General features: G+C 45.0%; 1 long non-coding RNA gene across 2 annotated transcripts; it reads left to right on the top strand.

Annotated features, from left to right (window-relative positions):
* Nucleotides 1-213,306: 213,306 nt before the first annotated feature.
* LOC144771800 (uncharacterized) lies at nt 213,307-214,614 on the top strand. Of its 2 annotated transcripts, XR_013599483.1 has the most exons (4): nt 213,307-213,482; nt 213,577-213,657; nt 213,730-213,837; nt 214,217-214,614. It is a non-coding gene; the product is annotated as an uncharacterized LOC144771800 (long non-coding RNA). The 2 variants fall into 2 exon arrangements; XR_013599482.1 differs by having other exon boundaries at nt 213,307-213,657.
* The last annotated feature ends 938,819 nt before the right edge of the window (nt 214,615-1,153,433 follow it).

Genomic DNA, 1,153,433 nt, shown 5'->3' with positions numbered 1-1,153,433 from the left:
TTAGAATAGGAATGTAGTATAATTCTTAGAATAGGAATGTGACATGAATTCTTGGTCAGTTACGACCTTGGGCTGTTGGTGGATGAGGCGATTAAACTACACTCGTGAGCTTCCTCTCGTTTCCTGTTCAATTCATTCTGAAAACACTACACCGGCTCCTTCACCTTCGGCTTTTTCTTGACCGCAAACTAAGAGGATGGCACCAAAAACAGTTTAGAGGAATACCTGCTCCGGAGAGAATGTCGGAGTAGGAGAGGTGAACACATCGGACGGCGGTGGGGACAGAGGCAATGCGGAGAAGCTTAGCGCGGCTGTTTTAGAGACCACTGTCGCATATATTGCAGTCTGGGAAGGCAGCTGAGCTACTCGCAGGCAACTCAGAGAGGGATAAACTGACCGGCAGTCAGATATCCGAAGTTCTGCTAGCAGCCATCCAAGAAGGTAACATTGTTACGCCAAATACTGTGGACACTGCTTCAAATGCTGCTGTTGTTGTAACTGCCACTGCTAATGTTTTAGAGGCCTCAGACATTACTGATGTCATTGCTAATGACATTATGGATATGCCCCCGCCTGCTGCTGGAAGCTCAGGTAAAATTGATACTGATGCACAAGCACGGGTTGGACGAGCTCTGGTGAATCAGTTAACGCATGAGACTGGGGTATTAGACAGGACCCCCTCCAATTCCCCTAGTATGTCTGGATCAGATGCAACTGCTCAATTGAAAAGAGTGGTGGAACTGGGGGCAAGAGTCTGTAGTGCTATTGTAGTGTAGTTCCTATTATCCCAATAGGCTCTGCGCATTGGAATAATACCTTCAATAGTATAGGCCTAGACCAGACGTTAACTAGGTCTTCTATTGTCGATATTAGACTTAAAGTTTTGGGTTTGCCAGCTAGCTCAGAGTTCACTAGAAACTTTCTCGAATAGGCAAGGAGGAGTTGAACCTCCCTGGATAGACAAGAAGGGATTTAGTTTCTGACAACCATAGAACATGACAACTTTGCTCTCCCCTAATCAAGAGTGTATCTCTAGAGTCGTGTGAAAACAAAAGACAACTTATTTTACTCAGTCAGTACGTGCATTCTTAGTCTCACCAGATTGTAGAGAAAAGGAAGAGACGGGCGTGTTCAATAAAAGATGGTATTTATTGATCAGTCTCTTTTCTCATACAAGAGAAATGGATCGATATTATCGCAATACTTATGGTTAAGTAAAGTGCATACAATAAAAGCAGAAGTATAAAATAATACTGTAAAAACATTTATATGGTTTCTAAGCCATAAGGTGGTTTAAAATGGATAAAATAGATACATACACATATACATTTGACTAATCGTACTCAACTGGTGTTTCTAACTACGCCTACCCCAGTGTACCTGACCTAAGCCTAATACGTGGGCGGGATTAGAAAGTAGCAGTTTAAGTTAAGTTTGTTTTGCCAAGTGACTGACTCAAGAATTCTCTGCAAGGGTTTATTCAGTTCCGTACCTGGAATTTAGGATGAATGAGGGATGGTATCTCTCGTCTCTGGTCTCGATATTCCAAGCTGCCTGCGAGGGCTGCTCGGAAGCGCCGGAGCTGGATTTCTCGGCAGGAGAAAGCAGCGTCTCGTTCTCAGGGCGTCAGGAAGGCGGGGCTGCGCCAGCGGGGTCTGCTCTGCTCTGGGCTTCGGCAAGTCTGGCTGCTCCGATCTCGTCACCACCGCGTGTGTTTGCTTAAGGCAATACCGGTAATATTTATACCTGTAAGGTACCGAGATTGACGTAAGGATGGACATAGATACGTCAATAAGGATGTCATACGAGCTGGTCGTTAGCACATTCTTTTGCTGAAGTTCTCGGTGAAATCAAAACAATGGCTGCAGGGTTTTTCCCAGGTTGTCATAGGTTTGATTTGTTTTGAGAACTCCGTATGCCTTATCAGGGGCTGGAGGAATATTGCTTGTCTAATTAGATGGCAAGCGTTATGACCTAATCAGATAACACGTTCCTGTGCCGTGGTGTGGCTTATCAGATAACGGTTTCTGCATCATGGGATGGCTGCTAGTTAACTTGTTAACCAGAACAGGGTCAGGAATAGGGGGATCGATACAGAACCTATAGGAATACATCACACCCACTCCACGCTAACTATGGCCATATTTACGAATCTAGGCATAGTAAAACATACTGTAGAGTATCGTGTATACCTTACCACCCCAAAATACATATAATGCATTTCGAAATTATCTAATATACGGAAAAAGCAGTCACATGTATAATATGCACTCACGCTGTAGAATAATGCTAAAGTAACCACGCATATGTATACACTATTGCTAAGTTGTATATGAGAATTTACACATGAAATGGCTCTTAATACAGAAAAAAAAGTTCGAGACCACTTCATCACAGAATAAAAATAATTATGAACATACCAGCGGGCAGCTAATGTCTATAAAGTTTCTAAAAATAGAAATTATAGTTCTCTAAGAATAGTTCTTACTTTAAGCAGATGATTAGTGTCCCGAAAAATCGTAAAAATATTTTGGGGCTGCTGAAAAAATTGCTGTCCGTGAACTGGAGGGGAAATTGTTCATGAAATGTTATCATTAAAGTTGAAGGCCAAATTCAGGGTGTTGGGAACGCCGTGTGCTAGCTTGCTCAAAAGTCTCTATTTCTGCTCTGGTGAGAACATCATATCATTTAGACTGTCGAAAAAGCTGTCAACAGCTTCCTCGGAGAGTTCCACTAACTCGGAAAAAGGTGTAACCATGCATTCGTGCGCATGATTGTCTCCATTGACGTTTTGATTAGTATTGCTGACAGAAGGTCGTACCTGATCGATGCTGCTTTCATCTTGAACTTCACTACCCCTTAATCGTAGTGGTGAAGTTTCTACGAATGCCGTCATCAGGATTGGTAGCCGTTGAGGGCAGCACAAAGCATGAGCCGTTATTGGACTCAACAATGTTTCTGCATCCATTGGCGCATCTGATTGTAGCGTCAGACAGGTGTCCAACACGCATTCTTCTCCGCACAGCAAGCACCTTAATACAGGTAAAACACATCGATGCCACATTGGTCGAAATGAAAGAAACCAAGTCATGTTCAGGTCTCTAAGCCGGGAAAGTCCCAGGATTTTTGATATCCGGTCCCGGTATCCAATGGCTCGGATTGTTTCTTCCCTTGTCGCAGGTGTTTTGTCTGTGACATGGTTTGCCATAACGAAATATAAGGACTAAGAATAGGATTCCTGCAATTAGTCCCAAAATGAGGGGAAGTCCGCCAAAAATTGAATGGACGAAATCTGGAAAAATACCCAGTATGGCTTTGAATGGTGTTAATGCCATTGAAAATACTGTCTTAAATACTTTTGAGACTCCACTGGTATCAGAAATATTTAAGATTTCATTCAGGATTTCTGCGAAATGTATGGGGGAATTAGTTGATAACAACGAGTGAATCTCTGCAGTCGTCCTTGCGACTAGGAGATCATACGTTTCTCAATGCTCAGGATTGTATAATCAGCACCCTTCTGTGCCATACTGATTTGTTTATCAGTAAGGTTAAAGATATTGAATAGTGACGTTGTGTTGATTAAACGCCAAGGCACATAGCCTGAACGCAGATTTTGTAACGTCCAGCCAAGCTGTACAATAGAACGCAATTGAGACTGACCGTGTTGTAACAACAGTAAGTCTTGCGATATTATGTCGATTGCTGAAGACACAATGCTGTCCAAAGAAAAAATTCCGGAGGACAGAGTCATTAACCCATTGTCCACTACAGAAAGTGATTTTTCCAAATTAATACGGTTAATTTCCCGTATACTTTCTGCTGTCTCAATTTGAGTAACCTTCCAGGCCTCGTTGTAAGCTGCATATACAGAGGCTGCTATGAAGCGTTTTTGACGCTGTTTGCGTGGTCCCATAATGAAATCACGCAAGTCAGCAGCATCAGTAAGTAAAGTTAGGTGTTGCTTAATTTCTGTCAGTGTGGAAGTTTGTAGCCATTGAAGGCATAATTTGCCCACACTGTAGGTGGTTATTATCCCTGGGTGTTGTCTTTGGGAATATCTAGGGTCTGGCCTGGTCAATGTGAACCCCTGTGTTTTGTTCAGGAATCTATCTTGACAGTTATTAGTATCTGTGGGCCAGATCAACCATTGTTTCCAATGAGGATGTGTTCTGTTTTGGTTTAGTACATAGTTTACGTCTATCTCTTCATCTGTAGAGCTATTGCTGTTCATTGTTGGCTTTGGAATAGACGGTTTATTTAAGTCTTTGATTTTGGCTAAGCCAAGACAGGTGGTTTGTTGAACAGTGTCATTTAAAAATATAATTTGTTCTGGGATCATGCAGGCTCTAAACAATGATTCTATGCCTTGTACTTGCCATTCTTTTGTACCCCAAACACTTTTTACTTCAACATTTTTGTCCCAATAATCAAAACCAAAAGTATTCATTTGTTCATAAAATGAGTCTGAATATATCAATTTTGTGTTTGTTATCATGTTCCTTGTCCCTGTCTTATTTGACAATTTGAAATAAAATGTTTCAGCATTACTTGTGTTGAACCCTGAAAAGTATGAATATTTGTCATAAAAGGTTCTTGAGCTTCCTTTTGGAGGGGTTGCACAATGTTCCCATTGATTATAATTTAAAACATTTCTAGGTTGTGCCGATTTATGTAAAAAATGGTTACCATAGTGGTTGTAACAGTACATACTATCATAATTAGTCGAACCCTGCAAATAATCATGTTTGGTAAATTTAGCAGACATCACTAAGTCAGACATCATATTATTTATACTTTCAAAGTCCCAATCATCAGCAAATGAGCTTGGTTTTACAAAGTCACTCAATGAGATCTTGATTTGGTGTGGATATTTCAGGATTTCGACCGGACCATAAATTTCATAGTCAGTATTGTCCCATGCTACCCCACCCGGTATAGGATTGGCTGTGAAGTTGACTGAAGAAAGTTCTCTTTTCTCGACGTGTGAAGATGTGTGTGGTTTGAGGATCAAGTTGATTTTCTGACTTGCTGTGTCCATTTTAGCATATTTTCCCTCAATGAAGCGTCCCAAAGTTAGTACCATGATGAGCCAAAGTATGAGGATAAATGCACCAAAGCCCACCCAAAATTCAATCCATGGAGAAATCAGATAGGTTTCTTTCAGTTGTTTCAAAAGTTCTTTAGCTTTATCTTTAAAGGTTTTTGTTGATGGCTGTGTCTTTGATTCACTGAGGTCTTCAGAGGAATCATCAAAGTTTATGAAGTAGCCGGATGCAGTTCTGTCAATTGTTCCAATTGCTTCAGGATCACTGTTTCTTGCATATTCGTTTGTTACTTCATTGTAGGTTGGTGTGTCTGTACTAAATGTTTTTATTTGGGTTTTTAGAGGTCTGAGTTCCAATGCATTGTTGCATAGTCCTTGTTGTTGTTCTGTAGGCGTTTCGAATGTGATTAGCCTCTTAGTTAGGACCTCTGTATTGGTAGCAAACCTTGGTGTTCTGCTACTTATCGGGAGTCCACTTGGCCTACTGTTTGTTATCGGCCACATGATTGTGGTTTTACCAGGTCGATGGATACAACTCGGTTCTCCTTTTTACCAGCAAGCGGTGGTAATACAACTGATCTTGTCCCGTTGATAGACAAGACAGGAACTGCTTTTCTGTAAGAAGGCCCAAATTCCTTCTTTACCGCGATCTTTTCTCTGACTAGATCCCCGACTTTTGGAATCCAGACAGGTCTTGCTGGGACAGGTGGTGGTTCTTCAGTGGTTGTTGGCTGCTGTTTCAACTTTATGTTGCTCAGGTCTTTTCTTGTTTTGTTTAAGTCCTGCAAAATAGCCAAACGATCTTTGATATCAAAGCATTTTTCCTTCACCACTGAAGTCTGACTGTCAAGATCTAAGACTAACATCCTAGTTCCAAACAATAATTCGTACGGACTGAATCCCTTCAGAGAATTTCTTGGCAGGTTGTTTAGACTACGTTGGACACTTATTAGATGTTTGACCCACCCAGCTCCCGAACCTAATATCCTTTCCGTTATAGATAGCTTTATGCCTTGGTTTTTTCTTTACACCATCCCGTATCCCTCAGGAAGGAAGTGAGAAGAATCCCGCTGTGCTATGCTCATTTAGCCATGTTTCCCCACAGGCTTGAGGGCTAAAGTGAAAACATTGATCAAACGTAGCATGCTCCTAGCGTATATGCCATTTAGACTCGCAAATCTTTGTATAACAGTCCAGACGTCAGCCGAGTGCTGGGGATCTACATTATAAGTGGAAACTAGCCTGTATATGTTAATCGGACGCTTTGCTTTTTACTGTTGATCCTTTCTGGAGTGAAACGCCACGGTAGTATACCGTTTCTCTCGCCACTGCGATCTCTGTTGCAGTTCGGCCATTTTTTTACAAAAATGTGATGCTGCAGGCTCATGCCTGGCCACCAGTACACTGATTGTAATTCTTCCAGAGAATCTTTTAGTTTGAGGTGTCTGAGACCCTCGCCCATATGTGCGTCTGCTATTAACAACGTTCTCCTGTCCTTGTTTGGAATTACTCTATCCCCCACTCCAGGGATTCGAGCAAAAGGGACGGAGTTTGCATCGATTATGTATGTATAATTGAGTGGATAGTTGATCGGTAGCGCTGAGCAGTCGCCTTTTGATGACGTTTTCACCGCCAGCACTGTTTCACCGTCAATGTATTTCACTGTACGCTTTTTTCTAGCTACGGAAGCCGATTTAGTTGCTACCGCTGTGGCTGTCTCAGACAATGAATTCCCTGCAACGCGAACGCCATCACGTTGATGACTCAGTGTATGTATCACGTGAGTCTTTGGTAGTTCTTTTTGTAACAGAACTATTTGTTCCCAAAGCAGTTTTTGCTTTATTGTTGCACCTGTGTCATCTTTGTAACCGTTTTGAATCCATGTCTGCAAATCGTTGTTATATGATTTGACGCAGTAATATGAATCGGACACTATAAGTGTCGGGAATTCGCGATCTGCATTATCTAGCGCCATTTTCAATGCTATTATTTCAGTCTGTTGTTCTGAATTAGTTTCTACTGAGTGTGTTTTTGTTAATAGAGGTCTTAGTTTACCTCCGCGCCACACTTCTTTTGTAATCTCACATGTGGGGTTGTATGCTTGTTCTCCCCAAACGGAGGGTTGAGCATGTCCGTCTGTATAGATTACACAGGCGTATTGTCGTAAGGGCAGAATGTCGATTGGCAGAGGGAATGTTCTTTCATATTCTAGATTTTTCAATTCTTTTAATTCTGGATCAAAGTAGTATTTTACTTTGTCCGTTGTAATTGAATTCACCCATTGTATCCATTCCGGATTCAATGCTGTTGTTGGTAAATTACACGGTGTTGTTAATGCCTCAAAGGCTGATTCTGCTGTTCTGACTGTAATACGTCTACCGTCAGCTTTATCTTTTTCTCTAGCTATTGCGGTTTGAACTGCATGAACAATGTTTTCTTTAATGCTGAACTTCTTTTCAGCTTCAGTGTACAAGTGTGATTTGAATGCAATTGGTACCTTTTCTCCCTCATTAGAGGTCAGGTATGTGAATCCGCATCTTCCTGGGATGACTCGAATCACAAGATTGCGTGTGTTATCACGTGTTTCTAATTTTGTTTTTATTAACATGTCTGTTTGTAAGGATCTCAGAATTTCTGTGTGTATTTGAGTCCAATTGGTTCTTTTAAAATCTGTTTTTTTTTTAAATCATAAAGGGGTTTGACCCTTTCTGCGTAATTTGCAATGTATGTTCTTCCGAAATTTAGGAAGCCTAGAATTGACTGTAGGTTTTTTAGTGTTCTAGGTGCTTGGAGTACGGCACATTTCTCTAGGAAATTGTCAGCCAGGCTTTTGCCTTCACTTGATAATTCATATCCTAAGAACAGGACTGTTAAATGGGCAATTCTAGATTTTTTAAAGTTGAATTTGTAACCCTCTGCTGCGAACCCAAGTATTATGGTGTTCACTCTCTTCAAGTGAGTATCCAAGTCATCATCTGTTAGGTATATGTCGTCGACATAAGATAATGCTTCGTCATCATATGTTTGTAGTAATTCTGTTACTCTCGCTGAGAATAATCCTGGGCTGTTCTTGAACCCCTGGGGTAACTGACAGAATTGTTTTTGAGCGCTATTTATTGAGAATGCGGATAAATATCTGCTCTCTGGTGCTATGTTTTGACAAAAGAATCCATTAGAGATGTCTAATGTTGTTTTGTATTTTTTGCGCACTATGTTATTCATTAGTGCAGCACTATGCGAGTTTTGCACTGCAAAAGTTTTGCAACATGAGTTAAGGTGTCTGTAATCCAAAACTAGACGATATGTATTGTCTGGTTTGGAAACCGGAAACAAAGGGTTGTTCATTTGTGAGGTGCAAGTTTCAATCACCCCCTGGTATTCTAGTTGATCTAGGATTTCTTTTACCTGTTTTTTAGCTTCTTGCTTAATTGGGTACTGTCTTTGTGCAGTAGGTTGTGTTTTTAACTGGATTTTGTGAGGAGGAGAGTCCTCATCCCATCCTACGTGATTTTTATATAAAGCAGGAGCTTGAGCTACTGCCCACTTTCTGGCAAGTGTGTATTTTTTTATGAATTGGGATATGATTTGAGAAGGCAGGCATAATTATTTCTTCGCCATGAGGGCAGTCCCTGACAAACTCTGGTGGCCAGTCTTTTTCAGCTAGAAGGATGTCATAGCCCGTGGAGAGATTATCCCAAAATAGTCCCCTTATTTTTCTAGTCTTATCCCCTTCTATACGTAAAGTTATTTCATATATTTTGTGAGGTTTGCTAACTCTGGTGTCTGCAGTTTCCACTTGAAGATATTCATTCGTGTCCACTGTCTCCAGATGATTCATAAGGACTTTGCGAGCTATGCTCACTTCTGCTGCGCTGTCTAGCATTGTCTGAGCCCATTCTCCGTTTTTCAGTTGTGTCCTCAGTATTCTCGGCATTGTTAACTACTTTAATACTGGCTACCTTCTTTTTTGGAAATTGTAATTTCTTTTTTAGATGAGCAGGTTCCTTGTCTTTGGACTTGGCGTGCTCTTCTCTTTGTTCTGATCGTCCTCTTCTTTCCGATTTCTGCGAGGAAGTCTGAAAAGATTGAGAGGGGCGTGTATCAATTTCTTGATATCTATCAGGCTTCTTAATATTATCCCTATTTCTAAGGTTGTATCTTTTCCCAGAGGGCTCACTTTGGGGAGACCTGTGTCCTTGGTTTGGAGATCTTTCTCTCCGCCGAGGAGACCTTCCTCTGGACTGGAATTTCTTTTCTTTAGGATTGGATTGTTTGTTTCCATCCCAGCTCTTTTTTTGTGATGTTAAATTATTATTAAAAAATACTTTTTCAGGACTTTCAATCAGTCGGGGTTTTACTGGTATTCCACCTAAACTATTCCTACCTAGTTCCTCATAGGATTTTTCTATAATTCTGGCAATTTTAGCTGGTTGGTCTGCTATATCTGTTTCTTTTAACCTTTGGCGGATCGCCACGTTTGCTGCTTCTCCCTTTATGTTGGCTAATAGTATTGCCGAGACCTGCTTGAAGTCTTTTAGTAATTTCATACCAAGAGTTAAAGCGGGTTCTGGACCGTATTCATCTTGAATTTGTTTTAGCACATCTGGTATTACCGAGATGGATGGAACACCATGCGTTTTTGTGTAAATGGAAGCAAAGACTGTACCCCAAGTGTCACAGTCCTCCACGTGTGGTGCGATTCCCATTGGAAGACAGATAGTCAGAATCCTGTGTTTTTCCAACGGGGTGGTGTCTGGAAACACCGCCTCTATTTGGGTGATTTTTGTGCTAACCAGAATGGTATTTGTTCCCTTTTAGCTGGTACTTTACCTAGGCAGGACTGTATGTTCTGTGGTGTAATTTTATTTGTGTTCCCCTGATGAGGGGTCAGCTGTGGAATTTTAATTGCTGGTTGGATTGTTGAAGTCCGCATTACACATTGGACTCATTGTCTATGTACTTTTATTAATTGTTTTAGTTGTATTAAAAGATCTGCTGCAGACATTCTTTCGATGTCTGGATGTGGTGTGTATCCGGCTAGGACCGGCCACGTTGCTCCTGGTCTACCTAATGGACCGAGCCTGGTGATGTGATTATTATGTTTTAGGGCGCCATTAAACAAGAGCAGGTGCTCTTGAAATTTAAGTGGTACTTCCACCTCCTCGAAAGGAGTGTATTCATTAGGAGGATCCTCTGTTTTGTAATAGTGGAAGTGCTTTGTTACAGCGTTTGCTGCTGGAAAGTGTATCCTTGAATAGAATACCTCTGTCTGCCGATATTCGTGTGCCTCAATTACGAATATGACTGTGCCACCTCTAGGTGTCAGTCCATTTTCTATAAGTTTTAAAGTTATAGATTTTCTTACGTTGACCGGGATGAGTATTATATCCGGGTCTGCGTCTTGCATAGTATTATCAGCTGCTACTAGTTCAGCTGCTAATCTAGCTGTCTCTCTTTCTTCATCACTGTCTACCATTTTACCGACAGGAAGGTTATTCCGTTTGTTTGCAGATCAGGTTTCTTATGGAAACAAAGATTAGATGCACAATATTTTGGAACAGTGTATCCTTCAACGTTGACTAAACCAAGAACCATACATAGGAGTTTCCTCCTGCGAGGTTTGGCGGATATGACCTTTCACCCACTCCAGACGTCTTTGGAGTATTATGGGAAAAAAGGGGTCTGAGTGAAAAAGCACGACTGAGTTACTCTAATGTCTTGCGTTAGTTTTATCGCCTTTCCAAACGTTTGGGCGCCATGTAGTGTAGTTCCTATTATCCCAATAGGCTCTGCGCATTAGAATAATACCTTCAATAGTATCGGCCTAGACCAGACGTTAACTAGGTCTTTTATTGTCGATATTAGACTTAAAGTTTTGGGTTTGCCAGCTAGCTCAGAGTTCACTAGAAACATTCTCCAATAGGCAAGGAGGAGTTGAACCTCCCTGGATAGACAAGAAGGGATTTAGTTTCTGACAACCATAGAACATGACAACTTTGCTCTCCCCTAATCAAGAGTGTATCTCTAGAGTCGTGTGAAAACAAAAGACAACTTATTTTACTCAGTCAGTACGTGCATTCTTAGTCTCACCAGATTGTAGAGAAAAGGAAGAAACGGGCGTGTTCAATAAATGATGGTATTTATTGATCAGTCTCTTTTCTCATACAAGAGAAATGGATCGATATTATCGCAATACTTATGGTTAAGTAAAGTGCATACAATAAAAGCAGAAGTATAAAATAATACTGTAAAAACATTTATATGGTTTCTAAGCCATAAGGTGGTTTAAAATGGATAAAATAGATACATACACATATACATTTGACTAATCGTACTCAACTGGTGTTTCTAACTACGCCTACCCCAGTGTACCTGACCTAAGCCTAATACGTGGGCGGGAATAGAAAGTAGCAGTTTAAGTTAAGTTTGTTTTGCCAAGTGACTGACTCAAGAATTCTCTGCAAGGGTTTATTCAGTTCCGTACCTGGAATTTAGGATGAATGAGGGATGGTATCTCTCGTCTCTGGTCTCGATATTCCAAGCTGCCTGCGAGGACTGCTCGGAAGTGCCGGAGCTGGATTTCTCGGCAGGAGAAAGCAGCGTCTCGTTCTCAGCGCGTCAGGAAGGCGGGGCTGCGCCAGCGGGGTCTGCTCTGCTCTGGGCTTCGGCAAGTCTGGCTGCTCCGATCTCGTCACCACCGCGTGTGTTTGCTTAAGGCAATACCAGTAATATTTATACCTGTAAGGTGCCGAGATTGACGTAAGGATGGACATAGATACGTCAATAAGGATGTCATACGAGCTGGTCGTTAGCACATTCTTTTGCTGAAGTTCTCGGTGAAATCAAAACAATGGCCGCAGGGTTTTTCCCAGGTTGTCATAGGTTTGATTTGTTTTGAGAACTCCGTATGCCTTATCAGGGGCTGGAGGAATATTGCTTGTCTAATTAGATGGCAAGCGTTATGACCTAATCAGATAACACGTTCCTGTGCCGTGGTGTGGCTTATCAGATAACGGTTTCTGCATCATGGGATGGCTGCTAGTTAACTTGTTAACCAGAACAGGGTCAGGAATAGGGGGATCGATACAGAACCTATAGGAATACATCACACTATATATGATATTACTGTTGAGGAGAGAGATGAGAAGGGCCAGGAGGCGGACTCATTTGATGACATTGAAGATGCGACGGAACTCTCCACAATATCGATAGATTTTGCTAAATCATCTATGGATAAAAAAGGAAGGGGGAAAATGAAAAATAAAAACAAAAGTAAAAAGAAATCACCTACTGGCCAGAACGCGATTACACCGCGTGGGAAGCCAATCCCAGACAATAGCCCTCTGCCTAAATGGGTACAGGCAAAGGTGTGGGTGCGTCAAGAGTATGGCGTCGCAAATTTTGGGCAGCAGTCCTATTGAGGACATACCTGCGAAAATTCAGTCAGTATCTTCGGTAGTAGATAGCTCGAAGAGGGGGTTCCCAGGTGGAGCAAGATCTATACACTTAGACCTTGGAGCCTCTTGCAATACGGAAGGTATTTAAGGTACTTCAGGTGCTCAGGAGGTGGCTGTAACTACTGATGGCACAGTAAGGACAGTTGGTATTCAAGGGGCTATGACACCATCATTATGTCTGATATTGCAGTCACTGAAAGAGCAAAGGCAGGAAGCTCAACACCATTACACTCAGGTCCACGAAAATAACAGCAGAGTACAGCAGTTTTTGCAGGAGATGGCGAATAAACTGGGAAGCTTAACCCAGGATATCTCAAAACTACAACAGCAGGTCGTGGATATGGAGGAATTATCAACTCGTACAGATAGTCTTACAAAGAAACATGACGATCAGATCTCGCTCGATAGCGGCAGCTGGATAAAGGGGGGAATCCTCTTCCATGGGACAGGGTGGAGGGTGGGCTCAGTGTTTAGGGAGGGGCAGGAAAAGGGGACAAAAACTTTCATCACTGGGGCACTGTTGGTTAAAGTTAAATTGAAGGTTACTAGCTTTTTTTTCCCTTAAAGGCAAGATATTAAAAATAAGCAGAGCGAATGTTTTGGAGGCATTAAAGAGGGTACTAGCAAAAGCTAAGAAAATTTATCATGGATCAGGTTAAATGGCTGGCCTCAATAGTGCAATCAAACACAAGTTAGTCCGTGAGGAGCTGAGAATGTACCAACCTCATTTAGTAGCTATAACCGAAACACATATTGCCTACAAAGACCGTCATTTGTTAAAACAGTTGGGGTATGAAATTATTACATGCACTACTCAATCAATATCTTTAAAGGGAGTAGCTATTTTAAAAGATAAGAGATTTAATGGTAGAGTGTTAAAAAGTCAATCGGATCAACGTGGCCGTTGGGCTCTTGCTCAGCTTGAGATGGGGAGCAAAAATTTGTGGTGTGCGCAGTATATGGCTCTAACGCGGACGACCCTGCCATCTTTGAATATCTTAGTTTAGAATTGCTGAATTGGGAGGGTGAAAAATTGATTATGGGGGATTTTAATTACGTTATAGATTATGGCTTAGAGTCTTCTGGTAAAGGCCGTGCTCAAAGAATGCATAAAACGTGTGCTGCTATACTTCAAATGGCAAGGTTACAGTCTGTTAAAGATTTATGGAGAAACAAATATTCAACAATACCGGGTTGTACATATTTTTCGGTCCCTCATAAATCTTATTCAAGGATAGATATAGTTTGGGTATCAGATGGTCTAATTAAAACATCGGATATGGAAATATGCCCCGCGTAACATCAGACCATAATCCTATTATGTTAGTATTCAGGGTTAACATAGTAAAGAGGTTGATTAGACCGTTTTCTTTTCCAAGATATCTGTTGAAAGATAGTGACTATTTAGATAATATGGCCAGGGAATTGGAAGAGTTTTTTAGAGTTAATACAGGGACAGCATCACCAATGATCGTGTGGGATACAATGAAAACGTTTGCTCGTGGCATTACACAAAAATATATCTATGCTCAGAATAAGAAACGCAAAAACGAAACGGAGTCTCTGCTACGCACTCTACGTAATCTGGAGGTGCAGCATGTGGAGGCAGTAAATAAAGACCTGATTACCCAAGACTCTATGCTTTTATCATTAATAGATGCTAGAGTATTAGTAAAGAAGACCCTTTGGGAAAAAATGGCAGTTAGCAATACTAAACACCGATTAGAAAGATATGAATATGGGGAACATATAGGGCAGGTATTCAACCAATCAATCAACCAGAGTACTTGTAAAGTGCCCTACTTACCCGTGAGGGTCCCAAGGCGCTGAGAAAAGGGGGTGCTGCTACTCCTCGAAGAGCCAGGTCTTGAGGAGCCTTCTGGAGGTGAGTAGGTCTTGAGTCTGCCGTATGTGGGTGGGGAGGGTGTTCCAGATCTTGGCAGCGAGGTAGGAGAAGGATCTGCCACCAGAGGTCATCCGTTGGATGCGGGGGACAGCGGTGAGGGCAAGGCTTGCGGAACGGAGCTGGCAGATGGGGGTGTGGAAGCTGAGTCTGCTGTTCGGGTGGGCCAGTCCGGCAATGTGGAGTGCTTTGTGTGCATGGGTGAGGAGCTTGAAGGTGATACTCTTGTCGACAGGGAGCCAGTGTAGGCCTCTCAGGTGGGGGGTGATGTGGTTGCGGCGGGGGACATTGACGATCAGTCAGGTGGAGGAGTTTTGGTTGCGTTGTAGTCGTCGTAGGTGTTTGGCTGGGATTCCTTCGTAGAGTGCGTTGCCGTAGTCCAGTCTGCTGCTGACGAGGGCCTGTGTCACCGTTCTTCTTGTATGGGTCGGGATCCACTTGTAGATCCTGCGGAGCATGCGGAGGATGTTGTAGCAGGAGGAGGAGACAGCGTTGACCTGCTTAGACATGGAGAGAGAGGAGTCAAGGATAAAACCTAGGTTGCGTGCGTGGTCGGTGGGTGTTGGTGCTGTTCCCAGTTTGGTCGGCCACCAGGAGTAGTCCCAGGCTGAGGGGGTGGGTCCGAGGATCAGGACCTCCGTCTTGTCTGAGTTCAGCTTCAGACGGCTGCTCCTCATTCAGTTGGCGAGGGCCTTCATTCCCTCGTGGAGGTTGGTTTTGGCGGTGTGTGGGCCCTTGGTGAGGGAGAGGATGAGCTGGGTGTCCGTCGGCATAGGAGATGATCTTGAGGTCATGATGGCGGGCCATTTGTGTGAGGGGGGGGCCATGTAGACGTTGAACAGCGTCGGGCTGAGGGATGAGCCCTGGGGGACGCCGCAGATGATGTCGGTGGCTTCGGATCGGAAGGGTGTGAGGTGGACGCTCTGGGTTCTGCCGGCGGGGAAGGATGTGGTCCAGTCGAGAGCCTTCTCTTGGATTCCGGCTTCTAGGAGGCATGTCTTTAGAGTGCGATGGCAGACCGTGTCGAAGGCGGCTGACAGATCCAGGAGGATAAGGGCTGATGTTTCGCCATTGTCTAGTTGGCGCCTGATGTCGTCTGTGGCGGCGATGAGGGCTGTCTCGGTGCTGTGGTTTCGTCCGAATCGGGACTGGGACGGGTCCAAGATGTTCTTGTCTTCCAGGTGGCGGGTCAGTTGCATGTTGATGATTTTCTCGATGACCTTTGCCGGGAAGGGGAGCAGGGAGATGGGCCGGAAGTTCTTGAGGTCCTTGGGGTCCGCTTTGGGCTTCTTGAGGAGGGCGTTGATTTCGGCGTGCTTCCAACTTTCCGGGAATGTCGCTGTTTCGAAGGAGATGGCGAATAAGCTGGGAAGCTTAACCCAGGATTTTGTAGTTGGGGTGCGATGGCTGTGTCTGCTTTGTTGGATACGTGGTGAGGGCACGGGTCAGACGGAGATCCCGAGTGGATGGAGTTCATGACCTTGCTTGTCTCGTCGTCATTGACGTTGGACCAGGAGGTCAGGCGGTTGATGCTGGTGGTGTTCACAGGGGGGTGGAGTCTGGCATAGTCGGGGTGGTCATGGTGTTGAAGCTGTCGTGGATGTCAGCAATCTTGCGGTGGAATAAGATGGCTAGTGAGTCGCACAGTTCTTGTGAGGGCGGGATGTCGTTGGCGTTGGCGCTGGGGTTGGAGAGTTCCTTTATGATGCTGAAGATCTCTTTGCTGTTGTGTGCGTTGTTATCCATGCAGTCTTTGAAGGAGGATCTCTTGGCTAATCTGATGAGGTGGTGGTGTCTGTGGGTGGCGTCCTTGTGGGCTGCATGGTTGTCCGGTCTGCGTTCGTGGAGCCATGTCTTCTCCAGTTTCCGGCATGCGCGTTTGGAGGTCTGGAGCTCGTCGGTGAACCAGGTGTCTCTCTTGCTGGCGTGGCTGTTGGAGGGTTTCTTGAGTGGGGCGAGGGTGTTGGCGCAGTCATTGATCCACTGTCTGAGGTTGCGGGCTGCGACGTCTGAGTTGGTGAGGTCGGTGGGTGGGTTCTTGGCGAGGGAGGTGATCAGCTGGTCTTCGGTGACTTTGCTCCAGCAGCGGTGAGGCAGCTGTTGGGTGCGGTGGTGCATGGTTTGTTTCTTGAAGGTGAAATGGATGCAGCGGTGGTCGGTCCAGTGGAGTTCGGTGGTGTGGTTGAAGGCGACGTGGGAGCCTGTGGAGAAGATGGGATCCAGCATGTGGCCAGCGGCATGGGTGGGTGCGATGATGAGTTGTCCGAGGCCGAGGTTGGGGAGGTTGTCGATCAGGGTGGAGGAGTTGGCGTTGTTGTTGTTCTCGAGGTGGAAGTTCAGGTCCCCGAGGAGGATGTAGTCCGTGGAGGTGAGTGTGTGGGTGCTGGCGAGGTCGGCGATGGAGTCGCTGACATGAGCCCGGGGTCCGGGGGTCTGTAGATGAGTGTTCCTCTGAGGGTGGTGTTGGGTTCGGTGTGTATCCGGAAGTGCAGGTGTTCAGCGGTGTTGAGGGTGTCGTCTGCGTGGGTGGCAACCTTGAGGGTGGACTTATGGACAATGGCTATTCCTCCTCCGATTCCGTTGGCGCGATCCCTGCGGGTGATCTTGTAGCCATCCGGGATGGCTATGGCGATGTCGGGCACCGAGGAGTCGTTCCACCAGGTCTCGGTCAGGAAGGCCACGTCTGGGGCGGAGGTGTCTAGCAGATCCCAGAGCTCAACGGCGTGTTTGTGTGCGGAGCGGGTGTTGAGTATGCAGCGGAGGTGGTTTGGTCCAGTCCTTGGGGGTTTGGTGTTTCTGTCGCAGGTGAAGCTGCAGGTGTGTCAGGAGAAGGGTCAGTGGGTCCGTTTCGGGACGGCCTGGAAGCAGGTGTGGTTTCGGCCGGCATTGAGTGCATTAAAGGAGCTGGTGTCATAGTGGATTCTGGTGTTGTGGCGTTCGCGGGGTCCAGGGGTTCTGGCGCTGGGCGCAGTCCAGGGGCGGACGGGCGCAGGCGCGCTTCTCGGCCTGCATATGAGGTGGCTTGGGAGGGAGGAGCAGCTGGGAGGCGGCAGCGGGGAGGCCAATGGGTTAGCAGGGGGCAGAGCTGCAGGGAGGCAGCGGTGGGAAAGGGCCAGGATCGAGAGCGGTGGGGGGCTGGGGGGAACTGGTGCGCAGGGCAGAGGGGAGGGAAAATGAAACCCGGGAACAAGGAGGCAGAGGCAGCAAGGAGGCAGGAACCAGGCAACCAGGCAGTCAGGTGCCGAGCAGTGGAGTGGGGGCGACCTGCCTGCAAGCAGGGTCAAAGGTATTGGCTTATCAGACTGCAGAGGCAAAGGCAAAAAGTAGGATAAGTGCTATAAGGGGTCTAGATGGACATCTGCATACTGAATCTTCTGCTATTTTGGAATCATTCCTTTTATTTTATCAGAAACTTTATTCACTTACATGGGCCCCGAACCAGGAAGAAATACTAGGCTATATTGAGGATAGTTGCATACCAGTAGTAGACGTGGAGGAAGCAGCTATATTAGAAGATATAGCGTATATAGAAGTAGTGGAACTGGCATTATCAACATTACCAATGGGGACGGCGGCTGGAGATGTTTCATTGCCATTAGAATTCTATAAGTCTTTTAAAAGAGTATGACTATTGCCTATGTGTAGAGTGATACAATCTTTGGCAATAAGCGGGCAGGTACGGGAGTCGTGGAACACAACACAAATTGTTTTTTTTTTTTTAAAAAGACAAATCACCAACAGAGTGCGGGTCATATCGGCCTATTTCACTTATTAATGCTGACGCTAAGGTTTTTTGTAAAATCTTGTTGACTCGCCTAGCACCACTAATGCTGCGGCTAGTCTCTGATAGACAACATGGGTTTTTATGGGTAGGGACACTACCGCCCACGTCAACGTGGCCATTGGGGCATTTGATTTCGCAGAGAAGAAGAGGATCGACTTTGGTATGATATTCTTAGATACCAAAAAGGGTCTTCGACCGAGTCAGGTGGGATTTCTTATGGGCTGTACTGGCCAAAATTGGCCTTGGATCTCAATTTCGGTCTTGTGTACAGGCTTTATATTGTAATCCACAGGCCAAGCTGTCGTATGGGGGAATGTGTTCCCCTCCATTTCAGATCTTGTGTGCAACAAGGCAGAGATGCCCCCTGTCCCCGTTACTATTCGCTCTCTATATAGAGCCATTCCTATGCACATTACAAAATTGCACACAAATCAAACCTTTAGAAGCTGATATTTCTAAACTTAAGATCACTGCTTACGCGGACGATATTGCAGTCTATGCAATCAATCCAGAGGAGGCTGTGATAAGTATTAAGGAAGAAGCAGACACATTTGGCAAAGTTGCGGGCTACAAACTGAATGCTGACAAAACTCAGGTAGTTACCACTGTTGATAATCAGAACTCCATTACCGGCTCTTGTGTTACCGTGACTTATTTGGGAGTAAAGATAATGGCTAAAATTAACCAGATTATTGATTTAAATTACTCACCCGTTTTAAAAGAAACTACTAAATTGTTAAAAATTTGTCATAGGCTCCCTGTAGGCCTGCTAGGCAGGTGTAACTTGATCAAAATGAAAATTCGACCTAAATTCTTTGTTTAAGTTCCCAATATATTTTTCAAAAAACTAGAGGGGGTTTTTAGCAGCTTTATCTGGGGATATAAAAAACCGAGGAGGGCGATCGAGCTGCTTAAAGCCACATATGATCAAGATGGGCTCGGCTTTCCAGATTTTAAAGTCTATTTCTGGGCTGCCTTTACGGGCCGGTATCGTAGTCTGCTTGGTCTAGATCAAACTAATTCTGTGTTTGCGTTTATGTTTGCGTTTATGTTGGGGAACCAGAGGGATAAGTTCCTATATGGAATTAGAGATCCAAATTACTTTAAAAGGGTAAAATTTAAGATTGTCAAAGACACTGTATATATTTGGCAAGCAATGTCTACTAGGTGCGATTTACCAATATTCCATAAAAACTACCCATTGTGGGGGAATCTCACTTTTCCTGAGGTGTTTCAGGATCAAGTGGGTAAATCTTGGGTGATTTATATAATGATAGAGGGATTAAATCATTTGAAAATCTACGACTGGCCTATAAACTTCCGGCCCATTTCTATTTCAAATACTCGCAGATTAAGGATTTTCTAGTCTCCAATGTGGCGGCAAAAGAAATAAAACACTCAACAGTTTGGGATTGTATTTATGGGGGGAAGTCCAAATCTCTCATCGGCTAAATGTATGCTCATTTATATAGTTTCAAACCATCGGGTAGTGAGAAAATAGCGGAACGCTGGACTCAAACCCTGGGCACAATGGTTTCACCCAGAATGATTGAACGGTGTGCAGTCTAAATATCGAGTTTTTATTTTCGACTGGACATAATATCGACTCCAGAATATCGAGATGGCATTAATGTCGAGGTAAGTAATATCGATGTATTTTTTATCGATTTTCATATATGTTAAAAAATATCGATTGAAAAAATATCGAGTAAGTAATATCGATAGTAAAAAATATCGTTATTTCTAGTAGTTTAAAAATATCGAAAGTCAAAATATCGGTTTAAAGAATATCGAAAGTTGTGTTATCGACAGTCATGATTAAATATATGTTATTATTTTATTTATTTATATTGAAAATAAATTTATAAAAAATTAATAAATATAAAAATTAATTCAAATAGTATAATAATTTCTAGGAGCGGGTAGTGGATTTTTAGGGGAATAGGGTGGGAAGTAATTTAATTATAATTAATTAAATATGTAAATGTATTAATTGGTAGTAATATTTAATTAATTGTTAATTAAATAATATTTTTTCATTTATATAAAATTTAATTGCTAATTATTTTAATTTAATTGATTAATTGTTAATTATGCTAATTTAAATCATTTATGTCATGTAGCGGGTTGTGGATTTTTAGGGGAATAGGGTGGGAAGTAATTTAATTATAATTAATTAAATATGTAAATTTATTAATTGGTAGTAATATTTAAATAATTGTTAATTAAATAATAGTTTTCAAATATATAAAATGTAATTGGTAATTAATTTAATTTAATTGATTAATTGCTAATCATGCTAATTTAAATAATTTATGTCATGTAGCGGGTTGTGGGTTTATAGGGGAATAGGGTGGGAAGTAATTTAATTATAATTAATAAAATATGTAAATTTATGATTTGGTAGTAAGATTTAATTAATTGTTAATTAAATAATATTTTTTAATTATATAAAATTTATTTTGTAAATAATTTAATTAAATTGATTAATTGGTAATTATGTTAATTTAAATAATTTATGTCATGTAGCGGGTTGTGGGTTTATAGGGGAATAGGGTGGGAAGTAATGTAATTATAATTCATTAAATATGTAAATTTATTAATTGTTAGTAATATTTAATTAATTGTTAATTAAAAAATATTTGTTGATTATTTAAAATGTCATTGTTAATTAATTTAATTTAATTGATTACTTGCTAATTATGTTAAATTAAATTTTGTATTTCCTGTAGCGGGTTGTGGGTTTATAGGGGAATAGAGTGGGAAGTAATTTAATAATAAAGAAGGAAATAATAATATTGATTAAAGGTATACAACGTTTACCACGCAACTTTTACAATGCACTACCATTACAACGAAACTTTTACAACGCAAATACCATTATAACGCATGTATTTACAACAAATGTTTTTACTACGGAGGGACTTTTACAACGCATACCATTACAACGTAAGTATTTGTAAGTATATAATTATATTTAAAATGTTATAGGTTTGGGTTTTTGGGTAAAGGGGTATTTTTAGGGTTCAGGGTCAGTTTTGGGTTTTTGGGTAAAGGGGTATTTTTAGGGTTCAGGGTCAGTTTTGGGTTTTTGGGTAAAGGGGTATTTTTAGGGTTCAGGGTCAGTTTTGGGTTTTTGGGTAAAGGGGTATTTTTATGGTTCAGGGTCAGTTTTCAGTTTTTGGGTAAAGGGGTATTTTTAGGGTTCAGGGTCAGTTTTCAGTTTTTGGGTAAAGGGGTATTTTTAGGGTTCAGGGTCAGTTTTCAGTTTTTGGGTAAAGGGGTATTTTTAGGGTTCAGGGTCAGTTTTCAGTTTTTGGGTAAAGGGGTATTTTTAGGGTTCAGGGTCAGTTTTCAGTTTTTGGGTAATGGGGTATTTTTAGGGTTCAGGGTCAGTTTTCAGTTTTTGGATAAAGGGGTATTTTTAGGGTTCAGGGTCAGTTTTCAGTTTTTGGGTAAAGAGGTATTTTTAGGGTTTAGGGTCAGTTTTCAGTTTTTGGGTAATGGGGTATTTTTAGGGTTCAGGGTCAGTTTTCAGTTTTTGGATAAAGGGGTATTTTTAGGGTTCAGGTTCAGTTTTCAGTTTTTGGGTAAAGAGGTATTTTTAGGGTTCAGGGTAAGTTTTCAGTTTTTGGGTAAAGGGGTATTTTTAGGGTTCAGGGTCAGTTTGGGGTTTTTGGGTACAGGGGTACAGGGTAAAAATTACGTTTATACTTGGTGGAGTTGGAATAGTAATTTGTATGGGTTCAGTGTCCAGCACCTTACCTGATGTTATACTTGGTGGAGTGGGAATAGTAATTAGTATGGGTTCAGTGTCCAGCACCTTCCATGAGTTTACAATTGGTGAAGTGGGAATTGTAATTTGTATGGTTTTAATGTGTAGTATGGTTTTGTGAGTTTATAATTGGTGCAGTGGAAATAAGAAAACATTTTTAATACAAATAAATATTATTGGTAGGATACTATAATAAAGTTTTAAAATTACATAGAAAATGTTTGTATTAATTATAATTATTGTTATTGTAGTAGTTAAAAGATAAATAAATGTTTACATTTATTAAAATTTAAAATGCATTTTTAAATAGAATATTTCATATGTAATTAATATTCATATAGAATAATAAAGAAGGAAACATACACAGGGTTAAATGGAATAAATGAAAAACAGTTTATTAACATATAAAAAATAAATTGTAAGTAGAGATGTATTTTTTATTACTATTGAAAATTGTAAGTAAACAGTTTTTATTATCCAACAAAATATATGAAGTGCATATATATGTTTTTAACAAATAAATGATATTTAAATAATTATATGTTTATTCACATATATTGTAATTTAATTAGTTAAAGAAACAAATTGGTAATATGTACTTTTCATTTAATAACAATTATTTTATTCACATAGACATTGAATATATTGTCATAGATAAATATGTACATTTTTTATTATAACAGTAACATTTTTTTTTTACAAAGTAATCATATTTTTTTACAAATTAATATTATGAATATTTAACATATTTAGAATATTAATTTTTACATAGATAAACACACAAATACATTTTTATATACATACATAATGTTTAAACTAATATGAGCTATTTTTATAAACAAATTATTTGTAACAAGGTTATATATTCACATTTGTTTAACATATAGATTATTTTCAAAATGTATATATAAATAATAAAATATTATTTAAAGTAACAGATAACAGTTGAATAATTATTTGAAAGTAATGAATATTTAAGAAATAATTTTCTACAATTTAAATAATTATTTACACTTAATATAATACTCAGTGTATTTTTTTAAAGTGTTGGAATATAGAAATTAAAGAGGTTTTTGCTGTATACAGGGACTACTTTTTAACCGCGTAATGTTATTTAGGCTTATTTGGTGCTTCAACAGATCGCGGTTGGATGCTGCTTCGCGTTAGAGAGGGTAAGTTTGTTTTTATTGTATTTTAGAAGTTAATGAAGTTAGTGTTAGTGTATGTGTGGTGTGTTTAAGTTTATGTACATAGGGTTATTAAGAGAAGATTGTGTTTTCGGTGTTGGGTAGAGTGTACGATATTTCATTTTTACCGCGTTTTAGTTGTAGGTGTGTGACGTGAGCTAATATGTTTAAATGTTACAAAGATAATATGTTTGGTGTATAAATATGTCTTTTATATATGTATGGGTGTTTTTGTGTGAGTGGGTATGTATTTTATTTTTTCCAGGTTATCGTCGCGTTTTACTGTTTTTGAGGAGGTCCTTCTTTTTCGATCAGAGTTGTGTGACGAGTATTATATACTCTTATTTTTGCACACAAATATTTTGGTTTTCACGTTTTCCAGGAGCGTTTTTTTTTTTTAAATTACTATTTTCGGGTTTTCAATGGTATATCGTGTGTATTACATTGGAGAGGAGTCGCTATGGATTTGCTTTTATTTTTGCATTTTTTTTGGGCTTCCATGGATTGTATGGGTTTTTGCTATGGTGTCGTATGGATTGCTTGGAATTGGATTACGTTTGAAGGTGCAACAGAAAGGTCAGTATTTACAAAACTTTTTATGGGTGGGGAAACTGTTTTAATTTTTGCTTTAGTTACGTTGTATGTAACATTTTGTAAATACATTATCTAAATACATTTTATATATGTTAATAATATGTATTTGATAATTTAATTGCAAATTGTTACATGTAAAGATTAAGGAATTTAAAAAAAAATGCTTAATGTAACGTGTATAGTTATGTTATGTTTTAAAGATTAGTTTTTGCAATCATTGATAGATAGTCTAGTCCTTTGCTAGTTGGATAGAGGGTAACTTGACTTTGGAGTGTGTTATACATTTTTTTCCTTTCTTTGGTGAGTTTAGGTCCGATCAAAGTTACTGATTGCTCCATTCGGAGCTCCTGGTAACTCTGTTCTTTTTGTAAGGATTGTATTAATTTGTGAAGGGTAGGTGTTCCTCGGCCTGTAGTTGCTTGGAAGGCATTGTGCCATCCTTCAACTGCATTGTTTGTTTTTGCTTCCTTATTTAGTGTGCTAAGGTAGACATTCCACCAAGCTATTTGGTATTTGGGTTGTCTTCTATGGCCTGATCTGTGTAGCCTTCCTACCCATGTGTCTTCGAAGTAGTCAAGCATAGGGCTTAGTCTTTCTTCGTTTCTTTTATAGTAGGGGCTGTCTATTAACAAGTTATAGTGCTCAGTTACATCTGTCAGTGGAACATAGGCTAGGGCGATGAGTTTTTTTATTTGATAAGCAAAAGTGCTATCAGTGGCGTATTGGATACTCAAGGTAGATTGTTGTAGATGTCGCCAGACACATTGGTTAAAATGGTAATAGCAACCTTGTATTGCTGTGTGTGGGTATGTTTTAAGGATGCTGTTTATCATTGCTTTTTCAAAGTCAATGATAATTTTTTGTGGAAAATAGTTGTTAGTATGTTGCTTGACTTCAGTTAGTATTTCTTGATAGGTAGCTTGCTGTTTGTTTGGTAGAAGGGCATAAAGGAATGGAATATTAGCATTTTGGAAATGACCATGGATAGTGTATAATTGATAAAAAAGGTTTGGGGCATACAGAAAAAGTACCGTCCATCATCCAAGTTTGGCATTGGGTAAGTTTAGTCATGTTGTTTGCTGTGGCAAACAGTAGAATTCTTTTATCTTTACATTTGTTGTCATAGAGTATAAAATCACCTTTATTGTGAGTTACAGAGAGTTCAGGGGGAATTTGCACTTCTTCAAAAGTTTTTGGTGTGGGAGGAGTAGTGCATGTTGCTCTTTTTTGTCTAGCTATAGTTTTTTTTAGGGATTCGATAGATGGTAATTGGCTAGAAGCATGTTGGGGAAGTACACTTAAATGGTGTTTCAGAATAGCAGTTGTTGGTTTATCAGTACTAGTACTAGCTTCTTTAAGGGAATCTAGCATTTGTCTAATCTCTATTTCTGTTACATTGGGTGGGTGATTATGTTCCTTAGTATAAGTAACAGTAGTTTCCTGAGTTATAGCTCTACCATAACATTTGTTGGCATAATATTTCGTACACTTCCAAAAAACTTTCAAATCTTTTTGTTTCTCTTGAGTGTAGACATATCCCATGTAACAAAGAAGCATTTTCCCTTTTTGTGAATAAATGAATTTAGCTCCTTCAGTCATGCTTGTATTGTAGTGCTAGGAGGTAATTAAAAGAGAATGTCATTACATTTTTTGATAAAATAATGTTGTATTCTAATAATACAGTTTAACACATTTCTGATTTACCTGTAAATCTTTTTATGATTTCAAGTAGTTCTTTTCAGGTGTTGATGTTCTTCAAACTGTTATTTTCTGTGTATATATTTTTGTACCTGTGGAAGTTGAGAAAATGTGTACAAATATTTTATAACTATTTATGATATTTTGGTAGAGGTTTTTAGCTAGTTTCTATTTAGTTACCTATCTATTAAATGTCGAAGTTACATTTAAATTATATACTTACTTATTTATATTTAACTTTTGATGTCCAGGTGTTGTCTAGGTCTTCTGTATTTTCTTTTTGTCTGTAGGATAAATAGTAAAAAAAAACATATATTTTAGGTATTTGGCTTTTAAACATAGGTGTGAGGTTTGAGAGTTACATTTTCGATGGAAAATAATGTAGTAGTACTTACTTTATATAGGTGTAGCTGTCTTTATGTTGAAGTCAATACGTTTTCTTTCAGAAATCCTGCATAGTTTCGTCTTCCTTTAGTTAGGAGATTTAGGCTGCATTTTTAGTTTGCTGTAATCTTGTTTATATAGTATTAGTCTAATAGTTTCTGAAGTAGGATTGGTTGTTTAAATTGATAGTCTGTTTTAATTTGTGGATTTGAATTTTTTAACCTGTTATGCTAATTGCTTTCCTTATATGGGTGACGCCAATTAACGTTTATTTAATGTGTAAGGCCTTATTTTGTATAGGTAATGTTATCTTTATATTTTTAAAGTGGAGGAATATATATAATTTGCAGTAAGAAATGTTTAGTTGTTCGAAACATTGTTTATGTATTATAAAATGTATGTTTGTATTTATTTTGTGTTATAAATGTTAGGAAAATATATAGTATGTTTTATAGCTTTTTAAAAACAATTAGTGAATAAATATGAATAGTATGACTAAATTTTAAGATAATACAGTGATTTATTCAAGGATGTAGTAATTTCGATATTTTAAAAAAACGATAAATTTGCTATCTATATTTTTGTATTCGATATTTTGTCAGTTTTTCATTTAAAGATGTGATAATCGATGTTTTAGAAATCGATAATGTTGTTAGTCGATATTGTTGTAGTCGTTGTTTTTTTTAGTCAATAATGTGGTTTCGATATTTTTGTGTTTTGTTGTTTAAGTATAGGCAATCGATAATTTTGTAGTCGATAATTTTTCATCGATATTTTGTACAGTCGATATTCGGTCTGTCGAGGTTATGTCAGTGATCCGATTGAACAGGTCTTAGGCTATGCTAAGGATACATGTCATTCTGTTAGTTTGCAGCTCCAGCAAACACGTATTATTTGCATGCTGTATTATACCCCGGCTAGTATAGCTAAATGGGCCAAGGGAAATAAGATGGGGGAAAGATAAAATGTCCAAAATGTGGACTATATGCTGCTAATTTAAAACATATGTTTATGGAATGTCCAGAATTGAGTGGGTACTGGAAGAAAATCGAGCAAAACCTTCGTTCTAAACTAAGATTGGATCATCCACTTACGGATCTTGAAATTATGCTGGGGTATGGAGATGATAATCCAGCAGTAGCGCGTCTTTCTACAATATTGATGGCTGCAGCTAGGCTGGCTATTGCCAGGGTATGGGTCTCTGCTCACCACTTGTGGCAGAGGATTGGTGGGCGATCATTAGAGATACTTATGGTTTAGAGGCAGCCCTAGCAAAGGTAAGGGGTATTAGATCATTAGTCAATTTAGAGGCGCTATGGGGACCATTGGCTCTGGATGGATGAAGGTAGTTGGATCTGGCTAATATGAAATAAGTTGGATTTCCCCTAAAAACATCTCCGTATAAGTTTTGTTACTGTGAGGTTTCTTTTTTTTTGGATTATTTACTTGCATCTTTGTCTTTTTCTAATTATTAATCTACTGTTTATGTTTACTGTATAAATATGCCCTTTGTGATGAAAATAATAAAAAAAAAGGATTTGACACTGTAATGGATGCTCACAGCTGCATCCTGCAAATTCTGTCACCTTCGGAGGGGTATCTATGCCCATTCAGGTCAGCCTATTGTTTGCTCTTGCAAGGCTTTCTACAACTAATCACCCTCTCAAATGATAATTGCTGCCTGTTACAAGCGGATGGGAGACTGGCCTTCAGAGTCTTTAGGCAGGGCCAAGGTTTCATTCTAAAAATATGTTTCTTTCATATTCAGCAAAAATCTGACTTTACCATTGAATTGGAGTTTTAATACCTATTAGAAATTATGGTTTAATTTTATTTTATTGCTGTTTCCTAAGCAAAATTAACATTATCAATTGAAATAATGTAACTCCATGTTTTCCTATGGAACGGTCAGCATTGCTACTGTGAAAATTGCTTTTGGGACTTTTTGACTGTAGGGACATGTTTAACTACCTTTCACCCTGCCTTATGGGCAATTAGGCCAACATAGGGATGCTTTATAAATATTTAAAAGGAAGGTTTAACTTGCCAAAGGGGATTATTTTGACAGGTTGAATTTGCAGTTTAAAATCTGCAACATTCATGCTTCAAATGGTAGGCTGGCAGTTATGATTCCACTCTTACTGTAGTGGGTGGCACAATGAGTGCTGCAGTCCACTTGTGACATTTAGCTTACATACCCTGGGTACACCGTGTACTTTGTACGGGGGTTGTAGAGGTAAGGTAAATGTCAGTTAGGGGTATATCAATTTCATAATGTTTAAAGGAAGCTTACAGGAGATCAGGTGATAATCACCACTTCTCCAGCCCACATGGGGAAGTTTCGGGATGAGATATAAACATCTCCCTGGCCCACTTCAAGCTACAATTCTGGATTGGGGAGTAAGAGTAGGTAACAGGATTGGCAGCTCTGAGGACACAATAAGTGGAGTAGGATGCTGTATACCAGTGTCCTGGAGATTGGCCTCTTTATTTCCTATACCATATGGCTTTTGTGGTACTTTGTTAAAGGGCATGCCAGACTCCACCATACTCCTATGGAGGCCCTAGGTTTTTTTAAGTAGGGTAATTGCGCCTTACCGTATGCATTGAGTATGAGCTATGCATGCATTCTATCGCACAATGAAGTACAAAAACACTACGGGGCATATTATCGAGTAAGGGCGTTACATTATCGACGCTTTTATCGGCTGGAAAGTGCCGAAAAAGCGGCAATAATGGGCTTGATAATATGCTCTATGAATTCCAATCGTAGCCCATGTTAGATGTCTTCACATCTAACATGGGCTACGATTCGAATTTATAGAGCATATTATCAAGCCCATTATCGCCACTTTATCGGCAGTTTCCTGCCGATAAAAGCGGCGATAATGTAACGCCCATTCTTGATAATATGCCCCTACATTTTCTACCAGCCTGTATTGATAAGATATGCTTTTGCACCCATCTGTTTACAAAAACACTTTGTATGGTACATAAGGTTGTGTATTGTATATCCTATATGCTGCAGTAAAACATTGCATCCCTGCATAACCTGATTAACATTTAGCAAGTGGCTGGTAAATTCTCACTCTTATGGTGTATCCTTGTTGTGTTCTAGGTCTACTAGGTCTTTTCCATGTGAGTACACATCAGATGCTTCCACACTACTGAATTTTTCACGAGTGGTGATTTATACAAAGTAGGGGTGGTTTAATATAATGTACCCCACTAATGGGTGGGTGAGTATAAAGAATGTTCTGAAGAAATACCACATGACACTTTGGGCACCCCAAGGTGTGAAACATGTCAACTCATTGAGAGGGAACATCTTGTTTTTGGTTCTAATCTTAGCATGAATCTGCAAATGCATTTTGGATTTCTTAGTCAATTCTAAAGATCACTATTATTTCACTTATACCATACTATCTCCCACCTAATCACTGATGAACATATCTCAAGCATGGACAGAGAAAAGGTCTTCCATCAAAAGTATCCTCGCTCAGTTGGGAGTGTGGGACCTGCTGACATTGCGGTGTTCAGCTAGCGTGGAATTGAACTCGATGATGAAGCATGCCACCTAGGTTGGTTAGGGTTCAATCTCCTAATTACGGGATACCTCCAGTAAATAAATGTGGTATATATAAGCACACACCATAGAGTACACGTTCAATTTGAGCCTTGTCTGAGTTTTTGACTGTGGGAAGCACTGTGGACCGTCACACTTTTAATTAATTATTTTTCAAATTTGGATACTTAGGGCATGATTTCGATATTGGCAGATGGTTACTCCATCACAACGGTGACGGATATCCCGTCCACTGAAATACAAATCTCATAGGATATAATGCGATTTATTAATTTGTCGGACAGGATATCCATCACCGCTGTAACAGAGTAACCCGTCTGACAAGATCGTAATGAGGCCCATCGTCTAAATAATTAACCACAGCAGCTGTACCTATGTCTACCCATGCCTGGACAAATTTGACAGTTTTTCGAGAAATAAGGACATCTGTTAGAACTAGGGGCCAATGCTGCCTTCTCAGTTTCAAAATTAATATGGGTTACTTCAAGGCTTCACGTTGGCAACTGAATCGATGCAAGGAGGGAACCGTAGAATATTCTAGAATAATCTTTTCAAATAAAAGATGGGTTTACATAAAAAGCAAGTAACTGTGCCAGCAAGTATTTTTATGTGTCTCTAACTAAGCACCATGTCCTACAGCCTAATGGAGGAGAAGAACAGGCAGAGAAGAGGTTTTGCAGGGCTTCAGTGTCATGAGAGCATATATCATGGAGGCATTTCATTTCAGATGGCACAGATTATTTGAGGCTCTTTCTAGGATTCACGTCTTACTTGATATGCTATTTAAACTCTTGATGCAGTATCTGGGAAGAGAGGTTCCTGGAGAAATTCATTGCTGGTACTTCTGTGCAAATCCCTGGAGACATCCCTTGTCTTAGCATCTATGCAATGTTTCTCCTTGATACCTTTTCCTTCGGATATGAGGTCCTCGCTTGGTTTCAATAATATCTATAAATAATTTTTATGTTAAGGAATATTGCTTGTATTATCCCCATTTCTTTGCTATCCTTTGCGGGCCTCCAGCTTGTGTGTGAGTGTGAGGGTTTTATCATGTGCTTAATGTACAGATTGTGTAGGGGAACATCCTTTACAATGCAACTTTTACCACGCAGTGCCTTTACGACGCAACTATTACAACGCATGTCATTACAACGCATTGCGCTGGGGGGCGCTCTAGGATAGGGAATAGATTTAATTTACTATCCAACACCTTCCCTACTATCCACCGGGACTGGAGTTGGAATAGTAAATTAAACTATTCACTATCCAGCACCCCTTAGTGCTATGCGTTGTAACAGCATGCGTTGTAAAAACTGTGATGTAAAGGCATGCGTGGTAAAAGCATGTGTTGTAATGTCATACATCCATTGTGGATAATGTGCCCCTGGCACTGAGGTACCATATTGTGCCTGCGTAACTGCAGTTACTTCTAATTTCAAATTATGCTTTGTTTATTTAAGGGTTCAGGGTTTCTCCTGTGTGTGCTTCCTGTGTATTGACGCACAGACACGACAAAGCCTTTAAAAAAGTACTTGGGCTCTGCATTCTATGCTCAGAGGCATCTGCTCTGGTGTGTATTTTTATTTTTGATTGATCATGGTTTGTCGCTTTAAGAAAATTAGATGTTTAGCATCAATGTAACACTCTCTTTTGTGTTGGTGATTACAGTGCAATGGTTTCCTCCTGCTGCTTTGCTCAAAGTGATAGCAGCGATTTAGCATTTATGCAAACTGTTTCATCATTTGGATTTTAAGGGTCTGAAAACAGCATTCTGTAAAATAAGACTGGAAACAGGCAGGTCGAGAATAAATATTACTAGCAGTCATTTATGCCGTATTTTAAATGTCTCCAGAGATGGTGAATAACTTAGCGGGAACACTGTATCTGTCAGTCATTAACTCAGTTCCTTGCAATCAAAGAGCTGCTAGATATATTTAACAAATTAACAGAAGGTCCACTTTATTGCCATCACACATCACATTCATTTCCAGAAATGTCCCAGTGCTCTGAAGAGGAGAAAATGTCAGCTACCCCGCCAACTTTCAAAACTACTGTACAAACACGTGTCATATAGCATGTTCACAGTCGCCACACCATCTCACCGGCTGCCTCGACACCACTTTTCTGCATCCATAAAGTAGCGTATCTTATCGTGTAACCCTTAACCTCTCCAGGAGATATCCAGATTAAATCAATTTCCACCACCAAAACAGTCTCAGACACTCATATTTAACCTAGATGAAAAACTCTTCTCACCTAGCAGTGCTTGCACAATATGCAGTAACACCCAAATGAATCTCCCAAGCAAAACAACAATCAAGCAAAAAACAAGCATCTGCAAAGCCAACAGGTCTGGCATTGGCCATCAGCCTTGTGACAAACCCTGTTTTGTTTTGTAATGTTTTCTGTAAACTTCATAGTTTGGGAAGTTGCCAGGCTCTTGTGAATCTAAACAAAAACATTGGCTAAAGGCAAAATTGTCTTGGTTACTAAACAGCACATAGCATGGCACTACTTTGTGTGTTGATGTGCTCCTTCTGAAAGGGGAAAAGACACACAGTTGATGGACAGAATGCAGAAAAAATCAAAACATTAACCCCAGTCAAGAGATCTGGGTTAAATCCATCATTCTTTTGCTCACCATGCCGGCCCAGTTTAGACCTGGCCATATGCAAGTCAGTTTTGACCCTGTGCCTCATGGAAATAGTCCAGCCCGAACTGACAAGCCAGTCCTCCCTGGACTGGAAACAAGCAGGACCAGTTTTGAGGTTTCACCTCTTATCAGCCAGGTTAGGCTTGAATCCAGTGGCACAGTGAGCCCAGGACCAACGTCTGGGCATACCCTGTGCACTTAGGGCGAGAAGCAAAAGACACACAGTTAATGGATGGAATGTAGAACAAATAAAAACATCCACTGCCAGTCAGGAGATCTGGGTTAAATCCATAATTTTTTTATCACCATGCCACTTCAGTTGAGAAATTGAAATTGAAATTGAAAAAGTTTTATAAAGCGCTCTAATACCAAGCGTTTTTTTGGCGCTGCGGAATGACAAGACACTGAGGGGGAGCCGGGGGGTTACTAGAGTGGATATGCTAGGGAGAAGAGGTGAGTTTTTAAAGCTTTACGGAAGTCCATGTAAATGGGGATGGACCTGATGGCAAGAGGAAGGGCATTCCAGAAAGGGGGGCAAGGGTAAAAAACCTTGCGCCACCCAGTTTTTTTCTCCGATAGCGAGAGGCGCTGAGGAGGAGCTGAGTGGAAGAGCGAAGGCTTCTGCCCGGAACATAGGCGCTAACCTTCGAACTGATACAGTCTGGGGCGGTGCTTGCCAGAGTCATGAAAATCAAGCAGCCCATCTTGAATAGAGAGCGCTCCAGGATGGGCAGCCAATGAAGAGTTTTTAGAAGAGGAGGGGTGCGGTGGGATTTGGGAAGTCTATAGATGAGGCGTGCTGCCTGGTTTTGAATTAGCTGCAAGCGCCGAAGTTCGGATGCAGGAATGCCTACATACAGGCCGTTGCCATAATCAAGGCGGGATAAAATCATGGCCAGGAGAATCAGTTTAAGAGCTTTAACAGAAAAGTATCGGGAGATTTTACGTATGATTCTAAGAGATAGGAAGCAAGACGAGACCACTGTACTAATCTGAGGGCGCATGGAAAGATCTTGGCTAATTTTGATGCCCAGGGTTTTCACCGAAGCAGAGGGTTGGGGAGGGGACCCAAGGGCTGGGGGCCAAAAGGCGGGTGTCCAGGGACTAGAGGGGCCTCAGGTAAGGACCAACTCTGTCTTATCAGGGTTTAATTTCAACTGATTGAGGTTCATCCAGTCATAGATGAATGCCAAAATAGTTTGAAAATTAAGGATAGAATCAAGGGAGGAGGAAAGATTGAAGATGAGCTGGAGGTCATCGGCATAGTTAAATACCGTGACCTCCATTTTTTGCAGAGCGGCATTAAGGGGGTGGATGTAAAGGTTAAAAAGGAGAGGAGAAAGAGAAGAGCCCTGGGGGACCCCACAGGAAACAGAGCGGGTGGGGGCAGAAAAGCACTCTAGCTGCACGGCCTGGGTGCGGCCCTCTAAGAAGGAGGTGAGCCAGGCCAGAGCCGACCCCCAAATGCCGGTGCCTCCAACACGATCGAGAAGAATGGAGTGGTCGACCGTGTCGAAGGTGCGTACAAATCGAGGAGGACCAGGGCCTGAGGAGAATTAATGTCCGCACTCCTCCTAAGCTCATCCAAGACGGAGATAACTATGGTCTCCGTAGAGTGAGCTGGGCGAAAGCCGGCTTGATGGGAGACCAGAAGGTGGTTTTCTTCAATAAAGGTAGAGAGGCATGTGGTAATATGACTCTCCAGGATCTTTCCCAGGAACGGGAGCAGGGAAATAGGTCTAAAATTAGAAAGTGAAGTAGGGTCAGCACCCGTTTTTTTAAGATAGGAACAACTAAAGCAGATTTAAACGAGTCTGGGACAGTTCCCAGGGTGATGGAAGTGTTAATAAGAGTTAATGGGGGTTCAGAACAGCTAGAGAAGATCTCCCTCAGAATGTGAACGGGACAGCGGTCGGAGGGGGACCCCGATTTGACCTTTCTGAGCAAGGTAAGGAAAACTTCCTTAGATATCAGGGGGAATTGGTCAAGGGTGGAAGAGGTAGGGGACGGTGGGGGGCAGGAAAAGGAGAGGGGGGGCAAGGGAATATTGCGTTTGATCGGGCAATCTTCTCAATGAAATAGTCATTAAGTGAGTCGCATAGAAATTGAGAGGGGATGGGCTTAGGGGCGACTCTGTCAGAGGCGGCTAGCTCATGGACAATGGTGAAGATCTCCTTTGGTTTATTAGCTGCATGATGAATCTTCAGAGAGAAGTATTTCGTTTTGGCTAGGAGTATGGCTTTTTTGTAATCCCGGAGGAGGGCTGAGTATTTTGCTTTAAGAGGGGGACAGTATCCACGCCTCCAATGGCGCACAGCCTGCCTGAGTGCAAGTTTCTGGGCCTTGAGGTCGTTGCTAAACCATCTATTGGCCTCGTGGGAGCGGCATGTTCTGACCAGTTTGAGGGGGGCAACTGAGTCACAGGTAGCAAAACGCCAGCTATTAATGGCGGCCACCTAGGAGTTAGGAGAGGTGTCCACCAGAACAGGGCGCAAAGCCGCTAAGGAGCGGCAAAGAGCAGCAGAATCCACGCGGTTCCAATTCCGAGCCCAAATGTTTTTTGGGAGGGAGAGATTATTGGCAGCACCAAGTTCAAGGGAAAAGGAAATCAGGGAATGATCCGACCAGGTACAGGGGAGAACTGTGGGGAGTGAAATTGACAGGTTGGCTGACCACATCCGGTCAAGAATATGGCCATGTATGTGAGTAGGGACGGTGATATGAGGAGTGAAATTGAGACAATGAAGAGATTCTGTGAAGTCCCTAGACGTCTGGTCTTCACAAGGGTCGCTGGGCCAAAAATTAAAATCTCCCAATATCAGCACAGAGGAGTCATTGACCACCAAGGTGGTCAGCAGTTCCTGAATGGATGGAATAAAATGGGGCATGGCTTGGGGGGGGTCGGTAAAAAAGCGCGCAAGTGAGAGGGACCGCAAGGTTGGTGGAGCGGGCAATTAGGAAGTCGACTGCTGTAATGGAGGGGTAGGGGAGAAGTTGAAACTGGAGATTAGAGCCAACTATCATGGCCACTCCGCCGCCGGCCTTCCCCTCCGGGCGATCAGCACGAAGAGCATAATACGAGCCAGGCAAAGCCGCTAGAACATCAGGCATGGAATCGGGTAGAAACCAAGTTTCGGTGAGAAACAAGAAATCAGGCTTGGCTGTGTCCAGGAGGTCAAAAAGCTCCAGTTGATTTTTAACCGCTGAGCGGGTGTTAAGGAGGTAGGCCGTAGCCACGGTAGGAGGACTAACGCGGGACTTGGGGGAAGATTGCGATTTGGTAGGAGGCGGCGTGGAAACCTGAGACCCAAGCATGTGAGCCGATGGAGTGATATAGTTTAACTGTAAAATACCAAGATTTTCGATTCGGGCCAGGGTAGAGCTGCTAATAGGCCAATTACCTTGGCTTGCCTGCAATTGTGTGGAGGAGTACTTTATGAAAAGGGCAGAGTGAGGGGCCCCAGATCCCGGCCTAGCGCGGACGGGCGCAGACAGGCTTGCCTTTGGCACGCCTTTGGCGCGCCCGCTGCGTGGCCGGGAGAGGATCATCCTCATATGCTAATGAGAAGTGGGCTTGACCGTGCGACTGCAACGTCAACCAGGGCTTCCCCCGAGATGTCGGTGATCCTCAACGTACCTGACTACAGCGCCTAATCGGCTGTACGGGTGAGTTGGAAGTGCGGTGAGGAGAAGTGGGGAATGAGAGGGATAAGTGCCCAAACAGTAATTTAAAAAACACAAAGGTTAAAACCAAGCAAACGATGCTCCTGGCTTTCCGCCTCAGGAGTTGTCAGGGATTCCGTATGAGACCTGGCCAAATGCAAATCAGTCTTGACCATGTGCCTCATGGGAACAGTCCAGCCCGAACTGCCAAGCCAGGTCCTCCCTGGACCGGAAACAAGCCTTCTAGGACCAGTTTCGGGGTTTCACCTCTACATTCTGTCCTTCAATTGTTCTTATTGTCCTTATGAAACGGCAGCAAGCCATAACCCATAGAGAGGTCAGTAAATGGATGGAGGCAGAAGGGGGCAACAGCCCCAATTCTTCCCCCAGGGGGCAGAGAGCACACTAGGCTTGCTAATGCCCCACCCCCAAAAAAAGTCTTTCTGACTCCAGGAAGGCAGACCGGGAGAAGCAGAAAGCCCACTAGGCACCAGGGATATGTTTATGGTCATGTTAGGGAGAAGCCCCACAGGCAAGGGCCATTCCCCTTTTATTTAGGCACACATTTTGGCTGTTTCAGTGAGCTTTTTAGTCTCATCCGCCCACCAATAGGTAGGCCTATTATATCGGGATGTGGTTCATTGCTGGAACCATTGTGCAAGTATGTGGATGTGTTTTTAAAACCTATTGCTATCTCTACACCCACATACATAAGGGATAAAATGCATACCATCCAGTTGGTTGAAGGACGCCCATATGACTGTAATAATTGTTTACTATCCACGATGGACATCACGGCATTGTATACGAACATCCCCCAGCAAGCAGCGCTGGAATGCATAGAATATGTTCTGAATAAAAGAGTCGCCCCACATAGAGTTCCGACTGAGTTTATTATCCAATTACTCTCAATTGCCATGTCAAAAAATGTCTTTATGTTTCAGGGTAAATATTACATCCAAACCAAGGGGGTGGCTATGGGAGCAAGTTTGGCCCCCAATTTAGCTATCATCTTTATGAGTGAATATGAAAGAACATATATCCTGAACCAGTACAACCCATACCGGAATAACATTTTACTATGGGTCAGGTATATTGACGACGTCCTCCTTATTTGGGAAGGTAATCAAACAGGACTAACGGAATTCCATGAATGGCTCAATGGTTGCTCGAACGACATTAAATTCACGATAGATTTTGATACTACCTCAATAAATTTTTTGGATGTACAAATCAAGACAGAAGCAGGTTTCTTGTACACTAGTTTGTACAGAAAAAGCAGCGAGAGAAATACGTTGCTGAGATACACGAGCCATCACCCCCGTAACCTCAGGGATAATCTGCCCTTTGGGCAATTCCTGAGGTTGCGGAGGAATTGCTTCAAAAAAGAGGATTATTTTGAAGGGTCCTCACTTTTGATAGCTAGGCTGAGTGAACGAGGCTACCCACTACGACTATTAAAAAAGGCACGTAAACGTGCCTGGCATAATCATCGAGAACACCTGTTAAATGTGAAACCTAAAACAACTGAGAATAGACTCGTATGTGTTACGACATTTAACACACAAAGCAATGCCATAAAGAAGTGCATAAATCGGCACTGGCATTTAATCAGTGAAGAACTAGGGGGGATTGCACCTCCACTACATGCATTCCGCAAGGGCAGAAACATCAGGGAGCATGTGGTAAAGTCCCTATTACCTATGAAGCAGATAGTGAACCAAACGACACTTTGGGGTCTTCCGGCGGTGGTTGGTCACACGAAATGTGGCATGTGTAAGGCCTGTCCTTTGACAATAGAATTTACCACATTCAATCATAATGATTGTACATACAATCTGAAGGGCCACAGCAATTGTAATACCTCAGGGTTAATATATGCCATTCTTTGCCCCTGTGGTTTGATGTACATAGGGCAGACCATACAGAAGGTCAAATGCCAGATTCTGCAGCATATGAGTCGTATACGTTGCGGAACTACGGGAGCATCTCTGGTGGATCATTTCTCTAGGTTTGAACACTCTGAAAACAGCTTGAAGTGGTGGGTTGTAGAGAGAGTATCAGCCAACCCCCGAGGGGGAGACTTGCATAATATCCTTAACAGAAGGGAATATAAATGGATAAATTCTTTGGATACAGTGAATACTGGATTGAACAAATTGGAGGAAATTAACAGACAAGTGTCACTGTTGGGGGTATAGAACATCCTTTTGTGTTTCATGATATCGATATAAGTTACATTCCCATAGTGAACAAGAAACCTGTTTGACAATCATGTATGGATTGCTGCTTAACTGTGTTGTTCGGTCACCCCATAGGGAGTCATTGATTATTATACTGTTGTATAGTAACAATTAGCCCTTTGACCTCAAATATGAACATATTCATCTGGCAAGACTCTACTAAATTGCAGGTTTTACTAATGTTTTTCTGATGTATATTATCTTTTTGGCGTGTAATACACCACAGGGACAAATTGATAATAATACTGCTGCATAATTACAATTATCCCTTTGTTCTCAGATATGAACATATTCATTTAACGAGATTGTACTAAACTGCAGGTTTTGAAAAATGTTTCTTCTGATGTATATGATCTTGATGTCCTGTAAATATATTTTTAATACTTTATGTAAACGGATCATTGCTTGAGGTCACATTGAACACTCCCGTTCCCCTATGTACCTCTGTTTACTTTCCGGAATTGTCCCCAATTCAAAATGGCACCTGTGATTTTATAATTACGGTCGGAATTCAAAATCCGACGGCTCTATTATTGAAGGTACATCTCAGAATCGGGTATTAGCCTCATCAACCCCTGAAGTTTGAAATATGGGATGATAGACCCTTTTATTTAAGATTCGGTTCTACGAATAGTCTTTCATCTATGTCCATCTTCACTATCGACTAATAGAGGGACCCAATACAGGAATCAGGTGATACGCGCTGAAACGCGGATACTTTCAGAACTCATTGGAACTTGGGAGTTTAGAAGCCTGCAACTACGGCAGCACGGTAAGATACTCTTTACGAAGGCTATTGAGTTCTACCGTGTCAGTCTGGAGGCGGGTTACTACGTGAACCTGTTTTTAATGAAGCATTGCTTCTTCTTTTGATACAGCTTCCTGATCTCTGTGGGACAGGAGCGATTTTGGAATCAAGCTACTGATTCAAGGTAAATGCACTTAGTGTAGTGACCCTCTAAATGCTGAGTTTTTCAAGTGATAAAAGCCTGATTGGTCAATCCCTTATGGAAATCCTGTTTTACATACAGCTTCCTGATCCTGTGGTACAGGGAGTGGAGTCGAGTCCAAGACACTGCTGATTGGAAGTAATTTCAGCATAGGACCCCGGATGAAATTTTGATGGATGATTTAATCATCTTTGGAAAGGTAATATTATGGACAGACACATGTGATGGCTATGCACACATGGGTCTATTGAATAAGTTGTCCATACTCTGCATTATTATGTCTTGCAGGAGTGAATCCCACTCGGTTTACTAAGGAGGCATACCTTGTTGGCCTTGCACCCTTGGGTAAGCACACTGCCCTTTTGGGTTTTTAATTGTTTTGCAATATATCACTACAACAGGGTAATTCCCCTTTTATTCTTTATAGGGTCATCTTTAACCCTTGGTTGCCCGGCTAATGTTTGTCCTGATGAAGACTCGCACGGTACAGGCCTAACTTACCGGATGACCATGAGTCGAATCGAAACGTCGACGATATTATTCCCACCTTGGACCCATATCTGCAATATAAAAAGTGCACGCAATTGACAAGGATGTCTTTATCTAGTTTATTCTGACATCAGGTGTTATTAATTAATATTTTGTGGGCCAGTTTCTTTTGATACGGAAAACTGTGAAACCGTGACTACAGAATACTAATGTGCATATTGTGTCTATTATTATCCTGAATTTCCCTTCTTTCTTTATTCACTGTACACACTTTTGATCACTTTCTTTGTGCACGCTCCTTTGGGCAACCTTTTATTCTGAAATCGATGAGAAACTTTGTGGATCATCAATTATTTGACTTGAGACAATGAATTAAATATTGTACTCCTCTTTGATGTATTGTTGTTGTAGTGATATTCCTTGTGTTTGAAGTAACTTAGTTCATATATGTGTTGGAGCGTATTCAGTAGGAACGCCCATGAACAAATAACTGGATGAGTATGAGCTGATTGAATCGGATCACAAAGAAATAGGTTCTGGACCACTGTTTATTATTTTTATCATCCGCCCACCAAGCGGCGGCAGAAAACCACTAGAAACCGGGGAGACTTTGTGTGTGTGTGAACTGGAGTTTGGCTGATGGTCTGTGTGTACTGACCTTTGGTTGGCATTTTGCTGGTGGTGTATGTGGACTTGCACTTGGCTAATAGTGTGTGTGGACTCGAGTTTTATGACTGTGTGTGTAGATTGGTGCTATACATTGAGTGGCACTTTCCTGGTGGTGTATGTGGACTGGCGCTTGGCTGAAAGTGTGCATGGTTGATGCTTGGCTGGTGGTGTACGGGATGGCACTTGGCTGGCAGAGTGCGAAGGTGGCGCTTGGCTACTGATGTGTGTGGATAGGGCTTGGCTGACTGTGTGCGTGGATGGTGCTTGGATGATGGTGTACATGGATGGTGGGATTGCATGTTCTGACTCTTGGCTGGCAGTGTGGCTTGTATGGATCCCCCAACTTGTTCTTATCTAGAATCCCCTGCAAACCTCCAATTTACTTACAGAGTCACATTTTTCTCACATCTCTGTGTGGCTAAGTTGCAGGGTCACTGCGCAGGCACAAATTTTCTACCATCCAGCGTTCCCCTTGATCTCCCGAGAAAAATTATACCTCCCTTGTATGGGTGCCCAAAGTAGTAAGTAGTGTTAGCCTAAAAACGTCAAACAGACTGCCCTTTTGGACCCGCTTTGGGCCCCCCCTCAATCTCTACAGGTTTTTCCCCATCCATGTCATAGGCACTTGGCCCATCCACACAAGTAAGGTATCATTCATAACAGGAGTCTGAGGGAAATGCTGAGTGTCAGGAAATTTGTGCCGTGCAGTGATCCTACAACTTTCCCACACAATAATGAGAGGAACATGTGCCTTTTTAGCTAAATTTGAGGTTTGCAACGGATTCTGGTAAGGAAAACATTGAGAAATCAACACAAGCCACATCTCCCTGGACTCCAACAAGTATCTAGTTTTCAGAAATGGCTGGGTTTTTAGGTTCCCCTAGATGTCCGCAAGCACGGGACCAAAAACACAGGTGCCCACCTGCATTTCTGGTCCTGGGCTCAGCGGCCATCTAGGGAAACCTACTAAACCCAAACATTTCTGAAAACTGGACACCTAGGGAAGCCCAGGGAGTCCAGGGAGGTGTGGCCTACGTGGATATACCTTCATTTTCCTATCCAAAATCCCCTGCAAACCTCAAATGTAGCTAAAAAAGCATATTTCCTCACTTTTCTGTCTGGGAACGTTGTAGGATCGCCAGGCCACCACAAATTTCCTACCACTCATCATTCCTCCAGGTCTCCTAATAAAAATGGTACCTCACTAGTGTGGGTAGGCCTAGTGCCGCGACAGGAAACACCCCAAAACGTAATGCAGAGACTTCAAAGTTATCTATAGCAAAATTACCTGGCTTTGCGAGAGAGACACCTGCATTTTTGGTTCCAGGCTCAGTGACCATCTAGAGAAACCTACCAAACCCAGATATTTATGAAAACTAGACAACTAGGTGAGTCCAGGGAGGTGCAGCTTGCGGGGATCTCCCAACATTTTCCTACCCAGAATCCTTTGCAGACCTCTTTTGGGCAGTTTCCTTTCACTGGAACTAAACCTACACACACAAGTGAGGTACCATTTTTATCAGGAGAATTGGGGTGATATTGGCTGAGTGGAAGTTTGTGGCTCCCTGCAGTTTCCAGAACTTTCCATCACAAACCTTTGAGGAAAATATGTTTTTTTGACAAAGTTTGAAGTTTGCAAGGAATTCTGGGGTAACAGAACCTGTTGAGAGCTACACAAGTCACCCCTTTCTGGATTCCCCATGATGTTTAGGTTTCCCCATGTGCCGGCTGAGCTAGGGTTCTAAATCCACAGCTAGGCACATTGCAGAAAAAGGGTCAGTTTTCATTAGAAAAATTGGATATGTCCAAATTGCATTTAGTTGCCATTTCCTCTCACAGGATCTAGGCCTACCCACTCAGGTGAGGTACCATATTTTTGGGAGACTGAGGCAAACAGAATTGTAGAAGAGGTGTTATTACCTATTGACTTTCTATGAATTTCTGCCTTCCAAATGTAAGTCAATGTGTAAAAAAATAAGTTTGTCCTCTTATTCACATGCTAGTACGGATACTCACCATTTCAGAGATGTGCAAATAATTACTTCTTCTAAACTCTATATTTTGTTCCCATTTCAGAAATACATAGGTGTCCTTGATACCTATTTTTCACTCTTTATATTTTACCAAATGAATTGCTATATACCCGGTACACAATGGAAACCCATTGTAAGGAGCAGCTCAGTTATTGACTCCGGGTTTCTTGGGTTCTTAGTAAACCTCAAAAATATCAGCACAACCAGAATGGTCCAGTGGATATAACTGTATATTGCTTTAAAAAATCCATAGTTAGAAGTTACAGGTGAAAACGTTGGCACAAACGGCTGTCTTTCAACTAAATCTCAATATTTTTTTATTTCAACTGTTAATTTCTATAGGAAAACCTTGAAGGATATACACAAATGACCTCTTGCTAAATTAAGAATGTTGTCTACTTTTCTGAAATGTGTAGCTTTCCGGGATCCATTATTGCTTTCAAACCCATTTCTATCACTAACTGGACGAAGGTTGAAAGCACAAAAAATAGGAAATATAGGTTATGGCACAGTAAAATGCCAAAACTGTGCAAAAAATGTTGATTTCCTGACAAAAGTCTGCTGGTCCCTGAAGGCTTGGAAGATGGTCATTTCAGGACCACAACCCTTTTGTTGATACCATTTGCCGGGAAAAAAGCAGACGCTTTCTTATGCAGCACCTTCTCCCCGTTAAAAAAAACCAAATTGCTGCATTTTGGGTAATGTTTGGGTCCACTCCAGGGGAATCCACAAACACTGGGTACCTTTAAACTCCTCAGGATGTTGGAAGAAAAGGATACAAATTTAGCTTGGATACCTTATGTCGACAAAAAGTTACAGGGCCTCAGCGTAAATTACCCAAATAGCCAAAAAAAGGATTAGCACGTGGAGGTGAAGGCCCAGAAATGAAATGGTTAAAGGTAATTCAAAAGGAATTTGCAGTGGAAGGAGAAAGAAATTTGTGTGGTATAGGCTGCCAGCCTCTTACCATTGGGAAATAAGGTGAAAAAGAAACATAAGAAGATAAGAGAATGTAAGAAAACAGGTGGAAAGGAAGGAAGGAAGGCAGGCAATAAGGAAAGACAAACAAAGAAGCAAAGAATGAAGGAGGAAAAGAAAAAGGCAAGAAAGAAAAAGAGATGACGGAGAGAAGAAAGAGAAAGAAAGAAAGAAAGAAAAAGAAAGAAAGAAAGCGGGACAAAGGGTTGTAAAAATAGAGCAGACTCATGAGCTTATATTCAGAGTTGATGTGAGCGGCATGTGTGGTATGAAAAAGCAACCGTCAGATAAATAAATTAAGACCACTTCAAAAGGAATTTACATGGCAGAAGACAAGGAAATAATAAAGCTTGATTGTGCCCTGTGCTCTAATCTGGCAGCTCTACAAAAAAGCCAACACTAAAGTAATAATAAAGTAAAATCTAAAACGTGGGCTGCAATGGGAACTACATTGTGGGTGGATGTGCTGCTTGTGAAAAGGCTAAATGTGTCACTCAAAGTGCAATTAGCCAGCGCCTGTAATAGGCTGACTCATTGCCCCATGCTGCAGTGGGCAGAACCAGAATCTAAATGAGTATAGTATACATATAATTCTAGTAAATTCAAAAGGTGTTCACCAGACCTAAAAAGCAAAACCTTCTCTTCTGTTTGACCCTATTTTCTAATAACCTCTTCCTCATTTTAAGAAAGTCCACAGTTTGAAAATTGGAAAATCTAATCTCAATCAATTCACTTGCCACTCCTATGGCCACTCTTCTCTTTGATGATTTGGGGTCTAACATACTACATCAACTGCTTACTAAATACCTATATCTGATGTTCCTCACCTAGTAGCATGAGGTTCTTGTGTATCCATAAATGTATGCATAGTTATAAATTCGGGAAAAAGCATTTTTATTTTATTTTCTTTGAAGTTTGTTTTGTAATTTAATTCTCCTTGTATCGTAAATCCAACTTACCCCCCCCCCGCATTGACAATTTTTTTGCAAAGTTTCCCTTCATTGGTCCTTCTTTGGCTTTTGCCAACAAACATAAGATCTTTGTCTTTGTCTCATGCAGGCTGTATATGTATTTAAGCAAAAACAACAGGTGATGGACAGAATGCAGAACAATGTCATACATTCACCCCAGTACAGAGATCTGGGCCCAAATCCATAATTTTTTTGCTCACCATGCCCTTCCAGTTTGAACCCAGCCATATGCAAATCAGTCTTGACCCTGTGCCCCATGGGAGCAGTCCAGCCCAAACTGCCAAGCCATGTCCTCCCTGGACTGGAAACAAGCATCCAAGGACAGGTTTCGGTCTTTCAGCCCTCATCAGCCTGGATAGCTTGATTCCAGTGGCATGGAGAGCACGGGACTCACGTCTGAGCATACCCGTCCCACTCGGGGTGACAAAAGCAAAAACAGCAGGTGATGGACAGAATGCAGAACAATGTCATACATTCACCCCAGTACAGAGATCTGGGCCCAAATCCATCGTTTTTTTGATCATCAAGCCCTTCCAGTTTGAACCCAGCCATATGCAAATCAGTCTTGACCCTGTGCCTCATGGGAACAGTCCAGCCCGAACTGCCAAGCCAGGTCCTCCCTGGAGTGGAAACAAGCATCCAATGACTGGTTTCGGGCTTTCAGCCCTCATCAGCCTGGATAGCTTGATTCCAGTGGCATGGAGAGCACGGGACTCACGTCTGAGCATACCCGTCCCACTCGGGGTGACAAAAGCAAAAACAACAGGTGATGGACAGAATGCAGAACAATGTCATACATTCACCCAAGTACAGAGATCTGGGCCCAAATCCATCGTTTTTTTGCTCACCATGCCCGTCCAGTTTGAACCCAGCCATATGCAAATCAGTCTTGACCCTGAGCCGCATGAGAACAGTCCAGCCCGAACTGCCAAGCCTGGTCCTCCCTGGACTGGAAACAAGCATCCAAGGACCGGTTTCGGCCTTTCAGTCCTCATCAGCCGGGATAGCTTGATTCCAGTAACATGGAGAGCACGGGACTCACGTCTGAGCATACCCGTCCCACTCGGGGTGACAAAAGCAAAAACAACAGGTGATGGACAGAATGCAGAGCAATGTCATACATTCACCCCAGTACAGAGATCTGGGCCCAAATCCATATTTTTTTTGCTCACCATGCCCTTCCAGTTTGAACCCAGCCATATGCAAATCAGTCTTGACCCTGTGCCCCATGGGAGCAGTCCAGCCCAAACTGCCAAGCCATGTCCTCCCTGGACTGGAAACAAGCATCCAAGGACAGGTTTCGGTCTTTCAGCCCTCGTCAGCCTGGATAGCTTGATTCCAGTGGCATGGAGAGCACGGGACTCACGTCTGAGCATACCCGTCCCACTCGGGGTGACAAAAGCAAAAACAGCAGGTGATGGACAGAATGCAGAACAATGTCATACATTCACCCCAGTACAGAGATCTGGGCCCAAATCCATCGTTTTTTTGATCATCAAGCCCTTCCAGTTTGAACCCAGCCATATGCAAATCAGTCTTGACCCTGTGCCTCATGGGAACAGTCCAGCCCGAACTGCCAAGCCAGGTCCTCCCTGGAGTGGAAACAAGCATCCAAGGACTGGTTTCGGGCTTTCAGCCCTCATCAGCCTGGATAGCTTGATTCCAGTGGCATGGAGAGCACGGGACTCACGTCTGAGCATACCCGTCCCACTCGGGGTGACAAAAGCAAAAACAACAGGTGATGGACAGAATGCAGAACAATGTCATACATTCACCCCAGTACAGAGATCTGGGCCCAAATCCATCGTTTTTTTGCTCACCATGCCCGTCCAGTTTGAACCCAGCCATATGCAAATCAGTCTTGACCCTGAGCCGCATGAGAACAGTCCAGCCCGAACTGCCAAGCCTGGTCCTCCCTGGACTGGAAACAAGCATCCAAGGACCGGTTTCGGCCTTTCAGTCCTCATCAGCCGGGATAGCTTGATTCCAGTAACATGGAGAGCACGGGACTCACGTCTGAGCATACCCGTCCCACTCGGGGTGACAAAAGCAAAAACAACAGGTGATGGACAGAATGCAGAGCAATGTCATACATTCACCCCAGTACAGAGATCTGGGCCCAAATCCATATTTTTTTTGCTCACCATGCCCTTCCAGTTTGAACCCAGCCATATGCAAATCAGTCTTGACCCTGTGCCCCATGGGAGCAGTCCAGCCCAAACTGCCAAGCCATGTCCTCCCTGGACTGGAAACAAGCATCCAAGGACAGGTTTCGGTCTTTCAGCCCTCATCAGCCTGGATAGCTTGATTCCAGTGGCATGGAGAGCACGGGACTCACGTCTGAGCATACCCGTCCCACTCGGGGTGACAAAAGCAAAAACAGCAGGTGATGGACAGAATGCAGAACAATGTCATACATTCACCCCAGTACAGAGATCTGGGCCCAAATCCATCGTTTTTTTGATCATCAAGCCCTTCCAGTTTGAACCCAGCCATATGCAAATCAGTCTTGACCCTGTGCCTCATGGGAACAGTCCAGCCCGAACTGCCAAGCCAGGTCCTCCCTGGAGTGGAAACAAGCATCCAAGGACTGGTTTCGGGCTTTCAGCCCTCATCAGCCTGGATAGCTTGATTCCAGTGGCATGGAGAGCACGGGACTCACGTCTGAGCATACCCGTCCCACTCGGGGTGACAAAAGCAAAAACAACAGGTGATGGACAGAATGCAGAACAATGTCATACATTCACCCCAGTACAGAGATCTGGGCCCAAATCCATCGTTTTTTTGCTCACCATGCCCGTCCAGTTTGAACCCAGCCATATGCAAATCAGTCTTGACCCTGAGCCGCATGAGAACAGTCCAGCCCGAACTGCCAAGCCTGGTCCTCCCTGGACTGGAAACAAGCATCCAAGGACCGGTTTCGGCCTTTCAGCCCTCATCAGCCGGGATAGCTTGATTCCAGTAGCATGGAGAGCACGGGACTCACGTCTGAGCATACCCGTCCCACTCGGGGTGACAAAAGCAAAAACAACAGGTGATGGACAGAATGCAGAGCAATGTCATACATTCACCCCAGTACAGAGATCTGGGCCCAAATCCATTGTTTCTTTGCTCACCATGCCCTTCCAGTTTGAACCCAGCCATATGCAAATCAGTCTTGACCCTGTGCCCCATGGGAACAGTCTAGCCCCAACTGCCAAGCCCGTTCCTCCCTGGACTGGAAACAAGCATCCAAGGACCGGTTTCGGGCTTTCAGCCCTCATCAGCCTGGATAGCTTGATTCCAGTGGCATGGAGAGCACGGGACTCACGTCTGAGCGTACCCGTCCCACTCGGGGTGACAAAAGCAAAAACAACAGGTGATGGACAGAATGCAGAACAATGTCATACATTGACCCCAGTACAGAGATCTGGGCCCAAATCCATCGTTTTTTTGCTCATCATGCCCTTCCAGTTTGAACCCAGCCATATGCAAATCAGTCTTGACCCAGTGCCTCATGGGAACAGTCCAGCCCGAACTGCCAAGCCAGGTCCTCCCTGGACTGGAAACAAGCATCCAAGGACTGGTTTTGGGCTTTCAGCCCTCATCAGCCTGGATAGCATGATTCCAGTGGCATGGAGAGCACCGGACTCACGTCTGAGCATATCCGTCCCACTTAAGCATGGGTGTAAAATCCGTTCCGCTCGCGGATTTTGCGGATTTTCGGCAAATTCGCAATCCGCGAACTCTCGCGAACTTGTCGAAAATTCGTAAAATCCGTGCGAAGCGGATTTTTTGCTTGGTCGCACTTGCCAACTAGAATACTATACAATTTCGCGGGAGTAAACACTTGCAAACACGTAGATGCGGCGGGCAGCGACAATCTCGCAATTGCGAGATTGCAAAATTTGCAATTTCGCACAAGAAATCCACCAGCAGGCAGCATAAACCTTGAAAATTTAGATTTTTATCAGAATAACTCCTCAGGTTGACATTTGCCTGCACTTTTTCTTTGCAAAGAGTCCATTTTGAGGGATGGGGGGGAGGGGAGGTGGGAGGAAGGAAGTGCCCCACAGTCTCCAACTTCCTGTTCCTGTCCAGCAGGCTCCTCCCAGTGCTTTCTTCATGTGCTGGTCACTTTGATTTGGATCTTGACCTGGAAGGATTACTTTTTGTGGATGCTGCTGGATATTTGGATTTTTGCAATACTGAAAGCACTCAGCAGGTGCAAAAGTTCAATCTTATCATTAGTAACCATTCCCTGTAGTGCTTCCTGAGGGGCCCCTTCAGAGTTCATTTGCCTACTTGCAACTATTCTATGACCCTGCTCTGACCCTCACAGCAGGCTCAGAGAATAGCTACAAGTATACAACAAAGGTCCTGTTAAAAAAATTACACTGCAACAGAAAGCAATTACAGACAAAACTGAAAGCACTCAGCAGGTGCAAAAGTTCAATCTTATCATTAGTAACTATTCCCTGTAGTGCTTCCTGAGGGGCCCCTTCAGAGTTCAGTTGCCTACTTGTAACTATTCTATGACCCTGCTCTGACCCTCACAGCAGGCTCAGAGAATAGCTACAAGTAGGCCACAAAGGTCCTGTGAAAAAAATTGCACTGCAACAGAAAGCAAATTACAGATAAGGAAGCAGGTGCCAGCCAGACTGGAAGTTTAAATTCAGTGACACATTAATCAACCCCAAATTAATTCATGTCAGTTGAAGCAGGGCAGGTGTGCTTGCTTTTTTTCACCCCATAATCTACAGTGATAAACCAACCAGAGGGTGGCAGTGATGTACCAGAGGGTGGCATGGGTGTACCAGAGGGTGGCAGTGGTGAAACAGAGGGTGCTGTGAACCTGTGATGATGAACCAGACGTAGAAACAACATAGTCACGGCCGTTGCGAGCCGACAAGTAAGTTCGCAATTGCAAACTGGTACATAACCCACGCGAACTGGCAGAAACCCTTGCGAACACAAAAAAAATAAAAAATCCGCAAATTCGCGAGAGTTCGCGGATTTTGCGGATTGCGAATCCGTAAATACGCAAGTTCGCGGATTGCCAATTCGCAAAATCCGCCCATGCTTAGTCCCACTCCGGGTGACAAAAGCAAAAACAACAGGTGATGGACAGAATGCAGAACAATGTCATACATTCACCCCAGTACAGAGATCTGGGCCCAAATCCATCGTTTTTTTGCTCACCATGCCCTTCCAGTTTGAACCCAGCCATATGCAAATCAGTCTTGACCCTGTGCCCCATGGGAACAGTCCAGCCCGGACTGCCAAGCCAGGTCCTCCCTGGACTGGAAACAAGCATCCAAGGACCGGTTTCGGGCTTTCAGCCCTCATCAGCCTGGATAGCTTGACTCCAGTGGCATGGAGAGCACGGGACTCGCGTCTGAGCATACCCGTCCCACTCGGGGTGACAAAAGCAAAAACACCAGGTGATGGACAGAATGCAGAACAATGTCATACATTCACCCCAGTACAGAGATCTGGGCTCAAATCCATTGTTTTTTTGCTCACCATGCCCTTCCAGTTTGAACCCAGCCATATGCAAATCAGTCTTGACCCTGTGTCCCATCGGAACAGTCCAGCCCGAACTGCCAAGCCAGGTCCTCCCTGGACTGGAAACAAGCATCCAAGGACCGGTTTCGGGCTTTCAGCCCTCATCAGCCTGGAAAGCTTGATTCCAGTGGCATGGAGAGCACGGGACTCACGTCTGAGCATACCCGTCCCACTCAGGGTGACAAAAGCAAAAACAACAGGTGATGGACAGAATGCAGAACAATGTCATACATTCACCCCAGTACATGCTCCGTCTACCACCACCCCCTTTTGTACCACTTTTGGCCGCCATAAGTGTGGCAGGGCATGCACAGACGTGAGTCCCTTGCTCACTTTGCCACTGGATTCAAGCAAGCCGGGCTGAAGACGGCTGTAATGCCAGAAACCGGTCCTCGGAAGCTTGTTTCCGGTCTAGGGAAGGCATGGCTTGGCAGTTCGGGCTGGACTGTTCCCATGAGGCACAGCGTCAGACTGATTTGCATATGGCTATGTCTGAACTGGGGTGGCAGAGTGGGCTAAAGAACGGTGACGGATTAAACCCAGATGTTTTGACTGGGTGTGAGTGCTTGATTGGTTTGGATGCTCCGTCCATCACCACCCCCTATAGTACCGCTTTTGGCCGCCATAAGTGTGGCAGGGTATGCTCAGACGTGAGTCCCTTGCTCACTTTGCCACTGGATTCAAGCAAGCCGGGCTGAAGACAGCTGTAATGCCAGAAACCGGTCCTCGGAAGCTTGTTTCCGGTCCAGGGAAGGCATGGCTTGGCAGTTCGGGCTGGACTGTTTCCATGAGGCACAGCGTCAGACTGATTTGCATATGGCCATGTCTGAACTGGGGTGGCAGAGTGGGCTAAAGAACGGTGACGGATTAAACCCAGATGTTTTGACTGGGTGTGAGTGTTTGATTGGTTCGGATGCTCCGTCCATCACCACCCCCTATAGTACCGCTTTTGGCCGCCATAAGTGTGGCAGGGTATGCTCAGACGTGAGTCCCTTGCTCACTTTGCCACTGGATTCAAGCAAGCCGGGCTGAAGACAGCTGTAATGCCAGAAACCGGTCCTTGGAAGCTTGTTTCCGGTCCAGGGAAGGCATGGCTTGGCAGTTCGGGCTGAACTGTTCCCATGAGGCACAGGGTCAGACTGATTTGCATATAGCCATGTCTGAACTGGGGTGGCAGAGTGGGCTAAAGAACGGTGATGGATTAAACCCAGATCTTTTGACTGGGTGTGAGTGTTTGATTGGTTCGGATGCTCCGTCCATCACCACCCCCTTTTGTACCACTTTTGGCCGCCATAAGTGTGGCAGGGTATGCTCAGACGTGAGTCCCTTGCTTACTTTGCCACTGGATTCAAGCAAGCCGGGCTGAAGACGGCTGTAATGCCAGAAACCGGTCCTCGGAAGCTTGTTTATGGTCCAGGGAAGGCATGGCTTGGCAGTTCGGGCTGGACTGTTCCCATGAGGCACAGGGTCAGATTGATTTGCATATAGCCATGTCTGAACTGGGGTGGCAGAGTGGGCTAAAGAACGGTGATGGATTAAACCCAGATCTTTTGACTGGGTGTGAGTGTTTGATTAGTTTGGATGCTCCGTCCTGCACCACCCCGTTTTGTACCGCTTTTGGCCGCCATAAGTGTGGCAGGGTACGCTCAGACGTGAGTCCCTTGCTCACTTTGCAACTGGATTCAAGCAAGCCGGGCTGAAGACGGCTGTAATGCCAGAAACCGGTCCTCGGAAGCTTGTTTTCGGTCCAGGGAAGGCATGGCTTGGCAGTTCGGGCTGGACTTTTCCCATGAGGCACAGGGTCAGACTGATTTGCATATAGCCATGTCTGAACTGGGTGGCAGAGTGGGCCAAAGAACGGTGATGGATTAAACCCAGATCTTTTGACTGGGTGTGAGTGTTTGATTGGTTCGGATGCTATGTCCATCACCACCCCCTTTTGTACCGCTTTTGGCCGCCATAAGTGTGGCAGGGTATGCTCAGACGTGAGTCCCTTGCTCACTTTGCCACTGGATTCAAGCAAGCCGGCTAAAGACGGCTGTAATGCCAGAAACCGATCCTCGGAAGCTTGTTTCCGGTCCAGGGAAGGCATGGCTTGGCAGTTCGGGCTGGACTGTTCCCATGAGGCACAGGGTCAGGCTGATTTGTATATAGCCATGTCTGAACTGGGGTGGCAGAGTGGACTAAAGAACGGTGATGGATTAAAACCAGATCTTTTGACTGGGTGTGAGTTTTTGATTGGTTAGGATGCTCTATCCATCACCACCCCCTTTTGTACCGCTTTTGGCCGCCATAAGTGTGGCAAGGTATGCTCAGACGTGAGTCCCTTGCTCACTTTGCCACTGGATTCAAGCAAGCCGGGCTGAAGACGGCTGTAATGCCAGAAACCGGTCCTCAGAAGCTTGTTTCCGGTCCAGAGAAGGCATGGCTTGGCAGTTCGGGCTGGACTGTTCCCATGAGGCACAGGGTCAGGCTGATTTGTATATAGCCATGTCTGAACTGGGGTGGCAGAGTGGACTAAAGAACGGTGATGGATTAAAACCAGATCTTTTGACTGGGTGTGAGTTTTTGATTGGTTAGGATGCTCTATCCATCACCACCCCCTTTTGTACCGCTTTTGGCCGCCATAAGTGTGGCAAGGTATGCTCAGACGTGAGTCCCTTGCTCACTTTGCCACTGGATTCAAGCAAGCCGGGCTGAAGACGGCTGTAATGCCAGAAACCGGTCCTCAGAAGCTTGTTTCCGGTCCAGAGAAGGCATGGCTTGGCAGTTCGGGCTGGACTGTTCCCATGAGGCACAGGGTCAGACTGATTTGCATATAGCCATGTCTGAACTGGGGTGGCAGAGTGGGCTAAAGAACGGTGATGGTTTAAACCCAGATCTTTTGACTGGGTGTGAGTGTTTGATTGGTTCGGAGGCTCCGTCCATCACCACCCCCTTTTGTACCGCTTTTGGCCGCCATAAGTGTGGCAGGGTATGCTCAGACGTGAGTCCCTTGCTCACTTTGCCACTGGATTCAAGCAAGCCGGGCTGAAGACGGCTGTAATGCCAGAAACCGGTCCTCGGAAGCTTGTTTCCGGTCCAGGCAAGGCATGGCTTGGCAGTTCGGGCTGGACTGTTCCCATGACGCACAGGGTCAGACTGATTTGCATATAGCCATGTCTGAACTGGGGTGGCAGAGTGGGCTAAAGAACGGTGATGGATTAAACCCAGATCTTTTGACTGGGTGTGAGTGTTTGATTGGTTTGGATGCTCCGTCCATCACCACCCTCTTTTGTACCGCTTTTGGCCGCCATAAGTGTGGCAGGGTATGCTCAGACGTGAATCCCTTGCTCACTTTGCCACTGGATTCAAGCAAGCCGGGCTGAAGACGGCTGTAATGCCAGAAACCGGTCCTCGGAAGCTTGTTTCCGGTCCAGGGAAGGCATGGCTTGGCAGTTCGGGCTGGACTGTTCCCATGAGGCACAGGGTCAGACTGATATGCATATAGCCATGTCTGAACTGGGTGGCAGAGTGGGCTAAAGAACGGTGATGGATTAAATCCAGATCTTTTGACTGGGTGTGAGTGTTTGATTGGTTTGGATGCTCCGTCCATCACCACCCCCCTTTGTACCGCTTTTGGCCACCATAAGTGTGGCAGGGTATGCTCAGACGTGAGTCCCTTGCTCACTTTGCCACTGGATTCAAGCAAGCCGGGCTGAAGACGGCTGTAATGCTAAAAACCGGTCCTCTGAAGTTTCTTTCCGGTCTAGGGAAGGCATGGCTTGGCAGTTCGGGCTGGACTGTTCCCATGAGGCACAGGGTCAGACTGATTTGCATATAGCCATGTCTGAACTTGGGTGGCAGAGTGGGCTAAAGAACGGTGATGGATTAAACCCAGATCTTTTGACTGGGTGTGAGTGTTTGATTGGTTCGGATGCTCCGTCCATCACCACCCCCTTTTGTACCGTGTATATGTATTTAAGGCACTCAAGTGCTCTTTAGAACCAGGTCCGTGTAGTGCTCAAATTGAGCTGGTGGTGACATAAAGCCCACTGGCCCCTTTTTTCTGGGGACAGAAACTTACTTTTTAATCATAAGACTTTGACCCAGAAAAAGAGAGAGAAAACCAACAGAGTGGGAATGGAGGAGGGAGAGAAAGACGGAAAAACTGTGGCAACAGTAGAATATATAAGAGCAGGGAGTGTATTTGGCTGGGTCGAAGTAACAGAGGTGATATAAAGACAAGACAGCCTTGCTATGCAGCGCCAACGAGCTTCTTAAAAACAATTGGGGTCGATATTTTGGGGCAAATTTACTATATTGTCATGCAGTACAGTGCAGCAGCTGCAAATACTGGCACTGCGTTGTGTGAGAAGGAGAGAACAGCAGGGTGCCATATCTACATACATATGGCACTCTCCTCCCCTCTCCCAAGCGCCAGTGCAGAAATATATCATTGCGAGCCACAGACATACCTTTGCACCATAGTTCCAGGGTGTCTCCGTGAGTCTAGGATAGGTTTTATACTGGAAGGGAACCCTTCCAGTACAAAATGCAATGCTTAGACTAACTTGAAACCTTTTCCGATTTTATATGTGTGCTGTACAGTGCAGCACATATACAAAGTCAGAAAAGGAAGGAGAAATTAAAGCATTTCTCCTTCATAGTGTCTATTTGAAATGGGTGCTACTTTTAAACTCTGTCTGCTTTAAGTAAAGGGCTTAGTGTCAGAAACCTTGGTTGGTTGCATGGAATATCCACGCACCACACATGGTAAGTAAGCCCCGTTGCTTTGAGTTACTTTCAGGGGATTTTCCTTTGCTAAACAATTTAGGGCTGGAAGGTAAATTAGTAAAACAAGATTTTGCCTCTATTTGCATCACTTATTTGCATCACTTTAGTGATGCAAACACGGCTCTAACACCCACATGCATCAAACAGAATTGCATTCGCAAACGGTGCGAATCGCAAAATTCGGCCGTTTGCGAATGCAATTTCCATTTTTGAGATGCATCATGTTAAAATCAGTTTTTCGCTAAAGTAGAAATCGCAAATGGTTTTGCGATTCCTTAAAAAATCGCATATTTAAGGATTCGGAATTGTTTATCAAAAAAGTGCATGCATCAAAAATCGAAAATTGCGAATCTCTAAAAAATCGCAATTAAGAATTCTTACATTCAGAAGTACTGAGAGCAGGTGGTATTTTTTTTTTTTAAACATGTGAAACTATTTGGAAGTGTATTTAAGGGCTTCCACAGTTGATCTGGAACTGTTTGAGGATGGCAGCAGTCATTGTCCTGGCACGTAGCTGGAGATTGAGAGCAGCAGGAAGGAGGAGAAGGATGCTCAATGAAAGAATATTCAGATTGCGCATCACTTTGTTTGGTCAGACACAGGCTGAACTTTATGATAAGTATAGGCTTAATGCAGACTCCATTTTAGATCTCATAGCTGAACTAGACCCCATTTTGCATAGACAAACCCGTAGGACCCTAGCCATACCCACCCATGTGCAGGTGTTATGTTCTCTTAAACTTCTAGCCTCGGGGTCCTTCCAGGGAGTCATAGCTGTTGCTGGGGGAGTTTCACAGAGTGCACTATCTAGATTTTTTAATGATGTTCTCAATGCAATGCTGCAAAGGATAAGGCATCACATTTTATTTCCAAAAACACAGCAGGAATTCGTAGAAACAAAGTTAGACTTCTACAACATGGCTAATTTTCCACATGTAATAGGCTGTGTAGCTGGCACACATGTTCCCATTTGTCCCCATCTGTGAATGAGTACATTTTTCGCAACAGAAAAAGTTACCATTCATTAAACATTCAAGTAATTTGTAATTCAAAAACAATCATCACAGATTTAGTTGCAAGTTACCCTGGGAGTGCCCATGACTCCTACATATTTAAACATAGTGCCATCTATGCTCGACGGGTGTCTGGAGAATTTGGAGATGGTTATTTGCTTGGTAAATACAGTCAATTTTGCATTTAAAACATTTTTTTACCATGCAGTGGCATGATATTTTAACTTTATGTCTACCATTTCCCCATCCCATAGGTGACAGTGCATATGCTGTGAGGTCATATATACTCACACCATATCTTAATCCAGCAACCCGCAAAGAACAGCACTACAACCATGCCCACATATCCACCCGCAATGTGATAGAGAGGACTTTTGGTGTCATGAGGTCTAGGTTTCGCATACTGCATAAGACTGGTGGTGCATTGCATTATCAATCAATCAATCAAGAAATTTGTATAGCGCGCTACTCACCCAGAGGGTCTCAAGGCGCTAGGGGGAGAGGGGTCCGCTACTGCTCGAACAGCCAGGTCTTGAGTTGCTTCCTGAAGGAGAGGTGGTCTTGGGTCAGACGGAGGTGGATGGGGAGGGAGTTCCAAGTCTTGGCTGCCAGGTAGGAGAAGGATCTTCCTCCCATTGTGGCTCTTCGAATGCGTGGAACGGCGGCGAGGGTGTGGCTGGTCGATCGCAGCTGTTGGGTGGGAGTGTAGAAGGTCAGGCGGTTGTTGAGGTACCTGGGGTCCAGGTTGTGGAGGGCCTTGTGTGCGTGGGTGAGGAGTCGGAACGTGATTCTCTTGTTGACGGGGAGCCAGTGCAGGTCTCTCAGGTGTCCGGAGATGTGGCTGTGTCGAGGGATATCTAGGATGAGTCGTGCGGAGGTGTTCTGGATGCGTTGGAGTCTTTTCTGAAGTTTGGCTGTGGTTCCGGTGTAGAGGGTGTTTCCGTAGTCCAGTCGGCTGGTGACGAGTGCCTGTGTGACCGTCTTTCTGGTTTCGGTGGGCATCCATCGGAAGACCTTTCGGAGCATGCGTAGGATGTTGAAACATGATGATGAGACGGCGTTGACTTGTCTGGTCATCGAGAGGGAGGAGTCCAGGATGAAGCTCAGGTTGCGTGCGTGGTCCGTTGGTTTGGGTGCGCTGCCCAGGGCAGGGGGCCACCAGGAGTCGTCCCAGGCCGAGGGTGATGATCCCAGGATGAGGACTACTGTCTTGTCTGAGTTCAGTTTCAGGCGGCTGTTCCTCATCCACTCGGCTACGTCTTTCATCCTTTCGTGTAGGTTGGTTCTGGCGGTGGCTGGGTCGTTGGTGAGGGAGAGGATGAGCTCAGTGTCGTCGGCGTAGGAGATGATGTTGAGGTTGTTTTGGCATGTGATGGCTGCGAGGGGGCTCATGTAGACGTTGAAGAGGGTGGGGCTGAGTGAAGATCCTTGTGGTACGCCGCAGATGACTTCGGTGGCCTTTGATCTGAACGGGGGGAGGCGGACTCTCTGGGTTCTTCCGGTGAGGAACGAGATGATCCACTCTAGTGCCTTCTCTTGGATTCCGATGTTGCTGAGGCGCTGTACCAGGGTGTGGTAACAGACAGTATCGAATGCTGCGGAGAGGTCCAGCCGCTGTTTCCCCGTTGTCGAGCAGGGCTCGGATGTCGTCAGTGGCTACGATGAGGGCGGTCCCGGTGCTGTGGTTGGCTCGGAAGCCGGATTGCAAGTGGTCGAGGGATCCGTTCGTCTCGAGGAAGGCGGCGAGCTGTCTGTTGACGGTCTTCTCGATGACTTTGGCAGGAAAAGGGAGGAGCGAGATGGGGCGGTAGTTCTTGAGGTCGGTGGGGTCTGCTGATGGTTCCTTCAGGAGGGTGCTGAGTTCGGCATGCTTCCAGCTCTCCGGGAAGGCGGCAATGCTGAAGGAGCGGTTGATGATGTCCCAGAGTTGGGGTGCGATGACGGAGTCGGCCTTGTTGAATATGTGGTGGGGGCATCGGTCGGTTGGTGATCCAGAGTGGATGGTGTTCATCGTGTGGATGGTGTCGTCAGTGCTGACCGGGTCCAGGCGCGGAGGGTGGTGGTGGAGGGCATCAGTTCGGTGGTTGGGTGTGTGGTCTGTGCGCCGAAGCTGTTGTGTATGTCAGCGATCTTGCTGTGGAAGAACGAGGCGAGTGAGTCGCAGAGGTCTTGTGAGGGAGTGATGTCGTTGTTTCCGGCGCTGGGGTTGGAGAGCTCTTTGACGATGGTGAAGAGTTCCTTGCTGTTGTGTGCGTTGTTGTTGGGTCGTTCCTTGAATGCTGTCTTCTTGGTGGTGTGGATTAGCTGGTGGTGTTTGCGGGTGGCGTGCTTGAGGGCGGTCATGTTGTCTGTAGTCGGGTTTTTTCACCAGGCTTTCTCGAGGGTGCGGCAGTTCTTCTTGGAGTTCTTGAGATTGTCGCTGAACCAGGATCGTCCTGAGGTGTGCCTTAAAATAGTCGCAACATGTGCCATGCTGCACAACATAGCCACTAGGAGAGGCTTAGAACTTGATTTTGAGGATATACTACCAAACATTGACAACCAGCCACAACAACCCCATGCAAGACTTCATGGACCAGATGCAGCAGAAGGAAGGAGACGAAGGGCAGAAATTACTGAACATTACTTTTAATATAGGTAAGAAGCATGACATTTTTTTCATATGTAACTAAAATTTATTTTCAATCATAAATTGAAGTATGAAGCAACTGAGGACACATTCATGCATGTAAAAATGGAAAAAAATATATATTTTGTTTTGACTTTCTCCAGTCACTGCACAGTATTTTAATGCTGTCAATCCTTCAGAAGGCAGTCAATCATTTTGAAAAAACTTTATTTTCTTCCTCGCACACCTAAAGCTTTATTTTTTAAATTTCCAACACCCATAGATGTGCTTGTTTTGTGTTCAAGATGTCTTGAGCTGCGGCGTTCGCCAACTTGAGTAGGTTTTGCATTACTACTGGATTTTGCACAATCATCACTATGGCCCCCTTGTACTGATTGTAGCTTACTTATGTCAGGTTGCATGACATCCTCAGCACTTTTGAGGGAAATCACTCCATTTGAAAGCTTTGTACAACATTTACTTAACTCCTTTTGCATGCACACTGTATGTTTTAATATTTGAGCATTGCTACTGGTCAAACGATTTAATGCCCTGGTGTAATTGTGCATGCTTGACATTAATCTCAAATGCCTATTGCAATTGGCAATGTTCTGTGCCTGCATTGCTTGACACATGGTTTCCATGGCTGTTGCCATGCGGTCCAGTTTATTAATGACGCCATATGTGCTGTTTCAATCACCTTTGTCAATTGACTTAGACTGTTACTCATGGCACTGATGTCTTGACTGATATGATTGAGTTTGACCTTCATTACCCTTATATCTTTCCCTTGCAGCCTTTGAACTTTGAGCAGCTTCATTTCCACAACACTAGCATGGCTGTCATCTTGTGAGGATGATCACTGGTTTCCAGAACGTGACCTTCGTCTATAAAACTGTTGTATTCTAGAACGGCGACTTCTCTGTGTCTTTTGAGTAGCAGTGATTGCAACTGTCTGTTGCTCTTGTACATGTGCATTTGGCTCTTCTTCAGTATCTGAGTCCTGTATTTGCTGCACTCTTTTCCTTTGTTTTTTGGTTTGTACAGTGGGTGAGGATGTCATATAATTTTGTTCTGCTGTGTTCTGCAATTCAATATTTAAAGTGTTGTCCAAATCAATTGGTTCAGTTTCCTTTTCATGTTCTACGAATAAAAAAAATTATGTAATGTTTATTTTCTATATTTACAGGATTTGGGTGTAATGACACAATGTACATTTGAATTCTAATAAACATGTATCATGCTTGCAGACTACCACTGACAATTGTGATGTTTAAATTTGCTTTAGAAAGTTTTATTTTTCAGATGTTCACTTTCATTATGGTGAAAAAACTAAATCTGGGTAGAAAATCCTAGGCCATCAAAGTGTGTGACCAATAAGTCTAGGACCAGTGGAGAAAAGAATTATCGAAAAATGGCGTGTATATTAAAAAATATATATTTAATTAACATAGATACAAATCATATAGAGACTCACACATATAAGTCAAACTATATAATACAGTAAAATTGTGACATATAAAAAATCTTTACGGAAATTCAAACACAATAAGTAAAAAAATATACATCATATCAGCATATAAAAAACATGTTACAAGTGATTATACATTCAGAATTCAAAATGACATAGGAGATACTGAAGAGTTAGTTATAAAGACTCGACGCGCGTTTCGGCAGAGAAAAAAAACGCCTTCCTCAGGAGTCATAGATGAAACTCTGAAAGAACATTAGTGAGAGAATATTATAAATCACAATACAGATAATATTTAATATAGCTAATCCATATTATCGACTGTGTTGAACGTTTTTTTACACAAATCAAAATTCGAAAAACTTATTCTACCTAACAAGTCCAGACATAAAATTTGGTCACTTATTGTCATATGATAGACAAGTATATATACAGTGTCAGTGCAGTACTTAGCAAGACGAAGGGCAATTGGTCAATAAATCATGTAAGGTTCATTATTTATATAGATCAAAATTAAATTTCTTCATTACATTTAGGGATGTTTCCAAATAAATTTTTCAAGAAAGACAGTTGATGAAGAATAAATAGTTTAAATCTTAATGTAAAACATCATGGTACAAATCAATCAACTTACATTCGCAGTGTTGTCTTTCAATTCATTAGCATAAAGGAATCGATGATAACTTCTTAAAAAATTCAGGGCCACTTGATAAAGACAGATACCTGATCAAACAAGGTGTATGGCAATCAACAAACCGGATGGACATACATGATGACACTTTGAACACAACGAGCCAATCAATGTTTAACTACAGACGGTCAGGTGGTATTTTATGAAGTTGATATAAGGACCTAAGGGACTAGTAAGTATGGCGAAGAAGATAATATAGGTACACGGACACTGATCTACGTGTTACAACTAACTCTTCACATACATGTCATGTTGTGCCATATAGAGAAAACAGATTAATCAAATGAGATTCTGTATTTTTTGATTACATGATTATATAGGAGCAGACGCGGTGCATAATTAGACTCATTGCACTAGCTATATTCATACAAATAAATTTTAATTTGCATGAAGACAGAGGTGTTTACACGTCGCAACATTCTAGTTAATTAATTACTACTATTATGCACATGATGTGTATTTTTATAAAATAAGAAATATTGATGGAAGAAGAGATGACAATATAATTGTAGCATTACCTGATTAAATATGTAAAAAAGGAACCACGTTGATAATTTATGCGGTCATTGTACAGATATCAGCTGAATGTCACTGTAGATATAAGGGACTAGGAGAAAGAGACCCATAAGGGAAAACTGTCTGCATATAATGTTTAGAATCTAACATAAGAAATTCGACGTCCATGATGAGTAACCTGATGGTTATGTTTGAAAAAAAGTTACCTAATATCTTCAAAACGTGGATTCTGAGGCCCAATGTATCAGGATATGTCAATTGGTATAGGCGTCCAGATGTTAGCACATAATCATTACTGCAAAAAATTAAAAAGGACATAGAAAATGCCTGAGGTCAAAACAGTGTTCGATAGGTTATGTCAGAGAACACTCACTAGAGAAAAGCTCGTGTGAGGATTATCTCGGCATTATTTTGACTAATATCGATAGGCATGTACCTTAGATTATGTAGCAGGCGCCTCTTAGATCGCAATACATTTCTATTTCTTCATCCAAAAAACGGGTCGGAATGCCGGGAGTAATTAGTGGCTGGAAGAATCAAGAGTTGCCACATAAATGGAACAAGCCGAAAATAGCTCTATGGACGCCAGTGCACAGTTAATTGGTGTGGCGGCGGGTGGATATTAGTATGCAAAGAATCAAAAAATGCCACGTAAATGAAAACAAGTCGAGAATGGCTCTATGGACGCCAGCGCACAAATAATTAGTGTGTCGGAATATTAGTGCCCGTTTAAGAGTTCTTACCTTAAAGTAGGCAATTAGTTGCCGACAGCAAGATGGTGCTGTTCCAAGGGTTAAAAGGTAGCTAGAAATAACAAGAAGGTAAAGAAAGACTTAGTGGATGCCAGCACATAACGTATATGTGTGACCGCTACAGATAGAGATGGGTTTGCTCTTACCTATGAGCGAAAAACGTCTCGTGAACAGCAAGATGGTGCTGTTCCAGGAGCTATAAGTTAGCATATAAGCCTCGCCGGTCAAAAGAGGTTGGACGTAAAAGTAGTGACAGCTATTTAAAGCTGATAAATGGCGCGAAAAAGTGAGGTCCAATAACTGAATAAGGGAAAGTAAAAACGGACTATAACCACAACGATCTTGAAACAGAAAACCCATTACAAGATGGCGCTCAAAGAATAGATAACAGCGCGTAATGAATGTTATAATTACAAACATACACAACCTAGAATTAACATAAAAGGAGGGCGTTCTAGATAGCGCTCATAGTTCACATATAGATCTATTTCAAAGACTGAATATGGAAAAGCGTAAGACGGACAAAATTATATTTCTACTAATGTCACAGAATCTTTCTAATTTTAAGGGATGCTGGTGGGTTACTGTAGTATGGATTCATAATACTGTTGAGGAGAGCAGAGTCTGGTATAATGTCTATTAAGAATAGTTTATTGGTAAGTTAATACCAGTCCAGAAAACTAATACATGACATAAAAACCAAAGCTGTGACTCCAAATCTAAAAAGGTTAAATTATAGCATTTTCCCATGGAATCTCGGCATTTAATCCTTTCTTAAAAGTTCCCAGAGAAAAAATCCAGAAGACTTCCCTTTTCTTTCTAACTTTGTCGCCGCCTTTGCTATCTGGGAGTCTGATCTTTTCTAAGATGCACCATTTGAAATCTTCCGGGCCATGTTGGTTTTCCATGAAATGTTTAACTAAAGGTGCCAAGATCTTGTTGGTGCGGATGGCTGAACGGTGTTCCGTAAGTCAAGTCTGTATTGGTCTAGAGGTCTCACCAACATACCCAAGTTGGCATGGACAAAGGATCATATAGACACAATTAGCTGTTTTACAGTTCCACATATCGGTGGCATTGAAGTGAGAAGTGACACCCATTGTGTTCAAAGGACTCTCCTGATATAATATTATTACAAGATTTACAGGATGAGCATCTGACAATGCCCTTGACTGGGAAGTTATTATCGATTGACCTTTGAACAAATTCTGAACAAACATCTTTTGAAGTAAAACGAGAATGTACAATAAGATCTTTAAGATTTTTGTTCCTTCTATGTGCAAACATAGGTTTTTCTACTTTACAAATAGTTGGATTGGAGTTCAGAATGTGCCAATTGGAGTTCACAATGTGGCGGACTGTGTTGTCTAAGGTAGAATGTTTGGTAATACAGACCAATTTGTTATTCATTGTGGGTGGCTTTGATTTTAGTAATGAATCTCGATCGTAATATCTTGCTCGTTTGTATGAATCTCTGACTAATCTGTGCGGGTAGCCTCTACTAAGGAATTTCTGACGCATGATGTTAGCTTGAAAGTCATAATCGGCTAGATTGGAGCAGTTCCTTCTAACTCGAAGGAACTGGGAGAAAGGGATGCTTTCTCTTTGGCATCGGGGGTGAAAACTTTTGAAATGTAAGAGGGTATTCCTCGCGGTGGGTTTAACAAAGAGATCGACAGCCAATTTGTTATTCTGATTCTTAATGATTATATCTAAAAATTCAACCTGATTGTTATTGAATTGGGCTGTGAATTTAAGATTTACGTCTGCTAAATTAATCCACTCTAGGAATTCACAGAGAGAGTCTTTCCCATTGGTCCAGATAAAGAAAATGTCATCGATATATCTGGACCAATGGGAAATGGACTCAAAAAAGGGGCTATTTCGTTGTGGATAACCTTGGTTTCGAAGGCTGCCATGTATATGTTGGCAATCGATGGAGCAACTGAAGCCCCCATACTAACGCCCTTGATTTGGCGATAGAGAGTATTACCAAATTCTACAATATTTTCAGAGAGTACAATATGTAGAAGGTCCAAAAGAAATTCTTTAGGGCATGGAATGTCAAAATTATCAATAAACCAACTAGTGGCTGACAACGCTTCTTGCTGGGGAATGTTGCTATACAGCGCTTCGATATCCATAGTGACTAACAAGTCTGTGAATGGATCAAAGGGCACGTTTTCTATTTTGGATATCATGGAACCTGTATCTTTGATATATGAAGTAATTTTTGGTATGTGAGGACGTAAAAATGAGTCAACAAATTTAGAGAGGTATAGTGTTCGTGCCTATCGTAGATACAATAGGTCTGTAGGGAGGATCTACGGTGTTCTTATGAATTTTCGGCATACCATAGATGCATGCTGTTTTATGTTGGTGATGATTTAAAAATTCAAATTCTTTTTGACTAATGTCACCCGCGGTTAATGCTGTGGTGGTAAGATTGCGGATTTTTTTGGAGATAGAAATAAGCGGGTTACTTCTTATTCGAACGTAGGTGGCGGTATCTGAGAGCATAGTCTTCATTTTAAATTCATAGCTATTGGTTACTATCAAAACAATGCCACCACCTTTGTCACAACTCTTAATAACTAAAGTATTGTCCTGTCTCAAGTTTCTAAGTGAGTCTGATTCTTCTCTACTGAGATTATAGATAGGTTTTGGTATGTAGCGAAGCGCTCTCTCAAGTTGCTGGAGAACAACTAGCTCAAAAGTGGCGACCTCAGGGCCTAATTGGTCTAATGAAGGATTGAAAGTAGATGGCAGAGATAATTGTCTGGTTTCCTGGGTTAGCTCATTGCTATCTGTATGTAAAGAGAATAATTTTTTGAGCCTAATTTTTCGAAAGAAAGAAATATTATCTTTCTGAAGTTCAAAAATATTAAGTAGAGAGTGGGGGACTAAAGAGAGGCCCTTGGATAGAAGGGATTCAGTGTGAGAGTCTATATTTTTTGAGGACAGATTAAAGATCGGGATTACATCCCTTGTCCCCAGTATTGACGGTTGCGCGTCTCGCGAATGAATTGGGGTTCTTGAGGCTGATGTTGTTGGTGTATATGCTGGTGTTGATGTGGATGCTGTTGTTGATGGTGGGCTTGTTGGAAGTTGCCTCTGGTCTGATTCTGAAAGTGGACTCTGGGTCTTCCCCGTCGTTGGCCCTTGTTGGACAAAAAAGCCTGTTTAGGACGAGGGCCATTATATTGGTTAAAATTATTTTCTGGCTCATAATAGTTGGTGGGTCCTTCGTTCTCAGAGTCCGAGGAATCAGTGAAATTATTCACTCTTTGTGGTGTTGGTCTAATATCATCCACATAGTGGTTCTGTTTATAAAAATCTTGCCTCAGGTAGGGATAAGTACCTTCTAAGGTATCGAAGCGTTTATCTTTTGTTAGTTTGTCATTCTTGCGTTTGTTTAGGTAAGCACTAAATGACTCCAATTCTTTATTAGCTTCTTCAATTTTCTTCATAGCGTCATCTATGCTACCTGAAGCTTTGAGTTTAGATTCTAGGTCCTCGATTTCATTTTTAATATCTGCAGCTAGTTCTTTCGCTGTCTCAATAATGAGAATCATAAGATCCCTGGAACATCTATTCGCGATAAGACTCCATTTCTCTAAAAATGGCCTATGATTCACAAAAAGTGCCGGAATATTTCGGACTTTCAGACCCATGGGGATAATGCCGTTTTTAAGATAAGCCAGCATAAATTCCCCATGTGCTTCCATGCGAGTCAATTTCTTTTTCAGTTCAATCAGTTTACGGCTATCTTCATTGTTTGATATATTGGATGCGCCTCCATTAGTGGGAGTGATACTGGTTCCAACTAGTGAGGCAAATACTTCATCCGAGAAACCAAATGTTGGTAACTGGGCCATGATGTATCTTAAAGAGACTGATTTAGTAAGGCCAAAAATTAGCAGGAAACAAAAGCATAAGTACTGACACTTGTTGATATAACTTGTGATGATACAGGAAAGAGCACGGCCCTACACAGACAAGCTGTGGGTAAACAATTGAGAGAAAAAACAAGGACCCCCTGGGTATCAGTAATACACAGACTCCTAGGGCAGGGTAATAACCAATGTGGGTAGAAAATCCTAGGCCATCAAAGTGTGTGACCAATAAGTCTAGGACCAGTGGAGAAAAGAATTATCGAAAAATGGCGTGTATATTAAAAAATATATATTTAATTAACATAGATAAAAATCATATAGAGACTCACACATATAAGTCAAACTATATAATACAGTAAAATTGTGACATATAAAAAATCTTTACGGAAATTCAAACACAATAAGTAAAAAACATATACATCATATCAGCATATAAAAAACATGTTACAAGTGATTATACATTCAGAATTCAAAATGACATAGGAGATACTGAAGAGTTAGTTATAAAGACTCGACGCGCGTTTCGGCAGAGAAAAAAACGCCTTCCTCAGGAGTCATAGATGAAACTCTGAAAGAACATTAGTGAGAGAATATTATAAATCACAATACAGATAATATTTAATATAGCTAATCCATATTATCGACTGTGTTGAACGTTTTTTTTTACACAAATCAAAATTCGAAAAACTTATTCTACCTAACAAGTCCAGACATAAAATTTGGTCACTTATTGTCATATGATAGACAAGTATATATACAGTGTCAGTGCAGTACTTAGCAAGACGAAGGGCAATTGGTCAATAAATCATGTAAGGTTCATTATTTATATAGATCAAAATTAAATTTCTTCATTACATTTAGGGATGTTTCCAAATAAATTTTTCAAGAAAGACAGTTGATGAAGAATAAATAGTTTAAATCTTAATGTAAAACATCATGGTACAAATCAATCAACTTACATTCGCAGTGTTGTCTTTCAATTCATTAGCATAAAGGAATCGATGATAACTTCTTAAAAAATTCAGGGCCACTTTGTGGAAAATTGAATTTTGCCATGTCATGTGTGCCTACGTGTTCCCCATCCTATAATATATGTGCATGATCGATATGCATATATCCCCCTATGATCGATTAAAGACGCAATTATAGTTGTGTCCAACTCTAGTATGCCAGTTATCCAGTCCCTGTGAAAGCAACGTGAAGTTTTCCCAGGCCTATGTTTGACAACGTTTTTCCATGTGGCACGTTAATTCAGAATAATGTCCCCGTTTCTAGGCCTCATGAGGCCGGACACCAGATTCAAGCTCCAGTCTCCTGAACCCACTCCGAGGAGCGATGCAGCCCCCACCTGCATCCCTGACCCTTCACTACTTCCTGCCGCGCAGCGCGGTGCCCAGCCTGGCCCTGCCTGCCTGTCTGCCAGAATATGTTATGCTTCCAGTTATCAGTCCCAGCTCCTCGTCTTCGCATTCCTAAGCTAACGAACCATATAAACAGCCTCAGCTATAGTCTAGTCTTTCTGTCTCCATGCAAGAGAGTTACTGTATTTATATTCATAGAAGATTCATAGCACACGCAATACATGTAGGATATATGCATGCACCAGCCTTAGTGTCAAGTAGCCTTTACCCTGATAACTTTTAGATTCTATCAACATGTACTCCAAACACCAGATACCAGATATGCTATAGGTACATGTCGTCCTGACACACCGCAGACTTTAGTCTCCTCTTCTAGCACAGAAGTCAGAGCCCCCAGTTCTCCCTAGACACACGTCATAGTCCGTTTGCGCGCACCACTAGGTTAAAGGTCCCAGCTGCTCGAGTAGCCCCCTCCATGTATCCACCCATTTTCATGACACTTCTGTGACGTTCTCATCACATGTCTAAGTGCACGCCCTGTGCACGCCTACTTTTCACGCCTACTTTGCTCTTATCTTACGCTTGTCACTTGTTACGCCTACTGTATGTAATGTAATTATGATAATTATAGTATATATAGCTTGTACTGTTGATGAAGCGTCGCAGCTGCCTTCGATGTCACTTTATTTCAGGCTGTCCCGATCCTGTCCCTTCCCTTATGCCTGATTAAAGCCTGATAACCTCAGATTCCTCGGATCTTGCCTCTTATTTATTGAGCTATCTGTTATTCTTAATGTATTCAAAAAATAGTACCGGTAATTAATTATTTATTACCACATAATGGCGCCCGAACAGGTACATACCTCTTCCCCACCACCGGCGATCCAACGCAGGCCCCCTGACCCTTCTACAGCCGTGACGGAATCCTATGCGCAAGTGCAGATATTTCTGTTTCAAGTCTCCCTCAGGCCTACGGAGGAGACGGAAACTGCGGTCCGGTATCCAGACGAGGCGGTGTGGAAGGCGGTTTGTCCCGACCAGAGCCCAAGCCGAGAGAACAAGGTCCGAGGTATCCGGAGGCCCACCTGTCACTGAAGCCCGAAGTTCGAAGCGCGAGTAACCAGACGTCGTACAGTCCAGTCCAGTCCGAGGCCTTCAGTTTCTGCTTCCCGGTGAGTACCGTTGCGGGAATGTATCTAGACAGGAGCATTAGTTTTGTTCCTGGTCCGATGGGTTTGGGTACACAGATCCAGTCTGTACTGTTTTAGCAGTACATCTAGTTTCCGTACTGTTTCTAGCAGTGCATCCAGTATTTCTGTTAAGTCTGTTCTCGAGAATTCAAGTATTATGTTTTCAATGTACAGAATATTTCTGTTCGCTCTGTTATTCATGTATTTTTATGTCGTGGTATGAGTGATTGTTTTCTATTCATTACTGTGTTTATTGTATATTGTGTTAAAGTCGAGGTATAGGTTTCAAGATGCCTCTATTCTCGAAATTACGTCAGATCAAAAACTAGAAAAGGTTTACTCAAAGAAGCAGTTCCTGTCCCTCCTCGGGACAGTCCTGGTCATTTATGTATCACAAGCATGGCTTAGATGCCATATTATATCTAGACTTGTGGTCCGATTAACACGAAAGATCTTGAAGAGAAATATAGATGGCCTGTATCAGGTACATGGGATGCCGAGTGCATCATGCGAGTAGAAGAAGTATTATGGAAAAAGAAAGCCAGACAGTCCCAGAAAGATGCCATCGAGTTATGGCGCAAAGAATCTCACAGGAGATCCGAGAAAGAATTCAGAAAAGCCGAATTAAGTAGGGAATCCTCAGAGAAAGCCCAAGAAAGGGAACTTCTAGAAGAAGGTGAACGAGTTAGAGCAGAACAGTCCGACAGACAGAGAAATGCCCTTATTAAAGGTATGTATCCTCTTCTTGCCGAGGGCTTGCCGAAGGCAACCCCGGAAGCACCCTGTAATTTACCGCCACCATTGGTCCCGACTAAGCTACGTCATAAACCGACTGCAGCTGAAATATTTCTTTCGTCCTATTTGGACGATACTGTCCCAGAATATGCAAATCCTATTCCGCCTGCTCAACCTCAGCACCCTGTAAATAATGTAATTCCTGTTCCTCCAGCCATTGGTCCCGGGAACCCTGTCCATGTGCCAGTACCCCCAAACCAGTCCACGTGACGTGTTTTGCCGGTTACCTTACCAGCACGTCCAGCATTAACAGACAATTCTAGTTCAGGAGGGGCGGTAGGAGGTGCTCCTGTCACCCCGCCTCAAACAAAACGAATGACGCTGAGAGAAGCAGCGTTACAACGTACGCCAAAAGTGACTACATACGCAGATCTCAAGCGAAACCTTACGGATTGTGTATATGATTCAGTACCAGGTGAAGATCACATGCTCTTGTATTCAGTACGTTTAAGACGAGTTGCCAACTTTTTGGCCACCCTGCCCGAGATGAAAGATCCTCTAGACAGAATTTATCATTTTATCCGTACGGGGGAGAATCCAGCAAGTATTCACGAAGCTATGGCACACAGAAAGGTCGAGATTCAAGGCATGATTCTGCAGTTCCTAATTAACTGTTTAATAAGAGAACAGGATTATCCTGATAAAGAAAAAGAATAGATGAAAGTTCTGACAAGATGGAGTGACAATATAGCCGAGGGAAAACACAAGACACAAGGTTGTATAGAAAGTATGTATAGGAAAATCCGTAAGGAAATATTACGTATACACGAGAAGGAGAAAGCAGGTAGAGCAACCGAGAAAGAGAATGACTCTTCCAGTGAAGAGGTAGACAGTGAGAGTCCTGACAGAATAGCGTATGTAGGTAGAACTAGATTTCCCGACCGACATTCGCGCCTAGATTACAAGCAAGTTTTTCCCTCTTCAGTACCAGAACAGTGTTCTCTGGAACAAGTATTCCAGGCTACAGATAAAATTCTGAAATTACGAATAGGTTATAGCGAGCCTAGTACCATGCATGAACAAGAACTAGCCCGATCAGCAGTCCGATGGACTAGTGACTCCGCCACGTTTCCAGACGAAATGGTGGCACAAATGTTTCTGAAACTGCCCCCAGCTGAGCAGCGTCTGGCGGGTATGTATATGATCCAGCACCTCATCACATTGTATGAGGATCAGCATTCTGATCCAGGTCCTTTGCACGATATCCTGAATGAGTTACTCCTAAACAGATGGAAAGGTCTAGGTACCGATTTAATTAGTGTCATTCTAGAACAGCGCCACAAATACAGAACCTTCCTGAATCCGCATTTTGTTCCTGTTCCACCCCCAGCCAGAAAGTCATTCTACATAGATAGACAGAATCCATTACGAGAAGTACATCCAGTTAAAGGAACGGGGGGTGATTTAGAGCGAGTATTTGTTTACACCCCCATCACGAAAATAGAACTCCTAGAAATGAAAAAGTTAATACCCTGTCACGATAAAGATCCAGCAGGGTTCCACCGTGAATTAAAGGACATGCTCCGTATGGGAGAATACACGTATCCTGATATCATTAAAATGTTAAAGGTCCTGTTGCCTGCGGGCATATATGAAAAACTTAAGGAAAAAGAATGGGAGGTGGGAGAGAAAAAGATAGATTGGACAGCATTAGAAACTGAAGATAGCAGCCGAGTTCCAGGTACTGGTCTCGGGGCTAAAGCTAAAGAATTGCCCGAATTATTAATACAAGTCTTGCCAAGATTACTAGCCACTAAAAAGGAAGACTGGGATGCTATCTCAGCCTGTAAACAGAAACAAGATGAAGATACTAGTGATTTTTATTCCAGATTTGAGAAATGTTTCATTATAAATAGTGGCCTGAAAACAAGCAGTGAGTCATATCCACATCTTTTTGTTACCAAACTAGTTGAGAATTCTTTACCACAAGTTAAAAATCGAGTACTGAAAGTCGAGAGTACCTGGCAAGCTAATACTCCGTCACAAATGCTTCAGATGCTCCAGTACCACCAGAGCAGAATCAGGGAAGAGCAGGAACACGAAAGGAGACGTATGAAAGACACGAAAATGAAAGTATTAGTTGCACAGTCTGTTCCGCAAGACAGCCAGAAGAGGGGTACGAATCAAGCCAGTCATCCTGCAGTTCCCGTTAAAGGGACCTGCAATTACTGTAAACAGCCAGGTCATTATATAAACGAATGTGCAGTTCTGAAACATAACATAGCTACTGGTAAGACGAAAGAGAGACCGCGTCCGCCTAGACAAGAGCAAGTACCGCAGAATGCACAACAGACAGTTACAGTACCGCAGCCTATCGCTGCCACACAGCACGTTACACAACAGATGTACCAGTATGCACAGTCAGAGTATCCAGAATACCAGCAGTATTCATGAAACAGCCTAGAGAGGGAGGTAGGCTTGCCTCTCATCGAGATTCCTGTAGATCAAGAGGGTCCCTATGTACACAGTCAAGTATTAGGGAAAGACAGAAAGTTTCTGATTGATACAGGGGCAAGTAGGACTACCATCAGTCATGACGAGGTTCCAGGGGCTCCACTCTCAGGCTCTAGAAATGTTTCCCTTGGATTTTCAGGAAAGCCTATTGTTAATGAAATATCGAAACCAGTTACTCTAGAAGTTGGTCCATTGTCCCGAACTACAGATTTGTTACTCACGAAATCTTGCCCAGAAAATTTATTAGGCATTAAGACATTGAAAGAATTAGGTGCAGTTATATGCTGCTCTCCAGAAGGAGTCAGGTTGTTTCTGCGTGATTTTAAAGGTCATTATGTATTACGTGATTTTGATCCAAGATTATTGAATGTACCACAGCATTTATGGGCGCAAGGTCCAACTGATGTAGGTTGTATGCATATCACACCCCATCGTGTCACTCTGAAGAAAGGTGTTGTATTACCACGAATCCGACAGTACAAATTGCCACCTGAGGCTGTAGCAGCCTTATCCAAAATTATTGACGAACTTATTGTTCAAGGAGTAGTTGTAGAAACTGACTCCAATGTATGTAATTCTCCTATCATTCCGATTCTGAAACGTACTGATCCAAATGCACCTCCAGTTTATCGATTAGTGATTGACCTTCGAGAACTAAATAAATGTATCATACCCCAGTACCCAGTGGTTCCAGATATTTCTTCCCTATTGACAGCCATTGATTCTGAAGCTACGTTCTTTACTGTTATTGACCTCAAGAACGCATTCTTTAGTGTCCCCATTCATCCAGACAGCCAGTTTCTTTTCGGATTCTGTTTAAATGGAAGGAGCTATAAATTTACACGAGCTCCTCAAGGTTTCACAGAAAGTCCTAGCATTTATAGTCAAGCACTTAAGAGACAACTAGACAATATTCACATGCCAACTGACACTGCCCTGCTCCAGTATGTCGATGATCTACTGATCACAGCCCGTTCTGAACATGACTGCGAACGTGCGTCACTTACAGTCTTGTATTTCCTGGCCGAGATGGGGCACAAGGTGTCCCCTTCTAAGTTACAATTCTGTGTCCAGCAAGTGGTCTACTTAGGACACTTACTGTCCAAGAGGGGTAGGCAGTTGACACCTGACCGTATCCAGTTAATAGCACATCTTCCACAGCCCAAGACTCAGACGGAGGTACGAGCTTTTATCGGCCTCACTTCTTACTGCAGACAATGGATTCCTCAGTATGCATATCTAGCCAAGCCACTGATACAGTTAACGACTCAGGAGGCAGCCGTATCGACTGTCCTCCCTTGGACCCAGGAACATACACTTGTTTTCAAGGAATTAAAGAAAGCCTTATGCCAAGCACCTGTTCTAGCAACACCGAACTACAGTAAGCCTTTTACATGACTGTGTGGAAGTTGTTAACACCATGACAAAGCCAAGACAAGACCTGACAGATATTGCATTACCTGATCCCGACCTGACACTTTATGTGGATGGTTCATGTATGAGAACAAGTACAGGAGAACTAGTAGCCGCGTATGCAGTGACTACTGAAACCGAAGTTATAGAAACACATAGTATTGACACCCTGTCTGCTCAAGCAGCAGAGCTAGTCGCTCTGACCCAAGCCTGCATACGAGCCAAGAACCTGAAAGTAAACATATACACAGATTCACGTTATGCATTCGGAGTCGTACACGACTTCGGAGTACTCTGGCAAGAGAGAGGTTTCATGACTTCTCATGGAACCAAGATTCAGCATGGCCCCCTCATTCAAGCTCTGTTAGATGCAATACATTTACCGACAGCTATCGCTATCATGAAGTGCAAGGCACATACGAAAGTCACTGACATCATTTCCCAAGGTAACGATCTAGCAGATCGAACAGCCAAGCTCACAGCTCAGACTCCAGATATTCCAGTGAACCCGACACAAACAGACATTCTAGCCCAGACTACTTGTATGACAGTTAAGGACCCTACACAAGATGTACTAGATATCCAGTCACATGCTACTCCCGATGAAATCAAGAAATGGTCTGAACAAGGAGGGGTCCAGACAGATCAAGGATGGTTGACTAAGGGAAAAGCCCCATGGTTTCTCCCCGACTCTATGGTTCAAGTCATTATTAACACCGCACATAGTCCTGCACATTTAGGAGAAAAAGCCATGTTAGACAGTATTCAGAACCTTTGGTTTAACAAGCACTTACGAGCATCAGCCAAGCAGAAAGTGCGTACCTGCATGATCTGTTGTCAGTTCAATCCAGGTAAAGGTGTCCCGGTGGAACAAGGGGGATTCCACCCTCCTGACCACCCTTTTGAAGTCCTCCAGATGGATTATATTCAGATGGAGCGATGTCGAGGTTTCAAGTATGTCCTCGTAGTTGTATGTGCTTTGTCCAGGTGGACAGAAGCATATCCAGTCCCAGATTACACTGCCGCGACCACTGCCAGGCAGTTGGTTCGTGAGTTCTTTCCCCGCTATGGATTGCCGAGGGTCGTGTATTCAGATAACGGCCAGCCATTCTCGTCCGAACTCATGAAGCAAGTATCCCTTCTGTTAGGGTACCAGTGGAAGTTCCATTGTGTACGACATCCTGAAGCAGCCGGTCTCGTAGAGAGACATAATCAGACTTTAAAGATCCGAATAGCCAAAGTATGTGCAGAGAAAGGCGTAGATTGGATAGTAGCACTGCCAGTTGCCCTTTTTTATATGAGAATGGTTGCACACTCCCGTTCAGGTCTGTCACCTTTTGAGGTAGTTTTTGGTCGTCCCCCAAACATGTGGGGTACTCCTAGACCCCGTAAGATAACTGATGTCGACAGTAATATGCTGACAGATTACCTTGCCTCCTTGATGTCTGCACTACAATCTTGTCGTTCACAGATTGCCGCCGCTTTTCCAGACAACACCGAGGTGAAACCACACGAGGTCGTTCCTGGGGATCTTGTTTTGATCCGGAATTTCGATCGTTCAAGTCCGCTGGAGCCCCGTTGGAAGGAACCACGACTGGTACTACTCACCACGAGGACGGCCGTGAAGATCGAGGGCCGCAAAGGTTGGCTGCACTGTAGCCATGTAAAGCGATTCCATGGAGTGCGGCCAAAGACATTTTTCAAGGACTGCCCCGTTCTCAAGGACTGCCCAGACACTGAATCTAAACCTCCCCTGTTAGAGAAAACTCCGCAGCAGGAGTATAAAAAGAAACTAAGGTCTAGTAAGTCAGCCAGTTTAATTGTCTAAGTCCCTCTCGGGTGAAACGGTTAGACAGGTTTCTGACATGTATGAGATAGACCTTCCTAGTGAGAGAGTTAGTCAAAACTCAAAGAGAATCCGTTATCAAAAGAATCTTCGAAGTAGATGCGTCGTCACTCTTATATTCATGACATTTTTGAGTCTTATGATTACCTGTATAAGCTATGCCTTACATTTATGTTTTCCTATTAATTCACATGTACATATGTTTTCTAATGTTACAGTAGAGCACACTTTCAGTGACCTGCCTCCTCACGAGTTATCCTATCGTCTTGCAATGCGTAACAATTCTTTTATCCGTATGTTACACTATTCCCACCAGACTAGCAATGCCACAAATTGTTGGGTGTGTGGTCGACTCCCCCCTTTCCAGACACCGAAGGGAGTTCTGCCACTCTTTCCCTATCCGTTTTCACATAATGGTTCGTGTGGAGCATGGTCCACATTAACGTCATCCTCGAATGATATGTCCCGTCTGAATAGAACATGTTTCCCAGACAAGGAGGGTCTTTCCCATAGAACAGGGTTAGATCTAGAAAATGAAGTATATGATCTAGGTAATTATTCCTCGAATTTCATGGTTTTGAATGTTCAGTCTGAGACTACTCCAGATTTGCCTGCTATTTCAGTTCTACCAGTTAAAGGTGAATTATGTGTCAGAAAGAATGGTTCTATACATCTAGGACATAGTGATTGTACTACTATGGTCGAGTATAGTGACAGTGGGAAATCTATTTTCAAAGCCTCACGTCATTCGTATTTTGTGTGTGGTCAGACCGCATATGTACGTCTGCCCCTTGATTGGGATGGAACATGTTATATTGCCTTCCTACTGCCACCAGTTTTCCTAGCCCCATCTGATTATCACAGAAACACACATCTAGTACACATTAGACATAGAAGGGAGATCGAGTCCCCAATTGTCGATCAAACTGAAACTACTCTAGAACAATATCAAGACTTCAATAAAGGTTTCTTTTTCTTCATAGGTCCTGTCCAGAATAGTAAGTTAATACGTAGGTTAACCAGAACCCTTGAAGCAGTAGTGAATGAGACTACTTCCGCTCTAGGTAACTTAACTGAGGAGCAATCTGCTATGAGATTTGTCGTGCTCCAAAATCGTCTCGTCCTTGACGTCATACTGGCCGATAGAGGAGGAGCTTGTAGAGTCATCGGATCTAGTTGCTGCATTTTCATTCCTAATAACGCACCGTCTGTTTATTCAGCTATAACCAGACTTCACAAAATTGCCCATCAGTTACACCAGAATCCAGGCACCTGGACATGGTCCGGTTGGCTCTGGAGTATTATATCTGCCTGGGGATGGAAAGTATTGTCATTCCTAGGTATAGCAGTAATGATTGTATTCAGTTGCTGCCTCTGTCTACAATGTGGCCCTGCGATTTGTGGCTTGTGCGCTACATCTTGTATTCCTAGTCCAAAGTCCAGTTCCAAGAAAATTCGAGACGAGCAAATGATGCTATATGAAATGATAGATGGTATCATGAATATTGATGTTTCCTGATGGAAACGTAGGGCACAAGGAGGGAATGTGGAAAATTGAATTTTGCCATGTCATGTGTGCCTACGTGTTCCCCATCCTATGTTATATGTGCATGATCGATATGCATATATCCCCCTATGATCGATTAAAGACGCAATTATAGTTGTGACCAACTCTAGTATGCCAGTTATCCAGTCCCTGTGAAAGCAACGTGAATTAGGTTTCCAGGCCTATGTTGACAACGTTTTCCATTGTGCACGTTAATTCAGAATAATGTCCCCGTTTCTAGGCCTCATGAGGCCCGGACACCAGATTCAAGCTCCAGTCTCCTGAACCCACTCCGAGGAGCGATGCAGCCCCCACCTGCATCCCTGACCCTTCACTTACTTCCTGCCGCGCAGCGCGGTGCCCAGCCTGGCCCTGCCTGCCTGTCTGCCAAGAATATGTTATGCTTCCAGTTATCAGTCCAGCTCCTCGTCTTCGCATTCCTAAGCTAACGAACCGTATAAACAGCCTCAGCTATAGTCTAGTCTTTCTGTCTCCATGCAAGAGAGTTACTGTATTTATATTCATAGAAGATTCATAGCACACGCAATACATGTAGGATATATGCATGCACCAGCCTTAGTGTCAAGTAGCCTTTACCCTGATAACTTTTAGATTCTATCAACATGTACTCCAAACACCAGATACCAGATATGCTATAGGTACATGTCGTCCTGACACCGCAGACTTTAGTCTCCTCTTCTAGCACAGAAGTCAGAGCCCCCAGTTCTCCCTAGACACACGTCATAGTCCGTTTGCGCGCACCACTAGGTTAAAGGTCCCAGCTGCTCGAGTAGCCCCCTCCATGTATCCACCCATTTTCATGACACTTCTGTGACGTTCTCATCACATGTCTAAGTGCACGCCCTGTGCACGCCTACTTTTCACGCCTACTTTGCTCTTATCTTACGCTTGTCACTTGTTACGCCTACTGTATGTAATGTTATTATGATATTATAGTATATATAGCTTGTACTGTTGATGAAGCGTCGCAGCTGCCTTCGATGTCACTTTATTTCAGGCTGTCCCGATCCTGTCCCTTCCCTTATGCCTGATTAAAGCCTGATAACCTCAGATTCCTCGGATCTTGCCTCTTATTTATTGAGCTATCTGTTATTCTTAATGTATTCAAAAATAGTACCGGTAATTAATTATTTATTTACCACAACTTGATAAAGACAGATACCTGATCAAACAAGATGTATGGCAATCAACAAACCGGATGGACATACATGATGACTCTTTGAACACAACGAGCCACTCAATGTTTAACTACAGACGGTCAGGTGGTATTTTATGAAGTTGATATAAGGACCTAAGGGACTAGTAAGTATGGCGAAGAAGATAATATAGGTACACGGACACTGATCTACGTGTTACAACTAACTCTTCACATACATGTCATGTTGTGCCATATAGAGAAAACAGATTAATCAAATGAGATTCTGTATTTTTTGATTACATGATTATATAGGAGCAGACGCGGTGCATAATTAGACTCATTGCACTAGCTATATTCATACAAATAAATTTTAATTTGCATGAAGACAGAGGTGTTTACACGTCGCAACATTCTAGTTAATTAATTACTACTATTATGCACATGATGTGTATTTTTATAAAATAAGAAATATTGATGGAAGAACAGATGACAATATAATTGTAGCATTACCTGATTAAATATGTAAAAAAGGAACCACGTTGATAATTTATGCGGTCATTGTACAGATATCAGCTGAATGTCACTGTAGATATAAGGGAATAGGAGAAAGAGACCCATAAGGGAAAACTGTCTGCATATAATGTTTAGAATCTAACATAAGAAATTCGACGTCCATGATGAGTAACCTGATGGTTATGTTTGAAAAAAAGTTACCTAATATCTTCAAAACGTGGATTCTGAGGCCCAATGTATCAGGATATGTCAATTGGTATAGGCGTCCAGATGTTAGCACATAATCATTACTGCAAAAAATTAAAAAGGACATAGAAAATGCCTGAGGTCAAAACAGTGTTCGATAGGTTATGTCAGAGATCACTCACTAGAGAAAAGCTCGTGTGAGGATTATCTCAGCATTATTTTGACTAATATCGATAGGCATGTACCTTAGAGTATGTAGCAGGCGCCTCTTAGATCGCAATACATTTCTATTTCTTCATCCAAAAAACGGGTCGGAATGCCGGGAGTAATTAGTGGCTGGAAGAATCAAGAGTTGCCACATAAATGGAACAAGCCGAAAATAGCTCTATGGACGCCAGCGCACAGTTAATTGGTGTGGCGGCGGGTGGATATTAGTATGCAAAGAATCAAAAAATGCCACGTAAATGAAAACAAGTCGAGAATGGCTCTATGGACGCCAGCGCACAAATAATTAGTGTGTCGGAATATTAGTGCGCGTTTAAGAGTTCTTACCTTAAAGTAGGCAATTAGTTGCCGACAGCAAGATGGTGCTGTTCCAAGGGTTAAAAGGTAGCTAGAAATAACAAGAAGGTAAAGAAAGACTTAGTGGATGCCAGCACATAACGTATATGTGTGACCGCTACAGATAGAGATGGGTTTGCTCTTACCTATGAGCGAAAAACGTCTCGTGAACAGCAAGATGGTGCTGTTCCAGGAGCTACAAGTTAGCATATAAGCCTCGCCGGTCAAAAGAGGTTGGACGTAAAAGTAGTGACAGCTATTTAAAGCTGATAAATGGCGCGAAAAAGTGAGGTCCAATAACTGAATAAGGGAAAGTAAAAACGGACTATAACCACAACGATCTTGAAACAGAAAACCCATTACAAGATGGCGCTCAAAGAATAGATAACAGCGCGTAATGAATGTTATAATTACAAACATACACAACCTAGAATTAACATAAAAGGAGGGCGTTCTAGATAGCGCTCATAGTTCATATATAGATCTATTTCAAAGACTGAATATGGAAAAGCGTAAGACGGACAAAATTATATTTCTACTAATGTCACAGAATCTTTCTAATTTTAAGGGATGCTGGTGGGTTACTGTAGTATGGATTCATAATACTGTTGAGGAGAGCAGAGTCTGGTATAATGTCTATTAGGAATAGTTTATTGGTAAGTTAATACCAGTCCAGAAAACTAATACATGACATAAAAACCAAAGCTGTGACTCCAAATCTAAAAAGGTTAAATTATAGCATTTTCCCATGGAATCTCGGCATTTAATCCTTTCTTAAAAGTTCCCAGAGAAAAAATCCAGAAGACTTCCCTTTTCTTTCTAACTTTGTCGCCGCCTTTGCTATCTGGGAGTCTGATCTTTTCTAAGATGCACCATTTGAAATCTTCCGGGCCATGTTGGTTTTCCATGAAATGTTTAACTAAAGGTGCCAAGATCTTGTTGGTGCGGATGGCTGAACGGTGTTCCGTAAGCCTAGTCTGTATTGGTCTAGAGGTCTCACCAACATACCCAAGTTGGCATGGACAAAGGATCATATAGACACAATTACCTGTTTTACAGTTCCACATATCAGTGGCATTGAAGTGACACCCATTGTGTTCAAAGGACTCTCCTGATATGATATTATTACAAGATTTACAGGATGAGCATCTGACAGTGCCCTTGACTGGGAAGTTATTATCGATTGACCTTTGAACAAATTCTGAACAAACATCTTTTGAAGTAAAACGAGAATGTACAATAAGATCTTTAAGATTTTTGTTCCTTCTATGTGCAAACATAGGTTTTTCTAGTTTACAAATAGTTGGATTGGAGTTCAGAATGTGCCAATTGGAGTTCACAATGTGGCGGACTGTGTTGTCTAAGGTAGAATGTTTGGTAATACAGACCAATTTGTTATTCATTGTGGGTGGCTTTGATTTTAGTAATGAATCTCGATCGTAATATCTTGCTCGTTTGTATGAATCTCTGACTAATCTGTGCGGGTAGCCTCTACTAAGGAATTTCTGACGCATGATGTTAGCTTGAAAGTCATAATCGGCTAGATTGGAGCAGTTCCTTCTAACTCGAAGGAACTGGGAGAAAGGGATGCTTTCTCTTTGGCATCGGGGGTGAAAACTTTTGAAATGTAAGAGGGTATTCCTCGCGGTGGGTTTAACAAAGAGATCGACAGCCAATTTGTTATTCTGATTCTTAATGATTATATCTAAAAATTCAACCTGATTGTTATTGAATTGGGCTGTGAATTTAAGATTTACGTCTGCTAAATTAATCCACTCTAGGAATTCACAGAGAGAGTCTTTCCCATTGGTCCAGATAAAGAAAATATCATCGATATATCTGGACCAATGGGAAATGGACTCAAAAAAAGGGGCTATTTCGTTGTGGATAACCTTGGTTTCGAAGGCTGCCATGTATATGTTGGCAATCGATGGAGCAACTGAAGCCCCCATACTAACGCCCTTGATTTGGCGATTGAGAGTATTACCAAATTCTACAATATTTTCAGAGAGTACAATATGTAGAAGGTCCAAAAGAAATTCTTTAGGGCATGGAATGTCAAAATGATCAATAAACCAACTAGTGGCTGACAACGTTTCTTGCTGGGGAATGTTGCTATACAGCGCTTCGATATCCATAGTGACTAACAAGTCTGTGAATGGATCAAAGGGCACGTTTTCTATTTTGGATATCATGGAACCTGTATCTTTGATATATGAAGTAATTTTTGGTATGTGAGGACGTAAAAATGAGTCAACAAATTTAGAGAGAGGTTCAGTGTTCGTGCCTATCGAAGATACAATAGGTCTGTAGGGAGGATCTACGGTGTTCTTATGAATTTTCGGCATACCATAGATGCATGCTGTTTTATGTTGGTGATGATTTAAAAATTCAAATTCTTTTTGACTAATGTCACCCGCGGTTAATGCTGTGGTGGTAAGATTGCGGATTTTTTGGGAGATAGAAATAAGCGGGTTACTTCTTACTTGAACGTAGGTGGCGGTATCTGAGAGCATAGGCTTCATTTTAAATTCATAGCTATTGGTATCTATCAAAACAATGCCACCACCTTTGTCACAACTCTTAATAACTAAAGTATTGTCCTGTCTCAAGTTTCTAAGTGAGTCTGATTCTTCTCTACTGAGATTATAGATAGGTTTTGGTATGTAGCGAAGTGCTCTCTCAAGTTGCTGGAGAACAACTAGCTCAAAAGTGGCGACCTCAGGGCCTAATTGGTCTAATGAAGGATTGAAAGTAGATGGCAGAGATAATTGTCTGGTTTCCTGGGTTAGCTCATTGCTATCTGTATGTAAAGAGAAGAATTTTTTTAGCCTGATTTTTCGAAAGAAAGAAATAATATCTTTCTGAAGTTCAAAAATAGTAAGTAGAGAGTGGGGGACAAAAGAGAGGCCCTTGGATAGAAGGGATTCAGTGTGAGAGTCTATATTTTTTGAGGACAGATTAAAGATCGGGATTACATCCCTTGTCCCCAGTATTGACGGTTGCGCGTCTCGCGAATGAATTGGGGTTCTTGAGGCTGATGTTGTTGGTGTATATGCTGGTGTTGATGTGGATGCTGTTGTTGATGGTGGGCTTGTTGGAAGTTGCCTCTGGTCTGATTCTGAAAGTGGACTCTGGGTCTTCCCCGTCGTGGGCCCCTGTTGGACAAAAAAGCCTGTTTAGGACGAGGGCCATTATATTGGTTAAAATTATTTTCTGGCTCATAATAGTTGGTGGGTCCTTCGTTCTCAGAGTCCGAGGAATCAGTGAAATTATTCACTCTTTGTGGTGTTGGTCTAATATCATCCACATAGTGGTTCTGTTTATAAAAATCTTGCCTCAGGTAGGGATAAGTACCTTCTAAGGTATAGAAGCGTTTATCTTTTGTTAGTTTGTCATTCTTGCGTTTGTTTAGGTAAGCACTGAATGACTCCAATTCTTTATTAGCTTCTTCAATTTTCTTCATAGTTTCATCTATGCTACCTGAAGCTTTGAGTTTAGATTCTAGGTCCTCGATTTCTTTTTTAATATCTGCAGCTAGTTCTTTCGCTGTCTCAATAATGAGAATCATAAGATCCCTGGAACATCTATTCGCGATAAGACTCCATTTCTCTAAAAATGGCCTATGATTCACAAAAAGTCCCGGAATATTTCGGACTTTCAGACCCATGGGGATAATGCTGTTTTTAAGATAAGCCAGCATAAATTCCCCATGTGCTTCCATGCGAGTCAATTTCTTTTTCAGTTCAATCAGTTTACGGCTATCTTCATTGTTTGATATATTGGATGCGCCTCCATTAGTGGGAGTGATACTGGTTCCAACTAGTGAGGCAAATACTTCATCCGAGAAACCAAATGTTGGTAACTGGGCCATGATGTATCTTAAAGAGACTGATTTAGTAAGGCCAACAATTAGCAGGAAACAAAAGCATAAGTACTGACACTTGTTGATATAACTTGTGATGATACAGGAAAGAGCACGGCCCTACACAGACAAGCTGTGGGTAAACAATTGAGAGAAAAAACAAGGACCCCCTGGGTATCAGTAATACACAGACTCCTAGGGCAGGGTAATAACCAATGTGGGTAGAAAATCCTAGGCCATCAAAGTGTGTGACCAATAACATCTGGACGCCTATACCAATTGACATATCCTGATACATTGGGCCTCAGAATCCACGTTTTGAAGATATTAGGTAACTTTTTTTCAAACATAACCATCAGGGTACTCATCATGGACGTCGAATTTCTTATGTTAGATTCTAAACATTATATGCAGACAGTTTTCCCTTATGGGTCTCTTTCTCCTATTCCCTTATATCTACAGTGACATTCAGCTGATATCTGTACAATGACCGCATAAATTATCAACGTGGTTCTTTTTTACATATTTAATCAGGTAATGCTACAATTATATTGTCATCTGTTCTTCCATCAATATTTCTTATTTTATAAAAATACACATCATGTGCATAATAGTAGTAATTAATTAACTAGAATGTTGCGACGTGTAAACACCTCTGTCTTCATGCAAATTAAAATTTATTTGTATGAATATAGCTAGTGCAATGAGTCTAATTATGCACCGCGTCTGCTCCTATATAATCATGTAATCAAAAAATACAGAATCTCATTTGATTAATCTGTTTTCTCTATATGGCACAGCATGACATGTATGTGAAGAGTTAGTTGTAACACGTAGATCAGTGTCCGTGTACCTATATTATCTTCTTCGCCATACTTACTAGTCCCTTAGGTCCTTATATCAACTTCATAAAATACCACCTGACCGTCTGTAGTTAAAGATTGAGTGGCTCGTTGTGTTCAAAGTGTCATCATGTATGTCCATCCGGTTTGTTGATTGCCATACATCTTGTTTGATCAGGTATCTGTCTTTATCAAGTGGCCCTGAATTTTTTAAGAAGTTATCATCGATTCCTTTATGCTAATGAATTGAAAGACAACACTGCGAATGTAAGTTGATTAATTTGTACCATGATGTTTTACATTAAGATTTAAACTATTTATTCTTCATCAACTGTCTTTCTTGAAAAATTTATTTGGAAACATCCCTAAATGTAATGAAGAAATTTAATTTTGATCTATATAAATAATGAACCTTACATGATTTATTGACCAATTGCCCTTCGTCTTGCTAAGTACTGCACTGACACTGTATATATACTTGTCTATCATATGACAATAAGTGACCAAATTTTATGTCTGGACTTGTTAGGTAGAATACGTTTTTCGAATTTTGATTTGTGTAAAAAAACATTCAACACAGTCGATAATATGGATTAGCTATATTAAATATTATCTGTATTGTGATTTATAATATTCTCTCACTAATGTTCTTTCAGAGTTTCATCTATGACTCCTGAGGAAGGCGTTTTTTTCTCTGTCGAAACGCGCGTCGAGTCTTTATAACTAACTCTTCAGTATCTCCTATGTCATTTTGAATTCTGAATGTATAATCACTTGTAACATGTTTTTTATATGCTGATATGATGTATATGTTTTTTACTTATTGTGTTTGAATTTCCGTAAAGATTTTTAATATGTCACAATTTTACTGTATTATATAGTTTGACTTATATGTGTGAGTCTCTATATGATTTTTATCTATGTTAATTAAATATATATTTTTTAATATACACGCCATTTTTCGATAATTCTTTTCTCCACTGGTCCTAGACTTATTGGTCACACACTTTGATGGCCTAGGATTTTCTACCCACATTGGTTATTACCCTGCCCTAGGAGTCTGTGTATTACTGATACCCAGGGGGTCCTTGTTTTTTCTCTCAATTGAAAAAACTAAATCTCCCATGATGCATTGCTTCATTGCATTACAATGACTATTTGACCACCAAATGTATATGTAGTTAAGGTAACATGTTGGGGATTGTTTAAGTCCTTCTTTGAAATTAGAAAAGGGCAACTACACTATTAAAAAAATAAAATGAAGACAATGAAAAATCAAACACACTTACCTTGCGATGTGCCAGCATGCTCAGAGGCGTCTATTTGAATCACTCCAATGACTGCTTCAGTAACAAGGGTCCCCTCAACCATGTCCTCAAGGGGGGTATTTGGTCTATCCTTTGGTGTGCCACCACCAGTTTTATTCGCGCTTTTAATCCTGTTTGCAATTTTTTCTTTGGCACGACTGCGTAAATCATACCAGAGTTTCTGGAGATTGGTGATGTCACGGTGGGCAACCCCCACAGCATTAACTTTTGATTGTATTGCCAGCCACAGTCTTCTCTTCCCTCCTTCAGGGACCTTAAGGGAATCTTTTCCAAAAAGCTGGTCATGCCTCAAAGTGACCTCTTCTATTACAATCTCCAACTCCTGGTCACTAAACTTAATTTTCCATTTTCTGGCATGCAGGTCTTCCACAGCACTTTCAGTAGCCATTTCTCCTTCAAGAGCACACCAAAAACCCTCCACCTCTTGCTGCAAGCAGAGCTCCAACTGCCAAAAGCCACTCCTGCAGTTTGAACTAGGCTTCAGGTGTGTGTAATCAGTCTCCTGGCTTCCTAGGTGTGTCCTCATTGAAATGCATGAATTTGCGAATTCGCAAATTGCGAATTCGCAATTTGCGAATTCGCAAATAAAAAATTGCATATTTCTTGCGATTCGGTAAAAATTGCGATTTTTACCGAATCGCAAAAAAAAATCATGCATTGCATTTTGCGATTCTTTATTTGCGATTCGCTATTTTTCGCAATTAAAGAATCGCAAAAAATACCAATGATGCATGTGGGTGTGTAACTTAGTAAATATACCCCTTAGCCTTTGCCATATCGAGCAGGTCCACACCCCAGAAACGGCCATAATAAATGCATTTTAAAATTGGGGTTCTGGGGTACTGTAGCCAATGCATTTCATGTCCCGTTTTACATTAATACCTTTTAAAACATCTTTTCAGATAAGCATTTAGTGCGTTTTGAAAAGTAAACTTTTACAGTTTATCGAATCTGTATATCTCCATATGCAAGAAAAACGAGTCACGAGAAAACAAAATTACTTGAACGTTTTCAAAACTGGGTGTGATCTCACTAATTAGTAAGTGCTAATTTGAAATGCCGTTCTTCTTCATTTAGAAAATAACTGTTTCAACCCAGAAATGCATTCAGATTTGATACTTCCCACCATGCTGAAAGTGCTAATTAAATGCAAGCTAGCCTTTTATGTGAGACTTCTTGTTGAACTATGTTTTTGGAAAAGATTTCACTCCGAAAAACGTTTCAGTTGCTTCCAAAATGTTTTGAATAAATGGCAAAGTAATTTACAGTCTAAAGCAAACATATTGTGTTTGCTAGAAATAGTTTACATCTCCCAACAGGTATTTTTATTTTCAATGTAAAATTACAGGTCACCCAATATGTTATGCACATCTGTGCTATTTTGCAAGCGTTATACAATTTCAATTAAAGACTTTGGAAGTCACTCGTGTTTACATGTAACTAACCCAAACCAACATATATTCGTATACACAAGTAACGCAAACCTGTGCACTGAGTTCATTTTCCACCGGTGCACCATTTTCATGATTTAAAATAAACTGCATGGATCACTCATAAAAATAAAACCTGCACCTTGCATTTAGCCCAAAACTCAAATCTAAAAAAATAAACGTTCAACTTATCAGCAAGAATACTTCAAATAGGATGAACATTATATGTACAAATACTCTACTCACAGACACATTTTTACTAATGCACATTCTATTCCCAAGTGATCAATGCTGTAGGACACACCCACAGATACTCACACAATTCCCTCACACACATACATGCAACTCTCATTAACTCTATAGCCTTTCATGTCTCTTTCTTCAACATCCACTTATGCACACGTGTGCCGTCTAACTTTTATGTACTCCAGTTTCTAAAAACACATAGCCCTTTTACCAGCACACCTCTCTCCACAACAACTTCTGTACATCTTCTATATTTATCAAGGCTTCTCACCAGCATATCCAAACTAGACATATAGCACTCGCACGTGACCACTTTCCTTGCACATAGAGTAGCCTCTATAATAAAAAAAATCACACTTGAATTCTAGCTTAAGCTTGTTTTCTACCTACATATGCACTACTAGCTTCCATTAAATCATCTCAAATTTCTGTGATTTGAATTTGAAATGTACTAAGCATTTCAGTTTAGCGATTTTTTACTAAGAAATCGCAAATTACCACCAATTTGTATTGGTGGTAATTTGCGAATTCTTTTCAAAATGCACTTCTTTAAAATTCTAAAGCTGCCATGTGACGCTCATACATGCCCTTAGGGCATGTATGTGCGCCATATGCGCACACATGTCAAATTCAGGGGTGCAGCAGGGTGTTCTTAAGACACCCTTGCACCCTTGAAATTATTCTCAATTTGCGACTAGCAAATTGCGAATCGCAAATTGAGAATAATTTCCCATTCATTCCTATGGGCCTCCTGCCCCATAGAAATGAATGGGAAATTATTCCTTAATTGCGATTAGCAATTTGCTAATCGCAATTAAGGAATTTTAAGAAATGGCAAAAAAAAAGCGAATTTCTACATACATACTATTTTGCACTTCTCAAATAGCGATTCCTTAAAAATCGCTATTTGAGAATCGCAAAATGGTATCTTGATACATCTGCCCCTTATTGTACTACTAAATAACAACCACCAGAATATCAGGTACAAGAATTTTGATGACAGAATATTGAAAAGTAAGTGCATATAGGGTAGTATAGATTTATTTATATATTACCTACTGGCAGTTACCAGTAGGTAGTTATAATTAAAACCTAGTTTCCATAGGAAATCCGCAACATTCTATTCATAATAACTTTGGCGCCGGTGGACGAATCTCTGCGAATTTCTCCAAGAAAATGGCCTGCTCTGCTCCGCTCCTTCCATGAAAGTTTGGGGGTGATTCGTGCAGCTGGGGCTGAGAAAAAAAGGGGGTCCCAAAACGTGTTTTCCCCATGCAATTTTCCATAGGACCTTTAGCCAGGGCTACAGCCCGAACGTCTGAACGGAATTACACCAAATTTGGCAGAGAGTTAGAGTTTGGTTCGCAGATGGGCCTTTTTGTCAAATGGTGTAAATCCGTTCAGTAGTTCCTGAGAAAATCAAAAGTAAAATCATAAGCATATCTAGAGGTGCATACGGTAAGCTTACTGTAAGCTTACTGTACTCTGTACCTTCCCAAGCGCAAGCTGAATGCTAATTGGCTGTCAACTGTCTGTCAACACTCTAAACCAGAAAGTGTTGGCAGCCATCTTGTGCCTCGTTAGACTGAGGCACAAGAAAGCGAAAAAACAAACGTGTAGAACGCAAAAAGGGGGCAGGGTAGAAACAGCTTGAACCCCTAGGCCTGTTCAGATGGTCCCACAAGGACCCCCAAGGCCCCAATTATTATTTTTTTAAAACCTGGTCTGCTTTTTTTTCAAATTACCCCCCAAGGGGACCATATCCCGGGGGCATAGTGAAAAAGAAGTATGGGGGGGCCCAATCCCCCCCACACTGCCCCAGGGACCACCACCCCCCAGGGCAAAGCAAAGCAGCCCCCTGATGCATACTGTAGGTTCCAGGTGGGCTAGTTGGCCCCCATGGACCCACAGTATGGAAGGGGAATTGGTCCCCCCTCTGCAAACACGCCAGGGGGCTGCGTTGCAGAGAGGTGTAAAAAGGGGGGTGGCCTCATTACACCTCTCTGCAATGCAGCCCCCTGGTGCATACTGAAGAGTCCAGGTGGGCTAGTTGGCCCCTTTTGACCACCAGTATGCAAGGGGAATTAGTTGCTCTTCTGCATACGCGCCTGGGGGCTGCATTGCAGACAGGTGTAAAAAGGGGCATGGCCTCATTACACCTCTCTGCAATGCAGCCCCCTGGCGCATACTGGAGATTCCTGGTGGGCTAGTTGGCCCCCAGGGACCCCCAGTATGCAAGGGGAATTAGTTCCCCCTCTGCAAACGCGCCTTCGGGCTGCGTTGCAGAGAGGTGTAAAAAGGGGCAAGGCCTCATTACACGTCTCTGCAACGCCGCCTCCTGGCGCATATTGGAGGTTCCCGGTGGGCTAGTTGGCTCCCAGGGACCCCCAGTATGCAAGGGGACTTAATCCCCCAACTTAGAATACTCTACAGGGTGTGTTAGCACAGTGGTGAAGGTAGGGGGCGGGGTTGAGGTGATGTGAGTGCAAACATGCCCTGAGGCACGTTTTAAGTTGGGGAATTAATTCCTGTTCAATCCAGAGGTCCCGTAGGGGGCAACTAGTCCAACAGGTATCTCCAGTAAGCGCCACGGAGCTGTGTTGCAGAGTGTTGTAAAAAGGGGGCATGCCCTTTGAACGACTCTCTACAACACAGCTACCTGGCACATACTGGAGGTACCTGGTAGGCTAGTTGGCTCACAGGGGACCTCAGGATTGAAGAGGAATTAATTCCCCAATCTAGCTCACTACTATTCCTGAAAAGTAAGTTTAACTGTACATACCAGTAACTTGAATTTCCTTCCATAGGATATCATAGCCTGCTATATAAAATATCTATAAATTGAAAAAATATTAAATAAAAAAAAATATTACAATTTCAATATTTAAAAAAAAAAATTCAATTTATATTAAAAATGTGTAATGTAATTTAAAAAATAAAATATCTAAAAATAAATAGTTTAAAATAATGTAGTAAATCAGTATAAACAAATATAACAATTAATACATTTAAAAATTATCATTTACAAAACCTTTGGAATTCACTGAAAAAACATAGGTTTCAGCCACGTTATAGTTACAAATTAGCATTTAAACAACCTTAGAAATTCACTGAAAAAACCATAGGTTTCAGCCATGTTATATTTAAAAATTAGCATTTAAAAAACCTTAGAAATTCACTGAAAAAACCATAGGTTTCACACACGTTATAGTTAGGAATTAGCATTTAAAAAACCTTAGAAATTCACTGAAAAAAAACATAGGTTTCACACATGTTATAGTTAGCTGGACATTTCACTCATACAAAACCATTGAAATTCCCCCGTTATAGTTCATTCAGCTAACAATTATTTGCACGCCTGCAATGCACTGCTGATAACGTCACATATTACATCACTCATGACATGGTCAGTGACATCACGCATGACATCACTGATGATGTCTCAAATGACATCACTGATGACATCACTGATGGCATCACTGATGACATCATCCTTGTGCAAGAGTGGCAGACCTCCTCTCAGCTTAATATAACCCTTGATACACACATTCAAAAATAGAAACTAAAAGTTTCAAAAAAATGGAGATACCAATTCCAGTTAGAACAACCTATTCAGTAATTCCACAATCTACATACACAGCCAGTCATTCACTAACAGTTCTATATAGGCACTCATACATGTACTCACTCATCATATGTACTCATACACCTATACATCTTATTACACACGGACACTCATCTATAGAGTTACTCACACACAAACTCACACATGCAAATAAACTATCAAACATCCATTTACTTGCATATACAGCTATACACCCACCACTACACTTACTTTTACAGAATCGTACACATACTTACTGTCTTAAACAATCACTTATAGAAACACATACTTATTTTTACAGGAACTCTTACAATCACTCGCTCTCACATATACTCACTTATATACATCAATACTCACATATACTAGTTTAATACATATGTAGTTACTCATAAAGATACTATTGAGACAGTGATTAACTCACTAACATACCCATACACACACTCATCCACCCATACTGTCCTGCACACATGCTGTCTTCAAAACACATGCAAACAGTGAGTCACCCATTCATGCATCTATGCGGTAAGTAATACCCCCCACCAAACCATACAGACACTCATACTGATACTCTAAAAACCAACTAATAACCCATATCGACACTCATGTAGCTAGTCACCAACCCATGCAGCCACTTATACACAAAGTGAGACACTGATACAGATATTTTCATATTTAAACATTACTCGCTAATACATGTATTCACTAAGATACACTTAATAAGTCAGTTATTCAATCGTTTTTACAAAAAAAACATCCATTTACACACTTATTTACACATTTTTTCTTCCATCGACCTTTAGATATACATATATAAAACATATTTATTTTTCAGAAAGACACACATTCACTAGAGGATGTCATCAGTGATGTCATCAGTGATGTCATTTGAGATGTCATCAGTGATGTCATGAGTGATGTCACTGACCATGTCATGAGTGATGTAATATGTGACGTCATCAGTAGTGCATTGCGGGCGCGCAAGTTATAGTTAGCTGAATTAACTATAACGCGGGGAATTTCAATGGTTTTGTATGAGTGAAATGTCAAGCTAAGTATAACATGTGTGAAACCTATGGTTTTTTCAGTGAATTTCTAAGGTTTTTTAAATGCTAATTCCTAACTATAACGTGTGAGAAACCTATGGTTTTTTCAATGAATATATATATATATATATATTACCTACTGGCGGTCGCCAGTAGGTATATATAGTTAGGATTTTTTCTCTATGGGTTTTTTGAAAATTCTATGTCTAATAACTTTGGCGTTTGTGGACGGAATCGGCTGAAATTTTCAGGAAAATGGCACATTTTGTTTCTGAGCAGCCCTTGAAAATTTGGGGGGGGTTCGTCCAGTGGGGGCCGAGAAAAAAGGGGGGTCCCAAAACGTGTTTTTAACATTGAGTTTTCCATAGGGCGGTTGGCCTCACTTTTAGCCCGAACGGCTGAATGGATTTGCACGAAACTTGGCAAAATTGTAGGGACTGGTAGCCCGATGTGCCTTTTGTAGGTCTCAATATATGTGCTCCAGTGGATTTTGAGAAATTAACGTTTAAAAAAAGATATATATCTGTAACAGCGGACCGGTTAGCGCTCTGGTTCGCGGACTTTTCGCGCAACGGAGCTTTGTGAAGCGAAGCTGATTGGTTCTCCGGCGTCTGTCAACATTCCAAACAGTCCGTAGCGGCCGCCATCTTGTCTCTCGGTAGGATCGAGAGACAAGAGGAGGTCAAAACAAAGGGGGAAATAACTATAAGGGGGCATAGTAGATCCTCGCTGACCCCCTAGGTTTGATGTGGAGGTTTTAAAAGGGCCCCGCGGGGCAAAAAAAAAACAAAATAATAATAATCGAACGGCTGAATGGATTTGCACGAAACTTGGCAAAATATTAGGGACTGGTAGCCCGATGTGCCTTTGCTAGGTCTCAATATATGTGCTCCAGTGGATTTTGAGAAATTAACGTTGAAAAAAAGATATATATCTGTAACAGCGCTCCGCTTCGCGTACTTTTCGCGTTACGGAGCTTTGCGAAGCTGATTGGTTCTCCGGCGTCTGTCAACATTCCAAACAGTCCGTAGCGGCCGCCATCTTGTCCCTCGGTAGGATTGAGAGACAAGAGGAGGCCAAAGCGAAGGGGGAAATGACCATAAGGGGGCATAGTAGATCCTTCCTGACCTCTTAGGTTTGATGTACCATTTTGCCAAGTTTGGTGTAATTCCGTTCAGCCATTCAGGCTGTAGACGTATGTAAATGTCCTATGGAAAATTGCATGGGGAAAACACATTTGAAAGTGTTGAAATTTAGAACCAATTAAAATGTTACTTTGGTTTTGTATTTGTGTGTGATGAAAGTTAATTGGTTATGTATATATGTCAAATGAGAGGAAACCACAGCCATTTTGTGATACTACTGTCTGAGGTACATTTGTGAGGAATTTTTGGTGGTGAATTTCTGGTGTTTGATTTACACAGTACTAACACTTCTGCTACTTTTAAAAAGGTGAGTTGTTAATTTGTATGGGGAACTATGTTGTACACTTGAAGATAATTTGAAAAATGTTTTCTGTTATTTATTTGCAGTCCTTCTGTTATACTAAATACTTGATAAAGTTAGTTTTATATTATGTATTACTAAAGACGATAAATGAAAGTGATTATTTTTTTCTGCAATTTACAGCAAGCAATTTCAAAATAAAATGGCTCACAATGAAGAGACCGTGGCAATTTCTTTTGAATTGTCCAACACATTGATTGAAATTGAGAGCACCAATAATGAAATATTGTCACAAGGAGGACATGACTTGTATGATTCCATTAGATTGATTGAAATGGACAGCACCAAGAATGAAATATTGTCACAAGGAGATGACTTGAATGATTCCACTACATTGATTGAAATTGAGAGCACCAATAATGAAATATTGTCACAAGGAGGAGATGGCTTGTATGATTCCATTAGATTGATTGAAATGGACAGCACCAATAATGAAATATTGTCACAAGGAGGAGATCACTTGAATGATTCCACTACATTGATTGAAATTGAGAGCACCAATAATGAAATATTGTCACGAGGAGATGACTTGAATGATTCCACTACATTGATTGAAATTGACAGCACCAATAATGAAATATTGTCAGAAGGAGGAGATGACTTGAATGATTTTTTTGATCAATCTCTTGATGGCGAATTTATCGAGTGTTTGGAGACCATAGAGTTACAAGAATCATCATTGGAGACTTTTAATGAGGACATTGCTGATGAGGACATGTTACTAGTTCTTTCAAATTTAGAAAATTCTGAAGAATAAATTTATATTTAGAAATCAAAAATTGTTTGAGACATTATTCATTTTTATTTTTAATTTATGAGGTTGTAGCGAAGTGATTGTAGTATAAAATGAGACATAGTATAGAGTGCAACATTTTTATGTTACATGGTAAGTTTACTCATATTTACTTCCCTTCTGCCACTATATTATCTCCAATGTGTATTTGACATGTCTTCTTCATCTCCGGCCTCCTTTCTCTCACTGTGTGTCTCCGATGCATCTTATCGCTGCTATTTTGTGTAATTACAGAAGAGAGTAAAATAAAATAGTTCGGAACGTGAAAAGGGGGCAAAGTAGAGTACTCCTCACCCCCTAGGCCTTTTTAGGCGGTCCCAAAAGGATCAGTTTCTGCTTTCCTGAGAGATTATGGTATGAGTTCCATATACCACAATAACTTGCATTACAACATGCAAGATATCTATCTCCTATTACCAACTTTTGGAGATATTCGCGCTAAGCGCGAATATCTCCAAAAAGTAACACCTGCCCTGAGCAGTTCTTAGCCATGTTATCCAATGGGAGGTGGATAACATGGCTAAGAGTATTAGCTCGGTAATGCATGAATATCGCTGAGTTTTTAGCGATATTCATGCATTGCGGCCGTTTATTATCGCATTTGCGATAAACCTTGATAATAGTAAGGTTTATCTTCGATAATTTCTGACGATGCTTAGTGGTAAAAAATTGGTTGGTAAGCATCGTTAGGGATAAATATCGCTTAACTTTGGTAATATGCCCCAACGTCTGTTAACGTTCGATTCGAAGGAAATGAGGAAGTGTTGAAAAACATTGTCTGCGCCATCTTGCCTTTTTTGAAATGCCACACTTTTGTCGTGCACGGCAGCCATTTTAGATGTCTTGACCAGACCCACTCTCTGCACGCTGTCGATTCGTAGCATGGCTCCTCACCCTCGTAAGCATCTCCCCCAGGCACTGGTCACCACCGCTCTCTGTCTTATGCATGGGCAATAAACCTTCCCCCATCTGCGCTGCTCTTCCCTGAGAATCACACTCTGTGCCCGCCCGACACCTCCCTTTCGCCCTATTCACTACCGCACCCTCTGACACTCCTCTTCCTCTGTGTCCGATTGTCCAGGCTATCAGCTAGCCCTGCAGATGTAGTTTATGGCTCCAGCTGTAAAGATTCACCCCTCTTCAAAGGAGTTATAGTAGATCAAGGCCCACACCCGATGAGATCCGTCACACCACACGTGTTCCTACTATCTGAAAACCATCCTGTATTGTGATTGGTGAGGGGACCGAGCCTGAAGCGGAAGATTCTAGGAATGACTCTTTGTACATCAAAGTTTTTACAATTATGTGTCACATTAAAAATATATAGCACTCCAACAAAGTAGTAGGAATATAAAACTTTAATAACATATAAATATATACAACAAAACAAAAACAGTAAAAACATTTAAACAACGAAGAGACCGTGGCAATTTCTTTTGAATTCCTGATGAGGACATGTTACTAGTTCTTTCAAATTATGAAAATTCAGAAGATGTTGCCTGGGGGTGGGTCGTCAGTAGCAGTCTGTTGTGCGAATAGTTCCAAGGCAGCAGAACGCGCTGAAATCTAGATGGCACGAAAGTGATGTCTAGTAAGTTGCCGCCCAGCAAATAACGGCGTGGGGCGCCGCGGGGGTGAGTGAGTCCAGTAGGCACCACAGCTATTCTTACCGGCATTGCAGAATTACTGCTGGGGACAATGCCTGTGCTGTAGCAGGGTCACAGCAGAAACAAAAAGGATTCTGTTGAAGATGTTGTTGGTTTTCAATTTGAAAACAGTTCTGGTGTCAACTGCTATGCTAATGTAGTGGTTAATGTTTTGTTTTCTCTAGAAAATGTAAAAGAGGGGGAGGCAGTCCAAAGTTCCGTTAAAAGGGCAAAGGAAAGGATCGGTGGTTTGAACTATCAGTCAAAAAGGGGAGGGGGTGCAATAATTTTTCCTACCGGGTCACACTGTGCTTTCACCGGAAGTGAGGTCTGCAGGATTGTAGTAATTCAAAGTGAGGCTGGCGCCAGCATGGGAGCGCCGACGTCCCGCGGATACAGTTTCGTCACTCCACGGGCGATCATGGCAGTCATTCCCCATCGGGGGTCGGAGACTCCCGCGGCTCCTCTAGAATCTTCAAGGTCGTGGAGGACTACGGTGGTGGAGTCAACCAGTGACCGGGCCATTTCTTTATGTTGGGCCCGCTCTTGCCAGGTCGACCGCCATTTTGAGAGTTCGGCAGCTACCGGCGATCGCGGGGTCACATGAGCGGACGGGCTCCACCCTGCCGGGCGAGACGTTGCAGCATGGCCACAGTGGAAGAACCGTTATCTAGGTCGTTCCGAAACTGTGCAGCACTGTAGTTGTTAGGATGCCACCGCCTGGAGCGCTGAGGGTGCAGCTGGGAAGCCTCCACCTGGGGAGGCGGGAGAGGCCTGTTCGCACCGTCTCTCCCTCCCAGTGCACCCCACGGCGTCTCGCTTGAGATTTGTTATGGCCGGACCAGGCGATGAGGACGAGGGGGGGGTCGGAGGCATGTGCAAGACATCCCCCTCCAGTGTTGTCGCAGCCATTATAAAAGAAAGAAGTGTCCCGTCCGTCTTCGGGCCGGGCTTCCGGTGGATGTCGGCCGGACGCCCCTGGCTCTGGCCCCATGAACGGGTTTCTTGGTTTATCGGCTGCAGCCGGATCCCGTCGGCCTCGGCCCCCCGACCGTTGGTGGTCGGACCGGAAGAGCATGTGGCGGGACTACCTGCAACTCTCAAGGGCCACCGCGGCCGGACTGGGAGAGAGAGGGGAGGGTCGAGGAGACATTCCCCCCCCCTGCAACTGTTCAGCGTTGTAAAGGCAATCCCCTGGCCGGGTCCCGCTGGTCTCGGCCTCTCCTCCGGCTACACCCTACGTTAGGATCTCCTGGCCGAGGCGTGGCAGCAGGACCTGCCTTATATGGGCTGCTCCCGGCTGGGCGTAGCCGGAACCCTGCCCCACCTTGGAAGTTTCCAGAGTGGGGGTGGATGTTCTACTGACTTGCATTTTCCCTAGTCTATCGATTTTTTTGGCGTGGCAGGCGGTGGGACAGCGAGGGGTGATTTGGTTTCTCTTACTGTTTTTCTGGTCTCTCACCACTGGCATATTTTAACGTTTTCTTGTTTCTAGGACATTAATAGGTTTTATCATTACGTTATGTTATCGTTTCTTTGTTCGTTGTTTAATAAAAGTTCATGTTCATCAGTGGCCTACTGATTTTCGTTTTCCTATTTTTTTCTTTCCAGGTTGTTTCATGGTAAAGTTTCTGTTAACAGGATACAGTGATCACTTCGTTATTATTGCATATGTCCTTTTCACTAGGGGTGCTCTCTGGTCGGGCCAGATGACGTATCTCTAGTAAATGGTCCGGGTGAAAAAGGTGCATCAATCAGTGGGGAGTAGATAGGCATGACAGATTACAACGGGGGAGAAAGGTCCGCATTACATACCCTTTCACTACTTGCAAAGATTTTTCTACGTTTATTTGCAAACAGGGAATACCTCCAAAAAGAACTAATTCCCAAACAGTCAATGTTCGGACAATCAATCAATCAATGAGGAATGAAATAGGTACGACGTGTTAAAGGCTTGCGTTACCTACCCTTCACTATCTGCAAAGGGAGATAGAATATTCCTATTCTTCCTCGTTTGCAGGTAGAGAAGATCGTTAAGAGAATTAACTTCGAACAATTCAATGCTCGATTGAAACAATCAACAAGGGGTACTGTGAACACAAATGAACGCCGCTTATATACATACGCATTGCTATTTTCAACAGGTTGTTCCTAATGTTTCTATTTTAGCGAGGTCAAAAGAGATCCCATTAGTGGCCTACTGATTTTGCTCGATTCCTTTTGTTTTTTTACACGATTTTTCGCTATCTGCAAAGAGTAAACAGAGTATTGCGACTCTGTGCTTGTTTGTAAATAGAGAATGAACCAAAGAGAACAATCAATCAAATGGAGAGAGAAGCAGGCACGACGGATTACAAAGGGGGAAAGGGCTGCGTTAACTACCCTTCACTATCTGCAAAGAGAGAGTACTCCTAATAGAAATGAGGGGTGGGGGGCAGCAATCAAAGCAGATCAGTGTGCATAAACACGAAAAAAAAAATTATTACCACGTACTTGACATTCGACAGCTTATGATATTTGCTATTAAAAAACCATTGAAATTCACTGAAAAAACCATAGGTTATAGACCATATATAGTTAGGAATTAGCATTTACAAAACCTTGAAAATTCACTGAAAAAACCATAGGTTATAGACCATATATAGTTAGGAATTAGCATTTAAAAAACCTTATTTTACTCACACAAAACCATTGAAATTCCATATATAGTTAGTTGCACTAACTATATATTGCGCACCCGCAATCCACTGCTGATGATGTCACATATTACATCATTCATGACATGGTCAGTGACATCACTGATGACATCACTGATGACATCTCAAATGACATCACTGATGACATCACTGATGACATCTCATTTGACATCAATGACCACATCACTGATGATATCATTCATGTGACAATACAATGCATCTCCTCACATTTTAATATAACCTCTGTTTCACCCAGTGTTAAAAACAGAGTATAATTTTTGAAACCATTGACACACCAATACTAGTTACTACATACGTACTCACTGATTCCTACGTCTACACAAACATTCACTCATTCACCCATACAATCATTCATACATACAATCACTCATGTTTACAACACAATCATATGCACTCATACACCTATACAGACACTCACACTCTGCCACTCATCCATGGAGTTACTCACACACCTAGTCAGTCCTGTAAAGAATCAATCACACTTCCATTTTCTACTCTATACAGTTAAACATAGAGCACCTTACGTTTTCAACCATATACTAACACATACTTACTCTCTTATACAATCATTGATACAAGTACACATTGATCTGTACAGAGTCACACACCTCCCAGCCAGCCACACACACACTCAGTCTCCCATGCAAATACTTGGGCAATCAATCAATAACCCATATAGTTACTCATATAGCTACTGATCAACACATGCAGCAGTTTACAGAACAACAGACATAATGATGCACAAATTAAGACAGTTTAGTCACTAACCCATGCACTCAGTGAGACACATTTAATCACTCACTCATACATTCAGTCATGCACCTACTAAATCCTTCGTCCAGACACTTATGCATCCACTCATTCTTCAATATGTAAGACATATTTTAACTTTGCAGAAACATAGTCACTGGATGTTGTCATCAGTGATGTCATCAGTGATGTCATTTGAGATGTCATCAGTGATGTCATCAGTGATGTCACTGACCATGTCATGAATGATGTAATATGTGACATCATCAGCAGTGGATTGCGGGTGCGCAATATATAGTTAGTGCAACTAACTATATATGGAATTTCAATGGTTTTGTGTGAGTAAAATAAGGTTTTTTAAATGCTAATTCCTAACTATATATGGTCTATAACCTATGGTTTTTTCAGTGAATTTTCAAGGTTTTGTAAATGCTAATTCCTAACTATATATGGTCTATAACCTATGGTTTTTTCAGTGAATATATATATATATATATATATATATATATATATATATATATATATATATATATATATATATATATATATGTATATATATATGCTTGTTTGAAACCGCTGCTGCTCCTGAACAAAGAGCGCGTCGTCTACACGGATCATCCAACCTAGATCCGTAATGAATTTAGAAGAGTTACCATTTACCACAAGTAAACGATGACGACGCTGAATCTCGCTGAAAATATTGATTTAATCATCAACTGCTGGACGCGTTTCGCCTGTCCTGCAGGCTTATTCGCCAACAGTTTACAATAAAGGTTTCAGCCATTTTAAATGCCGCGAATGTCGTGTTACATGTACCAAACTACTATCACAGTGTATCAGAAAACAGACTAGTAGTTTCCCAATTGAAAACTTAATATTTCGTTGATTTATGCACTTTTTCTGCATTTAACAATAACAGCTGCTTGATGGTTGATACTTTTATAATTACAAAGTACATTATTCAGGATTATGGGTAAGTGCTCGATTCTTATGCGAACTAAGCAAGACCACAAAAAAGCCTAATGGCAATCTCTCATAAAACAACTATATGTACACATCACTATATAGTCATTAAATTAAGTAATCTATTTAAACTCATACTTATTAAGCTCAAGTGGGCCAATGTAAAAAGCAGAATATCATTGCATAAATAAAGGGTGGGTCTTCCGAAACTGTAAGTGCTAAACTAAAGTGCAAAAATAGTGACCTAAAAATAAATTTGTGACTGGTTAAAAACATTCAGAAAGGGAGCAGAAATTCATTAGTTATATATACAGTTCATAAGTCAGTATGTAAATCCTCCTCCATGTTCAAACCTTCTGGGATTTTACTGTTCAATATAATTATATATGAAGATGTTAATCTTCTCAAATGTTTTTCCCGGGTTTCCACCTCTCACATTGGGTTTTATTGTATTGATTACAAAATACATTAGCCCTTCTGTGTTTTTTTAGTAGTGGTGTTCGAAATGGTGTGCCACCGGATAGGTTTCATCACCATTTTTGATGGCTCTTAAGTGCTGCAACACACGTTTATGAACAGGTAGGATAGTGCTGCCCACGTATCTCAGTCCACATGGGCACTGAAGCACGTACACAGCAAAATCCGTTTTGCATGTATAGTGGCCTTAGATTTTGATTTGCCTATTGGAAAATCCTGATGTGTACATGGTGGTGTTGATCCCATTCACACAAGCTTTACACTTGGTGCATTTCACAAACCCTTCTCTTTTTACTAACCACATTGAGGCAGCCGCCTTTGGTTGAGGAGTTTATGTCATATTGTTGACCAACATTTGTTTAAAGGATCTGGCTCGCCTGATTGTTATTTGCAGCCTTTTCTGAACAATTTTGCTAATCCCCTGCCCAATTTGCTGATGTCTGTCAAAAGTTGGGACTGGAATATTCAAAATGTTGAGAATACCTGCAGTAACATTTCTCGTTGTTATATGTGGGGGAACGATTTGATGGCAATCTGGCTGGATCCATAGCCTCCTTTAATTTGCATATTGGGCAACTGGAAATCTACATAGTTGGGGGATGGGAAGTTTTAAGTCTGTGATGGATGAAGGCAGGTAGGGAGTACAGTATTAAGGTTTTTGTTGAATTGTTTGTTCATTTTCAGTCACATCAGTATTACGGAGACATTCTTACACTGTCACAGTGGCAGTCCAGGCTGAACATTCCTAAATTTCATCCTTTGATTGCCCCCATTGTTCAGGGGGACCCAGTGCCGTCCCACACATGCAGTTCCCTATAGACTCTAGGATAATGTTACTAACACCCATGCCAAGAACCACAAGGTCCAAGAATATGGAGGAGGTCGGTGCTTATTCATTGTCTATACATGTGTTCTCTTGCCTTCTGTTATCCATGACTGCCACATTAGTGACTCCTAGTTTTGAAATCCTCTGTTGGAATGTTAATGGGTTGGGAGATATAATCAAAGGAGGAGTGGCTCTGCCCTACCTTAAGTGTCACTCCCCTGACATAGTCCTCCTGCAAGAGATGCACCTTCAAGGGAACACCTACTTGTCTTAGATAAATGGGGTTATAAGATAGTTGCTCATAACAGGATCTAGAGGGGTAGGCATCATTATGTGTAGATCACTCCCATTTATCAAACATAATGCCTTGCCTGACTCACACAGGAGATGTGTAGCACTCACAAGACAATGGGAGTGCAACACTCTTAACATCCTTTCTCTCTATATAACCCAAAGACTCCATGATGCAGCATTTTCTGACCTCAGAACTTACAACATAACTTATCTTTGCAGTAAAAGGAATACAGAGATATCACGACAGAGGCTGCTAGGGATCACCATCACGCGATTTGACACGCCTCTATAAGGTGAGTGACAGGGCTGGAAGATTTTTGGCATGGCTAGATGGAAGGGAAGCGACGTCTCGGTGGGTGCTTGAGATCTTAAACAACATGGACAAATGTGTTAAAGACAAACAAGGGGTGGCCGATATCTTTGCAGCCAATTTTGCTCGCCTATATTCCCCAGCACTTAAGGCTACAGCTGAGGAGTCTTGCGAGCTACTATCTGATATCAAGATACTGGTTCTTTTGCATACAGATAAAGTGCTCCTAGAGCAGGATCTGGTAGAAAGCAAAGTAACAGAACCCATCCTTGTCTTGACATCAGGTAAAGCTGTGGGCCCTAACGGCCTGACTATAGAGCTCCACAAACTTACAGCAACAGAAATTGTCCCTTCTCTCTTACTGATGTTCTTAGACTGCTTCATATCCGGTGTACTGCCCAAAGATCAGAGATTAGCTAATATAGTTGTTATTCATAAGGAGGGTAAATCGCTGGAAGAATGTACATCTTACAGGCCTACATCGTTGTTTAATGTGCAAGTGAAAATGCTAACAAGGTTTTTAGATGCACGATTGGTTATGGTGATTCCATCACTGGTCCACCCGGATCAATCCATCTTCATGCTGATAACTAGTACCACGCTCAATCTGCAACTGCTGCATGGAGTCCTTGGCCATGCGATGAGCATCCCAGAAGATGCCTTTTGTGTTGTCTCTTGACACACAGGTGCCTTGGCACTGTGGAGTGGCCCTTTATGTACATAGTTTTAGTGATATTGGCGTTCTTCTCCTGGATACGACTCTTATATTCTAATCCCCTGGCTCAGGCAATGGTAAATGGGGGCACATCTGCACTGTTTCAATTCCAGCAGGGTTTAAAACATGGGTGTCCACTCTCCCACTTCAACTTTGTTCTTATCTTGGTACCGCTTGCCTCTTGGATTAGAAGTAATCCCTTGATCAGGAGGCTGAGATGGACCGTATACTAGGAGAATAGGATCTCCCTTTATGTAAATGTTAGCTTGCTCTGTATTGCTGACCCAACTGTTACTCTTGACAATGTAATGAACATATTCACATGATTTCATTGCTACTCTGTTTACACCATTAACTGGAACAATTCTCTGATGTATATCCTTCATGGAATCACGCCCTGGTCTGACGACAGTGCAGTTTGAGTAGTCATGGAGGGTTTCCTCTTTCTGGGGATCTTCGTCACCAGAGACCCAAATGTTTTCTACGTGCACAATCTTGAGCCACAGCTCACACTCTTGCGAAAGGATGTTTAACACTGGAGAGCCTTGCCTCCGTCCCTATTAAGAAAAGCTGCCCTATTAAAAATAATGTCCCTCCCCCATTTCTCTGTCCCACCTTCCTACTTCCAAGCAATAGACAGTGCAATCTATATGCTTCTCTAGGATGGGGGGCCCTCTCGTATAGAGCTTCAGAAACTGAAATGGGGCTGGTACGACAGGGAGATAGCTCTCCCCAATCTACAAAAGTATTACTGGGTGTCACAACTTATCGCTGTTAACCATTGGGTCCTTCTGCCGGAGGACAAACCACCCTACATGGGGGATAGGAGGAACATGTGGCCCGAAGGGGACCACACAATACACCTCTCCATAGCCCTCATGCTGTCACACTTACTCTTTGGCACATCGCACTGAATGCCATGCGTGGGTAGGGCAAGATCATGCAAGTCACTCCCTTGTGGGATACCATGCAGTTGGGAAGCCTGGCTTTGCAAGGGGGCTTTGATCAGTTTGATCTTATTGTCCAGTCTAGGGTGGGAGACCTGTGGAAATAGGGTGAGGTAATTACATTCACAGAGTTACAAAGAGAATACCAATTGGCATCCTCTGAGACCTACTGATATTTACAAATACTTCATGCCCTACAAAAAGTATTGACAAGGGATGAAGGTCTCCCTTAATCCACCCTCTTGAATATAGGCTACTGGATGATTATATGCCCAAAAATGTGATTTTGCTTACTTACAAAAATTGTTACATAATTTCCCAGGCACTTTGACCTGCTTCTGAGAGACTTGGGAGCATAACTTTAGAGAGGCTGGAGGATGAGTATCCCTCAGGAAGGTGGCTATAAGATTAAGGTTTCGCCAGGTGCAGCTCAAAATCCTCCATAGACATTACTATGCATGCACAACGTTGGTTAAAATTGGTACAGTGGATACAGCACTGTGCTCCAAGAATTGTGGTCGGGAGGATACCATTTTTCATATATGGGGCTGCCCATCAATCACACACTGCAATATTGGGAAGCTGTGATTGTCTCTCTCAACAGTGTTTTTTGGAGTGACATGGTAGCATCAGCAAAATAGTGCCTCCTAAATATCTGGGACAAAACTGATCTCACCCGTATGGACCATCTCTGACTGACACTGGGGTCGATGGTGACTAAATGTAATATGGCACGATTGTGGAGGGCTGAAGTAGCACTGTACCTGAGGGATTGGAAGAAAGAAATGGACTGGTGTACACAGGCTGTGAGAGTTGTCTGCAATGAAAAAAGAAATAAGGATGGCTGTGCAGCTCTGCCACTATGACTCTCTCACACCAAAATAGTTACACCGTGAAGATGAAGGAAGAGACACCTCTCTTCGTGTATCTGCTAACTTAACTCACCTGAGTAGCAGGGCGAGGATCATCATCAGGCATTTGCGAATTGTAGGGCTGCTTTAGAACCATCATGTTAAACCACCAGTACAGGGATCATCAGAGTGCCAGTCATTAACATAAAAAGAGGACTTTACATTTGGTAGCCATCTTAGAAAGGTTAACCAATAGAGGGCAGTACACAGCAAAAGAGGTTGCATCACCATTCGTGGCTGACTTATTCAACACAACAAAAAAATGTGAACTGAATTATACAAGCCCAGCCTGCTGCATTCCTCTTCCTTGGAGATTCATACTCTTTAATTATTCCATGTATATCTATTCCTCTGTGGTGTCCTGTGGGGGTGACTTGTATTGGCGAACATAGATAATCCAGTATATTACAGTGTCTTGCTCCTTAAAATCATGTGTCTTCAACACAGACAAGTGGCTCACAACAAATGTCAAACTCATATTTTAATTTGTAACTGAAGCTATTGATTATCATATGTCAAAAGCCGTACATGTGCGACAACTGTCATTCACAGAAGCTGTAATCTATCAACCAGCAAAAACACTTCAAGAACAATGGTGACTGCTCCTTAAATCCCAGACTATGCTCTGACATTGCTCATGAAAGAATGGGTGGACATTAAGGGATCCATTTCAATAGTCAGCTCAGCAGTAACTGCAACAAACACATAAGTAAGATCTCTAAAAGATTACATAAATAAATTCCAGAAATAACTGAGAACCTTAGAGGAGGAAAATGTGTCAGAAAGCGACCAGAGTGTGGCCAAGAAATATGGCACTGACACCAAAAATCTATTTACCTGGAAGACTGTAGCCTCACTGACAACATCAGAATCATGGGGTTACTGGAGCACGGAGAGAAAGACAACATGCTTGCTTTCTTAGGCACCCTGCTATCAAACCTGCTGTACTTCATGTTTTTTCCACCATTGAAATTTCAGAGAATGCACTAAGTCTGATCCCGGGTGGTACTCAATAATATTCAACCACAACATATCTTGGTCTGCTACGTAAGTCATCAAAAGGCAAGACAAAATAAACTAAAAGATAAAAACACAGAACTCATCAATATGAAAACAGTCAAATCATCCTCATGGTTGATTTCTCAATAGCCACAAAGATGAAAAGGAAACCGTCCCTGGGATTCCACCCAAGGATACGGAAGAGAGACATAAAATATGTGCTCTGGGAATCAGCTGTCATGATAATGACATTTCAGGGCCACAATCCAGAACATCATAAACCGGGGCACTGGAACCTTTTTGGGATGGCGTAGATGACACCTGCATGGCTGTATCTCGGGACAACATGGCAATCAGGGATATCCACCCAGAGACTGAGGAACATAGGAACTCCCTAGAACACATGGGATAGTGCGACTGGAAGACGGTGATGCGTTAATGGTCCGCCAACAGCAAACCACAGACCTGGAAGGTTTTCTAAGATGCAGGACAAGTTGAGATCTCCTTTAAATAATTGACTTAGACATCTTCCTTAGAACATTGACATTCCTTTGCAATGTATAGTTTCTAACGCCCGTTTGTTTACAGGTAGTCGCACTGCTATTGAAATCAGAATGAGCATAGACAGGTACCTTTTCTAAAGGTGGGGATTTGGGTTCACAGCTCTAACATTCTCTAAGCCAGCTGTAGAAACTAGTTAGCTCTAGATATAATCAAATAGACCAATTATTTCCAGAACCCCTTTCACCACCTTAAGAAGCCTAAATGTCATGCCATGGACAGAAAACAGAGAGCTAGGAAGAGAACCATGAAATCCACCATTGTAAGTAGAGGTGTGAACCCACCCATCTAGGATAAAGGATATAGACTCTAGCAGCAGTGTTTTTCATGCTTGCTTGTACATTCCATACACCTGACTACCACACATCTCATACCCAATTTTATGGCTGGTGTGTTCACCTCCCATTGACTGTGGTCTTGAGGTGTGGTAGTAGACTTATATATTTCCAATTCTACCCAACTGAGTTATTGGCATTTCAGGCAATGATCACACATTCTGTTGCTTCTTCTACGGCACACCTACCCAACATTATCTGACACTCACTAGTACAATGCCCAATCACCATAGATTGTTGGTGTTTAATTGGTTGACAAATAAAAACACCCCTAAGTGATTCCTCACATTTATCACAACAGAATGCAGATACAGATGAGGGATAAATAAATAAAAATAAACAGAAAAAGTGCTCATATCCCTTGGTCACAAGAAAGTAGACATAGTTATTGTACAAGAAACACAAGACACACCAGAAGAGAGTGACAAGCTTGAACGGGACATGGTGGGACTGGTGGTATATGCTAGTGTAACACCAAACACCTGCACTCAGTGGAACACAATCTAGAACTCACAGCACCACAACTGAGGACTGGCCAGATTGCTACACAAGGCTGCCATTCAAATTAATGCAAGCATGGTCTGACAAGTATTCAGAGTGTGTTTATCTGTGACCATTCATGCTCTGTCACGTGCTGCTTGTTCCTTTGTTGGAGTGGCTGTGGTAAACATTTCCTCCGATGTAGCGGAGGGTGTTAGTAAGAAAATAGAGAAGACGGTGGACTGTCGTTCCTGCACCTCTATACCAGTTTTATCTTTTGTGTTGATCCCGTGCAACAAAGCCAGACACCTACCGTCCTATGGTGTCACTGTGCTCCAGATCCTTATCGAATAGTTAAATGGTGTGCGCAGGATGAAAAAAGTCCAGCAAATGACCGTAGACTTTTCAAAAAGTTCTTTATTGTCAGATTTGTAGATTGATTCAAAGATTCAGCCAATGCGTTTCGTTCTCATTGAGAACTTTGTCAGTGCTGAAAACGATAAAAACACACATCAATATACACAAACTGGGAGAGTAGGTAAAAGGTAACCTTTAAAATGCAGACGAAGGAAAACACTGAAACTACACAAATAACATAAAGGATAATCAAACCTGGATATATAAAAAAGAGATTAAACCCGCAAAAACATATACATAAAAATTTACATTATTACACTGAACACAAATTACCTTTAGAACAATAGGTGTTATACATATATAAATGGAGAGACAAAAAAGAGAAACAGTCATACAACATATTACATAGAATCCTCAGCCTTGAAAAACAAGGCAACTTAGACAACTAGTATTCTAAGGGAGCACAAAGTCATAGATGATTATTATTCAGCAAAAAAATAATTACATAATCATTTGAGAGTCAAGAGCCAAATATCAATTAGTCCACAATTAGAACATAATCATTAGAAAATCAAAACATCAGCTAGTGAATAAGCTTCACTGAATAATTAAAGTAAAAGAGATATATATATGAGAAAAGTTAAAGTGAAAAAGACAACTGAAAAAGTGAAAGCATTAAAAAACAAAGAATATGCATCTACCTACAAAAAGCAATAGGCTATCCGTTGAACATAGATAGTCTCACCTTCTCAGGGCAATCTCCCTTCTGAAGGAACAAAAGCATGTAGATTTGTGTGCGTTGCAAAAAAATTCGCATTCAAAATTGCACAGAGCAGGGAACCAAAAGATATAAGGTGTTCTGAAAGAATATATATATATAAGGACAGTATGTCAGAGTCATAAAGGACATTTGTAATGAGTCATAATTCAGAGTCCTAGCTGATATTGGACAGCGATTGTAGAGGCAGAAAACAAGATGTCTGACCTTTGTGCAACAAAATTCAAAACGTGGTCAGGGTCCCATTCTCAGAAAAAAAGAGTCCAAGGAGGTTCATCCAAAAGGTCGCATTGCAATCAGTCTAAATGAACAGAAATCCGGGTTATCATTTATTCAAAATGCATTGGAAGGGCAATAACTAATGGTATAAGTCTAACCTTAATATGACAAAATTTCTATAATAGTCACGGTCCCATTCTCAGTGAAGGACATCCAATAAGCTCATTATGAAGATAAGAAATCTTGATAATCTAAAATAATAGAAATTTAAGAATTGGTTTAAAACTTCTGAAAAATTACAGAAGGGAACAGTAGGTATAGGTAAAAGATTCGCGGAGTTTACCTGTATCAAAATCAGGTGAATAGAAATTCTCCATAAAGAGCATCCAATAAGGCTCGTTAGCGCTATAGGCGTGTGTTGAATCTAAAACGATAAATAAGAAAGTAATCATAATCTCATTTAAAATTACATAAAAAGCGGCAGTGGCCATTAGTCTAGAGTTCATAGAGTTTACCTGTGTGATAATCGTGCTGACACACAACGTAGTGGAAACTCCAGGCAGTGAGTCTGGAGTGAAAGAGGGAATTTAACCCAAGGCCTAAATAGGGCCTACTGAAAGAAAAGGAAAAATTGTTACTTAATTGTTCCAAATAGCAAAAACGATGCCACATGAAAATTCATATAGTGTGCTCCAGAAAGAGAGCAAAGGAGAAGAGTCTGCTGAGCAAGGGGATATGCAGTCACACTAAAAGACACTCGTAATTGCTTTCTGCGCGTTGGAAAATCAAGTAGGTCAGGCAGACCAAAGTATACCGTGCTTTAACCTTGCGTTCAACCACTTTCCACTTTAAATATAAGTTACAGGTGCTATCAAATAACTCATGCGCAGTGTCGATAAAAAGAAAAATAATAGTGAACACTGCTAGACATGTCGCATACCATCCAATAAAAGTAAAGGATGTCATTTAGAACATGCTTACTGCGTCGCATGTCGATACAGAGGAAAACAATCACTGCTGCTAGGAAAATCGCGTATCAATAAAACAAAACAAATTACATAAACAACCCCAAAGTCAAAGGAAAAATACACCACACTTAACAAGCACGATCAGGGTTTAGTATATCTAAGCTCAAGGAGAATGTAGGCTACAAAAGAACACGGAGGGCAAAAACATAAACCAGGTAACAATTGCACTGCGAGCAAAGAGAAATGTGGGAAGCACGGTCAGCGGTTAGTATGTCTAACCCCAAAATGAACGGCTACAGCCGAACACAGGAGGCATCATATGTAAAAGTCGAATCCATTCTACAGATGCGCTACGAGCAAAAGGAAATGTTGAGTAAAATTGTACGCGAACCCCATGTTGGGGAGTATTAAGAGATAAAGGAGACGAAATATCAAAAGACAATTGGGGCAACAGTTTCAACGCTTACCTGATGGACCGCAAATCTGCGTGTATAGTGCCGAGGGAGAAGGTCTCCCACATCGCCCTTCAAATAGCACAGTTTCCGGTATGGGCTTGGCTGTAGGAGCGTGTCAGTAAGCCCTGTCAAAGGGTCCAGCCTTAATCTCACCTTGTCTGAGTCCAATTGATTCAATCCATATCCAAGCTTCGTACACTGTAATAAAAAAGTGCTTACACCTCTCTGCCACTACCCTTCGTTTTGAAGGGTATAGTACAGCATATTGAACCTCATGCTTATGTACCAACTGCTTGATCTTGATAAAGGATCTTCTTTGCAGGTGGACCATGGTTCTCTGATCTGGAAACAAGTTGATCCTACTACTGAGCACTACCCATGGGCCATGTTCTCAGCTACTTTTATTATCTTGTTTCCATCCTGGAAAGCAAGCATGTGACCCACCATTGGTCTGGGGGGGACCTTAGCAGAAGAGCAGAAGCCCTGGGACTCTGTTTACCATTTCCACGGCCAGGAATGTGGAGGGTGTCTGATCGTAGATGTTATTAATCAGCCAGTCTTGCAGCAACACCTTTGAATTACCCTCTTTTGCTCGCTCCAGAAGGCCAACTACGCAGATATTATTATAGCGAGAGCACCACTCAGCATCATCTACCATCCTTTGAAGTTGGTATACAGGGTCTATCAGCTCTTTCTTCTCGGTTTTCATCCCATGAACAGATGGGCGAAGTGTGGCTAATGTAAATTTGCTGTCTGTTACACTGTCCCTGACTTTGTAGTGGCCTACCTGCAATAGATTGGCATCCATTGCCACTGTATCTATTTTGTTTTTTAACACAGTCTTTGTTTCCAGAATAGCCTACAGGATGTAATCAAACATTTCTATGTGTTGTGTGCGGGTAGCCACTTAGTAAGTCACTTCCTTCTGCATTTTCTTCTTTCTGGAGTTCTGGAACCAATTGCATTTTCTGGGCCTTTGGCTTCACCATGCTGTCTCAATACCCAAATAGGCTGTGCAGTGATTGTACATTAAAGTTTCAAGTAATTATCCTCAAACAGTCAATATCACATACAATGTGAAGGAATTACATCAGCAGGTGCACCACTATGTCTACAAGCTGCTCGGCAGCACATCTCAGTATAGTAGCACTTTGCTCGCACTATAGACAAGTACTTTCTATCCCCCTTAATAGAAAACTCCTACAGGCAAACCATTAGATGCAGAAGTGGCCCATATTAGCCCTTCACCTTATCTGTGGTTTATTTGCACAATTGTTTGCTTGTTGTGCTAGTTAGAGAACCAGGGGGAGGAGGAGTGACCACGTCCAGCTAGGTCTGAGCCTCTCTCACCATTTCTGCAGCCCTTGTTTCACAAAAGTTGTTCATTTAGGCTGCAACTCATATTTATTGTGGCCGACGATCTCCTCACAGTTCCACCGTCATGTCTTGAGTGGGGCGAAGAGGAGGTCCACGCCTGCCCCAGCTCCTGTTATCAGGGGTCTGAATCAGTGGTCTGAGTGCCAGAACAATCAGTCTTCATGCTTGCTTCCTCAGCCTGCCAGTGCCATCTTGGATTTGTCGATTGGGCCATACCTGACTAGACACCTCTGCTTCATAACATATCTACAGGGATTGGATGTATGACATCACAATGCATGCTTTTACCACGCATGCTTTTACATCGCAGTTTTTACAACGCATACCATTACAACGCATAGCACTTTGGGGTGCTGGATAGTGAATAGTTTAATTTACTATTCTAACTCCAGTCCCCGTGGATAGTAGGGAAGGTGTTGGATAGTAAATTAAATCTATTCCCTGTCCTAGAGCGCCCCCCAGCGCAATGCGTTGTAATGGTTTGCGTTGTAAAAGTTGCGATGTAAAAGCACTGCGTGGTAAAAGTTGCGTTGTAAAGGATGTTTCCCACAGGGATTACACCTCAAACTTCGGACCCCGAGTTGACACTAAAAGGCAGATCAACTTGCCAGGGGTTCCACCTCTTTTTAGGCAGGATAACGGTGCAGAAGTGGATACAGTGTAAGAGCTCCACTAGGGTGTGTCTCACTCCATAGTGGTCCAGGCCATACATGCCCAGCCCACCAAGGGAAAGCATGTTTCTGAAACAAGTACTCACTGATTTGTCCCATCCTTCCTCTCCATTATTCAATAGTTTTGCCATTCCAGTGCCACTTTCCGAGCCCACAACTAAGGGAAGGGTATCAAGCCCCCCACCCTCCCAACAATGCCCCTCCACCTCCATGGAGGCCTTTAGTTTATCTTCAAAACAATTTCAAACAAATGCCTCAATGCAGCTTTATGTTCATGATCTGGTTATAGTTTGTATGTCCTGTGGACGGATTGAAACCTACTGATGCGCCTACGTAAATGCCATCACTGCAGCTAAAAAAACTGCTAAAGGATTGTATTCCTTCATTTTGGAGCCGCCTGTGGACAGGGAGTGATGAAGAACCTAATTTTGTGTCATCTGTGGCCCAAGAACTATGTAAGGCATTACGAATCAAATACTTTCAATGTGCTTAACACCGGAGCCCTCTCAAAGGGTGAAAAGGTTCAATGGTAATGTACGCAAGATTGGGAGTGAAATTGGGCTTAAGTATCCATTCCTGAACCCTAAAAAGACCTTACTACGTCCTAATGGTATCCATACCTGATCCCTAAAATCCCTGATCCCTTTAATGCTACCCATCCCTGAACCCTATGAAAACTTTACAAACCCCTTAACGCTACCCTACCATGAACCCTACAACCCCCTTCAAATCTACCGTTTCTGAACTCAAAAACACTTATTACACATAATTCTAGCCTTCCTTGAACTCTAGACTCTCCTTATTACCCCGTCAGACTACCCTTTGCTAAACCATAAAAGCCCATTGCCACCAATTATTGCTAACCTTTCCTGAGCCCTACAAACCCCTTACTACCCATTAACGCTGACTCAGGGACTCCCCTGCTTAAAAGCAGTGGGAGCGTAAGAGTGAAATGCTGAGATGGAGTGGAATTCAAATGACAGATTTCTCAGGTAGTTGTTCATTTCTAATGGGCCCCTAAGGGTGGCACTTGTGATTCTTATTATCTTTATCTCTACTGTAGTCCTTGCAGTTATCAATGTCTCAATTTCAGGAACTCTGTGGAGGAGTTAACAGAAATGTCGTTATAAGGCCCTTAGTGACATCGAGGAACATAGACAATTCTGTAAAGAGACAAGAGAACGTTTTTAAGGCATCAATGGAAGTACTTTCAGGACTAATTTCTGCTGTTTCTATGGAGTGGAGCTGTGCTGCATTGCCATTTGGGAGAAATGAACACCACCACAATAACAGTCATTTACATCCGCATGGAAATAGTCCAGCAGGAACTGCTAGCCCAGCTCCTCCCTGGACCAGAAACAAGAATCATGGGCCCGTTCGGTGTATCAGTTCAGGCTTGACTGTTCCCATGGAGAACAGGATCATGTCTGATTTGCATATGGCTGGGTCCAAAATGGGGTGGTTTGATGAGCAAAAAAACTATGGATTAAACCCGGATCTCGGACTTGGGCATGAGTATGAGAGAGCGCCAATGAAAGAGAAATTGTAGGGGTGCATTATATGTACAAGTAGTCAGCACCCGTATATATAGTGGACTTTTATCATGTTTAGATGCAGTGTGGGATAGACGAATTGCAAATCCACACTTGCTGTATAACCTAGAGATGTCGTTGAAATGAAATCTTTCCCTAATGAGAAGTGTGTTTAAACGAGCACTATTGTGTATTTAGATCTGCTTATTGAAATATAACTGTGCCTTATATATTCGACACCTAGCTTAAAGTAGAACATTTATTTGCTGTTAAGGTTGGAGGCCTAGTGAAACAAGGGATTGCTAATGTAAATTGTTGGGCCTATAACCAAGCAGAGGCCTAGTCCACATTTCATAGCAATGGTGCAGGCCTGTTCGAAAATGTCTTGCTTAACATATTAACGGTAGAAATGTTTATAAAAGATGCCTTTAGAAAATGTTGCAACATTTATGGAATGAGAGCCTATTTGCGTGTATTTCTTTGGAGGTGCACCACTGTGTAGACAGCAGAGTAGAAGGGCCCATTGTGTATGAGTGTTAGATTTGTTAGACCCAGACATGGAGGAGTAGACCAGGAATTCAAAGAAGCAACTTGAAACGATGGAGAGTCTGGGACCCAAGGACGTCTGCACGGACAAGGATGGACAAGTGCCATGATGGAAAATTCTGTAAACCAGCACCTTCGAGAGGGGCGTACTGGAGGGCATGTCATTCACATTGTGGGGTTTCGTATTAGGGACAGCACCCTGAGGGTGGAGGCAGAGCAGATGGGCTTAGGAGCTAGGGAGAGCAGTTGGTTTGGCAAAGAGCTTAGTTATGATCAATGATTCTCTAGTCTAAGGGAAAAAGTGAGTGAACTTCTTTGGAAGTCACCACTGCTGACACCTTTGGTTAGGTCGGCTATTGCTGAGTAGGGATGTCACTTAGTATAGTGTAGGGACAGACTAATTTGAATTTATGTCTATTATTTCAATGAGTACCAGAACGCAGGTCATAGCAATCTTGTTTAGTCTGATGATTCTGGAATTGATTCTCGTATTATTCATCAGTCGCTTGAGACTTTTCCGTAGGATTATGTTTGTATTAGTGCCCGTTTACCTTTTGAACCTCTTGCTGAGGTGTTTGTACCTTCAATTGTTTTTGGTTATGTAATAAACCTTCAAATGTAGTCCTTAGTCAGTGGTTATTTGGGGGAAGCAATTGGGAATCTTGGAATTAAATTGAATTTTGTGAACAGGTTGCCTAAATCACTCTATGGCAGGTAAAAAGGTCCAGTCGACCTGTGACGGGATTCTGGAGAATGGTAAACAGACTCTAGAGGTAAAATCCCGCCTTTCCAGTTGGTAGGAGAGTAGGATGGTTTATCTTCTGGAGTGAGGGTAATCTAGAAGTAGGTTGAAAATTTCCCCGAGGCCCATAGAGAATAAATGAAGAGTGTCCAGAGAGTGGCGGACGGAGGTTGGCGTTCCATGGAAACTGACGGAGAGTGACAGTGCGGCAGAAAGCAGCAGGTCGGAGGAGAGTGAGTATGAAAAGGGTCATGCGTCGTTAGATTGCGGTTATGTTGTGTTGTGTGTTGTATTGTCAAGCAGAGTTGAGTGCCTGTAGTGTGAAAGAGAACAGGTTGTGAGCGCGCGCAACCGGAGAAAAATCTTAAGCTCGAGGGGAGTTTAAGTGGTTCGGGTGTATCGAACACCCAAAGTAATTGTCGACCATTGTTAAGGGGGTCATGAGGTACCATTGATCGCCCGCAGGACTGATACGGGGAACGAATGTGTGAGTGCGTGGGTAACGGACGCTGGTCGGAAGTTACCGTGAGTTTGTAACCTATCAGTTGAGGCGATTGTCCGGTCGTTCGCTGACAGACATTTGCCAGCTCGGTGACAATTACAGTTAGACTGTGGCCGTACAGTCAGGGAAGTGGTTGCTTGGTCGGAAGTAATCAATTTCAGTATATGATTGGGACGCATGCGTGCCCGGGAGACGAGCGGAGAGAGGAGGGGAACTGCTGCGAAGCGGAGGCGAGTGACGTCAGAAGGAGCCGCGCTGGGATAGGGCGGTTAGTGAGAAGCCGCGCTGGGATTGGTGGATTGTCATCAGGAAGTAAACGAGTGCTGTAAACAAGGAAACGTTGTGGATTTTCATCATGAAATGTTTTAAAGTGTTGCGGAAATGTTTCAAGGGTGAAAACAAGATAGAACCTCGGGGTGGGGAGGAGGCTCCACCCGAGGATACTCCAGCTTATTATATGGCAACGAATGTTGGGTTACATACCATATTGTGGCTTGACACTTGGTGTAAGATGACAGATGGAAACGAGGAATTGACGTTTCCTAAATATGGAACGTTTAGACTAGAGGTGTTGTATCAGTTGAAAGCGATTATGGGTGCGTTACGACCTTTGCCCAGACCAACACAGTTTGAAGCGCTAAATGCATGGATCAGGGCAGCCCATGAAAAGAACAGAGATAGGAGACAAGAAAGAGTGAAAAGCTCAGTTAGGGCTGTTCAAGACGCGAGGTGGGATGCACTGGCCAAAAGATGGAGAGTAAAGACTATCGAAGGGGATAGGTTGTACCCGTTGCTGGAAAATACAGGGGATGCGCAGAGGAGAAGTACTGAGGATGAGGACAGCGAGACAGACGACAGCCTGATAGAGAGACTGTTGTCAGAGAGACCACCTCCATACAATCCTGAATTAGAGGGAACGTCAACATCAGCAATGAACCGGGAAGTCTCTGTCGGGGATGGTGGGGTCCAAATGGTGAGTGGTTGGAGCACCCCAGGGGACAAGTTGGGCCCAGCGGAGGGTGAAAAGGCACCTCCACCTTCCCCTGTGATGAGAGTAGTGGGAAGATTTACAGTACAAAAGGTTCAGGTTGAAGAGGGTGTCAACTCTCAGAAACTGCCAGATGCTCTTACGGTACCTGTTACCATAGGTCCCATAGTATCAGTGTACAATCCAGAACAGAAGCAAGGCGAGAGTCCGCCACGAATGGGGAGTGAGAGATGTGCCAGTGAAGACAGGAGTAATGTGGTGGAAGGGTGGAGGCAGTTGCCAAGGCCCGTAGAAAGGAGCACTCCTTTGGCAGCATCGGTAGACTCCTCAGAAGAGCAGATGGGTTGAAGGGGACCAATGGATCTGAGGGGACCGCGGCCGAGGTCGATGAGAGAATTAAGGCCAGATTTGAGAACTTGGGACACAATTGTGGACACTCAGAGCAACAGATCGATGAATGATTCTGGGTCTGGAAATCAGGAGAGTAGGATGGAGACTCACTGCGTGCCTAGCGAAAGCAGGCAGGAAGGGGAACACAGAGGGGTGGGGAATAGGGCGGCGTCCCACCACACCTCTGGCGACAGTAGACAGGAGTGGGACCGAGAAGGTTGGGAAAACAGAAGGGTTCCCCCTAACACACCTGAAGAAAACAGACGAGAGAGTCAGGATGGTGGCGGGAGGGACTCTAATGGAACTTCTAGCCAAGGTACGTTGAGGGCTGCAATAAAGGCAAGAAGGATAGATGTGCTGAGACTAAAATCAGAAGTGGAGGAAATAGTGGAAGGTACATTGCCACTAGAAAGGATCGAACTCTACGAAAGCTGTTGTTTGTGGTGAAGGATGTTACACAGAGAGCTAGGACAGCTCATGAGAAACTCTCTGAATTAGCGAATAAGTATACCCTGGATTTGACAAAGACAAAAGCACTACAGGGTGGCCATAGGTTGCAGTACTCGGACCAAGATCTAGAAGAGAAGAGGGTGATCGGATTAAAAACCCACATCAGAGAACTGATTGTGGGAATCCGAACATTTATTTATTTATAAATTTATAGCGCGCCTGAATCAGCCCCGAAGGGGTATCTCCGCGCGTTGCTTCTGGTAGGGCATTAAAGAACATCCTGAGATATAGAACTGTACGGATAACAGGAGAGATCATTGATCTTGTGTGAAGAGGTATGTTTTTAGATTTTTCCTGAAGGAGAGGAGATTAGGGGTATGTCTCAGCTGTAAGGGCAGAGAGTTCCATAACATGGGGCCCTTAAGCGAGAGGGCCCGTCCTCCTTGTCTTGCTCTTGTCACTCTGGGCACCTTCAGCAACATAGTGCTGCTAGAACGTAGAGCACGTCCTGGTGAGTAAAGGACGAATATGTCTTTTAGGTATTTGGGGCCAGACCCATAAATACACTTGTGCATTATGCAGCATATTTTAAAGTTGACACGTTGTCTCACCGGAAGCCAGTGGAGGTGAGAGAGGAGTGGGCGAGATGGAGTACGGGGAAAAGCATTCAAGATGAGCCTAGCTGCGGTATTCTGTACTACCTGCAGTCTGTCCAGTTGTTCTTGATTGGCAGATGTGAGGAGTCCATTGCAATAGTCCATCCGACCGATGACCAATGCTTGTACCAGCGTCTTCCTGTGCATGTCAGGCAGGAAGGGGAAAATGCGTCGTAAGAGGCCAATTACTCGGAAACAGGTTCCAGTAACTTGATTGACATGATCTTTTAATATCAATGCTTGGTCTAGGCGCACTCCCAGATTTTTGACACTCTGTTTTGGTACAGGGACAGGTCCCAGCTCAAGTGGCCACCAGTCGGGGGACCATAGTAGGGTGGCCCCTCCAAACAACATGACTTCAGTTTTGGTCACGATGCATTGGAGGAAGTTCTGGGCCATCCAATCTGCCACGGCTCTCATACCATCTTGAAAAGATTGTATAACTGTTGGTGTGAGAGTTTGGAAGGGGTACAGCAACTGGGTGTCATCAGCGTGGGAGATTGGGGAGAACCCGTAAGATCTTGTAATGTCTGCCAAGGGGGCCACGTATACGTTAAATAACGTAGGGCTTAAACATGAGCCCTGTGGCACTTCCTTGGTGAGCTCCCTACAGATGGATTTGTGGGAGCCTAATTTGACACCTTGTTGGCGGTCCGCAAGAAAGCTTTCTAGCCAGGCCATGGCAGTCCCTCTTATTCCCACCTCCCTCAAGCGGCCGAGAAGAATTGTATGCGACACCGTGTCGAAGGCAGCGGACAAATCCAATAGCACCAGAATTACTGAGCTCCCTCCGTCAAGTGACATCCTGATGATATCAGTCACTGACAGGAGAGCAGACTCTGTGCTATGGTTAGGCCTAAAACCAGATTGAGAGTGGTCTAGGCCGCCCGCATGGTCCCAGTTGGAGAAATGGGAGGAAAGGTGGTCAAAGAAAAAGAGTGTGAGACGGAGTGTTATTGAGACATCCCCGGGAGGAGGGTTGATGCATGCAGAAGCGTACCCCTTGCGGGAGGTGGCTCTTGGGGGATATGTACATGTACCCTGGAGTAGGGGAGATCTGGCTGCCTTTACAAACAAATTTCCAAAGTTGCGAGGGAGTCCAGTGGAATGGTACAAACAGGTAGAGAGGTTTGTTAAAATCTCAAAGGTGCTGTGGATAGATTTAAACACGCTGTTTGACATTGTGGTCCCAGGTGATTTGTGGATAGCATGTAAGGTCAGTGTTGAATGGCCCACAGCGGAGCCAGAGCGAGATACTGCCACAAATGGACCGTCGCCCAGGGTGATGGCAAAGTATGAGCAGGCGATCACGTGGCTAAAAACTAAGGTACCCCCACAGGACATTGACTGGGTGAAAATAGACCGGACTAGGCAGGAACCAAAGGAGACAGTACATGAATATTATGAGCGATTATTGCAGATTTTCAAACAGTACAGTGGGTTAGATGTGATGGACCCAAAGGACATGGGACAGTTTGTGTCCACGTTTGTTCTGGGATTGAGGCCTGATATCTGTCTCATGATACAGCAACATTTAATTTGTTGGCAAAACAAGCCTCTGGATGAGATCTTGAGGTATGCGAGGTATTGCAGTGACGAGATAGACTCGAAGACCAGAAAACGTAAGGATAAATTGATGTTAGTACAGATGCAATCAGGAGGAAAGGGTCAGTCGGGAAGTGGCACACTGGGGAGGAAATCAGGGGGACAGAGAAGGGACAACGAGGAAAGTCCGAGACCAAGGATAGATATAGCAACCCTGAAAAAGACGACCAAGTGTCATCAATGTCAGGAGGTAGGGCATTGGAGACGCGAGTGTCCCCATAACCCCGACAATCAGGTACAGGAAGAAGAGGAGGAGGAGGTTCAAGCCCCTCCGCCACGGTAAGTAACAGTGACCAAGTTCCAGACGACAAAAGGGGGGACTTCAGCCCCTAGGGCTCCGGTTCCCCAGCCGCCAAAGATTTCAGCAGGGAACAAGGTTTACAAGCAGATGCCTTTCATAGTTGAGGGGGACGAGTGTTATTACTTTGACCCAGTGACAGGACGGTACCTGGATGGGGAGGAGGGTTGTACTCTGGGAGCAGTTCTAGAGGTAGATCAGAGGGGACCTTTCGTGGAAGCTGATGTGGACGGACACCCTACCACCTTTTTGGTTGATACTGGTGCTTCTTGCTCTACTGTGCGGTCTGCGGTAGTCCCCAACCTGCCCCTTTCAGGACAGACTATACAAGTTGTAGGAGTCGCAAACAGAAGAATGACAAACCCCCTGACTGAGCCAGTCCTGTTGAAGATCAGAAGTTTCAGGGACAGACATCAGTTTGTAGTGTGCGATTCTAGTCCCGTGTGCCTGTTAGGAAGAGATCTTTTGTGTAAACTCAATTGCACCATCTATTGTACCCCCAAGGGAGTAGAGTTGCAGACAAACAATGACGATGCAGACTTTAAGGTTGCAAATACGCATGTATGCATTGAATTGTACCCTGTGTTAACAGTGGAGGAACTCCCTTGGGATTTGAGAGATTCAGTCTCACCGGAGGTGTGGGACTTTACAGGAGAGGAGATCGGATTGATCAAGGGAGTAGAGCCGGTCAGAATTCAAGTAAGACCGAATGCTGAATTCCCGAGAATACCCCAGTACAAGTTGACCCCAGAGACACTTGCAGGTATAAAACCCGTGATTGAGTCCATGATTAGACAGGGAATCCTGAAGGAGGTCATGGGCAGTCCCTGTAACTCTCCGATAATGGGTTTGCAGAAGCCAAGTGGGAAGTTTAGGATTGTGCAGGATTTGAGAAAGGTGAACAACATAGTTGTTCCATGCTGTCCAGTGGTACCGAATCCATCAGTGATACTGTTTCAAATACCGTTCCAAGCTGAATGGTTTTCTGTGATTGACTTGTGTCAGGCTTTCTTTTCCATCCCTTTGCATGAGGAGAGCCAATTTCTTTTTGCGTTCAAAATAGAGAACCGCGTCTTAACATGGTGTCGTATCCCTCAAGGGTATACAGAGAGTCCATCGATTTTTAATCAGTTGCTGAAAAGGAATCTCGAGAGTCTGGTACTGCCGCAGAACTCCGTTCTTGTGCAGTACATAGACGACCTCCTTGTTGCGTCAGACACCGAAGATGCTTGTAGGATTGACACCATTGCCTTGCTGAACCATTTGGCAGAGAATGGACAAAAGGTATCCCCCAACAAGTTACAGTACTGCCTATCTGAAGTGCAGTATCTGGGTCACAGAATAGAGAAGGGAAAGAGAAAAGTGTCGCCTGACAGGATTGAGACGATCATGAGAATGACGGTGCCCTCGACTCAAAGGGAGGTTAGGATGTTCCTGGGCATGATTGGCTACTGCCGACAGTGGATTGCTAACTTTTCCCTGAAGGCGAAACCATTGCAGAAACTGACGCACAAGGACGTGAGTGATCCGGTACCATGGGACACAGATTGTATGATGGCCTTTCTCGAGCTGAGAGAGGACTTTGTCGCGCTCCGGCTCTGGGAATGCCAGATTACACTAAATCATTTGCATTGTTCTGCAGTGAGAGGGAAGGGTGTGCTTTGGCAGTCCTAGTGCAGCATCATGGAGGAGTCCGTAGACCAGTTGCTTACTTCTCGGCCACCTTAGATCCAGTAGCCGCAGCGTTGCCCGGATGTCTCAAATCCGTTGCTGCAACAGGTGTCAGCATTGAAGGATGTGAGAGTATCGTGATGGGATATCCACTGACAGTGCATGTACCCCACTCAGTGGAATTGTTGATGACCAGGACCAAGACGCAGCACTTGACTAACAATAGGCTCACACGCTACGAGCAGGTTATACTTGCTGCGGAGAATGTGACTCTCAGGAGGTGCTCTGTCTTGAATCCTGCTACCTTGTTGCCATTACCAAATGATATAGAAGATGATTGGGAAGACCATGATTGCCTCGATGTGACTGAGCTATGCACCAAACCTAGACCGGATATTGTTGATGAGCCATTGACAGACCCTGACGAAATTTACTTTGTGGATGGCTCATGTGTAAAGGACAATACTGGTCAGTTGAGAGCAGCGTTTGCTGTCTGTACTATCTCTGGAATAGTTGAAGCAGCCTGCCTGGAAGGAGTACACTCCGGGCAGGTGGCTGAGATAATTGCGTTGACGCGTGCCTGTCTGGCAGCCAACGGGATTCGGATCACCATATTCACTGATAGTCAATATGGATTTGGGGTGGTTCACGACTTTGGGCAATTGTGGTCTCAAAGGGGTTACATGACATCATCGGGGTCCCCAATCAGAAATGGAGAATTTATCAGGCTACTGCTGGAGGCTTTGCAAGGTCCAGCAGAGATAGCCGTTGTAAAATGCACAGCCCACACCAAAGGTACTGATTTTGTGTCCATGGGGAATCGCTATGCTGACGAAGTCGCACGTTACTGTGCAGAGCAGGGATATTCCTTTACTGAACAAACAGTCGAAGGACCAAGGGAAAGAACTGAGCTAAGCATGATGCTTGAGGTGGCAGAAACATGGGAAGAATTGAAGAGCATGCAGGGACAGGCGTCAGATTATGAGAAAAGGGTGTGGGAATTGGCTGGTTGCGTCAAGGGAGACTTGGACATGTGGGTCTCGGCTGATGGAAGAGCAGTGTTGCCGAATGAGCTGGTGAGTTCGATGGCACGACAGATACATGGTCCTGTGCATCTGGGAAGAGATGCAATGATGCGTGTGTTCAGGCAAACGTGGTACAATCCGAAATTTAGGCAGGCTGCGGAAGCAGTATGTCAGAGATGTGTAACATGTCAACAGATGAATGTGGGAAAAAGAACACCAGTTACATTGAGTCACATTGGGAGGTCCGGTGGACCTTTCTATAGGATGCAACTGGATTTCATTGAGATGCTGAGGTGCAATCGCCTCAGGTATGTCTTGGTGATTGTGTGTGTGTTCTCTAGATGGGTTGAGGCATATCCCACTCGTAGGTGCGATACACTCACAGTAGCAAAACTATTGCTGAGGGAGTTGGTGCCACGATTCGGGGTTCCGACCTCTTTGGAATCGGACAGAGGAAAGCACTTTAATAGCGAAGTTGTGAAGATGCTCTGCTCTGCCCTGAACATTGACCAGAGACTGCATTGTAGCTACCGTCCAGAGGCTTCTGGCATAGTGGAGCAAATAAACGGAACTCTCAAGGCCCGAATGGCAAAAGTGTGCTCATCCACATCCCTGAAGTGGCCCGATGCATTGCCGTTGGTACTGATGAGTATGCGTAGTACACCTGACAGAAGGACAGGACTCTCACCTCATGAAGTGCTGATGGGGAGGGCTATGAGGCTGCCATCTATCCCTACAACTGCCTTGCTAAATATCACAGATGATCTGATTCTTGATTATTGCAGGGGACTTTCTGATGTCATCCGTTCTGTGTCTCTTCAGGTGCAGGCTGCTGAAATCCCGGCTTCTAGCGACCTTTGTCACGACCTGTGCCCGGGTGACTGGGTCCTGGTGTGGAAACACTTCAGGAAGAGCTGCCTGGATGTGCGCTGGAGAGGACCCTTCCAAGTTATTCTGGTGACAACAACTGCTGTGAAGTGTGGTGGTCTGCCAAATTGGATCCATGCTTCTCACGCCCGGCGAGTCCCAGCACCCCTAGAAAATACAGCTCCTCTCGTAAGGGGAAATCCGGACGAGGAGGAAGATCCAGAAGAGGGGACAAGTCAAGCTGTGGGGGTGCCGGTGGAAGTTGGAGACTCCCCTGGTCAGGCAGGAAACGACCACGACAACAGTGACACGGAATCTGCCTCTGAAGGAGGAAGTGGCGAAGAAGGTGACCTGAGCGCAGAAGAAGCTGAAAGTGAGGACAAACAGGGGGTGCAAACGAGAAGCAGAAGAGCAGGAGGTGCAGAGGCTCATTGGCCCGAGAAACGGAGGCGAATGAATGTGAGATTGGCCTCCGAAAGAGATCTTGCCCCTGTGTCCGAGGATTCAGATCTGGAAGAGGGAGAACAAGAATCGGAGCAAAGGGGCCCGAGAAGATCAAGGAGAGTGAGAGTACCTTGTCGAAGATACGCCACTCCTGAGTGGACCTACCCTTTTACAAATGCCAGGTGTACTGAGGTCCGGGAGGGTGAGGTCAGTGGCTGTGACCAGTACGATCCCAAACGTTAAGTTGGAAGTGATACTGTTGGTACCTGGACTTGAAATCGAAGGCGTACTGACACTCACAATTCCTAATCCCCCTCTCCTAAGCAAGATATGTGATTTACTCCTGGATAGACTGATTTTTCCTACATTTGGTCCGGACATACCAACTTATGACGCAGTTGTGCTCCGCATGGAACTTTTAGACTATGTGTTGCAGGCAATCGGATCAAGTATCATCATCGATTATTAAAGACTTTGTAAATAGTTGTTGAACTAACCTAGAGCCGAGTGGAAGAAGAAGAAATTTAGGGACTTTCCACAGAGGACGGAGAAGGGTTAGGGCTGTCTGTTGTTGAAGTAAAACAGGGAACTGAAACGGAGATTTCTGCTGCCAGATGTGGCTCGAGAGACTCGAATAACAAGGAAAGAGACTTTGGGTGATTTCCGAGAACGAACTACTTTGTGCTGAGACCATGGCGGCTGGAAACCCGAATCGTAGAGCTAAGTGCATAGTAGGCACCCTGTTAGGAGGAATGATACTCCTTATAGTTGTAGTAGTTTTAGTTTCCTACTTTGCACCACACGAGCAGGTAGTGAAGGCTGAGGGGACACTGACACCTACAACCCCCAGCCAGAAGGAAGACAGAGCAAGAAGAGAGAAGGCTTTGCTGGCTGCAGAAAGTCGTAGGTTACATACAGATCTGTCTAAAGGAAATTTTTGGCAGAATGCATATGCAAAGTTGTTGTATGAATACATTGATGCGATGGATGCGAAGGACTGTTATGTGTGTATGCAATTACCAGCTTCAGTAGATGAGGGTATTAGATACCATCACCTTCCATTGATATATAGAATTTCATGTAATTTGCTGCTTAGCATATTTTATGGGCGAAATCATTTTGAATATTTCTTTTCGAATTATGATGCTGTGTTACCAGAAGTCCCTGCTTATAAGCACTTGAACAAGTGGGATTATTATAAGTCAGAGGACAGACTTGGATACTTTTTCATCCCCACACAAGAGCTAGACACCCCGTACGCACATCGACACAATTTGACATGCTTATTATCTGAGACAGAAAAGAAGTTCATCGAGCAGGTGGAAGATAGGTACACGAAGCAAAAACAGTTGCGGGATTCGGGGCAAGGCAAGGTAGATTGGACGGAAGAGGAGAAGAAACACAAGTCAAGAGGGAGTTATGGCCCAATAGCTCTAGATGAAGTGCAGAAGGGGAAGTTGTGCATTCACCGACCACAAACGTATTATGAAAATATGTATGTGGGTCATACCACATGTGAACACACCTTCACATTGGAGTATTACACGAAAGATTTTCTGAAGAGTGTGGTACAGGTGATACCTACCGTGTATTATGTCTGCGGAAAGAATGCGTATGTGAGATTGCCAGAGGAGTGGTATGGAACATGCTATCTAGCGATTATTTTTCCCAAGATTTACCATACTGAGGATTTTGCGCTCTTAGAGGGAGGGCCTCAAAGGCGGGTGAAGTGAGGGGAAAGTGCTGGAGCATTTATTGGAGATGTGTTTGGAGCAGCGATACCTATGTTGGGAGTCATTTTGAATGATGTGAAAATACGGCGGTTGGCAACTGTGGTGGACGAATTGTCAATGAATACAGCTAAGTCATTAGTGTTGGTTGAGGGTGAGATGTTGTCGATCAGGACAATGGTTCTACAGAACCGTCTTGCTTTAGACGTCATTCTAGCAAAAGAGGGCGGGGTCTGTAAACGTTTGAAGGTTCAAGAATGTTGCACCTATATACCAGACAATTCTAAAGATCTAGAGAAATATATAAGCAACATTACTGCAATTCATTATGAGATTGAGGATTTGACTCAAGAGAATGCGTGGGAGACGGTTGGCAAAGGATTTGGAAAAGTTGGAAACTGGTTTGCAAACTTAGGGAGAAGTTTCCTTGGATTTGTACTGAAACCCCTCATCATAGCAGTGGCGTGTGTGATAGGTTTGTGGGGTTTAGTGAGAATATACAAGTGGTACCGGGCAACTAGGTTGACGAGATCGATGAGAGTGCAAGAAATGCGAATGGAGAGGCTGCAAGACAGTCAATATCGCAGTTTGAGAGCGTTGGAGATGCTCAAGCGAGGGAAAGTGGCCACAAGCTCTGTTTAACTTGGTTCTTACCCTGAGGATGATGTGAGGGTGGTGATGACACGGGTCATAAACGGGGGGAACTGAGAGAGCGCCAATGAAAGAGAAATTGTAGGGGTGCATTATATGTACAAGTAGTCAGCACCCATATATATAGTGGACTTTTATCATGTTTAGATGCAGTGTGGGATAGACGAATTGCAAATCCACACTTGCTGTATAACCTAGAGATGTCGTTGAAATGAAATCTTTCCCTAATGAGAAGTGTGTTTAAACGAGCACTATTGTGTATTTAGATCTGCTTATTGAAATATAACTGTGCCTTATATATTCGATACCTAGCTTAAAGTAGAAAATGTATTTGCTGTTAAGGTTGGAGGCCTAGTGAAACAAGGGATTGCTAATGTAAATTGTTGGGCCTATAACCAAGCAGAGGCCTAGTCCACATTTCATAGCAATGGTGCAGGCCTGTTCGAAAATGTCTTGCTTAACATATTAACGGTAGAAATGTTTATAAAAGATGCCTTTAGAAAATGTTGCAACATTTATGGAATGAGAGCCTATTTGTGTGTATTTCTTTGCAGATGCACCACTGTGTAGACAGCAGAGTAGAAGGGCCCATTGTGTATGAGTGTTAGATTTGTTAGACCCAGACATGGAGGAGTAGACCAGGAATTCAAAGAAGCAACTTGAAACGATGGAGAGTCTGGGACCCAAGGACGTCTGCACGGACAAGGATGGACAAGTGCCATGATGGAAAATTCTGTAAACCAGCACCTTCGAGAGGGGCGTACTGGAGGGCGTGTCATTCACATTGTGGGGTTTCGTATTAGGGACAGCACCCCAAGGGTGGAGGCAGAGCAGATGAGCTGAGGAGCTAGGGAGAGCAGTTGGTTTGGCAAAGAGCTTAGTTATGATCAATGATTCTCTAGTCTAAGGGAGAAAGTGAGTGAACTTCTTTGGAAGTCACCACTGCTGACACCTTTGGTTAGGTCGGGCTATTGCTGAGTAGGGATGTCACTTAGTATAGTGTAGGGACAGACTAATTTGAATTTATGTCTATTATTTCAATGAGTACCAGAACACAGGTCATAGCAATCTTGTTTAGTCTGATGATTCTGGAATTGATTCTCGTATTATTCATCAGTCGCTTGAGACTTTTCCGTAGGATTATGTTTGTATTAGTGCCCGTTTACCTTTTGAACCTCTTGCTGAGGTGTTTGTACCTTCAATTGTTTTTGGTTTAGTCCTTAGTCAGTGGTTATTTGGGGGAAGCAATTGGGAATCTTGGAATTAAATTGAATTTTGTGAACAGGTTGCCTAAATCACTCTATGGCAGGTAAAAAGGTCCAGTCGACCTGTGACGGGATTCTGGAGAATGGTAAACAGACTCTAGAGGTAAAATCCCGCCTTTCCAAGTATCTGATTTGTCCAGAATTCTGTCCATCATATGTTCTTTTTGCTTTTGTCCCCCTAAGTGGGAAGAGTATCCCCAGACGTGGGTACCGTGCTCACTGTACCACTGGATTTAGGCTAGCATGGTTGATAACCTGAATTCGGTCCAAGCATTCTTCTTTTTTGTCCAGGGAGGACCTGGCCTGGCAGTTCGGTGGGACTGTTCACAGAGGGAGAAGGGTCAAGACTGATTTGCTTATGGTTGGGTCCAAACTGGGGTAGTGTGGTGATCAAAAGAAATGATGGAATAAACCCAGTTTAATGAGTGGGGTGAATATTTAATTTGTTCAGCATTCTGTCCGTCATCTTTTCTTTTTGCTTTTGTCTCCCTAAGTGGAAAGGGTATCTCCAAACATGGGTCCCGTGCTCTCTGTGCCACTGGATGGTTGAAGCTAGCCTGGCTGATGAGGGGAAATACCACGAAACCAGTCTCAGGATGCTTGATTTCAGTCCAGGGAGGACCTGATCTGGAAGTTTGGGATGGACTGTTATATCAAACAAAACGAGAGATTATAAGACGTTATAGGCTCATGTCTTCCCTTAATTACATAAATAAAAACAAATATTGGCATGGTACCCTCAAGGATCTGCTATCTGCCTATTTGACTAATAAGCAGGTAATTGTCAAGGGACCGGGGTGGTCCCTGTTTACTGTTTACTGCTACCTGTGCTTTACCTAATCTCTAGGCAATTACAAGAATGACTCATCATGTAATGTGACATGCTTCATCATTTCCTGGTTAGGGGACGTCCCCCTGAGCCCAGCGATGAACCCACAAGTTTGGTATTAAGTAGTTAGAAGAAACAGGTAAACAATTACTTTGATCCTTGATAGAATGATGGATAAATGTTGCATTTATTCAATGTTTGATATTGTTATCTTCATCTCAAATCATCAAAAGTAACTTAGACAGCATCAATCAAAACGTTTTTGCATATTTCTCCCAGTGCATTTCGGGCTACTGCAGCCCTTCGTCAGGGGACAAACTCTACAAAAAAATCACAAAGCAATGATGGTATGAGTGACAAACCAAAAAGTAGTTTTACCAAGTTGCCAAAATAACATTGGTAATAAAAGTCCAAAAACCGCGCTCGGCATAAGGCTAAAAAAAAAATTAAGGGCGTGTGCTATGACGCAAATAAAAACAGACTCAAATTCAAGCTTATGAAAAAGGTGCTGAAGATTGTGAAAAGAAAGCAAACTCCAACGTGGTGTCAGTGAGTTATTTAAAAAGACGTGAGCAAAATTTTTAGTCCGGGTGAGCCCCAAGCAAGAATATAGACGAAGTGCAGATTTATAAACCATCAACCAGAGCCAAAAAACAATGTATATAAAAGGACACGCTGTGTGGCTATTAGAAACGTACACCCAAGGGCATATCAGAGTGAGATAAACAAAGGTAACATGCACCGGTGAGCCAAAATAACCCAAGGTACTCACATGCAGCAGATCGATTTGCCTTTAGAGTGATATTGAAATCATAGCCCCGGGCTGAAAGCTCCGTACATGTGGGGACAAAAAAGGGCAGATAAAGAGGACTGCAAGCGGTCCAAATGTGAGATAGTCAGCTAGTATGCGCACTCGTAAAACGGTGTAAAGTATATACATTTATCGCAAACTTCAAACTATACCTAATCAATAACGCACAAAAGTGCTGCTCGTGTATGAAATCAATATAATAAATGTGCAGAGTGCATCTCAAGAAAGCTAGCCCACCAAGTAAAGGAATATGCAGAATGTTAGCTAACACGTGCCATCTTGAAGCAATATAAATGTATGTAAATATCACGATATTTACACAATAACGCGGAAGAAGGGCTGCAGGTATACAAAGTAAGGATGATTCATGTACAATGTATGGTCCACCAAATTCAGAAATGTAAAGAAAATATAACTGCACGTGATATCTCAAAAATTGATACCAACTAAACGTTAGAGTGAGACAAGTTATATCACCCATACAAAAGGTTAGGTGAAAAAATGAGCAGTCAATAGACACGTTGTATCGAGGGTGAAGAGGGGTGAAAATAAGTGATAAAAATGTGAAACGAAAGTATAAAGAGAGATTTAGGTGACTGAAGATGGTAAGTCTGAATGATCATGAGCAACCCAGATGTGTTGAATGATGTGATGAGTTAATAAAAGCTGACAGAATGAGAGACCAGGTGATGAAAATGTGAATAAAAGTGTAAAGAAAGATTGTAATCATTGAAGATAGTGAATCTGAATAGTGCTCAGCATCCCAGATATGTCAAATAATATGATGAGTAAATAAAACCTGACAGAATAAGAGAATCAATCATGAGAGTCACAGGTAGCACAGAAATTCCATTCTGCCGTTCAGGCCGTTGGGTTTAAGGGAATTAAGGAATTTAATCTAATGATTCTCTCTTTCAAGCAGACGGTTGTTATTGTCTCTTCCTTCCGTTTTCTCCACTATTTCCAATACCAATAATTTGAGCTGGCATATGTTGTGATGATGTTCTAGAAAGTGGGCGGCCACCACTGATTTCATGTTCTTGTTTCTGATACTGCTCTTATGCTCATAGATTCTGGTCTTCATTTTTCTTTGTTTTGCCCACATAGACCACGCCACAAGGGCATTTCAAAAGATATACCACGTTGGTAGTATTGCAGTTTGCAGTCACTCTTAAGTTGGTTCTTGTTCCTTTCATGGGATATGTCATCCAGGATCCTTTTATAACATTATTGAAATTGCTGCAATTGTAACAAGATATAGATCCTTTGTAGGTGGTTGTTATGATGTCTTTGGGTGGTTGGGTAAGCAATTCCTTGGACTAATGTTATAATTGAGAGAAAAGAAAAAGATCTGTCAAAATTCTAGCAAGAAAAAGTGTACCATACGTCAAGGCCGATTTTGTATGGAGAGGGAGTGAATCACCCATCTCCTCGGATGATGGCAAGAGCCCCTCAGGGACAGAGAGTTACTCCTGCACATCACCTGGTCAACCTCAAAGAAGAGGGAGAGGGAGGAGAAATTACAGAATGAACCAAAGGGTACAGGGACCATACATGGGAGATAGTCTCCCAGGGCCCCAGTGGGGTTGGCCACCCTAAGTATTCCCACAATATACATCACAACAAGGCTTTCCTTGGCACCCACCACACCAGCAGCCTTTTTTAGAGTGGGGTCACAGATGGGGTGGGGTTTAAATAGAGAACAAAATGTTGCCTTGAAAGACCTAGAAAGAGACTCAAGACAATCCAACATCGGGGAACCCCAACCGGGGATGGGCAAGAAGTTCATAAGAATGTAATAAACCTAACCCAGATACCACTTACAGAAACACAGAGAGGAGTCTTTAACAAAGGCCATGGTTTTGTCCCTACCCCCAAGGAAGAATTCTTCCAAGTAAAAATTGAGATGGCAGAGTTTTTTCAAAAAATCTGATTACAGGCTTTCTTCACAAATAGAGAGAATCAGGGAGACAGGGCCAACGCAAAGGACAAAAACACTGGGCTCAGAAATAAATCCAACTTCACACCCCCGGTTCAGCAACTACCACCTGAAGTAGCAGCCTTCAAACAGGCTGGCAACATAGGTCTTGAACAATTGAGACATACACAACAGTTCCACTTCCAAAACCTGTCCAGAGTAGCGGGAGTGGCTCTACAAGAACTTAGGAACAATGTCAGAGTGATAATAAAGCCCGCAGATAAAGGCGGAGGGATAGTCATCCTGCCCAAAACCATGTACCAAACAGAATGTATGAAACTACTAGAGAACAGGAAACACCATAGAAATTTGGACAAGAATCCCACACCAGAGATAATGGAGGAAATCACCTTCCTGGTGAGAGAAGGACTTAAAAAAGTTTAGATTACCGAAAATGAGGCCCTCTTTTTGGTGGAAAAAGAACCCAGAACATCATACTTTTATATTCTGCCAAACTAACACAAGAACAAAATTCCCCCACCGGGCCGACCTATAGTGTCAGGCATAGAATCTGAACTCGAGCCTTTGTCCCAATTTTGTGACTTCTTCCTGAAACCACTAGTTTCAGGGATGCCCTCGTATCTAAAAGATACTAAGGATAGCCTTATAAAATTGAAGGATGTGCCCTTTGATCGGGAAAGGGAGCTACTACTTACCCTAGATGTGGAATCACTGTATACAAATGTTTCCCAGGAAGCCACTCTAGAGGTAATCGAGAAGATCCTCAGAATCAAGACAGGAGAACCAGCAGACACCAGTTGGTTTTATTTTTGAGTATGAGGGTGTTGGACTTTGCCCTTTTTGCAGGGTCATCCCCAAACTTTTTGCCTTTCTCCTAGCCTATTCTCTGACATGGTGTTGGTGGTTTTAGGCCTCTGGGCACTTTAGCACTGCTGTCCAATGTAAAGTGTGTGCGGTCTCTGTGTTACATTTGGTAGGATTGGTCTACATCTGTTTGGCATATTTAATGTACCTGTCAGTCCCTTGTAAATGGGTATCTCATGTACCCAGGGCTGGTAAATTAAATGCTACTGGTGGGCTTGAATCGCTGATTGCGCCACCCACCAAAGTAGCCTTGCAAACCTATCTCAGGTCTCGCCATTGCAGGGCCTGGGCGTGCAGTGTCACTGCCGCTGTGACGTGGCATCTAAAGTGTGTGCCATGTCTGTGACCCCCCTTTTACTGCATGTCAGTCACTCCTAAGGTAGGCCGTAGCTTGACCTATGGGAAGGATGCATTGTAGGTAAAAGATAAGGACGTGTGCCTTAAGTGAGTGAAATCTCCTGGTAGTGACAAACAGCCATTTTGATTTCTCACTACTGTGGGGCTGCTCTCCCATAGGAATGCATTGGGGATTCCCTGATAAGTGTTTCAGTGGTAATACCTGATATGAGAGGACCAATGTGGTCAAGTTTAGTATATTCGGAATTGTCATTATAAATGCTGCGCAATGGTGTGCACATATTTATTATAACTATTTTAGAAATGCCACTTTTAGAAGTTGGCATTTCTGTGTGCTATGTGTCTGCCTGCCTGAATTGAAGTGCATGTCTGGCTTTTGAGTGACAGGAGCTGGGAGGTTTGTGTGGCTCCAGGAGGGGCAGGGTGAGTCAGCAGCAGGCTAAATGGGACCTCTGCATTGAGAGTAGTGGGAAGAGTAATCCCCTCAATAGGTCTGGGCCTAGCCTATACAATGCTGGCTCCGCCCCCTGTGGTGTATCTGATCCTTGAGCCCCCACCTGAAAAAGGGGAAGAGGAGCTTGGTAAACAACATGCTCCAATTCCCCCCTGAACCAGTTTAGACTGGATCCCCCAAGCCCTGTGCCAGGGTAGACAAAGGAATGCCAAATATAAATATAGGCATTAATATAAATGTCGTCTATGTCAGCAATAGAATTCATCTTTACCCATTTGGACATCCAACACGGACAGATTTTCGAACAAGGTTTTCTTCCACGCAAAAGTTCGTAAGGGGAAATTTTGGTGGATGAATGGGGTGTTGTACCATAGAACCACAGCATAGATCTTACAGCATTTTGCACATTACATTTTCCTGCTAATGCCCACTGCACAAAATTGTTGAGAACATGATTCATTCTTTCAACTAATCCGTTCATTTGTGGATGATAAAGTGAACTTTTACAATGATTGATACCACTTTCCTTCAAAAATTCTTCAAATTCATGACTTACGAACTGTACCCCATTATCACTTACAATGGTTGATGGAAACCCTTCATGTAAAAATATATCTTTTAGAAAATCGATTTTACTCCTTGAATTTGGTTCGCCAATGAAACGCACCTCAGGCCATTTAAAGTAATAGTCAATTGCTACTATAGCAAACCTTGAGGAAGATGGTAGAACATTAAAGGGACCAACCAGATCAATACCAATTTTTTTCCATGGTGAATCAGGTAATTCAATAGGTTGTAAAGGTGGTGTTCTTACAATAAAGCTTTTTTCTGCCCCAGAACAAACCACACAATAACCCACATATGAATCTACATCTTTATCCATTTGGGGCCACCAAAAATATTCTCGCAACCTCCTCTTAGTAAGAGTTTTTTCCAAATGTTCCTCATGTGCCCCCTTCACCAAATGCAGCTTCAATGTATCAGGGGGAATTAGCCTGTCATTACGTACCAACAATCCATCTCCCACAGAAATTTCTAAAGCAACCTTCACATACGTCTGTAAAGCAAACGAAACATTTTTCTCGCTGGGCCATCCTTCCTTGACATGCTTAACCACACAGGAAAATAAATTGTTTTTTGCTAGTTCATCTCTCCATTCTTTCTCTCTAATAGCATACTATCTTCTAGTATTAAACTAGCAATAAAACATTCATCTTCACCTTCTAAATCCAACTCACATTGAAAAATAGTCAGCCCTCACATTTTTACTGCCTGGGATATATGATACTTCAAAATCATATTGCAGTAACTTTGTAGACAAACGGGCTATCCATGGCGTTTGTTCCCTCAATTTTTCACCTGAAAGAATAGAGACAAGGGGACTGTGGTCTGTACATAGTTGGAAATGTCTTCCCCAAATATATGAATTGAACTTCCTTATTGCCCACCAACAAGCCAATAATTCTCCTTCGATGACTGCACAATTTAATTCAGTGCCATGTAATACCCTTGAGGCAAATCTTAATGTGTTTTCTACTCCATTAACAGATTGAGTAAGAACAGCCCCCAACCCCAAACCACTGGCATCAACAGTGATAGTGCACATAACACTTGGATCAAACGGTTCAAGAACCTTTGAGCAAACTAGCTGTGTTTTAATACACTCAAAAATTTTCTGAGTGTTAGAATCCCAAATGAATTGAAAAATTTTTTAAAGTATGTTTCTTAAGAGGTTGAGCTCTTGTGGCATAATCTGGTACAAATCGAGAATAAAACTCAGAAAAGTCCTATAAATGACTTAAGTCCATTCTTATCTATTGGACCTGAACTGTCGACAATGACTTTGATGAGTGCAGGTCTAGGTTCAATACCTTGTTCAGACAACACATGGCCCAAATATTCAATTTTTTCAACTTTAAACACAAATTTTTCTTGTTTCAAAACAACACCACAATCCTGCATGGCTTCAAGCACACAGTAAAGAGCTTTGTCATGTGAATCATTTGAATCACCATGTATCAGGACATCGTCCTGAAAGACGACAACACCTTTGATACCCTTGAGCATCCCTGACATAATCCTCTGAAATACAGCTGCCGTAGAGGCCAACCCGAATGGCATACAACAGTATTGATAAGATCCAAAAGGTGACACGAATGCTGTAAGATGTCTAGATGCAGGATCAAGAACCACCTGGTGGTATGCTGACGCCAAGTCTAGCTTTGAGAACAACTTTGAACCATGAATCAAACTTAACATGTCAGCACTCTTTGGGAGGGGATGAGAATCCACCCATATATTTTTATTTAAGCTGCGTAAATCCACACATACGTGAAGATCACTATTTTTCTTCTTCGCGACCACCTCATCGCCACAATATTCTGTAGTAAGTAAGTACTTGAACAGATTTTAGTAGAATAAGCTGAAGGGTTATTGAACACAGGTGCCGCGCAGCGACCAGCAGCAGAGAACAGGCAGAGCAACTGAACTCAGGAATTCAAGTCTTAAATAACATTCTAATAAAGAACTTGGATCCATTAAGCACAAGAAGGCTTGTGCTAATTCTTAGAGCAGGTGAAACCACTACATCTTACAAAAGTAACGAGAACCTACTTTACCTGTGACTTGAATTTCCTTCCATAGGATAACATTGCTAGTTTTTCACTGAAAAGTTTCTAAGTGTCAACTTTGAAAATACATTTATATTCTTTAAAAATCACAACTGTAACCAAAACGCTTTTACTTAACTGTTTATAGCTTAGGTTCCGGGACTGAATACAGGATCCAGTCCTGTGGTAAGAAAAGTAATCCTTGACATATTTAACTGCATTCATGTAGGAAAACCCATTGAGCTCAATGTTAAATTGTGTTTAGAATTGTGTTGCCTACTGCAACCACTATAGCTATTGTATGTACAAAGTCTATTGCCTTTCTGCAAAGTAATTACCTAAAGTCACTCATATTGAGAAAAATATATTTTGGTACCTGTTGGTTCTAAAATAAAACAACTATACCTTTTGATATAAAAACAATTGGCCTAGAGTTCAGTTCTTGAGTGTGTGAAACCTTTTGCTGACTGAGTGTGTACAACAAATGCTTTACACTGTGCTCTGATACTGCCTTACTGCTCGACTAAGTTACCACTTTAGAGAGTAAGGTCAGATCTGACTTTAACCTCTGTTATACCTCTGGAGATTGGGGACTCTATACACACTGTACCTTACTTTGGTCCAATATATATAGAGCCACTTTCTTACATTGGTGGATCAGCGGTGGGATACAAACTTGCATTTGTTGGACTACTTGGTTGCCATCTGATCACACAACAGAACTCATAAATTGCCTTTAGAATTCTGAAATAGTTTTTTCCAACATACTAAAAGTCTTGTCAGGGCCTTGCTTAAGTCCCTTTAGAATTAAAAAAAATCAACATCACTATAGTCAAGGGTAGAGGGTTAGAACTGTCAGGTTAGAATGTCTCAACAGAACCCAGCTATAGGTGAAGATATCACCACGGACTTGGTTGAGTAGCTCGACCTTACTTACACTTGAATTTCAAGGAATTGAGGTCCTTATGCAAACTTATACACATACCAATGGGCCTGTATCCAACCAAAATAGAGCTTCAGGAGTTCCTGGCTGAGTATGCTAAAGGCCACCCCTCTGAACAGAGTGATGACCAGTCAAAGAGGGGAGAGGTGTCAGAGGAGGAGGATAATTCCCCCCTCCCCAGTCATCTCTAGGGAGAGAAGTGTCCCTGTGCCCTTAACTCCAAGAATCACACTCTGGGACCCTAGGGCATACACAGGTAGGCCAGTGCCCAGGGAAGACATTGGGACCCGTCCCAGTGAAGAGGACAGCTTGTTAGCCAAGCTGGCCAAGAGATTAGACCTAGAGTTCAGACTCCTGACTCCAGAAAAAGAAAGAAGAGAGATGGGTTTAGCACCCATCAATGGTGGCAACAATAATACAAATAAGGCTAGAGAAGATAATTCTGATCCTAAAATCCCCAAAGGGATTGTCCCTAAATTTGAGGAAGGTGATGACATCACCAAATGGTTCACAGCCTTTGAGAGGGCTTGTGAAATAAGGAAAGTAAAGAAACCTCTCTGGGGGGGCACTCCTGTGGGAACTGTTCTCTGGTAACTGCAGAGACGGGCTTCTGACCCTCTCTGGGCCAGATGCAGGGTACTCTGACCTCATGAAGAATACTCTGATTGAGGGATTTAGAGTCACTACTGAGGAGTACAGAATTAGATTCAGGGGGTCTCACAAAACCCAGACGCAGTCCTGGATTGATTTTGTAGACTACTCAGAAAAGACACTGGATGGTTGGTTAGCTGGACATAATGTGCATGATTTCACTGGAATATACAATCTGTTTATGAAGGAACATATATTAAGTAACTGCACTAATGAAAAGTTGCATCAGCATTTGGTAGACCTAGGTCTAAATTCTCCCCAAGAATTGGGAAAGAAGGCAGACCATTGGGTCAAGACTAGGGTGACAAGGACAACCACTGGGGGTGACCAAAAGAAGGTGGTTACAAAACCTCCCCAGGGGAAAGGTGGTGAGAATCTCCAAGATAAAAAGGCTGAGTCTTCCAAAGGGCCCCAAAAACCCGTACAGGTGGGTGGGTCCCAAACTACTCCCTATGTGCCTCAGCCCTATAGGGGGAAGACCTTTGATCCTTCCAAGGCCTATTGTAACAACTATAAGAAGTTGGGACATTTAACTGTAAACAAAAATTGCCCCACAACAAAGCCCCTAAGGTACCCAGTCCAGCTACTCATGGGGCAGCAAGTCTACAAATGGGATCAGAGGAGTGCCCAGAGCAAATCTGGGAATACACTCAAGCCAGTCTAGTCTCCTTAGGGGAAGTGGAGTTTGTCAATGTAGCTGTTTGGCCACCCAACTTGAAAAAGTATTTACAATACCCCTACATTAATAGAACTAGGATGGAAGCCCTGGGGGATACAGGTGCCAGTGTCACTATAGTGAGAAATACATTTGTTTCCCCAGAGCAATACCTGATTGGGAAAACTCACCCAGTCACCAATGCTGACAGTGTTACCACTATTCATCCTATTGCTAAGGTGACACTAGGCTGGGGGTGGGGGGTTACTGGCCTGAAACAGGTAGTGGTGTCTCAGAAGTTGCCAGCTGACTGTCTGCTTGGAAATGACCTAGAAACTTCAGCCTGGGCTGAAGTTGAACAAGTAACCCATGCAGCCATGTGGGGTATCCCTGAATTGGTGTGTGTGCAAACAAGGGCAAAGAGCAAGAAGAAGGGTGAACCATTAGGTTTGGAGTCTGAAAGTATGGCCCAACTAACCAAGAAAAAAAGCAAGAAGACTGAGGGACCAGCTTCTACACAGCAAACCTCTCAGGACCCCTCTTCAAAGGGAGAGGACTTGGAAACCCTAGAGGGAACTGAGCCCTTGGAGCTTGAGCCTTACCAAGTTGAACTCCTGGGCCCAGAGGGACCCACTAGGGAAGAGCTGTGCCAGGGTCAGCAAGACTGTCCCACTCTTGAAAGCCTGAGGCAGCAAGCTGTTTCAGAAGCACAGGGATATGTCAGTGGTACCCACAGAGCTTATTGGGAAGAGGGATTACTGTATGCTGAGGCAAGAGACCCCACTCCTGGAGCCACCAGGAGAGTGGTAGTGCCACACAAGTACAGGGAGTTCCTCCTAACTTTGGCTCATGACATCCCCCTAGCTGGGCATCTGGGGCAAAACACAACTTGGGAAAGGCTAGTCAGTCACTTCTACTGGCCCCAGATGAATCAAAAGGTAAAGGAGTTTGTGAGCTCCTGTGTTACCTGTCAGGCCAGTGGCAAGACAGGTGGCCACCCAAAGGCCCCCCTGATACCACTGATAGTAGTGGGGGTCTCCGTTGAAAGGGTAGGTGAGGACATTGTGGGTCCACTGGAACCTCCCACAGCCTCGGGGAACAAATTCATTCTAGTAGTAGTGGATCATGCTACTAGGTACCCTGGAGCAATTTCCCTTAGGGTTAGTACAGCTCCTGCTGTAGCCAAGGCCCTCCTGGGTGTCTTCACCAGGGTAGGGTTTCCTAAGGAGGTGGTTTCAGATAGAGGTTCCAAATTCACGTCTGCTTACCTGAAGCACATGTGGAAGGAGTGTGGTGTGCAGTACAAGTTTACTACCCCATACCATCCACAAACCAATGGCCTAGTTAAGAGATTCAACAAGACATTGAAAGGTATGATCATGGGACTCCCTGAAAAACTCAAAAGGAGATGGGATGTCCTGTTGCCATGCCTGCTTTTCGCTTATAGGGAAGTGACACTGAAGGGAGCAGGTTTTTCCACCTTTGAACTTCTGTTTGGTTATCCTGTAAAGGGACCACCTTGTCTTGTGAAATAGGGTTGGGAGAGGCCTCTCATACAACCCAAGCAAGACATTGTGGACTATGTGCTTGGCCTAAGGTCCAGAATGGCTGAGTATATGGAAAAGGCATCCAAGAATTTTGAGGTCAGCCAGGAGCTTCAGAAGCACTGGTATGACCAAAAAACTGCACTGGTTGAATTTCAACCTGGGCAACAGGTGTGGCTTTTGGAGCCAGTGGCACCAAGGGCTCTCCAAGACAGATGGAGTGGCCCTTGCCATATCCGGGAGAAAAAGAGTGTGATCACTTACCTAGTGGACCTGGGCACAAGCAGGACATCCAAAAGGGTTATCCATGTGAACCGCCTTAAACTCTACAGTGACAGAGCTGACATCACCATGCTGATAGTGACTGATGAGGAACAGGAAGCAGAGAGTGAACCTCTCCCTGATCTCCTCTCTTGCAGCCCAAAAGACAGGTCAGTGGATGGAGTAGTCTTTTCAGACACCCTCTCTGCTCAACAGCAGACTGACTGCAGGCAATACTTGCAACAGTATGCTAGTCTCTTTTCTCTGACTCCTGGTCTGACCAACTGGTGCACCCATGATGTGGACACTGGTGACAGTAACCAGAACAAAAAAAAGTTATATCTTCAATCAGACCAAGTCAAGGAAAGCATCAAAGCTGAAGTCAGCAAGATGCTGGAGTTAGGGGTTATTGAACCATCTGGGAGCCCCTGGGCTAGCCCAGTGGTTCTGGTCCCCAAGCCTCATCCAAAGGGTAGAACGAGAGAGATGAGGTTCTGTGTGGACTATAGAGGGCTCAACTCTGTCACAAAAACAGATGCTCACCCCATTCCAAGAGCAGATGAGTTGATAGACAAGTTGGGTGCAGCCAAATTTCTCAGTACCTTTGACTTAACTGCAGGGTACTGGCAGATTGGCATGGCCCAGGGAGCAAAAGAAAAAACAGCATTCTCCACTCCTGATGGGCACTATCAGTTTACTGCAATGCCTTTTGGGTCAAAGATTGCCCCTGCCACCTTCCAGAGGTTGGTGAATCAAGTCCTGACTGGGTTGGAGTCCTTTAGTGCAGCTTATCTTGATGATGTTGCTGTCTTCAGCTCCACCTGGCAGGATCACCTGATCCACATTGGGAAGGTTTTACAAGCCCTGCAATCTGCAGGGATAACTATCAAGGCATCCAAATGCCAGATAGGGAAGGGCACTATGGTGTACTTGGGCCACCTTGTTTTAGGAGGCCAGGTACAAACCTTACAGCCCAAGATCCAGAGTATCATGGACTGGGCAGCTCCAACAACCCAGACCCAAGTCAGGGCATTATTTGGCTTAACTGGGCACTACAGGAGGTTTGTGAAGGGATATGGGTCCATTGTGACTCCCCTCACAGAACTCACCTCCAAGAAAATGCCCAAGAAAGTAAACTGGACTGTTAGCTGCCAAAAGGCTTTTGACACCCTGAAAGAAGAAATGTGCTCAGCACCAAATCTAAAATCACCAAACTACTCCAAGCAGTTCATAGTGCAGACTGATGCCTCTGAGCTAGGGATAGGAGCGGTCCTATCCCAGATCAATGAGGAAGGCCAAGACCAACCTGTTGCTTTTATAAGCAGGGGGCTACTCCCCAGAGAGCAGTGTTGGAGTGCCATTGAGAGAGAGGCATTTGCTGTGGTTTGGTCCCTGAAGAAGTAGAGGCCCTACTTGTTTGGAACTCACTTCCTGGTTCAAACAGACCACAGACCTCTCAGATGGCTAATGCAAATGAAAGGGGAAAATCCCAAACTACTAAGATGGTCCATCTCCCTACAAGGAATGGACTTTGGAGTGGAACACCAACCAGGGACTGCCCATGCCAAAGCAGATGGACTTTCCAGGTTCTCCCACTTAGACAATGAAGACTCCGTAGAGCAAGGTTAGTCATCACCTTTCGTTTGGGGGGCGGGGGGGTTGTGTGAGAAAGTGCCATCTTTCTTGCATTGGTATGCCCCCACTTTTTGCTGAACTGCTGATGTGCTTTGACTGAGTGTGCCCTGGGCTCCTGCCAACCAGATGCCCAGGGCCTGTGTTCCTTCCCTAAAACTGTGTTGAACCTAAAACCCAATTGGCATCTCTGGCCACCTGCCAGCCCCTAGTAAATGGTATCCTAGGTACCCAGGGCATGGTGACCAAAGAAGACCCCTAAGGGCTGCGGCACTTATTGTGCCACCCTTAGGGGCCCTGTACCCTGACACCCACACACTGCCTTTGCAGGCTGAGTGTTTAAATGCAGAATTAAACAAGAGTTGGCATGGCACACATCCATGTGTGCCATGCCCCCAAAAACCCATTGCCCAGGCATACCTCAGTCGCCCCTCTAGCTAGGTGCCCTGTGCCAGTGGTGAGGGCACAAGTGCATGAGCCCTGTACCCCTACAGTACCCAGAACCATTCCTGGGCACTGTAAGTGCAGTGCTGCCATTTAAGAGTATATGGTGCTGGGAGGTCGTCATTACGAATTCCCCAGAACCATGATGGCGTCACTGAAGACTAGGAAGTTTGATATCAAATTTCTCAGCACATTAAACCCACACTGATGCCAGTGTGAGATTTAATGTAAAATGCACTACAGAGGGCATCTTAGAGATGCCCCATGAAACCTAACCTGCAAACCACGTTCTGACTGTGTGACTGCCGAGGCTGCCACCACCAGACATGTTTCTGGACCCCTGGGTCGAGAGCCTGCCGCTCTCAGGGGCCTGAAACAATGCACATCCTGGGACGAGGTGCCAGGCCTACTCCCCCAGGATGGGCAGGGGAAGCTTCATAGGCATTGCAATGTGAGGACGTTCCTGCAATGGCCTTATATTTTAATTTGTACAATTACATCTATACATTTTCTATTTGGGTGATAAATACAAACATACTAAATAGGTTCAAAACATTACAAAGTTTATTTTTTAAGTTTTTCAATTCATTTAAATACTAATTTTCATCACAAAAATCACAAAGGAAAAAATTACAATTCATATCAAAACCCTGACAAAAGACAGAGGAATCATAAATATATACAACACAATTAATATATAAAAATTATAACCCCTTGGTAACAAACATATCTCTCAACATCCTCACATGCTAACAATCATACCACACTCAACCTCATACTCAAATGGAGAAGGAACTGAATAGATAATAAGCAGAATAACAATGCTAAAATATTGGCCCCCAGATGTACTATTAGGCCATCGCAGCAGGTCTACGCGCGTTTCGGCAGCACTCGGCCGCCTTCATCAGGACCTTTTCCTCGTGATACAATAAATACCAAGGGATCTGAAAAATATATATACAACAAATCACCATTTTGTTACCACCCAAAAAAAATAGGATCTTCTAACAGGACTAATTAATTCACTGTGTTACATGAACCAGAAGCTCATCAACTCGACCACAAACCAAGACATCATATAATAAAACATATAGTGCATATGATCAGTAAGAGAGGACAAATTTAATCTAAGTTATCTAAGCAAGGGGCTACACGGGTGCATAAGTCAGACTTACATAATCGTGTGGCAGTAAAACATGTTCCCAATGGTTGCGAGTTAAGTTAGGGCCATACCCGGGTAATCCCGTTTTTCAGATACATCTGTCAGTGAGCTTACCAGTTGGCACCAACAGCAGTAGAGTCAGGGAGGACCGGCTCTCACAATTATCATAGGGCGGGATATCCTGTTTGTCCTTGAAGTGGCTATAGGCAAAGAATTACATATTTTAGCCAAACAGACCTCTTAGTGTGCAGCTAATTCGAGAAAAGACCAAGAGAGAGGCCCGTATTTATTGGACATCTATTACGTCCTTAAAGGAGTATACCTTTAATGGTAGTTGGAGACCCGGTGTGGCAGTTGGTTCCTAGATTTTCGAATTCATGGAGTGGTTTAAGACAAAGACGGTCAGCGGGATGTCAATTAAAATTCCTACCATAATCTATAATGAAAAAAAGAAAAAAAGAATAGAGAATCCGATTAGGTTAGCGAGCACGTGCTACTAGGGTATGCGTTTGAAGAGGGGCTGCCGGGTGAGTTCTTACTTCAATTTATTATAAAGGACACATTTGGTAGAAAGGCACATTCGTGAGTGTGCTCGCCGTAATCTGTGGTGATAAAAGAATAGAAAAACCGAATGAATGAACATCCACATGTTGCTAAGGTCAGTGTTTGAAGCAAGGCATACACAATAAGTCCTTACTTCAGTTTGATTAGAGAAACTCATTCATGAAGACAGCACCCTCGTGGGTAAGGTTGCTCCGTAGTCTGCGTCCCTAGAGTGTGGGGTAGGAATATGGTATATTATATGCGGGTGGCTAGCATAAAACAACTCATAATCCACTCAACATGCCAAGATCATTCAGTAATGCTCCCGAGTTTAATGCGGTCGAGAAACCCCCCGAAAAAAGAAAGGGGGTGCTTTGAAATGGATAATTCTCAAACCTTGCGTTCTTTTAATAAAAAAAGAAAAGGCGATAGGGTTCATTAACACGCTATCGTGCACAGGGTGTCTATATTCTCTTCCGAGTAAAGTTAATGGCAAGTGTGGAAGCCAACCGCAAACAAACAATTCGGTGCATTGCAGGGTCGGCACTCGGTATTAACGAGCTCGCACTGCTCTAGTACGCTTACCTTGCAACTATGTTTATAGCATCGTGTCTCCGCACCGTCTGTCTCAACTGCCAACCAACGACTAAACTAGGAAGTCTTCCCTGTTTTAAAAGCGGTCGGCGAATCCCAGTGTCACGTGGGGAGTCGCTTTCAGATAATGTCAGACCGGCGTCCTACATCATAAGCATAGAAAGTGGACTACGTTTCCAGACGCCATCATGCTGTAAGGCGCAAGCATCCCCACGCTTAGACATCAATAAGGGACTAAACTCCGTTTGTAAACACAAACAAGGGACTATGACATACCTCCGTCTTCCAATGCTCGTGCCAGATATAATCTCTAATAAGCCTAAACAAAGAAAATGAGATCAAATGGTGCATTTTGGAAAAAGTGACACCTAAACCGGGCCAAGTAAATGAGATTACGCGGAAGAAACGAGAGACCTTTTGGATTTTCCATTTGGACACCGTGAAACGTGGTCTGAATGAAGAGTTATCTTGGTACGTAACCAAGTGAACAGAATTCTAAAACGTACCCCACTTGTGACATATTATCCATCAGATAATATTTGTCTCTGAATTCACATCAGGTGGCTGTCTCTGATGCCTTCCCGCCACCAATACTGTTCCTTTAGGTATACCTGACATCTGAAAGATGCTTGCTCAAATAATATGGGCGTTTTTAACTTTTATTGTGCATTTGGTTGATAATAAAAAATCCTTCATAAAAAAAAGTTTTGACCTCCCGGTTAGTTAACATTCTTTGTTTAGATAATAATTTTCAGATACTTGTTTCTTGGTAGACGCGGCAATCTCAGAATGCCCGTTTTTATCATCACCAAGTTTAGGCTTATTAGAGATTATATCTGGCACGAGCATTGGAAGACGGAGGTATGTCATAGTCCCTTGTTTGTGTTTACAAACGGAGTTTAGTCCCTTATTGATGTCTAAGCATGGGGATGCTTGCGCCTTACAGCATGATGGCGTCTGGAAACGTAGTCCACTTTCTATGCTTATGATGTAGGACGCCGGTCTGACATTATCTGAAAGCGACTCCCCACGTGACACTGGGATTCGCCGACCGCTTTTAAAACAGGGAAGACTTCCTAGTTTAGTCGTTGGTTGGCAGTTGAGACAGACGGTGCGGAGACACGATGCTATAAACATAGTTGCAAGGTAAGCGTACTAGAGCAGTGCGAGCTCGTTAATACCGAGTGCCGACCCTGCAATGCACCGAATTGTTTGTTTGCGGTTGGCTTCCACACTTGCCATTAACTTTACTCGGAAGAGAATATAGACACCCTGTGCACGATAGCGTGTTAATGAACCCTATCGCCTTTTCTTTTTTTATTAAAAGAACGCAAGGTTTGAGAATTATCCATTTCAAAGCACCCCCTTTCTTTTTTCGGGGGGTTTCTCGACCGCATTAAACTCGGGAGCATTACTGAATGATCTTGGCATGTTGAGTGGATTATGAGTTGTTTTATGCTAGCCACCCGCATATAATATACCATATTCCTACCCCACACTCTAGGGACGCAGACTACGGAGCAACCTTACCCACGAGGGTGCTGTCTTCATGAATGAGTTTCTCTAATCAAACTGAAGTAAGGACTTATTGTGTATGCCTTGCTTCAAACACTGACCTTAGCAACATGTGGATGTTCATTCATTCGGTTTTTCTATTCTTTTATCACCACAGATTACGGCGAGCACACTCACGAATGTGCCTTTCTACCAAATGTGTCCTTTATAATAAATTGAAGTAAGAACTCACCCGGCAGCCCCTCTTCAAACGCATACCCTAGTAGCACGTGCTCGCTAACCTAATCGGATTCTCTATTCTTTTTTTCTTTTTTTCATTATAGATTATGGTAGGAATTTTAATTGACATCCCGCTGACCGTCTTTGTCTTAAACCACTCCATGAATTCGAAAATCTAGGAACCAACTGCCACACCGGGTCTCCAACTACCATTAAAGGTATACTCCTTTAAGGACGTAATAGATGTCCAATAAATACGGGCCTCTCTCTTGGTCTTTTCTCGAATTAGCTGCACACTAAGAGGTCTGTTTGGCTAAAATATGTAATTCTTTGCCTATAGCCACTTCAAGGACAAACAGGATATCCCGCCCTATGATAATTGTGAGAGCCGGTCCTCCCTGACTCTACTGCTGTTGGTGCCAACTGGTAAGCTCACTGACAGATGTATCTGAAAAACGGGATTACCCGGGTATGGCCCTAACTTAACTCGCAACCATTGGGAACATGTTTTACTGCCACACGATTATGTAAGTCTGACTTATGCACCCGTGTAGCCCCTTGCTTAGATAACTTAGATTAAATTTGTCCTCTCTTACTGATCATATGCACTATATGTTTTATTATATGATGTCTTGGTTTGTGGTCGAGTTGATGAGCTTCTGGTTCATGTAACACAGTGAATTAATTAGTCCTGTTAGAAGATCCTATTTTTTTTGGGTGGTAACAAAATGGTGATTTGTTGTATATATATTTTTCAGATCCCTTGGTATTTATTGTATCACGAGGAAAAGGTCCTGATGAAGGCGGCCGAGTGCTGCCGAAACGCGCGTAGACCTGCTGCGATGGCCTAATAGTACATCTGGGGGCCAATATTTTAGCATTGTTATTCTGCTTATTATCTATTCAGTTCCTTCTCCATTTGAGTATGAGGTTGAGTGTGGTATGATTGTTAGCATGTGAGGATGTTGAGAGATATGTTTGTTACCAAGGGGTTATAATTTTTATATATTAATTGTGTTGTATATATTTATGATTCCTCTGTCTTTTGTCAGGGTTTTGATATGAATTGTAATTTTTTCCTTTGTGATTTTTGTGATGAAAATTAGTATTTAAATGAATTGAAAAACTTAAAAAATAAACTTTGTAATGTTTTGAACCTATTTAGTATGTTTGTATTTATCACCCAAATAGAAAATGTATAGATGTAATTGTACAAATTAAAACATAAGGCCATTGCAGGAACGTCCTCACATTGCAGTGTTTATGCTCCCCTCTGTTCCTGGGCCAAATTTACCTTTTGAGGGGGTCCCTTCGTACATGTTGGAAGCTTCATAGGCATACCGCCCTTGTGAGCTTCTCCAGACCATTTGCTGTACCCAGCAACTGGCCCCCACCGGTTCTGACCCCCACTCTGGCGGGAAGAACAGCGGGGAAACCCAAAGTGAGGAAAGGGGTTGTGCCAGCCTATGCCAACCCCACCCCTCAGGTGGGAGAGGCAAGGTGAAGCACGACTCCAGGCTCCGGCCATCTTGAATATGGAGACATCTTCCCAACCACAGCTAGGCTCCTGCCCCCCTCCCACAGGAGAGGAGCAGGCTAGGGGGCATTCGTACCCCATGGGCAGGGACCCATTGGTCCCTGCCCTTGCCCTACCTTTAACACCCCTAATTTTATTATTTAGGGGCACCCCGAACCTTCCTTACTCAGGTCCCAATTTGAAACAACAAAAATAAATACCAAGAAACCTGAAGATCTGCCGTGCAGCTGCTGAGAAAAGGACAACGCCCACTGACTTGGCCCCAGAACCCTACAGGCCTGTTGATCCTTGAACCTGCTCGAGCGAAACTTTGGTGTCTCCAGCGGACAGCAACCTCGACAACCCCGGAGGACCTGCTTGCCTTGAACCTTTCAAAAGACTGGGACTCCCATGAGCAGTGGTTCTGCTCCAACAGTAATACCCCTGGTGCCAGTCAGGAACCGCAAATCCAGCCCACTCTGCACCCGTCAAGCCCGACCTGTGCCCCAGTGATCCAAGACCACAAGGACGTCCCCCCGGCGACTGGGACCCGAAGTCCAGTGCCCAAAGATCCTCCTCGATGACCCAGACGACGCCTGCAGCCTCAGAGCCAGGGACCCCCCCAACTGCGACCAGCCGAGGGTAAGATTTCCCGACACCAAAAGACACCCCTGCACCTGGTGCCCCATGGCCCCCTGTGCCCTCCTTTGGGGTACCTACCTCTTCTCCAAGATGCCAACTTACCTCTCGAAGTGGTGGTCGCACCTGAAGAATTTCCATCCCCGAGTCTGCAGCCTTTGTTCACTTTTTAACTTTCCCTTTGAATAACATTGAGCGCCCGACGGCTCAAAAGCACCCTGCACCCAGCCGCCCGAGTGCCGCTGGAAGTGCAATTACTACCCTACACTACTTCCCCACTTGCCCTGAGTAAGTGACCATTGGTCCCTGCCCTTGCCCTACCTGTAACACCCCTAATTTTATTATTTAGGGGCACCCCGAACCTTCCTTACTCAGGCCCCAATTTGAAACAACAAGAATACCAAGAAACCCGAAGATCTGCCGTGCAGCTGCTAAGAAAAGGACAACGCCCACTGACTTGGCCCCAGAACCCTACAGGCCTGTTGATCCTTGAACCTGCTCCAGCGAAACTTTGGTGTCTCCAGCGGACAGCAACCTCGACAACGCCGGTGGACCTGCCTGCCTTGAACCTTTCAAAAGACTGGGACTCCCATGAGCAGTGGTTCTGCTCCAACAGCAATACCCCTGGTGCCAGTCAGGAACCGCATATCCAGCCCACTCTGCACCCGTCAAGCCCGGCCTGTGCCCGAGTGATCCAAGACCACAAGGACGTCCCCCCGGCGACTGGGACCCGAAGTCCAGTGCCCAAAGAGCCTCCTCGACGACCCAGACGACACCTGCAGCCTCAGAGCCAGGGACCCCCCCAACTGCGACCAGCCGAGGGTAAGATTTCCCGACACCAAAAGACACCCCTGCACCTGGTGCCCCATGGCCCCCTGTGCCTTCCTTTGGGGTACCTACCTCTTCTCCAAGATCCCAACTTACCTCTCGAAGTGGTGGTCGCACTTGAAGAATCTCCATCCCCGAGTCTGCAGCCTTTGTTCACTTTTTAACTTTCCCTTTGAATAACATTGAGCGCCCGACGGCTCAAAAGCACCCTGCACCCAGCCGCCCGAGTGCCGCTGGAAGTGCAACTACTACCCTACACTACTTCCCCACTTGCCCTGAGTAAGTGACCAGGAGCTCAGCTCCTACAGCCGCGTGGCCAAAGGCCCCCTACCCTCCATTGGATTGTATTGGGCCTACTCTCTCTGCACCCGGCTGCCCCTGTGCCGCTGAGGGTGTAACAACTGTACCTTTCCAACCCTGGGAGACGCCTGAGTCTAGGCCCAGAACCTTAACTTCATCAGTCGAGAACACACCTGAAAGCCGATAACTCACTTTCCTTCCTTTAATAGGGTAACATTGACTGGTTTTCACTGAAATTTCTTCTAAGTGTGGAGTTTTGAAACATTAAAATATTCATCTAAAATCAGCCGAATAACGAATCCCAAAATACTCACCTGTGATCAAGAGAGAAGCCAGTGCTGTACCTTGTGGCCTAGTACTGAACCGCAATAGTAATCTTAACTCTACTTACCAGTAACATGAATTTTCTTCCATAGGAAACCATTGACTGTTTTTCTCTGAAATTTCTTCTGTGTTGATTTTTGCAAACTAGAAATATTCCTTAGAAATTGTACTAAATACTAAAACGTAATTACTTACCTGTCTTCGTAGACGTCCTAGTGCTGGACCTAGGAGTCCAGTATTGGATTACAAAAGTAACGAGAACCTTCTTTACCAGTGACTTGAATTTCCTTCCATAGGATAACATTGCTAGTTTTTCACTGAAAAGTTTCTAAGTGTCAACTTTGAAAATACATTCATATGCTTTAAAAATCACAACTGTAACCAAAACGCTTTTACTTAACTGTTTACAGCTTAGGTCCCGGGACTGAATTCAGGATCCAGTCCTGTGGTAAGAAAAGTAATCCTTGACATAATCAACTGCATTTATGTAGAAAAACCCATTGAGCTCAATGTTAAATTGTGTTTAGAATTGTGTTTCCTACAGCACCCACTGTAGCTATTGTATGTACAAAGTCTATTACCTTTCTGCAAATTAATTACCTAAAGTCACTCATATTGAGAAAAGTATATTTTGATACCTGTGGGTTCTAAAATAAAACAATTGTATCTTTTGATATAAAAACAATTGGCCTAGAGTTCAGTTCTTGAGTGTGTGAAACCTTTTGCTGACTGAGTGTGTACAACAAATGCTTTACACTGTCCTCTGATACTGCCTTAATGCTCGACCAAGCTACCACCTTAGAGAGTAAGGTCAGATCTGACTTTAACCTCTTTTATGCCTCTGGAGATTGGGGACTCTATACACACACCGTACCTTACTTTGGTCCAGTATATATAGAGCCACTTTCTTACAGTTAGTTCTAGATTAATATGCAAATATAGCAATAACGAACAAAAAAGTAACTATTCAACATTTGAAAAACGCCTTTCTCTCCACTGCAATGCGTTTTGTTGCACTTCTTGTAACTTTTGTACCATTTGAGCTCGAGACACTTTTTTTGTCAAAATCTGCAGGTTATGTGGCTGACGATGAATTATGTGGCAAATGCAACAAACCTAAATTATGCGAAAATCGCCACACAATCGCCTAAATCTAGTGGCTCTGGTTATACTTATTGTCAAGATCAGATTGCTTGTGTGATTTGTCTTTTGTTGTAAGGAAGTTAGAGCTCCTCTATTCGTATGTACGTTTGACATTACTATATTTTTCAACATGCTGTCACGATGTTCATGTTGTTGAACGCATTTATCATGCGCTGGCACAACCTGCCGCGGCTCACCGTAATTACCCCCTCTGGTGTTCCATTGTCACAAGACATTACCTGTCTTAAGAAGCCTGTATCCGGGGACATAGCTCACCAATTAAATAGTTCTCATGTCAGTGATCTGTCGTTTGGTGTGCGGGTCACCTTCCTCACAAATCATTTCTCTTCTAGAACTTCTGGGACGGAATGATCATTTAAACAATTCGTTAGACCTCTCTGGAGGCATCGAGGGCAGTACTGGGGTCGTGCATCAGTAAGTAAAAACGTGGCGGGTTCATAAGAATAGATTTCACATTTACATTTCACTCATGGAATTGCTCATTTTTTGTAAGAACCTCAGTATTATTTGAAGCGGCGCTATGGTTCAAGTGTCTTACTTTTCGTACTTAACTCATTGATACTGTCTTTTATTTCATGTAGGGTTCACAACATTCCGCACACTACAGAGACCTGTAAAAGTGTACCCACATTTCCTTGATTATACGTCACACAAAACTCCTGTGGGAGTATATGAAATATCAAGTTTGCCTACCAAGTTTTTGATGGTGACAAAGTTCACAATGGGATTTAGTCTGGAATTTATGATCATTGCAAATCTTTGAATTAGAGCAAAACAACCCTGTGCAAAAAGTCTTTTCAGAAGAATTCTTACGCTTTTTCTAAAGTTTCTGAACATTTTGAGCTTTTGGAAGTCGTAGGTAATAAAAATTGCATTGCCAAGTTTCCATACCGCTATTGTCCTGCCGTGGGCATTCCTTTTAGTCATTATTATCATTTGGAAAGTAACGTGAAGTGAACCAATAACCTAATGTGCAGAGATAAACAGAAACGAACAGTTTATGAAGTCGTAAATACATGTATCTGATTCACAGCCCTCTCCGAACAGCAATAGTCTGACAGTCTCTGAATGCTTAACATCTAAGGATAAGACAACCTGAGCTCTTCGCCTGACAATTCTAGATCCGGGAATATGTGTTATATTCAATCTAACATTTCATGTTTTCAAACAGATAATATTTCATAAACAATACATTCTCTCAGTATCTCCACTTTTGTAGTTTATTTGTGCCTTGAATCTGTCCTTTTAAAACAGTTATAGCTGTGGCTGGTGACCTTTAAAAGTGATGGGGTGTAATCTTTGGCTAAAATTCCAGTGAGTAAGCTTGACTTATCCATGCTTTCAGGGGTGGGCAAGGTGAGGACACTCTCCCAGTCCCACTCTGACTCATTTAGTCTCACTCGAATTCATTCTCACTCTGACTCACTTCATTCACAGTAAGAATTACTCTGTCTCACTCAATCCCATTCCTTCACACTCAGCCCCTCTAATTCTCATTCTACCACTCTTACTCTGACTAACTTACCATTCAGTCTCACTCTGACTACCCCAATCTCACTCACTCACTTCCACTTAGTCGCACTCATTCTACTCACTTTGGGCCATATGTATCTATATGGTGTTTTGTGATTCTCAAATAGTGTTTTTTTGCGAATTGCTATTTGAGAATCGCAAAACGTGATGTATCTAGGAATTGCAAAAACTTTTGCGAATCCTACATATTCCGTAATTGCGAATCGCAAATTGCGTTTCGCAATTACAGAATATGTTCCCATTCATTCCTAGGGGCCCATAGGAATGAATGGGGAGACATTCGCATTCTGCGAATACCCATTAGGTACTCACAAATTGCAAATGCAATTTAAAGGATGCAAGGGGGTCAAAAGGACACCTTGTTGTACCCCTGAAATAAGCATGGTTGCAGATGTGGCGCACAGACATGCCTTAGACATGGCACTTTGAAAAATGCAAATAGAGTGCATTTTTCAAAGAAAACACAAATTACCACCAACCTGAAGTTGGTGGTAATTTGCGATTCCTTAAACCAAAATCGCACAACTTAGGTACTTCCTACATTGCATTTCAGGAATCACAGTTTGCGATTCCTTAAATGCATTTGCAAAATATGGAATCGCAAATTATGTGATTCCTTATTTTGCGAGTGGGTTTTTGTGTGATACATTGCACACTGCTAAATTGCAATTGCAAACGGTGAAATTCTGTGAATTTCAGCATTTGCGATCGCAATTTGGCTTGATACATATGGCCCCTAGACTTCTTTTTTCATTAATTTATTAGGAGAATTCTTCAATATACAGATTTCATTGACATTTCAACAGCAAGGTCAGTGGAATTTAACACAATCTCACTGTTCACAGCACGTCTGAAAGTTTGAAACATGATGACAGAACATGCCATAGTAAGATCATTTCAAGCATTCAATCACAGTTACCTTCAAAATTTCAAATTTTGTTTAATCAGCATTTTACTCCATGTATCCCCTCCTTAGTTAAATATTTGCCATAGCTTAAGATATTTCCAATGTGATCCAGATCTTAATGCATTTTTTTCAACTCCTTAATTTTATTTATTTTGAATCTAAAATGTTGGACGGCGATTTTTGAAGGATTAAGGACCTAGCTATTCAAGATACAATATAGAGTTGTTTTTTCAATAGTAAATCAGCTTTTAACTCAAGTGAATACCCGGAAACGGCTGCCAGAGTGACTAACGGTTGTTACAGCCGCAATACGTGACAGCAAAATTTACTTATCTCATCCCTGAACTTTCTCAGCTTTGGTCAGGTCCACATCATATGCGTCCAATGCCCTCTTCTTCAACCTCGCATCAAAAACAGTTAGCCGGAATATGTTGGTTAAACTTGTGGAGGAAGGTGGGAGTTCAATATAGCAGCGATTTGGTATAAAATTGCATTCAATGCATTTTTGCACCCTTTAACAGTGAGAAATTAAACATATTTATCTTATCCCAGGCTGACACTGATATCTGAAGATTTGTTTTTCCTGCCATTTAGCTAGCGCATTTTCATGGAGCTTAGACACTCCATAGTTATGTAAAAGTGAAACCCAGAAACGAATTGACCTATGGGTGTTGGATTCTATCAGATCTTCAAAAAGTTCTGCTGATGCCTCCATCTGTATGGGATTTAGATCCAGTAGAAAGTGCCTTATTCTTATAAAGGGCCATTGTAATGATGCTATGTGATGCTGAATGCTTGGCTCTGCAACATTTTCCTGAAAGCTAGTACCACTGTGCCAGCATTCACACAGAGACTGTTGTCAAGCCAAAGAAGTCAGCATTTTTTTTTACCAAGAGTGAATTATACATTATATTCACTCTTGTCATATTAAAACAACTGGTCCAGAAAACAAGAGGGGCTTAGCCCCTGAGACATTTAGGAGGAGCTACAACTGAATCAGCATCATGTATGTCATTTGAGTTCTTTTAAAGATCAACAGACTTGTTCTGTTTCTCCTCACACTATTTTGCCTAAAGCTAAGGAAAGATATCCCAAAGTTCTACTTCTTCTTCACATATTTGTTATGGATATGTGTAGGGTGAATGTGCAGGTTCATTACTGATACACAGCTTTAGGACAATTGGCACCTGTAAAGGCTTCAGGACTTTAGGCAAGAAAAGCAGACTATGTTACAGTTCTTAATGAAAGGCAGTTGTTGCAGGTGGATGTTAGACCTGTCAGCCTTAGGGTGCTCTTCCCCAAACTGTGTGCCTAATTATCTCCATTTTGTTGCTGGATTGTTGCTTTTGTTGGACTTAGGACTATGTGCAATTTACCACTGCTAACCAGTGCTAAAGTGCTTGTGCTTTCTCCCCTAAACATGGTTTAATTGGCATATACCTAATTGGCTTATTTAATACACTTATACTTTCCTTGTAGAGTGCCAGGGCCTGTAAATTAAATGCTAGCAGTGGTCCTGAAGCACTTATTATACCACCCACTTAAGTTGTACTCTGAAACATGTTCCAGGCCAGGCATTGAAGGCTGAATGCAGTGTTGCACTGCTATGTCGACTTGGCATTTAAACCCCCTTCCCAATCCTTAAACTCCCCATTTATTAAATATAGGTTACCTCTCAGGTAGGCACTAGGTAGCCCATTGGGTGTGATTAAAAGTCTGAACATGTACTTTTAAGTTTTACATGTCCTGGTAGTGAAACACTTCCAAATTCGTTTTTCACTACTGTGAGGCCTATCCCTCCCATTGGCTATCCTTGGTGATTTCTTATTACATTTAATAAGCTGTAATTCCTAATTGGGTGAAGGTAGATATATCAGGTGTGGTACATATGAATTTATTGTGATAACCCCTCTTTCAAGGTAAAGTCAGATTTTTCATTACAAGTTTGAAAATGGCACTTTTAGAAACTTGGATTTTTCTTGCATCTTGCCCTTTGTGCGTACAGTCTGCCTTGAGTCACATGACTCGGTGTAGCTGACAGTTAGACTTTGTGAATTCCTCACAGACAGTCACACAATAGAGAGATAAGGTGTGCCTGAAGGGGTCGCCTCTTGGCAGGATGAAGGGGGCAAAGCTGAGCACAGCCCGACTTACAACTGAATAGCCTGTGCTCTACTTTCACACAAAGGACCTAGCAACCCTGCATTGTCACTGCAGCCAGCTTGGTACCAGGGCAGGCGAGTCATGAAATGCTGTGCAATTCAAAGAACCTTTCTAGAAACATCTCCCACCTTCCATAAGAAGGGCACCAAGGTATAAAAATAGAATCTTCTGACCCACTCTTCAGTTCACTACTGGACCTGCGGAAGGACACTAAGAAGACTGCCTACTGCTGTGACCTGCTGTGCACTCTACCAGACTGCTGCTGTACCTGGAAGGACTGATTTGCAGCCTGGAGGCTGTCTTGAACCCTCAGAGGCTAGCCTTGCTGTTGAGCTCTGCTCTTAAAACTGCACCTAGGACTACCAGTAGTGACTCCGAGGACTAGATGGTCGACCTTCTGTTCAGAGCCACGGGGACATAACAGGTAACCACCATCTTAAACCCACACCTGCACCCAGCCTGGTTGGGTTTCGAACCACCAAGATGTGCCCCACCAGTCCTGGACCCTTGGTTGTGGTGCTAAAAGTGCCAAGATGGTCAGTTTCAAAAACTGAGTACAAACAAAATTTAGCCAAAACGTACTCTAAGAACCAGTAGGAGACTGGGATCGACCAGCTTGCCTATCCAGCTGAGGTGCATCGCCGGTTGGATTGACTTTGTGGCTTCTCTCGCTATATTCTTCTCCATAGCAGCAAGTCTGTTTCAGCGGTCCTTCACCAAAGCGGGATCAAACCTGCTGGAACTGTCTTTGGCTACAGCCCTCTGCTTCATCCCGCTGGAGTTTTTCTACTCCCATTTAGGCTACTAAGTCCAACCTTAGAAATCTTTGCTGTGGCTTTGATCCAAGTTCATCTGAAGACGACACTCCCACCCTGGACACCCCATGCTTCATCCTGCTGGAGTACTTTTACTCCCATTTAGGCTACTAAGTCCAAACGTAGAAATTATAAATCTTTGCTGTGGCATTGATCCAAGTTCATCTGAAGACGACGCTCCCACCCCGGACACCCCATGCAGTTTTGCCTTGCTTAACTTTATCTTCTCAGACATTTTTCTTCAGAAATTTTTCTACGTTTGAAGGAAAACAGTGACTGGATGCAATCCACTTCTTGTAACCTAAAAATAGGCACTAGTTGTATTTTAAAATGTTAAAAATTAAAACTCTGGTTCTACTAATTGGATTTTTGTGATTTGGGTTCAAATAATTTTTTTACATTTATTTTTCTAAACTGGTTCCGGGATTGTTCTTGTGCTGTGTTTTCATTTTATTACTGTTTGTGTGCTGCATACATGTTTTACAAATAGCCTCTAAGATACGCCTGACTGCTGTTTGTGCCAAGCTACTCAGGGTTAAGCAGAGCGTAATTTTGTGTCTTATTTTATGGTTCACCCTGCAAGGGATTGTGGCTTTTGCTTGACCAGGGTGCACACCCTAGTCCACCAACAACCCAGCACTCATCTTTGGGAACCAACAACTACTTTTCCATGTCCTACCTAGAAATTCCAAAACTAAATACATTGCACTAATGCCAACCTTGAAACAGACTAAAAAATATTACACAATACAGACCAGGCAGTTCACTTTACCGCTCATGGAAACTCCCAAAACTTCTTATGCGTGTGGTACGATTTAAAACAAGCTTACACACACAATCCAGGATTAGAAGTACAGCCAGGGCAGTACATACGAGTCTCCCTCCGCACGCCTCTTTGCCAACAGACTTTACATCTTCTAGTGGGAAAGTCTTTTGAGAATGTGGGAGGAATGTATTCAGGAAAGTGGCGATCTTTCAGTCTAGCCAAATCCTCGACTACTCCAACTCTAGGAAAACTTGCCTGTTCCACTAGTACAAGGCTGCCTATTATAGACTCCTGAAACTTAACAAAAGGCATCTTTGACTCAGGACAAGAATTCTGGAACACAACAAAAGCATTAAAGGTTGCCAAGTGGAAAAGATGGATAGCCAACTTCTTATACCAAATGTAAGTCTTTCGAAGAGCTGCATAAGGTTCCAACCTCTGATCTACTCTGTCAACACCACCCATGTGCCTATTGTAGTCTAAAATGCACACAGATTTGCGCACTTCAGCACCCTGACCCCAAACAATCACAGGTGCAGTGCTTTCATCATGGATAGTAGTCCGCATGTACACATCTCTCCTGTCTGAAAACTTCACAGCTAGAAGCTCCTCACATCGCAATGCACTAGACTGTCCCCGCACAAGCCTTTTGCAAACAAGTTCTTTTGGGAAACCTTTACGGTTACAGCGCATTGTGCCACAAGCAACACTGCCCACTTTGGCCAATTCCTTGAACAACCGCACACCAGTGTAGAAGTTATCTACATATAAATAGTGGCCTTTGTTAAATAATCCTCTACCAAGTTCCCACACAATTTTCTCAGCCACTCCAAAAGTGGAAGGACAACCAGGAGGGTTAATGCTGGACTCCTTACTGGTGTTCACCCTGAAATTACAGACATATCCAGTCCCACTATCACACAGCATATACAGTTTAATTCCATAGCGTGCCCTCTTACTAGGAATGTATTGCCTAAAACCCAAGCGGCTCTTCAACAATACCAAAGACTCATCCACTGCTATTTCTTTACCAGGAGCAAAGATCTCAGAAAAACGAACAACAAAGTGATCAAGGACAGGCCGTATCTTAAAAAGACGGTCACAATCAGGGTGATCGCGTGGCAACGCTAAACCATTATCAACAAAATGCATCATCCGAAGCAGAAGCAAATACCGATTACGACTCATGACTGCTGGAAATATAGCTGTTGCCATCAAGGGACTAGTGGACCAATATGAAGATATTGATGGCTTCCTTAGCAAGCCCATCAAAAAAGTTAATCCCAAAAACGTCTTCATCTCTCCAACATTTGTGGGAGTCCACCGGGTAGCTCTAGAATGGGGCTTAAGGCTGGCACTGTTGTCCATCAAAAACTGTTCTGCATACAAATTAGTTTGCTCAACAATCTCTGCCAAAAACACATCGTCCAAAAACAAGTGAAAAAAATGTATCGGCAGAAAATTCTCAGTATTCACTCTATTTCCTGGAACACCAGTGAAATCTGGCAATGCCAGATGCACCATGCCAGGGGCAACCCAGAGGCCATCCCTATCAACGGGAAGTGCAGCTGCCCCAGCCTGCTGCCCAGATGCCTTTTGCCGCACTACACCAATGGGAAGCCTAGCATCCTCAGATACTTCTTGCTGCACAACACCAATGGAAAACCTAGCATCCCCAGAGGGCTCTTGCCGCACTACACCAACGGGAAGCCTAGCAGCCTCAGATGCTTCTTGCTGCACTACACCAATGGGAAACCTAACAGCCCCAGATGCCTCTTGCCGCACTACACCAATGGGAAGCCTAGCAGCCCCAGATGTCTCTTGCTGCACTACACCAACAGGAAGCCTAGCAGCACCAGATGCCTCTTGCTGCACCACAGCAATGTGAAGCCTTTTGGGCGCATCCTGCAGCCCACATGCCTCTTGCCGACGTACACCAAAGGGAAACCTTGCGGCCCTAGGCTGCAGCCCAGATGCCTCTTGGCCCACTACTGGCACATCAATGTCCTCCTCTAACACAGGCACTTCATCAGCACTAGAAGAAGATTCATCATCCGATGATTCCATGCGAAGAGAAAACCCACTGCCTGAATCTTCTCCACCTACCTCAGGCTCCGAATCGGAGTCAGTCTCTGAACCATGGTCAGAGGAAGACTCAAAAAGCATACCAACAACCTGCTGAGCAGTAATCCTGCGACTAGCCATTATCCTTACAAAGAAAGAAGACTGCACAAACAAGTGAACAACAACCTACACTGTGCAAAATAAGTAGTAAACAAGGTAAGGCTTTCACACAAAGATCTATACACTCCAAAACAATATAACTCTTACCAAAGATAGCTACACTCACCAGCACCTACTCTGCTGAGACACAGCAAAAAGAAATGATATCCCATTAGAAAAAAAAAGTACACATTAGACAACAAAGTACACATCAAGCACTAATGCTAAAAAGATTTTGACAATCAAAACACAGAACAAACTGCTATAACTACACCTTTTACAAAAACACATTCCTGTAGGGAAAGTAGTACAAAATACATTCACTTACCAAGCACATGCAACTACACAAGCTGCAAAACCAGCAGTAACAGAACCGCAACCTACAACAATCCAAACAGAAAAAGCCTTGAACTAGAATGAAATAGAAAAAAAATGACTACTACATTTCGCAAACAATAGAACAATTAAAAATGTAACACACAAATTTGCCACCCAAATTTACATACGGCCAGATGGGCCTTCAAATAGGGCTGAGACCAATGGGGATTAGGTGAGGTTTTCCACCAAGACACTGGTTATATTTTTTGATGTTTTTTTCTGCCTGCCCCCTATGGTGCCAGTCGGTCTTTTGGTCCTTACTGTACCCCCTTCACACGGGGGCAGTAAGGACAAAAAAAGACTGACTGGCACCAAGGGGTCGGGCAGTAAAAAACATCCAAAAATATAACCACCCTTGGAAGCGAGCCTTGCCCAAGGGCTCACTTCCACACACTACAAAACACAATTCCTAGGGCCTAGTGGGCCAAAAAACAGAATAAATGGGCCAATTCGCCCCCAGCGGGGTGGGGGTGGAGCAGAAAAACATTCCTAATAAATGTCCCCTCTAGGAAGCAAACCTTGCCCAAGGGGTCGTAGCCATTACAAACAAAAAAATCCCTGGTGCCTGGTGGTGTTTATCTGCCTCCCCAGGGGGCAAAAAGGGTGGAAAAACTGACCTATTTGCCCCCGGGGGGGCAGAAAATGTAAATCTACATTTGCCCCCCACCTGGAAGTTACCCTTGCCCAAGGGGTAACTTCCATTGCAATGAAAACAATCCCTGGTGCCTAGTGGCAAAACGGGCAAAAAAACTGGCTGATTTGCCCCCGGGGGGGGGGGCAGTAAATGTAAATCAAAAATTAAGCCCCCACCTGGAAATGACCCTTGCTCAAGAGGTCACTTCTACATTTCTACAGTGAAATCCCTGGTGCTAGTGGCGATTTTCTGCCTCCCCTGTGGGCAAAACGGCTGAAAAAACTGGCCGATTTGGGGGGGGGCAGAAAATCAAAAACATAATTGTCCCCCACCTGGAAGCAACCCTTGCCCAAGGGGTCGCTTCCTACAAACTAAATTTAAATCCCTGGTGCTAGTGGGGGCATTTCCGCCGCACGATCGCGACGCTGTGCGCGATCGTAAGGCAGAAATGCCCTGCAAAGAGACATCAGGGGAGAGGAAAATATCTTTCCTCTCCCCTGATTCCTCCTTGAGGCCCCAAACTCCCCCAGACACAGAAACACATACCTCTTCCCTCGACGCTCAGGAAGCAAATGGCTTCCTGAACGCTGGGGACTTCCTGATGACGTCAGCGCACGGAAGCTCTTCCGCTGCCATCCCCATACCTGCGGCTCTGATCAGACACCCTCGGGGGGGGAGCGCCAGCGCTTCCCCTGAGGGAGGGGCTCATGACGAGCTGGGCTCGTCATCAGCACGCGACCAGTGTGTGCCATGACAAGCCCAGCTCGTCATCAGCAGGGAAGGGGTTAAGATATAGTGAGACATGAATATATGTATTCAAATTTATTCGAAAACTTAAGCTAATGAAATATTATGCTGGAAAACAGTCTCGCAGAAACCTGGAGGAGAATACACAGTCAGCTATGAACCCCGAACCAAAGAGGTTTACAAGTGGCAGATAAGAAAATGAAGGTTTAAATATTTGGGGTGAAACAAAGCAAAACAAAACCTGCTTGTTTACCTCATTGGTGGAATAGCTCACCATACCTTAAGGATGCTGAAAACAGTCATCTTAGCGTTATAGTATATATACATATTAAATTCCAAAAGCACAGTCAACAAAATATTCAATATCACAATATTTCTCCAAAAAATGTATTTACTATAATCATATTCAAACAAATGTAAGTACACGTGAATACATATACCCAATTGTCTACCAAATGTCTCAAAAATATACATCACAAAAAATTAAAAAGACAAACCTCATACACCCTGAGCAAAAATGGGTGTCCCAAAACACGTCCTACCATCTTAATTCTGAAAGGACCTTTTAACAAGCCTACATCCCGAACCGCTGGACAGAATTACGCTAAATTTGACAGGAAGCTAGATGTTGGTACGCAGATAATGCTTTTTTTAACCTCTTCGCTGCTAGGCCTTTTCCCCTCCTGTGCTAAGCCTTTTTTTGGCGATTTGAGGCAGTGCGCGCTTAGGCCCCTGTAACTTTTTGACCACATAAGGTATCCACGCCAAATTTGCTTCCTTTTCTTCCAACATAATGTGGATTCTAAAGGTGCCCAGGGTTTGTGGATTCACTAAGAGGGGTCCCAGAAATTAAGCAAAATACAGTAAAATGTTAGTTTTTTTTAGAAAAATTGGAAAAATGGGCTGCAAATGAAAGCCTCTGGGTTTTTTCCCTGCAAATGATATCAAAAAAGGGTGTGTGGGGCGGAAATCTCAATTTACTCAGCTTTTAGGGAATGACAGTCTTTTGTCAGAGAACCAACATTTTTCACACAGTTTTGGCATTTTTCTGGGACAAAGCCTATTTTTGCTATTTTTAGAGCTTTCAACCTCTTTCCAGTTAATGGTAGAAATGAGTTTGAAAGCAATAATGGATACTGGAAAGCTATACATTTTCAAAAAGTAGTCATAATTCTGAATTCAGAAAGGGGTCATTTGTCTAAATCCATGAACGTTTCTTTATAGAAACTAACAGTTAAATATTGGAATAATTGAAAATTAGTTGAAAAAAACAGCCTTTTCTCTCAACGTTTTCACCTGTAACTTCTTGTATTTTTGACAGCTATTTAAAATCAATATACCGTTACATCTGTTTGACCTTCCTGGTTGTGGGGATATATAGGACTTGGAGTTTCACCAAGAACCCGACGAACTCAGAGCCAAACATTGAGCAGCAACTTGCAATGGTATTTTATTATTTACCGGGTATAGAGCACTTATTCTTGGAATATATATACATGGAGAAATCGGTATGAAAGACACCTATGTATTTCTGAATTGGGTACAAATTATAGAGTTTAGAAACAGTATATATTTGCACATTTTCAAAATTGGGAATAGTCATACTAGCATGAGAATTATTAGTCATTTATCAAAATGATTTTTTTTTACAGAATGTCTTTCATTGGGAAGGGAGAAATGCACGAAAACTCAATAGCTAATAACAGTTGATTTTCAAATCTAAATTACCCTAAGTCTCTTGATAAAAACGGTACCTCACTTGTGTGGGACGGTCTTGTGCCTGCGACAGGAAACAGCGCAAAATGCAACGTGGTCACACCTCAATTTTGCAGTTAAAAATTGACCCTTTTATGGCAAAGTGCCTAGCTGTAGTTTTTGCACCCTAGATCTGCCGGCACCTAGGGAAATGTAGCAAACCTATAAATTTTTAAAAACTAGACACCCAGGAGAATTTAGGATGGGGTGACTTGACTGCCTCCCACCAGGTTCTGTTACCCAGAATCCCTTGCAAACCTACAAAATTGAAAAAAAAAACGAATTTTCCTCACATTTCTGTGGTGGAACGTTCTGGAATCTGCATGGATCAACAAATTTCTATACACCCCGCGTTCCCCAAAGTCTTATGAGAAAAATGGTACCTCACTTGCCTGGATCTGCCTAGTGCCTGCGACAGGAAACGGTGCAAAATGCAACAAGGTCGCACCTCAATTTCGCGGTCAAAACTGGCCCTTTTTTTGCAAAGTGCCTACCTGTAGTTTTTGAACCCTAGCTCTGCCGGCACCAAGGGAAACCTAGCAAACCTATAAGTTTTTGAAAACTAGACACCCAGGAGAATTCAGGATGGGGTGACTCAACTGCCTTCCACTAGGTTCTGTTACCCAGAATCCCTTGCAAAGCTAAAAAATTGACAAAAAAACGCATTTTCCTCACATTTCTGTGGTGGAAAGTTCTGGAAACTGGGTGGATCAACAAATTTCCACCCACACCGCGTTGCCCCAGGTCTCCCGAGAAAAATTGTACCTCACTTGCCTGGGTCTGCCCAGTGCCTGCGACAGGAAACAGCACAATACGCAACGTGGTCGAACCTCAATTTCGCAGTCAAAACGGGGCCTTTTTTGGCAAAGTGCCTACCTTTCGTTTTTGAACCCTAGCTCTGCCGCCACCTAGGCAAAACCTAGCAAACTTATACTTTTTTGAAAACTAGACACCCAGGAGAATTCAAGATGGGGTGACTCAACTGCCTCCCACTAGGTTCTGTTACCCAGAATCCCTCGCAAATCTAAAGAATTGGAAAACAAACACATTTTCCTCACATTTCTATGGTGGAAAGTTCTGGAATCTGCGTGGATCAACGAATTTCCAACCACCCGTGGTGTTTAGAACACACCATTGCATTTTTCAATATTGCATTCATATATTGCATATGGGGTTTTTTGGTCGACGATCACGCATATCCGCCGCCACTGCCGCTGCATTTCCGTGCCATTGTGCTTAAACCTTGCAGCACTGAGCTATCGTGCTCATACTTGATTGAACGAAGAAATGTCTCTGCCAGACGTATTCTCTTATGAAAACGTTATGGAAGCCATATGAATATATACGCAATAATAAGACCACGAGGAAACCACGCACGTAGGTCTTCTGCCATTTGGTCCTCCACTCGGTGCATGTCAAGCTACCGTTAATGTGACAAAAGGCATAGTGTAAATATTTCATGCTTTAGACAACAATGATGTTATTCCTTGTCCTGATAAAGATGCCTTATATGTAAAACGGCATCGAAATGTCGTCGACCAAAAAACCCCATATGCAATATATGAATGCAATATTGAAAAATGCAATGGTGTGTTCTAAACAATTTAAGTCTGTAACACTGACTACAAGTACACAGACGTATTTGTGCTTTGCCCTTTTGGCCACCAGTTCCGTTGTTTTGTCTTGAATGTTAAGGGTCACGGCTGTGCCCGCTTGACATCTAATGGTTCTCAGATTTCTTAATACTCCTTTAAACAAAAAATACATTTCTTGTCCGGCTGGACAAAAGACATATCACTTATTAAGTGTGTGATTATTGTTTTTGCATATTATTGTCTCCGTAAATATGGACCACTGTTCTGTGTAACATGATTCTGCCCAAGGTCCCTATGGCATACCTATTGGGTTCCCTTGTCTTTTTGTAAAAGTAATTGAACACAATAAAAGCATTGAAAGTTGCTTAGTTGAAAAAATGGATGGCCAACTTCTCATACCAAACATAAGCCTCCCGAATAGCAGTGTAAGGTTCCAACCTCTGATCTACTCTGTCAACACCACCCATGTACTTATTGTAGTCCAGAATGCACAAAGGTTTGTGCACTTCAGCTACCTGACCCCAAACTGTCAGAGGTGAAGTACTCTCATTATGGATGGTACTCAGCATGTACACATCCATCCTGTCCACAAATTTCACAGCTAGTAGTTCGCCACAATGTAAGGAACTGCACTTACCCCTCTGAAGTTTCTTGCAAACAAGCTCCTTTGGAAAACCTTTGCGGTTAGAGCGGATTGTGCCACATGCAAAAGTGTCCACTTTAAACAATTCCTTAAACAATTGCACAGCAGTGTAGAAGTTATCAAGGTACAAATGGTGGCCTCTGTTGAACAGTCTTCTAGCAAGATCCCACACAATTTTCTCTGACACTCCAAAAGTGGACGGACAACCAGGGGGGTCAATAGTGGAATCTCTACCAGTGTACACATGAAAATTAAAAACATACCCTGTCTTACTCTCAGACAACAGATACAGTTTAATTCCATAGCGTGCCCTCTTGCTAGGGAGGTACTGCCTAAAAACCAAACGACCCTTGAACAAAACCAAAGACTCATCAATAGAAATTTCTTTCCCAGGAATGTAAATCTCTGAAAAACGATCAACAAAGTGATCAAGAACAGGCCGAATCTTAAAAAGACGGTCACAGTCAGGGTGACTACGTGGCAACGCCTCAGAATTATCCACAAAATGCAACATGCGTAGCAAAAGTAAATACCGATCACGAGTCATAACAGCTGGAAATATGGCTGTTGCCATCAAAGGACTGGTAGACCAATAAGAAGCCAGGTTCGGCTTCTTTAACAAACCCATCAATAAAGTCAATCCCAAAGACTTCTTCAGCTCTTCCAGATTTGTGGGAGTCCACCGGGTAGCTCTAGAGTGGGACCTAAGTTTGTCACTGTTGACCCTCAAAAACTGTTCAGCATACAAATTAGTCTGCTCAACAATCTCACCCAAAAACACATCATCCATAAATAACTGAAAATACTGTATAGGCAAAAAGTTTTCACAATCCACTCTACACCCTGCATCACCTCTAAAGGCAGGCAACAATGGCTGCACCATGTTAGGATCAACCCAGAGTCCAACACTTCCAGTAGGAAGACTAGCAGCCTCAGGCTGAAATCCAGCTGCCTCTTGCACCATCGGCACAGCAGTGTCCTCCTCTAACACAGGCCCTTCATCTGCACCGAGAGTACCTTCATCATCCGATGATTCCATGTGGAGAGAAAACTCACTGCCAGAATCTTCCCCTCCCTCCTCTCCCTCAGACGCACTGTCAGTGTCTTAATCCGGCTCAGAGGAAGATTCAAGAAGCATACCTACCACCTGCTGAGCAGTCATTCTACGGCCAGCCATAATGATTACTAACAAAGGTAACTTGACACACAAGTCAACAACTACAATCACTATGTGAAATAAGCAATGAACAAAATTCACCTTTATGAAAAATAACTACACAGTGCAAAACAATACCACTCACTTGCCAGAAGCAACTAAACTCACCACCACATAGTCTGCACTGACACAGTATGGATCAACAATATCCCACTAAAAAAGAAAGAGAAAAAAATAGACATAAGACAATGCAAAACACATCACAAAAATGTTCATGCTCAAAACACTAACTAAATGCCAATAAGACACCACTTACAAAAAAAAATCCAAACATTGCAATATTACTCATTTGGAGTACATACAACAAAAATAATTTTCTTACCTACAAAAATGCAAATACACAAAACTGCAGAACAACCCCTGTCAAAACCGCAAAGAGGAATCAAAAGCTTTTGACTAGATTTAAAAAGAAGAAAAAAACAATTAGATTCACATACACAAAAAATACACTAGTCCAACATGCCAAGTTAAGGGGTAGGTGGGCCTAACAGTATAACATCAATAGGGGAGCAACCCTTGCCCTTGAGGCCACCCCCAAAAAGACAAAAATATTAAAAATTCTGGTGTCTACTGGCTTCTGCCCCCCTTGGGAACAGATGGGACTGCTACTCTGCCACTCAAAGAGGGCAGAAAAGGCCACAATCATCCTCCCATGAAGGGGGAATGCACTATGTCCAAGGGACGGATCCCCAACATAAAACTAAACCCTGGTGCCCTAGTGACCCATAAAATACCCAGCAAAACTGCCCTACAAGACAACACCAAAAGGGGGATGATAGACGGAGCCCTGGAGCAAATCTAACACTCACCCCCAGTCAACTGATCTTGGTTTAATCCATCATCATTATTTAGCTCAATTCACCAACCCAGGTTAGACATGGCCAAATGTAAATCAGACTGACCCCTTGCCCTAAGTTGGCAGAGGTGGGTCCATTGCTCACTTTGCCACGGGACTCCAGTCCCATTATGGTTGTTTCCGGGCCAGGTAAGATATGGCTGGGCATTTCGGGCTGGACTGCTCCCATGAAGCATAGGGTCAGACTAATTTGCATATGGCCATTTCTGAACTGGGGTGCTGCAATGAGCAACAACCTAACATGATGGGCATACCAAAATGTCAAGGCAAAATATTTGTGCTAAAAAGGGTAGTGACCTTTGCACAAGGGGACACTGCCCACTACATTTACACAATTGGCACAGTGTGTCAAAAAAATTATTACCACTTTTAATTTGCCCACCCCCCAAGGGGGCAAACAAAGCTAAAAGGATGGGCCCCAAAACAAAAACAAACAATGTGGGCATCCAAAAAAGGCCCCCAAGGGGAGTGACCCTTCTCCAAGGGGCCACTCCCCAGCACATCCCTAAATTAAAAAAAAATTGCCCCCAAGAGGGGAGCGACCCTAGTCTTAGATGGTCGCTCCCCTACACACAAAAAACAATTGTGGGTTGCCTAAAATGGCCCCCAAGGGGAGTAACCCATGCCAAAGGGACCACTCCCCAGCACATCCTTTAAATTTTTGAAAACTTAGACTCCCCCGGGGTAGCCAAAGGCTTACGAAATGTCCCCTAAAGGGGAGCGACCTTTGCCTAAGGGGTAAATAAAAAAAAAATTGAAAACCTAAAATGGCCCCCGTGAGAGTGGCCCTTGCCCATGGGGCCATTCTCCAAAACAATGCCCGATTTCATAAATTTAATTGAAAAGATAAATAAAGTTGTGCCCCCTCCGGGGGGCAAACAAGTTAAAAAATATGCCCTCTAAAGGGGAGCAACCCTTGTCTAAGGGGTCACTCCCCAAAACTAAATTGAACATCTAAAATAGCCCCCGTTAGAGTGGCCCTTGGGTGGGTGGGGATCATGACGAGCTGAGCTCGTTATGAGCACCCGAGCACTGTATGCCATGACGAGCTCAGCTCGTCATGAGCATACAAGGGGTTAATTTGGTGTAAATCTTTTCAGTAGTTTTGGAAATATTAACTGGAAAACAAATGTGTATATCTGGGGATGCGGATTACTAGCAGATCTACTTGCTGGTAATCCGTGAATGACCGGCCATCTGGTCACCCAGCCCGCAGGGCCATCAGGTCACCCAGCCCGCAGGGCCATCTGGTCACCCTGCCCGCAGGGCCATCTGGTCACCCTGCCCGCAGGGCCATCTGGTCACGCAGCCAGGCGACCAGATGGCCCAGGACGGCCCAGCGCCCAGATGGCCTGGGAGGCTGTCGTACCCAGTCGCCCTTGCAGTCCGGGGAGGGTGGCTGGGCGCACCACGGCAGCCGCTCTGGAGCTTCCTTCCCCCGGGTGGCTGCTGCTCACCTCCCTGCCCGACTTGCCATCTGGTCACCCGTGGGTGGGTGCCCACGGACGTCTCCCTCCAACACACCCAGGGGTGGGTCCCTCTGCCGCCGGGCCGGCAGGAGGGACGTGGAGGGGGTAACACGGGTCCATGGGAGGCTGCCTCCACCACATGCCCTTCGGCACGGGGGTCTCCCCCTCCTGTCCCTGCCCCACCAGGGTGCGGGGACAGGGGCCACCATACCTTGAGGGTCAGTAGGGTGACCAGATGGCAAGTCGGGCAGGGAGGTTAGCAGCAGCCACCCGGGGGAAGGAAGCTCCAGAACGGCTGCCTTGGTGCACCCGGCCACCCTTGCCGGACTGCAAGGGTGACTGGGTACGACAGCCTCCCAGGCCATCTGGGAGCTGGGTCGTCCCGGGCCATCTGGTCGCCTGGCTGCGCGACCAGATGGCCCTGCGGGCAGGGTGACCAGATGGCCCTGCGGGCTGAGGGCCGGGCTAACTCCAACTTTTGTCCTTCCCCAGAATTCTGTAAGCCCCCACTAGGTGGGGGCTTAATAGTCGAGAAAAATGGGATCCCCGGGCAGGCCGTCGGGGAGTGGACGTGGCCTGGGCTTAACCCTCCTTGGGTCCGGCCAAGGGTCCGTGCGCTGGGGACGGGGCTCCCAGGGAGGCTCTCTCCGGCCTGGCTAGGGTTCGGAAGCTGGGACCGGGCCCGGGGCTTGAGCTCCATCCGGCCGGCCCCGGGGTGCATAAACCCCCCATCCTGCAAGCCATCAGAGGGTCTGGGAGCTGGGGACGGGGCTCCACCGGGGCCCGGGTAGGCTCTCTCCGGCCTGGCAAGGGTTCAGAAGCTGGGACCGGGCCCACGGCTTGAGCTCCGTCCGGCCGGCCCCAGGGTGCGTGAGCCCCCCGTCCTGCAAGCCATCAGAGGGTCTGGGCGCTGGGGACGGGGCTCCACCGGGGCCCGGGGAGGCTCTCCCCGGCCTGGCTAGGGCCCGGGGAGCAGGTGTGGCTGGCTTCATCCACTACGCTGTCAGAGCGGAGTTTTCTGCCCACCCCTAAAGATGACCCGAGTTTTCCTCCGATGGTGATAGAGGCTCCGGTCGTTGAGGAAAATGTATGTTCATTCTCACTATTGAATTGGATGGCTGAAATGTTTTCAGATGAGAACAATGACTTCCTCTTGGAGGGTGTTGCTACATACTGTGCTTATACGCTGTTGGATTAAAACGCTTTGATTTTTCTACCTATTCTTTATTATTTAGTTACTGTTTTGTATCAAACAGCGAATAATTTTTTATGCAAATTTGAACTTAACTCTGCTTTTCAGGCTTGGACTCTGCGTTACTAGTTCGCCCACGTTTATATCACGTGGTTCTATCGAGGGAGGGTGTCGTGGGTTGAGCCTTGCACTCACACCGTGTTAAGTTAGCATGGGTTCATTAGAAGCTTAAACGCCATTTTTGCTTTCCTGCTCTGCTTTGCACAAGACACACAATTTTGATATTGTTTAGAGAAGGCTGAGTATTTTGTTTCACATGAGAATAATTTGTCATGTTACATTTCTAGACTGCCTCGCTAGTTTAGTGTGTATAGTGAGAGCATGGAACATCAAGGTTATCTTGGATACTGAGTCTGTTTTTTGGAATGATCGTCGCACGTTCGACCTATAACACATATGCAGGTGTGGCCATGTCTGATACTGGCGCGTTTAATAATGCATTGTGGAGGCATAATTAGACACAGTTGGAGAACATTGGTATCCTGACTGTTTGTGCAGAACTCAATGTGATCCACTACTTCTGAGTACCAGAGGTATGGGACCGTCCATGTGATCCTATGAGACCTTCTGTAGTTATAAACTAACCTGGTGGGTAGGGAGGGTGAAATGTAGGTATCGTTTAAACCAGTTTCCCGTTAGCAATATAAGAGGCTTTCTCACTTTGTATTTTATGGAATAGTAACAATGCTGACAACCTTGTTTCTGATAATATGTTTGGTTGTATTATCTAAGGTACTGTGCATGAGATTACGGCGTTAGAAATAAATATTTAAAACTTGCACTTGTCTTTATTTACTCCTTGTTTTGGACTGGTGTAAGATTATAACAAAAGAGTGGTCTTTTTATCTACCTTACTTGAGGTAATCTATGTCGCATGTTTTGGGTTGACTAGTCATTGGTGTTTTTGCTATAGGACGAAAAACCAATGAGTCACTGATTGCTAGTCTTGGGTACTAAGGTGGGTTTTGGTATACCGTAATTCACTGAGGTCCTAAGTCTTTATGCACAGTTCTGTGTAGGAGCAGAATTCCTGCAACAGTAGTTACAACAAAAAGGCTCGATAAAGGGCCTTGAGTTTGAATCAGAATATGAAATTGAAGAATAATTGATAATCCCAGCCAAGAAAGGGAGCAAGTGTGCAAATTTACAATGTCTTCGGGTGGGGTAATTGTTACAATAAAAATGTTCGATAAAGGCCTTCACTTTGAATAGGTATATGAAATAAAAGAATAGTTGATAATCACAGCTAATGTATGCAGCAAGTAGTTGTTTGTATGTGTGGATGATGTGTTGATTGAGCGGAAAATGAATAAGGTGAAAAATAAGAGAGGGTCCAGAGATGCAAACTTTTCATTTCTTTGTATGGAAAGTGGGTGTTTCGTTTTCCAGTGCACATATATATATATATATATATATATATATATATATATATATATATATATATATATATATATATATATATATATATATATATATATATATATATATATTACCTACTGGCGGTCGCCAGTAGGTATATATAGTTAGGATTTTTTCTCTATGGGATTTTTGAAAATTCTATGTCTAATAACTTTGGCGTTTGTGGACGGAATTGGCTGAAATTTTCAGGAAAATGGCACATTTTGTTTCTGAGCAGCCCTTGAAAATTGGGGGGGGGTTCGTCAAGGGGGGGCCGAGAAAAAAGGGGGGTCCCAAAACGTGTTTTTAACATTGAGTTTTCCATAGGGCGGTTGGCCTCACTTTTAGCCCGAACGGCTGAATGGATTTGCACGAAACTTGGCAAAATTGTAGGGACTGGTAGCCCGATGTGCCTTTTGTAGGTCTCAATATATGTGCTACAGTGGATTTTGAGAAATTAACGTTTAAAAAAAGTTATATATCTGTAACAGCGGACCGGGCAGCGCTCCAGTACGCATACTTTTCGCGCAACGGAGCTTTGTGAAGCGAAGCTGATTGGTTCTCCGGCGTCTGTTAACATTCCAAACAGTCCGTAGCGGCCGCCATCTTGTCTCTCGGTAGGATCGAGAGAGAAGAGGAGGCCAAAGCGAAGGGGCAAATGACCATAAGGGGGCATAGTAGATCCTCGCTGACCCCCTAGGTTTGATGTGGAGGTTTTAAAAGGGCCCCGCGGGGCAAAAAAAATAAATAATAATAATAATCGAACGGCTGAATGGATTTGCACGAAACTTGGTAAAATATTAGGGACTGGTAGCCCGATGTGCCTTTGCTAGGTCTCAATATATGTGCTCCAGTGGATTTTGAGAAATTAACGTTCAAAAAAAGATATATATCTGTAACAGCGCTCCGCTTCGCGTAACGGAGGTTTGCGAAGCTGATTGGTCATTCTGTCACTGGGCTATAGTTGGGCTACATCTGGCTGATATTTGGGCTACATTTGTTTTTTTTGTCTCTGGCGGCCATCTTTGGGCTACATTGGGCTACATTGGGCTTCATTGGGCTTCATTGGGCTACATTGGGCTACATTTGGGCTCCAACATATATATAGGCCAATGTAGCCCAATATATATTTTTCAAAGTTAATTTTCGTAAAAACCACTGGAGCATATATCTTGAGACATAGCAAAGGCACATCGGGCTACCAGTCCCTACAATTTTGCCAAGTTTCATGGAAATCCATTCAGCCGTTCGAGCTAAAAGTGAGTCCAACCGCCCTATGGAAATGAAGGAAATGAATGGGTAATTTGTAATTAGCAAATAGCTCATCGCAAACTAGGAATGGTAAAGAATCGCTATTTATTCCTTAAAGTTCGCTATTTAGGAAATGCAAAAAACTTTGATGATACATATGGCGGTTCATCTCTAACAAGATAAGAAGCATAGGGATAGATTTATGATGACTGGCGCATCACCAGGGATGTGTTAGTCATTCTGTGCCGCTGTTCCGTCACCTATGGTGTGCTGCATTTACAATGCGGCGCATCATGGGGCAAAAACAGCACAGATGCGTGATGTATCTGTGCCGTAAAGGTGGCGCATTGCTGGAGTTGTATCGCAAGTGTGATGAAGCTCCAGCAAGGGTCGGGGGTGCCCCTGTCGCAGGGTTTCTGTTCTCACACAGAACTGTGGACAGAGGATTGGAACCTCGGCGAATTAGGGTGTCCCAAAACTCACCTTAGTAATCAAAAACCCCTTAGCAAGCTAGGTACAGTGTCACATTGGATATAACAAACTCTCAATGTTTAGACAATCCAGAATATGAACTTATAGTACCTCAGGATACGTGGAACTCATGAACAGTCGGTCGTTATATATTTCTTAGAAACCAGAACATGGAGTTAAGAAGAACACATGTGTATTTGAAATGTTTATTTACTAATGCCGTCTTCTCAGGCGTAGTATCTTAGATAATACAAGTACACATATTATCAGTAGCAAAATTACCAGCATAGTTACTAGTACATAAAAAGCGAATGGTGACAGTATGTTAACATGCTGTAAATGAATAAGAGTTAGCAACACTTATAAGCAGCCGCGGGCCGTGGAGGGAGTTACGGTGGGGCAGGGAGGCGGGGAGGGGGAGGGGCAGGGTGGAGAGGGCTCCACCCTGCCCCTCCCCCTCCCCGCCTCCCTGCCCCACCATAACTCCCTCCACGGCCCGCGGCTGCTTATATCTCACCCTCCCTAATACACATATTATATTATTTGCTAAGAAGGTCTCTTTGTGTTGGTTTAGGGCGTGCCCATACTTTAGTGTCTTAGATTTGAAGGAATCACATCAGCATACACCAGCTCTCTCTTCATGTGAACCGCATCAACTGTTGTGTATGTGTGTTCGGCAAAGCAATATAAAACCCGCCTCATGCCCAGAATTGGCAGAAGTTGCACTTATGTTATGAGTATGAAGTCGTGGAGATCAGACCTCATAACAATTCTGTATCGTGTTGTTCTTGAAACTTAAGCACTTGCTGTACAGATATAGTTTAACAAGCAAAGCAGATAGTAGAGCAATAACATATTATTCTCATGTAAACCACGATGAACTACTAGGTTGAAAGCTAAAGCAACAACTAAGTGTCGTGTGCAGAAGTTGCAAAAAAGGAAAAATGGCGTTTAAACCGGTAATGAGCCCATGCTAACTTAACACGGTGTAAAGATATCCAGGACCTAGATGACACCTCCCCATGATCCGGAAACGAACTGAATAAGATAATAGAAGTGCCATCTCATGAGAGCAGATTGCAAGTTTATATGTGGACGGTCCGCAAGGTAAAGCATTAAAAACTAGGAAAATTTAATGCTAAAGAAAAATAAAACAGCCAAGTACTTTATCGAGTCTTAAGCCAATAGGCAAGCTAAATAATAAAAACTTGACAAATAAGTCAATGAATTGTCAATGAAATGCTAGTACTCAGCATATCAAACATGAAAAAGGTCTATGACATAACTGTGTATGCAAAATAAGCTGCAACAGCCTCCAATAGGAAGTCACCGTCTTCATCCGAAAAGAGTTCAGCCATCCAATTTAAAAGCGGAAAAGAACATACGTGCTCTCCCAGCACCGGATCCTCTATCACCATCAGAGGACAGCTCGGTGGGTTTTCAAGAAAGCTCTGTTCCAAGAAAGACTGTGTTGCCGCCAGTAAATTCCAGGGACCAATTAGTCCATGCATCAATGCCACAGACATAATCCTTTCGCCAGGACAAACCAACTCGTGAGTAATGATAGGAGTCATCAGCTGATTAAAGTCGACGTCAGGAGAAACCGGTCCGCAGAGACACAAATCAATGGCCCAATCGAAATCACAGGTCAGGCAGTGAAATACAGGCTGGACACAGGTGAAGTAGGAGAATCGAAAAGATAATCCATATGCCGTGCTTAATATCGCCAACGGCATTGTGCCATAATATTCTAGCATGCGATTGCGGAACAGTGTCAGCAGCTGCAGGGCGGGAGCTTGCACAGGAGGGACATCCATATTTAAAAATGTAAAAAAGCACAAGAGCGTCCGCTGGTAATGCAAGTAAAAATGGGAATCCACGAAGCAGAGTGGAAAAAATAGAATGAAAGAAAGCAGGGATGACTCCAAAGATTTTCTCAAATGAAGTCACGAGACCACTGGTAACAACTTTAAAAAAGTGCGCCAGGGCCTTTGTGGAGGACGCGTTAAAGATAGTCCGAACCATCTTGCTGAAATGGAAAGGCAAATCTGTATTGAAAAGGGTCTGCACCTCTGTACGGGTGTTCGCTATGTGAAGCACGAAAGTTTCACGGGACGAACTCAAGGCCACCTCTCTCTGAGACAAAAGAGCTCTTATTCTTGCCATGCCGTTGAAATCTGCTCCCAAGGTTGGTATTTGTGGCGAGATTGAAAACTCCCTATGTTCATGTGTGGGAGGAAATAGAACATTTCTGCAGCAAATAACCCGTTCACTTACTGTTACGATAAAAGGAATACTTTTAATTAACCCAGAACAATCTTCATTATTGAGCATCAAATAACTACCATTTTCCAACAACTTGAACGTGGGGATGATAGCAGGAACTGGCGTGCCTTGCAACACGCAAGCCATATTTGGTCGGTGTTTGTTGCATGAACCGTGTAACTGTATGTGCCTACACATTAGTGAATGATGTGGCGTCTCAGTGCATTCCTCTCCATTCAGATAAACTTCTTGATCATCTTTGAAACATCTGTATGTGTATGGAAGCGACCAGACCTCATGAAGAAAAGCACTACCTAAAGGTTCATAACGACCTATTGGTATATATTTCATACAATTTGAAAACTTATATAAAGCAAAAGGCAGCGTTATTAAACCGTGGATAAGGCACGTTGCCAAAAAACCCGCAATCCTCTGCTGATGATGTCACTGAGCATGTCATGAATGATGTAATATGTGACATCATCAGCAGTGGATTATGGGTAATAGTATCTCTAGTTTACTCCCTTATAGCTGTCTTTCTTTTAACATAAGTGTCTGTTTCCTTCCCTTATACTTACTGTTCTTTTTAAAAAAAAAAAAATTTTGGTTCACTTCCGGTTCGCGTACCGGCGAGCGAACTGGGAAGCGAACTACGAGAAATAGAGGTTGGCACAGTTCCAAATATTGTACCAATTTTTTAATAACGGGGAGGTAGTTCTGAAAAGAACTTTTTTTTTAATTGTTTTTGTTGTTTTATATTTTTTTAATTATTTTTCTGAACATTTTTTTACTTTTTTTGAATTTTTCTGAACAGTTTTATATTTTTTTGGGTTTTTCTTGGAGGGGGCAATGAAAACGATTCATTGTAAAGGGCTCAACAGGAGCAACAAAACAAAAAAAAAGTATTTATTATTTTGGGCGTTTCGTACAAACTTGCATATGATAGTCAATAGCTCTGTTGATCAGAGTGATGCTTCTTTCTCCGTAGCAAATGAATCCATTGCAATGTACGCAGACGTGTTTTACTTCACCAAATCTCATTTGTATATTTGGCACCATCTCCCTGCCCTCTGGTCCCGTTACTTCCGGTACAACAGATCTTCTGGCCATAATAGGGAGATTATCTAGGTCGTTCCGAAACTGTGCAGCACTGTAGTTGTTAGGATGCCACCTAGTCATATGGCGATGCATTGTGTAGTTTCCGAAACTGTATTTTTTCTCGGTCCCTCTGGACAGTCTATCTTGACATATAAGGCAAGTTACGTATCTTGCATTTACTTTTTTCTGACCTTTGGGAATTTAAAAAAATTGCCAAATGAAGTTTTCTTTCCGGTGAGACGTCCTGGGCTCCTCAGGCAAAAACTGCCTCTCTTCGTGCTCGTCGTCCTGTTCCTCTTCTTCCTCTTCTTGTTGAATTATAACTTGAGCAGGTGGTCCACTCTTCCTTGGATGTGGTGGAGGTGGTGGGGAAGCACCAGCTGAAGCTACTAAAGAAGCCATTGCTCACTGGTAACAAAGGGTCTTTCTCTCACAATGATGAAAGTCAGAGTGAGGAAAGAAGGAGGGATTTTCATCATTTGGGAAAAACAAGAGTTCTCAACCAATGAAAAGTGTTCATTTTAGATTATATGACCTAGTCTTACATCATTAGGAAACCAAAAGTGAAATGAACCAATGAAAAGTGTTATTACCAAGTCACATGACCTGCTGTGTTTACGTTAAGCGCTTTGCAGGGCCTTCCGGTTTGCTTCCAGAAACCTGCGCTTTGCGACTCGCTTCGCGTACCAGTTCGCTAACGTAGCACGTCATATGACGTATCACGCGACAACGTGAAACGTCATGCGGACGGGAGGCGTCACGATGTTGTTTTCTAACGCGGCAGTTGCGGTAAAGAAACGTTTACCGGCTCGCGGTCTATTTCGCGGCATCAAGGTCAGCTAACAGGAAGCTTCCCGATTCGCGAAGCGGGAACGAAGAAAAAAAAATATTTAAAAAAAAAATTATTCATAAACATATAAAATATATTTTTGGATTTAAAGAAGAATACATTTTACAGCTACAGATATTAGCTGTTAAAAAACCAATGAAATTCACTGAAAAAACCATAGGTTATAGACCATATATAGTTAGGAATTAGCATTTACAAAACCTTGAAAATTCACTGAAAAAACCATAGGTTATAGACCATATATAGTTAGGAATTAGCATTTACAAAACCTTATTTTACTCACACAAAACCATTGAAATTCCATATATAGTTAGTTGCACTAACTATATATCGCGCACCCGCAATCCACTGCTGATGATGTCACATATTACATCATTCATGACATGGTCAGTGACATCACTGATGACATCACTGATGACATCTCAAATGACATCACTGATGACATCACTGATGACATCTCATTTGACATCAATGACCACATCACTGATGATATCATTCATGTGACAATACAATGCATCTCCTCACATTTTAATATAACCTCTGTTTCACCCAGTGTTAAATACAGAGTATAATTTTTGAAACCATTGACACACCAATACTAGTTACTACATACGCACTCACTGATTCCTATGTCTACACACACATTCACTCATTCACCCATACAATCATTCATACATACAATCACTCATCTTTACAACACTATCATATGCACTCATACACCTATACAGACACTCACAGTCTGCCACTCATCCATGGAGTTACTCACACACCTAGTCAGTCCTGTAAAGAATCAATGACACTTCCATTTTCTTGTCTATACAGTTAAACATAGAGCACCTTACATTTTCAAACATATACTAACACATACTTACCTTCTTATACAATCATTGATACAAGTACACATTGATCTGCACAGAGTCACACACCTCCCAGCCAGCCACACACACACTCAGTCTCCCATACAAATACTTGGACAATCAATCAGTCACCCATATAGTTAATCATATAGCTACTGATCAACACATGCAGCAGTTTACAGAACAACAGACATAATGATGCACAAATTAAGACAGTTTAGTCACTAACCCATGCACTCAGTGAGACACATTTAATCACTCACTCATACATTCACTCATGCACCTACTAAATCCTTTGTCCAGACACTTGTACTTCCACTCATTCTTCAATATGTAAGACACATTTTAACTTTACAGAAACATACAGTCACTGGATGTTGTCATCAGTGATGTCATCAGTGATGTCATCAGTGATGTCATTTGAGATGTCATCAGTGATGTCATCAGTGATGTCACTGACCATGTCATGAATGATGTAATATGTGACATGATCAGCAGTGGATTGCGGGTGCGCGATATATAGTTAGTGCAACTAACTATATATGGAATTTCAATGGTTTTGTGTGAGTAAAATAAGGTTTTTTAAATGCTAATTCCTAACTATATATGGTGTATAACCTATGGTTTTTTCAGTGAATTTTCAAGGTTTTGTAAATGCTAATTCCTAACTATATATGGTCTATAACCTATGGTTTTTTCAGTGAATTTCAATGGTTTTTTAATAGCAAATATCATAAGCTGTCGAATGTCAAGTACGTGGTAAGTGAAAACATTTTCGTGTTTATGCACACTGATCTGCTTTGAATGGTGCCCCCCCCCCTCATTTCTATTAGGAGTACTCTCTCTTTGCAGATAGTGAAAGGTAGTTAACGCAGGCCTTTGCCCCCGTTGTAATCCGTCGTGCCTGCTTCTCTCTCCATTTGATTGATTGTTATCCAAGTATTTACTGTTTTAGAATTAGTTCTCTTTGGTTCATTCTCTATTTACAAACAAACACAGAGTCGCAATACTCTGTTTAGTCTTTGCAGATAACGAAAAATCGTGTAAAAAAAAAGAAAAGGAATCGAGCAAAATCAGTAGGCCACTAATGGGATCTCTTTTTGACCTCGCTAAAATAGAAACATTAGGAACAACCCCTCATGACAAATACAAAACTAGTGAGATGAACTGAACTCCACACAATGATGGCTGCAAAACAGCTCGGCTCCGCCACCCACCCCGCCCAAAATAACGATAAAGAGCGGCTGCCATGATTGGTTGCGGAATGGCCACAACGGAGTTACGAAATGGTGCTGCTCTCATGCTAACCCCAGCTTCGGTCTGAAACATCCAGAAACACTGTAGACTACCAATTCGATCAGTTCCGGTAGCGCCCCAATGTAACCCGGTAGAGAAGAACTAGCCCTCCCCTCTTTGACTGATGGTTCTTGTTGCCTGTCCTTTCTGTTGTCATTTAACAGAACTATTTAGCCTGCTGAAAGGGGTTGTGTTTCGACCGCTGGTTGGTGGAGACATTTTGACTATATTCTGGACCTGCGTTGTCGCGTAATGCGTCATATGACGCGCCGCGTTAGCGCATCCGGAAGTCATCCGGGGCGCGCAGCGCGTAACGTAAGCATAACAAGTCATGTGACTTGTTAATAAAACTTTTCATTGGTTCATTTTACTTTTCTTATTCTAATGATGAAAGCCTTGGTCATATCACCTAAAAATTACGCTTTTAATTACTTCCGAACATTATTTTCTCTTAAATATATGTTATAATGTTCCAGGCTAATGTACTTTCCCGGAAATTTTACAACTGTCCTGCAAGTAAAATATATTCTTTTTTCGAGAAAAAGAGCGTTTCTTCGTCCCATGACGGAGCCGTTGAGCAAAAGAGGGTCGACCTGCTGTCTTAGTCGCCGATACGCCTGAATATGAGATTCTTATCGATCACTTTATGTTGCAGGAATAGAAAACACAACAGCCCTTGACCATTTATCTTTACTGCGTTCCTTCGTATTATACCTTTTACCCTTCATGTAATTGGTCTGCTTTATTTCACTTGCCTTTTAATGATTCTAAAACAGTGACTATTATTAAAAACTTTACCAATGTATACACTACTACCATGTTTTCTTTTAAAAACCTTTATTGTGAAAATTTCATTATACAAATACGAGCCTATAACCACGTGGGCCTGCCACGGAGCAAACTGTAATCGTATATGATGAATAGACATTTACACTGTAGAGGAACGTAACGGGCGGGCCATTAGGTTGCAAAAACTAAGGTGTCTAACAGTTACGGAATCGGTGGACGTACATTTTATAATTAAAATACGACAGGGCCAGTTACAATAAAATTATCTAGATATACATTTGCGGGCAAGTACCATGGGTGACGTTAATTCGAATTTTCAACAGTACAGTAATCAATAACACATCAGAACTTAATATCAATAGGGATGTCGAAATATTCAATCAATTCTCGTCCCCGCCCGCCATGTGCTTCAAAACTGCATACGTATCTCGTGATTTCAAGGTTCTGCAACCAGTACACAACAAGGAGTTACGAGTCCCATTTATTCCGGCGCCATTTTGGGCGAGGACGGGCAGGTCCAGGATATAGTCAAAATGTCTCTACCAACCATCGACTATGATGATGTTCATATGCTGTATTTATTAGAGTAACACTCATCTGCCCACATGAAATTAATTTACCACAATCTAAACATGTCATTTTAATCTTTCCAAAGTTCTTCTAAATATTTGGGACCGTTTCCCTTGCCTCTGAAGCTCTCAGTGCCACTTCTTTGATGAATGTACTAGCAGGTCAGGGGTTCTCCTCCAAATCTCTCTTTTATGCAGCACTATAATTAATTGGTGCCACCTCTCCATATGACGATGCATGGTATAGTTACCACAACTATATATTTTTTCGGTTCCTCTGGAGAGTTCATCGTGGCAGATGAAGCGTGTAACATACCGGGCATTTACCTTTTTTTGCATGTACAGGAAAGGAAAAAAAAATCGAGCGTTCGAGTTCTTAGGTGTCCCAGGGCCATTTTAGTGGACCAGGCCCAAATCCAAAGAACAGCTATCTCACAGGCTAATGGGGCGACCCACGCCGAGTTTCAGCATTGTAGGATGACCACACAAGTACAGCAACTTGCTAGACATCACCTCGGTGCCATCCGGATCTCGGCGCCCCACTGCAGATGAAGTGCCTCTCAACTATGAAACCACCACGGTGACATCCGGATCTTGGCGCGTTGTGCTGCCTTCGGCCTATTCGCACATCGGTCCGCTACTGACGCCATCTCACAGGCTAATGGGGTGACCCACGCCGAGTTTCAGCATTGTAGGATGACCACACCAACTTGCTAGACATCACCTCGGTGCCATCCGAATCTTGGCATCTCAACGCCTAGTGGTATCTTCCATACAGAAAATATTGTTACGCTGCCTTTGGCCCCATTCGCACATCAGTCCGCAACTTAGACATCACCTCGATGCCATCCGGATCTTGGCATCTCAGCGCCTTGTGGTGTCAGTCAGAAAATATTGTTGCGCTGCCTTTGGCCCCATTCGCACATCAGTCCGCTACTGACACCATCTCACAGGCCAATAGGGCGCCCCACGCCGACTTTTACCATTGTACGATGGCCACACCAGTGGCACAACTTCCTAGACATCACCTCGGTGCCATCCGAATCTTGGCATCTCAACGCCTAGTGGTATCTTCCATACAGAAAATCTTGTTACGCTACCTTTGGCCCCATTCGCACATCGGTCCGCAACTTAGACATCACCTCGGTGCCATCCGGATCTTGGCATCTCAGCGCCTTGTGGTGTATTCTCTTCAGAAAATATTGTTGAGCTGCCTTTAGCCCCATTCGCACATCCGTCCGCAACTTACACATCACCTCGGTGCCATCCGGATCTTGGCATCTCAGCGCCTTGTGGTGTCTTCTACTCCGAAAATATAGTAGAAAATATTGTTGCGCTGCCTTTGGCCCCATTCACACATCAGTCCGCTACTGACACCATCTCACAGGCCAACAGGGCGCCCCACGCCGACTTTTACCATTGTACGATGGCCACACCAGTGCCACAACTTGCTAGACACCACCTCGGTGCCATCCGGATCTTGGCATCTCAGCGCCTTGTGGTGTCTTCAAATCAGAAAATATTGTTGCGCTGCCTTTGGCCCCATTCGCACATCGGTCCGCTACTGACGCCATCTCACAGGCGCCGACTTTCAACATTGTAGGATGGCCACAGAAGTGCGACAACTTACTAGACACCACCTCGGTGCCATCCGGATCTTGGCGCGTTGTGCTGCCTTCGACCTATTCGCACATCGGTCCGCTACTGACGCAAACTCACAGGCCAACGGGGCGCCCCACGACGACTTTCAGCATTGTAGGATGGCCACACCAGTGCGGCAACTTACTAGACACCACCTCGGTGCCATCCGGATCTTGGCGCGTTGTGCTGCCTTCGGCCTATTCGCACATCGGTCCGCTACTGACGCAAACTCACAGGCCAACGGGGCGCCCCACGCCGACTTTCAGCATTGTTGGATGGCCACACCAGTGCGACAACTTACTAGACACCACCTCGGTGCCATCCGGATCTTGGCGCGTTGTGCTGCCTTCGGCCTATTCGCACATCGGTCCGCTACTGACGCAAACTCACAGGCCAACGGGGCGCCCCACGCCGACTTTCAGCATTGTAGGATGGCCACACCAGTGCTGCAACTTGCTGGACACCACCTCGGTGCCATCCAGATCTTGGCGCGTTGTGTTGCCTTCGGCCTATTCGCACATCGGTCCGCTACTGACGCCGCCTCACGTGCCAACGTATTTTCTCCTAATTTTACACCCTATGCCGCATAACAGGTCATGTGACTTGTTTATAAAACTTTTCATTGGTTCATTTTACTTTTGGTTTCCTAATGATGGAAGGCTTGATCATGTGACCTAAAAACAACACTTTTCATAGGATGAAAACTTTTTTTTTCCCCAAACGATGAAAGCCCCACCTTGTTTCTGGATGTTTCAGACTGAAGCTGGCGTCAGCATGAAAGCACCACCATCTCGTAGCTCAGTCGTGGTCATTCCGCGAGCAATCATGGCAGCCGCTCCCCACCAGAAGCCTGCAGGAGTCGGAGCCCCCAAAACTTTTGATGAATTCTCAAGGCGGAGGGGACGCTTTCGAGAATGAGGTCCAAGACCTAGCAGACAAGCGTCCGATTTCCAAGGTGTCCCAGGACCATTTCAGTGGACCAGGCCCAAAAAGGAAACAGCCTGCCGCCATTTTGAGAGTCCTGTGACAGCCGCCTATCGCTGCACCGCAAGAGTGGGCGCAACTCAGCTGAATTGCGGCTTTTGACACAGTGGACCAAAAACGGACGGAATGGCAACTGAAACGGTAAAGGGGCGCCCCACTACAACAGATGACACTCCACCTGGAGAGGCCCGTTCACGCCGCCTCCCCCGGGGTGCTCCACGCCGTTATTCGGAGCAGCATTGTAGGATACCAAAACCAGTGCGGCAACTTACTGGACCTCACCTTGGTGCCATCGTTCTGCTGCCTTGGAACTATTCGCGCAACAGTTTGCTACTGATGACCCACCCCCCGCGACGCCCCATGCCGTTATTTGCTGGGTGGCAACTTACTAGACATCACTTTCGTGTCATCTAGATTTCAACGCGTTCTGCTGCCTTGGAACTATTCGCACAACAGTTTGCTACTGATGACCCACCCCCCGCGACGCCCCACGCCGGAAATCTGGACGTTGTGCTGCGTTGGGACTATTCGCACAGCCGACCGCTACTTCGTTGTTTTTCCCTAAAAATGTTTATATGTTATTACTATTTTTGTTTTCTTGTATATATTTATAAATTATTAAAGTTTTATAATCTTACTACTTTGTCGGAGTGCTATATATTTTTAATGTGACACATAATTGTAAAAACTTTGATGTACAAACAGTCATCCCTGGAATCTTCCGCTTCAGGCTCGGTCCCCTCCCCAATCACAATACAGGATGGTTTTCAGATAATAGCAACGCTTCTGCTGTGACGAATCTCATCGAGTGTGGGCCTTGATCTACTATAACTCCTTTGAAGAGGGGTGATTCTTTACAGCTGTGGCCATAAACTACATCTGCAAGGCTAGCTGATACCCTAGGACCAGCCTGGACAATCGGACACAGAGGAAAAGGAGTGTCAGAGGGTGCGGTAGTGAATAGGGCGAAAGGGAGGTGTCGGGCGGGCACAGGGTGTGATTCTCAGGGAACAGCAGCGCAGATGGGGGAGGTTTATTACCCATGCATAAGACAGAGAGCGGGGGTGACCACTGCCTGGGGGAGATGTTTGCGAGGTTGGGGAGCCATGCTAAGGATCGACAGCGTGCACAGAGTGGGTCTGGTCAAGGCATCTAAAATGGCTGCCGTGCACGACAAAAGTGTGGCATTTGAAAAAAGACAAGATGGCGCAGACAATGTTTTTCAACACTTCCTGATTTCCTTCGAATCGAACGTTAACAGACGTTGGGGCATATTACCAAAGTTAAGCGATATTTATCCCTAACGATGCTTAGCAACGATTTTTTTACCGTCAGAAATTATCGCAGATAAACCTTGCTATTATCAAGGTTTATCGGAAATACGATAAAAAACGACCGCAATGCATTAATATCGCTGAAAACTCAGCGATATTCATGCATTACCGAGCTAATGCTCTTAGCCATGTTATCCACCTCCCATTGGATAACATGGCTAAGAACTGCTCAGGGCAGGTGGTAGCTTTTAGAGATATTCGCCCTTATCTCGAATATTTCCAAAAGTTGATAATAGGAGATAGCGATGTTAGCGACTGTTTCCAGTCGCTAACATCTTGGCATGCCCACTTTGCATGTCATTAGTGATAAATATCACTCACATGCAAAGTGGGGCCCAAGATGGTCGCTATCTTCTACTAGCCGTCGCTAACTGGTGTTAGCAACAGCTAGGTAATACACATATAATTTTATCTCCGCGAAGCGGAGCGCTGTTACAGATATATATCTTGTTTCTGAACGTTAATTTCTCAAAATGCACTGAAGCACATATATTGAGACCTAGCAAAGGCACATCGGGCTACCAGTCCCTACAATTTTGCCAAGTTTCGTGCAAATCCATTCAGCTGTTCGATCCTACCGAGAGACAAGATGGCGGCCGCTACGGACTGTTTGGAATGTTTACAGACACCGGAGAGCCAATCAGCTTCGCTTCGCAAAGCTCCGTAACGCGAAAAGTACGCGAAGCGGTGCGCTGTTACAGATATATACCTTTTTTTGAACGTTAATTTCTCAAAATCCACTGGAGCACATATATTGAGATCTAGCAAAGGCACATCGGGCTACCAGTCCCTACAATTTTGCCAAGTTTCGTGCAAATCCATTCAGCTGTTCGATTATTATTATTTTTATTTTTTTTTGCCCCGCGGGGCCCTTTTAAAACCTCCACATCAAACCTAGGGGGTGAGCGACAATGTACTATGCCCCCTTATGGTCATTTGCCCCTTCGCTTCGGCCTCCTCTTGTCTCTCGATCCTACCGAGAGACAAGATGGCGGCCGCTACGGACTGTTTGGAATGTTGACAGACGCCGGAGAACCAATCAGCTTCGCTTCACAAAGCTCCGTTGCGCGAAAAGTCCGCGAACCAGAGCGCTGCCCGGTCCGCTGTTACAGATATATATCTTTTTTTAAACGTTAATTTCTCAAAATCCACTGGAGCACATATATTGAGACCTACAAAAGGCACATCGGGCTACCAGTCCCTACAATTTTGCCAAGTTTCGTGCAAATCCATTCAGCCGTTCGGGCTAAAAGTGAGGCCAACCGCCCTATGGAAAACTCAATGTTAAAAACACGTTTTGGGACCCCCCTTTTTTCTCGGCCCCCACTGGACGAACCCCCCCCAAATTTTCAAGGGCTGCTCAGAAACAAAATGTGCCATTTTCCTGAAAATTTCAGCCAATTCCGTCCACAAACGCCAAAGTTATTAGACATAGAATTTTCAAAAAACCCATAGAGAAAAAATCCTAACTATATATACCTACTGGCGACCGCCAGTAGGTAATATATATATATATATATATATATATATATATATATATATATATATATATATATATATATATATATATATTTTTTTTTTTTTTCCAAACAAAGGTCCATTTACCGGGGGCTCCAACTCTGCAGGGCGGGCTCAAAAAGCAGGAATGGAGATCCTGCCACCCAATTTTCACAACAACAACAGGAGAGCCCAACTTCGTCTTACAGCGAAAAGCTGACTTTATTCGTCTTGAGCAATGCAGCAAATGACACACATTTAAATCGTCCTGACGCGTTTCGGCGTTGCTCCCGCCTTAATCAAAGGTAGGTGTGTCTTTCAATTATTTCCAAGTGGACTCGGTCCCGCAGCGGCTGAACTGCGGGTCCCAGCATGCATCAGGTAAGTGTTCGCAAGTGTACTGGGTTTCATGTCTTTCTGCTGTATAGCGTTGTTCTATCCAGTATCACTCTTTCCTTTGCCAACCTGACGCTGCATAAACATCTACTGCCAAGTGCTTTTAATTGCTGCAATTTTCCAAAATATGCACTTAAGCAGCGAAGTTGTAGGAGAAAGGAAGACACCCTTCTCCCCTCCCTTTCTTCAACAGCATACCACATAGCCCAGGAAATCCAATGGCTGGTACCGTTATAAGCGAGTCATCCCCCTCAATTAATAATTCCAAACAAAGTTCCATTTACTGGGGGCTCCAACTCTGCAGGGCGGGCTCAGAAATCAGGAATGGAGATCCTGCCACTCAATTTTCACAACAACAACAGCAGAGCCCAACTTCGTCTTACAGCGAAAAGCTGACTTTATTTGTCTTGAGCAATGCAGCAAATGACACACATTTAAATCGTCCTGACGCGTTTCAGCGTTGCTCCCGCCTTAAGCATAGGTAGGTGTGTCTTTCAATATATATGGATTGAATAGGCGGTTAGGCCTAACCGCTGAAAGGAGCCCACCGCCCAGAAGCGGGCCCATGTCAGTGCTGAAGAGGCACGGTGAATCAAGGGAAACTGCGCAAACACCAGTCCGGTGCTAGCATCATGTTCGTGACAGCACCTTTGAAAAGCGACAGGCACCTGCAGGTGTATGCATCGCCCCTCTTGGGATTTTAAAGTTTGACATTGTTGCTGGTGTAAAGGGGCTCATTTGAGGACACAGCACCCGCACTAGAGGATCCACGAAGCTTGCTAGTAGCCATGCCCACTGGGGCAGGATTTCAGTGTTAAAGAGTGCAACGCAGATACCTGCACTACAGGATCCAGGAGGCTTAGCAAGCAGCCACGCCCACTGGGGCAGGATCTCCGTTATCAAGAGTGCGAGGCAAAACACCTTTTTCACCCAGCATGCTGTGCCACTGATGAAAGGATGTAATTCCTGAAACGCGTTTGGCTATACAGATGGATGCTTTTCCTGTAGCTGCTTGCCTGCATGGTGCTTTCATTAAATATAACGAACGAATTCAGGTTTGTGGCTTCTTTCAAACTGAGGGCTACTCGTTGTTGGATTGAATAGGCGGTTAAGCCTAACCACCGAAAGGAGCCCACCGCCCAGAAGCGGGCCCATGTCAGTGCTGAAGAGGCACGGTCAATCAAGGGAAACGGCGCAAACACCGGTCCGGTGCTAGCATCATGTTCGTGACAGCACCTTTGAAAAGCGACAGGCACCTGCAGGTGTATGCATCGCCCAACTTGGGATTTTAAAGTTTGACATTGTTGCTGGTGTAAAGGGGCTACTCGTTGTTGGATATATATATATATATATATATATATATATATATATATATATATATACATCCCAAAATCGCTCCTTTTAAACTGCTTTTGGCCCTGTGGGAGGTGGAGCACACCCCGGCCGAGCACACCGGTATTAATTCCGCAAAAATTCCCAGTAAGTGCGCTCTGAGTCACAAAGATAACGCCAGGCAATCCAAAGTCCAAGGGTGTTTATTCACCTACAACATGTTTCAGCTTACAGGGAAGCCTTGTTCACGTGAACAAGGCTTCCCTGTGTGTTTCTGTAAAGCTTATATATGTTTAATATGGATAGGGAAAGGCATATTGAAGAATGAGTGGGTGTATAAGTCTCTGAATGGAGGATTTAGTAGGTGCATGACTGACTCTATAAGTGAGTGATTAAACAGATCTTACTGAATGCATGGGTTAGTGACTAAACTGTGAATGTCTGTTTCCGTCTGTCTGTTGGTGTGAAATCGGCTACATGGGTTTGTGAATAGCTACATGAGTGTCTATATGTGTTATTGATTGGTTGTCTGAGTATCTGTATGGGTGCCTGAGTGTTTATGTTGGTGGGGTGTCTGTGACTCTGTGCATAGATGTGTGATTGGGTGATTTACTGGGTGCATGGTTTCAAGAGTGCATCTGTGATGGACTGTATGGGTGGGTGACTGTGTGTATGGCCATGTTAGTGTGTGAATGTATATCTCAGTGGTTCATGTATAAGTAACTACATAAGTGAAAGGCAGTATATATGTGTTTTGGAGTATATAAATGGCTATAAGTGAGAGTGTATGATTCTGAGAGTGGCTGTATGGATGGGTGTGTGCTTGTATCAGTGATTGTAAAAGAGCGTAAGAATGTGCTAGTATTTGTATGAGTATTTGAGCTGGTGTGTGTCTAACTGACTGTTTAGGTGAGTAAATGGCAGTGTGATTAATTATTTGCATGACTGACTAGGTGTGTGAGTACCTCTATGGATGAGTGGTGGTGTGTGAGTGTTTATATAGGTATGTATGAATGCATATGATAGTCCTGTACTGCGTGACCATAAGTACGAGTGACTGTACAGGTGAGTGAGTGGATGTATGTGTAAACCTAAGAATCAGTGAGTGTTTATGTAGTTATTGCTGTTGGAGTGTCTATGGTTTTGAGAATGGCAATCTGTAATTTAGAGTGTACGTATCAAAGGTTATATTAGGGTGTAACAAGATGCATCAATTTATCACATGGGTGATGTCATCAGTGATGTCATCAGTGATGTCATTTGAGATGTCATCACGAAATTCGTTGTGTGCACTGCATCACCAAATACGAGGCAGTGCGCACAATGAAATTAGTTGTATTCATTTATATGTGTACTTACCCGTTAAGGTCCGTAATCCATACAGTACTATCCCCCACCCTGCCCCTCCCCCGCCCCACGTCACCGCCCTGCAGGTACACCTACTACCGGCTGTATACGGTATATATGTATATACATACACACACATATATATATATATATTTTTATGTTGTCAAGGTACACATATGTGAAGTTAGATGCAGTAAATCTATATTTGCCTATATATACTTACCTTTACAATATTTAGGCTACGATATTTTTATTTTGTAGCATAATATTTGGAAGTTTATTTCCTTGTACAGTACCATCAGCATATTGCTTGGTGTATGGCCTCTACTTTTGTGCTAATCTGCATTTTCAAAGTCCAATGAAAATCCGTTTTACAAAGTATTCAAATTTACACGATTAGATATCATGCTGTAAACAAATACATTTGCTGACAGATATAGTTATAAGATTTTATGTAGTGCGTTGGAAGCAAACGGGTGTCAAATTTAAATCCTAACTTCAGGTAACTCTTGAAGAAATCTGACAAGAAGGAGTTGTGAAAACCATTCCGAAATCCCATACCAATGGTACCCTGTTCTCCAAACCCATCAAATTTGTTTGTACTCAGCAGCATTAATATTCATAACATGGAGCACCATATGTTGCACAGGGATGGTGCATTGCCAAAAGACTCCTTGTCTCTCAGCCAGATTTAATAAAGCATTGTAAAACAAACATTATGATGATGAATACAGAATGACAGGCCAATTAAACGAATCCTAATTGGCTTCTTTTTGCTATAATAACATTTTGTTTATTACTCTTCCCTTGCATGTCCTTCTTCTAGTCAATACCACGTTCCACGGGGGAAACTGTGCGCTATATAATTTAGCACACTAATGGGATTTTTCCTCAAGTTGCGCAAAGGTTACAGAATTGCTTACGTTCAATGAGTTTTCACCTCTAAAGAGAAAGATTAGCAAATTAAGCAGTATTACAAATGCAGTACGTAGCAAGGCTGTCAAATGAAGATAGACAGGTGCCTGGTTTTAACACGTTACCACACCAGTAGCAGCAATAACACATACATATGCTATTCACCCGAATATCTAATTTCTAAACTGCAGCCTCCATCACAGCATACTATGATCCCTTTTTGGTTTGACCATATCCTCAAATATATTTTGTTCTGGAAGTAGAAATGTTCCGAGATTACAGCAAAATCCGCTAAAACCACATTGAATTCCGTCAAGGAGATATTAAATGCCACTGGGTGCAAGGTCAGGGCTCTGCATCATCTTATCTCCTATCTGGTGCCAGACTTCTTCCAAATCTTCAAGGAAAATCCCGTTACTCACCAGGGGTTGGAGTGTGTCTTGGCAAAAATGTTCACACAATCCCGCTCCCTTCCTCTCTGTTATCATTCATTATCACATTGTCTCGTTCTTCCCTTTCTTTATCTCTTTCTCTTTCTCTCGCTCCTTCTCCATCTCTGTACTGCCTCCTGATGCCCCTTACTGATCCTGCTGCCATTAACCCTGTGGAAGCTGAAGAGAATGACACTGGAGGCGGTCACTGGCCTTCAAAAACCAGCCTCCTTTATCTCCACCCCCAGCAGAAATGCACAAAGTTATGAATTGCCAATCCGGCCGTGGTTACAATTTCTGCATCATTACAGCCAAGCGTTTTTACATTACAAAGAAAAAAACTTCATGGCCAAAAATATTGTAAAGGTAAGTCGGTCTCATTGCAAATAGAAGAGGTTTTGCAGATGGCCAAGAGCAGAGGGGCTGGCGTCTCAAAGCTGATATGATGTCAGGCTAAATGACCAGCCCCCACTGTTCATGGTTGTGGACCCTGCACCATAAAAGCTCAAATGGGCCAGATCACCCACAGCGCCAGGGAGGTGGGGGCTGGCTTAGTCATGCACTGTAGCCAACCCATGGTGTACATGGCCGACGCCCATCCTGGATTGGTCCCCGAAGGTGGGTTAGGAGCTTGGCCTGGGCAGTTCATGCCCCAAACACTGTCCCTGTATCGAAGCCATAAAACATGCTTCAATTTAGGAAGTGTGTCCCCAAAACTCATGGCTACTTGTTATTCACAGTGGCGATAACGCACATGCTGTAGTGACCAGTTACAGACTATGGGCCATGTGAACTAAAGGCATTTTGGTTTCACAAAAGGTCTGATACGGACTGTTTGAGATCATAAAATGATCTTTTGGTACATACCAAACATAAATTGCAATTCACAACCTAGGTTTTGTGAATGCACACAGAATCTGTATTTGAAAGTGGCATGTTCAGGGTGTCCCTTCCAAACAGTCATTTCGAATGGTATGTATTAATGTTTTGAGACCGAAATCCAGTCTCAAAACATTAATATCTTACCAACCACAAAACAGTAGTGGTAACCCACTCACAAAGTGGATGGGGTCCCCAAGGGAAAACAACATTTGTTAGACGACGTAGTGGTCCCAAGGACTATTGGCTAGTCTTAAAAAATGTTTATAAAACGTATCATTTAAAAACATGCATCTAATTTGTAGTTAACGAAAATGGGCTGCATTAAAAAAACAAAAAAGATTGCTTCATTTAAAAACAATCAAAGGCATGGTGATCTGCTGACCCCAGCAGGCCAGCATCTCTGATGGAAGCAAATATTAGAGGGTATCAATATGTGTTCCACCTTATTAATATTCAGGAGGTATGATAATTTGCAATCCATCACAAATTGGTATTTTGTGAACAGGCATATTAGTACACAGGTCGGTTCGCAGAACACAACAGTGGTATTTGACCCGTCTTTTGTGACGTGTTCAGTACATCTGGCCCTATGTCCAAATATTGTAATGACTTTAAGTGTACAATGCAAAATCGTTTATTCTCTAAAAGAGAAATGAAAGTACGGAGAAAGGTTTCTAATTTTATACCTCATATGTTGGCTCCAACAAAATCCTTTTCGTATTCTTTCTTATTTATGCTTTTGTGCTTTTCGACCAAATAATGGAAGAACTGGGATTAAACCCAACAAGAAAGTAAACAACAAGGAAGAGAAGGAATAAAAAAGCAACTTATTTTTGTTATTTGTTGGAAGGTTTATGTGCTGCTCATGAATAGGAGTAAACCCATTGCAAATTTGCAGAATGTCACTGTGTTCCAAAAACACTCGTTGACTTTTTCTGAATTTCAGTGAGCACACTAGCATGCACGTCCGTATTTAACAAGCATTTGCAATGCAATAGGTCTTGCATTTACTCGAGTTTAAACTATTGGCATCGTAAATGATAATGCCTATTATTTTAGTTTTGTTTTTTAAAACAGAAATAAAAGGCATTGTCATTTACAATGCCAATAGCTTTCTAATGAAGTGCAAAACTGAAGTATGTTTATTCTAGGGAGCCACACATGAAATTGCTTCCTCTATTTTTCACCGTGCCTTATCATTTTCTTCATGTGCTGACTGCAGTAGCATGATGTAGTAAACCTGGCTTGAGATGAGCTTTGGCATTAAGTCATAGTACACAATTCTGTCACAATCATAAGTATTCCATCGCAAACTAAAAATTACATAATCTCTTGATGTTTAAAAAGAAAGCATGCATTTTTAATGCCCACCTCAACAGAACTCCTTGTTTTGAGTTGACCTAAGGAGGATGACAAGATAAGTGGGCACTGCTGTCGACCATGACCAGGACATTATTACGGTTATCAGTGTAATGTTGCTTTAAGCGAGTTATTCAAATTTACACGTTTATGCCAGGTGTTGTAATTACTCCTTGTTCGTGGTACAAATTTGTGTGAGAGCACATGGCGAATGTGAACGATCAGAGCGAAAGCGGCTGTTCTTCATGGCTCTTGTGGTTTTGGAACAATTTTTTAGTATGAAACACATTTTTGCAACCAAAATGAAAGAGAGGACACATTTTACCATAAAAAAGGAATGCTACATGCTGCCTTTGCACTTGATGTAATTTTTGCAGAATTCCACGTAGTTGCATAGAATCAAACTACACAAATGTCGGACACTCCTAGCCATTCTGCCGAGACAACAAGTAGAACAGAACACGAAGGAGAAAAGATTGTGACTGAGTGTGAGACGCTCTGTCAGGCTCTTGCAATGGACCCCAATAGACTGAAAATGAGCTGCTGTCAATCTGCCTCTTGGAATAGGCTGGGATTTCCAATGACAAGTTCCCTCGGTAGGGGTTCACCGAGCGGTTTGAGTCACTGGCAGAGCTACTGGCTCCTCTGCTCATTCGTTCTATTTAAAGTGCGTGTTCAGGGTGAAGAACATGTACGACTTTTCAGCAATTGACTTGCGCGAGTACACAGTATCACAGAGCTGTAATAAATGGACTACCACCAATTTAAATAGCAGTAACACTTATTATCTATAGCAATGCAAATAACACAGAAGCCTAGTACACCTTACCGAACTACATAAAAATAAATTATTTCGACGGTTAGGATCATTGAGTTTTAAGCCAGCCTTACAGTCAACAACATACTGTGCATTGTTGCTTGTTTCCATTTGCACCGTGGTTAGAACGGCGACAAATGTATCATGCGGGGTATGAAGCAAGTTTAACCGTGCACCCATCTTTTTTTATTTAAGAGGATCTGGTGCTCGAACTGTTTCGCTGTGTTCTGATGAGATTCTGTGTTATTCACAGGCAATGTAAAGCTACGTATGGATCACTTGAAAGTCGTCCTGTCGCAAACAGATGACGTTTCATCACATGACTCAAACGTTTTGACTGTGAGTCGTCCGTGCGTCGTTTGCACGTGAAGAGCTGCACTGTTATGCTCCAAGAGGATGGTGAAATTGGGCCGGGCAGTTAAAAGCCAAAGCAATGAAGCGCACCCGGTAGACTACTGGAGCCCTTACTTGGAATGCCGTAAGAATGAAGAGTGGAATGTAGACAATGCACTGCAATGGGTCTTGGGGGTCAACCCTTGTGCTGCTCAAAATGCCTATAGTTAGGCCGTAGGCACTAACAGCAACAAGCGTTTGTAATGCAATCAGACTCGCATCTACGCAAGACCTATTCCATTGCAAACGGGAGTGCATGCGGGCGAGAAGGCACAAACAACGGGGGCGGGTGAGAAGTCACGGACTACAGGATCTGGGGGCACGGGAAGAATGTAGTGCTGTGCTACACTCGAAGTAAAGGGGCCAGTAGTCATGGAAGGACACAAATGACGACATGACCGTCATAAGGAGGGACTAACAAGTTTAAAGCCAATCGTAAGGCAACATTTAAGACACAAGCCAATGAAAAAGTTGGGCGGAGAGTGGGAGGAGCTTCCACGGAGCTTCCACTCCATACTGACTACTGCATGCCTCGCAAAGCGTGCAGTGCATGCGCGCTGCCGCTATAGGCTTGACCTAAAAATGGCAATTTCTACATCGAGTTTGCAAGCCCACTTTGAGTTTGCGATCCAAACCAGCCCTCGTCTGGGTTTGTGAAGTTTCGGTTAGCACGCGTGAAGCCAACCTCTCAAATCCAGCCAATTGTCAGGAAATTATGCAAAACTGACAAAAAGTGGAAGAAAGTCACACTCGAAATATTGGAGAAAATGGGCGTCAGGAAGATGGCAGCTCACATTGAGCACTAGAATCAAAACAGAAACAAGGTGCCTCAAATCATTCCTGTGTGATATAATATTTGCATTAATTAAATAGTTAATTTAAAAATAAGTCAACATTTTTTTTAGTTCTATATTTTAAATAAATATATACAACTAATTTACCTTCATATGCATCATAAACATATTTTTAATATTTGTTTTTGAGTTTAATAAACTTGCATATCTTCCCCATACCTTACCATGCCGAGAACTCGGGTTTGTCTGCTAAGTCTCCGTATTATCTAATAACTTTCTAAGAATAGGTTAGAACTGTACCTTGCCTTGATTTCAGTAGTTTCTTTAGCAAATGGGCTTACATATTCAAATATTCAATGTCTGGGGCATTGTCAAAAAACTATGGAAGTTGCTGGGAAGGCCTCTAGCAAAACCCATGCAACGCCCATTTCACGCAGTTTTCTGTGTGAAAGGGGCACATATTTATAAGGCCATAAAAAGCCACGTAACAAGGCTTATGTGCCTTATAAATATGCCAGTGGCATATTGCGCCACCAGAAAATAAAAAAAGTGACGCTCCAGCACCACAATAGTGCCAGTTGAGCTTCATAAATGAAGCCCTGTGTGTTCACTCTCTTCACAGGGTGGAGGCTGTCTACACTGTGAAGAAATTGGGCCCCATAGAAATATGCTAAACTTGTCCCGGTGTAATTCTCTTTCATTCCGAGCAGCAACATGCAGGCAGGGAGAGGGTTTATCACATTCCAGCTAGGCCCATAAGAGAGGCCGAAGTTAAGGTGCCATCAAGCTTCAAATTGTTGGGGTGTTCTGGCTGGGAGCAATCGGGAGCCGCACACCTACATGCAATGGAGGGGAAACAAAGGCACACAGGTTACCATTTTCGAAGGTACTTAAGAGACGCATGATTTTGACTACATTCAGTCCCTGTATATAAGAAGTATGCATGCACTTTCAAATATATTGGTCTGTCCCAGTATTTACATAAATCTCAATTTAAAAACCACTATTTTGTTTCATTTCCTTTATCGCACTATAGTGCTACTCATCCCAATGCAGGGTGTCTGAGTGCTTGACATCACACGTACACTTTATACATTGACAATGAATAATTGTGTGTAAATCAGTGTGTAGGATGTGTTACATAAAACAGTGAGGATTACAAGGTGTAGGAGCACATGTCCTTCATAGCTCACTGCTATATTAGAAGGATTACAATATATGAACTGCAAGTAACTAAAGGATATATCAATAACACATTTACATAAAATGAAAATCCGTCATCTGTGCGTTACATAATGTGCTTTGTAGGAGACATAATAACCCTCTATCCTGCTTTGATTCAAAACTGGGACTAGACAAAACACAGATCTCTCCAGCAAATACTTTATTCTGCAAATGTATCTGACCATTATTATTATTCCATGTGATTTAGTTGACACACAAAGATTTGGTGCCCTCACCCATAGGATATTTTAAAATGCATTCTTTGCAACCAATTAAGCAGATCAGATTTACTGTCACATTTCTCTTTGTTGCCAATTTCTTTGTGGTATGGTTTTAACCACTTGGATGCTAAGGTGTTTTATGGCTTCCCATGTAATTTCCATTGAAGTCAATGGAAACTCCATGACGAGCTGGGCTCGTCATGAGCGTCGAAGGGGTTAAAAGATAAATGTATAAATTGAAGCCCAGGTTTTGCGTTGGGGTTCCGTCACTTTTTAGGCATAACTCCCAAGAAAAGTCTAATTTGTTAAATATTGTAATTCTCGCAAATGTACTCATGATAGGCCTGCTAAACATGTGATGTCTTAAGATCTGGTGTCATTTCTTGTGATGTCACTACCTGTGAGGTCATAGATCATATGATGCCTCTTCCTGTGATGCCACAAGTGTTATGTGCCATGATGTAATACACTGTAAGCTCACGCATTATGATGACACTTGCATACTTCCTAACTTTGTTAGTCCCTTCACTTCCTTTTTTAGGACTTGTGCCCCTTAAGTTTGCCACACATTTTCCAATAAGCTCATGTTAAATTGTAGTGTAGTTCCTATATCCTTGATAGGCTTTGCGCATTTGAATAATATACACTATAGATTTGACAAAGGACTGAGGTCAGTATGTCTCTATCAAATACATTATACTTAATTACTTGTGTGTGCCAGCTAGCTCAGAGGTCACTAGAAACTTCTCGAATGAACAAGAAGGGATTAGTTTCTGACAACCGCATAAACATGACAACTTTGTTTCCCTAAGAGTCGGAACAATATCTTCAGAGTCGTGGAACCAATAGATTACAGTTTCACTCAGTCAATCGTGCATGTTTCGTTTCTACAGAGTTGCACAGAAATAGAGAGACGGGCATTTCAATAAAATGGTTATTGAACATTCTTATTTCTCATGCAAGAGATATGAACTGCTACAATCTTAAGACAGAATGCGAAGTATAATACGTATAGCGTTAGCAGTAACATAAAATAATACTGCAATAGCATGGTCTGTAGCTATGACATATATAAAAACACATACATAAATAATACTGGCTAAAATACTGGCGCTTCTAAAATAATCCTACCCCCAGTGTACCTAACCTAAGTCTAGTACGAGGGAAGAAGTAGGTGCCGTTTAGCTATAGTTTAGTTTAGCTTGGTTGTGCCAAGAATTGCCAAAGTTTCTCTAGGTTCTAATCAGCTCCATACCTTAGAATGAGAGAGGTTGGTATCTCTTTCCCAGGACTCGATCTCTAACACCATGCAAGGGGAGTCAGATACACTGGAACTGGATTCTCGGTGAGGAGGATGACAGTGTCTGGTCAGTGCATCAGTTGGGGAGTTGACTTCCTTCAGGACTTGCTGTGGCGAGCTGCGTCGTGCAAGTAGGTAGCCTAACCACACTGTGTCTTGCTATAAGAAGTGAAGGTATATTTATACCTTGAAGGTCTTTAGGAATGCCATTATTGACGTACAAGTCAGGCATAAGAACATCATGAATGAACCCCTAAGGAATAGATGTGCATGGATAATAAATGAGTTCTTGGAGAAATCAATATCCAGGCAAGGGGAAGACCTAAAGGCTTAGAGTCTGGTTTTCCAAGAACTCGTTGTGACGAAGAGGATCGGATATAGTTGACCATGCCTGTATTTGGATAACATGAGCAATGCCTAAATAAGGGCTGGATTTCTATGGCTAAATACCAATATAAGGGCATGAATCGGGAAATCTATATACGGTATCTAAATCGACACACAACAAAATAAATGATGTCCCTAAATTGGCATTTCCAGTGCTTCCACTGTTTTTCCTAGCTTCTTTGGTTAACATTTGAAAAACAGACTATCCTTTGACTGGAGTTAATTTTGGTAGACTATGAAAATCACTGTGTTTTTCTTCAAAAAGAGTATTTTTAGTTTGCCTGTAGAACTTCTTACAAACTTGAGTGTAAACGTATTAGCATTCATTTAGACACTATGCGCACTTTGTGAGTTATCAAGATATAAATTGAGCCTAAACCCGTCCTAACTCACTATTATTTGTTTATTTGTATTATCATTTTCCACTTGTAGCTTGAACAAGCTATGTATTTCTACACTTTTAATGTTCCTTGCATCCAATCCTGTGGTAGCTGTTACTACACATAAAAGTGCACCTCCAATTAGAGAATGCACACAAGCAGTGTTGATGTAATGAAAATACGTTTGTCAGTTTCTGGTTGTTCACTTATGAATAGCAATATGTTTGTTGTTACAGCTGTTTTCCTACATGTCATGCTGTTGATCGTGAAGAATTTGATGTTAAATTGCACTCCAAATTCCTCATTGGCAACTGCCAAGTTGTGGGAAACGCGTCTTGTAACACGGTTCTGCTGAAATGAATTTGAGCATTACACTTTCCACTTCACATATAGTTATTTCTGCCTCGTTGTTGATTCTCTTTATAGCCCCTAACTGGTTTCCGTGGTTTATTTTCTTGTGTTGCTTTCTGTTTCAGGTGCTAATCTTTCTTATTGTTGAATTTTGTCCAGCAAAACTTTTACATATGTTTGTAAAAACTGGACACGTTACAGTGTGTCTGAGGCTTGAAAGGATACTTTATCACTTGTATTTTTTTCAATTAATGAGTTTTCTTCCACCCGGTTTGTAGCAGGCAAAGTAGAATTGTTCCTTTTTCACGTTGTCTTGGTAGCTCATTCATTCAAAATACTTTATTCGGTTTACAAAGTAGAAAACCGTAAAAAGTTGCAAATCTTCATTAAAATATACAAGGCACATATATACATTTCAGAACATGCTACATGAGTAGCCATTTCTAACAATGTGACGGGGTATAAATATACCATAATCAATGATCAAGAAAGTGCTAAACATACAGGCAAAATAGGACAGCCGGCTAGGAGCAGCATGTGTCCTCATAGGAGATAGCAGCTGAAACAACAGTTAAATATATAAAACGAAAATGTTAGTGTTCCATACAGTTTCTGTACCTCACAGAGCATTTCAGGAAAACAACCACAAATGGGATACATTCTGGCTTTAACATTTAGAAAAAGTAAAGGGCTGGGCGGACCTGAGTAAAATGTAACTTTTTTAAAAGCGATTTTAAAAAGAACCTCCGGGGAGCTTCATAGAAGCTACAGAAAAACATGAAGTGCAGCAAATCCTGTGGAGGCACTCCGTTACAGCCACAGGGTGCTAACACTTGTCCTCTATGGCACCACTTCAGAACAGCAAGTAAAAAATGGAAATAATCCATTCGGAACATGGTCAGTAAAAACCGCTCATGGGCCGACAAAGGCCACCGAAGGTATGGCTCCATGTCTGGGGTAGTTTTAAGCATCACGAATTTACGGACGCTAGTTTTGGTCAATTCTAACCCATCTCTATTAGATTTTTTAAGCAAGATAAAAGATTTCTTCAAAAAAGCCACATCAGCTGCAGTAATACGATCAGGTCTTAAAACAAGGTCCGGGCACCCCAGCTCTCCAAAACAGCCCTTTAAATATTTTGACCATGGGATATTAATCATGTGGTCCAGGCTCAAAACTTCTTTCAATAGCTCGTGATTGAGGCCAGGATCTTTATTTAGCCAGCAGTTGAGCCAAAAAAACAATGGGCGCATTGGCCAATATGTCACAAATGAATGTTAACCCAGTCTCTTCATGTACTATTAGATTAGGGGTTACTTTAGGTACCCCCAGCAGCTGTTTTAGAAAATTATTTTCTGCCACCTGAATTCCTTCCGATGCTGCATATCCCCACAGTTCACTGCCATAACTGGCAATTGCTACGCTCTTTGCCTGATAAATTTTCAGCATTGTCGCAATCGGGCGCTTGCACATTTTTGTGTCAAAGTTGAAAATCACGGTGTTAGGTCTTATCATCTCCCCCCCTCCTTCTCCGAACTAGAGCACACCAATACAAATGATCATCCAATAGGACGCCCAGATAGGAAAAGGTTGAAGTTATGGGACATTTTCTGCGCTCACCTTAAAGGTGTATTGCCTCTTAGGACGCAACCCAACTTGCATTACATAAGATTTAGAATTATTTATAGCCAGGTCGCATTCTGCCATGAAGCTATGAAAGGAGTCAAGCAGAGTCTGTAAACCTCTTGGGGTTCGAGCTAGGAGTACCGCGTCGTCCGCATAAAGCAGAACGGGCAGACCCCTTCGCCCAACATATGGGAAATCAGCCCCTGTGTCTATCAAGGTCTTATCTAAATCATTCATATAAAGATTAAAGAGAAACAGGGCTAGAATGCACCCCTGCCGTACACCCCTTTCAGTACTGAAATCCCTAGAAACCCTGAGATCCTGAGCGAATCTGATGTTTGCCTTGGTATCCCTATGCAAATCCCTCAGAAAGTCAACCAGGTTAGCCTCCACCCCCATGGCCCTCATGGACTGCCACATCTTCCCCCGGTTGACACAGTCAAAAGTGGAGGAGAGATCCATGAAGGCCATGTAGATCGTCCCCTGGCGGGCAACCGTATACTTTCCAAGGATCAGATATAGGTTAAGGCATTGTGCTAGGGTAGAGTGTCCTGGGCGGAACCCATATTGGATATCAGAGAGAATCTTATTATCTTCCGTCCAGGCAGCCAATCTATTTAATACAACTCCACCTACTACCTTAACCACAGAGTTGATAAGGGTAATTGGTCTATAATTCAGAGTACTATTACGATCCCCCTTTTTAAACACTGGTACGATTGTAGAGGTACCCCAAGACTCGGGACACCCTCCCTTTGCCGCCGCATTCTCAACTATACACAAAGTTACCAACTACACATTTAATTTTTGCCTCAAAATTGAGCAGAACAAACTAATATCAATTAAGTTTGTTAGGTACCCTTTATTCATACCTTTTTATTTTGTTATTTTTAGTTATTTTCATTTTCATCAATATCTAAGAAAAACACTGTACACTTTAACACACAAATACAATACAAGTCAACATACATACAATACAATTCCACAATACATATAAATACAATATACAATTTGTGTCCAATTTTCATCAGCAAACATCAATTATGTGAGGTGTTATTTAACCCCTCCCCTGCTGATGACGGAACCGCTCCGTCATCAGCCGTGGTCGCGCTCTGCTGATGACGGAGCGGTTCCGTCATGGCCCACTCGGCACGCCTGCGCGGCGCGGATTCCGCACCAGCGATGAGCGTTCTATTGAGCGGGGCGGGCCATGACGGAACCGCTCCGTCATAATCACAGCGCAACCGACGCTGGTGAAGGAGCGGTTCCGTCACCAGCATGCGCCCGCCGCTCTTCCGCTCCGCCCCCTTAGCACTGCGGCGGAATAGCCGCCGCAGTGAAGGGGTTAATGACATCAACAACAGGGCTACATCACGTTGCACTGAATATTCCATCAACAGCAAACTAATGTGAAGAAAGAAATTCAAAAAATTCAAAAATAGGTTTCAAAGGGCCACAAATAAATTCATTGGTCTACTGGACATTCAAAGTCAGTCTCTTTAAATATGCCGACGCGTTTCGAACCCTATGACATCAGTTTTCGGGTTCGCTTCAGGGCTCTGTCTTTTGTGTTTGTCTGTGAAATATACATAAAAAACAGTTTCGTTTTAGTTCTCTATCCTTCCTAGTAGTTCTCCCTTGATTTGTTTATTGACGCTTAAATTTACCTGTTCTGCAGCTTTTGCCGGTCCACAGGGTCACTTAGTGTTTAGTCATTCTTCTAACATGCTACCTACAATACAAGTGGGAAATATCATCACTATTTGTAGGGGCGATTAGCCAAGTAACCGAAATATTCAAGCCCCTCTTAGACATACCTGCACGTGTCATCAGTTTAATGTAGACACTTCTGTCTATTTTATTCTTTCAGGCTCACACTTTGGTCGTTATCGATTTGTGGCCGTACAATCCTGCAAGCCACAAGAAATATTTTCAGTCTCTTATCACCATTATGTCCCTCTCGCATTCACGCGAAAAAAGGCATACCTGTTTAATCTGTGTACGTGTTTGGTGCTGTGTACTTCGCACTCTTCGTCTAGTTTTAAAACCAGTTTCCGCAGCTTCCTCCACGTGGGGCCATTGTATTTTTCAATCCCTATACGCAAACAAGGTTTTTTTTAGTCGCGAGTCTAATATTTAGATTTATAAGTTCTCTACTCAGTTCGTTCTTCTTACCTGTTCATTCGGCAGACCGGGGACCACTGATTCAGTCTCTGGGTAGGGCGGCCATCTTTTAGTGTATATTTATGTGATTCAACAATGTCTTAGAATTAGTGTAGAATGTGGCGGCCATCTTAGAATGTGTTCCGCCGTATATACTTTTATGTTTTAATACAAAAGGATTGAAGACGGTGGGTACTGGCATGGCGCACTGCTCGGTTTCGTTATGGGGTTCAATTGATGACTATAATACAATGTTCATACGTTTAAAGGTGCTCCCGTAGGTGACGTAACTGTCCAGGTACGTCATAGAACTGTTGATGGGTTGAGTGCGTTACTGCAAGTGTAAACGCATCCCTACGATTGGGCACACTTGGATGGTTCATTGTGACATACAACAGACTCCAGTGGGTTCAAATGAAAAGTATCTTTTTAATTTCACAGATCCATTGGTTAGTTTGATTCTTGACAAAGGGTCTTCCCGGCCCGAAATACATCGGAGCATCTTTTGGTTAACCCCTTGTTGACAACGAAAAAAGAACTAATGAAAATTGTGGATATTATAAACTTTGATTTATAAACTGTAAAGAATCAAACTAACCAATGGATCTTTGAAATTAAAAAGATACTTTTCATTTGAACACACTGGAGTCTGTTTTATGTCACAACGAACCATCCAAGTGTGCCCAATCGTAGGGATGCGTTTACACTTGCAGTAACGCACTCAACCCATCATTAATACAGAAGGATGCACTCATAGCACCAGAAGGGACAATTTGCCCGCATCAGTTTTTATAGTCTTGATATTTCAGACAGAGCATTAAGCCCAGTCAATGCGCTGTCGAACTTCAAGAGTAAATACGCTTCCTTCTTTAATAGTGTTTTTTCTATATCAGCAGGACTTTGTTGTTGGTTGATAGTAAACAATACTGACCATCTAAAGTCATTTTCTCCATGTTGTTTCTCAATGAAATGGTCGACCATCGGTGCAGATAAGACTTTATTCTTAATGCGTGATCGATGCTGTGTTATTCGTGTGTTTACTTGCTGATTGGTTTTACCAATGTAAATTTTTGGACACGGACAACTGATTATGTACACGACAATGCGTGTTCGACAATTTGAAAAACCGACATGTTTCCATTTTACATTATTGTGTTGGAACTCTTTGCCCTCAATCGTGCTTGCACAGGACACACAGTTTCCACACTTGTGGTGCCCTGCAATGGGTTTCATGCCCCATCGTGACAATAAGTCACTTTTTGGTTTGGGCAAGGCTATATCGGCTCGCACAACTTGTTGGCCGATGTTCCTATTGTTCTTGTACGCGAAAAGAGGACGAGGAAAAGGGCATTCAAAATTTTCTAGGAGATGCCAGTTTCTTAATACCATCTGTCTCAGTTTATGGGTATCTGGGCCAAAAGTGGTCACACAGACCAGTCGGTCCAGTCCCTGCTTTTCTTTTTTCTCCAATAGACACTCTCGGGGTGTGAAGCGCGCCCTCTTATAAGAGTGTTTGAGCAGTGTTTGGGGGTATCCTCTGTGTTTCATTTCTCCACAGAACATCTGTGCATGCTGTTAAAAATCGGCTATTTCCGTATAATTTCTCCTTATTCGGAGTAGTTGGCCATATGGCAAATTAGCCTTTAGATTCCTTGGGTGTGCGCTACAATGGTGCAATATTGTGTTCCTGTCAGTCTTTTTCTTATATAGGGAAGATTTTAAAAACCTGTCTGTACATGTAATTTCAACATCCAAAAATGTCATTTTGGTACAGCTAGATTCAATGGAGAATTTAATGTCGATGTTTTGCATTTAACCACATGTGGAACTCCATCAATTCGGTGTGGCTCCCCTGCCACAGGAGCCACATGTAATCGATGTAGCGGTACCACTGTTTTATGTGTCCTTTATATGGGTTATTTTTATCAACAAATCTTCTTTCGTACTCTGCCATATACAACACTGCCATCTCTGGGGCATAAGGGAATCCCATCGCTGTACCCTTTGTTTGCATAAAGAACTGATCATTGAATCTGAAGTAATTCCTTTTCAGGGCCACTTCCACTAACCTCAGGATAAATGTTGTGGGGACCCTATGTGGTCTCTTTTGAGCTTCTAGGTAAAGCTCCATGACCTCTAATGCTTCATCCTGAGGTATCTGGGTATACAAGGAGGTCACGTCCATTGTTACCATTAATTGGGAATCAGGGTCGAACTCAGTTTTCTCGACTTTCACTAAAAAGTCGGTGGTGTCTCTTAGATATGATTTTACTGTACTGATAAAAGGTTTTAGAAAAAAGTCCACATATTTTGCAATCGGCTCCAAGCAAGAGTCACACCCAGAGATGATAGGCCGTCCTGGGGGATCTCTCAAATTTTTGTGAATTTGTGGGAAGAAATATAAAATCGGAGTTCTTGGGAATTTTTTTAACTAAGTACTCACTTTCTTTGGGGCCCACAAACCCATCTTCTCTCCCTAGCCTGATGATGTCAGCAATTGTCCCTTATATTCCTTTCACAGGATCTTCCTGTAGCTTCCTGTACCAAACCTGATGTTCTACTTGTGAAAGTGCCTCAGCTATATATTTGTCCCTAGGCCAGAGGACTACCGCACCGCCTTTATCGGCCTGTTTTACCACAATTGTGGAATCACCTTTGAGATTTTTTGGCGGCTCTTTGGCCTTTACTGATATTCTGTTGGACATATTTTTTGCTCTTTTCTAGTTTGTTTATTGATGACAACATTATTTGTTCGAAGGCGTAGACCTGTTTGGGAATGTTCTGGCTTGGTACAAAGCTTGATCTATTTCGTAGACCCGTTTTCTCATTTTCTGGGCTCGGTGATTGATTAGAAAAGAAGACCTTTAGTCTTATCTTTCGACAAAACTCAATCATTTCAAGTTTAGTTTTTGTGAAGTCGGTATGTTGGATGGGGACAAATTTGAGTCCAAGCTTTAAAACAGACTCTTCATCTTTCGTCAATATCTTGGTGGATACGTTTACTACAGTGGTTGGGCTCCCTACGATTTGTAATAGTTCCTTCTTGTTCGCATCTCCCATGGTGTCTTGAACCTTGCTTTTGGTTGTGGGCCTTTCTCTAAAAAAGAGACCTGTTTTTTGGTGCTGTTACCTCGTGTGTCTGATCCAGATGAGTCGGACGATGAGGTCTCGGAGAAGGTTTTAAATCTATACCGAGATCTACCCTGGTAATTATACAGGGCCCCTCTGGAGTCTGGCTGAGTGTAATATTCGTCTTTTAGGAAAGGATATGCCTTTTCAAGTGTGAACGACTTAGAATCCCTTTCATATTGTGCAGTCTTATTATTGATGGTAATGTCTTTAAATGATAACATTTCTTTCTCTATTTTCTCTAGGAGAGCTTTAGCATCTGGGACTACCTCGCTGTTCTTAATAGCTTGGGGTAGGTCCTCTATTTCTTGAAGTTCTTTTACACAGAGTCTTTGTGCTGTTTCTATTGTGTGTACCATTAAATCACGGCTACACTTTGTATTTATACAGCTAAATCCTTTTCTATACTCTACGTCCTCTGTGAATATCACTGGGATATTTTTTACTTGGAGCCCCCAAGGGATCGTGCCTCCTACTAGGTGCTTTAGGAGGAAGTGCCCATGGAGCTCAGTTCTAATATGCTTCTTGCTCCATCTAATCAGTTTATCTGACTCGTTTTGCTGTTGAGCAGAAGTGCTTAATGCGACATTTGCAAATGGGGAAGAAGCTATTAAGTTCTGTATATGGCTCTCAGTGAACGATAGAGTGTCTTTCTCAGCCATTCCTAGGAAGGACTCACAGCCCCCCCACGTAATCGTTTCAATCTATTAGCAAAACTCGACTAAGTTGGGTGCCCTTAGAACTCTTGCGGGTATTCACCCGCTCAAGACTTTGTTAAATTAAGGAGTTAGGTCCTGGGACATGCAGTTGGTTGGACCTTCAAAATCTCAACTATACACAAAGTTACCAACTACACATTTCTTTTTTGCCTCAAAATTGAGCAGAACAAACTAATATCAATTAAGTTTGTTAGGTACCCTTTATTCATACCTTTTATTTTGTTATTTTTAGTTATTTTCATTTTCATCAATATCTAAGAAAAACACTGTACACTTTAACACACAAATACAATACAAGTCAACATACATACAATACAATTCCACAATACATATAAATACAATATACAATTTGTGTCCAATTTTCATCAGCAAACATCAATTATGTGAGGTGTTATTTAATGACACCAAAAACAGGGCTACATCCCGTTGCACTGAATATTCCATCAACAACAAACTAATGTGGAGAAAGAAATTCAAAAAATTCAAAAAAAGGTTTTCAAAGGACCACAAATAAATTCATTGGTCTACTGGACATTCAAAGTCAGTCTCTTTAAATATGCCGACACGTTTCGAACCCTATGACATCAGTTTTCGGGTTCTCTTCAGGGCTCTGTCTTTTGTGTTTGTCTGTGAAATATACATAAAAAACAGCTTCGTTTTAGTTCTCTATCCTTCCTAGTAGTTCTCCCTTGATTTGTTTATTGACGCTTAAATGTACCTGTTCTTCAGCTTTTGCCGGTCCACAGGGTCACTTAGTGTTTAGTCATTCCTCTAACATGCTACCTACAATACAAGTGGGCAATATCATCACTATTTGTAGGGGCGATTAGCCAAGTAACCGAAATGTTCAAGCCCCTCCTAGACATACCTGCATGTGTCATCGGTTTAATGTAGACACTTCTGTCTATTTTATTCTTTCAGGCTCACACTTTGGTCGTTATCGATTTGTGGCCGTACAATCCTGCAAGCCACAAGAAATATTTTCAGTCTCTTATCACCATTATGTCCCTCTCGCATTCACGCGAAAAAAGGCATACCTGTTTAATCTGTGTACGTGTTTGGCGCAGTGTACTTCGCGCTCTTCATCTAGTTTTAAAACCAGTTTCCGCAGCTTCCTCCACGTGGGGCCATTGTATTTTTCAATCCCTATACGCAAACACGGGTTTTTTAGTCACGATTCTAATATTTAGATTTATAAGTTCTCTACTCGGTTCGTTCTTCTTACCTGTTCATTCGGCAGACCGGGGACCACTGATTCAGTCTCTGGGTAGGGCGGCCATCTTTTAGTGCATATTTATGTGATTCAACAATGTCTTAGAATTAGTGTAGAACGTGGCGGCCATCTTAGAATGTGTTCCGCCGTATATACTTTTATGTTTTAATACAGAAGGATGCACTCATAGCACCAGAAGGGACAATTTGCGCTCATCAGTTTTTATAGTCTTGATATTTCAGACAGAGCATTAAGCCCAGTCAATGCGCTATCGAACTTCAAGATTAAATACGCTTTCTTCTTTAATAGTGTTTTTTCTATATCAGCAGGACTTTGTTGTTGGTTGATAGTAAACAATACTGACCATCTAGAGTCATTTTCTCCATGTTGTTTCTCAATGAAATGGTCGACCATCGGTGCAGATAAGACTTTATTCTTAATGCGTGATCAATGCTGTGTTATTCGTGTGTTTACTTGCTGATTGGTTTTACCAATGTAAATTTTTGGACACGGACAACTGATTATGTACACGACATTGCGTGTTCGACAATTTGAAAAACCGACATGTTTCCATTTTACATTATTTTGTTGGAAATCTTTGCCCTCAATCGTGCTTGCACAGGACACACAGTTTCCACACTTGTGGTGCCCTTCAATGGGTTTCATGCCCCATCGTGACAATAAGTCACTTTTTGGTTTGGGCAAGGCTATATCGGCTCGCACAACTTGTTGGCCGATGTTCCTATTTTTCTTGTACGCGAAAAGAGGACGAGGAAAAGGGCATTCCAAATTTTCTAGGAGATGCCGGTTTCTTAATACCATCTGTCTCAGTTTATGGGTATCTTGGCCAAAAGTGGTCACAGAGACCAGTCGGTCCAGTCCCTGCTTTTCTTTTTTCTCCAATAGACACTCTTGGGGCTTGAAGCGTGCCCTCTTATAAGAGTGTTTGAGCAGTTTTTGGGGGTATCCTCTGTGTTTCATTTCTCCACAGAACATCTGTGCATGCTGTTCAAAATCGGGTACCCCAAGACTCCGGACACCCTGCCTTTGCTGCCTCATTGTGCACAGCCACCAAGACCGGAGCCCAGAGAGAAGGATTTTTATTTGAAAAGTTCCGGCGGAATACGGTCCGGACATGGCGTCTTATTACATGACAGACCGACAGTACCTTTCTCCACTTCACTCTGGGTAAATACAAACATGGCATTATTTTGATCTCTTGCTTGCGGACGAGATAAGGATGTGGCACTCTTAAAGATAAGGCTGAAGTGGGACACCCATTCCTCTTCCGTTATATTGGTGCCTAAATCTTCTGCTCTGTCCCTTTCAAAAATGGGTCTATTAATAATACCCCAAAATCTTGTGGTACTGCATAACATGCTTGGATCTAGTAATTCCCACCAGGTTGCTTCCTTCAATTCCGTCTTGCGGCTTGCCAGTGACTTTTTATAAATAAGTCGGAGAGCACGGATCCGGGGTTGATCCCTCGGTTTTGCTTTCAGGGTGGCCTTTAAATCTCTGGCAACTTTGGAGCATATTGGATTAAACCATTTGGGATCACCAGACAACGTTCCTTGTGCGGGGACGGATAATAATGCCCCCACCTTGGAGACAATCCCTTCAAAAGCTTTAAGAACGCCCATAGCCGGAGAGTCAGGTTCCACACTATAAGTGAATTTTGCAGCACAAGATTCATGGACCTTTTCATAAAAAAGTAAAAAAGGGACGGGGCTACCTGGGACCATTTAAGGCTGCACCTACCACCTGTACATTTCAGCGTGCCCGGCGCTACCACCCTGGCCTGTCTCTTCAGCATTCTGCCCACTAAATGCACACACACAGGATTATGATCGCTGTATGCGCCCTGCATAATTATAAATCCCAGAAGAATAGACTGAAGGCTAGCAGAGATCAAAATATGATCTATGAAGGACCCACTGCTACGACCTTTGAAAGACGGGATGGGCTGTTTACTGGACGGTGATGCAAAAGACATGGACGAGATCAAATCGTATTCGTTGAGCAAATCATTAAGTGTGTCTCCCTGAACAGAGTGCTCAAAATGGAGCCATCAAATCCTGGCACAACCCATATATCCCATACTAGTGAATACAGGATCACCGCACGGGTGAACATTAAAATCCCCTGCTATCATAAGGCTGTTACAAACATGACCACAATACTGCCTAACAAAACCGTTCATCTGTGTTATCTTACAAACCCCCTGTCTGTTCAATGCATTGTATTAATTAATCAAACACAGACTAGCGTTTCCTCGATTTTAAACAATAGCTTGGGAGTCACTTTGGGCAGAAGAGATGTCCTTAATCCTGCAATTCTGGGATAAAGATGTAAAGATGACCAGACCACCCCTAGCTCTTCCGCTAACTGATGGGGAGGCGGGGACAAAGAAAGCTCTGAACCCCTCCAGAAATAGGTTGCAGTTCACCATCCAAGTCTCCTGGAGACAGATCACAGAAAATTGCCTGATGAACTGCACCCATAACGGGTCTATGATCTCTGCTAGCCCAGCAATGTTCCAAGACAGAACATTATAGTCCTCTAACTTGGATGGATCCTCAGATGGTACAATGGGTAAAGCCTCTAATAACGCAGGGTGGGCAACTCAGACATCGACAGTACTGGTGACCCGGCACACAAAGAAGAAAGTTCAGTGAACGCATGGGGCCGAGCAACTGGAGTCATCCAGCCTTGAAAGGGCTGTAAATCTTTTTGGCCCCTGCGGGATAATGAAAAGTGGCAGTTCCCTGTCGTATTGTACATCTCGGCCATGAGGTTAGGATATCTAGCCCTAGTCAGCTCAGCCAGCTTCTGAGATCACGTATAACATGATAAATTCAGGTTATCAAGCCTTGGGGGCTCCGCCTTATAGAAAAATCCCAAGGGCAAAATCTGAATATCTTGTTCCCTGTTTGCTAATCCAGCCCGGCCTCCCAGAACATTTTCTCCACAGGGAGTGGATTATTAAAGTTCACCACTATACAATCAGCCCCCTTGATTCCTTAGAACTTCCAACCAAGCAACAAGGCGTACCATGATAATATTTCGTTCAATCACCGGGCCCACAGTGGTCTTACTAGACAGCCAGTGGGTAACCTTATTCTTAGGTTGGGAAAAGCCCTCCTTTAAGCCTATTGGGAGAGACGAGACGTTCCCTAGGATAACTACCAGCGGTGTCTATTGCGGCGGGAGATCAATAACTGCTAAATTCTGCTGCATGTGTTGGGATACCCATGCGGCATGCCCTCATTCTAGCCTGAGTCAAGGGAAGCTTGGCCGGATTGCTTCACTAACGAAACCCCCTTTGACGGCAAACTCTCAGATGGCTTGTCACGCAACACTCCTAAACTGCTAAGGATCATATTTGCAGCAGGAGACGCAATGCCAATCGGAGGACAAAAAGCCCCAGACACCCCCTCTGAGGGCATAGTGCCTGATACATTTTTGGGTTCTGATGAGACTGACGCAGCACAGCTTTGGGGTTGAGTAGATTGTATTAATTTATACTGGTCTGCAATACCTTGCTCAAGGCAGTTTAGCTTAACCATGATTGGGCATAACTTTTCTTCCAGCATACTGCACAGGGTAGACTTAAAAACTTCCATCATGGGGAGGTCAGCCACTGAATGGGCTGCTGTCAAAGCTGATTTCAAAAAAGAGAGGGTACCCCACTTTCACCAGGGAACAGGGTAAGAAGACAGTTAGTCAAGGGGGGGATCCCTGGAGTCGAATAGTCTACTTCTTACACAGACCTTTCTTGTAATACAAGGAGAGGTCACAGTATATCATAGGTATTCAGACAAGCATAAGGATGGATTTCCACAAAGAAATAGTCTTGCTAAACAATCTAGATTTATTCGAATTGTATACAAATAGACAATAAAAACAAGATAAAATTCATCCAAAATAATTAAAAACCAAGATAACATATCCCGGTGGGTTAAGAATAATTATTAAACAATGTTACATCACCACAATATTATGATACACAATAAATGGAAAATCAATCAAGATACACAATAAATGGAAAAGCAATCAAGATATATTCACAGTAAACAACAAACAAAGCAAATTTACAATAAACCCCTCATATCTAAGTGGCCCACTTAATATTTCTGCCACTATATTTGACAAGATCCAATGGCCATAGACGGTTTAAATACTCTCTAGCTTTAGTGGAGAGACCTAATGCCCATCTGAAGCTCAATCTGGCCCTGGTTGGATTCTTTTGGATCAAAACAGTGCGTCGACGCGTTTCGGTGCTTGTCACTTGATATCGTAGCACCTTCCTCAGGACTTCTTGTTTCTGGGGTTTCAGGGAACGGATGAATATACCGTATCTGTGAATATATTAGGAGACATATGCACTGTCAGATATTATGCATTAACGTCTATTGTCTGTTTTTGCTCTAATGGTTGAGCTCTTGTGGTTGGCGTATACCCACTCAGGCTTCACACTATTGGTTCTTACTGCTGTTATTCTTTCAACCATATGCAGTTCCTAGTGACCGTACATTTACTTCTCTCGTACATATCATTACACAGTGATGTTTGCATTAGTTCAAAAGCCTCTGATTTGGCCTCTTAGCTCCTTAGCATACATTTACTTCACATATACTATACAGGCCCTACAAGTCTTATTCCTTGTGGAAGACCAATTGGGAAGAAGGAACTAATAAACCCATGGACCAAAGAGAGAAGAAAAGTATAGATTCTCACCCTTGGTGCCGTATTGTGGGCGCTCAAAAAATGGGGTCTCCTTAAGGTCTCCCTCTTTTGGTGCTACACATATAGTCCTTGGTGCCCTTCTGTTAATGCCCAGAGAGAGGCCATTAAATCTCTGTCCGAAGATAACAGCATAACGATAAAACCCGCGGATAAAGGGGGAGGAGTAGTGGTCTTTGACACACTTGACTACGAGCAGAGAGCACTCACCCTCCTCACAAATGACCAACACTATTCAAAAGTCTCTCAATCGAGACTAAATATGCTGAAGAAAGATGTGGAGACTTTACTCCAAAAGGCTCTGGATGAGGATCAGATCACGGAGGCGGAATGGAAATTTTTGAATAACACTAGTCCAAAAATCCCCGCATTCTATGGATTACCGAAGGTTCATAAGAACTTAGAAGACCCCCCACTGAGACCCATAGTGGCATCCATTGATTCATTGTTGGAGCCACTGAGTCAATATGCAGATAGATTCCTCAAGCCTCTAGTAGCTGAACAGAACTCATATATTCGAGACACAGCGGATATGATATCCAAAGTGGAAGGGATCCCTTTCAACGGAGAGAATGAAGTGTTGGTGACTCTCGATGTAGAGTCACTCTACACAAACATACCACAAAAAGACACCATAGTGGCAGTCAGGAACCTTTTAGAAGAGACAGACATACAAGGTGGAAATAAAGAGTTCATTGTTCAGTGTGTGTCAATGGTTTTGCTGAACAACATCTTCCTGTTCAAAAAAGATCTCTACATCCAAAAGAAGGGAACCAGTATGGGCGCAACATGTGCGCCGAGCCTGGCTTGTATATACGTGAGCCTATTTGAAAAGAAGCACGTGTACAATGAAGTGAGTCCCTTTTTCGAAAATATTCGAAATTGGGCTCGCTTCATTGATGACATATTTTTTATCTGGCAGGGGAGCATAGAACTCCTAGAAGAATTTCTAAGCTGGCTGAATCTAGGGGACCCAAACCTGAGATTTACAGCAGTATACAGCAGGTCCAAGGTCAATTTCTTGGACATATGTATTAAGAGTCAAGACCATCATTTAAAAGTGGAACTATATAAAAAAGAGTCGGATAGGAATACAATCCTCCATTACTCTAGTTACCATCCAAAGAGTCAGAAGGACTCGATACCATTCGGCGAGTTCCTTCGTCTCAGAAGAAATTGTACAGATCTCACAGATTTTCACAAACATGCCCAAGAAATGAAAAAGAAATTTAAGGACCGGGGCTACCCCAAAAAACTGATAAGTCACTCCCTCAAAAGAGCACAGTACTATAATAGGGATTGTCTGATCAACAAAACGGACAACAAGAAAACACTAGACAAAATAGTGATGGTAAGCCAACATTCAGTCATAGCCAACCAAATTAAAAACATTATAAACCACAATTGGAAAATCTTAAATACTGGCCCAGATGTGACCCCTTTGGAACGTCCCATGTACGCGTATAGGAAGAACAAGAACCTCAGGTCGAACCTGGTGCACACGTACAGGGAGGACAAGATAGGAATTCAAACAACCCTGAGTGGACAGAAAGCAACAGGGAATAACAAATGTGGTAACTGCTGCATTTGTGAGCTATGTATAGTCACCAAAACAGTGGAACATAATGGTGCGAACCACACAATCACCACCCTTAACAACTGCAAGACAAAGAATGCCGTATATATGATCCTGTGTCCATGCAACCAGGCATATATAGGTGAAACAGGAAGAGAAGTAAGGCTTAGGATAGGGGAACATAAGTCTGCGATTAACAACAATAAAGAAAACGCCCCCCTTGTAGCTCACTGGAAGGAAACTGGACACAAAACAAAGGACCTCAGATGGGTTATTCTGGAAAGGATCAGGGAACTCACCAGATCGGGTGACAGTACCAGGAGACGAAAATTACAGGAACAATGGTATATGGTTAAATTCAATACCATTAAAAAAGGTCTAAACTCCAGGGAAGAATGGGAGGCTCTTATTTAACATACCAGCAATAGTTGACTTAGTAGGAATAACGTTATTCCTTTAAAGATAACCTGCAATCCTTGAAAATATACACATCAAATGATATGGAGATGTAGTATTTTGACCACCACTACAAGATGGCGCCCAGATTTAGGGGCTGACCTGGTCGACCGATTGGCTGGGTCTGGCGTAGGTAGCCCTGCATCGGTAACCAGGATGCCCCTACCCTAGATGGCAAAATGGGATCACTAGCGAATAAAAACAGCAGTGCTGGTGTAAACAATAAAACAATGCGCACTAACTGGGAAATAATGCCCCACTATGTCGATGCACAGCGCGAGGGAAACATTCCAAATAGTAGGAGTGTGCACCATATCAATAAAAAGGAAAATATAAAAAGAGATACATTAAGCCAACCGCGAATGTAGCGGGATGCCACACGGACAGATCCTCCCATAGAAAAACGGGGACATTATATCATTTAAAGATGGCGCCCAGGCTCACGGCGGGTCCGACGGCGCGCACACAGCGATTCGCACATGACAGGTGTAGGGAATTAGTCAATTAAAGTGAGTTATAAAACTCCCGCGAAACCAACACACTCCAGACGAGTGCAGGAACGAGGCAGAAGCGATCGATCAGCTACATAACGGTGAGTGTAGACCTTATCCCCGGGTCCCTGTCCCTGCCCCCTCCCTGTTTCCCAGGCAGAAGGGGAACCGCTTTTCCGTAAAAGCTGAGAGCATAGCACGGGAGACCCTTAGTTTTAGGCAGACAGGAGGCACTTTGTCACTACAAAGCCCACACCTCATACTGGAAGAGTAATACGTAACCAGGGCGGGGGCGGTGAAAATAGATTACCTGCATATGACTATGTTTGTAGTTGAAGGATGGGACCGGTAGGTCATATACAAGTAATTGCATATTGCAGGCACTAAACCGGCATAGCTAACACTGTGGGTACCAAGCAGGAGACATAAGTAATACTGAGCGCAGGCACTTAAACAAATAAGAGAATTTAAGAAAAGCAAAATACCAGATACACCATACATGCCTCAATAGAGTTAACAGTACATTCTTGCATAGAACAGAAGAGAAATGTGACGATGTTATTCCTATGTTCACTCAACAGAACATATCCAGTTCAGCAGCAGACGAATGACTACATATGCCCGTTCTAAACAAGTTTTAAAAATATCTGAGGTAAGAGCTTACTTCTAAAAATAAGGATGGGAATGTAAAAATAGAGTATATAAAATAGTTTAGTGAAAAATTACTGTATATTTTACCATCACAGATACACTACAAGTGGGCAGTTGCCTGACAACTAAACAACCAAGGAACCCCATCAAAAGGAGCTTTTGGTTACAAGAGAGAGGTAAATAGAAAAATAAATAACTATCCCCAAGCGCACAAACGAGGGGAATTTCTATCTAAAACCTAAGAAAAGCTCTATTTTTCATTAACAGAAGGGCACCAAGGACTATATGTGTAGCACCAAAAGAGGGAGACCTTAAGGAGACCCCATTTTTTGAGCGCCCACAATACGGCACCAAGGGTGAGAATCTATACTTTTCTTCTCTCTTTGGTCCATGGGTTTATTAGTTCCTTCTTCCCAATTGGTCTTCCACAAGGAATAAGACTTGTAGGGCCTGTATAGTATATGTGAAGTAAATGTATGCTAAGGAGCTAAGAGGCCAAATCAGAGGCTTTTGAACTAATGCAAACATCACTGTGTAATGATATGTACGAGAGAAGTAAATGTACGGTCACTAGGAACTGCATATGGTTGAAAGAATAACAGCAGTAAGAACCAATAGTGTGAAGCCTGAGTGGGTATACGCCAACCACAAGAGCTCAACCATTAGAGCAAAAACAGACAATAGACGTTAATGCATAATATCTGACAGTGCATATGTCTCCTAATATATTCACAGATACGGTATATTCATCCGTTCCCTGAAACCCCAGAAACAAGAAGTCCTGAGGAAGGTGCTACGATATCAAGTGACAAGCACCGAAACGCGTCGACGCACTGTTTTGATCCAAAAGAATCCAACCAGGGCCAGATTGAGCTTCAGATGGGCATTAGGTCTCTCCACTAAAGCTAGAGAGTATTTAAACCGTCTATGGCCATTGGATCTTGTCAAATATAGTGGCAGAAATATTAAGTGGGCCACTTAGATATGAGGGGTTTATTGTAAATTTGCTTTGTTTGTTGTTTACTGTGAATATATCTTGATTGCTTTTCCATTTATTGTGTATCTTGATTGATTTTCCATTTATTGTGTATCATAATATTGTGGTGATGTAACATTGTTTAATAATTATTCTTAACCCACCGGGATATGTTATCTTGGTTTTTAATTATTTTGGATGAATTTTATCTTGTTTTTATTGTCTATTTGTATACAATTCGAATAAATCTAGATTGTTTAGCAAGACTATTTCTTTGTGGAAATCCATCCTTATGCTTGTCTGAATACCTATGATATACTGTGACCTCTCCTTGTATTACAAGAAAGGTCTGTGTAAGAAGTAGACTTGCTGTCAAAGCTGCCCTAATATCAGGTGCTGGTTTTAGCAGTACATTAGATTTAATTTTTTTTTGCTTGGCTACCCTTTGCTTTGCCTTTCCTTTTTCATGCTACCACAAGACCGGCGTATCTCCCCCAGTTGTTGAGTCGGGTTAAGGTCGCCGGATGCCTCTATAGAAATGTAGGGAGTCATCCCACATTCCCCACCCTTTCTTTTGGTGACTAAGGGGACTGCCCCCTGCCTGTTTTCGACAATTACAACAGGAGACAGGTGCATAGCCGGTGGTCCAAGCCGCCATTCTTTCTCGGCTGGATTATGGGAGTGCTCTGCTGCTTGGTGTTAATCAGACCGAGGCCACCAGACTGCAGAGGGTGCAGAATGCCGCTGCGCGGGCCATTGTGGGCCTCCCGAGGCGGTGCTCTGTATCTGCAGTTTTAACCTCCCTTCACTGGCTGCCGGTCAGACAGAGAATCAAATTCAAGGCGCTCTGTCTGACATTCAAGATCCTGAAATTCTCGTCACCTCCTGCCCTGACGGGTCTTGTTTCCCCGTATGTCCCCAGGCGGTCTCTCAGGTCGGAATCTCTCCATTTAGCGAACACGCCTAGATTCAGACTGAGTAGAATGGGCGGCCGTTCATTTCGAGTTATGGCGGCCGGATTATGGAATTCCCTTCCTGTCCATATCCGTGCCCTTGATAGCCTGACTCTCTTCAGACGTGCGATCAAAACCTATCTGTTCACCTCTACTGACTGATCCTCCTTCTTTTCAGCGGTGCTTTGTTGTGTTGTGATACTGGATCAGGCGCCAGGACGCCCCTTCGCTGGGGCAGCTGTGCGCTGAATAAAAGTTATTAACATAACATAACATAACATAGATGTTACCTCTCCCTGAGATTCTAATACGAGGGAAAGCACGTCCGTATCTCGGGTAACACTACCCAACCCCGGTGAGAGTATAGTGCTTCCAGCCTCGTCAGTACAGTCCTTTGATTGATTGTTAGTCCCACGCAGGAGAGGAAGAAGGCTGCTGGTGGGAGATCTAGATAAACGCCTATTTACTAACTTGATCTCCCTATCTATGACTGAAGCAGCTCTAGTTAAAAAGGCTTCCATGGTGGTTACAGATACTCTAGCTGTACCTAAGGGCCCCTACTGGGTCACCTGGTCTTTCGCCTCCCCATGCCGGGTAAACTAATCTATTATCCCAAGCTTGCCTCGAACAAATGGGCCCATAGTAACCAACCTGCAGCAAATTCAACACTAAACTCTCAGACACAAGGGCCACCAAATAATAACATAGAAAATAAAATGTAAATGAGGAAAGTCAAAAGGGAATAGAAAAGAATGTCCAAAGAACTATAAATAAAAACTGAAATAACCTGGCCCAGCCCAGCCTCCTCCGGGCTCTGACGGGCGCGGACGGGCCCACCCTTGGCCCAAGCTTTGCCCGGGCAGCGCCCGTGCACGAGTGGCGCTGCGGGAGGTTCAGCGTGAATTTAAGCGCCTCCTGGTGCTTTGGGGTGACGTAGATGTTGTTCGCGAGTTAGGGCTGCCGGGAAATAGAGTCCTTGACCGCCCGCGTCCAGACCAGCGGGACCAGCGGGACGGCCGTCAGGGTGGGAAAGATGCAGGCAGCGTCAGGAGCCTCAGGGAGAAGTGGCAGGTAAGTTTAAATCCCGGGAATAAATGTCCAACTGCAAGAAAAGCAACCAGCGCTGCGGGAGGCTCAGTATGAATTCAAGCGCCTCCTGGCGCTTTGGGGTGAGGTAGATGTTGTTCGCCAGTTAGGGCTGCCGGGAAATAGAGTCCTTGACCGCCCGCGTCCAGACCAGCGGGACCAGCGGGACGGCCGTCAGGGTGGGAAAGATGCAGGCAGCGTCACGAGCTTCAGGCCGAAGTGGAAGGTAAGTTTAAATCCCGGAAAAAAATGTCCAACTGCAAGAAAAGAAACCCATCTTGGTAGCTTACTTCGCAGTAGTAAATTAAGTTTATTTTGAAGGTTTGAGACTAGTCTTAATAACATTTAACAATGTAGTCTTGACTGTTTATGCCTAGCCTGACTTGATCAGAAGGTACATTTTTGTGCAAAATATATTCCCTTCTAAAGCAGGTGAATGATTACAATAGTAAAAGTCAATAAGATGTTCCTTACAATACATCTTCAATTTGAAGATATCGTACTGCCAAAGTTTTGATTTCAGGCAAGGTTTTGCTGACTCTTTTGTGGTTGTCAGATGTTTCGGGAGAAAGCCATACTATTGCCATCCTTTTACCATTTAAATGACATTATGTAAGTTAACCAACAAATCCATATTTACCACTTTTTCATAGGGTAAGCATTTCAACCAATTGGCTGATTTATCCCCCTACAATACTATGCTCTTTTTTAGACATTTTTTGGGTAGGACTTACGTAAGCCTTCATAACTTTTTTACATAAATATTACACAACACAAATTTGCACCTTTTTGCACCACATCCTTGGAATTCTAAAAGTACCCAAGGTTTGTGTACCCTCTTGAGAGAACTATGAAATCTGTGTACCCTCTTGAGAGAACTATGAAAATCTCCAAAACATAACTAAACTTGGGGTTTTACTATGGAAAATGGGAAAAAGTGCTGTGTGAAAAACGGCATCAACAAAAGGTTTCGTGTGGTAGGATCACCATTTTCAAATCTTTCATGAACAAGCAGAGTTGCAAAAAGTCTTTGCATTTTTCTAAGTAGTAGTACATTTTTCCTAGTTTTTGTGGGTTCAACCTAATTGCAGTGTATAGCAGGGACAGCTTGGAAACCCATTGGAAGCAATACATTTCTGGAAAGTAATACGTTTCTGAAAACTAGAAAAAATTCAACATTTTGCAAGAGGTCATTTGTATAGATTGTCCTTGGTTTCCACAATGAAAATAATCATTGAATTATTAAAAAAATGTAAAATAAGCATGCAATTATCAGATTTGGTGACAATTCATCTCAAATGTTTTGCCCTTGTGGCTGAGTTACCGTTATTACTGTCTGACCCTTGTGTTCACAGAGATTTATAATGTTTGTTGCTTGTCCAAACATACACAATGCCCAGAGCCAACAACAGACCTGCAGCTTTTAATGAGATTTTATTGTGAATGAAAAATGGGTATGAATGGATTCTCCCTATTTTTAAAATGTGCACAAAATAATGAGTTTAGGAACAATGTTTATTTGTACACATCTGAATTAGAGGAAACTCATACTACCATGTGATTTAGAGGGCATTTTGAATAATATGTTCTTTCATGCACACTAGCTTATATTTGGAATAAAAAAAATAGAGAGAAAGGCAATTGATCTACTTCTCAGTGTCCCCACACGTCTCCCTATAAGACTCATACCCCAGTTGTGTGGGTGGGCCTAGCTCCTGTCACAGGAAAGGCCCTGAAATGCAATATGGAGATATCAAATTTCACCAATCAAAATCAACCTATTTTGTCTATGTGGGTAGCTGTGGAATTTGGATCTGGGCTAGGCCGCCACCGGGAGAAACCTACAAAATACAGACATTTTTTAAAACTAGACCCACTTGAGGGTCAGGGGTGCATGGATACCATTGGCTTGTATTTTCCAAAATGCCCTGCAGACTTCAACCATTGGCTAAAATCACACATTTTCCTCACTTTTCTGAGAGGGAAAGTTCTGGAATCTACTTGAATCCTCAAAAGTCTTACCATACTGCATTCCCATACATCTTCCAATAAAACAGCACCCCATTTGTGTGGCTTGTATCAAACCAGGGACCATGCATAGTCAATATGATCAGATACTTGGCCAGGCTGCCGATCTCTCTGTTTTTGGTCTTTTTAACCCTGGGGTTTTCTAGGCTCTCTGCCCCACTGGGATAAACCCCCCAATCTATCCCCTGAGGTGGGTAAAAGCGGTTGACCCCCATTCTGTGGTGGAGACACAGTCCAATGCCTGGGTGATCTTCCCCATCCATTTTTTCTACATTTTTTCCCTACATATGTTTAGTGTGTTTTACGTTTCCCCTTGAGACCGATTTGGGATAATCACCCTGTTAGACCTGGCATCATTGGCATGAGTCTCTCCTCCATTTTTAGGTCGAGCTGGCGTTGGAGCGCGAAGCGCTCCCGCCAGCGAGACTATAGTCACCTTCCTCCCTGTCAAGGGAGTAACAGCTGTGAACGAGCCCGATACAGACCTGGGCACGAGCCGACCCAGGTCTGTGAACGCGCTTCAAGGTTGAGCAGCTTGTGCACGTTTGTTGGACGTCAGGCGCTGCAAGCCCGCCAGACCAATTATCCCAGCATGCAACTCTACTTCCTGAGGCGCCACAAGACCAATTATCCCAGCAGGAGTCTCCACTTCCTCAGGCGCCGCAACAATTATCACAGCATGAGACCCACTTATCACAGCATGTCAACGGGCGCCCCAGGCTGCTGGAGCACTCAACTATAATTAATGTGCAGTTGAGTGCTCCAGCAGCGTGGGGCGGCTCTCTGCATGCTGTGATAATTATCTTTGGGGCCTCATGCTGTGATAATTAGGGCGGCATGCTCTATTTGCAGCACTGAACATTTTCAAAGAAGGCCAAGCAGTGACATTCATTGGAGACACTCGCCCTCACCCCCTCACCCCTCACACACCTCCTCACCCTCACACACCTCCTCACCCTCACCTTCACACCCCCTCACACACACCCTCACATACCCTTACAAGCACAGCAAAACACAACACAACACAGCACAGCAAAACACAACACAGCACAGCAAAACACAACACAGCACAGCACAGCAAAACACAGCACAACACAGCACAGCAAAACACAGCAAAGCAAAACACAGCACAGCAAAGCACAGCACAGCACAACACGGCACAGCACAGCAAAACACAGCACAACACAGCACAGCACAGCAAAACACAGCACAGCAAAGCACAGCACAGCAAAACACAGCAAAACACAGCACAGCAAAGCACAACACAGCACAGCACAGCACAGCAAAACACAGCACAACACAGTACAGCAAAACACAACACAACACAGCAAAGCACAGCACAGGACAGCACAGCACAGCAAAACACAGCAAAACACAGCACAGCACAGCAAAACACAACACAGCACAGCACAGCAAAACACAGCACAGCACAGCAAAACACAGCACAGAACAGCAAAACACAGCACAGCACAACACAGCACAGCAAAACACAACACAGCACAGCACAGCACAGCACAGCAAAACACAGCAAAACACAGCACAGCAAAGCACAGCAAAACACAGCACAGCAAAGCACAGCAAAACAAAGCACAGCAAAACACAGCACAACACAGCACAGCAAAACACAGCACAACACAGCACAGCAAAACACAGCACAGCAAAGCCCAGCAAAGCACAGCACAGCAAAACACAGCACAGCACAGCAAAACACAGCACAGCAAAACACAGCACAGCAAAACACAGCACAGCAAAACACAGCACAGCACAACACAACACAGCACAGCAAAACACAGCACAACACAGCAAAACACAGCAAAGCACAGCAAAACACAGCACAGCAAAGCACAGCACAGCAAAACACCGCACAGCAAAACACCGCACAGCAAAACACCGCACAGCAAAACACCGCACAGCAAAACACAGCACAGCAAAACACAGCAAACCACAGCACAGCACAGCAAAACACAGCACAGCAAAACACAGCACAGCAAAACACAGCACAGCAAAGCACAGCACAGCAAAACACAGCACAGCACAGCAAAACACAGCACAGCAAAGCACAGCACAGCAAAACACAGCACAGCAAAACACAGCACAGCAAAGCACAGCACAGCAAAACACAGCACAGCACAGCAAAACACAGCACAGCAAAACACAGCACAGCAAAACACAGCACAGCAAAACACAGCACAACACAGCACAGCAAAACACAGCACAGCCAAGCACAGCACAGCCAAGCACAGCACAGCCAAGCACAGCACAGCCAAGCACAGCACAACCAAGCACAGCACAACCAAGCACAGCACAACCAAGCACAGCACAACCAAGCACAGCATAACCAAGCACAGCATAACCAAGCACAGCATAACCAAGCATAGCGTAATAAAGCACAACAAAACATAGCATAACAAAAAATAGCATAACAAAACACAACAAAGCATAGCATAGCATAACAAAACACAGCATAGCATAACAAAACACAGCATAGCATAACAAAACACAACATAGCATAGCATAACAAAACACAACATAGCATAGCATAACAAAACACAACATAGCATAGCATAACAAAACACAACATAGCATAGGATAGCAAAACTAAACAGAGCATAGCATAACAAAACAAAGCATAGGATAGCAAAACAAAACATAGCAAAACAAAACATAGCTTAACAAAACATGGCATAACAAAACATAGCCTAACAAAACATGGCATAACAAAACATGGCATAACAAAACATGGCATAACAAAACATGGCATAACAAAACATGGCATAACAAAACATGGCATAACAAAACATGGCATAACAAAACATAGCATAACAAAACATGGCATAACAAAACATATAATAGCATAGCAAAACATAGCATATCAAATACAACAAAGCATAGCATAGCAAAACATAGCATAGCATAATAAAACATAGTATAGCATAACAAAACATAGCATAACAAAACATAGCATAGCATAGCATAACAAAACACAACATAGCATAGCATAACAAAACACAACATAGCATAGGATAGCAAAACTAAACAGAGCATAGCATAACAAAACAAAGCATAGGATAGCAAAACAAAACATAGCCTAACAAAACATGGCATAACAAAACATGGCATAACAAAACATGGCATAACAAAACATGGCATAAGAAAACATATAATAGCATAGCAAAACATAGCATATCAAACAAAACAAAACATAGCATAGCAAAACAAAGCATAGCATAGCAAAACATAGCATAGCATAGCAAAACATAGCATAGCATAACAAAACATAGCATAGCATAACAAAACATAGCATAACAAAACATAGCATAGCAAAACAAAGCATAGCATAGCAAAACACAACACAACATAGCATAGCATAACAAAGCATAGCATAACAAACACAACAAAGCATTGCATAGCATAACAAAACAAAGCATAGGATAGCAAAAAAACATAGCATAGCATAGCAAAACAAAGCATACAATAGCAAAACAATACATTGCATAGCATAACAAAACATAGCATAACATAACAAAACATAGCATAGCATAACAAAACATATCATAGCCTAGCAAAACATAACATACCAAACACAACAAAACATAACATAACATAGAAAAACAAAGCATAACACACACAACCACACACACACAACCACGCGCACACAACCACGCACACATAACCACAACCACACACACAACCACAACCACACACACAACTATCTATCGCCCTCACTCTATCTGTCTATCGATCTATCGCCCTCACTCTATCTGTCTATCGATCTATCGCCCTCACTCTATCGGCCTCAGTCTATCTATCTAATCGCCCTCACTCTATCTGTCTATCTATCGCCCTCACTCTATCTATCTATCGCTCTCACTCTATCTAATCGCCCTCACTCTATCTATCGCCTTCACTCTATCTTATCGCCCTCACTCTATCGCCCTCACTCTATCTATCGCCCTCACTCTATCTATCGCCCTCACTCTATCTATCTAATCGCCCTCACTCTATCTATCAATCTATCTATCGCCCTCACTCTATCTATCTATCTATCGCCCTCACGCTATCTATCTATCGCCGTCACTCTATCTATCTATCGCCCTCACTCCATCTATCTTTCTATCGATCTATCGCCCTCATTCTATCTATTTATTTAGATACTGATCGCCATCACTCTATCTGTCTAGCTATCTATCGCCCTCACTCCTATCTATCTATCTATCTATCTATCTATCTATCTATCTATCTATCTATCTATCTATCTATCTATCTATCTATCTATCTATCTATCTATCTATCTATCTATCTATCTCGCTCACTCAATCTCTCTATCGCCCTCTATCTATCGCCCTCCCTCCCTCTATCTATCTATCGCCCTCACTCTATCTATCTATCCCACTCACTCTATCTATCGCATCACCACAGCATCACTCAGCACCACCACAGCATCACTAAGGGGCACAACAACATCACTATGCGCTACCACAGGATCATTGAATGCCACAGCATCACTAGTCGCCACCACAACATCTCTCAGCCCCACCACAGCATCAATCTGTGCAACCATTTACCAACAACTGGGTCAAATATGATCTCTCAATGTTTCAAGCTTTATTACAAATGTCACAAAAAGAGGTTAGTATTTCACTTCTGTTCTTGGATTTTCGTCACAATAAAATACACTGAACATATTCTTCACAAAAGTTATTTACAAAAGTTTAAGATATTGCCATTATAAAGTACAATAACTTTTATTTAAGTATTAATTATTTAAAAAATTCAAAGCCATTGTTATTTGTAATATCAATACATCTAAGTCACGTGAATACAACACATATTGCATTACAAATGCTATAGGTGTCACAAGTTATAACTATTGGCATTGTAAATGACAAAGCTATTATTTTTGCTATTTTCAAAACCAACACATATATAAAAAATGTGTCATTTACAATACCAATAGCTCAAACTTTCCTAATGCGAGACCTTATGCATTGCAAATGCTTGTTTCTGTTTGCCTCCTCTGTTTACGATGTTTTTGCTGGTATATTGCTTTGGGCACTGTGCCACTGCTGATCAGTGTCACAGTGCAAGTGCTCCCTATGTGAAATTGCTGTATTGATTGAATTCCATGTTTGGCTTATTTGGTTTACTGTCAGTCCCTAGTAGCGTGCACCAGGAGTGCCAGGGCTTGTAAATACAAATGCTGCTAGTGGGCTTGCAGCACGTGTTGTGCCACCCACAAGAGCGGCCTAGTAAAAGTATGTCTAAAGGTCTGCCATTGCTAAACCTACGTGCAGTCTGGTACTGTCACGCAGACTGCGCAAGTACACCTACTTGTCAGTCCCTAAACCTTCCCTTAACTTCATGTTAGTCACCCCTATGGTAGGCCCATGGGCAGGGTGCATTGTAAGCATAAGGTAGGACAAGCCTGACAAGGTTGGCATGTCCTAATAGTGAAATACAGCCATATTCGTTTTTCACTATTGTAAGGTTACCTGCTCTCCATCAGTTAGAATGGGCTGGCAGGATTATTAATGCTATAATCCTAGCGGGCTCGGGGAGCATGGTGCAATGTCGAGTTTGGTATCCCTGAACTCAGGGTTTAATAACGCATCCGTTTGGGTGGATAGTTTTTGGACACTGTGTTTGAAAATAGCACTTTTAGAAAGTAGCTATTTTCTTGTCTAACTGTCTACCGGTCTCTGCTGGTTCTGGTGTGCGTGTGACAGGAGCTGGGTGGCTCCAGAGGTCTGAATGAGTCAGTGTGGGATGAGTGGGGCATTTGCATTGAAAGTAGGGGAAGAGTAGCTCCTGATAGCCTGCCCTGCATGATACAATGCTGGCTCCGCCCCCCTGCCAGGCGACTGATGACTCTGTGCCTGCCAGGGACTTTCCTGGCCCCACCTCCTGCCGGGCGACTGATGGCCCTGCCCCTGCCAGTGACAATGCTGGCTCCGCTCCTGCTGGGCGGCTGAAGACTCTGCCCTGCACAGTGAATAGGCCAGGTGTCTCGGCCTGGCAACACCCACAACAAACCAAAGATGGGGGGAAATTCCCCTGTATGGACAAAGGGATCAAAGCCAAAAAGGGGTATAAGAGAAGGACCCCTGAACCAAGAATTTACATCACTTCTGACAAGGAAACCTGAACCAAGGACAAGAAGCCTGCTGATTCAAGGACTGCCTACCCCTTCTGCCAGAGGGCTGTTTGTTGGGGGAATCCTGCAGTTGCTTCTTTATTTTTTGCCAAGGAACCAGGAGAGAGGAACTGAGTGTGTACTCTCAAACTTGCTAAAGAAAATCTCCAAGGGTTGGAAGAGTGCCAGCCTCCTGTTGAAGTCACAGGGCCAAAGGACTTCATTTATTTGCTAAAAGTGCTGGTTGCTGGAACCTGAAATCCAGCACCTCTGAAGAATCCAGCAATCTCGACGCCGACGGACGCCGCCGAATCCAGCTCGACATCTTGAGTAATGGCTCCAGTGTCCCGCACCTTCGACGCCGGCCACCGGGCCCGATCGACGCCAGTAGCGATGCCAGTGAGTAGCGAGTTCGGCTCCAGCTCCAAGTGACCCTGTGTCGACGCCGCCGCTGATCGCATCGACCTCGAGCCCTCTCGACGCCGTGAGCGCTGCTCACTCTTGCAACATCATCATCGACTACGACGCCGTATCCTGCTTCGCCTCGTGAGCGCTGCTCCTGCCTGACTTCGGTCGACGCCGCTGCAGATCGCCCCGACTCCGAGGCCCGATCGACGCCGAAGACGAGACGCCGGACATCTCGACGCCGCTGATCATCGAGTGCTTCACTTTTCCAAGGTACTGTGTTGTGGGGGTCTGTGCGACTCCGGGCTCGACGTAGCGCTCCTCGCGGTCGACGCCGAACCTTTGGATTAACTTTGTCTCGACGTCGTGTGACTCCCGTGTGGGTTACATTGTTGCCAAGAACTGTGTTTTAAAGAAGAAGAGTTGCTTTTGATACTAAAAACTTTGTGCTAATAAGAAACTACGCTTGAACTATTATTTTTCCTTCCAAGAGTATTTATTAAGATTGTGGTATATTTTGGGCGTTTTTTGGTCTTGTGCTAAGCCTTATATAAAAATCCCTATTTTTATAATACTACTGTGTCGTGTCCATTTGTAGTGTATTCACTTTATTACTGTATGTAGTCATAAATGCTTAACGCACTGCCTCTGAGATAAGCCTGTCTGCTTTGCCAAGCTACCAAGGGGGTGAGCAGGGGTTATCTAAGGGGTTATCTAAGTGTGTGATCCCCTTGCCCTGACTAGAAAAGGTGTGTCCGCTTCTAACATTGGTGGGTCAGCGGTGAGGATTTGAACTTTGCATTTATGACCCATGTGCAGTGATTAGTGTGCGCTACATAGTGAAAGCAGACCATAGCGCATGCACAATCTGTTTTGGTAGGATATTTTATTTTTTTGTTCTCCGCTTTCCTGGAACTTGATTTTTGAAACTGCCAGTTTTGACCATGAGTGATGCCGGAGTCACTGCCCCTGTTGTTGTGGAGGAGTTTGATAGGAGTAAGATAAAGGATTACAAGTTACAGGATCTGAAATTCTTTTGCAGGCAATTTAAAGTTCCTACAACAGGCTTCAAAGTTAAGGAAGAATATCTCAAAGCATTGGTGGCCTGGTTAGAGGCCAGAGATCCTTCTAATGTGGTGGTGGTACCGCTTGTGGAAGGGGAAGGGGAGGAGGAGGTGCCAGTGAATAGGCCCACATCCCCTCCTGGCAGCAGTGTTTCCTCCAAGGGTCTTTCTCCTGAAGAAAGAGAAGAAAGGGCGAAGGAGCGAGCATACAACATGGAAATGGCAAAACTTAAGATAGATGGGCAGTTGGAGATAGAGAATGCAAGAGGCAGGAGAGAAGCTGATATGGAGATCAAAAGGTTGGAGTTTTAAAGAGAAAGGTTAGCTTTTGACTTTTGAGCGTGAGAGAATGGTGAGGGAAATGGAGCTCAAGGCTAAGAATTTAGAATTGAATCCCTCTGGTGGCAGCATCCCATCTGTGCCTGCAGAAAGTAGGTTTTATTTTCCCAAAGATGTGATCGAAGATTTTCAGAAGAATGAAGATATTGGTCAATGGTTTAAGGCATATGAATTAGCATTGTTGGCCCACCGGGTCCCTGAGAAGGATTGGGGAGCGGGGTTGTGGGGCCGCTTTGTGAATGAGGGAAGAGATACCCTGTTAGACATGCCTGTTGAAGATAGGATGTCTTATACTCATATGAAAGATGCTTTAATGTTAAGGTATGGCCTAACCCCAGAAAAGTACAGACAGGCCTTTAGAGAATGCAAGAAATTGCCTGGTACTACGTGGGTTGAATATGTGTCATTTTTTTGCAGAGCCATGGATGGTTGGGTAAAGGGCAACAAAGTGGAAAGTTATGATGCTCTTTATGGTTTGTTTGCTTGGGAGCACTTGTCTAATAACTGTTTTCCAGAGCTGCGCCAGCACCTTATTGATAGCAAGATATCTAACCCTAGAAAACTTGCTGAGGAGGCGGACCGCTGGGTCAGTACCAGGGTCCACAAGGGTCCAGTGGGAGACTCAGCCAAAAGTGGGCTGGGTCCCCAGCAGAAGAGTGGGGGGGATAGGGGTAAACAGAGGGAGTTCCAGAAAGGGCCCCAAAGTAATCCCCAAGGGAACCAAGGGAAGGGTTCCCAGCCTCCCCCAGTGAAGAAATCAGAGGCCCCGACAGGTAAACCTGGTCATAGGGGCCCAATGACCTGCTTCGCTTGTAAGCAGGTGGGACACCGTTTTTATGATCCCCATTGTCCCTTGAAGAACTCTAGTGCACCACCTCGTGCCGCCCCCCGTCAGTTGGCGAGTGCAGCCCTGGGAGGGGAGGAGATGGTTGCCCATGGTGGGGAGGGTCCCGCAGAGATGTCCCTGGTCTCTTTGGGAGACATGGAAATGGTCCCTCCACCCCCTCTGCCTAGTAACACTAAGAAATATAGGCAGTGGGTGACCATTAATGGCCATAGAGTGGAAGCTCTCAGAGACACCGGAGCGAGTGTGACAGCTGTCAAGTGTCACTTGGTGTCCAGAGAGCAGGTTGTTCCCAACGCATTCTACCCTGTGATAGCTGCTGACAACTCTCAGAGAGAGTGTGAGGTAGCTCAGGTTTCCTTTGAATGGGGGGGAGTTTCAGGTACTCTTCAATTTGCTGTAAGGCCCGCCATGCCTGTTGATTGTCTCCTGGGCAATGATTTGGAAGACTCCCCTTGGGCTAAGGTGGAGAGGGAGACACATTTGAAAATGTTGGGTGTGCCAGAGTGGGCGTGTGCAACCACTCGATCGATGACAGCAAGTAAGGGTGTTGATGGGGTTCTGGAGCCTGAAAAGATGGCCCAGGACCCAGCTGTGAAGAGAAGAGGCCGGGGGCACGGGAAACCGCCCCCGTAGTTCCCGTGGTCCAGAAGGAGGCAGACCTTGAGGGGGATGCCCTGGAACCCACCGGTGAACAAGTTGCTGAACTGGGAGACCTGCCCAAGCTGACCCACTGGCAGCAGGATGGTGGTCCCTCCAGGGAAGAATTTTGTGCAGAACAGAAAGTGTGCCCTTCTCTTGTGGGTATGAGGCAGCAGGCCTCAGCCCAGACAACAGGTGATCAGTCAGGATCACATTTGGTCTACTGGAAGAACGATCTCCTGTATAGCGAGCCTAAGGCTGCTGAGCCTGGGTCAGCCCGTGTGCTGGTGGTACCCCAGCGCTTCAGCGCCTTCCTACTGGGTTTGGCCCATGACGTTCCTTCAGCTGGATATCTGGGGCAGGACAAGACCTATGACAGGCTTGTCACCCATTTTTATTGGCCTCAGATGAGAAGGGATACAGATATCCATTGCAAAACCTGTCAAACTTGCCAGGCAAGTGGGAAAAGCGGGCGGAAGCAGAAGGCTCCCCTCCAACATTTTCCCGTGGTCAGTACCCCCTTTGACCGGGTGGGGATTGACATTGTTGGGCCCCTGGACCCCAAGACAGCCATGGGCAACAGGTTCATCCTGGTCTTGGTGGACCATGCCACACGGTACCCGGAAGCCATCCCTCTCAGAACAGTGACGGCCCCCGTGGTGGGACGGGCACTGATGGGTGTTTTCTCCCGAATGGGGTTCCCCAGAGAGGTGGTGTCAGACCGGGGCACCAACTTCATTTCCAACTATATGAAGTCTCTGTGGAAGGAGTGTGGGGTAACCTACAAGTTCACCACTCCTTACCACCCTCAAGGTAATGGGTTGGTTGAGAGATTCAACCGTACCCTTAAAGGCATGATTATGGGTCTTGAAGAACCAATGAGGCGTAAATGGGACGTCCTCTTGCTGCTGTTTGCTTACGGTGAGGTGCCACAGAAGTCTCTAGGGTTCAGCCCCTTTGAGCTTTTGTATGGACACCCGGTAAGAGGACCTTTGAGTCTGGTCAAAGAAGGCTGGGAGCAATCTCCCAGGAAACCTCCCCAGGATGTATACAGTTACATGCTGGCCTTTAGGAACCAGACTAGGCGCTTCAGAGATCTTGCTCAGGCAAATCTGGAGGCCAGCCAGGAGGAGATGAAGCGGTGGTACGACCGGAATGCCACTCTGGTAGAGCTTCAGCCTGGTCAGAAAGTTTGGGTCATGTCCCCTGTGGAACCTTGTGCGCTCAAGGACAGGTGGACTGGACCATTTGAGGTTGTGGAGAAGAAGAGCAATGTCACCTACATGGTGGACTTGAAGTCTCTCATGAACCCCTTGCGGGTCCTGCATGTCAACCGTCTAAAGCCCCACTTAGAAAGGTCCGAAGTGGGCATGCTCCTAGCTACAGATGCTGGAATGGAGGAGGAGAGTGAGCCTCTTCCTGACCTCCTGTATGCAAAAGAGCAAGATGGGTCAGTGGATGGTGTTGTCCTCTCTGACACACTGACCCCTGAGCAGCAGCAGGATTGTCGCCAACTGTTGGGACAATTCCCTGATCTGTTCTCCTTGATTCCTGGTGTCACTCAGTGGTGTGTCCATGAGGTGGACACCGGGGACAGCACTCCTGTCAAGCACAAGGCTTACAGAGTGACTGACAAGGTCAGAGCATACAACAAGGAGGAGGTCTCCAAAATGTTTGCCTTAGGGGTGGTTGAGTCATCTAGCAGTCCTTGGGCCAGCCCAGTGGTCTTGGTCCCAAAGGCTGCAGCGCCTGGTGCTTCACCGGAACTTCGGTTCTGTGTGGATTACCGAGGACTCAATTCAGTCATCAAGACTGACGCGCACCCCATCCCCAGAGCTGATGAGCTCATAGATCGGTTGGGGGCTGCCCAGAAACCTTAGTACATTTGATCTAACGTCTGGGTACTGGCAGATCGCCTTGACTGATGGGGCAAAAGAGAGGTCAGCATTCTCCACACCAGACGGGCACTACCAGTTCCGGGTTATGCCCTTTGGGATGAAGAATGCCCCTGCCACCTTCCAGAGGTTTGTCAACCAGGTCTTGGCTGGACTGGAGGATTTCAGTGCCGCCTACCTGGACGACATCGCAGTGTTCAGCGCCAGCTGGGAGGAACACTTGCGCCACCTCCAGGAAGTGTTGTTGGCCCTGCGCAGAGCAGGCCTCACAATCAAAGCCAGTAAGTGCCAGATTGGGCAGGGTTCAGTGGTGTACTTGGGGCACCAAGTAGGGAGTGGCAAGGTGGCCCCCCTGCAACCAAAGATTGATACCATCCTGGCATGGGCACCGCCCAAAACCCAGACTCAGGTGAGAGCCTTCTTGGGTCTCACGGGTTACTACAGGAGATTCGTCAAGGATTATGGTTACATTGTGCACCCCTTGACTTCGCTGACTTCCAGGAAGCAGCCACGACTTGTGATCTGGACTGACGCCTGTCAGACAGCCTTTGACACCTTGAAAACTGCAATGTGCACAGCACCCATACTCCAGGCACCCGACTTTTCTAAAGAATTTGTTGTCCAGACGGACGCTTCAGAGCATGGCGTGGGGGCTGTTCTAGATCAGGTGAATGAAGAGGGCCGAGACTTACCTGTAGCCTTCATCAGTAGGAGGTTACTTCCCAGGGAACAGAAGTGGAGTGGGATAGATAGAGAAGCATTTGCTGTGGTCTGGGCGCTGAAGAAGCTAAGACCCTACCTGTTTGGGACTCACTTCCGGGTTCAGACAGACCACAGGCCCCTCAGATGGTTGATGCAGATGAGGGGTGAGAATCCAAAGCTGTTGAGGTGGTCCATTTCCCTACAGGGGATGGACTTCATGGTGGAACACCGCCCTGGCACAGATCACGCCAATGCTGATGGTCTGTCCAGATTTTTCCGCCTTAGTGATGAGGACTCCCTAGGGTAAGGGTAGTTCTCCCCACATTTCAGCTGGAGGGGACACGTGTTAGACCTGGCATCATTGGCATGAGTCTCTCCTCCATTTTTTCTGTTTGCCTCCTCTGTTTACGATGTTTTTGCTGGTATATTGCTTTGGGCACTGTGCCACTGCTGATCAGTGTCACAGTGCAAGTGCTCCCTATGTGAAATTGCTGTATTGATTGAATTCCATGTTTGGCTTATTTGGTTTACTGTCAGTCCCTAGTAGCGTGCACCAGGAGTGCCAGGGCTTGTAAATACAAATGCTGCTAGTGGGCTTGCAGCACGTGTTGTGCCACCCACAAGAGCGGCCTAGTAAAAGTATGTCTAAAGGTCTGCCATTGCTAGACCTACGTGCAGTCTGGTACTGTCACGCAGACTGCGCAAGTACACCTACTTGCCAGTCCCTAAACCTTCCCTTAACTTCATGTTAGTCACCCCTATGGTAGGCCCAAGGGCAGGGTGCATTGTAAGCATAGGCCCAAGGGCAGGGTGCATTGTAAGCATAAGGTAGGACAAGCCTGACAAGGTTGGCATGTCCTAATAGTGAATTACAGCCATATTCGCTTTTCACTATTGTAAGGTTACCTGCTCTCCATCAGTTAGAATGGGCTGGCAGGATTATTAATGCTATAATCCTAGCGGGCTCGGGGAGCATGGTGCAATGTCGAGTTTGGTATCCCTGAACTCAGGGTTTAATAACGCATCCGTTTGGGTGGATAGTTTTTGGACACTGTGTTTGAAAATAGCACTTTTAGAAAGTAGCTATTTTCTTGTCTAACTGTCTACCGGTCTCTGCTGGTTCTGGTGTGCGTGTGACAGGAGCTGGGTGGCTCCAGAGGTCTGAATGAGTCAGTGTGGGATGAGTGGGGCATTTGCATTGAAAGTAGGGGAAGAGTAGCTCCTGATAGCCTGCCCTGCATGATACAATGCTGGCTCCGCCCCCCTGCCAGGCGACTGATGACTCTGTGCCTGCCAGGGACTTTCCTGGCCCCACCTCCTGCCGGGCGACTGATGGCCCTGCCCCTGCCAGTGACAATGCTGGCTCCGCTCCTGCTGGGCGGCTGAAGACTCTGCCCTGCACAGTGAATAGGCCAGGTGTCTCGGCCTGGCAACACCCACAACAAACCAAAGATGGGGGGAAATTCCCCTGCATGGACAAAGGGATCAAAGCCAAAAAGGGGTATAAGAGAAGGACCCCTGAACCAAGAATTTACATCACTTCTGACAAGGAAACCTGAACCAAGGACAAGAAGCCTGCTGATCCAAGGACTGCCTACCCCTTCTGCTAGAGGGCTGTTTGTTGGGGGAATCCTGCAGTTGCTTCTTTATTTTTGCCAAGGAACCAGGAGAGAGGAACTGAGTGTGTACTCTCAAACTTGCTAAAGAAAATCTCCAAGGGTTGGAAGAGTGCCAGCCTCCTGTTGAAGTCACAGGGCCAAAGGACTTCATTTATTTGCTAAAAGTGCTGGTTGCTGGAACCTGAAATCCAGCACCTCTGAAGAATCCAGCAATCTCGACGCCGACGGACGCCGCCGAATCCAGCTCGACATCTTGAGTAATGGCTCCAGTGTCCCGCACCTTTGACGCCGGCCGCCGGGCCCGATCGATGCCAGTAGCGACGCCAGTGAGTAGCGAGTTCGGCTCCAGCTCCAAGTGACCCTGTGTCGACGCCGCCGCTGATCGCATCGACCTCGAGCCCTCTCGACGCCGTGAGCGCTGCTCACTCTTGCAACATCATCATCGACGACGACGCCGTATCCTGCTTTGCCTCATGAGCGCTGCTCCTGCCTGACTTCGGTCGACGCCGCTGCAGATCGCCCCGACTCCAAGGCCCGATCGACGCCGAAGACGCGACGCCGGACATCTCGACGCCGCTGATCATCGAGTGCTTCACTTTTCCAAGGTACTGTGTTGTGGGGGTCTGTGCGACTCCGGGCTCGACGTAGCGCTCCTTGCGGTCGACGCTGAACCTTTGGATTAACTTTGCTCGACGTCGTGTGACTCCCGTGTGGGTTACATTGTTGCCAAGAACTGTGTTTTAAAGAAGAAGAGTTGCTTTTGATACTAAAAACTTTGTGCTAAGAAGAAACTACGCTTGAACTATTATTTTTCCTTCCAAGAGTATTTACTAAGATTGTGGTATATTTTTGTCGTTATTTGGTCTTGTGCTAAGCCTTATATAAAAATCCCTATTTTTATAATACTACTGTGTCGTGTCCATTTGTAGTGTATTCACTTTATTACTGTATGTGGTCATAAATGCTTAACGCACTGCCTCTGAGATAAGCCTGTCTGCTTTGCCAAGCTACCAAGGGGGTGAGCAGGGGTTATCTAAGTGTGTGATCCCCTTGCCCTGACTAGAAAAGGTGTGTCCCTATTTGTCAGAAGTGTATACCTCTGCCAACTAGAGACAGCCGCTTCTAACACACCCCATATGCCCCTCGAAGGAATAGTAATACTGCTTTGGAGTGGGCACATGGCCTTATGCATTGGCAGTCTGCCCACTCTTTTTTCCTTGGTGCCTAGTAGGTTTTCTCCACTTCTCGGGGGTAGCTGGGGAAAAAGCTACCAATATTTCACCAAGTGGGTAAAAATACTGTTTGGCTCCTCTTAGGGTGGGGCCATGGCCCGCTGCCAAGGTCGGCCACACCACATTTCTTTTTTATATTTTCGCCATGATGATCTTATTAGCTTTATGTGTCCCTAGTTTGAACAACTGGGGATAATTCCAACAACCACCTCCCAGGGGACTCACTTCCTGAGTTAATATTTTGCTTTGAGGAACACTTCCCTATTCCCTGGGATCTAGTGGGTAGAGACTTGTTTGGGAATCCCCGTCCTTCAGTGATCTCTGATCAGGCATCCATTAGAGAGAGGTATTGAATGGAAGGGAGAGTCTCCCCTTTCCAGTGATACCTCTCCGATTAAAATAAGCAATCAGTAGCTAAAATATGCCCCTAGCACCGATACAAATGATAATAAAATGAGACAATAGACTCATTTTACTTTCACTGTCAACTTACTGATCTCAGCCTGCCATGTAAACTGATCATCACTGCAAATAAGCAAAAAACAGCCCTGGACTGCTGTATAAAACTCTTCCTGAGCAGCAAGACTGGAAAGCAAGAAAAGGAGAATACAGAAAGAGTTCCTGACTACTATGCTAAGACGTGCTGGGCACATTCTTAGGACCTGAACCATTGTGTTGAGAATGTGTCCAGAACGTCCTTAAGATTGACGATATTTAATCCTAAACAGTGTCCTTTATGTTTGACCTAAATATTTTTCTTTCAAGTTATATCATAAACCTTTAAGTTCTGTTCTTCTTGATGTTGGCTGTAACATACTGAGTAATATCTATATTTGTCAGAGATAAATTAGACATCAGTCTTAGCATTCCATAAAGTAGTGATTATACATGTGTAGTCATTGATGTATTTGGATTCTGCAATATGTTGTCTGTCAGTTGTAGGAATTATTTGCTGATTGGTGGTTAATGATGTATCAAGTTGCTGACAGACTGTTTAATTGTCTTTTATGTTTTTTGTTCTCGACAAATTAAAGTATTGTTTTTTGTCCGCAACTTGCACTACATTAATGTTATTATGTCAACATTTTCTACATAAATCAGAGTTTTCTTATTTGTACTAGATTTCTCAAGTAGCTTCTGAACTGACTGCAAAATTGTTTTATTCATTTCAATACCAAATTTAGGTGCATTTGTGCATGATGTATGCTATATGGTAGTCCTCTTGCTTGATATACTTTTTCCCAAAGTTAATGTGTGACTCCTCCAACGGGTCGTCTTGTTTGTTTCAGATGTTGCAGATGAGGCTTAGCTTGGCTTTAAATTTATTTTAGTACTATTGAGACACATTTTTGAGCCTATGAAACATAATTGACCAGGTTTGTAGTTTTGCAGTGGCGTACCATAGATAAAATGTCACTGATCCAATGTAAATTCATGTACAACTTAATGTTACAAACCAAGACGGCACTTCCATATTTCATAATATGCAAGAATCATCTGATTCTCATTCTTCCACTATTCATTTTAACAGTGAATAGTTAAACATTTCAGACATCTCCTTCCAGTTGATGATCTTTATTTTTTTATATTTATATGAGCAGCTCCACTGTAATTTTTTGTAAGTTTGCTACATTTAAAGTTTATGAAACAACATAAGAAATACATTATATTTCTGATTTGTCCTGCTTATCAAGAGATCCGTAAACAATGGATAGCCCCACTATGTAGAAACCTGGGATTTGTAAAGTGTTTGGCTGCTTTTAGAGTTCTGAAAACCAATCTGACTGATTATATTGTGTTTGCGGTGGCCAAATACTTGGGTGCTATCTGGAGTATCAGAAGGAAATGCCTTAGGGATGGCAACTGACTTTTATGTTTTTTAAGAAACTGCAGTGTAAATTCCGATTGTGCTATTGTCCGACTTTTATATTTCATACTGTATATACTTTCACAAAACTACAGTTTTAAAATGTATGTCTCATATCTCTTTTATGGTAAATTTTTACCGAAATAAAGATTTTTTGAATTGAATTGATTTATCAATTAGAAACAACATGTATCTTGCATTTTGTCTCAATCTTGGATCTTTAGAATTATTGGTTCTTAATAAAGATATATCATATATTGGTCTAACATATAAAGATCTGTCATATAGAAGTCATCTTTGCCCAACAGGGAAAAGTATTGGGAAGCAAGGTGCTTGTAAAATTATTTCTCAAATGCCAATCAGTTCATCTTACTTTGATATATATCTATTTCTTCCTCTTAAAGATTTTTAGAATACAATTATTGTGTCTTGTAGTGAACATAAATCTGTTCTACATCTTACTGTTTTTTGTAGTTGTCCCATAGTTGCTTCTCACTGTCAGTCAGCAACTTTTATGCTTATTTTCGGTACAAGGGTTTATGTGCTAGTAAATATAGAAATGTTTTTTCAAATACTTTTACATCCACAAATTGTTGCAAAATCTGGTAGTATTTAGTTAAAACTCCACTGCGCAGTACAAAGGTTTTTCTTGCTGAAAGAAAATGTTACTTTAATTTTATTATTATTTAAAGAAATCTATAAATCCTTCTTTATGCAATTATTTAAGCAGCTCTTTAGGGGGCCCGGGTGAAATTTTAGCTACCCTGGCATAATTAGAGTAATTTCAGTAATTTTGTGTTACTCTTATTACGTGAAATTCCTGAAATTACACAGCTATGACATATTATATCATTACACACTGTTTTTGATAATAAATTACTGCAAATGCACCATTCATAGAAAAATTGTACTACAAATGCAGGGGAGCAATGTGAACAATGCAACTTGACCATTTGTTTGTGGTAATTTTGTGTGTTTTTTTGCACTATTTGTTTTAGCGCATCCTCGCATTCAAAGTAGACACACAACTATATTTCACACTAAAATACAACAGCAAATGCAAGTTTTGCACTTTGCTTATCAACATACATTTTGCTTCATTTTGCCAAAGTTTTAATAATGATAAATTTGTAAAGGTAGATTGCATGAATTTTACACAACTCTTGCAATTTGTTGATAATGTGGTGATATCCTTAAATGTGAAAAGCTGCATCATCTGTAGATTTTACTTAATACTACAGTTTTAAGTAATTTAATAATATTCAACTATAATGGCATGCCGCACACCATACATCAAGCATGAAAATAGTATCACAAATAAATATCAACATATTCATATAACATCTCTGGAAGTTATTCCAAACAATTCTTCCTGAAAACGTTTTGGGAGAAAAAACTCAAGGGCAAATTTAACACATGGATTAGAAAAGGTTTTCTGGCTCAGAGATGAATTCTGCATCTAAACAATGCACTTAGGATCCTAGCACTGATGCTATCTAAATATATTGGTTGATTTATATCCAATCAAGTGTTGACATTGGATACAGACTTCAGCTCTGAATTATTTCTGAAATGGTAAGGGAGGCTCCATTGCCCCCTTGTTTTGAAAGTGCCTCCTGTACAAGACCCCTTTGTATTAATTACCTTTGTGTGGTCAAAATGTTGACTATATATACCTTGTAGTACATTACGCAATTTTAAATTTCCAAAACTGAGATGGTTACATAGCATCTATAATTTTAATTTGCTAATTGTAATCATTCCTATAATGATGTTAATGGAGTCTGTAGTTATTATTGAATTTCTTTGCCATCACTCCCCACTTTTGCTGCATTCTTTAAAAACCCAGGTTCTGTGGACTACAGTGTTACCCCATTGGCTATATAAACTCACGAAATATGTCAGCAGCTAAACTCAGGTTGCAGAGAACACCATGCAGAGAATAGAGGAGCAGTAGATTCACACAAACCTCTGCTGGGCAAGAACAAGAGTGTTGAACCTTGGTGAATATAGTTCAGATACACCATCAGTTATGCAACATTTTGAGGCAGATCCTTCCACTGAATAGCAGTACAGAGCAAGCACAAGAGTCATTGGCACTCGTGTTCTCTTTGCAGGGATCAAAGTGGACGGTAAAGATAGTGTGGTGGTCAGAACTGATATGAAAGCCATTTTATAATTCATACATTTTATGCAGATTGCCTATGAGCAGTAGTGAAGTGCCATCCTCTTTAATGTTTTTCACTCCTCCAATGGTCACATACTGTAAACTATTTTTACCTCACCTTTGTCGAACGTCCTCATTTGGGTTACCAGAATGGTGTATATGTATGTTATGTTATGTTATGTTATTGGGTGTCTTATAAAGCGCGCGGCTACTCGGGCAGAGTGTCCCGGCGCTACATGTAGGCAAGATATTCTTATGATAAAAGTACATTTTCTCATGCATCTAATGTTTGTGAACATCCAGAGCAATTGCTAGTGGATAGGCAAATTCAGAGCATTTTTTCCATCACCTTTGTGCATTTGATCCACCAGCCAATACCAGGTACCAAATTGCTAGGGTGCTTTGCTTTAGTCATACACTGAGGGCCATCCAGATGTTAGCGAAGTTGAATAAGTCTGGGTACACATAAAAGGAGTTTGAAAATGCATACAGTAACAAAAGGTATGAAAGCCAGTCCAGAACTTTGCCATCAATTCCTATTTCAGCTAGCTTCTGCACCATATCGCTCAGTCTATGGTGTTGAAGGCTGAAGACAGATTAAACAATACCAAGGCACCAGTAACAGCTTTGTTTGCAATTCGAAGGAGATCATCAATGGCTGAAAGCACCTGAACATTAGTATTCCTACCTTTAAAAGTACTTAGTTTGCAATTTTCTTGCATGAACTCTGACAATTAATTTAAGAACTAATTTCTCGAGAAGTATGCCAAAAAATGGAAGTAAAGAGATGGGTCAGTTAGTTGCTTGATAATACAGGCTCAAAGTTAGCTTTTTTAAAAGTAGCCTTAATATAGATAGCTGTCTTCTTGTCCTGCCTCTAATGAATTATTAAAGATATGGTGAAATATATAAGAAAGTTGGTATCAACCTTTTCATCGAAATTGATGGGCAAATATCATCAGGAGAGTCAGGCCATTGAAGGTCAAATATAACTCAGAAAAGGTCTTAGACTGGAGACTTGTGACAAATCTTCTAAAAGAGAGAAAAATATCTTGTTCATGTCAACTGATGTTCAGAATAAAAACAGCATACAGATGTGAGATAAGCATATGTAACTTTACTGTTTATTTTAGGAATATAATTAGGCAGAAAGACACCCTTAAACTCATTCACAAATACACACTTATTTTATTTATTTTTATTTTTTATTTTGAGAGTTTTATATAGCTCTAGCCAGACACGAAGGTATCGGAGAACTTTACAGCCTTATCAATCGTATGATATATTAACATAGTAATATGTACAGTGGCTCATGACACATTGCAGAGCCTCATCTTAGAGAGCACAATGTCATTAATACCTTAATTATCACAGTAGTCTGTACAGTGTCTCATGTCGCTTCACGTAGTGTCGTCACAAAAGCACTATGACTCATGACGAGATTGGATCAGGGAAAGGGGATAGAGGAGGTAGTCATGAGGAGTGTGTGGTAGAGGTCTTAATGTCAAAGTGTCTGTGTGCTACCCTGGGCAGGCTTTGGTGATTAGGCTGTAACTATCCATTTGGGAGAGATCGATTGAGGTCTTTGAGCTGCCTTTTGAAATATAAGTAGGAGGGGTTAGTCCTGATATAGACTGGTATGGAGTTCCAGATTTTGGGCGCATTTCCTATGAAGGAACGAGATGCGTTTTTTTGTTTGCGAGTTTTCGGAGGGATGAGGAGTAGAGTGTTGGTACTCCCTAGGCTTCTTGTCTGACAGGCCTTCTGGAGTTTGGAGGCCAGGTATGCAGGTTTCCCTGTGTGTTGAGCTTTGTGCATGAGTCAGGCAGTTCTAAAGTTGGCACACATTTCGATTGGGAGTCATTTGAGCTCTGAGTGCAGGCGAGATGTGTTCATATTTCTTTACTCCGGTGACCATTCTGGCTGCTGCATTCAGAGTTGTTCTGAGCGGTGCTAGGTGGGATTTTGCTGATCCTGTGAGGGTTGAATTCCCGTAGTCCAGTCTGGCCAGCACCAGGGATTGAGTGGCTTGTTTGAGGTTGTTCGGAGGGATGAAGGGTTTTATTTTGTTGAGTAGTTTAAGGTTGACAAAGGCGCTTTTTGTGGTGTCCTTGATGTGTTTATTCATGTCTAATTTGGGGTCCAGAGTGATTCCCAGTGATTTTACAGAATCAGCTAGGGTGGTGTTGTAGTTGAGAGCATCAATAGCTTTTAGTCACTCTGTGATTTGGGGGTTCTTCTCCTTGTTGGAGACGAGGAGGAATTCCGTCTAGTTTTGGTTTAGTTTCAGGTGGTTGCATGATAACCAGTGTTGGATTTCTCTTAGAGTGTTGTTCAGTCTCTAAATGTCTTCCATGGAGGAGTTTTCCAGATAGATCTGGGTATCGTCTGCATAGAGGTGGAAGGGATTGTTTTTCTTTTTTAGTATGGTGGTAAGGGGTTCCATATACAAGTACTGATCCTTGGGGGACACCCCTGCTAACAGGGAGTAATTCCGACGTGAAGTTTTTAATTTTGTATTCTTTGGGTACGGTTCTGTAGAAAAGAGTTGAATTATTGTAAGACCACCCCTTCTGTTCCAACCCTTTCTTGAAGTGCCTTAATGAGTAGTTTGTGGTCAATCATGTTGAAGGCTGCCGATAGGTCCAGGAGCATGAATAGGCAACATTGGCCCGTATCAAGTGATTTGTGCATATCATCAATTACATTTAGGATCACTGTCTCTGTGCTGCAGCCTTTTCTGGTGGGGGTCTAGAAGGTTGGTGCTGTCCAGGTGTTGAGTAAGCTGGAGGAGAACACATCTTGCTAGGATTTTCGCAAGGAGAGGGAGGTTGGAGACGGGCCTGTAGTTGTTCAGATCATTTGTGTCAGAGCCTGTTTTTTTCAGTAGAGGTGTGACTTGGCCGGTTTTGAGACACTCCGGCATACCTCCAGTACCCAGGGAGCTGTTTATAATCTTGCTCCAGTGTGGGGCTAGAGAGAGTTTGAGGTTTTTGGCCAGTTGGGCAGGTATGGGATCCAGGACATGTGCTGAGGGTTTGGTGCTGGAAATCATTTTGATGACCTCTGCTTTGGAGATGGGATTGAAAGATTTCCATAAGTTTGGGGGGAGCATGTGTGGGATACCTTTTGTCTCTGGGGGTGATTTACTGTCAGGGGGACTACAGTGTCTGTCCAAGGAGAGTTCTATCTTGGTGACTTTATCATTGAAAAAATTGGCAAATTTATCACACAGGTCTTTGGAGGTCATAACTGGTGTCGAAGGGGGCTTGGAAGTTTGTTGCCTAATGAGATTAAAGAGTTCTTTGGGCCTGTTGTTTGCATTGCCAAGGGCATTACAAGAAAAGGACATTTTTTTTGTTCTTTATGTGTTTTTTATATTTCCAGCGTACTGATTTGAATCTAGCTCATAGGATTATGGAGGGGTTGTTCCGCCAGAGTCTTTCTCCCATTGCTGGGATTACGCGCACATTGTGATTCTTCACAAGATCTCAGGTTCCGGTGTGTAGACCTTTTCGTATTCATTTTTCAGGGTATTCGCCGGAGTTGGTTTCTGTGGGGGTTGGGTGAGATCTCCTGGCCCCGCTTTGAGCTTGGTGTCTTCCGCTTTTCCTATTACCGTTGGATCCCTCGATTGTTAGGTATCCTGTGATCTTGGCGGCATTTCTGATATTTCAGACTCCTTGTGGGTCCAAGTGTGGCATTCCCAGGATCTTCTGCTGTGGAGTCCGCCGGCTTCCTGATCCTCTCCGAGGCAGGGGCAGCCCATATATGGTCCAGGCAGAGGATCCACAGTGCGATTTCGGGTTGCCTGCTTGGGGGTTGTACTCCGGTGAGTCGCCGTAGCAGTGGAGGGTCGCTGGTTACTTTATTTAGAGTAGTGCTTGGGGAGATGCTAATAGTGTATAAAGCTACCTGCATAGCAATTGCGACATATGGCGCAGGTCTGTGGAGACATGCAAATGTGAAATCACTACAGGTGGTGGAAACCTCTTCATGAAATACCTTCTAGCCGTTCCAGAAAGAGTTTCCACTTATGTTGGCCATGCAGAACTCGGGGAACCGTATCTAGAAGACATCATAAAGGTGGCACCGGTACTGCTATGGCATAGGGTCTGGACCACCAAGAAATGTGGATTAAACCGTTCCATTGTGAACAACGTGACTAGGTTAGATAATGGTGGTAAAATCGGATGGCTATGTTATGTGAAGAAGTTTCTCACTGACTTAGGGTTGGTAAATTATTATGATGAACCATCCTCTCTGTGTAACATCCCCAGGAAAGCCGTGAAGGAAAAGTGCATGAGTTACCTGTATGAGCGCAGAACCATCACAGAATTGATGAAGAAAACGGTGATTGCGCACGAACAAATTATGATTTCCAGTAAAATGCAGCCATATGTTAAATTACAAATGAGTGATTATGAGAGGTTCCTATTAACTCGTTTTAGAATTAATTTGCTATTTAGGTCACTTAGCTTCCCCAACATGAATGACTGGTCGAAACAGCTAAATAAATGTCCTTGTGATGATTTGTCAGAACAATCAGATATACACATTCTTTTTTTTGGTAATTTTTATTCAATTCCTAGACGAAGATGGGTTGTTCCCTTATTGAAGACCATGGAAATAAATTGCTGTCACCCTGCCTTTTTAGCTGTACAGAAACTTGATAATATTTTAACCGTTTTATCGATTTCTTCGTTTGAATTTTTTTTTTTTTAAATCCCGGAAATCTATTATATTCTGAAATGTGATGAGTCAACTTTGGCGCATTGGATGAAATTGATATGTATTGTTTTGTTTTTTTTCTTTTAACAACTGTGATTTTATCTGAACTTTTATGGTTGTTTTGTTTTAATAACCGAATAAAGTAAGAATTGAATTGAATTGAGTAGTGCTTGTCGTCCGCCATCTTCACTGGCAGATTGTTACACATTGGTAGATGAGAGATATCACCACAAAAGGAATGGATTTAAAACTGGATATATAGGGGACTACCTTATTGCAGGGACCACAGCTGTGACATTGGGAATGGAGTGTCCCCCAGCTTGGAGAGCTTGAGAGGAATCAAAGATGCATTGTCCTGTTGCAGAGAGAGACACAATGACCTCCCAGATGACCTCCCAGCAGTGTTGCCTAGAAACAAAGTTTGACAAACTTTGGATCATTTCCCATTTGAAGCAAGGCACTGTGGCAATACAAGTGATTACACTATAGAGTTTCAACATTCGTTACCAAGGGGGAAAACAGTACATCTTCGTCTTCATGAGACCTCCATTTTAGGGTCAGGCACCATTCTTAAGTGAATTCACCAAGTAGCTGATGTTGGTCTCTCCAAGAAGCGGTTTACATGGGACACACGCGCTGCAATAGCAGCTGTATCACACATGTACTTGTTCCCTTCACATCCCCGCTGGGTTCAGATTACCGCTCCCGCTTTGAATTCGCCGCTGCCATTTCAATGCCAGGCCTCATCACGAAAGGAGCAGCGCCAAATTGTTGCCAGGAAACAACATTTTGACATACTTTGCATTGCTTTCCATTTGGGGCAGGCGGTGTGGCGATACAAGTGATTACACACAAGAGTTGCTGTGCTCATTACCAATGAGGAAATACAATACCTCTTCGTCATCATGAGACCTCCATTTTAGGGTCAGGCACCATTTTTAGTAAATTTGCCAAGTAGCTGATGTCGGATTCTCCAAGAAGCGCTCCGCAAGGGCCACACGTGCTGCAATAGCAGCGGTGTCACAGACGCACGGGCTTCTCTTCACATCCCTGCAGTATTCAGATCGCTGCTCCTCACTTTGCATGCACTGCCGCCATTGTAAGGTCAGGCTTTGTTCGGAAAAGAGCAGCGCAAAGTCTAAAAAATGGATTGTATCGGCATAAAGACCTTACCTGAAGGTGTATCTTGACAGCTGCTTGAGAGTCTGGTGCTTGAAGGGTCATTCAGGGACTTTGATGACATTCCAAATTAGCATCCAACCTACTAAGATAAAGTACTATCCTGCTCTCTCCAGATGCTCTCTACTGCTGGCACACAGCCAGGCTGCCTAGTGCCCATACCTTTGCACCATTGTGGAAAAGTGCCTGCATCATGTCTTGCATACTTTTTGTACTCAAAGGGTAACCATCTAGTACAAAAAATGATGCCTAGACAAACTTCAAACCCTTTTCCACTTGGGTGTGCGTGCACAGTGCATAACACCTGCAAAGTTAGGAAAGATGGGAGAAATAAAGGCATTTCTGCTTTTTACTCCTGTCTCAAAGAGACTTTTTTTTGGGTGCAAAATTAGCCTATTATTGTTAGCAGACAGAGATTTGCATCAAAAACCATGAGTGTTTGCACGGAAACACCTGTGTACCATCAATGCCATCCCCCTTTGATGAAAAAAATTGAAAAAAAGAGCAAAGTTCTGGTTTGAGGTACTTCATGCAACTTTCCCATGCAAAACATGTTTTGTGCTGGAATGGAAATGCAAAATACACCTTTTGCTCCGGCTTTTATCACTTTTGTGATACAAAGTCTGTGTAAAATGTTAGTAAATCAGCCCCATATTTTTAAAGCATACACTAAACACTGAGGGGTCTATTCATAATATGCATGTTGTAGCACGTGAAGTAGTATTGCTCATGTACGATAAACTTATTCACAAAATTACCTTTTATCTTTTCTATGCAGATATCTATGCTAGCATGATGGAGATCTCTAAACATGTAAGTACATGATTTAGGTGTAAATGTGGCAGGAAGTGGTAGGAATATAGAGAATGATTACTAAAATATTGGAGTAGTTTAATGCAAGGAGAGATTTAGGGAGGGACATGCTAACACAAGTATACACCAACAAATGAGTAAGTAAATTGCTACACACAAAGTACAGTTTTAAAAATACTACCAACCTAAAGGTACTCACAAAAACTGCAACACACTCACATACAAAATAATTGAGGCAGGGACACTTTAAATGACATATAGGAAATTATATAGAAATTATTAAATTATTTCAGCAGGGTGCAACTCTCCTCAGGTGGCCAATATACTGTGCATGGCCTGCACAATGGTTGTATGGAACAATCTCAAACACCAAAAATATCCCCTAAGATATAAATTACCTTAATATCACAAACCTATACTTTAAAAGAGAAAACACTACTGACCCAAAAAATATCATCAGCAAAAATATCTAAAAATACCAAGTAGCTAAAACTAATATAAAGAAACACTAAATATCACTACCATAATAAAGCACACTAAACATAACAAAACAACTACAATATCAGTAACAAAAGTATTATTATAACAAAGCTAAAAATATAGCATTATCACAAATTAATATCAATACACTAAAAGGACATACAAATATTACAATATAAAGGAAAATACATTATCATGTGAATATTTATCTTACACTATTACTATAAATTAAATAAAGTAAACAATAAAACAACCATTTAGCACAAATCACAAACATATATATATATATATATGTTATATATGTTATATATTGATTTATAACGCGCTCCGATAGTCGAGACTGTCCTGAAATATATATAGTGTCCAAAAAACGAGCTGCACATAACGTGGGACAGCTTTCCCCAAACACTTTATGGGCATGGAAAGGAACACCTTACAGCAGTTGCAGCATCCGACTGCAGCCTGACACGTTTCGGGATACTCCCTTTTTCCAAAGGTTACGCAGTCACAGAGAGCATGGCGAGCTTCATCTTCCTTTGTAGCAATATCATATGCCCTGAGTCCTCAGTTCAGACTCGTGCCTATTTGCGTATTTGGTGTAAATCCGTTCAGTAGTTCCTGAGAAAATTACAGATAAAGTCACATATATATCTATGGGCGCTGTGGATCCGCAGATCTATCCGCGTACAATACGCGCAGCCTACAAACACCCTGCTGTGCACGAGCTGAATGCTAATTGGCTGACAACTGTCAAAATCAGGAAGTGTTGGCAGCCATCTTGTGCCTCAGTAGAACCGAGGCACAAGAAACCAAAAACAAACACCGCAAAACATGAAAAGGGGGCAGGGTAGACACACCCTGACCCCCTAGGCCTGCTCAGGGGGTCCCACAAGGACCCCCAGCCCCCCCCCCCAAAAATATCTTTGTTTTTTAATCGCGGGATGCACGTAGGATCCGCGCATCCTAGCAATAGAAAAAAAAGAAAAGCGGTTCCCCTGTAAATATGCTAATTTGCCCCCGGGGAGCATTATTAAGAAAAAAGTGGGGGTGGGTAAGAAAAAGTAACGATAACAATTATTACCTGCTAAGTGAATTTCCTTACATAGGCTAACATTGACTGGTTTCACTTGGAAATTCTTTTAAGTGTGGAGTTTTGGAACTTTTAAATATTCACCTAAAATCATCGGAACAACAAATTCCCATTTACTCACCTGTTATCAGGAGAGAACTCAGTGCTGCATATTTTAGCCCAGCACTGACCCTGAAAAGTAATTCTAACCATTCTTACAAGTCAACATGTCATAATAACACGCTGAGGTGCCTGAATGTTTGTCAAAATTATGGCACCAATACTCTCAGAACATGCTACCCTTCCGAAAATAAATTAGATAATGGAAACTGCAAAAGTTAAAACTGCTAAAAATACATTTCATGCTGCAAGTATTATTAATGCACATTTGCCAAAGCCACATTGCCTTGTAACTTGACCTGTATAAGAACTACCCAGTTTTATCAATGAAAAAAGACACGATGAGCAAAAATTAAAGTGTGCTCCCAAATGCACGTAGGAGCAGACACTTGAAATAAACAGATATCGAGTTTATAACAAGTCCACAGGGCTCCAAACTGTGTATGGTTTCCATGTTAATGCTGACCTCCCGGTGATTGCTACTCCTCCCAGCAGGACTACGGAACCCATAATCCATCTAGGTGGCTGTTGCAAGGAAGAATGATACGTAGGCCTAGTGATGTAAAACAGGATAGTGGATTTATTCATAAGATTACTTCCTTGCTGGTTGGTTACAGGAAACAAGTTAGATCCATATTAGTCCCCACCAGGAGCAGCTTCTCAGATCATCCATTCCAACGGAATCTCTCTCCAACTCAAACACTCCAAACATTCCGATGACATCACCATTGGCTGAGCAGCAAGGCAGAGGACATTAACAGGGAAGATGCATTAATCAAGTAATAGATTACAACACATCTCCCCCCTTATAACCTTATAAAATTATATAAAAACTAATGTATGCAAGTTCATCGACATGTTTAACAGATGTTGATAGTGTGCAAGATGAAACACACACACTAAACATGTCCCACAAATTCACATGCCCAAACCCCACCTAGAAAAGATAGGTAAAGGATAAGAAAAACATTCCATTCTCTAAAACCGTGAGTATTCATAAGAAGAAGTCTTCTCATGTGCACACCCACAATGCACCATCCAAACACCTCACATGAGGCAACAACCATACTGAGGGTATCACCAAAACTGGTAAGTCAGAGAAGCTTCATAAGGAGGAGTCTTCTCATGTGCGCACCAACAACGCACAGTCCAAGCACCTCACATGAGGCAACAACCATTCACTGGGTATCATCAAAACCGATAAGTCAGAGAAGCTTCATAAGAAGGAGTCTTCTTAAGTGTGCACCCACAACGCATAATCCAAGCACCTCACACAAGGCAACAACCATACCAAGGTTATCACCAAAACCGATAAGTCAGAGAAGCTCCATAAGGAGGAGAATTCTCACATGTGCACCCACAACGCACAGTCCAAACACATCTCACGAGACAACAATCACTAACAGGGTAACCCACCAAAAGGTAAATCAGAAAAGCTCCATAAGGAGGAGTCTTCTCATGTGCGCAGCCCAGACAGTGAGAGAGACACACTCTCACAAAGCGCACAGACTAAACACCTAACACAAGGCAAAACGTACGCAAAGGTGTACACTAACATTACCAGGGACACTATTCATACAGATGCAAGACAAGGACACTACACTCTCTCACCCTCCATTACATACAAATACAGGATCAGGTATACAACACAACCCTATACATCACCACTTTAAAAAAAAACATGGCAAAACATAGTATGGAAAATAAAGCAATGAAGCAAGCATGTGACACAACCATAAGAACATGCACAAACAACATTATGAAAGATGCACTGTCCCAAGAAAACAATAAGCTAAAATGAATGAAGTAGTCGCCGTGGTCATGTTCAAGCTTGGAAATACGGAAGACAGTACCTTGGAGGATATTTTCCCCTGTCACCTTTGCTATCACACATATCCCAAAATACATGGTGCGGTGCTCATGTGGAGATGGCAGGAACTCGTAATCTGAAGTGCCCCGGAAACCGTGGAAAGCAGTAAAAGCTTGCTGCAGCATGAGCACATGAAAGCGACGTTTCCGATGAAATCTTCATTTTTTTTTAAAAACGTGTTTGGCACATCGGCAGCGTACAACTGCACCAACAAAGGGGAAAGGAAATAGCGGCCGCCAAACACAAGATGGCGGTATGCACACGCTCTAGGCACACAGGTGAGGAAAATCGTCCAGCAACCTCACAAACACCGCAGATGTCACAAACCCTTCAGAGCAACTCAATGCGATACCAGAGCTCAGGTAAGGTGTGCAAGTGTTCACTAGCAGAATGTCACAACCTTTCAAATGATGCGCACAGCAACTGTCACAGTCTACTCATCAGGGTATCCATTAAAATATCTCAATATTACGATAAGAACAGAAATCTCACCTAGATGACTGGATACCAGCATTCCTTTGGTATATGCTCTTCCAAAAGTAAATCCAAGCATGGAATTGACACTGTTCCTAACTCGTCTTTGCGGCACTTCCCAAGACTTCTGCCACATCTTGCCCTAAACAACTCAAATATAGGAAACATTATGTCAGGGCTGGCCAGGCAGGGCAGACTAAACCATCTAGCTACCTTCAGTTCCTCCCCGTAGTGTATCAGATTCAGCAGAGTCAATATCAGAGTCCTAAGCCATACCTCCTGCATCCGTGTTCTTCTAATCTGTTCAAGAAACAATTGGCCCGTTTGCGGCGATATTCCAAAATGGCCGTCCTCCACAACTATTAGGTTTGCAGGTCTAGTTTTTCTGGTGTTTTTGTGTGCAGCTGTCTTCGCGGTTTTCCGCGAGACGAACTGCGCACTTCAACTATCTTTCCTGGTGAAACAGTTGCATCCCATTTTGCGGCGTTTTGGTTTTCGAGCCTTGGGGTCTGTGAGTAACTTAGTGAAGTCTTTGAGACTCCCTTTTCCTACCGCCACTGCGGTAAGTGTTTTCTAGTATTATTTACCCCTGGAAGAGTTTCAGACATTGGAAGCAGCGTTTCAGTCAGGTCTTGTCACTGATAACGCTATCGGAGAGAGAGACTTTTGCTTTAATAAGACTGATATTAAGTCTTGTAAGAGTAGTGAAGATTTATTTACCAAGTGACAATGGTGTACAGTAACGGTATGAGCATAATATCGTAGAACTGTAGAGACAGTATATATCTCCGAATTCAGCACAAGTCATTCACAGAAGTTTGATGCAAGAGAAGACACAGTTCCCAGAGTGCTACTAGTAGGTTTGGTTTTATATATATATATATATATATATATATGTGTATTAAGATACTTACCACCTCGAAAGAAGCCCGTCCTCCCTTCATTATCTTCAATCTCTTCAACTTGTCACTAGGCTCCATTCCTAACGTAAAGAGAAATAGACAGCTCACGCACAAGGTTCATTGAGGTAAATAGGAGTCCTGGGGTAGTTAATATGGTGGAGGTTAAATTGCAAAAATAAACTCTTGTTATTTGTATTCCTGTAGAACTGCTTCTCCTGAGGAACAATATTGCAGCAGGCACCTTGTTAGAACCATATCAAAAGAACAGATAGCCACTAGGCTGGGACAGGTATCCTATCTATACAGATAAGATTTAGACTAAGGCAGTTTAAAGTGGGAATTGTTAGAGTTGCTCTGTCTTTACAGGAAGAAAATACAAGAAGAGTGGCAGTCCGGTCCCACCAGAAGAAGACGTGGCGTTTCTCTTTTTTCTCTGACTCCCCTTTTCCCCCTCTTTGCTGCCAGGATCTATATGACCTTGGTATCATAGTTCGGGATTTGAGGATTTAGCATCAGCTCCTGCGTAAGTTTGAAGTTCAGGATCAGGTACTTGACAGATTGAAGTGCTCTCCTTAACTTTCCGCTTGAGCAGGATAGCTGAGGGAATAGACTTTAAGACTCAAGCCTCAGTGTTGGATGGTATACAGGCTCAATTAAGTGATGCTATGCTAGAAAATAAGTCACTTCGAGAGGAAGTTAGAAGTCCAGCCAAGAGACTCTGTTTTTACATCAAAGGTTAGATGAGCTATCTGCTAGTTCTGTTTCAGGGCCTAAGGAAAGTAAGTTGCAGACTTTTGCACCAGCACCTTCGGCTGCAGAATGAACTACTCAGGTTATTCATGCTATGTCTCCCACCATACCATTAGCGGCTCCCGAGAGGTTCAGTGGGGATCCACATAAGGCCCAAACTTTTCTCACACAATGCACCTTACACTACCTCTGCAAGCCAATTATTTTTAAGGAGGATCAGTCAAAGGTGGCTTTCATGTTGTCCTACCTGAGCGGCGATGCAGCATCATGGTCAATGCCACTAGTTAATAACAACAACTCCATTCTGTACGACTTTGAAGAGTTTAAGAAGAAATTTTTGAGAATTTTTGATAGAAGGTTAGTCTTGCAAACCACCGATAACGAACTGTGGTATTTAAAACAGGGGAATAGAGATTTGGTCGCATATTTGGCACTATACAATAAATTGATTGTTGAAACCAACTGGCCTGAAACCAAAAGAGCTCCAATCTTCTATTGAGGTCTCAAGGATGAGCTAAAGTATGTTTTGCCTCAGACACCTAAATGACCAACCGAGGTTTCTGAATTGATAGATTTAGTCCTCCAAATTGATCAGCGTCAGAGCGAGAGAAAAAGTGAGAGGCGCAGGGAGGTTAAGTACTTTCCTCCTCGTTTTGATCGAATCAAATCTGACAACGTCAAGATCAAGGACATATCTTAGGAAGAAGAACCCATGCAAATCAGTTTGGTGCGGGGTCCCCTTTCAAAAGAGGAAAGAGAGAGAAGAAGAAATGGCAAACTATGCATGTATTGTGGGGATTCTGGGCATTTTGTGAAGGAATGCTCCAAGAAACCAAAGAATTATATCTCAGTAAAAGACAAGCTCCACCAGTAAGAGGAGTTGCTCTGGTGGGAGCTAAAGAAATGTCAACTCCCGATCCACAGTTAATTGAAAATACATTACAATCTTCCGCTCCTCATTTAATTGTGGCAAGTACAATTGAGTTGGGGGGTGCCAGAGTGGGTGATATTTCGGTTATGATTGACTCCGGAGCTACAGGTAATTTTTGTGACATTGGTTTTGCTAAACGGTTGGGAATTGAATTTGTCAAGAAGGAGAGACCTGAAGCTGTCCGCACTGTAGATGGTACCAACTTGTCATCTGGTCCAATAATACACAATACTGAGGTGATTAGGTTAAGAGGGCCAGGTGACCATGTGAGCATTTTATGATTTAGTCTCATAGATGCACCCCAGTTCTAGCTCATACTGGGGCTACCTTGGCTCACGGAGCATAATCCCCGAATTGATTGGGCTAAAAGAACCATAGAAATGAGTTCAGAATATTGCCAAAGTCATTGTCACCATTTGAGGTCGGAAATCACTTCTGTGTCATCTTCACAGTATTTGGATTGTCAAGCAAAATCAATTTGTGAAATGGAAACTCAAGAGATTCCAAGTGAGTATTTGGATTTGGCTGCAGTCTTTGATGAAAAAGAGGCAAACAAATTGCTTCTACACCGAGATTACGACTGTAAAACAGTATCTCAAAGAATATCTCGAGCAATACTTGGCTAATGGCTTTATCCGTCCTTCTCAGTCACCCCCTTTTTTTTATTCCAAAGAAGGATGGAAGTTTGAGAACCTGCATCGATTATCAAGCTTTGAATTCAGTTACCAAAAAGAACAGATACCCGTTGCCTTTAGTTTCGGAATTGCTAGACGAGGTCAAAGGGGCTCGAGTGTATACAAAACTGGATTTGAGAGGAGCTTACCATCTAGTTCGAATGGCTGAGGGAGACGGATGGAAGACCGCTTTTTGAACAAGATTGGGCTTATTTGAGTACCAAGTTTTGCCTTTTGGTCTTTGTAATGCTCCTGCTGCCTTTCAACATTTTGTCAATGATGTCCTGAGGGAGTACTTGGATCGCTTTTCAGTCGTCTATATTGATGACATTCTCATTTTCCCTGAAAATGTGCAGGAACATATTCAGGATGTGCGAACAATTTTGAAGAAGCTCTTGGAGCATCAATTATTTGTGAAACTGGAGAAGTGTGTGTTCAATTCCAGTCAAGTTGAATTTTTGGATGTTGTACTGTCACCAGATGGAGTCTCAAAGGATGACACCTAAGTGAAGACTATCAAGGAATGGCCTTCTCCTGAAAATGTGAAACAAGTACAGAGTTTTATTGCGTTTGTCAATTTCTACAGACGTTTCATTGAAAACTTCTTCAAAAGGGTGTCTCAATTAACTCGGCTTTTGAAGAAAGGAGCAACATTTGAGTGGTGTGTCAATACTAAAAGAGCCTTTTGTGAACTAAAGAAGGTCTTCACCTCAGCACCAGTAATTCTGCATCCCAATCCTTTTTTTAAATTTTTTTTAATTAAATTCTTTATTCATGAATGTACATACAAGGGAGAACATACCTATAATCATCATACATTTAACATTTACGGTTTTCTATTTTCACCCCAACGATAGGTAACACAATGGTAATCCCCCTCAATAGTTACGGATCTATGTAACTTCTATACCTTTAATATGGCCCCTCGGCGTGTGACATTACACATCTATCTACAGGGAGGTTGATATAGAACGTCTATATCCATACATATGTCTGAAGAAGAAGACTCATCCCCTCCCACTCCCACCCCAACTATCCTGCCCCCAACCCTCCTTTCTCCTGGGCACAAGGGTCTCTCATTGGTACAATTCTCCGGTCAACAGTACCGACTACTTTATTACTGTGTTCATATTGAGACATAAACTCAGATGTCCCCAGACCTCTCTTCTCAGTGTGTATCCTGTGGTCTATCTTCCTGGGATGGTGCCGGGTCCCGTCTATATAAGTCCAGTAGCATGACCTCCCAATCCATAGCCATGGGATTTTTCCGTCTCCCAGTGTCCTCCTCTCTCTTAAGGGTGACGCTCTCTATCTGGCCCCATTTTTACTACATCCCTCCTCCATGTCTCCGCACTAGGCGCTCTGGGGGATTTCCATCTCATTGTGATCACTCTAATAGCCAAGAGAAGTGCTTGATCTATAAATCTCAGTTTGGCTTTCAGTGTTTTAGGGCGGTGGCGGGCTCCCACTAGGCAATACAAGGCAGTCTCCTGTATCCGCACATGTGTAACCTCTCTTAGCGTCTGACATACCTCCTCCCAATACCTCCTCAGTTGTGGGCATGTCCGAAGCATATGAAGGAGGCCCGCCTCGTCCGCTCTACACCGAGGGCAGCAGTGGGGAGAGTCTGGAAACATCCGATGAATCCTCTCCGGGGTTAAATACGCCCTATGAAGAACCATGGGGTGAATACATTTAAATTTCAAATTCCGTGAGACTCTTTTAGGGTGTTTGAGTACCATCTGCCATATATTATCTGGTATTCCTTCCCGGTATCCTGTGCCCAAGTGTCAAGTAATGTGGTGAGGGATACCGCTGCGTGTGTTCTAATCCCGGTATATAACCATCGCACCAAGTGACCCCCCAGTCACCATATAATGCATCAGGTGCACTAGCTCGTGTCTAGGTGGTTGGGTCCGTTGTGGCGCCCAAGTTGTCCGAATATAGTGGGACACTGTGGCATGCAACAAGTACTGTCCGTCAGAGGTCCCTGTAACTTGTACAAAGGTGTTGTGGTCCAGAAGTGTGTCATCCCCGAAGAAGCTCCCTATCTCCTCAATCACATTCTCTGTCCAGTGGTGCAGTGTCTGCCTTGTGAGTCTCCCCTGTGGTGTTGGGATGCCCAGTAAGGGGATATTCCCCACATAGGGTGTTACTGACGCAGGGTACGGTAGTGCCTTCTTCCAGCAATTGAGGGCAGTGCGAAGCAATGGGTGACATGTCTGTGCTATCTTACTTTTTGGCAGCAGTAAGCTATGTAATTCTCCTCGATCTAATCGGTCAGTCGCGAGTCCAATCTCGTGGAGGTTCCTACCTGCCAGCCAGAATGACAACCACTGGAGCTGGCTGGCGTAATAGTACCCTGGGAAGTCTGGGACTCCAAGGCCTCCCAGTCTGGTGCCAAGCTGGAGTTTGCGGAGGCTTACCCGCCTTCTGCCCGTCCCCCATATGAGAGTAATCAGCAGTGTTTATCGTGTTAAATACCTGTTGTGGGAGACATACCGGCAGGTTAACGAAAAAATACAATAGGCGAGGGAGCATGACCATCTTGGCTAACGCAATGCGACCCATGACGGACAGAGGTAATGTGGTCCAGAACCCTATACTGCTGCGGAGACCGGTAATAGCCTTAGAGATATTACCATCAATCTGGTCCTCCGTTGTCCTATATATTCGAATCCCCAGGTATCTAAAGGTGGACTGTGCCACCGGGATCTGATAGGCCCCGAAGGGTATGGAAGGAGGGTGAGGTGCGTCCCAGAAATAAAAGCCGACCGATTTATCTGGGTTTATGGCCAATCTCAACACTATTCTGAACCTGCGGAATGCGTCGTACAATTGTGTATGCTCCGCTTCCAGATCCCGGAGGTAAAGCAACATGTCATCCTCATATACGGAAATTAGGTGGGATGCCCCTGCCACTGGAATGCCCAACTGTTCGGTGTGCATCCGGAAGGCAATTGCCAATGGCTCAAGTGCCAGAACAAACAGCATTAGGGACAGGGGGCAGCCCTGCCGGGTACCCCTATGCACTGGATATTCCGCCGAAACATATCGCCCTGTTCTTGACCGGGCGGTGGGATCGGTGTACAGCAACCGAATCCATTGCAATAAAGAAGCAGGGAAACCAAAGCGTTTCAAAGCTTCGAACATGAAGGGCCAGGAAAGGGAGTCAAACGCATGCTTTAGGTCCAGTGCAATGCACCCACTCGGTTCAGTTCCTTTGGCGATGCAACCATCAGTGCGTGCAGGCGTCTTGTATTCAGGGAAGTATTACGCCCAGGGAGGAATCCACATTGGTCCCTGTGTATAAGAGCGGGCAGGTGGGGTTGGATCCGCGGGGCAATAGCTTTGCTCAATATTTTATATTCTGTAGACAGCATGGATAGAGGTCTACAGTTTACCAGTTCTAGTACGTCCCTGTCCGGCTTAGGTATGGAGATTACCAGGGCTTGCATGGTTGACTGCGGCAAGTGTCCCTCCTCAAACGCTGTCCTGTAGATCTTTTCCAGGACCGGTACCAGAATCTCAGCATAGGCCGAGTAAAACTCCACCGGGAGCCCATCCATGCCCGGCGTCTTATTTCTATTTAAGTATTTAATCGCAGCGCGTATCTCATGTTGTGTGATAGGCCCCTCAAGCGCCTTTTGCGTGTCTGCTGCTAAGGATGGGAAGGGGAGATCGCGCATAAACTCAGCTATCTGCGTAGAGTCGTCTAAGCCTATAGGAGCATAAAGTGCCTTCAGGTGGTCGTGGAATGCCAGGTTAATGTCGGATTGGGTGTGTACTAGGGCGCCCATCGGGCTATGTATTTGTGTAATTGTTGGTGGGTCCGGTCTATCCCGCACCAAACGGGCCAGAAGAGAACCGGAGCGGTCAGCTTCAGTATGTTGTCTCCGCAGGTATGCCTTAAAATCTACGTTTTGCAAGGACTCTAATGTTTCTGCATGATCAATGTATACTTCTTGTAGTTCCTTTTTGTCCGCTGGATCTACGCTCGCCTCTCGCTCAAGCCCCTTTAGTCGTTCGTCCACCTCGCACAATTTCTTGTGTATTTCTTGTCTGGCCCCCATTAATTGACAAATTGCTTTCCCCCGTGCCACTACTTTTATTGCATCCCACACCACCAGATTAGAGGAAGCGGAATCCCAATTGTCCTCCAAGTAGTGTGTTAGGGCATCCGACAGGGTCGCCCGAAACGGTCCGTCCTCCAGGAGGTGTGGGTTAAGTCTCCAGGTTGGTTTCGGGGTCGGCACTCTGCCCCAGTGGAGAGTGAAAGCTAGGGGCCTATGGACCGAAAAGGTTTTCGCCAGATACTCTGAGGAGCCAACCGACGTGACCAGAGTGCGGGAACACATGAAGCGGTCTATGCGGGTGTGTAAATCATGCACCGGGGAATAAAAGAAGTTTTCTTTATAGGAGGGGTGTAGTGTTCGCCAGCTATCAGTCAGTCCCCAGCCGTCTGCCCATATAATAAATGTGTCAGTCAGCTTCGTAGCGCAGGACGCCTGGAGGGGGGGTGTGACCTGTCTAGGTCCAGATCCAACACAGCATTCCAGTCCCCTCCAAGCACCCAGGGGAGTTCGGCCCAGTCTGATAATGCCATCCCCACCTTGTGCAGGAATTTGTCCTGTTCATAATTCGGGGCGTATATACTGCCCAGGATTATCAGTGTGCCATCTAGTGTCCTCTTAACTAGGATATACCTGCCCTGATCGTCCGTCCTCCTTTCCAATTCTACGAAAGGTGTCCCGTGGCGAACCCAAATAGTTGCCCCTCTAGAGAAAGCAGAGTATGACTTGGAATAAATAGTGCCCCTCCACTTTTTTCTCAGCTTGTGCACTTCTAACGTTGTGAGGTGTGATTCTTGTATGAAAGCTATTTGTGTCTGCTGTCTGAGGAGGAAAGAGTAGACTCTGTGTCATTTTTGCACTGCTCCCAGACCCCGCACATTCCAAGTAATAAGTTTGTACGACCCAGCCTTCTCAACCATGATCATTCCTTGTCATATCTATCAGTGTCAGTAGTCGTTTACAATGATCCCAACAGATAAGCGCCCAGGAGAATGCATACCCCAATGTGTCTAACAAAAACAGAACCAACTCGGCACAGCCGTGCAACCCAGCTGAGCCCAACATAAACCAGTGTAACATAAAAATCTGAAGTCTTGTGCATTCGCCATTGGGGGGGCGGCCAAGCACACACACGTTCATGGTGTTGTTGTCATCAGGTACTGTAGGCTCGACGGTAGTCCAGCCAGAGAGTCTATCTTACAAAGAATAACAAAGCATAATGTGAAACGGTTGCCGCGGGGCACTCAATGGGTCCCTCTCAGCCCCTTGTGGGAGTGTCCGCTGTATAAATCCTCTATAAAAAAGGTGGGTTCTTGGTAGAGCTACCCGGGTGTCACTAGATCCCGTGACCCCCTCCCACCTCCCAATCCTATAACCACTCAGAACTATTACAGGGTCTGCACTGTGCCATATAAGAAAAATGATACAGTGAAGTGCATTCGAGGGAGACTGTTTTAGGATGCCTCAGCCATCCAGTCAATTATCCATTAGTTCATCTGCAGCTCTGGTTGTGACCGTGGGGAATAGGACCACACTGTTTTCCGAGTCTGATTGTGGTGTGCTGTCCTCTGAATCCGTAGTTATTTTCACTGAATCTTCTCTAAAGTTACCAGCCATCGACAGTGCCTCGAGCCGGTCCTTCTGCTGTTGTGCTCGAGACGGGCCTTGTCGGTTCCTCCCCTTCCCGACTCCTGGGGACCGAATCTTCTTTCGAATTGCCGGTAGCAGCCATTTGGGAGCTGTCCTGACTGCCATCAATGCCCATTACTTCCAGCCATTCAACAGCGTCAGAGGGGCTCTCGAAGAAATTAGTTTTCCGCCCATGTATGACTTTCAGGCGGGCGGGGAAAAGGAGAGCATATTTCAGCTGTGCCTTCCTAAGTTTCTTTTTAACCTCCAGGTACGACGCCCGCCGTTTTTGCACCACGTTTGTATAGTCTGGGTAGAGGGACATCCTCTGGTTCTCGAAGTGAATGGTGGACTTCTCTCTGGCTCTCTGTAGAAGGACATCCCTATCCCGGTAGTTTAGGATAAGGACTATCAAAGGGCACGGTGGGCGTCCCGGTCTAGGCTGACCGGAGGGGATCCTCTGCGCACGTTCCACGCAGAAGTGTGGGGATAGTCCGTCAGTCGTAATCTGGTCGCGGAACCAGTTTTCCACAAACTCCGCAGCCTTCGCATCTTTCCGGCAGGCCAATCACCCTTATATTGTTGCGGCGATTTCGCCCTTCTGCGTCCTCCACCCTATCCATCAGGGAAGTGACCTGGTTCTGCAGCTCCTGTATAGAGGTAGTGTGTTCCGCCACTGTTAGTGTAAGATCTGCAACCGCTAGTCCCTGGTCCTTGACCCTCTCCGCCAATTTGGCGTGATCTGCCTTCAGAAGAGAAAAGTTAGTGGTGAGGGTCCCCAGTTGTTGTTCCATTGCTATCCGAGAGTCTCTGATTTCCTGGAGGATAAGGTCAAGCTTGTCCATTTGTTGTGCACCCGGCTGGACCATCTCAGCAGTCCCCGGACGGCCTCCGCCCTCTCCCACACGAGTCTGCTGGTGGGGCCCATCGGGATCTCCCTTCCCTCAGTGGTTTTCGGGCCTCTACACACCATGTCCTCTATGTACCAGGGTCTCCCCACTTCAGGGCGCAGTCTCAGTGTCGGTCCCACTCCCGTAGACTGGGTGTCACGTCCCGGAATGCGAAGGTGTCTGTCCCCCGAGGTGTTCTACCTCGTGGCATTTTGGGGGTGCAAGTGGAAGCTGGTACGGCCCGTACCAGGTCAAGCCAAGAGTTGAGCGCCCGGTGCCCGCACCTTCTTCTCCGGTGGCTCCTCAACCCAGAGGCGCCCTCCCCGGAACCCGCTCACCCCACGATCCATCGAGGTAGAAGTCAGATCCACAGCGATCTCCAGGTACCGCCCCGCTGCACGTCCGGCGATGTCAGGGAACTTATTCTCCACATAGAGCCCCAATGTCTCTCCGTCGCAGCTGAGCCCCTCTCCCCACCATGTCCTGTGGTTTCTACGTTGCACCCTTCAGGCACCTCACTGTTCCTGCACACCCACCACAGAGCGATGGGTGAGTCTCCAACTGCTTTCAGGGCCGTTAGTAGGAGGGAGGGGGAAGCGGGGTGGGAGAAAGGCTCCACCGCCTCAGGCTCGCACCGCGTCCCTCCGATGGCGCCTTCTCACCCCCGGGCGTCTGGGTCTCCATCCCCGGCAGTCCGCGATTCATTTAAAATGGCGCCGATAGGGATTCTCGAACAGCCTCCAGTGCGGCCCCAATCCACGCGGCGTGCCTTCACCGCGCTACCGCGCTACCGCTCTACGCCTCCTCAGTCTGATCGGGGACTTGTGCGGGGGGAGAAGCGCCGACACCAGTACTCACCACCACGGCTACCAGGTCCCAAGCCACGGCTGTCTGCCACACAGCAGAAATGGCACCGACGGGGTTACTCAAGCGCCCTTCACGGCGGCCGTGATCAGCGCGTCTCTCCCTCTCCCGGCAGCCCGTCTTCTGTACTCTGGGTCCGAACCGAGCTCCAAGCGGGGCGGGGAGCTCCGATATTATTTTTCGCTGCAGAGGGAGGCCCACGGCCCGTCCTCAGCGCTCCCCAGGCTAGTCGCAGGACTCCTCACCCGGCCGCATTGCAGGCCGGCCGGGTGCTGCCTCCACGCCACTCCCCGGCTCCAATGACCCACGCCGTCCAGGAGGCCCTGTCCGCTCCCGGGCGGAATGAAGATCGTCTATTCTCGGAACCGGGCCCAGAGCAGCAGCCCAGCTCCGTCCGCAGCTGCCAGTCCGTTTGCACTTTGGACAGCGCCCGCAGCACTGCTTCAACAATATCTAGCTCTCGGCCGGGCCCGGAGCTCTAGCAGTCGCCGTCCGCCATCGTGGCTGTTCGCCCACGCCCCCCCTTCTGCATCCCAATCCTGATGAGTTTTGTAGAACATATAAACAAAACAGCAAACCATCCTCTGAAAAGGACAGGCTTTCTCCTCCGCACAATGGATCAGATGTGAGCATGGACTTGTTCTCTGGCTCTGGTCCCGGCTGATTGATTTGATGTGTTCCTTGCCTTCTTTGTTGAAGCTGATGCTTCCAATTTGGCCACTGGGGTACTTCTTTCTCAGTGGGACAAACCTACAGACCAACTTCATCCAGTTGCTTATAGGTCTCGAAAACTGACTCCAGCTGAGTTGAATTACTCCATTGCTGATAAGGAGTTATTAGCGGTCAAGGATGCTTTTCAGGAGTGGCGGCACTACTTGCTGGGTGCTCGGCATCAGGTTACAGTGCACACAAGCCATCGGAATCTCCCGTTTTTAAAATCTGCTCGAACCTTAACACCTAGACAGTTGCGTTGGTCATTATTTTTTGCAGATTATAATTTTGTGCTACCTTACAAACCAAGCTCCACCAATGGTAAGGCAGATGCTTTATCGTGTTTAAATATTGGAGAGGAATACCCCAAGTTGGAGAAGGAGTTGTTCAATCCAAAGGAAAAGATCATTGGCGTGATTTCGTTTCTTGAATTAGAAAAGGAGTTGGATCAGGCACTAGCTTCCTTTAACTGCGACGAATGGATCGAACTAAGTGATAATCGAGAGATGAGGAATGGCCGACTCTATTTCCAAGGAAAACTTTATATTCCCAATGATGACCTTCAAACTAAGATAATACAACATACACATGATGATTTTCTGGCAGGTCACAAGGGAGTTAAGAAGACACTGGAATTAGTGCAACGTGATTTTTGGTGGCCGTCCATGGAAGCTCAGGTGGGACAATATGTAGCCTCTTGCGAGTCATGTTTTAAAGGAAAATCTGTTAGAATGGCACCACAAGGTCTCTTACTACCTTTGCCACCAGCTCCTTATCCTTGGCATACAGTTTCCATGGATTTTATAGTAGAATTACCTTCCAGTCATGGTTTTTCTGTCATTTGCGTGGTGGTAGATCATTTCACCATGATGAGTCATTTTGTACCTTTAAAATCTCTTCCTAATGCAACTCAATTAGCGTCCTAGTTCACGCACCATGTAGTTAAGACTCATGGAAACTCTGAGGTGGTCATTTCAGACTGGGGCCCCCAATTTATCTCTCATTTCTGGAGATCATTCTTAAGGGGATTGGACATAGACTCCCGTTTGACCTCCAGTTTCTATCCAGAGACGGATGGTCAAACAGAAAAAGTTAATCAGGAATTGGAGCAGTATCTGCATTTGTTCTAGATGAATCATGAAGGAGATTGGCCATATATCATTTGGGCAGCAGGTTTGCTTATAATAATACAGAGCATTCCGCTACTGGATACACCCCTTTTTATTTAAACTCGGGCAGGCATCCAAACACATTTGTAGGCAGACAGGAGAGTGATGTTCCAGCTGTTGAGGTGGTGGTTCAGAGTCTACAAAAGGCTTATCAGAATTCTACAGATAATATAATCAAGGCCAAGGTTTCCTATAAGAGACAAGCTGACAAAAGGAGGCGTTCAAGTCCAGTCTATGAGTCTGGGGAGGAGGTTTGAATTTCTACTCGAAATATACGTTTAAAAGGAAGTCGGAAGTTTCTGCCCAGATTTATTGGTCCTTTAGTAGAGGAGACGATGATAAATCCTGTTGGTGTAAAGATTCGACTTACACAGAAGTTGAAGATCCACTCAGTGTTTTATTTTTCCTTAGTGAGAAAGAGTCCACCAAGTTTGAGAAGGAAGGGTCCTCCTAAGCCAATTCAGATCCAGTCAGAGGAAGAGTTTGAGGTTAAGCGGATTATAGACTCTAAGTTCAAGAAGGGAAGACTGTTCTATCTGGTGGATTGGAAAGGTTTCGGTCCAGAAGACAGAACTTGGGAACCAAGGACTAATCTGCAGGCTCCTCCATTGATTAGAGAGTTTCACAAGAGACACTCTAATAAGCCCAAGAGATGGAGAGAGGAGTTTTGGTGGGGGGTACTGTCAGGGCTGGCCAGGCAGGGCAGACTAAACCATCTAGCTACCTTCAGTTCCTCCCCATAGTGTATCAGATTCAGTGGAGTCGATATCAGAGACCTAGGCCATACCTGTGGCATCGATGTTCTTCTACTCTGTTCAAGAAACAATTGGCACGTTTGCGGCGATATTCCAAAATGGCCGCCCTCCGCAACTTTTAGGTTGCAGGTCTAGTGTTTGTGATGTTTTTGTGTGCAGCTGTGTTCGCGGTTTTCCGCGAGACGAACTGCACACCTCAACTATCTTTCCTGGCGAAACGGTTGCATCCCCTTTTGCGGCATTTTGGTTTTCGAGCCTTGGGGGTCCGTGAGTAACTTAGCGAAGTCTTTGAGACTCCAGCTTCCTACCGCCACTGCGGGAAGTGTTTTCTAGTATTATTGACCCCTGGAAGAGTTTCAGACATTGGAAGCAGCGTTTCAGTCAGGTCTTGTCACTGATATAGCTATCGGAGAGAGAGACTTTTGCTTTACTAGGACTGATTTTAAGTCTTGTAAGAGCAGTGTAGATTTATTTACCAAGAGACAATGGTGTACAGTAACGGTATGAGCATAATATCGTAGAACTGTAGAGACAGTATATACTTTGGAATTCAGCACGTCATTCACAGAAGTTTGATGCAAGAGAAGACACAGTTCCCAGAGTGCTACTAATAGGTTAGTATGGAAACTAGGTCCTAACTATAACTACCTACTGGCGGTCGTCAGTAGGTAGTTATAGTTAGGACCTAGTTTCCATAGGAAATGGCAACATTCTATTTGGAATAACTTTGGCGCCGATGGACGAATCTTAGCAAAATTCTCGAAGAAGATGGCCTGCTCCGCTCCACTCCTTCCCTGAAAGTTTGCGGTTGATCCGTCAAGTGGGGCCTGAGAAAAAAGGGGGGTCCCAAAATGTGTTTTCCCCATGCAATTTTCTATAGGACGTTTAGCCAGTGCTATAGCCCGAATGGCTGAATGGAATTACACCAAATTTGGCAAAAACGTAGAGTTCGTTCACTCATACAAAACCTTTGAAATTCCCCCGTTATAGTTAGTTCAGCTAATTATAACTCGCGGGCCCGCAATGCACTACTGATGACGTCACATATTACATCACTCATGACATGGTCAGTGACATCACTGATGACATCACAAATGACATCACTGATGACATCACTGATGACATCATCCTTATGAAAGAGTGGCATACCTCCTCTCACCCTAAGATAATCCTTGATACACACATTCAAAAATAGAAACAAAAAAATTCCAAAAAAATTGAGATACCAATACCAGTTACAACAAAATATTCAGTAAATCCACCACCTACATACACATCCACTTATTCACCAATAGTTCTGTATAGTCACTTATACATGTACTCACTCATATATACTCATACTCCTATACATCCTGTTACACATCGACACTCATCCATAGAGTTACTCACACATGCAAATAAACTATCAAACATCCATTTATTTGCATATACAGCTATACACACACCACTCCACTTACTTCTACAGAAACATACACATACTTACTCTCTTAAACAATCATTTATAGAAACTCATACTTATTTTTACAGGGACTCTTCCAATCTCTCACTCTCACATATACTCAGTTATATACGTCAATACTCACTTTTACTAGTGTAAAACATATGTAGTTACTAATAAAGATACTATTGAGGCAGTCATTCACTCACTAACACACCCATACACACACTCATCTACCCATACAGTCCTGCATACATGCTGTCTTCAAAACACATACAAACAGTGAGTCACTCATTCATGCATCTATGCGCTAAGTAATATTCCCCACCGAACCATACAAACACTCATACTGATAGTTTAAAAACCAACTAATAACCCATATAGACACTCATGTAGCTACTCACCAACCCATGCAGCCACCTATACACAAAGTGAGACACTGATACAGATATTTAAATATTTTAAAATTACTCGGTAATACTTGTATTCACTAAGATACACTTAATAAGTCATTTATACACTCAATTTTACAAAAAAAATCCATTTAGATACTTATTTGCCCATTTATTCAACCATCGACCTTTAGATATACATATATAAAAAATATTTATTTTTCAGAAACACACACATTCACTGGATGATGTCATCAGTGATGTCATCAGTGATGTAATTTGAGATTTCATCAGTGATGTCATGAGTGATGTCACTGACCATGTCATGAGTGATGTAATATGTGATGTCATCAGCAGTGTATTGCGGGCGCGCGAGTTAGAGTTAGCTGAACTAACTATACACTGTTTTACACACTAAACCTTACTTATTCAAACATATATTAACACATACTTACTCTCTTTTACAATCACTGATACAAGTACACATTGATCCATACAGTCACTTACGCAATCACAGGCTCTCATGTATAGTCATTTATATATGCCAACTCTCACATGCACTGTGTTTTACATATGTACTTACTTGGACATGGAGCACTGAGATAGCCATTCACTCACCAACACACCCATGCACACAGTCAACCACCCATACAGCTCTTTCCACATGCACTCTTGAACCCATATACCAAGTGAATCAACTGCTCACACATATATGCACAGAGTCACACACCTCCCAGCCACCCACACTCACCCTCACATACAAATATTTGGGCAACCAATCAATAACCCATATAACCTACTATAGCTACTGATCAACTCATGCAGCAGCTTACACAACAACAGACATACTGATGCACACATTTAGACAGTTTGGTTACTAACCAATGCATTCAATAAGACACATTTAAACACTCACTCATACAGTCAGTCACGCACCTACTAAATCCTTCATCCAGACACTCATACATACACTCATTCTTCAATATATAAAATATATTTTTACTTTTCAGAAACACACATTCACTGGATGATGTCATCAGTGATGTCATCAGTGATATCATTTGAGATGTCATCAGTGATGTCATCAGTGATGTCATTTGAGATGTCATCAGTGATGTCATCAGTGATGTCACTGACCATGTCATGAATGATGTAATATGTGACATCATCAGCAGTGGATTGCGGGCGCGCGAGTTATAGTGAGTCCAACTAACTATAACGTGGGAATTTCAATGGTTTTGTATGAGTAAAATGTTCAGCTAACTATAACTGGTGTGAAACCTATGGTTTTTTCAGTGAATTTCAAAGGTTTTTTAAATGCTGATTCCTAACTATAACGAGTGTGAAACCTATGGTTTTTTCAGTGAATTTTAAAGGTTTTTTAAATGATAATTCCTAACTATAACGTTTGTGAAACCTATGGTTTTTTCAGTGAATATATATATATATATATATATATATATATATATATATATATATATATATATATATATATATATATATATATAACCTACTGGCGGTCGCAAGCGGGTAGTTATAGTTAGGACCTATTATCCTTAGAGAATTTGCAACATTCTATTTTGGAATAACTTTGGCGCCGGTTGACGAATGTTCGCGGAATTTAAAAAACGTATGGCCCACTCCGGTTCGCTCCTATCCTTAAAGTCTTGGGGTGATTCGTCAATCGGGGGTCGAGAAAAAAGGGGGTTCCCAAAACATGTTTTCCCCATGCAATTTTCCATAGGATTCTTCAGTCACAGCTACAGCCCGAACTGCTGAACGTAATTACACTACATTCGCAAAGAGGTAGCTCTTGGTTCACATTCTTACCTTTTCGTTAAATGGTGTAAATCCGTTCAGTAGTTCCTGAGAAAATCGAAAGTAAAATCCCTTAAATATCTATGGCCGAGGAGGATCCGTGCACCCTGCCGAGCACGAGCTGAATGCTAATTGGCTGTCAACACCCCAAACCAGGAAGTGTTGGCAGCCATTTCTTTCTTACGTTTCTTGTGCCTCGGTTCTACCGAGGCACAAGAAACATAAGAAAGAAATGCTCAAAATGCAAAAAGGGGGCAGGGTAGAAACACCTTGACCCCCTAGGCCTGCTCAGGGGGTCCCACAAAGAGCTCCAAGGCCAAAAATTATACTTTTTTTTTTTTAAATCTGCAAAATATGCACAGGGTGCGCGGATCCTGCCAAAAAAAGGCGTGGGCTCCCGCTCTTTGTGGTTAATTAGCCCCCGGGGGGCCAAGTCCCGGGGGCATGGTAAAAAAAAAGTGTTGGGAGGCCCAATCTCTCCCACACTGCCCTGAGGACACCCACCCCTGGGGCAAAGCATTTATAGTTGTGGGGGCACACTGCACCCCCGCAGCCCTGGGGACCACCACCCCCAGGGCTTGGTATTGAAATGGTGGGGGGCTCTAATGCCCCCTCAAGCCCCGGGGACCGCCACCCCCGGGGCAAAGCTTTTATAGTTGCGGGGGGGCACATGGCCCCCCACAGCCCTGGGGACAGCCCCCCCCGGGCTGGGTATTGTAATGGGGGGGGCTCTAACGCAGAGTAATGCGTGAAAGGAGGCCATTTTTACAAGGCCATGAAAAGCCATGCAAGGTGTCTTTGTTGCCAAACACAGCACCGAAACCGCCCTCATCACAGCTACAGACGACATCCGAACGCTACTGGACAACGGAGAAACAGTTGCCCTCATCCAACTTGACCTCTCCGCCGCCTTCGACACAGTCTGTCATAGCACCCTCATACAACGCCTCAGCAACGTCGGAATACAAGGAAAAGCTTTGGACTGGATCATCTCGTTCCTCGCCGGGAGAACCCAGAGAGTCCGCCTCCCCCCATTCAAATCAGAGGCCACCGAAGTCATCTGCGGAGTACCACAAGGATCATCACTCAGTCCCACCCTCTTCAACATTTACATGAGTCCCCTCGCATCCATCGCGCGACAACACAACCTCAACATCATCTCCTACGCAGACGACACCCAACTGATCCTCTCCCTCACCAAAGACCCTAACACCGCCAAAACCAATTTACACGAAGGAATGAAAGAAGTAGCCGAATGGATGAAGAATAGCCGCTTAAAACTAAACTCGGACAAAACGGAAGTCCTCATCCAAGGATCATCCCCCTCTGACTGGGACGACTCGTGGTGGCCACCGGCACTGGGTACATCACCCATACCTACAGACCACTCACGTAATCTGGGCTTCATCCTAGACTCCTCTCTCTCGATGACCAGACAAGTCAACGCCGTCTCATGCTTCAACGTCCTTCGCATGCTCAAAAAAATCTTCCGGTGGATCCCCACCAAAACAAGAAAGACTGTCACCCACGCACTGGTCACTAGCCGACTGGACTACGGAAACACCCTCTACGCCGGAACCACAGCCAAACTACAGAAAAAATTCCAACGCATCCAAAACGCCTCAGCCAGACTCATATTGGAAATCCCCCGTCAAGCTCACATTACCGGTCACCTGAAAGACCTTCACTGGCTCCCCGTCAACAAGAGAATAACGTTCCGTCTCCTCACCCACGCACACAAGGCCCTCTACGACCTAGGACCAGAATGCCTCAACACACGACTGTCCTTCTACACACCCACCCACCCACCAACTACGATCATCCAATCAAGCCCTCGCCGCAATTCCGCGCATCCATAGATCCACCATGGGAGGAAGATCCTTCTCCTACTTAGTGGCCAAATCCTGGAATTCTCTCCCCACTCACCTCCGCCTTACACAGAACCACCTTTCCTTCAGAAAGCAGCTAAAAACCTGGCTATTAGATAAGTAATACACACACCCTCCCCCAAGCGCCTTGAGACCCTCTGGGTGAGTAGTGCGCTATACAAATTCCTGAACTTGAACTTGAACTTTGTTTAGCCTAGTACATATGGCTCAGCATTGTGCGCCACTAGAGCGTCAAAAAAAGTGATGCTCCGGTGGCATAGGGGCCTTGTTAATATGCCCCAAATTTTAAAGTGTGTGGGAGGATCAGTGAATCAAATAGGTTTGTGATGATAGATCCAGTGTTCGGTGTTGTCAAAGAACCAATATGGCCTGCTCATCAGGCTGCTGGTACTCCTGATGACACTGTGCTCAAACGTGCAGTATTTGTCCAGTGGCTTTCTCCTTGATTGATGGCAACGGGTTGAGGTTTGAGAGATATTGAGGAAACATTTGCAAGATGGCACCTTAGCAGTAATTGAAATAGATTATCGAAAGTGTTTGAACAAATTGTAGCAGAGAAATGTCTGCAGATTAATGAAGGTAGATCTAAAGTATTGGAAGAAGGGTGACTAATGCGTTGTATATAAAATATTCTGTGAGTCATGGCCCTACTTAAAAATATTTAATGATTCCCTATGTTGGTGTAAGCAAATTAAGAGGGCAGTACAAGCAAGGCATCAATGTAATGAGGCTACTCTTAACTTCTCACAAAAAAGGAGCTAACCCTTGTATTGAAGCACAAGTTAAAGTGTATAAGTTCAAGTCAGTTGCACAGGACAGTTATGTGGCAGAGATTTTCAAAGAGTAAGGACCTTTTAGTGATAGAAAATCCTTTTTTAAATGGCTCCTGGTGTTCCTAATCAGTACGTAATTTTGATGTACATCAGGAAGTAGGCAGAACTTAAGTTAGTGATGTTATGATTTTGAAACTACTATTGTATTGGATTAAAATCTGAACAAATTGGGAGTCGTTTCTGATGTTTGAATCATGTACGTCAATTAGGGGTCACAGCTGCGACCCCATAACTTGCCCCTTGCAACCCCTTTCATTGCCTTTGCCACCCCGGCCTCAGAGGTGACAAAATCAGTGCCAGGAATACCGGGGCAGGACGTCCTTATGGACGTCCGTCATTTGGTGCTTCCTTTTCCTTTTTTTTCTATCAATTGTTTATTACACTAATAGTAAATAATGGTATCTTATTCACTGTTAGTTTAATAAGGAATGGTGTAAAATTAGCTGGAATCAAACCTTCCCGGCAGCAGAGGTAAGTTGAAAATGCTACCAGTAGCATTTTTTTGAATTGACATTCATGTTTTTAGCTGATAAACGAGTGACATAAATCCACAAGAGCAAGGAAATACTAATGTTTAAGTAAATAAAAAGTATCTTTGTGAGTTAAAATATGAAAGTTGTTTTGTTTGTCCACGGAGTCTCCTTAATGGATTTTTTAATGCATCATAATATGAATTGCAAGAAACTCTTGGCTTCTATTACAAAGAGTACAGTACAATGATGTATTTAACTAATCACCACCAGAACAAGCATTTGCAATGCAATAGGTCTTCCATTCACGCGAATTTGAGCTATTGACTATGTAAATGACAAAGCCTTATTTTATGTGTTGTTTTTAAAATATAAATAAAAGATAAATAAAAGGCTCTGTCATTTACAATACTAATACTTTAAACGGTCGCAAATGCGAGACTTATTGCATAGCAATAAAGGGCCTTCTGTACCGCTTGTTAGATTGTAAATATCAGAGGAAGTGACCAGCCTGGTAAGTCTTCAAAGTAGTGATGAATAGTGCAGTGAAGAAGATGTGTAAGTGTTGTAAATTACACAGACACAAAGTGTGAAGTGCGAGTTACATATGATTTGAGCTATAAACACTAACAAAGAGCTCCAACACCTTTTGCTCCTTGATTACACTGTTGTGGCACAGGAGGAAGAGCGGGAGGGGGGCTATTTCCTGCCACCTCCGTGATTTGAGTGTGCAGCGTGGCATTGCGTAATGTCATAGCCATCTTTCGCCTATTAAAAAACACTCCAGCTGTGGAAGGGCCCTGGCGTCGCCTCCTGGTGCAGGGTGAGCTGTGCTCAATGGCAGGCTTCGAGGGAGGGCTGGATGGTCTCGGCTGCAGCTCCGGCCTCGGACAGTGCCCCTGCTATTACTAGTGAGCAACCGGCGCTGAGGTGGTGGTGGTAGTGGTATTGGTGGTGGTGATATTGGTGGTGCTTGTACTGGTGGTGCTTGTATCGATGGTGGTGGTGGTGGTGGTATTGGTGGTGGTGGTAGTAATGGAGTTGGCGGTATTGGTGGTGGTGGTATTGGTATTGATGGTGGTGGTACTGGTATTGGTGGTGGTGGAATTGGCATTGGTGGTGGTATTGGTGGTGGTGGTACTGGTATTATTGGTGTTGTATTGGTAGTAGTATTGGTAGTATTGGTGGTGATGGTATTGGTGGTGGTGGTGGTATTGGTGGTGATGGTATAGATGGTGCTAGTATTGGTGGTGGTATTGGTGGTGGTAGTATTGATGGTGGTGGTATTGGAGGTGGTGGTATTGGTATTGGTGGTGGTGGTATTGGTGGTGGTATTGGTGGTGGTACTCGTATAGGTGGGATTGGTGGTGCTGGATTTGGTGGTGGTATTGGTATTGGTGGTGGTGGTATAGTTGGTGGTATTGGTAGTATTGGTGGTGGTGGTATTGGTGGTGATGGTATTGGTGGTGGTGGTGGTATTTGTGGTGGGGTATTGATGTTGGTGGTGGTATTGGAGGTGGCTGTATTGGTCGTGGTGGTGGTATTGGTAGTGGTATTGGTATTGATGTTGGTGGTACTGGTATTGATGGTTGTGTGGTTGGTATTGGTGGTGGTATGAGTATTGGTGGTGGTTGTATTGGTATTGGTGGTGGTGGTGGTATTGGTGGTGGTTGTATTGCTGGTGGTATTGGTATTAGTAATGGTGGTGGTGGTATTGGTATTGCTGGTCGTTGTACTGGTATTGGTGGTATTGTAATTGGTGGTGATGGTATTAGTGGTGGCATTGGTATTGGAGGTGGTATAGGTGGTGGTATTTGTAGTATTGGTAGTGGTGGTATTGGTGGTTATGGTATTGGTACTGGTGGTGGTATTGGAGGTGGCAGTTTTGGTGTTGGTGGTATTGGTATTGGTGGTGGTGTTATTGGTATTGGTGGTGGTATTGGTATTGGTGGTGGTATTGGTATTGGTGCTGGTGGTATTGGTATTGGTGGTGGTGGTGGTATTGCTATTGGTGGTGGTGGTATTGGTATTGGTGGTTGTGCTGGTGGTGGTATTGATGATGGTGGTATTGATGATGGTGGTATTGGTGGAGGTGGTTGTATTGGTGGTGGTATTGGTACTGGTGGTGTTGGCATTGGTATTGATGGTGGTGGTACTGGTATTGGTGGTGGTATTGGTACTGCTGGAGGTGGTATTGGTAATGATGGTGGTGGAATATTTGGAATTGGTGGTGGTATTGGTATTGGTGGTGATATTGAAATTGGTGGGGGTGGTATAGGTGGTGGTACTGGTAGTATTGGTGGTGGTGGTGGTATTGGGGGTGGGGTATTAGTATTGGTGGTGGTATTGATATTGGTACTGGTATTGGTGGTATTGTATTGGTGGTGGTGGTATTGGCTATTTTTGGGGATGGTGGTAATAGTGGTGGCGGTATTAGTGGTGGTAGTATTGGTGGTGGTGGTGGTATTGGTGGTGTTTGTGGTATTGGTGGTGGTGGTATTGGTGGTGTTTGTGGCATTGGTTGTGGTATTGGTAGTGGGGATGTTGGTATTAGTGGTGGTATTGGTGGTGGTGAAATGGTGGTGGTATTGGTGTTGGTGGTGGCGCGGAGGTGGTGAATGTATTGGTGGTGGTGGTATTGGTATTGGTGGTGGTGGTATTGGTAGTATGTGTGATGGTGGTATTGGTGGTGGTGGTACTGGTGGTGGAATTGGTGGTGGTGTTAGTGGTGGTGATATTGGTGGTAATGGTGGTAGTGGTGTTATTGGTGGTGGTGGTGGTATTAGTGGTGGTATTGGTGGTGATATTGGTGGTGGTATTGGTATTGGTGGTGCTGGTATTGGTGGTGGGATTGGCGTTGGTATCGGTATTGGTGGCAGTGGTGGTATTGGTGGTGGTGGTATTGGTGGGGGTATTGGTGGTGGTATTGGTGGTGGTGGCAGTATTGGTGGTGGTGGTGGTATTGGTGGAGGTGGTGGTAATGGAGGTGGCGGTATTGGTATTGGTGGTGGTGGTATTGGTATTGATGGTGGTGGTACTGGTATTGGTGGTGGTGGAATTGGTATTGGTGGTGGTATTGGTATTGGTAGTGGTGGTACTGGTATTATTGGTGTTGTATTGGTAGTTGTATTGGTAGTATTGGTGGTTGTGGTGGTATTGGTGGTGGTGGTATAGATGGTGCTAGTATTGGTGGTGGTATTGGTGGTGGTAGTATTGATGGTGGTGGTATTGGAGGTGGTGATATTGGTATTGGTGGTGGTGATATTGGTGGTGGTATTGGTATTGGTGGTGGTACTCGTATTGGTGGTATTGGTGGTACTGAATTTGGTGGCGGTATTGGTATTGGTGGTGGTTGTATAGTTGGTGGTATTGGTAGTATTGGTGGTGGTGGTATTGGTGGTGATGGTATTGGTGGTGGTAGTGGTATTTGTGGTGGGGTATTGATGTTGGTGGTGGTATTGGAGGTGGTTGTATTGGTCTTGGTGGTGGTGGTATTGGTAGTGGTATTGGTATTGATGTTGGTGGTACTGGTATTGATGGTTGTGTGGTTTTTATTGGTGGAGGTATGGGTATTGGTGGTGGTTGTATGGGTATTATGGTGGTGGTGGTATTGGTGGTGGTGGTGGTATTGCTGGTGGTATTGGTATTGGTAATGGTGGTGGTGGTATTGGTATTGCTGGTCGTTGTACTGGTATTGGTGGTATTGTAATTGGTGGTGATGGTATTGGTGGTGGCATTGGTATTGGAGGTGGTATAGGTGGTGGTATTGGTAGTATTAGTGGTGGTGTTATTGGTGGTGGTGGTATTGGTGCTGGGGTATTGGTGCTGGTGGTGATATTGGAGATGGCAGTATTGGTGTTGGTGGTGGTCGTATTGGTATTGGTGGTGGTATTGGTGGTGGTATTGGTATTGGTACTGGTGGTATTGGTATTCGTGGTGGTGGTGGTGTTATTGCTATTGGTGGTGCTGGTATTGGTATTGGTGGTTGTGCTGGTGGTGGTATTGATGATGGTGGTATTGGTGGAGGTGGTTGTATTGGTGGTGGTATTGGTACTGGTGGTGTTGGTATTCGTATTGATGGTGGTCTTACTGGCATTCATGGTAATGGTGGTATTGGTGGTGGTGGTATTGGTGGTGGTAATGGTATTGGTACTGGTGGTGGTGGTATTGGTATTGATGGTGGTGGTACTGGTATTGGTGGTATTGGTGGTGGTGGTATTGGTACTGCTGGAGGTGGTATTGGTAATGATGGTGGAGGAATATTTGGAATTGGTGGTGGTATTGGTATTGGTGGTGATATTGAAATTGGTGGGGGTGGTATAGGTGGTGGTACTGGTAGTATTGGTGGTGGTGGTGGTATTGGGGGTGGGGTATTAGTATTGGTGGTGGTATTGATATTGGTACTGGTGATGGTGGTATTGTATTGGTGGTGGAGGTATTGGCTATTTTTGGGGTGGTGGTAATAGTGGTGGTGGTATTAGTGGTGGTAGTATTGGTGGTGGTGGTGGTATTGTTGGTGTTTGTGGTATTGGTGGTGGTGGTATTGGTGGTGTTTGTGGCATTGGTTGCTGTATTGGTAGTGGGGATGTTGGTATTAGTGGTGGTATTGGTGGTGGTGAAATGGTGGTGGTATTGGTGTTGGTGGTGGCGCGGAGGTGGTGAATGTATTGGTGGTGGTGGTATTGGTATTGGTGGTGGTGGTATTGGTAGTATGTGTGATGGTGGTATTGGTGGTGGTGGTACTGGTGGTGGTATTGGTGGTGGTGTTAGTGGTGGTGATATTGGTGGTAATGGTGGTAGTGGTGTTATTGGTGGTGGTGGTATTAGTGGTGGTATTGGTGGTGATATTGGTGGTATTGGTGGTGGTATTGGTATTGGTGGTGGTGGCATTGGTGGTGGTATTGGTGGTGCTGGTATTGGTGGTGGGATTGGCGTTGGTATCGGTATTGGTGGCAGTGGTGGTATTGGTGGTGGTATTGGTGGGGGTATTGGTGGTGGTATTGGTGGTGGTGGCAGTATTGGTGGTGGTGGTGGTATTGGTGGAGGTGGTGGTAATGGAGGTGGCGGTATTGGTATTGGTGGTGGTGGTATTGGTATTGATGGTGGTGGTACTGGTATTGGTGGTGGTGGAATTGGTATTGGTGGTGGTATTGGTTTTGGTAGTGGTGGTACTGGTATTATTGGTGTTGTATTGGTAGTGGTATTGGTAGTATTGGTGGTTGTGGTGGTATTGGTGGTGGTGGTATAGATGGTGCTAGTATTGGTGGTGGTATTGGTGGTGGTAGTATTGATGGTGGTTTTATTGGAGGTGGTGATATTGGTATTGGTGGTGGTGATGTTGGTGGTGGTATTGGTATTGGTGGTGGTACTCGTATTGGTGGTATTGGTGGTACTGGATTTGGTGGCGGTATTGGTATTGGTGGTGGTTGTATAGTTGGTGGTATTGGTAGTATTGGTGGTATTGGTGGTGATGGTATTGGTGGTGGTAGTGGTATTTGTGGTGGGGTATTGATGTTGGTGGTGGTATTGGAGGTGGCTGTATTGGTCTTGGTGGTGGTGGTATTGGTAGTGGTATTGGTATTGATGTTGGTGGTACTGGTATTGATGGTTGTGTGGTTTTTATTGGTGGAGGTATGGGTATTGGTGGTGGTTGTGTGGGTATTGGTGGTGGTGGTGGTGGTATTGGTGGTGGTGGTTGTATTGCTGGTGGTATTGGTATTGGTAATGGTGGTGGTGGTATTGGTATTGCTGGTCGTTGTACTGGTATTGGTGGTATTGTAATTGGTGGTGATGGTATTGGTGGTGGCATTGGTAGTATTAGTAGTGGTGTTATTGGTGGTGGTGGTATTGGTGCTGGGGTATTGGTGCTGGTGGTGATATTGGAGATGGCAGTATTGGTGTTGGTGGTGGTGGTATTGGTATTGGTGGTGGTATTGGTATTGGTACTGGTGGTATTGGTATTGGTGGTGGTGGTGGTGGTATTGCTATTGGTGGTGCTGGTATTGGTATTGGTGGTTGTGCTGGTGGTGGTATTGATGATGGTGGTATTGGTGGAGGTGGTTGTATTGGTGGTGGTATTGGTACTGGTGGTGTTGGTATTCGTATTGATGGTGGTCTTACTGGCATTCATGGTAATGGTGGTATTGGTGGTGGTGGTATTGGTGGTGGTAATGGTATTGGTACTGGTGGTGGTGGTATTGGTATTGATGGTGGTGGTACTGGTATTGGTGGTATTGGTGGTGGTGGTATTGGTACTGCTGGAGGTGGTATTGGTAATGATGGTGGAGGAATATTTGGAATTGGTGGTGGTATTGGTATTGGTGGTGATATTGAAATTGGTGGGGGTGGTATAGGTGGTGGTACTGGTAGTATTGGTGGTGGTGGTGGTATTGGGGGTGGGGTATTAGTATTGGTGGTGGTATTGATATTGGTACTGGTGATGGTGGTATTGTATTGGTGGTGGTGGTATTGGCTATTTTTGGGGTGGTGGTAATAGTGGTGGTGGTATTGGTATTGGTGGTGGTACTCGTATTGGTGGTATTGGTGGTACTGGATTTGGTGGCGGTATTGGTATTGGTGGTGGTTGTATAGTTGGTGGTATTGGTAGTATTGGTGGTATTGGTGGTGATGGTATTGGTGGTGGTAGTGGTATTTGTGGTGGGGTATTGATGTTGGTGGTGGTATTGGAGGTGGCTTTATTGGTCTTGGTGGTGGTGGTATTGGTAGTGGTATTGGTATTGATGTTGGTGGTACTGGAATTGATGGTTGTGTGGTTTTTATTGGTGGAGGTATGGGTATTGGTGGTGGTTTTATGGGTATTGGTGGTGGTGGTGGTGGTATTGGTGGTGGTATTGCTGGTGGTATTGGTATTGGTAATGGTGGTGGTGGTATTGGTACTGCTGGTCGTTGTACTGGTATTGGTGGTATTGTAATTGGTGGTGATGGTATTGGTGGTGGCATTGGTATTGGAGGTGGTATAGGTGGTGGTATTGGTAGTATTGGTAGTGGTGTTATTGGTGGTCATGGTATTGGTGGTGGTGGTATTGGTGCTGGGGTATTGGTGCTGGTGGTGATATTGGTATTGGTGGTGGTATTGGTATTGGTGGTTGTGCTGGTGGTGGTATTGATGATGGTGGTATTGGTGGAGGTGGTTGTATTGGTGGTGGTATTGGTACTGGTGGTGTTGGTATTGGTATTGATGGTGGTCTTACTGGCATTCATGGTAATGGTGGTATTGGTGGTGGTGGTATTGGTGGTGGTAATGGTATTGGTACTGGTGGTGGTGGTATTGGTATTGATGGTGGTGGTACTGGTATTGGTGGTATTGGTGGTGGTGGTATTGGTACTGCTGGAGGTGGTATTGGTAGTGATGGTGGAGGAATATTTGGAATTGGTGGTGGTATTGGTATTGGTGGTGATATTGAAATTGGTGGGGGTGGTATAGGTGGTGGTACTGGTAGTATTGGTGGTGGTGGTATTGGGGGTGGGGTATTAGTATTGGTGGTGGTATTGATATTGGTACTGGTGTTGGTGGTATTGTATTGGTGTTGGTGGTATTGGCTGTTTTGGTGGTGGTGGCATTGGTGGTGGTGGTATTAGTGGTGGTAGTATTGGTGGTGGTGGTGGTATTGGTGGTGTTTGTGGTATTGGTGGTGGTGGTATTGGTGGTGTTTGTGGTTTTGGTTGTGGTATTGGTAGTGGGGATGTTGGTATTAGTGGTGGTACTGGTGGTGGTGGAATGGTGGTGGTATTGGTGTTGGTGGTGGCGCGGAGGTGGTGGTAGTATTGGTGGTGGTGGTATTGGTATTGGTGGTGGTGGTATTGGTGGTATGTGTGATGGTGGTATTGGTGGTGGTGATACTGGTGGTGGTATTGGTGGTGGTGATACTGGTGGTGGTATTGGTGGTGGTGTTAGTGGTGGTGATATTGGTGGTAATGGTGGTAGTGGTGTTATTGGTGGCCGTGGTATTAGTGGTCATATTGATGGTGATATTGGTGGTATTGGTGGTGGTATTGGTATTGGTGGTGGTGGCATTGGTGGTGGTATTGGTGGTGCTGGTATTGGTGGTGGGATTGGCGGTGGTATCGGTATTGGTGTCAGTGGTGCTATTGGTGGTGGTGGTATTGGTGGGGGTATTGGTGGTTTTGATGGTGGTGGCAGTATTGGTGGTGGTATTGATATTGGTACTGGTGTTGGTGGTATTGTATTGGTGGTGGTGGTATTGGCTGTTTTGGTGGTGGTGGTATTAGTGGTGGTGGTATTAGTGGTGGTAGTATTGGTAGTATTGGTGGTGTTTGTAATGTAATGTAAAACTTATTTATAGAGCGCTCGGACACCAACGGTTTCATGGCGCTATAGAACGGATGTGCAAAGGTGGGGAGCAGGGTGCAGGTGTTTAATCATAAGTTTGACGGAACAAGTACGTTTTTAACATTTTCCTGAAGGATGTATAACAGGAGGTGGACCTGAGTTCGTGTGGAAAGGAGTTCCATAATTTGGGTGCCAAAAAAGAAAACCTAAGGCCACCATGTTTTTTCCATTTGAAAGAGGGAACGGAAAGAAAGTTGTGGTGCAGGGAGCGGAGGTTGCGAGAGGGGACGTAACGGTGAATCCTGGATGTAACAAAGGCAGGGCCATGGCCGGTTAATGACTTGAAGATGGTGCAGCCCAGTTTAAAAATACTGCGTTTTGCCACCGGAAGCCAATGAAGCTTCTTCAGCAGGGGGGAGACATGTTGATGTTTAGGTTGACGAAAAATACGTCTCGCCGCTTGATTCTGCACCAGTTGTAATTGGCGAAGCTGGTAGGCTGGAATGTTGGCATAGTCAAGGCGGGAGGTGACCGATGCCATGATGACTAATATAAGTGCCTCAGTGGTCAAAAACCTGCAGATTTTTCGTATTCTCCGAAGGTGGAAAAAACACGATGAAGTGACTGCATTGATCTGAGGTTTTAAAGAAAGGTCCTTGCTGATGATTACCCCTAAGCTCTTCACGGAGTCAGCAGGGGAGGGAGCGGAGCCCCAGGAGGGTGGCTAGAAGTTGGGGTTCCAAGGATTAAGAGAACCTCCAGTTAAAACCAGCTCCGTTTTGTCTGGGTTAAGTTTCAGTTGGCTTAGACACATCCATTCGCCAATAAAAGTCATAGTAGACTGAAAGTCGGCGATGGATGTGGATGAAGAATCAAGATTGAAGACCATTTGAATGTCATCAGCATAATTGAGGATAGTGGCTAAGTTATTACATAGGGACTGAATCAGGGGTTGCATATACAGGTTAAACAAGAGTGGCGACAGGGCAGACCCTTGTGGGACCCCACAAGTTAGTTTCCTGGGAGTGGCTGAAAAGGTGTATAAGTGAACAGCCTGGGAGCGGTGAAGTAAGAAGGATCTGATCCACTCCATAGCCACGCCCTGGATGCCGGCGCTGCCGACACGGTCGATCAGAAGATCATGATCGACCGTGTCGAAAGCAGCCGACAAATCCAGAAGCACAAGGGCCTGGGGGATATTGTTATCAGCTCCCCTCCTGAGCTCGCCCATCACAGCCACAATAACAGCCTCAGTAGAGTGCGCCGGCCGAAAACCCACCTGCTGGGGATCTAAGAATTGGCGAGACTCAATAAAGGAACTGAGACAGTTGGTCACGTGGGCCTCTAAAATTTTACTGAGGAATGGGAGCAGGGAGATGGGGCGGAAATTACTCAATACTAGGGGGTCGGCATTAGGCTTTTTAAGAATGGGTACCACTGCGGCACATTTGAAGGAATCAGGAACAGTACCTGTAGTCAGAGAATTGTTAAGTAATGAGAGTGGGGGGTCGGGACAAGCTCGAAAGGCTTCTTTTCGAATCTGGGGAGGACAACAGTCGTTCGGGGAGCCTGAGCTTACTCTGTTCAGGAGGGTCAAAAATTCTGTCTTAGAGATCAGGAGAATATGATCTAACACCAGTAGGTTTTTACAAATGGTTACGGGGGCCAAGGATGGAGTAGAAAGAGGGATATTATTTTTAATAACAGCAATTTTTTCAATGAAAAAAGCGTTCAATGAGTCGCACAAAGCCTGTGAAGGAGCCGGTTTGGCCAGTACCCGGTCTGGTTGAGTGAGCTCATTAACGATAGAAAAGACATCTTTGGATTTGGACGAAGAATTAATAATTTTTGGAGAGAAATATGTTATTTTAGTTTGTAAAATAGAATTTTTATAATGTTTTAGCAAGGCAGTATAGATAGTTTTCTCCTCAGGGGTGTAATGACGCCGCCTGCAGCGCTCGGCCTTCCGCAGGGCCAATTTTTCCTTTTTCAATTCCTCCAAAAACCAACGCTGAGCGTCATGAGGCGCTTGGTTTTAATTCTTTTCATAGGAGCAACTTTGTCGCAGGCTGATTCCAACCAGCTAGCTATACTTGATGCTTGGGCAGAGGTGGAAGGCAGTTCTTTAGGGGTAGAGGAGATCAAGAGACTATGAAATTCGCTCTGGTCAGCTTGTTTCCAATTTCGGGCTAGAAAGTTATTAACAGGAGTCGGAGGGACAAAAGGGGTCTGAGTAATGACGAAAGAGATGAAGGAATGATCAGACCAGGGGCAAGGGGAAATAGTAGGGGGGGTAATTGTAATATTAGCAGTCCAAGCTTCAACCAGGATGTGCCCCTTGATGTGGGTAGCTTTATTATTATTTTGGGAAAATGTTAGGCCAGTCAGCAGATCCGAGAATTCAACCGACAGGTTACTTTCACATGGGTCTAAAGGCCAGTTGTTGAAATCGCCGATGACGATGATTCTGGCATGGTTAATAGCAAGTTGAGAGATCAATTCTCCAAAGAGCTGAGGAAATAGAGGCATGTGATCAGGGGGTAGATAGAAGAGGGCACACATAAAGGCGAACTTAGGAGAGGTGAATTTCAAAATGAGACTATCGACGCAAGGAAGGCTGACCCTTTCTAAGATGGTAAATTTATGCTTTTGATGAATGATAGCTGCAACTCCGCCGCCTATGTTACCCTGGGAACGATTAGATTGAAGTATGTAGTACCCATTGGGTATTGCGGCTAGAATATCAGGTGCGGAGTAATCCGTCAGCCAGGTTTCTGACAGAAGAAGAATGTCAATAGTATTAGCGTCAAGTAGATGGAAAATCTCCAATTGATGTTTCACCATCGAGCGTGTATTAAGATAGGTAATGGCCAAGGGGGCTAAGACCGGGGCAATCGATCTAGGGGGAAGTGAGGGATCTCAGGGAGCATAACAGATGGCAGACGTGTGTGTTGGCCAGGGCAGGTAGATTTGGAGACATAGATACCAGAGTTAAGTGCTGCCCGCCTAGCCTGAGGGTTCATAGGACCCTCATGTTGTAAATTCTAGAGATCAGACGAGGTGTAGGTAGTGTGATGGGCATTATGACTGGCCCCTGGGCCCGGCCTGGCGCGGACGGGCGCAGACGGGCTTGCCTTAGGCGCGCCCATTGCGCACGTCTGCTGCGCATCCTTCTAAGCTCCGTGTTAAATAGCCCACAGGGTGGAAGGGGAGGAGCGCTGACCCCCGGAAGTGAGGGAGGAGGCTGGAAGTGGTATTGCCGGTAAAGCGACCCTCCGCTCAATCGTCACTTTGCCGCGGTGGACCGGGGTCTACAGCAAACAGTTACAGGTAACTTTTAAAAACAAGTTCACACACAACTTTTAAAAATCATAAGTTCCTTACAGAGCAAAATACTAGCACGAGCGCAATGCGCGTCAGGCGGCCACAATCGCCGCGTCTGTATGCAGAGCGCCACCAGGGGCTTCTAATTATAGCCTGGCTCCAAGTATTCTGGAGCGCTGACCCCCGGAAGTTAGGGAGGAGGCCGGAATTGGTGTTGCCGGTAAAGCGACCCTCCGCTCAATCAGCACTTTGCCGTGGCGGACCGGGGTCTACAGCAAACAGTTACAGGTAAGTTTTAAAAACAAGTTCACACACAACTTTTAAAAATCACAAGTTCCTTACAGAGCAAAATAATAGCACGAGCGCAATGCGCGTCAGGCGGCCACAATCGCTGCGTCCGTGTTTGTGGTATTGGTGGTGGTGGTATTGGTGGTGGTGGTGGTATTGGTGGTGTTTGTGGTATTGGTTGTGCTATTGGTAGTGGGGATGTTGGTATTAGTGGTGGTGGAATGGTGGTGGTATTGGTGTTGGTGGTGGCGCGGAGGTGGTGGTAGTATTGGTGGTGGTGGTATTGGTATTGGTGGTGGTATTGGTGGTGGTGTTGGTGGTGGTGTTAGTGGTGGTGATATTGGTGGTAATGGTGGTAGTGGTGTTATTGGTGGTGGTGGTATTAGTGGTGGTATTGATGGTGATATTGGTGGTATTGGTGGTGGTATTGGTATTGGTGGTGGTGGCATTGGTGATGGTATTGGTGGTGCTGGTATTGGTGGTGGGATTGGTGGTGGTATCGGTATTGGTGGCAGTGGTGGTATTGCTGGTGGTGGTATTGGTGGGGGTATTGGTGGTGGTATTGGTGATGGTGGTACTGGTGGAGGTGCTATTGTCGTGGTGGTATTGGTGGTGGTATTGATGGTAGTTCTATTAGTGGTGGTTTTTGTGGTATTGGTGATGGTATTGTTGGTGGTGTTGGTGGTGGTGATGGTTTTGGTGGTGGTGATGATGGAGGTAGTGGTATTCGTGGTGGTGAGGTGATAGTGGTATTGGTGGTGGTGGTATTGGTGGTGGTGGTATTGGTGCTGGTGGTGGTATTGGTATTGGTGGTGGTGGTATTGGTATTGGTGGTGGTGGTATTGGTGGTGTTGGTGGTGGTATTGGTGGTGGTGGTATTGGTGATGGTAGTGTTAGTGGTTTTGGTGGTGGTATTGATAGTGGTGATAATAGTGGTGGTGGCGGTATTGGTTTTAGTGGTGGTGGTGGTGGTATTGGTGGTGAGGAATTGGTGTTGGTGGTGGTGGTGGTATTAGAGGTCGCGGTATTGGTCTTGGTAGTGGTATTGGTGATGGTATAGGTATTGATGGTGGTGGTACTGGTATTAGTGGTGGTGGTATTACTATTGGTGGTGGTGGTATTGGTTGTGGTGGTGGTGGTATTGGTGGTGGTGGTATTGGTGGAGGTGGTTGTATTGGTTGTGGTATTGGTGGTGGTGGCATTGGTGGTATTGGTGGTGATGGTATTGGTGGTGATGGTATTGGTGGTGGTGGGGTATTGGTGTTGGTGGTGGTAATGGAGGTGGCAGTATTGGTCTTGGTGGTGGTGGTATTGGTGATGGTATTGGTATTGATGGTGGTGGTACTGGTATTGGTGATGGGCATTATTGGTGGTGGTGGGATTGGTACTGGTGGTGGTGGTATTGGTACTGGTGGTGGTTGTATTGCCATTGGTGGTGGTGGTATTGGTTTTGGTGGTTGTGGTGATATTGGTGGTGGTGCTATTGGTGGAGGTGGTTGTATTGGTGGTGGCGGTATTGGTGGTAGTATTGGTGGTGGTATTGCATTTAATGCATCATAATATGAATTGCAAGAAACTCTTGGCTTCTATTACAAAGAGTACAGTACAATGATGTATTTAACTAATCACCACCAGAACAAGCATTTGCAATGCAATAGGTCTTCCATTCACGCGAATTTGAGCTATTGACATTGTAAATGACAAAGCCTTATTTTAAATGTTGTTTTTAAAATATAAATAAAAGATAAATAAAAGGCTTTGTCATTTACAATACTAATACTTTAAACGGTCGCAAATGCGAGACCTATTGCATAGCAATAAAGGGCCTTCTGGACCGCTTGTTAGATTGTAAATATCAGAGGAAGTGACCAGCCTGCTAAGTCTTCAAAGTAGTGATGAATAGTGCATTGAAGAAGATGTGCAAGTGTTGTAAATTACACAGACACAAAGTGTAAAGTGCGAGTTACATATGATTTGAGCTATAAACACTAACAAAGAACTCCAACACCTTTTGCTCCTTGATTACACTGTTGCGGCACAGGAGGAAGAGCAGGAGGGGGGCTATTTCCTGCCACATTCGTGATTTGAGTGTGCAGCATGGCATTGCGTAATGTCATAGCCATCTTTCGCCTAATAAAAAACACTCCAGCTGTGGAAGGGCCCTGGCTTCGCCTCCTGGTGCAGGGTGAGCTGTGCTCAATGGCAGGCTTGGAGGGAGGGCTGGATGGTATTGGCTGCAGCTCCGGCCTCGTACAGTGCCCCTGCTATTACTAGTGAGCAACCGGCACTGAGGTGGTGGTGGTAGTGGTATTGGTGGTGGTGATATTGGTGGTGCTTGTATTGGTTTTGCTTGTATTGGTGGTGGTGGTGGTGGTGGTGGTATTGGTGATGGTGGTATTGGTGGTGGTAGTAGTAATGGAGGTGGCGGTATTGGTATTGGTGGTGGTGGTGGTATTGGTATTGATGGTGGTGGTACTGGTATTGGTGGTGGTGGAATTGGCATTGGTGGTGGTATTGGTATTGGTGGTGGTGTACTGGTATTATTGGTGTTGTATTGGTAGTGGTATTGATAGTATTGGTGGTGGTGATATTGGTGGTGGTGGTGTTATTGGTGGTGGTGGTATAGATGGTGCTAGTATTGGTGGTGATAGTATTGATGGTGGTGGTATTGGAGGTGGTGGTATTGTATTGGTGGTGGTGGTATTGGTGGTGGTATTGGTGATGGTACTCATATTGGTGGTATTGGTGGTGATGGTACTGGATTTGGTGGTGGTATTGGTATTGGTGGTGGTGGTATAGTTGGTGGTATTGGTAGTATTGGTGGTGGTGGTATTGGTGGTGATGGTATTGGTGGTGGTGCTGGTATTTATGGTGGGGTATTGATGTTGGTGGTGGTATTGGAGGTAGCTGTATTGGTCTTGGTGGTGGTGGTATTGGTAGTGGTATTGGTATTGATGTTGGTGGTACTGGTATTGATGGTTGTGTGGTTGGTATTGGTGGTGGTATGGGTATTGGTGGTGGTTGTATTGATATTGGTGGTGGTGGTGGTATTGGTGGTGGTTGTTTTGCTGGTGGTATTGGTATTGGTAATGGTGGTGGTGGTATTGGTATTGCTGGTCGTTGTACTGGTATTGGTGGTATAGGTGGTGGTATTGGTAGTATTGGTAGTGGTGGTATTGGTGGTTATGGTATTGGTGGTGGTGGTATTGGTGCTGGGGTATTGGTGCTGGTGGTGGTATTGGAGGTGGCAGTTTTGGTGTTGGTAGTATTGGTATTGGTGGTGGTGTTATTGGTATTGGTGGTGGTATTGGTATTGGTGGTGGTATTGGTATTGGTACTGGTGGTTAAGCATGGGCGAATGTTGTGAATTCGCAATCCGCGAAATTGCGTATTTACGGGTTTCACAATCCACAAAATTTGCGAACTCTCGCGAATTTTGCGGATTTTTTTTCCCCGCAAGTGTTTCTGCCATTTCGCAAGGGTTTTTTACCAGTTCGCAAACGCGAACTTACTTTTCGGATAGCAACGGTCGCGACCATGTTGTTTCTACGTCTGGTTCATCACAACACCCTCTGTTTTCACCACTGCCACCCTCTGTTTCACCACTGCCACTCTCTGGCTCACCCATACCACCCTCTGGTTCATCACTGTAGATTATGGGGGGAAAAGCACACCTGCCCTGCCTCAACTGACATGAATTAATTTGGGGCTGATGAATGTGTCACTGAATTTGAGCTGGCACCTGCTTCCTTAGCTGTAAGTGCTTCCTCATTAATGATGAGCTTGAACTTTTGCACCTGCTAAGAGCTTTCAGTTTTGTAAAATTCGTTAGCACACCTGTCCTGCCTCAACTGACATGAATGAAATAGGATTTTATTTACAGTGGGATCCAGTGTATTGAATATACGTAGCATAACAAACAATCAACTGTATTGAAGGTCATACAGTGCCCCAGGAAGGGAAAAGGGGAAGTGATAGTGAGTAGGTAAGAAAAGTGATGGGATTACGTGACAGTAAAATCAATCCTTCAAAGACCTATTCATGCTATAATTAGTATAGCAACAGCTGCCATAAAACATGGCGACATTATTTGAAAAGAGGCATACAACACAAGGTACAGTGTATATACAAAATATTGGCGTGAGGTTGCCGCAATTGAAAAAAAAAAAAACGCAGCATTGATCGGCTGCCCTCGTACGGAGCTCCCAGATTAATTCCTACCGAACAAACTATGGATCCATTCCCCACGATGCCTGAACTTACCGAATCCTGATACTATGCAGGACGCTACCATCGATGCAGCTCCATTGTCTTCAATTCCCTAATTAAGACCACACGGCGGACTTTTGACCCTGTGGTCCCCTGCCCCTCCCCCTCGTCCTGATGAAGACCCCACAGCAAGGTTAAACTGTCCTGCAACTTCAGAGGGTCGAAACGTCGACTGTTTTTTTCAATTGCGGCAACCTCACGCCAATATTTTGTATATACACTGTACCTTGTGTTGTATGCCTCTTTTCAAATAATGTTGCCATGTTTTATGGCAGCTGTTGCTATACTAATTATAGCATGAATAGGTCTTTGAAGGATTGATTTTACTGTCACGTAATCCCATCACTTCCCTTACCTACTCACTATCACTTCCCCTTTTCCCTTCCTGGGGCACTGTATGACCTTCAATACAGTTGATTGTTTGTTATGCTACGTATATTCAATACACTGGATCCCACTGTAAATAAAAACTTTGCGGATCAAAATAATTGTTTTTGATTAACTCATTTGAATTGTATTTAACTGCTCCCTGTATACACTGGGATCCCTTCCTCTTAGTACTTATTGAACCCAGGTCCCAGTGACTATATTTGGGTAAACCCCCCTTCTATAAACATGAATGAAATAGGGGCTGATTAATGTGTCACTGAATTTGGACTTCCAGTCTGGCACCTGCTTCCTTATCTGTAATTGCTTTCCGTTGCAGTGTAATTTTTTTTAACAGGACCTTTGTGGCATACTTGTAGCTATTCTCTGAGCCTGCTGTGAGTAGGCAACTGAACTCTGGAGGGGCCCCTCAGGAAGCACTACAGGGAATGGTTACTAATGATAAGATTGAACTTTTGCACCTGCTGAGTGCTTTCAGTTTTGCAAAAATCGTTTTTCTGCAATTTCGCGCGATTCGCGGGGCGCGAATTCGCACGAGATTGAATTCGGAAGCCGCAAATTCGTGCGAATATACGATTTGGTTTTTTTGCGGCGTGTTAGTTTGTGTGATTTTTTACGTTTTCGCAAGCTGCTTGTAGCGCAACGTTGCGAAGTTACCCTAGCGGTCGTACATGGGTGCGGCCATCTTGTTTGTGTGATGTATTTCCGTTTCCGGGCGCTATGTGTAATCTCTCAAAGTGTGCGGCTCGCTAGTACAATTTCGCGTGTGATCGCGGGGGAAATCTCGCGTGAACTTACCCACGAGGTCGTGAACGGGCGCAGCCATCTTGTTTTTCATTCATTGCTATGGTTCTGGGCATGCTTTCTGTATCCTCTGTCAATCTCTGCCATCCTTTGCTTGTTTGAAGTTTTTTTGATCTATTTTGCTTATTATCTATCCCTCTATTTTTCTAGCTCTTTATTTTTGTGTTTTCTGCTACTTTTGGTTAATTTTAAACTACTTTTTAAACTCTTTTCTTTTCTTCTTCCCTATTCTATTTCTTATTTATTATTTACCTTCCTTTCTGCCCAAACCATGGTAAAGGGAGCCGGGAAGCAGCCTGAGTAGGGGAAGGGTCCCGCACCCCGTGCCCGGCTCCAGTGCGGGCGTTTGAGGGGGGAGCAAGTCACAGCCCGGGAGATCTTTAGCGCGGAGGAGGTGGCCGTACTAGTGTTTTATGTCCAGCGCCGCCTCCCCAGGACCATCATGGCAGGCGGCAAGATCGCTAGCGGCTACAGGCTCCGGGAGCGCCGGAAGCGGTGAGAGAAGGTGTGCCGAGCCATGTATCAACACTCTCGGGTCCGGCGCACCTACAACCAGGCCACCCACCGTTGGACGGATCTCCTGGACCGGGAACGCGACTTGCTCAACCTGCTCGGCATCGAGATCCTCGGGCTTGGTGAGTAGTAGTAGCTATTTCATCACTACTCTGTTTTCTCCTGCTCTGTATGTTATTATATTGCAAATTTTTGTTTTTTACCAAGAGCAATAATGCTGCTGATTACACTGTAGGTAAATTATATTTCAAAATCTGCTGTGCATTTCAGGTGCACTGCTCTCCTTCTCAGTAGCGTTGCTACTATGCTTATTTGTTTTCGATTTTGTGTTCATTTCATTGGCCTGAAAAATTATGTATGAGTGTAGTTTAAAGAACTGCGTAATGCTAGACACTAAGGTTCAGATTTTCAATTACCAGCGCATCCCTGCAAAGTAGCAGGGATGCGCCAGTAATTATGCGCCACGCCACCACCACCCATGTGCGCCGTATTTACAATGCGGCGCACCATGGGCCCAAAACGTCACCGAAGCGTTACACATCTATGCCGTAAAGGTGGCGCATTGCTGGAGCTGCATCGCAACGATGGCGCAGCTCCAGCAATGCTCTGGGGTGCCCTATCTCCCCAATGCTGCGTCAAGCCGTATGTCTGCTTCAAGCAGGCGCAGGGTTTGAGTCACGCATCATTGTCCTAAAAGTGACTGATTGAAATCTCGTGGATTTCCATCAGCCACTTTTAGGATGCGTTCCTGCGCAGGAACGCCCTCCCTTGCGCCGGAACGCCCCCTGATGGCGCAGGGCTTTACAACGTGATGCATCTCCCATATGGGTCACGTTGTTAATATACGCCGCACCATGGCGCCTCTTTTGTTCTGCCGCTGCGTCACAAAAGTCACGCAACAATGGAGCAAAAGAGCCGCAAGGGGCTTGTAAATCTGCCCCTACAGATTCAAGTCCAGTCCTTCCTTTGTACACCTGGCAATAAGAAGAAATAGTGATGGTGGATTGATAGTTTGAGTATTTTAATGACTGGTTAATGTAATAGGAAACTTTTTAGTGTTGTCGCTGATCTGCAATCACGATGGAGTTTGTCTGTCACTTCGCGTGCTGCGGACTGCTGCCTGCCAGTCCTAGGCGAACCTTTTTAGTAGTTTGTTTAGTGAGTTACATAACTTTCCAAGTCGACGGTCCGCAAATCAAGCAATACTAATATCGTAGTAGACCACATGAGATAGGTGAATATATTTCCCGTGGAATCGTTGTCTATTTGCTATTTCGCCAAAATATTTTGTTATTGTTCTTTTGAAATGCTTGATTTGGTTAACAACAATCATCCAGGTTTTCGGGTCTTTCTTTCTTTCGTGTTGTACATCAGCTCCCCCCAGGGGCAAGAGGACAGAGGAGGAGGGGTTATCGGCTGCTGCTGCTGTTCAAGGCCAGGATCGATCAGGCGAGGGCTCCTTTGCTGGCCCCGGTAAGTTTTAATTTTAATATAGAGTACCTATTTTTTCCTAGCGTTCCTCATTAGATTTTTTCTAAATCGTCTTTGATCTTCTATAGACTGTATCTAAATTCTTATCCTGCCTCTACTATGACTCCCTGTGGTATTACTAGATTATTCTTAGTTATTAGTCTGTCTGTGTAGCTAACTAAGATTGCACATTTGGCATAAGGTGTTAAACGAAACTCTCATTCTAGTCAGCAATAGCTCTATGCACTGAGTGCAGTCCTCTGGGATTGTCCATAATGTCTTTTCAAGTCTTCTAAATGTTTATGCTTTGACAATTACCAACAATAAAAAGGTGAATGACCACCAAGAAAGAATAAGATACTACTTTACTTTTGGTTTAGATAGGAGGACAATCCATACTACTACTGTTGCAGGGACAAATCTACACAAACAGAACTATGGACACTAAATAGTGCTTTGTTTATCAATTATAATAGGCGCAGGTAAACTTTCCACATACCTCAGTGATATCAGACTTTGAAGAACGCCCAATCTCCTTACTGACTAGATAGTGTGGCAGAGTCATTTAGCTCCCGAATTCATCGATGATTGATCCCCAATGATAATTATCCAACGCAGGACTAGAGTACGGAGTCAGAGTCCAGAAGTGTCAGCGGCACGGACTCATGCTTGCAAATTGCAAAACCTTTTGCTAATTCACTCTTGACCAAAAACCACAGAGTCTATTTAAGTTTTAAAGCTTTATTAAAAGTAAAAATATTTAATAAAACCAAGCTTGTCATAAAACATAAACGGTTGATTAAAAATGGAAAAGTGCTTAGTGATTTATTTCACACATTTATTGTGGGCGAGCCGAGCCCTCACCTGGTTTGAACTTTAATTTTTCTTTTTGGTGCTGAATCGTTGGTCACTCCGTCCTAGTGATGATGATTTGTTCTTAGAAGTGAAGCTTCTGTCTGTTATGAGAAAAATGGTGCGTGTTAAAAAGCAAGCATTCATCAGTTGTGCCAAAAAGTGCAGCAAGACAACACCCTTCCCTGGAAAAAGGGACCTTTTTACTTTAGAGTAGACAGTCACAAATTATTAGATTGGTTTCTGTATTCATATTTCTTCATTCCTAGACAAAATACTAGTGAGTGGTGTATGTCTATGACATCTAACATTCTTAAATGTACTTTGCAGGTGAAACATCTGGTGCTGGGCCCAGCGCTGAGGTGAAGGAGGACACTTCTGGGGAGCAGGCGGTGCAAGCGCCGGACGAAACTGCTGTGCGGGTTGCCACGGTAGTGGCGGGCAGTGGTAAGCTCTTATATTCCTTACTTATTAAGATTGCAGACTGCATAGTGTGGTCTCTGCACAGGTGTAGTACATATGTTCTACAGTTAAGTTACTATACTGTTAAGCAGACTTTCAAATTTAGAACAAAGTTTTTATCAACCAGGTAGTAGCCTCCTCTAAATTTACTTCAACTCAGCGGTGATTTTTTTTTCGAGAATCTAAATCAGATCTGAGATGAACTTGATGGATGGGATGAACGAAAAGCGAAAGAAGGGTATAAGTAAGTGTGGAAGGTCGAGCAAGTTAAAAGTAATGATGACTGACAAAGAAGAATGATACGTGTTTGATTGGTGCCCGAGGTGGCTGGGAAGGAATATGATGCATGGGTGGGTGAAGGATGAAGCAAGGATGAGTGGAAGGAGAACAGCCTGGGTGGGTGAAACAGAAACTGTATGTGTGCGCAATATATGCTTTGGTTGAAATTCAAATGCAAATCAAGCACGGATGTATGGCTTGCGGTTTCCCAAATAAAATGAAAAGGTTGTTTTCCCGTGAGAAAACGTAAGGTTTGTCCAGATGAGAGACATGAAGAAGAATGATCGACATATAGTTTGAATGGATGGATGCCTGGATCATGATACTATCTGACTCTTAGATAGTATATGTGTATCTAGAGAGAGTAGACGGTCACTGGATGAACTAAAGTGTTACTTTGATGAGCATGTAACACCGCACCCGCACGTCCGTCCCAGTGTAGGAAAGGCAAGGAAAAGAAGTTGTAATTTTGTCCGAATACTACCATGAATAGTAACAGTAGTTTGTATTGCAAGCACAGCATATATCCGGCTATTACGATGGCCAGTCACTACCTCTGTTAATAAGTTTATTAGAACTCGGTCATTCATGTGAGGATGTATCACTGTTTACTCAATAAAAAGGAAAGCACCTAAAGTCATCCCATATGTAAGCAAATACATACCATGTGCAGTGATAGATAATCAGATTATTTATCTTCTTGATTTTCCTTTTCTAGTATTCATTGGCACTGTAGGGTGAAAGTTAAATTAATTAAGCAGTAGCCCTTGTAACAGAGTATTCTCAGTGCCACCCGTAATAGAAAAGTAAGAGCATCACCACCTGCATGTACTGGACTGGTACAGTAACGCAAGTCTGTCTCACTCATCATGGCGGGCGTCTGTTTTTCTCGGGTGCAAGTTGACTATGCTGGCATTATGCCGGCTTGCAGAAGTTAACGTACCAATTTTGCTAAACAAGATAGAAGAAGAAGAATAAGACTAGTGTACTGTCATAGTCGACTCTAATGGAGTGAGTCCATAGTGCTCGTAGAATTGATTCCTTAAACTCCCACTAATGTTAGAGCAAGGATGAAGAAGTGGGAGGTTAGATAGATACTGGCCACAATAGTTATGTACTGCGCTTGCAAGTTGCAAGTTCTACTGTGACACAACTTTCTGCTGAAGCATTTTGTGTTAATCTTAAAGAGCATTGGTTACAGACTATGTCTTTCTTTCTTCATATAGATGCTCCTTCCAAACCAACACAGAAGGAGCTGGCTAAAAGGGCCCGGCAACGGAGGCTGGAGGCCACTGCCGCCGAATATTGGAGGCTGGTGGCCCAGGAGGAGGGGGACACGCAGAGTACGTCGACAACATCCACGGCAACACCTGCATCCTCCTCCGCGCTCCCTGGGTCAGCCAGTCAGCGCAGCAGGTCTCCAGTGGTACGGAGCCGGGGTACCGCAGCCACCCGCCACTGCCGAGCAGCAAAGAAATCAGCTGCCCCCCACAGCAGGTGCAAGGCACGCGTGCACCGCCTTTCACTTAGGGTGTCCTACCTCGACCAGGAGCTCATCAACACCAAAACCCTGCTTGAGACCCTCTGCAAGGAGCATGCCGACCTGGCCCGAAAAGTCAATAGCAACCAGCAGTAGGAGGAGACTGTCCCTTGCCCCTTTTTTAAAGACTTCTGGGGGGTGGGAATAGGGAGTTGGGTTTTCTACTTTTTTTGGACTTAGTTTTCACGGACATTCGTTGGGGTTCGGGAGGGGGGGTGGGTTGGGTCTTGCGGGAGATTATTTTTTTAGGGATATATAAATATACTTTAAACTTTATCTTAGCATATGTGTTTTTTACTGCTTTTGAGGCTGGTGGGTGGGGGTTTAACAGTAAGTTTGTTTTCCTGAAACTTAAGTGGCATCTTGATTCAAGTTGTGTAAGTACTAGTAATTGCCCAAATGTTTTCAATACTAAGTGCCTGTCACAGAGTAAGTGAATTCAATAGTCCTAGGACCGTCAGTCTCTCGTCTCTCCTAATACTCCATTATATTACCTCCCCCCAAACGCTTATCTTACCTGTAATTTGTGTTTGGAAATAGGGCTAGGCACAGGGCTGGCTGCACGGGAAATGGCGATTAAGGTTGGCAATCCTGGGTGGATGAAATGTCATCATTGCGGTGGTACTTGTGGTGTTACACAGTGGCAGTTGCAGCATCTGAAAAAAAAGAAAATGAAACCTTGTTTGTCCATACCGTAGCATTAGAATGGTACGATTGAGAATATAGCAGGAGACAGTACACTAGAACAGTGCCACAATGTAGCCGAACAAATGGTAAAGTATTGAAAGTATAACTAGTACTTGCGTTGAATTTTTTTGACATTGGCTACTACTACAAGAAATAGTACTGAAGTTGAAGGACACAGCAGCGTAATAATTTGCCACGTTTAGGAGGAGGATGGTCTTGATGACCAATCAAGTTGATGGCGCACATGAAAATCTGCTTTCATTTGCCAATAGTGACTCAGTGTCAAGCTGAGTAAGAATATATCCTCGGATTCCTTCACCAGCCTGTTGCTATGACCTTATCCTCCCCAGCAAGTGTGTGGAATTATTGCTGTCATTTAGTCACACATCAATCAAAACCACACAGCCCGGGGGAAGAGGGTTAGGGTTTGGAAAATGGATGGGAATGGGGGTTTTTGGGAAAGTTTTGTTGAGCGAAGAAAAAAAAGCACAGCATGGACAAACAATAATTGAAGATAAACAAATCTTTGGGTACAAAACTATCCATAAATCTTTTAAGTGACATAAAGGAAGTGCATGCACTACTGCATGCATGGTTACTGAAAAGTAAGTAGTACTTTCGACAACCGTGAATGAAAGCATGCGACAGTACAGGGCTGCAGTAATAATTATGCGTTTTCACTTGCCTATCTCCGCACTCAGAGAAACACTTCTTACATTAAATTAGGTTTAAAAAATAGCAGAAGTAAAACCTATAGAATGGCTGTAGGGATGAATTTAGAAGCAGAGATCAAAGAAATGCAGAGTCACACTCATAGAAGTTCACAGCAATAACATTACTTAAAAGATAGTTAGAAAAGAACGGATACTGTATCTGTATGTTGTTGTAGTTGTCCTGTTGAATTTGGTAAGTTGCATGCATCCAACCATTCCTCGTATTAGCGGGACTCCTCCATTCCATCTGACGCTCCGTCCATCAATGTTGGTGACCAGGAGACACCCTGTCCACTGCCTGCCTGGCGGATGCTGAATTGCGGCTCGCTAATGTGAAACCTGACTTCATCCTTTTTTTCCCAATGCACAGGCTGAAACCCGGCCTGTAATTATTGATGGAAAAACAGGAAGTAATATTAGAACACCACTCACAAATAAATATAAGGTATGTACGCTGTGTAGTGCAAAAAGTCACACTTTGAGTTTCCTAATAGACAGTACAATATTTTTAAAAGTGCCTACTCTGTCTGAGTCTCCTTTTGAAGGATAAATAAGTATGGGCGAATTAATTTAGCGGATCTTTCCCCTCAAGCTAGGTGTACTGTAAACTGTGTTTTAGAACAAAATTAGACCTTCCCAGCAGTGCTCCCAGACCCTTACTAAACCCAGTCGCAAAAATGTAGAAGACCCCAATCAGATCTCCAAAAACGAGGCCTAGTGGAAAATGGTGACAAAACATACTTTGAAAGTGAAGTAGGCCCAAATCCCCCCTTAGCCACCATGGATTGTATTCAAACCACTTGCACGCAAGCAAAAGTATCTATACCCAGTATTGCTCCAAGACTCGCAAACCCCCCCCACAAACACCAGGAACCCCCACAAATAGCCCCCTGAAAACGGTAGAGTGAGCGAAATCTCAGAAAATGCAAAAACTTTTTCCCCAGGGATTGTCTCCAAAACACTTTCTTTCGGGTATTAGACCTTCCCAGCAATGGCCCCAGAACTGTGTACCCGGCGAAAACAAGTTTAACCCCCGCCAACAAGCCAAAAGGCAAAACCCGGGAAAAGCCACACTTAAAAAACTTTGGGCCTACCTTGAATTCAGTCCAAATGTGCTCTGCAGCTAGGCCCCAACTCCCCTTTTCCACCATGGATTTCCTGAAAAACAAATGCAATCAACATTAGACTGTGCCAGCAGTGCTCCCAAACCTTTTGCAATCAAAAGTATCCATACCCAGCAGTGCTCCCAGACCCCAAAACCCACCCACAAACACCCGGAACCCCCCAAACAGCACCTCAAAGACAAGCAAGTGAGCAAAAACGCAAAAAATAATTCACCTCCCATTTTGTCCAAACCACTTTTATCCGGTATTAGACATTCCCAGCAATGGCCCCAGACCCGTCAACCCAGGCGGAAAGAAGTAGAAGACCCCCAAACAGCCAAAAAGCAAAACTACAAAAATGGGGACTTAGACATTTTCAGGCAAATTTCCAAAATCACTCCGCGCGCGTTCTGCAGCTAGGCCCTAACTCCCCTTTGCCACCATGGATTTGCTTCAAACCTCTTGCAATCAAAAGTATCCATACCCAGCAGTGCTCCCAGACCCCAAAACCCACCCACAAACACCCGGAACCCCCCCAAACAGCACCTCAAAGACAAGCAAGTCAGCAAAAACGCAAAAAAAATGTCACCTCCAATTTTGTCCAAACCACTTTTATCCGGTATTAGACATTCCCAGCAATGGCCCCAGACCCCTGCAGCCACCCGCAATAAAGCAGAACACCCCCAAACAGGCAAAAAGCAAAATTGGGCCTACTACCTACAATTCTGTCCAAATACGCTGTGCAGCTAGGCCCTAACTCCCCTTTTCCACCATGGATTTCCTGAAAAACAAATGCAATCAACATTAGACTGTGACAGCAGTGCTCCCAGACCCCAAAACCACCCACAAACACCCGGAACCCCCCCCAAAAAGCACCTCAAAGACAAGCAAGTCAGAAAAACGCAAAAAAAGTTTTATCTCCGATTTTGTCCAAACCACTTTTATCCGGTTTTAGACATTCCCAGCAATGGCCCCAGACCCCTGCAGCCACCCGCAAAAAAGCAGAACACCCCCAAACAGGCAAAAAGCAAAAATGGGCCTACTACCTTCAATTCTGTCCAAATACGCTGTGCAGCTAGGCCCTAACTCCCCTTTTCCACCATGGATTTCCTGAAAAACAAATGCAATCAACATTAGACTCTGTCAGCAGTGCTCCCAGACCACAAAACCCACCCACAACAACGTAAAAGCCCGCCAAACAGCACCCCAAAGACAGGCAAGTGATCAAAAGCGCAAAATCTTTTTCTGCTCCGATTTTCTCCAAACCACTTTTATCCGGTATTAGACCTTCACAGCAATGCCCCAGACCCGTCAACTCACCCGCAAAGAAGTAGAACACCCCCACAAGTGCTTCTTCATTGGGCGTAATCCAGCCATCTGCTTTGAGGGAAATAGGAGTCTGGAGGAGGAGGATAGAGGAGCATGTTCTTGTGAACTTGTGAACCTGAGGAATGCAGACTGCGGCACCTTCAAATCAATAAGCAAATAAGTGAAGACAGTTCTGCTGATGGGCTTGTTTTTGTGATTAGGTGATTAAAGTTTTTTTATATAGATTTTGCAAAACAAAGAAAGACAGACCCACAGGAATAAAAGTGAATAAGGACGAAAAAGAAAGTTAGTGATTCATTGACTCATTTTCAGGGCTCTGTGTCAGGGAAGAAGAGCTCGTCCTCAAACTCTGCTAATTCAGGCGGGAGTAGGTCAGTTAACAGCGAAGAACTTCCGTCATCTAAGTTGGTGTCCTCCTCGTCTTCTTCCTGCGTGCATTCTCGTATTTTGTAATTTGGTGGTATGAAGTGCTGATTCATCTTGAGCATTGTAAACCTCTCCTTTTGGAAGTTACAATGCCACCAGCAGCACTGAAAACACATTCAGAAGACACGCTTGCGAGTGGGCAAGACAAGTAATTTATAGCCAGGTTGGTGATCTCTGGCCACACATCTCTTTTTCCATGCCAATACTCCAATGGGTCATGAGAAACATGGACCTCTGTTGATTCCTTCTGATGGGCCTGCACCATCGACTCAAGGTTCTCCAGGGTTCCTACACTTTGCTTACTTTTTTCTGGGACCATTTGAGAAGCAAACCCAAGCTCAGTTAGCCAATCCTCTTCTTCACACAATATTACTGTTGTGTCTGGTGCAGATGATACGGTTGCTGGTGTCGTTAACGGCTGAGAGGGAAAATCACTCACTTCTACCACAGCTGCAGAAGTGGATTTTTTTTACTGCGGATGGCCTGCTGATGCTGATGTACTGCCTTTTCCTTCAATTTCCTGCCGTTCTCTTTCAAACCGAGTGGCTGACACAGCTAGCCAATGTTTGTACTTTGTAACATCTGCGTCATCAAAAGGAAAGAATACTCTGCCTGCCACTGCCTTTTTGTACCGTGGATCCAGAATAGTAGCACAAATGTACTGCTGTTCTGTGTGGATCATTTCAAGACGATCATCGCCAAGTAGGCGGTGTAATAACTTCCCCGCCAACTCAAATGCTTCTTCCTTTCCATCTTTTTCAAACTTAGAACACACCGCCTTCAGTTGGTGCTGTAGCATGCGCAACAATGGGATAGCTTTTCCCAAATTACAGTCCTCCCTGCTGACTGCACGCATGAAGACCTCAAAAGGACGAAGCATGTCTGTCAGGCTTTTAACTAGGTCCCATTGCTCCACCTGTATCCTCATGTCTATCATAGGTGTACCCAGTATAAAGAAATACTGATCGACTACCGCATACTGCTCATACAGACGCTCAAGCATGTAGAAGGTTGAGTTCCAACGTGTTGCCACCTCCTGGATGAGTGCTTTCACTGTCAATTTACGTTCATGTTGCAGGCACCTCAGCTGCTTCCGGGCCTTAAAAGAATGGTTGAAATGTGTGCACATTCTTCGGCAGGTGGTCAGTAACTCGGAGACTGGACTTTCTTCACTCAAGAATTTTTTAACAACCAGGTTTATACAGTGCGCCAAACACAGCACTCTGAAATAGTTACCGATATCCATAGCCTTAACTACATTGGTGCCATTATCCGTGGAAACATAACCAATCATGCGTTTTCTTGGGGACAGCCATTCAAAGACCTTTGTGTTAAACTCATGCAAAATGTTTTCTCCTGTATGACTTTTCTCCATGGCAAACATGGCTATTGTTGCATGTTTCCGAGCAGCTTTATAAACTTTGTCCTCGTCAACACCTGCGTTTATCTTTCATTTAACCCCTGAAAAAGAGACCCAGTGTGCAGTGATGCACATGTAATCAGTGGCTGCGCAACTTGTCCACATGTCTGTTGTCAGATGTATAGTGTGAACAGCACTCTTCTGCAAAGCTGCCCCAATCACCTCCAGCACATCTTCATGTAGTGCTGGAACCGCAACTCTGGCAAAATAGAACTGGCTAGGAACCTTCCATTTAGGGCAGAGTGTTGCCACCATTTCAAGAAAACCCACCCCTTCCACAAAAGAAAAAGGGAGAAGGTCCAGCGCTAGCATTTTAGCCAGCTTAGTGTTATACAGACGCGCCGTTGGGTGGTTGCGTTCAAATGGTGCATCTGAAAACAACATGCTTCTAATGGTGTGCTGGACCATTGTACGGGATGATGATGATGATGATGACTTCTTCGACCCAGTTACGCGCAGTGATAATGAACTTTTTCGCATTGGTGTCTCACTCTCTCCCACACTCTTAGTTTGGCTCATATATCTTGCAGGGGGTGTGCCTCTGACAGGGGTACTGGGTGTAACTGAAGAAATGTTTGACGATTCTTCCTCCTCGTCATCAGCAGATGAAACATCAACGGATACAATTTGTTGACTTGCAATTCGGGCATCCTTGATCTCCCTTAGATGCGCATGCCATTTGACAGTGTGCTGTCTCTCAAGATGACCTCTCTGGCCTCCGGTACCATAGTTGGTACCAAGCTTACCACAACTAACTCGAACCTTACAAATGGTACAAATGGCTATGTTTTCCTTTGTTGGGCTAACACTAAAGAAGTCCCAAACTGCGGACTTCAAATGTCTGTGGGGGGCAAAGGAGGCGATACTGGGAATGCTGCTAATGCCAGAGGAACTGGAGGATGTGTGTTGCCGAAATTTAGTACGTTGTGCACTTACAGCACCACTAATTGAGGAAATGGAGGTCGAGGTGGATGGAGGTCCCTTCTGGCGAGAAAATATGGAAGCTGTAGGTGGTGGTGTACTAGTTAACTGCATTTGTGTTGGTCCCATTCCCACGTCGCCATCATCATCATCACGCTCAGCAGCATTTCGGGCTAGGGTTAAAATGTCTGTGTGCTGCATGCCCGCTGAGGCTGGAGTGCGTCGTCGTCATGAGAGTCTTTATCAGCAGGAGTATACGCCACTTCTTGTTCAGTGTCATCATCACACTCCATAACTCTGAGACTTTCGGCGACCTTCCTTTTACGCTTAGCTACCTTTGTCAGATCATCATGGTGTGCCTCACTCTCAGACGGCCGTGGTGGTTCCCAAGTTTCATCCATATCATCAGAAGGAAGGGGGCTTGAAGAAGAAGTAGACACCATCCTTGATCTTTTCCTTGCTCGGGATCTGGAAGACAATGAATCATCAGGAGGAGTGGCTTCCTCATGTGATACCTCGGCTTGAATGTCGATTTCCTGATGTGCCCCTACTTTGGGAGGAACAACTATTGTGGGCACTTGTGCCGCTCCATGCACCTCTGCTTGCTCCTCTCCTTGCGCCGCCTCTCCTTCCACATGTACTTGGGCTTGTACTTGCACATGTGGTTGTTGTTGCGGCTGTGGTTGTTGAACACTCGTCAGATGAGTTACAACAACCTGTGTTGATTGAGGGATGCTGCTACTTTCTTGCGATGAGCCAACATCACTGGTCGATGGTGATTGAACAACTATACTGGCTGCCTCTGCAGCACTCAAGGGCTTGGACCTAAGTTGGCGTGGTGGTGGTGGCACTGAGCCCAATGGAGCGGAGGTGCTGCACCCAGCTTGGTCCCCAGCAGACCCCGCTGCTGCTGCAGGCATACTTTTTTTTCTCCCAAAAATGTGGCGGTCGTCACACCAGTCTCCTTGGTAAGTTGCGCCAGTTGCTTCTTCTGCTCCTTACTGGCAACTTTCTTGCTAGAGGAGCTACGGGCAACTTTTTTTGGGGCCATCTTCTTCAGATGTCAGAACAGCAGGCCGCAGTTGCACAAGTTGCAGAGTTGTCTCAGGCCACACGTGACGTTGTGCTGCACACACCGCAGCAGGACTTCTTCCTGGCACTGATGAGGAACGATGAGGCTGATGATTCGTCTTTCTGCACCTAAAAGCAAACGAAGCCAGAGGAACATCAGTTAAATAAATGTTGCATATGTAGCGCTTATATTAATAGTTTGCAAGTAAGCATTTTTATTATACCCACCCCCCAAAAGAGAAAGACCAATAAAATGCACCACTGACAGAGTACCCCTGGGCATAATGGATGAAAGCATGGCAGACTGGGTGCAGGCCTATGACACAACAAAGCACACTGCCTGGCTTCAAAATTGCCCCTAGACCCCCACCCACATGGCCAGGCCCTGCCTGGACCAGGCCTCAAAATGGCCCCCACCCACATGGCCATGCCCCACCAACACCCCAAAAAATCGAAAAACACACAAAAATCACCACAATCCAATGCCATCCATGCCCTCCATGATGTTTACATTCAAGACACCCCACAGAAAGACTATGCCCATGCACCACTGAGTACCCCTGGGCAAAAGGCCCCAACAACAGCCAAAAAATCGAAAAACACACAAAAATCACCACAATCCAATGCCATCCATGCCCTCCATGATGTTTACATTAAAGAGACCGCACAGAAAGACTAGGCCCATGCACCACTGAGTACCCCTGGGCAAAAGGCCCCAACAACAGCCAAAAAAACGAAAAACACACAAAAATCACCACAATCCAATGCCATCCATGCCCTCCATGATGTTTACATTAAAGAGACCCCACAGAAAGACTAGGCCCATTCATCACTGGGTAGCCCTAGGCATAATGGATGAAAGCAAGGCACATTGGATGCAGGCCTATGGCACAAAGCACACTGCCTGGATTCAAAATGGCCCCTTGACCCCCACCACATGGCCAAGCCCTGCCTGGACCAGGCCTCAAAATGGCCCCCACCCACATGGCCATGCCCAATCAACACCCCAAAAAATCAAAAAACACACAAAAATCACCACAATCCAATGCCATCCATGCCCTCCATGATGTTTACATTCAAGACACCCCACAGAAAGACTAGACCCATGCACCACTGAGTACCCCTGGGCAAAAGGCCCCAACAACAGCCAAAAAATCGAAAAACACACACAAAATCACCACAATCCAATGCCATCCATGCCCTCCATGATGTTTACATTAAAGAGACCCCACAGAAAGACTGGGCCCATGCACCACTGAGGACCCCTGTGCAAAAAGCCCCAACAAGAGCCAAAAAAACGAAAAACACACAAAAATCACCACAATCCAATGCCATCCATGCCCTCCATGATGTTTACATTAAAGAGACCCCACAGATAGACTAGGCCCATGCACCACTGAGTACCCCTGGGCAAAAGGCCCCAACAACAGCAAAAAAATCGAAAAACACACAAAAATCGCCACAATCCAATGCCATCCATGCCCTAAATGATGTTGAAATTCAACAAAACAGTTGCATCATGCACCCATAACTAACCCTGGTCCGATTGGCTACTGTGGCTACCCACAATATATTTTATTTAATGTTCTGAAAAATTTCCAAAATTGTAGTTGCAGCAACTGTAATGCCCCAAAGAAACAACATCAACTTACTTGTGAAATTTCTAATCCAAAAGTGATCCAAAGAAAGTCAAAAAGGCCTCAAATCCAAATATCCAGCAGCATCCACAAAAAGTAATCCTTCCAGGTCAAGATTCAAATCAAAGTGACCAGGACATGAACAAAGCACTTGGAGGAGCCTGCTGGACAGGAACAGGAAGGTGGAGACTGTGGGGCACTTCCTCCCCCCCCCCCATGGACTCCTTGCAAAAAAAAGTGCAGGCAAATGTCAACCTGAGGAGTTATTCTGATAAAAATCATCATTTTCAAGGTTTATGCTGCCTGCTGGTGGATTTCTTGTGCGAAATTGCAAATTTTGCAATCTCGCAATTGCGAGATTGTCGCTGCCCGCCGCATCTATGTGTTCGCAAGTGTTTACTCCCGCGATGCGTGATCACGGGCCTTTATGACGTGCTCGCGTTGACAAACTCTCGCTGTGCAAGGTGGCAAGCCGCGATGATGTAATCACGGTCGACAAACTCCCGCGGGATCCCGCAGCAAGATCCAAAATGGCGCAGCACACGCAAACATGGAGAAAAACAACTCTTCAAATGCTGAATGACGGTAAGTGAACGCTGCACGCCACAAAATTGTATAATATTCTATTTGTCAAGCGCGACCAAGCAAAAAAATCCGCTTCGCGCAAATTTTCGTCAAATTCGCGAGAGTTCGCGGATTGCGAATTTGCCGAAAATCCGCAAAATCCACGAGCAGAACGGATTTTACGCCCACGCTTACTGGTGGTATTGGTATTGGTGGTGGTGGTGGTATTGCTTTTGGTGGTGGTGGTATTGGTATTGGTGGTTGTGCTGGTGGTGGTATTGATGATGGTGGTATTGGTGGAGGTGGTTGTATTGGTGGTGGTATTGGTACTGGTGGTGTTGATATTGGTATTGATGGTGGTGGTACTGGTATTGGTAGTATTGGTGGTGGTGGTATTGGTACTGCTGGAGGTGGTATTGGTAATGATGGTGGTGGAATATTTGGAATTGGTGGTGGTATTGGTATTGGTGGTGATATTGAAATTGGTGGGGGTGGTATAGGTGGTGGTACTGGTAGTATTGGGGTATTAATATTGGTGGTGGTATTGATATTGGTACTGGTGTTGGTGGTATTGTATTGTGGTGGTGGTATTGGCTATTTTTGGTGGTGGTGGTATTGGTGGTGGTGGTATTAGTGGTGGTAGTATTGGTGGTGGTGGTGGTATTGGTGGTGTTTGTGGTATTGGTGGTGGTGGTATTGGTGGTGTTTGTGGTATTGGTTGTGGTATTGGTAGTGGGGATGTTGGTATTAGTGGTGGTATTGGTGGTGGTGAAATGGTGGTGGTATTGGTGTTGGTGGTGGCGCGGAGGTGGTGAATGTATTGGTGGTGGTGGTATTGGTGGTGGTGGTATTGGTGGTATGTGTGATGGTGTTATTGGTGGTGGTGGTACTGGTGGTGGTATTGGTGGTGGTGTTAGTGGTGGTGATATTGGTGGTAATGGTGGTAGTGTTGTTATTGGGGGTGGTGGTATTAGTGGTGGTATTGGTGGAGATATTGGTGGTATTGGTGGTGGTATTGGTATTGGTGGTGGTGGCATTGGTGGTGGTATTGGTGGTGCTGGTATTGGTGGTGGGATTGGTGGTGGTATCGGTATTGGTGGCAGTGGTGGTATTGGTGGTGGTGGTGGTATTGGTGGGGGTATTGGTGGTGGTATTGGTGGTGGTGGCAGTATTGGTGGTGGTGGTGGTATTGGTGGAGGTGGTGGTAATGGAGGTGGCGGTATTGGTATTGGTGGTGGTGGTATTGGTATTGATGGTGGTGGTACTGGTATTGGTGGTGGTGGAATTGGTATTGGTGGTGGTATTGGTAGTGGTGGTACTGGTATTATTGGTGTTGTATTGGTAGTGGTATTGGTAGTATTGGTGGTGGTGGTATTGGTGGTGGTGGTATAGATGGTGCTAGTATTGGTGGTGGTATTGGTGGTGGTAGTATTGATGGTGGTGGTATTTCTAGGTGGTGGTATTGGTATTGGTGGTGGTGGTATTGGTGGTGGTATTGGTATTGGTGGTGGTACTCGTATTGGTGGTATTGGTGGAGGTGGTACTGGATTTGGTGGTGGTATTGGTATAGGTGGTGGTGGTATAGTTGGTGGCATTGGTAGTATTGGTGGTGGTATTGGTGGTGATGGTATTGGTGGTGGTAGTGGTATTTGTGCTGGGGTATTGATGTTGGTGGTGGTATTGGAGGTGGCTGTATTAGTCTTGGTGGTGGTGGTATTGGTAGTGGTATTGGTATTGATGTTGGTGGTACTGGTATTGATGGTTGTGTGGTTGGTATTGGTGGTGGTATGGGTATTGGTGGTGGTTGTATTGGTATTGGTGGTGGTGGTATTGCAGGTGGTATTGGTATTGGTAATGGTGGTGGTGGTATTGGTATTGCTCGTTGTTGTACTGGTATTGGTGGTATTGTAATTGGTGGTGATGGTATTGGTGGTGGCATTGGTATTGGAAGTGGTATAGGTGGTGGTATTGGTAGTATTGGTAGTGGTGGTATTGGTGGTCATGGTATTGGTGGTGGTGGTATTGGTGCTGGGGTATTGGTGCTGGTGGTGATATTGGAGATGGCAGTATTGGTGTTGGTGGTGGTGGTATTGGTATTGGTGGTGGTGTTATTGGTATTGGTGGTGGTATTGGTATTGGTGGTGGTGGTATTGGTATTGGTACTGGTGGTATTGGTATTGGTGGTGGTGGTGGTGGTATTGCTATTGGTGGTGCTGGTATTGGTATTGGTGGTTGTGCTGATGGTGGTATTGATGATGGTGGTATTGGTGGTGGTGGTGGTATTGGTGATGGTGGTACTGGTGGTGGTGCTATTGTCGTGGTGGTATTGATGGTGGTATTGATGGTAGTTCTATTGGTGGTGGTTTGGTAGTATTGGTGATGGTATTGTTGGTGGTATTGGTGGTAATGGTGGTTTTGGTGGTGCTGATGATGGAGGTATTGCTATTGATGGTGGTGGGGTGGTAGTGGTATTGGTGGTGGTGGTATTGGTGGTTTTGGTGGTGGTGGTGGTATTGGTATTGGTGGTGGTGGAATTAGTGGTGTTTTTGGTGGTATTGGTGGTGGTGGTATTGGTGATGGTATTGTTGGTGGTTGTGGTGGTGGTATTGGTAGTGGTGATATTAGTGGTGGTGGTGGTGGTATGGGTATTAGTGGTGGTGGTGGTATTGGTGGTGGGCATTGGTGTTGGTGGTGGTGATGGTGGTATTGGAGGTGGCGGTATTGGTCTTGGTGGTGGTATTGGTGATGGTATTGGTATTCATGGTGGTGGTACTGGTATTGGTGGTGGTGTTATTGGTATTGGTGGTGGTATTGGTACTGGTGGAGGTGGTATTGGTATTTCTATTGGTGGTGGTGGTACTGCTATTGGTGGTGGTGGTGTTGGTTGTGGTGGTATTGGTGGTGGGGGTATTGGTTGTGATGGTATTGGTGGTGGTGGGGTATTGGTGTTGGTGGTGGTAATGGAGGTGGCGGTATTATTCTTGGTGGTGGTAATATTGGTGATGGTATTGGTATTAATGGTGGTGGTAATGGTATTGGTGATGGTGTTATTGGTGGTGGTGGTAGTATTGGTATTGGTACTGGTGGTTGTGGTATTGGCACTGGTGGTGGTGGTATTGCCATTGGTGGTGGTGGTATTGGCATTGGCGGTTGTGGTGATATTGGTGGTGGTGCTATTGGTGGAGGTGGTTGTATTGGTGGTGGTACTGGTTTTGGTACTGGTGGTGGTATTGGTATTGATGGTGGTGGTACTGGTATTGGTGGTATTGGTATTTGTGGTGGTGGTATTGGTATTGGTACTGGTGGTACTGGTATTGGTTGCATTGGTATTGGTGGTGGTGGTATTGGTGGTAGTATTGGTTGTGGTATGGGTGGTCGTGGTATTATTATTGGTGGTCGAATGGTGGTGGTAGTGGTGTTGGTGATGGTGTTGAGGTGGTGGTATTGGTATTGGTGGTATTGGTATTGGTAGTGGTGGTGGTAATTGGTGGTATGTGTGATGGTGGTATTGGTGGTGGTATTGTTGGTGGTGGTATTGGTGGTGGTATTAGTGGGGGTGATATTGGTGGTAATGGTGGTATTGGTATTAATGGTGGTGGTGGTATTAGTGGTGGTATTGGTGTTGGTTGTATTGGTGGTGATGGTAGTATTGGTGGTGGTATTTACATTGGTGGTGGTATTGGTGGTGTTGGAGGTGGTATTGGTGGTGCAGGTATTAGTGGTGGTGGTAGTATCAGTGGTATTGGTGGTGGTGGTATTGGCGATGGTATAGATATTGGTGGCCACAGTCGTATTGGTGGTATTGGTGGTGGTGGTATTGGTGGTGGCAGTGTTGGTGGTGGTGGTGGTATTGGTGATGGTGTTACTGGTGGTGGTGTTAGTGGAGGTGGTATTGGTGGTGGTTTTGGTGGTATTGGTGATGGTATTGGTGCTGGTGGTATTGGTGGTGGTATTTGTGGTGGTGGTTTGGATGGTATTGGTGGTGGTGGTGGTATTGATGGTGGTGGTGGTATTGGTGGTGGTATTGGTGGTGGTGGTATTGGTGGTGGTGGTATTTGTGGTGGTATTGGTGGTGGTATTGATGCTGGTGGTATTGGTGGTGGTTTTGGTGATATTGGTGATGGCATTGGTGGTGGTATTGGTGGTGGTGGTATTGGCAGTGGTGGTATTGGTGGTGGTGGTGGTGTGGATGGTATTGGTGGTGGTGATGGTGGTAATGGTGGTGGTGATATTGGTGGTGGTGATGGAGGTGGTGTTAGTGGTATTGGTGATGGTATTGGTGGTGGTATTGGTGGTGGTGGTGGTTTTGATGGTATTAGATATGGTGGTATTAGTGGTGGTGGTGGTAATGGTGGTGGTGGTGGTGATATTGGTGGTGGTATTGGTTCTGGTGGTGGTATTGGTGGTCGTGGTATTGGTGGTGTTGGTGGTGGTATTGGTGGTTGCGGTATTGGGGGTGGTAGTGTTGTTGGTATTGGTGGTGGTATTGGTATTGGTGATATTGGTGGTGGTGGTGGTATTGGCGGTGGTATTGGTGATGGTGGTGTTGGTAGAGGTGCTGGTATTGGTGTTGGTAATTTTGGTGTTGGTATTGGTGTTGGTTGTAATATTGGTATTGGTGGTGGTGTTATCGGTGGTGGTATTTGTGGTATGTGTGAAGGTGGTATTGGCGGTGGTGGTATTGGTGGTCCTATTGGTGGTCGTGATACTGGAGGTATTAGTGGTGGTGTTATTGGTGGTGGTGGTATTGGTGGTGGTGATGGTGGTATTGGTGGTGGTATTGGTGGTGGTGGTTTTGGTATTGGTGGTGGTGGTATTGGTGGTGGTATTGGTTGTCCTGGTATTGGTGGTGGTCGTATCGGTAGTGGTATTGGTGGTGGTGGTATTAGTGGTGTTGGAAGTATCGGTGGTGGTGGTATTGGTGGTGGTGGTGGTGTTGGTGGTATTGGTTTGTGTGATGGTATTGGTGGTTGTGGTGGTATTGTTGTTGGTGGTATTAGTGGTGGTGGTGGTATTGGTGGTATTTATGGTGGTATTGTTGGTATTGGTGGTGGTGGTGGTGGTGGTATTGGTGGTGTTGGTATTGGTGGTATTGGTGTTGGTGGTTGAGATCCAGAGACCTTGCTCCATCAGTGGTATTGGGGGTGGTGTTATTGGTGGTGGTGGTATTGGTGGTGGTGGTGGTGGTTAAGCATGGGCGGATCTAGCGGATCTCGCGTACGCGAACTTGCGGATTTACGGATTCGCAATCCGCGAAGATCCGCGAACTCTAGCGGATTTGCGGATTTTCACGTTTTTTGTGTTGGCGCGCGTTCGCGCCGATTTTGGGACAAGTTCGCAATTGCGAACTTACTTTTCGGCTCGCAACGGCCGCGACTATGTTGTTTCTACGTCTGGTTTATCATCACAGGTTCACAGCACCCTCTGTTTCACCACTGCCACCCTCTGGGACACCCATGCCACCCTCTGGTACATCCTCACTGCCACCCATTAGGTTTATTTATCACTGTAGATTATGGTGGTTGAAAAAAGCAAGCACACCTGCCCTTCTTCAACTGCCATCAATTAATTTGTGTTTCATTAATGTGTCAGTAATTTTGAAAGTTCCAGTCTGGCTGGCACCTGCTTCCTTCCTTATCTGTAATTTGCTTTTTGTTGCAGTGAAAATTTTTTTTCACAGGACCTTTATGGTGTACTTGTAGCTATTCTATGAGCCTGCTGTTTGGGTCATAGCAGGGTCATAGAATAGTTGCAAACTCTGGAGGGGCCCATCAGGAAGCACTAGCTTGAATGTTACTAATGTTAAGTTTGAACTTTTGCACCTGCTCATTGCTTTCAGTTTAGCTAAAATCGTTTTTTTCTGCAATTTCGCACGTTTTTTGGGGCGCGAATCCGTGCGAGATCGATTTCGGAAGCCGCGAATACGTGCGAATACAAAATTGTTTTTTTTGCGACGTGTATGTTCGCGTGATCTTGCGCGTGTTCGCGAGGCGCTTCTAGCTATACGTTTGCCAAGTTACCCTATCGGTCGTACACGGGCGCGGCCATCTTGTTGGCGTGACGTAATTCCGTTTCCGCCCGCTATGTGTAATCTCGCAAAGTGTGCTGCTCGCTAGTACAATTTCGCGCGTACTCGCAAGGAAAATCTCGCGCGAACTTACCCACGCGGTCGTGAACGGGCGCGGCCATCTTGTTTCTCATTCATTGCTATGGTTCTGGGCATGCTTTCTCTATCCTCTCTCAATCTCTGCCATCCTTTGCTTGTTTGAAGTTTTTTTGATCTAATTTTACTTATTATCTATCCCTCTATTTTTCTAGCTCTATATTTTTGTGTTTTCTGCAGCTTTTAGTTACTTTTAAACTACTTTTTTAAACTCTTTTCTTTTCTTCTTCACTATTCTATTTCTTGTTTATCATTTAACTCTATTTCTGCCCAGACCATGGTGAAGGGAGCCGGGAAGCACCCTGAGAAGGGGAAGGGTCCCGCACCCCGTGCCCGGCTCCCGTGCGGGCGTTTAAGGGGGGAGCAAGTGGTCCCGAGGGAGATCTTCAGCGCGGAGGAAGTGGCGGCACTGATCTTCCACGTCCAGCGCCGCCTCCCCAAGACGATCCTGGGAGGCGGCAAGATCGCGACTGGCTATGGCATCCGAGAGCGTCGCAAGCGGTGGGAGAAGGTGTGCCGGGCCATGTACAAGATCTCTGGGGTCCGGCGCACATATAACCAGGCCACCCACCGCTGGACCGATGTCATGGACCGGGAGCGGGACTTGCTGGACGCGCTCGGCGTAGAGGTCCCCGGGCTTGGTGAGTAGTAGTAGTAGTACATTTACTACTCTGTTTTATCCTGCTCTGTTATTTGCAAATCTTTGTTCTTTACCAAGAGCAATAATGCTGCCGATTACATTGAGGTAAATTATATTTCAAAATCTTCTATGCATTTCAGGTGCACTGCTCTCCTTCTCAGTAGCCTTGATTGCTACTATGCTTCTTTGTTTTGTATGTTGTGTTCAGAAGCATTTCATTGGCCTGAGAAATTATGTATGAGTGTAGTGTAAAGAAAAGAACTGCGTAATGCTAGACAGTAAGGGTCATATTTTCAATTACCGGCGCATCCCTGCAAAGTAGCAGGGATGCGGCAGTAATTGTGTGCCATGCCACCACCACCCATTGGCCCAAAACGTCACAGAAGCCTTACGCATCTGTGCCGTAAAGGCAGCGCATTGCTGGAGTTGCGTGCCAACGATGGCGCAGCTCCAGCAATGCTCTGGGGTACCCTATCTCCCCAATGCTGCATCAAGCCGTACGTCGGCTTCAAGCGCGCAGGGTTTGAGTCATGCATCATTGTCCTAAAAGTGACTGATTGACATCTTGTAGATTTCCCTCAGCCACTTTTAGGATTCGTTCCTGCGCAGGTACGCCCTCCCTTGCGCCGGAACGCCCCCTGATGGCGCAGGGCTTTACAACGTGATGCATCGCCCATATGCCCATATGTGTTTTTTTTTTATATATATACGCCGCACCAACACCATGGCGAGTCTTTTGTTCTGCCGCTGCGTCACAAAAGGCACGCAACAATGGAGGAAAATGAGCCGCAACTTCCGCAAGGGACTTCTAAATCAGCCCCAACAGACTGAAGTCCAGTCCTTCCTTTAGACACATGGCTATAAGAAGAAATAGTGGCGGTGGTGGCGGGTGGATTGATAGTTTGAGTATTCACTGATCTGCAAGCAGGATGGACTTTGTCTGTCACTTTGCGTGCTGCGCACTGCTGCCTGCAGTGCCAGGCCTAGGCAAACCTCTTTAGTAGTCTGTTTATTGAGTTACATAGGAACTTTCTAAGTCAACGTTCCGCAAATCAGGCAATACGAATAACGTAGTATACCACATGAGATAGATCCCGTGGAATAGTGGTCTATCTATTTGCTATTTTTCCAAAATATTTTGTTATTGTTCTTTTGAAATGTTTGATTTGGTTGAAAAATCTCATCCATGTTTTCTGGTTTTTCTTTCTTTCATGTTGTACATCAGCTCCCCCCAAGGGCAAGAGGACACAGGAGGAGGGTGCTGAGGATGCAGGCCAGGATCGGGCAGGCGAGGGCTCCTTTGCTGGCCCCAGTAAGTTTACATTTTAATAAACAGTACCTATTTTTTCCTAGCGTTCCTCATTCGATTTTTTCTAAATCGTCTTTGATCTTCTTGTAGACTGGATATAAATTCTTATCCTGCCTCGAATATGACTCCCTGTGGTATTACTAGACTATTCTTATTAGTCTGTCTGTGTAGCTAACTAAGATTGGACATTTGGCAATTCCATTGGACTCCCATTATATTCAGCAATACCTCTATGCACTGTCTCCTTACTGACTAGATAGTGTGGCAGAGTCATTCAGCTCCCGAAGTCACCGATTATAGATCCCCAATGATCTCTAGATTATCGTACGCAGGACAAGAGAGTAGTACGGAGTCACAGCACAGTCAAGAAGTGTCAGAGGCACTCATGCTTGCAAAAATTCCAAAACCTTTAGCTCATCCACTCTAGTCTAGAGGAACAAAAACCACAGAGTCTATTTAAGTTTAAAAGCTTTATTAAAAGTAAACACATTTATTAAAATCTACTTTGTCATAAAACTATTTAACTGAAAACGGAAAAGTGGTTAGTGCTGACGATTAATTGGACACATTTCTTGTGGTCGAGCCGAGCTCTCACCTTGTTTGAACTTGATACTGGTCGTGTTCTTAGGAGTCAAGCTTCTGTCTGTTAGGAGAAAAAGTGGTGCGTGTTAAAAATCAAAAGCAAGCATTCATCAGTTGTGCATAAAAGTGCAGCAAGACAACAGCCTTCCCTGGAAAATGGGACATTTTTACTATGGAGTAGACAGTCACAAATTATTACATTGTATTCTGTTTTTTTAACATTTCTCCTAGACCAAATATTATATAGTAGTGAGTGGTGTATTCTAACATTCTTAAATGTACTTTGTAGGTGTAACATCTGGTGACGGGGCCAGCGCGGAGGTGGCTGTGTTGGGCGAGGACTCGGAGGCCTCTGGGGAGGAGGCGGTGCAAGAGCCGGCGGACGGTCCTGTGGGGGATCAAACGGTGGTGGCGGAAACAGGTAAGCTATATATTCCTTACTTATTGAGATTGAAGACTGCATAGTGTGCTTTCTGCACGGGTGTATTACAAATCAACCAGGTAGTAGCCTCCTCGAAATGTACTCCGACTTAGCTGTGAAGTTTTTCGTGAGAAGAATCCCAATAAGTTCTTAGACGAACGTGATGGATGGGATGAACGAAAAGCGAAAGAAGGGTGTAAGTAAGTGGGACGCGAACTTGTATGATGGCTGGCAAAGAAGAACGATATGTGTTTGCTTGGCCCCCGAGGTGGCTGGGAAGGAAAGAATATGGTATGGTGCATGGCTGGGTCAATGATGAAGCAAGGATGGGTGGAAGGACAGCAGCCTGGGTGGGTGAAACAGAAACTGTATGTGTGCGTATACTTTGACTGAATGGATGCCTGGAGCATGGTATTCTCTGACTCTTAGATAGCACATGTGTATCTAGAGAGAGTAGATGGTCGCCAGGTGAAGTAAGTGTTACCTTGAAGAGCATGTACCACCGCACCCGCACGTCCGTTCCAGTGCAGGGAAGGCAAGGAAAAGAAATTGTAAATGTGTCCAATACTACCATGAATAGTAGCAGTACTTTGTATTGCGTTTGCAATCACAGCATATATCTGGTTATTACGGTGGACACTCCGTACCTCTCTTAATAACTTTAGTTTACTTGTAGTACGTCATTCATGTGTGGGTGTATCACTGTTCACTCAATATTAAGCAAAGCATCTAAAGTCATCTCATCTGTCATTAAATACGTCCCATGTGAAGTGATAGATAATCAAATTAGTTAGCTTCTTCATTTTCCTTTTCTAGTACTCATTTGCACTGTAGGGTGAAAGGTAAATTAATTAAGCAGTAGCCCTTGTAACAGAGTATTCTCAGTGCCACCCGTAATAGAAAAGTAATAGCTTCACCACCTGCATGTACTGGACCGGTACAGTAACGCAAGTCTGTCTCACTCATCATGGTGTGCAACTTTTTTTCTCGGGTGCAAGTTCACTGTGCTGTCCATGTCATTCTGCCGGCTTGCATAAGATAACGTACCAATTTCCCTAAACAAGAGAGAAGAAGAAGAATAAGACTGGTGTACTGTCATAGTCGACTGTAATGGAAGTCCATAGTGGTCGTAGAATTTGTTCATTAAACTACCACTAATGTTAGAGCAAGGATGCAGAAGTGGGAGGTTACATAGATACTGTCCTCAATAGTTATGTACTGTGCTTTCAATTTGCTACTTGTACTCTGTGACCCAACTTTCGGCTCAATCACTTTGTGTTATTAATAAGGAGCATTGGTTACAGACTATGTCTTTCTTTCTTCATATAGTTGCTCCTTCCAAATCAACAACAAGGAGGGAGCAGGCTAGATTGGCCCGGCAACGGAGGCTGGAGGCCACTGTCGCCGAATATCGGCGGCTGGTGGCCCTGGAGGAGGAGGAGGACACGCAGTCGAGCGGGGCAACAACGACATCCTCGACTGTGACCACTGCATCCTCCTCCGTGACTAAGCCAGCGGGACCGAGCCGGGCTAAGAAAGACGACCGCCACCGCCAAGCAACCGAAATACCAGCTGCCCCCCACAGGAGCTGCAAGGACCGCCAACGCCGCCTACGAGTCCGCATGTCCAACCTGGAGCAGGAGGTCCTGAGGTATAAGAACTTGGTTAAGGGCCTCCGCTCCGAGCTTGCCACCCTCCGCAAGGAGTATGATGCCCATGCCGCATCATGCACCAGCACCAGCACCCTCCAGTAGTGGAGTGTCCCTTGCCCTTTTTTTATAGACTTTTGGGGGGTGGGATTTGGGAGTTGGGATCGTTTTGGGACGTTTCAAAGACAATCGTTGGGGTTAGGGTGGGTGAGGGAGATTATTTTGTTAGGGCTAAATAAATATATTTTTAAACTTTATCTGACCATACCTGTTTTTTACTGCTTTTCAGTCTGGTGGGTGGGGGGCGGGGGTGTAACAGTAACTTTGTTTTCCTGAACAGTCGTAGGACTTTAGTAGTACAACCGTCAATCTCTTGTCTACTCCGAAATAATACTCCATTATACTACCTCCCACCAAACGCTTATCTTACCTGTAATTTGTGTTAGAAATTAGGGCTAGGCCCAGGGCTGGCTCCAGGTGAAATGGGGATTAACGTTGTCAATCCTGGGCGGGTGACATTTCCTCATTGCGGTGGTACTAGTGGTGTGACACAGTGGCAGTTGCATGCCTATGGAAAAAAGAAAACGAAACCTTGTTTGTCCTCCTTACTGTAGCATTACAACGGTTACGGTACGATCGAGAAAATAGCAGGTGACAGTACACTAGAACAGTGCCATAATGTAGCCTAACAAATGGTAAAGTATTTGCTTGCAAGTATAACTAGTACTTGCGTTGAATTTATTTGACATTGGCTACTACTACTAGAAGATATAGTACTGAAGCTGAGTAAGTCTAGAAGATATCCTCGTATTCCTTCACCAGCCTGTTGCTATGACCTTATCCTCCCCAGCAAGTGTGTGGAATTATTGATGTCATTTTAGTCAGACATCAAGCAAAACAACACAGCCCGGGGGAAGAGGGTTAGGGTTTGTAAAATGGATGGGAATGGGGGTTTCTTTTTGGGTAGGTTTTGTTGAGAGAAGAAAAAAAAAGCAGAGCATGGACAAACAATAATTGAAGATACAGACAATCTTTGGTTACAAACTAAAGGTAAGCACATGCAGTCACACTCATAGAATAAAAGACAACAATGGATACTGTATCTGTATTGCGTATGTTGTTGGAGTTGTCCTGTTGAATTTGGTAAGTAAGTTGCATGCAGCAAACAATTCCTCTTATTGGCGGCACTCCTCCATTCCAGCTGACGCTTCGTCCATCAATGTGGTGACCACTGACAGAAGACACCCTGTCCACTGCCTGCCTGGCGGATGTTGACTGAAACCCGGCCTGTAATTATTGAACGGAAAACAGGAAGTGCTATTACAATACCACTGATAAATAAATAAAAGGTATGTACGCTGTGTGGTTCAAAAAGTGACACTTTGATTTCCCTAATACACAGTACAATATTTTTGAAATTGCGTGCTCTGTCTGAGTCACCTTTTTAAGGATCAATAAGTATGGCCAAAATATTATAGCGGATCTTTCCCCTCAAGGTAGGTGTACTACTGTGTTTTAGAACAAAATTTGACCTTCCCAGCAATGCTCCCACCAAGACCCTTACTAAAGCCAGTCGCAAAAATGTAGAAGAACCCCAATCATATCTCCAAAAACGATGCCTAGCAGAAAAATGGTTACAAAACGTACTTTGAAAGTAACAGTAGGCCCAAATACAGACCGTGGATTGTATTCAAACCACTTGCAAGCAAGCAAAAGTATCCATAGCCAGCATCGCTCCAACAGTGCTCTACAACAACAGAACTGCGTTGCAATAGAACCCCCCGAAACACATGCAATCCTGCTGCTAGGGCTAACCCTAACGAACCCTAACTTACAAAACGTGCCAAAACTGGTGTTTCCTTATGGATTTTGTCCAACAAACTTCTAGCCGGTATTAGACCTTCCCAGGAATGCCCCAGGCAAGACCCGCCAACCCACCCGCAAAAAAACACCCGACACAACACCCCCAAACAGCGAAAAAGCTAAATCTCATACTTACAATGTCTCTCGGCCTTCGGTCCAAACGCGGCGCTGTGCAGCTAGGTCATCATCATCATCAATCATCATAACTCCTGTTTTCCACCACGGATTTCCTGAAAAGCAAATGCAATCAAGATTAGACTGTCGCAGCAGTGCTTCGACAGAGACCCCGGCCGCAACCCACCCACGAACAGCAGGAAGCCCCCCAAAACGCTACATTGAGCAAGATGTCAGAAGAAATAGCAAAAAAAAGGCTGTTCCTTATGGATTTTGTCCAAAACACTTCTATCCGGTATTAGACCTTCCCAGGAATGCCCCAGGCAAGACCCGCCAACCCACCCACAAAAAACCACCCGACAACACCCCCAAACAGCGAAAAAGCTAAATCTCATACTTACAATGTCTCTAGGCCTTCGGTCCAAACGCGGCGCTGTGCAGCTAGGTCATCATCATCATCAATCATCATAACTCCTGTTTTCCACCACGGATTTCCTGAAAAGCAAATGTAATCAAGATTAGACTGTCGCAGCAGTGCTTCGACAGAGACCCCGGCCGCAACCCACCCACGAACAGCAGGAAGCCCCCCAAAACGCTACATTGAGCAAGATGTCAGAAGAAATAGCAAAAAAAAGGCTGTTCCTTATGGATTTTGTCCAAAACACTTCTATCCGGTATTAGACCTTCCCAGGAATGCCCCAGGCAAGACCCGCCAACCCACCCGCAAAAAACGACCCGACAACACCCCCAAACAGCGAAAAAGCTAAATCTCATACTTACAATATCTCTCGGCCTTCGTTCCAAATGCGGCGCTGTTCAGCTAGGTCATCATCATCAATCATCATAACTCCTGTTTTCCACCACGGATTTCCTGAAAAGCAAATGCAATCAAGATTAGACTGTCGCAGCAGTGCTTCGACAGACACCAAAAATTACCCACAAACACCGGGAACCCCGCCAAAGAGCACCTCAAAGGCAAGCAAGTCAGCAAAAACGGCAAGAAATTTCCACCTCATATTTGGTCCAAAACACTTTTGTCCATTATTAGAGCTTCACAGCAATGGGCCCAAATCCGTCAACTCACCCGCAAAGAAGTACAACACCCCCACAAGTGCTGAGTCTTTCTTCATTGGGCGTAATCCAGCACTCTGCTTGGAGGGAAATCGCAGTCTGGAGGAGGAGGATAGAGGAGCATGTTCTTCAGAACTTGTGAACCTGAGGAATGTAGACTGCGGCACCTTCAAATCAATAAGCAAACAAGTGAAGACAGTTCTGATGATGGTCTTGTTTTTGGGATTAGGTGATTAAAGTTTGAATTAAATTAACTGTGCAAAACAAAGAAAGAGAGACACAAAGCACACAGGAATAAAAGTGAATAAGGACGAAAAAGAAAGTTCTTGATTGATTGTCTCATTTTCAGGGCTCGGTGTCAGGGAATAAGAACAAGATTTCGTCATCATACTCTGCGAATTCAGGCTGGATGAGGTCAGTGCCACCGAACAGAGAAAAAATCCCCTCATCTACGTTGCTGTCCTCCTCGTCTTCATGCGGCGTGCTTTCTCGTACTTTGTAATCTGGTGGTATGAGGTGCTGATTCATCTTGATCATTGTCAGCCGCTCCACATTTTTGGGCGAGAGGCGGCTCCGTTTGGGAGTTACAATGCCACCAGCAGCACTGAAAACACGTTCAGAAGACACACTTGCGAGTGGGCAAGACAAATAGTTTATAGCCAGGTTGAAGAGCTGTGGCCACAATTGTTTTTTGCCATGCCAATACTGCAATGGCTCATCATTAAGGAAGACCTCTGTTGAGTCATTCAGATAGTCCTGCACCATCGACTCAAGGTCATCAACTGTTCCTCCACTTTGCTTACTTTTTGCTGTGCCTGTGACATTTTTTCGAGAACCATACCCCATCAAACTTAGCCAATCCTCCTCCGCAGCCACTGTTAGTGTTGTCATTGTGTGTGGTGCAGATGATCCAGTTGCCGGTGTCTTTAACGGCTGAGAGGTCACTTGTGCCCCAGCCACAGGTGCAGAAGTGGATTCTTGTGACTGCGGATGGCCTGCTGATGCTGATGCTGATGTACTGGCTTCTCCTTCAATAACCTGCCGTTCTTTTTCAAACCTCTTGGCTGACCAGGCTAACCAATGTTTGTACTTTTGAACATCTGCATCAGCAAAAGGAAAGAATGCTTCGCCTGCCAGCGCCTTTTTGTAGCGTGGATCCAGAATAGTAGCACAAATGTAATGCTGATCTGACTTGATGTTTTGAAGACGTTCATCACCACGTAGGCGATCTAATAATTTCTCAGACAAAATGAAATGTTTTTTTTTTTTTAATCTTTTTCAAACTCAGAAGACACCGCCATCAGTTGGTGCTCCAGCATGCACAACAATGGGATAGCTTTTCCCAAATTACAGTCCTCCTGGCTGACTGCACGCGTGAAGAACTCAAAAGGACGAAGCATGTCTGTCAGGCTTTTAACTATGTCCCATTGCGCCGCACTCATCCGCAGGTCCTCCTTCTGAGATGTAGCCTCTGTGAAGAAATAGTGATCGAGTACCGTATACTGCTCATACAGACGCTCAAGCATGTAGAAGGTTGAGTTCCAACGTGTTGCCACCTCCTGGATGAGTGCTTTCACTGGCATTCTACGTTGAAGTAGCAGTCTCCGCAGATGCTTCCGGGCCTTAAAAGAATGGCTGAAATGGTTGCACATTTTGCGGCAGGTGGCCATTACCTCGAACGCTGGACTCTGTTTATCACTCAAGAATTTTTGAACTACCAGGTTGATACAGTGCGCCAAACACGGCACTCTAACATGGTCACCCATGAACATGGCCTTAACTACATTGGCGCCATTATCCGTGGAAACATAACCAATCTTGCGTTTTAGGGGGGATAGCATTGTCAAGACCTTTTTGTTAAACTCTTCCAAAAGGTTTTCTGCTGTGTGACTTTTCTCCAAGCCAAACATGGCTAGTGTTGCATGTTTCCGAGCAGCTTTGAAAACTTGGTCCGGGTCAACACCTGCGTTTAGCTTTGCTTTAACACCTGAAAAAGAGACCCAGTGTGCAGTGATGCACATGTAATCATCGCCTGGGCCACTGGTCCACATGTCTGTTGTCAGATGTATTGTGTGAACAGCACTCTTCTGCAAAGCTGCCCCAATCGCCTGCAGCACATCTTCATGTAGTGCTGGAACCGCAACTCTGGCAAAATAGAACCGGCTCGGAACCTTCCATTTAGGGCAGAGCGTTGCCACTAATTCAAGAAAACCTACCGCTTCTACAAAAGAAAAAGGTAGAAGGTCCACAGCTAGCATTTTAGCCAGCTTAGTGTTATACAGACGCGTCAGTGGGTGGTTGCGTTCATATGGCACGTCTGAAGTAAGCATTGTTCTAATGTTGCCCTGGACCAAGCATTTACGGGCTGATAATGACTTCGTTGACCCAATTTTGCTCGCTGGTGAACTTTTGTGCGTTGGTGTCTCACTCGCTCCAACACTCTTAGTGTGCCTCACATTGGGTGTGCTGCTGAGAGGGGTACTGGGTGTAAGGGAAGTCTTTGACACGTCTTCTTCCTCCTCGTCATCATCAGATGAAACATCAACGTTTCCTTGAATTTGCCCTTTCTTGATCGCATCTAGGTGCGCAAACCATCTGACAGTGTGCTTTCTCTCAAGATGACCTCTCTGGCCGCCGGTACCATAGTTGGTACCTGACTTACCACGACTAACTGCAAGCTTACAAAGGGTACAAATGGCAAACTTTGGATTTTTTGGACAAACAGTAAAGAAGTCCCAAACTGGGGACTTGAAGTGTCTGTGGGACCTGGAGGAGGCGGCGATACTGGTGGTGGTGGTCATGAAGCTAATGCCAGATGAAGTGGAGGATCTGGATTGCCCAACTTTTGTACGTTTTGCACTTTCACCGCCACTAATTAAGGTCGAGGTTGACGGAGGTCTCTTCTTGCCAGAAAGAAATATGGAAGCGGGACGAGTTGGTGTACTACTTAACTCCAATGATTGTGGTGTTTCCACTGCCTCCTCATCGACAACATCATCATCATCATCACGCTGAGCAGCTCTTCGGGCTAGGGTCAAAATGTCTGTTTGCTGCATGCCCGCTGGGGCTGCAGTGACCTTTATGATGACTGGGTCGTCGTTGGCAGAGTCTTCATCAGCAGCAGTATCCGCCACTTCTTGTTGAGCCTCATCACACTCCATAACTCGGAGACTTTGGACGAGCTTCCTTTTACGCTTAACTACCTTTGTTGGATCATGGTGTGCCTCACTCTCAGACGGCTGTGGTGCTGGTTCCCAAGTTTGATCCATATCATCAGAAGGAGGTGTGCTTGAAGAGGATGTAGACACCACCCTTGATCTCTACCTTGCTAGGGGTGCGGAAGACAATGAAGGATCATCAGGAGGAGTGGCTTCCTCAAATGATACCTCGCCTTGATTGTCGATTTCCTGATGTGCCCCTACTTCGGGAGGAACAACTATTGTGGGCACTTGTGACCCTCCATGCACCTCTGCTTGCGCATCTCCTTGCGCTGCCTCTCCTTCCACATGTACTTGGGCTTGTACTTGCACATGTGATTGTTGTTGCGGCTGTGGTTGTTCAACACTCGTCAGATGAGCTACAACAACCTGTGTTGATTGAGGGACATTGCTGCTGCTTTCTTGCGATGAGCCAACATCACTGGTCGATGGTGATTGAAGAACTATACTGGCTGCCTCTGCAGCACTCAAGGGCTTGGACTTCAGTTGGCATGGTGGTGGTGGTGGTGGTGGCACTGAGCCCAATGGAGCGGGGGTGCTGCTGCCAGCTTGGTCCCCAGCAGATCCCGCTGCTGCTGCTGCAGGCATACTTTTTTTTTTACTCCCAAAAAAAGGGGCGGGCGGCACACCAGTGTCCTTGGTAACTTGCTTCTTCTGCTCCTTACTGGCACCTTTCTTGCTAGAGGAGCTACGGGTTACTTTTTTTGGGGCCATCTTCTTCAGAGCAGGTCAGCAGGCAGCAGTTGCACGAGTTGCAGAGGGTTCTGTGTCCAGACGTGACGTCGCGTGACGTTATGCTGCACACACCGCTGCAGGACTTCTTCCTGGCACTGGTGGTTCTCTTGAGTCTTCTTGTGCACCTAAAAGCAATGGAAGACAGAGGAACATCAGTTCAGTTATACACCCCAAAAAATCGACAAAACACAGAAAAATGAGCACAATCCCATGCCATCCATGATGTTTACATTGAAGACACCCCACAGAAAGACTAGGGACATGCAAGTATGCAACACTCACTACCCCTGGGCATAATGGATGAAAAGTAGGCAAAATAAGTGCAGGCCTCAGACACTGCCTCTCCTCAAAATGGCCCCTTACACCCCAAGCACATGTTGCCTGTTCCAGCCAGCACTCAAGATGGCCACCACCACCACCCACATGGCCAGTCCACATCAACAGTACACCCCCAAAAAACAGAAAAACAGCCAGAAATCACCACAATCCAATGCCATCCATGATGTTTACATTAAAGAGAGTGAGACCACACCACAGGCACACTCAGTCCATGCACCACCACCCCTGGGCAAAAGGCCACACCAGCAGCCCCCCAAAAACGACAAAAAAAAATACAATAAGCACAATCCCAGCCCATCCATGGCCTCAATTATGTTTAAATTCAAGAAGACACCCCACAGAAAGACTAGGCCCATGCAACACTCACCACCCCTGGGCAAAGGGCCCCACCAGCAGGCCCAAAAAAATGACTACAATCAGCACAATCCCAGGCCATCCATGGCCTCAATGGTGTTTAAATTCAAGAAGACACCCCTCAGAAACACTAGGCCCATGCAACACTCACTACCCCTGGGCATAATGGATGAAAAGTAGGCAAAATAAGTGCAGGCCTCAGACACTGCCTCTCCTCAAAATGGCCCCTTACACCCCAAGCACATGTTGCCTGTACCAGCCAGCACTCAAGATGGCCACCACCACCACCCACATGGCCAGTCCACATCAACAGAACACCCCCAAAAAACAGAAAAACAGCCAGAAATCACCACAATCCAATGCCATCCATGATGTTTACATCAAAGAGAGTGAGACCACACCACAGGCACACTCAGTCCATGCACCACCACCACCCCTGGGCAAGCAAAAGGCCACACCAGCAGCCCCCCAAAAACGACAAAAAACAATAAAATAAGCACAATCCCAGCCCATCCATGGCCTCAATTATGTTTAAATTCAAGAAGACACCCCACAGAAAGACTAGGCCCATGCAACACTCACCACCCCTGGGCAAAGGGCCACACCAGCAGGCCCAAAAAAACGACAAAAAACAATAAAATCTGCACAATCCCAGCCCATCCATGGCCTCAATGGTTTTTAAATTCAAGAAGACACCCCTCAGAAACACTAGGCCCATGCAACACTCACTACCCCTGGGCATAAGGGATGAAAAGTAGGCAAAATAAGTGCAGGCCTCAGACACTGCCTCTCCTCAAAATGGCCCCCTTACACCCCAAGCACATGTTGCCTGTACCAGCCAGCACTCAAGATGGCCACCACCACCACCCACATGGCCAGTCCACATCAACAGTACACCCCCAAAAAACAGAAAAACAGCCAGAAATCACCACAATCCAATGCCATCCATGATGTTTACATCAAAGAGAGTGAGACCACACCACAGGCACACTCAGTCCATGCACCACCACCACCCCTGGGCAAGCAAAAGGCCACACCAGCAGCCCCCCAAAAACGACAAAAAACAATAAAATAAGCACAATCCCAGCCCATCCATGGCCTCAATTATGTTTAAATTCAAGAAGACACCCCACAGAAAGACTAGGCCCATGCAACACTCACCACCCCTGGGCAAAGGGCCACACCAGCAGGCCCAAAAAAACGACAAAAAACAATAAAATCTGCACAATCCCAGCCCATCCATGGCCTCAATGGTTTTTAAATTCAAGAAGACACCCCTCAGAAACACTAGGCCCATGCAACACTCACTACCCCTGGGCATAAGGGATGAAAAGTAGGCAAAATAAGTGCAGGCCTCAGACACTGCCTCTCCTCAAAATGGCCCCCTTACACCCCAAGCACATGTTGCCTGTACCAGCCAGCACTCAAGATGGCCACCACCACCACCCACATGGCCAGTCCACATCAACAGTACACCCCCAAAAAACAGAAAAACAGCCAGAAATCACCACAATCCAATGCCATCCATGATGTTTACATCAAAGAGAGTGAGACCACACCACAGGCACACTCAGTCCATGCACCACCACCACCCCTGGGCAAGCAAAAGGCCACACCAGCAGCCCCCCAAAAACGACAAAAAACAATAAAATAAGCACAATCCCAGCCCATCCATGGCCTCAATTATGTTTAAATTCAAGAAGACACCCCACAGAAAGACTAGGCCCATGCAACACTCACCACCCCTGGGCAAAGGGCCACACCAGCAGGCCCAAAAAAACGACAAAAAACAATACAATCTGCACAATCCCAGCCCATCCATGGCCTCAATGGTGTTTAAATTCAAGAAGACACCCCTCAGAAACACTAGGCCCATGCAACACTCACTACCCCTGGGCATAAGGGATGAAAAGTAGGCAAAATAAGTGCAGGCCTCAGACACTGCCTCTCCTCAAAATGGCCCCCTTACACCCCAAGCACATGTTGCCTGTACCAGCCAGCACTCAAGATGGCCACCACCACCACCCACATGGCCAGTCCACATCAACAGTACACCCCCAAAAAACAGAAAAACAGCCAGAAATCACCACAATCCAATGCCATCCATGATGTTTACATCAAAGAGAGTGAGACCACACCACAGGCACACTCACTCCATGCACCACCACCACCCCTGGGCAAGCAAAAGGCCACACCAGCAGCCCCCCAAAAACGACAAAAAACAATAAAATAAGCACAATCCCAGCCCATCCATGGCCTCAATTATGTTTAAATTCAAGAAGACACCCCACAGAAAGACTAGGCCTATGCAACACTCACCACCCCTGGGCAAAGGGCCACACCAGCAGGCCCAAAAAAACGACAAAAAACAATAAAATCTGCACAATCCCAGCCCATCCATGGCCTCAATGGTGTTTAAATTCAACAAAACAGTTGTATCATGCACCCATAACCAACCCTGGTCCTACTGGATACTGTGGCTACCCACAATATAATTTATTTAATTTTCTGAAAAAGTTCAAAAATTGTACTTGCAGCAACTGTAATGCCCCAAACAAACTTACTTGTGAAAGTTGATTTCTAATCCAAAACTGATCCAAAGACAGTCAAAAAGGCCTCAAATCCAAATATCCAGCAGCACCCACAAAAAGTAATCCTTCCAGCTCCAGATCCAAATGAAAGTGACCAGGAGATGGACAAAGCACTGGGAGGAGCCTGCTGGACAGGAACAGGAAGTTGGAGACTGTGGGGCACTTCCTTCCTCCCCCCCCCAAAATGGACTCCTTGCAAAAAAAAAGGCCATGCAAATGTCAACCTGAGGAGTGATTCTGATAAAAATCATAATTTTCTGAAGGTTTATCCTGTTTGCTGGTGATTTTCTTGTGCGAAATTGCAAAATCTCTATTTCGCAAGTGCGAGATTGTTCCTTTCCGCCGCAACTACGTGTTCGCAATTGCGAACTCTCGCGAGGTGTGCTGTGCAAGGTGGCAAGCCGCGAGTACGTATTCGCGGGCGACAAACTCCCGCGGGAACACGCAGCAAGATCTAAAATGGCGCGTCACTCGCAAAGAAAAACAACTCGGCAAACGCTAAAATGACGGAAAGTGAACGCCGTGCACCACGCCGCGCGCCGCAACCAAGCAAAAAATCCGCCGCGAGCGGATTCACGGATTTTCGACAAATTCGCGAGCGTTCGCGGATTGCGAATTTGCCGAAAATCCGAAAAATCCGCGAGCGGAGCGGATTTTACGCCCATGCTTAGTGGTGGTATTGGTGGTGGTATTGGTGGTGGTGGTTTTGGTATTGGTGGTGGTGGTATTGGTGGTGGTATTGGTTGTCCTGGTATTGGTGGTGGTCGTATCGGTAGTGGTATTGGTGGTGGTATTGGTGGTGGTGGTATTAGTGGTGTTGGAAGTATCGGTGGTGGTGGTATTGGTGGTGGTGGTGGTGTTGGTGGTATTGGTTTGTGTGATGGTATTGGTGGTTGTGGTGGTATTGTTGTTGGTGGTATTAGTGGTGGTGGTGGTATTGGTGGTATTTATGGTGGTATTGTTGGTATTGGTGGTGGTGGTGGTGGTGGTATTGGTGGTGTTGGTATTGGTGGTATTGGTGTTGGTGGTTGAGATCCAGAGACCTTGCTCCATCAGTGGTATTGGGGGTGGTGTTATTGGTGGTGGTGGTGGTATTAGGTTTGGTATTGGTGTTGGTATTGTTAATGGTAGTATCGGTGGTGTTGGTGGTATTGGTGGTGGTAGTTATTGGTGGTGGTTTTTGCGGTAGTGGTGATATTGGTGGTGTTATTGGTGGTGGTTGTAGTGGGAATAAAACAGGCTTTTGAAAACAACCGTCAGGTGGCTTTAGTGGAGATGACATGTAACACAGTGGGGCTGTTGTCAGCTTCAGCCCTTTAGCACAGGATTATGTAATACCTGGAATTTTCATGACTTACTTCACTAATCATTTCTAAATCCATTTTACTTGGGGGGGTTGAAACAGACACCATATAATGCTGGGTTAAAGTGATTACAGGGTGGCCTTGCTGCTTAAAAAAAACACAAGCAGTTTCAGCTAAAGCAGCGCATGTGCGGCCTGCAGTCAGAGAAACTCGATAAAGTAAATAGTGCTCACAGACTAAATAACAGGTCCTGTGTAACAACCGAAGTAAATGGGCCAGTCACCATGGGAGGGTTCAAATGAAGACAAGGCCATACTAAGGAGGGACTAACAAGTCCATTAACAAATCCTAATGCAGCATTTATGAAAGACAATTAAACAAGCGAATTAAAAATATGGGAGGAGAGTGGGTGCAGCTTCTCCCCCATACTCTACTACATCCGTCTCGCAGAGCGATTAGTGTATGTGCACTGCCGCTGGGCTCGACTGAAAAGTGAGCCTAACATAGATATTGTCGTGGTGCTGAGGATAGAATTTTGGATAAAAAAATATTGTTTCAGTTTATTTACTCTGTTTGAAAATCAAACAGCGGGCATAAGAAAGTGATGGTATCCCTATCTAATATCTGTCACGTGGCCTAGGGTTGAAAGAAAACATTTTGCACATGCTTTTGTTTGGACTTATTACAAAGGGGCCTGGAAAAACTTAATAGCACTGATTTTATTTAGAATGGGATTAAAGAATAAAGGGCCAGATGTAGGACGTGATTTTGCATGCGCAAACAGGTTTGCAAATCCTTTTGCGCATGCAAAATCACTGTTGGCCATGTACAATTCCTAAATAGGGAGTCGCAAGTTAGGAATTGCGAGTCGCAATTAGGAAGGGGCGTTCCCTTCCTAATTGCATCCTCACATTCAATGTTTGAAAGTTTTGTGACCGCAACTGCGGTCGCCAAACACTCACATGCAGTCGTAATTTGGTAATTTGCGACACCATTGGGAATCGCAAAACAGTGTAATAACACTGTTGTACATTTCATTTAGCACCTCGCAATTTGCGTCTCGCAATGAGTCGCAAATTGTGAGGCGCTAACTGATAGGGTCGTACTTCTGGCCCATAGATAAGAATTTAACTTCTTGTTAACAATCAATGAAGCACCTCTTTTATGACTAAAACTAGCTATGTTCGTTAAGCTCTAAAAATAATAAATATGAATATAACGCGTGTTAGACAATATCAAGTTGGATTATACAAGTAACATTTTAGCCAAGATGGCTTGATGAACAAATTTGTGGGAATTAAGATTTGGAGATTGGTCCAATGTGCTAAAGAAAAAGTAAAATCGTATACTGTAACACATACTTAATGGATGACATGATGACGTAAATGAATTTTATATTGATTGAAATCGTATTGTAATATGAGTATGTTGAATTTAATGTATGTTTTATTCCATGTATCTTGTATTAGTCAGAATTGTAAATTGTGAATTTAACATTGTTATAGTTAATAAAAACCATAACAATTGACTGCCAAACAGCATTAAATAGATAACAGCTGACATCCAAAAACATAAGCTACAGAAGTAAGAAGAACAATAATTGCACTCTTGTTAAAAATTGGGTAAAACCCAAATCATATAAAATAGACGGGGGCGTGGCCAAGATGTCGGCCTGATCGGACGTGCCTTGTGTGGCTCCCCGGCCCTGATCCCCTTAGCACGGCGCTATACTCTAGGATACCCCCAAATACCCTGCATTTACCCTGCTTTGCTGGGGGGTGCGACTCACGACACCCCCGAAGTTGAATTTCGGAGCCGCCGAGGCCCCCGCTGTCCCGCAGCTGCGCCCACGGACGAGACCGGGAGCCTGGCCTCATGGCGGCGCACGGAGGTGCTTCTCCGATGAGCTTGGCGGAGATGGGGGGCGCTGCGGGCTCCCGACGTGCCTGAGACGGCGGGAGAGGACGTCGCCCGGGCCCAGGAGGCGGCCCTTTCGCGGATGCCGGGAGATCCCTGCAGCTACCACTGTCCGGTGAGGCGAATCCCCGCAACTCTGCCCCCCGGCTTTCAGGCCTACGCAGCATTCCACCGGGATCTCCCCCGGCAAGCGGGTACCCGACGGAGTCTGCCGCGCTCCCCCCTGCCAGCTACCCGCGAGGCGTGCCCTGGCCCGGCTCTCCCTCCGGGGGCCGGGTGCTGCCCAGAACCTTACCCAGAACCCTCACCCGAGGACGGCGGCGGTGCCTGACGGGGCTGCCTGCTGACGCCGGCTCCAGCTCCACGCTGCACTCGAGCCCCCGGGCCGGGGCCTGGCCTCGCGGCGCCGGCTCTATCGGCGCTTGAGGGGATACCCCGCACCACGCAGCAGCTCTGCGCCCTCACCTCTGCCTGGAACCTCACTCCGCCTGGGATCACCGCCCTGGGGCTGGGCCATCGACGGCTGCTACTGGGATCCTTGCGCTGGTGCGGAGCCTGTGCCTAGGGGCAGGCCACGAAGTGCCTGAGGGGCCCATCCGGCGGCGCTGATACCCGAGCCCTGCCGCGCCGAGGCTGGTGCCTGCCGCCTCCCGCCTCCACCTCCCGGCCGGCCCCCCTGAGATCGGCTGGGGGCCCTGCGGGTGACGCTCGAGGTTCGGCGGGCCTGATGCTGGAACCCGGGCTTGGGGCTGCTCTCGTACGCCTGGGGAAGATCGCCGACTCCGGGGCTTGCGGAGCCTGCAGCACGGATGCCGCCCCACTGACGGACCCCCCTTCACCACACTGAGGGGTCAGACCTGCCCTCACTACCCGTGACGGCCCACGCGCCTCTTCAGCCATCTCTGCCCTGGGATTGCCGCGAGCCCCCGGCACGGACGTTCCCCCCGGCCTGGACACGCTGCCTGCAACGCACCCTGGCCCTGCTGCTGCGGAGCTTCACCCAGCCCGGACATCTTCTCTGCAGACACACCGGCAACTTCGCCCGACCACACGGCTCTCTGCTGCTTGCACCCCGCAGTTTCCCGGACCACGTTTGCGGCCTCTGGGCTTACCTACCATGGCTCACTCTAACCGTAAAGGGAATCGGAATATTGTGGACTTAATGCAAAAATCTGCATCGAAAGCGGAGAAGACCCAAACGGCTGCCTCCCCGAAACCTCGGGCGAGCCCCGAGAACCAAGAGGATGACACTACCCCCATCACCAAGGCCTTTCTGGCCTCCCTCTTCAACACCTTGAGGGAGGACTTCCAAACCCTAAAACAAGAACTCGCGGGGGAGCAACGTGAGCTGCGCCGGGACCTGGACGGTCTGGGTGAGCGGGTGGCTTCGATGGAGGAAGCGGATAGCGCACACAGCATGGAGGTGGAGAGGCTGCAGCAGGAGATCCTTCGGCTTCAGGACCAACAGGTGGACCTGCAATCACACTCAGAGGATCTCGAGAACCGCTCCAGGCGGAACAACATTAGGATCCGCGGAGTCCCTCTGAAGGCCGAACAGCCTACTCTGGTTGAATACTTACAGGAACTGTTTAGGGACATATTGGGTGAACCCCATGACTTCATGATACGAATTGATAGGGCACACAGAGTGGGCGTGGCGCGCCGTGCCCCGGCCCCCCCGCCGGACATCTTGGCTTTCCTCCCGGATTTCCCCATCAAAGAACGCATCCTACGAGAGGCCCGGGGTAAACAACCTATCCAATTCCGTGGAGTGCCCGTAGCCCTCTTTCAAGATCTTTCCTCCATCACGCTACAGAAGCGCAAATCCTTCCGGATAGCCACCAATTTCTTAAGAGACAATGGTGTACCCTACTCCTGGGGTCACCCGTTCCGCCTGATCTTTAAGTGGAAGGGTTCGCTTCATCAACTCCGATCGCTCCAAGACACCTGCGCCCTCCTGAACATTGAACTGCCTGAGAGTCCCGGATCCGGGAACACATCCCCACACAGATCGCAAGATGACCCGCCCCGGCGACCACGGGACGGCTGGCAGATGGTGCGCCGGCGGCGCTCCCCGAGGAGTGTCTCGAGGCCGGATCCTGCCACGGTCGCCCAGGAGCGGGAGGCAGCAGTGCAGGAGGTAGCAGACAACACCGCGACGGATCAGTAAGACACTGTGACTTTGGGGGTTTTCTTTCAAGCTGCACTATCCTGGGGTGTCGGGTCGGGGAGCTGCCTACTCGGCCGCTGCCATGGTACCCCTACCTATGACTTTCTACGGACCTGTGTCACACACGTTTAGGCCCGAGACTTTAACTAGTTCTAAGTTTGGGGACTGTTATTTGGTTAATTCTGGGGAGAGGGAGGTGGGCGGAATGGGGACTGGGGACGCCCAACCTGTTGGGGTTAGGGAGGCTTCTGGGGGAAGGGGGGGTAGGGGGGACGAGGGGGAAGGAAGAGGTTGTGGGAGGGGAGCGGGGGTGGGGACCAGTATGCCGGGGACTCTACAAAATGCTCGCACGCTAACCATGTCTTTTCAAATGCTGCTGCACCAGGTGTTGTCTTACTTGCCCGTTCTCACCCCTTACCAGGATGACGGACACACTTAAGGTACTGTCCCTCAATGTCAAGGGCCTCAATAACCCGATTAAGCGGAGGGCGATTATCTCCTATTTAGAAGGCTCGGAAGCTGATATCTGCTTGCTGCAGGAAACTCACCTTCTGCCCAAAGACTGGCATAGGATGCGCTCCCGAGCCTTTCCCCAGCAATTCTTTTCATCTCTCCCGTCCAAGAAAGCAGGGGTTGCCATTCTAGTGTCCCGACGCTTCCGGGGTAGGGTGGGTGCTAGGTCTGGGGAGGTGAGGGGACGCCTCCTGACACACGCATTCCATGTGGGGGACACCATGTTCACGATAGGTTCCATCTATGCTCCCAACACGGGCCAGGAGGCATTCCTCAAAGCTGCACTTTCCGAAGCTCTGCAACCACCTCATTCACAGCTGCTCATAGGGGGGGACCTCAATCTCGTTATGGACACGCACATGGACAGATCAGGACACCGCTATGGTGATACCGGCGCGCTTTCAGATACAGGCAAACTATGGTTGCAAGAAAGGGACATAGTGGATCTCTGGAGAACGGCACACCCCAACACGACACGCTACACCTACTACTCCCACGTTCACCACACATACTCGCGCCTGGATCATATCTTGGGCCCCTCGGAAATGGTTCCCCACATTGCCGACATTTCCGTTGTCCCAGCTGCCCTCTCTGACCATGATGCGGTGGAGCTTACGCTCAGGGTACCTAGGTCCCCGCGCGCTCCTGGCACATGGAGACTCAACGAGCCCCTTTTACAACGGCCAGCTGTGCTTGAGCAACTCCGTAACTGCATCTCGGATTACCTTGTCACCAACGACTCCCCAGCAGTTTCCATTTCCTCTCTCTGGGGTGCCCTGAAAGCTGTGGTTAGGGGGGAACTGATAGCGATTGCTGCCGCCGACGCTAAGATCCGCAAAGAAAAGAGGACTGACCTCACCGCGCAGGTAGCTGCATTGGAGAGGGCTCACGGCCGTACGTGCGCTCCGAGAATCTGGCGTCAGCTGAAAGCCGCTAGGGCGCAACTGGCCAGTCTCGACACTGACAGAGCGGAATTCGCTGCTCTTCGTCTCCGTCACACTTACTACGTGGGGGGCAATCGCACCGGACGCCTCCTGGCAAGCGCCTTAAAAGCTAAGACTCAACGCTCGAAGATAACCGAGCTGCGGGATGATTCCGGTAATACTATTGCGGATGACTCGCAGGTAGCGTCTGCCTTTCGTTCCTTCTACGCCTCCCTGTATAGCGCGGATAGAGTATCCCCTGATGCTGTTAATGAGTATTTGCTGTCGGCTAATATCACGCCTCTTTGTCCGTCGAGCTCGGAGGCCCTGGATGCCCCCATTCGCCCGGACGAAGTCCTCGCCGCCATTTCGCGTCTCCGCCCGCTTAAGTCACCGGGCCCTGATGGGTTTTCATCCGGCTTTTATAAAGCTTTTGGCCACACTCTGGCTCCCATACTTGCGAGATTGTTTAATTCCTTTGAAGGCCCAAGCTCCATACCACCGGACATGCTAGCGGCTGACATAGTGGTCCTACCCAAGCCGGGTAAACCCCCGACTCACTGTTCGGCGTTCCGCCCCATTTCCTTACTCAACCTGGATCTGAAACTGTTCACGGGGGTGCTGGCGGCCCGCTTGGGCCCCTGCCTTCCGGGAATCCTGGAACCTGACCAATCGGGCTTTGTCCCGAATCGCCAGTGTAGTGATAACACCAAGCGTCTGCTGCACCTCGTGGACAAAGCCCACTTCCAGGACTCGGAGTCGGTGTTGCTGGCCATTGACGCGGAGAAGGCGTTTGACCGCGTCGACTGGACCTACCTGCAGGCAGTCCTGCAGCGCTATCGTCTGGGCGACCGATTCCGAGCTTGGATCGCCAGCTGCTACCACCGCCCTGTGGCTCGAGTCAGACTGGGTTGTCTCAAGTCGGATCCCTTCGAGATACAAAGAGGCACCCGCCAGGGGTGCCCTCTCTCGCCCCTTTTATTCGCGCTTTATGTGGAACCCCTGGCGCAGACAATCCGAGACAACCCCCGCATCAGTGGCGTCTCCTTCGGCCATGAACCCCATGTGGTGGGACTTTATGCTGACGACATTATAGCCGCACTGGACCGACCGTCCACCTCCGTGCCGGCTTTCCTGGAGGAACTGGATAACTTTGGAGCGGTCTCCGGCTTCAAAATCAATCGGGGGAAATCCCTGATACTGCCCTTAGGCAGCTATGCCCATTCTAACACCCCGCTGCCTGATTTCGGCTGCGATCTGCAGGTCTCCCCACGACTCCCGTACTTGGGCATCACTCTTACCTCGTCCACGGAGTCGACGGCCACTCTTAATTACACCACGCTATCCTCCCAGATTCGAGCCGACCTCGCACGCTGGTCGAAACAACCTCTCTCTCTACTAGGCCGCGTAGCGGCAGTGAAAATGTCCGTTCTACCTAAAATATTGTATATTTTTCAGACCCTCCCGGTCATGCCGCCACCGGGGATGATAGCCGCCCTCCAAGGTGCTCTTCACCAGTTTATCTGGAAACAGCAACGCGCACGGCTGAACAAACAAGTGGCGCATAGACCTGTGGACGAGGGGGGTCTCGGAATCCCTAACCTCCTACGATACCTATGGGCCTCACAGCTTCGATACTTAGTGGAATGGTACAGACCCGAATCCGAAAAGAGATGGTTGTTCCAGGACAGGGCAATGGCCCAGACATCACTGTGGAAAATCCCATTCCTTCCTCGCCAACATAGGCCGCGCTATCTCCTCCGCTCCCCTATCACGCGCACTGTCATGAAAGTCTGGGACTCGGTAGCTGTCCGGAGGGGACTAACAACCTTCCCTTCCCCACTTACTCCACTTTTTGATAACCCTGAGTTCCCACCGGGAAATGACCCCCATGCCTTTCCGCAATGGCGCTCCACAGACTGTCGCTCAGCCGGCCACCTTTTTGACGTGAAGGGGTTTCTCCCTCTCGCTGACATTACACAGGGCTATGGCATAACCAAACCTCACATGTACCAATATTTCCAACTCCGCCATTGGCTTTTGGCCCCGGAGCGCGTCCTCCTGGTCGGCCGGCAGATGACACAGTTCGAACGCTGGCTCATTTCAAAGGAATCGGACAAACACCTCATATCAGAGCTATACAAGATGCTATCCCCCGAAGCAAATTCAGCTACAACGGCAGGGCAGAGGCGCTGGGAGTCGGAATTCGGTAGGGCACTCTCACCCAAAGAATGGGAACTGATATACTACAGAGCAGCACACACTACTCGCAACACTAGTGCCAGGGAATCTGCGGTAAAGTTAGCCATCTACTGGCATCTTACTCCGGCGCGACTCCATCAGGGCAACCCTCTTCGAAGCGCGCTGTGTTGGAGGGGCTGTGGTGAGAAGGGGACTCTGACCCATCTTCTGTGGGAATGTAGCATGCTGCAGGGCTACTGGAAAGCAGTTTTAGACGACATAGACTCTGCATTCGCAACCGAAATCCCGCGCTTCCCAGCGTACACTCTCCTAGGTCTGCCCAACGCGCTCACGTTTCCCTTGCGCTCACCTCGTGGCAAACAGATGGGCATCGCCATGCAAGCAGCGTCACAACACATCCTGTCGCTGTGGGGCTCCACCACGCTACCTACCCACACTGGCTGGTTACACAAACTGTGGTTCACACTAGGCATGGAACGCATCCAGGCCACGCTTACTCACACTGCTGACACATTCCAGAAAACCTGGCAGCCGCTTCTGTCACTCTTGTCCAGGGAATTTCACGAAATTACTTGCCCGAAATATCTTCGCATCCTGCGCCTTACGCACCAATCTCGAGACCCAACGTGCTCTGGCACGTCTTGAGGCGTGCACTTCTGTGAGTGCCACCACAGTAGCTCTAGACAAAAGGCATACTGGTCGGGGAGGAGGGAGGGAAGGGGTAGTGGGATTTGGGAGGGAGGCGGGGTGTTTTTCACTGTTCTGTTTGTTCTTTACTCTTGAAAGCCTACCTTCGTGGGCTACGGGCACTGCACCTCCGCTTGGGCATGATCTATATGCTTATCTGCTGACACGTAGAGAAGACATGTCTGTCTGTCTCGATCGCCAAATATGCCTGATGTGCGTATACTGCATTGTGTTGCCCATTCCTTGTGTTCTTAAAAACTCAATAAAAACATTTGAAATTAAAATAGACATTTAGAAGAAGATAAATAACAAGTGGTAAAGGGCAAACATATCCCACTGTTGTTTAAAAAGTCAAAAAGGGTACGTGGATTTCTTCCTAGAGTGGATGCGATGACCAAAAACTCAATGCGATGATGATAGAACCCTCCAAGGTGTGAACTAAGAAACAAGTAAAAAGTGAAATTTCCTCTTGGTAATTATCAGCTAAAGTAGAGGGAAAACACAACTGGCACCTCACCATTCAACAAGAAATACAAGAGAACATAATCCTAATCTTCACACTTTAATACAAAAGAATTCCAAGTATTCATATAGGGAACGGATTTAATTGTATAAAATTGGCAATATATTTATTACAATAAAAGAAACCTATTTTTGATTTTACATACACATAAATTGTTAAAATTGATAAACACAATGAATCCAAAGAACCTCATACATTCCCGAAATCCTTACACAGTAAGAAAAACACATGCTTTAAAAATAAAGAGAGAAACAAACAGACAGTACATTTTGTCATTAAGTATAACGCATTCATTTTAAGCACATTTATCCTGGAATCTGATGGAAGACGAATTCTTGTAATATCTACAGATCCAGTGGCCTTCACGTATTGGGTAGATATTGCGTCGATGCATTTCGATGGTGTTTACTGTTAATATCCCATCTTTATCAAGACAAGTTAATAGGAAACTCACTTAAAGTTGCACTTATATGGTTGCACCTTAAAATCCTGAAGTACTTGGATGTATGGCTTCCTTTGATAAAAATCAAAGATTTGATTAAGACTTCAATGATTTGATTAAGGCTGTCAGTCCTTAGGCACAGTAGTGTCAATTCTTCTCTTTGTTCATGGAAATATTAATTGTATATTGACTCGATCAGCATCCCGTAAGCGTTATTGGCAACGTATAGTTTTATACTGGAACTAAAGCGGCCAGGTCCTTTGAAATGAACCTTCTTACGTGGTGGCTTTTTCTAACTTTTTATCGATGTGTTTTGTAATGTAGCTAGCGCCACTATATATTCACACAGGAACGGCAGCCAACTGTTTATTCAAAACCCTCATTCCTAGGAACTCTTGTGGTCCATCTCACACCGTCGTGCCTATGGAGCCTGAAGGCCTGCTTTCCTTTGCGCTGAAAACGAAGAAACTTCATGTAGTTCAGGAGATTAATCACTCTCATCCAGATCGCAGTCGCATTTCAAAGTAGCTGAGCCAAAGACTCAAGGGGGTGGGGCCTACTGGAAGAACATCGTTTGAGAGCCCCAACCCTCACTAAGATTTCCTTCTTTTCTGACTTTCAGCAATAATTGGCCATTAACTGACCCTTCGGTATGGATTAAGGGCAGGGGTGATTCCTGCACTGCCTGACCTAGGAAACCATTGCCTCACTGTTAGATTTGCGGGTCTTTAGTTGACACAAGTAGGTACTTTAAACAAATAGGGACCCTTGCCTCTAGTAGTCAGGGTAAGGGGGTACACTCCTAAAATAACCCCTGCTCACCTATTGGTAGCTTGGCACGAGCAGACAGGCTTATCTGAGAGGCAGTGTGTAAAGCATTTGTGAACACATACAGTAATCCAGTGACAACACTACAGATGGACACCACACAAATTATTATGTCCAAAATAAATATTCTTTATATAGATTTAACACAAGACCACAAACAACAAAAATCTACAATACTGCACTTAAAATGGTAGGTTTAGCTTAGTCCTCTTTAGTTCTTAAAATGCGACACTTTGAGTCAATGTACCTTACGATGCATCATGCTTCCACAACAAAAGTGATGCAGAGATGAAGATGCGGCAAAGATCCGGTGCAAAGAAATAAAGACATCAAGTTCTTGCTGATGTGGCATGCTTTTCCGATGTTGCGAGAAGTCTCGACTCAATGCGTCAGCTGCAGCGGTGACACCCTTGTTTAGTGATGCGACGACAGCAGCTTTTGCGGCGACACTCTTCTCCGGCGATGCGAGACGCTTCCGCTCGATGCGACAACTGCAGTGGCGACACCCTTGTTCCCTGATGCGACGACAGCATCCCCGACGGTGGCACGCTTCTCTGTGGATGTGAGGCGCTTTTCTTGATGCGGTGCAGTGCAATAGCTACAGCAGCGACATCCACGATGCGACAGCAGCAGCTGCGACAGTGACACGCTTCTTCCTCGTTGCGAGATGCTTCTCTTGATGCTGTGCAATGCGTCAGCTACAGCGGCGACATCCACGATGCGACGGCAGCGGCAGCGACTGCGACACGCTTCTTTGGGGTTGTGGGACGTTTCTTGAGATGCGGTGCAATGCGTCAGCTACAGTGGCGACATCCACGCTGCGATGGCAGCGGCTGCAACGGCGACACACTTCTCCCTCTTGAGTCACGCTTCTAGCTCCTTGCGACACGCAGTCCCTCAGAAGGTCCAAAACAGCAGCAGGCACTTCTAAAGAACTCTTGGTGAGCAGGGGGTTGAAGTCTGTTGTACATGAGACTTCATCAGGAGGCAAGCTCTTCTCTGAAACGCTTGGAGATCCTTACAAGTTGAATAAAGCACACAAAGTCCTTTCTCCTTTCTTTGGCAGTGAGGCAAACACTGCAGGCCAATCCCTCAAGCAGCACTTCAACTTAGGGATAGTCTTTCCTCAGTTTCTTCAGGTTCCTCTCCTCAGCAAAGGTTTCTTCTTGTTGTCCAAAAATGATGTAATTTCTTGGGATCAGGGTCCCAATATTTATACCCAAAATTATTTGTCCTCTGAGGGCAGAGGGGCCTTTGCCTAGTCCAAACCAGTTCTGGAGCACTCTGTTTACATGACTCCTTCTTTACTTTCACAGTGCAGGGCAAAAACATCAGACGCACGACAGGAGGTGGAGCCAGCATTGTGGAGGAAAGGCACAGCCCTATTCAGGTCCCAGGTGCAACTCCTCTGTCCCATCTAGATGCAGATCTCTCTATTCACCACTCGGCTAACTCACCCTGTCTCCTGGAATCCCCCAGCCCGGTCACTCAAACTCCAGACAAGGAATATACAACCTAGTAGAGGCATGCTTGGATAGTTAGATAAGAAAATACCTACTTTCTAAAAAAGTGGTATTTTCAAACACAGAATGTTAAAACCAACTTCACTGAAAGATCTATCTTATCATTCTGAGTTCAGGCATATAAACTCGAATTTCTACTATGTTCCCTGAGTCAGTTAGGATTATAAAATGTAATAATCTCACTGCCCATTCTAGCCTATGGAGAACAGGTAGCCTTGCAATAGTGAAAAATGAAAATGGTCGTAATTCAATATTAGGACATGCCACACACACCAGGGCATGTCCTACCTTACACTTACAATACACCCTGCCCTTGGGCCTACCATAGGGGTGTCAGATATGAAGAAAGGGGAAGGTTTAGGGACTGGCAAGTGGGTGCACTTGCCCAGTCAACATGGCAGTACCAGACTGCACACATGCGCTGCAATGGCAGGCCTTATACACACTTTTACAGGCTGCTTGTGTGGGTGGCACAACCAGTGCTGCAAGCCCACTAGCAGCATTTGTATTACCTGCCCTAGGGTCCGACAGGTAAAACAAACCAGCCAATCATAGAATCACTGATCCATACATCAATTTATAATAGGGAGAGCATATGCAACTCAGCACTGGACAACAGTGGTAAAGTGCCCAGAGTCATAAAACAGCAAACAACAGGTCAGACAAAATATAGGAGGAGGGCAAAAAGTTCAGGGATGACCCTGCAAAAAGGGCCAAGTCCAACACTCACCAGTTCTTGTTTCAAGATCTTTTCATGTAACAGTCTGTCATTCATTTTTGAGACAAGGTGATGGGCTGCAAATCTGCAAGGAGGGGACAGTGAAGGTCTCTGAGCACCTTAATAAATTTACCACACCACGAGAGAGTCCTTACTTCGGGTCCAGAAAAACACAGCTACAAGGCCTCCAAACAAGAGTCGACTGCCCTTGTTAAATACGTTGGTTTCAAGAGGGTTTTCCTGGTGGCATCAAGCGAGGAACAGCAGCACAGGAGGTACAGCCATGATTTTCGCTTGCAGTTGCAGAGTATACAAACTCACTCCTTGCCAAGAGAGACCCATGAATAGAAATCAGCCGCTGGAAGGCCTAATAGGTGCATGTGTAGAATGTCTCTGCCCGCCTGTCTATTAATAGCTTTGGAGAGGTATGTTTGTGGCTTCCCTGATACATAGGAGTTGTTCAAAGGTGTTTAAATGCTGGAAGACTTTAGGGAGCGAGGGTTCGAGCAAATACAAAGTTATTTGCTGCTCCCTGTTATGGCGCTTTTCCAGGCTGTGTAGGCATAGCGTCTGATTTTAATGCTGACCCTTCGATTTGTAAAGAAGCAATTACATTTTGGACTTGGCATTGCCAAGGGTTCTCTGGACTCTCAAATGTCTCTTTCAGATGAGCTTAGAGGGAGTTGGCTGGGGCTTTCAGGACCCTGATGTAAAATGTCAAAGTGTCAACATCACTGCTTAATGTCTGCCCTGATAAACAAAGTTTCATTAAAGACTGGTACTCTGAATGTATCTTTGGATTCAGAGTACTTTCCTGTAGACCCTACATGAAACATGATCTAGACTGGGGCATTTGCCCTCAGAAAGGCCTGGTTTCAGTAGTGCAGTGCAGGTAATAGTGAAAATTTAATCACCTTCAAAATAAGTTCAGTCGAGGGGCTGTTTAACTTCTTGTTGAGGCATGCAAGGCTCCAGTTTCCTTTTTTAAGGTGACTATGTGGGCTGTGGGTTTGAAGGACTCATTGAACCATACCCCCAGATTGTTATACTTCATTGTTGTTTTAATGACGCAGCCCCCGTAACCCATGTTGATAATTTGTTAAAGACCAAGACTTGGGTCTTACCTTGGTTGATCGTAAAGAAATTCCGTTCATTATATTCCTGAAGTTTACTCAGAGCTTGTTGAATCTCAACTTTGGTGTGATCCATTACAACAATATCCTGCATACTGTAAAATGTGAAAATTTGACTGGGCTAATTGTGGTGGTACTAAGCAGCTGCTTTCCAAACATTTGCCCAGATCAGCTGTATAAAGATTGAAGAAGATTGGAGCAAGCGCACACCCCTACCTCATCGATAGTGATTTTTGAGGTGACTATCTGAGTTCCTGTTCTCACTTGGACCCACGTTTTAGAATACAAGGAGATAATGACCCCAAGAAATTTCACAGATAGTCAGAATTGTATTGTGGATGTAACTTCTTTAAAATGGTTTGTTCTGTTTTATGGTTTTTAACCAAAATGTAAATGACATGCTTCATAATTTAAGATCCATATTCAGTAAGACATTTGGGGTCTCATTACGAGTTTACAAGTAATTCCAATGTGAATGTTAGAGGAGCTACTGGCCCAATTAAGAATATTAGTAATTTGGGAAACTGAATAATTGAAGTTTTCACGACGAGACACTATACCTGCTTTAAGCAAGTGAAAAGAGTTAAATAAAAGAGGGTCAAAAATGTGAACTCCCTAGCAGGAATCAGTGCAGTAGGACCGATCCAGCATCCTTTCCCTAGTTCTGAGAGAAAATTTTGTTCCTCATTTATGGTAATTGGCGTTTGGTAGCAAAGCAAGTCACCTTGCTGCGCTTCCCTAGGCCAAAGTGAAACGGCAGGAATGCACCTTATTTAGGCAATTAGGTGCATTCATGTCCTTTCTTCCTGTGGGGGGAAAGGTTCTGCAGCCTAGCGCCAATATAGGCACGCTTACACTATGGTCAAGGGTGCCTCCATTGCATGCAGGATTGTTTTTGTGCAGAAAGGGGGCACCTTCCTGCACAGAAACAATCCTTAGAGGTGGCTTCCTCTTTCTATGTGTGCTGTAGAAGGGCTGTATGACGTTACATCACATAGTAATACCACGCGTGCCATTGCAACACGGGTATTACTACGCGATGTCAATTTCAACTACAGGCCATTACATCGCATACTTTTACCACGGGTATAACTTTAACACACATGCCATTACAACGCAAAGGCATGCGTAGTAAAGCTATACTCGTAGTTAATGTTTGCAAGGTAAGTGACAACCCTACCCCTACACATTACACTACTCCCACCCCTACACTACCACTAACCCTAAAACACTACTACACTACAACACTACCCACACTACTCCCACCCCTACACTACCCCTAACCCTAGAACACTACTACACTGCAACATTACCCACACTACTCCCACCCCTACACTACCCCTAAACCTAAAACACTACTACACTACCCACACTACTCCCATCCATACACTACCCCTAACCCTAGAACACTATTACACTACAACACTACCCACACTCCTCCCACCCCTACATTACCCCTAACCCTAAAACACTACTACACTACAACACTACCCACACTACTCCCACCCCTACACTGCCTCAACCCTAAAACACTACTACCCTACCCTAAACCACTACCCACACTATTCCCTTCCCTACACTACCCTAAACCCTAAAACACTACTACACTACAACACTACCCGCACTGCTCTCACCCCTACCCTAACCCTAAAACACTACTACACTACAACACTACCCACACTACTCCCACCCCTACACTCCCCTAAACCCTAAAGCACTACTACACCACACTACCCCCACCCCTACACTACCCTAAACCCTAAAACACGACAACACTACACTAAAACACTACACTACACAAACACTACTATACTACACTAAAATCTAAAACACTAATCTACCCTAAACCCTAAAACACTACACTGCACACACACTACTACACTACCCTAAACCCTAAAACACCACATAAACACTACTACACTACCCTAAAACACTACACAAAGACTACTATACAACATTAAACCCTAAAACACTACACTACCCTAAACCCTGAAACACTACACTACACAAACAATACAACGATACCCTAAAACACTACACTACACAAACACTACTACACTACCCTAAACCGTAAAACACTACACAAACCCTAAAACACTACACTACCCAAACACTACTACACAACCCTAAAACCTAAATCACTACACTACACAAACACTACTACACTACCCTAAAACCTAAATCACTACACTATGCAAACACTACTACACTACCCTAAAACCTAAAAGACTGCACTACCCCAAACCCTAAAATACTACACTATGCAAACACTACTACACTACCGTAAACCCTAAAACACTACACTACACAAACACTACTACACTACCCTAAACACTAAATCACTACACTACACAAACACTACTACACTACACTACACAAAAACAGACTAAATCATTAAAAAACACCCAAACGTTAGAACACTACTTTTACACTACCCTAAACCCTACAAAAGAAACCTCCACCCCAAGCTCAAACCCCCTTACCTCTCTCCTCACCAGCGTCGCCATCTCTGGTCCCGGTTCCTGCTTCCTCCTTTCTGCTTGGTGCACGTTGTTGTGAGGAAACAGCCTAAGTTTCCTCACAATGTGTTGGATAGCCGCTGCCACCCCCATTACACATTACATCGCATGCATTGTAAAAGCGCATGCGAAGTAATGGTATGCGTGGTTTTTACCATGCTTTGTAACAATGCATGCGTTGTAACGCATGCAATGTAATAGTAACACGTGGCAAAAACTGAGTTGTGATGGCTGTTTCCCCTGTAGAATGCATCACACAGAGAGAGAGGAAAAAAAGAGAAGTAAAAGGATTTCTCCTCTTTACGCCTCACTTCAGAAGGCATAAAGATTTTGTGCTACCACAGGTTTAAATGAATTTAGACACACCCACTGGAACACCCTAAGTGCAGAGTAAGGTGAAGCAATGATTTGTGCTGAGCTGCCTTACTCAAGATTTATGAGGCCGATCAAAGACATGAAGGGTGGCTTTGCGTGGCTTCATAAATCTGATTCAGAGCCATGTGTCGTGCATGTACCACTTTATGAGGTGCAAAAGTGATGCAGGGCTCTCTTAAATATTCCTCTTCATGTGGAACACATGGGAGTGACACTCTCCATGGCATCAGGGTACCGTGACACCAGGTGTGGGAATAACAAAGCAGGATTCCCACATCATTCATATTTAGGACTTTGGACATATGTAATGTAGATCAATAAATACACAATGAAAATGTATAAGGTAAAACAATTATATATTTGTCTTTCACTTATTCAACAGCACATCCATCGAAAGCATGTTTAAATGCTTGGACTGTATGTCCCTGAGGAAGTCAATTGCATTCCTTATACTTGAGAGGACATTTCTATGGTTTATACTAACGCAAACCATTATAATGAACCTCATTAAATAAACGTTTTGACTTTCTGTCCAGTGATTTATTTGTAGAGGAATACGGGCCGGGGTCCAAAGTTTTGTTTGAGCCTCTCCGGTGGTGCTATGAGAAGGTCGAGATGAAGAATACCAAGGCTTTGTTGTCTTGATTCCACTTCATGCCTTTTTTATCAATCAGCAGACACTCCCTGTCAGGTTATTTTAAGGTTATTTTCTTTCCTGCTTTCTTCTTTTGTCACTGGTTTTCCATCTTTGTCTTTCTCCTTCTTTCCCCTTTGTGTGTTTTTCCCTCTCTTGCTCAGGATGAAAGTCTGTTGAAGAAAAATAAGTGCTGGTCCCTAATAATGAGTTCCGGTTTGCCCCACCTAAAACTATTGGTTCAAATTAAGCACTGTCTCTGTCACGCTATAATGTTTGAAGGCTTTAAGTTACATTTAAAGTTTCTGAATGTTACAGGCTGCACACCAGGCTAACATAGGTCTGAGTCCCTCACGAATCCTCACAGAAAGAGATTTGTGTCCCTCTGCAGAATTATTCCTGTTGTAAAATGAGAAAATTGAGCAGGGAAGTGTCAAAACAATTTCTTGGTGTGATGGCTTCCCCCTATTAGCTTGATTCTCATTATCAGTTGACAGAGGGAGTAATTGCCAAGTTACCACTCCTTGCTTGTCCTTTGGTACCCATGCCTCTGTCATGTGCTACCCTTAACCTCAGGCGTCACAAAGGCAGTGTGAAGAAGAGAAATTGGACAGGGCAGTAAAAGCACCGAGTAAAGGTAATCACGCTAAAGTGCTATCCTCCTTGTACTGGGGTGAATGTAGGACATTGTTCTACATTCTGTCCATCAACTGTGTTTTTTGCAATTTTCACCCCGAGTGGGCTGGGTATGCTCAGACGTGAGTCCCAGGCTCTCCACACCACTGGAGTCAAGCTATCCAGGCTGATGAAGGCTGATAGCCAGAAACCGGTCCTTGGATGCTTGATTCCGGTCTGGGAAAGACAAGGCTTGGTAGTTCGGACTGGACTGTTCCCATGAGGCACAGGGTCAGAGCTGATTTGCATATAGCCAGTGTCTAACCCAGGGTGGTGTGGAGTGCAAAAAAAAACGATGGATTTAGGCCCAGATCCTTGTACTGGGGTGAATGTATGACATTGTTCTACATTCTGTCCATCAACTGTGTTTTTTGCAATTTTCACCCCGAGTGGGCTGGGTATGCTCAGACGTGAGTCCCAGGCTCTCCACACCACTGGCGTCAAGCTATCCAGTCTGATGAAGGCTGATAGCCAGAAACCGGTCCTTGGATGCTTGATTCCGGTCTGCGAAAGACAAGGCTTGGTAGTTCGGACTGGACTGTTCCCATGAGGCACAGGGTCAGAGCTGATTTACATATAGCCAGTGTCTAACCCAGGGTGGTGTGGAGTGCAAAAAAACCCGATGGATTTAGGCCCAGATCCTTGTACTGGGGTGAATGTATGACATTGTTCTACATTCTGTTCATCAACTGTGTTTTTTGCAATTTTCACCCCGAGTGGGCTGGGTATGCTCAGACGTGAGTCCCAGGCTCTCCACACCACTGGAGTCAAGCTATCCAGGCTGATGAAGGCTGATAGCCAGAAACCGGTCCTTGGATGCTTGATTCAGGTCTGGGAAAGACAAGGCTTGGTAGTTCGGACTGGACTGTTGCCATGAGGCACAGGGTCAGAGCTGATTTGCATATAGCCAGTGTCTAACCCAGGGTGGTGTGGAGTGCAATAAAAAAATAAAAACAAAACCGATGGAATTAGGCCCGGATCCTTGTACTGGGGTGAATGTATGACATTGTTCTACATTCTGTCCATCAACTGTGTTTTTTGCAATTTTCACCCCGAGTGGGCTGGGTATGCTCAGACGTGAGTCCCAGGCTCTCCACACCACTGGAGTCAAGCTATCCAGGCTGATAAAGGCTGATAGCCAGAAACCGGTCCTTGGATGCTTGATTCCGGTCTGGGAAAGACAAGGCTTGGTAGTTCGGACTGGACTGTTCCCATGAGGCACAGGGTCAGAGCTGATTTGCATATAGCCAGTTTCTAACCTAGGGTGGTGTGGAGTACAAAAAAAGAAAAAAAAACGATGGATTTAGGCCCAGATCCTTGTACTGGGGTGAATGTATGACATTGTTCTGCATTCTGTCCATCATCTGTGTTTTTTGCATTTTTCACCCCGAGTGGGCTGGGTATGCTCAGACGTGAGTCCCAGGCTCTCCACGCCACTGGAGTCAAGCTATCCAGGCTGATGAAGGCTGATAGCCAGAAACCGGTCCTTGGATGCTTGATTCCGGCCTGGGAAAGACAAGGCTTGGTAGTTCGGACTGGACTGTTCCCATGAGGCACAGGGTCAGAGCTGATTTGCATATGGTCAGTGTCTAACCCAGAGTGGTGTGGAGTGCAAACAAAAAAACGATGGATTTAGGCCCAGATCCTTGTACTGGGGTGAATGTGTGACATTGTTCTACATTCTGTTCATCAACTGTGTTTTTTTCAATTTTCACCCAGAGTGGGCTGGGTATGCTCAGACGTGAGTCCCAGGCTCTCCACACCACTGGAGTCAAGCTATCATGGCTGATGAAGGCTGATAGCCAGAAACCGGTCCTTGGATGCTTGATTCCGGTCTGCGAAAGACAAGGCTTGGTAGTTCGGACTGGACTGTTCCCATGAGGCACAGGGTCAGAGCTGATTTGCATATAGCTAGTGTCTAACCCAGGGTGGTGTGGAGTGCAAAAAAAAACCGATGGATTTAGGCCCAGATCCTTGTACTGGGGTGAATGCATGACATTGTTCTACATTCTGTTCATCAACTGTGTTTTTTGCAATTTTCACCCCGAGTGGGCTGGGTATGCTCAGACGTGAGTCCCAGGCTCTCCACACCACTGGCGTCAAGCTATCCAGGCTGATGAAGGCTGATAGCCAGAAACCGGTCCTTGGATGCTTGATTCCGGTCTGCGAAAGACAAGGCTTGGTAGTTCGGACTGGACTGTTCCCATGAGGCACAGGGTCAGAGCTGATTTACATATAGCCAGTGTCTAACCCAGGGTGGTGTGGAGTGCAAAAAAAAAACGATGGATTTAGGCCCAGATCCTTGTACTGGCGTGAATGTATGACATTGTTCTACATTCTGTTCATCAACTGTGTTTTTTGCAATTTTCACCCCGAGTGGGCTGGGTATGCTCAGACGTGAGTCCCAGGCTCTCCACACCACTGGAGTCAAGCTATCCAGGCTGATGAAGGCTGATAGCCAGAAACCGGTCCTTGGATGCTTGATTCAGGTCTGGGAAAGACAAGGCTTGGTAGTTCGGACTGGACTGTTGCCATGAGGCACAGGGTCAGAGCTGATTTGCATATAGCCAGTGTCTAACCCAGGGTGGTGTGGAGTGCAATAAAAAAACAAAAACAAAACCGATGGAATTAGGCCCAGATCCTTGTACTGGGGTGAATGTATGACATTGTTCTACATTCTGTCCATCAACTGTGTTTTTTGCAATTTTCACCCCGAGTGGGCTGGGTATGCTCAGACGTGAGTCCCAGGCTCTCCACACCACTGGAGTCAAGCTATCCAGGCTGATAAAGGCTGATAGCCAGAAACCGGTCCTTGGATGCTTTATTCCGGTCTGGGAAAGACAAGGCTTGGTAGTTCGGACTGGACTGTTCCCATGAGGCACAGGGTCAGAGCTGATTTGCATATAACCAGTTTCTAACCCAGGGTGGTGTGGAGTACAAAAAAAGTATAAAAAAAACCGATGGATTTAGGCCCAGATCCTTGTACTGGGGTGAATGTATGACATTGTTCTGCATTCTGTCCATCATCTGTGTTTTTTGCATTTTTCACCCCGAGTGGGCTGGGTATGCTCAGACGTGAGTCCCAGGCTCTCCACACCACTGGAGTCAAGCTATCCAGGCTGATGAAGGCTGATAGCCAGAAACCGGTCCTTGGATGCTTGATTCCGGCCTGGGAAAGACAAGGCTTGGTAGTTCGGACTGGACTGTTCCCATGAGGCACAGGGTCAGAGCTGATTTGCATATGGTCAGTGTCTAACCCAGAGTGGTGTGGAGTGCAAAAAAAAAACGATGGATTTAGGCCCAGATCCTTGTACTGGGGTGAATGTATGACATTGTTCTACATTCTGTTCATCAACTGTGTTTTTTTCAATTTTCACCCAGAGTGGGCTGGGTATGCTCAGACGTGAATCCCAGGCTCTCCACACCACTGGAGTCAAGCTATCATGGCTGATGAAGGCTGATAGCCAGAAACCGGTCCTTGGATGCTTGATTCCGTTCTGCGAAAGACAAGGCTTGGTAGTTCGGACTGGACTGTTCCCATGAGGCACAGGGTCAGAGCTGATTTGCATATAGCTAGTGTCTAACCCAGGGTGGTGTGGAGTGCAAAAAAAAACCGATGGATTTAGGCCCAGATCCTTGTACTGGGGTGAATGCATGACATTGTTCTACATTCTGTTCATCAACTGTGTTTTTTTCAATTTTCACCCAGAGTGGGCTGGGTATGCTCAGACGTGAGTCCCAGGCTCTCCACACCACTGGAGTCAAGCTATCATGGCTGATGAAGGCTGATAGCCAGAAACTGGTCCTTGGATGCTTGATTCCGGTCTGCGAAAGACATGGCTTGGTAGTTCGGACTGGACTGTTCCCATGAGGCACAGGGTCAGAGCTGATTTGCATATAGCTAGTGTCTAACCCAGGGTGGTGTGGAGTGCAAAAAAAAACCGATGGATTTAGGCCCAGATCCTTGTACTGGCGTGAATGCATGACATTGTTCTACATTCTGTTCATCAACTGTGTTTTTTGCAATTTTCACCCCGAGTGGGCTGGGTATGCTCAGACGTGAGTCCCAGGCTCTCCACACCACTGGAGTCAAGCTATCCAGGCTGATGAAGGCTGATAGCCAGGGACCGGTCCTTGGATGCTTGATTCCGGTCTGGGAAAGACAAGGCTTGGTAGTTTGGACTGGACTGTACCCATGAGGCACAGGGTCAGAGCTGATTTGCATATAGCCAGTGTCTAACCCAGGGTGGTGTGGAGTGCAAAAAACAAACAAAAAAAAAAACGATGGAATTAGGCCCAGATCCTTGTACTGGGGTGAATGTATGACATTGTTCTACATTCTGTCCATCAACTGTGTTTTTTGCAATTTTCACCCCAAGTGGGCTGGGTATGCTCAGACGTGAGTCCCAGGCTCTCCACACCACTGGAGTCAAGCTATCATGGCTGATGAAGACTGATAGCCAGAAACCAGTCCTTGGATGCTTGATTCCGGTCTGCGAAAGACAAGGCTTGGTAGTTCGGACTGGACTGTTCCCATGAGGCACAGGGTCAGAGCTGATTTGCATATAGCCAGTGTCTAACCCAGGGTGGTGTGGAGTGCAAAAAAAACAATGGATTTAGGCCCAGATCCTTGTACTGGGGTGAATGCATGACATTGTTCTACATTCTGTTCATCAACTGTGTTTTTTGCAATTTTCACCCCGAGTGGGCTGGGTATGCTCAGACGTGAGTCCCAGGCTCTCCACACCACTGGAGTCAAGCTATCCAGGCTGATGAAGGCTGATAGCCAGAAACCGGTCCTTGGATGCTTGATTCCGGTCTGCGAAAGACAAGGCTTGGTAGTTCGGACTGGACTGTTCCCATGAGGCACAGGGTCAGAGCTGATTTGCATATAGCCAGTGTCTAGCCCAGGGTGGTGTGGAGTGCAAAACAAAACGATGGATTGAGGCCCAGATCCTTGTACTGGGGTGAATGTATGACATTGTTCTACATTCTGTTCATCAACTGTGTTTTTTGCAATTTTCACCCCGAGTGGGCTGGGTATGCTCAGACGTGAGTCCCAGGCTCTCCACACCACTGGAGTCAAGCTATCCAGGCTGATGAAGGCTAATAGCCAGAAACCGGTCCTTGGATGCTTGATTCAGGTCTGGGAAAGACAAGGCTTGGTAGTTCGGACTGGACTGTTGCCATGAGGCACAGGGTCAGAGCTGATTTGCATATAGCCAGTGTCTAACCCAGGGTGGTGTGGAGTGCAATAAAAAAACAAAAACAAAACCGATGGAATTAGGCCCGGATCCTTGTACTGGGGTGAATGTATGACATTGTTCTACATTCTGTCCATCAACTGTGTTTTTTGCAATTTTCACCCCGAGTGGGCTGGGTATGCTCAGACGTGAGTCCCAGGCTCTCCACACCACTGGAGTCAAGCTATCCAGGCTGATGAAGGCTGATAGCCAGGGACCGGTCCTTGGATGCTTGATTCCGGTCTGGGAAAGACAAGGCTTGGTAGTTTGGACTGGACTGTACCCATGAGGCACAGGGTCAGAGCTGATTTGCATATAGCCAGTGTCTAACCCAGGGTGGTGTGGAGTGCAAAAAACAAACAAAAAAAAAAACGATGGAATTAGGCCCAGATCCTTGTACTGGGGTGAATGTATGACATTGTTCTACTTTCTGTCCATCAACTGTGTTTTTTGCAATTTTCACCCCAAGTGGGCTGGGTATGCTCAGACGTGAGTCCCAGGCTCTCCACACCACTGGAGTCAAGCTATCATGGCTGATGAAGACTGATAGCCAGAAACCAGTCCTTGGATGCTTGATTCCGGTCTGCGAAAGACAAGGCTTGGTAGTTCGGACTGGACTGTTCCCATGAGGCACAGGGTCAGAGCTGATTTGCATATAGCCAGTGTCTAACCCAGGGTGGTGTGGAGTGCAAAAAAAACAATGGATTTAGGCCCAGATCCTTGTACTGGGGTGAATGCATGACATTGTTCTACATTCTGTTCATCAACTGTGTTTTTTGCAATTTTCACCCCGAGTGGGCTGGGTATGCTCAGACGTGAGTCCCAGGCTCTCCACACCACTGGAGTCAAGCTATCCAGGCTGATGAAGGCTGATAGCCAGAAACCGGTCCTTGGATGCTTGATTCCGGTCTGCGAAAGACAAGGCTTGGTAGTTCGGACTGGACTGTTCCCATGAGGCACAGGGTCAGAGCTGATTTGCATATAGCCAGTGTCTAGCCCAGGGTGGTGTGGAGTGCAAAACAAAACGATGGATTGAGGCCCAGATCCTTGTACTGGGGTGAATGTATGACATTGTTCTACATTCTGTTCATCAACTGTGTTTTTTGCAATTTTCACCCCGAGTGGGCTGGGTATGCTCAGACGTGAGTCCCAGGCTCTCCACACCACTGGAGTCAAGCTATCCAGGCTGATGAAGGCTAATAGCCAGAAACCGGTCCTTGGATGCTTGATTCAGGTCTGGGAAAGACAAGGCTTGGTAGTTCGGACTGGACTGTTGCCATGAGGCACAGGGTCAGAGCTGATTTGCATATAGCCAGTGTCTAACCCAGGGTGGTGTGGAGTGCAATAAAAAAACAAAAACAAAACCGATGGAATTAGGCCCGGATCCTTGTACTGGGGTGAATGTATGACATTGTTCTACATTCTGTCCATCAACTGTGTTTTTTGCAATTTTCACCCCGAGTGGGCTGGGTATGCTCAGACGTGAGTCCCAGGCTCTCCACACCACTGGAGTCAAGCTATCCAGGCTGATAAAGGCTGATAGCCAGAAACCGGTCCTTGGATGCTTGATTCCGGTCTGGGAAAGACAAGGCTTGGTAGTTCGGACTGGACTGTTCCCATGAGGCACAGGGTCAGAGCTGATTTGCATATAGCCAGTTTCTAACCCAGGGTGGTGTGGAGTACAAAAAAAGAAAAAAAAACGATGGATTTAGGCCCAGATCCTTGTACTGGGGTGAATGTATGACATTGTTCTGCATTCTGTCCATCATCTGTGTTTTTTGCATTTTTCACCCCGAGTGGGCTGGGTATGCTCAGACGTGAGTCCCAGGCTCTCCACGCCACTGGAGTCAAGCTATCCAGGCTGATGAAGGCTGATAGCCAGAAACCGGTCCTTGGATGCTTGATTCCGGCCTGGGAAAGACAAGGCTTGGTAGTTCGGACTGGACTGTTCCCATGAGGCACAGGGTCAGAGCTGATTTGCATATGGTCAGTGTCTAACCCAGAGTGGTGTGGAGTGCAAACAAAAAAACGATGGATTTAGGCCCAGATCCTTGTACTGGGGTGAATGTGTGACATTGTTCTACATTCTGTTCATCAACTGTGTTTTTTTCAATTTTCACCCAGAGTGGGCTGGGTATGCTCACACGTGAGTCCCAGGCTCTCCACACCACTGGAGTCAAGCTATCATGGCTGATGAAGGCTGATAGCCAGAAACCGGTCCTTGGATGCTTGATTCCGGTCTGCGAAAGACAAGGCTTGGTAGTTCGGACTGGACTGTTCCCATGAGGCACAGGGTCAGAGCTGATTTGCATATAGCTAGTGTCTAACCCAGGGTGGTGTGGAGTGCAAAAAAAAAACGATGGATTTAGGCCCAGATCCTTGTACTGGGGTGAATGCATGACATTGTTCTACATTCTGTTCATCAACTGTGTTTTTTGCAATTTTCACCCCGAGTGGGCTGGGTATGCTCAGACGTGAGTCCCAGGCTCTCCACACCACTGGCGTCAAGCTATCCAGGCTGATGAAGGCTGATAGCCAGAAACCGGTCCTTGGATGCTTGATTCCGGTCTGCGAAAGACAAGGCTTGGTAGTTCGGACTGGACTGTTCCCATGAGGCACAGGGTCAGAGCTGATTTGCATATAACCAGTTTCTAACCCAGGGTGGTGTGGAGTACAAAAAAAGTATAAAAAAAAACGATGGATTTAGGCCCAGATCCTTGTACTGGGGTGAATGTATGACATTGTTCTGCATTCTGTCCATCATCTGTGTTTTTTGCATTTTTCACCCCGAGTGGGCTGGGTATGCTCAGACGTGAGTCCCAGGCTCTCCACACCACTGGAGTCAAGCTATCCAGGCTGATGAAGGCTGATAGCCAGAAACCGGTCCTTGGATGCTTGATTCCGGCCTGGGAAAGACAAGGCTTGGTAGTTCGGACTGGACTGTTCCCATGAGGCACAGGGTCAGAGCTGATTTGCATATGGTCAGTGTCTAACCCAGAGTGGTGTGGAGTGCAAAAAAAAAACGATGGATTTAGGCCCAGATCCTTGTACTGGGGTGAATGTATGACATTGTTCTACATTCTGTTCATCAACTGTGTTTTTTTCAATTTTCACCCAGAGTGGGCTGGGTATGCTCAGACGTGAGTCCCAGGCTCTCCACACCACTGGAGTCAAGCTATCATGGCTGATGAAGGCTGATAGCCAGAAACTGGTCCTTGGATGCTTGATTCCGGTCTGCGAAAGACATGGCTTGGTAGTTCGGACTGGACTGTTCCCATGAGGCACAGGGTCAGAGCTGATTTGCATATAGCTAGTGTCTAACCCAGGGTGGTGTGGAGTGCAAAAAAAAAACGATGGATTTAGGCCCAGATCCTTGTACTGGCGTGAATGCATGACATTGTTCTACATTCTGTTCATCAACTGTGTTTTTTGCAATTTTCACCCCGAGTGGGCTGGGTATGCTCAGACGTGAGTCCCAGGCTCTCCACACCACTGGAGTCAAGCTATCCAGGCTGATGAAGGCTGATAGCCAGGGACCGGTCCTTGGATGCTTGATTCCGGTCTGGGAAAGACAAGGCTTGGTAGTTTGGACTGGACTGTACCCATGAGGCACAGGGTCAGAGCTGATTTGCATATAGCCAGTGTCTAACCCAGGGTGGTGTGGAGTGCAAAAAACAAACAAAAAAAAAAACGATGGAATTAGGCCCAGATCCTTGTACTGGGGTGAATGTATGACATTGTTCTACATTCTGTCCATCAACTGTGTTTTTTGCAATTTTCACCCCAAGTGGGCTGGGTATGCTCAGACGTGAGTCCCAGGCTCTCCACACCACTGGAGTCAAGCTATCATGGCTGATGAAGACTGATAGCCAGAAACCGGTCCTTGGATGCTTGATTCCGGTCTGCGAAAGACAAGGCTTGGTAGTTCGGACTGGACTGTTCCCATGAGGCACAGGGTCAGAGCTGATTTGCATATAGCCAGTGTCTAACCCAGGGTGGTGTGGAGTGCAAAAAAAACAATGGATTTAGGCCCAGATCCTTGTACTGGGGTGAATGCATGACATTGTTCTACATTCTGTTCATCAACTGTGTTTTTTGCAATTTTCACCCCGAGTGGGCTGGGTATGCTCAGACGTGAGTCCCAGGCTCTCCACACCACTGGAGTCAAGCTATCCAGGCTGATGAAGGCTGATAGCCAGAAACCGGTCCTTGGATGCTTGATTCCGGTCTGCGAAAGACAAGGCTTGGTAGTTCGGACTGGACTGTTCCCATGAGGCACAGGGTCAGAGCTGATTTGCATATAGCCAGTGTCTAGCCCAGGGTGGTGTGGAGTGCAAAACAAAACGATGGATTGAGGCCCAGATCCTTGTACTGGGGTGAATGTATGACATTGTTCTACATTCTGTTCATCAACTGTGTTTTTTGCAATTTTCACCCCGAGTGGGCTGGGTATGCTCAGACGTGAGTCCCAGGCTCTCCACACCACTGGAGTCAAGCTATCCAGGCTGATGAAGGCTAATAGCCAGAAACCGGTCCTTGGATGCTTGATTCAGGTCTGGGAAAGACAAGGCTTGGTAGTTCGGACTGGACTGTTGCCATGAGGCACAGGGTCAGAGCTGATTTGCATATAGCCAGTGTCTAACCCAGGGTGGTGTGGAGTGCAATAAAAAAACAAAAACAAAACCGATGGAATTAGGCCCGGATCCTTGTACTGGGGTGAATGTATGACATTGTTCTACATTCTGTCCATCAACTGTGTTTTTTGCAATTTTCACCCCGAGTGGGCTGGGTATGCTCAGACGTGAGTCCCAGGCTCTCCACACCACTGGAGTCAAGCTATCCAGGCTGATAAAGGCTGATAGCCAGAAACCGGTCCTTGGATGCTTGATTCCGGTCTGGGAAAGACAAGGCTTGGTAGTTCGGACTGGACTGTTCCCATGAGGCACAGGGTCAGAGCTGATTTGCATATAGCCAGTTTCTAACCCAGGGTGGTGTGGAGTACAAAAAAAGAAAAAAAAACGATGGATTTAGGCCCAGATCCTTGTACTGGGGTGAATGTATGACATTGTTCTGCATTCTGTCCATCATCTGTGTTTTTTGCATTTTTCACCCCGAGTGGGCTGGGTATGCTCAGACGTGAGTCCCAGGCTCTCCACGCCACTGGAGTCAAGCTATCCAGGCTGATGAAGGCTGATAGCCAGAAACCGGTCCTTGGATGCTTGATTCCGGCCTGGGAAAGACAAGGCTTGGTAGTTCGGACTGGACTGTTCCCATGAGGCACAGGGTCAGAGCTGATTTGCATATGGTCAGTGTCTAACCCAGAGTGGTGTGGAGTGCAAACAAAAAAACGATGGATTTAGGCCCAGATCCTTGTACTGGGGTGAATGTGTGACATTGTTCTACATTCTGTTCATCAACTGTGTTTTTTTCAATTTTCACCCAGAGTGGGCTGGGTATGCTCACACGTGAGTCCCAGGCTCTCCACACCACTGGAGTCAAGCTATCATGGCTGATGAAGGCTGATAGCCAGAAACCGGTCCTTGGATGCTTGATTCCGGTCTGCGAAAGACAAGGCTTGGTAGTTCGGACTGGACTGTTCCCATGAGGCACAGGGTCAGAGCTGATTTGCATATAGCTAGTGTCTAACCCAGGGTGGTGTGGAGTGCAAAAAAAAAACGATGGATTTAGGCCCAGATCCTTGTACTGGGGTGAATGCATGACATTGTTCTACATTCTGTTCATCAACTGTGTTTTTTGCAATTTTCACCCCGAGTGGGCTGGGTATGCTCAGACGTGAGTCCCAGGCTCTCCACACCACTGGCGTCAAGCTATCCAGGCTGATGAAGGCTGATAGCCAGAAACCGGTCCTTGGATGCTTGATTCCGGTCTGCGAAAGACAAGGCTTGGTAGTTCGGACTGGACTGTTCCCATGAGGCACAGGGTCAGAGCTGATTTACATATAGCCAGTGTCTAACCCAGGGTGGTGTGGAGTGCAAAAAAAAACGATGGATTTAGGCCCAGATCCTTGTACTGGCGTGAATGTATGACATTGTTCTACATTCTGTTCATCAACTGTGTTTTTTGCAATTTTCACCCCGAGTGGGCTGGGTATGCTCAGACGTGAGTCCCAGGCTCTCCACACCACTGGAGTCAAGCTATCCAGGCTGATGAAGGCTGATAGCCAGAAACCGGTCCTTGGATGCTTGATTCAGGTCTGGGAAAGACAAGGCTTGGTAGTTCGGACTGGACTGTTGCCATGAGGCACAGGGTCAGAGCTGATTTGCATATAGCCAGTGTCTAACCCAGGGTGGTGTGGAGTGCAATAAAAAAACAAAAACAAAACCGATGGAATTAGGCCCAGATCCTTGTACTGGGGTGAATGTATGACATTGTTCTACATTCTGTCCATCAACTGTGTTTTTTGCAATTTTCACCCCGAGTGGGCTGGGTATGCTCAGACGTGAGTCCCAGGCTCTCCACACCACTGGAGTCAAGCTATCCAGGCTGATAAAGGCTGATAGCCAGAAACCGGTCCTTGGATGCTTGATTCCGGTCTGGGAAAGACAAGGCTTGGTAGTTCGGACTGGACTGTTCCCATGAGGCACAGGGTCAGAGCTGATTTGCATATAACCAGTTTCTAACCCAGGGTGGTGTGGAGTACAAAAAAAGTATAAAAAAAAACGATGGATTTAGGCCCAGATCCTTGTACTGGGGTGAATGTATGACATTGTTCTGCATTCTGTCCATCATCTGTGTTTTTTGCATTTTTCACCCCGAGTGGGCTGGGTATGCTCAGACGTGAGTCCCAGGCTCTCCACACCACTGGAGTCAAGCTATCCAGGCTGATGAAGGCTGATAGCCAGAAACCGGTCCTTGGATGCTTGATTCCGGCCTGGGAAAGACAAGGCTTGGTAGTTCGGACTGGACTGTTCCCATGAGGCACAGGGTCAGAGCTGATTTGCATATGGTCAGTGTCTAACCCAGAGTGGTGTGGAGTGCAAAAAAAAAACGATGGATTTAGGCCCAGATCCTTGTACTGGGGTGAATGTATGACATTGTTCTACATTCTGTTCATCAACTGTGTTTTTTTCAATTTTCACCCAGAGTGGGCTGGGTATGCTCAGACGTGAGTCCCAGGCTCTCCACACCACTGGAGTCAAGCTATCATGGCTGATGAAGGCTGATAGCCAGAAACTGGTCCTTGGATGCTTGATTCCGGTCTGCGAAAGACAAGGCTTGGTAGTTCGGACTGGACTGTTCCCATGAGGCACAGGGTCAGAGCTGATTTGCATATAGCTAGTGTCTAACCCAGGGTGGTGTGGAGTGCAAAAAAAAAACGATGGATTTAGGCCCAGATCCTTGTACTGGGGTGAATGTATGACATTGTTCTACATTCTGTTCATCAACTGTGTTTTTTGCAATTTTCACCCCGAGTGTGCTGGGTATGCTCAGACGTGAGTCCCAGGCTCTCCACACCACTGGAGTCAAGCTATCCAGGCTGATGAAGGCTGATAGCCAGAAACCGGTCCTTGGATGCTTGATTCCGGTCTGGGAAAGACAAGGCTTTGGTAGTTCGGACTGGACTGTTCCCATGAGGCACAGGGTCAGAGCTGATTTGCATATAACCAGTTTCTAACCCAGGGTGGTGTGGAGTACAAAAAAAGTATAAAAAAAAACGATGGATTTAGGCCCAGATCCTTGTACTGGGGTGAATGTATGACATTGTTCTGCATTCTGTCCATCATCTGTGTTTTTTGCATTTTTCACCCCGAGTGGGCTGGGTATGCTCAGACGTGAGTCCCAGGCTCTCCACACCACTGGAGTCAAGCTATCCAGGCTGATGAAGGCTGATAGCCAGAAACCGGTCCTTGATTGCTTGATTCCGGCCTGGGAAAGACAAGGCTTGGTAGTTCGGACTGGACTGTTCCCATGAGGCACAGGGTCAGAGCTGATTTGCATATGGTCAGTGTCTAACCCAGAGTGGTGTGGAGTGCAAAAAAAACCGATGGATTCAGGCCCAGATCCTTGTACTGGGGTGAATGTATGACATTGTTCTACATTCTGTTCATCAACTGTGTTTTTTTCAATTTTCACCCAGAGTGGGCTGGGTATGCTCAGACGTGAGTCCCAGGCTCTCCACACCACTGGAGTCAAGCTATCATGGCTGATGAAGGCTGATAGCCAGAAACTGGTCCTTGGATGCTTGATTCCGGTCTGCGAAAGACAAGGCTTGGTAGTTCGGACTGGACTGTTCCCATGAGGCACAGGGTCAGAGCTGATTTGCATATAGCTAGTGTCTAACCCAGGGTGGTGTGGAGTGCAAAAAAAAACCGATGGATTTAGGCCCAGATCCTTGTACTGGCGTGAATGCATGACATTGTTCTACATTCTGTTCATCAACTGTGTTTTTTGCAATTTTCACCCCGAGTGGGCTGGGTATGCTCAGACGTGAGTCCCAGGCTCTCCACACCACTGGAGTCAAGCTATCCAGGCTGATGAAGGCTGATAGCCAGGGACCGGTCCTTGGATGCTTGATTCCGGTCTGGGAAAGACAAGGCTTGGTAGTTTGGACTGGACTGTACCCATGAGGCACAGGGTCAGAGCTGATTTGCATATAGCCAGTGTCTAACCCAGGGTGGTGTGGAGTGCAAAAAACAAACAAAATAAAAAACGATGGAATTAGGCCCAGATCCTTGTACTGGGGTGAATGTATGACATTGTTCTACATTCTGTCCATCAACTGTGTTTTTTGCAATTTTCACCCCAAGTGGGCTGGGTATGCTCAGACGTGAGTCCCAGGCTCTCCACACCACTGGAGTCAAGCTATCATGGCTGATGAAGACTGATAGCCAGAAACCGGTCCTTGGATGCTTGATTCCGGTCTGCGAAAGACAAGGCTTGGTAGTTCGGACTGGACTGTTCCCATGAGGCACAGGGTCAGAGCTGATTTGCATATAGCCAGTGTCTAACCCAGGGTGGTGTGGAGTGCAAAAAAAACAATGGATTTAGGCCCAGATCCTTGTACTGGGGTGAATGCATGACATTGTTCTACATTCTGTTCATCAACTGTGTTTTTTGCAATTTTCACCCCGAGTGGGCTGGGTATGCTCAGACGTGAGTCCCAGGCTCTCCACACCACTGGGGTCAAGCTATCCAGGCTGATGAAGGCTGATAGCCAGAAACCGGTCCTTGGATGCTTGATTCCGGTCTGCGAAAGACAAGGCTTGGTAGTTCGGACTGGACTGTTCCCATGAGGCACAGGGTCAGAGCTGATTTGCATATAGCCAGTGTCTAGCCCAGGGTGGTGTGGAGTGCAAAACAAAACGATGGATTGAGGCCCAGATCCTTGTACTGGGGTGAATGTATGACATTGTTCTACATTCTGTTCATCAACTGTGTTTTTTGCAATTTTCACCCCGAGTGTGCTGGGTATGCTCAGACGTGAGTCCCAGGCTCTCCACACCACTGGAGTCAAGCTATCCAGGCTGATGAAGGCTGATAGCCAGAAACCGGTCCTTGGATGCTTGATTCCGGTCTGGGAAAGACAAGGCTTGGGAGTTCGGACTGGACTGTTCCCATGAGGCACAGGGTCAGAGCTGATTTGCATATAGCCAGTTTCTAACCCAGGGTGGTGTGGAGTACAAAAAAAGTATAAAAAAAACGATGGATTTAGGCCCAGATCCTTGTACTGGAGTGAATGTATGACATTGTTCTGCATTCTGTCCATCATCTGTGTTTTTTGCATTTTTCACCCCGAGTGGGCTGGGTATGCTCAGACGTGAGTCCCAGGCTCTCCACACCACTGGAGTCAAGCTATCCAGGCTGATGAAGGCTGATAGCCAGAAACCGGTCCTTGGATGCTTGATTCCGGCCTGGGAAAGACAAGGCTTGGTAGTTCGGACTGGACTGTTCCCATGAGGCACAGGGTCAGAGCTGATTTGCATATGGTCAGTGTCTAACCCAGAGTGGTGTGGAGTGCAAAAAAAAACCGATGGATTTAGGCCCAGATCCTTGTACTGGGGTGAATGTATGACATTGTTCTACATTCTGTTCATCAACTGTGTTTTTTTCAATTTTCACCCAGAGTGGGCTGGGTATGCTCAGACGTGAATCCCAGGCTCTCCACACCACTGGAGTCAAGCTATCATGGCTGATGAAGGCTGATAGCCAGAAACCGGTCCTTGGATGCTTGATTCCGGTCTGCGAAAGACAAGGCTTGGTAGTTCGGACTGGACTGTTTCCATGAGGCACAGGGTCAGAGCTGATTTGCATATAGCTAGTGTCTAACCCAGGGTGGTGTGGAGTGCAAAAAAAAAACGATGGATTTAGGCCCAGATCCTTGTACTGGGGTGAATGCATGACATTGTTCTACATTCTGTTCATCAACTGTGTTTTTTTCAATTTTCACCCAGAGTGGGCTGGGTATGCTCAGACGTGAGTCCCGGGCTCTCCACACCACTGGAGTCAAGCTATCATGGCTGATGAAGGCTGATAGCCAGAAACTGGTCCTTGGATGCTTGATTCCGGTCTGCGAAAGACAAGGCTTGGTAGTTCGCACTGGACTGTTCCCATGAGGCACAGGGTCAGAGCTGATTTGCATATAGCTAGTGTCTAACCCAGGGTGGTGTGGAGTGCAAAAAAAAACCGATGGATTTAGGCCCAGATCCTTGTACTGGCGTGAATGCATGACATTGTTCTACATTCTTTTCATCAACTGTGTTTTTTGCAATTTTCACCCCGAGTGGGCTGGGTATGCTCAGACGTGAGTCCCAGGCTCTCCACACCACTGGAGTCAAGCTATCCAGGCTGATGAAGGCTGATAGCCAGGAACCGGTCCTTGGATGCTTGATTCCGGTCTGGGAAAGACAAGGCTTGGTAGTTTGGACTGGACTGTACCCATGAGGCACAGGGTCAGAGCTGATTTGCATATAGCCAGTGTCTAACCCAGGGTGGTGTGGAGTGCAAAAAACAAACAAAAAAAAACGATGGAATTAGGCCCAGATCCTTGTACTGGGGTGAATGTATGACATTGTTCTACATTCTGTCCATCAACTGTGTTTTTTGCAATTTTCACCCCAAGTGGGCTGGGTATGCTCAGACGTGAGTCCCAGGCTCTCCACACCACTGGAGTCAAGCTATCATGGCTGATGAAGACTGATAGCCAGAAACCGGTCCTTGGATGCTTGATTCCGGTCTGCGAAAGACAAGGCTTGGTAGTTCGGACTGGACTGTTCCCATGAGGCACAGGGTCAGAGCTGATTTGCATATAGCCAGTGTCTAACCCAGGGTGGTGTGGAGTGCAAAAAAAAACAATGGATTTAGGCCCAGATCCTTGTACTAGGGTGAATGCATGACATTGTTCTACATTCTGTTCATCAACTGTGTTTTTTGCAATTTTCACCCCGAGTGGGCTGGGTATGCTCAGACGTGAGTCCCAGGCTCTCCACACCACTGGAGTCAAGCTATCCAGGCTGATGAAGGCTGATAGCCAGAAACCGGTCCTTGGATGCTTGATTCCGGTCTGGGAAAGACAAGGCTTGGTAGTTCGGACTGGACTGTTCCCATGAGGCACAGGGTCAGAGCTGATTTGCATATAGCCAGTGTCTAACCCAGGGTGGTGTGGAGTGCAATAAAAAACCAAAAAAAACGATTGAATTAGGCCCAGATCCTTGTACTGGGGTGAATGTATGACATTGTTCTACATTCTGTCCATCAACTGTGTTTTTTGCAATTTTCACTCCGAGTTGGCTGGGTATGCTCAGACGTGAGTCCCAGGTTTTCCACATCACTGGAGTCAAGCTATCCAGGCTGATGAAGGCTGATAGCCAGAAACCGGTCCTTGGATGCTTGATTCCGGTCTGCGAAAGACAAGGCTTGGTAGTTCGGACTGGACTGTTCCCATGAGGCACAGGGTCAGAGCTGATTTGCATATAGCCAGTGTCTAACCCAGGGTGGTGTGGAGTGCAAAAAAAAAACGATGGATTTAGGCCCATATCCTTGTACTGGGGTGAATGTATGACATTGTTCTACATTCTGTCCATCAACTGTGTTTTTTGCAATTTTCACCCGAGTGGGCTGGGTATGCTCAGACGTGAATCCCACGCTCTCCACACCACTGGAGTCAAGCTATCATGGCTGATGAAGGCTGATAGCCAGAAACCGGTCCTTGGATGCTTGATTCCGGTCTGCGAAAGACAAGGCTTGGTAGTTCGGACTGGACTGTTCCCATGAGGCACAGGGTCAGAGCTGATTTGCATATAGCTAGTGTCTAACCCAGGGTGGTGTGGAGTGCAAAAAAAAAACGATGGATTTAGGCCCAGATCCTTGTACTGGGGTGAATGCATGACATTGTTCTACATTCTGTTCATCAACTGTGTTTTTTGCAATTTTCACCCCGAGTGGGCTGGGTATGCTCAGACGTGAGTCCCAGGCTCTCCACACCACTGGAGTCAAGCTATCCAGGCTGATGAAGGCTGATAGCCAGAAACCGGTCCTTGGATGCTTGATTCCGGTCTGGGAAAGACAAGGCTTGGGAGTTCGGACTGGACTGTTTCCATGAGGCACAGGGTCAGAGCTGATTTGCATATAGCCAGTGTCTAACCCAGGGTGAAGTGGAGTGCAAAAAAAAAAAAACATGGATTTAGGCCCAATTCCTTGTACTGGGGTGAATGTATGACATTGTTCTACATTCTGTCCATCAACTGTGTTTTTTGCAATTTTCACCCCAAGTGGGCTGGGTATGCTCAGACATGAGTCCCAGGCTCTCCACACCACTGGAGTCAAGCTATCATGGCTGATGAAGGCTGATAGCCAGAAACCGGTCCTTGGATGCTTGATTCCGGTCTGCGAAAGACAAGGCTTGGTAGTTCGGACTGGACTGTTCCCATGAGGCACAGGGTCAGAGCTGATTTGCATATAGCCAGTGTCTAACTCAGGGTGGTGTGGAGTGCAAAAAAAACCAATGGATTTAGGCACAGATCCTTGTACTGGGGTGAATGCATGACATTGTTCTACATTCTGTTCATCAACTGTGTTTTTTGCAATTTTCACCCCGAGTGGGCTGGGTATGCTCAGACGTGAGTCCCAGGCTCTCCACACCACTGGAGTCAAGCTATCCAGGCTGATGAAGGCTGATAGCCAGAAACCGGTCCTTGGATGCTTGATTCCGGTCTGGGAAAGACAAGGCTTGGTAGTTCGGACTGGACTTTTCCCATGAGGCACAGGGTCAGAGCTGATTTGCATATAGCCAGTGTCTAACCCAGGGTGGTGTAGAGTGCAATAAAACACCAAAAAAAAACCGATGGAATTAGGCCCAGATCCTTGTACTGGGGTGAATGTATGACATTGTTCTACATTCTGTCCATCAACTGTGCTTTTTTGCAATTTTCACTCTGAGTGGGCTGGGTATGCTCAGACGTGAGTCCCAGGCTCTCCACATCACTGGAGTCAAGCTATTTAGGCTGATGAAGGCTGATAGCCAGAAAGCGGTCCTTGGATGCTTGATTCCGGTCTGCGAAAGACAAGGCTTGGTAGTTCGGACTGGACTGTTCCCATGAGGCACAGCGTCAGAGCTGATTTGCATAAAGCCAGTGTCTAACCCAGGGTGGTGTGGAGTGCAAAAAAAAACCGATGGATTTAGGCCCAGATCCTTGTACTGGGGTGAATGTATGACATTGTTCTACATTCTGTCCATCAACTGTGTTTTTTGCAATTTTCACCCGAGTGGGCTGGGTTTGCTCAGACGTGAGTCCCACGCTCTCCACACCACTGGAGTCAAGCTATCCAGGCTGATGAAGGCTGATAGCCAGAAACCGGTCCTTGGATGCTTGATTCCGGTCTGCGAAAGACAAGGCTTGGTAGTTCGGACTGGACTGTTCCCATGAGGCACAGGGTCAGAGCTGATTTGCATATAGCCAGTGTCTAACTCAGGGTGGTGTGGAGTGCAAAAAAAACCAATGGATTTAGGCACAGATCCTTGTACTGGGGTGAATGCATGACATTGTTCTACATTCTGTTCATCAACTGTGTTTTTTGCAATTTTCACCCCGAGTGGGCTGGGTATGCTCAGACGTGAGTCCCAGGCTCTCCACACCACTGGAGTCAAGCTATCCAGGCTGATGAAGGCTGATAGCCAGAAACCGGTCCTTGGATGCTTGATTCCGGTCTGGGAAAGACAAGGCTTGGTAGTTCGGACTGGACTTTTCCCATGAGGCACAGGGTCAGAGCTGATTTGCATATAGCCAGTGTCTAACCCAGGGTGGTGTAGAGTGCAATAAAACACCAAAAAAAAACAATGGAATTAGGCCCAGATCCTTGTACTGGGGTGAATGTATGACATTGTTCTACATTCTGTCCATCAACTGTGTTTTTTGCAATTTTCACTCCGAGTGGGCTGGGTATGCTCAGACGTGAGTCCCAGGCTCTCCACATCACTGGAGTCAAGCTATTTAGGCTGATGAAGGCTGATAGCCAGAAAGCGGTCCTTGGATGCTTGATTCCGGTCTGCGAAAGACAAGGCTTGGTAGTTCGGACTGGACTGTTCCCATGAGGCACAGCGTCAGAGCTGATTTGCATATAGCCAGTGTCTAACCCAGGGTGGTGTGGAGTGCAAAAAAAAACCGATGGATTTAGGCCCAGATCCTTGTACTGGGGTGAATGTATGACATTGTTCTACATTCTGTCCATCAACTGTGTTTTTTGCAATTTTCACCCGAGTGGGCTGGGTTTGCTCAGACGTGAGTCCCACGCTCTCCACACCACTGGAGTCAAGCTATCCAGGCTGATGAAGACTGATAGCCAGAAACCGGTCCTTGGATGCTTGATTCCGGTCGGCGAAAGACAAGGCTTGGTAGTTCGGACTGGACTGTTCCCATGAGGCACAGGGTCAGAGCTGATTTGCATATAGCCAGTGTCTAACCCAGGGTGGTGTGGAGTACAAAAAAAAATGATGGATTTAGGCCCAGATCCTTGTACTGAGGTGAATGTATGACATTGTTCTACATTCTGTTCATCAACTGTGTTTTTTGCAATTTTCACCCCGAGTGGGCTGGGAATGCTCAGACGTGAGTCCCAGGCTCTCCACACCACTGGAGTCAAGCTATCCAGGCTGATGAAGGCTGATAGCCAGAAACCGGTCCTTGGATGCTTGATTCCGGTCTGGGAAAGACAAGGCTTGGTAGTTCAGACTGGACTGTTCCCCTGAGGCACAGGGTCAGAGCTGATTTGCATATAGCCAGTTTCTAACCCAGGGTGGTGTGGAGTGCAAAAAAGAAAAAAAAACGATGGATTTAGGCCCAGATCCTTGTACTGGGGTGAATGTATGACATTGTTCTACATTCTGTCCATCATCTGTGTTTTTTGCAATTTTCACCCCGAGTGGGCTGGGTATGCTCAGACGTGAGTCCCAGGCTCTCCACACCACTGGAGTCAAGCTATCCAGGCTGATGAAGGCTGATAGCCAGAAACCGGTCCTTGGATGCTTGATTCCGGTCTGCGAAAGACAAGGCTTGGTAGTTCGGACTGGACTGTTCCCATGAGGCACAGGGTCAGAGCTGATTTGCATATAGCCAGTGTCTAACCCAGGGTGGTGTGGAGTGCAAAAAAAACCCGATGGATTTAGGCCCAGATCCTTGTACTGGGGTGAATGTATGACATTGTTCTACATTCTGTTCATCAACTGTGTTTTTTGCAATTTTCACCCCGAGTGGGCTGGGAATGCTCAGACGTGAGTCCCAGGCTCTCCACACCACTGGAGTCAAGCTATCCAGGCTGATGAAGGCTGATAGCCAGAAACCGGTCCTTGGATGCTTGATTCCGGTCTGGGAAAGACAAGGCTTGGTAGTTCAGACTGGACTGTTCCCCTGAGGCACAGGGTCAGAGCTGATTTGCATATAGCCAGTTTCTAACCCAGGGTGGTGTGGAGTGCAAAAAAGAAAAAAAAACGATGGATTTAGGCCCAGATCCTTGTACTGGGGTGAATGTATGACATTGTTCTACATTCTGTCCATCATCTGTGTTTTTTGCAATTTTCACCCCGAGTGGGCTGGGTATGCTCAGACGTGAGTCCCAGGCTCTCCACACCACTGGAGTCAAGCTATCCAGGCTGATGAAGGCTGATAGCCAGAAACCGGTCCTTGGATGCTTGATTCCGGTCTGCGAAAGACAAGGCTTGGTAGTTCGGACTGGACTGTTCCCATGAGGCACAGGGTCAGAGCTGATTTGCATATAGCCAGTGTCTAACCCAGGGTGGTGTGGAGTGCAAAAAAACCCCGATGGATTTAGGCCCAGATCCTTGTACTGGGGTGAATGTATGACATTGTTCTACATTCTGTTCATCAACTGTGTTTTTTGCAATTTTCACCCGAGTGGGCTGGGTATGCTCAGACGTGAGTCCCAGGCTCTCCACACCACTGGAGTCAAGCTATCCAGGCTGATGTAGGCAGATAGCCAGAAACCGGGCCTTGGATGCTTGATTTCGGTCTGGGAAAGACAAGGCTTGGTAGTTCGGACTGGACTGTTCCCATTAGGCACAGGCTCAGAGCTGATTTGCATATAGCCAGTGTCTAACCCAGGGTGGTGTGGAGTGCAAAAAAACAAAAAACGATGGAATTAGGCCCAGATCCTTGTACTGGGGTGAATGTATGACATTGTTCTACATTCTGTCCATCAACTGTGTTTTTTGCAATTTTCACCCCGAGTGGGCTGGGTATGCTCAGACGTGAGTCCCAGGCTCTCCACATCACTGGAGTCAAGCTATCCAGGCTGATGAAGGCTGATAGCCAGAAACCGGTCCCTGGATGCTTGATTCCGGTCTGCGAAAGACAAGGCTTGGTAGTTAGGACTGGACTGTTCCCATGAGGCACAGGGCCAGAGCTGATTTGCATATAGCCAGGGTCTAGCCCAGGGTGGTGTGGAGTGCAAAAAAAAACCGATGGATTTAGGCCCAGATCCTTGTACTGGGGTGAATGTATGACATTGTTCTACATTCTGTTCATCAACTGTGTTTTTTGCAATTTTCACCCGGAATGGGCTGGGTATGCTCAGACGTGAGTCCCAGGCTCTCCACACCACTGGAGTCAAGCTATCCAGGCTGATGAAGGCTGATAGCCAGAAACCGGTCCTTGGATGCTTGATTCCGGTCTGCGAAAGACAAGGCTTGGTAGTTCGGACAGGACTGTTCCCATGAGGCACAGGGTCAGAGCTGATTTGCATATAGCCAGTGTCTAACCCAGGGTGGTGTGGAGTGCAAAAAAAAAAATGATGGATTTAGGCCCAGATCCTTGTACTGGGGTGAATGTATGACATTGTTCTACATTCTGTCCATCAACTGTGTTTTTTGCAATTTTCACCCCAAGTGGGCTGGGTATGCTCAGATGTGAGTCCCAGGCTCTCCACACCACTGGAGTCAAGCTATCATGGCTGATGAAGACTGATAGCCAGAAACCGGTCCTTGGATGCTTGATTCCGGTCTGCGAAAGACAAGGCTTGGTAGTTCGGACTGGACTGTTCCCATGAGGCACAGGGTCAGAGCTGATTTGCATATAGCCAGTGTCTAACCCAGGGTGGTGTGAAGTGCAAAAAAAACAATGGATTTAGGCCCAGATCCTTGTACTGGGGTGAATGCATGACATTGTTCTACATTCTGTTCATCAACTGTGTTTTTTGCAATTTTCACCCCGAGTGGGCTGGGTATGCTCAGACGTGAGTCCCAGGCTCTCCACACCACTGGAGTCAAGCTATCCAGGCTGATGAAGGCTGATAGCCAGAAACCGGTCCTTGGATGCTTGATTCCGGTCTGCGAAAGACAAGGCTTGGTAGTTCGGACTGGACTGTTCCCATGAGGCACAGGGTCAGAGCTGATTTGCATATAGCCAGTGTCTAGCCCAGGGTGGTGTGGAGTGCAAAACAAAACGATGGATTGAGGCCCAGATCCTTGTACTGGGGTGAATGTATGACATTGTTCTACATTCTGTTCATCAACTGTGTTTTTTGCAATTTTCACCTCGAGTGTGCTGGGTATGCTCAGACGTGAGTCCCAGGCTCTCCACACCACTGGAGTCAAGCTATCCAGGCTGATGAAGGCTGATAGCCAGAAACCGGTCCTTGGATGCTTGATTCCGGTCTGGGAAAGACAAGGCTTGGGAGTTCGGACTGGACTGTTCCCATGAGGCACAGGGTCAGAGCTGATTTGCATATAGCCAGTTTCTAACCCAGGGTGGTGTGGAGTACAAAAAAAGTATAAAAAAAAACGATGGATTTAGGCCCAGATCCTTGTACTGGGGTGAATGTATGACATTGTTCTGCATTCTGTCCATCATCTGTGTTTTTTGCATTTTTCACCCCGAGTGGGCTGGGTATGCTCAGACGTGAGTCCCAGGCTCTCCACACCACTGGAGTCAAGCTATCCAGGCTGATGAAGGCTGATAGCCAGAAACCGGTCCTTGGATGCTTGATTCCGGCCTGGGAAAGACAAGGCTTGGTAGTTCGGACTGGACTGTTCCCATGAGGCACAGGGTCAGAGCTGATTTGCATATGGTCAGTGTCTAACCCAGAGTGGTGTGGAGTGCAAAAAAAAAACGATGGATTTAGGCCCAGATCCTTGTACTGGGGTGAATGTATGACATTGTTCTACATTCTGTTCATCAACTGTGTTTTGTTCAATTTTCACCCAGAGTGGGCTGGGTATGCTCAGACGTGAATCCCAGGCTCTCCACACCACTGGAGTCAAGCTATCATGGCTGATGAAGGCTGATAGCCAGAAACCGGTCCTTGGATGCTTGAAAGCATCTGCGAAAGACAAGGCTTGGTAGTTCGGACTGGACTGTTCCCATGAGGCACAGGGTCAGAGCTGATTTGCATATAGCTAGTGTCTAACCCAGGGTGGTGTGGAGTGCAAAAAAAAAACGATGGATTTAGGCCCAGATCCTTGTACTGGGGTAAATGCATGACATTGTTCTACATTCTGTTCATCAACTGTGTTTTTTTCAATTTTCACCCAGAGTGGGCTGGGTATGCTCAGACGTGAGTCCCAGGCTCTCCACACCACTGGAGTCAAGCTATCACGGCTGATGAAGGCTGATAGCCAGAAACTGGTCCTTGGATGCTTGATTCCGGTCTGCGAAAGACAAGGCTTGGTAGTTCGGACTGGACTGTTCCCATGAGGCACAGGGTCAGAGCTGATTTGCATATAGCTAGTGTCTAACCCAGGGTGGTGTGGAGTGCAAAAAAAAACCGATGGATTTAGGCCCAGATCCTTGTACTGGCGTGAATGCATGACATTGTTCTACATTCTGTTCATCAACTGTGTTTTTTGCAATTTTTACCCCGAGTGGGCTGGGTATGCTCAGACGTGAGTCCCAGGCTCTCCACACCACTGGAGTCAAGCTATCCAGGCTGATGAAGGCTGATAGCCAGGAACCGGTCCTTGGATGCTTGATTCCGGTCTGGGAAAGACAAGGCTTGGTAGTTTGGACTGGACTGTACCCATGAGGCACAGGGTCAGAGCTGATTTGCATATAGCCAGTGTCTAACCCAGGGTGGTGTGGAGTGCAAAAAACAAACAAAAAAAAAAACGATGGAATTAGGCCCAGATCCTTGTACTGGGGTGAATGTATGACATTGTTCTACATACTGTCCATCAACTGTGTTTTTTGCAATTTTCACCCCAAGTGGGCTGGGTATGCTCAGACGTGAGTCCCAGGCTCTCCACACCACTGGAGTCAAGCTATCATGGCTGATGAAGACTGATAGCCAGAAACCGGTCCTTGGATGCTTGATTCCGGTCTGCGAAAGACAAGGCTTGGTAGTTCGGACTGGACTGTTCCCATGAGGCACAGGGTCAGAGCTGATTTGCATATAGCCAGTGTCTAACCCAGGGTGGTGTGGAGTGCAAAAAAAACAATGGATTTAGGCCCAGATCCTTGTACTGGGGTGAATGCATGACATTGTTCTACATTCTGTTCATCAACTGTGTTTTTTGCAATTTTCACCCCGAGTGGGCTGGGTATGCTCAGACGTGAGTCCCAGGCTCTCCACACCACTGGAGTCAAGCTATCCAGGCTGATGAAGGCTGATAGCCAGAAACCGGTCTTTGGATGCTTGATTCCGGTCTGCGAAAGACAAGGCTTGGTAGTTCGGACTGGACTGTTCCCATGAGGCACAGGGTCAGAGCTGATTTGCATATAGCCAGTGTCTAGCCCAGGGTGGTGTGGAGTGCAAAACAAAACGATGGATTGAGGCCCAGATCCTTGTACTGGGGTGAATGTATGACATTGTTCTACATTCTGTTCATCAACTGTGTTTTTTGCAATTTTCACCCCGAGTGGGCTGGGTATGCTCAGACGTGAGTCCCAGGCTCTCCACACCACTGGAGTCAAGCTATCATGGCTGATGAAGACTGATAGCCAGAAACCGGTCCTTGGATGCTTGATTCCGGTCTGCGAAAGACAAGGCTTGGTAGTTCGGACTGGACTGTTCCCATGAAGCACAGGGTCAGAGCTGATTTGCATATAGCCAGTGTCTAACCCAGGGTGGAGTGGAGTGCATAAAAAAAAACAAAACTTGGATTTAGGCCCAGATCCTTATACTGGGGTGAATGTATGACATTGTTCTACATTCTGTCCATCAACTGTGTTTTTTGCAATTTTCACCCCAAGTGGGCTGGGTATGCTCAGACGTGAGTCCCAGGCTCTCCACACCACTGGAGTCAAGCTATCATGGCTGATGAAGACTGATAGCCAGAAACCTGTCCTTGGATGCTTGATTCCGGTCTGCGAAAGACAAGGCTTGGTAGTTCGGACTGGACTGTTCCCATGAGGCACAGGGTCAGAGCTGATTTGCATATAGCCAGTGTCTAACCCAGGGTGGTGTGGAGTGCAAAAAAAACAATGGATTTAGGCCCAGATCCTTGTACTGGGGTGAATGCATGACATTGTTCTACATTCTGTTCATCAACTGTGTTTTTTGCAATTTTGACCCCGAGTGGGCTGGGTATGCTCAGACGTGAGTCCCAGGCTCTCCACACCACTGGAGTCAAGCTATCCAGGCTGATGAAGGCTGATAGCCAGAACCCGGTCCTTGGATGCTTGATTCCGGTCTGGGAAAGACAAGGCTTGGTAGTTCGGACTGGACTGTTCCCATGAGGCACAGGGTCAGAGCTGATTTGCATATAGCCAGTGTCTAACCCAGGGTGGTGTGGAGTGCAATAAAAAACCCCAAAAAAATGATGGAATTTGGACCAGATCCTTGTACTGGGGTGAATGTATGACATTGTTCTACATTCTGTCCATCAACTGTGTTTTTTGCAATTTTCACTCCGAGTTGGCTGGGTATGCTCAGACGTGAGTCCCAGGTTTTCCACATCACTGGAGTCAAGCTATCCAGGCTGATGAAGGCTGATAGCCAGAAACCGGTCCTTGGATGCTTGATTCTGGTCTGCGAAAGACAAGGCTTGGTAGTTCGGACTGGACTGTTCCCATGAGGCACAGGGTCAGAGCTGATTTGCATATAGCCAGTGTCTAACCCAGGGTGGTGTGGAGTGCAAAAAAAAAACGATGGATTTAGGCCCAGATCCTTGTACTGGGGTGAATGTATGACATTGTTCTACATTCTGTCCATCAACTGTGTTTTTTGCAATTTTCACCCGAGTGGGCTGGGTATTCTCAGACGTGAATCCCACGCTCTCCACACCACTGGAGTCAAGCTATCATGGCTGATGAAGGCTGATAGCCAGAAACCGGTCCTTGGATGCTTGATTCCGGTCTGCGAAAGACAAGGCTTGGTAGTTCGGACTGGACTGTTCCCATGAGGCACAGGGTTAGAGCTGATTTGCATATAGCTAGTGTCTAACCCAGGGTGGTGTGGAGTGCAAAAAAAAAACCGATGGAATTTGGCCCAGATCCTTGTACTGGAGTGAATGTATGACATTGTTCTACATTCTGTCCATGAACCGTGTTTTTTGCAATTTTCACCCCGAGTGGGCTGGGTATGCTCAGACGTGAGTCCCAGGCTCTCCACATCACTGGAGTCAAGCTATCCAGGCTGATGAAGGCTGATAGCCAGAAACGGGTCCTTGGATGCTTGATTCCGGTCTGCAAAAGACAAGGCTTGGTAGTTCGGACTGGACTGTTCCCATGAGGCACAGGGTCAGAGCTGATTTGGATATAGCCAGTGTCTAGCCCAGGGTGGTGTGGAGTGCAAAAAAAAACGATGGATTGAGGCCCAGATCCTTGTACTGGGGTGAATGTATGACATTGTTCTACATTCTGTTCATCAACTGTGTTTTTTGCAATTTTCACCCCGAGTGGGCTGGGTATGCTCAGACGTGAGTCCCAGGCTCTCCACACCACTGGAGTCAAGCTATCATGGCTGATGAAGACTGATAGCCAGAAACCGGTCCTTGGATGCTTGATTCCGGTCTGCGAAAGACAAGGCTTGGTAGTTCGGACTGGACTGTTCCCATGAAGCACAGGGTCAGAGCTGATTTGCATATAGCCAGTGTCTAACCCAGGGTGGAGTGGAGTGCATAAAAAAAAAAAAAACTTGGATTTAGGCCCAGATCCTTATACTGGGGTGAATGTATGACATTGTTCTACATTCTGTCCATCAACTGTGTTTTTTGCAATTTTCACCCCAAGTGGGCTGGGTATGCTCAGACGTGAGTCCCAGGCTCTCCACACCACTGGAGTCAAGCTATCATGGCTGATGAAGACTGATAGCCAGAAACCGGTCCTTGGATGCTTGATTCCGGTCTGCGAAAGACAAGGCTTGGTAGTTCGGACTGGACTGTTCCCATGAGGCACAGGGTCAGAGCTGATTTGCATATAGCCAGTGTCTAACCCAGGGTGGTGTGGAGTGCAAAAAAAACAATGGATTTAGGCCCAGATCCTTGTACTGGGGTGAATGCATGACATTGTTCTACATTCTGTTCATCAACTGTGTTTTTTGCAATTTTGACCCCGAGTGGGCTGGGTATGCTCAGACGTGAGTCCCAGGCTCTCCACACCACTGGAGTCAAGCTATCCAGGCTGATGAGGGCTGATAGCCAGAAACCGGTCCTTGGATGCTTGATTCCGGTCTGGGAAAGACAAGGCTTGGTAGTTCGGACTGGACTGTTCCCATGAGGCACAGGGTCAGAGCTGATTTGCATATAGCCAGTGTCTAACCCAGGGTGGTGTGGAGTGCAATAAAAAACCCAAAAAAATGATGGAATTTGGCCCAGATCCTTGTACTGGGGTGAATGTATGACATTGTTCTACATTCTGTCCATCAACTGTGTTTTTTGCAATTTTCACTCCGAGTTGGCTGGGTATGCTCAGACGTGAGTCCCAGGTTTTCCACATCACTGGAGTCAAGCTATCCAGGCTGATGAAGGCTGATAGCCAGAAACCGGTCCTTGGATGCTTGATTCTGGTCTGCGAAAGACAAGGCTTGGTAGTTCGGACTGGACTGTTCCCATGAGGCACAGGGTCAGAGCTGATTTGCATATAGCCAGTGTCTAACCCAGGGTGGTGTGGAGTGCAAAAAAAAAACGATGGATTTAGGCCCAGATCCTTGTACTGGGGTGAATGTATGACATTGTTCTACATTCTGTCCATCAACTGTGTTTTTTGCAATTTTCACCCGAGTGGGCTGGGTATTCTCAGACGTGAATCCCACGCTCTCCACACCACTGGAGTCAAGCTATCATGGCTGATGAAGGCTGATAGCCAGAAACCGGTCCTTGGATGCTTGATTCCGGTCTGCGAAAGACAAGGCTTGGTAGTTCGGACTGGACTGTTCCCATGAGGCACAGGGTTAGAGCTGATTTGCATATAGCTAGTGTCTAACCCAGGGTGGTGTGGAGTGCAAAAAAAAAACCGATGGAATTTGGCCCAGATCCTTGTACTGGAGTGAATGTATGACATTGTTCTACATTCTGTCCATGAACCGTGTTTTTTGCAATTTTCACCCCGAGTGGGCTGGGTATGCTCAGACGTGAGTCCCAGGCTCTCCACATCACTGGAGTCAAGCTATCCAGGCTGATGAAGGCTGATAGCCAGAAACGGGTCCTTGGATGCTTGATTCCGGTCTGCAAAAGACAAGGCTTGGTAGTTCGGACTGGACTGTTCCCATGAGGCACAGGGTCAGAGCTGATTTGGATATAGCCAGTGTCTAGCCCAGGGTGGTGTGGAGTGCAAAAAAAAACGATGGATTGAGGCCCAGATCCTTGTACTGGGGTGAATGTATGACATTGTTCTACATTCTGTTCATCAACTGTGTTTTTTGCAATTTTCACCCCGAGTGGGCTGGGTATGCTCAGACGTGAGTCCCAGGCTCTCCACACCACTGGAGTCAAGCTATCCAGGCTGATGAAGGCTGATAGCCAGAAACCGGTCCTTGGATGCTTGATTCCCGTCTGGGAAAGACAAGGCTTGGGAGTTCGGACTGGACTGTTCCCATGAGGCACAGGGTCAGAGCTGATTTGCATATAGCCAGTGTCTAACCCAGGGTGGAGTGGAGTGCAAAAAAAAAAAAAAACATGGATTTAGGCCCAATTCCTTGTACTGGGGTGAATGTATGACATTGTTCTACATTCTGTCCATCAACTGTTTTTTTTGCAATTTTCACCCCAAGTGGGCTGGGTTTGCTCAGACATGAGTCCCAGGCTCTCCACACCACTGGAGTCAAGCTATCATGGCTGATGAAGGCTGATAGCCAGAAACCGGTCCTTGGATGCTTGATTCCGGTCTGCGAAAGACAAGGCTTGGTAGTTCGGACTGGACTGTTCCCATGAGGCACAGGGTCAGAGCTGATTTGCATATAGCCAGTGTCTAACTCAGGGTGGTGTGGAGTGCAAAAAAAACCAATGGATTTAGGCCCAGATCCTTGTACTGGGGTGAATGCATGACATTGTTCTACATTCTGTTCATCAACTGTGTTTTTTGCAATTTTCACCCCGAGTGGGCTGGGTATGCTCAGACGTGAGTCCCAGGCTCTCCACACCACTGGAGTCAAGCTATCCAGGCTGATGAAGGCTGATAGCCAGAAACCGGTCCTTGGATGCTTGATTCCGGTCTGGGAAAGACAAGGCTTGGTAGTTCGGACTGGACTGTTCCCATGAGGCACAGGGTCAGAGCTGATTTGCATATAGCCAGTGTCTAACCCAGGGTGGTGTGGAGTGCAATAAAAAACCAAAAAAAAACTATGGAATTAGGCCCAGATCCTTGTACTGGGGTGAATGTATGACATTGTTCTACATTCTGTCCATCAACTGTGTTTTTTGCAATTTTCACTCCGAGTGGGCTGGGTATGCTCAGACGTGAGTCCCAGGCTCTCCACATCACTGGAGTCAAGCTATCCAGGCTGATGAAGGCTGATAGCCAGAAACCGGTCCTTGGATGCTTGATTCCGGTCTGGGAAAGACAAGGCTTGGTAGTTCAGACTGGACTGTTCCCCTGAGGCACAGGGTCAGAGCTGATTTGCATATAGCCAGTTTCTAACCCAGGGTGGTGTGGAGTGCAAAAAAGAAAAAAAAACGATGGATTTAGGCCCAGATCCTTGTACTGGGGTGAATGTATGACATTGTTCTACATTCTGTCCATCATCTGTGTTTTTTGCAATTTTCACCCCGAGTGGGCTGGGTATGCTCAGACGTGAGTCCCAGGCTCTCCACACCACTGGAGTCAAGCTATCCAGGCTGATGAAGGCTGATAGCCAGAAACCGGTCCTTGGATGCTTGATTCCGGTCTGCGAAAGACAAGGCTTGGTAGTTCGGACTGGACTGTTCCCATGAGGCACAGGGTCAGAGCTGATTTGCATATAGCCAGTGTCTAACCCAGGGTGGTGTGGAGTGCAAAAAAAAAACGATGGATTTAGGCCCAGATCCTTGTACTGGGGTGAATGTATGACATTGTTCTACATTCTGTTCATCAACTGTGTTTTTTGCAATTTTCACCCGAGTGGGCTGGGTATGCTCAGACGTGAGTCCCAGGCTCTCCACACCACTGGAGTCAAGCTATCCAGGCTGATGTAGGCAGATAGCCAGAAACCGGGCCTTGGATGCTTGATTCCGGTCTGGGAAAGACAAGGCTTGGTAGTTCGGACTGGACTGTTCCCATGAGGCACAGGCTCAGAGCTGATTTGGATATAGCCAGTGTCTAACCCAGGGTGGTGTGGAGTGCAAAAAAAAATAAAAACGATGGAATTAGGCCCAGATCCTTGTACTGGGGTGAATGTATGACATTGTTCTACATTCTGTCCATCAACTGTGTTTTTTGCAATTTTCACCCCGAGTGGGCTGGGTATGCTCAGACGTGAGTCCCAGGCTCTCCACATCACTGGAGTCAAGCTATCCAGGCTGATGAAGGCTGATAGCCAGAAACCGGTCCCTGGATGCTTGATTCCGGTCTGCGAAAGACAAGGCTTGGTAGTTCGGACTGGACTGTGGCACAGGGTCAGAGCTGATTTGCATATAGCCAGGGTCTAGCCCAGGGTGGTGTGGAGTGCAAAAAAAAACCGATGGATTTAGGCCCAGATCCTTGTACTGGGGTGAATGTATGACATTGTTCTACATTCTGTTCATCAACTGTGTTTTTTGCAATTTTCACCCGGAATGGGCTGGGTATGCTCAGACGTGAGTCCCAGGCTCTCCACACCACTGGAGTCAAGCTATCCAGGCTGATGAAGGCTGATAGCCAGAAACCGGTCCTTGGATGCTTGATTCCGGTCTGCGAAAGACAAGGCTTGGTAGTTCGGACAGGACTGTTCCCATGAGGCACAGGGTCAGAGCTGATTTGCATATAGCCAGTGTCTAACCCAGGGTGGTGCGGAGTGCAAAAAAAAAATGATGGATTTAGGCCCAGATCCTTGTACTGGGGTGAATGTATGACATTGTTCTACATTCTGTCCGTCAACTGTGTTTTTTGCAATTTTCACCCCGAGTGGGCTGGGTATGCTCAGACGTGAGTCCCACGCTCTCCACACCACTGGAGTCAAGCTAGCCAGGCTGATGAAGGCTGACAGCCAGAAACCGGTCCTTGGATGCTTGATTCCGGTCTGCGAAAGACAAGGCTTGGTAATTCGGATTCGACTGTTCCCATGAGGCACAGGGTCAGAGCTGATTTGCATATAGCCAGTGTCTAACCCAGGGTGGTGTGGAGTGCAAAAAAAAAACGATGGATTTAGGCCCAGATCCTTGTACTGGGGTGAATGTATGACATTGTTCTACATTCTGTTCATCAACTGTGTTTTTTGCAATTTTCACCCCGAGTGGGCTGGGTATGCTCAGACGTGAGTCCCAGGCTCTCCACACCACTGGAGTCAAGCTATCCAGGCTGATGAAGGCTGATAGCCAGAAACCGGTCCTTGGATGCTTGATTCCGGTCTGGGAAAGACAAGGCTTGGTAGTTCGGACTGGACTGTTCCCATGAGGCACAGGGTCAGAGCTGATTTGCATATGGCCAGTTTCTAACCCAGGGTGGTGTGGAGTGCAAAAAAGAAAAAAAAACGATGGATTTAGGCCCAGATCTTTGTACTGGGGTGAATGTATGACATTGTTCTACATTCTGTCCATCATCTGTGTTTTTTGCAATTTTCACCCCGAGTGGGCTGGGTATGCCCAGACGTGAGTCCCAGGCTCTCCACACCACTGGAGTTAAGCTATCCAGGCTGATGAAGGCTGACAGCCAGAAACCGGTCCTTGGATGCTTGATTCCGGTCTGCGAAAGACAAGGCTTGGTAATTCGGACTGGACTGTTCCCATGAGGCACAGGGTCAGAGCTGATTTGCATATAGCCAGTGTCTAACCCAGGGTGGTGTGGAGTGCAAAAAAAGAACCGATGGATTTAGGCCCAGATCCTTGTACTGGGGTGAATGTATGACATTGTTCTACATTCTGTTCATCAACTGTGTTTTTTGCAATTTTCACCCGGAATGGGCTGGGTATGCTCAGACGTGAGTCCCAGGCTCTCCACACCACTGGAGTCAAGCTATCCAGGCTGATGAAGGCTGATAGCCAGAAACCGGTCCTTGGATGCTTGATTCCGGTCTGCGAAAGACAAGGCTTGGTAGTTCGGACAGGACTGTTCCCATGAGGCACAGGGTCAGAGCTGATTTGCATATAGCCAGTGTCTAACCCAGGGTGGTGTGGAGTGCAAAAAAAAAATGATGGATTTAGGCCCAGATCCTTGTACTGGGGTGAATGTATGACATTGTTCTACATTCTGTCCGTCAACTGTGTTTTTTGCAATTTTCACCCCGAGTGGGCTGGGTATGCTCAGACGTGAGTCCCACGCTCTCCACACCACTGGAGTCAAGCTAGCCAGGCTGATGAAGGCTGACAGCCAGAAACCGGTCCTTGGATGCTTGATTCCGGTCTGCGAAAGACAAGGCTTGGTAATTCGGACTGGACTGTTCCCATGAGGCACAGGGTCAGAGCTGATTTGCATATAGCCAGTGTCTAACCCAGGGTGGTGTGGAGTGCAAAAAAAAAAACGATGGATTTAGGCCCAGATCCTTGTACTGGGGTGAATGTATGACATTGTTCTACATTCTGTTCATCAACTGTGTTTTTTGCAATTTTCACCCCGAGTGGGCTGGGTATGCTCAGACGTGAGTCCCAGGCTCTCCACACCACTGGAGTCAAGCTATCATGGCTGATGAAGACTGATAGCCAGAAACCGGTCCTTGGATGCTTGATTCCGGTCTGCGAAAGACAAGGCTTGGTAGTTCGGACTGGACTGTTCCCATGAAGCACAGGGTCAGAGCTGATTTGCATATAGCCAGTGTCTAACCCAGGGTGGAGTGGAGTGCATAAAAAAAAAAAAAACTTGGATTTAGGCCCAGATCCTTATACTGGGGTGAATGTATGACATTGTTCTACATTCTGTCCATCAACTGTGTTTTTTGCAATTTTCACCCCAAGTGGGCTGGGTATGCTCAGACGTGAGTCCCAGGCTCTCCACACCACTGGAGTCAAGCTATCATGGCTGATGAAGACTGATAGCCAGAAACCTGTCCTTGGATGCTTGATTCCGGTCTGCGAAAGACAAGGCTTGGTAGTTCGGACTGGACTGTTCCCATGAGGCACAGGGTCAGAGCTGATTTGCATATAGCCAGTGTCTAACCCAGGGTGGTGTGGAGTGCAAAAAAAACAATGGATTTAGGCCCAGATCCTTGTACTGGGGTGAATGCATGACATTGTTCTACATTCTGTTCATCAACTGTGTTTTTTGCAATTTTGACCCCGAGTGGGCTGGGTATGCTCAGACGTGAGTCCCAGGCTCTCCACACCACTGGAGTCAAGCTATCCAGGCTGATGAAGGCTGATAGCCAGAACCCGGTCCTTGGATGCTTGATTCCGGTCTGGGAAAGACAAGGCTTGGTAGTTCGGACTGGACTGTTCCCATGAGGCACAGGGTCAGAGCTGATTTGCATATAGCCAGTGTCTAACCCAGGGTGGTGTGGAGTGCAATAAAAAACCCCAAAAAAATGATGGAATTTGGACCAGATCCTTGTACTGGGGTGAATGTATGACATTGTTCTACATTCTGTCCATCAACTGTGTTTTTTGCAATTTTCACTCCGAGTTGGCTGGGTATGCTCAGACGTGAGTCCCAGGTTTTCCACATCACTGGAGTCAAGCTATCCAGGCTGATGAAGGCTGATAGCCAGAAACCGGTCCTTGGATGCTTGATTCTGGTCTGCGAAAGACAAGGCTTGGTAGTTCGGACTGGACTGTTCCCATGAGGCACAGGGTCAGAGCTGATTTGCATATAGCCAGTGTCTAACCCAGGGTGGTGTGGAGTGCAAAAAAAAAACGATGGATTTAGGCCCAGATCCTTGTACTGGGGTGAATGTATGACATTGTTCTACATTCTGTCCATCAACTGTGTTTTTTGCAATTTTCACCCGAGTGGGCTGGGTATTCTCAGACGTGAATCCCACGCTCTCCACACCACTGGAGTCAAGCTATCATGGCTGATGAAGGCTGATAGCCAGAAACCGGTCCTTGGATGCTTGATTCCGGTCTGCGAAAGACAAGGCTTGGTAGTTCGGACTGGACTGTTCCCATGAGGCACAGGGTTAGAGCTGATTTGCATATAGCTAGTGTCTAACCCAGGGTGGTGTGGAGTGCAAAAAAAAAACCGATGGAATTTGGCCCAGATCCTTGTACTGGAGTGAATGTATGACATTGTTCTACATTCTGTCCATGAACCGTGTTTTTTGCAATTTTCACCCCGAGTGGGCTGGGTATGCTCAGACGTGAGTCCCAGGCTCTCCACATCACTGGAGTCAAGCTATCCAGGCTGATGAAGGCTGATAGCCAGAAACGGGTCCTTGGATGCTTGATTCCGGTCTGCAAAAGACAAGGCTTGGTAGTTCGGACTGGACTGTTCCCATGAGGCACAGGGTCAGAGCTGATTTGGATATAGCCAGTGTCTAGCCCAGGGTGGTGTGGAGTGCAAAAAAAAACGATGGATTGAGGCCCAGATCCTTGTACTGGGGTGAATGTATGACATTGTTCTACATTCTGTTCATCAACTGTGTTTTTTGCAATTTTCACCCCGAGTGGGCTGGGTATGCTCAGACGTGAGTCCCAGGCTCTCCACACCACTGGAGTCAAGCTATCATGGCTGATGAAGACTGATAGCCAGAAACCGGTCCTTGGATGCTTGATTCCGGTCTGCGAAAGACAAGGCTTGGTAGTTCGGACTGGACTGTTCCCATGAAGCACAGGGTCAGAGCTGATTTGCATATAGCCAGTGTCTAACCCAGGGTGGAGTGGAGTGCATAAAAAAAAAAAAAACTTGGATTTAGGCCCAGATCCTTATACTGGGGTGAATGTATGACATTGTTCTACATTCTGTCCATCAACTGTGTTTTTTGCAATTTTCACCCCAAGTGGGCTGGGTATGCTCAGACGTGAGTCCCAGGCTCTCCACACCACTGGAGTCAAGCTATCATGGCTGATGAAGACTGATAGCCAGAAACCGGTCCTTGGATGCTTGATTCCGGTCTGCGAAAGACAAGGCTTGGTAGTTCGGACTGGACTGTTCCCATGAGGCACAGGGTCAGAGCTGATTTGCATATAGCCAGTGTCTAACCCAGGGTGGTGTGGAGTGCAAAAAAAACAATGGATTTAGGCCCAGATCCTTGTACTGGGGTGAATGCATGACATTGTTCTACATTCTGTCCATCAACTGTGTTTTTTGCAATTTTCACCCCAAGTGGGCTGGGTATGCTCAGACGTGAGTCCCAGGCTCTCCACACCACTGGAGTCAAGCTATCATGGCTGATGAGGGCTGATAGCCAGAAACCGGTCCTTGGATGCTTGATTCCGGTCTGGGAAAGACAAGGCTTGGTAGTTCGGACTGGACTGTTCCCATGAGGCACAGGGTCAGAGCTGATTTGCATATAGCCAGTGTCTAACCCAGGGTGGTGTGGAGTGCAATAAAAAACCCAAAAAAAATGATGGAATTTGGCCCAGATCCTTGTACTGGGGTGAATGTATGACATTGTTCTACATTCTGTCCATCAACTGTGTTTTTTGCAATTTTCACTCCGAGTTGGCTGGGTATGCTCAGACGTGAGTCCCAGGTTTTCCACATCACTGGAGTCAAGCTATCCAGGCTGATGAAGGCTGATAGCCAGAAACCGGTCCTTGGATGCTTGATTCTGGTCTGCGAAAGACAAGGCTTGGTAGTTCGGACTGGACTGTTCCCATGAGGCACAGGGTCAGAGCTGATTTGCATATAGCCAGTGTCTAACCCAGGGTGGTGTGGAGTGCAAAAAAAAACCGATGGATTTAGGCCCAGATCCTTGTACTGGGGTGAATGTATGACATTGTTCTACATTCTGTCCATCAACTGTGTTTTTTGCAATTTTCACCCGAGTGGGCTGGGTATTCTCAGACGTGAATCCCACGCTCTCCACACCACTGGAGTCAAGCTATCATGGCTGATGAAGGCTGATAGCCAGAAACCGGTCCTTGGATGCTTGATTCCGGTCTGCGAAAGACAAGGCTTGGTAGTTCGGACTGGACTGTTCCCATGAGGCACAGGGTTAGAGCTGATTTGCATATAGCTAGTGTCTAACCCAGGGTGGTGTGGAGTGCAAAAAAAAAACCGATGGAATTTGGCCCAGATCCTTGTACTGGAGTGAATGTATGACATTGTTCTACATTCTGTCCATGAACCGTGTTTTTTGCAATTTTCACCCCGAGTGGGCTGGGTATGCTCAGACGTGAGTCCCAGGCTCTCCACATCACTGGAGTCAAGCTATCCAGGCTGATGAAGGCTGATAGCCAGAAACGGGTCCTTGGATGCTTGATTCCGGTCTGCAAAAGACAAGGCTTGGTAGTTCGGACTGGACTGTTCCCATGAGGCACAGGGTCAGAGCTGATTTGGATATAGCCAGTGTCTAGCCCAGGGTGGTGTGGAGTGCAAAAAAAACCGATGGATTGAGGCCCAGATCCTTGTACTGGGGTGAATGTATGACATTGTTCTACATTCTGTTCATCAACTGTGTTTTTTGCAATTTTCACCCCGAGTGGGCTGGGTATGCTCAGACGTGAGTCCCAGGCTCTCCACACCACTGGAGTCAAGCTATCCAGGCTGATGAAGGCTGATAGCCAGAAACCGGTCCTTGGATGCTTGATTCCCGTCTGGGAAAGACAAGGCTTGGGAGTTCGGACTGGACTGTTCCCATGAGGCACAGGGTCAGAGCTGATTTGCATATAGCCAGTGTCTAACCCAGGGTGGAGTGGAGTGCAAAAAAAAAAAAAAACATGGATTTAGGCCCAATTCCTTGTACTGGGGTGAATGTATGACATTGTTCTACATTCTGTCCATCAACTGTTTTTTTTGCAATTTTCACCCCAAGTGGGCTGGGTTTGCTCAGACATGAGTCCCAGGCTCTCCACACCACTGGAGTCAAGCTATCATGGCTGATGAAGGCTGATAGCCAGAAACCGGTCCTTGGATGCTTGATTCCGGTCTGCGAAAGACAAGGCTTGGTAGTTCGGACTGGACTGTTCCCATGAGGCACAGGGTCAGAGCTGATTTGCATATAGCCAGTGTCTAACTCAGGGTGGTGTGGAGTGCAAAAAAAACCAATGGATTTAGGCCCAGATCCTTGTACTGGGGTGAATGCATGACATTGTTCTACATTCTGTTCATCAACTGTGTTTTTTGCAATTTTCACCCCGAGTGGGCTGGGTATGCTCAGACGTGAGTCCCAGGCTCTCCACACCACTGGAGTCAAGCTATCCAGGCTGATGAAGGCTGATAGCCAGAAACCGGTCCTTGGATGCTTGATTCCGGTCTGGGAAAGACAAGGCTTGGTAGTTCGGACTGGACTGTTCCCATGAGGCACAGGGTCAGAGCTGATTTGCATATAGCCAGTGTCTAACCCAGGGTGGTGTGGAGTGCAATAAAAAACCAAAAAAAAACTATGGAATTAGGCCCAGATCCTTGTACTGGGGTGAATGTATGACATTGTTCTACATTCTGTCCATCAACTGTGTTTTTTGCAATTTTCACTCCGAGTGGGCTGGGTATGCTCAGACGTGAGTCCCAGGCTCTCCACATCACTGGAGTCAAGCTATCCAGGCTGATGAAGGCTGATAGCCAGAAACCGGTCCTTGGATGCTTGATTCCGGTCTGGGAAAGACAAGGCTTGGTAGTTCAGACTGGACTGTTCCCCTGAGGCACAGGGTCAGAGCTGATTTGCATATAGCCAGTTTCTAACCCAGGGTGGTGTGGAGTGCAAAAAAGAAAAAAAAACGATGGATTTAGGCCCAGATCCTTGTACTGGGGTGAATGTATGACATTGTTCTACATTCTGTCCATCATCTGTGTTTTTTGCAATTTTCACCCCGAGTGGGCTGGGTATGCTCAGACGTGAGTCCCAGGCTCTCCACACCACTGGAGTCAAGCTATCCAGGCTGATGAAGGCTGATAGCCAGAAACCGGTCCTTGGATGCTTGATTCCGGTCTGCGAAAGACAAGGCTTGGTAGTTCGGACTGGACTGTTCCCATGAGGCACAGGGTCAGAGCTGATTTGCATATAGCCAGTGTCTAACCCAGGGTGGTGTGGAGTGCAAAAAAAAAACGATGGATTTAGGCCCAGATCCTTGTACTGGGGTGAATGTATGACATTGTTCTACATTCTGTTCATCAACTGTGTTTTTTGCAATTTTCACCCGAGTGGGCTGGGTATGCTCAGACGTGAGTCCCAGGCTCTCCACACCACTGGAGTCAAGCTATCCAGGCTGATGTAGGCAGATAGCCAGAAACCGGGCCTTGGATGCTTGATTCCGGTCTGGGAAAGACAAGGCTTGGTAGTTCGGACTGGACTGTTCCCATGAGGCACAGGCTCAGAGCTGATTTGGATATAGCCAGTGTCTAACCCAGGGTGGTGTGGAGTGCAAAAAAAAATAAAAACGATGGAATTAGGCCCAGATCCTTGTACTGGGGTGAATGTATGACATTGTTCTACATTCTGTCCATCAACTGTGTTTTTTGCAATTTTCACCCCGAGTGGGCTGGGTATGCTCAGACGTGAGTCCCAGGCTCTCCACATCACTGGAGTCAAGCTATCCAGGCTGATGAAGGCTGATAGCCAGAAACCGGTCCCTGGATGCTTGATTCCGGTCTGCGAAAGACAAGGCTTGGTAGTTCGGACTGGACTGTGGCACAGGGTCAGAGCTGATTTGCATATAGCCAGGGTCTAGCCCAGGGTGGTGTGGAGTGCAAAAAAAAACCGATGGATTTAGGCCCAGATCCTTGTACTGGGGTGAATGTATGACATTGTTCTACATTCTGTTCATCAACTGTGTTTTTTGCAATTTTCACCCGGAATGGGCTGGGTATGCTCAGACGTGAGTCCCAGGCTCTCCACACCACTGGAGTCAAGCTATCCAGGCTGATGAAGGCTGATAGCCAGAAACCGGTCCTTGGATGCTTGATTCCGGTCTGCGAAAGACAAGGCTTGGTAGTTCGGACAGGACTGTTCCCATGAGGCACAGGGTCAGAGCTGATTTGCATATAGCCAGTGTCTAACCCAGGGTGGTGCGGAGTGCAAAAAAAAAATGATGGATTTAGGCCCAGATCCTTGTACTGGGGTGAATGTATGACATTGTTCTACATTCTGTCCGTCAACTGTGTTTTTTGCAATTTTCACCCCGAGTGGGCTGGGTATGCTCAGACGTGAGTCCCACGCTCTCCACACCACTGGAGTCAAGCTAGCCAGGCTGATGAAGGCTGACAGCCAGAAACCGGTCCTTGGATGCTTGATTCCGGTCTGCGAAAGACAAGGCTTGGTAATTCGGATTCGACTGTTCCCATGAGGCACAGGGTCAGAGCTGATTTGCATATAGCCAGTGTCTAACCCAGGGTGGTGTGGAGTGCAAAAAAAAACCGATGGATTTAGGCCCAGATCCTTGTACTGGGGTGAATGTATGACATTGTTCTACATTCTGTTCATCAACTGTGTTTTTTGCAATTTTCACCCCGAGTGGGCTGGGTATGCTCAGACGTGAGTCCCAGGCTCTCCACACCACTGGAGTCAAGCTATCCAGGCTGATGAAGGCTGATAGCCAGAAACCGGTCCTTGGATGCTTGATTCCGGTCTGGGAAAGACAAGGCTTGGTAGTTCGGACTGGACTGTTCCCATGAGGCACAGGGTCAGAGCTGATTTGCATATGGCCAGTTTCTAACCCAGGGTGGTGTGGAGTGCAAAAAAGAAAAAAAAACGATGGATTTAGGCCCAGATCTTTGTACTGGGGTGAATGTATGACATTGTTCTACATTCTGTCCATCATCTGTGTTTTTTGCAATTTTCACCCCGAGTGGGCTGGGTATGCCCAGACGTGAGTCCCAGGCTCTCCACACCACTGGAGTTAAGCTATCCAGGCTGATGAAGGCTGACAGCCAGAAACCGGTCCTTGGATGCTTGATTCCGGTCTGCGAAAGACAAGGCTTGGTAATTCGGACTGGACTGTTCCCATGAGGCACAGGGTCAGAGCTGATTTGCATATAGCCAGTGTCTAACCCAGGGTGGTGTGGAGTGCAAAAAAAGAACCGATGGATTTAGGCCCAGATCCTTGTACTGGGGTGAATGTATGACATTGTTCTACATTCTGTTCATCAACTGTGTTTTTTGCAATTTTCACCCGGAATGGGCTGGGTATGCTCAGACGTGAGTCCCAGGCTCTCCACACCACTGGAGTCAAGCTATCCAGGCTGATGAAGGCTGATAGCCAGAAACCGGTCCTTGGATGCTTGATTCCGGTCTGCGAAAGACAAGGCTTGGTAGTTCGGACAGGACTGTTCCCATGAGGCACAGGGTCAGAGCTGATTTGCATATAGCCAGTGTCTAACCCAGGGTGGTGTGGAGTGCAAAAAAAAAATGATGGATTTAGGCCCAGATCCTTGTACTGGGGTGAATGTATGACATTGTTCTACATTCTGTCCGTCAACTGTGTTTTTTGCAATTTTCACCCCGAGTGGGCTGGGTATGCTCAGACGTGAGTCCCACGCTCTCCACACCACTGGAGTCAAGCTAGCCAGGCTGATGAAGGCTGACAGCCAGAAACCGGTCCTTGGATGCTTGATTCCGGTCTGCGAAAGACAAGGCTTGGTAATTCGGACTGGACTGTTCCCATGAGGCACAGGGTCAGAGCTGATTTGCATATAGCCAGTGTCTAACCCAGGGTGGTGTGGAGTGCAAAAAAAAAAACGATGGATTTAGGCCCAGATCCTTGTACTGGGGTGAATGTATGACATTGTTCTACATTCTGTTCATCAACTGTGTTTTTTGCAATTTTCACCCCGAGTGGGCTGGGTATGCTCAGACGTGAGTCCCAGGCTCTCCACACCACTGGAGTCAAGCTATCCAGGCTGATGAAGGCTGATAGCCAGAAACCGGTCCTTGGATGCTTGATTCCGGTCTGGGAAAGACAAGGCTTGGTAGTTCGGACTGGACTGTTCCCATGAGGCACAGGGTCAGAGCTGATTTGCATATGGCCAGTTTCTAACCCAGGGTGGTGTGGAGTGCAAAAAAGAAAAAAAAACGATGGATTTAGGCCCAGATCTTTGTACTGGGGTGAATGTATGACATTGTTCTACATTCTGTCCATCATCTGTGTTTTTTGCAATTTTCACCCCGAGTGGGCTGGGTATGCCCAGACGTGAGTCCCAGGCTCTCCACACCACTGGAGTTAAGCTATCCAGGCTGATGAAGGCTGACAGCCAGAAACCGGTCCTTGGATGCTTGATTCCGGTCTGCGAAAGACAAGGCTTGGTAATTCGGACTGGACTGTTCCCATGAGGCACAGGGTCAGAGCTGATTTGCATATAGCCAGTGTCTAACCCAGGGTGGTGTGGAGTGCAAAAAAAGAACCGATGGATTTAGGCCCAGATCCTTGTACTGGGGTGAATGTATGACATTGTTCTACATTCTGTTCATCAACTGTGTTTTTTGCAATGTTCACCCCGAGTGGGCTGGGTATGCTCAGACGTGAGTCCCAGGCTCTCCACACCACTGGAGTCAAGCTATCCAGGCTGATGAAGGCTGATAGCCAGAAACCGGTCCTTGGATGCTTGATTCCGGTCTGGGAAAGACAAGGCTTGGTAGTTCGGACTGGACTGTTGCCATGAGGCACAGGGTCAGAGCTGATTTGCATATAGCCAGTGTCTAACCCAGGGTGGTGTGGAGTGCAAAAAACAAACAAAAACAAAACGATGGAATTAGGCCCAGATCCTTGTACTGGGGTGAATGTATGACATTGTTCTACATTCTGTCCATCAACTGTGTTTTTTGCAATTTTCACCCCGAGTGGGCTGGATATGCTCAGACGTGAGTCCCAGTCTCTCCACACCACTGGAGTCAAGCTATCCAGGCTGATGAAGGCTGATAGCCAGAAACCGGTCCTTGGATGCTTGATTCCGGTCTGGGAAAGACAAGGCTTGGTAGTTCAGACTGGACTGTTCCCCTGAGGCACAGGGTCAGAGCTGATTTGCATATAGCCAGTTTCTAACCTAGGGTGGTGTGGAGTGCAAAAAAGAAAAAAAACCGATGGATTTAGGCCCAGATCCTTGTACTGGGGTGAATGTATGACATTGTTCTACATTCTGTCCATCATCTGTGTTTTTTGCAATTTTCACCCCGAGTGGGCTGGGTATGCTCAGACGTGAGTCCCAGGCTCTCCACACCACTGGAGTGAAGCTATCCAGGCTGATGAAGGCTGATAGCCAGAAACCGGTCCTTGGATGCTTGATTCCGGTCTGCGAAAGACAAGGCTTGGTAGTTCGGACTGGACTGTTCCCATGAGGCACAGGGTCAGAGCTGATTTGCATATAGCCAGTGTCTAACCCAGGGTGGTGTGGAGTGCAAAAAAAACCCGATGGATTTAGGCCCAGATCCTTGTACTGGGGTGAATGTATGACATTGTTCTACATTCTGTTCATCAACTGTGTTTTTTGCAATTTTCACCCGAGTGGGCTGGGTATGCTCAGACGTGAGTCCCAGGCTCTCCACACCACTGGAGTCAAGCTATCCAGGCTGATGTAGGCAGATAGCCAGAAACCGGGCCTTGGATGCTTGATTCCGGTCTGGGAAAGACAAGGCTTGGTAGTTCGGACTGGACTGTTCCCATGAGGCACAGGCTCAGAGCTGATTTGCATATAGCCAGTGTCTAACCCAGGGTGGTGTGGAGTGCAAAAAAAAAAAAACGATGGAATTAGGCCCAGATCCTTGTACTGGGGTGAATGTATGACATTGTTCTACATTCTGTCCATCAACTGTGTTTTTTGCAATTTTCACCCCGAGTGGGCTGGGTATGCTCAGACGTGAGTCCCAGGCTCTCCACATCACTGGAGTCAAGCTATCCAGGCTGATGAAGGCTGATAGCCAGAAACCGGTCCCTGGATGCTTGATTCCGGTCTGCGAAAGACAAGGCTTGGTAGTTCGGACTGGACTGTTCCCATGAGGCACAGGGTCAGAGCTGATTTGCATATAGCCAGGGTCTAGCCCAGGGTGGTGTGGAGTGCAAAAAAAAAACGATGGATTTAGTCCCAGATCCTTGTACTGGGGTGAATGTATGACATTGTTCTACATTCTGTTCATCAACTGTGTTTTTTGCAATTTTCACCCGGAATGGGCTGGGTATGCTCAGACGTGAGTCCCAGGCTCTCCACACCACTGGAGTCAAGCTATCCAGGCTGATGAAGGCTGATAGCCAGAAACCGGTCCTTGGATGCTTGATTCCGGTCTGCGAAAGACAAGGCTTGGTAGTTCGGACTGGACTGTTCCCATGAGGCACAGGGTCAGAGCTGATTTGCATATAGCCAGGGTCTAGCCCAGGGTGGTGTGGAGTGCAAAAAAAAACCGATGGATTTAGGCCCAGATCCTTGTACTGGGGTGAATGTATGACATTGTTCTACATTCTGTTCATCAACTGTGTTTTTTGCAATTTTCACCCGGAATGGGCTGGGTATGCTCAGACGTGAGTCCCAGGCTCTCCACACCACTGGAGTCAAGCTATCCAGGCTGATGAAGGCTGATAGCCAGAAACCGGTCCTTGGATGCTTGATTCCGGTCTGCGAAAGACAAGGCTTGGTAGTTCGGACAGGACTGTTCCCATGAGGCACAGGGTCAGAGCTGATTTGCATATAGCCAGTGTCTAACCCAGGGTGGTGTGGAGTGCAAAAAAAAAAAAAAAAAACGATGGAATTAGGCCCAGATCCTTGTACTGGGGTGAATGTATGACATTGTTCTACATTCTGTCCATGAACTGTGTTTTTTGCAATTTTCACCCCGAGTGGGCTGGGTATGCTCAGACGTGAGTCCCAGGCTCTCCACATCACTGGAGTCAAGCTATCCAGGCTGATGAAGGCTGATAGCCAGAAACGGGTCCTTGGATGCTTGATTCCGGTCTGCAAAAGACAAGGCTTGGTAGTTCGGACTGGACTGTTCCCATGAGGCACAGGGTCAGAGCTGATTTGGATATAGCCAGTGTCTAGCCCAGGGTGGTGTGGAGTGCAAAAAAAAACGATGGATTGAGGCCCAGATCCTTGTACTGGGGTGAATGTATGACATTGTTCTACATTCTGTTCATCAACTGTGTTTTTTGCAATTTTCACCCCGAGTGGGCTGGGTATGCTCAGACGTGAGTCCCAGGCTCTCCACACCACTGGAGTCAAGCTATCCAGGCTGATGAAGGCTGATAGCCAGAAACCGGTCCTTGGATGCTTGATTCCCGTCTGGGAAAGACAAGGCTTGGGAGTTCGGACTGGACTGTTCCCATGAGGCACAGGGTCAGAGCTGATTTGCATATAGCCAGTGTCTAACCCAGGGTGGAGTGGAGTGCAAAAAAAAAAAAAAACATGGATTTAGGCCCAATTCCTTGTACTGGGGTGAATGTATGACATTGTTCTACATTCTGTCCATCAACTGTTTTTTTTGCAATTTTCACCCCAAGTGGGCTGGGTATGCTCAGACATGAGTCCCAGGCTCTCCACACCATTGGAGTCAAGCTATCATGGCTGATGAAGGCTGATAGCCAGAAACCGGTCCTTGGATGCTTGATTCCGGTCTGCGAAAGACAAGGCTTGGTAGTTCGGACTGGACTGTTCCCATGAGGCACAGGGTCAGAGCTGATTTGCATATAGCCAGTGTCTAACTCAGGGTGGTGTGGAGTGCAAAAAAAACCAATGGATTTAGGCCCAGATCCTTGTACTGGGGTGAATGCATGACATTGTTCTACATTCTGTTCATCAACTGTGTTTTTTGCAATTTTCACCCCGAGTGGGCTGGGTATGCTCAGACGTGAGTCCCAGGCTCTCCACACCACTGGAGTCAAGCTATCCAGGCTGATGAAGGCTGATAGCCAGAAACCGGTCCTTGGATGCTTGATTCCGGTCTGGGAAAGACAAGGCTTGGTAGTTCGGACTGGACTGTTCCCATGAGGCACAGGGTCAGAGCTGATTTGCATATAGCCAGTGTCTAACCCAGGGTGGTGTGGAGTGCAATAAAAAACCAAAAAAAAACTATGGAATTAGGCCCAGATCCTTGTACTGGGGTGAATGTATGACATTGTTCTACATTCTGTCCATCAACTGTGTTTTTTGCAATTTTCACTCCGAGTGGGCTGGGTATGCTCAGACGTGAGTCCCAGGCTCTCCACATCACTGGAGTCAAGCTATCCAGGCTGATGAAGGCTGATAGCCAGAAACCGGTCCTTGGATGCTTGATTCCGGTCTGGGAAAGACAAGGCTTGGTAGTTCAGACTGGACTGTTCCCCTGAGGCACAGGGTCAGAGCTGATTTGCATATAGCCAGTTTCTAACCCAGGGTGGTGTGGAGTGCAAAAAAGAAAAAAAAACGATGGATTTAGGCCCAGATCCTTGTACTGGGGTGAATGTATGACATTGTTCTACATTCTGTCCATCATCTGTGTTTTTTGCAATTTTCACCCCGAGTGGGCTGGGTATGCTCAGACGTGAGTCCCAGGCTCTCCACACCACTGGAGTCAAGCTATCCAGGCTGATGAAGGCTGATAGCCAGAAACCGGTCCTTGGATGCTTGATTCCGGTCTGCGAAAGACAAGGCTTGGTAGTTCGGACTGGACTGTTCCCATGAGGCACAGGGTCAGAGCTGATTTGCATATAGCCAGTGTCTAACCCAGGGTGGTGTGGAGTGCAAAAAAAAACCGATGGATTTAGGCCCAGATCCTTGTACTGGGGTGAATGTATGACATTGTTCTACATTCTGTTCATCAACTGTGTTTTTTGCAATTTTCACCCGAGTGGGCTGGGTATGCTCAGACGTGAGTCCCAGGCTCTCCACACCACTGGAGTCAAGCTATCCAGGCTGATGTAGGCAGATAGCCAGAAACCGGGCCTTGGATGCTTGATTCCGGTCTGGGAAAGACAAGGCTTGGTAGTTCGGACTGGACTGTTCCCATGAGGCACAGGCTCAGAGCTGATTTGCATATAGCCAGTGTCTAACCCAGGGTGGTGTGGAGTGCAAAAAAAAATAAAAACGATGGAATTAGGCCCAGATCCTTGTACTGGGGTGAATGTATGACATTGTTCTACATTCTGTCCATCAACTGTGTTTTTTGCAATTTTCACCCCGAGTGGGCTGGGTATGCTCAGACGTGAGTCCCAGGCTCTCCACATCACTGGAGTCAAGCTATCCAGGCTGATGAAGGCTGATAGCCAGAAACCGGTCCCTGGATGCTTGATTCCGGTCTGCGAAAGACAAGGCTTGGTAGTTCGGACTGGACTGTGGCACAGGGTCAGAGCTGATTTGCATATAGCCAGGGTCTAGCCCAGGGTGGTGTGGAGTGCAAAAAAAACCCGATGGATTTAGGCCCAGATCCTTGTACTGGGGTGAATGTATGACATTGTTCTACATTCTGTTCATCAACTGTGTTTTTTGCAATTTTCACCCGGAATGGGCTGGGTATGCTCAGACGTGAGTCCCAGGCTCTCCACACCACTGGAGTCAAGCTATCCAGGCTGATGAAGGCTGATAGCCAGAAACCGGTCCTTGGATGCTTGATTCCGGTCTGCGAAAGACAAGGCTTGGTAGTTCGGACAGGACTGTTCCCATGAGGCACAGGGTCAGAGCTGATTTGCATATAGCCAGTGTCTAACCCAGGGTGGTGCGGAGTGCAAAAAAAAAATGATGGATTTAGGCCCAGATCCTTGTACTGGGGTGAATGTATGACATTGTTCTACATTCTGTCCGTCAACTGTGTTTTTTGCAATTTTCACCCCGAGTGGGCTGGGTATGCTCAGACGTGAGTCCCACGCTCTCCACACCACTGGAGTCAAGCTAGCCAGGCTGATGAAGGCTGACAGCCAGAAACCGGTCCTTGGATGCTTGATTCCGGTCTGCGAAAGACAAGGCTTGGTAATTCGGATTCGACTGTTCCCATGAGGCACAGGGTCAGAGCTGATTTGCATATAGCCAGTGTCTAACCCAGGGTGGTGTGGAGTGCAAAAAAAAAACGATGGATTTAGGCCCAGATCCTTGTACTGGGGTGAATGTATGACATTGTTCTACATTCTGTTCATCAACTGTGTTTTTTGCAATTTTCACCCCGAGTGGGCTGGGTATGCTCAGACGTGAGTCCCAGGCTCTCCACACCACTGGAGTCAAGCTATCCAGGCTGATGAAGGCTGATAGCCAGAAACCGGTCCTTGGATGCTTGATTCCGGTCTGGGAAAGACAAGGCTTGGTAGTTCGGACTGGACTGTTCCCATGAGGCACAGGGTCAGAGCTGATTTGCATATGGCCAGTTTCTAACCCAGGGTGGTGTGGAGTGCAAAAAAGAAAAAAAAACGATGGATTTAGGCCCAGATCTTTGTACTGGGGTGAATGTATGACATTGTTCTACATTCTGTCCATCATCTGTGTTTTTTGCAATTTTCACCCCGAGTGGGCTGGGTATGCCCAGACGTGAGTCCCAGGCTCTCCACACCACTGGAGTTAAGCTATCCAGGCTGATGAAGGCTGACAGCCAGAAACCGGTCCTTGGATGCTTGATTCCGGTCTGCGAAAGACAAGGCTTGGTAATTCGGACTGGACTGTTCCCATGAGGCACAGGGTCAGAGCTGATTTGCATATAGCCAGTGACTAACCCAGGGTGGTGTGGAGTGCAAAAAAAGAACCGATGGATTTAGGCCCAGATCCTTGTACTGGGGTGAATGTATGACATTGTTCTACATTCTGTTCATCAACTGTGTTTTTTGCAATTTTCACCCGGAATGGGCTGGGTATGCTCAGACGTGAGTCCCAGGCTCTCCACACCACTGGAGTCAAGCTATCCAGGCTGATGAAGGCTGATAGCCAGAAACCGGTCCTTGGATGCTTGATTCCGGTCTGCGAAAGACAAGGCTTGGTAGTTCGGACAGGACTGTTCCCATGAGGCACAGGGTCAGAGCTGATTTGCATATAGCCAGTGTCTAACCCAGGGTGGTGTGGAGTGCAAAAAAAAAATGATGGATTTAGGCCCAGATCCTTGTACTGGGGTGAATGTATGACATTGTTCTACATTCTGTCCGTCAACTGTGTTTTTTGCAATTTTCACCCCGAGTGGGCTGGGTATGCTCAGACGTGAGTCCCACGCTCTCCACACCACTGGAGTCAAGCTAGCCAGGCTGATGAAGGCTGACAGCCAGAAACCGGTCCTTGGATGCTTGATTCCGGTCTGCGAAAGACAAGGCTTGGTAATTCGGACTGGACTGTTCCCATGAGGCACAGGGTCAGAGCTGATTTGCATATAGCCAGTGTCTAACCCAGGGTGGTGTGGAGTGCAAAAAAAAAACGATGGATTTAGGCCCAGATCCTTGTACTGGGGTGAATGTATGACATTGTTCTACATTCTGTTCATCAACTGTGTTTTTTGCAATTTTCACCCCGAGTGGGCTGGGTATGCTCAGACGTGAGTCCCAGGCTCTCCACACCACTGGAGTCAAGCTATCCAGGCTGATGAAGGCTGATAGCCAGAAACCGGTCCTTGGATGCTTGATTCCGGTCTGGGAAAGACAAGGCTTGGTAGTTCGGACTGGACTGTTCCCATGAGGCACAGGGTCAGAGCTGATTTGCATATGGCCAGTTTCTAACCCAGGGTGGTGTGGAGTGCAAAAAAGAAAAAAAAACGATGGATTTAGGCCCAGATCTTTGTACTGGGGTGAATGTATGACATTGTTCTACATTCTGTCCATCATCTGTGTTTTTTGCAATTTTCACCCCGAGTGGGCTGGGTATGCCCAGACGTGAGTCCCAGGCTCTCCACACCACTGGAGTTAAGCTATCCAGGCTGATGAAGGCTGACAGCCAGAAACCGGTCCTTGGATGCTTGATTCCGGTCTGCGAAAGACAAGGCTTGGTAATTCGGACTGGACTGTTCCCATGAGGCACAGGGTCAGAGCTGATTTGCATATAGCCAGTGTCTAACCCAGGGTGGTGTGGAGTGCAAAAAAAGAACCGATGGATTTAGGCCCAGATCCTTGTACTGGGGTGAATGTATGACATTGTTCTACATTCTGTTCATCAACTGTGTTTTTTGCAATGTTCACCCCGAGTGGGCTGGGTATGCTCAGACGTGAGTCCCAGGCTCTCCACACCACTGGAGTCAAGCTATCCAGGCTGATGAAGGCTGATAGCCAGAAACCGGTCCTTGGATGCTTGATTCCGGTCTGGGAAAGACAAGGCTTGGTAGTTCGGACTGGACTGTTGCCATGAGGCACAGGGTCAGAGCTGATTTGCATATAGCCAGTGTCTAACCCAGGGTGGTGTGGAGTGCAAAAAACAAACAAAAACAAAACGATGGAATTAGGCCCAGATCCTTGTACTGGGGTGAATGTATGACATTGTTCTACATTCTGTCCATCAACTGTGTTTTTTGCAATTTTCACCCCGAGTGGGCTGGATATGCTCAGACGTGAGTCCCAGTCTCTCCACACCACTGGAGTCAAGCTATCCAGGCTGATGAAGGCTGATAGCCAGAAACCGGTCCTTGGATGCTTGATTCCGGTCTGGGAAAGACAAGGCTTGGTAGTTCAGACTGGACTGTTCCCCTGAGGCACAGGGTCAGAGCTGATTTGCATATAGCCAGTTTCTAACCTAGGGTGGTGTGGAGTGCAAAAAAGAAAAAAAAACGATGGATTTAGGCCCAGATCCTTGTACTGGGGTGAATGTATGACATTGTTCTACATTCTGTCCATCATCTGTGTTTTTTGCAATTTTCACCCCGAGTGGGCTGGGTATGCTCAGACGTGAGTCCCAGGCTCTCCACACCACTGGAGTGAAGCTATCCAGGCTGATGAAGGCTGATAGCCAGAAACCGGTCCTTGGATGCTTGATTCCGGTCTGCGAAAGACAAGGCTTGGTAGTTCGGACTGGACTGTTCCCATGAGGCACAGGGTCAGAGCTGATTTGCATATAGCCAGTGTCTAACCCAGGGTGGTGTGGAGTGCAAAAAAAACCCGATGGATTTAGGCCCAGATCCTTGTACTGGGGTGAATGTATGACATTGTTCTACATTCTGTTCATCAACTGTGTTTTTTGCAATTTTCACCCGAGTGGGCTGGGTATGCTCAGACGTGAGTCCCAGGCTCTCCACACCACTGGAGTCAAGCTATCCAGGCTGATGTAGGCAGATAGCCAGAAACCGGGCCTTGGATGCTTGATTCCGGTCTGGGAAAGACAAGGCTTGGTAGTTCGGACTGGACTGTTCCCATGAGGCACAGGCTCAGAGCTGATTTGCATATAGCCAGTGTCTAACCCAGGGTGGTGTGGAGTGCAAAAAAAAAAAAACGATGGAATTAGGCCCAGATCCTTGTACTGGGGTGAATGTATGACATTGTTCTACATTCTGTCCATCAACTGTGTTTTTTGCAATTTTCACCCCGAGTGGGCTGGGTATGCTCAGACGTGAGTCCCAGGCTCTCCACATCACTGGAGTCAAGCTATCCAGGCTGATGAAGGCTGATAGCCAGAAACCGGTCCCTGGATGCTTGATTCCGGTCTGCGAAAGACAAGGCTTGGTAGTTCGGACTGGACTGTTCCCATGAGGCACAGGGTCAGAGCTGATTTGCATATAGCCAGGGTCTAGCCCAGGGTGGTGTGGAGTGCAAAAAAAAAACGATGGATTTAGTCCCAGATCCTTGTACTGGGGTGAATGTATGACATTGTTCTACATTCTGTTCATCAACTGTGTTTTTTGCAATTTTCACCCGGAATGGGCTGGGTATGCTCAGACGTGAGTCCCAGGCTCTCCACACCACTGGAGTCAAGCTATCCAGGCTGATGAAGGCTGATAGCCAGAAACCGGTCCTTGGATGCTTGATTCCGGTCTGCGAAAGACAAGGCTTGGTAGTTCGGACTGGACTGTTCCCATGAGGCACAGGGTCAGAGCTGATTTGCATATAGCCAGGGTCTAGCCCAGGGTGGTGTGGAGTGCAAAAAAAACCGATGGATTTAGGCCCAGATCCTTGTACTGGGGTGAATGTATGACATTGTTCTACATTCTGTTCATCAACTGTGTTTTTTGCAATTTTCACCCGGAATGGGCTGGGTATGCTCAGACGTGAGTCCCAGGCTCTCCACACCACTGGAGTCAAGCTATCCAGGCTGATGAAGGCTGATAGCCAGAAACCGGTCCTTGGATGCTTGATTCCGGTCTGCGAAAGACAAGGCTTGGTAGTTCGGACAGGACTGTTCCCATGAGGCACAGGGTCAGAGCTGATTTGCATATAGCCAGTGTCTAACCCAGGGTGGTGTGGAGTGGAAAAAAAAAAAAAAAAACGATGGAATTAGGCCCAGATCCTTGTACTGGGGTGAATGTATGACATTGTTCTACATTCTGTCCATGAACTGTGTTTTTTGCAATTTTCACCCCGAGTGGGCTGGGTATGCTCAGACGTGAGTCCCACGCTCTCCACACCACTGGAGTCAAGCTAGCCAGGCTGATGAAGGCTGACAGCCAAAAACCGGTCCTTGGATGCTTGATTCCGGTCTGCGAAAGACAAGGCTTGGTAATTCGGACTGGACTGTTCCCATGAGGCACAGGGTCAGAGCTGATTTGCATATAGCCAGTGTCTAACCCAGGGTGGTGTGGAGTGCAAAAAAAAACCGATGGATTTAGGCCCAGATCCTTGTACTGGGGTGAATGTATGACATTGTTCTACATTCTGTTCATCAACTGTGTTTTTTGCAATTTTCACCCCGAGTGGGCTGGGTATGCTCAGACGTGAGTCCCAGGCTCTCCACACCACTGGAGTCAAGCTATCCAGGCTGATGAAGGCTGATAGCCAGAAACCGGTCCTTGGATGCTTGATTCCGGTCTGGGAAAGACAAGGCTTGGTAGTTCGGACTGGACTGTTCCCATGAGGCACAGGGTCAGAGCTGATTTGCATATGGCCAGTTTCTAACCCAGGGTGGTGTGGAGTGCAAAAAAGAAAAAAAAAACGATGGATTTAGGCCCAGATCCTTGTACTGGGGTGAATGTATGACATTGTTCTACATTCTGTCCATCATCTGTGTTTTTTGCAATTTTCACCCCGAGTGGGCTGGGTATGCTCAGACGTGAGTCCCAGGCTCTCCACACCACTGGAGTTAAGCTATCCAGGCTGATGAAGGCTGACAGCCAGAAACCGGTCCTTGGATGCTTGATTCCGGTCTGCGAAAGACAAGGCTTGGTAATTCGGACTGGACTGTTCCCATGAGGCACAGGGTCAGAGCTGATTTGCATATAGCCAGTGTCTAACCCAGGGTGGTGTGGAGTGCAAAAAAAGAACCGATGGATTTAGGCCCAGATCCTTGTACTGGGGTGAATGTATGACATTGTTCTACATTCTGTTCATCAACTGTGTTTTTTGCAATGTTCACCCCGAGTGGGCTGGGTATGCTCAGACGTGAGTCCCAGGCTCTCCACACCACTGGAGTCAAGCTATCCAGGCTGATGAAGGCTGATAGCCAGAAACCGGTCCTTGGATGCTTGATTCCGGCCTGGGAAAGACAAGGCTTGGTGGTTCGGACTGGACTGTTCCCATGAGGCACAGGGTCAGAGCTGATTTGCATATGGTCAGTGTCTAACCCAGAGTGGTGTGGAGTGCAAAAAAAACCCGATGGATTTAGGCCCAGATCCTTGTACTGGGGTGAATGTATGACATTGTTCTACATTCTGTCCATCATCTGTGTTTTTTGCAATTTTCACCCCGAGTGGGCTGGGTATGCTCAGACGTGAGTCCCAGGCTCTCCACACCACTGGAGTGAAGCTATCCAGGCTGATGAAGGCTGATAGCCAGAAACCGGTCCTTGGATGCTTGATTCCGGTCTGCGAAAGACAAGGCTTGGTAGTTCGGACTGGACTGTTCCCATGAGGCACAGGGTCAGAGCTGATTTGCATATAGCCAGGGTCTAGCCCAGGGTGGTGTGGAGTGCAAAAAAAAACCGATGGATTTAGGCCCAGATCCTTGTACTGGGGTGAATGTATGACATTGTTCTACATTCTGTTCATCAACTGTGTTTTTTGCAATTTTCACCCGGAATGGGCTGGGTATGCTCAGACGTGAGTCCCAGGCTCTCCACACCACTGGAGTCAAGCTATCCAGGCTGATGAAGGCTGATAGCCAGAAACCGGTCCTTGGATGCTTGATTCCGGTCTGCGAAAGACAAGGCTTGGTAGTTCGGACAGGACTGTTCCCATGAGGCACAGGGTCAGAGCTGATTTGCATATAGCCAGTGTCTAACCCAGGGTGGTGTGGAGTGCAAAAAAAAATAAAAAAAACGATGGAATTAGGCCCAGATCCTTGTACTGGGGTGAATGTATGACATTGTTCTACATTCTGTCCATGAACTGTGTTTTTTGCAATTTTCACCCCGAGTGGGCTGGGTATGCTCAGACGTGAGTCCCACGCTCTCCACACCACTGGAGTCAAGCTAGCCAGGCTGATGAAGGCTGACAGCCAGAAACCGGTCCTTGGATGCTTGATTCCGGTCTGCGAAAGACAAGGCTTGGTAATTCGGACTGGACTGTTCCCATGAGGCACAGGGTCAGAGCTGATTTGCATATAGCCAGTGTCTAACCCAGGGTGGTGTGGAGTGCAAAAAAAAACCGATGGATTTAGGCCCAGATCCTTGTACTGGGGTGAATGTATGACATTGTTCTACATTCTGTTCATCAACTGTGTTTTTTGCAATTTTCACCCCGAGTGGGCTGGGTATGCTCAGACGTGAGTCCCAGGCTCTCCACACCACTGGAGTCAAGCTATCCAGGCTGATGAAGGCTGATAGCCAGAAACCGGTCCTTGGATGCTTGATTCCGGTCTGGGAAAGACAAGGCTTGGTAGTTCGGACTGGACTGTTCCCATGAGGCACAGGGTCAGAGCTGATTTGCATATGGCCAGTTTCTAACCCAGGGTGGTGTGGAGTGCAAAAAAGAAAAAAAAACGATGGATTTAGGCCCAGATCCTTGTACTGGGGTGAATGTATGACATTGTTCTACATTCTGTCCATCATCTGTGTTTTTTGCAATTTTCACCCCGAGTGGGCTGGGTATGCTCAGACGTGAGACCCAGGCTCTCCACACCACTGGAGTTAAGCTATCCAGGCTGATGAAGGTTGACAGCCAGAAACCGGTCCTTGGATGCTTGATTCCGGTCTGCGAAAGACAAGGCTTGGTAATTCGGACTGGACTGTTCCCATGAGGCACAGGGTCAGAGCTGATTTGCATATAGCCAGTGTCTAACCCAGGGTGGTGTGGAGTGCAAAAAAAGAACCGATGGATTTAGGCCCAGATCCTTGTACTGGGGTGAATGTATGACATTGTTCTACATTCTGTTCATCAACTGTGTTTTTTGCAATGTTCACCCCGAGTGGGCTGGGTATGCTCAGACGTGAGTCCCAGGCTCTCCACACCACTGGAGTCAAGCTATCCAGGCTGATGAAGGCTGATAGCCAGAAACCGGTCCTTGGATGCTTGATTCCGGCCTGGGAAAGACAAGGCTTGGTAGTTCGGACTGGACTGTTCCCATGAGGCACAGGGTCAGAGCTGATTTGCATATGGTCAGTGTCTAACCCAGAGTGGTGTGGAGTGCAAAAAAAAAACGATGGATTTAGGCCCAGATCCTTGTACTGGGGTGAATGTATGACATTGTTCTACATTCTGTTCATCAACTGTGTTTTTTTCAATTTTCACCCAGAGTGGGCTGGGTATGCTCAGACGTGAATCCCAGGCTCTCCACACCACTGGAGTCAAGCTATCATGGCTGATGAAGGCTGATAGCCAGAAACCGGTCCTTGGATGCTTGATTCCGGTCTGCGAAAGACAAGGCTTGGTAATTCGGACTGGACTGTTCCCATGAGGCACAGGGTCAGAGCTGATTTGCATATAGCCAGTGTCTAACCTAGGGTGGTGTGGAGTGCAAAAAAAGAACCGATGGATTTAGGCCCAGATCCTTGTACTGGGGTGAATGTATGACATTGTTCTACATTCTGTTCATCAACTGTGTTTTTTGCAATTTTCACCCCGAGTGGGCTGGGTATGCTCAGACGTGAGTCCCAGGCTCTCCACACCACTGGAGTCAAGCTATCCAGGCTGATGAAGGCTGATAGCCAGAAACCGGTCCTTGGATGCTTGATTCCGGTCTGCAAAAGACAAGGCTTGGTAGTTCGGACTGGACTGTTCCCATGAGGCACAGGGTCAGAGCTGATTTGCATATAGCCAGTGTCCAACCCAGGGTGGTGTGGAGTACAAAAAAAAATGATGGATTTAGGCCCAGATTCTTGCACTGGGGTGAATGTATGACATTGTTCTACATTCTGTTCATCAACTGTGTTTTTTGCAATTTTCACCCCGAGTGGGCTGGGTATGCTCAGACGTGAGTCCCAGGCTCCCCACACCACTGGAGTCAAGCTATCCAGGCTGATGAAGGCTGATAGCCAGAAACCGGTCCTTGGATGCTTGATTCCGGTCTGGGAAAGACAAGGCTTGGTAGTTTGGACTGGACTGTTCCCATGAGGCACAGGGTCAGAGCTGATTTGCATATAGCCAGTGTCTAACCCAGGGTGGTGTGGAGTGCAAAAAAAAATTAAAAAAAACGATGGAATTAGGCCCAGATCCTTGTACTGGGGTGAATGTATGACATTGTTCTACATTCTGTCCATGAACTGTGTTTTTTGCAATTTTCACCCCGAGTGGGCTGGGTATGCTCAGACGTGAGTCCCAGGCTCTCCACACCACTGGAGTCAAGCTATCCAGGCTGATGAAGGCTGATAGCCAGAAACCGGTCCTTGGATGCTTGATTCCGGTCTGAGAAAGACAAGGCTTGGTAATTCGGACTGGACTGTTCCCATGAGGCACAGGGTCAGAGCTGATTTGCATATAGCCAGTGTCTAACCCAGGGTGGTGTGGAGTGCAAAAAAAAACCGATGGATTTAGGCCCAGATCCTTGTACTGGGGTGAATGTATGACATTGTTCTACATTCTGTTCATCAACTGTGTTTTTTGCTATTTTCACCCCGAGTGGGCTGGGTATGCTCAGACGTGAGTCCCAGGCTCTCCACACCACTGGAGTCAAGCTATCCAGGCTGATGAAGGCTGATAGCCAGAAACCGGTCCTTGGATGCTTGATTCCGGTCTGGGAAAGACAAGGCTTGGTAGTTCGGACTGGACTGTTCCCATGAGGCACAGGGTCAGAGCTGATTTGCATATGGCCAGTTTCTAACCCAGGGTGGTGTGGAGTGCAAAAAAGAAAAATAAACGATGGATTTAGGCCCAGATCCTTGTACTGGGGTGAATGTATGACATTGTTCTACATTCTGTCCATCATCTGTGTTTTTTGCAATTTTCACCCCGAGTGGGCTGGGTATGCTCAGACGTGAGTCCCAGGCTCTCCACACTACTGGAGTTAAGCTATCCAGGCTGATGAAGGCTGACAGCCAGAAACCGGTCCTTGGATGCTTGATTCCGGTCTGCGAAAGACAAGGCTTGGTAATTCGGACTGGACTGTTCCCATGAGGCACAGGGTCAGAGCTGATTTGCATATAGCCAGTGTCTAACCCAGGGTGGTGTGGAGTGCAAAAAAAGAACCGATGGATTTAGGCCCAGATCCTTGTACTGGGGTGAATGTATGACATTGTTCTACATTCTGTTCATCAACTGTGTTTTTTGCAATGTTCACCCCGAGTGGGCTGGGTATGCTCAGACGTGAGTCCCAGGCTCTCCACACCACTGGAGTCAAGCTATCCAGGCTGATGAAGGCTGAGAGCCAGAAACCGGTCCTTGGATGCTTGATTCCGGCCTGGGAAAGACAAGGCTTGGTGGTTCGGACTGGACTGTTCCCATGAGGCACAGGGTCAGAGCTGATTTGCATATGGTCAGTGTCTAACCCAGAGTGGTGTGGAGTGCAAAAAAAAAACGATGGATTTAGGCCCAGATCCTTGTACTGGGGTGAATGTATGACATTGTTCTACATTCTGTTCATCAACTGTGTTTTTTTCAATTTTCACCCAGAGTGGGCTGGGTATGCTCAGACGTGAATCCCAGGCTCTCCACACCACTGGAGTCAAGCTATCATGGCTGATGAAGGCTGATAGCCAGAAACCGGTCCTTGGATGCTTGATTCCGGTCTGCGAAAGACAAGGCTTGGTAATTCGGACTGGACTGTTCCCATGAGGCACAGGGTCAGAGCTGATTTGCATATAGCCAGTGTCTAACCTAGGGTGGTGTGGAGTGCAAAAAAAGAACCGATGGATTTAGGCCCAGATCCTTGTACTGGGGTGAATGTATGACATTGTTCTACATTCTGTTCATCAACTGTGTTTTTTGCAATTTTCACCCCGAGTGGGCTGGGTATGCTCAGACGTGAGTCCCAGGCTCCCCACACCACTGGAGTCAAGCTATCCAGGCTGATGAAGGCTGATAGCCAGAAACCGGTCCTTGGATGCTTGATTCCGGTCTGGGAAAGACAAGGCTTGGTAGTTTGGACTGGACTGTTCCCATGAGGCACAGGGTCAGAGCTGATTTGCATATAGCCAGTGTCTAACCCAGGGTGGTGTGGAGTGCAAAAAAAAATAAAAAAACGATGGAATTAGGCCCAGATCCTTGTACTGGGGTGAATGTATGACATTGTTCTACATTCTGTCCATGAACTGTGTTTTTTGCAATTTTCACCCCGAGTGGGCTGGGTATGCTCAGACGTGAGTCCCAGGCTCTCCACACCACTGGAGTCAAGCTATCCAGGCTGATGAAGGCTGATAGCCAGAAACCGGTCCTTGGATGCTTGATTCCGGTCTGGGAAAGACAAGGCTTGGTAGTTCGGACTGGACTGTTCCCATGAGACACAGGGTCAGAGCTGATTTGCATATAGCCTGTTTCTAACCCAGGGTGGTGTGGAGTGCAAAAAAGAAAAAAAACGATGGATTTAGGCCCAGATCCTTGTACTGGGGTGAATGTATGATATTGTTCTACATTCTGTCCATCATCTGTGTTTTTTGCAATTTTCACCCCGAGTGGGCTGGGTATGCTCAGACGTGAGTCCCAGGCTCTCCACACCACTGGAGTTAAGCTATCCAGGCTGATGAAGGCTGACAGCCAGAAACCGGTCCTTGGATGCTTGATTCCGGTCTGCGAAAGACAAGGCTTGGTAATTCGGACTGGACTGTTCCCATGAGGCACAGGGTCAGAGCTGATTTGCATATAGCCAGTGTCTAACCTAGGGTGGTGTGGAGTGCAAAAAAAGAACCGATGGATTTAGGCCCAGATCCTTGTACTGGGGTGAATGTATGAAATTGTTCTACATTCTGTTCATCAACTGTGTTTTTTGCAATTTTCACCCCGAGTGGGCTGGGTATGCTCAGACGTGAGTCCCAGGCTCTCCACACCACTGGAGTCAAGCTATCCAGGCTGATGAAGGCTGATAGCCAGAAACCGGTCCTTGGATGCTTGATTCCGGTCTAAGAAAGACAAGGCTTGGTAGTTCGGACTGGACTGTTGCCATGAGGCACAGGGTCAGAGCTGATTTGCATATAGCCAGTGTCTAACCCAGGGTGGTGTGGAGTGCAAAAAACAAACAAAAAAAAATCGATGGAATTAGGCCCAGATCCTTGTACTGGGGTGAATGTATGACATTGTTCTACATTCTGTCCATCAACTGCGTTTTTTGCAATTTTCACCCCGAGTGGGCTGGATATGCTCAGACGTGAGTCCCAGGCTCTCCACACCACTGGAGTCAAGCTATCCAGGCTGATGAAGGCTGATAGCCAGAAAACGGTCCTTGGATGCTTGATTCCGGTCTGGGAAAGACAAGGCTTGGTAGTTCGGACTGGACTGTTCCCATGAGGCACAGGGTCAGAGCTGATTTGCATATAGCCAGTTTCTAACCCAGGGTGGTGTGGAGTGCAAAAAAGAAAGAAAATACCGATGGATTTAGGCCCAGATCCTTGTACTGGGGTGAATGTATGATATTGTTCTACATTCTGTCCATCATCTGTGTTTTTTGCAATTTTCACCCCGAGTGGGCTGGGTATGCTCAGACGTGAGTCCCAGGCTCTTCACACCACTGGAGTCAAGCTATCCAGGCTGATGAAGGCTGATAGCCAGAAACCGGTCCTTGGATGCTTGATTCCGGTCTGCAAAATACAAGGCTTGGTAGTTCGGACTGGACTGTTCCCATGAGGCACAGGGTCAAAGCTGATTTGCATATAGCCAGTGTCTAACCCAGGGTGGTGTGGAGTGCAAAAAAAAAATGATGGATTTCAGGCCCAGATTCTTGCACTGGGGTGAATGTATGACATTGTTCTACATTCTGTTCATCAACTGTGTTTTTTGCAATTTTCACCCCGAGTGGGCTGGCTATGCTCAGACGTGAGTCCCAGGCTCCCCACAACACTGGAGTCAAGCTATCCAGGCTGATGAAGGCTGATAGCCAGAAACCGGTCCTTGGATGCTTGATTCCAGTCTGGGAAAGACAAGGCTTGGTAGTTTGGACTGGACTGTTCCCATGAGGCACAGGGTCAGAGCTGATTTGCATATAGCCAGTGTCTAACCCAGGGTGGTGTGGAGTGCAAAAAAAAATAAAAAAACGATGGAATTAGGCCCAGATCCTTGTACTGGGGTGAATGTATGACATTGTTCTACATTCTGTCCATGAACTGTGTTTTTTGCAATTTTCACCCCGAGTGGGCTGGGTATGCTCAGACGTGAGTCCCAGGCTCTCCACACCACTGGAGTCAAGCTATCCAGGCTGATGAAGGCTGATAGCCAGAAACCGGTCCTTGGATGCTTGATTCCGGTCTGGGAAAGACAAGGCTTGGTAGTTCGGACTGGACTGTTCCCATGAGGCACAGGGTCAGAGCTGATTTGCATATAGCCAGTTTCTAACCCAGGGTGGTGTGGAGTGCAAAAAAGAAAAAAAAACGATGGATTTAGGCCCAGATCCTTGTACTGGGGTGAATGTATGATATTGTTCTACATTCTGTCCATCATCTGTGTTTTTTGCAATTTTCACCCCGAGTGGGCTGGGTATGCTCAGACGTGAGTCCCAGGCTCTCCACACCACTGGAGTTAAGCTATCCAGGCTGATGAAGGCTGACAGCCAGAAACCGGTCCTTGGATGCTTGATTCCGGTCTGCGAAAGACAAGGCTTGGTAATTCGGACTGGACTGTTCCCATGAGGCACAGGGTCAGAGCTGATTTGCATATAGCCAGTGTCTAACCTAGGGTGGTGTGGAGTGCAAAAAAAGAACCGATGGATTTAGGCCCAGATCCTTGTACTGGGGTGAATGTATGACATTGTTCTACATTCTGTTCATCAACTGTGTTTTTTGCAATTTTCACCCCTTGTGGGCTGGGTATGCTCAGACGTGAGTCCCAGGCTCTCCACACCACTGGAGTCAAGCTATCCAGGCTGATGAAGGCTGATAGCCAGAAACCGGTCCTTGGATGCTTGATTCCGGTCTAAGAAAGACAAGGCTTGGTAGTTCGGACTGGACTGTTGCCATGAGGCACAGGGTCAGAGCTGATTTGCATATAGCAAGTGTCTAACCCAGGGTGGTGTGGAGTGCAAAAAACAAACAAAAAAAAAACGATGGAATTAGGCCCAGATCCTTGTACTGGGGTGAATGTATGACATTGTTCTACATTCTGTCCATCAACTGTGTTTTTTGCAATTTTCACCCCGAGTGGGCTGGATATGCTCAGACGTGAGTCCCAGGCTCTCCACACCACTGGAGTCAAGCTATCCAGGCTGATGAAGGCTGATAGCCAGAAACCGGTCCTTGGATGCTTGATTCCGGTCTGGGAAAGACAAGGCTTGGTAGTTCGGACTGGACTGTTCCCTTGAGGCACAGGGTCAGAGCTGATTTGCATATAGCCAGTTTCTAACCCAGGGTGGTGTGGAGTGCAAAAAAGAAAGAAAATACCGATGGATTTAGGCCCAGATCCTTGTACTGGGGTGAATGTATGATATTGTTCTACATTCTGTCCATCATCTGTGTTTTTTGCAATTTTCACCCCGAGTGGGCTGGGTATGCTCAGACGTGAGTCCCAGGCTCTTCACACCACTGGAGTCAAGCTATCCAGGCTGATGAAGGCTGATAGCCAGAAACCGGTCCTTGGATGCTTGATTCCGGTCTGCAAAAGACAAGGCTTGGTAGTTCGGACTGGACTGTTCCCATGAGGCACAGGGTCAAAGCTGATTTGCATATAGCCAGTGTCTAACCCAGGGTGGTGTGGAGTGCAAAAAAAAAATGATGGATTTCAGGCCCAGATTCTTGCACTGGGGTGAATGTATGACATTGTTCTACATTCTGTTCATCAACTGTGTTTTTTGCAATTTTCACCCCGAGTGGGCTGGCTATGCTCAGACGTGAGTCCCAGGCTCCCCACACCACTGGAGTCAAGCTATCCAGGCTGATGAAGGCTGATAGCCAGAAACCGGTCCTTGGATGCTTGATTCCAGTCTGGGAAAGACAAGGCTTGGTAGTTTGGACTGGACTGTTCCCATGAGGCACAGGGTCAGAGCTGATTTGCATATAGCCAGTGTCTAACCCAGGGTGGTGTGGAGTGCAAAAAAAAATAAAAAAACGATGGAATTAGGCCCAGATCCTTGTACTGGGGTGAATGTATGACATTGTTCTACATTCTGTCCATGAACTGTGTTTTTTGCAATTTTCACCCCGAGTGGGCTGGGTATGCTCAGACGTGAGTCCCAGGCTCTCCACACCACTGGAGTCAAGCTATCCAGGCTGATGAAGGCTGATAGCCAGAAACCGGTCCTTGGATGCTTGATTCCGGTCTGGGAAAGACAAGGCTTGGTAGTTCGGACTGGACTGTTCCCATGAGGCACAGGGTCAGAGCTGATTTGCATATAGCCAGTTTCTAACCCAGGGTGGTGTGGAGTGCAAAAAAGAAAAAAAACGATGGATTTAGGCCCAGATCCTTGTACTGGGGTGAATGTATGATATTGTTCTACATTCTGTCCATCATCTGTGTTTTTTGCAATTTTCACCCCGAGTGGGCTGGGTATGCTCAGACGTGAGTCCCAGGCTCTCCACACCACTGGAGTTAAGCTATCCAGGCTGATGAAGGCTGACAGCCAGAAACCGGTCCTTGGATGCTTGATTCCGGTCTGCGAAAGACAAGGCTTGGTAATTCGGACTGGACTGTTCCCATGAGGCACAGGGTCAGAGCTGATTTGCATATAGCCAGTGTCTAACCTAGGGTGGTGTGGAGTGCAAAAAAAGAACCGATGGATTTAGGCCCAGATCCTTGTACTGGGGTGAATGTATGACATTGTTCTACATTCTGTTCATCAACTGTGTTTTTTGCAATTTTCACCCCTTGTGGGCTGGGTATGCTCAGACGTGAGTCCCAGGCTCTCCACACCACTGGAGTCAAGCTATCCAGGCTGATGAAGGCTGATAGCCAGAAACCGGTCCTTGGATGCTTGATTCCGGTCTAAGAAAGACAAGGCTTGGTAGTTCGGACTGGACTGTTGCCATGAGGCACAGGGTCAGAGCTGATTTGCATATAGCAAGTGTCTAACCCAGGGTGGTGTGGAGTGCAAAAAACAAACAAAAAAAAAACGATGGAATTAGGCCCAGATCCTTGTACTGGGGTGAATGTATGACATTGTTCTACATTCTGTCCATCAACTGTGTTTTTTGCAATTTTCACCCCGAGTGGGCTGGATATGCTCAGACGTGAGTCCCAGGCTCTCCACACCACTGGAGTCAAGCTATCCAGGCTGATGAAGGCTGATAGCCAGAAACCGGTCCTTGGATGCTTGATTCCGGTCTGGGAAAGACAAGGCTTGGTAGTTCGGACTGGACTGTTCCCTTGAGGCACAGGGTCAGAGCTGATTTGCATATAGCCAGTTTCTAACCCAGGGTGGTGTGGAGTGCAAAAAAGAAAGAAAATACCGATGGATTTAGGCCCAGATCCTTGTACTGGGGTGAATATATGACATTGTTCTACATTCTGTCCATCATCTGTGTTTTTTGCAATTTTCACCCCGAGTGGGCTGGGTATGCTCAGACGTGAGTCCCAGGCTCTTCACACCACTGGAGTCAAGCTATCCAGGCTGATGAAGGCTGATAGCCAGAAACCGGTCCTTGGATGCTTGATTCCGGTGTGCAAAAGACAAGGCTTGGTAGTTCGGACTGGACTGTTCCCATGAGGCACAGGGTCAGAGCTGATTTGCATATAGCCAGTGTCTAACCCAGGGTGGTGTGGAGTGCAAAAAAAAATGATGGATTTAGGCCCAGATTCTTGCACTGGGGTGAATGTATGACATTGTTCTACATTCTGTTCATCAACTGTGTTTTTTGCAATTTTCACCCCGAGTGGGCTGGGTATGCTCAGACGTGAGTCCCAGGCTCCCCACACCACTGGAGTCAAGCTATCCAGGCTGATGAAGGCTGATAGCCAGAAACCGGTCCTTGGATGCTTGATTCCGGTCTGGGAAAGACAAGGCTTGGTAGTTTGGACTGGATTGTTCCCATGAGGCACAGGGTCAGAGCTGATTTGCATATAGCCAGTGTCTAACCCAGGGTGGTGTGGAGTGCAAAAAAAAATAAAAAAACGATGGAATTAGGCCCAGATCCTTGTACTGGGGTGAATGTATGACATTGTTCTACATTCTGTCCATGAACTGTGTTTTTTGCAATTTTCACCCCGAGTGGGCTGGGTATGCTCAGACGTGAGTCCCAGGCTCTCCACATCACTGGAGTCAAGCTATCCAGGCTGATGAAGGCTGATAGCCAGAAACGGGTCCTTGGATGCTTGATTCCGGTCTGCAAAAGACAAGGCTTGGTAGTTCGGACTGGACTGTTCCCATGAGGCACAGGGTCAGAGCTGATTTGCATACAGCCAGTGTATAGCCCAGGGTGGTGTGGAGTGCAAAAAAAACCGATGGATTTAGGCCCAGATCCTTGTACTGGGGTGAATGTATGACATTGTTCTACATTCTGTTCATCAACTGTGTTTTTTGCAATTTTCACCCCGAGTGGGCTGGGTATGCTCAGACATGAGTCCCAGGCTCTCCACACCACTGGAGTCTAGCTATCCAGGCTGATGAAGGCTGATAGGCAGAAACCGGTCCTTAGATGCTTGATTCCGGTCTGGGAAAGACAAGGCTTGGTAGTTCGGACTGGACTGTTGCCATGAGGCATAGGGTCAGAGCTGATTTGCATATAGCCTGTGTCTAACCCAGGGTGGTGTGGAGTGCAAAAAAAAATTGGAATTAGGCCCAGATCCTTGTACTGGGGTAAATGTATGACATTGCTCTACATTCTGTCCATCAACTGTGTTTTTTGCAATTTTCACCCCGAGTGGGCTGGGTATGCGCAGACGTGAGTCCCAGGCTCTCCACACCACTGGAGTCAAGCTATCCAGGCTGATGAAGGTTGATAGCCAGAAACCGGTCCTTGGATGCTTGATTCCGGTCTGGGAAAGACAAGGCTTGGTAGTTCGGACTGGACTGTTCACATGAGGCACAGGGTCAGAGCTGATTTGCATATAGCCAGTGTCTAACCCAGGGTGGAGTGGAGTGCAAAAAAAAAAAAAAGACATGGATTTAGGCCCAGATCCTTGTACTGGGGTGAATGTATGACATTGTTCTACATTCTGTCCATCAACTGTGTTTTTTGCAATTTTCACCCCGAGTGGGCTGGGTATGCTCAGACGTGAGTCCCAGGCTCTCCACACCACTGGAGTCTAGCTATCCAGGCTGATGAAGGCTGTTAGGCAGAAACCGGTCCTTGGATGCTTGATTCCGGTCTGGGAAAGACAAGGCTTGGTAGTTCGGACTGGACTGTTGCCATGAGGCATAGGGTCAGAGCTGATTTGCATATAGCCTGTGTCTAACCCAGGGTGGTGTGGAGTGCAAAAAAAAAATGGAATTAGGCCCAGATCCTTGTACTGGGGTGCATGTATGACATTGTTCTACAGTCTGTCCATCAACTGTGTTTTTTGCAATTTTCTCCCGAGTGGGCTGGGTATGCTCAGACGTGAGTCCCAGGCTCTCCACACCACTGGAGTCAAGCTATCCAGGCTGATGAAGGCTGATAGCCAGAAACCGGTCCTTGGATGCTTGATTCCGGTCTGCGAAAGACAAGGCTTGGTAGTTCGGACTGGACTGTTCCCATGAGGCACAGGGTCAGAGCTGATTTGCATATAGCCAGTGTCTAGCCCAGGGTGGTGTGGAGTGCAAAAAAAACGATGGATTGAGGCCCAGATCCTTGTACTGGGGTGAATGTATGACATTGTTCTACATTCTGTTCATCAACTGTGTTTTTTGCAATTTTCACCCCGAGTGGGCTGGGTATGCTCAGACGTGAGTCCCAGGCTCCCCACACCACTGGAGTCAAGCTATCCAGGCTGATGAAGGCTGATAGCCAGAAACCGGTCCTTGGATGCTTGATTCCGGTCTGGAAAAGACAAGGCTTGGTAGTTCGGACTGGACTGTTCCCATGAGGCACAGGGTCAGAGCTGATTTGCATATAGCCAGTGTCTAATCCAGGGTGGTGTGGAGTGCAAAAAAAACAAACACAAAAAAAACAATGGATTTAGGCCCAGATCCTTGTACTGGGGTGAATGTATGACATTGTTCTACATTCTGTCCATCAACTGTGTTTTTTGCAATTTTCACCCCGAGTGGGCTGGGTATGCGCAGACGTGAGTCCCAGGCTCTCCACACCACTGGAGTCAAGCTATCCAGGCGGATGAAGGTTGATAGCCAGAAACCGGTCCTTGGATGCTTGATTCCGGTCTGGGAAAGACAAGGCTTGGTAGTTCGGACTGGACTGTTCACATGAGGCACAGGGTCAGAGCTGATTTGCATATAGCCAGTGTCTAACCCAGGGTGGAGTGGAGTGCAAAAAAAAAAAAAAGACATGGATTTAGGCCCAGATCCTTGTACTGGGGTGAATGTATGACATTGTTCTACATTCTGTCCATCAACTGTGTTTTTTGCAATTTTCACCCCGAGTGGGCTGGGTATGCTCAGACGTGAGTCCCAGGCTCTCCACACCACTGGAGTCTAGCTATCCAGGCTGATGAAGGCTGTTAGGCAGAAACCGGTCCTTGGATGCTTGATTCCGGTCTGGGAAAGACAAGGCTTGGTAGTTCGGACTGGACTGTTGCCATGAGGCATAGGGTCAGAGCTGATTTGCATATAGCCTGTGTCTAACCCAGGGTGGTGTGGAGTGCAAAAAAAAAAATGGAATTAGGCCCAGATCCTTGTACTGGGGTGCATGTATGACATTGTTCTACAGTCTGTCCATCAACTGTGTTTTTTGCAATTTTCTCCCGAGTGGGCTGGGTATGCTCAGACGTGAGTCCCAGGCTCTCCACACCACTGGAGTCAAGCTATCCAGGCTGATGAAGGCTGATAGCCAGAAACCGGTCCTTGGATGCTTGATTCCGGTCTGCGAAAGACAAGGCTTGGTAGTTCGGACTGGACTGTTCCCATGAGGCACAGGGTCAGAGCCGATTTGCATATAGCCAGTGTCTAGCCCAGGGTGGTGTGGAGTGCAAAAAAAACGATGGATTGAGGCCCAGATCCTTGTACTGGGGTGAATGTATGACATTGTTCTACATTCTGTTCATCAACTGTGTTTTTTGCAATTTTCACCCCGAGTGGGCTGGGTATGCTCAGACGTGAGTCCCAGGCTCCCCACACCACTGGAGTCAAGCTATCCAGGCTGATGAAGGCTGATAGCCAGAAACCGGTCCTTGGATGCTTGATTCCGGTCTGGAAAAGACAAGGCTTGGTAGTTCGGACTGGACTGTTCCCATGAGGCACAGGGTCAGAGCTGATTTGCATATAGCCAGTGTCTAATCCAGGGTGGTGTGGAGTGCAAAAAAAACAAACACAAAAAAAACAATGGATTTAGGCCCAGATCCTTGTACTGGGGTGAATGTATGACATTGTTCTACATTCTGTCCATCAACTGTAATTTTTGCAATTTTCACCCCGAGTGGGCTGGGTATGCTCAGACGTGAGTCCCAGGCTCTCCACACCACTGGAGTCAAGCTATCCAGGCTGATGAAGGCTGATAGCCAGAAACCGGTCCTTGGATGCTTGATTCCGGTCTGGGAAAGACAAGGGTTGGTAGTTCGGACTGGGCTGTTCCCATGAGGCACAGTGTCAGAGCTGATTTGCATATAGCCAGTGTCTAACCCAGGGTGGTGTGGAGTGCAAAAAAAAACTGATGGATTGAGGACGACATCCTTGTACTGGTGAATGTATGACATTGTTCTACATTCTGTCCATCAACTGTGTTTTTTGCAATTCTCCTGGAGCGCCTGGCAAAGGGCTTCCACAACCTTCACCTCACTACTGCTTAGTTTATGCTCACTGCGCCGATATTTATTTGGAAAACTGTAAATTTCACTGGTTTTACTTGTTTTTAACGTCCTTGTTCTCACCTTAGACATTCACTTCCCCGCTCCACCGCTGAATTAGTCAGATTGTTGTGGAGGGAAGCTTGAAATTAAAGTCACACCGGAGGTGATTACAACTTCCTCTGCAAGCGGCGCACAGGTCAGCAGGCCAGTTGTTCTGCCCCCGTTCAGCCTATAAAAATCTTTTGTGCAGCGGATTCCCCGAGTAAAAGTAATCACGCTAAAGCGCTAACCTCCGGTAGTGCCTGGCAAAGGGCTCCTGCAACCTTCACCTCACTACTGCTTAGCTTATGCTCACCGCGCCGATACTTATTTGGAAAACTGTAAATTTCACTGTTTTTACTTGTTTTTAACGTCCTTGTTCTCACTTTAGACATTCACTTCCCCGGTCCACCGCTGTATTAGTCAGATTGTCATGGAGGGAAGCTTGAAATTAAAAGCGCACCGGAAGTGATTACCACTTCCTCTGCAAGTGGCGCACAGGTCAGCAGGCCAGTTGTTCTGCCCCCATTCAGCCTATAAAAATCATGCCTTTCTTTCCCGCAGCAGACGCACCGAGTAAAGGTAATCACGCTAAAGCTCTATCCTCCTGGAGCGCCTGGCAAAGGGCTCCCACAATCTTCACCTCACTACTGCTTAGCTTATGCTCACCGCGCCGATACTTATTTGGAAAACTGTCAATTTCACTGTTTTTACTTGTTTTTAACGTCCATTTTCTCACCTTAGACATTCACTTTCCCTGTTCACCACTGAATTATTCAGATTGTTGTAGAGTGAAGCTTGAAATTCAACGTGCACCGAAATTGAATACTACTTCCACTGCAAGCGGCCCACAGGTCAGCAGGCCAGTTGTTCTGCCCCCATTGAGCCTATAAAAATCATGCCTTTTCTTTCACTTTGCGCCTGCACCATGTAAAGGTAATCACGCTAAAGCGATATCCTCCTGGAGCGCCTGGCAAAGGACTCCCACAACCTTCACCTCACTACTGCTTAGCTTATGCTCACTGCGCCGATACTTATTTGGAAAACTGTCAATTTCACTGTTTTTACTTGTTTTTAACGTCCATTTTCTCACCTTAGACATTCACTTTCCCTGTTCACCACTGAATTATTCAGATTGTTGTAGAGTGAAGCTTGAAATTCAACGTGCACCGGAATTGAATACTACTTCCTCTGCAAGCGGCCCACAGGTCAGCAGGGCAGTTGTTCTGCCCCCTTTCAGCCTATAAAAATCATGCCTTTTATTTCGCACAGCGGATGCGCGCAGCGGGCGTGCTGAAGGCGTGCCAAAGGCAAGCCCGTCTGCGCCTGTCCACGCTTGGACCGGGCCCAGGGCCACTCCCCCTGATCCATCTAGCAGAAGTACCCATGATAACCTATTCACTTACACATCTGAACAACTAAAAACCGTACTCTCCACCTGCACCCACCCACAGAACTGTCCCATTCTCAATCTTGAGAAATTAGTCCCTCATCCCACCACAGGCTGCCCCAACTGCCTCTTCTCCTTAGACACTTTCCAATCACCCCATCCTCTTCCCAACGCCCCCTTCTTACATGCAAACATCCACTCCACCTTGATAAACGCCTGGTCCCTCCCAAAACACAAATACAAAATTCTGAACCTTCTGGAAAATCACAATTTGGACCTTCTCTTTATAACCGAAACCTGGGGTGACCCTGCCTGTGGGTCTGTCAGCTACACCAAAAGTCTATTCTGTCTACAGATTCGACAGACCTCATAAAAAAGATGGAGGCCTTACACTTATCCACGGGAAAACTATTCTATTAGGACAGCTTTAATCCCCGCCAATATTTGCGAAGCTTGTAGCTTCACGATCACAGTCCCCCATTTCTCTCCTTGTAAAGGTATCCTTTTATACTGTCCACCTGGATCACGCTCGGAATTCCTTGCCTCTATGGGCTGTTTACATGAATGATTGGCAGGTGAAAACAACTTCTCCATTCTAGGAGACTTTAATTTCCATCTTGAGGCACATGACGACCAAGACCGATTTTGGAAAAGGGGGGTGGTGATGGACAGAGTTTCTGAATGATGCAGAATACTCTTACCAAGTCAAGAGATCATAGTTTTAATCCATCACCGTTTTTTAGCTCACTGCACCATCCCAGCTCAGAACCTGGCTATATGCAAATTAGTCTGTTCCTGTCCCAGTGCATGATGGGAACAGGGCAAACCAAACTACCAAGCCAATTCTTATACTGGGAAGGAAACAAGCTCCCGGGGACCGGTTTCTGGCATCACAGCCTTCTTCGGCCCGGTTTGCTTGAATCCTGATGGTGCAATGAGCAAGGGACTCACGTCTGAGTATACCCTCCCACACATAGTGTGGATAAAACCGATTTTGGAAAAGGGGGGTGGTGATGGACAGAGTTTCTGAATGATGCAGAATACTCTTACCAAGTCAAGAGATCATGGTTTTAATCCATCACCGTTTTTTAGCTCACTGCACCATCCCAGCTCAGAACCTGGCTACATGCAAATTAGTCTGTTCCTGTCCCAGTGCATGATGGGAACAGGGCAAACCAAACTACCAAGCCAATTCTTATACTGGGAAGGAAACAAGCTCCCGGGGACCGGTTCCTGGCATCACAGCCTTCTTCGGCCCGGTTTGCTTGAATCCTGATGGTGCAATGAGCAAGGGACTCACGTCTGAGTATACCCTCCCACACATAGTGTGGATAAAACCGATTTTGGAAAAGGGGGGTGGTGATGGACAGAGTTTCTGAATGATGCAGAATACTCTTACCAAGTCAAGAGATCATGGTTTTAATCCATCACCGTTTTTTAGCTCACTGCACCATCCCAGCTCAGAACCTGGCTATATGCAAATTAGTCTGTTCCTGTCCCAGTGCATGATGGGAACAGGGCAAACCAAACTACCAAGCCAATTCTTATACTGGGAAGGAAACAAGCTCCCGGGGACCGGTTTCTGGCATCACAGCCTTCTTCGGCCCGGTTTGCTTGAATCCTGATGGTGCAATGAGCAAGGGACTCACATCTGAGTATACCCTCCCACACATAGTGTGGATAAAACCGATTTTGGAAAAGGGGGGTGGTGATGGACAGAGTTTCTGAATGATGCAGAATACTCTTACCAAGTCAAGAGATCATGGTTTTAATCCATCACCGTTTTTTAGCTCACTGCACCATCCCAGCTCAGAACCTGGCTATATGCAAATTAGTCTGTTCCTGTCCCAGTGCATGATGGGAACAGGGCAAACCAAACTACCAAGCCAATTCTTATACTGGGAAGGAAACAAGCTCCCGGGGACCGGTTTCTGGCATCACAGCCTTCTTCGGCCCGGTTTGCTTGAATCCTGATGGTGCAATGAGCAAGGGACTCACGTCTGAGTATACCCTCCCACACATAGTGTGGATAAAACCGATTTTGGAAAAGGGGGGTGGTGATGGACAGAGTTTCTGAATGATGCAGAATACTCTTACCAAGTCAAGAGATCATGGTTTTAATCCATCACCGTTTTTTAGCTCACTGCACCATCCCAGCTCAGAACCTGGCTATATGCAAATTAGTCTGTTCCTGTCCCAGTGCATGATGGGAACAGGGCAAACCAAACTACCAAGCCAATTCTTATACTGGGAAGGAAACAAGCTCCCGGGGACCGGTGTCTGGCATCACAGCCTTCTTCGGCCCGGTTTGCTTGAATCCTGATGGTGCAATGAGCAAGGGACTCACATCTGAGTATACCCTCCCACACATAGTGTGGATAAAACCGATTTTGGAAAAGGGGGGTGGTGATGGACAGAGTTTCTGAATGATGCAGAATACTCTTACCAAGTCAAGAGATCATGGTTTTAATCCATCACCGTTTTTTAGCTCACTGCACAATCCCAGCTCAGAACCTGGCTATATGCAAATTAGTCTGTTCCTGTCCCAGTGCATGATGGGAACAGGGCAAACCAAACTACCAAGCCAATTCTTATACTGGGAAGGAAACAAGGTCCCGGGGACCGGTTTCTGGCATCACAGCCTTCTTCGGCCTGGTTTGCTTGAATCCTGATGGTGCAATGAGCAAGGGACTCACGTCTGAGTAAACCCTCCCACACATAGTGTGGATAAAACCGATTTTGGAAAAGGGGGGTGGTGATGGACAGAGTTTCTGAATGATGCAGAATACTCTTACCAAGTCAAGAGATCATGGTTTTAATCCATCACCGTTTTTTAGCTCACTGCACCATCCCAGCTCAGAACCTGGCTATATGCAAATTAGTCTGTTCCTGTCCCAGTGCATGATGGGAACAGGGCAAACCAAACTACCAAGCCAATTCTTATACTGGGAAGGAAACAAGCTCCCGGGGACCGGTTTCTGGCATCACAGCCTCCTTCGGCCCGGTTTGCTTGAATCCTGATGGTGCAATGAGCAAGGGACTCACGTCTGAGTATACCCTCCCACACATAGTGTGGATAAAACCGATTTTGGAAAAGGGGGGTGGTGATGGACAGAGTTTCTGAATGATGCAGAATACTCTTACCAAGTCAAGAGATCATGGTTTTAATCCATCACCGTTTTTTAGCTCACTGCACCATCCCAGCTCAGAACCTGGCTATATGCAAATTAGTCTGTTCCTGTCCCAGTGCATGATGGGAACAGGGCAAACCAAACTACCAAGCCAATTCTTATACTGGGAAGGAAACAAGCTCCCGGGGACCGGTTTCTGGCATCACAGCCTTCTTCGGCCCGGTTTGCTTGAATCCTGATGGTGCAATGAGCAAGGGACTCACGTCTGAGTATACCCTCCCACACATAGTGTGGATAAAACCGATTTTGGAAAAGGGGGGTGGTGATGGACAGAGTTTCTGAATGATGCAGAATACTCTTACCAAGTCAAGAGATCATGGTTTTAATCCATCACCGTTTTTTAGCTCACTGCACCATCCCAGCTCAGAACCTGGCTATAAGCAAATTAGTCTGTACCTGTCCCAGTGCATGATGGGAACAGGGCAAACCAAACTACCAAGCCAATTCTTATACTGGGAAGGAAACAAGCTCCCGGGGACCTCAGCCCTACTAGCCGAACTCAATGCGGTAGGCTTCACACAAATTGTCGCCTCCCTCACACATTCTGGACATACATTAGACGGATTATTTTCCAATAATCAGCACCGTGTCCTAGGAAATGTCCTACCATTACCTTGGACTGATCACCATGCAGTCCTTTTTGATATTCAATCCAAACTAACTCCACCCCTCATTCCAATTTCTCACCCCCTAGACAGTTCAAAGCTTGGAGCAATATTGCCCCCACTTGAGTTTCATTCACCCTTGCTGACCTCTCAGACTGACCTTCCCCCCCAATGACCCCGAATTAGCAGCCAAACATTACACACTTTGGATCAACGGGCGCGGTCGACATGGCGGTCCCGACCAAAGAAAGTTCCAATAATAGGAATACTGTCTCAGCACCCTGATTCAGTGCGCCCCTCAGGCGCGAGAAACAAAAAGTCAGACATCAAGAACGTCGCTGACGTCTAAACTACGATCCCACCCAAAAATCCCTCTACAAACAGACCCTAGGTAATTACAAACGCCTCTTGATCACAGCTAAAAGCAATTTCTACTGTAATCAAATCGAATCTGCACAAGACTCTGTCAAGCAATTGTTTCAGGTTGTCTCTAAGCTATCTGGGCAAGGGGCAACTCCTCCCATTACCGCCTCCCAGACACCCTGCAACTTGCTAGCTATATACTTCCAGGAGAAAGTCAGTACCATCTACGACAACTTCACATCAAATAACTCATCCAATATAACCACAGTAGAATCCAGCGAATGAAGCTAATCCATAGGCCCCCCGCTCCTTGGAAATCTACTCCCATTAGTACACACCACCCCTCCTCCTTTGAGGAATTTAATCAAATCTCTCCCGATCACATCACTCATCTCCTCTCCTCAATTAAATCAGGATCCCCAGACGATCCATGCCCTCCGGCCACCCTTAAACCTACCCCTGACATCATAGGATCCAATTTATCTAACATACTTAACTCTATGTTCAAAACTGACATATACTCCTCCATTTGGAAAAAGACGGTCATCAAGCCCCTTACCAAAAAGATCAAACTTGACCCAGCTGACACAACTAGCTACAGGCCTATCGCATGTCTGGCCCTACCAGCAAAAATCGCTGAGGAAGTTATGAACACCCAATTAGTATATTTCATCGAGGAAAACCACTCACTGGATGTCACCCAGTTTGGCTTCAGAAAGGGACATGGCACGGAAACCACCCTCATTAAAGCATCTGACGAAATTAAAAAGATTCTTGATGCAGGAGGAGCTGCAGTTCTCGTCCTGCTGGATCTTTCTGTGGCATTCGACACCGTCGACCATGCCCCCTTGATCGACCCTGTCGCTGACTTGGGTATTTCTCACATGGCCAGGGCCCTCCTTGAATCATTCCTAGCCGACCGTTCACAATCAGTCATGCTTGGCAAGTTTACCTCCCCCACATTCACCCTTCCTTGCGGCGTGCCTCAGGGATCCTTGCTAAGCCCGACTTTGTTTAACATTTATGTGTCGGACCTGGCGAGGGTCATTAAATCCTACAACCTGGGCCTTACATCCTACGCTGACGATACCCAACTAGTGTTGGCGGTACATAACGACAGAGTTAAGGTGGCAGCCAACTTCTAGCAGGGAATACTTGGATGGCAAACAACTCCCTTAAACTGAATTCCAGCAAGATGGAGGTGATGATCTTTGGCAATCTTTCACCTGCCTGGTCCTCTCTTTGGTGGCCAGCAGACTTAGGAACACCTCCTTCACCAGTCTCAAAAGTCAGAAATCTCCGAGTCATCTTCGACACCAAGTTGTTGTTTATGCACCATGCAAATTCAGTAGTCTCCTCAGCTTTCTACACCATTAAAATAAAAACTCCTTCCATACCTTCCATCCACTGCTGCTAAAACCCTAATCAGCACACGTGTCATGTCCAAAGTAGATTATTGTAATAGCCTATTATTTAATGCTCAAGAAAGAGTTCTTAACAAACTCCAACTAGTACAAAACACAGCGGCCAGGCTTCTGACAGGCACTCCCAAATTTAAACCTATCTCTAATGTGGTTTGTCAACTCCACTGGCTGCCTGTCAGAAACAGATCCAAGTTCAATGCTCTCTGCATAGCATACAAGGCTATTCATTCCATCGGACCTGATTTCCTCAAGCAATCCCTCTGCCCATACAATCCCCCCAGACAACTACATTCCTCTACAGCTAATCTTCTCATTGTCCCCCATACAAAAAAAGCAACCCGGGGTGACAAATCCTTTTTGTGTGCCACTACCAAACTCTGGAACAAGCTTCCCCCCCACATCAAGACCAGTCCTACCCTGCTAACCTTCAGGAAGCAAATAAAGACATGGCTTTTCAATCAATAACTTGTCTTGTTTACTCCCTTGTCTCCAGTCCTCAGCGCAGAGACGCCCATGGGTAGTTGCGCACTTTATAAATTGCAGAAAATAAAAATAAATAAATATATTCACTGCCCCAACCCCTAGGCAGCAAATAGGAAGCTCAGGAATAAACTGTATGATGTAATTGGTGGTCTAAGAGTGTGTGATAACACAGCCACTACTTCACGCATTTCAATGACTAGTTATCCATGCCAGACAGGTCTATAACTACACCTCTCCGTTCCAAAACGTCGGGGCATATTTACTAAAAATGATACACAATGCAGGGCAGTAAGCAAAGTTGCTGTGCTGTGTGAAACGGAGGGCAGAAATGCGTCATATCTACAAAGATATAACTTCTGCTCCCTCCTTCCACAGGTGCACTTAAGGCTGCTGAGCGACAACACAGACTCCCTCCCACCTTGCAGCAAGGGTGCCTGAATTCCGAGCAGAATGGTTTTAGTGCAGGTAGGGGTATCTTCCTGCACAAAACAATCCATTAAGGCATTCTCCTTTGTTCTATGTTTGATGCGGAATGCATCACACTATGGAAAAAGAAGTAATGGGGAGAAGTAAAGATGTGACTCCTATTTATGCCTGGGTCAGGGAGGCACCCCATTTTAGCACAATCCCAGCTTTACTAGCCTTAGTAAATCTGGGATCACGTCAAATTCTATGGATAGAGGCATGAGAACGCCCGTGCTCCACCCATGGAACTCCTCTTTGATGCAAATCAACACCAGCCAGCGCTATGCACAGCTTTGTGCTACATGGTGTTTACTAAACCACAGAAAGCCACACACAGTGGCGTTGCATGGTTTAGGAAATCCCAGATGAGGACTTGAATTGATTTGCGATTACTTGGGCCACATAGGCAAGTCCTTAGTAAATCTGGGCCATTGTCTACAAAGATTTCCAAAGAACATTTTTCCCAGAATTGATTTTTACTTTTTTATGATTTAATTCCCTCTCGATTACTTGAAATGAAACCTACAGCAAACAGTACATCGTTTACAATTCAGAACGTACAGCAAAGGATGCCGTCAAGTATGGAAGATTTCAAATCCGTATGTTGTGATTCTGTATACCTGACATCAGTGTGACAACTGTGTCAGCGTAAATTAATTTAGATGTGAAATGAACCGTGAGATTTCAATTCCCAAATTAGATACGCTCGAATGCTCTCCCAGAAAAGAGCGACTTGCTGAAACATTCTATCATCTTAATATGCAAAGAGGCTTAATAACGATGAGCGATGTTGCATGTGGCCCACAGTATGCAAATTAGCAGCCAAGCTAATAATGAAATAGGAGCTGTCTCTCATCACAAGACGGACACGTTTTAAAAAGCTGCCATTCCGAAGCCGTATTTCTAACACTGGTATAAGAATTCACTTGAGTGTTGTTAGTCAATTAGTACATAGATTTAGACAGCTCTGAATCAACCACATTGGTATGTTGTTATTAAATACTTTGAAAAGGAGTAATGCCCGGAGGGCATTGTGGAAGAGATCATTGTTGTGTGAGAATCCAGGGGGTAGTCAAGGTTCCTGAAATCCCAAATCTTCTGATGGGTCTCCACTTGTCAGGTCCTACCTACGCCACCAGACCTTAGCAATAGGCCTTGCTGTGATTAAAACTGAGGGCCTCAGACTCTGGCGGCAAGGCAGGAGTACATTGGGCCTCATTCACAAACATTTTGCTCAGACTTGTTCTTGTAGTACTTCTGAATTCAAGGAGTATGCCAGCAGTAAACAAAGAGTTCTCCTACTGCTGGATTCATGCAAAAGCTAGAAGCATTACATGTTTTAGAGCATGATTTAGAGTTTGGCTGATGGGTTATTCCATCACACCGTGGCCAAAACCGTGTCCTCCTGTTCACAAGTGCACTATATCCTATGGCACTTGTACTAAGGTGGAAAGCTATCTGTCACCTTGGCTACTGAGTAGCACATCTGCCAAACTCTAAATCAGTCTCTAAGTCTCAGTTTCTTATATATGTGTCTTTGTGAATCAGGCTCAACGTTGTCATTAATACTTGGGGGCTTATTTACCAGCCCATTGCGCCGCTAGTGCATCACTTTTATTCACCCTGTGTGACTTTTCATGGCCTTGTAAATATGTTTCCCTTTCACGCATAACTCTGTGTAAAAGGGGCGTTCCAATGGCGTTGCTGAGGGTGTTTCCATGCAACATCGGTGGAATATGACGAATTCCCAGATTTACGTTTTGTAAACCTGGGATGGCGTCAGAATCCTACACCTCCCCAGGGAAGGCGTAAGGAGGCGCAATGAGGAAAAATGATTTTATTTCTCCTCGTTTTAAAGGAAAATGCATTAATGATTGTTTTTGTGCAGGAAGGGACACCTTCCTGCACAAAAACAATTATCCTCTCAGGGCAAGCACCCTCGCAAAATGACGCAAGGGTGTCTGTGCTGGCACACGAATGCTGTTTGTGCGCCAGTGCAGGGGAGAAGGACAGGAATACAATGTATCTTGTAGATACTGTGCATTCCTGCCGTATTTTGGCACACAGCAGGAGGTCTTGCTGCACTGCTGTGTATCAAAATCTTGTAAATGAGGCCCTAAGTGTTTGTAGGTTGAAATACTTTCAGGTGAGCAGTTATACTGTGGGCTGCAAAAAGTTCAGGAACCCCTCAACATATTTTGTATAGAAGACCAATCAGTTGGTTTATGGCACTCTGCGAAGGAGCTGTGTGGACCCCACAATATTGATAAAAGGCAAGGTATTACATCCCGCCGACTTAAGCAAAAAAAAAGTGTACTTTGGCGGATGTGGTCAATCTAAAAGGGGATGGAGTATGAACAGCATGGTGCAAAATAAGCAGTAGTTAAAAAAGTTCCAGAGAGGAATTGAATTAATATGCCATGGACCAGATGACGCTATGTCTAGTGTACATGAAACAGGAAGATTTCAGCCTGTCATAAACAGACCCTGATGCTCTCCGTATATCTGCATACTGTTTACAATTTCTTTCCAAAGAGGCTTTTCCCCTCATACCAGCACCAAACATTCACTTAGACATTTCACTGCTGGCCCTGTAACAAGTGGTATGTTTATAGAGATGAGCTTGAGGAGTGACATTTAATTAGCTCTTTAAATAACGCTGTATACTGGAGATGTGGTTAGTGAGGCCAGAGCCCCAGACCTAGGAGGTTGTTTGTTTGACCACTACAGAGGTGTAGGAGTTGTTTATGATTGGTGAGGAGGAGGTCAGTGAAAGCTTCCCCCATTGCCTACACTGCTGCTGGGGATTGCCTGGCTGTTTGGAGACTTTATGAGGGGAGGTGTATTGCGAAGAATTTCTCAGTAGCAGGGCCCCCCCAGGTTACGGATTACTCATGTGATTTGTAAGGATATGTCTTATGGATAGGTCGGATTTTTGATCAGCACCCTGCATTTTATTTGCATATTTGACTGGCAGGAATCTGGTTCCTCGAAGGCAAAGAGGTGTCTTTCTTACTTAAATGGATAAAATGGGGTTTGTGTGAAAGAGATGCTTTTTCATTGGAATGTGACATACTTTGATGGATTGCAAAAAATACGTATTCTGAACAGCTACATGTGGTAAGTAGTTATATGGCATAAGCAAAGTAATGGCAACAAATAATACCTGGACCATTGAAAGGGTCAGTCACATCAGCACCTCTTTTGTTGTAAATTAGCTCGGTAAATTGCATGAGGAAGCTTTGGCGACAACTTTCACTGGTCCTGGTGAACCACTTAAAACAACAACCAGAGCGGGCTTCTTGATGAGAGTCTCAACAGGATCTGGAAGAACTGCATACAAAGCTAAATAGATTAGGGCTTAGTTTGAGTCAACAAACTCTGCCAAAAGAGTTTCGACAGCCTTTTAATTCGTTGTAAAGGCATGCGTAGTAAATGCACACGCGTTGTGAAAAAATGTGGAGTGATGGTATGCGAGGTCAAAGACCTCGCGGAGTAATGGTATGCGGACTGAAAGGCCACGGAAAAAAAGATTCGGAGTAAACGTGCCTCACCCTTCCACACATTTCTCATAAGTGCCATGTGGCTATGATGGCTGAAAAGTGGCATGATTGACTAGATTTTCTACAGGAGCAGTAAACGGCAGGTGTGTCCTTTCCAGCAGGGTGCTCCACCAGGAGGGGCACTCCAAGCGCTACACTCGTAGCGGTAGAGGCCTTAACTTGAATTAAGTGACATGAGTGTGGTGGTATCAGCACACCTATTTTGTGTTCATTAGGAATCAGTATTGGAAACATGCATTTTTATCTGTGTCATGGGAGTGGAACCTACTGGCCCACTCATGTAGATTTCTGCAGCTGTATACTTACATCACCCTTTGACTGCAAGGATTGTGTGTAGTGAGTGATGATTCTGTGTTACTGCTGGGATGTATGTGTGCTAGTGTATGATACATACGCTGAAGGCCCATGTGTTCCATTTTGGAAGCCCAGGGCATGGAAAGACCAGTGGAGGTGAGGACTGCACACACATGACAGTAGACGTGGAGTGCTCATGTTCTTGAGGGCTGGGGTCTGAACACACACTAGAGGAAGAGGAGCAGGGCATCTTCTGTGCAAATAAAAGATCTCTGATTCCAGCAAGACTTACTGGTCGGTTGGACCTAGGCTCAATTTCAGGAAAATAATGGGACTGAAAAGGTTAGCACTGTGGGCAGGGAATCGTGGCAGAGGGGAAGGCTCAGGCCTTTGAACCTTTGGGAGGCATGGTCTACGAGCGCATGAGGGAAGCTTTGATTAAACGGTTTGGTATGAAGCCAGCTCAGTACCTTCAGAAATAAAGGGCGGGTTCTTTTTTTGAGACTTGGATTCATAGTGTAGTGCATTATTGGAATGTGTGAGTGAGAGGGGTGGAGGTCACGGTCTTCTATTCCCTTAACCAGTTGATGTTGACAGAGCAACTCAATGAGGAGGTTTGTACCCCACTTAGGTAATACCTGTCAAATCTGAAAAAGTGGAAGCCAGAGAAACTTGCAGTGTTGGCTGACAAGTGATTAACTAACAGGTTTTTCAAGAGGCTAGAGCTTCATGGTTCTAGGCCAAAAAAGGAGCAGAACTCGCCACAGACAGGTTCCAAGCCTGAGATTAAGGACCAGGGTAATTCCCAAGGGACCCAAGGAGGTCCCCTTTGAAATGGTATCTCCAGTATGGAGCATCATGAGATGGGAGGACGGGAAGATTCTTCCAGGTCCAAGGTGGTGACATGTAACACCAGATGGGGCACTTTAGAAGAGACTGTCAGGTGAAGGACCCTATACCAGCCGCACCCATGACTGCTAGCATATTAGGACACAATGAAGGGACATGAGAGTGCCCCTTTGTGCTAAACCTAGCAGCTATGGAGCACATTTATCCAAACACATTAGGGTTTCTTCAGGAAGTCAGAATCAATGGGAGGAAGGTGCCACCCTTCAGGAGCAAATGGATCCCCGCAAGGAGAACGTGTTGTGAGAACCACACACACACAAAATTTAAACAATTATAGAAAAATTACTCAAAGATAGTCAGACATTGTTATTTACTCAACAATACTGCATTTGAATCAATCAAACATATCGATCAACTTAATGAATAAGTAAATAGCCCCAAGGCGGGGGAGGGGAGAGGAAGGGAGAAAGTGCTCAAAGGGCGGTGCAGAATAGAACAAAGTACATAGAATCAAGACAGTGACAATGAATTTTGTAAATCACATTTAAAATCAGTCCTAGTTAACAAAAGGCCTACACAATTGCGGCATGTATTATGTCATTAATAACCTAGGGACATTTCAACGGACACAAACATAGCTTGAAGTAATCAGGGAATTGTGCCGGAAGCCCCAATTAACAGAAAAGGTCGTCGACGTTTCGACCCCTATTCGTAGGCTATATTAGGTCCTTTATCGGGGTCTTCATCAGGACAGGTACGGGGGAAGGGAAGTGAGGTGGGGCAGTCTTATCTGTGAAGTTCAAAAAACCAAGTTAAATCAGTACACTCATGTGAGCTAGAAATCATCATTAGCTCAAGCAAAACAATTTAATTCCTCTACAATTATTTAAACTATGGAGTCCGGGCCACAAAAAAGCCTCAAGGACATGGAAAATGAGAGAAAACAAGCAATAAGTCAGGCTTAAACTCACTGATGTAAATCATGCCTAAAAGAGGTCAATAGAACCAACTACAACTCAAAAACAAAACTTACTTCAGCCTAATACATTCAGAGCACTGGAATAAAAGGGAGCGTCCAGGCGGGTGCTGTTCCCACTAGACCTAGTGGCTCCTACAGTGCACCAGCTAGGGAATAAGATATCACAGTATTACTAACCATACCCAGTAAAAGGCCCCAGACCTATGCATAGTGATCATTAGTTACATGAATGACTTACATTCACTGCTAAAGGGCCAGTCCACTGGTTGTCTGTACAATTATGATATGATACCGGAAATCTTTCTGCTTCAAATTTGGTCACTGTTAAAAAATATACACATATGGTTATGTGTATTTCTGAAACCCACAGTATTGTAAAATGTCAGTGCAGTTCGCAACATGCCCCAGACAGCAATTCATACCTCAGAGAGAATCATTCTATCTCGTTGTCTTAAGGTGGTGAAAAAACGGCTTATTTTCTATCCAGTAAAGTACCAGATGCGATGGCTGAAATAAAACACACACGCCACCGTGTCAAAAGACAATCGTTTCAAAGCTGAGTAAATGGATATCTGTCTGTCTGGGGCATGTTGCGAACTGCACTGACATTTTACAATACTGTGGGTTTCAGAAATACACATAACCATATGTGTATATTTTTTAACAGTGACCAAATTTGAAGCAGAAAGATTTCCGGTATCATATCATAATTGTACAGACAACCAGTGGACTGGCCCTTTAGCAGTGAATGTAAGTCATTCATGTAACTAATGATCACTATGCATAGGTCTGGGGCCTTTTACTGGGTATGGTTAGTAATACTGTGATATCTTATTCCCTAGCTGGTGCACTGTAGGAGCCACTAGGTCTAGTGGGAACAGCACCCGCCTGGACGCTCCCTTTTATTCCAGTGCTCTGAATGTATTAGGCTGAAGTAAGTTTTGTTTTTGAGTTGTAGTTGGTTCTATTGACCTCTTTTAGGCATGATTTACATCAGTGAGTTTAAGCCTGACTTATTGCTTGTTTTCTCTCATTTTCCATGTCCTTGAGGCTTTTTTGTGGCCCGGACTCCATAGTTTAAATAATTGTAGAGGAATTAAATTGTTTTGCTTGAGCTAATGATGATTTCTAGCTCACATGAGTGTACTGATTTAACTTGGTTTTTTGAACTTCACAGATAAGACTGCCCCACCTCACTTCCCTTCCCCCGTACCTGTCCTGATGAAGACCCCGATAAAGGACCTAATATAGCCTACGAATAGGGGTCGAAACGTCGACGACCTTTTCTGTTAATTGGGGCTTCCGGCACAATTCCCTGATTACTTCAAGCTATGTTTGTGTCCGTTGAAATGTCCCTAGGTTATTAATGACATAATACATGCCGCAATTGTGTAGGCCTTTTGTTAACTAGGACTGATTTTAAATGTGATTTACAAAATTCATTGTCACTGTCTTGATTCTATGTACTTTGTTCTATTCTGCACCGCCCTTTGAGCACTTTCTCCCTTCCTCTCCCCTCCCCCGCCTTGGGGCTATTTACTTATTCATTAAGTTGATCGATATGTTTGATTGATTCAAATGCAGTATTGTTGAATAAATAACAATGTCTGACTATCTTTGAGTAATTTTTCTATAATTGTTTAAATTTTGTGTGTGTGTGGTTCTCACAACACGTTCTCCTTGCGGGGATCCATTTACACTTACCACAATATACCCAGGTCCCCGCGACTATATGGGTTCAACCCCCTTTTGGTAATACCCTTCAGGAGCATGCATTCAGGAGTATGGTTAAAAGGAAATATCTCAAGCCGGAGCGGATACTCCCTGGTACCAAGGATACCGGCTAGGTAGTCAGGGGTGAAGGTATGGAGTACTCACCAGCCCTATTTAAGGTAGAAATGAATGGTAAGGTGGTAAATGTAAGCACGAGAGACATGCAAGGTTCTGGTTGTCCCTTGGCAATGATTTAACTGCCCCTGGCTTACTGCCAGGACCAGAAGCTCTTATGTCTTTGGCAGTGTCAGCTGTGTTGACCAGAGCACAGGATAGTTTGGATCCTCTGTTCTACTGGTCAGGGATGTAGAGAGACACAGAGAAGTTCTGTGTAGAACCGGTCTGCTTTGCCAAGTGACTAGTAAGTCATGAGTGAGACCTACGGCGCAATTAGTGCCTCAACCAGTTGTGGGTGGTGTTCCATTTGAGCGGGTGGGAATAGATATTGTAGGTCCATAGTCAGACAACAAGTATATCTTGGTTGTAGTGGATGATACAACCAGGTAGTCTGAGGCAGTACCTATGAGTGTAGTGACTGCAAATTGTGGTAGCCACTACTTTTCTGGGGATTTTTTCTAGGGTCGTATGTCAAATATTGATTATCTCCGACCAGGTGCCCAATGTTATCTCCTCATATATGAAAGAGATGTGGAAGCAAGCTGGTGTGACTTAACACTTGTACATGGTGTACCACCCACAAACCAATGGTTTGGTGGAGTGGTTCAAGAAGATCATGATGGGAAGGAAACTCTACCAGAGAACCTCAGGAGGGATCTTCTTCTACAATGTTGCTTATTCTCTTGCAACGAAATACTAGGAGAGTGTGTATGTTTTTCAGTCTCTTTGAGCTTCTGTAGGGCTTGTTCGGAAATAAAGAGATCCACTGGAATTGGGTCCAACCATGGGGAATTCCCTGGATTCTGGTAAAGTATGGCAGATTTGACCTCCATGTTACTAAATAAAAGCCGGCCTCATAAAAATAATCTGTTTTAGGAGAGGATGGGCACACGCTAGTGCTTGTGGTTGGCCAGATCTGTTTAGTGACTCACAGTTTCTAGATGGGAGAGGGCAACTATATAAGGTATAAAAATGGGTCACCCAATCATGTAGTAGAATGTGAGATTCTGGTTTCATCTTGACAAACTTTGCGCCGTGAGAAATTACATGCCAAAAGTCCCTTTGATTCCTCTTTTGTACAGCTGCTAATAATAGGTCACTCTAGATAGCTGTGTCACAATCAGTTTATACATTTTTTGGGGCTTGCTTCTAATCAGATCTGGCGATCTTAACCTTGTGGTAAGAAACCCTTCTTGAGGGTACCTAGGAGATGGGTTTTTGCCACTTTACAGTTCTTGTTATGCAATGTAGTGTCTATTGACCCAGAGGAATTCATTATAGTTAAGGGATTGGTAAAAAACTGCATTTTTAGCTCCTCATTTGGTGTGGACTCCCATAATCTCTTCAGGGGTTAAATCTGGACCGGCTAGAAATGTCAATGTGGAGATCAAATTAGGATAACTATGGGTGTGAAGTGCCTCATTGTCCACAATGAACCTCCACTTGACCGTTCTATGGTTGCTACTCACTGTCAGGTACCACACGGTATACTTAGTTCCCTTTCCAACCTACTTGCTATGCCACTGAGGGTTAGAGGAAGGGGAACATGATTGCTTTCCGTCCCAGGAAGAATGGAAATATTTTCAATGTAAACCCAGTTTTGAAGTGACACCAAGAAGTAGTGAATATAGCTTGTGTACTTATTTTGAGTGAATGTCGAATGTCTCTTTAGGTCTGATTTGGTTCTGCAAGTGCAAGCTGTTAGTTGATTACATATACTAAAATCAATTAGTTACAGGGCTTCTTTAGGGGAAACACCCGTTACAGCGGAAGCACTGCATCGCGTTGCTATTGCAACGCGACTATTACATCGCAGATGGCTGCACACCGCATGCTACCGCGCCGCATGCTAAGACGTCGCAATGACTTCTACCGCGACAGCCATTACATCGCATTACAGTGCAAAAGCCATTACATCGCTGTTTCACCACACGGAAAAATGCACGCATCACATTACAGTGCAAAAAAGTGCTTTCACCACAAAAGTGCTGTTTCACCACACGGAAAAATGCACGCATCGCATTACAGTGCAAAAGTGCACGATCACGATATCATATTAAACAAAGCAGAAAGTAAAAATGCACGATATAATAACAAATGCACTACAAAACGGAAATTAAACTAAAAAGCATCTCTGAAACCTATTCAACAAAACGGTAATTAAACTAACGGAAATTAAGCATCAATTGAACTCAGAAACGATGTAATATTCATGTGCGAGGGCCCCAAATACTAGAAATGATTCACGACCACATAACGGGAAACAATGTGGTCTGAGGGCAAGGCTGCCAACTTTGGTGCTGGGAACTAATGTTCGAACCTCCTGTCACGTCTCGAAAAATTAAAAACACCATGTATATTTTGTTTTTGTGGGAAACAATCCTTAAATATATTAATTTTGATACACTGCGAGCGAGAATCCTAAATATACCCTTACTAAATTTTAAGTATTTTTGTAACACTTACTGTGGATGAGTGGGTGGATGGAAAAAAAAGCTCACCATATATATTTTTTGTTTTTGTGGGAAACAATCCTAAAATATATTAATTTTGATAAACTGCGTGGGCGAATCCCAAATATAGCCTTACTAAATTTTAAGTGTTTTTGTAAAAATTACTGTGGATGGGTGGGTGGATGGATGGGTGGATGGATGGATGGGTGGGTTGATGGATGGATGGATGGGTGGGTGGATGGATGGGTGGATGGATGGGTGGGTGGGTGGATGCGTGGATGGGTGGGTGGGTGGATGGGTGGGTGGACGGATGGGTGGATGCATGGGTGGGTGCATGGATGCGTGGGTGGGTGGATGGGTGGATGGGTGGGTGGGTGGGTGGATGGGTGGGTGGGTGGATAGATGCAGGGTGGGTGGATGGATGGGTGCATGATGGGTGGATGGATGGGTGGGTGGATGGATGGGTGGATGGATGGGTGGATGGATGCATGATGGGTGGGTGGATGGATGCATGGTTGGATGCATGATGGGTGGGTGGATGGAGTTTTTCAGATGTATGAAAATTAGGTAGTTGTGAGCAGCGTGTTTTCTTGTTGAAATGTCACTTACCTTCTTTTTAGACCAGGGAGTATCAGTGATCCTGTAATATGTGAATTTACAGCACCATTACCTTTAATGCAGTACTGCTGTTGAGTTTGATAAAAAGTATGTGCAGAGCGTGTCAGACTGCTTGCCAGAAAATGTCGTAATTTACTATGGCGTTGGTCTTTGCTGTTGTGTGAAAATGTTTGTGCGTATGTTTCTGATCCTTTGAGAATGTCATTTAAAATTCCGAAAAGGCACTGCAAATTGTCAAAATGATTTGTGGCAGTAAGTAAGCAGCCTGCAATCTAACGCGTTTACGTCATGTTGGAACACGAAGAGAAACGTGTGATAGAGAAATAGCAGCGCGTTGGGTGGTACCGCCTAATAAGGTAATATGACTATGGCAGCAGTAGGTTTTTGCTTTAGAAATAAATGAGAATTGCGTGCATTTTTTACTTTATTTTTCGTTACGGCGCGTTATTCTAGAAAATAAATCCATCTGCTTCCGAACATCACCAATGTGAAGTTGTTAAATTGCTTAGGAGGCGAAGCAGTCATGATCTGCGGCGGAGGCACCATTGCCGTTTTCGTGCAGCCTCTACACGGACTTGGAATTAGCTTTCCTCAAGTCTGGAATGGAATTAGGCAGTAGAAATGATTGTGGAATGCATTTGATTATGTAGTGTATTCCCAGGACAATTAACAGTGTTACTCCATCCTGCTTGATTCTGTTAAAAATCACTCTCCAAGCTGCTCCCAAAACAAGAATATCGTAACACTAAACATGGAAATTATCATTTAGTCTTGCTACTCAATGTAAGTATTTCACTTTCAGGAAAGAATGCCCATTAGACTGAGTAAGGGTACTCAAAATTAATTTCTTTCTGTCCGCATTGGCCAAAGGCAGCCATAATAAATTAAATATTACTACATAAGCAGATCTATTAGCATTAATGGCAAAAAAGAAATATCCGCGACGAAAGCTTGCATTCGATACAGAAAGACTGTGATCATGTTAATACTCTTTGGGAACCTTTGGTCGAGGTTTTTGGTGCAAGTGCAAAGGCACTATTAATTGGGCTCATGGTGGACACATTTAAGCATAAAAAGAAATACACACCACACAAACAAAATAATAGAAGTAGAAGATTTGCTGTCGAGGGGAACGGGAGGGGGGGCAGGGGTAGAGGTGGGTTCACGCGGCAAACACAAAAAAAGCGTTGTTTTGACCTGCGATGTAATGTACTGCGGGATGATGTTCGGGCCAATGGGAAGCAATGCAATCGCGTTGCAAAGGGATGCAATGTCGTTGAACGCGATGTAATGGAGGAAGCGATGTAGAAGATGCGATGTTCCAGCGTGCGATGGAGCTGCCCGTGATGTAACGTCATACATCCCTACTTTAGGGATGGTTTTAATTCATGGGTCCAGGATTTAGGGGATTCCCCAATGGTGGTCTTCTTAGTTGGCCAGTTTCCCTTGCAGCGTTTTCAGTTCATAGCACACTTTAGAATCCCCACCTATGATTTTGGCGATCTCTCCTTTAGAGTTGGAATTAATGATATTGCTCAGTTCATTGAACAGATTTAATTTGTCATTCCTTTTAGATATGAAGAGTTCGAGACCAAAGATATCTGGGAAGTCAATAGGCAGCTGTTTAACCTTACACCCCAAAGAGACCCATGTAGTGAGTCCACCGGACGGTCTACATGATTTAGACTTGCAGGCCGGCACATGATTGTCGTAAAGCCCTGCCTGTTGGGTGGGAATGAATTCCCATGTTTCCTGAAGCATGACTATGTCTGCCTTGTCTATAAAAGACCCCCATTCCCTCTGGTCCAAGCCAGCAATGTTCCAAGACACCAATATGGAAAAATTTGATGAGTTGGAAGTGAGTGGAGTTTGGAATTCCTGGTGGCTTGAGGGCATGTCACGTTGTCGTGTCATGGTTGAGGGACTGCTGGGGGGGTTGAAAGATTGTTCAATGGCAAGACTACAAGTATTTCTAGAAACCATTAATGGTGGTCCAGGACGTGAGAATGGGGAGTAGTGAAGGGCAGTGCTGGTAATGATTTGCTACCTAAGGGGCTTATTTACAAGCTCCTTCCACCGCAGGTGCGTCACTTTTTATGACGCTATGGTGGGACAGAGTGCAGAAACATATCTATGAGCCCATGAGTAGCTTTTTATGGCCTCATAGATATGGCATAAGCCAGGTGCATCAGAGAGGTGGCTCATGGGTTTTGATGCATTCCCAGATTTACAAGGATCTGTAAACCTGGTAATGCATCAAAATTGTACGCCTCCCCAGGGCAGGCGTAACAAAGAGAAGTTTATTTATTTCTCCTCGTTTTTTCCTCTTTCTATGTGTGCTACATTCGGCAGCACACATAGGAAGAGAAAAACGTCTCCATGGAATGTTCTTGTGCAGGAAAATGTCCCTTCCTGCACAAAACCAATCCTGCAAACAATGCAAACATCCTTGCATAACAGTGCAAGTGTACCTGCGTTGGCACTAGGCACCACATTGTCTATCGACTGAAAGGACAGGAATGCACTTAATCCAGTAAATACAGTGCATTCCTGTGGTTCTGAAAATTCTGGATTCATGTAATCGTTCTGGACTCGAGAATTAAAACTTCGTCGAAACATGAAGAATTTGGTATCAAAAGACAGAGAATGACGAGCACACCATATACATATATTTTCAGCATATTCGAGTGACGATTTCGCCTCGAAATCGTCATTTTCGTTCTGAACCCTTGGCTTCCATTTATGTGTTGCCCTTTAACCACTTGGATGCTAAGCCATGCCCAACATTCCCATGTAATTTCCATTGAAACCAATGGAAACTCCATGACGAGCTCGGCTCGTCATGAGCGTCGAAGGGGTTAAATAGGCCTTAATCCAGCTGAATTCAATTCCACAAGGACACATACTCCTTAATCGACTTTCCTATGACCTGTGCAAGTTGGAACCATTGCCCCAGGCCGAACTCGGTAGGTCAGTACAAGATAGCATCAAGGCTCAACAAGCCATAAAACCATTTCAGCGCGCACACCTGCCGTATCTTGCTCACATCTGTCTCTACTCTTTTTGCTTCACTTACTTTATGGTGGGGAGGTGCCTGTTTTATTGGGGGTCCAACGATATCTGATGAAATGTTGGGCCCTGCCGGGTGATTTGTTATGGGCAGCACGACGTGAAATATGTACATGTCATCATGACTCTGCTTTTTCTTTGTAACCGATAACTGTAAATGACATACTACAAATTCGAAGAATGTTTGCCTGAAGCTGAATATTCTGTATAAAGAGAGAAGCCTGACTTTGTAAATTCGAGCAGTCTCCTGAGAATATACTTCCCCGTGTGTTGTACTTCTAGGACACTTGTTACCTTGGTTGCAGCCAATAAATCGATCTTTGACTTCACCTAGAAGACTCTGAGTTTCTGTGGTCTGGATCAGGAAGAACCCGAGGTCTCTGGGTGTACCCTGACACCGCTGGGTTACCGGTTCGGTGCCGGTTCTTAAAAACCCAGTACCTCAGCTGGCGCCAGACGTGGGGCGATTCCAGTGGTACCAGTCAGCCAGAGGTTCGTGAGGAGCTTCGTGTGAAAATTCCGGAGGACGGCCAACCACCTCATCGACCCCTGCATGTCGACGTGGTCCGAAGGTCTTTGCTGCGAGGTTCCCCGCTTCCCGACGGCTACAAGGACTGCTGCCCTGGCTATCGCCCTGATTTGGACCCTTGAAGTTTCGTAGAGCGAAACACTAAGACGAGTCTTATGGTGACGTCATCGATATCTCAGTTAAGTATAAGTGGAGCGTCTCCCAGTCCTTAGTTGGTCTTAATCTTGGGTATCCTTTGGGATAATTGTTGGTACTTGCAAGCACCAAAACCGAAGGACTCGTGTATTCACGAGAAATATCGTAAACGATAATCCTTTGAAGTTTGGAACTAGACTAGAGAGCGAAGATGCCTAGTCTTAGACTTGGAAATTTGTTTTGTCTTGGTTGTAATAATAGGGATTCCCGATTGGAGGACTCATGTCCGGTTCCTCCGGTTGGAACTCCAACTTACCTGTTATATGTCAAACACGGAGTAGGCCCCATCACATACAATGAAGTGTGGATCAAATATACCAGGAAAGATGGTGTTTTAAAATGGCCCCAATATGGTAGCTTTGATACCGAAATCTTAGATAACCTTGAAGTTAAACTGTTCAAAAAGAAAGCCCGGCCGGCAATGTTTGACTCTTTTCGCCTATGGCGTAAGGAGGCCAAACAGAAGGAAATCAAATTAGCTAAGAAAAATAAGAGAGAAGGAGGAATTTCAGTAATGCAAGCTGCTATGCAGTTTAAAGACAATGAAGAAGAGCAGATGAGTGAGCAGTTGCACAGGCAACGTAAAATGGCAATAGATAAATGCTATCCAGTTTTGCCGTCTCTTCAGCAAGAGGCAGCAAAAGAGCGTGAAAAAGATCCATTAATGTCGCATTTATTAAGTTCGCCACCCCCCTATGCACAAACTGCCACGGCACCCCCGCAACCTTTAGTTTTGCAACCTACGCCTTCTATTCCTCCGCAGCATCCACCAGCTGTTCTTCAGCTGACTCCTGTCCCTACGGTGCAGCCTCCTCCAGGCCCGCCGACCACATCTGCTCCACCTGTGCTTTCCAAGATTTTGCCTACTATCCTTTCTACTTCTCCTAATGCTCCCTCTATGATTTTGCCTAATGCTCCTTCTATTTCTCCTGATGCCTCCTCTGTTATTGTCTCTGCCCCTGCCCTATCTCACCCCGTTTTTCCACCCGTTCTTCCTTCAGTTTCACCTTCCATTCGGCAGAAAATGGCCAGCACTGTCACTAACCTTTTCTCGCCTCTTTTCGGGTCGCCTACTACGACCCCTAAAATGGAACGAAGACAGTTGTGAAGTCGACTGTCTGACTATCAAGAGAGAGACTCACTGAATCGTTTAGCACGGAAATGGGTTATGGACACTGTAAAGTATGATGTAGAATCTGTCATGGAAGTCTTCCATCAATGGGAAGCACCGACGCAGAGATATGTTTTCGAACAGATGTGTGTTTTCCTTTGTGAGGATTTGGAAGACAATGATCTGGAATGCAACCCGCAAGAGTTGTGTCGTGTACGGTTTAAGTTTGGAGAGGGCATGATTGTAGGCCCCGATGTAGAGAAAGCGGTGGAAATATTGTTATCATATCGGAGTAAGGGGAGCAGTTCTGGGTCACAATCTGAGCCTGGTGCATCCAGTAGGAAAAAGGCGCGACAATACCCGATGAGAGAAGTTCCCCCACAATGGAGAGAGGGTGACACAACTGTTGACCCACCTATTTTGCCACACTTTCAGCGTGTATGGGTCCATGTCCCATGGAAGCGAGCTGAAGTTTTAGCGCTCAAACAGACATTACCTGATCCGCGTAAAAATCCTGCAGGGTATTACAAAGAGTTGTCACAAACTGCTGGGTCATGCATAATGAATTTAGCCGATATCGATATGCTATTTGGGAATGTTGTTCCACAGCCTTTATGGGGTAAAATTTGTCATACAGATCATGATCAGGAGTTAGGTGACTCATGGGCTAATATTGCCCCTGCACATGCCCGACAAGTTGGTGGTGCTAAGCCTGAGCCTTTGATAGCAGAACTCCCTGGTAGAATAGTTGATTACATGAAAACGATAATGCTTGCAATACGCGTAAATTGGGATAAGTTGTCTGCATTTAAGCAGAAGAAAGAAGAAACAGTCTCAGATTTCTTCACCAGGTTTGAAGAAACATTTGTCGACCACAGCGGTCAAGATATGACCACAGAAGGTGGTCAGTAATTGTTTGTCGATAAATTTGTGCACAATCTGCTTCCAGAATTGTGTGAAAAGGTAAAGGATTCAGAAAGTTCTTGGGCTGTTTCATCTTCAGCCCAGATATTGGCTACTGCACAATATTACGAAAATAGAGACAAGGACGAGAAAGATAGAGCAGAAAAGAAAACCAAGGAGTTGAAAACGAAGGTTTTGTTACAGCAAGCATATCCGCCACGTGGTGGTGGTGGTCAAAACAATAGTGGTCAGAATAACTATCAGAATAATTTTCAGCAGCCTCAACAGTATCAGAGGAACTCGCAAAGAGTCGAGTACACTCAGCCACGTGTCCCTGTAGGCCCCAACCAGTGTTCGTATTGTAAAGAAGAGGGTCATTTCAAGTATTGTTGTCCTATTTTGTTACAACGTGCAAATGGTGTGTCTGGTGTAAGAGGTCGTGGTGTTCAGCAAGCGCCTAGAGGTAGAGGACGTGGAAACGTCCACCAGAACGCACGTCCCCTTCCACCACAAAATTCTATGAATAGGTTCGATCAGCAGAACAACGCATCTGACAGGACAGCTCAATACTATGTTGATGATTATTATACAGAAAATTAGTATTTGGAGGGTAATGATTGCTAGGACAGCCATAGACAAAGAGAGGGAGTTGTTTCAGTTCCAGTAGATCAGAGTGGACCTTACGTTGAGGTGATTACATCAGGTGTGTCAGAGCCTTTTCTGTTGGATACTGGTGCTACAAAGAGTTCTATTATGCACTCCAAACTCCCTGGCGCACCTTTGTCTGGCGAAATGAACGTTTCTGTAGGTTTTTCTGGCGCCCCAGTAAGAAATCCAATTTCTGACCCCTTGTCTCTTTCTGGTGGTCCTTGCGAATTCGAAGCACCCCTCATTCTGACAACAGGTTGTGGTGAAAACTTGCTAGGATTAGATTTGTTAAAAAGATTGTATGCGACTTTGTACAGTCCTCTCTCAGGAGTACAACTTACTTTAGGTAAGAAAGTGGTTTCTCCCATGTATTTGTCGAGGGACAAACTTCCAGCAGAATTGTCGTTTCTTCCAGACATTCTTTGGGCCACTGGTCCTAATGATGTGGGTCTTTTAAAAATTCCACCATATATTGTAACATTGAAAGCCAATGTTCAAATGCCACGAATTCCACAATACAGGATATCTAGTGAGGGTGAAAAAGCTTTGCTAGCGATCGTTTATGAATTGATTGAAAAGGATGTGATTGAAGAAACACGAGGCAACGTTTGCAATAGTCCAGTTCTGCCTGTTTTAAAACGAACTGACTCTTCCCAGCCACCTGTGTACAGATTCGTGATTGATCTTCGAGAGGTGAATAAAATAGTTGTGCCACAATTCCCAGTTGTACCCGACATTACCACATTATTGACTATGATTCCAGCTTCTGCATCTTGGTTTTCGGTGATTGACCTGAAGAATGCTTTCTTCAGCATCCCGATTGCTGAGGAAAGCAGGGATATTTTTTCCTTCAGTTTAGGAGGTCGCAGCTTCCGCTTTAAGCGCGCTCCTCAGGGCTACTGTGAAAGCCCATCAATATACAGTCATGCTCTAAAAACACAGCTTTATACGATTGTTTTACCTAAAGGTGCTACTCTTGTACAGTACGTGGATGATTTGCTCATTGCTGCAGACACTGAGGGAATTTGTAAAAAGGCCACGCTGTCATTGTTGCGTCATCTGTGTGATCTTCATCACAAGGTGTCACTTTCCAAACTGCAATATTGCCGACAAGAAGTGACCTACTTAGGTCACCTCTTATCGAAGGAGGGAAGGAAACTGACCCCAGAAAGAATTCAGGCAATAGCGAAATTGAATGTGCCAAGAACACAGAGAGAAGTGCGTGCTTTCTTGGGCATTACATCATACTGTAGACAGTGGATTCCAAATTTTTCATTATTAGCCAAACCTTTGGTGGCATTAACGTGCAAAAATACACCCAATCCCATTCCTTGGTCTGAAGAGTGTCAGAAAAGTTTTCTCGAATTACGCACAGCATTGTGTTCGGCTCCTGTGTTAGCTACACCCGACTACAGTAAGCCTTTCACATTATATGTCCACGAGAAGGAGGGCTGTGCATTGTCTGTGTTGACTCAGTTGTTTGGAGGTAGGCAGCGTCCATGTGCCTATTTTTCGTCGACCTTGGATCTGGTAGCAAAAGCATTGCCGAGTTGTTTAAGAGCCACAGCAGCAGCAGCTGTCTCTATTCGTCAGTCTGCTGGTCTAGTAATGAATAATACACTAGTCGTGATGGTCCCACATGCAGTAGACACATTGTTGAATAGAACCAAGACACAGCACTTAACTAGTGCTCGAATGTCCAGTTACGAATTGACACTATTAGCGAGTCATGTGCACATAAAAAGGTGCAGTACCTTAAACCTAGCTACGTTGTTGCCAATTACAGAGGAATCAGATGCTGCAGAACAGCACGATTGTTTTCTCAGAACAGAGGAAGAGACGAAAGGGAGAGTAGATCTATCCGATACTCCTCTTACTGAGTGTGATGGTACATTATGGGTGGATGGTTCATGCTTCAAGCTCCCGCTGGTGATACGACTGCAGCATATGCCGTTACAACTTTGCATACAATTGTTGAAGCTGCACGTGTGCCACATAATTCGGCTCAAGCGGCAGAATTGATTGCACTCACGAGAGCATGTGTATTGTCCAAAGGAATGAAAGTGACTATCTACACTGATAGTCAGTATGCATTTGGAGTGGCTCACAGTTTTGGGCGATTGTGGAGAGAACGTGGGTTCCTGACATCGCATGGAGCTAAGATTCAGCATGGTCAGTTGGTGAATGAGCTTCTTGAATCACTGACCTTGCCTCTGCAAATGGCGATTGTGAAATGTAGTGCTCACAAGAAGGTGACTGATGATGTTGGTCGTGGAAATGCATTTGCTGATGAGATCGCGAAAGAAACGGCAAAGAATGTAATGAGCCGAATGTATGTTGCAGGCCCTGCAAGATGGACTGGTGATGTTGGAATGTGTGAAGACACAATAGAGAGTGTGAAGTCCATCCAAGCTGAGGCCACAGAGAAAGAGTTGAGCACGTGGAGAGAAAGTACGGGTAGAATGGATGCAAATGGTTGCTGGATTGAATTATCAGAACATCAGAGATGGTAGTTACCCGATGCATATGTGCTTGCAGTGGTTACAATGGCTCATGGAATGGCTCATATCAGCGTGAAAGGGATTCGCGAGTTGTTGGCCCCAGTATGGAAGAATTCAGGGATTCCCAAATGTGCAGAGAATGTTGTCAAGAATTGCATGGTATGTTTGAAACACAATCCTGGTAGGGGAACCCCAACTCCAGCTTGTCATTTTGCGCCTCCTACGTACCCGTTCGAGGTTTTGCAGCTAGATTTTAGTCACATGGAGAGGTGCAACAATTTAAAATACGTACTCGTTGTTGTTTGTGCCTTCTCAAGATAGGTAGAAGCCTATCCCCTAAAAGACAATACTGCCTTGTCCACAGCAAAAGCACTTGTGAAAGAGTACTTCCCCAGGTTTGGAATGCCTAGAATGGTCTGGTCTGATAATGGAAGTGAATTTGTGGGTCGTGTGTTGAAGAGAGTGTGTGAAGGGCTAGTATTCGGCAGAAGTTCCACGCTGCAAATCACCCCCAATCAGCTGGATTAGTAGAATGTTACAATGGCACTTTAAAACTTAAACTGGCCAAAATCCAAGCGTGCACAGGTCTTAAATGGCCTGACGCTCTACCCTTAGCACTCCTGTCCACTAGAATGACTGTGCATTCACGAGTGAAACTTAGTCCATATGAGATCGTTTTTGGCCGGCCAGCCAACATATGGGGAGTGCCTAGACCCACTAAGTTCAGCGAGCTTGAACACCCTATTTTGCTTAATTATCTGTATGAATTGACGGCTAAGTTGCGTGTTTTGCATCAACAGGTCCACAACACCCTGCCTCCGGTCTCTGAGACTCCGGGTCACGCCATTGACCCTGGTTCCTGGATCCTTGTCAGAAACTTCCAAAGAACGAAGAACGACCAGCCCAGGTGGACCGGGCCTCACCTCGTCCTTCTTTCTACAAGAACAGCCGTTAGGGTGGAGGGGAAGACCAACTGGGTCCACGGGATCCATTGTAAGAAAATCCCTTTCCCTCTGCCTCCTGACCAGTGGATCCAGAAGGGTGTCGCTGACCCAGAACCTGATACCGTGCCACATGCCGTCCCTTTTAATGATTCACATGTAAAAGGAACTGACTCTGAACGAGAAAATGAAAACATTTTGCACAAGGCTATGCCGCCATCCAATCGGTTGAACACTACAGAGCCTGACCTCTTGTTCCGGGATCAGACAATACCTGGGAAACAACGATATAATTTGAGACCGAGGAAAACGAACTAATAAAACAATTTCTTTTGCAATTTGAGACCAAGATCCATGAACTAATAAACAGATATTTCTTTTTCCTCCCAAGTACTATGTTTGAAAGTGCAGCTCTCCCATCTAGGAAACTTGCTTATTTTTGTTTTTTGAACCGCCATCCAGGTTCCGCTGCTAGGGCCGCGGTTGATTAAAGTCTTTGGGGTGCAGCTGATGACGTTAGGTCGGTAGTTCTGGTTGGTCCAAGGGAGTTGCCCTCGACTGACAGAAGCATCCCTTAGCAGAGGCAACCTACCACCGCGGGCAGCACTTTAGAGAGGATGGAGTTTCCCGATGCGGAGAGACCTGCCAAACGAACGAACTTAAAGCGCAGATTGTGCAACATGATGACAAGGAAAAGCTTTATAATATTGTGTATTTCCATGCTATTCAGTGTAATGATATTATTGATAAGTTATGTTATATTTTATTTTCGTGTAACATTTGCACCCACTGCATCACCCATACCTCCTCCTACTGTTTCCTCCCATTCTTTCCACCCTCTGCCTGACCACGAATCAAATAGGAGATTGGAGTCCATTAATAACTCCTTTGTTCAGCTCTTGCATCAACACCAACTCGTAATGAACACAACTAACTGTTGGGTGTGCGGTCTTATGCCTCACACAACGGATAAAGGTATCCCTTATCTGGTCCTGCCATTCAGTCACAATGGTTCTGTATGGGTATATAGGACAATGTTCATATATGCACACGAAATCTACCCCCTGCGTTCTGTAACAGACAATCCTAGAAAAAGTGCTCTAGTCAAGGGTATAGTAGACATGATTAAGGAAGGTATTTCTTATGAGACTATCCCGAGAGATGAGACACTGGTATACATAGGATGGAACATGACTGGATATGGAGCTACTCTGAGTGAGAAACAGCAAGCTAAGAGATCGTCCCCGATTTGTATTGTACCCCATCAGGGTCATCTGTGTCTGCAAGGTAATGGCACGAATCCCAGGGCTCAGTTAGGGAAGAGTGTCTGTACTGAAACGTATGTTTTTGGATCTCAGACTTCCCCTGCGTTTTTAGCAGCTAAGGGTACCTATTTCATCTGCCACGATAGAGCCTATACATGGTTGCCCCATGACTTTTCGGGCTCATGTTTTGTTTCCTTCCTGTTGCCTCCCACCTACACAGCAGCGGCAGACTACCACAGGACAAGGATAGTTAGAGGTGTTTTGAGTGAAGAAGACACTGCAGGTCAAGAATTTGGGGACTTTGCAAAGGGTTTTCTGCCGTTCTGGGGATCCATGGCTAACAGCAGGAACATTAGGCAATTGACAAGGGTAGTTGAGTCCACCGTGATTGAAACTGCTGGTGCCCTTAGTAACTTGACTGCTGAGCTCCAGTCGGATTGACTAATGACCCTTCAGAACAGGGTCGCGTTAGATGTCATACTTGCAGACCGAGGTGGGGTATGCAGACTGATCCAATCTAGTTGCTGTATCTTCATCCCTGATAACGCTCCAACAGTGTACCAGGCCATCTCCAAACTACATAAGATTTCCGAATCTATTCATGTGGATAAAGGAGATTGGTTGTTAATGGGATGGTTCTGGGAACTGATATCCGCATGGGGATGGAAAGTTCTGATGGTCATTGGGATGGTCTTAGTCATTCTTTTCCTGTTCTGTCTATGCATACAGTGTGCTCCTGCAATATGTGGCCTTTGTATTACATCATGTGTAAGGAAGCCTGTGTCAAGAGATGAACTAAGTACTAGAATGATGTTACAGCAACATCTCAATGTCTTTACGAACATAGATCTGGACTCAGATTAACATGAGGATAGATTAATTGCCTATGTAAGGGCAAAAGGAGGGTTTGTGGTTCTGAAAATTCTGGATTCATGTAATTGTTCTGGACTCGAGAATTAAAACTTCGTCGAAACATGACGAATTTGGTATCAAAAGACCGAGAATGACGAGCACACCATATACATATATTTTCAGCATATTCGAGTGACGTTTTCGCCTCGAAATCGTCATTTTCGTTCTGAACACTTGGCTTCCATTTATGTGTTGCCCTTTACATAGGCCTTAATCCAGCTGACTTCAATTCCACAAGGACACATACTCCTTAATCGACTTTCCTATGACCTGTGCAAGTTGGAACCATTGCCCCAGGCCGAACTCGTTAGGTCAGTTCCCCTCCCAGTGGCCGAACAAGATAGCATCGAGGCTCAACAAGCCATAAAACCATTTCAGCGCGCACACCTGCCGTACATTGCTCGCATCTGTCTCTACTCTTTTTGCTTCACTTACTTTATGGTGGGGAGGTGCCTGTTTTATTGGGGGTCCACCGATATCTGATGAAATGTTGGGCCCTGCCGGGTGATTTGTTATGGGCAGCACGACGTGAAATATGTACATGTCATCATGACTCTGCTTTTTCTTTGTAACCGATAACTGTAAATGACATACTACAAATTCGAAGAATGTTTGCCTGAAGCTGAATATTCTGTATAAAGAGAGAAGCCTGACTTTGTAAATTCGAGCAGTCTCCTGAGAATATACTTCCCCGTGTGTTGTACTTCTAGGACACTTGTTACCTTGGTTGCAGCCAATAAATCGATCTTTGACTTCACCTAGAAGACTCTGAGTTTCTGTGGTCTGGATCAGGAAGAACCCGAGGTCTCTGGGTGTACCCTGACACCGCTGGTTTACCGGTTCGGTGCCGGTTCTTAAAAACCCAGTACCTTATTCCTGCCCTTTTGATTTGCCGTAGGGCAGTGCAGCAAAAACACATACGGTGCTGTCCTACAGCAAATTATTGTAAATGAGGCCTTAGGTTTGTAGAGCAAATGGATCATAAGCCATTGACGTTGATGATGGTTATGCTATCTTCTATTTCACTGCAGGGGTTAGATTTTTTAGTAAAGCACAGAGGCATATTGAGTCACAGGACTGCAGATAGACTTTCCTGTTGGCTTTTCCGATCTGACAACCCAGCCCCTAAAGGTTAGGAGTTGGTTTAGGGTAGTCTGATCTGGGAGGGGCGTCTGCTGCTACAGCAAAGTCCCCTGTTCTACGAAAAGTTTCTGAGAGGGAAGACATAGGCTTTGCAAAAGAAGAAGTGGTGACACAAGATTTCCTCCTCTAGATTACAGGTCAGACATAAAGTGCTGGTACAGTAGTTTGATCACCAGCGTATGCAGAAACTGTTAATAGGTAGCGTTCCACATCTAAAATGCATAAACAACTGCTTGCCTAAGGGGCAAGTGATCTTATCTAAAAGAAAGCTAAAAAAAATAGGACTGCTTCAATATCTAAAAAACTATCTATGTAACTGCCCTGGTTGTATTTTCTTAATTCCTCATCGAATAAAAGAAGTTTAATTTATCTTTGAGCATGGATCTTGGAATAGAGGCAGCATCATTAGAGCAATTCCACAGGACGGCTTACTTAAACTTATAAGACTTTTCCTTGATAAAACTTAGCCAAGGAATTTTCCAATAAATATTTGTATGCATTAGTTCTGCAAGAAGGAACCTGTATGGGGCTATCTCTTCCTTAGACCACAATCTATGCCAATATAACAGAGCACACATTTTGCAAACTAAAGCAATTGGTAAAATGTCAATGTCTATATACTGCGAAAGGCATGGAGTGCTTTGAGGTAAATTCATCAGGGCCCTTATAAATGTATTTTCTGCTAGTGTCAGATTCTTTACCATATCTTGGCCCCAAAGCTCTGCACCATAGAGAGCAGATCCTTTGGCTTTAGCATTATATATTTCCACTGCAGAGAAAAGTGATCTGGTCTAAGGGGCTTATTACGAGTTTGGCAGTCCGACTGCTGAAAGACAGCATCCGATAAAAGATCGCTGCACCTGTGGCCTTCCGACTGCCATACTACGAGTTTCACTAGTGGGAAGGGATGTGGCTGCGGCGATCTAGTGGTGGTTGGCAATGTATCTCCATATATATTGATGCCTGTGTGTACATTTCAACTGCATATGTGTTGAATGCACACATGATATATGTTGAAAAAATACCACCTACCCATTGCTGGAGTCTGACCCATATGTGGGCAGTCCCGGCAATGGGTACATGTTACCAAAGCACTTACCTGAATTTCGTAAGAGACGGGGTCATGTTACTTGGGGTGAAGAGGCTCTGGTTTAGGGGAAACCTGGAGAAAGGTATCCACATCAAAATCTGCTGGGAAGAACTGGAAATGGGTGAGTATGCATGTCAAATCCTTTGTTTCTGCTGACCTTGAGGTGGTTGGTTCATCCGGAAGTCAACTCTTAATATGGAGGGCAGTGTTGCACCTCTGTACTGCCCACTGGAGGCTATCTTCTCCTGACAGCGTGCTCGGCAGTGTGCTGGTGGTGCCGGCGGTCCCGCCACGCTCTTAGCAAATCCAATCTGCCCAATTCGTAATACAGCAGACAGTTCACCACCGTCAGACCGTCACCGCCGGGACGGCAGTCCATTGATCTCCAAACTCGCAAAAAGCCGTTAGTCTTTTTATCATCATATGGATCAACCTGAACTCTTGCTGGAGCTGAAATGTGCTCTTCTCTAGCTGCAAAGGCCAAGCTAGTTTATTGGTGAGCCTAACCCCCCAGTAAACAAAATTATTGACTTGTTCAAGCAGATTGCTTTGTGCCCAGATACTACAACTCCTAGCGGGGTAGAGGTTGAAGAACATACATTTTGCCTTTTGGAATTTTTATTTCAAGCCCCTTTCATCACAGAATGATAGGAAACGATCTACCAGGACGTGTACCCCTGAGGGGGGGTTGAAATTAGCAAAGTGTTGTCCGCAAATAATAGTTTTGGCACTTTGGTTGCCCCATATTTTGGTGCATTATTGTCCGGGACATCCAGGCAACTCAATCAATTATTTATGTACAGAGAGAAAAGAGTAAAGTACAATATTTAGATTTTTAAAATTAAAATATAAAATTATATTTCATTTTTAAACATATTTAAAATTACGTAGACAGTTAATATTCTTAGATTTAAAATGTTATTCTTAATTAAAAAACATTTAACAATATAACATTTATTTAAATAGTTTTTTAAATGTATGATTGTTCATTTTGATATATGATTTCATTTTCACTCTATAACGTTTATGAATAGTAGTAAATATTTTCAACAATATATTATTTCTTAATAGTCATTAATATATTGATTTTATATATTTAAATTTCACTATGTATATAAAGCTTTTTAGTTTAGCTTATGATGATTGTAGATAACATTTTAATTAGTTTTATATACAAAAATATGTCTGACTATGGAGCATTGGTTGTCTATATAACATTTTTATTTTATATTACTATATGTTAAATGTTTTAATTTTGAAATGGGTATTATACATTTCATCTCATTACTGTTCAACACCTTTTCCAAATAGCCCTAAATTGGAGTGGGAATAGTAATTCTCACCCCTTTTGTGTCCAACACTTTCCCCCAATACAATTATATTGTAGTGGGAATAGTAAATGTAACCTGTGTAATGTACATTACCCTCTCCACATTGGTTTATATTTGAGTGGGAATAGTAAATGTCACCTCTTTAGTGTCCAATAGCTTCCCCAAATTTGTTTATATTGTAGTGGGAATAAAAAAAGTCACCTCTTCAGTGTCCAACACCTTCTCCAAATTGTTGTTGATCGAAGTGGCAATAGTAAATGTCACTGTCACTCCTTTAGTGTCCAACACCTTCCTCCACTATGGTTAGATTGGAGTGGGGCTAGTAAATTTTGATTCCCTTTTAGTGTCCCGAGCCTTCCCCAATTGGTTTATTGGAGTGGGAACAGTACATTTCACCCCTTCAATACCCTACACCTTTCCCTAATATGGTTAGATTGGAATGGCAATTGTAAATGTTACCCCTTTAGTGTCCAACATCTTCTCCAAAAAGGTTTATATTGGATTGGGAATACTAGATGTTACCCCTTTATGGTCCAACACATTACCCCAATATAGTTAGATTAGAGTGGGAATAGTAAATGTCAACTCTTTAGTGTCCAACACCTTCCCCAAATTGTTATAGACTGGAGTGGGAATAGTAAATGTCACCCCTTTATAGTCCAAAACATACCACAAATCATAGCTTTCTTTGCAATCTTATTGTCCTTTACCAGTTTAATATTTGGTGTAGGTGGTGGTTTGTTTGTCTTACATATGGGCCTTTATGTCCTTCTCACATTTCTATTTTAGAGAGCAGTGCTCACAGGATATCATTATGTATGGTTTTGTGGTGATGATCACAATACATTAAGGGCCTGATTACGATGTTGGTCGGAGTGGACTCTGACCAACACCGCCATGGAATCGGGACCGACTGACGCCGGTCAGTGGCACCAAACACATTATTATGATGCGACCGCACATGGTGCTGTTGCACACTCCCATTTCTCTAGCGGAGCTTGTGCTGCAATCGGAAACCAGCCGCTGCACAAGCTCCCATAGAAAAATGGGAGTTTGTGTAAATCCCTGCACCTTGTGGCAGGCACCTCACAGTACCTGCCACACGGTGCTGGGATTTCCAGGGGGATACCATAGGTGCCCCCCAGGCCCACAACCGTAGGCCGCGGAGGCAAGAGAGCCCTGCTAGGGGCCCCCAAGTCACTTTATGCCAGGCTTTCCATGTCGGAAAGGCCGGCATGGAAAGGCTGTCTGAAACCGACATCATAATCCAGACGGTGGAAACGCCATCCTAAAGATTACGTTATGGTTCTGACTGGTCAACGGGCTCCTTGAGTCCATTGAAAGCCAGTCTTTCAGACCTGCTGGTTTACACTCTGACCGCCTTCATTGTAATGAGGCGGTCGGACTGTAAACCTTAGATGTCGGTTCTAAAGCCTCCATCATAATAGGACCCCAAGTGCACGGCAGAATGGTTCTTATGTTATCTACTAAATTTTTTATTGTTTTAATAACAATTGTTTTTAATCTATGTTTATCATTCTTCATGCATTATTTTATTAGCATTTACAAAGTCCTGATACAGCGACAAACACGTGCCAGCTGAATTCTTCTATGAATTCTACCTCTGCAGTTTTTGCAAAAAAATTGAATCATACTGGTGATATTGTTTATATCTTCGTGTGAAACCACTAATAAGTAGAAATCTTTTTTACTACAACATTTGTAAGTTTCTGATAAATCTTTTGAATATTCAATTAAATTGGTACTATACATGCTTTAAACATTTACATTGTATAATAAGTTACACTAACTGTACATAGTCGAATACGCTGAATATCACATACACCATACAAGTGCTACCCTAAATTCTGGTTTGTATATGGGAATGTAATATGTGTGCTTTTATATTCACAATGCATGCTGTATATCTGAGGGAAATGTTTAGGACACATTTCAAAGGTCCTATCCATAATCCAGGTTTGATATTAGATACATTTTTAAGGTTGCCTGCTGTAGAGAGTATTAAGATTTGATTTCCCATTATTTAGGTTGTCATGTAAAAGGAAAGGTTTCTCATTACGTATTATTAATAAATGTTCATGTATGTGTATATCTAGGTATCTTCTATGGGCAGGTGTGGTATCACTAGTTGCTTTTTAGTTCATGTTTTTCGATGTTTTAAAGTAGGGGTATTTTTTAGTCACTCTGTTATATATTCTGGGACTTTAGGTAGCATGTCTTTAAGGATTTTGCTCTGTGATCTAGTGTTTGCTTCTCTTATGTCGCACAATATTTCCCTTACTACTATTTTGGTTACATTTGGGGGTGGTTGTGCTCTCTTACATGAATTACAATATCATCTGTTATAGTCACCCTAACATGCATTAGTATAATATTTAGTACATTTGCAGCTTATATTTTCTGATGATGCGCTTTCTTGGCTGTAGGTGTAGCCCATGTGATTAAGCAACTTCTTTCCTTTCTGTGAAGTGATTAATTTGACATTGTCTGTCATTGTATCTAAAAGTAGTGTGAATATATATATATACATATATATATATATTACGTCACACCAATGCCGGTAGTTCAGGGCTTTGACTTTTGCGGCAGTCCTTCCGAAAAAAACGGTGTTTTTTTTTAATATCCTGCACCAAACTCTCTCGCTTCAGAAAGTAGTCGGGACACGCCGGGATGCTCAAAATTCAATTTTATTAGCTACAAATGCTCACAAACCGACGCGTTTCGCCGTAAGGCTTGGTCACGGTAAGATTTGCACATCGTACTTCCGATTACATATAGTGAGTGATAATCATCGAAATAGGACTACCATGGATTCAAGCAGTTGAAAGATGTGGTCGCCATCTTGTAATGCCTAATGTTATTTAAAATTGATTAAAGTCCAATGTTTATAAATGCTGGGTATTTCTAAACAGTTAATCCATCTGACACTCTATTTAACAGTTTCGCCCAAGTGGGCTATAATAGTCATACGTGTTGTTAACTTTGTAAATTTTCAAAGGTACAATACATCTCTTTTAATCAATTGTAATTCTCCTTGTAGGTTAGAAGGTCTTGGTTGGCAATCTAAGCAACATATTTCGATCTATACAGAAACCCATAGTTCGAGGTCATAGTGAAAAAAAGAAGAAAAGCGTGCTCTAAGTACAAGTGCAAAATTACATTACAAAAAGAAATAAAAACATTAAATGTATGTTACAATTAAAACATTACGATTCAGTTATATACAGGAAGTGTCAGAAGGGCTGTTCATGAATACTCATAACTATGTACAATACAGTTTATCCAAGATGGACTGCCAGTTCCTCACTGGAATTTAAGCCTACCGGCATAAGAGTCTCGAAATCTATTATATATTTAGATTCCAGGACTCTTAGTTGATGTTCTCTGTCCCCTCCCCTTCTTAGAGGTTTAATCGCATCCAAGACAACAAAGGCCAACAGTTTGTCATTTTGATTATGATGCATCTTGAAGTGACGAGCTACCGGATACAGCTCATTGTTATTTCTTATTGCCCGTTTGTGCTCCAAGACTCTCATTTTTGCTTTCTTTTTTGTGCTCCCAATATACAATTTTTTGCAGGGGCAAATTAAACTGTATACGCACAGTTCCGTATTACAGTCATAGTTCCCTTTGATGCTAAATTCCCTATCACTATTAGGTACTTTTATTTTAGAACAATTTCTGCTGTAAGTACATGCCTTACATCGCATGCAACATGAGAAGCCTGAATGCGTATTAAAACAGTCATTTGCTATCCCTCCTAACTGGTTGTGACTCAATTCATCTTTTAGGGACCTGCCCCGCCTGAAAGTTACTTGAGGGGCTTCATGTAGGCATTTGTCCAAAACAGGGTCTGTTTTTAAAATATGCCAATTTTGTTTAAGGATCTTGCGTACCTGAAATGCTTGACTGGAATATGTTGTAATGAACCTCACCTGGTTTTCTGTGTTATCAGTTCTAATTTTGGGATTTAGGAGTACTGTTCTATCTAGCTCATCCACTTTCTTAACAGCTCTTTTAATTACCTTTTGAGCATATCCCCTTTCTTTGAGCCTATCACACATGACAGTCTTTTCCTTCTCAAATTCCTCATGTGTACTACTGTTCCTTTTAGCACGGATAAGTTCCCCATACGGGATACTTTGAATAAGGCTGTAAGGATGTGCACTAGATGCAAACAGCAGACTGTTACCAGCAGTCTCTTTCCTGTGGAGTTTGGTTGTCAGGCGGTTCTGTAGTACGCGTACTTCTACATCAAGGAATATTATCGACTGATCACTGATTTGAGATGTTAATCTAATATTCAAATCATTAGTATTCAGAATTTGAATAAACTCATCAGCACTTTTGCGATCACCACGCCAAATGACAAAAATGTCGTCAATTAATCTTGACCACAAAACAACATGTTCATTGAACTGTGCATAGCAATTGGACACTTGCTCCTCCCACCACCCCGTAAAGAGGTTGGCGTAATTTGGGGCGAAGCAAGTGCCCATTGCTGTCCCTTGTAGCTGTTTGTATAGCTGATCATCGAGGCACAAGAAATCAGAAAAACAAACGTGTAGAACACAAAACGGGGAAACACCCTGACCCCCTAGGCCTGCCCAGGTGGTCCCACAAGGACCCACAAGGCCCAAAACATGTTTTTTAAAAACCTGGTCTGTTTTTTTTCAAATTACCCCCCGGGGGGACCAAATCACCGGGGCATAGTGATAAAGAAGTGCGGGGGGCCCCAATCACACCCCCACCACCGTCCCCCGGGGCAAAGCAATGCAGCCCCCTGGTGCATACTGGAGGCTACTGGTAGTTGGCCCCCAGGGACCCCCAGTATGCAAGGGGAATTAGTTTCCCTTCTGCAAACGCGCCAGGAGGCTGCGTTGCAGAGAGGTGTAAAAGGGGGCAGAGCCTCATTACACTTCTCTGCAATGCAGCCCCCTGGCGCATACTGGACGTTCCAGGTGGGCTAGTTGGACCCCAGGGACCCGCAGTATGCAAGGGGAATTAGTTCTCCCTCTACAAACGCGCCAGGGGGCTGCATTGCAGAGAGGTGTAAAAAGGGGCATCAGTGATGTCACTGACCATGTCATGAATGATGCAATATGTGACATCATCAGCAGTATTGCGGGCGCGCGAGATATAGTTAGTACAACTAACTATATCGGAGGAATTTCAATGGTTTGTATGAGTGAAATGTCCAGCTAACTACACCCCTAAAATCTAGTTTTTTCAGTGAATTTCTAAGGTTTTTTAAATGCTAATTCCTAACTATATCAGGCCTGAAACCTATGTTTTTTCTGTGAATATATATATATATATATATATTCCATATATAGTTAGTTGCACTAACTATATATCGCGCACCTGCAATCCACTGCTGATGATGTCACATATTACATCATTCATGACATGGTCAGTGACATCACTGATGACATCACTGATGACATCTCAAATGACATCACTGATGACATCACTGATGACAACATCCAGTGACTGTATGTTTCTGTAAAGTTAAAATATATCTTACATATTGAAGAATGAGTGGATGTATAAGTGTCTGGATGAAGGATTTAGTAGGTGCGTGACTGACTGTATGAGTGAGTGATTAAATGTGTCTCACTGAATGCCTTGAAAGGGTCTCCACTTTTATATATCTGGGGGTTTCCCTACAAGAAAATCTGACATGGGACTCTCAGGTAGCAAGATCCAGGTTGAAACTTTCCCAGCTAACGGGCGCTCTCCTCAGGGTGTCCAATAGATCTACTTTTAAACCTGTTAGCCCGGCTCTTGAAATGTACAGGACCCAGGCGAAGGCAGCTGCCTTGTATGGCAGTGAGCTATGGGGTCACAAAGCTGGGAAGGCTATGGTAGGGGTGGAAAACTGTTTCCTTAGACGCTTACTTGCTCTCCCGCAGGGCACACCACTCCTCCCTCTAAGACTCGACCTGGGCATTCCGTCGATCACAGAGGACCTACGGTCGAAACCCATGAAGTTCTGGCACCGGGTATGGTCCACCGATGAGCTGCACCATTATAGGCAGGACCTTATACACATCATGAGGCTGGACGTTAATGATAAGATCCCTTGGTTGGCATACATCAAGTCGGAATGCTCTAGCCTGAAACTGCCTGACCTTTGGGACGATCCTGCTCAGGGCTGCAGAAGGATTTCACGCAAGTCCCTCGCTCAACTCTATAAGAATGAAAGCCTTGTTGATATGGCCAATGCACATGACAGCGGAACTCTGACGGGCCGTTTTTTAGCATCCAAAAATTCGTATGCCTTTGAACCTTTTATGGATTTTATTTACCCGCTTCTCGCGAGGAAATTGTTCCTGCAATGGAGGTTTGGCACGCTCCCTACTAAAGTTTTTACCTACAAATGGGCGTCAGGGGGCGACAAGCTTTGTCCATGCTGCAAAGCTAGGGATGAAGACGACCTGCACATAATGTTCTGTTGTTATGCTTATCGGAGCCCGAGGAGGCGCTGGTTAGCTCCACTATGCCGGAACCTGGGCTTCAGGAACTATTTACAGGCTTACAGGGTCCTGAAAACTAACACCCTGGGCCACATTGTGTTTGCGGTTTCTAAATTCCTAATGGCAGCATGGCTAATAAGGAAGAAAATGTCAGGTTAACTTATTTTACCTTGTACTTTCTAAACATTGCAGCCCAATTGGTTTTATTGTATATATTGTGTTTTATCTGTATGTATTTTTACTGCTTCTTTTATGGCCTATGTGGCCGAAATAAAGAATTTTTGGATTGGATTGGATTGGATTAAATGTGTCTCACTGAATGCATGGGTTAGTGACTAAACTGTCTTAATTTGTTCATCATTATGTCTGTTGTTCTGTAAACTGCTGCATGTGTTGATCATTAGCTATACGAGAGGCTATATGTGTTATTAATTGCTTGCCCAAGTATTTCTATGGGAGATTGAGTTTGTGTGGGGGTGGCTGAAAGGTGTGTGACTCTATGCATAGATGTGTGAACAGTTTATTCACTAGGTGTATGAGTTCAAGAGTGCATGTGGAAACAGCTACATGGGCAGTTGACTGTGTGCATGAGTGTATTGATGAGTAAATGGATATCTCAATGCTACATGTCATAGTAAGTACATATGTAAAACACAGTACATGTGAGAGTTGGCATATATAAATAACTGTGCATGAGAGCCACCGAATGAGTGAGTGGTTGTATCGATCATTGTGAACTTGTATCAGGGATTGTATAAGAGAGTAAATATGTGTTAGTATATGTTTCAATAAGTAAGGTGTGTTTAACTGTATAGTTGAAGAAATGGAGATGAGATTGTTTCTTTGCATGACTGACTGGGTGTGTGAGTAACTCCATGGATGAGTGGAAGTGTGTGAGTGTCTGTATACACTGAGTGTATCTAAGATTATATTAGAGTCTGAAGAGGTTTATCGTATTAGCACAAGAATGATGTCAAATGAGATGTCATTAGTGATATCATCAGTGATGTCATTTGAGATGTCATCAGTGATGTCATCAGTGATGTCACTGACCATGTCATGAATGATGTAATATGTGACATCATCAGCAGTGGATTGCAGGTGCGCGATATATAGTTAGTGCAACTAACTATATATGGAATTTCAATGGTTTTGTGTGAGTAAAATAAGGTTTTTTAAATGCTAATTCCTAACTATATATGGTCTATAACCTATGGTTTTTTCAGTGAATTTTCAAGGTTTTGTAAATGCTAATTCCTAACTATATATGGTCTATAACCTATGGTTTTTTCAGTGAATTTCAATGGTTTTTTAATAGCAAATATCATAAGCTGTCGAATGTCAAGTACGTGGTAAGTGAAAACATTTTCGTGTTTATGCACACTGATCTGCTTTGAATGGTGCCCCCCCCCCCTCATTTCTATTAGGAGTACTCTCTCTTTGCAGATAGTGAAAGGTAGTTAACGCAGGTCTTTGCCCCCATTGTAATCCGTCGTGCCTGCTTCTCTCTCCATTTGATTAATTGTTATCCAAGTATTTACTGTTTTAGAATTAGTTCTCTTTGGTTCATTCTCTATTTACAAACAAACACAGAGTCGCAATACTCTGTTTAGTCTTTGCAGATAACGAAAAATCGTGTAAAAAAAAAGAAAAGGAATCGAGCAAAATCAGTAGGCCACTAATGGGATCTCTTTTTGACCTCGCTAAAATAGAAACATTAGGAACAACCCCTCATGACAAATACAAAACTAGTGAGATGAACTGAACTCCACACAATGATGGCTGCAAAACAGCTCGGCTCCGCCACCCACCCCGCCCAAAATAACGATAAAGAACGGCTGCCATGATTGGTTGCGGAATGACCACGACGGAGCTACGAAATGGTGCTGCTCTCATGCTAACCCCAGCTTCAGTCTGAAACATCCAGAAACACTGTAGACTACCAATTCGATCAGTTCCGGTAGCGCCCCAATGTAACCCGGTAGAGAAGAACTAGCCCTCCCCTCTTTGACTGATGGTTCTTGTTGCCTGTCCCTTCTGTTGTCATTTAACAGAACTATTTAGCCTGCTGAAAGGGGTTGTGTTCCGACCGCTGGTTGGTGGAGACATTTTGACTATATTCTGTACCTGCGTTGTCGCGTAATGCGTCATATGACGCGCCGCGTTAGCGCATCCGGAAGTCATCCGGGGCGCGCAGCGCGTAACGTAAGCATAACAAGTCATGTGACTTGTTAATAAAACTTTTCATTGGTTCATTTTACTTTTCTTATTGTAATGATGAAAGGCTTGGTCACATGACCTAAAAATTACGCTTTTCATTACTTCCGAACATTATTTTTTCTTAAATATATGTTATAATGTTCCAGGCTAATGTACTTTCCCGGAAATTTTACAACTGTCCTGCAAGTAAAATATATTCTTTTTTCGAGAAAAAGAGCGTTTCTTCGTCCCATGACGGAGCCGTTGAGCAAAAGAGGGTCGACCTGCTGTCTTAGTCGCCGATACGCCTGAATATGAGATTCTTATCGATCACTTTATGTTGCAGGAATAGAAAACACAACAGCCCTTGACCATTTATCTTTACTGCGTTCCTTCGTATTATACCTTTTACCCTTCATGTAATTGGTCTGCTTTATTTCACTTGCCTTTTAATGATTCTAAAACAGTGACTATTATTAAAAACTTTACCAATGTATATACTACTACCATGTTTTCTTTTAAAAACCTTTATTGTGAAAATTTCATTATACAAATACGAGCCTATAACCACGTGGGCCGGCCACGGAGCAAACTGTAATCGTATATGATGAATAGACATTTACACTGTAGAGGAACGTAACGGGCGGGCCATTAGGTTGCAAGAACTAAGGTGTCTAACAGTTACGGAATCGGTGGACGTACATTTTATAATTAAAATACGACAGGGCCAGTTACAATAAAATTATCTAGATATACATTTGCGGGCAAGTACCATGGGTGACGTTAATTCGAACTTTCAACAGTACAGTAATCAATAACACATCAGAACTTAATATCAATAGGGATGTCGAAATATTCAATCAATTCTCGTCCCCGCCCGCCATGTGCTTCAAAACTGCATACGTATCTCGTGATTTCAAGGTTCTGCAACCAGTACACAACAAGGAGTTACGAGTCCCATTTATTCTGGCGCCATTTTGGGCGAGGACGGGCAGGTCCAGGATATAGTCAAAATGTCTCTACCAACCATCGACTATGATGATGTTCATATGCTGTATTTATTAGAGTAACACTCATCTGTCCACATGAAATTAATTTGCCACAATCTAAACATGTCATTTTAATCTTTCCAAAGTTCTTCTAAATATTTGGGACCGTTTCCCTTGCCTCTGAAGCTCTCAGTGCCACTTCTTTGATGAATGTACTAGCAGGTCAGGGGTTCTCCTCCAAATCTCTCTTTTATGCAGCACTATAATTAATTGGTGCCACCTCTCCATATGACGATGCATGGTATAGTTACCACAACTATATTTTTTTTCGGTTCCTCTGGAGAGTTCATCGTGGCAGATGAAGCGTGTAACGTACCGGGCATTTACCTTTTTTTGCATGTACAGGAAAGGAAAAAAAAATCGAGTGTCCGAGTTCTAAGGTGTCCCAGGGCCATTTTGGTGGACCAGGCCCAAATCCAAAGAACAGCTATCTCACAGGCTAATGGGGCGACCCACGCCGAGTTTCAGCATTGTAGGATGACCACACAAGTACAGCAACTTGCTAGACATCACCTCGGTGCCATCCGGATCTCGGCGCCCCACTGCAGATGAAGTGCCTCTCAACTATGAAACCACCACGGTGACATCCGGATCTTGGCGCGTTGTGCTGCCTTCGGCCTATTCGCACATCGGTCCGCTACTGACGCCATCTCACAGGCTAATGGGGCGACCCACGCCGAGTTTCAGCATTGTAGGATGACCACACCAGTACAGCAACTTGCTAGACATCACCTCGGTGCCATCCGGATCTCGGCGCCCCACTGCAGATGAAGTGCCTCTCAACTATGAAACCACCACGGTGACATCCGGATCTTGGCGCGTTGTGCTGCCTTCGGCCTATTCGCACATCGGTCCGCTACTGACGCCATCTCACAGGCTAATGGGGCGACCCACGCCGAGTTTCAGCATTGTAGGATGACCACACCAACTTGCTAGACATCACCTCAGTGCCATCCGAATCTTGGCATCTCAACGCCTAGTGGTATCTTCCATACAAAAAATATTGTTACGCTGCCTTTGGCCCCATTCGCACATCAGTCCGCAACTTAGACATCACCTCGGTGCCATCCGGATCTTGGCATCTCAGCGCCTTGTGGTGTCAGTCAGAAAATATTGTTGTGCTGCCTTCGGCCTATTCGCACATCGGTCCGCTACTGACGCCATCTCACAGGCCAACGGGGCGCCCCACGCCGACTTTCAGCATTGTAGGATGGCCACACCAGTGCGGCAACTTGCTACACACCACCTCGGTGCCATCCGGATCTTGGCATCTCAGCGCCTTGTGGTGTCTTCTACTCCGGAAATATAGTAGAAAATATTGTTGCGCTGCCTTTGGCCCCATTCACACATCAGTCCGCTACTGACACCATCTCACAGGCCAACGGGGCGCCCCACGCCGACTTTCAACATTGTAGGATGGCCACAGAAGTGCGACAACTTACTAGACACCACCTCGGTGCCATCCGGATCTTGGCGCGTTGTGCTGCCTTTGGCCTATTCGCACATCGGTCCGCTACTGACGCAAACTCACAGGCCAACGGGGCGCCCCACGCCGACTTTCAGCATTGTAGGATGGCCACACCAGTGCGGCAACTTCCTACACACCACCTCGGTGCCATCCGGATCTTGGCGCGTAGTGAAGCTGCAGCAGCTGCAAATAAGCTTCAGACAGTGTTACAACCGCTGCTCAGAACTCTCAACTATGACACCACCTCGGTGCCATCCGGATCTTAGCGCGTTGTATTGCCTTCGGCCTATTCGCACATCGGTCCGCTACTGACGCCGCCTCACGTGCCAACGTATTTTCTCCGCATTTTATACCCTATGCCGCATAACAGGTCATGTGACTTGTTTATAAAACTTTTCATTGGTTCATTTTACTTTTGGTTTCCTAATGATGGAAGGCTTGATCATATGACCTAAAAACAACACTTTTCATTGGATGAAAACTTTTTTTTTCCCCCAAACGATGAAAGCCCCACCTTGTTTCTGGATGTTTCAGACTAAACTGGCGTCACCATGAGAGCACCACCATCTCGTAGCTCCGTCGTGGTCATTCCGCGAGCAATCATGGCAGCCGCTCCCCACCAGAAGCCTGCAGGACTCGGGGCCCCCAAAACTTTTGATGAATTCTCAAGGCGGAGGGGACGCTTTCGAGAATGGGGTCCAAGACCTAGCAGACAAGCGTCCGATTTCCAAGGTGTCCCAGGGCCATTTCAGTGGACCAGGCCCAAAAAGGAAACAGCCTGCCGCCATTTTGAGAGTCCTGTGACAGCCGCCTATCGCTGCACCGCAAGAGTGGGCGCAACTCAGCTGAATGGCGGATTTTGACACAGTGGACCAAAAGCGGACGGAATGGCAACTGAAACGGTAAAGGGGCGCCCCACTAAAACAGATGAGACTCCACCTGGAGAGGCCCGTTCACGCCGCCTCCCCCGGGGCGCTCCACGCCGTTATTCGGAGCAGCATTGTAGGATACCAAAACCAGTGCGGCAACTTACTGGACATCACCTTGGTGCCATCGTTCTGCTGCCTTGGAACTATTCGCACAACAGTTTGCTACTGATGACCCACCCCCCGCGACGCCCCACGCCGTTATTTGCTGGGTGGCAACTTAATAGACATCACTTTCGTGTCATCTAGATTTCGGCGCGTTCTGCTGCCTTGGAACTATTCGCACAACAGTTTGCTACTGATGACCCACCCCCCGCGACGCCCCACGCCGGAAATCTGGACGTTGTGCTGCGTTGGGACTATTCGCACAGCCGACCGCTACTTCGTTGTTTTTCTCTAAAAATGTTTATATGTTATTACTATTTTTGTTTTCTTGTATATATTTATAAATTATTAAAGTTTTATAATCTTACTACTTTGTCGGAGTGCTATATATTTTTAATGTGACACATAATTGTAAAAACTTTGATGTACAAAGAGTCATCCCTGGAATCTTCCGCTTCACGCTCGGTCCCCTCCCCAATCACAATACAGGATGGTTTTCAGATAATAGCAACGCTTCTGCTGTGACGGATCTCATCGAGTGTGGGCCTTGATCTACTATAACTCCTTTGAAGACGGGTGATTCTTTACAGCTGTGGCCATAAACTACATCTGCAGGGCTAGCTGATAGCCTAGGACCGGCCTGGACAATCGGACACAGAGGAAAAGGAGTGTCAGAGGGTGCGGTAGTGAATAGGGCGAAAGGGAGGTGTCGGGCGGGCACAGGGTGTGATTCTCAGGGAAGAACAGCGCAGATGGGGGGAGGTTTATTACCCATGCATAAAACAGAGAGCGGGGGTGACCACTGCCTGGGGGAGATGCTTGCGAGGGTGGGGAGCCATGCTAAGGATCGACAGCGTGCACAGAGTGGATCTGGTCAAGGCATCTAAAATGGCTGCCGTGCACGACAAAAGTGTGGCATTTGAAAAAAGACAAGATGGCGCACACAATGTTTTTCAACAATTCCTGATTTCCTTCGAATCGAACGTTAACAGACGTTGGGGCATATTACCAAAGTTAAGCGATATTTATCCCTAACGATGCATTGCAAAGATTTTTTTACCGTCAGAAATTATCGCAGATAAACCTTGCTATTATCAAGGTTTATCGCAAATACGATAAAAAACGAGCGCAATGCATTAATATCGCTGAAAACTCCGCGATATTCATGCATTACCGAGCTAATGCTCTTAGCCATGTTATCCACCTCCCATTGGATAACATGGCTAAGAACTGCTCAGGGCAGCTGTTACTTTTTGGAGATATTCGCGCTTATCTCGAATATTTCCAAAAGTTGATAATAGGAGATAGCGATGTTAGCGACTGTTTCCAGTCGCTAACATCTTGGCATGCCCACTTTGCATGTCATTAGTGATAAATATCACTCACATGCAAAGTGGGACCCAAGATGGTCGCTATCTCCTACTAGCCGTCGCTAACTGGTGTTAGCAACAGCTAGGTAATACAGATATAATTTTATCTCCGCGAAGCGGAGCGCTGTTACAGATATATATCTTGTTTTTGAACGTTAATTTCTCAAAATGCACTGAAGCACATATATTGAGACATAGCAAAGGCACATCGGGCTACCAGTCCCTAATATTTTACCAAGTTTCGTGCAAATCCATTCAGCCGTTCGATTATTATTATTATTTTTTTTTTTTGCCCCGCGGGGCCCTTTTAAAACCTCCACATCAAACCTAGGGGGTCAGCGAGGATCTACTATGCCCCCTTATGGTCATCAGCCGTTCGATTATTATTATTATTTTTTTTTTTGCCCCGCGGGGCCCTTTTAAAACCTCCACATCAAACCTAGGGGGTCAGCGAGGATCTACTATGCCCCCTTATGGTCATTTGCCCCTTCGCTTTGGCCTCCTCTTGTCTCTCGATCCTACCGAGAGACAAGATGGCGGCCACTACGTACTGTTTGGAATGTTTACAGACACCAGAGAGCCAATCAGCTTCGCTTCGCAAAGCTCCGTAACGCGAAAAGTACGCGAAGCGGTGCGCTGTTACAGATATATATCTTTTTTTGAACGTTAATTTCTCAAAATCCACTGAAGCACATATATTGAGACCTAGCAAAGGCACATCGGGCTACCAGTCCCTACAATTTTGCCAAGTTTCGTGCAAATCCATTCAGCCGTTCGATTATTATTATTATTATTTTTTTTTGCCCCGCGGGGCCCTTTTAAAACCTCCACATCAAACCTAGGGGGTCAGCGAGGATCTACTATGCCCCCTTATAGTTATTTCCCCCTTTGTTTTGACCTCCTCTTGTCTCTCGATCCTACCGAGAGACAAGATGGCGGCCGCTACGGACTGTTTGGAATGTTGACAGACGCCGGAGAACCAATCAGCTTCGCTTCACAAAGCTCCGTTGCGCGAAAAGTCCGCGAACCAGAGCGCTGCCTGGTCCGCGCTTACAGATATATATCTTTTTTTAAACGTTAATTTCTCAAAATCCACTGGAGCACATATATTGAGACCTACAAAAGGCACATCGGGCTACCAGTCCCTACAATTTTGCCAAGTTTCGTGCAAATCCATTCAGCCGTTCGGGCTAAAAGTGAGGCCAACCGCCCTATGGAAAACTCAATGTTAAAAACACGTTTTGGGACCCCCCTTTTTTCTCGGCCCCCACTGGACGAACCCCCCCCAAATTTTCAAGGGCTGCTCAGAAACAAAATGTGCCATTTTCCTGAAAATTTCAGCCAATTCCGTCCACAAACGCCAAAGTTATTAGACATAGAATTTTCAAAAAACCCATAGAGAAAAAATCCTAACTATATATACCTACTGGCGACCGCCAGTAGGTAATATATATATATATATATATATATTTTACCTACTGGCGGTCGCCAGTAGGTATATATAGTTAGTATTTTTTCTCTATGGGATTTTTGAAAATTCTATGTCTAATAACTTTGGCGTTTGTGGACGGAATTGGCTGAAATTTTCAGGAAAATGGCACATTTTGTTTCTGAGCAGCCCTTGAAAAGTTGGGGGGGGTTCGTCAAGGGGGGGCCGAGAAAAAAGGGGGGTCCCAAAACGTGTTTTTAACATTGAGTTTTCCATAGGGCGGTTGGCCTCACTTTTAGCCCGAACGGCTGAATGGATTTGCACGAAACTTGGCAAAATTGTAGGGACTGGTAGCCCGATGTGCCTTTTGTAGGTCTCAATATATGTGCTACAGTGGATTTTGAGAAATTAACGTTTAAAAAAAGATATATATCTGTAACAGCGGACCGGGCAGCGCTCCAGGACGCGTACTTTTCGCGCAACGGAGCTTTGTGAAGCGAAGCTGATTGGTTCTCCGGCGTCTGTCAACATTCCAAACAGTCCGTAGCGGCCGCCATCTTGTCTTTTGGTAGGATCGAGAGACAAGAGGAGGCGAAAGCGAAGGGGCAAATGACCATAAGGGGGAATAGTAGATCCTCGCTGACCCCCTAGGTTTGATGTGGAGGTTTTAAAAGGGCCCCGCGGGGCAAAAAAAAAAATAATAATAATAATCGAACGGCTGAATGGATTTGCACGAAACTTGGTAAAATATTAGGGACTGGTAGCCCGATGTGCCTTTGCTAGGTCTCAATATATGTGCTCCAGTGGATTTTGAGAAATTAACGTTCAAAAAAAGATATATATCTGTAACAGCGCTCCGCTTCGCGTAACGGAGGTTTGCGAAGCTGATTGGTCATTCTGTCACTGGGCTATAGTTGGGCTACATCTGGCTGATATTTGGGCTACATTTGTTTTTTTTCGTCTCTGGCGGCCATCTTTGGGCTACATTGGGCTACATTGGGCTTTATTGGGCTTCATTGGGCTACATTGGGCTACATTTGGGCTCCAACATATATATAGGCCAATGTAGCCCAATATATATTTTTCAAAGTTAATTTTCGTAAAAACCACTGGAGCATATATCTTGAGACATAGCAAAGGCACATCGGGCTACCAGTCCCTACAATTTTGCCAAGTTTCGTGGAAATCCATTCAGCCGTTCGAGCTAAAAGTGAGTCCAACCGCCCTATGGAAATGAAGGAAATGAATGGGTAATTTGTAATTAGCAAATAGCTCATCGCAAACTAGGAATGGTAAAGAATCGCTATTTATTCCTTAAAGTTCGCTATTTAGGAAATGCAAAAAACTTTGATGATACATATGGCGGTTCATCTCTAACAAGATAAGAAGCATAGGGATAGATTTATGATGACTGGCGCATCACCAGGGATGTGTTAGTCATTCTGTGCCGCTGTTCCGTCACCTATGGTGTGCTGCATTTACAATGCGGTGCATCATGGGGCAAAAACAGCACAGATGCGTGATGTATCTGTGCCGTAAAGGTGGCGCATTGCTGGAGTTGTATCGCAAGTGTGATGAAGCTCCAGCAAGGGTCGGGGGTGCCCCTGTCGCAGGGTTTCTGTTCTCACACAGAACTGTGGACAGAGGATTGGAACCTCGGCAAATTAGGGTGTCCCAAAACTCACCTTAGTAATCAAAAACCCCTTAGCAAGCTAGGTACAGTGTCACATTGGATATAACAAACTCTCAATGTTTAGACAATCCAGAATATGAACTTATAGTACCTCAGGATACGTGGAACTCATGAACAGTCGGTCGTTATATATTTCTTAGAAACCAGAACATGGAGTTAAGAAGAACACATGTGTATTTGAAATGTTTATTTACTAATGCCGTCTTCTCAGGCGTAGTATCTTAGATAATACAAGTACACATATTATCAGTAGCAAAATTACCAGCATAGTTACTAGTACATAAAAAGCGAATGGTGACAGTATGTTAACATGCTGTAAATGAATAAGAGTTAGCAACACTTATAAGCAGCCGCGGGCCGTGGAGGGAGTTACGGTGGGGCAGGGAGGCGGGGAGGGGGAGGGGCAGGGTGGAGAGGGCTCCACCCTGCTTCTCCGCCTCCCCGCCTCCCTGCCTCACCGTAACTCCCTCCACGGCCCGCGGCTGCTTATATCTCACCCTCCCTAATACACATATTATATTATTTGCTAAGAAGGTCTCTTTGTGTTGGTTTAGGGCGTGCCATACTTTAGTGTCTTAGATTTGAAGGAATCACATCAGCATACACCAGCTCTCTCTTCATGTGAACCGCATCAAGTGTTGTGTATGTGTGTTCGGCAAAGCAATATAAAACCCGCCTCATGCCCAGAATTGGCAGAAGTTGCACTTATGTTATGAGTATGAAGTCGTGGAGATCAGACCTCATAACAATTCTGTATCGTGTTGTTCTTGAAACTTTAGCACTCGCTGTACAGATATAGTTTAACAAGCAAAGCAGATAGTAGAGCAATAACATATTATTCTCATGTAAACCACGATGAACTACTAGGTTGAAAGCTAAAGCAACAACTAAGTGTCGTGTGCAGAAGTTGCAAAAAAGGAAAAATGGCGTTTAAACCGGTAATGAGCCCATGCTAACTTAACACGGTGTAAAGATATCCAGGACCTAGATGACACCTCCCCATGATCCGGAAACGAACTGAATAAGATAATAGAAGTGCCATCTCATGAGAGCAGATTGCAAGTTTATATGTGGACGGTCCGCAAGGTAAAGCATTAAAAACTAGGAAAATTTAATGCTAAAGAAAAATAAAACAGCCAAGTACTTTATCGAGTCTTAAGCCAATAGGCAAGGTAAATAATAAAAACTTGACAAATAAGTCAATGAATTGTCAATGAAATGCTAGTACTCAGCATATCAAACATGAAAAAGGTATATGACATAACTGTGTATGCAAAATAAGCTGCAACAGCCTCCAATAGGAAGTCACCGTCTTCATCCGAAAACAGTTCAGCCATCCAATTTAAAAGCGGAAAAGAACATACGTGCTCTCCCAGCACCGGATCCTCTATCACCATCAGAGGACAGCTCGGTGGGTTTTCAAGAAAGCTCTGTTCCAAGAAAGACTGTGTTGCCGCCAGTAAATTCCAGGGACCAATTAGTCCATGCATCAATGCCACAGCCATAATCCTTTCGCCAGGACAAACCAACTCGTGAGTAATGATAGGAGTCATCAGCTGATTAAAGTCGACGTCAGGAGAAACCGGTCCGCAGAGACACAAATCAATGGCCCAATCGAAATCACAGGTCAGGCAGTGAAATACAGGCTGGACACAGGTGAAGTAGGAGAATCGAAAAGATAATCCATATGCCGTGCTTAATATCGCCAACGGCATTGTGCCATAATATTCTAGCATGCGATTGCGGAACAGTGTCAGCAGCTGCAGGGCGGGAGGTTGCATAGGAGGGACATCCATATTTAAAAATGTAAAAAAGCACAAGAGCGTCCGCTGGTAATGCAAGTAAAAATGGCAATCCACGAAGCAGAGTGGAAAAAATAGAATGAAAGAAAGCAGGGATTTTCTCAAATGAAGTCACGAGACCACTGGTAACAACTTTAAAAAAGTGCGCCAGGGCCTTTGTGGAGGATGCGTTAAAGATAGTCCGAACCATCTTGCTGAAATGGAAAGGCAAATCTGAATTGAAAAGGGTCTGCACCTCTGTACGGGTGTTCGCTATGTGAAGCACAAAAGTTTCACGGGCCGAACTCAAGGCCACCTCTCTCTGAGACAAAAGAGCTCTTATTCTTGCCATGCCGTTGAAATCTGCTCCCAAGGTTGGTATTTGTGGCGAGATTGAAAACTCCCTATGTTCATGTGTGGGAGGAAATAGAACATTTCTGCAGCAAATAACCCGTTCAGACCTCATAACAATTCTGTATCGTGTTGTTCTTGAAACTTTAGCACTCGCTGTACAGATATAGTTTAACAAGCAAAGCAGATAGTAGAGCAATAACATATTATTCTCATGTAAACCACGATGAACTACTAGGTTGAAAGCTAAAGCAACAACTAAGTGTCGTGTGCAGAAGTTGCAAAAAAGGAAAAATGGCGTTTAAACCGGTAATGAGCCCATGCTAACTTAACACGGTGTAAAGATATCCAGGACCTAGATGACACCTCCCCATGATCCGGAAACGAACTGAATAAGATAATAGAAGTGCCATCTCATGAGAGCAGATTGCAAGTTTATATGTGGACGGTCCGCAAGGTAAAGCATTAAAAACTAGGAAAATTTAATGCTAAAGAAAAATAAAACAGCCAAGTACTTTATCGAGTCTTAAGCCAATAGGCAAGGTAAATAATAAAAACTTGACAAATAAGTCAATGAATTGTCAATGAAATGCTAGTAAAAAGCATATCAAACATGAAAAAGGTCTATGACATAACTGTGTATGCAAAATAAGCTGCAACAGCCTCCAATAGGAAGTCACCGTCTTCATCCGAAAACAGTTCAGCCATCCAATTTAAAAGCGGAAAAGAACATACGTGCTCTCCCAGCACCGGATCCTCTATCACCATCAGAGGACAGCTCGGTGGGTTTTCAAGAAAGCTCTGTTCCAAGAAAGACTGTGTTGCCGCCTGTAAATTCCAGGGACCAATTAGTCCATGCATCAATGCCACAGCCATAATCCTTTCGCCAGGACAAACCAACTCGTGAGTAATGATAGGAGTCATCAGCTGATTAAAGTCGACGTCAGGAGAAACCGGTCCGCAGAGACACAAATCAATGGCCCAATCGAAATCACAGGTCAGGCAGTGAAATACAGGCTGGACACAGGTGAAGTAGGAGAATCGAAAAGATAATCCATATGCCGTGCTTAATATCGCCAACGGCATTGTGCCATAATATTCTAGCATGCGATTGCGGAACAGTGTCAGCAGCTGCAGGGCGGGAGGTTGCATAGGAGGGACATCCATATTTAAAAATGTAAAAAAGCACAAGAGCGTCCGCTGGTAATGCAAGTAAAAATGGCAATCCACGAAGCAGAGTGGAAAAAATAGAATGAAAGAAAGCAGGGATTTTCTCAAATGAAGTCACGAGACCACTGGTAACAACTTTAAAAAAGTGCGCCAGGGCCTTTGTGGAGGATGCGTTAAAGATAGTCCGAACCATCTTGCTGAAATGGAAAGGCAAATCTGAATTGAAAAGGGTCTGCACCTCTGTACGGGTGTTCGCTATGTGAAGCACAAAAGTTTCACGGGCCGAACTCAAGGCCACCTCTCTCTGAGACAAAAGAGCTCTTATTCTTGCCATGCCGTTGAAATCTGCTCCCAAGGTTGGTATTTGTGGCGAGATTGAAAACTCCCTGTGTTCATGTGTGGGAGGAAATAGAACATTTCTGCAGCAAATAACCCGTTCACTTACTGTTACGATAAAAGGAATACTTTTAATTAACCCAGAACAATCTTCATTATTGAGCATCAAATAACTACCATTTTCCAACAACTTGAACGTGGGGATGATAGCAGGAACTGGTGTGCCTTGCAACACGCAAGCCATATTTGGTCGGTGTTTGTTGCATGAACCGTGTAACTGTATGTGCCTACACATTAGTGAATGATCTGGCGTCTCAGTGCATTCCTCTCCATTCAGATAAACTTCTTGATCATCTTTGAAACATCTGTATGTGTATGGAAGCGACCAGACCTCATGAAGAAAAGCACTACCTAAAGGTTCATAACGACCTATTGGTATATATTTCATACAATTTGAAAACTTATATAAAGCAAAAGGCAGCGTTATTAAACCGTGGATAAGGCACGTTGCCAAAAAACCCGCAATCCTCTGCTGATGATGTCACTGAGCATGTCATGAATGATGTAATATGTGACATCATCAGCAGTGGATTACGGGTAATAGTATCTCTAGTTTACTCCCCTATAGCTGTCTTTCTTTTAACATAAGTGTCTGTTTCCTTCCCTTATACTTACTGTTTTTGGTTCGCTTCCGGTTCGCGTACCGGCGAGCGAACTGGGAAGCGAACTAAGAGAAATAGAGGTTGGCACAGTTCCAAATATTGTACCAATTTTTTAATAACGGGGAGGTAGTTCTAAAAAAGAACTTTTTTTTTATTGTTTTTGTTTTATATTTTTTTTATTATTTTTCGGAACATTTTTTTACTTTTTTGGAATTTTTCTGAACAGTTTTATATTTTTTGGGGTTTTTCTTGGAGGGGGCAATGAAAACGATTCATTGTAAAGGGCTCAACAGGAGCAACAAAACAAAAAAAAAGTATTTATTATTTTGGGCGTTTCGTACAAACTTGCATATGATAGTCAATAGCTCTGTTGATCAGAGTGATGCTTCTTTCTCCGTAGCAAATGAATCCATCGCAAAATACGCAGATGTGTTTTACTTCACCAAATCTCATTTGTATATTTGGCACCATCTCCCTGCCCTCTGGTCCCGTTACTTCCGGTACAACAGATCTTCTGGCCATAATAGGGAGATTATCTAGGTCGTTCCGAAACTGTGCAGCACTGTAGTTGTTAGGATGCCACCTAGTCATATGGCGATGCATTGTGTAGTTTCCGAAACTGTATTTTTTCTCGGTTCCTCTGGACAGTCTATCTTGACATATAAGGCAAGTTACGTATCTTGCATTTACTTTTTTCTGACCTTTGGGAATTTAAAAAAATTGCCAAATGAAGTTTTCTTTCCGGTGAGACGTCCTGGGCTCCTCAGGCAAAAACTGCCTCTCTTCGTGCTCGTCGTTCTGTTCCTCTTCTTCCTCTTCTTGTTGAATTATAACTTGAGCAGGTGGTCCACTCTTCCTTGGATGTGGTGGAGGTGGTGGGGAAGCACCAGCTGAAGCTACTAAAGAAGCCATTGCTCAGTGATCACAAAGGGTCTTTCTCTCACAATGATGAAAGTCAGAGTGAGGAAAGAAGGAGGGATTTTCATCATTTGGGAAAAACAAGAGTTCTCAACCAATGAAAAGTGTTCATTTTAGATTATATGACCTAGTCTTACATCATTAGGAAACCAAAAGTGAAATGAACCAATGAAAAGTGTTATTACCAAGTCACATGACCTGCTGTGTTTACGTTAAGCGCTTTGCAGGGCCTCCCGGTTTGCTTCCAGAAACCTGCGCTTTGCGACTCGCTTCGCGTACCAGTTCGCTAACGTAGCACGTCATATGACGTATCACGCGACAACGTGAAACGTCATGCGGACGGGAGGCGTCACGATGTTGTTTTCTAACGCGGCAGTTGCGGTAAAGAAACGTTTACCGGCTCGCGGTCTATTTCGCGGCATCAAGGTCAGCTAACGGGAAGCTTCCCGATTCGCGAAGCGGGAACGAAGAAAAAAAAATATTTAAAAAAAAAATTATTCATAAACATATAAAATATATTTTTGGATTTAAAGAAGAATACATTTTACAGCTACAGATATTAGCTGTTAAAAAACCAATGAAATTCACTGAAAAAACCATAGGTTATAGACCATATATAGTTAGGAATTAGCATTTACAAAACCTTGAAAATTCACTGAAAAAACCATAGGTTATAGACCATATATAGTTAGGAATTAGCATTTACAAAACCTTATTTTACTCACACAAAACCATTGAAATTCCATATATAGTTAGTTGCACTAACTATATATCGCGCACCCGCAATCCACTGCTGATGATGTCACATATTACATCATTCATGACATGGTCAGTGACATCACTGATGACATCACTGATGACATCTCAAATGACATCACTGATGACATCACTGATGACATCTCAAATAACTATATATGGAATTTCAATGGTTTTGTGTGAGTAAAATAAGGTTTTGTAAATGCTAATTCCTAACTATATATGGTCTATAACCTATGGTTTTTTTCAGTGAATATATATATATATATATATATATATATATATATATATATTACCTACTGGCGGTCGCCAGTAGGTATATATAGTTAGGATTTTTTCTCTATGGGATTTTTGAAAATTCTATGTCTAATAACTTTGGCGTTTGTGGACGGAATTGGCTGAAATTTTCAGGAAAATGGCACATTTTGTTTCTGAGCAGCCCTTGAAAATTTGGGGGGGGTTCATCAAGGGGGGGCCGAGAAAAAAGGGGGGTCCCAAAACGTGTTTTTAACATTGAGTTTTCCATAGGGCGGTTGGCCTCACTTTTAGCCCGAACGGCTGAATGGATTTGCACGAAACTTGGCAAAATTGTAGGGACTGGTAGCCCGATGTGCCTTTGCTAGGTCTCAATATATGTGCTTCAGTGGATTTTGAGAAATTAACGTTCAAAAAAAGATATATATCTGTAACAGCGGACCGGGCAGCGCTCCGGTTCGCGGACTTTTCGCGGTACGGAGCTTTGTGAAGCGAAGCTGATTGGTTCTCCGGCATCTGTGAACATTCCAAACAGTCCGTAGCGGCCGCCATCTTGTCTCTCGGTAGGATCGAGAGACAAGAGGAGGCCAAAGCGAAGGGGCAAATGACCATAAGGGGGCATAGTAGATCCTCGCTGACCCCCTAGGTTTGATGTGGAGGTTTTAAAAGGGCCCCGCAGGGCAAAAAAAAAAATAATAATAATAATAATCGAACGGCTGAATGGATTTGCACGAAACTTGGTAAAATATTAGGGACTGGTAGCCCGATGTGCCTTTGCTAGGTCTCAGTTCTTAGCCATGTTATCCAATGGGAGGTGGATAACATGGCTAAGAGCATTAGCTCGGTAATGCATGAATATCGCTGAGTTTTCAGCGATATTAATGCATTGCGGTCGTTTTTTATCGTATTTGCGATAAACCTTGATAATAGCAAGGTTTATCTGCGATAATTTCTGACGATGCTTAGCGGTAAAAAATTCGTTGCTAAGCATCGTTAGGGATAAATATCGCTTAACTTTGGTAATATGCCCCGTCTGTTAACGTTCGATTCGAAGGAAATCAGGAAGTGTTGAAAAACATTGTTTGCGCCATCTTGCCTTTTTTCAAATGCCACACTTTTGTCGTGCACGGCAGTCATTTTAGATGCCTTGACCAGACCCACTCTCTGCACGCTGTCGATCCTTAGCATGGCTCCCCACCCTCGCAAGCATCTCCCCCAGGCAGTGGTCACCCCCGCTCTCTGTCTTATGCATGGGTAATAAACCACCCCCCATCTGCGCTGCTCTTCCCTGAGAATCACACCCTGTGTCCGCCCGACACCTCCCTTTCGCCCTATTCACTACCGCACCCTCTGACACTCCTTTTCCTCTGTGTCTGATTGTCCAGGCCGGTCCTAGGGTATCAGCTAGCCCTGCAGATGTAGTTTATGGCCCCAGCTGTAAAGAATCACCCCTCTTCAAAGGAGTTATAGTAGATCAAGGCCCACACTCGATGAGATCCGTCACAGCAGACGCGTTCCTATTATCTGAAAACCATCCTGTATTGTGATTGGGGAGGGGACCGAGCCTGAAGCGGAAGATTCCAGGGATGACTCTTTGTACATCAAAGTTTTTACAATTATGTGTCACATTAAAAATACATAGCACTCCAACAAAGTAGTAAGATTATAAAACTTTAATAACTTATAAATATATACAAGAAAACAAAAACAGTAATAACATATAAACATTTTTAGGGAAAAACAACGAAGTAGCGGTCGGCTGTGCGAATAGTCCCAACGCAGCACAACGTCCAGATTTCACTGATTTCGGCATCCGGCGTGGGGCGTCGCGGGGGGTGGGTCATCAGTAGCAAACTGTTGTGCGAATAGTTCCAAGGCAGCAGAACGATGGCACCAAGGTGATGTCCAGTAAGTTGCCGCACTGGTTTTGGTATCCTACAATGCTGCTCCAAATAACGGCGTGGGGCGCCCCGGGGGAGGCGGCGTGAACGGGCCTCTCCAGGTGGAGTCTCGTCTGTTGTAGTGGGGCGCCCCTTTACCGTTTCAGTTGCCATTCCGTCCGCTTTTGGTCCACTGTGTCAAAAGCCGCAATTCAGCTGAGTTGCGCCCACTCTTGCGGTGCAGCGATAGGCGGCTGTCACAGGACTCTCAAAATGGCGGCAGGCTGTTTCCTTTTTGGGCCTGGTCCACTGAAATGGCCCTGGGACACCTTGGAAATCGGACGCTTGTCTGCTAGGTCTTGGACCCCATTCTCGAAAGCGTCCCCTCCGCCTTGAGGATTCATCAAAAGTTTTGGGGGCCCCCGACTCCTGCAGGCTTCTGGTGGGGAGCGGCTGCCATGATTGCTCGCGGAATGACTACGACGGAGCCACGAGATGGTGGTGCTTTCATGGTGACGCCAGCTTCAGTCTGAAACATCCAGAAACAAGGTGGGGCTTTCATCGTTTGGGAAAAAAAAAAGTTTTCATCCAATGAAAAGTGTTGTTTTTAGGTCATATGATCAAGCCTTCCATCATTAGGAAACCAAAAGTAAAATGAACCAATGAAAAGTTTTATAAACAAGTCACATGACCTGTTATGCGGCATAGGGTATAAAATGCGAAGAAAATACGTTGGCACGTGAGGCGGCGTCAGTAGCGGACCGATGTGCGAATAGGCCGAAGGCAACACAACGCGCCAAGATCCGGATGGCACCGAGGTGGTGTCCAGCAAGTTGCAGCACTGGTGTGGCCATCCTACAATGCTGAAAGTCGGCGTGGGGCGCCCTGTTGGCCTGTGAGTTTGCATCAGTAGCGGACCGATGTGCGAATAGGCCGAAGGCAGCACAACGCGCCAAGATCCGGATGGCACCGAGGTGGTGTCTAGCAAGTTGTCGCACTGGTGTGGCCATCCTACAATGTTGAAAGTCGGCGTGGGGCGCCCTGTTGGCCTGTGAGATGGCGTCAGTAGCAGACCGATGTGCGAATGGGGCCAAAGGCAGCGCAACAATATTTTCTGAATAGAAGACACCACAAGGCGCTGAGATGCCAAGATCCGGATGGCACCGAGGTGGTGTCTAGCAAGTTGTGGCACTGGTGTGGCCATCCTACAATGGTAAAAGTCGGCGTGGGGCGCCCTGTTGGCCTGTGAGATGGTGTCAGTAGCGGACCGATGTGCGAATGGGGCCAAAGGCAGCGCAACAATATTTTCTGACTAGAAGACACCACAAGGCGCTGAGATGCCAAGATCCGGATGGCACCGAGGTGATGTCTAGCAAGTTGCTGTACTGGTGTGGCCATCCTACAATGCTGAAACTCGGCGTGGGGCGCCCCATTAGCCTGTGAGATGGCGTCAGTAGCGGACCGATGTGCGAATGGGGCCAAAGGCAGCGCAACAATATTTTCTGAAGAGAAGACACCACAAGGTGCTGAGATGCCAAGATCCGGATGGCACCGAGGTGGTGTCTAGCAAGTTGTGGCACTGGTGTGGCCATCCTACAATGGTAAAAGTCGGCGTGGGGCGCCCTGTTGGCCTGTGAGATGGTGTCAGTAGCGGACCGATGTGCGAATGGGGCCAAAGGCAGCGCAACAATATTTTCTGTATGGAAGATACCACTAGGCGTTGAGATGCGAAGATCCGGATGGCACCGAGGTGATGTCTAGCAAGTTGCTGTACTGGTGTGGTCATCCTACAATGCTGAAACTCGGCGTGGGGCGCCCCATTAGCCTGTGAGATGGCGTCAGTAGCGGACCGATGTGCGAATGGGGCCAAAGGCAGCGCAACAATATTTTCTGAAGAGAAGACACCACAAGGCGCTGAGATTCGGTTACCACCGAGGTGATGTCTAGCAAGTTGCCGCACTGGTGTGGCCATCCTACAATACTGCTCCGAATAACGGCGTGGGGTGCCCGAAGGGGGGGTGGGGGAGGCGGCGTGAACGGGCCTTCCTAGGTGGAGGCTCGTCTGCTGTAGTGGGGCGCCCCTTTACCGTTTCAGTTGCCATTCAGCTGAGTTTCGGCTGCTCTTGATGCTACAGCGACAGGCGGCTGCAACAGGACTCTCAAAATGGCGGCCTGTTCTTTGGATTTGGGCCTGGTCTACTAAAATGGCCCTGGGACACCTTAGAACTCGGACGCTCGATTTTTTTTTTTCCTTTCCTGTACATGCAAAAAAAGGTAAATGCCCGGTACGTTACACGCTTCATCTGCCACGATGTACTCTCCAGAGGAACCGAAAAAAATATAGTTATGGTAACTATACCATGCATCGTCATATGGAGAGGTGGCACCAATTAATTATAGTGCTGCATAAAAGAGAGATTTGGAGGAGAACCCCCGACCTGCCAGTACATTCATCAAAGAAGTGGCACTGACAGCATCAGAGGCAAGGGAAATGGTCCCAAATATTTAGAACTTTGGAAAGATTAAAATGACATGTTTAGATTGTGGCAAATTAATTTCATGTGGACAGATGAGTGTTACTCTAATAAATACAGCATATGAACATCATCATAGTCGATGGTTGGTAGAGACATTTTGACTATATCCTGGACCTGCCCGTCCTCGCCCAAAATGGCGCCGGAATAAATGGGACTCGTAACTCCTTGTTGTGTACTGGTTGCAGAACCTTGAAATCACGAGATACGTATGCAGTTTTGAAGCACATGGCGGGCGGGGACGAGAATTGATTGAATATTTCGACATCCCTATTGATATTAAGTTCTGATGTGTTATTGATTACTGTACTATTGAAAGTTCGAATTAACGTCACCCATGGTACTTGCCCGCAAATGTATATCTAGATAATTTTATTGTAACTGGCCCTGTCGTATTTTAATTATAAAATGTACGTCCACCGATTCCGCAACTGTTAGACACCTTAGTTCTTGCAACCTAATGGCCCGCTCGTTACGTTCCTCTACAGTGTAAATGTCTACTCATCATATACGATTACAGTTTGCTCCGTGGCAGGCCCACGTGGTTATAGGCTCGTATTTGTATAATGAAATTTTCACAATAAAGGTTTTTAAAAGAAAACATGGTAGTAGTATATACATTGGTAAAGTTTTTAATAATAGTCACTGTTTTAGAATCATTAAAAGGCAAGTGAAATAAAGCAGACCAATTACATGAAGGGTAAAAGGTATAATACGCAGGAACGCAGTAAAGATAAATGGTCAAGGGCTGTTGTGTTTTCTACTCCTGCAACATAAAGTGATCGATAAGAATCTCATATTCAGGCGTATCGGCGACTAAGACAGCAGGTCGACCCTCTTTTGCTCAACGGCTCCGTCATGGGACGAAGAAACGCTCTTTTTCTCGAAAAAAGAATATATTTTACTTGCAGGACAGTTGTAAATTTTCCGGGAAAGTACATTAGCCTGGAACATTATAACATATATTTAAGAAAAAATAATGTTCGGAAGTAATAAAAAGCGTAATTTTTAGGTCATATGACCAAGCCTTTCATCATTAGAATAAGAAAAGTAAAATGAACCAATGAAAAGTTTTATTAACAAGTCACATGACTTGTTATGCTTACGTTACGCGCTGCGCGTCGCGCCCCGGATGACTTCCGGATGCGCTAACGCGGCGCGTCATATGACGCATTACGCGACAACGCAGGTCCAGAATATAGTCAAAATGTCTCCACCAACCAGCGGTCGGAACACAACCCCTTTCAGCAGGCTAAATAGTTCTGTTAAATGACAACAGAAGGGACAGGCAACAAGAACCATCAGTCAAAGAGGGGAGGGCTAGTTCTTCTCTACCGGGTTACATTGGGGCGCTACCGGAACTGATCGAATTGGTAGTCTACAGTGTTTCTGGATGTTTCAGACTGAAGCTGGGGTTAGCATGAGAGCACCACCATTTCGTAGCTCCGTCGTGGCCATTCCGCAACCAATCATGGCAGCCGCTGTTTATCGTTATTTTGGGCGGGGTGGGTGGCGGAGCCGAGCTGTTTTGCAGCCATCATTGTGTGGAGTTCAGTTCATCTCACTAGTTTTGTATTTGTCATGAGGGGTTGTTCCTAATGTTTCTATTTTAGCGAGGTCAAAAAGAGATCCCATTAGTGGCCTACTGATTTTGCTCGATTCCTTTTCTTTTTTTTTACACGATTTTTCGTTATCTGCAAAGACTAAACAGAGTATTGCGACTCTGTGTTTGTTTGTAAATAGAGAATGAACCAAAGAGAACCAATTCCAAAACACTAAATGCTTGGATAACAATCAATCAAATGGAGAGAGAAGCAGGCACGACGTATTACAGCGGGGGCAAAGGCCTGCGTTAACTACCTTTCACTATCTGCAAAGAGAGAGTACTCCTAATAGAAATGAGGGGGGGGGGCACCATTCAAAGCAGATCAGTGTGCATAAACACGAAAATTTTTCACTTACCACGTACTTGACATTCGACAGCTTATGATATTTGCTATTAAAAAACCATTGAAATTCACTGAAAAAACCATAGGTTATAGACCATATATAGTTAGGAATTAGCATTTACAAAACCTTGAAAATTCACTGAAAAAACCCATAGGTTATACACTATATATAGTTAGGAATTAGCATTTACAAAACCTTGAAAATTCACTGAAAAAACCATAGGTTATAGACCATATATAGTTAGGAATTAGCATTTAAAAAACCTTATTTTACTCACACAAAACCATTGAAATTCCATATATAGTTAGTTGCACTAACTATATATCGCGCACCCGCAATCCACTGCTGATGATGTCACATATTACATCATTCATGACATGGTCAGTGACATCACTGATGACATCACTGATGACATCTCAAATGACATCACTGATTACATCACTGATGACATCTCATTTGACATCAATGACCACATCACTGATGATATCATTCATGTGACAATACAATGCATCTCCTCACACTTTAATATAACCTCTGTTACACCCAGTGTTAAATACAGAGTATAATTTTTGAAACCATTGACACACCAATACTAGTTACTACATACGCACTCACTGATTCCTACGTCCACACACACATTCACTCATTCACCCATACAATCATTCATACATACAATCACTCATCTTTACAACACTATCATATGCACTCATACACCTATACAGACACTCACACTCTGCCACTCATCCATGGAGTTACTCACACACCTAGTCAGTCCTGTAAAGAATCAATCACACTTCCATTTTCTATTTTTTCCATTTTCCATTTAAACATAGAGTACCTTACATTTTCAAACATATACTAACACATACTTACTCTCTTATACAATCATTGATACAAGTACACATTGATCTGCACAGTCACACATCTCCCAGCCAGCCACACACACACTCAGTCTCCCATACAAATACTTGGACAATTAATCAATAACCCATATAGTTACTCATATAGCTACTGATCAACACATGCAGCAGTTTACAGAACAACAGACATAATGATGCACAAATTAAGACAGTTTAGTCACTAACCCATGCACTCAGTGAGACACATTTAATCACTCACTCATACAGTCAGTCACGCACCTACTAAATCCTTCATCCAGACACTTATACATCTACTCATTCTTCAATATGTAAAACATATTTAAACTTTACAGAAACACACAGTCAATAGATGATGTCATCAGTGATGTCATCAGTGATGTCATCAGTGATGTCACTGACCATGTCATGAATGATGTAATATGTGACATCATCAGCAGTGGATTGTGGGTGCGCGATATATAGTTAGTGCAACTAACTATATATGGAATTTCAATGGTTTTGTGTGAGTAAAATAAGGTTTTTTAAATGCTAATTCCTAACTATATATGGTCTATAACCTATGGTTTTTTCAGTGAATATATATAAATATATATATATGCAAAAAAGAAGGAGAGAACTCTGGGTAGGTCTCAGTTTAGGTGGGAAGCAGCTCCTGTTAGAGCACTCTCAACACCAGCGACACTCTCGATCTGCTCACCTCAAATGTCTGTTTTTCTATCAAAGTTTTTAAGCATGGGATTAGACAGTGCTATCCATGCCGAGATAGAAATTGACAAAGTCTTTCGCCATTTAAACAGCAAAGTCTTTAAGCATAGGACTAGTACAGTGCAGTCCTTGCCGAGCTGTCAAATAACAAAAGCCATTTATCACTCCAGGCACAATATTACAGCTTTGAATTGGTAAAATACCAACTCAAGCCAACCTGAAATGAATAAAAGCAACCCCTGACACAGTGTTTTGCTCTAATTAGAGCTCTTCAGAGAGGTATAGCTTTGTCCAGACACAAGGGAGCACCCAGTATTAAGTCAAAACAAAACCCTTTCAGGCATAGAGTGACGCATAATTTATGCAAAAAAGAAGGAGAGAACTCTGGATAGGTCTCAGTTTAGGTGGAAAGCAGCTCCTGTTAGAGCACTCTCAACACCAGCGACACTCTAGATCTGCTCACCTCAAATGTCTGTTTTTCTATCAAAGTTTTTAAGCATGGGATTAGACAGTGCTATCTATGCCGAGATAGAAAATGACAAAGTCTTTCGCCATTTAAACAGCAAAGTCTTTAAGCATAGGACTAGTACAGTGCAGTCCTTGCCGAGCTGTCAAATAACAAAAGCCATTTATCACTCCAGGCACAATATTACAGCTTTGAATTGGTAAAATACCAACTCAAGCCAACCTGAAATGAATAAAAGCAACCCCTGACACAGTGTTTCGCTCTAATTAGAGCTCTTCAGAGAGGTATAGCTTTGTCCAGACACAAGGGAGCACCCAGTATTAAGTCAAAACAAAACCCTTTGAGGCATAGAGTGACGCATAAATTATGCAAAAAAGAAGGAGAGAACTCTGGGTAGGTCTCAGATTTGGTGGAAAGCAGCTCCTGTTAGAGCACTCTCAACACCAGCGACACTCTAGATCTGCTCACCTCAAATGTCTGTTTTTCTATCAAAGTTTTTAAGCATGGGATTAGACAGTGCTATCCATGCCAAGATAGAAAATGACAAAGTCTTTCGCCATTTAAACAGCAAAGTCTTTAAGCATAGGACTAGTACAGTGCAGTCCTTGCCGAGCTGTCAAATAACAAAAGCCATTTATCACTCCAGGCACAATATTACAGCTTTGAATTGGTAAAATACCAACTCAAGCCAACCTGAAATGAATAAAAGCAACCCCTGACACAGTGTTTCGCTCTAATTAGAGCTCTTCAGAGAGGTATAGCTTTGTCCAGACGCAAGGGAGCACCCAGTATTAAGTCAAAACAAAACCTTTTCAGGCATAGAGTGACGCATAAATTATGCAAAAAAGAAGGAGAGAACTCTGGGTAGGTCTCAGTTTAGGTGGAAAGCAGCTCCTGTTAGAGCACTCTCAACACCAGCGACACTCTAGATCTGCTCACCTCAAATGTCTGTTTTTCTATCAAAGTTTTTAAGCATGGGATTAGACAGTGCTATCCATGCCGAGATAGAAAATGACAAAGTCTTTCGTCATTTAAACAGCAAAGTCTTTAAGCATAGGACTAGTACAGTGCAGTCCTTGCCGAGCTGTCAAATAACAAAAGCCATTTATCACTCCAGGCACAATATTACAGCTTTGAATTGGTAAAATACCAACTCAAGCCAACCTGAAATGAATAAAAGCAACCCCTTACACAGTGTTTCGCTCTAATTAGAGCTCTTCAGAGAGGTATAGCTTTGTCCAGACACAAGGGAGCACCCAGTATTAAGTCAAAACAAAAACCTTTCAGGCATAGAGTGAGGTATACATTATGCACAAAAGAAGGAGAGAACTCTGGGTAGGTCTCAGTTTAGGTGGAAAGCAGCTCCTGTTAGAGCACTCTCAACACCAGCGACACTCTAGATCTGCTCACCTCAAATGTCTGTTTTTCTATCAAAGTTTTTAAGCATGGGATTAGACAGTGCTATCCATGCCGAGATAGAAAATGACAAAGTCTTTCGCCATTTAAACAGCAAAGTCTTTAAGCATAGGATTAGTACAGTGCAGTCCTTGCCGAGCTGTCAAATAACAAAAGCCATTTATCACTCCAGGCACAATATTACAGCTTTGAATTGGTAAAATACCAACTCAAGCCAACCTGAAATGAATAAAAGCAACCCCTGACACAGTGTTTCGCTCTAATTAGAGCTCTCCAGAGAGGTATAGCTTTGTCCAGACACAAGGGAGCACCCAGTATTAAGTCAAAACAAAACCCTTTCAGGCATAGAGTGACGCATAAATTATGCAAAAAAGAAGGAGAGAACTCTGGGTAGGTCTCAGTTTAGGTGGAAAGCAGCTCCTGTTAGAGCACTCTCAACACCAGCGACACTCTAGATCTGCTCACCTCAAATGTCTGTTTTTCTATCAAAGTTTTTAAGCATGGGATTAGACAGTGCTATCCATGCCGAGATAGAAAATGACAAAGTCTTTCGCCATTTAAACAGCAAAGTCTTTAAGCATAGGACTAGTACAGTGCAGTCCTTGCCGAGCTGTCAAATAACAAAAGCCATTTATCACTCCAGGCACAATATTACAGCTTTGAATTGGTAAAATACCAACTCAAGCCAACCTGAAATGTATAAAAGCAACCCCTGACACAGTGTTTTGCTCTAATTAGAGCTCTTCAGAGAGGTATAGCTTTGTCCAGACACAAGGGAGCACCCAGTATTAAGTCAAAACAAAACCCTTTCAGGCATAGAGTGACACATAAATTATGTTATGTTATGTTATGTTATGGTATTTGTAGTTTTGTATAGCGCAACGGTTACTCAAAAAGAGTGTTCCGGCACTTTAGGTAAGGGGAAGTAATGCAGAATAACATAACACAGATTAAAAGAAATGAACAACACACAGACAATAAAAAAGAACAACCTGGAAACCTACTGAGAGAACAGCAGGGTTTTAAGCCCTTTCCTAAACTCAAAAAGAGAGGTAGCCCCCCGAAGTGGGAGCGGCAACGAATTCCACATCTGTGGGGCCAATAAACTAAAAGAACGGCCACCCAGGCGGGCCCTCTTAACCCGAGGGACCGTCGCCAAGAGTAGAGATTCAGACCTCAACGACCGCGCCGGATGGTAAAAGGCCAGTCTCTTCTGGAGATACTTCGCCCCCACCGCATGGAGCGCCTTATAGGCCAAAGTCATAGCCTTGAAGGCAATCCGCTTGCGGATGGGTAGCCAATGTAGCGCCAGCAGTAGCCCAGAGACGCTACTGCGTCTATTTAGACCAAAAATGGCCCTGGCCGCCGCATTCTGCGCCACTTGAAGCCGCTGTAGCAGATACTCTGGTAGGCCCAGGTAAAGAATGTTGGCATAATCCAACCTGGAGCCTATCAGAGCCTGCACAGTCAACCTCCTGTGCTCCTCAGACAGAAGAGGCAAAAACCTCCGCAGCATTTTTAATAGGCCAAAGCAGGTGCCGGTCACCCCCAGAATCTGGGCCTTCATCGTCAACCCCACATCCATCTTAACCCCCAGGTTTTTAGCCATAGGGGAGGAGCCGGATGGTGGGAACATGTCGACGGGCCACCAGGTCTGCCAGCTGGGCTCTACATCGCACCCGAAGAAGAGTACCTCCGATTTATCGGAGTTGCACTTGAGGCTGTTCAGTTGGAACCATGCGAACACCGCCCCAAGGCAACTCCGGATACTCTCCCCGTCAAAGTCAGCCCCTCTCTCGCAAGAGTCGGCCCCTGCAAATGAGGAATGAGGCCCAGCGGATTCATGGCTTCAGAAAGCTTTATGGCCGCAGGGTCGGACGGATCATCCATCCGGATGTTAAAGTCCCCCGCCACTAAGCAGTGTTCTGCTCTCAGAGCCAGACCCAACAGCACCGAATCGAGGTCAGCAAAAAAAGTTCCAAGCGGGCCAGGGGGTCGATAAACCAACAGCCCCTTCACTGACTGGTGCGGCGCAAGCGTGAGTGAAAAAGCCAGCGATTCCGATCCACGGATATCCTCCGTGGGCAAGACGGTGCACAGCGTGCCCTTCCTCACCACCAAAGCAACCCCACCGCCCCTACCCCTCGCTCTGTCCTTCCTGAAGATGTTGTACTCAGACGGGATCGCCATTGCCACATCAGGGTTGGAGGATTCTCCCCACCAGGTCTCCGTCAACATTAAGCAGAGTGGCTTCTCTGTCTCGAGAAGCTCAAAGATGTCTTGCGCATGACTGCCCGCTGATCTGGTATTTAGCAGCATGCAAGCATACTCTGCACCAGCTACGATACTAGCCGGGGTAGAAGACAAAGCCCGGTTAGGACGCCAACCACAACCCGGGCAGCGAGATTTGCCCCTATGGCGGCCCGGAAAGACAGAACAGCAACAACTCTCCCTATAATTCAGAGAGCGCAACTCCTCACGTGTGTACCGCACCAAACGTGCGCCAGATTTACACATCCTAAAAGAGCAGAGCCCCACCCGCCGCCCGCAACGCCTCCGGGACGCTGACGGGCGCAGACGGGCAGGACTCTGGCTTGACTCAGGCGTGAGTCAGGCGCCACCGCTGCGCGTCCCCGCTGCGCGGAGGGAGCGAGCTTTAAATACCGCCTAAATTATGCAAAAAAGAAGGAGAGAACTCTGGATAGGTCTCAGTTTAGGTGGAAAGCAGCTCCTGTTAGAGCACTCTCAACACCAGCGACACTCTAGATCTGCTCACCTCAAATGTCTGTTTTTCTATCAAAGTTTTTAAGCATGGGATTAGACAGTGCTATCCATGCCGAGAAAGAAAATGACAAAGTCTTTCGCCATTTAAACAGCAAAGTCTTTAAGCATAGGACTAGTACAGTGCAGTCCTTGCCGAGCTGTCAAATAACAAAAGCCATTTATCACTCCAGGCACAATATTACAGCTTTGAATTGGTAAAATACCAACTCAAGCCAACCTGAAATGAATAAAAGCAACCCCTGACACAGTGTTTCGCTCTAATTAGAGCTCTTCAGAGAGGTATAGCTTTGTCCAGACGCAAGGGAGCACCCAGTATTAAGTCAAAACAAAACCCTTTCAGGCATAGAGTGACGCATAAATTATGCAAAAAAGAAGGAGAGAACTCTGGGTAGGTCTCAGTTTAGGTGGAAAGCAGCTCCTGTTAGAGCACTCTCAACACCAGCGACACTCTAGATCTGCTCACCTCAAATGTCTGTTTTTCTATCAAAGTTTTTAAGCATGGGATTAGACAGTGCTATCCATGCAGAGATAGAAAATGACAAAGTCTTTCGCCATTTAAACAGCAAAGTCTTTAAGCATAGGACTAGTACAGTGCAGTCCTTGCCGAGCTGTCAAATAACAAAAGCCATTTATCACTCCAGGCACAATATTACAGCTTTGAATTGGTAAAATACCAACTCAAGCCAACCTGAAATGAATAAAAGCAACCCCTTACACAGTGTTTCGCTCTAATTAGAGCTCTTCAGAGAGGTATAGCTTTGTCCAGACACAAGGGAGCACCCAGTATTAAGTCAAAACAAAACCCTTTCAGGCATAGAGTGACGCATAAATTATGCAAAAAAGAAGGAGAGAACTCTGGGTAGGTCTCAGTTTAGGTGGAAAGCAGCTCCTGTTAGAGCACTCTCAACACCAGCGACACTCTAGATCTGCTCACCTCAAATGTCTGTTTTTCTATCAAAGTTTTTAAGCATGGGATTAGACAGTGCTATCCATGCCGAGATAGAAAATGACAAAGCCTTTCGCCATTTAAACAGCAAAGTCTTTAAGCATAGGACTAGTACAGTGCAGTCCTTGCCGAGCTGTCAAATAACAAAAGCCATTTATCACTCCAGGCACAATATTACAGCTTTGAATTGGTAAAATACCAACTCAAGCCAACCTGAAATGAATAAAAGCAACCCCTGACACAGTGTTTCGCTCTAATTAGAGCTCTTCAGAGAGGTATAGCTTTGTCCAGACACAAGGGAGCACCCAGTATTAAGTCAAAACAAAACCCTTTCAGGCATAGAGTGATGCATAAATTATGCAAAAAAGAAGGAGAGAACTCTGGGTAGGTCTCAGTTTAGGTGGAAAGCAGCTCCTTTTAGAGCACTCTCAACACCAGCGACACTCTAGATCTGCTCACCTCAAATGTCTGTTTTTCTATCAAAGTTTTTAAGCATGGGATTAGACAGTGCTATCCAATTCAAAGCTGTAATATTGTGCCTGGAGTGATAAATGGCTTTTGTTATTTGACAGCTCGGCAAGGACTGCACTGTACTAGTCCTATGCTTAAAGACTTTGCTGTTTAAATGGCGAAAGACTTTGTCATTTTCTATCTCGGCATGGATAGCACTGTCTAATCCCATGCTAAAAAACTTTGATAGAAAAACAGACATTTGAGGTGAGCAGATCTAGAGTGTCGCTGGTGTTGAGAGTGCTCTAACAGGAGCTGCTTTCCACCTAAACTGAGACCTACCCAGAGTTCTCTCCTTCTTTTTTGCATAATTTATGCGTCACTCTATGCCTCAAAGGGTTTTGTTTTGACTTAATACTGGGTTCTCCCTTTTGTCTGGACAAAGCTATACCTCTCTGAAGAGCTCTAATTAGAGCGAAACACTGTGTCAGGGGTTGCTTTTATTCATTTCAGGTTGGCTTGAGTTGGTATTTTACCAATTCAAAGCTGTAATATTGTGCCTGGAGTGATAAATGGCTTTTGTTATTTGACAGCTCGGCAAGGACTGCACTGTACTAGTCCTATGCTTAAAGACTTTGCTGTTTAAATGGCGAAAGACTTTGTCATTTTCTATCTCGGCATGGATAGCACTGTCTAATCCCATGCTTAAAAACTTTGATAGAAAAACAGACATTTGAGGTGAGCAGATCTAGAGTGTCGCTGGTGTTGCGAGTGCTCTAACAGGAGCTGCTTTCCACCTAAACTGAGCCCTACCCAGAGTTCTCTCCTTCTTTTTTGCATAATTTATGCGTCACTCTATGCCTGGAAGGGTTTTGTTTTGATATATATATATATATATATTATATATATAACTATTCAGGTTGGTGCTTAAATGTTTGCAGTTGATGCAAATTTTTTGAGGGGGTTGTATTGCTAATATTATAGATTCATACTTTTTGGGGGTGAATAGTAAATTGTTTGTTGATTAAATGTATTTTGATGTCATTAAAATATGAGCATAACGCATTTCGGGTTTATTTGAAGCTATTGTTTTATTTAAAAGATTTAACTTATCTATTTGTTAATGATTATTTAATTATTTTCTGATATTATAGTCAATATGGTTCAAACCGACAGTTGTGATATATTATATATTTATTTAAAGGTAACACTATTTTTGTTATCAATACAGTTAAAAATATAGTTGTGAATTTTTATAGTAAAGTATATGAAGTCAATCTTTTTGTAATCGATATTTAAATTCCAATATTTTTATCTATCGATACTAAAAGCATCAATATTATGTCAGTAATCTGATTCAACAGTTTTTTGACAGCCAGTCAACTAGGTTAAAAATAGTGGCAATCTTGAATCTTGTTTGAGGTCATGCATTTCAGCTGAAAGCTAGACTGCACATTTTCAGGCCATTTATATGACAAACATAGTGATTGCAATGCTGAGCTTACTCACGACACTAGCTCCTCCACGCATAAACTTAATTACACTTTTGACTGCCATGAGGTGGCCCTATCTTTATCATTATGGGGCTGATTACGAGTTAGGCGGTTTTACTACCAGCCAGCTGCAGCGCCGGTCTAGAAAATGCTGTCAGGCAATCAGCATTCCTACTTGCCATATCAGGAGTTTTCCATGGGGCTGGTGGTGTGACAGCAGTGGATTCATGTCGGCGGCACGCTTCGGCTCTGGTAATGAGCCAGAAGCCATTGCTGGCCATGCTACAATACCTCCAGCCAGTCGGGCCCACTGCTTTGTTGCATTACGTTGTGCGAGAGAAACATTGCATACACCAGACCTGAAGGTATTGGAGCTCAAAACATGAGCACCAGTTACATTTCACAAGGGCTCACCCTGGAGGCAGTTTTTACCCTCCTTACCTGCCTTTCTGCTGACTATCTCATGGCGCTGTCAACGCCAGGATAAGGTCTGAGGAAAGGCAAGTTGGCTGGAATCATGGCGGGACAGCTAGACTTAACAAGTTTTTTCAGTCCATTGGTGCATCATTCAATCTTGCCTCTACATAAGGTTGCAAACCAATCACCGAGCTCCTGGACATATACAAAGCACAATATGTGCCTATTGCCACATACGGAGCTGGGGATTAGGGTTACAGGAAAGCACAACCTTGCAATTAGAGGAGAACAGATTTTGCCAAGGCTTATTTTCTTAACCATGAGCCATCCTCAATATTTTAATCATGAGGATCTTAATATGAAGTACATTGAGGATATACATAAACTTGCCCTCTTTTATTATGGGTTTCAAGATGGTCTAATCCAAACGTTACGTTGAACATGAATTGCTAGTGAAAATTGCACGAAGATATCCTGAAAGCATTATTGAAAAACTATGATGGATGAGTTGGGCAGGTCATCCTTATTTATTGACCCACACTCTGTGAACAAATCTGACAAACTATTAGCCAATAATTCTATTCCTGGTGCTCAGGAAGTTGAATAGAGAGCCTTCAAAATTAGTTAAACCTCTGCTAAGTCAATAACCGGTTATCCAGACTCGCAAAGAAACAGAGCAGAATTGGCACAATTCTTCAAGTGAACTCAAAGATCAGTAAGGAGAGTTTCCGAGAAAAGGATGACATTAATCTCGAGTCTTATGTATCATAGTTGTTTTTTAAGTTAATTCATTCTAGAGACTTTATTTTAACTACATCTCAAGAACAGTTACTGAACTATTATGGAAGAAGCAGTATTATAAATCTTCTTGAACATTAAGAGACTTTCAACTTCAAGAGAGGAGCTAGCCCCTGACAGGCTTTAGATATATAAAAGTTCATATATATGGCAAGATTGAGCGAAAGGAGCTATGACAATATGACAATGAGAACAATCCTTGAGAAATAGATGTTATAAAATTACATTATGAATGGAATTTAATTGTTCAGACATTGTTGTATTATTATTTCAGGTGCTTGCCCACGGTATTTCAGACCTCCAGAACACCTAGAAAGAGGTCCAGATTGAGAACACTCAGGGCAGAATTACAAGCATTGGAGAGTAGTCTCTCTGTTTGCTCCCATCCTCTTCCCTACAGTGTTTGCATTGCATTGAAGTTTTAACTTCTGGCATGTAATTGTCGGGCGCTGGGACAATTCTTCTGTTCCAGTCGAACATTTTGGCACCAGGTTAGTCTTGGTAACTTCTTAACAGATTTGACAATCCCTAAATCCGGTAAATTAAAAAATAGGGCCCTCTCATGAAACATTTAGTACCGATCTAATTGGCCAGCTGTCACCTTGAAGAAACTGTCACAGTGGCCAAAACAGTGCTCAGGGACTTGGTTCCGGTGTCCTGGTATATTTTTAGGAAACTTGTATAAGGGGGTAGGTCAATCAATCAATCATACTGTTCTTATATAGGCAGTTTATCACCCTTGAGACACTGTCTGTAGGTCTCAGTGGAAGAGTCATGTCTTGAGTCCGTTCCTGAAGTCCGCCAATGAAGGTGCTGTTCAAAGGCAGAGGGAAGGGCATTCCAGAATTTGGTGGCAAGGTGGGAGAAGGGTAGTCCTCCAGTGTGGCAGCGGCAGATGCACAGTGTCTGTGCAAGAGCAAGGTGAGAGAGCATAGGTTTATAGGTGGCTGGTGGAAGTTCAGGTAGTGGTTCATGTATACCGGTCCTTAATTTTCGAGGACTTTGTAGGCATGGGTCAGGAGCTTGAAATGCCATTTCCTCTGGATGGGGAGCCAGTATGGAGGTCCCTCAGGTTCTGGGAGATGTGGGTTCTTCTGGGCAGGTTAAGGATCCATCTGGCTACTGCATTCTGGATTGTCTGGAGTCTTCCCATGAGTTTGCCAGTGCTGCCTGCATAAAGTGTGTTGTCGAAGTCCAGATGGCTGGTGATGAGAGCCTGTGTCACTGTTTTCCTCCTGCCGGTGAGTATCCATTTAAAAATTCTGTTGAGCATGCGGAACGTAGCACTTACCTGTCATTTCATGGAGAGTTCGCTGTCTAGGATGATGCTGAGGTTGTGGACATGATCTTTCGGAGTGGGGTGGGTAAGAGTTCCAATGGCCACCAGGAGTCATTCAAGAGAGAGATGTGGCTGAAGAAAATCAGTACTTAGGTTTTGCTCATGTTGGGTTCAGGCCGTTGTCCTTCATACAGGCTAAAAAGCTCTTTAAGCAGTTAAGAAAGTTGGTTTTCATCACAGTCGGTCCGTTGAGAGTTAGAGGACGAGCTGGGTGTAGTCAGCGTATGAGATGATGTTGATGTAGGTTCTGATGATGTCTGCCGGCGGTGTCATGTAGATGTTGAAGATGGTGGGACTGATGGATGAGCCTCAGATGGTGTGCTTGGGCTGTGATGTGAAGGGAGGAAGACAAATCCTCTTTGTGTGCCCGAGAGGCAGGATGACATCCATTGGAGGACGTCGTCTTTGATTCTGATATGGTGCAGTTGGTTCAATAGTGTGTAGTTAGAGATGGTGTTGAAGGCTGTGGAGGGATTGAGAAGGTTCAGGGTGGCTGATTCTCCTCTGTCGAGCAGGGTGCGGATGTTGTCTGTTGCAGCAATCAGGGCCTTCTCGGTGCTATGGTTGGCTTTGAATCCTAGTTGAGAGGGGTCTAGAAGGTTTGCTTCTATCCAGGTGTGAGTTGGAGGTTGATGGCCTTCTCGAGGCCTTTGGTGAGAAACAGGAAAAGCGAGATGAGGCAATAGTTCTGGAGGTCATAGGGGTCTGTAGAGGTTTCTTGACGAGCAGTCGGACCTATGAGTGTTTCCAGGCATCAGGGAAGGTGGCTGTGGTGATGGAGGCGTTGAGGATGAAGATGAGCTGGAGGCTGATTTCGTCATTTCCAAGGTTGAAGAGTTGATGGGGGCACACATTGAAGGGTGCTCTGGAGTGGATGGAGTTCATTCAGGGCTTGGTGTTTGCTGTGCTGAGTTGTTCCCATTTGGTAAGCAGGTGGTTGGTGGATATCTTTGTGGGAGTGGGGATACTGAGATTGGTGGATTGGGGATTGAAGTGTATGTGGTGCCTCTCTTTTTGTGAAAGTGGTTTGCAGGAGCGTGGCAGAGTTCCTGTGAGGAAGGGATTGAGTTTTCTGTGGTTGATGGGCAGGTGAACTCTCAGATAATGTCGAAGACTTCCTTATTATGGTTGGTACTAGCTTCGATGAGGTGTGTCAGAGCTTTTTTTTGTGGCTTTGAGTAGGTGGTGGTAGTTGGTGAGGGCAGACTTGAAAATCGATCAATCACTGTTGCATCTTTTTTTATTTTTTTGACAAGCAAGTCAAGGAAATCAACATATTGAACACATAATATGAAAAAAAAAGTAAATCAAATTCAATTTGATGCAGATACATATTAGAAAAATAAAAGCACAAAAAAGTAAAAGAAGTAGTTCCTACTCAGGACAAATCGTTAATAATTAATAATATCATAAGCAAAGAAGAGAAAAAAAAAACCACACATACGTGTTTCAAATCATTGCCGACATAGCAAAAAAATTACCCCACATTTTAATAAACTTAATTTTGGCTTTGGTTCCTCTGTTCCTGGCAATAGCTTCTTCCATAGTATGAATTTCATAAACCAATGACCACCATTCAGTTATATGAGGAGGATTCTGAGAAATCCAAGCCCTTGCTACCACCAGTCTTGCACAAGCCAATGTAATATTTAGCAAATCTTTATAAATAGGACTAACCGAGTATATAGCCAAGAGTACCGCAGCGGCATTTAACGAAAAATTGATCAGTTGATTATGGGTTAAAATATTTTCTATGTCCAACCAAAATTTTGCTAATAATGGGCACACATAAATCATATGTATAAGGTCAGCTGCCACCAGACCACATTTAGGACATTTAGTACGATCATTGTTGGAATTATTTTGCGCCCATTTTGAAATTTTTAATGGAGTGTAGTACAGTTGACTAATCGTCCTATAAGATTGGAGTTTCAAACTAGAAGACTGGACGGCTTTACTGATATTGGTTAAGGCAGCGGAGATATTCTGGGTTGTCACGTTGGATCCTAAGCTGGTAGTCCATTTTAGTGCCAATCTAGGGGCTTCGTCAGAACTATTTTGGCTGAGACACTTATATCCCAAGCTAATTAGTGATTTTCTATGCACAGAATAGAAACATGTCCATATATCTGAGCTGGTAATTTCTACCAGATTCATTTTGCGTATTAAATAGTCCTTAACTTGAATGTATTTGTATCTAATTTTTTCGGGCAATTTATATAAAAGTTGCAATGTTGGAAATTGTAGAAACCCATCCGTACCATAGAGATCACCTAGTGTCTCAATACCATAATTGGCCCATTCTCGGCCAGTTTTATCTCTAAAAATATCTGGAAGCCCAGGATTATCCCATATTGGCAACTCTTTGTGAAAAAACGAAGTATTGCACTTAGTCAACATCTGTTTCCATATAAATACCGCATTTCTCGCGGTCTTAAATTTTACCTGTTTGAAGTAATTTGGGTCTTGTACTTTGGCCAGGAATTGTTTTGAATAGCCACCTAGCATAAATTGGTGAAAAAAATATTGGTTATTAGTGACAAATAAACTACGAAGCCGGCCTACAAAAGAAGCAATAAAATAAGCTTTGAAATCCGGGAAGTTTAATCCTCCCTTCTCAGGTGGGAGTTTTAATATTATCATAGACCTACGAGCCTTCTTATAGCCCCAAATGAAACTACTTAAAATGCCGTCTAATTTTTTAAAGAATAAGTTATTAACGCCACAAGGTATAGAACGGAAAAGATATAAAAACTTCGGCAGTATGTTCATTTTGATCAAATTCATACGACCTATGAGATTTAATGGAATCTTGTGCCATTTTTTCAGAAGATTAGTCACTTCTTTTAATAAAGGATCATAATTTAATGAGTTTATATCAGCGATATTAGATGATATCTATAAGGCCAATTTACCAGTGCAAGGACTTTGTCAATCTGCAGTATATCTAGGGGTAAAGATACAATCACTGTTGCATCTGTAGGAGTGCCATTTTCTTTCCAGTCTTTTGTACCTACGTTTCGCCACACAGAGTTCTGGTGTGTACCAGCAGGCTTGTTTGGTGGGTCTGTGCATTCTGGCTGGTTTGGATGAGGGTGACTTGGTCAGCAGCGCAGGTGATCCATGCGTTGAAGTTCTCTATTGACTGGTTTCAGGTTGGTGGAGGTGTCAGACTGGGAGAGGCTGAGGGTGTCAGTCCATTGTTTTTCAGTGACCTTGGTTTAGCTGCAGAAGGAGGTGCTGTGGCAGTCAGGGCTGGTGTGGGGGAGCCGGTGATGGTAAAGTGTACGATGGAATGATCGGACCAGATGAGTTCTGTGATGAGGCTGCATCTGATTCTGTTGCTGGACGTGAAGATGGGGTCCAGAGTGTGACCAGCTCTGTGCATGGGGTCTGAGATCAGCTGCATAAAGCTGAGGTTGCCCATGTGTTCCAGGAGGTCGGAGATTTGGTGTTTGTGGTGTCGTCCAGGTGAAAGTTGAGGTCTCAGGAAGACGAAGTGTTCGGATTCGATCGCAAGCAGGGTGATGAATTCTGTGATGGCGTCACTGAAGCTGGTTTGTTGTCCGGGGGGTCTGTATGCAAGGGTGTCTCTGATGTTGGTTTTGTCAGCTGTATGGAGCTGGAAATGTAGGTGTTCCATGAAGGGCGTGATTCCGTCTTCGGTGGTTGTACAGATGATTGCTTCCATGTGTACGATGGCGATGCCACCTCCGTGTCTGTTGGTGCGGTCTTGGTATTCCATCTTGTAGCTCCTGGGTGTTGCGGTGGATGTCCGGGGCTGATACAGGGGTGATCCAGGTTTCTGTCATGAAGGTCACGTCAGGGGCGAGGGTGAGGCGAGGGTAGAAAAGGGTGTAATAGACATCGTTTGCATGTTTGCACAGTGATCTGGCATTGATCAGGAGGTATCTGAGTTGATCTGGTGGGATCTTGGGTGGCAGGGGCGGCTTAGTGTGGGATCCTGTGAGGGCGGCCAGTCCTTGGGTTGGTAAATAGATAACTAAGACAGGTAAAAGGTCCTGCTGGGGTGCGGGGAGATGTGAGGCAGCAGTTGTTATTGTGTTTGGTGTCTAGGCAGAGATCTGAGGTGGAGTATCTGTGGGTGTCCGGAGGGACAGGTTTCCTAGTGCTGAGTGCAGTCCAGATTCAGAAAGGCTTGCCTATGGTGGCCTCCATTAAGTTGATCCTGTGAGGGAAGTGGAGGAGGGGCGCTGGGGAAGTGGGTGGCTGGGAGCAGGAGGCAGAAAAATAAGGAAAAAACAGCAAGCTGGAGAGAGGGGCGGGAAAATGGTGAATTGAGGGATCCCAGGGGCACTAGAACCTCAAGGCCTAGTGGTGTTGAGGTTTGGAAGGGCTTCACTTACTGCAGAGAAGCCCGGTAAGGGCAGTGTGGTAAGGGCACGTGATGGTGCGGCCTGGCCACTTGGCAGAAGTTAGGAGGTAGGTGACTGTTGGCAAGGGAAGCTGGTATAGACCTGCCATGGGATAGACTGACCCCCACGACCTTGTAGGGAGTACTTAGAGGGAACTCCCTGCCCTTCTAAGGCCAAATGTTACAAAAACGTTTGGGGGCCTTTGCTACCACAGTACTATTATGGGTCCCAGTGTAGATCTCTGATGAAGTACTACGGTTATCCTGTGAGAACCACGGTCACGCCTCACCCCTACTGTGCCGTGGTACCATTCAATAGGTGAAACCTACATGGTACCACAGTACTGTAAGGGTGTATCTTGATCACCAGTACAGCTGGAGTGCCACGGTACTGGTGAAAATATTTTTAAAATGTAAATATGGATTGGAGATCTGTGATGCGATGGCCACCAATGGAGATAAGCTCAGGACCTGGCTGAAGGTCCTGTGACCGATGCCCATCGGCCATGCGCAACAGGGTGTTGGTCGCCTTCATTAGGCTCGGTGCAGGGCCTGTTTCCAACCCCCTCTCTCTTCATGCTCGACAGCAATAATCAGTGGGGATAGGCTGAATATGATCAAAAAGCTTTCCATGTAAAATCCCACCATAAATGTTCTTTCTACCTAACTCAGCTAATGTTTAGGAATACACAAAATATCTCCCTACTGCCAAAGTACAAAAGGGAAAGTAGCTTGAGGGTCTGAAAACTCCTGCGCCCTTTATCATTTATAAAGTAATATTTCTACCGAGGGAACTGAATCTAACAAATAATGGTGTCTATCAGATCGATGTCTCAAATGCGTGTAAAGAAGTGATTGTTCAGCGCAGGTAATGCTCCTCTCCTGCACTGCCTAATATTTTCAGTGTCATTTAGTATGTAAAGGAATCAAAGCAGCTGTTCTCAGATTCATTGGTTGGGTGCATATATCATCAGGGTTTCTAATTTGTGTGTGTGGGACGTGGAGTGCGTATGAATGTGTGCTGTAAAGCTGAAACTTTCAGTGCCATCAGATCTAAAGGCTTCTTTGATATCCTTTTGGGAATGTTAGTACTGGTGCTGAGGTAACCCAGAATGAATAGCGAGTTTTGGAGTTAGGAGTTAAAGAAGTAGTGGAGGCCAGGAGCTTTATCCTTGACTCTGACCTTGAGGATTAATTCAGAGGTTGTTCCTCATTTCATGGGTGGACACGCTGCCTGTAGTCCCTGCAGCTTTTCTACAGGTAAAACCCCGAGGCAATCCTCGACGGTTGTTGAATACTCAATATTCAAATGTATTTGAGCGTTAATCAGTCTACTCCTCACTGGTCAAAGCACTCGTCATTGCCGGACTCTATATTTTTTAACTACTTGGTTGCCTAATAATGAATAAAGAAAGTTAAGAATATTTTGTGACATATTTTCCCTCTGAAGTTACATTAGTACATTTCATCATTAAGTATTAGAGCAATTACATTGCTCGCATACCTAATTTACCTGGGTTGTTCTCAAGATATGTCACATGATCTTAAAAAAATGCTCTCAGTCTGTAGAGGGCTCATGAGTAATTCTATTCCTTTAAAAGATGAAAAAGGAGCAACTCAAGAAGCATCTTCTATATTCTTGTTATACAGTGTTTGTTTTTAAAAGTTTAGTATGTAATACAATATTTTGCGCCCTCCTTCAAGAAGTGTCGTCACTTTAAAGTGCAGGCATTGGGCAATTTATTTAATTTCATAATGATGTCGTTGCTCACTTGCAGCAACTTTAAGAGTTCTTGTTATCCTAAAATCGGAAATCTGAAAGAGAGAAACCTCCTGTTTTCAACTCGGATTGCCATTTGGTAAAATGTTCAGACTCGTCTCATCTCCGGTGCACAGTAAACACTGAGATGTTGCACCATCCTACAACACGGTGACAAATTGAGATGTGGCAGAGAGGCGTGCTGCAAAATAATCAATTTTTATTCTCCGAGTGTAAACAGGTCCCTTGGCATTCGAAGACAATTAGCAAGATAAAATACTCTGTGAAGGCCAAACAAATAAATCAATAACTTTTCGTCTAGGTAATGCCCTGTAGATTATCCGCTGTCTGCTAGTCACAACCCAGGAAAATGCAGCCGAGTCCAGATTAACATATTGGGTTTTATATCGCTGAAAAGGATTCTTGAAAACATTTATTTATTTTGTCTGTGTTATAATTGTATTTGTATATAAATTGCAGGGCTGTATTTAGCGCACACATTAAAGTAATAATGGCTGGACCTGTAACTGTATGCCCTGAATGAGGCTTATCTGCTCTGGTTTTGCACTTTTTTCTGGATTGCGATTCGGCACATTCTATAAAGCCAGAATGTCTTAGTGGCAGAGGGCTTCACCTTCTTGACCGTTGCTAGCTTCAAGTGCCACAAATCCTTCCTGGTAATGTATATACACATTTATTTAAGTTTCAAAAGAAAGTTTGTTAGAAGTGAAACAAAAACAAGCATTAGATAACAAGTAATATAACATCAACAGGAGATATTACTAAACATACTATAAATGGCATATAGGCAAGTAATCATAAAAGACAAGAAGATCTATGGCAAAGGTAAAAAAGGTAGGGAAAGGAAAACGGGAACAATAATTAAACAAGCATTTACAATGCAATGGTCTCGGCATCATTAAAAGTAGAGCTATTGGCATTGCTCATGACATTTCTTTTTTTTCCTTAAATCATAAATAACAGCACTCACTGCTCTGCGCACTCACTGCTCTGCGCACTCACTGCTCTGCGCACTCACTGCTCTGCGCACTCACTGCTCTGCACTCTGCACTCACTACTCTGCACTCTGCACTCACTACTCTGCACTCTGCACTCACTACTCTGCACTCTGCACTCTGCACTCACTACTCTGCACTCACTACTCTGCACTCTGCACTCACTACTCTGCACTCTGCACTCACTACTCTGCACTCTGCACTCACTACTCTGCACTCTGCACTCACTACTCTGCACTCACTACTCTGCACTCACTACTCTGCACTCACTACTCTGCACTCTGCACTCACTACTCTGCACTCTGCACTCTGCACTCACTACTCTGCACTCACTACTCTGCACTCACTACTCTGCACTCACTACTCTGCACTCTGCACTCACTACTCTGCACTCTGCACTCACTACTCTGCACTCACTACTCTGCACTCTGCACTCTGCACTCACTACTCTGCACTCACTACTCTGCACTCTGCACTCACTACTCTGCACTCTGCACTCTGCACTCACTACTCTGCACTCTGCACTCTGCACTCACTACTCTGCACTCTGCACTCACTACTCTGCACTCTGCACTCTGCACTCACTACTCTGCACTCTGCACTCACTACTCTGCACTCTGCACTCTGCACTCACTACTCTGCACTCTGCACTCTGCACTCACTACTCTGCACTCTGCACTCACTACTCTGCACTCTGCACTCTGCACTCACTACTCTGCACTCTGCACTCACTACTCTGCACTCACTACTCTGCACTCTGCACTCTGCACTCACTACTCTGCACTCTGCACTCTGCACTCACTACTCTGCACTCTGCACTCACTACTCTGCACTCTGCACTCTGCAATCACTACTCTGCACTCTGCACTCACTACTCTGCACTCTGCACTCTGCACTCACTACTCTGCACTCTGCACTCACTACTCTGCACTCTGCACTCTGCACTCACTACTCTGCACTCTGCACTCTGCACTCACTACTCTGCACTCACTACTCTGCACTCTGCACTCACTACTCTGCACTCACTACTCTGCACTCTGCACTCTGCACTCACTACTCTGCACTCTGCACTCACTACTCTGCACTCTGCACTCACTACTCTGCACTCTGTACTCTGCACTCACTACTCTGCACTCACTAGTCTGCACTCTGCACTCTGCACTCACTACTCTGCACTCTGCACTCTGCACTCACTACTCTGCACTCTGCACTCTGCACTCACTACTCTGCACTCTGCACTCACTACTCTGCACTCACTACTCTGCACTCTGCACTCTGCACTCACTACTCTGCACTCACTACTCTGCACTCTGCACTCACTACTCTGCACTCTGCACTCACTACTCTGCACTCTGCACTCACTACTCTGCACTCTGCACTCTGCACTCACTACTCTGCACTCTGCACTCACTACTCTGCACTCTGCACTCTGCACTCTGCACTCACTACTCTGCACTCACTACTCTGCACTCTGCACTCACTACTCTGCACTCTGCACTCTGCACTCACTACTCTGCACTCTGCATTCACTACTCTGCACTCACTACTCTGCACTCTGCACTCACTACTCTGCACTCTGCACTCACTACTCTGCACTCTGCACTCACTACTCTGCACTCTGCACTCACTACTCTGCACTCTGCACTCACTACTCTGCACTCTGCACTCTGCACTCACCACTCTGCACTCACTACTCTGCACTCTGCACTCTACACTCACTACTCTGCACTCACTACTCTGCACTCTGCACTCACTACTCTGCACTCTGCACTCACTACTCTGCACCATTGCGAAGATTCAGCCTTAATGTATGGACATTCGTACTGTCCAGCATATGTGTAAATGATGCTCCACTTACACGGTCACGGGTATAGATAACCAGCACTACACTTGCATAGAATACTATGAGAAGTCGAACATTCCACAAGGGTTTTAAGCCACTTCTGAGGTACCAGCCAAGTATTTCTGCCTCTTCAGAATCACCAGTGGCACTTTTTGTACATGGTGTGAGGTAAGGGTTACTCTTTTGCTGAGATACAGAATCGCAGAGGCCTCCTAAAAGCAAAGTCGTTCCCCTGTGCAAAACAATTATCTTATCAGGCAGCCCGTGAGACAGTAAGCATGTGCGCAATACGAAGAAAGTAGAACGCGAAAGAACGCAAAATTGGATCGTTTCCCCCGATTTCTGTCGTTTCCCTCAATTTCTGCTTAGGGTCGTGTGACCGAGACTCGAACCCGGGTCCTCTCGGTCCGAGGTCGAGCGCCCTAGCCGTTAGGCCACCTCCTCTCCGCTATAAAAGCGGCATGCGGGGAGCATCTTGTGGTTTTCAAAACCCATTTGTGCGGCCTACTCTCCGCCTCCGTATCCCGTGTAATCGGAAATGTGTGGCACCGTCACAAGCCTCTCCGTAATTAGCACCGGGGCTGAGTAACGAGAGAAAGGATTACTCCCTTATAAAGTGCTTCAAACCCGGCTATCGGTATAAAGCGCCACTTAGATAAACAAGGCCACAGTTAATTGAATGCCCTCCATTTTTTAGGTCTAAATTCAATCGCGGGCCCTATGCTTTATCCCGTTCTCAAAGAAAGGGAACTTTGTATCCTTTAATGTAAGTTCTTGAACTGAAAAGCTTATTATTCTTTCAACAGTAGCATGTCTCCCTCTTGTTTAACTCCACCGAGAGTTTCATTTGCAAGAGAGTACCCAAAGCGCTACTGAGAAACTAGGGGCTGTTGCATTTAAATATCCGCAAGCCCAACACCAAGGCTGCCTAGTCTTGAATTTGTCTTGTGCTTTTTTACTACGGAGGCCGCTAGCAACCCTTCCGCCTTCCGGCCATGTCGGAGGCTGCCCCAAGTATTACATTATTTATCTTGGCGCTGTGCAATGGAGTTTCTTGTTACCCATCTCAACGAGCGTCATGTTATCGACCTTAGACGAATGATAGGCAGGGCAGCCCTACAGGATCGGTGCCTCCTGGTCCTCGTGGTGTCCAGCTGGAGGGCCTACTCTTCAGGGTGCAATTGAGAGACCTGAACTTGCCATCACAACTGTCAGTCGAAATAGGGGGCGGGTTATGCCTCTCACCGTGGCCTCGGTGGCCTGCGCAGTGCCTACCTCCCGGTGCTGGAAGGTATTTTGTGCGTAATAAATTGGACATAAGCTGGGCAGTCTTTAATAAGAGGACGTGCAAGATTATCCCTTTCACCGGCCAAAGCTTATCTCTCAATGGATGGCTGAGGGCCATTGCTCTACAGTTAATTAGCAGCAGAGGTAAATCAGGCTCTGGTCAGAGGTCACAAAGGACCGATGTGTGAGGCGGGAGGAGGCCCGAGAAATGAAGAGCAAACGGCTAGAAAGGATCCCAGTGCATCTGAGAAAACCCAGCGCTGAACACTGTGTATTTCAATATAAACAAGAAATCACTGAGGTCCGTTTTTTTTTTGCCGAGTTTTATATAGCGCAAACTTGACCCGAATCGGGTATCAGAGTGCTTTACAGAGCACCAGTTACGTTACATGAGGACACAACATTCACCTTTAAAGTTGCTGGGGACGGCCGCCGGTGCAATCTGCAGACTGCAGAGTTCACAAGAGAGGAGGGGCTGGGGCCGGGAGGAGCAGCTCAGGCTCGCAGTCCGTAGTCGCAGGCTCCGCTCAGCTCGAAAGGAATTTGAAAAGGAGGAAGTGGGGGGGGGGCCCAAAGATAAAGGGCAAGATTACCGTGTCACTGTTCTGTTGCATGCAATGGTGTACGCGCTCGCACCATCTGGATTGCATTACACGGGCACTCTGACAGCTCGTAATTAAGATTAATCACTCTGCCGTGCTCGTTCTCGCACACAATATGCCACATCGGGCACGCGTAAATTACTTACATCCTATCACGGCAACGCTACTACATACACAGCACAGCGAAGACGAATCACTAGGCAGATGACAAAATACACTAAGGAATGTGTCTGTTCAGACCCCTAGAGATCCTTTCTTTCTTCTTTAGCATTAGGAGCTCGAAGCTCCACCCCCTTCGTGGGCGGAGGCCGAGCCCTAAAAAATTAATAAGCACCAGTGCTTAATTTGAGCAGGTGCTATCAGGTGCTCAGCTCCGGCACTTCTTTCACAGGGCCTGGGCTACGATTTCTGGTCCTGCAGGTGGTGGTCTCAATATTAATTGCCCAATTTAAAATAAAAAGAACCACATACCTTGCATGGTGACAGGCATACATCTGTTCAGGCAGGCATGACTGTGTATCATCACTTTAGTGAAGATGTCGTCACGCCTGTCATGAATCCAAGAAGCCATCATTAACGAATGGCTTGCATTCTATTCCCGGAGTCTGCTGCACCCTGCCACTGCCTGAGCCTAAGCCTCCCATTGGATAATTTCAGTGGGGGCCTGCAGCCCTGCATTGCTACTATCCTCAACGTGCTCGATGTAGCTGTGGCCCACCGCAACTTTTGTACGTTATGGAGTCACCTGCAGTTTCAGTGCGCTGCATCCAAGCATGCTAGTTGCTGAGTGTGCTTGAGCCCAGTAGGTGCAACAGCCATACTTTTGTCTCACAGGCATTGCAGAATTGCGGCTGGAGACAGTGCTTGTGCTGTGGCAGGCAGGGTCACAGCAAGCTGAGCAGTGGATGCCTATGCCGTCATCATAACTGGGCCAAACTAATTACAGGCAGAACTAGCAGTGACATGACCTGCTGTGCTCAAGCAGCCTTCTGACCTGCAACAAACCCAGTCAAAAAGCATTTTCATTTGGTGTACATTTTGTTTTCGCATTCATCTGTTGGTGTAGGTAAAAGGTAAAATGCATGTCTTAGGGGACATACAGCAGAGCATGGTTACAGGATAGAGACTGAGGCAGTGTGGGTGTTGAAAGTTGGGCACACCGGAGGTAGAAGTGGGCTGCAGCCTCCTTGGCAGCATTTTCAGCACTGGCACTTCATTTTTTACAAATTAAGCACTGATAAGCACGTAGTTAAAACAAGGTTCCATTTGAGCGAATCAATATTACATTTGAATAACTCAAGGGGGTTGAGTAACTTCCTGAATAGATGGTACTAGAGCAAATGAACTTTTATCACTATTATCCAGAAACAATGTAACAGGAGCCCATAAAAGTAATCGTTTCTGCTTCAGAGACATGGGAAATACAAAAGTTGTGTCAAGTTTGCGATTATGGCAAACAGAGTACCACCAAGCTAAATACGAGAGTTTAGTGGCATCTTTCCAATTTTTTGTGATCTGCTGGAAGGCTGTAGCAACTAACAAATCAATGATTTGCGTTTGTGATTTGCGTTTATTCCAGCTATTGGAAAGACTACCCATTAAAATATTTGTAAATGTCAGGGAAACGTTAGTCCCAAAAATAGAATTAATCTGGGACCAGACTGCTTTCCAAAACTGCAAAACTTGTGGACATGAAAAAAGTAGATGTTGAACTTCTCCTTGAGAATATGAACAAGACCAACAAGTATTGGGAGTGTCAGAATTTATTTTATGCAAGGAAACTGGTGTTAATAGCAATCTATTATAAATACAAAAAAGAGTTTGTGTAGTGCTAGCTGCTCTAGAAGACTTTCTAATTTTCGTCCAAATTTTATCCCAAATAGATATGGGCCAATTTATGCCTAAATCAGTCTCCCAGGAAAGTTCAATCTTAGTTTTGGATCTCAATAAGAGCGAGGATAATAAACAAGTGTAAAGGGTGGAGTGAGCTGCTGGCCGGACGGGGAGGTGTCGTGTCCGTGCAGTCCGCTGCTGGTGAGAAGGCCTGAACACGATGACTCTGACAGAGAACTGACAATGGCGTGCCCGCTTGTGGGAGAGTGGTGCGCCTGTGGCCGCAGCGGAGCGGTGTGCAAGCCTGACTAAGAAACATCAGTCGGGTCCTTTGAGCTTGGAGCCTGGTGCTGGTGGCGGTGACTGCCCCTGAACACAGTTGGCATGGGAGTGGTAGCCCGGCTGACCTTGCAGGGCCCGAGAGCTGTAGTGAGTGATTACCGGTGGCCAGCAACTGCATCATGCAGACTGATGAGCAGAGAGCAACGTGAGCCTGGCATTACTGACGCTTTCACCCAGAAGCTGCAGATGGACCCATTGGGGAGCCTGGTGGTATCAGTGACAGACTGGAGGCACAGTAAGTGGGGTGTGGGGTGAAAGCTGCACCTGGTGCTGGTCGGGCAGCACGGTCTTACTTGGTTGCCACAGTGCTGCTGCGTGGAGGTGACTGGCGGGGTCGTGGATGTCCGGCGCTCTGGGGCGCAGAGGCGTGGCACTCCTAAGTGCTGGGGGGGTGCGGGCCTGACGCTCTGCAGTGGGGGAGCGCTTACCGGGGTGCTTCAGTGCATCAGCTGGCCTGCTTGGTTGGGCCGGTGGGCACGGGGCTCTGCGGGGGCTCCCTTGCTGACGAGGGGTGAGCTGCAGCGACGCCCCTAGCATATGTAAAGTCCTGACGCGCCTACAAGTCTCCTGCTGGCCCAGGTATTGAGCCAGCAGAACACACAGAAGACTAGGTCCATGCGTGTCGTGTGGGAGCACACGGTAGCTGACTCTGGCCTGATTGAAGATGTGGCCTGCTTACCGACTCCCGCTCGCTCTATCTGGTAAAGATACCTCGAACTTTGGCTACCACGCTAAAGACAGTGGAAGTAGCGGCTTGCAGGCTGTGTGCCTTGGTGCGGGTTGCCTTCCCTAGCCTGCGACGACAAGGAGCAGCTGAGTGGGTGTGCAGAAGGTGGACCCCACACAGAAGGGTCTACAAAGGCTGGGTGCGTGCGAACGGATGAAGCTGGACAACGCACAGCAATCTGATGACATCGTGTCCAGTGTGGGAAAATCTGACCCTAAGCAGCCCGAACTGCACTTTGAGAACAAACGCAGTACACCAGCGACTGGAGAGATGGGAGATCAGCCCGGCTCACAGGGCGCTGCGGGATGGGCGACGACACGGAGGATGACACTAGAACCATCCTTTTGGAATTGCTCGCCGGCATGAAGTCGATTGATAGCAAAACTGATGCGCTGGCAACCGGACTGGACGCTGTCAAGAAAAAAGTGGATAAACATGAGCACAGGCTTGATGTTTTGGAAAATAGACAGTCTGACATGCAAGATTCACAAGCTGAGTTAAGAACTCACATTTTTCAGATGGAGAAGGTACTGGACGTTATACGAGCAAAGAATGAAGATTTGGAGGCGCGCTCTCGGCGCAACAATCTTCGCATTATTGACCTGCCGGAGTCCACCACTATTTCCAAAATGGAGACCTTCATAGACGGGATGCTGCAAGACCTGTTTGGTTTGGTGTTGTCTACAGTGATGATAGTGGAGAGGGCGCACCACTCTCTGGGCCCTAGGCCTAAGCCGGGTGTGCCGCCTCGCCCGATCATTGCACGCCTTCTGAACTATGCTGACAGGGACGCTATCCTGAGGGAGGCTAGGGCCCCGGTTACCTATAAAGGAGACACACTGTCCTTTTTCCCAGACAACACCCCAGTGGTGCAGGCAGCTAGGAGGGAATTTGTACCAGTGAAAAAACTACTACAGGCCGCCTCGGTGTCCTACCCTATGCTGTACCCGGCCAAACTGAAAATAACGCATGAAGGGCAGGCACACTTCTTTACTGACTCAAAATCAGCCCTGAAGTTCACAAAACACATCTGTAAATCTGGAACTCGGCAGGGCGGAGCAGAGAGCATGGCACTGACATCGGGCTTGGAAGAAGCGGATTGAATCTGATGGTGCTTTATACCGTTTGAAGAAAATGACCAAGCTTTTTCTATTTTAGTGCTCGTATTGATGGTAATGAACACTTGGTGGACTACTCCTGTGTATTAGGCTTGTGGCGGGCTGGCGATGCCTCCCTGGGCGTGTATTAATCGTTTCATGGGCCTATAATTATATTGCGTTGATAAAGAGGATAGGGTCCTGATCACAGTATATATTTGTTCTTTTATCATTGCGCACAGGTGAATCACATTGTCCTACTCTGGAGACCACACCTTGGTGTGAGTAATCATTGCCGATTCTCTTCCCCTAGTGGGTATTCCCCCATTGTTTAGTTGTATAGTTAACCGGGGTGATGTGTGGGAGGGGGGCAGGAATCGATCTTGACGTAATTGGGAGGTTAGAGGGGGTGGGGGGTTATAGGGGGTATGTATTATGTTGGTGTATTTTTGGGGTTTTTTCTGCACATGTTGAATTGAAGTCCGATGAAGCGAGATGGGTGAAATGTGTTGGATCACCTAGGAGTGAGGTTGGCGGCACTCCTCCACAGCAGTTTAATGTAATGATGTGCTGGGAAGGCGTTGATAACAGCGGTGATCGGTGACACCTATCGTATGTTGACTTGGAATGTAAGAGGCCTCAACTCACCTAAAAAAGTAAGGCAAGTGTTAGCCTATTTGAATCGCACTCAGTGCACATTGCCCTGCTGCAAGAGACGCATTTGACTAAACACACTGACCAGGGTGTTGCTGGGAGATGGGCGGGCTTTAAGCTTGCGGCCTAATTTTCGTCATATGCAAGGGGCACGATGATATCGGTTAAAAGGGGACTAGCATTTCAACCAGAGCGCACGTATGTAGATGAAGACGGTAGGTGTGCGATGGTACAAAGTAAACTAGGGGGTTCGCTGGTAACTATAATCAATATGTACGGATGACCCAGTGTGTTTTTATCAGATGTACAGTGCATTAAGAGATTGGCCCAAGGCCACTATATTGTGGGGGGTGACTTAAACACATATTTAAATCCTGACATGGATAAATCTCATCCAATGACCCATCGAACCCCCAAAGTAGCCAGAAGTGTTGCCTGCGCCATGGAGGAATTTGGCCTGAGGAATGTATGGCGAGTGAAAAACCCTCTGGCAAAAGAAGGGACACATGCGACGCCGTCACACAGCAGCTGGTCCAGGCTGGACTATTGGCTGGTGGGAGGGGAGGACATTAACTGGGTGCGGGTATTTGCACACTTACCACATACATTATCAGATCATAATCCTGTACAGCTAGACCTGGAAATTCCGACGGCCTTACATCGCCCTTTCATATGGAGGCTCCATTTGGAGGCACTGCTAGACCTGATTTATGAGAATACGGTGAGAGCGGCTATTGAACAATATTTTGTAATAAATAGGGGGATTGTAGATGAGGCCTCAACGCTCTGGGCGGCTTTCAAGGTCACAATAAGGGGAGTGTGTATTAGAACTGCGGCAGGTATACTAAGGGACATACGGACCCAGTTGCAGAACACCGAGAGCACCTTGCATGAGCTGGCGTGTAATTATACCGAGACCCCTAAGGCAGATACGCTGGCCCGTATAGCTGAGCTAGTTAAAGAGTATGATGCACTGGCTGAAACTGAAATAAGTATTTGTCACGCAGACATACGGCCCGACGGTATGGGGAGGGAGGTAGGCCAAGGCGCACACTGGCACATTAGATCAAAGATCGAATGGAGCAGCCGCATATAGATGTGATTACGGACGCTCATGGAGGGGAGCATTATCACCCGTCAGCCATAACGGAACAATTCAGAGGCTTTTATGCAGAGTTATATACTTTCAAGGGTGGCGCGACGGAGGCTGAGATGGAGGAATATCTGGAAGATGTGGCGTGCGCCTGGCTCTGAAACGCTCACAGGGAATATCTTTGTATGCCTATAGATGAGCAGGACGTTAAGGCAGCGATATCAGCACTATCTAACGGTAAAGCACCTGGGCCTGACGGTGGAATTTTATAAGAAGAATGCAGACCTACTCGCGCCATACTTATTGGAGATGTATGCCGAGGTGCACGAATCCGGGAAATTACCACCAACATTGCGACAAGCACTGAGAATCACTTTATTTAAAAAAGATATGCCGCTGGACAGGTGCAACTCTTACCGCCCTCTGTCATTGATCAATATAGAAGCGAAGATCTTGGCCAAAATTTTAGCGACTAGGCTGCAGCCTCTGATGCCGTGTCTGGTGTTGCCTGATCAATCGGGCTTTATACCCGACCGATCTACATCGCATAATCTTCGGACTATCTTTTCCATGTTCCACATTCTTGAGCCGAGCATGTCAGCTGTGCTGCTGGATGCAGCGAGAATTTTCGATTCGGTGAAATGGAAATATATGCTTTTTGTTCTGCGGAGGATGGGTTTCCCACCCTTATTTATACAATGGATAGCAGTGCTATATGCGGAACCATCGGCGAGAGTGCGTGTTGGAGGATTGACTTTCGGACCTTTAACCATAGGAAGGGGCACACGGCAGGGGTGTTCGCTGTCCCCACTATTATTTGCTATCATATTAGAGCCACTGGCATGTGTTATCTGGTAACGGCATAGGGAGACGGCACTGAGTTTTAACTACCGGCCAGTGGCTATTTCATTATACGCAGATGATATGGTACTCTTTGTTCGCGAGACTTCCCGCTACCTTCCCGCAAGCTGTCGCTAACTGCTGTTAGCGACAGCTTGCTAATAGGGCGATAGTATTATCGCCGCTTAGCGGCCAAAAACGGCCGCCAAGCGGCGAAAATTGCCTATCGCCCCCCTTGATAATATGCCCCATGAGTTTTAGTGTAAAGCCAAAGGCTTGTCAGAGATGCGGAGGCAAACTAGCAATGATATTCAGATGAAGAATACATAAAATGTCCTAATCATTATATGTTATAACAATCACAGCAAGACTCATTGTTTTAAGGTAAATGATCTATCATGGGGTGAGGGAACTAAGTGAAACACCAGTTGAAGTGAACACATTCTAGGCAAGTTGCTGGTGCTAGGCAACATATTTTAATAAACGTCTTCTAATATTTGAGCAAGAGTCAAGAGAAAAAGGCTTTGAGGCCTACCTATGATATTTAGTACCAAAAATAATTTTAAATACATTATTTCATAAACAATTTGTAAGCACGCTTTCCTCTACATCTGAAGTATGTATACATCTATTTGCAACACCAACAAGGATTCTTTCAGTTTATGAAATTGGAACATTTTGTCTATGTGTCATTTTCTATGTGAAAACATTTCTGCAGCAGTTTGAACGCATTTCTAAAGTGCAATTCTAACATGGTCTGCAAGTCGAATTTTATTTTTCAAACAAATTTTCTCCACGTGTGCCACATTCTGCAGTTCAAATGCAAAGAGGAAAATGCCTTCAGGGGCGGCTGGTGACATTTGAAAGTGGTGAGGCGTAAACTAATTTGCATATTGCACCACAGCGAGCGAGCGAGCCCAAACCACCTTGCATCCATCCATACATCATTCATGCATCCACCCATCCATCCACCCACCCACCCATCCTGCATCCATACATCATTCATTCATGCATCCACCCATCCATCCATCCTGCATCCATAATTCATTCATGCATCCACCCATCCATCCATCCATCCTGCATCCATCCTGCATCCATCATTCATTCATGCATCCATCCATCCACCCTGCATCCATCCTGCATCCATCATTCATTCATGCATCCACCCATCCATCCACCCACCCATCCTGCATCCATACATCATTCATGCATCCACCCATCCACCCATCCATCCTGCATCCATCATTCATTCATGCATCCACCCATCCATCCTGCATCCATCCTGCATCCATCCATCATTCATTCATGCATCCACCCATCCATCTATCCATCCACCCATCCTGCATCCATCCTGCATCCATCATTCATTCATGCATCCACCCATCCATCCATCCACCCATCCTGCATCCATCATTCATTCATGCATCCATCCATCCTGCATCCATCATTCATTCATGCATCCACCCATCCGTCCACCCATCCATCCACCCACCCATCCTGCATCCATACATCATTCATTCATGCATCCACCCATCCATCCTGCATCCATCCTGCATCCATCATTCATTCATGCATCCACCCATCCATCCATCCACCCACCCACCCATCCTGCATCCATACATCATTCATTCATGCATCCACCCATCCATCCATCCTGCATCCATCCATCATTCATTCATTCGCCCCAATGGACGCACCGCGCCTGCTCCACTCTCCCTCCAGTCTCTCTCTCTCTCCATCTTCAAGTCTCAGCCTCTCTCTCTCTTCCTCCTCCGAGGCCCCGCACCCTCTCAGTCTCTCCCCTCTCCACCCTCAAGCCTCTGCCCTCCTCAGTCTATCTCCCTCCTCCTCTTCCAACTTAACGCAAGAATGTATTTTTCATGCTGCTGTTGAAATCTGCAGTCTGTCCGAGACCGTATTCGTGGATTGGCGCACATGCACCAGTGAAATATGTTCACCCCTAGGGTTTTTCTCCGAAACTTGGCGTAGCATACTTGCAACTTTTGGACACTAAAAAGGCTAACACGAGTATCCTGCTGAAATAATGTTAACATCAATTAGGAGCGATTTTAAGCTTTGCCAATTTACAGCACATGAAATGCCTCTATCACTGTAAAATGAGGCATTAGTACGATTGATAAACTGGTTAGACAATGGTATGATAATACGCCATGTATATGGACTATAAGGCACAGCGTTTCTTTAAAGTACTTTATTTTTTAATAATTTTAAATGCTTTGATTATTTTGCGCTCTCTAGTCCACAACTCCGCTCTTTTCATTAGCCCCCTCACCCTCCCTGTCTAATGTAGCCAGTAGAGATCTGCGTTGCCGCCGGTTTAGATTAGGCTATGTTTCGCTGGGCAGTCCGTTCAACAATGGTATATTCCAGTGAGGCTGGAACTCCTTACCTATTCTTTACATTTCAAGCACAAAGTACGAGGACGGATAGCTTCAATTTCGCAGACCGGGAGATAATAAGAGAGAATGCCTGGTGTCAGCTGGAGCATTGTGCATAATGATTGGCCGTGTTGCTCCTACACACACTCTCTCTCTTTGCTCTCACTCTCTCTCTCTTGCTCCTGCCACACGCCCTCACCTCGGCATCCCTTACTATCTTCCCTCCTTCGAATATATGATGTTACCACGAATACAAGTTCCACGCATGGCAATACCACGCGAATTTTAGTTCGCAAGTGGCTTTACCACGCTGGAATTTGCAACGAAGGATTATACCACGCATTTTAACCTTCGTTTAAACACAAATAATAAAGAATATTTTCTTACCTGACACCTTCCCGTCTTTCACGAGCAGCCCGTACTTCCATCCACCATCGAAACAAGCGTCAAAACACGTCTGCCAAAATTAAAAAAGGACTACTATTTTGACGTAACGGCACGTCTTTGGGGGAGGCACTTTCCTTTTACCTCGGTGGTACTGAAGTGCGTTTTTTTTAAATTTAATTAACCCGCTCCTTTGTTTATTTTTGGGGGGGAGACCCCCCCAGGCCCCCCCAGCCCCTCCCCCAGCCGACCCCCGCCAACCCCCCAATCCCACGCTGAACGACTGGAAGGAATTCCACGCCTCCCCCTAGCCAGAACGTATATGCGTGGTAAAGACTGTCGTTGAAGGCATACGCGTGGAAAAGACGTTTGCGAGGTAAGTGCCTCGTAGTAAACGTCACGCGTAGAAAAGCCTTCGTTGAAAATGATGTTTCCCCCCTCCTTCAGACTCAGAGCCGACGTGCCGCTGCCACATTCGAGGGTTTCTTGTAAGGCAGTGCCGGGCGTTCAGCTGCTCTGTGGTGCAGGAGGGAGGTCTTGCTACAAAACTCAAACTACAAGTACCAGATTTCAAAGTGACGTCTAACTGGATGACCTAGGCGGTTGGGGAAGGTGGGGGGGGGGGGTGATAGGGAAGGCGTTTCATTTATTGATTACATAAAAACAAATAAATAAACTTACCAGGCATCTCCTGCTCCTGTCCCGTGTATCATCACCCACAAGATGTCAGTGGAATTAACTTCTCCCCACTCTTTTCTTTGAAGTGGACTGGCAAATCAGAAGAATGGGGGCAGCTACTCGGCTGTGTCCTGGCATGGGACAGGGCATAGGGCGACCCTACGTCACCGCCCGAGCAGGATCCTATCCTCAGACTCCACCACTACACTAGGCATGCGCAGCATACCTAATGTAATGTCTATGGAGTGGGGAGCTGAAAAACGAAAGCGCCCTTCTCGCAGATGCGCAGTCGGAGTCCATTTCTGGACTCCTGCTGCTCTCACCTGCGTGCGCTGTACGTCTGTTGACTCATGCGCACTTTCACTTGTGAAGCTGCTGCCAGCACAGGTCGGAAATGTAAACAGACGATAGTCTGCTTGCATTCTTGCCCGATTCAGTGAGCAGTTTCTCTTTATGATTGCTTAGTGGGGCGCTGCCCAGCTGCCCCTATGGACCAGCCGCCACTGATATGCCTTAAAGCATAGTTTTGTACAGGAAAAGACGGCAAGAGTGCATGTCCAGTCACTAGGTAAATACCTTTGAAATGACCGAGGCAGAATGGCAGCAAATGCGTACCTGAAGACGTGCTTGACAGTTTGTCAGAGGAACATCTGAGCCTAGAGCGCTCAGAGGGCAAGCGATGTCACTTCTAGTAGAACATACAGCCACTTTATGTGCATCTGAATAGGGATCATTCACAAATAAAATGTCCCTCGTGCTGGATTATCGCAGGCTTTTCGTCATAAAGTCCTCCACAAATTTTGTCAACATAAACTATGCAGATAATATACACATGCCAACAAATCCCTTTGCTTTACACTTCATTAAAATGTGCTGTTACTCTGTCTTAAATTAAACATACTTAGCGAGATAAATTTTGAAAACACACACATACTTGTATATGCACACGCACACACACATACACACACACACACTTTCTCATGCTGACATCCAACAGTCAATGTACAATAACTGTTTACATTATATGAATGCTAAAGAACATTAATTCACAAATGCACAGACAGCATGGCCATACAAATACATATCACAACAGGCTATAATGTTCATGGATGTCTTAGTTAATTCATCAGTATATACTTGATCATGGTTAAGAAAAGCAAGTGGATGATGCATACGTATTTGTCAATTAAAACATTGAAATGTTGAGAGCTCCATTGAAGATAATGGTGTAGCTTAAGGCCAAGAATGGCTGGTATAGGACTTCTGCTCCAACAATATGTTTTTCTTTCTGTTTCCTCCTGTTTAATTTAGAACATTCTGCACTCACTGGACGGAATGGTCGAATAGCCTTGTCGCCCTTCTGCCTTGCACTATAGCTCTTCTGCCTCGGTCTATATCAGTATTAAAGGCCCTGGCTGACATTATAGGACACTTGCCAGTGGCTTGGGCCTATAGCTCAGGATCAAGGCATTTAACAACTGGTATTACAAACAGCAGTGGGCTATAATGAGAAAATAAAACATTGGAATATTCAGAGTTTCATTGAAAATAACAGAGTGGCAGAGGGCCAACATTAGTTTGATAGGCATTCTGTTTCTGCATTCCAATGTTTGTCCTTCTGCTTCTCAATGTTAGATTTTTTACCATCAGTAGGGTGAATGTTGTAATTCTGTTATACTAAACGCCTACACAGGTTTAACTTTGTCTGTAAAGAAAGAAAACGTCAGAAATGTTCGGCCTTTGTAAAGGCAGATGAAGATTCCAGATTCCACCCAAGTTTTGAAGGGTGCGGTCAGAAGCCCCTCCTGCAAAAACATAACATCAAGTGGTAGGGAACTGATGATCCGTTTCCTTGACTACCAATAAGGGCAGGACTCAGCCATGTGATAACAGGAGACACCACAGCACCGTCCACTCTACACAAGCTGGAAGTCAAGTTCTAAGGAGTGAGACATCTGGGGAAGGGATATACTGCTGGTCTTCCACACACCAAGGCATAGAAAAAGGGGAAACGAGAACTGGGGGTTTGTTCACTATTACTGTTCTTCATTTGAAGGGCAGTACAAATATTGTCAATATAATGAATAACATAACTTGTGTATCTGCAAAGCACAGGTTCACCCATAGGACTCTTGGCGCTGGAAAACGGATGCCTATTGTTACTCAACCATACCCATTTTATCAACCTCAGAAGGAAGAAAGGCTGAGTGGACCCACAGGGATTTGAACCCGTGATCATGAGGTAAAACACAGGCCCCTATAGTGGACATAATAGACCACTAAGCCGCAAGACCTGGTGTAGTGAAGTAGTCCAAGGCAAGGAATATACAAAAATGAAGTTTAATGGATTTCACCACAGTACATGCCAACCGCTCTAGGCAAGACCTCCTGAGCTTCTGTCACCTGGAATGTATTACTCCCACTCACCATAGCAACAGATCACAGCTGGCATTTGAACACAAATAACTTGTACGGCAAAGTAATAAAGAAACAAAACATCAGCCTTAATAAAGCAAAAACCAAAATGAATACTAAATATAATCTCTCATTCTCACAGGAGGATTTGCATTTCTCCCACTCACTTAAACTATGGAAGCTACAGATTCAACCTCAACAGGTCTATCAGCAGAGCTCCTGGAATTTCATTACAAGACAGGAGGCTACATTATGCATTAATCCTTTTAATGCAGCTCACACAGCCGCCTACATCACAAAGGTTTAGAATAATAACAAGGTGACATCACAATATCTATAAAAGGCGTGTGCCAGGAGAGATCAGCCTCTTTTAAATGCGGCTCACAACAGATAGGTAGCCTCTCTACTCTCTCCTTTATTTTGTATGATTATTGAATTATCGAATTTGTTCATATATTGTATGATTTATTGAATTATTGAATTCGCTCACTGTTATCTGATACTACTGCCTTATGACTTTCCTATAAGTTTTCCCCATGTACTACCTTTAAGACAGCTCTCATCCTGTCCTCTCACCCCTTCTCGTTCCCTGACTTCCAATGTATGGTTGTCGCTTTCTTCCCCCCTCCCCTCTCCTCACCCTCTGACTCCACGGCGAGTGCGTGGGATGTTATTCAATCGCGACCTCGGCCTTAGCGCCTCGTTCTCGACGGCCTCAGCGCCTCTCCGTTCTCTACTCCTTTACCCCGTCACGACTCTGCCCGCAATATGTATTGTTTTGAAGGATTCCCCTTCTCTGTTATAGACCCCCCTTCCCAGCGCGAGCCGCTCCAGAGCCGCTCCGATCCTCCGACGCGGTGCAGAGGAATTCACCCTGGCAACGGCGACGCAACGCGGTATGCCTCCTAGGGTGCTTTCCTCTCTCTCTCCCATCAGCTGCTCGAGCGCGTCAGTTACCTTTCCGGTTGCGCTACGATCTCCCTGGGATATTTAGCTGAGAGTCCTTGAGCCCCTCCGTTTTGAAAAAACGATAAATAGGCTTAATTCCACACTGGCTTTCAGATTGTAAGGTTCTAAGTAAAAAAAAAAAAAAAAAAGGGAAGGAATAAGTATTTTGAAGGCATTGTATACCTACCCTACTTCAACCTGCCTATAGCTCATATGTAAACGCTCCCTTTAGCCTAACTAAGCCTCATACAAATATATTTAAAACATATCTGCCTATAGGTTTAACACTAATTTAACTTACTTACCTACTATGTCTGACCTAGAATCAGACGATGCAGTGGCTAGCTCCCCTAACCACAATAGCGACGCCTTTAAAACCTTCCTACAGAGGGAGATGAGGACCTGTATGCTGGATACATTCAGGGAGGTCATATCCAATAAAAGATCACTTTTGCTTGACCCTCCATGTGATTCTAATTACTCTAAGCCCCAAAAGAAATCCAGACACTGCCCTAGCACTGATGGAGGTCGTGACACCTCGCACATCATGGGAGGTCCAAGCACCTCACAAGGTTTGGGAGGCCCTAGCGCCTCAAAAGGCAAGGTTGCCCCTCGCGGCACACTTGGGTTGGGTGTCCCTAGCGGCACAACTTTGACAGGTGTCCTAAGCGGCACATATACTGACAGTGCTCGTGTGGATCCTAGTTCTGATGAAGACGAGTTCTTCAACGAACCAGACGATGAGTTCGTGCTCGACCTCGATGAGGGAGACTTGGGCGACTTGGATCTCAACACATTTTCAGAGGCAGATTCCTCACCCTCTTCAAAGGACGCGGTCCTTGACCCCCTAGGTGGAGAAATGTTCTCCCCAACCAACATATCTCACCCCAACAGCTCTAGATGGTATCCACATGACCATGTTGCAAAGTTCGTAACTAAATGGCTCAGAAACTCTCTCGAGCTACACTCTCGCAACACTATGAGGTCTGAATGCCCCAGGCCTTACATTGAGGACAAGGTATGCCAAACCCCCAACCTAGACCCTGACCTTATAAAGTTCCTATTCAAATTAGGGAAGGACCCCAGGAGGGGCCTTGAAAGAGCTCTTAAAGCCTGCCAGGATCGCCTCCTCGACCTTTTAGGCCCCCTTACTAAAATTCTCGACCTAGCTGAAGAATCCCACATCTCCAACACTCCCCTGGATACTAACCTAATCAGGGGATGGAGCCAAAGGGCAATTGTACTTCTGGGTAACGCAAATTCCTCACTTAACATCGAAAGAAGGAGGACCGTCCTCAATAGAATAAACCCCAAACTCGGCGATCTCGCAGAGAAGGAGCCTTCCTCTAAGCCTAATGGCCTCCTCTTTGGAGAGGATATGATTAAAACGCTGGGTAAATATGTCGCGACCTTTACCGCTCTGGACAGAGCACAATCTAATATGAAAAGGGTTTTCCCTACAAACCTTTTTGGCCGGGCCGGAAGAAGGGGCCGCTCTTCCGGCCGTGGAAATTTTCGGCCCTTCTCATCTGGAAGAGGAAGGGGTTCGAGCGGCAGAGGCTTCTACCCCTCCAACAATAGGCAATACTACCCGCCTAGAGGAAGAGGTTCCCGAGGAAGAGGCTTCCCCCCCGTGGTGCCTCCAACAACGCTACCCAAGGTAAGTGCTCCTCTTCCTTCTTCCCCTCCCAAGGTCGGGGCAGGCTCAAACATTTCCTTCACGTTTGGAAATCCCTAACGCAAGACCCCTGGGTTCTAGAAACAGTTCAAGGGTTCAAAATAGAATTCCTAGAGATCCCATATCAATACGTCACTCCGAACCCTCTGGTTCTTCCTCCAGAACACCTGCAAATCGTCAAAGAAGAGGTCTCTTCTATGTTAAAGAAGGGTGCCATAATAGAGGTACCTTGGTCTCAGAAAAACTTCGTAAGCACCCTCTTCCTTGTCGAGAAGAAGGACAAGGGTTGGCGCCCAGTAATAAACCTTCGGGAGGTAAACAAATACCTCGTCTATCGACACTTCAAGATGGAGGGCATCCATCTTCTCAGGGATCTCCTCCTTCAAGGAGACTGGTTAGTCAAATTGGACTTAAAGGATGCCTATTTCACCATACCCATGGCTGCAGAACATCAACCCTTTCTCCAATTCATCTGGGACAATCGCCTTTTTCAGTTTCAGGCCCTTCCTTTCGGCCTTTCATCCGCACCTTGGTGTTTCACCAAGGTCATGAGAACGATCGTCTCCACCCTAAGAACCAGAGGTATCCGTCTCATTATTTACTTAGACGACATCCTCATCATGTCCCAATCCCATTCGCAGTTACTAAAAGATCTCCAGGCCTCCATGAATCTCATAGAGGACCTCGGATTCATTATAAACAGGGAAAAGTCCATTCTTTCACCCTCCACTTCTCTGGAGTTCCTAGGCTTCACTGTGGACACCTCCAGCTGTCTCCTCCTACTCCCAAAAAAGAAGATTGCCAAAATCCGCAAGGAAATCAGATTCGTCCTGAGACAACAATCTCTCTCCCTCCGAGAACTGGCCAGACTTCTTGGTCTCCTCTCTTCCTCGATCCAAGCTATCTTCCCAGGCCCGCTGAACTACCGTGCCCTTCAGAGAGTGAAAGCCAATGCTCTCAGATCCGGCCTCTGGTACGGAGACCATGTCTCCCTGGACGAACAAGCCAGACTAGAACTTTCTTGGTGGCTGGACAATTTGGATGCGTGGAACGGAAGGGCTATCTTCGGTTCAACTCCGGATTTCGTTCTAGAGTCAGACGCCAGCCTTCACGGCTGGGGAGCACGCCTCCTCGACCAGGACACCGGTGGTGTCTGGACCCCCTCAGAATCTTCTCACCATATAAATTTCTTAGAGCTGACAGCTGGACTCTACGCTCTGATGAGTTTCAGACACTCTCTCCAGGGCAGATCCGTTCTCCTGAAAATGGACAACATCTCTGCAGTCTCTTATATCAATCGTCTCGGTGGCACGAGGTCTGCCGACCTATCAGACCTGGCCAAGAAACTTTGGATGTTCTGCCTAGAACACAAAATCTCCCTGAGGGCAGAATATCTCCCAGGGAAATCCAATATTTCAGCAGACTGGAACTCGAGGTTCCTTCTAGACTTCAGCGATTGGAAACTCGATACCTCTGTTTTCAACTCCCTTTTCCACTTCTGGGGTCCCTTCGACGTGGACCTCTTCGCAAGCCGGTTGACCTTTCAACTCCCCCAATACTTCAGCTGGATGCCAGACCCGGGTGCTCTGGCTGTGAACGCTTTCCTCCAGCCCTGGGCTCCCCTCTGCCCTTACGCCTTTCCCCCCTTTGCGATGATCCAAAGGGTTCTGCAGAAGGTGAGACAGGAACAATGCTCCTTGGTCCTGATAACCCCCTTCTGGCCGTCTCAAGCATGGTTCCCCACTGCTCTAGAACTTTCTTGCGACGTTCCCTTCCTGATTCCGGCTACTCAGGGACTCCTCCTAAACGCAAACGGAGAAGATCACCACCTGGTTCTCTCAGGGAACCTGAACCTTCTTGCCTGGAAAGTGTCAGGCAATCTAACCAATTGTCTGGACTTTCGTCTTCGGCTCTCACCCTCCTTGGAGAATCTTGGGCACCTGGAACACACTACAGATATAATAACATCTGGAAGAAATGGTCTAGTTGGTGCTTGGAAAGGGACTTGGATCCCGTGGAAGCTCCTATCCCCAGTATAGTCAATTTTCTGGTGGAACTCTTCGACAGTGGTCTCTCCTATAGATCTATTAACTGTTTTAGATCTGCAATTTCAGCTGGACACTCTCTTGTCAATCATAAGACGGTAGGTAAAAATGTTATTATTTGTAGAGTTCTTAAAAGTATCAGACTTAAGAGACCTCCTAGACCTAAATATCAATCTGTTTGGGATGTCAAACTTTTGCTTGACCTTTTTTCCTCCTGGCCTGATAACTCTTTTCTTAATAGGAAATGTCTTTCTATTAAACTTGCCACTCTCTTGTGCCTGATTTCTTGTCGCAGGGTTTCCGATGTCAAAGCCTTGGATATTTCTTATAGATGTTATGACATGTTTGGTGTTAAATTCGAGATTCATAGGAGAACCAAGACTATGTCTGATTTCATTTCCTACCCTCGCTTTGATTTCTGCAAAAAACTTTGTGTTGTTAATTGCATGAAAGAATATGACTCTAGAATGAAGGACCTTCGTCCACCTGATGCGAATCAGCTTCTTATCTCCTACGTCAAACCTTTTAAACCCATTTCATCTTGCTCCATTGCTAGATGGGTTAAGTTGGCCATGAGCCTTGCTGGTATTGACCTTTCTAAATTCCAAGCTCACTCCCTAAGGAGCGCTATGTCCAGCAAGTCCTTTTGGTCTGGTGGTAAGTTGAATGTAATTCTAAACTGTGCTGACTGGTCTAATGCTTCTACCTTTGCACACCATTACTGCAAACCCATAGAACACGTCTCAGATGCTGTTCTTCAGGGCTACCAACATGCATAATGTAGCCTCCTGTCTTGTAATGAAATTGCGATTCTCCTATTAACATGACCAGAGAATCTGGATTTCATTAAAGACACGGAGGCTAACATTATCCCTCCCGTCCCTCCCTTGAGGGATATGGAGAATTGACTTGTTTTATTTTGTCTTTATTGATTCATGCCTTCTAACCTCATGCTTTCCTTGTTACTGCTTCTGAAGGTTACCTTGTGTCCTTTTTGACTCCCTCTATTTTCTTTCAGACAATTCTAATTGATGAATCTCCAAGGATTCTCCAGGTCTCTCCAGGGATCTTCCAAGTTTCTTCATTAACTCCTTCAAGTTCCGAGATGCATTCTTCGTTCCTTCTGTCGTTCAAGGCATTTAAAAGAGGCTGATCTCTCCTGGCACACGCCTTTTATAGATATTGTGATGTCACCTTGTTATTATTCTAAACCTTTGTGATGTAGGCGGCTGTGTGAGCTGCATTAAAAGGATTAATGCATAATGTTAGCCTCCGTGTCTTTAATGAAATCCAGATTCTGTGGTCATGTTAATAGGAGAATCGCAATTTTCACAACAGAGACAACTTCAGTGAATACCATGTCCAACAAAATCATTTCACCCATTAGTTCTGACTAAATACTGATTCTCCTCTTCGTTATTGCTTTTAGGGCATCCTGCATTCACTCCAGCACAAAACTTGACAACCCTTTTTACATTCCACACTTTACCATCCTGGGTCACAATACTGTTCATGTTGACTTTCACAACTTTAAGGGCAGGACCGTATTTAGGAGTTCCTTTTGTTATGAAACCAGTTTTGAGTATTCTTACCCAATTACCCACCACAAAAGTGGGAACTCTCACCTTCCATCTGCCTCATAACTCTCTTTCATTTCCTCCTGTTTCTTTTTCACCTTCAGAGAAGTACAGTACACATCATTACTCACAACTTTAGTCATCTTCTTCTTAATCCACCACGGACACAATTTGGATAGAGGCTCTCTCCCTCTCAGGAGCCAAAAGGGACTCAATTATGTGACAGAATGAGGGGTAATTCGATACATCCAGAGTCTCTCCCTCAACATACCCTTCTAGTCACTCCCAGATTTCATGGCCTATTCCACACCATCTTAAAGGACTCAGTTGAACCTCTCAACGTAACCATTACTTTGTGGTTCATAAAGTGCAGTGGTAATATGTTTAATAATACACATCTGTAGAAAATCTTCCATTTCATGTGACTTCATTTGCATGCCATTGTCTGTTATCAAAACTTCTGGGCTCCCTTCACGGGCAAAAACGTCCATAAAAAATTCAATAACAACTTGTAAAGTAGCATGAGTGACAAACTTAACTTCTGGCCATTTGGAGTGGTAATCAATAATCACAAAAGCTAACCAGGCATCCTGTGCCAAACAATAAAATGGACCAGAGATATCAAATGCCACTTTCTGCAATGGACACTTAGGCCACTGCACTGGTTTTAATGGGGCAGGAAAAGGCTACAACATATTGTCACTGCTGATACATACACAGATTCCCTAACTACCCTATCAGCCATTTTATCCATACTGGGCCACCAAAAACTAGATCTCACCAATCTTTTCATAGAGGACATGCCTGGATGACCCTTGTGTGCAAGTTTAAGGATTTCATCCTGCATCGACTCTGGAGGCACACATTTACCATCTTTGAAAGTTAATTTACCTTTTACCTCCGACTCACTAGATACTTGCTGAAAATACTTTGTTTCTGGGGGAACTTCTCTTGCTTTGGGCCATACCTCCAGAATAAACCTATTCAGCGAGTTCCATCTTCCATCTGCAACAACACTATTACTCTAAATGTCTTCAGAGATAGCAGTAAATTCTTCTGCAACATAATCTATCACAGATGCAACAAACTCAATATCCACAATCACTTCAAGGGTTTCTCTACTCGGACACGTTAGGTGGGAGAGGCAGTCAGCAGTTACATTGTTCCTGATGGAACACACTCCACAATGAAATTGTACTCTTGCAGTCTGGATATAAGTCTACTTATGCATGCTTTAGCATTCCAACCACCCCTCGGTGACAACATTGACACCAAAGGTTTGTGATCTGTCCTAAGTATGAATCTGCTTCCCCATTAACAATTGGGAAGGGGATGAATGTCCCACACATACCCGAAAGTTCTCTCTCAATAACAGAATACCTTTTTTCAGCATCACTGAGGACACGGGAAGCAAAGGCAACACACCACTCATCCTTACCACACTTATGAGGTAACACACTGCCCACTCCACACAAGCTAGCACCAACAGTAACAATGCATAACTTGTTCGCAAAATTTGTTCAATGTAGGAGCCTATACAATTTCATCTTTGATCAGTTGGAAAGCATCTTGTTGTCTGTCTTTTAGTCCAACAGAACTCAGCTTTGTGCCCCATAAGTTCTCTAAGAGGTTCCATCTTGGTAGCAAAGTCCTTGATGAACTTGCTATAATACTCACATAACCCAGCAAAAGACAGAAGTTTCTCCTTATTATCTGAGCCCCCACACTGGCATCCACAAGTGATTTTTTTAAACCACACCATTTCCAGAAAGTGTGTCCTAAATACTCAACCAAACTGCAAAACATTTTACATTTGTTATCCTTAAGTGTTAAACCATGCAACTCTGAATGCTCACAAACTTCCATTACATGCCCCATATGTTCTTCATGATTCTGAGAAAATACAAGTATATAATCTTGGAAACATCTGACGAAACCATCTATGTACTTAAAGATGTGATACATAGCTCTCTGGAAAACTAACGCCACACAAGCCAACCCAAAAGGCATCCTCTTATACTGGAATAGCCCCTGCGGCGTAAGGAAATCAGTAAACTGCTTAAAGTCATCGTTCAAGGCAATCTGATTTTAGGTCGATCGTAGATCAAAAGTGGAAAACACTTTGGCCCCTTCTAACATGCACACTACCTCATTACTGTTAGGAAAGGGGTGGCAATCTACCACTAGATTAGCATTCAGTGGTCTCAAGTCCACACACAGCTTCAAACTTTTATCAGCCTTTCTCGCCAAAACAATGGGAGAAAGCCACTCGGATGACTCGACCTCCTCAATAATGCCATCATCAATGAGACATTGCAACAAAATTTTAAGATCTTCTCTCACGTTCAACAGAACCCCTCTAAGTTTTTGTTTGACAAGCACTGCTCCATTCTTTACCTTTATCTTGTGACTGAAAGTATTAAGTTTCCCAAGCTTTCCAGAAAATACTTTATGAAAAGAATTAATGACTTCATTAACAACTCCACTCCTGTCCTCGCCTCTGATACAACCAACACGGGATCACGACTTCTAAGATTAAGGATTATCCCCAAACTACATTGAGCCATCCCAAAACATTCATACCTTTGACAGCAACATATAGCTTAACATGAGCAACACGTCATTTAAATTCCATGTCAACTTCTGCATACCCCTCCATTCCAATCCTGGAACCATCAAAGGCATTGGCAATAATATCCAATGTTTTTAAATCCTTGAGACACAAATCTCCCTTGAAACAGTCAAGGAAATATTCTTTAGTAATTATCATCCAAGGTGAACCAGCAGCAGCTATTAGTTCTACTTCTAAACCAGGAACTTGCACAATAGTTTTGGGGGGGATTGAGGCAAATCTTATTAACCTCAGTGTCACTATCCTCAGTAATGCATAATACTATACCCATACCATTCCCATTCACACTGTCATCATCTTCTTCCTCGTTTATATAAGAAATGTTACCCCTATTGGAACTTCCCCCATAAGCACCTTTGAGATCCCTGCAAACCACAGCTAAGTGCCCACGAAAGACACACTTTTTGCATTCTTTACCCAATACAGGACATCTTGGGAAAGATGCCCCAGGACTGACACTCCCGGATCACTGACATAACCTCGACAGACCGAATATCGACTGGACATAATATCGATGACTAATTATCGACAACAAAATTATCGATTTACTATACTTACACAACAAACATCAAAAATATCGACTACACAATATCGACTACTAAAAACAACGACTACAACAATATCGACTCACAACATTATCGATTTCTAAAACACCGATTATTAAATATTTATATAACAACAGTCAAAATATCGATTACACAAACATAGATAGCAAATTTATCGATTGTAAAAAAATCGACATTAATAGATCCTAAAATAAATGACTTTATTATTTAATAATTAAGTCATACTGATCATAAAAAACCAGATTTAGTTAATATAAATAGATGACATATATTATTTATTTTCATAACATTTACAATACACAATAAATACTAACATACATTTTATAATACATAAACAATGTTTCGACCTTCTACACATTTTTTACAACTAATTATATATATTCCTCCACTTTACAAATATCAAAATAACATTACCTACAACATTACCTATACAAAATAAATCCTTACACATTCAATAAACGTTAATTGGCGTCACCCATATAAGGAAAACAATTAGCATAACAGAAAAAAAAATTCAAATCAACAAATAAAAACAGACTATCCATTTAAACAACCAATCCTATTTCTGAAACAATTAACCTAATACTATATAAATGAAATAATAAGTAACTAAAAACGCAGTATACATCTCCTAAGTAAAGGAAGACGAAACTCTGCTGGATTTCTGGAAGAAAACTGATGGACTTCAACAGAAAGAGACCTACACATATCTAAAGTAAGTACTACTACATTATTAGTCAGCGAAAATGTAACTCTCAAAGCTCACACCTATATTTTAAAGCAAAATACATCAAATATATCTTTTTTTTTTAGCACTCATCCTACAGATGAAAAAAAATAACAGAAGACCTACACAACACCTGGACATCAAAAGTTACATATAAAAAAGTAAGTATATATTAGAAATGTAAAATCGAGAATTAATAGATAGGTAACTAAATCTAAACTAGCAAAAAACGTCGAACAAATTATCATAAATAGTAATAAAATATATCTACACATTTTCTCAACTTCCACAGGTACAAAAAGATATACACAGAAAATAACAGTTTGAAGAACATCAACAGCTGAAAATAACGACTTGAAAGCATCAAAACATTTACAGGTAAAATACAAATGTGTGAAACTGTATAATGTGATTAGAACATTTTTTTTCCTTAAAAAATATTTACATTCTCTTTTAATTACCTCCTAGCACTACAATACTATCATGACTGAAGGAGCTAAATTCATTTATTCACAAAAAGGGAAAATGCTTCTTTGTTACATGGGATATGTCTACACTCAAGAGAAACAAAAAGATTTGAAAGTGTTTTGGAAGTGTACGAAATATTATGCCAACAAATGTTATGGTAGAGCTATAACTCAGGAAACTACTGTTACTTATACTAAAGAACATAATCACCCACCCAATGTAACAGAAATAGAGATTAGACAAATGCTAGATTCCCTTAAAGAAGCTAGTACTAGCACTGATCAACCAACAACTGCTATTCTGAAACACCATTTAAGTGTACTTCCCCAACATGCTTCTAGCCAATTACCATCTATAGAATCCCTTAAAAGAACAGTAGCTAGACAAAAAAGAGCAACATGCACTACTCCTCCCACACCAAAAACTTTAGAAGAAGTCCAAATTCCACCTGAACTCTCTGTAACTCACAATAAAGAAAATTTTATACTCTATGACAACAAATCTAAAGATAAAAGAATTATACTGTTTGCCACAGCAAACAACATGACAAAACTTACCCAATGCCAAACTTGGATGATGGACGGTACTTTTTCTGTATGCCCCAAACCTTTTTATCAATTATACACCATCCATGGTCATTTCCAAAATGCAAATATTCCATTCCTTTATGCCCTTCTACCAAACAAACAGCAAACTACCTATCAAGAAATACTAACTGAAGTCAAGCAACATACTAACAACTATTTTCCACAAAAAATTATCATTGACTTTGAAAAAGCTATGATAAACAGCATCCTTAAAACATACCCACACACAGCAATACAAGGTTGCTATTACCACTTTAATCAATGTATCTGGCGACATCTACAAAAATCAACCTTGAGTATCCAATACGCCACTGATAGCACATTTGCTTATCAAATCAAAAAACTCATCGCCCTAGCCTATGTTCCACTAACAGATGTAACTGAGCACTATAACTTATTAATAGACAGCCCCTACTATAAAAGAAACGAAGATAAACTAAGCCCTATGCTTGACTACTTCGAAGACACATGGGTAGGAAGGCTACACAGATCAGGCCACAGAAGACAACCCAAATACCAAATAGCTTGGTGGAATGTCTACCTTAGCACACTAAATAAGGAAGCAAAAACAAACAATGCAGTTGAAGGATGGCACAATGCCTTCCAAGCAACTACAGGCCGAGGAACGCCTACCCTTCACAAATTAATACAATCCTTACAAAAAGAACAAAGTTACCAGGAGCTCCGAATGGAGCAATCAGTAACTTTGATTGGACCTAAACTCACCAAAGAAACTAAAAAAATGTATAACACACTCCAAAGTCAATTTACCCTCTATCCAACTAGCAAAGGACTAGAATATCTATCAATGATTGCCAAAACTATTCTTTAAAACATTACATAACTATACACGTAAAACTAAACATATTTTTCCTAAAATTCTTCATTATAATATGTAACAAATTGCAATTAAATTATCAAATACATAATATTAACATATATAAAATGTATTTAGATAATGTATTTACAAAATGTTACATACAACGTAAGTAAAGCAAAATTAAAAACAGTTTTCCCACCCATTAAAAATCCAGAAAATACTTATATTTCTGATGCAGCTTCAAACGTAATCCAATTCCAAGCAATCCATAGGACACCATTCCAAAAACCCATACAATCCATGAAAGCCCAAAAAAAATGCAAAAATACAAGCAAATGCATAGCGACTCCTTTCCACTTCAGTAGACACCAGATACCATAGAAAACCCAAAAATCCGTAATGGCGAAAAATAAACGCTCCAAGAAAATGTAAAAACCCAAAAAATAGTGTGCAAAAATAAGAGTATATAATACTCGTTACACAGCTGTGATCAAAAAAGAAGGGAGTCCTCCAAAACAGCGAAACGCGACGATAACCTAGAAAAAATAAATAACATACCCACCCACATAAAAACACCCATACATATATAAAAACACATATTTATACATCAAACATATTATCTTAGTAACATTTAAACATATTACCTCACCTCACACACCTACAACAAAAACGCGGTAAAAATCCAATATCGTACACTCTACCTAACACCGAACACACAATCTTCTCTAATTAACTCTACCTACATAAACATAAACACAGCACACATACACTAGCAATAAGTTCAGAAACTTATAAAACACAATTAAAACAAACTTACCCTCTCTAACGCGAAGCAGCACCCAACCGCGATCTGTTGAAGCACCAAATACGCCTAAGTAACATTACGCGGTTAAAAAGTAGTCCCTGTATACAGCTAAATGCTATTTAATTTCTATATTCCAACACTTTAAAAAATACACAGAGTATTATATTAAGTGTAAATATTTTTTTAAAGTGTATAAAATTATTTCATAAATATTCATAAGTTTGAAATAATTATTCAACTGTTATGTTATAGTTAAAAAATTAATTTTTGATTTATAAATACATTTAGTAAATAATGTTAATGTAAAAATAAATTGCATATATAAGTTTGTTACAAGAAATATTTTTTTTAAATTTGCAAATATTATGTAAAACATTATGTATGTATATAATAAATGTTTTTGGTGTTTATGTATTTAATAATGAATATTATAAATATGTTCAATATTCATAATAATTATTTCCAAAAATATAACATGACTTGGTAATAAACAAAAATGTTACAATTACAAAAAAATGTACATAATTTGCAATCACAATAAATTCAATGTGTATCTGAATAAATATTTTGTTATTAAATAAAAAGTACATATTACCAATTTGTTTCAGAAACTATTTAAATGTTAATATATGTAAAAGATAAAAAAATTATGTTAATATAATTTATGTGTTAAAAACATATACATGTACTTCATATTTTTGTTATGTTAATAAAAACATTGAATGAATTTTTTTGATTATAAATAAAAAAATGATTCTCTACTTACAAATAAATTTTTATATGTCAATAAACAATTTATCATTTATGGCATTTAACCCTGGCTATGTTTCCTTCTTTATTATTGTATATAAATATTATTTGCATATTAAATAATCTATTAAAAAATACCTTATATATTTAAATATGTTTAAAAATTTATTAATATTTAAAGTCCTACAATACCAATAATTGTTTTAATGTATATTAATTCAAATATTTTATATAAAATATATGAAAAAGTAACTAATTTAATAAACATTTAAATTGACCATATTTTTACCCTGTATCCCTCTAACCTAAAACCCTAAACTGACCCAAAGCCCTAAAAACACCCCTTTACCCACAAACTAAAAACTGACCCAGAACCCACAAAATACCCCTTTACCCACTAACTGAAAACTGACCCTGACCCCTAACAATAACCCCTTACCCACTAACTGAAAACTGACCCTGACCCCTAAAAATACCCCTTTACCCACTAACTGAAAACTGACCCTGACCCCTAAAAATACCCCTTTACCCAAAAACTGAAAACTGACCTGACCTCTAAAAATACCCCTTTTCCCACAAACTGAAAACTAACCCTGCAACCAAAAAAATACCCTTTACCCAAATACTGAAAACTGACCCTTAACCCTAAAAATAGCCCTTTACCCACTAACTGAAAACTGACCCTGACCCCTAAAAATACCCCTTTACCCACTAACTGAAAACTGACCCTGACCCCTAAAAATACCCCTTTACCCAAAAACTGAAAACTGACCCTGACCTCTAAAAATACCCCTTTTCCCACAAACTGAAAACTAACCCTGCAACCAAAAAAATACCCTTTACCCAAATACTGAAAACTGACCCTTAACCCTAAAAATAGCCCTTTACCCACTAACTGAAAACTGACCCTGACCCCTAAAAATACCCCTTTACCCACTAACTGAAAACTGACCCTGACCCCTACAAATACCCCTTACCCACTAACTAAAAACTGACCCTGACCTCTAAAAATACCCCTTTACCCACAAACTGAAAACTAACCCTGCAACCAAAGAAAGACCCTTTACCCAAATACTGAAAACTGACCCTTAACCCTAAAAACATATACATGTACTTCATATTTTTGTTATGTTAATAAAAACATTGAATGAAATTTTTTGATTATAAATAAAAAATGATTCTCTACTTACAAATAAATTTTTATATGTGAATAAACAATTTATCATTTATGGCATTTAACCCTGACTATGTTTCCTTCTTTATTATTGTATATAAATATTATTTGCATATTAAATAATCTATTAAAAAATACCTTATATATTTAAATATGTTTAAAAATTTATTAATATTTAAAGTCCTACAATACCAATAATTGTTTTAATGTATATTAATTCAAATATTTTATATAAAATATATGAAAAAGTAACTAATTTAATAGACATTTAAATTGACCATATTTTTACCCTGTATCCCTCTAACCTAAAACCCTAAACTGACCCAAAGCCCTAAAAACACCCCTTTACCCACAAACTAAAAACTGACCCAGAACCCACAAAATACCCCTTTACCCACTAACTGAAAACTGACCCTGACCCCTAACAATAACCCTTTACCCACTAACTGAAAACTGACCCTGACCCCTAAAAATACCCCTTTACCCACTAACTGAAAACTGACCCTGACCCCTAAAAATACCCCTTTACCCAAAAACTGAAAACTGACCCTGACCTCTAAAAATACCCCTTTTCCCACAAACTGAAAACTAACCCTGCAACCAAAAAAATACCCTTTACCCAAATACTGAAAACTGACCCTTAACCCTAAAAATAGCCCTTTACCCACTAACTGAAAACTGACCCTGACCCCTAAAAATACCCCTTTACCCACTAACTGAAAACTGACCCTGACCCCTAAAAATACCCCTTTACCCAAAAACTGAAAACTGACCCTGACCTCTAAAAATACCCCTTTTCCCACAAACTGAAAACTAACCCTGCAACCAAAAAAATACCCTTTACCCAAATACTGAAAACTGACCCTTAACCCTAAAAATAGCCCTTTACCCACTAACTGAAAACTGACCCTGACCCCTAAAAATACCCCTTTACCCACTAACTGAAAACTGACCCTGACCCCTACAAATACCCCTTACCCACTAACTAAAAACTGACCCTGACCTCTAAAAATACCCCTTTACCCACAAACTGAAAACTAACCCTGCAACCAAAGAAAGACCCTTTACCCAAATACTGAAAACTGACCCTTAACCCTAAAAATAACCCTTTACCCACTAACTGAAAACTGACCCTAAACCCTAAAAATACCCCTTTACCCACTAACTGAAAACTGACACTGACCCCTACTAATACCCCTTTACCCACTAACTTAAAACTGACCCTAACCCCTAAAAATACCCCTTTACCCAAAAACTGAAAACTGACCCTGACCTCTAAAAATACCCCTTTACCCACAAACTGAAAACTGACCCTGCAACCAAAAAAATACCCTTTACCCAAATACTGAAAACTGACCCTTAACCCTAAAAATACCCCTTTACCCACTAACTGAAAACTGACCCTGACCCCTAAAAATACCCCTTTACCCACTAACTGAAAACTGACCCTCACCCCTACAAATACCCCTTTACCCACAAACTGAAAACTGACCCTGCAACCAAAAAAATACCCTTTACCCAAATACTGAAAACTGACCCTTAACCCTAAAAATACCCCTTTACCCACTAACTGAAAACTGACCCTGACCCCTAAAAATACCCCTTTACCCACTAACTGAAAACTGACCCTCACCCCTACAAATACCCCTTTACCCAAAAACTGAAAACTGACCCTCACCCCTACAAATACCCCTTTACCCAAAAACTGAAAACTGACCCTGACCCCTAAAAACACCTTTATCCACAAACTGAAAACTGACTCTGAAAGAAAAAAATTACCCTTTACCCAAATACTGAAAACTGACCCTGAACCCTACAAATACCCCTTTACCCACTAACTGAAAACTGACCCTGACCCCTAAAAATACCCCTTTACAACTGACTCTGCACACAACATATACCCCTTAATAACCAAACAGAAAAGTAACCCAGAAGACTAAACCAACCTCTTTCCCCAAATACAAAATAATATATATATGAGAATATCTATAATTATATATATATATGTTATATATATCTTTATATATCTAATTATACATATATTATATATATGTAATTAAATGTAATTAGACAATTATATTTCATATATATATATTTTATATTTAATTATTATAATATTAGTTATATCTATTTATATCTATATAATTAACATATTTTAAGTCTTTAACAATTATTTCATTATGAATACCAATTAATTAATTAACATATGTCATTACTTATAATTAATTAACTTCCCACCCTATACCCCTATTAACACACAACCCACTACATAACATAAAAATGTGATATGTAACATAATTTACTATAATAGCATTAATGTTAATAAATTTACAATTACATAAAATATAATTTACATATTTAATTTATTTTACAAATATTTAATTATTCATAACAATTAACTAATTAACATAATTAATTACTTACAATTAAATTACTTCCCACCCTATTCCCCTATAATCCCACAACCCACTACATATCCTAAAAAAGTTAGATTTTACATATTCAACAATAATTCCATTTATTTAAATAAATTAACAATTAAATTATATATAATTAACATATTTTAGATAAATAACAAGTATTTACTTATTCTTACCAATTAATTAATTAACAGATTTAATTACTTACTATTAAATTACTTCCCACCCTAATCCCCTATAATCCCACAACCGGCTACATGAAAAAAATAATTTAAATAAGCATAATTCTCAAATAAGCTATTAAAATAACATATTTACCAATTACATATTATATATTTAATTAAATAGTAATTTAACAATTAATTACATACTAATACTAATAATTATATTTACATATTTAATTAATTAATACCAATTAATATATTTACATATTTAATTAATTAATACCAATTAATATATTTACATAATTAATTAATTAATACCAATTAATATATTTACATATTTAATTAATTAATACCAATTAATATATTTACATAATTAATTAATTAATACCAATTAATATATTTACATAATTAATTAATTATATTTAAAATACTTCCCACCCTATTCCCCTAAAAACCCACTACCCGCTCCTAGAAATTATTATAGTAATATAATTTTTTTTTAATTTATTAATTATTTTTAACATTAATTCTATATAAATAAATAAATAAAATTAATACATTTTAACACAAAATGCTATTATAAAACATTAAAACAATGTACATTGAACTATTACATATTATATATATACATATTAAAATTCGATATCATGAGAGTCGATATTGTGACAGTCGATAACACAACTTTCGATATTTTTAAACTAATAAACATATCGATATTTTTTACTGACGATATTACTTACTCGATATTTTTTATGTCGATATTTTTTACATACATAACAATCGATAAAAAATAAATCGATATTACTTACCTCGATATTAATGCCATCTCGATATTCTCTAGTCGATATTATGTCCAGTCGAAATAAATGACTCGATATTAAGACTGTACACCGACACTCCCACATCTAAAGCAATGACATTCTTTGTCAAATGTTTTAAAGACTCTTTGTCCCCTGCTTCCACTACATGGATTTTTAGTTTTTACAACACACACATTGTCTACTCCTCCCTTGCCATACTTTTTCAAAAATTGTATCCATTTCTCAGACTGTTCCATGACTTTGGCAGTACTGATGATATCTCTCAAGTTAGGATCACTCACAATCCAGAGTTGTTCTTCCACTTTTTTGTTTTTGATATGACCAATAATCTCATCTCTGATCATCTCACAGATAGATAATGCAAAGCTGTAAGAAAATCACAACATGTCTCACACTCTTCTTGACCTCTCGTATACAGCTTAAACCTGTTAACAGCAAAACTAGATGTGGGTTTGAATCTAGCCTCTTTATGGACTGTAGCATCTTCAAATACATTCCTGTTACCACTGCCATCAGGTTGCGGGTGTGTCCTGAAAACGCCCTGACCCACTGATCCTATGCAATGTAAAACATGCTTTTTTTTCTTTCAGCAGATAGTCTTTCACCATTAAAAGGAGTGAGAAGCTGCTCGCCCGGGCTGAGCCCTTGTGACATAAAAAATCCCAAACATGGGCAATATCAAAAGCACAGTAGTTATCTTCCACCAAAACCTGTTGACAATTGGAAGTCAATTCAACGCACAATCGTCAGCACAATTGTCAACAATTGACAAAAAGGGAAAGAACTCACCAACCCCTCAGAGGGGTACAGGGATATTAGAATTTGCTCCTGGAACATCAACGGTCTTGCCAGCAAAAGAAATGATCCTGAATTTTTACAATATCTGACTACATTTGACCTTATCCTGCTCCAAGAAACTTGGGAGGAAAAAGAATTTGAGCTCCAAAGGTTCACGTCTTGCTGTATCCCGGCAAATAAAAACTCAACCTTTGGACGAAGATCAGGAGGTCTGATGCTCTTCGCATCGATATCGACAATAGGAGAAATTGAGGCAATGGATCTCAACATTCGTTCCCCAAGTGTCATTCAGGTGGCAAAGATCTCACTCCAGTTAAAGAAGCGGTTCCAGGAAGTAATTATAATTAACATATACATTCATCCCAAACACAAACAAAAAGGTGTGGAAGACTTGACCAAACTGGTGAAAAAAATAATGGAAGAAAGGGTGTCTGATTCATTCATCTTGGCTGGCGACTTTAATATGCTTCTCATTAATAAAGAGCAACTAAGCGACCTCACTCAAGATTTGAATACAGCATGGGGCGTGCCGTCACAAGGCCAAACAAAAAATAATAATCCAACCAAGCATTCAAAAAACTTACTCCGACATCTGGAACAACTTAACTTAAGGCCCTGAATGGTCGCTACGCTGACTTTGATCCACCAGTTGCCACCTTCCACTTCAACAAACAATCTTCCTATCTTGACTACATGTTCACATATTTAAACATGTTTTGCTGGGTAAATTCCTTCCGAATAGGGACGAGCGACCTCAGCGACCACCTGCCTCAAGAGGCCGAAATAAGAACTACTTCCCATCTGGAAACTGAACCCTTTATAGGCTTGGATACAGATACCAGCTCAAATTTAAAACGGCTTCGTTGCAACGCCGGAAACATTGACTCCATTAGTTCCGCGGCGAAAATTCTTTTCTCCCAAGTTGCCAGCTACACAACCAAGGTGCCGGATGTCTGGGATATCTTCATCAAAATCATCAGGGAGAAAATGGAAAAAAACGCACCCAGCAACTCAGGTCAACGGCAGACATCCTCCCATGGGAAACACTCATGCCCAAAACTGAAAACACAAAAACGTTTAATAAATCAAACATTGAGATGGTTGAGAAAGGACCCAACAAATTATAGCCTGCAAGCTGCCCTACAAGAAGCTAAAAAACAGCTGAAACGGACAAAATGGGGAAATCAGAAGCGAAGTAATGAAGACCTATGGTGAAGCTAGTTTACGAAGGGAAGCAGAAAAACAGCTCCAGATTCTGGCAAATGGTTAAAAGAATACAGAATCCTGATTAAGCATGAGCGCTAAATCCGCTCCGATCGCGGATTTTGCGAATTTTCGGTAAATTCGCGATCCGCGAACTCTCGCGAATTTGCCCAAAATTCGCAATCCGCGAGCGGCGGATTCCGGGGGCAAAAGTTCAACCATTCCTGGTCTGTTGTAACTAATTTACGATGGCGCCGGCAAGCTGCCAGCGCCATCCTAAGATAGTTACTAAATTAGCTTCAACAGGAAGCTCTAATAGATAAGATAAAGCAGGTCATCGGGCGCCTGCTTTATTTAATCTATTAGAGCTTCCTGTTGAAGCTAATTTTGTAACTATTTTAGGATGGCGCTGGCAGCTTGCCGGCGCCATCGTAAATTAGTTACAACAGACCAGGAATGGAATCGTACCGTTGTGGAGGCTGGGCAGGTGTGCCTTCTTCCCAAATATACCGTCGAAAATCAGCTGTGACACTGGACAAAGGCCTATGCATCTTTGACCTTCACGAGCGCAATCCCCGTGCTGTTATGTGACCAGGAGCTTCTGTCTCTACATCTGCTGCTCTGATCAGTCTCTGACCTTTTATACACACAAGAGCCATGTGCACTCGCTTGGAAGCGCCGTCCGTTTGGCCCCGCCCACACACTCGCGGTGTGCACCGTCTTCCCGCCATTTACCCACTATGATGGGCAGATCACTCAAGGGACCCCTGCGCCCTTCGGCGCGATTGCATAGTAACACACACCTGGTCGCTGTAGACAACTCTCTGGCACTTTAAGCAGCTGTAGTGTAGTAAAAGCACTATACATTTACCCAACGAGGTAGCACTTACTGATTATCCAGTAGAAAGTACTCCAGTTGAGTAGAGGTATGGCACAAAACGGTGGCTTCTTCTTGAATAAATATGAAGGGCAGGGTTCATTCTGGCACGATGGTCCTGGCACAAAAATTAGACCTCAACAGGAAGCACTTACAGATATCAATACAGCACGTGCCCTAGTTGAAGCTTACATTCAGTGACTCATTCATCAGCCCAAAAACAATCGTGAGCGTTGTGGAGGCTGGGCAGGTGTGCCTTCTTCCCAAATATACCGTCGAAAATCAGCTGTGACGCTGGACAAAGGCCTTTGCATCTTTGACCTTCACGAGCGCAATCCCCGTGCTGTTATGTGACCAGGAGCTTCTGTCTCTACATCTACTGCTCTGATCAGTCTCTGACCTTTTATACACACAAGAGGCATGTGCACTCGCATGGAAGCCCCGTCCGTTTGGCCCCGCCCACACACTCGAGGTGTGCACCGTCTTCCCGCCATTTACCCACTATGATAGGTCACTCAAGGGACCCCTGCGCCCTTCGGCGCGATTGCATAGTAACACACACCTGGTCGCTGTTGACAACTCTCTGGCACTTTAGGTAGCTGTAGTGTAGTAAAAGCACTATACATTTACCCAACGAGGTAGCACTTACTGATTATCCAGTAGAAAGTACTCCAGTTGAGTAGAGGTATGGCACAAAACGGTGGCGTCTTCTTGAATAAATACGAAGGGCAGGGTTCAATCTGGCACGATGGTCCTGGCATGGAAGCCCCGCCCCCAAATCCGCCGATCCGCTAAATCCGCGGATTTTGCGGATCCACGATCCGTGAATACGCAAATTCGTGAATCGTGGATCCGCAAAATCCGCCCATGCTTAATCCTGATCTCCCAGGCCAAAATTCCCACAAAGCAGAGGAAGTATGGTCAAAATACCTATTTATGCATTTTAACAACAATGGGACCATAGACGCGGACTTTACAAATAAACTCCCCTTAAAAGCCACAAGGCATAAAACAGAAGGAAACTCTAACCATTACATCAGCACAAATCCCCTTGAAACAGGGGAGCACAAGGCTACGAACATATCAAAACCTGATAAATCAAAAACGGAAAGAAGCCCTGCGAAGGTTCATGAGTTAGGGCCAAAGACAATTTTCCCATCTGACATCCAACGGCAAATAACAAGGGGGAGACCAACCGGAGCTCGGGGGCCGAATGGCATTCTACCTATGCTCTACAAATCAGACGTTGAATTTTGGAGCGCATCTCTAGCACCAGTGTTTAATAGTATAAGGCTTACCCAGACCCTTCCCGAGTCCTGGCACGGGTCAGTCATCAGCCCGATTTATAAACATGGCAACAAGAGGCATCCAAACAGTTATCGGCTCATTGCCCTATTAGACGTGGAGGCAAAATACTTTGCTGGCCTTATCTTGGAGGAGTTAACATCATGGGCAACTGAAAACTCCATCATCCCAATCAACCAAACGGGTTTCTGTAAAGGTCAAGGGACCACAACTAATCTCATGGCATTATCATTGCTGACGGAAGCAGCAAAAGAAACTAAGTCATCCTTATTCTTCTCGTTTATCGACTCCACTGCTGCATTTGACCACGTGGACCACAACAAACTTTGGCTGAAACTGGACAATCGGGGAATACCTAAATGCCTATTAGACGTCCTAATACGGCTCCACTCAAACACCTGGATTAAAATCAAACTTGGGGCTGGAACACACCTCTCAAAGCCCATTAGGACAACAAAAGGATTAAATCAGGGGTGCCTACTCGCGCCCATTTCATTCAACCTCTTCCTAGCCGATCTTCCTGGGCAACTCGATAAATGTTCCAACCATGCACCGAAATTAGGGAAAATTACCCTTTCCAACCTGTAATATGCGGATGACCTGTTGCTGATAAGTCGGACCCCAACGGGCCTCCAACACCTCTTGAACACAACTCATGTTTTTTCAGTTAAGAATGCACTACAAATAAACTTCAATAAGTCAAAGGTTATGGCTGTGAACTATAGGAAAAAAAAGAACCACCGCTGGCACTTGGATGGCGAAAAGCTCGACCGGGTCACGACATACAAGTACCTGGGAGTAATTCTTGACTCAAATAATACCTCTAGGGCGCTGCTCAACTCCCTGCGAGGGAAGGCAACAATGACCTATTTGGGACTAAAATCACTAAAGACCAAACTACCTGACCTTACACTCAAACCTCTCCTTGAAATTTTGCATGCCAAACTACAACATAATCTTACCTATGGGAGCGAATCACACCACGGTAAGGATGCGGCATTGCTGGACACACTCATAGCTAACTCAAACAGGGCTATTTTTAATCTTCCCAAATATGTCTCCCCTGCCCAGATTCGATTAGAATTAGGCATCCTGAAACAAACTGTAGAAAGGCGGAGTGTGTATGCAACAAGCTGGCATAAGATTTGCAACGCAGAGGCTGGATCTTTATGTGTAAATGTATGGGAAGAGCTACATCGGCATCCGAACTCCCCGCCGAGAGCCTACTTATATGAATCACTCAAAGTTCTAGGCTTGACCGATACCTGGGAAACATCATCAGACCTCTTGTCTTTTAAAAAAATTAGCTAAAAAATCAGCACGTATCATTTCAGCGATTGTAGACAAGAAGGACCTAGCAAATAGAGCGAATAGATGGCTAACGCTGGGTGATTACGGAAAAATGCAGTCACAAGCAAACCTCAACATTGGCATGAAATTAAAAGTTAAAGAAAAATGTTTAAAACTACGCCTCGCCGTCATTCCCATACTCCCACACCTTCCCTCTTGGGAGAGAAACAATCCCTCACAACAGTGTCGCATGAGCAACACTGGCAAGGAGGACATTGTCCACGTGATCTGTATCTGTCCTAGCCTAAAGGACTTGAGGTACAACCTCCTACATCCATTTTTCAATCTACATGCCGTTCGGACTTGTAGGCAGGGAGACAAACTTTGCTTTTCCACCAGCGACACCAAATTGAACTGCCAAGTCGTGAAGTTCTTCGACTTAACAAGAAAGAGACTCAACAATGCCGGATAAACTTTTAAATCCCTTGAGGATAATCATGAACTGTTTCCAACAAATCTGTAATTTTATGTATTCCAATTTGTCAAGTTCGAGTACAATTGGCTTCTTTTAACAATGATTTTATCGGAGGTTTACAACTTTGTAAAGATTTTAATTAATCATGTACAAATAAAACATTACTTACTTACTTACTTACCCTGCTTCCACTACATGGATTTTTAGTTTTTACAACACACACATTGTCTACTCCTCCCTTGCCATCCTTTTTCAAAAATTGTATTCATTTCTCAGACTGTTCCATGACTTTTTGCAGTACTGATGATATCTCTCAAGTTAGGATCACTCATAATCCAGAGTTGTTCTTCCACTTTTTTTGCTTTTGATATGAACAATAATCTTATCTCTGATCATCTCACAGATAGATAATGCAAAGCTGTAAGAAAATCACAATATGTCTCACACTCTTCTTGAGCTCTCGTATACAATTTAAACCTGTTAACAGCAAAACTAGATGTGGGTTTGAATCTAGCCTCTTTATGGACTGTAGCATCTTCAAATACATTCCTGTTACCACTGCCATCAGGTTGCGGATGTGTCCTGAAAACGCCCTGACCCACTGATCCTATGCAATGTAAAACAATCTTTTTTTTCTTTCAGCAGATAGTCTTTCACCGTCAATAGCTTTGAGGTCAGTCAAAAATTCCTACTTCCACCTAGTCCATGAAATGGGAGGTTCCCCTTTTATTTGAAGGAATTTGGAAGGAGGGTAAAATTGCATCATAAATAAAACAAGTTAGAACAGTAACAAGAAATGGTACCAATATATGTGCGCACAACCAACATAAATGTATAATCCTCACTAAATCCCATGATGCGAAGGATATAACATGCTGCACTGCACAAAATCATAATATTGGGGCTTACTTTGTAAAGTCAGGATATATAACTTGCTGCCCTGCACTGCTAAAGAACAACATATATTTTCAAGCTTACTTGATATGAAGTACATTGTTCTGATACACAGGAGCAGAAGTGAAAACCAGGAAGCAAAGGATGCTGCTCCGAAGTGGTGAAAATTGTGGAAGTTGCAGGGAACACAGAAGTAGAGGGAACGCCCATATGTAAAACTAAGTGTTTGCGTACAACCTGTACTGTGGAGAAAGCAAAGATTCTGTTTTACCTCACACCATGAAGGAACGTCCTAGGATCACAGAGACAAGCCTCATAAAGAAACATCCAGTGATCACGCGGTAAGTGTTTGAATGCAAACAGTGCGTGTGGTGTGAATGAAGATTGTGCAGTGAGCAATACCCCAAGTACAAAAACAGCTTACTAGAGAATATGAAAGTTCTGGAGTTTTCCAATTTTCCAATGAGCTGTATCAAGTGGCAAGCAAATCCAGGAAGAAAACAGTATAAGGCATGTAGAGAAAGGCACCAATAGTAATCCAAATCCTGCAATTTGGATTACTATTAGTAGTGTAGTATGGCTTATAGGTCCATTGTCGACATGTGCTAAGTTAGCATGAGCTTCGCTGGCATGAGGCTGCTTTTGCGCGCGACACTGCATGCAAATATTTCAAAAGAACCTGTTTGTGCCACTTTCACATGAGAACTGTCTACCTTGCACGTTCTCTGGTGTGCTCTGAGGTTTAGTCTGCACACTCTGTTCAAGGTTAAACAACAATGTCCCTTGTAATTCCGTTCTGGCCAGTCCCTTGCACCTACACATAACATGCTACACACAGCTGCACTATTGGAAATGGTGTGCTTTAATATTGCTAGCGCAACAAGTATTGAGGGACTTGGAGAGACACCTTTCCTAAGAGAAGTGCTGTGCTAGTCCTGAGATGTGATCTATGCCTTAAGGTATGGGGTCCTTCTGACAAAGCCCAGAGGTCTTCTTTTTTATAATAAACTATCTCTTACCACGGGGAGGGTGGTTAGGTTGTTCAGTCCTTTTCCACTGTTTTTTATAACATGATATCCCCATTTGTATTCTATGGTATTGTAACAATGCTGACTATATTGTGTTTATGCATTTTGCTTCTAGTATTGGCTTGTGTACTGCACCATAGAGTGCGTTAGTTGAAATAAACATTTTAAACTATACCCTGTCTCAGATTACTTACATTGTGGACAAGTACGAGTGAATGAGCAAAAGAGTGTCTGGCTCCCACGATTCCCAAGATAGAGTGACGTGTTCTGGATTGTCTAATCATTGGTAGCTTCGCTGTAGACGGAAAACAAATGAGACACTATAGCTAGTCGGTTTGGGATTATGGGTACTAATGTGGTAGGTTGGTACACCCCTATTCACTGAGGTCCTGTTTTCCTGTGCATAGTTCTGTATATGTGCAGAATCCCCACACAGAAGACAGATCGCCCCAGTGCTGAAAATGTAGCAGAAAAGTCTTCAGTCGTTGCCAAAATTGTAGTGAAGTAGTCCAAGGCAAGGAATATACAAAATTAAGTTTAATGGGTTTCAGCACAGCACATGCCAACCGCTCTAGGCAAGACCTCCTGAAATTCTGCCACCTGGAATGTAGAACTCCCACACACCATAGCAACAGATCACAGATGGCATTTGAGCACAAATAACTTGTAAGGCAAAGTAATTAAAGAAACAAAACATCATAGAACATAACACCTGGCCTCAAAATAATTGTATGAAACATTCAATACCTATATGTACCTAGATCCATTTACAGCTCAGATCCTTGCCTCTTTGGCCCCTCTCCTGGTGCCCCGTTTCACTGAATTCTTTCATTTTTCTTCAAAAATAGCTGAAGTGCTGAAAGCCTGGAAACTTTCATATGTCTTGCATGAACATCAATTCACCAAAATGCCTGGCATAGCAGATGTGACATCACATGCCATTTAGCCTTTACTTTCACTCACTCATGCATGAATGCTTACACATACACACACATTCACACATACACACATTCTCACTTAAACACGCTCCCGCCGGCAAGCACACACAACATATATTTAAACACATTTTTTACTTTCCTTTGATGCCAGGCAGGGTCATATCCCAGCTACTTGTAAACCATTCTTTCTTACAGTAATAGTGAATAATGAAATATCATTCACTATTACTGTAATAAAATTGACAGAAAACAAGGAAAGTGGCGCAGCAACCGACGTCCATAAGGAGGAGCTGCCCTTGTATAACTGGTGCTGATTCTACCACCTTTGAGGCAAGGGGTTGAAAAGGCAGTGCCAGGGGTCACAATACAAGGGTCGCAGCTGTGACTCCTGCCGACCCCTAAATGACATCCATGATTTTTTAATTCTCAAAAAACTTCTGAAGATCTGACCAGCTGTTCCAACTACGAGCCGATCTCTCTATTAGCGGTCTCCATTACAGCTTTAGGGAAAGCGATTAATAAGCAATTCCTAAAAAAGTTTTAAGAACAATCATACACTGGATCCCTCTCAGTCAGGCCTCAGGGTTGCGAACAGTACCAAAACAACTCTTTTAGCAGTAACAGATCTATTAGGTCTTCCCTAGACAAAGTTAGCGCAGCAGTACTGATACTCCTTGATCTTTTCTCTACATTTGACACAGCATTGCATGCATTACTTATTGACTGGTGTTTTGCCATTGGTGTGCATGGCCAGGCCTTAGATTGGTTAAAAGACTTTCTGGACGATCATTCCCAGCTAGTCTATGTTCCCCCTTACAAATCCAGGGTGGTTGATAACATCTGGAAGGTACCCTAGCGATCTTCCCTGAGCCCTATGCCCTTCAAACATCTATGTGGGACCTTTGACGAAGATCATGAGGATGTTTGGAATTGATATACTATCTTATGCAGATAACACCCAGTTGGTGCTGTCTTTTGGCCAAGAGATGGAACTTGCTAAAATCAGATTTGGGACTGCATGCGTACCGTGGCTATGTGGATGAAACAAAGTTTTCTCCAACTGAATGGGGGAAACAGAATTTATACTCATTTGAAAAGCTCTTCAGGGTTGGTCAGAGAATTGGTGGCCCCAGGAATTAGGTATCCCATTCGGCTCTAAAAAGTTAAATAGAAATCTCTGCTTTGTAATGGAGGACAGCTTTTGATGAAAAACTATGTCAAGGCCACAGGTGGTACCTTTTTTGGCATACAACTCTTTCTTAGGAAGGTGTTTTTTTGGCTACCTTTGGATTGCAGGAACATTGTGATTCACACAATTATAACCAGTCACCTGGACTATGGAAATGCTTTGCTGGTAGATATGAATATATCTATGATGACTGCATCAGGTGGTTCAAAACTCAGTGGCCTGCTTGATCGGGCACCTACCAGTGGGAGCAAAAATAGGCCTAGTGCTGGGTTCTTTGCATTAGCTTCCATTTAGGAAAAGGTGCATTTTAAGCTTCTCTGCCTCGCTCACAAGGCACTATATGGGGCTGGCCCGTTATAGCTGTGCTCCTGTGTCAGTTTCTATTATCCAGGTAGGGTTCCGAGATAATCTGATAACGCTTTGGCTGCCTCCTACACAATTCGAACTACTCAAAACATTCTTTTTTGTATCTTGCCCCTCACTACTGGAACAATTTACCAGTTTACACCCCCTCCTGTAGTACGTTTTCGCTCTTTAAAAAGCTTAAAATAACTTGACTTTTCAATCTTACTTCTTTCTGAGATTTTGGTTTTGTTTGCCTCCTCTTAACAAGGCCTAAGAGTTGGGATAGAGTGAGCCATGTTAGCGCTATGTCAAATATTTGTAACATGTCATACATAACATAACATATAAGGTATACTGATAAATATGTAGTCTCTATAAAAGGAGGCTCTAACATGGCTAACACCTCGCCCTAATGCCTAATTCAAACAGCACACATTTTATTTTATGTGATTTACATTTTTCTGATTTTATTCTATATTTTTCAATCTATGGTATTGTTTTCACAAAAAGGATAATACCTTGGTCAACAGAGATGACCTAAGTTGTTCTACATAAAGAAAACCACAGCGTCTTCAAGTTGGTACATCTCATAAGTGGGGATCTAAAATTAAAAAAATAAACATACCGTGTGCATCCTGCTTATGAAACCAACTCCCTTTTTTAATAGCGATGAATGGAAATAAAGACATTTAAAAAACGGGTGCAGCAATATGCATTAGCAAAAGTGGACCCCTAAGTTGATTAACGTTTAAATCAATTACAGCACCATGATGCTTTGCAGGATTCATGAGAAAAATATGTAATTGGTTGACTATATGGTAATAGAACACCTAAAAGATGAGTGAATAAATAGGGCAATTATACAAGATAATGAAAAGACAGTTGAACTTGGCACATTTCAAGTTTAGTATGATCTGGTTTAAAGATTACAACTGCAAAGACATCTCATTTAGAACATATGAGTGTTTAAGCATGTCTGGGAGCAGAGTATGGCTGATTTAATCTCTTGTATGTGTTGCGTTCTACATCAGGCTGCAGCCCCAGCAGTGTGTGTGTAAGAAATTGGGTTAATATCTGAGATGAATGGAGGCCACACTCAAATAATAAACGCAGTGCTTGTCAGGGTGAAAAGACACTAAATTCACCAGTGCTTGATACAAAGCAGTGGGGCTTAACTTACGGGCAATGTGTAAATATGTATGCAGCATACAAACAGCAATAAAGTGACAACACAACACAAAAATAATCCAAACTCCAATTTAGAAAAATAGAGTAAATAATAATAAATAAAATGAGACCAAAAAAAAATATTCAATCAGTAGAACTAGAGATATATATTTTTTATGTTTTAGGTACAAATAGCTCCAAGAAGCATACCTCATCACTTACCGTTTTCTGATCACGCTAGATCAAGGGAAAGTCCCAAGTTCAGGCTGACTGTTACGGAGCTCGGGACGGATACAGGGACACAGTTAGTCCTGCTAAAGTGATACCCTCTCAAGTCTGGTGTGAAGATTTGCGTTCGCATTGGAGGGGGCTGCACGGAGGAGACTTTCGACATGAGGAACAAGTCAAGCATCACGGACGATTGTTGTTGTAGCACAAGGAGCTGGCCATCAGTCGACTTCCACAATGGTTAATCATCATGGATGGTCACTGTCGGAGCAAACGGTAAGACTCACGGAACGTCGTTGTCAGTGTGAAAATAAGGTCCCGCTGGAGCTTTGTGCTGGCAATCATCATGGGCAGTTGATTATCAGCATGAAGGGGTCACCTCACAGTCACTAGGAGCCCAAACTTCAGGATTTTTCCCTTTTCTTGATTAGGAGTTCTCACTGATGACAGCCATGGTCCAGGACTCATTCAAGCAGAGGCAAGCAACAGGGCTCAGGCAGGTCCAGTTGCTGTTGGTCAGCTGACCAGTTGCAGGAAGGCTTCTGGAAGCTTGTTGTGTTCCTGTGGCTCTCACAGAAGCCAGCCAGCCACCCTTTGAGACACTCTGGGCAACCTGGGAACAAGCAAGCAGGACCAATCTTCTTTCTTCAGACAGCTAGGCAATCCTTGCAGCAGCTGGGTAGTCCTTCTGGCAGCGGGGCGATCATTCTTCTGAATTTTCCACAGTTCCAAAAGTCTTCTCATGAGTGGTTCTGAAGGTCCTGTTTTTATACCTGGTCCGAGTCTTTGTGTGGACTGATTTCCTGAGCTACCCTCAAAACTGGTTCTCGTCAGTTCTTTCCCTTACCCTGGTCCTGCTCCAATCTGCCTAGGGAGAAAAGGCAAGGGCAGGCCTGGAGCCAGGTTCCTTTGTGTGTGTTGCATGCAGGGTTCTTTGAAATATAATCAGGGCAGGGTACAACTCCTCCCTAGCCATTCTGTCAGGAAGACCATCACGGTTCAGACCTAGGCTTCCTTAGTCTCACTGCCTAGAAGCAAGACAAACAGAGCAGCCTTTCCCATTCATGTGACCCCACACACTGACAGAAAGACACAGTTGGTTTGGGCAAGAAAGCACCAATTTTCTAGAAGCGGTATTTTTAAAAATGTAACCTAAAATCTGACTTTGCCATTAAATATGATTTTAAATTACAATTCACTTGAGTGAATACATCATTTCTCTACCTGATCCCAGTCTGAAATTGGCATTTATCAAAGGTAATAAAGTAACCCAGTGTTAGTCTATGGGAGAAATAGGTCTTACTCCAGCAAAAAATGACAGTAGGACTTTTTCACTGCAAAGACATGTACAACTTTAACACACATGTCCTACTTTTTTAATCATCATTCACCCTGCCCTAACAGCCTTTACTGCACACCTTAGGAACAGCTTATAAGTAATAAAAAGAAATGTTTAGGCCTGGCAAAATGTTTATTTTGCCAGGTCGAAATGGCAGCTTAACACTACACTACAGGCTGGAGTGGCAGGCCTGAAACATGGTTTAAAAGGCTACTTCAGTGGGTGCTACAAAGAGTGCTGCAGCCCACTGGTAGCATTTAATGTACAGGCCCTGGCACATGTAGTACCTTTTACTAGGGATTTACAAGTAAAATAAATGTGCCAATTAGGTGTATACCCTATTTTAAGGAGAGAGCACAATCACATTAGCAATGGTTACCTGGGGTAAAGTACAGGGGTCCTAATGTCATCCAAATAAGTTTAGTTGAGTAAAAAGTATGGGCGAATACCACGCCGTGGCTCTCAAGTCTAACAGCGGATTAGTGTGAAGTTTTACTAGGCGTAGGTACCACTCATACATGACTTTGTAATTGTCCTCTCTTTCCTCTAAGTTAATGGAGCATTTATCACTGTCACAACAAACCAGTCCCCATGCCACAACAAAACAGTTACTATGCCACAACAAACCAATTCCCACTGTCTATCTACAAAATCACTCACTACCAAGTATGTTACCCTGTCTTTCCTCATACACCCTACCCAGAAGATGTGTGGTAACCTGGCATGTGGTAATAAGCTGATGCATGTACAAATTGTCTCTGGGGTCTTCCCTGTATGTGTTGGAGAGCCTGAGGATCGGGAGGCAATGTCAATAGTATAAATGATGTCAATATTATCAGCAGCAATATCTATATTGATGGTTGCAAGATTTGAAATTGAAAAACAGGCCATCTTTTTGACATTGGAGGACTACCCATTGATAGATGTTCTAAATGGACAAAAGCAGTGTAATTATCCTTATTATTGCTGCAGCTTAAATCAGTCCAGATTGCACCATTCATAGTACAGGTAAACATCTCAGGTCTAATTAATCATTCTAGTAAAGGTCTGTTGGAGCAGAATTTGAAAACATTTTCAGAAAATTAGATCTACAGAATAAAGATCAAATCCAAACGGATGACAAAATACAGCAGATTAGGCCCAGTGAGCCCAACTCTACTTGTGCAGACTGTACTGAAAAGGTTGTGGATGCAAGCTGTACTGATGATGCAAATACAATGAACACAGTATATTCATTTAATGTTTATGTCTTGCTGCCACCTTCTCCCCTTGGTCTCTGTATTTGAAAGATCATCCAGCTGTAGGGTTACTCTCACAGCAGTCGATCTCAAAACAGACTTACCAAACTTCGCCCCATCAATCGGCTCTACTTACACTGTCATGTTACAAATTGATCCCTGTGCTTCTGTGCTCCTGCAGGTCTGCTTGTGATCCTCAAACTGGCATGGTTAGAGCTAATGCCTTCAACTGAGCACAGTGCAGTCACACAGAATAGCATAGCCTACCCACACCTACCTCATACCCTGCACCCTCAACCAAAGAAAGTACACATAGTAGAGTGGTCTGACCACACGGAGCCTGATGGAGTGAACAGGCAACATTTGCCCTGGAATCAACGCCATGCAAGGACACTGCCTACCTGAGTGAAATACTGGGGTATTTCCCCTGCTCCAAGCTCCAACTATGTCACTAAGCTGTTCAGAAACTCAATCTGCAGTGCATGATCCACAATGTTGCGGTATTTTGTAGAGTTTACGCTCATCAGCAGTATCATCAGGATCTTGCATGTTCAAGGTAGATAGTGCCTTCAAGGGAGTTCATGGCCTTGTGAACAACACTACAGTTTCAGAAGTGTAACTATTCTGCAACCTTCTCTTGTAAAGGTACGTGTTCACAATAATCACAATTAACAACTAAGTGAAAGAGTTTTTGAGACTGAGATGGGTGAGCCTGAGGAAGGATAAGAATGGTAGAGCTGTGAGTAATGTATTGAAAGCTATGGGATTGTGTTCATTCTCTTGTTTCCTATTGACACTAAGGACATTCTTCAATGGAGATGAATTTCGGTATAGTCTGGAGAGATAGATGTCGACATTTGAGTCGATGAAAGGGAAAAATCATTGTCTACAAACCCTAAAGTTTATATAGACATACCTGGAAGGCCAATGCATCAAAATGTTTGTGCTAGATTACACTGGCTGTAAACGTATTAGAAAACTGAAATCATGCTATTCTGACATATGTTGTAAGTGTAAGAATGGAATTGTACTTACATACATAGTTTGTTGACTTGCCCTTTAAACCTTTAACTTCTGGAAAAACTATGTGATGAGGATGGATGAGATTACAGGATAAGTAAATAGTTGAGGAAAATTATTATATTTAATAACATATCCGGTGTTTCCTCTCAGTGCCCTTTAAGAAAGTTATGGGTGCAACATGTCAACAAATTGGATAAGGAGTTGATCGTCCTTCAGTGTAAAGGGGTGGGATACACTAATACAGAATGGATCAGTGAACTTTACAAATTAGCAACTTTAGAAAAAGTGTCTTAAACTACTAGTGTATGGAAAAACAAGTCAAAATTAGTATTAATAATCTTTATAATTTTTTCTTTCTTTAAGCAATGGTTCATAATTTTGCATTCATGATAGATATACATTGAATCATATTAGTATTTGCTTAGATTCTACTATGTACGTACATTGTATTACACAAAAGAATCAAAATATCAAATACGTTCCTACATCCACAGTTTTTTAAGATTAGGGCACAACATAATATAGAATAATAGCCCACTATGTCAGGATGTGGAGCCAGTAAGGTCCTACTCCAATTGTATTGCTCTGAGTCATAGACTAATAAGCTGGTAGCCATTTTTTGGACTCTAAAGGGCATATTTACAAGGAAATGGTGGAGCACTGCAAATTTTGCAGCACCGTGCTTCACCATTTCCAAAACGCAGGGCTGCACCATATTTACAACAATATGATGCACCCTTGTGTTTTCCCTAGTGCTGGCGCTAAACATTGCTGCCTAACACCAACACAGACACCCTTTGCCATAGTGCAAAGGTGCCAGAATTGCAGGTAATGATTGTTTATGTGCAATGGGTGTTTTGGTGGCATGCCCACAGCAACACCCATTGCACACCCCTTTGACACAGATATCTGCGTGAAAGGGTACCATATTTACAAAGCAGCATTAAGCCATAAAAAGAGGCTTAATGCCATTTTGTAAATATGGTCCAGGGCATTGCGCCACCGGAATATTGGTAAAAGTGACGTTCTGATTGCGTAATAGCCTTGTAGATATGCCCCTATAGCTCTTGATAGAGTGCTGTATAAAAAATCCATGGTTCCTGTCGATTTTCTGTTTTCTACTCCCATGACTCCCAATGTCAATGAATGACAATTGCTACCAGAGAAACACAACCCAATATGCATGGTTCTCCAGCAGCTCACATTCTATGATAACAGAGACCAAGTTAGAAAGGAGGACAAAGTCTCTACAGTCTGTGCCTCACACACTATTGACAGGAAAAAGGGAGCGGCAGGACTGCAATTCGTGCAAACCCTTTTTCAGATCTGGGGAACTTGAAATTAATTCTGTTTCCAGACACACTCCAGCAATGTGCCATTTTTGCACTGACAGATACATCAGGATTCCTGAAGTATCAGTCAATCCTTGTGAAAATGGAGCACTGTAAGTAAATACGGCACATCCATGGTGTTGCAAGGAGGGCGCACTGAAATGTGTTGCTTCGCTGTTTTACTGCATCAATGCAACACTTTTCATGCATGAGGTCCTAAATATCATTGACAGCCTACCTATTGCTCCAGTCTGGGAACTACTACCCTTTGCCTCAGTTGGCGTGTGAATACCTGCCTCCCACTGTCTTAGTAGCATTATCTTTTGCCTTCTACTCTTTACCTTTGTTGGCCACCTTCATCAGCCTCAACAGGGCATGGCTACACTAAGATAGCGTGTCCATCTCCCTTCCAAAGTCCGTGCATGGCACCTGCAACAGCATATTAATGTGCACCCATAAGCAACTCTACACGTCCTCAGTCATCTGCTTTATGAGAAAGTTGTTCTGCTGAATTGTTACCCGAGCATCAGCTGTAGTGTCCGCCTGATCTGCTGAGTGCAGTCTTGTTGTTCAGCAGTTTATGTAAGATTTCATTCATCTTCTAAAATGACTTCTGGGGGGACCCAGGAACCATGCTAGCACAGACTTCTGGATATTCATCAACTCTTGTGGTTCCAGAGTGGAGTCAAGCTTTCCTTCTCCATGCTGAATTCCTTACAATGCATCAAAGAAGAATCAGCAGGGCTTTCAAATACCTTCTTCCTGTTCTTGGCTTCACTGCAATGAAGAAAAAAAATCCTAAAATGCAGATTCCACATCCTCTAACTCTGCTTTAGAAAGTCATCTTTTCGCATACATCTGCAGCTTTGGGCACTCCTTGTCGATAAGAGCACCATTATCCCTTGTCAAGATCAACACCAGGTTAGAGGTCTGCTTTGCTTGCTAAGTCATTTCTAGTTGACGGTCTCATGTTCTATTCATTCAGGGGGTTATCTCCTCTAGGTCAGAGGTCAACCTTGCTTGCTGAAACAGTTCTAGTTGAGGGTTTTGTTCTGTTTGTTCAGCAGCCCACCGGTTCCAAACTACCTTCATTGCAGGAACTTGTCCCCCACCCCCTCGCCCATGTTGATAACCTTTAGGGGATTGTAAATCAGCACTACCAGAAATAATCCAATTCTACTTTGTGTGAAGAGGAGCTTTCATTCACAAAGAACAGTTTGGGCAAATCAATCAACTTTTGAACTAGTAAAACATGTTAACATTGTACAGTTTCAAAAGTTGCTTTATTTCCTGCTGGGCCCCTTTTAACTTGCCCTTTTTTACTTCATATTAAAGTTGAGTTTATTCCAGATCTAAAAAATCTGAGCTGTCTGTACAGTGGGCGACGCATCTTTGGGTAGTAGTGTGCCACTGATGTTATCAGACCTTGAATATATAATGTACTAATACTTAAAATTCGCTTCAAAATGGACCAGCCGTAAATGTTAGTCAGCTGGTACTTACTTGTATTATATGGCCCAATTCCGAGTGTCCAACAAGAGAGGGGGACTATGGGCTTTTAGAGAGGTTCAGCATACATACCCTGGTTAAACTTCAAAAGAAATAGGTATGCAGTTCCTGTTGTGGGAAGGATAAGGAGGCAGGACAGGGGACTGGCAAGGTCCCTGACTACAAAGTGGTAGTGTTAATAGGAAGGGGGGGCTGGGAAGTCCTTCCTTTCAGAATGAGGGCCCTCAAACACCCAGCCTGCTGGGTGTCATGCTTAATCTTCGGGCATGCTCCTCGTCGGGTCGGCGCTTCAATACCCAATGGGCACTCTATGCAGGGTCTCTTTGGCTGAGATCTTTTATTTATTGCCGTATGGTGCAGTGGGTGTAAGGGGCCTTGAAAGTGTAGGAATGCAAGTGTGTGAGTTGAAACAGGGACATTTGTAGAGTCAGGTAAATTAGACTTTAATGATCCTGCCTTCCGCCTGATCAAATATGGAGCTGGCGACTCGCTGCAATGATGCTGCAGGGTGTTGCGCTCAGTCTCGTGCAATTGACATGTTTCTTGCCTGCTTAGTCAGGTCGATCTAGCGGCAATTTCTCAGGACCTAATGAAAATAGTAACTGGACACTAAAATGTGGTGGCACTGTGGTGTTCTAGCCTATTAAAATTCTGTGTGTGCCTGACTGAGGTCCTGGGATCCCACATGCATGGTTAAAAATGATGGCAGCTTATATCCCTGCACCTAAACACAGCTTTTTGAGTTGACCTAGTAGTTGTGAGCCCACATATTATTCCCCATTGACCTGTCCACTCAATGGGGAATAATATGTACACGTACAATTACTACAGCCAAACCAACATGTTGAGTCCCCACTCCTGGGGTAAATTAATTATCTTTTACCACAGGCTTTGAAGAGGTGGTAAACGATAGTGTGTGCCTGTGTGTGTGAGAGCGGAAGAGAGGCCGGAGACGGCATCAGGGCGCATTAGAGGCAATGTGCCAGAAGGACAGCTGCGGCCGGCCAAATCAGGCTCGAGTGATGTAAAAAAAAAAAGTGAAGAAATTTACCTTCTCATTGCTCTCCTGCACGTCATCTCATTCTCTCCTCTTCGGGGCTGGAACAGACAGCAGCAAGGCTCCCTACCCTAAGCCGATCACAACGCTGCAATGCAACATTGTGATTGGCCTGAGTGCCATGGATCGATACTTAGCCAGAGAATGGGGTCAGGGCATGTTCTCCACACAGACTGTAATGCAGCCTGCATGGAGAATATGCACAGTGTGCATAACTGTTTTGGACAGCCCCAGAGAGTGGGCCAAACAGTCATTGCGCACTCCTCCCCTGCTCTGAGAGCAGAGCAGCCTGCCCACTCCACAAAGCTGTGCAGGAGGAAAAAAATACAATGATAATAACCTCGAGTTATTATCATTGTATTTGTTCTTACTTTTAGTGCTTTGTAGCAGTGGGATGGCACTCCTCTGCCTTAACGGAGGAGCTGCCACTTCAGAAGGAGTGTTCTGTGCTTTACCTATGGGGTAAAATCATTTTGGGTTCAGGCTGGGCAGGGCTGGGATTGCACCCAGATCTGCAGATTTTGAAGCTGGTAAAATCAATTCTGCTGTTCCTGCACCCAGAAATCCGGAAGCAGGGACACAGAATATGATCAGGCTGAGCAGTATCCCACCAGGGATACCACTTATCCTCCTCATAATCTGGCTCTGTATATAGCATTACACAGCCACGGCCGGTGGTAGGTGTAACTGCAGGGAGGTGATGTAGGGAGGGGGAGGGGGAGGGTGGGGGGTTGTAACGTATGGATTACGGACTTTTACAGGTAAGTAAACATATACATTATTAACCCCTTCGGTGCTCATGACGAGCTCAGCTCGTCGCGGCATATACCTCTCAGGTGCTCATGACGAGCTGAGCTCGTCATGACCACACCCGTTTTTATTACGGCCCAGCACTGCAGGGGAATCGCTCCAGCAGCCATGAGGCTAAAACAAATTTCGTTGTGTGCACTGCATCCCCAAATGCGATGCAGTGCGCGCAACGAAATTTGTTTTATTTATTTATATGTTTACTTACCTGTTAAAGTCCGTAATCCATACATTACAACTCCTCACCCTGCTCCTCCACCTCCCTACGTCACCGCCCCGCATTTACACCTACCATCAGCCGTGGCTGGCATTACAGCCTCCAATTGGAACAAGGTAATTTTAACATTTTCTTACTATTGATTATGCTTTTTGAGACTAGGGTCAAATATAACCAAATTTCAGAACAAAACATTTCAGTATCATTATGTGCTTATAGTGATGTTTTCAGAAACACAAGTTCTGGGTTTGGCATGAAAAAACTGGAATCTTCCAACAATGTAAAGAAGTTAAACATAATTACACAGCAAAAAAAGTATCATTTCAGCTTTTCATTGGTTTCGTTTGTTTCCTAGCTGGAGGGAAATTGCACACATGTAAAGTGTTTAACAGACCTAAATTGAAATTAGTCTTTGGAATGTAATGTGAAGCGGTCAGCACATCCTTATGGAAGGCGAAAACGCTAAGTAGATGGGCGGCTTCTTCGACAGGCATTAAGCAGTGTGCTGTAGCCATTTTCAGATGTTCTTTGCTCCTGAGTGAAACTAGTACCTCAAGAAGATAATGTACATACACTGGAATAGTATAGGAACTTTGATCATACAAATATTGTGAAGAATGCTAAAACTAGCTTAAACGTTATTTTTTATTTCATCTTTGTTCGCATTATCTCAGTCACTGCAAATGATCAACATAAGTGTTTTAAATGCCTTTTGAACAATATATTAACATTAAAATAACCCACCCTCATTAAAATTTTCATTTAGTTTTAACTCAATTTGATTTGTAACAGACTTAGGGGCTCCAACCTCATTATTGGATTATAGGGTGGTCAGAAACATCTATTTTTCAATGGAAGCTTGTGCAGTGGTGGAAAAGGCCCATAGCACAAGCTTCTATTGAAAAATGGATGACTTAAAACATCCCTTCACAGTGTGGCAGGCACCACAGGGATGTTTAGGGAGGTACTATAGGTGCCCCCAGGCCCAAATGTGGAGGGCCAGTGGGTAAGGAGGTCCTACTAGGGGTCCCAATGTCACTTTCTGACATGTTGGAAAGGCCGACATGGAATGGTTGTCGGAAACCGACATCATAATACCGACGACAGAGACGTCGTCATTAAGGGACTATGCAGTGTTTCTGATGGATCGGTGGGCTCCTTGAGCAGTTAGAACTGCGTCGGAATCACAGGTTTTACTCTGACCATCGTCATCCAAATACGGCGGCAGCACTTGAAACCTACCATGTTGGAAGGAAAGCCTCTGACCGCCGGTCAGAGGCTTTCCGCCCGACATCGTAATCAGGTCCTTAGTTACGTTTTGTTTTCAATTAATTTCGACACTATTTAAACTGTTTAAATTAAGTTAAAAATGTCATGTAATTTATTTTAAATATAGGTGTACGATGAAATTAAAATAATAAAATAGGAAAAAGAAATTGCTGTTGAACCACTCTCTACCTGTGAGATGCAATGGGTTGTCTGTGGGGTGAACGCCAATGTGAACTTTTGCGTTAACGGTGAAAATTATTTGGGCTGTGTATATATTTGGGTTTTCAGGAGGCTATAAGATGAGTTTTGGGGTCAACAGGAATAGATTGAAATAAGAGGAAAGATTGAGGAAGAAAGTTCAGGAGAAAAAAAACCATAAATGGTGGTGCTATAAAAACAAAAAGGGAGGTGCAGGTCAAAGAAATAAAACCAGAAGGACTAAGAAAGAAACGCAAATGAAGGGTAATTAGTAAATAAAAATATCATGGAAAAGTACACATGGAAGAACAAAGAATATGGAAAGACAGAAAAAATAAAGTACAGAATGTAACATGGAGAGCTTAAAATAATAACATTCTGAATGCATGTGTGTGCCTCAGTGATGGGAATCTGAAAAGGTGTGAGATTTCTGTAGAATTGTTGTAGTGGAGTTAATGGGGTTGGTTAGGGTGGTCGTCAGTGGAGTTATGATGCCCATTCCTTATATATTGTGGCCTTTGTTGGTGACTTTAGCTAGAGGTGGCATGATGAAATCCATCCTTGACATTCTGTGCGTGTCCTTGATGAAATTGTGGCTAGAAATTGGATAACGGGGGCTTTGGTGCAGTAATGCATATGGGTGGCGAAAGTGCTTGCAATATATGCACATCGCTCGTATCTAATGAGGATAATAAAAAAGTATGGAATAATCTAACATTGCATGACAGTACATACGGCTTAGGAAAATGGCAAGCTGCTGTTTGGGGATGAAACCTGTATTAAGTAAAAATAAAGGTACATTTTTGTAGAACTTAAACACTTCTGTTTGGGTGTATAGAGCTTATGTATGCAAAATGTCTTTATTTTCTGAAGCTGGCAAGAAGATGTTTCAGAAAAAAATGTTGCATTCGTGGAAACACTTAAAGCTGTTATTTTAGAGATCATTTTAGCAGAAACCTTGATGTTCATTGCTGATTTGGTTTGCTTGGTATGAATGTACACTTACTGTTGTGGATGTTACTTCATTACATTTGTTGTGAAGAGTTACCGCGTTATCAATATGATGAAGCTTTTTAGCTACTGCTGTCATAGACTTGAGCATGTACTATTGGTGTAACTTGTCTGATCCAGTAAGATTTATACAGGTGAAAAGCTCTTGTGTTTTTGGCCTGTTATTTTAAAATGTGTATTACCTTTGATTTTTCCGCTCATCCTCCTCTCTCTGTGTAGAGTCACAGCCATTATATAGGATTGAACATCTATGCTGAAGCGGCAAAATGGAAAAATCAAACTAAGGAAAATGCAGCATAGATTTTAAAATATAAGCTGTGAGAGATAGGAATCCCAGATTTGTTTTACTATTTCCAGTACACATAGCTCTCCAGGCAATATTGCTAAATCATCTAGCATTTTGCTGCCATTTCCTCTTTCGATGCGTTGGGCCCCAATATCCCTGATTTGCACACCACAAAAGTATTAGAATATTTCATTGAGGGCCTCTCGGTTTTTAGCTACTTTATATCAGAATTGTGGTGTAAAAATGCACTATTTATGGCTTTTTCTTTATTTGTTGTTGAAGGAGGACCTCCATGTCCTCCTAGAAGAAGCCGGCCTTCCCAACGCAGGTACTTAAGCCCAATCAGAGCCAGTCAGTTTTAAAGCTCACCAGCCGCCACTGTGAACTGCAACGCCACAAACATGGCCTTCTCCTGCACTCTTGAGATCTTGCCCTTGTTTTTTCATGTGCACCATTACTGAAACTGGCAGACGGTCAAACCCATTTGTAACAGATCACTCCATTTGATGCATATGAATATCCTTGCAACGTGCCTAAACATAACTGCTGCATGACCAACTGTCTTTATGGCCTCAAATGGTCCCACAGAAAGGCCTCCCCGAGTCAATTAGCTCCAAACTATTGTACAAAAGCATACAACTTGCATAAATAAAAAGAACATAACATTTTGAAATCCGAAAAGTTGAAATTCCATTATCTGTATGAAAAAACACCACAAGCAATGTATTGTGAAGTCCTTAAATACCCTTCCCTATACAAACGCTCCTACAAACATATTCTTCTCATTCGTTCCTTCCATATTTATAGTGAAGCTTCTGCAAGGAAAGGGGGCTTGAGATTAACTTACAGAAAACAAAATTTATGGTGTTTAACTGAGGCAATAGTACCCAACCAAATCCATGTTTGGAAGGCAGACCCTTGGAGAGGGTGCCTATTTTTGAGTATCTTGGTTTCACGATTACAGAAAAAATGGACTGGGAGGCACAAACCAAAAAAGCCAGTCTGAAGCTAGCCCAGACAACGGGGGCCTGACAAAGGAATTCCAAAATTCTACTTATAAACCAGTGGGACCTGTAGTAGCAACAGGGTGTCACCGTTGCTACTCTCTCGCGGGTGAGCGAGGAGGAGATAAAATAAGTCAAAACTAAACCTTGTATATAAAAAACTGTCATATGTGTTGGAAAGCCGAAGGAGATACGGTTCCGTAGATTGTACGGTTTTCAAGATAATGTATTTACATACACTAGGCTTCTTTAGCTCACACTCCTCCCTGTTCACCACCCGGTGTCTACAAAAAGACTCATTAGCCCAAAGTAAATCCTTCCTGTTGACTGAATCCGGATCACTAAAGAGATCCACCCTTCCAAGAGTCCTAAATCCTTCCTGGAAATATTTAAACCAAGGGATGTGATGGGCATAATCAAGGGCCATATAATCCCTTAGGATGTCTTAATGTAAGGCGGTCCCCTTATTCATTACAAAAAGGGAGAGAGGGTGGGCCAAGGAGCTGATCAAGGTCCAGTGTTCATGCTCCTAATGTCTTACATAATATCAAAGGGGGGACACTGTTCCTACAGACGGGGTGCAAACAGTCACCCACGCCTTAGGGTGCAAATAGTCACCCGTGCACACAAGACAGAAAGGTGAGAAAAGAAGAAGTATGTCCCAGGTAAGTGTGACCCACTAATAAAGTGGGACAAGCATTTGTTGTCCTGTGTTGCCCTCACACACCCCGAAAGGTGTCATGCTGCATCATCGGGCAGTTGCTCCTCGTAGGGCCGGCGCTGCAATCCCCTACGGGTCCCCCGAAGGGTCTCTTTATCAGAGATCTTTTCAGGACTGCCGGATGGTGCATGTGGGTGTGTGGGTCCAGTGAAGGTACAAAAGGTGCGTGCTAGTATAGTGAAAATTGTTTAATAAAGGGTAAATATGCAGCGAATATCTATATTGTACAAACCCTTTGCAGATAAACTGCTGAATAAAATATTGCCCCAAAGGCACACTATGTCTGGGTGTCTAAAGGTCATAGGCCAACATGTTTCGCGCCTGCGTCGCCATAAGGGTCGTTGGCGCTTCGTCAGGACCAGAGCTATAATTGAAACAAGTGCACGTGATAATACAAATTGAACCCTCTAAACCAAACAGGGCGGAACGGTAACCATTATACCTATATTAAGGTTACAGCTGCATGATGAAACAGTGCTCCTGATGGGAACCTCGCCACAGTTTGGAAAAACCTCGTCAGTGAGACCGCAAGGAACCCTGACACATTACCGGGCTATATTAAGGTTACAGCTGCATGATGAAACAGTGCTCCTGATGGGAACCTCGCCACAGTTTGGAAAAACCTCGTCAGCGAGACCGCTAGGAACCCTGACACATTACCGGGATTTTCACCGGGATGCTGCCTGCTTGACACCTACCCCTTCCTTGCGTCTGCTGGTCCCCTTATTCAACCAAACTTTGAGCCAATAAGATAAGGGGCGAAATGACAACATGTCTGACAGACAGGACATACCCACTTCTTCATGTACGGTATGGGGTACACTTAGGAGTAGTCTCAGGAACCTATTTTCAATTCTTTGTAGGTCCTCATGAGATGTTTAACCCCACATTTCACTACCATCAGTTACCTGTGCTAAACACTTAGCTCTACAAATCTCCAAGATTGTACCTATTGGCTTTTTTTACTCAACCGCAAAGTTGAAAATTGGTGCATTAGCCCCTAGGAATTCCCCTTTCTTTTTGCTTCTCAGAGGGCCCCAGTTTAGTTTGGCATCTTACATGAACCCAGGTAAGAGAAGGCACTAATCTTAGGTACTGGGGTAAATACTACCTTAAAATTAAAGGACTTCCTTGAACTTAATCCCACCTGCATCACAAATGACTTAGAGTTGTTGACTAACAGGTACAGGTCCTCCATAAACTTCACCAAGGAGTTGAGTAAGGCTTACAAACCCCTCGCAGTCCGGGCCAAAAGAACAGCGTTGTCCGTGTACAATCCATATATTTTTTTTAAATTTCAAAAACCTTTATTGAGATAAAGTTGAAGCATCATGCGGTACATCAGTGCAATAAACCAGTCAGCAAATCACAGAGTACAGTACGTCTTAAGTGTACGGCACCTTCCCGCATCCAAATATTTCTTACAGTAATAATACCTTAACTATCCCACCCATCCCGCCCATGCCAATGGAACATAAAGAAGATTAGTCAGTAGAGTCCAAAATGCAGTCTATGTATTGTACCTATAGGGGACATGTTAGCACAGACATCATGCATCACTCCCGGGCCTCAGCTATAAAAGGGCATTGCCACACATTCCCACCTCTGAATTCTCACCCCACACCCCACACGAACTGAGCAGTCAGAAGTGACATTCTCCACATATATGGATTAAACAGGTGTAGCAGTCTCCCTCTGCAGTCTTCTTCAGTGAACTTCTATTTGTATCCAGACATCATTACCCATCTATCACTGGTGAGGTAATACCAACTCCTACGTCTCGGTCTTCTATGGTATTTGTGGTATTTCCCTCTTCCTCAGTCTCAGAAACTGTTTCCTTTTGAGATAAATATGCCGTGAATGGGCCCCAGATGTCCTTCGGGCGTGATTTACTGGGTAGTGTTTCTGCGTAACAGCTTAGGTTATCTTGCCATGTGGCCATAGTGAGTATCCAGCACTTAAATTTGGGGGCTCTGCCCCTCCCCCATCGGCATGCCACGTGACGCTTCGCTAGGAGAAGAGCCATAGCCAGGAACTTTTTATGTGGTGTTGTTACAGTGTGTGTCAGTCCTAAGAGGGGCATTAGTGGACAAGGGTCTAGCTGTAGCCTGAGCATATGCGACAGACCTTCAAAGAAATGTATCCAGAAATCAGCTACCTGGGGAGAAGTCCATGCTAAAAGAAAGAAATCAGCCCCTTCACTGCCACACCTAATGCATCTATCATCTTCCCTAATATGCAGCCTGTGAAGTCTGATCAGGGTATGATATATCCTGTGTAAAAACTTAAGGTGTATCAAGCGTAGCCTGCTGTTACCAGTAATAGCCTCTGTGTTGGAGCAGCTGCTCTCCCATTGATCATCAGTTAAGGGGGTCCCAAGGTCCCGGTCCCACTCCTGTCTCGCCGTAACTATGTGAGATGGCTCGGCAGCCTGTGTATGTCGGTATAGGAGAGACAACGCATGGCGAGGGGGGTCTGTCTGCATAAATGCGTGTAAGGGAACTAACGTTTCCGGTTCCTCAAGAAACTCGGGGGTGGCAGCCTTCACACTCTGACGCAGTCGAGTGTAGATAAAAGTGTCCATTGCTGACGGCTCGCGCGGGGCGTAGAAGTGTTCCAGTGTACGGAATCTCCCCCCCTGGTAAAGATTGCCCCAAGTGTGATATTTCAGTTTTTAAGCAGTTTTCGGCAAATTGCCTTGCACGAAACCTTCAACAAGGGGTTATTCAGTACAGTCATATTAGGAGAGTAAAGCATTGGGGATCCTAGCTTGCGGGCTATGCGCTGCCACGCTATTATCGTACAGTCCACTGTAGATGGGTCCCTACCCCATTCTGCTACAGGAGTGAACAGGTAGGCCTCCGGAGGTGTCGGGCCATATAGCCATCTTCAACTGCCAGGTGGGGCATGAAGGGCGGCGAGTGGAACCAGTACAGTGCAAAGTGCGCCTGCGCACAATAGTAATAAAACTCAAAATTAGGTACCTCGTACCCCCCTTGATGTTAAGGCAGCATCAACGTTCGCAAACTAAGACAAGCTTACTTCCCGCCCCATATTAGTCTTGTGAGCTGCGATCTGAGAGTGCGAAAGAAGAAACCACCAGGGTAATATGGAATATTGATAAAAAGATATAGCAGTTTGGGCAGTAGTACCATCTTGATTAGTGAAATCCTACCTGCCATAGACATTGGCCGTCTCAGCCATTTTGTGATATTGTCAGTAATTTTAGTCATTGTGGTCCCATAATTCGCTCTCATGAGGGCGTCCTTATCTCTGGTAATGTGTATCCCTAAGTATTTGAGCTCTTCCATCTCCCAAACCTGGGGGTAGTCGAGCTGATGTAAGTGAGTGTTAGCAGTCAGTGGGAATATGGCGGATTTGGACCAATTAATTTGTATTCCCAAAATGGCTCCGAATTTAGTGATTTCTCGCAGTATCGGGTTCAAATTATCCCACGGCTTATGGACATATAGGGTCATATCATCCGCGTATAGCGAGACGAGTGGTTGTCTGACAGGTTATATCAAAGACTTGTCGTTATGATGTTGTCGCAATTTAGCGGCTAGGGGTTCTATGGCAATAGCGAATAGGATAGGGGATAGGGGGCAACCCTGGCGGGTTCCTCTGGAAATGGGGAAGGGGAGGACCTGGCACCATTAAGGAGGACTGATGCTGTCGGTTGGCAATAGAGTAATTGTATCCATTGGAGGAAGGACACAGGCATACCCATACGTCCCAATACACCCATCAGGTAATCCCATTCCAGGGAATCAAACTCCTTGGTGGCGTCGAGAAAGACAGCCACTGCGACACAGTTGGGGTCTATATCTTGCAAGACCGTGACAAGAGTTCGAAAATTGTGCGCCGTGGCACGACTCGGGACAAATCCAGCCTGGTCTAGCAGCACCAAGCGCTGCAGGAGTAGATTAAGCCTTGTTGCCAGGACCTTAGAGAGTATTTTCATGTCGCAGTTTAGTAGCGACACGGGCCGGTATGAGTCGCAACTCTGTGGGGATTTCCCTGGTTTAAGAAGGGATGTGAGCAGGGCCTCTCTCATGGTCTCTGGTAAGCGACCCTCCTCACACGCCGTGTATTAGACTTCCTTAAGAATGGGAGCTAGTATTGGGGCATGTGTTTTATAAAATTCAATCGGCAATCCGTCTGATCCCGGGGCACGCCCCGATCTCATTTGCATGATTGCTTCCGTAATTTCATCTAGTTCCAAATCATGATTCAAGAATTTGTGTTGGGCATCCCCTAACCAGGCTAATGCCGTATCATCCAAATAGGTTGCAAGGTCAAGATGTTTCCCTCTTTGGGAGAAGTATAGTTTGCTATAGAAATCCTTAAATGTAGATAGGAGATCAGGAAGGTTCCTACGGGCTATACCGTGTTCATCCTGTATAATCGCTACGTAATTAGAACATTTGGGGGGTCTAATTGCAGTGGGTAGAGCTCTCCCTGGGCGATCACCTTCACCATATACTCGACCCAAATGTGGCTTCCCGCTAAGTCTACTCTCCCTATCAGCCAAGGCCTCGTATTCTGTTAACATATTGCGCATAGTGGCCTTGAGGGCGTTATCATCGGGGTTCGCAGTGATGGCCGTTTCCTGCAATTTGAGTTTCTTTTCTAAGCTATTGAGGTCTGTGCGCAGTAATTTGAGGACTCCCCCCTTTGGCAATACACCAGCCTCGAACAGTAACTTTGTAAGCTTCCCACACCGTGGTGATACTGGAAACTGACCCTATGTTTTGTTCAAAGAAGGTAGTTATATCTTGTTCCATCTCCGCTTGGAATGCAGCGTCCTGCAAATGCAGAGGATTAAGGCGCCAACTCCTATAGGGAGAGTGTTGCATCGGGGTTGCCAAGACCAACATTACGGGCGAATGATCGGAAAACGTGCGGGCTAGGTGTGTCGCCCGGTGTAGCCAAGTGTCCATTCCGGTAGACACAAATATGTAATCTAATCTTGCCCATGTAGTGTGGAACGCGGAGTAGTGAGTGCCCTCCCGGCCCGCGGGGTGCATGTGTCTCCATGAATCTATCAGGTAATTGTCTGCTGTAAGGGACTGCAGTGTTCTACAAGAATTAGTGTAATGCGCTGGGGAGGCATTGGACCTATCAAAATGGGGTTGTATGGTTGTATTGAAGTCTCCACCCCATATCACATATGTAGTGCCAATGTCCTGAATTTTATCCCACAATCGCAGGAGGGTGTGTGGGTCATCAGAGTTGGGTCCGTAATAATTAGCAAAGGTGACATCGTGGGAGTGTAGTCTACCCCAGAGTATGCAGTACCGCCCTTCTACATCAGTCTCCACCCCGCCTGGTACGAATGCTACCCCACGCTTGACCAGAATTGTGACTCCTCTGGCATATGTACAGTAGGATGCAAAGCATCGGTGTGAGGCCCAACGTGAGGCAAAGAGGGGCGCGGTGCACAAGTGTGTCTCTTGTAGCATAGCCACCTCGATGCGTTGCCATTCTAAATATGCTATAACCTGTCTCTTTTTTCTGGGGTTATTGAGCCCTCGCACATTCCATGACAGTATCTTCAGTCCCTGCTGTTCATCTGTACCCATCAGTACCATAATAACAATAATCAACAATCCACAACTCTGCTACATACGGTATGTGATGACTCAGTATCCATTTGGCATGCACAGCTACCCCTCCCCCCACCCACACCGGCATCCCCAACTCGCCGGGTACATAAGTCCCACCCCACCAAAAAACAAGCATGAAACCAATTTATGGGGGATGCCCGTAGACGGGCACCGCAAGGGGCTTCCACCGCACCCAGCGCACCCAATCATCCTCTCTATCTTACCCATCCACAACCCCAACCATCCGGGGGGGGTCGTTCTGACAGGGTGGAGGCGAGTGTCAGTGCAATCTTGTGAGTTAAGCAAACTATACGTTGTGTAACGATACATCACCAGTCAGCATATTGTCCAGAGTTCACTGGAGTGCAGCTCTGACATTGTCCTTGATCCAGTATGCGTCACAGTGTCATCCATGCTCCGACATCGGTGAGTGGGACCGGGAACGCCGCCGGGCGGATTCATCTCGGGATGTTGACCTGCGGTCCCGCTTGAGGTATTCCTCGACTTGCTGAGGAGAGTTGAAGAGGTGTTGTTTTTCTCGGTGGTGAATTCTCAGCCTCGCAGGCTAGAGCATTGCGTATGTTATTTCCTGAGCTTGCAATTTCTTCTTTACCGCCATAAATTTACGGCGCGCCTCCTGCACAGCTTGTGTGAAGTTGTGATAGGAGGCTAAGACAGTATTTACGTAGCGCACTTTACCCTTTTCGCGTGCCAGGCATAGGACTGTGTCCCTGTCACGGTAGTTCAGAAAGCGCATTATCACGAGGCACGGTGGGGTTCCTGGCGGGGGGCGCACCAACAGTGACCTATGTGCCCTTTCGATAACTAGGTGCGCTGAGAAGGCGTCTTTGCCGAAAAGCTCAACTAGCAAGCGTTCCATAAAGTCCTCTAGACGCCCTGTGTTGGTTGTCTCTGCAAGGCCTAGCATTCTCACGTTATTCCGCCGAGAGCGAGCCTCCAACTCCTCATTCTTGTCTGCGATAATCTTTAGGAGCTTGTCCATTTGTAGCGCGTGTAGTGGCTGCCGCTCCGTCTTCCAATCCTGACACTCTTTGCTCAGCCTCTTTGAGTCGCTATTCATGTTGATCAAGTTTTGCTACTACCGACTCCAGTCTATTGTTCATTGCGTCCATTTTTGCATCAATCGAGGTGAGGCTTTGATGCATCCCAATCAGGAGCGCCTTCCACCCCTCATCCCTCGTCACCGCCGGATCTTCTTCCTCATGTGTTCTCGAACTGGAGCCAGGCATTTTGCGTGCATCGAAAGTAAGTTTTGCCTGTTTTGGTTCCGTTCACCCCAACGCAGGGGGGGGGTAGATGCTTCATGTATAACCGTGAGATCAAACCCTGTATGAATCCCCTCGCCTCCTGTGAATCACCCCTGATTACCCTCCAGTCGATCTTGTCCACAGGGAGGGTGCAGTCCTGTAGTGGTAGCGGGTAAATGGGGGTCTCCGATTGACCAATGCGCTGGTAGAGTAGTCTCGGTGCACCTATGGCGGGCTGCAGGCGCCTGTGTTTTCTATATGCCCGCGGTGGTAGTATGGGGACTACAGCGTTGCGCAGTCAGTAGCTGGTAGTGGGCTGCAGCTTCTTAACTCCACCCCGGTGTCGACCGACTCCCACGTTGGCCTTCGCCACTGTTATTTACGCCCTTAGGCCTGTAGGAACCACGACCGTTCTGCTGCAACGTACTTATGGGAAGCGACGGTGCGGAGGTACACTAAATATCCCCGACAGCGTCCAGCATGTGTCCACCCGCCTTGCCAGTTAACTGCAGGCCACCATGCGGTCATGTAACCTCCAATTGTAGGTCTCCCGAGGCCGCCGGCAACCCCTGCTCCTCACCTCATCTCCTCGTCTGACCCTCGGTCTCGACGGCAGTCGTCGGCCGCAATGCACTTGTCCGGGGTCCCCAGCCTCTTTCACTCTCCCCGGGTCTCGCAGTCTTAATCCCCGCTGGGGCTGTATCTCCTCAAAGGGGGGGCGGGCACCAGAGGCAGCTCCGCCAATCACTCGCTGCTGTAACAGGCCGCGACTCACCTCGCGGTGCGGCCCAGCCCGCCTCGGGCTCGTGTGATGGATTCAGCCGGACCAGCGCTCCAGGCTGCCTGCACTCTGCACCGCGTCAGATTTCACGGCACGCCGCGTCTTCACTCCACGGTTCCGCGGCTCCAAACTCAGGACACAGCTGCCGCGCCTCTTTCGCTCAGTAGTGGCGATGTCGGATGGCTGTTTTACTTAGCCAGGATGGGGCTTATGATGAAGAAACTGCCTGAGTATCAACTAGTACCTTCTCCAGGTCATTAATATATAAATTAAATAAAAAAGGGGCCAGTATACAACCCTGTTAGAAATGGGATTTCTGGTTACTCTTCCTCTTGGGAACAAGGTACCATACTTTGGGAACTGGGAGTGGGAACTTCCTGCACTGGACTCCATATCGCTGCTTCCACTGGACTCAACCCTCCCTGGGGAATCCAGAAAACTATAACTGCACTCAGGGGATAATCTACGATCCAGAGCTAATTTTTCTCTGGTGAAGGCCCTCTCAGCCTCCTCCATCCTCATTCACAGGACAGGCTAGGGACATCAGATGCACCACAGGGGGCGGAGCCAAAATTGTGTAGGGAAGGCCCAGCCCTATTCAGGTCCCAGGTGCACTCCTCCCTCCCATCAACAAGCAGATCTCTCCATTCACCACCGGGCAGACCCATCCTGACTCCTGGAGCCAGGCACACCAGCCAGCTCCAGCCAATCGCAAACCAGACAGTCAATTCACATTTATTACACAGACATGACAACTTCTAGAAGTGGCACTTCCACACCAGACACATCACATCTGCGCACACCGTCGCGCAGCATTTAATCTCACGAGTTTGCACATACCAAACTCCCACCTGCACTCCCCACACTTCAGGAACTACCAGGGACATATACATTCCCCATGCATTCCTATGGGAGGGCAGGCCAATCTCACAACATGCACTCAGAGTGCGCATGCACTTTACACTGGGAAACAGTGTTAAAGTGCGCAGAAGCCAAAAACAACCAACACCAAGTCACCTTACAAAGCAAAAAGTTTAGGGGTGATCCTGCCAAAAGGGCCAAGTCCAACAAACCCTGTCGCATCCCTCTCTGAATTGGGAATCGAAGAGTGACCTTACAGTCGTTCGTGTATCGTACCTCTGCTTGGGTGTCCCTATGAAGCTCAAATAGGAAAAGGACGATGTCTTTGTCTACACCCATGCCCAATAAGGTTTCCCATAACTTGTTTCTGTTTACACAATCAAAGGCGGAAGACAAAACCATGAAGGCCAGATATATATATACTACCAGATCGAGCAATGGCATATTTGTTGACAATCATATATAAATTCAGACATTGGTCGACTGTAGGTCTCTCGGGATGAAAACCGTATTGAATGTCAGTGAAGCTGTTATTATCGTCTGCCCATATGGTCAACCTATCCAACAGGATACGTCCCACCACTTTAACAGATGAATCCAGTAGGGATATGGGCCTATAACAGAGGGTGCTATCCATTTTTCCTTTTTAGAAAGCCAAGACAATAGTGGATATGGACTAGATGCTAGGCAGGTCCTCTCTTATTGCAGCATTTATAACGGTGGTAAGGATTGGCACCCACAACTGTGGGTTAGATAAATAAAGGTCTGGAGGGATAACATCGGGTCCTGGCACCTTGTTCCTGGACAAACCTGCAATACCCTTGCTAACTTCATTGGCTGTGATGACAAGAGGTGACTTCCCTCCGCTGCAAACTAAACTTGCAACTGATGGGCTGCTGATCATTTCCTGGAAATAGCAAACCCATTCCTCTTCTGTGATATGTGCGTCAAGGGACTGTGTGTTTCCTCCTGACAGAAAAGGACAGCTGAAAATACTCAAGAACTGGTTACTATTTTTCAAGGTACAGGCCCCAGTTAGCTTACTCCATGCCTCCTCCTTTACATCGGCCTTATGCCTTGCTAGTTCGGCTTTATATATCCCTCTACACTCTTTTACCAAAGAAGAATCCCTTGGTTTAGTGCCTAGTGCCCCCTCAAGTTCCTGGCCTTACGAGAAGAATCATGAACAAACCATCTTGTAACTCGATCCTTCGAAGACGTGGGCGGTGCCTTAAGCAGATGTCCAATTGTACGTGAAATGGCCGTAAATGCTTCCAGTGCAATAAATGCTTCCTCTTCACGTCTGGTTGTACAGATATCGATTTCCCTCTTGCACTTAGCCAGAAGGGACTCATAGAAAGAGTCCAAGGCTATCTGTGCCGACCTTAGCCTTCTACTCTGATCTATTGCCCTTAGTGTTCCCCTGGGTACTAACATTTGCGATTTCCCAGGTCTAAGCCATGTAGTCGAAATATACTGCGGGTTCTCCTTGCTAAAAATACTGTCTTCGACAGAAAAATCCAAAAGAGATTGGAAGAAAGGGCTGGAAACAAAAATGAAATCTTTGAACGTTGAGCTCCCCCTCTCTGTGAATGTCAGATTAATGGGGTTCCTACCCTGGGCCACATTGCTCATAGACATGGTTAGATCAAAGTCATCAACTAGGGCATTGAGAGACTGTCTCAATGTAGGGTTTGTTCTACATGCATACCTCCTGACAATCAATACTATCTGCAACTGTCTGGAGTAGCAATGGGCAACTGTGCTGCTCCAGCATATGCTAATCTTTTTATGTATGCATTTGAACAACAATACATACTCTACAATGTACTTTGGCAACCTTACATGTGTGCATACTATAGATACATCGACGACATCTTCCTTGTTTGGCAAAGCACGGAGACTCAATTTCTTGTTGCAATTAATCACCTCAACACTGTTAACGAACGGATTCAGTTTACTCACACCCTAAACAAGACTGAAATTCCTTTATTGGATGTACTTGTGAAATTGAGTGATAACCAATTTACAACTTCCATTTACACCAAAATTACAGATCGCAACAATTATTTACATCACAAAAGCTTCCATCAACCCAGTCTCAAACAGCACCTACCATACTCACAGCTTTTGAGAGCTAAACGTATTGCTTCCACAGAGGATATATACAGAGCCAACAGCTCAAAAATTGTGAAAAAATTCCACCAACGTGGATACCCCAAAAACATCACAACCACTGCTGAAAATAGAGTCAATCTCAAGAACCGAACTGAACTACTCAAACCTAAATTGAAAGTTCAACAACAAGATACTCGACCTGTATTTGTATCCAAATACTCCACTCAATCACGACAAATCAAAGAGGTTATTCGCAAGCACTGGCCACTATTACAATCTGAAGTCGACTTCAACCTAAGTTTTCGAAAGCCACCCATATTTGCGTACAAACGTACCAAGACTATTCAACAACTGATCAAGCAACCCACTATCACTAGTCATACTAGTTTTAAAGGAACCATCCCATGTCACAATTGCAGCCATTGCAATAGTATAATTCTTGGATCCACTATGACTCACCCCACTCAAGGTACTACCATCAACTTGCTTGTCAATGCTACATGTGATACCAACAATGTGGTATACATGATAAAATGCCCATGTGGTCTCCCATATGTGGGTAAAACTGAACGCAAAATTAAAATCAGGTTAAATGAACATCGGAGTAATATCCGCACAAAAAAACTAAAATCTAATTTTGCTGCACACTATATTCAACATTCACACAACCCAAGCCAGATACGATTTCTGATTTTGGAAATAGTTGATAAACACCCGCATATGGACAATAACAAACTTTTACTACAGCGGGAGTTGTACTGGATATACCGCTTGCAGGCGGTTCAGCCTAAAGGACTTAATGAACGTCTTGAATTTAGTTGCCATTTATGATTCATTTATGATCTTTGTGACACTTTGAGATCAGATTCACTGTACATAGATACCTCTCGATTTAGCTGTGATTTCGCTGTGATTTACCATATTCTGGTTTGTATAGTAATGTAACTTAAGGGCTCAGAATATATGACCTACCGTTTATTTATCAATTTATCCTCCTATATTGTTTTCAGTTTACCTGTTTGTAGACAATATTGTTACTATGCTTATTGCATTGCGGAATTTCACTTTATTTTTTTCACTCTATTACTTCTTATTTTCACCCTATTACTTCCTTTTACACTACTGTTCGCCTTTAAATACTTTTGATAATTTAGATGGGTGTTACTTACTTCCTGATTCGTGTGCAAATCACGGGTGTTCAATACGTCTTTTTTCTATGTTCACTCTAAGAAAGCATACTTTAACTCATGTATGCGCATGCGTGGCGTCTTCCGGGTCCCTGCCTGTCACGGAGCCTGGTTCTCGCCTACACTCGGTTACCTAACGCTGACTATTTTGTTCTCTTCACAACGGTAAGACACTCTATCCCTTCGGATATTCTACGCCTCTTTGGCATAACTTTGGAACGTTTTTTGGCACTACTTTCACGTGTTTATTACATCCCGTTTTTAAACACTAGGGCTTTCTTCCGTCTTATCGCATTTCTTTCACTGATGGCTTTTGGTTCACGCTTATTCCTTTTAACGTCAATCCGAACCTCCTGACAAATGCCCATTCCTTTCCGCCTTCTTTATTTCACCCTTTAAATTTGTGTATGCACGCGGGCGACCTTGGTGTATTTACTTTTTAGACCTTAACCTTCATTTTACTTTTTAGACCCCTATCCTCATTCACTTTCCTAATAGGTTCGTGCACTTTATATATTGCCTAGCTCCTGGAAACTTGCTAGTGTACCCATTAGTGTTATTTCTATTTACTTACAGACCCCCTGAGGAAGCGCACTTTTGTGCAAAATGCATTGGGGATTCTAAATTATGTGGACCATTAACACATTGTTTAAGGAGAACTATTCATGGAATATACGTTTTGATTATCTAGTCATATGAATATAATATGATGATTAGCAAATAAACTGTTGAAACCATCATGAACTTCATGGAATAAACACTTTCAACTCATTTTGGATTACTTGCGTTTAACTATATACAGCATCTACTTGCTCAAAGAGTACTCCAGGTTATTCTTACTCGCTAGTAAGATTTTCTGTACTATGTGTTCATTGCACCTCAGGATCCAGGAGATGAACACCTGAAGTACCTATAAGACTTCAATATTAGTTTATATTTTCAGTACCTTATATACACTCGGAGTGCAGCGGTATTCACTTGCTTTTTGACATTCCCCTCTGGCTCACACCGCTTTAGCACCCAGAACCATGTCATATGCAGACATTGCAGGCTTAACCAGCAATAAAGCTGATACCTTTGAATTCGACACCAATGATACCGATAGGATTTACTCATTGATCCAGGAGCCGGAATATATTGCATCAAGTACAGGATCAACACAAGCCAATGTGCGCCAACTACTATTCACAGCTAAACGAGAGATTAATCAACGGCTTCACGCTTCGACACTTATTAGATACCACCGTGTTCAACGCATTCCCAGAGGTTTGCGAATCCCTCTTAAGTCAACATTATGTAAAAACAACCCCCGTTTCACTGAGAAATGGTATGGTATACTCAACAAATGTTCACTCGACCTTATCCTTTTGATTGTTGAAGAACTTTCTAAGCTTTTAGAGGAACTCGAAAATGAAGTTAAACAACTTAAACATGAACTAAGTCAGAAAATTACCCCAGAGGAATTCACTACCACCCTAGAGGATATCAACAGTAAACTAGATACATATATTAAAGAAATTAATGAAAGAAAGCTGAGAAAGTTCAAACGAGATACGGTTGACTACAAGTTAGGGGAGGTGTACAACTGGGCCGAGATATATGCGGCCAGAAGACAAAACCGCAATCAACCCAATAGATCTACGGACGCTGAGACATCATCTTCAGAGGATTCCACACGTAGGATGCCTCCACGAGGCAGACCACAACAACAACCTTCAACTGAGAACATAAGACCTGAACAACCAACCACTTCCAAAACAACCACAGATTCAACTACTACTGCCACAGCAGATTCTTTTTTAGATGTTGGTCCCGAACCAACCGACGATCGAGGAGGTCCAAACACCAGAGACAACTTACTCCCACCAGCGAAATCGACCAGAAGTCACAGAATCTAGTAGTCAACATCTCGCAAAGTCCTTTAAACCAAGCACAAGAACTAGTTTTACAAAAAGGTTTGAACTTCGTTCTCACATATCAAACTAACGAATTGGACATCTCTATTTCATTCTACAAGTTCATGAGAACACTCCGATTAAGACATTTTTTTGATAACATTTGTGTACCTTCCAATACTCAAGACAAAGACACTCTCATGGGTTTACGTCCCCCCAGTAACTTTATGGCTCCCATCAGTCATAAGGTTCTGGATGTATTTGAAAAAGCGGTGCAACAGGACTTGCACTTACTGTTTGACACCCAAAAAAACAGCCGAAGCAACCTTATGATTCAAGAGAGACAAGCTATCAAACAACCTGCTAATAATCAGACACTGACCATATGTAAAGCCGACAAGGGCGGTGCCATTGTTGTCCTGGACTCTACCTATTACCAACAAGGTTTGAATGAACATCTTCACAATCCAGATCTATACATGCTGTTGAGTTCAGATCCCACGCGCGCTTTCAAAGAGACACTGACCAAGCTTATCAACAAAGCTGTAGCTTCCAATACCATCACAGACAGAGACAAAAGATATCTTATCAACGATTACCCTCAGGTACCATATATTTACTTAGTACCTAAAATTCATAAGAACTTGAGACAACCACCATTCAGACCAATTGTAAGCACCACCAATTCTATACACGCTCCCACGGGAACGTACATCGATAAACATTTGCAAGCTAGTGTTAAAGGCATGACCACATTTATCCAAGACACTACGGATTTCTTAAATAAATTGCAACAAATTGTGATCCCTGATGACCAACCCATCCTCTTATGCACGATTGATGTCAACGCCTTGTACACCTCAATCCCGCACAATTTGGGATTAGAAGCATTGGAAACTGCTCTAGTACAAACAGACAAGCCACTGGATCTTCAGGTGTTTATAATGGAATTGATGCAATTTACCTTACACCATAGCTACTTTAAAACTCCTGACAATCAATACTATCTGCAACTGTCTGGAGTAGCAATGGGCAACTGTGCTGCTCCAGCATATGCTAATCTTTTTATGTATGCATTTGAACAACAATACATACTCCACAATGTACTTTGGCAACCTTACATGTGTGCATACTATAGATACATCGACGACATCTTCCTTGTTTGGCAAGGCACGGAGACTCAATTTCTTGTTGCAATTAATCACCTCAACACTGTTAACGAACGGATTCAGTTTACTCACACCCTAAACAAGACTGAAATTCCTTTCTTGGATGTACTTGTGAAATTGAGTGATAACCAATTTACAACTTTCATTTACACCAAAATTACAGATCGCAACAATTATTTACATCACAAAAGCTTCCATCAACCCAGTCTCAAACAGCACCTACCGTACTCACAGCTTTTGAGAGCTAAACGTATTGCTTCCACGGAGGATATATACAGAGCCAACAGCTCAAAAATTGTGAAAAAATTCCACCAACGTGGATACCCCAAAAACATCACAACCACTGCTGAAAATAGAGTCAATCTCAAGAACCGAACTGAACTACTCAAACCTAAATTGAAAGTTCAACAACAGATACTCGACCTGTATTTGTATCCAAATACTCCACTCAATCACGACAAATCAAAGAGGTTATTCGCAAGCACTGGCCACTATTACAATCTGAAGTCGACTTCAACTTAAGTTTTCGAAAGCCACCCATATTTGCGTACAAACGTACCAAGACTATTCAACAACTGATCAAGCAACCCACTATCACTAGTCATACTAGTTTTAAAGGAACCATCCCATGTCACAATTGCAGCCATTGCAATAGTATAATTCTTGGATCCACTATGACTCACCCCACTCAAGGTACTACCATCAACTTGCTTGTCAATGCTACATGTGATACCAACAATGTGGTATACATGATAAAATGCCCATGTGGTCTCCCATATGTGGGTAAAACTGAACGCAAAATTAAAATCAGGTTAAATGAACATCGGAGTAATATCCGCACAAAAAACCTAAAATCTAATTTTGCTGCACACTATATTCAACATTCACACAACCCAAGCCAGATACGATTTCTGATTTTGGAAATAGTTGATAAACACCCGCATATGGACAATAACAAACTTTTACTACAGCGGGAGTTGTACTGGATATACCGCTTGCAGGCGGTTCAGCCTAAAGGACTTAATGAACGTCTTGAATATAGTTGCCATTTATGATTCATTTATGATCTTTGTGACACTTTGAGATCAGATTCACTGTACATAGATACCTCTCGATTTAGCTGTGATTTCGCTGTGATTTACCATATTCTGGTTTGTATAGTAATGTAACTTAAGGGCTCAGAATATATGACCTACCGTTTATTTATCAATTTATCCTCCTATATTGTTTTCAGTTTACCTGTTTGTAGACAATATTGTTACTATGCTTATTGCATTGCGGAATTTCATTTTATTTTTTTCACTCTATTACTTCTTATTTTCTCCCTATTACTTCCTTTTACACTACTGTTCGCCTTTAAATACTTTTGATAATTTAGATGGGTGTTACTTACTTCCTGATTCGTGTGCAAATCACGGGTGTTCAATACGTCTTTTTTCTATGTTCACTCTAAGAAAGCATACTTTAACTCATGTATGCGCATGCGTGGCGTCTTCCGGGTCCCTGCCTGTCACGGAGCCTGGTTCTCGCCTACACTCGGTTACCTAACGCTGACTATTTTGTTCTCTTCACAACGGTAAGACACTCTATCCCTTCGGATATTCTACGCCTCTTTGGCATAACTTTGGAACGTTTTTTGGCACTACTTTCACGTGTTTATTACATCCCGTTTTTAAACACTTGGGCTTTCTTCCGTCTTGTCGCATTTCTTTCACTGATGGCTTTTGGTTCATGCTTATTCCTTTTAACGCCAATCCGAACCTCCTGACAAATGCCCATTCCTTTCCGCCTTCTTTATTTCACCCTTTAAATTTGTGTATGCACGCGGGCGACCTTGGTGTATTTACTTTTTAGACCTTAACCTTCATTTTACTTTTTAGACCCCTATCCTCATTCACTTTCCTAATAGGTTCGTGCACTTTATATATTGCCTAGCTCCTGGAAACTTGCTAGTGTACCCATTAGTGTTATTTCTATTTACTTACAGACCCCCTGAGGAAGCGCACTTTTGTGGGAAATGCATTGGGGATTCTAAATTATGTGGACCATTAACACATCGTTTAAGGAGAACTATTCATGGAATATACGTTTTGATTATCTAGTCATATGAATATAATATGATGATTAGCAAATAAACTGTTGAAACCATCATGAACTTCATGGAATAAACACTTTCAACTCATTTTGGATTACTTGCGTTTAACTATATACAGCATCTACTTGCTCAAAGAGTACTCCAGGTTATTCTTACTCGCTAGTAAGATTTTCTGTACTATGTGTTCATTGCACCTCAGGATCCAGGAGGTGAACACCTGAAGTACCTATAAGACTTCAATATTAGTTTATATTTTCAGTACCTTATATACACTCGGAGTGCAGCGGTATTCACTTGCTTTTCTACATGCATACCTGCCATCAGAGGGCATCCTATGTCGGTTATAATTCCTGCATTTGGGTCCCATTTAGATGAATATTAAAAACTACTGCGATCATGAAGTAGCCATTGAGAGGAGCCTTAAAAGTCACTTTTCTTAAAAAAGAGCCCATCCTTGCGATATTAAAGACATCTGGAGAAGCGGGCTTGGCATTATAAAAATGACACAGCAACAGGTTTACAGGCTCCTAGGAAAAAGATAAAGCCGGCAAACAATCATTATCAGTTAGTAGTTCCTTCAAGCGGCACCGTATATCCAACGAGACATAAATTAGCAGCTCACCCTTAGATCTTCCCACCCGTGAAGGAGTGGCTGGTACACAAAAGGACTTAAATCCCTCAAGAAAAAAGCTTTTGGTAATAGTCCACGTCTCCTGGAGGAAAATCACATTAAATGTTTTTATAAAAGTGATCTCTACTGGTCGTTTTCTATGAAGAGGGTTAAATAAAGGCAGTTGAACAGAAAAAAAGGTCCCAAAGCAAAAGAAGAAGCAGACAAGTCCTAGGGTTGATCTCCAGAGCCCACAAAGTACATGCAACAGATCTTCCAAACAGCGTAAGTACTGTTTAGACTCGACCTATAAAGGAATAATCAATACCCCAGTCCTGTGATAACACAGGAATACAAAAGCAAATTAGCTGACACATATCTGAGCATGTGTATTGTATTGTTTAATTTATAAAGTACACATAAGCATAAGGCTTCATGGCACGCTCGCAGAGGTTTCTTTGCCTTCTTGGACTTCTACCTGGTTTGTGGGACGCCGAGGGTGAGTGGGAGCAAATCGGAACTACCAAGACCAAGTGCCCCGCAACCGCCATCACCTGTGCTCCTCCCCTGCAGCCTTGATAACTGCTTGTGGCCCCCGCTTCGCGGGTGCCACTCGCAGCGGTTTCTTTGCCTTCTTGGACTTCTACCGGTTTGTGGGACGCCGAGGGTGAGTGGGAGCAAAGCGGAACTACCAAGACCAAGTGCCCCGCAAACGCCATCACCTGAGCTCCTCCCCTGCAACCCAAAGCCTATATATTTGGAAACACCCTCCGCTACGTGGAACGCGTGCGGGGCGCGCTCCGGGCAAAGCCCGGGCCAAGGGCGGGCCCGTCTGTGCCCGTCAGGGCCAGGAAGGGTCAGGGCAGGGCCACCACCCTTGGTTCCAGAGCAACATCCATTGAATATTTAGTCGTGGTCTGCGAAGCTAAGGTTAGTGCTCCTTTCTTGTGAAGCAAGTTCGCTGTACAGAATCACCCTAGGCGTTCACATAGTGTCCGTTGTAAAGGAAGATGGCCAAATGAAAGAGCGCAGTGGGCACCTTGGACGCTTTTCTGGTTAGAGCAGAATCGCTTCTTACTCATGAAATTGCATTAACGGAGCGAAGACTCTCCCTCAACCCCACAATGTTTCTGCTATCTAGAGAGGAAGTAACTACAAGACCCTTAACCCCGAGGGTCATTATTCAACAACAGATTACCACTCCAAATCATTCTCCCCAAACCCCTGCCCAACGAACCAGCAGAGAGAATCAGAACATCCCTCATTAGGAGGGTCAGGTCAAAAACCCGGAATCAAACAAAATTAAAAAAAGAGACTCAAGTAAATTTAAAACAAACTGCCACAAAGGGTGGTAGGGAAGGGAGAAAAAAGGAGCACAGGGTCTAGATTATATAGGAAAACAATCAGTAAAAACACAAAGGGAGGTAACTGTTAGTATTCATGCACCCACTTTGATTTCTAATGCCCCCTCAAAGTGTCCAAATGACCCAAATATATCTATAGAAGATCTTATTAGAGATCTTGTAGAAGCACACACCAAGGCAATGATGACCTCATTAACCTCTTTAATAAACAAAAGATTTATGTACTATAGAGCAGAAGTTGGACCTATTGAAGGAGGATATAGATTCACTTAGAACATCCACAGCGAATCTTAACCCCACCAAATACGTTAGGGATGGTCCTATAATACAAAGAGAAGGCTCAAAGCAGCCTTAGCGGGAGACTACTATAGGACCGCTAAGGGAACCACATTTGAAAACTTCCTTAAGACATGATGCACCGCCCCAAAACGTAATGTCCATTTCTAGGCAGGAGCATAGAGATACCCAAGGGCTAGCACACAGGGTAAACAAACCTAATTTTGGAATTCGATCGAATACAGTGAACTTGGATCTACCTCCAGCCTCCTGCCCATATGTTCTAATTCTTTTGGGGGTTCCAGCCCTAAAACAGGGACAGACTGAATCTTGGACATTTCTCCGAAATAAAGTGGTAGACTGGTTGACCAAATACAAGCGTTTTAATCCTGATTATATCAATGAATTACTCATGGTCCGCAGGGTGGGCTGGCTGGGCTCCTTAGATAAAACAATTGAGGGTGACTGTATTGTTGTAAATTTTAGGTCCCCACAAATGGTTTGCTCTCTTTTAAAAAATAAAGAGGTTCGCTTCTTCCATCACCCAAGCATCTCGGCGCTTCCCTCGGGTTTTTTCAATAAACCCCTAGCAATTTCTGGAAGAGAAGGGAACAGTTCAGTTATAACATCGAACAGATGTGAGCAGCTTTCCTCCCTTGAGGAAATAGACTGACAACTAACTCAAGGCAGTGAGCTAACATTAGGCCCAAAAGAAGCAAGCATTGGGGCACACCACCCTAACTTTTTCCCTAAATCCCCATCAGCAGTGGACACGGGGATCAATTATCCACCTATGCTCCCTGATCCCACCCCAGTTCCATCTGAAGGGGATCAGACTTTACCATCTGGGGCACATGACATGAGAGGGGTCCCGCTTAAAATTATTTTTTGGAACATCGCCGGCCTTCTCTCAAAAGTAAATCTAGGCAAGTGGCTTACCTTCACCCGGGATTATGGAATTATATGCTTACAAGAAACTTGGGCTGTTGTACCCATACATCTAAGTGACTATAAAACATATTACTCTCCCGCAATACCATCATTATCGGGATGAGCAAAAGGAGGCCTAGTAGTGTACATCACAAACCTAATTCAAGTCCGGGAAATCATAGTTTTTAAAGCAGAGACAAATTACCAGATAATTGTAATTGATATAAATAAAACGGATCTCTTTGTGTTAGTTAATTTTTATAATAATCTAACTCAGTCTCAGCTGATTGCTGTATTAAAGGAAATCCATAAGTTTCTTTTAGATTTTAATACTCACCACGAAAGAAAGAACCCCACTATCATCAACTTTGCCCACAGAATAAAAATATTACATGTGGCCTCTTAGATGAGAATGTGATAAGTATCACCCATTTTAACCATTCCCAAAGTGGGGCCTGTCTGAACGAAACGATTATGAGCCTCCAATTAACTAGTGCCAATGAACTAGTATCCCCCATAGTTCCGTTGTCACCAACCTTCAATGGCAAAGGTGCTTCCAGCTGTATAGATTTTATTTTCCTAACAGGGACGCTTTTCCCTTATTTTGAACTTTACCACCCATGATTGTGTATTTAGCGATCATTTCCCCATGTCAGTTATCCTCTCCCTCCCGACAATAGGAGGAAGAAATAAACAGAGTAACCTTTATGGGGAGGAAAATTTACTAATAACCAGGTTGAATGGCTACGCATTGAAGTGGGCAAAGGTCGACCCGGTAGAGATCACAGTAAAAGTAGTGAAGAACTCCACGAGAGAAATAACCACCTGCTTGGCAGATCATTCTTCCCCACAGGAGATTATTGACAACTTCATACTACTGACCAACTCCATAAAACAAGCATTAACTAAAAAATCTAAAGGAGTAAAAAATATTCAGTATGGCTGGTTTAACTCTACCTGTACCAAAGCCTATTCAAACCTGAAAATAGCTCTTAACGCACCCATTAGAGATAGAAAACAGATTGCTCAATTTAGGAAAACTTAGATTAAAGCTATACGACTAAGAAAGTCGGAACTAAAAGAGGAACTGTGGGCAGAACTACACAAAAGCTGCCGATTAAAAGACAGTGCCGCTTTTTGGAAAGTGATAAATACCCCATTCTTGTCAAGTCCCAGTGATTTAAATAAAATAGAGGTCACACAATAGATGAATCAACATGGATTGCCCATTTTTCTAAAATATTCGGGATTGTGGATACCCAGCCCACTGTTTTGTCCCACTTGGGGACAAACCTAAGCACTATTAGACTTCCATCATTTCCACTCGCTCTGGAACTTACCTTAAATGAAGTCGAGAATGCACTAAGAGGCAGTAAAGGGGGAAAAGCCCCGGGCCCCGATGGGGTCCCGGTTGACTTCTATAAATTTAACACAGATCTTTGGGCCCCAATATTATTCAGGGTATTAGAAGCAACCTGTAAAATCGGCCTGTTGGATTCATGGTCAAAATCCATCTTGGTAACAATATTCAAAAAGGGTGACCGTCCTAATCCAACCTGTTATCGTCCTATGTCCCTACTGGATACCTTTGGAAAAACTGTGGGGCGTATCATTTTAGAACGACTACAGTCTTGGTCCAAAGATAAAAAGATTATATCCGATATCCAGTATGGATTTAGAGAAGGCCTGGGCACCATTGAGCAGGTTCTAAATCTGTCCCTGCTCAAGGGTAAATATGTTGGCGCAAAAGGTGGAAGTCTTCACCAGGCCTACGTAGATCTTACTGCTGCGTTCGACTGCGTGGGTCACTCGAAGCTATGGATTATCCTGAAAGAAATGGGAGTCAACCTATTGCTGGTTAAATTTTCACGGGAGATCTACTCGAACGCCACAGCCCGAGTGAGATTTGGCACGGGTGGCGAGCTGACAGCACCGTTTAGAGTTGAGCGGGGAGTCAGATAAGGTTGGGTACTGGCCCCCTTCCTTTTTATTTTGTACACCAATTGCCTAGAAGAAGCCATGCTGGAGGGGGCAAAGGACCTACCCTTAATCCAACATCGTTAGATCCCCGCTCTCCTCTATGCGGATGATGCGGTGATTATCGCGCGCACTCCTATCAAACTTCAGCGCTCACTATCCCGATATAATTAATTTATGTCAAACCTACATCTAATAATTAATGTTAAAAAAACCTTCATTATGACATGTGGCTGCAAAAGAAGTAAAGGGTGAGCAATTTACCTTGATAATACCAGTATAGAGCACTCCCCCACTTATCCGTACCTTGGAGTCCTAATAGACGAGAAGGGAACTTTGAAAAAAGCTATTGAGGCAAGAAAATTGCTGTTTTTAAAATCAACTATGGCCCTGGTAAAATTTACACAGAGATTGGGAAGAAGAGTGCCTGAGGAGCTGATTCATATTTATAAAGCTAAATGTATCAGTACTGCTATATATGGGAAGGGGTTTGGGGCTATGTTCAGGTAGAAACCCTTAAAAAAGTAGAAAATAGTTTTCTAAGGTTCTTGCTCGCTGTTCCTCAGGGTTCTTCCACATTTAGTTGCCATTTAGAATTGGGCTTGCCCTATATCACCGGCATTATAAGGGTTCAGCCTATACTCTTATGGTACCGTCTTTGGGCTTCAGATAAACTTGCATTCACCCAAAGTATTGTAAGGGATTGTCTCCAGCTAGCAACCAACAACAAGATTGGCTGGCTGAGATATATCAAAGTATTCCTTAATGATATGGGCTTAGAGAAACTATACCTTACCCTGCAAGCAATGGTTCCGATCGCTAGGAAAACGTTGAAAAACATGTGCTTAACCCACTTGGCGGAACTTCGTCTGACAATGGAAGCCAGCAAATCCTCGGTCAGCATGCTTTTATGATCCAATCAACCATGCTGATCCAGCCCTACCTAACCTGTAAGCTAAGTGTCTATGATAGATTTTTGTTAACTAGGTTTAGGCTAAACATATTTTTTCGTCTAGTCACGTTTCCTAACGTTAATGACTGGTCGCAGTTGCTCCCGTGTTGCCCCTGCGATGGTGCTTCATCTCAATCCACTATACATTTGGTTTTTTTTCTGTAAATTCTACCTAGAGCGTAGAAAGAGCTACATTGTTCCAATTTTAAAAAGTCTCGGGTTTCGCCAATGTCGCCCTGCCTTATTGGTTCTCCAACTTCTTGAGACGGACTATTTAGCATTAAATATTGCCAGATTCTTAAAATTTTGTATCCGACACAGAATTAATTTATAAGTGAACCTCGGTGTTTTTTACTCCTTTCTTAAAATGATGTTGTTTATTTTAACGAAATAGTATTTTAAGTAATTGTCCAGTGTATTTCCTCTCTGCACAAATGTACTAATATTTTATGTATGTACTTTTATGGTTTTCTAAATTTTGAAACCGAATAAAGTTATAACTAACTAACACTAAAACCAGAAGACATAATTATAAAATAGTGAGTTCATGTGATTGCACAAGTGCGACTTCAGGATTTTTCGAAAGTTGAACAGGTTTGTAGTGCCATGATGATGATCAAATAAATTGTTTCATTCTTTTGCTGCTAAAACAGAAAAATTAACGGTCACCAAACATAGCTGTGTTCGTTCTGGGTGCAAAAAGAACAATTGGAGCACCAAGACTGAAAAGATCCTAAAGGTACATTAGACCTTAGCCTAATTTTCAGAATCAACTGGGTGGTGCTATATATTATCTTATGTGCCAATATCAGAGACTTGGGCAGTACTCTTTTTTTTAGATTGGTAGTCTAAGGAGACAGCTAAGAGCTGGGGAGATATGATCCCTATGTGCCATGCTGGAGAGTAAACATGTAGCTGCATTCTGGACTGGCCGAAGCCGTCTGAGGAGTTTGTTGGGAATACCCAAATAGTAGGATTTTCCATTGCCTAGCCATGCAAGAATTAATGTATTTACCACTCGTATGTGGAAAACATTGTCAATAAAAGTCAATAGATTCTTTAAAAGCGAGTGGCCTGACTGCCTAAGATGGTAGATATCTGTAAATGATCTTCTGCTAGGATGGAACATTAATGCGGCAAATCAGCCTGGCCAGAGGTTAGCACCAGTGCCCGCAAGGGTATGTTGGGGTGGCTCTGGTGGCCATTATGGACCACGTTGGGGCTACACCAGAAAGAAATCTCTGACCCAGTCACAGAAGAAGGCTGACTGACCACAACAATGAAATTGCTGGAGCAATGGGATTGTTCACTCTGTAGTGATAACAAAATCGGCCTGGGAGCTAACGAGACTGTCGAAGGGCACCGCCTATGGTACATTTCTTGACCCACACCACATGCGACTTGGCAAGGTGTTGAGTGCACTAACAGACTGGAGTCCAGACTAGAGAAATATATTATCGATAGTGTGGGCCATGCTGCATTGAAGACACTGCCCGTGCAGGTAAGAGCGGTGGGGTGGTAGGGCCGGGTGGGGGGGGGGGGTTTCGACAGATGACCTAGAGGGAAAATTAAATAAATAATTCATTTGTCGTTGTCTGTCGAAATCCCCCCAACTGGTACTACCTCCCAACTGCTCTTACCTGCACCGGCCGCCGCTACTGCATTGATGTCCTGATGCCCAATTAACACAGTATGTGTGACAGGTGGAGGTAACTGGGACAACCCCTGTAAACTGAATTTTGACTGGATTGTGGTTACAGTTTTGCTTTAGTGGGCTGGTATATCATTGCTTCCCGCATGATTGAGCATGAGGCCCACTTTGACTTTACACTGCAATACTATATGATGGGGTATTATATTTACAGCAAAATCTCACCCGTGCTCAAGTGGCCACTCCACAAAAGCTAAAGGAGACCTTGTGACCAGAGGCCGGCTGCGCATCATTGACATGCCGATGCCTGGGGATCATACAACACAAGCGAAGTTGATCAAAATCCTTGCAGCACACACACTACGGGAACATTTGAGAATAATATTGATACAGTAGTGATTGACATAGGCTTGCTGCGCAAAGACCACAAGTCACTGTGAGAGAGGGTAAAGCGGGCTGAGAACTCCCTAGGCATCCTGTTAGATATAGGGAGCCTCATTTATGAGGTTTTGCCATAGGGCAGCAGCAGCGGGCTTCCTGCTCCGCTGCCCTATGGCAAAAGAAAAGGGCAGGAATTTGCCGTATCCCCTGCGCCGGTGAACAATGGACTGTTGTGCGCCAATGCAGGCACCTTTGCACCATGGGAATCCTTCCTGCACAAAAACAATCACATTCTATGGGTGCTGCAGAATGAAGCATACATACAAAAAGGAAAAACAAGGAGAAATAAAGATATTTCTCCTAGTTGTGCTTCCCTTACGTACGTTTTTGGCGCTGACTCAGAGATACGATTTCTCGTAAATCTGGGGCAGCATCAAAAAGCCATGGATGTTGCTGGGAACACCCCCAGGAACATTAATTTCGTGCCCTTATAACACAGGTAACGGTGTTAAAGGGAAGGATATTTATGAGGCAGTATTATGCCAAAATAAGTGGCTTTGTCCTCCATCATAAATAAGGAGCAGGCTCCTGCGCCATGAGATGTCACAAAAAATGATGTTCTGGCGGCGCAAGCGGCCTCATAAATGAGGCCCTGGGTTTCTAGTTGGCAAAGGTATGCACCCTGTCATAGCAGAAGCCACAAACCTAGTCAGTGGTAAACCCATAACACACTAAAAGATAACCTCTGCTCACCCTTTGGTAGCTTGGCACAGACCAGTTAGTCTTATCTAAAGAGGCAATGTGTAAAGTATTTGTGCAACATCCACATACAGTAACACAATGAAAGCACCACAAAAAGACTCCACACAGATTTATAAAAAACAAATTCATATTATAAACAATACAAGACCAAAACAACAAAAATCAAATGTATAGAAGTTAAGATATTGAATTAAAAAAAAATGTAGTAAAGTCCTTAGAAGCAAGTAGTACTAAAAAGAATACTTTAGGCCATGCTGGCCTTGGGCAAAGTCAAAATTCGGGCTGACCTTGTGGAAGTGCAGGCAGGTGATCAAAGTACCTTTTACTGGTCACAAACAGACAGATGTGTTGATCTTCTCCATGCATAAGATAAATTAGTTCTGAAGACGGGAGCTGGAATCAAGAGGGGTCGAGCGATGCGCCGGATTCTGCCATGCAGTTGAGGGGATGCATAGATCTCACCAAACTGCAGTGGTGGTGATATTCTATCCGATGCATCGATTTCTGGAGGCAAAGCATTGGTTCTGATGTGATCCGCTAATTTCGCTCCCACCACTGATTCGATGCGCTGGATCTGTTCCACACAGACAGGAGATGCATTGAAATCTGTGTTGTGAGTATCTGGGCCACTTCCAGTGAGCCAGGCACAGGAGCAGAGGTAGAGACTTTGATTTCCCTGAGTCTCAAGCAACAGGAGGCAAGCCCTTGGAGATCACTTGGACTGAAGGAGGAGTCCAGCTCTCCTTCAGCAGAGTCAGAGAGCAGGCAGCAAGGCAACACAAGAGGAAAGCAGGCCTTCCAATTCTGCAGTCCAAAGATGAGTCCTTTAAGCAGCACAGCAGTCTTTTCTGACAGAGATTCAGTTCAAGATACAGAAGGGTCTGATTTCAGGGGGTCAGAGAATGAATAAATGAATTTTAGATTTATAAAGCGCCTGGTTACTCTGAGGGGGTGTCTCAATGCTAAACAGAATGAGGGCTTGGCAAATTAGGGGCAAATGGGCTTCTAACTCTGTCTAAAGAGCCAGGTCTTTAGAGTTTTGCAGAACCTTGCCTCAGACTGTTCAAGTCTCAGGTGGATTGGCATTGAATCCATAGCTTGGCAGCGCGCAGCCCAAAAGAGGAGCCCCCCAGACGTGCACGAAATACTCTGGGAATTACTGCCTGCGTGGCTTCTCCAGATCTAAGTGCTCTGGAAGGAGTGTGTGTCTTGATCAAGGGGGAATAGATAACTGGGACCCCTCCAATACATTATCCTGTGCGTGAAACACAGAGCTTTAAATGCGATTCTGTGTTTAACTGGGAGCCAGCGAAGATCAGCCAAACCATAGCTAATGGAAGACCATTTTGGTAATCTTAGAAGCATCCTGGTTACAGCATTTTGTACCCTCTGCAGCATTGCCAGTCTACCTCTCGAAGTACATAAGTAGAGCACATTGCAGTAGTCGAGCCGCGACATCAGCAAGGCCTGTACTACTGTTTTTTGTACTGCAGTCGGTATTAGCCTCAGAAGCTTCTTTAACAGTCTCAGCACCCCGAAGCATATGCCCACTGTGGCCCTGATCTGATTTTCAAAAGAGAGCTGAGCATCAAAGAGGATGCCTAGATTTTTCACTTTCGGTTTTGGGATTGGGGTGGGGCCCAGATCTGCTGGCCACCATGCGGATGACCAGATAGAGGGCTGTTTCCCCACCACCAGCACCTCTATTTTCTCTGCATTCAACTTCAGGCAGCTAGCCTGCATCCATGGTGCTGGGTCAGCAAGACATAGTTTAAAACTTGCTGCAGCCCTATCATGATCGTTAGCTAGTATGATAATAAGCTGAGTGTCATCAGCATATGGCACCATCTTCACTCCATGGCCCTCAATAAAATCGGCTAATGGGAGCAGGTAAAGGTTAAAAAGGGTAGAGCTCAGTGCCGACCTCAGAGTCACTCTCCGCTGTAATGGGATAATGTCAGAAGTGTATGGCTTCTGCATTACCTGGAACACACACCTATAAAGGAAGTCAACAATCCAGTCAAAAGCTCTGCCATTTATGCTGTGTCCACAGTTGATCCAGTAACACAGTGTGCGAGACTGTATCGAATGCTGTGCTAAGATCCAGCATGATAAGAGCCCGTTTTCTCTTTGTCGGCAATCCTGCATAGTGTCTCTGAGGCCAAGAGCAAGGCCAATTCCATACTATACTGTGGCCTGCAACCTGATTGTGTCTTGTGGAGGATATTCTTCTCTGTGATGAAGTCCGTCAATTGGGAGTTGATGTGCTTTTCAACCAGTTTAGCCAGGAAAGGCAGAAGAGAAATGGGGCAAAAGTTCTTGGGTTTAGAAGGATCAAGAGAAGGTTTTTAAGGAGTGGGATCACCATTGCATGTTTTCAATCAACCGGAAGACGGCCAACTTCAAACGACAGGTTAAGCACAGAACATAATCTGGGAGCCAGTGTAGGTAGCACCAATTTCCCAATAGCTGGAGGCACCAGGTCTAGGGGAGACCCAGTACTTATACCCAAAAGTGCCTTTGAAGTGGGGTGTGACTTCAAGCAGCTCTCTGAAGTGCACTGGTTCTCCTTTCAGTTCAGTACTGTCTAACAGGTGCTCTATAGGGTGTATAGCAGCCTTTTTTATGGGTACAGGACACTACCTATGTAAGTAAAGTTTTAGCCCCTCCTTTCCATACTGCCCAGAAGGTCATCAGAATGCAGATGTATGCAGTTGGGTACCCAGACACACCTATCCTTCCTGTGTTGTGGCTGTCTAGAGGGAATGCACAAAGTGTTGCTTTCACCCACCCAGATGTGTATTGGAGACAGGCTGTCAGGCACACAGAGAAGTAAGCGTAGAAAAATGTTCGCTTTCTAAAAGTGCCATTTATAAAAAGGTAATGTTAAATCCAACTTCACCAGTAGGTAGGATTTATCAATACCATTTAAAACATATGAAACATGAAAAAGCTACTCCTCTCTGATCAGGAAATACAGCTTAAAAGTGTATTAAGGAATTCCCAATGCTAACCTATGAGAGGAGTAGGCTTCACAGTAGTGAACAACAAAATAGGCTGTTTCTCACAATCAGGACATACAAAACATAAAGGTACATCTCCTAACTTTTGTCTACATAGTACCCTGCCCTTAGGGCTACCTATGGCCTACCTTAGGGGTGACTTATATGTAAGAAAAGCTGATTTTAAGGCTTGCCAAGTAGTTTTAAATGCTAAATCAAAGTGGCAGTTAACTGCATATTTGGGCACTGCAGTGGCAAGCCTAGGATGGGTTTGAAAGGCTACTTCTGTGGGTGGGGTAATTAGTGTTGCAGGCCCACTAGTACCATTCGATTTACAGACCCTAGGTATATGGTAGCACGTCATGGGTACACAGGTGGGTAATCCCAGGGATTCGGGAGAACAGAGAGGACTTTTGCCCCAACACTTAGTGGCAGACTCTCTGTTGCACATGAATTAGAGTGGGGGGAAGGATTACTCCATACAAAGACCAATCTTTATCCTTATAGGCTAAGTGGACAGGGAGAGGTTCACTCTCCTTCTTCTCCATGCCATCTACCACTACCAGCATGGTGACCTCAGACCTCTCAATGTGTAGCCTAGGGTGATTAACATTCAGCACCCTGTGGGGTTGACTGGGTCTTGCGATCCACAAGGTAGGTCGCCACCCCCTTTCTCTCAATCACATCATAAGGGCCTGTCCAGAGGTTCTGTAGATCTCTGGGCTCCACTGGCTCTATTACTCACATTTTATGACCAGGCTGCAAATTCAAAAACTCCTTCATGACAGCTTAACTGGCTTCTATGTTGTTGGGAGCTAACTTCCATAACTTAGGCATTTGGCACCTGAAGGCCAGCATGTAATTCGCTACATTCTGGGGAGATTGCTCCCAGCTTTCCTTGGCCAAACTCGGGTGTCCTCTAACAGGGTTCCCGAATGGAAATTCAAAAGGGCCAAAGCCCGCTCCCTTCTATGGTACCTCCTTGTAGGTAAACAACAGGCATGGCAAGAGAATATCCCACTTTTTCCTCAAGGCCTCAGGCAGGCCTCTAATCAGTCCTTTAAGGGTCTTCTTGAACCTCTCAACAAGCCCATTGGTTTGTGGATGGTAAGGGGTAGAGAACTAGTAAGTAACTTCACATTCCTTCCACATTGACTGCATATATGCAGACATGAAGTGTGTGCCCCTGTCAGACACTGCTGCCTTGGGGAAGTCCACTCAGGTAAAAATCCCCATCAGGGCCTTTGCCACTGCCGGTGCTGTCACGGTTTTCCAAGGGATTGCCTCTGGATACCTAGTGGCATGATCCACCAGATCCAGGATGAACCTGTTGTCTGAAGCAGTCTGGGGATCCATAGGACCTACAATGTTGATATCCACTCTACTACTCATTTCCCATTCCACTGGCCCTTAAGCCCCCCTCATGCGCTGCTTCTCATATATTGATTAACATGATATGCCAGCTTGATTTCAGCAAATCTGAAGCTTTCACCCCCCAGTCTTACTGACCAAGCTATGCCCCAGAATGCACGTACTCAATTACAAAGACCGGGACTTTATCCTGCAGGTGGCATAAAAGGGAGACCACTTTAAGGTAGAGGGTGCAAAACTGATGCTGTTTCTGGTCCACACGCTGTCAATTTAGTGGCATTGACAGTCCTTCCTGGAAGTAAAATGCAGGTTCATTGAAAAGTCATTTCAGTATGCTCTCCTTCTTCCAGTGTGACTGAAAATTATTGATAGTAAAAGCAGGCTTGACGAGGCTAAAGAAGCATAGGACTAGCTTGAAGAACGTACTGCTAAGGGGTGGGATTTATTCCCATGCCCAAACCACAGAGACACAAACTCCAAAGAAGCCGGTCACACTGAGGTGACAGTAATGGCCCTCCATCTGAGCAGCAAGAAAAGAAAGATTGCTAGATCTGCGTGTTGTTGGCATTGGATAGACTACCATCTTGGCTTGTTAGTGTCAGATTGCGATGGATGATTATCCCCCTGATTTATAAATGGGCTCCGACAGGAGGGTTAAGTCCACCACTGGATTGCCTTTGCTTATGCTATGAACGGCAGAAGAAATGACTTAGCATACCTGTCTTTGACCTGGATGAATGGGACATGTGGATGTATGAGCCTTTGCCCATTTGTGCTGTGCCTTTGGCAACTGAACTCATGTACTCTACTTGATTGAATGACTAGGAGCGAAAGACATGTGAAGCACACATCCTGGCGTACATGGCAGACCATGACCTAGATGGGGTCTGGTTCAGATCATGAGTGAACCTGGGTTAGCCACCCCCAGTCTCTTCCTCACAAGGCTAGTCTCCTACTAGCACCAACTGATAAATTAGAATGTGATAGGATTTTGTTTAAAAAAGGTTTTGGAATGGGAGGGTTCTAGCCCGGTCCCTAGTATTGGTGTTTTGTTTCTGTACTATATTAGCTTGCTTGTTATTTGTGAGATGTCACATTGCCTCCAGCAAACAAGAAATCTGTAAGTTGATTTGTGAGTGGAGAAGGTGGGCCTTAAACAAAGGTAATGAGCGAACTGATAACAATAGTGGGTACAGTAAAGATTAGTGCCTTAGGCACCTACACACAGTTGACACAGATTGTACTCGGCCTTAACAACTCTCTAAATGATACAATATTGCCACATACATGCACATGCAGGGGGTTGACACTGTGCTCTTGCACGCGATGCACCTAATACTAGAAGAGCTGATCAAACGTAAACGACAATGGAGAAGGCAGATGATCTGCACCACCTATTCAGCATTTTATAGAGGCACACTGATCTGTTTGAAACCAAGCACAACCTTCTAATTATTTAGGCAGAAAATTGACCATGAGCCTGCCGCCATAGTGGGGGGATCGTAACACTAGTAGCCAATACGGCTAGGCTTAAGGTAATACATTTTTGGAATATTTCATATAATTACCACATTTTATGTGATGGCCACAAAGGTCAGAAATGGATCCTTATCAATTTCTATTTCAACAATTTTGAAGGTAATATGGCAACTGTATTGGAACCACTTGAGAAGGATATTGGGCACTTTATGAAAACTAACCATAAAACCCTTGATGTAGTCTGTACTGTGTTGTATTTTATTGTATATAGCATTTGTAAAGTGCAGCAAACACCCTACGGGTACCCTGGCGCTATGGTACGTGACGCAAACCTTCATAAAATGGAAAGGGTAGAACCCAATTAGACAGCACTCAAAGACAAGAAATCAGTTTCTGGGGAACAGCCACGTTTTTATCCCTTTCCTAAACAGAGACAGGGTGTTCCATTGTCTAATTTCAAGTGGTAGTTCATTCCATATCCTTGCAGCAGCAGTTCTAAAAGCCCTCCCTCCCAATCTAACCTTGTTAAACCTTGAGACCTCGCCAAACAAGCAGAAGAGGAGCAGAGGCCCCGAGTGGGAGTGTATCAAACCAGCTTCTTCTGTAGATGCTTAGGACCAAATCTATGCAGAGCCCTAAACATTTTGCATAAGGACTTAAATATGTTCTTTTCAACACTGGGAGCCAGTGTAGCTCAGCTGAGCACATTGATGCAGAAGAGTCTCATGGTCTGGAATGAACTAATTTCGCCGCTGTATTTTGGATGCGTTGCAGTAGCTGCATCAGATACTTTGGAGACTCCAACAGTAGGGTGTTGCAATAATCAAGTCTGCTTAAAATAACGCCTCATACTGGTAAGGCTCTGGCTGAATTTTTAAGCAGCGGGAGGATCTTTCTCAGTGCTCTGATAAGACCAAAACAGCTCCCCACAGTTTTATTCACTTGCGTCTCCAATGACATTTTAGCGCTGAATGTGACTCCCAAATTTCGTGCCGTCTTAGTCGGAACCGGAGGAGAAGATTTTTCAAGATGCCAAAAGCTGTGAGGGAGAGGCAGAGGAACCTTCGTAACTGCACAGTGTAAAATTTCGGTCTCATCCGAATTGAATTGTAAAAAAAGTTATTCCATAGCCACTGTGCAGTATCATGCATCAGTCTGGATGGGCGATTTTAATGCCCACAACTGTAGCAGGGTTGGCCCCACTGTATGTGATATGATTGATGGTAATGGCGACTGTTCTCCTCAGTTCCGGAACAATGATTATGTGATCACCTTGAATAGACTACTAATGAGTTATAACCAACACCAGAGGTATAACGATGGACCCTTCCTAATGCCAGCACCTGACTACCTTTCTCCCCAAAATAATAAATAGCCTAAAATAACTAAAGGGAATTGTGTGCACACTGACTGGCACCCATCGTTACTGTGCCTATTCCATAAGGAATCCAAATACAAGTCAAACAACCGCAAAGGTGCACCACAAAGAACAAGAAACAGATTCAAATGTTATTGATAAACACAGAAGAATGTTTTTTGCCAACGAGATGTTGATAATCTTCAAGTAATCTTTATTTTCAATGTATTCAATACAACGTACAGCCGACGCGTTTCGTCCCAAGCAGGGACTTCTTCAGGGCTGTCGGTAAAAACATACAAACAAACAATTACTCTAATGTATACATGGGGTAACAAACAACATGGGCAATTACAAACGATTTAAAATTGCTAAAAAATAGGCATTGGAGCTTGTACAAACAAACAAAAATAGGCCCATAGAAAACATGATGGACATGATTGATAGTAATGGCGACTGTTCTCCTCAGTTCCGGAACAATGATTATGTGATCACCTTGAATAGACTACTAATGAGTTATAGCCTTGAGATAAGCAATTCATTTGACATTAAAACTGGCAAACTAGATTTTAAATTTTTTCACCTGATCTTACCACTCAATTCTTGATTAGTTATTGGTCTCAGAATACATCAGACCTAATTTCTCCCACATTAAGACGGCCTTAAACTCCTTTAGCGATCATGCTGAAATGACTTGTTATATGTTGGACGGACAAAGATGAACACCTTCTAATAACCTTTTACTTTTTTTTAATATTTCTTTTTATTAAACAATTCGACCAGAACACATCAAATTAATTATTAGCAGGCTACTTCATCTGTCACAGCGACCTTGTACATTATACAAAATATATCACAATTATTACATGTAGTAGTTTAAGGGGGTATCAAGAGTGTCTGTGTCATTCGGACGACTTGGTGGGAGACAGATGTCGCCTCTATAACGGTTTCACGTTCCCCATACCTTAATCCATTTCCCCGGGCATCCCCTAGCTATGAAGCCTGACTTTTCTCTGTACATGCACCAGTCTAGATCTTCCTTCCACCTCCCCAGTTGGGGCCGTTGACTAGCCCCCCCACTGCTGTGCGATGTTACATTTCTCGATCATATCTCTAGAGGCGCCAATTGCGTGGTGTATGAATTGAGAACTGTAGGTTCCCAGACATTTAATATGCATCTTCAAGCTTCCGGTTGCATATCCACCCCAATACCGATCACAGTGTGCGGTTAATGTCTTTCCAGTACCGTTGTATCTGTTGACAGTTCCACAGTATGTGGATGAATGTTCCCAATTTCCCGCACCCTCTTCTGCACTCTCCACTTTCCGCCCGTCCCATTCGAACCAGGCCGTGACCCGTTACATAGATCCTATGCAATATTTTAAGCTGCACTAATTTCAACCTGGCTTGGATTGCAACGACTCATGGGGAGGAAATCGCCTCTTGACAGTCTTCATCATTAAGCTCTAAACCATCCCTGGTCCATTGCCCCCTGAGGGCCAGTAACGGATCTTCCATGTTGTTAATCAATTTCCTGTATATTAGGGATATGGTCTTCTCTGGAAGATGCCCGTCTAGGAGTCTATCTTCCAGGGGGGAGCCTTCCGGGAATAACATGCCACTGGGTATATGGGTGAATAAAGCATGGTGGATTTGAGGGTAACGGTAATGCTCGGTGTCTGTCAATTTATATTGTGTTTGTAGTGTCGGACACGGTTGTACCGTTCCTTCCCCCGGATGTCTTTGATTCAGGAGATCCCTATAAGGTCCCTTTTATCGAACCCCTTGGATTTCCAGAGGTTTCCCAATTTCTCTGAGCTCCACAGTGGTGTGGCTAGCGTGAGTTCATTCTCCCATTTTAGGTGCTTAGTGATGGTGTGCCATACTTGAACGGCATGTGCTGTAGGTCCAGTCAGTGGGTACCTGCGGGGGTTAGCGTATAACGCTCTAGTATAGTTCCTCCCACCCCCCGGAGCAGCCATCTGTCCATGGCATATCCGGGATCATCTAGTTGCTCCTAGATCCAGTGATTGATAGCTGCCAGTTGAGACGCCCAGTACAAGGTGAAAATTGTCTACAAGGGATTTTATTTATAATCAATGTTCAAGTTATTTGTTGACTTTAATCACTAGGTTTGTCATATACGATCAAACTAGAAAGTGTCCACAGGACAACAGATTTTGGTGTGTATTTTGTGTCAGAAAAGAAAAGAAAAAGAAGCACATGGAAAATCCTATTTGTATGAAAATATATTCTGTATTTTATATATCAGAAATTAATTCAAAGGGATACAACAAATAAAATAACATAGGCAAACAATGTCATGAAAAGATGTATAAATCAATTAAACAAATCAAGTCACAACAGACATCAGCTCCAAAATTTGAAAAAAAAAGAGCAACTGAAACCAAAAGTGGACACATGTTACTCTTAAATTTCTTGGGAGATGATGGAGAGGTCGATGTTTCGGTCTTTGAAGCAGTAGTCTATAAGACCATCATCAGGACAATTCAATATTGCAGAGGAAGCCCCTTAGGTATCAAGATGGAAGCGGAACTGCTTAGTTGATATGAATTATAATGGATTAACGTGACCGCAAAGTCTGTTGGTTTCACGGAGGAGATTTATACTAATTGGAACCACAGATCCAGCATCAGTGGAGGACACCTCATATGGAACAGAAAGGTCCGTATTGATTAATGGCTCAGTGTTGCCACAACCACGATCCGTCAACCAGCAAAATTTCGGGAATGAGACACCCAGCAGTACTTCTTTAAGTCGGGTAGGCTAATTCTCCCGTCATACCAGTTAAGGGTCAATTTGGCAAATGCTATATGTGGTCTGCCCTCCCATAAAAGCTGCCTCTGGAGACTCTCAATTTATTTAAAAGAGGACGCGGGAACCGGATCCATTGTATTTTTGAGTGCTTATAGAAAACGTGTCAGAGCCATCATTTTGAAAAGGACCGCTTTGCCTAGCATGGAAAGAGGGAGAGATCTCCAATGCGCAACATCATTCTTAAGTCTCTGCAGAGGTGGATCCAAATTACGGGCAAAGCGGAGTTTCGAGTCTAATGTCACATAGATTCCGAGGTATCGGAACCCTTCAGACGTAATCTGAATCGGGCAGCCACGCGGCATTATAGGTGGTTCACCCTGTAGGACGAAGACCACCGATTTTGAGCCAGTTCACAGTAAATCCAGAATACCTTCCAAATATTACCAGCACATCAAGGATGCATATTAGTGAACCTCTAGGATTTGTGAGGTACAGAAGGACATCATCTGCATACAGAGATAACTTGTCCTCCCAATCCAGTGACCACCTCAATCCACGGATGGATCAGTCCTGCTTAATCCAAGATGCCAATGGCTCCACCGCCAACGCAAAGAGGAGCGGAGACAGGGGACATCCCTGCCGAGTGCCCCTACTGAGCTGGAAGTCTGGGGACCTACAATTGTTTACCACTACCCGGGCCATCAGGCCGGAGTATAGGAGGCGAATCCAGCCAATGTATTCCTGTCCGAAACCTAATTAGTTTAAGACCACAAAGAGATAGGGCCACTCAACCATATCAAATGCCATAGTGGCGTCTAACGACACTATAACTGCCGGCTCCTGTATGGTAGATTCTCTACTCAGTATTCCGTGCAGTCGACCTAGGTTAAGGGCCGTATTTCGATGTAGCATAAAGCCCGACTGATCCGGGTGTACCAAAGTGGTGATTACTTTGATCAGAAGTGTCACCAGTAATTTGGCAAGGACCTTGGACTCCACATTTAAAGGTGATATTGGACGATAGGAGGCGCAGATAGTTCTAGGTTTGCCGTCTTTGTATATGACCACTATGTTAGCTACTCGTTGGTCGGAGGGAAGCAGTCCCTTTTCCCTACTCTCTGTTAACATAGCACGGAAATAGGGGGCAAGTTTATTGGAATTCAGTTTATAAAATTCGATTGGAACACCATTAGGCCCTGTAGCTATTCCTGAGTTCACTCCCCGGATAGCCTGCGCCACCTCACCGTCTGTTATAGGGGCATCCAGGTAGTCTCTGTTTTCGTCAGAGAGCGCGGGGAGTCGTATATCTCTTAACATTTCTGCATTGTCTTCTTCCGTGAACCTGCTGGCTGTACTATATATTCTACTATAGTGGTCAGCGAATGTGTTTGCTATGGCCTGTGGGTCTGTTATAGGAGTGGAATCTATCCCCTCTACCTCAGGCACCAACCTTGACGCCCACTCCGGTCTATCCAGCAACGCTATTAGCTTTCCTGCTTTGTCCCCAAGCTCATAGACTCCGCCTTGAACCTCTCTACTCTGCGCCCTGGCTCTATCCCTACAAAAGGGGGTGGAGATGGACGGAGCATCTGAACCAATCAAACACTCACACCCAGTCAAAAGATCTGAGTTTGATCCATCACCGTTCTTTAGCCCACTCTGCCACCCTAGTTCAGACATGGCTATATGCAAATCAGTCTGACCCTGTGCCTCATGGGAACAGTCCAGCCCGAACTGCCAAGCCATGCCTTCCCTGGACCGGAAACAAGCTTCCGAGTACCGGTTTCTGGCATTACAGCCGTCTTCAGCCCGGCTTGCTTGAATCCAGTGACAAAGTGAACAAGGGACTCACGTCTGAGCATACCCTGCCACACTTATGGCGGCCAAAGCGGTACAAAAGGGGGTGGAGATGGACGGAGCATCTGAACCAATCAAACACTCACACCCAGTCAAAAGATCTGGGTTTGATCCATCACCGTTCTTTAGCCCACTCTGCCACTCCAGTTCAGACATGGCTATATGCAAATCAGTCTGACCCTGTGCCTCATGGGAACAGTCCAGCCCGAACTGCCAAGCCATGCCTTCCCTGGACCGGAAACAAGCTTCCGAGGACCGGTTTCTGGCATTACAGCCGTCTTCAGCCCGGCTTGCTTGAATCCAGTGGCAAAGTGAGCGAGGAACTCACGTCTGAGCATACCCTGCCACACTTATGGCGGCCAAAGCGGTACAAAAGGGGGTGGAGATGGACGGAGCATCTGAATCAATCAAACACTCACACCCAGTCAAAAGATCTGGGTTTGATCCATCACCGTTCTTTAGCCCACTCTGCCACCCCAGTTCAGAAATGGCTATATGCAAATCAGTCTGACCCTGTGCCTCATGGGAACAGTCCAGCCTGAACTGCCAAGCCATGCCTTCCCTGGACCGAAAACAAGCTTCTGAGGACCGGTTTCTGGCATTACAGCCGTCTTCAGCCCGGCTTGCTTTAATCCAGTGGCAAAGTGAGCAAGGGACTCACGTCTGAGCATACTGTGCCACACTTATGGCGGCAAAAGCGGTACAAATGGGGGTGGAGATGGACAGAGCATCTGAACCAATCAAACACTCACACCCAGTCAAAAGATCTGGGTTTGATCCATCACCGTTCTTTAGCCCACTCTGCCACCCCAGTTCAGACATGGCTATATGCAAATCAGTCTGACCCTGTGCCTCATTTGAACAGTCCAGCCCGAACTGCCAAGCCATGCCTTCCCTGGACCGGAAACAAGCTTCCGAGGACCGGTTTCTGGCATTACAGCCGTCTTCAGCCCGGATTGCTTAAATCCAGTGGCAAAGTGAGCAAGGGACTCACGTCTGAGCATACCCTGCCACACTTATGGCGGCCAAAGCGGTACAAAAGGGGGTGGAGATGGACGGAGCATCTGAACCAATCAAACACTCACACCCAGTCAAAAGATCTGGGTTTGATCCATCACCGTTCTTTAGCCCACTCTGCCACTCCAGTTCAGACATGGCTATATGCAAATCAGTCTGACCCTGTGCCTCATGGGAACAGTCCAGCCCGACCTGCCAAGCCATGCCTTCCCTGGACCGGAAACAAGCTTCCGAGGACCGGTTTCTGGTATTACAGCCGTCTTCAGCCCGGCTTGCTTGAATCCAGTGGCAAAGTGAGCAAGGGACTCACGTCTGAGCATACCATGCCACACTTATGGCGGCCAAAGCGGTACAAAAGGGGGTGGAGATGGACGGAGCATCTGAACCAATCAAACACTCACACCCAGTCAAAAGATCTGGGTTTGATCCATCACCGTTCTTTAGCCCACTCTGCCACCTCAGTTCAGACATGGCGATATGCAATTCAGTCTGACCCTGTGCCTCATGGGAACAGTCCAACCCGAACTGCCAAGCCATGCCTTCCCTGGACCGGAAACAAGCTTCCGAGGACCGGTTTCTGGCATAACAGCCGTCTTCAGCCCGGCTTGCTTGGATCCAGTGGCAAAGTGAGCAAAGGACTCACGTCTGAGCATACCCTGCCACACTTATGGCGGCCAAAGCGGTACAAAAGGGGGTGGAGATGGACGGAGCATCTGAACCAATCAAACACTCACACCCAGTCAGAAAATCTGGGTTTGATCCAAAACCGTTCTTTAGCCCACTCTGCCACCCCAGTTCAGACATGGCTATATGCAAATCAGTCTGACCCAGTGCCTCATGGGAACAGTACAGCCCGAACTTCTGGCATTACAGCCGTCTTCAGCCTGGCTTGCTTGAATCCAGTGGCAAAGTGAGCAAGGGACTCACGTCTGAGCATACCCTGCCACACTTATGGCGGCCAAAGAGGTACAAAAGGGGGTGGAGATGGACGGAGCATCTGAACCAATCAAACACTCACACCCAGTCAAAAGATCTGGTTTGATCCATCACCGTTCTTTTGCCCACTCTGCCACCCCAGTTCAGACATGGCTATTTGCAAATCAGTCTGACCCTGTGCCTCATGGGAACAGTCCAGCCCGAACTGCCAAGCCATGACTTCCCTGGACCGGAAACAAGCTTCGGAGGACCGGTTTCTGGCATTACAGCCGTCTTCAGCCTGGCTTGCTTGAATCCAGTGGCAAAGTGAGCAAGGGACTCACGTCTGAGCATACCCTGCCACACTTATGGCGGCCAAAGAGGTACAAAAGGGGGTGGAGATAAACAGAGCATCTGAACCAATCAAACACTCACACCCAGTCAAAAGATCTGGGTTTGATCCATCACCGTTCTTTTGCCCACTCTGCCACCCCAGTTCAGACATGGCTATTTGCAAATCAGTCTGACCCTGTGCCTCATGGGAACAGTCCAGCCCGAACTGCCAAGCCATGACTTCCCTGGACCGGAAACAAGCTTCCGAGGACCGGTTTCTGGCATTACAGCCCGTCTTCAGCCCGGCTTGCTTGAATCCAGTGGCAAAGTGAGCAAGGGACTCACGTCTGAGCATACCCTGCCACACTTATGGCGGCCAAAGAGGTACAAAAGGGGGTGGAGATAAACGGAGCATCTGAACCAATCAAACACTCACACCCAGTCAAAAGATCTGGGTTTGATCCATCACCGTTCTTTAGCCCACTCTGCCACCCCAGTTCAGACATGGCTATATGCAAATCAGTCTGACCCTGTGCCTTATGGGAACAGTCCAGCCCGAACTGCCAAGCCATGCCTTCCCTGGACTGGAAACAAGCTTCCGAGGACCGGTTTCTGGCATTACAGCCGACTTCAGCCCGGCTTGCTTGAATCCAGTGGCAAAGTGAGCAAGGGACTCACGTCTGAGCATACCCTGCCACACTTATAGCGGCCAAAGCGGTACAAAAGGGGGTGGAGATGGACGGAGCATCTGAACCAGTCAAAAGATCTGGGTTTGATCCATCACCGTTCTTTAGCCCACTCTGCCACCCTAGTTCAGACATGGCTATATGCAAATCAGTCTGACCCTGTTCCTCATGGGAACAGTCCAGCCCAAACTGCCAAGCCATGCCTTCCCTGGACCGGAAACAAGCTTCCGAGGACCGGTTTCTGGCATTACAGCCGTCTTCAGCCCGGCTTGCTTGAATCCAGTGGCAAAGTAAGCAAGGGACTCACGTCTGAGCATACCCTGCAACACTTATGGCGGCCAAAGCGGTACAAAAGGGGGTGGAGATGGACGGAGCATCTGAACCAATCAAACACTCACACCCAGTCAGAAAATCTGGGTTTGATCCAAAACCGTTCTTTAGCCCACTCTGCCACCCCAGTTCAGACATGGCTATATGCAAATCAGTCTGACCCAGTGCCTCATGGGAACAGTCCAGCCCGAACTGTCAAGCCATGCCTTCCCTGGACCTGAAACAAGCTTCGGAGGACCGGTTTCTGGCATTACAGCCGTCTTCAGCCTGGCTTGCTTGAATCCAGTGGCAAAGTGAGCAAGGGACTCACGTCTGAGCATACCCTGCCACACTTATGGCGGCCAAAGAGGTACAAAAGGGGGCGGAGATGGACGGAGCATCTGAACCAATCAAACACTCACACCCAGTCAAAAGATCTGGGTTTGATCCATCACCGTTCTTTTGCCCACTCTGCCACCCCAGTTCAGACATGGCTATTTGCAAATCAGTCTGACCCTGTGCCTCATGGGAACAGTCCAGCCCGAACTGCCAAGCCATGACTTCCCTGGACCGGAAACAAGCGTCCGAGGACCGGTTTCTGGCATTACAGCCGTCTTCAGCCCGGCTTGCTTGAATCCAGTGGAAAAGTGAGCAAGGGACTCACGTCTGAGCATACCCTGCCACACTTATGGCGGCCAAAGCGGTACAAAAGGGGGTGGAGATGAACGGAGCATCTGAACCAATCAAACACTCACACCCAGTCAAAAGATCTGGGTTTGATCCATCACCGTTCTTTAGCCCACTCTGCCACCCCAGTTCAGACATGGCTATATGCAAATCAGTCTGACCCTGTGCCTTATGGGAACAGTCCAGCCCCAACTGCCAAGCCATGCCTTCCCTGGACTGGAAACAAGCTTCCGAGGACCGGTTTCTGGCATTACAGCCGACTTCAGCCCGGCTTGCCTGAATCCAGTGGCAAAGTGAGCAAGGGACTCATGTCTGAGCATACCCTGCCACACTTATTTCGGCCAAAGCGGTACAAAAGGGGGTGGAGATGGACGGAGCATCTGAACCAATCAAACACTCATACCCAGTCAAAAGATCTGGGTTTGATCCATCACCGTTCTTTAGCCCACTCTGCCACCCCAGTTCAGACATGGCTATATGCAAATCAGTCTGACCCTGTGCCTCATGGGAACAGTCCAGCCCGAACTACCAAGCCATGCCTTCCCTGGACCAGAAACAAGTTTCCGAGGACCGGTTTCTGGCATTACAGCCGTCTTCAGCCCGGCTTGCTTGAATCCAGTGGCAAAGTGGGCAAGGGACTCACGTCTGAGCATACCCTGCCACACTTATGGCAGCCAAAGCGGTACAAAAGGGGATGGAGATGGACGGAGCATCTGAACCAATCAAACACTCACACCCAGTCAAAAGATCTGGGTTTGATCCATCACCGTTCTTTAGCCCACTCTGCCACCCCAGTTCAGACATGGCTATATGCAAATCAGTCTGACCCTGTGCCTCATGGGAACAGTCCAGCCTGAACTGCCAAGCCTTGCCTTCCCTGGACCGGAAACAAGCTTCCGAAGACCGGTTTCTGGCATTACAGCCATCTTCAGCGGCGATACTGTGAAACTCATCCTGTTTCAGTCTCAAAAGGTGAAGGCCCTCAGGGGAAATCGCCGGGCCAGTTCCTCCTCTGATTTTACCACGTCCTCTTCTGCTCTCTCCCTCTTTTTTCCAGCTATCAGGGAGAGCGCCTCTCCCCAGATGACTATTTTTTACGCCTCCCATATAGTCTGCGCGGAGCCTATCAAGTCCTTGTTTTCTTGAAAGTAGAGATCCGTGACTTTGATTAAGCTGTTTCGGGTCTGAGGATCCTTCAAGTACCACGGATTAATGGGGGCTACTCTACCAACGCTCACACTCCATTCTTAGCCACACAGGGGAGTGATCCGAAATGCCCCGCCCCAAATGGCGTACCCACAAATAGTGTGGGCCTGCGCTGCTAGGACAAGGATATAGTCAATTCTGGACAAACTGTGGTGTGCCCCCGACATGTGTGTAAATTGTGTTCTATCTGGATTGTGCGTCCTCCAGCCATCCACCAGTCCTACTGTTCCTGCAAACTCAGGGAGCCACCTCTGAGCGGGTCTGATCACATGAGGGGGATGTTGATCTAGATCTCCGGACATAACAGCATTGAAATTGCCTCCCAATACCAGAATTCCCAGCGGAAGAGTCAGGGAAATCATCCCTAGGTCTTTAAACGTTTCCGTCTGTAGGCCGGGAGGGACATATATTGAGGCAAACTTAGCTACCTTCCCATCCCAATGGCCCAAAACCCTACATATCTACCTCTTTTATCTGTCCATGTGGCTTGTAGCGTGAAAGGAAACACATTTTAGATTAGTAAGCCCACTCTCCCCGACCCTGAGGTAAATCCCACATGTGCCACCAGTTTATAACCTCCCCTATGCAAGGCCATACATTTGTTCCCGATCAGGTGGGTTTCCTGTAAAAGGATCACTTCTGGGGAATGATTTCTGATAAATTGGTTGACACTGCCCCGCTTTATTTTGATCCCCAGCCCGTTTACATTCCAATGTAGCACTCTAACCTCTGATCTCTGTCTATTGCTGAACATCTTGCCTCTGTAGAAGACTTCCTAGCTCTGCTCTGCTCTTTGATGGTGTCGAAAAATTCAAAATTACAGACAATACAAATTCAAAAATGAAAAACAATGCAAACGCCTCCCAACTCTCCCCCTCCCTGCACCCCTGCTCGCGGCATTCGCCCATTCCCAACTTGCAGAGTGCCTGTCGCCCTACACACCAAAAATAATATATAACTAAAGGTAGTAAAGAGGAGGGAGGCCGGCACTCCGTCTCCCCCTCCCCTAACCTGTATCAACTCAAACAAATTGTCCCTTGTAGCTCACATTACGCCTTGCAGTATTGATTTACCCTGGAGAGAGCCTGATATCTTGACATGGGGCCAATACCCCTGTACCTGACAATGTACAATTAGTCCATAAGTATAGTGACCGGATCTCATTCTTCTTCCTGTGCCGCTTGCTCTCCACCTTGGTCTCGTGACCCAGAGCCACCAGGGGGACGGCTGTCGAACCAGTCAGACGCCACTTCAAGATTATCAAAAAAACACGCTCTTCCATCAACCTCCCCCCTCAGGCGTGCCGGGAACATCATGGCATACTTTAACCCCTTGTCTCTAAGTTTTTTCTGAACTGCGAGGAAGTTCCTTCGTTGCCTCTGCACCAATTGCGTGAAATCAGGAAAGAAAGAAAGGGTGGTATTCTCATAGCGTAGGGGGGCTCCCGTCCAGACAGCCTGTAGGATAGTGTCTCTGTTTCTAAAATTCAGGACCCGTGCAATCATCCAGCGCGGGGCGCACCGGACTTTGGCCGCCCGCCTGGGACCCTGTGTGCCCGTTGGATGGTGAAATATTTACCAAGTCCCATGGGCTTGAGATGTGTTAGAATGAGGTCTTCCATAAATAGGTCAGGGGCCGGACCTTCCGATTTTTCGAGCACACCTAAGATGCGGATATTATTGCACCTGGCTCTCACTTCGTAATCGTCCAGCTTACGCTCAGCCGTTTCATAGAAAGATTTGAGATTGCGTACTTCCTGCTGGAGCTCCGCCACATCGTCCATTAAACTGGCTGTCTTTATGTCTAGTGATTTGACCTTTTCATTGACTTTGGTAAGATCCGCACGTATGAGATTCACTTCTATGGAGACTGTATCCAGCTTATGTTCCAGCGATTCCATTTGTTGCCCTAAGGATGATTTGACCCCATCTATGGCGGCCATAACATCATGCAGGGTCAAGTCCGATGCAGGGCCCGCGGATTCTCCTCCCACCATGATGGTGTGCCTTGAATCTGTTGGAGAACCTTTGGGCAGCATTTACCGATCCAATTTGTTGGTCTGAACTTGCCTCATTCCCTTGGTTATCCTGGATTGATATTTGTTGGTGTCTGGTTTGGTCGCCATTTGTGTATCAGCCCCCAGAGTAGTCCAGTGTTGTTTCCCCCTGGAACTGGATGCCAAGTTCACAATTCAGCTATCGCGCTGAAGCCGTCTGCATGACCACCAGGCCTCTGGGGGTATTCTGTGCAGTGGTTGCCGGGGGGCACAAAGCATGCGTCTGTGCCAGTGTGGGCCAGGAGCGCCCTCAACCACTCCGGTCCACCTGATAATGCCTGTAGATATTATCCCTGTTGTCCCAAACCGGCTCCCCAATGTGATGAGCCTGCTGCTGTGAAGAGGCTCTAATCGGGGGAGGGGCCAGCGCCTTCCAGACCAGATAGGCACCCCCCAGCAGTTAAGTTCTTAGACCGGTTCTCTAATTCCCGTCCCAGAGCCGCCTCCTATCGGCTTAATAAAGATTGTTGCGGTCCTCGGTGGTTAAGGAATGGCCTCGGGAGGGGGGTCCACCACTGCAACAATACCCCCTCAACAGTTCGCACTCCACCGCGGGCTGGTACAATAGTCACTGGTCGGCTTTGTGACTCCGCGGGTGCTGGAGACCGCCCACCTAGTCCCGGCCATACTTTCCTCCCTTGGAGTATTATGGAGGGGAGGGAGAAAAGGTCCTTCACTCACCCCCGGTCCCCCTGTGGGACTGTCGGGCGCCGCCCCCGCCGATGCCTCACAGCCTGCACTGAAGATGCTGCATCACCGGGGCTCTTGTTCTTGCCCAGTCTAGTTCACGCCAGTCCCCGGCTCTGGGTCTGCAAGAGGTCGCAAACTACGGAGCTCAAATCTCCGGCTTCAGGCATCTTTGTAAGGTCGGGGATGCAGCCATCGGACAAATGAATGGGGCGGTTACTCCCTAAGAGATTGGAGCACTGGTCTTTTGAAAAGAACATACAAATTCCCTCTCTATATGGCTTCAGAAAAGGAAAGGGGACAATCGATCAGTGTCTCAATTTAAATTTGATAACAGCTAAGTGTACGGAGGCTAAGGACGGCCATCTCTATATGGCCTTTATGGATCTATTGGCTGCTTTCGATTGAAAGCCCGCTTATTAGACAGCCTGGGAAGACATAGGTGGGAGACCAATTGTAATAAGAACACGGTAAAGCAATATTCTCTAGCACCAAGTATAAATAATACTGTATCTTCCTAATTGACATTGTCTCAAGTCCCCAAAATAGATATGTATTATGATGGTTTTGATTAAAATATACCCCGCTGAAACATATTCCATTGACTCCCTCCCTTCCTGCCCAAGCGACACACAATCCCCCCAGAGTGATTATCATTTCATATTTTTCTGTAAGTTATACATTAAGGAAAGAATAGATACATTCTTCCACGTATGCATAGATGTAACTTTAGACAATGCCATCCGGCCTACTATTATCTCCAGTTATTAGTCAAGCCCATTGTCTGCTACTGTTTGGCCTCGTTTTTATGGTCTGCCATAAAAAAGAGGAGATTGACTTCATAGACTGTGTGTCTCAAACATAATAAGGGCAAGCCACCAACATTGCTCAAATTTCCAAAAACTGCCTGGTCTCAAAGTTGAATTATCGTCATCTTTTTAATGATTTTAACTGTATTTCTTACTGTATATTGCTCAGTTTTAATCGACTAAATTAAAACCGTTATCAACAAAACAATCAATAATCAACAATATTGGGTTGTGAGCTATAAGCTGTGTTTGGTGTGGTGAAGTGATGCTAGGAGTAAGAGGACATAGGAACACCTTTATAGGGAATATACGGAAATATCATGTAATCGTTGTTTGCCCATAAATGTAATTGTTGATATGTTGCTCGGTGGTATCTCATCGCCCTATCTTTAATTAAACATACAAAAGATGGTTCTAAAATACCGTGGTAAAATGTTTAAGCATGGTAAATAGCGATTTGCATAATATAAGTATTGTTATATGAAATTTATGGTATATATGGTTTTTAACTGTGAAATGTTTGTTTTGTTAGATATACGTATTGAACTTAAGAAATAAAATGAAGGAATATTATTTATCTAAGTCCTGAAGAAGGTGGCATTATCGATTTGGTCCCACCGAAACGCATCACCGCATACATTTTTGTTGAATTCGAATTGGGACAAGAAGTACAGAGGCCAGATCTTATTGCCCCTTGCCTCGTTTACAACTTTTTCGAATTAACCTTGCAAAGGCATAGTAGATTTGCCTTATCTATGATCCTTCTATGTAGTGTTTGAGTCTTGCCGTAACTATGTATAGTTCCATGTAGGATTTATGTATTGAAGACTTTGTTTGTTTTTTATGACTAGAGGGAACTTTCTGATTCTGACATGTTTTTATTATGTATTCAATTGAATGATCTGACACTGTGATTTTTTTATCTTGAATTTTTATTAAATGTATATTTATTGTTTCTCTGTATTCCTTATGGAGGTGTTCCAAGTATGGAATATAATAGAGAGTGACAGTATTGATACTGAATGGAGTGATTTGAAGCTGCCTAGCCCAAAGGGAATCTTTTTATTTTCTGGTTATTGAGGGCAGACTTAAAAACCACAGAAGCTCAATTATGGTCACTAGATCAGACCACACAATTAATGGATGAACAAGGCACATAAAACACCACTCCGAGAGCATGATACAGCAATCATACAAACACTGAAATCCATGATTACAAGGCATACGTGGTCTCTAAACATGCAGCGGATGATATTCCAGGCTCACTTTTATCCTGGTTGATAAGGGTAGAAAGCTTGGGCCCAGGAAGGCGCAGCCGGACCAGAAAGGGCCAGCGACAAACCCCTACCGAGGGGCGGAAACGAGAGAGGGCAGCAGCTGAGCCCGAGAAAAGGCTAGGCATTAATTAGTAAGCTTGGTTTGAATGGACAACTCTGCAGGGGCCCTCTGGGGTGCGCCCAAGGATAAAAGGGCATAGGGTTCCCTATCTATAGTCATGTGAAGGGCATGGGTGAGCAGGCTAGGGGTCAGCTGAGGGCGGTCACGGCCTTGCAGCATGGGTCAGGCAGGAAGGCTACCCACACCACTTGGCAGCAAGGTGTAGCCTGAAAGTGGCAGGAAAGGTGCTAGACCCTGGCTGGGAAGAGGTATTTGCACAGGGCGGTGTCACAAGCTGCTGTTACGGACTAAGTACTGCAGGACATAAACTACAGGCAATTTAGGGCAATGATGAATTGATGTATGCTTTAACTTGGAATGTATGATTTAAGCTAATATGTGAATAAAGTGAAGGGACGTTTTGCACTATCAAGCGTGTTTCATCTGTTGCTGTAAAAGAAGATGGGGTGGAATTTAGGCTGGGAAGCTCGAGGGCACTAGCCCATCTGGGAGGGGGTACTGCAGCATCTCCCATTAAACACATACCAAACGCAAATGGTCATTGGAAATCTTTCTGTCCGAATTTTATAAATGCCTATTCAGTTACTCTTGCGCCCAAACTCTATATGAAAATAACTACGAATCTGGACAGTTGCCTGCCACTATGAAATAAGCGTTGTTAGCGCTTCACCCCGATCTTCCGTACTCCTGAGATTAATAATGACTGAGACAATTACCCTATGTATGTTGTGTGAAGGAAAGCATCGCTGAAATCATAAATAAAGAAAGCAGAGTGCTTGGGGGCCAACAGTAGGCCCCAGAGCTTTAAGTGGGAATACAAAATTGGTGGTCTCTCAAGGGATGTGGCTGATGAAATTAAGGGCGTGGCTTAAAAACACGCAAGCTTAAAATCTGTGCTCAGCATAGTGTGCCGTCCGACTGGTATTTTACTGTTTGTCATTGCATCCAGATATATCAGATCCAACAAGGAACATTATGCTTGCAACAAGCCAGGACTATTGGCTTTGCCAATTGTTGTTAGTTGCATAAGATACATAAGCAGCAACTGTAGCTTTGCTATATATAATATTGAAAATGCTTCCGTTCTGAAATGATGAGACAGAAAGAACTATAACGAGTCTTTTGGAAATTACATCAAAAGATGTGAGCAATGATGTGCTGCAGAGTTGAGATTTTTCGGGGTCAAAGGGCTGGACTTATGCTGTCCTCAGACTCCGGACCTGATAGGTCAAGCTCCAGAGACACAGAACCCAGAGACGTCTAAGGTGAGGTGATGGCTATAAACAGCTGCTGGACCCGACCTCAGCCGCCGATCTGTGGGGAACAGAGGACGCTTGTTACCAGACCAAACAAAAGATGGCGTGCTGCATCTTTCCAAAAGAGCACATTGAAAATATTTGAGTGACACAGGTACTTTCATAAATGTTAAGGATGGACTCGTGATCGGAGACAAGTGAGGCTTCAACTGCTTATTAAGCAAAAAGACTATATGTACAATCATATTCCATACACACCATGGCGTCAGTAATGGATAAGTGCACACAGTGTAACTGATATTCATCTAACACACGTTCTCATCGTTTGTCTTTCATGGTCCGTTTCAGGACTCTGGGACACGCAGCATTCGAAGATTTTGCGTCCTGTCTCCAGCATCAGAGAGGAACGTTTATACCAGACATTAAAAACATGACGCCGGAGCTCATTTAAAAATTGTCAGTACATTTGTCGCAATGCTATGACAATTCGATACTGCAACCGCTAAGTACGGTTTTGCTACGCTTGTTTAAAAAATGGGGAATGACTCGTCAAAATGATTGCTTATTATGAGCGTTTTTTTTGCATTGATCTATGCCAAGTCAACAATAACGTTTTAGCGTGTGTCAAGACGTTCGGTTTTCTCGTTCCTCTATTTTTGTATTACCATGCTTTTGTAATGCGATAATATCACTGTTTTTTTGGTTAAAAGAGTTTTATCCTTCACGAATCTCTGCACTCGAACTTGGCCGTTTAGAAAAGGTTTTCACACCAGCATCAAGGCACAAGCTGTAGGCGTTCATATTTTCACCCAGTGAAACCCAGTTTTCAGTTTCAATGGCATCATTCAGAAGGTCAGAATATTGTTTTATCTCAAAGAAATAAACTCTTTAAATGAAAATTACAGTCAAATTATACAATTCGTGAAATATTGCAAAACTGTACAAATTCAAATTTGTTAGTGGACTAGCTACAAGCAAATTTAGTGTGCAGACTAGAATATCTGTCGCTAAAAATGCTCTTGCACAATTGATTGGTACATTTCAAGGTCAGGTAAAGTCTTGCTTCTTTTGTCCTGTCAGGCCAATCAGCTGCCATATCCAAAACCATGGCTGCTCTGCTTCTCCTGATGGACAGAGATTAGACAACACCAAACTTCTTATCGCTGTTTGCACAGAAGGGTTACCTTATTACAAATGGAAATGATCACCTCTAAAATCGAGTTCTTCTAAATTGCTCTGTTCCCTGTAGTAGACTAATTTTGCTGTGTAAACAAGCACAGATCTTTTGGGCTTAGTGATTTCAATTGGCCAAGGAAATGACAGCTTATGCTAAAAGCACAATAAAGGATAAAAAAAAAAGATTGTGGAGACTTACGGCAATCCGGAGAGCTAAAATGGCATCCACTTAGTACCGCCTTTGTTACTTCAGGTCATATAAACATAGAACACACTTTTAAGTTCAGTGCCGTTTACCACACCGTTATGCATACCAATATTATTCGTCATGTGCCTGTGTATATTAAAATACATGTAAAGGAGGCTGTAAATTCTGCTATGTTTTATTTTCTATTGAGAGCAATCATTCCGGCCTCTTTGTGTTTAGAGACACATTACCTCTGAGAACACTCCAGTGCCATTACTGGTTTCCTCCCATTGGTCAGTGGACCTTTCATTTGTTGGATGAGAGATAACAGGCAGTAAAAATAAATTGTATATCACAATAACAGTGTAACCATGTAGAACTCAATAAGGCTATATCTACTGAAGAAAGTTAAAGGGATTTATTTAAGACACAGAAACAAACTGATATAGATGAGTCTAAAAAGCATATTATAGAAATACAGTATCACAAGAATGATTCCAAATCTCCAAATAAAATTCAGTCTAAACAATAGGAAACACTTCAAAAAGTCGGTGGCTGCGATACAAAAGATGACAAAAAGAATCGAGGTTTATTTGCAGAATTTGATCCTCCTACCTTGTCATTAGTATTTCTGATAAAATCCGAATTATGCTACCCTATACTAACTTCAGGAAAACCCTAGTAAGCAATTGGAAACAAGGAACATGTGTCAGCATGATAGAGTTTTTAGTAAAAGTAATGTGAGTCAAAAAGATACAGCATAAGCTACACAGTGAGAGGAATCACATAAGAGGTCTGTACCTTGTGGAATCCTAAGAATCTCTGCTCTCTAACTAACAATACACCATCTATTAATACACAAAGTATTCAAGGTACACAGTGTCATACTTTTCCAATACATTTCCATCGTTCTGTGTAGAAATTGCAACATCCAACGTTTCTCCCACGCTTTCAATAGGGTACATTTGATTGTGCTTAAGCATCCCTTCTCCACCATGAAAACTTGTCTCCCACCTTGTTAACACATCTTCTCCTTGCCAAGAAATACCCCCGGTACCTTACTATTACTACAAACAAAAAATGCCTTGCACTAACTAACGAAGCCTTGTATCTACAACTGTAGAGGGGAGAACATTCAAGCAAATAAATTCTCATGTGAAAGTTTTCCCCTTCACCGCGGGGCTAATTCCCCCACAGTGCGGGGGGAGGGGGGGCACGCGCGGCACCACGGTGCTCGTGACGAGCTCAGCTTGTCACGCTGCATGTTGGCGCTGTGCTCATGATGAGCTCAGCTCGTCATGACCACGCCCATTTTTATAGAACGCTCAGCACAGCAGGGGAATTATCCCCGCGTGGGAGCGCCGCGGCGGTCATGACGAGCTCAGATCCTCATGAGCACAGCGCCACCGTGCCTCATGACGAGCTCAGCTTGTCATGAGCACGCAAGGTGTTAAACATGGATATTCAAAAGCTTAAGGTATTGGGTTATGCTAAGTTAGCCCAGCAGTTAAAGTGCACTTGACATTTGAATATATATGTATGCACATTCAAAATGAATACATGTATGAAATATCACAGAGAGTAAATCATGACTACATATAATTGTGTGTTACATTTTAAATCATTCGTACAATTATGACCGTGAACTACATTTCTAGTAAAATCTTCAACATTAGTATACATTTGTTAAACGATTCTATTAAGTGTTATCACGGAGCATTTCAGAAATGCATTCAAAATCCCCCTTTTTTAATAAACGTGAGAACACAGGAAATAAAGAAATGCTACTCTACATAAATCTACGTAAAGAAATAACGAGTAGGGGAGGAGCCAAATTAAACAGAGTTCGTACTGTCTTATAGAAGTTAAACGCCTTGGTGAGTAAAGGGGCATATGAAATGTTAGAAAGGGTGTGGTGAACCATGCAGAGAAACACATTTAAAGGAAGCCTTTCAGGGCCAGTAGCCAGTGCTATAAATGAACGTCTATCTGGACTTCATTGCCACACCCTAAATGACACCCCATCCTAGCTTCAGTGTTCTATAGAAGCTGAACATTCAAAATCATAAACAGTAGTAGACCTAGGAATGTGCATTTCAAATAGCCAAGCAGAAACTGATAGGTGCTGCAATTACTTGAGCTCCGGGGAGAAAACTAAGTTACACAACGATTATTCAACCATTGTAACAGTCACTCCTCATCATATTAGAAACTTGGGGCCAGATGTAGGTCAGCCAATACCGGTCGGTAACGGCCAAAAATCGGTAATTTCGGCTGTTACCGACCGGTATACATGAAATGAGATGTAGGAGCCTAATATTCACCGAATCGGAAAACATGAGTCGGTATAATACCGACTCGGTAAATATGAGTCGTATAATTCCGACTCGGTAAATATGAGTCTTTTTTTACCGAAGCGGAATTTTCCGAATTCATATTTACCGAATTCTTATTTACCGATTCGGTAAATAAGAAACGGTAAAACAATGGGCATGGAGATGTAAGAAACCCGAAAAATACAGAATTTACGGAAATTCGATATTTATGAGTCGGTATTTACCATGGATTGAATGCAGGTGGTAACCAGGTGAAGGCCATAAAATGAGTCCCAAAATGCAACAGTGTGAGCAGAATGGCAGCTTTCTACGTCATTGCAAGGTGGCAAAGACTACAGGCAGCAGGAGAGAGGGAATGGCTAAGGTAGGAACAAGTGTACAGGCAGAGGATAACACTTTTCCAACTGACAGAGCCAGAAATACTCCAGAGGTACAGGCTACATCCCCAAACCATCCAGGACCTGATCAGGGACCTACACCCACTCCTGGAGCACCCAACACCCAGGGCCTACACCATCCCACCCCATGTGCAGGTGCTGTGTAGCTTACACCTGCTTGCCTCTGGGAGCTACCAGAGTGTGGTAGCTGCAGTGGGTGGTGTGTCCCAGAGCTGCCTGTCCCGCTTCTTCAGGAGATTTCTTGACGCCATGATGCAGAGGATGGTGCATTATATTTCATTCCCTGACACACCTGCGGAACTTGCAAAGACCAAGACTGATTACTATCAACTGGCACACTTCCCACACGTGATAGGCTGCATAGATGTCACCCACGTACCACTCTGTCCACCTGCAGCCACAGAACACATATACAGGAACCGGAAGTCAACGCACTCCATCAATGTACAGGTCATATGCAACGCTGGCAACATCATCACAGACATCGTTGCAAAATTCCCAGGAAGTACCCATGATTCGTACATATTTCAGAATAGTGGGATATACACACGTCTAGTTGCCGGAGATTTTGGAAACGGATACCTGCTAGGTAAAGGACATTGACACACCCTGACACTCACAGTAGATAAATGTATCATGTACATGCAACTAATGTCAATCTTACTCCCCCCTAGGCGACAGTGCATATGCCCTGCGGTCCTTTGTGCTCACTCCCTACCTCAACTCATCCAACAGGAGTGAAAGGCGGTACAATGTGGCTCACAGATCTACACGCAACGTTGTGGAGCGCACATTTGGACTCCTCAAGAGCAGGTTTCGCTGCCTCCACAAGAGTGGAGGGGCACGCCAGTACACTCCAATCCTGTGCTGCAAAATCATTGCGACCTGTGCCATGTTACACAATCTCGCCACCAAGGAAGGCACAGAGGTGGAGATCACACATCATGAGGACATTGATGATGACACAGACACAGGCAGAGCCCCATGCTACAGTAGCAGCACCAGCTACGGATGGGAGACTGAGACGGGCAGAGATCACACAGCAATATTTCTGAGTAAGTAATGCGACACAGACAGGCTGTGATTATGATGTACGTAGTTTTATTTTCACTACGCAAGTGCAATGATACCACACAATGGTTAGACGAAATAGCAATGTCCATGACTGGGTGGTCACAGTTAACACCACTGTGACCTGTCCTTTGGGTGGAGGGCATAGTCAATGTTTACGTCTACGGATTACAGGGTGGGACTGATGTGGCTGTGTGTCATGGCTTTCGGTGTGGCCTGTCTCTGTTGAATGACGCCTGCCGCTCCTGCGTATTTCTCGGACAGGAGTGCTTGCGCCACTCCTGCTGGTGGAATCCTCACTGTCAGCCACACATGTGTCGCCTCGGGTGGCTGTCTGTTGTGCGAGCATGAGCTCCATGGCAGAGGTCACTCTGGCCATCCCCACAGATAGATTGGTGCAGCACTGAACAATAGCATCCTGCATCGACACTGACCGTCGGCACAGCAGGGAGGTTGCAGTGTCAAATCTGCTCAAGGCTTTTGTCTGCTGCCGCACATCCACACGAGCCTTGCGCCTCTCCAAGTGGTCCCTGTCCAACTTGTCGCACAGGACAGTCATGCACTGTGTCATGTCTGTAATGCCAGATGCCAGCGACTGCATGCTCTCAGAAATGTCTCCTATGCCCTTGCCTATGTCATCCAGCTTGTTGTTGGTGCTGCATGCCTGCCTCTGAACACCCATCATTGCCCTTGCCTGCAGGTGCTGGACCTTGACCATGGTGGCCTCCAGACCACAGAAGACCCCCTGACCGTGATGCCCTTCAGCTGCCTCCCGTGACCTTCGCCCTCGGACACTGGCCCGCACAGCTCTAGGAGTGGGCTGCTGCTCAGCGTTGGCTGACTCTAGTGGATTGATGGCCATGTCACCCTCATCCTCTTCCTCCTCAGATGTTTCCAGTATGCGGGGAGGGGGCACATCAAGCCGCCTTGCCCTTTCCAGCACAGGGGACGGAGTTGTCGGGGTGGGGGACTATGCAGCTACTCCTGACTCCTGACTCCCAAACAAAAGAGGAGACTGAGGCTGTGGTGTGGTTGTCTCCTCAGATGACTTTGCTGCCTGCTCTGCGTCCTTCCCTCCTTGTACTGTGCTGGGACCAGCTTCATCTCTCCTCTTCTCCCTATCCTTTTCTGTGCTGTGCGATGACTCTCCTGTGGACAGACATGGACATTGTGTCAGTGGAGTAGTTCACCTGTGTCTCTTTATTAAATCACACTACTATCACACATTTGCCTGTCCTTCATTTGCTTATGCTAGTAGTGTGTCGCATCCCTTGCTGTACGGTATGCTGACTGCATAGAGGTATCTACCTATGACTACGTCTCCCATTATGCATTGCTGGGCATTAGTAATACCTGTTCTGGAATATGATGTAGGCACACAGAGTGTGGAAGGGGAATAGGTAAATGGGTTCATGACAATGTACATGCATCTTACCTTGTTTCTTTGCAGCTCTTGCGGAGCTGTCAGCATCCCCAATGCCATGGATGGATTCAGGCTCAAGGGTGGATTCCACCAGCTCCTCAATGTCGGTGAGTCGTGGTGCTCGGTTTCTGCCTCCCCCTGTTGCTGCAGCTTCTTTTCGGTGGGCAGCTAGTTTCTTTTTGGTAATGATGCGAAGGTCATACCACCTTTTTTTCTAAATCGTCTATTTCACGGTGGGTGACACCAATGGCATTTACCTTTGCTTGAATGTCAATCCAGGTAGTGTGCTTGATGGACTCCGCAACATGCAGTGATTGTTTCCCAAAAATCTTGCTGTAATGTTTGACAACCTCTGCAACAAGCACCTGCAGTTCTTCAGGGCTGAATTTCAATTTTCTTCTGCGCTCTGCAGCATCCCTCTGTCCATCCTGACTCTCCATGGTGATGTTCCGGTGAGCTCAGGGAAGCCTGCTCCTCAGTCTGTCCTCCTGCTCTCCTGACTGTTGGTTTCTGCACCTGCATGGGTGTGGCCACTCCCAGGTCCTGGGGAGGGGTGCTTGATTCTGATTGGTTGATTCCACTGTACCTTTGGTTTTGGGTGTGGTTGGTGTTCCTGATTGGTTCACAGGCTCACATGTTTGCCAGTTTCAAATTTCCGAATCAGTATTTACCGAATCGGTATTTTCCGATTCGGTAAATTCCGATTCGGTAAAACACATTCCTTCCTATGGGCCATGAGGCCCATTGGAATGTTTGGGTTTTACCGATTCGGAATTTACCGAGTCGGAGAATACCGATTCGGTATATACCGATTTCAGATTCCGAGTGAATCCGAATCGGTCATTTTTACCGATTTTTTATCTACATCGCATTTTCCGATTCAGAAATACCGATTCGGTATGAGTCGGTATTTTAGAATCGGTAAAATGAATTTACCTACATCTGGCCCTTGGTGTACTACAGTTGTCATTGAGAGGACGAATTAGGGAAATTCATACATGTTTTGTGGCGGTGCCCAAAGAAATTCTAGTTTCATAAAAGGGACCTTATGGTCGGAGAGTGATGACATTTTCTTGGAATACCTTTTAAAAAATGTTACATTCTTGTGAGAAATAAATAAATAAATGTTATTATTCTACCTATAAGCTTTAAATGTATAAGTGTACCATCTCAGTCGGCAGAAAGCCAAAAGCCATAAGGAAAAGCCAACAATAGCAAACTTTTTCTATAAGAACTAAGTAATGTGCCTCTTTCACAGACAATGAAAATGTGCTGCAGAAAAAGCCCAAAAGTTCACAAATTAAATTTCACAATTCTGCTATGGAAGGCAGATTGATTCAGAATATTTGTGGCCAAAACGGCAAAAGAGTGCATCCTCAAAACCTCACCAAAACAATTTTTGATGCTTCCACGTCACCCAAATTAATCTCCTCCTTACCATATTGAGCTCCTCCAGTTGATGCTACTCGGTTCCACAAGCATCCCAGCAGGTTTTCACACACTGGAGCACCAAACAAGGAGCTGCTTCTGAGGGGGCGTCAGCTGCCCAGCATACTTGTCAACATTCTGTTCCCAAATAGAGTAATTTTTTTTCCAGATTTCAAATAGCAGTATGGAGGAAATTGGGTTTTTGGTTGAGGGAGGTGGAATCCCTTCTCAAGCAACAACCACAATCCTGGTCAAGTCGAACCACATAACTCACTAAGTTAACACATGCTTAACGCACTAGTAGATTGGCACAAAAGCAGTCAGGCTTAACTTAGAGGTACTGTGTTAAGTTTTTGTGCAGCATACAAACATTAATAAAGTGGAAACAAAACAGAAGAAAAATCCCACACCAAATAGGATTTTTTTAGCACATATAATGAGACCAAAATGACAAAACTTCAATCACCAGAACTAGATATATGCAATTTTAAAGGTTTAAGTAAGAATAGCTCCAAGAAGCAGAAATATCTAACTCTGGATATTTGGTCATGCTTGACCTGTCCAAAGTCACAGGTTCATGCTGATGATGGAGTGCGAGCGAGATACAGGAAACAGGTTTGTCTGAAAAAGTTCCCTTCTAAAAGTCCGTTGCATAGAGTTCAAAACTTAAGGATCTTCTAAGTGGAGTTCCACTGATTATATCCAAGCTTCCACGAAGTAGGGAGGCACTTTTTGAGCATCAGGAACTCACTCCAACAGAGGCCAGCAGGGCTCAGGCAGGTCCAGTTGCACGTCCAGGCAATTCCAGTTGCAGGTGCAGCAAGGCCCAGTTACACATGCAGGCAGGACCATTTGCGCCAGGCCAGCTGGTCAGTTGCAGGAGGGCATCTGGAGCTTGTTGTGTTCCTGTAGCCCAGAATGGGAGGTCAGCCAAAGGACTCTTGTAGCCACTTAGGTTAGCCAAGAATGAAGGGAGCAGCTCCAGCCTTCCTTCTCAGAGACATGGGGAGGCCTCAAGCAGCAGGGCAGTCCTCTGGAGTACAAGGTAGGCCTCAACCAGCGAGGAGTCCTCGAGTAGCAGCTGGGCAGGCCTCTGAAGAACAAGACAGGCCATAAGTAGGGCAGTCCTCTGGAGAACAAGAAAGTCCTTCATCTGTAGTGTCCACAGGTTCAGGAGTGTACTAAAGAGTTAGTCTGAGGGTCAAACTGCTAGACTTCCCGCCACATTTGGTTTCAGAATTTCCATCCTCCCCTGCTCAGGCTCCAAGTCGTCTGGGGTGGCAATGGGCTGGTGTCAACTTCTTTGTGAGTGTGCTGAGGCAGTCCCTTTAAAATGTAAGTTGGGCAGGGAACAGATCTGCTTCTTTCATTCTGTCAGGTTGGCCATCCCGCAAATACCTAGTCCCACTTTGACTCACTGTCTGGAAGGAATACAAAAAGGCCAACCTCCAAATACACCCAGTCATATGACTGTATGAACCAAATGGTCAAGACAAAAAATTTCCAGCTTTGTAAAAGTGTCATTTTTAGAATTGTTACTTAAAACCTGACTATACAATTAAAGAGGTTTTAACATTACAATAATTTGAGTGTATATATGTCGTATATACCTGCTCCCATTTAAAGATTATCACTTATGAAATTTAATAAGCTAACCCAATGGTATCCTATGGGAGAGGTAGCCCTTGCAGTCATGGCAAATTAATGTAAGAGTTTTTCACTACCAGGACACATAAAACTTAATAGTGTGTGTCCAATGTTTTAAATACACTTTATCCTGCCCTAAGGGCTGACAAGGGCCTCTCTGAGGGGTGACGTAATGTGTTAAAAAAGAAGGTTTAGGCCTGGCAAAAGGTTTATTTTGCCAGGCCCAATTGGCAGCTTAAAACTGCACACAGGTTGCAATAGCAGGCCTGCAAAGTGTTTTAAACGGCTACTAAAGAGGGAGGTACAATAAGTGCTGCAAACCCACTACCAGCATTTAATTCACAGGCCCTGGGTACATGTTGCACCATTTTACTAGGGAGTTATAATTAAATTAAAGGTGCTAATCAGGTGTAGTCCAATTTTACCATGGTTTATGCAGGGAGCACAAGCACTTTGGCACTGGTTAGCAACAATAAAGTGCACAAAGTCCTAAAGCCAACAAAAACGAAATTCAGCAACAAGAGGTGAATAGGCAAAAGGTTTGGGAGAAGACCACCCTAAAAGCTGTCAGGTCTAACATGGTATAATGATCATCTCACCAGGAATGACACACTATTGACTTTTTCGGCCTCGCTTTTTGGAATAGGCATTTAATGAAGTAAAACTCTGAGGACAAGTCTCCACCTGATCAACTGTCTCTGGTCAGTTTTGAAGACTTTCCTTCAGAACTATATTTTAGTGTTGAAGCTCCATTAGCATTCACTAGCCTGACTTAACTGCCTGCACTATCATGGTTGGACTGAGACAAAAAGGCTGGGGCACCAAAATAAAAGTGGTCCTCATTAGCAAATCACATATGTTAAAAAGTGGCCCATATTTGCAAACTGGGGCAGTTCTTAACTTGTAAAGATAGTCTGTATAAGTGGGAGAAGCTCTGACACACGGCCATCAAGCCCAACAGCCTAGTGGCTGGAGGCAGAATGACCTCAAAAGCAAGCTCCACCAGACCACATGAACTGTATTCAAGGCAAATCCATGCCCCCACCTTTTCTACTTCTAGGTGCACCAAAGTCTCAATACACCAGACTGGGGGTGACCATCCATGCAGGCACCATGGATCATCTTGAACTCTAGTTTATTCCCCATTACACTCCCAAGGACCCTCATGATATACTAAATAGAGTCAATCTCTTTTGCCAATTCCAGCACATTTTACCACTGAAGGACTTGTCCTCGACTGACCTAACCTTCGTAAAGTTGGCTTGAATCCCAGAAAAAGGAACCACAGACACTACTATAACCTATGGATGAATGAAGGCCTTAGAAACATCATTTTGAGCGAATCAATGATCTACAAGGAATGGGGCACAGAGCTGCAAATGCTCCACCACCAAAATACTCTCAAGTGCTAAGGACGCAGGGACCCTGAGGCCACACAGGAGTGTCCTGAGAGGCGCTTGGGTGAAACCCATGGCTGCCTTCCAAGCAGTGGAAGCTGGCACAGGTAAGAGCAGTGGGGCGGTGGGACAGGAAGTTAACAGTCAATGGGAGAGGTAAAATTAAATAAAAAAATTAAATCAAACCACTTACCTTGCACTCGCTGCATTACCGACTTGGTCATGCGGCGAGCGCAAGCTAAGTGGTTTTTATCAATATTGTATTTAATTTGACCTTTTACGTTGACTGGCCCCCGCCTACCATGCCTCACTGCCACCACTGCTTTTAAGTGTGTCTAAAGCGTCAATGTTCCTAGAAATATCATGTGTTCATAACCAAAGAAATGTAAGATACATGACAAGAAGTAACGATCCTAAAAGGTGGAGCCACCAGAGGAAATTCCATTGTGGCAGTCCAGAGAACTAGTCATAGCCACTATCTCCCAGGCAGCTTACAACCCCAGAATTCCACGATGGAGCCTAAGTTTACAATCACATTGTGGAACGTGGTGGGCCTTAAATCAATTTTGGCAAGTAAATCTGCACTGGCATACCTGCACAGAAGAGATGTTCTCTGCCTACTGTGGATGTGGACAGCTACTCCAATAGTCTCACAAGGCTTCTAGGAGCTTTTCAAGCCAGCAGCAAACATCACCAAATTATTCAGTTGGCCATCAGGTGATCCTTCAATCTCCTTTAATCATACCGGCAAGATTGATGGTGTGCCTATTATTCAGAATTCTCCGGCTCTGCAAGCTGTCACAATTTCAGGGAAATCTGTCTCTTATAAAAAAAACTACCCTGTTCCTGATAAACATAACGCATGATTTCTTAGAGGCCCTCATTTTGAACTTTGCCTCACATGAAGTTCTGCTCGCAGGAGACTTCAACATCAGGGACCTGGAGAACACTGGCAACCCTGGCTGCAGTGCTAAAGAAAAGACAAAATTGAATGATCTCTTGAGCACCCACAAATTATTGTCCACTGAATAAGCATTTGAGACTCAAGCGCCTCATGATCAGGCTCCTTTTCCCTTCACCTACAAAGGATTCTCAACAATTGACTTCATCTTCCAGTCTGAATCTTTAGCAAACCGCCTCATTACCTTCGAGAGGCCCAATAGATTGGAAAGTGACCACAAACCCACTGACTCTAACACTCGATACAAGAGCCCCCACGGCGGACAATTGTCGGTTAGTGGGAACTTCCACAGGAGCCAAAGCACCAAACCTAGTCAGGAAGATTAAATGGAGGATGGCAGACACCTCAACAGTGGTAATATGGCTTGGTAAAGTGATAATGATTCCCAATATCTCACCGGCAGACATGTATCACAGGTTGGACAAATTGACCAAGAAGTTAATCGGAGGCCGCAAGCAACATTCAAGGGCAAAAAAAAGGAGAAACTCAATCAGCAGTATAACAAGGCCATCATCACAGCACTGAGAGTGCTAAGAAGGTCCTTGCGCATCCACAAGTATAACCCCACTGCTAAAACTGCAAAGAGCATCGTCAACCTGCGCAAAGAACACCAAAAAATAATGTGGGAATCAAAAATAGCCTTGAAAGAACAGGAATGACTAAGGACATCTCAAATGCTCCAAGAAACAGGCTTATTTTGCTTTTGGAACTACATCAATAAATTAAAATACCCATACTCAACACGGGAAAATTAAGTTACGAAACGTTCCTGGGTGAGATGTTAAAATGCTATACTCCAGCCAGACAGCTGCACCAAACCATGCAGACAAATGGGAATTCTCACATCAGCCCATAGGGATCCAGTAGGATCTAAAAACGCCTGCCCAGGTCGGCAAATTCATTAAGGCAATGAAAAACGACAGACTACCAGGTCCCAATGGCCTTCCAGCTGGAATTTTCAAATGTACCTTGGAGGACTGGGTAAATGTGTTAACTCCTTTTTTCAATCTAGCTTTCCTCTCCGCCCAGGTTCCAGATGCATGGAGGGGCTCCATATCTTGTGCTCTATATTTAAAAAGGGGGTACTGACAAATGCAGGTAATTACTGTTTGATACGCTTACTAGATATAGAGGCCAAAGCTTACCCTCGGTCACTGCTAACACAGCTAGAGCCCTGGGCCTCCGATAACAACATTCATCCATTCTGCCAGATAGGATTTCAAGCAGATGTATTAACTGTAGATAACTTCACCACACTCGCTGTATTGAGCCCACCAAGCAGCTAAAAATAAACAGCGTAACTCTTCATCGCCTATAGTGACGCCTTCGACAAAGTAGACCGTCCCACGCTATGAAGAGAACTAAACACGTGGGGTGTTCCCTATAAATTATTGGAGGCTACTATCTATTTGTATTCCCATACATGGGTCTGAGTGAGTACTGGGCCACAAACCGTCACTTACGAAATCATCTCCCAAAGTGGCCTGAAGCAAGGTTGCATCCTTGCACCCCTTCTTTTCAACCTATACACAGCGCACCTAGGCAAAGCCCTGGAGAGGAGCTGTCTGGCTCCCCCATGGCCAGACCCCTCAAACCTGCACATCTCACATTATGCAGACATAATAATAATGGACCACACCAAAGTAGGGATACTGCGGGCACTGAGCAGTCTCCATGCATATAACGAAGGAAACTATCTCACGATCAACCAAGATAAGACCGAAGTCCTGATTTTCGGCCGTTTCAAGAACAAGAAGTTCTTGACATGGGAACCACGATCATCAAAACCACAACAAAGTACAACTGTTGGAGGGTTCGGTTTACTGGGACCTCCGAACCAACAGGTAACATAGCTGCGCTAAGAAAGAAAGCAGCAGCCATCACCTTCGGTCTCACCTGCCTCAGCAAAAAATTAAAAAGTGCCTCTGCTGCACCTATTCTTAAAGCTGTGAAGACTTCCCTTCTCCCCGCACTACACTATAGGCTCCAGGCATTTCCCAGGTGCCTGTGTTTCAATGTTAGAACATGCATAGTGATCAGGGTATAACAAAGTATTGCAACTGCCTAGATATATTCGCAGGTCCAGTCTCCGTCTGGAATTTGTCCAATCAAGTCAAATGCTAACCTGTCAGTCTTACACTTTGAAATACTACACATGAATTCTGAAGGTGCCCGGCAACTCACTCAAGGACTGCTAGAAAGAAACATTTGAGAGCCCAGGGAATCCTTGGAACCAGCAGCTATAAGAAGCATTTACATCTTTCCACATTGAAGCATCAGTGCTAAAACTTGATAACTTTTCTTTCTTAACCTGGAAAAAGACAACCAACGGGCAATTGTGACTAGCTTCATTTTTAGCAGGAAACTGCTCCCCTAAAGTCCTCGGGCATTCTGCTTCACTATAACACTTCTTACCTGGTAGGAAAACCTCAACCATATTTCTCAGAGGCCATCAATAGACAAGTGTGCAGAGACATCTTGTATATGCTTCTGCTTGGTCTGCTGCCAGTAGCTGAATTTAACCCAGCATTGGCCCACCCGGGATAGGAGGAGACGTGCAGACTATGCAACTTCAATGTGCAAATCCTGTTTGCACCTTCTGTGCTGCTGCCCCACCCTCGATGCTATTAGGAGGTCCCTGCTGAAACCAATCTATCTGATGAAGGGGGTGTGTGCTTGTCAGGAAGCTTCTTCTCTGTGCTTCTCCGGATCTGATATAAGAATTATATCAAGATGCAGAAAATGTGTCAAAGAACTCAGCGCTCACATTTAACAGTAAACCAGTGACTCCCAACCAGTTACCTTAGCCCAAAAGCTCATAACGGACCACATAACTATGAAACCGTGAAATGGGAAATGAGCATCATAAGAGACTCACAGCCTATTTACTACACAAAGCACTTTTTGATTTTCATGTTTGCACAAAAAAATGTAGAAATTCAATAAAAGGGGGCTCCTGAGTGGAAAGAGACCCTTAGGTTGCAAACGGTACAAACTGGTTTTCATAGGTTTGCTGTCCTTGGTCGCTGCCACCCTGGAGTTAACCTGGGGTGCAGCCACCACTTTTACTAACTGAGTCTAAGTAAGAACTCTATTCATACTGTATTTCAAAGGCTCTTCTCGGCACGAGCACGGGAGGAGCACTGCCACTACCCACGGGCACTCACATCTACTCTGGTATCCTTTTCCGCAAGCTAAATTAACATCTCTCACTACGTTCTTTATTCTCTCAGCACCTTGCTTTAATCCTCTTCTCTTGCGTCTGCTTTAGAATTCAAAAGATTACATTAAAACTAACCTCCCCCTCCCATTTGTCACTGAGCGTAAATTGGGCCCGATTCATAGAACTAACTTACTACAAAATCCTAAACTTACTACCATTTTGGGATTCACACAAGGCACTTACTCACTTTGGTATTCACAGAAGGTACTTACTCATTTTGGTATTCACAGAAGGCACTTACTCATTTTGGTATTCACAGAAGGTACTTACTCATTTTGGTATTCACAGAAGGCACTTACTCATTTTGGTATTCACAGAAGGTACTTACTCATTTTGGTATTCACAGAAGGCACTTACTCATTTTGGTATTCACAGAAGGTACTTACTCATTTTGGTATTCACAGAAGGCACTTACTCATTTTGGTATTCACAGAAGGTACTTACTCAAAATGAGTAAGTACCTTCTGTGAATACCAAAACGAGTAAGTTCCTTCTGTGAATACCAAAATGGTAGTAAGTTTAGGATTTTGTAGTAAGTTAGTTCTGTGAATCGGGCCCCTAGAGTTTAGCACTAATTTTAATGGCAGAGTAAAGACCTACTCTTTTTTTAACAGTTGTATCTGGGTGGGTGTGGCTACTTATATTATTTTGTACAGCTAAACAATAAATTAACATTGACCTTGACATTCTTGTTTTGCAGATTATAGGAGACTGCATGAATGTGTGCTTGTTTCAAACAATATTTGTGTAAATATCAGGGAAATAAAAAAAATGACCTACAAGACCATAAAATAGGACCACCAAGAGTCAACATACCTGCCCTCGCTCTTACCTGTAAGATGCGCCCATTGGCACTGGCAGACTGCTCTATAGGCCATTCGGGCCATGAGCACTATCAGCCTTTAACATGCAAGATCTTATAGAAAATCTATCCCTTCTCCTGTATACCTGTTTGCCGTGAGGAAAAAAAAATCTTCTTTGTATTTGTCTGCTGCATTTTTATGTCCTCAACTCCTTTTTCTCAGTCATCAAACATCCATGCTTGGGGCGTGGCCAAGCAGGCTACGATGGCAGCTGTGTCCTGAGGCTCCGCGATCGGGCCAGCATATTCCCCTTTTTCCGGCGTCATTCCAAGTGACAAAGACAAAATCCAGATGCCGGATTATACACTGAATTCACCGATGACCTCACTTAGTCAAAATTGAGGGAGCAGTCGGCAACAACACGAAAATCCGTGACTCCGGCTCCCAGTAGCAAGATGGCGCCCGCTCGTCCTGACAGTGTACCCAGGGAGACCCGACCTGCACCGCGAGACACGCGCCTGAAAACCGACGTGCCGAACTACCCAAGGCGTTGGCGAGAGCAAGGGGGGCCACACATCGGGGCAGAAAACCAGCGATAGCTCCAGCCATGCAACAGAAGGCGACATTGGACAGGAGCAACAGGTGACGACCCGCCATTTTGGCTAGAGCGCCCTTCTCAGGGGGAGAACATCCCGAAACTGCGAACCCATAGTGCAGAGCCGGGGGTGGCAGCTTCTACCACCAGTGGCCCATGAACCGGGGGCGACTGTTACCCCCAGCCCAGCAGTGTCTCCTCTGGATGGCCACCGATCGGGCCACCTGACTTCAAGATGGCACCTAGAGTTTGCCACGAATGGCGGGATTAACATATGGGGATCTCGAGGGACGCATGCTGGTGGCAGAACAGAGGTGAGCAGCGATTTCCCCCCCTGCAAGAGGAGACATCTCAATTGTCCCCCCCCCCCCGCTTACGGCTAAAGGAACTGGGCACATCGGAGCTGGAGGCTGCCTGACTTTAAAATGGAGGCATAGTCACCCTGGCTATCTTTGCACCAGTCCGCGTACAACAGTAACAAAGAAGCGCGCTGCCCAGATTCAGAACCATCCACGGCCTCCACAAAGACCCTCTCCCTAAGCAACACGCAAATTGCGTCTCAACCATCCTGGCAGCGCTCACCCCCCGAAGTGACTTGAACAATAGGGCACCCCCCCGACCGGGTCATCACCGAACTGCTTCACACTTTCCGCCCTTACCTGGTGAGTGCTGTCCCCTGCGACGACCGCATGAGCCGACGTGGGGACTATTTATCAGCGAGTCACACACATCGCAACCCTTGCCAATGCTTGTAATACACACAGTCTCCTCATGCATCACCATGGGGAAACCCAGGGCGACTCAGCATACATCAGTGCCCGAGACTGCCCCGGAAAATATGCCAAATACCCGGACATGGACAAACACTACGACGCCACAGGCTGACCCATCAATCTCGGACAAACTGGATCAGGTATTGGCAGCCATCGAACTCTCCAGGATGTCCATGGAGGAACGGCTTGGCACCCTTGCGACAGATATCAGCCTTATCCGCGATGACCATCGCAAACTGGCAAACAAAGTGAAGGACGGGGAAAAGACGCTTGCCGACCTACAACCCACAGTCAAGGCGCACCAGAAGACGCTACAAGATGTTCTGCACTGCTTAACCTCCATGGAAGAACGCACAGACGATTTGGAAGGGCGTTCGAGAGAATGTAACATCCGCATGCTGGGTCTGCCAGAGGGAAATGAGGGCTCCAACCCGCTGGATTACATGGAAGCGTGGGTAAAATCCTTCACCTCGATGACGGAACGGACGGCATTCTTCTCCATTGAATGCACCCACAGAGTCCCAGCCTGAAAACCGCTACCAGGAGCCGCCCGCAGACCGATGCTGGTGAAATTCCTACATTTTCGTGACCGGGACATGTTAATGCGAGCGGCCCGACTGGCAAGCCCCTTGCACGTGAACAATAAACAGATAATGATATTCCCTGATTATGCACGAGCAGTGCAACAACAAAGGTCATCGTTCTTGAACGTGAAACGTCAACTACGGGCAAACAATATCCAGTATTCCCTGCTCCTCCCTGCTTTCTTCAAGGTCCTCCATAATGGCTCTGTTATCTTTTTCAGCACCGCCGAAGAAGCGCATGATTGGGTGAATCATCACTGCTCACAGCAATCCATAGCTGAGACCACATGTGACCCCACTCTTAAAACGCCGCGAACCAGAAGACGCAATCCGAAACAACAACTTGGCGGGGCAAATAACATGAAACAAATCGTGAAGGAACGACAGGAGGCCCTACAGGCAGTGATCTACCTACAGGCATCCCCCCTTGCAGAGGACAAAGATTGACCCCCACACATTTTCTCGTCGGAAGGAGAGAATGACAGCGATGGAACACTGTCTGGCCAGGACTCCATTACTCCTCCCCTGGTCACTCCCCAGATGCTGACTCCATCCTGGGTGGACAAATGAGCACCCTCTCGACATGAGATGTTCTCACTGAGAATTCAGTGAGGGCCAGCGCAACCTGGACTCACTCACTAAACGTATGCCACATAGCCATATTCCAGCATGCCTCGGGCGACGCCCACAGATCCTACAAAGGCCTGATCACCGATCTGCCTCACGCATACACACTGCCACCCCCACCATATATTGTTACACTCTCCTCTTCTGGGAGAGTAGGTTTGGAAGTATCGTTCCCAGCGATCGGTCCTTGAAATTGGGACTGTATCCCGACCGCAGTTTTACAGTTTCACACCCCGGTTCAGCAGTGTCCCACCCCCCTCATGGATCAGCATGCAACAGGGTATCCGAAACACAAGAATGGGCGATCTGGGCACTGATCTGGGCTCGACCGGGGACTCCATTTCAGGAACTGAAACAGGTGGTGGACAAAGAAGGTAGATACACCCTGCCAGAGGGACTCTTAGATGGGCAATCAGTACTCCTGGGTAGCATATATGCCCCAAATGTAGAGCAAGATGAATTCTGGGATCGCCTCACCGGGATCCTGGCCCAATTTACCTCCATACCATAAATTTTAGGAGGCAACTACAACTGCACATTGGACCTCACCCTGGACCATTCCTACCCCCCACCCACACACTCTCCCACCTACAAGCAAACCGAGTGATTCCGAGCCTGGGTCACACAATGGGCACTCACGGATGCATGGAGACTAAATCACCCACAGACCCGGCTTTATTTGTTTCACTCCATCCCACATAACCTGCGGGTGCCACTAGACAGATTCCTATGCTCAGCAGCGGTTCTGCCCAAAATTCAACACACAGACTACATGGGTAGGATTGTCTCCGACCATGACATCCATATCCTATGGTTAAACTGGAGACCCGCACACCCACCCATTCCCACCTGGCATCTACCACAGGACTGTTTATCAGACTAGGTCTTTAAACACGAACAGGGACAAAGCATCCAAGACTACTTCGCCCATAATGTAGGCACAGCATCCTCAACGTTAATGGAGTGGCACACATTCAAACTAGTAGCTCCGGGAGAATTCATTAAACAAATAGTAGGGGTCAAACGGACGCTAGAACAAGCACTCACCAAAGCCGAGCAGTAACTTGTCATGGCAACTAAGCGAGACGACTCATCCACAGAAGGGGTGACACTAGTGGCCAAAGCCAAAACAGAATACGAAGTTGCCAGTGCTGATCTCCGTCGGTACAATTTTAGGACGTATGCAACCCAAATGGATAAAGAAAGGGAGAAAACGGGCACACTACTGGCATGGTTAGCCAAACAGGACACAGACGTGAAACCCATAACGGAAGTAATTGACCCCCACGGTAATCTAGTATGATCCCAGGATGAGATCCTCCTAATGTTTCACCGATACTATGCGGAGGTTTACAGTAGCCCAGCTCCGACCAAACAGGCCATACTGAATCGTTTCCTTGACCCCTTGACGATCCCCAAAGTTACGAAGGCAGATAGGATGGCACTAGATACTGAGATACAATCCACCAACATCAGCCAAGCCCTGCATCCCCTAGCTCGTAACAAGGCACTGGGACTAGACGAGCTCCCCCTGGAGTATTACACAACCTTCTCCCCTCTGCTGGTCCCTCAACTAGTAGCGATGTTTGCGACCGCACAGGAACAGGGAGAGTTGCCGAGATCCCTCACGGGAATCTGTAATCGTGACCTTCCTAAAGCCAAATCGCGACCCGCAACAGATGGCCTCCTATCGCCCCATCACGCTCCTCACCACCGACTGTAAAGTCCTTGGGAAGCTATTAGAGGACAGATACACGCAAATTATACAGCCCCTGGTCCACTCAGATCAATGTGGTTTCGTCCCAGGTAGAAACACGTCCCAGAATATACGCTGAATATTCCACGTCCAAGACCAGGTGAGAGACACACATCTCCCATCAGCCTGTCTTATCCTAGACCTCGAGAAGGCTTTTGATACCCTCACTTGGCAGTGTCTCTTCTCGGTCCTGCAATGGGCAGGTGTCGGTCTCATCTGCTTAGTGTACACACAACTCTTATACACCAAATTCACCTCGCGTGTCCGATAGGGCGGTACAACTCGGCGGAGTTCGCGGTACAGAGAGGCATGAGGCAAGGCTGCCCACTATCGCCTTTACTCTTTGCCCTCGCGGTCAAACCCCTAGCTATACGATTGCACAAGAAGGAGAACACTGGGGCATTCCCATAGCAGACACCATAAATAGTGTCTCCATGTATGCCGATGACTTTTTACTATACATACAAGGCATCACTGAGGATCTAGCACCCATTAGGGTAACACTGACAGAATTCACAGAAGCCTCTGGGCTAAAAGTGAATTGGGATAAATCCACAGTGTACCCACTACATCCGAACCTACCCACCCTGGGACATATGGTTAGGCAACCAGAAGGTGGCCTGGAGCGAGGACCAGCCCCGGTAGTCTGATTCTTCACCTTCTATTCACCAGTGCCTCAATGTGGGGAGTGGCTACCATCCACAACACCAAAGCTGCCGGTTTGGGTTGCAAACCAGATGGAAGCCAGCATAGCCTCCAAAATTGTTACTCTTGAAATAGTTTTTGGGGATGAGATTTTACTAATGATTACAGCTGGCTATTGAAGTAATTAAGTCAAAATTGTTTTTTATATTCAGGATTCTAGTAAGGGACAAACATATAAATAGATCAAGCCATCTACGAAATAGGGCATTGCAATATAAGCAGGAGGATTTAGAGAATTGTTCTCATTGGTGCAACCTTTGTTTAATTGGGATCCAGGAACAGTGAGAGTGTAAAGAAAAGAGATAACATTTTGCTAGGCTTTCAAGTAGACTTGTCAATGATTCAAATTGATCATTAACATTCACCCCACTTACGTCCTATTGATGACCATGACCAAGAACAGTTCTAGTTAATTTATCTGACTTTCATATAAAAGAAAATATTTTTTTCAAATGAAATATAGCCAGTGTGTCATGTATGCCCAGACGAAATTTTCTTTACACATTCGTAATTTTGGGTAATGTTGTATTATGCTAGTTAAATGAAATGATATTATTGTGTCACTTCGTGTAATTATATTCTGTTCCTGGCAAAAATACAGCTTGAGCACATGGGCACAAAGTGAACGGCCAGAATGCAACTGGCTGCTGTTTGCAGAACCTGTGTTTTTTTCTCAATTTTTTTAGAGCATAAAGTGTCCTCCTATTTGTCACATTTCACTCTCAACTATAGTGCCAAGTTCCATCATTTTGTGCAATTACAGGTAGTTTTGGGCTGGTAATAAATTAATTCAGGCTTTCCATGCAGGGTAGGAAAACGGTTGTTGTTGGCTGAAGGTGACTGTGTCAAGGGACAAAAAAGCCTATATATAACCAGGAGACAAGATTTTAGCCAAGTTGACTAAATTGTTGAATATATCATCAGGCAGAATGTGAATTACTTACTCAGGTGAAACAATGCCTCGATGGATTGATTAAAATGTCAGAATCTATCATGTTTTTTTTCTCCGGGAGACTCATTTAGCGAGCAGAAAGCAGAAAATATTTGAGCACAAACGGTTAAGGGAGTCTTTCGTTTGCCACTGCCCTTGTTGCCTGAAGTAGTAAAGGTTTCAGGGCACTGCTTCATCAATGAAGATTGAGCAGAAAAGCTGTTGGCTAATAATTAAGTATCCTAAGGCCTAAGCAATTATCCAGTTTATTAGTAATGATGCCCCCATACCAGATGAACCAGTGTCATTGTATAAGTTAGCATTGCACCACTGCCAAGATTATTATATCTAGAGATTTTAATTTTCTTAAAAATGTCACATCTGGAACCACTAATGTGCAACATAGCTGGAACAAACTTTGCACTGCCTAAACCATATTTTTACTGAGTGGGGTTATCCATTTATACACTTTGTGTTGAGATTATCCAGAGTTTAGGCCATATACATGTTATTCCTCGTGATATTACTATAGGATTGATTACTTTTTCAGTACTCGCACTATAGCCTTTGGTATACAATATCAGCCAACTTGATTTTCAAATCATTCCACTGGTTTTCAATAACGATTTCAAACCATTCCTAGCTGACATAGAAATTTGACCAACAACTCCTAAATATTGAGGATATTTTGTTTTATAATACAAAAGTGTGTTCCAGGCTTTTCTAGAAAAATACCCGAACTGTGAGCCATCATGCATCTGAGAAGCTTTTAAGAATACAGTTGAGGGCAGAATATTGTTTTGTTAGCTGAGATAAGCATTGATTAGTGCGCACACCAGCAGAAGTTGTCAGCCGCGGCCGGCAGTGGGAGTACCTGCAGGGCGGTGACGTGGGGAGGAGGAGGGGCAGGGTGGGGTGTAGTAATGTACTGCACTGCATCCCCAAATGCGATGCAGTGTGCGCAACAAAATTCGTTTTATTTATTTAAATGTTTACTTACCTGTAAAACTCTGTAATCCAAACATTACTACCCCCCACCCTGCCCCTCCCCCTCCCCACGTCACCGCTCTGCAGGTACTCCCACTGCCGGCCGTGGCTGGAAGTTGTAGGCCAAGTTGCAAGATGCTGAGAAGACATTTCTTTCTGTATATTCCGGCAAGTACATCAAAGTCCTCTTTGCAAATTTCATATTGGCTGCAGGAGCTGCTTATGTAACATGCAATGTGTTAACAGGTATATGAAGAAGCGGACAGACCTGGAAAATTACTTGCACATATGTTGCGTGAAAAATGTATACCTAATTTAATAGGCAGCATTGGCAATCCAGAGATAAGAATAGATACCTCTGACGCTTACGAGATCATTCAAATTTTCTTTAATCATTATTGTGCACTTAATAATGTCAGCTGAGAAAATCTGAAGGAAATGGGTAGCTTCCTTGAACAGATTGAGGTTCCCAGGCTTGATGAAGAACTTTCTCTTCTCGTTTCTGAAGCACAGTCTGCCAACGCTATCAGTTTACTGTCTAATTGGGGCCCATCGGGAGACGGGGGGGGGAAGAACCGACCGGACACAGATGTAAGGTGTGATAAAGGCCGCTTTTATTGGAAAACAGGTGCATCCTGAAAAACATCCCCAACCTTGGCCTTTGCCGTACAAAACTAGTCCTAACTAATTATGCATGTGCCTGAACAATCCCCCCACCCCCACCCCTAAACAGTTCCCCGCAAACATCATACACAACCTTATCAATTAAACAAACGCCTGCCTCAACTGTTTTACATCTGCCAAATGTACACACCCTCCCCTTCAATCAGTAAAGCCCTTCTTCCTATCCTACCCCCCCATTATAACTAGGGAAAAGCGCCATCCTACAGAAAATTCTCCAGCACCTGCTCCCAGCGACAAAATTTTGTTGCAACCCTAACACAGAAAGCACCTGTGACCAACAAAAACCCCTTAAGATTCCAACCCGAAATTAAAGAAAAGGAACCCCCCCCCCACCTAAGGGCGGGCGGGTGGGACAAAATCTCTACTAACCCTCGGCTGCTGGGTCACTGTCCCATGAAATGGTGCACAGTGACCCAAAATGGCCGTTTAAGTACCCTCCCAGCCCAAAAGGAGCCCAAAAACCGCCGGCCAGCCCAACCAGCCCAAAACTCCCTTCCTGTGTCCTCGCTGTATTCTTCCCCCTCCCCTTCCTCCCGGAGCCCCAAAATCCCCGGGGGGGCGAGCCTCCCTCCGGTCGGCCACCCCCCGCAAAGCCCCATTGGGGCCCATCGGGAGACGGGGGGGGGAAGAACCAACCGGACACAGATGTAAGGTGTGATAAAGGCCGCTTTTATTGGAAAACAGGTGCATCCTGAAAAACATCCCCAACCTTGGCCTTTGCCGCACAAAACTAGTCCTAACTAATTATGCATGTACCTGAACAATCCCCCCCACCCCCACCCCTAAACAGTTCCCCGCAAACATCATACACAACCTTATCAATTAAACAAACGCCTGCCTCAACTGTTTTACATCTGCCAAATGTACACACCCTCCCTTTCAATCAGTAAAGCCCTTCTTCCTATCCTACCCCCCCCATTATAACTAGGGAAAAGCGCCACTCGAAAGCCCCCTCCCGCTTTCGACCCCCCCTTTAGGGCCCCTGCACCTTCGGATACCTTTTCACCCCTAATGCCCGGTCCAACGCCTCTTTCAACTGTACAATATACAGCTCCATCCCATATCTGGACAAATGCACCCCATCTTCCATGAAAAAGTAAACAGCCCCATACATCAGTTCCGAGTGCTCCATTCTACCCACCCCCTCCTTCTCACAAAAAGCCCTCATCTCCCTGTTAATCTTCCTCCTGGTCCTGTCTATCGCCCCTGGTCTCTCAGCCCCCCTCCAACATCTCCTGGGTATAAATTCCGACCATATAATGTAACACCCTGCCCACTGCCTCTTAATCTCCAGTATATCCCTCCTCATCTGTTTCACCAGTGCCAACCCCTTACACTGAACCAGGTCGTTTTCCCCCAGGTGAACCACCAAAACATCCGGGCACACCCCTCCCCGTACCACATTATTCAGAACAGGCACCAACTCGTGCCAACGCATGCCCCCTTTTCCCCTCCAATGACACCTAAACAAATGCTCATCCAATTCCAGATTAAGGTTCCTGTATTTTTCCCACTCCGCCTTCTCCGCTCTTTTTACAAAAGAATGTCCCACCACGTATATAGACACTGCTGCCACTGTAGGCCCCGCCACCGCACCTGTAAAGAGACATATGTCAGCAGCAAATCCACACCCAGCTTATTCCACCGCTACCCCTCGCAACCTGACATACGTTTTGTAACAGTCCGACTTCCAACGCCCCAGCTGTTTTATTTCGTCCTTCCCCCAACCCCTTCGCGCCGCCTCCGTCGCCGCCCCGATGCGAAACGAATGCGTCCCGAACTCTTTAGGATTCTCACCCATAGACCGCAGGGCGTGCCGCAGGACCCATAGCAACTGCGCGGCCGTCACACGTCCCGCCTCTTTCCTGCCAAAAACCTCCGCCCCAGCCTGCACCCCTCCGGCCGCCAGCCGTCTCCCCCATTCCACGGGGCACACCGCCTCTGTTCCCCCAGGGCCCAGTAACACCCAAGTGCCCTTCCCTCGCTGATCAGTCTTGGAACGTTGAAGCCGCACCGCGACCTCCCTACCCCGGAACTCCACTTCCCCCCACGTCAGCCCCGCCCGCCCTTTCAGCCCTACCAGCTCAGACACCCGAAAAGCCCCGAAATACATCCACGACATCAATGTGGAAAAACGCACCGTCTCTTCCTGATCTCTGCACACCATTGGTAACTGACCCATCAGCCCCTCCAACATCGCCTCCGTAATTGGCCGTCTCTGCCGCACCCGAGCCCCTCTCTCTCTCTCCCAACCCTCCAAAAGACGCCCCCCAATTCCCCCGCCGAAGGGGCATAGCCCCACCAAAGCTTGCCCATAAACGACAAGCCCGCCAGTTTACCCGCAATGGTCACTCTCGCCAGACCCTGGTCCATTAACCCCAGCATGAATTGCACCACCTGCTCTTCCCGACGCCACTTGTCCCGCTGCCTTACCGCTCCAAAACGCAGAAACTCCAACCAGGCCTGTTCGTAACTCTTCCACGTGGACACTGCCATGGACGACCTCACCAATTGAACGACCCGCGCTCTCCCACCAACCACATCTCCTCCGGCACCTCCGTCTTGACAGCCGCCGCCTCCGTGGCTAGCCCATGGAACCTCTGCCACTGTTGACGAGACAAAGCATCCGCAATGTCATTGTCCACCCCCGGCACATGCTGCGCCCGAAACAAGATATTGTGCTCCAAGCACCTCAACACAAACACGCGCATCAGCTTTAGCACCTGGGGCTCCCTCGCAGACTGCCGATTCACCACCTGTACCACTGACATATTGTCCACCCTGAACAATACGCGCTTGTGCGCCAACTCACGTGCCCACACTGTCACAGCCACCACCAGCGGGAACCATTCCAAGAAAGCAATGCTTCTCCCCCCCGCCTGCCACAGCACCGGCCACTGTTCTGCGCACCACCGTCCCGCCCAGTAAAGGCCGAAACCTCCGACTCCCGCCGCATCCGATGACATCGTCACGTCCCACTCCCACTCCTCCGGAGGCGCCAAGGGAACACCGTTGAAACGCTCCAAAAAAGCCAACCACATGCACAGATCTTCTCTCGCGCCCGCCGGTAGCCGTACGTGAGGATGAGGCAGCGACACAAACCAGACAAGGCCAATCCCAACCGCCGACAAAAAGTCCGCCCCACCCGCACCACGCGGCACGCGAAATTCAAGTGCCCCAGCAACACCTGCACCTCTCGCACCAACACCTTCTGCTTGGCCAACATGCCCTTCACCAAATCCACCATCGCCGACCGCTTGGCCTCCGGTAGGCGTGCTTCCATGGCCGCTGAGTCGAGCTCTATGCCGAGGAACGACAGCACCGTGCTGGGCCCCTGCGTCTTCTCTGGCGCCAAAGGAACCCCCAGGTAATTCATCAGGTCCGTAAAACTACTCAGCTGCTGCTGGCAGTCCGTCGAGCCAGGGTTGCCTACCAGGAAGAAGTCGTCCAGATAATGCGTAATCGCCTCAGAGCCTGTGCGCCAGGAAAAAGCCCACTGCAAGAAAGAACTGAATCGCTCGAACAAAGCACACGACACGGAGCACCCCATCGGAAGCGCTCTGTCAACAAAAAATTTTCCCTCAAGCTGTATCCCCAGCAACTGATGATCAGCTGGGTGAACCGGCAGCAACCTGAATGCCGATTTTACATCGCGTTTTGCCATGAGCGCCCCCCGCCCCGCCGTCGTCACCAACTTCCTGGCAACGTCCACTGACGAGTACGACACCGACGCCAATTCTGCCGATATAAAATCGTTCACCGACGCGCCCTCCGGCCATGAGAGATGTTGAATCAGGCGGAATTGACCTTGCTCTTTCTTTGGGACCACTCCAATGGGCGAAATGATCAGATCTTTCAACGGCGGGACCTCGAAAGGTCCCACCATCCTCCCCTCTTTCACTTCCTTAAAAAGCTTCTCCCGGACGATGCCCTTGTGCGCGTTCACGGACTTCAGGTTCTCCGCCCAACGAGCGATCCGCGGACCCTCGTACCCCAACCGAAAACCCTCCCTGAAACCCCGACGCAGCACCGCCGCATCGTCCGCCCGCGGATAAACCTCCAAGAAAGGTTCCAGTCGATCCAGCCTAACCGGTGTACGAGCCTTTTCCCAGGGTACTCGCTCCCCCCCTTTCCCCCCCCTCCCCCTGCCAGGCACGGGAGCCGGGTATTGGCCCTGCGTGGGGCCTCCCCAATGCCCCCAGCATCGTGCCTCTGGGTGGCATTTTCCGCAAGAGGAGCACTCGTGCCTGAATTTGCACGTCTGCCTGAGACAGGAACCCCTGTTGAAATCCCAGCAGGCCCCCACGCTTTGGTTGCTCCCGGCTCCCCCGTTCCCACCCCCCCACGGGTGGGGCGGGCCGAAAAGGGGGGGGGGAGCCAGCGGCAAACCACTGGCCGTGTAAATAGTGCGGCCAAATTTTGCTCCACCCATAGTCTGCTGATACAAATCCGCGTCTAACTCTCCCCACTGAGACTCCGGGTCTGACGCCATGCGTGCCCGGAACTCCTCGTCGTAATGCGACCAAGCATTGCCCCGTAAGTCACTTGTGCCCGCCGCACCACGTCCATGTATTTAAACAGCGCGACCGCCCTGTCAGGGTACTTTTCACAGTACACGCTCGCATAAATCAAGAAAGCCGCCGACCAATTTTCAATAGTAACAGGCACTTTCGGCTGCCTCGCCAATTCCTGCTCCTCCTCCTTCGAACCCTCCTTGGCCATCAATTCCCTGTGTAGCAACTTCAAAATCTCTACGTACTCTCCTTTCCAGATCTTCTCCCTAGTCGCCAACGACAAATGCGCCCCCAGCGGCTTTGCCACCCCCATGTACGGCAGCTTCTTGACCGGTACCTCACAACTCTCCTTCGCCCCGGCGCCCGCCACCGCCGACTCACCAGCAGCCGCGCCCGTCCCAGCAATCACCGACGCCGCGCCCGTGACCGGTATCACGCCGCTCCCCTGTGCCCCGGCGCTCGCCGCTGCTGACCCGCCAGCCGCCACGCCCGTCCCAGTACTCACCGACGCCGCGCTGTCCGCCTCCGTGCACACACCAGCATCCACCACATACCTACACTTCACAAGTCGCACCTCATCCCCTCCCCCAGCATCTGTCCCCACCGACACCCGCCGACCATCAAACGCACCCCCTCCCTCCTTGCCTCCATGAGGCGTGCCCAAGCCACTCCCCGACCCCGCACTGGTCTTACCTGGCGTCAAGGCTGCCGTCCTCACAGGATCCCGCCGCCTAACCAGGTCCGCTGGGGGGGCCGTCACTCGCGGCACCACTTGCCGGGGGCATTCCTGTAAAACACTGCCAACAACGTTACTGACCTCCCCCCTAACCTCCAGCAGCTCCCCCTCCTCTTCCGACTCCAGCTCCTCATCAGCCAAAATCCTACCTGTCGACACCCTGCTCAAACCCGCCTTGTCCCTACACTCTGCCATCAATGTACCTAAATCCACACTCACTCTCCTCCTGCTCCCCTGTTGGTAATCAGAGTAACCGGTTGCACCGTTGCTCCATCCCCGTCCCCCGGCGGCCGGAGCGACCCATCGGGAGGGGGTGTCGGAGAGCTATGACCCAGCCATCTGTCATCTGTCCACGCCAGGTCCCTCGTTGGAGCGCGACCGCCCGTACTAGGCAGAGCCGGCCCATCCACTCGGCGGGGTGGAGCCGCATGCTGCTCACCCGAGCCCCCACCCCACTGCTCCTGCTAAGAGAAAAACGGGGAAGTCCAGCATGCCGGGGCAAAACCCTCTCTGCTACCTCCCCAGCCACCACTCCCCCCTGCTGCAGAATGCCCTCCTCGCCGCGCTGGATGCCCCCCCACCCACTCCCACCCAACCCCCAGCTCCCTGCCCCACCCTGCCCCTCCCACGCCCCTCCCCCCGAACCCCCCCAGCTACTCCATCCCAGCGCCTCCCCCCTCTACCCCTCGCCGCTCCCCCTGTCCCGTATCCCCCCTGCCAAACTCTCCCCTCCCCCTCCCCCATCCACCGTCCGCCCCCAACCCCTGAGGTACTCCCGAGCCCCTGCCCAGCCCCCCTCTGCCCCCCATCGCACCCTCTCCGCGCCACAAGCCCCGCCCCCTGCCATCTGGTGAACCCCCCCTACTGGGTGGAACTACCTCTTCATCTGCGGAGTCCTCCCCCCCCAAATCGCTCCCACCACCATCCCCCTCCCCCCCTCCGAATCCTCAATCATGAGGGGCGACTCCCCCCCTGTCACTCCCCGCCCCCTCGACTCTCCGTCCCCCGTTGCCTCACCTGCCTCACCCACAGGCCCCACTCCCTCTTCCCCTTCCGCCCCCCCCCGACCCCCACCACCTCCTCCCCGTGGCCAAGCACCCTTCCTTCTCCTCCTGTCACTGCCTGACCCCCTCCCACCTCCTCTCCCTTGGAGCTGTGCTTCGTCCTTCCTGCCGGCTGTTCCCCTCCAGACCCACCTGCAACGCTCTCTGACCCAACCACGTTATTCTGCGCATCCCCCTGCCCCCCCGCTGCCCCCCGCCTTCCCCAAACCCTCCGCGCCTTCAATAAACTTCAACGGCGCCTTCTTTCGACCGCCGCGTTGCTGCCTCCGCCCCCCTTCCCTCTTCGCTGCCCCAGCCGCACTATGGCCGCCTCCGCGCGCTGCTCTTTTCGGCGCTCCCGCCCCCTCCCCCTTTCGCGTGCGAGACCTCGGCGGCTCGCAAGCCGCCACTGCCGCCGCGGCGCCATCTGCAGCGCGTCGCGGTGGCCTTACCCGCAAGTCACTCCTCAGCAGGTCCGTCCTGCCCGCTTCGCCGAGTAGGCGAAGCGCCTCCCGCACTCTCGGGTCCGCCAATGCGTCATCCGCCATGACAGGTCGCGCTGTCAACCTCCGCCTCAGTCACCGTAACGCTCGGCTCTGTGCACCGCCGACAACCGCACCTGTTCCGCGTGATCCCGCTCTAGTAATCGACCGCTACCCTACTCAGGCAGCAAACACTACAAATGCAACAAAACACCGCCCAAATCCCTAACACTACACAAAATCTCTACTAACCCCCGGCTGCTGGGTCACTGTCCCATGAAATTGTGCACAGTGACCCAAAATGGCCGTTTAAGTACCCTCCCAGCCCAAAAGGAGCCCAAAAACCGCCGGCCAGCCCAACCAGCCCAAAACTCCCTTCCTGTGTCCTCGCTGTATTCTTCCCCCTCCCCTTCCTCCCGGAGCCCCAAAATCCCCGGGGGGGCGAGCCTCCCTCCGGTCGGCCACCCCCCGCAAAGCCCCATTGCAAGGCCACAAGTGGAGACTGCTTCACCGCTGAGGCTGGGTAATGTCATTTCTACATAGCGAATTGTAACAGTAAATTCATTATTTAATAATATACTGCATGGGGGAGTTATCCCTTCATCGCTTCGGTTAGGGGTCCTGCTTAACACAGACACATAGCTCTTTTGAACGGCGAATATATATATAGATATTTTTAAATGTAGCAAATCTATTATTGACTGAATCAAAGCAGTTAATTCATAATTATCAAACACGGCTTATTTCTGAGTAATGTGTAGCTACCAACGCCTTTAACCTTGCTGCGGTATCTGATTTACTACACATGTTTAAGATACCAGGCCTCATTTATGAGGCCTTGCGTCAGTTTTGCGCTTCCAATGCGTCACTTTTTGTGACGCATCGGCGGCGTAAAACTTGCCTCCTGCTGCGCACTATTTACAAAGTGACGCATCTAAGCAGATGCGTCACTTTGTAAACCCCTGCGCTACATTATACCTGCGTCAGGTATAATGTATGCAGAAGGGGCGTTCACCCGCAAAAAGCCTCGTAATAGTGACGCAGTGAAATCTATGAGATTTCACTGCGCCACTTTTAGGACGCTGTTGCGTCAAAATCCTGAGCCTGCCTCACAGCAGGCGTAAGACTGACGCAAGCCCTTTCACATGGGGCTTTCCCCATGTGAAAGGACGCATTGCTGGAGTTGCGTCACTTTTGTGACACACCCCAGCAATGCGTGACTTTTGCGCTTACAGATACGTCAGAAATACTGACGTATCTGTAACTCCTTGCGACATGATGCGTCATATTATAAATGTGACGCATCAATCATGTCGCAGGGAGAGCGCAGTGAAAAGTGACGCATCGCTGTTTTCACGCAGCGATGCGTCACTTTTCATAAATGAGGCCCCAGCTGTAAATATTTTACTTGATGACAAGAAGGGCATCGACGTCGTGAACTGGTATTTTTGTAGTATGGACAATATTTACGTTTCTGTCCAAGGTCAAGGGGTTGCTCGTCTCTCTGGGCCTCATTTATGAGGCCTTGCGTGAGTTTTGCGCTTCTGATGCGTCACTTTTTGTGACGCATCGGCGGCGTAAAACATGCCTCCTGATGCGCACTATTTACAAAGTGATGCATCTAAGCATATGCGTCACTTTGTAAACCCCTGCGCTACATTATACCTGCGTCAGGTATAATGTATGCAGAGGGGGCGTTCACCCGCAAAAAGCCTTGTAATAGTGGCGCAGTGAAATCTATGAGATTTCATTGCGTCACTTTTAGGATGCTGTTGCGTCAAAATCTTGCGCCTGCCTCACAGCAGGCGTAAGACTGACGCAAGCCCTTTCACATGGGGCTTTCCCCATGTGAAAGGAAGCATTGCTGGAGTTGCGTCACTTTTGTGACACACTCCAGCAATGGGTCACTTTTGCGCCTACAGATATGTCAGAAATACTGACGTATCTGTAACTCCTTGCGTCATGATGCGTCATATTATAAATATGACGCATCAATCATGTCGCAGGGAGAGCGCAGGGAAAAAGTGACGCATCGCTGTTTTCACGCAGCGATGCGTCACTTTTCATAAATGAGGCCCCTCTGTATTTTAATTCTGAGACCAGTAACATTATTAATACTGTTCAATGGGTTAAGTGTCATTGACAAGAAGTACTCTCTGCGACGCTGTCGTTTGATGCCGATTTTATTTGCATAATGAACCTGGTGATATTTATCTGAGCCTTGATTCAACCACCTGCTGCTCGTATTACTTATGTAAAATTATATGCATATTGAATTGCCTTGCTCCTTAAGACCAATCAGGAGACATGTACTGCTACCGGTAATGTAAACCATAATAAATCTGACACAAAGCTGTTTAACACAACTCCTTGAATTATCCCTAATAAGTTGGGGCCTAAATACGTGTGCCAAACCACAAGCTATCTTGAGCGAGACTTTCAGAGGATCTGGTAGGTGTGTTTGAGCTAAACTACCCCTACACCATTGGTGTTAAAATGATTTGGCTCCTCATTTGATGCACTTTGTTGTCTTTGTCCATATCGGGGTGTATTTCCCATATAAACATGTCTATTCTTCTTCTATCCATAAAACTTTTTTTGTTCTCTTTCGTGTTATCTGCAACACAGGTTTTCAAAAAGGTGGAAGGTAAATTTTCTAGCATTATATGGGCAGAAGGCCTGGCTCTATTCAGTTTAGATTTAATTAAATTATCAGCTGCTGATGGCAGTTTAGACTAACACCCATTCTTTGATTGTATCAGTTTTTTTTCTCATCCATTTGACTTGCTTATTAAACGAGGTTGCACGATTTGATAATTCTTCAGTTAAATTAGAGGCCGAATATCTTGGTATTTCTGATCTTCCACATGTACTGCAAATCCCTTAAACGTTCAGGTCAACTCACTGTAAGGCTTTGATTTGTTTAGAAAAACAATGAACCGCTTTTTTCACCTATTTAAAACTTCAGCTGTGCATGCTGAATCTTTACTTCAAGATTGTGTTAGAATCTGGCATTTTGTACACGCCATCAGTTATTGATATGCAATTTTCTCCCTATCATTAAAATCATAGATGCGTCTAAACATTGAGTATGCATTTGAAGTACCACAGCTGTAATACGTGATGTATTGTTATTTATCTGCAAAGGAGACTTTAGTGCCTGTCTTTGTGTAACCACATCCAATGCTGTGTGTGGTGTCCTGGATAATGAAGGGGTGGACTTTCTGCATTTTTTCCATGATTCCTATTAGGGTGGTGTTGAACCACATGATGATAGAGTACAATTTAATTGGTAAAGACATAAGTGCTCTGGTTTTAAATGTCTGCATTAGAGTCAATTGCATTAGGGACCATAACACTTTGATACTCACTTTAGTTATAAGAGGCATACAAACCCAATTAATAATAAGGTTAGCCTCTCTTGAGACTAATGAGAAGAAAGGCATCTTACTTAAATTGGGGTTGGATAATCGCACCCATTTACTGTCCGATTCAGTAAAACAGAATGTGGAAACATTTTATGCATACCTTTAGTGATGATAAAAATGCAGCTGCTATTTAGCAGTCTGTTAATACTCTTTGCAAAGCTACAGTAAATTTGATGACAGTTCACTCTCGAGAAACTGGTACCAAGCATACAAGATGGTTTGATGTGTCTTGTTTTCAGGCACACCAAAGTCTTATGACTGTGCTTAAGAGGTCTCCCTGTGATGTTGGCGAAGTTCAGAAACAGAAATAAAAAAACCTTAGAAATTCACGAAACAAACTAAAGGTTACAGGGATGTTATTGTTAGGCTCAAAGTTTGCATGTAAAAAAACAGAGAAATGCAGCATTTATAGTTACTTGATCTAACTATGACTTATGCCCTTGCAGTGCACTGCTTATGACCTCACATATTACATCACACATAACATTATCAGTTTCATCAGTGATAACATCTCAAATGACATTCCTGATAACATCATCCACAGAACCACTCACACACCCACTCACATCCTCAGTGAACTTCTAAGCTTTCTTTAATTCTATTTCCTAACTATAACTTCCCTGTAACCCTTGGTTTTTTCAGTGAATTTCTAGGGTTTTTAATGTCATTTCCTAGCTATAATGTTCCTGTTACCTTTGCTTTCTTCAGTGAATTCCTAAGGTTTTTTAAAATTTAGTTTCCCTACTGTAACATGTAATCTTTGAAAGTGGGTGTGTGAGTAACTCCATAGGTAGGTGAATGGGTGTCTGAGTGGCTGTATGGATCGGTGACTGGGTGTGTGAGTGACTGTTTCAGTTTCAGTTTCAGTTTATTTAGCTTTATTTCGATTTTTATACAAAATCATGAAAGCACAAACATATAATACATATAATAAAATCAGTTCAATATTCAGCAAAGATCCAATCATAAAAATATACTAAGGTCCCGGAAATATACATATTGTTACGAGTGACGCGACATAATTTAACACTAGCTAATCTAGTATTTACAAAAATAAAACCCAACAACTATCACGTAGGTTAAAACAGATAAAAATTCTAATAAAACAGATAAAAATTCATTGTATTTCATAAGAAAAAGATTTAGTATGAGGAGACTAAATTAAAAAGATCACAGTACAGGTAGTTGGCTTGCTGAACACTCTTGACAATTCTCACAGGTTACATGGACTTCCTTAAAGCAATCAAAACTCTTAAATAAGAAGCCACTGCTTTAATCTCCAGGACTGTTTCCAGCTGCTTTAGTTTGTAATAGGCTGCCCGGCATCCCCTTATGCCCCAGTTGATACAAATTGGTTTTAAAAACAGTTTCCTGAGTGACTCGAAAAATTTACAAAAGAGAATCGAATGCATATTTGATTGCTGTGAATGCCCATCACAAGGGCATTTTCCCAGATTTTTTGACCAATCATTTTGGTTAGGGAATGTTATCAAACGATATAAGGTATCAGCCCGAAACCTTGTCAGTAGCATTCTCGAGAAAGGGCTAGGGTCCAGCAATAGATATGGCTGTATACCTGTATAAAAAATAAAACCCTGTCCGAGTTTAGCTGTCATTTTTTCTCTTACAGCAAGCCATCTTTTGTTATCCAGGGACTCCATGATCATCTTTTTCAAAACCCGTCTTGGGACTAGTTCCAGGCACGTGGGGTTCTTAAAGTATTCTGTGTGACCAATGTCTGTAGCCATACTTTTTACATATTGTAGCCATTTGATATTTCTCACTCCATCCAACTGTAGGCAGTCTACGATGACCTCTCTATTAAACGATGTTTCTGGAGTAACCCAGATCTTGTGCCACAGGAGGAGTGGAGGAGATTTGAATATATCCTCTATATGTACGATACCCAGTTCCTTATGGCTAAAGAAAGTAGACATAGATTTTGGTATCGCGAGCAGATAACAAATGAATTGGTTTTCTGTTCGTTGTAACTGGTCAGTTTTAACAAAACCCCAGATGCCCGCGCCATACGTGCCCGTTGGGATACACTTGGCTTTATATATTTGGAGGAGTTCTCTAACTGGGCGACCACCTAGTTTCCTTGCAAAGTTTATCAGCGCTCCCTTTGCTCTTTTAATCGCCAGGTTTCGGGCCTGTACTGCCTTAGTCCAGTTACCCCTGCTATCGAAATTTACTCCCAGATATGTAAAACTGGAAGTATTTTCGATTTTTTTCCCATTCAAGATGATTGCTTTGTTGGGTTTTAGAGAAGAGCCACACCTCATAGAATATGTCTTGGAGACATTAATCTCTAGCCCCCTCATACTCATGTAGTCTGAGAATTTAGCCACTGCCCTCTGGAGGCCAATAAATGTTCGTGAAATAATAGCAGCGTCATCCGCGTATAGGAGGATGGGGATGGAAGTCCCTCCCACCGCCGGGTAATCGCATTGGAAAGACTTGAGATACTGGCCCACACTATTGATATAAAGAATGAATAGGAAGGGTGCCAAAATGCCCCCCTGCCTAACTCCTCTTTTGATGTCAAATTTACTAGAGCATGCGCCATCTCTCCCGTACCTTACCCTTGCACCTGCGTCCCTGTAAAGTTCTTTGTTGAATGTTACGATCTGCAGCTCCATGCCTATGTCCACTAGGGTTTCCCATAACATGGAGTGATTTACGCAGTCAAATGCGGACGTTAAATCCACAAACCTTATAAAAAGGGCTTCACTTTTTGCTTGCGTATATTTTGCAGTCAGCAGTGCTAAATTAAGGCCCTGTTCTGTCATCCCTTTACCTGGGCGGAAGCCATATTGCAAGTTAGAGATGATCTGATTCTCATCCGCCCATTCCTGTAATCTGTTAAGAACGATCCTACCTGCTACCTTCATCAAAGCGTCCAAAAGGGATATTGGTCGGTAGCAGGCAGGATCGTTCCTGTCTCCCTTTTTAAAAATCGGCACCACTATGGCCTCAGGCCATGTTGGAATAAAGCCTGAGGCGTTTGCACTATTTAAAACGTTAGTAATGATGGGTGACCACAATGCTAGTTCCGATTTGTATATATATCAATCGGGACACCATCTGGTCCCGGTGCCTTCCCTGATGCACTATCTTTAAAGGCCATTACTACCTCTTTGTGATCAAAGACAATCCCCAAAGGAGTGACTGTATAGTTCTCTGAGTCAGTGTGTGAGTGTCTGTTTTGGTGTATGAGTGGGTGTGTGTGTAGCTGTGTGGTTGTGTGAGTAAGTTTGTGAGTGGCTGTATGGGTTTGTGAGTGGGTGTGTGAGTGGCTGTATGTGTCTCTTATTGGGTGTGTGAGTGGTTGTATGGATCTGTAAGTGAGTGTGTGAGTGGCTGTATGGTGTGTGAGCAGGTGTGTCAGTGGTTGTGTGGGTGTGTGAGTGACTCTATGGGTCTGTGAGTGTGTGTGAGAGTGGCTGAATGGGAGTGTGAGTGGGTGTCTGACTGTCTGTGTGGGTGTGTAAGCAGATGTGTGAGTGACTGGGCCAGAATGGAACCTTACCTGCCCCTTTATCCAACAAGAATTCGCAGTTTTGAAACAAATGTTTACCCAACTGGACTGCTTTCTATTAGTTAGCTAGTAAGTGCTACCTTGTTGGGTAAATGCCTAGTGCTTATTCCACACTACAGCTGCCTAATGGACCATGAGGAAGTGTCTCCAGCAACTTTTTGTGTGTTTAATTTTGGCGTTGTGATTGATCCCTGTGCATCTTCATCCAGAATTCTGTGATAACATGAATACTCCTGTGGAGAAGACAACGAGACTACAAAGTGGTAAATCTTCACCAAACAAGAGTCCTTCCTCTTAACAATATGAAGAAAGTGCCTATTTGGTTGGTAGAGATGTCCTCTTACTCCTTGACATCAAGAACACATTACCAAAATCGGCAGGAATCGCGCTGGTGGGCCTCTTGATAAGCTGTCCATCATCTCAGCAAAAGGCGTGAATACCTTTGGATACTGCTAAGGTAGACATTGTAGGGCCAAATGGGCAGAGCTACCAAGTGATTTGCACATTTGCATACTTGTAGCAATTTAACCCCTTCCATGCTGATGACGGCCGGGAGCCGTCATGGCACACAGTGCTCGTGTGCTGATGACGGCTCCCGGCTGTCATGACCGCACCCGCGATCGGAATGTGCCGCACAGGCGCAGAATCGCGGCCGCGCCCAAGGGGTTAAAGGAAGAATCATGTACTCTGCTCTCATCAGGAAAGACCAAGAAGGAACCCACTTGTCACAGTCACTACTGAGTGCACTACAACAGATCAACAATGCATTCACCTCCAACAAGGATTTCAGATCATTTTTCAATATGGATTTGCAGAGCAAAGGAAGTTATGATCATTTGTTCTTTACAGAAGATGCGCTTCAATTGGGGCACCTGCTATGTTTATATTTGTAGGTGCTTGCCGTTGAGGTTTAATTTCTGTGAAAAGATCACCAGGGTCAGATGGGACCTCACCGGGCCGTTTATTCAACAAGAGTTCACAGTATTGCACACAATGGGGCTGTGGGGTGATTCCCAATGCTCCAGTGGGCTCTGCCCATGCCAGAGTCGTCATTGCTCCTGCACGAAGGGAGGTCCAAAAATGGCCAGGGAGGGGGGCCGCACAGCCCCCTCCCAGTAAAAATTTGGCCATGCCCCAGGGAGGAGGTGGTCCCCAGGGACAAATATGGCCCAGGAGGGGGGCTGCACACACCTTTGATAAATTCTCTACTCCCTGGGGAGGTGGTGGTCCCTGGGGCAATTTAAAAGTAAGGAGGTGGGTCCGCACAGCCCCCATTTTATTTAATGATGAAGCCCCACGGAAGTCCCCCGGCCCATATCGACAACGAGGTGGGGGGTGACATGTGCCCCTCTCCCCATAATATATATATAAAAATAAAAATAAGCCCCTGGGACCTGGCCCACCCTGGGGCTCAAATTCAAACAAGAACGGGAGACTATGCTTGTTTCTTTAAAAAATAATTTACAGGGATTTACAAATCGTCATGACTTTTGGTGCAGGAATTTTACAAAAAAGCTTTTTGTCCCTGGTGGCTTCCCTGGGGCTTCCACCACCAGGCCAAGGGGGGTCAGTGTATTCCTACCCTGCCCCCCTTTTGGTTTTTCCACCTTTTTGTTTGGGACTCGGCTGAGTCTGAGTCCTAAAATGTCTGCCAACACTTCCGGGTTGAAGTGTTGGTGGCCAATCAAATCTCAGCATGAGATCTGTTGAATTTGTGAAGGGTCCGCACCTCAAGTTATACAAATCTGTTTTTCCTTAATATTTTGAAAACTACTGAACGAATTTACACCAAATCACAAAAAGGGCTCTTTCTGGACTAAGAGCTACCTCTCTGTCAAATTTGGTGTAATTCCGTTCAGGCTGTATTTGTGTCTAACATCTCTATGGGAATTAACATAGGAAACACACTTTTATTGACCTCCCTTTTTCTCAGCCCCTGATTGATGGATCACCCTAAAGCTTTCCATGCACAACTAGAAACAGCAGGGCCCTTTTATGGAAGATTTTGTGAAAATTCATCCAATGGAACCTAGTTCCTGACTGTAACTACCTACTGGCGACCGTCAAAAAAGTGCATTTCCCATGTTAATTCTCATTATATATATTTGACAAAATTAAGGATACAGGTTGGAGTGAGGGAATGCTTTTGTTAACACTGGATATTGACTCCTTATATACAAGAATTGAATGGGAAAAGGGACTCAAAGCAGTGGAATATTATTTGGACTCTAGATCAATTGTCTTTTACGAACACAACAAAATGCTTTTGTCACTTATCACTTGGTGTCTTGAAAATAACTATTTCCTTTTTGGAAAAGACATATACAAACAAAAACGGGGAGTTGCAATGGGGGCCTGCTCCCCCCCCAGCCTGGCATGTTTACATGTCGGCTATTAGAAGGAGCGGGTCCTCAATGTACTACACCAGAATTGGGTCCAAAGACACATACAGCCACATGCATCAAGCTAAAAACTGGTCGCAAACGGGTAGATTCTCAGAATCTGCCCCTTTGCGACTGGTATTTTTGCATTTGGGATGCATCATCCCACATGCAAAAATCGCAATTTAAGGAATCTCTAAATTGAGATTCCTTAAATTGCGATTGCATTTAAGGAATCCCAAATTGAAATTCCTTAAATGCAATGCATCAAAGTAAAAAAATTAGCGAAGTTCAACTTCTTGGTGATTTGCAAAAACTTTGAAAAATGCACACAAAGGGCATGTGTGTGTGCACAACATATGTGCACAGATACATTTCAGGGGTGCAACAGGGTGTCCTTTGGACACCCCTGCACCTTTGAAATTGCATTCTCAATTTGCGATGTGCTAATTGCGATTCGCAAATTGAGAATTTCTTCCCATTCATTCCTATGGGCCTCTAGGCCCCTAGGAATGAATGGGGAGGTATTCCTTAATTGCGACTCGAAATTTGCGAGTCGCAAATAAGGAATATTAAGAAATCGCAAATTTTTTTGCGATTTCTTCATGCATAGCCTTTTGCTATTCCTTATTAGCGAATCCTTATTTTTCGCTAATAAGGAATCGCAAATGGCATTGTTGATGCATGTGGGCCATAGTCCAATACTTAAGGTACATTGATGATGTTTTTATAATGTGGAAGGGCACTGAAAAGGAGGCACTTGATTTTGTAAATGCCATTAATGATAACGATTTCAATTTGACCTTCACTTCTCATGTTAGCAGTACTACAATTGAATTTTTAGATGTTTCTATCCATGTAAAAAATCAGCAATTAGAAACGACCCTCTTTCGCAAACCAACGGCGGGCAATGCAACATTGCATGCCAGCAGTGCGCATCCAGGCCACCTAATCAAAAGCATTCCATATGGAACTAATAAGATTGAAACATATTTGTAGCACCATAGAGGATTATGAAACCTGTGAACAGGACTCTATGAAGAGATTGCGAAAAAGAGGGTACAATGAAAGAACTTTAACACAGGCTTGTGTAAAGGCAGATGAGATAGATAGAGCAGCCCTATTACTCACTGAAGATGAATTGACAGAGACAGAAGCAGATGAAGATGGTACACCAAGACTTATTGCTACCTTTAGCGCCCAGGAGAGGAAATTGAAAGCCATTATCAAGCATAATTGGCCAATAATATTGACAGATAGCGTTTTAAGATCCCGCTTATCTGAAGTTCCAACCATTACTTTTCGAAAATGTACTTCAATGGGTAGCAAATTGGTCAAAAGTAGTCGAGAAATATCGCAGATTAGTACTTGGTTGAAACCAAGCCCGGGTTTTCGTAAATGTACTACATGCCGGGCATGTAAATTTGGATTAAATATGACCCACTACACAACACCATTCTCAACGAGTGCTATTCTCATCAAAGGCAGCTACACTTGTCGAACCGATTTTGCTATCTATGTTCTGACGTGCACTTGTGGACTAAGCTACATTGGTAGCACCAAGTTGCAAGTGCACGTCAGAATATTGCAACATCTGAGAGCCATTAATAATAATGACTCATCATACCCAGTGACGCGCCACTTTAAAGAAACACATGAGAAAGACATTCATTGTTTGAAATATTATTTTATAGACGCCATACCGGTCCTCCGTAGGGGTGGTAACCGAGAGGGTATGTTGAGACAGAGGGAAGCGCGTTACATTCTCAACATGGACAGTAAAGTCCCGAATGGCCTTAACACCTCAGATGAGATGCATCATTATTTATAAAATCATCAAATACCATCATTATAATTTGCCTTCGGTTCCCAGATGTTGGCTTGACTTTACAAAACATCTCTATGCTCAGGCTTGAGCACAGATAGATTTATGATGTGTTAAAAATAAATAATAAAAACAGACAATAAAAAATTAAATTAAATTGTGATAAGATACTGATTTAGTCAGCTGCCCTGACCCTATATAGCCAGCTTTTTAAATAGGTTTTATAATTTTGACACCATATTATTTTCACGAGTGTTTATATTGGGGTAATAGATATTTATATTATATATCTATTTATTTACTGTTTCAAAATGTTTTGCACTTTGCACAATAGACACTTTAATACATGATGGCTTAATTGGAACCTTCGAGGCGTTATTTGTTGTATTTATACTGTTATATCAAATGCATATGATTTCAACAGTGTGTATTCATACGGAGATTTGTTGGACATAAGACTCATATAGAAGGCCATGAAGTGATAGAAGTTTACATTGTCAGCATTAAGTTGTTATTATTTTGCACTTTAGCTTTTAATAAATTTTGCTCATATGTGGTGCTATACATTTATATAAATGTAAATTGATGTAAATGTAAATTGATACTTGTATAGCGCACTACTCACCCACAAGGGTCTCAAGGCGCTTGTACGAATACCGCTGTGGAACCCATCCTGGCTTTCCCTGTGAGGTGTCCACTCCTGGGCACCCCCAAGGTGGAGGCCAGGCATCCTTAGCGTTGTGGAGGCCGTTGAGAAGATAAAGCTAGCTATTGCCCAGAGTTGCAGAGTGGGACTCCCTGATTGGAATAGGCACCGAGGCAAGAATTATCAGGTCCGAGGAATTTTTTAGCCCAAGACCCGCCGAGGCGGGGAATTGAACCCTGGTCCCGGGCTAGACCTCTGCATCAGGGTCTGCTGCTCTAACCATTGAGCCACATATAATTTTAATGTATAGATGAGTGCATATATTTTAAAACAAATTGTTTTGTAGTTATATTTATAAATATTTAATTATTTATTTATTTATTACATGCATTGCACTTTATATGTACACATGAGCAATAAGCATAATTGGCAAAAAATGTGGCTTTGAATAACTTCCAGAGTCTGTTTTTCATGCATTTGTTAACCTTATGAGGACAGATATATCCCTGTTTTCCCTTTCTATGGCCATGTGATGGTGATTGGAGAACGTGATCAATTGTATATATTTGCACAACAATCCATGAATCCTTGTGTGATCAAGGGCATTCATTGCCCGAAACGCGTTGCAAGGTACATGATAAGAAAAATAAGAAAATAAACAAGGCTTGAATGCAGCTGACCTGGAGTCAGTTTACTCTGTTCGCCGAAAGGAGGTTCAGGAGTGGTTTTTGTCTATATAAATATATATACCTACCTATATATACCTACTATATACTACCTACTGGTGGTCGCCAGTAGGTAGTTATAGTTAGGACCTAGCTACCATAGGAAATCCGCAACATTTTATTGAGAATAACTCTGGCGCCAATTGAGGAATTTGCGTGTAATTTTCCAAAATCTTGGCCAGCTCCGCTCCGCTCCTTCCCTGTAAGTTTCAGGGGGATTCCTGAAGGGGGGGTTGAGAAAAAAGGGGGGTCCCAAAACGTGTTTTTCCCATGTTAATTTCCATACGACGTTCTGACAAGTCTACAGCCCGAACCGCTGAATGGAATTACACCAAACTTGGCAAAATTGTAGGGACTGGTACGCAGATGTGCCTTTGCTATATTTGGTGAAAATTGCTCCAGTGGTTTTTATGAAAATTAACTTCAAAAACACATATATATCTATAGGTGCGCTACGAGCGCTCACCGGTGCGCGTACCGGGGAGCGCACCCGGCGCGCTACGGGAGTGCGCGAGCGGAAAGCTGATTGGCTCTCGGGTGTCTGTCAACATTCTAAACAGTCCGGAGAGTCCGCCATCTTGTGTCTCGGTAGAATGGAGACACAAGAGGTGAAAATAAAAAGGGGGAAATGATTAAAAGGGGGCAGGGTAGACACCCCTTGACCCCCTAGGTTTTCTGAGGGGGGCCTAGAAGGACCCTGAAGGGCAAAAAAACTGTTTTTTTTGTTGCAATTTTCGCGGGGTAAGCCCTGGGTGCGTTCTCATGTGCGCTCTCCGGTACGCGCACCCTGAGCGCACCACGGGGAATAACAGTGTAAAAAAATATAGTAAAAACATAATTTAGAGTGCTTAGAGGTAGGGTAGCTCTGAAAAGAGCTGTTGTGTTATGTGGGTATTTTTAGTACCTACAAGTAGGTACCAATGCAGAGTCTCAAATTCAAGAGGAAGACTCTATTCCCCTCATCTGTAAAATGAACACCATCTCTCCTATAGATGCCTTGCATGTTGTAACGCAAGTTGTTGTGGTATATGGAACCCATACCATAGTCTCTGAGGAAAGCAGAAACAGATTTATTCACATGTTTCCTTGCTTTCTCAATCTGTGGACAAAATTGGTTGACCAATTCCATTTCTGTCTTTGGCATATATTGGAATACACCAAGGCAGTTTTTGGAAAAAGTGACATCAATTGCCCAAAGGTATCCTTTAAAAGCATTTCCAGACCTACCCCAGTCAAAGTGCCTAGGTCATTTCCACCACAGTGCACAAATATAATGTCAGGGTGTGGAAGATGCATAAAGGATTTTATCAATGGTATCAATTGGTGACATCGCAATCCTCTCTGTCCAATCCATACAATGTCCACATTTGGTAAATCAAGGTTGTAAATACCTCTGTTAGTTGCAAATTTTTCACTCCAGAAGACATAGCTATGACCCACAAACCAGACTTTTGGCATCTTGAAGTTAGATGTGCTTGTATTCAGATGAGTTGTGGAAATGAAATGGCAGTTTGATTATGAAAAAAAGTGGTTGAGATTAAGTGCACTTGAAAAACAAGAAATGATTGGTGCTTTCTTAAAATTCACCACTAAAAATTAGGGTGCATGCTTTTTTTTTAAAGAAGTCATTTCAATGGTTGAGAAAAAGTCATTTAAAGAAACATTGCACTTGATTAGCTAGTACATTGGGAGGTCAAACACCCTTGCTGTATTTTATTGCAACATAGTATGATGAACTTCTCAACTGTGTGCTGGGTTAGGAGGGAGTTACCATGGTAACAGGGTGAAGGAGCACCGGGGGGATGGGTGAATAATATGTGAGTTTCAAAGTGTTCAAATGTACAACCAATTAAAATGTGCAGTTTGGTTTTGAATTTGTGTGGGAAGAATTTTGATTGGTTATGTACAAGAATATGGGTCTGAAATGAGAAAGAATCTGTGCCATTATTCTGAGGCTCCAGTGAAAGAAGCATTATTCTGAGATTCTGCTTTAGAAAATTTGTTGAGCGTGACTGACACTGTTCTACATCTTTCAAAGCATTTTTAAAGGTGAGTAATGATTCTTTTAATAAAGATAGAGTGCTGTATGCACTATGGAGAAGATTAAGAAGCATATTGTGCTTCTTTATTCTTGCATTTTGTGTCATGTTTTTTTTGTAATGTTGTTTAAAAATAGAATGGTGCATATTGGAAATGTATTTTGAAAATGAGTTAGGTTCCTGCTTTGTTTCTGTAGTGGTCATTTTAATGAGCTGTGCTTTGTGTCAAAAACGATTTAGTATGGAAAATATTTTCTGGAAAATAGTCTGCTTTTTAAATTTTGGTGAAGGATCACACTGAGTTTGTGTTGGAAATAAGACAAAACATTTTCACATTTTTCAATAATGTCAACTGTGCCTTGTAACAGTTTGCCTCAATTAGCTTAAAGAGTATTCTTTGCTTGTGTCTCACTTTACTCTGTGCCTGTGTGTTATCTGATATATGATTCATTTAATGAAGATACACTGCTGTATGCAGTATAGGGAAGATTAAGAAGCATATTGTACTTATTTATTCTTGCATTGTGTGTCATGTTTTTTTGTAATGCTATTTAAAAATTGTATGGTGCATATTGGAAATGTATTTTGGAAATGAGTTAGGTTTCTGCTTTGCTTTGAAGTGGTCATTGAGATGGGCTGTGCTTTGTGTGAAAAACAATTTACTATTGAAAATGTTTTCTGGTAAAAAGTATGCTTTTAAATTTTTGTCAAAGATCACACTGAGTTTCTGTGTGAAATAAGAAATTACATTTTCACATTTTTCAATAATGTCACCTGTGCATTCTAACAGTTTGTCTCTTTTAGGTTAAAAGGTACTCTGTGCCTGTGTCTCATGACACTTTGCACGTGCATAATCTCTCTTTTTCTGTGTGTCATGACATGTGTCTTATGTGCCTAAGATCACTCTGTGAGTCAAGCTTGATTTTAAATGGATCTGGGTGAATAACATGCTTAGTTGATGTCTTTAAAAATATGGAAGAACATGTTTTTTAAAGACATGGTAGATTACATGTAACATCCTGGTTATGTGCCTAAGATCACACTGATGGGTGAATCAAGCTTCACTCACAGTGTGATCCTAGGCACATGATCAATATGTTACATATAATCTACCATGTCTGTCTCTGCAAAAAGTATGTGTGTCTCTGCCTAAGATCACACTGATGGGTGAATCAAGCTTCACTCACAGTGTGATCTTAGGCACATGACCAGGATGTTACATATAATCTACCATGTCTGTCTCTGCAAACAGTATGTGTGTCTCTGCCTAAGATCACACTGATGGGTGAATCAAGCTTCACTCACAGTGTGATCTTAGGCACATGATCAGAATGTTACATATAATCTACCATGTCTGTCTCTGCAAACAGTATGTGTGTCTCTGCCTAAGATCACACTGATGGGTGAATCAAGCTTCACTCACAGTGTGATCTTAGGCACATGATCAGAATGTTACATATAATCTACCATGTCTGTCTCTGCAAACAGTATGTGGGTCCCTGCCTAAGATCACACTGATGGGTGAATCAAGCTTCACTCACAGTGTGATCTTAGGCACATGATCAGAATGTTACATATAATCTACCATGTCTGTCTCTGCAAACAGTATGTGTGTCTCTGCCTAAGATCACACTGATGGGTGAATCAAGTTTCACTCACAGTGTGATCTTAGGCACATGATCAGAATGTTATATATAATCTACCATGTCTGTCTCTGCAAACAGTATGAGTGTCTCTGCCTAAGATCACACTGATGGGTGAATCAAGCTTCACTCACTGTGTGATCTTAAGCACATGATCAGAATGTTACATATAATCTACCATGTCTGTCTCTGCAAACAGTATGTGTGTCTCTGCCTAAGATCATACTGATGGGTGAATGAAGCTTCACTCACAGTGTGATCTTAGGCACATGATCAGAATGTTACATATAATCTACCATGTGTGTCTCTGCCAACAGTATGTGTGTCTCTGCCTAAGATTACACTGATGGGTGAATCAAGCTTCACTCACAGTGTGATCTTAGGCACATGATCAGAATGTTACATATAATCTACCATGTCTGTCTCTGCAAATAGTATGTGTGTCTCTGCCTAAGATCATACTGATCATGTGCATCAGATCACTCTGATGGGTAAATCAAGCTTCACTCACAGTGTGATCTTAGGCACATGATCAGAATGTTACATCTAATCTACCATGTGTGTCTCTGCCAACAGTATGTGTGTCTCTGCCTAAGATCACACTGATGGATGAATGAAGCTTCCCTCACAGTATTATCTTAGGCATCATAGCTTCTCTCCTGCTCTTGTTCACTGTCACTGAATGTATCCTTTTAGTAATTTGCTCTCTCTCTATTTCTTTTTAACTCTCTCTGACCTTCACCATTCCTTTGTTTTTTTTTGTGAGTCCTTCACTTCTACTTTATGTCTTACTAACCTTTTATGACTTTTAATCTCCTACTTTGCCTCTTGTATTGTAAAATATATATTATAAATATTCTAACTTATTTATTCTCTTTCACAGATATTAAATGTACTGAAAATATGTAATTAAGTTTACATTACTTATAAGGTAAGTTTGACGTACAAAATTTACTTTTTCAACAATCTTTTCCTTAACCTCACTACTCTTCTCTCATGCTCCCACACCCCTGTTCCCTTATTGCGCTTGCCTCACTTTTTCTGAATCCCCACGTTTACTCCCCTTTTCCTCACTTCTCTCACACTCACCTTCTTTCAGACCTTCTCCTTTACTTTCCTTCCTCTCTCTTCCCTTCCTTCATTCCTTCACTCGTCTCCCTTCCCTTACTCTCCTTACTCCACTTCACTAACTCCTTCTCTTACTCCCTCTGTCCTCTTACTTCTACACTTTCCTTCCCTCATTCTCTCTCTGTTAGCCTCATTCTCTCCATCCTCTTAGTCTCTCACTCCTCTTCTGTCACACTCACTCCCTATAACTCAGCCACACTCCCACACTCAACTTCTTTCAGACGTTCTCCTTTACTTTCCTTCCTCTCTCTTCCCTTCCTTCACTCCTTCACTCTTTTCCCTTCCCTTACTCTCCTTACTCCACTTCACTAACTCCTTCTTTTACTCCCTCTGTCCTCTTACTTCTACACTCCCCTTCCCTCATTCTCTCTCTGTTAGCCTCATTCTCTCCGTCCCCTTAGTCTCTCACTCCTCTTCTGTCACGCTCACTCCCTATAACTCAGCCATACTCCCACACTCACCTTCTTTCAGACCTTCTCCTTTAATTTCCTTCCTCTCTCTTCTCTTCTTTCCCTCCTTTACTCTTTTCGCTTCCCTTACTCTCCCTACTCCACTTCACTGACTCCTTCTCTTACTCCCTCTGTCCTCTAACTTACTCACTCCCCTTCCCTCACTCTCTCTCTGTTACCCCCATTCTCTCCGTCCTCTTACTCTCACTCCTCTTCTGTCATGCTCACACCCTATAACTCAGCCACACTCCCACACTCACCTTCTTTCAGACCTTCTCATTTACTTTCCTTCCTCTCTCTTCCCTTCCTTCACTCCTTCTCTCTTTTCCCTTCCCTTACTCTCTTTATTCCACTTCACTAACTCCTTCTCTTACTCCCTCTGTCCTCTTACTTCTACACTCCCCTTCCCTCATTCTCTCTCTGTTAGCCTCATTCTCTCCATCCTCTTAGTCTCCCACTCCTCTTCTATCACGCTCACTCCATATAACTCAGCCATACTCCCACACTCACCTTCTTTCAGACCTTCTTCTTTACTTTCCTTCCTCTCTCTTCCCTTCTTTCGCTCCTTCACTCTTTTTCCTTCCCTTACTCTCCTTACTCCACTTTACTAACTCCTTCTTTTACTCCCTCTGTCCTCTTAGTTATACACTCCCCTTCCCTTATTCTCTCTCTGTTAGCTTCATTCTCTCCGTCCCCTTAGTCTCTCACTCCTCTTCTGTCACGCTCACTCCCTATAACTCAGCCATACTCCCACACTCACCTTCTATCAGACCTTCTCCTTTAATTTCCTTCCTCTCTCTTCCCTTCATTCGCTCCTTTACTCTTTTCCCTTCCCTTACTCTCCTTACTCCACTTCACTAACTCCTTCTCTTACTCTCTCTGTCTTCTTACTTCTACACTCCCCTTCCCTCATTCTCTCTCTGTTAGCCTTATTCTCTCGTCCCCTTAGTTTCTCACTCCTCTTCTGTCACGCTCACACCCTATAACTCAGCCATACTCCCACACTCATCTTCTTTCAGACCTTCTCCTTTACTTTCCTTCCTCTCTCTTCCCTTCCTTCGCTCCTTCTCTCTTTTCCCTTCCCTTACTCTCTTTATTCCACTTCACTAACTCCTTCTCTTACTCCCTCTGTCCTCTTACTCCCACACTCACCTTCTTTCAAACCTTCTCCTTTACTTTCTTTTCTCTCTCTTTCCTTCTTTCGCTCCTTCACTCTTTTCCCTTCCCTTACTCTCCTTACTCCACTTCACTAACTCCTTCTCTTACTCCCTCTGTCCTCTTAGTTCTACACTTCCCTTCCCTCATTCTCTCTCTGTTAGCCTCATTCTTTCTGTCCCCTTAGTCTCTCACTCCTCTTCTGTCACGCTCACTCCCTATAACTCAGTCATACTCCCACACTCACCTTCTTTCAGTCCTTCCCCTTTACTCTCCTTCCTCTCTCTTCCCATCCTTCGCTCCTTCACTCTTTTCCCTTCCCTTACTCTCCTTACTCCACTTCAGTAACTCCTTCTCTCAATCCCTCTGTCCTCTAACTTACTCACTCCCCTTCCCTCACTCTCTCTCTGTTACCCCTATTCTCTCCGTCCTCTTAGTCTCTCACTCCTCTTCTGTTACGCTTACTCCCTATAACTCAGCAACACTCCCTCACTTATCTTTCTTTCCTCCCTCACTCAGTCCTCTACTGTCACTTTTTCCTTCACTTCCTCTGTCTCCTCACTCCCTTACTCCCCTTGTCTCACACTCACTTGCCTTTATCCACTCTCTATCACCACTCTTTCCTCAACATCACTGCTCTTCTCTTACCCTTCCACACCCCCGTTCCCTTACTCCGTTTTTTTCACTTATCCTCATTCCCCTTGTTCACTCACCTTCTCCTCACTCACCTCCCACACTCACCTTCTTTCAGTCCCCCTAGTTCACTTCCCTTCCCCTCTCGTCCCTTTCTTTGCTCCCTCACTCATTTTCCTTTGCTCTCTGACTGCACTCCACTTCACTCACTCCTTTTGAATTTGTAAAGAATACAGCTCTTTTTGGAGAATTGGAGGTAGTTCGAAAAAGAACTGTTTTTTTAGTTTTTTTTTTCTGAACAAAAACAAAAACAGGGATTGCCAAACTGCTAAAACAGGAGCAAAAAAAAGGGGAAAAATTAGGGCTGGAGGCGGCAGCGGTGGTATTCCCCTCTGCGTACAATGTTCATGATACTTTGTTCTCCCTAGCAAAGCATTTCATCACATTGCTTACACTTGATAGTGATATAATTGAAAACCGGCTGAATGTTAGGGATCAGCTGCTCAGGTCTTCCTCTCACGGATGATGTTGTTGCTCCTCCAGTGGATGTTGAGGCACCATCCCTTGGGGGATTACCGTGCCAGGTCTCTGACACTCTCCCGGCATAGTTCTGGGGGTGCCTCCGCTGAACATGGCGAATCATTGTGGATTTGCCAAAACTAAACTTTCTTCTAGGGTCACCCCTGGAAAGAACAGTTTTGCAGTTTTTACACTCCACCTTTGGAGCATTAACCTTCTTCTCTCCAGGTGGTATGAAAAAAATTCCATATAAAGTGCTCCTTCACCTTGGGTTGAGGAGGCTCCTCCTGGATGAACTCATCCACGTCCTCACTGCTGCTGGGTGGTCTGGCAGCCATTATTTTTACTAAATGGAAGAACAGAAAGGAACAGGTCTTGCTGTCTCCAAAGTGAAAGAAGAAGTGAAGGAAATGGGTGGGGTTTTCATTACTTGTAAAAAAAAGTGTTAATAACCAATGAAAAGAGTTATTTTAAGGTCACATGGCTTGACGCGCTTACGCTACGCGCACCGGAGCGCTTCCGGGGGCGCTTACGCAGCACGAACGTAGGCGCTTCCGGGGGCGCTTACGCGGCGCGCCTAAATGACGTTTTGCTACTTTTTCGGAAATAAGTTTAAAGTTAAAATACGGGTATTTAAAATCAAAAATATTAGTTTTATAAGTATGCCACTAAATGTCTTGCATTATTTTTTACTTTAAATACAAACTTTTTTTTTTCTCGCACGCGGGAATAGCGCTCTCGCTGCGCTCTCTGGTGAGCTTACCGGTGCGCGCACCCTGAGCACTCCTAGACAAAATGATTAAAAAAAAAACCTACATGAAAAATACATTGAAAAATTAATTTAAAAAAATAAATAAATAATAATTAATAGTTATAAAAAAAAGCTACTGAAAAAAATAATAATTCACTTTAAAAATCGTAGGTTATAAAGTCGATATACAAAGGAATTAGCTTTTAAAAAACCTTTGAAATTCATTGAAAAAACCATAGGTTTCACAATCGTTATAGTTAGGAATTAGCATTTAAAAAACCTTTGAAATTCACTGAAAAAACCATAGGTTTCACACTCATTATAGTTAGGAATTAGCATTTAAAAAACCTTTGAAATTCACTGAAAAAACCATAGGTTTCACACCAGTTATAGTTAGCTGAACATTTCACTCATACAAAACCATTGAAATTCCCACGTTATAGTTAGTTGGACTCACTATAACTCGCGCGCCCGCAATCCACTGCTGATGATGTCAAATATTACATCATTCATGACATGGTCAGTGACATCACTGATGACATCACTGATGACATCTCAAATGACATCACTGATGACATCACTGATGGCATCATCCATGTGATAATACAATACACCTCCTCACACTCTAATCTAACCTTTGATACACCCAGTGTTAAATACAAACTACCATTCCTGAAACCATTAACACAGCAATACCAGTTACCACATAAGCACTCACTGATTCGTAGGTGTACACACACATCCACTCATTCACCCATACAATCACTCATACATACAGTCACTCATGAATACAACACTATCATATGCACTCATACACCTATACTGACACTCACACACTTCCACTCATTCATGGAGTTACTCACACACCTAATCAGTCATGTAAACAATCATACACACTCCTATTTCCTCATCTATACAGTTATACACACAAAACCTTACTTATTTAAACATAGACTAACACATACTTACTCTCTTTTACAATCAATTATACAAGTACACTTTGATGGATACAGTCACTTATGCAATCACAGGCGATCATATAAAGTCATTTATTTATGCCAACTCTCACATGCACTGTGTTTTACATATTTACTTACTTGGACATGTAGCACTGAGATATCCATTCAGTCACCAACACACCCATGCACACAGTCAACCGCCTATACAGCTGTTTCCATATGTACTCTTGAACTCGTACACCAAGTGAATCAACTGTTCACACATCTATGCACAGAGTCACACACCTCCCAGCCACCTCCACACACACTCACCCTCACATACAAATACTTGGGCAACAAATCAATAACACATATAGCCACTCATATAGCTACTGATCAACACATGCAGCAACTTACACAACAACAGATATAATGATGCACACATTCAGACACTTTAGTAAGTAACCCATGCATTCGACACATTTAATCAGTCACTCATACAGTCAGTCACACATCTACTAAATCCTTCATCCAGACACTCATACATACACTCATTCTTGAATATGTAAAACATATTTCAACTTTACAGAAACACAAATTCACTGGATGATGTCATCAGTGATGTCATTTGAGATGTCATCAGTGATGTCATCAGTGATGTCGCTGACCATGTCATGAATGATGTAATATGTGACATCATCCACAGTGGATTGCGGGCGCGCGAGTTATAGTGAGTCCAACTAACTATAACGTGGGAATTTCAATGGTTTTGTACGAGTAAAATGTTCAGCTAACTATAACTGGTGTGAAACCTATGTTTTTTTCAGTGAATATATATATATATATATATATATATATATATATATATATATATATATATATTACACTCCCTACTGCTTCTCCAGGCACGGCATGCAGGACACAAAGACCGCCACACAGCTTATCCAGTACTCCAGGTCAGTTTATTATCCCCTCGATTCTCCCTCTGGCATGACGCGTTTCGGGTAAGGACTACCCTTGATCACGGGCGCACGAGTTATAGTGAGTCCAACTAACTATAACGTGGGAATTTCAATGGTTTTGTACAAGTAAAATGTTCAGCTAACTATAACTGGTGTGAAACCTATGTTTTTTTCAGTGAATATATACATATGTATATATATATATATATATATATTACTTAGGGAAGACTGAACCACGACGGTTGCATGCGAGCCACTAAAGGTAGCCAGTGAATGCAGGGACACTTTTTCATTCTGTAGCAAAGTTAATTTAAGCAAGCTAATGAATCAGTAATTAGGTGTGCCACAAAACTTGTTTCAGAGCCACTAGAAGAAATGATTAACATATGCAATGCTAAATGTATCTCTCTGATAAGCTACAGTGCAGGAATTTGGGAGGATGTTTGAATTTTTCTGCATACAGAAGGTTGAGAACGTATACTTCAAAAGGATCTTAGTGTTCCTGTTAGCTGTGCAAAATGTATGTAACTCTGAGCTTGAGCTTCCTTATTTGGAGGATTACATCAAGCCACACCCACTGATGCGTTGAGTTACCCTCCCTTCCAACACAGAGGAAGACATTTTTCATGCTTCGCTTTATAACATGGACTGAGATATTTTACAAATAATGATCAGAAGACATACAGAGTTGTTTCACCCAAGTCCCATAACTTTCCAGAACCGGATTCATTCTGAGGCCCATCGGATGCGCTAGGCAGGACTTTTCCTGTCGGAACATTTTCTCATACAAGCGCTCTCGCTCCTGCCTTGATTTGGAGCCTACGTGCCCACACCCATCCCTCCAACATCTGTGGAGTGATTTCTCATGGAACCAGCCCTTCCCCTTTCCCCCCGACCCTGTCGTGATGATGACCCCGCTGCAAGGGATACATTAACCTACCAACCACGGGTCGAAACGTCGACATCTTTATTTCTAGCCAGTTTGATCAACAGCGATTCATCACTGTGTTAATGTCACAAATGATGGCTATTTAATGTTTTGCTATATTGCGCCTTTGTTGGGTTTTAGATATAAGCCGTGTGTTTTTGTAAATAATATATGTGTGATTTGCACTTCCTACTCATCTTTCTATCCTCACTTTAATTTCCAACACATCACCTCCCTTTCTCCCCTCTCTACTCTAGGGGCACTTTTGAAAACAATTGAATAATACTATAAACGTATATACGCCCAGTGTGATTAAATAACACTGTGTGTCAACTAAAATATGTGTTTTTGAATATTTGCCTTTTATTATTATACTTTGTGTGTTTACTTATTGTTTACAGGGATCATTGTTCCTATGTACCACTTGAGTTTCTAACTGGGCAACAAGAAACTAGTTTTAACTACAGTGTAATCTCTTACTGCCTTGAACATGACAGATTCCTTGGTTACACTATGTCAAAGAACAGTGTACCAAACTAGGAAAACCAGAGCTTTTTGATAACCCGGGCTCTATCAGATCTTCCACCAGAGACATTATAAAAAGCTTTGTTTTAAAAGAAAGAAAAGGCACTAGAGAGCAACTGGAGATCTTGAAGACTCCAGTCTGAGTCTACCAACTGCTTTCTACTACCAACAACATGAAACCTTATCTGAAAACTGTACTGAGGGCACAGCATATGTTTTATCTTACGAGATTAAGGTTTAATATTGCTTTTTATCTAGTCAAGTCTCCGAAGGGTGCATTTAATACGGCCAATCATTTGTTTTTTCATGTGATGCATTTTCTACTCAATCAATTTTACATTTTTGCTAATTCTGCAAGTTATATGAAAGACCTAGGAGAATGTATTTGGTCCCTTCATTGAGAACTTTAACTATGAGACAATGTAGATTATCACTCTTCTATCTTAAATTGCTCTGAATAGGAACTTGTCTACCACACAGTAATTACATTTATACTGGATGCAGTGAGGACAAGAAACTCTTAGGAACTGTTATCTGTCCATCTGATTTTATTTATTGATTGTTGATTAGCTATTATGCAAATTATTTTTTTATATTTTTATATAGATCTTACGCTATGTAATTATTTTTTGATTTATTGTAATATGTTTTTGTCTCTATGCATATCTTCTATGGCCTCTGATCTAAATAAATAATTATTGATCGATTTATTGATTGATTAAACAAAATCACATACATTTTGACTAAGCAGAATAAGGCCTGTGGGAGTCAGGTCATAATAAGTAATTGGCATAGAATATGCAGTCTAGCTGTTTCAAGTATTTATGGCAGTGATCACCGTAGATTCCATGTTTTGATAATTTATCATCTTGCAGGTCAATCTATCGATGAATATCAATATTTCATCCTCACATCCTAATTGCACAGATCAGTACGTTCTGGACATTTTACACATGTTTTGATCATGCACGCAAATTTCTAATTACTGGCTGACAATTTCTGATGGTTAATGTCAATTTATTCAATCCACCTACATAAGTAAATCAAACTTCTAAAATGTCTTTATTAACAATTTGTAAGGATATAGGTAGGTACCAAGATGAGGTTTTTTTAATTTGTGTTTATTGCTATAGTAGTGGTTTGATGGGAGGCCTTCTGTATGTTTTTCGGTTGGCCTTATTTTTTATCAAAGTTTATTAAAAAAAATTCCTGAGTGTTGCTCATTTCTTCATAGTGCAACATGAGTGTGGGGCTCAGCCAGCTACACGAGGTACCACTCCAATGTGAGTTTATTCCTATTCTCAATTAGTGTGTTGTCATCTCTTCATATTGTAGAAAAGGGCAAGAAATAAGGTACACACCAAACTCACAATTAAAGTTTGAGTGGACCCTCGGTTCATATGGTGCTGTAACGCAAATGCCAGCAATTTTGTAGGGGCAGTCAATGTGCAAACCATCAGTCTTTAAATGGAAAATCATCACGCACCACTGATAATAATTATAGATAATTATTAGTTTCCCTTTTCTCATTTATACACTATGGGCCTGATTATGACTAAGGTGGCACGGTGGCATTGCAGGCACCACCAAACCGGTGTTTCAACTGGCCGATTACAATTGTGGTGGTTGGGCAGCCATTGCATCACTGCAACCCTGAGGAATCAGAGATCCCTGGCAGTAGCGCGGCAGTCTTGAGACCGCAATATACTTGGGGGGGCCGCCAGGGTCACGCCAAGCATATTTCACGTTTCCTCTCCGCATCATTTTTCATGGCTGTTCCTACTCCATGAAAACCACGGTAGAGAGGATACAAAGGGGGCCCTACAGGACCCCTTGTTGCCTCAGGCCATGGGGTGCATGCAGGGGGGGCACATGTTATGCCAGCTGTGTTCATGAGCCCCAGTACCTGCACAGCATGGACTGCACCAGTCCATGCAGTGAGGGTACTGCCTTTGACATTTCCATTGTGTTGCCTATTTCATAGGTACCACTGTGGGACCTCCAAAGAACCACCCCCAGTGACTTTAAAAGTCGTAATCTGGCAGGCAGTGCACACTCGGGTTTGTATATGTGGGAGTGGGGCGTGGCATGGCGGTCCCGCTCCCGCACCACCAAACTCGTAATCGGGCCCTAAGTGGTTCTTTACAATTCTGCCTTTTAAAAGCCAAATATGGTTTGTCGTATTGCCTTTTGCTTACATTTAGAATCCTTCCAAGTATATCTAGGATCTTTACGATACTGTTGGAGATGGAAGAGTAAGTTTTTGCAGATGTAATTTTTTCTACCATTTCTTTTGAGCGTGCCTTTAGAAGGGCATCCCTATTATGTTTATGTGCTCTTTTCGTTCTTTTCTTAAGATTCTTTTTAGAGGTACTTTCTGGCTTATAGTTTTTTAATGAGGATATCTTGTTCTTCTAAAAATTTTATATTGTTAGTACGGTTGCTATTTTTATGTAATAATTGACTCAAATGTATGCTTAGCTGTAGTGTTCTTGTGTTGAGGGTATCAAAACTTAAAAACAGATTTTTGGCTGTTCCTTTGATGTAGATCTTGCTGTGGAGACCATCCTCTACTGCTGTTTAGCATCGATTTAGGAAGGTTAGTTATTCCATGCGTATGAGGTTGGTGATGTTTAAATGGGGATTATTGTGATTTACCAATATCTCTAATTCCCTGAGCCTTTCAATTATTTTCTGTTGTACAGTGAAGGGCATACAAACTTGCCAGACTTGATGCAAAAGTACAGCTCACTAAAGAACGTTACAGTTGGTGACAAATATCATTCTCAAATTTAAAGAAGTTTTTGGTCAAGGTAAGGTCTGCCAATTCCATTACAAAAGAAATCAGGCCAAATTATGGCTAGTTTGCATTTCTCAAAGTGCCTTTGACTACTTTCAGGGTGGCTTCTTCAGGAATACTCATGTATAAAACTTCTACATCAATACTCATCACTACCGCACATTAAGGGCCTGATTACGATGTCAGGCGGAGCGCTGCGGTGTCAGGACAGGCCAACCTCTGGTTGACACTCCTGACATCGCCATTACAATGCGTCCGCACATGGTGTGGCCACATACTTCCATTTCCCAATGTAAGCTTGTGCCGCGGCTGTAAACTGGTCATACCAAAAGCTCCCAATGGAGAAATGCGTTTCTGTTAATCCCTGCACAGCGTGGCAGGCACCTCAAGGTGCCAACCACATGGTGCAGGGATTAACTGGGGGCACCATAGGGGCCTCCTCGGCTCCCAACCAGAGGCTCTGGAGGAATTGGGGCCCTGCTAGTGGCCCCCAAAGTCACTTTCTGACAGACTTTCCATGTAGGAAAGCTTGTTGGAAACTGAAAACATAATTCTGACAGCGGAAACGCCTTCCTGAGGGATTACGTTGGGGCCTCTGACTGGCTAATGGGCTCCTTGAGCCTGTCGTAATCCAGCCAGAATGACCGGCCGGTTTCAATTCGGACCACCTACATTGTTATTAGGCAGTCGGGATTTAAAACCAGAGATGTCACTCAGAAAGCCTAGGACTGCACGATTTCCGACCGACATCATTATCGGCCTCTAGGTGTTAAATAGTAAGAATTTGGGATGGTCAGGGTAACTTTGGCATTCTTCAGGCAGAAGGGTACCTTCTGCGCTTCTCGGCAAACAAAATGATCACAAAATTCCAAGAGAGGGTCTATGATTGAATGAATATATGAGACAGTTGGTATCTCTGTGGGGCTTGGGGAGTATTTCTTTCTGTGTTTGTGGGACTGTGTAAAAGTATCGGAGATAGGTTTAACTGCTATAAAGAAATTTGCTTCTTGCTTCGAGATACATCCTGCCAGTTCTCTTACAGATTCCAGGCTTGCTATTTTTGTCTGTATAGTTTCCTTGGAGTACTCCTCAGTTTCAAATAGCTATGTTCATTCAAGAGTAGGTGCTGACATTCTTATCTGTGACCTCTGCTTTCACATGATGCTCCATTATGCAGCTGCCCAACTTTGTGCAGATGGACAGACAGGCATATGAAAATACGCAAAAGGGATACAAAATAATTACCACGTCATACACATACTGACACATACATCACAGTTGCTTATATTCACCTCTCCCTTATTTTGAAAGATAATCACACTGATGCACGTTCTAAAGTTTTATGAATGGCAAAATTCAAGAAAAAGTAGCCATTTTTGGATTTGGTTTTATTATGTAGTACTGGCCATGAATGTATCTTCCATGGTGCACTTACTCATCAATGAAAAAAAATGATGATCATCTCAGCAATACTTTTCAAAATATTTTTAAGAAGCACCACTTGTAGCCTTGGGGGATAATGGTGGCTCACTGTTGAGCTGCACACACCAGCTTCTCCTGACTCAGGGACTGGTCACGATGCCGGTCGCTTCGGGTTCCGCAGTCCTGTCGGAGGCTGTCTGTCCACCGTGGTCTCGTCTGAAGCAGTCGGTCCAACCACTGGATTAGGATGCATGCCTCCTGTACTCCGACCGACTACTGAAAGACAGCTGACTCAAATAGCCTTTCTCCAACTGCTGAAATGGCGATCTGGGAAAAACAGCATCCATAGGGCAGTACAGGGATCGCTGACCGCCATCCCGATTACTATGTGTGTTTCTGCCGATCCAACCATGGCAGTCTGACCACCTGCCTTGGGTTGTTGGAAACAATGAATTTGGGGTGCATTCTCACCCAAGTCAGCTTCTCCCTGACAGTTTCCAGCATGGATCCCTTTTTGCAGGTCCCCCCTACACCTCGACAGCTGAACCCCGAAGACTATGACCCTGTGGGCATCAGAATGCAGGTAAGTACATAGGTGACATGTATCCCCATTGACTGAACTGTGCACAGATTTCCACACTCCAGCAATAGGGTACATGGTGCATAAGGCATATCCCCACATATGTCATGCATGAGTGTACATATCACATGTGTCCTGTGATTTTACACACACTTGCAGCGACATATTCGGGGGTATGTGCATCACTGTAGATGAGACCTCTGCTGTAGCAGTGGTTGCTTTGGAATATGGCGTGGTCTCTTTCCCAGCCTCACCGGTCAGAATCAGATCACAATTGTTGGATGGTCGGTTTGACCGGCATTGTAATCAGGCTCTCAGTCGGGATACCACTTCCAAGGTTGCAGTCAAGGTGCACTACTAGAAAATTCCAGGTTTAGAATAAGAGGGCACCCATACATCACATTTCAGGATGACCAGACCCCCCCATGGCTTCAGTCATGCTCTAGTAATCTCCATAATGATTTTACTGAAACTCAGTAAAATTCGCATGCAGCTGTCAAAAGATATAGTGCTCTCTTGCCACGACTTGCGCAGGAACAAGCTGGTGTCTTTTTCCCAACTCCACCTCCAGGATACTCAGAGTCCGTTATCTGAAAACTTGACTCTCTAGGACCACAAAGGGGGAAGGGGGAATTGGACAAAATAACAAACAAAGAAGAGGCTGCTCTGGATCTGTTTCTTTTCCGCTTCTACCAAACCGTCTGTTGTTCTGACGAATCGTAGAAATCCTAATGCAAATATGAAGAAAGAACAACTTCCCTAGCTCTTCTAATAACTTAAATTCTATTTATCTTTTTCCTTACCTAACAGACCAATAACTGTGCTACTCTTCCTTCTCCTCCTTGCTTGTCTTTTCCACTGTTAGCTCCAGGATTTGTCTGTAAAATATATAAATATATATATATATATATATATATATCCTTCTGTAAACGGCGTTCCTTGACGAGCACTCGGGCGTCGTTGCACAAACCACAGTCCACATAAAAGTCCAAAGAAGTTGGATTTATTACTTCATAAATCAAACGTGACGCGTTTCGCACTCCACGGAGCGCTTGATCACACGAGTTGTCACCAGAGTTACAAACAATTTAAGTCTATAGGTATTCAACATAGAAAACGGACTCGACTTACTCCAGTGCCGCCATATTGGAATAGTCAAACATATATATACATAGTAGTATTATTATCATCATACTATTTTTGGCATTATATCGACATATTCAATGTGTTTCTAATTCACAATATAGCTAATATTTGCACCCGCATCATATTTTTGATATTTTTTGGTATTTTTGACATTCATATTCATATTCTAGTTGCTATTATTCGATAATGAACCCCATGTTGTCATACATGTCACTTTGTGTTCTATTTTAACCCCGCAGTATCTGTACTTAAGAGGATACTACTGTTTAGCCGACAGTTCACCCAAACGCCGTGCGTGGATTACGTAAGTACGTGGGCGGTTGCCTAGTAACCGCAAGGACTCATTGTCCTTCTGACTCCCCGTTATACTAACTAACCGGTCAGGTAGGGCAAAAGGCTTGGAGGAGAGTAATCGTATCCTCATTTGACAAGCAGTAAGCAGCTAATGCAGAAGTAAATAAATTCGCCGCATTGCAATCCTTGTTAGTGGATTGTATGTCCTAGGCATTATGCCGAACTGTCTAGCAATATAATATTTGACAAGTCATATGTTCTTGTGTTCATCTAGTCTTCCTCAGCAACATTCAACAACCAATTCCAATTCATCTCAGTTTAGTGAGTTAATTAATCAATGGATAACCCATTTCATCAGACCCGTTCTCATCTTAGAGACCATAAATATTGTATATGGTGACAATCTCAACCAGTGCACAATTAAAATAAATTGAATACTTTCGTTTTTGATGGAAGAAGATGATCACAGTGAAAGGATTAGGGCACTTGTGTCGTAGGTTCACAGGACACCATCCCTCCCTTTGCATCTGTGAGATAGAAAAGAAAAGAAGAAACAACCATTAGATCAGATTGATGACATCTTTGTGCAATCCCATGGTACTGCGATGGGTACTTCTTTTGCACCGAGCCTGGCTAATCTCTTCATGGGAGCATGGGAGGCTGACATCAAAAATGATATAAGATACAAGGAGGACTTTAAAAAAGTCCAGGTATGGCTACGGTACATAGACGATATTTTCGTCATTTGGAAAGGTGGTAAAAATCAGGCACTTGATTTCATAGAGAGACTTAACATGAACAACAGAAACATTACCCTTACGAGTAACATCAATGACAAAGAGGTAGAATATTTGGATACTAAAGTCCAAATTAGACAGAATACCATCCATACAGTACTTTTCAGAAAAAGTACGGCAGGGAATACCCTTCTTCATGCCCAGAGTAGCCATCCAGAAAATCTTGAGTGGAGTATCCCCTTTGGGGAATTACTCAGGGCCAAAAGGAATTGCAGCAACAATAATGACTACATATCCGAAGAAAAAATCATGACAGAAAGATTCCTCACAAGAGGTTACCCCATGTGGGTCATTAAAAAAGCAAGCAAGAAAGTAGCAGAAATAAGGAGGGAAGACCTTCTGTCTATCAGAGAGAGAGAAGTAAAGGACAGTGAGGAACTTGGTACAACTAGAGTGATTTTGACATATAATGGGAATTCCAATAAAATCAAGAAAAGTTTGGTGGACAATTGGAAGTTACTAAAGAACGATCCTATCATAGGTGATACTCTTCCCTCAAGACCCAGTATAACATACAAAAGAGGGCGTACACTTAGAGACATTCTAGTACACAATGATATAGGCAAGGACAGAATATCAAGAGGGATCAATCTACTGGGCTTTTACCCGTGTGGCCACTGCAAAGCTTGTGCGAACAGCCACATGGTAAAAGAATATTGGAACCCAAGCACTAAGACCATACAACAGATTAAGCAGTTCCTAACATGCACTACAACTTTTGTCATTTATGCGTTGGTTTGTCCATGTAATTTAATTTACATTGGTAGCACAACGCATATGGCCAAGAAAAGGGTCCTTGAACATACTCGTGCTATAAGTAACTTGGATCAACAATATCCTATAGCACGCCACTTTGAAAGTCATCACTTCTCGGACCCAAAAAAACTAACATATTATGTCATAGAACAGGTTAACCTAGGCCCGAGAGGGGGTAATCGTTTACTGAAGTTAAGACAAAAAGAGTCCAGATATATCATAGGATTATGTACCCGTTACCCTAAAGCTCATAATATTGATGAGGAATATAATGTACACCTTCAAGAATAAGGGTGCTAAGTGGATATGTACGCTGTGAACCTTATGATGTATTTGACTGATCAGTACTGCAGATTTTCTTCTTCTTTATCTAATCTGATCTAATGGTTGTTTCTTCTTTTCTTTTCTATCTCACAGATGCAAAGGGAGGGATGGTGTCCTGTGAACCTACGACACAAGTGCCCTAATCCTTTCACTGTGATCATCTTCTTCCATCAAAAACGAAAGTATTCAATTTATTTTAATTGTGCACTGGTTGAGATTGTCACCATATACAATGTTTATGGTCTCTAAGATGAGAACGGGTCTGATGAAATGGGTTATCCATTGATTAATTAACTCACTAAACTGAGATGAATTGGAATTGGTTGTTGACTGTTGCTGAGGAAGACTAGATGAACACAAGAACATGTGACTTGTCAAATAATATATTGCTAGACAGTTCGGCATAATGCCTAGGACATACAATCCACTAACAAGGATTGCAGTGCGGCGAATTGATTTAGTTCTGCATTAGCTGCTTACTGCTTGTCAAATGAGGACACGATTACTCTCCTCCAAGCCTTTTGCCCTACCTGACCGGTTAGTTAGTATAACGGGGAGTCAGAAGGACAATGAGTCCTTGCGGTTACTAGGCAACCGCCCACGTACTTATGTAATCCACGCACGGCGTTTGGGTGAACTGTCGGCTAAACAGTAGTATCCTCTTAAGTACAGATACTGCGGGGTTAAAATAGAACACAAAGTGACATGTATGACAACATGGGGTTCATTATCGAATAATAGCAACTAGAATATGAATATGAATGTGAAAAATACCAAAAAATATCAAAAATATGATGCGGGTGCAAATATTAGCTATATTGTGAATTGGAAACACATTGAATATGTCGATATAATGCCGAAAATAGTATGATGATAATAATACTACTATGTATATATATGTTTGACTATTCCAATATGGCGGCACTGGAGTAAGTCAAGGCCGTTTTCTATGTTGAATACCTATAGACTTAAATTGTTTGTAACTCTGGTGACAACTTGTGTGATCAAGCGCTCCGTGGAGTGCGAAACGCGTCACGTTTGATTTATGAAGTAATAAATCCAACTTCTTTGGACTTTTATGTGGACTGTGGTTTGTGCAACGACGCCCGAGTGCTCGTTAAGGAACGCCGTTTACAGAAGGATATTGCAGCCGGTGGCTCCGCCGGTAACGAGCCACCCCTGTTGAAGGCGAGGGGTTGTCAGAAGGAACAATGTTTGTTGGATATATATATATATATATATATATATATATATATATATATATATATATATATATATATATATATGAGAAAGCAGTCCTAGTCCCGTCCAATAATGGCGGAACCAAACAGGTCAGGACCTCAGAAGCCTCACGCCCAGCAAAATGAAATAGCCACAAAGAATGCCAGGAATCCAAGAATGGAAAGCAAGGAAGACGGTTTATTTAAATAAAGATGACGCGTTTCGCTCCACACTAAAGCTTGTTCACACAACGCGTCAGGAACAAACTAAGCATTTAAATAGTGACAATAAACATAGGACAATCAAAAATGACCAATGGTGTACGCCTTCTCGATATTTCATAGTAAACATAGTGAAAAGACTCACTAGCTGATCAGTGTACAAAGGAATAGTGACGTGCAAACCAAAAAACATGTAAAGCAGTTCATAAATCAGAATTCATTCATCAAACGATATTATGATCATAGAAACCAACGGAAATATATTCTAAATGAAGAAAATGAAATTTCAACACATAGACAAACTGCAATGTATGTACAAATTGTAAAACCACTAGATAGAATGTGAGTAGAAATCCGCAATTCATTTGAACAAATAATGACATAGTGCCATAATCAACACAAAAAGCAGGACTATTTACAACGTGCAGAGTCTGTCATGTACTGAAATGGATGGTAAAAATAACCAATCTGATGAGATATTATTACATGATGAACTTGAAAATTGCTATTTACACTAAAGTGAAAAAATCAATAATAATGAAAAAAAGCAAGAGGTAACAGATTGAACAAAAAAACAGATAATAAGAGAAAGCATACATCAAATAAATGGTGAAGAAAAAATAAAGAAAGAAATAGAATGAGAGAAAAAATAAGTAAAAGAGCCACAGCTACAAAGCTAAATAGAAATGACAAGAGAATAGTTATACACTTGATATAAACCTGAATCTGGCGTACCACTAATAACTAACCAAACATCTGATTGTAATGAAACAGGGTATAAACCAGAAAATAATATATCTACAATGTAGAGACAACCAAGCGGTCAACTGAGAAATGAGAACCTAAATTGCCTTAGAAGAATCAATAGAAAACTCAATCATGGTAATGCATCAACAGTTCATAAAAAATTACTAAGATCTTCAGTAAGATTCAGCCCATTGGGGGCCTTAGTAACTAAGGCAAGAATCAAATGTGATTCTCTCTGCCGAAGAAGCCTCATACGATCACCCCCCCGGCCGGGTTGGGGTATCGAGCATAGAACTGTGTATTCAAGATCTTTGAGTTTCTTGTCATGTACTGAGCGGAAGTGTCTGGCGACAGGATAACTGTTATCGCTATTGACAATAGCACGAATGTGCTGAAGAATTCGTTGGTACACCGGAAGTTTAGTACTCCCGATGTACTCAAGATTGCAAGTACATTTTAATTTGTACACAACATATTCAGATCTACAGGTGAGATGTTCACGAATAGGGATGGGTGTTGTACTGAACGCAGTGACATAATATGTACTGTTTTTGGCAAAGGTACAGGCACGACAAGATGCACATCTAAAAAAGCCAGTTTTAGTTATGAGGCTTTTTTTGAGCGGTCCCTCTGGCATGGGTCTGTCAAGAGCATCACGCATCGTAGGTGCCCTTCTGAATGTGATGTTGGGTGTGCTTGGAAGCTGTGGCCCCAGAGTTACATCAGTTAGAATGATAGGCCATTCAGAAGAGATGATGCGCCTAATTTTGCGCTCCTGAATACTGTAATTGGTTATTAGACGTACACTACACTCTGTGGTGGAAATGTTAGGAACCTTGGGTTCTAAAAGTGTTTTGCGTTCAAAAGTGCATGCTTTTTGAAGTGCTTTCTCCAAAATAGACTCATAATAGCCCCTATTTATGAATCGTTGTTTGGTCTCACTTAGGCACTTGTCGAGGGAATCTTTGTCACTGCAGATCCTGCAAATACGAATGAACTCCCCGTAGGGGATGCTGCAGATGGTATGGGCAGGATGAGCACTGCGGGCATGCAATATTGCATTACCCGCGGTGGCCTTTCTGTGCAGACGGGTTTCAATTCTATTATCCTTAATGAAAATATGTACGTCCAAAAATTCTGCTGCATCAGTGGTGATAGTGGAAGTGAACTTAAGATTGAACACATTAACATTCAGCTCAGTGACAAATGCATTTGCTTCATCTGATGACCCTTTCCAGATTATACAGACATCATCTATAAAGCGCCAATAGAGCACAATATTAGATAGCCAGTGTCGGTGTGTGGTCCTGAGCTTGTGTTCCTCCCACCAGCCCACATGTAGACATGAGTATCTGGGGGAAAAACACGAGCCCATTGCCACTCCACGCAACTGTTGGTATATCTGGCCCTGAAATCTGAAAAAATTGGTGTTAAGGCAGATTTTTATCATTTCCATTAACATGGCATTGTGGTCCCGGAAACAAATGTCTCTTTTGTCAAAATAGTATTTGCATGCCTGCATGCCATGCTGATGATGAATCGACGTATAAAGTGACTCGATGTCCATGACCAAGAACAGTAGATTGTCACTCCATTCCACTTCCATGATTTTGTTTAGAAAGTCAGTGGTGTCCTTCAAAAAAGATGGGAGATTGTGCATATGAGGCTGCAAGAAAAAGTCCACATATTTAGAGAGGTTCTCATTCATGCTGCCGATTGCAGCAATGATAGGACGTCCAGGTGTAGGGGTCACCTGCTTATGCACTTTCGGGAGAAAATAGAGTAACGGTGTGATGGGGTAGTCTCTGACCAGAAAATTGCATTCATCTTTGGTAAGCAAGCCAATTCGTTTCCATGAATAGATTGTTTTGCGTGTTGTTTCATGGCTCTTGTTCATGGCGAATTGAGTAGACAAAAGATAACACGAAGTGTCACTGAGATGTCTTTCTGCTTCGATAATGTAGTCCTTAGTACGCCAAAGCACCGTATTTCCTCCTTTATCCGCATTTTTAATTATGACATCCTTGTTCTTTTGGAGCCTACTCACAAGTTGATGGTACTGGTTGTCATTGTAATTAGTCTGTTTTCTCTGATTCAAAGTTACTCTATTCAGGGCTTTCAATTCCGTGATGACCCTATCGCTGAAAACATCCACCGCATCACGAGGCATGATCGGTAGAAAGGTAGATTTAGGGCGAAAGAGAGTGACAGCTGAACGAACAACATCAATGCTCTGACTCACTGTAGGTGTAGGTTGAGAGTCGTTGTCAAAGGCTAGATCTAACAGGTTCTGTAGCCCCATGATGTCACGTACTTTTAGAGTGGGTATCGCAATATCTTCATCTCCCGTAGTACTTACTTGATTACGTTTGGATTCGAGTTTAAAGTATTTGATCAATTTGATCTTACGGATGAATTTGTAAATGTCAAGGCGTGTTTGATTGTAAGAGAACCTGTTGGGTGGACAGTATGAGAGCCCAAGAGAGAGTAGTTGTTGTTCAGCTTGAGTCAGAGGAAGATCAGTGAGATTAATATCAGTGTTTTCCAACATACTTGTTACCTTCTCCAATTCCTTTTTGTTCTTCCTCGCGAGGTACTTGCGCCTACAGATGCCCCTCCTTGCGTGCCTGCGCTGGCTGTTTGATTGCCTGATTTGGTTTGAGGCTGCCGGGAGTGCAGGGAATAACGCCGGTCCTCGCTGACAAAATTCAGCTCTTCAACCAATGAGAAGTTCTCACGACTAGCAGGTCCTTCTGTGGGTCTCACTGATACATTGTCGTCTTCACTTCCAGAAGTGAGGGAATTTAGGGAGGGATTATCACTGTTGTCAATGAGTATAGTACTGGCAGAAGTTGAGGGTTGGGTATTACGAGAACTATCAATGTTCGCCACCGCTTTGCGTTTTAAGTTGTCGTATTTCCTAGAAAAGGTAAAAATCCTGCCAGTGGCGTAGTCGTTTTTATCGCGGGCAAATTTGGTAATTTTGCGCTCGATGATAGATTCTTCTAGCTTTTTTATACGTACATTAATTTCTGCTTTGGCTTTAGTGATAATATCAATTTCGCCTGATGCCTCCAGCAGGCCGTTCACACGATCGATTTCAAGTAGCAGTTTGTTGCGATCTGACTCAGCATACTTGATGAGAATATGGAGCATATATATATATATAGATAGTGCTTAGTTCTCTATGATTAGCGTTTCCAATCTTTCTATTTTCTCTCTACTCCTATTCTTACCTCCTATTATGAGCTCTGAGATCTTGCAATGCTTCCTGATGTCTTATTTATCTTTTTCTAGATGTTATTAAATTCTTTAACATTAAACAATTATTCTCTTGTCTTTCAGGTATCCAGAAGTTGTTACAATTTATTCTGGGTAAGTACCTTCTTGTCTCTATTCTTATTTATTCAGCGAGGAGACTAAAATTGTACTGTCTTTTAACTACTTAGTTTCTTTCTCTCAGATATTTACTGCCAGCGCATTTACTGTCTCATTCTTTTTTATATTAATTTACTGTATTCTTCACTTATCCTTGCAGGAGCTACACAGCGGCGAAGTTACTCCTCGAACCTCCGACTACGAACCTCCGACCTCAAGGTTCTGACAGATGGAACTTGGTGAGAAGTCACTTAGCACGCACCTCTCAAGGTTCAGGCTTCACAGATAACTAGGGAAGTGTCCGGTATAGAAAAAACCTCTCTACTCAAAATAATAAACGCGACGCAAACCTCTAACTAACTCTGGTGACAAGAGCGCTAACTGACAACCTTGTCCCTCAGAATTATCAGGTAAAGTGCGCAGCAGTATTGGCTCTCGCTCTTCACCTAGAATTCCACACCTGAAATCATAACAACAACTAGACCGCTAACTCGTATTCCGAGTCGGCGGCCATCTTGAAATTCCGCTCGTGAACCGCTGAACTCCAACAGCGGTTCCGAGTTGCATTTTTCTTGTTTGGCCAACAAATTACATTCTTCAAGGCACAAATGACATGCTTTCGTCCAGTCCGGGTTTTAACAGGTCTGACAGTACCACCCAACAAGGGAGATTCTTCCCCTCTCGGTTTTGTTGGAAATCTTTTATGAAAAGACTTTACCAATCGAGGAGCGTGAACATCAGACGCGATCTCCCAAGATTGTTCTTCTGAACCGTAGTCTTTCCAATCCACTAAATAGTACAACTCTCCATTTACACTTTTTGAGTCCAGAATCTCTTTAACTTCGAATTCTACTCCTGACTCTAACTGAATGGGTTTTGGTGGTGAATTCTTACGTAACTCCGGTGATGCCTTTTTCAATAAAGAGACGTGAAAAACTGGATGGATTTTCATTTTTTCAGGCAATTTTAGACGATAGGTAACTGTGTTCACCTGTTTCTCCATTGGATAGGGTCCAATAAATCTAGGGAGGAACTTCTTATTTCCTTTCAACCTCAGATTTCTCATGTTTAGCCATACCTCATCTCCTTCTTGTAATCTAGGACCTTCTCTTCTCTTTTTATCTGCATGAAGTTTATATTTCATCTTAGCATGCACTAGATTCAGGGAGGCATCTTGCTGAATTTCTCTCAAATGAGTAACTAAGTATTTAACTGCTGGAACTGAGAGTTCTGTGCTTTTTACTGGCCATAATTTAAATAGAATGGTGAATACCCAGTCGAAACATTTTTAGCATTATTATATGCAAATTCAGCTGCCCACAAATAATCTGACCAATCTCCACCAACAGGAATAACCTCAAATACTGCTCTAGTTCTTGGTATACTCTCTCAGTTTGTCCGTCAGTCTCTGGATGGAAACTGGTGGAGTATCTAGCCTCTATTCCCAACCCTGTCAAAAAGGCCTTCCAGAAATGGGACAGGAACTGTGAACCCCGGTCTGAAATAATAACTTTTGGAATTCCATGAATCTTGACTATGGGTGTGCTGAAATAATTTGCAAGCTGTTTTGAGGTGGGTATCCCCTTCAAGGCTAGGAAATGGGCCATTTTGGTAAATGCGTCCACAACCACCCAAATTGTGGTATAACCTTGACTGGAAGGCAAATCCACAATTAAACTCATAGTGATTGTATGCCAGGGACCAGGAGGGGTGGGCAATGGTTGCAAAAACCCTTTTGGGGCCTGCCGTTCTAATTTTCCCTGAGCGCAGGTTTCGCAAGTCTTCACATATTTTTCTATTTCTGTATTCATGTGTGGCGACTAATAGTGTCTTTTCACTAATTCCTTGGTCTTTTCTTCTCCTTTATGACCGGCCAAAAGATTATCATGACATTCATGTAGCACTTGGTTCTGCAGATTCTTGGTGGGTATATATAAGGCTCCTTTGTGATAAGGCAGTTGATGTCGGATTTCTCTTCCTCCTTCGTTAGTAACCCATTATTGCATATCTTCTGGACTCATAGCCTGAATAATCTGTTCTCCAAAAGTAACAGGCGTAGTAACACAGATTATCTTTGAATTTGGTATAATTGCTTGACTCTGTTTCAACGGTTTCTTTTCATCTGTATCGATTCTAGATAGAGCATCGGCCTTACCATTTTGAGCTCCAGGTCTGTTCGTGATTATAAAATCATATTCAGCAAAATACAATGACCATCTCAGCTGCCTTGGTGTTAGGGTCTTGGTGGATTTCAGAAATTTAAAGTTTCTATGGTCCGTAAAAACTGTTGCCTGGTGTCTGGCTCCCATAAGATAATAGCGCCACTCCTTGAAGGCATCCTTTATTGCCAACAATTCTTTTTCTGTTATAGTGTAGTTTTGCTCAGCTGATGTTAATTTCCGTGATCTGTAAGCTACTGGATGTAATTGACCAGTCTCTTTATGTCTTTGGGATAACACTCCTCCAATAGCCTGATCAGAGGCATCCGTTTCCACATAAAATGGTTCAGACGTAACCCAGTGTAACAATACCGGGGCTGAAATAAAGCTTCTCTTTAACAATTTAAAGGCCATCTCCGCTTCTTCGGTCCATTCAAACTTGACACCCTTACATAACAACTTAGAAAGTGGCAGAATTTTCTTGGAGAATTCATCTATAAACCTCCTGTAAAAGTTTGCAAAACCTATGAAGCTCTGAACTTCCTTCACACTGGTGGGAGATTTCCATTCGACCACCGCTTGGATCTTGCATTCGTCCATGTTCATACCAGTTGGGGATAGGACAAACCCCAAGAATTCCTCCTTGGTGACATTGAAAGAGCACTTTTCTAGTTTTACAAACAATCGGGTCCCTCTGAGTTTCTGTAAAACTCCTCTAACTTGCTCCTGGTGTACTCGGGTGTCATTGCAATAGATCAGGATATCTATGTAGACAATTGCACATTGATCAATATATTCTCTTAGAATATCATTAATGAAATGCTGAAAAGCAGCAGGGGCGTTACATAGGCCATAGGGCATGACCTGATATTCGAATAGCCCAAACCTCGTCCCGAAGGCAGTCTTCCATTTATCGCCTTCCTTCATTCTGATTAAATGATAGGCCCCTCTCAGGTCTAACTTCGTGTAGATCTGTGCACTCTTGACCTGATCCAACAGAACTGAAATGAGAGGGAGGGGATAACGATTCTTCTTGGTATTTTGTTTATAGCACGGTAATCTATGCAAGGTCTCAGATCACCCTCTTTCTTTGGCACAAAGAACAAGGGCAAAGACACCGGAGATTTGGACAGTCTTATAAATCCGTTTGCCAAATACTTATCTAGGTATTCTTTCAGATGCTGGTGTTCTTTCTCCATTAATGCGTAAACCCGACTGCACGGTGGATTCGCTCCTGGCTCCAACTCGATTGTACAGTCGTAGGCCTGATGAGGTGTTAGCCTTTCCGCCTCTTTTTCACTGAAAACATCCTGGAAGTCTCGATACTCCTGAGGTATCTCTTGTGAATTGATAACACATACTGATGTTCCCATCATGCACAACAAATGGGCTGGGTTATCCTTGTAGTCGATTCTTCTTTTCCCCATGCAATTTTCTGCACAGTAACTTGAATTCATGGCAATTGTTCTAGTACTCCAATCAATGGTGGGATTGTGTTCTGTTAACCAAGGTAATCCCAAAATGAGCTCAAATTGGGGTTCATCGATTAGATTAAATTGAATAATTTCCTCATGCCGGTCTCTGGATTTCATTTGCAAGGGTTCGGTATGACTTACAATGGGTCCGGACGATAGGTTTGTGCCGTCTACTGCCCTCACTGGTTCGCTTTTGGACTTTGGTATGGCTCTTAACCCTATCTTCGCAGCAAATTTTAAATCACAAAAGGTTCCCATGGTCCCAGAGTCCTCCATTACCGATACATATGTGAGTATAGTTTCTCTAAAGTTGAATTCCATAGGCAGAACCAGGTGGAGTGAAGAGGACTGAAGCTTATTCGCCAACTGATGTTCCATAGGAGTTGATTCTTGATTAGCATCCACCTGTCCAACTCCTCCTACAGGTGGTGCTGTGAGTTTTGCCTCGGGTTCAATGGAGTCTTGGGTTTTTTCGGACAACCTCTCACAAAATGTCCATTCGAACCGCAATACATAAACAAATTTCCTGCTCTTCTTTTTTCCTTCTCTTCTTTAGTCAAAAGGCCTCGAATGGTTCCTATTTGCATTGGTTCCGAGTTTGATTGTCCTTCTACAGTTCAGCTGTAATCTGACCGGGCTCTATCAAATCTGGGTACCACTGGTCTGAACTCTTTCTTTTTCTCACCTTTCCATTCTCCCTGATGAAAGTCAATCTCTAGCACCAAATCCACCAACTCAAATATTTCGGTGAGTCGGTTAGGTATCTGCGCCAGGACATCTTTCAGTTCATCTCTCAGCCCACGATAAAAGACTGCAGCCCTCCTGCTCTCCGGCCAGTTTGTCTCCACTACCAAATTATTAAATTGAGCCAAATAAGCCACTAAGTCCTGATTACCTTGTCGTAATTCCAGTTGTCTACAGCTTGCGAAATTCTCCTTCTGTTCAAAATTCGGAGGAATTCCTTCTTAAATTCATCGTAATTCTGTAAGATTGGGTCATCCCTGGAGACCAAAGGCATTGACCATGCAGCGGCATCACCACTTAAGTAAGACAGTGCGAATACTGCTCTTGACTGCTCATCAGGGAAAATAGGAGGGCGACACATAAAGTGAAGAGACCATTGAGTGAGAAATCTTTGTGCCTTCTGGGGGTCCCCACTAAATCTCTCGGGAGGGTCTAGGGGAATCACCGGGGATAGGAAGTGGATTACTTGAGTGGTTAACCCGTTTGAAACCTCTGTTGATGTTCCTAGACTCTCCCTGCCTGTACTAAATGATTGTCCCATTCTTTGAGCCAATTCTGCAGTTTCTTTTCTAGATTTTACCACTTTTAGTTTTAGGTTCTGATTCTCCTCTCTAACAGCTATCAGTTCTTTTTGAATTGCCTCCAACACTGTTCCTAAGGTCTGTAGATTTATTCCTTCAGCCATCCTGTTCGGGTGCAATAAAATAACGCGGGCACTTCACTCTGTCAAAGGATATAGTGTTCTCTAGCCACAACTTGCACAGGAACAGGCTGGTGTCTTTTTCCCAACTCCACCTCCAGGATACTCAGAGTCCGTTATCTGAAAACCTGACTCTCTAGGACCCCAAAGGGGCAAGAGGCAATTGGATAAAATAACAAACAAAGAAGAGGCTGCTCTGGATCTGTTTCTTATCTGCTTCTTCCAATCCGTCTGTCGTTCTGACGAATCATAGAAGTCCTAAAGATTAAACAACCTCCCTAGCTCTTCTAATAACTTTAATTCTATGTATCTGTTTCCTTACCTAACAGAACAATAGCTGTGCTACTCTTCTTTCTCTTACTTGCTTGTCTTTTCTACTCTTAGCTCCAGGATTTGGCTGTAATATATATATATATATATATATTTATATATATATATATATATATATATATATATATATATATGTATATATTCACTTAAAAAAACATATGTTTCAGGCCTTATATAGTTAGGAATTAGCATTTAAAAAACCATTGAAATTGCTCCTATAGTTAGTTGTACTAACTATATTTCACGCACCCGCAATCCACTGCTGATGATGTCACATATTACATCATTCATGACATGGTCAGTGACATCACTGATGACATCTCAAATGACATCACTGATGACATCACTGATGACATCTCATTTGACATCACTGATGACATCATCCAGTGACTCTGTGTTTCTGTAAAGTTTAAATATGTTTTACATATTGAAGAATGAGTGGATGCATAAGTGTCTGGATGAAGGATTTAGTAGGTGCGTGACTGACTGTATGAGTGAGTGATTAAATGTGTCTTACTAAATGCATGGGTTAGTGACTAAACTGTCTGAATGTGTGCATCAGTATGTCTGTTGTTGTGTAAGCTGCTGCATGTGTTTATCAGTAGCCATATGAGTGGCTATATGGGTTATTGATTGGTTGCCCAAGTATTTGAATGGGAGACTGAGTGTGTGTAGGGGTGGCTGGGAGGTGTGTGACTCTGTGCATAGATATGTGAGCAGTTGATTCACTAGGTGTATGAGTTCAAGAGTGCATGTAGAAACAGCTATATGGGCATTTGACTGTGTGCATGGGTGTGTTGGTGAGTGAATGGATATCTCAGTGCTACATGTCCAAGTAAGTACATATGTAAAACACAGTGCATGTGAGAGTTGGCATATATAAATGACTATACATGAGAGCCAGTGAATATGCGAGTGGCTGTATGGATCATTGTGTACTTGTATCAGTGATTGTATAAGAGAGTAAGTATGTGTTAGTATATGTTTGAATAAGTAAGGTGTTGTGTGTATAACTGTATAGTTGAGGAAATGGAAGTGTGGTTGATTCTTTGCATGACTGACTAGGTGTGTGAGTAACTCCATGGATGAGTGGCAGTGTGTGAGTGTCTGTATAGGTGTATGAGTGCATATGATAGTGTTGTATTGATGAGTGACTCTATGTATGAGTGATTCTATGGGTGAATGAGTGAATGTGTGTGTAGACCTAGGAATCAGTGAATGCGTATGTAGTAACTGGTATTGGTGTGTCAATGGTTTCAAGAATGGTAGTCTGTATTTAACACTGGGTGTATCAAAGGTTATATTAGAGTGTGAGGAGGTGCATCGTATTATCACATGAATGATATCATCAGTGATGTGATCAGTGATGTCAAAAGAGATGTCATCAGTGATGTCATCAGTGATGTCATTTGAGATGTCATCAGTGATGTCATCAGTGATGTCACTGACCATGTCATGAATGATGTAATATGTGACATCATCAGCAGTGGATTGCGGGTGCGCGAAATATAGTTAGTACAACTAACTATATAGGAGCAATTTCAATGGTTTTTTAAATGCTAATTCCTAACTATATAAGGCCTGAAACCTATGTTTTTTTAAGTGAATTTGCAAGGTTTTTAAAATGCTAATTCCTAACTATATAAGGCCTGAAACCTATGGTTTTTTAAGTGAATTTGCAAGGTTTTTTTAAATGCTAATTCCTAAGTATATAAGGCCTGAAACCTATGGTTTTTTAAGTGAATTTGCAAGGTTTTTAAATGCTAATTCCTAACTATATAAGGCCTGAAACCTATGTTTTTTTCAGTGAATTTGCAAGGTTTTTTAAATGCTAATTCCTAACTATATCAGGCGTGAAACCTATATTTTTTTTCAATAAATTTCAAAGGTTTTGTAAATGCTAAATCCATTAGCGGATAACTATTATATATGTTATTATCCTTCTGGGACCACCTGAGCAGCCATCTTGTTTCTCAGGAGAAGTGAGGCACAAGAGAGCACAAAACAAGAGTGGAAAACGCGAAAAGGGGGCAGGGTAGAGACCCCCTGACCCCGTAGCCCTTCTCAGGGGGTCCCAGAAGGCAAGTGCAATTTTTTTTTTTTAAATCGCAGGGTACGCGCACGGTACGCGTACGGTACGCGTACTGTGCGCGTACCCTGCGATTTTTTTGATTTTTTTTTTTTGCCCTTTCGAGGGTCCTTTTGGGACCCCCTGAGAAGGGCTAGAGGGTTGGGGGGTCTCTACCCTGCCCCCTTTTCGTGTTTTCCACTCTTGTTTTGGGCTCTCTTGTGCCTCAGTTCTCCTGAAAAACAAGATGGTGGCCAACACTTCCTGGTTTTGACAGTTTAGAATGTTGACAGTCGACTGCCAGCCAATCAAAAACTCGGTAGTGCACGTTAGGGTACGTGCACGTACGCGTACGGTATGCGTACTGTACGCGTACGGTGCTCGTACGGTGAGCGCATAGAGATATATAATTTGCTCAAATTCAATTTTCTCAACAACTACTGGAGGGATTTTCACCAAATATAGAAAAGGCACTACTGCATACCTCTCCCTACCATTTTGCCAAGTTTGGTGTAATTCCGTTCAGCCGTTCAGGCTGTAGCCGTGTCTAAAGGTCCCATAGAAAATGCCCTTTGAAAAATTTCAAATTCAATTTTCTCAAGAACTACTGGAGGGATTCTCACCAAACATAGCAAAGGCACATCTGCATACCAGGCCCTGCCATTTTGCCAAGTTTGGTGTAATTCCATTCAGCCGTTCGGGCTGTAGCCGTGTCTAAAGGTCCCTATGTTAATTAACATGGGAAAAACACGTTTTGGGACCCCCCTTTCGACCCCCGCTTGACGAATCCCCCCGAAACTTTCAGGGAAGGAGCGGAGCGGAGCTGGCCAAAATTCTGGAAAATTACACGCAGATTCCTCAATCGGCACCAAAGTTATTCCCAATAGAATGTTGAGCGCACATAGATATAAAATTTGCTCAAATTCAATTTTCCCAACAACTACTGGGGGGATTTTCACCAAATATAGAAAAGGCACTACTGCATACCTGTCCCTACCATTTTGCCAAGATTGGTGTTATTCCGTTCAGCCGTTCGGGCTGTAGCCGTGTCTAAAGGTCCCATAGAAAATGCCATTTTAAAAATTTCAAATTCAATTTTTTCAAAAACTACTGGAGGGATTTACACCAAACATACAAAAGGCACTGCTGCATACCAGTCCCTACCATTTTGCCAAATCTGGTGTAATTCCGTTCAGCCGTTCGAGCTGTAGCCGTGTCAGAATGTCCCTATGGAAATTAACATGGGGAAAACACGTTTTGGGACCCCCTTTTTTCAAAATAATAAACGCGACGCAAGCTTGTAACTCTGGTGACAGGAGCGCTGACGGACAACCTTGTCCCTCAGAATTATTAGGTGAAGTGCGCAGCAGTATTGGCTCGCGCGCTTCATCTAGAGTTCCACACCTGAAATCATAATAACAACTAGACTGCTAACTCGTATTCCGAGTCGACGGGCATCTTGAAATTCTGCTCATGAACCGCTGAACTCCAACAGCGGTTCCAAGTTGCATTTTTCTTGTTCGGCCAACAAATTACATTCTTCAAGGCACAAATTACATGCTTTTGTCCAGTCCGGGTTTTAACAGGTCTGACAACAGCACAAGTAGCTGCTTGGCAGTGCGATGGTGGTAATATGCTGCCCACGCAGCAGTTGAGCTTCAAGTGTGAGGACAAGCACAGTAGGTGCCATGGCCTGCTTGTGGCAAGGGTGACAGGCAAGATGTGTTGCTGCACTTGGTTGCTCTGCTAGAGAGGCTCTATCCATTAAAGGGTTGTTCATCCAAGCACCCTTTTCACCATCAGGCAAGCCAGCACCTGTCTCCCTGCAGTCTAGGAAGCAAGGGAGCTATCAGAGGAACCTTTGAGATCCAAGTAGACCCTCTGAGAGTGGAGAAACTAGGGACCACTGAGTCTGGGATAGGCTTTTCAGTAAGTCAGCATTCAGATGTTTTTTTGACCTCTACTTGTACCCCGACTCTTTCCCTTATTGTGCCCCTGTTGGGGTGAGAATGTTGCACAGATGGTAGACATTTCTTGTGCTTTGGACGACATGGGGTGCACTTTGCTGACACAGCAGTGCCTCATCTGTGAATTTTGTATACCCAGTCAGCAACTCAGTGCCTTGAGGAGCTATCTTCTATCTGCCACAGAGACTCACCATCACACTAGCACTCATCACTAGCAGACTCAACTATGGCAATGCACTATACATTGGAAGCTCCAAGCAGCTCTTACACAGACTTATGACCATCCAAAACACCGCCATGCAACTCATGCTCAACCTCCCACACGCACACACATCTCACCCCATCTCAGACTTCTCTACTGGCTCTCCATTCACAAACACAGCCAATTCAAACTCCACACGCATGCATTAAAACCCTTGCACAACACTGGGTCAGCATAACTGAACAGCAGCAGACACTTTCACCAACCTGACAGACAGCTGCGGTCCGCCTCACTTGCACTTCCACACACACCCTGCATTCACAAAAGCAGAACAAGCAGTTGCTCTTTCTACTACATCACACTAAAAAATGGATTTACCTCCCAAAACACATCAGACCCTCTGCCTAATTTCTGGAGTTCTGCAAGAAACAGAAGAACTGGTTCTTCCAATAACTCTATGGAGACCACACGCCTACACACCTGCTCAAGCACTTCGATACTCTCACAGATGATTAGCACACTATACAAATCAGCAGAACATAACATATCCGCCTCGTGGCTCCACAAAATGTTAGGGTAACATCAGCTGTAGCAGAAGATATTGATGTTGGCCCACAGGACACAGAGAGTTCCCCTAAGCTTTCTCCCTCTGATAGGCCCTTTGTGTTTGTGTTTAGTACTATCCTGATTGTGAGGGAGAAGCTGGGTACTGTGGGTACAGGGATGGATATAACAATCGGGAGTGAGCCTGAAAGTGGAACAGTTAAGGCTGATCTACCTGAAGCTGTTGGCCATGTGCAATATCACTTTGGCCCTAGTCCCACCCCACCAACTCATTAGACTCGGTGGTGTTTGGACAAAATATCAGTTAAAAAATATTGTGTTGCAGAAATCTCATGTCAAGATTATCAGGAGTTCATATATATTATGGACAGGAATATCAATGTCAAAAATATAATTTTAAGTGTTGTTTTAAATATTGATGTAAAAAATATTGATGCAGTAAACATCATCGCATATAATAAAGTTTTTTTAAATAGTATGTGGTCTATTTTTTTATTGTTGTTTTTATATGTTTTAATATGTTTTATTTTAGATTTTGTATTTATTAAATTGTTTTAGTTAGTAATTTATTTTTTATTGTAGAAATGTATTTTAGTAGCAGGATGTTGCAGTAATAGGGGATAAGGGCGGGGAGATTTAAAAAAAATGTGAATTATAATTTTCAATTTTAAGTTAATAATTGTTTTATTAATTACAAAATGTATTTTATTATGTTATATATTTTTGTTTCATTTTTATATGAAATAGGATATTTTTTATTTTTTATAAAAAAAATATTAAATATTGAAAACAATGATTATTATATATATTTAATTGTCCTACTTTGAATTTTTTAATTTTGCTAAAGTCTTTTTTTAATAACTGTAATGGTTTTTTTAGCGGGATGTTGGGTAAATAGAGGATAAGGCTGGGGGATTTAAAAAATGTGTATTATAATTTTTAATTTTAAGTTATTTTATTGTATATATGCAAACTGTTTTATTAATTTTAAAATGTTTTTTATTATTTTATATTTTTCCAAAAATGTTTGTGAAATAAGATATTCTAATGTTTTTTAAAATAAGATATTAAATATTTAAAATTATTACAAATGTTTTAGATGGGGAATCTAAAGGGATTCAATAAGAGGGGACTTTTAGGCATCGACTGCCTAGGCGACATTTAGAGGGGCCAGGCAGTCGATGTCAGCCAGACCCAGATGTCCTTTAATGAAATGAGAGCAGAATACATGATGCTAGAAACTGATCTATATAAATATTTGCAAGCGGGACATGCTCTGCTCGAAGGGGAACTGATACCCGAATGCACACCCTTAGAAGACAGGTTATTCTTGGACCCTGTGATAGCTAAAGCCACCTCACTAACATACAAGAAGCTTATGAACAACTCACTGGATCCCCTGAGCCCCCTAAGGGAGGCGTGGGAGACTGATTTGGGGCTGCTGGAGGAGGACGATTGACTGGAGGCACTCCAGAGTCTTCAGAGGTGGCTATGTGGGCCCACTTTCGTCTCATCCAATTGCAGTTCTTTCATAGATCCTGCTCCTACAAAATGTTGTTGTGGGGCCAAATCATGCTAGTCTATCTTCACATTGGCTAAATCCTCATTGTGTATAAACTGTATGTAGCTGTTGATGTGTCTCCTCATTGTAGGCCAAAGTACTCGTGACACACTACTGGCATTTGCTTGTGACATTCCACCTGATGTGGCTACCCTGGATATGAATAATCCTGTGATCAGGGAATTTTGTACTGCCATGTGCCTGCTTATTGGCGATAGCGATGTGGGACTCCATTTGTGAGGTAGGCAGCATGGCTGCAGTTGATGATATAGACCATGGGTACTCACAAACTTTCTCTCGGGGGCCAAATTTACAGAGTGGTTTGTGGCCGAGGGCTGCACCGGTGGGGTGGGGTCAGTGGGGGAGGGGGTGGGGCTAGACCAACAAAAAAACCTGTGACCATCAGGTTGAACAAAGGCCCCTGCAGCGGACGCCTTCGTCCACTGAGCCACCAGACTCGGGATGCACACATGTTTCTCTCACTCTCTCTGTCTCCCTCCCTCTCTCTATCACTCCCTCCCGCTCTATGTTGCCCTCCCTCTCTCTCTCTCTGTCTCCCTCCCTCTCTCTATCTCTCTCTCTCTCTCCCTCTCTCTCCCTCCCTCTCTCCCTCTCTCTCTGTCTCCCTCTTTCTAACTCGCTCTGTCTGTCTTCCTCTCTCTCTCTGTCTCCCTCTCTCTGTCTCCCTCCCTCTCTCTTTCTCTCTCTCTCTGTCTCTCTCTCTCTCTCCCTCTCCCTCTGTCTCTCTCCCTCTTTCTTCCTCTGTCTGTCTCCGTCTGTCTCCCTCTGTCTCTCTCCCTCTCTCTCTGTCTCCCTCTCTCCCTGTCTCCCTCTGTCTGTCTCTGTCTCCCTCCATCTGTCTCCCTCCCTCTGTTTCCCTCCCTCTGTTTCCCTCCCTCTGTCTCCGTCCCTCTGTCTTCCTCCCTCCGTCTCCCTCTGTCTGTCACCCTCTGTCACCTCACCCCAGCTTCCCCAGCACACGCACAGCCGCACCCGAGTACTTCACAGGTCTTTAAAAGACCATTTACTTTTTAATGTGGCTTTTGTGTGAGCAATTTAATTGAGACATTTGTCTGTTTTTATTTGACATACAGAGACTCCGGGCGTGAAGGTTTACCCTGCCACGAGCCCAGGTTGTAATTTCAATTTCTAGAAAGAAGTCTCGTTTGTCTGTCCCCGTTTCTTTTCCCTTCTCCCATTTTTTATCAATCTTCCATTGTATATGGTGTGGTGTATTGCTATGTGGGCATTTAAAACCTTGGAGCTTCTGCTCGCCGTAAAACCAGAATGGGTACCGGCAAAAAGACAGGAGCATGTTAATAGCTGAACGCTTAATAGAGTCAGGTTCACGATAAATGTTATATTTGGTGGACTGTGTAAATTAAGGTACTACACGGTCCTGAATTGACTGTGTAGTCATTTGAAACGATTACAAAAAACGCAACATGGGCTACAAAGGTCTGTTTTACTTTTGTTTTACTATATGTAACTGAGGGTTCCATCCCTGCGGGTGAAATTTTGTTGTTTGATACTGTACTACCGGGTCGTTTTCTGAAGTGTGCGACCGTTCATAACATCTTTAAAAAAAAATGTTTTTGAATTTGTTATGCATAGAAGTATTACATGTGAATTACGATAATTTTTACGCTGGATTAACTTTTCTATTTTCCAGATTGAAGAGTGTCTCCACGGGAATTCCGTGAGTTGGTAAAATTATTGTGTCTATCCCCACTTAGTGTTCTGCACCTGAGAGTGTGCATACCAGTGTTGGGGTAGCTTATGGTCCTGATGAATGCTTAGCTAATGAGCACGTGAAAGCAGAAACATGTTGACCACGTTGTTTAAAGGACAATATGGTTCAACTTGACTTAACCATCTGTTGTCCGTCTTCACTGTTTTTATTGAAGGTGAACTGTCCATTTATTAAAATCCATTCAGGGAATGGTTGCATCTTGTTTTAATCACATATTTTTCACATATGGGCACTAATTCACTAGCCTACACTATAGAACCCAATGATGAAGCCAGTCACCGACTTTGTTTGTGCATGAGGGTTCATTTTTTCAGTGTCTTTGACTAATTTCACGGTTTTCTCTGCTGGTTGCGGGTTTTAAGGAATTAATCTTTACCCTGATTTTTGATTTACTCTTCTGTTGTTTCCAATAATTTTCCTAAGGGGTGTAAGAGTGCCTGTCTGACCCTTTCTCTCTTGTTGTTTGATCATGTGTAGCAGCGCACAGCTGTGAGAGCCTTTTTAGTATTAATTAAGTGCACCGCCCACACCTATACGATGGAAGACTTAGGCCTCTCATATTCTATAGAGGAGGCTGATGCGATTTTAAATGACCCATCGCTTTTTGCTGACCCCCTGGTCTCCCAAGCTATCTCACAAACCACTGAGTGGGATAAATTATGTGAACAGAAAAGAAGTCGCATACGTGCCATTTTACATGGCACTATGCTCAAGGAATATTTATTGAACAACACTGCCCCAAAAGGTTTGCTAGTGACGAACGCCCCAAGAATTTTTCTGGATGATGTTGTATTCAGCAAAGAGTGGGCGCAGATCGCCTGGCATTTCACGCGTGACTGGGCAATTTTGATCATAAAAACAGCACTTCACTTGTCGGAGGCTTTACAAATAGAGATTCAGGCCACAGAAAATCATATAAAAACCACTATAACTGGTTATAAAAAGAAACTAGATGAATTCAATAAAGAGCTCAATGAGTATAAAGACAATTTGGCACAATCGAAAGTCCAGAAATTCCAAAAAGACTTGAAAAGGTGGTCCTACACTAAGGTCTATCCATATGGTAGTTCAGATTACACCCCACCAAACCCCAATGAGTACAATTCGGATGCATCGGATGATGCAAATTCTAGTGGGTCTAGTTCTGATAGTGTAGGGAATAGACAACGAGGTAGAGGAAGGGGCAGAAGATACCAGAATGCTCAATCATGGTACCCCTATCAACAACAGGGAGGAGGCGGCTTTCATCACAATGTTTATCAACAACCGCCTATTCCACCCATGATGGGCTGGAACCCACAGTTTGCACCACCTCCCCATTTTCAAACTAATATGTATCCCCAGCCTTTTTTACGGACAGGCCGGAGAGGAAGGGGCAGAAAAAGAGGTGCTCAGCAGGTACATTGGGACCAGACAGAGACGGTGGGGGACAACACGAGGAGCAAGATCTCAGAGCAGAGGGCAGGCCCCAACAACTTGAGAGCTTTATCACCAATCTATCATCTGTACCCCTGACCCCAGCAGAAATGACTGTTATGGAAAAAGGGCTTGGCTTCATACCTACACCTCGCCTTGATCGGTTCAAGTTACATTGTGAACTAACCGAGTTCTTTCGTAAACTTAGACTCTTTTTTTTTTTTTTTTATATTTTATTTAACATTTATTTCAACAGTCAGCTGTACAGTGAGCAAAATAAATATCAAAATATCATAATAGAAACTGGTATATCATTAACACAAAAAAAAATTATATATATATGTATATATAATTAAGGAAGAATATCACATGATAAATAATGCTTTTACAGTACAAACAACTAATGTAAAATACTTAAATCATGTTAAATCCAATTGGTTATAGGCTCCCATATTTTTAGCCCAAATGACCTTCTTTTTATCCCTTTAAGTTTATACATTGCAATTTCTAATCGGTATATAGAGAGCAATTTGGATCGCCAATGATGAAAAATTGGAGGTTCCACTCAAGAGCTTTTTTGAACACCAATCTACGGAGACCCAAGAAAATCCGGGTAGTGACACAGGTTTTAAGTTGAAATCAATGTTCACGCCCCCTTCACATTTAGTACCAGCAGAAATACTGGCGTTTGAACAAGCCGTATTTAATGAAGTGGAGGATTTGGAGGAACCCACCCTTTATAAAAATCTAACAGCGGATGAATACAAAGCTATTCAATCACTTTGTAACAACTCTGAAATAGTCATTAAAAGTGCAGATAAGGGGGGTGGGATAGTGATTCAGGATGCCTCAGCTTACGATCAGGAGTGCAGACGACTTCTGGATGACAACACGAACTATGTGATTCTAACTGATGATCTGTCTCAGTCCTTGAAGGACGAGATTTTAGATCTAGTAATGACAGCAGAACGGGATGGCTTAATAAGTAAACAAGAAGCGGATTTTTTGACCATTTCGGAAGGCAAAATTCCATACTTCTATACTTTGCCGAAAACTCATAAGAATCGCATTCCTCCGCCGGGCCGACCCATAGTTTCGGGTGTAGGCTCTTTGTTGGAACCTCTGTCTAAGTATTGTGACTTCTTTTTAATACCTTTGGTTCAGGCCACAAGTACCTATATTAAGGATACTAAGAGTCTCCTAGCCTTGCTGTTGGCAATAAGAATGCCAGAAGAACCTTGCTTCCTTGTCTCTTTAGACATGGAAAGCTTGTACACTTGTATTCCACAGGATGCAACCATTAAAGTTCAAGCTGATGTCCTGGAAAGATCAACTTGGGACTGTACAACTTCTCATGCTTTCGTAATCGATTGTGCCACATTGGCACTCAAACGTAATTTTTTTGAGTACCAAGGTAAAACCTTTCTGCAAAAGACTGGCACGTTGATGGGCAGCACTTTCGCCCCAAGTATAGCAGGACTGTATGTCTATAATTTCGAGGGTACACACATCCTCTCAGCCACTAACCCCTACACATCCAATGTTATCCTTTGGCAAAGGTACATTGATGATGTGCTGCTTATTTGGAGAGGCGCAGAAGACAGCCTCTTAGCATTCTTTGATTGGATTAATACGTGTGACCCACATCTCAGGTTTACCCATGAGCACAATGCAGATACCATTGTGTTTCTGGACGTAACCATCACCAGAGATGCAGACCATTCACGCACAAAAACGTACTATAAACCAACCAGCAAGAATAATCTTCTCTATTTTTCAAGTTTTCATCCCGCTCCCTTAGGCAAAATCTTCCCTTTGGCCAGTATCTGCGTATTCGCAGAAATTGTAGTGAGCTTTTGGATTCCAAAATACAATCTACAGACTTAACAACCAAGTTACAGAGAAGAGGCTATCCAAATAACATCCTAAAAAAGAGCTGTAAGAGGGCAAAGAACCAACATAGAGAGGCCCTGCTGGAGGAGTATCCTAAAGAGAATGAAACGAATGGGCCTTCGACTTGTGTAACCACGTACAGCAGTATCTCAAATGCTGTGAGCTGCTGTATAGGGAAACATTGGAGCATTCTAACTAGCAATAAACATTACTGGCAGAAACCTCTATTCTCATACAAACGAGAGAGGAATCTCAAAGACTCACTGGTCCACACCCGCCCAAAGAATAATGATATCAGACGGGAGCAGGATGTGTTGACAGTTTGGGGCCTTCTGCCAGTAACTGGCCATTTTTCTTGTGGAGGATGCAGTATCTGTCATGGATGAATGAATTCAGATTTCTAGAGCGCACATAGCTGCCCTGAGGCGTCCAAGCACTAAGAATACCAACTGAGGCTAAGTGGGGAAAGGGAGTGTCAGCTCACTGTTTAGTTGATGAACAGGAGCGTTTTCAGCTGTTTACGGAAAGAGAGGATGTCGGGGTTAGATCTTAGATGCTGGGGAAGGGCATTCCACAGCTTGGCTATATTAAAAGAAAAGGAGCGCCCTCCAGATCTGGATTTCTTTATTTGCGGCACAATGGCCAAATTGGCAGACTAGAGCGCAGCTGTCTGGAAGGATGGTAGGGTGTGATGAGGGGGAGCTTGATTGCAGGACCTAAAGACCAGAAGGCCTGGTGTGCAATGCATAATGCTTTAAAATGGACTCTTTCCCTAACGGGAAGCCAATGCAGTTTCCTTAGTCCAGGCTTTACTGAGGATCTGCGGGGAATTTGTAAAAGAGTTCGTGCTGCGCAGTTCTGTATCAGCTGCAGTTTGCGCAGAGTGAAATCAGGAGCTCCGAGATATAGAGCGTTCCCATAATCCAGCCGTGATTGGATCAAGCCCAGGACCACGGTCTTTCTTGCTTCGAAAGGGAGTAAAGGAAGGATCTTCCTAATGATTCTCAGAATGCCGAAACAAGTGGCAGATAGTTTTATTGCCTGTTGATCGAATGACAGAGACCTATCCAGCCAGATACCAAGGCTCTTGATGGCGTCTTTGGGAACAGGGGCAGGACCCAAGCTGGATGGCCAGAGAGTGTCTATGGAAGATGGTGCAGTGTGACCTAGTAGCATGAGTTCAGTCTTGTCTCCGTTGAGTTTGAGACAAGACTTGATCATCCAGCTCTTAACCGTCTCCAGGCAACCAGCGAGATCCACACACGCTGAAGATCCCTCTACCTGTGCCAGAGAGACCACCAGCTGAGTATTGTCCGCGTAGGTAACGATCTTAATACCATACGAACGGACGATCTCAGTCAGTGGCCTCATATAGCCGTTAAAAAGCGTTGGTCTCAATTATGATCCCTGCAGGACTCCGCATCCCAGAGGCTTGCTGGAGGAGGTGACATTGCCCTCATACACCTGGAAAGATCTATCACTCAGGTAGGACCTGAATCACTCCAGAGCCCTGTCAGATATTCCGGTGTCCAGGAGACGCTGCAAAAGGATACCGTGATTAACAGTATCAAATGCCGCGCTCAGATCGAGGAGGATGACTGCCACCAATCCTCCCCGATCCAAGATCCTCCTGGACTCCTCTGTGACAGCCAGAAGTGCAGTCTCGGTCCCATGCTTGGGGCGAAAGCCCGTCTGGGAGGGATCGAGCAGCTGGTTTTGCTCAAGAAAAGTTGTAAGTAAGCTGTTTATATATTTCTCCAAGATTTTGGCTGCCCACGGCAGCAAGGAGATCGGACGGAAGTTGTTTAGATTCTTGGTGTCCAGATTCGTTTTTTTAACAAGGGCCCTCACCATGGCTTGTTTCCAAGCTACTGGGACTGTACTGGTGGAAATCGAGGTGTTGAGTACTGCAAGCAGTGTGGGGAGGATGGTCTGTATAGCAGAGACTAGAATATGTGGAGGTGCTGGGTCTCTAGGGGAGCCTGACTTCACCTGATGCATGAGGGCAGTGAGGTGGTCCACATCCAACCGGGGAAGCTCCGCCAATACTGGACGGCAGTTGGAAGAATTTTCTTGTGGGGGACATAACGATGCTTTGGTCAAAGTGATCTGCTCTGACGATGGGAAAGAAGAATAACTAACATCAGACATAAGAAGTCATCTAACAGCAAGTACTAAGACACTGGACCTTGAACTTGGCAAGCTTTGGCATCGGAGGAATCACACCAATTGTAATTCCAGTAACGTAATTTACTTGATTATATGCCCTTGCGGTTTGAAATATGTGGGGATGACCACAAGGAAAATAAAATTACGCATCTGCGAACATCGCAGTAATGTTAGGTGTCGCAAAAGTACTACAAAACTAACTGCACATTTTTTAGAGTTTAATCACAGCCCCAATGAAATCAAGTGGACAATCATTGAGCAGCTCAGTCAAGGCTCAGATTGTAGCCTTTTTGAAAAGGAACAGCGGTGGATTTACCGTCTTTCCACGCATGTTTCCGGATTAAATGATGCGATCCCATGGGGCTCTGTTATGAGACGCTGATTTTGAAATGTGGTATACATGTATATGCATTTCTTCTTGATTTCATGGCAAGAACTTATTTCTGAAGGGCTTTTGATTAACACTTCATTTTAACACTGAGACGAATTATCCCATTTATAGTTCTTTTAAATAAAAAATAATAACAAGAAAAAAAAATAACAAGAAAATAAAAAATAATAAAAAAAAAAAAAAATGTTCTCTTCCTCCAAGAGAATTTGAACCTAAAAAACTTTTCTCTCCCTTCCACCCTCAATATGCAAGGAAATGGTTGGACAGGATGGCCAAACCCTTAGACCCCATATACATTGAGGGCTCTGATTTTAGTGCGACATACCCATCTGTTAGTTGTGAGTTAAGAGAATGAGGTGGGTTTGTCAATAAAGTTTTCATTTAAAGGAATTGACAAAAAGAAAAAGAAAAAATTATAACAAACACGGATATATCACTCTGCATCAAACCAATGGCAGTAATTATTCCAGAGTATGAATTTGGGTTTGTTCTTTGTACTTTATTCCACTTCTGCCACAAGCGACAATTCCCTTTACGGTGATTATACAGCTTGGCGTTCAGTATATTTTAAACCTACTACGGGGTATGTGGCCCTTTAAGAACTACAGTTTCGTTTCCATCACGTGTTTCACGTTGACGTGCTAGAAAATACTCCCGAACCCGGCTTGCAGTTACATGCGGGCCGTGGATGTGATCGCAGTAGGTTACTCAGTGGGCAGTCACCTGGATAGAAGTAAGTGGCTGTCTTACATTAATATTGTCGAAGTCGTATTTTTTGATGTCACAAAGTGTATGATTCAAAATGGCAAATTGACTGACTATTTATGTTCGAGCAATTTAATTGAGACATTTGTCTGTTTTTATTTGACATACAGAGACTCCGGGCGTGAAGGTTTCCCCTGCCACGAGCCCAGGTTGTAATTTCAATTTCTAGAAAGAGTAAGTCTCGTTTGTCTGTCCCCGTTTCTCTTACCTTCTCCCATTTTTAATCAATCTTCCATTGTATATGGTGTGGTGTATTGCTATGCGGGCATTTAAAACTTTGGAGCTTTTGCTCGCCGTAAAACCAGAATGGGTACCGGCGAAAAGACAGGAGCATGTTAATAGCTGAACTCTTAATAGAGTCAGGTGCATGATAAATGTTATATTTGGTGGACTGTTTAAATTAAGGTACTACAAGGCCCTGAATTGACTGTGTAGTCATTTGAAATGATTAAAAAAAACGCAACATGGGCTAAAAAGGGCTGTGTTACTTTTGTTTGACTATATGTAACTGAGGGTTCCATCCCTGTGGGTGAAATTTTGTTGTTTGATACTTGTTTCTGACATAATCCCAGCCGAATGTTAGGACAATGGAAGAAAGATGTTATGAGACAATACACTTGTCTGTATTTGTTGGTGTAACATGGTTGTGATCCTGAGATAAACATTGTGCACATGCAACATGTCCATGGTTACACAAGTATTTTTTTCTTCATTGTAAAGTCAGATGGGAGTACATATACATAGATAGATGTTAGATATACTGCAGTAGATAATGAGTTTCTGACTTCTGTATTTATTGAAGTGGAAAAGAGATACATTGTGCAAGACCAAACAGAAAACAACAGTGAAGTAGTTAGTCAAGGTGAATGAAACCATAGTTGCAGATGCCAAATCGTTTGAAGTCCAAAATACTACTCCCATCCGAAAGGTAAACTTGTCCAGAAATAGTCCACAGAGTAACTGAGTTACACAAACCGGAGGAAATGAAGGTTGAGGTTTTCTGTTGGCAGTGGTGGGCCTCTCGCAGTTTACAGGTAGTCTGCAGGTCGGTGTTCTAAGCATGGATGGTGAGCTCACCTCTGTTCGCGGAGTTTGCTGAGTTTTTCGCACTCTGTGCTCTGCAGAGGTCACAGAGTTCCCAAAAACTCTGCACCAATTTGTGATTGCCAAAGGTAAGTTGGCGAGTGCAAGCGAGGAAAATCCAACACTAGACCACTTCCCAGCAAGATTTCTCTATTCAGCTACTGCTCGCGTTGAGAAACCTTCAGTTCGCGTTGAGGAAGATGCCGCTTAAGTAGAACTTCTACTTGAGCAGCAGAAAGAAGCAGCGCCCTCTTGCACTGTGTGAGATGCAATTCACACTGATTTTACAGCACAGGACAAACACCCAGCAATAAAAATCAGTGTGAAAGGCGCAAGGTAACCCACTCCTCTGCTTGCGAAACTCCGCCTATCTTGGCAGACCTATTTTGTCACTTCACGGAACTCTGCTCCGCAAACTCTGTCCAGGCTTAGTGTCTTCTTCTGGCAGGGCCTCCCTTCCTGTGGTTGCTGCAGCTGTAGATGGGCCAGATGTAGTTGGACCACAGGAAGAGGTAGATGGTGGTGGAAAAACCCTGCACAGGGTTGTGTTGATGTCCTGCAGCACCTCAATTATGTAGCCCATGTTGGTGTTGTGGGTGGCCAGTTCCTGGTTTATGTCCCTCTGTAGCTGCTTCATCTCCTGGATTTCCATCAATACCTGGCACATCACGTCTTGGGACTCATGATAGACTTCCAAGACTTGGTTGATGGTGGCCTGGGTGTGAGTGGCCCCTGTGGCCTCACTCAGCTGCCCCAGAGATCCCATCCCTTGACCCCCACCCCCACAATACTGCCCTTGACCCAGGGTGCTCTCTCACTCTGGGTCCTGGATCCTCGCTTGCTGTGCTGATGATTGTAACCTTAGGATCAGGACGGGGGGGCAAATTATGGTAGTAACTGTGCTAGATACACAGGTTGGGGGGACAAGGGGTGGCTGAGGTGTTGCAGCTAGGGTGGTAGGTATTGGTGTGGGCACAGTGAGACTCACTGTTGACTTCTACCCAGGCTGATCAGATGGACCATTGGTGTCTCCATGACCACGAGCCCTCCCACCAAAAGGTGTTTCTCTTGATGTGTTGTTGTGATCTCTGAAACATGCATACCTGTGATTTTTAAATGGTTATAAAAGCCTTTCTCTTCTGCTAACTTCTTTAATATCTCAGCTGACTTATTGCCAAAATAACTTCTCTCCTTTGAAAAGCAAATGTGTCAAGAGGGGTCTCTGAACCACATCCATTTTCCCTAGCCTTAACCCCAAATGTCTTCTACCTACTAAAATTGCTCCAGCAGAGGTGGCATTAGAGCATTGCTGTAACTGTGGCTTCTTGGCCACCTGGGCAACTGACTACGGTTCCTTGCATGGTTCCTCAGTACCTGGGTACTAGGAAACTCCATATGAAGTCTGCACCTGTTGGTTGTGAGTTTAAATCACCTGGGGCTGATTTCATTGTGGTCCTGGTCACCTAGCTGCTGCTTCTTGCTCTTCCATCTCAAAAATGGCAAGCTGCCTTAGGGTTTGCAGTTGCCATTTAAAGCTGCTCTGCAGCTAGTCCAGCATAGTTTTTTATTTCTGTTTCTCTCCTTTTTCCTTCATACCTGTTTCTTCCTTGATTCCGTTATGGCTATCCTAATCCTTTGTATTTCCTGTCATATGATATTTGATTTCATTTTCTGTTCCTGTTATTTTAATATATTAAAACTTTGGTATGGGTATAGGGCTCATTGCAACAAAGTTGTGTTCCATCACTTATTTCCAGGGTCCCTCCACTTGCTGATTCTGACTCCACGCTCCTGAAGAATTCCACTATCAGATTGAAGATTCCTGGTTTTCTTAAATCCTCTGAAGTCTTCGTTCAGCAAGGAGGTGTTCATGCATTTAGGATTTTACTACTGAGAAGCTTCTCAAGGGCACTTGCCTACCACATATTCCAATGTGTGGTGACATTGTGGCTTCCAGGAACCGTCACCCGTAGATCGGACAGCAGAAGAGATGGACTGGATTATGGATGCATCCAGACCTGAACAAGAATTGAATTTCAAAAATAGTTTCAGAAAAACATTTTGACATAATTTCCATGTTCACTAGAACTTCAATGCATCTTCACCATTTTGTGTTATTTGAAAAAATTGCCGAAAGTCTTTAATTGATGTTTATGCAGCCTCGTCTGCATATGACACAGTGCGAAATGAGAATTTGACTGCATCATAAGTTCTTTTTAGTGACCCTTCTATTTCCTTTTCTATTTTGTTTGTAGGTAAAGAATCCACTGTAGCGAGGGTTCAAGATATGCTTGCTTTTGTTTATTTATTTATTTATTTTTACTAACCATTTCAAATAAATGATTACAAATTACACATGATTTGGAAAACAATTACATGCCATGTAATTGAACACAGAATATATATATATCCAGTTTTTTCCCTCCTTTTCTTCCCCCAACACCCAGCACCCCCCCCCCAACCCACCCGCTTCCCGGAACCAAAGGAGACCATATTTCATGGAGGAAAAATAAATAAATAGATAAATAAATAAATTAAATTAAAATAAATTAACTTAGATTTAACTTATGGCCAGAACAAACCTTTAGCTATTGCCTTTTAATCCAACCGGTTCTAATTTTTAAAACATAGATTCATTAATCTATGAGCTAATTGAAACCCAAATAACAGCCACTTTTTTTCCTTGCTCCTAGGCCTCTGCGTTTGTATACTTCTTTCTCACAGCGATATGTAGCAAGCAGTTTTCCTAGCCAGCAGTGAACTGAAGGGGGCTCTTTATCAAGCCACACTGTCGCTATGGTGAGCCTAAACACCGCCATCATAATATAAAGCAGCGTCTTCTTGGGTGATGGCAGGCCCTGGTTGCTTACGCCCAACAGTAGAACTTGTGGTGACAACTCAATATCACTATCCAGTATTCGTTTAACATAGTAGCCCATTTTCCCAATTAAACTCGTCAGGCTAGGACATGAAGCAAATACATGCACACTATCGGCAGCTAGCTCTCCACATCGGGAGCAATGAATACCTGAAATACCTCCCCACCTAAAAATCCGCGCCGGAGTGATGTACAAGTTTAACCACGTCTTATAGCATTGAACCTGAATGTTAGCTGAAATAGCTGCCGTAGAGCTTAACATTAGAGAGTCCTCGCAAACCCCCGGATCTGCTTGAACCTTCTCTTGCCACTGGTCCTTATGCTTGACGAGATCATCCTCCATTATATCATTAAGAAGTGTGTATAGCTTAGAAATTGACGCCCCTTGAGTTCCTAAGACTGTCTCCATTAGTGGAATTATTTGACCCTGGATCATCTTTTTAAAAAGGAAGTCCCTGATCTGGTAGTATTTGAAAAAATGAATATTCCCCACACCAAACTTTTCTTTTATTACCGCAAATGACAGAATTGTGTTATCCCTTATTAACCCGTTGGCTGCTTCCGCTTTTTTGCGGCAGTGCGGCCGTTTTAAAAAACGGGTGCGGTCGCGTCGGCCATTGGCCGACGGCAGCACCAGCGAGGTAGTGCTGCCGTCGGCCAATGGCCGACGGCAGCAGCCAACGGGTTAAGTCCCCAATGTGTCTTATCCCTTTCTCCCTCCAAGCATCCATATAACCATCATGAAAAATTTCTGGTAATAGTAGGTTATTTTGTAATGGCGTATACCTGTGAATCCTATTTAATTTCAGTATTTTCCTGATTGAAGTCCATATTTTAAAAGCACCCAGCAAAACCTTGAACTTGACTCTTTTGTAGTAAGCAAAATCTATGTGACGTGCCAAGCACCCGTGGGCCTCAACCCCAAGCAAAAGTTTGTATATGGAGGGATAGGATCCGTCTTGGGTGTTAGGATATCCTTTACCCAAGAGCTCGAACATCTGTTGGAGATTTACAGCCCAATAAAAAATCTGGATATCTGGGACAGACCACCCACCCCGATCCTTGGGGAGAGTCATATACTTCAAAGCTCTATGGGGGTGCTTCCCTGCCCATAAAAACTTAGAGATGACTTGATTAAAGGCAGAGAGACAGGTTTTGTTAACTTCCAGTGGGATTGATCTAAAAAAATATAAAATCCTGGGCAAAAACAGCATCTTGATCGCATTGCACCTTCCTAGTAGTGTCAGGTGAAGGTTATTCATTCTGTTAAAATCTGATTTGGTCTTGACTAGCAAGGGCGCCAGGTTACATTGCACTACATCTTCCACATTTGCTGTAATTTCCACCCCTAGGTATCTAGCTTTCTCTGTGACCCTTCTGTCAGCCAGATTTACCAGGGAATTTTTAATGATCATGGTCTACTCCCTGTTCAGAGAGTAACCTGAAACTTCCCCAAATTTTTCAGCCTCTTTTTCTTCTTCCCTAGCTGCGTCCGCTGGATTAGATGTTGTTATCGCAAGATCGTCTGCACATGCTAAAATCTTTACTTCTCCCCCCAAGGTTTGAGCTGCCCCGATGTCGTTGTTCTCCACTATTATCCTAATAAAAGGGTCTATATATAAAGCAAATAGTAGTGGAGAACAAGGACACCCTTGACGTGAGCCGCGTGTGATTTTAATTGGATCTGATAAGGCGCCCATCACGTTAATCCTAGCCTCGGGGTTTTGGTACATGCAGCTTATTGCATTGATATAATTTCTGCCCAGACCCTGTTTTTCCATGGTGGCCCACAGAAAGGGCCAGGAGACCCTATCGAAGGCCTTCTCTGTGTCCAGAAGTATGGCTGCCATAGGGTCCCCTGACACCTTTGCATGATCGAACAGCGTGATCAACCTTCTTATGTGACCTGTAGTCCCCCTGCCTGGCACGAATCCATGCTGGAACGGAGAGACTAATTTTCCTATAACTGCTGAAAGCCTATTTGCCAAAATTTTAGAGTAAATCTTTAAATATCTGTTCAGCAGGGTTATTGGCCTGTAGGAGCCTAGTTCCTCAAACGGCTTGCCTTTCTTCAGGAATACTATGATGGACGCCCCTTTCCATGAATCTGGCGTGATCAGGTCCCGTTGTGCCCTTAAAAAGACTTCCTGTGTAGGAACAACAGGAGTAAACCCATAGACCACGTTGGGATGGGTATGTAGCATAGACAAAAACAATTCCCAACAGGTGTCAGTAAAAGGCAGTTAAACAATGTATGCAATAAGCATTACATGGACAAGAAACAAGGAGGCTCGAAAAGTTTAAAAGCTTGTTATTCACCAATTAGAAGAAGGGTCTTTCACATGGCAATACAGTTAAACAGCACTGTACAGAGCAAATCATGTGACAACCCGAAGGCACTTGGTGAATGGTGATATATACAATTGGTGAAGGTGAAGGTGCAAGTGCTAAGGTGAACAGCGTGACCGACGCATAGTGACAAAGAATAATACAGAGATGGCTCCACAGGATCAAGTTACAGTCACTTAAATCATGGTACAAGCAAATTTATAGGAGCACAAAACGTAAAATGCGCCATATAATTGTGCTGTGATATCGACGGCGTTTCGATCCCCGTGAGTCGGGATCGTCATCCGGACAGGGTTGTCGATGAGGGCAGTGTTAATCACGCAATCAATGTGGCGTGAGTGGCTGGAAACCGGGCGGTGGCTCAGGTACCGGTGGCTGATAGTGAATGAGTTGCCGTGGATAGGACCAGCGAGGCGGCGCCTGAGTGAAGCAGGGCAGTCAAGGGCGATGAGGGCTCTCGAGGCACAGGCAGGTCGCAGTGAATGCAAAGCTACGTGAGAAAATTGCCCATCTCTGGTATGTAGAGACGACTTAGCCCTTCCAGAATATAACGGTTTTTGGAATAACTGGAATGTATGTGCAATTCTGCATGCGTATCAATGTAATCACGCGCCCTTAACGCAGTCGTTTTTTCTATCTAGGAATTGATCACACTGACGACTTTGTAAACTCCAGAATCGAGTGTTTGCTTTAATCACCTCTACCCGCTACACACGAATTTAGTTATTTCACGTGTAGACCTTTGTCAGTAAAGAACCTTCACAAATGTGTAAGTGACCTTTTGCATGTATTGGTAAATTGCCTTGTCTATCAAGTCCACTATCCTTTAAACCACCGGTTTTCCTTTATTTAGGATTCGGGTACTGTGGCATCCTTTAACTACTGGTCCAGCCCAGGACCCGAGGGTCTGATATAATTGCCGCTGAAGTTCTCTAACCAACTTAGAGGTATGCCTTTATTTTTGGCGTTCATCAGTTCTAATTATTATTTTTGAGGTTTCTCCTTGACCCTAGAATGATCTGTCACGTTACCTTTCTCTAAGGCTTTTTAGTTCCAATATCATATAGCACTCTTCACCTGAGCCTCAAGTGTTAGTATGTGTCTAGCTGTAAATGTAGCCTGACCTACTCAACTTGTGTTAATTTTTCCCTCTGTTTTATTGAATATTGATGAGTTTTGACCCTGAAAACAGGTTGGTCTCACTCATATTCCTTGCTCTGAGGCCGGTTCTTGGCCCAGACCCCATGGTATATTATCTACCCTGACTATATTGGTGATGATGTCAAAAAAATAACAACTCTATATATACATTATTCTGATTCTTGTTTTTAAATTTCACAGAAAGAATTGCCCCTGCCATCCCCCCTCCCTTCTTCTGCACATGCCCTGATGAAGACCCCGTATAAGGATTTAACATAGCCTACGGCTAGGGGTCGAAACGTCGACGGCCTTTTTCTTCATAGACCTCCGGCACATGCCCCTGATCAATTGCAATTGTGCATGTGTCCGTTGAATGTCCACATTATACTAGCTTTCAAGTGGATGCCCAAAATTTGGGTTGTTGTATTAGATTTGTTTTGATTTTGAATTGCAAACTGTTACAATTGTGAACTTTTATGATTGTGTGTATTCTTTTCTGACTTGACACTGCCCTGAGCACTTTCCTTCCCTTTCCTTTCCTCCCCCTTTGGGGCTCTTAATTAGACATGAACTTTTATATTGACTACTATTCGGTATTGTAAAATAAAGGACAATACTTGTCATTAACTTGATTCATATCTCCTGTTTAATGGTTATGTTAGTCAATGCTAGTGTGTGTTACACATGACACTTTTTTCTTGTGGGGACCCCTTTCTACACTTACCACGTGAGAAAATTGCGGCAGCACGTCTAGCGACCTATGAAGATTTTCCCTACTGATGAAAGAGGAATCTAGAAACACGTGTCTAGGGATACGCTTGAAGAGAATACTGGCACTGGCCAATGAACTGCGAGAACTGTGTAGAGAGCGAATAACACTGAACCACATCAACCATGATGCAAAGAGGTAATTCAGCTGTGACGTGTCTAGCGATGTGCTCCAACCCCCTTTTGGACAATCCTGAATTTCCTGTCTTCCACCCCTGGTGTCTTCAGTGTACAATTTTTGGTAAAATTTCTGAAAGGCCGTGTTAATTGCCTTTGTCTCAGTCACCAACCCCAGGTCCGGATCTCTGATTTCTCTTATCTTGGCGTGCACTGTTTCCTCCCTAGTGCGTGTAGCAAGGAGGTGCCCAATTCTTTCCCTGCTCTCACATGCCCGTGTTTTCCATGCCAGGTATTTACCGGCAGCCTTTTTAACTGAAAATTTGAGTGATTGCAGATCTTGCAGCGGTAACTTTTATCTGCATGGCCTTTGAGTCTGTTCCAGCAGAAAGTGCCTCTATCAGCTGTGGTTCTGAAAATTCTGGATTCGTATAATCGTTCTGGACTCGAGAATTAAAACTTCGTCGAAGTTTGACGAATTTGGTATCAAAAGACCGAGAATGACGAGCGCAACATGTACATATATTTTCAGCACATTCGAGTGACGATTTCACCTCGAAATCGTCATTTGCGTTCTGAACCCCTGGCTTCCATTTATGTGTTGCCCTTTACATAGGCCTTAATCCAGCTGAATTCAATTCCACAAGGACACATACTCCTTAATCGACTTTTCTTTGACCTATGCAACTTATACAAGTTGGAACTATTGCCCCAGGCCGAACTCGTTAGGTCAGTTCCCCTCCCAGTGGCCGAACAAGATAGCATCAAGGTTCAACAAACCATAAAACCATTTCAGCGCACACACCTGCCGTATCTTGCTCCCATCTGTCTCTACTCTTCTTGCTTCAGTTACTTTATGGTGGGGAGGTAACCATTTTTATTGGGGGTCCACTGATATCTGATGAAATGTTGGGCCTTGCGGGATGATTTGTTGTGGGCAGCACGACATGAAATATGTACATGTCATCATGACTCTGCTTTTCTTTTGTAACCAAAACCTGTAAATGATATATTGCAAATTCGAAGAATGTTTGCCTGAAGCCGAATATTCTGTATAAAGAGAGAAGCCTGACTTTGTAAATTCGAGCAGTCTCCTGAGAATATACTCCCCGTGTGTTGTACTTCTAGGACACTTGTTACCTTGGTTGCAGCCAATAAAATCGATCCTTGACTTCACCTGGAAGACTCTGAGTTTCTGTAGGTCTGAATCAGGAAGAACTCGAGGTCTCTGGGTGTACCCTGACACCGCTGGGTTGCCGGTTCTGTGCCGGTTCTTAAAAACCCAGTACCTCAGTTGGCGCCCAACGTTTGGGGCGATTCCAGTGGTACCAGCCCAGCCAGAGGTTCGTGAGGAGCTTTGTGTGGAAATTCCGGAGGACGGCCAACCACTTCAACGACCCCTGCATGTCGACGTGGTCCGAAGGTCTTTGCTGCGAGGTTCCCCGCTTCCCAACGGCTACGAAGGACTGCTGCCCTGGCTATCGCCCTGATTTGGACCCTTGAAGTTTGGTAGAGCGAAACACTGAGACGAGTCTTCTGGTGACGTCATCGATATTTCAGTTAAGTATAAGTGGAGCGTCTCCCAGTCCTTAGTTGGTTTTGATTTGGTACTTGCAAGCACCAAAACCGAGGGACTTGTGTATTCACAAGAACTATCGTAATCGATAATCCTTCGAAGTTTGGAACTAGACTAGAGAGCGAAGATGCCTAGTCTTAGACTTGGAAATTTGTTTTGTCTTGGTGGTAATAAAAGGGACTCCCGATTGGAGGACTCATGTCCGGTTCCTCCGGTTGGAACTCCAACTTACGAGTTATATGTGAAACATGGGGTAGGCCCCATCACATACAATGAAGTGTGGATCAAATACACCAGAAAAGATGGTGTTTTAAAATGGCCCCAATATGGTAGTTTTGATACCGAAATCTTAGATAACCTTGAAGTTAAACTTTTCAAAAAGAAAGCCCGGCCGGCAATGTTTGACTCTTTCCGCCTATGGCGTAAGGAGTCCAAACAAAAGGAAATCAAATTAGCTAAGAAAAATAAGAGAGAAGGGGGACTTTCAGTAATGCAAGCTGCTATACAGTTTAAAGACAATGAAGAAGAGCAGATGAGTGAGCAGTTGCACAGGCAACGTAAAATGGCAATAGATAAATGCTATCCAGTTTTGCCGCGTCTTAAGCAAGATGCAGCAAAAGAGCATGAAAAAGATCAGTTAATGTCACACCTGTTAAGTTCGCCACCCCCTATGCACAGAATGCTACGGCACCTCCGCAACCTTTAGTTGCGCAACCTGTAATTGCATTGCCTCCTGCTTCTCTACAGCACCCACCAGCTACTCTTCAGCTGGCTCATACTTCTCTGGTGCAGCCTCCTCAAGGCACACCGATCACCTCTGATTAACCTGTGCTTTCTACCACTTCGCCTAGTGCACCTTCTGTTTCTCCTAAAGATCCCTCTGCTATTGCTTCTGACCCTGCTTTGTCTCACCCAGTTCTTCCACCCGTTCTTCCTTCAGTTTCACCTTCCATTCAGCAGAAAATGGCCAGCACTGTCACTAACCTTTTCTCGCCTCTTTTCGGGTCGCCTACCACGACCCCTAACATGGAACACAGACAGTTGCGAAGTCGACTGCCTGACTATCAAGAGAGAGACTCACTGAATCGTTTAGCACAGAATGGGTTATGGACACAGTAAAATATGATATAGAGTCTGTCATGGAAGTCTTCCATCAATGGGAAGCACCGACGCAGAGATATGTCTTTGAACAAATGTGCGTTTTCCTTTGTGAGGATTTGGAAGACAATGATCTAGAATGCATCCCGCAGGAATTGTGTCATGTACGGTTTAAGTTTGGAGAGGGTATGATTGTAGGTGCCGATGTCGAGAAAGCGATTGAAATATTGTTATCCTATCGGTGTAAGGGGAACAGTTCTGGGTCACAATCTGAGCCTAGTGCATCTGGTAGGAAAAAGGCGCGACAATACCCTATGAGGGAAGTTCCCCCACAATGGAGAGAGGGCGACACGACTGCTAACCCCCCTATTCTGCCACATTTTCAGCGTGTATGGGTACATGTCCCATGGAAGCGAGCTGAAGTTTTAGCACTCAAACAGACATTACCTGATCCACGTAAAAATCCTGCAGGGTATTACAAAGAGTTGTCACAAACTGCTGGGTCATGTATAATGAATTTAGCCGATATCGATATGCTATTTGGGAATGTTGTTCCACAACCTTTATGGAGTAAAATTCGCCATACAGATCACGTTCAAGAGTTGGGTGACTCATGGGCTAATATTGCTGCCACAGATGCCCGACAAGTTGGTGGTGCCAAGCCTGAGCCTTTGATAGCAGAACTCCCCGGTAAAATAGTAGATTACATGAAAACGATAATGCCTGCAATACGTGTACATTGGGACAAGTTGTCTGCATGCAAGCAGAAGAAAGAAGAAACTGTCTCAGATTTCTTCACCAGGTTTGAAGAAACATTTGTCGATCACAGTGGTCAGGATATGACCACCGAAGGTGGTCAGAGATTGTTCGTCGATAAATTCGTGCACAATCTACTTCCAGAATTGTGTAAAAAGTTAAAGGATTCAGAAAGTTCTTGGGCAGTTTCGTCTTCAGCGCAGATATTAGCTACAGCACAGTACTACGAAAATAGGGACAAAGACGAGAAAGACAGAGCAGAAAAGAAAACTAAGGAGTTGAAAACGAAGGTTTTGTTACAACAAGTATATCTGCCACGTGGTGGTGGTAATCAGAATAATAATGGTCAGAATAACTATCAGAATAACTTTCAGCACCCTCAACAGTATCAAAGGAACTCGCAAAGAGTCGAGTATACTCAGCCACGTGTCACTGTAGGCCCCAATCAGTGTTCATATTGTAAGGAAGAAGGTCATTTTAAGAATAATTGTCCAATTCTGTTACAGCGTGCGAATGGTGGTTCAAACACAAGAGGTCGAGGTGTTCAGCAAGCCTCTAGAGGTAGAGGACGTGGAAACGTCCCCCAAAACGCACGTCCACTTCCACCACAAAATTCTATGAATAGGTTCGATCAGCAGAACAACACATCTGACAGAACAGCTCACTACTATGTTGATGATTACTATACAGAAAGTGAGAATTGGGAAACTTATGATTGCTAGGACAGCCATAGACAAAGAGAGGGAGTTGTTTCAGTTCCAGTAGATCAGAGTGGACCATACGTTGAGGTGATTACATCAGGTGTGTCGGAACCTTTTCTTTTGGATACTGGTGCTACAAAGAGTTCTATTATGCACTCCAAACTCCCTGGCGCACCTTTGTCTGGCGAAACGAACGTTTCCGTAGGTTTTTCTGGCGCCCCAGTTAGAAATCCGATTTCTGACCCTTTGTCTCTTTCTGTTGGTCCTTGCGAATTCGAAGCACCCCTCATTCTGACAACAGGTTGTGGTGAAAACTTGCTAGGATTGGATTTGCTAAAACGATTATATGCAACTTTGTACTGTTCTCCTTCAGGAGTACAACTTACTTTAGGTAAGAAAGTGGTTTCTCCCATGTACCTGTCAAAAGATAAACTTCCAGCAGATTTGTCGTTTCTTCCAGATATTCTTTGGGCCGCTGGTCCTAATGATGTGGGTCTTCTAGAAATACCACCATATGTTGTAACATTGAAAGCCAATGTGAAAATGCCACGAATTCCCCAAAACCGAATTTCTAGTGAAGGTGAAAAAGCGTTGCTAGCGATCGTTTATGAATTGATTGAAAAGGATGTGATTGAAGAAACACGAGGCAACGTTTGCAATAGTCCTGTTCTGCCTGTTTTAAAACGAACTGACCCTTCTCAGCCACCCGTGTACAGATTCATGATTGATCTTAGAGAGGTCAATAAAATAGTTGTGCCACAATTCCCAGTTGTCCCCGACATTACCACAATATTGACTATGATTCCAGATTCTGCCTCTTGGTTTTCGGTGATTGACCTGAAGAATGCTTTCTTCAGCATCCCAATTGCTGAGGAGAGCAGGGATATTTTTTCTTTCAGATTAGGAGGTCGCAGTTTCCGCTTTAAACGCGCTCCTCAGGGCTACTGTGAAAGTCCATCAATATATAGTCAAGCTCTAAAAACACAGCTTGATACGATTGTTTTGCCTAAAGGTGCTACTCTTGTACAGTATGTTGACGATTTACTTATTGCTGCAGATACTGAGAAAATGTGTAAGAAAGCAACAATGTCATTATTGCGCCATCTGTGTGATTTGCATCATAAGGTGTCACTTTCCAAATTACAATATTGCCGACAAGAAGTGACCTACTTAGGTCACCTCTTATCGAAGGAGGGAAGGAAACTGACCCCTGAAAGAATTCAGACATTAGCGAAATTGAGTGTGCCTAGAACACAAAGAGAAGTGCGTGCTTTCTTGGGTATTACATCGTACTGTAGACAGTGGATTCCAAATTTTTCATTATTGGCCAAACCTTTGGTGGCATTAACATGTAAAGGCACACCCAATCCCATTCCTTGGTCTGAAGAGTGTCAGAAAAGTTTTCTCGAATTGCGCACAGCATTATGTTCGGCTCCTGTGTTGGGTACCCCCGACTACAGTAAGCCTTTCACATTGTATGTCCACGAGAAAGAGGGCTGTGCATTGTCTGTGTTGACTCAGTTGTTTGGAGGTAGGCAGCGTCCATGTGCCTATTTTTCGTCGACTTTGGATCTGGTAGCTAAAGCATTGCCAAGTTGTTTAAGAGCCACAGCAGCAGCAGCTGTTTCTATTCGACAGTCTGCTGGTCTAGTAATGAATAACACACTGGTCGTGATGGTCCCACATGCAGTAGACACGTTGTTAAATAGAACCAAGACACAGCACTTAACTAGTGCTCGTCTGTCCAGTTACGAACTGACATTACTAGCGAGTCATTTGCACATAAAAAGGTGCAGCACCTTAAACCTAGCTACGTTGTTGCCAATTGCAGAGGAATCAGAAGTTTCAGAACAGCGCGATTGTTTTCTCAGAACAGAGGAGGAGACGAAAGGGAGAGTAGACCTATCCGATACTCCTCTTGCTGAATGTGATGGTACATTATGGGTGGATGGTTCATGCTTCAAGCTCCCGAGTGGTGACACAACTGCAGCATATGCTGTCACGACTTTGCATACAATTGTTGAGGCTGCACTTGTCCCACATAATTCAGCTCAAGCAGCAGAATTAATTGCACTTACGAGAGCATGCGTGTTGTCTAAAGGAATGAAAGTGACTATCTACACGGATAGTCAGTATGCATTTGGAGTGGCTCACAGTTTTGGACGATTGTGGAGAGAACGTGGATTCCTGACTTCGCATGGAGCTAAGATTCAGCATGGTCAGTTGGTGAATGAGCTTCTTGAATCACTGACCCTGCCCCTGCAAATGGCGATTGTGAAATGTAGTGCTCACAAGAAGGTGACTGATGATGTTGGTCGTGGAAATGCATTCGCTGATGAAATCGCGAAAGAAACTGCAAAGAATGTGATGAGCCGGATGTATGTTGCAGGACCTGCAAGATGGGTTGGTGATGTGGGCATGTGTGAGGACACGATGGAAAGTGTGAAATCTATCCATGCTGAGGCTACAGAGAAAGAGTTGAGCATGTGGAGAGAAAGTACGGGTAGGATGGATGCAAATGGTTGTTGGGTTGAATTGTCTGAACACCAGAGATGGTTGTTACCCGATGCGTACGTGCTTGCAGTAGTTACAATGGCTCATGGCATGGCTCATATCAGCGTGAAAGGGATTTGCGAGTTGTTGGCTCCAGTATGGAAGAATTCAGGGATTCCCAAGTGTGCAGAGAATGTTGTCAAGAATTGCATGGTATGTTTGAACACAATCCTGGTAGGGGAACCCCAACTCCAGCTGGTCACTTTGCACCTCCTACGTATCCGTTTGAGGTTTTGCAGCTAGATTTCATCCACATGGAGAGGTGCAACAATTTAAAATACGCACTCGTTGTTGTTTGTGCTTTTTCAAGATGGGTAGAAGCCTATCCCCTAAAAGACAATACTGCCTTGTCCACAGCAAAAGCCCTTGTGAAAGAGTACTTCCCCAGGTTCGGAATGCCTAGAATGGTCTGGTCTGACAATGGGAGTGAATTTGTGGGTCGTGTGATGAAAAGAGTGTGTGAAGGTTTAGGTATTCGGCAGAAGTTCCACGCTGCAAATCACCCCCAATCAGCTGGATTAGTAGAATGTTACAATGGCACTTTAAAACTCAAACTGGCCAAAATCCAAGCGAGCACAGGTCTTAAATGGCCTGATGCTCTACCCCTAGCACTCCTGTCCACCAGAATGACTATGCATTCACGAGTGAAACTTAGTCCATATGAGATAGTTTTTGGCCGGCCAGCCAATATATGGGGAGTGCCTAGACCCACAAAATTTAGTGAACTGGAACACCCTGTTTTGCTCGATTATCTGTATGAATTGACAGCTAAATTGCGTGTTTTGCATCAACAGGTCCACAACACCCTGCCTCCGGTCTCTGAGACTCCGGGTCACGCCATTGACCCTGGTTCCTGGATTCTTGTCAGAAACTTTCAAAGAACGAAGAACGACCAGCCCAGGTGGACCGGGCCTCACCTAGTCCTTCTTTCTACAAGATCTGCGGTTCGAGTGGAGGGGAAGGCCAACTGGGTCCACGGGATCCATTGTAGGAAAATCCCTTTTCCTCTGCCTCATGACCAGTGGGTCCAGAAGGGTGTCACTGACCCAGAACCTGATACCGTGTCACATGCCGTCCCTTTTAATGATTTGCACGTAAAAAGAACTGACTCCGAACCAGAAAATGAGAACATTTCGCACAAGGCTGTGCCACCATCCAAGCTATTGAACACTGTAGAGCCTGACCTTTTGTTTCCAGATCAGACAATACCTGGGAAACAACGATATAATTTAAGACCGAGAAAAACAAACTAATAAAACAATTTCTTTTGCAAATTGAGACCAAAACCTATGGACAAATAAATACATTTTTTCCCCTCCAAAGTACTATTTTTGGAAAGCGCAGCTCTCCCATCTAGGAAACTTGCTTATTTTTGTTTTTCGAACCGCCATCCGGGTTCCGCTGCTAGGGCCGCGGTTGATTAAAGTCTTTGGGGTGCAGCTGACGACGTTAGGTCGGTAGTTCAGGTTGGTCCAAGGGAGTTGCCCTAGACTGACAGAAGCATCCCTTAGCAGAGGCAACCTCCCACCGCGGGCAGCACTTTAGAGAGGATGGAGTTTCCCGATGTGGAGAGACCTGCCAAACGAACAAACTTCAAGCGCAAATTATGCAAAGTGATGACAAAGAAGAGTTTTTTAATGTTGTGCATTTGTATGTTATTCAGTATGATGATATTTTTAATAAGTTACGTTTTATTCTCTTTTCGTGTAACATTTGCACCCACTGCATCGCCCATACCTCCTCCTACTGTTTCCTCTCATTCTTTTCACCCCTTTTCTGACCATGAATCCAATAGAAGGTTAGAGTTCATTAATAACTCCTTCGTTCAGCTTTTGCACCAACACCAACTAATAATGAACACAACTAACTGTTGGGTGTGTGGTCTTATGCCTCACACTACGGATAAAGGTATCCCTTATCTAGTTCTGCCTTTCAGTCATAATGGCTCTGTGTGGGCATACAGAACAATGTTCATATATGCACGAGAAGTCCAACCCCTACGTTCTGTAAAAGACAACCTCAAGACTAGCGCCCTAGTCAAAGGTATAGTTGACATGATTAAGGAAGTAATTTCTTATGAAGATACTCCGGATGATGAGATACTTGCATATGTAGGTTGGAACGTGACCGGATATGGAGCTACTTTAAGTGAGAAACAGCAAGCAAAGAGGTCTTCCCCGATCTGGATTGTACCCCATCAGGGTAACCTATGTCTGCAAGGTATTGGCAGGAATCCCAGGGCTCAGTTAGGGAAGAGTGTCTGTACTGAGACGTATGTTTTTGGATCTCAGACTTCCCCTGCGTTTTTAGAAGCTAAGGGTACCTATTTCATCTGCCATGATAGAGCCTATACATGGTTGCCCCCTGACTTTTCGGGCTCATGTTTTGTTTCATTCCTGTTGCCTCCCACCTACACAGCAGCGGCAGACTACCACCGGACAAAGATAGTTAGAGGTGTTTTGAGTGAAGAAGACACTGCAGGTCAAGAATTTGGGGACTTTGCAAAGGGTTTTCTGCCGTTCTGGGGATCCATGGCTAACAGTAGGAACATAAGGCAATTGACAAGGGTAGTTGAGTCCACCGTGACCGAAACTGCTGGTGCCCTTAGTAACTTGACTGCTGTGCTCCAATCGGATCGACTTATGACCCTTCAGAAACGGGTCGCTTTAGATGTTATACTTGCAGACCGAGGTGGGGTATGCAGATTGATCCAATCTAGCTGCTGCATTTTCATCCCAGATAATGCTCCAACGATGTACCAGGCCATCTCCAAACTACATAAGATTTCTGAATCTATTCATGTGGATAAAGGAGATTGGTCGTTAATGGGATGGTTCTAGGAACTGATATCTGCCTGGGGATGGAAAATTCTAATGGCCATTGGGATGGTTTTAGCCATTCTTTTCCTGTTCTGTCTGTGCATACAGTGTGCTCCTGCAATATGTGGCCTCTGTGTTACATCATGTGTAAGGAAGCCTGTGTCAAGAGATGAACTAAGTACTAGAATGATGTTACAGCAACATCTCAATGACTTTAGGAATATAGATCTGGACTCAGACTAACATGAGGATAGATTAATTGCCTATGTAAGGGCAAAAGGAGGGTTTGTGGTTCTGAAAATTCTGGATTCGTATAATCGTTCTGGACTCGAGAATTAAAACTTCGTCGAAGTTTGACGAATTTGGTATCAAAAGACCGAGAATGACGAGCGCAACATGTACATATATTTTCAGCACATTCGAGTGACGATTTCACCTCGAAATCGTCATTTGCGTTCTGAACCCTTGGCTTCCATTCATGTGTTGCCCTTTACATAGGCCTTAATCCAGCTGAATTCAATTCCACAAGGACACATACTCCTTAATCGACTTTTCTTTGACCTATGCAACTTATACAAGTTGGAACCATTGCCCCAGGCCGAACTCGTTAGGTCAGTTCCCCTCCCAGTGGCCGAACAAGATAGCATCAAGGTTCAACAAACCATAAAACCATTTCAGCGCACACACCTGCCGTATCTTGCTCCCATCTGTCTCTACTCTTCTTGCTTCAGTTACTTTATGGTGGGGAGGTAACCATTTTTATTGGGGGTCCACCGATATCTGATGAAATGTTGGGCCTTGCAGGATGATTTGTTGTGGGCAGCACGACATGAAATATGTACATGTCATCATGACTCTGCTTTTCTTTTGTAACCAAAACCTGTAAATGATATATTGCAAATTCGAAGAATGTTTGCCTGAAGCCGAATATTCTGTATAAAGAGAGAAGCCTGACTTTGTAAATTCGAGCAGTCTCCTGAGAATATACTCCCCGTGTGTTGTACTTCTAGGACACTTGTTACCTTGGTTGCAGCCAATAAAATCGATCCTTGACTTCACCTAGAAGACTCTGTGTTTCTGTAGGTCTGAATCAGGAAGAACTCGAGGTCTCTGGGTGTACCCTGACACCGCTGGGTTGCCGGTTCTGTGCCGGTTCTTAAAAACCCAGTACCTCACAGCTGAGCCTCCGCTGCACCTAGATCTTGATATAGTTCTTGTAACAGGGTTTTCTCTTCCCTCTGAGAGTCCCACCCAAACCTAGTTGATTCTCCCCTTACCCCTGCTTTCAGTGTGTCCCACACATTGCTTAGGTTAGTACTTCCATAGTTATCTTCGATAAATCTGGGGATCCACACACCCAACTGCCGAATATATTCTGCATCGCTTAGATATGCCCTGTTGAAAGACCACTGTGTCTGCCTAATGGGAAGTTCGATATCTAACTCGATCACCAAAGGGTTATGGTCCGACATAACCTTTGGGTATAGGTCAATTATACTTTTTGAGGCTAATTCCTGTGAAACTAAAAAGTAATCAAACCTTGCAAAAACCTTATGAGGAGCGGAAAAATAAGTGTACCCTAGATCTGCCCCCCTATTCAAAGCCCACACATCTTCTAACCCATGTAGTGCCTGCAGCTGGGATAATGAGTTAAACACTTTGGGCTTTCTGCCCTGATAGGGGATCTTCCTTGATGTAACTTGGCAGTTCAAATTAATATTTAGGTCACCACAAAGAATCAAAGGTAGAGACCAGCCTACTAATTCCATTCTGAGCCAATCCAACAGGGCTGGGTCATCCAATACCGGGCTGTATACTGAACATAGAGTGAATATTTTATTTTCTATACACCCCTGTACAATCACCCACCTGCCCATGCTGTCAGCCTGGCAGTGAGGAAAGCTAAGAAAGCTCCTTGTCCCATTCTGTGCCAAGATAGCCACCCCCTTTGTGCGAGTTTGTTGTGATGTATTTGCTACTATGTAATACCCAGACAATTCCAGAAGTCTCTTCCTGCTTCCCTCTATGTGAGTTTCTTGGAGGCATAGGACGTCGGCTCTTAAAGCTTGCACATCAATGCTTACCTGCCTCCTTTTTTGGGGGTTATTTAAGCCGCAAACATTCACTGAGGCAATTCTAATTTTCCTCCCCGTTTACAACATAAAGTACTATAAAAAATGCAATCCAACAACATACAATACAACATATAATACCACATTGTGCCCGCCTGTCTACTATTAGACACTACTTCTCCCATGGTCCCGCCCCCCTCCCTTCAAAGTAGCAAAAAAGGTCTTGAGACCCTTGTGATGCCCCCTGCATGTGGTTGCGCCCCTAGCCGCTCCCGGCCCTAACCCCGCACCAAACCAATACCTGAAGCTGCCTGTGAGACTGCCTGTCTATCAAATTAACCCTTGTTACCTATTGTTATCTATTTTTCCCTGTTTTTAAGCTCATTCAGGTATTCCTGTGCTTGGATTTCGGAAGTAAACACTCTAATCGTGCCTTTACAAATAACTTTAGGCCTAGCAGGATTCATGAAAAATACTTCGCACCCCTGCTGCTGGAAGGGAGAAATCAGAGAGCGAAGTCTCCATCTCCTCTCTACTGTGTAATGACAAAAGTCAGGGCGGACAAAGAAGGAATGCCCTGCAACTGTTCTTTTTGCGTCAGGCCTGGCTTTCTCGAAAATAGCTTGCCACAAGAGAAAGTTACCAAAGAATATTAGTATGGCTCTAGGTTTGTCATCCTGGCTTGGCCTTTTTTTGAGCATCAGGGGGAACCTGTGCACCCTATGCACTTCTGCATTCCAGTTCCAGTGAGACAGTTCTGGGAAGGCCTCCCGAAAGAGTCTCAGAACAAAGCCTCGGATGTCGTCGCCTTCCTCTTTCTCCGCAATTCCTAGAAGCCGAAGGTAGTTGCGCCGCTGTCTATTTTCAAAGTCCTCCAGCTTCTAGAGGACATCGGTCATTCTGCTTTCGTTGGAAGTGGATTGTTTGTCGGAATTCTCCGTGCTTGCCTCCAGATGGACTATGCGCTCCTCCAACGCAGTAGTCCGGTCGTTGGTCTCGGAGCAGTTCTTACTCACTTTTCTGACTGCGCCCTGAAGTTTTCTAGTAGCTGCATGGGCTCTCTTGTATTCCTGTCGGGCTTCTGTCTGCATTTGTTTTAAAGTAGCATAGATTAAATCCATTGAAGGTGGGCCGCCTTGTGCCCCAGCACCGGTATCCGTGCCAGGTTTGATACCCTGTCCAGCAGGGGTTTCTGGTTCCAGAGCACCTTCCAGGTGTGAAGAAGAGTAGTCCCATATCAACTGGTTTGACTGACTGCCATCGGAAGTAAAACCCTGCTCTTTCCCTGAGTCTTTTAGGGTTCTCTTTCTGCCGCGAAATGGTTTACGCTTCTGAGTGTCAGGCTTCAGCACAGGACTACCGCTGTCTGATGAGAGCTCATCAGAGCTATTCTGCCAGCTTTCCTCTGAGGCCTCAGATTCATCTGTCATTGAGTAGAATGTATCCACCTCGGGGGTCCCTGCAGCCGCTCCTTCCGTTAGTGCCTGGCAGGGCTTGATCAATAATTTCTTAGCAGGGGTGTGTGGGGGCCTGTTATCAGTTTCCTCGAGCTTTCCTTCATTCTGCTCACTGTCCTCCGTGGGGCTCTCTAAGATCTGATCTATGAGCCCACTGGTTATGTTAGAGGGAGCAGTAGTGAAGATATTTGCCAAATCGTCAGCAAGGCCATTAATCTCCTCTGCACTTGATATCAGAGCCTTCACGGTACTCAGCCCTCTGTCTTGTGCCCCTTTATCAGCCCCCTTATCTGATACTTGCTTTTTTTTCCCCATGTCCCTAATTAGTTTACCATTGGTGCTGATAGCAGATCTACCTTTGTTCTGTCCTGTGTTCATTTGTAACGCAGAAATATTGTTTGCTCATTTACCTGCAAAGATTCCTGGCACCGTTGGACCCTTGCCATGAGCGCCTTTCTCCACCTTCTGCTCACTCGGCGTTGTTCTCCCCCCCTGTGCGCCGTCTCTGGGCAGGCCAGAGTGACGAGCATCAGTGCTAGAATCCAGGGCTCTGCTCTCGCCGGCGCGCCGAGTTGAGGATGCGGTGAAGGATGCCTGCTTGACGCCAGCTCCGTCCGTGTCTTTCGCCACCTGCTTTCCTTTCGGGGGCATTTCCGTGCTGACGTAGGTAATCTTACTGGAATGGGCCTCATCCTCAGGAGCTGCAACAAAGTATCGCCGATCCCCTCGTAGCACGCTGCTTCTGTCCGCGACAGCCGCCGCCGCTCTCCACACTCGCAGCGCTTGAGTTGCGGGGGTCAGCGCCGCTGGAGAAAGTTGAAGCCGCATCCGATTACAGCCAGGGAGGAACTGAATTTCTATTTTTTAAGAGTGCTTCAGTATTCGATTACCAATATCACCCGTTATCAATTAAGCTGTGAGTTTTAGGCGGTCTTCATGAAGTCCAGAGTCAATTGCCGGGTCGTGGTCAGGGAGCAGCTACCCGCAAGACTCACACAGCCGCCATCTTGCCCCAGCACCATAAACAGATATGCTTGCTAGTAAAGAATTCACCGTTGCATTTTTGGGGTAATTCTTTTTCAAAGTTTTAATGGGGTATCTGCTGGAAAGCAAAGTTTGGAAATAAAGATTTAACGATAGTGAATGCCTGCATTATGGGATGGGTAAAAGAGGTGTATCTGGTTTTAACGAAATAAAATAAGGACTAATAAAAGATTACTCTTAATAAATCTGAAGGGGTAACTATTGAACAAATGAAAGAGATTTTTAGAACGGCTGTCTCACAAACAGGAATGCCAAGTCATTATGACTGTGAAGAGGAAGACAAGACATGGAGGTAATGAAGAACATCAGTAAGCTGCTGTCACATTCGCTTTCAATTGTGGCACATAGCAGATTTCTGTTGATATATGTTGAGCCTGTACTCTGTAGAGACACTATGGGCCTCATTACGATGTCGGTCGGCAAGGCTCTGAACGGCATTTGGATTTACCTAACCAATGTTTCCGACCGACTCGGAAACATTTCCGACCGACTGATTACGATGGAAGGTAACCGGTCAGTCATTCTGAATCGGTTCCGACCAGCATTCGGAGAATCCGAATTGGTCGGTACCGAATCGTACAGCTCTATGGACCGTGTTTCTGACTAACCGATTATGTTGTCTGATTCTGACAGCCTTTCCGAATCGGTCTGTCTGACACGGAACGGTTGTCGGAAACAGACTTTTGGGGCCCGCAGCAGGCACCCCCCTTCGCCCAGAGGCCTCCGGTTGGGGCCCGTGGAGTACCCAGGGGCCACCTCTTTATGGCCATGCACCGTGTGGCAGGCACCATGGGCTGCCTGCCACAGGGTGCAAGGTTTTCTGCAACCACCCCTTTTTTCAATGGGAGCCTGTGTTGTCGGCCGGAACACAGGCTCCCATTGAAGTCAATGGGAGTCCAACCAAATGGTATTCGGTAACATTGTAATCAGTCGGTCAGAAACTATTCCTACAAGGAGTCGGTCAGATTGCTTTCCGACCGACATTGTATTGAGGCCCGATATATGCAAATTAGGAAAATTGCAAAAAGGCACCAAAGCCTTTTTATTCCTTTTTTCCATTTCAAAGAAAATCTTTCAATTTGAATGTTTCCCCTTTCTTCAACCATATGTGAAAATGATGAATAATAATTTGGTTTGTATTACATTTTATGCACTTTTTTTTACACTTACATCCACATCATTTAGGTGTACTTTTCCGCCACAATTCTCTGGCACCCAACTATGATATGCCTTTTCACATCATCTTGTTATTACAAATATAGAAACACAAAAGTTATGCATACTTTATGTAAATTCCACACTCATAGATGACTTTCCACATAACTAAATTGTTTTGTGTGTAATGGTTGGTCACTATATGTGACCAGCACCTTTTCAGTAGCCTAAGGGGCAGACTACTGTGAGGCTCGGAAAGTCTCTGAACACAGTTCGGAGGCTTTTTGAGCCTCATCTTGGTTTCAAAACCAGCAGCCTCATTACAATGGAGGCTGTCAGGTTTGAAACCGGCCAGACATTCTGGCTGCCTTTCAACGGGCTCAAGGAGCCCTCCTGCAGTCAGAACCAGCACATCAGCCCTATGGATGGCGTTTTACGCCATCCGGATTACAATGCCCTATTTCTGACAGGCTTTCCATGCCGGCTTTCCAACATGGAAAGCCGGTTGGAGGTCGAATTTGTGGGCTCCTGGCATGGCCACCTTCTTCCTGCGGCCTCTGGTTAGGGGCTGAGGGAGCACCTATGGTGCCCCCCCTGTTGATCCCTGCACTGCATGGCAGTCACCTTGAGGTGCTTGCCATGCGGTGCAGGGATGAACACAAATTCCCTTTTTGGTATGGGGGCTTTGCTGCGGCCGGTTTACGACCACAGCACAAGCTCCCAAGCAGGAAAGGGTGCTTGTGACCGCACCATGTGCAGTTGCATCATAATTCAGCAGTCAGGACCACCAACCAGAGGTCAGTGGGACCTGTATTTGTGACGGTGGCCGCCCGACATCCTAATAAGGCCCTTAGTGTCAAGTAAACAAATATATGAAGGGATAAACATAAATATATATAATCAGTGGTGCTAGCAAAACATCTACAATTCAAAGAGAGGGGTCCAACACACCAAAGAAACAGGACACCACAAAGACGTTAAAGTCTAGAAACAATTCCCTTTGGCATTTTCTTTTAGCATACCAATATTACATACCACATCCAAACTTCACTCATGCCTTAGTTACACTCAATCCACAGTGGGTCAATATATTCAATAGCCAGAGAGTATGTCAATATAAATTTCATGAAAAGTATTCCCGTAAAAGAATTTTTTAGATTGTTTTGCATCAGTCGCAATACGTCATTTAAAAAGCGTAACACATAAATGTACACATTAAAAACAATAAACATAAGAATAAAAATCACAATGTGAATAAATCAATAATTTTGACAAAACAAAAGTACATAAGTCTATCATCAATTGCATAAATGATACAGTACACCAATAGAATTCATGGAGACATATTTTCTAAACGTACGCCAAAAAATGACGCGTTTCGGAGGATTAACACTGGTCCAACCTCCTTCTTCCTCTATGTAATTGAGCATCGAGAAGATATCAAGAGATCCCCAAGCAGGGTTACTTACCGGTACAAATCATGATTGTTGGAACACACTTGTAGCAAGCCTGATGAAGGTGGTTGGACCAGTGTTAATCCTCCGAAACGCGTGGTTTTTGGCCTACGTTTAGAAAATATGTTCCCATGAATTCTATTTGTGCACTGTATCATTTATGCAATTGATGATAGACTTATGTACTTCTGTTTTGTCACAATTATTGATTTATTCACATTGTGATTTTTATTCTTATGTTTATTGTTTTTAATGTGTATAATTTATGTGTTACGCTTTTTAAATGACGTATTGCGTCTGATGCAAACCAATCTAATAAATTCCTTTAAGGAAATACTTTTAATGAAAATTATATTGACATAGTCTCTGGCTATTGACTATATTGACTCACTGTGGATTGAGTGTAACTAAGGTATGAGTGAAGTTTGGATGTGGTATGTGATATTGGTATGCTAAAAGAAAATCCCAAAGGGAATTGTTTCTAGACGCTAGCAAAACATCTGAAAGAAGGCACAAACGGTGAACTTCCTGAGGGATATTAATGGATATCAATCAGATCCCTCTCTGTTACAAACTTCACAAGATTTTTCCCCCTGACATTGGTCCTGGACAATTGTGCCCAACCGGGGGTTTTAAAGTTGCCCATATTCATGTTTCCCTCAAATACTGTTGGCATCAGACCAACTCACTTGACCCGTCTGACATGTATGACTTGACTAAATCTCCTGTAGCTAAAGTCCAAATGTTTGTTAAGTCAGTAAGTGACCTTGTTCTTGAGTTGGGAAAAGTTTTTATGGTGCCCATCAGCTATAGGCGGAAAGTTGACCAACATTAGAATGTAGAGGCAAGCCGCCGGTGGAGGTTAATTATTGGGGGGCTGCCTCTATACTCCAAAGGTCCGTCCCTATCCATGCTAAGTATACTCCAAAGGTCCGTCCCTATCCATGCTAAGTTGTGGCACTGGGCATATTGTATCCATTGTTTCTTAGAGCCTGTCCTATGTTTACCATTTTGGTTTATGTTAGATCCGTTGCCTGGCTGCGCTCCTTAAATCTGTTGTGGTTATGGAGATGCTGGTCAGATATAGCTGGCTGCACTTCGCCCCGTGCATGTTCCCTCACTTCCTCCATATTGCTTATAGTTAGGTCAATTTTAGTCAATCTCCCCTCAAGTGGCTTAATGAAATCTTTAATGAGTGCTTTCCATCTATCACACATAATATCAGCAAGAGTTATTTCCCACAGGGCACTGTTAAAAGCACGTCTTTCAGTGTAAGTGCCTATCCTGGAATACTGAAGGAGTTTCTAGATTCTCTGCATCTTCTGTCTCCTCTTTTTCCACTTGACTATGGACTTTGCAACAGGGGGGGGCTCAGATTTGGAGGGGGGTGCTCTGCAAGGATAGGGGTCACAATGACATTTGAAACAGCAGTGATAAGATGGTCAATTCCAATGTCGCTGTTAATGGTAGTAATAGAGATACCATCCAAAACAACTTCCCATGGAAAATAGCCTCTCAGCTAGCTCAATTTCATTGTTTAGCACATCCACAGACAATAAATGTATCCATTTTGCTACCACTTCTGATAGATGTAGGGCTGGGATTGCCAGCAGCTGTGTACTCCCCAATGATGGGCAAACCTTCAGTTACTGGATTTGCGAGCTAACCATCCAGAGATCATCGGAAAAATAACCATCAACATAGTAGTGAGTGGAAGAAAAGCAGCCCCACCCATCGTATAGGGTGCCTGCTCCCGTCTCATGGAAGGTCTCCCTGTGTAGAAGGAACAGCAAGGCCCATGTGATCCACGGAAATTGCAGCCCCGCGGAGGGCTGTAGAGAGCCACAGTCAATGGATCGCTCAAACTGCTTGAGTTCCTAACAAAATGTGGACCATTTAATTTGCTGAGTTATTGTGCTGTAATATTCTTTTTTTTAAAGTTCGAGTTGAATCATATCTATTTTAAGTTAATTTAAAAAAATGTATTTTACATTGAAATATTTGTTATTATTTATTAATCTATATCATTTTTCCTTATACTTTACTACAGAGATATCTCTGCCCACTACGTGTGAAAAAGTTACTAGCAGTAACTTAACGTTCATAAATCTTGTTCTAGCAGGCTCCACCCCCTGTTTCGGCCGGGTGTAAGTTTGCACCTAGTGGTAAATTAACATTTGGAAATGGTGAATTCCAAAAAAGTGCTATGTTACTAATAGATGCAGTAGTAAGTTTATACGTGAGTAAATCTATACATATACATTTTCCTTTGTTCATAGGGATCCTCGAGTCCTATTACAGTGCCAGTATCACACACTCACTGGGACACACATGTACACAGGATACTAATTCAAGAATTCACAGAACAGCAGAACTTTATACGAAAGAGGCAATAGACCATGCCTTCACAAACACTAAAAAAACAGGTCTGGCCAAATCATAAATCACTAACCATGGTATGTTGCCCCCGCCTCCTTACCCGATACACCCAGGACAAGGATAGCATCCACTGTCTCTATGAGGAAACGCTTAGTGCACCCCTACAGGTCACAAGACAGGGCCGGACCTTGCATTGTACTGGACACTCGTATGGCCTATGCGCACACTCTAGATTGCCATGACGCCAGGGGCAAAAAAGAAAAAAAATCAGGATACCGGATTCACATGCACTCAGGCACTCAGTGCAGGGCAACACCACCTGTTCACCGTGCAGGGGGATTTCTCACCCAACTACATTAACACACATCATTTCGATTCAAGAATTTTGGTTTGATTTGCCATAATGTGTTTGTGCATTGCTGAAATACTTGGAAAGTTTAACAACTCTTTTAATAAAAACATTATCCCATTTCTACTCGATAATCCTGGATCCCACATCACATTCCAGTTATATAAAATGCCAACATCTATCAGGCATAAAAAAGCACACTACAGTGCTGCAGACACCCCGTCACCTCCCTATCTCTATTAATCTGCCACACTTTAAACCTGTTTGCATCACTTTGCACAGTCAAGATCACCTGCTGTTTGACCTCCGCTCAGAAGTCTAAAAACACGCTATGCAAGACGCGAGGTATGCGGGAAGTGTTTGGCCTAGAGACATGAACACCCTTAGCAATCATTTCTGTGCTTTTTCTGATTTACATCCAACAAGATACTTTACTGCACACAGTATGAAGAGAAATGTATCACATTACATGATGTATAGACCAGGAAAGAAAGGCTCACACCCATGCTGTGGCAGCTGCTGAATTTACCTTCCAGTACATGGGTCAGCACAGCAGCCCCCCCACTGTTTCCCCTTCACTGGGCGGATTTGCAGCTCTGCGCAGCAGTTGCCTTCCATGGTGCATGACCACAGCGTGAAATGAACTGGTGCTTTGCAATCTCTTGCAGATGTTGTTGAAATAATCCCCACCAGCATGTCCCTCAGAACCCAGGAAGGAGAAAGCATTCGTTTCAGCATGGTTGTCCTCTCTGTCGTCATTTATCGTCTGTTTTAAATCAGCAGCAATTGTCATGGAGCCTAATTGCTCTTCACATTCCTTTAACTTTTTAATTAAAGCTGCAGAATGTCTTTATACATGTTTCTGCTTAGAAATAATGTTTTCCACTGCTCTTTTGACAACCAACGTGTAAAGGAAATGGGATGATGAAGGATATGATTAGACTCAACAAGAACTGATTAGCCTCTCGTCCAAGCCTAGGTACCGATCAGAGCTAAATACATCTTATTACAATGTTTTAAGCAAATCAAGGAAATAATTCATTTTTAAATATCAGACAAACAAAAATCCGACAGGTAAAGAAAATGATATTTTATAACGCAGTGTAAAGATTTTTAATTATGTTTTAAAATAGTAAAGATTGTAAAATATTCGATGAAATGATGAAAAGTGAGGGGTTCTTGTAATGGATATTAATTATTGCTTACAAATATTTTGACAGTAAATACTTTTTATAAAATGGTGTACAGCCATGTATAACCTAGATCAAACAATAAATAAATAAAACTACACTTTTGCAAACGTGATTGAGAAGACTGGTCCCTTCTAGAGGTAAGGTACTTACAAATGAAAGCCCTATTTCAAAAAGATATGTACTTCTATGCGAAACTTCATTCAGGAGGGCAAAATGTAATTCTTGATTTAGAGCAACTGGTGGGATTTTACCCTCAGAAAGGCTGGGAAGGCAAAGACGGACCACATAAGGGCCCCCGATGAATGCCTACCAAGGGCGAGGGTCTGCAGGATCGGGAGGAAAAGACCACAAAAAAATGCAGGCCAACAATTGGGTGGCATGCTGTGAACTGGTCATTGCGGCAGAAGGGGGGTCGAGAAGGGAGAGGCCATAGGCAAGGCCACGGTGACCCTCCTTCACAGGAAATATCATCCACCCACACCGGAATGAGGGTGTCACAGCCGCAAGTGAATTGGTAGATTGGACAGCAGAAACAACATGCGAAGACAAACACAAGAAGATCGGTAGCCCAGTAAAAAGAGAGGCTCAAACAGTTCCTTTCGAATGCCTCACGGCAAGGGCACTGGGAGCAGGTGATTGGTCAGTGTCCTGAGGATGCCTCATGGCAGGGGCGCTGGGAGCAAGCGATTGGTCAGCAAGGGTCAGGTACAGGCAGAGATGGCACTAGCAGCCCAAGCAGACCTGACGGCCACCTACATATAATACGGTAGCAAGGGAAGCCTAGAACCTGCAAACCCTAGACACCTGCTATGGGTCCATCACGCAGAAATGGGGCAAATCATTCGGGCAAAGTAACAGCGGGAACAATGACTGTGTAAATACTGTCCAAATATGCTTTATGGTTTACAATGGTCAAGTAATATGTTTATGATAAACTATGTGTTATAGGAGATATACTAAACTGCGGCCGATTTGCACCATTAATGCTTTCATTGTATTCAATAAGTATAAGGGGATCAGGTCGGCCGGGAAGGACAAGGATCACTCGCACGTCTGTGAGGGGTTTGGGATTTTGTCACAGGGAAATTCTGGTCCTATGGTAGAATTTCTGTGAGAGAAAATGTGCTCTCAAAGACAGTAGGCCTTCTGTGAATACCAAAAGTAGTAAGTTTAGGATTTTGTCTTAAGTTAGTTCTGTGACTCGGGCCCAGTGTTTTGAGCATTCAATGCTAGGTCTAATGTAGTTCTAAAGTTAAAGCTGTGAGCAAACAAAAGGTAAACGAGACGCTCAAGACAGTCAAAAAAAGAACAAGACACATTTATTTATTTTATTTTATTTATTCATTTAAGGTTTTCAATCCATAGCAAATGGCGATCAATTTCAGTTACATAAATACTTTACCACAAAGCATTAGAAGCCAAAAGCAGCCACATACCTTACACACAATATAAAATATACAACATAGTGGCTATCAGTTACACAAAACATAGACATGTGACAAACAAGGTACGGTAAAAACTTACTAGACAGCAATATCATTTCATATGCTCTAATAATAGGCTCCCATATCTCAGTGCCCAATTTTTGTTTTTTAATTGATTTGACAGCATAAAGGCTGGACTCTAAATTAAAAATATTATAAAATTTAGCCGGTCACATCTCAAACGAAGGGGCTTTTTGCTGCAGCCAAACTGACACAACACACAGCCGAGCTACCGCGACAGCAATAAATATTAAATATCTGAATGGATATCCCGGTTGGCCCCGCTTAAGAGTGTCACCAACTCCTGTTAATATAACATTTATTGTTATATGCAAATATACCCCTGTCATTTCAGACACAAACCTCCCAATATCCCCACTCCATTGGGTTAAATAAGTACAAACATAATAGATATGCGTGATAACGTCCCTCTCCATCGCACATCTAAAACACTTCCCTTCATTCGATCCCCCATTTCATCATCCTCACCGGTGTATGATATAAGCTAAAAAGTGCCCTGAAATGTTGGGCTTTTCGAATTGGCTGAAACCCAAATTGTTTCCACAATATCTATTGATTGTTGCGTATTCACCGCTTCTTGTCCTAGCTGAGCACACCATTTTCTATCTTGGGCTTTAAGATCGTCCTGCTGTGTATCCATTAACATACCATACAGTACCCCTATTTTAGCTATGCCTTTTACTGCCTCAACTAGACGGCCAGTTTTCCTCCCACTCTGCTGCTGATGTTTCCATGGGTAGTCCCGAATTTGCAAATATTTAAAAAAAATCATTTTTTTGCAAACCACTAAGGAAGAAAATGAAGAAATCCTTCTTCATCAAATACATCTCCTAATTGCATGATACCCTTAGCCCTCCATTTATTCATTCTAAGATCCCAAAATATAGCAGGTAGCATTGTCGTGGAATTACTAGGGGTTTAAAAAAATATGCCCTGAATCTATAACATCCTCCGTACTGTCTTCCATACTTTATATGCTGCCACCACCACCTTAAAGCGGGTAAAGACGTATTTATTTATTGAGAGTTGGTAAATGAAGTGTACAAGGCTCACGAACAGCAGGGCATTTTACACATGCATCCAAATATAGCAGGAAACAATAGAACAGAAAATAATCAGTAGCATAAGACATGAACATGCAATAAGGTCTAAAACAGACGAAATTCACCATTGTGTGAACAGTGTTTTAAAAGTAAATAGTGTCAGTGAAAAAGGGCAAACGAATTCAAGTAGAATGTGCTCAAATTTCACATATCAAAGGTCAAAAATTTCAAAGGTATGAAGTATAAAATACCAAAATGTTCCTACGTTTTTTAGAGATCAGGACCCCTTGGGACTTCTAGACGTAGCATGCTCTAGGAATAAATAGGGATAGACCCCGTAGACATATGCTGATTGCATTTCAATTGCTAAATAAGTGTTGTATACAATTTTATTAAGATGCTGGACAATGGTGCTTGTTTTTTATTCAATACTAACATGTTAATTTCATATTGCAAATATATGTGATTTACAATGACCAACAATAACTATGATGGATATGTAAAATTTGATAATCGATAACAAATAAAAGACCAAGCAATTTCAAACAAATATGTACAGAGATGTAGCTAGTTAGTTCGCAGAAGAATGGGGTATAAATAAACTCAAATTATGTACCAACCACCAGCAGGGTCAGACTGCAGCAGAAAATAGACCCAGGCATCAAAATAAAAGTGCCACCCACTCCCTTATTGAGTCAGAATCTAAATAAATTACCCACATTTGCAAATCAGGGCAGTTTTGAATGTGTAAGGATACACTGTATGTGTGTTTTGCAAGACAGGGAGACTGCATGCATTTGTTCTTGCTGCAGACAATAATTGTGGTAATATAAGTGAAATCAGAAGTAAACATGGGCTCATCAGATAATAAAAGAAGACCAGAAACAGCCAAACAACTGGTCCACACACTACCCTCTTAGATCAGGACTTATGGCACTGCCAGATTGCCTTTTAGATCAATCCAACCCTGACCACCAATAATATAATCATGAGAACCACAGTTAATAAATGTAAATTGGTAAGGCTCAGCAGAGATTAGGTGGCTAGTGGCAGGATGATCGAAGGTTGTGATAAAAAAAAAAGTATCTCAGTTCTCATTTGAAGTTGAAGAAGTGGTGTAAAGAGCAGGCTTAAAGGGCTTCCAGACTTTGGAAGCAGTCAGAGAAAGACCGATTCAAGGTGCTTTGTTGTGGAATACACAGATTTCTAGCAGAAGAGTATCAGTGCTCCAAAACTGATGAGAATGCTCTGATGTTGACTCATGTATGGTGTATCGTACTGATGCACAGAACCCATGGAAGAGGGAGGATTAGTCAGTTTCATAAATTGCTAAATTCGAACCAATGCAACAATATATCTACCTTAGCCTTCAAATGGACTCATAAAGTATCATTACAACTGGCTATTAATGTTGTTAGGGAATCATCCATTTGAGGAGTTGATGTGTGAATATAACCAGGCTGAAAATACATCATTTTAAGATTCTTCAAGATACATACTACATTCTGAACCGAAATATACAACTGGGCATGTCGGTCTAGTTTGAAATGCTTTAGATGTGGCATGGTGGGAGCAGACAATGTGCGTATTTTCGACTCGTGTGGTGTATTGAAGAAATATTCACAGCCGTTCTGTGAGGAAACCTCTAGGGTTACTCTAAGTCGCATTTACCCATCCACCCAGCTGACCATCTTTGGGAGATCGTATGAAGTACCCTTGAAGTTGAAAGGTATTGTTTTCTTTGTAATTCCAACTGCTAACATTCTGTGTGCGCATTTTTGGCTAGACCCGAACCCTCCACTGTCTATTACCTGGTTTAAGCAGTTCTTTGATATTTATTGTTGAAGCTGTTCCTTTGCAAGAGGGATCGTGCAAGGAAACATTTAAGACACAAGGGCTGGGGTGGATTTAGATGCTGTGGCCGATAGGGTTGGGAGTCAATAGGTTAGCCATAAGTTGCCTTTTTTTTCTTTCCTCAATCATTAAGGTTGCTCACCTCTCTTTTGTCATACTGTTATTTTGACATTCTGTTTTGGCTTTGTAATTTGTGTGATATGTTGTAACAGCTTTGTTGCATCTATGTTTAAAAAATGTGGATAAATCAATGAAAGCATTAAAAAAAAAAGAAAAAAAAGAGTCTTTTGATATCTTCAGCTACTTTGCCAAATAGTCTGACAAGCACTTTTGTGGATCTGTCATCAATAGCAGGCAATTTTATTGTGTTGAACACAGAGGTGACATATGTTCAGAGTGCCCACTCCTCGAGACCATGCAAGCTGTTGCATAGAAAGAAGCTTTCAGAAGTGCAAAGTGCAGAGTAGAGCCTAACTAGAACCAGTGTTTTGATCACACCTTTAAGGACAAGTTTGGGAAATAAAGGTTTGACCCGTAGATAAGTCTAATCTGGTCTTTGGAGCTGCTCGCCTAGGAATTGATGTCTTTCTGGACATTGAGGTCAGACTCAAGAGTAAAACCCATGGCCCGATTCACAAAGGTAAAGTTAGACCAAAAGTCTAACTTTACTACTTTTCGGTATTCACAAAGGTAAATGAATACTAGTAAAGTTAGACTTTTCGTCTGAATTTACCTTTGTGAATACCGAAAATTGGTAAAGTTAGACTTTTGGTCTAACTTTATCTTTGTGAATACCGAAAATTAGTAAAGTTAGCAAGGCTTGAACAAAGGAACATAGTGTAAAGCTTTTAACACTACCAAACATCGAAATAGGAAAGTCACAAAACACAAAAGAAACACAACACCAATTTATGAAAATAGATTATATTTTTATGAATGTTATATTCCTTGATGAGCAAAATTCATCAGAGGGTTAAGGAGATACCGATTATTTTAGCATTTTCAATTTCAACCCTAAAACAAGCATTGGTCAACAAGAAGTTTGAAAACTTTTTAAAAAGTTTGTTTGGCTACTCTGGCCTAATTTGGGTGATAACATCCGAGAAGATCAGATCTGGGGGGTCATCGGGGTATATGGAAAGTTACCTGGCTACCAGAGCGTTTTTGAGTCCAGTTCAAAACTTCAGAGCACGACGGCCATAGACTTTAATGGAGGGATCCTGATGCTGCGAATACAAGAGGAAAAGATGCTCAAAGATTCTCCGGTTGCAGTGTGGTAGATTGGGGGTGCCTTTTTGGTGATACCTCGGTCCAGAGGTCATGTGCTGTGACTTTGGCCAAAGAAGTCTGGTCCCTTAAAGTCTTCTTTGAGACCCTTGAAGGTCAGCTGTGGCTGATCTACCGGTTTCCGTACACCGCGGTCCGGGCGAAATCCCTTAGTGGGGTCTAGTATTCCTCTTGGGTGACCAACCTGTGCTCTGATGACACTCCCAGATGTAGCGGACTCAGGTGTAAGTTTTGCCCATCGGTCTCTTGGGGATCCCAGCGGCTGTCAGCGGCAATTCACTTGAAGTGGTTTGGGCTTCCTCAGCTATAATGTCCCTCATGCTATTCCAGGGGACCAGCCAACTGACCCTGGGAATTACTACTTCATCTGGGCTGCGACTTTTTCCCAAGTCAATAGCCAAACGCATAGTCTTAACTTCACTAGCCAAACAGTCCAGTAGATGGTTCAGCCTCTCTTTGTGCAGTCCAGAGGCATCAGAGCAGTTCTTCTTTCTTCCTTCTTATGATTCTGACATGATCTGAGGTTCTGGTTGCCAGAGGTGCCATATTTAAACCGGGCAAGAGCCCCGAGGGGTCAACGTGGTCACTAGCCAATGGGCTACCAGGTCCCCTCCCTCTTGGTGACAACTTTACACCAATGTGTGGTATCCGGCAATCCCAGAGTGCTCTATTCTTGCCACTATCAAGATGTTTTAACATTCCTCAACTGTGGGGGGCTTAGTAGCCCACCCTAGAGGTGTGGCTACCTGGGAGCTACACGACAACAGAATAAAAGGTTTGGCCACTGGTCTTCTCTCTCTAGCCCTGTCTCCAGCCTGTATACCTAAACAAAGGGCAACCTCTCTGGAGTGTTATCACCATGTGCTAACCAAAGGCGGCTTTGCCTTTGAAGCTTGCCTTTTGGGCTAACACTATGAGTGGCTTCCAGCAAGATTGAGGTGACACCTCTCCCAGCGGATGACTGCTATTGTTGTCAAGCCTGGAAATCATTCATATGACTCCACATGCAGGAAGACAGCTGTCAGTGGGCTAGTGCCTGTGTGAGGCTACTGGACTAGCTGGGTCACAGAGTGGCAACCTTTTAAAAGCTTCTTGATTTTAATAGTGACATCAGAATTATTTAATGCCATGAATAATTTGATAGCTTACAGTATCAATTCAGGTAGTCTCATTCAGAAGTTATCCAGGTTGTGGTTGCCAGTCTGCAACCGTGTGTTAGCCAATGGGGCTACTAACTTTTCAACAGAAAAACGACAAGTTGGAGGGTTTTGCTGCAAGGACATATATAAACATACATGTCCCACTTAATAATATACAGCTCCTTGCCTTAGGAATTTATAAGACTTTCTTAGGGAAAACTTAAATATATTGATAAAGGAAAGATTGGCTCTGCCATTAATGGTATTTGCAAAAATCAAACTGGCAGTGTGACAACTGCCCTTCCAGTCTGTGGTGGCCGTCAGGGAGCCATTTTGTACTTTGTCACACATAGTCCACAGTTGCTTCAAATACAAAAGTCCTCAGAATATGTAGCGTAATCCAAGTTCAGTTTTCTCGTGTTCACGTGATAGGTGACACTCCAAGAATTAAAAGAATTAAGAGTTACTTCCTCTTTGGCCCCAGTAGGACGCCGTGCCTCTCGACCTGACGCCAGCCTTTGAAAATCCAACAGAGCTCTGTTGGATTTTACTCTTAATTCTTGGAGTGTCTCCTATCACAGTGTACATGAGAAAACTGAGCTTGGATTACGCTACATATTCTGAGGATTTTATGTGTCTCAAGCAACTGTGGTCTACTGACGTAAAGTGTGGGATAAATTGAGGGCTTTCCGTGATAACTACTGGCATCTGAAGAAAGATTACGTATCAGTGCAAAGTGTAAGATATGGTGATCCTGTTACGTCAGTGATCACTATAAGATTTGAGGATTCTGGTTATTGCCCTGAGGAAGCCCCATCGGGGCGAAATGAGTAGGCTGCATTTTGGCTGCTTTGTCTGATCATATTACGCCATGAGTGGTTTACGAATCCATTAAAAAGAATATATCTCACATCACTGAAGAGTCCGGATTGATTCACCCACTGTGCATTTGTGCATTTTTGTAATATTTGTGTTGCCTCTCTGTGTGCTTTTGAGTATGCTTTATTGGTTATCAACAGTTATCTGCTGTGATGATAGGTAGAATATACTTAGTCCATTATAATATGTTGATGATAAAAAATACCCTCCTTTATAACTACAAAAGTTCATGTGGCAATTTTCTTGGCTGTTTTTCTCTATACAGTAACAGCATATAAAACACTAATATATTTGATCTTTTTTAAAAGGTAAATTGTTATTGTATAATGGTTGTTTGAATTGACTGTTCAAACAACTTGCTGGGATTGTATCAAGAAAGGAAATCCAAGGAAATCCTAGCGATTTGATGAACGTTGCTGAGATCTTTCACATCTGCAGACATTATTTTTAAGAGGAGTTACAGTTGGCCCACATTCAACACTCCAGAAACACTCTTAGAGTGAGTGGGGGATTTAAGGTAGCAGAGTAGCAGAATAAAGGTCAAACTTTTAGCTACTTTAGAAGACAAAGGTTCATATATGTGGTTTGAATGTTTAAGGGTAGAGATAGTGGAGATGGGTTCATTTATCGATTTTCCTTTGAAACAAGAACAGTTATTCAGGGATTTTTTGATCTTATCTGGGCCATTATAATTAGAAAAGACAGGGATGATTTGAGCCTTTATGGTTTTAGCCACCGAAACAACCAAATTCTTCACATATCTTATTTGGGTCAGATACAAAGAAAGGGGATGGAAAGTTGGTGATAGATTTGAAAAAACTTAAAGAGCTTCTTGGGTTGAATAATAGTCAATTAATTACAGCCACGGCCCATGCAGGTAAGAGCTGTAGGGCGGTGGGGCTTGGTGGGGGGATTTTGGTAGACGATAAGTGAAAATTAATTATTTATTTCATTTTCCCTCGTGGTTGTCTGCTGAATACCCCCCACCGCACTTACCTACATGGGCCGCGGCTGATTACATTTGTGCCTTGATGAGCAGGAACATTGCTTCGAGGATATACATTTAGACGATCTAGAAGCACATAGATGTTCTGGCCAGGAAGGGAGTCTGTGAAGCAAGTGACAAGATCATCTTAACAGATGATTTACAAGTCCCACGCCTATGTTATCTTGTGTTGACCATAAGTTGTGTTTTTTAGTAGCTTATGTAAAAAAAGACATTCTATAGTCATCAAACCAATCCATTAACATGGGAGCATTAACTAGAGTATGCTTGTTTTTTTATGATAATGATATATTATGAAGCTCTTTTGATGTAAGTGGGTTTACACTTATGATGGATCAAATTATTTTCAAACAAGGAAGACAATATGGAGCCTGAATTGTCTTCGAGGTTGCTCCAGTTGAAGTATATTTAAATATGCAGGAAAATTAAGTTCTATGAATGTATCATCTATCACTCAGCAGGTAAAAGATAATATGAATTCAATAAGTTTATTGGCAAAAATTTAATTTTATTAATAAGATATAAAAAAAGGGGAGGAAGTCAGAATCCACACGATGACAGGGAATTGAGTTTATGTAAATCATTGCTACTCCACAATTTTACCTTCCCTATTAAGATGAAGAATGGCATAATGTTGTGAAATAAGTACGTGCATCACAGGTTGGCATGCTTACTGGAACCAAAGTTACTTGAGGATTATCGCGTCAATGACCTTGTCAATGATCACATCAAATTAACATGCGCTTAACCCTCTGGTTGATTGTCCCAACAGCAGTCAGGCTTTACTTAAAGACAATGTGTAAAGTGAAATATAAAGTGAGGAGCACTTTCAAAATTACAGCACAGCATTTAGGTATTGTTTGAATTTGTATTGAAAATAGGAAATCACAACTAAGTGTGGGTGGTGAACTCCACTCCACTCGCTGAGTTTTCCACGTTCCGCATAATGTAGCAAACAGTTTTTTCTCACTCGCGTTCATCAACGTCAATTTGACAAGCGAGGAAAATCCACCTCCTGGCAATATTTTTCCTCATTCACGATCGTCAACATCAAGTTGACGGGTACAAGCATGGAAAATCAAACTCCCGGCGACATTTCTCAGTGAGATTTCACATTGTGAGTAGTCGCATAGGCTCGTGATCGCCCGCGTTGAGAAACCATTTATTCGCGTTCAGAAATCTGACCCCGAGTAAAACATTTACTCGAGTGCCAGAAAGGAAGCAGCGCCCGCATGTGCTGTGCATGGTGCCATTCACGATGATTGCACAGTGCGGACAAGCGACTGGCGCTGAAAATCACAGTGAATGGTATTTATCTAATGCACTCTGCCGCTTGTGGAGCTCCTTGTAGTGCGGTGTACATTTTTTTGCACTTTGCAGAGTTTCACGTAGCAGAACTGCACAAACTTTGCCCAAGCTTAAGGACAACTTCAAATAATTGAGTAGTCCATCAAATTGAATGATTTTATCTTCTTTCAGTCCACATATATACGAAAGACATGAAGATACATTTTCTGTAAAGTTTATTCTTGAAATTCAAAACAACCAGCCCAGCCAAAGCATTGCGTCCTGCCAAGAGGACTTCATCAGGGCTGCGGAACAAATATTTACAAAACCAAGTTTTAAAAACATATAAAATTAACATAAAAACAAATGCAAGACTCCCTTTTACTATTGACCTGCTATTATAGAATCAGTTTAGGACTGTCTACCGATGTATGCCACTAACCACCTACCTTGTCAGCAAAATCATCAAAGAATAAATTACAGTGTAATAACTCAAACCCATAACCATTATAGTTTGATGAATCATGTAAATATATATTAATACAAATTAGTGTCTCTGAATAGATCAAATCATAATATAACTCTAAACCTTCATCAATTATCATGTAAGAGTGTTGGACTTACAACAAATAACCAGCTCATCCAAAGCATTGCGTCCTGCCAAGACGACTTTATCAGGGCTGCGGAACAAATATATACAAAACCAAGTTTTAAAACATAAAATTAACATAAAAACAAATACAAGACTCCTTTTTACTAATTACATGTGCTATTATAGAATCAATTCAGGACTGTCTACCCATTTATGCCATTAACCAACCTCTTGTTAGGAAAATCATCATACAAATATACAAATTAGTAATTCTGAATAGATCAAATCATAATATAACTCTCAACCTTCATCAATTAACATGTACAAGTGTTGTACTTACAAAGAAAATGTGTAAAACTTGTTTCATTCTGTCGCCATCGACAAGCTGCTACCTGTCTATTCATGGATAAGGTAATAATAATCTTGTAGCAACCATTTGCACTTAAAGTATGCTGAAGAAAGAGGAAAAGAAAGGGTGTACGATTTTTATTCCATCTTGCTTGTAAAATTAGAATTAATCATTGTAATTTTCTCAGTCCTTCATCTAACTTTTACTGTTGGGAAACTACACCAGATTTACATAACCTTCAAATCTCTAATTCAAATCCAATCAAATGCCAATAAAACCAAAAATCAACCAATCAGTTAACTTTTTGTATGGCTTACTCATTCAATATCTTCTAGTCACTCTCATTAGAACCTATTATCCACAGTTATTAGATCAGTCCCAAAAATCTAATTTTTTACAAATTAGTCCATTTACTAAATGAACAAATGCAGCTTGATGTCAGCAATCTCGCATAATTCTCTCTGACAACCGACCACATATGCTCGCAACTCAGTCGGAATCCATCCACTACCTCAAACATAACTCCTCCCTTCATTTACTCTTCCAATCATGCAACAAATAAACCATGTCTTCAATTACAATAGCCAAAGTAATGCTTGAAGGCAATAGCTTTCAATTATTCCAACCTTAGCTCTCACTTAAGTCAACATAATACCCCATTCATCAATACATCCACAAACATGTGCTGATTGTACATTGATCCAGCCAACCAGCGATCCAGATCCTTAAAAACCAACCAATCCGCTTTCAAGTATCCCACACAATTCCCCTAAAGGGAGACTATACAGCCAGTCTCAGCACTTGAAAAATCCTAAAATAATTAGCAAAAGAAAGGTGATATGGAATTTCTTCCTGATAATGATAATAATTTCCCAAACTTAATAGAGATCAACTGTTCTGTACTTTGTTTAACTTAATTTATTGAAAAGCATCCCCAAAATTGTACATTATTCAAGTGTTCTAACACCCCACAGCAGCATGCTAAACTGTCAAGTAACACAGCTTAAGCTTTCAATTGTGCCAATGTTAAAGATCAATTCAAAATGGTCAGGCGATTTCAGTAGATGTTTCCTAAGTTAAATTTGCCCGGCGTAAAACGCCTCTAATACCATACGAAGTTATTCAATAAAGAGGCAGGCGCTGGAGACAGGAAGACAGGAAACAAGTTTATTCCGTCGGAGTAGAACACATCAGATCAGACAACAAGGTATCGTCTCGAGGTGCTCTCCCAACCTCTCTGAGACCTGGTCTTTTATACACTGGTCTAGGACATGTTAACGTTCTTTATTACAGCAAGGACATTGTGAAGTATGAGAACGACATCCCCGGCACCCCCCCAGTTCCGGCCCATTCCAACACATGACAACAGTAGAGGCCCTTTCCCCTCATATGATTGGGAGGGGGCTATCACGCAGCTGAGTGTTCTGCCGATTCCTTTGGAATGTGTGCGCCTGATCGAATCTCAGGGGGTGGGGACGTCATGATCAATAGTGGTCTCTTTCAGGAGAGGCGAGTGCATACAGTAGTGGGCAATAAACTGTATCCTCGGGCTAAGGGATGACCAGCGGTTCGTACAGGCCGTCGGGCTCAGAGGAAGGGGTCATCAAAAGAGGGGTATTCATGGACGGAAAGGAGGTGTTGGTCAGGCGCGGGGTGTGATTCCCTGAGACAGAGTCATGGGGGGGGGGTTTCATGGCTTGTGCATGTGAGCGCGGGGGCAGCCAGGAGGCGCGGGGAAGACTTGCAAGGTTCAGGGAAGTGTGCTGATGGGCGATCGTGAACAGGGAGACCATGGTACCTAAAATGGCTGTCGTGTATGTTCATACGTGAATCTGCAAGATGGCGTAGATGATGTTCAGTACACGAACTAAAATTCCACAGTCCTCCCTTTAACATGTCTCGCCAGCTTGTCAGTTCGGATCGATCCCCATGAGACCACGCACCTCTATCTCGTATAGGGGACTCATGTGCTCAGGTTTAAAGTTCAAAGTCTTTGGGCACATACAGTTGGAAATGAGTGCACATAAAGGTGGTAAACATTGAATACCTAGGCAACACCCACACAGTATCATGATTGGTATCAATAAAAACGTGAACAATCTCCATCCCCAGTTCTTCAAAGTGTCCCAGAACCAGCCTCCAAGCGACCATCCTTCCTGCTCCTGGTGAACCTCCGAGGACAGTCTGTGGAGGTGTTCGATTGCTTTGTAGACTGAAGGTGAGTTATCTGGCACGTAGGTGCAACAGCTGGAGCCGATGATGCGGCATGCTCCTCCACGGTCGGCCAGAACCACATCTAGAACAAGACGGTTTTGAAGAGCCACCAGGCGGACTGCCTGAAGCTCAGCCGTGTTGTTAGCAAGGATGCCAGCGGTGATGTTAATGGTTGTTTCTACTGCCTGAGTCAGGTGTCGGATAGCGCGGCTATTTGCCATTGGTCCCCACAAAGGAACAAGTCCCTTTGCTGCATCCAGGAACTGTGCTCCGGTGGAGTCGGCTTGTTCAACATCTCCGGCGCGCTTTTGCCGGTGGTGGTTGGCTGGAGCCACATACGTGGGAGGAAGAATGAAGGCGATGTAGCACGTACCCCTCCAGCCTCTTGGGAGCCAAGTGTAAGCTTTGGTGCCACAAACAAAGTACATATTCGGGGAAGCAACAAAGGTGGGGGGGTCAGCTGAGACCAATGTTTTGGTGATGCGACAAGAACTGTGACCCACCAGCTGCGTTCCTTGTCCTTCGAGGCATACGAGTCCTGTGACATTGATGGCAGACAGGGCCACGGTCAGGGTGGCAGCCGTTTGTTTCCGCAGGTGGGAGAAGGTGGGTCTGGCTGGATTGTGGAGCACTTGCATTTCGACCCTTTCTTTGGCAGGGATGTTCGTAAGGAAGGTTGAACCTGAAATTGCAGGACAAAAGGGCTTTGCTGTTTTGTTCAGCCAGAACCCATAGTAGAAGTGTGACACTGTCTGACCAGAAGCGGCGTTGTCCTTGTGGCTTTCCTGCATGAGGATCAACCAGGCGAGGCAGGAGCCGTGAACTGAGAAAGGAGAAGGGATGAAGGGGATGGAGTGTCCGGTAGCATGTGGGAGCAACCCACAGATCCAGCAGTTCGTGGCATTTGCAGCAAGGTTGTGCTGGTGCAACAGTTGTACGAAGGAATTGTTCCAGAACTCCCTACGCCTTTCTCGGAGCTGAGGTGAAAGGGTGATCAGGTGGTGCTCTTTCATGGTCGTTGGCTGGACAGTGGTTGGCAACATCTGGTGAGCGGGTGTGCTTTCCTCCAAGATCCAGAAGGAGGTCATGAGGAGGAGGCAAAAGAGGAAGACAATGAAGAAAGCGATTGTCTTTGATTTATGCAAATTGTCAGTCTTTGGGTTCATGTAGTGGGTATTTCCTGTTGCTTCCGACGTCTTCTTATCTGGCGCTTCCATCATCTTCTTATCTGGCGCTTCCATCATCTTCATCTTCAAGGTGCTCGGTAGTGGGCAGAACCACAGACTTTGTTTAGCTTCTCTCCGGGTAACCCTTGGTTGCTTTGGGTCACCGTTCTGAGATTTTTAACTTAGTCAGTGGCCTACTTAGCCGAAGCTCCCTCCTTTCGACGCAGGAAATACCCTTCTCGAGATGGCACAGTGGGATCAGAGTGTTTTGCAAGTTCAAGTGCCTCGGTATCAGGATAGCAGTCCAGTGATGGTCGGTCTTTGTTCAGGAGCTCTTCTTGGGTGCTGACGTTGTCTGTCGTGGCCAGGGTCGAGGAAATCTTTTTGCAGTGGTGGGCGTGCAGCCAGTGCTTCTTCCCCTCCACTCGAAGAGCCGTCCGAGTGGTGATCAGTACTTGCCAGGGGCCCGTCCACCGGGGTTCCAGACTCTTCGCTCGTTGAAAGTTCCGGACAAGGATGTAGTCACCCGGTTGGATATCGTGACCGGGACCCCTGGAAGCATCGGGGATGGCCTGCTGCACCTGTTGATGAATGACAGACAATGTTTTAGTTAACTTGTATAAATAATCTGACAGCAGGACGTCGGGGACGTCGTGAATGGAGGTCGGTTTGGGGGCAGTCCAGAGGTTCATAGGCCGCCCAAACACAACTTCGTAGGGGGTCAAGTGGTGCTTAGTGGGAGTGGAGCGCATCGATAGTAATGCCAGTGGAAGGGCATCTGGCCACTTAAGTCCTGTGGTGGCCACTATTTTTGACAGTTTCAGTTTCAGTGTAGCGTTGTGTCGTTCAACCAGGCCAGCGGATTGGGGGTGGAAGACCGCATGGAACCTTTGTTATACCCCTAACCCCTTCAGGATTAGTTGGATAACTTCAGCTATGAAGTGGGGGCCATTGTCGCTCCATAAAATTCGACAAAGGCCGTAGCGGGGGAAAAACTCTTTCAGTAGTACTTTGGCAGTAGTCATGGCAGTGTTATCTCAGGTCGGATAGGCTTCCACCCATTTGCTGAAGGCACATACAATGACTAAAACGTACTTCAAGCCTTGGCACCTCTCTAGCTGGATGTAATCCATCTGAAGGACCTCAAAGGGGTGGTCGGGGATCCCAAACCCTCCCCGGGGACCCACAGTTCCTTTCCCGGGGTTGTGTTGTAAGCAGATAAGGCACTGCTGGACTAGGCGTTTGGCCGATTCGGGGATCTTGTTGTTGTGCCAAACTTTGGAAATGAGTTCAATCATGGGGGCAGAGCCTATGTGTGCAGGGGAGTGTGCCATTGTCAGTATGGGGATCAAATATGCATCAGGCAGCAACCATTTGTTCGTGTCTTTTGTCCGCCAGCAGCCTTCATCGTCCCTTAGACCCACCCGCGCCCACTCAGTCAATTCGTGTGGTGTGCTGGCCGATTGGATGTCCCTGATCGTTTCTCTAGCGTCAGTCCATTTTTCTGCTTGTGACCTGGTCACATACATGCGTGTCGTTGTCCTATTCTCAGCTGTGGTTCGGGCAGTGATGTCGGCTAGTGAGTTTCCCTGTCCAACTAAATCTGTCACCTTCTTGTGTGCCTGGCACTTAATCACTGCTAATTGTCTGGGGAGAAGAACTGCTTCAATCAGGGCGGAGACTAAATCTCCGTGAAGGATGGGTGTATTGTGGGACGTCAGGAATCCCCTTTCCCTCCACAGGAGCCCAAAATGATGAACCACCCCGAAGGCGAACTGGCTGTCCGTGTAAATGTTTGCCGTGGTTCCTGCTGGTATGATACATGCTCGTGTGAGGGCAATTAGTTCTGCTGCCTGTGCGGATCGTTGTGTGATGCGAGCGGTTTCAACTACTGTTCGAGCTGTCGTCACCGCATAGGCAGCAGAAGTGGTGCTGTCTGGGAGTTTGATACAAGAGCCATCTACCCATAGTTCTCCATCAGGATCTGTAAGAGCAATGTCTGGGAGGTCAACTCTACTCCTAGTCTGTTCGTCCGTGAGGGTCACACAGTCGTGTATAGGGGGCACATCGGGGTCATTTTCGGGCAAGGGTAACAGTGTAGCAGGGTTCAAGGTCGTGCATCTCTTCAGGGTGATGTGGGGTGCAAGTAGAGTCAGTTCGTACCCTGTTAGTCGTGCGCTAGTCAGATGTTGAGTCTTAGTCTGGTTCAAAAGGGTGTCAACTGCATGGGGCACTAATACCGTGAGGGAGTTTGAAAGTACAATTCCCTCACTCTGGCGGATAGAGACAGCAGCAGCGGCTACTGCTCGAAGGCAGGCAGGTAGAGCTCTGGCGACTGGATCAAGAGAGGCAGAGAAGTAGGCACAAGGGCGTTGTTTGGCGCCGATGGGCTGAGTTAGAACAGACAATGCGCATCCCTCCCTTTCGTGAGTGAAGAGGGAGAAGGGCTTGGAGTAATCTGGTGTTCCTAGAACGGGTGCCGAGCAAAGGGCATCCCGCAACTCCTTAAAGGATGCTTGGCATTCGGGAGTCCAAGGGAGTGGGAACGGAACATCTTTGGCCAACAGGGAGAGTAGGGGTTTTATAATGAGACTGAAATTTGGTAACCATTGTCGGCAGAAAGAAGTAAGGCCCACTAATGAACGGACTTGCTTCTGTGTCTTTGGAATGGGGGTGTCTAGGATGGTTTGGATTCGGTCGGGCGTAAGTTTCCTCCCTTCTTTGGACAGGAGATGACCTAGGTATGTTACTTGGGGCAGGCAGAACTGCAGTTTCTTTTTGGAGACTTTGTGGCCATTCTCCGCAAGGAAGTGCAAGAGGTGGATAGTGGCTGTTATTGCAAGTGGAATGGTGTCGGCCGCCAGAAGGATATCATCCACATATTGTATCAACACCACTCCATCTGGTAGCTGGACGGCGTCCAGCTGTCTTTTGAGGGCCTGGCTGTAAATGCTGGGACTTTCAGTGTAGCCCTGGGGAGCTCTACAAAATCGGTACGAACGGTTTTTTAAAGTGAAGCCGAAGAGATAACGGCTGTCTGGATGGATGGGGATAGAGAAGAATGCATTTTTAAGATCAATAACGGTGAAGGTGGTGGCAGTGGACGGGATGAGAGTCAGAATGGTGGTGATGTCTGAGACTACGGGGTACTGTGGCACCACCACTTTGTTGACTTCTCGCAGGTCGATGATGAAGCGGTACGCTTTTTCATCTCCCTCACCTTGTTTCTTGATAATGGGTAGGATAGGGCTATTGCAGACATTACTAACCACTTCCTCTACCACTCCTGCATCTACCAAGGACTGAATAATTGCTACCAATGCCTTCTCGCCTTCGGGCGATATCCGGTACTGTGGGAGTTTCGGGAGTATTGCACCTGGTCGAACAGTTATGTGTACAGGATCGATCATCATTCGTCCTACATCCGAGTCGTTTCTGGCCCATAGGTACAGGGGTAGGGTATCGAGCAAGGATAGGTCAGCATCTGTTATGGCGTACATATGTCGTGCGGGGTAGGGTCTGGACATGCTCGGGTTGTCGTACAGGATGACTCGGACTCCATCCGGAGAACACCTAATAGTAGCTCGGAAATGTTTCAGTAAATCGATACCCATAATGGCGTCAGGGGAGTTGGAGGAGAGCAGAAATGTTGTGTCAGTGGGATTGTTTCCTAGGTCAAAGGAGATAGGTACAGACAGGGGATTAGTGGAGGGCGTTCCATCGAAACCATCGAGGTAATGTGTGAGCCAGACAAGGGTGCCCTTGGAATCAGTAGTTTTGATAATACACTACGTGTCGCTCCAGTGTCTACCAAAAATGGAGACTTTGTACCCAGGACCTTAGCAGTGACGTAAGGACCTTGCTGGTCAACACAGAGCTCGACTGGATCCCTCCCTTGCCCCTGGCAGTCCTATACAGAGTCGTGAGCATTGTTGCAGTCGGACTGTTGGCACTGATTCTGTCGGGGGTGGTCAAATGTGTTTGGTCTGTCAGATCGGTCATTGGTGGTGTCGCGGGTCTGCCCTCGTCCCTGCCCTCCAGTTTTGGAGCCATTTGTCATGTCCCTTGTTTCTTTATTTTTAATCATTTCCCGAAGGGCCAGGCATTGAGACTTCCAATGCCCAAATTCTTTGCAAAATGCACACTGGTTCTCATCGAGGTCGGTTCGTGGAGCGCCAGGTGTGGGGTTGCGGTCTCTAGGGGCCGAATTCCTAGGGGCGTTTGACTGGTAGTTCCCCCTATATCGTTCCCTTCCTGTAGTCACTCCCTGCAATTGAGCAATCATTACTCGTTCCTTTAAGTCCTTTTTCTTTTTCTCAGTTGCCCTTTCGTTCTCGTTCTTTTGGTGCTCATAATACTGAGCCATCTGAAGGATAGCTGCAGGTTTAGAGGCTCCCCAACTACTCTCGCTAGTCTGTAACTTTTGGGAGACCTCTTGCGATAGCCCCTTTACGTAGTTTTGCACGAATAGGTGTTGTCCGGTTGCGGTGGTCATATCTTGGCCACTGTAGTCGGAGAACACTGTTTCAAATCGTGAGAAGTATTCTGATACATCTTCCTGAGGTTTCTGGCGACAAGCCGTGACTATCGACCAGTCTACCTTCTTTTCTGGGATCAACGTCTTTAGCTTCTGCACTATTTTGTCGGGGAGTTCCAGTATGTCTTTTACAGGTTTCTTTCCGGGCTCTCGCTGCCTATCTAGGTCATCGAGTTGTTTCCAGGTGTGTCCGAACAGGTCTGTGTGGTCGGCTTTCCGGATTTGCTTCCATACATCATCCGGCAGACACAACCCGAAAAACAAATCAATGTCCGCTAGAGTCATTATGGTTGAGCCCAAGGCTGTGCCTAGTTCTGTATAAAATGCTGTAGGGTTCTTTCGTAAATCGGGCAGGGTTTGCCTAAAAGTTAAAATATCTTGCCGATCCCATGGTTGGTAAACCCAGTTGTACACAACCCTCCCTTTTGCATCTGCGTGGTTGATATCATCGGTTTGTTCCCTGACCTCTTGGGGGAACCCAATAGGGGGCGGCTTCTCTGATAGGCATCATCGTGTTGGCTGCTTCTAATGAGGGCTCAATCGTCTCAGGGACTGTGATCTTGACCTCCGGTTTCTGTTCCGCGAGGTGGCGGAAGACCTCAAGCGTTTGCATGAAGAGGTCCGTCACATCGCTCTCAGTTCCGTCTCCAACATCGACCCTTCTATATAGAGCCGTCAATTTAGCAGGACCTTTATTCTGGTACCTATCCTCATACGCGTTCAGGGTGTGGTAGCTGAACCGTAAAATGAAATGCCGTCTGTGACTACCGGCATGTGAATTGTGCATATTCATCGTATATTCTTCGCTCTCCTTCCGTTCTACCAGGGTTTTTGCTATCTTGTCGATTCCATCCCGCTCATCTTTGCTCAACCTATTTGGTCTGGCTGTTAGGTGCCTGCTAGTCTCATGTTCATCTGCTGTTGTTACCAATGCGGCTGGTGCGAAGGCCGTAAGAGCCGGGGCACTAGCGCTAAGGTCACCCACACCTGCACTTTGAACTGGTGAGTGTTGTGCTAGAGGCTGGCTGGGAGCATAAGGAGGAGGCATGTAGATAATTGGAGGACCGAGCAGTAACTCGTCATTTGCCCGCTGTTTGGAGGGCATCTCCGGGTAGAGCGCAGAGGTGGTCCTGACAGGGCATTGGCCTGCCAGTCCTGATTCTTGCGTTTGTCTAACTTCCTCTCTTCTTCTTATTTCTTCATCTAGTTCTTTTGCGGCCAGATGGGCGGTTTTTCGTAACTCTTTCACTATTTTCGCTTCCTCTCTTTTCCTGCGATGTTCTGCTTCTTTGCGCCAGATGCCAATACTATCAAGCATAGTGGGCGTTGCCTTGTTTATTTTTACAGCTGCTTCTAGTGTTTTTATTTTATTTTTATCAAAAGAACCTATCAGTGGCCACTGGTTTTTAGGATCCTTTTTTGTATATTTATGCCATAACTTACTATAAGCTATAGCGACTAGTCCTTGCTTAGTAAACATGTCCTTATTAAGGGTGCCTTCCAGTGGAGCTGGATGGTTCATCTCTAATAAGCGGTCCGGGTTGACCCAACTATGAACCAATGGGGAGAAGATAGGCATGACGGTTTACAATGGGGGGCAAAAGCCTGCACTACCTATCTTTTCACTACTTGCAAAGACTGGACAGAATATTCTATTCTACACTATTTGCAAATAGAGAATACCTCCAAAAAGAACCAATTCCCAAAACAGTCAATGTTCGGGCAAACAATCAATCAATGAGGAACGAAATAGGCACGACGTGTTAAAGGTTTGCGTTACCTACCCTTCACTATCGGCAAAGGGAGAAAGAATATTCCTATTCTTCCCCGTTTGCAGGCAGAGAAGATCCTTAAGAGAACCAACTTCAAACAATTCAATGCTCGATTCAATCAATCAATAAATGAGGAGAAAAAATAGGCACGACGTGTTAAAGGCTTGCGTTGCCTACCCTTCACTATCTGCAAAGACTAAACAGAATATGGCGATTCTGTGCTTGTTTGCAAATAGAGAATTCCTCAGAAACAGTCAATAAGTAATACTAGTATTTTCAAACAATCAATCAATCAATTTCGCAATTTGTCGTGTGTCACGACCTTACCCGGACCGCATGGACAGTTTCTCGTCTTCCGCTTCCAGCGCCCGATTGTCCTCTATTCTCTTGTTGCTATCGCGGCACTCCTGGTGGTTCCCAGTCAGGACCGTAGATCACTCGGGAGAGGTCTGCTCGGAATCAGTGAAGTTCAGATGATCGGCTGTCAGACGAGGGTCTATCGGACAGGAGCTCTTCCGATCGTTGCAGTTGTTCACTCTGTCGTCGGGACCTCTCCCACTGGATCCACGTGTCGCTGATGGGCCCCGCGTTTGGGACGCCAATTGTTAAAGATCAATTCAAAATGGTCAGGCGATTTCAGTAGATGTTTCCTAAGTTAAATTTGCCCGGCGTAAAACGCCTCTAATACCATACGAAGTTATTCAATAAAGAGGCAGGCGCTGGAGACAGGAAGACAGGAAACAAGTTTATTCCGTCGGAGTAGAACACTTCAGATCAGACAACAAGGTATCGTCTCGAGGTGCTCTCCCAACCTCTCTGAGACCTGGTCTTTTATACACTGGTCTAGGACATGTTAACGTTCTTTATTACAGCAAGGACATTGTGAAGTATGAGAACAACATCCCCGGCACCCCCCCAGTTCCGGCTCATTCCAACACATGACAACAGTAGAGGCCCTTTCCCCTCATATGATTGGGAGGGGGCTATCACGCAGCTGAGTGTTCTGCCGATTCCTTTGGAATGTGTGCGCCTGATCGAATCTCAGGGGGTGGGGACGTCATGATCAATAGTGGTCTCTTTCAGGAGAGGCGAGTGCATACAGTAGTGGGCAATAAACTGTATCCTCGGGCTAAGGGATGACCAGCGGTTCGTACAGGCCGACGGGCTCAGAGGAAGGGGTCATCAAAGGAGGGGTATTCATGGATGGAAAGGAGGTGTTGGTCAGGCGCGGGGTGTGATTCCCTGAGACAGAGTCATGGGGGGGGGGGGGTTTCATGGCTTGTGCATGTGAGCGCGGGGGCAGCCAGGAGGCGCGGGGAAGGCTTGCAAGGTTCAGGGAAGTGTGCTGATGGGCGATCGTGAACAGGGAGACCATGGTTCCTAAAATGGCTGTCGTGTATGTTCATACGTGAATCTGCAAGATGGCGTAGATGATGTTCAGTACACGAACTAAAATTCCACACCAACCTAAGCTCTCACCTAGGTCCTCATTACCCAGCGTTTATCAGTACAACTACAAGCCTGTGCTATTGGTCTATCTATAAAGCGAACCAGGGATCAAGATTTTTTTTTAAAACAGCCAATCCTCTTTCAATTAACGTGCACAATTCCTGTAGAAGGCGACCTTATAGCCAGTTTTAGTACTTAAAATAGCCTGAAAGAAGTGGTAAATAAAGGTGTAGAAGTTTTGTTCCATCCTGATAATGATTATAATTTACTAGAATTAATAGATAACATTTGATCTGCACTATGTCTAAATTCTATATTGAGGAACTATTGCAAATTCATTCACCATTAAGGTGAACATAACACCATAATGTAGCAAGATAGACTGTCACTTATTCACTCCTACTTTCCTTAGGTCTAACATTTTCAGCCAAACTCCCCTCCAACTTATTGTAATCCTATATCCTTCGTAGCGCATTATATCGATCTCTCAGATCTGGTATGATATGCCTCCATTTGCATCTCCTACTTTAATACCTTCCTGTATCTCCTACTTTAATACCATCCTGTATCCTATGGGAAGTCCTCAATTCAAACCACAGCCAGTCATTTTTTCTTTTTGGACATAGCCTTGTTTTTCATAATTCATATGGAAGTCAATTACCCACACTTTCCTCTTTAGTCCACTGCGTATCCTACTAGTAACTGAATCCTAAAGCCTCACCTATTGGTTCCTTTACTCCACCAACCAGATGTCAACAATTAGAATATCAGCCAATCTGCCTAACAAACGCCATCTAACTCCGCTTTCAACCCTATTACTTAATTCACTTCCATCCTTTCGCAACTGTTCCCAAATAGGTTGGCAGCCATCAACTCCATCAAGCACGCCACATCCTCTCGTTCATTTACCCCCTCGCCGGACCAATTGGCTATGTTTTCTGTTATCATCAGTCAAATGCTTCAATGTCTTTGTTTTAATTATATCCAACCTGGGCACTCAAATCTGTACGTGCTGTGACCCATTCCTTATTCCACCTATAAAAATCTCCTATTGGTCCAATCATACTGCCAACCACAGAATCAGATTTCCAATATCTACCAATAGCACTGAAATCAGTTTGCACTGCGCCCCTTTCCTCAGTCCACCTGCAAAATTCTCCTATTGGTCCAATTATACAACAAACCCCAGAACTAGATTTCCAATATCTACCAATCAGTTTTCCATTCGCACACACAGTTCCACTCGATGTCAGCCAGACTGAGTACTCTAATCAGTCCGCTGTTTAATACAGTTAGAAGCGCGTGTACATACCACATTGCATTATCCAAACTCTAATCTTTAATCAATCTGCTGTTTCACACAATTCGAAGCATGCAAAGTGATTATGCAGCACCCAAATAGTGATAAAGTAAAAACACAAAACAAGAAAAATTAAAAAGTGGAGTAAAATAATAAATCAGATGACAGGAAAATGAAACAAATACAATCAGTAGAACTGGAGTTATGAATTTTTAAAGTTTTTCGCAACAACTAGTATCTAAAAGATCAAAGCACCATACGCAGACATCTAGTCCAGTGAGACAAGGGCAACGTTGAAAATTATGGCTGACTGCAATGTAAAGTAGTTTGAATACACAAGGTGAATTGGACCTACTCCCCTCTTACCTTTGGACTTAGAAAGAATTTTGAAGAAAAATGCATGAGAAGATTAAGTTCAGTGGGACTAGGCAGCCGGCAGTGACAGAGGAGGAGATGTCATTGTGGGGAGCAACTGGAGAAGGTCACCATTAAGATTTCTTCGTTCTGACTCAATCACTTTTTTGGAAGTCAAAGTTCTCCAGTGCTACACCGCTGCATGCTTTAGCTGACGAAAATTCCACGAGGCGCTGCTAAACTTGATTTGCTGTTGTGGGGAAGAATGTAGTGGGAACTACTGCTGTCAGGCCGACCAATGATGAATGTTGGGTGGATCTGTGAGCCAGTAGGCCTGTTCTCCTGTAGGTTCCCAGAGCATTTTTGGGCTGATACCCTATATCCCAAGTTTTGGATTTGGGCTGTTTGAACACCTTTATTTACAACAAGGGGTGGTGATGGACAGAGTCTCTGAATTAAGCAGAATACTCTCACCCAGTCAAGAGATCGGGGCTAGATCCAACACCGTTTTTTAGCTCATTGCACCATCCCAGTTTCAGAACCTGGCTGTATGCAAATTAGTCTGTCCCTGGCCCAGTGCATCATGGGAACAGGGCAGACCAGACTACAAAAGCCAATTCTTACGCTGGGAAGGAAACAAACTTCCGGGGACCGGTTTCTGGCATTTCAGCCGTCTTCGGCCCGGCTTGCTTGAATCCTGATGGTGCAATGAGCAAGGGACTCACATCTGAGTATACCCTTCCACGCTTAGGGTGGACAAAATTATTTACAACAAGGGGTGGTGATGGACAGAGTCTCTGAATTAAGCAGAATACTCTCACCCAGTCAAGAGATCAGGGCTAGATCCAACACCGTTTTTTAGCTCATTGCACCATCCCAGTTTCAGAACCTGGCTGTATGCAAATTAGTCTGTCCCTGGCCCAGTGCATCATGGGAACAGGGCAGACCAGACTACAAAAGCCAATTCTTACACTGGGAAGGAAACAAGCTTCCGGGGACCGGTTTCTGGCATTTCAGCCGTCTTCGGCCCGGCTTGCTTGAATCCTGATGGTGCAATGAGCAAGGGACTCACATCTGAGTATACCCTTCCACGCTTAGGGTGGACAAAATTGTTTACAACAAGGGGTGGTGATGGACAGAGTCTCTGAATTAAGCAGAATACTCTCACCCAGTCAAGAGATCAGGGCTAGATCCAACACCGTTTTTTAGCTCATTGCACCATCCCAGTTTCAGAACCTGGCTGTATGCGAATTAGTCTGTCCCTGGCCCAGTGCATCATGGGAACAGGGCAGACCAGACTACAAAAGCCAATTCTTACACTGGGAAGGAAACAAGCTTCCGGGGATCGGTTTCTGGCATTTCAGCCGTCTTCAGCCCGGCTTGCTTGAATCCTGATGGTGCAATGAGCAAGGGACTCACATCTGAGTATACCCTTCCACGCTCAGGGTGGACAAAATTATTTACAACAAGGGCTGGTGATGGACAGAGTCTCTGAATTAAGCAGAATACTCTCACCCAGTCAAGAGATCAGGGCTAGATCCAACACCGTTTTTTAGCTCATTGCACCATCCCAGTTTCAGAACCTGGCTGTATGCAAATTAGTCTGTCCCTGGCCCAGTGCATCATGGGAACAGGGCAGACCAGACTACAAAAGCCAATTCTTACACTGGGAAGGAAACAAGCTTCCGGGGACCGGTTTCTGGCATTTCAGCCGTCTTCGGCCCGGCTTGCTTGAATCCTGATGGTGCAATGAGCAAGGGACTCACATCTGAGTATACCCTTCCACGCTTAGGGTGGACAAAATTATTTACAACAAGGGGTGGTGATGGACAGAGTCTCTGAATTAAGCAGAATACTCTCACCCAGTCAAGAGATCAGGGCTAGATCCAACACCGTTTTTTAGCTCATTGCACCATCCCAGTTTCAGAACCTGGCTGTATGCAAATTAGTCTGTCCCTGGCCCAGTGCATCATGGGAACAGGGCAGACCAGACTACAAAAGCCAATTCTTACACTGGGAAGGAAACAAGCTTCCGGGGACCGGTTTCTGGCATTTCAGCCGTCTTCGGCCCAGCTTGCTTGAATCCTGATGGTGCAATGAGCAAGGGACTCACATCTGAGTATACCCTTCCACGCTTAGGGTGGACAAAATTCAGACATGAGTCCCTTGCTCACTGCTCCATCAGGATTCAAGCAAGCCGGGCCGACGACGCCTGAAATGGCAGAAACCGGTCCCCGGAAGCTTGTCTCCTTTCTGGTGAAGAATTGGCTTGGTAGTTTGGTCTGCCCTGTTCCCATGATGCACTGGGCCAGGGACAGACTAATTTGCATATAGCCAGGTTCTGAGCTGGGATGGGGCAGTGAGCTAAATAACGGTGATGGATCAAGCCCTGATCTTTGGACTGGGTAAGAGTGGTCTGCTTAATTCAGACACTCTGTTCATCACCACCCCCTTTTCTGAATCATTTTGTCCACCATAAGCGTGGAAGGGTATGCTCAGACATGAGTCCCTTGCTCACTGCTCCATCAGGATTCAAGCAAGCCGGGCCGACGACGCCTGAAATGGCAGAAACCGGTCCCCGGAAGCTTGTCTCCTTTCTGGTGAAGAATTGGCTTGGTAGTTTGGTCTGCCCTGTTCCCATGATGCACTGGGCCAGGGACAGACTAATTTGCATATAGCCAGGTTCTGAGCTGGGATGGGGCAGTGAGCTAAATAACGGTGATGGATCAAGCCCTGATCTTTGGACTGGGTAAGAGTGGTCTGCTTAATTCAGACACTCTGTTCATCACCACCCCCTTTTCTGAATCAATTTGAACACCTTTAGCACAATTTCCTAGGGTCCAGAAGTGGGGGGCACCTTTTTGGAGGGGGGAGGGGGGAGTGGGGTAGGACTCACTTCAAGTACGGTTCAGTTGCAGGGTTTAAGTTATTAGAGCTTGCAAGATGAAGAATGGCATAATGTTGTGAAATAAGTACATTCATCACAGGTTGGGATGCTTACAGGAACCAAAGTGACTTGAGGATTATGGTGTTAATGACCTTATCAATGATCAAATAATTAATTTCCTTACAGCAATTAACAGCAAACCTATACATGGGGGTCTATTCTGATCCGGTAAAAAGCGCTCCGAATTGCCGTTCGGAGCATTTTACCCTGTACGAATCGTACCCGTAAGCGTCCCCGTACAAATCAGCAAGTACGATCCCAACCAAAAGCGTCACTCCGTACGCCTCGTAAAAAACGCCGTAAAAATCGAAAGTCCATACGAATTGCAGTCGCCTGATGCTCCACGCTATATCCGAACGTAAATAGACCGCGTCTTCCGAACCAGGAAGTACGATCCGTGTTGAACACACTCCGTACGGCTCTTTTTCTACGAGAGCTGAAAACTACCGTAAAACCAGACTCCGGCACGAACCGCACCCCGGTACGCGACAATCAGGACATGAACGCCATCATCCGTGTCATCCCAATCCTGTACGGCCACCACCTCGTACATAGAAACCGACGACGGCGCAGAAGGTGAGTACAGCGAAGTCCAACATACCTGTACGTGGTGCCACACGCGTACATCTCCATTGCACGACTGTAATGTCAGGGTATGTTGCACCACACACTCCCGCACATCACCAGTGTAATACGGAGAAGTGCCGCACCTACGTCATCGACCTCGGGGTCCGGTACGTCACCGCACATCAACAGTGTAATACGGAGAGGTGCCGCACCTACGAAATCGACCTCGGGGTACGGTACGTCACCGCACATCACCAGAGTAATACGGAGACGTGAGGCACCTACGTCATCGACCTCGGGGTACGGTACGTCACTGCACATCACCAGTGTAATACGGAGACGTGCCGCACCTACGTCATCGACCTCGGGGTACGGTACGTCACCGCACATCACCAGTGTAATACAGAGACGTGCGGCACCTACGTCATCGACCTCGGGGTACGGCACGTCACCGCACATCAACAGTGTAATACGGAGATGTGCCGCACCTACGTCATCGACCTCGGGGTATGGTACGTCACCGCACATCAACAGTGTAATACGGAGACGTGTGGGACATACTTCTGCCATGTCAGTGTAAGTGTAAGAGGTGTGTAGAAAACACGCCCACCAGTGCCCAGCATCAGAGTGTGAGTGTGGCTAAGACCCCCACCCGTGCCCACCAGTGCCCAGCATCAGAGTGTGTGTGTGGCTAAGACCCCCACCAGTGCCCACCAGTGCCCAGCATCAGAGTGTGTGTGTGGCTAAGACCCAAACCAGTGCCCACCAGTGCACAGCATCAGAGTGTGTGTGTGGCTAAGACTCCCACTAGTGCCCACCAGTGTCCAGCATCAGAGTGTGTGTGTGGCTAAGACCCCCACCAGTGCCCAACATCAGAGTGTATGTGGCTAAGACCCCCACCAGTGCCCACCAGTACCCAGCATCAGAGTGTGTGTGTGGCTAAGACCCCCACCCGTGCCCACCAGTGCCCAGCATCAGAGTGCGTGTGTGGCTAAGACCCCCACCAGGGCCCAGCATCAGAGTGTGTGTGTGGCTAAGACCCCCACCCGTGCCCACCAGTTCCCAGCATCAGAGTGTGTGTGTGGCTAAGACCCCCACCAGTGCCCAGCATCAGAGTGTGTGTGTGGCTAAGACCCCCAACAGTGCCCACCAGTACCCAGCATCAGAGTGTGTGTGTGGCTAAGACCCCCACCCGTGCCCACCAGTGCCCAGCATCAGAGTGTGTGTGTGGCTAGGACCCCCACCAGTGCCCAGCATCAGAATGTGTGTGTGGCTAAGACCCCCACCCGTGCCCACCAGTGCCACGCATCAGAGTGTGTGTGTGGCTAAAACCCCCACCAGTGCCCAGCATCAGAGTGTGTGTGTGGCTAAGACCCCCACCAGTGCCCACCAGTACCCAGCATCAGAGTGTGTGTGTGGCTAAGACCCCCACCCGTGCCCACCAGTGCCCAGCATCAGAGTGTGTGCGTGGCTAAGACCCCCACCAGTGCCCAGCATCAGAGTGTGTGTGTGGCTAAGACCCCCACCCGTGCCCACCAGTGCCCTGCATCAGAGTGTGTGTGTGGCTAAGACCCCCACCAGTGCCCAGCATCAGAGTGTGTGTGTGGCTAAGACCCCCACCAGTGCCCACCAGTACCCAGCATCAGAGTGTGTGTGTGGCTAAGACCCCCACCCGTGCCCACCAGTGCCCAGCATCAGAGTGTGTGCGTGGCTAAGACCCCCACCAGTGCCCAGCATCAGAGTGTGTGTGTGGCTAAGACCCCCACCCGTGCCCACCAGTGCCCAGCATCAGAGTGTATGTGTGGCTAAGACCCCCACCAGTGCCCAGCATCAGAGTGTGTGTGTGGCTAAGACCCCCACCAGTGTCCAGCATCAGAGTGTGTGTGTGGCTAAGACCCCCACCCGTGCCCACCAGTTCCCAGCATCAGAGTGTGCGTGTGGCTAAGACCCCCACCAGTGCCCAGCAGTGCCCAGCCGTTAAATCTAAATACATACCATTGTTAACCTCATTACCATCAGGAGATAGACACATGTTAACATACCCAAATTTTAACAAAACACCAGCTCCCAGGCACACAGCAGTCACAGATATTATCAGACAAACTAAAGTTCAGAAACTGAAATACATAGCTTTATTCAGCTGGTTCAAAATTGAAAACACAAATAAGAGTCCTTGCTCATAAAAGGCCAATGGCCAGTCCAAACAAGTCAGAATAACAGTTTGTGCCTTCATGTATGTGCTCACACCCAAACTTGCCTGCACATGGAGTTCAATCCACAGTGGAAACAGTGGGGGCATCATCTGTGGAATCCTCCGGCACCGCATGGACAGGAGAGGGAAGGACAGGTGGAGTGGGTGCAGGTGTTGTGGATTCACCCACACTGGTCGGTGCATCGATGAAAGTAGGAAGATAAACTTGGCTGCACACTTCAGCCAGTTCAGAAAAACTGCCACCTGAACCCGGGGACACATTGGGGGTGGAGGTAGAGGACTGTGAGTCTGTTCTCCTGGGTCTGTGGATGCATGTGTGAGGTGTGTCCCCTCTCCCTGTGGGTATGCCTACATCCCCTTGAGATTGTGTGCGTGGAGATTTGAGCTTGTTCTGCCGTGTGGGTGTACTGGGTGTGTCTGGTGTTGTGTCTGACCTGTGGCGTCTGCGTGTATGTTGGGTAGGTATGGGAGAGGCAGAGGTGGATGGGTCTGAAGGATGGGGGGACAGATGCTGCTGGGTGTACAGAGCTGCCGTCAGTGTTGACTCTATGGCAGCCACACTCCGACGTAGATCAGACATGGCCGATGACATGCCCTCCATGAACGACACCAACTGTGTAATGAGTCGTGTATGTACATGGAGGACAGTCAACATGGATGTCTGACATACTACAATCTGCCGAGTAGGTCCACAGACTCAGCACTGAGGGCAGCAGGGGACACAGGGGCAGGGGCTGTGGTGCCGGGAACAAAGGAGACACGGGGGCTAGCACGGACCCTAGGGATACTAACAACTGGGAGGGTGGAGATGGTACTGGATGAGGGGAGGCCAGCCAAAGATGTAGAAGTGACCATTGCTGCATATTCCCCTCCTCCTGAGAGTCTGATTCGGAGCCGTCCGCATGGTAGGATGTGTCAGTCACATGTGGTCCGGCCTGCAGACTCTCCTCACCCTCCGTGCCACTGCCTCCCTCTGACTCCTCAAAGCAGGTGGCACTGTCGCTGGGTCCCTCTGCCTGGTCCGCGCCTGTGTCTCCTCCAGATTCTGATGATGATGCTGTTGGCAAGGAGAATAAGAAAAACATATCAGTCACCTGTACACATCAGACATATAAGCTAAAAATCATTTGGGCACTTTTATAAACATGGCATGCATCATATGTCACATGCCACAGAACTCTGCACAATGCTAAGTCTAGTTTTGGGCAATTGTAAGAGAGATATCGCTCAATGTATAGTAGGATACAAGCAACAGGCAAGGCAAAAACTTGTATGAGAGACACAATGATGAGCCACTGCCTGACAACAGGATAGAGGATGATGCATCACAGTTCATTTGCCCACCCTGGCACCCAAATCCAGACCTGGTCATGTTTGTTTTGCTTTGACCTTGTGGCACATGGGAAAACTCCTGCCTGAACTGCCATGTGATGCCATCCTGGGACCTGAACCAAGTGTCCCTTCACCTCACACTGGCATCACAGCTGTCTACACCCAAAGCCACATTGTGTGGCTGACCATCAATATTATTTACAAACAACATGCAACATATTTAGAGAATATGCACACACGCACTGCCCGGTGTGAGTATGCACAAGCCAAAAATAGTGCACTTGTACAGTGTGCACCTGTAGCTAACACATGAAAATTAGAAAGTGTACCATGGAGAAAAGCCACTGACGCTGACTCATACAGAAAACACATGTTGAGACTCAAGATCAGTGCCAAAATATGAAGAAGGGCAGACACAGTGCACATGTGGTGCTACATGTAAGGTACCAACAGGTGTCACAGACCTCCCTCCAACATGATGATGGGCAAAGGAAGATGCATACTAAGACATTGCACCATATGAGTACATGTTAAAAAAAATCATTAGCCAAAGCGCTGGTCAAATGTGGAGTAGGGCAAGGCATGTAAAGAAGCAGCTGATGAAACTGGGACATTCTTATGCCAATGCATTAAGTGCCTGTCTGACCACACAACTCCAACTATGGGAGTGTTACCATGCCTCGGAGCACTGCAGGTAGCATGTGACACACATGACAACAAACAGATATGTACCTACCCCCTTCTTGCTGCTGTCCCTGCTGCAACTGCCTATGGAGGTCAGGGACACCACTTCCAGGACCCGGAGCATGTGGGGGTGAGGTGGCGGGTGCCGCCATGCCGGCGTGGAGCTTCCAGCTTCAGCTATACTCTGGCGATGCGTCGGGTCCAGCACCGGATGTCCTGCCACCTCTTCTTGATGTTTCTGAGCATCCTGCGAAGCCCCCCCTCACTCCTGACTGCCCTGGTGATGGCCACCCAGATTTCACCCTTCTCATAGGCAGATACCTGTCACGAATGTAAAGTAAAAGAACATCAGTACACCTGGTCCATGTTTCAATGACACACATATGTGCACAAAATACTTGAGGACAACAGGGCATCGGATGCTCCGCACATTTGCATCATTGTCCAGGAGTATGTGGCCTGTGAGCAAACACAACTGCATTACATGCCAATTAAAGGCTACAGATGACATGAGGGATGCAAACCACTCTTTGAGCATGGCACTCACTGAGCAATGTATGCTACATCTGGGTGCACCGCAGCACGTGACATGCTGTCACACACCCCACTACAACAAAGAACCCCCTTGAAACAACACTGTACACCCTGGCACTCACTCCCAACAACATTGCATCTATCCACTATACATACACAGTGGCTATAATGTCACACACACAACAGGTGCACACTCCAAGGTATTGCACACATCACTCACTTGATCCTCTTGTCTCCCATACAGCTTGCTTTAGTTAGGCAGGAGGGCATCCAGCAGGGCCTTGTTCTCACCATCACTGAATGCAGGTGCCCTCTCCATGCTCAGCTAATCAGGGTCCAGAGGATACAGAGACAGCTGCTGTATTTACCACTCCAATGTTGTGCAGGCAAGTGCCCTCCCACAGCCACATGCTGCCTTATATTTGTGCTGCAGAGGGTCTGTGAGACCAAGGAGTAGTGTGTGATAGGCCACCATAGTTAGCATCCTATGTTTCATCCAATCCCATCACACATAAGGCCATGACACACATATGTATGGTTTGAAAACTGAGCCAGAGCTGAACAACAACTATGGCAACATTGTATACTTTTGCCCAACTGAATTTGCTAGAACACCGGTAGGAGGCTCAAAACTCTCTGGATCCATGACAACCTGGTTGCATTCTGATCATTCCACTGTTCCCCTAGATGTTCCCTATTTATTTATTTGAATACACACACAAGTACGGTGCCATTGCCGTTGCAAATGCAACCCATTCAATGGTGAAACGAGGCGTACACACGCACGTACCATTGGGGTACGCTGTGCTCGCGTATGGCTACATTGCAATAGGGAAATGAGGCGTACACACGCACATACCATTGGGGTACGCTGTGCTCGCGTATGGCTAAAATGCAATCGGGAAACGAGGCGTACACACGCACGTACCATTGGGGTACGCTGTGCTCGCGTATGGCTACATTGCAATAGGGAAATGAGGCATACACACGCACATACCATTGGGGTACGCTGTGCTCGCGTATGGCTACATTGCAATAGGGAAATGAGGCGTACACACGCACGTACCATTGGGGTACGCTGTGCTCGCGTATGGCTAAAATGCAATAGGGAAACGAGGCCTACACACGCATGTACCATTGGGTACGCTGTGCTTGCGTATGGCTACATTGCAACAGGGAAACGAGGCGTACACACGCACGTACCATTGGGGTACGCTGTGCTCGCGTATGGCTACATTGCAATAGGGAAACAAGGCATACACACGCACGTACCATTGGGGTACGCTGTGCTCGCGTATGGCTAAAATGCAATAGGGAAACGAGGCGTACACACGCACGTACCATTGGGGTACAGTGCGTCAGACATGCTCAAGTGAACGCTTGTGTAGGCTGCGTTCCTGACCTCCTTTATGTCACCATTGGGAGAGTGACTCCAGGAAATCACATTGCAGGGATGTAGTCTACACTAATGTTGACGATGTGGATGCATACATCAGCATGACATCCTTACATCAGCATGCCCCAGGTGTGGCAGACATTGAAGAAGCACAGGGACTGTGACCTTGTGGCTCAGTTGATGTGTGAAGAGCTGTTGAGACATGTCATTAATCATTTTGCACATGTGTATCACATACATTCAACACTTTGCACCTGAGTAACGTCTGCAACATATCGTGATGCACATTAACACTGGAATGGCACACCATTCAGTACAGAGAACAGTCACATGATGACAGCAACATGGCCACTGTCACAGAGGTCGAATTGATGCACAGCATGACCCTGTGTGACCACGTCATGTGTGTGCCAGGTGCGACATTGTGCATGCTGTTTGCATATGAAATAAACAGGTCAGTATTATATTCCTCACCTTAGAATATCCCCAATTTCATACTGGAAATGGCAATTTCCGCTTAGCAGAACACTTGTGTGTCGGTAGGCATCTCCTGCGGCTCCGCGTGTGTCGTTGTGTGCGCCGTGATGACGTTGTCTGAGTACTCATACGTCACCTCTGCGTGCTCACGCCAGGTCCTCTTTTTTAACACCACCAGCGCTGTGCCCGTATAAGTGTAACCTTACTCATTTTTCTTTTTCAAATCATAGTACGATCACTTCTGACCATTTAACTTGGATTGTCCAACTCAGGACGGTGCCAATAGGGATGGCCGTTTCCAAGCCTGTGAGGATTGCGACCGACTCATGTCGGTGACTGACCCTCACCGTCGGTGTCTCCACTGTTTTGACGTCAAGCACGACAACAAGAGCTGGTCCGACTGCCGGGACCAGACATATGAAGCTAGGTGTGAGTGGTCCCACAAGCGGCTCGGACTCCAGCAGTTGGCCCTGCACCGCAATAGCTCATGGTCTGGACGTAGGTCGAGTGCCTGGGCGTGGGTGTGAGGTACTGGGTTTTTAAGAACCGGCACAGAACCGGTAACCCAGCGGTGCCAGGGAATCAACACCCAGAGACCTCGGGTTCTCCTGATCCAGACCTACAGAAACTTCAGAGTCTTCTAGGTGAAGTCAAAGATTAGTTTATTGGCTGCAACCAAGGTAACAGGTGTCCTAGAAGTACAATACGGGTATGTTCTCAGGAGACTGCACACTTTCATGAAGTCAGGCTTCTCTTCTTATACACAGTTTTGGGCCTTAGGCAACACATTCTTGGTCATAAAGTAAATTGTTAACATGTTTCCAGTATAAAGAAAAAGCAGAGTCATGATGACATGTCCATATTTCACTTCGTGCTGCCTGCAACAAATCATTGGCAAGGCCCAACATTTCATCAGATAACCACTGGACCCCTAATAAAAACGGGCACCTCCCCATCATAAAGTAAGTGAAGCAAAGGAGTGGAGAAAGATGTGAGCGAGATATGGCAGGTGTGCGAGCTGAAATGGCTTTATGGTTTGTTGAGCCTAGAAGCTATCTTGCTCGGCCACTGGGAGGGAACTGACCTAACGAGTCCGGCCTGGGGCAATGGTTCCAACTTGTACTGAGGTCAGGGAAAAGTCGATTAAGGAGTATGTGTCCTTGTGGAATCAAATTCAGCTGGATTAAGGCCTATGTAAAGGGCAACATATAAATGGGAGCTAAGGGTTCAGAATGTAAATGACGATTTCGAGGTGAAACCGTCACTCGAACACGCCGAAAATACATGTACATGATGTACTCGTCATTCTCGGTCTTTTGATACCGAATTCGTCATATTTCGACGAAGTTTTTATTCTCGAGTCTAGTACTATTATATGAATCCAGATTTTCAGAACCACAAACCCTCCTTTTGCCCTTACATAGGCAATTAATCTATCCTCATGTTAGTCTGAGTCCAGATCTATATTCCTAAAGTCATTGAGATGTTGCTGTAACATCATTCTAGTACTTAGTTCATCTCTTGACACAGGCTTCCTTACACATGATGTAGCACAGAGGCCACATATTGCAGGAGCACACTGTATGCATAGACAGAACAGGAAAAGAATGGCTAAGATCATCCCATTGACCATCAGAATTTTCCATCCCCAGGCAGATATCAGTTCCCAGGACCATCCCATTAACGACCAATCTCCTTTATCCACATCAATAGATTCGGAAATCTTATGCAGTTTGGAGATGGCTCTGTACACTGTTGGAGCATTATCTGGGATGAAAATGCAACAACTAGACTGGATCAATTTGCATACTCCACCTCGGTCCGCAAGTATTACATCGAAAGCGACCCGGTTCTGAAGGGTCATAAGTCAATCCGACTGGAGCTCAGCAGTCAGGTTACTAAGGGCACCAGCAGTTTCAATCACGGTGGATTCAACTACCCTTGTTAATTGCCTTATGTTTCTACTGTTAGCCATGGATCCCCAGAACGGCAGAAAACCCTTTGCAAAGTCCCCAAATTCTTGACCTGCAGTGTCTTCTTTACTCAAAACACCTCTAACTACCCTTGTCCGGTGGTAATCCGCCGCTGCTGTGTAGGTGGGAGGTAACAGGAATGAAACAAAACATGAGCCCGAGAAGTCAGGGGGCAACCATGTGTAGGCTCTATCATGGCAGATGAAATAAGTACCCTTAGCGGCTAAAAACGCAGGGGAAGTCTGGGATCCAAAAACATACGTTTCTGTACAGACACTCTTCCCTAGCTGAGCTCTGGGATTCTTGCCAATACCTTGCAGACACAGGTGACCTTGATGGGGTACGATCCAGATAGGGGACGATCTTTTGGCTTGCTGTTTCTCACTTAATGTAGTGCCATATCCGGTCACGTTCCAACCTACATATGCAAGTATCTCATCATCCGGAGTATCTTCATAAGAAGTTACTTCCTTGATCATGTCAACTATACCTTTGACTAGGGCGCTAGTCTTGAGGTTGTCTTTTACAGAACGTAGGGGTTGGATTTCTCGTGCATATATGAACATTGTCCTATATGCCCATACTGAACCATTGTGACTAAATGGCAGGACCAAATAGGGGATACCTTTAGCTGTTGTGTGAGGCATGAGACCACACACCCAACAGTTAGTCGTGTTCATTACAAGTTGGTGTTGGTGTAATAACTGAACGAAGAAGTTATTAATGAATTCTAACCTTCTATTGGATTCGTGGTCAGGCAGGGGGTGGAAAGAATGAGAGGAAACAGTAGGAGGAGGTATAGGTGATGTAGTGGGCGCAAATGTTACATGGAAAGAAAATAGAACATAACGTACCAAAAAGATCATCACGCTAGATAGCATAAAAATACACAAAATTATAAAACTTTTCTTTGTCATCGTGTTACACAGTCTCTGCTTAAAGTTCATTTGTTTGGCAGGTCTCTCCACATCAGGAAACTCCATCCTCTCTAAAGTGCTGCCCGCGGTGGTAGGTTGCCTCTGCTAAAGGATGCTTCCGTCGGTCTAGGGCAACTCCCTTGGACCAACCAGAACTACCGACCTAACATCGTCAGCTGCACCCAAAAGACTTTAATCAACCGCGGCCCTAGCAGCGGAACCCGGATGGCGGTTCGAAAAACAAAAATAAGCAAGTTACCTAGATGGGAGATCTGCGCTTTCAAAAATAGTACTTGGGGGAAAAAGAAATATTTTATTTGTCCATGGATCTTAGTCTCAAACTGTAAAAAGGAATCACTTTTGTTAGTTCGTTTTTCTAGGTCTTAGATTGTAGCGTCTTTTCCCTGGTACTGTCTGGTCCTGAAACAGCAGTTCAGGCTCCAAAAAGTTCAATTGTTCTGGTGGTGGCACAGTTCCTTGAAAAATGTTCTCGCTTTCACAATCAGGGTTAGTTTCTTTTACACGGTCATTGCTGACAGGTATGACACGTGGCACAGCGGCAGGCTCTGAGTCAGTGCCACCTTTCTGGATCCATTGGTCATAGGGCATAGGGAAGGGTACTTTTTTACAATGGATCCCGTGGACCCAGTTGGCCTTCCCCTCCACCCGGACGGCTGACCTCGTGGACAGAAGGACAAGGTGAGGCCCGGTCCACCTGGGCTGGTCGTTTCTTGTTCTTTGAAAGTTGTGGACGAGAACCCAGGAACCGGGGTCAATGGCGCGGCCCGGAGTCTCAGAGACCGGAGGCAAGGCGTTGTGGACCTGTTGATGTAAAACACGCAATTTAGCCGTCAATTCATACAGGTAATCAAGCAAAATAGGGTGTTGCAGCTTGCTGAATTTCGTGGGCCTAGGCACTCCCCATATGTTGGCTGGCCGACCAAAAACAATCTCATAAGGGCTGAGTTTCACTCGCGAATGCACAGTCATTCTGGTGGATAGGAGTGCTAAGGGTAGAGCGTCAGGCCATTTAAGACCTGTGCTCGCTTGGATTTTGGCCAATTTAAGTTTTAGCGTGCCATTGTAACATTCTACTAATCCAGCTGATTGGGGGTGATTTGCAGCATGGAACTTCTGCCTAATGCCTAGCCCTTCACACACTCTTTTCATCACACAACCCACAAATTCACTCCCGTTATCAGACCAGACCATTCTAGGCATTCCGAACCAGGGGAAGTACTCTTTTACAAGGGCTTTTGCTGTGGACAAGGCTGTATTGTCTTTTAGGGGATAGGCTTCTACCCATCTTGAGAAGGCACAAACAACCACGAGCACGTATTTTAAGTTGTTGCACCTCTCCATGTGTATGAAATCTAGCTTCAAAACCTCGAACGGATACGTAGGAGGTGCAAAATGACCAGCTGGAGTTGGGGTTCCCCTACCAGGATTGTGCTTCAGACATACCATGCAATTCTTGACAACATTCTCTGCACACTTGGGAATCCCTGAATTCTTCCACACTGGGGCCAACAACTCGCAAATCCCTTTCACGCTGATATGAGCCATTCCATGAGCCATTGTAACCACTGCAAGCACATATGCATCGGGTAGCAACCATCTCTGATGCTCTGTCAATTCAACCCAACAACCATTTGCATCCATTATTCCCGTACTCTCTCTCCACGTGCTCAACTCTTTCTCTGTGGCCTCAGCTTGGATGGACTTCACACTCTCTATTGTGTCCTCACATATTCCAACCTCACCAGTCCATCTTTCAGGGCCTGCAACATACATTCGGCTCATCACATTCTTTGCAGTTTCTTTAGCAGTCTCATCAGCAAATGCATTTCCACGACCAACATCATCAGTCACCTTCTTGTGAGCACTACATTTCGCAATCGCCATTTGCAGGGGCAAGGTCAGTGCCTCAAGGAGTTCATTCACCAACTGACCATGCTGAATCTTAGTTCCATGCGAAGTCAGGAACCCACGTTCTCTCCACAATCGTCCAAAACTGTGAGCCACTCCAAACGCATACTGACTATCAGTGTAGACAGTCACTCTCATTCCTTTAGACAACACACATGCTCTCGTAAGTGCTACTAGTTCTGCGGCTTGAGCTGAACCATGTGGTATTCGCGCAGTTTCAACGACTGTGTGCAAAGTTGTGACAGCATATGCTGTAGTCACGTTACCATTTGGGAGCTTAAAGCATGAACCATCTACCCATAATGTACCATCACATTCAGCAAGAGGAGTGTCAAATAAATCCACTCTCCCTTTTGTCTCTTCCTCTGTTGTGAGAAAACAATCGTGCTGTTCTAAAGCATCTGATTCCTCTGCAATTGGTAACAACGTGGCTAGATTCAAGGTACCGCACCTTTTTATATGCACATGGCTCGCTAGCAGCGTCAATTCATAGCTGGACAGTCGAGCACTAGTTAAGTGCTGTGTCTTGGTCCTATTTAACAATGTGTCTACTGCATGCGGGACCATCACGATTAGTGTATTATTCATTACTAGACCTGCAGACTGTCGAATAGAAACAGCTGCTGCTGCTGTGGCCCTTAGACAACTCGGCAATGCTTGTGCTACCGGGTCCAAAGTAGGTGAAAAATAGGCGCATGGCCGCTGTCTATCTCCGAATAACTGAGTCAGCACAGACAATGCACAGCCCTCCTTCTTGTGGACATACAATGTGAAAGGTTTACTGTAGTTGGGGGTACCTAACACAGGGGCCGAACATAATGCTGTACGTAATTCGAGAAAACTTTTCTGACAATCTTCAGACCAAGGAATGGGATTGGGTGTATTTTTACACGTTAATGCCACCAAGGGTTTGGCCAATAACGAAAAATTTGGAATCCACTGTCTACAGTACGATGTAATGCCCAAGAAAGCACGCACTTCTCTCTGTGTTCTTGGCACATTCAATTTCGCTATTGCCTGAATTCTTTCTGGGGTCAGTTTCCTTCCCTCCTTCGATAAGAGGTGACCTAAGTAGGTTACTTCTTGTCTGCAATATTGAAGCTTAGAAAGTGACACCTTGTGATGCAGATCACACAGATGACGCAATAATGTCAATGTGGCCTTTTTACAAATTTTCTCAGTATCTGCAGCGATGAGCAAATCGTCCACATACTGTACAAGAGTGGCACCTTTAGGCAAAATAATCGTGTCAAGCTGTGTTTTCAGGGCTTGACTGTATATTGAGGGGCTTTCACAGTAGCCTTGAGGAGCGCGCTTAAAGCGGAAGCTTTGTCCTCCTAAACTGAAGGAGAAAATGTCCCTGCTCTCTTCAGCAATTGGGATGCTGAAGAAAGCATTCTTTAGGTCAATCACTGAAAAACACGAAGCAGAGGCTGGAATCATAGTTAATAATGTGGTAATGTCGGGGAGAACTGGGAATTGTGGCACAACTATCTTATTTACTTCTCGAAGGTCAATCACGAATCTGTACACAGGTGGCTGAGAAGGGTCAGTTCGTTTTAAAACAGGCAGAACGGGACTATTGCAGACATTGCCTCGTGTTTCTTCAATCACATCCTTTTCAATCAATTCGTAAACGATCGCTAGCAAAGCTTTTTCGCCCTCATTAGATATTCTGTATTGGGGAATTCGTGGCATTTTGACATTCGACTTCAACGTTACAACATATGGTGGAATTTCTAAAAGACCTACATCATTAGGACCAGTAGCCCAAAGAATATCTGGGAGAAGCGACAATTCTGCTGGAAGTACATCTCTCGACAAATACATGGGAGAAACCACTTTCTTACCTAAAGTAAGTTGTACTCCTGAAGGAGAACAGTACAAAGTCGCATACAATCTTTTTAGCAAATCTAATCCTAGCAAGTTTTCACCACAACCTGTTGTCAGAATGAGGGGTGCTTCGAATTCACAAGGACCAACAGAAAGAGATAAAGGGTCAGAAATCGGATTTCTAACTGGGGCGCCAGAAAAACCTACAGAAACGTTCATTTCGCCAGACAAAGGTGCGCCAGGGAGTTTGGAGTGCATAATAGAACTCTTTGTAGCACCAGTATCCAACAGAAAAGGTTCTGACACGCCTGATGTAATCACCTCAACGTAAGGTCCACTCTGATCTACTGGAACTGAAACAACTCCCTCTCTTTGTCTATGGCTGTCCTAGCAATCCTCATTCTCCCACTGCTCATTTTCTGTGTAATATTCATCAACATAGTATTGAGCGGTTCTGTCAGATACGTTATTTTGCTGATCAAACCTGTTCATAGAGTTTTGTGGAGGAAGGGGACGTGTGTCCTGTGGGGCGTTTCCACGCCCTCTACCTCTAGGTGCTTGCTGACTGCCACGACCTCTAACACCAGAAACTCCATTCGCACGTTGTGATAGGGCAGGACAATTATACTTGTAATGACCCTCTTGTTTGCAATATAAACACTGGTTGGGGCCTACACGGGGTTGATTGTAATCAAATCTTTGCCATTTTGTCTGATATTGTTGAGGCTGCTGAAAAGTATTTTGGTACTGATTCTGACCATTATTATTTTGATTACCACTACCACGTGGCGGATAGGCTTGCTGTAGCAAAACCTTTGTTTTGAGTTCTCTAGTTTTCTTTTCTACTTTATCTTTCTCATCTTTGTCTCTATTTTCGTAATATTGTGCCGTAGCCAATATCTGGGCTGAAGAGGAGACTGCCCACGAACTTTCTGAATCTTTTAATTTTTTACACAATTCTGGAAGCAGATTGTGCACGAATTTATCGACAAACAATCTCTGACCACCTTCTGTGGTCATATCTTGACCGCTGTGGTCAACGAATGTTTCTTCAAATCTGGTGAAGAAATCTGAAACATTTTCTTCTTTCTTTTGCTTGCATGCAGACAACTTATCCCAATTTACGCGTATTGCAGGCATTATCGTTTTCATGTAATCTACTATTTTACCAGGGAGTTCCGCTATCAGAGGCTCAGGCTTGGCACCACCAACTTGTCGGGCATCTGCAGCAGTAATATTAGCCCACGTGTCACCTAATTCCTGGTCATGATCCACATGACGAATTTTACCCCATAAAGGCTGTGGAACAACATTCCCAAATAACATGTGGATATCGGCTAAATTCATTATACATGACCCAGCAGTTTGTGACAATTCTTTATAATACCCTGCAGGATTTTTACGCGGATCTGGTAATGTTTGTTTGAGTGCTAAAACTTCAGCTCGCTTCCATGGGACATGTACCCATACACGCTGGAAGTGTGGCAGAATAGGTGGGTTAGCGTTTGTGTCACCCTCCCTCCATTGTGGGGGAACTTCTCTCATAGGGTATTGTCGCGCCTTTTTCCTACTGGATGTATTAGATTCAGATGGTGACCCAGAACTGCTTCCCTTACTCCGATATGATAATAACATTTCAACTGCTTTTTCTACATCTGGACCTACAATCATACCCTCTCCAAACTTAAACCGTACACGACACATCTCTTGTGGGATGCAGTCTTGATCATTATCCTCTAAATCCTCGCCAAGAAAAACACACATCTGTTCGAAAACATATCTCTGTGTTGCTGCTTCCCATTGATGGAAGACTTCCATGACTGACTGGACATCATATTTTGCAGTATCCATGACCCATTTCCGAGCTAAACTATTCAGTGAATCTCTCTCTTGATAATCAGGCAGTTGACTTCGCAACTGTCTTCTTCCTATGTTAGGGGTCGTGGTAGGCGACCCGAAAAGAGGTAAAAGAAGGTTAGTAACAGTACTGGCCATTTTCTGCCGAATGGAAGGTGAAACTGAAGGACAAACAGATGGAAAAACAGGGTGAGACAAGGCAGGGGTAGGGATAGCAGAAGAGGTATCAGGGAAAATAGAGGAGGCACTAGGCGAAATCGCAGAGGGAGCATTAGGAGACGTAAAAAGTACAGTAGGCAAAGTTGTCGAAAACACAGGTGAAACAGAAGTGGTCGGTGGGCCTGGAGGAGGCTGCACCGAAGAAGTAGGAGCCAGCTGAAGAACAGCTGGTGGGTGCTGTGGAAGAGCAGGAGGCGTAGTTTGCGCAACTAAAGGTTGCGGGGGTGCTGTGGCATTCTGCGCATAGGGGGGTGGTGAATTTAGCAAATATGACATCAATGGGTCTTTTTCACGCTCTTTTGCTGCCTCTTGCTGAAGAGACGGCAAAACTGGATAACACTTATCTATTGCCAATTTACGTTGCCTGTGCAACTGCTCATTCATCTGCTCTTCTTCGTTATCTTTAAACTGCACAGCAGCTTGCATTACTGAAAGTCCCCCTTCTCTCTTATTTTTCTTAGCTAATTTAATTTCTTTTTGTTTGGCTTCTTTACGCCATAAGCGGAAAGAGTCAAACATCGCCGGCCGGGCTTTCTTTTTGAAGAGTTTAACTTGAAGGTTGTCTAAGATTTCAGAATCAAAGCTATCAAGGCCATTTTAAAACACCATCTTTCCTGGTGTATTTAATCCATACTTCGTTGTAGGTGATGGGGCCTACCCCATGTTTTACGTACAGTTCGTAAGTCGGAGTTCCAACTGGAGGAACCGGACATGAGTCCTCCAGTCGGGAGTCCCTATTATTACCAAGACAAAACAAATTCCCAAGTCTAAGACTAGGCATCCTCGCTCTCTAGTCTAGTTCCAAACTTCAAAGGATTATCGATTACGATATTTCTCGTGAATACACGAGTCCTTCGGTTATGGTGCTTGCAAGTACCAATACAAAACCTTTTGTATCCCAAAGATACCACAAAGTAAGTCCAACTAAGGACTAGGAGACGCTCCACTTATACTTAACTGAAAATATCGATGACGTCACCAGAAGACTCGTCTCAGTGTTTCGCTCTACCAAAAACCTCAAGGGTCCAAATCAGGGCGATAGCCAGGGCAGCAGTCCTTGTAGCCGTCGGGAAGCGGGGAACCTCGCAGCAAAGACCTTCGGACCACGTCGACATGGAGGGGTCGATGAGGTGGTTGGCCGTCCTCCGGAATTTTCACACGAAGCTCCTCACGATCTTCAGGCTGACTGGTACCACTGGAATCGCCCCAAACGTTGGGCGCCAACTGAGGTACTGGGTTTTTAAGAACCGGCACAGAACCGGTAACCCAGCGGTGCCAGGGAATCAACACCCAGAGACCTCGGGTTCTCCTGATCCAGACCTACAGAAACTTCAGAGTCTTCTAGGTGAAGTCAAAGATTAGTTTATTGGCTGCAACCAAGGTAACAGGTGTCCTAGAAGTACAATACGGGTATGTTCTCAGGAGACTGCACACTTTCATGAAGTCAGGCTTCTCTTCTTATACACAGTTTTGGGCCTTAGGCAACACATTCTTGGTCATAAAGTAAATTGTTAACATGTTTCCAGTATAAAGAAAAAGCAGAGTCATGATGACATGTCCATATTTCACTTCGTGCTGCCTGCAACAAATCATTTGGCAAGGCCCAACATTTCATCAGATAACCACTGGACCCCTAATAAAAACGGGCACCTCCCCATCATAAAGTAAGTGAAGCAAAGGAGTGGAGAAAGATGTGAGCGAGATATGGCAGGTGTGCGCGCTGAAATGGCTTTATGGTTTGTTGAGCCTAGATGCTATCTTGCTCGGCCACTGGGAGGGAACTGACCTAACGAGTCCGGCCTGGGGCAATGGTTCCAACTTGTACTGAGGTCAGGGAAAAGTCGATTAAGGAGTATGTGTCGTTGTGGAATCAAATTCAACTGGATTAAGGCCTATGTAAAGGGCAACATATAAATGGGAGCTAAGGGTTCAGAATGTAAATGACGATTTCGAGGTGAAACCGTCACTCGAACACACCGAAAATACATGTACATGATGTACTCGTCATTCTCGGTCTTTTGATACCGAATTCGTCATATTTCGACGAAGTTTTTATTCTCGAGTCTAGTACTATTATATGAATCCAGATTTTCAGAACCACAGGTGTTGAGACATCAGAGCCCCGGGATTTGACATCAGTCCTCCAGGGCAAAGTCGTCAGGTAACCACAAGAAGTCAAAGAGACGTCATCGCACTTCAAACTCAACACAATGCATGTGCAATGCTGCATGGGATTCGGGTGACACCGCCCACGCGGCTCCGTCAGATTTGCAGCCGTCGTAGCCTGCACCACGACCTCTGGTCCCTGGCCAGCATGCGATGCAGGAGGAGTAAGTGCGCTTTCTCATGGCCATGATGTCCCTTACTCCACCGACGGCCTACGCCGCGGCTGAGGGCCCAGCGGACCCGTCTGGGGGCACTAGCGGGTCTGGCGCTTTGCCCCCGACGCCGTCACTCGCTTTGGCTCTGATGCTGGCGGCGCCTTCGTCCTGGACCCGCTGGGACAGACAGGATCCGATTGGTGATCCTGGTCCTCGCTGGTTCACCTCACAACCTCACCGGCAACAGTCCCCCAGGTGTCATCCTTGGCGCCGTCCTCGGGTGGTGCTGTCCCAGATACCACACACTATACGGCTCCGGCGTGGGAACTGCGCGGCAGAACACCGCTTTTAATGCTGCATGTGGAGTTAAACTTCAACAAGCCGGGCACAGCTTATGACAACCCTGATTATCAGGGAATGGGTGATTAGGAGTATTGGGAGGGTTCTGAAGACCCACTGACACGTGAGTGTCAGTCCCAAGATGACAGGACAGGTGGACTGGGGGATGCGAGTGGTCTGGACACCTCGCCAGACACTGGTAATGTCTCTAGTCCAAACGTGTCTTTGGATGAGCGGGCAACGTACAGTGTTGTGTTTACGTGGGCGGCCGAAGCCTTGCCCATTCATCTCCCCGTTGCGGCCGTGAGGACCAACCTCCTCACTGGGGTCCTTAAACTGCAGTCAAGCTCCGCTGAGCCTCTGCAGCCGTTTCATGAGGAATTGACTGACGCTATATTGGCCACCATGTCCAGGCCCGCTGCAGGTTTGGCTGTAGATAGGCACGTTGCCAGATGCCCACACCCCTCCCCGGACGACCCATGTTTCCTGTCCTCCCACCCGACCCCAGAGAGCATGGGCATCCAGGCCTCCAAATCACAGACCGCATTCCCGTTAGCTCCGCTGGACAGGGTATCCAAGAGGTATGAGCAGTACGGAAAGATGGTATCATCCTCCCTGAGTCTGGGACTGAGGTCTTCCAACATCACATGCCTCTTTGTCCGCTACACACACTCTCTGTGGGACACGGTTGTGGAACTGCTGCCAGAGTGTGCGTTGTAGGTACGGGCGATACTTGGCCAAGCCCTTGTAGAATGCCGATCTGCGACACGGTATTAGATCCGGTGTGGGCTGAATAGCACCGAATCACTGGGCAGAGCGATGGCATCCACGGAGGCAATTTGTTGCAAAGCCTGGTATGTATTCCAAGTAATGAATATGGTACTAACTACTGTTCCTTACAGACATTTCGTTACAAAAGGTAAGTAACTAGTTCATACTGTTCAGTATATCTGCTGTAGGAGCATCTATGTTGGGTCCTTGCCGTGATGACAGGGTTTCAAATGTACGCACACCATGACACTTGTGCAAATGAACCGCTCATATGTGTGATGGCATCACAGACCATTTGTCACAAATCATACATTTCTGCTGTCTGATGATGTCCATGTAATATTTTGGGAAATATCACACCGCAATAGGAATATGTCAGATCTGTGCAAATGATGGCACATGTGATGTTGGTGTGCGTATTGCTGTCAGCTGTCTGGATGTGCAGACAACATCCTAATGCAATTCACGTGACATGTGTCACTGACATGATACATTATCATGCTGACTCAGACCTTCCCATCAGATCATTTGTATGCATGTCATATCCATTCCACAGACCACAGGTCTTTTACTTTTCACGGAGGAGTGGCTGGCAGCTGGCACATGTTTCCTCAGTGTGTATCCCACGCCACACTCAAAATTGTCTAGATTTGTTGAAGCACTGTTGCTTGTGCCATGTACATTGTTATTGTCTTAGTCTGACAGTTGTACACATTTTCTACTAAATATGGTTTGCAGGGCACCCCTCTGGAAAGGCCGTTGCCAGACTTGGAAGCCATGAGGGAACGTAATTGCATACAGCGTTACCGCTTCGGCAGACAGTTGATCAAGGACCTGACGGACAGGCTGGAAGATCACCTGCAACCACGACACAGGTATCCAACTGCGCTGACACCCAAGGTAAAGGTGATGGCAGCCCTACATTTCTTTGCCACAGGTACGTTCCAATTTACCATAGCTGATGTGGGAGGGATGTCTCAGACAATGTTTAGCCGTGTATTGACCAATGTATTGGCAGCTATGTTGCTGCACATTGATGAATTCATTACATTCCCTACTCCAGAACAGTTGACACATGTCAAGGGGGAATTCTATGCCCTGGGATGAATGCCACATGTAATTGGTGCAATTGATGTTACACATGTTACTCTGGTGCCACCACAGGCTCAGGAGCAAGCGTACCGCCCTGTTGGTGTGTCTTGCCAACATGCTTATCTTACATGTTTCTACACATTTTCCAGGATCGTGCCACGATGCTTTCATCATGAGGCGTAGCAGGGTATCACAGATGATGCTACAGCTGCACAACCACCGGGCATGTCTTGTTGGTGGGTAAACTCTGTCAGCTATGTATGTCAGTAGGTCAAAACTTCATGGACTGCATCATATTACACACTCATTTCCATGATGTCAATTTGCAGGAGACGCAGGATATCCAAACATGCCGTGGCTAATGACTCCGCTACGCAACCCCAGGACAGCTGCAGACCAGCGGTACAACAATGCTCATGGGAAGACCAGGCGGGTGATCGAGCGAACATTTGGACTCCTAAAGAGCCGGTTCAGGTGCCTGGACAAGACAGGCGGAGCCCTCCAATACACCCCACACAAGGTGTGTGACATCTTCACTGTGTGCTGCATACTACACAACATGGCAGTGGAGAAGGCCGTGCCACTCTACCTTGATCCTGATGATCTGGAACATCCGCCCGTTGAGGATGAAGGCCTTGCCCAGGATGCCAGTGACGAGGAGGATGAAGATGATATCGGAGTCACCTCATCCGCAACTTCTTTTCATAATGATCAGTCATAGGTGCTTTTTAGTAAAACATGTACTATAGAGTTGCATGGGTAGCATGCTGTGTATGCAACTGACTGTATGCAATGTCACTTGGATGTTTGTTGTGCAGTGTCACACAGGTGCAGATGTAATGCAACACACATACGTGCTATGTGTGTACTTGGAATGTACAGGTGTAGTACAACATCAGGCTATTCAACAGGACAATCTCAGAATGACATTATACGGAACTTGACCCCTTATGTGCCTCTCATCCCCAGCTCGCCCTGCCTGGTGTCCGTTGGTGTCATCGTGGTCAGCCTGCTATTGCTCATTATGATTGCAACGTCAGCCGAATAAACGGAGCATGCATGGACATGTGGAGAAGTCAATTTGGATAAGGACTCATATGAGGCTGTTTAGTGTTGGTATGGTTTCAAATGTGTGGTACATGTTCATGCACATGTTGTTAAACCATGCATACATGCAACAACATCATGTTTCTTATTACATGTATGCCCACTCCCATGACGGGATAGTCACCCCATCTGACAGTCATCTGTTGTAGTTTTATACTCAGGTGAATGCATCAATGTGTGTAGACATTGACACTGCAACATTGCATATACCATGGTTTGACATTGTGTTTGAGGTCACAACCACGGACTCTGTGGGGGATTGCAGCCTCACTGTGTGCATTAGAATGTGTCTGGTTCCTCACCTCCACCTTGTGGGCCAGTCCAGTTTGTTTACCACTAATTGATGTCGTGTAGGTGTGGCCCAGTGTTTGTTCCACATGTTAAGACAACTGTCCTGTGATTCTGTTCGCATGGATGCATTGCCCCTTGTTGCAGTATGTCATGTCACTGTCATGTCGTTACCTCAGTGCAGGATGAGAATACTGCTACGCCAGCCTTCACAGTGAGTAGCAGTTCTGTTTTCATAAACATGATGCCATGTATGTTTAGCATTGAACATGACAATGTTGGGATGATGCATATGTGAGTTATTGTGTTGCACCAGTGGAGTGCGGTCATTCACATGAATCTCTTGTCCCGTGCAGCATTTCTGTGCGATGATAGGGTATCATTATGTGGCTTGTATCAACATCACTTGCTGTTGAGTTATTTTCAACCTGCTTGTCATGTTTAGCATAGTGATGCAAAGTTGATAGATCAAAAGACTGGTTACAGATTGCCTTCATTGCATTTAGGTCATTAGCTTCCTCATCATATGTGATTCTTACAGCTGTTGTGGGTGATGTCAAGTTTGCCTACATGGCCCTTACGGTACACATAATCAAATACAGATCTTACACTTTGCGTAAGTAGCATTGCCATATGTTTTAATTTGTTTGTAGGGTCCACATCATCAGAGACAGTGAATTCGTTTTTATCCACATAGATCTCATTGCATGGTAGCTGACTTGTGAGCGTTACACAAGACTCAAATAGATGACAGACTGTCCTAGGTTTTATGTGTCCGTGTTACAGCATCGGATGTCATGTGATAGGATGATGAGTGATCTCTAATTGGCTACAGTCGTTACACTTCACAGGTGTGACTGGTACAGTGTATCTCATGAGGTATTTTTAGTGTCAGTGACATGAGAAACTACTCCTAATGGTTATTTGCCTCTGTTTCATGTCTCCCTCCCTGCAGTTCCCATCCTCTCCTACCCTCACCTGATCACCCTTTTGTGTCTGTCATTTGTACTCAGACCAAGGGGCTATTTGGAGGTGGAACCCTTTGAGCATCACTCCACTTTGATGAAGAAAGGTACGGCCAGTCCCTGACAGGCTTGTAGCGAATAGTTCGGCTGCATTACAGGTGACATCATTCATAGACTTTTTTTGATTTTTTGCCAATGCCAATGCCCATGTATGCTTGATAATACTCCATGGGCTCACTAGGTAAATCATCATGTTGTGCATGACGTGTGATTTCAACTGAATATTGTGCCTCCTTGATGTCAACGCACATGTCCTTCTAATGTGCATGTATACTATATGGCATGAAGTAAGGTTATGCTTATTATGTGTTTACGTGTACAGTGACTACATGCATGGTGTTGGTTAAGGCTAAAATTACTATATTGTGTGTGAGGTAGATGGCTGTGTAGCTGCTGTTTAGCTTGGAACACACTAGCTGTAGTCTACACCTGCTGACGCTGTGTGTCCTGTGCCCCACTTGTCCCTAAGGGGCCTGATCCAGTGACCGTGATATTTGGTGATTACTGTGTCATTTTATTTGCAGTGACCCTGAGTGAAGCAGACACTCCTGCATTCACATACACATGCCACTTTGTGGCTTGCCAATGCCCTTGTGGTATGTGCTTGTTTTGCAAGTTGTCACACCCCTCCTGCCGTCATGTCTTCACTCATTCCTGCTGCTGCATACACAGCCACAATGCAGCGCACACTATCCAGGACCACACACGCCTACAGGATACCTCTCCTTCCATCCATTTGTAGAGCATGCTCCAGCCACCCTACACACAGAAGACACCAGACAATCATCCTGGTATCACGATGCCTCAAACTCAGCCATTACAGCTTCTATGCCTGTGTGTACAACACATACTGGCAAGACTATGCTGAGCCACATGACATTGTGTCTACGTACCACCAGGTCATGTGCCTTGTACAGCACACACACACCTTCCATATGTACAATATTGTACAGTGTTACCATGTCAAAACTACAGCAGCAAAAATCGACTTCCTTACAGTCACGTGGCAGTACACGACCTGGTCACACCACTTCAACATAGCCATCACAGTCAGTCAAGTAGCCACAGGGGACACACACCATGACCACGTCTCTTGGGTGTGGTGTGATTTGGCCGTTCTGGTGTAGATAATTGTCAGACGTGGGTAGTTGTTCTGGATGCGTTGCACCCATCACAGGAGTATGGTACTTGTAGCTCCATAGGGGGAGGTCACCTAATCAGGTGTGCTTGGGTAGAGTGCTACAGCCGATTGCCCACAGTCTGTCCTGCCACCCTTGTCCTGTGTGCCATTCATCACATCCACAGTACAGCATCATGCTGATGATAGTTCACATACCTGAGGACACAGATGTCGGTACTCCCTACATGGACAACTAGTTTTGTCACACTGATCTGTACACCTCAAAGTGACTCTCCTGAGCCTGGCTGTTATTGCAGTTTTGTGATCCAAATCCCCCTCCAGCATTTACTATCCCTCACAGGTGTGTCTTTCCATCCATGTATCTAGTTGTTAGGAATTTGTGAACGATGTGTGTCCTCACCCGGAATCAGATCCAAGTGTGTGGATGGCTGCAGTTTGTTGAATACCCTTGCATTTCATGCATTTGCACACACATATCATTTTATACTGTGGGTACAAGATAACTCACCAAATGCGTATGATGTTTAGAATATTTATTGGGTGACCTTGTGCAGGAAACGTGAATAGGTGCTGTACAGAAAGGGGGGAATCCAAAGTTCACTGCTGGAGATGAGATGCCTTACAGTTTGAGTCAACAGAGTCCAGGCCACAGTGCTTGGCATCATTGGGCAGACTGTGACCAGCAAGTCCATGTGGGAGAATCTCATAGGTGATGCTGTTGCACCCAAGGGCAATATGCCAGGTCAGGTGTCCTGGGAGTTGTGCATGGCCCACTGCCTCTCAACGTCTTAGCCGTGAACGACCCACCTTCCTTGGGGGACCCTCATGTGTAGGCATGGACGATGCATGGGACGCTACGTCAGACAGTTCCTCCTCCTCCTCCCTCCCTGTGGCTGGTGTTGCACTTTGCCTTGATGTAGCTGGCCTGGTGACACAGGGAGGGTGCTGCATGTTGGCAGCAATCTGACGTAGTGATTGGCTCATTTCCCGATGCACCGTCAAGAGCTCAGCCAGACTTGCCTCTACCCGCCAATAATGTTGGTCTTGCCTGGCATTTTGCTCAGCCTGCTGTTGTTTCACCTGGTTGAGGGCCTCCGCTAGCTGGCTTACCTCCCTGGTGTCCCGCCGGTATGCCTCCAGGATGTTAGTCAGTTCAGGCATACCAGGCCCTGCAGCTGACTGGCCAGAATCTCGCCTCCGCCTTGCACCACTCCCACCACTCTGACCCACACGAGCACGGCCTACGCTTGTGGGCACATCCGATCGACGGGCCCCCGAGTGCTGGCAGGGTGCAGGTTGTCTGCCACCTCAGGGGTGCCCGACAAAGGGTGTCCCTCATTTTCAGACAGGCTCTCTGGTGGATCAGGGGCAGGGCTCTGACCTGTCTGCTGGGATGTAGTGGGAATGGATCCGGTGGTTGGCACAGATGTCGCTGTTACATTTGCTGCAGGGGTTTGGGATCCAGAGGAGCCAGGTTGGTTGGGGTCATCCACAGTGCATTGAGTGGCGTCGCTGTCGGTGGGGTCAGGGTCCTGCTGAGCCTGGGACTGGGATCCTTCTCCCCCCTGGTTGGGGGGGTCTCCACACGTTGCCCTGTGTGTGGGAGAGACAGACACTGTTAATGCACTATCAAGTGACATCTTAATTAGTTAGCCATTATTAGCATCACAGTTCCACAAGCTTTACATTGTTGTCATTGTTCACTTGTGTATGTAGTGGTAGTAATTTGACATGTACTCTGGGGTATTTTCCTTCTTCCATTCTCTTGACAATGACTGACACAGCCATTGCTGTGTCTTGTCTTGCCGGCACAACACATATACAGCAGTCCTCAGGTTCATGCAACATGCAGGATACGGTCTTAATCCTTATGTCTGCGTCAAGCATGCACAGAGTTTAGATGCAGCATGTTCATGTAAGAGACAGAGCATTATTTATTTGCATATAATCTTTGGATAGGTGTTGCTCTTCCGTGATGGCCAAACAATGGCAACACCCCTGGACCTGTACACCCACTTCTAGATCATGGCTTTAGAACGTGGCACTTCTCCAAGACGCATCACCTTGTCAATACCCATGTCCATGTTTGCACTTAAGTGCATCCACAACGTTCATGAGATGGGGCACGTGCATTGTGTGAGAAGCACAATGGACTGGAGCATCTGCAATGTGCATGTAAAAGTTGTATGCGCATTCATATGAGTGAGTGTTTAGTTGTAGTACATGACAATTGGGACAGTGTTGCACTCCATTGCCTGTCCCCAGGGGATGAGTTTCTGTAAGGGGGGTGTATGACAGGCCATGCTAGTAGTTTGCGTGTGATTTGCAAGCGTCCATCCTTCATGATTTGGCTGTCCCCTCATGTAGCATGCTGGCATAATCGTGGTTGTGGGTTCCTGCACAGTATGTCTGACCTTGTCCTGGTGTTTGTGTTTGCAATGATCACAGGAGGGACATGTGCTGCCTACACCTGTGCCCATTGTGTACTACAGAGCTTTCCAAACTGTGTGTCCTGACACAGTACAGTGTCGCATGCAAATGGTGGGTGTGTTGCAGGCACTTAGTACATGACTGCTGGTAATTAGGAGACATCCCTAAACACTCTGCTCTATGGTCTTTATGAGGCCTGTGCAGTGCTTGAGTGCAACTGTGTGTGTGCCCAGGGAGCTGGGGTGAGGTAACAGAGGGAGGAACACTGAGGGATGGATACAGAGGGAGGGAGGGACACAGAGGGAGGGAGGGAGGGAGACTGAGGGAAGGAGACAGAGGGAGGGAGGGAGACAGAGGGAGGGAGACAGAGGGAGGGAGGAGGGCAACAGAGGGATGGAGACAGGGATGGAGGGAGTCAGAGGGATGGAGGGAGACAGAGGGAGGGAGACATAGGGAGAGGGAGACAGAGAGAGAGGGCGACAGGGATGGAGGGAGTCAGAGGGATGGAGGGAGACAGAGGGAGGGAGACATAGGGAGTGGGAGACAGAGAGAGAGGGCGCCAGGGATGGAGGGAGTCAGAGGGATGGAGGGAGACAGAGGGAGGGAGACAAAGGGAGGGAGGCAGAGGGTGACTGACAGAGGGAGACAGTCAGAGGGAGGGAGACAGACAGAGGGATGGAGACAGGGATGGAGGGAGTCAGAGGGATGGAGGGAGACAGAGGGAGGGAGCCATAGGAAGAGGGAGACAGAGAGAGAGGGCGACAGGGATGGAGGGAGTCAGAGGGAGGGAGGGAGACAGAGGGAGGGAGACAGAGGGAGGGAGACAGAGGGAGGGAGACAGAGGGTGACAGACAGAGGGAGGGAGACAGACAGAGGGAGGAGGGTAACAGAGGGATGGAGACAGGGATGGAGGGAGTCAGAGGGATGGAGGGAGACAGTGGGAGGGAGACATAGGGAGAGGGAGACAGAGAGAGAGGGTGACAGGGATGGAGGGAGTTAGAGGGATGGAGGGAGACAGAGGGAGGGAGACATAGGGAGAGGGAGACAGAGAGAGAGGGCAACAGGGATGGAGGGAGTCAGAGGGATGGAGGGAGACAGAGGGAGGGAGACAGAGGGTGACAGACAGAGGGAGACAGTCAGAGGGAGGGAGGGAGGCAGACAGAGGGAGGAGGGATGGAGACAGGGATGGAGGGAGTCAGAGGGATGGAGGGAGACAGAAGAAGGGAGACATAGGGAGAGGGAGACAGAGAGAGAGGGCAACAGGGATGGAGGGAGTCAGAGGGATGGAGGGAGACAGAGGGAGGGAGACATAAGGAGAGGGAGACAGAGAGAGAGGGCGACAGGAATGGAGGGAGTAGGGGAAGGGAGGGAGACAGAGGGAGGGAGACAGAGGGAGGGAGACAGAGGGAGGGAGACAAAGGGAGAGGGAGACAGAGGGAGGGAGACAGACAGAGGGAGGAGGGCAACAGAGGGATGGAGACAGGTTGTTTGTGCTCGCTCGCTTGCTACACTGCCTTACTGTGTCACAAAATGATGCATCGCCGAAAGGTGTGTCAGCAACATGAAATAGTTTATGAGCTGTGGTCTACTATCTTGTGTGATATTTCCCTATCCCTGTACATTGGGCATGGTGCTTGGGTGTGTTCCTGGGACATATGGGATGGGAGCAGCCTCTTACCCTACACCTTCCACCCTTTGTGCCTCCCCCTTGCAACTACGCCCATTCGGTTGTGTACTGCTGGGACTCATGGCCACCCACCCCATGCTGCTGGGCACTGTTGTAAGTCCACCCATGTAACATGTGTTTTTTGTACACTCACCAGACTCAACGGCTCGTTCAATTCTGTGTACTCCCACCGGTGGCAGCTGGGCCATGACTTTCTCCTCCCAGGGCTGGTATACAGGAGGTCTGCGGGGACCACCACCTCCAGTGTAGTGTGCATTGGCGTAGTCCTGGTCCATTTTCTTCTTCACCATCCTCCGCAGATCATACCACCTGGACTGGCATTCCCCCCTGGTGCGCCTGATGGGTGCAATAGCATTGTCCTTGTCTACGATCCTCTCCCACAGGTGTGTTTTTTCTGCCATGCTGGTCTGTCTGACCAATGCGCCAAACAGCTGTGGCTCGACTCTGATGACTTCATCTGTAAGTATCTCATTCTCCGGGTTAGTGGATTCTTGGGTGTGGTCATGGTGTGGGGTGTATGTGATTGAGGGGGTGATGGTGTGTATGGATGAGGGTGTGTGGGTCTTATTGTGAAGGGGTGGTGTGGATGTAGATGAGATAGGGTGTATGTGTGAAGGTGTGTGGCTGAAATTGTTGGTGAGATGTCTGTGTCTTCGCAAGAATGGGTATGTTGCAAAGGATGATGGGTTGTATGTGTGGACCCTTTTTTGGGCAATTAGTGGGTGTGGCTTAATTTGAATTGGTGGTGTGTGTGTTATATGGGGTGGGTGTTAGTGTTGACCTCTGTTTGCCTGTTTGGCTGTGACCAGGACATTGTTTCTCAATGGTGTGTAGACAGGAGACATGTTCAGTGTTATTGTGCGACTCGTTAGCAAAGTCCTTGTGCTGGTTTAGGTGTTGGCGTTATGTGTGCGTGTCGTACTTGTGCGTGCGGGTGTGTTGTACGGGCCGTTGGCGGTTGGGGGGGTTCGCGTAGGCTTGATGGGGGGTGTGCGTGTCGTACTTGTGTGTGCAGTTGAGTTGTACGGGCCGTTGGCGGGTGGGGGGGTTCGCGTAGGCTTGATGGGGGGTGTGCATGTCATACTTGTGCATGCGGGTGTGTTGTACGGGCCGTTGGCGGGTGGGGGGGGTTCGCGTAGGCTTGATGGGGGGGTTTACGTGTTGTACTTGTGCGTGCGGTCGACTTGTACGGGCCGTTGGCGGATGGGGGGTTCGCGTAGGCTTGATGGGGGTGTGCGTGTCGTACTTGTGCATGCGGGTGTGTTGTACGGGCCGTTGGCGGGTGGGGGGTTCGCGTAGGCTTGATGGGGGTTGCGTGTCGTACCTGTGCATGCGATTGACTTGTACGGGCCGTTGGCGGGTGGGGGGTTCACGTAGGCTTAATGGGGGTGTGCATGTCGTACTTGTGCGTGCGGGTGTGTTGTATGGGCCGTTGGCGGGAGGGGGGGTTCGCGTGGGCTTGATGGGGGGGTGCGTGTCGTACTTGTGCGTGCGGTTGACTTGTACGGGCCGTTGGCGGGTGGGGGCGTTTGCGTAGGCTTGATGGGGGGGTGCGTGTCGTACTTGTGCGTGCGGGTGTGTTGTACGGGCCGTTGGCGGGTGGAGGGGTTCGCGTAGGCTTGACGGGGGGGTGCGTGTCTACTTGTGCGTGCGGTTGACTTGTACGGGCTGTTGGGGGGTGGGGTGTGTTCGCGTAGGCTTGATGGGGGGTGTGCGTGTCATACTTGTGCGTGCGGGTGTGTTGTATGGGCCGTTGGCAGGTGGGGGGGTTCGCGTAGTCTTGATGGGGGGTGTGTCGTACTTGTGCGTGCGGTTGACTTGTACGGGCCGTTGGCGGGTGGGGGGGTTCGCGTAGGCTTGATGGGGGGTGTGCGTGTCGTACTTGTGTGTGCGGTTGACTTGTACGGGCTGTTGGCGGGTGGGGGGGTTCGCGTAGGCATGATGGGGGTTGTGCGTGTCATACTTGTGCGTGCGGTTGACTTGTACGGGCCGTTGGCGGGTGGGGGGGTTCGCGTAGGCTTGATGGGGGGGTGTGCGTGTCGTACTTGTGTGTGCGGTTGCTTTGTACGGGCCGTTGGCGGGTGGGGGGGTTCACGTAGTCTTGATAGGGGGGTGTGCGTGTCGTACTTGTGCGTGCAGGTGTGTTGTACGGGCCGTTGGCGGGTGGGGGGTTCGCGTAGGCTTGATGGGGGAGTGCGTGTCGTACTTGTGCGTGCGGTTGACTTGTACAGGCCATTGGCGGGTGGGGGGTTCGCGTAGGCTTGATCGAGGGGTACACGTGTGGTATGTGTTGATGCCGCTTGCTGTGAGGCGAATAATCCCATACGAATCAATCTTCATGCGCGAATACTTTGGGTCGTACGAATCGCAGACAGGCTTTTCGTACATGATCGTACTAGTGTGTTTGTACGGCCTGTTTACAAATCGTACGGTAGGATTCACGATGCTTATTCGTACGGGTCATCGGCTGTGGTTCGTACGGTTCGCTGATATTCGTACTGCAATCGACGGAAATGGATCGGAATTCGCAGGTCGGACGGTAATTTCACATTCGTACAGATTCGGATACGAATACGAATCGTACGGCGGAATATTTTACCGGATCGGAATCGAGGCCTTAATGTAGATCAACTGTAGTTCAGAAACTATGGCAGCCGCGGCCCTTGGAGGGAGTTGCGGTGGGGCAGGCAGGCGGGGCGGGGGGGGGCAGGGTGGAGGGTGATAAACAACGGAATCTGAATGATTTCAGGTTAGTAAACAATTAAATTAATAAAATCAATTTCGTAGCGCGCCCTGCATCGCATTTTGTGATGCAGGGCACAGAACGAAATTCGTAATTGTTAACTATGGTCAGCCTCAATGTGAAAATGTGAAAATCACACTTTATGTATCTGCATAAGAGGCATAGATTATTATTCATGTTAAACTAACTAAAAATGGTGACAGAGCGTTACCACCAGAGAACGTATGGTTGACTGCCCATGCATCCGCTTGTCTCCTCTGGGAACACAAAGCCTAAAAGTCTAAAAATGCATCCAAGAAAAGAAATTAGGAAGTGGTATAAAAATAATGACTCCAAAGTGAACACGCCAGAGTCTAAATATCTGAAGACAAACAAACTGTTAAGACGATAGCCAGTGCTTCTTCCAGTAAAGTGGTATTTCATCCAATTGACCAGTGGACAGGAGTTAAAAAACATCAAATGACAGTGTCGTAAATTGACAGCAATGGGTTAGCATTTAGCTGAAACCATCCTGTATTTAGAAGTTACCTTATCCGCTTTATGAAAGCCATTTTGTATTTCAGGCAGCCATTTTGTTTGCCATGTGCTCGCCATGCGCTCTGTCCTCTCTCGGTGTTAACTGCTCTTGAAATCTGCCTAGAGACAAACTATATTCAGCATCTTCCACTTCGCACATGCCCAGAAGGGCCTAGCTAATAGAATGCACCTGCTTCACTAGTATAACTGTCAGGCTATTTTTGCTGCTGTATGGAGAAGTAACTCTCCTCCCACTTTGTTGAGCAAGTAGATTTGTATGCCCAACTTAGTCATTTTGCATGCTTACATGAGCCAGGGCTGCCCCTTGCATTTATGCTTACTATGTAACTCTAAGCATATATAAAGCCCCAGCTTTCTGTACTCCTTAGACTGCCTCATTCAGTTGCTAAGGCTTCTGTGTGGCGTAGTCTCACTCATTTAAGTTTATTAAAGATGCTCTTTTATATTTCAGCTTCTGTGACAAATTTCTTCTTTGTTGGTTTAAAAGGACCAAGTATCAGTGAGACCCCTGGAAGGAGTTTTGATTAATTCAGATGGGGCTCCAACGTGGACCTCATCAGAAGTGGCTATCTGAGGGAGTGATCTTGTCAGGAGACAGAAATCTACTGAGGAGGACAGGAGAGGACTCTACTGAGGAGGTACTCTGTGCACGGAGATTCTGGGGATTCTCTGTTTCTGCAGCCCGGTATATTTCTGGTTTTCCTGATTTTGATCCTCCACATGATGTCACCCCTGACTGAGAACCTTTTTGGCGTGATTATTAAAAAAAAAAAGACGTTAGGTCATTCAGAACTTGGCAGTTAGAATTTGGACCACCATTTGTTTGGTAAGAGTCGTTCTGCGGCTCCTACTGTTGGATTTGATGCCTTGGATTGGTAAGGTAGTTTAGTAACGCTTACTGTGGCTTTGGAATTTTGGAATTCGTGTTGGCCAACTTTGGATTTGTATGGGATAGATATGTGAATTGCAATTTGTGTAGGCAGGTAATGAGGAGATTTTTCTCTGTCTGATTTTGTTGAACGGTGCAACGTACAAAGAGTACTTTAAGCACTACTTTGGGTATAATATGTGCATATTCTGCAATATTTTTGGCATGCCTGTTTCAAGCACACATCGAAGAATGTGTTGCTTTTTGGCGGTACCATAGTGAGATGTGAATTAAATTATCTGGCTCTCTTGAAGGAATATCTAAATAGGTTTAGGTATATCAAAATATATTTCTTCCTTGGTGATTCTGTATCCCCATGGAATTCAAATATGTACAAAAATACATACAAGGATCCTTTTTCTGCGCAATTTTATGAATGGAGATATGCAGAGCGATTCTTTTAGTGTTCTGCAAGACAAAGCTAGTGAATTGAGTGTATTTTGGCTTCTTGGAAATAAAACAGTCTGTTGGGCTTTTTTTTGCAGTCTTTTGGAATACTATTGAGAAGCTTTTCTTGTCAATATGACTTACAACTAGTATTTACAAATGGTTTGGTTTAAGTACAGTATGTGGGCTGTTCTTTGTTTCTGTCCTAAGTGTTGATCTGTGGGTTAAATGTGTGTTTAAATGTCTATGTGGTTCGTGGATTTACATTGCAACTTCGGTATGTAAATAGCGATTGCGCTATTTATGAAATAATGGCTATTAAGCATGCTGTATTATGTGTCCTGAGTGTTTGACCACTTCTGTATATGTCTAAAATGAGCTCAATGCGTGTGTTTGTGATTTTTCTTGTTGTCTTCATTCTGGTATGCAAAATGTTATTTAATTAATATTAAATAAAAATTAAATAAAAATCCAGAAATTAACCATATGATATGCTAAAAAAACGATGTTATTATTAAATTGATAAGAGTAAGCAATTATGCACATGTACAAACTGCTAAATGATTAAAAGATAAAATTGAAATTCACATTCAATAGGAATAAAAAGGCCTCAGAAACAAAATTGTGTGTTTTGCAGTAAATAAAATGACAGCATTTTTCTTAGATACGTTGTATTAGATATTAACAGGCAAACACTTCATCTGAAGTACATTTTTGCTGAACTAAAACGCATATTATAGAACATGCATTGAAAGGCCTCAGTTTTAAATGGACAGCCACTGTGCTTACGTTTCAACACTAAAAAAGTTTAGCAACAGCTGTCCTTTTTGTAGGCCACAACTAGACAGGAATGTTCACTCACCCAGGATTTTGTCAGTTAAACACGGGTGAAACCCTGCATTTCAGACTACTGTTTTTTAAAGTTACAAAAATGAGGTTCATTATTTTGGATAACATGAAAACATCTAATAGGATTTCCTTTTTTAAAGTCTTTTACATAAACACATTCTTGGTTCTAATGTTAAATAATAACTGTCCTTTTAAAAAAGTGGTGCAAAAATGTGTCATGTTTCAAGTTAGGCTTCTGTACTTAGGCTTGTGAATGAATGTGTCTAAATATGATAGGCAAGGAATGCAGCTTGCTTTTTATATGTGGAATTAACAAAAATGATTGGTTTTATTCAAAGAAAAAAATATTAATTATAAAAAATTATTAAAAACGAAGTGCTTTTAAATTGGTTTTTTAATAGCATAACAATTTAATTTAAGTTGTGTTATATCACATAATAAGGATATTTGCATATGAAATATCACTCTGCGCAGACGTAAAAAACCTAATTTTTCTAAGGATTTACATGAGATATGTCTAATGTCCAATCTCTGCAATTTGTAGAGAACATTCTGAGGATGATTAATATGTAAACAAAATGATAGGATATTCATTTTTAAGTGCCCCAAATATCAAAGTCGAAATTGGGTAAATTTCACTATTTAAACAGCATTTTTTCCATTTACAGTAGCTTTTAAACTGCCTTAGGCTTCAGTAAATGCATACATTTAGGTATAATACAAATAGCTGACTTCTATAGTATTAGACAAATATATTGCACACTGCTTATAATTGTATATGTGAACTTTGATTAACAGATAAGCTTTGCCATATTTATACAGCACTAATGCTTACAAGCTGAGGCAATGAAATTTGTACATTTGCTAAAAGGATTTTTAGCCCTCTCAAAAGTGCTATGTACCTCCTATAACTTTGTTTATGCCCAGTTGCTACACACAGGGGTTGATAATGTTGACAGAAGTGAAACCTGTTTCAGGTTTCATACTGTCAAAATGGGGGAAGAAGGCTAGCTCATCTACAAATTAAGGCTAGGTGAAATGTATGTTGCTCTTTCCTTTTCTCAAAGTTTTTTTTTCCTGTCTAAACTGTCTGTGAAATAGCAATGAGACATTTAATTGCCTATTCAGTAATACTGTTTTAAATATTGTTAGCATTAATAAAATGAATAAATATATAGGTTTTATTTCTGCCCATCCTGTTTGATGAAATTATGACAGGATCAGTAGTTTAGACTGCTGTTACCTTATTTTGACCTTTAAGGGGAATTAGATGTGGGTAGTTTTGTTCTACAAGTCTTAGGTGATAACACTATTATTGTAATCTTGCAAGGGCATTGCTAGTTTTTTATTAGCTAGTCCGTGTAAATAAACTGACAGTCCTTATTAGAGCTGATGTTGTGTAGTTTGGATGAAAAGTAGAACGTATCGAAGATGCCCATGTGATTCTTAGAAAAAAAATGTTGTGAAGGAAATATTGTTTTATAGATAAGAAAACCTGTTAAATTAGCAGTTTTAGATTTTCCTGCTGCTCCTATAACACGAGAGCATGGTCCTAAAACATACAATGTAGGTGCTTTTTATTAAGAAGAATCATTTTAGAAGTGTCTGCAGTCCTGTACAAGTAATGTAAAATTGATGAGCAAAAGTGTAGAACATTTCCTTTTTTTAAGAGTTTTCAGCAGATAGACTTCCCATGTAGCTATCTACCCTCAAATGGCAGAGGATAATGCTTTCACATTGAAGTTAGTGAGAATAATGAAGAGCACCCAATTGAAGAGACTAGAAGCATCTACTACACAACGATCAGGTGGGGACCCAAAGGAATATTTAAAGACCGTGCTCTGGGTACGTTCCCTAGCAGTACATTAATAACACAAGAGTACCAGAGGGTCTAGCCAAAGTATAGTAAAGGTGCAGATAAACCCCGGCACTAAACTCAAAAGACTGACTCTAATAAAACTGATTCAATAAGCCACCTTTGCGGATGGTCTAGGACAACCATCAGTCACCACTCGGAACCGCCCTTCATCATTTGGGGTTCCTTTGAAAGACCCACACACACACAGGTGTCTTACTACCAGTAAAAAAAGGCAACCGAGATGGTAAATGGTCCTTTCTACTGGGATAGAAGGTGGTGTGGTCTTTCTATTCTCATAAAGATGTTGAATGGTGCAACTGGGGGGACAAACAAAAGTGCAGTGCAAATGAAAAGTAAAAAAGTGTATTAAAATTGGATGAGGAAGTATTGAACTACTTTATTCAGATGATACTTGCTCTACCAATATTAAAAATAGTCAAGACAGGTTACAAAAATTACTGTCTAGATGTGGTACAAGGTCGACATGTTTCAGCAATTTTTGGCAGATTAGCCTTTGCTTTCTTCCGGACCCACAACAACAACTATAGCTACTGCAAATCAAGGTTAACATATATAGTGTAACCAAACTGTGAAAAAATAAATAAAAATGAAGACTGCCACAAACATCACCTGAGAAGTCTAGGTGTCACGTCACATCTTCTCTTACAATTCATGTGATTCACTAGCAAAGGTCAGAAAAAGAGAGTTAAGTGCACAAGTCTCTCAAACACACAAACATATACAGTAAGACACCTGGTAATTATTTCATGAACCTAGGTGCCGCCTAGTCCAGGCTGGCAAAGCCCACTCTGTTTAGTAGTGTTCTATTAAAATCTCCTGGGATACAATTTGATATTCCACACAGAGAGAGTAATGCATCTTACCGAGATCGTAAGAAGTGAAGACCTCACCCCACCTGGCAGCGGTTCAGGGGTAAAGTGAAGCACCGCTCTGTATTGGGGCAAGAAAACACATAGTGAAAACACACCCATTCTTATCACAACAGTCACTCTCATATTAAGACGCTTAAACTAGCTACAAAATAATATAAATTAAATTAAACCCTTCTCTGTCACACTCGCTAGCATGAGGGAAGCATGCCATACGATGTCGGTAAATGGAACATTTCACAGATAAGCATATGTCTCAGCCTCAGCGTTGGCCCCTGTGTTAATAGACTGTATAATCTCAAGTTGCCAGTGTCCTGCTGTATGGTCATATCGGAACAGTGACCTCAAGGGATATAATCTCCTGTCATCGGCCCCTCACGCTTAATTAACGGTAATGAGGCCCTGCATGTAAAGATTCAGATACCGCTGAACACTGTTTCAACCCATCTCTAGTATCTAAAGCCTCACTTCTAAACTCATAAGGTATGATCGCGGAACGGTGCCTGTCAAAGACCCGGCCGTTCGTGCATCTTAACAACAACTCCTTAACGTGCTGCGCACATCATTTAACGAAACAGCGTCCTAGTGCCTACCTTTCCGTCGGTACTCCGGTCCGGCATCCGTGCCGACTGGGGAGGTACCGGCGGCGCAACTAAGACGAGTTTAAAACAGGTTGTCTCTCATTTGTCAAAGGGTGCACGTGACTACCATTCATTGCTTATGATTGGTTACTCGTGCCGCTCGGTTGGAACGTTAGTTCTCATTGGACACATCCGGAGTGTATTGAGCCAGCTGTATACAGGGCTCTTCGGTCGCTATAGCAAACACGCATGGACTCAGAAGCGCGCTCGTTTGTGAATATTTAAAAGGGAAGTGTTTAAACTCAAATCAAAAAGCAGTCAATGTATCTAAGTTGCCACACCAAAAAACATTGTATACATTTCTAGCTAGAGTGTGAGCCTATTATTAATGCCAATTAGTTACAGGGACAAATTAGCCTCAGACACCACTAATATCTTTTACTTTCTGCCACATTCTGTAAACCGGGGATATTGGTCGGTATAAGCATATTATATCCTTAACGGGAAATATCCAGGACCATGAGTTATTTTTAAGAATATTATGCACGATGGCACACGTCGATGTGCATGATGTGTATCGGTAACACCTTCGATGAATAACATGCAAATCGTCAGCCACAAAATGCACATGCGAGTCCCATTCGTTAACAGATCATATACCATCGTTTATGTTCAGACAAGTAACTACAGACAGGTATCCGTGTGTGCAGACAAACAACCAAAGAAGCACCTTGTCTACTTCGTTGTAAATATGCATATCGAACAGATCGTCTGTATTGTTACAGCGAGGAACACGAATCTCATCATTCAGCCCCCTATGGTGAGAGTCAAGTTTAAGAACCCATTTCTGTTCTTTCAAAAGAAGGAATATGGTCACGTCTGTTACATGCGCAGGAATAAATGGTTGTTCTAAAACAGTCCATTGAAAGGCTGTCGAAGGATGACGGGCTGCTAGGAAATGAGTGGTGAGTTTCGTGGCCTGTCTCTTGCACCTGATTGTACTTTTGTGCTCTGATATCCTCAACCTGATTTTTCGGGTAGTCATCCCTACGCATTTTAACCCGCAGGGGCAAGTGATGAGGTATACCAGTCTGTCGCTATTGCAGTTTGTAAATCTAGTCTGTCTCCAGGGTCTAGGTGTCCCTATATCAACCTCAACTGTTTTCTTCGTCTGGGGGCAGGCTTGGCATGAACCGCAAGGGTGGTGACCTATGACTGGAGGAAGGTCCCAGAGAGAACCCAGAGTTCTTGATGGTTCCTCTCGGGGTCTAGTGTGGACCATCCTGTCTCTAAGATTGGGACCTCTCTTAAAGGAAAACAAAGGTGCCTGAATAGACTCTTGTCCCGAGTTCAACATCGGCCAGTGTCTTCTGACCGCCTTTTGAATTTTATTGGAGAGAGTCCCAAAAGTGTGCACAAAAGTGAGTCTTTCCAGGGGTGGTTTAGGTGTTGATGGTTCAAGTAGTGCCAACCGGTTGTTATTACTGGCTCGTTTCATTGAGCGTCGCACCAGGCTGGCAGGAAACTTTACTGGCAAGCCTTTTTTAGGGTATGGCCATGGCAGGTCCCGGGGGAGGAGGAGAGGGCAACCCAACCTCAGGTACATTACAGTCCACCAACAGCTTCGACCTCAACCAGGAATCTCAGGAGCACAACAGCGAAGAACAAAGAACAAGTCCAGAGCAATATGGAAGTGGACTCGTAATCAATCTGAGTAAGCACATTCTAACTCAGGTTGAAGAAAAGGCACTTAATAAGGGACTCGGTTTCGTTCCTACACATCAGAACGACCATTTCGAAACTCGCCTGGAGCTGGCCAAGTATCTTAGGAAGGTTAGACTACACTTCTTCTTTTCTAACAGACAAGAATCCGAACAGGACGGACGAGATATTAACACCGGGCTTAAGCGTAAATCGACCTTCAACCCGCCGACTCACCTTATGCCACCTCAGGTGCTGGCTTTTGAACAAGCGATTGAAAAAGAAATCGAGAACCTGTTCAGACAAAATAACAGAGTGTTCTGTAATCTTCCCAAGACTGAACATCTAGCTTTGAAATCTTTATCGGCTGATAATGATTTAACCATAACGCCACAGACAAAGGCGGGGTTATCGTCCTGTTGGATACGAGTACATATCGAGCTGAATGTCTGCGACAGTTGGGCGACAGAAGATCTTATCGCCCGTTGGAACAAGATCCCACTAAGGACTTGAAGAGGACAATTCAGATGATGACTGAGGAAGCTTCGGCCGAGGGGTGGATCACTAATGCAGAGGCCGCATTTTTATTCCCAGAACACCCTGTGACGCCTTATTTTTACATCTTGCCTAAGGTGCACAAAGAACAACGTCCACCTCCAGGTTGCCCCATCATTTAGGGCATTGGTCCTGTTTTAGAACCCCTGTCAACTTTTGTTGACCACTTTTTACGTCCGATGGTACAAGAAATGCCCACTTATTTAAAAGATACCACGGATGTATTGCGTCTACTACCGGACCTGGAGTTTGATACTACCACTGACCTCCTTGTCTCATTTGAAGTCGAGGCACTTTATACCTCAATACCGCAGGATGAAACGTTAGAAGTTATCTATTCACTGCTGGATGCCAGGAATTTGGACAGCATCACCCCAGTCCATTTTATCATGGCTTGTGCCACACTAGCTATTAAACGAAACTTCTTCAAATTCGAGAAAACCACATACCTGCAGGTATACGGCACGAGCATGGGGAGCGTTTACGCCCCCAGTCTGGCGAACTTATACGTTCACTCATTTGAGCAAGAACACATACTGACCGATACCAATCCTTTCATTGATAATATTAAGACCTGGAAGAGATACATCGATGATGTATTGGTAGTATGGCGAGGATCCAGAGAAAGATGTTTGGAGTTTCTCAGCTGGCTAAACAGCAGGAATATGTTCCTGCGTTTTACAATTGAGATAGGAGGTGACAGTCTGGCCTTCCTTGACTTAAAGATCATGGCGACTTCTGAGGGTTTACAATCCGAACTATACGGAAAACCCATGTCAAGAAACTCTTTGTTGATGTTCGACAGCCATCACTCGAAATCCCTAAGGGACAACTTGCCCTGTGGGCAGTTTTTACGTGTACAAAGGAATTGTTCCACACGCCCAGCCTTTGAAGCACATTCCACTGCGTTGAACAATCAGCTGATTTTAAGGAAGTACCCACCAAAACTGGTGCGACGCTCAATGAAACGAGCCAGTAATAACAACCGGTTGGCACTACTTGAACCATCGAACCCTAAACCACCCCTGGAAAGACTCACTTTTGTGCACACTTTTGGGACTCTCTCCAATAAAATTCAAAAGGCGGTCAGAAGACACTGGCCGATGTTGAACTCGGGACAAGGGTCTATTCAGGCACCTTTGTTTTCCTTTAAGAGAGGTCCCAATCTTAGAGACAGGATGGTCCACACTAGACCCCGAGAGGAACCATCAAGAACTCTGGGTTCTCTCTGGGACCTTCCTCCAGTCATAGGTCACCATCCTTGCGGTTCATGCCAAGCCTGCCCCCAGATGAAGAAAACAGTTGAGGTTGATATAGGGACACCTAGACCCTGGAGACAGACTAGATTTACAAACTGCAATAGCGACAGACTGGTATACCTCATCACTTGCCCCTGCGGGTTAAAATACGTTGGGATGACCACCCGTAAAATCAGATTGAGGATATCAGAGCACAAAAGTACAATCAGGTGCAAGAGACAGGCCCCGAAACTCACCACTCATTTCTTAGCAGCCCGTCATCCTTCGACAGCCTTTCAATGGACTGTTTTAGAACAACCATTTATTCCTGCGCATGTAACAGACGTGACCAGATTCCTTCTTTTGAAAGAACAGAAATGGGTTCTTAAACTTGACTCTCACCATAGGGGGCTGAATGATGAGATTCTGTGGTCCTCGCTGTAACAGTACAGATGATCTGTTCGATATGCATATTTACAAGGAAGTAGACAGGGTGCTTCTTTGGTTGTTTGTCTGCACACAAGGATACCTGTCTGGAGTTACTTGTCTGAACATAAACAATGGTATATGATCTGTTAACGAATGGGACTCACATGTGCATTTTGTGGCTGACGATTTGCATGTTATTCATCGAAGGTGTGACCGATCCACATCATGCACATCGAGGTGTGCCTTTGTGCATAATATTCTTAAAAATAACACACGGTCCTGGATATTTCCCGTTAAGGATATAATATGCTTATACCGATCAATATCCCCGGTTTACAGAATGTGGCAGAAAGTAAAAGATATTAGTGGTGTCTGAGGCTAATTTGTCCCTGTAACTAATTGGCAATAATAATAGGCTCACACTCTAGCTAGAAATGTATACAACGTTTTTTGATGTGGCAACTTAGATACATTGACTGCTTTTTTATTTGAGTTTAGACACTTCTCTTTTAAATATTCACAAACGAGCGTGCTTCTGAGTCCATGCGTGTTTTCTATAGCGACAGAAGAGCCCTGTATACAGCTGGCTCAATACACTCCGGATGTGTCCAATGAGGACTAACGTTCCAACCGAGCGGCACGAGTAACCTATCATAAGCAATGAATGGTAGTCACGTGCACCCTTTGACAAATGAGAGACAACCAGTTTTAAACTCGTCTTAGTTGCGCCGCTGGTTCCTCCCCAGTCGGCACGGATGCCGGACCGGAGTACCGACGGAAAGGTAGGCACAAGGACGCTGTTTCGTTAAATGATGTGCGCAGCACATTAAGGAGTTTTTGTTAAGATGCACAAACGGCCGGGTCTTTGACAGGCACCGTTCCGCGATCATACCATATGAGATTTGAAGTGAGGCTTTAGGTACTAGAGATGGGTTGAAACAGTGTTCAGCGGTATCTGAATCTTTACTTGCAGGGCCTCATTACCGGCAACTAAGCGTGAGGGGCCGATCACAGGAGGTTATATCCTTTGAGGTCACTGTTCCGATATGACCATACAGCAGGACACTGGCAACTTGAGATTATACGGTCTATCAACAGTACACAGGGACCAACGCTGAGGCTGAAACCTATGCTTATCTGAGAAATGTTCCATTTACCGACATCGTATGGCATGCTTCCCTCATGCTAGCGAGTGTGACAGAGAAGGGTTTACTTTAATTTATATCATTTTGTAGCTAGTTTAAGCGTCTTAATATGAGTGTGACTGTTGTGATAAGAACAGGTGTGTTTTCACTATGTGTTTACTTGCCCCAATACAGAGCGGTGCTTCACTTTACCCCTGTGCCGCTGCCAGGTGGGGTGAGGTCTTCACTTCTTACGATCTCGGTAAGATGCATTACTCTCTCAGTGTGGAATATCAAATTGTATCCCAGGAGATTTTAATAGAACACTACTAAACAGAGTGGACTTTGCCAGCCTGGACTAGGCGGCACCTAGGTTCAATAAGAAATGTCCTGGTGTCTTACTGTATATGTTTGTGTGTTTGAGAGACTTGTGCACTTAACTCTCTTTTTCTTACCCTTGCTAGTGAATCACATGAATTGTAAGAGAAGACGTGATGCGACACCCAGACTTCTCAGGTGATGTTTGTGCCAGTCTTCATTTTTATTTATTTTTTCACAGTTTGGTTACACTATATATGTTAACCTTGATTTGCAGTAGCTATAGTCGTTGTAGTGGGTCCTGAAGAAAGCAAAGGCTAATCTGCCAAAAATTGCTGAAACATGTCGACCTTGTACCACATCTAGATAGTAATTTTTGTAACCTGTCTTGACTATTTGTAATATTGGTAGAGCAAGTATCATCTGAATAAAGTAGTTCAATACTTCCTCATCCAATTTTAATACACTTTTTTACTTTTCATTTTCACTGCACGTTTGTTGGTCACCCCAGTTGTACCATTCAACATCTTTATGAGAATAGAAAGACCACACCACCTTCTATCCCAGTAGAAAGGACCATTTACCATCTTGGTTGCCTTTTTTTACTGGTAGTAAGACACCTGTGTGTGTGCGGGTCTTTCAAAGGAACCCCAAATGATGAAGGGCAGTTCCGAGTCGTGACTGATGGGTGTCCTAGACCATCCGCAAAGGTGGCTTATTGAATCAGTTTTATTAGAGTCAGTCTTTTGAGTTTAGTGCCGGGGTTTATCTGCACCTTTACTATACTTTGGATAGACCCTCTGGTACTCTTGTGAGACTAGAAGCATGCCTTTGCCTTTGAGAGTAACAGTGCATTCTAGACCAGAGTTGTCCCATGGCTTCTGGCCACTCCTTTGAAGATTGTAGGCCATCTGCCTGCAGTCCCATTGTTAAATACAATTAATTGCATTTGTACTATATTGAAGGAAACTAAAAGCTGTGTCAGTTTTTTATATCACCAGGTTCTGCAGGATCTTCAGGATTAAAAGGAAGAGTCATAATAACCTGCAGAACGATGATTAAGATGAGTCCTAATTCCCATCAGTGACAGCTACAGATGAAGGGCAGACGTCTTGGACCTACAGTCCCAGCACCCAGAAAGTAGCAAGGCTGGACAGCAATCGCCAGCATGCCATCAATGGCATCTCCAAAGCATCTTGCTTGCTCCATCAGACGGCGTTGGACATCAGACAAGAAGGAGGAGCTGGTTTCCTGTTTGCCACAGAACCAGAGTTTCAGTGCAAAAGAGCGAAAGAGAAGGATTCCTGTTGTTGATGCCAGGTTTGAGGCTTCAGTTTTCTACCTGTCATGTGCTGGTAACCTCTGACAGCGTGCGGTCCCTTGAGCCCCTTGGCTTGAGTTTTGGCCACCCCCCTTTTCTTTGCTCCAACGGAAGGGCAAGTGCACCGGAGGATCCAAGATTGGTAACAGGCACAACTTTGCGGCATCCATGCTGAAAGGAAAAATAAAATGAAAGAGCAGTCCGAGCGTCCCCTGACACTGAATAATGAGTGTTGGAGCCTGAGAATGTAGCTGAACATGCATTTTTTTGCTTTTTCTGTTTAAGCAGTACCCGGGTCTGCACGAGATCATCTTTGCCCACGACCAATGAAGAGCACAATATCTGCAGTGCCTGCCGCAGAGGAGAGACACTGGTGCACTATATTGAGACATTGAGACTTTCGAGTGAGCTGTGAGTGTTTGCCAGGAGGGCACTCCAACAGATACTGAGAAGCATTATTTTCATGGAAGGCCTGGATCGAGAGGCCCAACGTGGAAAAAGACAACTGAAGCAGATTTGATGGACGATAGAAGCCTACCAAAGAGGCTTAGAACGGACTTTGGCATAGTTGCACAAGTGTTTCCAGTGCAACTGTATAAAGTGGGTGTTGGATATGTTCCTATTTGACTGAATTACCATGGAAGAGGAATAGCCTCTAGTGGCTCTGCCCCTAGCATCCAAAATGGTCCACCAGAAGTGAATTTGTGTGACTGTTCTTTCTGTTCTGCTGGCATCGTTTTAAAGTGGTGTTCTGTCTGTACTCTGATAAAGGGTATTCCCATTTCACCTGAGAGCATTGATAAGGATCGCCACTGTCTCACCTGAGTATATAATAGACACTGAAATGGATAGGAGCCCTGAAAATGTTTACTAGATGATTTTAGGATTTGCTTTTGCTTAGGACTAGAAAAATGATATTTCTATTTGTAATAGTGATCATTATTTTCTCCTGCTATCTGAATGTTAATTATGACCCGATGCTTTGTTCTCTTTGTATTCCTGCTTATAACTCAGGAAAATGCCCACCTAGCAATAAATTAGGAAATTGATAAAATTATGAAAATTAATGTGTAAATATTTTCTATGTTCCTACTGGATCATAGGAATGTCTTCAGCTAATGCTAAAACGGACGTCTGTCGTAAATTGACAGCAATGGGTTTGCATTTAGCTGAAGCCATCCTGTATTTAGAAGTTATCTTATCCGCTTTGTGAAAGCCATTTTGTATTTCTGGCATCCATTTTGTTTGCCATGTGCTCGCCATGCGCTCTGTCCTCCCTCAGTGTTAACTGCTCTTGAAATCTGCCTAGAGACAAACTATATTCAGCATCTTCCACTTCGCACATTCCCAGAAGGGCCTAGTTAGTAGAATGCACCTGCGTCTCTAGTATAACTGTCAGGCTATTTTTGCTGCTGTATGGAGAAGTAACTCTCCTCCCACCTTGTTGAGCAAGTAGATCTTGTATGCCCAACTTAGTCATTTTGCATGCTTACATGAGCCAGGACTGCTCCTTGCATTTATGCTTACTATGTAACTCTAAGCATATATAAAGCCCCAGCTTTCTGTACTCCTTAGACTGCCTCATTCAGTTGCTAAGGCTTCTGTGTGGCGTTGTCTCACTCATTTGAGTTTATTAAAGATGCTCTTTTATATTTCAGCTTCTGTGCCAATTTCTTCTTTGTTGGTTTAAAAGGACCAAGTATCAGTGAGACCCCTGGAAGGATTTTTGATTACTTTAACAGCACTAAAGCCATCCCGATACCTTCCAACCACCATCTACCTGCTGCCCTAAAGATGCCAATCCAAGCAGATCTAAATCAGCAAATTGCTGCTAGATGTGGCAAATGCAAAGTTTCTGCTACAACATTCTTATGCCAAGTTTGATTGAAAGGAGAAAAGCCACTGCAACTCTTTGACTGCAAAATCCCATTATCTCATCTCCAGTGTACAGAAGCCTGAGCAAAAGATAATTGGAACACAGAGCACAGACTCTGAAGCAGGATAAAGGCCAGCAGCTTACCCAAAACTTTTATTTACTTGACTTACTAACACAGATCTCTAAGAACTACCCACTTCAAAGATGTCTGCACCTTAGGAGACACCATTTTAATAACTTTTTATACATGTAAAAAATACCCTAAGAACAACATCATTTACAGTCTAGAACTGTGTTTTTTGTGTTGTAAACAGTGCTCAGAGCTGGCAGCATGAAAGGTAGATTTTGACATATGCTTAAATCAAACAAGAGTTACATGGTGTCAACCGAAAGAAAATCAAAATGTAGTCTTATGAAAGTATTTATATTGAGTTTGTTAACAATGACAAACGTAACAAAGAGTTACATTTAAAACAGTATGATAGTCTACCATCACACAAGAATAAACAGTAGGGACCTGTTGTTATAAACAAACATTGAACCCATCTAATTTCAAAGGCTTCTAAATGTTTTCGCCAAGGCCCATATTGTATTGCGTGGGCATTCTCTAGATTGATACATTGCGTCTCTAATTTGTTTTAAACCTTTTTAATTGTTCTTTATACAGACAGAAGACAACAGCATTCCACCATCAGCGACAGTATATATTTGACATTATACGTAAGATCAGTCTGTTTAAGGCACACCTGGAAATCCTACATATGGCCTTGCAATTCACCCTGCATCTTCAGATACCTCCTAGCGAAGTTAAAATCCTTGATAAGGATTCCATGCCCATCACATGTTACCCCATTTTTCAGGGGGACCTTTCCCTCATATAACCTTTTTTTCGGCCAGCATTCACCAGTCCATAACAATTTTTCCAGTCACGAGGTCCAGTAGTTCCTTGGCACCATATCATTTAGTAATATCCCACAATTAGACCCACTGCATCCATATTCTCAGGTATTTCAGGGCCTCACACTCTCCTCATTCCTTCAGTACATATATCTTAGAAGAGCTTTCGTGCCCCCCTCCTGTTACTTGAGAGATGCATTCTATAATCCCTTTCCAGTGAACCTGTATTACAGGACATGCCCAAAGGGCATACAAGAAGAAGTCCCCTCTGATTGCATATCCGCAGACATATCTTTGTGTCACAGCACAGGCTTGAACCAGTAGCTTTGCAACAAGGAGAGGCCAGCGCAAACACTTTCCCCCACATTAAGGCTCTTTTTCTTTCCTTCTTTCTGTATGAATAGACAGCATGTGTGGAAAACCAAAGGTACTCACCGGCTTGCCCCAACACCGATGCTGCCAATTAGTGATCCCATTACCACGAGCGAAGAGTATATAAACTCTCTGCACAGCAGCCTCAGGGCTTGGCTTCATTCTTCCCCCACGACGTTTGGACCACGCTCCGGATCCTGTTTCCAGAATCACTGCGTCACTTCCGCCTCCGACATTGAGGCTATTCCCCATGCAGTCTAGTCTTTCCCAACTGGATGACACTTCCGTGTTTCTCACTGCCCGATCCCGTCAGTTTGAATCTCCCGATAGACAAGTAATTACCTGCTGTCCCCCCTTTCCGTTCCTCGCACTGCTGGAAACTGAGGGCTGCCATTGAGAAGCGCGCAACTAACTTAGCCCTGTTTTCGCAACTCCAAAGACTTGGTTTGCAGATCTATACGAACGGGACCATTGTGAGGCAACATGGTCCTCGTGGAAGACTTTTGCTGACTTACAAGCAAGGTCAGTGCACTGATGAACCAGAGTCTTGTTTTGGAATTCGTGTGGTGATTTATAAGTTGGAACTACAACAGATTCAGAAACCCTTATGAATCTCCCTACTTACATCTTACTTTGTTTTGTGGATACTGAGTGAGATTCACTCTTTGAGAACTTTCGTAGGAGCCTTGGTGAGTACTCTCTTGTTTGATTTACATTCACTGTACTTAGAGACAGGGGCTTAGAGGTCAATATAAAAGTATCCTTTACTAATAGGTTATTTTTTTCTTTTCTCTCATGTCTTTCCTATGCATTAGAGAGATTCCTGACTCATTTTAAAGACACTTACAAAGTTCCCTGGCGGAGATGCCCTCACCCCTTAAGAATCCCAAGAAGTGGTCTGGTCGTCATTCCTCCTTCCACCTTCTGGGGAATACATCTTGGCTTAGTGTATGGTAGTCACTGGCAGGTAGTGTTCCTTAGACGGCGGGGGGAACATCTTCGCTCCTGTGGTTCCCCCAAAACAAAAGCTTAGTACTTGGCACGGCAGAAAGACAAGCACACGTATAAATTACTCCCTGAGCGAAGATGGATAGAAGAGATACACAAGTCCCTATGGCACTAGATGGTAACCCATCTTCCCTCCCGCAACCACACTCTATGCAAGATCTAGCTTCCACTCTATGTGAGTTACAGTTAGAGGTACAGTCATTAAAAACAGAAAATCAACAGTTAAAAGAAGAGTTGACCCTCATTTCTTCTAGTATAGGGGACAATGCTAGGATAACTGGTGCTATCCCTAAGACTAGAAAGAACTATATCCAACCACCATGTTTTTCTTTATCCATAACCAATCCTGTAGGTACCGCTGCAGGTGGGGAAGGAAATCCACCTGTTAATGTCACAGTATTAACTCCTAGTCCTGTCCCTTTGGCTGTTCCTGAAAGATTCAATGGAGCCCCTGCAAAATACAGCGTTTTAATGAATCAATGCCACCTCCAATTCCTGTGCAAACCCACTTGCTTTCCAGATGATGCGGCTAAAGTGGCTTTTGTTATCTCCTACTTAGTGGTTAAAGTGGCTACTTGTGTGGTTTTGTTAGTGAAAAATTATGATCCCATATTATATGATTTTGGCGCTTTTAGAGAGAAGATGTGTGGGTTCTTTGCACAACACACTTTCATGCAAGCCAGCGATAACGAGTTGTTGGGATTAGGACAAGGATCGAAAGACTTGCTGTCATACATTACTAACTTCAATAGACTAGTGACAGAAACACAATGGCTTGAAAGCAAGCAAACCTCTTTGTTCTATAGAGGTCTTAGAGATGACCTCAAAGATGTATTTTCTGAAATCATAGATCCCCCAGAAGACTGCCCTTCTTTCATGGATTTGGTTGTTAAACTTGATCATAGGATGGGGGAAAATAAGGGAGAGAGATCGAAGACCGAGTACACAATACCTTTAATATTTAGGGGAGAAAGAAAAGAAACACCAGAGAAAAAAGATACTAGTGAGCATATGCAGATAGGTCGTATTCGCAGTTCCCTCTCTATAGAAGAGGAGGATAAACGTAGAAAACAGGATTCGTGTCTCTATTGTGGCAAGGATGGGAATTACACTTATGAGTGTCCTGTTAGGCCCAAGAACTTTAAAAGACAGACTACCTCTCAAACACCCGGACCTGCCCGGTTGAGAAACTAGAAGGCTCGATTGGTAAGGGGGTTGTCCTTTTGAGTAAGATACAACCAAGGATCCTCGACTATGTAGTGAATTCTATAGCTCATATACCCAAGCATTTTTTGATTACTGTGACTTTTGTAGTCTCTACACAAGTTAGAAAGACATTGCCCATCTTATTGGATTCCGGGGCAGCTGGGAACTTTCTTGACATCAGACTTGCTAAAGACTTAGAAGTGACCTTTATCTGAAAAGCACAGCCTGAGCCTGTAAGGGCGGTGGATGGATCAGAACTATCATCAGGACTCATAGTATATCACACCAGTGATGTAGTCCTGCTGTGTGATAATGGTCATTTGAAAGTAGTACAATTTGATTTAACTGACGCTACTAATTTTGGAGATATCTTAGGAGTTCCATGGCTACAGTTACATAACCCTCACATTGATTGGAGAGCCAGATTAGTAACTTTAAGATCCCCATATTGCTTAAAAAACTGTTACTAGTAGGCGACTGATTGGAATGCTCCTTTATGCTGCGCTCTCAATGATATACCAGATCCTACCAATCTTCCTTTGGTATACGCTGAATTTGCTGATGTTTTTGATGAAGTGAAGGCGACTGTATTGCCGCCAAATAGGAGCTACGATTGTGGGATAGATCTAGTTCCAAAGGCGCAATTACCGGTTAGTCGCATTTATGCTCAGACGGATCCTCAAACTTAATACCTTAAAGAATATATCCAGGAGAAGTTGAACAGTGGGTTCATTAGTCACTCCACTTCCACAGTGTCATCTCCTTTATTCTTCTTTCCTAAACGGGAAGGGGGTTTACGGGCTTGTTTGGATTATAGAGCACTTAACAAGGTCACCATTAAAAACAAGTACACTCTGCCTCACATTTCTGTTCTGCTAGACCAAATAAAGCATGCAAAGGTATGCACCAAAATAGATCTTAGAGGGGCCTATTACCTTATCCGTGTTAAAAAAGGGGACGAATGGAAGACCTCATTTCGTCCCGAGTTTGGGCTCTTTGAGTATTGCATGATGCATTTGGGGCTCTGCAATGCTCCTGCAACATTCCAGTTTTTTGTCAACGAGATACTGCGAGAATACTTAGACATTTTTGTTATTGCCAACATTGACAACATTTTAATCTAATACCAGAATGAGGAGGATCATGTTATTCATGTTAAGAAGGTGCTACAGAACCTGAGAGACAATCATCTATTCTCAAAATTGGAGAAGGGTATGTTTCACACCAAGCAGATGGACTTTTTGGGTTTTGTTCTGTCCCCTGAGGGAATACACATGGCTCCAAAAAAGATAGAGGCCAGTATAAATTGGCCTAGTCCTTGTTCAGTTCGGGAGGTGCAATCCTTTCTAGGATTTGACAACTTTTACAGAAGATTTATGGACCACTTCTCTGACATAATTTCTCCAATCACCAATTTGTTGTGAAATGGCAATACCTTTGTTTGGTCTCCAGAAGCGGAACAAGCATTTGTTAAGTCAAAGGACAGGTTCACATACAGACCAGGGATGTATGACATTACAACGCATGCTTTTACCACGCATGCCTTTACAACGCTGTTTTTACAACGCATGCCTTCACAACGCATAGTGCTTTGGGGCGCTGGATAGTGAATAGTTTAATTTACTATTCCAACTCCAGTCCCCGTGGATAGTAGGGAAGGTGTTGGATAGTAAATTAAACCTATTTCCTATCCTAGAGCGCCCCCCAGCGCAACGCGTTGTAATGGTTTGTGTTGTAAAAGTTGCGTCGTAATGGCACTGCGTGGTAAAAGTTGCGTTGTAAAGGATGTTTCCCCCAGACCAGTGATCCAGCATGCCGGTAACAATCAACCCTACTTTCTTGAAGGTGACGCCTCCCAATACACCGTAGTGGGAGTGTTATCCCAAAGAGACAAAAAACAGGGCAATTACATCCTATCGCTTATTTCTCCAAAACACTGCTAACGGCGGAACAGAACTACATGATAGGAGAGCGAGAGCAACTAGCCATCAAGCCAGCATTCCAAGAATAGAGGCACTATCTTCTTGGGTCCCCACATACCATTACGATTTATTCGGATCATTGAAACCTCCAGTTCTTTAAGGCGGCTAAGGCTTTAACACCCTGTCAAATGACATGGGTTCTATTCTTTTGTGAGTACAATTTCGTTATAACATATTGCCCAGACTCACAGCAAGGAAAAGCAGATGCCCTGTCAAGATTAGTCAAAGAGCAGAGAGTTATGGTAGATCAATCACTACATATCATACCCACACAGCGTGTAATAGGTCTAGGGTCCAAGGTTGAAGACGTCTCCACTGTATTTTTTCAGAACCTAGCCAAGGCTTGTAACAACGCAGGAACACAAGAGTGGTTGTCTTAACCAGGTAACCATAGGAGTCATGAATTCCTTTATCATGACAATAAGCTGTACATCCCCACACCTGCATTACAACTTCAAGTGTTACAATGGTGTCATAATTCCCCCCTAGCAGGACACCCAGGGGAAGACAAGACACTACAATTTTGTAAACATTGGTTTTGGTGGGAGAATATGTCTAGAGACTATCAAAAGTACGTTCAAACATGTACCATGTGTGCATGACAAAAGACATCTCATTGTGTGTCTGCGGGGATATTGCAACCCCTACCCATTCCAGAGACACTTTGGAAACCTATAAACAGGGATTTCATTACTGATCTCCCAGTAACATAAAACGACACAACCATTCTGGTAGTGGTAGACTTGCTCACGAAAATGGCTCACTTTATTCCCTTAAAGAAAATACCAACAGCAAAGTGACTAGTGGACATATTCATAGGACAAGTGATCAGATTACATGGCATTCCATCCACTATAATTTCTGACAGGGCTCCTCAATTTTTGTGTAGGTTTTGGAAAGGCGTATGTACGGACTTACAAATAGATCAAAGTTGGTCATCCGCTTATCATCCTCAAACAGATAGACAAACTAAGAGGACCAATCAGACACTAGAACAATATCTGAGATGTTTGTTAAGTACACTACTAGTGACTGGGTTCAAGCTGTCCCTATGGCCAAATCTGCATATAATAACACATCACATTCTGCTACCAAGATATCCCCCTTTTATTTCTCCTTTGGATATCACCCAAAATCCATACCATTGAACCTACCAAGGCATTTGACTGAAATCGCTGCAGTAAAGACACATCTAGAGAACTTACTAGAGATCTGGGAAAGTGCCACACAAGAATTGCAACACACCAAAGAAAACAAGAAAAAACAAGCTGATAAAAACAGGCTACCTGCACCTACTTATGCTGTTGGAGATAAAGTGTGGCTAGCTACAAAGAATCTCAGTTTATCAGGTCCACGTAAACTCCAACCCCGATATCTGGGCCCTTACCCAATAAGTAAGATCATAAACCCTGTAGCGATCAAACTAAAACTACCAGACGAAATACAAATTCATCCTGTTTTTCATACCTCCTTGTTGAAAAGTTACAATCCCTTTTCAAACCCTCTACCACCTCCTCCACCTGAGATTATTCAAGGTGAAATAGAATATGAAGTAAACAAGTTCTAGATTCTAGGAGATATGACGGAAAACTACAATATCTCATTGATTGGGTGGGATACGGACCTGAGGATAGTTCCTGGGAAACTGCTGAGCAAGTCCATGCTCCCCATCTAGTAAGACGATTTCATGCCTTGTATCCTACCAAGCCCCGCACAGTGAATGGGCCTTTGGGTGGGAGAACTGTCACAGCATAGGCTTGAACCAGTAGTTTTGCAATTAGGAGAGGCCAGTGCAAACACTTTCCGCAACATTAGGGCTCTTTTTCTTTTCTTCTTTCTGTATGAATAGAGAGCGTGTGCGGAAAACCAAAGGTACTCACCGGCTTGCCCCGACACTGATGCTGCCAATTAGGCATCAAGTTACCATGAGCGAAGAGTATATAAACTCCCTGCACAGCAGCCTCAGGGCTTGGCTTCATTCTTCCCTGACGACGTTTGAACCACACTTCGGATCCTGTTTCCTGAATGCCTGTTCCACTTCCGCCTTTTACATTGAGGCTATTCCCTGTGCGGTCTGGTCTTTCCCAACTGGACGTCACATCCATGTTTCTCACTGTCCGATCCCGGTAGTTTGAATCTCCAGGTGGACAAGTGATTTCCTGCTGTCCCCCCTTCCGTTCCTTGCGCTGCTGGAAATGAAGGGCTGCCATTGAGAAGTGCGCTACTGACTTAGTCCCGTTTGCGTCCCTCCAAAGACTTGGTTTGCAGCTCTACACGAATGGGACCATTGTGTGGCAACATGGTCCTCGTGGAAGATGTTTGCTGAATTACAAGCAAGCTCAGTGCACTGATAAACCAGAGTCTCATTTTGGAATTTGTCTGGTGATTTATAAGTTGGAGCTACGAGAGATTCAGAAGCCCGTATGAATCTCCCTACTTACGTCTTACTTTGTTTTGTGGATACTGAGTGAGATTCACTCTTTGAGATCTTTCGTAGGAGCCTTGGTGAATACTCCCTTGTTTGAGTTACAGTCACTGTATTTAGAGACAGGGGCTTAGAGGTCAATATAAAAGTATCTATTTACTAAAAGGTTCTTTTTTTCTTTTCTCTCATGTCTTTCCTATGCATTAGAAAGATTCCTGACTCGTTTTAAAGACACTTATGAAGTTCCCTGGCGGAGAAGCCCTCACCCCTAAAGAATTCCCAGAAGTGGTACTGTCGTCATTCCTCCTTCCACCTTCCGGGGAATACATCTTGGCTTAGTGTGTGGCAGTCACTGACAGGTTGTGTTCCTGGGGGAACATCTTCGCTCCTATGGGTTCCCCTAAAACAAAAGGTTAGTCCTTGGTGCGAAACTCTGTGATACTTTTTCCCACCTTAAATTGGGTTACCCTAGAATAGTCAGTGCTTAATTTGTAAAAAAAAAAAAAAAAAGTGGAAGGCCTAACACCAGAAGGCCACTGCAGGTTGCACCATACATTGCCCCTGCCTTGCTGTGGATGTATGACGTTACAATGCATACTTTTACCACGCATACCATTACAACGCGGTTTTTACCACGCATACCATTACAACGCATAGCGCTTTGGGGTGCTGGATAGTGAATAGTTTAATTTACTATTCCAACTCCAGTCCCCGTGGACACTAGGGAAGGTTATTGGATAGTAAATTAACCTATTCCCTATCCTAGAGCGCCCCCCAGCGCAATGCGTTGTAATGGTATGTGTGGTAAAAACCGCGTTGTAATGGTAGTGCGTGGTAAAAAATGCGTGGTAAAGGTTGTATACCCCTTGCTGTCAATGGAAGAAACATCACACCCACTAACCATCATCACACTTCTATAAGTCTGACTAATCCGACTATTTCTGGAGCTTTTAGAATGTGCTTGAGCAGCAGATAACAGTCATTTTAAAGATATATATTGTAGTGATAATTAACTGTTGTGGTGGTCATCTTTAAATTAGCCTGACAGCACTACTTTGTGGTAGGCTGTCACAAGTGCTGGTGTTGACAATTAAGTGCCAGTGCTGAGCACTGGAAACAACCTGCACCAAATTAGGGACTGGCATTGATGCACAATGCTTAGTTGAGTAAGTCTAAACCTAGACCGTATCGCAATATCTATCTTGCAGGGGGCAAATGCTTCCTCACATTCCCCTCTCTAAAATTTCCCAAAATGCCCCTCCCAATTTGTCCGCAGTTTCTGTAGACCGTCAGGTAAGGTGTGCATGATATTTGTTCACCAGTGATATGGCATTTTTGATCAGAGGGTTCGCAAGGAGCCTGTCCTCCAGGGGTGAATAGTACGTCTGTTTTATTCCTATGCTGATATGTTATTCTAGCGCATGTTTAACCTGAAGATAGTGGTTTGTTTCAGTCTCTGTCAGCTGGAACTACGCTCGAAGGGCCTTAAGCTCACAAGTCGCCCAGTTAGGAGATGAGTATTAGGTCCCACTTAGCAAATTCCTCCAATCTCCCAAACTCCCAAGTTCCACCAGCGCATCATAACCCCATAATGAGTTCTCTTGAGTAAACCTTCGCCTCCCTCCCAGGTAGGTCATCACCTCCTGCCAGATTGATACCGCTGTCTTTGTGTGAGTGGGCAGATCTCTCATAGTTCGTATTCTGTAAAGGGTAGCAGGATAGCCTATGCTTCCTATCATGTATCTATACAGTCTCACTGTGGGATCAGTGTGTGCTGCGAAGACCTAGTCATTAATCTTTGCCATTTTGGAGGCCCAATAGTATTTCTTTACTCCCAGTAGGGCAATTCCTCTATCCCATCATGCACCCCTCCAGTTTCATAAAAACAATCGCAGTTTAGCCTCTATTTTCTTTTTCGTTTTAAACTCCACAGGAACACTAAAGGGGGTGTTGTGGAGTGCATACAGAAACCTGGGCACAGACATCATTTTGAACAAGGCAGCCCTGCCCAATAGCATCAAGGCTCGCCATGTCAGACATCGCCTCAACTTTTCTCAAGGAGAAAGTAGAGCTTTCAGTCTAGGAATAGCTCAGCATTTTATTATTGTATCCCACCTGTAAGCAGGTATATTTGGATTTGGACCAATTTATGGTATCGCTGGAATATTTGCTAAAGTTTCTCAGCTTTTGCATCATTCTAGAACCATTAGATCAGGATCTGTCATATAAAGAAGCAATTCGCCTGCGTAAAGAGAAGATGAAAATATAGACTTGAGATGAGCACCTATATTACTATGTGTGGTTACTACCCTTTGGGGCATATTACCAAGAATAAGCGATAATTATCGCTAAGCTTGGTTAGAGGCAATAATTTTATCGCCGTGCTTCGCCTATTTTTATCGCTTAGACACCTTGCAATTATTAAGGTTTATCTCCTAAGCGATAAAAATCGGCCGAAATGCATGAATATCGCTGTAAAGTCAGCGATATTCATGCATTACCGAGCAAATGCTCTTAGCCTTGTTATCCACCTACCATTGGATAACATGGCTAAGAACTGCTCTGGGCAGGCATTAGCTTTTGGAGATAATCGCGCTTAGCGCGTTTATGTCCAAAAGTAGGTAATAGGAGATAGTGATGTTAGCGACTGTTTCCAGTTGCTAACATCTTGGCACACCCACTTTGCATGTCATTAGTGATAAATATCGCTGACATGCAAAGTGGGCCCCAAGATGATCGCTATCTCCTACTAGCTGTCGCTAACTGGTGTTAGCGACAGCTAGGTAATAGGGCGATAAAATTATCGCCGCTTTAGTGGGAAAAATTCCCGCTAAAGCGGCGATAAGGCCCTTGGTAATATGCCCCTTTGTTCGCCTCTCACCACCACTGCAGCGCATCCCATTACTAGGGGACGATGGTCAAGTTTGAAAATCATGAGGCATAATTGCCTACATTGAATTCCACCCTGGGCCTTCCTTTATAGGGGCTCATAGTATTATTTGAAATTGAAAAACAAGGTCAAATATTGCAATAATGCGTCCACAATTTCACATCTAGTAATAAGGAAAGAAAACCAGCAATGCACCTCATGAACCTAACACGAATTATCACTCAAATATCAGCTTTAAATATATTTCCGAAATGAAAGCATTTTGTTCAAGCCTGTCCCTGAATTAACAGACGTTTACCATGACATGAAATAGTTTCATTTTGGATACATAAGCCCAGTTTCCACAGTTTGGTAAATCACGGTTTTTACAACAAAAACAAGTTTTTTGACACATAATACCTTTTTTTTATTTGAGTAAATAAATGCTTAATTTTCAAACAGCTGCTTCTCATGTTCACCAATTGCTCATGTCTGCCAGGCAGGGTCAGATTCTGCCGTTAATGCCATGTGGTCATCATCATTATAACTTTCAAATACCAGGAATGACCATCATATGGGTGGGAATTCACCACTATTAGGATAGTGAATGCAGAATGTTCAACAGAATGTACAGGTCCATTATTATGCTACAAATAGAGAAAATGCTCTCAAAATGTCCACAGTATGCCAGGAGTGAGTCATCACTATGCTCGGCAAAGACAGAACAAAATTAAGAATGTGTAATGCAGCATGTTATTAGAAGGGAAATCTCATCATGGAGTGTATCCACACTGGCGATTATATGTATACCACAATCGTACTCTAGAGAAAAGGAAAGTAGGAATAAATCCTTGAATGAACTAGGAGCCAGATGTTCTAAATACTCCAAATCGTTATTTGCGACCACAAAAAAAACTCTTTTGCAAGGTACCAATGATATTTTAGGACAAGTTTATTTATTATGTTTTGGCTCTCAATGAGGGCCACATAAAAAAAGAAATAGACATTACATAGTACAATAATGACAAATAATATGAATATATGAACTTACATAATCAATAATACAGGACAAAGCACAAGAGTTACCAGTTTTTAAAGTGAGCCACGGCATCATTACAGCAACCTAATAAATATTTAAGAACCCTTTAAAAAATTTAAAAATCCTACAACAAAACAATTCATTAGGAGGGCAGTAAAGTGCATGTATAAACAGTTTAGCATTTAAGATTCCCAATTGTAGACAAATAGGCTTAATCCATTTAAGTCGCAGAGAACGTAAGGCAGGGCAAACAAACAAGACGTGGTTACGATCTTGAACAGCGACATCACAAAAATTACATATCGGGGAGCTTCCGTGCCATTTTGCTAGGAGTGAATTAAGTGGGAGTAGATCATGTCGTAGGAGATACCATAACCTACGCACTCCATGAGGAACATTCCAAGTCAAATATTGTTGGGTCAGCTTGGGGGAGTATGTCTCCAACAAAGGTTCCCTATTATATAATTTGGGTTGGACAAGGGTATCCAACCTATAACATAGCTCCCACGAGGCTCTTTTTAGTGAAATTTTAAGCTCAGAAGGAGAAAGTGAGAATAGGGTATCCTCATCCACCTCCAACAGGGCCACAGCTTTCCTAAAGTTTTTTAGTAAAGAGGAAAAATCATTAAGATTACCCAGTAATTCCTTTTTAACAAGCTCTCTTAGTGTACCTGGTTTTCCTCTAGCCAAGCATGCTACCCATCTTACTAATGCCACCAATGCCTGTGTCCAACAGCTGCGGAGTCCAAGTTCTAGTCTGCATGAAGAGGTAGAACATGCATTGCTTAGGGACATAATTTTCCGAAGCACCCGTCCTTCCATTTTTTGAAGGAATCCCCAATATTTCATTTCCACTAATTCTATTCCGTACAGGAGAGTAGCTGGCACTTTTGCTTTAAAGACTTCTAAAAAAAGAGAGAAATGTCTCTTCCCCGTAGCATTATATAACGAACATAACCCCCTTCCATGGGTCAAAGCTTTACGAGAGTTATGTTCGATATGAGGTGTCTCACTAAGATTAGATGATATTATTTTACCCAAGAACGGATATGTTTTAACCACGTCTAGCCTTTGCCCCCCTATAGACCACCTATAATTGCTTGATCTACATTTTCTTTTACCAAAAATGCACATGATTTTACTTTTAGACGAATTAATTTTCATATGGTGCACTACGGCAAATTCATGCAATGCAAGCAGGCGATTAGATAGACCCTTCGGGGTCAAATCCAAAATAAGAATATCGTCTGCGTACATTAGGATAGATATAGCTGATCCTCCAATTTTCGGAGCAGCACCCTCACAAGATGAAATAAAAATTGGGAGGTCAGCTATATACAAAGAAAACAATATAGGTGCTAACATGCACCCTTGTTTAAGGCCGTTCTGAGAGGGAATAGATGTTGTAATACCCTCTTCACCACCTTGTAGTACCTTACACCATGTATTCATGTGCAAAGAACGGACCAACGCAAGTAAGTATCCTGGCATACCCAATGTCGCCAGTTTTCTCCACAGCGTTGGACGGTCCACTCTGTCAAACGCCGCGGAGAAATCAATAAATGCGGCATATAAGCCACCATCACGGATACGAACATACTTGTCACTGATCACCTGTAGCATCGTCAAATTATCAAGCGTTCCGTGATCTTCACGAAAACCAGTTTGTTCCATTGGTAAAATCTTATTAGTTTCTGCCCATTCCATAATTAACATTAATACGCATTTGGCGAAAATTTTCCCTATGGCATCTAATAACGCAATTAGGCGGTAATTAGATGGCAGCTCCCGATCCCCCTTTTTAAATATAGGAATTAATATACTGCCCCTCCAGGAGTCAGGGACAGTTCTAGTTAAAAAGCAGGCCTGAAATAAGGGGAGAAGAATCCGACTCCAAGTAGAAATATCCTGCTTAATGATTGTCATAGGGAGTTCGTCTGGGCCCATGGCTCCAGTAGAGCGCATACTCTTTATTGCCGACACTATTATTTTTTCTGTAGGTAAATTGCATTTTTGTAAATCATTTGATTCCATCATACCAGTATCCTCCAATACTTCATTTGGGGCATATAATGCGGTTACAAATACTGTCCATACTTTTTCGCTTATGGATATAGGACGGGGAGTCATTATGGTACCACAACCTTTTCTTATTATAGACCAGAATTCTCTGGTTCGATTAAAGGTTATTGCCTCCCTCAGGCTAATCCAAAGAAGATCCTCTTTTTCTTTTTTCAGTTTCAATCTCAATCTAACTCTTCTGCGTTTTAATAATGCTAGTAAGGACTCATTTTCTACCGTTCTATTAAGATACTGGTTCCTGATTAATGCATTTATCTCCCTATTCAGAAAAAATAGTGGACTAGGTGAGAAGTGAGGTTTTTTTGGACCTCCCTTTTTCTTGGCGAATCCAATGACTTTTTTAATAAAAGTTTCAAATTGCAGGAATTCTGTTCCCTCCCACTGGTCAAGTTCTAGTAGGGTTTGAGCCAAAAGGCTTTGTACATCCTTCATGGAAGAGGAACCCCAAAAACATCTACCTGATCTTCGATCAATAGTGAGATCTCTATGCTTTAAGGACCAGGCATTAGTTTCAGAAGGGGTTAATAGAAGAGTCAGATTTATTATTTTGTGATCACTCAGTATAGAATGAGTGACCTCCATATCCTCAATCAAGTGGAATGACTCAAAATCCGTAATGGCATAGTCCAAAATAGACTCTCCCCTATACGAACCATGTGTGAAATGGGCAGGACTATCAGAGGGCATTCTGCCATTAATAATAAGCCCTTCTAAAAGGCTTAGTTCCTCCAACAGGATCTTACCTCTTTTACTAGTTTTTATATTAGGAGGCCAAGACATTTGGGGTATATTATATACTTCTTCCTTCAGTTTATTTCTAAACTTAACTAGAGTAGAGTTGGATATTTTACTGTTTAGATCTCCAACCATTAGTATAAAGGGGGGATATTCAGCATTCATTAGATTCGCTACATAGGAAAACATTCGCTTCATGACACAATTAAAACATTCCTCAGGGGGAATATATGCGTTTAAAATAACAAACGAAGACCGCGTTCCAACTTTGCCCAGGTTAGTGATAGTTACAGATTGAAAAAGATTACTAGAATCAGAATAATGCGTGTAATGCCATTTAAAAGAGGTAGATAACAAACAAGCGATTCCTCCTTTCGCATGGCCTTTTTTTGAAGATTTTGCAGGGGCCTCTAGGACATAAAACTCATTCCCTATATAGGGTAGCTTTTTACACCACGTCTCCTGCAAACATATTACATCGACATTTAATTTAGATAGAAAGTCAAATTTCTCAGGGGAATTAAACATGCCAGCAGCATTCCAAGAGACAATTTTTAAGTTATTGTTAAAGATGTTGGAAAAGTCTTGGGTTGTTCACACAGTTAGTAGAAAGAACCCCCGGCAGCCAGTTCCACCTCTGATTGTCTTCTATTAAAGGAACATCTGCATGTTCAGGCAATGGCAAGGCCTGAGATACCATTCTTTTGCCTTTTGAGATCCAGATTTTCAGATCTTTATTACCTGAATAACCATCATTATATATAGATGCTGGATTACTAATACTGTCTCTAGGGGCAGTAGATGTGGATCTATTATAGAATGGCAATACATCAATTCCTCTACATTGGAAAAATTCCGCTTGTTGTAAAACAAGATTAGAAATTATTTTTGAATAAAATATTACTCTTGTTCGCTGTCCAATGCTTGATTTTACTGGGAAAACCAGGTCAATATCATTCGACAAAATCAGTTTTAAATTTTCAGTTTCTTTAAAGCAGTTTAGGAGCCAAGATCTATTCATTTTTACATCTTGGTCAAACAACGGAAGAAAATCCAGTATTAATGTATCTACTGTTTTCATTTCACATTTTACTGGTTGAGGAGTTGGGCCACTAATAGTATTAAGTTGGGGTCGGAAAGTAAATGCAGTTGGATTTAGTACTTTTACTATTTGTGGCGGAATGTCTATAACATCAGTCAACACAGATAGAGGTTCCGGGACTAGTACCACATGAGCAGAAGACTGCTCATTTGTACAGCTCTTAATCGTACTATCATCTAATACATCATTTAGTTCATCGGCCACTGCTTTATTTTTAGTTATATTCAATAGTGGATTTTCCCCATTTCCTGGCTCCTCTCGTGCATCAGCACATATGCTTTGGAAAATAATTTGCCTTGGTCTTTTTTTCTTATATTTACGTAATAACTTCCTATTTTTTCCTTTTATTCTTTCTTTTCTAGTTTTAGTCTGAGCCTGCACTCCATCTTGGCCCTTTTTTTCATTGACAAAGATTGGGAAAAGATCATTTCCCGTCGTTTGCACCATCTCTATTAGACTATCATCTTTGTCAGTGCATTTTATAGATTTACTCTCTCCAGATAGGACAGAGCTCTTCGGGGGTGGATGGGTGTCTACTTTGACAATTAATTTCGGAGGAATATTGCCCTGCAAAGGATTAGTACAAATTGACAGGCTCTGAGCTGCAGATTCAGTAGAAGGTAATATAATCTTTTCTACTACAGGTTCAGAGGTCGGTGCTTGGACATTAGCACCCTTTTTCGCCAACATTTCCTTCAAAATCTCAGACACGGATGATAGAATACAATCAGAACTCACAGCAAATTTACCAAGGAGCAACAGTATAGATGACAATATTTGTTCAAGCGCAATCAACGATTCTGATATCGGTTTCTCATTTTTTGGGTAGCTAGATTGAACAAAAGAACAAATCCCTGATATATTAAGGTGAGGAGATTTCAAATCACTGTTTGTTAAATAGTCATCTTGAGATTTGTTTGATGGTGTGCTACTATATAGAAGCATTCCAGATGGTGTTGCTCTAATTGGAATTTTACTGTCCGCAACCTGGGCAGAGGATTTCTTATCCATGTATCGACCGCAAAGTTCAAGATCAATACTAGTGGAGATGGATGTAGCAGCAAAGTCTTCACCTTCCTTTTCTCTCTCAGTAAAAATATTATGATCATGCGCCAAGAAAATACTATCCATCTTTTGAGGGGAAATAGATTGTTTAAAATCAATCGGTACACCAATATTTGAATCTATTTCTAACTTAATTTGTGAATGGGAGTGAGGCGATAAACCAGACTTTGAAATTATTGGGTCTTTTGCAAGTTTATTTCCTGATTTTTCCCAAATATGTTCCAGTTGCATCTGACCTTTTATTAACGCACTATTTTCAGATTTTTTCCTCAGGCGTATAGGTTCAGATATCACCTCTTCTTTATCCTTTAGTACTTTCCCAGAACGTAGTTTCTTGGTAGACATGATTAATCTTTAAGATATAGTCCTTCCGTTAAATTATAAAAATATAAATAGTCGGTTACGGAGGATAGCCGAAGAGATCACAATAAACAGATAACAGGAATATAGTCAAGAGATCATCCGTATATTGATATATGTAAGTTTGCTGCAATATCAGAGCAGCACAAAACAAATAAAACTAAAATAACAGGGCCCAGCCCGGCCTACCTCGGCCACTGAGGGCCACAGAGGGCCCGCCCTTTGCCCGGGCTTAGCCCGGCGTCCCGCTCGCGTCCCGCGAGACGGGGGTGACTCTGTATTTGAGCGCCTCCTGGCGCGCGTTTGGCGCGATTAGCGCCGCTAGTGCTGCTGGGTAATGTAGTTTTTTCGGACCTCCACCGCGCTCCACACGGCTGCCAGACCCAGGAATTGAGCAGGGGTCGGCGGCGGGAGGCGGGAGGACGAAGGCACCAAAGTCAGCGGCAGCAGGTCAGTACAAAGCCAGCCAGGGGTCCACACAGCGCCAATTTTCTTCAGCAAAGAGTCGCCCCCTCGACCGGGGTGACTCTGTATTTGAGCGCCTCCTGGCGCGCGTTTGGCGCGATTAGCGCCGCTAGTGCTGCTGGGTAATGTAGTTTTTTCGGACCTCCACCGCGCTCCACACGGCTGCCAGACCCAGGAATTGAGCAGGGGTCGGCGGCGGGAGGCGGGAGGACGAAGGCACCAAAGTCAGCGGCAGCAGGTCAGTACAAAGCCAGCCAGGGGTCCACACAGCGCCAATTTTCTTCAGCAAAGAGTCGCCCCCTCGACCGGGGTGACTCTGTATTTGAGCGCCTCCTGGCGCGCGTTTGGCGCGATTAGCGCCGCTAGTGCTGCTGGGTAATGTAGTTTTTTCGGACCTCCACCGCGCTCCACACGGCTGCCAGACCCAGGAATTGAGCAGGGGTCGGCGGCGGGAGGCGGGAGGACGAAGGCACCAAAGTCAGCGGCAGCAGGTCAGTACAAAGCCAGCCAGGGGTCCACACAGCGCCAATTTTCTTCAGCAAAGAGTCAGTAATTTTAAAATTGGTTTGTGATTCCATAACAAACCACAATTTGCAAGGGGCATGTTGTAGGGGTTCCTTCCAAATCACGATTCAGTATGAGATGTATCAATGGTTTGCAAACAAAACCAAAAGGAAACCATTGAAAAATGACAGACTTCCGAGCTGGGGTGGTAGGCCACTAGCAAAAAGGAAGGAGTCATCCTCCCCTTTGTGAATGTAAGAAAAAAGGTGTGTTGGGGAACACACAGTGGTCCAGTGGACTTCTCTTAACCGCTTCCGTGCGGCGCCGTAGCCGCGCCCTGTGCTGGACATTCCAGAACAGGGCGTGGTCGTGACGGAACCGTTCCGTCATCAGCACAGCTCAGCCGTGACTGATGACGGAACGGTTCCGTCACCAGCATCGAAGGGGTTAACTACTAAACAAACCTTTGAAAAGAAGTAAACTTGTATTTTTTAAATTTAGCAAGGAAGACGAGCTACATTGAAATAAAAAACATTTCATTTTTTTAAAGGTGATCATAGACATGGTGGGAAGCAAACCACAGCAGGCCTGCATCCCAATCAGAGTGATTCACAATTTGTAACCACCTCACTAACATTCATGAGACAAGTTGGACTGCGAGTTGCTACCCACTCTTAGTTGGAATTTTATGAACTGACCTATTAGTACATAGGTCACTTAGAAACATTCTTTACTGTACACAAAAACTACTGGTGGCAAATCACTACCAGTTTATTGAGACCAGTTTTTAGCACATCTGGCCCTAAATCTTTATTTACACATCTGGCCCTAAATCTACTTCTGGCCCTAAATTCTTTATTCCTAAGAGGGAATACATGTACTTTCCTCCATAGGTCAGTATCAATATATAGTTCTGATTACTTTATTAGAAGGGTGGTAAGACCTTACCCACCCAAAGAGTGTATGCATTGTTATACGGCCGCTATTTACTTGTGTCAGAGTTGGCACAAGTAAGTAGGCTTAATCTCATAATTACAGAAACACTTCCTGTTGAGTTAGCATGGTTGGGGAATTTAAAACACTGTAACAATGATCTCCTCTTTGCAAAAGAGCGCGAGGGACCAAGTTCATAAAAATAAAATTCTATAATGAATCGCCAGAAATGTTATTATGGTCTCCAATCTGAATGGATAAAAAGGCAAGTGGAATACTTATACCCAAGAATCATGATTCAGCCCCTACCATGAGTGTATATTGGGACTTTCATCAAGATCAGGCTCATTATCTACACTGTTCAATCGGACTATGGATGGGGTCCCTAAGCCATTCTGTTGGAAAGGTATATATGAATATATTCACGTTTAACGTTATAAAAAGCCAAAAAATTCTCCTAAAAGGAGGGTAGGAACGTTCCTCCCTTAATGTAGTGTCCCTCTATGTCAATTGCATCAGTGTTGGGACAAAGGTGGGCAGAAATTCTTGGAATTCAATTACAACTAATTTAGAGCCCCTCTCCCCACCCACTGTTGTACCTATTGGGTTTGGACTGGCAGGAGGCCCTCTTAATACTTCTTTCAAGGTCCATAATATGACCTATGCCCACTTCCGGTACTCCAAGATGCCACTAGAAATGTTTTAAGTCATGCACTTAGGTTCTCAGCACAGGACTAAGTTAAGGTGCATCGAACAGTTACTTCCATCCAGGAAAGCCTTGAAGATTAATTTTATCGAGGGCCCTTTCCTTTGAAGAAGCACCTAGGGCCAGATGTAGGTAATCAGATTTTACCGATTCTTAGATACCGAATTTTACCGATTCGGTGTTCAAAAATCGGTAAATGAGATGTAGGTAAAAAATCTGTATTTTTTACCGATTCGGTAAATGTCGGTATCGGACTTTCGGAATTTACCGAATCGGTATTTACCGACTCGGTATTTACCGAATCAGTATTTCCCATTCATCCCTAAAGGCCCATAGGAATGCATTGAAAATACCGAATCGGTAAATACCGATTCGGTAAATTCCAAATCGGGAAGCAAGCAAAAGTGAAACCAATGAAAACAGACAATCAGGTGCTACCACCCTCCCCCTCCCTACCAGGAAGTGGCTACCCAGGCAGCTGCAACTCATTAGAAGGTTCTGGAGAGGCAGTCAGAGCTGAGCAGAGACACAGAGTAGCAGGGAGTGATTTTTGTTCCTTTACCTCATTGAAAACGGCTAGCAGCAGTGAGAGTCAGAAGGCAGAGAGGAAAAGGAAAGTAAAGTTTAGCAGCATGGAGCTGCAAGTACTAGTGGACTATGTGGTGAGAGCCCACAAACAACTGTTTGGCAGGCACTCCCTCACTGTAGCAGAGTCAGCAAAACGCAAGCTGTGGCTTGATATAGGAGAAAGGATCAATGCTGTGGGAGTGACAAGCAGGAGCATTGATGACCTCAAGAAACGCTTCTATGAAATCAGGAGCCTCACCAAGAAAAAGATGGCAGAGCTATATAAGCAGGCTGGTGTCACCGGTGGAGGCAGGAACCCAGCGCCCCCCCTGACTGACCTGGAGGAGTTGGTGGCGTCAACCATAGAGCCAGACAGTGTTGTGGGACTGGGAGATGTGGACAGCTCAGCCAGAGCCAAAGGAAAAGGTAAGACGCATGCGCAGCATGACACCCCATACCAACCAGCTTCCCTTAACCCTTTGTGCACATGCCAACCCCAGTCCAGTACTGCTAGCACTATACAGGAGCAAGGCATTATGGGAAATGTAGTCAGCTAATATAAGACCATGTGTAACTGCACAGACATCAGCAAGGCAGTGAAAGTAATGCAGAATAATGACAGTAAAATGTGTAAAGCATTTATTTTAGTGACTGTGACACAGTGGCACTCAGTTGACATAAGCTTATTTATACCTAGGGGCAACATCAGCCAGTCAAGCTTCAGCAACAGCAGGGAGTGCACCAGCGAGGGAGGAGAGTGACGAGGTAGGGCCAAGCCATGTCCATGCCTCGCAGGAGGAAGAACACACAACTGCCATCTCCCAGGAACAGGAGACAGTCCAGACACCAGAGATTCCCCACTCCCCACACCTCTCACAATCCCCTCCATTGCTTTTCTCTCCTGAGACCTCCCCATCACTGTTACAACCTGCACCTGCAACCTCACCAGCCAGGAGGCGAGTCGTGGCCCCACTGCCAGTGATGGAGGCAGTAGAGGGAGAGGCCCAAGCCACTGCACCTGAGAGTTCTGCTGCACTGCAGCCCAACACACAGTCTTTCACCTCGCGCAGACGGCAACGCAGGCCCAGCAGTGCAGGTGTTCCTGGAGATGGCACTGTGTTCCGTGGGCTGGAGGGGAGCATGGTGCGCATCCAACGCATGCAGGGGAAATCAATACAGGCCTGCCACCGCCAATTTCGTGTCCTAAACCAACAAATTGGAGAAATGGGGAAGGGCATCAGAGACATGGTAGAAAGCAACAGGGAGATATCCAAAACCAATGCTGACATAGCTGCAGGAATGCAGCAAATGAGCACTTCAATAACCCAGCTGTGCTCTAAACTGGACAGCCTGGAGCACACAAGGCGCAGGGACGCCCGTGTAAACAATAGGGCCATGAACCATCTGGCCACTGCCACATCACAGCTATGCCGTAGAGGCATTAACATGCAGGAAAGCCTCACTCAGAACACGGCCGAGGTCACCAGGGGCATGGCCAGGATCACCAGTGCCCTCGAGCTAATGATAATATCAAACACTGCACTGGATCCTGCCCTGGATGTGGCTGAGGGAGACAACAGCAGTAGCCGCAGCAGCTTGGCAAGCGCTGTGGTTCAGCCACGTAGGAGCAGCAGGCGCCCAGCTGAGCCTGCAGGCCATGAGGGAAGCAGTGAGCAACATCCCAGTGGCTCTGGGAAGTGCGGGCGCAAATGACTTTGCCAGTGTGGGTGATGTAACCCAGGACATGTAGTCCCCACCTTTCTTTTCTTTAATTTGTTGCACTTCAGTGCATGAACGTTGTGGCAACATTAAATGACGTTCTTCTCATTCACAACCTGTCTGTGTCTCATTACTTACTCAGAAATAGTTGCGTGTAATCTCCTCACGTCTGTATCTGCCATCACTTGGTGTTGTCACTCCAGCAGGTGGTGTGTCAGGCACAGCAATGTCGTCGTCATGATCCTCGTAGTCAGACAACTCCACCTCAGTACCCTTCTTAACAGCAAGGTTGTGAAACATGGCACAGGCAGCAATTATCTTACAGCAGGTGATGGGGGTATACTGCCTTGCACCTCCACTCTGGTGCAAGCATCTGAATCTGCTTTTCCAGATACCAAAGGTCCTTTCAACAACATTCCGTGTGCTTTTGTGGGCCCGGTTATATCTCCTTTGGCAGGGTGTTGAGGGGTTGAGGTAGGGGGTGAGTATAAAAGAGCGGAGGGCATATGCACTGTCTCCTAAAAGGAAAAGGTAATACATTAGTCCCATGCATACATTTATTTCTTACTGCAATAGGTATTATGGGGATCAGACACTGTGTCTTACCTAGGAGGTATCCTTCACCAAATTCCCCTGTAGTCAGCCGTGCATAGATGCCGCTGTTTTGAAAAATATAGGAGTCGTGGGTACTCCCAGGGAGTTTTGCCACAATGTCAGTGATGGTGCCCTTTGCATTGCAAATCACCTGCACATTGATGGTGTGGGTTGACTTCCTATTCCTGTAGATATATTCTGTGTCAGCAGGGGGACAAATGGGAATGTGTGTGCCATCTATGCAGCCAATAATATTTGGAAATCGAGCCATCTGGTAAAAGTCAGATTTTGTTTGCACCAGTTCAGCATGGGTAGCAGGAAAATAAATATAATGCTCCATCCTGTGTAACATGGTGTCAAGGAATTTGTGGAAAAACCTTGACAGGCTGCTCTGTGTCAGCCCACCGACCACAGCAACCACGCTCTGGTAGCTCCCAGACGCAATCAGGTGGAGGCTGCACAGCACCTGCACATGGGGTGGAATTGCATGTGCCCTTGGGGTAGTGTGCTGCAACAGTGGTTGGAGGTCCCTGATGAGCTCCAATATGGTGTCTGGGGCCAACCTGTACCTCTGCAGTATCTCTGCCTCTGTGAGCATGAACAAGGTGACCCTCTGCCTGTAGACCTGCTCCTCTCTCTGCCATTCCCTCTCTCCTTCCTCCTGTAGCCGTAGCCGTCTTGCAATGACATAAAATGCCGCCATTGTGCAAACAGAATTGCATTTTGGGGCCTTTTTTATAGGTTGCACCTGGTTACCACCTGATTCCAATCCATGGTAAATACCGACTCTTAAATACCGAATTTGAAGCAAATTCGGTATTTAAGAGCTTCCCTACATCTCAATTTCCATTTTTACCAATTCTTATTTACCGATTCGGTATTTTACCGAATCGGTAAATTTACCGAATCGGTAAATTTACCGATTCTGTAAATTTTCCGAATCGCAAACCGTTGCGATTCGGTAAAATTACCGATTCGGTAACTTTTCCGATTCGGTATTTTACCGATTCGGTAACTTTTCCGATTCGGTAAATTTACCGATTCGGGCTATTTTTGGTCTCCTACATCCCGAAAGCTCAATACTGGTCGGTAACGGCCGAAAATACCGATTTTCGGCCGTTACCGACCGGTATTGGGCTTCCTACATCTGGCCCAAAGTCACACTGTCAAGTCTTCACATTGTAAATACATGTTTTGATGGATTGAAATTTTAACTTACTACCACCTGCCATCCGCCCACCTCAAGGAATAATCACAACTCCTTTTAGAGGGTGAACCCTTAAAGTCACTCTTTTAACCTGACTTCAACCCTCTGCTAGCTAGGGCACAAAGAAGACATGCTTAACTTAGGGCAATATGTAAAGTATTTTTGGAGTACCAAAACAGCAATAAAGTTAAAATGCCAAATAATAAAAATACCACACTGAATTAGAAAAAATAGAATAACATTAAATAAACAAAATGACACCAAAATGATAACATTCTAATAAGGAGAACTAGAAATTTTGTAACGTTTTAAGTAAGATTTACAACAATGATAGTCTATGGCAGTGGTTCCCAAACTTTTTTGAAGCACGGTTCCCTTGACTCATTGGCCATTGCCCGTGTCTCCTCTCTGTCACTTTTTTGGGAGAGTGGGGGATGCAAGTCTGGCCTCGGGAGTACTTGCATTTTTCTCCCTGAAAATAATGGGGATGAAGCTGATGAAGGTATTATATTCATATACGCAGGGTGTTTCGTATTACTAAGGCGGTACCTCTAATAAAATATTCCTAATTACACTTCTTTGCCCATGCCTTTTTTAGAGTACCCTCTCAAACTATATCCCACTTACAGTGCTAGATAACACCCTCATGCATGTAGGCCCCATTGCCAAAGTGTTTGTGCCCTTGAAGAATATTTGCATGCACTTTCATTTCTAACTATGTCATACATGCCAACATACCTGTCATAGCAGGGTGACTCACAATTTTTTAAACCAAATTATTTTTTCTGTATCCTCCCTAAAATTGCCTCCAATTCAATGCGGGTAAAATAAATTCCTCTGATTTTCATAAAACTTCTTTCTTTCTTGCTTCCAAATGTTGGAATTATGCTGTATATGGTGCTTTACTTCCCTGTGCTCATGGAGAGAGCAGGCCTGTCTGGCAATGTGTTTGTACTGAAAGAAATGTGTACTGGAAGTATCTATGATTCAAGTACAAATGTCAATACTTAATAATACCTAGTGTGTGTAATAGACAGGACAACTGTACTTTCCTGATAACTTGCATTGGTGTAAAATGCATTTGGAAAAAAGCGGACTTTGGTGTAAAATGCATTTGGAAAAAAACGAAACTCAGTCTAAACAAATTAATCAGGCATCTTCCACTTACTTTGGGAGTGTTGGAAATTGGGGATCCAGTGATATATATAAAGGTCATCTCCCTCAACATGCCATCAATTAAGCACTCCATTTACATCTTTAGGTATGTCACTTACAAATCATCACCATCATGCGTTTAAGTCTAATTCGTCTAACTGAAACCAATAACCCATTCAACAATAAATGCATTAAAGTGCTTGGTGCGTGGCTCCCCTGGCTAGGTTTGATGGTTCCCCTGGGAGCCACGGCACACAGTTTGGGAACCAATGGTCTATGGCCACAGTTGACTGGAACCTAGGCACAATTTCAGGTTGACTACGGTGGAGCTCAGGTCGGATATATAAAACCAAGTTTGTCCTGGTCAAATATTACCTTCTAATATAGGACCAAAATCATATCTTGGCGGAGTAGGAACTTCATTGCAACGGCGAGAGTGTTCCCTCAATACCAAAACTATGATCTGCCCATCCGATTGAAATATGGGCAGACCAAAGTTTGACAACAGTGAAAACTGCTGTGCTGGCTTAATGGAGTAAAGACTGGCGGAGGATTTGCTATATGTGTGCATGCCTAATTTAGATGGATGGATATTCAGCCATTTTTGTTGCCCATCAAGGCCTGGAAAAACCCAGCAATAGGGGCCATTGAAAAGTGGTTAAAGACCCCACGCCATGGGAGAAAACTCCTCTGGCGAGAGGGGCACTGTGCCATTTTGTTTTCAAAAAGAAAATCCCACTTTGGGATTTTCGTTTTGAAAATAAAACAAAGTGTAACTTCGACGTACGGTTCTGTCGTGTTTGACAGAGTCTTCTGGCAAAGTTACAGTGCATTCACTGACTGGAACTGTCGCCTTGACGACAGGTCCAGTCAGTGCTTGAAATGCATCCTGGGCCGGCTGACATAAAATTTGGTTTGCTGCATCTCCATCAGGGCAATGGAGCAATTTACTAAGTATGTGCGGAAAATTCGTTTCGATCGTGGAATTTGCAAATTTTTGGCAATTTCGCGATCCGCGAATCGCACGAAATTTCCCACAAATCGCGAGTTGGCGGATTTTTTTCTTCAAAAATACAATGTCACGCGCGCGGCATTGACTTACCATGATTCTGCCTTCGTTGAGGAGTTTTCCTTCCTGTTCGTGTGCGCTGCGAGATTTTGGTAGCTGGCCGAGCAACGCCACGATCGCGAACACGTCATTGCGACCCAAAACAGGAAATTGCGAACGCGAACACGTCATTGCGACCCGAAACAGGAAAAAGGCATCGCAAGCAAGCTGGTTAAGTGGAAACAACATGTTCGCGACCGTTGCGACCGCATATGCAAGTTCTCGTTCCTGAAATGGTAAAAAAATCTCGCGCACTTGCAAAAAAAAATTACCCAAGCTCGCGGATTTTTGAGAATCGCGATTACGAATTCGCTCAAATTCGCGTAGCGTGAATTCGCAAATTCGGCCCATGCTTACAATTTACTTTGTTGCCCTTGCAGAGGCCAGGCAGTCCGCCAAAATACAAATCGGGCCCCTTACTCTTTTAAATCACAATCAACCACATGAGTGCACTCCTGAAACCCCCTGGATGTCAAGGAAACAATGAGAGTCCCACAGGGTGTCAGGCAAAGGCCAATAGCAGGATCCAGTCAAGGTTCAGTTGCCACCGGTCAGCTGGGTACTTCCAGAAAAATGCCACTTGTTGCTTGTTGTCTCCCTGTTGACACTCAGGAGGTCAGCCAAATTCCCCTGAAAGTCCACTTCTTTGTGCTCTCCTGTAGGGGTGCTCTCAGGTCACAGGCAGTAGGTCCAAATCCTTTTCTTTTCTTCTGGAAGGCAAGTCCTTCAGGGCTCCTCTCAGGTCACAGACAGTAGACCGAGTCCTCTTGTGACCTTCCACTTGTCCACAGAGTGTTTTCAAGTGAGTGCCTGGAGGTGCCACATTTATACCTGCCACCAGATAATGGGTGAGGGTGACTTCTGGCTCCTCCCTAACCAATGGGGTAAATGTTCCCAGGGTTCACCTACCCTCTTTTTTCAATAGTTTCTGTTTTGTGAACTGCAAATAGGCCAAGAATGACAGGCATCAGTGCATTTTCAAGATGGCAAATGTCTTCAGCCACACTAAATCTGTGCTCTGAGGGCTAGGGTGTGTGTGCAAGTGTCATAGGGAAATGATTAGGGCTAGATGTAGGTAATTTTAATTTACCGATTCGAAAATACCGAATTTTACCGATTTGGTATTTTCGAATTGGTAAATGCAATGTAGGTAATCAATCGGTAAAAAATTCCGAATCGTTAAGATTCGGTATTTACCGAATCGATAATTACCGATTCGGTATTTGCCATTCACTCCTAAGGGCCTGGAGGCCCATAGGAATGAATGTCAATTACCGAATCGGTAAATACCGATTCAGTAAAATTGGGATAAAGTCAAGGGTGGCAGGGTGTTACTTTGACACCCTGCTGCACTCCTGATTACTGCTTGTGTACACATGTGGCACAAATAAATGCCCTAAGGGCATGTATGTCTGTCACATGGCACATGTGTAAATGCACATATTTGCATTTACATAGGAATTTGTTATTTACCACCAACTAATAGTTGGTGGTAAATTACGAATCCTTAAAGCCCAAAAGCACTGTTTACAGTGCTTCCTACATCTCATTTACCGATTCGGTAAATACCGAATCGGTTAATGATGATTCGGCAAATATCGAATCGGTAAATACCGATTCGTTATTTACCGAATCGGTAAAAAAGCCTCCTACATAGAAAAAGTGTATTACCGGTCGTAACGGCCGAATTCGGCCGTTACCGACCGGTAATAGCCTACCTACATCTGGCCCAAAGTGTCCTGTCACATCTAACACTAAAATTCAGTTTGAAGCAGGCACTGTACTCACAACAAACCCAAAGACAGATGTCTGGTAGGACAAAAGCAAGATCCTGCAGCAATCAGACAGTGGATCCATAAGAATTGTTTTGGTATTCTGGTCTCTTCCTTTCATGCATGCCCACATTTGTACATGTGACTCAATATACCTGTCAAGCAGAGTTTCACAGTGTGATGTCACAGGATACCTACAAATTATTTTCTAAATATTCTGTGAAGTTCAGAAGAGTCATCTCTGCCCATTCAGGTCAGCCTATTGTTTGCTCCTGGCAGGTATTTCACACCTCGTTCACACACATTCAAGACTGAGCACAGTTTGGGGAGAAACTGGAGAGCTAATGCATGTTAGCCTTGAGAAACTTGAGAAAGGGAAAGAAACTTTCTAAAAGTTACTTTTCCTTATGCTTCACCATTGAATTGTTTTTATAACTATTACAAATAGAGGTTTAATTATCTTTCTAGCTGGCCCCTTTCCCAAGTTAGCAGTATTCTTATTTTAAACTACACTCTGGTTTTTGACATAGAACAGCTAGGCCCACCACATGCTACATGTTTTCCTTTTAAATACCATGCCCCTTACCTTGTGGGCTACACGACTTACATAGAGATGGCTTACTAATATTTAAAAGGGAAGCTTTTACCTGTCAATAAGGGTTTTTGTAACAAAATAGACTGTAGGTTTTCTACTGCAGCAGTCAGGCTGCACGGTGTAGCCCTGCAGCCAAATCTCCACTGCCACTATAGTGGATGGCACAATATGTGCTGCAGTCCACAAGTGCAATTTACCTTTTTGGCCTGGGGTGCACTTTCTACACCATATACTTGTGACTTACAGGCAAGCTAAATTTGCCAATTAGGAATAAGTCAATTTAAATATGTTATAAGAGAGCACAGACACTCTATTTCTGGTTAGTAGGGGTAATGTGCACAGAGTTCTAAAAACAGCAATAAAATAGGGTCCAGCAAAATGCGACAAATCAGGTGTGACTACCCAGAAAAGGTGGATTTCGAAGGCTCATTTAATAGAGTAAATGTTCAGGACTGTCTTAAAATTGTAAAGGCCTGATAATTTTGTTGCTGCTTTGTATAAAAGCAGTTTCATGAATGTTCTTTATTTTTAGGTCCGCCAAATCTTGGGTTAAGAAGCACTTTTACGAACAGAGCAAAGAACCCATTAGGCAATGGAATCTGCTAAATCCTTAATGACAATCTATTTTATTCTGCAGAATACCTCAGGGTTGGAGATTTATCTGTCTATGGTTAACCAGCACTGGGAAAGAAGCCTTCTTTCCATATTGTGGTTGGGCATTATTCACAGTTATCTTGTTTTCAAAGGAACAGTTTAACAGCGATATAATCTGTTGTTGTCCGTGTGATGAAATCTCTTCACAGACCCTGTAGCATTTTACATTTTCTTGTATCTTTCATCAGTACCTATCCATTAGATTTTTAATCCCTGTTCTAAAAACGTCATTTTGAAAGATATAAACCTGTGCTGATGCACCTACAAATGTTATGTGATAATAAAGTATGTTCGCTTTGGAATTGGCTGTTTTTTAATGTTGGCAGTGTTACTGTTTATTATATGTTTTTTCAGCTGTAACTTTGTGATTTTTTTTTATATATGTGTGTGACGATCTGTTTTGTAATAGGATACTTTTATACTTTATTGTTAAGTGCTGCAATGCAGTAATTATATGTTTATGAGTATATGCTCTTCTGATTATTTAGGGGCCGAATTGTACCAGGAGTGGAACCATCCACGAGAGGAAGTACGATGCGGGAAGGTGCCGAATTCCCGACTGACACGTATGCTCTGACCCCATCCACATATTCGTCCGAGCCTGACCCGGAAACACACAATTCGCGTCGCACGGCTCCATAAACACTGTTACTTCCGGCCGGTCAAGTACGATGCGTAGTTCCTACGTTCCAGATGGGTCGCTGCCACGTACAGCACGTCACAGCACCCGGAAGAGCTGCATATCAACTATGAATTGCGCCAGTAACACAATCCACGGATTCAAAATGGAGCAGCTAGCAACGGTTTGAGACAAAGCAACATGAATCCAATTGCGCAGGTCATACCAGTCCGGTACATTTATGACCGCATCAGGAACAGACGCGGACGGCGCAGACGGGAAGTCAGACACCCACCATACAAACAAACGACATGTACCCGCCAAATGTCGCACACTCCCAGGGGGTTCAGACACTGTCCACCAGTAACGCGCCTCCTTAGGGAACCCATGGCCACCACTAATGCCACCCCACCTATATGTGTCATGTTGCCCATCACTAATGCCACCCCACCCATATGTGTCATATTGCCTATCACTAATGCCACCCCACCCATATGGGCATGTTACCCACCGCAACTGCCACCCCACCCATATGTGTCATGTTGCCCACCACTGCCACCCCACCCATATGTGTCATGTTGCCTATCACTAATGCCAGCCCACCCATAGGGACATGTTGCCTATCACTAATGTCACCCCACCCATATGTGTTATGTTGCCTATCACTAATGCCACCCCACCCAGATGTGTCATGTTGCCTATCACTAATGCCACCCCACCCATAGGAGCATGTTGCCCACCACCACTGCCACCCTATCCATATGTGTCATATTACCCACCACCACTGCCACCCCACCCATATGTGTCATGTTGCCTATCACTAATGACACCCCACCCATAGGGGCATGTTGCCCACCACCACCCCACCCATATGTGTCATGTTGTCCACCACCACTGCCACCCCACCCATATGTGTCATGTTGCCTATCAGTAATGCCACCCCACCCTTAGGGGCATGTTGCCTATCACTAATGCCACCCCACCCATATGTGTAAGGTTGCCTATCACTAATGCCACCCCACCCATAGGGGCATGTTGCCCACCACCACTGCCACCCCACCCATAGGGGCATGTTGCCTAGCACTAATTCCACCCCACCCATATGTGTCATGTTGCCTATCACTAATGCCACGCCACCCCACCCATATGGAATGTTGTTAAATAGCACACGTTTATGTAAAAGCTTGGATTAGCTACAGAAAACGTCTGAAAATGCAACAATAAATCAACCTGTGAATTTCAACTGTCTCCGGATTGACTCTACATATGTTTTAAGGCAATGATGAGTATAATAGATGAAAACAGACTAGTTCACTATGGATTACCTGGTTTAAATTTGAAATATTTGATAACTTGGAAGACTTTGTTCCTGTATAGCAGTGCAACAGCTAGGGCTGCAACCAGCGTTACTTTTTTCATTATCTTTAATATGCTGTGAGGGGATGCATCACAGCGCTGCTTGCACCCATTCATTTTTGTAGTTATAGCGATATCATTAAAATAAAACACAGGAAGGAGTGCATTCACCATCTTTTGAACTTTGCTTCGCAAATATACAGTCGTCCCAAAACGTTTTTGCACCCCATTGGTTGAAGGAGAAGAAAAAAAGATTTAAAAGTGAAGTGAACGTCACTCTGGAGACAGCAACTTCGATCAGAGTTCACAAGGACTAAATGAATGAACAGTACACTTCACAGATTGGAAGCACATTGAATTTACTCATTCCACTCCTGCACATTATTTAAGGGCGGTTTTAGTAATGCTTATGTTTACATGTAATCTTTAGGGTAGTTAATTATGAGGTCATATTTTGTTCTTTATCACGGTTTTATGCACTATGGCAAGATGAGGTTTTATTAATCGGTCACTAAGTACAGGTTTTCGTTCTGGGGAGGTAAAGCGGGGCAATGCACTATGGGACCTGAAGTAGTAAGACGTATGTCCTGAACGGAATGGGTGAGTCAAGTGGTTAGAATTGCGCTCACCTGCACGAGTGGTTATAAGAGCAACACAGGTACGAACAAGTTAGGTGATTGATCCTGTCGAGAACGAAGGAAGGCACAGAGATCAGAATGCCATGTTCGGCTTGTACTAGGTAAATTGGGTTATTTTGCTTTATGGTATGTGAGAGTTTGTCTTTAGTTAATCTTTTGCATGTTATGTAAAAGCATAGGAGGGGTTTAGTGGAGGGCACACCTAGGGGCCGATTCCAATTTGGGGAAAACCACTCCGAATAGCCGTACGGAGTGTTTTTCCCTTACGAATCGTACCCTGCAACCTCCCCCATACGTACGATAAAGTTATGATTCGTACCAAGAGCAGGACTCCGTACGAATCGTACAAAGACCGTACGATTCTAATCTCCGTACGATACTCCCTCGGAACCCGCTGTATGCGACATCCGTACGGTTCGAAGCAGGTCTTCCCGACCAATCAAGTACGATTCGTGTCGGGTACGCACAGTACGGCGCTTTTTTTACGGGAGCCCAAAACGTCCGGAGAAGCATTGAAGCAGAGTACGCCTCGAAACAGGGACGGAACGCCCCCCCCGCGCGGACGGTGCATACACCCCATGTCTGCAGGGGTATGGTTCGTACCCCTGCGATCATGGGGTGTACGGTTCACACCCCTGTGATCATGGGGTGTACACACCGTACCCCATGATCGCAGGGTGTACGGTGCGTACACCCTGCAATCATGGGGTACAGTGCGTACACCCCATGATTGCAGGGGTACAAAGTGTACCCCTGCGATCATGGGGTGTACGTACCATACGGTGGGTATGTGATTGTGGGGTTGTCCGTACGAATCGCCCTTACCTGACGTGGACCATACGAATCGCGTCCTCATACCTCGGTCCGGATTGTACTCCTCGGGTCGTACGGCATGTTTACAAATCGTACGGAGAGGGCTCCGGATACGTTTCGGACGGACGCTTTTTCTCCCGGATCGGAGTCGGCCTCCTAATGTTTTGAGGTAGATTTCATTAGTTGTATTTATGAGAGGAGATTTCATAGCGATTTTATTTGCACACTATTTTGTGACATTGTGAGGGTGGCAAAGAATGGGGTTTTTCGTGATGATAATTTCTGTTTACGTAACTATTAGGTTTGTCACGCTGAAGTAGATGGCTAAGGTGTATGCTTTCATTTTTTACACAGCAACCCCTGACGAAGAACCTGACCGGTTCGAAATGCATTGGGTCACATGGAATGTTGTTAGAATAGCACACGTTTATGTAAAAGCTTGGATTAGCTACAGAAATTGTCTGAAAATGCAACAATAAATCATCCTGTGAATTTCAACTGTCTCCGGATTGACTCTACATATGTTTTAAGACGATGATGAGTATAATAGATGAAAACAGACTGGTTCACTATGGATTACCTGGTTTAAATTTGAAATATCGGATAACTTGGAAGACTTTGTTCCCTTATAGCAGTGCAACAGCTAGGGCCGCAACCAGCGTCACTTTTTTCATTAACCCCACCCATATGTGTCATGTTGCCTATCACTAATGCCACCCCACCCATATGTTTCATGTTGCCTATCACTAATGCCACTCCACCCATAGGGGCGTGTTGCCCACCACCACTGATACCCCACCCATAGGGGCATGTTGCCTATCACTAATGCCACCCCACCCATAGGGTCATGTTGCCTATCACTAATGCCACCCTATCCATATGTGTCATGTTACCTATCACTAATGTCACCCCACCCATAGGGGCATGTTGCCCACCACCACTGCCACCCCACCGTAGGGGCATGTTGCTTATCACTAATGCCACCCCACCCATAGGGGTCTATGTGTCTAACAATATTGACACCTCCACCCATAGGATGGTTGATGCGCCACACATCCATCAAACATCAACATCAGGTATGTAGTGTCTGACAAATACCCACAACAGTGAATTTGAATTAGGACACACAATGTAACTACCATCACATGTGTGACCAACACCAGAGTGTGGGCTACACAAGTCAAGCTTCACAATAGCACTGCGCCAATGTGTTCAAAAGCCCCAAAAGTGTGTAGAACCAATGGAAAAATGTGTGGACACAAACTGCAGCAAAAGTTGGGCATTGTGGCAAAAGGTCGAAATCCACCATCATCACAGTGACCCGAAGGTAATTGTCATCATGGAAATAGCAGCAAATGTCAAACAGTATGTATGTTTCCTGGTCGCAGACCATGATACACATTTTGTGGCAAAGTAGTGGTTGTGTCACATACCTACAGAGATGTGGTGAGGCAAATAGTGCTGTGAAAACACAACATGCACTAACCAATGTGCAGACAAGCAACACCCATGGGGGCTGATATTGCATACAGTGTAGAATGACCCAAATGCAGAAGTGACCATCATAATGCATACACACATCTCGAAAAAAGACACACAAATCAATACATCCTGTGTAGACTGTAGATGTCAGTCCACAAAATACCATCCCATGGCAGCAATGGGACAGGACAACCCGGAACAATGTGTAGAATTATGAGATATGAATCATAGGGACAGCAGGGAAAATAAACTAAACAATATCCAGACAATTGTCCACAACACCAATTCCAATGCACTGGTGAAGATGCACAAACACCAACAGGCAACCTCACACTGCACATCTCACACAGCATGTGTGTGTGTGTCTCAGAATCCCCAGACAACTACACAACACATGAGGGGGGCTGAAGCACAATTACACAGATGTGGGCATAGTGCCACACAAAAGTAAACCATCAATTGTGCTCCTTTAGTGGGCAATCAGGCATTGTGAGATGAGAGGGATACCAACAGACACATGTGACACAAGCTTGAATGAATAACAACTGAAACAGTATGAGACAGACCCACAACAGCACTACCCCCAGGGACCATATGTTGGGGTGACACAAGCCTGCATGAAAGCTCCACTGTAATGCCAAAGGGAGATGTCATGCAAACTGGGAAACGCAGACAGGTGCCCTGTGGCACAAACGTACATCACACCTACACATACACAAATCACTCAGCATGGCACTTCAACCAGGGACAAAAGGGATGTAGGGGCCCACACATGCAGACATTCACATCTGTCCACCCTCAATACCACACACCCGGAACTGCACTGATGTGCATCACTGAAGCCCACATGCACTGGTAACATTGCACTGGCACCTGTGATAAACACACTAATGCTGTGATGATCTAAGGTGCACAGACTCATCACACTAGGACAGTGTACAACCACGGTGAATGACAGACACACTGCACAGTACGAGGTACATGGCCATGACGTCGGACCTCCATTAACCTTAGGAATCCTTGACACAGTCCCAGGACAATGCAGAAGTCAAGGAGAACCACAAGGCACACATGCTGAAACCTGCCAACATTGCACCCCTGAACCTGACAGGTGGGAGCAGTCACACACACACACACACACACAAATGTCTGAATCACTGAAAGGTACCACCTATAGACATCAACATGATTTTGAAAACAAACCAACAAGTGCTCATTGGAGCCCTGACTGTGTAACATCTGTGTCTGACCACAACATCACCGGTCAGAACTGACAAATCCCAATGATGACACACTCATGAACAGTAGTATGTTGTGCACCCACACATCTGGGAGCCCCAGACAAAGATGTGGGATGAACACAGGACAACTCTGCAAGCATCACCAACACCAACATATGAAGGGAACACAGCCTGTGTAGAGAAAGGGATGGTAACACACACACACATGCCCACACAACACCGTGGGCCCGGGCAATGTCACAGAACAACACACTAACATGATGGGACTCAACTTCTTTGGAAGCACATCTGTGGCAAACATAGTTCCAGCAGGTCACAGTTATGTCAGCACCAGACTGGTCAGTCAAACATCTTTTACCACCCAATGTAGGCACTGGTCACATCCGCCTGTCTACGGTAGTGCCCCTTAAGTCACCTGCACATACACAATACATATGTCTAGCAAGTTGCACAGAGGACACAGTTGACTCCACCACAATGATGCCCACACCTGCATGTCCAGTGGAGATGGGCCCTCAGTCAGGGAAAGTGACAAATTGTACAATGTGAAGCACATCATATGTGCATGGGTGCAAAACACAGATGTGGCCATGCAAATGAAATGTTAACATCCCTGCGCTAAAGTAGTTAATCATGACACACCCAGTTATCTGACATGAATACCAACCTGAACAGGATACATATCTCATGGACCACATGGAGTACATCACATCAACTCCTCAGTATCCAACATTGAAAATCCTGCATCATCACAGCAAGGTCAGGGTAAACATCATCAACATAATGTACAGCTAAATCAAATGCACAAGGAAAACTAAAAATGCTTTATTCAGCAAACTCAAAGCCGAAAGGGAAAGTCCAAAAAGTAAATGAAGTCCAGTGTGCTCTCAAAATACAAAGTCAAAATGGGGTGTGAGTGACACCTGTCACCCGTTGCTTGCCTGCACTGCTAAGGACTGGGGAAATCCACTCTGAGGGGCTTACATGGGGCAGGCCAGGCACCGCAGGGACAGGATCAGGGTTCAGCAGAAGGAGGCAGTGAAGGGGTGGTGGGTGCAGGAGAGTCACTGGCAATGGCAGTGGAGGTTTCCTGACATGTTGTGTACCGTCACAACTGTGGGGCACAACTCTGATGGGGTGGGTGCTGGAACCACTGCAAGTCAGGTGTAGTGGACATGGTCCTCACTGCAGTGCCCATGTCAGACTAGGTGGTTGTGGACTCCACTGCAGTGCCTAACATTATGAGAGTGTAAAGGGGTGCAGGTGAGTTTGGCAGGACAGCTGGGGGCCACGGTCCCCACACTAATTGCACTAACAGAGAGACTGGTGGTGGTGTCAGTGGAAGAGCAAATGGGAGTGGGGGAGATCCTGAGCATTTTGGGGATGATGTATCTGTGGGAGGGGGAACCTGGGACAGGGAGTGGCGGAGGAACCTGTGGTGTGCTGACCTGGGGGATGGAGGAAGAAAACTGTGTTGTGGAGCTGTGGGGTGGTGGTGAGGTCTTGCTCTTCCGGGTACGGGTTGACTTGCTGGTGGGGTCCTCAGTCTGCCTGTCCGGGTGTGAGGGGTACTCCTCTCTGTGTGTGGGGACTTCCTCTTCCCCCTATAGTCTGGATCTGCTGGATCGGAGGGGAAGAGGCCAAAGTCACACAGGAAGAGCTTCTTAGGAGATGGGGTTGTAGGTGAGGCAAGGGAAGGGCTCTTGGAGGGAGAGGGATCTGAGGACTGCGGAGTGGTTGTGGATGCTTGTGTGTGTGTTTGCAACCCATCCCCTGTGTATGTGGTATCAGTCCCCTGACTTTGCTTGCTTGCACGTCTCGACTTAGGTTTGGGTGATTGTGTGCTGTCTGTGCCTGTGTGTTTGGGTGACTGTGCTGGGGTGTGTGTGCTGGGGACAGGTAGGGTGCTAGGAATTGTTGATGGGGCAGAGGCTGAAGGGGTGAGGGACTGTTGGAGGAGGAATACTGCTACCGTCAGGGAGGAGGCCATGGACTGATTGGTCCTCTGTAGGGCAGACATGCTCGATGATATGCCCTCTATGAACAACACCTGTTGTGTCAACAGACTGGTGTGTGCATGGAGGATATTCAGCATTGTTGTCTGCCCTACATGGATCTGTTTAAGCAAGTCCACAGACTCCACACTCAGCAGGAGGGGACACAGGAGCAGGGGGTGCCGTGCCTGGCATGAAGGAGACATGCTCCCAAACACGGGAGCTGCCACGGACCTCAGGGATGGGAGCCGAGGGGAGGGTGGTGGTGGCGGGAACAGCCTCATTAGCTGTGGTTTGCTGGCTGCTGACACCCGCCCCCACTAGGGAGTTATCCTCTGAGCTGCTGTGGTCCTCAGTTGAGGTGGATTGTGCTGAGGACTCCTCTGTGTGGCTCCCCTCACCCTCCGTACCACTGGGTCCCTCCGACTCCTCAGTTGCTGGCCCAGGCTGGCTCTGCGGCTCCTGCAGTTCTGTGGCACTGTATCCTGTGCCCGTGGATGTATCTGCATATAAGCAGGAAAACAAGACCCACATTAGTCAGCTGCACTGACTGCACACAACACACTGAATACAGCAAATTACAGGGCATGCACAGGCATCCTCAGCTGATAATTGCTCAAAATGCCTAAACTGGTGTACATAGGGCAATAGCCAGTCTGAACATCTACCATGGCACCCATATCCCTCCTGGACCTGTATCCATATTTCTGTTGCATGCTGGCTGATAATACCCAAAAGTGCACACATGTACCACCTACACAGTTTTTGGACATACAAATGACCATATAGAAGTTCATTACTATACACACACATCACATCACATGCCAATCACTCAGTACAGGTGTCAGGATGAATGGATGGCCAGAGTCACATTTCACAATCTTGTGATGCCTATCAGCACCACACACAATGATGTCCTCACATCCTGAATGTCAATGACACAATGGGGTGCATGGAGCACCTTTGACTCCAATGCAGGATCCCTCTTAGCAAGTCAATGCCCTGGCACAGACATGCATGGTAAGTCAGTCTTCACAGCCACATATCAATAGGGCAGGGCATCCAGACAACATCAGTCTGCACTGTGTCACAATCATAGGTCATGCCCATACCAAACTCTGCAGCTGACAAGTGCACTTGTCCCTCCACTGCCAAACACTGTTCTTGGACTATGATGAACCCACATCACTAAAATCAGACATATGAGTGACTGCAAACATGAGCACCTCACAGTCTGCTGCGAATGACACACAGCTGCGTGAAAGTCACTTTTGCATACAACATTGTGCACAGTCAAGTGACCACACCCCTATATGTTGCACAGGTATCATCTCCATAGTCACAACTCAGATGTCCAGCTGACACTAAAATCCTCAACACACCAGTTGTCACAAAAAGGAAGACACACCACAATGACATTGTGTCAGATACCTGATCGCACATTTCAGGCAGCACAATCAGTAGGTCCATACACGTGAGTGTGAGTACAGAGTCTCCCAATACCGTGGAGTGGGCATGACTGCCCAGGTAAACCTGAAATAGTGTATAGGCCTGGACAGTAGGCAGGTGTCTGGGCTGATGTGACATACTTGATATACATACTCTTGAGGACACTACATGGACTCACCTGCTGCATGGGTGTTTTTTAAAAACCCCACACACGTGGTGAGCCAGACCAGCATTTGGGACACATATGAAAGGCACACACAGAACACATGTCAGAGACCAGGCATGGTGCACACAATAGACCCACACACAAAGTACACATCAGAGTCACAGTAACATATGCTGTACAGGACCTTCAACATGGGAGACGTAGGGGCACAGTGCCCAAGTGAAGAAAGTCACAGACTGTAGGGGTAACAACTATGGATCAGATGAGGAGTGTGACTCACACGATTGAGGGACATGAGTCCAGGACTACAAGACCAACATAATGTGGAAGCGTGACCAGGCCAAAAGACTGCAAATGGCTTGTCAAACATAGTTCACAGTCAGCATTGACTTACCCCCTCCTTGCTGCTGTCTGGCCTTCAGTTGCCCATCCATGTCCGGGAAGACCACCATCAGAATTTGGAGCATGTGGGGGGTCAGGGTCCGGTGTCTGCCCCTACGGCGAGGAGGTGACAGCTTCAGCTGTACCCCTATGATCCTCTGGGTCCTACCACTTAGGTCCTGCCACCTCTTCTGGCAGTTGCGGCTCCGGCGCTTGTAGACACCCACAGATCTTACTTCCCGGGCGATGGTCAGCCAGATCTCTTGCTTCTGGTGGGCATCAACCTGTGAGGATGACAAAGTGAAGAGGACATTACCACACATGCCACATAATTGTGCTGCATACACTTGAAAATACATGTAGTCATCCCAAAGCTAAAAGATGGTACACAGGTAGTGCACCCATAGAAATGTACATTTGTGCTGCAGGTCTGACATGGTAACATTGCCTAGGAATTAAAGGCTAGCACAACTGCACTATTGCAGCAGGACACCTGTCCATCACATGGTTGCTGAAAGTACTCAGTCCATATGCCTCCCACAGCTGTGCACACTTCTATTACTGCTATTCAGGCAACTTGCAGAAAATGGTAGCCAGTGGACTGCACACTCACCTGCTCCCCTGGTTTCCCATACATCTTACTGTACTTTGGGAGGACCCCGTCCAGCAGGGCTTGGTTCTCCTCCTCTGTGAATGCTGGTGCCCTCTCCAGAGTGCATGCCATTGCAGGATTCAGAGGAAGCATAGACAGCAGCAGTGGAATCAGATATGTGGTCCTGTAGCCTGTAGTGCAGGCAAGTGAGCTCCCTGGAGGCCTGCCAGCCTTAAATCAATGCTGCAGAGGCATATTCTGTGACATTGCCCCTTACTGATAGGCCCGACACGGTTTAATTCTATGAATCTGTCCAATCCATGGAAATGTAAGACTCCTACACGTCTTCCGCATCGTTCAAAACTTTCACCTTCAGGACACCCTAGGATTGCAACATTGTTGTAGGCATCCAACTGAATTTCCAGCGCACGACTCGAACGATTTTTGAATTTGAGTGCGCATGGCTCAGTAAACTGACTGTACGACGCATACTTTTTGAAACCACTCGCATGCCTTCCAATACTATTCTATAGGCCATGTGTGTGCACGTCTCGGTCCATGCCTGTACGACGCGTCTGCTTACAAGTCACCCGTGTCGGTTCAGATTGCAGTCAATGGCCAAGCCGTGCGCACGGCTCGGTCCAGAACTGCATGGCGCGTCTCTGTAGAAGTCACCCACGTCAGGTCACATTGCATACGCGTTGTACATGCATGAACCGAGCTGTGCGCACGCATAGCCCATTGTCATCAATGTGATCCGACGCGTGTGACTGTAATGCATATGCATCATACAGTCAATGGACAAGGTGTGCGCACTACTAGGTCCATACATGTACTGCGCGTCTGCATACAGATATCCCGCGTCGGTTCACATTGGTGTGACTTGCAGACGGATTCCACACAGATGTCATAGCCATGGCCACACCTTCAACACCACAGCATGCCCCCATAGCTACCAAGGTTTGCAGATTGCTATGTGCGACATTTTTAGATATTCAGTGTAATTATGAGTGACATTTGAACGACTATGAGTGACACTTTATCACAATCAGAAACAAGCAATGATGACTACACCCATTTGAGGTACAAGAAACCCTGAGATGATCAATGAAGTGCTACAAAGCACCAGAAATAGAAGAGCAGTAACCTAGTCCCCTTGTAACCTGATTATACTGTTAAACAATTGTGTTATCATGATATTAAACTACTGTTTGAGAGGCACTACTTTAGAAAAATTATGTGCACCTCAGCAGACACGCGCAGGTAAAATACAAAACATAACACTTACTCAACACAGTCAGCAGATTCGCAGACACTGACAGGCACCGGGTATTCATTGGGAAGCCTCAGGCTGAGGCACACACAGTCACATAGGTCACTCACATCCAGCAGCCAGGGCGCTTCGATGTTAGTTAATATACTATAACAATATATTAATGCCCTGAATCGCAAAGTCTGACTCCTGCGACAATAGGCCGCGCCGCATGGAATTCAGACTGGGCTCTGCAAAGCAGCTCAGTGGTGTGCTGTGGGCTCTAGGCCACCTGCCGAGGTCTGTGGGGTTGGGTCCAGTCATGGCAGAGGGGAGGATCAGCATTGATTTGATGAATATACCGCAGACTCCTAACACTTTATCATGATGTCGAACTGAAGCCTGAGCCCAACAGCGCACACGGTGCTTATTTAAGTCTGTGTTAGGAGTGGTGATATTGCGATAGCACTGGCAACTGCCTATACTGACATCAGTCGCATGAGAACGTAATGCTATGCGGTCATGTTGGGAATCATATTGTTACATTGTAGCACTGCCGATCTGTTCAGCCAGCCCACCCAAGCCTGCTAGGAGCAGCGCACAAGCCATGGGGCAGATGCCACTGCAGCTTTCAGTTTCTGTCACAGCAAGGTGACCAGGCACCAGTTTCAGAGCTGTCACCAGAGTGCCTGTGGACGGTCGGTGGGAAATGCGTGACAATGCATTTCAGTGCGGTGATTCGGGAACACCACACTAAAATGCGTTAGAGTCACGCATGATATGTGACACCTGGCAGGCCTGTATCCTGTAGTGTAGTTCCTATTATCCCAATAGGCTCTGCGCATTGGAATAATACCTTCAATAGTATAGGCCTAGACCAGACGTTAACTAGGTCTTCTATTGTCGATATTAGACTTAAAGTTTTGGGTTTGCCAGCTAGCTCAGAGTTCACTAGAAACTTTCTCGAATAGGCAAGGAGGAGTTGAACCTCCCTGGATAGACAAGAAGGGATTTAGTTTCTGACAACCATAGAACATGACAACTTTGCTCTCCCCTAATCAAGAGTGTATCTCTAGAGTCGTGTGAAAACAAAAAACAACTTATTTTACTCAGTCAGTACGTGCATTCTTAGTCTCACCAGATTGTAGAGAAAAGGAAGAGACGGGCGTGTTCAATAAAAGATGTTATTTATTGATCAGTCTCTTTTCTCATACAAGAGAAATGGATCGATATTATCGCAATACTTATGGTTAAGTAAAGTGCATACAATAAAAGCAGAAGTATAAAATAATACTGTAAAAACATTTATATGGTTTCTAAGCCATAAGGTGGTTTAAAATGGATAAAATAGATACATACACATATACATTTGACTAATCGTACTCAACTGGTGTTTCTAACTACGCCTACCCCGGTGTACCTGACCTAAGCCTAATACATGGGCGGGAATAGAAAGTAGCAGTTTAAGTTAAGTTTGTTTTGCCAAGTGACTGACTCAAGAATTCTCTGCAAGGGGTTATTCAGTTCTGTACCTTGAATCTAGGATGAATGAGGGATGGTATCTCTCGTCTCTGGTCTCGATATTCCAGGCTGCCTGCGAGGGCTACACGGAAGCGCCGGAGCTGGATTTCTCGGCAGGAGAAAGCAGCGTCTTGTTCTCAGCGCATCAGGAAGGCGGGGCTGCGCCAGCGGGGTCTGCTCTGCTCTGGGCTTCGGCAAGTCTGGCTGCTCCGATCTCGTCACCACCGCGTGTGTTTGCTTAAGGCAATACCGGTAATATTTATACCTGTAAGGTGCCGAGATTGACGTAAGGATGGACATAGATACGTCAATAAGGATGTCATACGACTTGGTCGTTAGCACATTCTTTTGCTGAAGTTCTCGATGAAATCAAAACAATGGCCGCAGGGTTTTTCCCAGGTTGTCATAGGTTTGATTTGTTTTGAGAACTCTGTATGCCTTATCAGGGGCTGGAGGAATATCGCTTGTCTAATTAGATGGCAAGCGTTATGACCTAATCAGATAAAACGTTCCTGTGCCGTAGTGTGGCTTAATCAGATAACGGTTTCTGCATCATGGGATGGCTGCTAGTTAACTTGTTAACCAGAACAGGGTCAGGAATAGGGGGATCGATACAGAACCTATAAGAATACATCACAATCCCACACTACATACCATGGCATGTAAGGCTGCATCACCTGTGTGTGTATGGGGGAGCAACATTTTTATTCTTGTTTGGCACTTAGTTGCAGCCACTCGCAGGCTGGGCACAGGTTCATGGGGATAGAATACTTATTGTGTTGTGCACCTCACAATTGTAATGTCCAAGTGTTCACTTATGGGCATGAGTCATGGACACAGTACCAGCTTGGAGATGTGTATGACCTGTCACATACACCATGAGTACAGGGTTGCATGTTATGTACGTCACAGCAAGACCCATGGCCACAATCATGATGTACACCCACAGTCTGTGTGCATGCTGTGTTTCTGAGGTATGTTGTTCCATGTGTCTAATGGGAGACAGTGTCCAACATGTGCTTTGTGCATCAACATTTATGCTGTGTGTGTGTGTGTCTCAGGGACGTCCATGTATGGCCTGCAGGGACCACAGGGGCCACTACCTGTGGGACTCATGATTGGTTGTGGGATGTCCATAATACACCATGTCATTCCAGTTCACATGTGGCAATACAGGGACTATGGCTATCTCCCTGACATGGAGTTATGATGCCTGTGAAATATCAGTCCTCACTTGTCACTGTGTTGTGTGTTTTGAACGTGACAGCAGTACATAGGTACAGTGCCACAGCCCAATGATTTGCCATTGCATGCCATGGGACTCATGTACACACGTCTCATTGATATGTGAGATGATGGGCATGAAGGTGGCATATGTGTCCATTACCAACAGCACACACCTCAGTTCATTGTGTATTGCTATGATGTATCATGTGATTTTTGTGACGGTGAGTGCCACATGGGTAGATGAATGTATTATCTTACCTTACCTATCTCTGTACTGCAGGGCACCAGCTGTCCATAGACCGTTCCCTGACCTTGAGATCAGGGTGGAACGCGACAGCATCCGAAGGTACCACTTCACCAGGAGACTGATCGATGAGTTGGCGGAGCAGTTGGCGCCACATCTGCTACCTGGCCGGACATACCCTACAGCACTGACACCAAAGGTCAAGGTGATGGCAGCCCTGCACTTCTTTACAACCGGTACCTTTCAACACACTGTGGCTAGTGCTGGTAGTATGTCACAAACTGTTTAGCCATGTGCTTCGTGATGCCTTGGAGGGAATGTTGAATTACCTAGACTTGTACGTCAAGTTTCCTAGCCCGGGTGAACTCACTGAGAATAAGGATGCCTTTTATAGACTGGGGAGGATGCCAAACGTAATTGGATCAATTGATGGAACACATGTGGCCCTGATACCACCAAGGGGACATGAACAGACATACCGCAACAGAAAAAATTTCCACCTCCATCAATGCTCTGGTGGTATGTCTGGCAGACATGGTGATCACACATGTGTGTGTATGTTTCCCTGGTTCTGCGCACAATGCCTACATCTTGAGGACGAGTCGCATAGCGTTGATGATGTCACAGATGCCAAACCAGCGTGCCTGGCTTGTTGGTGTGTACTGTTTACCAGTGTGTGTGTTTTGCAATGTTGTCTCCCATCCCCTTACAATTCTCAACTAATGTGTAAATCTTTGTATGTAGGTGAATCTGGATACCCCAAAATGCTGTGGTTGTTGACACCCCTCAGGAACTCTGTGTCTGCATCCGAGATGCGCTACAATGAGGCACATGGTAAGACCAGATGAGTAATTGAGCGTACCTTTGGTCTTCTGAAAAGCCGCTTCCGCTGCCTGGACAAGAACGGAGGGGCCCTCCCATATGAGCCTGCAAAGGTGTGCAAGATCATCATCGTCTGCTGCATGCTCCACAACGGTAAACAGACATAATATCGACTACAAAATATCAAATGGACATAATATAGAGTTCAAAATATAGGCTGGACAAAATATCGAATGGACAGAATATAAACATCAAAAATATTGTTTTGAAGGTGAGTAATGTAATATCGAATGCTAAAAATATAGAAAGTTAAAATATCGAAGTATATAATATAGGTTATTAAAATTATTGAATTTTTAATAATATCGAATTTTTTTAGTGTTTGTTATGTTGTTATATGTGTGAAAAGTGTGTATTTATGTTATAATTAATTTTAATTAATGAATTTTTATTTTTTTATTTTTGCGTAGTTTAATTCTGTAGCGGGTTGTGGGTTTATAGGGGAATAGGGTGGGAAGTAATTTAATTATAATTAATTAAATATGTAAATGTATTTATTGGTATTCATTTTTAATTAATTGTTAATTAATTTATATTTGGTAATTAATTACATTTTAATTGGCAATTAATTGCAATTAATTGATTAAGCGCTAATTATGTTAATTTTACTAATTTATTTTCTGTAGCGGGTTGTGGGTTTATAGGGGAATTGGGTGGGAAGTAATTTATTTATAATTAATTAAATATGTAAAAATATTTATTGCTAATTTTTTTGAATTAATTGTTAATTAATTTTTTATGGGTAATTAATTACATTTTATTTGCCAATTAATTTATTTTATTTGATTAATTGCTAATTATGTTAATTTTACTCATTTATTTTCTGTAGCGGGTTGTGAGTTTATAGGGGAATAGGGTGGGAAGTAATTTATTCATATTTAATTAAATAATTCAATTTATTTAATTGTTTTTAATTTGAATTAATTGTTAATTAATCTTTAATTGTTAATTAAATAATTGTTAATTCGTAATTAATTTGAATAGGTAACTAATAGTAAAAATTTATTGTAATTAGTAATTTTAATTGATGAATTATTAAATTATATTAAATTGGTAATTACTTTTAATTAATTTTTTATAGATATTAATTGATACTGTTTTTAAATAATATAAGAAGTATTTACTTTCCCTACTGTTGCACTCTCTGGAGTGGGAATAGTAATTTTTACCCCTACGCTATCCAACGCTTTCCCTACTGTTGCACCCACTGGAGTGGGAATAGTAATTTTTACCTCCACGCTATCCAACGCTTTCCCTACTGTTGCACTCTTTGGAGTGGGAATAGTAATTTTTACCCCTACGCTATCCAACGCTTTCCCTACTGTTGCACCCACTGGAGTGGGAATAGTAATTTTTACCCCTACGATATCCAACGCTTTCCCTACTGTTGCACTCACTGGAGTGGGAATAGTAATTTTTACCCCTACGCTATCCAACGCTTTCCCTTCTGTTGCACTCACTGGAGTGGGAATAGTAATTTTAACCCCTATGCTATCCAACGCTTTCCCTACTGTTGCACTCTTTGGAGTGGGAATAGTAATTTTTACCCCTACGCTATCCAACTCTTTCCCTACTGTTGCACTCTTTGGAGTGGGAATAGTAATGTTTACCCCTACGCTATCCAACGCTTTCCCTACTGTTGCACTCTCTGGAGTGGGAATAGTAATTTTTACCCCTACGCTATCCAACGCTTTCCCTACTGTTGCACTCTCTGGAGTAGGAATAGTAATTTTTACACTTCCGCTATCCTACGGTAATAATATTGGATATTATTTAATTATATTATGTTACTATATATATATGTTTTAACAAATATGATTGTAAAATTTTTTTTTATAACTATTAATTATTTAATTGTTCTAAGGTCATTTAAGTATTTTTAAGTATATTTTAGTAATTAATTTTAATATTAATCTAATTTAACATTGTTTTTAATAAAGTCGATATTTTTATAAACTATATTTTTGTAAATGATATTTTTTACTCGATATTTTTGTACTTACCTGTTTGTAGATACAAAGTCGATATTCTGTCTGTCGATATTTTGTTGCCGATATTTTTGATAGTCGATATTATATCCCTCGATATTATGTCAGTGATCCATCCTGGCCTGGGTCACGAGGCCAGTGATGAAGATGATGAGGGTGACATCCGCATACAGCTCATCAGTTCACAGGGTTGTCATGTCAATGTGCTGAGTTAGCCTGTGATGTGTCTGTGCAGCTCAGTTGCTGTTTGAGTTTGTCTGTGTGGTACTTGACTGGAACGTGCAGTGATGTGTCCTGTCAGATGGTCTGTAGTCCACACTAGTGTTCACATGCTAAGTTGTTACTGTGTAGGTTTCTTGTGATATGTTTTGTGCATGTGTATTGCATTTCCATCCTGTTCTGGTGTGCTTCTGACCGTGTCTCATTTCTGTCTCCCAAGGTACTTTGACTGTTGCTTGGCCAACTCTGACACCCAACAGCCAGAATCCCAATGCCAGGGTGGAACTTCTAGTATCCCGTCATGTGATGTACCACACACCCCTGAAGCTCAATTTGACGACACTGTGTGCCCACTTTCATGTGGATTCACCTTGCTGCTGTTGTGCAATAAGCATGTTTATGATGTGCAATGAACCTGTGCTTCACTTACTTATGTGTGTTGTCTGTCTTCACACATCTGACTGACATTTGGTTACCTCACTTGTGGGTTTGTTAGAAGTGGCTGTGGATAGGTGTGGTGTCTGTGCATTCTACCATATATCTGGCAAACATATTTGTAGGTAATGTGTTGAATGTCCATGGTGAGTATGTGTTGTGGTGCCCTATTGGTTTGTCTCCCTCGTATGTATCACATCAACATGAGTCACATAATGGTAATGACATTGCCATAGTAGTTAGCATGCACTGTACACTTCGGCATTTCATCAGGTCCATGACACATACCAAGTTTGAATCATAACAAAGGAAAATATGGTGTAATAGTGAGTTTATTTACATACATGTGTGGAGATAGTGCTGTAAATGAGGTTTAGAATCCAAAATTCACAGATGAGTTTGAAGTCTTGGTAGATGAAATGTCCAGAGTGAAGTCAACATTGTCTCCTACATTAGAACAACATGCACCCTCCATGTCATGTTGGTGAGTTGTGTCATGTGCAACAACGTGAACGCTTTGCACACAAAGGCCAATATCCAAAACAGGTTCTGGGTTCCTGGGGGATGTGCACAGACAACTGTGGCTCACTTGTCCTTCTTCGGACAACCCCTCTTTCTCTTCTGGGGGGATCCTCAAGTGCAGGCATCGGAGTCGCATCGGACTCTCCACCAGATTCATCTCTCTCCCTGTGGCATTTGCAGATGTTGTTGCAACAGATGTTATGGGCACACAGGGCGGTGTGGACATATTTCTGCTGATCTGGCAGAGTCAAGTCAATATGTTGCTTTGCACCGCAGTAAGTTTGTCCCACTTGGCCTGGTCTTGAGGATCCCCACTACCTGGCTGAATCCTCCGGTGCTATCCTGGTACGCATCTATGATGCCTACCAGTCGGGGGTCATCATGCAGTCCAGGCCCCCTCTGCAGGCCGTGACCTCTGCCTCACACCATTCCCACCACCCCCATCCACATGGGCAGGACCTGTGGTGGCACGCACAGTTGACCCTGGGCCCCCTTGGGTGTTGCAACTGGAATCATTGTCCATAGCTTCCTGGGTGGCCGGGGTCCCTGTGCTGTTTGTAATTTGGGCCCTAGGTCTGTCCGTGTTGGCGTGGGTGCTTGGTCTGTGGCCAGATGTTGTTTGCATGGCTGCAGGGGGTGCAGATGTTTCTGATGCTGGGGCTGCATGATGACTCACTCCGGAGGTACCAGGTTGCTGTTCAGCGTCGGAAGAGGACAGAGCCAGATCCACACCAGAGAGCTCATCCTTCACCAGAGTCTGGGACAGGGACTCCTCTTCCCTTGCTGCTGTTTCCACTGTACCACCTGTGTTTGTCGAGACAGACATTGTCAGTTATGTTACTACAGGCATCAATGGTTAACCTATGTATTTTGCAACGGGGAGGGAGGAAGAGGTACTGATACATTCAGCTTGCAATGGGTAGTACTAACAATGAAGGAGGCTGGAATTGTTCACTCATCCTGTGCAACCAAGGTATTTACATATTTTCATTCATTACTAAATACCCTCATATACATATACAGGAATGGGGCGGGGCGGGGCGTCTTGGTTCACCAACTCTGTGCACTGTAGCAGCATTTTCTGTGTATCACCATTGTTGCAAATATGATGTGCTTCTACCTGCAAGTAGACTGGCTGCTTTCCAAAAAAGCAGAAAAGCATGATATCCCGCACTACCCATGTGTACGTATGTGATGTTTTCAATGGAGGCAACACAATACGTAATGACCCAGGTTGCACAGGACGCGTGAACCATTCACCCCTCCTTGATTTTTGTAACAATGGTTCATATACATGAAATTTGCAATGGGACGTCAAGAAGCATGCGTGAACACTGCATTGTCTTCAGTAGTCACAGACAGAGCTTGATGCTGTTGTAGCAAATTGTCCTGCCAACATGAAGCCTTTCAATGTGCATGTTGATGTGTGTGCATAACCAACTTGTGTATGGATTTTGGAATGTAATCCCTGTTAACATTTGACTCTGCTTCCCTGTGAGGGGCTGTGCCTGTGCTGACAAGATGGCTGACAGTGGAGTTCTGGTGTTTGGTGGTGGCCAATTCCCAGCAGGTCCTTGTGCTCCCCACAACAGAGACCAGTCCCAGAGTTCTTGCCAGTCCATTTCCACCCCCTGTGAGGTGTGCATGGTGCAGCGTAGGCTTGCTTGGCCATGTAGGTGGCTGAGGCTAGTGAGTGACTGCAACTCCCACCATGATCTGGCCTACACCCCCTTCTTAGCATGCCCTCACTTTCCTCCCTTGGACTCTGCTTACCTGTGAGGGGGTGTGCCTGTGCTGACAAGATGGCTGACAGTGGAGTTCTGGTATTTGGTGGTGGCCAATTCCCAGCAGGGCCTTGTGCTCCCAACAACAGAGCCCAGTCCCAGAGTTCTTGCCAGCCCATTTCCACCCCCTGTGAGGTGTGCATGGTGCAGCGTGGGCTTGCTTGGCCATGTAGGTGGCTGAGGCTAGTGAGTGACCGCAACTCCCACCATGCTCTGGCCTACACCCCCTTCCCGGCAAGCCCTCACTTTCCTCCTTTGGAGTCTGCTTCCCTGTGAGGGGGTGTGCTTATGCTTACAAGATGGCTGGCAGTGGTGTTCTGGTGTTTGGTGGTGGCCAATTCCCAGCAGGGCCGTGTGCTCCCCACAACAGAGCCCAGTCCCAGAGTTCTTGCTAGCCCATTTCCACCCCCTGTGAGGTGTGCATGGGCAGTGTGGGCTTGCTGGGTCATGTAGGGGGCTGAGGCTAGTGAGTGACTGCAACTCCCACCATACTCTGGCCTACACCCCCCTTTCCAGCATGCCCTCACTTTCCTCCTTTGGACTCAGCTTCCCTGTGAGGGGGTGTGCCTGTGCTGACAAGATGGCTGACAGTGGAGTTCTAGTGTTTCGTGGTGGCCAATTCCCAGCAGGGCCTTGTGCTCCCCACAACAGAGCCCAGTCCCAGAGTACTTGCCATCATATTTCCACCCCCTGTGAGGTGAGCATTCTTCAGAGAGGTGTTAATGGTCCAATTGGGAGGGGGAGGATTGTCTAAGACAACAACACCATCATGCTTTTATATATACTCACTTCACCAGCATACTCACTATTCCTTCCTGTCAGCCAGCTTCAATGTGAGGTAGTGGATGTGATGGCAAGAATGTCTGACAGTGTTTACTTAGATTCGTGCCAATGCTTTGCTCTATTTGCTGGTAAGTTTGTACTTGTCATGACCCAGTTACAAATCACTATGATGTTGCCATTATTGTGTTTGTCAGACTAGCATACACTTCTTGGGCTGATTAACTTTTGTTTACTATGCTTTTGCTATCAGTGCATGGTTTCACTGTCCCCTTAATGGTGATGTGTGTATATTGCGACACAATTTTGAGTATATTGGTTGTGTACTCACCAGGCTCTGGTATGTCTGCTAGGCCATGGACGCTCTCTGGTGGTAGGATGTCCCGCACCTTCTCCTCCCAGGACCTGAAGTAGACTGGTTTGGCAGGAGGGCCACCGCCAGTGCGCTGACTCAAGGCTTGTTCCTTCTGGAGGAGCTTCTTGACCCTCCTGCGCACGTCATACCACCTGCTCTGGATGTCGGTATTTGTGTGATACATTGGTGCTTGTGCGTTCACCTTGTCCACGATCCTCTCCCACATCTTGGTTTTCCAAAGTGCCAAACAAATGTGGCTCCAATCTGAGGATCTCATCTACAAATATTTCTAACTCAATGTCTGTGAACTGTGGATTCTTCTTAGTGGGCATGGTGATGGGTGGTGGTGAGGAGTGATATGGGTGGGTGGGTGTTTAGGTACAAGTGAGGGTGGGTGTGTGAGACCTTTTGGAGGGGTGCTGATAGTGTGTAGGTTGTGTGATGGGTGAGTTGTGTGTGTCTGTGGTTGGTGTCTCAAGTTGTTCTGTGCTGGCTGCTCTGTTGCATTTGCAAAGGATCTAGGTAGTGAATTTGTTCCTTTTTATAGGTGGAGTTGTGGGTGTGTCTTTGTGATTTTTTATTTATTGACTTTGTCATTGCTTGTTTGGTCCTTTTTTGTGTTTTTGCCATTGTTTTTTGTGGGCATGTAGGAGACGTTCTTCTGACCAAGTCAGAGGATCATGTTAACTTGTGCGGGCTGCTCCGTGTCTTTCACGCGGACTTTGTTCTGTGTTGCATGCGTGTCGGTCGCGGTGGTCTCTCTTGCTTCAGGTACGTTTTCTGTGCGTGTCGGTCGTGCGGCTTGTGCTCCATGCGAATTGTTCGGGCTTCATAGGTATTGCATTGTACTGTGCGTGTCGGACGTCTCGGTCAGGTTCATTCCTGGTTCGTGTCGGTCAGTGTGGCTCGTTTCCAGTTTCTGGCCGAATTGATGATTTCTGTACGGCTCGGTCGTACGGCTTGTTTTCCGTATGGCTCAGTTGTAGGCCGTGGGCTTTAAATCGTAGTGCACGGGTCGTACGGTGCCTGTAGGTGTCGGTCGGACTCCGTTCCCGGTACGAGTCGGTCAGGCCGATTTCCGAACGAAATCAGAATCGACTCCTTAGTTGTTACCAAACAAAGATCAAACTTACCTACTTATTTCTTTGGAAGGGTTCCACTGCCTCCAAGTTGTGAATTTCGAATTCATTTCTACTGGTTTCGGGTTACGGGTTTGCTATATTCATTTACTTTGCTTTTCCATAATTACTTGAAATTAAACTTAATTGCATGAAATGCAAATCTTTTAATTAGTGCTATATCTTAGCATGAATTGCGTCCTTGTGTCAATTTTTGATGTAAGCACACCATTTGCGCAAACATGTTTGATAAACGCTGGTGCTGCAAGACTCAGCCACTTGTGTTCACTCATTGTTCCTGAGCGCTCGTGGTACGAATAGCACTTAATTCAGCTATTGGGTGCAATGGCACCATTTTGGGAATTTCACATAACAAGCGAAATTATGCGAATTTCACGAGCGTAACTTAAATTTCGCCTAGGTCTAGTTTCAGTTGAAAGAGTGGGCACCCAAGAGTCTCCTCCCTCTGTGGCTGCTGCACGGTAACTTTTTTCCCTCTTGTACTACAGATACGCAGTCTGGGAGGAGGGGCCAATGTGAACACAAGTAGCTTTTCCTTAGTGATAGCTTAAGGCCACCCTTATTTACATTGTTACCTATGTTACATGCAAGCAGTTTCTGAAGCAATAATTTTCAGGTATAAAAGAAAAACAAGACATTGTGTCCTGTGATGGGCTCAAGAGTGTCTTCTCTGAAACTAAATCCAGACTTTTCGAGTGATGACTGAATATTTTTAGGTGACTAAAAAGTAGATATTTACTTTATACCGTGATGATATTGCAGCATGTGTGCCATGTTTGTATCCAATCCTGATTTAATAACTATGAAATAATGTTCTCGCACTCAGCCATGATAGTGGGTATTTTAGCATCTTCCATTCAGTAAAATACCCTGGCCCCTATTTACTATTGTCCTTTTAAGAGAGTGTTGTTTCTCACCTCACTAAGGGGCCCATTAGGATCATGGGCGGATTGCCACCGCCTGCATGGCTATGGCGATCCGCTCGTGATCAGACCCCGCCCGCCACCCATTTCCCCCCGCCATATTACTATGACGGGGGGGACCGCAGCGGACAGAAAGACCATCCGCCGCTTTTCGGCCCAGTAAATTAGTTGACTGGTGGGAAAAGGGTTTAATATGGTGGCGATGTCTGTTAGACACCGCCAGCCATATTAACATGGGTGCAGAAAGATGCCTTTCCGTGGCGGCAATGCATGTGGAAATAGGCTGCGGGGCCCGTTGCGCGCCCCCAGGTACTCCGGGGGGTGGGGGTGCACATGGGGGGCACCTATGGTACCCCCCTGCAGTTCTATGCACAACATGGCAGGCATGTTGTGCATGGAAGTGGAAAACATGCCTTCCTGGCATTGTGGCGGGCGGTGCTGAGTGCACCGCCCGCCACAATGACAGGAATGCAGGATGCGCCCGCCACTGTGGTGGGCACATCCTAATTGCTCCACCGGACCCCCGCCCTTATGGTGGGCGGTCCCATTTCCCGATCCGCCCGCCATCCTAATGATCCCCTAAGGGTCTGAAGTATTGACACATTATTCTTTTAGATGTCTGAACCTGAAGAGGATACGTCTTGGTGATTGGCCCCACTTCAATTTCGGAGTGACAAAGACAATTTCATTTCAGTCCCTGATCTACTATAAAAATCAGATTGAGGAATGCTTGTTGCAGTCATTTCTCAATGGATTGAACATTGTCTCACAAGGAGTTCTCAATTAACAGAAACTGTTTATACCGTCTTGCCAGCTCCTGTGCAGTTAAAATATTCCCCAAACAACATGTTTGTAGCTCAGTTCTTCTATGAATGGACATCCTCACCACAGTCCAAAACATCAGCCATATGTGGAGTACAACGGTATCCAAAAAACATTGGTTATGCCCTAAGCACCCCAAGGCATCTGGGCAGAAGCAAACAGAATCAAAAAGAAAATGATGTCTGGGGATTGATACACAAGTTATTTCAACTGGGGAAAAAAATATATAATTCCCCTGCGTGGGAGCCTAGTCCCCAATTCTACCTCGTAAACAGTTCACCCATACACGGAGACTTCCTCAATTCTTTCACATATCTTTTTAATTTATTTTTTGATATAGATATATACAAATGTTTATACATTTTCAACACATAAAAAAACGTAAAACATACAAAACACAATGGTCTAGCAAAGAACTCCTAAACCTTTCCGTACCCATCCATTTTAACCTGGTTGCAATGAAATATATATATGTAAGCAATCTGGGGGTACGTAATCCTTTACACACACTTTGTATGTTTTACGTTTTTTTATGTGTTGAAAATGTATAAAAATAAAAATAATAATATTCTTTTTCCCTAGTTAAAATAACTTTTGTGTATCAATCCCCAAACATCATTTTCTTTTTTAATCTATATATGTAGTACAAAGCAAAATGTCCAAAATATTAGCAAAATTAGTCAAACACTTTTGGGTTTTCTGCCTTCAACATCATGTATCTCTAAAAAAAAATACATTCCATGCATTCACAACACAGTAGAGGATTGGCATTTCCATATGATACAGATATTTTTTCAATAGACATTTTGCTTCTAAACTCAATGCCGAACTTACAATATTTAAGAGTTGTAGACCAGATCTCAGAAATCTTTCAATTCAACCTGGTTTTCAAGACCCAGTTACATCTTTCACACAGTCATGATGATATCACACTTCTTTTTAAACATCTGAATATAACTAGAGTCCGTAGTGATTATAACCCTGTGTGGAAAGGCTTCAAGAAGTTTTTCAGACCTCCTGGAAATGTCCATTGTTGTGACGGAGAGGGCTTGGAGGGAGTGAGCTTCAGTGAGGGATCCTGGAAAGTGGATCTATACAGCGTGGTGTGAGGAGACATCTGTAGCACCAATCAGGTTGTGGCCCATGTGCAAATTCAAGTCAGAAACCCCATATGCCTGAGAGGGTTGCCTTGAAGTTAGCCGTGGTTGATTGGGAAACTGTCCATGTGCAGAGTAAAGTTGGCAACCCCATATTCCATCGAGGGCCACCATGAAGATTGCATTCCTGCTGTGCTGATTAAGCATTAGTCTGTGTGCAGAGTAAAGCTGGTGATACTGAATGCCAGAGGGGCCACCGGGAAGCCTGCATCACTGCTGTGCTGATTGGGCTTTAACCTGCACAGAGAGTGAAGTCAGCAACCCTGTATGCAAAGACAGGCCCACCAAGACGATTGCATGACTGCTGTGCCTAATGGGCCACAGTGATGAGGAAGTTACTGTTGTGCCAATCAGGCCGCCGCCTATGTGCAGAATAAGGTGGATTATCCCGTATGCCAGGGGGGGTCTACAATGAAGAACAAGAAACATTGCCTGGTTCTGCTAGCGTCAAGAGGTGAGGACACTGTGGTGACGAATGTCTGATATAATATTGATGTCAAAAATATCGACGTAAAAAATATCGGAGGCGGAATATCAACATCAACAATATCGAAGTCCTATCTACATTAAGGTAATGACAAAAATAGCGGAAAAGAAATATTGTAAAAAATATAGTTTTTTTAATGTTTAAAAATAATATAAAATTAAATAACTAATGCACATAATTAAAATAAACATAGTTAAAAATATGTTTAACATCATAAGTAATACATATAATGTAAAGAAAATTAAACATATACATATAAAATAGAATATATATACTTAATAATATTTACAATTAATTACTCTAATAACTTAAGCATTATTAAAACACATTTTATAAATTATAAATACATGCGTAAACATACAACATTAATATCAATAAAAATATCAAAGCTATCTATAGCAAATTAAAAAATATAATTTTAAATAAATTATACACTACATTAACTAAAACAGTAAATATTGGACAGCGGAAGGGTAAACATTACTATTCCAACTCCTGAGGGCGCAACAGTAGGGAAAATGTTGGATAGCATAGGGGTTACAATTACTATTCCAACTCCAGGGGATGCAACAGTAGGGAGAGTGTTGGATAGCAAAGGGGTTACAATTACTATTCAAACTCCAGGGGATGCAACAGTAAGGAGAGAGTTGGATAGAGTAGGGGTTAAAATTACTATTCCAACTCCAGAGGGTGCAACAGTAGGGAAAGTGTTGGATAGCATAGGGGTTAAAATTACTATTCCAACTCCAGAGGGTGCAACAGTAGGGAAAGTGTTGGATAGCGTAGGGGTTAGAATTACTATTCCAACTCCAGAAGGTGAAACAGTAGGTAAAGTGTTGGATAGTGTAGGAGTTAAAATTACTATTCCCACTCCGGTGAGTGCAACAGAAGGGAAAGTGTTGGATAGCGTAGGGGTAAAAAGACTATTCCAACTCCAGAGGGTGCAACAGTAGGGAAAGTGTTAGATAGCGTAGGGGTTAAAATTACTATTCCAACTCTAGAGGATGCAACAGTAGGGAAAGTGTTGGATAGCGTAGGGGTTACAATGATTCCAGCTGCAGAGGGTGCAACAGTAGGGAAAGTGGTGGATAGTGTAGGGGTTAAAATTACAATTCCAACTCCAGAGGATGCAACAGTAGGGAAAGTGTTGGATAGCGTAGGGGTCAAAATAACTTGCTAATAATCAAAATAATTTTTTTGTAAAAGAAAATATTTTAATTATTAAATACAACAAATTAATTAACAATACCAATTAATTATTTTAAAATAATTACCAATTAATTATTAATTTACAGTTAAATTAAATACAATTAAATATTGTTTGATAAACCAAATCTCACCAAATAATAATTAAAAACATAATAATTTTCTATACCAAAAAACTAAAATTATGAAAAAACATTTAGCTGAATACATGAATTAACAACAAATTATTGATAAAAACCAATACATTATAAATAATCAAATGTAATTACCAATTAATAATTAATTAATAAAGCAATACATTAATTTTAAAAATATATTTCATTATTAGAAATGTATTGCAAAATAATAATTAATTAACAATAATTTAATTAACAATACTCAACACTATAATAAATAATGACTCAATTACAATTAAATTACTTCCCACCCTTTTACCCTATAACCTCACAACACACTTCAATAATAAATTAATCCACAATATAATTACCAATTAATCAATTAATAAAAATGTATTACCAATTAATAAACATTTATTACCAATTAATAATTATTTAACATAAAAATAATTATCAATGTCAACAAATGAAAATTAAATAATTACTTAATTACTATTAAATTACTTCCCACCCTATTTCCCTATAAACCCACATCCCGCTGCAGAACTAAAATGTGAAATGCATTTAAAAATATTTAATAATTCCTAAAAATATGTAATTAATTTACCATATTTAAATTACTTCCCACCCTATTCCACTATAAACCCGCTACGGTACTAAAACGTCTAATTTACTTTCAAAAATGATTACTAACTTCTAAAAATGTAATACATATATTTTAAAACTAGTACAATAATTAACAAAAATTATAAAAACAAACGTATTAAATAAATAATAAAATACACAACACTAATATTAATATTGATATTAGTAACAGTGATATTTTTACTATCGATATTACTAACTTCGATATTAACATAAACGATATTTCTTACCTTCAGGTCGATATGCTGGTCATCGATATTCTTGATTTCGATATGCTTTCCCTCTGATATTTTGAACTCAATATTCTTGTAGGTTGAAAATAAAAACACGATATTTAGACTGTTTACCGTGGTGACAAGTGTATGTCCGAGCCCCAACAGAGGATCAGACCCAGGCTATTGTTCCACCCACCTGTTAGTAATGTAATGTAATGTAAAAAACACTTGTATAGCGCACTGTCAACGGGTATCCTGGCGCTGCAATTACCAACACTGCACTGATCAGACGGGAGTGGGGGAAAGCAGCTCACAAACCTAATCCCTGGGGCACAACCAAGTTTTCAATCTTTTTCTGAAAAGTTGTAAATTCTCAATCTGTCTGAGGTTGAGTGGGAGTTTGTTCCACAGACGCGAGGCTGTGTAGCTGAAGGCCTTACCACCTGTCCACGCTCTCCTAATTTTAGATGTACACATCAGATGCACTGATGCAGAGCACAGGTTTCTGGATGGTCTATACCAAGTAAATCTGCTCTGCAGTGGACTAGGCCCTTTTCCATGAGCCGCCTTATGAACCAAGCAGAGAGACTTAAATTGTATTCTCTGCAAAACAGGGAGCCAAAGGAGGTCCCTCAGAGTGAAAGAGGCAGAGGACCTACGTTGTGTATTAAGGGCTAACTTGTGGCCATTGTCTGGACTCTCTGTAATTTTTTAATTAAAGTGTCTGGAGCTCCGAGCATCAAGGCATTACAATAGTCAAGTCTCCTCATAATAATGCTCCTCACCACCTGTGCCCTCATTGAAGCCGGTAAAACTGGTAAGATTTTCCGTGGGGCTCCAAGCAGTGATAGGCAGACACCAAAATTTTAATTAACTTGACAGTTCAGTTGCAGGGTGTTATCAAACATCACCCCTAAATTGCGCACCAACTGAGATGGCAATAAGGGTTTAGCAGTTGAAAACGCCAAAAATCAACTGGAAGGGGACGGGAGAGCTTATTAGCTGTAAACTGTCAAATTTGCGTTTTTTCTCTGTTATATTGTAGGGAATTATCCCTGAGCCAGTCAGCAGTTCTTTTCATACAGTTGTGAATCTTATCCATTGGCACTGCCTGATTCCCCTCCATTGTGAACACAAGCTGAGTGTCATCAGCATAGTTCACAAGTTCGATAGCATAGGATCTTATAATGGGAATGAGGGAACGCAGATATATATTAAAAAGGATTGGGCTAATTACAGAGCCCTGAGGAACCCCATGTAAGCTGGTGCTAACATTGGAGATAAATGGTGCCATGGCCACTGCCTGCTGCCTGCCAGTGAGGTAGGACTGAAACCATTTCAGCACTGTACCTCTGATTCCAGGTTCCTTAAGTCTTTCTATCAGGATAGTGTGACTGACTGTGTCAAACGCAGCCGACATATCCAGTAAAACCATAATCACTGATTGCCCAGTGTCAGCCCACGTTCTGAGTCCATCAAGGAACGTTACCAGTGCCGTTTCTGTCCCATGTGCTGGGTGAAACCCAAATTGAAAAACATCTAAAAGATGATTATCCTCCAGAAATTGTGAAAGTGTTCGGCTGTCCAGCCACACCAAGATCTTTACTGGGTAGGGTAACGGAGAAATACGCCTGTAATTAGCCAGACACGTGGGATCGAGTGTGGCCTTTTTTAGCAAAGGTGTCACTTTTGCTTGCTTCCAACACTCGAGAACTATACCATCGCTTAAGTATTGTTCACAGATTAGACGGAGGGGAGGAGAGAGATGCTGAGAAAATTCTTTCCACAGCTTATGCGGAAGAGGATCTAAATGTTACCCATAGGAGACACTCAGGGCCAGTTTATTAAAGATTTCCTCTGTCGGGATCTGGAACTGGTCCAGGATGGCCTGTACTTCTTTATCTATTCTATCTTCCTGTACCTCCTCCGAAATTAACTCAGGTGGGCTATGTTCACTGTCAGTGTTAGTTTCTTTGCTGGGTTCAAGACCACCTATATTTTTGTGGATCTTTTCTTCAAAGTGGGCTGCCAAATTATTGCATAGATCTTGTGAAGCTATGGTTTTGTTTTTTACACATTTTGGGTTTGAGAGCTCTCTCACCACCTTAAAGAGATTTACTATACTCCCTGTTTAGAGGGCATATTATCTGGAACTGAATTAAATAGTTGTCAGTCCAGCACAAAGGTTGTATCTCTGTCACTTCCACCATACTATGCTCGGCAAATATAAGGTCCAAAATATGGCCTCCCTTATGTGTAGATTGCAGCACTAGTTGATGCATATTAAAATTCTCATAAGCTTATAGTAACTCTCTTGTGGCAGCATATGAGATTCCGTTTTCCCATAAATTAAAATCTCCCAGGATAATCATTCTAGAGTGGATGATAGAAAAATTATAAAGTATGTCAATTAGTGCCTGGCATCGGGAGTTCGCTCCCCCAGGTGTCCTATAGCAGACCATACCTGAATCTAAATGTCCTTTGGCTTTCTTGAGGGGGAAACTTAGTAGTTCCATACCCTCTACTTCATCCACAGTTAGTGTGACAAAGTTCCATATGTCTTTATAGATCACACCCACCCCCCACCTCCTCCAGCTAGACGTGGCTTATGAAAGACCTTGTATCCTGGGGGCCATACTAGTCCAAATTCAACCTCAGAATCAGATCGCGTCCAAGTTTCTGTAATAAACAAAGCATCCAAATTGTAGTTTTACAACAGAAGAAATATCTCATGATGGTGCTTAACCAAGGATGGCACATTAATAGGTCCACATTTAAAACATGTTTCCGTCCCTCCTGTGTTTCGTTTGACACGTTTAATGCAGGCGCCGCCGTGCTCACCTATAGCAAGAAGATTTTCCTTTGAATAGCAGATAGTCGTGTCCCTGGCTAGAGGGCGCTTAGAACTGGCAGCATGCTGAGTGCTGAGTGTGACCGGAGAGTGGACGGGCTCAGACGGGCTTGCCTTAGGCACGCCTGTGGAGCGTGCACGCTGCGCGCTTGCATTACCCCACCTTAAATAGGGAGTAGCGTGCTAAGTTCAACAGCTAGAATGCTGACCAAGATGGCGTGGTAACCCGCTCTTACAGGCGGCGTACACCGGCTCTCCTTGGTCTGTAAAGTGCAGATGCAGGAAGAAGCTTGAGCAGCTAGTAACCGTGGGCTAAACAGTTTTTTTTAAAACACGCTAAAAGCATTTTAAAAACAGACACTTCCTTCCTTTCTCCTGTTAATGACTGACTCGCTACTTTCACCAACAGCGATACTGACAAGTGCAGCGCAGCGATAATCTTTACTATTCACACGCTTGCATTACCTCACCTTAAATAGGGAGGAGTGTGCTAAGTTCAACAGCTAGAATGCTGACCAAAATGGCATGTGCGTGGTGACCCGCTCTTACAGGCGGTGTACACCGGCTCACCTTGGTCAGTAAAGTGTAGATGCAGGAAGAAACTTGAGCAGCTAGTAACCGTGAGCTAAAAAGTTTTTTAAAGACATGCTAAAAGCTTTTTAAAAACAGACACTTCCTTCCTTTCTCCTGTTAATGACTAACTCCCTACTTTCACCAACAGCGATACTGACAAGCGCAGCGATAATCTTTACTACCTAGAATCAGAGGAAGTTACCAACACACTGGACTAAGCGCCGTGGGTGCCCAGCTCCTGCCCCTGTAGAGCTGTGTGTGATACTCACTGTCATCAGCCGCTGACTCCCTCTGTGACATCCAAGCATGAAACACTCCCAGATTTCCGATAGTGCAACCCCTGCACAAGCATTTATGACTGATCACAGAGTTGAAAGGCCTTGGCGAAACTTGCTCTAACGCATAGCACTTGGGGTGCTGGAACACTCTTGGCTTTAGAATAGTCAGAATGGGACTCCTGAGTCTCATACTACTAGTGTGGCTTAACCTGAATGTCACCTATAGTGAATGGGGAATACCCACTACTGTTAATGTGGGATTCAGGGACCTGCCTATCGAACACTGGAGGCCTGACCTGATTTTACTTTGTGTTCATATGTAATTATTCATTTTTTTATAAAAGCAAGTATTTGACTGGACAATCATTTATTGCTGTTGTTGAACGTATTTTTAGTTATTAGCCTGTTTTCACTTCCCTGCATCCACCGCCCCCCAAAGACACCTTCAACTGTACGACGCATGATATTACTCAGAGTCAAGTGCTGAAGGGGTACTTGGCCCAGCTGCTCAGTACTCATAGTAAGTCGGACCAGCAACATCAGGAACACAAGGCCTTACCCCCCAGTAGCCCAGTAGCTCCAGTTTGCCCCTTGACCTCCTCAAAGGGATTATGGCATCCTTAAACAATGTGATTCCTTCACAATTAGGGAGACTGCTTTGTAATCCTATAGGGCAATTTCACAAGATTGTCAGGCCAGACTACTTACTGCTAATGGCTTGGAAGAATCTATAAAATTCCTTGAAAATTCCTGCACCCATGCTACCACCAAGGTGTGCAATTTAGCTTGGTCAACTTGATCAAGCTGGTTTTTATACCAAGTGTCAATTCTTTATCTTCAGATGCCACCCACATTGCGCTCTCTTATGTTCCATAATTTCCAACAGTAATATACATACAGATCAGCAATTTCTAAGGATCATGACTTTGTGAATTAAAAATGCCCGAGATACATCCACTGATGTGTACACTTTTAGGGGGAATTAGAACATTTAATACCCCTTGCCTTAAATAGTCTACTTTTTGGAATGTAACTTTTAATGTTATTTAAATTAACAAAATACTAACTCTTCCATTTTTCTTACAGGATTATCTGCCAAACTTAAAATGCTCCTATGCTGAGTTTCTTTTAAAAGAGTTTCTTCTGTCTAACCTTTGGATTCTTCAGCTAGACAATTTACTCCTACTTTAGCTGTTTCTTTCCATTTCTAAAAGAACTAAGGGGTAAATGTATTAAATATGTTTATGCGTATAAAGAGTCTGGATCCCTGACTGTGACTGCAAAAATGTTTATTTACAATATACAAAAGTAATTTTAGGGCTCTGTAAATGTTTGCAGACTCCTAAAATGGGTTTCCGCTTCCATACTAAATTGCTATTTGGAAGGGGCATATTGAAATAGAACTTAACCCCAAGTTGCAGTGGTAACTCAGTAACCAAAAGGAAGGATCACTCTGGCTGTCTTCTCCTTTGTATAATGTTTCAGAGAGAGTTGGCAGAGAGTAGGCGGTGGTCCACTGAACCATTGCCAACGATCAGCGAACCTTTTTATAAAAAGAAAACTATCTTAACGCAATCCCATTTCCTTTAAGGAAAATGGACTACATTTAACACAAATGATTCTTTATGTAAAGACAATCACGTACATGGTGGTCTGCTGACCCTTACAGACCTGCCTCATGAGTACATATGAGGTAAGTCAGATTGCGACCAACTCTGATTTGGAATTCTGGGCAGTGTTTATTAATACATGGGTTGATTCTTAAAATTCAACACTGATCATAAAAATACTGGTCGCAAATTGTGACCAGTTTTTGGGACCATTATTCTAGTGCATTTGGCCGTACGACTTTATCCTTTAATGTCCAGGAATCATGTTTTCCTGAACATCCAAAATGATGTGTTGTTCACTGCCTCATTGAGTATGCACTTCACACAAAATCTTCTCATTTTTCATTTCCTTTCAAAAATATTCATAATGAACTTCACAAATATGGCTAAAATCGACAATGTAGAAGCTGGCGTGAATGCCAAATATTTTGAGCCCATTTGTCTAGAGATGCAGTAGTCTCTGACTCTTTTGGGACTGGTACCTGCCTGAAATATATTTTCCCTGCTACTTGTTCTCTAATTGGACCTTTTGTACATGTTATTGCAAGTTGGTAGGGTATGTTCCATTTACCATTTGAAACTTTCGATCACTAGGATCATAAAAAGTCAATTTTCAAAAATAAATAATACTGATTCATAAAAAATTCCACAACCGAATACAAGTAAGAATACAGTGGTATTAAAACACAATGTTGTAAAATCACAGTTGAAGATCATAAAAACTCAAAGCATTAAGAACCTCGAAGGCAGTATACAAGATAATGTTAATTCTTGGCAATTTCTTGCTCAGTACCCATTATCAGTAAACAACAGGTCACATGTTTTATAAAAGAAAGAGTGTCCAGTGCAAAACCATGAACTCTAGCATTAAAAACCAGAGTAATACAGGGCAACACATTTCCCAGAAGATGTTAAAAATAAATAAATAATTCCATCACAAGTAGGGTGTTAAAAAAGGAAAGCGCAGATATACATATTACTATAGTTTTAGGCCAGTACATTTGCGGCTATATAAAAGCACCCCACCCCTCTTGTTGCGCTGGGATTGTCGTTGTGAAGAAACACATTGGCACAGTTCAGGTGCTCAACATCCCACCAACATTTGACCCTCACTCTCAAGACACTTAGTGCACCTATACTTATCCATAGCGCACACAAGTACTCTACTAGTGCAGTTCTCAGGACTGTGGCACATCTAAGTACCTCCTGGTACACAAATTCTTACAGAAAGGCACAACCCACTTAAACCGAATGTTAGTATAGCAAGGACAAATTAAATAATATATGATCCAGCTATTCTATACCTCCATGGCATACTGGGACCTGGTCATCAACCTCAACCTTTTCTTGCCATTTGGAACTAAATGCTTTAATGGGTAAAGTGCTGTACCTAAATTGAAGGTACAACTTTTGTGCTAGGGCTGGAACAATTTCATCAATGGTCACCTCATAGCACATGTGGTTTTACTTCTATAAAAGCTAATGTTAATTTCCCTTTACTCTGTGTCACCATTTATTTGGCTACAAATCCCCAATAGTTTTTTTTGATCCTGTCTTGTGGGATCAAGCTCATCAATTCTGGGAGGACAAATACGTTTCAAGCGCCAATCTCTGTAAGAGTACCTGTAGGGTTTGGAACCAGCTGATCTTCTCTATGCACTGATGGCCATACGATCTCTTGTGCCTTCCTGATACAATTCAAGGGCTAGGGTGGTCCACAACCGGTGCCAGAAAGTTGGAACCCTGCCTTCTACTCAATGCAAGATCTTTCTCTGTGCCAGATATAAGTATACCAGCAAAGGTGGAGTACTTTGGGGAATGTTTAATATAGATCTCAAAAACCTGTGCCCCACAGTATCTATAATATTAATGTTCAAGCTTCCCCTCACTTCGGCACCATACAAAACAGACCCCAGTGCATTTATATTATAAATTTTAAGTGCTGGAGCAATTCACCCAGATGAGGTCCTCCGAAGAATCTGGCTATGTTTGTAGTCTGCTGGATTTGGGACATGTGGACCGTCTCCAGCTGAAGAGCCCAGCACAAGTTGGGTGTAAGTCTGATGACTAAATAATCAAAAGCAGCTACCCGATCTAAGGGGTTGTCAACCACTAGTACGTGTCTTTTACAACGTCTCACCTTGTGATTAGAAAAGAATATATCAATCAATCAATCAATTGGGGGTTTGTAAAGTGCGCTACTCATCTGTGAGGGTCTCAAGGAGCGGAAGGGCAGCTCCAATCAGTCAAAGACCCAGGTCTTGAGGTCCTTCCTGAACATGTGCAGAGTCGGGGAGTGTCTGATGTTCACTGGGAGCTCGTTCCAGGTCCTGGCTGCGATGTAGGAGAAGGCTATCCCACCTGTTCTTATTCTGCGGTTGAGGGGGACCTCTGCCAGGGCAAGATCGGCAGAGCGGAGGTTCCTTTTGGGTATGTGGAAGGATACTCTTTCGTTGAGGTATTTTGGTCCGATGTTGTTGAGGGATTTGTAAGTGTGGGTGAGGAGTTTGAAGGTGACCCTCTTCTCGACAGGGAGCCAGTGAAGGTCTCGTAGGTGTTAGGTCATGTGTTCATGATGCAGTGTCCCAAGGACGAGTCTGGCTGGGGCATTCTGGATAGTTTGGAGTTTGTGTTGTAGGGTTCTCTTGATTTCGGCGTATAGGGCGTTGCTGTAGTCAAGTCTGCTGGTTATGAGCACGTGGGTGACGGTCCTTCTGCAGTCGGGGGGGATCCATTTGAAGTTTTTGCAGAGGATGCGCAAGACTTGGTCTTGGCACTATTAAGCTCCTAATCCCTCTCGTCTCAAAAGGCACTGAAGTGGTCGAGCAGCATTTGGAGCCCCTGTGGTGACTGAGAAATCAACAGGATATCATCAGCAAAGATGAGGGCCGGGACCCTGCTCGCCCCAAGTTTGAGTCCATCACACCTGTCCATTTTTGAGTACTCGGTCACCCCATTAATATGATGGGACACCAGGGTGGGGGCGAGGAACCATCCCTGCCTAACTTCTTGATCTGCCTGTCCTCCCTCAATCTGACTTGGGCCATATTATCCATATGCAACCTTACCCAGATGATCAATTTGGGGGCAGGAATGCCAGTTTTCTCCAACACCCTTCTTTCTAGGAGTTCCATGCAGACATCAAACATAACAAAAGTTATTAACTTCTCAAATGTGGGTGTCGGCCAGTGCCCAACACCAGCTCTCCCTCCCCAGTGTGTCTCTCAGCCATTGGCTGATACTGAAGAGGGTTCTAAAGGCCACTCTGGTGCAAAGAACCATAGAAATTCCTTTAGTTTAGTTTTAGGTTGGGTTTCCCGAGCAGCCTGCATAGTTTTTTCCTTTACTGCAAGGTTAATCAGCAAATAGGAAAAACACTGACGTCATTACAGCAAAGTGAAAGCAAAATTGTACTTTCACTGAATCAGTGCTCAAGGGCATATCTCAGCTCCTCAGTCACTGATTCTCCTGGAAGTGGTATCTATCAAAAGCGAAGAATCTCCCATTTCCAATTATATCTCTAACCAGTGGATCCTTGCTTAGGGATCGCCTTGCGAGATTGATCCCCAAGCAGGGATCCATCCCTAGACACTAATCTTCCTCCCCCTCTGGCGGGTGCATGGGAGGAATTACCCTGATCCGCCCAACTTTGGGGGCATAAAGCCGATTAGACACCAGGGAATTTTTTAAATAAGAAAATATAGGGGTGCGGGCTTCCAACCATGGTCATGGTCATGTCCCCACCCCTATAACAAGGCATACAGTCTTTCTGCCCCCCTCGGGGGTTGGATGGAGTGATTACCCCATCTGTCCCCAGGGGAGCAGAAAGACCACTAAACACCAGGGCATATTATTAAAAAATATATATTGGGTTGGGGACTGCCCACCATCGGCATGGCCATACCCTCACCTCAAAATAATGTACTGACAGTCTTTCTGCCCTCCTCCTGGAGAGCATATGGAATTGATACCCCATATCTTCCTCCCCTTTGGGGGGGGGAAGCCCTCTGGACACCAGGAACTTTGTCTTAAAAAGAAAGGGATAGGGGCTGTCCACCATGGGATGGTCATGCCCTGACCCTAACATCAAGGCAGATAGTATTTGTACCTCTCCTGGGAGTGGATGGGGTGGTTACCCCCAAGCTGTTCCCCGAAGTGCAGAAAGTCCACTAGTCACCAGAGACTGCATTTTTTGCAGTATTTCTTTTGGGGGAAGGCAGACCACTGGGCATGGGCCCAGGCTTTCCCCACCCCATGGCCCAATAGATTATCTGCCCCTTCAGGGTAGAGACTACGGTATTCACTCTCCATCAGCCTCCCCCAGAGTGGGCAGAAAACCCTCTAAACATAAGGGATCTCAAAACAGAGCCAAAACAAACAAAATGATGGGGCAGCATACCCTGGCAGTAAGCCATATCCCTGCCCTAGTAGGGGCAATAGTGTATTTCTTCCCCCGAGTGCAGGTAGGAGGTTTATTCCAATTAGGGTGTGTCTCAAATATGTTCCTTATGGGTAGTAGAATGTTCACCTGACACCAGAGATTTTGCATCTAGGAAAAATAAAGTTGTGCGGGCGTTGCGCTCTAGTTTGTCCTCTTCAGAGTGGGGGGTGGCCAAAGCCAGAGAGCAACACCACTTTCTTTTGCTCCAAAAACAAAATCCCCGGTACCAGGCAAACTTTCTATTTCCCTGGCGGGGCCAGACTTGGGACATTCTGCCCAACTTGAACAAATCTCCTATCTTTCACCAGGGACAGAAAGACACTATTGCCCATTCAGGAGCAGGAGTACGGGTTGATGTCAGGGTAGGCAGCACCCTCCTTTTTTTGGGGGGGGAGGCACCATGTTAAATTTCCTGGAGTGTAGTGGTCTTTCTGACCCCCTCAGGGACAAATTTAAGGCAAACCCCCTTTTCTGGCCCTGGGGGCAGAAAAAACTGACATTGGTCACTTCCCTACGCCACGTTGGACAAGAGCTCCCATTGACCTTGGTTTGACCTGTTCCTGTCGCTGGCACTAGGCCCAGCAACACAAGTGTCATAGTATTTGTATCAGCACAAGTGGGGGTAATGCTGGTTGTTAGCAATTATTATGGCTTCTCGTAGATTCCAGAACTTTTTATCACCGAAATGTGAGGAAATTTGTTTTTTAAGTCAAAGTTTAGTAGTGTGCAAGGGATTCTGGGTAAAGAAACCTGGTGAGCCATGAACATCAACCTAGGCGCCTAGGGGCAGATTTATGAGTTCTGGCGCATCTCTGCAAATCAGCATACAAAACACCATACAAAAGAAAACATACCCTGAGTTTATAGCACCACTAGCAAACATAATGGAATACAACACAACGCAAGCCTACAACACATCCCAACTCAAGGGTGGTTTCCTAACTCTCTTACTTGTCTTATTATTATTCATATTAAAATGAGAAACTCCCACGTGCTGATGTGCGTCAACACACTGTTGAGAATTATCCGTGGCATCAGCATTACATACATCAATAGAACTCTTTTTTACTCCAAAAGAAATACTGCAATCATTGATACTTCCCAGCAGAGGAGGAATAGATTCAATCCCAACCATAGCCTCCTCAACTCCATCTAACATGTCTTTCATACCCTCATCAAAGTGTCTACTGTTAACCTTTTCGTCACAACATGCACCCTTGATGTACAATGCTACACGTTTGAGATTCTATACTTTGCCAGTTCTTAAGCAAACCGCATTGTGCAACACTTCAATAGCCTCTTCAGGTTTAAACAATATACTTTCTCCTTTTGTTAGGAATCCAGGCTTCAGTATGCATACCCTATCACCCACCTTGACACTAACTAGTGTGTACTGTTCTTAAATTCATAATAATTCTTTCTTTTTTTTGGGCATATTGGACATGGTATTTCTGACTGTCTCCAAAGACCACGGTTCTACACCACAGTTAAATAACCAATCAAGGTTGTACTTTGTTCTTGGATTACCCCCCCTCATAATTAAAACTGGAGAAAATCCAGGCGCTTCACTCACGGTAATTCTGTATGCCTATATAGCCTTGAGCAACTGAACTTCTCAATCTTTATTATTGGCACAAGCAGATTGGATTTCCCACTTAATTACACTGTTGAATCTCTCAACCATGCCATTGCCACTTGGGTTATAACGTGATATGGTTTTTAATGGAACCCCAATCCGGCTACAATATTGAAATGGCAATCCATTGTCACTCATATTGGTGGCGGGAATCCATTCCAGACTAAAGATCTTGTCCAAAAACAAACAAACACCATTGGTGTCACAGCTTTCTGCATCACTTTGACCATGGGCCGTCTTGAAAAAGGATCAATTAATACAATGATGTACATTTGTGATGAGCCAATAGGTCCCATAATGTCAATAGCAATGGACTCCCATGGATTCTTAACGAGATTGCTCTCACTCATAGGTGGCCTCAAGGTCTGTAGGGACTTGTCTGCTTTGGAGCAATCTAAACACTCTCACCATCTTCACAACTGCAGAATCAACTAGCGGCCACCAAAACAACTTGACCACAGATAGGGTGCATCCAATCCCAAAATTACCCTCGTAACATAATTGCAAAATGTCATTGTGTAAGCCCAAAGGAGGAATAATTATTTCTCCCCTTAACATCATGCACCCATCAACTGAAAGTTCTGACCGAATTTACCCAAAAGGTCTGACACTAGCAGGTAAATCTCTTATATTGGGCCACTGGCTGCCAACAAATGAGGCAATTTCTTGTAAGAGAGCATTGTCTTCCCAATACTCCTTCTTCACTGCGGAAAACCTGCATTATGAACCAAAGCAATCTGACAATCAATCCATTTCTCATCTTCACATTCCTCTAAAGGCGTAGGCATATGGAATAGACAGTCAGCTACTACATTGACTTTTCCAGGCCTATGCATAATTTTGTATCTAAAATCCTACATCCGCATGGAAATGCAAACTATCCTAGCTGATGCATTTATGGTGGTTTCGTGGGTAGTAATTTAATCAATGGTTTATGATCACATTATATCATGACAGGTCTTCTTCAAACAAATGTCCGAAAATGCTCTAGTGCCCAGGCGCATGCCGAAGTCTCTCATTCAATTGTGGGATACTTTTCTTCGGTGGAAGACAATGATCTAGAGGCAAAAGCTTTAATGTGTTACACACCTTGTTTATCCACTTGAGATAGCAGTGCACCCATTCCCTTATTGCTTGCATCAGCAGTAATAATTGCAATCAAGCATGGTGTCAAAACTGTGTAATCTGGTAGCATTAGAATTGGCATGCTTAATGATTTTAAAGTCAGTCAGTTATAAACACTTAAAATGGAACAGTAAGGAAAATATAAATATTAAAATCTTGTGATATTATCACGCATCACAAGTGCTGTTTCCTCCTTTTAAGAGCACATCAAAAAAAAGAAGCCAAACAATAACATGTGAGAGGGTCAGGTAATAGCTTTAAAAAGTATAAGGCTGGGCGACATTGTCTGAAGTTAAGACTATGCATTAGTGGAGCAATATACATTTTCCTTTACTTATTATAAAGACTGCTGAAAAATAGGAGATGGAGATCACATTGAGGTGAACGAGTATCACACAGGCAAGGGATAAGGCCATCCATAGAATAAGTATTAGAGGGATAGCCCAGCATATAGTTCAACCGAAACCTAAATAAAATATATCTATGCAGTGGATACATTACAAATGATAAATACATACGGTCAATTATATTTAGTCTTGGTGCTAGTAAATATTGTTTGACCATAGATTTAGTACAGTTAGACTCCCATTTTACTCTCATATGTTGTTCCAGCAGTAATCCTTTAAGTTTAGACCTTGAAATGGTTGTGCATAAGATTGGATCATCAAACAGTTTGGCCAAACCAATGAAGTATAAACTGCTCTTAACAAATTGAAGTTTCGGATTTCGAGAAGTGAGACGACACGGAGGAACAGGGAGGCCGATTTGATGCAAAAAGACTCTGAATTTCCTGGTTGCATATAAGAAAAGACCCGGACAGGTGCGGATAATCCTCATAGCCATAACCTGAACATCTACCCACATCTAATGGGACAAGAATAAAGAGAAAAACTTTCTTCAACAAATGATCTAATCTGTCATAAAAAGGAGCCCCCTCTATCAACAACGGTGGTTCCTCCGTGTAAACAGACAATTGCCAGTCTGAAATATAAGACTTCTCACATGTGTATGAAACCCTGTGAAGAAAACCCGGTGATAAATAATCATCAACAGAGATAGCAACTGACAAGCTTCTCTAAGATAAGATAAAGATAAGAAGTCAAATGTTTATGTCCTGAAGAAGGTGTCAAGATTGAGTAACACCGAAACGCAGCGTCGACTTGCTTACAACACTTTGACTGTGTATAATTTTAATAATGTCACCATCTTAGATGGTATTTTATATTTTACTTATTGTTTAATTTTTAGACTGTAACCCAGTTGGGAGGCTTCAAATACATTTTTGTACATCTTTATAATTAATCAGTAGCGTTTTACTTTTACATATTTTGTGAGTTTGCTTAGACTTAGTCCTGTATTCATGTCTGATGTGTCCATTGGACAATTCACTGAGTATCTGAATATCTTAAATTCTCCTATGCAGCTTTTTTCTCAGCGATCCTAGTCTGCCACTACTCTAACAGGGATTTGTTGATTGTGTATGACTTAACAAATTGAAGCCATTTTACTTTAGGTAAGCCATCAAGCTTTAGGGAATCTCTCAGGATTTCATATATCAGTTTCAGCTCTTCCATGCTCCACACCTAAAGCCACAAGAGAAGTGGTGCCGAATGAATCTGGTTCATAATAAAAGGAATGTCCAGTTCAAGGTGGCAATTATAAGAGAAGCAGGACTGGGGTACACCTACTAATCGTTTCCAAAAGCAATTCTTACTTTGTTGTAAAGCGGATATACTGGCGATTCCCTACACAGCTGTCCCATATGTAGCAACAGATGTCATTTTGGCGCTATATATCTTTTTAATTGTATCCATTGGTTTGGAACCAAGCTTTTCCATGTTTCTGAAAAGAGCTCCTATACTTTTTTCCATCCACATCCCTCTATTAGCCACCATATTGTGCCATGTGTTTTTAGAATCAAACTGTACCCCCAAATAACAGAAAGTATCCACCATCTCTGATTTCCTCCCTTCAATGTGCTATCTGGGACGTTTTTTTGGGTTGCTCTCCTGCAACGTGGACAAAACACTTAGCTTCATTTACTCTAAGACCTAAGTTTAGCATAAATCTGGTATATGTCTCTATCAGGCTCTGAAGTATGTTGCCAGTCCATGCCAGTAGCACCGCATCATCTGCATAAAGCAGTAGGGGCACCAGAGTAGAGTTGATGGTGGGTGCATCAGTAGTGGACCCGGCCAGAACGGCTTCCACACCATTTGTATATGATGAAAATAGGAAAGGGATGAGTACACACCCTTGTCTTACACCACAGGTGATTCCGAAGTGTCTAGTACTTTCGTCCTCTCTCCCATACCGATAACAGGCCATGGAAGCAGTATACATCTCACAAATAAAATTAATTATGTGAATCTCAATGCCCATTTTATCCAATATAGACCATATTTTCACATGGGCCAAGCAGTCAAAGGCAGCTGACAAGTCCATAAAGGCCATGTAAGGGTGGCCTCCCTTGACTGCGGTATATTTGGCAATTAGCAGATTTAAATTGAGACACTGGTCAATCATCCCTTTTGCCTTTCCGAAAGCATACTGGGTTTGAGATAAAATATTCCTTTCATGATTCCAAACCTCAAGTTTATTTAAGAGCAGATGCACCATTAATTTTGCTGTACTGTCTAATAGTGATATTGGTCTATAGATTTGAGGTGTGGCCTTTTCCCCCTTTTTTATAGATCGGGGTGATGATTGGCTTTTTCCAGGAGGAAGGGACACCTGTTTGGGCTAAAATAATTGAAATATTAGTGAGGACAGGTGCCCATAACTCTTGGTTTGTTAAAAAGATATTTATTGGTACCCCATCAGAACCTGCTGCCCTAGATGTACTGTATTGATTCAGAGCAGTTTTCATTTCATCAAGGTAGAAAAATAAATTGATTTTAGGTGGAGACGTCAGAGACCCAGATGACAATAGGGCACTATCCCCTGAAAACCGCAAAACTTCTTCAAAATGGGCCACCCAAACCTCCTCCGTAACATATAAGTTGGTAGTGAGCTCTGATTCATCCTTGAGAAATGGGGCATTAATTATATGCCAAAAGTCCCTGCAGTTCCTTAGGACTGACGCCCGTTTGAGTTTATCTCGGGCTTCCTACTTTAGGGCCCACATTCTATTATCTCCTGCTGCTTTGTGCACAAGATGTAGCAGTTTTACCAAAGCCACACCTATTGGTTTTTATCTCAGGGTAGAATGAAGGCATCATCAAACCAGTGTGCTGCTCCCGGCGCTTTTCAAGGGCACGGTTGGAGTAGACTGCTATCAATTTCAGCTAGAATTTGATCAAATGCTAGTGGGGTTTCCTCGATTGATGGAACAGACTCTTAGCTAATTGAAATGTCCTGAGCCATTTTGGCAATGGCGCTAGACATGAGTTTCGACATGTCCATTTTTCCCCATTTCAGCACAATCCCATTTTTCCTTGAAATTAAATGCTTTGGGAATCGTTTTCCAGAATAAGGTTTGCTAGAGCCTTGGAGGATTTTACAAGTAATCGCAGCATGATCACCTAAATGCAAAGAATTTGGTCTCAGTGTGGAGTACCGGATTACTTAAGGGTTCAGAGAACAAGATGTAATCAATTGTTGAATTATGGGGATGAAAGGAAAATGTATAATCTAGTTCCCCATATTAGTGTCAACTGAGTTTGTTACCTCAATGTTGTTCACCACTAGTTGTCTACCTTGCCATAATCATTATGGCAAAAATGACAAATTAGGTCTCAATTGCTTCTTTAACTGTGACCATGTTTCCTGCAAAATTATTGTTATAAAAATGTATAAAAAGCTAGACCCTCCCCTTTTGAGCTACACATAAAAGAATATGAGAGCAGGGCGAGGTTTCGAAAACAATAAATTACCTTTATCCTAGCTGTGATGGCTATTAAGGTGACCAGGTCCCCACTCGAGCGACCAGCTCTAGATGGCACTGATCTGTCTGGAAGGTACAATACCCATTTATATTAATGTGTTTAATTACTCATGTTTCTAGGTATAACTAGTAGCAATTACACTTTTTCTGGTGGTAACCCACTACATTCCAGGAAATAATATTTAGAGAGAGTGCATATCTACTGTTGATGTAGCAATTTCTTCCTGAGTGGGAAATAACACCCTGAAGATTGCTTGCATGGAACTTGTTTAGCAGTGCAGATTGACAGTCACATGCTTCAAGGTACACACTTTTTCTGGTAGTAACCCACTACATTCCAGGAAATTATATTAAGAGAGTGCATATCTACTCTCAATGTAGCAATTTCTTCGTGAGTGGGAAGTAACACCCTGAAGTTTACTTGCATGGAAATTGTTTAGCAGTGCGGATTGACAGTCACGCGCTTCAAGGTCTCTCAGAGGTGCATATCTAATCCAAATTGGCATGAATGGACTAACTAGGACATGTACCGAATTAGGACTAAAGATGGGACTGGTACTTGGTTGAGAGCTATGGATGTACCTTTGTGGTTTATATAAAAAGCCAGATGGGAGTTGAAAAATTTGAGTATCTAAACGTGGGGTATGAGGCTCTTAGTAAACGCTTGACCAGTCGTTGGCTGTTAAAATTTACAAATATACAACCCCCAATATATTTTGGACCACTACCCACTCAATTTACCTGTCTGGCCATAGTATTGTGATTGTGTAGCTTAGGGTTACCCTTTTAAAGTTATTGTCACACTGTTGTGACCATACAAATTTACACTCTTGTTTCAAAAGTTGATGGATGTAAAAACATTTCTCTGCAAATTTGGGTTAGAATTTGCCACAGTATTCAGCTAACCCAAGAAAAGATCGTACATCATTCTTGGAAATGGGAGTGGTAGCATTCTTAATGGCCTGAACCAGCAATGATTTGGGTTTATCTCCTGACTCATCAATTATGTGACCTAAATACTCAACACTCTTTTCTGCAAATGTGCATTTGTGAAACTCTACAGAAAGCCCTTTACTTGCAGGAATAGATAGAGCTTTCATTAACTTGGCACCATGTTCTTCCTTACTCTTTCCCAAGACCAAAATATCATCTTTGAAGGACATCAAGTTTTTTTTCCTTGCAGAACAGATTAAACATCAAATGCTGCAAAACAGCTACAGCAGAAGCAAACCCAAATGACATCCGCTTATTTTGAAAACATCCATCTGGGGTAATGAAAGAAGGATATTTCCTAGAGTCAGGAGTCAAAGAAAATTGATGGTAAGCGGGGGATAAATCAATGGTAGAAAACCATTGAGCATTCTTGAGCAAGGTCACCATCTCAATAATTATTGGAAGTGGAAACTTATCAACAATAATATTGTTATTCAAAAAGCGTAAATCCACACATAATCTAATCTTTCCATTGGTTCGCCAAGCAATCACAACTGGAGAAATCAACTTTGATGACTTCTACTGGTTAAATCACTTTGGATTCCACCAATCTGCCCAACTCTCTAGATAACTCCTCACGTACTGCAATGGGTACACTTCTAACTTTGTGAACTTTTGGACAAGCATCTTCCTTCACTTGGAGCCCATGTTCAAACTCCACTAATTTCGCCAAGGTGCTACTAAATACTTTTGGGAATTTCTTCTATAGTTCATCACCCATAGACATGACATCAAATGCAATTAGGACTTGCTCCTTGCTATTTGGGTCTAAAATATTATGAAGATCTCTCTGTTCTCACCAGCCAAATATTGCTTCACTACGTACAATTTCCAATGTAAAAACCTGTGTTTAAATTTAAAACAAACCATCGAAATCCCGAAAAATTATGTTTTCTTGCCTCAAATCCTTCTGGGTTTATGTCAGCTTCCATTAGATACTCTCCAACCTTCTCCACACTGTTCTCCGTCCATACCTCTTCACTTATAATGATATATGGAGAGCCAGAATCCACATACATGGTTAACCCCACACCATCAATAGACATCCAACATTCAGGTTTGCCATTGCACGACATCTCATTCACATTTAGGATTTTTTTTCTCCTTGATATCTATTACTATATACAACGTGTCCTATTCTACTTCTTGTTCCACATAGTCATTTTCATCATATGTGCATTTTACACACTTTTGTCCGCAAACTTTAGCATAGTGTCCCCTAAAGTCACAATTGCTACATTTCATACTAAGAACAAGGTAATATTTACTGAAAGCCATATGGTCTTTACTATCTCACCTATAACACCTGCCTTTATTGCATTTACCTTTCATCTTTGTATTGTCCTTGCTTTGTGGAACACATCTGTTAGTGTTATAAATCTTAACTACTCTGTTTACCGAACAGACTCTTTCTCATTTATCTTCAATGCTATGGCATTTTGTCTCAGATACTTAGCCTTTCTAACACGTTTTGAAACATTTTCTAAAGCGCAATCACCACTTATCCATAACCTCTCTTGTATCACAAGGTTACTAGCATGCATCAACACTTGATCTCTAATAAGATTGTTTAGTAATCCACCAAATATTCAATCCACTGCTAATTTTTGTAGGCCAGTGTTAGAAATGGGGTAGCATGGTGCAGAGTGGGCGGGCCAAACTCAAGAGGACATGTGCAAAGCATCCACGCAGTACACACAGGCGACACACTAGGCACACCACAAAAAGAGACCACACCAGGTTAGGTGAAAAGAATAACTTTTGTATTGTCAAACATATGATAGTAATCAAGGTAGTCTCTATAATGCACCAATTGATGCCAAGGCAATATTTACGAGGGGATTATATACATGGCAGGGCCAATCGGGCCGCTGTCAGAACCATTGCGAAGGACAAAGGAAAAAAGTTAAGTCCATCAGTCACCACCCTGCAGTAAAAACATCAAGGCATCACAGTATACAGTAGTACAGGGGAATAAAGGTTTCGTTGCAGTAGAGTTAGGACACATCAGCATCAGACCTGAAAGGAAGGAAAACCGGTTTGCAGGTCCTTAGGCATAAAAGCGTAAGCATGAGGTATAAACATCACTCAATCCTGTAGGCAATAGGAAAGAACCATTATCATGAAGCAGGACACAGGGCAGGCATGGGCAGGTGAGCATTGGACATCTTCCCACTGCAATAGGCATAAAAGCGTTGTCATCAAACATGGACCTGTGGGAAGCCGCGAGCCATTGTTCAAAGCGGCAGGCGCCGCCAAACATTTCCCTACGCGGCTGTAGCCGCGAGCCATTCTCAAAGCGGCAGGCGCCGCCAAAACATTTTCGTGCGCGGCTGAAGCCGCGAGCCATTTTTCAAAAGCGGCAGGCACAGCCAAGCATTTCTGTGCCCTCGCCGTGAGGTTTCTTTTGCCCTGTGCTGTTTCCACGTCACTACAGGAGTAGCTGACAAGACTTATTCCAGCCTGTTGCTTTTCAGTGGGGAAAGGAGACCAACTGCCTGGCCGCAGAGGAGGCGAGAGGCGCGGCCCCGGGACTGCGAGGACCAGCATCCACCATCACCAGCTGGGTCCTCTTCCCGTGTGAGCCGCGCCCCCTCCCAGTGCCACGCCCCCACCAAAAACGTTCTTCACTCCTCGCGGCCCCCGCTACGCGGGAGCCGCTCGCCGTGAGGTTTCTTTTGCCCTGTGCTGTTTCCACGTCGCTACAGGAGTAGCTGACAAGACTTATTCCAGCCTGTTGCTTTTCAGTGGGGGAAGGAGACCAACTGCCTGGCCGCAGAGGAGGCGAGAGGCGCTGCCCCGGGACTGCGAGGACCAGCATCCACCATCACCAGCTGGGTCCTCTTCCCGTGTGAGCCGCGCCCCCTCCCAGTGCCACGCCCCCTCTCGCCCAACAGGAACTTAATCAAGGCTACCAACGCGCACCGCGGGACGCGCGCGGGTCGCAGCCCGGGGCGAAGCGGCCAGACAAGGCTAGGCTTGGCCACTCCCCTGTCGTTTACCAGTAAGTTACGAGATTTAATTTCAACATATTGTTAGATCGGGATTACCAGCCGGGTATGTCTACACCCATTGAGGACGGTATACCTTCCAGGGTAGGTTCTTCTATTCTGGGCCCACTGGATAAATATTTTATAAAAGCCAAGGTGGAAGTTGATAGAGAGCTGGCTCTGGCAGAGCGCCGTGCAGCTCGATGGCTATCAATTGAGCATCTTAAAAACACAGCCTGGGATACTGTTATTAAAGCTATCCCAGATGTCCAGTTGGATCACCTAACTCGGGATACTTCTGATGACGACCTATTCAATACGGACAATGTTCCTTTAATTTTTCAGTCTAGCTCGTCTCCCAAAGATCAGATTTCCACCAGCCACCAACTGGAGCAACCCCTTCCTAGCAGTAATTTAATTATTGATCTCATTGACCTTGATACCCCTAAGCCTCCTAACATTCATGAAAGCTCATGTATCATGGAGACACCTAAATCTTCAGAGGCGGGACAGCGAGGACAATGTGACTTATTTACTTTTAAAAGTAAAGCCCCTAAAAAGCTGAGAGGCACTAACTCGGTGAAAAGGAAAAAGGTCGTACTTAGATCTCCACCAAAAAAGCGAAGGAAAAAAAGCTTATGCCAGGTTGATACAATTATCCACAAAATTATGCCCCAAAAGGACTTATTAATGAAAGAACTACATAAAATAGCTGAAGGCGCACCCAATGTCCTTAGTAATACACTGATTGCTCAGGTTCCTCCAACTATGAAAGACTTTGTAGATGCGATGGAGCACCTTATGAAAGCTTTACTCATGCCAATAGTGGAGAGAGTAAGGAAACTAGGAACTCAATTGGATACCCTCATAGGATGCCTTACCCCAAACACTTTAATTAGTAATGATATGGCAAATTCCCAACCGACTCTTAAAGAGAAAGAGAAAGTTACAAAAGAGGTAAAACCGTCCAACCCTGATATAACTGTAAAAGTATCTAAAATCCCTACCATACCAACTCCCACAGCTGCTTTGCGCGGAAGAAACAAAGTTTCTAAGGTTTCATCCAAATTGCCCGCAGATCCTCAAGCACAGTCAGCTCAAATTAAATCTCTCATGGATTCGGCAAGAATGGGGAATACCAAATCCACGCGGGATACGAAAATCTTTGCCCAGAAACATAAGAGATCACTGGGTGAGAGACATGTGGATCTACCTCCAGCAGCTTCTCACAATGTTATTATTCTAACAGGGGTTCCACCTTTACCATCTGAAGTAAGATATGAAGACCCTGTTAGTCTAAAAAATAAGGTCATTTACTGGCTAAAAAATAATAGGCCATTGCCATCACACCTAAACGGTGATATTATCATGGTGAGGAGAACTAGCTGGGTGGGCTTACGCCCCAAAGACATTGAGGGCGATGTAATTATAATTACTTTTAAAGATCCTAGAGTCACAAACCACATATTGGACTGGTTCACTGTTACCAATAAAGGCCCGATTTCACCCAAATCCTTATTATATTTCTACCCAGAAGCCTTAATGCCCCCAAAACTATATCGCTCCATACATCATTACGAGAACCGCACAACTCAATACCATCAAAGACCATTGCGAAATTTCCAAAATCCAGGACAGGGAAATAGGGGTGAAATTTGTACCACCTTCAATCCACACTTGCAAAATGGCAGGTCGTGGAGAAATAAAACCTATTCAACTCCTAGATATGACCAACCTTGTGATGGTAATTTTTTCCCGCCAATAACTCCAACTTGGAATTTCCCTTGTAATAATTACTACGAACCGCTCTATGCCTTGGAGGATATAGATTGACTCCCTTTCGAGAAGAACCAAAGGGTGGAGGGGGAGGATAATGCTAGTATACTCTCAAATACACCATCCATGAAGAGCTGCCCGAAAAATACCAAGATATCAGAAGACCTGGTAAATGGAATAAATATACAGCCCCCAGTACATCGTTTCCCCCCAATTGACCAGTGTATTAAAGTAAAACCTTTGACTACTTGTATGGTAACGCAAGATCTATCCTCCAAGTTACACATTCTTAGTTGGAACTTGGCAGGGATAGCTTCAAAAATTACTCAACCAGCATGGCTGGAGGTAGTTAACTCCTATTCTGTCCTGTGCTTTCAGGAAACTTGGGTGCTTACCCCGATACATTTATTGGGCTTCCAAACTTTTCATTCAGCAGCAATAGAGAGCAACCAGGGCAGACACCGGGGGGGACTCTGTATATATGTAAGTGTAGCCGTGGGACACAGGATACGGAAATGTGTACTAGGGGATTTCTACCAAATCATAGTTCTGGACTTGGGCTTAGCTTTGAGTCTCTTAATCATTAATTTGTATAATAACATCCCCTTAGATCGTCTGGAGAAAACATTAGATGATTTGTCTCATTCTATTATTTCGATCAAAGAAATGCGGGGCGGGGAATGTGTGACAGCACTCATGGGTGATTTTAACTGTCATATCTGCCAAAACAATTCCAGGGGGGTGTGTGATTTTTCTCCTCCAAACGATAAGGAATCAGAGGACGAAATGCCCGATCACTTTGTGCATACAAACACAGGGGAACTATTAAATAATTTCATGGCATCGTTTAACTTAGATTTTGCAAATGTCTTATCATTCCCCTTGAAACTATTTAAACCGACATTCCATGGAAGAGCAATAAATTCCACCATCGATTTCATCCTCTTTTCGAAGATGCATGCCTCTTTCATATCTTGTTGGGATACTTTGGACCACCTTTTTGGTGATCAATATCCTCTTGCTTTAGTTATTGTGTTACCTTCTCCCAGCCCTAGCCACGAAAATCCTGGTCTTAACTATGAACAACCCATTAGATTAGGTACACTTAATGGTTATACCATCAAATGGGATAAAATTAATCCAGCTAATCTCCTTAAAAATTTACTTAAGCTGCGATGGGAGGAGATACACACTTGCTTGTCCATAAATGAACACCCTCAATCAATCCTGGAAGCCTTCTTGAAAATTCAAGAGAGTCTCAAAATGCTCCTCACAAGACAGTTCAAGCAAGGCCCTATTACCCCAAAAGGGTGGTTCGATAACGAGTGCACAAGAGCCCTAAAATCTCTGAAGAAAGTTCTCCATATAACACCTAAACAAGTTATGGAGATACGTCAAGCTAGACTTCGATACCATCTTGCAATCAAAAACAGGAAAAATACTCTGAAGAAGGAAGCTTGGCAGACTCTCTTGTTAACAAGTGAAAATAGGGACTCTTCAGCTTTCTGGAAATTCTTAAACACCCCACTCCCATGGATAAAAACACCTAAGAGACACCTGGACCTTGCAATTGATGGTGATACCTGGGCTGCCCATTTTCAAGAATTATACAGTAAACCTAGTCTTGTAAATGGCACCCCATTGGATTCCATCCTGTCTCCACATTTAACATTTCCCTCCAGGAGCAAAAGTATTGCTAACGTTGTGTTTTCACATGAAGAGGTGATCGAAGCAATAAGGGAGTGTCCGTCCGGGAAGGCACCTGGTCCGGATGCCATCCCTGCAGACGTTTTTAAGACCGAGATATATATGTGGGCACCAATATTAACCGCTGTTTTGAATTCAGCGAATGCATCTGGCCAAATTCCAACCTGGGCTGAAGCAATAGTGATACCCATATATAAAAAAGGAGATAGGCACCTACCATCATGCTATCGGCCTATCTCCTTGCTCGATTCTACCATGAAGATCGCGGGGCGAATCATCCTGAAACGCTTGCAAAAGTGGATAGAAGAGGAGAACATACTCTCAAGATTGCAATATGGTTTCCGAACGGGAAGGGGTACAGTCGAGCAGAGCTTGAACTTACATCTCATTATGTCGAAATATGTGGTGATTAAGAGGGGAAGTCTCTACATAACATACATAGATTTAAGCTCTGCTTTTGACTGTGTGGTCCATGACCAACTATGGGAAACTCTTGACCATTTAGGGATGGATCCATCAATTCTTGCCTTCATAATGAAACTGTATAAAGATGCTGGTGCCAGGGTGCGGTTTGGCTTGAAGGGAGAATGCTCACCAAGGTTTACCATCAATAGAGGGGTTAGGCAGGTTTGCATCTTAGCTCCCCTGCTTTTCTCACTCTATATAAATGCCATCGGTGAGCATTTAAAAAACATTGAATGTGACTACCCTAAGGTGGGAGGCCAAGCCATCCCAATCTTGCTGTATGCCGATGATGCGGCTATCATCTCACAAACAAGATTGGGGCTACAACGTGCTGTTGCTGCATTTACCAACTATATGCAGGAAAGGGGCTTGAAAGTCAACATTGGGAAGACCTTTTCTATGGCTTGCAGTAAGGGCAGAAAGAGAATTCCATGCCCTATTTTTATTAAGGATCAAAAACTGGAGACAGTTGACAATTTCACGTACCTTGGTATAAACATAAACAGGAAGGTATTATGGCAGCCCGCTGTCAAAGCTAGGAAACTTGCTTTTGTCAGAGCAATTAGAGGTATACGTGACTTTGCAAGTAAAATAGGAGGGAGGCCACTTAAACAACTCATCATGATCTATAAAGCCAAGTGTGTTTCTACAGCTATCTATGGGGCCGGCCTCTGGGGTATTGAAAATGACATCTCATCAATCCAAGTGGCAGAAAACAACTTCCTAAGATACCTGTTAGCGACGTCGAAAGCCACATCAGTCTATATGATGCATATAGAGCTAGGCCTACCATTTATCATTGATCTAGTAAAAGTTGAGCCACCGCTTCTATGGCATAAAATTTGGACCACTACCGAAACTGCTCTAAACCGTGATATAATAATGGATATTCTTAATCTGGAGGGGGTAAAACATATGAAATGGCTAACATATGTTAAAAAGATGTTCCAAGAGATAGATCGCCCTGAGTATTATACTGACCCAACGACACTGGAAAATATCTCAAGAAAAGAACTGAGAAAGACCCTACTGGACCACCTAGAAGCCAAAAGGGGGGCGACCCAGAAATTAAATAAATCAATCCAGGCCTATCAAAGGATCACTGTGAATAAAGGGTTACAACTATATCTTTCCAGTGACTATTCCTGTTTCACAAGAATGTTGCTTACAAGATTTAGGTTGGGTTCCTTTTTTCGCCTAATAACTTTCCCGATATGTAACGATTGGTCGCGAAATTTGAGCCTATGCCCTTGTGATCATACTTCTGTTCAATCAAACATTCACTCCATATTATTTTGTACTTATTATACCACCCCTAGGAAATCTTTATTGAGACCATTGTTGAAAAAATGGGGTCTAAGGTCCTGTAGAGACGCCTTTGAACGCCTACAAGAGCTAGAGGACAAGGATGTCATATGTAAAATGGAATATTTTTTTAAATTATTACTTACATTTAGAAATTCGTTAGCATGTACAACCTGATTCGGTAAACAGCTAAAGATCCTATTGTACATTGGTCTGTTTCTAAATACTGTGTTCTTCTTAAGATTACTTCTCATGAAAATGTTTATATTTAAAAATTTTATATTTTGTTTTTCTTTGATAATTAAGTGTTATAAACGTTATAAATGTAAGAAGATTTTCTTTTAACCAATATTTTGAATGCTTTTATGATATTCAATGTAAATATCGAATAAAGCCTATTTTGATTTGATTTGATTTGATTTGACCTGTGGGCATAAACATTAGCATAAACACATTTAACATGGGGCATTAGACATCTGCGCATGAAGTGTCAACCATATTCATGTTGGGCACTAACCCCGAATCTAAATCACCATGGGCCTACACACATTAGCCTGGGCAACCTTAACAGTGGGCATCACCCTAAAACATCCTGGGGATACCGGTGGGCAACATCACATCAGGCACCATTTGGGGCATCAGGCACATGGTACTTGGCATAACACAGGGCCTAAAAATCTCATTAGCACAAACGGCATTATTATTAGGCCTTAAACACACTAGACGCGACACCATCAGCATAGCTGCACAAACACATTAGCACTGGGCATCAGCCATAAGCCTAAGTTACATTTGCGTAGGGCGGAGCAGGCCTAAGCAGGGGCAATATCTTCAGGCATACTCCTATTGGCAAATCTAGCAGCCTGGGGCATAACCTGTAAGCCTCAAATTAGCACGGGCCACCCTGGGCATGAAGTAGGGGCAGCAACATGAACCAAAAACCACTTTAACAGGACACTTCATGCACGTACCCCTGGAATCACTGCCTCGAAGTTGCAGATGCGCTGCTGGTGCTACTGCGCCTGGGGACCCCCTATTTGGGACTCCAATCATCAAGGTTGTCCCCGTCGTGGTAGTAATGAAGGGGCGCAATGTAGTGGAATAGCTGTTGGCGCCACTGCGCAGTCACAAAGGGTCTACAGACTCCTGAATGCCCCAACACGTGGCAACTGCCCACTGTCCTGCGGGACAGCTGTGTTCAGAAAGCAGGCCTGTGAGCCCGGCCCACGTTGGAGCCCCTCACAGGCCTATAACTTTAAAAATGCCCTCAGACGTTGCAAAACTGCTTCAGCGGCATGCAACTGTGGCGCCGCTGTGCCCGGGGATTAGTGCAGGCCCTCCCGGTATGTCGGGGGCCTCAAGCACCGACAGTTTGCCTCTGCCAGCCCCCGACAGTCCCACATGCAGCCCCACTCACCGGGACTCTTCCGTTTGCCTTTGCGTCCTCCTGGCAGGTGGTAGGGGGGGCAGCTAGGATGGAGCCTGCACCGCTCCGGCTGCAGTCACTGGGGCTGACGAAGCTCCTCCCGACTGCGCTCCTCACCTGGGTTCCTCTCCTGTGGGCCCGGGGCTTTGACCTGGAGCCAGCAGGCTCCGGACTCGCCTCTTCAATACCGCGGGGCTCTCACATTACACAGGAGCCCCCCGTTGTCACACAACCGCTTACTGCCCATTCTCCACCGCCCACGCCAGGCAGTCTGTACTCCTTCTGGGTCACCGCAGGCAGAGCGGCGGCCCACAGCTAATCCCTGGGTCACGGTGGTGATTCTGGCTTGTAAAGCGAGGCAAAATGCAGGGTAGGCACCCACTTAGTGTTAAAATGGTAGTTCTCCTTGTGGCGGCTTGGCCGCGGCGGTGATTTTGCGGCAAACCTGAAGTGCGGGGTAGGCTCCCGCGGGGTCTTTAAACATGCAGAGGCAGCACAAACAGCGGGGTGGGCACCCGCTGGTATTCACATGCAGACAATCTCCACACGCGGGGTAGGCACCCACTTAAGTTTAGAATACGCAATGGGCCGCCATTACGAGGGGTGGGCACCCGCTCATAAATTATGCATGAAGCAGGGTAGGCTCCCACGGCACTTTAGAATACACAGCGCTCCCAGGCAGCACAGCGCTGCAGTACAGTTCAGGTCCCACACAATAACAAAGCGCCCACGCTCCTCACCTCCTCCTGGGTATTTTCACTGCTGGAATCAAGTTGTAGCATTTAGGTCCCCCGCCATACAGTAGCGCCTCAGCAGTACAGTGCTGCTGGCATCCGCTCCTCACTCCTGGGCAGTCCAGGCGCTCGCAGGGAGCTGTCAAGCAGGCAGAACAGGAGGGTAACACTCACTAGGTGCTCCTGGGCAGTCAGGTAAAGCGCTCTTCTTCTCCAGGCGCTTTGATCATAGCACTCCTTTCTCAGGCACTAGTCAGCAGAGCAGCAGACACAGTTGTAGCGCTCACGAGGGGCTTGGCAGGAGAGCAGCAGGGACTACTGGGTCAGGTCAGCGGTCAGTGGGTACTCATCAGTACAGGACAGCAGCTCCTAGGAGCCATCATCCCCAGTAACGTGGCACTCCTCCTGGTACAGCAGCCTGAACTCCAGCAGTGGGCTCTCACTGGCCCTGTGGACAGTGGAGGGGTTCAGATGGGCCTAGGGGCCAGCACACAGGCCCATGTGGCGGCACCCCCTGGCAGCAGGTCCCCTCTCTCTCAAGTCCACTCTCTGACTGAGCACATGGTAGCACAGCCCCCTTATTTATACGCCCCTCACCCCATCTACCAGACAGTGCCAGAAGCTTCTAGAAGCATCTGGGGAACTGGTTCTAACTGGCTCAGGGGGAGGAGTAGAGCACCCTGGGTGCCAGGCTTTCCCTCCAAAAGCTGGGATGGCTGGGAATCGAACAACTAGACTGCTAACCCACCACAGTCAGGTGACACCACACACAGCCATGGCATCCATTTTAAAAGTGACATTTCACCAGGGTGCATTTTTATGATGAGGGAATTAAAGGTGTGTACACCATTGCATCACATTTAACATGGCATCTCACGCCACACATCGCCTATACATTTCTCTACCATGGGGGAGACATCCTCAAATAGGGGGGGTCGAAAACCAAAAAACGTTGTGAAAAAGGGACAAGTCTAACATGACTCACTCCAGCCAAAAGCCAGGATAGACCTATCATTGCCCTGATGGGTTTCCCTGCTTGGGGCGAGAAAACGTGGATGCAGGCCCGCAACTACAGGAGCACCCGCAGGTTCTCTGCCACTCTGGAACCCGATGGTTCCCTCTCTCCAGCCTCCCTTGACCAACCAAACCATCTTACTGGTGTTCTCTAGCTGGTTGTGGCCAGGACTGGCCCCTAGGCCATCCAGATGTCTAAGGCCCTTGCTCTCTAACAGAGTGGGGGGCTTTAGCCCCTGGCCCGTAGTACCCATTGACAACTCTCCTTCTCCTTGCAGTTCCAAACTGCCACCGGTCCTCCCACATGGGGTACGCACCCTCAGGCTGACCAGCACTCACGGGCGAGGCTCTCCTCCCCCTATCTCTCCTTCTGGGGTTCCGCCCTCTCCTCCTATGTGGGGTACCCTCTGACCACCACTCTCTCCCTCGTCCAGGGCCATGGCCCTCCAACTGCTCCACCAGGCCAGGGTCTAAACCCTTAAGCTGCACTGGTGCCAGGGGCGAGTCCTCCCTCCCCCTGCACCCCATCCAGAGTTCTACACCCGCCTAACTGGAGTAGTACCCCTGGAAGACAATTCTGGGGGGACACTGCTTACATATGTCCCACCTGCCAGGTCAGGCAGTACCTGTCCCTGGCCACCCAACCCAGGATCTAAGCCCTGTGGCTGAGCCAGTTCCAGAGGCGAGACCTTCCTCCCTCTGCACCCCCTTCCAGAGTTCCGCACCTTCCCACCTAGAGAAGGATACCTGGAAGTCAAACTGGTAGGGACCTTGGTTACAAGTGCCCCTCCCTCCAGGTCAGGCAACCCCTGAACCTGGCATCCCAGTCCAGGATCTAAACCCTGCTACTGAGCAGACCCCAAACTTCTGTTGCTCCGATTACAGAGGCCCCGGGTTCTCCTGACACTTGGGGATCCCCCTCAATGGATGGCCTAACAGGACAGCCTAGGCTCCCAACCTGGGGCTCCTTTATGGAACTCTCCAGGCCCTGAGACTGTGGTTGGGGCACCTCGGGAAACCTCCCTGTCTCACTAATTCCTGTAGATAGGATGTGAGGCCCTACAACCCTCTCACTTCCCTGGGACCTAGCTGGGCTATTCTGCACCTCTCCCGCCTCGCTGGGTCAGAAGATCCCTGCACCTTTCTCTTCAGGACCACTCCCCCATGTCCTCTCAGACTCTCTGGCACTCAACCAAAGGTCTGCCTCCTGTGCAAGTTCCCTGGGGTCGGAAAAACCACACTGTAAAAGGTGGTGACGCAACCTGGGAAAACAACTTCGTAGCAAGTGCTACTTGATAACTACCTGGAACAACCTTTCCTTATCACTCACGGCACTATCCACCACCCAAACCTCCAATGCAGTCCAACACACGTCCACATACTCCCCCCAGGACTGATGGGACAGTTTTAACCTGCCCCTAAACTCCAACCACTCCCCCTCCCGGGAATCGGGCACCGTCTCCCTGGCTCTGGGAGTGGGACTCCCTGCATTGGACTCACTCTCGCTGCCACCACTGGACCTCAGCCTCACTGGTGAATCCAGACCACAAAAACCACTCTCAGGGGACAACCTACCCACCTGAGCTAGTCTCTCCCTAGCGAAGGGCCTCTCTGCCTCCGCCATCCTCTCCTGCGCTAGGACCTTCTCAGTCTCTAGCCTCTTCTCCTCCACCCTCAGCTGCGCTAACTCCTTGGCGTGCTCCAAACTGAGCTTCTCCAATGCCAGCTGATGCTCCCTTTCTTCCCTCCTATCTACCCACTCTTCTGGGGACAGGGAAAGGGATGGGGCAGTGCCCCCGGGACTTGACCCAGCACGGTACACCCTGACTATGGCATCCTCATTAGCTACTGGCGTCTCCGCCCTATCAACTTCTTCCTCCTCCTCCTTATTACCACCCTCCAGGGTTATGGACTGGGAACCCTCACTCTCAGTGTCCTCCTCCTAGTCTCCACCAAATCCACCCTTTAAATACGTGGAGGGGCAATCGGAAAGGTCCCAACTGGGGTCTAAGGGTTCCCCCCTCTTGAGGCCCTCAAAGAGAAATAACTTCCTGCGAGTGTTGCCTTCTGGGGGTATCCCTCTTTCTCTGCAGAAATCTATCACTTCCTGCTCTGTGTACTCCATAAGGGAATCCTCATTGTAGGTTCACCCCATCCTGGTGAGGTACACCCAGGACTCACCACCCACAGTGCAACAGGGGAACATAATTCAAAAACACGTTTAGGAGGAAAGTACAATCAGTAGAAAACAATAATCCCCCCAAAAAACCTGTGATTACTTTTCAATGCTCTATTTGCAGTGTAACACGTTGCCGCTGCGGTACTGCGCAAACACAAGTGATATCCCACCGCTCGTCAACAATGTTAGAAATGGGGTAGCATGGTGCAGAGCGGGCGGGCCAAACTCCAGAGGGCATGTGCAAAGCATCTGCGCAGTACACACAGGCGACACACGAGGAACACTACAAAAAGAGACACACCTGGTTAGGTGAAAAGAATAACTTTTGTATTGTCAAACCTATGATAGTAATCACAGTAGTCTCTATACTGTGCCAACTGGCGCCAAAGCAATATTTACAAGGGGATTATATACATGGCAGGACCAATCAGCCGCTGCCGGAACCACTGCAAAGGACAAAGGAAAAAAGGTAAGTCCATCTGTCACCAACCTGCAGTAAAAACATCATGGCATCACAGTATACAGTAGTACAGGGGAATAAAGGTTTTGTCCCAGTAGCGTTAGGACACATCGGCATCAGACCTGAAAGGAAGGAAAACCGGTTTGCAAGTCCCTAGGCATAAAAGCGTAAGCATGAGGTATAAACATCACTCAAACCTCTAGGCAATAGGAAAGAACCATTATCATGAAGCAGGAAACAGGGCAGGCATGGGCAGGTGAGCATTGGACATCTGCCCACTGCAATAGGCATAAAAGCGTTCTCATCAAAAATGGACCTGTGGGCATAAACATTAGCATAAACACATTTAACATGGGGGATTTGACATTTGCGCATGAAGTGTCAACCATATTCATGTGGGGCACTAACCCCGAATCTAAATCACCTTGGGCCTACACACATTAGCCTGGGCAACCTTAACAGTGGGCATCACCCTAACACATCCTGGGGATACCGGTGGGCAACATCACATCAGGCACCATTAGGGGCATCAGGCACAAGATATTGGCATAACACAGGGCCTAAAAACCTCATTAGCACAAACAGCATTAGCATTAGACCTTAAACACACTAGGCGCTACACCATCAGCATAGCTGCACAAACACATTAGCACTGGGCATCAGCCATGAGCCTAAGTTACATTTGCTTAGGGCGGAGCAGGCCTAGGCAGGGGCAATATCTTTATGCATAATCCTATTGGCAATTCTAACAGCCTGGGGCAAAACCTGTAGGCCTCAAATTAGCATGGGCCACCCTGGGCATGTAGTAGGGGCAGCAACATGAACCAAAAACCCCTTTACCAGGACACCATGCACGTACCCCTGGAATCGCTGCCCCAAAGTTGCAGATGCGCTCCTGGCGCTACTGCGCCTGGGGAGCCCCCTACTTTGGGACTCCAATCATCAAGGTTGTCCCCGTCGTTGTAGTAATGAAGGGGCGCAATGTAGTGGAATAGCTGCTGGCGCCACTGCGCAGTTACAAAGGGTCTCCAGACTCCTGAATGCCCCAAAACGTGGCAACTGCCCATTGTCCTGCGGGGCAGCTGTGTTCAGAAAGCAGGCCTAGGAGCCCGGCCCACGTTGGAGCCCTTCACAGGCCTAAAACTTTAAAAATGCCCCCAGACGTTGCAAAACTGCTTCAGCGGCCTGCAATTGCGGTGCCGCTGTGCCCGGGGATTAGTGAGGGCCCTCCCGGTACGTTGGGGGCCTCAAGCACCGACAGTGTGCCTCGGCCGGCCCCGACAGTCCCACATGCATCCCCACTCACCGGGACTCTTCCGTTTGCCTTTGTGTCCTCCTGGCAGGCGGTAGGGGGGGCAGCTAGGATGGAGCCTGCACCGCTCCCGTTGCAGTCACTGGGGCCGAGGAAGCTCCTCCTGAATGCGCTCTTCACCCGGGTCCCTCTCCTGGGGGATCGGGGCTTCGACCTGGAGCCGGCGGGCTCCAGACTTGCCTCTTCAATACCGCAGGGCTCTCACACTGCACGGGAGCTCTGCTTTGTCACATGACTGCTTCCTGCCCCGGCCCCACCCACGCCAGGCAGTCTGTACTCCTTCCAGGTCGCCACAGGCAGAGCGGTGGCCCACAGCTAATCCCTGGGTCGCGGCGGTGACTCCGGCTCGTATCAAAACACGGCAATATGCAGGGTGGGCACCCGCTTAGTTTTAAAGTGGCATTTCTTCTTGTGGCGGCTCGGCCGCTGCGGTGATTTTGCAGCAAACATGAAGTGCAGGGTAGGCTCCTGCGGGGTCTTTAAACATGCAGAGGCAGCACATACAGCGGGGTGGGCACCCGCTGGTATTCACAAGTAGGCAATCTCCACACGCGGGGTAGGCACCCGCTTAAGTTTAGAATATGCAAAGGGCCATCATTACGCGGGGTGGGCCGCTGCTCATAAATAATGCATAAAGCGTGGTAGGCTCCCCCTGCGCTTTAGAATACACAGTGCTCCCAGGCAGCACAGCGCTGAAGTACAGTCCAGGTCCCACACAATAACGAAGCGCCCACGCTCCTCACCTCCTCCTGGGTACTGTCACTGCAGGAATCAAGTTGTAGCGCTTAGGTCCCCCGCCATACAGTTGCGCCTCAGCAGCACAGCGCTGCTAGCATCAGCTCCTCACTCATGGGCGCTCGCAGGGCGCTGTCAAGCAGGCATAACAGGTGGGTAGCACTCACTAGGTGCTCCTGGGCAGTCAGGTAAAGCGCTCTTCTTCTCCAGGCGCTTTGATCATAGCACTCTTTTCTCAGGCGCTAGTCAGCAGGGCAGCAGGCACAGTTGTAGTGCGCACGAGGTGCTTGGCAGGAGAGCAGCAGGCACTACTGGGCCAGGTCAGCGGTCAGTGAGTACTCATCAGTACAGGACAGCAGCTCCTAGGAACCATCATCCCCTGTAATGTGGCACTCCTCCTGGTACAGCAGCCTGAACTCCAGCAGCGGGCTCTCACTGGCCCTGTGGACAGTGGAGGGGTCCAGATGGGCCTAGGGGCCAGCACACAGGGCCATGTGGCGGCACCCCCTGGCAGCATATCCCCTCTCTCTCAAGTCCACGCTCTGACTGAGGGCATGGTGGCACAGCCCCCTCATTTATACGCCCCTCACCCCACCTACCAGAAAGTGCCAGAAGCTTCTAGAAGTGTCTGGGGAACTGGTTCTAACTGGCTCAGGGGGAGGAGTAGAGCACTATGGGTGCCAGGCTTTCCCTCCAAAAGCTGGGATGGCTTGGAATCGAACAACAGTCAGGTGGCAGCACACACAGCCGTGGCATCCATTTTAAAAGCGACATTTCACCAGGGTGCATTCTTATGATGGGGGAATTATAGGTGCGTACACCATTGCATCACATTTACCATGGCATCTCACACCACACATGGCCTATACATTTCTCTACCATGGGGGAGACATCCTCAAATAGGGGGGGGTCGAAAAGCAAAACATTTCGGGAAAAAGGGCCAAGACCAACAGCCAGCCACACACTCATCAACAGTTTCCACCTTGGATTGTTTAAGTTGGAAGAACTTGCACCTACTTATGCCCACACAAATGGTTGGTTCAAAATGCTTGTTTAGATCATTAGGGGCAGCCATAAATACAGTAACACCTTCCACCGCTGGTGCTTTTGTTATGCAAGAGAATATTCTCAATCCAATAGGCTTCAAAGAATGTAATAAAATCCTCTTCTTCTGGGTGGGAGACCTCTCCTCCACATCAATAACTTCAACGTAGTTTATAAAATATTTTAATTGAGATTTATTCCCTTAAGACCATCAAAGTTGGGGCAGACTGGTGGTGAAATTCGAGTTGCTCATACTGAGATGGACTAGTTTAGTGTTTAGTAAAGTCACAGTCCAATCTTCACATTCAAAACAATTAATAAGGAGGAAAAAAATCTGTTGCAAAAGCACAAAAATATGACTTACTTAAATGCACTGTTACTGGAAACTAACCAGTGAACAAATGGTAAGTTCTGCTCTGGTTTAAAAACCTCCGCTGATAATTGTAAATAATCCCCACAAGAGAATCCATTTTATTGGCGACACGCAAGGTCACGCAAAGTAACCCCCACGTCTTCAATTAGACATTCTGAGAGCTGCAGAATGTTGCGGAAGGCAAACGTCATAAACTTCATCCAAAGTTGCTAGGCAACCACACAATGAAGCAAGGAGCAAGCACAAGCGTTAGGAGCATGCACAAGCAGTTGATAAAAACAGGTGCGCACAGAAGGGTGTGAAGGAAACAGCAAGGGACACGCTTCCAGCAATATATTTAGGAACTCACCGGAAAGGAAAGGCTACCCCCAAGGCTACCCAAGTAACTCACAATTCTGCAAGCAGGAATCTGTAAGCAAAAAATGAACAAGTAATTTGTCAAAATGATCCTCGTCAAATGGAAGAGTGCATAAACACAACGACTGTGGGTCCGCTGGCACTTAAGGATCTTTCTCGACAAATTGTAGGGATGAGGTACACGTAGTTGATCCAAAATTTACTTTATTTCCTCAAGTGCACAAGTAGGGGGTAACACGATTCTTCCAATGCATCAACTGTTTATAGAAAACTTCCCCAACATTGAAAAACACAGAACACCATACAAATGGAAACACACCCCGAACTTCTAGTGCTAGCTCGCGTAATGGAATACAACCCAACACGAGTCCACAACATATTCGCAATGACAAAACGACTAATTGTACTGCACTCGAATTTTGAATAGGATGCCTGGCTTTTCCAGAATGTAATTTATCCAAACACATACGTTCGCTCAAACGCCCTACCTGGATGCCTATACAGTTAGATCTATGGGCCTCATTACAAGGTTGGTATAGAGTGGCAAATCATAAACAAACTGATTTTACGCTTTGCACCAATTTTGAGTACCACAGAAATTGAAATTCATCCAGGGTATTTTACCTATGCAGATGCTTCCAGCTAAATCCTGGAGCAATTTTGAGGCCGAAAAGAGTGCAAAGGTTAATACAGTGAGGTATTACTAGTTGCAAACACCTTAAATGACGGGAAAATCTTTGACAATAGTACAAAAACAAAAGGATTTTACACCCAATTTTACCGAGTGATTGGAAATGAAGGTCTTGGTGTGGAAAGCATCAGGTCATTTTAGTGTGAGGCATGCTAAGACAATTGGCATCAGAGTGAAGAAGGAGGTAATCAGTCTATAATGAGATGGTGTTTGCAGGTGGACTTCACCAGTACTCATTTTTGGGTACCAAAACTTATTTCCAGGGCCGGCTCTAGGGCGGTGCGATCAGTGCCACCGCACTGGGTGCTGACTTGGGGTGGGTGTGTCATTTTTACAAGTAATATTATTATTTTAAAAGCACCAACCTGCTGGCGTGTTCCTGGCCTCCATCAATTTTTGTAGGCATCAATTTAAATGTCAAGATAACTCTGGTGATTTATCGTGTTCCTGGAAAGAGACCAGAGGTTTGTCTAGTAAAAGTTTTGACTCATCAAAGGCAGTGCAGAGTTAAAATTCCTGCTGCTAAGAACGTGTACCATGGTGATAACAAAGTGATTGTAATGTAAATAGGTCAGTGTGTTACTGCTTCTGTAAGAGAGCTCCTTTTGTTACTTGTCGTTTCTAAGTCAAAATCGTAATATAGAACATTGAGCTATTAACTGTCATCAAAGAGCTGTGTTTAAACTGAAAGGTATATGTTAAAGCTATATGTTTTTTTGCCTAGTCAGATTCAGATTCAGATTAGCTTTATTCGATTTTCATTGCATAGAATCATAAAAGCAGCAATACATATATATACATCTTTACATTCCATATATTAATGATAAATAAATAACATTTAAGTTTAAAAAAGTATTAAATCAGGGTTGTACGTAGTCTGTCACATATCAAAATTTAGCTAATCATTAGATTACGTTTCCTTAAAACACTTTTAAAAAAAACTATCATAACCATTGTACATTTAACATTATCCAACTGTTGCAGACTAAGGTACGCGGGCCTACATTGCCGCCAGGCTCCCTGTCTCAAGTATTGTTTGATCCATCTACAACGCTCCACCTCATACATTTTGCAGAACAGCACCACATGAAAAGTAGATTGCAGCGACACATTACCGCATGGGCATGGTACTAAGGTTCTGGTCCAGTCATTTTTTGTTGGAAATGTGACCAGCCGATGAAATATGTTGAACCTAAACCTGGTCACAATGAAACGATCAAAGCCCATTGTGCTTAGAGTTAGGTCTTTCAATCCTAATCTTGCCAAAAGTGGCGTAGCAAGGTCAGGTGGTACCCGGTGCGGAAAATTGTCACCCCCTGCTTGACAAAATGGCAAAAATATGTGTTTAAAAAACATATGTTTGCCATTTTGTCATCCCCCTCAGTGATGACACCCGGGGCGACCCGCACCCACCGCACCCCCTTTCCTACATCACTTAAGAGGATTCATTTGGGTGGAAAACAATTCTTGTTATTAAAGAGAACCCTTAACAATGGTGTTACATTTTAAATTCTGAATTTGTGCTTTTCCAGAATAAGGTCTCTTACGCTATATTGCCTACCAGTATCGATGACATGTTACTCCTACACTACACCTTGTAGTCCTTTCTGATGTAAAATTTTCTATACGCTGAATTACACATATATGATTGTCTCTGTGCAATGTGTGTAGGATGTAAAGTGCTCTGACACCTTAAACTGGTATGAGTGGTGCTATAAAACTAAATGAATCCGAGAGACATTGGTTCTGGAGACTTCAGGGGCACTGTGGAAGGGTGGTGGTAAGGGAATCCGTGGCAGAGGTGGTCATTGGGGGGGCCCAACAGACATTGTCGCACAGGGCACCACCAGTGCTAAAGCCGGCCCTGCTTATTTCATCTCATCCGGCATTTCCGGAAAGCAAGAGAGGGAAAACACACAAATGGGAAAGAAGGAGGAAGAGAAAGACGTAAAACTCTTCGCAACAGGAGAAAGCAGTAACTTGCAAAAGTGAGTTAAAATAGCAGTGGATTCATCCATTTCTACAGAGATGCATCGCTTGCAGTCAAGTAATGTTCCAATGCTCAAATCCCCTCCTTTTTTCACTCCATTAACAACACAAACACAGCTTATTAAAAAAGCCACAAAGCAATGTTAAACAAAATCTGTAAAAATATAATTGTGTGCTCTTTCCAGCTAAAACATAGACACGTTTTTACAACGTATTAATCATTTTGTGACACTGTCCTGTAGTTATAGTTTCTACTAATGTAAGCCACCTATGTATTTTTTCACAGTGATATATCACCTCTGCTGTGTCAGTGATGGAAAACCTTTATGTTGCTCACCCTGGGGATTTTATTCAAGGTGACTTTTATTGAAGGTAACCTCTTTTGCAAAAAAGAAAATAGAAACTGTACTTTAACGTGTCAGTAAAATAAAACCAGTTCAAGCCATTCTCTCTACAACATGCTACTTGTAAGCTAGATGTTGACAAAGAGGACACATGGCATCAATGCACGAAAAATGATGGAAAATCATCGTCTTTAAAAACCCTTTAATCAGCCATTAATTCACGCTTTTGCTTCAGCGACTTAATAATGTCGCTGTGTATAATCAACAGGGCTTCCAAAAAGCATCCATATACCAGACTGCAGATCTCACAAAGCCAAACTAAAGCCCTTTGCTGGTCATCCATTTTAAGAATGAAGATGATTAAAATGTCAACACGAAAGCAAAGTGTAGCTCATGACAATGAGATCACATGATTTCAACAATAAAACTGCATAACAATACATGTATAATGTATTGATGGGCTACATTCACAGGGCATTAATTCCCTTTTAGTTGTGACGAGAATGAATTCTCCTAATTAAACATTGGTGGAGGGACGCTGAGGCTCTTTTCTCTTTGGTTGTGCTTTTCACCTCCCAGCTGCCAGCATGTCACATGTTCATTCCACCAAGACCCACATCCCGCCTATGTAGTCAATTACAAGACAGGGGCAGGGGTGTGGATGCCACCAACCAGGAGACAAATACCCACCTCTGACCAACCAGTGGCCTGCCAGACATCCACCACATAAGAAGGGGGTGGAAGCAGTTCACTTCAGATTTTCGCATGTCCTGGCAGGGAGATAGGATGAGATTGGTAGACCAGACCTGCCAATTGTCCACCATCTCATCCTACCAGAGGTGTAGAGAATCCCTGGATGAATGAATCATTTCTCATATGTTTCAGTCAGTTGAAACTGTTACAAAAAGATAAAAAGGATACTAAAAACCGAATACAATAATAAAAATATTTCACATTTCCGCTTGTAAAATCTAGTACACTACCTTGGCCAGCACAACTGATGGCCTAAGGATCAATTTTCAGCTGTCGATATCCGTAAAGTGACTAAGTGCATGAACATATTTTACAATGCCATCAAATTACTATCTAAAGAGTGCGTGAACCCATTTTACAATTCCATCAAATTATTAGTTAAAGAGTGTTCTTTTACACTTGGCTCTGTAATAAGAATCTGTCACTCGTTTCAAAGAGTTAACCGGGAGCCATTGCGGTTCAGCGGACCCACTGTTCTTAGCTTAAATTTCAAGTGCTGAACCTTAAACTCAATAGCTGTACTTATTTCTAAGACTACTGCTCATTCTAACACAAAAATTGCGACCGTTAAATAGTTTGTAATTTCTTCATCAATTAATTTGTTGGTGCTGTCGTAGTCCAGTGTCTTTAAGAGTCTTAATCAGGCTGCTTCTACATACTGGGTTTTATCATTTAAGTGCTTAGCTGCCTGATGCATACATTTTAAATAGCGGGCTGATAGTTGCGGGAATTTCCTGGACTGACAAGCAGCAACTGCATCATTTCAAGTTACCAAATTTAGTTGCAAGAGGACTGGCCACCGCCAATATCTTCGAAAGTGGTGTTGAGGGGTCACGGATGCAAGTATTGTGCATTAAGGACCCTGAACGCAGTTCATGGAGTCAGCATGACCGTTCCAGTGTGCCATTAATTGACCCAAAATGATCTTCAATGGTATCACCCTGCACCTTAGGTGTAGTAAACTCTGCTTCATTTACATTTTCCAAGGCAAGTCCAGAAACTCAGAAACTCTTGAATCATCATATTGGAACAGCAGAATTCTGGGTTTCTTCATAGTTCTGACGACCTTAATGGCCATTGATCTGGAAATTAATCTGGCATGCTTTGATAAGACTCTGCGAAAGACTACAAGGGTTCTGTCAGGAAAGAGCAATTTCTTCACAAATAACAGACAAATACAGTTGGAACACAAAAGCACAGGCAAGTATGTGTTTTCAAAAAAACGATTTTACTTTTTGTTAAATAAAGCATTCTTGTTAGGCATTTACAAGGCTGTCGATATTCAATGCGCAATCGCGGTGACATGTAATAATGTGAAAAAGAGTGCTCAGTATACAATTTTTTTTTTTCAGGCTGTCCTCCTTCTCTTTAGTCCTGAAGAAGACCCGCCATGACATTTGTCTAATAATGCTTTTTGTCAGGGTCGAAACATCAAGAATAGTGTATGGCTCAGCTTTATCAAGTCTTTCAGTCACAAACTAATAAGCAACTGCGCTATCTACCGGAGACATTGTTTTTTTGTTCTTCTGACCACTTTTTAGCTTTTTTTCCTACAATAACTTGTACAGAATCTATTTTCACCTTGTATATTTGACACTCACTGCACCACAGTCACTGAGCACTCTTTTTCACCTTATTACATGTCACCGCGATTACGCATCGAATTTCGACTTATAAATGCATAATAAGAATGTTTTATTTAACAAAAAGTTAAATAGTTTTTTGCAATCACATACGTGCCTGTGTTTCTGTGTTCCAACTGTATTGAATGTACGCGACAATTTACGATTGATCTGTTATTTGTGAAAACATTGCTCTTTCCCGACAGAACCATTGTAGCCTTTCATATAGATACCCAGGTTCTGAAGGACACAGGGTTAGGGCTGGACTGGGAACCAAAACAGGCCCTGGCAAAGTGCTTGTCAGCCCCCGGGGGGTACGGCCGAGCTGTTTGCCAGGACCAGTTTCGGCCGATTTTGTTACAAGGGCCGATATTGCACCTATGCTGCAAAAACATTCCTGTAACAAAAACGGCCTCCCAAGGGCCCAAAACCGGCCCCCACACTGGTGACCCACCGGGAAAATGCCCAATGCCTGTTGCAGCCAGTCCGGCCCTGCACAGGATTATCCCATTGGTATTGCAGATTGATAAGACTCTGGACATGTATTTTGGATGTATGTTACTGGCCCAGATTTGTACGACTGCTAAGGCATTAACTGCTGATATAAGATGATGGTACCACTTCAAAGACCTGCTGGAAAATGTCTGCCAGATTAAGTGTCTCAGCGTTCCAGTCTCGGGGCTCCTTGCCTTAGCATAATAGGCAATCAAGCACGATTTTAATATTAAACTTTGTCTTGGCAAGTTGAATTCAAGATACAGGCATGCTGCTGGTATACAATTAGGCAACACGAAAACAGCACAATAGCATTGTTTCTGTGCATGATCTAAGCAGACTTCTAACTAATCTTTGAAAGTGAAGGCACCATACATTACTGTTGGCATTAGTTTGGAGTTTATCACTCAACATTGGCCAGTTACTTGTAGTTCATTCATCTTGCAAATTAAGTTGTAGAACGAGACTGCAACTTGCTTACACTAGGCTAGATTATCTTTATAGCTGCCTTGGCCGTTGAAGTATACTCACAAGTATTTAATCGTTGGTGCTATCAGCAATTTTTTGCCGCCCAGATGCCATGATCCTTTTTTGTTGTTATTCCTATGAGTCATTATGATTTTAGTTTTCCTACTGTTGATTTCAGTTTTTTTCATTATACAGTACCGATCAAGGGCATCCAAAGAGTGCTGCAGGCCTAATTGGGTTTGATCAAATATGATGGTATCATCAGTATATTGGAGGAGGTCGATCTTGTTCACAGCTAATTTTGGTGGAAAGGCTCTCTCAATGGCTAGATGATTGTTAATTTCAGCAAGGTACAAGTTGAAAGGAAGTGGGCCAGGATGCACTCTTGTTTCACCCCTCCCAAGGTCAGTATTTTATCTTATTGTTACCTGGTTGGTTGTAATCTACACTTTTAGCCACGTGTCAGAATAAAGACTAATAATGGCATTTAGTATTGAGGCTGGTACCTCCCACTTATTGAGCTTTTGCCACAGCCGTCTCCTGTTCATGCAGTCAAAAGCTGTGGTGAAGTCAATAAACACAGTGTACAGGGGAAGTGAGTTCTTCATTGCCATGCCAGCTAGGCAAGCCAGTGTCATTAGATTGTTTTATGTCCCACAGCCTCTGCAGATTCCTGTCTGGGTTAGCGGCAGTCTCCTTTTTTCCCTTGTCCATTGTTCCAGCTCTTCAGTTGGCACGGTTATGACAGGATCCATTCTTTATGTATGGGAATCAGAACTGAGTCTTGCCACCTCTCTAGAATTATATTTTCCATCCAACATTGACCAAATAATGAGTGCATAATCTCTGGCCATTCAGTGTTTGCTGCTTTAAAAACCTCTGACTGGGAGGCTATTTGGTCCCAGTATTCTGCTGTTTGGTTGACCTTATGCTCTTATATATTTCTTCAAGATTTGGCCATTGACATTCAAGAGTCTGGGAGCAGGAAGGCTCTACCATTTTGCAAGGGCTGAATCATTCTACTTGTTGATTGGCCCATACGGTTTAGCTGCATAGATAGATCAAGTTGATGTTGTGATATTTCCATCCTTTTGTTGGTTCCTGGGGTTCATTATCCCATGTACTAGGACCCAGAAAGCATGGGAGGTAGAGGATTGTGTTGCTTTATGTAGCTTTATCCACTGCTTTTCTTCATGTTTTTGGTCAGATTCCCATCTCCTCTTTCTATATTTCCTCCATTCTTACCTTACTGCAATCCATGCCGACTCTTTCTCTTTATTTCTCACCAAAAATTGTGAAACCTTAAAATCTGAATTTCTCGTTTTCTGATTCAGCTATGCTTCATCCATACTCACCTTTGACCTGTTTTCAGCCTGAACCTATCCTTGACGCCACCTGCATAAACATTAGGTCACAAATCTAAAGTTGAGACATTTTATGCTGCGTTAACATGCAAAGTCAGCACAAAAAAACAGCTGATGTCTGCACTGTGGGTTTTGTGTGTATTTTAAACAATAGAAAAGCCTTAGATAAAGGTTGTTCAGATAAGCCTATCTTACTTTTTTATTTTATTTATTTTTATTTAAAAGGTTTTATATAGCACTGGCTAGATCCGGTGGTATCAGAGCACTTTACATGGGTATCAGACAATAAATTGCAGGTTACAGCTTTACAAAGGTTACACCGTTATTAGAGCATGGAAATTTTAGTTACAAGTAAGGTTTAGAAAAACAAAAAGGAACATATAGATAGGGGAAAAATCTGGCAAGGGGAGATATTCAGGGGAGTGGGGGTAAGAGTAAGGAAGGTAGACAGAGAGTGGAGGAGGGAAAGAGGAGGAGAGGTTTAGAGACACAGCATGGCAAGAGGAGAGGGAGTGTGACAGGGACACAAACCGGTAGATGAGTCAAAGCTGCGCCCAAAGTCCAGAAGCTGTGATCCCAGGGGGAAGGGTATCATTTCATCATCTCTGTTGCGAGGGGCTCCCTAAGCGCAGTGGACTCTCTCAGAGGGGTCTCTGAGACTCCAAGGCCTACATGCTGGACCCTTCCCCGAAAAGGGGAGAGGGAGTGCTTTGCCAAGGGGTGCCATACCTCAATTTAGAGTGTCTCCCTTGGCTCTGGGGACTCTCCCAGCGGGTATGCTGGGACTCCAGCGTATATAACTTGGATCTTTCCCCAAAAAGGGGAGAAGGAGTGCTTAGTCAAAGGGCACAAAAGGACAGGGGGCTAGGTCGTGAAAGCAGGCAAGGGGAGATATTCCGGCGAGTGGGGGGGTAGGATCAGGGGAAGTAGACAGAGAGTGGAGGGGGGAAAGAGGAGGGGAGGATTAGTGAAACGGCAAAGCAAGAGGAGGGGGAAGGTGACGGGGACACAAACCGGAAATCGATTCAAAGCTGCGCCCAAAGTCCAGTAAGCTGTGATCCCAGGGGGAGTGGTATCATTTCCCCATCTCAGTTGCGAAAGGCTCCCAAGCGCAGTAGACTCTCTCAGAGGGGTCTCAGAGACTCCAAGGCCTACTTTACTGGATCCTTCCCCAAAAAGGGGAGAGGGAGTGCTTTGGCAAGGGGTGCCAAACCATACCTTATTGGTGAGTGGCTCCCTTAGAGCTGTGGACTCTCCCAGCGGGTATGCTGAGACTCCAGCGTATATATCTTGGATCTTTCCCCAAAAAGGGGAGAAGGAGTGCTTAGTCAAAGGGCACATTAAGACAGGGGGCTAGGAGGTGAAGCGGGCAAGGGGAAAGATTCAGGTGAGAGGGGATTGGAGCAAGGAAGAAGACTAAGAATGAAAGAATGTTGAATAGGAACAGATACATAGAAGACAAGGTGGGGAGAAATCTGTGCCCAAAGTCCGGCTGGGTAGATGATGGTCAGGGGATGAACCAAGTACGATCTCCTCAATAGCTGAACAGAGCAGCTCCATCGGACGTCAGACATAGTGCTCGGACTCCGCTGTCAGGATGGGGATCAGGAGTATACTCAGAGATTGTCATTGTGTGTTGATTAGGTAGTGGTCACTACCACCCCTCATTCACCTTAGCTCCATTGCTGCCTCTTTGGTCATTTTACTCTGCCCCAGTGTCCCAACAGGAGCTTTGGTCCCAGGCACGTTCTCTACCTAGAGACGTTAGCAGCGAAGAATTGAAAGACCACTGCTTCCCCATTTTGGTATTTACGAGGGCTGTATATTGAGCGTGGACGTGGATCAGGTGTGACAACTACCTCAATTTCTGGGGTGCATCATATACACTCACCCACGTGTATATGTACATATTTTCATAAAATGGTTTAAATCTAATTTTGTTGTGCATATACCTATATACTCATTAACAAATTGCTGGAGCTTGTGCTGTTTCTTTGGATTTCCCCATACTGAAAAGTAGTCATAGCCTAGCAGGCCATTTTTTAAATTATTTGGATCATCCCAACCACAGCCTAAGTGACTATGCTCTAGGCAGGCACACAGGTGTAAATTCAAAAAGATTTTAAATGCACGCACCGCACGCGCTGTGCAATTCCAGACTCGACATTGCAAAATGTTGAGGCCGCCACTTGTGTGCACCTTCCTTTCTCTTCACCCTGTAACTGTTGCGGTCACATGTAGCTTGTTTATCCTACGGGGCCCGGCCCCCTGCTGGCATCCTGTAGAGAACCTTTGCACTGCTCTTCGTTTCACACTCAACGTAGATATTCATCTTTCCTCTCCACGTCTTCCAAAAACGATATTCGCCATGGTTCGGGCACTAATAATCTAATTTTAGTACGGGCTGCCCCGTTTGTATATCATGTAATGCCTCTTTCAATAAACAGAATCTATCGAATATACTTTCTAGGAAGATATACGTGTCAAACGCGCTGCTCAGACACAACGAGGCTGCTGAATGAGAGGGTAGGGGGGATGGACTCCAAACCCTTACCATGTAAATTTTCCTCCTGCGACATTGTCCCTTCGGTTTGTGACATGCTGCTGTCCGGGGTCGAGCTCTCTCCTTCGGCTGCTTGTCCTGCTACTCCTAGCACGACTTCTAAGTTCTTTTAGTCTGTTGATTCTTACCGATTGTCTCATGTGTGTCCTTCCCAGCGCCTTATTTACCTCTGGGCGTTTCTTGTCTGTGGTTTTCACTTTATAAACCCCTGTAACCCATGTTCAGTGTGTTCTATCCTCTGTATCTTGATGGTACTGGTCGGATGGAGACCCATTCATGAATGTTTGAATAAGCTACCCATGGTTTGAATTCACTCCAGTGTTGTTTCCTCCTTACTTGATAAGAACCCGTTGTGAAGTGGTGATCCCTGCACCAGCAGGTTATAGATTAATCTGCTCCACAAGTTGGCACCCAACGTGGGGCCCCATCAAGGGCTTGCAGTAGGACCAGGGGAGGAGATCAGGTCAGTAAGACAAACTTCACTGAGGAGCGTACCACCTGATGAGATTAGTGTTGCTCATGGTCCAAGGTAAAATTTCAACTCTCCAACTCTGATATTCCTGGCGGCTGCTAGACTTGACTGGGCCTTTGGACGGTCATTTTTGGATCAGGGAGGATGGCCAGGTGGGAGGAGAAGACTACGCTTGAGGTAAAACTGTATTGAACCAGTTCATTTGCTCATTTGGTTTGGATCTGTTTGATCCTTGCTTCACTTGGTATTCGTCTTGACTTGGTATTTGATTGGTAATCTGTTTGGAATTTGGTAATCCGTTCGGACTCTGGTTTAAATTTTGAAACCTAGGTTCTGTTTGGTATTTTGAGATCTAAGGGCCAGATGTAGGTAGCCAAATACCGGTCGGTAACGGCCGATTTCGGCCGTTGCCGACCGGTATTTGGCTTTTGACATGTAGGTGGGTCGGAATTTACCGAATCGGTAAATATACCGATTCTGTAAATTCCGACCCACCTACATGTCAAAAGCCAAATACCGGTCGGTAACGGCCGATTTCGGCAGTTACCGACCGGTATTTGGCTTTTGACATGTAGGTGGGCCGGAATTTACAGAATCTGTATGTTTACCGATTCGGTAAATTTACCACTTCGGTATTTTTCCGAATCGGTAAATATACCGATTCTGTTAATCCATATGTAGGTGGCACAGTTTGCAGTGCCACAGGCCCTTAGGATTTCTTATTTTACCACCCAATCCTATTGGGTGGTAAAATACCGAATCCAGTGTACATGCACATCTGTGCATGTACACCTATGCCATGTGACACACAGACATGCCCTTAGGGCATGTATGTGTGCCACATGGCACACAAGCCTGCAATTGGGGTGCTACAGGGTGTCAAAGTGACACCCCGTTCCCCCTGCCAAGATTCGGTATTTACCGATTCTGTAAATACCGAATCAGTGTTTCTCATTGATTCCTATGGGCTTCAAGGCCCATAGGAATCAATGGGAAATAGCGATTCGGTATTTACAGAATCGGTAAATACCGAATCTTACAGAATCGGTAATTGTAAAATAACAATTACCTACATCTGCCTACTACCAATTTACCTACTCTTAAATACCGAATCGGTATGATTCGGTATATAAGAGTAGGTAAATCGGAATTACCTACATCTGGCCTTAGTTTTGTTTTGAGACTTGATATTTGTTTTGACTAAAACGTTTTCTCACAGGTAAATGTGAGAATAGTTTTTATTTCTCTCTGTTTATAAGTTTTTTTTCTCTTATATAACATGCCTGTGTTTAGCATCTTTGGAAGTTTTGCTGTTGCTGCTCCAATAAGCAGAACATTTTGGAAGCAAGTCAGCCGGCGCTACCAGAAGGTACGCCAATTTTTGAGATGTACATCAAATATGGTATTTGTCCCATCATGTATAATACATTTTGGAACAAATACACAAACGGGGATCCCCAGGTGAGATGGCCATTAGATAGAACTATGGACCCTCACAAACTCGAGTACTTAGAGAATCAATTGTTTTTGAAGAAAGTTAGGCCTGCCATGTTTGACAGTTTGCATATGTGGAGGAAAGAAGTAAGGGAGTGGCAGCTCAAGGCAGAGAAGGTACAAAGGAAATAGGAAAGGAAAACAGAGTATCAGAAGTATAAGGAATTTAAGGATAAGGACGTTCAGGAGAGAAAAGACTGTTTAGATAGGGAGCATACATTATTAATATTTAAGGAATATATAGTTACACCAACTGTAGCAGTTCAGGTCCACCAAGAAGATGTGGATTCAGATATTGATGGGTTGTTGATCGAACGACCCCCACCTCGTATGTACTTTTGACACCTCTTCCCCCTGGACCTCTAAATATTGCCCCCCTTGTACCCCTGGCTCCCCCTCCTTTGCCTGCGGTTGTCCAGCTCCCTATTGTCCAACCAGTACCGGTACATTCCTTACCCCCCTCAAACCCAGGCTACTGCACCCCCATCCCAAGCCTCTGCGCCTCCACCTCAGGCCCTGCATTTGAAATGTCTAATGGTTCTGTACTTTCTGCATCAGTTCTAACCCCTCAAGTTCTTCACTCTACTATACCTCAGTTTCGTCAGGATGCAATAAGATTGATGGTATTAAATTGGTTAAGTGATTTAGAAATAGAAGTAAAAGACATGATAAACCAGATTCTGAATTTTTCTGAAGGCGAGCTTCTTTGCCTTATAAATAAGCTTTTTCATCAACTTATGGTTTAATGGGAGATGACTACAGGATGAAATGGCCCAGATGATGTTAGAGCAATTAATAGAAAGTGTCAGATAGGGGCCTTCCCTGTAGATAGAATTAATACTGCCATAGCAACGATAATTGGATACCGTAATGAACTCTCTTCCTCTCTCCGAATAAGACCTATGAGGGAAGCTGCGCCACAGTTCATTCCTGGAAGAGGGAATACAGACAAGGATGACTCAAATAGTACTAATGCTAGAGCCCATTTTTTTTATATTTGGATATATACGCCCTGGAAAAGGACAGATGTACTCACTTTAAAAGCCACTTTACCAGACATACGGAAAAATCCTAGAGGAGTTTTTGAAGATGTACAGGCAGCTATTGATTCTTGTATTATGACTTTAGCGGATATAGATATATTTTTGGGTATGATCCTACCACCTGATATGTGGCGACTTACTCGGAAACATGATCATGCTGTTGATTTGGGAGGAGATTGGACTGCCATTATAGCAGCTGATAGGTAAAGGAAACCTGGTCAGAAACCTAGTCAACTTATACTGGATCTTCCTGGTAACATACTTACTTATATAAAAACGATGGTTCCAGCTTGAAAAATAGATTGGGCACTCCTTTCTGCTTGTAAACAGAAACAGGGAGATGCCGTCCCTGATTTCTTTACTCGCTTTGAGGGAGTGTTCCATGATTTTAGTGGACAAGATACAGCTACACCTACGGGTGCCCATTTATTTGTGGATAGATTGGTGGGAAATTTGCTTTCTGAGATATCAGTTCTCTTAAAGAACTCTGAATGCACATGGGCTTCAGTGACTCCAAAAGCTATATTAGATATGGCTCAGTATTACCAGAATCAGGTTACCATTGAGCAAGAACGAAAAGAAGGAACATTAAAAGAATTTAAAACTGAGGTGATGTTGGTTCAGGCTTATGGACCTCAAGGTCGAGGCCATGGCCAAAACTATGGTCAGAATTATAGACAAACGTCTCCAGTTGGGCCACTGCATAGACAACCTCCACTAGGGCTAGATCAATGTACTTATTGCAAAGAAAAAGGACATTGGCGTTCTAAATGCCCTGTTTTAGCTGCTGGTGGAAGAGGAAGGGGACAGGTGAATAATAATCAAGGGACTTCAGCTCCCCAACAACAGCCACAGCAGGTTCAAGCTTCAGAGAGGAATAGGTCAGGAAATTATTTTGATCAGCGAAATAATCAATATTCTATGGAGGATTGGATTCAGAGGAAACTGTGGGAACACATTTTGCCTAGGGCAGCGTAGGACAAGGAGGACCAGTTGAGATACCTGTAGATCAGTCAGGGCCCTATGTAACTATTCTAAAAAAATAAACACGGGGAGATAATCATACACTAGATAGAAAGTATGACTTTTGTCCAGCCGGACAAGAATTTATTTTCATTATATTTTTCAATAAGTAGCGTTTGAGAAACAATCAGTAACAAGTGGGCACACCCGTGACCCACAAAACACAAGACAGAACAACGAAAGGGATTGGCCAAAAGGCAAGCCAAAATGAGACACTGTTAGACCTGTCTGGCTTCTTGCGTAGTCCCTCCAATGTATTATTTATTTTGTCCCCCTTTTTGCCCCTCATACCTTTAATAATTTTTGTCCACTAACTTTTTCTAGATGTTGGTAAAGGGGATAGGTGTTCTTTTTCCCCCTCATAGTTTTTCACCTCAGGCCCAGAGGCCTGTTCTGACAGGAAAATAGTTAGGACCACAAAATGGTGGCTACCAACTGCCCTAACTGCCAAACCCAGAACTTGCCCATAGACTAGTATAGGGCGTTCCAGAACCTTCTGGTCCCTTCTGGACTCCTGAGGGTCAGCCTATAAAAGGCGGAATGCTGGTCAGCCATTTTGTCTACCGGAGAGAGTCAGCTGGAGGACAGGCTATCTTGGAAGGTGGGGGGAGGCTAGTGAAAGGGTTGATCTCCTGGACTGGGAAGCAGCCTAATTAATCCACTTCTCTACTCCTCCTTTGGGATCCTTGTCCTGTCCCCGCTGTGGATGATTTAGGGAGACCCTGGGCGCCTGACTAATCCCTGAACTGAAAGAATAGGGAGGTGGACAGGAGAAAGAGACTACAGCACTGTGGGGTGCAGTCCTCTGCCCAGTGAAAAGACTTCTGCTGAGATTCCCTCAAACGGAGGAGGGCTAATCCTTGTGGCCCCCCCCTTTTTATTCAGACCTCAATAAAAACCTGCCCTGGTTACAGCGACTGTCCCCTAGTTTAATCACCCCACAGAGTGTCATCTCTCACCTGCTGCGGAGTGAAGCCAGCGCCTGGTGAGCTGCACTGGATCAGTGGTTGAGCGCCAACTGAGAGGAGCGGCGGGTGCTGAGGGAGCAGAGGCCAGGAGAGATCGGGCTGTTCCGCCCCTGTGACAGCGTGGGGATCGGCGCCGAGTTGTGGCTGAAGAGGCGACTTGGAGGTGAGGAGCGGACCTTGAGGAATCCCTGCGGACTTCCTGAGTGGGCGGAGTTGTGGAGAAGAGCACCGGTAGGAGAGCGCGGGCTTCAGCGGGGAGATGCTTCCCCTTCGCGCATGCCCGTGGTGCGTTCGACTCCCTGAGGCGGAGCCAGCCGTGAGGAGCAGTGTTACCTTCCGATCAGCGCGAGGGAGTTGTGGAGGGTGACGCCGGGAGTCCCACGGCGGCATAGGCGAGTGGCAACTTCTCTCCCCTGCTCGAGCGCCGCTTGTTGTGGCTGGCGTGAGCGGGAGGGGAGGACTGTGGAGCCCAAAAGCGGCTTAGGAGATACGACTGAGACGGCTTCCTTTATTTTGGCGCCACGCAGAGGAGAGCGGAGGGGCCCCAGAGGCTGGTGAACCTTGCCAGCGTGTGGCTCCCTTTGGTCCTGCCGAGTGTTTTCCCCCACTCTCTGGCGCAGCACAACTGCCACCGCCCGTTTTGGTACAAGTAAGGAGGTGAACTGCAGGGGGAAAGGGGCGCAAGCGCCTACAAGGGAGTGCCTTAGACACTGGTCGTTCCTACATTGTTTGACACGAGGTGGGGAGTAGCTTGGGGGGAATCATCTGCAAATAGAGGGCGGAAGGAACCTGCTGGTTAAGCAAAGGCAGAAGTTTCTCACAGAGTTTGCTGGTGTCTAAGGAAATTTCGAGTTTAACTGAAATTTCTCATCAAAGTCAAATCTGGTTAATGTTGGTGTCTGATTAAATGTCATTTTGATAATAATTACTGAAATAAGTTAACCTCTCTGAAAGTAGAACTACGGATTCCAAGACATCTAAATGTAATGTGCTGTTAAGTTAATAGAACTGTGTTTTGACATTATTTGGCAATTTTAAAAGTACTGGTTCTTCTCCTGACAGAATGCATTATATTGAACTGTGAATTCTAGTGTGAAAAGAGCAAAGATATTATTTTTATAAACGAGTACTTATTTTTCTAACATTGGTGTAGCGTCCTTTTTATGTGTTATTGCGTGGATTTCCTGCTGGGTGGTTTGCAACCTTCACACTTGTGCCTCTAGAATTGCATGTCTTACCCTAGGCCAGGCTACCCTAGGTGACCTGACATCCCAGGTTCCAACAGACACCTTATGCACTAAGATTAAGCTGTATTAGAGTGTGCAATGGTGTTTAAAAGTTGATATATGTCTGTGTAAGCTGAGTACAAGTATACAGACCCATTTTGGCTTGCCTTTTGGCCAATCCCTTTTGTTGTTCTGTCTTGTGTTTTGTGGGTCACGGCTGTGCCCACTTGTTATTGATTGTTTCTTAAACGCTACTTATTGAAAAATATTATGAAAATAAATTCTTGTCCGGCTGGACAAAAGTCATACTTTCTATCTAGTGTATGATTATCTCCCCTTGTTTATTTTTTTAGAATAGGGACCACTGTTCTCTATAATATGATGCTACTCAAGGTCCCTACCAAATTACCTTTGGGTTCCCTTGTCCTTGTATAAACGCGCCCTATGTAAGAGCAACCATACTTGGGCAGGAACTGAAGTTTTTAGTGGATACAGGGGCAACACGTAGTGTAATATCTCAGAAACTGGTCCCTGGGACACCCTTGTCTGGCCAAGTGATCACATCAATAGGGTTTGATGGAATCCCAACTCCTAGCCCTTTGTCCCAAAAACCACTCTTGCAGGTTGAGAATTTCAGCCCCCTTTTTACTTCCCCCGCATGCTCCAGATAATCTGATGGGACTTGATCTTTTGAAATATTTCCATGCTACTATACATTGTTCCCCATCTGGAGTACGTATCATTTTTGGGGAGAAGACATTGCCTAAACAACATAATTTTTCTTTATGTCCGGACCTTGATTCTGCCCCTTCATGTGTTTCAACTACTACTGACACAGATGTGGGAAGAATGGATATCTCCCCAGAACATATACAGGTTCGGTAGGATGCTTCCTTACCAAGGGTCCCGCAATATAAAATATCAAAAGAAGGGGAAGATGCATTGATATCTATCATTGATGACATGATACGTACAGGAGTTGTTGAGGAAGTTTCCTCCAATGTATGCAATAGCTCCATACTTCCCATTCTAAAACGGGGTGATGGTACAGCAGATAATATTTACAGATTTGTGATTGATTTGAGGGAAGTAAATAAAATAGTAATTCCTCAATATCCTATTGTCTCTGATATTACGACTTTGTTGATATTAATCCCACCTACCGCAACTATATTCTCTGTTATTAACCTCAAAAGTGCCTTTTTCTCTATTCCTATACATGAAAACAGGAGATATCTTTTTGGGTTTTCATTATGAGGTCATTCGTTTAGATTTTGTAAGGCTCCACAAGGCTATACAGAAAGCCCTAGCATTTACAGTAAGGCACTCAAACGACAATTGGATGAACTTCTTTTGCCACCAGGAGTTACACTTGTGCAATATGTCGATGATGTTTTGCTAACTGTAGACACAGTAGAGCATTGTAAAGACACCACTCTCTCGCTTTTACAGCACCTTGCTGTCAAGGGACATAAAGTCTCTAAGAATAAGCTGAATATTGTTAATTTGAGGTCACTTATTTAGGTTACCTCTTGTCTAAGGAAGGTCACACTCCAACTAAAGTCAAACTATCCTAAAAAGTTCTATTCCAAGTACACAAAAAGAAGTCAGGGCACTTATTGGTATTACTTCCTACTGTAGACAGTGGATCCCGAACTTCTCACTTATTATCAAACCTCTTTTGTCCCTTGTTACCAAAGACACTCTCTCTCCTCTACCATGGACATCTGAATGTCAGGAAGCATATTAGCAGCTTCGTGCATCCCTTTGTTCTGCTCCAGAGTTAGGCACTCCAGACTATGCAAAGCATTTCATATTATATGTACACGAGAGAGGAGGATGTGCATTGTCAGTTTTGACACAGCCATATGGTAATAAGCATGTGCTTATTTCTCAGCTATGTTAGACCCAGTGGCCAGAGGACTTCCAGGTTGTCTCAGAGCAGTTGCTGCCACAGCAATTTCTATACCCCTATCTGAGGGGATAGTGTAGAGCAACAAGCTTATGGTTATGGTACCCCATTCTGTGGATGAACCCCTAAATCAGACAAAGACGTAACACTTGATGTGCTCAACACTCACTGGATATAAACTCACGCTTTTAGCACCTCATATCACAGTTAAAAGATGCTTGACATTGAACCCAGCTACATTGTTACCTTTGCCAGCAGAACAAGCTCATGATTTGCATGACTGTTTTTGTCTCACAGAAGAACAGACTAGGGGAAGGTTAGAAACTATTAGCCAGGTACTGGCAGCGCATAGTAGCTCTCGCGCAGTGTGGTGAGCGCGTTTTGCTTTTAAATACCCTGTTTTGTATTTCTGTTCGTTTTTTCTTTACTTTTACTTTGATTTTAATTGGCAGCATTTTTGGGACTCTCCCCTTACTTGCACCACAATAGTCTGAGCACCGCTGCTTGAGCGGGCCCGGTTCCGGGGTGGCTGAGGGTTTCTCGTGGTTACCTAGCGGGCGCCATCTTGGGAAGGGCTTTGACGCTCTTTCAGCGCCATCTTGAGTGTCCTGGAGGGTCGCTTTGCTCCTCACCTGGAGGGACTACTTAAGGCGGTCTTCGTGTGTTGTGCACCTTGATAGAAACTATTAGCCAGGTACTGGCAGCGCATAGTAGCTCTCGCGCAGTGTGGTGAGCGCGTTTTGCTTTTAAATACCCTGTTTTGAAATTTCTGTTCGTTTTTTCTTTACTTTTACCTTGATTTTAATTGGCAGCATTTTTGGGACTCTCCCCTTACTTGCACCACAATAGTCTGAGCACCGCTGCTTGAGCGGGCCTGGTTCCGGGGTGGTTGAGGGTTTCTCGTGGTTACCTAGCGTGCGCCATCTTGGGAAGGGCTTTGACGCTCTTTCAGCGCCATCTTGAGTGTCCTGGAGGGTCGCTTTGCTCCTCACCTGGAGGGACTACTTAAGGCGGTCTTCGTGTGTTGTGCACCTTGATAGAAACTATTAGCCAGGTACTGGCAGCGCATAGTAGCTCTCGCGCAGTGTGGTGAGCGCGTTTTGCTTTTAAATACCCTGTTTTGTATTTCTGTTCGTTTTTTCTTTACTTTTACCTTGATTTTAATTGGCAGCATTTTTGGGACTCTCCCCTTACTTGCACCACAATAGTCTGAGCACCGCTGCTTGAGCGGGCCCGGTTCCGGGGTGGCTGAGGGTTTCTCGTGGTTACCTAGCGGGCGCCATCTTGGGAAGGGCTTCGACGCTCTTTCAGCGCCATCTTGAGTGTCCTGGAGGGTCGCTTTGCTCCTCACCTGGAGGGACTACTTAAACCAGTCCTCCGAGCGCAGCGGGATCGCGCAGCGGGTCGGCCTCCGCTTTGCCGGAGTCATGCCAGAGTCCTGCCCGTCTGCGCCCGTCAGCGTCCCGGTAGCGGACGGGGCTGGACGGTTGGGTGTCCTTTCTGTGCTGCTCTATAGATATGATTAGATATACCTCGGCAGACTTACTCGCCTTACGCCTTCCTTGTGGTCGATGTCATTATATCTTCCCTGGTGGTCGGGCCTCAAGGAAAGGTTGTTCGGTTTGCGGTTGGCGTTTCCCGGTGTCTACTGGAACCGCGTTGGGCAATATCCCTGCTCCTTTTCAATGTCTTCTTCTTAACACCAGATCTCTGAACTGTCATTCTCTTGATATCTGGAATTTATTACAGAATTCCAATATATCATGTTTATTTCTCACAGAGACCTGGCTAAGTGATTGCTCCGCACCTGATTTAGCCAATGCCATCCCTCCGGAATACAACATCTTCAGGAGGGACAGAATATCAGGCAGAGGAGGAGGAGTAGCACTTGTTGTAAAAAAAAACATTCCCTGCTCAACCTTTCCGGTAGAGAACATTCAGGGGTGTGAAGCCCTTGGTTTCACCCTTCATCTTTCTCCCCTTCAGGCCTGTACTGGGATTCTTTTGTATAGAACCCCGGGACCTGTGGGGCTTTTTTTTGATGAACTACAAGTAGCTCTTTCAGTTCCCTGTCTTAGATCCGAGCACTGTATTCTTCTTGGGGATCTTAATGTTCATATGGATAATATACTTGACCCCGATGCAATGAAACTTGGTGACATCACAGCCCCGTTAGGATTGTCTCCGTTCCTGCAAGGACCGACACACAACAAAGGCCATACGCTGGATCAGGTTTTTTCAACGAAAGCTATTACTATAACTTCCATACAACCAGTACTGTGGTCTGATCATTTCTTGATTTCCTTTACCGTGCCTGCCACCGCTCTTACCCGGGTGAGAGAATCAATAGAGGCCACGCGGACTTCACGCCCTTTCCATCTACTTTCGGTGGATATGCTATTTGAGGCTCTCACCACCTTCCCATGTCCTCTTTTGACAATTTGGAAGAGAATCTTCTTCTCTTCCACAAATGGATTATAACTAGACTTGAGACCTTAATCCCCGAAAAAAAGTCTAAATCAGGTGAACGTAGAGCGTTGGCCCCATGGTTCACTCCCCAGTTAAAGATGCAACGGCAGGGATGTAAAAGGGCCGAGAGAGTCTGGAGACGGGCATATGATCCGACTGAAAAATTGAAACTTCGAGCGATAACTAAAGCCTACCATCAATCGATCTGGAATGAAAAAAAGGCTTACTTTGAGCGCCGAATTGATGAGGCAGAAAATGGTTGCAAAGAAATTGTTAAAGTTGTTCAGGACTTTACCTCCCCAGCCATTTGCACTCCATCTCATACTCATTCAGAAGTATGGATAAAACAACTTGCAATATTCTTTGTTAGTAAAATCACAACCATTCAAGCCTCTCTTTCCCACTCCAGCTCACAGTTGGTTTTGAGTCCTTCATCCCTCCTTTCATCTATGGAGGGTCAAGGCCCTTTTCTCTCAGAATTTCCCCATCTGTGTCTTGATACTTCTCTCGAGCTTTTGTCAAGTTTGAAATCAGGCTCTCCTCTTGATCCGTGCCCGGCTAAACATCTGGGGAAGGTGGCACCTGCCTTAAACGCCCTGCTGAACCCTCTTCTGAACTCCTCCCTGTCAACGGGTGTGGTTCTGCAGGCATGGAAACATGCTATGATCCTACCATTGATCAAGAAACCTACCTTAGACCCCCTCATCCATGCCAACTATAGGCCTATTTCCCTTCTCCCTGCTTTGGCGAAAGTGGCCGAGAGATTTGCACATCGGACGATTTCCAATTTCATCGAAGGAAACGATCTGCTGCATGCCACGCAATCTGGGTTCCGTGCAAATTATAGCACGGAGTCGGCTCTTCTCGAGGTCACAGATGCCATCAGGGAAGTACTCGACTCTGGGGGAAGAGCCATGTTGGTAATGCTTGACTTGTCGGCGGCTTTCGACACCGTTCCTCACGATCGCCTCCTTGCAAGACTCTGGGAGTGTGGCCTTCGGGGAACGGTGTGGAATTGGCGTAAATCATTTCTGGCCGACCGCCGGCAAACGATCTGGGTGCCCCCTTTCTCCGCTGATATGGCTCCGCTAGAGGTGGGGGTCCCTCAGGGTTCCATTCTCAGCCCCATGCTGTTTAACATCTTTATGGCCCCTCTGGCGGTAGTCGCGGAGTCCTTTGGCGCCCAGATCGTATCTTACACCGATGACACCCAGCTCCTATTCACCTGTGATAGGGGCGGGTCATTCGACGGCATACAGGTCAGGGATTGCCTTGGTGCGGTCTTTGAGTGGTTCAGGTGTAATGGCTTATAGTGCAATTCCGATAAGTCGGAACTGCTCTTTTTTGGATGCGCCCTTGAACCAGACTGGAAATCTTGGTGGCCATTAGATATGTTTCCCCCTGACAATGTGTCTCTCTAGGCCAAAAACTTGGGAGTGATTGTGGACAGTGAACTGTCCTTTGGGCCACATATTTCGTGCCTTTCAGGTAAATGCTTCGGCATTTTACGGATGCTGAGGAAGTTCCTTCCTTTAGTGTCTTTCCAGCATAGGAAGATAATTGTTCAGGCCTTGATTGGATCTCGACTGGACTATGCAAACGTTCTCTTCTTGGGTCTACCAAAATATCTTTTGACCCGTTTGCAAGTAGTCCAGAACTCGGCAGCCCGTGCCATCTATGGGCTCCCAAGAAGAGCAGGTGCCACTGTCCTTTTGAACACCTTACACTGGTTACCAATCGCAAAGAGAATTCTTTTCAAGAGCCTGACTTTTACCTTCAAAGCTCTACAAGGCACTGGCCCCAAGTACATAGGGAAACGTCTTTCTCGATATGTACCTAGCAGGACTTTGAGATCATCCTGTCTATCCAAGATGACAGTCCCGGCTATCAGGCGTGCAAGGATGGGAGGCCGGTCATTCCGCTATCTAGCTCCGAAGGCTTGGAATGAACTACCACTCTCCCTTAGACAGGCTCCCACTCTTCTTGTTTTTAGAAAAGATCTTAAAACATGGCTTTTCACCAAATAATTTCTTTCCTTTCTTTTGTCTGCATTTTAGCTGTTATGTAGTTGTTTTACCTGCTGATACTCTTCGCCAAAGCGCCGGGATGCTCCTTGGAGTAGCCGAGCGCAATAGAAGAAATAAATTAACATAACATAACATAACATAAAGGATACACCTTTGTTAGACCCTGAGGGAGAGATAGGTGTGGATGGCTCTTGTTTAAGATTATTTGATGGCACCACCTCTGCATCCTTTGCCATAACTACATTACAGACTGTGGTGGAAACAGCCCGTACCCCACAAAAATCTGCCCAAGCCGCTGAACTTGGTGCACTTTTGAGGGATTGTGAACTTAGTGAAGGATTAAGAGTGAATATTAATACACAAAGTCAGTATGCATTTGGGGTGACACACAATTTTGGCAAGCTCTGGAAGGTACGGGGATTCCTAACCTCCCATGGCTCTAAAATACAACATGGTGAAATGGTAAATAGTCTTCTTACTGCCTTGACATTACCAAAGAGTGTAGCCATTATCAAATGTAGTGCCCACAAGAAAGTTACAGACAGGGTGGGACAAAGAAATACTTTTGCTGACAAAGTTGCACGAGAAACGCAAGTGCACTCGCGAGTAAGATGTATGTACTATGATCCCAAGCTGAAAGATGGGAAAACATGTATTCAGAGATTAAGGACATACAGCAGTCAGCCACTGAACAGGAAAGAGCAGAATGGCAAAAGGAAGGAAAGTTAGATGATGAAGGATGTTGGAAATCAAAAGATATGTTAAAATGGAAATTGTACTGTGCCTAGGTATTGCCTTTTGTAACTATGGCTCATGGACCTGCCCATGTTAGTGCCAAAAACATCATTTCCAAATTGAATCCAGTCTGGGAGAGTCCACTCATCTGGAAAACGGCTGAGCATTTGGTTGAAAATAGTATGATCTGTTTACAGCACAATCCTGGGAAGGGAGTATCAACCCCTACTGGTGGATTCTCTGCACCTCGGGTTCCCTTTGAAGCACTCCAAATGGATTATATTCAACTAGAACGCTGCAAAAATGTAAAACACATACTAGTTGTGGGTTGTTCTTTCAGTAAGTGGGTAGAAGCCTATCCCACCAAATACAATACAGCCTTGACAACAGCTAAAGTTCCATTAAAAGAGATTTTTCCCGTTTTGGGGTTTGTATAGTCCTGTGGAGCGATAATGGCCCCCACTTCACTGGCCAGATAATCGAATACATGATGAAGGTATCCCCAGGCAGCTGGTTTGGTAGAAAGATATAATGCCGCCCTGCAAATCAAGTTGGCAAAAATTCAAGCAACAATGGGCCTTGAATGGCCAGATGCTTTGCCACTTGCTTTGCTATCTGTTCATTGCATCCCACACAGTAAGAATGGACTTTCTCCCTATGAGGTTGTCTTTGGTAGACCTATAAATGTATGGGGACCCCCAAGACCAAATGTGATTAAAGATATACAGTACCCTGTTTTGAGTGATTATCTTACAAACTTGCCTGAAAAACTGTTTCTGATTCATCAGCAGGTGCGTGAAGCTGTTCCAGACAAATCAGAGGATCCGGCTCATGGTCTCCAACACGGCGACTTTGTCCTCCTCAAGAACTTCCAGTGTTCTAAGAATCTAGAGCCTCGTTGGAAGAACGTCGAGCAAGTACTGCTGGCAACCGGAATTGCTGTCCATGTCACCAACAGACGTCACTGGATCCATGCAGGGCACTGCAAAGGGCCACAACAACTGTTCTCCTGCCAGAAGGCAGGAATGATCTAAAGGACATTTTGCAGACTCAGAAAAGCGTTGCTCCCCTGAACGAAGACACTCTGTTCCCAGATCAAACAGTGCCGTCGGCATCAAGGTACGATCTATGACCGAGGAAGAGAAGGAGCAGACAGAGATATCGGAGTGCCGATTTCAATTAGTGGAACGGTTTGGCTGCGACACAATTGGATCACAGAATCAGCTGAACTAGGTTCATAGGGGGTTGTGATACGTGTTCAGTGTTACCTGGATCTCTGTCCGACCTGTGGTGTATCAATACCGAGAAGGAGACATGCAGAGACTGGGATCCAAGTTGCATCAACCAAAATAAAGACAAACTTCTGTGTATGGTGATTTTGATTATACTCTTGATAATCTTGGCAGCAGTCTTTTGGACAATGGAGAAAGTGATTCCGGCCCATACCCTATTGTCCGCTACAACTCCTGTCCCCACAGAACATTTTTATTAATAGTATTAAACCTTCATCAATCAATGTTCCTGAATTAAATAGAGAAATATTTATGCTCACTGAAATCCATGACCTTATGAATATTCAAATTCATGATTAATACATATATCCTGTTAAATAGATTCAGCATAGCTGAAAATGAAGGACTGTGAAACCTTAAAATCTGAATTGCCTTAGATAAAGTTTGTTCAGATAAGCCTATCTTGTTATGCAGCCTCAAGATGCGACAGTTACACAAGGCACCAAGGTTGTTGATTCTTACCAATTGTTTCATGTGTGTGTTCTTCCCAGAGCTTTATTTACCTCTGGGAGTTTCTTGTCTGTGGTTTTCACTATATAAACCCATGTAACCATAGTTCAGTGTGTTCTATCCTCGGTATCTTGTTGGTACTGGTCGGATGGAGACCCATTCATGAATGATTGAATAATGTAAGTGTTTGCACCAGCAATTTTGAATTTTTTTTTTTAGTTTTATATAGCGAAAGCTTGATCCGAAGGTATCGGGGCGCTTTACATGAGCACCATTTACATTACAGATGGACACATTCATTTTGTTAGGCACGGGGAGATTACGTGATTTGCCCAGAATCACAGGATGTTGAGTGTCCCTGCTTATACTCAAACCCAGTTCCCCATCTTCGAGGTCGACCGCTCCAGCCATTCGGCCACATCCTGTCCCCTGTGAGGAGCCCTAGTGCATTGAGATAGAGCAGATACATCCTTTGTAAAACCTTAACAAGAGATTTTTGACAAGCTTTTTTTTTTGCGGGGGTGGCGTTTAAATAAACATTTCCGATGTTTGTTGTTACTGGGACTTGGGGACCAGTGACTGAGAAATGTAGTTTGATGATTGCGAGATCACTCTCTCCTCTGTATAATACTGTGGCTTCTGGTCCAACGTTCTTGTGTATGTAATGAGCCACTCCTCCGGATGGATGCCCTCCTTTATACAAAGGCAAGGCTGGAGCACAATATTCATTATGATTTTGCCACAGGCATAATGATCGCTGCCAGGACTCATGAAGATACTATTTTGTTTTGTTGCAGTTCTATAATAGGTCAGGTCTTTTAAGCAAATAATTCAAGCCTCTCATATTCCAGGACACAATAGTTATAGTAGGATCTAAATTTTGATCACTGGTAAGAATTGAGCTTTCTGTGTCGGGGTAATTGAACATTATTATATTGCATGAGATTATTGTTAGATATATACTTTGGATTTGCTATGCATCTCAAAATCATTATTACTTGAAAAGGATTACCAATCAATTCTGGGCCTTTTGCATCCTAAAGGAAAGATCTCATCTGTTTTTCGTGACCTTAGTGTTCCTGTAGTCCATTTGCTTTCATGAAAGCTCTTTTTTGACCAAATGAAAAAACACTTCTGGGTATCAGGTAGCCAGAGGTGTCCGGATCTGAATTCCCCATGCTACAAGGGCAGCTTTGTCAGATAGTATTTTTGCCTTGATCTCACTAGACAATTCCAGTCCTGTGCCTTCTTTGATGTCTCCCATTTCCCCCCTGATAATGGCCACTGCGAGAATATCAGGAGAAGTGATTTTCTCCAGGCCAGGCAATGCAGAAAATAGCTGTAAGAAGTTACCTTTGTGGACTCTCTTTTAGTTCCTAATTTCCTCTAGTAGTGTTTCCTGTTTTCTTAGGAAACTCACAGTCTTGAAACACTCTGCTGCCTCTTCATTAGCCGGACACCCAATGGGAGGTTACTCTCCGGTCACTACAGGAGTTACTCCAATGGACAAGATTTATTTATATGTGGCTGACCCACAATCCGTTAATTTGTGTTAAAAGTATTTCCTTTGTTATTAGATTTCAGTGTTTCAGTCTGAGATAATACTGAGTTTCTATGCTCTTTGTGCTTTCCTTTGGGCGTTCTGTCTGCGTCAGCTTCTCTGTGTGTAGCTTGGTTGCTTCAGTAGGACACACAGGAGGCATCTAAGTTCTCTCAGTTCAGAGCTTACTTGGTCTATTCATGGGAAACTTGGGTCTACTTCCGTTCTCTATTGTAGCAATTATGTTAGCAGGTTTGCCGTCTTCTTCCTGTCCCAAGGAATCAGATGAAGTCCCCTGGGTGTCTGGCTCTTTAAACAGGGGGGAAAAGCTGCTTATCAATCTGAGGGGTACTTTCCCCTTTTTGTGCGATTTTTTCAGCTATTTTTGATTTTTTCTAGTGGGCACCAGGGAGACTTTCGAGTCCTCTGTTAACTCGTCTTCTTTTTGCTGGGGTCCGGTGTATAATGCACTTGGAGCTGCCAGCTTTTCAGTTACTTTTTTGGTGCTCTGAATCTGGTACAGGTAAATTTTTACCATTGAGTCTCAACTTCTAAGCTATTACTTATTGGATTTACCTGCTTTTGTGGTGCCAAATTAGTCTGTAATTCTTGGATTAAGCTTGACATAATTTCTGGTAGACTAGCTAGTTTGTCCAGTAAGTGCACACAATAGCACAGCATTTCAAATATTTGAGTTGCAGATTGGGCTTTAATAATGCAATTATTTGGTGTTTTTTAAATTTGAAGTCCATCGCCCTAATATAAGCAGCCAATGATTGCAGAACCTAGATTTGGACCTCGATTTTATCCACCTGCATCATTGATGCTTGTCCTATTTTCAACAGTGTTCTCTCCACTTGGCCAACCACTTTGCATAGTGTTCCATAGGCTGGTAGAAGCTGTCCTGGTTAGCTGAGGAAGGAGATAAGTTTGGAAGAGTGAGCTGGAATTGCTTAGAATATTGGCTTGGTTTTTCAAACTGAGGGCTACGTTGGAGATGAAAAAAAACCAATGCCAGGGGAGGTTCATGATCAGTGATTGATTTATTTAAGGCATAGTAGTTTAACTGATTTGCAGTGCTCCAAAGAGCGAATAGTATTGCCCCTTGTGTTGATTTTTTTATGCTTAACTCCTTTACTGATGACGGTGTTACAAGACCGCGTTTGACAAAAGAGGAGACAATATGGTGGGCTTTTAAGAGGTCTAGCTTACGTGTCTAAGTAGCCAGGTCATGAAAGGGGTATACAATTCCTAAAGGGACTAGGAGTGACTAGGAAGGAGAGTGCAATCAACTGACACCAAGAAGGAGGTTGGCAATTCCTCCTTTCGGATTTAGGGCCCTCACACATACACCAACTCAATACACTTCTACACTCTAGGGCCCCGTACAGGCACTCACCTTAACAGAAAGGATTAAAAGATCTCCGCCAAAGAGCTCCCACTGAGGGTGCCCGTCAGGTATTGCAGCGCCGACCTGACGAGGAGCATGCCCAATGATGAAGCATGACACCCAGCTGGCTGGCCGTGTGAGGGCCCTAAATCCGAAAGGAGGAATTCCCCAGTCTCCTTCCTGGTAGTCAGTTGATTGCACTCTACTCCCTAGTCACTCCTAGTCCCTTTAGGAACTGCTTACTCCTTTCTTGACGGCGTTACAAGATACCTTGCTTCCATACCCGGGCTATCACTCATATGTTCTGTTTCTGTTGCATATGCACCATACATCTTATTGTCTACTATTATCATTGGTGAATTCGAGTATATTTTGGATTACTGCTCACTACTTCCTAGTCCTCCCTGCTAGATGCTGATGATGACATTATCAGCGCAGTCCCTGGTGCTGCATTTCTCCCTGAGGAGGTGGAATTCGCCTTCATTTCCTGCGGAGTGAGATTTGTTTTGTGCTCTTCACCACACTCATGAATCTTTATTTCAGGCCGGGGGTCTCTAAGGATGCCCTTGAAGTAGGATTTAATATCATTAATTTGGGTAAAGCGATCCGAATACAACGGCCCTTCATCCACGGTGTGGAGCATCAAAGGGTCAATGGTCAAGTTGGCAAAGGGGAAACAACCAGTTTTGTTCAATAACATTGCGGGAGGGGCTGCACTCCTCAGCCCGTCCTTTTCGGAGTTTTTCCATGATCCTCTAATTTTTCCAAGTCACTGCCTGTAGTAGGAGTGAACTGTGTGTCCTCATTGCCACTCCTGGCTTCTTTTCGTAATCAAAATATTAGTGCAGCACTCTTGCCAAGTCTTAGAGAATCACTCTCAGCCAAGGATTTCAAAGGTCTTGCAAGGGCGCCGCCCTGGTGGGTTCTTGTAGAAGGCTCGAGTGACTGGCTATAAAGTAAATAAAATATAAAGTATACCTATAAATATAATAATAATAATATTATAATATTATAATAATAATATAATATAATATAATATTATAATATTATAAAGTATGTGCTGCGCCGAATAGGTTCAAGGTTTAAATAGCTTACGTTCACTTAAATTACTTTGAGATGAATTGCTTCCACTTACCTCCCCTCTGCCCCACCTCCACTCTCCGACTGATTGGCCACTTCACCATTGGGAGCCCCCTTTAGGACGATGCAGGCTCTAAGGAGGTGGCGCCTCCTACTGTCCGTCTTTACTTCCTGTCCTGGCACCACTACTCATTACTGCTACCTCTGGTGGCCCTCACTGGTGGCCTTCACCCAATAAGTCTGTGTCACATAGCTCATCAGAAGTCCATCCAATGACTTAGGTCCCCAGCAACTGCTGCCACCCAGTCCCAGTACTGCAGATATGCAGGTAATAAAGGGCCGTAATGGCACATCCACAGCTTGCCAGTCCAGCCAATCAGCACACCAATGCTGTGTCGGGCTGTCATTGTCCCCCTGCACCCTTTCAAATGAGGAGGTAGTCAACAGCCCAACGGAAAACAGGCCAGGAGTCAGGAATCTGCGGGGAGATTGCAGGAATCACAGAAGACTTTCCATGCAGAAGCAGGGTGCGTTAAATGACCGCAGAACAGCTGCAGTACGCTCCGGGAGCTATCCTAAGTATCCTGCAACAATTCAGTGAGAATCCTTGGAGAAACCCCCTCATCCTACTGCATATTAATTGCATGCAGGGTTATTCCCTGGGATTCCCTGAGCTCCATGGATGGTAAGACAGGTTGCTTTACCCCTGACCCTAAAAACAACAACGTAATCCTTAGGTACTCCTTCATAGGGGTGTGCCCGTCCCACCCACAAATGGGGATTATGTTGGTTCCTTAAACACGTAGGAGAAGGGGTGGAACTCCTGGACCCAGAAGTGTTGAGAGGTCCTTTTGTATATGAAAAGTAAGGGGATACGTACTCCCTATTAAATATCCAATGACCTTTGTGTTAATCTCCTCTAAGGTGGCAGTGTGGTAAGGGGATTCAACTACACCTCTACTCCATCCGCTCTCAGTGTGGGAAAAAGGAAAACCCCATAATTGTTTCTGAGATCAACTTTTTATTTTAATTCTTGACTGAGTCCCCGGTAATAAAAATAGGAAATCTCTAGTCAATTTTAAAAGTGCAATACCAATCTCCATTTGTTTTAAGATTCATATCTCACCTAAACTGACGTTCCTGCTCTAGGGGAAATACCAAAAGATCTCCAGCAAAGTGCCCCGAGGGGCCCATTAGGCATCACAGCATCAGCCAAACAAGGAGCAAAGCCCAGTGATGAAGTATGCTATAATTAATGGATTAGGGCTGGTGCTCCTAATATGAGGTGCCTTTGATGACCAGAAGAGCTCCAGGACAATAATGTAGGCTGATTTCCTGCCTTTGTTACAGAACAGATATCACAGAGCCACCCAATAATCCCCTTGGGACTAGGTATATTCAATATAATTTTGTTACAGAACGGCACGTGTTTTTGTTTGACTTAGTCGAAAACGGGAGGGCTCATGCTAGTCCGAAGCCCATCTCTGCCCCTCAAGGATTTGTAGAAGTGTCAGTTTCCCTGCCCATTGAAAATGTATACAATAGAAGCCAGTTCTCACTGCTGAAGTTTTGCATAGCTGAAGGGCCATTCAAAAGAAGGCCTTACAACAACACACTTCACACTCAAATCAAACCACTAACATGACATGTAGTGACATTCACAGTGAGGAGATCCCCGCTGAAGAACGGAGGCGGGACATTTGAAGGATAACCTTGTTACCATGGGCGTCCTCAGAAATGTTTCCGGGGGGGGCAAAATTTGAACTTCATCACTCGCCTTCCAGGGGGGGGCAACATTTTAACTTCCTCACTCGCCTTCAAGGCACGTTTAATGCAGACGGCCCATTGTCATTCTTTATGTGATGATCAGCAGCAGAGAGAATGACAATGGGCCTGTCCACAGTCTGCTCGAGGTCAGGGAGTGGCTGCTGCAGCCTCTAGAGTTCAAAGAGAAGTGCGAGAGGCCCCAAGTGAGAGAACATTTAAACTCCTGGGGCTTCTCGCAGGGGAACAGCCTGCTGTAATCTTGAACATTACCGACCAAAAGGAATGGGACCGGTGATCCAGGGGGGGGCAAGCGCACTCCCTTGCCCTCCCCTGCGGATGCCCATGCTTGTTACAACAAAGGGGGATTTCAACTGGAGGGTTAAAGTGGGAATCTGGATTATGCCTCAGGGAAGCTTTCAATGAACAAATGGTCCAGCCGATTTGCTCATACATAGTTTTAGTCAGATGGCAGGAGCCGGGCCCTGTGAATCAAAACCTCAAATTATGGCATACATATGAGCTAAGCACAAATAATGCAGCTTTAGGAGCTGTTAGCATCTGAAAATTTTTGTGAGGAAAACGTACAGTTCTTAACACATGGTGAACACACTGCAGTGAGAGGAAGAAAAGGAAGCCTCCCCAAAACAAGTCACGGATTCCTGTACTTACCTTATCTGCAGCTGCGCAAATTGAAAGAAAGACTGTCTGCTCAAGATACTTCTAGCCACCAATATGCACAAATCACGCACTGCACTTGTTACTGTGGCAGTCAATTAACCAAACTGTAAATGTCTCTGAACCTAGCAAGGGATCATACCCCTCCTTGGAACCCAAGGCGCCGACACATTGTTTAGGCACTGTATATTAGAACAAGATCTGAATGTGTCTCACAACTCTATGAGTATGTGCTACCTTCATATAAATAGATGTCTATAGAGATCAGTTACACACCCTTCTTTTGCCACAAACATGTTTGCAGTCACACTGGCTCTGAGCAGACCTGCATTAATCTAACATTCCAAAAATGTGCACCTTCACCTGACTCGCATGCAGTGCTCAATAACGGTGCCACGTGGCCTGCTGATTTGCCACATGGCCTGCAGTTCCCAATCACGAATCCGCAAATATTTTCACATCACCAAACACTTCTCACCAACGCCAGTTCCATGCAACACTACATCAATATCATGTGGCGAAAAAGGGTACACCGAGGACTCATCTCTAATACCAGGGTTCTCCATGGCCTCATCTTTTCTCTAGAATATGCCCCTTGACTTCATACTCTAACAGGGACTAAACTCTTTCACTTAACCTCCAATTCTCAAAGAACGTTTTGTTCTGTTTCTAAATCTCTACCCATGCACACTCCTATTGAGCCTCTTGCCATGCAGGATGCCAGGGGGCCATATTCCATATTCCACTTTCCACCTTTGGACAAACCAGAATCAAGCCCCTGCCAATCATGATGGTCCTTCAAACACTGCTGGCAAACTTCAACCTGGTAGGAATTCCTCTAGTCTATTACAACAGCAATTGTCTCTAGACAGCAACATTCCAGGAGTTTTCTGCACCGACAAGCTCATTTATACATTGGTGAAGTTAACTATTTTGGTGATGAAATTCCATGCATAGAGGTAATTAATTAGACGTAGCCAGGTAGTGTCTTTGTAAGTCATTTTTTAAGTCCATAACATCAGTAGTAGCAACCCCACTAGGCGCACCCTCCATGCTAATCAGCCCATCTACAACTGTCAACACTCACACCAGGCACCAAGCATTCCACTCATCTCCATCACACCAACATTCCAAACAGAACACTCTCACTGGCTGAACACTCACACTACTTGAGAAATGTCAACATTACGCAGCTGTGAGCATGAGTAAAGTCATCTGAATAACGCACAGGAAATAAATGCGGCAAACCTTGTCCTCAAGTGAAAGAAACAGATCTGTCAGATTCATATATAAAATCCACTGTCAAACATTTGAAAAAGAGTGGCCACAAGAAACAGCTACATTACCAAATGTTCCTCTTCTACAAAATGAAATGCGGAGCAACAGTTGACCTGGATCTTGCGGTGTTGCGGGTCAAAACAACCATTTGTACCTCTTAACCCTTACTGCTTGCGGTTGTCCAAACAAGATTCAACACATGCTGGGAAAAATCTGTCACACGGTTACCCTGAGCTTGTGTGCTGCCTCCAAACACAAAATGGTGGCACGCCGTGGAGATGTTCACCAGGTGGCTCAAGGCATGTCCCTGCTTTGAGGCGTCCAACATCAACTTAGCTGCTAGACAGAAAGGACATTGTAACAGAAGTTACATCATCTGCTCCGCGCGACTCCATGAATGAGGTGAGATGCAGTCGCTTTCACTGTCAGTTTGAGCTTGCTCCTTGAACTCAAAACACAACGCTGCTGGCTTCATTTAAAGTTGGAGCTGGATATAGAACACATGCCCTGGCTGGGACCGACCAATGGAGAAGTAACTAGTGGGGCTGAAAGACTGCCAGGCACACTCTCTTATATTGCTATGAGTTGCTTTATGTTTCTTTATATTCTTTTGAAGTGTAGGTTCCCGTAGCTACTTCTGTATAGCACAAGTTGAGGCTCTTTTTATTCCAGTTTAGAGTGCTTTTAAATGTCAGCTTCTGTAGCCTCTGTAAAATTTCTCCACTTGCGCCATCTTCTTTACCTTTTCACTTGATCATCTTTAAGACCAGTTTTACGCATGAATCTATCCCATCCTCATCGCCAAATTGTGGTGATGAAATTCCATGTGTAGAGGTGCTGAAGTAGATGTAGCCAGGTAGTGTCTTTGTAAGTTATTTATTAAGTCCATGACATCAGTGGTAGCAGCCCCATCCTGAGCAGCCTCCCTGCTGCTCCGCCCATCTACAACTGTCAACACTCACACCAGGCACCAAGCATTCCACTCATCTCCATCACACCAACATTCCAAACAGAACACTCACACTGGCTGAGCCGCTACGAACCAGGCAACAGGGAACATTATAAACACAACAGCAATATACACACTATGTAATGTAACTGAAGTGAGTACAGTAGAGCTGAAGGGGGAGGGAACCTTATATACAGAGAAGGGTGTCCGAGGGTTTATTCTGAGTCAAACTGATTCCAGGAAAGAAAAGATTTAAAAAAAGGGCAAAGACATTTGAAAACTATTGCATACATTGGGGTGGTACTGCACAGTGTTTCCAGACCACATCTCTTGGAAAAGCAGGGACGTTCTGCAAATCACGACAGTCTAGATTCTTCCCAGGTTATAATTGTACTTCTATTATGAGTAGATTGCTCAATTAAATATTCCACCAAAGAGGTTGATTGCCTCGCACTTTAAATCTCTGCATTTTTGCTGCCCAACAAAAATTAGCACACCCTCTTGTTCGGCAAATGAGAGGGTTTATAACTGGTATATCATTGTTTTTTAAATGCACTAAACTTGTTTAAGGAATTAAAAAACGTTTTCCAATTCACAAAATGTGTTTTGAAATGGTTTGCAATTCGGTATTTGGAAGGTGCATATTTTGGATGTACTAAATCTGTACTTTACCTATTAATAGTTTGCAACCAGTTCATTCTGATATCTCATCCGAATTTTCATTTATGAATCAACCTATTAGCACATAGGTTGGTTTGCAATATAATATAGTGGTTACAAAAATCAGTACGCAATTTCAGACCTCTTTTTGCAACCACACTTTTAGTGCATTTAGCCTATAGTTTTTAATTTGACTCCTTACATTCTTGGAGTTAGAAACAAGGCTTCAAACAAACAGAACAAGTGGGTTTGGCAAAGGAGTGCTTGTTTGGTGACTTAGAAATGGGATTTCTGGTTAGCTAGGGATTGCATCTAAGCCAGAAAAAAACACCACTCTAGTCAGGGCAAGGGAGTTACACGCTGAAAATAACCCCTGCTCACCCCCTTAGTAGCTTAGCACGAGCAGTCAGGCTTATCCGAGAAGCAATGTGTAAAGCGTTTGTGCAACACACACACAGCAGCAACACACTAGGCAAACCACAAAAGGAACTCCACATAAGTTTATATATGAAAATAGCCTTTGCATTATCATAAACACATTAGAATAGTAATCACACAATATACACTGTGCCAACTGGCACTAGGCAATATTTACATGGGATTATGTACGAGACAGGGCCAATTGGGCCACTGTTAGGAACCTCACAAGCACAAATAATAAATGTAGAACATGACCAGTAGTTACTGGCAAAATACTGTACTCAGCATTATATCCTGCAACATAAATCACATTATGCAATAAGCATCACATTAGGCGTAAAACACATTATGCGCCAACCTCATAAGCATAAATATACTATGCAATAAATTACATTTAGGCATAAGTATCTCTAGCATAGACACATTATGCAGTAATCAGGGCCTAACACACTGAAACTGACCCCAGGCCAACTGGCATTCTCTAGGGCTCAAATGCCCTATGTCCACAATGTCAAGGAGTTGCTGCAATTGCAGCAAATCAGAAATGCGCCAAGCACTGGGGCAGAGGAGTGTATCTCACTCCTTTACTTCATGAACCAAAAGGAAATGGCCCCAAAGAAAAGAATGGCGCTGGCATGACTGCCCCCACTGGGACTCTCAAATAAATGAGCCCAATGTTGCAGCTGCCTGTGCTGGTGCATTGCAGCTGTGAAAAAGACCTGGCACCACTGTGCCGCCTGAGCCCCATTACGGGATTCTTAGAACAGAAATGCCCTCTTTGGTGCAGTTGCCCACTATGGCGGTGCAGCTGTGAGAGAAAGGACAATATTGGCATGCCTCTGCCTTGAGTCCTCCAAAGGGACTCTACAAAATAGCCCTGGCAGAACTGGCACCACTGTGCCACAAGGGGAGCTACCACAGTGGTGACGTAACCAACAATGTGCCCCGACACACCCCCCACCGGACTTCCAACTGCTGGGTGGTACCTGGAGTCCTCGAGACTCGGGTCGAGCTCTCTCCTCTCGCTGACAGGACCTCTGCCGATCGGCTCTGTTGTGTTCGATTTTAGATTTTGAATTAATTTCCTGATTCATGCCCTTATATAGGTACAATTCACATTGCCCTTATATAGGCATAGAAATCCAGTCCTTATTTAGGCATAGTTCATGCTACCCAAATACGGGCATGGCTACTTCCATCCGTTCATCTACGTCACAACAATTTCATGGAAAAGCAGACTCTTAAGCTGTTAGAGACTTCCCCTTTCTTGGATATTGATTTCTCCAAGAACACATTATTATGAATGAACATCTATTCCTTTAGGGGTTCATTCATGACGTTCATATGCCTGACTTTACGTCAAAGCTGACATTCCTAAACACCTTCAATGTATAAATATACCTTCATTTGCTATGGCAAAGCATGGTGTGGTTCGGTGCAGTTCGACTACCTGCTTGCACGACGCAGCTCGCTACAGCAAGTGCCGAAGGAAGCCAACTCTCCAGCTGACGCACTGATCAGAAGCTATCATCCTCCTGCCGAGAATCCAGCTCCAGTTTTTTTTACTCCCCTTGCAGGATGTTGGGAAATTGAGTCCTTAGAGATAGATACCAACCTCTCATTCTAAGGTATGGAGCTGATTAGAACCTAGAGAAACCTTTGGCAATTCTTGGCAGAACTTAACTTATGCTAAAGACAACTTCTTCCCTCGTACTAGACCTAGGTTAGGTACACTGGGGTAGATGTATTTTAGAAGCACCAGTTGAGTATTTTAGCCTGTTTTAATTATGTATGTATTTTTATGTATCAACAGACAATGCTATTACTGTATTATTTTATATTACAGTTTACATTATTCGCATTATACTTCGCATTCTGTCTGACGATTGTAGCAGTTCACCTCTCTTGCATGAGAAAGAAGACTGTTCAATAAATCCTTTTATTGAAACGCCCGTCTCTCTATTTCTGTGCAACTCTGTAGAAACGAAACATGCACAATTGACTGAGTGAATTAGTTATCGATTGTTTCCACAACCCTGAAGATATTGTTTCAATTCTAGGGGAAACAAAGTTGTCATGGTTATGCGGCTGTCAGAGACTAGTCCCTTCTTGTTTATTCGAGAAAGTTTCTAGTGACCTCTGAGTTAGCTGGCACACACACAATTACGTTTAGTATACTCGATAGAGACATAGTGACCTCAGTCCTATGTCAAATCTATAGGGTATATTATTCCAATGCGCAGAGCCTATTGGGAATATAGGAACTACACTACAGCTCCAGAAGGCGGGGTGGGCTCCTGCTGGGTGGATGATGATGCTGATGTCTCTGGCAGACTCTGGGCCGCTGCGGTTTTGGTCTTCTCTCGACCAAGTGGGTGGGCTCCCGCTTCAGACAAAAGCCATTGCGGGTTGTGTACCCGCTTTTCCCCTCAAACGCGGGGTGGGCTCCCGCTTCAAATAAAGGCAATTGTGGGCTGGGCACCCACCACAAAATGAGCAAAAATGCGGGGTGGGCACCCGATTTTCAGAAAGGCAAAAAAGCGCGGTGGGCACCCACTGGAGCACACAATGCGGGTGGGCACCCGCTTACATCAGCAAAATGCGGGGTAGGCTCCCGCTCTATTCCCTCGCCAAGTAGGGGAATCCCCAGGTCTCAGCCCAGTGCTGCAAGTTAAAAGTAGAAGTGCTCCACTAGGTGCTAGATCCTTGATTTCCAAGGCAAAATTCTGGGGGCACAATACTGGGCCCAGACAGGCCACCACACAGGGCCATCCAGCTAGGAGGCTGACCCTTGCCGCAGTTCCTCCTGGAGCTCAGCTGCAGCAGGCCCCCTCAGCACAGGAGCAGCACAACATCATGGGGTCACAGCCCCTACATTTATACATTTATATTAGACAGTCCATTGTCTGCAGTACAGGGTTTGCGGGAACCAGGTGCAACTGGTTCAGAGGGTAATTGGAGCACTTTGTTGACAAGGCTCCTCTTCCTCTTTGTCAGGTGGGGGCTCGATGATCAGACACACCACAGGGGGCAGATCCAGCATTATAAAGGCTAGGCACAAACCTATGCAGAGTTAGGGGATTACTCCTCCCACTACTCCCAATGCAGATGTCCCATTCAGCCTAGTGCTGACTCACCTTGCCCCTCCAGGTGCCACACACATCTCCCAGCCCCTGTCATTCAAAAGCCAGACATGCAATTCACATCAGGCAGGCAGACACATAGCACACAGAAATGCCAACTTCTAAAGGTGGCATTTCTAAAATAGTTATAATACATCTGAGCACACCATTGTGCAGCATTTATTATTACCATTCCAAATATACTAAACTTGACCACGCTGCTCCTCTCATATCAGGAATTACCGCTGAAACACTTATCAGGGAATCCCCAATGCATTCCTATGGGAGGGCAGCCTCACAGTAGTGAGAAACCAAAATGGCTGTTTGTCACTACCAGGACATGTCACACACTTAATGGCCTCTTCATTGTGACTATCATTGGAATCAAAAACCTTGTAGTACTGACTGATCAGTATTACTCCTTCAGGTATGTTTGATTGTTTGATCATGTTAATCTTAACCATCCAGCCATAATTCTAGGACGGATTCTTAATCACTATACATCTTTATAGATCCTCTGGAGTTGAGAAAAGATATCCAGTTCCAAGACCTGTTGCATTTGTGCTCAGTTCCTTCCAAGTGATTTAAGTCTTTAATTCCCTTGGAGTCAAATACCCTAGGAGCGTGATACATCATAGCCAAATTTATAATTATCAATATGTTAATGTATACGTTGCTATAAAAGAGAGGAGAACCCTGTCCATTAAATCCAGAAGGTGGACATTTTTTAGTTTTAGTTTGAGAAATCGCATCAATATAAGCACACAGTATCTGTTGTGTTTCCTATAAGTTTGTAAATAGGTAACTGATGTTATCGTATTAAGTGTATATATTCAGTAATTGTATATAATTGTTTTTGTATAGGGGGCTTGCTTTGTGAAAACCACTAGTCCTGATGATGGTCTTATTGATGACAACAAGGAAGACCGAAACGTCGATCAAAAACATCATCTCCTCAGCATTTGTGCATTAAAAGAAACCTCTTTACATCTATGAATTGGGTCTTCTTCACCTATTAATGGAGTTGATGAGATGCTGTGAATTGACCTGGTAATTTATATGTACAGCTTTTCATAACTTTTTACATTTTGATTAATTTCTGTATATACCCATGATTTTTTCAAATACAAGTTTTTTTCATATATAATTAGTTTTCTGTGTGCTCTTTCCATTTCTCCTCTCTTAATGTTTCATTGAATGTATTGTTTGAACAACGTCAGAATGTATTAGTTATCGTATGGATACAATCGGGTTTAATTAGTTTATGAACCCCAGAAGTGATATTTACTAAATCACATGTACTTAGTTTAAAAACAAAGTCCCTTGTAGACACTCTTTACTTCAATCATCCATTTTGCCCAAGCCTACAAGGGTTTATTGGGTTTCCCCGAATCTACGAACAACTTCTAAAGGTGGCATTTCTAAAATAGTTATAATACATCTGAGCACACCATTGTGCAGCATTTATTATTACCATTCCAAATATACTAAACTTGACCACGCTGCTCCTCTCATATCAGGAATTACCGCTGAAACACTTATCAGGAAATCCTCAATGCATTCCTATGGGAGGGCAGCCTCACAGTAGTGAGAAACCAAAATGGCTGTTTGTCACTACCAGGACATGTCACCCACTTAATGTACATGTCCTATCTTTTACCTACAATGCACCCTGCCCATAGGGCTAGCTAGGGCCTACCTTAGGGGTAACTGACATGCAGTAAAAGGGGGGACACAGACATGGCACACACTTTAAGTGCCACATCCCAGCAGCAGTCACACTGCGTGCAATAGCCCTGCAATGGCAGAGGCCTGAGATAGGTTTGAAAGGCTACTTTGGTGGGTGGCACAATCAGCGCTGCAGGCCCACCAGTAGCATTTAATTTACCAGCCCTGGGAATATGAGATACCACTTTACAAGGAACTGGCCAGTCAATTAAATAGGCCAAACAGGTGTAGACCAATCTTACCATATGTAACACAGAGAGCGCACGCACTTTACAATGGACAGCAGTGCTGACATGCCCAGAGGCCTAAAACCGCCAACACCATGTCAGAGAAATGGCTAGGAGAAAGGCAAAAAGTTTAGGGATGACTCTGCAAAAAGGGCCAAGTACAACTGTGACCGTATTTCAAATAATAATACGATTGCCTTAAAACCAATGGTCATGCCTATTACCCGTGTAGAGTTCACTGATGAAGTTTGGGTCCTTGAGCTTGACATTGAAGCTATTTGGAACACAACTTTGGAGAACATTTATGAGTTAGCAGTATGTATAAAATGTACTACAATTCTCTAACAAGATTTGTGTGACAGAAACCATTTTGTTTTCCAGGTTTGTCCAAGGAAGGATCATTTGGGCATCCCCATGCACAGTTGCTTACTGCGTATTACTCACATGTATTGTCTAACTCTCCCTTATTAACAGTAATATATTATTAATTAGGATTTAATTCCCCTGGTGAACAGAGTGGAGTTATCCAACATGACTGTTTTAAATGTGCATCTTTTATGGTAGAGATTGCAAGAGGTATTAAAGGAGAATCAAAGTCTAGCAGCTGTTGTTGTAGTTGACCCTGATTGTTGAGCCTTCACCAGGGATTCTAGAAACTGATTAAATAAAGACGTTTACTGGAATATTTTTTAAACTGGGATTCTTTACTTGAAAGGGGTTACACAAATGTTGAAGATTACAGAAAACTAGAATTATAAAATGTTTCATAGTTAGATTGCTGGATACTGCCCAGTGAATTGGTTTAAAGAGTCATGTCCTTGAGCTGTGCACCTTGGTGGATGCTGTACAATTTTAACTAAACTACTACCTTGGCGGTGGATAGGGATTTTTCCATGTTTAAGGCAGTTGCTCTTGCAACATATATTCGTGCTCCATGAAGGGTATTATCCTGTTCACACGCTTAAATGAGGACACCTGAGGAGCCCACATTGTTACGTTTATTTGTATTAATAGTCTCTATTTGTAGTCTTTTGCTAAGGCATTATATATTCACTTGCCAAAAGGGGCTAATCAGACATATATTATTCCTGATTCGCATACTGACTTCTAGACGAAACCAGCTGCATGGCATACTTTCATTCAGAGATCATACAGTGTTGAAGTCCTCAAGATTTCTGCAAAATTTGTTTATAGCTTTTCCCTTGATCTTCCATGTATTCAAATAGTATCCTTTTCTAAAACGTTTAACTCTGATGGGGTTTCTTTGTTATTGCTTGCCATACTCTAGGAACTTGATGCATAAATCTGAGTGACAGCATATATAGTAAAAATATAATTCATGCAGATGGAATTCAGACTCATAGGGGAGTTAAAAAGGGAAAGTGTTATTTTCCCTTTTCTTTGCAATCAACATATTATGGATTTGCCAAAGTAGTTAAAAAGGATAAAGCAAATGTGTTAGAGTTAGGCCCAAAGTAGATCCATTTACTCCTCTTTTGGAACAAAACTGTGCTGTGGAACTTACAAAGAACCCTTGGATGAGGATATTCACTGACGAGTGCAGGGCATAACCTTCAATTCATAAAGATGCTGGGCAATGATATTTGGTTGGCACAAAAGCAAGGAATGGTTCCTTTAAGTCCATTCACTGCACCATAGTAAACTTACAATAATCGGATGATCTATTTGGATAATTCTCTGGGTTAGGGTCCATCTGATTTATTTATTTATTTAAAGAGTTTTATATAGCGCTGGCTAGACCTGAAGGTATCAGAGCGCTTTACATAAGATTCCACATCAGTTATATATTATCAATGATACCTGTAAAAATATTTAAGGAGCGTAGAAGGGAAATGGAGTGAGAAGGGTAAGGGGGTAGGGGAAAAAGGGTTGGGGTATAAATACAATGGAGAGACGAAGGGAAATTCTGCCCAAGGTCCGGCTGGGTAGGTAACGGCCGAGGGGGAATCTGCAGCCCATCTCCTCTTCAGCTATCAGGTAGCTCCACAGGGCATCGTTCAAACAGCTAGGTCTCAAACAGAGAGACTATAAAGGGATAGAAGGAAAGAAGAAGGGAGCGTAGAAGGGGAAGGGGGGAGGGTTCAGGGGTAGGAGGGAGATATGCCAGAGAGATGAAGGAACGTCTGCCCAATGTCCGGCTGGGTAGGTGATGGCCGAGGGGGTATCCACAGCCCGTCTCCTCTTCAGCTAACAGGTAGATCCACCGGGCATCAGTCAAAGGGAAAGATCAAAGAGTACTTGTCCTAGAGGGGAGCAGGATCAAGATCAGGCGAGGGATGTGGTTAAGATCAGGTCGATGACCAGTTCTATGGTCAAGGAGTGGTGGAGCATCGTGGAGAGACCAACTGAGGCGGCCGTCTTGGGTTCAGGCCGGGGGGTTGTGGCTATTGAAATAGCTTGCCTAGCTCGAGAGGTGATCTGGTAGTTGTCCCATTCTCTGTTGCGGGCTTTGCATCTCCTGCCTGGTCCCACGCTGCCTCTGTGTGCTATATATATATATATGTCCCCAGTAGTCTCCCACCACACCGTCACCGCGATAGTAGAGACCACGCAAATCCAACGTATTTCTTCAGCAAAGATATTTATTTTAGTAGAGTCACTTAATCTGACGCGTTTCGGGCATCCGCCCTTGCTCACAGATATATAGCCAGGTGTTATCTTTTATAGAGACACTGCATTTAAAAATCTTCCTGAAGAGAAATGTGGTGTATGTCCTGCTGAAAATAGTTAGATATGGTCAATCAGGTAGAAAGTAATTCAGGATGTAAACCATTCCACATTAAAAAATAGAAATTTTTAAGTGAGACTGATGCAATGGGTAACAATTGACTGTGCAACAATGCTTCCAAACTCATTGCCAATTTACTGACACATGCACCAACAATGCCTTTTGCGATTCCTTATAAGCGAAAAATAAGGATTCGCTAATAAGGAGTCGCAAATTGCGAGTCGCAATTAAGGAATACCTCCCCATTCATTCCTATGGGCTTAGAGGCCCATAGGTTATGAATGGGAAGACATTCTCAATTTTCAATTCTCAATTAGAGAATCGCAAATTCAGAATGCATATTCAAGGGTGCCAGGGTGTCAAAAAGACACCCTGTTGCACACCTGAAATCTGCATATGAGTACATCTGGCACACACACACATGCCCCAAGGGCATGTGTGTGTGTAAAATGGAACTTTGAAAAATGCACTTTAGTGCATTTTTCAAAGTTTTCGCAAATTACCATGAAGGTCAACTTCATGGTAATTTGCTCCCCCTATTAGTGAAATCACTAATTTTTTTACTTTAATGCATTGCATTTAAGGAATCTCAATTTGAGATGCCTTAAATGCAATCGCAATTTAAGTAATCGCAATTTAGAGATTACTTAAATTGCGATTTTTGCATTTGTGATGATTCATCCCAAATGCAAAAATACCGGTCACAAAGGGTCAGAGTCTGAGAATCTGCCCGTTTGCGACCGTTTTTTGCTTTGATGCATGTGGGCCTTAGAGAGTAAAATAGCTATCAAGACCTGGCTGGTTAACAAAGAACTTGCTTCACTGGGTTTAAAAAGGCAATGGCAAAAGTTTGTAACATTATTCAACAATCAGCCCCCCACAATGGTTCTTAATTGAAATGTGTTGCCCACAGGAATGAGAAATATTCCTGCATCATATGATGGGCATGGCAGCTCTTTTAGAGATAGAGGTGCTTTGGTAGGGATTCTAAAGGAAGAAATGATTTACTCTTTCCTATGGTTATACATTGGGGTAAATATAGCATTTTGTTTTTGTGATCCCCAATTTGTGGGGCATATACTAATGAGGGGGCATTTTTAATTATGAAACCAGCAAAAACAATAAAATCTGACTGTTATTAAAATGGCAAGAATGCTTATTATGTTTTGAGAAATGTGCTTAGTTTGGATAACATCTGTATTTATTAAGTGTTATTGAGTTTCTAAACTGAAGTCTGTATGAGTTTCATCTTAAAAGTTATATTTGAGATTGAAAACTACTGTAGACTCAAAAATAAACAAGAATGAGTGTTGTTGCTTTCCCAACAAGACAAACACAATTCTTAAAAGAAACAAAGGATGTCCTTAATCACATTCTTCTAACAAACCTTTTATATTCCTATTTTCCAAGGTATTGTGATCGTCACAAGCTACAGATTAAAATTAGCACGTAAGAATATTCTTGCTCAATTTTCACTTTTGTGTGCAATTTATTAGATTTTGGATATTAGATCTAGGCCTTAACAAACTAACAATTAAAATGTTTCCAACTTTACACACTTTCAGAAATCCATTTACTTATTTACTTTTAAGTGTGTAATAATTCAAATGATTTAATGTATAAATAGATGTGTCAGAAATCCAAGTCATGTCTGATGGCATTAATGGGATAGTGGGTGCCAACTGTAGAAACTGGGACCTTTTACTATTGGTGTCCTGGGGCCATGGACTTAAGAATAACCAACTGAACAACCAACTAGAATGTGTCCCTTGAGCCATCAGTGCGTCACTTTTTGTGATGCACTGGCAGTGCATTTTGCTGCCCCATATTTACAAGGACAGGAAAAGCCACCCTGTGTGGCTTTTCCTGTCCTTGTAAATATGGCCCCTTTACACGCAGCACTTTGCGTGAAAGGGACGTTCCATGGGTGTTGCTGTGGGTGTCTTCAAACAACACACATAAGGAAACTGACACATTTCCAGATTTACGAGAAATTGTAAACCTGGAAATTCGTCTAAATGCTACTTCTTCCAAGAGCTGTATCCCATTTCTCCTCATTGTTTTCCTCTTTCTATGCATGCTGCATTCTGCAGCATACACAGAACGAGGAAATAACCTTTGGTGATTGTTTATGTATAGGAAGGTGTCCCTAATGCAGCACACAAAGAAGTTGAAAAACGCCATTTCAGATTGTTTATGTGCAGGAAGGGAACACTTCCTGCACATAAAAAATCATCCCTGTGACACGGGCATCATTGCACCATGGTGCAAGGGTGCCTGCATCGCATGGCAGCCCATTGTGCACCAGCACAGGGCAGAACACAGGAATGCAACATATTTTTGTGAATATGTTGCATCCCTGTGCTTTGAAAGGGCTGCAGAGTGGCGCAGCCAAAGGGCTTACTTTCTTGTAAATGAGGCCCCAAGTATCCCCTTCTTAGGCCTTGACCCTCAGTGTGACAAGGCGGAGCAGTCGAGGGCTTACACAGCGGGCAAGATACTCAGCACTCAGTAGAGCAAAAAACAATACTTAATAAATCATTGTCTAGTCAGTGATTTTTAAAGGAAAACTGCTTTATTGCAGACACTTCTAAATACTATGTACAAATGTTAAAATATATATAGAATAGAAGGCGGAATTGCCTTTGGTGACACCTTCTAATGGACCTGACAACCCAACAGGGGACTTACACCAAAGAAAGTCCCCAAAGGGCAGGGCTTTCCTTATATGTGCCCTGAGGGAACCTCTATCGGCCTGCACATGAGCAAACCTTCAACTCTTAAAACACAACATCCAAGCTATACGCCCAAGACAACTTGAGGAGTGCATTTAATAAATGTCAGGCCTGGCTTTTTCAGAGTATCATCACAATAGTTAAAGGCAACATGATAGGGTCAAAATACAGTGCAATCAATATTAAAGCATTATAGGATGGAACCACCTTTTAATGACATTTACCAATCTTGTTTCATCAATGTACATGTGAATTAATTTTTTATGCTCAATACTATGGAGTTTCCGAGTCTTTATTAAAATTGTATACTGGCTGCAAAGCAATCCCAGAACTCAGAAAAAAGATCCATGCACCACAAAGCTAAAAGACTAAGGTCGCCTGCTCATAAAACGCACTTGTCAAACAAAGAAAGTCCCCTCAGGTCACTGTTATAACTTCCTTGGGGATTTAAGGGAGAGTACCATTTGATAAAGGAAGGGGCTCATTGTAGGGAGACTGACACTCTTCTGGCAGCCCCCAAGCCTAATTTGAACTCTCCTGGTGGTGCCACTGCCATCTATAGGTCACCAATTAGAACATTTGTATATTTTAAGCCCAACGCGGGAGATATTGGTGGGTTTTTGCTCAGGTGAGCTGGCTCCGACACTCATTTAGATCTGCCACTCAGCTTTTCCTTGGGAAAAAAACATGGTTTCCTGGGCATTCCTTCTAATTTTGAATCTTTATTGCCCCAGCCCCAAGTGGGGTACTTGCAAAGCTCAAGTTGGGGCAGTAAGGAAACTACTTTACACTTTGTGGTCCCTGCCAGTTAGTTCTCTGCTCAGCGACAGAGCATTTGTGTGCCTGCATGGGAGCCAACTTCCTCTTTGCACCACCAGCATTCAGCCTAGGTGGGAACCTTTGCACTTGTGCTCCTTCTTCGCCAAAACATGGGCACAGGGAGTGGAGAGGTACCCAGCAATACTTTGAGCATTCTGACTCAACCCAAGAGCAGCCGCGGTCGGTAGTGGGAGTACCTGCCGGGCGGTGACGTGGGGAGGGGGAGGGGCAGGGAGGGGGGAATAAACTATGGATTACGGAGGTTTACAGGTAAGTAAACATATAAATAAGTAAAACAAATTTCGTTGTGTGCAGTGCATCCCCAAATGCGTTGCAGTGCACGCAACAAAATTAGTTTTATTTATTTATGTTTTCTGACCTGTAAACCTTTGCAATCCATAGTTTATTCCCCACCACCCTGCCCCTCCCCATATCACCGCCCAGCAGGTACTCCACTACCGACCACGGCTGCCCAAGAGTCCAGCTAAATAGAGCAGGATAATACTATATGAGAGATTCAGGGACATTGGCCCTCCCAAGTGGACAAACCAAAGAATAAAGAGTGATACACCTTAGTGTCTTGGTCGCCTCTTGGGCACTTGACCGTCCTAAGGGCAATAATGAGTAAGGTAAAGGGGAGCACCGTGTGTTCAGTTAATCACATTGTTCCCTGCAAGGACCTGACCTTTCCTAGGGAAATGTAAATAAACTGCTCAAAATGGTATTGATTTTTCCTGACCTCGGAGTACAGCAGGCCAACAGGAAGGTTTCTACAAGTAGAGGAAACCACCAAGGATATCTCTGTTCCCATGGAGCCTCATTGGATGGGGAAATTGTGATTTGCTCCTGGTAGCATACTTCAGCAAAGTAGAGTCTATCCAAGCTCACAGAAAGTTGATTTCAGTCCGCCTGGCCTTCAAGTATTCTGGATGTTTTCATAATATTTCTTTCGACCTGCTATCCTGTCCCCTCAGCCTCTTGGCAGTGTTGTTGGCCAAGGGTCACTCATTTCAGGAAAAGACGTAGGGAACACACTGCTGGGCATACCCGCACACAGTTTCGCCCCCAGGTGCATTGTAGTAAATGCATGCATTATAAAACTAACTTTAGTTTAAAGTCAAGTCAATATTGTTGGCTCTGCTAGTGCTGTGTATCTCTAGACATGTTTTTTAGGATATTTGACCTTCATCAGTAGAAAGTTACAAGTTTAAATTTGGAAGTGCTGGAAATGCTGCCCACAGTCTTCTCAAGTTTCCGTATCATTCCAAGAGAGCAGGTACCTCCCAGAGCTTGTCCACTCAACAAGGAGGCAATCAAAAAAGAAGATGGCGCACACTACCTGGCATAACAGCATGCAATTCACACCAGGTGGATCGTAGTAAATGCACTGTATGATTATACTTGCTTCAGATGAACGTCTTTAGTAGTCACCATTGCTGGTGCAGCTTTCACAGCAGCACCCTATTGCACTCAAGGAGAACCACACTACTTGCCTTCACTGCTTAGGTCCCAGAGCCTCTTGCCCATTTGTTGAGCACCTGTGTTTTGGGTATCTCCCTTGGTTAGCCCCCAAGGGAACCTCCAACCAGAATGGGTCCACAGAAGATCCAATAAGCCCCTCTTCTTTGTGATTCCTATTAAGTACACCCTCTTCTGTCCAAAGGATCCCTCCACTCCAGGTACTGATCGATAAATGGGTTATTTTTTCCATATGTGTCACTTTAGGCTACAATTCTCCTGGAATTCTCTCCTTGTGGGGAGTTTAATAACAGAGGTGGAGAGTTCTAGAATGTGGGCATCTCAATCAAATCCAAAGATGCAATATCCTTCTGATCCAACCCTCCTCCACTGTCTGATATATTATTGAATATGGAAGAAATATCTCTTCTCTATTTGTCACAGCTTCACTGGACCCTTCAGCTCCTCCCCTCAGAGGCACAGCAATCTGGTCCTGTCTCTCCAAAACATTCAGAGACAGCTCTTTCTGTGAGTGGTGCCAGACGTCTGGCAGTCTCTCTTTGAGTTTCTGGTTCAGGGCATGTCCCGACTTGTCCAGACTTGTCAGTGCATGTTAATTAGTTCATACACATTTTGCCCTCGCTATCCCCTCTCCTAGAAGCACGCTAGCTTTCCCCAAATGGGCCTACAGTGTAGGAAGGTTTTGATCTACTTGATGTCAAGTGGAGTAATTTCCTTGAACCAGCAGGGTAGTGTGTATCCCATTTCCCTTTAGGGGATGACTCAAGAAAATACTGCACCAAGCAAAGTACGTTAATGAGTGCACATATGATATATTGAATATTATTTTTGCAATCTAGACTATTGTTTAAATATAGAAAGAAACATTAAAAGATTCTCTATGTTCCACCAATGTGAAATTGTTATTTTAGTGCAGTATTCACCTACAGTGTGAATACAGTATTTAAAGTGAGTGTAATCTTTATTGCGTGATTTAAAAATAAACCATTGCAAGTACAAAACATTTAAAAGGTTTTAAGATTGCATTTAGAATGTTAAATTCATTAAAAGTCAGTATGTATAGATGATAACAAATGAAACTTTCATTTAAAAAGTCATATTCATAAAAAGCCAGCAGCAACAGATAAAACTTGACAGCATTATTCCAATGGGGGGTCACAAGCTCTGGGCAGAAAAAATAAGTTTTTTTGCAGTGCGCTCCATGAATCTTACTAGGGCACAATTTAATTTAGTGTTCCTAGGGTCGAAACAGGCCAAAACTGCTGCTCTACAGCTTCTAATCATGTTTCTATTCCAATGATGCTTGAGTAGGGCCCGTCTCTCTGTCAGTAGTTGTGGGCACAGGCATATGATGTGTATGATATCTTCTTTGTAGGTCCCATAAAGTCGGCATTGAACTTTTCCATGTTCTCTTTTCCATTTTGGCCTATGAGTCAACAGGTTAATGTGTGAATACAGTATTGTATTGTGTTGTAATTGCATTCATATAGCGCTTACTATACCTGATGAGGCATCAAAGCACTTTTGCACCGAGTAGCAGGCTACTCCGGAACCCATAAAGGATTAGTGAGGAATTAGTAGTAGAGCACTACAGGCTTACAGTAAAGCACTACAGACTACTGCTATAACTAAAAGAATGAGGATACATCTTTTTTGAAAGCCCAATTAAATTATAAAGCCTGTCCAGGCCAAAAGCAGAAGTCTCACCTGCAAGAGGCAACCTGTGAGCAGATACCGTGCTGAAATAAACAGCAGTCCAACTCCCTCAGCCAGTCCAGAGGTGTACACAAAAGTACAAGTGAACATGAGCTTCTTGCCCCAGCTGAAAAGTTGAAGGCCTTATTTTAAAATGTGGAAACTGCTGGTTATCCCTCAGATCCATTTTAGAAGAGCTCACAGTAAGTGAGACTCAATTAGTGGAAAAGTAGAAAAGACCCACAGCAGAGATGCAAAAACTGAGAGGTCTAAAAGGGAACAAAAATCTAGGGGGTTAAATTGGATCAGAAGCCAATTCATCACAATAAGTATCTGTGTTTTACATTTTTTATGGGAGTCCTTCCAAACACTTTCTGGCGAGGGTAGAGTCAGGAAGGTTGCAGTAAATATTGGGTAAAAATTATATAATAATTAGCCTAGCTTAAATATGTCAGTGAACTGTTTTCAGTTAAACCTGTGAAGCACATTTGGCAATCCACCCAGTTAAGTGTCTCTAGAGTAGGGCTTTTGGTTATTCAAGATATAATTAAAGATTGTTACAGGCCAATCTGGTCTTACAGTCTTGTTTTTCCACAGAGGGGTGTATGGTAAAGGACTTCCAGAGGGTGGAGGCATGTGTATATGAAATTAGGCCAGAGTGCTTGATGTAATGAGCCCCTACTACTAGTTTAAAGATTTTTGGATACATTGAAAATTCTATTTCATATAAACAATTTACAAAAGTGGAGGTTACTATTCATGGAAAATGATGCCTATGGAATATCCTCCTGTGGTGTGAAAAATCATGAAGATGTTTGCCAAACATAACACCAGAGAATGATTTCTGTTGCTTCACACCAAAGTGAATACATAAATAGGTGTCATAGACCCATCTCTGTTGGTGGACCAATAATCACAGTTGAATATGAATGAGTTGACATTTTTAAAGAATGTTTGTAAAGGCCAATATTTCCAGTTCATACCCTATCAACTGTGAGCACAATTATTTGGAGCCAAAGTTGGATATTTTCTCCTCACGTATTCTGAGTGTTAAAATGGCACTCATGTAGAGATTGTATATGTATTTATTCATCTTATTAACCCAAGTTAGAATTGTTGGGAGGAATTCTCACAGAATATTTGGTATGGTGCTACTTTTGAAGCTGCAAAACAAAAACTAGGACGGTTTCAAGATCTATGCAAATATTATATGTTTGGTTTCACCACACCCAGGCTCACTGTATACGTCACCCTTTCTGAAGGGAACTGAAGTTGGATTTTTGAATGGTTAATGTAAAAGGTTTCTAAAGCTTGCCCATTCTTCCTCCATTACACAGACAATTGTATGGGATGACATTTGACAGGAAAAGTACTTTCCTACACTGTATTTGTTTTCTACCACAACAGTGTGGACTTGACATCGAAAATGTGGTTAATATTCAAGAATGCTCTATCTAGTAGGCAGGGCATTCTCCAGACCCTTACCTGCATACCATGGGATACAGTGAGCCCCAACACCTCAGGAGGATTCTCAGGGTGAAGGTTATGTTTTTTAATTCAGTGAAATGGGCAGTATAAATGAACTTTTAGTGGTCCCTCTCTAACTGCCGCCTGAAGGCCTTTTATTTTTCATTAAACGATGGCTTGTGGAATATATCAAATGTCTGTGTGAATTTTTTATTCAAACATTACACTTGCACCTCTTTCAAAAACTATAAAGTGTGCAGGAAATTTGACAATGGGTCACACACACATTTGTCCTTGCTGTGCCCAGGACAGGAGTTCTTCACATGCAAAAATATTTTTCAACAGAAGAATATAATTAAAGAAAAAAAGCTCAAGTACAAATTTAATCTAAACCTGCCCATCCTCTGCTGAGAAGTCTGAGGCATACGGTTAGGGTAGACGGATATACAAATGGAAAATCATTGACGTCATAGTTTTTTCATGACAATGCCCAGGAGGATTTTCAATAATAAATGAGTGCATGGACACAACATGATCTTTCACATCTTTTGTGATTTGGCTCTAAAAGATGAGAAATGTGTGACTGTTTTTTAAGTATATATTTTAAAGACTAGTAGTGCAACCATGTTTTGGGATAGGAACCTCTTTGTGGAAAACAACATTTCCATTTAATTATTCTACAAATTGTAAGACGGATGTGGTTGTGGGTAAAACGAAACATATAGCAGCCTTCCCATCTCCTGATTGGCTTCATCAAACAAAATCACTTTAGTGTAAAAGTTGATATCAGCAATTTATAGGTCTAGCTTGACAGTACAACTGTTTATACGACCTAAAATGTATTTAGTATTCCTACGTATTTTTCCACTGCAGGAGGGGTTTCAATGCCTTTATCAGAGCCAGAGTGTAAGCGTGGGTTCATTAGAGTTTCCTTTATTTTCCATGTATTATTTGTAGGATTCTATATGCATAACAGTTAATAATAAGGAGACTTTTTCATCTCAAGGTTCTGAGTAACATCACAGAGAACTCTAGTTTAGCTCTCATTGTCCATTTGATGTCGTTAAGGCTCTCTCTATTCAATAAATTGACCATTATTCAGGGTTACCTATCTATAACTCTAAACATAATTTATAGATGCCTGCAATCCCTGTCACAAAATGTGTTTTTAATTTCTTTATAACAGTTGAGTTGTGATAACTTTATACACTTGTGTTATGTAAATGATGTAGTTGCTAAACTTCCCAGTTGAGTTATCATAATACCTACTGCATAGACTTAAGCCAAGGTGCGTCGCTAGTCAGGAACCATTATTACACCTACGGTTTTAAAATCAAAAAACATAACTGTCATCTCATTTTTATGATTTGCTTTTCTTAAATGAACACTAATCAGCAGAAAGGTGACATTTAAAAAAACAAATTTACTTTTTGCATGTTATAGTTCATTACAAGAAATAAATAATTTCTCTGCATGTTACTACTGGTGCAGAGTTACCGCCTATTTTTAATCTGACTTTTTAAACTGATTCTAATGTTTCTGCAAACAAATTACTGACTGCTTTTAGTGGGTTTGATTTTGCATCACAGATGTGTTTATTCTTCGGATTTGGGGCCTTAATCACAAAGGTAACTTACAAATTTGAGTAATTTACACTTTTGAGTAAGTTTACTACTTTTGGCTATTCACAAAATCCAAGTGTAAATTACTGCTAAAAAAAAAAGTAGTAAGTTCAGCACAACACATTGCCAACCATTAGCTAGGCCTGCAATATCCTCACATAGAAAATAATTACAGTAGAAAATTTAAAATCGAAATTAAAATAAAACTGTGTTGGGAATAATGCTAAAATAAATTATTTAAAACAGCTAACATATCGATCAATCAATCAAGTTTATTGTAAAGAGCAACTACTCACCCGTTAGGGTCTCAAGGTGCTGAGTGGGGGGGAGGTGGCTCTGTGGTTCAGACAAAGAGCGCTAAGTATTGAGGGGCTTTCTGAATTATTAAATAATGTAATACAATGTATAGAAAAATTATAAACAATAATAAAAAATATAAACATCACACATAATTATTCCTTAATTATAACTTATTTTAATACCCAATGTAGAATAAAAAAAATCATTTAACAATAATTTTGTTAAAATGTACCCACGTTCATTTTAAATAATTCTATACATCACTTTTAATAATTATTGATACATGAGAAAAATGTTGAATTAATTTAATATATTTCCGTTAATTAAAGGTTTATTTCAAAATTAAGATAATAGTGCTATAGCATTTTTTTGATTTTGTCCTACATTGATAATAAACCATCCCCCTTCACCTAGGTGTCAAAAAGAAAAAAAAAAGGCAGACAAGTGCCTCCCTCAGCTAAAAGGGAATCCACCAAGGAGCCCCCTACAAGCACAGGGAGGGTTTTTAGTGAGTTCCTTGAGGATGGTTGTGAAAGGGTCACAACTAACATCCAGACTGAACTGCAACTGATCTTTTAGGGTTGTACTTTAATTGAAACTTGACTGGTGGTCTTACATTAATTTCAAACTCCAGAGCCCCTGTCTGCACTTCTCGGAGAGTCATTAACATCCGTGTGACTTACAACCTTCTCAGATCCTGCCCACTGATCGCTCCTCCATCATTGTGGAAGCCACTCTGGTGAATAGCTATTCAGCTTTAAAACCCGGGATAATAATGGTGGAGCAAAGATGCCTTCAGATCAGAACCAATTGAGTCACCAGTCAACACCAGGGAAATGTAGCTTGTTGATACTGCCAGCTGCAGTACAAGGGATGGTAAAAGAGGGGGCCCTCATCTAATATTTTTAGCAATAGAGAAATGTGTTGGAAGGACACCCATAACCACAAAGACGGTGTGCCAATCAAGAATGTCATTGACCTCCCACCAGCCTCTAGCCCTTTTTTTAATATTAGTTTTGGCCGGCATCCCTTCCTAAGCTGGGGAAGAAACATGTGTTGATCTCTTTAACAAAGTGTTACACTGGCTGTCATGGAGACTGTGTTGTTGTTGTTAATTTCAGCAACACTGTCAGGCACGGCCCGTGCAGGGCTTTATACCAGGGCGGTGACGTCAGGCAGGGGTGGGTCAGGGTGGGGGGTTGTAAAATGCGGGATATGGACCATTACAGGTAAGTACCGAGAAAAAAAAACGAATTTCGTTACCTGCGCTGCATCGCCAAATGTGATGCAGATAGGGCAACAAAATTCGCTTTTTTTTTTTCGGTACTTACCTGTAATGGTCCATATCCCGCATATTACAACCCTCCCCCGCCTGACGTCACCGCCCCGGTATAACGCCCTGCACGGGCCGTGCCTGATCACTGGGTGAGAAACTTTCTGCCCTACCCTAAACGTAGGAAGTGTACTCAAAGTCAGATTAATATTTTACCTTTAGGCTATTTTTACAAGCCCCAAGTCTTTTCAGTGCTCTCAAAATACCCAATAAATATTTAGCCCTGTGACTAGCTCAAAGCTCAGCAACCCCATCAATCCATTCACCCTGAAAGCTTACCCGACCTGTTGCCAACCTTTCCCCTCAAAGATATTGCAAAGCTACCTGCCAAACATTTGGTAGAGTTTGTATCATTTATCCCTGGTAATTCACCTTCAATGACAGTTATCAGGAGGAATGTTGCATTGGATCCAAAATGTAGATACCTGATTGGATAGCTCTTTTCTAGAAATATAATGTTAGATTATTTCAGGAAACGGGGGAAGTGGGCATGTGGAACATGTGAAGGCTATGCATGCTTTTCTACCCCGACACTCGTTTCAGCTCTTTTTGAGGGAAAGGTGGCTTGTCTATCTTGGTCAAGTTCACAATAAATCTTGTGTGGATGTGATACCCACTGATCCCTATGCACCATGCCTTTTAAGCGATTTTCTTCAAGGGGGATGGGGGAAATCTGAATGTTTACCTGATGCATTTTTATAATAATGATTTTTGACATTATGCACTTGTTTGATTTTGTTACTATGTTACAAACCCAGTGCCACCCCGCACCTTTGATTATAATGATCTTCTGGGATTATAAAGTACTGTGTGTTTTTAATTTGGCTCATGTGGCGTTTGGTACCCACTATGATACTTCCAAAGCATGTTATTGAATGGGAGAGGAATTCAGGAACTATCCTACAATGTTCAATTTAGTAGATATGGGGGCTTTTATGGATAATGGAGATTAGAAACCACTCTCCTTTTGAGGCAGGGGATGTGCTACTACAATTGACTATATATTTCTCGTTGTTATGAGCAATATACGTGAAACTAGACATAGCAATCATAATGCTCTTACAATGTTGCTATCTCTGCCTATAAGTAGAATCAAAGCATCACAGAAAACACAAACCCTACCTGCGGTCCATGATAATAACCGCCCACTACCTCACAGTTAATTTTCCATGGAGATCAAGGCCTTCCCTATTTGGAGGATCTTATTAAATTGACCTTAGTTACGTTATGGCTCTCAGTTTAAACTAACTCAGAGGCAACCCTAATTAGGGCCATTATTAAGGATTGCCTATCACAAGAGGGATTTACTATCCAGCAGCAGAGGCCAGCACAGGTAAGCACGGTGGGGCGGGCAGAGCGCAGCAGGGGGGGGAGCCCACAGAAGACGGTATAGGTATCACTTTTTTATTTAAATATACCTATCCCGTCATCTGTCAACCTCCCCCTGCCACCCTGTCCAGCCCTGCCCCCGCCACACCACGTTTACCTATGCCGGCCACCTCTGCTATCCAGTTATTTGCTTATGTTGATTCAACCTTAAAGGATCTTGGACACAAAGGAGATAAAAAAGCTGTGAAAGCTCTTTTCATGGGGATGAGGCGGGACAAAAGGGAGTGATGTTGAATGCTGTAAAACAACTGTGCAGTATTATCGTAGCTTAAAAGAAGTGCAATGGGCAATTTGAAAGTGGGAAGGGTCGCTCTTACTTCGTTTCTGGATGGGAACGGTTTATTATTTGTTAAGCTTCCACCTAGAGGTTAGCAACACTTTCCCCTTGGACGCTTGCCCTCCTAATGGCTCCTCTTCGCTAAATATGCTCAATTTCTTCTTTTTGGGGGGAAAATGTATAATATTTTTCTTGAACCATTTTTATACCATTATTAGAGAAATGTACTATGGTTCAGTGCAGGGTGGCCTCTTGCTACTTACAACTGGTTAGTAATGCGGATGTGTGGCATAGAGTTGGCTCTTTTTTTAAATCAGCTGTTTTTTCCAAGGAAAAGCATGCATTAGTAAATCTTGTATTCTATAGTTTAATTTTGTATACATACTATAATGTTTTTAAAAATAATTTTTATAGGTCGAGCCTAGCAGTGCTCATGCACTGCTCTGTGAGGCATGCTGTGTCTCGTAGGGGTGCTTAGGCCACTCCCAGAGCTTTCCATGTGTTCTGCCTTTCTCAATTCCTTACATCCCATCTGTAAGACATTGCTCTTTGGCCGCCTTTGGGTATGTTTTTTACTTTTTGGTGACCACCCATTCCGCATGTCCCATTACACTCCGATGTTTTTTTCGTTTGTTTGCCACACTCTTTTTCTACACTGAATTTGTGCGGTGCGGTAAACACAAATTCAGCATGTACGTGCTATATTTCTTTAAGGCTTTATTGGTTACTGTGGTTGATGATAGTGTGCTAAGACCCCAAGCGGTCTCACGCCCCTTTATTTATTCCCTTGGGCGAACCCACCCTCGGGGTGCGTGCATGCGTGCTAGTCATGCGTGAATGGGCCAGGTTGCACCGTCACTACATCCCTCCAATCTTTTAGATACTAAGGTCCTTCACATTTGCAACCTCAGTCCTTCTTTTTGCACCACACAAGGTCTCTTAGTCTTTGGCTGGGGGCTGGGTTCGGCCGGAGACCATACCTCTGGCTCGGGGAGTTCTTCTTCATCCCTCGCCCCTCTGCCCCTCTCTCTGACTTGGGGGATGCTGCACCCAGACTCTGCTGTTCTTCCACCACCCTCGATTCTTCTCTCATTATGGTCCAGGCGCTGGGCTACCGATGGGGGTGTTCGTTGAATCCATGCCTTCTCCTTCTTCTGGCTCTGCGATGACACCATCTGCCGGCAACAGCCCACACTCCACTTTCTTGAACCATGAGGCATTCCTGGTGACCACGAAAGACCCATGTATCACCAACACCATCGTACCTTGCACCTTGATGACCTCCCACACCTCCGGCTCATACAGAGTGCGATACTTCCAGCCACAGTACCGGTCCTTCACGACGATCCTGTCACCAACTCGGATGTTCATCAGCTGTGCTATGCAATCCTGGCTCACCTTATCATTGGTCGCTTTCTGCCTGGCCTTAGCAGCATCAAGATTCAGGGCTGGGGGACTCCATGAGGGGTCCACGGGGCCGCTGTCCCTCGGCACCTTTCAGAACATGAGGTGAGCCGGTGCACACTGGGTGGTGCAATGCAGTGTCTGATGAGAGGCACTCAGGATTTGCTGGAGGCACTACTCGACATCCTCCCCTTTCTCCACAATGTTTCTGAGAGCTCAGTTCATTGTTCGCATGAACCGCTCCAGCTCGCTATTTGCCTGGGGCCACTGTGGCATTATTTTGCGGTGTGCGAATGGTGCGAGAGGCCAGATACTCTTGGAACGCTCTTCCTTGCAATGGCGTACCATTATCTGACTTGATTTCTTCCGGCATTCCCATCATAGCGAAGATTCGTTCAAGTGCAGTCCGGACATGTTGAAAGGCTGTTGACGACACCACTTCCACCACCGGTAACTTTGAATGCGAGTCGACGAGAACCAGGGTGCTTTGGCTGTCAGGAAACAACCCAAAGTCAAGACTCACTTTGGTCCAGGGTTTTTGGCAGGGGTCCTCAGTGATCACCGGATGTAGTGCTGAGTCACCTCCTGTGATGTTGCAAGAGTGGCAGGTGCGGATGACCTCCTCGACCATGTCATCCATGCCCGGAAACCAACCCTTGCTTCTCATCTGGGCTTTTGTCTTTGTAATCCCTTGATGCCCTTAGTGCGCCAGATGGACTACTCTCTCCTGAAGGCTCTTCGGGATTACGAGAGTGGTACTGCGCAACACGACTCCATGAAGACCCTCTCTAAGCTCGCTCTGAGCCTTCCACATCTGTTGGCAACATGTTATTTCATCCTCTGTCAGTGCGCTGACTCTATCGAGGAAGTGACTACAGCTCCTGTTAGTCAACGTAGTCTTCACCTTGACCAGGCACTCATCAGACTCAGTTGCCTTCCCGATATCTTCTAGCATGAGAGCAACTGGGCACGCTTCGAGAGAGACCATCCAGACATACTCCTTGGTGCAGTCTTCATCAGATAACGGCCTGGGTGGCACAGGCGGGCCGGGGTGCCGTGAAAGGAAGTCGGCGGGGTTGTTGATCCGAGGACGGAAGATTACGTTGAAGTGATAGGCCTGCAGTTGGACTGCCCATCTCTCAATCCAGAGAGGAGCCAGCCGAGATGTGCCGGCAAAGAGAGGAACAAGAGGCTTGTGATCCGAAATTAGTGTCCATACAAGTAGAGATGGAAGTGCTGGCACACCCATTTGATTAGGGCCTCGCGCTCTATCTGCGCATAGTGCATCTCAATTCCGGTCAACACCCGGCTGGTGTATGCAGTTGGGACCCACTCCTTGGATTCTGCTCTTGCATCAGGACCATGCCCACACTATGGGGCTGGCACCTACCACAACTTCTGTGCACCGATGTGGGCGAAAGTACGCCATCACTTTGTTATCGATGAGGGCCTCCCTGACGGCATGGAATGCCAGATCCTCCTTTGCAGACTAGGCCAACGGCTGTCCAGACTTTGTAAGATTGCGGAGGGGTTCGGAGAGCGACACCAGATTGGGAATAAACCAGCCACAGTATGTGGCCATGCTGAGGAAACTGCGGACCTCTGTGGGTGACGTAGGCTTCGGGGCAGACCATATGGCCGCAGATTTTTTTGATCAACGCGTAGGCCATCTCTGGAGAAAATGTAGCCAAAGAAGTCCACCGACTCTTGATAGAACGAATCCTGGGCTCTGTGCAGGGTGAGTCCGTTCTCCGCCACCCATTGAAGGATTGCTCTGAACTGCACGTGGTGTTCCTCCAGTGTCTTAGAGAATACGAGGATGTCATTACTCCAATTTATAAAACCTTGCAGCCTGGTGAGCGTCTACCTTATCGTGTTCTGAAACACCTCCGCTTTAGAGGACAGCCCGAAGCTTAGTCTCTTATACTGGTGTAGCCCGCTTGTGAGTGGAGAAGGTCTTGATGTTCCTGCTGTCAGGGTGGAGCTCAAGCTGGTGGTAGCCAGCATTAAGGTTGAGTTTAGTGAACCCCTTGGTGCCAGAGAGGTTGGCCACAATGTCATCCATGGTGGGTGTGAGATTACGTTCCCTCTTCACGGCCTTGTTCAAAAGGCGCATATCAACACAGAGTTGAATGGCTCCCGGCTGCTTTGGTTTGGGGGCCACAACCAAAGGCGACACCCATGGGGTGAGGCCTGACACTTTTTCTATCACGCCTAACTGCTCCAGCTTCTTCAGCTACTCCTCCACTTGAGGGCATAGGTGGAATGGCACCTGACAGTGCCTCAAAGCCATAGGCCTGACAGTTGGATCGATGTGCAGCTTGAACGGTTTTCCTTTTAGGCAGCCTAGGCCCTCAAATAACATGGGGAAGTCTCTGAGGATTTCACAGGCATGCAGATCATGTACGTGGTTCGTGAAAAAGACCAACCCCAGGTCCTCCGCTGTGTGACAACTGAGGAAGATTCCTTGTTTTCCTTCTGTGACATGAAACTTTGTGTTAGGACAATGACTCTCATTGGCAACTTCAACCTCCATTACTTCCCGGAGGGGAAGCTGCTCGTTTCTGTCATATGTGTATATTCTCGCCATGGTCGGTAGGAGCGGTGGACGCGGTGATACCTGCGCATACTGATCACTGTCCATTACGTTCACTGACGACCCCATGTCTATGAGGGCACTCATGGGAGAACCAGCCACTGTTATGGTGCACATGGGTGGCATCTGGCGTCTCGTGCCTGCTCGACTGTTGAACGACACAAAGAACATGTCATCATCTTCTGCTCCTAGTCCAAACCCTGGCGTAGTGGTGTCCACCTGATCCAGGGGGTCCTCGAGCATCAGCTGTCTCACCTCTGTTGTCGGTCCGCGCTGACCTGGGACGTTTGTTCTTCCTCTGCCACTCCTGCAGACATTCACAAAGTGCTTGAGCTTCCCGCACTGGGAGCAGGTCTTTCCTTTCGCAAAGCACCTTCCTGCTGGACGGTGGTCAAGCCCACAATTTCCACATGCGCTTCTCTGGGTCGGTCTCGTGGGTCCTCTGGACGATGCCGGCTGTCTCTGGATAGCGTCCATTCTCTCCTCTTTAACCACAGGGGATCATGGCGTTCTGGGCTGCATCACGGGCTGGTTAAGAGCCGCCTCCATCTCGTCTGTAGGAGCGTTGGACAGCTCGTGGGACCTGGCGAGCGCCAGAATCTCGTCCAGACTGATGCCTGCTTGTCAAAGTATCAGGCGGCGCAGTGTCACTGAAGGGCAATCCTGAATGACTTGCGCCCTGATCTCCTCCCTCTGGTCTGGCAGCTTGCAGAAGCTCGCCAATTTCCGTAGATGAGCGTAGAAAACATCTATTGTCTCAGCCTCACCTTGTCGTGCTTGCCTGAGCTTAATTTCGCTCTAAATCAGGGTTTATCTGGAGGGTCGAAATGCCTATTCAAGGCCGCAGCAGCCCCTGTGTTGAGCAATGTCTCGAATAAGTCTTACAGCTCACCCCTCCAAGCATATGAGGAGTGACCTCTTCACCCTTCTGTCGGTCTCACGCATGCCAACGAAGTAATGGTCCAGGCGGCCGATCGAGGACTTCCAGTGCGCTGCAGTCGTGGCAGGGTCGGATAGTTCACTGAATGGTGGTAGGGAGGCAACCATGGCCGGACCAGGCCGAGGTTGATTTGGTGGGGCCACCTGCTGGGGGGCCAGCAGCTGCACTGCAAGGGCATTGCCTCCCCATCTGCATTTTGCACACTCATCTCCAGCCACTAGTGTGCGTCGCCAAATCTCATGGGTGCTAACAGCAGAACAGACTGCTGGGTGTGTGGCGCTGTGCTGCTGGTCTTGTGACACGTACCAACCTCTGCCTGTGGTGGTGTGCGTGGGTGGACGCCAACAGACGTTGGGTGGTTGAGAGTGCCTGCCAGCCGATAGCTTCAAGTGACTTGAGCAATGTTCAGTTTGATTTGCAGGAGCAAGAGGCCATGTGTGCAGCACTAGCACTTGGGATGACCAGCCAGACTAGTGGCGATGTGAATGCTTGCAGGCTGAATATTGTTGGTGACTGGAGTAAAAAAAGAAACCAAAATGCTGTGCAACTTCCAGTCTGAGAGGCCAGATGAGAGAGACTTTCATGTGGGAGCACAGTGCTGCTGCTGTGAGCACCTGCAGGCTGAGGGACCAGGTGGGATGTCCATGCGCGTGGAGGCGCTGCACTGCTTTGGGCCCTGAGGCACTTCCACCTCTCTGCACTCACAAGGGGAGTCTCTTCAACCCGCCAGCCGTGAGCTCAACCACGTGACCACTGGAGCGCGGCGCACATCTGGGCTTCATATCTGCAGGGACGCTGGCTCGACCACGCAGTCGTAGGAGTGGCGCGTCTGGCAGGCGCGCAGACATGCGTAGGGCAGGCCCGGCCTCACCTGAGGATCGATGCTCCTGGCGCCGCTGATCGTCACTCCGCCTGGGCTTCCACACGACCCAGTCATCGGGGCGGGGCACCAGGCAACCTTGCAGTGCGGAGTGGGCACCTGCCGATGAGGCACGCGATGGCACGACCTCCACCATCGATCAGCAGCCAGGCAACCTTGCAGTGCAGGGTGTGCACCCACAGACGAGGCATGCGACGCCCTCTGCCGTCGATCAGCAGCAAAACCCGGGGTGGGCACCCGCTGAGTTGGCACACGTGGATTGGCAAACAGGTGAGGCACGACAGAGGCATGGGTGGGGCCCACCTCGTTGCCAATGTGGTGTCCAGGCCTGGATTGATATGCGCTGCACAGAGGCTGGGCCTCAGGCATGGCTAAACAGCAATCAGGGACACACACACACTGGTTGATGATAGTGGGCTAAGACCCAAAGCGGTCTGACGCCCCTTTATTTAATCCTGGGGTGCATGCATGCATGCAAGTCATGCGGGGACGGGCTGTGTGGTGCTGTCACTACAGTTACTGCTTGCACAGCAGCAAGTAGCATGGGCTGCATTGGCGGGAGAACAGGGCAGCTTTGCCGATGTACATTGTCTGACCTCGGTGTGCTGCTTTCTTCAGGAAACCAGAAAAGTGTTCAGGAAGCTTGGCCCATCGAACACTGTCCTCCCCCTTTGCTCTGCTGAGATTAAATCTCAGCTCCCCATCCTACCACAGGTTCCCTGCAGCCTGTCTGAACTGGGGTGACAGAGTGGGCTAAAGAACGGTGATGGATTAAACCCAGATCTTTCGACTGGGTGTGAGTGTTTGATTGATTCAGATGCTCCGTCCATCACCACCCCCTTTTGTACCGTGTCTGCCATCATGGCGCACAGTGCTGCCCACCACCTCCCCTTGTTTACCATTGCTTGCTCGCCCTCCCCGGATGCACCCTCCCCCCCACAGAAACAAACCTGAACGTGTCTCTTGTTGGCTAAGCTCACCCCATCCTGTTTGTTTGTCTTTGCATTGCTGAAGGCAAATTCACGCTAGAAAATAGAAACCTCAAGAATGAAATACAAAAAAAAGGACTTGGTGAGTTACTCGCAGTCTCGCACAACACGGAACAACCTAGGAACCCTATTGGTTCAGTGAGTAGTGTATAGAGTGTCTGTACAGTGCCACCGAAGATTATAGAATACCTTATGACAGCATATATGCGTCATCTCTTTCCTGTCTGTACTATAAATAACCAATGGCCTCGCTGAGTACAACGGGGAACGAGGCTGCCTCCTTTATCTACAAGAGTACCCAGTGCTACCTTGCATCTGATCTGGAAAAGTGTACATTTCTCCTTTCACTGCTATGTGCTTTCAGACTGCTGCAGTATTGCGATACACAATCTCATTTGTTAATGTTTAATAAGCTTTCAAAATGGCTTCTCCTTCCTTCTCCAGGGGTTGGGCTGGCCTATAGACTCTCACAGGTCAGCGGGTCGGCTGTTTTTTGGGCAGTTTGTGGGCCTATTTTATGGTCATTTAGGCCGGTGTTTACTGTTGCCCCTGATATTAAAACAAACAAACAGCACAGGTCAAGAGTCCATTTTTAGCAGTAGAGGTTTTAGCTCACTATTGAGGCAGTTCAATCTCAGAAACTATAAACTTCTCAGAAACAAGCCACCTCAGTCTGTGTCCTAAGGACTTCAAACAGCACCCCCTCTGAAATCAGAGCAACACCAACCCTCTTAAAATTCACATAGAAATTGAATGCTACCTTAGGTAAGCAGTGTTTGAAATGGAAAAATGGAAGTGCAGGTACCCTGTAGCAGAGTACCTGCTTGTTTCTGAGAAGTGCAGGTACTCGCCAATTAAATGTATTACGCCACACTTAAGAAGTGCAGGTACTCTCCCTCTCAAAATGAAAAAGTGGCAATAGTCAGTATCAGACAGTACAAGCTCATTCAAACCACTGCTGATAGGCTGACTTCTCACCCCTTCCACTAGCTCAGCCTCCTCCCTCTCCCTTAATGCTGCCTTACTGCAATTTTCCATCTTTACACTGCTCCACTGTATCAACTAGGTTCGCGCCTTATAAATACAAAAAGGTAAATACATATATACAAACTTTAGTACATATGCCGTGGGTGTAAGCCCCACCTACTCTTCGAGGCAGTGGCAGCTCCTCAGCTATGGCAGAGGAGCGTCCCCCCTCCCCCTCACCCCTATCAACTGCTTTAAAACATCAGGGAAGAAGAAAAAAGATAATAAACACGTTTTATTATTGTTTTAGTGTTATTTTCCTGACGTGGCTTTGGGGTGGCATGGGGATGATAGGCGCAGGGGGAGTGGTAGTGCACTGCATGACTGTTTGGCCGACCGTCTCAGGTCGGCCAAAATGTCATGCGCACTGAAGCTGTCTCAAGTCCAGCTGCATTGGTGGGTTGGAGACAGCAAGCACAGGTTTCCTGGGAGCACAACTTTAGAATGCTCAGGCCCATCCTGATGCTGCTCTTGTGACATGGGAGCAGCATCAGGATTGGCCACAGTGGAGTCTGGGAGCCAGTGCCTTCGAGGAGAGAAGCAGAAGAGCGTGACACGGCCGGCTTCAGGTATGTTTTTCAAAAGTATTAATTTTTTTATTTTCTCTCCTCCAGTGGCTCCTTCTCCCCCTGCCCCCCCCCCCCCACCCAACCCCTCCACTCTTCCATAACACCAGCAGCTACTGCTTCCAGGTATTGTAACTAGGGCTGACATTCTTCTCATCCACCTGACAATAACTTCAATTCACCAACATGCCAAATGCAGAAGAAACGTCAATTGATCTCCCATCTGACAGCATGGCATCACAGCAGTGCCAGCAAATGACACAGCTTTGGTCTCATCAAGTGATCCTTAACCTCAAAGGCTCTACAGACAACAATTTTGGAAGACAAAGAAGGGCATTTTAGCCTGTCCTTGTTATGTATTGATTCTGGATGCATGACGTTACAATGCATACTTTTACAACGCAGGCCTTTACAACGTGTTTTTTACAATGAAAACCTTTACAACGCATAGCGCTTTGGGGTGCTGGATAGTGAATAGTTTAATTTACTATTCCAACTCCAGTCCCCGTGGACACTAGGGAAGGTGTTGGATGGTAAATTAAACTTATTCCCTATCCTAGAGCGCCCCCCAGCGCAATGCGTTGTTATGGTTTGCGTTGTAAAAGTTGCGTCGTAAAGGCACTGTGTGGTAAAAGTTGCATTGTGAAGGATGTTTCCCATTGATTCTTAGATTTGTTTAGAAAGGCGCTGCAAGAGAATTTTTGAGATCACTAGTTTTTACTTTATTCAGAGGTTGGGCACATTCTCATTAGATTGTATTTGTCTCCTTCGTGTCTTGGGCAGTAAAAGCATTTTAATTGTGAGCACAAAACAAAAAGTGGAATCAGGGACCTAATGAGTCAGTGGTGACCAAGTTTAGATATTCGCCATTTATTGCGTTCTATATCAGTAGAGCTCAAATAGCTGATGGTACTGGTAGGGAATCAACTAAAAGGCTGAAATGATGTGAGAAAACATTTTACTTAATTTCAGAGGATACAAATATTATAGTAATTTGTAAATGATTTCATATAAATTTTAGTACTTTAAAGGGTGTGTATCTTAACTTGTCCCAGACATGAAGGCCAGTCCATGTGATCTGTTTCAATTAAGTTGTTTTCAGCTATCTTTTAGATGTTATATTCTTGGATACTAATCTGACAGATTTCTTCTGTAGTTACTGTATTAGTTATTGATAGCAAACTTTTATGATCCTTTCAGATAATTTACTATTGTGATTTTTAGATTGTGACGAGTGGAGAGCCATCTCTCCCCTGATTCCCCAGGATATCCCTCTATAGTCCTAAAGTTGTTTTACTTATTGTCCAACCCTCCCCCACCCCCATCACCTATTAGCAACAAATAGAGAATCGAAGTATCTTTTGGCACAGGTGTACATAGAAAAAAAAACTAGGCTACTACTAACGACATACTTCCAATTAACCAATAAGTGTGGATAGGCCTTATGCATTATGCAGCATAATACAGCACATTTTGTAATAGTATGACTTCATTCGTTAGTGAGGTCAAAACTTAAATTAAGGAAGCTATATTAAATGTGTTAACACTTGAACAAAACATTTAAGTACAGGTAACCCCATTTCCTTAATAGTCTCCTATAAGGTCCCAAAGGTGAGACCGGTTGGCTATGCCAATGCTTGTTATATTTTGTACTGGATAAATTATTGACCACATATTATATTTTTATTCTTGCTTTCATGCATACTTTGGTATTGCGACTCCAGGATTCTGAATATGAGTTTGATTTTGAGTCTAACAATAACCCCTGTCACTTGAATACAGTGAGACAATCAGCTTATTCACTCATTAGTACATTTTGGACAGACATATTACCGGGAATAATGTTTAGTATTGGAAGCCTGATTTACATGATGTGATAATTCTTCTTTCAAAGGTACACATTTTGGGTGAGTTATATCATTTCAAACAATGCAACTGTGTGACAAAAGCACACTGCCTGTCAAAGGTCTCCCCTAGAAAGCACGCAGATTAATGTATACGGCATGTTTATACACAACCTGAAAGTCCACAGACACAAATACTTGCTCGACCTTGAACAGTTCGTTTGAATAGAATGGGTTTTAACCACAAAGTCCCTGTAACTCGTATAGAACAACATGACCAGATCATAATTTCAGTTACTCATCCAATGAAACTGAGGCCGCACCTTAGGACCCTCTAAACCTCGACAGAGGTCACTAGTATCATTTCGAATTTACAGTTTAATTCCCCATTCAGTGTTTGATCTTTTCAAACAAAATGTGAACAGTCCTCAAAATTGCTTTGCAAGCTATGTATCTATGATACTTTAATATGTGCTGGTCATCTTCTTTCCTGTCATGTTACAGTTGGACTCGAGTGAGCTGCATCCCAGTTACATCTTAAATCGAAGGCATTGTGCATTTGGGGACTTAAGAGATCGTGATCTACGCTTCTGTTTATTATTAATGATCATTTTCTCCTTTGATTATTTCCTGTTTGTTGTCGAGACTAGGTACACCACTCACATTGTCCTCAGCACTACAGAGGAAATATCAGGGACAAAAAATGATCATGGGGAATACCTGAACCTAAGGCAGCAGATTTTCCTCGTTCAGTTTTAACACCAGATTGACAGCCCCCTCCACTCAATTGGGAATAATGTGCCCTAACTGTCTTTATGATCAGTATTGCCACTTGATATTCCCCGTGGTAGACTTTATGTGCGGTGCTAATTCCCTCAGGTTTTACCTGGAGGAACTTGTGTCATTCCAGGGTTAACATAAGGGGGTGAGGAGGGAGGGGCATAGAATTTTCATAAATTTAGAGATGCTGCAGCACTCACAATGCATCCGTAAGCGTTGGTTTTTACCTTACTAGCACAAAACCTTATTTAACAAAATACTGCAGGCAACAATGAAGAATACACGGTGCGGTGATATTCAGTGCTCTTCTCAGCAGACTTCTCAGCAGACTTTACGAGATCGGTCTGAGAGGGACGGTGTTGAGCTGGTTTCAATCCTATCTAGCAGGTCGCCGACAGGTGGTCTGGGCCCCCCCTTACTCAGCCGAAGTGCCGCCTCTGGAGGTCGGAGTCCCTCAGGGCTCGGTGTTGAGCCCAACTCTCTTTAATATCTTTATGACCCCTCTGGCGGTACTGGCTGAGTCCTTTGGGGCTCAGATCATATCTTACGCCGATGATACCCAGCTCCTTTTTACTTGTCATAAGGGGGCAGAGTTTGATGGAGAGAGCATTCGGAGCTGCCTTGGGGCTGTCTTCGAATGGTTTCAACGAAATAGCCTCAAATGCAACCCTGATAAGTCAGAAGTGCTTTTCTTTGGATGTCAGGCTGACCCGAATTGGCAGGATTGGTGGCCTATAAACATGTTTCCTCCTGCGTCTTCCTCTCTAGTTGCTAAGAATCTGGGGGTCAAAATTGACAATGGCCTTTCGTTTAAGTCCCAGATTCTGGGTCTGACTGGCACTTGCTATGGCCTTCTCAAAATGCTACGCAAGTTTCTCCCCTTGCTCCCAATAGTGCATAGGAAAACGACTGTCCAGTCTCTGATTTGTTCTAGGCTAGACTATTCCAATGTTCTATATTTGGGCCTCCCGGACTATTTACTCCAAAAACTTCAGGTGGTCCAAAACTCGGCGGCACGGGGGATTTTTTGCCTTCCCCGCCGGGCGAGAGCCTCGGCCCTGTTAAACTCCTTACATTGGTTGCCTATCCGCAAGCGGATTGTTTTTAAAGCACTGACGCTGGCACATAAGGCACTAAATGCTATGGGAGCGGAGTACATCCAGAAACGTCTTGCCTTTTACAAACCTACTAGATCCCTTAGGTCAGAATCCCTTGGCCTTGCCACTGTCCCCACTGTCAGGAAGGCTAGGATTGGGGGACGTTCCTTCAAACGCCTGGCTCCCCAGCTATGGAACAGCCTTCCTCTGTCACTCCGCTGTACTTCAAGTCTGCTGGCCTTCAGAAAGGGCTTGAAGACATGGCTGTATGGACAGTAACCTGCTTATTCCCTCTTCCTTTTTTGCCATTTCTCTGTAGTCTGTTGTGGGTTGGAAAAAGCGCCGGGACACTCCATGGAGTAGCCGAGCGCTATATAAGACACCCATAACATTAACATTAACAAATGCTGCCCAGTTTCCTGGGTACAAATCCAAATACCACCTACAATAAAACATATTATGGTCAGGCTCTGGAGCATAATTTAAGACATGGGAAAAAGCTGAGTTCAAGAAATTTGAAATGATAAAAACTAGCGTTCTTTCAATTCTTTCTGTGGAAGCCATCTTCATCTTGATAAATTCTGTGGCCTGAAATTTGCAGCTGTTTAATTCACATATTTAATACACCAGGAGAAACGTCTCTATCCCAGCTTCCAAACGCTTAACTTGTCAACTGCCCACTCACATGTGACGCAAACATTTGGTTGAAGTTCACCTCCTTCCTTTGAACCAAGGCCAACGTTGCATTGTTCTCCTTTTACCATAGCCCTTGTGTGTTTCCTGTTTTTGTGAAATTCCTGTCAGGGACAGGGGATGAAACCTCTGGATAGAAAATCAGAAACATCTGTTGGGGGAAACGAATGGCTTCTTGGCAGAATTCAGCAACCGAAGCCTGCAGAAGATTAGACGTGCCTCTTTATAGTCCCTGTCATGAATGTAAAACATTGATATATTTCCTAGACCTGCACAGCATGTGGGTGAAGCAAAGATAAAATATGAAAATAGGCTATAGAGAAATCCAAAAGGAGCGCCTCTACTTTTTCCTGAAAATCATTTTAAAAAAATGATCTTTCAGGAGCCTGTACGAAATAGTAGTGTTGTGTTTCAAAAACCAAAAATCTTGGACCACCAAATGTGTCAATAACTTTGCGGAAGAAACTCTCGTGTTCCCTATAAAAGCAACTGAAAATTATTGGCAACTGCAAATTATGGAAAGGCACAATTGTGTTTTTGTTTCCCCTAGCAAAGAGTTCCAGTTCTTACATGTGGGAGAGAGCATAGCTTGGCAACAAATGTGTTCGTTGTAAAATTTATGCAAAGAGGCGCTGGAGCCGAAACAGTAAACAGCTAACATAATTCTTTGGTGTCGTTTATCATATTTGAGGTGATGGAAAAATGTGGGCATGTCGATTGCTTTAAACCACATTCGAACATATCAGGTTGAACGGAAAGCCCCTGACGGTTTGTAAGGCCTGCATCATGTGTTCGGTGTATTGTTTGCATGTGCTATTAATCCTCTCAGGTGCGGTTTTAAGGCTGGATGAACTAGAAATATATTGATGACTGGTTGAAGAAATCTGTTAAAGTTTCTCAGCTTCCCAACTTCTTAGATTATATCGTCATAAAAAATATGACACTGTTTGCTTGTTTTTCCTCTTGGTGAGTTTCTCTTGTATTGTCTTTCTATATGCAATTGTGTGCTGGAGCGTGCCGACGTTTGTGGAATTTACAGCTGGGGAATTTGAAAGTGTCCGCCAGGACTGCCTTTTCGGGACTGTCACTGTACTACGTCTCTATATGTGCTGAACCTCAGTTTGAAATAGCGACGATCATACAGCAGGTAGTGCTTGAAAACGTGAAAGAACTCTGGATAAGAGTGAGCAAACGGATAATGCCTTGATTTTGCGGCACAGTGTTATTATTTGTATTTTGTGCTAAAAGCACAAAATCCACTGGTTTGAAAATCCTCAGTGGAAAGTGTTCAGAGCCAAATATTTCCTGGTCTGAATGCATTTTCTTAAAAATTGGCAGCCAGCCCCCCACCATCCCCCAATCACACACACACGCACACCCATACACGTGTTACCATCCTTGTGGGGACTATGTGTGAATACCTGCATTGTGGGGACTAACCTTTCTCAATGTTTTTAAAACACACTAATAACAGAAAAATGTTAAGAAAAAATTCTTGATACAGGATCCTGCTTCAAATTTGCAAATATATTGTTATTTAATCGTGCGCACAGCACCATCCTTGTGGGGACTTGAACATGTGCTACCATCCTTGTGGGGACCTAGTCTTTAACACAATTTGTGATTGAATACAGACAAAGGCACATGACTAAATGTTTATTTTATCAACAATATACACAAACACCCTTTTAATCTATTCATATATGAATTGCTGCATATATACTAGGGGTATACAGATTATGTTAATGTGCCAGAAAATATCATAGCATGCTTAAAGAAATACACTTAAAGCTGTATTTAACCTATTTATTAGTGCTTAAAATCTTAGGAGATAAGGGACCTAACACAAAGAAATGAACATTGAAACCAAGCAATATGGTCAAGTGGAACCCAGAGATTAGCTGCTTACATGTTTGCCAAAATAGATGTTCAAGTCCCCACAGAGATAGTGGGTGAAGATCATTGTGTTTAAGTCTCCATAGAAATAGTGTGCACATTCAACGCTTAAATCACATTATAAAGAGTGTGAACCTAATGATGTTCAAGTCCACATAGAGGTTGTGTGTAATTATAGGAATGCTCAAGTCCCCACAGAGATGGTATGTTATTATAGCGATGTTTAAGTCCCCACAGAGCTAGTGTGTTATCATGGAGATGTTGAAGTCCCCACAGCGATGGTGTGTTATTATAGTGATGTTCAAGTCCCCACAAAGATAGTGTGTTCTTACAGTGTAGTTCAAGTCCCCACAAACTGAGTGTGTTATTATAGTGATGTTCAAGTCCCCATATAGATAGTGCATGAAAGTGATTGTGTTTAAGTCCTCATTAAAACTGGGTCCAATTTACAAAGTTAAACTTAGACAAAAAGTTTAACTTAACTGCTCTTCACTATTCACAAAGGTAAATTTAGACCAAAAGTCTAACTTTACTACTTTTCAATATTCACAAAGCCCCATACAGAGAATGTGAAGCTGATGATGTTAAAGTCGAAGCAAACACAAGGAGATGATGGACGGAGTGCTGAAACTTTTTAGTCACTCACCCCCAGTCACAGATCTGGGTTGAATCCATTGTTGTTCTTTAGCTCACTTCACCACAGTAGTTCAGAACCAGCTATATGCAAATAAGTCTTGACCCTGTGCTTCATGGGAACAGTCCGCCCGAACTGCCAAGACAGGTCTTCCCTGGACCGGAAACAAGCATCCTGGGACTGGTTTCGAGGTAACACCCCCTCATCAGCTAGGCTAGCTTGAATCCAGTGGCAAAGTGAGCAAGGGACCCACGTCTGGGCATACCCTGGCAACTTGGGGTGATCAAAGCAAACACAAGGAGATAATGGATGGAGTGCTGAAAATTTTCAGTCACTCACCCCCAGTCACAGATCTGGGTTGAATCCATCATCGTTCTTTGGCTCACTGCGCCACCCCAGTTCAGACTCAGCTATGTGTATATCAGTCTTGACCTCATGGCACTCCCTGGTGCTTCAAGTCGAAACAGAGCTTGCATTTAATTACAGGAATACTCAAGTCCCCACAGAGATGGTATGTTTTTATAGTGATTTTAAAGTTCCCACAAAGTTAGTGTTATATTATAGGTTTTATCAGGTCCCCACAAAGATAGTGTGTTAATATAGCGATGTTTAAGTCCCCACAGAGATAGTGTATGAAGATGATTGTGTTTAAGGCCTCCTTGAAATAGGACCCGATTCACAAAGGTAAACTTAGAGCAAAAATCTAACTTTTCTACTTTTCAGTTTCACAAATGTAGACTTAGACCAAAAGTCTAACTTTGCTACTTTTCAGTATTCACAAAGCCCCATACAGAGAATGCAAAGCTGATGATGCTCAAGCCAAAGCAGAGCTTGCGTGTAATTACAGAAATGCTCAAGTCGCCACAGAGATGGTGTGACAACAGTATTACCACGGTCACCTAGGAGAATGTGTGTGATTATAGACATGCCCAGGTCCCCACAGCGATAGTGTGTGACTATAGACATGCCCAGGTCCCCACAGAGATAGTGTGTGATTATAGAGATGTTGAGGTCCCCACAGCGATAGTGTGTGATTATAGAGATGTTGAGGTCCCCACAGAGATAGTGTGTGATTATAGAGGTGTTGAGGTCCCCACAGAGATAGTGTGATTATAGACATGCCCAGGTCCCCATAGATATAGTGTGTGATTTTAGAGATGCTGATGTCCCCACAGAGATAGTGTGTAATTATAGAGATGTTGAGGTCCCCACAGAGATAGTGTGTGATTATAGAGATGTTGAGGTCCCCACAGAGATAGTGTGTAATTATAGAGATGTTGAGGTCCCCACAGAGATAGTGTGTGATTATAGACATGCCCAGGCCCCCACAGAGATAGTGTGTGATTATAGAGATGTTGAGGTCCCCACAGTGATAGTGTGTGATTTTAGACATGCCCAGGTCCCCACAGATATAGTGTGTGAGTTTAGAGATACTGAAGTCCCCACAGAGATCGTGTGTGATTATTGACATGCCCAGGTCCCCACAGAGATAGTGTGCGATTAATGGGATGCACTGCGCACAGGGATAGCACACAGATAATGCATGATTATAGTCATGTACAAGTCCTCACAGAGGTATTGTGCGATTACAGTGATGTTGAAGTCCCCACAGTGATAATATGTGATTACAGTCATATTCAAGTCTACACAGTGATATGTGTAATGATAGGTATGTTTAAGTACCCATACAGATCGTATTAGTCTGGTGGCTTATTAAATGGATGAATCCACTTGAGGAATATGTGTTGACCACACTCTCACATTTTTGAATCCTGGTGCTACCACTCAGCCTTGATTTCTTCCAAGGTCTATACTGTAAGTACTATTTACTGGGATAACAAAAAACATATGGTATTCAGCAACAAGATACCCTCAGGTGTAGATTTGCACTGTATATATGCACATTAGATTATGTGATGTGATAATAGTGTTACTCAAGCCCCACTAGAGATAGACTGGAATCATCCCATATCTATGAATCCCACTTCAAATGCAGCATTAACTGACTTAAACTGTGTTCATTCAGGAAGGTTCACACTTCCTTAAAAATCCAAGTGTCTGAGTTCTCCTTTTCTTTTCTAACCCACATCTGATCAACTCTAGTCTCCATTAAGAAGATAAAACTGTATTTCTGATTGCAATAAACTCCCATACTGATTCGTTCTGACACTTTAGGAAGATTACAATAGAGAAATAGATATAAGAACTGGTTCATCTTTATAATTTTTGTCTTTATAATTCAAGAATTATATGGTCCTCTCCTCACAAAGCTGTTCTTTCACTCAAATGATTACTTCTACCTGCTCTTGGGGCTCTTTCTAGCTAACCAGTGCTAGTCCATTGTTCGTGTGAGAAGTGGGATCAGTGCCAAATTTTAGGGGGTGCGAGCGGTGCCACTGCACCGGGTGCCAAGGTCGGGGGGCACCATCTGTGCTCTGAAATAGATGCCAGTTGCATTGCATAAAAGCCTGCAGAGTCCGAAAAATAAAATAAAAGATTTTGCATGAACGTTCAGGAATTTCATTTAATTGATCGAGGCACATAGAGCCGAGCGCCACTGTCTCCTTGCACCATCAGCATGTCTTCTTACCGCCTTAACTACTAGAGACATTCTACACCAGCTCAATTTTGTGTAATTCACTTTCAGTTCAGGAATTGAAACAAAGTAAGTTGTAGGCAGGGTTGGCTCTGTGGTGGTGCAACATATATTCTGGTTTAACACCTTCAATGCTAAGGCAATTCCCGCTGGATGCTGAACTTTGACTTTTCCCATTGTTCATGACAAGGTCAGCTCCTCATAAGCACAGCTCCAGTGTACTGCATGACGAGCTGGCCTTGTCATTAGCATGGAAGTGGTTAAAAGCACCTGCAGCTGCATTCTTTGCCTCCAACAATTTTCAGGCAACAATAAACATGTCATGATAACTCTGGTGATTAATGTTCTTTCGGGAGAAAGAGAGATTCAATCTTTGTCAAGTGGAAGTTTTAATTCATTGTAAGGTAGCACAGAGGGTTAATATGCCGGCTGCAAAGAACATGTACAATGCACATCACAAAGAGCATATAATATAAGTAAGTCAGAGGTTACTGCTTTTGTCAGAGAGATCCTATTGTTACTTGCAGTTTATAAGATAAAATCCTCATGTAGAACAGTGAGCAATTAACTGTCATCAAGGAGCTGCATGAAAACTGCATGGTATAGGTTAGAGTGTTGTGATTTTATCCCCAGTCTGTTTCATGCAATGTTTCCCATAAACTGATTTACACCTGTGTAATTGATTCAGTGGGGTATCTAGGGAGGATTTCACACCCGGCGGAACAAGTTTTGGGGCTCTTTTCTGCTGTCTCAAGGCGCAAACTCTGCCCTACACTTCAATCGTGCTGTAAAAATACAGGTTAACCCAATAAGTCGCTGGGACCTGGGTGGGTTAGTGATGCAAACAAAATGGTCCCAGATACTAGAGCAAATAAGCGAAGATTAAATAATGTCTCAAATGAATTCAAAAAGGATATCACAGCATTGTTTTTAATCACAACGTGTACAATAATATTCAATAAAACACTATTCATAAAATACATCAATATTAAATCATAATTAGTGCCCCTAATAGAGTGGAGAGGGAAAGGTAGTGGTTGGAAGGTGAAGGAACTATACAAATAACAAAACAGTGGTCACTATGACCTCAATAAAAATGCTAATAATTGATTAACACAGGCTAAAGATCACAATTCATAAATTAGTCTAACAAAATCATGCCTCCCAGAACAAAATCACAAATGATAAATCAGGAAGAAGGCTGAAAATGGGAAAAAGTGTCGACGTTTCGACCCAAATTGATGCAGGCGTCCGGTAGAACCTTGCTAGAGAGTCTTCATCAGGACAGGGACGTATGAGAGGCAGTGAATCTTAGAATGAAGGAGATCTGGTATCTCTGTCTCGGGGACTGGATTTCCCAATACCCCGCCAGGGGAGCCGGAAACACTGGAGCTGGATTCTCGGCAGGCGAAAGGCAGCTTCCTGATCAGTGCATCAGCTGGAGTCGGCTTCCTTCGGCACTTGCTGTAGCGAGCTGCGCCGGGCAAGTAGATCTTCAAACTGCTCAGAGAAGAAGTTGGTAGTACTGGAGCTCCGCCGGATGAAGTAGGGGTGTCAGTGAGCACAAGCCGCCGCCGCCAAAGCTGGCACACTACCACCGAAGCAGATAAGTGGTTCGGAGCAGTTTGAAGACCTACTTGCCCGGCGCAGCTCGCTACAGCAAGTGCCGAAGGAAGCCGACTCTCCAGCTGATGCACTGATCAGGAAGCTGCCTTTCGCCTGCCGAGAATCCAGCTCCAGTGTTTCCGGCTCCCCTGGCGCGGTATTGGGAAATCGAGTCCCCGAGACAGAGATACCAGATCTCCTTCATTCTAAGATTCACTGCCCCTCATACGTCCCTGTCCTAATGAAGACCCTCTAGCAAGGTTCTACCGGACGCCTGCACCAATTTGGGTCGAAACGTCTACTCTTCAATCAGCTGCCCCGGGGCGGCAAACTCAGTGACCGCCACGGGCGGCCAAAGGGCTAGCTACGCCACTGGATTGAATGTCTCTGTGTAATATGTGTGATGTGAAAGGCTCTGACACTTCACACTGGTATGAATGACACTATAAATCTAATTTAATGCATCTGGGAAAGAGTAGTTATGGAGTCTTGAGGGGCACGGTGGAAGGGTAGTAATGAGGGAATCCCTGACGGAGGTGGGCATTGGGGGGCACCAACAAACATTGTTGCACAGGGCGCCACCAGAGCTAAAGCCGGCCCTGAGTGGGATTTTTCGATTGTTAGAGGTGTGATGTGGCATCTCCTCCAACCAGCACCACTGGCGATTAGGAAGCACTCCAGAAACCACAAAACCCAGGTTGCAATATATATCTGCACATAAACTTTGTTTAACAAACTTTAAACATGTAGGGGTCGATTAGGATAGCGGACGGACAAAGTCCGTCCGCCATGCTGTCTGGGGCAGGTACCGTCCGCCACACAAGGGCGGAGGCACCGTGCCCCGAATTAGGATGCACCCGCCACAGTGGCGGGTGCATCCCGCATTTTTAACATTGCGTCCGACTGTGCCGTCCGCCGCAATGTCAAAAATGCATGTTGTGCATTTCACAGCACAACATGACAGGCACCGCGCGGTGCCTGCCAAGTTGTACTGTGGCAGAAAAGCGGCGGACGGTCTTCCCCTCTGCCACGGTCCCCCCCCGCCATTGTAATATGGCGGGGGAAAATAGGTGGCGGACGGGCAAGGATGGCGGACGGATTGCCACCGCCTGCATGGCGGTGGCGATCCATCCGCCATCCTAATTGACCCCTTAATGTGTTTGGGAGCACAAATTCTGTAAGTGGATGTCCAGAATGGAGCTAGCTGTCCTTTGTTCAAGAGTAGAAAAAAATCAAGTTGACAATGGTATATCCACCTTTTTAGGGGAAGACACATTCTCAAAATGTGCCCAGGTGAAACATGGGAAACTTTCACAAAGTTGAAACATCTATTGTTCAGCCTTTCAAATTTGGAGTGTAAAACAGAAATTCTTAAACAAGGCTTAAACATTCTCAAAAGTGCCCCTGTCATCTACAAGAGACTTTCTTAGCATTGATGGTCTTGTTATTTGAAGGGCAAATCATATACAAGAATCTTACAAATTGTATTCCTGAACTGAGCTGGTATGCTCATAATGTAAGAGTAGAGAAAGTCACTTTGGCTGACATACAGCTCTCTATTTCATGGGAATAAAAACCTCAGAATGTGCCTACTTAAATTATAGGAATCTTTCACAACGTTAACAAAAATAATTTTGAGGCGTGAGCCCAAATGTTGTACTTCGGTGTGTGTGGGGTATAAAACTAGGCTTCCTAAAAGGAGCCGGTGAATCCATTGTTCAGGAATAGAGAAGGACAATTTGATAGTCATGCACTAGCTGTTTTTGTGAGAAAAGAAGCCATAAAATGTGCCCAATTTAAAGATAGGAGTCCATCACAAAGTTGAAAAAGTTTATTTGTCAGTGGGCTTTTTGTACATACAGTCTTAAACACTAAGGGGCAGATTTATGAAGGCCTTGCGCCGCCGGTGCGTCACTTTTTCCCATGATAAAAATGACGCAGCGGCGGCGCAAGGCCTTCATAAATCTGCCCCTAAGGGCCTCATTTATAAAAAGTGTTGCATCGCTGGCTGAAAGTAGCGATGCAACATTTTTCAATGCGCTCTCCTTGCAACATGACGGATGTGCCGCATTTATTGTACGGCACACTATGTCCCAAGAAATGACAGATACGTCAGGAATCCTAACTTATCTGTCGTCGTGAAACTCACACATTGATGGAGTTGTGTCGTAAGCATGATGCAACTCCTGGAATGCATAGGGAAAGCCTATTCCGATTGCATTGCATCACCCTTATTCCTGCTTTGAGGCAGGCGTAAAGTTGTAATGCAGTAGTGTCCTAGAAGTGGCGCTGTGAAATCTGATAGATTTCACTGCACCACTTCTACAAGGCTTTTTGTGGGGGAACGCCCACCCTACATACATTATACCTGATGCAGGTATAATGTGGCGCAGGGCTTTATAAAGTGACGCATCTGCTTGGATGCATCCCTTTGTAAATATGGTGCAACATGGCACATATTTTATGCCACTGTTGCCCCACAATAAGTGATGCAACAGCGGGCCAAACGTTTAACAAGGGGCTCATAAATAAGCTCCTCATTTAGCAATTAGGTTTGTGTTCCCTTTGTGCCAGAGTAGAGAAAATGACTAATAGTTTTGTACTTACACTTTTCATGGGAAAAGGGACATTTTTATAATGGGCACATGTTAAATATGGTGAATGGAACAAATATTGATTCCAAAATATTATGTGACATAAATATGTTGTCAAAAATATCACCTCTGCAAAAATATAATGGAACAGAATATCAAACTTAAGAATGTAGGTTATATTGTATACAATATCGGTATGAAGAAAATTGTTGTAATTAATATTGTGTACTATAGCATAGTTGTAGTAAACATGGTTTTTAATTCAATATATATATATATATATATATATATATATATATATATATATATATATATTCACTGAAAAAACCATAGGTTATAGACCATATATAGTTAGGAATTAGCATTTACAAAACCTTGAAAATTCACTGAAAAAACCATAGGTTATAGACCATATATAGTTAGGAATTAGCATTTAAAAAACCTTATTTTACTCACACAAAACCATTGAAATTCCATATATAGTTAGTTGCACTAACTATATATTGCGCACCCGCAATCCACTGCTGATGATGTCACATATTACATCATTCATGACATGGTCAGTGACATCACTGATGACATCACTGATGACATCTCAAATGACATCACTGATGACATCACTGATGACAACATCCAGTGACTATGTTTCTGTAAAGTTAAAATATGTCTTACATATTGAAGAATGAGTGGATGTATAAGTGTCTGGACGAAGGATTTAGTAGGTGCATGACTGAATGTATGAGTGAGTGATTAAATGTGTCTCACTGAGTGCATGGGTTAGTGACTAAACTGTCTTAATTTGTGCATCATTATGTCTGTTGTTCTGTAAACTGCTGCATGTGTTGATCAGTAGCTATATGAGTAACTATATGGGTTATTGATTGATTGCCCAAGTATTTGCATGGGAGACTGAGTGTGTGTGTGGCTGGCTGGGAGGTGTGTGACTCTGTACAGATCAATGTGTACTTGTATCAATGATTGTATAAGAGAGTAAGTATGTGTTAGTATATGGTTGAAAACGTAAGGTGCTCTATGTTTAACTGTATAGAGTAGAAAATGGAAGTGTGATTGATTCTTTACAGGACTGACTAGGTGTGTGAGTAACTCCATGGATGAGTGGCAGAGTGTGAGTGTCTGTATAGGTGTATGAGTGCATATGATAGTGTTCTAAACATGAGTGATTCTATGTATGAATGATTGTATGGGTGAATGAGTGAATGTGTGTGTAGACGTAGGAATCAGTGAGTACGTATGTAGTAACTAGTATTGGTGTGTCAATGGTTTCAAAAATTATACTCTGTTTTTAACACTGGGTGAAACAGAGGTTATATTAAAATGTGAGGAGATGCATTGTATTGTCACATGAATGATATCATCAGTGATGTGGTCATTGATGTCAAATGAGATGTCATCAGTGATGTCATCAGTGATGTCATTTGAGATGTCATCAGTGATGTCATCAGTGATGTCACTGACCATGTCATGAATGATGTAATATGTGACATCATCAGCAGTGGATTGCGGGTGCGCAATATATAGTTAGTGCAACTAACTATATATGGAATTTCAATGGTTTTGTGTGAGTAAAATAAGGTTTTTTAAATGCTAATTCCTAACTATATATGGTCTATAACCTATGGTTTTTTCAGTGAATTTTCAAGGTTTTGTAAATGCTAATTCCTAACTATATATGGTCTATAACCTATGGTTTTTTCAGTGAATTTCAATGTTTTTTTAATAGCAAATATCATAAGCTGTCGAATGTCAAGTACGTGGTAAGTGAAAACATTTTCGTGTTTATGCACACTGATCTGCTTTGAATGGTGCCCCCCCCCCCTCATTTCTATTACGAGTACTCTCTCTTTGCAGATAGTGAAAGGTAGTTAACTCAGGCCTTTGCCCCCGTTGTAATCCGTCGTGCCTGCTTCTCTCTCCATTTGATTGATTGTTATCCAAGTATTTACTGTTTTAGAATTAGTTCTCTTTGGTTCATTCTCTATTTACAAACAAACACAGAGTCGCAATACTCTGTTTAGTCTTTGCAGATAACGAAAAATCGTGTAAAAAAAAAGAAAAGGAATCGAGTAAAATCAGTAGGCCACTAATGGGATCTCTTTTTGACCTCGCTAAAATAGAAACAAATACCAACCTTGGGACACGTTTCAACGGCATGGCAAGAATAAGAGCTCTTTTGTCTCAGAGAGAGGTGGCCTTGAGTTCGGCCCGTGAAACTTTCGTACTTCACATAGCGAACACCCGTACAGAGGTGCACACCCTTTTCAATTAAGATTTGCCTTTCAATTTCAGCAACATGTTTCCGACTATCTTTAACGCATCCTCCACAAAGTCCCTGGCGCACTTTTTTAAAGTTGTTACCAGTGGTCTCGTGACTTCATTTGAGAAAATCTTTGGAGTCATCCCTGCTTCCTTTCATTCCATTTTCTCCACTCTGGTTCGTGGATTGGCATTTTTACTTGCATTACCAGCGGACGCTCTTGTGCTTTTTTACATTTTTAAATATGGATGTCCCTCCTATGCAACCTCACGCCCTGCAGCTGCTGACACTGTTCCGCAATCGCATGCTAGAATATTATGGCACAATGCCGTTGGCGATATTAAGCACGGCATATGGATTATCTTTTCGATTCTCCTACTTCACCTGTGTCCAGCCTGTATTTCACTGCCTGACCTGTGATTTCGATTGGGCCATTGATTTGTGTCTCTGCGGACCGGTTTCTCCTGACGTCGACTTTAATCAGCTGATGACTCCTATCATTACTCACGAGTTGGTTTGTCCTGGCGAAAGGATTATGGCTGTGGCATTGATGCATGGACTACTTGGTCCCTGGAATTTACTGGCGGCAGCACAGTCTTTCTTGGAACAGAGCTTTCTTGAAAACCCACCGAGCTGTCCTCTGATGGTGATAGAGGATCCGGTGCTGGGAGAGCACGTATGTTCTTTTCCGCTTTTAAATTGGATGGCTGAACTGTTTTCGGATGAAGACGGTGACTTCCTATTGGAGGCTGTTGCAGCTTATTTTGCATACACAGTTATGTCATAGACCTTTTTCATGTTTGATATGCTGAGTACTAGCATTTCATTGACAATTCATTGACTTATTTGTCAAGTTTTTATTATTTACCTTGCCTATTGGCTTAAGACTCGATAAAGTACTTGGCTGTTTTATTTTTCTTTAGCATTAAATTTTCCTAGTTTTTAATGCTTTACCTTGCGGACCGTCCACATATAAACTTGCAATCTGCTCTCATGAGATGGCACTTCTATTATCTTATTCAGTTCGTTTCCGGATCATGGGGAGGTGTCATCTAGGTCCTGGATATCTTTACACCGTGTTAAGTTAGCATGGGCTCATTACCGGTTTAAACGCCATTTTTCCTTTTTTGCAACTTCTGCACAAGACACTTAGTTGTTGCTTTAGCTTTCCACCTAGTAGTTCATCGTGGTTTACATGAGAATAATATGTTATTGGTCTACTATCTGCTTTACTTGTTAAACTATATCTGTACAGCGAGTGCTAAAGTTTCAAGAACAACACGATACAGAATTGTTATGAGGTCTGATCTCCACGACTTCATACTCATAACATAAGTGCAACTTCTGCCAATTCTGGGCATGAGGCGGGTTTTATATTGCTTTGCCGAACACACATACACAACAGTTGATGCGGTTCACATGAAGAGAGAGCTGGTGTATGCTGATGTGATTCCTTCAAATCTAAGACACTAAAGTATGGGCACGCCCTAAACCAACACAAAGAGACCTTCTTAGCAAATAATATAATATGTGTATTAGGGAGGGTGAGATATAAGCAGCCGCGGGCCGTGGAGGGAGTTACGATGGGGCAGGGAGGCGGGGAGGGGGAGAAGCAGGGTGGAGCCCTCTCTACCTTGCCCCTCCCCCTCCCCGCCTCCCTGCCCCACCGTAACTCCCTCCACGGCCCGCGGCTGCTTATAAGTGTTGCTAACTCTTATTCATTTACAGCATGTTAACATACTGTCACCATTCGCTTTTTATGTACTAGTAACTATGCTGGTAATTTTGCTACTGATAATATGTGTACTTTTATTATCTAAGGTACTACGCCTGAGAAGACGGCATTAGTAAATAAACATTTCAAATACACATCTGTTCTTCTTAACTCCATGTTCTGGTTTCTAAGAAATCTATAACGACCGACTGTTCATGAGTTCCACGTATCCTGAGGTACTATAAGTTCATATTCTGGATTGTCTAAACATTGAGAGTTTGTTATATCCAATGTGACACTGTACCTAGCTTGCTAAGGAGTTTTTGATTACTAACGTGAGTTTTGGGACACCCTAATTCGCCGAGGTTCCAATCCTCTGTCCACAGTTCTGTGTGAGAACAGAAACCCTGCGACAGGGGCACCCCCGACCCTTGCTGGAGCTTCATCACACTTGCGATACAACTCCAGCAATGCATTCGCCGAGGTTCCAATCCTCTGCCCACAGTTCTGTGTGAGAACAGAAACCCTGCGACAGGGGCACCCCCGACCCTTGCTGGAGCTTCATCACACTTGCGATACAACTCCAGCAATGCGCCACCTTTACGGCACAGATACATCACGCATCTGTGCTGTTTTTGCCCCATGATGCGCCGCATTGTAAATGCAGCACACCATAGGTGACGGAACAGCGGCACAGAATGACTAACACATCCCTGGTGATGCGCCAGTCATCATAAATGTATCCCTATGCTTCTTATCTTGTTAGAGATGAACCGCCATATGTATCATCAAAGTTTTTTGCATTTCCTAAATAGCGAACTTTAAGGAATAAATAGCGATTCTTTACCATTCCTAGTTTGCGATGAGCTATTTGCTAATTAGCCGAATGTAGCCCAATGAAGCCCAATGTAGCCCAATGTAGCCCAAAGATGGCCGCCAGACACACAAAAAAACAAATGTAGCCCAAATATCAGCCAGATGTAGCCCAACTATAGCCCAGTGACAGAATGACCAATCAGCTTCGCAAACCTCCGTTACGCGAAGCGGAGCGCTGTTACAGATATATATCTTTTTTTGAACGTTAATTTCTCAAAATCCACTGGAGCACATATATTGAGACCTAGCAAAGGCACATCGGGCTACCAGTCCCTAATATTTTGCCAAGTTTCGTGCAAATCCATTCAGCCGTTCGATTATTATTATTATTTTTTTTTTTTGCCCCGCGGGGCCCTTTTAAAACCTCCACATCAAACCTAGGGGGTCAGCGAGGATCTACTATGCCCCCTTATAGTTATTTCCCCCTTTGTTTTGACCTCCTCTTGTCTCTCGATCCTACCGAGAGACAAGATGGCGGCCGCTACAGACTGTTTGGAATGTTGACAGACGCCGGAGAACCAATCAGCTTCGCTTCACAAAGCTCCGTTGCGCGAAAAGTCCGCGTCCTGGGCCGCTGCCCAGTCCGCTGTTACAGATATATATCTTTTTTTAAACGTTAATTTCTCAAAATCCACTGCAGCACATATATTGAGACCTACAAAAGGCACATCGGGCTACCAGTCCCTACAATTTTGCCAAGTTTCGTGCAAATCCATTCAGCCGTTCGGGCTAAAAGTGAGGCCAACCGCCCTATGGAAATTAACATGGGAAAACGCGTTTTGGGACCCCCCTTTTTTCTCGGCCCCCCCTTGACGAACCCCCCCAAAATTTTCAGGGGCTGCTCAGAAACAAAATGTGCCATTTTCCTGAAAATTTCAGCCAATTCCGTCTACAAACGCCAAAGTTATTAGACATAGAATTTTCAAAAAACCCATAGAGAAAAAATCCTAACTATATATACCTACTGGCGACCGCCAGTAGGTAATATATATATATATATATATATATATATATATATATATATATATATATATATGGAAACACAGCTCCTCCTCAGCACGCTCTGCGCTCGCAGCCCACGCTTCCACGCCAGCAAGTAGAGGAACGGACCAGCAAAGTCAGCAAGATGTTATTTATTTAAACACAACCCACAGAACCAGCGACGCGTTTCGGGCAAAGGTGCCCTTGTTCACGCTGCAACATAATCAGAATTTTAATGCTTTTTTATATACTTTTGTTAAAGAATATCACCACCCCCTGGTGGCGACCTCCATGTGTCACATGTGTAACAAACAGTGTAAACATACTATCGCTGCTAGTCTTTCTATGACATTGCACTTGAAAAAATTGTTACTGGTTAAATCCACGTCATTCAAAGGAAATTCCGAATTTACAAACAATTTTAAAACATGTACAAAGACTATTGTTTGCCAGTCATTAAAGATCCGAAATTCTTTAAACTTGCAGAATATAATATATATATATATATATATATATATATATATATATATATATATATATATATATATATATATATATATATATATATATATATTCACTGAAAAAACCATAGGTTATAGACCATATATAGTTAGGAAATAGCATTTAGAAAACCTTATTTTACTCACACAAAACCATTGAAATTCCATATATAGTTAGTTGCACTAACTATATATCGCGCACCTGCAATCCACTGCTGATGATGTCACATATTACATCATTCATGACATGGTCAGTGACATCACTGATGACATCACTGATGACATCTCAAATGACATCACTGATGACATCACTGATGACATCTCATTTGACATTACTGATCACATAACTGATGACATCATTCATGTGATGATACAATGAACCTCTTCAGACTCTAATATAACCTTAGATACACTCAGTGTAAACAGACACTCACAGACTGTCACTCATCCATGGAGTTACTCACACACCTAGTCAGTCTTGCAAAGAATCAATCACACCTCGATTTCCTCAACTATATAGTTATACACACCTTACTTATTGGAACATATAATAACACATATTTACTCTGTTATACAATCCCTGATACAAGTTCACAATAATCCATACAGCCACTCACACATTCACTGGCTCTTATGCACAGTTATTTATATATGTCAACTATCACATGTACTGTGTTTTACATATGTACTTACTTTGACATGTAGCACTGAGATATCCATTCACTCACCAATACACTCATGCACACAGTCAACCGCCCATACAGATGTTTCCACATGCACTTTTGAACCCATACATCTAGTGAATCAACTGCTCACACATCTATGCACAGAGTCATACACCTCCCAGACACCCACACACACACTCAGTCTCCCATACAAATACTTGGGCAACTAATCAATAACCCATATAGTTAGTCATATAGCTAATGATCAACACATGCATCAGATTACAAAACAACAGACACAATGATGCACAATTTAAAACAGTTTAGTCACTAACCCATGCACTCAGTGAGACACATTTAATCACTCACTTATACAGTCAGTCATGCACCTACTAAATCCTTCATCCAGACACTTATACATCCACTCATTCTTCAATATGTAAGACATATTTTAACTTTACAGAAGCATACAGTCACTGGATGTTGTCATCAGTGATGTCATCAGTGATGTCATTTGAGATGTCATCAGTGATGTCATCAGTGATGTCACTGACCATGTCATGAATGATGTAATATGTGACATCATCAGCAGTGGATTGCAGGTGCGCGATATATAGTTAGTGCAACTAACTATATATGGAATTTCAATGGTTTTGTGTGAGTAAAATAAGGTTTTCTAAATGCTATTTCCTAACTATATATGGTCTATAACCTATGGTTTTTTCAGTGAATTTTCAAGGTTTTGTAAATGCTAATTCCTAACTATATATGGTCTATAACCTATGGTTTTTTCTGTGAATTTCATTGGTTTTTTAACAGCTAATATCTGTAGCTGTAAAATGTATTCTTCTTTAAATCCAAAAATATATTTTATATGTTTATGAATAATTTTTTTTTAAAATATTTTTTTTTCTTCGTTCCCACTTCGCGAATCGGGAAGCTTCCCGTTAGCTGACCTTGATGCCGCGAAATAGACCGCGAGCCGGTAAACGTTTCTTTACCGCAAGTGCCGCGTTAGAAAACAACATCGTGACGCCTCCCGTCCGCATGACGTTCCACGTTGTCGCTTGATACGTCATATGACGTGCTACGTTAGCGAACTGGTACGCGAAGCGAGTGCCAAAGCGCAGGTTTCTGGAAGCAAACAGGGAGGCCCTGCAAAGCGCTTAACGTAAACACAGCAAGTCATGTGACTTGGTAATAACACTTTTCATTGGTTCATTTCACTTTTGGTTTCCTAATGATGTAAGACTAGGTCATATAATCTAAAATGAACACTTTTGATTGGTTGAGAACTCTTGTTTTTCCCAAATGATGAAAATCCCTCCTTCTTTCCTCACTCTGACTTTCATCATTGTGAGAGAAAGACCCTTTGTGATCACTGAGCAATGGCTTCTTTAGTAGCTTCAGCTGGTGCTTCCCCACCACCTCCACCACATCCAAGGAAGAGTGGACCACCTACTCAAGTTGTAATTCAACAAGAAGAAGAAGAAGAGGAACAGGAGGACGAGCACGAAGAGAGGCAGTTTTTGCCTGAGCAGCCCAAGACGTCTCACCGGAAAGAAAACTTCATTTGGCAATTTTTTTAAATTCCCAAAGGTCAGAAAAAAGTAAATGCAAGATACGTAACTTGCCTTATATGTCAAGATAGACTGTCCAGAGGGACCGACAAAAAATACAGTTTCGGAAACTACACAATGCATCGCCATATGACTAGGTGGCATCCTAACAACTACAGTGCTGCACAGTTTCGGAACGACCTAGATAATCTCCCTATTATGGCCAGAAGATCTGTTGTACCGGAAGTAACGGGACCAGAGGGCAGGGAGATGGTGCCAAATATACAAATGAGATTTGGTGAAGTAAAACACACCTGCGTATTTTGCGATGGATTCATTTCCTACGGAGAAAGAAGCATCACTCTGATCAACAGAGCTATTGACTATCATATGCAAGTTTGTCCGAAACGCCCAAAATAATAAATACTTCTTTTTTTTGTTTTGTTGCTCCTGTTGAGCCCTTTACAATGAATCGTTTTCATTGCCCCCTCCAAGAAAAACCCAAAAAAATATAAAACTGTTCCGAAAAATTCAAAAACAGTAAAAAAATGTTCAGAAAAATAAAAAAAAAAGTTCTTTTCAGAACTACCTCCCCGTTATTAAAAAATTGGTACAATATTTGGAACTGTGCCAACCTCTATTTCTCTTAGTTCGCTTCCTAGTTCGCTCGCTGGTACGCGAACTGGAAGCGAACCAAAAACAGTAAGTATAAGGGAAGGAAACACACACTTATGTTAAAAGAAAGACAGCTATAGGGGAGTAAACTAGAGATACTATTACCCATAATCCACTACTGATGATGTCACATCTTACATCATTCATGACATGCTCAGTGACATCATCAGCAGAGGATTGCGGGTTTTTTGGCAACATGCCTTATCCACGGTTTAATAACGCTGCCTTTTGCTTTATATAAGTTTTCAAATTGTATGAAATATATACCAATAGGTCTTTATGAACCTTTAGGTAGTGCTTTTGTTCATGAGGTCTGGTCGCTTCCATACACATACAGATGTTTCAAAGATGATCAAGAAGTTTATCTGAATGGAGAGGAATGCACTGAGACGCCAGATCATTCACTAATGTGTAGGCACATACAGTTACACGATTCATGCAACAAACACCGACCAAATATGGCTTGCGTGTTGCAAGGCACGCCAGTTCCTGCTATCATCCCCACGTTCAAGTTGTTGGAAAATGGTAGTTATTTGATGCTCAATAATGAAGATTGTTCTGAGTTAATTAAAAGTATTCCTTTTATCGTAACAGTAAGTGAACGGGTTATTTGCTGCAGAAATGTTCTATTTCCTCCCACACATGAACATAGGGAGTTTTCAATCTGGCCACAAATACCAACCTTGGGACACGTTTCAACGGCATGACAAGAATAAGAGCTCTTTTGTCTCAGAGAGAGGTGGCCTTGAGTTCGGCCCGTGAAACTTTCCTACTTCACATAGCGAACACCCGTACACAGGTTTGCCTTTCAATTTCAGCAACATGTTTCCGACTATCTTTAACGCATCCTCCACAAAATCCCTGGCACACTTTTTTAAAGTTGTTACCAGTGGTCTCGTGACTTCATTTGAGAAAATCTTTGGAGTCATCCCTGCTCCCTTTCATTCCATTTTCTCCACTCTGGTTCGTGGATTGCATTTTTACTTGCATTACCAGCGGACGCTCTTGTGCTTTTTTACATTTTTAAATATGGATGTCCCTCCTATGCAACCTCCGACCCTGCAGCTGCTGACACTGTTCCGCAATCGCATGCTAGAATATTATGGCACAATGCCGTTGGCGATATTAAGCACGGCATATGGATTATCTTTTCGGTTCTCCTACTTCACCTGTGTCCAGCCTGTATTTCACTGCCTGACCTGTGATTTCGATTGGGCCATTGATTTGTGTCTCTGCGGACCGGTTTCTCCTGACGTCGACTTTAATCAGCTGATGACTCCTATCATTACTCACGAGTTGATTTGTCCTGGCGAAAGGATTATGGCTGTGGCATTGATGCATGGACTACTTGGTCCCTGGAATTTACTGGCGGCAGCACAGTCTTTCTTGGAACACAGCTTTCTTGAAAACCCACCGAGCTGTCCTCTGATGGTGATAGAGGATCCGGTGCTGGGAGAGCACGTATGTTCTTTTCCGCTTTTAAATTGGATGGCTGAACTGTTTTCGGATGAAGACGGTGACTTCCTATTGGAGGCTGTTGCAGCCTATTTTGCATACACAGTTATGTCATAGACCTTTTTCATGTTTGATATGCTGAGTACTAGCATTTCATTGACAATTCATTGACTTATTTGTCAAGTTTTTATTATTTACCTTGCCTATTGGCTTAAGACTCGATAAAGTACTTGGCTGTTTTATTTTTCTTTAGCATTGAATTTTCCTAGTTTTTAATGCTTTACCTTGCGGACCGTCCACATATAAACTTGCAATCTGCTCTCATGAGATGGCATTTCTATTATCTTATTCAGTTCGTTTCCGGATCATGAGGAGGTGTCATCTAGGTCCTGGATATCTTTACACCGTGTTAAGTTAGCATGGGCTCATTACCGGTTTAAACGCCATTTTTCCTTTTTTGCAACTTCTGCACACGACACTTAGTTGTTGCTTTAGCTTTCCACCTAGTAGTTCATCGTGGTTTACATGAGAATAATATGTTATTGGTCTACTATCTGCTTTACTTGTTAAACTATATCTGTACAGCGAGTGCTAAAGTTTCAAGAACAACACGATACAGAATTGTTATGAGGTCTGATCTCCACGACTTCATACTCATAACATAAGTGCAACTTCTGCCAATTCTGGGCATGAGGCGGGTTTTATATTGCTTTGCCGAACACACATACACAACAGTTGATGCGGTTCACATGAAGAGAGAGCTGGTGTATGCTGATGTGATTCCTTCAAATCTAAGACACTAAAGTATGGACACGCCCTAAACCAACACAAAGAGACCTTCTTAGCAAATAATATAATATGTGTATTAGGGAGGGTGAGATATAAGCAGCCGCGGGCCGTGGAGGGAGTTACGATGGGGCAGGGAGGCGGGGAGGGGGAGAAGCAGGGTGGAGCCCTCTCTACCTTGCCCCTCCCCCTCCCCGCCTCCCTGCCCCACCGTAACTCCCTCCACGGCCCGCGGCTGCTTATAAGTGTTGCTAACTCTTATTCATTTACAGCATGTTAACATACTGTCACCATTCGCTTTTTATGTACTAGTAACTATGCTGGTAATTTTGCTACTGATAATATGTGTACTTGTATTCTCCACCCTGCTTCTCCCCCTCCCCGCCTCCCTGCCTCACCGTAACTCCCTCCACGGCCCGCGGCTGCTTATAAGTGTTGCTAACTCTTATTCATTTACAGCATGTTAACATACTATCACCATTCACTTTTTATGTACTAGTAACTATGCTGGTAATTTTGCTACTGATAATATGTGTACTTTTATTATCTACGGTACTACGCCTGAGAAGACGGCATTAGTAAATAAACATTTCAAATACACATGTGTTCTTCTTAACTCCATGTTCTGGTTTCTAAGAAATATATAACGACCGACTGTTCATGAGTTCCACGTATCCTGAGGTACTATAAGTTCATATTCTGGATTGTCTAAACATTGAGAGTTTGTTATATCCAATGTGACACTGTACCTAGCTTGCTAAATAGTTTTTGATTACTAACGTGAGTTTTGGGACACCCTAATTCGCCGAGGTTCCAATCCTCTGTCCACAGTTCTGTGTGAGAACAGAAACCCTGCGACAGGGGCACCCCCGACCCTTGCTGGAGCTTCATCACACTTGCGATACAACTCCAGCAATGCGCCACCTTTACGGCACAGATACATCACGCATCTGTGCTGTTTTTGCCCCATGATGCGCCGCATTGTAAATGCAGCACACCATAGGTGACGGAACAGCGGCACAGAATGACTAACACATCCCTGGTGATGCGCCAGTCATCATAAATCTATCCCTATGCTTCTTATCTTGTTAGAGATGAACCGCCATATGTATCATCAAAGTTATTTGCATTTCCTAAATAGCGAACTTTAAGGAATAAATAGCGATTCTTTACCATTCCTAGTTTGCGATGAGCTATTTGCTAATTAGCCGAATGTAGCCCAATGAAGCCCAATGTAGCCCAATGTAGCCCAAAGATGGCCGCCAGACACACAAAAAAACAAATGTAGCCCAAATATCAGCCAGATGTAGCCCAACTATAGCCCAGTGACAGAATGACCAATCAGCTTCGCAAACCTCCGTTACGCGAAGCGGAGCGCTGTTACAGATATATATCTTTTTTTGAACGTTAATTTCTCAAAATCCACTGGAGCACATATATTGAGACCTAGCAAAGGCACATCGGGCTACCAGTCCCTAATATTTTGCCAAGTTTCGTGCAAATCCATTCAGCCGTTCAATTATTATTTTTATTATTTTTTTTTGCCCCGCGGGGCCCTTTTAAAACCTCCACATCAAACCTAGGGGGTCAGCGAGGATCTACTATGCCCCCTTATAGTTATTTCCCCCTTTGTTTTGACCTCCTCTTGTCTCTCGATCCTACCGAGAGACAAGATGGCGGCCGCTACGGACTGTTTGGAATGTTGACAGACGCCGGAGAACCAATCAGCTTCGCTTCACAAAGCTCCGTTGCGCGAAAAGTCCGCGAACCAGAGCGCTAACCGGTCCGCTGTTACAGATATATATCTTTTTTTAAACGTTAATTTCTCAAAATCCACTGGAGCACATATATTGAGACCTACAAAAGGCACATCGGGCTACCAGTCCCTACAATTTTGCCAAGTTTCGTGCAAATCCATTCAGCCGTTCGGGCTAAAAGTGAGGCCAACCGCCCTATGGAAAACTCAATGTTAAAAACACGTTTTGGGACCCCCCTTTTTTCTCGGCCCCCACTGGACGAACCCCCCCCAAATTTTCAAGGGCTGCTCAGAAACAAAATGTGCCATTTTCCTGAAAATTTCAGCCAATTCCGTCCACAAACGCCAAAGTTATTAGACATAGAATTTTCAAAAAACCCATAGAGAAAAAATCCTAACTATATATACCTACTGGCGACCGCCAGTAGGTAATATATATATATATATATATATATATATATATATATATATTCACTGAAAAAACCATAGGTTATAGACCATATATAGTTAGGAATTAGTCATCAGTGATGTCATTTGAGATGTCATCAGTGATGTCATCAGTGATGTCACTGACCATGTCATGAATGATGTAATATGTGACATCATCAGCAGTGGATTGCGGGTGCGCGATATATAGTTAGTGCAACTAACTATATATGGAATTTCAATGGTTTTGTGTGAGTAAAATAAGGTTTTCTAAATGCTAATTCCTAACTATATATGGTCTATAACCTATGGTTTTTTCAGTGAATTTTCAAGGTTTTGTAAATGCTAATTCCTAACTATATATGGTCTATAACCTATGGTTTTTTCAGTGAATTTTCAAGGTTTTGTAAATGCTAATTCCTAACTATATATGGTCTATAACCTATGGTTTTTTCAGTGAATTTCAATGGTTTTTTAATAGCAAATATCATAAGCTGTCGAATGTCAAGTACGTGGTAAGTAAAAACATTTTCGTGTTTATGCACACTGATCTGCTTTGATTGCTGCCCCCCACCCCTCATTTCTATTAGGAGTACTCTCTCTTTGCAGATAGTGAAGGGTAGTTAACGCAGCCCTTTGCCCCCTTTGTAATCCGTCGTGCCTGCTTCTCTCTCCATTTGATTGATTGTTCTCTTTGGTTCATTCTCTATTTACAAACAAGCACAGAGTCGCAATACTCTGTTTAGTCTTTGCAGATAGCGAAAAATCGTGTAAAAAAACAAAAGGAATCGAGCAAAATCAGTAGGCCACTAATGGGATCTCTTTTGACCTCGCTAAAATAGAAACATTAGGAACAACCTGTTGAAAATAGCAATGCGTATGTATATAAGCGGCGTTCATTTGTGTTCACAGTACCCCTTGTTGATTGTTTCAATCGAGCATTGAATTGTTCGAAGTTAATTCTCTTAAGGATCTTCTCTACCTGCAAACGAGGAAGAATAGGAATATTCTATCTCCCTTTGCAGATAGTGAAGGGTAGGTAACGCAAGCCTTTAACACGTCGTACCTATTTCATTCCTCATTGATTGATTGATTGTCCGAACATTGACTGTTTGGGAATTAGTTCTTTTTGGAGGTATTCCCTGTTTGCAAATAAACGTAGGAAAATCTTTGCAAGTAGTGAAAGGGTACGTAATGCGGACCGTTCTCCCCCGTTGTAATCTGTCATGCCTATCTACTCCCCACTGATTGATGCACCTTTTTCACCCGGACCATTTACTAGAGATACGTCATCTGGCCCGACCAGAGAGCACCCCTAGTGAAAAGGACATATGCAATAATAACGAAGTGATCACTGTATCCTGTTAACAGAAACTTTACCATGAAACAACCTGGAAAGAAAAAAATAGGAAAACGAAAATCAGTAGGCCACTGATGAACATGAACTTTTATTAAACAACGAACAAAGAAACGATAACATAACGTAATGATAAAACCTATTAATGTCCTAGAAACAAGAAAACGTTAAAATATGCCAGTGGTGAGAGACCAGAAAAACAGTAAGAGAAACCAAATCACCCCTCGCTGTCCAACCGCCTGCCACGCCAATAAAATCGATAGACTAGGGAAAATGCAAGTCAGTAGAACATCCACCCCCACTCTGGAAAATTCCAAGGTGGGGCAGGGTTCCGGCTACGCCCAGCCGGGAGCAGCCCATATAAGGCAGGTCCTGCTGCCACGCCTCGGCCAGGAGATCCTAACGTAGGGTGTAGCCGAAGGAGAGGCCGAGGCCAGCGGGACCCGGCCAGGGGATTGCCTTTACAACGCTGAACAGTTGCAGGGGGGGGGAATGTCTCCTCGACCCTCCCCTCTCTCTCCCAGTCCGGCCGCGGTGGCCCTTGAGAGTTGCAGGTAGTCCCGCCACATGCTCTTCCGGTCCGACCACCAACGGTCGGGGGGCCGAGGCCGACGGGATCCGGCTGCAGCCGATAAACCAAGAAACCCGTTCATGGGGCCAGAGCCAGGGGCGTCCGGCCGACATCCACCGGAAGCCCGGCCCGAAGACGGACGGGACACTTCTTTCTTTTATAATGGCTGCGACAACACTGGGGGGGGATGTCTTGCACATGCCTCCGACCCCCCCCTCGTCCTCATCGCCTGGTCCGGCCATAACAAATCTCAAGCGAGACGCCGTGGGGTGCACTGGGAGGGAGAGACGGTGCGAACAGGCCTCTCCCGCCTCCCCAGGTGGAGACTTCCCAGCTGCACCCTCAGCGCTCCAGGCGCCCGGAAAACGGTTCTTCCACTGTGGCCATGCTGCAACGTCTCGCCCGGCAGGGTGGAGCCCGTCCGCTCATGTGACCCCGCGATCGCCGGTAGCTGCCGAACTCTCAAAATGGCGGTCGACCTGGCAAGAGCGGGCCCAGCATAAAGAAATGGCCCGGTCACTGGTTGACTCCACCACCGTAGTCCTCCACGACCTTGAAGATTCTAGAGGAGCCGCGGGAGTCTCCGACCCCCGATGGGGAATGACTGCCATGATCGCCCGTGGAGTGACGAAACTGTATCCGCGGGACGTCGGCGCTCCCATGCTGGCGCCAGCCTCACTTTGAATTACTAGCATCCTGCAGACCTCACTTCCGGTGAAAGCACAGTGTGACCCGGTAGGAAAAATTATTGCACCCCCTCCCCTTTTTGACTGATAGTTCAAACCACCGATCCTTTCCTTTGCCCTTTTAACGGAACTTTGGACTGCCTCCCCCTCTTTTACATTTTCTAGAGAAAACAAAACATTAACCACTACATTAGCATAGCAGTTGACACCAGAACTGTTTTCAAATTGAAAACCAACAACATCTTCAACAGAATCCTTTTTGTTTCTGCTGTGACCCTGCTACAGCACAGGCATTGTCCCCAGCAGTAATTCTGCAATGCCGGTAAGAATAGCTGTGGTGCCTACTGGACTCACTCACCCCCGCGGCGCCCCACGCCGTTTTTTGCTGGGCGGCAACTTACTAGACATCACTTTCGTGCCATCTAGATTTCAGCGCGTTCTGCTGCCTTGGAACTATTCGCACAACAGACCGCTACTGACAAGAATATTTCATTATTGGTGCTGTCAATTTCAATAAATCTATTGGATAATTAAAAAGAAATTGCCACGGTCTCTTCGTTGTTTAAATGTTTTTACTGTTTTTGTTTTGTTGTATATATTTATATGTTATTAAAGTTTTATATTCCTACTACTTTGTTGGAGTGCTATATATTTTTAATGTGACACATAATTGTAAAAACTTTGATGTACAAAGAGTCATTCCTGGAATCTTCCGCTTCAGGCTCGGTCCCCTCCCCAATCACAATACAGGATGGTTTTCAGATAGTAGGAACACGTGTGGTGTGACGGATCTCATCGGGTGTGGGCCTTGATCTACTATAACTCCTTTGAAGAGGGGTGATTCTTTACAGCTGGGGCCATAAACTACATCTGCAGGGCTAGCTGATATCCTGGACAATCGGACACAGAGAAAGAGGAGTGTCAGAGGGTGCGGTAGTGAATAGGGCGAAAGGGAGGTGTCGGGCGGGCACAGAGTGTGATTCTCAGGGAAGAGCAGCGCAGATGGGGGGAGGTTTATTGCCCATGCATAAGACAGAGAGCGGTGGTGACCAGTGCCTAGGGAAGATGCTTGCGTGGGTGAGGAGCCATGCTACGAATCGACAGCGTGCAGAGAGTGGGTCTGGTCAAGACATCTAAAATGGCTGCCGTGCACGACAAAAGTGTGGCATTTCAAAAAAGGCAAGATGGCGCAGACAATGTTTTTCAACACTTCCTCATTTCCTTCGAATCGAACGTTAACAGACGTTGGGGCATATTACCAAAGTTAAGCGATATTTATCGCTAACGATGCTTACCAACCAATTTTTTACCACTAAGCATCGTCAGAAATTATCGAAGATAAACCTTACTATTATCAAGGTTTATCGCAAATGCGATAATAAACGGCCGCAATGCATGAATATCGCTAAAAACTCAGCGATATTCATGCATTACCGAGCTAATGCTCTTAGCCATGTTATCCACCTCCCATTGGATAACATGGCTAAGAACTGCTCAGGGCAGGTGTTACTTTTTGGAGATATTCGCGCTTAGCGCGAATATCTCCAAAAGTTGGTAATAGGAGATAGATATCTTGCATGTTGTAATGCAAGTTATTGTGGTATATGGAACTCATACCATAATCTCTCAGGAAAGCAGAAACTGATCCTTTTGGGACCGCCTAAAAAGGCCTAGGGGGTGAGGAGTACTCTACTTTGCCCCCTTTTCACGTTCCGAACTATTTTATTTTACTCTCTTCTGTAATTACACAAAATAGCAGCGATAAGATGCATCGGAGACACACAGTGAGAGAAAGGAGGCCGGAGATGAAGAAGACATGTCAAATACACATTGGAGATAATATAGTGGCAGAAGGGAAGTAAATATGAGTAAACTTACCATGTAACATAAAAATGTTGCACTCTATACTATAAGTCTCATTTTATACTACAATCACTTCGCTACAACCTCATAAATTAAAAATAAAAATGAATAATGTCTCAAACAATTTTTGAATTCTAAATATAAATTTATTCTTCAGAATTTTCTAAATTTGAAAGAACTAGTAACATGTCCTCATCAGCAATGTCCTCATTAAAAGTCTCCAATGATGATTCTTGTAACTCTATGGTCTCCAAACACTCGATAAATTCGCCATCAAGAGATTGATCAAAAAAATCATTCAAGTCATCTCCTCCTTGTGACAATATTTCATTATTGGTGCTGTCAATTTCAATCAATGTAGTGGAATCATTCAAGTCATCTCCTCGTGACAATATTTCATTATTGGTGCTCTCAATTTCAATCAATGTAGTGGAATCATTCAAGTCATCTCCTCCTTGTGACAATATTTCATTATTGGTGCTGTCCATTTCAATCAATCTAATGGAATCATACAAGCCATCTCCTCCTTGTGACAATATTTCATTATTGGTGCTCTCAATTTCAATCAATGTAGTGGAATCATTCAAGTCATCTCCTTGTGACAATATTTCATTCTTGGTGCTGTCCATTTCAATCAATCTAATGGAATCATACAAGTCATGTCCTCCTTGTGACAATATTTCATTATTGGTGCTCTCAATTTCAATCAATGTGTTGGACAATTCAAAAGAAATTGCCACGGTCTCTTCATTGTGAGCCATTTTATTTTGAAATTGCTTGCTGTAAATTGCAGAAAAAAATAATCACTTTCATTTATCGTTTTTAGTAATACATAATATAAAACTAACTTTATCAAGTATTTAGTATAACAGAAGGACTGCAAATAAATAACAGAAAACATTTTTCAAATTATCTTCAAGTGTACAACATAGTTCCCCTTACAAATTAACAACTCACCTTTTTAAAAGTAGCAGAAGTGTTAGTACTGTGTAAATCAAACACCAGAAATTCACCACCAAAAATTCCTCACAAATGTACCTCAGACAGTAGTATCACAAAATGGCTGTGGTTTCCTCTCATTTGACATATATACATAACCAATTAACTTTCATCACACACAAATACAAAACCAAAGTAACATTTTAATTGGTTCTAAATTTCAACACTTTCAAATGTGTTTTCCCCATGCAATTTTCCATAGGACATTTACATACGTCTACAGCCTGAATGGCTGAACGGAATTACACCAAACTTGGCAAAATGGTACATCAAACCTAAGAGGTCAGGAAGGATCTACTATGCCCCCTTATGGTCATTTCCCCCTTCGCTTTGGCCTCCTCTTGTCTCTCAATCCTACCGAGGGACAAGATGGCGGCCGCTACGGACTGTTTGGAATGTTGACAGACGCCGGAGAACCAATCAGCTTCGCAAAGCTCCGTAACGCGAAAAGTACGCGAAGCGGAGCGCTGTTACAGATATATATCTTTTTTTGAACGTTAATTTCTCAAAATCCACTGGAGCACATATATTGAGACCTAGCAAAGGCACATCGGGCTACCAGTCCCTAATATTTTGCCAAGTTTCGTGCAAATCCATTCAGCCGTTCGATTATTATTATTTTGGGTTTTTTTTGCCCCGCGGGGCCCTTTTAAAACCTCCACATCAAACCTAGGGGGTCAGCGAGGATCTACTATGCCCCCTTATAGTTATTTCCCCCTTTGTTTTGACCTCCTCTTGTCTCTCGATCCTACCGAGAGACAAGATGGCGGCCGCTACGGACTGTTTGGAATGTTGACAGACGCCGGAGAACCAATCAGCTTCGCTTCACAAAGCTCCGTTGCGCGAAAAGTCCGCGAACCAGAGCGCTGCCCGGTCCGCTGTTACAGATATATATCTTTTTTTAAACGTTAATTTCTCAAAATCCACTGGAGCACATATATTGAGACCTACAAAAGGCACATCGGGCTACCAGTCCCTACAATTTTGCCAAGTTTCGTGCAAATCCATTCAGCCGTTCGGGCTAAAAGTGAGGCCAACCGCCCTATGGAAAACTCAATGTTAAAAACACGTTTTGGGACCCCCCTTTTTTCTCGGCCCCCCCTTGACGAACCCCCCCCAAATTTTCAAGGGCTGCTCAGAAACAAAATGTGCCATTTTCCTGAAAATTTCAGCCAATTCCGTCCACAAACGCCAAAGTTATTAGACATAGAATTTTCAAAAAACCCATAGAGAAAAAATCCTAACTATATATACCTACTGGCGACCGCCAGTAGGTAATATATATATATATATATATGTATATATATATATATATATATATATACTTATATTAGTGAAATTGTCTTTTTTTAAATATAGTTTTCAATTTTAAATATGTAATTGAATTTTTACAAGGTAAATAGATGGCTCTGGTGGCTCAGTGGACTAATTTGTCCACTGGAGGGCCCTGTGTTCAATCTCATGGTTATTGGTTCAAATCCCGGCGGTTCCACCCAGCCTTTCAACCATCGAAGGTCGATAAAATGAGTACCTTTGGTTAGCAATAAACACCTGTTAGCGCCAAGATGCCTTAGAGTTATGTGCCATTTACAAATACCTATGTTAAGTAGTTTATAATTTAGTAGCCAGATATTGCGTTTTTAGGGGAATATGGAGGGAGATTAATTACATTTTAACTAATTGTTTTTTAATGTTAAGTAATGTAAGGGAAAATCAATATATAAATGGTTAGTATGTAATGTTTTATTTGTTTAATTGTTGTTTCATTTATTTGGGTTTCATTTCAGATTTTTTATTTATATTTTGTATAGTATAATTAGTTATAGGTAATTTAGCAGCATGTTCAGTTTGTAGGGGAAAAGGGTGAGAAATGTTTTCATTGAATATTTAAAATGAAAAAATAGTTTTATTTAGACTATGCAAGAAATAATTAGTAATATATGTCAGCAAGTGTATTTTGTATTTATTATTTTTATATGTCTCATTTATTTTAATTTTATTATTGCTTTATTTATATTTAAATTTATCTTGTTGCTGTTTAGTTTTTTCAGTTGTAGTTTGACAAGTGAATTTTACCTATGTTTATTTAAATATTTCCTTTCATTATATATTTATTTTGTGTATTTATAATAAATTGTGCCTTTTATTTAAAGGTATAGAATATGTATTTTCCAGTTTCACTATGGTTAATCATAATATGTTTTTATTTATTTATATATATATATATATATATATATATATATATATATATATATATATATATATATATATATATATATTACCTACTGGCGGTCGCCAGTAGGTATATATAGTTAGGATTTTTTCCCTATGGGATTTTTGAAAATTCTATGTCTAATAACTTTGGCGTTTGTGGACGGAATTGGCTGAAATTTTCAGGAAAATGGAACATTTTGTTTCTGAGCAGCCCCTGGAAATTTGGGGGGGGTTCGTCAAGGGGGGGCCGAGAAAAAAGGGGGTCCCAAAACGTGTTTTTAACATTGAGTTTTCCATAGGGCGGTTGGCCTCACTTTTAGCCCGAACGGCTGAATGGATTTGCACGAAACTTGGCAAAATTGTAGGGACTGGTAGCCCGATGTGCCTTTGCTAGGTCTCAATATATGTGCTGCAGTGGATTTTGAGAAATTAACGTTCAATCAAAGATACATATCTGTAACAGCGGACCGGGCAGCGCTCCAGTTCGCGTACTTTTCGCGTTACGGAGCTTTGTGAAGCGAAGCTGATTGGTTCTCTGGCGTCTGTAAACATTCCAAACAGTCCGTAGTGGCCGCCATCTTGTCTCTCGGTAGGATCGAGAGACAAGAGGAGGCCAAAGCGAAGGGGCAAATGACCATAAGGGGGCATAGTAGATCCTCCCTGACCCCCTAGGTTTGATGTGGAGGTTTTAAAAGGGCCCCGCGGGGCAAAAAAAAAAAATAATAATAATAATCGAACGGCTGAATGGATTTGCACGAAACTTGGCAAAATATTAGGGACTGGTAGCCCGATGTGCCTTTGCTAGGTCTCAATATATGTGCTCCAGTGGATTTTGAGAAATTAACGTTCAAAAAAAGATATATATCTGTAACAGCGCTCCGCTTCGCGTACTGTTCGCGTTACGGAGCTTTGCGAAGCTGATTGGTTCTCAGGCGTCTGTAAACATTCCAAACAGTCCGTAGCGGCCGCCATCTTGTCTCTCGGTAGGATCGAGAGACAAGAGGAGGCCAAAGCGAAGGGGCAAATGACCATAAGGGGGCATAGTAGATCCTCCCTGACCTCTTAGGTTTGATGTACCATTTTGGCAAGTTTGGTGTAATTCCGTTCAGCCATTCAGGCTGTAGACGTATCTAAATGTCCTATGGAAAATTGCATGGGGAAAACACATTTGAAAGTGTTGAAATTTAGAACCAATTAAAATGTTACTTTGGTTTTGTATTTGTGTGTGATGAAAGTTAATTGGTTATGTATATATCTAAAATGAGAGGAAACCACAACCATTTTGTGATACTACTGTCTGAGGTACATTTGTGAGGAATTTTTGGTGCTCAATTTCTGGTGTTTGATTTACACAGTACTAACACTTCTCCTACTTTTAAAAAGGTGAGTTGTTAATTTGTAAGGGGAACTATGTTGTACACTTGAAGATAATTTGAAAAATGTTTTCTGTTATTTATTTACAGTCCTTCTGTTATACTAAATACTTGATAAAGTTAGTTTTAAATTATGTATTACTAAAAACGATAAATGAAAGTGATTATTTTTTTCTGCAATTTACAGCAAGCAATTTCAAAATAAAATGGCTCACAATGAAGAGACCGTGGCAATTTCTTTTGAAGTATCCACTACATTTATTGAAATTGACAGCACCAATAATGAAATATTCTCACAAGGAGGAGATGACTTGAATGATTTTTTTGATCAATCTCTTGATGGCGAATTTATCGAATGTTTGGAGACCATAGAGTTACAAGAATCATCATTGCAGACTTTTCATGAGGAGATTCCAAATGAGATGATTGAAGAGGAAATTCCTGATGAGGACATGTTACTAGTTCTTTCAAATTTGGAAAATTCAGAAGAATAAATTTATATTTAGAAATCAAAAATTGTTTGAGACATTATGCATTTTTATTTTTAATTTATGAGGTTGTAGCGAAGTGATTGTAGTATAAAATGAGACTTATAGTATAGAGTGCAACATTTTTATGTTACATGGTAAGTTTACTCATATTTACTTCCCTTCTCCCACTATATTATCTCCAATGTGTATTTGACATCTCTTCTTCATCTCCGGCCTCCTTTCTCTCACTGTCTGTCTCTGATGCATCTTATCGCTGCCATTTTGTGTAATTACAGAAGAGAGTAAAATAAAATAGTTCGGAACGTGAAAAGGGGGCAAAGTAGAGTACCCCTCACCCCCTAGGCCTTCTCAGGCGGTCCCAAAAGGATCAGTTTCTGCTTTCCTGAGAGATTATGGTATGAGTTCCATATACCACAATAACTTGCATTACAACAGGCAAGATATCTATCTCCTATTACCAACTTTTGGAGATATTCGCGCTAAGCGCGAATATCTCCAAAAACTAACACCTGCCCTGAGCAGTTCTTAGCCATGTTATCCAATGGGAGGTGGATAACATGGCTAAGAGCATTAGCTCAGTAATGCATGAATATCGCTGACTTTTTAGCGATATTCATGCATTGCGGACGTTTTTTATCGCATTTGCGATAAACCTTGATAATAGCAAGGTTTATCTTCGATAATTTCTGACGATGCTTAGCGGTAAAAAATTCGTTGCTAAGCATCGTTAGCGATAAATATCGCTTAACTTTGGTAATATACACCAACGTCTGTTAACGTTCGATTCGAAGGAAATGAGGAAGTGTTGAAAAACATTGTCTGCGCCATCTTGCCTTTTTTGAAATGCCACACTTTTGTCGTGCACGGCAGCCATTTTAGATGCCTTGACCAGACCCACTCTCTGCACGCTGTCGATTCGTAGCATGGCTCCCCACCCTCGCAAGCATCTTCTCCAGGCACTGGTCACCCCCGCTCTCTGTCTTATGCATGGGCAATAAACCTCCCCCCATCTGCGCTGCTCTTCCCTGAGAATCACACTCTGTGCCCGCCCGACACCTCCCTTTCGCCCTATTCACTACCGCACCCTCTGACACTCCTCTTCCTCTGTGTCCGATTGTCCAGGCTATCAGCTAGCCCTGCAGATGTAGTTTATGGCCCCAGCTGTAAAGAATCACCCCTCTTCAAAGGAGTTATAGTAGATCAAGGCCCACACCCGATGAGATCCGTCACACCACACGTGTTCCTACTATCTGAAAACCATCCTGTATTGTGATTGGGGAGGGGACCGAGCCTGAAGCGGAAGATTCCAGGGATGACTCTTTGTACATCAAAGTTTTTACAATTATGTGTCACATAAAAAATATATAGCACTCCAACAAAGTAGTAGGAATATAAAACTTTAATAACTTATAAATATATACAACAAAACAAAAACAGTAAAAACATTTAAACAACGAAGAGACCGTGGCAATTTCTTTTGAATTATCCACTACATTTATTGAAATTGACAGCACCAATAATGAAATATTCTCACAAGGAGGAGATGACTTGAATGATTTTTTTGATCAATCTCTTGATGGCGAATTTATCGAATGTTTGGAGACCATAGAGTTACAAGAATCATCATTGCAGACTTTTCATGAGGAAATTCCTGATGAGATGATTGAAGAGGAAATTCCTGATGATGACATGTTACTAGTTCTTTCAAATTATGAAAATTCAGAAGATGTTGCCTGGGTGCCGCACTGATTTGGGTATCCGGCGTGGGGCGTCCCGGGGGGCGGGTCGTCAGTAGCGGTCTGTTGTGCGAATAGTTCCAAGGCAGCAGAACGCGCTGAAATCTAGATGGCACCAAGGTGATGTCTAGTAAGTTGCCGCCCAGCAAATAACGGCGTGGGGCGCCGCGGGGGGGGGGGAGGCAGTCCAAAGTTCCGTTAAAAGGGAAAAGGAAAGGATCGGTGGTTTGAACCATCAGTCAAAAAGGGGAGGGGGTGCAACAATTTTTCCTACCGGGTCACACTGTGCTTTCACCGGAACTGAAGTCTGCAGGATTCTAGTCATTCAAACTGAGGCTGGCGCCAGCATGGGAGCGCCGACGTCCCGCGGCTACAGTTTCGTCACTCCACGGGCGATCATGGCAGTCATTCCCCATCGGGGGTGTCTGCGGGGGTCGGGGACTCCCGCGGCTCCTCTAGAATCTTCAAGGTCGTGGAGGACTACGGTGGTGGAGTCAACCAGTGACCGGGCCATTTCTTTATGCTGGGCCCGCTCTTGCCAGGTCGACCGCCATTTTGAGAGTTCGGTAGCTACTGGCGATCGCGGGGTCAAATGAGCGGACGGGCTCCACCCTGCCGGGCGAGACGTTGCAGCATCGCCACAGTGGAAGAACCCTTTTCCGGGCGCCTGGAGCGCTGAGGGTGCAGCTGGGAAGCCTCCACCTGGGGAGGCGGGAGAGGCCTGTTCGCACCATCTCTCCCTCCCAGTGCACCCCACGGCGTCTCGCTTGACATTTGTTATGGCCGGACCAGGCGATGAGGACGAGAGGGGGGGGGGGGTCGGAGGCATGTGCAAGACATCCCCCCCCCCAGGGTTGTTGCAGCAATTATAGAAGAAAGAAGAAATGTCCCGTCCGTCTTTGGGCCGGGCTTCCGGCGGTTGGCGGCCGGGCGCCCTTTGCTCTGGCCCCATGAACGGGTTCCTTGGCTCATCGGCTGCAGCCGGATCCCGTCGGCCCCAGCCCACGGCCGTTGGTGGCCGGACCGGGAGAGAGTGTGGGGGGACAACCTGCAACTCTCAAGGGCCACCGCGGCCGGACTGGGAGAGAGAGGGGAGGGTCGAGGACACGGACATTCCCCCCCCTGCAACTCTCCAGTGTTGTCAAAGCAATCCCCCTGGCCGGGTCCCGCTGGCCTCGGCCTCTCCTCCGGCTACACCCTACGTGATGATCTCCTGGCCGACGGTTGGCAGCAGGACCCGCCTTATATGTGTTGCTTCCGGCTGGGTGTAGCCGGAAACCTGTTGCACTTTGGAAGTTTCTAGAATGGGGCGGATGTCTGCTGACTTGTATCTTTCCCAGTTTGCCGTTATTTGGCCGTGGCAGGCGGTGGGACAGACACGTTTTGGGGCAGTGAGGGGCGATGAAACCTCGTTGCCTTGTGGCCGTTGCAATGTCACACTTGGTTTCTCTTACTGTTTTCAGGTTTCTTATTACGGGCTTACTTCTAACGTTTCTTGTTTCTAGGACAATAATAGGTTTTATCATTACGTATTGTTATCGTTTCTTTGTTTGTTATTTAATAAAAAGTTCATCAGTGGCCTACTGATTTTCGTTTTCCTATTCTTTTCTTTCCAGGTTGTTTCATGCTAAAGTTTCTGTTAACAGGATACAGTGATCACTTCGTTATTATTGCATATGTCCTTTTCACTAGGGGTGCTCTCTGGTCGGGTCAGATGACCTATCTCTAGTAAATGGTCCGGGTGAAACAGGTGCATCAATCAGTGGGGAGTAGATAGGCATGACAGATTACAACGGGGGAGAAAGGTCCGCATTACATACCCTTTCACTACTTGCAAAGATTTTCCTACGTTTATTTGCAAACAGGGAATACCTCCAAAAAGAACCAATTCCCAAACAGTCAATGTTCGGGCAAACAATCAATCAATGAGGAACGAAATAGGCACGACGTGTTAAAGGTTTGCGTTACCTACCCTTCACTATCTGCAAAGGGAGAGAGAATATTCCTATTCTTCCTCGTTTGCAGGCAGAGAAGATCCTTAAGAGAACCAACTTCGAACAATTCAATGCTCGATTCAAACAATCAACAAGGGGTACTGTGAACACAAATGAACGCCGCTTATGTACATACACATTGCTATTTTCAACAGGTTGTTCCTAATGTTTCTATTTTAGCGAGGTCAAAAAGAGATCCCATTAGTGGCCTACTGATTTTGCTCGATTCCTTTTGTTTTTTTACACGATTTTTCGCTATCTGCAAAGACTAAACAGAGTATTGCGACTCTGTGCTTGTTTGTAAATAGAGAATGAACCAAAGAGAACAATCAATCAAATGGAGAGAGAAGCAGGCACGATGGATTACAACGGGGGCAAAGGCCTGCGTTAACTACCCTTCACTATCTGCAAAGAGAGAGTACTCCTAATAGAAATGAGGGGGGGGGGCAGCATTCAAAGCAGATCAGTGTGCATAAACACGAAAATGTTTTTACTTACCACGTACTTGACATTCGACAGCTTATGATATTTGCTATTAAAAAACCATTGAAATTCACTGAAAAAACCATAGGTTATAGACCATATATAGTTAGGAATTAGCATTTACAAAACCTTGAAAATTCACTGAAAAAAACATAGGTTATAGACCATATATAGTTAGGAATTAGCATTTACAAAACCTTGAAAATTCACTGAAAAAACCATAGGTTATAGACCATATATCGTTAGGAATTAGCATTTAAAAAACCTTATTTTACTCACACAAAACCATTGAAATTCCATATATAGTTAGTTGCACTAACTATATATCGCGCACCCGCAATCCACTGCTGATGATGTCACATATTACATCATTCATGACATGGTCAGTGACATCACTGATGACATCACTGATGACATCTCAAATGACATCACTGATGACATCACTGAAGAGTCCCGGAGTAAGACTGGCACCATGCTGCTTGCAGCATATACATGAATCGAGGGATCGATAAACTCCGGTGACCGCCTGGATTCACACAGCACCCGTGGGGAGATATTGGTATTTTACCGAATTGGGACTCCAGTCCGCATTGACTGCCCCTGCCCATTGGACTTCCTGTGTGATATTGCGGGCTGTAGCAGTTATGAGGGGATGAAGGAAAACGGCCGTGGTTTGTCCGGGTTTTTGGCTGCGCGCCTGCCACCACCTACCTGTATCCAGCGCTGACCTACTGTCTACTCACTCCCCTATGCCATCCACCCGGGGGGAGCCGCCACAGTGCTTCCTGGGACTTGTGGTTTGGATGTGACGACTTCATTAAGGGGAGGAGACCCAGGCGCGGGGATGTACTTTACACAGGTGGGATTGATATTTGTGGGAAGACAAGCCACAGTGATTGGGCGCTGAGGAAGGCCAGCCAGGCCGAAATGCATTCGCCGCCTCTGTGAATCGGCACGCCGCCTATGTAAACCGGCCAATAAACGAGCTGTTTTACCAGAACTCCCCTTGGCCTCTGAGTTCTTCTTTTGGTGGGGAACTGTTCAGTCATGTATTCTGCGCCAGCCTGCGACGCAGTACGGATGGCCCTGCTACCTAAAGAGTCCCGGAGTAAGACTGGCACCATGCTGCTTGCAGCATATACATGAATCGAGGGATCGATAAACTCCGGTGACCGCCTGGATTCACACAGCACCCGTGGGGAGATATTGGTATTTTACCGAATTGGGACTCCAGTCCGCATTGACTGCCCCTGCCCATTGGACTTCCTGTGTGATATTGCGGGCTGTAGCAGTTATGAGGGGATGAAGGAAAACGGCCGTGGTTTGTCCGGGTTTTTGGCTGCGCGCCTGCCACCACCTACCTGTATCCAGCGCTGACCTACTGTCTACTCACTCCCCTATGCCATCCACCCGGGGGGAGCCGCCACAGTGCTTCCTGGGACTTGTGGTTTGGATGTGACGACTTCATTAAGGGGAGGAGACCCAGGCGCGGGGATGTACTTTACACAGGTGGGATTGATATTTGTGGGAAGACAAGCCACAGTGATTGGGCGCTGAGGAAGGCCAGCCAGGCCGAAATGCATTCGCCGCCTCTGTGAATCGGCACGCCGCCTATGTAAACCGGCCAATAAACGAGCTGTTTTACCAGAACTCCCCTTGGCCTCTGAGTTCTTCTTTTGGTGGGGAACTGTTCAGTCATGTATTCTGCGCCAGCCTGCGACGCAGTACGGATGGCCCTGCTACCTAAAGAGTCCCGGAGTAAGACTGGCACCATGCTGCTTGCAGCATATACATGAATCGAGGGATCGATAAACTCCGGTGACCGCCTGGATTCACACAGCACCCGTGGGGAGATATTGGTATTTTACCGAATTGGGACTCCAGTCCGCATTGACTGCCCCTGCCCATTGGACTTCCTGTGTGATATTGCGGGCTGTAGCAGTTATGAGGGGATGAAGGAAAACGGCCGTGGTTTGTCCGGGTTTTTGGCTGCGCGCCTGCCACCACCTACCTGTATCCAGCGCTGACCTACTGTCTACTCACTCCCCTATGCCATCCACCCGGGGGGAGCCGCCACAGTGCTTCCTGGGACTTGTGGTTTGGATGTGACGACTTCATTAAGGGGAGGAGACCCAGGCGCGGGGATGTACTTTACACAGGTGGGATTGATATTTGTGGGAAGACAAGCCACAGTGATTGGGCGCTGAGGAAGGCCAGCCAGGCCGAAATGCATTCGCCGCCTCTGTGAATCGGCACGCCGCCTATGTAAACCGGCCAATAAACGAGCTGTTTTACCAGAACTCCCCTTGGCCTCTGAGTTCTTCTTTTGGTGGGGAACTGTTCAGTCATGTATTCTGCGCCAGCCTGCGACGCAGTACGGATGGCCCTGCTACCTAAAGAGTCCCGGAGTAAGACTGGCACCATGCTGCTTGCAGCATATACATGAATCGAGGGATCGATAAACTCCGGTGACCGCCTGGATTCACACAGCACCCGTGGGGAGATATTGGTATTTTACCGAATTGGGACTCCAGTCCGCATTGACTGCCCCTGCCCATTGGACTTCCTGTGTGATATTGCGGGCTGTAGCAGTTATGAGGGGATGAAGGAAAACGGCCGTGGTTTGTCCGGGTTTTTGGCTGCGCGCCTGCCACCACCTACCTGTATCCAGCGCTGACCTACTGTCTACTCACTCCCCTATGCCATCCACCCGGGGGGAGCCGCCACAGTGCTTCCTGGGACTTGTGGTTTGGATGTGACGACTTCATTAAGGGGAGGAGACCCAGGCGCGGGGATGTACTTTACACAGGTGGGATTGATATTTGTGGGAAGACAAGCCACAGTGATTGGGCGCTGAGGAAGGCCAGCCAGGCCGAAATGCATTCGCCGCCTCTGTGAATCGGCACGCCGCCTATGTAAACCGGCCAATAAACGAGCTGTTTTACCAGAACTCCCCTTGGCCTCTGAGTTCTTCTTTTGGTGGGGAACTGTTCAGTCATGTATTCTGCGCCAGCCTGCGACGCAGTACGGATGGCCCTGCTACCTAAAGAGTCCCGGAGTAAGACTGGCACCATGCTGCTTGCAGCATATACATGAATCGAGGGATCGATAAACTCCGGTGACCGCCTGGATTCACACAGCACCCGTGGGGAGATATTGGTATTTTACCGAATTGGGACTCCAGTCCGCATTGACTGCCCCTGCCCATTGGACTTCCTGTGTGATATTGCGGGCTGTAGCAGTTATGAGGGGATGAAGGAAAACGGCCGTGGTTTGTCCGGGTTTTTGGCTGCGCGCCTGCCACCACCTACCTGTATCCAGCGCTGACCTACTGTCTACTCACTCCCCTATGCCATCCACCCGGGGGGAGCCGCCACAGTGCTTCCTGGGACTTGTGGTTTGGATGTGACGACTTCATTAAGGGGAGGAGACCCAGGCGCGGGGATGTACTTTACACAGGTGGGATTGATATTTGTGGGAAGACAAGCCACAGTGATTGGGCGCTGAGGAAGGCCAGCCAGGCCGAAATGCATTCGCCGCCTCTGTGAATCGGCACGCCGCCTATGTAAACCGGCCAATAAACGAGCTGTTTTACCAGAACTCCCCTTGGCCTCTGAGTTCTTCTTTTGGTGGGGAACTGTTCAGTCATGTATTCTGCGCCAGCCTGCGACGCAGTACGGATGGCCCTGCTACCTAAAGAGTCCCGGAGTAAGACTGGCACCATGCTGCTTGCAGCATATACATGAATCGAGGGATCGATAAACTCCGGTGACCACCTGGATTCACACAGCACCCCTTGGGGAGATATTGGTATTTTACCGAATTGGGACTCCAGTCCGCATTGACTGCCCCTGCCCATTGGACTTCCTGTGTGATATTGCGGGCTGTAGCAGTTATGAGGGGATGAAGGAAAACGGCCGTGGTTTGTCCGGGTTTTTGGCTGCGCGCCTGCCACCACCTACCTGTATCCAGCGCTGACCTACTGTCTACTCACTCCCCTATGCCATCCACCCGGGGGGAGCCGCCACAGTGCTTCCTGGGACTTGTGGTTTGGATGTGACGACTTCATTAAGGGGAGGAGACCCAGGCGCGGGGATGTACTTTACACAGGTGGGATTGATATTTGTGGGAAGACAAGCCACAGTGATTGGGCGCTGAGGAAGGCCAGCCAGGCCGAAATGCATTCGCCGCCTCTGTGAATCGGCACGCCGCCTATGTAAACCGGCCAATAAACGAGCTGTTTTACCAGAACTCCCCTTGGCCTCTGAGTTCTTCTTTTGGTGGGGAACTGTTCAGTCATGTATTCTGCGCCAGCCTGCGACGCAGTACGGATGGCCCTGCTACCTAAAGAGTCCCGGAGTAAGACTGGCACCATGCTGCTTGCAGCATATACATGAATCGAGGGATCGATAAACTCCGGTGACCGCCTGGATTCACACAGCACCCGTGGGGAGATATTGGTATTTTACCGAATTGGGACTCCAGTCCGCATTGACTGCCCCTGCCCATTGGACTTCCTGTGTGATATTGCGGGCTGTAGCAGTTATGAGGGGATGAAGGAAAACGGCCGTGGTTTGTCCGGGTTTTTGGCTGCGCGCCTGCCACCACCTACCTGTATCCAGCGCTGACCTACTGTCTACTCACTCCCCTATGCCATCCACCCGGGGGGAGCCGCCACAGTGCTTCCTGGGACTTGTGGTTTGGATGTGACGACTTCATTAAGGGGAGGAGACCCAGGCGCGGGGATGTACTTTACACAGGTGGGATTGATATTTGTGGGAAGACAAGCCACAGTGATTGGGCGCTGAGGAAGGCCAGCCAGGCCGAAATGCATTCGCCGCCTCTGTGAATCGGCACGCCGCCTATGTAAACCGGCCAATAAACGAGCTGTTTTACCAGAACTCCCCTTGGCCTCTGAGTTCTTCTTTTGGTGGGGAACTGTTCAGTCATATATTTATATATATATATATATATATATATATATATATATATATATATATATATATATATATATATATATTACCTACTGGCGGTCGCCAGTAGGTATATATAGTTAGGATTTTTTCTCTATGGGTTTTTTGAAAATTCTATGTCTAATAACTTTGCCGTTTGTGGACGGAATTGGCTGAAATTTTCAGGAAAATGGCACATTTTGTTTCTGAGCAGCCTTTGAAAATTTGGGGGGGGTTCGTCAAGGGGGGGCCGAGAAAAAAGGGGGGTCCCAAAACGCGTTTTTCCCATGTTAATTTCCATAGGGCGGTTGGCCTCACTTTTAGCCCGAACGGCTGAATGGATTTGCACGAAACTTGGCAAAATTGTAGGGACTGGTAGCCCGATGTGCCTTTTGTAGGTCTCAATATATGTGCTCCAGTGGATTTTGAGAAATTAACGTTTAAAAAAAGATATATATCTGTAAGCGCGGACCAGGCAGCGGTCTGGTTCGCGGACTTTTCGCGCAACGGAGCTTTGTGAAGCGAAGCTGATTGGTTCTCCGGCGTCTGTCAACATTCCAAACAGTCCGTAGCGGCCGCCATCTTGTCTCTCGGTAGGATCGAGAGACAAGAGGAGGCGAAAGCGAAGGGGCAAATGACCATAAGGGGGAATAGTAGATCCTCGCTGACCCCCTAGGTTTGATGTGGAGGTTTTAAAAGGGCCCCGCGGGGCAAAAAAAAAAATAATAATAATAATCGAACGGCTGAATGGATTTGCACGAAACTTGGCAAAATATTAGGGACTGGTAGCCCGATGTGCCTTTGCTAGGTCTCAATATATGTGCTCCAGTGGATTTTGAGAAATTAACGTTCAAAAAAAGATATATATCTGTAACAGCGCTCCGCTTCGCGTACTTTTCGCGTTACGGAGGTTTGCGAAGCTGATTGGTTTTTCGGCGTCTGTAAACATTCCAAACAGTCCGTAGCGGCCGCCATCTTGTCTCTCGGTAGGATCGAGAGACAAGAGGAGGCCAAAGCGAAGGGGCAAATGACCATAAGGGGGCATAGTAGATCGTCCCTGACCCCCTAGGTTTGATGTGGAGGCTTTGAAAGGTTCTCGCAGGGCAAAAAAATATATACCGTTTTTTTAGTTTTTTTGCGTGGAGTGCGCTCGGTTCGCGAACCGGGAAGCGTTCTGGGGAGCGTACTTTCTTGAAAATTAGTGAAAAAAGTTAGAGTACAATAATAATTGTGAGTGATCAGATGTAGGGTAGCTCTGAGAAGAGCTTTTGGGTTTATGGTACATTTAGGTACTTATAAGTAGGTACCAATGCACATTCTTAAATTCAGAGTGAAAACTCTGTTGCCCTCATCTGAGAAGTGAACTCCATCTCCTCTGTAGATATCTTGCATGTAGTAACGCAAGTTATTGTTGTACAGGGAGCCCATTCCATGGTCTCTCATGTAAGCTGAAACAGATTTGTTTACATGCTTCCTCGATTTCTCAATTTGTGGACAAAATTGGTTCGACCACCTCCATTTCTGTCTTTGGCATATATTTGAATATACCAAGGCAGTCTGAGGAAAAAGTGCCATCAATTGCTCAAAGGTGTCCTTTAAAAGCATTTCCAGACCTACCCCAGTCAAAGTGCCCAAATCATTACCTCCACAGTGCACAATTAACAGGTCAGGTTTTGGCAAATGCATAAAGGTTTTCACCAATGGTATCAATTGGTGACATTTTAATCCTCTGTGGCCAAACCACTTAATTTCCACATCTTGTAAATTGAGGTTAGGTAAATTCCTGTTTTCAGCGTACCTTTGAGCCCAATAGATGTAGCTATGTCCAACAATCCAGACAGAAAACATGGCGAGAGAAGGTTCTCCTGCAGTCAGATGAAGTGTGGCAATGAAATGGCAGTTGAAAAAATGAGAGTGTAAAATGAAAAAAACTGAGGAGTTTCTGTGTTAATGAAGCAGTAAGAGTGATTGGTGGATTTTGATTGCTGAAAACAGAAAGTTAGTGTGCATGGATGAGTTCGTTGAAAGATGTATTTTGAGTGGCGAAGAAAAAATCATTAAATGAAAGAATGCTTTGGATATGCAGGTGCACTGAGAGTTCAGAGTTCAATTGCAACATTGTTGTGTGAGAGGTCTTGCAAGAGGTGGTTGCTATGCAGAAAAAGCAGAGAGGGGGCAGACGGGGGAAGGGTTTTGCTTTGAAAAAAAGTGAGGGAAGAGTTTTGATTGGGTGACATGAGATATCTGTGTGAGGAATTACAGCATTTCTGTGCTTTTGATAGCTGCAGACTCTGGAGTGCATACCTTTTGCTCTGCTGAAGACAAATTGGTGTGTTTCTGAGACTGTTTTGAAACTCAAAGTACTTGCTAAGGTGAGAAAAAATTTCTTTAATTTAGATAGAAAATAGTGTGCTTTAAGGAGAAAATTATGAAGAAAGTTGTGTTTTTCAAATGTTGCTTTGTCTCAAGTGTTTCACAAATAGATTTTGTTTGTTTGAGAAATTGTAATTGGAGAAAATGTGAAGTATTAGTACTGACAGGGCTTTTATGTGCATAGGAGCTGTGGAGTGTTTTCAAATTATGACTTGTAAATCGTTTTTGAGAAAAAGCAATGGTTTTAATATTGATGAGAAGGACATAATGGTGTCTGCTTCTTTATAAGGTAATTGAGAGTCTTTCCCATTTCAATGTAAGAAGTTTGTCTGTGGAGCAAATTGCTTGTAAATATGCTCCCACCTGTGCATGGCAAATTTAAATTTTGAATGTTTCCGTTACATAGGCATGTTAAAGGTGACTGAAACATGCTGCAAAGGCAATCAAAAAATGCTTTTATGTGTCTTAAGGACATTTTAAGTCATTTCCCCATGTGCAATGTTTTCAAATTATGAGTTGAAAATCGTTTTTGAGGTAAAGGAATGTTTTCAAAATTTATGTGCGCCATATGACCCCAAATTTTTTTTTCAGGGGTGCAGCAGGGTGTTCTTGAGATACCCCTGCACCGTCGGAAAAATTCGTAATTTGCGATGAGGTAATTGCTAATCGCAAATTGCACCTTCATTCCTATGGGCCTCCTGCTGCATGGAAATGAATGGGTAATCTTGCTGAAATGCAAAGTCGAATCTGTATTTAAAAGGGTCTGCACCTCTGTACGGGTGTTCGCTATGTGAAGCACGAAAGTTTCACGGGCCGAACTCAAGGCCACCTCTCTCTGAGACAAAAGAGCTCTTATTCTTGCCATGCTGTTGAAATGTGCTCCCAAGGTTGGTATTTGTGGCCAGATTGAAAACTCCCTATGTTCATGTGTGGGAGGAAATAGAACATTTCTGCAGCAAATAACCCGTTCATTTACTGTTACGATAAAATGAATACTTTTAATTAACCCAGAACAATCTTCATTATTGAGCATCAAATAACTACCATTTTCCAAGAACTTGAACGTGGGGATGATAGCAGGAACTGGCGTGCCTTGCAACACGCAAGCCATATTTGGTCGGTGTTTGTTGCATGAACCGTGTAACTGTCTGTGCCTACACATTAGTGAATGATCTGGCGTCTCAGTGCATTCCTCTCCATTCAGATAAAGTTCTTGATCATCTTTGAAAATCTGTATGTGTATGGAAGCGACCAGACTTGATGAAGAAAACCACTACCTAAAGGTTAATAACGACCTATTGGTATATATTTCATACAATTTGAAAACTTATATAAAGCAAAAGGCAGCGTTATTAAACCGTGGATAAGGCACGTTGCCAAAGCAGTCAACCTTTTGGATTTATACTGGAAATGTTAAAGGAAGAATTACGGAGTAGGGCCTGTAAATCTTTAATAGACAACGAGTAAAATTACTCCAACCATCGTATTCCTCTAACTCCGGGATAGTAGGGGTGTTTAATTTTTTAGAAGTAGCCAATCCAAAGCATTTGGTCTGGGAAATTGTTTCATTCACAAACAACATATGTTTTGGGATGAGACATGCACGGTGGAAAGCCTCAGTGCCTTGTACCTGCCAGGTTCGTGAACCCCAAACTGATGTAGATCCTGGATATTTTTACTCTGTATTACGTTAGCATGGTCTCATTACTGGTTTAAACGCCATTTTTCCTTTTTTGTAAGTTCTGCACACAACACTTAGTTGTTGCTTTAGCTTTCAGCCTACTTGCGTCAAGATCTATGCCTGCTTCAAGCAGGCGCAGGGTTTTGATGTAGCTTTGTCCTATCTGATTGTAAATGCGGCACACCGTGGGTGGCAGAGCAGCGGTGCACGTTAACTGGTGCATCCCTGGGGATGTGCTAGTTAATATAAATCTGCCCCTTTACATTTAATTATGTGCAGGGGACACAGAGTAGGTGAGGTTTATCCAAGGTTAAGAAGAGATGAGTCCTGTTCAGTGAAAAATTGAAGATAGGCTTCAGTATATTATATACTTAAGTAGTGTGTTAAGTTTTTGATGACTGTTATTAATTTACTGTTGGGTAATAGTGGTTAATAACATTTTTTATTATATTTTACCACAGATTCAACTGCACATTATTTCAAGATTTTAGGATGCCTAGCAAAGAAAGAGTAAGAAAGGCTGGAAAACGTCAAAGACAGCAGGAGCATGGAATATTGCAGCAGTCCTCTAACAAAAAGATTTGTCAAGTCACCAAGAAAGCACCGGGTAAGAGTCGAAAAACAGTCATAAGAAATATGTCTAGTAAAAAAAATATTACTACAGAAAATGTTTCACTCCAGAAAAGGAGACCGAATTCAAATGGTAAGGAAAGGCCAATGAGAAATGTTACTGCTAGAGTAAGAGATAACTCTATGCATGAAAGTAGAAGGAAACAACAGTTTAGGGATATTCGTAAACGAATGTTCCGCAACAGGATAATTGGGAATTTGTTAAAAAATATTAAGAAAGGTCAGCAGAAAGTGGTTTTTTATAAGAGAAAAAAAATAGTTGAGAAAGTTATTGATCAGGCCTTTGAAATTAAACGTAAGTTATTTATTTTGACAATCAATAGAATTAGGAAGCTAAACAAGGTAATTTATGATTTCAAAAGAAATAGTAGATGGAAGAGAATAGTTAATCGTAGTAATTTTTGTGAAGTTTTTTCTGGAGAATGGATGCATAGTTCAAGCTCTGAGGCATTTTTTAATGAGGAGAGTTATTTCCAGGATAATGATTTGGTGCATGCAGTTGACACCAGTGGTCGAGCTTATGAAGTGAAAGATGGTTGTCCAGTTGAAAAAGAAAAACTTGTGAGAACAGAGATAGAAGAGGTGTTAGGTAATGAGGTTTTAGGGAGACGTCCTAAGGGTCCTGTGTACACCTGGAAGTGTAGTAGTATTTGCAGTGTACGACAGGATTCCATCAATTTGCTTTGTGATTTTATACGGTCATTTAGTAAGAAAAGTTTGAAGCAGAAAATGAAGTTGTTGCAAGAATTAGATCCTTGCAGAGTGAGAGAAGTGATAGGTTTGCATGGTCATTCACTGGCTTGTCTTTCCAGGAGAGTATGCCAGAGTGTTTTTCATCATTTCAGGATGCTAGCAGTGCATCATAATAAAGTGAGGAAATTAGTTAGAATGTTGTATTATGCTAAGAGTCCAGCAATTATGCTAAAACAATTATGCGCTGCTCTTTTGCATGGTTCTGAAATAGATGTGAAAAATATATGTGAAGAAATTGAGTTTTGTTACTTTGGAAGTAAAGAGGAGAATGTTGAAATTGACCAAGAAGAAGAGAGTAATGTGGAAGATAGTGTACAGGTTTCCAGTACAGATAATTTCCAGAGGGAAATTGCGACGTTTGAGGTGAAATCAAGTGAGAGGCCAAATTTCACTTGTGTGTGTTGTCGACGCACTTATTATAAGAATCAAACTAAGTTAGTGGATTTATATGGAAAAAGTGAAAGGGAAAATAATAGTGAATGGAAGGATTTTACAACATACTTGATGGTAGAAAATTGTTTTGATTTGGGATTGGATCAACGTGTGTGTACTTATTGTTGTAACAAATTAAATCAAAACCAGATGCCTGCTAGAGCAGTTCATAATAATCTGGAATTGGTTGAAATTCCTTCTGAATTGAAGGATTTAAATACTTATGAATCTATTTTGATTCAAAGTATCCATCCCTTTCAGGCTATTGTAAGAATGGAGCCAAAGACAGGGAAATTGCCTCCATCAGATTTACAGAGAGGATTAAAGGGAAGAGTTGTTTATTTGCCTCTAGATTTGAAGAAAAACATTAACACAATTGGAGTAGAAAAAGTGGAAGAGGAACCTCTGGTTATCTTAGTTAATGGGGTTCCGACAAAGAATAAGAAAATATGGCAAGATTTAGTAGATGTTAGGAAAGTCAAAAGGGCAACATTGTATTTGAAAAAATATAATAAATACTATAAAAATGTATATGTTGCAGAAGAGGAAGTAAGTGAGGAAGAGGATAGCGATTTGTGTGCTGGTCAAATTGAGAAAGTAGAACCCTGTACTAGTGAAGAAATATATGAACATTATAGTGTTCATCCTTTGCATTCCAAGGAAGTCATGGGGAATGCTATTGAGTTGTTTCAAATGAAACAAGCGAAAGGGAGTCCCATTAGTGTTTGGGAGGAAAGTTTGGAAGCTCGGTGTTTCCCACAGCTTTTTCCAACAGGTCAGGGAGGAAGATATGATGAGCGACCTCATCAAATTCCTGCTTCTGAATACCGGACTTTGCGATTGTATGCAGGAGATCCTAGGTTTCGACAATGCATTCCTTATTTGTTTCATCTCCTGTTTGAAAGCGATCTGTCTGGACTGTCATATGCAGTGAACCACATCTTGAAAAGTGGTATACACATGCAAAACATCTCGGCAAGTGACTTTATGGATAAAGTCAATGTCCAAGACAGTATTTTGGATTCTCACCTGATTAATCTCATGGCGTGTCAGCGTGGTACTAATGAGTACTGGTACCGTCGTCATGGTGATTTAAAATGTATGCTGAGGAACTTAGGAACTCCCACATGGTTCCTCACTTTGAGCTGTGCTGAGTATGGCTGGGAAGACTTACTTGAATTTCTACGAGAGGCAAATGCTAACGTAGAAAACATCGAATTCAAGACACCCGGAGAACTGTGCTCTTTGGATCCAGTCAATGTATGTAGGTACTTCAATCATAGATTTGAAGGTATGATGTCTTTCATCATGAATAAGAAGAATCCACCTCTTGGAGAGGTGTTGGATTTCTTCTGGAGGAAGGAGTACCAAGCAAGAGGTGCTCCTCATATACATATGTTGCTGTGGATCAAGGATGCACCTAAATTTGGAACGGATGCAGACGACTCAGTGATGAGTTTCATAGAACAGTATTCTACGTGTGCTGTTCCAAACGCAAAGGAGAAAAAAAGCCTAAGAGAAAAAGTTCTACGTTTCCAAAGCCATCGATGTGGAAAGTACTGTCGTCGTAAATTCCGGAACAAAGACAAGTTCTACACCAAATGTCGTTTCGGCTTTCCACGATCGGTGATTTCTAAAGGAAGAGTGAACAGTTTGATGTCTTCGCTGCGACATAATGTGATGAAGAAATCACCTAAAAACACATACAATTTGAAGAGGAACGAAGAGTCTAAGTACATCAACGACTACAACCCGGTGATTTTGTCCATGTGGAATGCTAACATGGATATACAGTTTGTGGCTGATAACTGTATGGCTGTGGCTAGGTATGTGACATCTTACATCACCAAAAAAGAGAAGACAGAATTGAAGGATATGTGGGAGGACATTTCCCATGAAAAGAGCCTCAGCAAGAAGTTGTACAGTTTCAGTCTGAAGATGTTGTCGCATCGAGAAATCGGAGCTTACGAATGTTCTGACCGGTTGTCTTCAGCAAGTCTCTATGCCAAGTCCAGGAGTATCGTTTGGGCGAGTGTTGGTCTTGCTGCAACGCGTAATCGAGTTCTGAAACCTGTGCGGGAAATTGAGTATTTGGCGGAAAAGGAGCCAAACAGTACCGACATTTTGAAGAGCAACATGTTGGATACATATTATCCAAATCGAAGCAGTCACCTCGAGAATGTTTGTCTGTATGAGGTTCTGCAAAATTACATATTCAAGAGGAACATCAAAGAAGATACTGAGAAAGGAGTGTATGCTGTAATAGGAAGTGAGGGATGTCTGGTCAAGCAAAGAAAATGCCACTTGATAAACCATCGAAAATTGAGTGGCGAATCTCCTGAAAAAAAGGAGTTTTTCTATTTAGCACTTTTGCAACTTTTTAAGCCTTGGCGTGCAGAAGAGGAACTGCTTGGAGATTTCCTCTGTTACGAAGACTCTTTCAATGCTGCCAAGGAGACCATAGAATGTCCTGCTTTTCTCAAATATGTAGAAATGTTGAATGTGGAAATTGAGCAGGAAGCAACGATTGCAGCCGAGATTGCCAGAGACAGTTCTCAGGACAGTCAGAGTTCTGCTTCATTGAGTCAGGATCCACTAGGAGGACCTCTTATCGAAAATGAAGCTGCCACTGCTATGAATGAAGTGGAAAGAGCCATGGCACATGCTCAGGAGGATGCGGTTAACTTAGAAGAGTTGGAAAGACAACTCAACGTTGAGCAGAGGAAAATATATGACGAACTTACCATGCAAATTGATCATGGATTAAATCATGATAAGAAAGAGTGCTCATGTACGTCGTTGAAGCCTGTCCGACTGTACGTGAGTGGAGAAGCGGGAACTGGAAAAAGTTTCCTTATTAAAGCAATTTCATGTTATTTGCAGGAAAGGACAGAGTCATCGCTGTCTTGTGTTGTCACCGCTCCAACTGGACTGGCAGCACATAACATTAAAGGGATTACTTTACATCGTTTACTGATGCTGCCAGTGGAGCATGACAACAAATTAGAATATCACAAGCTATCTGGAGATGCTTGTTTTGAAGTTTCAAGAGTCTTGAGGAAAATGAAACTTCTTATCATTGACGAAGTAAGCATGGTTTCCAATGTTATGCTTGCCTTTGTGCATTTGAGAATGCAAGAAGTTCTCAAAACAGAGTATGATGTGTTATTTGGTGGCAAACACATCATTGTTTTTGGAGATCTTCTGCAGCTGACACCAGTGAAAGGGCAACCTGTGTTCAAAATGCTCACGCATGAAGATACCAGGAAGTGCTTAGGGAGTATTGGCAACGTCAATATATGGTTAAACTTCAATTATGCTGAACTGCATGAAAATATGCGTCAGGCAAAGGATGAAGTTTACAAGACTATTCTACAAGATGTTAGAATTGGAAAAGTGACCGAGCATGGGAAAGAAGCTTTACATGCACGATTACTGACAAATTTATATCCAGACGAAGATGTTGTGCCTGAGAATATTTTTCAGAAAGTTACTGAGAAAAAATCTGGAATATGTTTGATGCCAACTCTTGCAGAATGTGCCAAATTCAACAACAAAATGTTGCATTTAGAAAAGCAAGAGATTGTGAAATTGGAAGCTATTGACAGAGTAGAGCATATGGGATCAACAATTATTTTGTCTGAGAATCTGAAAACAAAATTGGATTCATTAGAGAAGAGTATATCTAAAACTGCGGGTTTTGAAAAGACTCTGAATGTGTGCTTGAACTGCCGTATAATTTTAAGAAGGAATTTACATGTTGAAAGAGGTCTGGTAAATGGATCAATGGGTAATGTTGTTGATTTTGTGAAATACAGAAATAGAGATGGAATTGAATTTTTAAAAATTAAATTTGATGGCATTGAGGAAGTACAGCTAATTGCTCGTTGTTCTGCTAGATTTTTGCTTGTAAAAGACTTATATGTTCGTCGTAAGCAGTTTCCTGTTTGCTTGGCATATGCGGTGACAATCCATAAATCGCAAGGTTTAAGTGTAGACTGTGCATTGGTGAATATTGGCAGTTCTGTGTTCAAGGAGGGTATGGCATATGTGGCATTGTCACGAGTTAGGACTTTATCGGGATTGTACTTGATTGAGTGTGATGTCACAAACATTTGTGCGGATCTAGATTGTGTTAAGGAATACAATAGGTTGAGAAGAGAGTATGCGCCACATTTGCCTCAGTATCCTTTGTTTGAGAAACGTGTGGTAGGCCGGAAACGAAGAAATGTGACCAATACTGGGGAGGTTGTAGCAAAAAGACGAAAAGTTGATGAACCTGAAATTATAAGCAGAAACAAAAAGGATTCTGTTGAAGATGTTGTTGGTTTTCAATTTGAAAACAGTTCTGGTGTCAACTGCTATGCTAATGTAGTGGTTAATGTTGTCTTTTCTCTAGAAACTTTAAAAGAACAGATTGTGGTCAATTCGGATCAAAGATTTTGCAGTTTGTTAAATTCTGTGTTAGAGAAATGTAGCACTGATAGAACAAACATAGAAAGTGTGTCTGAAATTCGAAATCTGTTAGACAGATGTTCAGGCCAAACACAATTCTCTCAAAATAGTCAGCAAGATTGTCAGGAGTTTTTAATGTATATGCTTGATGTATTGCATGATGAAGGTGTAGATGTAGATCACCTGTTTGGGCTTTCTTATCAATGGCAGCATGACTGCGAGAACTGTAGGGTATCAGCTACTACTAGTGTAGACTCAGAAAGATTTATATATTTAACTTTGCCAGACAGTAAATCAGTCTCTTTTAATAAGCTAGTAAAAGCAGCTGATCACAACATGGAGTGTAGCCAATGTAAATCTGAAATGATGTCCACTTTATTTATACGAACATATGGCCAGTATGTCATTTTAATGTTCCAACGATGTAGGCCTGATGGAACAAAATTGACAACTTTAATTAAAAATTTTGTGGCTTCACAGTTGTCAATATCAGGAAGGACTTTTGTAACTGTAGCAATTATATATCATGATGGTCCTTCAATAACATCAGGACATTATACAGCTTATTTAAAGTGTAGAAATGGCTGGTCATTCTGCAATGATTCTGTTTTAATTTTCAAAAAAAAATTGCCATATGACCTTAAAAACTCTTACCTGGTGTTTTTAAAACCAAAATTTTAGGGAAAGAATCTCGGGATGTGCTCTGAGGAATTTCAAGAAGTTCTTATGGCTCCTACACTATTTGGCCTTGAGGATAAGTGTAGTACAGAGACATAACTTCTAACCATAAGACTGGACGTCATGGAAAAATAACTGCACTTTGAATGAGTTCAGAAAAACTATTTCTTTTTATAAGCTAATTGAAGCAGCGAATCAAAACATGGAGTAGAGGGAATGTAAGTCTGCAATGCTGTCTACTGTTTTACATTGCTTTGTGATTAAAAGTGATGTAGAGAATTAAATAATTGTACTAGTCATAAAGGTAGTGTAAGTCTGCTTCATAGTAAGCAGTATCAGTGTGATAGGAAATGTAGAACATGATTGAGCAAGAAGGGGAAGATATTACTAGTCCAGGATTGTGTAAATGATCTTCAACATTTTAATTCTGAAAGTTGCGGAAATGCGAAAAGACGGGATTGGCTTACAAGAAATCCAAGAGTTATACATGGCTCTGACACGATTTGGCCTTGTGGAATCGTGTGGTAGAGAGCGAGAAGTCATTTATTGTATGTAACATGTTTTTGAAAACGATGGAAGTTTTCTTTCAGAAAGTGGCGGGTTGAAAGTAATAACAGCACAACAGAGTGTAAGCTGTTCATAGGACATCCTTGGCCGTCATGGAAAGTAAGTTAACTTTAAGGAGTTCTGAATTCTGATTTGTAATGTATGGGTTTTTTAAACACAATCATTTTGATTGTGTTTTTTTTTCCCCGCTGTTATATGATGAATACCTTCAAGTCACTGTTTTAGTGAAATTTGATACATTCTGAGAACAGCAAAAATAAACCATTTAACATGTATAATTAATTCTGTTCTGTTTGCATTTATGATGTACATGTAGAACTGTGTAGGAGGCATGGAGAAGGTGAGGCTTCTGTCAGTGTCAAAGTTGTTGCATACAGTGCTCATATTCTACGTAGTCTTTTATATTTCATTACTTTCACTGTTTCTGACAGATCTAAAAAAATTTTTTTTAAAAGAACAGTAAGTATAAGGGAAGGAAACAGACAGTTATGTTAAAAGAAACACAGCTATAGGGAATAAACTAGGGATACTGTTACCCGCAATCCTCTGCTGATGATGTCACTGAGCATGTCATGAATGATGTAATATGTGACATCATCAGCAGTGGATTACGGGTAATAGTATCTCTAGTTTACTTCCCTATAGCTGTCTTTCTTTTAACATAACTGTCTGTTTCCTTCCCTTATACTTACTGTTCTTTTTTATAAAAAAAAATTTTTGGTTCGCTTCCGGTTCGCGTACCGGGGAGCGAACTGGGAAGCGAACTAAGAGAAATAGAGGTTGGCACAGTTGCAAATATTGTACCAATTTTTTTATAACGGGGAGGTAGTTCTGAAAAGAACTTTTTTTTAAATTGTTTTTGTTGTTTTATATTTTTTTTATTATTTTTCTGAACATTTTTTTTACTTTTTTTGAATTTTTCTGAACAGTTTTATATTTTTTTTGTTTTTTTTTCGGAGGGGGCAACGAAAACGATTCATTGTAAAGGGCTCAACAGGAGGAAGAAAACAAAAAAAAGAATTTATTGTTTGGGGAGTTTCGGACAAACATGAGCATGATTGTTAATAGCTCTGTTGATCAGAGTGATGCTACTTTCTGCGTAGCAAATGATTCCACTGCAATGTACGCAGACTTGTTTTACTTCACGAAATCTCGTTTGTATATTTGGCACCATCTCCCTGCCCTCTGGTCCCGTTACTTCCGGTACAACAGATCTTCTGGCCATAATAGGGAGATTATCTAGGTCGTCCTGTTCCTCTTCTTCCTCTTCTTGCTGAATTATAACTTTAGCAGGTGGTCCACTCTTCCTTGGATGTGGTGGAGGTGGTGGGGAAGCACCAGCTGAAGCTAGTAAAGAAGCCATTGCTCACTGGTAACAAAGGGTCTTTCTCTCACAATGATGAAAGTCAGAGTGAGGAAAGAAGGAGGGATTTTCACCATTTGGGAAAAAAAATAGTTCTCAACCAATGAAAAGTGTTCATTTTAGATCATATGACCTAGTCTTACATCATTAGGAAACCGAAAGTGAAATGAACCAATGAAAAGTGTTATTACCAAGTCACATGACCTGCTGTGTTTACGTTACGCGCTTTGCAGGGCCTCCCGGTTTGCTTCCAGAAACCTGTGCTTTGCGACTCGGTAAGCGTACGAGTTCGCTAACGTAGCACGTCATATGACGTATCACGCGACAACGCGAAACGTCATGCGGACGGGAGGCGTCACGATGTTGTTTTCTAACGCGGCAGTTGCGGTAAAGAAACGTTTACCGGCTCGCGGTCTATTTCGCGGCATCAAGGTCAGCTAACGGGAAGCTTCCCGATTCGCGAAGCGGGAACGAAGAAAAAAAAATATTTAAAAAAAAAAATTATTCATAAACATATAAAATATATTTTTGGATTTAAAGAAGAATACATTTTACAGCTACAGATATTAGCTGTTAAAAAACCAATGAAATTCACAGAAAAAACCATAGGTTATAGACCATATATAGTTAGGAATTAGCATTTACAAAACCTTGAAAATTCACTGAAAAAACCATAGGTTATAGACCATATATAGTTAGGAATTAGCATTTAAAAAACCTTATTTTACTCACACAAAACCATTGAAATTCCATATATAGTTAGTTGCACTAACTATATATCGCGCACCCGTAATCCACTGCTGATGATGTCACATATTACATCATTCATGACATGGTCAGTGACATCACTGATGACATCACTGATGACATCTCAAATGACATCACTGATGATATCTCATTTGACATCAATGGTCACATCAATGATGATATCATTAATGTGACAATACAATGCATCTCCTCACACTTTAATATAACCTCTGTTACACCCAGTGTTAAATACAGAGTATAATTTTTGAAACCATTGACACACCAATACTAGTTACTACATACCCACTCACTGATTCCTACGTCTACACACACATTCACTCATTCACCCATACAATCATTCATACATACAATCACTCATCTTTACAACACTATCATATGCACTCATACACCTATACAGACACTCACACTCTGCCACTCATCCATGGAGTTACTCACACACCTAGTCAGTCCTGTAAAGAATCAATCACAGTTCCATTTTCTAATCTACACAGTTAAACATAGAGTACCTTACATTTTAAAACATATACTAACACATACTTACTCTCTTATAGAATCACTGATACAAGTACACATTGATCTGCACAGATTCACACACCTCCCAGCCAGTCATACACACACTCAGTCTCCCATACAAATACTTGTGCAACCAATCAATAACCCATATAGCTACTTATATAGCTACTGATCAACACATGCAGCAGCTTGCACAACAACAGACATGCTGATGCACACTTTCAGACAGTTTAGTCACTAACCCGTGCATTTAGTAAGACGCATTTAATCACTCACTCATACAGTCAATCACGCACCTACTAAAACCTTCATTGAGACACTTATACATCCACTCATTCTTCAATATGTAAAACATATTTAAACTTTACAGAAACACATAATCACTGGATGTTGTCATCAGTGATGTCATTTGAGATGTCATCAGTGATGTCATCAGTGATGTCACTGACCATGTCATGAATGATGTAATATGTGACATCATCAGCAGTGGATTACGGGTGCGCGATATATAGTTAGTGCAACTAACTATATATGGAATTTCAATGGTTTTGTGTGAGTAAAATAAGGTTTTTTAAATGCTAATTCCTAACTATATATGGTCTATAACCTATGGTTTTTTCAGTGAATTTTCAAGGTTTTGTAAATGCTAATTCCTAACTATATATGGTCTATAACCTATGGTTTTTTCTGTGAATATATATATATATATATATATATTTTAATGACTGTATGTGAATGGTATATGTAACCTTTCTGAAGTCCAACACTTTCCCTACTGTTGCTTAAATTGGAGTGGGAACAATCAATCTAGTCCATCCAATTCCTATGCTTTCCTTATTATTGCTTAGTTGGTGTGGCAATAGTTAATATAACCCTTACAAACTCCAACACTTTCCCTACTGTTGCTTTTGATGGATTGAGAATAGTAAATGTAACCCCTTTGAAGGCCAATACTTTCCCTTCTGTTTTATATATATTGGGGTGGGAATAGCAAATCTAATCCCTCTGAAGTCCAACACTTTCCCAGCTAATGCTTACATTGCAGTGGGGATAGTAAATCTATCCTCTCTGAAATTCAGCACTTTCCCTGCTTTGCTTAGGGTAGAATGGAAATGGCCTTTGAACACCTCTGAAGTCCAACACTATCCCTACTCTTACTTAGATTAGAGTGGAAATAGCAAACAAGGACTTTCTAGTGGACTTGCTCCCTTCACAGTGAAGCTCTGCCTCATAGCTGCTGCTGACCCTTTGTCGAGGCCCACGTCCACCCGCAGGGCACTGCCTGCGCCTCATATTAGGTGGTCTAGTGGTAGAGCATCACTGCTCTGCTGCTGTGCTGTCCCTCGGCATCTTTTCTGATTTCCGCCTTTCTGCCTTTATTCAGCTTTTTCCTCTTTTACCTTTTTCTTTCCTTTGTTTGCCGCTCTAGTCCCTGTTGCTGTGATCCCCATGTCCCGCCCCCCTCCAGTGACCCTTCCCGCTGCTGCATTTCCGGCCTTGCAGCTGTCCAGCCCTTTAGCACAACTTAATGTTGGCTGCACCGGTTGGTGTGCCAAAGGCAGGCCTGTCTGCACCCGACTGTGCCTGGACCATGCCCAGCGCCGGGGACCCTGGTTCTCGGACCTTCAACCACTATGATGTCAGCACCCTCCTCGCCCACAACTCAGGATGCCATAAGACCTGCCAGAACTCCAGCCACACTCATGCCAGCATGCCAGATCCTCTAGCCACCCAACTGACCAACAGCACACTCGACCGACTTGACTGCATCCTCCTCAAAGGGCGATCCCTCCACAAACACGCCAAAGAATTCTGGGATCTCCTCAGCGTGGCCTTTCCCTACATCACCTTCTTCATGGAAACCTTGATCAACCCCTGATCCAGACCTAACATCGCCATCACCCTCCCCGACGGCTACAAAATCACCTGCAAGGACTGCATGGACCGACCAGTAGGAGTTATCGCCATAATCCACAAGAACACCCTCCGACTGACCACAAACTCAAATTACCCAATGACAACAACGTAACACCTCTACTTCCAGATCCATACCAACAACACCCTCATCTACAGGCCCCCCGGCCCATGCTCGCTCTTCACCAACACCTTCGTAGACCTAATCTCACCCCAACCTCTAGCATCCACCGATTATATCCAAATCAGAAACCTCAACTTCCACCTGGACAACCCCAGTGACCAGAACACCGCCTCCCTACTTGTGAACCTTGCCACAATTGGACTCAAGCAAGTAGTCACCACACTGACTCGCCCAGCTGGACACATGCTCGACCCCATTTTCTCTGCCAGCGGAAACATCACCTACAGCAACACACCACCGAAGTCTGCTGGACTGACCACCACTGCATGCATCTCGCCTTTGTCATGCCCACCATACACTACGATCTTCATCATCCCTGTCATAGCTGGAACAAGGCCTCAGAAGATCTTCTCGTCGACTTCCTCAGCACAACCACTCCGCCCTGATCGCAGTGACCGATGACATCCGAGCCCTGCTCGACAACGGAGAAACAGCGGCCCTCATCCTCCTAGACCTCTCCGCGGCCTTCGACACTGTCTGCCACCGCACCCTAGTGCAGCGCCTCAGCAACGTCGGAATCCAGGAGAAGGCACTGGAGTGGATCATCTCCTTCCTCGCCGGAAGGACACAGAGAGTCCGCCTCCCCCCGTTCAGATCAGAAGCCACCGAAGTCATCTGCGGCGTCCCTCAAGGCTCCTCACTCAGCCCAACCCTCTTCAACGTCTACATGAGCCCCCTCGCAGCCATCGCACACCAGCACAACCTCAACATCATCTCCTACGCCGACGACACCCAGCTGATCCTCTCCCTCACCAACGACCCCGCCACTGCCAGAGTCAACCTTCACGAAGGGATGAAAGAGGTAGCCGAATGGATGAAGAACAGCCGCCTGAAACTGAACTCGGACAAGACGGAAGTCCTCATCCTGGGATCTTCACCCTCCGCCTGGGACGACTCCTGGTGGCCCTCCGCCCTAGGCAATGCACCCAAACCAACAGACCATGCACGCAACCTGGGCTTCATCCTGGACTCCTCCCTCTCCATGACCGGACAACGCCGTCTCCTCGTCGTGCTTCAACATCCTGCGTATGCTACATAAGATCTTCCGGTGGATCCCCACCGAGACAAGGAAGACGGTCACCCAGGCCCTCGTCACCAGCCGTCTGGACTACGGCAACGCCCTCTACGCCGGAACGACCGCCAAACTCCAGAAGAGACTCCAGCGGATCCAGAACGCCTCAGCCCGACTCATCCTGGACATCCCCTGTCACAACCACATCTCCAGACACCTGAAAGACCTGAACTGGCTCCCGGTCAACAAGAGAATCACCTTCCGCCTCCTCACCCACGCACACAAAGCCCTACACAACGAAGGCCCAGGATACCTCAACAACCGCCTCAACTTCTACGCTCCCAAACGCCAGCTTCGATCGACCGGCCGCGCCCTCGCCACAGTCCCCCGCATCAGAAGAGCCACCACAGGGGGAAGGTCCTTCTCCTACCTCGCCGCCAAGACCTGGAACTCCCTCCCGACCCACCTCTGCCTGACCCAGGACCACCTCGCCTTCAGGAAGCAGCTCAAGACCTGGCTGTTCGAGCAGTAGCGGACCCCCCCCCCCCCAGCGCCTTGAGAGCCCCCGGGTGAGTAGTGCGCTATATAAATGCTTTGATTGATTGATTGATTGCCAACATCAACAGACGCCAACACAACAGCGCAAAACCTTCACCAATGGATCTCCAAATGTGCCAACACTCTGGCCTCCTCCTGAAGACACCAGACAAGCAACACTCAAAGAAAGCCAGCTGGTTCACTCCCGCCCTCCATGAGTCCGGACAACTTAAGAAGAGATGGAGAAACAACAAAACACGGAAACCCACGCAACCTTCAAATCGGCTGTCAGCGCACACCACCTTCTCCTCAAAACCACAAAGAAAACTGTGTTACAATAAAGAATAAACGCTAATGCACACAACAGCAAATAACTATTCCCATCATCGAGGAGTTCGCCAGGCCCAACACCACAGACATCCCAGCCTGCCAAGACCTCTGCAACAAACTTGGCACCTTCTTCCACTGCAAGATCAGGCATATCTACTACAGCTTCAACACCCAAGACCATGCCATTATGTCCGCCACCACCTCATGCAACCACACCACACCCCAACAGATCATGCTCAAATGGACTCCGCAAACCACAGATGACACATTCAAGACTATGAAGAGCATCCACTCAGGAGCCACATTGGATCATTGCTCATACCACATCTTCCATAGAGCAGCCGCCTCCATCGTGCCAAGCTTCGCTACACCATCAACTGCTCCATCAGGGCCTCACCGCAAAGCTTGTTGCTGTGCTGCCCTGCGTCAAAAGAAAAGGGCATGAATGTGCAGTATTTATGAGATATGGTGCATTCCTGTCCTCTTTCACATGCGCTGGCACACAAGTGGCTGCCTTACCCCAATGCATGCACCCTTGCACCATGGTGCAAGGTTTTGTGCGTTGTATGAATTATTATTTTTGTGCAGGAAGGTATACCTCCCTGCAAAAAAAAATGGAAGTGTTTTGCTCTTTCTATGTGCCCTGCTCTCTATGCCACCCCATTCTCAGATTTACGCTACGTTGTAAATCTGGGAATGTGTCAAAATCCAATGGGGGATACCCACGGAAACGCCCACGTCACCCCTCCCTGTTGCGGGTTGAGGCAACACAGCAACTTGCGCTGCCTTACACCATATCTAAGAGGCCATGAAAAACAATGTAGGGTACCTTATGTGCGCCACTGAAGCATCCAAAAAAATTACGCTCCAGTGGCGCACAGGGCTTGTGAATAAGCCCCCGATGCTTCGATGCCATTCTTCTCATGAACCCATATTATGTAATACCTCAAAAACTCAGTACTAGCGATCTCTTACAGTAAAGCTGAAAATAGATGCCAATAATCCTAGTTCCGTGACTAGGATGTACCAAATGGATCAGGTCCCATGGTAGTAGGTGACTACTGGGTAGTATTCATGATAGATACTGAAATGTACCGCACCGTTTTAAATCTTGCAACTATTTCATAACATTTGGAGACTAGGGGGGCAGATTTACAATAACTGGTGCATCCCTGCATATCAGCAGGGATGCGCCAGTTATTGTGTGTCACGGATCCGCTACCATGAATGCGCCGCATTTACAATGCGGCGCACCATGGGGCAAAAACGGACAGATGTGTGACACATCTGTGCTGTAAAGGCGGCGCATTACTGGAGTTGCGTCGCAAGAACAACGCAGCTCCAGCAAGGCTCTGGGGTGCCCTCTCTTTATAATGATGTGTCAATCCTCATGCCTGCTTCAAGCAGGCGCATGGTTTTGACACAGCATGGGCTCAAAAATGATTGAGTGAAATCTTGTTGATTTCACTCAGCCACTTTTAGGAAGCGTACCTGCGCCAGAACGCCCCCCCTGCGCAGGAACGCCTACTTCTGGCGCAGGGCTGTACAACGTGACGCATCTCCCAGATGCGTCACGTTGTAAATACCCTGCAGCATGGCGCTGGTTTTGTGCCGCCGCTGCGTCACAAAAGTGACACAACGGCGGCATAAAAGAGGCGCAAGGGGTTTGTAAATCTACCCCTTTTTGTTAATTTTCTAAGCTTGTCTCAAAGGTTGCAGGAGCGAGTAGTCAAGGCTTAGTTCAGAAGATTTTAAGTAGATTAGAACTCAAAAACACTATGAATTATACTCACACACATAAAATCAATCTCGGACCGTTTTATGTTTTAAAATTACCTGATTTAGAGGAGGGGATTTAGAATGAAAACCTCAAAATGCACCAAAGTAGCTCTGTGACTCATAGTATCCGTGCTCCCAGTAAACATTTTCTGATGTCTCAGTGCAGACAGTGTCTCTCTACACATACAAATTGTCCTCAGACGTGAAAATGTAAAGTTGGCCATCCTAAACACCGTACTTGTAAATTTGCAGAATTCTTTAAAAGTTTGATAACAGCACAAGTTAAATGACAGTCCTGTTTGATACATCTCAATTGTTTGTTTTTTCATGCCTTTTAGAATTCCAAAAATTGATTTGAAATCTTATTGAAAATTGTGTTCCAGTTACATGTACAGCATGTGTTTAGTTTGGATAGACAGGAACAACGAGGAGGAGGTCTTGCAATTATCTATCGAAACATTTTTAAATGCTCCATAGAAGAATTGACGGAATTAAAAGAGTCAGAAGCACTGGCTTTCTCCCTAGCAATCCATGACTCCCTTGTATTCTCCGGAGCCCTTATCTATCGCCCCCCAGGCCCCTCCTCCACATTTCTAGACTCTGTAGGTGACGTACTGAGTGATCTAACTCTCAGGTTTTCTAATTTTACGGTGTTGGGCGATCTCAACTTGCATCTTGAGGCCCCAACTGATCCTGGAGTCAGCTATTTCCTGGACACAATTGAAGTGTTGGGACTTACTCTGGTAAATCGCGAATCCACCCATCAGGCAGGACATCTACTAGATGGCATTTGTTCCAATCTTTCCAGCTTGATAGTTAAATCCCCTTGCCCTCAGGTATGGACAGATCATTTTCTAATTCCCTTCCTCATAGTCGAAACCCGGAAATCCTCTTTAAATTCCTTAAAATGTAAGGATAAACCCCACACGAAATCCATCCCGGATTGGAAGTCACTAGCCAGGAGAGCTGACATCGTTGAAAAACTCAAAGATGGGTTACCAGTCCTTGCCGACTGTACTTCCTCAGACTATCAGATCTTCTGTGATTGGATTGCTGGAGCGGGCCCGCTGCTTATATCACCTAGTAATGAAAACTTGAAACCTAGGAATAAGAAAAAAAATGCTCCTTGGTTTTCACCAGCTCTTAAGTCTGAATTAGGCGAAGTGAAAACGCTAGAACGGAGGTAGCGTCGTAATTACGACACCGCCGCACGTAACATTTATATAGCAGCTAGACGGAAGTATCACGCAGGACTAAAATTAGCACAAAAAAATCACTATCTACAGGCCATTTCTTCAGCAGGCCAAGAACAAAAAGTTATCTTTAGGATTGTTAAGGATTTTATTAATCCCTCAGCTCTATCGCAAGAGATCCCTCCATCACAAGATCTCTGTAATGCGATATCTGATTACTTCGACAACAAAATCCTAACTATTACTAACACCTTTCCATCAGGAACCATCACAACAATGGATGACGAAGAGATAGTGAAGATGACTTCCCCCCTCCGTCTTGACGAGTTCGCTCCAGTACCCTTGGAGGAAACTGCTAAAGCTATCTTAGCCAGCAATTCAGGTTCCCCGTTTGACCCCTGCCCCCCTCCGGTGTTGCACTATTTAATAGAGATGGTTAATCCTATGATTAACAGTATCATCAATTCCTCTCTAGCAACAGCAAATATCCCCAATGACTGGAAACTCGCAGCTGTTAAGCCACTCCAAAAAAAGGCCCTAGCCGATCCTACTACCCTTTCCAACCTACGCCCGATTTCCCTGCTACCCATTCTATTCAAGCTGACTGAAAAGTTTGTCAACAGTCAACTGACTAACTTTTTGGAGAAGAATAACGTTCTCCACCCGAATCAGTCAGGTTTTCGGTCAGAACATTCTACCGAATCAGCCTTATTATACACCGCTGAAACCTTAAGAGCAGCAATGGACCAGGGAAAACAGGCTGTCCTTATCCTACTTGACCTGTCGGCAGCCTTTGATACCGTGTCCCATAACATCTTATTGGACCGGTTGGCTGCCGCAGGGGTGGGAGGACAGGTGTTGGCTTGGTGTAGGAACTTCCTCACTGACAGACGCCAAATAACAGTGCTTGGCCCATATCAATCTGAGGCCAAAAACGTCAGCTCAGGGGTGCCACAGGGCTCCAGTTTGAGCCCTGTTCTTTTCAATCTATATATGGCACCTCTGATGAACCTGATCGCGTCATTCAGGATCAGTTCTATTTCATACGCTGACGATACCCAACTGATTTTGGTGTTGGACAAGGAAGGTGCCGAGGAAGACCTTAGAGATTGTCTTGCAGCAACATTCAAATGGATGAACAACAATCATTTAAAGTGCAACGCTGGAAAAACTGAAATTTTACCCATGAGGATCAATAACCCTTTTTCCCCCATAGTATGCTGGCCATTAGATGCTGAAGCTCCACCCAACACAATTGTATCCGCCCGTAATCTAGGCATAAAATTTGACAACTGCTTATCCTTCAAACCCCAGGCTGTAGCAGTGGCAGGCATGTGCTTCCAAATCATTAAAGCACTTAGGAAGTTCTTTGATCTTCTCCCTCTTTCGGCGAGGAAAACAGTCGCAGTGGCCTTAATAAATTCTAGGCTGGACTACTGCAATGGACTTTATGTTGGAGCAAACAAAATCGTGCTCCACAAATTGCAGATGGTCCAAAATGCGGCTGCCCGCCTCGTACTGCGTTTGCCCCGTAGATCATCAGCCTCTGCAGCCTTGAACACCTTACATTGGCTGCCAATAGGAAAGAGAATTTTGTTTAAACTTCTCTTGATCACCTTCAGGGCTTTCCATCAACGCGGCCCAACCTACCTACGAAAGGGGTTTAAAAGATACTATCCAGCGCGCTGCCTGAGATCCGCAAGCCAGAACTTACTTACCACTCCTCGCTTTAAACTGGCTACAAAGGGTGGCAAATCCATCTTTGTGCTAGGCACTAAGGCCTGGAACAAACTTCCCCTTTCCTTGCGGTCTTTCTCCCAAGAAGCCGCCTTTAGGAAGGCATTGAAAACCTGGATTTTCTCTCTGCCTGACGTTCTGTGTAGGACCCTAGTGTAGTGGATGTGTAGAAATTAGGACTTCTTTTCCCTATCCAACTCCTCCATCTGGGTTGTGTAAGCGCCAAGATACTCCTTGGAGTGGTAGCAGCGCGGTATAAATGTCCATTACATTACATTACATTACAGTTCCATAGCTATCCATAGATGCAGCTGCCTATGTTTTAAATTGCCTAGTGGGCAGCGCAAAGATCCTTTGCAGTGCCTTCTAGGTGATTTACTTCTGACAGAACAATATTGGATTTGGAAAGACCAGTACACTGAAATATGTTTTACTAAAAGAAATGCAGCTCGTGGAGTGCTCTAGTAGAGGGTTAGTTTATGACAAATGCCAACATTTAATTACTGGAAAGGTCCCACTCTCAAAAAAACATATTTGGCATTCAGTCAGCTTTTGTGCATGAACGTGTACAGCATGTATTTATTTAAGCCAGAGTTACTGATATTGTCACTGCTCCTGGAAAACCGTCTCCACTTTGAAGTGAAATACAATACTTTTGTAGGACATCTGCTTCAGAGGCAAGTTCGTTTTTTTATGTAAGTCAAAGATAAGGTGACATAACTGAATTTTTTTATTTTTCAATGTAGAAGCAACCTTGATGTCATGCTGGTGTGCTGTGTGTTTGTCGAGGTGTCTGCATTTCACCTACAGACATTGCCTAAAAAATGTAAAGCGCCCGTGTACCTTCGGGTCGAATAAGCGCTACATAAAGCTGCAAACATTAACTTGGGCAAGAGAAAGGAAGGGGCTCGGCGGAGCTGGGAGGGTAAAGACTCAGGCACTTTGTCATGCAGAGCGCCCCTGGCAGTGACCCATTAACACCTGCTCCTCAGCCTCAGACAAGACAAAAGACGCATTCACCTGCAGATCTACAAGAGGGGGAGGGGCGCCAAGGAGGATGGGGAACAGATGAAGTTCATTCTTTTGCAGTGATGGACAGCGAGAGAGTGCCTTAATTCTCAGAACTGGGAGAAGTGGCATTTGAGCACGCTAAAAAGCTCACTTAGAAATCCATTGCAAAAATTGAAAGTAAGCCATTTTTAGGAAATTAAACACATGTCTACACCAAGAAAAATGCACACTCACGCATTTAAAATCTGTAACTATTTTTGAAAAATAATACAATCTGAACTTCTTTATTAAAGAGAGTATGTTCCTGAAAAATATTTACTGCTTTTGTCGTGATTTTTCCATGATTTGAATTGTTTCTGTAAAATGATAAACGTTTTCCATGACCTACTGTAGAACTGGTTTATGGATGCAGATTTATAGCAAGTCTTGGCTTTTTAATTCTGAAGATTAGCCCTTAGAAGCTGGAATCTCAAACATATTGGTTTCACTCTTTATATTTTGTAGCATCTAGTTTAGCTTTTCAGATTTTCGACAACAAGCCTCAGAATGCAAAATATAAAATATAACACAAGGCCGGCGCCTGCTAATAGATAACTTGATTGCTCAAAATCCATATGCTCAGCAGTCTAGAATACCAACAAGATGCTATATTTGGTTAAATTAACCCCATTTTAGCTAGGCATGAGCATGGATTGCCATATCACACACTAAACAATCAATCAATCAATAAATGCTAAGTCGAATTTTACAAAAAAATCCATAAAGTAATAAAATCACAAAAAATATAGGTGTAGATTTACAAGAAAGTGGGCGGCACACCATGGCGCAAGGATTGACAGATGCATCAAAAATTGTGATGCATTTGTTTGGGCAAAAGTCATGATTGCTGGAGTTGTGTCACAAGCACAACGCAACTCCAGCAATGATACATTATACCTGATGCAGTTATGATGTGACCAGGGCTTTACAATGTGACACATCTCCCTAGATGCATCGCGTTTTAAATTGGCGCATTTTTTAAACCGCTGCTGCGTCACAAAAGTGAGGCAACGGCACTGCAAAAGTGTTGCAAGGGGCTTGTAAATCTGTCACAATGTATTTTTGTTACATTAAACTCTCAAATTATCCCATTCAACGAAAGAGTAGGCCGGGGGCACTGTTCCCTATGTCTGAAACTAATGTCCATTAGAGGCAAAAGCCTGTATCTATGACAACATTTTTTTCACTTGCAGGCCATTGGGGATATGAAACAAAACAAATCAGTTACAAAAAAATTATATTTTACTGTTTGACTTGTGGTTCCTACATATTTTCTTACATTAAAAGGGTCATTAGGCTTTGAGGGCATTACACCACTCATACATTAAAGGAGATTACATTAACTTCTTAATCCAGCAGTCCCTTGCTGATTTGAGATATTTGTCCTATCTAAATTGCTGTACTTCCCTCTTACATCTCATATTGTGTACTTGTGGAAATTACTCTAGCCACATGAATCACTAACAAAAACTCCTCTCTAATTACATGGAGTTACCTCTCCATGTAACTGTTGTAGCAAGCACAAAATAAACTTTCCCAACTTTGCCCTGTTGGGCAAAACCCAGGACTTGCGTGTCAACCCCAGTCCTTTCCTGAAAGGACTCTTGCATGGCTTTTTAAACATCCTCCACCCTGCCTCACTCTCACCAGCCACCCCTTGGCTGACACAGTTGTTGATGACCGGACAGCCACGGGCCCCATACTCTCTGTCACTATAAAAAGCAGGAAAGTCCACCCCTTATCTCCTTGTGAGAGGATGTACCTTCGTCATAGCTTGCTGCATGACAGTCTTATGCTACCTGTATATGGACACCTATGAAGACTTGACTGTCTCCTTTCTCATCACTATCTTCCATGCTGTGTCAGTGTTCAGGGGCTGCTTTTCACAATCAGCAGATGTCTTATGTGTGCCTGCAGGCATCCATGTTGCCTCCCTCAGGATGGCAAAGACTCCAAAGAGGAGAGCAACCTTAACACATGGAAACCCATAGGTTCTCACTTATGGGACCTTAGCTGCCTCCAAGTCTTCAGCTCTGCCTTTTCCGCCAAAGGCCAGCAGCACTGATCACCAGGAACTACCACCATATTTAGGTGAAAGGTCTCCCTACATTGGACCTCCTCCGTTTTTCCTCCTCCCACAGGCAGTGGGAGTCACCCAGATAGGTTCTGCTATGTTAGGTCCTGGAATCATGCCGGAGGCCCTGCTCCTCCTCAGTAAAGGTGAATGGTGACCCACAATTGCTGGTCGCTATCTTGCTCAGTCAGTAGCTGCCTGGCCCAAAGTTTTCTTTTCACAGCATTTCCAGCTCTTTAGCCAATCACTAATGCTTGGTAGTTCACCACAGTCACCCTCCCCTCCCATCCAACACCATTCTGACAATCGTATCAAAATCAAGTGAGGCAGTGCCTGCCACTGGCAGACCCACACAGAGGAGATTCACTTCAATCCTAACTCCATGCTCCCTTTCTTCAAAGCCACAGTAGGGCAGTTTTGAAAGAAAACAGAATCAATAGAGGAAGTGCTGAGGGACTTGAAAAAAGTGAGTGCTATCAAAAGAAGCACTGTGATAGTTGAGTACATGGCATATTTTTGCGCTGCATAAGACTTTTTTTAGCTACTTTGTTTAGTGTGTGTATTGGCTGTTATTGATAATGTGTTGCAGTTGCATTTATAAAGTGTTTCAATTTAAGAGGGGTAGCATGCTACTTCATGGAAGTGTGGGTGTCAAGTGGCTTAGTTGAATAGTGTTCCAATGTCATGCATGAGAACCATCGTTGTATTTTTATATTTTTTATTGTTGTTGTTCCTTAGAAAGTAGTGAAGCAAAAGGGGAGAAAGGACAGAGAGGCCCTCGTTATGAGTAGCCTCATTATTTCCGATGGGAACTACAATTAAAGTTACCATTCAGCATAGGAAATATGGGTTCTGCAACACCTCCAAAGACCTGGAGTTTCCCCCCTAGTGACTTTGCCTGCTGAAAGCAGGAGAAGTCCCCACAGAAACTCTGCGGCATGAGGAATTACAAGCAATTGAATATGTTGTTTTTGATTCTCCTGGTTGCTCTAATTTCTGAGTGGCTGTTCCTATAGATGGCTCTATAGGTAATGAAATTAAGTCTTAAAGGCAGAGCATCTGGCAATTGGGAATCAACTGAGTGCTGGAGGATAGAGTAGATGTTTGTCATGTAGATGGATTCATTACTGTCTTCAGAGCAGACCGAACAAGGCCCCAGACTAGTGTCTTTTCGTCATCAAGAGGAGAAAGGGTGAGTGAGATAGCAGCCAGGTGCATGTGAGGTAAATGTGAAATGCAGAAAACTGCATATTAGAGTTTGCATGGTGTAATAAAGCATTTCTTGTGACTTGGTTCATTTAGTGAACAACGGGAAAGGCTACATTTAATAGTCACTCCAAGGTTTCTCACTTTTGTCAATACGGCTGATGCTGCACTAAATTCCTGATTTCCAATGCTTGTAGGCCAGTAGTTCTACCAATTGCTTTATGTTAGGATAGAATCGCTGTTTTGGACCAGGTTAGTTTAAGGGACTACTCTAACCTTAAAAAATCCCTCGCCTCCCAAAAACTCATACCCACCCTAACCCCATAAAAATTCACTGGCCACCCAAAAAAACATACCCACCCTAAACCCGAAAAAGTACCTTACCACCCAAAAACCTATATCCACTCTAATCCCTGAAAATTCCATAATCATCCAAAAACCCATACCCACTCAAAACCATAAATTTCACTTGCCCCATAAAAAATCCACACCCACTCTATCCAAACAACACGTCTTGCAAATGAAGTAGAGCCTGAAACAAGAGGAAGGTCCAGGTTATCTACCTTACTTGTATCGTCTTCATCCATTTCCAACAAAAAAGTGCACTTGAATTGACTTTGAATCAGATCAAAAAGAGTCATGATTTTTCTGCATAGATTGCTTAGTCATAATCTTAGCTTTTACCAGGAAACAAATCTCTTTTACAAAAGACTGAGGACCAGATTCACGAAAGTGTCACCCAACACAGTGCAGCAGCCAAAAATGCTGTGCTGTGCTGCGCTGCGTGACAGGGAGAAAGCAGGAGAGTGCCATTTCTACGGATATATGGCACTCTCCTTTCCTCTTTATAGTGCAAGAGCAAAATATTGCTGCCGAGCGCCACTCACACACCGTTGCTTCACAGTGCAAGGGTGTGTGCGTGACTGTAGCATAGATTTTATACTGGAAGTGTTCCCTTCCTTTACAAAATACTTTGCTTAGACTAACTTTGAAATTGTTTCTACTTCTTATTTGTGTGCTGTACTCTGTAACACACATGCAAAGTAAAGGAAAACATTTCTCCTTTTAACGCCTGCTTTAAAGTGGTGTTCATTTTTGATGCAAAATCCTGTCTGCTACTGATAGTAGATAGGGTTTCTTGGGTGGTTGCATGGGAATGCCTCTGTAGCACCTATGTAATGCTCTGTTAATGCAGTGCTTCATGCTGCTTGGTGTTACATTTAGGCAACTTTCAAGTGCAAAACAAGATTCACGCTAGAAAATAAATAACAAAAGTATAATCCTTTGTTGGGAAAGCCTCAGATTTATTTTGCTGCTGAAACTGGCTTCACAACCAGTATCACTGATGCTAAAATTGACTCTGACAGACAGTACTGGTACCAACTTCGAAGTCAAAGGAACCACAGACACCAAATAAATAAATGCCGAAGTAGACTTCAATGGTCCATTGTTCATGGACTCCACTACTAGACAAGTAGCTCCATCAACTGGGCAACAATAAGGGCCTCCAACAAGGCCTGTTTAAAAAAGAATTCCTGCTCATAAGACATGCTAACAGCTGGGAAAGCTAACTTTGACATGGGCTCTAATACTGGCACCAGCTCAGAAGAATAAGAATTATCTTTGTTAGGCCTCTTCCAGTTCACACCATAATGCTGAAAAGATCTACAATGCTCCATCATGCTTTTTATGTCTCTGACAAGCTGTTTTAGTCGTGGTGAGAGAGCATGTTTTAGGTCTTCCTCTAGAGTGAGATCTATATTTCCTCTTCATGGAGTCCACTATAGGTTTTGTTTCCCTCTCCTGAATACCTTCAAAGCACATACAAAGCAAGAAGGCACATTGGGCAAATTCCACAGACACGACAAGCACCCCTTGGGCATCCCAGGCTGGCATTGGTCATCAACATTTAAAATGCTTCAGAGGTGAGAAATCTGAAAAGACTCAAAAGTATTTTGTGTAATCAACTAGGGAAAATACAGATTTTCATTTTCCTCCTGAATCCCAGGTGGTCTTATCCTTGCCAGCAGAGAGAGTCAGAATTTGCATCTTGCACGGCGAAAGCGATGCCAGACAGTTTTTAGGTCGAGCTGACCTAGCATTCAAAGCGAAAGCATTGTAAGCTGTCAGCAAGACAACTAATGTTACCCGTATTTGGGAATGTGGACACGAGAGGGTGCACGAGCGCAGATTTTTAGGTTGAGCTGACCTAGCATTCAATGCGAAAGCATTGAATGCTGTCAGCAAGACAACTAATGTTACCCGTATTTGGGAATGTGGACACGAGAGGGTGCACGAGCGCAGATTTGCTCAGATTTGACCTCGTGAGCGCGCACTGCGCCGTGCCCCTCTCGAGCCTTACATTCCCGTGCGCACACAGCCAGCCCCCACACCCCTGCACACAGGCACACGTACACACAGGCAGGCACACACACAGGTACAACACACGCAGGCACATACAAGCGCACCCGCCCCCCCTCCCCCGCCGCCGCCCCCGCCTACATACACACACAAACGCGCACACACACACTCCCAACCCCGCTCACCGGGCACACGCAGGTCAATGTGCCCCGAGGCCCCCCTCACCGGGTCTGCTATACTCTTCCCCGTCCCACAGCCTCACAGCACTCCTCAAGTACAGTGGGCGAAGACTGCAGGCGCCGCCACTGTCACAAGCCGCAGGGAACGCCAACGTGCACGCTCACGGCGTTACGCTCCTGCCCTCTCGCGTCTCTTCTGCGCTCCAGGCCGACGTGCGCCAAATACAGGAAAACAACAGAACCTCAACTGCGTGCTCCAGTTTTATTTATTTCATTTACGTACTTGTTTAGTGTATTATGCCTACTTTTGATGATTCCCTTTTCCGATTGCTAGTAACAGGCATTCATAGACAGTGCGTCATTTAGAAGGAGCAATCACTTTGTAGTGTCTTATCTGCAGACCTGTAAGGAAAGGACGCAGACAAGGGATTCTTAAGTGTATGTTACTGTGCGCTGCTAAAGCCTGACTGTGCACACCCTGTGCAACACATTCTTGTCCACCCTGCCAACTCTAGCAGCAGAAGTGTCCATCCCGCTTCTTCCCTGAACTTTGCACTTCTGCTTGGGCGCACCCTTCTGTTAAACCCAAGATAATAAGGCTCGTCTCAGTTTAGTGTTCGTGCATATGTTTTTATAGACGTTTCGCACGCATGCTCGCCACACTCCTGTACCAGATGAGCTATTGCCCTGTATTTCTTTAGAAACATCTTACTCATTGAGGTATGATCGGCACGATGAGATGTGTGTAGTACTTCACAACATTTATCGTAGAGAAATTTGTTGGTAACCGTCTTGATTACAAAGTCACCGTAGTTTGAATTTTAAATGTATTTATTATTTTGTAAATATATTTATTGGTCCAACAATGACGAAACAGGTTGCCGTATATTCACTGCAGTGGCAGAGTGGGTGAGTTTGGAGCACGCAAATCCGGCCAGGTGTCTGTGTAACATGCCGATTATTACACCTGGCAGAAACAATGTATAACTAAATCCTACAACATCGAAAGCACAGCCTCCGAAGTACGTCCAATAACCGTTTTAAAATAGCAAGATCGTGGATCGGTACATTGAGGTGTGGGACAGTATATACCATTCATTCAAACCTTATTTATTTACTTATTTATATATATCGCAAGCACCTGGCAGCATGGACAGTGGGGTGCTTTACAGAATACCTGGTAACCATATATTGAACGAAGAAGGTAGATTAACGGGGAAAACATGGTCAGCATGGGTTTAGAGAGAAAAGAGTACAAAGAGCAAGAAAGTATAGATGATCTCTGTATAGGTGGTTTTCCACCTGAAGTGGATAAGGTCCTCCGGTCTTCAAACAGGTTGTTCCAAATTCTAGGGGCCAACATGAGAGGGCCTGGTTCATAGTCTTGGATTTTTGTTTTGTTTCAGAATTTCTACTATCATTTGAACTTAGTTCCTGGTATTTCTCCTACCTCTGGAGGCCTGTGTTTGTTATTCATGTAGGTGTGTGCCTTTTGGTGCAGGACCCGATGGGTGGTGCAGGCACTTTTAAAGTGAATTCCAGCATCTAAGGACCACCAATGGCAGTCTTTCAGAATTTAATTGATGTGTCTAGATTTGTTTGTACCTTTAACGAGGCAAGCAGCGATGTATAGGATGTTCCAGGGAGGGGTGAGAATAGCCTTTCAGGTGTCTGCAAGTAGATCACTGCCATTATCAAGATGAGATGATACTGGGGCATGAGCCATGGCTCTGAGCTATTCGAAGGGATGGAGTGCTTAATTTGCCTGAGGTGGTGAAGTTGGATTGGATATGTGTTTTGCAATGAAACTGCTATTGTTAAGGGTGAATCCTAAAGATTTAGCACAGAGTACTGGTGTTGGTGTGAAGCCATCTCAGTTTGGTTCTGAAACCAGTGTTCCTTGTGTAGCAGAAGGAATTAGGTTGAAGAGGTGGTTAGGTAGAAGTGACAAAGTGCTCATCCATTTTGTTAGGTTTTCCATGAGCAGTTTGAGAGTGGAGATGTCTGAAGGGTTCGATAATCTAGTTACTAAAGTATATTTGGGAGTTGTTGGTGTATTGAATAGAAATTCTCTGCGTGTGAAGCATAGTACCAAGGCTTTCCATGCAGAGGTCAAATATAAGTGATCACAGGATATATCCTTGATGTACACTGGAAAAAACTGGAAGAGAACGGGATCTGAATGTGTCAATTTTCACCAGCTATGATACGGAAGTGATCAAGGATTGGATCTATTTCAACACTGTGCCCTTTACTTCCGTTCTTGAAAGGAGTATTTGTAGGGGGTTCTGTGGTTTATTGCATTGAATGCTGCTGACAATTAGAGCAGCACTAATACATGGGCAAAGCCATTTGAGATAAAGATGTAAGACCAGTAAGATTGTCAGACATTTAAGCATGCTCTTCTAGGATGTCTCCCTGATCTGAAGGTTGCATCATCTTCCTGGAAATGCCTATCCAGTCTTTTTCCTTGTCCGGTTGACAGAAAGAATGTTCATTTCATTTGGGTGATGAACATTGTGAATACAAATATCTTGTGTGAAGCACAACAGCACAGGGGCAGTCTTACTGATATTTGCATCATATTCCGTGGATGGGGGGACTTTTTTTCTTTATATTATGGAAATGTTTACCTGTGCTGGTCTTTCCGTTTAGCTCCAAGATGAATGCGGTATACCTAAAACCAGTTTTTACTTGTCAGCCGTGTGTTCTTCGGGCTGTTGAGAAGGTTGCACATACGTATCGGGTTAATGGGGTGTGCCAAATTTTCTCTGTCTTGCTGGTAATGTTAACGCATAACTCCATGTCACCAAGGAAGCAGTGCTACAATACTGGGTATCTGTTTAACATCTTAAAGCATTCGAGGAGATTTAGTCCTTTTTCACTTCAGTCCAATTGAATTAACACATTTGAAATCAATTGTTAAGTATAAGCCCAGTATTCTAGCATTGCTTGCTTGTTGATTTGGATCCATCAAATACCCTACCTGCAATTAGCTTGGAGGCATACATCTTCCTGGGTTGAAGTAAAAGATTACAGAATAGGCACAATAGACTATGGAGTTAAGCAATTTGTGTTGAGGGGTAGGTGGGTCAGGGCAGGTGCTAGAGACCCTCACTCTATCTATTTATCTTTTGCCCTCACTCTATCTATCTATCGCCCTCACTCTAGCTATCTTTCACCCTCCCTCTTGCTATCTTTCGCCCTCCCTCTAGCTATCTTTCGCCCTCCCTCTAGCTATCTATCGCCCTCCCTCTAGCTATCCTTCGCCCTCCCTCTAGCTATCTTTCGCCCTCCCTCTAGCTATCTTTCGCCCTCCCTCTAGCTATCTTTCGCCCTCCCTCTAGCTATCTTTCGCCCTCCCTCTAGCTATCTTTCGCCCTTCCTCTAGCTATCTTTCGCCCTCACTCTATCTATCTATCTTTCGCCCTCACTCTATCTATCTATCTTTCGCCCTCACTCTATCTATCGCCCTCCCTCTAGCTATCTTTCGCCCTCCCTCTAGCTATCTTTCACCCTCCCTCTAGCTATCTATCGCCCTCCCTCTAGCTATCTATCGCCCTCCCTCTAGCTATCTTTCGCCCTCCCTCTAGCTATCTTTCGCCCTCCTCTAGCTATCTTTCGCCCTCCCTCTAGCTATCTTTCGCCCTCCCTCTAGCTATCTTTCGCCCTCCCTCTAGCTATCTCTAGCTATCCACACACCACATTCCACCCACATTCCACACACCACATTCCACATTCCACACACATTCCACATACCACATTCCACATTCCACACACATTCCACACATTTTCCACCCACATTCCACATACCACATTCCACACACATTCCACATTCCACACACCACATTCCACACACCACATTCCACATTCCCCACACCACATTCCACATTCCACACACCACATTTCACACACCACATTCCACACACCACATTCCACACACCACATTCCACACAGCACATTCTACACATATTCCACACTCCACATTCCACACAAATTCCACACATCACATTCCACACACATTCCACACACCACATTCCACACACATTCCACACACCACATTCCACACACATTCCACACACATTCCACACACACATTCCACACACATTCCACACACACATTCCACACACATTCCACACACCACATTCCACACACATTTCACACACCACATTCCACACACATTCCACACACATTCCACATTCCACACACATTCCACACCACATTCCACACACAACATTCCACACACCACATTCCACACACACCACATTCCACAAACATTCCACACACCACATTCCACACCAAATTCCACACACCACATTCCACACACCACATTCCACACACATTCCACATTCCACACACCACATTCTACACACATTCCACACACCACATTCCACACACATTCCACACACACATACCACATTCCACACACCACATTCCACACACCACATTCCACACACACCACATTCCAAACACACACCACATTCCACACACATTCCACACACCACATTCCGCACACCACATTCCACACACATTCCACACACCAAATTCCACACACATTCCACACACCACATTCCACACACATTCCACTCACATTCCACACGCCACATTCCACACACCACATTCCACACACATTCCACACACCACATTCCACACACCACATTCCACACACCACATTCCACACACATTCCACAAACCACATTCCACACCACATTCCACACACCTTCCACACACCACATTCCACACACATTCCACACACCACATTCCACACACCACATTCCACACACTAAATTCCACACACCACATTCCACACATCACATTTCACACACCACATTCCACACACCACATTCCACACACCACAAGCCACACACATTCCACACACATTCCACACACCTCATTCCACACACCACATTCCACACACCACATTCCACACACATTCCACACACATTCCACACACATTCCACCCACACACACTCCACATTCCACATTCTACATACATTCCACACACACTCCACATTCCACATTCACACACTCCACATTCCACACACATTTCACACACATTCCATGCACATTCCACACACATTCCATGCACATTCCACACACATTCCACGCACATTCCACACACATTCCACTCACATTCCACACACATTCCACACACATTCCACGCACATTCCACACACATTCCTTACACATTCCACACACATTCCACACACATTCCACGCACATTCCACACACATTCCATGCACATTCCACACTCCACACACCACATTCTACACACATTACACACACCACATTCCACACACCACATTCCACAAACATTCCACACCCACACACCACATTCCACACACCACATTCCACACACCACATTCCACACACACCACATTCCACACACACCACATACATTCCACACACATTCCACACACCACATTCCACACACATCCCACACACATTCCACACACCACATTCCACACACCACATTCCACACACATTCCACACACATTCCATGCACATTCCACACACATTCCACACACATTCCATGCACATTCCATGCACATTCCACGCACATTTCACACACATTCCACACACATTCCACACACATTCCACACGCATTCCACATACATTCCTCATACATTCCTTACACATTCCATGCACATTCCACGCACATTCCACACACATTCCATGCACATTCCACACACATTCCACGCACATTCCATGCACATTCCACACACATTCCTTACACATTCCACACACCCCATTCTACACACCCCATTCCACACACCCCATTCCACACACATTCCACACACATTCCACACACATTCCACACCACATTCCACACACCACATTCCACACACATTCCACACACCACATTCCACACACATTCCACATTCCTCACACACACACTGCACATTCCACACCCACACACACTCCACATTCCACACATTCCAAATTCCACACCCATTGCACACACCCCATTCCACACACATTCCACACACATTCCACACCACATTCCCCACACACATTCCACACACATTCCACACGCATTCCACACACATTCCACACACCACATTCCACACACACTCCACACACCACACACCACACTTCACACACATTCCACACACCACACACATTGCACACACATTCCACACACCACATTCCACGCATTCCACACACCACATTCCACACACATTCCACACACCACATTCCACACACATTCCACACACCACATTCCACACACATTCCACACACATTCCACACACCACATTCCACACACATTCCACACACCTCATTCCACACATCACATTCCACACACATTCCACACACCACATTCCACACACATTCCACACACCTCATTCCACACACCACATTCCACCCACCACATTCCACACACCACATTCCACACACCACATTCCACACACCACATTCCACACACATTCCACACACATTCCACACACCACATTCCACACACATTCTACACACCACATTCCACACACCACATTCCACACACATTCTACACACATTCCACCCACACACACTCCACATTCCACATTCCACACACATTCCACACACACTCCACATTCCACATTCACACACTCCACATTCCACACACATTCCACACACCACATTCCACACACCTCATTCCACACACCACATTCCACACACCACATTCCACACTCATTCCACACACATTCCAAACACCACACACCACATTCCACACACATTCCACACACCACATTCCACACACCACACACCACATTCCACACACATTCCACACACATTCCACACATTCCACACACCACATTCCACACACATTCCACACACCACACACCACATTCCACACACATTCCACACACCACATTCCACACACATTCCACACACCACATTCCACACACATTTCACACACCACATTCCACACACATTCCACACACAACATTCCACACACATTCCACACACCACATTCCACACACACCACATTCCACACACTGCATTCCACACATCACATTCCACACACACCACATTCCACACACAACATTCCACACACATTCCACACACCACATTCCACACACACCACATTCCACACACATTCCACACACACACTCCACATTACGCACACATTCCACACACATTCCACACACACACACTCCACATTCCACATTCACACACTCCACATTCCACACACATTCCACACACATTCCACACACATTCCACACACATTCCACACACATTCCACACACATTCCATACATATTCCACACACCACAGTCCACACACCACATTCCACACACATTCCACACTCCACATTCCACACACACACACTCCACATTCCACACACTCCACATTCCACACACATTCCACACACATTCCACACACATTCCACACACCACATTCCACACACATTCCACACAAATTCCTCACACCACATTCCACACACCATGTTAGAAGGGGCGATCCCAGAGGCCAGGTTATGTCTACCTGACTGCTCCGTGACCTAACTCTCCCACCAATAATGCCGAGCCTTAACTAGGGATCCCCTCTGGGGAGGACCTCAAGTATTGAATCGTACACACGAGGACCACACCACCCTTAGGAACAGACACTACAACGTAGGTTTTTATAAACAGGTAAAGGAATTAGCACTCTTATGTCCACAGGATCGAGAGATCGCCAAAGTCTCAACGCTCCCCGAAGTGGGAAGCGGGTCAGTCTCAGTCTTTAGTCCAGTACGTAGCATACCCTGCGCACGGCTCTCAATCCTCGAGCCGCGAGGTACGGAAGATGGTGATCGTACCGGTTGTCCTCCTCACTTGAGGATGACTCCGTTCGTGATGGTAGCGTCGATGGTCCAGCCGGACCAGAGTACTCCTCGAGCCGCGACGAGGTCAGCAGGGCTCGATCCGGAGGGTAGTTCTTGAGGAGCCGCGACCACGTCAGCAGGGCTCAGAATCTTCGTTGAAGATCTTTAGGGTTCAAGCTCGAGCCGCGACGGGGTCAGCAGGGCTCCGATGTTCTAGTTCCAAGGACTAGCCGCGACGGCGTCAGCAGGGCTCGTAGAGTTACAGAGTTCAGTTCTCCCAAGGGCAGCCCCGATCAGATCAGCAGGGCTTTCTTGTCCAGGATAAAACTGCCCGCTAGTTCTGGGGCGGGCCTTGATATAGTCCAGTGGCCCTTTGATGTCCGGACTCTCGCAGGCGGAGGTCTGAGGCCTTAGGGGTGGCCCGTTGGTGAGGTCCGGCGGTTGGCTCTTTGATCTCTTGGAGGATGCGTCCGGGATTTCCCAGACACCCAGCAGGTCTGGAGCCAGCACTCGGGGAGGCCAGAGGTGCAATCAAAACTGGCCCCCGGGGGAAGGCCAGAGGTGTGACAGAAACCAGTCTCTCAGGGGAGGCCGGAGATGCCATCGAAACTCCCTATCTTTCCTCCCTATGGGAGCCCTCACCCTCCCAACGGGGGCTGGCGTGTCTGGAGCCGAAGTTTCGCTGGGGCTGGGGTCATGCTAAGCCCAGGGAGTCAGGGACCTCGGGAAGGGAATATGGCTGCCGGTGGGCCTATGATTTGGGAAAGGACCGCCCCGACACCGTGCTCTGAGGCATCGGTTTGGACTACGAATTCCCGGCTGTAGTCGGGGGCTTAGAGCACGGGGGCAGTACACATCGCTGTCTTCAGAGTCTCAAAGGCGGCCTGACACTCGGGTGTCCAGTGCACCTTCTGTGGCTGCTTCTTGGAAGTGAGTTCGGTGAGGGGGCCCACAATGCTCCCATAATTCTTCACGAAGCGCCGGTAATACCCAGTGAGGCCCCAGGAAGGCTCTGACTGCTGTCTGGGTGACCGGGGGCTCCCAGGCCATGATGGCGTCGATATTGGGTTGGAGGGGAGCCACATGGCCGCTCCCCACTTGGTGTCCCAGATAGGTCACGGAACCTTGGCCTATCTGGCATTTGCTCGCTTTGATGGTCAGTCCGGCCCGTCTGAGGGCCGCCAGGACCTCCCAGAGGTGCTTGAGGTGCTCGGCCCAGTGGAGGCTGTACACCGCAATATCGTCCAGATAGGCGGCGCTGAACTCTTCTAGCCCCGCCAGCACCTTATTCACCAGCCTCTGGAACGTTGCAGGGGCGTTTTTTTTCCCGAAGGGCATCACCCTGAAGTGGTAGTGGCCATCGGGGGTTGAGAAAGCGGAGCGCTCTTGGGCGCCCGGGGTGAGTCCGATCTGCCAGTAGCCGGAGGTTAGGTCGAATGTGCTCGGGTAGCGGGCCGCCCCCAGGCGGTCGATCAGTTCATCGGCCCGGGGATTGGGGTGGACATCTTTCCGGGTGACGGCGTTCAACCCCCGGTAGTCTACACAAAAACGCAGTTCGGGATTGGAGCCAGGGGCGGCGGCTTTTGGGACCAGGACGACGGGACTGGCCCATGGACTGTCAGAGGGTTCGACTACCCCCAGGGCCAGCATCTTGGAGACCTCCGATTGAATGCAGGTCCGAACTCGTCGGGAACTCGGTAGGCCCGGTGTCTCACAGGCGGGCTGTCCCCGGTGTCGACATCGTGGACGCACCACTGGGTGACTCCGGGGGTGAGAGAAAACAAGTCTGTGAATTGACCCAACAGCTTTTGGCAGTCTCTGCGTTGTTCTGGGGTCAGGGCGGAGGAGAGGGTGACCCCCTCTACGGAGCCGTCTTTCTCGGAGGTGCTCAGGAGGTCCGGTAGGGGCTCGGAGTCGTCTTCGGCCCCGCCATGAGTAGCCATCAGCAGGCTAAGTTCCGTTCGGACAAAGTGAGGCTTGAGCCTGTTTGTGTGGAGGACCCGGAGGGGGTTCCTGGGGGACTCCATGTCCACCAGGTAGGTGACAGGGCTCTTGCGCTCCACCACTTTGAAGGGCCCAGTCCACTTGTCCTGGAGGGCACATGGTTCGACCGGGGACATGACCCAGACCTGTTGGCCCGGCGCGAACTCAATGGAAGAGGCGTTTTGGTCATACCAGCGTTTCATCTCCTCTTGGCTGGCCTCGAGGTTGTCTTTGGCAAGTTCCCAGAACCGCCGAGTCTGGTTTCGGAGGGTCAGGAGGTACCGGTAGACGTCGGGGGGAGCACCTTGGACTGCAGCCTCCCAGTCTTCTTTGACCAGGCTGAGGGGACCCCCGACGGGGTGTCCGTACAATAGTTCGAAGGGGCTGAACCCCAGAGACTTCTGAGGGACCTCCCGATAGGTGAAGAGGAGGCAGGGCAGCAACACGTCCTATTGGCGTCGCAAGGGCTCTTCCAGGCCCATGATCATCCCCTTGAGGGTTCGATTGAAACGTTCCACCAGTCCATTCCCTTGGGGGTGGTAAGGGGTCGTAAACTTGTACGTGACCCCGCACTGTTGTCACAGGGACTTCATGTATCGGGAAATGAAGTTCGTACCCCGGTCACTGACGACCTCTCGGGGGAAGCCCACCCGGGAGAAGATCCCCATCAGCGCCCGGCCCACCACAGGGGCTGTCACGGTCCGGAGAGGGATGGCTTCAGGATAGCGGGTGGCATGGTCCACCAGGACAAGAATAAAACGGTGCCCTTGAGAGGTTCGGGGCTCCAGAGGCCCCACAATGTCGATCCCCACCCGCTCGAATGGGGTGTTGACGACTCGGAAGGGTTGAAGGGGGGCCTTGTGCTTCCCTCTGCTCTTCCCGCTGGCTTGGCACGTTGGGCAAGTCCGGCAGTGATTGTTCACATCATTCCTCATTTTTGGCCAGTAGAAATGGGTCACCAGGCGGCTGTAGGTTTTGTCCTGCCCCAGGTGCCCGGCGAGGGTCACATCGTGTGCCAGGTTCAGGAGGAAGTCTCTGAACCGGAGGGGGACCACCAGCACCCGACTGGCCTCCAGTTAGGCAACCTTCTGTTCGCTGTAGAGGAGATCGTTGTCCCAATAGACCCAGTGGGACCCCGATGGGTCTCCGGCGACTTGAGCGGCGGCTTGCTGTCGGGTCCCCTCGAGGGAGGAACACGCTTTCTGTTCTTGACCGAACTGCTCTCGTGTGGGGCCACCTTCTTGGCGCCATTGGGCTAGTTCCGGGAGGTCGCCGAGCTCGGCAATTGCTTCACGGTTGGGCACCAGTGGACCGGGCTCGGGGTCGGCGTCTTCGGGGTCGGAGGGCGGCGGCGGCGCGGGCCACTTCGGTACTTCAGTCGGGGTGGATTCAGTCAGGATGGTGGCCCGGGCGGTCATGGATCGGGTGGTCGCACAGACCCACTCGGGAAGGTCTAGCATCCCCAGATGCTCTCTCCATTCGACGCAGGCCCAGGGGGAACTTTCTAGGTCGTTCCCGGGGAGACAGTCCACGGGGGCATCGTCCCGGACGGTCACTTTCAGCATGCCCGACACTCCCCCCCATTCGAAGGGGATTCGGGCCATCTGGCACAGGCTGTCTGAATTGTCCGCCGACCGTACTTGGCACAGCACATTGGGCAGGATCTGGTATGGGGTCACCAAGTGTCAACGGACGGCCGTCACGCTGGCTCCGGTGTCGCAGAGGGCTTCGGCCCGGTGCCCAATAATGTTGACCCACTGGCGGTACTTCTGAGTGTTGCCCGGAATCGGGGCCCGGGGGACCATGTCTCTTTCGCCTAGACATACCAGGGACATGGCGACGGGCTCCCACTCGGTCTGGTCTTCATCATAGTTCTCTTCTTCGCCCCTTTCTTCTCCCAGGGAGGCGGCCGCGATCTGGCGGTTTGGAGGACCAATGGTGCCGGGCCGTTGGTTCATCGGGCAGTGGGGGTCACTGGCATAGTGACCAGGCCGCTGGCATTTGTGGCAGATAACGTTCGAGCGGGGCCCCGGCCGTGCTAGGGGGGCCCCTCTTCTGGCCAGGGATGGCGAAGTGTGGGTCGGGGCGGCACCGCGGGGGAGTCTCGGTTCCTGTTCTGGCCTCCTCCGCCGCCTCGCTGGCGGTGGGGCCCCTGGGGAGCTCGGCCGTAGTCGCCCATCGAGTTCCGGGGGACCCGGGTGCTCACCCATCGATCGGCCTCGACGGCGAGTTTACGTGGCTCGGTCAGCTTGCTGTCGAGGAGATGCTGCCTGAGTTCGACAAAACAGTTGTTGAAGAAGTGCTCCCATACAATGAGGTTGAACAGCTGCTCGTAGGTGGTGACCTGGCTGCCTTTGATCCACCCCTCTAGGGCTCTACTATAGAAGTTTGGGGGATTTTCTTACAGTCTCGGAATCGCTGCCGGTACATCTCGGGGGTGAGTCCATAGCGAGTAAGGAGGGCAGCTTTCATATGTTCGTAAGAGGTCATCTCGGCGTCTGGGAGCTCTAGCAGGGCGTCTCTCCCTTCGCTGACGAACTTCCCCCACAAGCCGGCACCCCAGTCTTTTTGGGGTACTCGATGAGAGGCCATGGCTACCTCGTAGGCCTTAAACCATTGTTGGATGTCATCATTTTTATAGTATTCTTTGACGACATCTTTGGGGATGAGGACCTTCGTGTCCGCAGGAGGAGGTGGGCTCCGGTTCTCGGAGGTGCTGGCCTCACCATTTTTGGCCTTGATCTCAAGTTCATTTAAGCCACGCTCGTGCTCGAACGTGAGCTTCTTCTCCTCTAAGTCCCTCTGCCTTCGTTTCTCCTCCAGGTCTCCTTGCAGCCGTAGTTGCTCAAGGGCTATCTTTTTCTCGGCCAGCTGTAGTTCTCCGTCCAGACGGAGTCGGGCGAGCTCCAATTCGTGGAGCCGGCTCCTTTCTCGCTCTCGGGCGTCTTCCTGGGAGAGGCCCGTGTCTACGTTGGTATGTCTTTCCTCTGCTGGTGTTGCGAGGGTTTCCGGGTGCATGTCTGGGACCGTGTCATCTTCAATCTGGGGTGGTGTCGCTCCTGCCTCCACCCATGTTTGTAGGGGCTGCTTGAAATCGTCCTTGGTGCTTAGTCCAGTGGTAGCGATGCCCAGGTCCTTGCAGAATTGTTTCAATTCTTTGTGGTTATATTCTTCCAACCGTTCCTTCTGGAACTCTGCGGTCGATCTGGTTTCTTTGGTAGTCATGGTTGTGGTGTGTTTCTGTCAGTAGTGGGTGAGTCACTCTCTGTACGATTTGCGTCAGCTCGGATCGCACCGCCTGCCACCAATGTTAGAAAGGCGATCCCAGGGGCAGGCAGAAGCTGTCTGACTGACCACCCCGAGACCCACCTCTCCTTCTGGAGTTGGCCGAGCGTCGTCGAGAGGCCTCCGGGGCAAGGTTCCTCTCCTAGAATCGTAACAGCCGAGCAATCACACCACTACAAATGGACACCTCACAAGAGGATAGATTCTTAGAGTCTTTATCAGCAATCAAGGCAGGTTCTCTCAGTAATATATATACAAACGGATCGAGGGATCCTTAATGTCTCGATAACTGTGGGAATAGGGTAGCGGGACAGTCTTAGTACCCGCCTGGCACGGGGATACCCTACGCTCAGCTCTCAATCCTCGAGCTGGGGGGTTCCGCAAGGTCGAGCCGCGACGTCGTCAGCAGGGCTCCGAAGATGGTTCAGCGAGGTCAGGCCGCGACAGCGTCAGCAGGGCTCCGAGGATGGTTCCGCGAGGTCGGGCAGCGACAGCATCAGCAGGGCTCCGAGGATGGTTTCAGCGAGGTCGGGCCGCGACAGCGCCAGCAGGGCTCCGAGGATGGTTTCAGCGAGGTTGAGCCGCGACAGCGTCAGCAGGGCTCCGAGGATGGTTCAGCGAGGTCGAGCCGCGACAGCGTCAGCAGGGCTCCGAGGTTCCAGGGTTCAGAGTAGCGAGTTCTTCTCAGGGTCAGCCGCGATTCAATCTGCAGGGCTCTCGACTCCAGGATACAACTACTGACCCATTCCAGAGCTGCCCCAGATATAGGTTTGGAGTCCTTTGATGTCCGGACCCTCACGCCTGGGGGTAAGAGGGGCCGGGATGAGAGTGTCCAGACACCCAGCAGGGGGGTGGAGCCAGCGCCCAGGGAGGCCGGAGGGCGATCGAAACCAGCCGTCCAGGGGCAGCTGGAGGGCCATCAAAACTCTCCTCCTCCTTGATCCGTCAAGTGGCCGCTTTACCACCTGGTCGGATCTTGGTGCCTCAATGTCGGGGCTTCGCTGGGGCCGCGGCCGAGGCCACGTGGTCCGGGCGTGGAGGGTCCAAGATGGAGTCGGGGCATGAGATGGCGGCCCGGGATAGGGGTCGGACCAGCAGAGTGGGGCGAGTAGGGGTCACCGTGTTCCTGAGGGGGAGAGCAGGGGGTCGCCAGGAGTGGCGGCTCTCGTTGAAGGTTGGAGAGGTAGTTGCGGCGGGGAGGACAGGGGTCGATGCTGTCCAGGGCCTGCCATGTGGGAGGAGTGGGACCACGCCACGAGGCCGGGTCCAACAAGCACTCTGGGCAGAAGTGGTATAGGCGGAAAGGTATACAATAGACCACAACTCCACTCGCAACGAAAAGCGTCTCCGAGCGAGTGCCGCCTTGGAAATTCCATCGCGCAGAACCGATGACAGATGCGCCACAGATGCGCGTTCTCTTCTGTGGCGAATAGATCTAACCAAGGCTCTCCCCACTGCTGAAAGAGGCTTTGCGCCACATCCGAGTTCAGATGCCATTCGTGATCCATCATGCACCGACGGCTGAGTTCGTCCACCCTGGCGTTCAGGGAGCCTGCCAGGTGTTGAACCACCAGGGTCACACCCTGATATTCCAGCCACTGCCAGAGGCGCAGAGCCTCCTGGCATAGGGTCCACGACCCCACCCGCCCTGTTTGTTGCAGTACCACATGGCAGTGGTGTTGTCCGTGAACACCTGCACTACACTCCCCCGGACAGAGGGGAGGAATGCCTTCAGAGCAAGCCGGATCGCCCGCAGCTCCAGAAGGTTGATGTGGAGCCGGGACTCCGCCGGAGACCAGAGGCCTCTGATCTCCGCCTCTCCCATGTGCCACCCCCAGCCCTGGAGGGACGCGTCCGTCACAACTACGTGCTCTGGTTGTGGTAGGGAGAGGGATCTGCCGCTGACCCAATTGCGGTCCATGAGCCCTCCGAGATCAAGACATGGTCGGACAAGTTGCCCTGATGCTGGGCCCACTGAAACTTCAGGTCCCACTGCAGAGCCCGCATCCGCCACCGGGCGTGATGCACCAGAAGGATGCTGGAGGCCATCAGCCCCAGGAGCCACAGCGTCAACCTGACCGAGACTCGGGATAAAGGCTGAAAGATCGGAATCAGAGCCAGAATATCCCAAACCCGCTGTTCGGGAGAATATACCCGATACTGCACCGAGTCCAGAACCGCTCCGATGAAGAGGAGCTTCTGAGAGGGACACAGGTGGGACTTCGGCACATTGTTGGAGAACCCCAGCAGGTGCAGGAGGTCGGCCGTAGTCTGGAGGTGGCTGACGACTGCCTGGGGCGAGCCCGCCTTCAACAACCAGTCGTCGAGGTAGGGAAAGACTGAAACCCCTAACCTGCGCAGATGAGCTGCGACCACCGCCATCACTTTCGTGAACATCCGTGGGGCGCTTGTAAGGCCGAACTGAAAGTGCTCGTGGCCTACCATGAACCGCAGGTAACGCCGGTGGGCCGGCAGGACGGGGATGTGAAAATAAGCGTCCTGCATGTCCAATGCTACCATCCAGTCTCCAGGGTCTAGGGCAGCTAAGACCTGAGCCAATGTCAGCATCTTGAACTTCTCCTTCCAGAGGAAGCCGGTGACGTTCCGTAGGTCCAAGATAGGGGGTAGGCCCCCTTTGCCCTTCTTGGGTACCTGAAAGTAGTGGAGTAACAACCACACCCTACTTCTGGCCCAGGAACGTGCTCGAGGGCCCCCTTGGCCAGGAGGGCCGTAACTGTCTCTTGCAGAAGTTTCAAGTGATCTTCCGACACGCGGTGGCACTGCGGTGGCATGGCTGGAGGGGACACCTCGAAGGGGAGAGAGTAGCCCCTTCGGATGATTTGCAGCACCCACCTGTCCGATGTGACAGTGCGCCTGTGGTGGTGATGGCAAACCATGCCCTCCACTGGCGTCACATGGGCCTGAAAGCACGGACTAGGAGGGTTTTGAGGTGGATGCTGCAGGGGTAGGTGTGGACTGGCCTCGCCGTTGTCCCCGACCGCCGCCACGGCGGTTTCCACGTCCACCACCGCACTGGACGGTAGGCTGCGGCCCGTGGCTGGCAGGACGTGTGGGGGCGCCCCTTCCTTGGCCTTGAAAGGGGCAAAAGGCAGCCGTTTGCTGGCGCTGGGCCAAGAGGCCCAAGGACTTGGCCGTAGCCCTGGAGTCCTTAAAGTGCCCAAGCGCATGGTCTGCCTTGTCGCCAAAAAGGCGACGGCCATCGAACGGCATGTCCATAAGTGTGTTTCGGACATCAGCCGAGAAGTTGACAGACCTCAACCACGCGTCGTTGCCATCGCTCTGCCTAGTGAGTCAGTAGTGTCCAGCCCACACCGGATGGAAAAACGCACCGCATCTCGACCCTCCACAAGGGCTTGGCCGAGTTTAGCCCGGACCTCCACCGGGCATTCTGGCAGACCGTATCCCACAGAGAGTGGGTGAAGCGGCCCAAGAGGCATGCGGTATTGACTGACCGCAATCCTGAACTCAGGGAGGAGAATATTTTCTTTCCGTATTGCTCGTACCTCTTGGATTCCCGGTCGGGGGGAGCCGACGGGAATGCGGTCTGGGAATTAGAGGCCTGGATGACCAGGCTCTTGGAAGTGGGGTGGGTAGTTAGAAAGCAAGGGTCGCCCGGAGCCGGGCGGTGGCACCTGGCCACGTTCCTATTCACAGGCTGACCTGTGGCGGGCTTGGACCAAGTGCCCAGAAGAACGTCTGATAGGGCCTCATTAAACGGCAGCAGAGGCTTGGCCTAGCTTGCCTGCGGTTTAAAGACCTCAGTGAGGAGGTTAGTCCTCACGGCCACAACGGAGAGCTCAAGGCCCAAGGCCTTGGCCGCCCTCATTAGCACCACGCTATAGGCAGCCCCCTTCTCCGTAGTCACGCTAGGAGGGGAGACAAAACCAGTGTTGGGCTAAGTGTCCAGGCCACTGGCCTCCCCAAGCTCACCTGTCCAGTCCTGATAAGACTGACACTCACGTGCCAGAGGGTCCTCAGACCCCTTCCAGTCCCCCTCGTCACCCATTGCCTGGTACTCAGGCTCAAAGGATGGGGCCGGGTCATAGAAATAGAAATCTCCCATCGGCGTCGAGAGCGGCGCCGCTCCAACGCCTGACCCGAATCGAGGGCAGGACCAGGGACGGCGTCGGGGGTGACACCCTTGGGGCCGGTGCCAGTGAGGTCCTCCGGTGGCGACCCGGATCCGGAGCCGGATCCAGTGGGGCCCTGCGGCGGCGGGACCAAAGTCGCCGACAGCACCGGGGACAAAGCACCCGCCGGGGCTGAAGCACCCGGCCCGCGTGGGGAACCAGTCGGGACCGCTTGGCCCGAAGGCACCGCGGAACCCGACGGAGGAGCAAGCGACCTCATGGCCATGAGGAAGTCATCAATCTCCCCCGGCGTCGCGTTCTGCCCAGGGACTGGCTGGTATGGAGCAGGCCGCGACACCTGCGGCTCCGGCAGAGCCGGGTGGGCGGTGTCGCCCGAACCCCCGGCCGCATCGCACGAGCGTCGGGGGGAGTCAGAAGAGCGATGACATTGCTTCGACTTCTTGTGCTTACCTGAGGAGCCCGAAGACCGTGGACGACTCCCGGAGCCATGGTGGCTCCGACCCCCGCGACCTGCCCCTCAACCTCCTCGCGGATCGGGACCTCGAGCGGCGCGGGGCCGACTGCCGGAGCTCGAGTCGCTTGTGGGACCGCTCCCGCCAAGCCTTAGACGTCAGGGCTCGACAGTCGGAGCAGGCCTTGTCGTCATGGTCGAGGCCTAGGCAATGAAGACACCGGCGATGGGGGTCGGTAACGACATCAGTCGGTCGCAGTCGGCACAGGGTTTGAACCCAGGCATCCCTACCAGCACCGTCGGAGTCGTATAGACTTCGAAGTAGATCAAAAATGATCGAAAAAGTTTAGTCAAAAATAGACTAAGGGTACCACTTTTTCCGGATCGGCGCTTGCTGGCACTGAAAAAAGAAGAACTGACGTCAGCAAGCGGAGGCGGCGTCTAAGTACTCCGACGACGTCATCACAGCGCCCACAACGCAGACAACGGACGCGGACGACGCCTACCGACGCACATGGGTACTGCTACGCAAAAAAATTCCGGATCCACTCTGACGCCTGGGGATATTCTGAATCTATCACTAACGTGTCTCTTTCAGATTAGTGGGACGGCGATCCTGCTCGAGGATGGGCATTCCATAGATAAATTCAGGTAACCAATCTCTACGACCTCAGGAGCCAAATCACAAGGTTTAAATGGTTGGGGTACCCGACTGTGCCCTCGTGTTGAGTGAGAAGATCTGGCTGGTTATGCAGCTCTCATGAGGTACTACAGATGACTAGAGAAGGTTTGCGAACTACAGTTATCTTGCCCACCAGGACGAGGGTGAGGGTGGTTTGCCGTAGCCTCTGAACCACATACAGGAGTAGTGAGAGAGGAGGAACAGCGTAGGAAAATATCCCTGACAAATTCATTCATAGTGCATTACCTATGGACTGTGGTTACGGAAACCAAGAGTGAAGGTTGGGCATTTGGTGTTTTCAGCAAATAGATTCACGCTGGGAAACCCAAACGTTGGAAGTACAGGAGATGGACTTTGGGGTGGAGTTCCCACTTGTGGGGTTTTTGTCACCTCCTGCTGCGCAGATCTGCAAAGTTGTCGTCAACTCCCGGAAGGTACTCCACTAACTGGTGTACTCTGTACAGCAAGTGCTCTGTGCTAACGCCGATAACTGGGGAGAATGAGTGCCTCCTAGTTTCCGAAGGTAGTACATGGCTGTCATGTTGTCTGTTTTAACAAGGATTGTTTTGTGAAGCATGTGGCAGAATAAAACCCATAGAGCAAATTAGACAGCAAGTAAACTCTAGTAAACTGATGTGGAAGCTCGGCCGAAGGGAAGTCAAGAGGCCATGAACGGTTATACCTGCAAGAACTCACCCCAGTCCAAGAGAAAGGAGTCAGTGGTAATGGTCACTTGGAGAACACGGTCTAGATATATTGCTCTCTCCAGTGGTGGAACAGCAACGAGTGGTGGCCCAAATCAACACTAGACCATTGTGTCGTAAGGTATTAAGTGGACGCATATGTAATTGAGGGTGGGGAATGATGGGTATTTAGGAATCCATCATGTCAAGGAGGCGCATTACTGTCCTGACTGTTAGTCGGCGATTTGCCTGAGAAAGAGGCAGCAGAAGCTGAAAGGCTTGAACTAGTGTGGGACTGGGATAAACCTTCCTAGTGACTACATTGAGAACTGCCCCTAGAAAGGGCAGTATCTCAAAGGGTTGGAGGTGGAACTTGCCCACATTGATACTGAAACAGAGATTGTTTAAAATATCTAAGGTAAACAGGGTGCGCTAAGCACTGCTGTCTGCTTGGGCTCTGTATCAGCCAGTCGTTGAGGTATAGAAAGACGTGGATGCAGCTCCTCCAGAGATGATCAGTTACCACTGCAAGGCATTTTTGAACTGGGTGTGCTGTCCAATTACCCCGAGCTTGAGGTAGCGATGTTGCACAATATGGATCGTAAAGTGAAAATAGGCCTCCGTCAGGTCGAGGGAGGCCATAGAGTCGCCGTGCTGCAGCACAGGAATTTCATCCTGGAGCATGATCATGTGTAAGTGCTGCTACAGGATGTATTTGTTGAGGGGCCTGAGGTTGAGTATCAGCCTGAGGGACCTGTCTTTCTTGAGGATCAGAAAGTGCAGAGTACAACTCTGACGTGTTGGTGTGGTGGCACAGGGTCTGCAGCCTCCTTTAGTCAGGTGTATGTACTTACTCTTGGAGGAGCTGTCGAAGTTCTGCACAGGGATGTTTGCAGGAGTGAAGGGAGAAATTAGATCCAGGCAATAACACTGCCCTGTGATGGAAAGGACCAATTGGTCTCAGGTGATGGTTTGTCAAAGTGCAAGGAACTCCTGCAGTCTACCCCAAACAGGTTTTGTGTGGTTGGGTGGGGGAGGTGAGGGACAGCGTCACTGTTTGGCAGGCGCAGCTACCTTTGCCGCAACCCACTATCCATGCCTTTGTAGTTATTGCCTCTATAGGCATCCTTGGAGTAACCTCAGAAAGGTTGCTGTTGTTGCATCTGACAGGAGGTGGAAGAGTTTGGAGAAGGGAATTTGGTGCAGCTACAAAACTGGGATTTAGAAAATAACCCATGTGGCGATGGGGACTGGAGAGCCCTCACTGCCTTAGGCATGTCCTTCTTGATTTGTTCTAGCATCTGATTAGCATGAGGCCCTAGGCGGTGTTCCCACCAAAGGGTAAGTTGATCAGAAGCTGCTGGACTTCTGGATTAAAGCCAGAGACACAGAGCCAGGCATAACAGCAAATGAGGATGCTTGACTTAATACCTTTGGCCACAGTGTCAGCCATGTCCATAGCACACTGGATGGTGGTGTTGGAAATATTCGGAGCCTCTGAAATTAATTATTGTGCCGGCTAGAAATCTCCAACCTAGGAAGGCGCTGGATCGTAATGGCCTGCTGATTGAACTGTACAAGCTCAACCCGGAAGCCTTGGCGCAGCATATGCGGGAGATGTTTGAAGAAAGCAGAAAGGCAGAACTGCAGAACTGCTTCCCTGGGATCAAAGGATAGCAACTCTAGTCACAATATACAAAGATGGCAAACCCAGAGACAGGTGTTTATCCTACAGGCCCAGCTCTTTCTTGAAAGCTGAACCCAATATCCTGTCCAAGCTACTGACAAGCCGCTTGACCCAGGTTATCAGCAAACTGGTACACCCAGTGCAGTGTTCCGGTGGGGCTTTATGTCCTCAGCGATGATCCTCCGCATCTGCCTAAAAACTGTCTGATTCAGATTGCTGGTGGGGGTTTCCTGTATTTAGGAATTTTCATTTCGGCGGACCCGAAGACTCGATACGACCGAAACCTGCTCCCCCCCCTCCGGGAACTCAAATGTGATGTTGCACATTAGAGGGCGCTCCCCCTTTCCCTGCTGGGCAGGGCAGCTCTCTTTAAAATGATGGCATTGCTGCGCTTTCTTTATGCAGTGCAGAACTACCCAGACTTGATCCTCGCGTGCTATTTTAAGGAAGTAGAGGGTCTCCAGAGGAAACTCCTTTGGGATGGTAGACCCCGAATAGCTCTACAGAAGCTGGCTCTCAGCTGGTACGATTGGGGGGAAATTGGCCTTCCAGATATAAGAAAATACTACTGGGCTGCCCACTTGGCTGCAAGTGACCACTGCACATATCGATGCTTGGAGGACCCGGGGTATAGAATGGACAAATAGCTGCTTCCTGGGGGTAACTATAATAGGGCCCTTTACTCTAGAAAGTGCAAGTTCCCATTAACTGGGCCAACCAAACCCTCCGTGCAAATCTGGCGGGCAGAGAATCGAAGCCTGGGTTGGGAACAGAAGCTCACACTCGCCACTCCCTTGTGGGATGCTGACCAACTAGGTACCTTGGAGACTTCAATGGGTTTCGACAAATGGGATATGATCGGGATCTCAAAGATAGGAGACCTAGGGAAGGGGGGATAATTTGCCTCCCTGAAGAAAGAGTATGAACTATCGGATACAGAGTATTTCTGTTACTTACAGATACGACATGCCCTGCTTGCGCAACTTCCCAAGGGTGCCTTTACCCCAGAGTACTCGCCACTGGAGGACGGGTTGCTTGATGGTTATATGACTACGAAAGCGATCTTCCTTACATACATGAAATTGATTAACAATACACCTGATCCCCTCACGCCGATTAGGGAATGGTGGGTGGATAACGAGCTGGACAACGAGGAATGGCAGGAAGCAATCTCCTCTCCACGAGAGGTTGCAATTTCCTCTAGGCTGCGTCTGGTACAGCGAAAGATTCTTCATAGGGTGTATGTGTCTGGGTCTCGACTTGTCAACATGGGAAGGGTAAATGACGGGAGGTGCAGGAGACACATCTTATGGGAATGTGGTTGCGTCCAAAGTTACTGGCAGGAAATACACGAGTGCATGAAAGAGGTTCTAGGGGTAAGTCTTCGACCTGAAGCCAAGCGCTGTCTCCTAAATGTATTGGAACCCACAAACCTAAATAGCAAAGACAAAATATGAGCCACGTTGGGCCTGATGCTGGTTAAAAGGAATATAGCCCAGCTTTGGGGTCCTGGGGTGCCACCTCAACTCGTGAAATGGAGGGCAGATATGGACTGTTGCATGTATAGGGAGAAGATAGTGTATACAGTGCGTGGGTGCCCCAAGAAGGGGTCTGCAATTTGGACTAAATGGAACGCATACCGAGGTGACATTTGTGCTCCACCAATAATCCCCTCCCTGGAGGATCCTATAATGCCTTGAGTCCTTAATTCAGTCGCCACCACTTGTATGATTCAATGTTCAGATGTAATTATGCTGATAAGATGCTTTCTTCCTCCTGTATGTACGCATGGTATCGATTCTCTTGTTTAATACAAAGAGCTTTAAAAAGAAAAATTCTTGTGCCCGCCGTCTATACTGATCAGGGGCGCTGTTGGAACAGGTCCCCCATCTCTTCCAATTGGACCTTGTCATACCTGGGGAGTAAGCCAATCGAGCTGACGATTCACCAGTGGGTGACAGATTGAGTGGTCACCCTTTTTCCGCTGTTGTGAACGTATCTAGGACCCTAGTTAAATATTCCCAATTCATGCCCTTATGTGGTTATACCAAATCATATCCTTATAAAGGCATAAGAATCATATCCATATTTAGTCATAGCCAATGCAGTCCAAATACGGCAAGGCTACTCCCATAGACTCCTAGAAAGTACAACGCGTTCTTTAAACAAACCAAGCCTGTAGCAGCCCGGGAATTCCCCCTGCTTTTTTTTTATTTGTCCAAGAACTCCTGGAGTCCTGAAAGAACTGTGAGTTCTTAATGACGTCTTATGTCCACCCGTACGTCAAACTTGGCACCTTCCAGGTATAAATATACCAGCATCTGCCTTAGCAAAAACACGGTGGTTTGGAGCAGATCGGCTATCTACTTACCCGACGCCCTGCTGAAACGAGTGCTGAAGGAATCCGACCCTCCCATTGACGCACTGAGAGAGACGCTGTCTTTTCTCCCGGTCGAGAAATCCAGCTCCAGTGTTTCCAGTCACCCTTGCGGGTTGCTGAGAGATCGAGTCCTGAGAAAGAGATACAAGACCTCCTTCATTCTATAACCAAGGTACGGAGCTGATTAGTCCCTTAGAGAATTCTTGATTCAGATTCTTGGCAAAACTATCTTAACTAAAACTATATCTCACTTACTCCTTCCCACGTACTAGGCTTAGGTTAGGTACACCGGGGTAGGCGTATTTTAGAAACACCAGTTGAGCACGTTTAGTCAACTTTTATTATTGTATGTATTGTATCCGTTTTAAGTATCTTATGGCTTAGAAACCATATAAATGCTTTTACAGTATTATTTCATAATACTCCTTTTACGGTACGCACTTTACTTTTTGACAAGCATTGCAATTGTGGCAATTCACTTCTCTTACATGAGAAAGAAGACTGCTCAATAAATAACCACTTTTATTGAATAACGCCCGTCTCTCTATTTCTCTGCACTCCTGGTGAAACTAAGCATGCACGATTGACTGAGTGAAATAGCTGTCTATTGTTTCCACAACTCTGGAGATATACTCCTTATTCTGGGGGGAGCAAAGTTGTCATATTTATGCGGTTGTCAGACACGAATCCCTTCTTGTCTATTCAGGAAAGTTAACACCTTCCTGTTTACTCGAGAAAGTTTCTAGTGACCTCTGAGCTAGCTGGCATTCATAATTAAGTCTAACATATTCAGTAGAGACCTAGTCGACCTCAGTCCTACGTCTAAACTATCGTTTATGTTATTCCAATGCGCAGAGCCTATTGGGAATATAGGAACTCTACTACATGGCGCCCAACGTTTGGTAAGGCGATAATCTAACGCTAGATACTAGAGTAACTCAGTCGTGCTTTTCACACAGACCCCTTTTTCCCGTAAAAACTCCAATAGACGGCTGGAGTGGGTAAAAGGTTAATATCCGCCAGAACTTAGTAGGATGAGAATCCTATGTATTAGTTTTTGGTTTAGTCAAAGTTGAAGGATACAGTGTTCCAAAATACTGTGCACCTAATCTTTGTTTCCTTGAAACTTGCTCTGCAAACTTTCTGTCAGAAAACATGCCAGAAAGTGACGACGAAAGGGAGAGAGCTAGAATAGCAGCTCAACTTTTAGCGGATGACACAACTCTCCAAAATGATAACCCGGAGGCTATAATCATCCCAGTCAATGTAAGGAAGACTGTAACTTACAAACTTAGAAATAATGGAGTATCATCAAGAGGTGGTACAGTCATATTTGTGGTAGAGGCCCATGAATATCGGCAGACAGATGTATTCTATTCGTGGATACATTTTCCGGCAGCAAATGCCGTGAGACGCGAGTTTCACTACTACAAAATAGATGAATCTCCAGAGGAATACGCCCCTTTCGAGGACGTTGAAATTCCACTAACATACCAAGAGCACAAGCTCTGGTTTAAAGGCGCCCTAAAACATCAAAATCACATTACCAGGCTCGGTCCACTAGGTATACCAGGAGCCACATGGCAGGCTTTAGCCAGCTACACACCACATCCCGACATTGAAAAAATGTCAGACCAAGAACTTTTAGTTAAGCTAAAAGAATTGACAAAAGCATATAGAGAATTAGTTCAATTGACAATTGACGGTACAACCTACCGCCAAAAATTGAAAGAAACAGATATAGCAGAACAACCTTTTGAACTTGCCAAAATAATTGAAAAATCCTATGAAGAACTAGGTAGAGATAGTTTGGGTGGGAAACCATTAAAACTACAACTAACAGAAAATCCTGAAAAAACCTTTATCAAGAATAATCTCAATACTCCAAAAAAAGGTGGTGGTGGGGGGGGGGGGGTAATAAACAAACCACTCCCAGAGAAAAACAATTTCAGTCCAGAGGAAGGTCTCCTCAACGAAGAGATATATCTCCAGAACAAGGAGGCAAGTCTCCCCACAGGGAGCCCTCTGAAAAAAGATACAACCTTAGAAATAGGGACAATTTGAGAAAACCTGACAGATATCAAGATATTGATACACGTCCCTTTCAATCTTTTCATGTGGTGTGTGGAATGTGGTGTGTGGAGTGTGTGTGGAATGTGGGTGGAATGTGGTGTGTGGAATGTGGTGTGTGGAACGTGGTGTGTGTGGTGTGTGGTGTGTGTGGTGTGTGGTGTGTGGTGTGTGGAATGTGTGTGGAATGTATGTGGAACGTGTGTGGAATGTGTTGTGTGGAATGTGGTGTGTGGAATGTGTGTGGAATTTGTGTGGAATGAGTGTGGAATGTGGAATGTGCGTGGAATGTGGAATGTGTGTGGAATGTGTGTGGAATGTGGTATGTGGTGTGTGGAATGTGGTGTGTGGAATGTGGTGTGTGGAATGTGTGTGGAATGTGGTGTGTGGAATGTGGTGTGTGGAATGTGGTATGTGGAATGTGTGTGGAATGTGGTGTGTGTGGAATGTGGTGTGCGGAATGTGTGTGGAATGTGTGTGGAATGTGGTGTGTGGAATGTGTGGAATGTGGTGTGTGTGGAATGTGGTGTGTGGAATGTGGTGTGTGTGGTGTGTGTGTGGAATGTGTGTGGAATGTGGTGTGTGGAATGTGTGTGGAATGTGTGTGGAATGTGGTGTGTGGAATGTGTGTGGAATGTGTGTGGAATGTGGTGTGTGGAATGTGTGTGGAATGTGTGTGGAATGTGGTGTGTGGAATGTGTGTGGAATGTGGCGTGGAATGTGTGTGGAATGTGGTGTGTGGTGTGTGGAATGTGTGTGGAATGTGGTGTGTGGAATGTGTGTGGAATGTGGTGTGTGGAATGTGGTGTGTGGAATGTGGTGTGTGGAATGTGGGTGGAATGGGTGTGGAATGTTGTGTGTGGAATGTGTGTGGAATGTGGTGTGCGGAATGGTTGTGGAATGTGGAATGTGGTGTGTGGAATGTGGTGTGTGGAATGTGGGTGGAATGTTGTGTGTGGAATGTAGTGTGTGTGTGTTTTTTATGTTATGTTAAAAATTCTTATACCGCATACCACGCACGTTCACCAAAACGGTTTCTTGGCGCTCATAACAAACACAGCGGACAAGGGTCGGTGGTTACTAGAAGGCAGCTTTAAAGAGGAATGTGGTGTGTGTGGTTTGTGTGTGGAATGTGGCGTGTGTGGTGTGTGGAGTGTGGAGTGTGGTGTGTGATGTGTGGAATGTGTGAGGAATGTGGTGTGTGGAATGTGTGTGGAATTTGTGTGGAATGTGGTTTGTGTGGAATGTGTGTGGAATGTGGAATGTGTGTGGAATGTGTGTGGAATGTGGTGTGTGGAATGTGTGTGGAATGTGGTGTGTGGAATGTGGTGTGTGGAATGTGTGTGGAATGTGGTGTGTGTGGAATGTGTGTGGAATGTGTGTGGAATGTGGTGTGTGTGGAATGTGGTGTGTGGAATGTGTATGGAATGTGTTTGGAATGTGGTGTGTGGAATGTGGTGTGTGTGGAATGTGGTGTGTGGAATGTGGTGTGTGGAATGTGGTGTGTGGTGTGTGTGTGTGGAATGTGTGTGGAATGTGGTGTGTGTGGAATGTGTGTGGAATGTGTGTGGAATGTGGTGTGTGTAATGTGGTGTGTGGAATGTGTGTGGAATGTGATGTGTGGAATGGGTGTGGAATGTGTGTGGAATGTGGTGTGGAATGTGTGTGGAATGTGTGTGGAATGTGTGTGGACTGTGGTGTGTTGAATGTGTTTGGAATGTGTGTGGAATGTGGTGTGTGGAATGTTGTGTGTGGAATGTTGTGTGTGGAATGTGTGTGGAATGTGGTGTGTGGAATGTGGGTGGAATGTGGTGTGTGGAATGTGTGTGGAATGTGGTGTGTGTGGTGTGTTGTGTGTGGAATGTGTGTGGTGTGTGGAATGTATGTGGAATGTGGTGTGTGGAATGTGTGTGGAATGTGGTATGTGGAATGTGTGTGGAATGTGCGTGGAATGTGTGTGGAATGTGTGTGGAATGTGTGTGGAATGTGGGTGGAATGTGGTGTGTGGAATGTAGTGTGTGGAATGTGGTGTGTGTGGAATGTGGTGTGTGTGGAATGTGGTGTGTGTGGTGTGTGGAATGTGTGTGGAATGTGTGTGAAATGTGTGTGGAATGTGGAATGTGTGTGGAATGTGATGTGTGGAATGTGGTGTGTGGAATGTTTGTGGAATTTGTGTGGAATGTGTGTGGAATGTAGAATGTGTGTGGAATGTGGAATGTGTGTGGAATGTGGTGTGTGGTGTGTGGAATGTGGTGTGTGGAATGTAGTGTGTGGGATGTGGTGTGTGGAATGTGGTGTGTGGAATGAAATGAATGAAATGAAAATGTGTTTTATAAAGCACGAAGTAGTTGCCCGGAGGCGTCCAAGCGCTAGGATTGCCGAAAATTTTAAACAATAAAAACCAGTTGACACAGAGAAAGAAAGAGTTTATTTATTAAACAGAACAGTTTTCAGGTTTTTTCTGAAAGAAGTCAAATCTGGGTTAGACCTTAATTGAAGGGGTAAGCTGTTCCACAGTTTAGCAGTGTTCAAAGAAAAAGAGCGGCCTCCTGATCTAGCCCGGTTGACTTTGGGCACCGTAGCCAGGAAGGCACTAGCCGAGCGCAGCTGTCTGCTAGGGAGATATGGGGTGATTAAGGGACGAATGATCAAAGGGCCAGTTGACCAAAATGACTGATGGGCAATACAAGGGGATTTAAAAGCAATCCTGTCTCTCACAGGAAGCCAGTGCAGTCTTGTCAATCCGGGTTTAGCGGAGGACCTACGAGGGATTTGAAGTAGAGTCCGGGCTGCACAATTTTGGATCACTTGTAGCTTCCGCAGTGTGAAGTCAGGGGCTCCCAAATAGAGAGCATTTCCAAAGTCCAACCTAGAGTGGATCAGTCCCTGTACAACAATTTGCTTAGCTTGAAAAGGTAACAGGGGGAGGATCTTCCTCAGCAATCTAATAATACCAAAACAAGTAGCCGACATCTTAACAGCCTGGTGGTCTAACGTTAAATCCTTGTCCAACCAGATGCCCAAGCTCTTAATAGTATCCTTTGGAACTGGGGGGGGACCCAGGCAAGCCGGCCAGATGGAATTCAGCGAGGGCGGGGCTGAGCATCCCAGCATCATAACCTCTGTCTTACTCCCATTAAGTTTGAGGCAAGACAGGGTCATCCAGCTGTACACTTCGCTCAGGCAGCCAGCCAGGTCCACTGTGGCCGAGGAGTTCTCAGCCCGCGTCAAAGAGACCACCAACTGGGTATCGTCCGCATAGGTAACGATCTTAATACCATATGGGCGGACGATACCTGCCAGCGGCCTCATATAGACATTGAACAATGTCGGGATGAGCGAGGAGCCCTGCGGGACTCCACAGCCCAACGGTCTGCTGGTGGAGATGATGTTTCTCTCGAAAACCTGGAATGTTCTGTTGGACAAGAATGACCTGAGCCACTTCAGCGCTCCTCCTTGGATCCCGATATCATGGAGACGCTCAACAAGATCTCGTGGTTCACAGTGTCAAAAGCGGCACTCAGATCGAGGAGGATGACTGCCACCGATCCTCCCCGATCTAAGATGCCCTTTGTTTCTTCCAGAACTGACAACAAAGCCGATTCTGTCCCATGTTTGGGGCGAAAACCGGTTTGTGATGGATCGAGCAGTTGGTGATTTTCCAAGAAATTGGTTAGAAGGTTGTTAATATATTTTTCCAATATCTTGCTGATCCAGGGGAGCAAAGAAATGGGACGATAGTTGTTAAAATTATTCATGTCCATATTAGGTTTCTTTGCGAGTGCCCTCACCCTTGCCTGTTTCCATGCTGGTGGAACCATGTTGGTGGAAATTGAGGCATTAAGTACCTCCAAGATGACCGGGAGGATGATGTGATTGACTGTTTTTAAGGAGCTCGGAGGGGCAGGATCGCTAGGAGAGCCCGTTTTGACCTGTGCCATTAAAGTGGCCAAAAGGTCCAAGTGTAACAAAGGAAACTTATCCAACACAGGTGGCAGATTGTCTGTTATGTCTTGCTTGAGATGTTCCTGAGTGTTAGTTGAGGCATTAGGAACAGTGATTGGGAAAGATGAATAAATGAGATCCACTTTTTTATAGAAGAAATCAGCTAGCTCGTTGCATCGGACATGTAAGTCATCACTATTTATAGGGGACTGAGGAAGTTTAGTAAGACATTTTACGATCCTATAGATCTCCTTAGAATTCGAGCTGGCTTCAGAAATCTTATGTGAGTAGTACTGGGTTTGTGCTTTTTTTATTTCTGTCTTATAATCCCTGATTGATTTCCTATATAGAATTTTGTCATGGTCCGTATAGTCCAAACGCCATTTCCTCTCTAGCCTTTTGCATTTGCGTTTAGTAACCCTAAGCTCCTCAGAATACCAAGGAGCCGAGGTCCTCGATCTCTTAGCCCCAGTTGTCTTAGTTGGGAGTATGATGTTCAGCGATCTTGTTATCCAATTATTAAATTCCTCGTTGGCTAACAAGGGATCTGCACTAATCGACGGTGTAGTGGCTTGTAGCTCGTCTGTCCATTTGTCTAAAGGGAGTTTGGACCAGTTTCTAGCGTCCCATGATCCTGGCATCAAAGCGGGGGGTTTGTGCGTGTGCCAGGTAAAAGGGACTAAGCAATGGTCCGTCGATGGAAGTGTGATAGGATGTTCTACCTCTAGATCGGCGCAGTTACTAAATATAGGGTCCAGCAAGTGCCCTTTCATGTGTGTGGAGGATCGGACGAGCCGCAGTAACTGTAGAGCGGACATATCGGCGATAAGCTCTTGCGCCATATGATCGCTGAAGTCCTCAAAGTGCATGTTTAAGTCGCCCAATAATGTATAATTGGCAGAGATGGAAGCTAGGTCTGCAACAGCTGAAGATAACGAATGTACAAACTGTCTAAGCGGACCCGGAGGGCGGTAGATCAGTGCACCAGCAAAGTTAATGTTAGGCGAAAGTTCCATACTGAAAGACATGCTTTCACAGTCTAACAAGCATTAGAAATGCAATAGGTCTCGCAGCATTAGAGTTAGTGCTTTTAGAATTGTTAATGGGTTTAGCATGAGGGTGAGGGTGAGTGAGGGTGAGGGTGAGTGAGTGTGAGTGTGGGTGAGTGGGGGTGAGTGTGAGTGGGGGTGAGTGTGGGTGAGTGTGGGTGAGGGTGAGGGATTGAGGGTGAGGGGTTGAGGGTGAGTGAGGGTGAGGGGTTGAGGGTGAGTGAGGGTGAGGGGTTGAGGGTGAATGAGGGTGAGGGAGGGTGAGGGGTTGAGGGGTTGAGGGTGAGTGGGGGTGAGTGAGGGTGAGGGGTTGAAGGTGAGTGAGGGTGAAGGTGAGTGTGGGTGAGTGTGGGTGAGTGTGGGTGAGTGTGGGTGAGTGTGGGTGAGTGTGGGTGAGTGTGGGTGAGGGATTGAGGGTGAGGGGTTGAGGGTGGGTGAGGGGTTGAGGGTGAGTGAGGGTGAGGGTGAGTGAGGGTGAGGGGTTGAGGGTGAGGGGTTGAGGGTGAGTGGGGGTGAGTGAGGGTGAGGGGTTGAGGGTGAGTGAGGGTGAGGGGTTGAGGGTGAGTGAGGGTGAAGGTGAGTGTGGGTGAGTGTGGGTGAGTGTGGGTGAGTGTGGGTGAGTGTGGGTGAGGGATTGAGGGTGAGGGGTTGAGGGTGAGGGGTTGAGGGTGGGTGAGGGGTTGAGGGTGAGTGAGGGTGAGGGTGAGTGAGGGTGAGGGGTTGAGGGTGAGGGGTTGAGGGTGAGTGGGGGTGAGTGAGGGTGAGGGGTTGAGGGTGAGTGAGGGTGAGGGGTTGAGGGTGAGTGAGGATGAGGGGTTGAGGGTGGGTGAGGGTGAGTGTGAGTGAGGGTGAGTGAGGGTGAGTGAAGGTGAGTGAAGGTGGGTGAGGGTGAGGGGTTGAGGGTCTTGAATATTAATATAGATATACCTGTTTGTGTGTATATTTTGCACTACTGCTGTACTTGAAATCAATCGTTTTATGTATTGATCAATTGACAAATGTATTACAAAATCTGCAGAATGTAAGGGGTTGAGGCAACACACTGGGTTATAAGGGGTGACTATTATTTACACTTCGCTGTGTTGAAAGTATATAAATAAGATACTAGGACAAACATTTTATTTTTATGTGTTTATATTTGGTATAATTCAGATTTTTTAAATTCATTCTGGGTAAACTCGAGGCATATTCGAGTATTTGCGTGTTATAAACTTGGATATATTACTTTACTTAGAGCACTGCCATGATGAGTGAGTTTAGAGGTATTCGCGGCGCTAGTCCTTTTTTAGTTTCCGCTCTAAAGTTGGGATTGTGTGCCCCGGTTTAAGTCTAGTTGGTCCGCCCTCTATTTCTAAGCCCTGATATGGCGCGAGAGACAAACGCCTAAACGCAAACTTTTACTCTGGATTGTTGACGGGAGGGAATCCTCTTACCGTGTGTTCCTTCCCCGTTGGATTTAATCTTCTACCCAGCAGTGACTTGAGTTGCGCTGACTGTGTAGAGCCCATTGAAAAAATGTGATCGACTCGGGACGCTTTAAATCAGACGGTCCCATTATTCGGTAAGGATTGGTAATATACGAATGACACGCTGTGTGTTATTCTTACGGGTTAATTTAGCTTTGATAGACGTGTAAGTTCCTTGTTTGGTTTAATGAGTATACTTCAATTATTCTTTACAGAAGATCGAGGAGGCGGAGAGTTGAGGCAGGCAGGCAGGCATGGGAGGAGAGGAGGAGGGGGGAGGAGAGTAGGGGAGGCACGGCCTAGCGGCCGTGCAATCAAGTAGTGAGGGGGCGGAGTTGTGGGAAGGCTGAGAGAGAGAGTAGGCGGCTGGGGGCATGTGCACGCGCATTTAAGCTCAATGCGCATGCGCATTGAGCTTAAATTTATCGTGCACTGCAAGGAATCGCCACGATTCCTTGCAGTGTGGATAAAGAGTAGATGAGCCCCTATAGTCTCGCTTGCTCGATGCGCATGCGCATCGACAGGCGAGACCTAAAAAGGGACTAGGGAAACAGCGGCAAGAGTAAGTTTCTTTGAACACTATTGCTAGACTGCCTCCTTTACCCGAGGAGCGATCTAACCTTGCTATTTGGTATCCTTGAGGCAGAGCCTGTATTATATCAGGCTCCGACGACGAGGTTAGCCATGTCTCAGTGAGAAACACCATATCCGGGGTAGGCTCATCGAGTAACAAAGATAGTTCTATTTGCTGCTTCGGTAAGGATCTACAATTGAGAAGGAGCATTTTGAAAGAGTGCTGGGATCTCGTAAGAGGAGTGGCTTTGGGATGAGAGTAGCAGTGCGGACATTGAATGGGCAGCTTCAGCGGATGAAAGAGATGGTTGCATGCTGTCTTAACAGGTGGTCTTAAGTTGAACAGGTCACTAGCGCTGTATCCTTTTAAATTTCCTAATGGAGGGGCAGGGGTTGTGGCCCCTGGTCCCGTGCGGTCGCGGACGGGCGCAGACGGGATTGCCTTTGGCGCGCCGCCGGCGCGCCCGCTGCGCGGACGTGATGACATAGGAAATTTATAGGATGTTGAGGAGGGTGGGAGGCGTCCTGCAGCTAGACTGCAAATCTCTTACCCCTCTCAATGTGGCGGCTCTCAGTGGCGGTAAGCCCTGTTTCTATGTCTCAGCGCCAGCCCCTACTCGGCTGCGCTGAGATCGGTGAAGGAGATTTGCAGGGTAACACAAATGAACTAAAAGCGCTTCCAAGTAAGTAGTCTACTTGAAAGACGTGCGGCGAATTAAAATTGCGTGACAATAGTGATTTAAAAGAGCAAAGCAGCAAGATCGCTGAAGAGCCCCCGGCTTCCGCCTCAGGGGTGGAAAAACAGTATAATAGTGTTGGACCCGGCCCCACGGCGTGGTCCTAACCCTCCCCGCATGGCGGGCCCCGGTCGAACAACGGCCCTCCATCAGACCCGGGCGCCCTTGGCCCGACCTTACACGAACTACCAACGAGAGCAAACCCCCTGACACACCATCGCTCTCCTCCCCTGGAACATGGCGGACCCAGCATATCCCCAACCCTACCGGCCCGACTCCATCCTGGGCCCATCACGTTACGGGCACGAGGCCTCGTCCGACTCCATCTTGGACCACCACGTCCCGAGCACGTGGCCTCGGCCCTGGCAAAGGCCCCCAGCGAAGCCCTGACATCGAGGCACCAAGATCCCCCCGGGTGGTAGAGTGGCCACTCAACAGATCCTAGAGGAGGGAAGTTTCAATGGCCCTCCAGTCGTCCCCGGACGCCTGGTATCAATCGCCCTCCGGCCTCCCTGGGCGCTGGCTCCACCCCCCTGCTGGGTGTCTGGACACCACCATCCCGGCCCGTCTGACTCCCAGGCGAGAGGGTCCGGACATCAAAGGACTCCAGTCCTATATCTGGGCCAGCCCCGGAGTAGGACGGCAGTTGTATCCTGGAGTCGAGAGCCCTGCTGACGCTGTCGCGGCTGAACCCGAGACAAACTCCTTTTCCCCTGAAACCTGCAACCACCCTTGGAGCCTGCTGGCGCTGCCGCGGTCCATCTTAGCTGAACCATCTTTGGGGCCTGCTGGCGCTGCCGCGGCCCATCCAAGCTGAACCATCTTTGGAGCCTGCTGGCGCTGCCGCGGCCCATCCAAGCTGAACCATATTTGGAGCCTGCTGGCGCTGCCGCGGCCCATCCAAGCTGAACCATCTTTGGAGCCTGCTGGCGCTGCCGCGGCCCATCCAAGCTGAACCATCTTTGGAGCCTGCTGGCGCTGCCGCGGCCCATCATAGCTGAACCCTCTTTGGAGCCTGCTGGCGCTGCCGCGGCCCATCTTCTCGGAACCCCCCGGCTCGAGGATTGAGAGCTGTGCGCAGGGTATACCTCCTGTCCCCAGGACAAAGACTATCCCGCTACCCTGTCCCCTATTTACGAGACTCTTCAGATCCCTCGATCTGCCTGTACCTATCGCTGAAGACAAACAACCTTTTATTCCTGATAAAAGCCTAAAGAACTTATCCTCCTGTGTGGTGTCCATTTGTAGTGGTGTGATTGCTCTGCTGTACGAACCTAGGAGAGGACCCTCACCCAGGAGGCCTCTCGCTAATGCTCGGCTACTTCTCGACGGAGGGGTGGGCCTTGGGGTGGTCAGTCAGACATCTTCTGCCTCCCCCGGGACCGCCTTTCTAACATTGGTGGCAGGCGGTGCGATCCGAGCCAACGCAATTCGTACAGAGAGTGAGTCAACCACTACCGAGAAAAACACACCGCAAGCATGACTACTCAAGAAACAAGACCGACTGCAGAATTCCGGAAAGAGAAAATGGAAGAGTACAGTCACAAGGAGTTCAAACAATTCTGCAAAGATCTGGGCATCACTACCACTGGCCTAAGCACCAAGGAAGACTTTAAACTGGCTCTACAAGCATGGGTGGAAGCCGGAGACTCACCACCCCAGAACGAAGATAACCCGGGCCCGAACGGAAGTCCGGAGACCAATGCGCCCCCAGCGGGGGAAAGACCTGCAAACCTAGACACGGGCCTCTCCCACGAAGACGCCCGAGAACGAGAGAGGAACAGGCTGCAAGAACTAGACCTAGCCCGACTCCGGCTAGACGGAGAACTACAGCTGGCCGAGGAAAAAATAGCCCTCGAGCAACTACGACTAGAGGGAGACCTGGAGGAGAAATGAAGACAAAGAAAACTCGAAGAAAAGAGACTCACGTACGAGCATGAGCGTGGCTTAAAGGAACTAGAGATCAAGGCCAAGACAAATGAGGCCAGCGCCTCCGGGGGCAAGACCTCGCTCCCCCCGGTGGACACGAAGGTGCACATACCCAAGGATGTCATCAAAGAGTACTATAAGAACGACGACATCCAACAATGGTTCAAAGCCTATGAGGTAGCCATGACCGCCCATCGAGTACCCCTCAAGGACTGGGGCGCCGGCTTGTGGGGGAAGTTCATCAACGAAGGGAGGGACGCTCTGCTAGAGCTTCCCGATGCCGAGATGACCTCGTATGAACACATGAAAACCGCCCTCCTCACTCGCTACGGACTCAGCCCCGAAATGTACCGGCAGCGGTTCCGAGACTGTAAAAAAATCCCGGTACCACCTGGGTGGAATACGTGAACTTTTTTAGCAGAGCCTTCGAGGGGTGGATCAAAGGCAGTCAGGTCACCACCTTCCAGCAGTTGGCTGACCTCAATATATGGGAACATCTTTCCAACAACTGCTTCATCGAACTCCGGCAGCATCTCCTCGACAGCAAACTGACAGAACCACGAAAACTTGCTGTCGAGGCTGATAGATGGGTGAGCACCCGAGTCCCCCGGAGCCCGATGGGAGACTACGGCCGGGGATCCCCGGGGATCCACCGACCACGAGGCGGCAGAGGAGGCCAGAGCAGGGGCCGAGACGCCCCCACGGGGTCCTCCCCTACCTCCACTTCGCCATCCCTGGGCCGAAGAGGGGCCCCTCCAGCACGACCGGGGCCCCGCCCAAACGTTACTTGCCACAGATGCCAGCGGCTGGGTCACTATGCTAATGACCCACTCTGCCCAATGAACCAGCGACCCGGCACCACCGGTCCTCCAAACCGCCAGATCATGGCCGCCGCACAGGGTGAAGAAGGAGGCGAGGAAGAGGACGAAGTCCCCGAACAGACCGAGTGGGAGCCCGCAGCTATGTCCTTGGTGTGCCTGGGCGAAAGAGACATGATCCCCCGGGCCCCGATCCCAGGCAACACCCAGAAGTACCGCCAGTGGGTCACCATTAATGGACACAGGGCCGAAGCCCTCCCATGACACTGGAGCCAGCGTGACGGCGGTCCGCTGCCATTTGGTGACCCCTGAACAGATCCTGCCCAACATCCTGTGCCCCGTACGGTCGGCGGACAACTCCGAGAGCTTGTGCCAGATGGCACGCATTCCCTTCGAATGGGGAGGGGTGTTGGGCATGCTGAAAGTGACGGTCCGGGACGATGCCCCCGTGGACTGCCTCCTCGGGAACGACCTGGAAAGTTCCCCCTGGGCCCACGTCGAGCGGAGAGAGCATCTGGGGAGGCTCGGCCTGGCCGAGTGGGTCTGTGCGACCACTCGATCCATGACCGCCCAGGCCTCCGCCCTGAACGAGGACACCCCGCCTGAAGAACCGGAGTGGCCGGCACCTCCGCCGCCCGCCGTCCCCGAGGACGCCAACACCGAAAACGGGCCCCAGGGGGCCGACGCTGAAGATCTCACCGAGCTCGGCCACCTTCCAGAACTAGCTCAATGGCGCCAAGAAGGTTGCCCCACCCGCGAACCGTTCCGACAGGAACAGAAAACCTGTCCCTCCCTCGAGGGAATCCGTCAACAAGCCGCCACTCAAGCCGCCGGAGATCCCTCGGGGTCCCACTGGGTCTATTGGGACCACGACCTCCTCTATAGCGAACAGAAGATCGCCGAACTGGGAGCCAGCCGGGTGCTGGTCGTCCCCCTCCGATTCCGAGACTTTCTCCTGAACCTGGCACATGACGTGCCCCTCGCCGGGCACCTAGGGCAGGACAAGACCTACAGCCACCTGGTGACCCATTTTTACTGGCCAAAAATGCGCAACGACATGAATAACCACTGCCGAACATGTCTGACCTGCCAAGCCAGCGGGAAGAGCGGGGGGAGGATCAAAGCCCCGCTCCAGCCTTTTCCCGTGGTCACCACTCTCTTCGAGCGAGTGGGGATCGACATCGTGGGGCCCCTGGACCCCCGCACCTCTCAGGGGCACCGCTTCATCCTCGTCCTGGTGGACCATGCCACCCGCTATCCAGAAGCCATCCCCCTCCGCACCATCACGGCCCCTGTGGTGGGTCGAGCGCTAATGGGGATTTTCTCCAGAGTCGGCTTCCCCCGAGAGGTCGTGAGTGATCGGGGCACCAACTTTATATCTAAATATATGCGGTCCCTGTGGCAACAGTGCGGGGTCACATATAAGTTCACCACCCCGTATCACCCCCAAGGAAATGGACTGGTAGAACGGTTTAACCGAACCTTGAAGGGGATGATCAAGGGCCTCGAAGAGCCGCTACGATGCAAATGGGATGTCCTACTGCCCTGCCTCCTGTTCGCCTATCGAGAGGTGCCCCAGAAGTCCCTGGGGTTCAGCCCTTTCGAACTGTTGTATGGGCATCCTGTCCGAGGCCCCCTCAGCTTGGTCAAAGAAGGCTGGGAGACGGTTGCCCAAGATGCACCCCCGGACGTCTAACGGTACCTCCTGACCCTCCGCAACCAGACTCGGAAGTTCCGGGAACTTGCAGAGGCCAACCTTGAGTCCAGTCAGGAGGAAATGAAATGCTGGTATGACCAGAAAGCCTCGTCCATCGAGTTCGAGCCGGGCCAGCAGGTCTGGGTCATGTCCCCAGTCGAACCTTGTGCCCTCCAGGACAAATGGACCGGCCCTTCAAAGTGGTGGAGCGCAAGAGCCCCGTCACTTACTTGGTGGACATGGAATCCCCCGGAACCCACTCCGGGTTCTGCACGCCAACAGGCTCAAGCCTCACTTTGCCCGCACTGAACTGAGCCTGCTGCTAGCTACAGATGACGGAGCTGAAGACGACTCCGAGCCTCTACCAGATCTCCTGAGCACCACCGAGAAGGACGGCTCCATCGAAGGGATCACACTCTCCTCTACCCTGACCCCCGAACAGCACCAGGACTGCCGGAAGCTGCTGGGACAATTTGCAGACCTCTTCTCCCTCACTCTCGGAGTCACCCGGTGGTGTGTACACGATGTAGACACTGGGGACAGCCCGCCTGTACGACACCGGGCTTTTCGAGTTCCCGACCGAGTTCGGGCCTGCATTCAGTCCGAAGTGGCCAAGATGCTGGCTCTGGGGGTAGTCGAACCCTCCAACAGTCCCTGGGCCAGTCCCGTGGTCCTGGTCCCTAAAGCTGCCGCCCCCGGCGCACCCCCGGAGCTCAGGTTCTGTGTCGACTACCGGGGGCTGAATGCCGTCACCAGGACCGACGCCCATCCCATCCCCCGGGCGGATGAGCTGATCGATCGCCTGGGGGCCGCCAGGTATATCAGCACCTTCGACCTCACGGCCGGGTATTGGCAGATCGGCCTCACCCCTGGTGCCCAAGAACGATCTGCTTTCTCGACCCCTGATGGCCACTACCATTTCACCGTGATGCCCTTTGGCATGTGTTGGACCCGGCCTCGTGGCGTGGTTCGCGCCTGTCCCTCCACACCCTGCGAGCGTAGGCCTGCACCCGAACCCCTGCGCAGCATCCCCGTTAGTGTAGCCTGCACCCCGAAGCCTGGTCGTCTCACCCCCGATAAGCCCGGACCCCCGTAACCCACGACCAGGCCCGCCTGTCCCCGTCCCGCTCCCGGCTCCGAGCACCTAACCTTGCATGCCCCACAAGGCCCGGCAGCCATTTTCCCTTCCCGAGGTCCCTGTCTCCCTGGGCCTAGGGTGACCCCGGCCCCCAGCGAAACCCTGACTCCAAAGGCGCGCCAGTACAGGACGGGGGGTAAAGCGCTCCCCGAGTGAGATAAGCCAGGCTGTTTCGATGGCACCTCTGGCCTCCCCTGAGAGACTGGTATCTGTCACACATTTGACCCTCCCCTGTGGGCCAGTTTCGATCGCACCTTTGGCCTCCCTGAGTGCTGGCTCCAGACCTGCTGGGTGTCTGGGAATTCCCGGACCCATTTCTCAAAGGATCAAAGAGCCCACCGCCGGACCTCGCCAACGACCAGCCCCCAGGGCTTGAGACCTCCGTCTGCGAGGGTCCGGACATCAAAGGGCCACTGGACTATATCTGGGCCCGCCCGACAACTAGCGGGCAGTTGTATCTTGGACCTGAAGCCTGCTGATCTGATCGCGGCTGACCCTAAGAAGAACTCATCTTGAACCTCTGAGCCCGGCTGACGCTGTCGCGGCTCCCTTCTCGCAACAAGGAACTGAACCACCTGAGCCCTGCTGACGCTGTCGCGGCTCGAGCTGAACTCGTAACCATCGGAGCCCTGCTGACGCTGTCGTGGCTCGTCCTCTCTAAAGACCTCGGAGCCCTGCTGACGCTGTCGCGGCTCGAGCTTGAAATCGTAACCATCGGAGCCCTGCTGACGCTGTCGCGGCTCGACCTCTAAGACCACCGGAGCCCTGCTGACGCTGTCGCGGCTCAAGCTTGAACCTGCAACTATCCGAGCCCTGCTGACGCTGTCGCGGCTCCTCACGAACTTCTCCAGATCGAGCCCTGCTGACCTCGTCGCGGCTCGAGGAGTACTCTGGTCCGGCTGGACCATCGAGACCACCATCACGACCGAGCCGCCTCGACGGAGGTGAAGCAACCAGTACGACCATCATCGTCCGTATCCCCCGGCTCGAGGATTGAGAGCTGCGCGTAGGGTACGCCCCGTACTGCCCCAGAGACTAAAATACAGTCCCGCTTCCCGCTTCCTGAACTCTCAACGATTGCGTGATCCGTCGATCACGGTGTACATAAGAGTGCTTCCTTCTTTTTCTTTATATAAAGAACTTGTTACTAAGAAACCAACGGTGTGGTGTCTGTTCGCAGTGTGGTGTGAGCTCAGTGTGTACGATCCTAGACTCAAGGTCCTCCCCGGTGAGGACCTCACGTTAAGACTCGGCAAGATCTGTGGGAGAGGTGGGTCTTGGGGTGACCGGGTGAGCATAACCTGGCCCTCTGAGATTGCCCCTTCTAACATTGGTGGCAGCGTCGCGATAAGAACCTACGTCTAGGGATCGTACAGTACTGACACACTACCCGAACAAAGAAGAACAACCATGAGCCTCACGAGCAACAAGACCACCTTCCAGATGGAGCTTCTGGGAGACTATTCACACAAAGAGCTCAAGCAATACTGCAAAGATCTCCATATCCCGTCAACAGGATTAAGTACCAAAGAAGACTTTCAACAAGCCCTAACAGCCTGGGTGGAGGCCGTAGCCCAACCTCCAGCACCGACAGAAGTCGATGGAGAGGGAGCACCCCTGACCGAAACCCACGCCCCAGAGCGAGAAAGAGCAGAGTCCCCGACGCGGACCCACAGCACAGAGAGAGGTCTGTCTCAAGAAGAGATGACCGACCGAGAACGCAACCGAACCCACGAGCTAGAACTAGCCCGTCTGAAGATGGAAGGAGAACTCAAGCTGGCAGAGAAGAAGCTAGCCATCGAGCAGCTGCGGCTGCAGGGAGAACTGGAGGAGAAGAAGCTCCAGAGAGAACTGGAGGAGAAGAAACTCCAGAGAGAACACGAAGGGAAAAGACTCCAGCTGGAGCACGAGCGCAGCATGAAAGAGATCGAACTAAAGGCCAGGACCAAAGACCACCGAACTTCGGCGACCCGAGAGACCGTTCCCCCGGTGGAACCCAAGGTCCACATCCCCAAGGATGTGGTCAAAGAATATTATAAAAACGATGATATCCAACAATGGTTCAGGGCCTACGAGGTCGCCATGACCTCCCACCGAGTCCCGCAGAAAGATTGGGGAGCCGGGCTGTGGGGGCGATTCCTGAGTGAGGGGAGAGACACCCTACTCGACCTTCCGTCGGCCGAACAGACCTCCTACAGCCACATGAAAGAGGCCCTCCTCACAAGGTACGGACTCACCCCTGAAATGTACCGCCAACGCTTCAGAGAATGTAAGAAAATCCCCGGCACCACATGGGTGGAATATGTCAACTTCTACAGTCGGGCCCTAGAAGGGTGGATTAAGGGCAGCAAAGTATCCACCTTCGAGGGGCTCATCGACCTCATTGCCTACGAACATTTGTCTCTGAACTGCTTTGTGGAACTCCGACAGCACCTCCTGGACAGCAAGTTGGCCGACCCCCGGAAGCTGGCCGTCGAGGCCGATCGCAGGGTGAGCACCAGAGTACCCCGGGGGCCCGGGGGAGACTCTGGCCGAAACGAACAAGGACCATCCCGCCCGAGGGGAGGAGGGGGTCAGAATAGACAGAGGGGATCCCAGATAGGGTCCCCACGCAGTCCCCCCAGAAACCAGCCCGGCACCTCGCCTCCCACAGCGCGCGCAGGGTTCCCCCAAGCCAAGCCAGGGCCCAGAGTCAGCCAAGTCTGCTTCCATTGCCAGCAACCAGGGCATTATGCCAATGACCCCCGCTGCCCTTTATTCAAGAAGCCTGCCGCTGCAGGGCCCCCCGTGCGCCACATCACCTCAGTAGCCCTAGAAGAGGAGGGGGAAGAGGAGTTCGAGGGAGCTGACCCCGCAGCCATGATGTTAGTTTTCCTGGGTGATAGGGAGATGGTCCCCGGAGCCCCCCTGCCCGACAACACCGAGAAGTACCGACAGCAGGTGACTGTCAATGGCCACCACATCATGCGCGCTCCGGGACACCGGGGCCAGTATCACCGCAGTCAAACGTCACCTGGTTACTGAAGCCCAGATTGTTCCCCACATCTCCTGCAGGGTGATCGCAGCGGACAACTCCGTTCGCACCTGCCGGATAGCTCAAGTCCCGTTTGAATCGGGGGGCGTCTCCGGAGAGTTACGAGTGGCGGTCCGCTCCGACATGCCCGTGGACTGCCTGCTCGGCAACGATCTAGAGAGCTCCCCATGGCAGCGGGTTGAGAAACTGACCCACTTGGAGATGGTGGGCCTGCCCGAATGGGCCTGTGTGAACACCCGGTCGATGACCGCCCGAGGAGCACCTCCAGAGGCAGCACCGGTTACCCCCGAGGACCCCGAGGTCCCTGCATCCCCTGAGACCCCTGAGCTGTTTCCCGAGGAAAGCTTCCCCCCGCGACGCAGGCCCCCTCGGCCCTTGCGTTGAACCGACCCCGAGCTTGGACGTCCTTCCTGAGCTGGCCCAGTGGCGCCAAGAAGGAAGACCGTCCCGAGAAGAATTCTGCCTAGAACAGACCTCCTGTCCATCCTTGGTTGGGCCGCGGCAGCAGGCCGCCGCCCAGGCCGCCGGTGACCAGTCCGGCTCCCACTTTGTCTATTGGGAGAACGGCCTCTTGTACAGCGAACAAAAGTCTGCCGAGCTAGGGTCAGCCCGAGTGCTGGTGGTACCCCTACGCTTCCGTGGCTTTCTCCTGAACCTGGCCCACGACGTGCCCTTGGCGGGACACTTGGGGCAAGACAAAACGTATCACCGCCTAGTCACCCACTTCTACTGGCCGGGCATGCGCTCCGATGTGGAGGCCCACTGTAAGTCCTGCCCCACGTGTCAGTCCAGCGGAAAGAGCGGAGGGAAGCGCAAGGCCCCCCTACAACCCTTCCCCGTGGTCAGTACCCCCTTTGAAAGGGTGGGAATCGACATCGTGGGCCCCCTCGACCCCCGGACCTCCCTGGGTCACCGCTTTGTCCTTGTCCTGGTGGACCATGCCACCCGCTACCCCGAAGCCATTCCCCTCCGAACAGTGATGGCCCACGTAGTGGGGCGGGCCCTCATGGCCATCTTCTCTCGGGTGGGATTCCCCCGAGAAGTCGTCAGCGACCGAGGGACCAACTTCATCTCGAAATACATGAAGTCCCTCTGGCAACAATGTGGGGTGACATACAAATTCACCACCCCATATCACCCCCAGAGTAACGGTCTGGTGGAACGATTCAACAGGACCCTCAAGGGAATGATCATGGGTCTCGAAGAGCCCCTATGACGTAAGTGGGACGTCCTCCTTCCATGTCTCCTCTTCGCGTACCGCGAAGTCCCCCAGAAGTCCCTGGGGTTCAGCCCCTTCGAGCTGCTCTACGGGCACCCCGTCAGGGGACCCCTCAGCCTGGTCAAGGAAGGGTGGGAGACGGCGGCCCTAGAGCCCCCTCCCGATGTGTTTCGATACATTCTGGCCCTCAGGAACCAGACCAGAAAGTTCCGAGAACTGGCCGAGGCCAACCTCGAGGCCAGTCAAGAAGAAATGAAACGGTGGTATGACCAGAATGCCACTCTGGTCGAGTTTCAACCCGGGCAGCAGGTCTGGGTGATGGCCCCCGTGGAGCCCTGTGCCCTTCAAGACAAATGGACAGGGCCCTTTAAGGTGGTGGAACGTAAGAGCCAGATGACATATCTCATTGATGTGCAGTCCCCCAGGAACCCCTTGAGGGTTCTCCACGTGAACCGCCTCAAGCCCCACTTCGCCCAGTCCGAGTTGAGCTTGCTCCTCGCCACGGACGATGGAGAAGAAGAAGAAACTGAGCCTCTCCCCGACTTCCTGTGCGTGAAAGACAAAGATGGCTCCGTAGAGGGAGTGAGTCTCTCCTCCTCCCTCTCTCCCGAGCAGCGCGAGGACTGTCGCCAGTTACTGGGACAGTTCTCGGACCTCTTCTCCCTCACCCCCAGCGTCACCAGCTGGTGCGTCCACGACGTGGACACCGGGGATAGCCCTCCGGTACGGCACAGAGCCTACCGCGTCCCTGACCGAGTCCGGGCCTGCATCAATGCCGAGGTATCAAAGATGCTAGCTCTCGGGGTGGTCGAAGCCTCTGACAGCCCATGGGCTAGCCCCGTGGTCCTGGTTCCGAAGGTAGCCGCCCCCGGTGCTGTTCCCGAGCTGAGGTTCTGTGTTGACTACCGCGGGCTCAACGCCGTCATCAGAACCGATGCACATCCCATCCCCCGAGCAGACGAGCTTATTGATCGCCTAGGGGCTGCTCGCTTCCTCAGTACCTTCGACCTGACCAGCGGATACTGGCAGATCGCCCTCACAGAAGGGGCCAGAGAGAGGTCCGCCTTTTCCACCCCGGATGGTCACTACCATTTCCGAGTGATGCCCTTCGGGATGAAGAACGCCCCCGCCACCTTCCAGAGGCTGGTTAACCAGGTACTGGCGAGGTTGGAAGAGTTCAGTGCTGCGTATCTGGACGATATCGCAGTTTACAGTTCCCACTGGCCCGAGCACCTCCAGCACCTCTGGGCGGTGCTGACAGCCCTGAGGAGGGCTGGTCTCACCATTAAAGCAAGCAAGTGCCAGATCGGACAAGGGTCCGTAATCTACCTCGGGCCCAGGTCGGAAGCAGCCTCGTAGCCCCCCTCCAGCCCAAGATCGATGCGGTCGTGGCCTGGGAGGCCCTCACGACCCAGACGGAAGTGCGGGCGTTCCTAGGACTCACGGGGTACTACCGGAGATTTATCAAAGGGTACGGCAGCATTGTAACCCCCCTCACGGAGTTAACCTCCAAAAACCAGCCGAAGAAGGTCAGCTGGACCCCCGCCTGCCAAGAGGCGTTCGAAACCTTGAAAGACGCCATGTGTACGGCCCCAGTCCTACAGGCCCCCGACTACTCCCGAGAGTTTGTAGTCCAGACGGACGCGTCCGAGCATGGCATCGGCGCAGTTCTGTCCCAGGTGAACGAGAACGGCCTGGACCAGCCAGTGGCGTTCATTAGCCGGAGGCTACTCCCTCGAGAACAAAGGTGGAGCACCATCAAGCGGGAGGCCTTCGCGGTGGTTTGGGCCCTGAAGAAGCTGAGGCCCTAACTGTTCGGTACTCACTTCCGGGTCCAGACCGACCACCGACCCCTCCGGTGGCTAATGCAAATGAGGGGGGAGAATCCCAAATTGCTGCGCTGGTCCATCTCCCTCCAGGGGATGGACTTCACTGTTGAGCACCGGCCTGGTGTTGACCACGCCAACGCACACGGCCTGTCCCAATTCTTCCGCCTCAGCGAAGAGAACCCCCAAGAGGATGGGTAGTTCTCCCCGCCTTCAGCTGGGGGGGACGCGTGTTGGACCCGGCCTCGTGGCGTGGTTCGCGCCTGTCCCTCCACACCCTGCGAGCGTAGGCCTGCACCCCGAACCCCTGCGCAGCATCCCCATTAGTGTAGCCTGCACCCCGAAGCCTGGCCGTCTCACCCCCGATAAGCTCGGACCCCCGTAACCCACGACCAGGCCCGCCTGTCCCCGTACCGCTCCCGGCTCCGAGCGCCTAACCTTGCATGCCCCACAAGGCCCGGCAGCCATTTTCCCTTCCCGAGGTCCCTGTCTCCCTGGGCCTAGCGTGACCCCGGCCCCCAGCGAAACCCAGACTCCAAAGGCGCGCCAGTACAGGACGGGGGGTAAAGCGCACCCAGAGTGAGATAAGCCAGGCCGTTTCGATGGCACCTCCGGCCTCCCCTGAGAGACTGGTATCTGTCACACCTTTGGCCCTCCCCTGTGGGCCAGTTTCGATCGCACCTTTGGCCTCCCTGAGTGCTGACTCCAGACCTGCTGGGCGTCTGGGAATTCCCGGACCCATTTCTCAAAGGATCAAAGAGCCCACCGCCGGACCTCGCCAACGACCAGCCCCCAGGGCTTGAGACCTCCGTCTGCAAGGGTCCGGACATCAAAGGGCCACTGGACTATATCTGGGCCCGCCCGACAACTAGCGGGCAGTTGTATCTTGGACCTGAAGCCTACTGATCTGATCGCGGCTGACCCTAAGAAGAACTCATCTTGAACCTCTGAGCCCTGCTGACGCTGTTGCGGCTCCCTCCTCGCAACAAGGAACTGAACCACCTGAGCCCTGCTGACGCTGTCGCGGCTCGAGCTGAACTCGTAACCATCGGAGCCCTGCTGACGCTGTCGCGGCTCGTCCTCTCTAAAGACCTCGGAGCCCTGCTGACGCTGTCGCGGCTCGAGCTTGAAATTGTAACCATCGGAGCCCTGCTGACGCTGTCGCGGCTCGACCTCTAAGACCACCGGAGCCCTGCTGACGCTGTCGCGGCTCAAGCTTGAACCTGCAACCATCCGAGCCCTGCTGACTCTGTCGCGGCTCCTCACGAACTTCTCCAGATCGAGCCCTGCTGACCTCGCCGCGACTCGAGGAGTACTCTGGTCCGGCTGGACCATCGAGACCACCATCATGACCGAGCCGCCTCGACGGAGGTGAAGCAACCAGTACGACCATCATCGTCCGTATCCCCCGGCTCGAGGATTGAGAGCTGCGCGTAGGGTACGCCCCGTACTGCCCCAGAGACTAAAAGACTGTCCCGCTTCCCCCTTCCTGAACTCTTAACGATTGCGTGATCCGTCGATCACGGTGTACATAAGAGTGCTTCCTTCTTTTTCTTTATATAAAGAACTTGTTACTAAGAAACCAACGGTGTGGTGTCTGTTCGTAGTGTGGTGTGAGCTCAGTGTGTATGATCCTAGACTCAAGGTCCTCCCCGGTGAGGACCTAACGTTAAGACTCGGCAAGATCTGTGGGAGAGGTGGGTCTTGGGGTGACCGGGTGAGCATAACCTGGCCCTCTGAGATTGCCCCTTCTAACAGCATGAAAAACGCCCCGGCCACCTTCCAGAGACTCGTGAATAAAGTGCTGGCGGGGTTAGAAGAGTTCAGTGCCGCGTATCTGGACGATATTGCAGTATACAGCCTCGACTGGGACGAACACCTGACCCACCTCTGGGAGGTCCTGACGGCCCTCTGACGGGCCGGACTGACAATAAAAGCCAGCAAGTGCCAGATAGGCCAAGGGTCTGTGACCTACCTGGGGCACCAAGTAGGGAGCGGCCAGGTGGCTTCCCTCCAGCCGAAGATTGACGCCATCCGGGCCTAGGAGCCCCCGGCCACCCAGACCGCAGTCCGAGCCTTCCTGGGGCTCACAGGATATTATCGGCGGTTTATAAAAAACTATGGGAGCATTGTGGGGCCCCTCACAGAACTAACCTCCAAGAGACTACCCCACAAGGTACACTGGACCCCCGAGTGCCAAGCGGCCTTCGAAACACTAAAGACTGCCATGTGCACCGCCCCTGTGCTCCAGGCCCCTGACTACAGCCGAGAGTTTGTGGTCCAAACAGACGCCTCCGAGCACGGCATTGGGGCGGTCCTCTCACAAGTGAACCCTGACGGAATCGACCTTCCCGTGGCCTTCATCAGTCGGCGCCTGCTGGCTAGGGAACAACGATGGAGCACCATTGAGAGGGAAGCCTTCGCCGTCGTGTGGGCCTTAAAGAAGCTCAGGCCCTACCTCTTCGGCACCCACTTCCGGGTGCAGACCGACCACCGGCCTCTGCGGTGGCTGATGCAGATGCGGCGCGAGAACCCGAAGCTACTGCGATGGTCCATCTCCCTCCAATGGATGGACTTCACTGTGGAGCATCGCCCTGGCAACGACCACGCCAATGCTGATGGCCTGTCCCGGTTTTTCCGCCTCGGCGAGGAGACCCCCAAGAAGATGGGTGACTCTCCCCTGCCTTCAGCTGGGGGGGACGCGTGTTGGACCCGGCCCCACGGCGTGGTCCTAACCCTCCCCGCATGGCGGCCCCCGGTCGAACAACGGCCCTCCATCAGACCCGGGCGCCCTTGGCCCGACCTTACACGAACTACCAACGAGAGCAAACCCCCTGACACACCATCGCTCTCCTCCCCTGGAACATGGCGGACCCAGCATATCCCCAACCCTACCGGCCCGACTCCATCCTGGGCCCATAACGTTACGAGCACGAGGCCTCGTCCGACTCCATCTTGGACCACCACGTCCCGAGCACGTGGCCTCGGCCCCGGCCAAGGCCCCCAGCGAAGCCCCGACATCGAGGCACCGAGATCCCCCAGGGTGGTAGAGTGGCCACTCAACAGATCCTAGAGGAGGGAAGTTTCGATGGCCCTCCAGTCGTCCCCGGATGCCTAGTATCGATCGCCCTCCGGCCTCCCTGGGGGCTGGCTCCACCCCCCTGCCGGGTGTCTGGACACCACCATCCCGGCCCCTCTGACTCCCAGGCAAGAGGGTCCGGACATCAAAGGACTCCAGTCCTATATCTGGGCCAGCCCAGGAGTAGGACGTCAGTTGTATCCTGGAGTCGAGAGCCCTGCTGACGCTGACGCGGCTGACCCCGAGACGAACTCCTTTTCCCCTGAAACCTGCAACCACCCTTGGAGCCTGCTGGCGCTGCCGCGGTCCATCTTAGCTGAACCATCTTTGGAGCCTGCTGGCACTGCCGCGGCCCATCCAAGCTGAACCACCTTTGGAGCCTGCTCGCGCTGCCACGGCCCATCCAAGCTGAACCATCTTTGGAGCCTGCTGGTGCTGCCGCGGCCCATCCAAGCTGAACCATCTTTGGAGCCTGCTGGCGCTGCCGCGGCCCATCATAGCTGAACTCTCTTTGGAGCCTGCTGGCGCTGCCGCGGCCCATCTTCTCGGAACCCCCCGGCTCGAGGATTGAGAGCTGTGCGCAGGGTATACCTCCTGTCCCCAGGACAAAGACTATCCCGCTACCCTGTCCCCTATTTACGAGACTCTTCAGATCCCTCGATCTGCCTGTACCTATCGCTGAAGACAAACAACCTTTTATTTCTGATAAAAGCCTAAAGAACTTATCCTCCTGTGTGGTGTCCATTTGTAGTGGTGTGATTGCTCTGCTGTAAGAACCTAGGAGAGGATCCTCACCCAGGAGGCCTCTCGCTAACGCTCGGCTACTTCTCGACGGAGGGGTGGGCCTAGGGGTGGTCAGTCAGATATCTTCTGCCTCCCCTGGGACCGCCTTTCTAACAAATAGCAATCAATCAACGCGCTGTTGAAGAGGCGTGATTTAAGTACTGGGGGAGGGCAGGAGGCGTCCTGCAGCTAGACTGCAAATCTCTTACCCCTCTCAATGTGGCGGCTCTAAGTGGCGGTAAGCCCTGTTTCTATGTCTCAGCGCCAGCCCCTACTCGGCTGCGCTGAGATCGGTGAAGGAGTTTTGCAGGGTAACACAAATGAACTAAAAGCGCTTCCAAGTAAGTAGTCTACTTGAAAGACGTGCGGCGAATTAAAATTGCGTGACAATAGTGATTTAAAAGAGCAAAGGCAGCAAGATCGCTGAAGAGCCCCCGGCTTCCGCCTCAGGGGTGGAAAAACAGTATAATAGCAATCAATGTGTGTGGAATGTGGCGCGTGGAATGTGGTGTGTGGAATGTGGTGTGTGGAATGTGTGTGGAATGTGGTGTGTGTGGAATGTGGTGTGTGGAATGTGTGTGTAATGTGGTGTCTGGAATGTGTGTGGAACGTGGTGTGTGGAATGTGTGTGGAATGTGTGTGGAATGTGTGTGGAATGTGTGTGGAATGTGGTGTGTGTAATGTGTGTGGAATGTGGTGTGTGGAATGTGTGTGGAATGTGGTGTGTGGAATGTGTGTGGAATGTGTGCGGAATGTGTGTGGAATGTGTGTGGAATGTGTGTGGAATGTGGTGTGTGGAATGTGTGTGGAATGTGGAATGTGGAGTGTGGTGTGTGGAATGTGGTGTGTGGAATGTGGGTGGAATGTGGTGTGCGGAATGTGGTGTGTGGAATGTGGTGTGTGTGGAATGTGGTATTTGTGGAATGTGGTGTGTGTGGTGTGTGTGGAATGTGGTGTGTTTGGTGTGTGGAGTGTGGAATGTGGTGTGTGATGTGTGGAATGTGTGTGGAATGTGTGAGGAATGTGGTGTGTGGAATGTGTGTGGAATATGTGTGGAATGTGGTGTGTGTGGAATGTGTGAGGAATGTGGTGTGAGGAATGTGGTGTGTGGAATGTGTGTGTAATGTGTGTGGAATGTGATGTGTGGAATTTGGCGTGTGTGGTGTGTATGTGGAATGTGTGTGTAATGTGGTGTGTGGAATGTGGTGTGTGGAATGTGTGTGGAATGTGTGTGTAATGTGTGTGGAATGTGGTGTGTGGAATGTGGTGTGTGGAATGTGTGTGGAATGTGTGTGGAATGTGTGTGGAATGTGGAATGTGGTGTGTGGTGTGTGGAATGTGGTGTGTGGAATGTGGTATGTGGAATGTGGGTGGAATGTGGTGTGCGGAATGTGGTGTGTGGAATGTGGTGTGTGTGGAATGTGGTATTTGTGGAATGTGGTGTGTGTGGTGTGTGTGTGGAATGTGGTGTATTTGGTGTGTGGAGTGTGGAATGTGGTGTGTGATGTGTGGAATGTGTGTGGAATGTGTGAGGAATGTGGTGTGTGGAATGTGTGTGGAATATGTGTGGAATGTGGTGTTTGTGGAATGTATGAGGAATGTGGTGTGAGGAATGTGGTGTGTGGAATGTGTGTGGAATGTGCGTGGAATGTGAAATGTGTGTGGAATGTGGTGTGTGGAATGTGTGTGGAATGTGGTTTGTGGAATGTGGTGTGTGGAATGTGGCGTGTGGAATGTGTGTGGAATGTGGTGTGTTTGGAATGTGTGTGGAATGTGGTGTGTGTGAAATATGGTGTGTGGAATGAGGTTTGTAGAATGTGTGTGGAATGTGTGTGGAATGTGGTGTGTGTGGAATGTGGAATGTGGTGTGTGGAATGTGGTGTGTGGAATGTGTAGAATGTGTGTGGAATGTAGTGTGTGTGTGAAATGTGTGTGGAATGTGTGTCGAATGTGGTGTGTGGTATGTGGTGTGTGGAATGTGGTGTGTGGAATGTGGTGTGTGGAATATGGTGTGTGGAATGTGTGTGGAATGTGGTGCGTGGAATGTGGTGTGTGGAATGTGGTGTGTGGAAAGTGTGTGGAATGTGGTGTGTGTGGAATGTGGTGTGTGGAATGTGTGTGGAATGTGTGTGGAATGTGGTGTGTGGAATGTGGTGTGTGTGGTGTGTGTGTGTGGAATGTGTGTGTAATGTGGTGTGTGGAATGTGTGTGGAATATGGTGTGTGGAATGTGTGTGGAATGTGTGTGGAATGTGTGTGGAATGTGTGTGGAATGTGGTGTGTGGTATGTGGTGTGTGGAATGTGGTGTGTGGAATGTGGGTGGAATGTGGTGTGTGGAATGTGTGTGGAATGCGTGTGGAATGTGTGTGGAATGTGGTGTGTTGTATGTGGTGTGTGGTGTGTGGAATGTGGTGTGTGGAATGTGGGTGGAATGTGGTGTGTGGAATGTGTGTGGAATGTGTGTGGAATGTTTGTGAAATGTGTGTGGAATGTGGTGTGTGGAATGTGTGTGGAATGTGGAATGTGGAGTGTGGTGTGTGGAATGTGGTGTTTGGAATGTGGGTGGAATGTGGTGTGCGGAATGTGGTGTGTGGAATGTGGTATTTGTGGAATGTGGTGTGTGTGGTGTGTGTGTGTGGAATGTGGTGTGTTTGGTGTGTGAAGTGTGGAATGTGGTGTGTGATGTGTGGAATGTGTGTGGAATGTGTGAGGAATGTGGTATATGGAATGTGTGTGGAATATGTGTGGAATGTGGTGTGTGTGGAATGTGTGAGGAATGTGGTGTGAGGAATGTGGTGTGTGGAATGTGTGTGTGGAATGTGAATGTGGTGTGTGTGGTGTGTGTGGAATGTGTGTGGAATGTGGTGTGTGGAATGTGGTGTGTGGAATGTGTGTGGAATGTGGTGTGTGGAATGCAGAATGTGTGTGGAATGTGTGTGGAATGTGGTGTGTGGAATGTGTGTGGAATGTGGTGTATGGAATGTGTGTGGAATGTGGTGTGTGGAATGTGTGTGGAATGTGTGTGGAATGTGTGTGGAATGTGGTGTGTGGAATGTGTGTGGAATGTGGCATGTGGTGTGTGGTTGGTGGTGTGTGAATTGTGGTGTGTGGAATGTGGTATGTGGAATGTGGGTGGAATGTGGTGTGCGGAACGGGTGTGTGGAATGTGGTGTGTGTGGAATGTGGTATTTGTGGAATGTGGTGTGTGTGGTGTGTGTGTGGAATGTGGTGTGTTTGGTGTGTGGAGTGTGGAATGTGGTGTGTGATGTGTGGAATGTGTGTGAAATGTGTGAGGAATGTGGTGTGTGGAATGTGTGTGGAATATGTGTGGAATGTGGTGTGTGTGGAATGTATGAGGAATGTGGTGTGAGGAATGTGGTGTGTGGAATGTGTGTGGAATGTTAAATGTGTGTGGAATGTGGTATGTGGAATGTGTGTGGAATGTGGTGTGTGGAATGTGGTGTGTGGAATGTGGTGTGTGGAATGTGTGTGGAATGTGGTGTGTTTGGAATGTGTGTGGAATGTGGTGTGTGTGGAACATGGTGTGTGGAATGAGGTGTGTGGAATGTGTGTGGAATGTGTGTGGAATGTGGTGTGTGTGGAATGTGGTGTGTGGAATGCGGTGTGTGGTGTGTGTGTGTAGAATGTGTGTGGAATGTGGTATGTGTGTGAAATGTGTGTGGAATGTGTGTGGAATGTGGTGTGTGGTGTGTGGAATGTGGTGTGTGGAATGTGGTGTGTGGAATGTGGTGTGTGGAATGTGGTGCGTGGAATGTGGTGTGTGGAATGTGGTGTGTGGAAAGTGTGTGGAATGTGGTGTGTGTGTGGAATGTGGTGTGTGGAATGTGTGTGGAATGTGTGTGGAATGTGTGGAATGTGGTGTGTGTGGAATGTGGTGTGTGGAATGTGGTGTGTGTGGTGTGTGTGGAATGTGTGTTTAATGTGGTGTGTGGAATGTGTGTGGAATGTGGTGTGTGGAATGTGTGTGGAATGTGTGTGGAATGTGTGTGGAATTTGGTGTGTGGAATGTGTGTGGAATGTGGTGTGTGGAATGTGTGTGGAATGTGTGTGGAATGTGGTGTGTGGTATGTGGTGTGTGGTGTGTGGAATGTGGTGTGTGGAATGTGTGTGGAATGTGGTTTGTGGAATGTGGTGTGTGGAATGTGGTGTGTGGAATTTGTGTGGAATGTGTGTGGAATGTTGTGTGTGGAATGTGTGTGGAATGTGGTGTGTGGAATGTGTGTGGAATGTGGTGTGTGGTGTGTGGAATGCTGTGTGTGGAATGTGGGTGAAATGTGGTGTGCGGAATGTGGTGTGTGTGGAATGTGGTGTGTGTGGTGTGTGTGCGGAATGTGGTGTGTGTGGAGTGTGGAATGTGGTGTGTGTGATGTGTTGAATGTGTGTGGAATGTGTGAGGAATGTGGTGTGTGGAATGTGTGTGGAATGTGTGTGGAATGTGATTGGAATGTGGTGTGTGTGGAATGTGTGAGGATTGTGCTGTGAGGAATGTGGGTGGAATGTGTGTGGAATGTGGTGTGTGTGGTGTGTTGTGTGTGGAATGTGTGTGGTGTGTGGAATGTATGTGGAATATGGTGTGTTGAATGTGTGTGGAATGTGGTGTGTGGAATGTGGTGTGTGGAATGTGTGTGGAATGTGGTGTGTGGAATGTGGTGTGTGGAATTTGGTGTTTGGAATGTGGTGTGTGGAATGTGGTGTGTGGAATGTGTGTGGAATGTGGTGTGGAATGTGGTGTGTGTGGTGTGTATGTGGAATGTGTGTGGAATGTGGTGTGTGGAATGTGTGTGGAATGTGGTGTGTGGAATGTGTGTGGAATGTGTGTGGAATGTGGTGTGTGGAATGTGTGTGGAATGTGGAATGTGTGTGGAATGTGGTGTGTGGAATGTGTGTGGAATGGGGTGTGTGGAATGTGTGTGAATGTGGTGTGTGTGGAATGTGGTTTGTGTGGAATGTGGTGTGTGGAATGTGTGTGGAATGTGTGTGTGGAATGTGGTGTGTGTGGGATGTGGTGTGTGGAATGTGGTGTGTGGGATGTGGCGTGTGTTGTGTGTGTAGGTGGAATGTGTGTGGGATCTGGTGTGTGTGTGGAATGTGTGTGGAATGTGGTGTGTGGAATGTGTGTGGAATGTGTGTGGAATGTGGTGTGGAATGTGTGTGGAATGTGTGTGGAATGTGGTGTGTTGAATGTGTTTGGAATGTGTGTGGAATGTGTGTGGAATGTTGTGTGTGGAATGTGGTGTGTGGAATGTGTGTGGAATGTGTGTGGAATGTGGTGTGTGGAATGTGTGTGGAATGTGTGTGGAATGTGGTGTGTGGAATGTGTGTGGAATGTGGTGTGTGTGGTGTGTTGTGTGTGGTGTGTGGAATGTGTGTGGAATGTGTGTGGAATGTGGTGTGTGGAATGTGTGTGGAATGTGGTGAGTGGAATTTGTGTGGAATGTGGAATGTGTGTGGAATGTGTGTGGAATGTGTGTGGAATGTGGTGTGTGGAATGTGTGTGGAATGTTGTGTGTGGAATGTGTTGTGTGGAATGTGTGTGGAATGTTGTGTGTGGAATGTGGTGTGTGGAATGTGTGTGGAATGTGTTGTGTGGAATGTGGTGTGTGGAATGTGTGTGGAATGTGGTGTGGAATGTGTGTGGAATGTGGTGTGTGGAATGTGGTGTGTGTGGAATGTGGTGTGTGGAATGTGGTGTGTGGAATGTAGTGTGTGGTGTGTGTGTGTGTGGAATGTGTGTGGAATGTGGTGTGTGTGTGGAATGTGTGTGGAATGTGTTTGAAATCTGTGTGGAATGTGGGGTGTGGAATGTGTGTGGAATGTGGTGTGTGTGAAATGTGTGTGGAATGTGTGTGGAATGTGGTGTGTGTGGAATGTGGTGTGTGGAATGTGTGTGGAATGTGTGTGGAATGTGCGTGGAATGTGTGTGGGATGTGGTGTTTGGAATCTGTGTGGAATGTAGTATGTGGAATGTGTGTGGAATGTGGTGTGTGGAATGTGTGTGGAATGTGGTGTGTGTGTGAAATGTGTGTGAAATGTGTGTGGAATGTGGTGTGAGTGGAATGTGGTGTGTGGAATGTGTGTGGAATGTGTGGAATGTGCGTGGAATGTGTGTGGAATGTGTGTGGAATATGTGTTGATTGTGTGTGGAATGTGGTGTGGAATGTGTGTGGAATGTGTGTGGAATGTGTGTGGAATGTGGTGTGTTGAATGTGTTTGGAATGTGTGTGGAATGTGTGTGGAATGTGGTGTGTGGAATGTGTGTGGAATATGGGTGCAATGTTTTGTGTGGAATGTGGTGTGTGGAATGTGTGTGGAATGTGGTATGTGTGGTGTGTGGTGTGTGGTGTGTGGAATGTATTTGGAATGTGGTGAGTGGAATGTGTGTGGAATGTAGTATGTGGAATGTGGAATGTGTGTGGAATGTGTGTGGAATGTGTGTGGAATGTGGTGTGGGGAATGTGTGTGGAATGTTGTGTGTGGAATGTGGTGTGTGGAATGTGTGTGGAATGTGGTGTGTGGAATGTGTGTGGAATGTGGTGTGGAATGTGTATGGAATGTGGTGTGTGTGGAATGTGGTGTGTGTGGAATGTGGTGTGTGGAATGTGGAATGTGGTGTGTGGTGTGTGTGTGTGTGGAATGTGTGTGGAATGTGTTTGGAATCTGTGTGGAATGTGGTGTGTGGAATGTGTGTGGAATGTGGTGTGTGGAATGTGTGTGGAATGTGGTGTGTGTGAAATGTGTGTGGAATGTGTGTGGAATGTGGTGTGTGTGGAATGTGGTGTGTGGAATGTGTGTGGAATGAGTGTGGAATGTGTGTGGAATGTGTGTGGAATGTGGTGTTTGGAATCTGTGTGGAATGTGGTGTGTGGAATGTGTTTAGAATGTGGTGAGTGGAATTTGTGTGGAATGTGGTGTGTGTGAAATGTGTGTGGAATGTGTGTGGAATGTGGTGTGTGTGGAATGTGGTGTGTGGAATGTGTGTGGAATGTGTGTGGAATGTGCGTGGAATGTGTGTGGAATGTGGTGTGTGGAATGTGTGTGGAATGTGTGTTGATTGTGTGTGGAATGTGTGTGAAATGTGGTGTGTGGAACGTGTGGAAATGTGTGTGTGGATGTGTGTGGAATGTGGTGTGTGTGGAATGTGGTGTGTGGAATGTGGTGTGTGGTGTGTGTGTGTGGAATGTGTGTGGAATGTGGTGTGTGGAATGTGGTGTATGGTGTGTGTGTGTGTGGAATGTGTGTGGAATGTGGTGTGTGTTTGGAATGTGTGTGGAATGGGTGTGGAATGTGGTGTGTGGAATGTGTGTGGAATGTGGTGTGTGGAATGTGTGTGGAATGTGTGTGGAATGTGGTGTGGAATGTGTGTTGAATGTGGTGTGTGGAATGTGGTGTGTGGAATGTGGTGTGTGGTGTGTGTGTGGAATGTGTGTGGAATGTGGTGTGTGGAATGTGGTGTGTGGAATGTGTGTGGAATGTGGTGTGTGTGAAATGTGTGTGGAATGTGGTGTGTGAAATGTGGTGTGTGGTGTGTGTGTGGAATGTGTGTGGAATGTGGTGTGTGGAATGTGGTGTGTGGAATGTGTGTGGAATGTGGTGTGTGTGAAATGTGTGTGGAATGTGTGTGGAATGTGGTTTGTAGAATGTGTGTGGAATGTGTGTGGAATGTGCGTAGAATGTGTGTGGAATGTGGTGTGTGGAATGTGTGTGGAATGTGTGTGGAATGTGTGTGGAATGTGGTGTGTGGAATGTGTGGAATGTGTGGAATGTGGTGTGTGTGGAATGTGGTGTGTGGAATGTGGTGTGTGTGGTGTGTGTGGAATGTGGTGTGGAATGTGGTGTGTGGAATGTGTGTGGAATGTGGTGTGTGGAATGTGTGTGGAATGTGTGTGGAATGTGGTGTGTCGAATGTGTGTCGAATGTGTGTGGAATGTGGTGTGTGGAATGTGTGTGGAATGTGGTGTGTGGAATGTGTGTGGAATGTGGTGTGTGGAATGTGTGTGGCTCACTGGTTAGAGGCGGCAGACCCATAAGCAGAGGACGGCCCGGGACCAGGGTTCGATTCCCGACGCGGCAGGGTCGTGGACCAGGGTCAGCGGGCTCGATAATTCTCGCCTCGGTGCCTACTCCAGTCAGGGACCACACTCGGCAACTCTGGGCATTAGCTTGCCTCATCTTCACAACGGCCCCCCAGACCACCGGGGATGCTTGGTCGCACCTTAGAGATACCCATTAGGGTATCTCTAAGGTGAGCCAGGACAGGTTTCCCAGCGGTCGAAGCGCAGAGATACTCCTCCGGGAGTTGATTCTAGCGCTATATAAACCCACAATTAAACCCACAATTAAATGTGGTGTGTGGTATGTGGAATGTGGAATGTGGTGTGTGGTGTGTGGTGTGTGGTGTGTGGAAGGTGGTGTGTGGAATGTGTGTGGAATGTGGTGTGTGGAATGTGGTGTGTGGAATGTGGTGTGTGGAATGTGGTGTGTGGAATGTTGTGTGTGGAATGTGTGTGGAATGTGTGTGGAATGTGGTGTGTGGAATGTGTGTGGAATGTGGTGTGTGGAATGTGGTGTGTGGAATGTGGTGTGTGGAATGTGGGTGAAATGTGGTGTGTGGAATGTGTGTGTGGAATGTGTGTGGAATGTGGTGTGAGTGGAATGTGTGTGAAATGTGGTGTGTGGAATGTGTGGAATGTGTGTGGAATGTGGTGTGTGGAATGTGTGTGGGATGTGGTGTGTGGAATGTGTGTGGAATGTAGTGTGTGTGCTGTGTTGTGTGTGGAATGTGTGTGGTGTTTGGAATGTGTGTGGAATGTGGTGTGTGGAATGTGTGTGGAATGTGGTGTGTGGAATGCAGAATGTGTGTGGAATGTGTGTGGAATGTGTGTGGAATGTGGTGTGTGGAACGTGGTGTGTGGAATCTGGTGTGTGGAATGTGGTGTGTGAAATGTATGTGGAATGTGTGTGGAATGTGTGTGGAATGTGTGTGGAATGTGTTGTGTGGGGAATGTGTTGTGTGGGGAATGTGTGTGGAATGTGGTATGTGTGGAAATGTGTGTGTGGAATATGTGTGGAATGTGTGTGGAATGTGGTGTGTGGAATGTGGTGTGTGGAATGTGTGTGGAATGTGTGGAATGTGGTGTCTGTGATATGTGGAATGTGGTGTGTGTGGTGTGTGTGGAATGTGTGTGGAATGTGGTGTGTAGAATGTGGTGTGTGGAATGTGTGTGGAATGTGGTGTGTGGAATGCGGAATGTGTGTGGAATGTGTGTGGAATGTGTGTGGAATGTGGTGTGTGGAACGTGGTGTGTGGAATGTGTGTATAATGTGTGTGGCATGTGGAATGTGGAATGAGTGTGGAATGTGGTGTGTGGAATATGGTGTGTGGAATTTGGTGTGTGGAATGTGGTGTGTGGAATGTGTGTGGAATGTGGTGTGTGGAATGTGTGTGGAATGTGTGTGGCATGTGGTATGTGGAATGTGGAATGTGTGTGGAATGTGGTGTGTGGAATGTGGTGTGTGGAATTTGGTGTGTGGAATGTGTGTGGAATGTGGTGTGGAATGTGGTGTGGAATGTGGTGTGTGGAATGTGTGTGGAATGTGGTGTGTGGAATGTGGTGTGTGGAATGTGGTGTGTGGAATGTGTGTGGAATGTATGTGGAATGTGGTGTGTGGAATGTGGTGTGTGGAATGTGTGTGGAATGTGTGTGGCATGTGGTGTGTGGAATGTGGTGTTTGGAATGTGGAATGCGTGTAGAATGTGGTGTGTGGAATGTGTGTGGAATGTGGTGTGTGGAATGTGTTTGGAATGTGTGTGGAATGTGGTGTGTGGAATGAGGTGTGTGGAATGTGGTGTGTTGAATGTGGGTGGAATGTGGTGTGTGGAATGTATGTGGAATGTGGTGTGTGGAATGTGTGTGGAATGTGGTATGTGGAATGTGGAATGTGTGTGGAATGTGTGTGGAATATGTGTGGAATGTGTGTGGGATGTATGTGGAATGTGCGTGGAATGTGTGTGGAATGTGGTGTGTGGAATGTGTGTGGAATGTGGTGTGTGGAATGTGTGTGGAATGTGATGTGTGGAATATGGTGTGTGTAATGTGGTGTGTGTGGAATGTGGTGTGTGGAATGTGGTGTGTCTGGAATGTGTGTGGAGTGTGTGTGGATGTGTGTGGAATGTGGTGTGTGTGGAATGTGGTGTGTGGAATGTGGTGTGGGGTGTGTGTGTGGAATGTGGTGTGTGGTGTGTGTGTGGAATGTGTGTGGAATGTGTGTGGAATGTGGTGTGTGGAATGTGGTGTGTGGTGTGTGTGTGTGTGGAATGTGTGTGGAATGTGGTGTGTGTGTGGAATGTGTGTAGAATGGGTGTGGAATGTGGTGTGTGGAATGTGGTGTGTGGAATGTGTGTGGAATGTGGTGTGTGTGAAATGTGTGTGGAATGTGTGTGGAATGTGGTTTGTAGAATGTGTGTGGAATGTGTGTGGAATGTGCGTAGAATGTGTGTGGAATGTGGTGTGTGGAATGTGTGTGGAATGTGTGTGGAATGTGTGTGGAATGTGGTGTGTGGAATGTGTGGAATGTGTGGAATGTGGTGTGTGTGGAATGTGGTGTGTGGAATGTGGTGTGTGTGGTGTGTGTGGAATGTGGTGTGGAATGTGGTGTGTGGAATGTGTGTGGAATGTGGTGTGTGGAATGTGTGTGGAATGTGTGTGGAATGTGGTGTGTCGAATGTGTGTCGAATGTGTGTGGAATGTGGTGTGTGGAATGTGTGTGGAATGTGGTGTGTGGAATGTGTGTGGAATGTGGTGTGTGGAATGTGTGTGGCTCACTGGTTAGAGGCGGCAGACCCATAAGCAGAGGACGGCCCGGGACCAGGGTTCGATTCCCGACGCGGCAGGGTCGTGGACCAGGGTCAGCGGGCTCGATAATTCTCGCCTCGGTGCCTACTCCAGTCAGGGACCACACTCGGCAACTCTGGGCATTAGCTTGCCTCATCTTCACAACGGCCCCCCAGACCACCGGGGATGCTTGGTCGCACCTTAGAGATACCCATTAGGGTATCTCTAAGGTGAGCCAGGACAGGTTTCCCAGCGGTCGAAGCGCAGAGATACTCCTCCGGGAGTTGATTCTAGCGCTATATAAACCCACAATTAAACCCACAATTAAATGTGGTGTGTGGTATGTGGAATGTGGAATGTGGTGTGTGGTGTGTGGTGTGTGGTGTGTGGAAGGTGGTGTGTGGAATGTGTGTGGAATGTGGTGTGTGGAATGTGGTGTGTGGAATGTGGTGTGTGGAATGTGGTGTGTGGAATGTTGTGTGTGGAATGTGTGTGGAATGTGTGTGGAATGTGGTGTGTGGAATGTGTGTGGAATGTGGTGTGTGGAATGTGGTGTGTGGAATGTGGTGTGTGGAATGTGGGTGAAATGTGGTGTGTGGAATGTGTGTGTGGAATGTGTGTGGAATGTGGTGTGAGTGGAATGTGTGTGAAATGTGGTGTGTGGAATGTGTGGAATGTGTGTGGAATGTGGTGTGTGGAATGTGTGTGGGATGTGGTGTGTGGAATGTGTGTGGAATGTAGTGTGTGTGCTGTGTTGTGTGTGGAATGTGTGTGGTGTTTGGAATGTGTGTGGAATGTGGTGTGTGGAATGTGTGTGGAATGTGGTGTGTGGAATGCAGAATGTGTGTGGAATGTGTGTGGAATGTGTGTGGAATGTGGTGTGTGGAACGTGGTGTGTGGAATCTGGTGTGTGGAATGTGGTGTGTGAAATGTATGTGGAATGTGTGTGGAATGTGTGTGGAATGTGTGTGGAATGTGTTGTGTGGGGAATGTGTTGTGTGGGGAATGTGTGTGGAATGTGGTATGTGTGGAAATGTGTGTGTGGAATATGTGTGGAATGTGTGTGGAATGTGGTGTGTGGAATGTGGTGTGTGGAATGTGTGTGGAATGTGTGGAATGTGGTGTCTGTGATATGTGGAATGTGGTGTGTGTGGTGTGTGTGGAATGTGTGTGGAATGTGGTGTGTAGAATGTGGTGTGTGGAATGTGTGTGGAATGTGGTGTGTGGAATGCGGAATGTGTGTGGAATGTGTGTGGAATGTGTGTGGAATGTGGTGTGTGGAACGTGGTGTGTGGAATGTGTGTATAATGTGTGTGGCATGTGGAATGTGGAATGAGTGTGGAATGTGGTGTGTGGAATATGGTGTGTGGAATTTGGTGTGTGGAATGTGGTGTGTGGAATGTGTGTGGAATGTGGTGTGTGGAATGTGTGTGGAATGTGTGTGGCATGTGGTATGTGGAATGTGGAATGTGTGTGGAATGTGGTGTGTGGAATGTGGTGTGTGGAATTTGGTGTGTGGAATGTGTGTGGAATGTGGTGTGGAATGTGGTGTGGAATGTGGTGTGTGGAATGTGTGTGGAATGTGGTGTGTGGAATGTGGTGTGTGGAATGTGGTGTGTGGAATGTGTGTGGAATGTATGTGGAATGTGGTGTGTGGAATGTGGTGTGTGGAATGTGTGTGGAATGTGTGTGGCATGTGGTGTGTGGAATGTGGTGTTTGGAATGTGGAATGCGTGTAGAATGTGGTGTGTGGAATGTGTGTGGAATGTGGTGTGTGGAATGTGTTTGGAATGTGTGTGGAATGTGGTGTGTGGAATGAGGTGTGTGGAATGTGGTGTGTTGAATGTGGGTGGAATGTGGTGTGTGGAATGTATGTGGAATGTGGTGTGTGGAATGTGTGTGGAATGTGGTATGTGGAATGTGGAATGTGTGTGGAATGTGTGTGGAATATGTGTGGAATGTGTGTGGGATGTATGTGGAATGTGCGTGGAATGTGTGTGGAATGTGGTGTGTGGAATGTGTGTGGAATGTGGTGTGTGGAATGTGTGTGGAATGTGATGTGTGGAATATGGTGTGTGTAATGTGGTGTGTGTGGAATGTGGTGTGTGGAATGTGGTGTGTCTGGAATGTGTGTGGAGTGTGTGTGGATGTGTGTGGAATGTGGTGTGTGTGGAATGTGGTGTGTGGAATGTGGTGTGGGGTGTGTGTGTGGAATGTGGTGTGTGGTGTGTGTGTGGAATGTGTGTGGAATGTGTGTGGAATGTGGTGTGTGGAATGTGGTGTGTGGTGTGTGTGTGTGTGGAATGTGTGTGGAATGTGGTGTGTGTGTGGAATGTGTGTAGAATGGGTGTGGAATGTGGTGTGTGGAATGTGTGTGGAATGTGGTGTGTGGAATGTGTGTGGAATGTGGTGTGGAATGTGTGTTGAATGTGGTGTGTGGAATGTGGTGGGTGGAATGTGGTGTGTGGTGTGTGGTGTGTGTGTGGAATGTGGTGTGTGGAATGTGGTGTGTGGAATGTGGTGTGTGGTGTGTGTGTGGAATGTGTGTGGAATGTGATGTGTGGAATGTGTGTGGAATGTGGTGTGTGGAATGTGTGTGGAATGTGGTATGTGTGAAATGTGTGTGGAATGTGTGTGGAATGTGGTGTGTAGAATGTGTGTGGAATGTGTGTGGAATGTGCGTGGAATGTGTGTGGAATGTGGTGTGTGGAATGTGTGTGGAATGTGTGTGGAATGTGTGTGGAATGTGGTGTGTGGAATGTGGTGTGTGGAATGTGGTGTGTGTGGTGTGTGTGGAATGTGTGTGTAATGTGGTGTGTGGAATGTGTGTGGAATGTGGTGTGTGGAATGTGTGTGGAATGTGTGTGGAATGTGGTGTGTCGAATGTGTGTCGAATGTGTGTGGAATGTGGTGTGTGGAATGTGTGTGGAATGTGGTGTGTGGAATGTGTGTGGAATGTGGTGTGTGGAATGTGTGTGGCTCACTGGTTAGAGGCGGCAGACCCGTAAGCAGAGGACAGCCCGGGACCAGGGTTCGATTCCCGACGCGGCAGGGTCGTGGACCAGGGTCAGCGGGCTCGATAATTCTCGCGTCGGTGCCTACTCCAGTCAGGGACCACACTCGGCAACTCTGGGCATTATCTTGCCTCATCTTCACAACGGCCCCCCAGACCACCGGGGATGCTTGGTCGCACCTTAGAGATACCCATTAGGGTATCTCTAAGGTGAGCCAGGACGGGTTTCCCAGCGGTCGAAGCCCGGAGATACTCCTCCGGGAGTGGATTCTAGCGCTATATAAACCCACAATTAAACCCACAATTAAATGTGGTGTGTGGTATGTGGAATGTGGAATGTGGTGTGTGGTGTGTGGTGTGTGGAAGGTGGTGTGTGGAATGTGTGTGGAATGTGGTGTGTGGAATGTGGTGTGTGGAATGTTGTGTGTGGAATGTGTGTGGAATGTGTGTGGAATGTGGTGTGTGGAATGTGTGTGGAATGTGGTGTGTGGTGTGTGGAATGTGGTGTGTGGAATGTGGTGTGTGGAATGTGGGTGAAATGTGGTGTGTGGAATGTGTGTGTGGAATGTGTGTGGAATGTGGTGTGAGTGGAATGTGTGTGGAATGTGTGTGGAATGTGTGTGGAATGTGGTGTGTGGAATGTGTGTGGAATGTGGTGTGTGGAATGTGTGTGGGATGTGGTGTGTGGAATGTGTGTGGAATGTAGTGTGTGTGCTGTGTTGTGTGTGGAATGTATGTGGTGTTTGGAATGTGTGTGGAATGTGGTGTGTGGAATGTGTGTGGAATGTGATGTGTGGAATGCAGAATGTGTGTGGAATGTGTGTGGAATGTGGTGTGTGGAATGTGGTGTGTGGAATCTGGTGTGTGGAATGTGGTGTGTGAAATGTATGTGGAATGTGTGTGGAATGTGTGTGGAATGTGTGTGGAATGTGTGTGGAATATGTGTGGAATGTGTTGTGTGGGGAATGTGTGTGGAATGTGGTATGTGTGGAAATGTGTGTGTGGAATATGCGTGAAATGTGTGTGGAATGTGGTGTGTGGAATGTGGTGTGTGGAATGTGTGTGGAATGTGTGTGGAATGTGGTGTCTGTGATATGTGGAATGTGGTGTGTGTGGTGTGTGTGGAATGTGTGTGGAATGTGGTGTGTGGAATGTGGTGTGTGGAATGTGTGTGGAATGTGGTGTGTGGAATGCGGAATGTGTGTGGAATGTGTGTGGAATGTGTGTGGAATGTGGTGTGTGGAACGTGGTGTGTGGAATGTGTGTGGAATGTGTGTGGCATGTGGAATGTGGTGTGTGGAATGTGGAATGAGTGTGGAATGTGGTGTGTGGAATATGGTGTGTGGAATTTGGTGTGTGGAATGTGGTGTGTGGAATGTGTGTGGAATGTGGTGTGTGGAATGTTTGTGGAATGTGTGTGGCATGTGGTATGTGGAATGTGGAATGTGTGTGGAATGTGGTGTGTGGAATGTGGTGTGTGGAATTTGTGTGTGGAATGTGGTGTGTGGAATGTGTGTGGAATGTGGTGTGGAATGTGGTGTGGAATGTGGTGTGTGGAATGTGTGTGGAATGTGGTGTGTGGAATGTGGTGTGTGGAATGTGTGTGGAATGTGTGTGGAATGTGGTGTGTGGAATGTGGTGTGTGGAATGTGTGTGGAATGTGTGTGGCATGTGGTGTGTGGAATGTGGTGTTTGGAATGTGGAATGCGTGTAGAATGTGGTGTGTGGAATGTGTGTGGAATGTGGTGTGTGGAATGTGTTTGGAATGTGTGTGGAATGTGGTGTGTGGAATGTGGTGTGTGGAATGTGGTGTGTTGAATGTGGGTGGAATGTGGTGTGTGGAATGTATGTGGAATGTGGTGTGTGGAATGTGTGTGGAATGTGGTATGTGGAATGTGGAATGTGTGTGGAATGTGTGTGGAATATGTGTGGAATGTGTGTGGGATGTATGTGGAATGTGCGTGGAATGTGTGTGGAATGTGGTGTGTGGAATGTGGTGTGTGGAATGTGTGTGGTGTGTGGAATGTGATGTGTGGAATATGGTGTGTGTAATGTTGTGTGTGGAATGTGGTGTGTGGAATGTGGTGTGTCTGGAATGTGTTTGGAATGTGTGTGGAGTGTGTGTGGATGTGTGTGGAATGTGGTGTGTGGAATGTGTGTGGAATGTGGTGTGTGGAATGTGGTGTGTGGAATGTGGTGTGTGGAATGTGGGTGAAATGTGGTGTGTGGAATGTGTGTGTGGAATGCGTGTGGAATGTGGTGTGAGTGGAATGTGTGTGGAATTTGTGTGGAATGTGGTGTGTGGAATGTGTGGAATGTGTGTGGAATGTGGTGTGTGGAATGTGTGTGGGATGTGGTGTGTGGAATGTGTGTGGAATGTAGTGTGTGTGCTGTGTTGTGTGTGGAATGTGTGTGGTGTTTGGAATGTGTGTGGAATGTGGTGTGTGGAATGTGTGTGGAATGTGGTGTGTGGAATGCAGAATGTGTGTGGAATGTGTGTGGAATGTGTGTGTGGAACGTGGTGTGTGGAATCTGGTGTGTGGAATGTGGTGTGTGAAATGTATGTGGAATGTGTGTGGAATGTGTGTGGAATGTGTGTGGAAGGTGTGTGGAATATGTGTGGAATGTGTTGTGTGGGGAATGTGTGTGGAATGTGGTATGTGTGGAAATGTGTGTGTGGAATATGTGTGGAATGTGTGTGGAATGTGGTGTGTGGAATGTGGTGTGTGGAATGTGTGTGGAATGTGGTGTCTGTGATATGTGGAATGTGGTGTGTGTGGTGTGTGTGGAATGTGTGTGGAATGTGGTGTGTGGAATGTGGTGTGTGGAATGTGTGTGGAATGTGGTGTGTGGAATGCGGAATGTGTGTGGAATGTGTGTGGAATGTGTGTGGAATGTGGTGTGTGGAACGTGGTGTGTGGAATGTGTGTGGAATGTGTGTGGCATGTGGAATGTGGTGTGTGGAATGTGGAATGAGTGTGGAATGTGGTGTGTGGAATATGGTGTGTGGAATTTGGTGTGTGGAATGTGGTGTGTGGAATGTGTGTGGAATGTGGTGTGTGGAATGTGTGTGGAATGTGTGTGGCATGTGGTATGTGGAATGTGGAATGTGTGTGGAATGTGGTGTGTGGAATGTGGTGTGTGGAATTTGGTGTGTGGAATGTGGTGTGTGGAATGTGTGTGGAATGTGGTGTGTGGAATGTGGTGTGTGGAATGTGGTGTGTGGAATGTGTGTGGAATGTATGTGGAATGTGGTGTGTGGAATGTGTGTGGAATGTGTGTGGCATGTGGTGTGTGGAATGTGGTGTTTGGGAATGTGGAATGCGTGTAGAATGTGGTGTGTGGAATGTGTGTGGAATGTGGTGTGTGGAATGTGTTTGGAATGTGTGTGGAATGTGGTGTGTGGAATGTGGTGTGTGGAATGTGGTGTGTTGAATGTGGGTGGAATGTGGTGTGTGGAATGTATGTGGAATGTGGTGTGTGGAATGTGTGTGGAATGTGGTGTGTGGAATGTGGAATGTGTGTGGAATGTGTGTGGAATATGTGTGGAATGTGTGTGGGATGTATGTGGAATGTGCGTGGAATGTGTGTGGAATGTGGTGTGTGGAATGTGTGTGGAATGTGGTGTGTGGAATGTGTGTGGAATGTGTGTGGAATGTGATGTGTGGAATATGGTGTGTGTAATGTGGTGTGTGTGGAATGTGGTGTGTTGGAATGTGGTGTGTCTGGAATGTGTTTGGAATGTGTGTGGAGTGTGTGTGGATGTGTGTGAAATGTGGTGTGTGTGGAATGTGGTGTGTGGAATGTGGTGTGGGGTGTGTGTGTGGAATGTGGTGTGTGGTGTGTGTGTGTGGAATGTGTGTGGAATGTGGTGTGTGGAATGTGGTGTGTGGTGTGTGTGTGTGTGGAATGTGTGTGGAATGTGGTGTGTGTGTGTGGAATGTGTGTGGAATGGGTGTGGAATGTGGGGTGTGGAATGTGTGTGGAATGTGGTGTGTGGAATGTGTGTGGAATGTGGTGTGGAATGTGTGTTGAATGTGGTGTGTGGAATGTGGTGTGTGGTGTGTGTGTGTGTGTGTGGAATGTGGTGTGTGGAATGTGGTGTGTGGAATGTGGTGTGTGGTGTGTGTGTGGAATGTGTGTGGAATGTGATGTGTGGAATGTGTGTGGAATGTGGTGTGTGGAATGTGTGTGGAATGTGGTGTGTGTGAAATGTGTGTGGAATGTGTGTGGAATGTGGTGTGATAGAATGTGTGTGGAATGTGTGTGGAATGTGCGTGGAATGTGTGTGGAATGTGGTGTGTGGAATGTGTGTGGAATGTGTGTGGAATGTGTGTGGAATGTGGTGTGTGGCATGTGTGGAATGTGGTGTGTGTGGAATGTGGTGTGTGGAATGTGGTGTGTGTGGTGTGTGTGGAATGTGTGTGTAATGTGGTGTGTGGAATGTGTGTGGAATGTGGTGTGTGGAATGTGTGTGGAATGTGGTATGTGTGAAATGTGTGTGGAATGTGTGTGGAATGTGGTGTGTAGAATGTGTGTGGAATGTGTGTGGAATGTGCGTGGAATGTGTGTGGAATGTGGTGTGTGGAATGTGTGTGGAATGTGTGTGGAATGTGTGTGGAATGTGGTGTGTGGAATGTGGTGTGTGGAAATGTGGTGTGTGTGGTGTGTGTGGAATGTGTGTGTAATGTGGTGTGTGGAATGTGTGTGGAATGTGGTGTGTGGAATGTGTGTGGAATGTGTGTGGAATGTGGTGTGTGGAATGTGTGTCGAATGTGTGTGGAATGTGGTGTGTGGAATGTGTGTGGAATGTGGTGTGTGGAATGTGTGTGGAATGTGGTGTGTGGAATGTGTGTGGCTCACTGGTTAGAGGCGGCAGACCCGTAAGCAGAGGACGGCCCGGGACCAGGGTTCGATTCCCGACGCGGCAGGGTCGTGGACCAGGGTCAGCGGGCTCGATAATTCTCGCGTCGGTGCCTACTCCAGTCAGGGACCACACTCGGCAACTCTGGGCATTATCTTGCCTCATCTTCACAACGGCCCCCCAGACCACCGGGGATGCTTGGTCGCACCTTAGAGATACCCATTAGGGTATCTCTAAGGTGAGCCAGGACGGGTTTCCCAGCGGTCGAAGCCCGGAGATACTCCTCCGGGAGTGGATTCTAGCGCTATATAAACCCACAATTAAACCCACAATTAAATGTGGTGTGTGGTATGTGGAATGTGGAATGTGGTGTGTGGTGTGTGGTGTGTGGAAGGTGGTGTGTGGAATGTGTGTGGAATGTGGTGTGTGGAATGTGGTGTGTGGAATGTTGTGTGTGGAATGTGTGTGGAATGTGTGTGGAATGTGGTGTGTGGTGTGTGGAATGTGGTGTGTGGAATGTGGTGTGTGGAATGTGGGTGAAATGTGGTGTGTGGAATGTGTGTGTGGAATGTGTGTGGAATGTGGTGTGAGTGGAATGTGTGTGGAATGTGTGTGGAATGTGTGTGGAATGTGGTGTGTGGAATGTGTGGAATGTGTGTGGAATGTGGTGTGTGGAATGTGTGTGGGATGTGGTGTGTGGAATGTGTGTGGAATGTAGTGTGTGTGCTGTGTTGTGTGTGGAATGTATGTGGTGTTTGGAATGTGTGTGGAATGTGGTGTGTGGAATGTGTGTGGAATGTGATGTGTGGAATGCAGAATGTGTGTGGAATGTGTGTGGAATGTGGTGTGTGGAATGTGGTGTGTGGAATCTGGTGTGTGGAATGTGGTGTGTGAAATGTATGTGGAATGTGTGTGGAATGTGTGTGGAATGTGTGTGGAATGTGTGTGGAATATGTGTGGAATGTGTTGTGTGGGGAATGTGTGTGGAATGTGGTATGTGTGGAAATGTGTGTGTGGAATATGCGTGGAATGTGTGTGGAATGTGGTGTGTGGAATGTGTGTGGAATGTGTGTGGAATGTGGTGTCTGTGATATGTGGAATGTGGTGTGTGTGGTGTGTGTGGAATGTGTGTGGAATGTGGTGTGTGGAATGTGGTGTGTGGAATGTGTGTGGAATGTGGTGTGTGGAATGCAGAATGTGTGTGGAATGTGTGTGGAATGTGGTGTGTGGAATGTGTGTGGAATGTGGTGTATGGAATGTGTGTGGAATGTGGTGTGTGGAATGTGTGTGGAATGTGTGTGGAATGTGTGTGGAATGTGGTGTGTGGAATGTGTGTGGAATGTGGCATGTGGTGTGTGGTTGGTGGTGTGTGAATTGTGGTGTGTGGAATGTGGTATGTGGAATGTGGGTGGAATGTGGTGTGCGGAACGGGTGTGTGGAATGTGGTGTGTGTGGAATGTGGTATTTGTGGAATGTGGTGTGTGTGGTGTGTGTGTGGAATGTGGTGTGTTTGGTGTGTGGAGTGTGGAATGTGGTGTGTGATGTGTGGAATGTGTGTGAAATGTGTGAGGAATGTGGTGTGTGGAATGTGTGTGGAATATGTGTGGAATGTGGTGTGTGTGGAATGTATGAGGAATGTGGTGTGAGGAATGTGGTGTGTGGAATGTGTGTGGAATGTTAAATGTGTGTGGAATGTGGTATGTGGAATGTGTGTGGAATGTGGTGTGTGGAATGTGGTGTGTGGAATGTGGTGTGTGGAATGTGTGTGGAATGTGGTGTGTTTGGAATGTGTGTGGAATGTGGTGTGTGTGGAACATGGTGTGTGGAATGAGGTGTGTGGAATGTGTGTGGAATGTGTGTGGAATGTGGTGTGTGTGGAATGTGGTGTGTGGAATGCGGTGTGTGGTGTGTGTGTGTAGAATGTGTGTGGAATGTGGTATGTGTGTGAAATGTGTGTGGAATGTGTGTGGAATGTGGTGTGTGGTGTGTGGAATGTGGTGTGTGGAATGTGGTGTGTGGAATGTGGTGTGTGGAATGTGGTGCGTGGAATGTGGTGTGTGGAATGTGGTGTGTGGAAAGTGTGTGGAATGTGGTGTGTGTGTGGAATGTGGTGTGTGGAATGTGTGTGGAATGTGTGTGGAATGTGTGGAATGTGGTGTGTGTGGAATGTGGTGTGTGGAATGTGGTGTGTGTGGTGTGTGTGGAATGTGTGTTTAATGTGGTGTGTGGAATGTGTGTGGAATGTGGTGTGTGGAATGTGTGTGGAATGTGTGTGGAATGTGTGTGGAATTTGGTGTGTGGAATGTGTGTGGAATGTGGTGTGTGGAATGTGTGTGGAATGTGTGTGGAATGTGGTGTGTGGTATGTGGTGTGTGGTGTGTGGAATGTGGTGTGTGGAATGTGTGTGGAATGTGGTTTGTGGAATGTGGTGTGTGGAATGTGGTGTGTGGAATTTGTGTGGAATGTGTGTGGAATGTTGTGTGTGGAATGTGTGTGGAATGTGGTGTGTGGAATGTGTGTGGAATGTGGTGTGTGGTGTGTGGAATGCTGTGTGTGGAATGTGGGTGAAATGTGGTGTGCGGAATGTGGTGTGTGTGGAATGTGGTGTGTGTGGTGTGTGTGCGGAATGTGGTGTGTGTGGAGTGTGGAATGTGGTGTGTGTGATGTGTTGAATGTGTGTGGAATGTGTGAGGAATGTGGTGTGTGGAATGTGTGTGGAATGTGTGTGGAATGTGATTGGAATGTGGTGTGTGTGGAATGTGTGAGGATTGTGCTGTGAGGAATGTGGGTGGAATGTGTGTGGAATGTGGTGTGTGTGGTGTGTTGTGTGTGGAATGTGTGTGGTGTGTGGAATGTATGTGGAATATGGTGTGTTGAATGTGTGTGGAATGTGGTGTGTGGAATGTGGTGTGTGGAATGTGTGTGGAATGTGGTGTGTGGAATGTGGTGTGTGGAATTTGGTGTTTGGAATGTGGTGTGTGGAATGTGGTGTGTGGAATGTGTGTGGAATGTGGTGTGGAATGTGGTGTGTGTGGTGTGTATGTGGAATGTGTGTGGAATGTGGTGTGTGGAATGTGTGTGGAATGTGGTGTGTGGAATGTGTGTGGAATGTGTGTGGAATGTGGTGTGTGGAATGTGTGTGGAATGTGGAATGTGTGTGGAATGTGGTGTGTGGAATGTGTGTGGAATGGGGTGTGTGGAATGTGTGTGAATGTGGTGTGTGTGGAATGTGGTTTGTGTGGAATGTGGTGTGTGGAATGTGTGTGGAATGTGTGTGTGGAATGTGGTGTGTGTGGGATGTGGTGTGTGGAATGTGGTGTGTGGGATGTGGCGTGTGTTGTGTGTGTAGGTGGAATGTGTGTGGGATCTGGTGTGTGTGTGGAATGTGTGTGGAATGTGGTGTGTGGAATGTGTGTGGAATGTGTGTGGAATGTGGTGTGGAATGTGTGTGGAATGTGTGTGGAATGTGGTGTGTTGAATGTGTTTGGAATGTGTGTGGAATGTGTGTGGAATGTTGTGTGTGGAATGTGGTGTGTGGAATGTGTGTGGAATGTGTGTGGAATGTGGTGTGTGGAATGTGTGTGGAATGTGTGTGGAATGTGGTGTGTGGAATGTGTGTGGAATGTGGTGTGTGTGGTGTGTTGTGTGTGGTGTGTGGAATGTGTGTGGAATGTGTGTGGAATGTGGTGTGTGGAATGTGTGTGGAATGTGGTGAGTGGAATTTGTGTGGAATGTGGAATGTGTGTGGAATGTGTGTGGAATGTGTGTGGAATGTGGTGTGTGGAATGTGTGTGGAATGTTGTGTGTGGAATGTGTTGTGTGGAATGTGTGTGGAATGTTGTGTGTGGAATGTGGTGTGTGGAATGTGTGTGGAATGTGTTGTGTGGAATGTGGTGTGTGGAATGTGTGTGGAATGTGGTGTGGAATGTGTGTGGAATGTGGTGTGTGGAATGTGGTGTGTGTGGAATGTGGTGTGTGGAATGTGGTGTGTGGAATGTAGTGTGTGGTGTGTGTGTGTGTGGAATGTGTGTGGAATGTGGTGTGTGTGTGGAATGTGTGTGGAATGTGTTTGAAATCTGTGTGGAATGTGGGGTGTGGAATGTGTGTGGAATGTGGTGTGTGTGAAATGTGTGTGGAATGTGTGTGGAATGTGGTGTGTGTGGAATGTGGTGTGTGGAATGTGTGTGGAATGTGTGTGGAATGTGCGTGGAATGTGTGTGGGATGTGGTGTTTGGAATCTGTGTGGAATGTAGTATGTGGAATGTGTGTGGAATGTGGTGTGTGGAATGTGTGTGGAATGTGGTGTGTGTGTGAAATGTGTGTGAAATGTGTGTGGAATGTGGTGTGAGTGGAATGTGGTGTGTGGAATGTGTGTGGAATGTGTGGAATGTGCGTGGAATGTGTGTGGAATGTGTGTGGAATATGTGTTGATTGTGTGTGGAATGTGGTGTGGAATGTGTGTGGAATGTGTGTGGAATGTGTGTGGAATGTGGTGTGTTGAATGTGTTTGGAATGTGTGTGGAATGTGTGTGGAATGTGGTGTGTGGAATGTGTGTGGAATATGGGTGCAATGTTTTGTGTGGAATGTGGTGTGTGGAATGTGTGTGGAATGTGGTATGTGTGGTGTGTGGTGTGTGGTGTGTGGAATGTATTTGGAATGTGGTGAGTGGAATGTGTGTGGAATGTAGTATGTGGAATGTGGAATGTGTGTGGAATGTGTGTGGAATGTGTGTGGAATGTGGTGTGGGGAATGTGTGTGGAATGTTGTGTGTGGAATGTGGTGTGTGGAATGTGTGTGGAATGTGGTGTGTGGAATGTGTGTGGAATGTGGTGTGGAATGTGTATGGAATGTGGTGTGTGTGGAATGTGGTGTGTGTGGAATGTGGTGTGTGGAATGTGGAATGTGGTGTGTGGTGTGTGTGTGTGTGGAATGTGTGTGGAATGTGTTTGGAATCTGTGTGGAATGTGGTGTGTGGAATGTGTGTGGAATGTGGTGTGTGGAATGTGTGTGGAATGTGGTGTGTGTGAAATGTGTGTGGAATGTGTGTGGAATGTGGTGTGTGTGGAATGTGGTGTGTGGAATGTGTGTGGAATGAGTGTGGAATGTGTGTGGAATGTGTGTGGAATGTGGTGTTTGGAATCTGTGTGGAATGTGGTGTGTGGAATGTGTTTAGAATGTGGTGAGTGGAATTTGTGTGGAATGTGGTGTGTGTGAAATGTGTGTGGAATGTGTGTGGAATGTGGTGTGTGTGGAATGTGGTGTGTGGAATGTGTGTGGAATGTGTGTGGAATGTGCGTGGAATGTGTGTGGAATGTGGTGTGTGGAATGTGTGTGGAATGTGTGTTGATTGTGTGTGGAATGTGTGTGAAATGTGGTGTGTGGAACGTGTGGAAATGTGTGTGTGGATGTGTGTGGAATGTGGTGTGTGTGGAATGTGGTGTGTGGAATGTGGTGTGTGGTGTGTGTGTGTGGAATGTGTGTGGAATGTGGTGTGTGGAATGTGGTGTATGGTGTGTGTGTGTGTGGAATGTGTGTGGAATGTGGTGTGTGTTTGGAATGTGTGTGGAATGGGTGTGGAATGTGGTGTGTGGAATGTGTGTGGAATGTGGTGTGTGGAATGTGTGTGGAATGTGTGTGGAATGTGGTGTGGAATGTGTGTTGAATGTGGTGTGTGGAATGTGGTGTGTGGAATGTGGTGTGTGGTGTGTGTGTGGAATGTGTGTGGAATGTGGTGTGTGGAATGTGGTGTGTGGAATGTGTGTGGAATGTGGTGTGTGTGAAATGTGTGTGGAATGTGGTGTGTGAAATGTGGTGTGTGGTGTGTGTGTGGAATGTGTGTGGAATGTGGTGTGTGGAATGTGGTGTGTGGAATGTGTGTGGAATGTGGTGTGTGTGAAATGTGTGTGGAATGTGTGTGGAATGTGGTTTGTAGAATGTGTGTGGAATGTGTGTGGAATGTGCGTAGAATGTGTGTGGAATGTGGTGTGTGGAATGTGTGTGGAATGTGTGTGGAATGTGTGTGGAATGTGGTGTGTGGAATGTGTGGAATGTGTGGAATGTGGTGTGTGTGGAATGTGGTGTGTGGAATGTGGTGTGTGTGGTGTGTGTGGAATGTGGTGTGGAATGTGGTGTGTGGAATGTGTGTGGAATGTGGTGTGTGGAATGTGTGTGGAATGTGTGTGGAATGTGGTGTGTCGAATGTGTGTCGAATGTGTGTGGAATGTGGTGTGTGGAATGTGTGTGGAATGTGGTGTGTGGAATGTGTGTGGAATGTGGTGTGTGGAATGTGTGTGGCTCACTGGTTAGAGGCGGCAGACCCATAAGCAGAGGACGGCCCGGGACCAGGGTTCGATTCCCGACGCGGCAGGGTCGTGGACCAGGGTCAGCGGGCTCGATAATTCTCGCCTCGGTGCCTACTCCAGTCAGGGACCACACTCGGCAACTCTGGGCATTAGCTTGCCTCATCTTCACAACGGCCCCCCAGACCACCGGGGATGCTTGGTCGCACCTTAGAGATACCCATTAGGGTATCTCTAAGGTGAGCCAGGACAGGTTTCCCAGCGGTCGAAGCGCAGAGATACTCCTCCGGGAGTTGATTCTAGCGCTATATAAACCCACAATTAAACCCACAATTAAATGTGGTGTGTGGTATGTGGAATGTGGAATGTGGTGTGTGGTGTGTGGTGTGTGGTGTGTGGAAGGTGGTGTGTGGAATGTGTGTGGAATGTGGTGTGTGGAATGTGGTGTGTGGAATGTGGTGTGTGGAATGTGGTGTGTGGAATGTTGTGTGTGGAATGTGTGTGGAATGTGTGTGGAATGTGGTGTGTGGAATGTGTGTGGAATGTGGTGTGTGGAATGTGGTGTGTGGAATGTGGTGTGTGGAATGTGGGTGAAATGTGGTGTGTGGAATGTGTGTGTGGAATGTGTGTGGAATGTGGTGTGAGTGGAATGTGTGTGAAATGTGGTGTGTGGAATGTGTGGAATGTGTGTGGAATGTGGTGTGTGGAATGTGTGTGGGATGTGGTGTGTGGAATGTGTGTGGAATGTAGTGTGTGTGCTGTGTTGTGTGTGGAATGTGTGTGGTGTTTGGAATGTGTGTGGAATGTGGTGTGTGGAATGTGTGTGGAATGTGGTGTGTGGAATGCAGAATGTGTGTGGAATGTGTGTGGAATGTGTGTGGAATGTGGTGTGTGGAACGTGGTGTGTGGAATCTGGTGTGTGGAATGTGGTGTGTGAAATGTATGTGGAATGTGTGTGGAATGTGTGTGGAATGTGTGTGGAATGTGTTGTGTGGGGAATGTGTTGTGTGGGGAATGTGTGTGGAATGTGGTATGTGTGGAAATGTGTGTGTGGAATATGTGTGGAATGTGTGTGGAATGTGGTGTGTGGAATGTGGTGTGTGGAATGTGTGTGGAATGTGTGGAATGTGGTGTCTGTGATATGTGGAATGTGGTGTGTGTGGTGTGTGTGGAATGTGTGTGGAATGTGGTGTGTAGAATGTGGTGTGTGGAATGTGTGTGGAATGTGGTGTGTGGAATGCGGAATGTGTGTGGAATGTGTGTGGAATGTGTGTGGAATGTGGTGTGTGGAACGTGGTGTGTGGAATGTGTGTATAATGTGTGTGGCATGTGGAATGTGGAATGAGTGTGGAATGTGGTGTGTGGAATATGGTGTGTGGAATTTGGTGTGTGGAATGTGGTGTGTGGAATGTGTGTGGAATGTGGTGTGTGGAATGTGTGTGGAATGTGTGTGGCATGTGGTATGTGGAATGTGGAATGTGTGTGGAATGTGGTGTGTGGAATGTGGTGTGTGGAATTTGGTGTGTGGAATGTGTGTGGAATGTGGTGTGGAATGTGGTGTGGAATGTGGTGTGTGGAATGTGTGTGGAATGTGGTGTGTGGAATGTGGTGTGTGGAATGTGGTGTGTGGAATGTGTGTGGAATGTATGTGGAATGTGGTGTGTGGAATGTGGTGTGTGGAATGTGTGTGGAATGTGTGTGGCATGTGGTGTGTGGAATGTGGTGTTTGGAATGTGGAATGCGTGTAGAATGTGGTGTGTGGAATGTGTGTGGAATGTGGTGTGTGGAATGTGTTTGGAATGTGTGTGGAATGTGGTGTGTGGAATGAGGTGTGTGGAATGTGGTGTGTTGAATGTGGGTGGAATGTGGTGTGTGGAATGTATGTGGAATGTGGTGTGTGGAATGTGTGTGGAATGTGGTATGTGGAATGTGGAATGTGTGTGGAATGTGTGTGGAATATGTGTGGAATGTGTGTGGGATGTATGTGGAATGTGCGTGGAATGTGTGTGGAATGTGGTGTGTGGAATGTGTGTGGAATGTGGTGTGTGGAATGTGTGTGGAATGTGATGTGTGGAATATGGTGTGTGTAATGTGGTGTGTGTGGAATGTGGTGTGTGGAATGTGGTGTGTCTGGAATGTGTGTGGAGTGTGTGTGGATGTGTGTGGAATGTGGTGTGTGTGGAATGTGGTGTGTGGAATGTGGTGTGGGGTGTGTGTGTGGAATGTGGTGTGTGGTGTGTGTGTGGAATGTGTGTGGAATGTGTGTGGAATGTGGTGTGTGGAATGTGGTGTGTGGTGTGTGTGTGTGTGGAATGTGTGTGGAATGTGGTGTGTGTGTGGAATGTGTGTAGAATGGGTGTGGAATGTGGTGTGTGGAATGTGGTGTGTGGAATGTGTGTGGAATGTGGTGTGTGTGAAATGTGTGTGGAATGTGTGTGGAATGTGGTTTGTAGAATGTGTGTGGAATGTGTGTGGAATGTGCGTAGAATGTGTGTGGAATGTGGTGTGTGGAATGTGTGTGGAATGTGTGTGGAATGTGTGTGGAATGTGGTGTGTGGAATGTGTGGAATGTGTGGAATGTGGTGTGTGTGGAATGTGGTGTGTGGAATGTGGTGTGTGTGGTGTGTGTGGAATGTGGTGTGGAATGTGGTGTGTGGAATGTGTGTGGAATGTGGTGTGTGGAATGTGTGTGGAATGTGTGTGGAATGTGGTGTGTCGAATGTGTGTCGAATGTGTGTGGAATGTGGTGTGTGGAATGTGTGTGGAATGTGGTGTGTGGAATGTGTGTGGAATGTGGTGTGTGGAATGTGTGTGGCTCACTGGTTAGAGGCGGCAGACCCATAAGCAGAGGACGGCCCGGGACCAGGGTTCGATTCCCGACGCGGCAGGGTCGTGGACCAGGGTCAGCGGGCTCGATAATTCTCGCCTCGGTGCCTACTCCAGTCAGGGACCACACTCGGCAACTCTGGGCATTAGCTTGCCTCATCTTCACAACGGCCCCCCAGACCACCGGGGATGCTTGGTCGCACCTTAGAGATACCCATTAGGGTATCTCTAAGGTGAGCCAGGACAGGTTTCCCAGCGGTCGAAGCGCAGAGATACTCCTCCGGGAGTTGATTCTAGCGCTATATAAACCCACAATTAAACCCACAATTAAATGTGGTGTGTGGTATGTGGAATGTGGAATGTGGTGTGTGGTGTGTGGTGTGTGGTGTGTGGAAGGTGGTGTGTGGAATGTGTGTGGAATGTGGTGTGTGGAATGTGGTGTGTGGAATGTGGTGTGTGGAATGTGGTGTGTGGAATGTTGTGTGTGGAATGTGTGTGGAATGTGTGTGGAATGTGGTGTGTGGAATGTGTGTGGAATGTGGTGTGTGGAATGTGGTGTGTGGAATGTGGTGTGTGGAATGTGGGTGAAATGTGGTGTGTGGAATGTGTGTGTGGAATGTGTGTGGAATGTGGTGTGAGTGGAATGTGTGTGAAATGTGGTGTGTGGAATGTGTGGAATGTGTGTGGAATGTGGTGTGTGGAATGTGTGTGGGATGTGGTGTGTGGAATGTGTGTGGAATGTAGTGTGTGTGCTGTGTTGTGTGTGGAATGTGTGTGGTGTTTGGAATGTGTGTGGAATGTGGTGTGTGGAATGTGTGTGGAATGTGGTGTGTGGAATGCAGAATGTGTGTGGAATGTGTGTGGAATGTGTGTGGAATGTGGTGTGTGGAACGTGGTGTGTGGAATCTGGTGTGTGGAATGTGGTGTGTGAAATGTATGTGGAATGTGTGTGGAATGTGTGTGGAATGTGTGTGGAATGTGTTGTGTGGGGAATGTGTTGTGTGGGGAATGTGTGTGGAATGTGGTATGTGTGGAAATGTGTGTGTGGAATATGTGTGGAATGTGTGTGGAATGTGGTGTGTGGAATGTGGTGTGTGGAATGTGTGTGGAATGTGTGGAATGTGGTGTCTGTGATATGTGGAATGTGGTGTGTGTGGTGTGTGTGGAATGTGTGTGGAATGTGGTGTGTAGAATGTGGTGTGTGGAATGTGTGTGGAATGTGGTGTGTGGAATGCGGAATGTGTGTGGAATGTGTGTGGAATGTGTGTGGAATGTGGTGTGTGGAACGTGGTGTGTGGAATGTGTGTATAATGTGTGTGGCATGTGGAATGTGGAATGAGTGTGGAATGTGGTGTGTGGAATATGGTGTGTGGAATTTGGTGTGTGGAATGTGGTGTGTGGAATGTGTGTGGAATGTGGTGTGTGGAATGTGTGTGGAATGTGTGTGGCATGTGGTATGTGGAATGTGGAATGTGTGTGGAATGTGGTGTGTGGAATGTGGTGTGTGGAATTTGGTGTGTGGAATGTGTGTGGAATGTGGTGTGGAATGTGGTGTGGAATGTGGTGTGTGGAATGTTGTGGAATGTGTGTGGAATGTGGTGTGTGGAATGTGGTGTGTGGAATGTGGTGTGTGGAATGTGTGTGGAATGTATGTGGAATGTGGTGTGTGGAATGTGGTGTGTGGAATGTGTGTGGAATGTGTGTGGCATGTGGTGTGTGGAATGTGGTGTTTGGAATGTGGAATGCGTGTAGAATGTGGTGTGTGGAATGTGTGTGGAATGTGGTGTGTGGAATGTGTTTGGAATGTGTGTGGAATGTGGTGTGTGGAATGAGGTGTGTGGAATGTGGTGTGTTGAATGTGGGTGGAATGTGGTGTGTGGAATGTATGTGGAATGTGGTGTGTGGAATGTGTGTGGAATGTGGTATGTGGAATGTGGAATGTGTGTGGAATGTGTGTGGAATATGTGTGGAATGTGTGTGGGATGTATGTGGAATGTGCGTGGAATGTGTGTGGAATGTGGTGTGTGGAATGTGTGTGGAATGTGGTGTGTGGAATGTGTGTGGAATGTGATGTGTGGAATATGGTGTGTGTAATGTGGTGTGTGTGGAATGTGGTGTGTGGAATGTGGTGTGTCTGGAATGTGTGTGGAGTGTGTGTGGATGTGTGTGGAATGTGGTGTGTGTGGAATGTGGTGTGTGGAATGTGGTGTGGGGTGTGTGTGTGGAATGTGGTGTGTGGTGTGTGTGTGGAATGTGTGTGGAATGTGTGTGGAATGTGGTGTGTGGAATGTGGTGTGTGGTGTGTGTGTGTGTGGAATGTGTGTGGAATGTGGTGTGTGTGTGGAATGTGTGTAGAATGGGTGTGGAATGTGGTGTGTGGAATGTGTGTGGAATGTGGTGTGTGGAATGTGTGTGGAATGTGGTGTGGAATGTGTGTTGAATGTGGTGTGTGGAATGTGGTGGGTGGAATGTGGTGTGTGGTGTGTGGTGTGTGTGTGGAATGTGGTGTGTGGAATGTGGTGTGTGGAATGTGGTGTGTGGTGTGTGTGTGGAATGTGTGTGGAATGTGATGTGTGGAATGTGTGTGGAATGTGGTGTGTGGAATGTGTGTGGAATGTGGTATGTGTGAAATGTGTGTGGAATGTGTGTGGAATGTGGTGTGTAGAATGTGTGTGGAATGTGTGTGGAATGTGCGTGGAATGTGTGTGGAATGTGGTGTGTGGAATGTGTGTGGAATGTGTGTGGAATGTGTGTGGAATGTGGTGTGTGGAATGTGGTGTGTGGAATGTGGTGTGTGTGGTGTGTGTGGAATGTGTGTGTAATGTGGTGTGTGGAATGTGTGTGGAATGTGGTGTGTGGAATGTGTGTGGAATGTGTGTGGAATGTGGTGTGTCGAATGTGTGTCGAATGTGTGTGGAATGTGGTGTGTGGAATGTGTGTGGAATGTGGTGTGTGGAATGTGTGTGGAATGTGGTGTGTGGAATGTGTGTGGCTCACTGGTTAGAGGCGGCAGACCCGTAAGCAGAGGACAGCCCGGGACCAGGGTTCGATTCCCGACGCGGCAGGGTCGTGGACCAGGGTCAGCGGGCTCGATAATTCTCGCGTCGGTGCCTACTCCAGTCAGGGACCACACTCGGCAACTCTGGGCATTATCTTGCCTCATCTTCACAACGGCCCCCCAGACCACCGGGGATGCTTGGTCGCACCTTAGAGATACCCATTAGGGTATCTCTAAGGTGAGCCAGGACGGGTTTCCCAGCGGTCGAAGCCCGGAGATACTCCTCCGGGAGTGGATTCTAGCGCTATATAAACCCACAATTAAACCCACAATTAAATGTGGTGTGTGGTATGTGGAATGTGGAATGTGGTGTGTGGTGTGTGGTGTGTGGAAGGTGGTGTGTGGAATGTGTGTGGAATGTGGTGTGTGGAATGTGGTGTGTGGAATGTTGTGTGTGGAATGTGTGTGGAATGTGTGTGGAATGTGGTGTGTGGAATGTGTGTGGAATGTGGTGTGTGGTGTGTGGAATGTGGTGTGTGGAATGTGGTGTGTGGAATGTGGGTGAAATGTGGTGTGTGGAATGTGTGTGTGGAATGTGTGTGGAATGTGGTGTGAGTGGAATGTGTGTGGAATGTGTGTGGAATGTGTGTGGAATGTGGTGTGTGGAATGTGTGTGGAATGTGGTGTGTGGAATGTGTGTGGGATGTGGTGTTTGGAATGTGTGTGGAATGTAGTGTGTGTGCTGTGTTGTGTGTGGAATGTATGTGGTGTTTGGAATGTGTGTGGAATGTGGTGTGTGGAATGTGTGTGGAATGTGATGTGTGGAATGCAGAATGTGTGTGGAATGTGTGTGGAATGTGGTGTGTGGAATGTGGTGTGTGGAATCTGGTGTGTGGAATGTGGTGTGTGAAATGTATGTGGAATGTGTGTGGAATGTGTGTGGAATGTGTGTGGAATGTGTGTGGAATATGTGTGGAATGTGTTGTGTGGGGAATGTGTGTGGAATGTGGTATGTGTGGAAATGTGTGTGTGGAATATGCGTGAAATGTGTGTGGAATGTGGTGTGTGGAATGTGGTGTGTGGAATGTGTGTGGAATGTGTGTGGAATGTGGTGTCTGTGATATGTGGAATGTGGTGTGTGTGGTGTGTGTGGAATGTGTGTGGAATGTGGTGTGTGGAATGTGGTGTGTGGAATGTGTGTGGAATGTGGTGTGTGGAATGCGGAATGTGTGTGGAATGTGTGTGGAATGTGTGTGGAATGTGGTGTGTGGAACGTGGTGTGTGGAATGTGTGTGGAATGTGTGTGGCATGTGGAATGTGGTGTGTGGAATGTGGAATGAGTGTGGAATGTGGTGTGTGGAATATGGTGTGTGGAATTTGGTGTGTGGAATGTGGTGTGTGGAATGTGTGTGGAATGTGGTGTGTGGAATGTTTGTGGAATGTGTGTGGCATGTGGTATGTGGAATGTGGAATGTGTGTGGAATGTGGTGTGTGGAATGTGGTGTGTGGAATTTGGTGTGTGGAATGTGGTGTGTGGAATGTGTGTGGAATGTGGTGTGGAATGTGGTGTGGAATGTGGTGTGTGGAATGTGTGTGGAATGTGGTGTGTGGAATGTGGTGTGTGGAATGTGTGTGGAATGTGTGTGGAATGTGGTGTGTGGAATGTGGTGTGTGGAATGTGTGTGGAATGTGTGTGGCATGTGGTGTGTGGAATGTGGTGTTTGGAATGTGGAATGCGTGTAGAATGTGGTGTGTGGAATGTGTGTGGAATGTGGTGTGTGGAATGTGTTTGGAATGTGTGTGGAATGTGGTGTGTGGAATGTGGTGTGTGGAATGTGGTGTGTTGAATGTGGGTGGAATGTGGTGTGTGGAATGTATGTGGAATGTGGTGTGTGGAATGTGTGTGGAATGTGGTATGTGGAATGTGGAATGTGTGTGGAATGTGTGTGGAATATGTGTGGAATGTGTGTGGGATGTATGTGGAATGTGCGTGGAATGTGTGTGGAATGTGGTGTGTGGAATGTGGTGTGTGGAATGTGTGTGGTGTGTGGAATGTGATGTGTGGAATATGGTGTGTGTAATGTTGTGTGTGGAATGTGGTGTGTGGAATGTGGTGTGTCTGGAATGTGTTTGGAATGTGTGTGGAGTGTGTGTGGATGTGTGTGGAATGTGGTGTGTGGAATGTGTGTGGAATGTGGTGTGTGGAATGTGGTGTGTGGAATGTGGTGTGTGGAATGTGGGTGAAATGTGGTGTGTGGAATGTGTGTGTGGAATGCGTGTGGAATGTGGTGTGAGTGGAATGTGTGTGGAATTTGTGTGGAATGTGGTGTGTGGAATGTGTGGAATGTGTGTGGAATGTGGTGTGTGGAATGTGTGTGGGATGTGGTGTGTGGAATGTGTGTGGAATGTAGTGTGTGTGCTGTGTTGTGTGTGGAATGTGTGTGGTGTTTGGAATGTGTGTGGAATGTGGTGTGTGGAATGTGTGTGGAATGTGGTGTGTGGAATGCAGAATGTGTGTGGAATGTGTGTGGAATGTTGTGTGTGGAACGTGGTGTGTGGAATCTGGTGTGTGGAATGTGGTGTGTGAAATGTATGTGGAATGGTGTGTGGAATGTGTGTGGAATGTGTGTGGAAGGTGTGTGGAATATGTGTGGAATGTGTTGTGTGGGGAATGTGTGTGGAATGTGGTATGTGTGGAAATGTGTGTGTGGAATATGTGTGGAATGTGTGTGGAATGTGGTGTGTGGAATGTGGTGTGTGGAATGTGTGTGGAATGTGGTGTCTGTGATATGTGGAATGTGGTGTGTGTGGTGTGTGTGGAATGTGTGTGGAATGTGGTGTGTGGAATGTGGTGTGTGGAATGTGTGTGGAATGTGGTGTGTGGAATGCGGAATGTGTGTGGAATGTGTGTGGAATGTGTGTGGAATGTGGTGTGTGGAACGTGGTGTGTGGAATGTGTGTGGAATGTGTGTGGCATGTGGAATGTGGTGTGTGGAATGTGGAATGAGTGTGGAATGTGGTGTGTGGAATATGGTGTGTGGAATTTGGTGTGTGGAATGTGGTGTGTGGAATGTGTGTGGAATGTGGTGTGTGGAATGTGTGTGGAATGTGTGTGGCATGTGGAATGTGTGTGGAATGTGGTGTGTGGAATGTGGTGTGTGGAATTTGGTGTGTGGAATGTGGTGTGTGGAATGTGTGTGGAATGTGGTGTGTGGGAATGTGGTGTGTGGAATGTGGTGTGTGGAATGTGTGTGGAATGTATGTGGAATGTGGTGTGTGGAATGTGTGTGGAATGTGTGTGGCATGTGGTGTGTGGAATGTGGTGTTTGGAATGTGGAATGCGTGTAGAATGTGGTGTGTGGAATGTGTGTGGAATGTGGTGTGTGGAATGTGTTTGGAATGTGTGTGGAATGTGGTGTGTGGAATGTGGTGTGTGGAATGTGGTGTGTTGAATGTGGGTGGAATGTGGTGTGTGGAATGTATGTGGAATGTGGTGTGTGGAATGTGTGTGGAATGTGGTGTGTGGAATGTGGAATGTGTGTGGAATGTGTGTGGAATATGTGTGGAATGTGTGTGGGATGTATGTGGAATGTGCGTGGAATGTGTGTGGAATGTGGTGTGTGGAATGTGTGTGGAATGTGGTGTGTGGAATGTGTGTGGAATGTGTGTGGAATGTGATGTGTGGAATATGGTGTGTGTAATGTGGTGTGTGTGGAATGTGGTGTGTGGAATGTGGTGTGTCTGGAATGTGTTTGGAATGTGTGTGGAGTGTGTGTGGATGTGTGTGAAATGTGGTGTGTGTGGAATGTGGTGTGTGGAATGTGGTGTGGGGTGTGTGTGTGGAATGTGGTGTGTGGTGTGTGTGTGTGGAATGTGTGTGGAATGTGGTGTGTGGAATGTGGTGTGTGGTGTGTGTGTGTGTGGAATGTGTGTGGAATGTGGTGTGTGTGTGTGGAATGTGTGTGGAATGGGTGTGGAATGTGGGGTGTGGAATGTGTGTGGAATGTGGTGTGTGGAATGTGTGTGGAATGTGGTGTGGAATGTGTGTTGAATGTGGTGTGTGGAATGTGGTGTGTGGTGTGTGGTGTGTGTGTGGAATGTGGTGTGTGGAATGTGGTGTGTGGAATGTGGTGTGTGGTGTGTGTGTGGAATGTGTGTGGAATGTGATGTGTGGAATGTGTGTGGAATGTGGTGTGTGGAATGTGTGTGGAATGTGGTGTGTGTGAAATGTGTGTGGAATGTGTGTGGAATGTGGTGTGTAGAATGTGTGTGGAATGTGTGTGGAATGTGCGTGGAATGTGTGTGGAATGTGGTGTGTGGAATGTGTGTGGAATGTGTGTGGAATGTGTGTGGAATGTGGTGTGTGGAATGTGTGGAATGTGGTGTGTGTGGAATGTGGTGTGTGGAATGTGGTGTGTGTGGTGTGTGTGGAATGTGTGTGTAATGTGGTGTGTGGAATGTGTGTGGAATGTGGTGTGTGGAATGTGTGTGGAATGTGGTATGTGTGAAATGTGTGTGGAATGTGTGTGGAATGTGGTGTGTAGAATGTGTGTGGAATGTGTGTGGAATGTGCGTGGAATGTGTGTGGAATGTGGTGTGTGGAATGTGTGTGGAATGTGTGTGGAATGTGTGTGGAATGTGGTGTGTGGAATGTGGTGTGTGGAATGTGGTGTGTGTGGTGTGTGTGGAATGTGTGTGTAATGTGGTGTGTGGAATGTGTGTGGAATGTGGTGTGTGGAATGTGTGTGGAATGTGTGTGGAATGTGGTGTGTGGAATGTGTGTCGAATGTGTGTGGAATGTGGTGTGTGGAATGTGTGTGGAATGTGGTGTGTGGAATGTGTGTGGAATGTGGTGTGTGGAATGTGTGTGGCTCACTGGTTAGAGGCGGCAGACCCGTAAGCAGAGGACGGCCCGGGACCAGGGTTCGATTCCCGACGCGGCAGGGTCGTGGACCAGGGTCAGCGGGCTCGATAATTCTCGCGTCGGTGCCTACTCCAGTCAGGGACCACACTCGGCAACTCTGGGCATTATCTTGCCTCATCTTCACAACGGCCCCCCAGACCACCGGGGATGCTTGGTCGCACCTTAGAGATACCCATTAGGGTATCTCTAAGGTGAGCCAGGACGGGTTTCCCAGCGGTCGAAGCCCGGAGATACTCCTCCGGGAGTGGATTCTAGCGCTATATAAACCCACAATTAAACCCACAATTAAATGTGGTGTGTGGTATGTGGAATGTGGAATGTGGTGTGTGGTGTGTGGTGTGTGGAAGGTGGTGTGTGGAATGTGTGTGGAATGTGGTGTGTGGAATGTGGTGTGTGGAATGTTGTGTGTGGAATGTGTGTGGAATGTGTGTGGAATGTGGTGTGTGGTGTGTGGAATGTGGTGTGTGGAATGTGGTGTGTGGAATGTGGGTGAAATGTGGTGTGTGGAATGTGTGTGTGGAATGTGTGTGGAATGTGGTGTGAGTGGAATGTGTGTGGAATGTGTGTGGAATGTGTGTGGAATGTGGTGTGTGGAATGTGTGGAATGTGTGTGGAATGTGGTGTGTGGAATGTGTGTGGGATGTGGTGTGTGGAATGTGTGTGGAATGTAGTGTGTGTGCTGTGTTGTGTGTGGAATGTATGTGGTGTTTGGAATGTGTGTGGAATGTGGTGTGTGGAATGTGTGTGGAATGTGATGTGTGGAATGCAGAATGTGTGTGGAATGTGTGTGGAATGTGGTGTGTGGAATGTGGTGTGTGGAATCTGGTGTGTGGAATGTGGTGTGTGAAATGTATGTGGAATGTGTGTGGAATGTGTGTGGAATGTGTGTGGAATGTGTGTGGAATATGTGTGGAATGTGTTGTGTGGGGAATGTGTGTGGAATGTGGTATGTGTGGAAATGTGTGTGTGGAATATGCGTGGAATGTGTGTGGAATGTGGTGTGTGGAATGTGTGTGGAATGTGTGTGGAATGTGGTGTCTGTGATATGTGGAATGTGGTGTGTGTGGTGTGTGTGGAATGTGTGTGGAATGTGGTGTGTGGAATGTGGTGTGTGGAATGTGTGTGGAATGTGGTGTGTGGAATGCAGAATGTGTGTGGAATGTGTGTGGAATGTGGTGTGTGGAACGTGGTGTGTGGAATGTGTGTGGAATGTGTGTGGCATGTGGAATGTGGTGTGTGGAATGTGGAATGAGTGTGGAATGTGGTGTGTGGAATATGGTGTGTGGAATTTGGTGTGTGGAATGTGGTGTGTGGAATGTGTGTGGAATGTGGTGTGTGGAATGTTTGTGGAATGTGTGTGGCATGTGGTATGTGGAATGTGGAATGTGTGTGGAATGTGGTGTGTGGAATGTGGTGTGTGGAATTTGGTGTGTGGAATGTGGTGTGTGGAATGTGTGTGGAATGTGGTGTGGAATGTGGTGTGGAATGTGGTGTGTGGAATGTGTGTGGAATGTGGTGTGTGGAATGTGGTGTGTGGAATGTGTGTGGAATGTATGTGGAATGTGGTGTGTGGAATGTGGTGTGTGGAATGTGTGTGGAATGTGTGTGGCATGTGGTGTGTGGAATGTGGTGTTTGGAATGTGGAATGCGTGTAGAATGTGGTGTGTGGAATGTGTGTGGAATGTGGTGTGTGGAATGTGTTTGGAATGTGTGTGGAATGTGGTGTGTGGAATGTGGTGTGTGGAATGTGGTGTGTTGAATGTGGGTGGAATGTGGTGTGTGGAATGTATGTGGAATGTGGTGTGTGGAATGTGTGTGGAATGTGGTATGTGGAATGTGGAATGTGTGTGGAATGTGTGTGGAATATGTGTGGAATGTGTGTGGGATGTATGTGGAATGTGCGTGGAATGTGTGTGGAATGTGGTGTGTGGAATGTGGTGTGTGGAATGTGTGTGGAATGTGGTGTGTGGAATGTGTGTGGAATGTGATGTGTGGAATATGGTGTGTGTAATGTGGTGTGTGTGGAATGTGGTGTGTGGAATGTGGTGTGTCTGGAATGTGTTTGGAATGTGTGTGGAGTGTGTGTGGATGTGTGTGGAATGTGGTGTGTGGAATGTGTGTGGAATGTGGTGTGTGGAATGTGGTGTGTGGAATGTGGTGTGTGGAATGTGGGTGAAATGTGGTGTGTGGAATGTGTGTGGAATGCGTGTGGAATGTGGTGTGAGTGGAATGTGTGTGGAATGTGTGTGGAATGTGGTGTGTGGAATGTGTGGAATGTGTGTGGAATGTGGTGTGTGGAATGTGTGTGGGATGTGGTGTGTGGAATGTGTGTGGAATGTAGTGTGTGTGCTGTGTTGTGTGTGGAATGTGTGTGGTGTTTGGAATGTGTGTGGAATGTGGTGTGTGGAATGTGTGTGGAATGCAGAATGTGTGTGGAATGCAGAATGTGTGTGGAATGTGTGTGGAATGTTGTGTGTGGAACGTGGTGTGTGGAATCTGGTGTGTGGAATGTGGTGTGTGAAATGTATGTGGAATGTGTGTGGAATGTGTGTGGAATGTGTGTGGAAGGTGTGTGGAATATGTGTGGAATGTGTTGTGTGGGGAATGTGTGTGGAATGTGGTATGTGTGGAAATGTGTGTGTGGAATATGTGTGGAATGTGTGTGGAATGTGGTGTGTGGAATGTGGTGTGTGGAATGTGTGTGGAATGTGGTGTCTGTGATATGTGGAATGTGGTGTGTGTGGTGTGTGTGGAATGTGTGTGGAATGGGGTGTGTGGAATGTGGTGTGTGGAATGTGTGTGGAATGTGGTGTGTGGAATGCGGAATGTGTGTGGAATGTGTGTGGAATGTGTGTGGAATGTGGTGTGTGGAACGTGGTGTGTGGAATGTGTGTGGAATGTGTGTGGCATGTGGAATGTGGTGTGTGGAATGTGGAATGAGTGTGGAATGAGGTGTGTGGAATATGGTGTGTGGAATTTGGTGTGTGGAATGTGGTGTGTGGAATGTGTGTGGAATGTGGTGTGTGGAATGTGTGTGGAATGTGTGTGGCATGTGGTATGTGGAATGTGGAATGTGTGTGGAATGTGGTGTGTGGAATGTGGTGTGTGGAATTTGGTGTGTGGAATGTGGTGTGTGGAATGTGTGTGGAATGTGGTGTGGAATGTGGTGTGGAATGTGGTGTGTGGAATGTGTGTGGAATGTGGTGTGTGGAATGTGGTGTGTGGAATGTGGTGTGTGGAATGTGTGTGGAATGTATGTGGAATGTGGTGTGTGGAATGTGTGTGGAATGTGTGTGGCATGTGGTGTGTGGAATGTGGTGTTTGGAATGTGGAATGCGTGTAGAATGTGGTGTGTGGAATGTGTGTGGAATGTGGTGTGTGGAATGTGTTTGGAATGTGTGTGGAATGTGGTGTGTGGAATGTGGTGTGTGGAATGTGGTGTGTTGAATGTGGGTGGAATGTGGTGTGTGGAATGTATGTGGAATGTGGTGTGTGGAATGTGTGTGGAATGTGGTATGTGGAATGTGGAATGTGTGTGGAATGTGTGTGGAATATGTGTGGAATGTGTGTGGGATGTATGTGGAATGTGCGTGGAATGTGTGTGGAATGTGGTGTGTGGAATGTGTGTGGAATGTGGTGTGTGGAATGTGTGTGGAATGTGTGTGGAATGTGATGTGTGGAATATGGTGTGTGTAATGTGGTGTGTGTGGAATGTGGTGTGTGGAATGTGGTGTGTCTGGAATGTGTTTGGAATGTGTGTGGAGTGTGTGTGGATGTGTGTGAAATGTGGTGTGTGTGGAATGTGGTGTGTGGAATGTGGTGTGGGGTGTGTGTGTGGAATGTGGTGTGTGGTGTGTGTGTGTGGGGAATGTGTGTGGAATGTGGTGTGTGGAATGTGGTGTGTGGTGTGTGTGTGTGTGGAATGTGTGTGGAATGTGGTGTGTGTGTGTGGAATGTGTGTGGAATGGGTGTGGAATGTGGGGTGTGGAATGTGTGTGGAATGTGGTGTGTGGAATGTGTGTGGAATGTGGTGTGGAATGTGTGTTGAATGTGGTGTGTGGAATGTGGTGTGTGGTGTGTGGTGTGTGTGTGGAATGTGGTGTGTGGAATGTGGTGTGTGGAATGTGGTGTGTGTGTGGAATGTGTGTGGAATGTGATGTGTGGAATGTGTGTGGAATGTGGTGTGTGGAATGTGTGTGGAATGTGGTGTGTGTGAAATGTGTGTGGAATGTGTGTGGAATGTGGTGTGTAGAATGTGTGTGGAATGTGTGTGGAATGTGCGTGGAATGTGTGTGGAATGTGGTGTGTGGAATGTGTGTGGAATGTGTGTGGAATGTGTGTGGAATGTGGTGTGTGGAATGTGTGGAATGTGGTGTGTGTGGAATGTGGTGTGTGGAATGTGGTGTGTGTGGTGTGTGTGGAATGTGTGTGTAATGTGGTGTGTGGAATGTGTGTGGAATGTGGTGTGTGGAATGTGTGTGGAATGTGTGTGGAATGTGGTGTGTCGAATGTGTGTGGAATGTGGTGTGTGGAATGTGTGTGGAATGTGGTGTGTGGAATGTGTGTGGAATGTGGTGTGTGGAATGTGTGTGGCTCACTGGTTAGAGGCGGCAGACCCGTAAGCAGAGGACGGCCCGGGACCAGGGTTCGATTCCCGACGCGGCAGGGTCGTGGACCAGGGTCAGCGGGCTCAATAATTCTCGCGTCGGTGCCTACTCCAGTCAGGGACCACACTCGGCAACTCTGGGCATTATCTTGCCTCATCTTCACAACGGCCCCCCAGACCACCGGGGATGCTTGGTCGCACCTTAGAGATACCCATTAGGGTATCTCTAAGGTGAGCCAGGACGGGTTTCCCAGCGCTCGAAGCCCGGAGATACTCCTCCGGGAGTTGATTCTAGCGCTATATAAACCCACAATTAAACCCACAATTAAATGTGGTGTGTGGTATGTGGAATGTGGAATGTGGTGTGTGGTGTGTGGTGTGTGGAAGGTGGTGTGTGGAATGTGTGTGGAATGTGGTGTGTGGAATGTGGTGTGTGGAATGTTGTGTGTGGAATGTGTGTGGAATGTGTGTGGCATGTGGTATGTGGAATGTGTGTGGAATGTGGTGTGTGGAATGTGGTGTGTGGAATGTGTGTGGAATGTATGTGGAATGTGGTGTGTGGAATGTGGTGTGTGGAATGTGTGTGGAATGTGTGTGGCATGTGGTGTGTGGAATGTGGTGTTTGGAATGTGGAATGCGTGTAGAATGTGGTGTGTGGAATGTGTGTGGAATGTGGTGTGTGGAATGTATTTGGAATGTGTGTGGAATGTGGTGTGTGGAATGTGGTGTGTGGAATGTGGTGTGTTGAATGTGGGTGGAATGTGGTGTGTGGAATGTGGAATGTGTGTGGAATGTGGTGTGTGGAATGTGGTGTGTGGAATTTGGTGTGTGGAATGTGGTGTGTGGAATGTGTGTGGAATGTGGTGTGGAATGTGGTGTGGAATGTGGTGTGTGGAATGTGTGTGGAATGTGGTGTGTGGAATGTGGTGTGTGGAATGTGTGTGGAATGTATGTGGAATGTGGTGTGTGGAATGTGGTGTGTGGAATGTGTGTGGCATGTGGTGTGTGGAATGTGGTGTTTGGAATGTGGAATGCGTGTAGAATGTGGTGTGTGGAATGTGTGTGGAATGTGGTGTGTGGAATGTGTTTGGAATGTGTGTGGAATGTGGTGTGTGGAATGTGGTGTGTGGAATGTGGTGTGTTGAATGTGGGTGGAATGTGGTGTGTGGAATGTATGTGGAATGTGTGTGGAATGTGGTATGTGGAATGTGGAATGTGTGTGGAATATGTGTGGAATATGTGTGGAATGTGTGTGGGATGTATGTGGAATGTGCGTGGAATGTGTGTGGAATGTGGTGTGTGGAATGTGGTGTGTGGAATGTGTGTGGAATGTGGTGTGTGGAATGTGTGTGGAATGTGTGTGGAATGTGATGTGTGGAATATGGTGTGTGTAATGTGGTGTGTGTGGAATGTGGTGTGTGGAATGTGGTGTGTCTGGAATGTGTTTGGAATGTGTGTGGAGTGTGTGTGGATGTGTGTGGAATGTGGTGTGTGGAATGTGTGTGGAATGTGGTGTGTGGAATGTGGTGTGTGGAATGTGGTGTGTGGAATGTGGGTGAAATGTGGTGTGTGGAATGTGTGTGTGGAATGCGTGTGGAATGTGGTGTGAGTGGAATGTGTGTGGAATGTGGTGTGTGGAATGTGGTGTGTGGAATGTGTGGAATGTGTGTGGAATGTGGTGTGTGGAATGTGTGTGGGATGTGGTGTGTGGAATGTGTGTGGAATGTAGTGTGTGTGCTGTGTTGTGTGTGGAATGTGTGTGGTGTTTGGAATGTGTGTGGAATGTGGTGTGTGGAATGTGTGTGGAATGTGGTGTGTGGAATGCAGAATGTGTGTGGAATGTGTGTGGAATGTTGTGTGTGGAACGTGGTGTGTGGAATCTGGTGTGTGGAATGTGGTGTGTGAAATGTATGTGGAATGTGTGTGGAATGTGTGTGGAATGTGTGTGGAAGGTGTGTGGAATATGTGTGGAATGTGTTGTGTGGGGAATGTGTGTGGAATGTGGTATGTGTGGAAATGTGTGTGTGGAATATGTGTGGAATGTGTGTGGAATGTGGTGTGTGGAATGTGGTGTGTGGAATGTGTGTGGAATGTGGTGTCTGTGATATGTGGAATGTGGTGTGTGTGGTGTGTGTGGAATGTGTGTGGAATGTGGTGTGTGGAATGTGGTGTGTGGAATGTGTGTGGAATGTGGTGTGTGGAATGCGGAATGTGTGTGGAATGTGTGTGGAATGTGTGTGGAATGTGGTGTGTGGAACGTGGTGTGTGGAATGTGTGTGGAATGTGTGTGGCATGTGGAATGTGGTGTGTGGAATGTGGAATGAGTGTGGAATGTGGTGTGTGGAATATGGTGTGTGGAATTTGGTGTGTGGAATGTGGTGTGTGGAATGTGTGTGGAATGTGGTGTGTGGAATGTGTGTGGAATGTGTGTGGCATGTGGTATGTGGAATGTGGAATGTGTGTGGAATGTGGTGTGTGGAATGTGGTATGTGGAATTTGGTGTGTGGAATGTGGTGTGTGGAATGTGTGTGGAATGTGGTGTGGAATGTGGTGTGGAATGTGGTGTGTGGAATGTGTGTGGAATGTGGTGTGTGGAATGTGGTGTGTGGAATGTGGTGTGTGGAATGTGTGTGGAATGTATGTGGAATGTGGTGTGTGGAATGTGTGTGGAATGTGTGTGGCATGTGGTGTGTGGAATGTGGTGTTTGGAATGTGGAATGCGTGTAGAATGTGGTGTGTGGAATGTGTGTGGAATGTGGTGTGTGGAATGTGTTTGGAATGTGTGTGGAATGTGGTGTGTGGAATGTGGTGTGTGGAATGTGCTGTGTTGAATGTGGGTGGAATGTGGTGTGTGGAATGTATGTGGAATGTGGTGTGTGGAATGTGTGTGGAATGTGGTATGTGGAATGTGGAATGTGTGTGGAATGTGTGTGGAATATGTGTGGAATGTGTGTGGGATGTATGTGGAATGTGCGTGGAATGTGTGTGGAATGTGGTGTGTGGAATGTGTGTGGAATGTGGTGTGTGGAATGTGTGTGGAATGTGTGTGGAATGTGATGTGTGGAATATGGTGTGTGTAATGTGGTGTGTGTGGAATGTCGTGTGTGGAATGTGGTGTGTCTGGAATGTGTTTGGAATGTGTGTGGAGTGTGTGTGGATGTGTGTGAAATGTGGTGTGTGTGGAATGTGGTGTGTGGAATGTGGTGTGGGGTGTGTGTAGGATTGTGGTGTGTGGTGTGTGTGTGTGGAATGTGTGTGGAATGTGGTGTGTGGAATGTGGTGTGTGGTGTGTGTGTGTGTGGAATGTGTGTGGAATGTGGTGTGTGTGTGTGGAATGTGTGTGGAATGGGTGTGGAATGTGGGGTGTGGAATGTGTGTGGAATGTGGGGTGTGGATTGTGTGTGGAATGTGGTGTGGAATGTGTGTTGAATGTGGTGTGTGGAATGTGGTGTGTGGAATGTGGTGTGTGGTGTGTGGTGTGTGTGTGGAATGTGGTGTGTGGAATGTGGTGTGTGGAATGTGGTGTGTGGTGTGTGTGTGGAATGTGTGTGGAATGTGATGTGTGGAATGTGTGTGGAATGTGGTGTGTGGAATGTGTGTGGAATGTGGTGTGTGTGAAATGTGTGTGGAATGTGTGTGGAATGTGGTGTGTAGAATGTGTGTGGAATGTGTGTGGAATGTGCGTGGAATGTGTGTGGAATGTGGTGTGTGGAATGTGTGTGGAATGTGTGTGGAATGTGTGTGGAATGTGGTGTGTGGAATGTGTGGAATGTGGTGTGTGTGGAATGTGGTGTGTGGAATGTGGTGTGTGTGGTGTGTGTGGAATGTGTGTGTAATGTGGTGTGTGGAATGTGTGTGGAATGTGGTGTGTGGAATGTGTGTGGAATGTGTGTGGAATGTGGTGTGTCGAATGTGTGTGGAATGTGGTGTGTGGAATGTGTGTGGAATGTGGTGTGTGGAATGTGTGTGGAATGTGGTGTGTGGAATGTGTGTGGCTCACTGGTTAGAGGCGGCAGACCCGTAAGCAGAGGACGGCCCGGGACCAGGGTTCGATTCCCGACGCGGCAGGGTCGTGGACCAGGGTCAGCGGGCTCAATAATTCTCGCGTCGGTGCCTACTCCAGTCAGGGACCACACTCGGCAACTCTGGGCTTTATCTTGCCTCATCTTCACAACGGCCCCCCAGACCACCGGGGATGCTTGGTCGCACCTTAGAGATACCCATTAGGGTATCTCTAAGGTGAGCCAGGACGGGTTTCCCAGCGGTCGAAGCCCGGAGATACTCCTCCGGGAGTTGATTCTAGCGCTATATAAACCCACAATTAAACCCACAATTAAATGTGGTGTGTGGTATGTGGAATGTGGAATGTGATGTGTGGTGTGTGGTGTGTGGAAGGTGGTGTGTGGAATGTGTGTGGAATGTGGTGTGTGGAATGTGGTGTGTGGAATGTGGTGTGTGGAATGTTGTGTGTGGAATGTGTGTGGAATGTGTGTGGAATGTGGTGTGTGGAATGTGTGTGGAATGTGGTGTGTGGTGTGTGGAATGTGGTGTGTGGAATGTGGTGTGTGGAATGTGGGTGAAATGTGGTGTGTGGAATGTGTGTGTGGAATGTGTGTGGAATGTGGTGTGAGTGGAATGTGTGTGGAATGTGTGTGGAATGTGGTGTGTGGAATGTGTGGAATGTGTGTGGAATGTGGTGTGTGGAATGTGTGTGGGATGTGGTGTGTGGAATGTGTGTGGAATGTAGTGTGTGTGCTGTGTTGTGTGTGGAATGTGTGTGGTGTTTGGAATGTGTGTGGAATGTGGTGTGTGGAATGTGTGTGGAATGTGGTGTGTGGAATGCAGAATGTGTGTGGAATGTGTGTGGAATGTGTGTGGAATGTGGTGTGTGGAACGTGGTGTGTGGAATCCGGTGTGTGGAATGTGGTGTGTGAAATGTATGTGGAATGTGTGTGGAATGTGTGTGGAATGTGTGTGGAATATGTGTGGAATGTGTTGTGTGGGGAATGTGTGTGGAATGTGGTATGTGTGGAAATGTGTGTGTGGAATATGTGTGGAATGTGTGTGGAATGTGGTGTGTGGAATGTGGTGTGTGGAATGTGTGTGGAATGTGGTGTCTGTGATATGTGGAATGTGGTGTGTGTGGTGTGTGTGGAATGTGTGTGGAATGTGGCGTGTGGAATGTGGTGTGTGGAATGTGTGTGGAATGTGGTGTGTGGAATGCGGAATGTGTGTGGAATGTGTGTGGAATGTGTGTGGAATGTGGTGTGTGGAACGTGGTGTGTGGAATGTGTGTGGCATGTGGAATGTGGTGTGTGGAATGTGGAATGAGTGTGGAATGTGGTGTGTGGAATATGGTGTGTGGAATTTGGTGTGTGGAATGTGGTGTGTGGAATGTGTGTGGAATGTGGTGTGTGGAATGTTTGTGGAATGTGTGTGGCATGTGGTATGTGGAATGTGGAATGTGTGTGGAATGTGGTGTGTGGAATGTGGTGTGTGGAATTTGGTGTGTGGAATGTGGTGTGTGGAATGTGTGTGGAATGTGGTGTGGAATGTGGTGTGGAATGTGGTGTGTGGAATGTGTGTGGAATGTGGTGTGTGGAATGTGGTGTGTGGAATGTGTGTGGAATGTATATGGAATGTGGTGTGTGGAATGTGGTGTGTGGAATGTGTGTGGAATGTGTGTGGCATGTGGTGTGTGGAATGTGGTGTTTGGAATGTGGAATGCGTGTAGAATGTGGTGTGTGGAATGTGTGTGGAATGTGGTGTGTGGAATGTGTTTGGAATGTGTGTGGAATGTGGTGTGTGGAATGTGGTATGTGGAATGTGGTGTGTTGAATGTGGGTGGAATGTGGTGTGTGGAATGTATGTGGAATGTGGTGTGTGGAATGTGTGTGGAATGTGGTATGTGGAATGTGGAATGTGTGTGGAATGTGTGTGGAATATGTGTGGAATGTGTGTGGGATGTATATGGAATGTGCGTGAAATGTGTGTGGAATGTGGTGTGTGGAATGTGGTGTGTGGAATGTGTGTGGAATGTGGTGTGTGGAATGTGTGTGGAATGTGTGTGGAATGTGATGTGTGGAATATGGTGTGTGTAATGTGGTGTGTGTGGAATGTGGTGTGTGGAATGTGGAATGTGGTGTGTCTGGAATGTGTTTGGAATGTGTGTGGATTGTGTGTGGATGTGTGTGGAATGTGGTGTGTGTGGAATGTGGTGTGTGGAATGTGGTGTGGGGTGGGTGTGTGGAATGTGGTGTGTGGTGTGTGTGTGTGTGGAATGTGTGTGGAATGTGTGTGGAATGTGTGTGAAATGTGGTGTGTGGAATGTGTGTGGAATGTGGTGTGTGGAATGTGTCTGGAATGTGTGTGGAATGTGGTGTGGAATGTGTGTGGAATGTGGTGTGTGGAATGTGGTGTGTGGAATGTGGTGTGTGGAATGTGGTGTGTGGTGTGTGTGAGTGGAATGTGGTGTGTGGAATGTGGTGTATGGAATGTGGTGTGTGGTGTGTGTGTGTGGAATGTGTGTGGAATGTGGTGTGTGTGTGGAATGTGTTTGGAATGTGTTTGGAATCTGTGTGGAATGTGGTGTGTGGAATGTGTGTGGAATGTGGTGTGTGGAATGTGGTGTGTGAAATGTGTGTGGAATGTGTGTGGAATGTGGTGTTTGTGGAATGTGGTGTGTGGAATGTGTGTGGAATGTGTGTGGAATGTGCGTGGAATGTGTGTGGTATGTGGTGTTTGGAATGTGTGTGGAATGTGGTGTGTGGAATGTGTGTGGAATGTGGTGTGTGTGAAATGTGTGTGGAATGTGTGTGGAATGTGGTGTGTGTGGAATGTGGTGTGTGGAATGTGTGTGGAATGTGTGTGGAATGTGCGTGGAATGTGTGTGGAATGTGGTGTGTGGAATGTGTGTGGAATGTGGTGTGTGGAATGTGTGGAAATGTGTGTGTGGATGTGTGTGGAATGTGGTGTGTGTGGAATGTGGTGTGTGGTGTGTGTGTGTGGAATGTGTGTGGAATGTGGTGTGTGGAATGTGGTGTGTGGTGTGTGGTGTGTGTGTGTGGAATGTGTGTGGAATATGGTGTGTGTGTGTGGAATGCGTGTGGAATGTGTGTGGAATGTGGTGTGTGGAATGTGTGTGAAATGTTGTGTGTGAAATGTGTGTGGAATGTGATGTGGAATGTGTGTTGAATGTGGTGTGTGGAGTGTGGTGTGTGGAATGTGGTGTGTGGAATGTGGTGTGTGGTGTGTGTGTGGAATGTGGTGTGTGGAATGTGGTGTGTGGAATGTGGTGTGTGGTGTGTGTGTGTGGAATGTGGTGTGTGTGTGTGGAATGTGTTTGGAATGTGTGTGGAATGTGGTGTGTGGAATGTGTGTGGAATGTGGTGTGTGGAATGTGGTGTGTGTGGAATGTGGTGTGTGGAATTTGTGTGGAATGTGTGTGGAATGTGAGTGGAATGTGTGTGGAATGTGGTGTGTGGAATGTGTGTGGAATGTGGTGTGTGGAATGTGTGTGGAATGTGTGTGGAATGTGTGTGGAATGTGGTGTGTGCAATGTGTGGAATGTGGTGTGTGTGGAATGTGGTGTGTGGAATGTGGTGTGTGTGGTGTGTGTGTGGAATGTGTGTGTAATGTGGTGTGTGGAATGTGTGTGGAATGTGGTGTGTGGAATGTGTGTGGAATGTGTGTGGAATGTGATGTGTGGAATGTGGTGTGTGGAATGTGTGTCGAATGTGTGTGGAATGTGGTGTGTGGTATGTGGAATGTGGAATGTGGTGTGTGGAATGTGGTGTGTGGAATGTGGTGTGTGGAATGTGTGTGGAATGTGGTGTGTGGTATGTGGAATGTGGAATGTGGTGTGTGGTGTGTGGAATGTGTGTGGAATGTGGTGTGTGGAATGTGGTGTGTGGAATGTGTGTGGAATGTGTGTGGAATGTGGTGTGTGGAATGTGTGTGGAATGTGGTGTGTGGTGTGTGGAATGTGGTGTGTGGAATGTGGGTGAAATGTGGTGTGCGGAATGTGGTGTGTGGAATGTGGGTGAAATGTGGTGTGCGGAATGTGGTGTGTGGAATGTGGTGTGTGTGGAATGTGGTGTGTGTGGAATGTGGTGTGTGTGGAATGTGGTGTGTGTGGTGTGTGTGGAATGTGGTGTGTGTGGTGTGTAGAGTGTGGAATGTGGTGTGTGTGGTGTGTGATGTGTTGAATGTGTGTGGAATGTGTGAGGAATGTGGTGTGTGGAATGTGTGTGGAATGTGATTGGAATGTGGTGTTTGTGGAATGTGTGAGGAATGTGGTGTGAGGAATGTGGTGTGTGGAATGTGTGTGGAATGTGGTGTGTGGAATGTGGTGTGTGGAATGTGGTGTGTGGAATGTGGTGTGAGTGGAATGTGTGTGGCATGTGTGTGGAATGTGGTGTGTATGGAATGTGGTGTGCGGAATGTGTGTGTAATGTGTGTGGAATGTGGTGTGTGGAATGTGTGTGGTGTGTGGAATGTGTGTGGAATGTGGTGTGTGGAATGTGTGTGGAATGTAGTGTGTGTGGTGTGTTGTGTGTGGAATGTGTGTTGTGTGTGGAATGTGTATGGAATGTGGTGTGTGGAATGTGTGTGGAATGTGGTGTGTGGAAGGTGGAATGTGTGTGGAATGTGTGTGGAATGTGTGTGGAATGTGGTGTGTGGGACGTGGTGTGTGGAATGTGGTGTGTGGAATGTGTGTGGAATGTAGTATGTGTGGAGTGTTGTGAGTGGGATGTGTGTTGTGTGTGGAATGTGTGTGGAATGTGGTGTGTGGAATGTGTGTGGAATGTGGTGTGTGGAATGTGGAATGTGTGTGGAATGTGTGTGGAATATGTGTGGAATGTGGTGTGTGTGTGGAATATGTGTGGAATGTGGTGTGTGTGGAATGTGTGTGGGATGTGTGTGGAATGTGGTGTGTGTGGAAATGTGTGTGTGGAATGTGTTTGGAATGTGTGTGGAATGTGGTGTGTGGAATGTGGTATGTGGAATGTGTGTGGAATGTGTGTGGAATGTGGTGTCTGTGGAATGTGGAATGTGGTGTGTGTGGTGTGTGTGGAAGGTGTGTGGAATGTGGTGTATGGAATGTGTGTGGAATGTGGTGTGTGGAATGTGTGTGGAATGTGGTGTGTGGAATGTTTGTGGAATGTGTGTGGAATATGTGTGGCATGTGGAATGTGGTGTGTGGAATGTGGAATGTGTGTGGAATGTGGTGTGTGGAATGTGGTGTGTGGAATTTGGTGTGTGGAATGTGTGTGGAATGTGGTGTGTGTGGAATGTGTGTAGAATGTGTGTGGAATGTGTGTGGAATGTGTGTGGAATGTGTGTGGAATGTGGTGTGTGGAATGTGGCGTGGAATGTGTGTGGAATGTGTGTGGAATGTGGTGTGTGTGGAATGTGTGTGGAATGTGTGTGGAATGTGGTGTGTGGAATCTGTGTGGAATGTGGTGTGTGGAATGTGTGTGGAATGTGTGTGGAATGTGGAATGTGTGTGGAATGTGGTGTGTGGAATGTGTGTGGAATGTAGTGTGTGGAATGTGTGTGGAATGTGTTTGGAATGTGTGTGGCATGTGGTGTGTGGAATGTGGTGTGTGGAATGTGGAATGTGTGTGGAATGTGGTGTGTGGAATGTGGTGTGTGGAATGTGTGTGGAATGTATCTGGAATGTGGTGTGTGGAATGTGTGTGGAATGTGGTTTTTGGAATGTGGTGTGTGGAATGTGGTATGTGGAATGTGTGTGGAATGTGTGTGGAATGTGTGTGGAATGTGGTGTGTGGAATGTGGTGTGTGGTATGTGGAATGTAGAATGTGTGTGGAATGTGGTGTGTGGAATGTGGTGTGTGGAATGTGGTGTGTGGAATGTGTGTGGAATGTGGTGTGGAATGTGGTGTGTGGAATGTGTGTGGAATGTGGTGTGTGGAATATGGTGTGTGGAATGTGGTGTGTGAAATGTTGAGTGTGTGTGGAATGTGGTGTGTGGAATGTGGTGTGTGGAATGTGTGTGGAATGTGTGTGGAATGTGGTGTGAAATGTGGTGTGGAATGTGTGTGGAATGTGGTGTGGAATGTGGTGTGGAATGTGGTGTGTGGAATGTGTGTGGAATGTGTGTGGAATGTGGTGTGTGGAATGTGTGTGGAATGTTGTGTGTGGAATGTGGTGTGTGGAATGTGTGAAATGTGGTGTGTGTTGAATGTCGTGTGTGGAATGTGGTGTGTGTGGTGTGTGTGGAATGTGTGTGGAATGTGGTGTGTGGAATGTGTGTGGAATGTGGTGTGTGGAATGTGTGTGGAATGTGTGTGGAATGTGGTGTGTGGAATGTGGTGTGTGGAATGTGGTATGTTGAATGTGGGTGGAATGTGGTGTGTGGAATGTGGTGTGTGTGATGTGTGGTGTGTGGAATGTGTGTGGAATGTGTGAGGAATGTGGTGTGTGGAATGTGTGTGGAGTGTGGAATGTTTTTGGAATGTGGTGTGGGGAATGTGTGTGGAATGTGGAATGTATGTGGTGTGTGGAATGTGGTGTGTGGAATGTGTGTGGAATGTTTGTGGAATGTGGTGTGTGGAATGTGTGGTGTGTGGAATGTGGAATGTGGTGTGTGGAATGTGTGGAATGTGGAGTGTGGAACGTTGTGTGTTGAATGTGGTGTGTGGAATGTGGTGTTTGGTGTGTAGTGTGTGGAATATGGTGTGTGGTGTGTGGAATGTGGAATGTTTGTGGAATGTGTTGTGTGGAATGTGTGTGGAATGTGTGTGGAATGTGGTGTGTGGAATGTGTGTAGAATGTGTGTGGAATGTGTGTGGAATGTGTGTGGAATGTGGTGTGTGGAATGTGGTGTGGAATGTGTGTGGAATGTGTGTGGAATGTGGTGTGTGGAGTGTGTGTGGAATGTGTGTGGAATGTGTGTGGAATGTGGAGTGTGTGGAATGTGGAGTGTGTGGAATGTGGAGTGTGTGGAATGTGGAGTGTGTGTGTGGAATGTGGAGTGGTTCCACACACCACATTCCACACACCACATTCCACACACCACGATATAATCTGGGATTCAAATCGTATCCAAATTGATTGTAACAATGTTTAACAATTTTTAAACTCAAATAGTCTGAATTCAAAATTTTCATGGAAATAAAGTTTTACTTTATTAAATGGGGAAAATGTTACTTTGCATGAAAAATATTTTTTAACCCCGAGTTTTGCAGCGTTTCCTTTGAAATATCTGTGCTTTCTGCTGCTAACTTGTATTCCTGGTGAACAAAGTGTGTTTAAATGCAAAGTGTGTTTAAGACTGCAGTACCGCCTCCTGTTTACGGGGGCAGAGCGAGCAAAAATGTAAACACACTTTATGAAACACAGGTCCCCACAAGACAATTTTTTTAAAAGTTGTAAAAATTGACACAGATGTTCCTGAAGCCATTTTTTATCATTTAAAGGACATTACCTTGTGGGGACCTGGGTTCAGGTCCCCACATTGCAATCAAGTCCCCACAGCGTGAGTGTGTTATCACTAAGTATGGGCGGATTTTGAGAATTGGCAATCCGCGAACTTGCGTATTTACGGATTCGCAATCCGCAAAATCTGCGGACTCTCGCGAATTTGCGGATTTTTTTTTCTTTTTGTGTTCGCAAGGGTTTCTGCCAGTTCACGAGGTTTGTGTACCAGTTTGCAATTGCGAACTTACTTGTCGGCTCGCAACGGCCGCGACTATGTTGTTTCTATGTCTGGTTCATCATCACAGGTTCACAGCACCCTCTGTTTCACCACTGCCACTCTCTGGTACACCCATGCCACCCTCTGGTACATCACTGCCACCCTCTGGTTGGTTTATCACTGTAGATTATGGGGGTGAAAAAAAGCAAGTACACCTGCCCTGCTTCAACTGCCATGAATTAATTTGGGGTTGATTAATGTGTCACTGAATTTAAACTTCCAGTCTGGCTGGCACCTGCTTCCTTATCTGTAATTTGCTTTCTGTTGCAGTGCAATTTTTTTTTAACAGGACCTTTGTGGCCTACTTGTAGCTATTCTATGAGCCTGCTGTGAGGGTCAGAGCAGGGTCATAGAATAGTTGCAAATAGGCAACTGAACTCTGGAGGGGCCCCTCAGGAAGCACTAGAGTGAATGGTTACTAATGTTAAGATTGAACTTTTGCACCTGCTGAGTGCTTTCAGTTTTGCAAAAATCGCTTTTCTGCAATTTCGCGCGATTTGCGGGGTGCAAATCCGTGCGAGATCGATTTCGGAAGCCGCAAATTCGTGCGAATACACGATTTGTTTTTTTTGCGGCGTGTTTGTTCGCGTGATTTTTTGCGTGTTCGCAAGCCGCTTGTAGCGCAACGTTTGCGAAGTTACCCTAGCGGTCGTACATGGGTGCGGCCATCTTGTTTGCGTGACGTAATTCCGTTTCCGGGCGCTATGTGTAATCTCGCAAAGTGTGCGGCTCGCTAGTACAATTTCGCGTGTGATCGTGAGGAAAATCTCGCGCGAACTTACCCACTCCGTCGTGACCGGGCGCGGCCATCTTGTTTCTCATGAATTGCTATGGTTCTGGGCATGCTTTCTGTATCCTCTCTGAATCTCTGCCATCCTTTGCTTGTTTGAAGTTTTTTTTTTATCTATTTTACTTATTATCTATCCCTCTATTTTTCTAGCTCTATATTTTTGTGTTTTCTGCTACTTTTTGTTAATTTTAAACTACTTTTTTAAACCCTTTTCTTTTCTTCTTCCCTATTCTATTTCTTCTTTATTATTTAGCTTCCTTTCTGCCCAGACCATGGTAGGGGGAGCCGGGAAGCAGCCCGCGAAGGGGAAGGATCCCGCACCCCGTGCCCGGCTCCCGTGCGGGCGTTTGAGGAGGGAGCAAGTTATAGCTCGGGAGATTTTTAGTGCGGAGGAGGTGGCCGCACTAGTCTTTCATGTCCAGCGCCGCCTCCCCAAGACCATCATGGGAGGCGGCAAGATCGCTACCGGCTACGGGATCCGGGAGCGCCGGAAGCGGTGGGAGAAGGTGTGCCGGGCCATGTTTGAACACTCTGGGGTCCGGCGCACCTACAACCCGGCCACCCACCGCTGGACGGATCTCATGGACTGGGAACGCGACTTGCTGGACGTGCTCGGCGTCGAGATCCCCGGGCTTGGTGAGTAGTAGTAGCTATTTCTAGCTATTTCATCACTACTCTGTTTTCTACCGCTCTGTGTGTTATTATATTGCAAATTTTTGTTTTTTACCAAGAGCAATAATACTGCCGATTACATTGTAGGTAAATTATATTTCAAAATCTTCTGTGCATTTCAGGTGCACTGCTCTCCTTCTCAGTAGCCTTGCTACTATGCTTATTTGTTTTCTATTTTGTGTTCATTTCATTGGCCTGAGAAATTATGTATGAGTGTAGTGTAAAGAACTGCGTAATGCTAGACACTAAGGGTCAGATTTTCCATTACCGGCGCATCCCTGCAAAGTAGCAGGGATGCGCCAGTAATTGTGCGCCACGCCACCACCACCACCCATGGTGCGCCGTATTTACAATGTGGCGCACCATGGGCCCAAAACATCACAGAAGCCTTACGCATCTGTGCCGTAAAGGCGGCGCATTGCTGGAATTGCTTGACAACGATGGCGCAGCTCCAGCAATGCTCTGGGGTGCCCTATCTCCCCAATGCTGCATCAAGCCGTACGTCTGCTACAAGCAGGCGCAGGGTTTGAGTCACGCATCATTGTCCTAAAAGTGACTGATTGACATCTTGTAGATTTCCCTCAGCCACTTTTTGGATGCGTTCCTGAGCAGGAACGCCCTCCCTTGCGCCGGAACGCCCCCTGATGGCGCAGGGCTTTACAACGTGATGCATCTCCCATATGCGTCACGTTGTTAATATATGCCGCACCATGGCGCCTCTTTTATTCTGCCACTGCGTCACAAAAGTCACACAACAATGGAGCAAAAGAGCCGCAAGGGGCTTCTAAATCAGCCCCTACAGACTCAAGTCCAGTCCTTCCTTTGTACACATGGCGATAAGAAGAAATAGTGGTGGTGGATTGATAGTTTGAGTATTCACTGATCTGCAATCACGATGGACTTTGTCTGTCACTTCGCGTGCTGCGGACTGCTGCCTGCCAGTCCTAGGCAAACCTTTTTAGTAGTTTGTTTAGTGAGTTACATAAGAACTTTCCAAGTCGACGGTCCGCAAATCAAGCAATACTAATAACGTAGTAGACCACATGAGATCAGTCAATATATCCCGTGGAATAGTTGTCTATTTGCTATTTCGCCAAAATATTTTGTTATTGTTCTTTTGAAATGTTTGATTTGGTTGACAACAATCATCCATGTTTTCAGGTCTTTCTTTCTTTCATGTTGCACATCAGCTCCCCCCAGGGGCAAGAGGACAGAGGAGGAGGTGGTTGCTGCTGCTGTAGAAGGCCAGGATCGGCCAGGCGAGGGCAGTGGCCCCAGTAAGTTTTCATTTTAATATAGAGTACCTATTTTTTCCTAGCGTTCCTCATTCGATTTTTTATAAATCGTCTTTGATCTTCTTGTAGACTGTATCTAAATTCTTATCCTGCCTCGACTATGACTCCCTGTGGTATTACTAGATTATTCTCATTAGTCTGTCTATGTAGCTAACTAAGATTGCACATTTGGCATTTCCATTGGACTCCCATTCTAGTCAGCAATAGCTCTATGCACTGAGCCTTCCCTGGAAAAAGGAACATTTTTACTTTAGATTTGACAGTCACAATTTATTACATTGTTTTCTGTTTTTTTTCACATTTCTTTATTCCTAGACCAAATATTATATAATAGTGAGTGGTGTATTCTAACAATCTTAAATGTACTTTGTAGGTGGAACATCTGGAGGCGGGGCCAGCGCGGAGGTGGTGGTGGTGCATGATGAGGAGGACAACACTTCTGGGGAGGAGGCGGTGCAAGTGCCGGACGACACCAATGTGCCTGTGAGGGTTCACACGGTGGTGGCGGGCAGAGGTAAGCTATATATTACTTACTTATTGATATTGAAGACTGCAGAGTGTGCTTTCTGCACGGGTGTATTATAAATCAACCAGGTAGTAGCCTCCTCTAAATGTACTTCGACTTAGCTGTGAAGTTTTTGGCGAGAAGAATGCCAATCAGATCTGAGATGAACTTGATGGATGGGATGAACGAAAAGCGAAAGAAGGGTGTAAGTAAGTGTGGAAGGATGAGAAATTTAATGATGACTGGCAAAGAAGAATGATATGTGTTTGCTTGGTCCCCGAGGTGGCTGAGAAGGAAAGAATATGGTATGGTGCATGGCTGGGTGAATGATGAAGCAAGAATGGGTGGAAGGAGAACAGTCTTGGTGGGTGAAACAGAAACTGTGTGTGTGCATATACTTTGAATGGATGGATGCCTGGATCATGGTACTATCTGACTCTTAGATAGCATATGTGTATCTAGAGAGAGTAGACGGTCCCTGGATGAACTAAGTGTTACTTTGAAGAGCATGTAACACCGCACCCGCACGTCCGTTCCAGTGTAGGAAAGGCAAGGAAAAGAAGTTGTAATTTTGTCCAAATACTACCATGAATAGTAGCAGTAGTTTGTATTGCAACTGCAAGCTCAGCATATATCCGGTTATTACGGTGGACCCTCCCTACCTCTCTTAATAATTTTAGTTTAGTAGTAGTACGTCATTCATGTGTGGGTGTATCACTGTTCACTCAATAAAAAGCAAAGCACCTAAAGTCATCCCATTTGTAATCAAATACATCCCATGTGAAGTGATAGATAATCAGATTATTTAGTTTCTTCGTTTTCCTTCTCTAGTACTCATTTGCACTGTAGGGTGAAAGTTAAATTAATTAAGAAGTAGCCCTTTTAACAGAGTATTCTCAGTGCCACCTGTAATGGAAAAATATGAGCTTCACCACCTGCATGTACTGTACCGGTACAGTAACGCAAGTCTGTCTCACTCATCATGGTGTGCGTCTGTTTTTCTCGGGTGCAAGTTCACTGCGCTGGCATTATGCCGACTTGCAGAAGATAACGTACCAATTTTCCTAAACAAGAGAGAAGAAGAAGAAAAAGACTGGTGTACTGTCATAGTCGACTGTAATGGAAGTCCATAGTGCTCGTAGAATTTGTTCCTGAAACTCACACTAATGTTAGAGCAAGGATGAAGAAGTGGGAGGTTAGATAGATACTGGCCTCAATAGTTATGTACTGTGCTTTCAAGTTGCTAGTTGCACTGTGACACAACTTTCTGCTCAATCATTTTGTGTTAATCTTAAGAGCATTGGTTACAGACTATGTCTTTCTTTCTTTATATAGTTGCTCCTTCCAAATCCCAAAAACCATCAAGGAAGGAGCAGGCTCGATTTGGCCCGGCAACGGAGGCTGGATGCCACTGTCGCTGAATATCGGCGGCTGCTGGCCCTGGAGGAGGAGGACACGCAGTCTACTACTACATCTACTGCGACAGCTGCATCCTCCTCCGGGCCCACACGGGCTGCCAGCCAGCGCAGTGCTCCAGCGGTACGGAGCCGGGCTACCAAAGCCAACCGCCACCGCCGAGCAGCAAAGACATCAGCTGCCCCCCACAGGAGTTGCAAGGCACGCCAGCGCAGCTTATGCCTCAGAGTGTCCTACCTGGAGCAGGAGATCTTAACTTATAAGAACTTGGTGGAGGGCCTCCACTCCGACCATGCCACCCTCCGCAAGGAGTATGATGCCTTGGCCGCTACAGTGAACAGCATCCTGCTGTAGGGTCCCTTGCCCCTTTTTTAGAGACTTTTGGGGGGTGGGATTTGGGAGTTGGGTTCTTTTTTGGACTTTTGAAGGACAATCGTTGGGGTTAGGGAGGGTCTTGCGGGAGATTATTTTGTTAGGGCTATACAAATATACTTTTTGAAACTTTATCTGAGCATACCTGTTTTTTTACTGCTTTTGAGTCTGGTGGGTGGGGGTTTAACAGTAAGTTAGTTTTCCTGAAACTTAAGTCTGTGTCATTTTCTTCCTTTAACCTCTTCAGTGCTGCGCGAATTTCGCTGCAGTGCTGAAGGGTAATAAATCATATTGACTAATGACGGAAATGTTCCGTCATCAGCACCGGAGCACCGACGCTGATGACAGAACCGTTCCGTCATGAGCATGGAAGGGGTTAAGTGTAAATGGCTAAATGTTTTCAACACTAAGTGCCTCTCACAGAGTAAGTGATCCCCCCTTTCCCACCATGGATTTTCTTCAAATCACTTGCTACCAAAATTACACATTCCCACGAGTGCTATAAGACCCCAGAACTCAGTTGCAAAAATCAAGAACACCCCGAAACACATGCAATCCTGCTGCTAGGGCTAACCCTAACGAACCCTAAGTTACAAAAAGTCCCAAAAGGCTTTCCCGCATGGATGTTGTCCAAACCAGTTTTATCCGGTATTAGACCTTCCCAGCAATGGCCCCAGAGCCGTCAACCCAGGCGAAAACAAGTAGAAGACCCCCAAACAGCCAAAAAGCAAAAGTACAAAAATTGGGACTTAGTCACTTTTCTGGAAATTTCCAAAATCACTCAGCGCGCGCTGTGCAGCTAGGCCCTAACTCCCCTCTGCCTCCATGGATTCCCTTCAAACCTCTTGCAATGAAAAGTATCCATACCCAGCGTTGCTCCCAGACCCCGAAACCCACCCACAAACACCAGGAAGCCCCCCAAACAGGCCCCCGAAAACGCTACATTGAGCGAAAAGTCAGAAAATGCTAAAACTTTTTCCGGCATGGATGTTGTCCAAACCAGTTTTATCCGGTATTAGACCTTCCCAGCAATGGCCCCAGAGCCGCCAACCCAGGCGAAAACAAGTAGAAGACCCCCAAACAGCCAAAACGCAAAAGTACAAAAATTGGGACTTAGTCACTTTTCTGGAAATTTCCAAAATCACTCAGTGCGCGCTCTGCAGCTAGGCCCTAACTCCCCTCTGCCTCCATGCATTCCCTTCAAACCTCTTGCAATGAAAAGTATCCATACCCAGCGTTGCTCCCAGACCCCGAAACCCACCCAAAAACACCAGGAAGCCCCCAAACAGGCCCCCGAAAACGCTACATTGAGCGAAAAGTCAGAAAATGCAAAAACTTTTTCCCGCATGGCTGTTGTCCAAACAGTTTTATCCGGTATTAGACCTTCCCAGCAATGGCCCCAGAGCCGTCAACCCAGGCAAAAACAAGTAGAAGACCCCCAAACAGCCAAAAAGCAAAAGTACAGGTGATTAAAGTTGTCATTATATTAACTGCGCAAAACAAAGAAAGACAGAAACACAGGAATAAAAGTGAATAAGTACGAAAAAGAAAATTTTTGAATCATTGGCTCATTTTCAGGGCTCGGTGTCATGGAAGAAGAGTTCGTCCTCATACTCTGCGAATTCAGGCAGGAGTAGGTCAGTGTCACCTAACACAGAAGAAATTCCCTCATCTAAGTTGCTGTCCTCCTCGTCTTCTTCCGTCGTGCGATCTGGTACTTTGAAATCTGTTGGTATGAGGTGCTCATTCATCTTGATCATTGTTAACCTCTCCACATTTTTGGGCGAGAGGCGGGTCCGTTTGCAAGTTACAATGCCACCAGCAGCACTGAAAACATGTTCAGAAGACACGCTGGCGAGTGGGCAAGACAAGTAATGTATAGCCAGGCTGGTGATCTCTGGCCACAATTCTTTTTTCCCATGCCAATACGCCAATGGGTCAGCATTAATATAGACCTCTGTTGAGTCATTCAGATAGTCCTGCACCATCGACTCAAGGTTCTCCACGGTTCCTCCACTTAGCTTACTTTTTGCTCGGACCTTTTGAGAACCAAACCCAAGCTCAGCTAGCCAATCCTCTTCACTATCATCACCCGATATTTCTGTTGTGTCTGGTGCAGATGATCCGGTTGCCGGTGTCTTTAACGGCTGAGAGGTCACTTCTGCCACAGCCACAGGTGCAGAAGTGGAGTCTTTTGACTGGGGATGGCCTGCTGATGCTGATGTACTGCCTTTTCCTTCAAGTTTCTTCCGGTCTCTTTCAAACCTCATGGCTGACAAGGCTAGCCAATGTTTGTACTTTGTAACATCTTCATCACCAAAAGGAAATAATGCACTGCCTGCCAGTGCCTTTTTGTAGCGTGGATGCAGAATAGTAGCACAAATGTAATGCTGTTCTGAGTGGATCTTTTGAAGACGTTCATCGCCAAGTAGGCGCTCTAATAATTTCTCCGCCAAAACAAAAGCTTCTTGCTTTTCTTCATCTTTTTGTAACTTAGAAGACACCGCCTTCAGTTTGTGCTCCAGAATGCACAACAATGGGATAGCTTTTCCCAAATTACAGTCCTCCCTGCTGACTGCACGCGTGAAGACCTCAAAAGGACGAAGCATGTCTGTCAGGCTTTTAACTAGCTCCCATTCCGCCGCATTTAACGTCAGGTCCTTCACAGCTGTACCCAGTGTTAAGAAATACTGATCGAGTACCGTAAACGGCTCATACAGACGCTCAAGCATGTAGAAGGTTGAGTTCCAACGTGTTGGCACCTCCTGGATGAGTGCTTTCACTGGCATTCGACGTTCATGTAGCAGGCGCCTCAGATGCTTCCGGGCCTTAAAAGAATGGCTGAAATGGTTGCACATTTTTCGGCAGGTGACCACTAACTGGCATGCTGGACTGTCTTTATCCAAGAATGTTTTAACAACCAGGTTTATACAGTGCGCCAAACACCGCACTCTGAAATAGTGACCCAGATCCATGGCCTTAACTACATTGGCGCCATTATCCGTGGAAACATAACCAATGTCGCGTTTTTTTGGGGACAGCCAGTGAAAGACCTTTGTGTTGAATTCATTCAAAATGTTTTGTGCTGTATGACGTTGCTCCAAGCCAAACATGGCTAGTGTTGCTTGTTTCCGAGCAGCTTTAAAAACTTGGTCCAGGTCAACACCTGCGTTTAGCTTTGCTTTAACCCCTGAAAAAGAGACCCAGTGTGCAGTGATGCACATGTAATCAGTGCCCGCGCCACTGGTCCACATGTCTGTTGTCAGATGTATAGTGTGAACAGCACTCTTCTGCAAAGCTGCCCCAATCACCTCCAGCACATCTTCATGTAGTGCTGGAACCGCAACTCGGGCAAAATAGAACCGGCTAGGAACATTCCATTTAGGGCAGAGCGCTGCCACTAATTCTAGAAAACCAACCCCTTCTACAAAAGAAAAGGAGAAGATCCAGCGCTAGCATTTGAGCCAGCTTAGTGTTATACAGACGCGCCGTTGGGTGGTTGCGGTCATATGGCGCATCTGAAAACAACATTGTTTTAATGTTGCCCTGGACCATTTTACGGGATGATGATGATGTTGATGACTTCTTCGACCCAGTTACGCTCGCTGATGAACTTTTTCGCATTGGTGTCTCACTCTGTCCCACACTCTTAGTGTGGCGCACAGGGGGTGTGCTGACAGGGGTACTGGGTGTAAGTGAAGTGTGTGACACTTCTTCCTCCTCGTCATCATCAGATGGAACATCAACGTTTTCTCGACTTGCAATTCGGGCTTCCTTGATCTCCTTTAGGTGCGCAAACCATTGGACAGTGTGCTGTCTCTCAAGATGACCTCTCTGGCCTCCAGTCCCATAGTTGGTACCAAGCTTACCACGACTAACTGCAAGCTTACAAATGCTACAAATGGCTTGGTTTTCCTTTTTTTGGCAAATACTAAAGAAGTCCCAAACTGCGGACTTGAAATGTCTGGGGGGGCCGGAGGAGGAGATACTGGTGGTGGTCATGCTGCTAATGCCAGATGAAGTGGAGGATGCGTATTCATGAACTTTACTATGTTGTGCCCTTTGCCCACCACTAAGTGAGGTCGAGGTGGATGGAGGTCCCTTCTGGCGAGTAAGAAATATGGAAGCGGTAGGTTGTGGTGTACTAGTTAACTTCAATGATTGTGGTGTTCCCATTGCCTCCTCGTCGACTTCATCATCACGCTCAGCAGCTTGTCGGGCTAGGGTCAAAATGTCTGTTTGCTGCATGCCCTCTGGGGCTTCAGTGATGTTAGTGATGACTGCGTTGTCGTCGTGAGAGCCTTCAGCAGCAGGAGTATACACCACTTCTTGTTGAGCGTCATCACACTCCATAACTATGAGAGTTTCGACGACCTTCCTTTTACGCTTAGCTACCTTTGTCAGAGCATGGTGTGCCTCAGCCTCACTCTCAGACGGCAGGAGTGCTGGTTCCCAAGTAAGATCCATATCATCAGAAGGAGGTGGGCTTGAAGAAGATGTAGACACCAACACCCTTGATCTTTTCCTTGCTCGGGATGTGGAAGACAATGAATGATCATCAGGAGGAGTGGCTTCCTCGAATGATACCTCGGCTTGATTGTCGATTTCCAGATGTGCCCCTACTTCTGGAGGAACAACTATTGTGGCCACTTGTTGTGCCCCTCCATGCACCTCTGCTTGCTCCTCTCCTTGCGCCGCCTCTCCTTCCACATGTACTTGGGCTTGTACTTGCACATGTGGTTGTTGTTGCGGCTGTGGTTGTTCAACACTCGTCAGATGAGTTACAACAACCTGTGTTGATTGAGGGACATTGCTGCTACTTTCGTGCGATGAGCCAACATCACTGGTTGATGGTGATTGAACAAGTAGACTGGCTGCCTCTGCAGCAGTCTGAAGTACCTTAAAAACCATCATACTGAAAACCATCATACTTCTTCTCAGGGGTCTTACCAATAAGTACTTCATTCATAAGCAGCAAAGGAATCAACAGAGAATCTGAAATATGAGAAGACATCTTTATTAATTGTGAGGCTACGTCGCCCAGTCACCTAAATGCAACTGAATGAGGTAGTCTGCCTGCATGGCCTTCGCACAGACCTTTTATACAGAATATTATGCCCTAGGCAAACATTCTTTGTTTTACAGTAAATAATTCACATATTTCCAACACAAAGTAAAAGCAGAGTTATGATGACAGCCCACATTTTCGTATGTCCAGTTTATAATTAACTATCCGGCAAGGTCCAGTGTTTCCATCAGATATCGACGGACCCCTAATAAAAACGGGCACCTCCCCATCGTAAAGCAGATCATAAAGAAAGAGGCAGAGACAGGTGTGTGTAAGATTAGACATGGTTTGTGTGCGATGAAAGGCTTATGGTATGTGCACCTGGATGTAATCTCATTCGGCCACTGGGATGGGAACTGCCTGAACAGGTTTGGCTCGAGGCAGTGGAGTCAGCTTGGCCAGGTCACAGAGGGGTCAGGAAAGGTGTACGTGTCCTTTCAGCTCGAATTCAGCCTTGGTCAATTGACTATGTAAGGGCAATCACAAGATGGATGCCGCTCACAACATGGAACCCAAGGCTTCAAGACAGGAAGCATGATTTAGGGGTGTTTGCGTCACTCAATCGTGACGCAAATGCACAGTAATAATGTCCTAAATATTACCGGTCTGCCAATACCAAAATCGTCATGGTATGATGACATTTTCTGCACGAGGGTAGAGCTTCGGTACCACACCATGGTCGGATCCAGAATTTTCAGAACCACAGACGCTCCTTTTGCCCTTATATAGGCAATAACCTATACTCATGCTAATCTGAGTCCAGGTCTATATTCATAAAGTCATTGAGATGTTGCTGTAGCATCATCCTATTACTTAGTTCATCTCTTGATACAGGCTTCCTTACACATGATGTAGCCCAGAGGCCACATATTGCAGGAGCACACTGTACACACAGACAGAACAGGAAAAGAATGGCGAAGATAATCCCAATGACTATCAGAATCCTCCATCCCTAGGCAGAGACCAGTTCCCAGAACCACCCCATCAAGGACCAGTCTCCTTCATCCACATGAATGGATTCAGAGATTTTATGCAGTTTTGGGGATGGCCTGGTATAGTGTCGGAGCGTTGTCTGGGATGAAAAAAATGCAGCAACTTGATTGGCTTTTTATGCGCTGGTTCTCACTCAAAGCAACTCCATATTTTGTTATGTTCAGATTGTTCAGATATGTTCTGCTCAGATTTGCAATTCCTACTACCAATGCTTTGTTGCTTTAGTTACTCTTCATGGAATGTGGGGAATACGGTTCGATGGCGAATATAAACATATTCTGAAACGCCCGAAAAGAGCCATTGTAGCTAAATGGCAGGACAAAATACTGTTTACCCTTATCTGTCGTGTGTGTCATAAGTCCACATACGCAACAATTCGTTGTGTTCATTACAGACTGGTGCTGGTGTAGGAGTTGAACGAATGAGTTATTTACAAATTCTAACCTTCTGGCAGACTCGTGTTCAGGTAGAGGGTGAAAAAGGAGTGTGGGGAAACAGTAGGAAAAGAAAGAGTAGGTTGAGAAGTTGGTGCAGACGTCAATTGTGTAGGAGAAACAAACCAGAATATAGTTGCTAATATAATACATAAAAGTATTAAAATAGATAAAGCTATACCACATTTAGAGAACAACATTCTATAATATCGGTTTTTCATCTCTTGCTTTTTATCGTCATTCCTCAATACAATCTCCATTTTCTAATGTCGCTCACGCAATCTTGATAGAGTACCTCAGCTGTGATTATTAGCAGGTCATAGGGACACTGCAAGTCCTGCAGACCTACTGCCACTACTCAGGTCACAAACTGAACCGTTGGTACTCCTACGTGACCCTGCAACTGGTAAATGGTAACCAATCAAAAATTTAACAAAAAACCATAATACAATTTCAGAAAAAGCAAGAGAAAAAGGAGAAACCAAAGTCAAATGCAAAGAGGTAATAGTAGGAAGAGACATAGGTTGGGAGGTGGGTACAGATGTCAATTGGGTAGCAACAAAACAATCCCACCCATAAAAGACAATGTCATTTTAGAGTAACACTAGAAAACACGTTGTTGAGAACATATAGACCACGGGAGGAAGTAGTGACCACTATTACGAATGAAATCATAATTTTCCACAATCCTAAGCAGAAGGCAAATCCTAGAATTATCTAATAACATTTTATATAGCTTCCTATGCATTTCAGTAATTTATTATATGTTCAAGTGAAACAGTAGCGTTCCTGATCAATGCTCTCAGATGAAAAAGGATACTCTTCCACAGAGAGACTTTATTCTGCTCTTACTTGAACAGAATAGTACTTTAAAACAAATGCCAGCAAAGCAGCAAAAATTAGTTTCCAAACTCCAATTCTATACAAGCTCACAGAAAATACCCAGAGTCCGCCAAAGCCTCTCCTGGCAGGCTACTATTGTCCATCAAGTCCGCTTTCAGTGTCTTCTTCGCGTTGGGCCTCTTCAATTCAGGCTTTTTCATGAGAAAACAATACTGTTTAGTTGGAGTGCCCTCCGAGCAAAACACTCACCGCTCACTCGAAAGTCTCAATGTCTCAAAACAATGCACCAGTGTCTCTTCTTTGTGGCAGACACTACAAATGATGCGCTCTTCCTTAATCAAGGGCACAAAGCATCTTGTGCAGATCCAAGCACTACTGAGAAACAACCCAGCAAGATCAGCAGCACTTTCAGACTCCAACACTCATCATTTAGTGTCAGAGGATGCTCAAGCTGCTCTCTCATGGGCACCAGAATGTAGTGCCTTTTTCCAAACGTGGATCCTTGGGTGCACTGCCGTTCCGCTGGTGCAGAGCAAAAGAGGTGTGGGTGAGGCCAAAGCTTGGGCCAAGGGCTCAAGGGAATGTACACTGACAGAGGTTTCCAGCACATAACAGGTACAGAGCCCAAGCGAATGAACTCTCATTCTGTGGAAAACAAGGAACCGGCTCCTCCTTTTTTCTGCAACGCCTTTTAAGCAGATGCCTTGCTTTTGGAGGTACCACTGATGTCGCGCTGATGATCGCTGTCCAGCTTCGCGACTTCCTTGTTGCAGGATTTGTAGAGCCAAGAATTCTGTAGCGGTCACTGATGGGGAGTGGGCTTAGTGTTGATCACAGGTCTGCAGGGAATCACTCTTCCTTTGACTCTGGAAGATCTAGCAGGACCTAGTGATGTAGGAAATGTAACACAATTGTTAGTTTTCTCCAAATCAAGATGTTCTTTTCATTATTCTCTGTCACCTATCCGAATGGATTTCCTTACACAGTGGCATTGTCTAATGGGGCAAATACATGTGTTCCCTCAATGACTAAGCCTAGATGTTCCTAAATCCCTTATGTAGAACATCTCAAATAGAGAAATAACATGTTTCAGATTTATCAAGGACATGGTGATAAGTCCCTTTAAAAATGTGCATCAGGTGCACTATGCAATACAAAGGCTAATGATCAAATATGCAGACAAAGGACCAGCACTAGAAAGTCCTGGTATTTGCATGATTAGAACACATCTGAAAATTCGTCATGTTAAAAAGGGTAACCTTAAGACATCTCCTATTGAGATGGAAAACTTGTCTCACTGTAATATTGGGTCAGTTAACCAGCCTATCACTACTCTGATGGTCAGTCTGGAAAAACATTTTACATAACATGGGGGTCCCTGATACCTCACTATAGTCTAGAAGTGTGCACATAAACTATACACCCATAATAAATGGGCTGACTGGTGAAAGGAACATGGGAAGGTGAAATGGAAGTAGGACACAATTAAAACCCCTAGTAACTAAGCATAATGCGACATTGGTCAGGGGGGGGCAACAATAGAAATAGGAAGAACAAGAGTTTGCTTGGGTGCCTCAGGCATGTGACACAGCACCAAGAGTACGGGGGATACACACAATACCAAAGGTACACACATTCTAATCCCACCATATACAGTAATCTTAGCTAATGTTCCAGTTCCTTCTTCAGGGAGAGAGAAATGAAACCTAGTTTCCTTTCAAGGGACAAAGCCATATGCTATTTGGGAAACAAAATATGATTACGTAATGCAATATAAAAATTAGGACACCTTGAGTCACAGATCTATAATTCTATCCTTAGGTCCAATCAAGGATACATAACAATTTAGGGCTGCCTATTCCTTTAAGGGGATGTGCAGTAGGTGACTAACATCAGGTGATACACTTTTGAACCTGTATATCTTTTGAGTTCTCTTTAATATCATTATAGCCAGATTTAGGCATGCACTGGTAAAAATGCTGCCTGTCTTCCTCACAGTATGTAAACCATATCTGTGAAATTTATCATTATACCAAATTCATCCAATTATTGTGTAACAATACGTGTCGTCACACGGATCCCTTCACAACACTGGAGGAGAACTTGTAATAGTTATTTGTTATTTGTTATTTGTTATTATGGGTTTATATAGCGCCGGGTCACCTACAGGTCTCAGGGCGCTTTGACCACAGAACATAACAACCGAGAAAGAGAAGGGGTGGAGTGCCTAAGCTGGACTAAGTGCTGTTCGGAACAAGCTGGTCTTCAAGGCTTTCCTGAAGCGGAGTAGATTCTCCTCCTTTCGGAGTGTTTCAGGCAGGGCATTCCAAAGCTTCGGTAATACAACCGAAAAAGATCTCCCACCCATTGTGGCCAGCTTAAAACGAGGACATACAAGGAGTTTGGCATCAGAGGACCTGAGATTTCTTTCCGGTCTGTATATCTTGATCCGTTCCTTGATGTAGGTCGGGGCCTTCCCGTAAATGGCTTTGTGGGCTATGCAGAGGCCTTTGAAAACAGACCTCTGTCCAGTTGGTAGCCAATGTAGATCTTTTAATAGTGGAGAGGCATGCGTTCTCCGCGGGAGATTGAAGATAAGTCTTGCGGCGTCATTTAAGACTACCTGAAGTCTGTTTGTTAGTATTTTTGGCAGGCCTAGGTAGAGCGCATTGCCGTAATCGAGTCTTGACACTATAGTGGCCGAGACCACTGTGCGTAGCATCGACTGGGAGAGAAGAGGGACCAGTTTACGCAGCTGTCTTAGAAGACCTGTACAAGTGCCAACCACGGTGGAAACCTGGTTGGTCATTGAGAGGCCACTGTCCAGTTTAATGCCCAGACTTTTAACCGTGGCTGCCGGCTGTGGGGTTGGGCCCAGCTCCTGGGGCCAGTACATATCGCTCCAGGAGGTGCATTTAGATGGTATTATCAGCACCTCTGTCTTTTCCGGGTTGATTTTGAGCTGGTTGATGGACATCCAGTGGACCGTGTATCGGAGTATATCTTGCGCGTGCAACTGGGCATGTGTTGTATCATCTATGCCCAGCAGCAGCTGTGTGTCATCAGCATAATTGAATACTCGACAGCCCATTCCCGCTAGTGTGTTAATCAGGGGCTGCAGATATATGTTAAACAGGAGTGGGGAAAGTGCTGAGGCCATAGTAACAACATAAAATAAAGATGCACAATGCACATGTCAAGCCATCAGATATATTCGCTGTATACTTTATGCACTGTAAACCTGCAGCCCAAAATGCAATATTTGGGCCTGTCTAAATTTTGTCAGGTCTAAACTCCATACAAACTCTATACCCCCCTTTTGACAGTGAACACAACACAGTTGTAGTTCTATTGTCAAACATAACTTTACTGTCTTTCTTCTCACATACATGTCCAATTAAAATATCATGACAGTGCCAAATACCCAAACCAAAACATGAACATTTTTTTCTTTCAAAGAAATTACGCAAAAACACATCTCCTTTCAATTAACAAAACTCACGTGTCTTGTCTGCCTTAGAATAATCCATGAATAATCTGTTGGCAAAAGCAACAAGAAAAATACACAACACACAAGAAAGACATTTTTGCTAATAAACGAATATTAATTATAACTTTTAATCAGAAGACAAAACATGATACACAGTTAGGGAAACCCAAAAATAAGTTCCCATTACTTAACTGTTACCATCTTGTCAGTTTACCTCGCAATATCAAGCCATTTCATTTTTACCGTTCCAAAAAGAATTGGTTACACTAATACCCCCATATGAATGTGGCACCTATAATGTGCACTGAAAAATACTGCCTAATGAGCAAATCCCCCTTTTTTTTTATTTTTTTACTAGGCCTGTAGCCTTCAAACTTGTGAGAAAAGGCTGTATGTTATTTTTATCTAAGACTCAATGCAACACTTCATTTTCTTGTAAAATAAACGCAGCTTTCAAACATTATTTTCCTTAGTGTGGAAACACAAAATGTATCAGTTTTGCGTATTATTTAGCACATGTGTGGGACCTTCAGAGAAACCCCTATGTATTTTCCCCTTTAAATTAAGTTTGTTCATTTTATTGATGTTCACACAGAGAAACCAGAAACCCCACCTTTAGCAGCCCGTGCAGAGAGGTCATTCTGCATTCCTCGTAGGAAAAGTCCTAATTAAGAGATCGCAAATGTCAACATGACGGCCTTCTCCATTATTTACAGTGAACACTAAAAGATAACATCTCAGGAGCGCGGCCGAGTCAGCCATCCTCTCAGCCCCCAACTGCTGCTACACTGAACCCGTCAAAGCAGAAGGCTTATAATCTGCAATAATTCACTCTATTTTGAAAAATAATTTCTCTTTTTAGGCGCTAAAATTATCCCTATTCCCAGATCATTAAACTACATTTACTGTCAATGTGTCTCAAAACGTAAAGACACACAGACCACTTTTTTCAGAGTAAATACTTGTTGCAATCCTATGATATACACTTCAGTAGTTCTTAAATGAACAAACTTTCCATAGGCCTAGCTAAAGCTAGAACCTTCAACCCTGATATTAAAACGAGCCTTTTTACTGGCACATTAACCCACTGAATCATAAGAAGGCACAACCTTATATCAAAACCTAAATGCATGCATCTGCTTAAGGCTGAGACACTTTAAAAAGTACTCTGAATGAAAGCAAAATGCTGTTTAAACATTTATTTTACTCAAAATCGACTTTCACATTTTGGGCATTAAAAATGAATATCCTACAATTTTCTTGCATAATATGCATTACTAGAATGTCTATTATTGAAGTATTCAATCAGGTATTTGAAAATAATAATTTATACTTTATAAAAATGAGCTTGTTTGCGCCTATGTCAAGGGCAAATTATACACACGAATACTTGTCATTTTAGTGATGCAACATAACTTAAATCAACTTTTAATGCTACGAGGTCATAGTATGAGTGTTAAGCTTTATAAACATTAAAAAACGATTTTTGTAGCACTTTAGTTTTAATAATTATTTTCTGATAATTAATAATGATTTTTTTCTAATAAAACCAATTATTCCTTTTTTGTGATTGTTCTACATATAAGAGCCCGCTGCATCCCTTGTTTATCATTTAGATGCATTAATTCACAAACCTGAGCGCATATGCCTAACCTAAAACGCGTCACAAAACCTGCGTCACATTTCGCGCCACTTTTATGAAAAAGGGCTGACATGCAAAATTCCACCCGTGTTTAACTAGAGAGGTGCTGGCTGAATGAACCTTCTTATTAAATATACTGCAGCTGAAAATGTTTGCCTGTGAACATCTAACACAGTGCATTTAAGGGAAAATGCTGTAAATTTATTTATTTTTGCAAAAACATGTAATTTCGTTTTTGTCTGAGGCCTTATTTATATCCATTAAATGTGACCCACACACATTGGGCTCATTTCAGACATAAACAGAAAGTGTTGAAAACATTTAGGACACACAATACAGCGTGCTCTAACCATTTCTTGTAAATAGCGTTGTCGCAATTTACAACAAAACCCACAAACAAAATAGACATTTAAACACACATTTTAAACACACATTTAAACACATATTTAAACCCACAATTCAACACTCAGGACGAAAACAGGACAGTCCAGACTGTACGTAGCTGTAAGTCATATTTACAAGAAACACATCCAAAAGACACACAGAAACAGCCCAACAGCACTAGCTGTATGTGCAGGAAAAACGAAAATACACTCAATTCACTAGCTGTAGCTGGCAGAACACCAACAATCGTTCTGCATATCCATTCATAAAAGTGCACAGGATCCTTTTTTGTCATATTTTAATTCCCTGGGGATACAAAATCACCAAGGAAGAAATATGTTTGTAAACCTAACCTATTAAACCGGCTAATCCAAACGTATACAAAGTTGGCCAACACAAATCTTCAAATTTGCTAAGATCAGGCATCTTATAGCTCACTAATCTAGCTTCAAACTTCAAGGGCGCTATCTCTATCGATACACTCGTAAATTTACAAGACCCTCGGTTATTGAAAATTGCAATCCTCAAATACAAACTAAGCAAAAACAAAGGACTGGGAGCGACCCACTTATACTTCAAGTAAAACAAATGGCATTACCTGCCTACACAAATTGCAATTCGCATATACACCTACACAAATTGCAATTCGCATATACAAACCTATACAAACTTATCAAAGCTATACCAAACAAATAGTTGTTCAAATTCTAACTGCCAAGTTCTAACTGCACTAACAGACTTTTTTGTTAAAAAACACTTACGCCAAAAAGTGGGTTCCTCAGTCAGGAGTGACATCTTTTGGAGAGATTTAAGTCAGAAAAATCAAAAATATACTAGGCCGCAAAGACAGAGAATCCCCCAGAACCTCCGTGCACAGAGTACCTCTTTTAGTAGATTTCTGTCTTGCCTTCCCCAGTAGACTTCTGTCCTCTGAAGATTACTCCTCCAGACTGTCACTTCTTGATGAGGCCCCCTCGTTGGGCGACAACTGAAGTACCTTAAAAACCATCATACTGAAAACCATCATACTTCTTCTCAGGGGTCTTACCAATAAGTACTTCATTCATAAGCAGCAAAGGAATCAACAGAGAATCTGAAATATGAGAAGACATCTTTATTAATTGTGAGGCTACGTCGCCCAGTCACCTAAATGCAACTGAATGAGGTAGTCTGCCTGCATGGCCTTCGCACAGACCTTTTATACAGAATATTATGCCCTAGGCAAACATTCTTTGTTTTACAGTAAATAATTCACATATTTCCAACACAAAGTAAAAGCAGAGTTATGATGACAGCCCACATTTTCGTATGTCCAGTTTATAATTAACTATCCGGCAAGGTCCAGTGTTTCCATCAGATATCGACGGACCCCTAATAAAAACGGGCACCTCCCCATCGTAAAGCAGATCATAAAGAAAGAGGCAGAGACAGGTGTGTGTAAGATTAGACATGGTTTGTGTGTGATAAAAGGCTTATGGTATGTGCACCTGGATGTAATCTCATTCGGCCACTGGGATGGGAACTGCCTGAACAGGTTTGGCTCGAGGCAGTGGAGTCAGCTTGGCCAGGTCACAGAGGGGTCAGGAAAGGTGTACGTGTCCTTTCAGCTCGAATTCAGCCTTGGTCAATTGACTATGTAAGGGCAATCACAAGATGGATGCCGCTCACAACATGGAACCCAAGGCTTCAAGACAGGAAGCACGATTTAGGGGTGTTTGCGTCACTCAATCGTGACGCAAATGCACAGTAATAATGTCCTAATTATTACCGGTCTGCCAATACCAAAATCGTCATGGTATGATGACATTTTCTGCACGAGGGTAGAGCTTCGGTACCACACCATGGTCGGATCCAGAATTTTCAGAACCACAAGTCAAGGGCTTGGACTTAAGTTGGCGTGGGGGTGGTGGCACTGAGCCCAATGGAGCGGGGGTGCTGCTCCCAGCTTGGTCCCCAGCAGATCCCGCTGCTGCTGCAGGTGTACTTTTTTTTTTATTCCCAAAAAATGTGGCGGGCGGCACACCATTCTGCTTGGTAACTTGCTTCTTCTGCTCCTTTCTGGCATCTTTCTTGCTAGAGGAGCTACGGGGAACTTTTTTTGGGGCCATCTTCTTCAGATGTCACTCTGAACAGCAGGCCGCAGTTGCACAAGTTGCAGAGTTGTCTGTGTCCACACGTGACGTTGTGCTGCACACACCGCAGCAGGACTTCTTCCTGGCACTGGTAGTTCTCTTGTGCACCTAAAAGCAATGGAAGACAGAGGAACATCAGTTATACACCCCAAAAAGTCGAAAAAAGACACGAAAATCAACACAATCCCAGCCCATCCATGGCCTCAATGATGTTTAAATTCAAGAAGACACCCCACAGAAAGACTAGGCCCATGCACCACTCACTACCCCTGGTGTTGGACCCGGCCTCGTGGCGTGGTCCTACTCCCTCCTCCGAACCATAACGGCCCCCTGGTGGGCCGAGCCCTGATGGGGATCTTCTCCAGAGTGGGGTTCCCCCGAGAAGTCAGGAGCGATCGGGGCACAAACTTTATATCGAAGTATATGCGGTCCCTATGGCAACAGTGCGGGGTCACGTATAAGTTCACCACCCCATATCACCCCCAAGGGAATGGAGTGGTGGAGCGGTTTAACCGAACACTCAAGGGGATGATCCAGGGCCTAGAAGAGCCCCTCCGCCGCAAATGGGACGTCCTGCTGCCCTGCCTCTTGTTCGCCTATCGGGAAGTACCACAGAAATCCCTGGGATTCAGCCCCTTTGAACTCTTGTACAGGCACCCTGTCCGAGGTCCCCTCAGCCTGGTCAAAGAAGGCTGGGAAACTGCGGTCCAAAGCGCACCACCGGATGTCTACCGATACCTCCTGACCCTCCGAAGCCAGACTCGGAAGTTCCGGGCCCTTGCCGAGGCCAACCTTGAGGCCAGTCAGGAGGACATGAAACGCTGGTATGACCAGAACTCTTCATCCATCGAGTTCGAGCCGGGCCAGCGAGTCTGGGTCATGTCCCCGGTCGAACCTTGTGCCCTCCAGGACAAATGGTCGGGCCCCTTCAAAGTGATCGAGCGCAAGAGCCCCGTCACCTATCTCGTGGACATGGAGTCACCCCGGAACCCCCTCCGGGTTCTGCACGCCAACCGGCTCAAGCCTCATTTTCCCCGCACAGAACTGAGCCTGCTGCTAGCTACAGATGATGGGGCCGAAGACGACTCCGAGCCCCTGCCCGACCTCCTCAAGTGCGCTGAGAAGGACGGCTCCGTCGAGGGAATCTCTCTCTCCTCTGACCTGACCCCCGCCCAGCGCCGAGACTGCCAAGAACTGTTGGGACGATTCACGGACCTGTTCTCCCTCACCCCCGGGGTTACCCAGTGGTGTGTCCACGATGTCGACACCGGGGACAGCCCGCCAGTGCGACACCGGGCCTACCGAGTCCCCGACCGAGTTCGGGCCTGCATCCAGACGGAAGTTACCAAAATGCTAGCCCTGGGGGTGGTCGAACCCTCCGACAGTCCCTGGGCCAGCCCAGTTGTCCTGGTCCCCAAAGCCGCCGCACCTGGCACCCCTCCAGAACTCAGGTTTTGTGTCGACTACCGGGGACTGAACGCTGTTACCAGAACCGACGCACATCCCATCCCCCCGGCCGATGAACTAATCGACCGCCTGGGAGCCGCCAAGTACCTCAGTACCTTCAACCTCACAGCCGGGTACTGGCAGATCGGCCTCACCCCTGGCGCCCAGGAGCGCTCGGCCTTCTCAACACCCGATGGCCACTTCCAATTCAAGGTGATGCCCTTCGGCATGAAAAACGCCCCGGCCACCTTCCAGAGACTGGTGAACAAAGTGCTGGCGGGGCTAGAAGGATTCAGTGCCGCCTACCTAGACGACATTGCAGTGTATAGCCACCACTGGGCCGAGCACCTTGTGGTATATAAATAAATAATACCGGATCTATTTTTGAATGAATGAATGAATAACAGATAGCTCAATAAAATAAGAGTCAAGATTCGAGGTAGTGGGAGTTTTGCAGGTTTATTACAGCATAAAGGACAGGGACAGGATAACCTGCATAGGAACAGAATGGCAAGGACTAGCATGGCCCGGCAGCTGCCGGGGACAGGATCTGGAATGGCTAGCTCTAACATTTAATAACATTACATGAGCATATATACATAACGCAAACACATAGCATTACATTGCAATGGGCGTAGCAGTGGGTGGAGCAGTAGGTGTGACGCGTAGCAGTCGCGAAAGATAAGGGTACAAAGGAGGTGTAACAGGGCGTATACATAGACATGTGATGCAGACGTAACAGAATATGTCATAAAATGGGCGGAAACCACGGAGGGGCTACCTGAGGAGCCGGGACCTCTAACCTGGTGGTGCGCGCAAACTGACAATGACGTGTTACTAGGAGAAGCTGGGGGCTATGAACTCTGTGCTAGGAGCAGAGACTAAAGTCTGGAGGGTCGGAGCGACATGTACCTAAACCCTATCTGGTATCTAATGTTTAGGGAACATGTTGATATAGACTAGAAGTCATGAGGGGAGAAGCTAACAGACTCTAAGGCTAGAGCATGCATTATTCTACATGTAGCGCGTGATGAAGAATATTAAATGACCATTAAATCCAGTATTTCTCTTACATGGAGCCGAATAGGCTAGACAATGACGGAAACTATTGATGCAGTTCAGTAGCTTAGGAATGCAGAGAAGGAAGACTAAACTGATAACTGGAATCATAACATAGTCTTGGCAGACTCAGAGGCAGAGCCAAGCTGCACCGGGCACTGCGAGGCAGGAAGTAAGTGAAAGGTCGAGGATACAGGTGGGGGCTGGATCACTCCTCAGCGAGGCTTCAGGAGACAGGGGCTGAATCTGATGTCCGGGCCCTTTTGAGGCCTAGAAACGGGGACTTTATAATGAAATAACGTGCACACTGAGAAACGTGGCAACATAACTTTACATAGGCCTGATACTCATATTACTCATGAGGACTAGGAAATGGCATATCAGAGGTGGACACAACTATAATTGCGTCTTTAATCGGACATGGGGAATAACATATGCATATTGGTCATGCACACATAACATATGATGGATGACACGTAGGGACACAGAACATGACAAAATTTACTTTTCCACATTCCCTCCTTGTCACTACGTTTCCATCAGGAAACATCAATATTCATGATACCATCTATCGTTTCATACAGTACCATTTGTTCATCTCGAATTGTCTTGGAACGAGATTTAGAACGGGGCTTGGGACTAGGAATACAAGAGGTAGCACACATGCCGCAAATCGCAGGGCCACATTGTATACAGAGGCAGCAGCTGAATATGATCGCTACTGCAATACCTAGAAAAGACAGGACTTTCCATCCCCATGCAGAAATTGTATTCCAGAACCAACCGGACCATGTCCAGGTGCCTGGATCTTGGTGTAACAGATGGGCAATTTTATGAAGTCTGGTTATAGCTGAATAAACAGACGGCGCGTTATTTGGAATGAAAATGCAGCAACTGGATCCGAGGACTCTACAGGCCCCGCCCCTATCGGCCAGTATGACGTCAAGGACGAGACGATTCTGGAGCACAACAATTCTCATAAAGGATTGCTCTTCGGTTAAGTTACCTAGAGCGGAGGCAGTCTCATCTACTACAGCTTCAAGGGTTCTTGTTAACCTACGAATTAGCTTACTATTTACAACTGTGCCTAAATAAGGGAAAACACCTTTATCAATATCAATGAATTGCTCTGCAGCAGTTTCAGTATAATCGACAATCGGGAGGTTTCTCTTGTGTCTAGTATGTACTAGGTAGGAATTCCTATGGTAGTCAGGTGGTGCTAAGAAAACAGGTGGCAGTAGGAAGGCAATGTAACAGGTTCCCTCCCAATCGAGGGGCAGACGGACATATGCAGTATGACCACAAACAAAATAAGAATGACGTGAAGCTTTGAAAATAGATTTCCCACTGTCACTATACTTGATAATAGTAGTACAATCACTATGTCCTACATGTACGGAACCATAACTACGGACACATAATTCACCTTTGACTGGTAATACTGAAATGGCAGGTGAGTCTGGAGTAGTATCAGACTGAACATTCAGGACCATAAAATTCGAAGAATAATTACCTAAATTGTACACTTCATTTTCTAGATCTAAACCTGTTCTGTGGGGAAGACCTTTCTTGTCTGGGAAGCATGTGCTGTTAAGAAAGGACATATCTGTCGAGGATGACGTTAACGTGGACCATGCTCCACACGAACCATTATGGGAAAAAGGATAAGGAAAGAGTGGCAGAACTCCCTTCGGTGTCTGAAAAGGGGGGAGTCGACCACACACCCAACAATTAGTGGCATTGCTGGTCTGGTGTGAGTAATGTAACATGCGGATAAATGTATTGTTACGCATCGCGAGGCGGTATGAATATTCATGAGGAGGCAGATCGCTAAACGTGTGTTCTGCTGTAACATTAGAATGCTTATTTACATGAGGAACTGGAAAACACAGGTAAAATGCGTAACTGGTGCAGGAAGTCAAAAGGCTGAGAAATAATATGAAACTTAGAAAAATGATACATCGAATTGAGTTTTGACTAACTCTCTCACTATGGGGGTCTATTTTATACATGTCAGAAACAGTCTAACCGTTTCACCTAGGGGAGGACTTATACAATCAAACTGACTGACTTATTTTACTAGACCGGAGTTTTTGCTTGTACTCCTGCTGCGGAGTTTTCTCTACCAAGGGAGGGGTTGTATCAATGTCATTTGCGGGACAGTCCTTAGGAACAATGTTTTGACAATGTTTTAGATCCTGGAAAATGTTCTTGGAGACCGGCTTCAATCCGTAGAATTTCTTGACGTGCGAAAGATGCACCCAGCCGTGGCGTCCTTCCAATTTCACGGCTGTACGGGTGGTGAGGAGGACCTGACGGGGCTCCTTCCAACGTGGCTCCAGCGGACTTGATCTGTCGAAGTTCCGCACGAGTACCATCGAACCTGGAACGATTTCATGCGGGGCCACCTCGGTATTGTCTGGAAATGCGGCGGCAACCTGTGAACGACATGAGTTGAGGGCAGACATCAAGGAAGCTAGGTAATCTGTCAGCATATTACATGAAACATCGGTAATACTTCGGGGTCTAGGAGTACCCCACATGTTAGGGGGGCGGCCGAATACAACCTCATACGGGGACAGACCTGATCTGGAATGTGCGACCATGCGCATATAAAACAAAGCAACTGGCAGAGCTACTAGCCAGTCCACACCCTTGTCTTTACATATTTTGGCAATTCGGATTTTCAGAGTCTGATTATGTCTCTCAACGAGACCGGCTGCTTCGGGATGGCGTACACAATGAAACTTCCACTGGTACCCTAACAACAGGGAAACGTGCTTCATGAGTTCAGATGAGAATGGCTGACCGTTATCAGAATATACGACTCTAGGGAGTCCATATCGAGGGAAAAACTCACGAACCAACTGCTTGGCAGTGGTCGCGGCTGTGTAATCGGGGACTGGATATGCTTCTGTCCACCTGGACAAAGCGCATACAACTACAAGGACATACTTGAAACCTCGACATCGCTCCATCTGAATATAATCCATCTGGAGGACCTCAAAAGGGTGGTCAGGAGGCTGGAATCCACCTTGTTCCACCGGGACACTTTTACCTGGATTAAACTGACAACATATCATACAGGTACGGACTTTCTGCTTGGCTGCAGCTCGTAAATGCTTGTTAAACCAAATGTTCTGGATACTGTCTAACATTGCTTTTTCTCCTAAATGTGCTGGACTATGTGCGGTATTAATGATGACTTGAACCATAGAGTCGGGGAGAAACCATGTGGTTCTACCCTTTGTTAACCATCCTTGATCTGTCTGGACCCCTCCTTGTTCAGACCATTTCTTGATTTCATCGGGAGTAGCATGTAACTGGATATCTATGACATCTTGAGTAGGGTCTTTAACTGTCATACATGTAGTCGGATCTGGAGTATGTGTCTGTGTCGGATTAACTTGAATGTCTGGAGTCTGTGCTGTAAGCTTGGCTGTGCGATCTGCTAGATCATTACCCGTGGAAGTTCTTTAAAAGAACTTCCACGGAGTGTGGGACTTGTACTGTCAAGGAGTGTCCTAAAACTATGGAATCACTTTGTCTGATAGCTAGGGCTGCGGCTGCAACTGACTTGAGGCACGCAGGCAGAGCCTGGGCGACCGGATCTAATGTGCTAGAAAAGTAAGCACACGGCTTGTATTGTCCTGCTTGATCTTGTGTAAGAACAGATAATGCTGTACCTTCACGTTCAGTAACGAAAAGTGTAAAAGGCTTACTGTAGTTCGGTGTAGCTAGGACTGGAGCTTGGCATAAAGCTTTCTTTAACTCGTTGAAACTAAGTGTATGTTCAGATGTCCAAGGGAGGACAGTCGAGACGGCTGCCTCCTGTGTCGTTAACTGTATCAGTGGCTTGGCTAGAAATGCATACTGTGGAATCCATTGTCTACAATAAGAAGTAAGGCCAATAAAGGCACGTACCTCCTTCTGGGTCTTGGGCTGAGGAAGACTCGCTATTAACTGGATACGGTCTGGTGTCAACTGCCTACCCCTCTTGGACAGTAAGTGTCCTAAGTAGACCACTTGCTGGACACAGAATTGAAGCTTCGAAGGGGACACCTTGTGCCCCATCTCGGCTAGGAAATACAGAACCGTCAGTGACGCTCGCTCGCAGTCACGTTCAGAACGGGCTGTGATCAGTAGATCATCGACATATTGGAGCAGGGCAGTGTCAGTTGGCATGTGAATATTGTCTAGTTGTCTCTTAAGTGCTTGACTGTAAATACTAGGGCTTTCTGTGAAACCTTGAGGAGCTCGTGTAAACATATAGCTCCTTCCATTTAAACAAAATCCGAAAAGAAACTGGCTGTCTGGATGGATGGGAACACTAAAAAATGCGTTCTTGAGGTCTATGACAGTGAAGAACGTGGCTTCGGAATCAATGGCTGTCAATAGGGAAGAGATATCTGGGACAACTGGGTACTGAGGAATAATACATTTGTTAAGTTCTCGTAAATCAATCACTAATCGATATACTGGGGGTGCATTTGGATCAGTACGTTTCATGACTGGAATGATCGGAGAGTTACATACATTGGAGTCAGTTTCTACAACTACTCCTTGAGCCATGAGCTCGTCTATAATTTTGGATAAGGCTGCTACAGCCTCAGGTGGCAATCTATATTGTCTGATTCGTGGTAACACTACACCTGGCTTGAGAGTCACACGATGGGGTGTGATTTGCATGTAACCTACATCAGTTGGACCTTGCGCCCATAAATGCTGCGGAACTTTAGACAGTCTGGGATCAAAATCTCGTAATACATAGTGACCCTTAAAATCACGTAGGAACAATCGTATTCCCTCGGGGGAACAACAAATAACTGCACCTAACTCTTTCAATGTCTTAATGCCTAATAGGTTTTCCGGACATGACTTAGTAAGTAACAGATCAGTAGTGCGGGACAATGGACCTACTTCTAGAGTAACTGGCTTTGAAATCTCATTAACGATAGGCTTTCCTGAAAATCCAAGGGAAACATTTCTTGAGCCTGAGAGCGGAGCCCCTGGAACTTCGGCGTGACTAATTGTGGTCCTACTTGCCCCTGTATCAATCAAAAACTTTCTGTCTTTCCCTAATACTTGACTGTGAACATAGGGACCCTCTTGATCTACAGGTATCTCGATGAGGGGCAAACCTACCTCCCTCTCTAGGCTGTTTCATGAATACTGTTGATACTCTGGATACTCAGACTGTGCATACTGGTACATCTGCGATGTGACATGTTGTGTTGCAGCAACAGGCTGCGGTGCTGTAACTGTCTGTGGTGCATTCTGTGACTGAGGAGTCTGTGAAACTTGTTCTTGTCTGGGCGGACGTGGTCTTTCTTTAGTCTTACCAGTAGCTATGTTGTGTTTCAGAACTGCACACTCGTTTATGAAATGACCTGGCTGTTTACAATAATTGCAGTTCCCTTTAACGGGTGCTGCAGGATGACTGGCTTGATTTGGACCCCTCTTCTGACTGTCCTGAGGAACGGATTGTGCAACTAGTACTTTCATTTTCGTATCTTTCATACGTTTTCTTTCGTGTTCTTGTTCTTCTCTGATTCTATTCTGGTGATACTGGAGCATCTGGAGCATCTGGGACGGAGTATTAGCTTGCCAGGTACTCTCGACCTTCAAAACTCGGTTTTTAATTGGTGGACTTGAATTCTCGACTAATTTAGTAACGAAAAGGTGAGGATATGACTCACTGCTTGTCTTGAGGCCACTGTTAATACTGAAACATTTTTCAAACCTAGAATAAAAATCACTAATATCTTCATCTTGTTTCTGTTTACAGGCTGAGATTGCATCCCAGTCTTCCTTTTTCGTTGTTAATAATCTGGGTAAAACTTGAATCAATAATTCTGGTAATTCTTTACATTTATCTCCGAGACCAGTACCTGGTACACGTATCTTATCCTCTGCTTCTAGAACTGCCCAATCTATCTTTTTCTCTCCCACCTCCCATTCTTTCTCTTTGAGCTTTTCATACACCCCTGCGGGCAACAGAACCTTTAACATTATAATTATATCCGGGTATGTGTATTCTCCCATACGGAGCATGTCTTTTAATTCTCTATGGTACCCCGCTGGATCTTTATCATGACAGGGAATTAATTTCTTCATCTCTAGAAGTTCCATCTTTGTGATCGGAGTGTATACAAACACTCGCTGCATTTCGCCACCCGCTCCTCTGACTGGGTGTACTTCTCGTAATGGATTCTGTCTGTCTATGTAAAACGGTTTACTTTCTGGGGGTGAGACATGGACAAAATGCGGGTTCAAAAACGTTCTATATTTGTGGCGCTGTTCTAGAATGACACTAATTAAATCGGTACCTAGACCTCTCCATCTATACTGGAGTAACTCGTTCAGGATATCATGTAGCGGGCCTGGATCAGAATGTTGACCCTCATACAGAATAATGAGGTGCTGGATCATATACATACCCACCAGTCGCTGCTCGGCTGGGGGCATTTTCAGAAACATTTGTGCCACTATTTCGTCTGGAAAAGTGGTAGAATCAGTAATCCATCGGACTGCTGACCGAACTATTTCTTGTTCATGCATGGTACTTAACTCACTGTAACCGATTCGTGATTTCAGAATGTGATCGGTAACTTGGAATACTTGTTCTAGGGAACCTTGTTCTGGTGCTGAATGATGGAAAGTTGGCTTGTGTTCTAGACGTAAATGGCGATCTGGAATTCTAGGTTTTCCTACATACGCTATTCTGGCGGTATTCTCATCGTCTTCCTCTTCAGGATCAGAGGTACTTTCTTTCTCGCTTACTTGTGCTGCTTTACGCTGTTCATGTATCTTTATTATCTCTCTACGGATTTTCTTGTACATACTTTCCATGGCACCAATGGTATTGTGCTTTCCTTCGGCTATATTATCACTCCACTTTGTTAGAGTTTTCATTTCTTCCGGGTCTTTAGACGGGTAATCCTGTTCTCTTATTAGACAGTTAATTAAGAACTTTAATATCATGCGCTGAATCTCGGCTTTCCTTTGAGACATGGCATCACCAATACTTTGTGGGTCATCCCCTGTACGGATGAAACGATATATCCTGTCTAGATCTTCTTTCATATTCGGCAGGGTGACTAGATACTCGGTCACTCTCCTTACGCGTACGGAATATAAAACCATATTAAACTCGCCTGGTACTGGGTCATAGACACATTCACCAAGGGTTTGCCTGATCTCTGCAACAGACTTATTATTCTTAGGAGTACGCTG

Source organism: Lissotriton helveticus, chromosome 8 (genome assembly GCF_964261635.1).
Source record: "Lissotriton helveticus chromosome 8, aLisHel1.1, whole genome shotgun sequence".
In the NCBI taxonomy this organism is placed as follows: domain Eukaryota; kingdom Metazoa; phylum Chordata; class Amphibia; order Caudata; family Salamandridae; genus Lissotriton; species Lissotriton helveticus.
Note: the sequence above shows the minus strand (reverse complement) of the source record. Positions and strands in the feature narration are given on the sequence as shown.